The sequence below is a fragment of the Athalia rosae genome, chromosome 2, assembly GCF_917208135.1.
Source record: "Athalia rosae chromosome 2, iyAthRosa1.1, whole genome shotgun sequence".
In the NCBI taxonomy this organism is placed as follows: Eukaryota; Metazoa; Arthropoda; class Insecta; order Hymenoptera; family Athaliidae; genus Athalia; species Athalia rosae.
This window is the reverse complement of record NC_064027.1, coordinates 17,270,524-18,423,956: the sequence shown is the minus strand read 5'-3', so window position 1 is coordinate 18,423,956 and position 1,153,433 is coordinate 17,270,524. Positions and strand designations below refer to the sequence as shown.

General features: G+C 40.8%; 42 protein-coding genes, 10 long non-coding RNA genes and 1 other non-coding gene across 159 annotated transcripts; 26 read left to right on the top strand and 27 right to left on the bottom strand.

Annotated features, from left to right (window-relative positions):
* Positions 1-49,180: 49,180 nt before the first annotated feature.
* On the top strand, positions 49,181-50,759 carry LOC125500103 (cyclic nucleotide-gated cation channel beta-1-like). Its single transcript, XM_048651493.1, has 2 exons — positions 49,181-49,470; positions 49,539-50,759. The coding sequence occupies exons 1-2, from the start codon at positions 49,191-49,193 to the stop codon at positions 49,925-49,927; spliced, it is 669 nt and encodes a 222-aa protein (XP_048507450.1). The 5' UTR covers positions 49,181-49,190; the 3' UTR covers positions 49,928-50,759.
* A 1,190-nt stretch (positions 50,760-51,949) lies between these two features.
* On the top strand, positions 51,950-54,211 carry LOC125500014. The gene has a single exon (XM_048651005.1). The coding sequence runs from the start codon at positions 51,950-51,952 to the stop codon at positions 54,209-54,211; it is 2,262 nt and encodes a 753-aa protein (XP_048506962.1).
* LOC125499853 lies at positions 54,051-55,433 on the top strand. Its single transcript, XM_048649790.1, has 2 exons — positions 54,051-54,442; positions 54,712-55,433. Exon 2 carries the CDS (start codon positions 54,738-54,740, stop codon positions 55,431-55,433), a length of 696 nt encoding a protein of 231 aa, XP_048505747.1. The 5' UTR covers positions 54,051-54,442; positions 54,712-54,737.
* A 3,683-nt stretch (positions 55,434-59,116) lies between these two features.
* On the top strand, positions 59,117-60,451 carry LOC125500013 (uncharacterized protein F54H12.2-like). The gene has a single exon (XM_048651004.1). It carries the CDS (start codon positions 59,117-59,119, stop codon positions 60,449-60,451), a length of 1,335 nt encoding a protein of 444 aa, XP_048506961.1.
* A 144,142-nt stretch (positions 60,452-204,593) lies between these two features.
* On the bottom strand, positions 204,594-207,171 carry LOC105693132 (zinc finger MYM-type protein 1-like). Its single transcript, XM_048650986.1, has 4 exons — positions 206,340-207,171; positions 206,142-206,288; positions 205,622-206,053; positions 204,594-205,531 (listed from the first exon to the last, which is right to left on the bottom strand). Exons 1-4 carry the CDS (start codon positions 207,169-207,171, stop codon positions 204,594-204,596), a joined length of 2,349 nt encoding a protein of 782 aa, XP_048506943.1.
* Positions 207,172-222,002: 14,831 nt separating this feature from the next.
* Positions 222,003-224,015, top strand: LOC105691155 (G/T mismatch-specific thymine DNA glycosylase-like). The gene is made up of 2 exons (XM_012409459.3): positions 222,003-222,308; positions 222,425-224,015. Exon 2 carries the CDS (start codon positions 222,480-222,482, stop codon positions 223,737-223,739), a length of 1,260 nt encoding a protein of 419 aa, XP_012264882.2. The 5' UTR covers positions 222,003-222,308; positions 222,425-222,479; the 3' UTR covers positions 223,740-224,015.
* A 212-nt stretch (positions 224,016-224,227) lies between these two features.
* Positions 224,228-226,556, top strand: LOC105691156 (39S ribosomal protein L46, mitochondrial). The gene is made up of 4 exons (XM_012409460.4): positions 224,228-224,668; positions 224,887-225,237; positions 225,399-225,541; positions 225,696-226,556. Exons 1-4 carry the CDS (start codon positions 224,614-224,616, stop codon positions 225,969-225,971), a joined length of 825 nt encoding a protein of 274 aa, XP_012264883.2. The 5' UTR covers positions 224,228-224,613; the 3' UTR covers positions 225,972-226,556.
* On the bottom strand, positions 226,389-228,198 carry LOC105691148 (probable 18S rRNA (guanine-N(7))-methyltransferase). 4 transcript variants are annotated; one of them, XM_020855328.2, is made up of 5 exons: positions 227,716-228,108; positions 227,575-227,632; positions 227,350-227,506; positions 226,808-227,234; positions 226,389-226,670 (listed from the first exon to the last, which is right to left on the bottom strand). In XM_020855328.2, the coding sequence occupies exons 2-5, from the start codon at positions 227,623-227,625 to the stop codon at positions 226,526-226,528; spliced, it is 780 nt and encodes a 259-aa protein (XP_020710987.2). In that variant the 5' UTR covers positions 227,626-227,632; positions 227,716-228,108; the 3' UTR covers positions 226,389-226,525. The 4 variants fall into 4 exon arrangements, with proteins under 4 accessions (XP_020710987.2, XP_012264865.2, XP_048506376.1 ...); XM_012409442.3 differs by having other exon boundaries at positions 227,350-227,528; positions 227,595-227,632; positions 227,716-228,056; XM_048650419.1 differs by having other exon boundaries at positions 227,571-227,632; positions 227,716-228,054.
* Positions 228,199-232,936: 4,738 nt separating this feature from the next.
* On the top strand, positions 232,937-239,880 carry LOC105691153 (methylthioribose-1-phosphate isomerase). 3 transcript variants are annotated; one of them, XM_048650417.1, is made up of 7 exons: positions 232,937-233,790; positions 233,867-233,973; positions 237,580-237,700; positions 238,121-238,356; positions 238,831-239,039; positions 239,181-239,389; positions 239,527-239,880. In XM_048650417.1, the coding sequence occupies exons 2-7, from the start codon at positions 233,966-233,968 to the stop codon at positions 239,821-239,823; spliced, it is 1,080 nt and encodes a 359-aa protein (XP_048506374.1). In that variant the 5' UTR covers positions 232,937-233,790; positions 233,867-233,965; the 3' UTR covers positions 239,824-239,880. The 3 variants fall into 3 exon arrangements, with proteins under 3 accessions (XP_048506374.1, XP_048506373.1, XP_012264881.2); XM_048650416.1 differs by lacking the exons at positions 232,937-233,790; positions 233,867-233,973 and adding an exon at positions 237,060-237,489; XM_012409458.3 differs by lacking the exons at positions 232,937-233,790; positions 233,867-233,973 and having other exon boundaries at positions 237,071-237,700.
* On the bottom strand, positions 233,882-233,955 carry Trnai-aau. The gene has a single exon. It is a non-coding gene; the product is annotated as a tRNA-Ile (tRNA).
* Positions 235,323-236,065, bottom strand: LOC105691150 (piggyBac transposable element-derived protein 4-like). The gene is made up of 2 exons (XM_020855332.2): positions 235,599-236,065; positions 235,323-235,464 (listed from the first exon to the last, which is right to left on the bottom strand). The coding sequence occupies exons 1-2, from the start codon at positions 236,063-236,065 to the stop codon at positions 235,446-235,448; spliced, it is 486 nt and encodes a 161-aa protein (XP_020710991.2). The 3' UTR covers positions 235,323-235,445.
* Positions 236,179-237,350, bottom strand: LOC125499685. Its single transcript, XM_020855331.2, has 2 exons — positions 237,220-237,350; positions 236,179-236,477 (listed from the first exon to the last, which is right to left on the bottom strand). The coding sequence occupies exons 1-2, from the start codon at positions 237,338-237,340 to the stop codon at positions 236,179-236,181; spliced, it is 420 nt and encodes a 139-aa protein (XP_020710990.2). The 5' UTR covers positions 237,341-237,350.
* Positions 239,048-257,158, bottom strand: LOC105691154. Of its 12 annotated transcripts, none has more exons than XR_007277046.1 (11): positions 256,280-257,153; positions 254,328-254,498; positions 252,251-252,322; positions 250,193-252,125; positions 249,168-249,460; positions 248,856-249,013; positions 248,532-248,750; positions 247,363-247,689; positions 242,829-242,934; positions 239,477-239,635; positions 239,048-239,363 (listed from the first exon to the last, which is right to left on the bottom strand). It is a non-coding gene; the product is annotated as an uncharacterized LOC105691154 (long non-coding RNA). The 12 variants fall into 12 exon arrangements; XR_007277044.1 differs by having other exon boundaries at positions 250,193-252,097; positions 256,238-257,152; XR_007277040.1 differs by having other exon boundaries at positions 249,150-249,460; positions 250,193-252,097; positions 256,280-257,152.
* On the top strand, positions 239,765-316,216 carry LOC105691151 (tropomodulin). Of its 21 annotated transcripts, none has more exons than XM_048650399.1 (12): positions 239,765-239,880; positions 242,079-242,297; positions 299,806-299,958; positions 300,230-300,397; positions 300,540-300,666; positions 300,800-301,020; positions 301,148-301,302; positions 301,431-301,527; positions 301,672-301,819; positions 303,568-303,690; positions 307,811-307,866; positions 312,594-316,216. In XM_048650399.1, the coding sequence occupies exons 2-10, from the start codon at positions 242,145-242,147 to the stop codon at positions 303,669-303,671; spliced, it is 1,326 nt and encodes a 441-aa protein (XP_048506356.1). In that variant the 5' UTR covers positions 239,765-239,880; positions 242,079-242,144; the 3' UTR covers positions 303,672-303,690; positions 307,811-307,866; positions 312,594-316,216. The 21 variants fall into 21 exon arrangements, with proteins under 21 accessions (XP_048506356.1, XP_048506359.1, XP_048506358.1 ...); XM_048650402.1 differs by lacking the exon at positions 239,765-239,880 and adding an exon at positions 275,185-275,227 and having other exon boundaries at positions 240,024-242,297; XM_048650407.1 differs by lacking the exons at positions 239,765-239,880; positions 242,079-242,297 and adding exons at positions 249,298-249,417; positions 275,185-275,227.
* Positions 273,171-298,969, bottom strand: LOC110117312. 2 transcript variants are annotated; one of them, XR_007277050.1, is made up of 5 exons: positions 298,847-298,969; positions 290,622-291,317; positions 289,870-290,536; positions 289,657-289,791; positions 287,337-289,414 (listed from the first exon to the last, which is right to left on the bottom strand). It is a non-coding gene; the product is annotated as an uncharacterized LOC110117312 (long non-coding RNA). The 2 variants fall into 2 exon arrangements; XR_007277049.1 differs by lacking the exons at positions 287,337-289,414; positions 298,847-298,969 and adding an exon at positions 273,171-273,302 and having other exon boundaries at positions 290,622-290,778.
* A 61,631-nt stretch (positions 316,217-377,847) lies between the features above and the next one.
* Positions 377,848-596,151, top strand: LOC105684940 (fasciclin-1). Of its 7 annotated transcripts, XM_025746524.2 has the most exons (16): positions 377,848-378,379; positions 507,503-507,638; positions 534,874-535,070; positions 548,743-548,873; positions 552,052-552,148; positions 554,530-554,707; positions 554,877-555,037; positions 562,728-562,736; positions 570,271-570,276; positions 571,191-571,436; positions 572,002-572,031; positions 578,952-579,166; positions 581,552-581,714; positions 581,927-582,071; positions 584,212-584,268; positions 589,486-596,151. In XM_025746524.2, exons 1-16 carry the CDS (start codon positions 378,248-378,250, stop codon positions 589,674-589,676), a joined length of 2,094 nt encoding a protein of 697 aa, XP_025602309.2. In that variant the 5' UTR covers positions 377,848-378,247; the 3' UTR covers positions 589,677-596,151. The 7 variants fall into 7 exon arrangements, with proteins under 7 accessions (XP_025602309.2, XP_025602312.2, XP_025602310.2 ...); XM_025746527.2 differs by lacking the exon at positions 562,728-562,736; XM_025746525.2 differs by lacking the exon at positions 570,271-570,276.
* LOC125499939 lies at positions 503,688-506,028 on the bottom strand. The gene is made up of 3 exons (XR_007277032.1): positions 505,638-506,028; positions 504,102-504,228; positions 503,688-504,016 (listed from the first exon to the last, which is right to left on the bottom strand). It is a non-coding gene; the product is annotated as an uncharacterized LOC125499939 (long non-coding RNA).
* LOC105684939 (origin recognition complex subunit 3) lies at positions 524,267-529,598 on the bottom strand. Of its 3 annotated transcripts, none has more exons than XM_012398687.4 (14): positions 529,358-529,598; positions 528,909-529,040; positions 528,724-528,835; positions 528,466-528,620; positions 528,240-528,394; positions 528,021-528,129; positions 527,774-527,938; positions 526,978-527,178; positions 526,759-526,875; positions 526,377-526,664; positions 525,182-525,415; positions 524,933-525,052; positions 524,581-524,648; positions 524,267-524,450 (listed from the first exon to the last, which is right to left on the bottom strand). In XM_012398687.4, the coding sequence occupies exons 1-14, from the start codon at positions 529,379-529,381 to the stop codon at positions 524,345-524,347; spliced, it is 1,986 nt and encodes a 661-aa protein (XP_012254110.2). In that variant the 5' UTR covers positions 529,382-529,598; the 3' UTR covers positions 524,267-524,344. The 3 variants fall into 3 exon arrangements, with proteins under 3 accessions (XP_012254110.2, XP_012254111.2, XP_048506312.1); XM_012398688.4 differs by having other exon boundaries at positions 528,909-529,021; positions 529,358-529,597; XM_048650355.1 differs by lacking the exons at positions 528,909-529,040; positions 529,358-529,598 and having other exon boundaries at positions 528,687-528,825.
* Positions 596,152-596,296: 145 nt separating the features above from the next.
* On the top strand, positions 596,297-598,857 carry LOC105684947 (ornithine decarboxylase-like). Of its 4 annotated transcripts, XM_048650357.1 has the most exons (9): positions 596,297-596,737; positions 596,875-597,106; positions 597,172-597,248; positions 597,366-597,538; positions 597,612-597,661; positions 597,761-597,915; positions 598,018-598,269; positions 598,337-598,545; positions 598,659-598,857. In XM_048650357.1, the coding sequence occupies exons 2-9, from the start codon at positions 596,905-596,907 to the stop codon at positions 598,714-598,716; spliced, it is 1,176 nt and encodes a 391-aa protein (XP_048506314.1). In that variant the 5' UTR covers positions 596,297-596,737; positions 596,875-596,904; the 3' UTR covers positions 598,717-598,857. The 4 variants fall into 4 exon arrangements, with proteins under 4 accessions (XP_048506314.1, XP_012254125.2, XP_012254126.2 ...); XM_012398702.3 differs by having other exon boundaries at positions 597,612-597,915; XM_012398703.4 differs by lacking the exon at positions 596,297-596,737 and having other exon boundaries at positions 596,876-597,059; positions 597,612-597,915.
* Positions 598,858-601,844: 2,987 nt separating this feature from the next.
* On the top strand, positions 601,845-607,725 carry LOC105684946 (PHD finger protein 14). 3 transcript variants are annotated; one of them, XM_012398700.3, is made up of 14 exons: positions 601,845-602,280; positions 603,139-603,303; positions 603,384-603,620; positions 603,737-603,948; positions 604,060-604,214; positions 604,351-604,625; positions 604,755-605,210; positions 605,333-605,621; positions 605,719-605,950; positions 606,019-606,206; positions 606,319-606,457; positions 606,556-606,854; positions 606,964-607,072; positions 607,196-607,725. In XM_012398700.3, the coding sequence occupies exons 1-14, from the start codon at positions 602,238-602,240 to the stop codon at positions 607,214-607,216; spliced, it is 2,820 nt and encodes a 939-aa protein (XP_012254123.2). In that variant the 5' UTR covers positions 601,845-602,237; the 3' UTR covers positions 607,217-607,725. The 3 variants fall into 3 exon arrangements, with proteins under 3 accessions (XP_012254123.2, XP_020707417.2, XP_012254124.2); XM_020851758.2 differs by lacking the exon at positions 601,845-602,280 and adding an exon at positions 602,726-602,871; XM_012398701.3 differs by lacking the exon at positions 601,845-602,280 and adding an exon at positions 602,726-602,934.
* Positions 607,726-607,849: 124 nt separating this feature from the next.
* Positions 607,850-609,591, bottom strand: LOC105684938 (methionyl-tRNA formyltransferase, mitochondrial). The gene is made up of 6 exons (XM_012398685.3): positions 609,226-609,591; positions 608,932-609,132; positions 608,739-608,861; positions 608,501-608,679; positions 608,184-608,378; positions 607,850-608,080 (listed from the first exon to the last, which is right to left on the bottom strand). The coding sequence occupies exons 1-6, from the start codon at positions 609,441-609,443 to the stop codon at positions 607,908-607,910; spliced, it is 1,089 nt and encodes a 362-aa protein (XP_012254108.2). The 5' UTR covers positions 609,444-609,591; the 3' UTR covers positions 607,850-607,907.
* Positions 609,592-609,731: 140 nt separating this feature from the next.
* LOC105684937 (RWD domain-containing protein 1) lies at positions 609,732-611,257 on the top strand. The gene is made up of 4 exons (XM_012398684.4): positions 609,732-609,938; positions 610,093-610,442; positions 610,626-610,812; positions 610,946-611,257. The coding sequence occupies exons 1-4, from the start codon at positions 609,869-609,871 to the stop codon at positions 611,056-611,058; spliced, it is 720 nt and encodes a 239-aa protein (XP_012254107.2). The 5' UTR covers positions 609,732-609,868; the 3' UTR covers positions 611,059-611,257.
* Positions 611,258-611,471: 214 nt separating this feature from the next.
* On the top strand, positions 611,472-658,565 carry LOC105684943 (tubby-related protein 4). 2 transcript variants are annotated; one of them, XM_020851768.3, is made up of 16 exons: positions 611,472-612,341; positions 630,392-630,559; positions 645,288-645,470; positions 646,688-646,795; positions 652,040-652,205; positions 652,926-653,194; positions 653,408-653,496; positions 653,593-653,727; positions 654,232-654,631; positions 654,761-654,938; positions 655,010-656,750; positions 656,843-656,956; positions 657,081-657,303; positions 657,439-657,615; positions 657,794-657,941; positions 658,400-658,565. In XM_020851768.3, the coding sequence occupies exons 1-15, from the start codon at positions 612,246-612,248 to the stop codon at positions 657,908-657,910; spliced, it is 4,164 nt and encodes a 1,387-aa protein (XP_020707427.2). In that variant the 5' UTR covers positions 611,472-612,245; the 3' UTR covers positions 657,911-657,941; positions 658,400-658,565. The 2 variants fall into 2 exon arrangements, with proteins under 2 accessions (XP_020707427.2, XP_012254118.2); XM_012398695.4 differs by having other exon boundaries at positions 657,430-657,615.
* On the bottom strand, positions 612,099-615,356 carry LOC125499937. Of its 3 annotated transcripts, none has more exons than XR_007277025.1 (3): positions 613,315-615,356; positions 612,707-612,802; positions 612,099-612,613 (listed from the first exon to the last, which is right to left on the bottom strand). It is a non-coding gene; the product is annotated as an uncharacterized LOC125499937 (long non-coding RNA). The 3 variants fall into 3 exon arrangements; XR_007277026.1 differs by lacking the exon at positions 613,315-615,356 and adding an exon at positions 612,921-613,301; XR_007277024.1 differs by lacking the exon at positions 613,315-615,356 and having other exon boundaries at positions 612,707-612,893.
* LOC110116941 lies at positions 630,574-643,120 on the bottom strand. 4 transcript variants are annotated; one of them, XR_007277029.1, is made up of 5 exons: positions 641,327-643,120; positions 640,181-641,244; positions 640,048-640,101; positions 639,896-639,962; positions 630,574-632,443 (listed from the first exon to the last, which is right to left on the bottom strand). It is a non-coding gene; the product is annotated as an uncharacterized LOC110116941 (long non-coding RNA). The 4 variants fall into 4 exon arrangements; XR_007277030.1 differs by lacking the exon at positions 630,574-632,443 and adding an exon at positions 635,166-638,446; XR_007277028.1 differs by lacking the exon at positions 630,574-632,443 and having other exon boundaries at positions 635,165-639,962; positions 640,043-640,101.
* Positions 647,489-650,552, bottom strand: LOC105684944 (esterase FE4-like). The gene is made up of 8 exons (XM_012398697.3): positions 650,370-650,552; positions 649,358-649,643; positions 649,098-649,283; positions 648,833-649,032; positions 648,586-648,742; positions 648,103-648,417; positions 647,898-648,036; positions 647,489-647,824 (listed from the first exon to the last, which is right to left on the bottom strand). Exons 1-8 carry the CDS (start codon positions 650,502-650,504, stop codon positions 647,656-647,658), a joined length of 1,587 nt encoding a protein of 528 aa, XP_012254120.2. The 5' UTR covers positions 650,505-650,552; the 3' UTR covers positions 647,489-647,655.
* Positions 658,566-660,320: 1,755 nt separating the features above from the next.
* Positions 660,321-662,961, bottom strand: LOC125499938. The gene is made up of 2 exons (XR_007277031.1): positions 662,734-662,961; positions 660,321-660,489 (listed from the first exon to the last, which is right to left on the bottom strand). It is a non-coding gene; the product is annotated as an uncharacterized LOC125499938 (long non-coding RNA).
* LOC105684935 (sphingosine-1-phosphate lyase) lies at positions 661,949-665,817 on the top strand. Of its 2 annotated transcripts, XM_012398681.3 has the most exons (10): positions 661,949-662,083; positions 662,158-662,290; positions 662,969-663,123; positions 663,526-663,741; positions 663,832-664,040; positions 664,130-664,366; positions 664,445-664,654; positions 664,733-664,971; positions 665,056-665,323; positions 665,405-665,817. In XM_012398681.3, the coding sequence occupies exons 3-10, from the start codon at positions 662,976-662,978 to the stop codon at positions 665,543-665,545; spliced, it is 1,668 nt and encodes a 555-aa protein (XP_012254104.2). In that variant the 5' UTR covers positions 661,949-662,083; positions 662,158-662,290; positions 662,969-662,975; the 3' UTR covers positions 665,546-665,817. The 2 variants fall into 2 exon arrangements, with proteins under 2 accessions (XP_012254104.2, XP_048506313.1); XM_048650356.1 differs by lacking the exons at positions 661,949-662,083; positions 662,158-662,290 and having other exon boundaries at positions 662,980-663,253.
* Positions 665,818-674,775: 8,958 nt separating this feature from the next.
* On the top strand, positions 674,776-817,280 carry LOC105684934 (tachykinin-like peptides receptor 99D). 3 transcript variants are annotated; one of them, XR_007277203.1, is made up of 8 exons: positions 674,777-674,980; positions 721,736-721,770; positions 752,762-755,102; positions 783,113-783,331; positions 792,999-793,149; positions 809,694-809,890; positions 811,047-811,432; positions 812,159-812,295. XR_007277203.1 is itself a non-coding variant. In XM_048651101.1 (8 exons), the coding sequence occupies exons 3-8, from the start codon at positions 754,663-754,665 to the stop codon at positions 812,296-812,298; spliced, it is 1,293 nt and encodes a 430-aa protein (XP_048507058.1). In that variant the 5' UTR covers positions 674,777-674,980; positions 721,736-721,770; positions 752,762-754,662; the 3' UTR covers positions 812,299-817,280. The 3 variants fall into 3 exon arrangements, 2 of the variants coding, with proteins under 2 accessions (XP_048507057.1, XP_048507058.1); XM_048651101.1 differs by having other exon boundaries at positions 811,047-811,192; positions 812,159-817,280; XM_048651100.1 differs by lacking the exon at positions 812,159-812,295 and having other exon boundaries at positions 674,776-674,980; positions 811,047-812,150.
* Positions 697,968-699,949, top strand: LOC105692086 (cytochrome P450 9e2-like). The gene has a single exon (XM_012411058.4). It carries the CDS (start codon positions 698,134-698,136, stop codon positions 699,643-699,645), a length of 1,512 nt encoding a protein of 503 aa, XP_012266481.2. The 5' UTR covers positions 697,968-698,133; the 3' UTR covers positions 699,646-699,949.
* Positions 706,376-709,876, top strand: LOC125500029 (cytochrome P450 9e2-like). Its single transcript, XM_048651099.1, has one exon. The coding sequence runs from the start codon at positions 706,517-706,519 to the stop codon at positions 708,026-708,028; it is 1,512 nt and encodes a 503-aa protein (XP_048507056.1). The 5' UTR covers positions 706,376-706,516; the 3' UTR covers positions 708,029-709,876.
* LOC105684739 (putative uncharacterized protein DDB_G0282133) lies at positions 761,998-768,684 on the top strand. Its single transcript, XM_012398358.2, has 2 exons — positions 761,998-762,078; positions 762,598-768,684. The coding sequence occupies exons 1-2, from the start codon at positions 762,031-762,033 to the stop codon at positions 767,857-767,859; spliced, it is 5,310 nt and encodes a 1,769-aa protein (XP_012253781.2). The 5' UTR covers positions 761,998-762,030; the 3' UTR covers positions 767,860-768,684.
* Positions 817,281-820,090: 2,810 nt separating the features above from the next.
* LOC125500008 lies at positions 820,091-823,540 on the top strand. Its single transcript, XM_048650974.1, has one exon. The coding sequence runs from the start codon at positions 820,091-820,093 to the stop codon at positions 823,538-823,540; it is 3,450 nt and encodes a 1,149-aa protein (XP_048506931.1).
* A 310-nt stretch (positions 823,541-823,850) lies between these two features.
* On the bottom strand, positions 823,851-828,332 carry LOC125500006. Its single transcript, XM_048650961.1, has one exon. It carries the CDS (start codon positions 828,330-828,332, stop codon positions 823,851-823,853), a length of 4,482 nt encoding a protein of 1,493 aa, XP_048506918.1.
* A 1,628-nt stretch (positions 828,333-829,960) lies between these two features.
* LOC125500038 lies at positions 829,961-832,872 on the bottom strand. Of its 2 annotated transcripts, none has more exons than XR_007277213.1 (3): positions 832,740-832,872; positions 831,184-831,313; positions 829,961-830,327 (listed from the first exon to the last, which is right to left on the bottom strand). It is a non-coding gene; the product is annotated as an uncharacterized LOC125500038 (long non-coding RNA). The 2 variants fall into 2 exon arrangements; XR_007277214.1 differs by lacking the exon at positions 832,740-832,872 and adding an exon at positions 831,436-831,460.
* Positions 832,873-841,228: 8,356 nt separating this feature from the next.
* Positions 841,229-842,287, bottom strand: LOC105691997 (peptide deformylase, mitochondrial-like). The gene is made up of 3 exons (XM_012410851.3): positions 841,967-842,287; positions 841,506-841,883; positions 841,229-841,386 (listed from the first exon to the last, which is right to left on the bottom strand). Exons 1-3 carry the CDS (start codon positions 842,285-842,287, stop codon positions 841,282-841,284), a joined length of 804 nt encoding a protein of 267 aa, XP_012266274.3. The 3' UTR covers positions 841,229-841,281.
* A 278-nt stretch (positions 842,288-842,565) lies between these two features.
* On the top strand, positions 842,566-845,197 carry LOC105692082 (3-hydroxyisobutyryl-CoA hydrolase, mitochondrial). 2 transcript variants are annotated; one of them, XM_012411046.3, is made up of 8 exons: positions 842,566-842,708; positions 842,798-842,891; positions 843,037-843,101; positions 843,197-843,438; positions 843,664-843,905; positions 844,043-844,262; positions 844,415-844,602; positions 844,737-845,197. In XM_012411046.3, exons 1-8 carry the CDS (start codon positions 842,706-842,708, stop codon positions 844,865-844,867), a joined length of 1,185 nt encoding a protein of 394 aa, XP_012266469.2. In that variant the 5' UTR covers positions 842,566-842,705; the 3' UTR covers positions 844,868-845,197. The 2 variants fall into 2 exon arrangements, with proteins under 2 accessions (XP_012266469.2, XP_012266471.2); XM_012411048.3 differs by lacking the exon at positions 842,798-842,891 and having other exon boundaries at positions 842,570-842,708.
* Positions 845,198-846,429: 1,232 nt separating this feature from the next.
* LOC105692083 (GTP-binding protein SAR1) lies at positions 846,430-850,395 on the bottom strand. 2 transcript variants are annotated; one of them, XM_012411052.3, is made up of 6 exons: positions 850,266-850,395; positions 849,784-849,869; positions 848,435-848,554; positions 848,080-848,145; positions 847,701-847,936; positions 846,430-847,468 (listed from the first exon to the last, which is right to left on the bottom strand). In XM_012411052.3, the coding sequence occupies exons 2-6, from the start codon at positions 849,824-849,826 to the stop codon at positions 847,352-847,354; spliced, it is 582 nt and encodes a 193-aa protein (XP_012266475.1). In that variant the 5' UTR covers positions 849,827-849,869; positions 850,266-850,395; the 3' UTR covers positions 846,430-847,351. The 2 variants fall into 2 exon arrangements, with proteins under 2 accessions (XP_012266475.1, XP_020711498.1); XM_020855839.2 differs by lacking the exon at positions 850,266-850,395 and adding an exon at positions 849,953-850,105.
* Positions 850,396-850,583: 188 nt separating this feature from the next.
* Positions 850,584-856,410, top strand: LOC105692081. 2 transcript variants are annotated; one of them, XM_048650845.1, is made up of 6 exons: positions 850,584-851,353; positions 852,569-853,088; positions 853,344-853,696; positions 853,803-854,053; positions 854,195-854,369; positions 854,509-856,410. In XM_048650845.1, exons 1-6 carry the CDS (start codon positions 851,325-851,327, stop codon positions 854,750-854,752), a joined length of 1,572 nt encoding a protein of 523 aa, XP_048506802.1. In that variant the 5' UTR covers positions 850,584-851,324; the 3' UTR covers positions 854,753-856,410. The 2 variants fall into 2 exon arrangements, with proteins under 2 accessions (XP_048506802.1, XP_012266468.2); XM_012411045.3 differs by having other exon boundaries at positions 853,800-854,053.
* On the top strand, positions 856,269-907,782 carry LOC105692059. The gene is made up of 6 exons (XM_012410979.2): positions 856,269-856,552; positions 897,058-897,118; positions 898,389-898,460; positions 905,838-905,977; positions 906,351-906,499; positions 906,985-907,782. The coding sequence occupies exons 1-6, from the start codon at positions 856,429-856,431 to the stop codon at positions 907,054-907,056; spliced, it is 618 nt and encodes a 205-aa protein (XP_012266402.2). The 5' UTR covers positions 856,269-856,428; the 3' UTR covers positions 907,057-907,782.
* On the top strand, positions 865,023-874,925 carry LOC105692057 (facilitated trehalose transporter Tret1-like). Its single transcript, XM_012410975.3, has 2 exons — positions 865,023-865,213; positions 865,303-874,925. The coding sequence occupies exons 1-2, from the start codon at positions 865,141-865,143 to the stop codon at positions 866,646-866,648; spliced, it is 1,419 nt and encodes a 472-aa protein (XP_012266398.2). The 5' UTR covers positions 865,023-865,140; the 3' UTR covers positions 866,649-874,925.
* A 1,337-nt stretch (positions 907,783-909,119) lies between the features above and the next one.
* LOC105692058 (geranylgeranyl pyrophosphate synthase) lies at positions 909,120-914,889 on the bottom strand. 3 transcript variants are annotated; one of them, XM_012410976.3, is made up of 8 exons: positions 914,636-914,889; positions 913,412-913,566; positions 912,839-912,946; positions 911,934-912,078; positions 911,108-911,228; positions 910,817-910,956; positions 910,272-910,374; positions 909,120-910,107 (listed from the first exon to the last, which is right to left on the bottom strand). In XM_012410976.3, the coding sequence occupies exons 1-8, from the start codon at positions 914,693-914,695 to the stop codon at positions 909,908-909,910; spliced, it is 1,032 nt and encodes a 343-aa protein (XP_012266399.2). In that variant the 5' UTR covers positions 914,696-914,889; the 3' UTR covers positions 909,120-909,907. The 3 variants fall into 3 exon arrangements, with proteins under 3 accessions (XP_012266399.2, XP_012266401.1, XP_012266400.1); XM_012410978.3 differs by lacking the exon at positions 912,839-912,946 and having other exon boundaries at positions 911,934-912,073; positions 914,636-914,887; XM_012410977.3 differs by lacking the exon at positions 912,839-912,946 and having other exon boundaries at positions 914,636-914,886.
* A 629-nt stretch (positions 914,890-915,518) lies between these two features.
* LOC105692056 (tyrosine kinase receptor Cad96Ca) lies at positions 915,519-933,184 on the bottom strand. 2 transcript variants are annotated; one of them, XM_012410974.3, is made up of 8 exons: positions 931,497-933,184; positions 920,737-920,987; positions 919,428-919,540; positions 918,409-918,826; positions 918,067-918,243; positions 917,577-917,927; positions 917,127-917,432; positions 915,519-916,521 (listed from the first exon to the last, which is right to left on the bottom strand). In XM_012410974.3, the coding sequence occupies exons 1-8, from the start codon at positions 931,546-931,548 to the stop codon at positions 916,285-916,287; spliced, it is 1,905 nt and encodes a 634-aa protein (XP_012266397.1). In that variant the 5' UTR covers positions 931,549-933,184; the 3' UTR covers positions 915,519-916,284. The 2 variants fall into 2 exon arrangements, with proteins under 2 accessions (XP_012266397.1, XP_012266396.1); XM_012410973.3 differs by having other exon boundaries at positions 918,067-918,246; positions 931,497-933,138.
* Positions 933,185-935,622: 2,438 nt separating this feature from the next.
* On the bottom strand, positions 935,623-952,614 carry LOC105692014. Of its 5 annotated transcripts, XR_007276763.1 has the most exons (4): positions 947,087-952,614; positions 945,095-945,184; positions 937,680-945,028; positions 935,623-937,593 (listed from the first exon to the last, which is right to left on the bottom strand). It is a non-coding gene; the product is annotated as an uncharacterized LOC105692014 (long non-coding RNA). The 5 variants fall into 5 exon arrangements; XR_007276761.1 differs by having other exon boundaries at positions 945,095-952,614; XR_007276762.1 differs by having other exon boundaries at positions 937,680-945,184.
* A 12,418-nt stretch (positions 952,615-965,032) lies between these two features.
* On the bottom strand, positions 965,033-975,706 carry LOC105692018 (phospholipase B1, membrane-associated-like). Of its 4 annotated transcripts, none has more exons than XM_048649326.1 (9): positions 973,423-975,706; positions 972,596-973,114; positions 970,454-970,557; positions 969,646-969,850; positions 968,750-968,926; positions 968,410-968,569; positions 967,632-967,791; positions 967,314-967,465; positions 965,033-966,276 (listed from the first exon to the last, which is right to left on the bottom strand). In XM_048649326.1, the coding sequence occupies exons 2-9, from the start codon at positions 972,701-972,703 to the stop codon at positions 966,095-966,097; spliced, it is 1,248 nt and encodes a 415-aa protein (XP_048505283.1). In that variant the 5' UTR covers positions 972,704-973,114; positions 973,423-975,706; the 3' UTR covers positions 965,033-966,094. The 4 variants fall into 4 exon arrangements, with proteins under 4 accessions (XP_048505283.1, XP_012266310.2, XP_048505284.1 ...); XM_012410887.3 differs by having other exon boundaries at positions 975,345-975,706; XM_048649327.1 differs by having other exon boundaries at positions 975,427-975,706.
* Positions 975,707-984,403: 8,697 nt separating this feature from the next.
* On the bottom strand, positions 984,404-995,546 carry LOC105692017 (phospholipase B1, membrane-associated-like). 5 transcript variants are annotated; one of them, XM_048650261.1, is made up of 11 exons: positions 994,527-995,546; positions 994,035-994,127; positions 991,126-993,965; positions 990,771-990,982; positions 988,057-988,193; positions 987,862-987,966; positions 987,562-987,773; positions 987,281-987,457; positions 986,517-986,809; positions 986,133-986,311; positions 984,404-985,238 (listed from the first exon to the last, which is right to left on the bottom strand). In XM_048650261.1, exons 5-11 carry the CDS (start codon positions 988,184-988,186, stop codon positions 985,108-985,110), a joined length of 1,227 nt encoding a protein of 408 aa, XP_048506218.1. In that variant the 5' UTR covers positions 988,187-988,193; positions 990,771-990,982; positions 991,126-993,965; positions 994,035-994,127; positions 994,527-995,546; the 3' UTR covers positions 984,404-985,107. The 5 variants fall into 5 exon arrangements, with proteins under 5 accessions (XP_048506218.1, XP_048506217.1, XP_048506215.1 ...); XM_048650260.1 differs by having other exon boundaries at positions 991,126-993,947; XM_048650258.1 differs by having other exon boundaries at positions 991,126-993,582; positions 993,764-995,546.
* Positions 995,547-998,129: 2,583 nt separating this feature from the next.
* LOC105692085 (S-adenosylmethionine synthase-like) lies at positions 998,130-1,013,708 on the top strand. Of its 3 annotated transcripts, XM_012411057.3 has the most exons (11): positions 998,130-998,354; positions 1,002,826-1,003,185; positions 1,004,435-1,004,512; positions 1,004,905-1,005,027; positions 1,007,199-1,007,311; positions 1,008,629-1,008,772; positions 1,009,130-1,009,348; positions 1,009,553-1,009,735; positions 1,009,933-1,010,066; positions 1,010,213-1,010,321; positions 1,012,777-1,013,708. In XM_012411057.3, exons 2-10 carry the CDS (start codon positions 1,003,071-1,003,073, stop codon positions 1,010,316-1,010,318), a joined length of 1,215 nt encoding a protein of 404 aa, XP_012266480.1. In that variant the 5' UTR covers positions 998,130-998,354; positions 1,002,826-1,003,070; the 3' UTR covers positions 1,010,319-1,010,321; positions 1,012,777-1,013,708. The 3 variants fall into 3 exon arrangements, with proteins under 3 accessions (XP_012266480.1, XP_012266476.1, XP_012266477.1); XM_012411053.3 differs by lacking the exon at positions 1,012,777-1,013,708 and having other exon boundaries at positions 1,010,213-1,012,442; XM_012411054.3 differs by lacking the exons at positions 1,007,199-1,007,311; positions 1,012,777-1,013,708 and adding an exon at positions 1,005,745-1,005,857 and having other exon boundaries at positions 1,010,213-1,012,442.
* Positions 1,013,709-1,014,846: 1,138 nt separating this feature from the next.
* LOC105692096 lies at positions 1,014,847-1,124,798 on the bottom strand. 9 transcript variants are annotated; one of them, XM_012411084.3, is made up of 6 exons: positions 1,124,665-1,124,798; positions 1,061,684-1,061,743; positions 1,049,411-1,049,437; positions 1,026,799-1,026,892; positions 1,018,923-1,019,196; positions 1,014,847-1,016,727 (listed from the first exon to the last, which is right to left on the bottom strand). In XM_012411084.3, the coding sequence occupies exons 1-6, from the start codon at positions 1,124,765-1,124,767 to the stop codon at positions 1,016,560-1,016,562; spliced, it is 726 nt and encodes a 241-aa protein (XP_012266507.1). In that variant the 5' UTR covers positions 1,124,768-1,124,798; the 3' UTR covers positions 1,014,847-1,016,559. The 9 variants fall into 9 exon arrangements, with proteins under 9 accessions (XP_012266507.1, XP_012266508.1, XP_012266511.2 ...); XM_012411085.3 differs by lacking the exon at positions 1,124,665-1,124,798 and adding an exon at positions 1,095,782-1,097,034; XM_012411088.3 differs by lacking the exon at positions 1,124,665-1,124,798 and adding an exon at positions 1,065,305-1,065,573.
* Positions 1,034,107-1,049,397, bottom strand: LOC125499930. Its single transcript, XR_007276992.1, has 2 exons — positions 1,040,604-1,049,397; positions 1,034,107-1,039,963 (listed from the first exon to the last, which is right to left on the bottom strand). It is a non-coding gene; the product is annotated as an uncharacterized LOC125499930 (long non-coding RNA).
* LOC125499929 lies at positions 1,050,156-1,123,980 on the top strand. Of its 14 annotated transcripts, none has more exons than XR_007276981.1 (4): positions 1,075,505-1,075,575; positions 1,086,444-1,086,597; positions 1,122,301-1,123,536; positions 1,123,602-1,123,980. XR_007276981.1 is itself a non-coding variant. In XM_048650269.1 (3 exons), the coding sequence occupies exons 1-3, from the start codon at positions 1,088,483-1,088,485 to the stop codon at positions 1,123,699-1,123,701; spliced, it is 504 nt and encodes a 167-aa protein (XP_048506226.1). In that variant the 5' UTR covers positions 1,087,104-1,088,482; the 3' UTR covers positions 1,123,702-1,123,980. The 14 variants fall into 14 exon arrangements, 3 of the variants coding, with proteins under 3 accessions (XP_048506226.1, XP_048506229.1, XP_048506228.1); XR_007276980.1 differs by lacking the exons at positions 1,075,505-1,075,575; positions 1,086,444-1,086,597 and adding exons at positions 1,097,060-1,097,965; positions 1,098,134-1,098,550; XR_007276982.1 differs by lacking the exons at positions 1,075,505-1,075,575; positions 1,086,444-1,086,597 and adding exons at positions 1,103,737-1,104,537; positions 1,112,833-1,112,894.
* A 722-nt stretch (positions 1,124,799-1,125,520) lies between the features above and the next one.
* LOC110117365 lies at positions 1,125,521-1,142,131 on the top strand. Of its 5 annotated transcripts, XR_007276988.1 has the most exons (6): positions 1,125,813-1,125,914; positions 1,128,638-1,128,896; positions 1,128,966-1,132,340; positions 1,140,968-1,141,203; positions 1,141,381-1,141,559; positions 1,141,995-1,142,131. It is a non-coding gene; the product is annotated as an uncharacterized LOC110117365 (long non-coding RNA). The 5 variants fall into 5 exon arrangements; XR_002306005.2 differs by having other exon boundaries at positions 1,128,972-1,132,340; positions 1,140,968-1,141,559; XR_007276990.1 differs by lacking the exon at positions 1,128,966-1,132,340 and having other exon boundaries at positions 1,125,521-1,125,914; positions 1,140,968-1,141,559.
* Positions 1,138,763-1,144,684, bottom strand: LOC105692123 (anoctamin-4-like). Of its 3 annotated transcripts, none has more exons than XM_020855874.2 (14): positions 1,143,746-1,144,684; positions 1,143,536-1,143,613; positions 1,143,113-1,143,239; positions 1,142,777-1,142,962; positions 1,142,338-1,142,552; positions 1,142,076-1,142,214; positions 1,141,798-1,141,999; positions 1,141,359-1,141,702; positions 1,140,997-1,141,236; positions 1,140,640-1,140,857; positions 1,140,333-1,140,550; positions 1,139,976-1,140,217; positions 1,139,566-1,139,853; positions 1,138,763-1,139,448 (listed from the first exon to the last, which is right to left on the bottom strand). In XM_020855874.2, exons 2-14 carry the CDS (start codon positions 1,143,559-1,143,561, stop codon positions 1,139,212-1,139,214), a joined length of 2,682 nt encoding a protein of 893 aa, XP_020711533.2. In that variant the 5' UTR covers positions 1,143,562-1,143,613; positions 1,143,746-1,144,684; the 3' UTR covers positions 1,138,763-1,139,211. The 3 variants fall into 3 exon arrangements, with proteins under 3 accessions (XP_020711533.2, XP_012266554.2, XP_012266555.2); XM_012411131.3 differs by having other exon boundaries at positions 1,143,536-1,143,609; XM_012411132.3 differs by lacking the exon at positions 1,143,536-1,143,613.
* Positions 1,144,685-1,144,819: 135 nt separating this feature from the next.
* LOC105692122 (membrane-associated protein Hem) lies at positions 1,144,820-1,149,280 on the bottom strand. The gene is made up of 2 exons (XM_012411130.3): positions 1,149,130-1,149,280; positions 1,144,820-1,149,053 (listed from the first exon to the last, which is right to left on the bottom strand). The coding sequence occupies exon 2, from the start codon at positions 1,148,894-1,148,896 to the stop codon at positions 1,145,528-1,145,530; it is 3,369 nt and encodes a 1,122-aa protein (XP_012266553.1). The 5' UTR covers positions 1,148,897-1,149,053; positions 1,149,130-1,149,280; the 3' UTR covers positions 1,144,820-1,145,527.
* Between the last annotated feature and the right edge of the window lie 4,153 nt (positions 1,149,281-1,153,433).

Sequence of the window (1,153,433 nt, the reverse complement as noted above, 5' to 3'; positions counted from 1 at the left end):
AGGGGGTCAGATGGGGTCTCAAGGCGGCAGAGTTGGGCAGGGTGGGGCGGAAAGGAGTCTGGAGAATGAAAAGGGGCCAGGGGGGACAGGCGGTGGTCAGGGGGGGGGGGGGGTCAGGAGAAAGTCAGGGGGGTTTGTGAGGTGTCAAGGGAGTGCAGAAAAGTGCAGGTTGGGGCAGAGGGTGTCATGGGTGGAGGCAAGAGGGGGTCAGGGGGAGCGCTGAGGGTCAGGGGGGGCTGAAAATGGTCAGGGGGGTTTAGTGGGGCGCGAAGAGGGTCAGGGGGGGCGAACGAGTCCAAGTAGCAAAGGGGGGTCAGATGGGGTTCGGGAGAAAGTCAGATGGGGTCACGGGGGGCAACAGGGGCCGAGAGAGGCATGGGGTAGCAGAAAAGGTCACGGGTGGTCAAGTGGAGTCAGGAGGAGTCGGAAAGCGCAGAGAGGGGTGGAGGGGGTCTGAAGGGGCCGGGGGGGGGAGGGCTGGAGGGGCGATGGGGGACAGAAATAAGTCAGAATGGGTCAAGGGGGGGCAGGAAGGAGTCAGGGATGAGTCTGGGGGGGCGAAGAGGGTCAGAAGGATGAAGAGGGGTCAGGGGGGTCGGGAGGAAATTAGGAAAAATCAGGTAAGGTCAAGAAGGGCAAAAAAAATCAGGGGGCAGCAGAAAGGGGTCTTGAGGGGTCAGGGAGGGCAAGGATGGTCAGGGGGCCAAGTGGGGCGGGCGGGCAGAAGGGGCGAAGAGAGGCAGGGGGGGTCAAAAAGAGTCAGAAATTAGTTAAGGAGAACAGGCGGGGCCGGGGGGGGCAAAGAGGGTCGAAGCGGCAAAGGGGAGACAGAGGGGGGTCGGGAGAAAGTCACGGGGGGCCGATGGGGGCTGGAGATTTTGGGGGGGGGGGCAGGCATGAAGGGGTCAGGTGGGGCGTAGAGATTCTGGGGGGGTCAGGAAGGGGTCAGACATGAGTCAGGGGTAACAAGGGTGGTCGGAGAGGGGCAGAGGGAGGGAGGAAGGGGTTAGCCATGCTCAGGGAGGGAAAGGGGGGGGGGGGGTCAGCGGGGGTTTTGGGGGGGCGAAGAGGGTCATGGGAAGCAGGAAGGTGTCATGGAGGGCAGGAGGTGGTCAGGGGGGGTCTGGAGGGGTTCAGGCGGGTAGGGGGGGTCATAGGAAAGTCAAAGGTGGTAAGGAGGGATCAGGGGGGTTCAGAAGGGAAAGCAGCGGTCAGAGGGGGCCAGAGGTGAAAAGGAGGGGTCAGGGGGTTCAGGAGGGGCGGATGGGGGGCAGGAGGGGTCAGGGGTGGCGAAAAGGGGTCAGGGATTGTTCGTGGCGGGCAGCGGGGTCAAGGAGGGGACAGAGGTGGTCAGGGCCGGTCAGAGGTGGTCAGGGGGAGGGCGAAAGGTAGTCAGGGGGAGGGCAGGGCGGGGCAGGAGGTGTCAGGGGGGGTTAGGAGGGGTCAGGGGAGGTAAGGAGGGTCGAACGGGGAACAGGGGTGTTCAGGGGGGGGGGCAGGATGGGGTCGAGGGGGGTCAGGAGGAGTCATAGCGGGTAGGAGGGGGTCAGGGGGGGTCTGGAGGGGGTCAGGGCGGGTCTGGAGGGGGTCAGGGGCCTGGGAGGGGTCATAGGGAGGTCAGACGGGAGTCGGAATGGGTCAGAGGTGGTCAGGGCTGGTCAAATCACACTATTGACATCGTTTATGTCGTTTTCGACAATTTCATTATTCCCATGGATTTTACGATTTTGTTCAAGTGCACGATTTTCGTCAACTTTAAGGTTTTTGTCAATTGCAATTTTTTGGTCAATCTGACGATTCGATTACGTCTGCGATTTTTGTCAACTTCATGGTTCTTTTCAATTCCACTTATTTTGTCGATTCAACGATTCTGATCAAGTTCGCGATTTCCGTCAATCTCACCACTTCCGTGAATATGACGATTTTTGTCGATTTCGTGATCTTCGTCAATTTAGCGTTTCCATCATTTTCATAATTTCTGTTGATTTCAGGAGTCACATTAATTTCACCATCACATGCGGCTCCGCAATATTTATTGTTTCACTATTCCAAGATTCCCGTCGATTCCAAGGTTTCCGTCGTTTTCATCTGTTTGTCGTGATTACGATTCTGATCAATTTCACGATTCGCGTCAATCATACAATTCTTATCAATTCCACGATTTTCATCGTGCTTTCTATTCTCTCCGAAGACACCATTTTCATCGTTCCTGTCATTCTCGTCAATTTTATCATTTGCATAGATTTTAAGATTCTGTTTGAGTCGTCAATATTGAAGTTTTCGTTAATTGCACTATTGAGGTCGATTTTACGACTTTAATTGCGTTCACGATTTTCTTCATGTCACCATCCCTTTCATTACGCTACTTTCGTTGATTTTGCAATTCCCATAATTTTTGTTATTTTTGTCAATTTGACGAGTGTCATCAATTTCACCATTCTGAAAAATTGAGCGATCTCCATAGCTCGTGTCATTCTTATTGTTTCTGCAATTTCCATCATTTCCATGATTCTCGTCTTCCTGATGATTTTCTCTGTTTTTGTCATCTTTAGTCATTGAATGATTTTCACTCCTCATGATGTTCGTTACTTCAACGATTCTCGTATATCATGAAATTTCTATTCATGTGACGATTCTCATCGTTTTTGTTATCTTCTTCGATCGAACCTGTTTCATCATTTCCGTCATTCTCGTCAATTTCACTATTTTCAGAAATCATTTGAATTTCATAGCTCTTGTCATTTTCATTCTCCGCACATATTCCATAGTTTTCATCATTTTCGTCTTTTCCAATATTTTCTCTGTATTCATCTCTTTTGTCGATTGAATGATTTTCATTTCTTATTAGGTTGGTCAATTTAACGATTAACGTCAATACTACAATTGTTATCAATTTGACGATCTTCATTATTTTTGTCGTCTCCTCCGATCACTTTTTTTCCATCGGTTCCGTCATTTCCGTTTATTTCATTTTTCCCATTACACATCACTCGTAGGACCATAAAAATTCCGGAATCCGAAGAATTCGCGCATCACTCGATGAATCGAAGAATTTTCAAAGTCTAAAAGGGTCACGCATCACTCGTTGGATCGTAAAATTTTCGAAGTCCGAGAAAATCGCGTATTGCTCGTTGGATCGGGAAATTTTCAAAGTCCAAAAGGGTCGCGCATCACTCAGTGGATCGAAATATTCTCAAAATTACGCAAAAATCGCGCATCACTTGTTGGATCAAAGAATCTTCGGGGTCCGAGAAAGTCGAGCATCAATCGTTGAATCGAGAAATTTTCAAAATTACAAGGAAATCGCGCATCGCTCATTGGATCTGAGAATATTCGGAATCTGGAATGGTCGCGCATCACCCATGGGATCAAAAAATTTGTGAACTCTGCAAGAATTGCGCATCCTTCTTTGGAAACATGATCTTCAGAGTCCTGAAAGGTCACGCATTACTCGTGAAATCGAGAAATTCTTAAAGTCCGAGAGGGTCGCGCATCACTCGGATTGAAAAATTCTCGAAGTCCAAAAAAATCTCGCATTCCTCGTAGTATCAAAAAATTTTCGAAGTCTGGAAGGATCGCGCATCACTTGTTGGGTCGCGAGATCTTCAGAGTCCTGAAGAATGACGCATTACTCGAGAAATCAAAAAATTTTCAAAGTCTGAAAAATTCGCGAATCACTCGTTAGATCGAGAAATTTACGAATTCCAAACAAGTCGCGAAACACTCGTTAGATGGAGGGATTAGCAGAGTCCGAAAGAGTCGCGCATCACTTGTTGGATCGGAATATTTCCCAAGTCCGTAAGGGTCGCGCATTACTCGTTGGATCAGAAAATTCCTGAAGTCCGATAGGGTCGCGCATAAGTTGTCAGGTCGAGAAATTCCTGAAGTCCGAAACAGTGGCGCGTTAGGCGTCAGATCGGAGAAATTTTCAAATCCGTGAAAGTCGCGCATCACTCGTTGGATCGCGATATTTTCAAAGTCCGCAAAAGCCGCGAATCACTTGTTGGATCAAAAAATTTACGAATCCCAAACAAGTCGCGAATCACTCGTTAAATCAAGAGATTCACAGAGTCTGAGAGAGTCGCACATCACTTTTCGGATTATGAAATCTTCAAAGTCCGTAAAAGTCGCAAATTACTTGTGAGATCGAGAAATTCTCGAAGTCCGAGATAGTCGCGAATCACTCGTTGAATCGAAGAATTTTTTAAGTCCGTAGAAGTCGCGCATCACTCATTGGATCGAGAGATTTTCAAAGTGCGAGAAAGTCGTGCATCACTCGTTGAATCAAGAAATATTCAAAGTCCGAAAGGGTCACGCATCTCTCGTTGGATCAAGAAATTCACAAATCCCAAACAAGTTGCGGATAACTTGTTGAATCGAGAAATTTAGGAAGTCCGAGATAGTTGCAATTCACTTGTTGGATCAAAAAAATTTCTCAAGTCCGTAGAAGTCGCGCATCACTCGTTGGATCGAAAAAATTTTCATAGTCCGAGAGAGTCGCGAATTTCTCGTGAGATCGTAAAATTTACAAATCTCAATCGAGTCGCGGAGCAGTCGTTAATTCGACGAATTGACAAAGTCCGAGAGGGTCGCGCATCACTCGTCGGAACCAGAAATTCTCAAAGTCCGAGAGGCTCGTTAATCACTCCGAAATTTCCGAAGTCTGAGTAGGTCGCGCATCACTCGTTGGATCGGAGACTTTCCAAAGTCCGGAAGAGTCGCGCATCGCTCGTTGGATCAGAAAATTTTGAAAGTCCGAAAGGCTCGCCAATTACTTGTTGGATCGCCAAATTTTCAAAGTCCAAGAAGGTTGCGCATTACTCGTTGGATCGGAAAATCTCTAAAGTCCGAAAAATTTGCGCTTCACTCGTTGAATCAAAGAATTTTCTAAGTCCGAGAGGGTCGCGCATCACTGAAGAGGAAAAATTCTCGAGAATCGAGAGAGTCGCGCATTACTCGTTGGATCGTGGAATTTTCAAAGTCTGGGAAAGTCACGCATCACTCTTTGAATCGAAGAGTTCTCAAAGTCCGTAATGAGCGCATCACTCGTGAAATCACGGAATTTTTCAAGTCCGAAAGAGTCGCGCATCGCTCGTTGGATCAGAAAATTTCCAAGGTTCGAGAGGCTCGGCAATCACTCGTTGGATCGCCAAATTTCCAAAGTCCAAGTAGGTCGCGCATCACTCGTTGGATCAAAAATTTTACAAATTCGGAACAAGTCGCGGATCGCTTGTTGAATCAAGATATTTTTGAAGTCCGAGGAAGTCGCGCATCACTTGTTGGATCGAAAAGCCTTCAAGATTCAAAAGGGTCGCGCATAACTCGTTGAATTGAAAAATTTCTTAAATTACGAAAAAATTGCGCATAACTCGTTAGATCGAAAAATTTGCAGAATGACGGAAAAATCGCGCATCTTTCTTCGAGTCACAAGATCTCTGGAGTCCGGAAAAGTCACGCACCACCCGTTGGATGAAGAAATTTTTGAAGTCCGAAAGGGTCGCGCATTCCTCGTTGGATCGAGAAATTTTCGAATTCTGAAAGAGTCACGCATCATTTGTTGAATAGAAGGATTTCTGAAGTCCGAGAAGGTCGCGCATTACTCGGTGGATCGAGAAATTCTCCAAGTCCAAAAGGTTTGCGCATCACTCGTTAGATCGAAAAAATTTTCAAATCCGTAAAAGTCGCGCATCACTCGTTGGATCGCGATATTTTCAAAGTCCGCGAGAGCCGCGAATTACTCGTGAGATCGGAAAATTTACAAATCCCAATCGAGTCGCGGAGCAGTCGTTAATTCGACGAATTGACAAAGTCCGAGAGAGTCGCGCAACACTCGTTGGATCGGAAAATTCTAGAAGTCCGGAAAGGTCGCGCAACACTCGTTGAATCGAAGAATTCCCAAAGTCTGTAAGAGTCGCGCATCACTCATTGGATCAAGAGATTTTCGAAGTCCGAAACGTTTACGCATTACTCTTCGGATCAAAATTTCACCAATCCCGGAAGAGTCGCGAATCGTTTGTCGAATCGAGAAATCCTCAAAGTCCGAGAGAATCGCGCATCACTTGTTGGTTCGGGAAATTTGTAACGTCCAAACGGTTCGCGCATCACTCGTTGGATTGGAAATTTTCAAAGTCCGTAAGAGTCGCGCATCACTTGTTAGATCGAGAGATTTTTGTAGTCCGAAAGGGTCACGCATCACTCCTTGTATCAAAAAATTCACTAATCCCGGGAGAGTCGCGGATCACTTGTCGAATTGAGAACTTCTCAAAGTCCGAAAGAATCGCGCATCTCTTGTTGGATCGGAAAATTTGTAAAGTTCGGCCGGTTCGCGCATCACTCGTTGGATTGGAAATTTTGAAAGTCCGTAGAAGTCGCGCATCACTTGTTAGATCGAGAGATTTTCGTAGTCCGAAAGGGTCACGCATCACTCTTTGCATCAAGAAATTCACCAATCCCGGAAAAGTCGCGGATCACTTGTCGAATCGAGAAATTCTCAAAGTCCGAAAGAGTCGCGCATTACTTATTCGATCAAAGAATTTTGAAATTCCTAACGAGTCGCAGATCACTCCTCAAATCAAGGAATTTTCGAAGTCCAAAAGGGTCGCGGAACACTCGTTTGATCGGAAAATTCTAAAAGTCCGGAAGGGTCGCGGAACACTCGTTGAAACAAGGAATATTCAAAGTCTAAAAAAGTTGCGAATTACTCGTCGGATCGAAAAATTCCCAAAGTCCGAGAGGGTCGCGCATCACTCGGTCAATCGGAAGTTATTGGAGTCCAAAAAAGTCACGCATCACTCGTTGGATCAAGAAATATCCAAAGTTCGAAAGGGTCGCGCATTACTTGTCGGATTGAAGAATTTTCAAAGTCCGAGAGGGTCGCGCATCACTCGTTGGATTAATGAATTTCCAAATTCCGGAAAGGTCGCGCATCACTCGTTAGATCAAGTAATTCGCAAAATCCGAAAGGGTCGTGCATCACTCGTTGGATCGAAGAATTTTCGAAGTCAGAGAGGGTCGTGCATCACTCGTTGGATCGAAGAATTTTCGAAGTCAGAGAGGGTCGCGCATCACTCGTTCAACCGGGAATTTCCAAAGTCCGAATGAGTCGCGCATCACTCGTTAAATCGGAAGTTATTGAAGTCCAAAAAAGTCACGAATCACTCGTTGGATCAAAAAATATCCAAAGTTCGAAAGGGTCGCGCATCACTCGTTGGATTGGAGAATTTCCAAAGTCCGAGAGGGTCGCGCATCACTATTCGGATCATTAAATTTCCAAAGTCCGAAATAGTCGTGCATCCCTCGTGAAAACAAAAAAATCGCAAAGTCCGAGAGGGGCGTGCATCTCTCGTTGGATCAATAAATATTCGAAGTCTGAAAGAGTCGCGAGTCACTCGTTGAATTGAAAATTTCCAAAGTCTGAATGGGTCGCGAATCACTCGTTGAATCAGAAATTTCCGAAGTCCGGCAGAAAAGCGCATCACTTGTTGGATTGGGAAATTTTCAAAGTCCGAAATGGTCCCGCATCAATCGTTGGATCAAGAAATTCTCAAAGTCCGAAAGAGGCGTGCATCTCTTGTTGGATCAAGGAAATTTCGAATTCCGAAAGGGTCGCGCATCAGTCGTTGGATCACGAAATTCACAGATCCCGAACGAGTCGCGGATCACTCGTTGAATCGAAAAATTCACAAAGCTCGGAAGAGTCGCGCACCACTTGTTGGATCAAGGAATTTTCGAAGTCCGAGAGGGTCACGCATCACTCGTCGATCGATGAATTCACAAAGTCCGAGAGAGTTGCGCATCACCTGTTGGATCAAGGAATTTCGAAGTCCGAAAGGGTCACGCATCACTCATTGGATCGAGGGATTCACAAAGTCTGGAAGATCGCGCATCACTTGTTGAATTGGGAAATTTCTGGAGTCCGGAAGGGACGCGCATCACCTTTTGAAATAAATAATTTCCAAAGTCCGAAAGAGTAGCGCATCACTCGTTAGATCAAGAAATTCGCAAAATCCGAAAGGGTCGTGCATCACTCGTTGGATCGAAGAATTTTCGAAGTCAGAGAGGGTCGCGCATCACTCGTTAAATCGGGAATTTCCAAAGTCCGAATGAAACGCGCACTACTCGTTAAATCGGAAGTTATTGGAGTCCAAAAGAGTCACGTATCACTCGTTGGATCAAGAAATATCCAAAGTTCGGAAGGGTTGCGCATCACTCGTTGGATTGGAGAATTTCCGAAGTCCAAGAGGGTCGCGCATCACTCTTCGGATCATGAAATTTCCAAAGTCTGGAAGGGTCGCGCATCACTCGTTGGATTGAAAAATCCTAAAAGTCCGAAAAAGTCGCGCATCACTTGTGGGATTGGAAAATTTCGAAAGTCCGAAAGGGATGCGCATTACCTGTGGGATCAAAAAATTTTTGAAATCTGAAAGAGTCGCGAGTCACTCGTTGGATTAAGATATTTTCAAAGTCCGAGAGGGTTGCACATCACGTGTTGGATCAAGAAATTTCCAAAGTCCGAAAGGGTCGCGCATCACTCTTCGCATCATTCAATTTTCAAAATCCGAAAGGGTCACGCATCACTTGTTGGATTGAGAAATTCCTGAATTCCGAAAGGGTCGCGCATAACTTGTTGGATCAAGAAATATCCAAAGTCCGAAAGGGTCGCGCATGACTTGTCGGATCGAAGGATTTTCAGAGTCCGAGAGGGTCGCGCATCACTCGTTGGATTGGTGAATTTCGAAATTCCGATAGGGTCGCGCATTACTTTCCGAATCATGGAATTTCCAAAGTCCGAAAGGGTCACGCATCACTCGTAAGATCAAGAAATTCGCAAAATCCGAAAGGGTCTTGCATCACTCGTTCGATCGAAGAATTTCCGAAGTCAGAGAGAATCGCGCATCACTCGTCAAATCGGAAATTCCCAAAGTCCGAATGAGTCGCGCATCACTTGTTGAATCAGGAATTTCTGGAGTCCGGAAGGGACGCGCAACACCTCTTGGAATGAAGAATTCTCAAAGTCCGAAAGGGTCAGGCATCACTAGTTGGATCGAAGAATTTTCGAAGTCCGAGAGGGTCGCGCATCACTTGTTGGATTGAGAAATTCCTGAATTCCGAGAGGGTCGCGCATAACTTGTTCGATCAAGAAATATCCAAAGTCCGAAAGGGTCGCGCATTACTTGTCGGATTGGAGAATTTTCAAAGTCCGAGAGGGTCGCGCATCACTCGTTGGATTGGTAAATTTCCAAATTCCGAGAGGGTCGCGCATTACTCTTCCAATCATGAAATTTCCAAAGTCCGAAAGGGTCGCGCATCACTCGTTAGATCAAGAAATTCGGAAAATCCGAAAGGGTCGTGCATCACTCGTTGGATCGAAGACTTTCCGAGGTCAGAGAGGGGCGCGCATCACTCGTTAAATCGGGAATTTCCAAAGTCCGAATGAGTCGCGCATCACTTGTTGAATCAGAAATTTCTGGAGTCCGGAAGGGACGCGCATCACCTCTTGGAATGAAGAATTTTCAAAGTCCGAAAGGGTCAGGCATCACTCGTTGGATCGAAGAATTTCTGAAGTCAGAGAGGGTCGCGCATCACTTGTTGGATTGAGAAATTTCCGAATTCCGAGAGGGTCGCGCATATCTTGTTGGATCAAGAAATATCCGAAGTCCGAAAGGGTCGCGCATTACTTGTCGGATTGAAGAATTTTTAGAGTTCGAGAGGGTCGCGCATCACTCGTTGGATTAGTGAATTTCCAAATTCCGGAAGGATCGCGCATTACTCTTCGGATCATGGAATTTCCAAAGTCGGAAAGGGTCGCGCATCACTCGTTAGATCAAGAAATTCGCAAAATCCGAAAGGGTCGTGCATCACTCGTTGGATCGAAGAATTTCCGAAGTCAGAGAGGGTCGCGCATCACTTGTTAAATCGGGAATTTCCAAAGTCCCAATAAGTCGCGCATCACTTGTTGAATCAGAAATTTCTGAAGTCCGGAAGGAACGAGCATCACCTCTTGGAATTAGAAATTTTCAGAGTCCGAAAGGGTCACGCATCAGTCGTTGGATCAAGAAATTCACACATCCCGAACGAGTCGCGGATCACTCGTTGAGTCGGAAGATTCACAAAGTCCGAAAGAGTCGTGCATTACTCGTTGGATCAAGAAATATTCAAAGTCTAAAAGGGTCCCGAATCACTCGTTGGATCGAAAAATTTCCGAAGTCAGAGAGGGTCGCGCATCACTCGTTAAATCGGAAATTTCCAGAGTCCGAATGAGTCGCGCATCACTCGTTGATTCAGAATTTTCTGAAGTCCGGAAGAGACGCGCGTCACTTGTTGGATTGAAAAGTTTCCAAAGTCCGATAGAGTCGCGCATCACTCGTTGAATTGGAGAATTTGCAAAGTCCGAGAGGGTCGCGCATCACTTTCCGGATCATGAAATTTCCAAAGTCCGAAATGGTCGCGCATCACTCGTTAGATCCAGAAATTCGCAAAGTCCGAGAGGGGCGTGCATCACTCGTTGGATCGAAGAATTTCCGAAGTCAGAGAGGGTCGCGCATCACTCGTTAAATCGGGAATTTCCAAAGTCCGAATGAGTCGCGCATCACTTGTTGAATCAGAAATTTCTGGAGTCCGGAAGGGACGCGCATCACCTCTTGGAATGAAGAATTTTCAAAGTCCGAAAGGGTCAGGCATCACTCGTTTGATCAAAGAATTTCTGAAGTCAGAGAGGGTCGCGCATCACTTGTTGGATTGAGAAATTTCCGAATTTCGAGAGGGTCGCGCATAACTTGTTGGATCAAGAAATATCCAATGTCCGAAAGGGTCGCGCATTACTTGTCGGATTGAAGAATTTTCAGAGTCCGAAAGGTTCGCGCATCACTCGTTAGATCAAGAAATATTCGAAGTCTGAGAGAGTCGCGGAAATCCTCTTGGATCGAAGAATTGGAGGAATCCGAATGAGTCGCGCATCTCTCGTTCAATCAGGAATTCTTGGATTTCAAAAGGGTCGCGCATCACGTGTTGGATCAGAGAATTTTCGAAGTCCGGAAGGGTCGCGCATCAGTCGTTAGATCAAGAAATTCACAAATCCCAAACGAGTCGCGGAACACTCGTTGAATCGAAAAATTCACGGAGTCCGAAAAAGTCGCGAATCACTCGTTGGATTCAAGAATTTCCAATGTCCGAGAGGGCCGCGCATCACTCGTTAAATCGAAAATTTTCAAAGTCCGAATGAGTCGCGCATCACTTGTTGAATCAGAAATTTCTGGAGTCCGAGAGTTTTGCGCATCACTCGTTGGATCGGAGAATTTCCAAAGTCCGAAAAGGTCGCGCATCAGTCGTTGGATCAAGAAATTCACAAATCCCAAACGAGTCGCGCATCACTCGTTGAAACAAGGAATATTCCAAGTCTAAAAAAGTCGCGAATAACTCGTCGGATCGAAAGTTTTTGAAGTTCAAAAAAGTCACGCATCACTTGTTGGATTAGAAAATTTCCAAAGTCCGAAAGGGTCGCGCATCACTCGTTGAAACAAGGAATATTCAGAGTCTAAAAAAGTCGCGAATCACTCGTCGGATCAAAAAATTCCCAAAGTCCGAGAGGGTCGCGCATCACTCGGTTAATCGGAAGTTATTGGAGTCCAAAAAAGTCACGCATCACTCGTTGGATCAAGAAATATCCAATGTCTGAAAGGGTCGCGCATTACTTGTCGGATTGAAGAATTTCCAAAGTCCGAGAGGGTCGCGCATCACTCTTTGGATTGGAGAATTTCCGAAGTCCGAAAAAGTCGCGCATTACTTGTTGAAACAAGAAATTTTCGAAATCCGAACGAGTCGCGCATCAGTCGTTGGATCAAGAAAATCACGAATCCCAAACGAGTCGCGGATCTCTCCTGAATCAAAAAATTCACATAGTTCGAAAAAGTCGCGCATCACTTTTTGGATCAAGAAATTCGCCAAGTCCGAAAGAGTCGTGCATCACTCGTTGTATCAAAAAATATTCGAGGTCTAAGAGGGTCGCGAATCACTCGTTGAATCGGAAATTTCCGAAGTCCGAATAAGTCGCGCATCACTCGTTGAATCAGAAATTTCTGGAGTCCGCAGGGGACGCGCATCACTTGTTGGATTAAAGAATTTCCAAAGTCTGAAAGTGTCGCGCATCACTCGTTGAATCAAGAAATTTCTGAAGTCCGGAAGGGACGCGCATCACTTGATGGATTGAAGATCCCCAAAGTCCGAGAGGGTCGCGCATCACTCGTTGAAATGAAGAATTTCCAAAGTCCGAAACGGTCGCGCATCACTCTTTGGATTGGAGAATTCCCAAAGTCCGACAGGGTCGCGAATCACTCTTCGAATCATGAAATTTCCAAAGTTCGAAAAAGTCGCGCATTACTCTTTGGATCATTGATTTTTCAAAATCCGGAAGGGTCACGCATCACTTGTTGGATTCAAAAATTCCCGAAGTCCAAAAGGGTCGCGCATAACTTGTTCGATCGTGAAATTTCCAAAGTCCGGAAGGGTCGCGCATCACTTGTTGGTTCGGGAAATTCCCAGAGTCCGAAAGGGTCACGCATCACTCGTCGATTTAGAAAATTTCCGAAGTCTAAAAGGGTCGCGAATCACTCGTTGGATCGGAGAATTTTTGAAGTCCGAATGAGTCGCGCATCGATCGTTGAATCAAGAATTTCTGGAGTCCGGAAGAGACGCGCATCACTTGTTGGATCGAGAAAATTTCGAAGTCCGAAAGGGTCACGCATCAGTCGTTAGATCAAGAAATTCACAAATCCCAAACGAGTCGCGCATCACTCGTTGAAACAAGGGATATTCCAAGTCTAAAAAAGTCGCGAATAACTCGTCGGATCGGAAAATTTCCAATGTCCGAAAGGGGCGCGCATCACTCGTTGAATCGAAAGTTTTTGAAGTCCAAAAAAGTCACGCATCACTTGTTGGATTAGAAAATTTCCAAAGTCCGAAAGGGTCGCGCATCACTCGTTGAAACAAGGAATATTCAGAGTCTAAAAAAGTCGCGAATCACTCGTCGGATCAAAAAATTCCCAAAGTCCGAGAGGGTCGCGCATCACTCGGTTAATCGAAAGTTATTGGAGTCCAAAAAAGTCACGCATCACTCGTTGGATCAAGAAATATCCAATGTCTGAAAGGGTCGCGCATTACTTGTCGGATTGAAGAATTTTCAGAGTCCGAGAGGGTCGCGAATCACTCTTTGGATTGGAGAATTTCCGAAGTCCGGAAGGGTCGCACATCACTCTTTGGATTGGAGAATTTTCGGAGTCTGAAAGGTTCACGCATCACTCGTTAGATCGAGAAATATTCGAAGTCTGAGAGAGTCGCGGAAATCCTCTTGGATCGAAGAATTAGAAGAATCCGAATGAGTCGCGCATCTCTCGTTTAATCAGGAATTTTTCAGAGTCCGAAAGGGTCGCGCATCACTCGTTAGATCAAGAAATTCGCCAAGTCCGGAAGGGTCGTGCATCACTCGTTGTGTCAAGAAATATTCGAAGTCTGAGAGAGTCGCGAATCACTCGTTGGTTCGAAGAATTTTTGAAGTCAAAGAGGGTCGCGCATCACTCGTTGAATCGGAAATTTCCAAAGTTCAAATATGTCGCGCATCACTCGTTGAATCAGAAATTTCTGGAGTCTGGAGGGGACGCGCATCACTTGTTGGATTGAAGAATTTCCAAAGTCCGAAAGTGTCGCGCATTACTCGTTGGATTGGAGAATTCCCCAAGCCCGAAAGGGTCGCGCATAAGTCGTTGGAACAAGAAATTCACAAATCTTGAACGATTCGCGGATCTCTCGTGTAATCGGAAATTCACAAAGTCCGAATGAGTCGCGCATCACTCGTTGGATCGGAAATCTGTAGAGTCCGGAAGGGACGCGCATCACTTGCTGGATTGAGGAATTTCCACAGTCCGAAATGGTCCCGCATCAATCGTTGGATCAAGAAATTCTCAAAGTCCGAAAGAGGCGTGCATCTCTTGTTGGATCAAGGAAATTTCGAATTCCGAAAGGGTCGCGCATCAGTCGTTGGATCACGAAATTCACAGATCCCGAACGAGTCGCGGATCACTCGTTGAATCGAAAAATTCACAAAGCTCGGAAGAGTCGCGCACCACTTGTTGGATCAAGGAATTTTCGAAGTCCGAGAGGGTCACGCATCACTCGTCGATCGATGAATTCACAAAGTCCGAGAGAGTTGCGCATCACCTGTTGGATCAAGGAATTTCGAAGTCCGAAAGGGTCACGCATCACTCATTGGATCGAGGGATTCACAAAGTCTGGAAGATCGCGCATCACTTGTTGAATTGGGAAATTTCTGGAGTCCGGAAGGGACGCGCATCACCTTTTGAAATAAATAATTTCCAAAGTCCGAAAGAGTAGCGCATCACTCGTTAGATCAAGAAATTCGCAAAATCCGAAAGGGTCGTGCATCACTCGTTGGATCGAAGAATTTTCGAAGTCAGAGAGGGTCGCGCATCACTCGTTAAATCGGGAATTTCCAAAGTCCGAATGAAACGCGCACTACTCGTTAAATCGGAAGTTATTGGAGTCCAAAAGAGTCACGTATCACTCGTTGGATCAAGAAATATCCAAAGTTCGGAAGGGTTGCGCATCACTCGTTGGATTGGAGAATTTCCGAAGTCCAAGAGGGTCGCGCATCACTCTTCGGATCATGAAATTTCCAAAGTCTGGAAGGGTCGCGCATCACTCGTTGGATTGAAAAATCCTAAAAGTCCGAAAAAGTCGCGCATCACTTGTGGGATTGGAAAATTTCGAAAGTCCGAAAGGGATGCGCATTACCTGTGGGATCAAAAAATTTTTGAAATCTGAAAGAGTCGCGAGTCACTCGTTGGATTAAGATATTTTCAAAGTCCGAGAGGGTTGCACATCACGTGTTGGATCAAGAAATTTCCAAAGTCCGAAAGGGTCGCGCATCACTCTTCGCATCATTCAATTTTCAAAATCCGAAAGGGTCACGCATCACTTGTTGGATTGAGAAATTCCTGAATTCCGAAAGGGTCGCGCATAACTTGTTGGATCAAGAAATATCCAAAGTCCGAAAGGGTCGCGCATGACTTGTCGGATCGAAGGATTTTCAGAGTCCGAGAGGGTCGCGCATCACTCGTTGGATTGGTGAATTTCGAAATTCCGATAGGGTCGCGCATTACTTTCCGAATCATGGAATTTCCAAAGTCCGAAAGGGTCACGCATCACTCGTAAGATCAAGAAATTCGCAAAATCCGAAAGGGTCTTGCATCACTCGTTCGATCGAAGAATTTCCGAAGTCAGAGAGAATCGCGCATCACTCGTCAAATCGGAAATTCCCAAAGTCCGAATGAGTCGCGCATCACTTGTTGAATCAGGAATTTCTGGAGTCCGGAAGGGACGCGCAACACCTCTTGGAATGAAGAATTCTCAAAGTCCGAAAGGGTCAGGCATCACTAGTTGGATCGAAGAATTTTCGAAGTCCGAGAGGGTCGCGCATCACTTGTTGGATTGAGAAATTCCTGAATTCCGAGAGGGTCGCGCATAACTTGTTCGATCAAGAAATATCCAAAGTCCGAAAGGGTCGCGCATTACTTGTCGGATTGGAGAATTTTCAAAGTCCGAGAGGGTCGCGCATCACTCGTTGGATTGGTAAATTTCCAAATTCCGAGAGGGTCGCGCATTACTCTTCCAATCATGAAATTTCCAAAGTCCGAAAGGGTCGCGCATCACTCGTTAGATCAAGAAATTCGGAAAATCCGAAAGGGTCGTGCATCACTCGTTGGATCGAAGACTTTCCGAGGTCAGAGAGGGGCGCGCATCACTCGTTAAATCGGGAATTTCCAAAGTCCGAATGAGTCGCGCATCACTTGTTGAATCAGAAATTTCTGGAGTCCGGAAGGGACGCGCATCACCTCTTGGAATGAAGAATTTTCAAAGTCCGAAAGGGTCAGGCATCACTCGTTGGATCGAAGAATTTCTGAAGTCAGAGAGGGTCGCGCATCACTTGTTGGATTGAGAAATTTCCGAATTCCGAGAGGGTCGCGCATATCTTGTTGGATCAAGAAATATCCGAAGTCCGAAAGGGTCGCGCATTACTTGTCGGATTGAAGAATTTTTAGAGTTCGAGAGGGTCGCGCATCACTCGTTGGATTAGTGAATTTCCAAATTCCGGAAGGATCGCGCATTACTCTTCGGATCATGGAATTTCCAAAGTCGGAAAGGGTCGCGCATCACTCGTTAGATCAAGAAATTCGCAAAATCCGAAAGGGTCGTGCATCACTCGTTGGATCGAAGAATTTCCGAAGTCAGAGAGGGTCGCGCATCACTTGTTAAATCGGGAATTTCCAAAGTCCCAATAAGTCGCGCATCACTTGTTGAATCAGAAATTTCTGAAGTCCGGAAGGAACGAGCATCACCTCTTGGAATTAGAAATTTTCAGAGTCCGAAAGGGTCACGCATCAGTCGTTGGATCAAGAAATTCACACATCCCGAACGAGTCGCGGATCACTCGTTGAGTCGGAAGATTCACAAAGTCCGAAAGAGTCGTGCATTACTCGTTGGATCAAGAAATATTCAAAGTCTAAAAGGGTCCCGAATCACTCGTTGGATCGAAAAATTTCCGAAGTCAGAGAGGGTCGCGCATCACTCGTTAAATCGGAAATTTCCAGAGTCCGAATGAGTCGCGCATCACTCGTTGATTCAGAATTTTCTGAAGTCCGGAAGAGACGCGCGTCACTTGTTGGATTGAAAAGTTTCCAAAGTCCGATAGAGTCGCGCATCACTCGTTGAATTGGAGAATTTGCAAAGTCCGAGAGGGTCGCGCATCACTTTCCGGATCATGAAATTTCCAAAGTCCGAAATGGTCGCGCATCACTCGTTAGATCCAGAAATTCGCAAAGTCCGAGAGGGGCGTGCATCACTCGTTGGATCGAAGAATTTCCGAAGTCAGAGAGGGTCGCGCATCACTCGTTAAATCGGGAATTTCCAAAGTCCGAATGAGTCGCGCATCACTTGTTGAATCAGAAATTTCTGGAGTCCGGAAGGGACGCGCATCACCTCTTGGAATGAAGAATTTTCAAAGTCCGAAAGGGTCAGGCATCACTCGTTTGATCAAAGAATTTCTGAAGTCAGAGAGGGTCGCGCATCACTTGTTGGATTGAGAAATTTCCGAATTTCGAGAGGGTCGCGCATAACTTGTTGGATCAAGAAATATCCAATGTCCGAAAGGGTCGCGCATTACTTGTCGGATTGAAGAATTTTCAGAGTCCGAAAGGTTCGCGCATCACTCGTTAGATCAAGAAATATTCGAAGTCTGAGAGAGTCGCGGAAATCCTCTTGGATCGAAGAATTGGAGGAATCCGAATGAGTCGCGCATCTCTCGTTCAATCAGGAATTCTTGGATTTCAAAAGGGTCGCGCATCACGTGTTGGATCAGAGAATTTTCGAAGTCCGGAAGGGTCGCGCATCAGTCGTTAGATCAAGAAATTCACAAATCCCAAACGAGTCGCGGAACACTCGTTGAATCGAAAAATTCACGGAGTCCGAAAAAGTCGCGAATCACTCGTTGGATTCAAGAATTTCCAATGTCCGAGAGGGCCGCGCATCACTCGTTAAATCGAAAATTTTCAAAGTCCGAATGAGTCGCGCATCACTTGTTGAATCAGAAATTTCTGGAGTCCGAGAGTTTTGCGCATCACTCGTTGGATCGGAGAATTTCCAAAGTCCGAAAAGGTCGCGCATCAGTCGTTGGATCAAGAAATTCACAAATCCCAAACGAGTCGCGCATCACTCGTTGAAACAAGGAATATTCCAAGTCTAAAAAAGTCGCGAATAACTCGTCGGATCGAAAGTTTTTGAAGTTCAAAAAAGTCACGCATCACTTGTTGGATTAGAAAATTTCCAAAGTCCGAAAGGGTCGCGCATCACTCGTTGAAACAAGGAATATTCAGAGTCTAAAAAAGTCGCGAATCACTCGTCGGATCAAAAAATTCCCAAAGTCCGAGAGGGTCGCGCATCACTCGGTTAATCGGAAGTTATTGGAGTCCAAAAAAGTCACGCATCACTCGTTGGATCAAGAAATATCCAATGTCTGAAAGGGTCGCGCATTACTTGTCGGATTGAAGAATTTCCAAAGTCCGAGAGGGTCGCGCATCACTCTTTGGATTGGAGAATTTCCGAAGTCCGAAAAAGTCGCGCATTACTTGTTGAAACAAGAAATTTTCGAAATCCGAACGAGTCGCGCATCAGTCGTTGGATCAAGAAAATCACGAATCCCAAACGAGTCGCGGATCTCTCCTGAATCAAAAAATTCACATAGTTCGAAAAAGTCGCGCATCACTTTTTGGATCAAGAAATTCGCCAAGTCCGAAAGAGTCGTGCATCACTCGTTGTATCAAAAAATATTCGAGGTCTAAGAGGGTCGCGAATCACTCGTTGAATCGGAAATTTCCGAAGTCCGAATAAGTCGCGCATCACTCGTTGAATCAGAAATTTCTGGAGTCCGCAGGGGACGCGCATCACTTGTTGGATTAAAGAATTTCCAAAGTCTGAAAGTGTCGCGCATCACTCGTTGAATCAAGAAATTTCTGAAGTCCGGAAGGGACGCGCATCACTTGATGGATTGAAGATCCCCAAAGTCCGAGAGGGTCGCGCATCACTCGTTGAAATGAAGAATTTCCAAAGTCCGAAACGGTCGCGCATCACTCTTTGGATTGGAGAATTCCCAAAGTCCGACAGGGTCGCGAATCACTCTTCGAATCATGAAATTTCCAAAGTTCGAAAAAGTCGCGCATTACTCTTTGGATCATTGATTTTTCAAAATCCGGAAGGGTCACGCATCACTTGTTGGATTCAAAAATTCCCGAAGTCCAAAAGGGTCGCGCATAACTTGTTCGATCGTGAAATTTCCAAAGTCCGGAAGGGTCGCGCATCACTTGTTGGTTCGGGAAATTCCCAGAGTCCGAAAGGGTCACGCATCACTCGTCGATTTAGAAAATTTCCGAAGTCTAAAAGGGTCGCGAATCACTCGTTGGATCGGAGAATTTTTGAAGTCCGAATGAGTCGCGCATCGATCGTTGAATCAAGAATTTCTGGAGTCCGGAAGAGACGCGCATCACTTGTTGGATCGAGAAAATTTCGAAGTCCGAAAGGGTCACGCATCAGTCGTTAGATCAAGAAATTCACAAATCCCAAACGAGTCGCGCATCACTCGTTGAAACAAGGGATATTCCAAGTCTAAAAAAGTCGCGAATAACTCGTCGGATCGGAAAATTTCCAATGTCCGAAAGGGGCGCGCATCACTCGTTGAATCGAAAGTTTTTGAAGTCCAAAAAAGTCACGCATCACTTGTTGGATTAGAAAATTTCCAAAGTCCGAAAGGGTCGCGCATCACTCGTTGAAACAAGGAATATTCAGAGTCTAAAAAAGTCGCGAATCACTCGTCGGATCAAAAAATTCCCAAAGTCCGAGAGGGTCGCGCATCACTCGGTTAATCGAAAGTTATTGGAGTCCAAAAAAGTCACGCATCACTCGTTGGATCAAGAAATATCCAATGTCTGAAAGGGTCGCGCATTACTTGTCGGATTGAAGAATTTTCAGAGTCCGAGAGGGTCGCGAATCACTCTTTGGATTGGAGAATTTCCGAAGTCCGGAAGGGTCGCACATCACTCTTTGGATTGGAGAATTTTCGGAGTCTGAAAGGTTCACGCATCACTCGTTAGATCGAGAAATATTCGAAGTCTGAGAGAGTCGCGGAAATCCTCTTGGATCGAAGAATTAGAAGAATCCGAATGAGTCGCGCATCTCTCGTTTAATCAGGAATTTTTCAGAGTCCGAAAGGGTCGCGCATCACTCGTTAGATCAAGAAATTCGCCAAGTCCGGAAGGGTCGTGCATCACTCGTTGTGTCAAGAAATATTCGAAGTCTGAGAGAGTCGCGAATCACTCGTTGGTTCGAAGAATTTTTGAAGTCAAAGAGGGTCGCGCATCACTCGTTGAATCGGAAATTTCCAAAGTTCAAATATGTCGCGCATCACTCGTTGAATCAGAAATTTCTGGAGTCTGGAGGGGACGCGCATCACTTGTTGGATTGAAGAATTTCCAAAGTCCGAAAGTGTCGCGCATTACTCGTTGGATTGGAGAATTCCCCAAGCCCGAAAGGGTCGCGCATAAGTCGTTGGAACAAGAAATTCACAAATCTTGAACGATTCGCGGATCTCTCGTGTAATCGGAAATTCACAAAGTCCGAATGAGTCGCGCATCACTCGTTGGATCGGAAATCTGTAGAGTCCGGAAGGGACGCGCATCACTTGCTGGATTGAGGAATTTCCACAGTCCGAAAGGGTCGCGCATTACTCGTTGGATTGGAGAATTTCCACAGTCCGAAAGGGTCGCGCATTACTCGTTGGATTAAGGAATATTCAGAGTCCGAAAGTGTCGCGCATCACTTGTTGAATCGAAAAATTCCTAAAATCCGAGAGGGTCGCGCAATACTCGTTGAATCAGAAATTCTCGTGGTCCAAATGAGTCGCGCATCACTCGTTGGTTCGAAAATTTTTAGAGTCCAAAAAAGTCGCGCATCACTTGTTGGATCAAGGTAATTTCGAAGTCCGAAAGCATCGCGCATCACTCGTTAGATTGAACAATTATCAAAGTCCAAAAGGATCACGCATTACTCGTTAGATCAAGAAATTAACGAAACCCAAACGAGTCGCAGATCACTCGTTGAATCGGAAAATTTACAAAGTCCGAAAGATTTGCGCATCACTTGTTGGATCGAGGAATTTTCAAAGTCCGAAAGGGTCACGCATCACTCGTTCGATCGAGGAATTCACGAAGTCCGAGAAAGTCGCGCATCACTTGTTGAATTAGGAAATTTTCGAAGTCTGAGAGGGTCGCGCATCACTCGTTAAATCAAGAAATTTGCCAAGTCTGAAAGGGTCGTGCATCACTCGTTGGATTGAGAAATATTCGAAGTCCGAAAGGGTCACGATTCACTCGTTAAATCGAGGAATCCACGAAGTCCGAGAAAGTCGCACATCACTTGTTGAATCAGGAAATTTTTAAAGTCTAGAAGGGTCGCGAATCACTCGTTGGATCGAAGAATTTCCGAAGTCCAAATGAGTCGCGAATCACTCGTTGAATCAAAAATTTCTAGAGTCTGGAAGAAACGCGCATCACTTGTTGAATTGAAGAATTTCCAAAGTCCGAGAGGGTCGCGCATCACTCGTTAGATTGGAGAATTCCCGAAGTCCGAAAAAGTCGCGCATTACTTGTTGAAACAAGAAATTTTCGAAATCCGAACGAGTCGCGCATCAGTCGTTGGATCAAGAAAATCACGAATCCCAAACGAGTCGCGGATCTCTTCTGAATCGAAAAATTCACATAGTTCGAAAAAGTCGCGCATCACTTTTTGGATCAAGAAATTCGCCAAGTCCGAAAGAGTCGTGCATCACTCGTTGTATCAAGAAATTTCCGAGGTCTAAGAGGGTCGCGAATCACTCGTTGAATCGGAAATTTCCGAAGTCCGAATAAGTCGCGCATCACTCGTTGAATCAGAAATTTCTGGAGTCCGCAGGGGACGCGCATCACTTGTTGAATTTAAGAATTTCCAAAGTCTGAAAGTGTCGCGCATCACTCGTTGAATCAAGAAATTTCTGAAGTCCGGAAGGGACGCGCATCACTCGTTGGATCAAAGAATTTTCAAAGTCCGAATGAGTCGCGCATCGATCGTTGAATCAAGAATTTCTGGAGTCCGGAAGAGACGCGCATCACGTGTTGGATCGAGAAAATTTCGAAGTCCGGAAGGGTCACGCATCAGTCGTTAGATCAAGAAATTCACAAATCCTAAACGAAGCGCGGATCACTCGTGGAATCGAAAAATTCCCAAAGTCCGAAAGGGTCGCGCATCAGTCGTTGGATCAAAAAATTCACAAATCCCAAACGAGTCGCGGATCTCTCGTTGAATCCGGAAATTCACTAAGTCCGAAAGAATCGCGCATCACTTGTTGTATCAAGAAATTCTCCAAGTCCGAGAGGGACGCGCGTCAGTCGTTAGATCAAGGAAATCACAAATCCCAAACGAGTCGCGGATCTCTCGTTGAATCGGGAAATTCACAAAGTCCAAAAGATTCGCGCATCACTTCTTGGATCAAGGAATTTTCAAAGTCCGGAAGGGTTTCGCATCTCTTGTTGAATCGAAAAATTCACGAAGTCCGGAAGAGTCGCGCATTACTTGTTGGATCGGAAAATTTTCAAAGTCCGAAAGGGTCGCGCATCACTTGTTAAATCAAATAATTCGCAAAGTCCGAGAGAGTCGCGCATCACTTGTTGAATTAGGTAATTTCCGAAGGCTCAAAGGGTCGCGAATCACTTGTTGGATCGAAGAATTTCCGAAGTCAGAGAGGGTCGCGCATCACTCGTTGAATCGGGAATTCCCAAAGTCCGAATGAGTCACGCATCGCTCGTTGAATCAGAAATTTCTGAAGTCCGGAAGGGTCGCGAATCACTCGTTGGATCGAAGAATTTCCGAAGTCCGATTGAGTCGCGCATCACTCGTTAAATCAGGAATTTCTGAAGTCCGGAAGGGTCGCGAATCACTCGTTGGATCGAAGAATTTCCGAAGTCCGAGAGAGTCGCGCATCACTCGTCGATTCAGAAAATTTCCGAAGTCTGAAAGGGTCGCGAATCACTCGTTGGATCGAAGAATTTTTGAAGTCCGAATGAGTCGCGCATCGATCGTTGAATCAATAATTTCTGGAGTCCGGAAGAGACGCGCATCACTTGTTGGATCGAGAAAATTTCGAAGTCCGGAAGGGTCACGCATCAGTCGTTAGATCAAGAAATTCACAAATCCTGAACGAAGCGCGAATCACTCGTTGAATCGAAAAATTCCCAAAGTCCGAAAGTCGCGCATCTGTCGTTGGATCAAGAAATTCACAAATCCCAAACGAGTCGCGGATCTCTCGTTGAATCGGGAAATTCACAAAGTCCGAAAGATTCGCGCATCACTTGTTGGATTTAGGAATTTTCAAAGTCCGAAAGGGTTACGCATCTCTCGTTGAATCGGAAAAGTCACGAAGTCCGGAAGAGTCGCGCATTACTCGTTGGATCGAAGAATTTTCAAAGTCCGAGAGGGTCGCGCATCACTCGTTGAAATGAAGAATTTCCAAAGTCCGAAACGGTCGCGCATCACTCTTTGGATTGGAGAATTCCCAAAGTCCGACAGGGTCGCGAATCACTCTTCGAATCATGAAATTTCCAAAGTTCGAAAAAGTCGCGCATTACTCTTTGGATCATTGATTTTTCAAAATCCGGAAGGGTCACGCATCACTTGTTGGATTCAAAAATTCCCGAAGTCCAAAAGGGTCGCGCATAACTTGTTCGATCGTGAAATTTCCAAAGTCCGGAAGGGTCGCGCATCACTTGTTGGTTCGGGAAATTCCCAGAGTCCGAAAGGGTCACGCATCACTCGTCGATTTAGAAAATTTCCGAAGTCTAAAAGGGTCGCGAATCACTCGTTGGATCGGAGAATTTTTGAAGTCCGAATGAGTCGCGCATCGATCGTTGAATCAAGAATTTCTGGAGTCCGGAAGAGACGCGCATCACTTGTTGGATCGAGAAAATTTCGAAGTCCGAAAGGGTCACGCATCAGTCGTTAGATCAAGAAATTCACAAATCCCAAACGAGTCGCGCATCACTCGTTGAAACAAGGGATATTCCAAGTCTAAAAAAGTCGCGAATAACTCGTCGGATCGGAAAATTTCCAATGTCCGAAAGGGGCGCGCATCACTCGTTGAATCGAAAGTTTTTGAAGTCCAAAAAAGTCACGCATCACTTGTTGGATTAGAAAATTTCCAAAGTCCGAAAGGGTCGCGCATCACTCGTTGAAACAAGGAATATTCAGAGTCTAAAAAAGTCGCGAATCACTCGTCGGATCAAAAAATTCCCAAAGTCCGAGAGGGTCGCGCATCACTCGGTTAATCGAAAGTTATTGGAGTCCAAAAAAGTCACGCATCACTCGTTGGATCAAGAAATATCCAATGTCTGAAAGGGTCGCGCATTACTTGTCGGATTGAAGAATTTTCAGAGTCCGAGAGGGTCGCGAATCACTCTTTGGATTGGAGAATTTCCGAAGTCCGGAAGGGTCGCACATCACTCTTTGGATTGGAGAATTTTCGGAGTCTGAAAGGTTCACGCATCACTCGTTAGATCGAGAAATATTCGAAGTCTGAGAGAGTCGCGGAAATCCTCTTGGATCGAAGAATTAGAAGAATCCGAATGAGTCGCGCATCTCTCGTTTAATCAGGAATTTTTCAGAGTCCGAAAGGGTCGCGCATCACTCGTTAGATCAAGAAATTCGCCAAGTCCGGAAGGGTCGTGCATCACTCGTTGTGTCAAGAAATATTCGAAGTCTGAGAGAGTCGCGAATCACTCGTTGGTTCGAAGAATTTTTGAAGTCAAAGAGGGTCGCGCATCACTCGTTGAATCGGAAATTTCCAAAGTTCAAATATGTCGCGCATCACTCGTTGAATCAGAAATTTCTGGAGTCTGGAGGGGACGCGCATCACTTGTTGGATTGAAGAATTTCCAAAGTCCGAAAGTGTCGCGCATTACTCGTTGGATTGGAGAATTCCCCAAGCCCGAAAGGGTCGCGCATAAGTCGTTGGAACAAGAAATTCACAAATCTTGAACGATTCGCGGATCTCTCGTGTAATCGGAAATTCACAAAGTCCGAATGAGTCGCGCATCACTCGTTGGATCGGAAATCTGTAGAGTCCGGAAGGGACGCGCATCACTTGCTGGATTGAGGAATTTCCACAGTCCGAAAGGGTCGCGCATTACTCGTTGGATTGGAGAATTTCCACAGTCCGAAAGGGTCGCGCATTACTCGTTGGATTAAGGAATATTCAGAGTCCGAAAGTGTCGCGCATCACTTGTTGAATCGAAAAATTCCTAAAATCCGAGAGGGTCGCGCAATACTCGTTGAATCAGAAATTCTCGTGGTCCAAATGAGTCGCGCATCACTCGTTGGTTCGAAAATTTTTAGAGTCCAAAAAAGTCGCGCATCACTTGTTGGATCAAGGTAATTTCGAAGTCCGAAAGCATCGCGCATCACTCGTTAGATTGAACAATTATCAAAGTCCAAAAGGATCACGCATTACTCGTTAGATCAAGAAATTAACGAAACCCAAACGAGTCGCAGATCACTCGTTGAATCGGAAAATTTACAAAGTCCGAAAGATTTGCGCATCACTTGTTGGATCGAGGAATTTTCAAAGTCCGAAAGGGTCACGCATCACTCGTTCGATCGAGGAATTCACGAAGTCCGAGAAAGTCGCGCATCACTTGTTGAATTAGGAAATTTTCGAAGTCTGAGAGGGTCGCGCATCACTCGTTAAATCAAGAAATTTGCCAAGTCTGAAAGGGTCGTGCATCACTCGTTGGATTGAGAAATATTCGAAGTCCGAAAGGGTCACGATTCACTCGTTAAATCGAGGAATCCACGAAGTCCGAGAAAGTCGCACATCACTTGTTGAATCAGGAAATTTTTAAAGTCTAGAAGGGTCGCGAATCACTCGTTGGATCGAAGAATTTCCGAAGTCCAAATGAGTCGCGAATCACTCGTTGAATCAAAAATTTCTAGAGTCTGGAAGAAACGCGCATCACTTGTTGAATTGAAGAATTTCCAAAGTCCGAGAGGGTCGCGCATCACTCGTTAGATTGGAGAATTCCCGAAGTCCGAAAAAGTCGCGCATTACTTGTTGAAACAAGAAATTTTCGAAATCCGAACGAGTCGCGCATCAGTCGTTGGATCAAGAAAATCACGAATCCCAAACGAGTCGCGGATCTCTTCTGAATCGAAAAATTCACATAGTTCGAAAAAGTCGCGCATCACTTTTTGGATCAAGAAATTCGCCAAGTCCGAAAGAGTCGTGCATCACTCGTTGTATCAAGAAATTTCCGAGGTCTAAGAGGGTCGCGAATCACTCGTTGAATCGGAAATTTCCGAAGTCCGAATAAGTCGCGCATCACTCGTTGAATCAGAAATTTCTGGAGTCCGCAGGGGACGCGCATCACTTGTTGAATTTAAGAATTTCCAAAGTCTGAAAGTGTCGCGCATCACTCGTTGAATCAAGAAATTTCTGAAGTCCGGAAGGGACGCGCATCACTCGTTGGATCGAAGAATTTTCAAAGTCCGAATGAGTCGCGCATCGATCGTTGAATCAAGAATTTCTGGAGTCCGGAAGAGACGCGCATCACGTGTTGGATCGAGAAAATTTCGAAGTCCGGAAGGGTCACGCATCAGTCGTTAGATCAAGAAATTCACAAATCCTAAACGAAGCGCGGATCACTCGTGGAATCGAAAAATTCCCAAAGTCCGAAAGGGTCGCGCATCAGTCGTTGGATCAAAAAATTCACAAATCCCAAACGAGTCGCGGATCTCTCGTTGAATCCGGAAATTCACTAAGTCCGAAAGAATCGCGCATCACTTGTTGTATCAAGAAATTCTCCAAGTCCGAGAGGGACGCGCGTCAGTCGTTAGATCAAGGAAATCACAAATCCCAAACGAGTCGCGGATCTCTCGTTGAATCGGGAAATTCACAAAGTCCAAAAGATTCGCGCATCACTTCTTGGATCAAGGAATTTTCAAAGTCCGGAAGGGTTTCGCATCTCTTGTTGAATCGAAAAATTCACGAAGTCCGGAAGAGTCGCGCATTACTTGTTGGATCGGAAAATTTTCAAAGTCCGAAAGGGTCGCGCATCACTTGTTAAATCAAATAATTCGCAAAGTCCGAGAGAGTCGCGCATCACTTGTTGAATTAGGTAATTTCCGAAGGCTCAAAGGGTCGCGAATCACTTGTTGGATCGAAGAATTTCCGAAGTCAGAGAGGGTCGCGCATCACTCGTTGAATCGGGAATTCCCAAAGTCCGAATGAGTCACGCATCGCTCGTTGAATCAGAAATTTCTGAAGTCCGGAAGGGTCGCGAATCACTCGTTGGATCGAAGAATTTCCGAAGTCCGATTGAGTCGCGCATCACTCGTTAAATCAGGAATTTCTGAAGTCCGGAAGGGTCGCGAATCACTCGTTGGATCGAAGAATTTCCGAAGTCCGAGAGAGTCGCGCATCACTCGTCGATTCAGAAAATTTCCGAAGTCTGAAAGGGTCGCGAATCACTCGTTGGATCGAAGAATTTTTGAAGTCCGAATGAGTCGCGCATCGATCGTTGAATCAATAATTTCTGGAGTCCGGAAGAGACGCGCATCACTTGTTGGATCGAGAAAATTTCGAAGTCCGGAAGGGTCACGCATCAGTCGTTAGATCAAGAAATTCACAAATCCTGAACGAAGCGCGAATCACTCGTTGAATCGAAAAATTCCCAAAGTCCGAAAGTCGCGCATCTGTCGTTGGATCAAGAAATTCACAAATCCCAAACGAGTCGCGGATCTCTCGTTGAATCGGGAAATTCACAAAGTCCGAAAGATTCGCGCATCACTTGTTGGATTTAGGAATTTTCAAAGTCCGAAAGGGTTACGCATCTCTCGTTGAATCGGAAAAGTCACGAAGTCCGGAAGAGTCGCGCATTACTCGTTGGATCGGAAAATTTTCAAAGTCCGATAGGATCGCGCATCACTTGTTGAATCAAATAATTCGCAAAGTCCGAGGAAGTCGCGCATCACTCGTTAGATCATGACATTTCTGAAGTCCGAGAGGGTCACGCATCACTCGTTGAATCGAAAATTCCCGAAGTCCGATTAAGTCGCGCATCACTCGTTGAATCAGAAATTTCTGAAGTCTGGAGGGGACGCGCATCACTTGTTGGATTGAAGAATTTCCAAAGTCCAAAAATGTCGCGCATCAGTCGTTGGATTAAGAAAATCACAAATTCCGAACGAGTCGCGGATCTCTCCTGAATCGAAAAATTCACAAAGTTCGAAAGAGTCGCGCATCACTTTTTGGATCAAGGAATTTTTAAGAACCGAAAGGGTCACGCATCACATGTTGGATCGAGGAATTCACAAAGTCCGAGAGAGTCGCGCATCACTCGTTGAATGAGGAAATTTCCGAAGTCCGGAAGGATCGCGCATTACTCGTTCAATCGAATAATTCACAAAGTCCGAGGAAGTCGCGCATTACTCGTTGGATCAAGAAAATCACAAATCCCAAACGAGTTGCGGGTCTCCTCTGAATCGAAAAATTCACAAAGTTCGAAAGAGTCGCGCATCACTTTTTGGATCAAGGAATTTTCGAAAACCGAAAGGGTCACGCATCACTTGTTGGATCGGGGAATTCACAAAGTCCGAGAGAGTCGCGCATCACTCGTTGAATTAGGAAATTTTCAAAGTCCGAAAGGGTCGTGCATCACTCGTTGTATCAAGAAATATTCAAAGTCTAAGAGGGTCGCAAATCACTCGTTGGATCGAAAAATTTCCGAAGTCAGAGAGGGTCGCGCATCACTCGTTGAATCGAAAATTCCCAAAGTCCGAATAAGTCGCACATCACTCGTTGAATCAGAAATTTCTGGAGTCCGGAGGGGACGCGCATCACTTGTTGGATTGAAGAATTTCCAAAGTCCGAAAGTGTCGCGCATCACTCGTTGGATTGGAGAATTCCCAAAGTCCGAAAGGGTCGCGCATCAGTCGTTGGATCAAGAAATTCACAAATCTCAAACGAGTCGCGGATCTCTCGTTGAATCGGAGAATTCACAAAGTCCGAAAGATTCGCACATCACTTGTTGGATTGGAAAATTCTCGGAGGCTGAGAGATTTGCGAGTCACTCGTTGAAATGAAAATTCCCAAAGTCTGAATGAGTCGCGAATCACTCGTTGAATCAGAAATTTCTGGAGTCCGGAAGAGACGCGCATCACTTGTTGGATTGAAAAATTCCCAAAGTCCGAGAGGGTCGCACATCACTCGTTGGATTGGAGAATTTCTGAAGTCCGGGAGGGTCGCGCATCACTCTTTGGATTGGAGAACTTCCAAAGTCCGAAAGGGTCGCGCATCACTTGTTGAATCGGAAATTTTCGGAGTCTGAAAGGATCGCGCATCCCTCGTTAGATCGAGAAATATTCGAAGTTTGAAAGAGTCGCGAAAATCCTGTTGGATCGAAGAATTCCAAGAATCTGAATGAGTCGCGCATCACTCGTTTCATCAGGAATTTTTGAATTTCGAAAGGGTCGCGCATCACGTGTTGGATTGGAAAATTTTTGAAGTCCAAAAGGGTCGCGCATCAGTCGTTGGATCAAGAAATTCACAAATCCCAAACGAGTCGCGAAACACTCGTTAAATCGAAAAATTTACGGAGTCCGAGAAAGTCGCGAATCACTCGTTGGATCGCGAATTTCCGAAGTCAGAGAGGGTCGCGCATCACTCGTTGAATCGAAAATTGCCAAAGTCCGAATGAGTCGCGCATCACTCGTTGAATCAGAAATTTCTGGAGTCCGGAGGGGACGCGCATCACTTGTTGGATTGAAGAATTTTCGAAGTCCGAGAGTGTCGCGCATCACTCGTTGGATTGGAGAATTTCCAAAGTCCGAAAGAATCGCGCATCAGTCGTTGGATCAAGAAATTCGAAAATCCCAAACGAGTCGCGGATCTCTCGTTGAATCGGGAAATTCACAAAGTCCGCAAGATTCGCGCATCACTTGTTGGATCAAGAAATTTTCGAAGTCCGAAAGGGTCACGCATCTCTCGTTGAATCGAAAGATTCACGAAGTCCGGAAGAGTCGCGCATTACTTGTTGGATCGAAGAATTTTCGAAGTCCGAAAGGGTCGCGCATCACTTGTTGAATCAAATAAATCGCAAAGTCCGAGGAAGTCGCGCATCACTCGTTGGATCATGACATTTTTGAAGTCCGAGAGGGTCACGCATCACTCGTTGGATCAAGGAAATCACAAAGTCCGAGAGAGTCGCGCATCACTTGTTGGATCAAGGAATTTTCAAAGTCCGAAAGGGTCACGATTATCGTTGAATCGAGGAATCCACAAAGTCCGACAGAGTCGCGCATTACTTGTTGAATTAGGAAATTTTCGAAGTCTAAAAGGGTCGCGAATCCTTCGTTGGATCGAAGAATTTCCGAAGTCCGATTGAGTCGCGCATCACTCGTTGAATCAAAAATTTCTGAAGTCCGAGAGGGTCGCAAATCACTCGTCGGATCAAAGAATTTCCGAAGTCAGAGAGGGTCGCGCATCACTCGTTGAACCGAAAATTTCCGAAGTCCGATTGAGGCGCGCATCACTCGCTGAATCAAAAATTTCTGAAGTCCGAGAGGGTCGCGCATCAATCGTTGGATCAAGAAAATCACAAATCCCAAACGAGTTGCGGGTCTCCTCTGAATCGAAAAATTCACAAAGTTCGAAAGAGTCGCGCATCACTTTTTGGATCAAGGAATTTTCGAAAACCGAAAGGGTCACGCATCACTTGTTGGATCGGGGAATTCACAAAGTCCGAGAGAGTCGCGCATCACTTGTTGAATTAGGAAATTTTCAAAGTCCGAAAGGGTCGTGCATCACTCGTTGTATCAAGAAATATTCAAAGTCTAAGAGGGTCGCAAATCACTCGTTGGATCGAAAAATTTCCGAAGTCAGAGAGGGTCGCGCATCACTCGTTGAATCGAAAATTCCCAAAGTCCGAATAAGTCGCACATCACTCGTTGAATCAGAAATTTCTGGAGTCCGGAGGGGACGCGCATCACTTGTTGGATTGAAGAATTTCCAAAGTCCGAAAGTGTCGCGCATCACTCGTTGGATTGGAGAATTTCCAAAGTCCGAAAGGGTCGCGCATCAGTCGTTGGATCAAGAAATTCACAAATCTCAAACGAGTCGCGGATCTCTCGTTGAATCGGAGAATTCACAAAGTCCGAAAGATTCGCACATCAATTGTTGAATTGGAAAATTCTCGGAGGCTGAGAGATTTGCGAGTCACTCGTTGAAATGAAAATTCCCAAAGTCTGAATGAGTCGCGAATCACTCGTTGAATCAGAAATTTCTGGAGTCCGGAAGAGACGCGCATCACTTGTTGGATTGAAAAATTCCCAAAGTCCGAGAGGGTCGCACATCACTCGTTGGATTGGAGAATTTCTGAAGTCCGGGAGGGTCGCGCATCACTCTTTGGATTGGAGAACTTCCAAAGTCCGAAAGGGTCGCGCGTCACTTGTTAAATCAAATAATTCGCAAAGTCCGAGGAAGTTGCGCATCACTCGTTAGATCATGACATTCTTGAAGTCCGAAAGGGTCACGTATTACTCGTTGGATCAAGGAAATCACAAAGTCCGAGAAAGTCGCGAATCACTTGTTGGATCAAGGAATTTTCGAAGTCCGAAAGGGTCACGATTCACTCGTTAAATCGAGAAATCCACGAAGTCCGAGAGAGTCGCGCATCACTTGTTGAATTAGGAAATTTTCGAAGTCTAAAAGGGTCGCGAATCACTCGTTGGATCAAAGAATTTCCGAAATCCGATTGAGTCGCGCATCACTCGTTGAATCAAAAATTTTTGAAGTCCGAGAAGGTCGCGCATCAGTCATTGGATCAAGAAAACCACAAATCCCAAACGAGTCGCGGATCTCTCCTGAATCGGAAAATTCACAGAGTTCGAAAGAGTCGCGCATCATTTTTTGGATCAAGGAATTTTTAAAAACCGAAAGGGTCACGCATCACTTGTTGGATCAAGAAGTTCACAAAGTCCGAGAGATTCGCGCATCACTCGTTGAATTAGGGAATTTTCGAAAACTTGAAGGATCGCGCATCACTCGTTAAATCAAATGATTTACAAAGTCCGAGGAAGTCGCGCATCACTCGTTGGATCAAGAAATATTCAAAGTCTAAAAGGGTCGCGAATCACTCATTGGATCCAAGAATTCCCGAAGTCAGAGAGCGTCGCGCATCACTCGTTGAATCGGGAATTCCCAAAGTCCAAATAAGTCACGCATCACTCGTTGAATCAGAAATTTCTGAAGTCTGGAGGGGTCGCGCATTACTCTTCGGATCATGGGATTTCCGGAATCCGTAAGGGTCGCACATCACTCGATAGATCATGAGATTTTTGGGGTCCGAAAGGGTCACGCATCACTCGTTGGATCAAGGAAATCACAAAGTCCGAGAGAGTCGCGCATCACTTGTTGGATCATGGAATTTTCAAAGTCCAAAGGGGTTACGATTTACTCGTTAAATCGAGGAATCCACGAAGTCAGAGAGTCACGCATCACTTGTTAATTGGGAAATTTTCGAAGTCTAAAAGGGTCGCGAATCACTCGTTGGATCGAAGAATTTCCGAAGTCCGAATGAGTCGCGCATCACTCGTTGAATCAAAAATTTCTGGAGTCCGGAAGAGTCGCGCATCACTTGTTGGATTGAAGAATTTCCAAAGTCCGAAAGGGTCGCGCATCAGTCGTTGGATCAAGAAATTCACAAATCTCAAACGAGTCGCGCATCAGTCGTTGGATCAAGAAATTCACAAATCTCAAACGAGTCGCGGATCTCTCGTTGAATCGGAGAATTCACAAAGTCCGAAAGATTCGCACATCACTTGTTGAATTGGAAAATTCTCGGAGGCTGAGAGATTTGCGAGTCACTCGTTGAAATGAAAATTCCCAAAGTCTGAATGAGTCGCGAATCACTCGTTGAATCAGAAATTTCTGGAGTCCGGAAGAGACGCGCATCACTTGTTGGATTGAAAAATTCCCAAAGTCCGAGAGGGTCGCACATCACTCGTTGGATTGGAGAATTTCTGAAGTCCGGGAGGGTCGCGCATCACTCTTTGGATTGGAGAACTTCCAAAGTCCGAAAGGGTCGCGCATCACTTGTTGAATCGGAAATTTTCGGAGTCTGAAAGGATCGCGCATCCCTCGTTAGATCGAGAAATATTCGAAGTTTGAAAGAGTCGCGAAAATCCTGTTGGATCGAAGAATTTCAAGAATCTGAATGAGTCGCGCATCACTCGTTTCATCAGGAATTTTTGAATTTCGAAAGGGTCGCGCATCGCGTGTTGGATTGGAAAATTTTTGAAGTCCAAAAGGGTCGCGCATCAGTCGTTGGATCAAGAAATTCACAAATCCCAAACGAGTCGCGAAACACTCGTTAAATCGAAAAATTTACGGAGTCCGAGAAAGTCGCGAATCACTCGTTGAATCGCGAATTTCCGAAGTCAGAGAGGGTCGCGCATCACTCGTTAAATCGAAAATTGCCAAAGTCCGAATGAGTCGCGCATCACTCGTTGAATCAGAAATTTCTGGAGTCCGGAGGGGACGCGCATCACTTGTTGGATTGAAGAATTTTCGAAGTCCGAGAGTGTCGCGCATCACTCGTTGGATTGGAGAATTTCCAAAGTCCGAAAGAATCGCGCATCAGTCGTTGGATCAAGAAATTCGAAAATCCCAAACGAGTCGCGGATCTCTCGTTGAATCGGAAAATTCACAAAGTCCGCAAGATTCGCGCATCACTTTTCGGATCAAGAAATTTTCGAAGTCCGAAAGGGTCACGCATCTCTCGTTGAATCGAAAAATTTACGAAGTCCGAAAGAGTCGCGCATTACTTGTTGGATCAAAGAATTTTCTAAGTCCGAAAGGGTCGCGCGTGACTTGTTAAATCAAATAATTCGCAAAGTCCGAGGAAGTTGCGCATCACTCGTTAGATCATGACATTCTTGAAGTCCGAAAGGGTCACGTATTACTCGTTGGATCAAGGAAATCACAAAGTCCGAGAAAGTCGCGAATCACTTGTTGGATCAAGGAATTTTCGAAGTCCGAAAGGGTCACGATTCACTCGTTAAATTGAGAAATCCACGAAGTCCGAGAGAGTCGCGCATCACTTGTTGAATTAGGAAATTTTCGAAGTCTAAAAGGGTCGCGAATCACTCGTTGGATCAAAGAATTTCCGAAATCCGATTGAGTCGCGCATCACTCGTTGAATCAAAAATTTTTGAAGTCCGAGAAGGTCGCGCATCAGTCATTGGATCAAGAAAACCACAAATCCCAAACGAGTCGCGGATCTCTCCTGAATCGGAAAATTCACAGAGTTCGAAAGAGTCGCGCATCATTTTTTGGATCAAGGAATTTTTAAAAACCGAAAGGGTCACGCATCACTTGTTGGATCAAGAAGTTCACAAAGTCCGAGAGATTCGCGCATCACTCGTTGAATTAGGGAATTTTCGAAAACTGGAAGGATCGCGCATCACTCGTTAAATCAAATGATTCACAAAGTCCGAGGAAGTCGCGCATCACTCGTTGGATCAAGAAATATTCAAAGTCTAAAAGGGTCGCGAATCACTCATTGGATCGAAGAATTTCCGAAGTCAGAGAGCGTCGCGCATCACTCGTTGAATCGGGAATTCCCAAAGTCCAAATAAGTCACGCATCACTCGTTGAATCAGAAATTTCTGAAGTCTGGAGGGGTCGCGCATTACTCTTCGGATCATGGGATTTCCGGAATCCGAAAGGGTCGCACATCACTCGATAGATCATGAAATTTTTGGGGTCCGAAAGGGTCACGCATCACTCGTTGGATAAAGGAAATCACAAAGTCCGAGAGAGTCGCGCATCACTTGTTGGATCATGGAATTTTCAAAGTCCGAAGGGGTCACGATTTACTCGTTGAATCAAGGAATCCACGAAGTCCGAGAGTCACGCATCACTTGTTAATTGGGAAATTTTCGAAGTCTAAAAGGGTCGCGAATCACTCGTTGGATCGAAGAATTTCCGAAGTCCGAATGAGTCGCGCATCACTCGTTGAATCAAAAATTTCTGGAGTCCGGAAGAGTCGCGCATCACTTGTTGGATTGAAGAATTTCCAAAGTCCGAAAGTGTCGCGCATCACTCGTTGGATTGGAGAATTCCCAAAGTCCGAAAGGGTCGCGCATCAGTCGTTGGATCAAGAAATTCACAAATCTCAAACGAGTCGCGGATCTCTCGTTGAATCGGAGAATTCACAAAGTCCGAAAGATTCGCACATCACTTGTTGAATTGGAAAATTCTCGGAGGCTGAGAGATTTGCGAGTCACTCGTTGAAATGAAAATTCCCAAAGTCTGAATGAGTCGCGAATCACTCGTTGAATCAGAAATTTCTGGAGTCCGGAAGAGACGCGTATCACTCGTTGGATTGAAAAATTCCCAAAGTCCGAGAGGGTCGCACATCACTCGTTGGATTGGAGAATTTCTGAAGTCCGGGAGGGTCGCGCATCACTCTTTGGATTGGAGAACTTCCAAAGTCCGAAAGGGTCGCGCATCACTTGTTGAATCGGAAATTTTCGGAGTCTGAAAGGATCGCGCATCCCTCGTTAGATCGAGAAATATTCGAAGTTTGAAAGAGTCGCGAAAATCCTGTTGGATCGAAGAATTTCAAGAATCTGAATGAGTCGCGCATCACTCGTTTCATCAGGAATTTTTGAATTTCGAAAGGGTCGCGCATCACGTGTTGGATTGGAAAATTTTTGAAGTCCAAAAAAGTCGCGCTTCACTCGTTAAATCGTAGAATCTTCAGAATTTTGAAAATATCGAGCAACACCAGTTGATCGAAAAATTGTCAAATTCCGAAAAAGTCACTCGTTGGATCGAAAAAATTTCAGAGTCTAAAAAAGTCGCGCTTCACTGGTTGATTGAAAAATTCCTCAAGTCCAAAAGAGTCGCGCTTCACTAGTTGATCAAAAACTTCCCAGAGTCTGGAGAAGACGCGCATCACTCGTTAAATCAGAAAATCTCCAATTTCCGAAAGGGTCACGCATCGCTCGTTGGATCAGAATATTCTTAAATTCCGGACGAGTCGCGCATTACTTGTTAGATTGAGAAATTCCCAAAGTCTAGGAAAGTCGCGCTTCACTAGTCAATCAAAAAATTCCCAGAGTCCAAAAAAGTCGTGTTTCACCAGTTGATCTCAAAATTGTCAAAGTCCGAAAAAGTCTCTCGTTAAATCGAGAAATTTTCAGATTCCGAAAAAGTTGCGCTTCACTAGTTGATCAAAAAATTCCCAGAGTCCGAAGGAGTCGCTCATCACTCGTTGAATCGGGAAATCGTTCAACTTCGGAAGGGTCGCGCATCGCTCGTTGGATCAGAAAATTCTCAATTTCGGACGAGTCGCGCATTACTCGTTAAATTGAAAAATCCCCAAAGTCCAAAAAAGTCGCGCTTCACTGGTTGATTGAGAAATTCCTAAAGTCCAAGAGAGTTGCGCTTCACTAGTTGATCAAAAAATTCCCAGAGTCCGCAAGAGTCGCGCATTTCTCGTTGGATCAGGAAATTTTTGAATTTTGAGAAAATCGAGCATCACCAGTTGATCGGAAAATTGTCAAACTCCGAAGAAGTCTCTCGTTCGATCGAACAATCTTCAGAGTCCGGAAAAGTCGCGCTTCACTGGTTGATCGGCACATTCCTAGAGTCCGAAAAAGTCGCGCATCACTCGTTGGATCAGAAAATCTTTCAATTCCGAAAGGGTCACGCATAGCTCGTTACATCGAGAAATTCTCAGAGTTCAAGAAAGTCGCGCATCACTCGTTGAATCGGAGAATTTTCAGAATTTCGGAAGAATCGAGCATCACCACTTGATCAAAAGATTTCCAGAGTCCGAAAGAGTCGCGCTTGACTAGTTGATCGAGAAATTCCCGAAGTCCGAAAAAGTTGCGCTTCACTAGTTGATCAGAAAATTCCCAGAGTCCGAAGAAGTCGCGCATCACTCGTTGAATCAGGAAATCTTCCGAGTTCGAAAGGGTCTTGCATCGCTCGTTGTATCAGAAAAATCTCAAAGTCCGGAAGAGTCGCGCATTACTCGTTACATCGAAAAATTTCCAGAGTCCAAAAAAGTTGCGCTTGACTTGTTGATCAAAAAATTCTCAAAGTCCGAAAAAGTCGCGCATTACTTGTTGAATCGTAAAATTTTTAGAATTTCGAAAATATCGAGCAACACCAGTTGATCGAAAAATTGTCAAAATCCGAAGAAGTCTCTCGTTAGATCGGAAAATCTTGAGAGTCCGGAGAAGTCGCGCTCTACTGGTAAATCGAGAAATTCCCAGAGTCCGAAAAAGTCGCGCATCACTCGTTGGATCAGTGAAATTTCACAATTTTGAAAAAATCGAGCATCACCAATTGATCTGAAAATTCTCAAAGTCCGAAAAAGTCGCGCATCGCCCGTTGGATCAGTGAATTTTTACAATTTCGAAAAAATCGGGCATTACCAGTTGATACAAAGATTGTGAGAGTCCAAAAAGTCTCTCGTTAGATCGAAAAATTTCCAGAGTCCGGAAAAGTCGCGCTTCACTGGTTGATTGAGAAATTCCCAAAGTCCGAATAGTCCTGCTTCACTGGTTAATCGGGAAATTCCCAAAGTCCGAAAAAGTCGCGCATCACTCGTTAGATCAGGAAATCTTCCACTTTCGAGAGGGGCGCGCATCGCTTGTTGAATCAGGAAATTCTGAAAGTCCGGAAAAGTCGCGCATTACTCGTTACATTAAAAAATTTCCAAAGTCCAGAAAAGTTGCGCTTGACTTGTTGATCAAAAAATTCTCAAAGTCCGAAAAAGTAACGCATTACTTGTTGAATCGTAAAATTTTTAGAATTTCGAAAATATCGAGTAACACCAGTTGATCGAAAAATTGTCAAAATCCGAAAAAGTCTCTCGTTAGATCGGAAAATCTTGAGAGTCCAGAGGAGTCGCGCTCTACTGGTGAATCGAGAAATTCCCAGACTCCGAAGAAGTCGCGCATCACTCGTTGGATCAGAAAATCTTCCAATTTCGAAAGGATCGCGCATTGCTCGTTGGATTAAGAAATTTTCGAAGTCTGGACAAGTCGCGCATTACTGGTTGTTTGAAAAAATCCCAAAGTCCGAAAAAGTCGTGCATCACTCGTTGGATCAGTGAATTTTCACAATTTTGAAAAAATCGAGCATCACCAATTGATCTGAAAATTCCCAAAGTCCGAAAAAGTCGCGCAGCGCCCGTTGGATCAGAAAATTCTCAAACTCCGGACGAGTCGCGCGTTACTCGTTCGATTGAAAAATTTCCAAAATCCAAAAAAGTCGCGCTTTACTAGTTGATCAAAAAATTCCCAGAGACCAGAGAAGTCGCGCTCCACTAGTTGATCAAGAAATTCCTCGAGTCCGAAAAAGTCGCGCATCACTTGTTAATCGAAAAATTTCCAGAGTCCGAAAAAGTCGCGCTTCACTGGTTGATCGGGAAATTTCCCAAGTCCGGAGAAGTCGCGCATCACTTGTGGAATCAGAAAAGTTTTAGAATTCTGAAAAAATCGAGCTTTACCAGTTGATCGAAAAATTTTCAGAGTCCGGAAAAGTCGCGCATTACTCGTTACATTAAAAAATTTCCAAAGTCCAGAAAAGTTGCGCTTGACTTGTTGATCAAAAAATTCTCAAAGTCCGAAAAAGTAACGCATTACTTGTTGAATCGTAAAATTTTTAGAATTTCGAAAATATCGAGTAACACCAGTTGATTGAAAAATTGTCAAAATCCGAAAAAGTCTCTCGTTAGATCGGAAAATCTTGAGAGTCCGTAGAAGTCGCGCTCTACTGGTAGATCGAGAAATTCCCAGAGTCCGAAGAAGTCGCGCATCACTTGTTGGATCAGAAAATCTTCCAACTCCGAAAGGGTCGCGCATTGCTCGTTGGATTAAGAAATTTTCGAAGTCTGGACAAGTCGCGCATTACTGGTTGTTTGGAAAATTCTCAAAGTCCGAAAGAGTCGCGCATCGCTCGTTGGATCAGTGAATTTTCTCAATTTTGAAAAAATCGAGCATCACCAATTGATCTGAAAATTCCCAAAGTCCGAAAAAGTCGCGCATCGCCCGTTGGATCAAGAAATTCTCAAAGTCCGGACGAGTCGCGCGTTACTCGTTCGATTGAAAAATTTCCAAAGTCCAAAAAAGTCGCGCTTTACTAGGTAATCAAAAAATTCCCAGAGTCCAGAGAAGTTGCGCTTCACTAGTTGATCAAGAAATTCCTCGAGTCCGAAAAAGTCGCGCATCACTTGTTAATCGAAAAATTTCCAGAGTCCGAAGAAGTCGCGCATCACTCGTTGGATCAGAAAATCTTCCAACTCCGAAAGGGTCGCGCATTGCTCGTTGGATTAGGAAATTTCCGAAGTCTGGACAAGTCGCGCATCACTGGTTGTTTGGAAAATTCCCAAAGTCCGAAAAAGTCGCGCATCACTCGTTGGATCAGTGAATTTTCACAATTTTGGAAAAATCGAGCATCACCAATTGATCTGAAAATTCCCAAAGTCCGAAAAAGTCGCGCATCGCCCGTTGGATCAGAAAATCCTCAAAGTCCGGACGAGTCGCGCGTTACTCGTTTGATTGAAAAATTTCCGAAATCCAAAAAAGTCGCGCTTTACTAGTTGATCAAAAAATTCCCAGAGTCCAGAGAAGTCGCGCTTCACTAGTTGATCAAGAAATTCCTCGAGTCCGAAAAATTCGCGCATCACTTGTTAATCGAAAAATTTCCAGAGTCCGAAAAAGTCGCGCTTCACTGGTTGATCGGGAAATTTCCCAAGTCCGGAGAAGTCGCGCATCACTCGTGGAATCAGAAAAGTTTTAGAATTCTGAAAAAATCGAGCATCACCAGTTGATCAGAAAAATTCCAGAGTCCGGAAAAGTCGCGCATTACTCGTTACATTAAAAAATTTCCAAAGTCCAGAAAAGTTGCGCTTGACTTGTTGATCAAAAAATTCTCAAAGTCCGAAAAAGTAACGCATTACTTGTTGAATCGTAAAATTTTTAGAATTCCGAAAATATCGAGTAACACCAGTTGATCGAAAAATTGTCAAAATCCGAAAAAGTCTCTCGTTAGATCGGAAAATCTTGAGAGTCCAGAGAAGTCACGCTCTACTGGTAAATCGAGAAATTCCCAGAGTCCGAAAAAGTCGCGCATCACTCGTTGGATCAGAAAATCTTCCAATTCCGGAAGGGTCGCGCATTGCTCGTTGGATTAAGAAATTTTCGAAGTCTGGACAAGTCGCGCATTACTGGTTGTTTGGAAAATTCCCAAAGTCCGAAAGAGTCGCGCATCGCTCGTTGGATCAGTGAATTTTCACAATTTTGAAAAAATCGAGCATCACCAATTGATCTGAAAATTCCCAAAGTCCGAAAAAGTCGCGCATCTCCCGTTGGATCAAGAAATTCTCAAAGTCCGGACGAGTCGCGCGTTACTCGTTCGATTGAAAAATTTCCAAAGTCCAAAAAAGTCGCGCTTTACTAGGTAATCAAAAAATTCCCAGAGTCCAGAGAAGTCGCGCTTCACTAGTTGATCAAGAAATTCCTCGAGTCCGAAAAAGTCGCGCATCACTTGTTAATCGAAAAATTTTCAGAGTCCGAAGAAGTCGCGCATCACTCGTTGGATCAGAAAATCTTCCAACTCCGAAAGGGTCGCGCATTGCTCGTTGGATTAGGAAATTTCCGAAGTCTGGACAAGTCGCGCATTACTGGTTGTTTGGAAAATTCCCAAAGTCCGAAAAAGTCGCGCGTCACTCGTTGGATCAGTGAATTTTCACAATTTCGAAAAAATCGAGCATCACCAATTGATCCGAAAATTCCCAAAGTCCGAAAAAGTCGCGCATCGCCCGTTGGATCAGAAAATCCTCAAAGTCCGGACGAGTCGCGCGTTACTCGTTCGATTGAAAAATTTCCGAAATCCAAAAAAGTCGCGCTTTACTAGTTGATCAAAAAATTCCCAGAGTCCAGAGAAGTCGCGCTTCACTAGTTGATTAAGAAATTCCTCGAGTCCGAAAAATTCGCGCATCACTTGTTAATCGAAAAATTTCCAGAGTCCGAAAAAGTCGCGCTTCACTGGTTGATCGGGAAATTTCCCAAGTCCGGAGAAGTCGCGCATCACTCGTGGAATCAGAAAAGTTTTAGAATTCTGAAAAAATCGAGCATCACCAGTTGATCGGAAAAATTCCAGAGTCCGGAAAAGTCGCGCATTACTCGTTACATTAAAAAATTTCCAAAGTCCAGAAAAGTTGCGCTTGACTTGTTGATCAAAAAATTCTCAAAGTCCGAAAAAGTAACGCATTACTTGTTGAATCGTAAAATTTTTAGAATTTCGAAAATATCGAGTAACACCAGTTGATCGAAAAATTGTCAAAATCCGAAAAAGTCTCTCGTTAGATCGGAAAATCTTGAAAGTCCGGAGAAGTCGCGCTCTACTGGTAAATCGAGAAATTCCCAGAGTCCGAAGAAGTCGCGCATCACTCGTTGGATCAGAAAATCTTCCAACTCCGAAAGGGTCGCGCATTGCTCGTTGGATTAGGAAATTTCCGAAGTCTGGACAAGTCGCGCATTACTGGTTGTTTGGAAAATTCCCAAAGTCCGAAAAATTCGCGCTTCACTAGTTGATCAAAAAAATTTCCAGAGTCCGAAGAAGTCGCGCATCACTCGTTGGATCAGAAAATCTTCCAACTCCGAAAGGGTCGCGCATTGCTCGTTGGATTAGGAAATTTCCGAAGTCTGGACAAGTCGCGCATTACTGGTTGTTTGGAAAATTCCTAAAGTCCGAAAAAGTCGCGCATCACTCGTTGGATCAGTGAATTTTCACAATTTCGAAAAAATCGAGCATCACCAATTGATCCGAAAATTCCCAAAGTCCGAAAAAGTCGCGCATCGCCCGTTGGATCAGAAAATCCTCAAAGTCCGGACGAGTCGCGCGTTACTCGTTCGATTGAAAAATTCCTGAAATCCAAAAAAGTCGCGCTTTACTAGTTGATCAAAAAATTCCCAGAGTCCAGAGAAGTCGCGCTTCACTAGTTGATCAAGAAATTCCTCGAGTCCGAAAAATTCGCGCATCACTTGTTAATCGAAAAATTTCCAGAGTCCGAAAAAGTCGCGCTTCACTGGTTGATCGGGAAATTTCCCAAGTCCGGAGAAGTCGCGCATCACTCGTGGAATCAGAAAAGTTTTAGAATTCTGAAAAAATCGAGCATCACCAGTTGATCAGAAAAATTCCAGAGTCCGGAAAAGTCGCGCATTACTCGTTACATTAAAAAATTTCCAAAGTCCAGAAAAGTTGCGCTTGACTTGTTGATCAAAAAATTCTCAAAGTCCGAAAAAGTAACGCATTACTTGTTGAATCGTAAAATTTTTAGAATTCCGAAAATATCGAGTAACACCAGTTGATCGAAAAATTGTCAAAATCCGAAAAAGTCTCTCGTTAGATCGGAAAATCTTGAGAGTCCAGAGAAGTCACGCTCTACTGGTAAATCGAGAAATTCCCAGAGTCCGAAAAAGTCGCGCATCACTCGTTGGATCAGAAAATCTTCCAATTCCGGAAGGGTCGCGCATTGCTCGTTGGATTAAGAAATTTTCGAAGTCTGGACAAGTCGCGCATTACTGGTTGTTTGGAAAATTCCCAAAGTCCGAAAGAGTCGCGCATCGCTCGTTGGATCAGTGAATTTTCACAATTTTGAAAAAATCGAGCATCACCAATTGATCTGAAAATTCCCAAAGTCCGAAAAAGTCGCGCATCTCCCGTTGGATCAAGAAATTCTCAAAGTCCGGACGAGTCGCGCGTTACTCGTTCGATTGAAAAATTTCCAAAGTCCAAAAAAGTCGCGCTTTACTAGGTAATCAAAAAATTCCCAGAGTCCAGAGAAGTCGCGCTTCACTAGTTGATCAAGAAATTCCTCGAGTCCGAAAAAGTCGCGCATCACTTGTTAATCGAAAAATTTTCAGAGTCCGAAGAAGTCGCGCATCACTCGTTGGATCAGAAAATCTTCCAACTCCGAAAGGGTCGCGCATTGCTCGTTGGATTAGGAAATTTCCGAAGTCTGGACAAGTCGCGCATTACTGGTTGTTTGGAAAATTCCCAAAGTCCGAAAAAGTCGCGCGTCACTCGTTGGATCAGTGAATTTTCACAATTTCGAAAAAATCGAGCATCACCAATTGATCCGAAAATTCCCAAAGTCCGAAAAAGTCGCGCATCGCCCGTTGGATCAGAAAATCCTCAAAGTCCGGACGAGTCGCGCGTTACTCGTTCGATTGAAAAATTTCCGAAATCCAAAAAAGTCGCGCTTTACTAGTTGATCAAAAAATTCCCAGAGTCCAGAGAAGTCGCGCTTCACTAGTTGATTAAGAAATTCCTCGAGTCCGAAAAATTCGCGCATCACTTGTTAATCGAAAAATTTCCAGAGTCCGAAAAAGTCGCGCTTCACTGGTTGATCGGGAAATTTCCCAAGTCCGGAGAAGTCGCGCATCACTCGTGGAATCAGAAAAGTTTTAGAATTCTGAAAAAATCGAGCATCACCAGTTGATCGGAAAAATTCCAGAGTCCGGAAAAGTCGCGCATTACTCGTTACATTAAAAAATTTCCAAAGTCCAGAAAAGTTGCGCTTGACTTGTTGATCAAAAAATTCTCAAAGTCCGAAAAAGTAACGCATTACTTGTTGAATCGTAAAATTTTTAGAATTTCGAAAATATCGAGTAACACCAGTTGATCGAAAAATTGTCAAAATCCGAAAAAGTCTCTCGTTAGATCGGAAAATCTTGAAAGTCCGGAGAAGTCGCGCTCTACTGGTAAATCGAGAAATTCCCAGAGTCCGAAGAAGTCGCGCATCACTCGTTGGATCAGAAAATCTTCCAACTCCGAAAGGGTCGCGCATTGCTCGTTGGATTAGGAAATTTCCGAAGTCTGGACAAGTCGCGCATTACTGGTTGTTTGGAAAATTCCCAAAGTCCGAAAAATTCGCGCTTCACTAGTTGATCAAAAAAATTTCCAGAGTCCGAAGAAGTCGCGCATCACTCGTTGGATCAGAAAATCTTCCAACTCCGAAAGGGTCGCGCATTGCTCGTTGGATTAGGAAATTTCCGAAGTCTGGACAAGTCGCGCATTACTGGTTGTTTGGAAAATTCCTAAAGTCCGAAAAAGTCGCGCATCACTCGTTGGATCAGTGAATTTTCACAATTTCGAAAAAATCGAGCATCACCAATTGATCCGAAAATTCCCAAAGTCCGAAAAAGTCGCGCATCGCCCGTTGGATCAGAAAATCCTCAAAGTCCGGACGAGTCGCGCGTTACTCGTTCGATTGAAAAATTCCTGAAATCCAAAAAAGTCGCGCTTTACTAGTTGATCAAAAAATTCCCAGAGTCCAGAGAAGTCGCGCTTCACTAGTTGATTAAGAAATTCCTCGAGTCCGAAAAATTCGCGCATCACTTGTTAATCGAAAAATTTCCAGAGTCCGAAAAAGTCGCGCTTCACTGGTTGATCGGGAAATTTCCCAAGTCCGGAGAAGTCGCGCATCACTCGTGGAATCAGAAAAGTTTTAGAATTCTGAAAAAATCGAGCATCACCAGTTGATCGGAAAAATTCCAGAGTCCGGAAAAGTCGCGCATTACTCGTTACATTAAAAAATTTCCAAAGTCCAGAAAAGTTGCGCTTGACTTGTTGATCAAAAAATTCTCAAAGTCCGAAAAAGTAACGCATTACTTGTTGAATCGTAAAATTTTTAGAATTTCGAAAATATCGAGTAACACCAGTTGATCGAAAAATTGTCAAAATCCGAAAAAGTCTCTCGTTAGATCGGAAAATCTTGAAAGTCCGGAGAAGTCGCGCTCTACTGGTAAATCGAGAAATTCCCAGAGTCCGAAGAAGTCGCGCATCACTCGTTGGATCAGAAAATCTTCCAACTCCGAAAGGGTCGCGCATTGCTCGTTGGATTAGGAAATTTCCGAAGTCTGGACAAGTCGCGCATTACTGGTTGTTTGGAAAATTCCCAAAGTCCGAAAAATTCGCGCTTCACTAGTTGATCAAAAAAATTTCCAGAGTCCGAGAAAGTCGCGCATTAATCGTTGAATCAGGGAATCTTTCATCTCCGAAAGGGTCGCGCATCGCACGTTGATTCGGAAGATTCTCGAAGTCCGAAAAAGTCGCGCATCACTTGTTAATCGGAAAATTCCCAGAGTCCGAGAAAGTCGCGCATCACTCGTTGGATCAAAAAATCTTCAATGTCCAAAAAAGTCACGCATCGCTTGTTAGATCGAAAAATTCCCAGAGTTTAGGAAAGTCGCGCATCACTCGTTGAATCAGAGAATTTTCACAATTTCGATAAAATCGAGCATCACCAGTTGATCGAAGAATTGTCAGAATCCGAAAAAGTCTCTCGTTAGCTCGGAGAATTTTCGGAGTGCAAAAATGTCGCGCTTCACTAGTTGATCGAAAAATTCCCAAATCCGAAGAAGTCGCGCATCACTTGTTGATCGGAAAATTTCCAGAGTCCGAAAAAGTCGCGAGTAGTATAGGCAAGGTATAGCGGGTCATAACAAATGACGTCACTGGCGCCGCCAGACGGTCCCCCCTGCCCCCTCAGGCCCCGGCGGTCATTGTCGCGCGTGCTTCTTCCTCCCCTCGGTCGGACGGATCGTCTGAAGCCAAGATGGCGGCCCTTTCCGAAATCCAAGATGGCGCGCGTTTTTCGAAATCAACATGGCGGCCTCTTCCAAAACACCAGATGGCGCCTGTTTTTCGAATTCAAGATGGCGGCCCTTTCCGAAATCCGAGATGGCGCGCGTTTTTCGAAATCAAGATGGCGGCCTCTTCCAAAACACAAGATGGCGCCTGTTTTTCGAATTCAAGATGGCGGCCCTTTCCGGAACCCAAGACGGCGCGCGTTTTTCAAAATCTGATTCGGTTACTAGTTTTGAAAATTCTCAATACAAGATGGCGCCGATGTTCGATTCGCATCACGGCCACTCAGCTACCGGCATCCTGGCGGTGACGTACCTATTCGAAAAACTTTTTCGCATCTTACCGACTATAGCCGAAGATCTCCGAGGCCCGCACCGCGGCCACGTGCTGCCAACGCAACGTCGCTCCGAAATATGAGTATTCACGGGGTGCACGAAAGTGTAAACTCTGCAAATATTTCCAAAACATAACGACTGGAGATTTTTATTCTTAGAACTAAGGTAATACGAAGCGTTCTCAACTGTAGATGATACAAAATAGACAATTCCTTCTGGGCGACAATATAGCGGTGTTGGATCTTAAACCTAAGTAATACAAATTATGTGTTTCTTATCATTCCACCGATTTATACATCAACTTCAACTACCCCTGGATCAAAACACTTTGCCTAATATCGGCAACGATATACGACAAAAATAAGCGCATCATTTCGCAGTAAACAATATCGAAGAAGTAGTCTCGGAATCCTATATCAAACTTCAAACATACCACTTCTCGCGCAGTCTCTATGTCGTCGCACACGACCCCGTGAATCTGCTGCAGAGTTGGCGCTTTTATTTTCCTAGCCGTGATTATCGAAGCGAAGTAGCGAACGACCGATTCCTTGGACCTGTTGACGTCTCCCAGCAGCGCGTCCAGCTGAAGCAGCCGCTCGTTCGCGCAGCACGCTATGTGTTTCAGGCCGTCGAAGGTTACTTTTTGCATCACGATTACCGGGGTGTAAACTTTTCGCCTTTTGACCCCCTGCGTCGCGGTATTCTCTTCATCATCATCCTCCTGAGGTGAGTTTTCGATGGTAGCGTCGTCACCGTTGCCCGATGTTTCGGTCGAGTAAAATGCGACCACCTTCGCACCGTGAGCCGTTGTAAAACGCAAAGAACACCCACCATCTAGCGCGATCGTATCGTCCACCAGCGCGAAGAGGTTGTCACCGGGAGCATCTTCCTTCACGAAGTATTCCTCCAGCTACGGCAAATTCGCAATCAGGCTGGCCCAACCTTCCAATCCTAGCGACACACCGCTAGAGTAATTGTTGATCAATCGCACGACGGGTTCGAAAGTGCCGTTCATGCGAAGGCGAAGTCCCACGGTGAGTTTCTTCGACCACGAAGCGTTCAACCCATACGTCGACGACAGGAGAAGATGACGGTTCGACTTTTTCAAAGCTATTTCGAAGGTTCGGAACAACTTGCTGCACCCCTCTCGCGACAATCCGGATCTTCCTGACGCCATGGTTGCGCGTGCTCGGACTCAGGAATACTGACTGGATTGCGATGGTCGGTCAGCCGTCGACGCCGTTCCGCTATTTTGCAGATATCAGCAAAATTATCCAGTTGCCGGGACGCCTGCGCAAACCAAAGAAGCACATATGTATTTACGCGCAATAACAGGACATTAAAATCTCACAGATCAAACTCACCCTGGTGCGCCCCCCACAGTGCAACACATTCTCCCCTACTCCGCCTGTACAAGATTTGGGGGTGGCTGGTAGATGGTACGCCCACCGGTCACCCACCCGCTGGTCAGAAGTTAATTATTTATAAAAAAGTCAGTCATCGTTTTCGTCACAGTCGTCGTCGACGTAATTTAGTACGAGTCTCAGTCCCACTCTTCGCTCGCGTACCCCTCGTCTTCCCCCTGTCCCTCCCAGACACCCATCCCGTCATCCACCCCGTCGCCCAACCCGTCATCCACCCCGTCGCCCAACCCGTTGTCCACCCAGTTGTCGTCCCACCCAGCCCCATCCACCTGCTCATCGACCACCCACCTATTCCCATCCTCGTCCACCCATTCATCCCCGTACACCCACCTATTCCCAGCCCCATCCACCCACCCATCCCCATCCCCATCCTCCTCCTCCACCGACCACTCCGACTCGTCCGAAGATGGCTCACCCTCGCCAAGCCACCTCCAAACGCCATCCGCCGTCCGCCCCCAAATCTCCCCCTCAGGCACTGGTTCTGGGGCCCCGTACACCACGTGCTCCGACACCGACGCCTCGGAAATCTCTTCCCAACTCAAGCGCGACATGTAGTCCTCGTACCCGGAATTCCGCTCCCCGTCGAGGAGGATCCCAAACTCATCGTCAGGTTCCGGGATTTCGGGTACGACGACTACATGCCAAAACTCCTCGCCCCGACGGTCCTCGGCGTGGAGCCAATGGTCGCGAGGGTCCACCAGGGCCAGCACCTCGTCAGGGTGAATGTATTCGGACATGATTCTGCGAACACGCCAATGAGAGATTATTGTCACAATTCATTTTACGAGACCACTGTATATTTGCACAATTTCAGCTGTCCTACCTTGTTGTTGTTGTTGTTGTTGTTGTTGTTGTTGTTGTTGTCGTTATTTATATTCTTCACAGATTTCTGCAAACACGCAAATCAGAAATTATTATCGCGATTAATTTCACGAAACCGCTGTACTTTGCACGGTTGCGTCAGATACCGGCCTTTTCTGGCCCACTACCGACACTACCGAAACTTTTCACGTCCAAAGAAAATAACCTCACCTTTTCGCCTGATGGATTTGTAATGAAGTAGCTCTCCGACCGCAAGCACATCCTCGGATGCACCCCCTCAGCCATTGTCGCACAAACACATACGCGCATAATTTGTCACACTGACACAATGTGCATCGCGAATAGAAGAACGGGGCGCTGGCTGACCGTCTGCCCTATAGGTGTGCGTAATTTTTACACAAAGGACCCCCACCGCGATGCAGCACAGAAATCGCAACTAGACAATTTTGCGGGCCCCGGCTCATGCGGGGGAGCGGGCCCCGGCTCGGGCAGCGGAGGACTTCGAGAAGACGCCTCTCGGATGAGAGGGTGTCGAATTTGCACTTTGCAAAATGAATATCCTCTGCGCCTAGCTCGAGATGGCTCTACCGCTATGACCGCTATGATACACAATTGTTGCGATAATGCTGCGTCTGCATACGAAGAATCTTTACACACATTCGGGCATCTGTAGCGTTTATGAGACGCATACACGATATCAACCGATACGTACGACGAACGCTCTTCTTGGATTTTGCGCCGGGGTGGGGATAAGAAATGACATATGTATACTCGCTGTCAATTCGAAACTACTCAGTTTACTGAAAACGACCAAAGCCTAAAGTTCTTTGAAATGCATTTGGCAACGGTGATTTTAAACGTGCTGCGCTTCGTCAGGGTCTGCAACCCCCGGGCGGTGCGGTGCTGTGATTTTCGATGGCGTCGGGCATTGGCCTTCATGTCCGACGAACAGTTACTTCCGAAATTACGGTTTTTGATAACGGTGTGCAGCGATCGCGTTATAGGTCGTATGTACACGCGTGGTGTGTTTGACGGTGCGGGTGATCATCTAGGGGTAGTAGTCGATGTGCTGGAGAACCGCGGTACAACGGGGCTCGCCGTTGTTCGCCGCTTGATGAATGACTTTGAGCGATTGAGGGGTAAGTGAGACGTAATTCTGTACAAAAACGTGCGTATTTAACATTCGCCACCGTAGCCGCCAAATGGGGTGGTTTTGATGACGACGACGACGACGAGATGTTGCTAGAAGCAGCCGAGTCAGCTGAGCTAGCGGCATTCTCCGAGGCTGAGCCGATATCTGGGTCGTTCACCGACAATATCGGGGTATCGGTTGAGCCAATGGCACCCGTGGCCGATGAGCCGATGCCTGGACCGTCCACCGGATGGATTGAGGTGGATAGGCCCAGCTGCGGCGTCGGGCGTTCATGCGATAACGTGAGCCCGGATAACGACGAAGCTGCTGACCAAGAATTGGTTGACTTCTCGTGGGATGATGAGTCGGATATCGAACGGTTAAGTAAGTACGAGGGCGGGTGGGTTGTGACAAAGCGCGGGTAATTATCACACTCGTGCCCGTAACCATAGATGATTCACCGATTGGACCTCGGCGCCTTGACGTTTGGGATCTGGATCGAAGACCGATCGATCCGCGCGAACCCGGCTATCGCGAGATATGGACGGATGAGGAGGAGGAGGAGGCGGAGGGCGAAAGATTAGAAGAAGAAGAAGAAGAAGAACAAGAACAAGAACAACAAGAAGAAGAAGAAGACGAAGAAGAAGAAGAAGAAGAAGAAGAAGAAGAAGAAGAAGAAGAAGAAGAAGAAGAAGAAAAGCAATCGGATGGTGAGTATTTTGCCGGCGTATACGGGTATATCTGTAACAAGTTGGCGAGAGAGAGAGAGAAAGAGAGAGACGAAAGGTGTACACGCTGTATGCACTATGTTTTGCCGCGTAGAGTCAGATGTGAGCGATAACAGGGACCGGGATATGCAGCGCGTTATATACGAGCGGCTGCAACAATTGTCACCGGACACCCGGCGTCAATACGTTCACATGCTCACCGCCCCGAGAGAACAATAATCACCGACGGCACGCGTTCATGCGTGTGCGTGTGTGTGTGTGTAAGGGTGTATTCTCAAATCTACAATGGGGCTAACCTTCTATCATCGCCTTTCGCAGGACGATGGTTCAAACGGCATGGCATAAACGGGTGCGCCGGTACATCTAAAACGCAGCCTTCGTTACGCTGCGACGGGGATGTCACTGTAGTAACGGCAAACACGTCATGCACTCAGCACGGCCAAGGTCGTACAAGACAAGCCAATCTAGCCGATATAGAGAGACAGGAGAGCAACGACGGCGCACGACCACCGGGTGCTAGATTCACGATACGCGAAGAACGCGCGAAATATTATAATCGTTTTCGATTAAACGGTCGTCAAATTACACTGCGGATTTTAACACCCCCCGACACGCGCGATCCTATCGACTGGTTGGCGGAGGCCATCAGAGATATACACGCGTACGCTATGAGTCGCGTTATGCACGACACGGATTACGTGGGCTTCGGATTCGACGCCCCGTCTTTCGTGCACGGTTCCGTCGGACTGTCCTTTCGCCCCGCCAAAGACTGTACGTACGAGGATCTTTGGACACTGATATTCCAGTTATCGCAGAGCGCGACCGAATTTTGCATCGATAAGGAGTTTAGGGTGACTTTCAATCACGTTACCGTACCGATCGGGAGAGGCAAATCTTACAACGCGCTGACCAACGAGGATGTCAGCAAACGGTCTCTCGTCGCCGTACGCAGGGATAACATATGTTTGCCGTGGGCGTTGATCGTATCGCGGGCTCATCGGCGGAAAGACTCGCCCAATCTCAACGGAAACGAACCAGGGTGGTCCGTCGTACGATACGCTACGTCGCGAGCGCAGAAAGATCTAGCGCTGCGGTTATGCGGGTTAGCGGGTGTCGAAATTCCGGAAGACGGTTGCGGTATACCGGAGATGGTAAAGTTTCAAGCCCACCTCGCTACCGAGGGCCTGGCCATCGTGATATACGATTTTAATACCTTCGGACGCGGTGAGGAGCCGATATACGACGGCACGCGCGAAATAATCCGACTAGGCGGGCACGTGACCGGTCGTCTGAATATAATGTATTACCCGTTAGGCAGGCACTACAAGGCTATACTCAATCTCACGGCGGCCGCCGCGAATACGCGGTTTTGCGAGTCTTGCAATATCGCTTATCGGCGCCTCGGCGATCACCGGTGTACATCGAAATGCTCGAGTTGCGCCAGCACACCCGCGTGCGAAATCACGACCGCGAAGATTCGCTGCACCGATTGCGGGCGGTGGTTCTCGGGGGAGGAGTGTCTGCGAAAACATCGACTTCTCGGATCGTTTAATTCGCGCCGAACGATATGCGCTACTCTGCGGATTTGCGACCGATGCGATCGGTTCGTAGATTTATCTAGAAGCGTTCACCGTTGCGGAGAAATCCAGTGCCAAACCTGTGGTTGCCGGCGTCCGGTAAACCACGAGTGTTACATCAGGCGGCTCGCGGCAGCTACGGGCAACGCGGAACATCTCTTCGTATTCTACGATTTTGAGACGCAGCAGTGCGACACGCTGGACGAGGTGGATCGTAAATCGAATTTACACGTTCCCAACCTATGCGTGGTTCAACAGGCTTGCACCGGTTGTATACGCGAACCCGACATCCGCACACCGTGTTCCATCTGCGGCCCCGTACGCGAATTCGTATTCGACATCGATCCCGTCAAACAGTTTGTGGAATTCGCAACGCGGCCCGTACACAGATTCCGCAAAATTTTATGTCTGGCGCACAACGCGCGGGGATTCGACGCGCAATTTGTTCTACGCTACCTGGTGGAACATAACAGGGATCCACCCCACGTAATTCTGAACGGAACCAAAATCGTACTCATGGAAACGGGGCACACCCGATTTTTAGACTCGCTTGCTTACATGCCTATGGCTCTCGCGGCGCTGCCCAAAGCCTTCGGGCTCCCCGTAGAAACACGCAAGGGACTTTTTCCCCATTTATTCAATACGCCGGTGAATCGCGGCTACGTTGGCCCGCTACCATCGGCCGAATATTATTCGCCGGACAGCATGGGGACCGCGGAACGAACAGCATTCCACGCGTGGTACAACGAGGCTGTGGAAAGTAACTATGTATTCGAGTTCGACAAGGAGCTGATCGATTATTGCCGAAGCGACGTTGACATTCTTCGAAGAGCCTGTTCGGCGTTCAGAGATATTTTTCTCACGCAGGGGGGTGTCTGTCCGTTCTCGCAAAGCACCACCATCGCGTCTGCGTGTTCGGTGCTATTTCGGCAGAATTTCCTGCAAGACAATACCATCGGGATTATACCGTCTCGCGGGTATCGGATGACCGACAATCAGTCCACCAAGGCGGTCGAGTGGCTCGTCTGCAAAGAACGCGAAATCGGTATAGAGATAATGCACGCGGGTCGCTGCAGGGAGTATCGTATCCCGGAAACGGGTCGCCCTGTGGACGGTTACTACGTGACCGAGGATGGCACCAGACACGTGCTCGAATTTCAGGGGTGTTACTGGCACGGATGCCGAAATTGTTTCACAGCGAATCGCGACGAAGAACTGGTAGCTAAGGATTGCATGAATAAGCGCTTCGAGGAAACCCGCGCGAAGACCGTCAGAATGCGTGCACTCGGTTACGTCGTGACGGAGATGTGGGAGTGCGTTTTCGCCGAGATGCTGAAGAACGACGCGGAACTGCGAGCGTACGTGGAGCAACACCCGTTGATCGTCGCGAGAAACGAAAAGTGTTTAAATCCTCGCGATGCGTTCTTCGGCGGTCGTACGAACAACACGAAACGGTTCTACGAGGTTGCCGAGGGGGAGCGAATTCGCTATGTGGATGTTTGCTCCCTGTATCCGTGGGTATGCAAAAACGGGCGGTACCCCGTTGGACATCCCAAGGTGCACGTGGGGGATTTCTGTAAGACGTTGACAGGGCCCGACAACGCGAATCTAGACGCGGTAGAGGGCCTCGTGAAATGCGTCGTGCTTCCGCCGCGAAATCTCTACCACCCGTTGCTGCCGGTCCGCATGCACGGCAAATTGATGTTTCCATTGTGTCGCACGTGTTGCGAGAATTCGACACCCGACGATTGCCCGCATGCGAACGAAGCCGACCGCTGGTTGAGCGGTACATGGGTGTCGGATGAATTGAAAAAAGCGATCACCCTGGGTTACAGAATTGTCGATGTCAGCGAAATATGGCAATACGATATCACTTCGTACGATCCCGCGACGAAGCAAGGCGGTTTGTTCGCCGGATACATAGACACGTTTCTGAAGTTGAAGCAGGAGGCCAGCGGCTGGCCGGCGGAATGCGATGACGAGACATCTCGCCAACGCTACGTAGAGGAATACGAGCGCGTCGAGGGGATCCGCCTGGACGGGTCCAAGATAGCTAAAAACGCCGGGCTGCGTTCGGTGGCGAAACTTTGCCTGAATTCGTTCTGGGGTAAATTCGGGCAGCGCGATAATTTACCGCGTACAGAGGTGATCAACGAGCGGCAGAGGCTCTTGGAGCTTCTCACCGATCCGGACGTCGAGGTTCACGATATTTTGCCCGTAAACGAGCGGATTCTTTACGCGCGATGGGGACGTACGGGGGAAAGCGCGATACCGTCGCCCATGACCAACGTCGTCTTAGCCGCCTACACCACGGCCCAAGCGCGTTTGAAGCTCTACAGCTATCTGGAAAAATTGCAGCGTAGGGTATTGTATTTCGACACCGACTCTGTCATTTACGTGGAGAGCGAGAACACCCGCGACGAATACAAACCGCCGACAGGGAATTTTCTGGGCGACTTGACGGACGAATTGGCGGCTTACGGCCCCGGTAGCTATATACGATCGTTCGTCTCGGGGGGTCCGAAATTTTACGCCTTTGTAGTGAAACGCCTGAGCGATCGGGATGAGGTCGAGGTGTGCAAGGTCAAAGGCGTTACTTTGAACTATCAGACAGGTCTAAAGATAAATTTTCAATCCGTCCGAAGCATAGTGACCGACGCCCACGATCCTATCACGGTGGAGCGACGCGCTATCCAGCGCACCAACCTGCATCACGTGGTAACGCGCACGATCTCCAAAACGTGTCGCCCGGTTCAATCGAAGCGTCGGCTCTGTCCAAACAGCTACGACACGCTACCCTTCGGTTACAAGGCGACATGAACGATTGTACACGGCGTGCAAAGTATTTGAGTCCGTTAACGATAACGAAGAAAATAAGCAATTCGCCTCGACGTTGCTCTCACTCTCAATGTATATCCTCGCACGGCACGTGCGAAACACACACACACACACACACACACACACACACACACACACACACACACACACATACATGTGCATCTCCGAAGAAGCCGTGCGCCAGTACGACGCGGTAACCGATCACATTACCAGGTTAGTATGCAACACCGGCGGGGCGGCTAGCCGTCGTGTAAACAAGCTGATGAGACACGCCGTGTGGACCGCCGCCGTTAGCTTTTTCGCGAGCCCCCCTCGTACGGAATCAGCTGATAAGCCGTACGACGCTTGCAAGCTGATCCGTCCAGGCTGGCGCCCCGAAATAGCGGCCGCGCGCTCGATCAGCTCGATAACGCGGATGGCCCCCCCGCCGCGGTAATTATTTTTCAACGAAACGGTCGATAACTGTATATAATAACTTGCAGATGAATCGGAGTTCGGAGTACTCGCCATGGACACGCGTTGGAAGCATCCTTTTTCCGCCATCGTCGCCGGACCATCCGGCTGCGGGAAATCTAATTTCGTCAAAACATTTCTGCGACACATCGGTGATATGTGCGACGCAAAGTTCGCGCGAATCATCTGGTATTACGCAGAATGGCAACCGCTGTACGGCGCAACGGCGACGTCCGATCGTTCGCCGGTTATCGAGTATCGCGAGGGATTACCCCAGCAGGGTGACTACGACTCCGACGACGCGAAACTTCCAAAGTTGCTGATTCTAAACGATTTGATGCGCGAATCGTCCAACGGGGCCGTCGTCGATCTCTTCACCAAGGGGTGTCACCACAAGAATCTCAGCGTGTTTCTCATCACGCAGAATCTCTTTCATCAAGGTCGCGGTCAGCGGGATATCTCGCTGAACGCGAACTATATAATATTCTTTAAGAACCCCCGCGACCGGGCGCAAATACAACACCTCGCGCGCCAAGTTTACCCCGAGGATCCGCGCTTCGTACAGGAAGCCTACAACGACGCCACAAATCGGCCCCACGGATATTTACTGCTCGATCTGAAGCAATCGACGCCCGAAAACTGCCGATTTCGCACAGATATATTTCCCACGGACGAACACCGCTACGTTTACCTACCGCGGAAGGATATAAAGCGAGACGGGCCGCGGGGTGCTCCAGTATTTCACCTGTAATGTCACCGCGAACAGGTCGACCAGGGCGGTTCGGTTTATCCAACACCGCGGTGTTACACGCCCTTTGCAAATTGAGCGGTCCTCAACGCTTGGCGCTACTTCGCGCTGCCGACGACAATCTCGTGAGAAATATCTGCGAGTGCGCCCTCAACACTCTGAAGGGTAACGTTAAACTCAGCGATCGTCAGAAATCACGGCTGGGGAGACATCGTAGAATCTTACGTCGACTGGCCAGTAACCGCGGCAGTTGGAGAAGTAATAAAAAATTGCTGGTCCAACACGGGGGCTTCTTACCGCTATTACTGGCGCCCATCGTAGGCGGGTTGGTGTCCACTCTGTTCGGGGGCTGAGGATAGAATCGCAACGCGTGGCAGACATGGAGCATGCGAAAAAAATGGTACTCGTTCCCCAGGAAACGGTGGAGCGGTTGCAACGACAACGTAACGGGGAAGATGAAGCGAGAGAGACGGAAACAAAAGCACAAACGCAAAAACCAAATACCGCGAACACCGTGAGCAGATTAGACCGCGAGATGGACGATATTCTTGCATTGAAGGGAAAATCTGATCGCGAGAAATGGCGATTGTATAGTCTGGTGTTGAATCGATATTTGTATTTCGCCGGAGAAACGAGAAAACCGCTACAACTCAGTATACGCGACGTGTCTGCGGGGGGCGTGGACGAAGTCGATAAAAGCGGTAGCGAAAACGCTCCGGCGGGCTGCCGAAACGTACCTATACACGACATCTTGATCAGCGTACCGCTGAAGTTTCGACGCAAAGCCGAGCTGCTGTTGAACTATCTGACGGCCAAAGGGGCGATCGAGTGGGACGGTCACGGGACAGTGGTTGTCGACGGTAATCAGCTACGGGGCACGAATATAATCGACTTGATAAACGACGTTGTGCGAGAAAGAAAATCCGTGTAAGCGACGGGGCGCCATCATTTCGCCCGACTCCTCAAAGCTGTTAACACGCCGCAAGAGTTCATCGGAAATCCGATATATTTGAGAACGCACGTTTCACCGGAAGAACCGTATCGACGGCCTGCGAACAACGCTGCGACTTTGAGAGTGCATCGGAGCAAGAGCATCGCTGAGAGGGGTGGTGGTGGTAATAGCTGCGGACCGACCGAAGGCGACTACGGTGATTTAGACGACGACGACGACGACGACGACGACAACGACTTCGACGACGGCGACGACGACGAGGTCTTTCGTACTCCGCGAAAAAAGGCAAGACCCGCTCAAACGGGAAAAGGTCGCTGGTGCACCTTGCGCTTACGATGAAGTTTCTGGAGAAGCTGTACTACGACCCGTCCAACCCCGCGGGATACGGGGGTGCACGCGGATTGAAGCGAGCCGTTAGAGGAAAGAAAATATCTTTGGCAGCCGTCGACGATTGGTTAGCCTCCCAGGACGCGTACACGCTGCACAAAACGATACGAAGGAGATTTCCGCGAGCCCGCTACAGCGTACAAAACGTCGACGATCTGTGGGAGGCCGATCTCGCCGACCTAAGATCGCTGAAACAGTACAACGACGGGTACAACTACCTTCTCGTTGTCATAGATGTGTTGAGCAAGTTCGCGTGGGTGCGAGCGTTGAAGGACAAGACCGCGGGTACGGTTGCGAAGGTTTTCGAAGATTTGCTGGAATCGACCGAGCGACGACCGATGCATCTGCAGACCGACAAAAGAAAGGAGTTCGTAGGCGCCCAATTCCAAAAGATGCTCGCCGGCCGTAACGTGCGGCATCACGTCACCCGAAACCCCGACGTGAAAGCAAGCGTGGCGGAGCGCTTCAACCGCACCCTGAAGGAACGAATGTGGCGATATTTCACGCACGCGAACACCCGACGATACGTGGACGTTTTGCCGCAGCTGGTCGAGGCCTACAACCGCACCGTACACTCGACCATAAAAATGACTCAACCGCCAACATGGAAAAAACACGAGGCGGTGAAGCGCGGGAGTCGTCGCGCCACGCGCGATTTCGCGCGGGCGATCGAGTGCGCATCAGCAGGGCCAAGGGAGTATTTCGGAAGGGCTACGAGGCCAATTGGACGGACGAAGTGTTCGAAGTCGCACGAGTCTACGAACGCAGCCCCGTCGTTCACGCGCTGCAGGATTCAGCCGGCGAGACGATCGACGGTCTGTTCTACGACGCGGAGCTGCAGTGCGTCAAGAAGGATAATTATTTCGTGGTGGATAAAATAATACGGACGCGTGGTAAAGGGGCCAGTAAGAAACTGTTTGTCAGTTGGCGTGGGTATCCCTCGAAATTTGATAGCTGGATCCCGGCGAAGAGCCTGTCGAAACACCGAGCATGAACAAGGATCAGTTTTATCTAACGCTACCGAGTAACAGCTCGATGCGATACTTTGGAGACAACACCACGACGAAATACACCACGCAATTGCCGCGACAGATAGAGCTAACCGGCGAATGGGAGGTTGCCCTTGTGGAGGTTCAATATCCAACGACTCTTCAAACGGTGACCGCTGGGTCCAACACCGTAAGATTGCATCAGCACATCTCACCGAAGCCGGCGGATCTCTTCGACGATATACCAAAGTCCAAGGACAATCGCGTCACCGCCCACGTGCTACGCATACAGCCGGGCGTTTACACCGGCATCGAACAGATCGTGCGAGCTCTGAGCGGCGTCCCGCTTCTGGCGAAACATTTCGAATTCGGTTACGCCGGTATCGCGAAGGATCGCATCGCCGTTACTCGCATGTGCGGGTGTACCACCGGCCACTACTTGTCGTTTTCCCCCGGTCTGTATCAACAGCTCGGTTTCACCAAAGTAGCGCGAAACATCGTCAAGACTTTGGAGGCGGATCACCCTTACAACGTAGCGGCTGGTATGCCTGCGCAAATGTTCGTCTACTGCGACATCACGGAACCGCGAATCGGAGGAGACGTCTACGCTCCTCTGTTACGCATAGTGCAGACCAACAGCAAAGATCTTCGCCACGGGAGTTCGGAGACCAAAACGTTGTCCCCGCCGCATTATCTGCCCTTACTGAACTCCAACTTTCGCACGATCGATATCGATATAAGGGATCAGCTGGGAAGGCCGTTGCCATTCACCCACGGGACGTTGACGGTAACGCTGCACTTCAGGAGAATACACTAATACGGTGGCCATGAGTCACTACGTGCAGCATTACGAGAACCAAGTCGGCGGGGGGATAGCTCGCGTTTACGCGGGGTCCCCGTATCAGCGAGGTCACGGTATCGGAAGCTTCCTAGGGGGGCTGTTCCGAAGCGTTCTCCCCCTACTCAGAAGCGGGGCGCAAGCGATCGGTAAGGAGGCGCTACGAACAGGAGCAAATATAATTTCGGACGTGGGTCGGGACGCGCCGTTCAAGGAGTCGGTGAAACAACGAGTCGCCGAGTCGGGGCGCAATCTACGACGCAAAGCTGAGGAAAAACTCCAAACTCTGATGACGGGAAACGGATATAAGGTGGGTCGCGGTGTACCGAACGGCCAGTTTCTGACGGACCGTCGGACCCGTTTGGCCGGAAAACGAAAAGCAGCTGGCAGAAAAGACGTAGCCCCGAGAAAAAGAGCCAGAACAGCGAAAACGACGAAAACGAAGAGAAAGAAGAAGAAGAATAACGGGTGCTGCAAGAAACGAACTGTGGCTGACATATTCGGTACGCGATAATCCGAGATGGCCTACCTACACGCTCATTCGTGCGAGTGTTTGAAATCGGAGCTCGACTTGTTCACTCTACCGCCTACGCAGACGACGATAGAGGGTGGGCAGTGGGTGCATTACAAGCCGGTGTCGTCTCTCACCGACGACTCACCGATCGAATTCATGGTTCCGGGGCTGAGCGACGAGTACCTCGACCTGTCGCACACGATGCTCAGTCTGCGAGTCAGTATGCCGCCTTTGGATGGGGTGCAGCTGGTGAGCTCGGACGGTAAGACCCCGACAGCGGCGGCGATCGCAGCTCCTGTGAACAACCTGTTGCACTCGTTGTTCAGTCAAGTGGACGTCTTCTTCAATCAAAAACTCGTCTCCCCGGCCAACAACGCGTACGCGTACAGAGCATACATGGAGACTCTGTTGAATTACAACAATACGGCCAAAAATTCGCATCTGACGACCACGCTGTGGTACGGGGATACCGCCGGCAGAATGGACGATCTTGGTGCCGGTAATAAGGGTTTCGCAGAGCGCGAACGATTATTCAAAAACGGCTCCAGCGTTGATTTATTGGGACACCTTCATTGCGACGTGTTCAATCAGGAGAAATTCCTTCCAAACGGCGTGGAGTTGCGATTGCGTCTGGTGAGATCGCGGGACGCCTTCTGCATCATGGAAACCACCAACGCTCACACGATGCACATTTTAGAGGCCACTCTGCTCGTTCGACGAGTCACGATAAACCCCGGCGTGTTGTTGGCGCACGCCAGAGCTCTGGCGAAAGGGACGGCCAAGTATCCGCTCACCAGGGTCGAGGTCAAGGCAATGACGATTCACGGCGGGGTGCACGGAGAAACGTTGGACAACGTGTTTCTCGGCCAGCTGCCGAAGAGAATAATCATCGGATTCGTCGATAACAAGGCCTTCAACGGCGACCGAACGCGCAACCCGTTCAATTTTCAACATTTTAAAACCAACTTTCTGTCTCTGTACGTCGACGGCCAGCAAATACCCTCGAAACCCCTGCAACCGGACTTTACGAAATCAAGATTATACGTGGACGCGTACCAAACGTTGTTTTCCGGAACTGGCATTCATTTTCTGAACGAGGGAAACGGAATCAGCCGGGCGGACTACCCCTACGGTTATTGTCTGACCGCGTTCGATCTCACACCCGATTTATCGGCGAACAGCAACACGCATTGGAATTTGGTCAGACACGGCAGCGTTCGAATAGAGGTACGTTTCGAAGAGGCGCTCGAGAAGACGATAAACTGCGTCGTGTACGCAGAATTCGACAATATTTTGGAAATTGATTCGAGTCGTCAAGTTATCGTGGATTTCGGTGGCTGAGAGTACGACACCGGCGAAGGAGACGACAAAACAAATGCACGTTTGCGAGATGGAGAGGATTGAGAGAAGCGATATGCTGACGCTGCATCCCCCACGCAAGACGGTGCGAAGACTCCGGGCGCTCGCCCGCTTCTTCGCGGCATATCGCGTTCAGACTTCAACGAGTGACAATATGGAGTACGTGATCGACGTTCAAGGGCTCTACGATAGTTCCGACAAGTTTATCGTGAAAGAAGCAGCCGTGCTGTCTGTAAACGAAGGACATGTGGGGCACTGGCTGGTATTGTCGCCTTGCGGATTCCATCAACTCTCCGTAGGAACACGCTGTTCGAATAATTACACGACGCGTAAAGTGCACGGTATCGAATGGTTCGACGGGGAAATTTCGGAAAGACAATTGAAGGAAAAATTGCAAAGCGTGGCTCGTGTGGCGGGTATGATCTATGTGCGCGGTGCGGTGAAGAAGGAGGCGTTGCAGCGGATTATAGGGCGAGAACCTATAAACCTCGAGGACGATGACGAGGCCCCGGCATTCAGGAAGTTGCCGCCGTCAAATGTGTATTGCACGTTTCACGCTTGTCGCAAAAGTCACGAAAAATTGGCGTGCGCTCTGAACCGTGCGGATCAACTGAAGCAGTTCGTGCTCTGGAAACGAGCCGGTCAAGAGGCCCGTATCGTACAGAGATTGAACCGATTGGATATCACCGATGAACAGTCGAGAGATACTGGCGCTGATACAACCGATAGCGACTAGAACTCTGGGTGTTTACCCCGCTGATGAGATTCCTCTACGGTGGGCCCACCCGGCCGCGATCGTTGCCAATACCGATGACCACACGCAGCCAGGTACCCACTGGGTCGCCTTCTACACCGACGCTTCAGAACACGGGGTGTACTTCGACAGCTACGGACTTCCGCCTCTCGTCAAACACCATTCTCGCCGCCTACAGAAAAACTGTCCTCGATACCGGCGAAACGCGCGCCAGCTTCAGAGCACCTTTTCAGACGTGTGTGGTCAGTTTTGTGTTATGTTTTTGTATTATATGCACGACGGTTACACTCTCGATCAGTTTTTATCGTTATTTTCGGAAGATTACATGAACAATGATCTGATCGCCGACTCGTTTTGCAAATGTCTCGTCAGAAGATATAAAAATCTCGACAACTCCTGCGCACCCTGTATGCAGTATATTCAAAAATGTGTTAGAAAAAGATGAGCCTCGTAGTTTCAGCTAAGAAAAAAATGGTCTATTTTGTATCATCTACAGTTGAAAACGCTTTGTATTACCTTAGTTCTAAGAATAGAAATCTCTAGTCGTTATGTTTTGAAAATATTTGCAGAGTTTACACTTTCGTGCACCCCGTGAATACTCATATTTCAGAGCGACGTTGCGTTGGCAGCACGTGGCCGCGGTGCGGGCCTCGGAGATCTTCGGCAAACACGTAATTTGTATTACTTAGGTTTGAGATCCAACACCGCTATATTGTCGCCCAGAAGGAATTGTCTATTTTGTATCATCTACAGTTGAGAACGCTTCGTATTACCTTAGTTCTAAGAATAAAAATCTCCAGTCGTTATGTTTTGAAAATATTTGCAGAGTTTACACTTTCGTGCACCCCGTGAATACTCATATTTCGAAACGACGTTGCGTTGGCAGCACGTGGCCGCGGTGCGGGCCTCGGAGATCTTCGGCTATAGTCGGTAAGATGCGAAAAAGTTTTTCGAATAGGTACGTCACCGCCAGGATGCCGGTAGCTAAGTGGCCGTGATGCGAATCGAACATCGGCGCCATCTTGTATTGAGAATTTTCAAAACTAGTAACCGAATCAGATTTCGAAAAACGCGCGCCGTCTTGGGTTCCGGAAAGGGCCGCCATCTTGAATTCGAAAAACAGGCGCCATCTTGTGTTTTGGAAGAGGCCGCAATCTTGATTTCGAAAAACGCGCGCCATCTCGGATTTCGGAAAGGGCCGCCATCTTGAATTCGAAAAACAGGCGCCATCTGGTAATTTGGAAGAGGCCGCCATGTTGATTTCGAAAAACGCGCGCCATCTTGGATTTCGGAAAGGGCCGCCATCTTGGCTTCAAACGATCCGTCCGACCGAGGGGAGGGGGAAGCACGCGCGACAATGACCGCCGGGGCCTGAGGGGGCAGGGGGGACCGTCTGGCGGCGCCAGTGACGTCATTTGTTATGACCCGCTATACCTTGCCTATACTACTGTCGCGCATCACTCGTTGAATCAGAGAATTTTTTAAATTTTGGAAAAATCGAGCATTACCACTTAATCGAAGAATTTCCAGAGTCCGAAAAAGTCGCGCTTCACTGGTTGATTGAGAAATTCCCGCAGTCCGGAAACTCGCGCTTCACTGGTTGATCGGGAAATTCCCAAAGTTCGAGAAAGTCGCGCATCACTCGTTGGATCAGTGAATTTCCACAATTTTGGAAAAATCAAGCATCACCAGTTGATCTAAAAATTGTCAGAGTCCAAAAAAGTCTCTTGTTGGATCGAAAAATTTTCAGAGTCCGGAAAAGTCACGCATCACTCGTTGAATCAGGAAAATTCTCAAAGTCCGGACGGGTCTCGCATTACTTGTTAGATTGAAAAATTCCCAAAGTCCGAAAAAGTCGCGCATCACTCGTTGAATCAGAAAATCTTCCATCTCCGTAAGGGTCGCGCATCGCTCGTTGGATCAGAGAATTCACATAGTCCGGGGAAGTCTCGCATTACTCGTTAGATCAAAAAATTCTCAAAGTCCGAAAAAGTCGCGCATCACTTGTTAATCGGAAAATTTCCAGAGTCCGAAAAAGTCGCGCATCACTCGTTGGATCAAAAAATCTTCAATGTCCAGAAGGGTCATGCATCGTTTGTCAGATCAAGAAATTTCGAGAGTTTAGGGAAGTCGCGCATCACTCGTTGAATCAGAGAATTTTCCGAATTTCGAAAAAATCGAGCATCACCACCTAATCAAAGAATTTCCAGAATCCGGAAAAGTCGCGCTTCACTGGTTGATTGAAAAATTCCCAAAGTCCGGAAAGTCGCGCTTCACTGGTTCATCCGGAAATTTCCGAAGTCCGAGAAAGTCGCGCATCACTCGTTGGATCAGTGAATTTTTACAATTTTGAAAAATCGAGCATCATCGGAGAATTTTAAAAGTCCAAAAAAGTCGCGCATTACTCGTTGAATCAGAAAATCTTTCATCTCCGAAAAAGTCGTGCATCACTCGTTGGATCAGGGAATTTCTACAATATCGAAAGAATCGAGCATCACCAGTTGATCGTAGAATTTTTAGAATCCGAAGAAGTCTTTCGTTAAAACAAAAAATTCTCAGAGTCCAGAAAAGTCGCGCTTCACTAGTTGATCAAAGAATTCCCGAAGTCCGGAAAAGTCTCTTGTTAGATCGAAAAATTCCTAACGTCCGAAAAAGTCGCACATCACTAGTTGATTAAAAAATTTCCCGATTTCGGAAAAGTCGCGCTTCACTGGTTGATCGGGGAATTTCCAGAGTCCGAAGAAGTCGCGCATCACTCGTTGAATCGGAATATCTTCCATCTCCGAAAGGGTCGCGCATCGCTCGTTGGATCGGAAAATTCTCAAAGTCCGGCAGAGTCACGCGTTACTCGTTACATTGAAAAATTCCCGAAGTCCGGAAAAGTCGCGCATCACTAGTTGATTAAAAGATTTCCAGTGTCCGAAAAAGTCGCGCATCATTCGTTGGATCAAAGAATCTTCCATTTTCGGAATGGTCACGCATCGCTCGTTAGATCAGAAAATTTCCGGAGTCTGAAAAAGTCGCACATCACTAGTTGATTGAGTAATTCCCAGAGTCCGAAGAAGTCGCGCATCACTCGTTGAATCAGAAAATCTTTCATCTCCGAAAGAGTCGCGCATCGCTCGTTGGAACAGAAAATTTTCAAAGTCCGGACGATTTGTTCATTACTCGTTGGATTGAAGAATTTTCATAGTCCGAAAAAGTCGCACATCACTAGTTGATTAAAAAATTTCCCGAATCCGAGAAAGTCGCGCTTCACTGGTTGATCGGGAAATTTCCAGAGTCCGAAGAAGTCGCGCATCACTCGTTGGATTGAAATGTCTTCGATGTCCAAAAGAGTCACGCATCGCTCGTTAGATCGAAAAATTTCGAGAGTCCGAAAAAGTCGCGCATTACTCGTCGAATCAGAAAATTTCTGAAATTTCGAAAAATCGGAAATCATCGAAGAATTTTCAGAGTCCGAAAAAGTCGCGCTTCACTGGTTGATCGGGAAATTTCCAAAGTCCGAAAAAGTCGTGCATCACTGGTTGGATCAGGGAATTTCTACAATATCGAAAGAATCGAGCATCACCAGTTGATCGTAGAATTTTTAGAATCCGAAAAAGTCTCTCGTTAAATCAAAAAATTCTCAGAGTCCAGAAAAGTCGCGCTTCACTGGTTGATCAAAAAATTCCCGAAGTCCAAAAAAGTCTCTTGTTAGATCGAAAAATTCCTGGAGTCCGAAAAAGTCGCACATTACTAGTTGATTAAAAAATTTTCCGATTTCGGAAAAGTCGCGCTTCACTGGTTGATCGGGGAATTTCCAGAGTCCGAAAAAGTTGCACATCACTCGTTGAATTAAAATGTCTTCGAACTCCAAAAGAGTCACGCATCGCTCGTTAGATCGAGAAATTTCGAGAGTCCGAAAAAGTCGCGCATCACTTGCTGAATCAGAATATCTTCCATTTCCGGAAGGGTCACGCATCGCTCGTTGGATCAGAAAATTCTCAAAGTCCGGACGAGTCGCGCATTGCTCGTTACATTGAAAAATTCCCGAAGTCCGGAAAAGTCGCGCATCACTAGTTGATTGAAAAATTTCCAGTGTCCGAGAAAGTCGCGCATCATTCGTTGGATCGGAGAATCTTCCATTTTCGAAATGGTCACGCATCGCTCGTTAGATCAGAAAATTTCCGGAGTCTGAAAAAGTCGCACCTCACTAGTTGATTGAGAAATTTCCAGAGTTCGAAAAAGTCGCGCATCACTCGTTGAATCAGAAAATCTTTCATCTCCGAAAGAGTCGCGCATCGCTCGTTGGAACAGAAAATTCTCAAAGTCCGGACGATTTGTTCATTACTCGTTGAATTAAAGAGTTTTCATAGTCCGAAAAAGTCGCACATCACTAGTTGATTAAAAAATTTCCCGAATCCGAGAAAGTCGCGCATCACTAGTTAATTAGGAAATTTCCAGAGTCCGAGAAAGTCGCGCATCACTCGTTGGATCGGAAAATTTCAACAATTTCGAAAAAATCGAGCATCACCAGTTGATCGATAATTTGTCAGAGTTTAAAAAAGTCTCTCGTTCGATCGAAGAAATTTCAGAGTCCAAAAAAGTCGCGCTTCACTAGTTGATTGAGAAATTCCCGGAGTCCGAAGAAGTCGCGTTTCACTAGTTGTTCGGAGGATTCCCAGAGTCTGGAAAAAACGCGCATCACTCGTTGGATCAAAAAATTTTTCTTATTTCAAAAAAATCGAGCATCACCATTTAATCGAAATATAGTCAGAATCCGAAAAAGTCTGTTGTTGGATCGAAAAATTTTCGAAGTCCAAGAAAGTCGCGCATCACTCGTTGAATCAGAAAATCTTCCATTTTCGGAAAAGTCGCGCATCGCTCGTTGGATCAGAAAATTCTCGAAGCCCGGAGGGGTCACGCATCGCTCGTTATATCAAAAAATTCCCAGTGTCCGAAAAAGGCGCGCATCACTCGTGGAATCAGAGAATTTCCAGAATTTTGAGAAACTCGAGCATCACCAGTTGATCGAGAAATTGTCAAAGACTGAAAAAGTCTCTCGTCAGATTGAAAAATCTTCAGAGTCCGGAAAAGTCACGCTCCACTAGTTGATCAACGAATACCTAAAGTCCAAAAAAGTCGCGCTTCACTAGTTGATCAAAAAATTTCCAGATTCCGAAAAAGTCGCGCATCACTCGTTGAATCAGAAAATCTCCCATTTTCAAAAGAGTCGCGCATTGCTCGTTGGATCAGAAAAATCTCAAAGTCCGGACGAGTCGCGCATTACTCGTTAGATTAAAAAATTCCCAAAGTCCGAAAAAGTCGCGCATCACTAGTTAATCAAGAAATTTCCAAAGTCCTAGAAAGTCGCGCATCACTCGTTGGATCAGAGAATTTTCAGAATTTTAAAGAAATCGAGCATCATCAGTTGATCTAAGAATTGTCAGAGTCCGAAAAAGTCTCTCGTTAGATCAAAAAATTGTCAGAGTCCAAAGAAGTCGCGCTTCACTCTTCGAATCACAGTATCTTCAATCTCCGAAAGGGTCGCGCATCGCTTGTTGAATCAAAAAATTCTTAAAGTTTAGACGAGTCCCGCATTACTCGTTAGATTGAAGAATTTCCAAAGTCCGAGAAAGTCGTGCACCACTAGTTAATCAAAAAATATACAGAGTCCGAGAAAGTCACGCATCACTCGTTGGATCAAGCAATCTTCCATTTTCGGAAGAGTCGCGCATCACTCGTTGGATCAGAGAATTTTTATAATTTCGAAAAAATCGAGCATTACCATTTGATCGAAAAATTGTCAGAATCCGAAAAAATCTCTCGTTGGATCGAAAAATTCCCAGAGTCCAAGAAAGTCGCGCTTCACTAGTTGATCAGAAAATCTTCCATTTCCGAAAGGGTCACGCATCGCTCGTTAGATAGCAAAATTTCCAGAGCCCGAAAAAGTCGCGCTTCACTGGTTGATTGAGAAATTCTCAAAGTCCGAAGTAGTCGCGCTTCACTAGTTGATCGAAGAATTCCCAGTGTCCGAAAAAGTCGCGCATCACTCGTTGGATCGAGAAATCTTCCATTTCGGAAAGGTCACGCATCGCTCGTTAGATAGAAAAATTCCCAGTGTCCGAAAAAGTCGCGCATCACTCAATGAATCAGAAAATCTTCCATCTTCGGAAGGGTCGCGCATCGCTTGTTGGATCAGCAAAATCTCAGATTCCGGACGAGTCGCGCATTACTCGTTAGATTGAAAAATTCCCAAAGTCCGAAAAAGTCGCGCATCACCAGTTGACCAAGAAATTGTCGAAATTTGGAAGAGTCTCTCGTTTGATCGAACAAATTTTAGAGTCCAAAAAAGTCGCGCTTCACTAGTTGATCGAAAAATTTCCAGAGTCCAAAAAAGTCGCGCATCACCAGTTGATCAAAGAATTGTCAGATTTTGAAGAAGTCTCTCGTTAGATCGAGAAATTTTCAGAGTCCAAAAAAGGAGCGCTTCGCTAGTTGGATCAGAGAATTTCAACAATTTCGAAAAAATCGAGCATCTCCAGTTAATCTCAAAGATTTTAGAGTTCGAAAAAGTCTTTTGTTGGATCGGAAAATTTTAAGAGTCCGAAAAAGTCGCGCTTCACTAGTTGATCGAGAAATTTCCAGAGTCCAAAAAAGTCACGCATCACTCGTTGAATCAGAAAATTTTTAGAATTTCGGGAAATTTGAGCATCACCAGTTAATCTGAAAATTGTCAGAGTACGAAAAAGTCTCTCGTTAAATCGAAAACTTTTCAGAGTCCAAAAAAGTCGCGCTTTACTAGTTGATTGAGAAATTCCCAGAGTCCGCAGAAGTCGCGCTTCACTAGTTGATCGAAAAATTCCCAGAGTCCGAAAAAGTCGCGCATCACTCGTTGGATCAGAAAATCTTCCATCTCCGAAATAGTCGCGCATCGCTCGTTGGATCAGGAAATTCTCAAAGTCCGTACAAGTCGCGCATCACTCGTTAGAATCAAAAATTCCAAGAGTCCGAAAAAGTCGCTCATCACCCGTTGGATTAAAAAATCTTCCATTTTCGGAAGGGTCACGCATCGCTCGTTAGATAGGAAAATTTCCAGAGTCCGAAAAAGTCGCGCTTCACTAGTTAATCAAGAAATTTCCAAAGTCCTAGAAAGTCGCGCATCACTCGTTGGATCAGAGAATTTTCAGAATTTTAAAGAAATCGAGCATCATCAGTTGATCTAAGAATTGTCAGAGTCCGAAAAAGTCTCTCGTTAGATCAAAAAATTGTCAGAGTCCAAAGAAGTCGCGCTTCACTCTTCGAATCACAGTATCTTCAATCTCCGAAAGGGTCGCGCATCGCTTGTTGAATCGAAAAATTCTTAAAGTTTAGACGAGTCCCGCATTAGTCGTTAGATTAAAAAATTCCCAAAGTCCGAAAAAGTCGCGCATCACTAGTTAATCAAGAAATTTCCAAAGTCCTAGAAAGTCGCGCATCACTCGTTGGATCAGAGAATTTTCAGAATTTTGAAGAAATCGAGCATCATCAGTTGATCTAAGAATTGTCAGAGTCCGAAAAAGTCTCTCGTTAGATCAAAAAATTGTCAGAGTCCAAAGAAGTCGCGCTTCACTCTTCGAATCACAGTATCTTCAATCTCCGAAAGGGTCGCGCATCGCTTGTTGAATCAAAAAATTCTTAAAGTTTAGACGAGTCCCGCATTACTCGTTAGATTGAAGAATTTCCAAAGTCCGAGAAAGTCGTGCACCACTAGTTAATCAAAAAATTTCCAGAGTCCGAGAAAGTCACGCATCACTCGTTGGATCAAGCAATCTTCCATTTTCGGAAGAGTCGCGCATCACTTGTTGGATCAGAGAATTTTTATAATTTCGAAAAAATCGAGCATTACCATTTGATCGAAAAATTGTCAGAATCCGAAAAAATCTCTCGTTGGATCGAAAAATTCCCAGAGTCCAAGGAAGTCGCGCTTCACTAGTTGATCAGAAAATCTTCCATTTCCGAAAGGGTCACGCATCGCTCGTTAGATAGCAAAATTTCCAGAGTCCGAAAAAGTCGCGCTTCACTGGTTGATTGAGAAATTCTCAAAGTCCGAAGTAGTCGCGCTTCACTAGTTGATCGAAGAATTCCCAGTGTCCGAAAAAGTCGCGCATCACTCGTTGGATCGAGAAATCTTCCATTTCGGAAAGGTCACGCATCGCTCGTTAGATAGAAAAATTCCCAGTGTCCGAAAAAGTCGCGCATCACTCAATGAATCAGAAAATCTTCCATCTTCGGAAGGGTCGCGCATCGCTTGTTGGATCAGCAAAATCTCAGATTCCGGACGAGTCGCGCATTACTCGTTAGATTGAAAAATTCCCAAAGTCCGAAAAAGTCGCGCATCACCAGTTGACCAAGAAATTGTCGAAATTTGGAAGAGTCTCTCGTTTGATCGAACAAATTTTAGAGTCCAAAAAAGTCGCGCTTCACTAGTTGATCGAAAAATTTCCAGAGTCCAAAAAAGTCGCGCATCACCAGTTGATCAAAGAATTGTCAGATTTTGAAGAAGTCTCTCGTTAGATCGAGAAATTTTCAGAGTCCAAAAAAGGAGCGCTTCGCTAGTTGGATCAGAGAATTTCAACAATTTCGAGAAAATCGAGCATCTCCAGTTAATCTCAAAGATTTTAGAGTTCGAAAAAGTCTTTTGTTGGATCGGAAAATTTTAAGAGTCCGAAAAAGTCGCGCTTCACTAGTTGATCGAGAAATTTCCAGAGTCCAAAAAAGTCACGCATCACTCGTTGAATCAGAAAATTTTTAGAATTTCGGGAAATTTGAGCATCACCAGTTAATCTGAAAATTGTCAGAGTACGAAAAAGTCTCTCGTTAAATCGAAAACTTTTCAGAGTCCAAAAAAGTCGCGCTTTACTAGTTGATTGAGAAATTCCCAGAGTCCGCAGAAGTCGCGCTTCACTAGTTGATCGAAAAATTCCCAGAGTCCGAAAAAGTCGCGCATCACTCGTTGGATCAGAAAATCTTCCATCTCCGAAATAGTCGCGCATCGCTCGTTGGATCAGGAAATTCTCAAAGTCCGTACAAGTCGCGCATCACTCGTTAGAATCAAAAATTCCAAGAGTCCGAAAAAGTCGCTCATCACCCGTTGGATTAAAAAATCTTCCATTTTCGGAAGGGTCACGCATCGCTCGTTAGATAGGAAAATTTCCAGAGTCCGAAAAAGTCGCGCTTCACTGGTTGATTGAGGAATTCCCAAAGTCCGGAGAAGTCGCGATCCACTAGTTGATCAAAAAATTCCCAGAGTCCGAAAAAGTCGCGCATCACTCGTTGGATCGAAAAATCTTTCATCTCCGGTAGAGTCTCGCATCACTCGTTAAATCAGAGAATTTTCAGAATTTTAAAGAAATCGAGCATCATCAGTTGATCTAAGAATTGTCAGAGTCCGAAAAAGTCTCTCGTTAGATCAAAAAATTCTCAGAGTCCAAAGAAGTCGCGCTTCACTCTTCGAATCACACTATCTTCAATCTCCGAAAGGGTCGCGCATCGCTTGTTAAATCAAAAAATTCCTCAAGTCCAGACGAGTCCCGCATTACTTGTTAGATTAAAGAATTTTCAAAGTCCGAGAAAGTCGTGCATCACTAGTTAATCAAAAAATTTCCAGAGTCCGAGAAAGTCGCGCATCACTCGTTGGATCAAGCAATCTCCTATTTTCGGAAGGGTCGCGCATCACTCGTTGGATCAGAGAATTTTTATAATTTCGAAAAAATCGAGCATCACCATTTGATCGAAAAATTGTCAGAATCCGAAGAAGTCTCTCGTTAGATCGAAAAATTCCCAGAGTCCAAGGAATTCGCGCTTCACTAGTTGATCAGAAAATCTTTCATTTCCGAAAGGGTCACGCATCGCTCGTTAGATAGGAAAATTTCCAGAGTCCGAAAAAGTCGCGCTTTACTGGTTGATTGAGGAATTCTCAAAGTCCGAAGAAGTCGCGCTTTACTAGTTGATCGAGAAATTCCCAGTGTCCGAAAAAGTCGCGCATCACTCGTTGGATCAAAAAATCTTCCATTTCCGGAAAGGTCACGCATCGCTCGTTAGATAGAAAAATTTCCAGAGTCCGAAAAAGTCGCGCTTCACTGGTTGATTGAGAAATTCTCAAAGTCCGAAGTAGTTGCGCTTCACTAGTTGATCGAAGAATTCCCAGTGTCCGAAAAAGTCGCGCATCACTCGTTGGATCGAGAAATCTTCCATTTCGGAAAGGTCACGCATCGCTCGTTAGATAGAAAAATTCCCAGTGTCCGAAAAAGTCGCGCATCACTCAATGAATCAGAAAATCTTCCATCTCCGGAAGGGTCGCGCATCGCTTGTTGGATCAGCAAAATCTCAGAGTCCGGACGAGTCGCGCATTACTCGTTAGATTGAAAAATTCCCAAAATCCGAAAAAGTCGCGCATCACCAGTTGACCAAAAAATTGTCGAAATTTGGAAGAGTCTCTCGTTTGATCGAAGAAATTTCAGAGTCCAAAAAAGTCGCGCTTCGCTAGTTGATCAAAAAATTCCCAGAGTCCAAAAAAGTCGCGCATCACTAGTTGATCAAAAAATTCCCAGAGTCCAAGAAAGTCGCGCTTCACTAGTTGGATCAGAGAATTTTCACAATTTCGAGAAAATCAAGCAACTTCAGTTGATCTCAAAGATTTCAGAATTCGAAAAAGTCTTTTGTTGGATCGAAAAATTTTCAGATTCCGAAAAAGTCGCGCTTCACTAGTTGATCGAGAAATTTCCAGAGTCCAAAAAAGTCACGCATCACTCGTTGAATCAGAGAATTTTCAGAATTTCGGAAGAATCGAGCATCACCAGTTGATCTAAAAATTGTCAGAGTCCGAAAAAGTCATGCATCACTCGTTGGATCAAAAAATCTTTCATTTTCGGAAGGGTCACTAGATAGAAAAATTTCTCGAGTCCGAAAAAGTCGCGCTTCACTGGTTGAATCAGGAAATTTTTAGAATTTTGAAAAACTCGAGCATCACCAGTCGATCTGAGAATTGTCAGAGTCCGAAAAAGTCTCTTGTTAGATCGAAAAGTTTTCAGAGTCCAAAAAAGTCACGCTTCACTTCTCGATTGAGAAATTCCCAGAGTCCGAAAAAGTCGCGCTTTACTGGTTGATTGAGAAATTCCCAAAGTCCGAAAAAGTAGCGCTTCACTAGTTGATCAAAAAATTTCCAGAGTACGAAAAAGTCGCGCATCACTCGTTGGATCAAAAAATCTTTCATTTCCGGAATAGTCGCGCATCGCTTGTTGGATCAGAGAATTCTCAAAGTCCGGACGAGTCGCGGATGACTCTTTAGAATCAAAAATTCCCAGAGTCCGAACAAGTCGCTCATCACTCGTTGGATTGAAAAATCTCCCATTTTCGTAAGGGTCACGCATCGCTTGTTGAATAGAAAAATTTCCAGAGTCCGAAAAAGTTTCGCTTTACTGGTTGATTAAGAAATTTTTAAAGTCCGAAGTAGTCGCGCTCCACTAGTTGATCAAAAAATTCCCAGAGTCCGAAAAAGTCGCGCATCACTCGTTGGATCAAGGAATCTTTTATCTCCGAAAGGGTCACGCATCGCTCGTTAGATCGAGAAATTTCCAGAGTCCAAAAAAGTCGCGCATCGCTCGTTGAATCAGAGAATTTTTAGAATTTTGGAAGAATCGAGCATCACCAGTTGATCTAAGAATTGCCAGAGTTCGAAAAAGTCTTCCGTTGGATCGAAGAATTCTGAGAGTCCAAAAAAGTCGCGCTTCACTGGTTGATCAAAAGATTCCCGAAGTCTGAAGATGTCGCGCATCACTCGTTGAATCAGAATATCTTCCATTTTCGGAAGGGTCGCGCATCGCTCGTTGGATCGAAAAATTCTTGAAGTCCGGACGAGTCGCGCATTACTCTTTAGATTAAAAAATTCCCAAAGTCCGAGATAGTCGCGCATCACTTATTGGATCAAGAAATCTTCCATTTTCAGAAGGCTCGCGCATCGCTCGTTAGATAGAAAAATTTCCAGAGTCCGAAAAAGTCGCGCTTCACTGGTTGATTGAGAAATTCCGAGAGTCCGAAAAAGTCGCGCATTACTCGTTGGATCAAAAAATCTTTCATCTCCAGAAGAGTCGCGCATCGCTTGTTGGATCGGAAAATTTTCAAAGTCCGGACGAGTCGCGCATCACTCGTTGAAATCAAAATTTCTCAGAGTCCGAAAAAGTCGCGCATCACTCGTTGAATTAAAAAATCTCTCATGTCCAAAAGGGTCACGCATCGCTCGTTAGATCGAGAAATTTCAAGAATCCAAAAAAGTCGCGCATCACTCGTTGAATCAGAGAATTTTCAGAATTTTGAAAGAATCGAGCATCACCAGTTGATCTAAGAATTGTCAGAGTTCGAAAAAATCTTCTGTTAGATCAAAGAATTTTGAGAGTCCAAAAAAGTCGCGCTTCACTGGTTGATCAAAAAATACCCAGAGTCCGAAAAAGTCGCGCATCACTCGTTGGATCAGAGAATTTTCACAATTTCAAGAGAGTCGAGCATCTTCAGTTGATCTGGAAGATTTCAGAATCCGGAAGAGTCTCTTGTTGGATCAGAAAATCTTCCATCTCCGACAAAGTCGCGCATCACTAGTTGGATCAGAGAATTTTCAGAATGTTGGAAAAATCGAGCATCACCATCCGATCGAAAAATTGTCAGGATCCGAAAAAGTCTCTCAATAGATCGGAAAATTCCCAGAGTCCAAGAATGTCGCGCATCACTCGTTGAATCAGAAAATCTTCGATTTTCGAGAGGGTCACGCATCGCTCGTTAGATGGAAAAATTTCCAGAGTCCGAAAAAGTCGCGCTTCACTGGTTCATTGAGAAATTCCCAGAGTCTGGAAAAGTCGCGCATCACTCGTTGGATCAAAAAATCTTTCATCTCCAGAAGGGTCGCGAATCGCTTGTTGGATCAGAAAATTTTCAAAGTCCGGACGAGTCGCGCATCACTCGTTAAAATCAAAATTTCTCAGAGTCCGAGAAAGTCGCGCATCACTCGTTGGATCAAAAAATCTTTCATTTTTGGAAGGGTCGCGCATCACTTGTTGGATCAAAAAATCTTCTATTTTCGGAAGGGTCACGCATCGCTCGTTAGATGGAAAAATTTCCAGAGTCCGAAAAAGTCGCGCTTCACTGGTTCATTGAGAAATTCCCAGAGTCTGGAAAAGTCGCGCATCACTCGCTGGATCAGAAAATCTTTTATCTCTGGAAGGGTCGCGCATCGCTTGTTGGATCAGGAAATTCTCGAAGTCCAAACGAGTCACGCATTACTCGTTGAATCGGAGAAATTTCAGAATTTCGATGAATTCGAGCATCACCATTTGATCGAAAAGTTGTCAGAATCCGAAAAAGTCTTTCGTTAGTTTGAAAAATTCCCAGGGTCCAAAGAAGTCGCGCTTGACTAGTTGATCAAAAAATACCCAGAGTCCAAAAAAGTCGCGTATCATTCGTTGGATCAGAAGAATCTCAGAGTCCGGACGAGTCGCGCATTACTCGTTAGATTAAAAAATTCCCAAAGTCCGCAAAAGTCGCGCATCACCAGTTAATCAAGTAACTTTCGAAGTCCATAGAATTCGCGCTTCACTAGTTGATCGAAAAATTCCCAGAGTCCGGACGAGTCGCGCATTACTCGTTAGATTAAAAAATTTCCAAAATCCGAAAAAGTCGCGCTTCACTTGTTGATTAAGAAATTCCCAAAGTCCGAAGATGTTGCGCTTCACTAGTTGATCAAACAATTCCCAGAGTCAGAAAAAGTCGCGCATCACTCGTTGGATCAGAAAATCTTCCATTTTCGAAAGGGTCGCGCATCACTCGTTGGATCAGAAAAATCTTAAAGTCCGGACGAGTCGCGCATTACTCGTTAGATTCAAAATTCACGAAATCCAAAAAAGTCGCGCTTCACTGGTTGATCAAAAAATTCTCAGAGACCGAAGAAGTTGCGCATCACTCGTTGGATCAGAGAATTCTTACAATTTCTAGAAAATCGAGCATCTTCAGTTGATCTGAAAGATTTCAGAGTCCGAAAAAGTCTTCTGTTGGATCGAAAAATTTCCAGAGTCCGAGAAAGTCGCGCTTCACTAGTTGATCGAGAAATTTCCAGAGTCCCAAAAATTCGCGCATCACTCGTTGAATCAGAGAATTTTTTGAATTCTGGAAAAATCGAGCATCACTATTCGAACTGAAAATTTTCAGTGTCCGAAAAAGTCGCGCTTCACTGGTTGAATGAGAAATTCCCAAAGTCCGAAAAAGTCGCGCATCACTCGTTGGATCAGAAAATTTTTACAATTTCGAGGAAATCGAGCATCTCCAGTTGATCTAAAAGGTTCCAGAGTCCGAAAAAGTCTCTTGTTGGATCGAAAAATTCCCAGAGTCCAAAAAAGTCGCGCTTCACTAGTCGATCGGAAAATTTCCAGAGTCCAAAAAAGTCGCGCATCGCTCGTTGGATCAAAAAATTCTCAAAGTCCGGACGAATCGCGCATTACTCGTTAGATGAAAGGATCTCCAAAGTCTGAGAGAGTCGCGCATCACTAGTCAATCAAGAAATTTCTAGAGTCCGAGAAAGTCGCGCATCACTCGTTGGATCAAAAAATCTCCCATTTCCGAAAGGGTCGCGCATTACTCGTTAGATTAAAGGATCTCCAAAGTCCGGAAAAGTCGCGCATCACTAGTTAATCAAGAAATTTCCGAAGTCCGAAAAAGTCGCGCTTACTAGTTGATTGAAGAATTCCCAGAGTCCGAAAAAGTCGCGCATCCTCCGTTGGATCAGAAAATTTTTACAATTTCGAGGAAATCGAGCATCTCCAGTTGATCTGAAAGATTTCAAAGTCCGAAAGAGTCTCTTGTTGGATCGGAAAATTCCCAGAGTCCAAAAAAGTCGCGCTCCACTAGTTGATCGAAAAATTTCCAGAGTCCAAAAAAGTCGCGCATCGCTCGTTGGATCAAAAAATTCTCAAAGTCCGGACGAATCGCGCATTACTCGTTAGATTAAAGAATCTCCGAAGTCTGATAGAGTCGCGCATCACTAGTTAATCAAGAAATTTCTAGAGTCCGAGAAAGTCGCGCATCACTCGTTGGATCAAAAAATCTCTCATTTCCGAAAGGGTCGCGCATCACTCGTTGGATCAGAGAATCATTCTAATTTTGAGAAAATCGAGCATCACGATTCGATCGAAAAATTGTCAGAATCTGGAATAGTCTCTCGTTAGATCTAAAAATTCCCAGAGTCCAAAAAAGTCGCGCTTCACTAGTTGATCAAAAAATACCCAGAGTCCGGAAAAGTCGCGCATCACTCGTTGAATCAGAAAAAACTTGAAGTTCGGACGAGTCGCGCATTACTCGTTAGATTAAAAAATTTCCAAAGTCCGAAAAAGTCGCGCATCACAAGTTAATCAAAAAATTTCCGAAGTCCTGAAAAGAAGCGCATCACTGGTTGGATCAGAAAATTTCAACAATTTCGGAAAAATCGAGCATCACCAGTTGATCGAAAAATTGTCAAAGTTTGAGAAAGTCTTTCGTTCGATCGAAAAAATTTCAGAGTCCGAAGAAGTTGCGCTTCACTCGTTGAATCAGAATATCTTTCATCTCCGAAAGGGTCGCGCATCGCTCGTAGGATCAAAGAATTCTCAAAGTCCGGACGAGTCGCGCATTACTCATTAGATTGAAGAATTTCCAAAGTCCGAAAGAGTCGCGCATCACTCGTTGAATCGGAGAATTTTCAGAATGTTGGAAGAATCGAGCATCAGCATACGATCGAAAAATTGTCAGAATCCGAAAAAGTCTCTCGTTAGATCGGAAAATTCCCAGAGTCCAAAAAAGTCGCGCATCACTTGTTGAATCAGAAAATCTTTCATTTTCGAGAGGGTCGCGCATCACTCGTTAGATTAAAAAAATCTCAAAGTCCGGACGAGTCGCGCATTACTTGTTAGATTAAAAAATTTCCAGAATCCGAAAAAGTTGCGCTTCACAGGTTGATTAAGAAATTCCCAGAGTCCGAAGATGTCGCGCTTCACTAGTTGATCAAAAAATTCCCAGAGTCAGAAAAAGTCGCGCATCACTCGTTGGATCAGAAAATCTCTGATTTTCGGTAGGGGCGCGCATCGCTTGTTGGATCAGAAAATTCTCAAAGTCCGGACGAGACGCGCATTACTCGTTGGAATCAAAAATTCCCAGAGTCCGAAAATGTCGCGCATCACTTGTTGGAATGAAAAATCTCTGATGTCCAGAAGGGTCACGCATCGCTCGTTAGATCAAGAAATTTCCAGAGTCCAAGAAAGTCGCGCATCACTCGTTAAATCAGAGAATTTCCAGAATTTTGGAAAAATCGAGCATCATTAGTTGATCTAAGAATTGTCAGAGTCCGAAAAAGTCTCTCGTTAGATCGAAAAATTCTCGGAGTCCAAAAAAGGCGCGCTTCACTGTTTGATCAAAAAATTCTCAGAGACCGAAGAAGTTGCGCATCACTCGTTGGATCGAAGAATTCTTACAATTTCTAGAAAATCGAGCATCTTTAGTTGATCTAAAAGATTTCAGAGTCCGAAAAAGTCTCCTGTTGGATCGAAAAATTTCCAGAGTCCGAAAAAGTCGCGCATCACTCGTTGGATCAGAAAATCTTCCATTTCCGAAAAAGTCACGCATCGCTCGTTAGATCGAAAAATTTCCAGAGTCCAAGAAAGTCGCGCATCACTCGTCGAATCAGAGAATTTCCAGAATTTTGGAAAATTCGAGCATCATCAGTTGATCTAAGAATTGTCAGAGTCCGAAAAAGTCTCTCGTTAGATCGGAAAATTCTCAGAGTCCAAAAAAGTCGCGCTTCACTAGTTGATCAAAGAGTTCTCGGAGTCCGAAAGAGTCGCGCATCACTCGTTGGATCAGATAATTTTGACAATTTCGGAAAAATTGAGCATCACCAGTTAATTCAGAAGATTCTAGAGTTTCAAAAAGTCTCTCGTCAGATCAAAAAAATTTCAGAGCCCGAAAAAGTCGCGCTTCACTTGTTGAATCAGAGAATTTTCAGAATTTTGGAATGATCGAGCATCATCAGTTGATCTAAGAATTGTCAGAGTCCGAAAAAGTCTCTCGTTAGATCGAAAAATTCTCGGAGTCCAGAAAAGTCGCGCTTCACTGGTTGATCAAAAAATTCCCAGAGTCCGAAAGATTCACGCATCACTCGTTTAAGCAAACAATCTTCCATTTTCGGAAGGGTCACGCATCGCTCGTTAAAAAGGGTCATTTCCAGAGTCCGAAAAAGTCGCACTTCACTGGTTGATTAAGAAATTCCCGAAGTCCGAAGATGTCGCGCTTCACTAGTTGATCAAAAAATTCCCAGAGTCAGAAAAAGTCGCGCATCACTCGTTGGATCAGAAAATCTCTTATTTCCGGTAGGGGCGCGCATCGCTTGTTGGATCAGAAAATTCTCAAAGTCCGGACGAGACGCGCATCACTCGTTGAAATCAAAAATTCCCAGAGTCCAAAAATGTCGCGCATCACTTGTTGGAATAAAAAATCTCTGATGTCCAGAAGAGTCACGCATCGCTCGTTAGATCAAGGAATTTCCAGAGTCCAAGAAAGTCGCGCATCACTCGTTATATCAGAGAATTTCCAGAATTTTAGAAAAATCGAGCATCATTAGTTGATCTAAGAATTGTCAGAGTCCGAAAAAGTCTCTCGTTAGATCAAAAAATTCTCGAAGTTCAAAAAAGTCGCGCTTCACTGTTTGATCAAAAAATTCTCAGGGACCGAAGAAGTTGCGCATCACTCGTTGGATCAGAGAATTCTTACAATTTTTAGAAAATCGAGCATCTTTAGTTGATCTAAAAGATTTCAGAGTCCGAAAAAGTCTCCTGTTGGATCGAAAAATTTCCAGAGTCCGAGAAAAGTCGCCCTTCACTAGTTGATCGAGAAATTTCCAGAGTCGAAAAAAGTCGCGCATGACTCGTTGAATCAGAGAATTTTCTGAATTCTGGAAAAATCGAGCATCACCAGTTGAACTGGAAATTTTCAGTGTCCGAAAAAGTCGCGCTTCACTAGTTCATTAAGAAATTCCCAAAGTCCGAAAAAGTCGCGCTTCACTAGTTGATCAAAAAATTTCCAGAGTCCGAAAAAGTCGCGCATCACTCAATGGATCAGAAAATCTTCCATTTTCGGAAGGGTCACGCATCGCTCGTTAGATAGGAAAATTTTTCAGAGTCCGAAAAAGTCGCGCTCCACTGGTTGATTGAGAAATTGCTGAAGTCCGAAAAAGTCGCGTTTCACTAGTTGATCGAAAAATTCCCGGATTTCGAAAAAGTCGTGCATCACTCGTTGGATCAGGAAATCTTCCATCTTCGGAAGGGTCACGCATCGCTCGTTAGATCGAGAAATTCCCAAAGTCGAAAAAGTCGCGCATCACTCGTCGAATCAGAGAATTTTTAGAATTTTGAAAAATTCGAGCATCATCAGTTGATCTAAGAATTGTCAGAATCCGAAAAAGTCTTCCGTTAGATCGAAAAATTCTCGGAGTCCAAAAAAGTCGCGCTTTACTGGTTGATCAAAAAATTCTCAGAGACCGAAGGAGTTGCGCATCACTCGTTGGATCAGAGAATTCTTACAATTTCTAGAAAATCGAGCATTTTCAGTTGATCTCAAAGATTTCAGAGTCCGAAAAAGTCTTTTTTTGGATCGAAAAATTTTCAGAGCCCGAAAAAGTCGCGCTTCACTAGTTGATCGAGAAATTTCCAGAGTCCGAAAAAGTCGCGCATCACTCGTTGAATCAGAGAATTTTTCGAATTCTGGAAAAATCGAGCATCACCAGTTGAACTGAAAATTTTCAGTTCACAAAAAAGTCGCGCTCCACCAGTTGATTGAGAAATTCCCAAAGTCCAAAAAAGTCGCGCTTCACTAGTTGATCAAAAAATTCCCAGAGTCCGAAAAAGTCGCGCATCACTCGATGGATCAGAAAATCTCCCATTTTCGGAGGGGTCACGCATCGCTCGTTAGATAGGAAAATTTCCAGAGTCCGAAAAAGTCGCGCTTCACTGGTTCATTGAGAAATTGCTAAAGTCCGAAGAAGTCGCGTTTCACTAGTTGATCGAAAAATTCCCGGAGTCCGAAAAAGTCGCGCATCACTCGTTGGATCAGAAAATCTTTCATCTCCGAAAGGGTCACGCATCGCTCGTTAGATCGAGAAATTTCCAGAGTTCAAGAAAGTCGCGCATCACTCGTCGAATCAGAGAATTTTCAGAATTTTGGAAAATTCGAGCATCATCAGTTGATCTAAGAATTTTCAGAGTTTAAAAAAGTCTTTCGTTAGATCGGAAAATTCTGAGAGTCCAAAAAAGTCGCGCTTCACTAGTTGATCAAAGAATTCTCGGAGTCCGAAAGGGTCGCGCATCACTCGTTGGATCAGATAATTTTGACAATTTCGGAGAAACTGAGCATCATCAATTGGTCTAGGAGATTCTAGAGTTCCAAAAAGTCTCTCGTCAGATCAAAAAAATTCCAGATTTCGAAAAAGTCGCGCTTCACTTGCTCATCGAGAAATTTCCAGAGTACAAAAAAGTCGCGCTTCACTTGTTGATCAAAAAATATCAAGAGTCCGAAAAAGTCGCGCATTACTCGTTGAATCAGAATATCTTTAATTTCCGGAAGGGTCGCGCATCGCTCGTTGGATCAGAAATTCTCAAAGACCGGACGAGTCGCGCATTACTCGATAGATTAGAAAATTCCCGAATTCGGAAAAAGTCACGCATCACTCGTTGGATCAGAGAATTTTCAGAATTTTGAAAAACTCGAGCATCACCAGTTGAACTCAGAATTTTCAGAGACAGAAAAATCTTCCGTTTAATCGAAAAATTTTCAGTGTCCAAAAAAGTCGCGCATCACTCGTTGGATCAGAAAATCTTCTATTTCCGAAAGGGTCACGCATCGCTCCTTAGATCGAGAAATTTTCAGAAACCAAAAAAGTCGCGCACCACTCGTCGGATCGGAGAATTTTCAGAATTCTGGAAAATTCGAGCATCATCAGTTGATCTAAAAATTGTAAGAGTCCGAAAAAGTCTCTCGTTAGATCGGAAAATTCTCAGAGTCCAAAAAAGTCGCGCTTCACTAGTTGATCAAAGAATTCTCGGAGTCCGAAAGAGTCGCGCATCATTCGTTGGATCAGATAATTTTGACCATTTCGGAGGAATTGAGCATCACCAGTTGATCTAGAAGATTCTAGAGTTTCAAAAAGTCTCTCGTCAGATCGAAAAAATTTCAGAGTCCGAAAAAGTCGCGCATTCCTCGTTGAATCAGAATATCTTTAATTTCCAGAAGGGTCGCGCATCGCTCGTTGAATCGGAAAATTCTCAAAGACCGGACGAGTCGCGCATTACTCGTTGGATTAGAAAATTCCCGGATTCGGAAAAAGTCACGCATCACTCGTTGAATCAGAGAATTTTCAGAATTTTGAAAAAATCGAGCATCACCAGTTGAACTCAAAATTTTCAGAGTTTAGAAAAATCTTTCGTTGAATCGAAAAATTTTCAGCGTCCAAAGAAGTCGCGCATCACTCGTTGAATCGGAGAATTTTTAGAATGTTGGGAAAATCGAGCATCACCAGTTGATCTCAAAATTGTCAAAGTCCAAAAACGTCTTTCGTTAAATCGAAAAATTTTCAGAGTTTAGAGAAGTCGCGCTTTACTAGTTGATTAAGAAATTCCCAAAGTCCGAAAAAGTCGCGCATCACTCGTCGAATCAGAGAATTTTTAGAATTTTGGAAAATTCGAGCATCATCAGTTGATCTAAGAATTGTCAGAATCCGAAAAAGTCTTCCGTTAGATCGAAAAATTCTCGGAGTCCAAAAAAGTCGCGCTTTACTGGTTGATCGAAAAATTCTCAGAGACCGAAGAAGTTGCGCATCACTCGTTGGATCAGAGAATTCTTACAATTTCTAGAAGATCGAGCATTTTCAGTTGATCTAAAAGATTTCAGAGTCCGAAAAAGTCTTTTTTTGGATCGAAAAATTTTCAGAGCCCGAAAAAGTCGCGCTTCACTAGTTGATCGAGAAATTTCCAGAGTCCGAAAAAGTCGCGCATCACTCGATGGATCAGAAAATCTCCCATTTTCGGAGGGGTCACGCATCGCTCGTTAGATAGGAAAATTTCCAGAGTCCGAAAAAGTCGCGCTTCACTGCTTCATTGAGAAATTGCTAAAGTCCGAAGAAGTCGCGTTTCACTAGTTGATCGAAAAATTCCCGGAGTCCGAAAAAGTCGCGCATTACTCGTTGGATCAGGAAATCTTTCATCTCCGAAAGGGTCACGCATCGCTCGTTAGATCGAGAAATTTTCAGAAACCAAAAAAGTCGCGCACCACTCGTCGGATCGGAGAATTTTCAGAATTCTGGAAAATTCGAGCATCATTAGTTGATCTAAAAATTGTAAGAGTCCGAAAAAGTCTCTCGTTAGATCGGAAAATTCTCAGAGTCCGAGAAAGTCGCGCTTCACTAGTTGATCAAAGAATTCTCGGAGTCCGAAAGAGTCGCGCATCATTCGTTGGATCAGATAATTTTGACCATTTCGGAGGAATTGAGCATCACCAGTTGATCTAGAAGATTCTAGAGTTTCAAAAAGTCTCTCGTCAGATCGAAAAAATTTCAGAGTCCGAAAAAGTCGCGCATTTCTCGTTGAATCAGAATATCTTTAATTTCCAGAAGGGTCGCGCATCGCTCGTTGGATCAGAAAATTCTCAAAGACCGGACGAGTCGCGCATTACTCGTTGGATTAGAAAATTCCCGGATTCGGAAAAAGTCACGCATCACTCGTTGAATCAGAGAATTTTCAGAATTTTGAAAAAATCGAGCATCACCAGTTGAACTCAAAATTTTCAGAGTTTAGAAAAATCTTTCGTTGAATCGAAAAATTTTCAGTGTCCAAAGAAGTCGCGCATCACTCGTTGAATCGGAGAATTTTTAGAATGTTGGGAAAATCGAGCATCACCAGTTGATCTCAAAATTGTCAAAGTCCAAAAACGTCTCTCGTTAAATCGAAAAATTTTCAGAGTTTAGAGGAGTCGCGCTTTACTAGTTGATTAAGAAATTCCCAAAGTCCGAAAAAGTCGCGCTTCACTAGTTGATCGAAAAATTCCCAGAGTCCGAAAAAGTCACGCATCACTTGTTGGATCAAAGAATCTTTCATTTTCAGAAGGGTCACGCATCGCTCGTTGGATAGGGAAATTTCCAGAGTCTGAAAAAGTCGCGCTTCACTAGTTGATTGAGAAAGTTCCAGAGTCCAAAAAAGTCGCGCATCACTCGTTGAATCGGAGAATTTTCAGAATGTTGGAAAAATCGAGCATCACCATTCGATCGGAAAATTGTCAGAATCCGAAAAAGTCTCTTGTTAGATCGGAAAATTTCCAGAGTCCAAAAAAGTCGCGCTTCACCAGTTGATCAAAAAATACCCAGAGTCCGAAAATGTCGTGCATCACTCGTTGAATCAGAGAATCTTTCATTTTCGAAAGGGTCGCGCATCGCTCGTTGGATCAGAAGAATCTCAAAGTCCGGACGAGTCGCGCTTTACTAGTTGATTAGGAAATTCCCAAAGTCCGGAAAAGTCGCGCATCACTAGTTATTCAAAAAATTTCCAGAGTCTGAAAAAGTCGCGCATCACTCGTGGGATCAAGAAATCTTGCATGTCCGGAAGGGTCCCGCATCGCTTGTTAGATAAAAGAATTCCCAGAGTGCGAAGAAGTCGCGCTTCACTGGTTGATCGGGAAATTTCCAAAGTCCGAAAAAGTCGCGCATCACTCGTTGGATCAGAAAATTTCAACAATTTCGAAAAATTCGAGCATCACCAGTTGATCGAAAAATTGTCAAAGTTTGGAAAAGTCTCTCGTGACATCGAAGAAATTTCGGAGTCCAAAAAAGTCGCGCTTTACTAGTTGATCAAAGAATTCCTTGAGTCCGAAAAAGTCACGCATCACTTGTTGGATCAGATAATTTTGACAATTTCGAAGAAATCGAGCATCACCAGTTGATCTAGAAGATTCTAGAGTTTCGAAAAGTCTCTCGTCGGATCAAAGAATTTTCAGATTCCGGAAAAGTCGCGCTTTACTAGTTGATCGAAAAATTTCCAGAGTTCAAAAAAGTCGCGCATCACTCGTTGGATTGAAAAATCTTCGATGTCCAAAAGGGTCACGCATCGCTCGTTAGATCGGGAATTTTCCAGAGTCCGAAGGAGTCGCGCATCACTCGTTGAATCAGAGAATTTCAACAATTTCGGAAAAATCGAGCATTGCCAGTAGATCGGAAAATTGTCAAAGTTCTAAAAAGTCTTTTGTAAGATCGAAGGAATTCCAGAGTCCAAAGAAGTCGCGCTTCACAAGTTGATCAAAAAATTTCCAGAGTCCGAGGAAGTCGCCCATTTCTTGTTGAATCAGAGAAACTTCCATCTCCAAAAGAGTCGCGCATCGCTCGTTGGATCAGAGAAATCTCAAAGACCGTACGAGTCGCGCATTACTCGTTAGATTAAAAAATTCCCAAAGTCCGAAAAAGTCGCGCATCAATAGTTATTCAAAAAACTTCCAGAGTCTGAAAAGTCGCGCATCACTCGTTGGATCGAGAAATCTTCCATTTCCGGAAGGGTCCCGCATCGCTTGATAGATAGAAAAATTCCCAGAGTGCGAAGAAGTCGCGCTCCACTGGTTGATCGGGAATTTCCCAAAGTCCGGAAAAGTCGCGCATTTCTCGTTGGATCAGAAAATCTTCCATCTCCAAAAGGGTCGCGCATCGCTCGTTAGATTAGAAAAATCTCAAAGACCGTACGAGTCGCGCATCACTCGTTAGATTAAAAAATTCCCAAAGTCCGAAAAAGTCGCGCATCACTAGTTATTCAAAAAATTTTCAGAGTCCGGGAAAGTCGCGCATCACTCGTTGGATCAAAAAATTTCCCATGTCCGGAAGAGTCCCGCATCGCTTGTTAGATGAAAGAATTTCCGGAGTGCTAAGAATTCGCGCTTCACTGGTTGATCGAGAAATTTCCAAAGTCCGAAAAAGTCGGGCATCACTCGTTGGATCAGAAAATTTGAACGATTTCGAAAAAATCGAGCATCACCAGTTGATCGGAAAATTGTCAAAGTTTGGAAAAGTCTTTCGTGACATCGAAGAAATTTCGGAGTCCAAAGAAGTCGCGCTCAACTAGTTGATCAGAGAATTCCCAGAGACCGAAAAAGTCACGCAGCACTTGTCGGATCAGATAATTCTGACAATTTCGAAAAAATCGAGCATCACCAGTTGATCTAGATGATTCTAGAGTTTCAAAAAGTCTCTCGTCAAATCGAAGAATTTTCAGATTCCGAAAAGTCACGCTTCACTAGTTGATCAATAAATACCTACTGTCCGAAAGAGTCGCGCATCACTTAGTAATCGAAAAATTCACAGAGTCCGAAGAAGTCGCGCATCCTTTGTTGTTTGGAAAGATACAGATTCCGAAAAAGTCGCGCATCACTCGTTGGATTGGAAAATCCTCGATGTCCGGAAGAGTCACGCATCGCTCGTTAGAAAAAAAATTTCCAGAGTCCGAGAAAGTCGCGCAACACTCGTTGAATCAGAGATATTTCAGAATTTCCAAAGAATCGAGCATCACCAGTTAGCCGAAAAATTTTCAGAGTCCGAAAAAGTCGCGCTTCACTGGTTGATCGAAAAATTCCCAGAGTCCGAAAAAGTCGCGCATCACTCGATGGATCAAAAAATCTTCCATTTTCGGAGGGGTCACGCATCGCTCGTGAGATAGGGAAATTTCCAGAGTCCGAAAAAGTCGCGCTTCATTGGTTGATTGAGAAATTGCTGAAGTCCGAAAAAGTCGCGTTTCACTAGTTGATCGAAAAATTCCCGGATTTCGAAAAAGTCGCGCATCACTCGTTGGATCAGAAAATCTTCCATCTCCGAAAGGGTCACGCATCGCTCGTTAGATTGAGAAATTTCCAGAGTCCAAGAGAGTCGCGCATCACTCGTCGAATCAGAGAATTTTCAGAATTTTGAAAAATTCGAGCATCATCAGTTGATCTAAGAATTTTCAGAGTTCGAAAAAGTCTCTCGTTAGATCGGAAAATCCTCAAAGTCCAAAAAAGTCGCGCTTCACTAGTTGATCAAAGAATTTTTTGAATTCACGAAAAATCGAGCATCACCAGTTGAACTGGAAATTTTCAGTGTCCAAAAAAGTCGCGCTTTACTAGTTGAATTAAAAATTCCCAAAGTCCGAAAAAGTCGCGCTTCACTAGTTGAATAAAAAATTCCCAGAGTCCGAAAAAGTTGCGCATCACTTGATGGATCAAAAAATCTTCCATTTTCGGAAGGATCACGCATCGCTCGTTAGATAGGAAAATTTTTCAGAGTCCGAAAAAGTCGCGCTCCACTGGTTGATTGAGAAATTGCTGAAGTCCGAAAAAGTCGCGCTTCACTAGTTGATCGAGAAATTTCCAGATTCCGAAAAAGTCGCGCATCACTCGTTGGATCAGGAAATCTTCCATCTCCGAAAGGGTCACGCATCGCTCGTTAGATCGAGAAATTCCCAGAGTCCGAAAAAGTCGCGCATCACTCGTCGAATCAGAGAATTTTTGGAATTTTGGAAAATTCGAGCATCATCAGTTGATCTGAGAATTGTCAAAATCCGAAGAAGTCTTTCGTTAGATCGAAAAATTCTCGGAGTCCAAAAAAGTCGCACTTTACTGGTTGATCAAAAAATTCTCAGAGACCGAAGAAGTTGCGCATCACTCGTTGGATTAGAGAATTCTTACAATTTCTAAAAAATCGAGCATTTTCAGTCGATCTAAAAGATTTCAGAGTCCGAAAAAGTCTCTTGTTGGATCGAAAAATTTTCAGAGTCCGAAAAAGTCGCGCTTCACAAGTTGATCGAGAAATTTCCAGAGTCCAAAAGAGTCGCGCATCACTCGTTGAATCAGAGAATTTTTTGAATTCTGGAAAAATCGAGCATCGCCAGTTGAACTGGAAATTTTCAGTGTCCAAAAAAGTCGCGCTTCACTAGTTGATTAAGAAATTCACAAAGTCCGGAAAAGTCGCGCTTCACTAGCTGATCAAAAAATTCCCAGCGTCCGAAAAAGTCGCGCATCACTCGTTGGATCAGGAAATCTTCCATCTCCGAAAGGGTCACGCATCGCTCGTTAGATCGAGAAATTCCCAGAGTCCGAAAAAGTCGCGCATCACTCGTCGAATCAGAGAATTTTTGGAATTTTGGAAAATTCGAGCATCATCAGTTGATCTGAGAATTGTCAAAATCCGAAAAAGTCTTTCGTTAGATCGAAAAATTCTCGGAGTCCAAAAAAGTCGCACTTTACTGGTTGATCAAAAAATTCTCAGAGACCGAAGAAGTTGCGCATCACTCGTTGGATTAGAGAATTCTTACAATTTCTAAAAAATCGAGCATCTTCAGTTGATCTAGAAGATCTCAGAGTCCGGAAAAATCTCTCGTTGGAGCGAAGAATTTTCATATTTCGAATGAGTCGCGCTTCACTAGTTGGAACGGAGAATTTTCAGAATGTTGGAAAAATCAAGCATCACTTTCCGATCGAAAAATTGTCAGAAACCGAAAAAGTCTCTCGTTAGATCGGAAAATTCCCAGAGTCCAAAAAAGTCGCGCATCACTCGTTGAATCAGAAAATCTTTCATTTTCGAGAGGGTCGCGCATCACTCGTTGGATCAGAAAAGTCTCATAGTCCGGACGAGTCGCGCATTACTCGTTAGATTAAAAAATTTCCAGAGTCCAGAAAAGTCGCGCTTCACTGGTTGATTAAGAAATTCCCAAAGTCCGAAGATGTCGCGTTTCACTAGTTGATCGGAAAATTCCCAGAGTCAGAAAAAGTCGCGCATCACTCGTTCGATCAGAAAATCTCTTATTTCCGGTAGGGGCGCGCATCGCTTGTTGGATCAGAAAATTCTCAAAGTCCGGACGAGTCGCGCATTACTCGTTGGAATCAAAAATTCCCAGAGTCCGAAAAAGTCGCGCATCACTTGTTGTAATGAAAAATCTTTGATGTCCAAAAGGGGCACGCATCGCTCGTTAGATCGAGAAATTTCCAGAGTCCAAGAAAGTCGCGCATCACTCGTTGAATCAGAGAATTTTCAGAATTTTGGAAAAATCGAGCATCATCAGTTGATCTAAGAATTGTCAGAGTCCGGAAAAGTCTTTCGTTAGATCGAAAAGTTCTCGGAGTCCAAAAAAGTCGCGCTTCGCTGGTTGATCAAAAAATTCTCAGAGACCGAAGAAGTTGCGCATCACTCGTTGGATCAGAGAATTCTTACAATTTCTAGAAAATCGAGCATTTTCAGTTGATCTAAAAGATTTCAGAGTCCGAAAAAGTCTTTTGTTGGATCGAAGAATTTCCAGAGTCCGAAAAAGTCGCGCTTCACTAGTTGATCGAGAAATTCTCAAAGTCCGAAAAAGTCGCGCATCACTCGTTGAAGCAGAGAATTTTTTGAATTCTGGAAAAATCGAGCATCACCAGTTGAACTGAAAATTTCCAGTGTCTAAAAAAGTCGCGCTTCACTAGTTGATTGAGAAATTCTCAAAGTCCGGAAAAGTCGCGCTTCACTAGTTGATCAAAAAATTCCCAGAGTCCGAAAAAGTCGCGCCTCACTCGATGGATCGAAAAATCTTCCATTTTCGGAGGGGTCACGCATCGCTCGTTAGATAGGAAAATTTCCAGAGTCCGAAAAAGTCGCGCTTCACTGGTTGATTGAGAAATTGCTGAAGTCCGAAAAAGTCGCGTTTCACCAGTTGATCGAAAAATTGCCGAAATCCAAAAAAGTCGCGCATCACTCGTTGGATCAGAAAATCTCCCATCTCCGGAAGGGTCACGCATCGCTCGTTAGATTGAGAAATTTCCAGAGTCCAAGAGAGTTGCGCATCACTCGTCGAATCAGAGAATTTTCAGAATTTTGGAAAATTCGAGCATCATCAGTTGATCTAAGTATTTTCAGAGTTCGAAAAAGTCTCTCGTTAGATCGAAAATTTTTCAGAGTCCAAAAGAGTCGCGCTTCACAAGTTGATCAAAGAATTTTCGGAGTCCGAAAGGGTCGCGCATCACTCGTTGGATCAGATAATTCCGACAATTTTGGAAAAATTGAGCATCACCAGTTGATCTAGAAGTTTCTAGAATTTCAAAAAGTCTTTCGTCAGATCAAAAAAATTTCAGAGTCCGAAAAAGTCGCGCTTTACTTGTTGAATCAGAGAATTTTCAGAATTTTGGAAAAATCGAGCATCATCAGTTGATCTAAGAATTGTCAGAGTCCGAAAAAGTCTTTCGTTAGATCGGAAAATTTCCAGAGTCCAAAAAAGTCGCGCTTCACCAGTTGATCAAAAAATACCCAGAGTCCGAAAAAGTCGCGCATCACTCGTTGAATCAGAGAATCTTCCATTTTCGAGAGGGTCGCGCATCGCTCGTTGGATCAGAAAAATCTCAAAGTCCGGACGAGTCGCGCTTCACTAGTTGATAAGGAAATTCCCGAAGTCCGGAAAAGTCGCGCATCACTTGTTATTCAAAAAATTTCCAGAGTCTGAAAAAGTCGCGCATCACTCGTGGGATCAAGAAACCTTCCATGTCCGGAAGGGTCCCGCATCGCTTGTTATATAAAAAAATTCCCAGAGTGCGAAGAAGTCGCGCTTCACTGGTTAATCGGGAAATTTCCAAAGTCCGGAAAAGTCGCTTATTTCTCGTTGAATCAGAAAATCTCCCATCTCCAAAAGGGTCGCGCATCGCTCGTTGGATCAGAAAAATCTCAAAGACCGTACGAGTCGCGCATCACTCGTTAGATTGAAAAATTCCCGAAGTCGGATGAAGTCGCACATCACTAGTTATTCAGAAAATTTCCAGAGTCTTAGAAAGTCGCGCATCACTCGTTGGATCAAAAAATCTTCCATGTCCGGAAGAGTCCCGCATCGCTTGTTAGATAAAAAAGTTTCCAGAGTGCGAAGAAGTCGCTCTTCACTGGTTGATCGGGAAATTTTCGAAGTCCGAAAAAGTCGCGCATCACTCGTTGGATCAGAAAATTTCAACAATTTCGAAAAAATCGAGCATCACCAGTTGATCGAAAAATTGTCAAAGTTTGGAAAAGTCTCTCGTGACATCGAAGAAATTTCAGAGTCCAAAAAATTTGCGCTTTACTAGTTGATCAAAGAATTCCCAGAGTCCGAAAAAGTCACGCATCACTTGTTGGATCAGATAATTTTGACAATTTCGAAGAAATCGAGCATCACCAGTTGATCTAGAAGATTCTAGAGTTTCAAAAAGTCTCTCGTCAGTTCAAAAAATTTCCAGATTCCGAGAAAGTCACGCTTTACTAGTTGATCGAAAAATTCCCAGAGTTCAAAAAAGTCGCGCATCACTCGTTGGATTGAAAAATCTTCGATGACCAAAAGGGTCACGCATCGCTCGTTAGATCGAGAATTTTTCAGAGTCCAAAGTAGTCGCGCATCACTCGTTGAATCAGAGAATTTCAACAATTTCGGAAAAATCGAGCATCGCCAGTTGATCGAAAAATTGTCAAAGTTTGCAAAAGTCTTTCGTAAGATCGAAGGAATTCCAGAGTCCAAAGAAGTCGCGCACCACTAGTTGATCAAAAAATTTCCAGAGTCCGAGGAAGTCGCGCATCACTGGTTGATCGGAAAATTCTCAATGTCTGGAAAAGTCGCGCATCACTCGTTAGATAAGAGAATTTTTACAATGTCAAAAAAATCGAGCATCACCATCCGATCGAAAAATTGTCAGAATCCGAAAAAGTCTCTTGTTAGATCAAGCAATTTTCAGAGTCCAAAAAAGTCGCGCTTCACTAGTTGATCAACAAATTCCCATAGTCCGAGAAAGTCGCGCATCACTTGTTGGATTGAAGAATCTTTCATTTCTGGAAGGGTCACGCATCACTCGTTAGATAGAAAAATTTTCAGAAACCGGAAAAGTCGCGCTTCACTGGTTGATTGAGAAATTTTTTAAGTCCAAAAAAGTCGCGCTTTACTAGTTGATCAAATAATTCCCAGTGTCCGAAAAAGTCGCGCATCACTCGTTGAATCAGAATATCTTTCATCTCCGGAAGGGTCGCGCATCGCTCGATGGATCAAAAAATTCTCAAAGTCCGGACGAGTCGCGCATTACTTGTTAGATTAAAGAATCCCCAAAAAACGAAAAAGTCGCGCATCACTAGTTGATCAAAGAATTCCCAGAGTCCGAAAAAGTCACGCATCACTTGTTGGATCAGATAATTTTGACAATTTCGAGAGAATCGAGCATCACCAGTTGATCTAGAAGATTCTAGAGTTTCAAAAAGTCTCTCGTCAGATCAAAGAAATTTCAGAGTCCGAAAAAGTCGCGCATCACTCGTCGAATCAGAGAATTTTCAGAATTTTGGAAAATTCGAGCATCATCAGTTGATCTAAAAATTGTAAGAGTCCGAAAAAGTCTCTCGTTAGATCGGAAAATTTTCAGAGTCCAAAAAAGTCGCGCTTCACTAGTTGATTAAAGAATTCTCGGAGTCCGAAAGAGTCGCGCATCATTCGTTGGATCAAATAATTTTGACAATTTCGGAGAAATTGAGCATCACCAGTTGATCTAGAAGATTCTAGAGTTTCAAAAAGTCTCTCGTCAGATCAAAAAAATTTCAGATTTCGAAAAAGTCGCGCTTCACTTGTTGATCGAGAAATTTCCAGAGTCAAAATAGTCGCGCTTCACTTGTCAATCAAAAAATACCAAGAAACCGGAAGAGTCGCGCATTACTCGTTGAATCAGAATATCTTTAATTTCCAGAAGGGTCGCGCATCGCTCGTTCGATCAGAAAATTCTCAAAGACCGGACGAGTCGCGCATTACTCGTTAGGTTGGAAAATTCCCGAATTCGGAAAGAGTCACGCATCACTCGTTGAATCAGAGAATTTCCAGAATTTTGAAAAAATCGAGCATCACCAGTTGAACTCAAAATTTTTAGAGTGAAGAAAAATCTTTCGTTAAATCGAAAAATTTTCAGTGTCCAAAAAAGTCGCGCATCACTCGTTGAATCGGAGAATTTTCAGAATGTTGGGAAAATCGAGCATCACCAGTTGATCTCAAAATTGTCAGAGTCCAAAAACGTCTCTTGTTAAATCGAGAAATTCTCGAAGTCCAAAAAAGTTGCGCTTCACTGGTTGATCAAAAAATACCCAGAGTCCGAAAAAGTCGCGCATCACTTGTTGAATCAGAAAATCTTCCATTTTCGAGAGGGTCGCGCATCGCTCGTTGGATCAGAAAAATCTCAAAGTCCGGACGAGTCGCGCTTTACTAGTTGATTAAGAAATTCCCAAAGTCCGGAAAAGTCGCGCATCACTAGTTATTCGAAAGATTTCCAGAGTCTGGAAAAGTCGCGCATCACTCGTGGGATCAAGAAATCTTCTATGTTCGGAAGGGTCCCGCATCGCTTGTTAGATGAAAAAATTCCCAGAGTGCGAAGAAGTCGCGCTTTACTGGTTGATCGGGAAATTTCCAAAGTCCGGAAAAGTCGCGCATTTCTCGTTGAATCAAAAAATCTCCTATCTCCAAAAGGGTCGCGCATCGCTCGTTGGATCAGAAAAATCTCAAAGACCGTACGAGTCGCGCATTACTCGTTAGATTAAAAAATTCCCAAAGTCCGATAAATTCGCGCATCACTCGTTGGATCAGAAAATTTCAACAATTTCGAAAAAATCGAGCACCACCAGTTGATCGAAAAATTGTCAAAGTTTGGAAGAGTCTCTCGTGACATCGAAGAAATTCCGGAAACCAAAAAAGTCGCGCTTTACTAGTTGATCAAAGAATTCCCAGAGTCCGAAAAAGTCACGCATCACTTGTTGGATCAGATAATTTTGACAATTTCGAAAAAATCGAGCATTACCAGTTGATCTAGAAGATTCTAGAGTTTCAAAAAGTCTCTCGTCAGTTCAAAAAATTTTCAGATTCCGAGAAAGTCGCGCTTCACTAGTTGATCGAAAAATTTCCAGAGTCCACAAAAGTCGCGCATCACTCGTTGGATTGAAAAATCTTCGATGTCCAAAAGGGTCACGCATCGCTCGTTAGATCGAGAATTTTCCAGAGTCCAAAAGAGTCGCGCATCACTCGTTGAATCAGAGAATTCCAACAATTTCGGAAAAATCGAGCATCGCCAGTTGATCGGAAAATTGTCAAAGTTTGAAAAAGTCTCTTGTAAGATCGAAGGAATTCCAGAGTCCAAAGAAGTCGCGCTCCACTAGTTGATCAAAAAATTTCTAGAGTCCGAGGAAGTCGCGCATCACTGGTTGATTGGCAAATTCTCAATGTCTGGAAAAGGCGCGCATCACTCGTTGGATAAGAGAATTTTTACAATGTCGAGAAAATCGAGCATCACCATCCGATCGACAAATTGTCAGAATCCGAAAAAGTCTCTCGTTAGATCAAGCAATTTCCAGAGTCCAAAAAAGTCGCGCTTTCCTAGTTTATTAAAAGATTCCCAGTGTCCGAAAAAGTCGCGCATCACTTGTTGAATCAGAATATCTCTCATCTCCGGAAGGGTCGCGCATCGCTTGATGGATCAAAAAATTCTCAAAGTCCGGACGAGTCGCGCATCACTTGTTAGATTAAAAAATCCCCAAAAAACGAATGAGTCGCGCATCACTAGTTGATCAAAGAATTTCCAGAATCCGAAAAAGTTGCGCATCACTTGTTGATCGAAAAATTTCCAAAGTCCGAAAAAGTCGCGCATCACTCGTTGGATTAGAAAATCATCGATGTCCGAAAGGGTCACGCATCGCTCGTTAGATCGAGAAATTTCCAGAGTCCGAGAAAGTCGCGCTTCACTAGTTGATCAAAAAATTCCCAGAGTCCAAAAAAGTCGCGCATTTCTTGTTGAATCAGAAAATCTTCCATCTCCAAAAGGGTCGCGCATCGCTCGTTGGATCAGAGAAATCTCAAAGACCGTACAAGTCGCGCATCACTCGTTGGATCAGAAAATTCCAACAATTTCGAAAAAATCGAGCATCACCAGTTGATCGAAAAATTGTCAATGTTTGGAAAAGTCTCTCGTGACATCGAAGAAATTTCGGAGTCCAAAGGAGTCGCGCTTTACTAGTTGATCAAAGAATTCCTAGAGTCCAAAAAAGTCGCGCATCACTCGTTGGATTGAAAAATCTTCGATGTCCAAAAGGGTCACGCATCGCTCGTTAGATCGAGAATTTTCCAGAGTCCAAAGAAGTCGCGCATCACTCGTTGAATCAGAGAATTTTAACAAATTCGGAAGAATCGAGCATCGCCAGTTGATCGGAAAATTGTCAAAGTTTGAAAAAGTCTTTCGTAAGATCGAAGGAATTCCAGAGTCCAGAGAAGTCGCGCTTCACTAGTTGATCAAAAAATTTCCAGAGTCCGAGGAAGTCGCGCATCACTGGTTGATCGGGAAATTCTCAATGTCTGGAAAAGTCGCGCATCACTCGTTGGATGGAAGAAATCTTACAATGTCGAAAAAATCGAGCATCACCATCTGATCGAAAAATTGTCAAAGTTTGGAAGAGTCTCTCGTGACATCGAAGAAATTTCGGAAACCAAAAAAGTCGCGCTTTACTAGTTGATCAAAGAATTCCCAGAGTCCGAAAAAGTCACGCATCACTTGTTGGATCAGATAATTTTGACAATTTCGAAAAAATCGAACATCACCAGTTGATCTAGAAGATTCTAGAGTTTCAAAAAGTCTCTCGTCAGTTCAAAAAATTTTCAGATTCCGAAAAAGTCGCGCTTCACTAGTTGATGGCAAAATTTCCAGAGTCCAAAAAAGTCGCGCATCACTCGTTGGATTAAAAAATCTTCGATGACCAAAAGGGTCACGCATCGCTCGTTAGATCGAGAATTTTCCAGAGTCCAAAGGAGTCGCGCATCACTCGTTGAATCAAAAAATTTCAACAATTTCGGAAAAATCGAGCATCGCCAGTTGATCGGAAAATTGTCAAAGTTTGAAAAAGTCTTTCGTAAGATCGAAGGAATTCCAGAGTCCAAAGAAGTCGCGCTTCACTAGTTGATCAAAAAATTTCCAGAGTGCGAAGAAGTCGCGCTACACTGGTTGATCGGGTAATTTCCAAAGTCCGAAAAAGTCGCGCATCACTCGTTGGATCAGAAAATTTCAACAATTTCGAAAAAATCGAGCATCACCAGTTGATCGAAAAATTGTCAAAGTTTGCAGAAGTCTCTCGTGACATCGAAGAAATTCCGGAGTCCAAAAAAGTCGCGCTTCACTAGTTGATCAAAGAATTCCTGTAGTCCGAAAAAGTCACGCATCACTTTTTGGATCAGATAATTTTGACAATTTCGAAGAAATCGAGCATCACCAGTCGATCTAGAAGATTCTAGAGTTTCGAAAAGTCTCTCGTCAGATCAAAAAATTTTCAGATTCCGGAAAAGTCGCGCTTTACTAGTTAATCGAAAAATTTCCAGAGTCCAGAAGAGTCGCGCATCACTCGTTGGATTGAAAAATCTTCGATGTCCAAGAGGGTCACGCATCGCTCGTTAGATCGAGAATTTTCCAGAGTCCAAAGGAGTCGCGCATCACTCGTTGAATCAGAGAATTTTAACAATTTCGGAAAAATCGAGCATCGCCAGGTGATCGAAAAATTGTCAAAGTTTGAAAAAGTCTTTCGTAAGATCGAAGGAATTCCAGAGTCCAAAGAAGTCGCGCTTCACTAGTTGATCAAAAAATTTCCAGAGTCCGAGGAAGTCGCGCATTACTGGTTGATCGGAAAATTCTCAATGTCTGGAAAAGTCGCGCATCACTCGTTGGATCAAAGAAATTTTACAATGTCGAAAAAATCGAGCATCACCATCCGATCGGAAAATTTTCAGAATCCGAAAAAGTCTCTCGTTAGATCAAGCAATTTTCAGAGTCCAAAAAAGTCAGGCTTCACTAGTTGATCAACAGATTCCCACAGTCCGAGAAAGTCGCGCATCACTTGTTGGATTGAAAAATCTTTCATTTCTGGAAGGGTCACGCATCGCTCGTTAGATAGAAAAATTTTCAGGAACCGGAAAAGTCGCGCTTCACTGGTTGATTGAGAAATTCCCTAAGTCCAAAAAAGTCGCGCTTTACTAGTTGATCAAAAAATTCCCAGTGTCCGAGAAAGTCGCGCATCACTCGTTAAATCAGAATATCTTTCATCTCCGGAAGGGTCGCGCATCGCTTGATGGATCAAAAAATCCCCAAAAAACGAAGAAGTCGCGCATCACTAGTTGATCAAAAAATTTCCAGAATCCGAGAAAGTCGCGCATCACTCGTTGGATCAAGAAATCTTCCATTTCCGGAAGGGTCACGCATCGCTCGTTCGATCGAGAATTTTTCAGAGTCCGAAGGAGTCGCGCATCACTCGTTGAATCAGAGAATTTCAACAATTTCGGAAAAATCGAGCATCGCCAGTTGATCGGAAAATTGTCAAAGTTTGAAAAAGTCTTTCGTAAGATCGAAGGAATTCCAGAGTCCGAGGAAGTCGCGCATCACTGGTTGATCGGAAAATTCTCAATGTCTGGAAAAGTCGCGCATCACTCGTTGGATAATGGAAATTTTACAATGTCGAAAAAATCGAGCATCACCATCCGATCGAAAAATTGTTAGAATCCGAAAAAGTCTCTCGTTGGATCAAGCAATTTTCAGAGTCCAAAAAAGTCGCACTTCACTAGTTGATCAACAGATTCCCACAGTCCGAGAAAGTCGCGCATCACTTGTTGGATTGAAGAATCTTTCATTTCTGGAAGGGTCACGCATCGCTCGTTAGATAGAAAAATTTTCAGAAACCGGAAAAGTCGCGCTTCACTGGTTGATTGAGAAATTCCCTAAGTCCAAGAAAGTCGCGCTTCACTAGTTGATCAAAAAATTCCCAGTGTCCGAAAAAGTCGCGCATCACTCGTTGAATTAGAATATCTTTCATCTCCGGAAGGGTCGCGCATCGCTTGATGGATCAAAAAATTCTCAAAGTCCGGACGAGTCGCGCATTACTTGTTAGATTGAAGAATCCCCAAAAAACGAAAAAGTCGCGCATCACTAGTTGATCAAAAAATTTTCAGAATCCGAGAAAGTCGCGCATCACTCGTTGGATCAAGAAATCATCCATTTTCGGAAGGGTCACGCATCGCTCGTTGGATAGGAGAATTTCAAGAGTCCGAAAAAGTCGCGCATCACTTGTTGATCGAAAAATTCCAAAGACCGTACGAGTCGCGCATCACTCGTTAGATTGAAAAATTCCCAAAGTCCGATAAAGTCGCGCATTACTAGTTATTCAAAAAATTTCCAGAGTCTGAGAAAGTCGCGCATCACTCGTTGGATCAAAAAATCTTCCATGTCCGGGAGAGTCCCGCATCGCTTGTTAGATAAAAAAATTTCCAGAGTGCGAAGAAGTCGCGCTTCACTGGTTGATCGGGTAATTTCCAAAGTCCGAAAAAGTCGCGCATCACTCGTTGGATCAGAAAATTTCAACATTTTCGAAAAAATCGAGCATCACCAGTTGATCGAAAAATTGTCAAAGTTTGCAAAAGTCTCTCGTGACATCGGAAAAATTCCGGAGTCCAAAAAAGTCGCGCTTTACTAGTTGATCAAAGAATTCCTGTAGTCCGAAAAAGTCACGCATCACTTTTTGCATCAGATAATTTTGACAATTTCGAAGAAATCGAGCATCACCAGTCGATCTAGAAGATTCTAGAGTTTCGAAAAGTCTCTCGTCAGATCAAAAAATTTTCAGATTCCGGAAAAGTCGCGCTTTACTAGTTGATCGAAAATTTCCAGAGTCCAAAAAAGTCGCGCATCACTCGTTGGATTGAAAAATCTTCGATGTCCAAAAGGGTCACGCATCGCTCGTTAGATCGAGAATTTTCCAGAGTCCAAAGAAGTCGCGCATCACTCGTTGAATCAGAGAATTTTAACAATTTCGGAAAAATCGAGCATCGCCAGTTGATCGGAAGATTGTCAAAGATTGAAAAAGTCTTTCGTAGGATCGAAGAAATTCCAGAGTCCAAAGAAGTCGCGCTTCACTAGTTGATCAAAAATTTCCAGAGTCCGAGGAAGTCGCGCAGCACTGGTTGATCGGAAAATTCTCAATGTCTGGAAAAGTCGTTCATCACTCGTTGGATGGAAGAAATTTTACAATGTCGAAAAAATCGAGCATCACCATCCGATCGAAAAATTGTCAGAATCCGAAAAAGTCTCTCTTTAGATCAAGCAATTTTCAGAGTCCAAAAAAGTCGCGCTTCACCAGTTGATCAACAGATTCCCACAGTCCGAGAAAGTCGCGCATCACTCGTTGGATAATGGAAATTTTACAATGTCGAAAAAATCGAGCATCACCATCCGATCGAAAAATTGTTAGAATCCGAAAAAGTCTCTCGTTGGATCAAGCAATTTTCAGAGTCCAAAAAAGTCGCGCTTCACTAGTTGATCAACAGATTCCCACAGTCCGAGAAAGTCGCGCATCACTTGTTGGATTGAAGAATCTTTCATTTCTGGAAGGGTCACGCATCGCTCGTTAGATAGAAAAATTTTCAGAAACCGGAAAAGTCGCGCTTCACTGGTTGATTGAGAAATTCCCTAAGTCCAAGAAAGTCGCGCTTCACTAGTTGATCAAAAAATTCCCAGTGTCCGAAAAAGTCGCGCATCACTCGTTGAATTAGAATATCTTTCATCTCCGGAAGGGTCGCGCATCGCTTGATGGATCAAAAAATTCTCAAAGTCCGGACGAGTCGCGCATTACTTGTTAGATTGAAGAATCCCCAAAAAACGAAAAAGTCGCGCATCACTAGTTGATCAAAAAATTTCCAGAATCCGAGAAAGTCGCGCATCACTCGTTGGATCAAGAAATCATCCATTTTCGGAAGGGTCACGCATCGCTCGTTAGATAGGAGAATTTCAAGAGTCCGAAAAAGTCGCGCATCACTTGTTGATCGAAAAATTCCAAAGACCGTACGAGTCGCGCATTACTCGTTAGATTGAAAAATTCCCAAAGTCCGATAAAGTCGCGCATTACTAGTTATTCAAAAAATTTCCAGAGTCTGAGAAAGTCGCGCATCACTCGTTGGATCAAAAAATCTTCCATGTCCGGGAGAGTCCCGCATCGCTTGTTAGATAAAAAAATTTCCAGAGTGCGAAGAAGTCGCGCTTCACTGGTTGATCGGGTAATTTCCAAAGTCCGAAAAAGTCGCGCATCACTCGTTGGATCAGAAAATTTCAACAATTTCGAAAAAATCGAGCATCACCAGATGATCGAAAAATTGTCAAAGTTTGCAAAAGTCTCTCGTGACATCGGAGAAATTCCGGAGTCCAAAAAAGTCGCGCTTTACTAGTTGATCAAAGAATTCCTGTAGTCCGAAAAAGTCACGCATCACTTTTTGCATCAGATAATTTTGACAATTTCGAAGAAATCGAGCATCACCAGTCGATCTAGAAGATTCTAGAGTTTCGAAAAGTCTCTCGTCAGATCAAAAAATTTTCAGATTCCGGAAAAGTCGCGCTTTACTAGTTGATCGAAAATTTCCAGAGTCCAGAAAAGTCGCGCATCACTCGTTGGATTGAAAAATCTTCGATGTCCGAAAGGGTCACGCATCGCTCGTTAGATCGAGAATTTTCCAGAGTCCAAAGGAGTCGCGCATCACTCGTTGAATCAGAGAATTTTAACAATTTCGGAAAAATCGAGCATCGCCAGGTGATCGAAAAATTGTCAAAGTTTGAAAAAGTCTTTCGTAAGATCGAAGGAATTCCAGAGTCCAAAGAAGTCGCGCTTGACTAGTTGATCAAAAAATTTCCAGAGTCCGAGGAAGTCGCGCATTACTGGTTGATCGGAAAATTCTCAATGTCTGGAAAAGTCGCGCATCACTCGTTGGATCAAAGAAATTTTACAATGTCGAAAAAATCGAGCATCACCATCCGATCGGAAAATTGTCAGAATCCGAAAAAGTCTCTCGTTAGATCAAGCAATTTTCAGAGTCCAAAAAAGTCAGGCTTCACTAGTTGATCAACAGATTCCCACAGTCCGAGAAAGTCGCGCATCACTTGTTGGATTGAAAAATCTTTCATTTCTGGAAGGGTCACGCATCGCTCGTTAGATAGAAAAATTTTCAGGAACCGGAAAAGTCGCGCTTCACTGGTTGATTGAGAAATTCCCTAAGTCCAAAAAAGTCGCGCTTTACTAGTTGATCAAAAAATTCCCAGTGTCCGAAAAAGTCGCGCATCACTCGTGGAATCAGAATATCTTTCATCTCCGGAAGGGTCGCGCATCGCTCGATGGATCAAAAAATTCTCAAAGTCCGGAAGAGTCGCGCATTACTTTTAAGATTGAAGAATCCCCAAAAAACGAAAAAGTCGCGCATCACTAGTTGATCAAAAAATTTCCAGAATCCGAGAAAGTCGCGCATCACTCGTTGGATCAATGATTCTTCCATTTTCGGAAGGGTCACGCATCGCTCGTTAGATAGGAGAACTTCCAGAGTCCGAAGAAGTCGCGCATCACTTGTTGATCGAAAAATTTCGAAAACCGTACGAGTCGCGCATTACTCGTTAGATTAAAAAATTCCCAAAGTCCGATGAAGTCGCGCATTATCAGTTATCCAAAAAATTCCTAGAGTCTGAGAAAGTCGCGCATCACTCGTTGGATCAAAAAATCTTCCATGTCCGGAAGAGTCCCGCATCGCTTGTTAGATAAAAAATTTCCAGAGTGCGAAGAAGTCGCGCTCCACTGGTTGATCGGGTAATTTCCAAAGTCCGAAAAAGTCGCGCATCACTCGTTGGATCAGAAAATTCCAACAATTTCGAAAAAATCGAGCATCACCAGTTGATCGAAAAATTGTCAAAGTTTGGAAAAGTCTCTCGTGACATCGAAAAAATTTCGGAATCCAAAGAAGTCGCGCTTTACTAGTTGATCAAAGAATTCCTAGAGTCCAAAAAAGTCGCGCATCACTCGTTGGATTGAAAAATCTTCGATGTCCAAAAGGGTCACGCATCGCTCGTTAGATCGAGAATTTTCCAGAGTCCAAAGAAGTCGCGCATCACTCGTTGAATCAGAGAATTTTAACAATTTCGGAAAAATCGAGCATCGCCAGTTGATCGGAAGATTGTCAAAGATTGAAAAAGTCTTTCGTAGGATCGAAGAAATTCCAGAGTCCGAGGAAGTCGCGCATCACTGGTTGATCGGAAAATTCTCAATGTCTGGAAAAGTCGTTCATCACTCGTTGGATGGAAGAAATTTTACAATGTCGAAAAAATCGAGCATCACCATCCGATCGAAAAATTGTCAGAATCCGAAAAAGTCTCTCTTTAGATCAAGCAATTTTCAGAGTCCAAAAAAGTCGCGCTTCACCAGTTGATCAACAGATTCCCACAGTCCGAGAAAGTCGCGCATCACTTGTTGGATTGGAAAATCTTTCATTTCTGGAAGGGTCACGCATCGCTCGTTAGATAGAAAAATTTTCAGAAACCGGAAAAGTCGCGCTTCACTGGTTGATTGAGAAATTCCCTAAGTTCAAAAAAGTCGCGCTTTACTAGTTGATCAAAAAATTCCCAGTGTCCGAAAAAGTCGCGCATCACTCGTGGAATCAGAATATCTTTCATCTCCGGAAGGGTCGCGCATCGCTCGATGGATCAAAAAATTCTCAAAGTCCGGAAGAGTCGCGCATTACTTGTAAGATTGAAGAATCCCCAAAAAACGAAAAAGTCGCGCATCACTAGTTGATCAAAAAATTTCCAGAATCCGAGAAAGTCGCGCATCACTCGTTGGATCAATGATTCTTCCATTTTCGGAAGGGTCACGCATCGCTCGTTAGATAGGAGAACTTCCAGAGTCCGAAGAAGTCGCGCATCACTTGTTGATCGAAAAATTTCAAAGACCGTACGAGTCGCGCATTACTCGTTAGATTGAAAAATTCCCAGAGTCTGAGAAAGTCGCGCATTACCAGTTATTCAAAAATTTTTCAGAGTCTGAGAAAGTCGCGCATCACTCGTTGGATCGAAGAATCTTTAATGTCCGGAAGAGTCCCGCATCGCTTGTCAGATAAAAAAATTTCCAGAGTGCGAAGAAGTCGCGCTTCACTGGTTGATCGGGTAATCTCTAAAGTCCGAAAAAGTCGCGCATCACTCGTTGGATCAAAAAATTTCAACAATTTCGAAAAAATCGAGCATCACCAGTTGATCGAAAAATTGTCGAAGTTTGGAAAAGTCTCTCGTGACGTCGAAGAAATTTCGGAGTCCAAAAAAGTCGCGCTTTACTAGTTGAATAAAGAATTCCTGTAGTCCGAAAAAGTCACGCATCACTTTTTGGATCAGATAATTTTGACAATTTCGAAGAAATCGAGCATCACCAGTCGATCTAGAAGATTCTAGAGTTTCGAAAAGTCTCTCGTCAGATCAAAAAATTTTCAGATTCCGGAAAAGTCGCGCTTTACTAGTTGATCGAAAAATTTTCAGAGTCCAGAAAAGTCGCGCATCACTCGTTGGATTGAAAAATCTTCGATGTCCAAAAGGGTCACGCATCGCTCGTTAGATCGAGAATTTTCCAGAGTCCAAAGGAGTCGCGCATCACTCGTTGAATCAGAGAATTTTAACAATTTCGGAAAAATCGAGCATCGCCAGTTGATCGAAAAATTGTCAAAGTTTGAAAAAGTCTTTCGTAAGATCGAAGGAATTCCAGAGTCCAAAGAAGTCGCGCTTCACAAGTTGATCAAAAAATTCCCAGTGTCCGAAAAAGTCGCGCATCACTCGTTGAATCAGAATATCTTTCATCTCCGGAAGGGTCGCGCATCGCTTGATGGATCAAAAAATTCTCAAAGTCCGGACGAGTCGCGCATTACTTGTTAGATTGAAGAATCCCCGAAAAACGGAAAAGTCGCGCATCACTAGTTGATCAAAAAATTTCCAGAATCCGAGAAAGTCACGCATCACTCGTTGGATCAAGAAATCTTTTATTTTCGAAAGGGTCACGCATCGCTCGTTAGATAGGAGAATTTCAAGAGTCCGGAAAAGTCGCGCATCACTTGTTGATCGAAAAATTTCGAAAACCGTACGAGTCGCGCATTACTCGTTAGATTAAAAAATTCCCAAAGTCCGATGAAGTCGCGCATTATCAGTTATTCAAAAAATTTCCAGAGTCTGAGAAAGTCGCGCATCACTCGTTGGATCAAAAAATCTTCCATGTCCGGAAGAGTCCCGCATCGCTTGTTAGATAAAAAAATTTCCAGAGTGCGAAGAAGTCGCGCTCCACTGGTTGATCGGGTAATTTCCAAAGTCCGAAAAAGTCGCGCATCACTCGTTGGATCAGAAAATTCCAACAATTTCGAAAAAATCGAGCATCACCAGTTGATCGAAAAATTGTCAAAGTTTGGAAAAGTCTCTCGTGACATCGAAAAAATTTCGGAATCCAAAGAAGTCGCGCTTTACTAGTTGATCAAAGAATTTCTAGAGTCCAAAAAAGTCGCGCATCACTCGTTGGATTGAAAAATCTTCGATGTCCAAAAGGGTCACGCATCGCTCGTTAGATCGAGAATTTTCCAGAGTCCAAAGAAGTCGCGCATCACTCGTTGAATCAGAGAATTTTAACAATTTCGGAAAAATCGAGCATCGCCAGTTGATCGGAAGATTGTCAAAGATTGAAAAAGTCTTTCGTAGGATCGAAGAAATTCCAGAGTCCAAAGAAGTCGCGCTTCACTAGTTGATCAAAAATTTCCAGAGTCCGAGGAAGTCGCGCATCACTGGTTGATCGGAAAATTCTCAATGTCTGGAAAAGTCGTTCATCACTCGTTGGATGGAAGAAATTTTACAATGTCGAAAAAATCGAGCATCACCATCCGATCGAAAAATTGTCAGAATCCGGAAAAGTCTCTCTTTAGATCAAGCAATTTTCAGAGTCCAAAAAAGTCGCGCTTCACCAGTTGATCAACAGATTCCCACAGTCCGAGAAAGTCGCGCATCACTTGTTGGATTGGAAAATCTTTCATTTCTGGAAGGGTCACGCATCGCTCGTTAGATAGAAAAATTTTCAGAAACCGGAAAAGTCGCGCTTCACTGGTTGATTGAGAAATTCCCTAAGTCCAAAAAAGTCGCGCTTTACTAGTTGATCAAAAAATTCCCAGTGTCCGAAAAAGTCGCGCATCACTCGTGGAATCAGAATATCTTTCATCTCCGGAAGGGTCGCGCATCGCTCGATGGATCAAAAAATTCTCTAAGTCCGGAAGAGTCGCGCATTACTTGTAAGATTGAAGAATCCCCAAAAAACGAAAAAGTCGCGCATCACTAGTTGATCAAAAAATTTCCAGAATCCAAAAAAGTCGCGCTTCACTAGTTGATCAACAGATTCCCACAGTCCGAGAAAGTCGCGCATCACTTGTTGGATTGAAAAATCTTTCATTTCTGGAAGGGTCGCGCATCGCTCGTTAGATAGAAAAATTTTCAGAAACCGGAAAAGTCGCGCTTTACTGGTTGATTGAGAAATTCCCTAAGTCCAAGAAAGTCGCGCTTCACTAGTTGATCAAAAAATTCCCAGTGTCCGAAAAAGTCGCGCATCACTCGTTGAATCAGAATATCTTTCATCTCCGGAAGGGTCGCGCATCGCTTGATGGATCAAAAAATTCTCAAAGTCCGGACGAGTCGCGCATTACTTGTTAGATCAAAAAATCCCCAAAAAACGAAAAAGTCGCGCATCACTAGTTGATCAAAAAATTTCCAGAATCCGAGAAAGTCGCGCATCACTCGTTGGATCAAGAACTCATCCATTTTCGGAAGGGTCACGCATCGCTCGTTAGATAGGAAAATTTCAAGAGTCCGAAAAAGTCGCGCATCACTTGTTGATCGAAAAATTCCAAAGACCGTACGAGTCGCGCATTACTCGTTAGATTGAAAAATTCCCAAAGTCCGATAAAGTCGCGCATTACTAGTTATTCAAAATATTTCTAGAGTCTGAGAAAGTCGCGCATCACTCGTTGGATCAAAAAATCTTCCATGTCCGGGAGAGTCCCGCATCGCTTGTTAGATAAAAAAATTTCCAGAGTGCGAAGAAGTCGCGCTACACTGGTTGATCGGGTAATTTCCAAAGTCCGAAAAAGTCGCGCATCACTCGTTGGATCAGAAAATTTCAACAATTTCGAAAAAATCGAGCATCACCAGTTGATCGAAAAATTGTCAAAGTTTGCAGAAGTCTCTCGTGACATCGAAGAAATTCCGGAGTCCAAAAAAGTCGCGCTTCACTAGTTGATCAAAGAATTCCTGTAGTCCGAAAAAGTCACGCATCACTTTTTGGATCAGATAATTTTGACAATTTCGAAGAAATCGAGCATCACCAGTCGATCTAGAAGATTCTAGAGTTTCGAAAAGTCTCTCGTCAGATCAAAAAATTTTCAGATTCCGGAAAAGTCGCGCTTTACTAGTTGATCGAAAAATTTCCAGAGTCCAGAAGAGTCGCGCATCACTCGTTGGATTGAAAAATCTTCGATGTCCAAGAGGGTCACGCATCGCTCGTTAGATCGAGAATTTTCCAGAGTCCAAAGGAGTCGCGCATCACTCGTTGAATCAGAGAATTTTAACAATTTCGGAAAAATCGAGCATCGCCAGGTGATCGAAAAATTGTCAAAGTTTGAAAAAGTCTTTCGTAAGATCGAAGGAATTCCAGAGTCCAAAGAAGTCGCGCTTCACTAGTTGATCAAAAAATTTCCAGAGTCCGAGGAAGTCGCGCATTACTGGTTGATCGGAAAATTCTCAATGTCTGGAAAAGTCGCGCATCACTCGTTGGATCAAAGAAATTTTACAATGTCGAAAAAATCGAGCATCACCATCCGATCGGAAAATTGTCAGAATCCGAAAAAGTCTCTCGTTAGATCAAGCAATTTTCAGAGTCCAAAAAAGTCAGGCTTCACTAGTTGATCAACAGATTCCCACAGTCCGAGAAAGTCGCGCATCACTTGTTGGATTGAAAAATCTTTCATTTCTGGAAGGGTCACGCATCGCTCGTTAGATAGAAAAATTTTCAGGAACCGGAAAAGTCGCGCTTCACTGGTTGATTGAGAAATTCCCTAAGTCCAAAAAAGTCGCGCTTTACTAGTTGATCAAAAAATTCCCAGTGTCCGAAAAAGTCGCGCATCACTCGTTAAATCAGAATATCTTTCATCTCCGGAAGGGTCGCGCATCGCTTGATGGATCAAAAAATCCCCAAAAAACGAAGAAGTCGCGCATCACTAGTTGATCAAAAAATTTCCAGAATCCGAGAAAGTCGCGCATCACTCGTTGGATCAAGAAATCTTCCATTTCCGGAAGGGTCACGCATCGCTCGTTCGATCGAGAATTTTCCAGAGTCCGAAGGAGTCGCGCATCACTCGTTGAATCAGAGAATTTCAACAATTTCGGAAAAATCGAGCATCGCCAGTTGATCGGAAAATTGTCAAAGTTTGAAAAAGTCTTTCGTAAGATCGAAGGAATTCCAGAGTCCGAGGAAGTCGCGCATCACTGGTTGATCGGAAAATTCTCAATGTCTGGAAAAGTCGCGCATCACTCGTTGGATAATGGAAATTTTACAATGTCGAAAAAATCGAGCATCACCATCCGATCGAAAAATTGTTAGAATCCGAGAAAGTCTCTCGTTGGATCAAGCAATTTTCAGAGTCCAAAAAAGTCGCGCTTCACTAGTTGATCAACAGATTCCCACAGTCCGAGAAAGTCGCGCATCACTTGTTGGATTGAAGAATCTTTCATTTCTGGAAGGGTCACGCATCGCTCGTTAGATAGAAAAATTTTCAGAAACCGGAAAAGTCGCGCTTCACTGGTTGATTGAGAAATTCCCTAAGTCCAAGAAAGTCGCGCTTCACTAGTTGATCAAAAAATTCCCAGTGTCCGAAAAAGTCGCGCATTACTCGTTGAATTAGAATATCTTTCATCTCCGGAAGGGTCGCGCATCGCTTGATGGATCAAAAAACTCTCAAAGTCCGGACGAGTCGCGCATTACTTGTTAGATTGAAGAATCCCCAAAAAACGAAAAAGTCGCGCATCACTAGTTGATCAAAAAATTTCCAGAATCCGAGAAAGTCGCGCATCACTCGTTGGATCAAGAAATCATCCATTTTCGGAAGGGTCACGCATCGCTCGTTAGATAGGAGAATTTCAAGAGTCCGAAAAAGTCGCGCATCACTTGTTGATCGAAAAATTCCAAAGACCGTACGAGTCGCGCATTACTCGTTAGATTGAAAAATTCCCAAAGTCCGATAAAGTCGCGCATTACTAGTTATTCAAAAAATTTCCAGAGTCTGAGAAAGTCGCGCATCACTCGTTGGATCAAAAAATCTTCCATGTCCGGGAGAGTCCCGCATCGCTTGTTAGATAAAAAAATTTCCAGAGTGCGAAGAAGTCGCGCTTCACTGGTTGATCGGGTAATTTCCAAAGTCCGAAAAAGTCGCGCATCACTCGTTGGATCAGAAAATTTCAACAATTTCGAAAAAATCGAGCATCACCAGATGATCGAAAAATTGTCAAAGTTTGCAAAAGTCTCTCGTGACATCGGAGAAATTCCGGAGTCCAAAAAAGTCGCGCTTTACTAGTTGATCAAAGAATTCCTGTAGTCCGAAAAAGTCACGCATCACTTTTTGCATCAGATAATTTTGACAATTTCGAAGAAATCGAGCATCACCAGTCGATCTAGAAGATTCTAGAGTTTCGAAAAGTCTCTCGTCAGATCAGTGAAACTGTTGATCGAAAATTTCCAGAGTCCAGAAAAGTCGCGCATCACTCGTTGGATTGAAAAATCTTCGATGTCCGAAAGGGTCACGCATCGCTCGTTAGATCGAGAATTTTCCAGAGTCCAAAGGAGTCGCGCATCACTCGTTGAATCAGAGAATTTTAACAATTTCGGAAAAATCGAGCATCGCCAGGTGATCGAAAAATTGTCAAAGTTTGAAAAAGTCTTTCGTAAGATCGAAGGAATTCCAGAGTCCAAAGAAGTCGCGCTTGACTAGTTGATCAAAAAATTTCCAGAGTCCGAGGAAGTCGCGCATTACTGGTTGATCGGAAAATTCTCAATGTCTGGAAAAGTCGCGCATCACTCGTTGGATCAAAGAAATTTTACAATGTCGAAAAAATCGAGCATCACCATCCGATCGGAAAATTGTCAGAATCCGAAAAAGTCTCTCGTTAGATCAAGCAATTTTCAGAGTCCAAAAAAGTCAGGCTTCACTAGTTGATCAACAGATTCCCACAGTCCGAGAAAGTCGCGCATCACTTGTTGGATTGAAAAATCTTTCATTTCTGGAAGGGTCACGCATCGCTCGTTAGATAGAAAAATTTTCAGGAACCGGAAAAGTCGCGCTTCACTGGTTGATTGAGAAATTCCCTAAGTCCAAAGAAGTCGCGCTTTACTAGTTGATCAAAAAATTCCCAGTGTCCGAAAAAGTCGCGCATCACTCGTTAAATCAGAATATCTTTCATCTCCGGAAGGGTCGCGCATCGCTTGATGGATCAAAAAATCCCCAAAAAACGAAGAAGTCGCGCATCACTAGTTGATCAAAAAATTTCCAGAATCCGAGAAAGTCGCGCATCACTCGTTGGATCAAGAAATCTTCCATTTCCGGAAGGGTCACGCATCGCTCGTTCGATCGAGAATTTTCCAGAGTCCGATGGAGTCGCGCATCACTCGTTGAATCAGAGAATTTCAACAATTTCGGAAAAATCGAGCATCGCCAGTTGATCGGAAAATTGTCAAAGTTTGAAAAAGTCTTTCGTAAGATCGAAGGAATTCCAGAGTCCGAGGAAGTCGCGCATCACTGGTTGATCGGAAGATTCTCAATGTCTGGAAAAGTCGCGCATCACTCGTTGGATCAAGAAATCTTCCATTTCCGGAAGGGTCACGCATCGCTCGTTCGATCGAGAATTTTCCAGAGTCCGATGGAGTCGCGCATCACTCGTTGAATCAGAGAATTTTAACAATTTCGGAAAAATCGAGCATCGCCAGTTGATCGGAAGATTGTCAAAGATTGAAAAAGTCTTTCGTAGGATCGAAGAAATTCCAGAGTCCAAAGAAGTCGCGCTTCACTAGTTGATCAAAAATTTCCAGAGTCCGAGGAAGTCGCGCATCACTGGTTGATCGGAAAATTCTCAATGTCTGGAAAAGTCGTTCATCACTCGTTGGATGGAAGAAATTTTACAATGTCGAAAAAATCGAGCATCACCATCCGATCGAAAAATTGTCAGAATCCGAAAAAGTCTCTCTTTAGATCAAGCAATTTTCAGAGTCCAAAAAAGTCGCGCTTCACCAGTTGATCAACAGATTCCCACAGTCCGAGAAAGTCGCGCATCACTCGTTGGATCAAAAAATCTTCCATGTCCGGGAGAGTCCCGCATCGCTTGTTAGATAAAAAAATTTCCAGAGTGCGAAGAAGTCGCGCTTCACTGGTTGATCGGGTAATTTCCAAAGTCCGAAAAAGTCGCGCATCACTCGTTGGATCAGAAAATTTCAACATTTTCGAAAAAATCGAGCATCACCAGTTGATCGAAAAATTATCAAAGTTTGCAAAAGTCTCTCGTGACATCGGAAAAATTCCGGAGTCCAAAAAAGTCGCGCTTTACTAGTTGATCAAAGAATTCCTGTAGTCCGAAAAAGTCACGCATCACTTTTTGCATCAGATAATTTTGACAATTTCGAAGAAATCGAGCATCACCAGTCGATCTAGAAGATTCTAGAGTTTCGAAAAGTCTCTCGTCAGATCAAAAAATTTTCAGATTCCGGAAAAGTCGCGCTTTACTAGTTGATCGAAAATTTCCAGAGTCCAAAAAAGTCGCGCATCACTCGTTGGATTGAAAAATCTTCGATGTCCAAAAGGGTCACGCATCGCTCGTTAGATCGAGAATTTTCCAGAGTCCAAAGAAGTCGCGCATCACTCGTTGAATCAGAGAATTTCAACAATTTCGGAAAAATCGAGCATCGCCAGTTGATCGGAAGATTGTCAAAGATTGAAAAAGTCTTTCGTAGGATCGAAGAAATTCCAGAGTCCAAAGAAGTCGCGCTTCACTAGTTGATCAAAAATTTCCAGAGTCCGAGGAAGTCGCGCATCACTGGTTGATCGGAAAATTCTCAATGTCTGGAAAAGTCGTTCATCACTCGTTGGATGGAAGAAATTTTACAATGTCGAAAAAATCGAGCATCACCATCCGATCGAAAAATTGTCAGAATCCGAAAAAGTCTCTCTTTAGATCAAGCAATTTTCAGAGTCCAAAAAAGTCGCGCTTCACCAGTTGATCAACAGATTCCCACAGTCCGAGAAAGTCGCGCATCACTTGTTGGATTGGAAAATCTTTCATTTCTGGAAGGGTCACGCATCGCTTGTTAGATAGAAAAATTTTCAGAAACCGGAAAAGTCGCGCTTCACTGGTTGATTGAGAAATTCCCTAAGTCCAAAAAAGTTGCGCTTTACTAGTTGATCAAAAAATTCCCAGTGTCCGAAAAAGTCGCGCATCACTCGTGGAATCAGAATATCTTTCATCTCCGGGAGGGTCGCGCATCGCTCGATGGATCAAAAAATTCTCAAAGTCCGGAAGAGTCGCGCATTACTTTTAAGATTGAAGAATCCCCAAAAAACGAAAAAGTCGCGCATCACTAGTTGATCAAAAAATTTCCAGAATCCGAGAAAGTCGCGCATCACTCGTTGGATCAATGATTCTTCCATTTTCGGAAGGGTCACGCATCGCTCGTTAGATAGGAGAACTTCCAGAGTCCGAAGAAGTCGCGCATCACTTGTTGATCGAAAAATTTCGAAAACCGTACGAGTCGCGCATTACTCGTTAGATTAAAAAATTCCTAAAGTCCGATGAAGTCGCGCATTATCAGTTATTCAAAAAATTCCCAGAGTCTGAGAAAGTCGCGCATCACTCGTTGGATCAAAAAATCTTCCATGTCCGGAAGAGTCCCGCATCGCTTGTTAGATAAAAAATTTCCAGAGTGCGAAGAAGTCGCGCTCCACTGGTTGATCGGGTAATTTCCAAAGTCCGAAAAAGTCGCGCATCACTCGTTGGATCAGAAAATTCCAACAATTTCGAAAAAATCGAGCATCACCAGTTGATCGAAAAATTGTCAAAGTTTGGAAAAGTCTCTCGTGACATCGAAAAAATTTCGGAATCCAAAGAAGTCGCGCTTTACTAGTTGATCAAAGAATTCCTAGAGTCCAAAAAAGTCGCGCATCACTCGTTGGATTGAAAAATCTTCGATGTCCAAAAGGGTCACGCATCGCTCGTTAGATCGAGAATTTTCCAGAGTCCAAAGAAGTCGCGCATCACTCGTTGAATCAGAGAATTTTAACAATTTCGGAAAAATCGAGCATCGCCAGTTGATCGGAAGATTGTCAAAGATTGAAAAAGTCTTTCGTAGGATCGAAGAAATTCCAGAGTCCAAAGAAGTCGCGCTTCACTAGTTGATCAAAAATTTCCAGAGTCCGAGGAAGTCGCGCATCACTGGTTGATCGGAAAATTCTCAATGTCTGGAAAAGTCGTTCATCACTCGTTGGATGGAAGAAATTTTACAATGTCGAAAAAATCGAGCATCACCATCCGATCGAAAAATTGTCAGAATCCGAAAAAGTCTCTCTTTAGATCAAGCAATTTTCAGAGTCCAAAAAAGTCGCGCTTCACCAGTTGATCAACAGATTCCCACAGTCCGAGAAAGTCGCGCATCACTTGTTGGATTGGAAAATCTTTCATTTCTGGAAGGGTCACGCATCGCTTGTTAGATAGAAAAATTTTCAGAAACCGGAAAAGTCGCGCTTCACTGGTTGATTGAGAAATTCCCTAAGTCCAAAAAAGTCGCGCTTTACTAGTTGATCAAAAAATTCCCAGTGTCCGAAAAAGTCGCGCATCACTCGTGGAATCAGAATATCTTTCATCTCCGGAAGGGTCGCGCATCGCTCGATGGATCAAAAAATTCTCAAAGTCCGGAAGAGTCGCGCATTACTTTTAAGATTGAAGAATCCCCAAAAAACGAAAAAGTCGCGCATCACTAGTTGATCAAAAAATTTCCAGAATCCGAGAAAGTCGCGCATCACTCGTTGGATCAATGATTCTTCCATTTTCGGAAGGGTCACGCATCGCTCGTTAGATAGGAGAACTTCCAGAGTCCGAAGAAGTCGCGCATCACTTGTTGATCGAAAAATTTCAAAGACCGTACGAGTCGCGCATTACTCGTTAGATTGAAAAATTCCCAGAGTCTGAGAAAGTCGCGCATTACCAGTTATTCAAAAATTTTTCAGAGTCTGAGAAAGTCGCGCATCACTCGTTGGATCAAAGAATCTTTAATGTCCGGAAGAGTCCCGCATCGCTTGTCAGATAAAAAAATTTCCAGAGTGCGAAGAAGTCGCGCTTCACTGGTTGATCGGGTAATCTCTAAAGTCCGAAAAAGTCGCGCATCACTCGTTGGATCAGAAAATTTCAACAATTTCGAAAAAATCGAGCATCACCAGTTGATCGAAAAATTGTCGAAGTTTGGAAAAGTCTCTCGTGACGTCGAAGAAATTTCGGAGTCCAAAAAAGTCGCGTTTTACTAGTTGAATAAAGAATTCCTGTAGTCCGAAAAAGTCACGCATCACTTTTTGGATCAGATAATTTTGACAATTTCGAAGAAATCGAGCATCACCAGTCGATCTAGAAGATTCTAGAGTTTCGAAAAGTCTCTCGTCAGATCAAAAAATTTTCAGATTCCGGAAAAGTCGCGCTTTACTAGTTGATCGAAAAATTTCCAGAGTCCAGAAAAGTCGCGCATCACTCGTTGGATTGAAAAATCTTCGATGTCCAAAAGGGTCACGCATCGCTCGTTAGATCGAGAATTTTCCAGAGTCCAAAGGAGTCGCGCATCACTCGTTGAATCAGAGAATTTTAACAATTTCGGAAAAATCGAGCATCGCCAGTTGATCGAAAAATTGTCAAAGTTTGAAAAAGTCTTTCGTAAGATCGAAGGAATTCCAGAGTCCAAAGAAGTCGCGCTTCACAAGTTGATCAAAAAATTCCCAGTGTCTGAAAAAGTCGCGCATCACTCGTTGAATCAGAATATCTTTCATCTCCGGAAGGGTCGCGCATCGCTTGATGGATCAAAAAATTCTCAAAGTCCGGACGAGTCGCGCATTACTTGTTAGATTGAAGAATCCCCGAAAAACGGAAAAGTCGCGCATCACTAGTTGATCAAAAAATTTCCAGAATCCGAGAAAGTCACGCATCACTCGTTGGATCAAGAAATCTTTTATTTTCGAAAGGGTCACGCATCGCTCGTTAGATAGGAGAATTTCAAGAGTCCGGAAAAGTCGCGCATCACTTGTTGATCGAAAAATTTCGAAAACCGTACGAGTCGCGCATTACTCGTTAGATTAAAAAATTCCCAAAGTCCGATGAAGTCGCGCATTATCAGTTATTCAAAAAATTTCCAGAGTCTGAGAAAGTCGCGCATCACTCGTTGGATCAAAAAATCTTCCATGTCCGGAAGAGTCCCGCATCGCTTGTTAGATAAAAAAATTTCCAGAGTGCGAAGAAGTCGCGCTCCACTGGTTGATCGGGTAATTTCCAAAGTCCGAAAAAGTCGCGCATCACTCGTTGGATCAGAAAATTCCAACAATTTCGAAAAAATCGAGCATCACCAGTTGATCGAAAAATTGTCAAAGTTTGGAAAAGTCTCTCGTGACATCGAAAAAATTTCGGAATCCAAAGAAGTCGCGCTTTACTAGTTGATCAAAGAATTTCTAGAGTCCAAAAAAGTCGCGCATCACTCGTTGGATTGAAAAATCTTCGATGTCCAAAAGGGTCACGCATCGCTCGTTAGATCGAGAATTTTCCAGAGTCCAAAGAAGTCGCGCATCACTCGTTGAATCAGAGAATTTTAACAATTTCGGAAAAATCGAGCATCGCCAGTTGATCGGAAGATTGTCAAAGATTGAAAAAGTCTTTCGTAGGATCGAAGAAATTCCAGAGTCCAAAGAAGTCGCGCTTCACTAGTTGATCAAAAATTTCCAGAGTCCGAGGAAGTCGCGCATCACTGGTTGATCGGAAAATTCTCAATGTCTGGAAAAGTCGTTCATCACTCGTTGGATGGAAGAAATTTTACAATGTCGAAAAAATCGAGCATCACCATCCGATCGAAAAATTGTCAGAATCCGGAAAAGTCTCTCTTTAGATCAAGCAATTTTCAGAGTCCAAAAAAGTCGCGCTTCACCAGTTGATCAACAGATTCCCACAGTCCGAGAAAGTCGCGCATCACTTGTTGGATTGGAAAATCTTTCATTTCTGGAAGGGTCACGCATCGCTCGTTAGATAGAAAAATTTTCAGAAACCGGAAAAGTCGCGCTTCACTGGTTGATTGAGAAATTCCCTAAGTCCAAAAAAGTCGCGCTTTACTAGTTGATCAAAAAATTCCCAGTGTCCGAAAAAGTCGCGCATCACTCGTGGAATCAGAATATCTTTCATCTCCGGAAGGGTCGCGCATCGCTCGATGGATCAAAAAATTCTCAAAGTCCGGAAGAGTCGCGCATTACTTGTAAGATTGAAGAATCCCCAAAAAACGAAAAAGTCGCGCATCACTAGTTGATCAAAAAATTTCCAGAATCCGAGAAAGTCGCGCATCACTCGTTGGATCAATGATTCTTCCATTTTCGGAAGGGTCACGCATCGCTCGTTAGATAGGAGAACTTCCAGAGTCCAAAGAAGTCGCGCATCACTTGTTGATCGAAAAATTTCAAAGACCGTACGAGTCGCGCATTACTCGTTAGATTGAAAATTTCCCAGAGTCTGAGAAAGTCGCGCATTACCAGTTATTCAAAAATTTTTCAGAGTCTGAGAAAGTCGCGCATCACTCGTTGGATCGAAGAATCTTTAATGTCCGGAAGAGTCCCGCATCGCTTGTCAGATAAAAAAATTTCCAGAGTGCGAAGAAGTCGCGCTTCACTGGTTGATCGGGTAATTTCTAAAGTCCGAAAAAGTCGCGCATCACTCGTTGGATCAGAAAATTTCAACAATTTCGAAAAAATCGAGCATCACCAGTTGATCGAAGAATTGTCGAAGTTTGGAAAAGTCTCTCGTGACATCGAAGAAATTTCGGAGTCCAAAAAAGTCGCGCTTTACTAGTTGAATAAAGAATTTCTGTAGTCCGAAAAAGTCACGCATCACTTTTTGGATCAGATAATTTTGACAATTTCGAAGAAATCGAGCATCACCAGTCGATCTAGAAGATCCTAGAGTTTCGAAAAGTCTCTCGTCGGATCAAAAAATTTTCAGAAACCGGAAAAGTCGCGCTTCACTGGTTGATTGAGAAATTCCCTAAGTCCAAAGAAGTCGCGCTTCACTGGTTGATCAAAAAATTCCCAGTGTCCGAAAAAGTCGCGCATCACTCGTTGAATCAGAATATCTTTCATCTCCGGAAGGGTCGCGCATCGCTTGATGGATCAAAAAATTCTCAAAGTCCGGACGAGTCGCGCATTACTTGTTAGATTGAAGAATCCCCGAAAAACGGAAAAGTCGCGCATCACTAGTTGATCAAAAAATTTCCAGAATCCGAGAAAGTCACGCATCACTCGTTGGATCAAGAAATCTTTTATTTTCGAAAGGGTCACGCATCGCTCGTTGGATAGGAGAATTTCAAGAGTCCGGAAAAGTCACGCATCACTTGTTGATCGAAAAATTTCGAAAACCGTACGAGTCGCGCATTACTCGTTAGATTAAAAAATTCCCAAAGTCCGATGAAGTCGCGCATTATCAGTTATTCAAAAAATTTCCAGAGTCTGAGAAAGTCGCGCATCACTCGTTGGATCAAAAAATCTTCCATGTCCGGAAGAGTCCCGCATCGCTTGTTAGATAAAAAAATTTCCAGAGTGCGAAGAAGTCGCGCTCCACTGGTTGATCGGGTAATTTCCAAAGTCCGAAAAAGTCGCGCATCACTCGTTGGATCAGAAAATTCCAACAATTTCGAAAAAATCGAGCATCACCAGTTGATCGAAAAATTGTCAAAGTTTGGAAAAGTCTCTCGTGACATCGAAGAAATTTCGAAGTCCAAAGAAGTCGCGCTTTACTAGTTGATCAAAGAATTCCTAGAGTCCAAAAAAGTCGCGCATCACTCGTTGGATTGAAAAATCTTCGATGTCCAAAAGAGTCACGCATCGCTCGTTAGATCGAGAATTTTCCAGAGTCCAAAGAAGTCGCGCATCACTCGTTGAATCAGAGAATTTTAACAATTACGGAAAAATCGAGCATCGCCAGTTGATCGGAAAATTGTCAAAGTTTGGAAAAGTCTTTCGTAAGATCGAAGGAATTCCAGAGTCCAAAGAAGTCGCGCTTCACTAGTTGATCAAAAAATTTCCAGAGTCCGAGGAAGTCGCGCATCACTGGTTGATCGGAAAATTCTCAATGTCTGGAAAAAACGCGCATCACTCGTTGGATGAAAGAAATTTTACAATGTCGAAAAAATCGAGCATCACCATCCGATCGAAAAATTGTCAGAAACCGAAAAAGTCTCTCGTTAGATCAAGCAATGTTCAGAGTCCAAAAAAGTCGCGCTTCACTAGTTGATCAACAGATTCCCACAGTCCGAGAAAGTCGCGCATCACTTGTTGGATTAAAAAATCTTTCATTTCTGGAAGGGTCACGCATCGCTCGTTAGATAGAAAAATTTTCAGAAACCGGAAAAGTCGCGCTTCACTGGTTGATTGAGGAATTCCCTAAGTCCAAAAAAGTCGCGCTTCACTAGTTGATCAAAAAATTCCTAGTGTCCGAAAAAGTCGCGCATCACTCGTTGAATCAGAATATCTTTCATCTCCGGAAGGGTCGCGCATCGCTTGATGGATCAAAAAATTCTCAAAGTCCGGACGAGTCGCGCATTACTTGTAAGATTAAAGAATATCCAAAAAACGAAAAAGTCGCGCATCACTAGTTGATCAAAAAATTTCCAGAATCCGAGAAAGTCGCGCATCACTCGTTGGATCAATAATTCTTCCATTTTCGGAAGGGTCACGCATCGCTCGTTAGATAGGAGAACTTCCAGAGTCCGAGGAAGTCGCGCATCACTTGTTGATCGAAAAATTTCGAAGACCGTACGAGTCGCGCATTACTCGTTAGATTGAAAAATTCCCAAAGTCCGATAAAGTCGCGCATTACTAGTTATTCAAAGAATTCCCAGAGTCTGAGAAAGTCGCGCATCACTCGTTGGATCAAGAAATCTTGCATGTCCGGGAGAGTCCCGCATCGCTTGTTAGATAAAAAAATTTCCAGAGTGCGAAAAAGTTGCGCATCACTTGTTGATCGAAAAATTTTCAAAGTCCGGAAAAGTCGCGCTTCACTTGTTGATCAGAAAATTTCCGAAGTCCAAAAACGTCGCGCATTACTGATCTATCGGGAAATTTCAAAATCCGAAAAAGTCGCAAATCACTCTTTGGATTAGAGGATTTCTACAATTTCGGAAAAATCGAGCATCACCATTCGATCGAAAAATTGTCAAAATCCGATAAAGTCCCTCGTTAGATCGAAAATTTTTCAGAGTCCGAAAAAGTCGCGCTTCACTAGTTGATCAAAAAACACCTAGAGTCCGGAAAAGTCGCGCATCACTTGTCAATCGGAAAATTTCCAGAGTTCAAGAAAGTCGCGCAACACTCGTTGGATTAAAGAATCTCCGATGTCTGAAAGGCTCACGCATCGCTCGTTAGATCAAGAAATTTCCAGAGTCCAAAAAAGTCGCGCAACATTCGTTGAATCAGAGAATTTTTAGAATTTTGAAGAAATCGAGCATCACCAGTTAGCCGAAAAATTTTAGGAGTCCAAAAAAAACGCGCTTCACTGGATGATTAAAAAATTCCCAAAGTCCGGAAAAGTCGCGCTTCACTGGTTAACTGGGAATTCCTTAAGTCTGAAAGGGACGCGCATCACTCGTTGGATCAGTGAATTTTCACAATTTTGAAGAAAACAAGCATCACCAGTTGATCTAAGGATTGTCAGAGTCCGAAGAAGTCTCTCGTTAGATCGAAAAATTTTCAGAGTCCAAAAAAGTCGCGCTTCACTAGTTGATCAAAAAGTTCCCAGAGTCCGAAAAAGTCGCGCATCACTTGCTGAATCAGAAAATCTTCCATCTCCAAAAGAGTCGCGCATCCCTCGATGGATCGGAAAATTCACAAAGTCCGAAAAAGTCGCGCATCACTTGTTGATCAAAGAATTTTCAGAGGCCGAGAAAGTCGCGCATCAATTGTTGGATTAAAAAATCTTCCATGTCCGGAAGGGTCACGCATCGCTTGTTAGATAGAAAAATTTTCAGAGTCCGAAAAAGTCGCGCTTCACTTGTTGATCGGGAAATTCTCGAAGTCCGAAAAAGTCGCGCATCACTCGTTGGATCAGAGAATTTCCACAATCTCGAAAAAATCGAGCATCACCAGTTCATCGAAAAATTGTCAAATTCCGAAGAAGTCTCTCGTTAGATCAAAGAATTTTCAGAGTCCGAAAAAGTCGCGCTACGCTGGTTGATCGGAAAATTCCCAAAGTTCGAAGAAGTCGCACATCACTCGTTAGATCAGAGAAATTCTACAATTCCGAAAAAACCAGCATCACCAGTTGATCAAAAAATTTCCGGAGTACGAAAAAGTCGCGCATCACTCGTTGGATCAGAAAATATTCCATCTTCGAAAGGGTCGTGCATCGCTTGTTGGATCAGAAAATTCTCGAAGTCCGGACGAGTCGAGCATTACTCGTTAGATTAAAAAATTTCCAGAGTCCGAAGAAGTCGCGATTCACTGGTTGATCGAAAAATCTCCAACGTCTGAGAAAGTCGCGCATCACTTGTTGAAACGAAAAATCTTCCATGTCCGGAAAAGTCACGCATCGCTCGTTAGAAGAAGAATTTCCAGAGTCCGAAGAAGTCGCGCTTCACTGGTTAATTAGGAAATTCTCAAATTCCGGAAAAGTCGCGCTTTACTGGTATATCGGGAAATTTCCGAAGTCCGAAAAAGTCGCGCATCACTCGTTGGATCAGTAAATTCTCACAATTTCGAAAAAATCGAGCATCACTAATTGATCTAGGAGATTTAAGAGTCCGAAAAAGTCTCTCGTTAGATCAAAAAATTTTCAGAGTCCAAAAAAGTCGCGCTTCACTGGTTGATTGAGAAATTCACAAAGTCCGAAAAAGTCGCGCTTCACTAGTTGATCAAAAAATTCCCAGAGTCCAAAAAAGTCGCGCATCACTTGTTGAATTAGAAAATCTTTTATTTCCGAAAGGGCCGCGCATCGTTCGTTGGATCAGAAAATTCTCAAAGTCCGAAAGAGTCGCGCATTACTCGTAAGATTGAAAAATTCCCAGAGTCCGGAAAAGTCGCGCATCACTTGTTATTCGAAAAAATTTCCAGAGTCTGAGAAAGTCGCGCATCACTCTTTGGATCAAAAAATCTTCCATGTCCGGAACGGTCACGCATCGCTTGTAAGATAAAAAAATTTTCAGATTGCGAAGAAGTCGCGCTTCACTGGTTGATCGGGAAATTTCCGAAGTCCGAAGAAGTCGCGCTTCACTAGTTGATCAAAAAATACCTAGAGTCCGGAAAAGTCGCGCATCACTTGTTAATCGGAAAATTTCCAGAGTCCAAGAAAGTCGCGCAACACTCGTTGGATTGAAGAATTTTCGATGTCTAAGAGGCTCACGCATCGCTCGTTGGATCAAGAAATTTCCAGAGTCCAGAAAAGTCGCGCAACATTCGTTGAATCAGAGAATTTTTAGAATTTTGAAAAAATCGAGCATCACCAGTTAGCCGAAAAATTTTCAGAGTCCAAAAAAGTCGCGCTTCACTAGATGATTAAAAAATTCCCAAAGTCCGGAAAAGTCGCGCTTCACTGGTTAATCGGGGAATTCCCTAAGTCTGAAAAAGACGCGCATTACTCGTTGGATCAGTGAATTTTCACAATTTTGAAGGAAACAAGCATCACCAGTTGATCTGAGGATTGTCAGAGTCCGAAGAAGTCTCTCGTTAGATCAAAAAATTTTCAGAGTCCAAAAAAGTCGCGCTTCACTTGTTGGAACAGGAAATTCCAACAATTCCGAAGAAATCGAGCATCACCAGTTGATCAAAAAATTGTCAAAGTTTGAAAAAGTCTCTCGTTAGATCGGAGAAATTTCCAAATCCAAAAAAGTCGCGCATCACTTGTTGGATCAGATAATTTTGACAATTTCGGCAAAATCGAGCATCACCAGTTGATCTCAAAGATTCGAGAGTCCGGAAAAGTCTCTCGTTGGATCAAAAAATTTTCAAAGTCCGAAAAAGTCGCGCTTCACTGGTTGATCGGAAAATTTTCAGAGTCCGAAAAAGTCGCGCTTCACTGGTTGATCGGAAAATCCCCAACGTCCGAAAAAGTCGCGCATCACTCGTTGGATCGGAAAATTTCTATAATTTCGGAAAAATCGAGCATCAGCAGTTGATCTAAAAATTGTCAAAGTCCGCAAAAGTCTTTCGTTAGATCGAAAAATTTTTAGAGTCCAGAAAAGTCGCACTTCACTAATTAATCAAAAAATTCCTAGAGTCCAAAGAAGTCGCGCTTTACTCGTTGAATTAGAAAATTCTTTTACTCCGAAAAGGCCGCGCATCGTTCGTTGGATTAAAAAATTTTCAAAGTCCGGACGAGTCGCGCATTACTTGTTAGATTAAAGAATTCCCAAAGTCCGAAAAAGTCGCGCATCACTAGTCGATCAAAGAACTTTCAGACTTCGAAAAGTCGCGTATCACTCGTTGGATTGAAAAATTTTCCATTTTTGGAAGGGTCACGTATCGCTCGTTAGTTGGAAAAATATGCATAGTCCGGAAAATCCGCGCTTCAGTGGTTGATCGGAGAATTCTCAAAGTCCGAAAAAGTCACGCATAACTCGTTGGATCCGAGAATTTCCACAATTTCGAAAAAATCGAGCATTACCAGTGATTCAAAAAATTTCCAAAGTCCGAAAAAGTCCCAGATCACTAGTTAATCAAAAAATTTCAAGAGTCCGAGAAAGTCGCGCATCACTTGTTAGATCAAGAAAATTTCCATGTCTGGGAGGGTCACGCATCGCTTGTTAGATCAAAAAATTCCCAGAGTCCAAAAAAGTCGCGCTTCACTGGTTGATCAGGGAATTTCCAAAGTCCGAAAAAGTCGCGCATCACTCGTTGGATCAGAGAATTTCAACAATTCTGAAAGAATCGAGCATCGCCAGTTATCGAAAAATTGTCAGAATCCGGGAAAGTCCCTCGTTAGACCAAAGAATTTTCAGTGTCCGAAAAAGTCGCGCTTCACTAGTTGATCAAGAAATTCTACAATTTCGAAAAAACCAGCATCACCAGTTGATCAAAGATTTCTGGAATACGAAAAAGTCGCGCATCACTCGTTGGATCAGAAAATCTTCCATCTCCGAAAGGGTCGCGCATCGCTTGTTGGATCAGAAAATTCTCAAAGTCCGGACGATTCACGCATTACTGGTTAGATTCGAAAATTTCCAGATTTCGAAAAAGTCGCGTATCACTAGTTAATCGAAGAATTTTCGGAGTCCAAAGAAGTCGCGATTCACTGGTTGATCGGAAAATCCCCAGACTCCGAAAAAGTCGCGCATTACTCTTCGGATTAAAAAATCTTCCATCTCCGAAAGGGTCTCGCATCGCTTGTTAGATCAAGAAATTTCGAGAGTCGAAAAAAATCGCGCTTCACTGGTTGATTGAGAAATCCCTAAAGTCCGGAAAAGTCGCGCTTCACTGGTCAATCGAGAAATTCCCAGAGTCCGAAAAAGTCGCGCATCACTCGTTAAATTAGAAAATCTTTCATTTCCGAAAGGGCCGCGCATCGTTCGTTGGATCAGAAAATTCTCGAAGTCCGGACGAGTCGCGCATTACTCGTCAGATTGAAAATTTCCAGAGTCCGGAAAAGTCGCGCATCACTTGTTATTCAAAAAATTTTCAGAGTCTGAGAAAGTCGCGCATCACTCGTTGGATTGAAGAATCTTCGATGTCTGAAAGGCTCACGCATCGCTCGTTAGATCAAGAAATTTTCAGAGTCCAGAAAAGTCGCGCTTCACTAGATGATTAGAAAATTCCCAAAGTCCGAAAAAGTCGCGCTTCACTGGTTGATCGGGGAATTCCCTAAGTCTGAAAAAGACGCGCATTACTCGTTGGATCAGTGAATTTTCACAATTTTGAAGGAAACAAGCATCACCAGTTGATCTGAGGATTGTCAGAGTCCGAAGAAGTCTCTCGTTAGATCAAAAAATTTTCAGAGTCCAAAAAAGTCGCGCTTCACTTGTTGGAACAGGAAATTCCAACAATTTCGAAGAAATCGAGCATCACCAGTTGATCAAAAAAATGTCAAAGTTTGAAAAAGTCTCTCGTTAGATCGGAGAAATTCCCAAATCCAAAAAAGTCGCGCATCACTTGTTGGATCAGATAATTTTGACAATTTCGAAAAAATCGAGCATCACCAGTTGATCTCAAAGATTCGAGAGTCCGAAAAAGTCTCTCGTTAGATCAAAAAATTTTCAAAGTCCGAAAAAGTCGCGCTTCACTGGTTGATCAACAGATTCCCACAGTCCGAGAAAGTCGCGCATCACTCGTTGGATCAAAAAATCTTCCATGTCCGGGAGAGTCCCGCATCGCTTGTTAGATAAAAAAATTTCCAGAGTGCGAAGAAGTCGCGCTTCACTGGTTGATCGGGTAATTTCCAAAGTCCGAAAAAGTCGCGCATCACTCGTTGGATCAGAAAATTTCAACATTTTCGAAAAAATCGAGCATCACCAGTTGATCGAAAAATTATCAAAGTTTGCAAAAGTCTCTCGTGACATCGGAAAAATTCCGGAGTCCAAAAAAGTCGCGCTTTACTAGTTGATCAAAGAATTCCTGTAGTCCGAAAAAGTCGCGCTTCACTGGTTGATTGGAGAATCCCCAACGTCCGAAAAAGTCGCGCATCACTCGTTGGATCGGAGAATTTCTATAATTTCGGAAAAATCGAGCATCACAATTCGATCGAAAAATTTCCAGAATCCGGTAAAGTCGCGCTTCACTGGTTCATCGGAGAATTCCCAAAGTCCGAAGAAATCGCGCATCACTCGTTGGATCAGTGATTTTCCACAATTTTGGAAAAATTGTGCATCAGCAGTTGATCTAGAAATTGTCAAAGTCCGCAAAAGTCTCTCGTTAGATCGAAATATTCTCAGAGTCCAAAAAAGTCGCGCTTCACTAGTTAATCAAAAAATCCCTAGAGTCCGGAAAAGTCGCGCATTACTCTTCGGATTGAAGAATCTTACATTACCGAAAGGGTCGCGCATCGCTCGTTAGATCGAGAAATTTCCAGAGTCGAAAGAAGTCGCGCTTCACTGGTTGATTGAGAAATTCGCAAAGTCCGAAAAAGTCGCGCTTCACTGGTTGATCGGGAAATTCCAGAAGTCTGAAAAGTCGCGCATCACTCGTTGGATCAGTGAATTTTTACAATTTTGAAGAAAACGAGCATCACCAGTTGATCTAAACATTGTCAGAGTCCGGAAAAGTCTTTCGTCAGATCGACAAATTTTCAAAGTCCGAAAAAGTCGAGCTTCACTGGTTGATCGTCAAATTCCCGAAGTCCGAAAAAGTCGCGCATCACCCGTTGGATCAGAAAATCTTCCATTTTCGAAAGGGTCGCGCATCGCTTTTCGGATTAGTAAATTCTCAAAGTCCGGACGAGTCGCGCATTACTCGTTAGATTGAAAAATTCCCAAAGTCCGAAAAAGTCGCGCATCACTAGTTAATCGAAAAATTTTCAGAGTCCGGAAAAGTCAGGCATTACTCGTTGAATGAGAAAATCTCACATTTCCAAAAGGGTAACGCATCGCTGGTTAGATCGAGGAATTCCCAAAGTCCAAAAAAGTCGCGCATACCCCGTTGAATCAGAGAATTTCCAGAATTGTGAGAAAAATCGAGCATCAGCAGTTGATCTCAAAATTGTCAGAGTCCGCAAAAGTCTCTCGTTAGATCGAAAAATTTTTAGAGTTCAAAAAAGGCGCTTCACCAGTTGATCAAAAAATTCCTAAAATCCGAAAAAGTCGCGCTTCACTGGTTGATCAAGAAATTCCTGCAGTCCAAAAAAGTCGCGCATCGCTTGTTGGATCAGAAGATTCTCGAAGACCGGACGAGTCGCTTATTACTCGTTAGATTAAAAAATTCCCAGAGTCCGGAAAAGTCGCGCATCACTTGTTATTCAAAAAATTTCCAAAGTCTGAAAAATTCGCGCATCACTCGTTGGATCAAAAAATCTCCCGATTCCGAAAGGGTCACGCATCGCTTGTCAGATAGAAAAATTTCCAGATTGCGGAGAAGTTGCGCTTCACTGGTTAATCAGGAGATTCCCAAAGTCCGAAAAAGTCGCGCATCACTCGTTGGATCAGAGAATTTTCACAATTCCGAAAAGATCGAGCATCACCGGTTCATCGAAAAATTGTCAGAGTCCGAAAAAGTCTCTTGATAGATCGAAAAGTTCTCAGAGTCCGAGAAAGTCGCGCATCGCTCGTTGGATCAGAAAATTCTCGAAGACCGGACGAGTCGCGCATCACTCGTTAGATTAAAAAATTTCCAGAGTGCGGAGAAGTCGCGCTTCACTAGTTGATCGGAAAATCCCAAACGTCCGGAAAAGTCGCCCATCACTTGTTGGATCAAGATATCTCCCATGTCCAGAAGAGTCGCGCTTCACTCGTTGGATCAGTGAATTTTTACAATCTTGAAGAGAACGAAAATCACCAGTTGATCTAAACATTGTCAGAGTCCGAAAAAGTCTCTCGTTAGATCGGGAAATTTCCAAAGTCCGGAAAAGTCGCGCATCACTCGTTGGATCAGAAAATCTCTCATCTTCGAAAGGGTCGCTCATCGCTCGTTGGATCAGTAAATTTTCCATGTCCGGAAGGGTCACGCATCGCTTGTTAGATAGGAGAATTTCCAGATTCGAAGGAGTCGTGCTTCACTGGTATATCGGGAAATTTTCGAAGTCCGAAAAAGTCGCGCATCACTCGTTGGATCAGATAATTTTGACAATTTCAAAAAAATCGAGCATCACCAGTTGATCTCAAAGATTCGAGAGTCCGAAAAAGTCTCTCGTTAGATCAAAAAATTTTCAAAGTCCGAAAAAGTCGCGCTTCACTGGTTGATCGGAGAATTTTCAGAGTCCAAAAAAGTCGCGCTTCACTGGTTGATCGGAAAATCCCCAACGTTCGAAAAAGTCGCGCATCACTCGTTGGATCGGGGAATTTTTATAATTTCGAAAAAATCGAGCATCACCAGTTGATCGAAAAATTTCCAGAATCCGGTAAAGTCGCGCTTCACTGGTTGATCGGAGAATTCCAAAAGTCCGAAGAAATCGCGCATCACTTGTTGGATCGGATAATTTTGGCAATTTCGAAAAAATCGAGCATCACCAGTTGATCTCAAAGATTCGAGAGTCCGGAAAAGACTCTCGTTGGATCAAAAAATTTTCAAAGTCCGAAAAAGTCGCGCTTCACTGGTTGATCGGGAAATTTTCAGAGTCCGAAAAAGTCGCGCTTCACTGGTTGATCGGAAAATCCCCAACGTCCGAAAAAGTCGCGCATCACTCGTTGGATCGAAAAATCTTCCACTTGCGAAAGGGTCGCGCATCGCTCGTTGGATGAGTAAATTCTCAAAGTCCAGACGAGTCGCGCATTACTCGTTAGATTCAAAAAATTCCAGAGTCCGGAAAAGTCGCGCATCACTTGTTATTCGAAAAAATTTCCAAAGTCCAGAGAAGTCGCGCATCACTTGTTGGATCAGTGAATTTCCACAATTTTGGAGAAATCGAGCATCAGCAGTTGATCTGAAAATTGTCAGAGTCCGCAAAAGTCTCTTGTTGAATCGAAAAATTATTGGAGTTCAAAAAAGTCGCGCTACACTAGTTGATCATAAAATTCCTAGAGTTCGAAAAAGTCGCGCATCACTCGTTGAATCAGAGCATTTCTAGAATTTCGGAAAAATCGAGCATCACCAGTTGATCGAAAAGTTTTCAGAGTCCAAAAAAGTCGCGCTTCACTGGTTGATTGAGAAATTCACAAAGTCCGAAAAAGTCGCGCTTTGCTGGTTGATCGGAAAATTCCCAAAGTCCGAAGAAGTCGCGCATCACTTGTTGGATCAGTGAAATTTCACAATTTTGGAAAAATCGAGCATCAGCAGTTGATCTAAAAATTGTCAGAGTCCGCAAAAGTCTCTCGTTAGATCGAAAAATTTTTAGAGTTCAAAAAAGTCGCGCTTCACTAGTTGATCCAGAAATTCCCAGATTCCAAAAAAGTCGCGCTTCACCAGCTTATCGAAAAATTCCTAGAGTCCGAAAAAGTCAGGCTTCACTGGTTGATCGGGAAATTCCCGCAGTCCGAAAAAGTCGCGCATCACTCGTTGGATCAGAGAATTTTCACAATTCCGAAAAGATCGAGCATCACCGGTTGATCGAAAAATTGTCAGAGTCCGAAAAAGTCTCTTGATAGATCGAAAAGTTCTCAGAGTCCGAGAAAGTCGCGCATCGCTCGTTGGATCAGAAAATTCTCGAAGACCGGACGAGTCGCGCATCACTCGTTAGATTGAAAAATTTCCAGAGTGCGGAGAAGTCGCGCTCTACTAGTTGATCAGAAAATCCCAAACGTCCGGAAAAGTCGCCCATCACTTGTTGGATCAAAAAATCTCCCATGTCCAGAACAGTCGCGCTTCACTCGTTGGATCAGTGAATTTTTACAATCTTGCAGAAAACGAGAATCACCAGTTGATCTAAACATTGTCAGAGTCCGAAAAAGTCTCTCGTTAGATCGGGAAATTTCCAAAGTCCGAAAAAGTCGCGCATCACTCGTTGGATCAGATAATTTTGACAATTTCGAAAAAATCGAGCATCACCAGTTGATCTTGAAGATTCGAGAGTCCGAGAAAGTCTCTCGTTAGATCAAAAATTTTCAAAGTCCGAAAAAGTCGCGCTTCACTGGTTGATCAATAAATTTTCAGAGTCCGAAAAAGTCGCGCTTTACTGGTTGATCGGAAAATCCCCAACGTCCGAAAAAGTCGCGCATCACTCGTTGGATCGGAGAATTTCTATAATTTCAGACAAATCGAGCATCACCAGTTGATCGAAAAATTTCCAGAATCCGGTAAAGTCGCGCTTCACTGGTTGATCGGAGAATTCCCAAAGTCCGAAAAGTCGCGCATCACTCGTTGAATCGAAAAATCTTCCACTTTCGAAAGGGTCGCGCATCGCTCGTTGGATGAGTAAATTCTCAAAGTCCGGACGAGTCGCGCATTACTCGTTAGATTAAAAAATTCTCAGAGTCCGAAAAAGTCGCGCTTCACTAGTTGATCGAGAAATTTGGAAAGTCCGAAGAGTCGCGCATCACTCGTTGGATCAGTGAATTTTCACAATTTAGGAAAAGTCGAGCATCGGCAGTTGATCTGAAAATTGTCAGAGTCCGCAAAAGTCTCTCGTTAGATCGAAATATTCTCAGAGTCCAAAAAAGTCGCGCTTCACTAGTTAATCAGAAAATCCCTAGAGTCCGAAAAAGTCGCGCATTACTCTTCGGATTGAAGAATCTTACATTACCGAAAGGGTCGCGCATCGCTCGTTAGATCGAGAAATTTCCAGAGTCGAAAGAAGTCGCGCTTCACTGGTTGATTGAGAAATTCGCAAAGTCCGAAAAAGTCGCGCTTCACTGGTTGATCGGGAAATTCCAAAAGTCTGAAAAGTCGCGCATCACTCGTTGGATCAGTGAATTTTTACAATTTTGAAGAAAACGAGCATCACCAGTTGATCTAAACATTGTCAGAGTCCGGAAAAGTCTTTCGTCAGATCGACAAATTTTCAAAGTCCGAAAAAGTCGAGCTTCACTGGTTGATCGTCAAATTCCCGAAGTCCGAAAAAGTCGCGCATCACCCGTTGGATCAGAAAATCTTCCATTTTCGAAAGGGTCGCGCATCGCTTTTCGGATTAGTAAATTCTCAAAGTCCGGACGAGTCGCGCATCACTAGTTAATCGAAAAATTTTCAGAGTCCGGAAAAGTCAGGCATTACTCGTTGAATGAGAAAATCTCACATTTCCAAAAGGGTAACGCATCGCTGGTTAGATCGAGGAATTCCCAAAGTCCGAAAAAGTCGCGCATACCCCGTTGAATCAGAGAATTTTCAGAATTGTGAGAAAAATCGAGCATCAGCAGTTGATCTCAAAATTGTCAGAGTCCGCAAAAGTCTCTCGTTAGATCGAAAAATTTTTAGAGTTCAAAAAAGGCGCGCTTCACCAGTTGATCAAAAAATTCCTAAAATCCGAAAAAGTCGCGCTTCACTGGTTGATCAAGAAATTCCTGCAGTCCAAAAAAGTCGCGCATTGCTTGTTGGATCAGAAGATTCTCGAAGACCGGACGAGTCGCTTATTACTCGTTAGATTAAAAAACTCCCAGAGTCCGGAAAAGTCGCGCATCACTTGTTATTCAAAAAATTTCCAGAGTCTGAAAAATTCGCGCATCACTCGTTGGATCAAAAAATCTCCCGATTCCGAAAGGGTCTCGCATCGCTTGTCAGATAGAAAAATTTCCAGATTGCGGAGAAGTTGCGCTTCACTGGTTAATCAGGAAATTCCCAAAGTCCGAAAAAGTCGCGCATCACTCGTTGGATCAGAGAATTTTCACAATTCCGAAAAGATCGAGCATCACCGGTTCATCGAAAAATTGTCAGAGTCCGAAAAAGTCTCTTGATAGATCGAAAAGTTCTCAGAGTCCGAGAAAGTCGCGCATCGCTCGTTGGATCAGAAAATTCTCGAAGACCGGACGAGTCGCGCATCACTCGTTAGATTGAAAAATTTCCAGAGTGCGGAGAAGTCGCGCTTCACTAGTTGATCGGAAAATCCCAAACGTCCGGAAAAGTCGCCCATCACTTGTTGGATCAAGAAATCTCCCATGTCCAGAAGAGTCGCGCTTCACTCGTTGGATCAGTGAATTTTTACAATCTTGAAGAGAACGAAAATCACCAGTTGATCTAAACATTGTCAGAGTCCGAAAAAGTCTCTCGTTAGATCGGGAAATTTCCAAAGTCCGGAAAAGTCGCGCATCACTCGTTGGATCAGAAAATCTCTCATCTTCGAAAGGGTCGCTCATCGCTCGTTGGATCAGTAAATTTTCCATGTCCGGAAGGGTCACGCATCGCTTGTTAGATAGGAGAATTTCCAGATTCGAAGGAGTCGTGCTTCACTGGTATATCGGGAAATTTTCGAAGTCCGAAAAAGTCGCGCATCACTCGTTGGATCAGATAATTTTGACAATTTCAAAAAAATCGAGCATCACCAGTTGATCTCAAAGATTCGATAGTCCGAAAAAGTCTCTCGTTAGATCAAAAAATTTTCAAAGTCCGAAAAAGTCGCGCTTCACTGGTTGATCGGAGAATTTTCAGAGTCCAAAAAAGTCGCGCTTCACTGGTTGATCGGAAAATCCCCAACGTTCGGAAAAGTCGCGCATCACTCGTTGGATCGGAGAATTTTTATAATTTCGAAAAAATCGAGCATCACCAGTTGATCGAAAAATTTCCAGAATCCGGTAAAGTCGCGCTTCACTGGTTGATCGGAGAATTCCAAAAGTCCGAAGAAATCGCGCATCACTTGTTGGATCGGATAATTTTGGCAATTTCGAAAAAATCGAGCATCACCAGTTGATCTCAAAGATTCGGGAGTCCGGAAAAGACTCTCGTTGGATCAAAAAATTTTCAAAGTCCGAAAAAGTCGCGCTTCACTGGTTGATCGGAAAATTTTCAGAGTCCGAAAAAGTCGCGCTTCACTGGTTGATCGGAAAATCCCCAACGTCCGAAAAAGTCGCGCATCACTCGTTGGATCGAAAAATCTTCCACTTGCGAAAGGGTCGCGCATCGCTCGTTGGATGAGTAAATTCTCAAAGTCCAGACGAGTCGCGCATTACTCGTTAGATTCAAAAAATTCCAGAGTCCGGAAAAGTCGCGCATCACTTGTTATTCGAAAAAATTTCCAAAGTCCAAAGAAGTCGCGCATCACTTGTTGGATCAGTGAATTTCCACAATTTTGGAGAAATCGAGCATCAGCAGTTGATCTGAAAATTGTCAGAGTCCGCAAAAGTCTCTTGTTGAATCGAAAAATTATTAGAGTTCAAAAAAGTCGCGCTACACTAGTTGATTATAAAATTCCTAGAGTTCGAAAAAGTCGCGCATCACTCGTTGAATCAGAGCATTTCTAGAATTTCGGAAAAATCGAGCATCACCAGTTGATCGAAAAGTTTTCAGAGTCCAAAAAAGTCGCGCTTCACTGGTTGATTGAGAAATTCACAAAGTCCGAAAAAGTCGCGCTTTACTGGTTGATCGGAAAATTCCCAAAGTCCGAAGAAGTCGCGCATCACTTGTTGGATCAGTGAAATTTCACAATTTTGGAAAAATCGAGCATCAGCAGTTGATCTAAAAATTGTCAGAGTCCGCAAAAGTCTCTCGTTAGATCGAAAAATTTTTAGAGTTCAAAAAAGTCGCGCTTCACTAGTTGATCAAGAAATTCCCAGAGTCCAAAAAAGTCGCGCTTCACCAGCTTATCGAAAAATTCCTAGAGTCCGAAAAAGTCAGGCTTCACTGGTTGATCGGGAAATTCCCGCAGTCCGAAAAAGTCGCGCATCACTCGTTGGATCAGAGAATTTTCACAATTCCGAAAAGATCGAGCATCACCGGTTGATCGAAAAATTGTCAGAGTCCGAAAAAGTCTCTTGATAGATCGAAAAGTTCTCAGAGTCCGAGAAAGTCGCGCATCGCTCGTTGGATCAGAAAATTCTCGAAGACCGGACGAGTCGCGCATCACTCGTTAGATTGAAAAATTTCCAGAGTGCGGAGAAGTCGCGCTCTACTAGTTGATCAGAAAATCCCAAACGTCCGGAAAAGTCGCCCATCACTTGTTGGATCAAAAAATCTCCCATGTCCAGAACAGTCGCGCTTCACTCGTTGGATCAGTGAATTTTTACAATCTTGCAGAAAACGAGAATCACCAGTTGATCTAAACATTGTCAGAGTCCGAAAAAGTCTCTCGTTAGATCGGGAAATTTCCAAAGTCCGAAAAAGTCGCGCATCACTCGTTGGATCAGATAATTTTGACAATTTCGAAAAAATCGAGCATCACCAGTTGATCTTGAAGATTCGAGAGTCCGAGAAAGTCTCTCGTTAGATCAAAAAATTTTCAAAGTCCGAAAAAGTCGCGCTTCACTGGTTGATCAATAAATTTTCAGAGTCCGAAAAAGTCGCGCTTCACTGGTTGATCGGAAAATCCCCAACGTCCGAAAAAGTCGCGCATCACTCGTTGGATCGGAGAATTTCTATAATTTCAGACAAATCGAGCATCACCAGTTGATCGAAAAATTTCCAGAATCCGGTAAAGTCGCGCTTCACTGGTTGATCGGAGAATTCCCAAAGTCCGAAAAGTCGCGCATCACTCGTTGAATCGAAAAATCTTCCACTTTCGAAAGGGTCGCGCATCGCTCGTTGGATGAGTAAATTCTCAAAGTCCGGACGAGTCGCGCATTACTCGTTAGATTAAAAAATTCTCAGAGTCCGGAAAAGTCGCGCATCACTTGTTATTCGAAAAAATTTCCAAAGTCCAAAGAAGTCGCGCATCACTTGTTGGATCAGTGAATTTCCACAATTTTGGAGGAATCGAGCATCAGCAGTTGATCTGAAAATTGTCAGAGTCCGCAAAAGTCTCTTGTTGAATCGAAAAATTATTAGAGTTCAAAAAAGTCGCGCTACACTAGTTGATTATAAAATTCCTAGAGTTCGAAAAAGTCGCGCATCACTCGTTGAATCAGAGCATTTCTAGAATTTCGGAAAAATCGAGCATCACCAGTTGATCGAAAAGTTTTCAGAGTCCAAAAAAGTCGCGCTTCACTGGTTGATTGAGAAATTCACAAAGTCCGAAAAAGTCGCGCTTTACTGGTTGATCGGAAAATTCCCAAAGTCCGAAGAAGTCGCGCATCACTTGTTGGATCAGTGAAATTTCACAATTTTGGAAAAATCGAGCATCAGCAGTTGATCTAAAAATTGTCAGAGTCCGCAAAAGTCTCTCGTTAGATCGAAAAATTTTTAGAGTTCAAAAAAGTCGCGCTTCACTAGTTGATCAAGAAATTCCCAGAGTCCAAAAAAGTCGCGCTTCACCAGCTTATCGAAAAATTCCTAGAGTCCGAAAAAGTCAGGCTTCACTGGTTGATCGGGAAATTCCCGCAGTCCGAAAAAGTCGCGCATCACTCGTTGGATCAGAGAATTTTCACAATTCCGAAAAGATCGAGCATCACCGGTTGATCGAAAAATTGTCAGAGTCCGAAAAAGTCTCTTGATAGATCGAAAAGTTCTCAGAGTCCGAGAAAGTCGCGCATCGCTCGTTGGATCAGAAAATTCTCGAAGACCGGACGAGTCGCGCATCACTCGTTAGATTGAAAAATTTCCAGAGTGCGGAGAAGTCGCGCTCTACTAGTTGATCAGAAAATCCCAAACGTCCGGAAAAGTCGCCCATCACTTGTTGGATCAAAAAATCTCCCATGTCCAGAACAGTCGCGCTTCACTCGTTGGATCAGTGAATTTTTACAATCTTGCAGAAAACGAGAATCACCAGTTGATCTAAACATTGTCAGAGTCCGAAAAAGTCTCTCGTTAGATCGGGAAATTTCCAAAGTCCGAAAAAGTCGCGCATCACTCGTTGGATCAGATAATTTTGACAATTTCGAAAAAATCGAGCATCACCAGTTGATCTTGAAGATTCGAGAGTCCGAGAAAGTCTCTCGTTAGATCAAAAAATTTTCAAAGTCCGAAAAAGTCGCGCTTCACTGGTTGATCAATAAATTTTCAGAGTCCGAAAAAGTCGCGCTTCACTGGTTGATCGGAAAATCCCCAACGTCCGAAAAAGTCGCGCATCACTCGTTGGATCGGAGAATTTCTATAATTTCAGACAAATCGAGCATCACCAGTTGATCGAAAAATTTCCAGAATCCGGTAAAGTCGCGCTTCACTGGTTGATCGGAGAATTCCCAAAGTCCGAAAAGTCGCGCATCACTCGTTGAATCGAAAAATCTTCCACTTTCGAAAGGGTCGCGCATCGCTCGTTGGATGAGTAAATTCTCAAAGTCCGGACGAGTCGCGCATTACTCGTTAGATTAAAAAATTCTCAGAGTCCGGAAAAGTCGCGCATCACTTGTTATTCGAAAAAATTTCCAAAGTTCAAAGAAGTCGCGCATCACTTGTTGGATCAGTGGATTTCCACAATTTTGGAGATATGGAGCATCAGCAGTTGATCTGAAAATTGTCAGAGTCCGCAAAAGTCTCTCGTTGAATCGAAAAATTTTTAGAGTCCAAAAAAGTCGCGCTACACTAGTTGATCAAAAAATTCCTGGAGTCCGAAAAAGTCGCGCATCACTCGTTAAATCAGAGCATTTCTAGAATTTCGGAAAAATCTAGCATCACCAGTTGATCGAAAAATTTTCAGAGTCCAAAAAAGTCGCGCTTCACTGGTTGATTGAGAAATTCACAAAGTCCGAAAAAGTCGCGCTTTACTGGTTGGATTAGAGAATTTCAACAATTCTGAAAGAATCGAGCATCGCCAGTTGATCGAAAAATTGTCAGAATCCGGGTAAGTCCCTCGTTAGACCAAAGAATTTTCAGAGTCCGAAAAAGTCGCGCTTTACTGGTTGATCAAGAAATTCTACAATTTCGAAAAAACTAGCATCACCAGTTGATCAAAGATTTCCGGAGTACGAAAGAGTCGCGCATCACTCGTTGGATCAGAAAATCTTTCATCTACGAAAGGGTCGCGCATCGCTTGTTGGATCAGAAAATTCTCAAAGTTCGGACGAGTCGCGAATTACTCGTCGCATCAAAAAATTCCCAGAGTCCGGAAGAGTCGCGCATCACTCTTTGGATCGGAAAATTTTCAAGGTACAAACGAGTTGCGCATCGCGCTCTGATTCGGAAGATTTTCGGAATCCGGACGAGTCTCGCATCGCTCAAAAGATCGGAAAATTTCCAGAGTCCGAAGAAGTCGCGCATCACTCGTTAGATCAGAGAATTTTGAGGAATCTGACGGAGTTGAGCATCACAAGTTGATCGAATAATTGTCAAAATCCGAAAAAGTCACTTTCTAGATCTGGAAAGTTCCAGAGTCCGAAAGAGTCGCGCATCACTCGCTGGATCTAAAAATTCCCACTGATCGAACGATTTTCGCATCGCTCGTTGGATCAGATAATTCTCAAGGTCCGGACGGGTCACGCATTACACGTTGAATCGAAAAACTCCCAGAGTCCGAAAAAGTCGCGCAATACTCGTTGGATCAAAGAATCTTTTAAGTCTAGAAGGGTCACGCATCGCTCGTTCGATCAAAAAATTTCCAGAGTCCGAAAAAGTCGCGCATCACTCGTTGAATCAGAGAATTTTCAGAATTTTGATAATATCGAGCATTTCCAGTTGATCGAAACATTGTCAGAGTCCGAAAACGTCTCTCGTTCGATCGGAATATTCTCAGAGTCCGAAAAAATCGCGCTTCACTAGTTAATTAAAGAATCCCCAGAGTCCGAAAAAGTCGCGCATCACTCTTCGGATTAGGAAATCTTCTGTCTCCAAAAGGGTCGCGCATCGCTCGTTAGATCGAGAAATTTCCAAAGTCCAAAAAAGTCGCGCTCCACTGGTTGATTGAGAAATTCCCAAAGTCCGAAGAAGTCGCGCTTCACTGGTTGATCGGAAAATTCCCGAAGTCTGAAAAAATCGCGCATCACTCGTTGGATCAGTGAATTTCTACAATTTTGAAGGAAACGAGCATTTCCAGTTGATCGAAACATTGTCAGAGTCCGAAAAAGTCTCTCGTTCGATCGGAATATTCTCAGAGTCCGAAAAAATCGCGCTTCACTAGTTAATTAAAGAATCCCCAGAGTCCGAAAAAGTCGCGCATCACTCTTCGGATTAGGAAATCTTCTGTCTCCAAAAGGGTCGCGCATCGCTCGTTAGATCGAGAAATTTCCAAAGTCCAAAAAAGTCGCGCTCCACTGGTTGATTGAGAAATTCCCAAAGTCCGAAAAAGTCGCGCTTCACTGGTTGATCGGAAAATTCCCGAAGTCCGAAAAAGTCGCGCATCACTCGTTGGATCAGAAAATCTTCCATCTTCGAGAGGGTCGCGCATCGCTCGTTGGATCAGTAAATTTTCAATCTCCGGACGAGTCGCGCATTACTCGTCAGATTGGAAAATTTCCAGAGTCGGGAAAAGTCGCGCATCACTTGTTATTCAAAAAATCTTCCATGTCTGGGAAGGTCACGTATCGCTTGTTAGATTGGAGAATATCCAGATTGCGAAGGAGTCGCGCTTCACTAGTTGTTCGGAAAATCTCCAAAGTCCAAAAAAGTCGCGCATCACTTGTTGGATCAGAAAATTTCAACAATTTCGGAAAAATTGAGCATCGCCAGTTGATCGGAAAATTGTCAAAGTTTGAAAAAGTCTTTCGTAAGATCGAAGGAATTCCAGAGTCCAAAGAAGTCGCGCTTCACTAGTTGATCAAAAAATTTCCAGAGTCCGAGGAAGTCGCGCATCACTGGTTGATCGGAAAATTCTCAATGTCTGGAAAAGTCGCGCATCACTCGTTGGATGAAAGAAATTTTACAATGTCGAAAAAATCAAGCATCACCATTCGATCGAAAAATTGTCAGAATCCGAAAAAGTCTCTCGTTAAATCAAGCAATTTTCAGAGTCCAAAAAAGTCGCGCTTCACTAGTTGATCAACAGATTCCCACAGTCCGAAAAAGTCGCGCATTACTTGTTGGATTGAAAAATCTTTCATTTCTGGAAGGGTCACGCATCGCTCGTTAGATAGAAAAATTTTCAGAAACCGGAAAAGTCGCGCTTCACTGAATGATTGAGAAATTCCCTAAGTCCAAAAAAGTCGCGCTTTACTAGTTGATCAAAAAATTCCCAGTGTCCGAAAAAGTCGCGCATCACTCGTTGAATCAGAATATCTTTTATCTCCGGAAGGGTCGCGCATCGCTTGATGGATCAAAAAATTCTCAAAGTCCGGACGAGTCGCGCATTACTTGTAAGAATTAAGAATCCCCAAAAAACGAAAAAGTCGCGCATCACTAGTTGATCAAAAAATTTCCAGAATCCGAAAAAGTCGCGCATCACTCGTTGGATCAATAAATCTTTCATTTTTGGAAGGGTCACGCATCGCTCGTTAGATAGGAGAACTTCCAGAGTCCGAAGAAGTCGCGCATCACTTGTTGATCGCAAAATTTCGAAGACCGTACGAGTCGCGCATTACTCGTTAGATTGAAAAATTCCCAAAGTCCGATAAAGTCGCGATTCACTGGTTGATCGGAAAATTCCCAACGTCCGAAAAAGTCGCGCATCACTTGTTGGAACGAAAAATCTTCCATGTCCGGAAGAGTCACGCGTCGCTCGTTAGAAAAAGAATTCCCAGAGTCCGAAGAATTCGCGCTTCACTGGTTAATTAGGAAATTCTCAAAGTCCGAAAAAGTCGCGCTTCACTGGTATATCAGGAAATTTCCAAAGTCCGAAATAGTCGCGCATCACTCGTTGGATCAGTGAATTTCCACAATTTTGAAAAAATCAAGCATTACTAGTTGATCTAAAAATTGTTAGGGTCCAAAGAAGTCTCTCGTTAGATCGTAGAAATTTCGGAATCCAAAAAAGTCGCGCTTCACTAGTTGATCAAAGAATTCCCAGAGTCCGAAAAAGTCGCGCATCACTCGTTGGATCAGAAAATTTCGACAATTTCGAAAAAATCGAGCATCACCAATTTTTCTAGAAGATTTGAGAGTCCGAAAAAGTCTCTCGTTAGATCAAAAAATTTTCAGAGTCCGAAAAAGTCGCGCTTCACTCGTTGGATCAGTGAATTTTCACGATTTTGGAAAAATCGAGCATCAGCAGTTAATCTAAAAATTGTCAGAGTCCGCAAAAGTCTCTCGTTAAATTGAAAAATTTTTGAAGTCCAAAAAAGTCGCGCTTCACTAGTTGATCAAGAAATTCCTAGAGTCCAAAAAAGTCGCGCTTTACTGGTATATCAGGAAGTTTCCAAAGTCCGAAATAGTCGCGCATCACTCGTTGGATCAGTGAATTTTCACAATTTTGAAAAAATCAAGCATTACTAGTTGATCTAAAAATTGTTAGGGTCCAAAGAAGTCTCTCGTTAGATCGTAGAAATTTCGGAATCCAAAAAAGTCGCGCTTCACTAGTTGATCAAAGAATTCCCAGAGTCCGAAAAAGTTGCGCATCACTCGTTGGATCAGAAAATTTCGACAATTTCGAAAAAATCGAGCATCACCAATTTTTCTAGAAGATTTGAGAGTCCGAAAAAGTCTCTCGTTAGATCAAAAAATTTTCAGAGTCCGAAAAAGTCGCGCTTCACTCGTTGGATCAGTGAATTTTCACGATTTTGGAAAAATCGAGCATCAGCAGTTAATCTAAAAATTGTCAGAGTCCGCAAAAGTCTCTCGTTAAATTGAAAAATTTTTGAAGTCCAAAAAAGTCGCGCTTCACTAGTTGATCAAGAAATTCCTAGAGTCCAAAAAAGTCGCACTTCACTCGTTAAATCAGAGCATTTCTAGAATTTCGGAAAAATCTAGCATCACCAGTTGATCGAAAAATTTTCAGAGTCCAAAAAAGTCGCGCTTCACTGGTTGATTGAGAAATTCACAAAGTCCGAAAAAGTCGCGCTTTACTGGTTGGATTAGAGAATTTCAACAATTCTGAAAGAATCGAGCATCGCCAGTTGATCGAAAAATTGTCAGAATCCGGGTAAGTCCCTCGTTAGACCAAAGAATTTTCAGAGTCCGAAAAAGTCGCGCTTTACTGGTTGATCAAGAAATTCTACAATTTCGAAAAAACCAGCATCACCAGTTGATCAAAGATTTCCGGAGTACGAAAGAGTCGCGCATCATTCGTTGGATCAGAAAATCTTTCATCTACGAAAGGGTCGCGCATCGCTTGTTGGATCAGAAAATTCTCAAAGTTCGGACGAGTCGCGAATTACTCGTCGCATCAAAAAATTCCCAGAGTCCGGAAGAGTCGCGCATCACTCTTTGGATCGGAAAATTTTCAAGGTACAAACGAGTTGCGCATCGCGCTCTGATTCGGAAGATTTTCGGAATCCGGACGAGTCTCGCATCGCTCAAAAGATCGGAAAATTTCCAGAGTCCGAAGAAGTCGCGCATCACTCGTTAGATCAGAGAATTTTGAGGAATCTGACGGAGTTGAGCATCACAAGTTGATCGAATAATTGTCAAAATCCGAAAAAGTCACTTTCTAGATCTGGAAAGTTCCAGAGTCCGAAAGAGTCGCGCATCACTCGCTGGATCTAAAAATTCCCACTGATCGAACGATTTTCGCATCGCTCGTTGGATCAGATAATTCTCAAGGTCCGGACGGGTCACGCATTACACGTTGAATCGAAAAACTCCCAGAGTCCGAAAAAGTCGCGCAATACTCGTTGGATCAAAGAATCTTTTAAGTCTAGAAGGGTCACGCATCGCTCGTTCGATCAAAAAATTTCCAGAGTCCGAAAAAGTCGCGCATCACTCGTTGAATCAGAGAATTTTCAGAATTTTGATAATATCGAGCATTTCCAGTTGATCGAAACATTGTCAGAGTCCGAAAACGTCTCTCGTTCGATCGGAATATTCTCAGAGTCCGAAAAAATCGCGCTTCACTAGTTAATTAAAGAATCCCCAGAGTCCGAAAAAGTCGCGCATCACTCTTCGGATTAGGAAATCTTCTGTCTCCAAAAGGGTCGCGCATCGCTCGTTAGATCGAGAAATTTCCAAAGTCCAAAAAAGTCGCGCTCCACTGGTTGATTGAGAAATTCCCAAAGTCCGAAGAAGTCGCGCTTCACTGGTTGATCGGAAAATTCCCGAAGTCTGAAAAAATCGCGCATCACTCGTTGGATCAGTGAATTTCTACAGATTTGAAGGAAACGAGCATTTCCAGTTGATCGAAACATTGTCAGAGTCCGAAAAAGTCTCTCGTTCGATCGGAATATTCTCAGAGTCCGAAAAAATCGCGCTTCACTAGTTAATTAAAGAATCCCCAGAGTCCGAAAAAGTCGCGCATCACTCTTCGGATTAGGAAATCTTCTGTCTCCAAAAGGGTCGCGCATCGCTCGTTAGATCGAGAAATTTCCAAAGTCCAAAAAAGTCGCGCTCCACTGGTTGATTGAGAAATTCCCAAAGTCCGAAAAAGTCGCGCTTCACTGGTTGATCGGAAAATTCCCGAAGTCCGAAAAAGTCGCGCATCACTCGTTGGATCAGAAAATCTTCCATCTTCGAGAGGGTCGCGCATCGCTCGTTGGATCAGTAAATTTTCAATCTCCGGACGAGTCGCGCATTACTCGTCAGATTGGAAAATTTCCAGAGTCGGGAAAAGTCGCGCATCACTTGTTATTCAAAAAATCTTCCATGTCTGGGAAGGTCACGTATCGCTTGTTAGATTGGAGAATATCCAGATTGCGAAGGAGTCGCGCTTCACTAGTTGTTCGGAAAATCTCCAAAGTCCAAAAAAGTCGCGCATCACTTGTTGGATCAGAAAATTTCAACAATTTCGGAAAAATTGAGCATCGCCAGTTGATCGGAAAATTGTCAAAGTTTGAAAAAGTCTTTCGTAAGATCGAAGGAATTCCAGAGTCCAAAGAAGTCGCGCTTCACTAGTTGATCAAAAAATTTCCAGAGTCCGAGGAAGTCGCGCATCACTGGTTGATCGGAAAATTCTCAATGTCTGGAAAAGTCGCGCATCACTCGTTGGATGAAAGAAATTTTACAATGTCGAAAAAATCAAGCATCACCATTCGATCGAAAAATTGTCAGAATCCGAAAAAGTCTCTCGTTAAATCAAGCAATTTTCAGAGTCCAAAAAAGTCGCGCTTCACTAGTTGATCAACAGATTCCCACAGTCCGAAAAAGTCGCGCATTACTTGTTGGATTGAAAAATCTTTCATTTCTGGAAGGGTCACGCATCGCTCGTTAGATTGGAGAATATCCAGATTGCGAAGGAGTCGCGCTTCACTAGTTGTTCGGAAAATCTCCAAAGTCCAAAAAAGTCGCGCATCACTTGTTGGATCAGAAAATTTCAACAATTTCGGAAAAATTGAGCATCGCCAGTTGATCGGAAAATTGTCAAAGTTTGAAAAAGTCTTTCGTAAGATCGAAGGAATTCCAGAGTCCAAAGAAGTCGCGCTTCACTAGTTGATCAAAAAATTTCCAGAGTCCGAGGAAGTCGCGCATCACTGGTTGATCGGAAAATTCTCAATGTCTGGAAAAGTCGCGCATCACTCGTTGGATGAAAGAAATTTTACAATGTCGAAAAAATCAAGCATCACCATTCGATCGAAAAATTGTCAGAATCCGAAAAAGTCTCTCGTTAAATCAAGCAATTTTCAGAGTCCAAAAAAGTCGCGCTTTACTAGTTGATCAAAAAATTCCCAGTGTCCGAAAAAGTCGCGCATCACTCGTTGAATCAGAATATCTTTTATCTCCGGAAGGGTCGCGCATCGCTTGATGGATCAAAAAATTCTCAAAGTCCGGACGAGTCGCGCATTACTTGTAAGATTAAAGAATCCCCAAAAAACGAAAAAGTCGCGCATCACTAGTTGATCAAAAAATTTCCAGAATCCGAAAAAGTCGCGCATCACTCGTTGGATCAATAAATCTTTCATTTTTGGAAGGGTCACGCATCGCTCGTTAGATAGGAGAACTTCCAGAGTCCGAAGAAGTCGCGCATCACTTGTTGATCGCAAAATTTCGAAGACCGTACGAGTCGCGCATTACTCGTTAGATTGAAAAATTCCCAAAGTCCGATAAAGTCGCGCATTACTAGTTATTCAAAAAATTTCCAGAGTCTGAGAAAGTCGCGCATTACTAGTTGATCAAAGAATTCCCGTAGTCCGAAAAAGTCACGCATCACTTGTTGGATCAGATAATTTTAACAACTTCGAAGAAATCGAGCATCACCAGTCGATCTAGAAGATTCTAGAGTTTCGAAAAGTCTCCCGTCAGATCAGAAAATTCTCAGATTCCGGAAGAGTCGCGCTTTACTAGTTGATCGAAAAATTTCCAGAGTCCAGAAAAGTCGCGCATCACTCGTTGGATTGAAAAATCTTCGATGTCCAAAAGGGTCACGCATCGCTCGTTAGATCGAGAATTTTCCAGAGTCCAAAAGAGTCGCGCATCACTCGTTGAATCAGAGAATTTCAACAATTTCGGAAAAATCGAGCATCGCCAGTTGATCGGAAAATTGTCAAAGTTTGAAAAAGTCTCTCGTGAGATCGGAAGAATTACAGAGTCCAGAGAAGTCGCGCTCCACTAGTTGATCAAAAAATTTCTAGAGTCCGCGGAAGTCGCGCATCACTGGTTGATTGGCAAATTCTCAATGTCTGGAAAAGTCCCGCTTCACTGGTTGATTGAAGAATTCCCTAAGTCCAAAAAAGTCGCGCTTTCCTAGTTGATTAAAAGATTCCCAGTGTCCGAAAAAGTCGCGCATCACTCGTTAAATTAGGATATCTCTCATCTCCGGAAGGGTCGCGCATCGCTCGATGGATCAAAAAATTCTCAAAGTCCGGACGAGTCGCGCATTACTTGTTAGATTAAAGAATCCCCAAAAAACGAATAGGTCGCGCATCACTAGTTGATCGAAAAATTTCCAGAGTCCGAAAAAGTCGCGCTTCACTGGTTGATTGAGAAATTCACAAAGTCCAAAAAAGTCGCGCTTCACTGGTTGATCGGAAAATTCCCAAAATCCGAAAAAGTCGCGCATCACTCGTTGGTTCAGTGAATTTCTACAATTTTGTGAAAATTGAGCATCAGCAGTTGATCTGAAAATTGTCAGAGTCCGCAAAAGTCTCTCGTTAGATCGAAAAATTTCCAGAGTCTGAAAAAGTCGCGCATCACTCGTTGGATCAAAAAATCTCTCATTCTCGGAAGGGTCACGCATCGCTCGTAGGATATAAAAAATTTCCAGAGTCCGAAAAAGTCGCGCTTTACTGGTTGATCGGGGAATTTCTAAAAACCGAAAAAGTCGCGCATCACTCGTTGGATCAGAGAATTTCTACAATTTCGGAGGAATCGAGCATCGCCATTCGATCGAAAAATTTTCAGAATCCGGAAAAGTCCCTCGTTAGATCAAAAAATTTTCAGAGTCCAAAAAAGTCGCGCAACATTCGTTGAATCAGAGAATTTTTCGAATTTTGAGAAAATCGAGCCTTACCAGTTAGCCGAAAAATTTTCAAAGTCCAAAAAAGTCGCGCTTCACCAGTTGATCAAAAAGTTCCCAGAGTCCGAAGAAGTCGCGCAACACTCGTTGGATCAGTGAATTTCTACAATTTTGGAAAAATTGAGCATCAGCAGTTGATCTAAAAATTGTCAGAGTCCGCAAAAGTCTCTCGTTAGATCGAAAAATTTCAAAAGTCCAAGAAAGTCGCGCTTCACAAGTCGATCAAAAAATTCCTGGAGTCCGAAAAAGTCGCGCATCACTCTTCGGATTAGGAAATCTTCTGTCTCCAAAAGGGTCGCGCATCGCTCGTTAGATCGAGAAATTTCCAAAGTCCAAAAAAGTCGCGCTCCACTGGTTGATTGAGAAATTCCCAAAGTCCGAAAAAGTCGCGCTTCACTGGTTGATCGGAAAATTCCCGAAGTCCGAAAAAGTCGCGCATCACTCGTTGGATCAGAAAATCTTCCATCTTCGAGAGGGTCGCGCATCGCTCGTTGGATCAGTAAATTTTCAATCTCCGGACGAGTCGCGCATTACTCGTCAGATTGGAAAATTTCCAGAGTCGGGAAAAGTCGCGCATCACTTGTTATTCAAAAAATCTTCCATGTCTGGGAAGGTCACGTATCGCTTGTTAGATTGGAGAATATCCAGATTGCGAAGGAGTCGCGCTTCACTAGTTGTTCGGAAAATCTCCAAAGTCCAAAAAAGTCGCGCATCACTTGTTGGATCAGAAAATTTCAACAATTTCGGAAAAATTGAGCATCGCCAGTTGATCGGAAAATTGTCAAAGTTTGAAAAAGTCTTTCGTAAGATCGAAGGAATTCCAGAGTCCAAAGAAGTCGCGCTTCACTAGTTGATCAAAAAATTTCCAGAGTCCGAGGAAGTCGCGCATCACTGGTTGATCGGAAAATTCTCAATGTCTGGAAAAGTCGCGCATCACTCGTTGGATGAAAGAAATTTTACAATGTCGAAAAAATCAAGCATCACCATTCGATCGAAAAATTGTCAGAATCCGAAAAAGTCTCTCGTTAAATCAAGCAATTTTCAGAGTCCAAAAAAGTCGCGCTTCACTAGTTGATCAACAGATTCCCACAGTCCGAAAAAGTCGCGCATTACTTGTTGGATTGAAAAATCTTTCATTTCTGGAAGGGTCACGCATCGCTCGTTAGATAGAAAAATTTTCAGAAACCGGAAAAGTCGCGCTTCACTGAATGATTGAGAAATTCCCTAAGTCCAAAAAAGTCGCGCTTTACTAGTTGATCAAAAAATTCCCAGTGTCCGAAAAAGTCGCGCATCACTCGTTGAATCAGAATATCTTTTATCTCCGGAAGGGTCGCGCATCGCTTGATGGATCAAAAAATTCTCAAAGTCCGGACGAGTCGCGCATTACTTGTAAGAATTAAGAATCCCCAAAAAACGAAAAAGTCGCGCATCACTAGTTGATCAAAAAATTTCCAGAATCCGAAAAAGTCGCGCATCACTCGTTGGATCAATAAATCTTTCATTTTTGGAAGGGTCACGCATCGCTCGTTAGATAGGAGAACTTCCAGAGTCCGAAGAAGTCGCGCATCACTTGTTGATCGCAAAATTTCGAAGACCGTACGAGTCGCGCATTACTCGTTAGATTGAAAAATTCCCAAAGTCCGATAAAGTCGCGATTCACTGGTTGATCGGAAAATTCCCAACGTCCGAAAAAGTCGCGCATCACTTGTTGGAACGAAAAATCTTCCATGTCCGGAAGAGTCACGCGTCGCTCGTTAGAAAAAGAATTCCCAGAGTCCGAAGAATTCGCGCTTCACTGGTTAATTAGGAAATTCTCAAAGTCCGAAAAAGTCGCGCTTTACTGGTATATCAGGAAATTTCCAAAGTCCGAAATAGTCGCGCATCACTCGTTGGATCAGTGAATTTCCACAATTTTGAAAAAATCAAGCATTACTAGTTGATCTAAAAATTGTTAGGGTCCAAAGAAGTCTCTCGTTAGATCGTAGAAATTTCGGAATCCAAAAAAGTCGCGCTTCACTAGTTGATCAAAGAATTCCCAGAGTCCGAAAAAGTCGCGCATCACTCGTTGGATCAGAAAATTTCGACAATTTCGAAAAAATCGAGCATCACCAATTTTTCTAGAAGATTTGAGAGTCCGAAAAAGTCTCTCGTTAGATCAAAAAATTTTCAGAGTCCGAAAAAGTCGCGCTTCACTCGTTGGATCAGTGAATTTTCACGATTTTGGAAAAATCGAGCATCAGCAGTTAATCTAAAAATTGTCAGAGTCCGCAAAAGTCTCTCGTTAAATTGAAAAATTTTTGAAGTCCAAAAAAGTCGCGCTTCACTAGTTGATCAAGAAATTCCTAGAGTCCAAAAAAGTCGCGCTTTACTGGTATATCAGGAAGTTTCCAAAGTCCGAAATAGTCGCGCATCACTCGTTGGATCAGTGAATTTTCACAATTTTGAAAAAATCAAGCATTACTAGTTGATCTAAAAATTGTTAGGGTCCAAAGAAGTCTCTCGTTAGATCGTAGAAATTTCGGAATCCAAAAAAGTCGCGCTTCACTAGTTGATCAAAGAATTCCCAGAGTCCGAAAAAGTCGCGCATCACTCGTTGGATCAGAAAATTTCGACAATTTCGAAAAAATCGAGCATCACCAATTTTTCTAGAAGATTTGAGAGTCCGAAAAAGTCTCTCGTTAGATCAAAAAATTTTCAGAGTCCGAAAAAGTCGCGCTTCACTCGTTGGATCAGTGAATTTTCACGATTTTGGAAAAATCGAGCATCAGCAGTTAATCTAAAAATTGTCAGAGTCCGCAAAAGTCTCTCGTTAAATTGAAAAATTTTTTAAGTCCAAAAAAGTCGCGCTTCACTAGTTGATCAAGAAATTCCTAGAGTCCAAAAAAGTCGCACTTCACTGGTTGATTGAGAAATTCACAAAGTCCGGAAAAGTCGCGCTTCGCTGGTTGATCGGAAAATTCCCAAAGTCCGAAGAAGTCGCGCATCACTCGTTGGATCAGTGAATTTCTACAATTTTGGAGAAATCGAGCATCAGCAGATGATCTAAAAATTGTCAGAGTCCGCAAAAGTCTCTCGTTAAATTGAAAAATTTTTGGAGTCCAAAAAAGTCGCGCTTCACTAGTTGATCAAGAAATTCCTAGAGTCCAAAAAAGTCGCACTTCACTGGTTGATTGAGAAATTCACAAAGTCCGAAAAAGTCGCGCATCACTAGTTAATCAAAAAATTTTCAGAGTCCAAAAAGTCGCGCATCACTCGTTGGATTAAAAAATCTTCCACTTTCGAAAGGGTCGCGCATAGCTCGTTGGATGAGTAAATTCTCAAAGTCCGGACGAGTCGCGCATTACTCAATGGATTAAAAAATTCCCAAAGTCCGGAAAAGTCGCGCATCACTTGTTATTCGAGAAATTTCCAAAGTCCGAAGAAGTCGCGCATGACTCGTTGGATCGAAAAATCTTCCATGTCCGGAAGGGTCACGCATCGCTCGTTAGATATAAAAAATTTCCGGGGTCCGAAAAAGTCGCGCTTTACTGGTTGATCGGCGAATTCCTGAAGTCCAAAAAAGTCGCGCTTCACTAGTTGATCAAAAAACACCTAAAGTCCGGAAAAGTCACGCATCACTTGTTAATCGGAAAATTTCCAGAGTTCAAGAAAGTCGCGCAACACTCGTTGGATTGAAGAATCTTCGATGTCTGAAAGGCTCACGCATCGCTCGTTAGATCAAGAAATTTCCAGAGTCCAAAAAAGTCGCGCAACATTCGTTGAATCAGAGAATTTTTAGAATTTTGAAGAAATCGAGCATCACCAGTTAGCCGAAAAATTTTTAAAGTCCAAAAAAGTCGCGCTTCACTGGATGATTAAAAAATTCCCAAAGTCCGGAAAAGTCGCGCTTCACTGGTTAATCGGGAAATTCCCTAAGTCTGAAAGAGACGCGCATCACTCGTTGGATCAGTGAATTTTCACAATTTTGAAGAAAACGAGCATCACCAGTTGATCTAAGGATTGTCAGAGTCCGAAGAAGTCTCTCGTTAGATCGAAAAATTTTTGGAGTCCAAAAAAGTCGCGCTTCACTAGTTGATCAAGAAATTCCTAGAGTCCAAAAAAGTCACGCTTCACTAGTTGATCAAAAAGTTCCCAGAGTCCGAAAAAGTCGCGCATCACTCGCTGAATCAGAAAATCTTCCATCTCCGAAAGAGTCGCGCATCCTTTGATGGATCGGAAAATTCTCAAAGTCCGGACGAGTCGCGCATTACTCGTTAGATTAAAAAATTGCCAGAGTCCGGAAAAGTCGCGCATCACTTGTTGATCAAAGAATTTTCAGAGGCCGAGAAAGTCGCGCATCAATTGTTGGATCAAAAAATCTTCCATGTCCGGAAGGGTCACGCATCGCTTGTTAGATAAAAAAATTTTCAGAGTCCGAAAAAGTCGCGCTTTACTTGTTGATCGGGAAATTCTCGAAGTCCGAAAAAGTCGCGCATCACTCGTTGGATCAGAAAATTTTCACAATTTCGAAAAAATCGAGCATCACCAGTTCATCGAAAAATTGTCAAATTCCGAAGAAGTCTCTCGTTAGATCAAAGAATTTTCAGAGTCCGAAAAAGTCTTGCTACACTGGTTGATCGGAAAATTCCCAAAGTTCGAAGAAGTCGCACATCACTCGTTAGATCAGAGAAATTCTACAATTTCGAAAAAACCAGCATCACCGGTTGATCAAAAAATTTCCGGAGTACGAAAGAGTCGCGCATCACTCGTTGGATCAGGAAATATTCCATCTTCGAAAGAGTCGTGCATCGCTTGTTGGATCAGAAAATTCTCGAAGTCCGGACGAGTCGAGCATTACTCGTTAGATTGAAACATTTCCAGAGTCCGAAGAAGTCGCGATTCACTGGTTGATCGAAAAATCTCCAACGTTCGAGAAAGTCGCGCATCACTTGTTGGATCAGTGAATTTTCACAATTTTGGAAAAATCGAGCATCAGCAGTTGATCTGAAAATTGTCAGAGTCCGCAAAAGTCTCTCGTTAGATCGAAAAATTTCTAGAGTTCAAAAAAGTCGCGCTTCACTAGTTGATCAAAAAATTCCCAGAGTCCAAAAAAGTCGCGCATCACTCGTTAAATTAGAAAATCTTTTATTTCCGAAAGGGCCGCGCATCGTTCGTTGGATCAGAAAATTCTCAAAGTCCGAAAGAGTCGCGCATTACTCGTAAGATTGAAAAATTCCCAGAGTCCGGAAAAGTCGCGCATCACTTGTTATTCGAAAAAATTTCCAGAGTCTGAGAAAGTCGCGCATCACTCTTCGAGTCAAAAAATCTTTCATGTCCGGAACGGTCACGCATCGCTTGTAAGATAAATAAATTTTCAGATTGCGAAGAAGTCGCGCTTCACTGGTTGATCGGGAAATTTCCAAAGTCCGAAAAAGTCGCGCATCACTTGTTGGAACAGAAAATTCCATCAATTTCGAAAAAATCGAGCATCACCAGTTGATCAAAAAATTGTCAAAGTTTGGAAAAGTCTCTCGTTAGATCGGAGAAATTTCGAAATCCAAAAAAGTCGCGCATAACTTGTTGGATCAGATAATTTTGACAATTTCGAAAAAATCGAGCATCACCAGTTGATCTCGAAGATTTGAGAGTCCGAAAAAGTCTCTCGTTGGATCAGAAAATTCTCAAATTCCGGACGAGTCGCGCATTACTCGTTAGATTAAGAAATTTCTGGATTTCAAAGAAGTCGCGTATCAATAGTCAATCGAGAAATTTTCAGAGTCCGAAGAAGTTGCGATTCACTGGTTGATCGGAAAAACCCCAACGTCCGAGAAAGTCGCGCATCACTTGTTGGAACGAAAAATCTTCCATGTCCGGAAGAGTCACGCATCGCTCGTTAGAAAAAAAAATTTCCAGAGTCCAAAGAAGTCGCGCCTCACTGGTCATTTAAGAAATTCTCGAAGTCCGAAAAAGTCGCGCTTCACTGGTATATCGGGAAATTTTCGAAGTCCGAAAAAGTCGCGCTTCACTCGTTGGATCAGTGAATTTCTACAATTTTGGAGAAAACGAGCATCACCAGATGATCTAAACATTGTCGGAGTCCGAAAAAGTCTCTCGTTAGATCAATAAATTTCCAGAGTCCGAAAAAGTCGAGCTTCACTGGTTGATCGGAAAATTCCCGAAGTCCGAAAAAGTCGCGCATCGATCGTTGGATCAGAAAATCTTCCATCTTCGGAAGGGTCGCGTATCGCTCGTTGGATCCGTAAATTTTCAAAGTCCGGACGAGTCGCGCATTACTCGTCAGATTAAAAAATTTCCAGAGTCCGGAAAAGTCGCGCATCACTTGTTAATCAAAAAATTTCCAGAGTCTGAGAAAGTCGCGCATCACTCGTTGGATCGAAAAATTTTCCATGTCCGGAAGGGTCACGCATCGCTTGTTAGATAGGAGAATTTCCAGATTGCGAAGAAGTCGCGCTTCACTGGTATATCGGGAAATTTTCGAAGTCCAAAAAAGTCGCGCTTCACTAGTTGATCAAAAAATACCTAGAGTCCGGAAAAGTCGCGCATCACTTGTTAATCGGGAAATTTCCAGAGTCCAAAAAGGCGCGCAACACTCGTTGGATTGAAGAATCTTCGATGTCTGAAAGGCTCACGCATCGCTCGTAAGATCAAGAAATTTCCAGAATCCAAAAAAGTCGCGCAACATTCGTTGAATCAGAGAATTTTCGGGATTTTGAAAAAATCGAGCATCACCAGTTAGCCGAAAAATTTTCAGAGTCCAAAAAAGTCGCGCTTCACTAGATGATTAAAAAATTCCCAAAGTCCGGAAAAGTCGCGCTTCACTGGTTAATCGGGGAATTCCCTAAGTCTGAAAAAGACGCGCATTACTCGTTGGATCAGTGAATTTTCACAATTTTAAAGGAAACAAGCATCACCAGTTGATCTGAGGATTGTCAGAGTCCGAAGAAGTCTCTCGTTAGATCAAAAAATTTTCAGAGTCCAAAAAAGTCGCGCTTCACTTGTTGGAACAGGAAATTCCAACAATTTCGAAGAAATCGAGCATCACCAGTTGATCAAAAAATTGTCAAAGTTTGAAAAAGTCTCTCGTTAGATCGGAGAAATTTCCAAATCCAAAAAAGTCGCGCATCACTTGTTGGATCAGATAATTTTGACAATTCCGGAAAAATCGAGCATCACCAGTTGATCTCAAAGATTCGAGAGTCCGAAAAAGTCGCGCTTCACTGGTTGATCGGAAAATCCCCAACGTCCGAAAAAGTCGCGCATCACTCGTTGGATCAGAAAATCTTTCATCTTCAAAAGGGTCGCGCATCGCTCGTTGGATCAGCGAATTCTCAAAGTCCGGACGAGTCGCGCATTACTCGTTAGATCAAAAAATTCCCAGAGTCCGGAAAAATCGCGCATCACTTGTTATTCAGAAAATTTCCAGAGTCCGAAAAAGTCGCGCTTCACTGGTTCATCGGAGAATTCCCAAAGTCCGAAGGAATCGCGCATCACTCGTTGGATCAGTGAATTTCCACAATTTTGGAAGAATTGTGCATCAGCAGTTGATCTAAAAATTGTCAAAGTCCGCAAAAGTCTTTCGTTAGATCAAAAAATTTTTAGAGTCCAGAAAAGTCGCACTTCACTAATTGATCAAGAAATTCCTAGAGTTCGAAGAAGTCGCGCATCACTCGTTGAATTACAAAATTCTTCTACTCCGAAAAGGCCGCGCATCGTTCGTTGGATCAAAAAATTTTCAAAGTCCGGACGAGTCGCGCATTACTTGTTAGATCGAAGAATTCCCAAAGTCCGAAAAAGTCGCGCATCACTAGTTGATCAAAGAACTTTCAGACTTCGAAGAGTCGCGTATCACTCGTTGGATTAAAAAATCTTCCATTTTTGGAAGGGTCACGCATCGCTCGTAAGTTGGAAAAATTTGCATAGTCCAGAAAATCCGCGCTTTACTGGTTGATCGGAAAATTCTCAAAGTCCGAAAAAGTCACGCATAACTCGTTGGATCCGAGAATTTTCACAATTTCGAAAAAATCGAGCATCACCAGTTAATCAAAAAATTTCCAAAGTCCGAAGAAGTCCCAGATCACTAGTTAATCAAAAAATTTCAAGAGTCCGAGAAAGTCGCGCATCACTTGTTAGATCGAAAAATCTTCCATGTCTGGGAGGGTCACGCATCGCTTGTTGGATAAAAAAATTCCCAGAGGCCAGAAAAGTCGCGCTTCACTGGTTGATCAGGGAATTTCCAAAGTCCGAAAAAGTCGCGCATCACTTGTTGGATCAGAGAATTTCAACAATTCTGAAAGAATCAAGCATCGCCAGTTATCGAAAAATTGTCAGAATCCGGGAAAGTCCCTCGTGAGACCAAAAAATTTTCAGTGTCCGAAAAAGTCGCGCTTCACTAGTTGATCAAGAAATTCTACAATTCCGAAACAACCAGCATCACCAGTTGATCAAAGATTTCCGGAGTCCAAAAAAGTCGCGCATCACTCGTTGGATCAGAAAATCTTCCATCTCCGAAAGGGTCGCGCATCGCTTGTTGGATCAGAAAATTCTTAGAGTCCGGACGAGTCGCGCATTACTCGTTAGATTAAAAAATTTCCAGATTTCGAAAAAGTCGCGCTTCACTGGTCAATTGAAAAATTCTCAAAGTCCGGAAGAGTCGCGCATTACTCGTTAGATTAAAAAATTTCCAGATTTCGAAAAAGTCGAGCTTCACTGGTTGATCGGAAAATTCCCGAAGTCCGAAAAAGTCGCGCATCGCTCGTTGGATCAGCGAATTCTCAAAGTCCGGACGAGTCGCGCATTACTCGTTAGATTAAAAAATTACCAGAGTCCGGAAAAATCGCGCATCACTTGTTATTCAAAAAATTTCCAGAGTCTGAGGAAGTCGCGCGTCACTCGTTGGATCAAAAAATCTTCCTCGCCGGAAGGGTCACGCATCGCTTGTTAGATAGAAAAATTTCCAGATTACGAAAAAGTCGCGCTTCACTGGTTGATCGGGAAATTTCCAAAGTCCAAAATAGTCGCGCATCACTTGTTGGATCAGAAAATTTCAACAATTTCGAAAAAATCGAGCATCACCAGTTAATCGGAAAATTCCCAAAGTCCGAAGAAGTCGCGCATCACTTGTTGGATCAGTGAATTTTCACAATTTTGGAAAAATCGAGCATCAGCAGTTGATCTGAAAATTGTCAAAGTCCGCAAAAGTCTCTCGTTAGATCGAAAAATTTCTAGAGTCCAAAAAAGTCGCGCTTCACTTGTTGGAACAGGAAATTCCAACAATTTCGAAGAAATCGAGCATCACCAGTTGATCAAAAAATTGTCAAAGTTTGAAAAAGTCTCTCGTTAGATCGGAGAAATTTCCAAATCCAAAAAAGTCGCGCATCACTTGTTGGATCAGATAATTTTGACAATTTCGGAAAAATCGAGCATCACCAGTTGATCTCAAAGATTCGAGAGTCCGAAAAAGTCTCTCGTTAGATCAAAAAATTTTCAAAGTCCGAAAAAGTCGCGCTTCACCGGTTGATCGGAAAATCCCCAACGTCCGAAAAAGTCGCGCATCACTCGTTGGATCGGAGAATTTCTATAATTTCGGAAAAATCGAGCATCACCAGTTGATCGAAAAATTTCCGGAATCCGGTGAAGTCGCGCTTCACTGGTTCATCGGAGAATTCCCAAAGTTCGAAGAAATCGCGCATCACTCGTTGGATCAGTGAATTTCCACAATTTTGGAAAAATTGTGCATCAGCAGTTGATCTTAAAATTGTCAAAGTCCGCAAAAGTTTTTCGTTAGATCCATAGATATATTGAACTAGATCGGACAAGTTGCGAAAAGTGAGAGTCATAGGGTATTAAGTCGCAAAATAAGAGTGCCAGCCCAGAGCGCCCTCTGCGTTTCATGGTAAAACAGACCCTTCATCGACCTCTGAGAGATTATCGGTCAACCGCACGAACGATCTGTAGATCCAATCTTCAAATTCATCCTTATAGACGGTGACGCGCGACAAATATAACACGCTCGTCCGGACTATCGGTATTACGGTGCAGCAGATGAGCTTCTCTCATCACTAGGATGATTTCAGTGCAAATGGATATTATGATAATTTGTTCACATTTGAATACAAAAATCTGAAATACAATATTTTCTGTAAGGAGAATTATTCTTGTTCGGTTGAAAAAAATTTCAGTATAGTTCGCAATATTACGGCTATGGAAAAAAGTAGTATTTCATGTTCGCTAACACAAACTATCGGTCGAAAAAAAAAAAAAAAACTGAATATAACTGTTATTCTTGTTGGGGCTTGCGAGTAGGAGTTTGTTCGTTGTTCAGCTTTTTGTGAACTTGTTAATATGTCACGATGGAAAGATTTTCGAGTACAGAAAAAATTTAGAAAAACAAAACCAAAATCAAAATCCAAAGATGCCGAGGAAAGGAGAATTAATTGAAAATCAATTGGGAAATAATGATTTCTAAGTGAGAAGAAAACTTGTAACAAGTTTTTCAAAGAAATTAGATTGTTCAATTAATTTTCACTGGAACCTAATTCTATCATTAACGTGTTGTCATTTTCTTCGATTCATTTTCTTTAGTTAGTTTATTTTCTACCGACCGACTTAGGGTCGTTTGCATTTGTATCCAAACGAACCTAAGTCGAAATTTCTTATGTCCAAACGAACCCTGGGCAAATTTTCTCCGTAGAAACGGATTCTGTCTAAACGATTTCTGTCCAAACTAACCTCACTCGCACCAGCAACCAGGCTTTAGCTCGCCGCGCATCAAAGCGACGACACTCGCTTCCCAGCAAATTATCACTTTTGCACCTCGCTCTTTTTTCGTCCTTCTAGTCCTATAGTCTAGTCAACAAGTGCCTTTTGGTCAAATTTGAGTTAGCCTTCGCCGAATTCAATGTAAAGGTGATTTTTGGATCCAGAATGAGCTCGAGAAACTTCAGAAATCGCATGACAACGCGGTTGAAAAAATTACAAAAGTAATAAACAATTTAATGGAAAAAAAGTAGGGTTCGGTTTTTTGCGGATATCTCGAAAACTATTGCGGCTATCTGAAATTTGATCTGAAAAAAATTCAAAAGGGGAAGAAAACACACTAAAAAAAAGTCCAACCTCCCTGAACTGCACCACGAATATTTATGATTTTAATTGAGCTATGAAAAAATGACCGATGACGCCTGATTCGGCTCCCACGCGCGATGCTCGTTTGGGAGACATGAGCAAAAAAAAAATTTATTCAACAGTTTATATATGAATATTGAGGGATAAAAAAATTTAGGTACTTGCTGGACACTTTAATAAACAATAATCAGTTGGAAAAAAATTAGAACCAGAATTACTCATTAACTGTTGATACGGCAAGTAATAATACGATAGTAGTAATTTTGGTAACAAAGGTAAGAAACTCGAAGAGAACGAAAAAATTCAAGATCCATAAATTTTTTAAATTAAAAAAAAACTAGAATTTTTTTTGTTCAAAAACCCACACACAGTTGTTATTGTATCATATTTAGTAATAAAAAAAAATCTCGCTCGAAAATTCATTTGTTTATAACAAATTGTAATGCGAAAAACAATTTGAAAATAATTGAGAAATTTTTTTCCTTTAGAATGTCAAATAACAATTGAAATTATGATTTAAACAAGAAAATGTTTTCTTAAAAAAAAAATGTCACTCCTTTTTTTATATTTTTAATTTTTCTCCATAGCTTCAACGAAGTGGAAGGAATTTGAAACTTTCGGTTTGTTAATTATCCGAGTTTTTTTGTTATTTGCCTATTGAGAAAGAGTTTTCAATTTACAAAAGCATATTACATTGAAAAATGATGAATAAATTTTTTTTCCAACTGATTATTGTTTACTAGAGTGTCCAGTACGTACTTGAATTTTTTCATTCCTTAATATTCATATATAGACTGTTGGATACATTTTTTTCGCATATGCCTCTGAAACAATCATCGCGCGCGGGAGCCGAATCAGGCGTCATCGGTCATTTTCTCATAGCTCAATTAAAGTTATGAATATTCGCGGTACAGTTCAGGAAGGTTGGCCTTTTTTTAGTATGTTTTCTGCTCTTCATGAACCTTCTTTCAAATTTGGGATATCTGCAATAGTTTCCGAGATATCCGCAAAAAACCAAACGTGGTATATTGGAACAAAATTTATTCGAAGAACAAGCTATTTGCTTTTAATCGTGTCAATAACTATATTTTGTTAAATTTCATTATTATAAATCTCATTGATTATCGATCCGTTTTTTTTTTTATTCCTTTTTTTACGAAAAGAAGTTCATATTGTATTGTCATCCAGTTATGAGGAGTGTTTGAAGTTTCAAATATCTAGCTCATTGGGAAGTTGGTTTAAAATCGATTGCAAAATTTTTACTGAACAGACAAACAGATGGACAAGAAAGCGGGTTAATAAAAACTTGATAAAGAGGAACGCTTCGTTACAGAGTCGTATCACCAATTGAAACAAAATAGATTCCACAAAAGCTCTATACAGAATGAAATTATTTCTTACCAGGTAGAATCTGATGTGAAATGTAAAAATAATTTTTCTGAGATAATTTTTTGAACAAATTTATGAGAGTAAAAAAAAAAGTTCTTTAAACAAATTTAAAGAAAAAAAAAAAAAAAGCACTTCACCGTTTTTGTGGATGCGATACGATAATTTGAAATATCATTCTCTTTTTAATTCCAACACGTTATTTTCGTGGTCAATGGTGATCCGGCAACGCTGCGCATAAAGTTATCTCGAGTATATTGTAGAATCAAAAGTAGGAATTATATATATATATATAAGTATATATTATATATACTCGGTGCAACATTGCCAAATCACAGGTTTTGTTTCAGTGTTCTAAGATTGATACACTATGATCAGATATTAGATCTTACAATCATCCTCGGTGTACAATGCATCGTAAGCTGTATACATAGGCAATACAGAATACATATGGGTACGTATGTGGCAAAAAAAAATTTCTCTGAACCTTGTGAGAATATTCATCTGAGATTTGTGTAAAAATTTTAGATTTTTGAAAATTATTGATTCTAATTTCAGCAGTTCAAAGATAGCCAAGGATGTCATATTTCGGAACAATGAAAAAAAATCTCGATACACCTTTTTTTTTTACCAAATTTTCCGTACTTTTTGAAAAAATTGATTTTGACTTTCCATGGCCTTTAAAATGACCCTCTCGGTCATTTCAAGTGCCAAAATTCCTCGTTCAGAAATTTATAGAATTCTAAACTTTCTAATATCTTCTCTTTGTCTTCTGCGATTTTTCTTCAGAAGTTTTAGTTTTTGCGTGTAAAATTAATTTTGTATATTATAATTGCAAAATGATGATTATGAAAAAAATGTTTTGTACGAATGCTGCTTAGCTTTTCTTGTAGATTACGAATCTGCAATACAAAATATGGATTTCCGCTCGGAAAACCAAGTGACCCTCAAAACCCCCATACAATCCAGCTAAATTTCAATATCCATGGTATTATTGAATTTTCTTTCTATGATTCTGCAATTTTTGTTTCAAAAATTTTCCAAAATAATCCTCAGTTTTTGAGAAAACACCTTGTAACACTTTGAAAAATATATCCTGTTTACATGGAGGGTACAATCCACTATGCCGTGCATTCGTGCATTTTTGGATTTTGTGTTCTGCTTGTTGAGACATTACTGCAATAATTTATCACGGGTAAAACAGCCATGTATAACTGTATCTAATATATCACGTTAAAAATTTATGGATACCGTGTATAACATGGCTCATGTCGCTTGGTCACATATCTGTCGGTCAAGTCGAACAGTTTCATAAAATTATCATATCGACCTGTTAAGCAAATCATGGGGTTTTAGGTAATTCTGTGAGTAAAACAGTGGCCTGAAGCTAAATCCTCAATTTGGGTTTTTTCGCCGAGCGCGCCGCCTACATTTAAACCCATACACTAGAATCCGCCATGATCTTGTCCGATCTAGTTCAATATATCTATGTTAGATCGAAAAATTTTTAGAGTCCAGAAAAGTCGCACTTCACTAATTGATGAAAAAATTCCTAGAGTCCAAAAAATTCGCACATCACTCGTTGAATTAGAAAATTCTTCTACTCCAAAAAGGCCGCGCATCGTTCGTTGGATCAAAAAATTTTCAAAGTCCGGACGAGTCACGCATTACTTGTTAGATTGAAGAATTCCCAGAGTCCGAAAAAGTCGCGCATCACTAGTTGATCGAAGAACTTTCAGACTCCGAAAAGTCGCGTATCACTCGTTGGATTGAAAAATCTTCCATTTTTGGAAGAGTCACGCATCGCTCGTAAGTTGGAAAAATTTGCATAGACCGGAAAATCCGCGCTTTACTGGTTGATCGGAAAATTCTCAAAGTCCGAAAAAGTCACGCATAACTCGTTGGATCAGTAAATTTTCACAATTTCGGAAAAATCGAGCATCAGCAGTTGATCTAAAAATTGTCAGAGTCCGCAAAAGTCTCTCGTTAGATCGAAAAATTTCCAGAGTCCAAAAAAGTCGCGCTTCACCAGTTGATCGAAAAATTCCTAGAGTCCGAAAAAGTCTCTTGATAGATCGAAAAGTTCTCGAAGTCCGAAAAAGTCGCGCATCGCTCGTTGGTTCAGAGAATTCTCGAAGACCGGACGAGTCGCGCATTACTCGTTAGATTAAAAAATTCCCAGAGTCCGGAAAAATCGCGCATCACTTGTTATTCGGAAAATTCCCAGAGTCTGAGGAAGTCGCGCGTCACTCGTTGGATCGAAAAATCTTCCATGTCCGGAAGGGTCACGCATCGCTTGTTAGATAGAAAAATTTCCAGATTACGAAAAAATCGCGCTTCACTGGTTGATCGGGAAATTTCCAAAGTCCAAAATAGTCGCGCATCACTTGTTGGATCAGAAAATTCCAACAATTTCGAAAAAATCGAGCATCACCAGTTGATCGAAAAATTGTCAAAGTTTGGAAAAGTCTCTCGTTAGATCGTAGAAATTTCGGAATCCAAAAAAGTCGCGCTTCACTAGTTGATCAAAGAATTCCCAGAGTCCGAAAAAGTTGCGCATCACTTGTTGGATCAGATAATTTTGACAATTTCGAAAAAATCGAGCATCACCAGTTGATCTAGTAGATTTGAGAGTCCGAAAAAGTCTCTCGTTCGATCAAAAAATTTTCAGAGTCCGAAAAAGTCGCGCTTCACTAGTTGATCGAGAAATTTCCAAAGTCCGAAAGGGTCGCGCATCACTCGTTGGATCAGTGAATTTTCACAATTCAGGAAAAATCGAGCATCGGTAGTTGATCTGAAAATTGTCAGAGTCCGCAAAAGTCTCTCGTTAGATCGAAATATTCTCAGAGTCCAAAAAAGTCGCGCTTCACTAGTTAATCAAAAAATCCATAGAGTCCGAAAAAGTCGCGCATTACTCTTCGGATTGAAGAATCTTACATTACCGAAAGGGTCGCGCATCGCTCGTTAGATCGAAAAATCTCCAGAGTCGAAAGAAGTCGCGCTTCACTGGTTGATTGAGAAATTCGCAAAGTCCGAAAAAGTCGCGCTTCATTGGTTGATCGGAAAATTCCAAAAGTCTGAAAAAGTCGCGCATCACTCGTTGGATCAGTGAATTTTTACAATTTTGAAGAAAACGAGCATCACCAGTTGATCTAAACATTGTCAGAGTCCGGAAAAGTCTCGTTAGATCGACAAATTTTCAAAGTCCGAAAAAGTCGAGCTTCACTGGTTGATCGTAAAATTCCCGAAGTCCGAAAAAGTCGCGCATCACCCGTTGGATCAGAAAATCTTCCATTTTCGAAAGGGTCGCGCATCGCTTTTCGGATTAGTAAATTCTCAAAGTCCGGACGAGTCGCGCATTACTCGTTTGATTGAAAAATTCCCAAAGTCCGAAAAAGTCGCGCATCACTAGTTAATCGAAAAATTTTCAGAGTCCGGAAAAGTCAGGCATTACTCGTTGAATGAGAAAATCTCACATTTCCAAAAGGGTAACGCATCGCTGGTTAGATCGAGGAATTCCCAAAGTCCAAAAAAGTCGCGCATACCCCGTTGAATCAGAGAATTTTCAGAATTGTGAGAAAAATCGAGCATCAGCAGTTGATCTCAAAATTGTCAGAGTCCGCAAAAGTCTCTCGTTAGATCGAAAAATTTTTAGAGTCAAAAAAGTCGCGCTTCACCAGTTGATCAAAAAATTCCTAGAATCCGAAAAAGTCGCGCTTCACTGGTTGATCAAGAAATTTCTGCAGTCCAAAAAAGTCGCGCATCGCTTGTTGGATCAGAAGATTCTCGAAGACCGGACGAGTCGCGCATTACTCGTTAGATTAAAAAATTCCCAGAGTCCGGAAAAGTCGCGCATCACTTGTCATTCAAAAAATTTCCAGAGTCTGAGAAATTCGCGCATCACTCGTTAGATCAAAAAATCTTCCGATTTCGAAAGGGTCACGCATCGCTTGTCAGATAGAAAAATTCCCAGATTGCGAAGAAGTTACGCTTCACTGGTTAATCAGGAAATTCCCAAAGTCCGAAATAGTCGCGCATCCCTTGTTGGATCAGAAAATTTTAACAATTTCGAAAAAATCGATCATCACCAGTTGATCGAAAAATTGTCAGAGTCCGAAAGAGTCTCTTGATAGATCGGAAAGTTCTCGAAGTCCGAAAAAGTCGCGCATCGCTCGTTGGATCAGAAGATTCTCGAAGACCGGACGAGTCGCGCATCACTCGTTAGATTAAAAAATTCCCAGAGTCCGGAAAAGTCGCGCATCACTTGTTATTCAAAAAATTTCCAGAGTCTGAGGAAGTCGCGCGTCACTCGTTAGATCAAAAAATCTTCCATGTCCGGAAGGGTCACGCACCGCTTGTTAGATAGAAAAATTTCCAGATTACGAAAAAGTCGCGCTTCACTGGTTGATCGGGAAATTTCCAAAGTCCAAAATAGTCGCGCATCACTTGTTGGATCAGAAAATTTTAACAATCTCGAAAAAATCGAGCATCACCAGTTGATCGAAAAATTGTCAAAGTTTAAAAAAGTCTCTCGTTGAATCGAAGAAATTTCGAAATCCAAAAAAGTCGCACGTCACTAGTTGATCAAAGAATTCCCAGAGTCCGACGAAGTCGCGCATCACTTGTTGGATCGGATAATTTCGACAATCTCGAGAAAATTCGAGCATCACCAGTTGATCTAGAAGATTTGAGAGTCCGAAAAAGTTTCTCGTTCAATCAAAGAATTCCCAGAGTCCGAAAAAGTCGCACTTCACTAGTTGATCGAGAAATTTCCAAAGTTCAAAAAAGTCGCGCATCACTCGTTGGATCAGTGAATTTTTTACAATTTTGGAAAAATCGAGCATCAGCAGTTGATCTAAAAATTCCTAGAGTCTGAAAAAGTCAGGCTCCACTGGTTGATCGGGAAATTCCCGCAGTCCGAAAAAGTCGCGCATCACTCGTTGGATCAGAGAATTTTCACAATTCCGAAAAGATCGAGCATCACCGGTTGATCGAAAAATTGTCAGAGTCCGGAAAAGTCTCTTGATAGATTGAAAAGTTCTCAGAGTCCGAGAGAGTCGCGCATCGCTCGTTGGATCAGAAAATTCTCGAAGACCGGACGAGTCGCGCATCACTCGTTAGATTGGAAAATTTCCAGAGTCCGGAGAAGTCGCGCTTCACTAGTTGTTCGGAAAATCCCAAACGTCCAGAAAAGTCGCCCATCACTTGTTGGATCAAGAAACCTCCTATGTCCAGGAGAGTCGCGCTTCACTCGTTGGATCAGTGAATTTTTACAATCTTGAAGAAAACGAAAATCACCAGTTGATCTAAACATTGTCAGAGTCCGGAAAAGTCGCGCATCACTTGTTATTCAAAAAATTTCCAGAGTCTGAGAAATTCGCGCATCACTCGTTAGATCAAAAAATCTTCCGATTTCGAAAGGGTCACGCATCGCTTGTCAGAAAAAAAAATTCCCAGATTGCGAAGAAGTTGGGCTTCACTGGTTAATCAGGAAATTCCCAAAGTCCGAAATAGTCGCGCATCCCTTGTTGGATCAGAAAATTCTAACAATTTCGAAAAAATCGATCATCACCAGTTGATCGAAAAATTGTCAGAGTCCGAAAGAGTCTCTTGATAGATCGGAAAGTTCTCGAAGTCCGAAAAAGTCGCGCATCGCTCGTTTGATCAGAAGATTCTCGAAGACCGAAAGAGTCGCGCATCACTCGTTAGATTTAAAAATTCCCAGAGTCCGGAAAAGTCGCGCATCACTTGTTATTCAAAAAATTTCCAGAGTCTGAGGAAGTCGCGCGTCACTCGTTAGATCAAAAAATCTTCCATGTCCGGAAGAGTCACGCATCGCTTGTTAGATAGAAAAATTTCCAGATTACGAAAAAGTCGCGCTTCACTGGTTGATCGGGAAATTTCCAAAGTCCAAAATAGTCGCGCATCACTTGTTGGATCAGAAAATTTTAACAATTTCGAAAAAATCGAGCATCACCAGTCGATCGAAAAATTGTCAAAGTTCAAAAAAGTCTCTCGTTGAATCGAAGAAATTTCGAAATCCAAAAAAGTCGCACGTCATTAGTTGATCGAAGAATTCCCAGAGTCCGACGAAGTCGCGCATCACTCGTTGGATCGGATAATTTCGACAATCTCGAGAAAATTCGAGCATCACCAGTTGATCTAAAAGATTTGAGAGTCCGAGAAAGTTTCTCGTTCAATCAAAGAATTCCCAGAGTCCGAAAAAGTCGCACGTCATTAGTTGATCAAAGAATTCCCAGAGTCCGACGAAGTCGCGCATCACTTGTTGGATCAGTGAAATTTCACAATTTTGGAAAAATCGAGCATCAGCAGTTGATCTGAAAATTGTCAGAGTCCGCGAAAGTCTCTCGTTAGATCGAAAAATTTTTAGAGTTCAAAAAAGTCGCGCTTCACTAGTTGATCAAGAAATTCCCAGAGTCCAAAAAAGTCGCGCTTCACCAGTTGATCGAAAAATTCCTAGAGTCCGAAAAAGTCAGGCTTCACTGGTTGATCGGCAAATTCCCGCAGTCCGAAAAAGTCGCGCATCACTCGATGGATCAGAGAATTTTCACAATTCCGAGAAGATCGAGCATCACCGGTCGATCGAAAAATTGTCAGAGTCCGAAAAAGTCTCTTGATAGATCGAAAAGTTCTCAGAGTCCGAGAAAGTCGCGCATCGCTCGTTGGATCAGAAAATTCTCGAAGACCGGACGAGTCGCGCATCACTAGTTGATCGGAAAATCCCAAACGTCCGGAAAAGTCGCCCATCACTTGTTGGATCAAAAGATCTTCCATGTCCAAAAGAGTTGCGCTTCACTCGTTGGATCAGTGAATTTTTACAATCTTGAAGAAAACGAGAATCACCAGTTGATCTAAACATTGTCAGAGTCCAAAAAAGTCTTTCGTTAGATCGGGAAATTTCCAAAGTCCGAAAAAGTCGCGCATCACTCGTTGGATCAAAAAATCTTCCATCTTCGAAAGGGTCGCGCATCGCTCGTTGGATCAGTAAATTCTCGAAGTCCAGACGAGTCGCGCGATACTCGTTAGAGTAAAGAATTTTCAGAGTCCGAAGAAGTCGCGCTTCACTAGTTGATCAAAAAATTCCTAGAGTCCAAAAAAGTCGCGCTTCACTAGTTGATCAAAGAATTCCTAGAGTCCGAAAAAGTCGCGCATCACTCGTTGAATCAGAGAATTTCCAGAATTTCGGAAAAATCGAGCATCACCAGTCGATCGAAAAATTTCCAGAGTCCGAAAAAGACGCGCTCCACTGGTTGATTGAGAAATTCACAAAGTCCGAAAAAGTCGCGCTTCACTGGTTGATCGGGAAATTCCTAAAGTCCGAAGAAGTCGCGCATCACTCGTTGGATCAGTGAATTCCCACAATTTCGGAAAAATCGAGCATCAGCAGTTGATCTAAGAATGGTCAGAGTCCGCAAAAGTCTCTCGTTAGATCGGAAAATTTTTAGAGTCCACAAAAGTCGCGCTTCACTCGTTAAATTAGGAAATTTTTTTACTCCGAAAGGGCCGCGCATCGTTCGTTGAATCGAAAAAATTCTCAAAGTCCGGACGAGTCGCGCAGTACTTGTTAGATTGAAGAATTTCCAAAGTCCGGAAAAGTCGCGCATCACTTGTTAATCAAATAATTTTCTGAGTCCGAAAAGTCGCGCATCACTCGTTGGATTGAAAAATCTTCCATTTTTGAAAGGGTCACGCATCGCTCGTTGGATGGAAAAATTTCCATAGTCCAGGAAAGTCGCGCTTTACTGGTTTATCGGGAAATTCTTAAAGTCCGAAAAAGTCACGCATAACTCGTTGGATCAGAGAATTTCCACAATTTCGAAAAAATCGAGCATTACCAGTCAATCAAAAAATTCCCAAAGTCCAAAAAAGTCTTGCATCACTAGTTAATCAAGAAATTCCGAGGGTCCGAGAAAGTCGCGCATCACTCGTTGGATCAAAAAATCTTCCATGTCCGAGAGGGTCACGAATCGCTTGTTAGATAAAAAAATTTCCAAAGTCCGAAAAAGTCGCGCTTCACTGGTTCATCGGAAAATTCCCAAAGTCCGAAAAAGTCGCGCATCACTCGTTGGATCGGAGAATTTCCACAATTGCGATGAAATCGAGCATCACCAGTTGTTCGAAAAATTCTCAGAGTCCGAAAAAGTCGCGCTTCACTAGTTGATCGGAAAATCCTTAACGTCCGAAAAAGTCGCGCATCACTCTTTGGATCAGAAAATCTTCCATCTTCGGAAGGGTCGCGCATCGCTCGTTGGATCCGTAAATTTTCAGAATCCGGACGAGTCGCGCATTACTCGTCAGATTAAAAAATTTCCAGAGTCCGGAAAAGTCGCGCATCACTTGTTATTCAAGAAATTTCCAGAGTCTGAGAAAGTCGCGCATCACTCGTTGGATCTAAAAATTTTCCATGTTCGGAAGGGTCACGCGTCGCTTGTTAGATAGGAGAATTTCCAGATAGCGAAGAAGTCGCGCTTCACTGGTTGATCGGGAAATTTCCAAAGTCCGAAAAAGTCGCGCATCACTTGTTGGAACAGAAAATTCCATCAATTTCGAAAAAATCGAGCATCACCAGTTGATCAAAAAATTGTCAAAGTTTGAAAAAGTCTCTCGTTAGATCGGAGAAATTTCGAAATCCAAAAAAGTCGCGCATAACTTGTTGGATCAGATAATTTTGACAATTTCGGAAAAATCGAGCATCACCAGTTGATCTCGAAGAGTTGAGAGTCCGAAAAAGTCTCTCGTTGGATCAGAAAATTCTCAAAGTCCAGACGAGTCGCGCATTACTCGTTAGATTAAAAAATTTTTGGATTTCAAAGAAGTCGCGTATTAATAGTTAATCGAAAAATTTCCAGAGTCCGAAGAAGTTGCGATTGACTGGTTGATCGGAAAAACCCCAACGTCCGAGAAAGTCGCGCATCACTTGTTGGAACAAAAAATCTTCCATGTCCGGAAGAGTCACGCATCGCTCGTTAGAAAAAAAAATTTCCAGAGTCCAAAGAAGTCGCGCTTCACTGGTCATTTAGGAAATTCTTGAAGTCCGAAAAAGTCGCGCTTCACTGGTATATCGGGAAATTTTCGAAGTCCGAAAAAGTCGCGCATCACTCTTTGGATCAGAAAATCTTCCATCTTCGGAAGGGTCGCGCATCGCTCGTTGGATCCGTAAATTTTCAGAATCCGGACGAGTCGCGCATTACTCGTCAGATTAAAAAATTTCCAGAGTCCGGAAAAGTCGCGCATCACTTGTTATTCAAGAAATTTCCAGAGTCTGAGAAAGTCGCGCATCACTCGTTGGATCCAAAAATTTTCCATGTCCGGAAGGGTCACGCATCGCTTGTTAGATAGGAGAATTTCCAGATTGCGAAGAAGTCGCGCTTCACTGGTATATCGGGAAATTTTCGAAGTCCAAAAAAGTCGCGCATCACTCGTTGGATCAGATAATTTTGACAATTTCGAAAAAATCGAGCATCACCAGTTGATCTCAAAGATTCGAGAGTCCGAAAAAGTCTCTCGTTAGATCAAAAAATTTTCAAAGTCCGAAAAAGTCGCGCTTCACTGGTTAATCGGAAAATTTTCAGAGTCCGGAAAAGTCGCGCTTCACTGGTTGATCGGAAAATCCCCAACGTCCGAAAAAGTCGCGCATCACTCGTTGGATCGGAGAATTTCTATAATTTCAGAAAAATCGAGCATCACCAGTTGATCGAAAAATTTCCAGAATTCGGTAAAGTCGCGCTTCACTGGTTCATCAAGAAATTCTACAATTTTGAAAAAACCAGCATCACCAGTTGATCAAAGATTTCCGGAGTACGAAAGAGTCGCGCATCACTCGTTGGATCAGAAAATCTTTCATCTCCGAAAGGGTCGCGCATCGCTTGTTGGATCAGGAAATTCTCAAAGTCCGGACGATTCACGCATTACTCGTTGGATTCAAAAATTTCCAGATTTCGAAGAAGTCGCGCATCACAAGTTAATCGAGAAATTTTCAGAGTCCAAAGAAGTCGCGATTGACTGGTTGATCGGAAAATCCCCAACGTCCAAAAAAGTCGCGCATTACTCTTCGGATTAAAAAATCTTCCATCTCCGAAAGGGTCGCGCATCGCTCGTTAGATCGAGAAATTTCCAGAGTCGAAAGAAGTCACGCTTCACTGGTTGATTGGGAAATTCCCAAAGTCCGAAAAAGTCGCGCTTCACTGGTCAATCGGGAAATTCCCAAAGTCTGAAAAAGTCGCGCATCACTCGTTGGATCAATGAATTTTCACAATTTTGAAAAAATCGAGCATCACTCGTTGATCTAAAAAAAGTCAGAGTCCGAAAAAGTCTCTCGTTGGATCGAAAAATTTTCAGAGTCCGAAAAAGTCGAGCTTCACTGGTTGATCGTAAAATTCCCGAAGTCTGAAAAAGTCGCGCATCACCCGTTGGATCAGAAAATCTTCCATCTTCGAAAGGGTCACGCATCGCTCTTCGGATCAGTAAATTCTCAGAGTCCGGACGAGTCGCGCAATTCTCGTTAGATTAAGAAATTTCCAGATTTCGGAAAATAGCGTATCACTAGTGATTCGTGAAATTTTCAGAGTCCGAAGAAGTCGCGCTTCACTGGTTTATCGGAAAATCCCCAACGTCCGAGAAAGTCGCGCATTACTTGTTGGAACGAAAAATCTTCCATATCAGGAAGAGTCATGCATTGCTCGTTAGGAAAAAAAATTTCCAGAGCCCGAAGACGTCGCGCTTCGCTGGTCGATTGAGAAATTCTTAAATTCCGAAGAAGTCGCGCTTCACTGGTATATCGGGAAATTTCCAAAGTCCGAAAAAGTCGCGCATCACTCGTTGGATCAGTGAATTTTTACAATTTTGAAAGAATCGAGCATCACTAGTTAATCTGAAAATGGTCAGAGTCCGAAAAAGTCTCTTGTTAGATCGGAATATTCTGAGTCCCAAAAAGTCGCGCTTTACTAGTTAATCAAAAAATCCCCAGAGTCCGAAAGAGTCGCGCATCACTCGTTGGATCAGATAATTTTGACAATTTCGAAAAAATCGAGCATCACCAGTTGATCTCAAAGATTCGAGAGTCCGAAAAAGTCTCTCGTTAGATCAAAAAATTTTCAAAGTCCGAAAAAGTCGCGCTTCACTGGTTAATCGGAAAATTTTCAGAGTCCGGAAAAGTCGCGCTTCACTGGTTGATCGGAAAATCCCCAACGTCCGAAAAAGTCGCGCATCACTCGTTGGATCGGAGAATTTCTATAATTTCAGAAAAATCGAGCATCACCAGTTGATCGAAAAATTTCCAGAATTCGGTAAAGTCGCGCTTCACTGGTTCATCAAGAAATTCTACAATTTTGAAAAAACCAGCATCACCAGTTGATCAAAGATTTCCGGAGTACGAAAGAGTCGCGCATCACTCGTTGGATCAGAAAATCTTTCATCTCCGAAAGGGTCGCGCATCGCTTGTTGGATCAGGAAATTCTCAAAGTCCGGACGATTCACGCATTACTCGTTGGATTCAAAAATTTCCAGATTTCGAAGAAGTCGCGCATCACAAGTTAATCGAGAAATTTTCAGAGTCCAAAGAAGTCGCGATTGACTGGTTGATCGGAAAATCCCCAACGTCCAAAAAAGTCGCGCATTACTCTTCGGATTAAAAAATCTTCCATCTCCGAAAGGGTCGCGCATCGCTCGTTAGATCGAGAAATTTCCAGAGTCGAAAGAAGTCACGCTTCACTGGTTGATTGGGAAATTCCCAAAGTCCGAAAAAGTCGCGCTTCACTGGTCAATCGGGAAATTCCCAAAGTCTGAAAAAGTCGCGCATCACTCGTTGGATCAATGAATTTTCACAATTTTGAAAAAATCGAGCATCACTCGTTGATCTAAAAAAAGTCAGAGTCCGAAAAAGTCTCTCGTTGGATCGAAAAATTTTCAGAGTCCGAAAAAGTCGAGCTTCACTGGTTGATCGTAAAATTCCCGAAGTCTGAAAAAGTCGCGCATCACCCGTTGGATCAGAAAATCTTCCATCTTCGAAAGGGTCACGCATCGCTCTTCGGATCAGTAAATTCTCAGAGTCCGGACGAGTCGCGCAATTCTCGTTAGATTAAGAAATTTCCAGATTTCGGAAAATAGCGTATCACTAGTGATTCGTGAAATTTTCAGAGTCCGAAGAAGTCGCGCTTCACTGGTTTATCGGAAAATCCCCAACGTCCGAGAAAGTCGCGCATTACTTGTTGGAACGAAAAATCTTCCATATCAGGAAGAGTCATGCATTGCTCGTTAGGAAAAAAAATTTCCAGAGCCCGAAGACGTCGCGCTTCGCTGGTCGATTGAGAAATTCTTAAATTCCGAAGAAGTCGCGCTTCACTGGTATATCGGGAAATTTCCAAAGTCCGAAAAAGTCGCGCATCACTCGTTGGATCAGTGAATTTTTACAATTTTGAAAGAATCGAGCATCACTAGTTAATCTGAAAATGGTCAGAGTCCGAAAAAGTCTCTTGTTAGATCGGAATATTCTGAGTCCCAAAAAGTCGCGCTTTACTAGTTAATCAAAAAATCCCCAGAGTCCGAAAGAGTCGCGCATGACTCTTCGGATTAGAAAATCTTCCATCTCCAAGAGGGTCGCGCATCGCTTTTCGGATCAGAAAATTCTCAAAGTCCAGACGAGTCGCGCGATACTCGTTAGAGTAGAGAATTTTCAGAGTCCGAAGAAGTCGCGCTTCACTAGTTGATCAAAAAATTCCTAGAGTCCAAAAAAGTCGCGCTTCACTAGTTAATCAAAGAATTCCTAGAGTCCGAAAAAGTCGCGCATCACTCGTTGAATCAGAGAATTTCTAGAATTTCGGAAAAATCGAGCATCACCAGTCGATCGAAAAATTTCCAGAGTCCGAAAAAGACGCGCTTCACTGGTTGATTGAGAAATTCACAAAGTCCGAAAAAGTCGCGCTTCACTGGTTGATCGGGAAATTTCCAAAGTCCGAAGAAGTCGCGCATCACTTGTTGATCAAATAATTTTCTGAGTCCGAAAAGTCGCGCATCACTCGTTGGATTGAAAAATCTTCCATTTTTGGAAGGGTCACGCATCGCTCGTTGGATGGAAAAATTTCCATAGTCCAGGAAAGTCGCGCTTTACTGGTTTATCGGGAAATTCTTAAAGTCCGAAAAAGTCACGCATAACTCGTTGGATCAGAGAATTTCCACAATTTCGAAAAAATCGAGCATTACCAGTCAATCAAAAAATTCCCAAAGTCCAAAAAAGTCTTGCATCACTAGTTAATCAAGAAATTCCGAGGGTCCGAGAAAGTCGCGCATCACTCGTTGGATCAAAAAATCTTCCATGTCCGGGAGGGTCACGAATCGCTTGTTAGATAAAAAAATTTCCAAAGTCCGAAAAAGTCGCGCTTCACTGGTTCATCGGAAAATTCCCAAAGTCCGAAAAAGTCGCGCATCACTCGTTGGATCGGAGAATTTCCACAATTGCGATGAAATCGAGCATCACTAGTTGTTCGAAAAATTCTCAGAGTCCGAAAAAGTCGCGCTTCACTAGTTGATCGGAAAATCCTTAACGTCCGAAAAAGTCGCGAATCACTAGGTGGATTAGAGAATTTTTACAATTTCGAGAAAATCGAGCATCACCAGTCAATCAAAAAATTCCCAAAGTCCGAAAAAGTCTTGCATCACTCGTTAATCAAGAAATTTCAAGAGTCCGAAAAGTCGCGCATCACTCGTTGGATCAAAAAATCTTCCATGTCCGGGAGGGTCACGCATCGCTTGTTAGATAGAAGAATTTCCAGATTGCGAAGAAGTCGCGCTTCACTGGTTATTCGGGAAATTTCCAAAGTCCGAAATAGTCGCACATCACTTGTTGGATCGGAAAATTTCAACAATTTCGAAGAACTCGAGCATCACCAGTTGATCGAAAAATTGTCAAAGTTTGAAAAAGTCTCTCGTTAGATCGAAGAAATTTCGAAATCCAAAAAAGTCGCGCGTCACTAGTTGATCAAAGAATTCCCAGAGTCCGACAAAGTCGCGCATCACTCGTTGGATCAGATAATTTTGACAATTTCGAAAAAATCAAGCATCACCAGTTGATCTAGAAGATTCAAAAGTCCGAAAAAGTCTCTCGTCCAATCAAAAAATTTTCAGAGTCCGAAAAAGTCGCGCTTCACTAGTTGATCAAGAAATTTCCAAAGTCCAAAAAAGTCGCGCATCACTCGTTGGATCAGTCAATTTTCACAATTTTGGAAAAATCGAGCATCGGCAGTTGATCTAGAAATTGTCAGAGTCCGCAAAAGTCTCTCGTTAGATCGAAAAATTTTGAGAGTCCAAAAAAGTCACGCTTCGCCAGTTGATCAAAAAATTCCTAGAGTCCGAAAAAGTCGCGCTTCACTGGTTGTTCGGGAAATTTCCGCAGTCCGAAGAAATCTCGCATCACTCATTGGATCAGAGAATATTTACAATTTCGAAAAAATCGAGCATCACCGGTTGATCGAAAAATTGTCAGAGTCCGAAAAAGTCTCTCGTTAGATCGAAATATTCTCAGAGTTCGAAAAAGTCGCGCTTCACTAGTTAATCAAAAAATCCGTAGAGTCCGAAAAAGTCGCGCATTACTCTTCAGATTGAAGAATCTTACATCTCCGAAAGGGTCGCGCATCGCTCGTTAGATCGAGAAATCTTCAGAGTCAAAAAAAGTCGCGCTTCACTGGTTGGAACAGAAAATTCCATCAATTTCGAAAAAATCGAGCATCACCAGTTAATCAAAAAATTGTCAAAGTTTTAAAAAGTCTCTCGTTCGATCGGAGAAATTTCGAAATCCAAAAAAGTCGCGCATCACTTGTTGGATCGGATAATTTTGACGATTCCGAAAAAATCGAGCATCACCAGTTGATCTCAAAGATTTAAGAGTCCGGAAAAGTCTCTCGTTGGATCAGAAAATTCTCAAAGTCCGAAAAAGTCGCGCATCACTCGTTGGATCAGTGAATTTCTACAATTTTGGAGAAAACGAGCATCACCAGTTGATCTAAACATTGTCAGAGTCCGAAAAAGTCTCTCGTTAGATCAAAAAATTTCGAGAGTCCGAGAAAGTCGAGCTTCACTGGTTGATCGGAAAATTCCCGAAGTCCGAAAAAGTCGCGCATCACTCGTTGGATCAGAAAATCTTCCATCTTCGGAAGGGTCGCGCATCGCTCGTTGGATCCGTGAATTTTCAGAATCCGGACGAGTCGCGCATTACTCGTCAGATTAAAAAATTTCCAGAGTCCGGAAAAGTCGCGCATCACTTGTTATTCAAAAAATTTCCAGAGTCTGAGAAAGTCGCGCATCACTCGTTGGATCGAGAAATTTTCCATGTCCGAAAGGGTCACGCATCGCTTGTTAGATAGGAGAATTTCCAGATTGCGAAGAAGTCGCGCTTCACTGGTATATCGGGAAATTTTCGAAGTCCGAAAAAGTCGCGCATCACTCGTTGGATCAGATAATTTTGACAATTTCGAAAAAATCGAGCATCACCAGTTGATCTCAAAGATTCGAGAGTCCGAAAAAGTCTCTCGTTAGATCAAAAAATTTTCAAAGTCCGAAAAAGTCGCGCTTCACTGGTTGATCGGAAAATCCCCAACGTCCGAAAAAGTCGCGCATCACTCGTTGGATCGGAGAATTTCTATAATTTCGAAAAAATCGAGCATCACCAGTTGATCGAAAAATTTCCAGAATCCGGTAAAGTCGCGCTTCACTGGTTGATCGGAGAATTCCAAAAGTCCGAAGAAATCGCGCATCACTTGTTGGATCAGATAATTTTGGCAATTTCGAAAAAATCGAGCATCACCAGTTGATCTCAAAGATTCGAGAGTCCGAAAAAGACTCTCGTTAGATCAAAAAATTTTCAAAGTCCGAAAAAGTCGCGCTTCACTGGTTGATCGGAAAATTTTCAGAGTCGGAAAAAGTCGCGCTTCACTGGTTGATCGGAAAATCCCCAACGTCCGAAAAAGTCGCGCATCACTCGTTGGATCGGGGAATTTCTATAATTTCAGAAAAATCGAGCATCACCAGTTGATCGAAAAATTTCCAGAATCCGGTAAAGTCGCGCTTCACTGGTTGATCGGAGAATTCCCAAAGTTCGAAAAGTCGCGCATCACTCGTTGGATCGAAAAATCTTCCACTTGCGGAAGGGTCGCGCATCGCACGTTGGATGAGTAAATTCTCAAAGTCCGGACGAGTCGCGCATTACTCGTTAGATTAAAAAATTCCCAGAGTCCGGAAAAGTCGCGCATCACTTGTTATTCGAAAAAATTTCCAAAGTCCAAAGAAGTCGCGCATCACTTGTTGGATCAGTGAATTTCCACAATTTTGGAGAAATCGAGCATCAGCAGTTGATCTGAAAATTGTCAGAGTCCGCAAAAGTCTCTCGTTGAATCGAAAAATTTTTAGAGTTCAAAGAAGTCGCGCTACACTAGTTAGTCAAGAAATTCCTAGAGTCCGAAAAAGTCGCGCATCACTCGTTGAATCAGAGCATTTCTAGAATTTCGGAAAAATCAAGCATCACCAGTTGATCGAAAAATTTTCAGAGTTCAAAAAAGTCGCGCTACACTAGTTAATCAAAAAATTCCTAGAGTCCGAAAAAGTCGCGCATCACTTGTTGGATCAGTGAAATTTCACAATTTTGGAAAAATCGAGCATCAGCAGTTGATCTAAGAATTGTCAGAGTCCGCGAAAGTCTCTCGTTAGATCGAAAAATTTTTAGAGTTCAAAAAAGTCGCGCTTCACTAGTTGATCAAGAAATTCCCAGAGTCCAAAAAAGTCGCGCTTCACCAGTTGATCGAAAAATTCCTAGAGTCCGAAAAAGTCAGGCTTCACTGGTTGATCGGGAAATTCCCGCAGTCCGAAAAAGTCGCGCATCACTCGTTGGATCAGAGAATTTTCACAATTCCGAGAAGATCGAGCATCACCGGTCGATCGAAAAATTGTCAGAGTCCGAAAAAGTCTCTTGATAGATCGAAAAGTTCTCAGAGTCCGAGAAAGTCGCGCATCGCTCGTTGGATCAGAAAATTCTCGAAGACCGGACGAGTCGCGCATCACTCGTTAGATTGGAAAATTTCCAGAGTCCGGAAAAGTCGCGCTTCACTAGTTGATCGGAAAATCCCAAACGTCCGGAAAAGTCGCCCATCACTTGTTGGATCAAAAGATCTTCCATGTCCAAAAGAGTCGCGCTTCACTCGTTGGATCAGTGAATTTTTACAATCTTGAAGAAAACGAGAATCACCAGTTGATCTAAACATTGTCAGAGTCCAAAAAAGTCTCTCGTTAGATCGGGAAATTTCCAAAGTCCGAAAAAGTCGCGCATCACTCGTTCGATCAAAAAATCTTCCATCTTCGAAAGGGTCGCGCATCGCTCGTTGGATCAGTAAATTCTCGAAGTCCGGAAGAGTCGCGCATTACTCGTTAGATTAAAAAATTCCCAGAGTCCGGAAAAGTCGCGCATCACTTGTTATTCAAAAAATTTCCAGAGTCTGAGAAAGTCGCGCATCACTCGTTGGATCAAAAAATCTTCCGATTTCGAAAGGGTCACGCATCGCTTGTTAGATAGAAAAATTTTCAGATAGCGAAGAAGTCGCGCTTCACTGGTTGATCGGGAAATTTCCAAAGTCCGAAAAAGTCGCGCATCACTTGTTGGAACAGAAAATTCCATCAATTTCGAAAAAATCGAGCATCACCAGTTGATCAAAAAATTGTCAAAGTTTGAAAAAGTCTCTCGTTAGATCGGAGAAATGTCGAAATCCAAAAAAGTCGCGCATAACTTGTTGGATCAGATAATTTTGACAATTTCGGAAAAATCGAGCATCACCAGTTGATCTCGAAGAGTTGAGAGTCCGAAAAAGTCTCTCGTTGGATCAGAAAATTCTCAAAGTCCGGACGAGTCGCGCATTACTCGTTAGATTAAAAAATTTTTGGATTTCAAAGAAGTCGCGTATTAATAGTTAATCGAAAAATTTCCAGAGTCCGAAGAAGTTGCGATTGACTGGTTGATCGGAAAAACCCCAACGTCCGAGAAAGTCGCGCATCACTTGTTGGAACAAAAAATCTTCCATGTCCGGAAGAGTCACGCATCGCTCGTTAGAAAAAAAAATTTCCAGAGTCCAAAGAAGTCGCGCTTCACTGGTCATTTAGGAAATTCTTGAAGTCCGAAAAAGTCGCGCTTCACTGGTATATCGGGAAATTTTCGAAGTCCGAAAAAGTCGCGCATCACTCTTTGGATCAGAAAATCTTCCATCTTCGGAAGGGTCGCGCATCGCTCGTTGGATCCGTAAATTTTCAGAATCCGGACGAGTCGCGCATTACTCGTCAGATTAAAAAATTTCCAGAGTCCGGAAAAGTCGCGCATCACTTGTTATTCAAGAAATTTCCAGAGTCTGAGAAAGTCGCGCATCACTCGTTGGATCCAAAAATTTTCCATGTCCGGAAGGGTCACGCATCGCTTGTTAGATAGGAGAATTTCCAGATTGCGAAGAAGTCGCGCTTCACTGGTATATCGGGAAATTTTCGAAGTCCAAAAAAGTCGCGCATCACTCGTTGGATCAGATAATTTTGACAATTTCGAAAAAATCCAGCATCACCAGTTGATCTCAAAGATTCGAGAGTCCGAAAAAGTCTCTCGTTAGATCAAAAAATTTTCAAAGTCCGAAAAAGTCGCGCTTCACTGGTTAATCGGAAAATTTTCAGAGTCCGAAAAAGTCGCGCTTCACTGGTTGATCGGAAAATCCCCAACGTCCGAAAAAGTCGCGCATCACTCGTTGGATCGGAGAATTTCTATAATTTCAGAAAAATCGAGCATCACCAGTTGATCGAAAAATTTCCAGAATTCGGTAAAGTCGCGCTTCACTGGTTCATCAAGAAATTCTACAATTTTGAAAAAACCAGCATCACCAGTTGATCAAAGATTTCCGGAGTACGAAAGAGTCGCGCATCACTCGTTGGATCAGAAAATCTTTCATCTCCGAAAGGGTCGCGCATCGCTTGTTGGATCAGAAAATTCTCAAAGTCCGGACGATTCACGCATTACTCGTTGGATTCAAAAATTTCCAGATTCCGAAAAAGTCGCGCATCACTAGTTAATCGAGAAATTTTCAGAGTCCAAAGAAGTCGCGATTGACTGGTTGATCGGAAAATTCCCAACGTCCAAAAAAGTCGCGCATTACTCTTCGGATTAAAAAATCTTCCATCTCCGAGAGGGTCGCGCATCGCTCGTTAGATCGAAAAATTCCCAGAGTCGAAAAAAGTCACGCTTCACTGGTTGATTGAGAAATTCCCAAAGTCCGAAAAAGTCGCGCTTCACTGGTCAATCGGGAAATTCCCAAAGTCTGAAAAAGTCGCGCATCACTCGTTGGATCAATGAATTTTTACAATTTTGAAAAAATCGAGCATCACTCGTTGATCTAAAAAAAGTCAGAGGCCGAAAAAGTCTCTCGTTGGATCGAAAAATTTTCAGAGTCCGAAAAAGTCGAGCTTCACTGGTTGATCGTAAAATTCCCGAAGTCCAAAGGAGTCGCGCATCACTTGTTGGATCAGTGAATTTCCACAATTTTGGAGAAATCGAGCATCAGCAGTTGATCTGAAAATTGTCAGAGTCCGCAAAAGTCTCTCGTTGAATCGAAAAATTTTTAGAGTTCAAAAAAGTCGCGCTACACTAGTTGATCAAAAAATTCCTAGAGTCCGAAAAAGTCGCGCATCACTCGTTGAATCAGAGCAATTCTAGAATTTCGGAAAAATCGAGCATCGCCAGTTGATCGAAAAATTTTCAGAGTCCAAAAAAGTCGCGCTTCACTGGTTGATTGAGAAATTCACAAAGTCCGAAAAAGTCGCGCTTTACTGGTTGATCGGAAAATTCCCAAAGTCCGAAGAAGTCGCGCATCACTTGTTGGATCAGTGAAATTTCACAATTTTGGAAAAATCGAGCATCACCAGTTGATCTAAAAATTGTCAGAGTCCGCAAAAGTCTCTCGTTAGATCGAAAAATTTTTAGAGTTCAAAAAAGTCGCGCTTCACTAGTTGATCAAGAAATTCCCAGAGTCCAAAAAAGTCGCGCTTCACCAGTTGATCGAAAAATTCCTAGAGTCCGAAAAAGTCAGGCTTCACTGGTTGATCGGGAAATTCCCGCAGTCCGAAAAAGTCGCGCATCACTCGTTGGATCAGAGAATTTTCACAATTCCGAGAAGATCGAGCATCACCGGTCGATCGAAAAATTGTCAGAGTCCGAAAAAGTCTCTTGATAGATCGAAAAGTTCTCAGAGTCCGAGAAAGTCGCGCATCGCTCGTTGGATCAGGAAATTCTCGAAGACCGGACGAGTCGCGCATCACTCGTTAGATTGGAAAATTTCCAGAGTCCGGAGAAGTCGCGCTTCACTAGTTGATCGGGAAATCCCAAACGTCCGGAAAAGTCGCCCATCACTTGTTGGATCAAAAAATCTTCCATGTCCAGAAGAGTCGCGCTTCACTCGTTGGATCAGTGAATTTTCACAATCTTGAAGAAAACGAGAATCACCAGTTGATCTAAACATTGTCAGAGTCCGAAAAAGTCTCTCGTTAGATCGGGAAATTTCCAAAGTCCGAAAAAGTCGCGCATCACTCGTTGGATCAAAAAATCTTCCATCTTCGAAAGGGTCGCGCATCGCTCGTTGGATCAGTAAATTCTCGAAGTCCGGAAGAGTCGCGCATTACTCGTTAGATTGAAAAATTCCCAGAGTCCGGAAAAGTCGCGCATCACTTGTTATTCAAAAAATTTCCAGAGTCTGAGAAAGTCGCGCATCACTCGTTGGATCAAAAAATCTTCCGATTTCGAAAGGGTCACGCATCGCTTGTTAGATAGAAAAATTTTCAGATAGCGAAGAAGTCGCGCTTCACTGGTTGATCGGGAAATTTCCAAAGTCCGAAAAAGTCGCGCATCACTTGTTGGATCAGATAATTTTGACAATTTCGAAAAAATCGAGCATCACCAGTTGATCTCGAAGAGTTGAGAGTCCGAAAAAGTCTCTCGTTGAATCAGAAAATTCTCAAAGTCCGGACGAGTCGCGCATTACTCGTTAGATTAAAAAATTTTTGGATTTCAAAGAAGTCGCGTATCAATAGTTAATCGAAAAATTTCCAGAGTCCGAAGAAGTTGCGATTGACTGGTTGTTCGGAAAATCCCCAACGTCCAAAAAAGTCGCGCATTACTCTTCGGATTAAAAAATCTTCCATCTCCGATAGGGTCGCGCATCGCTCGTTAGATCGAGAAATTTCCAGAGTCGAAAAAAGTCACGCTTCACTGGTTGATTGAGGAATTCCCAAAGTCCGAAAAAGTCGCGCTTCACTGGTCAATCGGGAAATTCCCAAAGTCTGAAAAAGTCGCGCATCACTCGTTGGATTAATGAATTTTTACAATTTTGAAAAAATCGAGCATCACTCGTTGATCTAAAAAAAGTCAGAGTCCGAAAAAGTCTCTCGTTGGATCAAAAAATTTTCAGAGTCCGAAAAAGTCGAGCTTCACTGGTTGATCGTAAAATTCCCGAAGTCTGAAAAAGTCGCGCATCACCCGTTGGATCAGAAAATCTTCCATCTTCGAAAGGGTCGCGCATCGCTCTTCGGATCAGTAAATTCTCAGAGTCCGGACGAGTCGCGCAATTCTCGTTAGATTAAGAAATTTCCAGATTTCGGAAAATAGCGTATCACTAGTGATTCGTGAAATTTTCAGAGTCCGAAGAAGTCGCGCTTCACTGGTTTATCGGAAAATCCCCAACGTCCGAGAGAGTCGCGCATTACTTGTTGGAACGAAAAATCTTCCATATCCGGAAGAGTCATGCATTGCTCGTTAGGAAAAAAAATTTCCAGAGCCCGAAGACGTCGCGCTTCGCTGGTCGATTGAGAAATTCTTAAATTCCGAAGAAGTCGCGCTTCACTGGTATATCGGGAAATTTCCAAAGTCCGAAAAAGTCGCGCATCACTCGTTGGATCAGTGAATTTTTTACAATTTTGAAAGAATCGAGCATCACTAGTTAATCTGAAAATGGTCAGAGTCCGAAAAAGTCTCTTGTTAGATCGGAATATTCTGAGTCCCAAAAAGTCGCGCTTTACTAGTTAATCAAAAAATCCCCAGAGTCCGAAAGAGTCGCGCATGACTCTTCGGATTAGAAAATCTTCCATCTCCAAGAGGGTCGCGCATCGCTTTTCGGATCAGAAAATTCTCAAAGTCCAGACGAGTCGCGCGATACTCGTTAGAGTAAAGAATTTTCAGAGTCCGAAGAAGTCGCGCTTCACTAGTTGATCAAAAAATTCTTAGAGTCCAAAAAAGTCGCGCTTCACTAGTTGATCAAAGAATTCCTTGAGTCCGAAAAAGTCGCGCATCACTCGTTGAATCAGAGAATTTCTAGAATTTCGGAAAAATCGAGCATCACCAGTCGATCGAAAAATTTCCAGAGTCCGAAAAAGACGCGCTCCACTGGTTGATTGAGAAATTCACAAAGTCCGAAAAAGTCGCGCTGCACTGGTTGATCGGGAAATTTCCAAAGTCCGAAGAAGTCGCGCATCACTCGTTGGATCAGTGAATTCCCACAATTTCGGAAAAATCGAGCATCAGCAGTTGATCTAAGAATGGTCAGAGTCCGCAAAAGTCTCTCGTTAGATCGGAAAATTTTTAGAGTCCACAAAAGTCGCGCTTCACTCGTTAAATTAGGAAATTTTTTTACTCCGAAAGGGCCGCGCATCGTTCGTTGAATCGAAAAAATTCTCAAAGTCCGGGCGAGTCGCGCAGTACTTGTTAGATTGAAGAATTTCCAAAGTCCGGAAAAGTCGCGCATCACTCGTTGGATTGAAAAATCTTCCATTTTTGGAAGGGTCACGCATCGCTCGTTGGATGGAAAAATTTCCATAGTCCGGGAAAGTCGCGCTTGACTGGTTCATCGGGAAATTCTTAAAGTCCGAAAAAGTCACGCATGACTCGTTGGATCAGAGAATTTTCACAATTTCGAAAAAATCGAGCATCACCAGTCAATCAAAAAATTCCCAAAGTCCAAAAAAGTCTTGCATCACTAGTAAATCAAGAAATTCCAAGAGTCCGAGAGAGTCGCGCATCACTCGTTGGATCAAAAAATCTCCCATGTCCGGGAGGGTCACGAATCGGTCGTTAGATAAAAAAATTTCCAAAGTCCGAAAAAGTCGCGCTTCACCGGTTGATCGGAGAATTCCCAGAGTCCGAAAAAGTCGCGCATCACTCGTTGGATCGGAGAATTTCCACAATTTCGATGAAATCGAGCATCACCAGTTGTTCGAAAAATTCTCAGAGTCCGAAAAAGTCGCGCTCCACTAGTTGATCGGAAAATCCTTAACGTCCGAGAAAGTCACGAATCACTAGGTGGATCAGAGAATTTTTACAATTTCGAAAAAATCGAGCATCACCAGTCAATCAAAAAATTCCCAAAGTCCGAAAAAGTCTTGCATCACTAGTTAATCAAGAAATTTCAAGAGTCCGAGAAAGTCACGCATCACTCGTTGGATCGAGAAATCTTCCATGTCCGGAAGGGTCACGCATCGCTTGTTGGATTCAAAAATTTCCAGAGTCCGAAGGAATCGCGCTACACTAGTTGGATCGGTGAATTCCCACAATTTTGGAAAGATCGAGCATCACCAGTTGATCTAAAAATTGTCAGAGTCCGCAAAAGTCTCTCGTTAGATCGGAAAATTTTGAGAGCCCAGAAAAGTCGCGCTTCACTCGTTAAATTAGAAGATTTTTCTACTTCGAAAGGGCCGCGCATCGTTCGTTGGATCGAAAAAAATTCTCAAAGTCCGGACGAGTCGCGCAGTACTTGTTAGATTGATGAATTTCCAAAGTCCGGAAAAGTCGCGCATCACTAGTTAATCAAAGAATTTCCAGAGTCCGAAAAGTCGCGCATCACTCGTTGGATTGAAAAATCTTTCATTTTTGAAAGGGTCACGCATCGCTCGTTTGATGGAAAAATTTCCATAGTCCAGGAAAGTCGCGCTTTACTGGTTTATCGGGAAATTCTTAAAGTCCGAAAAAGTCACGCATAACTCGTTGGATCAGAGAATTTCCACAATTTCGAAAAAATCGAGCATTACCAGTCAATCAAAAAATTCTCAGAGTCCGAAAAAGTCGCGCTTCACTAGTTGATCGGAAAATCCTTAACGTCCGAAAAAGTCGCGAATCACTAGGTGGATTAGAGAATTTTTACAATTTCGAGAAAATCGAGCATCACCAGTCAATCAAAAAATTCCCAAAGTCCGAAAAAGTCTTGCATCACTAGTTAATCAAGAAATTTCAAGAGTCCGAGAAAGTCGCGCATCACTCGTTGGATCAAAAAATCTTCCATGTCCGGGAGGGTCACGCATCGCTTGTTAGATAGAAGAATTTCCAGATTGCGAAGAAGTCGCGCTTCACTGGTTAATCGGGAAATTTCCAAAGTCCGAAATAGTCGCACATCACTTGTTGGATCGGAAAATTTCAACAATTTCGAAGAACTCGAGCATCACCAGTTGATCGAAAAATTGTCAAAGTTTGAAAAAGTCTCTCGTTAGATCGAAGAAATTTCGAAATCCAAAAAAGTCGCGCGTCACTAGTTGATCAAAGAATTCCCAGAGTCCGACAAAGTCGCGCATCACTCGTTGGATCAGATAATTTTGACAATTTCGGAAAAATCAAGCATCACCAGTTGATCTAGAAGATTCGAAAGTCCGAAAAAGTCTCTCGTCCAATCAAAAAATTTTCAGAGTCCGAAAAAGTCGCGCTTCACTAGTTGATCAAGGAATTTCCAAAGTCCAAAAAAGTCGCGCATCACTCGTTGGATCAGTCAATTTTCACAATTTTGGAAAAATCGAGCATCGGCAGTTGATCTAGAAATTGTCAGAGTCCGCAAAAGTCTCTCGTTAGATCGAAAAATTTTGAGAGTCCAAAAAAGTCACGCTTCGCCAGTTGATCAAAAAATTCCTAGAGTCCGAAAAAGTCGCGCTTCACTGGTTGTTCGGGAAATTCCCGCAGTCCAAAGAAATCGCGCATCACTTATTGGATCAGAGAATTTTTACAATTTCGAAAAAATCGAGCATCACCGCTTGATCGAAAAATTGTCAGAGTCCGAAAAAGTCTCTCGTTAGATCGAAATATTCTCAGAGTTCGAAAAAGTCGCGCTTCACTAGTTAATCAAAAAATCCCTAGAGTCCGAAAAAGTCGCGCATTACTCTTCAGATTGAAGAATCTTACATCTCCGAAAGGGTCGCGCATCGCTCGTTAGATCGAGAAATTTTCAGAGTCGAAAAAAGTCGCGCTTCACTGGTTGATTGAGAAATTCGCGAAGTCCGAAAAAGTCGCACTTCACTGGTAATTCAGGAAATTCCCAAAGTCTGAAAAAGTCGCGCATCACTCGTTGGATCAGAAAATCTTCCATATTCGAAAGGGTCACGCATCGCTCGTTGGATCAGTAAATTCTCAAAGTCCGGACGAGTCGCGCATTACTCGTTAGATTGAAAAATTCCCAGAGTCCGAAAAAGTCGCGCATCACTAGATAATCGAAAAATTTTCAGAGTCCGAGAAAGTCGGGCATTACTCGTTGGATGAGGAAATCTCACATTTCCAAAAGAGTAACGCATCGCTCGTTAGATCGAGAAATTCCCAAAGTCCAAAAAAGTCGCGCATCCCCCGTTGAATCAGAGAATTTTCAGAATTTTGAGGAAAATCGAGCATAACCAGTTAATCAAAAAATTGTCAGAGTCTGGGAAAGTCTTCCGTTAGATCGAAGAATTTTCAGAGTCCGAAAAGGTCGCGCTTCACTGGTTGAACGGAAAATTCCCAAAGTCCGAGAAAGTCGCGCATCACCCGTTGGATCGGAGAATTTTTACAATTTCGGAAAAATCGAGCATCACCAGTTGAACGGAAAATTCCCAAAGTCCGAAAAAGTCGCGCTTCACTCGTTGGACCAGAAAATCTTTCATCTCCGAAAAAGTCGCGCTTCACTAGTTGATCGGAAAATTTCCAGAGTCCGAAAAAGTCGCGCTTCACTAGTTGATCGGAAAATCCCCAACGTCCGAAAAAGTCGCGCATCACTCGTTGAATCGGAGAATTTCTAGAATTTCGGAAAAATCGAGCATCACATCACATTCTTAGAGTCCGCAGAAGTCTCTCGTTAGATCGAAAAATTTTCAGAGTCCAAAAAAGTCGCGCTTCACTAGTTGATCAAAAAATTCCTAGAGTCCAAAGAAGTCGCGCATCACTCGTTAAATTAGAAAATTTTTCTACTCCGTAAGGGCCGCGCATCGTTCGTTGGATCAAAAAATTTTCAAAGTCCGGACAAGTCGCGCATTACTTGTTAGATTGAAGAATTCCCGAAGTCCGAAAAAGTCGCGCATTACTAGTTGATCAAAGAATTTTCAGACTCCGAAAAGTCGCGCATCACTCGTTGGATTGAAAAATCTTTCATTTTTGGAAGGGTCACGCATCGCTCGTTAGGTGGAAAAATTTCCAGATTGCGAAGAAGTCGCGCTTCACTGGTTAATCGGGAAATTTCCAAAGTCCGAAATAGTCGCACATCACTTGTTGGATCAGAAAATTTCAACAATCTCGAAGAAATCGAGCATCACCAGTTGATCGAAAAATTGTCAAAGTTTGAAAAAGTCTCTCGTTAGATCGAAGAAATTTCGAAATCCAAAAAAGTCGCGCGTCACTAGTTGATCAAAGAATTCCCAGAGTCCGACAAAGTCGCGCATCACTCGTTGGATCAGATAATTTTGAAAATTTTGGAAAAATCAAGCATCACCAGTTGATCTAGAAGATTTGAAAGTCCGAAAAAGTCTCTCGTCCAATCAAAAAATTTTCAGAGTCCGAAAAAGTCGCGCTTCACTAGTTGATCAAGAAATTTCCAAAGTCCAAAAAAGTCGCGCATCACTCGTTGGATCAGTCAATTTTCACAATTTTGGAAAAATCGAGCATCGGCAGTTGATCTAGAAATTGTCAGAGTCCGCAAAAGTCTCTCGTTAGATCGAAAAATTTTGAGAGTCCAAAAAAGTCACGCTTCGCCAGTTGATCAAAAAATTCCTAGAGTCCGAAAAAGTCGCGCTTCACTGGTTGTTCGGGAAATTCCCGCAGTCCGAAGAAATCGCGCATCACTCATTGGATCAGAGAATTTTTACAATTTCGAAAAAATCGAGCATCACCGGTTGATCGAAAAATTGTCAGAGTCCGAAAAAGTCTCTTGAAAGATCGAAAAGTTCTCGGAGTCCGAAAAAGTCGCGCATCACTAGTTAATCGAAAAATTTTCAGAGTCCGGGAAAGTCGCGCATTACTTGTTGGATGAGGAAATCTCACATTTCCAAAAGGTTAACGCATCGCTCGTTAGATCCAGGAATTCCCGAAGTCCATAAAAGTCGCGCATCCCCCGTTGAATCAGAGAATTCTCAGAATTTTGAGAAAAATCGTGCATAACCAGTTAATCAAAAAATTGTCAGAGTCCGAAAAAGTCTCTCGTTAGATCGAAATATTCTCAGAGTTCGAAAAAGTCGCGCTTCACTAGTTATTCAAAAAATCCCGAGAGTCCGAAATAGTCGTGCATTACCATTCAGATTGAAGAATCTTACATCTCCGAAAGGGTCGCGCATCGCTCGTTAGATCGAGAAATTTTCCATTTTTGGAAGGGTCACGCATCGCTCGTTAGGTGGAAAAATTTCCATAGTCCGGAGAAGTCGCGCTTAACTGGTTGATCGGGAAATTCTCAAAGTCCGAAAAAAACACGCATAACTCGTTGGATCTGGAAATTTTCACAATTTCGAAAAAATCGAGCATCACCAGTTAATCAAAAAATACCCAAAGTCCGAAGAAGTCTCGCATCACTAGTAAATCAAAAAATTTCAAGAGCCGAGAAAGTCGCGCATCACTCGTTGGATCAGAAAATTTCAACAATTCTGAAAAAATCGGGCATCGCCAGTTGATCGGACGATTGTCAAAGTTCGAAAAAGTCTCTCGTAAGATCGAAGAAATTTCAGAGTCCTAAAAAGTCGCGCTTCACTTGTTGATCAAATAATTCCCGATCACTCGTTGGATCGGAAAAATTCTACAATTTCGAAAAAACCAGCATCACCAGTTGATCGAAGAATCGTCAGAGTCCGAAGAAGTCTCTCGTTAGATCGAAATATCCTCAGAGTCCGAAAAAGTCGCGCTTCACTAGTTGATCAAAAAATCCCCAGAGTCCGGACGAGTCGCGCATTACTCGCTAGATTGAGAAATTCTCAAAGTCCGAAAAAGTCGCGCTTCACTAGTTGATCAAAAAATTTTTAGAGTCCAAAAAAGTCGCGCATCACTCGTTGAATCAGAAAATCTTTCATCTCCGAACGGGTCGCTTATCGCTCGTTGGATCGTAAATTTTCCAAGTCCGGACGAGTCGCGATTTACTCGTTAGATTAAAAAATTCTCAAAGTCCGAAAAAATCGCGCATCACTTGTCAATCAAGAAATTTTCAGAGTCCGGAATAGTCGCGCATCACTTGTTGGATTGGAAAATCTTCGATATCAAAACGGGTCACGCATCGCTCGTTAGATCGAGAAATTTTCAGAGTCCAAAAAAGTCGCGCATCACTCGTTGGATCAAAAAATCTTCCATGTCTGGAAGGGTCACGCATCGCTTGTTAGATAGGAGAATTTTCAGATTGCGAAGAAGTCGCGCTTCACTGGTTGATCGGGAAATCTCCAGAGTCCGAAAAAGTCGCGCATCACTTGTTGGAACAGAAAATTTCAACGATTTCGAAAAAATCGAGCATCACCAGTTGATCGAAAAATTGTCAAAGTTTGAAAAAGTCTCTCGTTAGTTCAAAGAAATTCCTAGAGTCCAAAAAAGTCGCGCTTCAGTAGTTGATCAAAGAATTTCCAGAGTCCGAAAAAGTCGCGCGTCACTCGTTGGATCAGAGAATTTTCACAATTTCGAAAAAATCGAGCATCACCAGTTGATCGAAGAATTTCCAGAGTCCGAAAAAGTCGCGCTTCACTGGTTGATCGGGAAATTCCCCTAAGTCCGAAAAAGTCGCGCATCACTCGTTGGATCAGAGAAATTCTACAATTTCGAAAAAACCAGCATCACCAGTTGATCAGAAAAATTTCCGGAGTACGAAAGAGTCGCGCATCACTCGTTAGATCAGAAAATCTTCCATCTCCGAAAGGGTCGCGCATCGCTCGTTGGATCAGAAAATTCTCAAAGTCCGGACGAGTCGCGCATTACTCGTTAGATTAAAAAATTTCCAGATTAAGAAGAAGTCGCGTATCAGTAGTGATTCGTAAAATTTTCAGAGTCCGAAGATGTCGCGCTTCACTGGTTGATCGGAAAATCCCCAACGTCCGAGAAAGTCGCGCATTACTTGTTGGAACGAAAAATCTTCCATGTCCGGAAGAGTCACGCATCGCTCGTTAGAAAAAAAATTTCCAGAGTCCGAAGACGTCGCGCTTTACTGGTCGATTGAGAAATTCTCGAAGTCCGAAGACGTCGCGCTTCACTGGTATATCGGGAAATTCCCAAAGTCCGAAGAAGTCGCGCATCACTCGTTGGATCAGTAAATTTCCATAATTTTGAAAAAATCGGGCATCAGCAGTTGATCTAAGAATTGTCAGAGTCCGCAAAAGTCTCTCGTTGGATCGAAAAATTTTTAGAGTCCAAAGAAGTCGCGCTTCACTCGTTAAATTAGAAAATTTTTCTACTCCGTAAAGGCCGCGCATCGTTCGTTGGATCGAAAAAAATTCTCAAAGTCCGGACGAGTCGCGCATTACTTGTTAGATTGAAGAATTTCCAAAGTCCGGAAAAGTCGCGCATCACTAGTTAATCAAAAAATTTTCAGAGTCCGAAAAGTGGCGCATCACTCGTTGGATTGAAAAATCTTCCATTTTTGAAAGGGTCACGCATCGCTCGGTGGATGGAAAAATTTCCATAGTCCGGAAAAGTCACGCATAACTCGTTGGATCAGAGAATTTTCACAATTTCGAAAAAGTCGAGCATCACCAGTTGTTCGAAAAATTCTCAGAGTCCGAAAAAGTCGCGCTTCACTAGTTGATCGAAGAATCCTTAACGTCCGAAGAAGTCGCGAATCACTAGGTGGATCAAGAAATCTTTAGAGTCCGAAACGCACGTTGGATCAAAGAATTCATGAATTCCGAAAAAGTCACGCATCACTCGTTGGATCAGAGAATTTTGAGAATTTTAAAAATATCGAGCATCACTAGTTGATCGAAAAATTATCAGAGTCCGAAAAAGTCTCTCGTTAGATCGAAAAATTTTCAGAGTCCGAAAAAGTCGCGCTTCACTGGTTGATCGAAAAATTTCCAGAGTCCGGAAAAGTCGGGCATCACAAGTCAATCGAAAAATTTTCAGAGTCCGAAAAAGCCGCGCTTCACTAGTTGATCGGAGAATCCTTAACGTCCGAACAAGTCGTGCATTACTCGTTGGATTAGAAAATTTTAACAATTTCGAAAAAATCAAGCATCACCAGTTTATCGAAAAATTGTCAAAGTTTGAAAAAGTCTCTCGTTAGATCGAAGAAATTTCGAAATCCAAAAAAGTCGCGCTTAGCTAGTTGATCAAAGAATTTCCAGAGTCCGAAAAAGTCGCGCTTCACTAGTTGATCGAGAAATTTCCAATGTCCAAAAAAGTCGCGCATCACTCGTTGAGTCGGAGAATTTCTAGAATTTCGGAAAAATCGAGGATGACCAGTTGATCGAAAAATTTCCAGAATCCGAAAAAGTCGCGCTTCACTGGTTGATCGGAAAATTCCCAAAGTCCGAAGGAATCGCGCATCACTCGTTGGATCAGTGAATTTCCACAATTTTGGAAAAATCCAGCATCAGCAGTTGATCCTAAAATTGTCGGAGTCCGCAAAAGTCTCTTGTTGGATCGGAAAATTCTAAGTCCGAAAAAGTCGCGCATTACTCTTCGGATGAGAAAATCTTCCATCTCCGAGAAAGTCGCGCATCACCCGTTGAATCGGAGAATTTTTACAATTTTGAAATAATAGAGCATCACCAGTTGATCAGAAAATTGTCAGAGTCCGAAAAAGTCTCTCGTTAGATCGGAATATTTCCAGAGTCCGAAGAAGTCGCGCTTCACTAGTTGATCAAAAAATTCCTAGAGTCCAAAAAAGTCGCGCTTCACTAGTTGATCAAAGATTTCCTAGAGTCCGAAAAAGTCGCGCATCACTCGTTGGATCAGATAATTTTGACAATTTCGAAAAAATCGAGCATCACCAGTTGATCTAGAAGATTCTGGAGTTTGAAAACGTCTCTCGCTAGATCAAAAAATTTTCAGAGTCCGAAAAAGTCGCGCTACTCTCGTAGAATCAGAGAATTTTCAGAATTTCGGAAAAATCGAGCATCACAAGTTGATCGAAAAATTTCCAGAGTCCGAAAAAGTCTCTCGTTAGATCGAAATATTTTCAGAGTCCGAAAAAGTCGCGCATCACTCGTTGGATCAGAAAATCTTCCATTTCCGGAAGAGTCGCGCATCGCTTGTTGGATCAGAGAATTCTCAAAGTTCGGACGAGTCAGGCATTACTCGTTGCATTAAGAAATCTCACATGTCCGAAAGGGTAACGCATCGCTCGTTAGATCAAAAAATTTTCAAAGTCCGAAAAAGTCGCGCTTCACTGGTTGATCGGATAATTCTTAGAGTCCGAAAAAGTCGCTCTCCACTAGTTGATCGGAAAATCCCCAACGTCCGAAAAAGTCGCGAATTACTAGGTGGATCAAGAAATCTTTAGAGTCCGAAAGGGTCACTCATCGCACGTTGGATAAAAGAATTCATGGATTCCGAAAGAGTCGCGCATCACTCGTTGGCTCATGAGATTTCTGAGGTTTAAACGAGTTGCGCATTGCTTTTCGAATCGGAAAATTCCGAAAGTCCAGACGAGTCGCGCATCACTCGTTGGATCGAAAAATTCCCGGAGTCCGAAAGGGTCGCGCATCACTCGTTGGATCGAAAAATTTTCAAAATACAAACGAGTTGCGCATCGCGCTCTGATTCGGAAGATTTCCGAAGTCCGGACGAGTCTCGCATCGCTCGTAAGATCGGAAAATTTCCAGAGTCCGAAAAAGTCGCGCATCACTCGTTAGATCAGAGAATTTTGAGAAATCTGACAAGATCGAGCATCACTAGTTGATCGAATAATTGTCAAAGTCCAAAAAAGTCACTTTCTAGATCTGGAAAGTTCCAGAGTCCGAAAGAGTCGCGCATCACTCGCTGGATCAAAAACTTCCCAAGGATCGAACGATTTTTGCATCCCTCGTTGGATCAGATAATTCTCAAAGTCCGGACGGGTCACGCATTACACGTTAAATCGAAAAACTCCCAAAGTCCAAAAATTCGCGCATCACTCGTTGAATCAGAGAATTTTCAGAATTTTGAAAATATCTAGCATCACCAGTTGATCGAAAAATTATCAGAGTTCGAAAAAGTCTCTCGTTAGATCGGAATATTCTCAGAGTCCGAAAAAATCGCGCTTCACTAGGTAATTAAAAAATCCCCAGAGTCCGAAAAAGTCGCGCATTACTCTTCGGATTAGGAAATCTTCCGTTTCCGAAAGAGTCGCGCATCGCTCGTTAGATCGAGAGTTTTTCAGGGTCCAAAAAAGTCGCGCTCCACTGGTTGATTGAGAAATTCCCAAAGTCCGAAAAAGTCGCGCTTCACTGGTTGATCGGGAAATTCCCAAAGTCTGAAAAAATCGCGCATCACTCGTTGGATCAGTGAATTTCTACAATTTTGAAGAAAACGAGCATCACCAGTTGATCTTAACATTGTCAGAGTCCGGAAAAGTCTCTTGTTAGATCAAAAAATTTTCAGAGTATGAAAAAGTCGAACTTCACTGGTTGATCGAAAAATTCCCGAAGTCCGAAAAAGTCGCGCATCACTCGTTGGATCAGAAAATCTTCCATTTTCGAAAGAGTCGCGCATCGCTTGTTGGATCAGTAAATCTTCAAAGTCCGGACGAGTCGCGCATTACTCGTTAGATTAAAAAATTTCCAGAATCCGGAAAAGTCGCGCATCACTTGTTATTCAGAAAATTTCCAGAGTCTGAGAAAGTCGCGCATCACTTGTTGGATCAAAAAATCTTCCATGTCCGGAAGGGTCACGCATCGCTTGTCAGATAGGAGAATTTCCAGATTGCGTAGAAGTCGCGCTCCACTGGTTGATTGAGAAATTCCCAAAGTCCGAAAAAGTCGCGCATCACTCGTTGGATCAGTGAATTTCTACAATTTTGAAGAAAACGAGCATCACCAGTTGATCTAAACATTGTCAGAGTCCGAAAAAGTCTCTCGTTAGATCAAAAAATTTTCAGAGTCCGAAAAAGTCGAGTTTCACTGGTTGATCGGAAAATTCCCAAAGTCTGAAAAAATCGCGCATTACTTGTTGGATCAGTGAATTTCTACAATTTTGAAGAAAACGAGCATCACCAGTTGATCTAAACATTGTCAGAGTCCGAAAAAGTCTCTAGTTAGATCAAAAAATTCTCAAAGTCCGGACAAGTCGCGCATTACTCGTTAGATTGAAAAATTCCCGAAGTCCGAAAAAGTCGCGCATCACTAGTTAATCAAAAAATTTCCAGAGTCCGAAAAAGTCGCGCATTCCTCATCGGATTAGAAAATCTTCCATCTCCGAAAGGGTCGCGCATCGCTTGTTGGATCAGAAAATTCTCAAAGTCCAGACGAGTCGCGCGATACTTGTTAGATCAAAAAATTCCTGGAGTCCAAAAAAGTCGCGCTTCACTAGTTGATCAAAGAATTCCCAGAGTCCGAAAAAGTCGCGCATCATTCGTTGGATCAGATAATTTTGACAATTTCGAAAAAATCGAGCATCACCAGTTGATCGAAAAATTTCCAGAGTCCGAAAAAGTCGCGCTTCACTGGTTGATCGGAAAATTCCCAAAGTCCGAAAAAGTCGCGCATCACTCGTTGGATCGGAGAATTTCTACAATTTCGATGAATCCGAGCATCACCAGTTGTTCGAAAAATTCTCAGAGTCCGAAAAAGTCGCGCTTCACTAGGTGGATCAAGAAATCTCTAGAGTCCGAAAGGGTCACTCATCGCACGTTGGATCCAAGAATTCATGAATTCCGAAAGAGTCGCGCATCACTCGTTGGATCAAAAAATTTCCAAAGTCCGGAAAGGTCGCGCATCAGTCGTTGGATCAAAAAATTTTCAAGGTACTGCGACGTGGCTTTTTAAAAAAGATCACCCTTTTTCGCGGCCCCACATTGGGCACCACTTGCGACGTAGAAGGTTTTCTATTTTCCCCCAGGCGGGTTGGACCCGGGAAAAACCCACGTGCCTTCGGCGCGATCTGTACGAAACTGAAAACGGAAAACGGAACGGAAAACGGAAAACGGAACGGAAAGATTGTTGGGCGCCAGACGCGTGTCGCGTCACTTAACGAAATAACCAAAACTTACGGAATAAACGAATACAGATCCGGCGGAGTGGCTGGCTAGGCACAGGCTGTTCAACAGCGAAATAAATGGTAGAGTGGCGTGGATCCACAACAACAATTCGGGCACAAATAAAAAACGATAACGTAACGTAATTTCGGGAGACTGTATTTTAACAAATTCGGTAGGAAATACAGAATCGGTAGATTTACAATAGGTCGAGAGTAACAAAATATAATTCGTTTAACGGTAGCGGGAGGTAATTTACGGGAGTACAGAATGATAATTTCGATATTCGAAAGGCCTACGGGAGTTTACTGATTCTTTTACAAATTATCCGAATGAGCGATAATTACGAACGGGAGAAAAGGCGCGGTTTTACACGGAGCGCTTTTCCGTGGCTACTCTACGGTAACAGACGATAGATTTTCCACATTGATCGGGACCGTAACGGAACGCAAGATTTACCGTAGGGGTAACAGATTACCCAAAGAATGACAAATTAGATACGGGAGAAAATATTACATAAATTATAACAAAATACCATACAGCATCACCAAATATCACCAAGGCTTTCCTTAACGTATTACTTAAATTTTTCTTAATAACTCAACGTACTAAATGATACCCCGTGCAGCAAATGCACGGGAGAAACGGTAGAAGACCAATTAAATGCTCAGAGAGCGAAAATACAAAACGTACGGTAACGGAATTTAGCCACGAGGTAAACCGGGAGGAATTACAAAATTGCCCAAAAAACCGAAAAACGTAACGGACCGGACCGTACCAAATTGCGGTGGGGCGCGTTCCCACCGACTTATCAAATACTGGATGCAGTGGGCCTTTAACCACTGACTTACACTCTAAATAAACTGGATGCAGTGGGCCTTTAACCACTGACTTACACTCTAAATAAACTGGATGCAGTGGGCCTTTAACCACTGACTTACACTCTAAATACTGGATGCAGTGGGCCTTTAACCACTGACTTACACTCTGACAATAAAACAAAATACGTAATATTCTAGGCAATTTGCAATCCCCCACGTGGCTACTTCGTGCCTCTCTCTGAAGGTGGAAAACCTTACCTTAACGAAAGGAGTTCGGCACCCACTGACTCTAACTTAATACAATTGTGCTAACTGACTCTATATTTAAACATACGGTAACTAAGGGGCGGATAGGAGTGAATCTAAAGAACAACGGTAGCGGTAGTGTTGGGTGAAAAACGGTAGCGGTAGACGGTAGATTTGGGAAAGCGGCAAAGGAAGATCTGAATTGGTGAGGAAGGATCTAGCCAAAACGTCCTGTCTGTTTGACGGTATCTCGTAGAGTAGGACGAGTTGAGCGCCGGTGTCCAGGATCTTCTTACTCGGAAATCGTCCGGATTGGCGATTCCCTCTCCTAATTAGGCCACAGGTGTAGGGCGCAATTCTTTGGGTGACAATTGAATTTGCCTATTCGGCGCCTCTCCTCTCCTCTGACGTCATCATCCATGCTTCCTCATCGGCCGCGCTCGCTTTTGAGTACTGACCGGCTGGCTGTCTGCGTTCAGAAGGCCATCCAAGGCTGCGTCGACTCAGGCACTTGGAGTCCTCATCCTAAGAGCAACATCTCTATCCTATGTCGTCTCGGGAGTCGGAATGTAGTCCTGGGCTCACTTGTGCTTCGGCTCCTACATGTCTTCCTAGGCAGAACGTCATCTCGGGAGGTTACCAAGTTTTACCCGGTGACGGGATCAGTTCCGGAACGGTAGATGTTATTTTGGTCTGGCTCCTGGCCAGTAAGTTACGGGACGGGAGGTGACACTACTCAGTTCATGCCACCCTATACGCCGCCTTCCGTAGCATCCATTCGTCGATAGCAGAGCGTCTTACGCACCTATCGTCTAGCGGGAGATCGTAGACGGGTCGTCTTGCGGTCCTATACGCCGGTAGCGATTCGGTAGATCGGGAGGCGGGAGATGTTGACGATGCTGTCATCAGCTGGTGGTCCGGTCCACCACGGGAGAGTGCACATCGGTAGTCTGATTGGCACGGATGACGTCAGAGTTGTACCCTTGGAGGAAAGGGCCCGGGAGGTCCTCGTAGGTCGTCCTGGCTCAACTCGTCGGTATTTTCCCAGGTCACTTAAGAGAATATTCGGAACGACAACGAAAATTAGCTTAACATACGGAATATCTCTTATTTTAATTTAGCCTTGGTGATTCGTTTCGGTGTGCTGCAGTTTTCTAGATTATTAACGAAAAACGGGAGGAAATTCCGGGAGATTTGGGTGCCGTAGTAACGGGGCTGAAAACGCCACGTTACAGTACAAACGAGTTGCGCATCGCGCTCCGATTCAGAAAATTTTCGAAGTCCGGACGAGTCTCGCATCGCCCGTGAGATCGAAGAATTCCCAGAGTCCGGAAAAGTCTCTCGTTAGATCGGAAAATTTTCAGATTTCAAAAAAGTCGCGCTTCACTAGTTAATTGAAAAATTCCCGGAGTCCAGAAAAGTCGCGCATCACTCGTTGAATCAGAAAATCTTCTATCTCCGTAAGGGTTTTGCATCGCTCGTTCGATCAGAAAATTCTCGAAGAACGGACAAGTCACGCATTACACGTTAGATAAGAAAATTCCCAGAGTCCGAAGAAGTCGCACTTCACTAGTTGATCGGTAAATCCCCAACGTCCGAGAAAGTCGCGCATCACTCGTTGGATCAAAAAATCTTCCATGTCCGGAAGAGTCACGCATCGCTCGTTAGAACAAAAAATTTTCAGAGTCCGAAGAAGTCGCGCTTCACTAGTTGATCGGAAAATCCCCAACGTCCGAAGAAGTCGTGCATCACTTTTGGATCAAAAAATCTTCCATGTCCCGAAGGGTCGCGCATCGCTCGTTGGATCAGGAAATTCTCAAAGTCCGGACAAGTCGCGCATTACTCGGTAGATTGAAAAATTTCCAAAGTCCGAAAAAGTCGCACATTACTCGTTGGATTGAAAAATCTTTCATGTCCAGGAGGGTAACGCATCGCTCGTCAGATCGAAAAATTTCCAGAGTCCAAAAAAGTCGCGGTTTACTATTCGATCAAAAAATTCCCAGAGTCCGAAAAAGTCGCGCATCACTCGTTGGATCAGAGAATTTTCACAATTTCAAAAAAATTGAGCATCACTAGTTGATGGAAAAATTGTCAGAGTCCGAAGAAGTCCCTCGTTCGATCGAAAAGTTTCCAGAGTCCAAAAAAGTCGCGCTCCACTAGTTGATCAAAAAATTCCTAGAGTCCGAAAAAGTCGCGCATCGCTCGTTGGATCAGATAATTTTGACAATTTCGAAAAAATCGAGCATCACCAGTTGATCTAGAAGATTCTAGAGTTTGAAAAAGTCTCTCGCTAGATCAAAAAATTTTCAGAGTCCGAAAAAGTCGCGCTTCTCTCGTTGAATCAGAGAATTTCTAGAATTCCGGAAAAATCGAGCATCACCAGTTGATCGATAAATTTCCAGAGTCCGAAAAAGTCGCGCTTCACTGGTTGATTGAGAAATTCACAAAGTCCGAAAAAGTCGCGCTTCACTAGTTGATCGGAAAATTCCCAAAGTCCGAAGAAGTCGCGCATCACTCGTTGGATCAGTGAATTTCCACAATTTTGGAAAAATCGAGCATCAGCAGTTGATCTAAAAATTGTCAGAGTCTGCAAAAGTCTCTGGTTAGATCGAAAAATTTTCCGTGTCCGAAAAAGTCGCGCTTCACGGGTTGATCGAGAAATTCCCAGAGTCTAAAAAAGTCGCGCATTGCTTGTTGGATCGAAGTTTCTTCCAATTCCGAAAGCGTCGCGCATCTCTCGTTGGTACAAAGAATTTCCGGAATTTCAGAAAAAACAAGCGTCACTAGTTGATCGAAAAATTTCCGGAGTGTGAAAAAGTAGCGTATCACTGGGTCTTTGACAAATTTCCGGAGTCCAAAAGAGTCGCGCATCACTTGTTGCATCAAAAAATCTTTGGAGTCCAGAAGAGTCGTGCATTAATGGTTGGATCAAAAGATTTTCAAAGTTTGGACGAGTCTCGCATCACTCGTTGAATTGAAGAATTCGCGGAATTCGGAAAAATTCGAGCGTCACTAGTTGATCGAAAAATTTCCGGAGTTTAAAAGAGTAGCCTATCACTTGTCGAATCAGAAAATTTCTAATTTTCCGAAAAAGTCGCGCTTCACTGGTTGATTGAGAAATTCACAAAGTCCGAAAAAGTCGCGCTTCACTAGTTGATCGGAAAATTCCCAAAGTCCGAAGAAGTCGCGCATCACTCGTTGGATCAGTGAATTTCCACAATTTTGGAAAAATCGAGCATCAGCAGTTGATCTAAAAATTGTCAGAGTCTGCAAAAGTCTCTGGTTAGATCGAAAAATTTTCCGTGTCCGAAAAAGTCGCGCTTCACGGGTTGATCGAGAAATTCCCAGAGTCTAAAAAAGTCGCGCATTGCTTGTTGGATCGAAGTTTCTTCCAATTCCGAAAGCGTCGCGCATCTCTCGTTGGTACAAAGAATTTCCGGAATTTCAGAAAAAACAAGCGTCACTAGTTGATCGAAAAATTTCCGGAGTGTGAAAAAGTAGCGTATCACTGGGTCTTTGACAAATTTCCGGAGTCCAAAAGAGTCGCGCATCACTTGTTGCATCAAAAAATCTTTGGAGTCCAGAAGAGTCGTGCATTAATGGTTGGATCAAAAGATTTTCAAAGTTTGGACGAGTCTCGCATCACTCGTTGAATTGAAGAATTCGCGGAATTCGGAAAAATTCGAGCGTCACTAGTTGATCGAAAAATTTCCGGAGTTTAAAAGAGTAGCCTATCACTTGTCGAATCAGAAAATTTCTAATTTTCCGAAAAAGTCGCGCTTCACTGGTTGATCGGGAAATTTCCAGAGTCCGAAAAAGTTGGGCATCACTAGTCAATCGAAAAATTTCCAGAGTCCGAAAAAGTCGCGAATCACTAGGTGGATCAAAAAATCTTGAGAGTCCGAAAGGGTCACGCAACGCTCGTTGGATCGAAAAATTTTTAAATTCCGAAAGATTCGCGCATCACTCGTTGGAACGAGGAATTCCCGGAATTCTAAATGAAACGAGCGTCACTAGTTGATCAAAAAATTGTCAAAGTCCGAAAGAAACACTTGCTAGATCGCAAAACTTCCAGAGTCTGAAAGAGTAGCGCATCACTAGTTGATCGGAAAATTCTCGGAGTCCGAAAAATTCGCGAATCACTAGTTGGATCAAAAAATTTATAAATTCCGAAAAAAATGCGCATCATTCGATGGATCAAAAAATTTTCAAGGTTTAAACGAGTTGTGCATCGCTCTTCGAATCAGAAAATTTCCAAAGTCCGGACAAGTCGCGCATCACTCGTTAGATCGGAAAATTTCCGGAATTTTCAAGAAAACGAGCTTCACTCGTTAGATCGAAATATTGTCAAAGTCCAAAAGAAACACTTGCTAGATCGCAAGATTCCCAGAGTTTGAAAGAGTAGCGCATCACCCGTTTGATCGAAAAATTTCCAAGGTTCGAAAGAGTCGCGCATCACTCGATGGATCAGAGAATCTCAAGAATTTTGAAAGAATTGAGCATCACTAGTTGATCGAAAATCTGTCAAAGCCCGAAAAAGTCATTTGTTAGATCGAAAAATTTCCGGAGTCTGAAAGAGTCGCGCATCACTCGTTGGATCGGGAAATTCCCAAAATTCCGAAAGAATCGCGTATCACTCGATGGATCGGAGAATTTCCAGAATTTTGAAGAGATCAAGCATCACTGGTTGAATCGAAAACTGTCGAGGTCGGAAAAAGTCGCGCATCATTTGTTAAATCGAACAATCTTCCAATTCCGAAAGGGTCACGCATCGCTCGTTGGATCAAAGAATTAATGAATTCCGAAAGAGTCGCGCATCACTCGTTGGATCATAAAATTTTCGAGGTTTCAACGAGTTGCGCATCGCTCTTTGAATCAAAAAATTCCGAAAGTCCGGACGAGTCGCGCATCACTCGTTGGATCGAAAAATTCCCAGAGTCCGAAAGAGTCGCGCATCACTCGTTGGATCGAAAAATTTGCAAAGTTCGAAAGGGTCGCGCATCAGTCGCTGGATTCAAAAATTCCCAATGTCCGAGAGGGTCGCGTATCGCTCGTTGGATCAGAAAATTCCCAGAGTCCGAAAGAGTCAAGCATCACTTGTTAGATCGAAAAATCTTCAAAGTCCGAAAGGGTCACGCATCACTCGTCGGATCAAAGAATCTTCCAAGTCCGAAAGGGTCGCGCATCATTTGTTAAATCGAACAATTTTTCGAATCCGAAAGGTTCGCGGATCACTCGTTGGATCCAAAAATTTTCCAAGTCCGGAAGAATCGCGCATCACTCGTTGGTTCAAAGAATTTCCAAAGTTCGCAAAGATCGCGCATTAGTCGTTAGATCAAGAAATTCTCAAAGTCCGAGAAGGTTGCGCATCACTCGTTGCATCGAAAAATTTTCAAAATTACGAAAAATTCGCGCATCACTCTTCGGATTGAAAAATTCTCGAATTTCGAGAGTGTTCTTTTTTTTGTGAGGAGTGAGATTTTGAGTGATTTCGAGAGTGTATTCTTATTGATAGTCCAATTATTCCTGATCAAAATCTAATAATAAAATGTAAAGTTCCAATATTTTTATGATTTGTTCATAATAATCATTCATTCAATAAAATGGCTGAATCATAAGCGATAAACTGTAAATTTATTCATAGAATGTTAAGCTCTTTTTATTAAAATTTCCATTTTTCAAATTATTTCAAAAAATCATATTGAAATTAATAATATAAGAATTAAATTAATCACATAAAAATCAAATTCATTAGAATTTGAATTTTTATTAATTTTATTTCTCCATTTAATATTGATTTTATTCAATATTCATGAAGAAATAAAAGGATTTATGTATATAGAAAGAATATTCAATGTTAAAATAATTGTTAATAAAGTTTCAAAAATTATATTATTCTTAATGAGTAATATAATAATAAAGAATTTAGGTAAGAATCCTAAAAAGGGGGGGATTCCTGCTCATGATAAAAAAGATGAATTTATAATAATTCAAAAATTTGATTATTAATAATTTTAAATATCTGGTTAGTATAGTTTAAATTAAATTTATCTCAATTCATACAAATAATTATAATCATTAATGAATAAAATGTAAAATATAAAATTCAAATTTTTAATTAAATATTAAACTCATTATTATTCATCCCAAATGATTAATTGATGAAAAAGATAAAATTATTTCCAATGAATTTTGAATCATTGATATGATTGATCCAATAATTGATGATAAAATTGCAGATAAATATATTATAAAATAATTATTCAAATATTTATTAAAGTAATAGCAGCAATTTCTTGTCAAGTTATTTAAATTAGACAATTCGTTCATCTCAAATTATTCATAATTTCAGGAATTCATCAATGAAAAGTTGCTGCTCCTAATTTAAAAATTAATCTCCATAATATCAATGTTGAAATTAAATTAGTGTAAAATTTTATGTTAAATATTTTTATATTAATTATAAAAAAAATCAATATTGAAGAAGAAATAGATTGAATAATAAAATATATTATCATTGAATTTGATTTTTTGAGGTAATTTTTATTATTTTTTATTAAAGGAATAGAACTTAATATATTTATTTCTTTTCCTATTCATGCATTTAGTCATGAAGATGAGTTCAAAACAATAATTGTTTTCAAAAATAATGTAAAAAATAATATATAGTTTATAATTAAATCATTAAAGTTTTTTTTATTGATTAAAATTATATTCATTTTTTAAAATATTTTTTAATGAAAGTATCAAAATTTACACATAATTTACTCTATCAGAATAATTCTCATATCAGACATTTCATTTTTTTCTAAAAAAAAAAAGTTTATATTTTTATTGATGGGGTATGAACCCATCAGCTTAACTTACAATAGCTTATCTTTCTTTAAAAAAAAAAAAATTTTATAATTAGTGTATGATGCACAAAAAATTTTGAATTTTTTAGAAATAGTTGAATTGTATTATTTTAAAATAAGATTCATTACAAATTCATTTTTTTTAATTTTGAAGATTAATAGTTTTGTTAACTTAAAACCTTAATCAATTATATTATCTTTTATGAATTTAAAATTTTAATAATATAAATTTTTTTATTAGAATCGCAATCTACTGTTTTTTATTAACTATCAAATTTATTCAGAAATATTAATATAATTTTAATTAATAAAAAAATTAAATTTATATTTAGAATAAATAAAGATCAATTCTTGACTTGAATTTTCTAAGATAATTTCAAATAATTAATCATATAAACAATTATTAAAATATATAATAAATTCTTATTAATTTTAAATATATTAAAATTAATTAATTTAAAATTATTTATTATAATTATTAAATATAAAATTCTATATATCCAATTTAAAATAGATTATGGCAATTTTTATTTTTATTTAATTAGTTAAAAAGACATATCAAAATCATAGTCATTTTAATTTCTTTAAAATGAAATGCAAGGGGTTGGGTCGTCTGTGTACTGTTTTCGAGCGTGCCATCTGATTAGCGTGGTTTAAAATTAATCGGACGAGGGACTCATGTCTTTCAGAACCTGAATGTGACTCAGGGAGGCTTGAGGTGGTAGTGGGTCTTATGCGGATCCTTTCACTCCATCTGGTTTTGATCCACAAATAATCAACAGCCCTCTCATATATGGGATGCTACCCTCGGATGCCTTTGCAACGTAGCAATCCGGAGCTGCACATCCGTGAGGTTCGCCATAGCGGTAGATATCAGCGGCATAAAACATAGCAGGAAGTCATGGTGCAGTACTGAGAGAATTACGGGTATGGTAGAGATGCCTTCATGGTGCGGTAGAGATGTCTTCATGGTGCGGTACAGATGTCTTCGTTCAGGCGTAGTTACCGAGTTATGCAAACATAAATTACAAAGCGTATTAAAACTACGTTAACCTGCCTAATGAGTGTCACTTTGATTTCTCCCAGGGTTTTGTCGGTATATCAGACGTCTTTCTGCCGTAATTTCGTTATCTGCTTCAGTTAGGTGGCTACTGGGACGTTGACTCTCAAATGCAACGTCACAGTACATTCCGCATCATCCAGTGATTCGCGAAAGCAGCGTGACAATTCGCGTCCGCGTCGTATTTAATGCTTCAAGTGCGACGTCCAACGGCACGTCCCTCAACGAGCATTTACTCATCGGGCCAAAATTGCAACTCTAAATAGGCGCTGTCCTATGTAATTGGCGACGATATAAATTTGTCTATCTCGCGGATATAGAGAAAATGTTCCGACAAATCTCCGTACATCGCGACGACGTAGATTATCAACGCATCGTCTGGCGACCAACTCAGAATGATCCCATCGAAAATTATCGTCTCCTTACCGTCACTTACGGTACAGCGTGCGCTCCTTACCTTGCTGATCGCATACTTTTACAATTAGCCGACGACGAAGGCGATTCGTTTCCCGAAGCGGTTGACGTGATTCGACACTCGACTTATGTGGACGACGTTCTGTTCTTAGCAGACGAACCGGATGAGGCGCGAGAAATTCGCTATCAACTCGTCTCGCTTTTACAACGCGGTGGATTTAATTAACACTATGACGTCCGGTGGCTCCACGTTGGTGCCATGCAAAAACTATCGGGTAAGTGCCGGTGGTGCCACGTTGGTGCCAACGCCGGCGATAAGCGAAATGATGTAAGTCAGTTCCACCGGCACGACACGAAAAAATCTAGATTAGACGTGCGGACGTCATAGTGTTAACGCAAGTGGGCAGCAAACGATATTGCGCTCTTATCTGATATCCCGTCAATCGAACACGAGCACGGGATCGATCTTTCAAAAGAAGATTCGGCTACCCTCAAGGTCCTCGGTATTACTTGGCTGCCCAAGGAGGACTCGTTTAGTTTTCAAATTGGAGAAATACCGAAAGCGCGAAGTACAAAGCGCACAATTCTCTCGTTAATCGCCAGACTGTTTAACCCTCTCGGGTGGGCTTTACCCGTCGTTATGCAAGCCAAGCTAATCCTGCAAGATTTATGGCTTGCGAAAGTCGACTGGGACGACGATGTCCCTCCCCTAATTCAAGAAAATTGGGAACGTTACTATCGCGAACTTCCCAGCCTCTTCACTTTCAGAATTCCACGCTGGATCGGTCTTACGCAGTCTCACCGAGTCAGGGAATTGCACGGCTTCGCGGACGCTTCGCAACGCGCGTACTCCGCGGTCGTTTATTTACGAGTTCTTTACTCGACAGATAACGTTTCTGTGTTATTAATCGCTGCGAAATCGAAAATTGCGCCTTTAACACTAGGTTTACGGGCGTTTCTTATATACCTATCTCTACGAGCATCTGTCAAATTGACGGGTGGATGAAAATACGTATTTATTTTTAAAAAATCAATTTATTCAAACTGAATCTGAGTTTAACAATATAAGGCTTCACGTAAAAATAAAATACTTATAAGTTGTGTTGTTTATGTTTGCACCAACACATGAACTGAATATCTTTTCGATACGACATTTAGTCTGCTGCACGCTTTGAGTTTCGAATAACGCGAGGATTTGACACCCGGGCTACACAATTCGTTATCGAGGCGCTATTGAGATTATGAGTTGGGGGGGGGGGGGGGGGGGGCGGGGGTCTTAGACCTTTCTTTCAGTCTTATATTTGCTATTGGAGGTATAATTTTACAAGCGAAGCAAATATATAAGGATTGTTGACGTAATCAGCTAACCCGTCAAATTGACGGGTTCCGTAGAAATAGGTATACAAGATACAATTTTCAAAATTTATAAAGCTTAGGAAAATACTAATTGTGCGTATAAATTCTTTGAATGAAATTATAAATTTACGATGCAAAATAGTTAAGATTAATGCTATGGTTTTTTGCGTGTTTCATTTCAAAGTTTGAAATCCGTCAAATTGACGGGTCCCGTAAACCTAGTGTTAAAAACGGTCTCGATACCGCGTCTCGAGCTAAATGGGATCGTACTACTAGTTCGACTTATCGAGTATGTACAAAAGGTCCTTAATATCGACTCGATTCCCGGGCACGGCTGGACCGACTCTACCGTTGCACTCGCTTGGCTCACTCAGCATCCGTCACGCTGGAAGCCTTACGTTGCAAATCGAGTCTCAGAGATCCAAACGAAAATGCCGGACGTAAAATGGCATCACGTGCCAACTCGCGACAATCCTGCAGACTGTGCGTCTCGCGGAATCACAGCACCCGAATTAATCGATCACTCGCTTTGGTGGTCCGGCCCCGCGTGGCTTTGTCAAAATTCGACCCTCTGGCCGAGCTCACAACCATGCGCATCGTCCCAACGGATCTTCGAACAAAAATCCGCTCTCATCGAACAGCGCGCAACTACGACAGTACACGTAATTCTGGGAAAGGTAGAGTGGGACTTTTCCTCAAAATTCTCAAGCTGGAGCAAACTCCTCCGAGTTACCAGTTTTTTGTTTCACTGGCTCCACAAATTTCGAGAACAAAAGCGCGACACATCTCGCGTATATTCAGCTAATTTTACCGATAGCGTACAAGCCGCTCGCGAGTTTTGGATTCGTAAAATTCAAAGCGATTACTTCGCCGCGGAAATCCGCGCGCTTCAAGGAGAAGCGTCACTTCCTCGATCGACCGCTTTAAAATATCTAAATCTTTTCCTCGATGGAAAGAGTCAGCTGCGTCTTGGTGGGCGGTTGCGCCACTCGTTTTTGTCCTATGACGAACGATTTCTTTCGATCCTGCCGCGCCATCGGATCAGCGAATTAATTATTGATCAAACGCACGCGCGATCCTTACATGGCGGTCCGCAGGTAACCCTTCGTCTCTTACGACAGAACTATTGGATTCTCGGCGCAAGATCGCTTGTAAAATCGCGAATTAATCGATGTTTAAAATGCGCTCGCGAACGGGCAGTCTCCGCGAGCCAACTCATGGGCGATCTCCCATCACCGCGCGTCAATCCATCGCCGCCCTTTTCTCACTGCGGCGTGGACTATGCTGGTCCCTTTCAAATTACTCCGTACGTTGGACGCGGACAGAAATCGCGCAAATACTATGTAACGTTATTCGTTTGCCTCGCCACACGCGCAGTTCACCTTGAATATGCCGACGATTACGCAACTTCCGGGTTTCTTGCCGCATTTCAACGCTTTGTCCGTAGACGCGGTCTTCCCTCCGATGTTTATAGCGACAACGGTACGAATTTTCAAGGCGCAGATAACGAATTACGTCGTTCCTTTATTTCTACCGTAAAGGCCTCAGAATTACGTGAAAAATTTTCCACGGACGGAATCCGTTGGCACTTTATCCCTGCTTCCACGCCTCATTTTGGGGGTTTGTGGGAAGCCGGCGTCAAAAGCTTTAAATACCATTTGAAACGAGTCGTGGGCTCCCACACTCTCTCGCAACTCGAATTTTCCACACTGCTGTGCGAAATTGAAGCGTGTTTTAATTCACGTCCTCTCGCGCCTCTCCGCAATGATCCGAACAATTTCGATGCGCTCACCCCGGGTCATTTTCTACTTGGGCGACCCCTTCTCAGTATACCCGAGCCGTCGCTATTCGGGGAAAATGAAAATCGGTTATCTCGCTGGCAAAAGGTCCTCGCGATGCGCGAACACATATGGAAGGCCTGGAGCCATGACTACCTGCACACATTGCAGCAGCGCGTTAAATGGCAAGCTTCTTCACCCTCGGTACAAATCGGAGCTCTCGTGCTTCTAAAGAACGATTTACTGCCTCCCTGTCGCTGGGAGTTAGCTCGAGTTGTCGAAACTCATCCGGGCTCCGACGGTCTCGTGCGCGTCGTTACGCTGCGAACTGCGAAAACGCAACCCAAACGCCCGATCGCTAAGGTCTGTCCACTTCCGTGCGTTAACGACACTATAATATCACAACTGTCTCACGTTCTCAATGCGAGCGTTTAGATTTAAGTTCGTTTCCATTGTCGGAATACAACCACTGTAACCCTAAAGATCACACGGTCAATTTATTTTCGTCCCTCCGTAACGAGGTGGGCGGTATGTTTAGATTTAATACTAACTAATTCTAATTCTCTGCACGTGTAATATTTTGTACGCAGTGTTAAATATGTAGCGGTCTTATTTCACGCACTTTGGTCGCACGGACCAAAAGTAAACAAGACCCGCCGTGTAATTGTGCATGATGATGTCAGTTTACATGAGTCTAGTCTTCTCTGCGAGTCCATACCAGCCGACAGTTTTTCTTACCGCGCACCGTGTGATCCACGTGTCGCCTTTTCTTAATAAAGCTCCATTAATTGTTGTTGCAAGCAAGTGTCCAGTTATTGAGCATCCCAAATTCTCCCACGTTTGTGTACGATTTCTCTGATCCGGCAAATCAAAAATTATATTAAATTTGGTTCATCGCCTATCAAAGGGCGCGTGCGATCACATTTTCTTGTTTGAATCATAATTTCAATTGTTATTTGACATTCTGAAGGAAAAAAATTTTTTTTCAATTATTTTCAAATTGTTTTTTGCATACACAATTTGTTATAAACAAATGAATTTTTGAGCGAGATGTTTTTTCTAATACTAAAAAATGATACAAAAATAACTATGTGTGGGTTTTTGAAAAAAAAAATTCTAGTTCTTTTTCAATTTAAAAAATTTATGCATCTTGAATTTTTTCGTTCTCTTCGAGTTTCTTACCTTTGTTACCAAAATTACTACTATCGTATTATTACTTGTCGTATCAACAGTTAATAAGTAATTTTGGTTCTAATTTTTTTCCAACTGATTATTGTTTATTGAAGAGTCCAGCAACTACCTAAATTTTTTTATCCCTCAATATTCATATATAAACTGTTGAATAAATTTTTATTTGCTCATGTCTCCGAAACGAGCAGGAAAGGGACACTACTACCAAGCCAAATCATGGAGACCAATAAGCCTAACGTCTTTCCTACTCAAAACGCTGGAGAGGCTGGTGGACAGGTACATAAGAGACGGTGCACTGTTGCACTGGTGGACCAATCGCACACACACAAGACGCTACCAAGGAGACGGCAAATCGAGGGAAACGGCCCTCCACTCCCTCATAAGAGAGCTGGAGGGGCTACTCTCCCGGAAAGAGGCAGCCCTATGTTTGTTCGTGGACATGGAGGGGGCGTTCGATAACACATCCTCCAACGCAATATGTCAAGCAGCAGCCAAGTTCAAAATCGACGGCCTGGTCGTTGACTGGATCAGGAACATGCTGCAAACAAGGACGGTCACCGCCAGTCTCGGAGGGACCGAAGTCAGAGCTCGGGTCGACAGGAGCTGCCCGCAGGGGGGAGTACTCTCCGCTCTTCTGTGGACCCTGGTCGTTGACGGGCTCCCGACAGGGCTCAACAAGACAGGAGTGACAGCAGTGTGCTACGCTGACGACATAGCTCTGATCGTCACAGGCGATCACCCATAACGTATGGCGAATAGGATGCAAAAAGCACTCGACCTCGTATAAAACTGGTGCACATCGCAGTCACTCGGGATCAATTCGGGTGAAACCGAAATGGTACTGTTCACGAGAAAGCGACGTTTCGACCTAGGACCGATAAGGATCTTCGGGGAGGAGTTGACTCGATTTATGGAGGTACATTATTAAGGTGTGACCCTAGATAGCAAGCTCACATGGAAGGCCCACGTCCAAAAACAGGTTCAGAAGGTCACGGCTACTTGCTCGGCCTGCAAAAGGATGTTAGGCCAGACATGGAGGCTACAGCCGAGGACAGTGAAGAGGATCGAACGGCAATCCTACTCCCACAAATCACATACCTGCCACGAGCAGGGCCAACAACCGGAAGGCTCTGGAAAGGGTCTAGCGACCTTGGGGATAACGGGTGCTATGAGAACCACCCCCACACTTGCCATGGGAGCTCTCCTCATCTTGACGCCTCCACACATAGCTCTGGAGGCGGAGGCATGAAGGGCGGCTCTTCGACTCAGATTTTCTGGGTTGTGGCAAGGCACTGGAAGGGGGGAGACGACAATACTCCGGCGGATAGAGGAATCAGTAAGGCCCCCCTTCCCCACCAGGCGGAGGCAACATAGGCCCCAATCTGTACCGATTTGAAAGGCCCTACGAGGTACAGATGAAAGAGAACCTATCCTGGAAGGAGCAGCGCCAGCGCTAGCTTGGGAACGGCTCCGGGCGAGTTTTGTAAATCGGGCCTCCTATAAGAAATTTTTTGACTACTGATTTCTAAGTGGAACTCTGCGAAATTTTTTCTTGACAAAAGTCGCAATAATATCTTTGAAATTCAACTCGCTAAAAATTTTATGCTCGATCGACATCGCAGCTAAACCATTTAGTCGATCTTGGCACATAGTAGATCGCAAGTAAGTTTTTATGAGCTTTAGCTTTGAAAAAGTCCTTTTACCCGACGCGGAGGTTGCTGGTAATGTTAAAAAAATTCTCAATGCAACAGTCAAATGTGGATATATCTCATTCAAACCCTTGCCGATAATATGAGATAACATAGCGAGTGCATTCAAATTGGTCATTTCAGCTATTATAAAGTAAGCCTTTAGGGATTCCAGTTCTTCAGCAAGCTCTCGCCCATCGATGTCACTTTTTTCGTCTTCTCCAGTCAGAAAATCTTCTAAAGCCTTCGATTTGTTAGTCAAAATTTGGGTTTTATCCAATTTCACAAAATTATCTGAGTTACGGATGATACTAAAAGGTTCACAAACATTTTGGGTCATTTCGAAACGTTCGCGTAAACCAGATATCGTTATATCGCATAATTTATCAAAAAATTCAATTTCTATCCGTTTCATTGGATCACTAGGTCGATTGTCGTGCTGAAGCTCATAATCAAAGAATCGTTTTTTTCGTGGAGTACGTGATTCGGGTAAAGTTTGCGGAATGTCCAACTTTTCAGCCATTTCTTTAGCTGTGGCCACGCAAGTTTTGAAACCGGATTCTCGAAAGGCTTTTAATTGAAGAATGGCACCATCGATCATGTCGATCGCAGTATCCAAATCAACTTTTGGACATTGCAAAGCTTTACTGACTCTATTAATTACTTGCAATACATCATACCAGACTACTAATCGAATCAGAAAAGACATAGCCTCAATTACGAAACGAAGGCCTCTCAGTTCCGACCTCAGTTTTGCATCTTTACCTTGTGATATTTTACAAAGTTCCCGCAACGCATCTCTGATTCCTGCTACTTGGAACCTTACTGCTTTTATTTATTACTGCTTATATTTACCGTTAGCATTTATTTTCCTTTCCCAGCAAGTTTCAGGTAACGATTTGACACTGATACTAACGTGCTCCTTCAATATTTGCCACCTTTGGATTGAAGCAGCAAAGACTGTAAATAGCCTTTGAAGAACACCAAAGAATAGTTCAGCAGTGACGGACGAATGTACGGCATCTGAAACTACTAGGTCGAGGTTGTGACAACTGCAGGAAACGAAGATTGCCCTTCTATTATCCTTTAAAATTCTGGCCTGAACACCACTATTTTTACCCTTCATGTTACTGCCATTGTCATACCCTTGACCCCGACAGTTCTTCAATTCAAGATTGTTGGATTTTAAGATATTCAACAACGTTTCATACAACCCATGACCAGTTGTATCGTTTACAACAACGAAGCCAATGAAATGCTCGCAAATTTCTACGGTGTCTTTAGACACTGTGAAAAATCGAACAACGGCGTTCACTAACATCAGGGGTGCAGTCCAAGATTATGGAGTAATATTTCGCGGCTACCACTCGTCTACCGATTTCTTTGAAGATGGATTCACCCAGTATGTCAATGAATTCATTCTGAGTTTCCTTTCCCAAATAGTGAACGCGTTGGAGGTCCCCACTTTGAACTCGACGTACATGATCGCTTAAAATAGGATCGAATTTCGCCATCAGCTCGACTTGGCTCAAGAAATTACCGTTATTCGGCTCGTATAATCAATCAACAGTACCTCGAAATGCCATATTCCGCTTAGCTAAGTGTATAACCATAGATATAACTATTTCAAGAAGTCTTTCAAGTACTTGTTTCCAATAATTTTTTTCTCTTTGTATCAAATCTTGATGTTTGTTATCAATGGTGTTTCTACAATCTAAACGGACTTTGAGCTCTCTCCACTTTGTCATGCATTCAATGTGCATTTTGGATTTTTCATACGAGCTCAAGCCGTCTTGCAAGTGCCGCCTGGACCTGAATCCGGTCGATTGCAATTGGGTTGGGATGTTGCGGGAGCCAAATAATTTGCAGCAAAAACAATAAACGGAATCCGTACTCTCGGAATAAATTAACCAGGATCTTTCAATTTTTTCGCCATTCTTGAGGGATCGATGACAATTTTCCGTGGTAAATCGTCGGCGATCTGTATCAAAAGGAAAAACTCTATTCCGATCTATTTTTGTAGGCCCTAGCTTTACCAATTCTACGCTTGAACCATTGCTGATGTTATTCGGCCACTCAGCGGGGTCTTGCCAATTAATATTTGGTACTGAAGCATCTTTTTGTTTAACTTGTTCTACCAAGTCATTTTTATCCGTAGCTATCGTCGTGTCTTCAATATTCACAGACTTAGTATCTGAAATTTTATCAGAATCTACTATGACTCCGGAAGGAGGGCAAGCGGGGTCTAAGTCATCTATGGTGTAACTACATTCGCCACCCTCGTCACCAGATCTCAACCACTTTACAAAGCCTCGAAAGAAAGCGGCGCTTTTCTTGTCCACCTCAGATCGAGCTGTTATTATTTTCCGCTTTTGGGACCCTGATGAGGTTTTGGGCTTGTTCATAATGACTAACCACTACGAGTTGAGCAATCAAACAGTTATAAAGTACAACCAGAGAAATAAAATAATATTGCAATTTGGTACAATGTTAGTAAGCTGGAACGAGGTTAATTAATACCAGGTAACATAAATATCATCAAGAATTTAGCCTATATTAAAAATTTTCAAGAAAATTATGCACTAAACGTGATAGGTCCTGGCCGACAGAAAGATTGGTAGCTTATGATTGAAAAGCTTCTGAAGTTTTGGAATTACGAGTAATTTATAAACGAAATCTGAAATAAAAAATGAGAAAAAACAAATATTTAACGAGAAAATGTAAAAAATGTTCGCGTTGCCGAGAATTTTGTTCCCTAACAATAATGCGTGAACAGCATAAACGAAATACAGAAGAGAAGCTTCAAAAATCGTCTGCACATAAACAAATATGAATACGACGGCTTAGGTAGACAGAGCGAAGCAGTCAAACTACAGTCCATACATGTCATACGGTATGATATTCTCTGGACTGTGTAGCTTGACGCTTCGGCTATGAAACAGCGCATGCGCTGCACCTAAAAGAATCGTAGAGCAGGGGACCAACCACTGACCTCTATTAGAGAAGAGCCCCTACCCCGTGCGGATCCAGACGCACCCGTAACATGGAACGGCAGCGTGAGTCGTACGATATTTCGTCGAGGGCCCAACCGTTCAATCTTATTTTTTTTAGCATCTATCGATCTCAGCGTTTTCATGTATAAAATGTATTATCGCGGCCAATTTTATTGAAAAAAAAAATATCTTGCTTCCGTTCTTGGGCCCCCTCGGGCAGAGGGCCTCGGGCGATTGCCTGGTTGGCCCATGCCTGGCGCCGGCGCTGGGAAGGAGGATAAACAAGAGCTACTTCACTCGAAAGGGCTCGTTTGGTATACGGACGAATCGAAAAAAAGGGAAGGGGCTAGGATCGGAATCTGGAGCAAAGGGCCCGGGCTAAATTTGTCGCTGGCCTTGGGGAACACAGCTACAGTATTTTGGGCGGAGGTATTTGCTATACTGTCCTGCGTCATGAAGATCTTGACGCTGGGTCACGAAGGCAAGCACATCTACATCCGCAGTGCCAGCAGAGCAGCGCTTAGATCGATCGACGCATGCGTGGTGAAATCAAAGCTCGTGCAAGAATGCACGGCTCTGCTAAAGCAATTAGCGCAAACCAATCGCGTAAAACTACTGTGGGTGCCGGCGCACAAAGGCTTCAAGGGTAACACAAAAGCAGACCGTCTGGCTGAAATGGGAGCCTCGCGACATGGCCCGGATGAGGGCTGCCTACTCGGCACTACAACGGAACATGTCAAAAAACTGGCGGAGAAGATTGCTAAAGACAAGTTCGCAGAGCTCTGGAGCAGCGCGCTGGGAATGCTACAAACGAGGGGCCTATTTCAAGGGCCCTTGATTAAGCTTGGAGAGGAGCTGATCAAACGAAGCAGAACCAAACTAAGAACCGTAACAGGGCTCATTACTGGTACACAGGCAAGAACCTCGTCCTCCTTGGACTCAAGGAAGAGGCGAGCTGCCCTAGGTGTGATGAGGCAACGGAAACACCACAACACCTAATAACGCGATGTAGGGGACTCGTGGGCGATCGAACAGAGGCTTTCGGGCCAAACCTCACCGGAGAAAAAAAGATGTAAGGTATGGGAGTAGGTAGGCTTCTACTTTTTGCTAGAGCGGCTAACCTGACTACCTTTCCCTTATTGTTAGTTGAGGTTGCCCGCGAGGGCTCGGGCACAATGGTCCTTAAGGACTGAGCGCCCGGTTTAATGACCAATAATAATGAATAATATATTATTCAAGGAATAAAACTTTTTATATTTATTTCAATATCTATTCATGCTCTTAATCATGAAGATGAATTTATTACAATTGTAGCAGTTATAAGATATATTGAAGGGTTTTGGCACCTGTCATAGAGATGTCAGCCTAGGCATCATTTTAGACATGATTTGGACAATAAGAGAACGATATGCGATCGAGCCGGCCAGTCGTTGCTGAGTGCGTGTGCCGATTATAATTGACCTGTTACCAGATCATTTATATATTTCATTGATAAACACTCATTTTGTTAGCTAGATGCTTTCCTGATAATAAAAGAAATTTAATCCACAAATGAGGGCTCAACCGGACTGGTAACAGGAGTCGCGTGGCGCGGCGTGGCTTGGCAAGTGTGACTGAATTTATGGTGCAGACTCTTGAAAAGTGCGGCGAACTATATTTTGTGCTGTGTTTTAATTGAGTGGTAGCAAAAGACTTGTATATAGTGACGAAAGTGACCACATTTTGGTACTGAGGAAAACGTAGAGAGTAAAGATGGCCGAAACAAGCACATATCAATTAGCTGACCTGAAAGAGAAATTGAGATTAGGACTCCCAACAGCTGGCTCTAAAACAGAGCTGATCAATAGATTAATGGAATGGGATCCTACAGGAGCATGGATTCAGGAAATTCACCAAAATTCTCGTGGTAATCTCTTATCATTTGAAACGCAACATGGCGGAGTTCAGCGTGATGAAGACGACGATCAACGAGGATTACCATCAGTACAGCAGGAAATGGTGAATCTATACAAAAGAGAGAAAGAGTTGGCTGAGAGAGAGTTAGCAATCACACGACGTGAATAAGAGATAGCGCGCAAGGAATCAGACATACAGCGCCGCCAAAATGCCCGAAGTGTAGTGCCTGAAGACCTTGACAATAATCCTGATAACGGTGTGACGAAACAGCTAACAACAAGTCAGCCGACCTTGCCACGTATAGGAGCAACCGATGATCGCAGACTTGTTGGCACCTTTTGATGGTAAGTCAGAAGACTATGAGACGTGGGAGAAACAGTCACAACTCCTAAAATTGACGTATCGCTTGGATGATGATGTGGCTAAAGTAGTGTGGGAATGCGTCTTAAAGGTAAAGCTCGAGAGTGGCTGCATTCTAAACCTGAGCTTATCAGGGGGACGCTGAAAAATTCAGCGTGAAATAGATCAGACAGACTCTGTGTTGACTTTAGGCTTCTGAATAAGAAGGTAATAAAGGACAGATATCCACTTCCGCTTATTGAAGATTTGTTAGATTTGCTTCAAGGTGCGAGATTCTTCGTGATTCGACCCTTTGCGGACGACGACTTTTTTGGCCGGGTAAGGTAGCAGGACGAAGCAATTTTCTGCCACACGCGCCAAGTCTCAACTGAGCTCGGAATTGTTGTTGGGGCTACACTATTTGGAAGGCCCTTCATTATTTTATCTCTGTTACGACGCATCATTTTACACATCCTCTATAAGAACCTGAGCAGTTCAGCAACCTCTTTAAGAAGCTATAGTGCGACCCAGTCGATTGGAGATAGAGGGAACATAAACATACACCGACTGTCAACTCTCAGTCGCCACTCATCCTGCCGTACGAAAAGCCGTGGCGACTGAGAGTCGCCTATCGTCCGCAAAGGGTTGAAGAATAGATTTTTTCACGTAGCTGTCAGCAAAGAAAGCCTTAAGTACACCGCCTTTATTGTTCCAGATGGGCATTATGAGTTTCTGAGAGTGCCGTTCGGACTTTGCAATTCGCCTGCCGTTTTCCAGTGCTATGTCAACGTGATCCTACGAGAATTGATCAAAGATGGTGTGGTGATAGCGTACATAGATGATTTGATCATTCCATCAGTTGATCAAGAAAGTGGACTAGAGCGAATCACACGCGTGTTATAAGTTGCTGGTAATGCGGGACTGGACATCAATTGGAAGAAGTGTCATTTTTTGTGTAAGCGAGTTGAGTTTCTAGGTCATATAATTGAAAACGGTTCCATCAGACGTTCAGAAGGAAAGACAGAAGCAGTTCGACGATTCCCTGAACCAAAGAATGTACAGCAACTACAGAGTTTCCTGGGGCTGAGTGGCTTTTTCCGAAAATTTATCCCCGGATATTCCTCTATCGCAAGGCCGCTGACGAATTTACTAAGAACAGGATTCAAAATCCAGTTCAGACCTCAGCAGACAGAGTCTTTTGAGCAACTGAAGTCTATCCTCGTTGGAAAGCCAGTGCTTAGCTTGTACATAGTCGGAGCAGACACAAAATTGCATACGGACGCGTCGAAGTTGGGTTTCGGTGCAATATTGTTGCAACGAAATAATCAGGATCAGAAGTTGCATCCAATTCACTACGCCAGTGATAAAACTACCCCTGCAGAAGAAAACTATAACAGGTATGAGTTGGAAGTGCTGGCCATAATTAAATCGCTTAAGAGATTCCGTGTTTATTTGCTTGGCATTGACTTCAAGATAGTGACCGACTGCCGCGCTTTTACGATGACAATGCATAAGAGAGTCTTGTGCGTGAAAGTAGGTCGTTGGGTGCTTTTGTTGGAGGAATTGAGGTATACAATTGAGTATAGGCTAGGCAAGACTCTGCAACATGTAGATGCTCTCAGCAAAAGTCCTCTTTCGTCATGTTTGATAATAATTGATCAGTGTGTGGCCAACCTGATGACATCGCTCAGAAGGGCGCAATATGAAGATTCAAAAATAAAGAAGATCCGTGACTCAGTGCAAGAAGGACGGTCAACTGATTTCATCGTTCGTGATAGACTTGTTTTTAGAGAGGATTGTGGTGAAGCGGAGCTAGTGGTACCAAGAAGGATGCAGACGCAGATAATCAGAAGAGTACACGAACAAGGACATTTCTCAGTGACGAAGACGATGGCATTAGTAAAAAGAGATTATTGGATTCAAAATTTAAAGATGAAAGCAGAGATCGTTATTTGAAATTGTGTATCGTGTATATTAGCCGAAAGAAAGGACGGAAAACAAGAGTGCTTTTTGAGACCGATTGACAAAGGCAGTACTCCGCTTGACACCTACCACGTCGATCATTTAGGTCCGTTGCCGTCGACAATAAAAACGTACCAACACATCCTAGTAGTCGTCGATGCGTTCTCCAAGTTCACCTGGCTTTACGCCACTAATTGTAAGTCGACGCGCACCGCAGAAGTACTGATTCGCTTGAAAAAGCAGGCAACTAACTTTGGTAACCCCCGCCAAATTATTTCGGATAGAGGCACCCCAGCAAAAGCAAACTTATGGCAATTACATCAAAATTATATATTTTCTGTTCTATATAAGATGGCTGTTATGTCAAATGTACCATGCATTTATAGTATTCGAACCCGAGAATGTCCACCACATTCAAAGTAATAGTTACGTCAGATTCACGAAGTATATGATGTAACGGTCACATACTAAAAAAGGTACGTTACAATTACGTCGCTATAACAATACTATCAATTCGAACTCAAATAGTCTTTTATATGAACCAAAGATTACATGTTCATCAGCACAAAGCAAAAAACGAACTGAATCGGTAGCTGTTCCAAGCAACGTAAAGTTATTCAAACAGTTGAATACGGCTCTGCAACAATGTTGCAACGGTCCTGGGCGTTATGATTGCTCTATACGGGCTATTCCACCTTAAATCGTATCTTTTGGGTTATGATGTATTTTCAAACTACTAAATTGTTTTTTATGTGTTATAAATGGGTTATATACAGAGCGGACAACGTGAAATTGCGCACCCAGATTTTGTGCGCAAGCGTGAATCAAAACGACAGACGAATTTATCATCTGCTAGCGTGTTGTACCAACAGCCTCAGATTTCAGCTGTAGCTGTCAAATTGTCGATCACCAATACAGCTGAGATCGCCGTATTCAAATATGACTGAGGTATGTTGTGTCAGGTGAATAATGCGACACAAAACCAGACACAGATAAGTAGGGTGGCATACCATCAAATAAAATTGATCAATTGAATGAGAGATTAATTAAATGTCGACAGAAATACACTCATCGAAAAGTTCAAGTTAGGTTCTTGTATTTGACAGCTAAATCTGAAAGCGGAGTGTTGTTGGACATTCTGCGAAACAAATGCCGACGATCGCGCATGTGCAAATGGGGTGCGCAATTTCACGTTGTCCGCTCTGTATAATTGTTCAATAATAATTCAGTCATGTCTCCACGACGCGGAAGGCCTCGGTTAGTAGACCATGTAACAGTGAAAAGTGAAATACTGAAACGGAAATATGAAGTGCTACGCGGGAAAAATAAAGCTTGCGAACGCCACAAAAATATAGTATACGCGTTGCTTACGGAAGAAGCTCCGGTCGAACTCGACTTTGATATTCAGGATGGAACCGTAACAGGTAGGCAAAATTAGTTCATCTTCTGGAATCGCTAACTGATCTAAATTTAATGCCAGAATTTCGTTAGACAAAGAAAAAAGATAAAAAAACCTTCTATGAGGTAGATCACGGTTAGGTGGGAAATAACCTCGATTGTAATATTCGCAAATTTCGCCTTCCTCTTCAGATGATTGCTCTACCCCAACTCCGATGGATGTTTCTAACTCGAACAAGAACAAGATGACGGCTATGGGGAGAAAAGGACATGCCTATCTTGTAAACTGATACAGACAAATAGTCTACGCGCAATGCTTGATTTCCGAGAAATTGAAAACTGGCGTGGGCAGTCGTCAAATGATCATGTAAAATCATCGGCAACGACAAGGACATCTCAGTACCTTCGATCGAATAGTTTGTCCAATGAATTTCTCCTTCACGAAAATCTCGTGGAAATTCTAATCATGCAAACTGGCAGTTCGATTCATTTGCGAGCAGTTAGGATTAATAATAGGTCAGTGTCACTTGAAAACACATGTACGTTCGCCAAAATGTTCTAAATTTCTTGTTAGCAACGTACGATCGACCACTTTTAAAGAACGTGTTATTTCGTGCGTTGCCATCGAGCTAATCAACAGTCCGACTTGACTGCCCATAGTTAGTCCATAAATATGGCACATCATTCCGATACGTTAAATTATTTTGAGAGAAATTGGGATGCTTTTTGACTTCAAAAGTTGAGGCCAGAAAATTTAAATGATATTCTTGGAGAGCCCGTGAATGGCCCATAAATAATGCATATTATTTTGTTACGTTTAATTGTTTTTTCGAAAAATGGGGGTGCTTTTTGACTTCAAGGGTTGATGCCAGAAAATGGTGGATAATCTTTTTGGAAAGCCCGTAAATAGCCCATAAATGTAGCACGTGACTTAACAGTGTTCGAATTCGTTTCGACAGTAGGGGTGCTAGTAGAACTTGTTTCCAGCACCCCTATTTTCAGCTCGATTTTCTGCGAACACGGGGAACAGCCCAAAAATTGTGTTTGTGGCCCAAAAAAAGCCCGTAATAAGCCCATAATTTTGATGCATTCGAATTCCGGTTTCAAAATGGTAGGGGTTAGGTTAGGTTAGGTTAGGTTAGGTTAGGTACCACTTGACCATTACGTACGTCTAGGAATGAGAAAATTCAGATCGAATGTATGACTTAATAACCTGAAGATATTTGATATTCTGGTGTACAAACAACTACGGAATACATACATCATCATGTGAAATCAATTGTATGGAAATTACTCATCTGAAAATTTACCATAGATTCCTTGACATTCAATGCTTTGCTAATCCCGTTTAGGATCATCAGGATTAGGAAGGGTACTTTTTAGGATCCATACATTTACGTTTTCGAACTTGGGCCACCAACATTGAGTTTTGTCAGTCGTCAACCATGAAACAGGTACTTCGGAAACCATTTCTTCATCGCCTGCATCTTCTTCATTGATGAACGATACAACTGCATATTTTTGCTCTCCGATGGTCTAACTTTACCGTGAAAACCAATAGAACAATTCATTATTGATTCACCCCATGCATACGTTGCGCTGCGGTATACAAGCTGCAGCAATCTGCGTCTTCTAATCAGCACTGAGATTGGTCGATGTAGGCTAACGTAAGCTTCTGAAGCTGCAAGTACATCGGTGGACGCAGTTTGTCACAGCTCGCATACCGCAGATAGACACATGCATGGAGTCTTATAGCGAATGCGATTTGCTGCCCTAGGACGTAACGAGTGCGGTTTTCTCTTGAAGCAAACCTATAAAAAGGTTGGAATGTCAGGGAAAACCGCACTCGGTCCGTCCCAGGGCATTGAGTCGTATGCGCTATCACATTATGATTTTTTGGACCCGTTCAATGAGTTGACAGTTTTTGAATTTCTACTAAAATTGATTCGAAATTGTTCACAGGGTTATTATTGATCAATAAATCGTTTCACTTTTACATCAAATTGAAAATTGAAAAATAAAAACAGTAGAAAGAGAAAATGAAACCTGTAAAATCGCCATTGAAAAATTGAGGTTACGCACGGCCTGCATTCAAAAAATACAGAGTATTTTTGGCTTCTCAATATTTTAATATCTAATATGTTTAAAGAATTTTGAATTAGGCTCTTACCGTATGAGAAAGGATATCTAATGGGCTCGTATGCTGTACATCCACGAGTAGATAACGCCCGGCTTTCAAATCCTTCTCGACGCGAGCACGGGATCTGAAGAAAGACCGCCAGATTTCCTGGAAACCGGAACCCGCAAATATATCACCAGTAGAGTCAATAGCGTCGGTTCTTTTGATTTTTGTATGACCAATTTTTGTGACCTTGAAAGCGAAGTCGCCATGTTTTGACAAGCATTTCCGTGCGATTTCAAACCTTGTCTTTTGAGAGTCCTGAGCACAGTATGAAGAGTAGATATACTGTGATCCTAGCATCGAGTAAGTTTGTACGTCCTCGTATGCGACGATTCACACTTCACGATGAAAACAGGCGCTGATTTTAACAAAGCTTTCAGACGCGGTAAGCGGCCATATTGTACAAATTTGTTTGCCCGAAACATGGCGACATTAGCAACTTCCGGTCACACGAAATACCACGCTACTGGTTCTTCTCTTCAGGCTGGGTTATACTGTTGCACTGGCGCAGAAAACATGGCGAAACAAAAAGAGAAAACGAGAACCGCTAAATTTGAATTGTTCTCAATAGCTCACTTGTAATTGGTATATGGCTTAATCGTTGGCTTCATTATTACTCACTGCACATTATGTTCATGTAATAGCGGATAAACGCAACTATCGTTTTCACTTATTTTGATTTTGAGACACTTTCTTTTCACCTGAACAATGCTGACGTTGATTAGATCCCTACATGGTGTTTCGGTTATAACTTTTATCTCGAATTTCAAAGAATCGCACGGCGTCGGGAGAAGAGGTTTACACTGCGTGAATTCTCTTCCGTGTATAAATATATCTTCATTCTCGCTGAAAATTTTGACAATTTCTAGTACCCTACCATCTCTCAGTTCACAATAGCGATCTGCATTTTTAGCACTCGATAGAAATCCATTGAATTAAAGAGACTTGATTTTCTGATGTACAGCAGAATCTCGATCTGCGGCATATTGAATAATGGGGAAGTTCTTCCGAATGTAATGTGGGAGCTGAACATTACTAGCCTCTAGAGTTCGCCTTCTAGTTGTTGCAAGTTGTTGCCCGATAATTTCAATTGTTTTTCAATTTTTTGCATCACATTTTCGTATTTGAATGTACTGAATACATCAAGAGGGCCTCGAAACTGTACGTTGGTAGATAGATCAAGTTGTGAACATTGAAAGATATGTGTTCAGAACCATACAGTTTCGAATAATTCTCCACAAAGTACACAAGTAGTTTTCGGGCGTAATCTAAAAGATCACTACAAGTTTCTTTGCATATCAGAATTCGAATACTGATGCTGAGACATAGGAAATGAATATATCTATCCCGAGGCAAATATTTCTGTAGAATCACTGTGCCTGTATATAGTAAAAATTGTCGCAGCTCAGTTGCTTTATAACGGTCCACTTGTTCCAAAGTTCTGGGTTTCCGTGCGAATTCCCTTGGTATTGCATTTCTGAGAGATAATAGATGCTGCGTGGCTGCTTGCAAGTGTGAATTGGGAATTCGTGAATCTGTTTTACCTTGACTCAAAACTGGAGCAATCTCTTCATAACACCCAAGCACACCAAGTGCATATAGTCCAGAGGCATACTTGCCACCATGTCAATGTCAAGTTCTTCGAGTATACTCGTCTTATTATGAGGTTTTTCTTGAAGCTTTCTTCTGAAGAAGCTATCAGTACGCAAACTGGCATTCAATTTTGCATACGTCACTCTGTTTTCTTTGTATTCCCCTTCTTGTATACATTTTCCACAGCTAAAGTATGCATTGTGCCCTTTCACTCCTGTAATAAATGCTTTTGCCTGAGTATCACAAATAAATGAGTTTATCGTTACGGAAACATGGTAATTTTTATAGACTATTCCATTTGTGCAGCAGTGTTTAACATCGTCAATAAAGCGCCCTAAATACAAGTTACAGTCAGTTGGTTTCTCTAAGCCATGGTATACACTAACTAAAAAAGGTTCGGAATAGAAATCCGCACTGTAACGTGGCGTTTTCAGCCCCGTTGCTACGGCACCCAAATCTCCCGAAAATTCATCCCGTTTTCCGTTAATATTATGGAAAACTACAGACCACCGAAAAGAATCACGGCGACGAGGAGACGGCGTATAGGGTGGCATGGATCGAGTAGTGTCAACTCCCGTCCCGTAACTTACTGGCCAGGAGCCAGACCAAACCAACACCTACCGTTCCGGAACTGATCCCGTCACCGGTTAAAACTTGGTAACCTCCCGAGATGACGTTCTGCCTAGGAGGACATGTAGGAGCCGAGGCACAGGTGAGCCCAGGCCTACATTCCGACTCCCGAGACAACATATAATAGAGATGTTGCTCTTGACGACGAAGATTCCAAGTGCCTAAGTCGACGCAGCCTTGGATGGCCTTCCGAACGCAGACAACCAGCCGGTCAGTACTCAAAAGCAAGCGCGGCCAACGAGGAAGCATGGATGGTGACGTCAGAGGAGAGGAGAGGCGCCGAGTAGGCAAATTCGATTGTCACCCGAAGAATTGCGCCCTACACCAATGTGGCCTAATTAGGAGAGAGAAACGCCAATCCGGAACGATTTCCGAGAAAGAAGATCCTGGAAATCGGTGCTCAACTCGTCCTACTCTGCGGCATACCGTTGTGCAAACAACGTCTGACGGATTGTTAGCTCCTTTCGTACCGATTAAGATCATCCTTTTCCGTTCCTCATCTACCGTATCTCTACCGTTTTCACCTTTTTCTACCGATACCGTTGTGATTTAAATTCACCTCCGTCCGCCCTTTAGCTCAACAGTTTAGTTAAAATTCGAGTCATTATTCAAAGTTTGTAATTTAGAGTCATTAGAACCAGTGGGTGCCGAACTCCTTCAGTGAGGTAAGGTTTTTCACCTTCTAAGAGAGTCACGAAGTTGCCAAGTGAGGTTTGGGAATTGCCTTGAATTATTTCGTATTTTGTCATAGTTTGTGTGAGTCGGTGGGTACTAGCATTGAGTAACTATACTTAGTACTAAGTATAGTTACTCAATGGTTACTAGCCCCACCGCATCCCGTTATTTTTTTTAAGTCGGTGGGTACGAGCCCCACTGCAATTTGATACGGTCCGGTCCGTTCAGAGATTTGTTAAGTTAGGCAATTCTGCAACTCCTCCCGGCACACCTCGTGGCCGATTACGTTATCGTACGTTTTGTAAAATATTATTTGATCTGAGTAATTAATTGGTCTTCTACCGTTTCTCCCGTGCATTTGCTGCACGGGGCTTAATTCAGTACGCTTCGTAATTAAGTAATTAAGTAATACGTTAAGTAAGCCTTGGTGTTATCTGGTAATGCTGTATGGTATTTTGATTATTATGTGATAACTTATGTAATATGTTCTGCCGTATGGCATGATTGGTCATTTCTTTGAGTAATTTGTTAATCCTACGTTAAATACTTTGTTCCGTTACGTCCCCGATTAAAATATATTTGCTCTGTTACCGTAGGGTAGCCACAGAAAAGCGTTCTGTGTAAAACCGCGCCTTTCTCCCGTTCGTAATTATCGCACATTTGGTCAATTCGTAAAAAGTATCAGTAATCTCCCGTTAGGCCTCCCGAATATCGAAATTATGATTCTGTACTACCGTCAATAATCTCCCGCTGCCGTTCAACGAATTATATTTTTTTACTCCCGAACTTTTGTAAATCTACCGATTCTGTACTTCTTGCCAAATTTGTTAAAATACAGTCTCCCGTAATTACGAATTTTGTTTTGCGTTATCGTTGTTTTCTTTGTGTCCGAATTGTTGTTGTTAATCCACACCACTCTACCATTTATTTCGCTGTTGGACAGCCTGTGCCTAGCCAGCCACTCCGCCGGATCTGCATTCGTTTATTCAGTAAGTTTTGTTAATTCGTTAAGTGTCGTAATAACGCGTCTGGCGCCCAACAATCTTTTCGTTCCGTTTTCCGTTTTCAATTCCGTACAGATCGCGCCGAAGGCACGTGCGTGTTTCCCGGGTCCAACCCGCTCGGGATAAAAATTAGCGCGTCGCAACTCCTTAGACCGTTTTAGAAACATGGTATACTGAAAACGAGAATTATTTCAATAATTTTTTTCTGCTCCTTTACGTTCTCATGTAATTACTAGAGGCTTCGCCCCTGCGCGCTTCACGCGCCAACCCCGCTCGGTGCTTCGCGCCTCTGATGCTCGCGCGTCGCGCTCGCTTTGTCGTAATGAATTCTATTTCTTTTTGAAGAAGATTTCTTATACAAGAGCAAACCTATGTTATATCTATGGTATTACAAGTCGTCTAGTCACATTTTTTTTAGGCATAACAAACATTGCCCGTATTTTCCGATATCGTCTCGACGCATTTTATAAAACTGACTGGATTTATTCTCTATTTCATTGTCTACTTGATTGACTGCCCGTAAACCCGATGAAGTAGACGGAAAATTAGAATTTACCTCGCCGTACTGCGGATGAATCACTTTTTTAGTCGAGGAAGTGTAAGGCAAATTAGGATTCACGTCATCTGGATCGGAATCTAATTCCACGTCTTCAATTACGCTAGGAAGATTTGCTCCCACATTTTGACGAATACTCTTCACATTACGCTTCCGTTTATTCGTACTGCCTCCAGCTTCTGCTAATGCAGAACGTCTCATCGTGATCGAAGTTTCCGTATATGATAAAATCAAGATCGTTCAAAAGCTCGTGATTTTCTGAGAGTGGACATCTGGACGGGGTTATTAATCCTGAAATTAGTGCAGAAGTAGTAGTGATAGAGTACTCTATTGTAGAAAAATGTGTGTGCAATTCAATATAAGTGCATGTCATATCACTGTACGTAAAAGCCGTATTTCGAATAGTACAACATTAAAGTTCAAATGTGGCATAACATTGATTGACCAGCATACTAGAGTGTACGATCAAAAATAGAGATACTATCCCACGTAGAAACGTTTTTGAATGATCAGGCAAAACGATAATGTTACATCCCAGGCACATTGAGGTAACTGGTACGTACATACATGAGTATAATAAAATCTACAATCTATTTCTATGATCACTAAATTTCATAAATACTGGAGTTTTATGATAACGATGCATGTTTGTGGTTCAGGAAGTAGACATGCGGTGTGACACAAGCGGCCAGACTCCAACTACAACTGTCTCTTTCTCACTGCCCCCACTCCTTATTCGCCCACGAATAGATTTGTGCATTCTCGAATGGTCGAAGCGTTGAGTGTAGATAGGAATAGAGGTGCGGAAGACGTGGTGGGGGTATGCTTATGTACTTTTCCCACTACTTTTCCTTATATACAAGAGTTTTGCCGCCCCACTAGCAGATGGCGCTAACAAAAATTGCCCGATTTTACGCACACGCAGAACGGTCTCGCGTACGTAAGATTACTACATGCAAAGGCTCACGGACGGCCCGAGCTTTCCCGCCCCACTACTTGGTGCGTTGCTGTCGGTCACCTACGCGCATACGACTCTCGCGTAAATGATATGCACGCACACAATCGATTCTCGCTGGCGCGCGGCGTTCCGCGATTTCAACTCATTGCCAGAATCAAAGCAATCGAGCAACTCACAAGGGGAGGCTGAGAACTCGTCGTCACCGATTTCGACCAAATTCACAGTATATGTTGGGCTCGACTAGAACTCAAAGTGAGCCAAGTAAAAAGACGAGATGGCCAAGCGTTTTGTAGATATTATTGTTTAAACATTTTATGCGTAGTTGAGAAGCTTTTTAAGTTGACAGGTAAAATAAGTAGTGGTCAGCACAGCGGCGAGCGTTCGGATACATAGCACGAGGCTCGTGGGTTCGATTCTGTACGTGTGGGATTTTTATTTTGGTTTTTTTTTTTGTTCAATGTTTATCTCATTTACGTCGAAAATAAAATGAAATGATGTCAAATATGTTGTATTCATTCGGTTCCAGGCACAGAATCAATTTTACTGTCTGACATTTTCGAAAGATTTGATTCTCGCTGGCGCGCGGCGTTCCGATTTTGATCTTACGCGTCAATCGAGAAACTGTAAATTGTGTTGTAGCTTGCAGGGTTGCGAAAGGCGCATACAGAAAGCAATCGAATTAGCACTAGGTGAATTTTTTTTATTTCATCTTGTAATTTTAACACCTCGATTTCAATTTTCAATTCCGTATTTATCAATTGAGAAGTGAAATGAACGGTTCTATTTTCAAGTCCCGCATTGAAAAATAGTTCTTCAATTTCTAATTCCTAATATCATTTACAGGGACCCGTATGCGTGTAAGTGACCGACTGCAGCGCACCAAGTAGTGGGGCGGGGAAGCTTGGACCGTCCGTGAGCCTTTGCATGTGGTAATCTTACGTACGTGAGACCGCTCTGCGTGTGCGTAACATCGGGCAATTTTCGTCAGCGTCATCTGCTAGTGGGGCGGCAAAGCTCTTGTATATAAGGAAAAGTACATAAGCATACCCCCACCACGTCTTCCGCACCTCTATTCCTATCCACACTCAACGGCAGAACTCGTAGAGCGACTGGTAAGATACATTTTGACGGGCCTATGTTACCCGTACCACCGTCGCCGAGCATCGTAGTCAACGAATTCAGAGCTACGAATTCGTTGATCGTAGTTGAGTGCGAACTGTTCGGGAAGGGCGTCCGGCGACAATTAAAATCTTGGGCTTCATTAAACCTACTTCGCTGGCTGTCTTATAAGAATCTTTAGTCAACGCCGAAATTAATAATACATGGAGTTCAGTGGTTTGAACTAATTGAACGAAGGTTAGAACTATATATAATGCATGGTTAGAAGCCTCCGTGGTTTGAAGCATAACAATATCACGATACAGAACTTTTTGATAGTATAGGTATTAATTGCTCCTTTGTTTTGGCAACAGAATTTTGTGTAACTATGCAAGACACTGGAAAAGTCCAATATCGGTGGAAGTAAGCATGTCGTCCCTACGTCTGAATAAATTGAAAAAAAAAGCATTGTCAGACCTCTCTGATAAACCTAAAAAAAAAACTGATAGATTCGAAGGACTTACAGCGGAGGTTCTACAATCATGCAAGCTTCCAGATATACTTCAAGACCATTTAGACATGGTTTTTGTTGGCATTAATCCAAGCCTAACTGCAGCATACCGAAAACGCTATTACGCCGGTCCGGGAAACCACTTCTACAAGCTATTGTATGAATCTGGACTAACACCACGTCTGCTAAGTCACGAAGAAGACTCTACCTTGCTAGAATACAGTATAGGCCTAACAAATATCGTTGAAAGACCGTCAAGATCTTCATCAGATTTGAAGAAATCTGAGATTAAAGAAGGAGCCAAGAGAATAGAGAAAAAGTTGATGCGATTTCAACCAAAGGTAGCCATTTTCAATGGCAAGGGTATTTATGAAATTTTCTCGAACAAATCTGCCAAATCAGATTTTAGTTTTGGTTTACAGCCAGTGCGAATAGGTAATACTGCTATTTGGGTTGTGCCATCAAGCAGTGCTCGTTGTGCACATTTCCCCAGAATGGTTGATAAACTGCACTTTTATTCTGCGCTTAGTAAGTACCTGCTTCATCTCAATGGAAAATTATCTGAAATTGATGAACGAGAGTTCTCATTCGAAGGTAAATGCAAGATATCTATACCAACAACTTCTAAAATGTGGAGAAGAAAAGAAACATCTGCTTTCATGCATGGCGGAAGAGTTGCTAACAAAGAAACACTTCTGAACATTTCTGAAACATCACTACCAAATGTGCACAGTCCTGATGATTGTTCTGTGGAGCTAAAAATTGCAAAAAATTCGGAGATGATAGAATGCGAGCTGTCCTTTGAAAAAAATCTTGATGAAAGCACACAAAATCAGACTAAGGCCACACTAGATCATCTGAATGTACAGGCAGGACATTGTGAGGAAAAAAGTGTAGAGGTTGAATCTAATCACCACAGTTGCTTAGCACCAATAAACAGGATTGAATGTAACCATACAGTAGACTTTGTTGACCTAATTAAACAACGGCTTTCTCAAAAAGATACCAGCGATGCAAATGATTCTGTTGATTTTGAAGATCGATATTCCAACCATTCAAATCCAACGGTGCAAAGAAGGCATGTAACAAAGCTAAAATATTCCATGCTGAAACTGAATAGATCTAATTTTTTCGAATTTCAAAAATCTCGAGTAAAATTCAGTGACTCTGATACATGAACTAAAATAATTGTTCCGAAGTAGTTACAGCATATTTGTAATACAAGCCAGCATGCAGATTTTTTGTGCGTATGATGAAAACTTAATCGAAGGAACAAACCGATGTCGATAATGTTTCAAGAATCTACTAGATAATTTATTGATACTATAAAGCAATGATAAAAAAAGCTTGGATTTTAATGTAAAACCTTCAACGCTGTGTACTGATATAATCATTTTCGTAACATTGATCCAATGCATTATAGTTGTTATAAAACTTGTCACGTTAACATTTAATTTAAAGCGATTTTCTAAATTTATATCACCTACGCTATCATTGAACATCGATCCTATGTAATCATCAGAACCTTACTGCTACTTATTATTTCCAAATACGTTAAAATATTCGGACGCTGTACTATCGTCGAACTTGCAAATGCTGAAAAAACGTGGGAAAATCAAAGGGGGAACATGCTTCGGTATCGATGCGTAAACGATGCGTACGTTGCGTTTGCGTATGCGTCTTCGGCTGATTGTGAGCCAAAACTGGTGGGGAGTACGTACGTACGTACGTATGTATGTACATACGTTGTCAGTCAACGGAATGGAGCACCGTCGTTGTCTACACTCAACGGTAGCACTCTCCGTCCCATCCTCTGTCTCCGTTCTTCTCATTCTGTCAGAAAAGAGAAAGATTACACTCATTGTCAGCGTTGAGTGAAGATTGGTATCAGTGCCACACCAGTGCAGTCAGTGAAAAACACTATGATCTTCAACGATGCGTAGACACGTTAGAGGGCTGCAGCTTTGAACAAATTTGCATTTGTAACTACCGCGCGTTGGTTCGCGTAAATTTAGGTTAAGACATAACCAAGTTTCTCTTTTCAGGCTAAAAATGTTCAAGCACACACAGAGATTATGTACCAAATTCTCTTTCCACACTTCAAAATGTAAGTCACTTCACAATTATAACTAGGACTTATGACCACATTGCATGAATTCTGAATTTTGTTTAAGTTGCTTATACTCTTTTCAAAACAATTATTCCATCTACAATTTGGTGATTTCTTACCAAAACTGAACATAATCTTTTCACGTGGTGTTCTTTTTATGAAATTCACATGTGATAAAATATATTTTATGTATATTTAAACTCATTACTTTGTAGCCATTCTACGTCAGGAAATTCAGCGTGTTTCTATGAGCAACAAATCAGTAGTAGAAACAACGGAAAAGTGGGATTTGGTTAGCGCAGTGTGTCTGGAAAGACATCCAATTATTATTAAGCCCATGAATGAGACAGAGGCTAAATTTGGACAATTACTCAACCAACTCGAATTGGAAAATAGTATGAAATCAGATCATGAATTGAGAATTGAGAAAGACAAGAAAGAAGAGGATCTAATCAAGACGGGTGCCCTTGAAGTAGATATTGGTGTGGTTATACAAACTGCACAAGACTTTGAAGATGCCTCCTTGGATGAATTTAAAAAATTTCACTTTGCACCAAGGATTACTGGTAATTGTTTAGTAATTATATTCCTTGGCTTGTGATATAAATAATTTCAACTTGCATGTTGACATCCTGGAAAACTACTTGACATTCAATTGGCAAACTAATATAAACTACGACCGAAAATAATATCAAGTACCCTAAAATCATTATTACTATTGTTACAGAAGCAGATAAAAAAAATGATATAACATCCTTGGATCGAAAATTGGATAGGCACTTGGTATTGTTAGTTCACCAGAAACTTGGCGAACACAGTTATTGGATTCCTCCACAAGGAATCAGGAGAGATGGAGAAACACTGAGACAAGTAAGATCAAAATAATTTGGTTTGAAAACTTAATTTCAAACAGAATCTGTTCAAAGAGATACATAAATAAACTAACGTAAATGAAACATAAATATATCATTTGCTTCTCGATCAAGTTATGCGTGTTATATTTCTATTTTTTTTCTATTTTCAGACTGCTGAAAGAGTCTTGAAAGAAGCCTGTGGTGAGGATCTTAAAGCGAAATTCTATGGAAATGCGCCGTGTGGATTTTATAAGTATAAGTACCCCATAAGGATTAGAAAATCAGGTGCTGTTGGGGCAAAAGTCTTCTATTACCAAGCAAAGTATCTGAGTGGTAGTTGGGCAACAAAAGCAAAATATCAGTGGTTAGATCGTGAGGAGTTACATCAAACACTCCCGGATGCCGTAAAAAATGATATTTTTCAATTTCTTGTCAACGAAGACTAAATACCAATGTTTGGTATTTGTTTACCCAACGAGCACGCGAGCAAAGTATTAGAACTGACGGGAATTTTTGCTGTAAAGGAACAATATACTTACCAGTACTTTCCAGATATACAGTGCAATAGCTATGGTCAATGATGAAACTTTATCCCTAAATTTGATATGAAATAAATCATCTTCCGTACCTTTATTTCTAAGTCGTGTATGTGAGCAAAAATTTAAGGTCTACAATGAGTTGTGAATCTTGAAGATAGACGTTCTCAAAATTAGCGAATTGTCAATATGAGTGATACTAATTGTGTTCCATGTTTGATTAGAGATCAGAATCAATAGCTGAATTCTAATAAAAACAATCAGCTTAATGCAGACCTATGCATATTAGTGATTACTACGGTTTATGAATTGATTGAAGTTATAGTATTTTAGGAAAGTAGAGTTTATTCAGTTTGAGTACTAACTTAATGGTGCAAAAAAAAGCGCAGAAAGTTTTCACGAGAAAAATCAACTGGCACATAGATTATTTACATATAATTATAGCTAATTTATAATAACACTTTTTAAAATCGACCACTTCGCTTTCGCCCAGTATATTTTGAATTATCTCTAACTTCTTTACCCTGTCTTTGCCTTCTCTCTTTTTTCTCCAAGATCCACTCTCTACTTTTTTTCAGTGGTTTTCCTCGAGTCTTTTTGATCCGTTCTCTGCAATTCACAAACAAATCAACAATTAATGTTTCTAATACTCAATAGCCACGTATCTTTAAAATTTAAAGGTAGGTATACCATAATGGCAATTTTTATAAGTATATCAAATTATTGATTCCTGAAACAGAACTCACCTCTTAGACGTATAAGACACAGATGAGTTATCTTTGCTTGAACCCAAGGCTCTAGGAAGAGGCATTGCACCTCCGGTCATCAAAACCAAGAAAAATTTCTTAGCCTTGGTACTGTTGGGATAATCAACAACTATCCCACCAGAAAAACCTGCTTTAGTTGCCTGTGTTGTAACCAACTCAATTTGATCACTATTCTCTGGATAGAACTGAAAAACTGCTCTGGCTGTTCTTGATAAAGAAGCGAACAACGATGAAAAAAACTGATACAACCGTTTGACTGGATTGTGCCAAGTTTTATCAGCGTTACAAAGCCATTGTAGTGCAGATATGCTCACAGCTCCATCAAAACTACCAGCTCTGAAAGGAACACCTTGGCCCACATCATTTAGAATTAAATCACCTTCCACTTCTCTCTTTTTGGCTACATCTGGAATGAAAACTCATAAGTTGATCTAGATACTTTCGACTTTTGAAGATTATAATGATTATTGGCAATGCGGAATACCGACAGTTATCTAAATATCTAGACAATCCAAACTCACTCAACATTGCAGAAGAGATATCTACACCGACCCATGTATGACCTTGGTCTTCTAACACACTTCCACTAAGTCCAGACCCACAGCCGATGTCTAAAAGGAGGCACGGCTCATCCTCTGGTAACAACAGCAATTCAATGGCTCTTTCACACATCTGGACCTGAATATCCATCATACGTGAACTGGAAATTTAGAAATAGAGAATGAAAACGTTCTGAACTTACTTGCCTTATCGAGAAATAACGTACTTCTGTGTGTACTTCTGGGCTTCTGCTTCATTGTAGAACTGTAATTTATTGCATAAAGGTGTTGAAAACGAGAGGAATGAATATCTACCATCCAATCACATAAGGAAGTTATCAGTCTTACTACTTCGGGCGGTGCCAAATGCTCCGGACGTCGGGACATGTCGAACGTTACAAGATCTGATTAGAATACCTTATCTATAACCGACACACTACGAGCTACATATGGAGGTCTAGAGAAGTTAAACATGAAACGTGCGAAGTAGGGTCGTCCCAATATGAGGTTATGGATTGCAAAGGTCTTCAGATATGGGCACGATGATTCTTTCACTGTGGGTATGGGTAGTAAAGGCGTTGAGTGTAGATAGGAATAGAGGTGCGGAAGACGTGGTGGGGGTATGCTTATGTACTTTTCCCACTACTTTTCCGTATATACAAGAGTTTTGCCGCCCCACTAGCAGATGGCGCTAACAAAAATTGCCCGATTTTACGCACACGCAGAACGGTCTCGCGTACGTAAGATTACTACATGCAAAGGCTCACGGACGGCCCGAGCTTTCCCGCCCCACTACTTGGTGCGTTGCTGTCGGTCACCTACGCGCATACGACTCTCGCGTAAATGATATGCACGCACACAATCGATTCTCGCTGGCGCGCGGCGTTCCGCGATTTCAACTCATTGCCAGAATCAAAGCAATCGAGCAACTCACAAGGGGAGGCTGAGAACTCGTCGTCACCGATTTCGACCGAATTCACAGTATATGTTAGGCTCGACTAGAACTTGAAGTGAGCCAAGTAAAAAGACGAGATGGCCAAGCGTTTTGTAGATATTATTGTTTAAACATTTTATGGGTAGTTGAGAAGCTTTTTAAGTTGACAGGTAAAATAAGTAGTGGTCAGCGCAGCGGCGAGCGTTCGGATACATAGCACGAGGCCGGTGGGTTCGATTCTGTACGTGTGGGATTTTTATTTTGGTTTTTTTTTTTGTTCAATGTTTATCTCATTTACGTCGAAAATAAAATGAAATGATGTCAAATATGTTGTATCCACTCTGTTCCAGGCACAGAATCAATTTTACTGTCTGACATTTTCGAAAGATTTGATTCTCGCTGGCGCGCGGTGTTCCGATTTTGATCTTACGCATCAATCGAGAAACTGGCAATTGTGTAGCTTCCGGGGTTGCGAAAAGCGCATACAGAAAGTAATCGAATTAGCACTAGGTGCATTTTTTTTATTTCATCTTGTAATTCTAACACATCGATTTCAATTTTCAATTCCGTATTTATCAATTGAGAAGTGAAATGAACGGTTCTATTTTTAAGTCCCACATTGAAAAATAGTTCTTCAATTTCTAATTTCATTTTGTGGAATTGCAAAATATAACATAATTTCTTGCTTCCAACCACCGCGTTGAAATAAGGATCCGTTTGTTCCTCAATCCCATATCGTCTGTTGAAAGAACAAAGTATAAAATTCTGAATCTCAATTATGGGATTCCACGAAATGTTTCAATCTCTAGTCCCATATTTATTTGTCAAAAAATCAATTAAAACTATACTGAAACTTCCCATTATTTTAGACTTCGGAAATTATACATCATAATTTATTAGGAATATTGCTGTAATTTTTTTTCCTCACAAGTCGAAAATTATACTCGATAGTTGACGCCGAAATCAATCAATGAAAATTGGTCACACACATACATGCATGTGCGCCGGCATGGACCAACGTCCACTTGAATATTGTCGACATTATAGTTTCTAGGACCTGAACAAAAGTCTTCATCCGAAAATCGGATTGGATCCAATAAGTGCTTGTTTCTTCCGACATTTTCAATTCTTCAGCAGAAAGTTTGAAATTATTGTTTATTCCAAATTTATTAAATAACAAAAAATACCGACTATGTTTATTCTCTGATATGTGGATTGAAAAACTGAATCCTAATTGTTACTGTCAAAATAAGAGCTATATAATACAATATTATTTTCATCCTCAAGTATATCATTCGAATAAAAAATGATTGTAAATTTTTTAGTTCTGTCATTCGAATAAGAAATTTATTTATACGAGTTCTGCCGTTGTGTGTGGATAGGAATAGAGGTGCGGAAGACGTGGTGGGGGTATGCTTATGTACTATTCCTTATATACAAGAGCTTTGCCGCCCCACTAGCAGATGGTGCTGACGAAAATTGCCCGATTTTACGCACTCGCAGAGCGGTCTCGCGTACGTAAGATTACCACATGCAAATGCTCACGGACGGTCCAAGCTTTCCCGCCCCACTACTTGATGCGCTGCTGTCGGTCTCTTACACGCATACGGGTCCCTGTAAATGAAATTAGAAATTATAAATTGAAGAACTATTTTTCAATGCGGGACTTGAAAATAGAACCGTTCATTTCACTTCTCAATTGATAAATACGGAATTGAAAATTGAAATCGAGGTGTTAAAATTACAAGATGAAATAAAAAAAATTCACCTAGTGCTAATTCGATTGCTTTCTGTATGCGCCTTTCGCAACCCTGCAAGCTACACAATTTACAGTTTCTCGATTGACTCGTAAGATCAAAATCGGAACGTCGCGCGCCAGCGAGAATCAAATCTTTCGAAAATGTCAGACAGTAAAATTGATTCTGTGCCTGGAACAGAGTGGATACAACATATTTGACATCATTTCATTTTATTTTCGACGTAAATGAGATAAACATTGAACAAAAAAAAAAACCAAAATAAAAATCCCACACGTACAGAATCGAACCCACCGGCCTCGTGCTATGTATCCGAACGCTCGCCGCTGCGCTGACCACTACTTATTTTACCGGTCAATTTAAAAAGTTTTTGGACTACCCATAAAATGTTTAAACAATAATATCTACAAAACGCTTGGCCATCTCGTCTTTTTACTTGGCTCACTTCAAGTTCTAGTCGGGCCCAACATACCGGGTGGCTGGTTTTAAGTGAAACACCTCAATATCTAGAAAACTTTGCGGGATACGAAAAAATATTTCCCACAAAAGTTGTAGGGTTCAAAGGGGGAAAGGACTCGGTGTTTTTGTAAATTTTCCAAAAAGACCTTGTCAAGGTCAACATGGTTTTTTCAAATGGAATGTCATATTTTTGTTCCGCGAATCAGATAGTGTGGAAAATGTCGCGTAAAACATACATGAAACTTTTTTTTATTGGATCAAAACCTGCGGAGATAATGGCTGATTAAGGTGGAAATGTCAGCGTGTCCACGACTATCGCTTTGGTGCATGGCAAGGTCGACGGATTTAACGGCACCAGTTTTTTTTTGTAGGGATACCTGAAACGTATTGTTTATGCAATGAAGCGTACAACCGGAGAAAACCTGAGAGAAAGAATCGTTATTGCGTGTTCCCTAGGCGATTTTTTTTTCCGTTATTATTAGCGAATGATTAACTAACCAACGTCGGGATTAGCACTACAATCATCTACAAACGATTGGGATTATAAAGAGTCTAATCCGGGCAGATGAGGGGCTAAGTATATGGACCCTTTACATACATACTTTCTAGACACAGAAATTGATTTGGATTCCTATTTCGCCGAAAAATTTGAATTTACGGTTGTTCTTGAAGAACGACTTTTTGATGGCGATTGATTTTGAATAAATTAATGTAAGTACTTGTTTGTAACTTCGTAATAATAATATCAGGTAATAAGATTTTCTCAGGTAGGATTTTCAACGTCGGATTCAAGATGTTACGTCGCCTGCGCGGTAGTATGGCTGCAGTGTATGCAAACGTAATGAAAGTAGTATTTTCCATATCAGTGATTTTAGACCGTTATTTAGACCACTAACAATAAGAGAATATAGGCATGCAGGTAGTGGTGCACTGATATTAAATCCACGTTCGTCAGAAAAAGTAGTTTACAACATATGTGAAGAAGAATTCTAAAATTCGTGAAAAATTATTAAAAAATTTCGAGTCTTTACCTTATTTTTTGTTATAAGTATTAGGCTCACGATCGAAGTTATTCAATAATTAGAAATGAGCAGAAAGTAATAAAAAAATTTGTCAATTCAAAAGGAAACGAACGCTTTGTTCAGTCTAATAAATTATAAATCTTTCTACAGTATACAGGGAGACTGTGATATATGGTTTTTAACTATTTGCGCTGAAGATGCGCCCAAAATCGACCTAATTTGACTACCAATCTTTAGTCAACGAACGGTCAACGTTTAACTGATCCGATAGTTTGTACAGTATTTTCGAAAATTCCGCGAGATGAGTTTAATTGAAGATGGTTGGCCGCTGTCCCATGGTGGACTCTGTATTCATTGCGGAGTTTCCGGCAGACAGATCCGGGATCTAGGGTTTTTCGAAGAGCCGATCAGCAACGCCCCGGTCATTTTGTTCCGTGTACGCCCGGTTAGGTCGATTGTAAATCGCTTCGCGGCCAAGCGGGCGTTTGAAAAAAAATTTCGTGTAGCTTTGCAGTCTACGAAAAGTTGTCCAAGCGAACTTGGCCGCGAAGCGATTCACAATCGACCTAACTGGGCGTACATTGCGGGCATTTGTAAAATTTTACGCCTCAAGTCGATTGCAGCCGTAATCTAGGTAATGGTGTTCATGTTCACATCACTTCAATGCTCGCTCTACTGGCTTGTTATTATTCTTCCGTTGATATGTGCTGTCAATATGAAGAGTTCCCTCCTTTCTCGGATGATATTCCATACGCTCTACCCATTGTCGAACACCTGTCATATTTTGAATTTATTTTCATCCAGCTTCAGGATGGTTTGCGTGTTCCCCTGCGGGAGATGTTATGAAAGCATTCTGCAAAGTATGCAAGCGTTGACTGAACATTGATGCAAGTGTTCTCTTAGAGCACACAAAAACGATCTCCAAAAGCACGGAGAATCTAAAGTCGCGTACACGCTTGAGCATGTTTGCGTGCACGAACTATTTGCTCGCGCGAATGCTCGTATGTGGACGTGGTTTTTGTGCGTGCGAATAAGTTTTAGCACGCACGAATACGACCGTCGCTGGTCGGTTCATCAAAGGGTTTTCGTGCGAAACAGAGCACGAAATAAAACATTGACTGTCAAAGCAGAAAATGGTGGTTAACACTGAACCGTAGAGTTTAATTCAAAAAAATTGATTGCCAAATTTACTGAAAAAGTGGTACGAGAATGCTTCACAACACGATATGATACAATGTTAATTTTTCGATTTTTTATGGCTAAAAATGGCGTGGACCCCACTTGTAAATAATTACCGAAAATCTATTTGTACGTGAGAATAATTAAGTCTGCAATCCATTTCTATGATCACTAAATTTCATAAATACTGGAGTTTAATGTTAACGATGCATATTCCCGACCGATGTTTGTGGTTCAGAAAGTAGACATGCGTGTGACACAAGCGGCCAGACTCCAACCACAACTATCTCTTTCTCACTGCCCCCACTCCTATCGCGCGCGTTCCAGTATATCATAGAGTTCAGTGGTTTAGACATCTCGTTATTACATGGCGCTAGAGACCCTTTACTGACAGTGAGGGACACCGCGAACAACTCGAGCACGATTCGGCGCGCATAAACGCAAACGGTCGTTGAGCAAAGTTACGTACACGTAAAACCGTTTGCGCATGCAAATATGCTCAAGTGTGTACGCGGTTTAAGGAGCATGTGAAGCATTAAATCACTCCAGCCAAGCGGAGTAAAGAAAAAACGTCGAATTGAAGATCGACGAAAACTGACGAGAGTACAGTCATAGATATATTGAACAATATATTGAATAGACATATTGTCCAATATATCTGTGGTACGCCAAGTGTGTTTGATCTTGACTCTCCTAGTGGCCAAGCGCGTCGAGTTAAATCGGACAAGTTTCTACTGTCGCCGGCCGCCTCGATTGCCGGCAATGAGCGCTTGCCTTCTCAAGTCCTCTATGGGCCGCGCTCCGCGATCGCTCTACGGGTAGACCGCGGTAGCAGACGACTTAACTACGTACGATATTACTACCTCGAAACGGTGGAGATTAAATGATCATATCCGCCACACTATGCAAACTTTGTTCTCAGTGGTTAGCGGGAAAAGTTGCACCAAAACGTTACCGGGAATACGCGGAGTGTATGAATGCTAAATATTCATAATTCAGCTTTTAAGCCAGTCTCTTGTTTCATACAAGAGTTTATTTATACTGCGACGCGGGAGCTCAAAAACGGAGTTAGGTTCGTGTTTCATCAAATAGCTCCCATGTTTTCAACATTACATAAAATATAACCGAACATTTTAAAATCATTCTAGTGATAAAACAGATCGTGGCCCATGAGGGGATCGAACCCGCGACCTTCGCGTTATTAGCACGACGCTCTAACCAACTGAGCTAATGGGCCAATATATGGAATGTCAAAGTACGTATATTTATTTCCACATTAAACTACAATTACCTGAGACCTAACCGTCAGCATTTTTAAAATCGTGTTGGGTCACTGTAAGCTCTTCATCCAAGACTCCTATATCATTGAAAGTTACTTATGTTTCATAGAATTATGTGTACGGTAAAATTTGATTATTTACCCTTAAGTACCCACGTTATTCGACTCACCTTCTTGACTCTCGCCATGAGAGAAAAACTCACGGCTTCTACGCATGCGCATCATGGTTTAAAAGATTTATTTAAATGATATAATTAAAGGATAAGGATTCTGAATTGAATAAAATAAAATAAATAAATCAACAAATTAAATTTGATTATTATTGACTGTTTTTATTGTGAAATTCTTAAATTTAGAAAATTGCACGAAGACTAGACTTTATTATATAAAATTTTTTTTTATACTCCAAAATTTAAATTAGTAAGTATCATAACCACTAGTATAGGTTTTAGTACATAGCATTCACATCCTAAAAATCAAGAATTACATTACACAATGACTAGGCATTTATACAGTCTTCAAGTCTTCCTAGATGAACATTAAAAATAAGTTTAGTATTAGACTAATTAGTATAGTATTAGAGTATAGTTATTACATAAGTAAGACTTAAACAAATAAATATTTGTCACTAATTTCAAAAACATCAACAAAATTTTGGTATTCTGAGTTCCAAAACTATAATATATTAATATAATAATTAACCATTCATCATCTTTGTTTATCAATGTCTCACATTGAGGGCAAAGTAAAGTTGAATGTTTACGACATATCGAAATACTACACACAGTACAGGATTTCTTTGCGTGAATATTTTTTCGCCGAGGACAAAATCGGCACAATTGCCTTGTAGAAATGCTCGTTGTTGTAACTTCTACTGGTATTTTACCTACTTTATAGATAATATTTTTTAAATCCAACGACAAAGTAGATATTTTACTTCGGGTCAACAAATAAGGCTGGATCAATTGTTTACTGAGTTCTCTGAGATATAAACGTCGAGTTAATTTAGTCTGAGTGTTTTGAGCCGAAATAATTTGGGAATTGATGCCAGCAATGTTAGTAAATGAATTAAAAATAACCATTGGCCACCTTTTTGTTTCACGAGCCACTGAGTAAGGCCTTTAACTCATCAACAACATCGACACCACCCTTTGTCTTATTATAGAAAGTTAAAATTTCAGGTTTTAACTTGAATCCTGTATCTTTGTCAATGTCAGCTGCTGAATGGAGTGTCGACAACAGCAAAACATTTTTGTTTTTTTTAGGGCAAATATGAAACGACTGTACACTTGTCGTTAAAAATAAATTTACTGCTGCATATATTTCTATTTTTGACATTGATCATTTCCGGGGGTAACTCCTTTTTATTTTCTCTGATCGTTCCCACCAGCGTAGTTCAATGATTCGTCAATAAATCCTCAGCCAGTGGTATCGATGTAAAGAAATTATCACAAGTCACGTGTCTTCCTGTATTTGAAATTGGTGAAATTAACCTCTTAACCAGATGAAATGCTGTATTAGATTGTTCATAGGGACCTGTAGGTTGTTTGCCACAATGTATTTCCATATTGAGTGTATAAAAGGTTTTGGAATCTACTAACGAATAAATTTTTATTCCATATCTTGCTGGCTTATTTGGAATATACTGCCGAAATTTACAACGTCTCCTAAACGCTTCTAGCATTTCATCAATCGTTGTGTACGGTCCAACTGAGTAGTTTTCTTGACACCTTTTCATACAGCCAGAAGAAAACTCCCGAATTGGTGCAAGGTTAACCAATTTCTTTCGTTCTTCTCGATCGCCATGATCATCGAATCTGAACGCTGTCATAAGAGCACGGAATCGATTTAAGCTCATAGCTGCTCGAAAACAATCTGGAGCACTGCCATCAGTATTCCAATATTCGTGTAGATTTAAATGGGAAGCTTTGTATAAGCCGAGCAAATAAAGTAGCCCAAAAAAAGCATGCAGCTCCTCAACAATTGTTGGGCAAACTGAGGATTTCTGCTCATAATTAGGTCGTAATTTATCCAGGTAATTATTAGTGTTAGTTACTATTTCATGCATACAAGAATCTGGAAAAAACAATTTCCAGCACTGTAGTGGAGTTTCTGCGGATTTAGCCGCTGCTTCACATTAGCCAAACGAACGACAATGTTATGCGTTGCTATCTTTTTCCTTTAGTTTGGTGGATCATCAAACCATTGTGTTTTTTTGTCTTTTCCGAGCAAGAAATTTTCATTTTCATCACTGTCGTTGTCTGGGTCTTTGGTATTGTTTTGATCATTAGATACTGAGCCTTCGGTGGCTGATTCACTTTTGCTGTACGAGTCAGACTCTGATCTACTTGTATTATTTATTTGAGTATCATTGGATCCATCATCCATATCACTGCCGGAACCGTAATTTTCATCGTCAACATCTTCAGTTTCCAACCAGTCGGGTTGAGCCCTGGATAGCTTTTTTTTCATAATAATTTCTGCAAACAGTAATATAAATGAATAATTGAAACAATTGTCAATAGATATAATTGTTGTCATTTTTTATAAAACAGTAAATCAATTATTAACATGATAAAAATGACCGTCAAAATTTGGCTTAATTAAAAATCCTTTATTTTGTAATTAATTTATTATACCTTGTGCAAAAAAAATCTAACCAAAACATAACCAATAATTTCTTTATTCGCGTGAAAATTGAATTATGAAATTGTATATTAGTAAATAAATACTTACATGGATAAAATATTTAAAAATAAATAATTTTCAATAATATATTTTGTTTTTTAAAATGCTATATTATTGCAAATAAAAAACATACTGATCACAGTTTTTTTTTCACTGACAAGTAGATTTGTGTGTATATGTAAACAAACATGGCCGCTACCGTCCAGCGGAATCACTCGAACAACTCCGAATACAGACGAACAGTGAAATTTTCCATCTATTAATACTTTTGCAATGAGAAAAAATCTCATGTCCGTCAAAAAAAAAATTTTTATTGTTATTTATGATCAATATAACTAATTTTTTATTGTGCACTTGGAAAGAATATAAAATTTGCGGAAGGTAAAGAAAATTTCAAGTGGCCTTTCCATTTAAATTCAAATAAATAATCGAGATTGAATTCGAGCGTGAGTAAAAATCTCATAGCGTGGGTACTGAAGGGTTCATGTGCTCGGTAAAGATGATAAACACTGAAATCGTTAATAGTGCCGCTACCTGCATTTATTTGGGTCAACGGGTCATTTTTTGTTATCGTCTGCTGATATTTTTCACTTGCCAATGTATTCTCGAATCCGTGTGAACCCGACTTTTTGACAGCAATCACGTGAGTGTTCATCGCAACGAATTCAGACTGTTCATTGGAGATTCTGAACCATCGAGTTCAAGTTAGGTCTGTGGATGGTTGGGTGTTGGGTCTTATCTGTGCACGTGAACCGCGGCGCGAGTTTATTTGTTCTGTTGAAAAATAATGTCGATGGAGCTTATGTGAGAGATTTAACGTGGCAGTTCAGTTACCAATCATACGCTTAGCTTCATTTAACAATTATAATTATTTTGTATCGACATGGCTCTCAGAGCGATCAAATGGGAGAACGGAAAATTGGAGATATTGGATCAAATTCTGTTGCCGGTTATTTCCAAGTACGTGGCTGTCAAGGGTGTCGAGGATGGCTGGAAGGTTATCAACAAGATGCAGGTAATGTTAGTTATACGCATCTCTAGCAGACCACTTATGGAGACATATTCTCACCTATATCTGGCATGAAGATTATTTCACAATGAATTATATAAGATAGGTTATGCATGGGTTATCAGTTCTCCTGTGTCCACCTAGTCTCAGATGCTTTGCCTTGAAATTTTGAAGTGTTTTTTGCCAGCAGTAATTACCAACATATCTTAATCACCAGCGCTTAAGTCATATTTAATTTTTTCTAAAGGCGTAACATTACGTTCAAGTAGGTAGCTACATGGCTGACAAAGTAGAAAATTGCGTCAGTAGCCTTATTACTACATCTATTGCATCATAAGCTAATTATGTAGATTCGCATAGTTCACAAAGCTGATATGTAGCATAAAACCTGTGATCATGGTTGTACTTTCTTTAATTGTTTCTCAGGTGCGAGGAGCACCAGCAATTGCCATTGTTGGCTGCCTGAGTCTAGCTGTTGAAATTCAGAATGAGGAATTCACTGACAAGAAGAGCCTTCGTCAAGAGATTGAAGGCAAACTCAATTATTTGGTGTCCGCACGACCAACTGCAGTGAACATGAAAATAGCTGCTGAAGATCTGATTACTTTATCAAATCAATTGAAAAAAGATGATTCGGTTTCTGCAGCTGACATGAAAGAGAAGTATGAAAGACTTTTTTCTCCCAATGTTGTGGTGTTATAGTTCACAATTAAGTTTTAAGTCGAATCTAATAAGGCAGGGGGTCTTAGTGATTGTCAATAGTTTAAAGTTGAAAAAGAGCGTTACTTGATCAAGAGTTTCATTATACTTATCACAGTAGATTAGGGGAATCGGCAGTATGTACAGATAATTACTTTATTCTAACATCTTAGTCAACTGCAATATTTAATTACTTTAAGACTGCCTTATCAGTGCAATGCAATAATTATATTATAGATAAATTAAAGCCCAGTGATAGATACTGGAATCAAATTTATTTACTTTGTCATTTTGTATATGTATGCTGTATACTTGGCTGGGTTCAAGTTGGTGGACTCGATAGACTTGTCTTGAAAGGGCTGTGCTAAATTGTTGTCCCTAACACTAGGTTTTACCAATCCAAGTGTACGTAAGTTGAATGTCCAAACACTGTATAGGTTCCTAAAAGCAATAGATGCAATGTTGGAAAAGGATATAACCGACAATATAGCAATAGGACATCATGGAGCACAGGCCATTCTCAATAATGGGGCAGGAGATGGTCCGGTGAGGGTTCTCACACATTGCAATACCGGCAGTCTTGCAACTGCAGGGTACGGGACAGCCTTAGGTGTAATTAGGACTTTGCATAGCAATAAGAAACTTGGTGAGACATTAGTGCGCATTCCATTTACTTTTTGTATTATAACTGCACATTGTTTTATACGACTAATTTGATTTATTTGTGTAAAGGCAACTTTACTAAGTAAATTGCAATATAATTAACGATAATATTTTGTAATTGCAGAGCAAGTTTATTGTACGGAGACAAGGCCATATAATCAAGGCGCTCGATTGACAGCTTATGAATTAGTTCATGAGAAAATGCCTGCTATTCTGATATGCGATGATATGGTTGCAGCATTAATGAGATCCAGAACCATTTCTGCAGTTATTGTAGGTGCTGATCGAGTTGTGGCCAATGGTGATACTGCAAATAAAATAGGAACGTATCAAGTGAGTTTGACAAGACTTTTTTTTCATATCTTGTTTCAGTTGATTTCATCAATAATTCATATCCATAATCTATGGGGTGATAGTTACTCATATTGTAGTTTTAGATTGCAGAACAAGTGTGAATTTCATTTGTGCAGATTGCAGTTGTTGCTAAACACCATGGCGTGCCCTTCTATGTAGCTGCACCTTTAACTTCTGTCGACTTTACCATTCCTAGTGGTGATCGAATTGTCATTGAGGAGCGACCTGAAAGAGAGATGACGCACATAAATGATCAACGAGTAGCTGCTGCTGGTATTCAGTGCTGGAATCCAGCATTTGACGTCACACCGGCCCATCTCATTACAGGCATAATTACAGAGAAGGGGGTCTACAGGCCTGACGAATTAAACAAACTTAATATTTTGCAAATACAAGAAGATGACAGGCTTTAAACCATCTGTACCTGCTGGAATGCTTTCAAATAATCATCACTGAATGATTATATTTCGGTAAGCATAACACGGTAAATTTTCATTCAGTGTTACTTCCCTGTGCTTCATGTATAATGTATCACATCATGCAGACCATGCAGACCGACACGGTGCAGTACTTTTGTACCAGCCCTCAGATTATTCTGACTTTACGAATATTCGGCTTGAAATATTTTATGATATTCTTATGAAAACTTGCCAAAGTAAATACCTAGTTTAGTAACTACTGAAGAATCAAGTGAATAATCGACTACATATAACGATTTATGATATTGGGTGCGATCTCGCCGAGCTCTAAAGGTTGCATATTATCAGACCGAAAAATATCTGCACAAAAACTGTCAACATATGAAACCGTTACATACGAATCCACTCTCCTTGTTTGCCTTAATGAGACACATGTTTTATATTGGGGGAAATATTTTGATACTTTATCCTTGTATATTATGTGGGACGAAGTTGGATTATTGTCCGGACTTTTGTCTCTGCCCTGAATTCCATATCAACTTTTTACCATGGGAGTTAGGAGCTCTTGACTTTAATTGTCTAGCATAAATGATCCTTCTTCGATGTAATATTCTTCTCCTTGGATATGTTAGGTACGAATTGTAGCCTACTCAAATTAATGCTCATAAAATCAAATGAAAAAATGTTCGTGCAACACGCACGTATTTTTGTATACATTTCTACTTAGTTTGCTACAAATTTACGAATATTGATAAACTTGATACAAAAAATTAAGGTTCATGTATTATACATTCTATACAATTTACAAAATAAAATATCCGTTGTTAGTTAGAATCCTATTGTGATGATAGTATGTCTTCATGATTACTTTGTCAACTACGATCGTGCAATGGATTGAAAATGTTCCAACCAAATTAACAATTCTGATCTGTAGAATCATATTTATAGAATATTATGGAGTACCGGTCTACACATGTTTTTGTTAGAAAAGTTATGAATCGTTGGTCTATCTACGTCGGTCTGACGACGTATGAAGTTATATCTACGTAGACAGAGATCGGTCGCGTGTATTTAGTATTTATACTGGTTTTTGTTACGATAAGAATGAAAACACAGAAAGATATTTTTGAGATAACACATGTGCCTTTTAGAAAAAATTACCCATCGAACGACTCGAATTCCCGAACTGTCGTATTCAAGACTCAAGTCGGAGTCTGATCTGATTATGAAATTAGACCAACTGGTGTAGTTTTGTGAAAGAAGAAGATACAGTTTGAAAGGTGCGTGAAACATGGAAGTAAATTTGTTGCAAGGTCATCATGTAATATTCGTTTGCATAATACACTATCTCACTAACTTATCAGAAAAAAATCTAATGCGCTTTTACGCTTTATTCTATATCATATTTTTGTAATTGCATATTATAACAGATTGATTGTAAACACTCTGCGAGTAATTTGCAACAGCGAAAATACACATCCATTAGCTAATATCATAACATATTGTGTGTACACGGTCTTTCATTGATAATCCCCTATTTACTCTGTTGCAACTTAATTATTCGTCTCTTCCTATCGACATCCAAATCGTCTCGATTAACAGTCGATCTTTCATCTCTTCCCTTGTCTCGGTTTGAAGTGTGTATCAAAAGAAATAGTATGCAGAATTTTGAACAATTATGTGAGTCGATATGCATTATAGAATCATTTACATCACCGATATATCAAAAAGTTAAACAGAACAGAGTTTGCTGTGAACTTTACAAGCGTCCGATGATATTCTACTCTTTGTCGTAGAAAAACGAAAGAGCGTCAGAGAGTGAGAAGGAAGGTGAAGATTAGATTTGGTCCCCGGGTCGTGGCATCGCGGTAACGAACGCGTGTTCCGCTGCCGTAACTTAAGGGAAAACTGAAATCTATTTTCGCTGTGAACCACGGGTTGGAGGGCCTATAGCAGCAGTTTGCTTTAGTTTAGCCAGTCGCGTCGTTCGGTACAGAGTCGCATCCTGGAATCCGAGGTTTCGCCTCGAGTTTATTTTACAATAATTTCGCGTCTGTTTCTCAAAATTTTTATCATTTTATAAATACGACTATTAAGTTTTTAAATCGTTCGCGAACAGGTGTTTCAATATTTTATATTCCTCATTTACTGTATCGTCTTCCATCCTCACATATTTACGTGCGGGTGTTCATTCCTGTGTCTTTTTTTTTCTAATACCCCCGTGTTCTTTTGTTCTCCCTTCTGTTGAGACCGTGGAAGGCGGGTTTTCGACCCTGGAGGGTGATACTAACGAAAATTCACTACCAAACGGGACGATGGAAGTGATGGACTCTCTTAGCCCCGTCATCTCGACGCCGTCAACGCCGACCGTCGAGATCATCGAGGAAAATGGACCTACCGTCGAAGAAACCTACGAAGTTACGACTACCCGTCGAAAAACAGTTCGCACGAGCTACAAAATTCAGGAAGTAAGTCGTTGCGGCGCTCGCTCATCTGATACAGTCCGAGGTGCATCCCGAAGGGTTCACAGCTATCGCGTCTCTAATGTTTGCCGGTCTTTCTTTTGGAACAATTGACATACGATTTTTAAAGGTTGTTCAATTCCCTATGAAAAGGGCTAACTTTTCCTTTTATCGATTGAGTGCCCCTAACATAAATCGATGTAATTCAAAACGACTGAAAAATCCGCAAAATATCGGCCCACCGAGTCTGGTAACTCTGCGTCTGGTCCGCATTAATTTTCATCCGTACACACGTGGCATCCGGTTTTCTATTTTGAGGGGGTCGCATTTTACAACGTGTTCCTAGACGTAGATTCGTTTCTCAAATTTATAAATTTATGTTCAATTCTCTGGTGGAACATCGACCTTCAAAGGCAGCGGTCATGCACAGTTTTAAAAAAAGATTTCCAGCCAAAGGCGACTCTATAATTTTCCGAACAATGAATAATGACGACTTTGAAGAGTGTGAATCGAAATATACATGTAGTATGCTTTTACCTCACATTTGCTCTCTGCGTGTCCATCGCTCTCGATTACCGAAGATTTTGCGTCATTCTCAAGACGATTTTAGAGCTTGCTGTTGGCAAGGGGCTGATTCTACTCTCTGAGGAAAAACAAGCAGACATCACCGCAGTTTTCGCAAACAAATGAATCGCAATTTTTTTCAAACATCCGAATCAACTTCACTAGTAAAATTACTATCAATATGCAGATATATCTATCGTTTGCAAATCAAATCCACTTAGTCGTTACAAACAATTGAATTTCAAATGACTGATCATAGTTCAGCAGCTGTACACTCGCTATACTAAATCAAGCTAGAGATGAAAATTGTCGACGTCGGTTACGCCGCAACAAAAAATTCCATAAATAATCTAGAAGTCTATAGCTCATATAACTAAACGGGTTGTATCCCGTTGATGTTCGTCTTCGTTTTTCATAAGACCTGGCGAAACACCTGACAAAGAAATGTATACGATCCACGTTTTCCGAGGCAGCAGTGACTGCAGAAATAACGTGATACTTTTGTGTGCAAGGTAATATACGAGCCAAACACTTGCGACTATAGTTTTGGCGGTTCATTTTATTCTGGCAATCCCAATAACACACTGAATTATCGGATTTTGTGTACACAAACTAATCATAATATTCAATCGCAAATTGACTTGGAGCATCCAGCGTCATGGAAATAATCTTTGTTTATTATAAGTGCATAACCCGAATAGGTTTAGGTAGCATATATCTGCAGCGTGGTTTGATGTTGTTTTTTGTCAGACAATAATGATCAAAACCGTTAGTACACATATGCGAATGGAGACTGGAATTGATATATGAATTGCGAGACATCTTATGATCGTCCTCCCCTTGTCCTTGAATACATTTATAGCGGTACCGTCGTTCGAATCTAAGTGGATCCAATCACTGAATGGCCGATTATATTAATTCGCAAGTAAATATAAAGCTGCAGCGATCCGCCAGCGGTTGAATCCATTCCAATTAAATACGTCAGCGATGAACTGTTGGTTGCGTGAAATTTTCGTTGAAAATCTGCACCGCCGAGCGTCGTTGCAATCCGAATGAAAATAGTCTTACGTAACTTGCGGTTTTTCTACTTTATGTTTGATCGCCTCCATGGCTTGCACATTTCGTTTGTTTCGCCGTGATTTATGAAGATATTCTCATCCTATGAAAATTGGCATGATCTTTTGTTTTTACCCTATAATGTAATGACATCGCTCGGTTAGGTTTTCCGATTGGTCACTCTCGGGCCAACACTTTTGTAAGTTCTAGTTTCCTCGGATAGGTTGAGCTGGTTACAGGAGTAACAGCTGTGTTAGGACGGTCCAGATAAATTTTCGCCTTCTCATATCGTCTGCGTTTTCTACCTATAGATAAAATTGCCGCGATATTGGTAGCGGTGTCTAGCCGCGAGAAAATTTTCCGGATTGTTGCTCGTGCCGCTCAAGCTTCTAACAAACTCTGTCAATTTTTTCATTTTACCGCTACCATAATTATGGACAGCTAATTAGCTCACGTCGTCAAGAGTGTCAATTTTCCACCGACGCAGATTCGAAAATAATCCTTTTCTGTAATGACTCGAGTCACAATAATGAAACTAAATATAAATGATCATCGCCATTTTTAAATAATTTTGAATTATCATGTTAATTTCGTACGACGACGTACGACACGAGTTGGAAACACATAGATTAGTTTAATTCTGATTTAATTTTCTCTATATTGTTTGTAGTTCGACATCTAGTTTAGGAACGCGTTGGTTAGAACTTGATGTTTCGCATATAGGTTACTCCAAGTTTCAAACCACCGAAGCGAGTGTGGTGGGCAGTGGTCGCTGACACGCTAGAAATACGCATCGACGTCTGTTTTGTAATGGCAATAGCGTCACCACCAATCTTTTATTTACCGACTTTTATTTACCGAAATTTACCGACTGACCACGCGATCAACTCCAATCGTGATTCGATATTACAGAGATTGAAACTCCTCTATTTTCACGTTTTCCACTTGGAGTCAAACGCTGATTAATCTATATGACTTTGTTGTATTGGTTCTCGGGAAACTGGTGAGGTGATTATAATCGGGTGCGATATTTTATTCGAGGAATGATCAAGCTCGATCTACAACTTCTCACGTGGTTCTATCCGTATCTTTGACCCTACATTATTTTTGCTAAAATCGACCTAGACGAATTCCAGGTTGTGCTGTATAAGATTCGAAAATAATTCCGCAACACTTTAATGTTTAGTAGCTGTTATTTACTAATTTTTTTTTTTTTCTTTTTCGTGCGAATTGAGAAAGGAAAATTTCAACGCCCCTCTAACGCTACACCGGTGGCCTCCCCCGCGACGACGCGACGCGAAGTCGAAACGGCCGTCGGCCATCTCTTACTAGAAGCGGTACAGATAAAAAAAGAACGAACGTGTCGTCGTTCACGCCAGTTGTTCAGAATGTATAAGAAGCTTTTAATGATTTTTGAAATCTTTGTTTCTTCATACACCATGGATTTGAGAAATTTTGCACTCATGCCTTCAGAAAACCCCAATTTATTAATAATAATTGTATAATCATCGACAATAAGTTTTTTCCACGTATATATAAGTTTCTTTTTCGCTTTCTTTTGTCTCTTGCATTTCATCCGAGATTGAGATAAATCCGTTCAATTTAAAGATCGCTGAATATCGCCTTGACGTACGTGATCTAATAGTAATGCGTATACATATAGTAAAGGTCCGAAGCGGTCAGTCCATGCAGCGTTTCGTAGACGTCCGGCTAAAGCCCGTTGTTTTGTACTCGAAGTCACAATATCTCACAATTTCTCAATCCCAAGGTACATTGTCTCCACGTACGATACTACGAGATTTATCAAGATATATCTCGGCTGACCACGGTTTCTCACAATAAACAAAAAATGAAAGAACCGAAGAAATATCAAGGTGACTTTGATATTTCAAAAATTGAGAAAAAGAGAAAACAACGTGTGATTCGCGAGCCATCTGCTGTATACTGCAAATAAAATAATCATTTTCCGATCGTGTGAGTAACGGTGCAGTTACCATATTAGCATATTCAATATATCTATAAATGTATGGTGTTACCATATACATATATATATTGAACATGTTACGGGCAAAAGATGAAGGGACTTTTATAGCACTTCGCGTCTTTTCTCAGTACTCATACGCGGTCCAAAAATAAGTAACAGTTGTAAGATTTGCTGTATACATAGATATAGCTTTACAACGTTTTTGCCAACTTTTTGGTTCTTTTTTTTTGGTTTCCGGATAAAATTTGAGCTTCCTAGGCTCATACTGAGAGACCGTAAATAATTTCTCGACGCGATGCTCTAGGTGCGGTTTGCTAAAGATTTGATTTTGCACAGGGAATTGTATCTTATACTTATTGTGGTGTCACGCCCAATGTGCATTGTAGTGTAGCGCGTCATCCTATTCGGGTGTATAGGGTATAGATATATAGGTATCTCGCGACAATATAAGCGATATCTTTGTACTGTTGAGGATGTGCGAAATATATACTTTTCCGCCCGGTATTCTGTCCCTAACACTATAGAACAGATTGTTCTATTTTAATGTTGCGTAACTACGAACGTATTCGTGCCGTAAAACTTTTAACGAGATTTCGAGTCAAAATCATACAGGTATTTACATGTCAGAAGGATAGCTGAGCCGTCCAACAATTCATCGAGTCTTTGATCGCTGTACATCTATTTACAGTTTGAGTCACTTTTGGAAGTGTGCAGCAATATCGGATTCTTCGTATTATTCTAGCAACGTTGAGTTTGGGCAGAAAAATGAGACGCTGAAATTTCTTCAACGGCATTTTGAATCCGCTTGACCATCAGTTCGGCCGTATTTTTTTTCATGTATATGTATATATCTTCATTTCCAATCGTGAAATTCAGCCGTACGTATCCGATGATCAGCTTTGATGCAGGGTGTAAAACCTTAAGCTGTTATACTCAACCATCGTTTTTCCGAATGACATACAAGTATATATGTAATACGTGCGATAGTGTTGTCGCGTGCCATCTTGACACGGCTATAATTACACATACACAATCGCTTCATGTATTCTTTGTTTGCTTTCTTTGTCCCAGTTGCTTTTTTCTCCGAGTGCAGCTGGTCTTCGCGACGACGTACGAAGGAAATAATAACGTCATTGGAGTACGATGACGGACTTCGTGAGCTTCCCTAGGTTTCGTTACTCGACCAAAGGAATGCATTCTGGATGAGATTCAAGCCTGTCATTCTACAAATACTGACACGTGGAGCTCGTTCTCTTTGTCAGGGTTACTTCCAAATCTGAGTATTGTGAAATTGAGTTTACAATAACAAATCGACCTTTGGCTGTCCAATTTGGAAAGCGACGGCGAATTCCTGGGCTACTTCGAAAGATAAACATCCGTTTTTTTTACCGTTTGAAAATTTTGGTACCATCTACTTGGAAAGAAAAAAATAACGTCAAATTCATGTTCGATTTATTGTTAGATTACCTCGCGGATCGATCGGTACCGATGGTTCAAACCGTTGACAACGTTGATTCGGATGTTCAGCTTTTTTCTATATTCGGTCACCTGGCCACGCTTCGGCGCCAAGATTGCGGCAATGACGAGCTGACGATCAAACGGCTGATATGAGATTATGAATTGAAGGAATCTCGTGGCTTTTATGCTCCATGTATATCGCTTCGTGATATTCTTGAACCCAGTTACGTTTATTTCCGGTTTGTAACCATTCATCCGTCACCAAAACGTACCCTCGCGTGACGTTCACCAAATTATAAGTTGATCTACGTCATCCTCTCACGTTTATGTTGCTTTCTTAAAATAGGAAAAATTTACCATTCTGAGTCTAATTGTAAATATGTACAAAAACCGTGACCATAAGTGGAGCATGTGAACATTGCGCGATTTGATTTAGGTTCTCGCAAAATATCGCCAGTCGAATTTACAGCAGCGCCGCAGCAGAGGTCGAGGGATCCGGCGCCGCTCGACTCACATCGACCGGCCACGATCTGTTGTGATCCATGGCGTGTTAACCTCACGATACTGATACAGCCATTCAACGATGATTTAACGACGAACGAGACGCGTCAGCAGTCTGAAGCAGTTAGCAGTTAGAAGTTAGCATGCAATTATCCTTAATGCGTCTCGTTTATTGTCCTTTTCTTACAACACTCATTTCGAATGCATCAATGGCAAGTGTTTACTCTGTCATCGACGGAGATCGTCCTATCCTATTTAATTCACCCTATCATATCTCTGACAAAAATAACAACATCAGTCGTGTCTAGATTCTAATATTTTCGGTAAACACGCCGTGGATCATAACAGATCGTGGCCGGTCGATGCGATCCCCCCACCTGTGCTGTGGCGCTGCTGTAAATTCGACAAGGGATATTTTGCGAGAACCTTAATCAAATCGCGCAATGTTTACATATTTCACTTATGGTCACGGTTTGTGTACGTACGACCATATCGCCTGATATCATACAAAACGCGGTCTTTCGATTCATAAATAACAAAATGACTGCGCAGCGAGTCTCAAGAAGAAAATCATATTCCGAAAATCTTTCCAGCGGTCTTCGGAATATGAATGAATTTACGATGACAGGAACCGATCCTGGACGTACATACATACACCTCATAACGTACATACTTACGTTACACGGATGATTCACGCTGCGTTTGCCCATGTAAACGTGGGCCGTTTTCTGGGTAGTTTACCGCGCGTGACGCAAAACCTAGTTGCTCTATCTGCTATGCCGCAAGCTTTCTATAGCCACGAAAGTTGACGGTCTATTAGTTGTATAAAATCCGAAACTACGATACGCTGCGAAAATAATTTACGAGCGCTCCGACGAAACTCTCTCGTATTTTCTCTGGCCCAACATTATCAATGAAATTAGTTTCTTGGCAAGAAGAGATCAAAACCTATTCATCTGCATGACCCGCGAGTTGTACCGCACGTCATATTATACACATACCTGCGTAGGTGGTCGGGGAAATGGTCGTTGTATACATATGTATGTAGATCCCAAAAAGCACCTTGGGTGGAAAAAACTTCGCCAAGTACGTACATTAATTTATCCAAATCAATCGCCATCGAAAAGTCCTTTCTCAAGAATAACTGTGAGATGAAAATCTTCGGAGAAAAAAGAATCCAAATCAATTATTGTACCAACAAGGAGGTTATTTACCTGCACATGCAAAATCTCATCAGAGATAAAAAAAAAAAAAAAAAAACAATGCATTAAAAAAAAAAGTACGAGAACGCGAACCATAAACGTTCAGCGTACCAGTCCGTCGTTTTGCTGTATAGGCTACGACCGCTCTTGTTTAGACGTATAACGCTTAATGTAGTGTACCCGCCAGCCGGAACCGGCTTGGCTCCGCCCATAATTCCCAAATTTTCAAATCGCGATATCTCAGGAACTAAGGCCCATTGGATCAAAAGACAAAAACTACGTTGCTTCGGAGGTCTCCGGCTTTCACCACGCGAAAGAAGAACCCGATTCGCGACATCCAACCTATGCCGTCTCCTTGCAAGTACGTACGTACATACATACCTTTATGTTGCTTTGCATCATGCCTAAAAGTAGTATAGAGAAGACTAGAATTATTAAATGAATGAATATAAAATCTGAAAGAATATGGAAAAAAATAAGCTAATCAAATTTGAAGACAAAATTTAAAAGAAAAATATTAGTTGATCAAATTTGAAGAAAAATAAAATAAAAAATTGTAGGTAGTGGGACTTGGCGGGCTTTTTGCAAAAAAAAATCAGAATACTTGGATAGTAATATTACATCAGTGAGAATAGATAATCCTATTTATTCTAAACGATTACACTAGTCCGCCAAGTCCCACTACCTACAATTTTTTATTTTATTTTTCTTCAAGTTTGATCTAATTCAGTGCAGTACAGCTAGGCGTCACGTATTTCGTTTACTTGGTATACTACAAATGATTGATTTGGATCCTTTATTCTCCAAAGAATTTAATTTGCGGTTATTCTTGCGAAATGACTATTTACAGTGGCGATTGCTTTCTAAAAATTAACGTACAGGGCAATGTTTTCTGCACCCGACGTGCTTTTATGGAATATTCATTTGAGAAACTGGAGAAGGCTGTTACAAGGGCATGCGTCACACAACCCACATTTCAGTAATGACGAGCCAGCCACTTTTATGGGTCTCTACCATGTTGGATTTTCCAACAGACGACACGCAGTCAGCGCGGCAAAAAAGCGCCATTATTTTGAGGGTCAATGAAAAAAAAATCGCCGTGCGGTGGCAAACTCTGTAAAAAATGAGACGTGTACCGTTTAGTCCGGCTATGCTAGGGCTACCTATTGGGCAGGCGGAAGTAATAACCTTTCTGCTACTTGGTAGAAACATGGCGCGAGCCACAACAGTCACCACGCCGGAGTCTCACGTTTATAGAGTTACGTTGGGACAGTTTTATTTTCAGATTTCAGATGATGAGATTCGGACTCACGAATACAAGGGTAATGATAATAACAATGACAATACGTGTGCGAGCATGCGTATACATATACGTGCATGACAAACCACGTATCGAAACCTCTTTTACACATGTATTTATCATTTAGCTCCACACTTTGGCTCCACATATTTTAACACAGAGACGGGAGGTTCCGCGTGACGTCACGTTCGGGTCTCTCGGTTTCATTTATACGACGTGTAACTGATAATAATAATCGTTTGTCGTTTTGGTAGTGCGCACGGCGCGCGAAGCCTCGGAAATTTTCCCAATTTCTATCCAAGCGCAACGAAATTACAATCGATATTATTTCCCTGTCGAATGCGGCGGACTTCGCGCGACATTTTTAGCGCCCAAACTATAGGAATCTGATTGGAAAGGGCGTCGGTGACGTATCCGGTGGAATTGACAGATGAATTTAGTTTCTCTCTATACGACAGGTAGTCGGTAGGTGAGTAGTGTTTTGTTATTTTTAGATGTGAAATACTCGTTACGATGCCGTTCGCTACCAGGGGTTGTCAATTGCAGGGAGACCGCGTCGTTTTTTATCCCATCGAAAAGTTTTTTTCCGTTTTTGTTTTTAGAAAGGTTTGTTGTTTATTCGGTACCGTTTTTTTCGTTTTCTCTTTTTTTCGTTCTTTTCGCAAAAATCTCAAAGTCATTCGGCCAATAAACTCGGCAGTCGATAAATGATGAACAACAGCTGATGTCTGCATGTATCAAGTCTTTAGTGTCAACTAGTTTCACTTTTGGCACAACGAACATTTTGTTCTTAGATATTTAAAAACCGTCTTTCAGACGGAAAAGTCGAAGATTCAAATGCCTTTGGTTTACTTTCCCAAGGGAATACATATATATATATCGGTATACGCGCCCAGATCGGTTTTTCTTGATTCCCAGTCATCTAATTGGGTCGATCAGAATATTCGATATATTTTTCACCTCGGCATATATTTACAGTTACAAGATTTGAAAAATAATTTTATTATGTGTTTCGAAAAATGACACCCACCCAATAATTTGACGACAAATAAATTTGCGTTACGAATAAGTAGGTCAGTCGTTAGATTGAATTATTTTAATCTATATTTTCCTTTTTTTCTCTTTCAAATTCGGTTTTGTGTACTGCAATAATTTATTATTGTTCGCTGCTGTTTTCGTGGGTGTCCAATCTAGGTCAGACGCGGCGTAGCGAATAATATTTGAATCGCTACCACGTGATATATCCTATGCGCGGTGAAACGATCACCTTTCGGCTCTCGAACGCATAAAATGAAAAAATCTCCACGGCTATATTATTAACATTTATTAATATTCATATGCTGCTAGGTAAACTATGTAGGTATAAAAAATTCAATTACAATGCTCTTTCGTATTCACCGTGTTTAATTTTTTGCTGCAAAAGTCTCGCTCGTTGGTATAGATTGTTCAACAGAAGATGCGTAGATTATAGACGGACGAGCTTGAAAATCGAAAACCTATTTTTGACGTATAACCGTTCGCGGCGGTCGAGGAAAAATGAGGGAGAAATTTGTAGGCTACAGGTATTATATATTTGAGGAAAAAAATTGGAAAAAAATAGAATGTATAAATACTGTTTTATGAGCGCATGTAATTTCGAACATCGTTTTCATATGGCTAGGATGCGGGGTCACTGCTCTTCTTGGACAGCACGTGCGGGTTGTCAATGTAATCGCAGGCAGCGAGTACGCGTATGGATTATCTGAAAAGAACACCTCGGGTGCAAAAAACTTCGCCAAGTACATTAATTTATACAAATCAATCGCCATCGAAAAGTCCTTCCTCAACAATAACCGTGAAATTAAATTTTTCGGAGCAAAAAGAATCCAAATCAATTATTGTGCCGAGTACATACCTGTATGTTACTTTGCATCATGCGTAGGAGTACTAGAGAGGACCGGAGTTATCAACGAAATGAATATAAAATCTGAAAGAATATGGAAAGAAATAAGTTAATCAAATTTGAAGACGAAATTCATCGCCGGTTATAATTCAATATTCAGCTTTGCAAAATTTAAAAGCACGTGGGTTAGATATGTTGCGTAATTTTTCATTCATAAACGAGGAAACTACCCGGTAAAAGAGAAATATAAAGGGAGAGAAGGATGGAATCAAACAACCCGTTGCTAACGTAAATGGCGAGGAAATAGGAAAGAGATTCATTTTTCACTTTGAGAAGCTGTCACTTGGCATCGGTATTAGGTAAAGGTGTACGTCAAAAGCTTTTCAAACGTTCTTTCGGGATTTTTCAACACGACCGCTTTACGGACAAGCTATTGACGTCAGAAAACTGCGCGGAGTAATTTCCGTTTGGGTTATTTCAAGAGGCTTTCGTGCATTTTCGGAACGGTGAATCGATTAATTGCGAAGTAGAGCTCCCCGTTTCCGCGGCATTATATTCATTTATTGTTAGACCTCGATCAATGGCTACAGAAATTCTTCTTTATATTTTACTAGAGTATGTATACCATATGCATCAAAATCCTTTTCGGTTTTTGTTTGTTATTTCTATTTTTTTTTCTTCCTTTTTTCTTATTCATCGTTTCTCATTTATTTTCACTTTAAAATTATAGTCGTGTTCAATTTTCCGTTGCCTCTCTTGCCCCTAATCTTTCATCGGCTCTTGAAGAAACCCATCACGAATTATTTTCGGGTTTTCTGCAACCAGATTTAGGGAAAAAACGAAAAAAAAAATCAAATAAATAGAAAAAATGAAATGAAACAATTACCGGTGTCTCACTGATTTCAGACACTGAAATGTACTCTTTTTTTTTCTCCATATACACATCGAGAAGAGTGTCGCAGACGTAGATGTGCTATTATAGTCGGAAAAGCGAGAGCGCGATCTTGATCTTATTTCTTGTTAGGAAATTTTTCACTCGTGGACGTTGACACTTCGGGTTGCGACACGGGAGGAATTTTATTAAGCAACGATTTCAAGGTCGATCGAGGAAGGTCCGTGTCCGAAATACTCCGTTTCTATCCGAATATTGAGGAGTGACACGAAATGAGAAATGCAATAAAATAAAATAATGTAAAACAAGCTTTTGGTGATGTGTGCAGTTTCTCAACGGTGAAAATAAATAAAATGTAACATGAAGCTTCAGCCGAATTTAGGTGATAGGTTAGGTGATTTATCCATTTTCATCCTTGAAGTGCATATTTTTGAATACGTATTCTGTTTACATTATTCCGAAAATTATTTGCTATTAATAACCCATGTACGTACATTGCAGAGTGATTCACATATGGATAACTATAACGAAAATAAGCGATACAGTTAGTACCTTCTTTGATTTCCGTAATATCTACACGGAAGTCAATGTTGCGTGCGGTATAATGATTATTCCCATCAAATATCACATGAGTATGTTCTAAAAGTTGCAGAACTCAAGTGATATAATTATACGGTATCCAGGCTGAATAATTCGTGAATTTATTTAACGGATCATTGAAAAAAATGTATAACATGCGTTGCATACTTTGGCACCGTATCAATTATTTCAATGACAGCAACAGTTACATGTTTTGTCGCATTGTTCGAACAATGTGGATATTAATTTTTCAATTGAGGAAATTCGAAGCCGCGGTCAATTGTTGTGGCCCGCGGTACGGTAATTTCGTGAATATATCGTAACTAATTTATCGGTCCTACTCAGAGGAAAGAGGCAGATGAAATGTATCGCGGAATACGAACGGAATAATACGTCGCGCGGAAATCCCGTCAATGCCATTGAGGAAAAATTAGCAGATGCACTAAAATGTACATGGTGCGTTCGAATGGGTTATCGATATAAATACATTATACAATGTATGTACGTACGTACGTACATACGTACTACGGTAATTTTGGTGAATGGTTATACTGGTTATACATATGAGTATATGGCACAGTGAAGTCAGCAAAATACATAGAATAATTAATTACAGACCAGATATTGCCAGAGAACGCCCTTGAGCCGACGGGTGTGCGTTCCGCGCCTTCTGCAGCAGTTACAATTTATTATCAAACATTTCACGGTTTCGCTATTGCGTTGCAATTGGCATCTGATTATAGTGGGAGTTGGCTCTCGACTTCTTCGACTTCGTCGTTTGGTCAGGATCTTCAGAAAATTACCAGCAATAATAGCGGGCGGCGCACAGTGGGACCAAATCCCCAAATCGTGGCCAAAACCTCAAAACGACGTTAAAATTGACTAAAATCCTTACTGGGGGGTTTTCGAGGTCGCTGATTACGAGTTTAAAGGCAAAAATTATCCTAACAGTATGGCGGATCTAATATGGCGACGGGACACATGAAAATCTGGCATAATTTGATAAAACACAGTATGTAAAGGATTTGAATACAAATATTTACAACACTAACCCACTTAGAACATGATTTTCATATTATACCATATTATAATAATAATAATAATAATAACGACACCGACACCGACAACGACAACGACAACGACAACATTAACAATAATAATAATTCACACGTCATATAATTAAAAGAATAATGGATCAAAAATATTGATAAATGAAATGAAAAATATTTGTATTGATCCTACAGCTGGTAGTTGAGTAAATTTCACGACTTCATCATGAGACCCTGCATAAGAAATATTATTTGAGCATGGAGAACATATTTTATTTATAAAAACCTAGAATATATTATATATTGTTATATTTGCCGGGCTATGCCCTTCGATTTATATCCGCCTCCTAAACCTACCCCCAAATTATTTTCAGTTATTTGACACAGTTTTGTTCGTGGTACAAGAGTCTTTTTGTAAACAGCGATGTTCACCAGTCTTAAGCCTGACTTCTGACTGACCACAGCCTATTTTCAAATACAACATTTTCCCAGCATTTTATTCCTTTAGATTTATTGACCTTGCATTCATTTATTTGAAGTGAAAGGTCTTGCTTTATTTTGTTCGGGTTCGCATTTAATCGTTCAGCAAGTTGAATTGCTTCTCTTTATTTTGAGATCCGATACTTTACGGATCAGATTTTCCCAGCGCTATTCAAAAACCCGCTTCAATTTACTAATCATTTACTATTTTACCGCTCGCGCCGTTAGAATATATAGTTGTATCTTACGTGCAAACATTATTTATAATGAAAAAAAAAAAATAGTTGTAAAAGAATGATCAAATAACGTGAGCGTCTTGCACGATAAATAGAATTCTGAATGCCGCGCCGCGCCGCGCGCCGGCCGCCGCCATATTGTTATACGCTATTTCGGATGCACGAGCTCGGACAAAAATTCGTTATACAAGAGAATAGGCAGATTTAGGCAGCTAATTCTTGTCGGTTTCATAAGATAGTTGATTAATCTATAATCTGGAAGTCGAATTTGGCGGCATATGGTGGTATATGCTACTTTTGCTCTAGTTGAAAATGCAAGTTCAGAAATTCTGCTGTTTTTGTACAAGCATCGAAAAAGGCATAATTTAAACAGGATAACCATAATATTTGGAGGTTTATCATTGCATGAATATTTTCTACATGCCTGTAGCAATCGTTTCCATTTTGTAGAGTTGAAATTAATCACTTAACTATGAAGATCTTCACTTTTGAATATAGCGTAAATCTACTGACAATCACGAGCTCTCAATAAAGGTCAACTTTGAAATTAGATAACTCGACAAGTATTGGAGGTAGGGAATTGTCCTTTGAGGAATAAATGCACCAATCCCTTCTCTACCCAACCTACCTCTTAAAATTCTAAAAATCGAAAATTTATTTTTCGGGGTTTTGGCCACGATTTGGAGATTTGGTCCCACTGTGCGGCGCGCAAGGGATGACTTTTTCCATTGTCACTTCGACTTCTCGCGATATATTTCATTACGTTTTTAATTTCGTACCACGGATTCAAGGTCATACTACATACGTTCTGACGATCCGCAGATCTTGAAAATGTTTTACGATTACACCAAGTGCTGCACATAATTGTTCCATATTATATAAGGTGACATGAATTACGGTTGATCTACCAAACGTGACTGCGGCTTGTTAACGCGGTTTAAAAAAAAATTACGTTAAGCTATAGCCAAAATGGCCGCCACAATAAATACTTATAAATACAATGACGACTTGAAGTTCGTCGTCGTATCGAATTTGAATCTCAAAGCTGAACCCGAATTAGATCACGTTCAAGGTTCCCGCGCAAATTTGTTTTTCGCTCGAACACTTCACGCCGCACCATATACATATACTAACAGCGAAAGAATTTTGCGAATCCTAAAATTTATGGATATCTATATAAAAATTATACGATGCTTTTTTCTGTTCTCTACTTCCCAAACTAATTAAGTATGTTTTCAAATGCACCTTGGATATATTCTCATAATTCTCAAGGACCTATGTCATCATGCGGTACAGTTGCCGTCGTTTGTGACGCAATACAGTCTTGATCCAAAGCGGCGTCTGACGTCGCGACGCTGGACCTGCAAACACCTATTGGTACGACGAATTCGAAATGAAATTATTGATAGACACGAAGTCCCCTTCGAGCAAATAAAACAAAAAAAGCAGGAAGCACACTTGATGTAAATTTTGAATTTTTCATTCTGAACGGAATCTAACTGACGATGAGTTAATTTTGTCTTGGAAAAGGTCAAAGAGTTGATTGTCCGGCTGATTCATCCTGAAATCAAGAGTTTGGTTCTTTTATTTCAACGGGAAGGTAGGCATGTGAATTAACACGGCGATGAAATCTAGGTTCTATTGTCGATACAGGAAAATATACTAGTTTGTTAAACCATAGAATTTTTTATGTTGCGACGATTCGATTCTCGAGAACGTCCGTTACGTGCCATGCCTTTGGGAATTCAATCCTAAGGAAAATCGCGACGATATTTCTGTGCGCTTTCAATTCTTACAATCAGTAATTTCCGGTGACTTGACATTGATTCCTCGCGCTGCCTACGTACGTACGTACGTACGATACACAGCGTACGTAAGTACTAGTCCGCCAATTTATTGCGAGATTAATAGGTAACTTCAAAAAGCTTGAAAATCAAGAGAAGCCTATCTGTACCCCATCTTTCGCATCTGATCGGAAACTTAACGCGAAATGCTTGCGAGCTCTTCCTCTATTTTTAACGAGCTTGCAAGTGACGTGCTGCCACCTATTCGAAGGCTTTGATATTCGCGTCGATAATGTAATTCTTTGATTGTCAGGCTCTAATATGTCTGTGGTGAGCCATCGCAATCGGGTCGAGTAACGCCAGATCCCTACCTGTGCCGTTGCGCTGCTGTAAATTTCACCAGGGATATTTTGGGGCAACCTAAATCAGATCGCGTAGTGTCTAACTACGCCAGCTATGAATGAGGTTTGTGTACGTACATTTAATGAACTTCGTATCGGTGTTACGACGTGCAGCCTGTCATGTAATGATAATGGACGCAGATATTTTTTGCGTTTGGTTCCCTTGACAGAACCTCTCTATCAATTGAGTTGGCGAACAGTTTTTGGGACCACAAAACAACCATTGCCATACTTCCATTGCCATACTTATATTATTCTCATCAGCTCCAACCATATTTTTTTATAAGTTTCATGAGTAACCAGAAATGATTACTGTTTCTCGGCGAACGTAATTGTCTTTGTTCGAGCCGGCGTGCTGCTTTCTTTTTTTTTGTTTTTCATTCAATGATAAACTGGATATTTCTCGGAGTGAGTTGACACCGCAGGAGATAGTGATTTCGTATATTTCTCAGCTTATAAATCTTTTCTCGGAAATTTGGGTGCGACGATCGTCGCGGTTCGCCGCTTGACCATTTCACTGCACTTTGCAGCTGTCTCCATGCACATCGCGCCAACGGAAAAAGCTCCGAAAACTTTTGTCCGTATTTTCATTTCGACGAATAACCCCAGTCGTTGTAATAGATAATGTTCCAGAATTTTTCCATTTTTCTTATTTTTTTCCTTCGGCATATCATGCAACGACACTCAGCCAATACGGGCATACGACAAGGAACATTCTAAAATAATTTCCGGGCTCGACGTTTCGACAGACAGGAAGAATATCGACGTCTCTTTTGGTATGGAACGAATGCGGGTGTATTGAGTCAACGGTCAATGGTCAAACCAAAACTCGAACCGTTCCACATGTCCTCCGTGTTTCGCCATTATCGTTTCCACATCGCTGACCCGTCAAGAGTCGCAAAGAGAGAGAGAGAGCGAGATGAATGCAGTTATCTGCCATCTCTTATATAAACGAAATCTTTTGCTTATCGTGCCAAAGATTATTTCTGCGTTCGCAAACGAATATCCAAAGGCTAGGTTTTGTAGATATTATGCCGGTAGAATGCTTGAGACACGTGCCATAACGTGTTTTCGCATTTCTATGTACTTACAATGAATATAACCACTTTCGGTCTCGTGCAACACTTCCATTGGCCTAATATTCGGGTATCCGCGTTCTTGTTGCTAATGTATGTTTCCAAGATGTTGTACACGTCAGTATATTAATGAGGTTGAATCAAATGCAAGGTCTCTTAGTTGAGGTGTATTATGTACAATGATTGTTATTATTGTCCTCACAACGCGTGGTTTTTATCGACTGACAAGGGGTGCAGACTACAATATAAGCCCATTTGACATTTTGTATATTTCATACACCTATTCAGTGCGTGAAGTTAGCACCGCCATTTTGAGAATTCAAAAATTCGACAATTGTGCCGGATTGTGCTCAGCTTGTGCTAAAGTGTGCCATAAACCAAAAAACTATATGTCGAACCGGTTCTTCAAAATCGTCCAAAAACGTTTTTTTCGGTAGCACCGCCATTTTGGAAAAAAACGAAAAACACCGATTGTGCTGAACTCTTGACGAGTTACAGGTCGCTGTGCCGCCAGAAATAATTTTTTTACTGTGATAGGTGCCGAGATATCGTCGGTCAAAAAAAAAATATAGCACCGCCATTTTGGAATTTCAGAATTTTCTTCAGCGCAAAATGACGCGCATGAAGTGTGCTGCGTTGTGCCGTAAATAAAAAAATTCCATGATTGACAGTTTGGTCTCAAAATCCAGAGAAATTCCGGACCGAATTCGAGAAAAAAAAAACCATTTTTGCAGTTAGGACATGTGCTGCGTTGTGCTACAAGAGCACAATCTTTTACTCCCATGACTTTTTTCTCTCCGATCGACCCTTGACTCTCAACGAGCCGGTATTCGATTTTGAAAAAAAAACCAACTTTTCAAAAAAATTAATTTTCGAAATTTGCGAGTTGTGCTGAGTTGTGCTGCGAGAGCACAATCTGTTACTCCCATGACTTTTTTCTCTCCGATCGACCTTTGACTCTCAACGAGCCGGTATTCGATTTTGAAAAAAAAACAACTTTTCAAAAAAATTATTTTTGGAAATTCGCGAGTTGTGCTGAGTTGTGCTGCGAGAGCACAACATGTTAATCCGATGACTTTTTTCTCTTCGATCGACCCTTGACTCTCAACGAGCCGGTATTCGATTTTAGAAAAAAACCAACTTTTCAAAAAAATTAATTTTGGAAATTCGCGAGTTGTGCTGAGTTGTGCTACGAGAGCACAACATGTTAATCCGATGACTTTTTTCTCTAATTACTGCTTTTCAACCAGAAGGGCATCATATTTTTGGATGAAAAAATCATGAAAAATCAGAATCGAGCATAACGAAGAATCCCTGCAAGTTTCAGGAGGGTGTTCGGCTTCGTTTTTTTTTTATTAATTTTTTTGTTCGTAAAAAAATCGATTTTACGTGAAAATTCACTCATGCGGTCGAAATTACTGCTTTTCAACCAGAAGGGCATCATATTTTTGGATGAAAAAATCATGAAAAATTAGAATTGAGCATACCCAAGAACCCCCACAATTTTCAGGAGGGTGTTCTGCTTCGTTTTTTCTTTTTTAACATTTTTGGTCAATTTACGACAACCAATTTCGTATGAACTCGATTCAACTCAATACTCGTATGAACTCAAAAGACATAAGACACCAGATCAACAAGGCGATACAACATGAAACAAAAACAATCAGCCCTTTTAAAGGCTACCACTCGACATGCAAACGATATGAAACGGAGCTACTCAAATAGCTTTCAAACAATTCAAAACTAAAAATTCGATACGAAATTGGTTGTCGTAAATTGACCAAAAATGTTAAAAAAGAAAAAACAAAGTTGGACACCCACATGAAAATTGTGGGGGTTTTCGGGTATGCTCAATTCTAATTTTTCATGATTTTTTCATCCAAAAATATGATGCCCTTCTGGTTGAAAAGCAGTAATTTCGACCGCATGAGTGAATTTTCATGTAAAATCGATTTTTTTACGAACAAAAAAATTAATAAAAAAAAACGAAGCCGAACACCCTCCTGAAAATTGCAGGGATTCTTAGGTATGCTCAATTCTGATTTTTCATGATTTTTTCATCCAAAAATATGATGTCCTTCTGGTTGAAAAGCAGTAATTTCGACCGCATGAGTGAATTTTCACGTAAAATCGATTTTTTTACGAACAAAAAAATTAATAAAAAAAAAACGAAGCCGACCACCCTCCTGAAAATTGCAGGGATTCTTCGTTATGCCGGACCCTAAATTTTAAGATTTTTTTGATCGAAAAATTTTATGCCCTTTTGGTCGAAAACTCAAAAATGGCCTGGATCCAAAATGGCGGATTCGAAAATTTTGGAATTTTTTTTTTGGCACTACAGTTTGGAAGGTGACTCTCTGACGACCAAGAATCACTATAGAAACATTATTTTCGACCTAAAGGAACCGATGATCCATGCGTATTAAGATGGCTCCGCGCGCCTCGGAGCAGTTTTGTGAAAATTTTGAAAATTCGATATCTCCCGAAATATTTTGAATTCGGGCCTATCCTTCAGGATTCGTTGTTGGGGGTCAGTAGAGATCAAGAATTTCGAAGAACACCAAAATCGGTGACCTACGCGCAGATTGGTGGCATGTATTTCTTAAAACAAGGTGCACGAGAACACAAAGCACGTATGTAGTCGCTCAATATCCTCGTTCATAGCAACATCAATGTCTTGACGCCTCCCTGACGCTTTTCTTAACTTATCCTCCGTGTTTTGGATAGTCTGCTTCCTCCGGTTCCCATCAGAATATAACGTATATGCACAAGTGTGCTTGTACTTCCGTGCTATCATCGACTATACGGGACTTTGGTTTTTTATGATCGTCGTCATAATGTATCCAACGGTTCGCTAATCGTATATACGTCGTATAGTGTCCGACAGACCTGAAACTCTGGCCACCTTGGTAGTCTATGACTCCGGCGATACGGTAATGCCGTCCTTCGACAATCGTCAGAATTTCAGGAAAGTCCTGCAGCGGACACGGCACATTTCCACAGTCACTTTCGATCACAACCTGCGATCCGTAGGTTCTTTGCAGACGAGGAATTTCCCCACAGCATTCCTTCGGAGGATGATGGCCCTGGGCGATTGCCTCGTTCAAATGTTTCACTCCTTTACGCGACAATATGTCATAATTGACACCGAGCAGAACATTTTGTCGAGAACCGGAGTTGCCACATTTTTCACAGCTCCACGTCTCTCTGAAACTCGGATCGTCTTTCAGGAGATATGTGGCCAAGTTAGCAATATTCGATGTTAGCAATAACGAATTGATTTTTATAATATTATTCCGGAACGGTTCCTGGGGTAATTGCTCGATATCTCGCAGAAGAAAAGCACTGTTCTTATAGAACTTTGCGCAGAGGCCCTTAGTGATCAAGTCGACCGCGACGGAGAAAATGCGGGACGATGTATTAATCACTGTCGAATTGTAGACTTCATTGTTCGACATTTGCATCGCCAAGGTTTGACAGATGCTATCGAAACCGCATGTGTTATAAGGAAGGTGCACCAGACCTTTGCGATCACGGACGCTTGGACAGTGATTTCCATTTGGTATGACTGGCAGCTCTGTATAATTATAGCATTCTGATTGATATTGCGGGAAGGGGTCAGCATATCCAAATCTTTTTTTCCTCTTATCATTTTTATTACGCCAATTTTGTTCGGCAATGAGTTCCGAAAGAGCCGGCAGATCGTGACCGTCGGATTCCGCAGCGTCGTCTGTAGCAGTAGCCACCCGCTCTGTCGAAATATTTAATTTTGAATCTTCCTCCGGCAAATCAGTTCGGATGAGGTTTGGCTGATCAGACTTGATGGGCAACGGTTCTTCACTCTCATCTTGCCCTACCATCGCAAGCTTAATTCGGCCAGAGAAAGATAATATATGCCGACTTACGAATTTATCCACACGGAGGGGCAGCACTTGATTTTTCGCCACCCGATGTTTTAAATCGTTGAATTCCGACTCGACAGCCGCCGAGGTAGCATTCACGGTCCCGTAGCCAAATATCGGTCGCATTACTTCGGTGTATAGTGGAAAATAGGGAAGTAGGACTCTCAACTTCTTGGCTACTTCGGGGCAATAAAATCCATTAACGTCATCGGATTCCGACTCCTTGCTGACTAATTCAACGCAATCTTCATACATCTGACCAGCCCACTGCCATAGGTCCGTATCGGCCATGTCCTGTTGATCGATGTTGTCGGGGTCGTGTTCACCAGAGTCACCGAGGTAATCCTCATCAATATCAACCCGAGTATCACCCCTCACGTGCATCGTCAGCACTGACCGTGCACGGTCTGCCAGAGAGTTCTTGCTCAAATTCGGGCTCAATGTGAGAAGAAGTATGGCCTTGGCGATCTCCTCTATGTTTCTCAAAGTTTCCTGTTTTCTTAGAATTGCTATCGATCTAAGATACAATTGACGCACGCGGGGTGGTTTCCCACCAAAGCATTTCCACCTAGAGATCATGTTCGCGAAATGACACACGTCTAGCCTCAACATACAGGATGGTAGTCGGGTTGGTGGTAGCCTTATCGCCTCAAAACATACGCACAAATAGTGCTTGAGGCTAGGTTGCTGAGCAAATGCTCTCGCAACTGCTCCTAATAACCCCCTATCAAAGTCCGTCACAACTTCCTTTGAAATGGGGAATGACGATTTTTCGATCGTTCCTGCTCTTAAAAATTCGAAGAGCCAATACGCAATGGCATTCGTATTCTGTGCCGCCGAAATCATTTGGAATATTGGCACTGTTCGCGACTCAACTTGTGCCACAGCTTGATATAGGTAGAGATGTGGACTCAAATCTCCATTTGGCAATCTTAATTTTTTTACAAGGGAGCCAGTTGCATCAATGTACAGCGTATTTGGAAATTTCTCAAAAATTGCCATTTGCGCCTGCGTCCAATAATGTATAAAGAACGGGTCAACAACAATCGCCCGGATTGCACCTTCATACTTCGAACTATACTTGAATGACTGTAAACTCTCGTATACATTCGAGGTCTTAATACCAAGCAACTGATTTTGCCTCTCCTCCTTGGCTTTTCGCAGAACTGAACCTTTGAATAGGTGAGCTGGTTCATCATCCCCAAAATCCATCAATTCATCTGCTTTGTTCCTTCTCCATATACAAGGTAATACATTACCATCGACCATCTGTTTAGCAACTTTCGTTCTATTTGAACCTTTCAGCTGCCTCTTTTTTGTATGCTTAATAGTTGCATCAAAGTCTTTAATAACGCATTCCATAATAATTGGACTACCTTCTTTTGGCGCGTGAGTAACACGACCTGAAAAAAAGCATAAACATTCCGGACATTTTGCTGTAACGCTCATGTAAACCCGGTTTCAGATGATTTTATGTTTCTGAAACTAAGCGCGCAGGGTAGCTTAGTTTGGCTGAATATTTTTCCGTACAACACATTGGTCCACGTACCTCGTTTGAGCGTACAAAGTCTACGCTTGCCACGCGATTTGAATATATAGTCGACTTCCTCTGGTTTCATTTCGTCCCATATATCATCGATATTTAGGGAAAACTCTATGCGATTTTCACCGTCAACAGTATCTGCGGTACTGTTACCGATAGATACATTTTGTGAAGAATCAATATTGAAAAACTGCAAGAGTTCCGTGTGAATGTCATACCTGTTTAATTTTACGATAGTGTAAATGTATTTCGGACTGAGGCGATGATCAGAGTCCATCGCATCCGATACATTTCGAAACACATCTGATCTCGGTGGAAGGACTGTCCCGTAGTCATTTAAAACCTTGAAATGCGGCAGGTGCAATAATTGCCTCAATTGGGCAATATCTGGCCGGGGAAACATACCGCCGACGTAGTTTGGATTTTAATTAAATATGACTCAAAGAATCTTCAATGTCGGTAAAACGTATAGTAAGGCAAGAGTAAAGCGTCAGTGAAGAATAAGATATATGAATACATATACCTATATACGCCCCAACTTATCTTTCCTCTATAGATATATATTTCAATATCTCGGTATTCGTAAATACAAAATTCAGCGTTATTCAATTCTGGGGAAAAAACATTCGATAATCAAACGCAGAGTTAACCACGAAGCGCACGAAGTCTAACGCTCAAGAGTCAGCACCAGAATGAGGTATGGAAGCGCACAGTGTTAGCATTTATGGTAGAGGCCAGTATGTTTTCAGGGCCGTAAAATTATCGTTTGCCACCCGAGATTATCGTGCACCAAATAATACTGGATTTATTAGTTCTATATAAAGTAAACACTAAAAATTCTTCAATATATTGTTGTTAATAATCATGTGATAGAATTTTTTTTCAATTTTCCCGAGCGATCTCTTAATGCAATTAATATTTTTTCTTCAGCAGTATTTTCTTTTTCAATTTTTAAATTTTGTTCTGCCATTTTATTTGACTTTTATTTAATAAAAACTCATAGTTATATTATCCCGAGATAGCTCATTTAAATTTACTATAATCAGATTTATTGGTGGCTTAACCTTTCTTCTACAGAATATAATTATTTGAGTTGTTAATTCATTGACAAAATACGTGAATTATTGCTATGCACACCAAATATAAATTTTATTGAGTTGTACAATAATACAAGAAAATGGCTATTAATTGTAGGCAAACAGAAAATGAGAACAAGAATGCGAAATACTTAACAACTGATTCAAAAAATAAGTATGTGAATAATAAAGATAAGCGTTATGGATACAGTACAGTTTCCATAACTAATATTCGCTACGGTACTACCAACATTTTCTTTATGAATACAATTAATAACGATTGTTTACAAGAGAGGGCAGCATAATACTAATAAAAGTTTGGGCGGTAAAATTTGAAAAAAAAGATTATCAGTAAATTATCTTGAATTTACTGAATTATCGTGGAATGGTGGCGTATCGCGAGGGCCATACGTTCAATCATACAACACTCTGAATTATGTGTTTTGTACGATCGGTATGTGACGAATGCTAACACTGGAAGCGCACCGAACCTTCACCGCTGCCACTTATCCCCTCCAGCGCGAATTAGAGCCCCACGTGATTCGCTCTACCGTGATCGCTACTGAATGCGCTGAAGGCCTAACCAGCGCTCGCGTAGCACTACTCACAAATTCTGCCAGTTCACGCTGAACAAAGTCATCGGAGTAAAAGATTGTGCTCTCGCAGCACAACTCAGCACAACTCGCAAATTTCGAAAATTAATTTTTTTGAAAAGTTGGTTTTTTTTTCAAAATCGAATACCGGCTCGTTGAGAGTCAAGGGTCGATCGGAGAGAAAAAAGTCATGGGAGTAAAAGATTGTGCTCTTGTAGCACAACGCAGCACATGTCCTAACTGCAAAAATGGTTTTTTTTTTCTCGAATTCGGTCCGGAATTTCTCTGGATTTTGAGACCAAACTGTCAATCATGGAATTTTTTTATTTACGGCACAACGCAGCACACTTCATGCGCGTCATTTTGCGCTAAAGAAAATTCTGAAATTCCAAAATGGCGGTGCTATATTTTTTTTTTGACCGACGATATCTCGGCACCTATCACAGTAAAAAAATTATTTCTGGCGGCACAGCGACCTGTAACTCGTCAAGAGTTCAGCACAATCGGTGTTTTTCGTTTTTTTCCAAAATGGCGGTGCTACCGAAAAAAACGTTTTTGGACGATTTTGAAGAACCGGTTCGACATATAGTTTTTTGGTTTATGGCACACTTTAGCACAAGCTGAGCACAATCCGGCACAATTGTCGAATTTTTGAATTCTCAAAATGGCGGTGCTAACTTCACGCACATCACCTATTCTCGAAAGCGAGAAAACTTGATAAAATACTTGATAAAACTTGAATAAAATTAATAAAACAAAATTCGGAATAATCAGGGCGAATACTTCTCTAATTATTGGAATTTTATCGCTCGTTGTGTAATGAACCGACGTACGCACCTCTTTAAGATTATAGATAATAGGATGTTATACCTGCAAATGCATGCAATTAGATGTGGCATATGCATCGAGGCAAATAATTACACGAAGGAAGAAAGTAACTCGTCGTAACATCCAAAGTTCGTACGGGGAGATAATATTTATATCGGCTGGCGGAACGGCCGTCCCAATCTAAATTCTCTGGCTTCAACCGGAAACATTTGAAATTTTTTCACTCTGCGGCATGAAAAAACATCGAGGCCCATGAACATTAAATCGACGACACATTATTCGCCTCATCTTCTGGTCGCATTAGTGGAGTAAATTACTGAGATCGGACACTTACTTCATGTACGAGATGTGCAGTAATGAAATTACTTAATACTTGGCACCGACTTAGCTTACTAATGCCGTATCAGCGAGGCCATGAATTTATGCGTACCCAACGTATGGAGATACGTACTCGTATGTTGTTGCATTAACGTTCCAAAAATTTAGTACCAATTTTCGGTTATTCAAACTACTTAAACTTGATATGGGTTGAGTTGCACCAGAAAACGTTTGTTCTCAAACTAATCAGACGTTTGAAGATGTCATTCGGTTAGAGAATTCGATATTTCACAGTTACATCAAGGACGGTAGGGGTTGGAACTCGTGCCAAACTTTTTATCAGCGAAATTGCATCTACATGCGTTTTACAATTAGATTTTGGTGCAGCAGACTATACGTGTAGGAGAGAAAAAAGAACGCCCTCATAAAAAACCGGAGGATACCGTTCGTCACTTATACTGTTCCTGAGGACCGACTGATTCGGTAAAATATCAGCGTGACGTCATTTCTTTCCAACCGTATCTGCATGTCCCCCACGCAGGTCTTGTGATTCTTAGGCAGGACGACGAATTGTGATACGAATCGGTGCCAAGAACGTGTGTAACAATTCGGTTAATTAAGGAAACGCGAACCCTCGACGTGCAGTCCGCGATGTGATTTTAATTTTAATTGGAATCAGCTAACTACATTCGTTCGAGTAGGGTGATCATACGTGCTAATCGTCATCTAGAATTGTCGCTCCACAGCCGCAAGGCTATAATTTTGTTTCATCATAGATATATCGAACCATATGTTTCAGCTCGATGCCTGTGCATTTTACATCGTTGTGTCACTCGATACACGAGTACAATTGTTCCAGTCGGACTTCAATTGCATATCTCACTGTCTGAAGGTATCCACAAAATAATTCGCACCTATCGAAATACGGACTATCTTCAGCCCGTAGCGATATATGTAAGGTTTTCGCCATCGCTTATAACCACTCACTCTGGAGCCCCATGTATGTGAATCTTTTTTTTATTTTATCCTTCAATTTTTTGCATCGCGGTTGATTGAGATTACTGACAGAGATTTTCGGTTGCGAGTTCGATGTCTTTTATTCTTTAGTGTTATTTCATTTATGTAATTATGAATCCCAATTATAGATAGGCCCGACAATGAGATGTTTGCTGCATGTTTTTGGGATAGAAATGTCTTTGATTTCGGAAAAATGTTCCGAGAAAAGACAAAAAGAACGATCCAGATGAGCAGTGATTTTAAAAATAGACTAGAAATTGGTGACTATTCCGTCGGCAAAGACGATCAGTTGGGGGATTTCTGCATCGATGAGTTGCCACTTTAAAAATAGCCACATCATGCGGCGTCTGAGAGTTGGACGATAAATTTTGTTAGCTTGGAACTCAATGGTTGATTTATCACAATGGTTCTCTAATCTAGAAATAGCGTTGAGTTGGTTCGCTCTGTGCTTTGTAGTTTCTTATTGTACCGACGGACGCTTGGTTGCGCCATTTTCGAGCCGTACCTCCGCAGCACTTCTCTTATTGTTAGTTTCGTTTCACCCGACCTTTTCGATTTCGCTCACGGTTTTCGTACTTCGTGTTTTGTTACCAAAGTTCCAGTGGTCACTTAAGCACGGTTGTTTATCTTCGTAAAGAGACGGTCGTAAATTTACGTTCCGTAAATCCGTTCCGCCGGTGGGTGGAAAGCTTCGCTATTTGCTGGGTCAAATTATATTTAGTTAGAAAACGCGGAACGGAATTGAGTCTCGCTTCGAAATGGTCAGGTTATTCAAAACTTCGTATCTGTACCAAAAATCGATCAAATTCAATCAACTTCGTAATCAGCGAAAGTCGGGCGTCGCTCCGAAATTTTTATCTCACAATCAGTCTTCAACGATCACCACCTTTCGTCGTTCTATTCGATAACCAAAAAACAAATTCCTGACTTATCTCAAAATACTCCTACTATAATGATTTCTCCTTTCCGCTTCCCACTGAAAATCTTTCTCTTCTTGCTTTCGGTAACATAAATTTATGGATTCACGTTCGAGCAGGTGTCAAACAATCTTTCTTGTCTTTGTACAATAATTCATAGCGAACACTAGACTGACTAGATAATATAGGTTGCCGTTAGAGTCAGAGCCCGTGCAAAGTTTATGGATACCTCGTACAGTTTCTCTCGCTCCCATAAGATTCACCGTCACATCGCAAAGGCTTTATCAGGTCGTAATTTTCGATCGGACTTCTTTATTGTTATTTTAATCGATAAGAACGTAAATAATGCAAAAATTATCGCTCCGCATGTGGCGTATATTTTACGAAAATTCTCAGCTAAAATATACCTATAACAGCTGTAGATGTCTGTAGCAAGAATGCTTGATCAGCGTCGATTGGATGCTCGACAACTCGGCCCCTCGGGATACATCGGGTGTAAAATAAGAATTCGAAGAAAAAATAAACGCTTCCAGCGAAACAGAATTCATATTATCGTATGTTGCAACCATTTGTCAGTGGTCCACGATCCAACGAAACTATCGCCAAACTTGTTCTTTTTTCTCGCAGTACCTGCACAGTGGGAAGATCGAATAAATAGAAAATAGAACGCATGAAAGTTGCGCGAATGTTTCGTTCCTATATACCATAACCGTAGATATATTGGAGTGGAGAATATTTCGAGGTCACTGCGAAGTATAAAGTTGAGAATAATACGGCAGATATGACGACGACGTTTGATATATTTTGCATAACGAGATCAGTTGCACGGAGAGGTAAAGTTGATCCTCTGCGGGATAACTTGGTCCGTTTTGGTGGACGATTACTCGTATGTAGCGACGACGTAGATGTATCACATGTTATGATTACGTCGTCCAAGTAGCCGATGGATAAATGCCAGCTTTCTCCGAGCCGACATTAGAAGGAAACACTTACCGTACTAATACACGTCTGTAACAAACTTCGAGTTTGTTCATATCGGCGGTAAGAACTGGAGTACCACGTGAATTCCAATTCTATTTCCATGTTTACTAAACCGTAACTTACGAAAGCATCTCAAAAATATAAATACGTATGTAGTATATGAGTCATCGTGGTCAGTCAAAACGACTTTCAGCTATCGCGGTTTATCGCGTCGCTTCAGGGGTTTTGGTAAGAGTTTTTGGCTGTTTGTCGTTGAAAACGTATCTCTTCTTCCATAATAATGGAAATAGATCATATCCGTGATTCATCTGCCTGACCGTTTATTCGTCAGAAGAATATCTGATAAACAGGTTACACAATTTCATTAGTGTGCGAAAAAAGGAATTGTAACATACTTCTTACCGGTTCGCTCTCACCTCAGTTCGGCTTTTGTGAGCGAAATTTTCATCGCTTTTTCTCAAACACTTTGAGCCCGACTATGGGCTCTGAATTTATACCGACGAGCAACCAGTAACTGAGGGAAAACCCACTTTGTTTTGAGATAATAATTAGGTAAATTAGATTCGTACGTTGACCAATGGACGTCTTAGAATTTATATTGGAATGCAGAGCCTGGTCGCTGCAACGTTTCCCGGTAGGGTTGCTTTTGAAATAGCGACGTATTCAAATTTCTAGAGGACCGCAGAGTGCGGTAAGATAGATTAGGCGTACACCGACCGTGTTCATAAGTGAAATATGTAAACATTGCGCGATTTGATTAAGGTTCTCGCAAAATATCCCTTGTCGAATTTACAGCAGCGCCACAGCACAGGTGGGGGGATCGCATCGACCGGCCACGATCTGTTATGATCCACGGCGTGTTTACCGAAAATATTAGAATCTAGACACGACTGATGTTGTTATTTTTGTCAGAGATATGATAGGGTGAATTAAATAGGATAGGACGATCTCCGTCGATGACAGAGTAAACACTTGCCATTGATGCATTCGAAATGAGTGTTGTAAGAAAAGATAGCGTCGTGTTTACATATTTCACTTATGAACACGTTCGGTGTACATATACCTGGAATACAGAGGAGGGCCGACCGAATATGACGTCTATGAATAGTTCGACCGATGAGCCCCTCGGAGACCCTAAGCCGAGTGAATTTTTACCACCGCTTTCCACAAAAATTACCCTGTCATGCCCTGTCTTTGGATCGAAATCACATGAGTTTGCAAACGAATGTCAAGATTTGAAATTAATCGAACCGAGAATAATTGCTACTGACCGTCCTATGAAATATCACTGAAGTCTCGAGTGCCAAAATGAACGGAAAGTGAAGACCAGAAAAAAATTATTCAACCCCCAGAGCGTTCATCCGAGGCAATTTGTTTCTAAAACTATAAGCCAGACATAATTTTTCTTACTACAGAATCTTCTTTTTCACCGTGACAGTACGAAGTTCTCAAAAAACTGTTCAATGAAACATTCATTTCACATCCCCTTCTCCACCAAGATTTACTCAGCTCTTTTTTTTCTGTTTTGCTTCGAACGCGTCAGACGGTTTCAATTTCGATATACTGCAACAGATAGTTGGGAAGAAAAGACACGTGACCACTAAGGTACGAATATCCGTCGATGAAGATGATTCTAAGGATACATGTAATGTAAAAATGATCGCGTATGTGTTCAACCGTATGTTACTAGAATGTTAAGAGTTTGCCGAGTGCTGCGCGTGCTGACAGCAACGACGAACAGCGATGTTATTTGTCCCCGTCTAGTCATTAGCGACTCAAGTTTAGAAGCTCTTGAGGTTCGCCAACTTCAAAGATTTACTATTTATAATTCAACGTTTGCCGATGAAGAAAACCAATAAAATTATTTCGTCTGCTTTATTTTTTTCGATACGACATCTTGATATTTTTTTCTTTTCCATCTCTTTCGACTCACGTTCGACGTTATCCGAACAACTTTCTAAAAGTTTTTCGCTCAAAAACGGAACAACGAGTATAATTGAAACCCAAAACCATTGTCCTGCAGATAAATCCCTCTCTTGGAACATGAATGCGATTTATTGTTCGTTAGCGATGGACGCGGAACGATCCTTTATTGTTTGAAGTCGGGGTCCAATCAAGCGGCGTTCTCTCAGCTCGTTCGTTACTCGGTTTTCTCTTTGTAAACACGTCATCCGAGCTCAGGAGGTCTTCACCCTATTTCAACTCATCCGTGCAGTCGGCATCTAATCTTATTACGGAACATTCATCTGGGCGCGATCATCGTCACCAGAATTCGCTCCTCCATTTGTGCCAATTTTCTTCCTTTCTTCTCGTTTTTCTTTCTTCGGACAATCCGTGAGTTCGATGGTATACCGCGATGTTGCGTAGCTACACCATCAGTCAGTCTCCCCATTGGATTGATCAGTCGTCGCGTTTCCGTCCTTATTTCATATCCTTATCGATATACGCAAGGTAATATTGCTAATTCCGATTGCAAAAATGGAACTGTTGAATGTTGAAGAAAACACGGAGTGCAATCAGCCGACGGTAGACGGTAATGGGCGCCCGCGTGCGGACGGCTGCAGACGTGAGCTTTTATGGAGGCTGACTGTTCCCGTATATATTTCATCGGCGTTGAAGCGAATAGTTTGGCAAACTTGAAGGATGGGTCTGAATATTCCGGTGTTAATTGGCGTTTCGAGTTGTTCGTATATTGCGGCAGTAGTTGATCGCCATCTGGAATAAATATAGTACCCGAAGAAGTGAACGAACTCATGGCGAACAGATCAGCAGCACCTCCTCTATCTCTTCGGAAATGGATCTCCAGGTGGTATCACGTGTTAGCACAATCCGTTCGCGTGTCCAGTCGTGCCATGTAACGGAAAACGGAAGAACGTTACATACGTACATACATAACAAATTTGTTCGATGGGTTGCGCTGTTGTATGTTCAACGGATTCAACGTACAAAATTAAGATGTTCACGCGTCTCGTGGCTCTGCGGTTCGTGGTCCGTCCTCACGTCGCGAGGCAGCGACTTGCGACTAGCTAGTAGCGTTCCATCGCTATCCTAATTATATTTATTTCCCAGTATTTCTGGAATTGGAAGCGAGGTCCCGCTGCTCTGCTTGGAGAGCGCCGCCCTCAGTCGCGCGTGGTCCTCCTCGCCTTGCGCATAACTTTTATCTATATGGGTTGCATCCGGTTTTTACGATTGTGAATCCTTAACCTTTCCTCTGTCCGTTTTGTCTGCAACTTACAATCCATTTGCAAAACTTTCGATTTGCTCGCCTCGAGTAACTGCAGTGAGTTGGTGCGATCGACCGCAATCGGTTCACCTGAGCGGAAATGTGCCCGTTGACCTTTCTGTTCGCAAATATTTTCACCTTTGATTTTCATGGCGTTTTTGATCTCCTGAAAAAACGTTGGCAATAGTTATCGACAAAACGAAGAGCATATGACGCAGTAAAGTTGTATTTGGATTGCGCAAGTTTCAACCCTTCGAACTAACTCGCAATTTCGTTGCGTGTCAAGGAAAGCACCTGAAAGATAAGAAAATATTTCGTAGAACTGCGGGCAACGCGTGGTTCAATTTCTTTTTTTTTTGTTTTTTTTTTGTCCGGATGAAAGTCATAGATACAAAGTGAAAATTCTGTGCGCATATCGTCAGTTTTTTTTTTTGTTTTTCCTCTGCGTTCTGCCTATTGAGAGCCACTGTTGTTGCATATCAAATAGTGACAAAAGTGTAACCAGTTAGTGACACGAGAGGAATAGTAAAAATTTAGGAGCAAACCACGAAAGACGAGTATCGGGAATCATGGCAACTACCGAAGTATTTCAAGACTGGGATTCCCCGTACGGCAATCTCTCTAGTAAAACAACCCGAAAAAGTACAAGTAGAACTACGAAAACTACTACGACGACGAGAAGAGAGGTGAGCCTGGTGAAACTCCTCCGTTATGACCAGTCGACCACTTTGCCAAAGAAAATATCTCGCGCACTGGGAATACGTGAGGCAAACAAGTCGTACTCGTTTGTTACTATCGAGGGCATTATGTCACGGGGATGTCAACGCTTCGATTTGACAAAGTTGCTTTACTCGTAAATTCACACCTATGGAAGTCTTGATCCAGTGATTTGAAACGTTATATTATCAATTTTCACCTCACAATCAATACAAGAAGGAAATATACGAATATCAAAATTATTGAAACAATTCACGCCGTAAGACAGAAGAAAGCGTTTCTATCCACTTAATTTCATACGGTAGTCACTATAAATCCCTTTACTTGTCTTGTGGCGGCAGTACTAGCACGGCTTGTATACATAGGTATTTCAGAAACATTTGAAGAGCAGCTCGAACATACAAATAATGTATTTCCGAACGAAAACTATTCGGATCTATATCTAGGTTATTTGGGTATAGATATTTTCTCGGTAAACGACGCCTAGCATCTGCGAAAATATTTCCAATCTCGAAAATGATAGGGTAATTTGATTCGGGGATAGGAATATTTACGTTATACCCACTAATGCCATGATGTGGATTCTGCGCATCGCGTCGATCGATGGCGTATACATTTATATGGACCGATTTTTTATCTCTACGTTCCTCATCTTTCTTTTTTTAACGTTTGCGTAGGGATGATCTATCGGTTGATAGGTGCAATTTATACTCGTAATATTGTTTATAACATCACCCAAACTCGATTACAATCTTCTGAAATATTCTGGCCCCACGTCCGGATGAAACTCAACCAACAGATTATTCCTTACTTTTTTCGAACCATAAACTGGTTAATTATTTAACGTTATTGCGCGCATTGTGTTCGATTGGTTTTGGGAATGCGTCTTTGGAGGGTCTTTTATCGTACCAGTCAGGGTGGCTTATATTTCTATGCAAAACTGAGAGAGGACGTATAAGATTCGAGACATTAGCTGAGTATTCTAAAATAATGCGTTGATTCACAGATCTTTGGCCACCGTCTAGCCTCTGCTGTAAGCTCCCGCAATAACTCCTCAGAAATGATTCCATTTCTTTTCTGAGCGTACATTTTTGGCACGTGGCTGTAAAATCGGCGTTACATTTAATAAAATTGGGTTCATTGAATCTTGCTATTACCTATACATACCTACCCAACGAGTACGTAATAACCCGACCGAACTACTAAAAAATTTTGATGTTCTATCGTATCGCTTATTTACATTCAGTGACATTCATTGTACGCAATAAAACCGGTGATTTATCTTGAACGTTACATACTAATTGATTTGTTTTTCTTTCCTTTTGTTTCAGGTATGTATTGTCAACAATTTTGCTGTTACCCGCGACTTCGAATGTGAGTGAGATCTCAAATTATAGTAAATGCGTGAAATTGTTCATGATTTTTTGAAAAGTCAGTTCGAACGGCGCAATCACGACGTATTCTAGGGATAGTAAATTCTGTATGAGGACCTATTTGGATAGTTAACAATTTGGATCATTCGCACAACAACAAGATCGGACACAGTTTGCAAGATATTTGCCAAAAACAAAAAAAAATTCAGCACAGGTTCCAGACATCAGAAATAGGTGGTTTCAGCTGAATGACGCAGAAGTGTTATATACGCTGAAATAAAAAATCTATTCACTTTCCACTAGATCATCTACTTCGGAATATTGATGTGTAGGTAAAGGGCATAGCCGGATAAGCATATCAAATCCGCCCCCACGGAGTTTTCGTTCGACACTTACGGAACCAATTTGGTACCAAATAAGGATAATTCAGTTAAAATTTCAGCTCTTGATTTCAAACGATTTTCGAGTAATCGAAGAATAACCCATTTTTTAGATTTTTAATTTTTTCAAAAGTAAAATTGAAAAATTTGTTTTGCTGATTTTTTTTCCAAACACTTACGAGTAAAAGCTATGAAATATATCACATATACAATCACAGCAACATCGAGAAATTCCGTTCATTCCATTTTTGTCAGGATGAGACTCAATGAAACAGCGATATGTTTTTGTATTGATATGCCGAGACCTTACTATAAGTAAGCTTACTAATTGTAAGTGAGCTACACAAAAATGGAATGAACGGAATTTCTCGATGTTGCTGTGATTGTGCTAATGGTGGGCGTACAGTCGGTTGTTGTTCCCATGTAACAACTATCATTTATTAGCTATCACGTTCTAGATAATTATCAAGAATTGTAGGACCCGCAGAAATGTTTAATCGCATTTCTAATAATATCAGGCGCTGTGTAGTTATCAATAAGGACAGTGGCGGAGATCGATTCTATATTATTTGCTCATATGTTTTCATAATTGTATTCTCTGTACCAAAATTTATTATTTTTTTTTACACATAAAATAGTATCAAGTGTTTAAAATAGTAAATTATGGTCAGAAAATTAATTCCTAATTTTCTGCTTAACGTTGCACCGAGTCGAAAAAATTGGGAAAATTCCTAAGTATAGTAATGCATGAGAGGCGTATTCTGTAAAAATTTAGTAAGTGCATTTTTCAAAATATGTATTGACTTTAATTGATTTTAATTTTGCTTTTTCTTGTGAAAATCGGCTTTCAGTCTGGGAATCGTGACAAATGTGTTTTTTTTCATATAGCTTTTACTCGCAGGTATTTGGAAAACAAATCAGCAAAAAAAATCTTCAATTTTACTATTTAAAAATTTTTAAATCGAAAAAATAGGTTATTCTTCAATTACTCAAAAACCGTTTAATAAAAGATCAAGAGCTAAAATTTCAACTGAATTATCTTTATTCGGCAACAAATTGGTTCCGTAAGTGCCGAACGAAAACTCCGTGGGAGCCGATTTGATACCCTTATTCGGCTATGCCCTTTGTAATCTGACGGCTCAAGCTCTTTCCAAGGTCAATTTTTCAGTCAAATAAACGTTGATCACCGTTTTGCATTACCTGTGTTCTATATCTTGCAATCGCAATGAGAATTCTTTTCCTCGGCGCGAGACAACTGGCGAAGCGTGGGAAAATATAATACAATGGACGAGGTGAAGATTAAAAAATAAAAAGAACTAAATAACAAGTCGTGGCGATGTTTCGTTTGCTACGAAAAGTGATATCGGAGATTAGCGTAAACGCTTTGATACTGGGGTATTTCGGAAAATTTTCATGAACAAATATATATCTATAAATATCACACGCCTACGCACAATCAGGGTGTAACGCCCACTATTTCCCCCCGCTATATTCAGCGTTAATTGCAACATACATCGGTTATAGGTATATGTATAGGTATGTATATAACGTATAAACTGTTCAAAAAATAGCTGCGCTGCACGAAAGATGAAACTCATATACAAATATGCAAATAAACTATGTAATGAATCATATAACAATTGCTTTTACTTTCCATGTGTAGGTATCGAAACACAAGTTTATTTTCAGAATCTTGAAAAACCGTTCGATTCTTTCAGACCTCTTATAGAATTCTTAAAGATTCTCTGTAGTTGTCACGGCGGTCTCATAATTATTAGTATTAAAGGATAGGATACGAAAATATTCGGCGCTTGATTTGTATTTCGATCGATGAAATCGACTCACGCGTCGACGAAAAGCAGTGTCTTCGGGTTTTTTTTCCTCCGCGGAAACTCCCTCCGCGATTCCCTTTATGAAATATTGTCTATTGATAGTATGCCGTAAATTGCTGCAGCGCACAAGCATGTGTGCATCTCTAGCTGTGACGTTTCGCTAGGACGGTTGCCAGGCCCATCTTCGTGCAAGGTCGGTTATATACCGTCCATGCCCAAGCTACGTCGCGATAAATACAGATTCAAATCGTAAATGCACGGCCGCAAGTGTCAAGCGCAACGCGAAACGCGGCCGTGGGTATACATAATCGTTTTTTCCCGTTTAAACTTAGTTGCTCAATTCTAAATTTTCTTATGTACACAAGCCTCATTCATAACTGGCGTAGTTAGACACTACGCGATGTGATTTAGGTTGGCGCAAAATATCCCTAGGGGCAGAGGTGGGGATCTGGTGCCGCTCGACCCGCATCCATCGTACGTAAAGTCCACTAGGGATATTTCACGCCAACCTAAATCACATCGCGTAGTGTCTAACTACGCCAGTTATGAATGAGGTTTGTGTACAGTGTACACACCTCACCGGCACCTCTCATGCACATTGCGTGGTCGAACGATTTCACCAGAGGCAATTTCTCGCGGTTTGAATTATTTTTACACAATCAAGATTAGAAAAAGAGAGAGAATTAAACAAAAGAATCGCTATCGAGTTACCCAAAAAAAAAAGACGTTGATATACCTCCTAACGTAGGTATATCGCAGATTTATTTATTCATGGGAGAGGAAGAATAAATTTTCCGAGGACGATTTTCGCGACAGATATAAATCGGAATGAATGATGCGTGGCATTTGGCAGTGGGAAACTATAATAATCTATTATGTAAAGCCCAATTAATTCCAGTCTTCTTGCCAGCGTTAATGTCATCGCATTAGGTATATATAGGTTATAACGTTGCGTTATCGTACACCACTAAACGTCTAACCATGGAACGCTTAATTTCTGCAAACCGGAGGAGACAAGATATAGCGAAATATATTTACCGCCACTAATCGAATCTTCTTAATAAAATCTGATTTCGAATTGCGAATATTGTACGATGTGCTCCATATGTCACGTCTTAGTGGTAATTGTTGAGTAACATTAAAAATCGTCGCGACGCGCCACATTTTTATCCGATCGAGTAGACGAACGTTGCGCTGGTCAGCCATAGCTGCGGCGCCCGTCGACCTATCGTCGACCGTATTCGAGTGTCTGAACGTAGCCGAGGTCCGACTACTCACAATCGGCGTTAAGTAGTGTAGCTCGCACGGGTGGTCAGACGCCGAATAGAGCTAATGCGGCGGGCATGGGACGATGTCTTACGCAGCGTTTTTATTTTTCGCGTGGAAAATATTATTCATGATGGTTTCAAAACCGCCGAGCTCAATGTGGTCATAATTAAATGAACGGCAAATTTACTCGCTCGTAATTTATATACATTTGCGTTTCAAACGCGGTGAATTGTCCAAATTTTACATTATATACTTGTCAAATGAAAGGAGTTCCAAAGATCTCGGAAACTTCCTGACAGACGTGGCCTTGAAATTCAGAACGATGAATGCCCATCTTGTCCATTATATGTATAATAACGTAGAGCAAAACTTTATAACACGATAAAACTATTTTGACAAGAATGAATGCGAGACGTTGAAGGCCTTCGTAATGTGGCGCACGAATGCTTGGGAAAAATAGTACATGTGTAACGCAGTTTTCTGTGAGCATAGACTAGGGTAAGGTATGTGACTTTTGTCGTGAACGTTCGTTCGTCTGATTCATCGGCGCCAAAAATGTTCAGAAACCTTGCGGTAGGAATACATGAAAATTTGGAATCTGCGCACGTATAAAATTTGTTTTGAACTAACGTCGTCGTTGATGTACAAGAAATTGAAAGCGGCTCCTTCACGGTCAATGAATAACATACGAAATCCAAGGTCAGATCTTTGTCATGATATGTAAAATAATAACGAAGAAACTCCGATTTTCTTTTTCTTAGTAACTTTGAAAATGAACACACAAACAAATAAAACACATTAACAGCTGTTGTATCCATAGGTTTATTTCTACCGGTTCCGAAATTGACTGATATTTTTTTTGAACAAATCCTGGCTCATCCAATTCCGAAGATCTACCCCAGCTATCGACTTCAAGAGGGATAAGAACTCCGAAGGAACGAAGAGAAAGAGAAACCAGCTGCCTGTGCATTGTACACGTCTGTCTCTGGTACAAAAAAATATTCACGCCATTCATCCGGATAAAAATAAGCTCGTGTTTATAAATAGGACGGACGCCCGGTTTATATCGCTGCGCAATCTTACGAACACAGGAAAACCTCTTATCCTCATTTTATGAGCATTCTTCAGTGTTTATATCTTTTTTTGTTACATATTACTAGAGATTCCCGCCAAATGGATCAACGATTTTCTCTCGCCATTATCGATTAGTTTTCTAAGTTTCTTCGGAGTCCTTCGCACTCTCAAAGGCATCCCTGAAGTCATGGGAATTTTTTTTTTTAAATTTAGCGATTGATTATCAGTTTTTGAAACTGCCAAAACTCTATGGATGCCGTATATATGTATGCGTGACAATATCGGTGAGGCAAACGAATTTTTATTACATTTTGGTTGTGACAAAAGATTTAAGCGGCCCCGATATTTCGAGTGTCGCGATGGATGTCACTATTGTAAATTTATTGGCCTGTCGTCTTTCTTCGCATAATATGACTGATATTCTCGATCCTTGTTATTCGAAAGAAACCGCTAACAATATACATGGCGACACGACATAATGTAAAGTATTATAAAAAAATCATCGGATTGTCAAAGTTACGAGATTATCTGCTGTGAACAAAAAGTAACTTGTTTTCAAATATAAGTTTCTTCGAATAGAAGATGTGGCCATTTTTTTTTCACATTCCTTTAAAATCCCCATCTTCATTCCAAATACGCGACGCGATTTTTTCGCTTTCCTACGCGCAGGTGTGAGATGATTCGTGACTTTTATTTTTTTTTCACGTTCTTACCCTCATTGGAATTGAACTGCCGATTGGAGCTGCCCGTCTTGTGATTCTTATCTCGATTTCACGAACCACTTCAAGTCCCACGCGCTGAAATTTCGTATCAATTGCGCTAACGAAACCATTAAGGAACAAACATAAGTTTGCAATCGCGCGCAAACTTCACGCTCGGAAGTTTCCAAGTTATGCGACGTTTTTAAAGTAAAAAATTCGCTATCCAAAGATCAAGATAGTCGCAAAAACTCAGATTGGCGGAAGATTATTGTATTCTTAGACGAGGCGATCGCTCGCTAAATATAAAATAACCAGGATTAATTTAGATATTTTACAAAGCCCTCTTGTCTTTGTAACTTATTTATTACGTAAATTGTCCCGTGACCACGTGTGCAGGATTTATGAACACCGATAAATATAATATCCCTTTACATAACCCTTGTCACTCTCATGATCCCCTGCGTAGTGTCTGCGATAAGTGAATAAACTTCGGCGACGATTTTCATATCTTTTAACGCACACATCTCGTTCTCGGCTGGTTAAGATTCCAGCAGATTGGCTGGCAACCTTCGTGAGAACCGTTGCTTTCATCCAACCTAAATGAAGCAAATCGCACTTCAAACTTCTACCCTTGATCCAAAGGGCCTGCACGCAACCACATCTACAAACATCTGTTTAAAGAGGGAAGTTTATTTAGCTTGGATATAAGCACACCTTGTAAACATTTGGGAACAGCTTCGAAACTCTGCTGGTCTACCACAAGCTGATCGTCACGCTCCATTAGCAAAAGCAAAGCGTTATTTTGTTTTTACTACCGCGCCCTTTAAGGGGTAAAAAATGAGGTGAAAAACACGTTAAGCTGCTGCTAATAAATTGACGTCGTTTCAATTTTAGTACGTCATCGCTGCGTTTGTGCGCATTGAATCATCGAATGATTTTAACAGAAAATTCAAGATGGTCGCCTCGAGAGAAACTAATGATACGGAAATTTTTCGTCGAAGATTCGAATTTACAGATGGATAGCTGCAAAGCAGGAATTGTGAACCGTCGCCAGCGATAATAAGATTCTATTGTCGGGCCGTAAAGGTAAGAACCCTCAGTTTGGAGGTTTATAACTACGAAGAAAAAAATGATAAAGCAGAAATTAAGCAGAGTATTGCGCGTCTGATGACTCATTTTCCAATATCGAGAAAAAACCACAACGACAGTTATGTGGTTTTTTAGGAGTTGACCGAAGTAAGTTAACTTTGGAGCGTCGCCACTCGTTAGAAAATCGTTCGAAAAATTCGAAAAAATTCAGAGAGGTTCATGGAAAATTTCCTAAAATGATCCCGTTGGAAAATTTCAGAAAATTCAAAAAACATGGCGCCCAAGTGCACCAAAGTACAAAGTGGTGATCTCGGGAACGGTTCAAGCTAAACGGATCTACGTGGGCTTCAAATTTACAGAAAAATATACACTTTTTAATGCCATAAATAAAAAATTGTTCGTATCGCTCAACTTTCAGTAATCGTCGTTGACGTTTTTGGATATTATGGGCGCTCAGCGGGCGATCCAGCCGCTATCGTCGCTGCATTTCCCTACCACCGCACATCTTTCTGTTGCAGACGCTCGAGTATTCTGTCTTTGTTTCTGGTATATTATGGGCCATATAAAGTATGCTACATTAGAGGAACCGCCTAATCAATTAATAGGAAGTGCGATCGATAGATTTAAACGAAGATAGCGACGCCAGTATATACTTCGGTAGATGCTAAAAAATGGGTGACGGAAGTTTCGAAAAAATGGGTTATAATTGATATTTCACCCATTATTTTCATCGGAAGTTTGGGTGTCAAAATCGGTTTCTGATTCGCTATCTTCGTTTGAATCTATTATGAATGGCTCAACGTTTCTTTCCGTCACTGATTTTCACCATTTGTGAACGTTAAATTTTTTGCAAAAGACATTCTTCGTCAGTTAATCTATTGATCGCACTTCCTATTAATTGATTAGGCGGTTCCTTTAATGTAGCATACTTTGTATGGCCCATAATATACCAGAAACAAAGACAGAATACTCGAGCGTCTGCAACAGAAAGATGTGCGGTGGTGGGGAAATGCAGCGACGAGCAGCGTAGCGAATTTTTTGAACGGTTTTCTAACGAGTGGCGACGCTCCAAAGTTAACCTACTTCGGTCAACTCCTAAAAAACCACGTTTTTTGACCTTTCGATGGTTATAACTGTCGTTGTGGTTTTTTCTCGTTATTGGAAAATGAGTCATCAGACGCGCAATACTCTGCTTAATTTCTGCTTTATCATTTTTTTCTTCGTAGTTATAAATCTCCAAACTGAGGGTTCTAACCTTTACGGCCCGAAAGTAGGCTTTTACTTTTCCAGTCGAATAGATTATCTCATAATGTCAGGTTAGGTATTTCGTTTTCTCTTCGACAGTTTTGACAACACCGACTTAAGCATCTAGTCGCATGCTCACCTATAAAAACGCCGATTAGCACCTTAATTATCTCGTAAAAGCGTGGGTGACGTCCAAGTTTCGTTTGTAAATAGCTGGCATACATAGTACAGTCCTCGTGTCGGAAGACCACGTTATATCACCACCATTATCATAACGATTTGGTAATCTAAGAAATGGGCGGCCGTAAAATATAAAAAAATTTTAAAACAGCTGCTTCTGAATCGGACGCTCGACGATCGAGCCAGAATCGCTTATCATAGACAAACTGCGAAAATTTTTATAACGAATACAGTTTGATTTCTTTTTCCCCTATTTAAACTCGATAACAATCGATTGATTCGGTATAGCGATGAAAATTGAAGAATCAGTTGGTCGCAGCTATTTCGCAGTACGGGTATCGGCAAAGTTATACATCAGGATGATCCGAGAACAACCGTTGTTGCCGTGAGATCATCTAGCCGATAATAATTATTAAACAACTTTTCATCGTCGACAGACAAAATACACAACGTGAGTCAGGCATTTACACGTGCCCGTTTCGGAATTTCAAGGCCGGCAGAGAAAGCTCGACGAACTCGACGGAAAGCTTTCGTTATGTCAACGGCACTGTATCGTCGGTAAATTAAAAAGAAAAAAAAAAGATAAAAGGAGAACTGATTCTGCAGTACACTGAAACGTTCGGTCTTATCGTAAACTTATTCTAATTTGCGTGTAAAATGCAGCAGATATGAGACGCAACGTGAACCTTTATCGTTTAATAACGAAAATCTCCTGGAATATTATGCGAAAAATTTTCTGGCAGTATTGTTAGATTATTTTCGCACATTTTACAGCGATCGCTCGTCGTAGTTGAAGTCAAAGTCTGTTACTACTGAATTTTTTTTATTTTTACGACCAGTTCTTTGTTGAATAATAAACAAACTGGCTATTAAATCATACTCGTACAACCGCATGTGGATAAATATCGCAAAAAAACATATAAAAGATACAGCTCGATTTTTTATGGGTTAAAAATTTAACTGATATAATGTAGAGACTAGCGATTACATCCTCGTAGATCCGTCATTTTTCACTCGATTTGCTGTATTGGCGCTGATGCTGGTAAAAACCTGCTTGGTTCGTTGCATATTTTACAGAGATACTTTCGTTCAATTCTGATTTAACGCTGGCAATCAATTCCGTACTGGAACATTTTCAGAATTAATTAAATATTATTACATAGTGCCGCTACCAAGTTTTCTATTTTGTACGCTCTTCCATCTAGCAGAATACAAATTTGACATGGTCGCGACAATTCGTTGATCGGAAACATTTGCCATCGTTTGAAAGGGCTGATCGACACTTTGGAGCAAAGGGAATACTGCAGTTATCACAATTTCTAGAAAAATGAAAAACCGCATGCGTCTTCACTGAAAAGTTGTAAATGATGAATCGTTCGATAGATGACAAGCATTTAGTACAACGCTACGGAAACATGGAGGACTCAAAAATATACGATTTGAAAAAATATTTTTTCTCGATATTTGCTTCGATGATTTCCGTTCAGTTTTAGGCGAGCGTATATAGGTATATTGGTTAGTAATATAAGGGTAGTCGAAACGCGGAGATTCTATTTTGGAAGATTGTATTTTTACTTTAATTTTTTCACCAGTGATTTTTGTAGGTATAGTACTCGCTATACTTATAATATCGTATGTATAGTACCCACCTACCTATTCGCGGTAGGCTATCTATTCGCAAAACGACGTCTACATGATCGTTGGAAAAAATCTTCATCACGCGTTGAATCGCGTTATACTATCTCATTTATAAATAGATTCTCAGCAATTGCCTGGACCGCACGTGTTCGTTCTACTATCCGACTGGAAGTCGGTCTCGATTGACAGCTGTGATTATTTGTACGCCATTTCAAGTTATCTAATTTACACCCGATGCATCAAGTACAGCATTGCCCGATATCTGTGTCTCGACGCATGCTGTCGCGGAGGTATGTGAAGGTAGCGCGCCAATATGTTGATAACGACATTTACGCTATGGAATGATTAGCCGCTAATTAATCGCAAATAAGTTGCATCAACAACTTTTTTGTCGCGGCTTTATTTATTTTTTTTTTTTTTTTGAAAAACAAATCATCGGACATCAAACCGCTTTGCCAGTGCGCGAAGAATTTGCCGCTTTTTAGTCGCAAACTAATCCCACGAACACAATTTGGAAAAACAAAGTTTTTTAATTTTTCTACGCAAATAACGGATTTGGGTCTGATGATGTGCCAACTTGAAACGCACAAATCTCCAAGAGTAGTTCTCCGATCTGATCGAAACTAGGTCTAGTATTTGCCGCTGCCGGTCTAGTATTTAGTTGCGAAGTTATTTTTAAAACATTCTTGTAATCTAATCGATTGGGTATGAATTGATATATCATCATCTTTGTATTTTTTCTATTAATTCTCTTGCAATTGAGTCGGTCCCCTCAAAATATGAAACTTATCATTGGATATTCTTAATAATATTTGATTCTCGAGTAATTATTCAGGATAAATCAAAACTTCACAATTTCTTCACCATTCACAAGTAATTCATCGAGGAAGATTACAATGCATGGCCTCCGATGAAATAAATCTTTAAATTCGTCACATATCGGCGTTATTTTGGTTCTTTTATATAAATTCAATTTTGAACTTTCCTAATATGTAAAGCGGAAAGAATTGGTTCCTTGATGACTATTGTTCCACTAGAAACATCGATCATCATTTAACCAATAATATTGATGCTCATTGATAATTTCCAACATTCCAAAAATTCGATAAAATATCAGAATCAGAAAAAAGATGTCACGTTGGTACGATATTTACCGGCGTTATTATTTAGGTTCGTTTCTAGTTTTACCTGACTGTGTACAACTCTAGAAGATAGAGCGGTCGTGGGAGATGATATAAACGGATGATTAAAATGGTTTTCCTAGCTGAAAAAAAAATAAATTTCGAACCACCCTAATACTCATGGAGTTCGGTGATTGAGGGAACGGGATGCTGTTTTTAGAGAAAATAACTTCGCGACTAAATACTAGACCGGCAGCGGCAAATACTAGACCTAGTTTCGATCAGATCGGAGAACTACTCTTGGAGATTTGTGCGTTTCAAGTTGGCACATCATCAGACCCAAATCCGTTATTTGCGTAGAAAAATTAAAGAACTTTGTTTTTCCAAATTGTGTTCGTGGGATTAGTTTGCGACTAAAAAGCGGCAAATTCTTCGCGCACTGGCAAAGCGGTTTGATGTCCGATGATTTCCTACGAAGCTAGCACGCCACCCCTGGAAAAAAATAAAAATAAAGCCGCGACAAAAAAGTTGTTGATGTAACTTATTTGCGACTAATTAGCGGCTAATCATTCCATAGCGTAAATGTCGTTATCAACATATTGGCGCGCTACCTTCACATACGTCTGTCGCGGCTAATGTCAACGACCTTTGTTTCAAACGCCGGACTCGGAACTGAAAATTTTTATTTCCTACCACCATTACTTTATCTTATCGGCAGTATGAAAATGCTATCGGTATTTGAGTCGAGGCTGCAAGTTTCAGAGAATACGAACAATTTTTGATGAAATAAAATATACTCGGAATTTAAAAAAAATTCTTAAATAGTTGGTTGAACGATGAAAGACTTTCTCGTAATAGTGCAGTTTCCGAGCGCGATTATTGCAAAATAGGCCTATTTCGTAAGTGCTTTTCTTCTGATTCAGAATTCGTTCGAATAAAAAATAGGCGCAGCATATCCCACCGGGAGCGATATAATACAACTGAATAACGAAAATAGAAAAAAAAAAAAAACGATAAAGTTTGGACGTATACGAGAGTGACGCCAATTTTTCGAAACCATCGTGATTTCAAACGTTATTCAGTTTGTCTGGACATAAAACGTTTTCTAAAAGAAATTTTCGAAATGGAAATCTTCCAAGGCTCACATTTTATCGAGGGATTATCACGCCCAATTTATCGTGAACTAAAATTCGTTTTTCAAGACAGTGTTCTCGTGGCTTTTCGCTTGGCTGCACCTGATACAAAATTAGTTAAAAAAAGAAATCAGTGTGCCCATATGGCGTAGAGGTTAATCTCTTTTCGATAAATAAATCCAGAAAAAAGTAGTTGTTACGAAAACAAAGAGAAACAACAAAACTATTTCTTCATAATTTTATACAGAGGATTCTTGCTCCTTGATTCGGAACAATGGACAGGTATATATATCATAGGACATGAGCAGAATTATTATTCCTTTGTTGGTTTTTTGTCGTTTTCTTCTTTTGCACTTTATTGTTACTATTCGTAGACGTGTAAAGACGGTATCCGTGAAGAATTACCTTCTGCATACTAAATTAAGATCGTTTTATTCCAAACAGAATGTTCTCGAGGGGAATCGTCGAGGAGTATTGAAGGGAGCGGATAGAAGAGAGAAACATGAAATGATAGACAATGGCACGTCGGCCGTGAGGTTTTCTATTTATTCATTGCTGCAAGAGGAACGCTAGACGTACTTTCTTCGCCATCGTCCTTTTGTTTGACCTCAGAAATTCTCGTACGGGAGATGGACGATCTACGCCAGATCCGACGCGACGTATTACTAAACGATCCCGTGTGCTCCAGGTATTCGAGAAGCGGTTTAGGCTACTAATTGTAAATATAATTAAAATGGCCTAATAGTTGGAGACCTGCTCGCGATCGACTCTGTATACAGGGTGGGGCATTTATTTTGAGACACCTGAATATCTCGCCAGCTAGACGGTTTTCCAAAAAATCGTGAATAAAAAAGATATTTGGCTTCGAGCGGGTAATGTAACAGCATGGACAAAAAAAACAATTGATTGATTTTTGATTAATGTAACATGAAATTGAATATAATGACGATTTTGAGCATTTCTCACCATGGTATGGGCAGCTTTGGGTAAGGTTAGGTTCACTGAGAAATTTTGTTGTGAAAATTTGCGTGATCTACGAAAATCATCGAAATGAATTGAAAAAAAAAATTAAATAAATTTAACATTTTTTAATCGGAAAGATCGCATTACGGAACTAATGGCGAAAGTCAGGAAAAATAAATGACATATTTCAACCGCTCTATAATAGTCCAGAATAGAATTGAAACACCAGACATCGGTTGGGAAAGGTCAGTGCATAGTCCGTTGTCGGTATACCTATAGTATCAAGTAAAGGATAGCATGACATTTGATTGATTGTCTCACTGCCAGTAGCAGCGTTCGGCTTCGAACCCGATTTTCTAGCCCCTACAGAATTTACTGCTCTTTATAATTAGCTCACAATAAACGGTTGATTAAAACTACTCGCGCACGATATGATTACGCACGTACGTGCTGCTGAAAATGAAGTGGTAAACAAAAATCAATTGTTTTATAACATCGCCTTACATATGGAAAATTTGCAACATTTATACCACATGAAACGACGAACGACCGTGTAGTCGTATCGTACTTATAGATATGTACCGGATAAAATTAACTACACGATAGCGGGTACGACTTTAGTTGAAAGCTCTACTCCACCCCCCCCCCCCCCCCCCCAAAAAAAAAAAAGTTTACTTACGAAAAGTGGAACGCGTGTACCGTAAACTTTATAAACATCGTTCTCTGCTCTCTATACATTGCGAATATAGTACGTGGATATCCATGAACCAGATGTGAGCTTTCTATGAGATTTGTCGAATGATAGAATTATGCGAATGTTTAGCTCTCTGAGAACCGATCGCGTCGACCTATTTAACAGGGAAATTTGAACCGAGGGAAGTATCCTTCGTTCAGATTCTTCTTTTTTTTCACCTTTCATTTGTAATAAAATTCAGCTCGCAATTACCGATATGTATTTCCAGCTAATTACATATTTGCGATGCATTTATTCTGCTCAGCAGTTGATTCTCATTAAAGGAAATTGAATAAATTGGGGAAAGTTATAATTCCCTCGGGAAATCGATGTAGGGGTAAAATTTATTAGATACGAGTTCCCTTTATCCTTTCAACTCTTAAAAAACTACTCTCTCTCGATGAATGCGCGTACGTTCGATACGTGAGTATAGATGAAATGTTATTTACGTAGCTCCAGGGGGTATCCGACGTATAACGAATACTTGTATCAACTTTCATACACCGGCTAAGGATAAACGGACTTTATAACAATCCACCATTCCACATAGCGTAATGAAATAAAATCAAATCCAGGATAATCTGATTTACGTACTACCCCAATACACCCCATACGAATGGTGTAATTTCAACGCATGTGATCGCGCTTTTCCGTTCGAGTTTTCAAAATACCTAAAAGCTTATTCCGATGGAAGGTATTATAAGCTTAGACAGTCCGTAATCTCTTGCTCGAGGTAATTCGATGTTTAGTAAAATCGGATTGGAAATTCGATTCAGATTGTCTAGAGCGATCGGGGTTCCGTTCTTTTCATTTCCTTCATAGCGCAGTACCTACTTGGAAAAAAGTTCACAAGTCATAACGAATACTTCGATAGAAGAGTCTTGAGAAATAAGATTCATACGCTAAACGCGTTTTTACTTCATTCAACCTTATTGTCTCTATTGTGAGAACTGAAACTCGCCATGATTTCTGACGAGTTGAGAAAAGAGTGAACGCTGCACGTGCCGCATTATACATATGTATGTACATACATACATCATTGTGACGCTTGATTATTGAAAATTGTAATCACCTAAAAATTGTGTGTTTGCATTTTCAAAAGTACAAAGTCAAGGCGAAATTCAGAACTGCGTGGTGCAAACGGATGTCCAATGGCGATAAAACTTCTAGATCTCTTTACCTGAGAGTCCAGAGAAGAACCTTGAACCTGAAACATTACAGCAATTATTATTCCAAGATGCATACAATTGCGGGGGATTTGTTTCAGTAGTATAAAGTACACCACCTTAAACGCCTACGCCATTAATATCCTCAGAAGGAAGAAAAAAAATTTGTACCACGATGCTCTCTCCCGTTGGCACTATGCCCACCTCGCCTTCGTACATCTCATAAAACTTTCCATCCTAATGTTGGTTCATGAACTTTCCATACGCAATGTATGTACACCGAAGATGATGGAGACATGGAAACATCTATGTAAATATAAACGAGTTTATTCTGTCCCCTTTAATAAGCGTCCATTGTCGTCTGCATCCATGGTGCGCCAATGTTATATTTTCTAATAAAATTCTCAACTCATACGGTTTAAGGTTTTCACTCATATACCTTAAACTTTATCATTTTGAAAAAAAAATTTTCCCACGACAATTGTTTGCGAGATTTTTTTCCGGAATTGGCAAAATTGTGACGTTGATTAATCAATGGATCTTACTGTAAAACCTGATGAATTCATATGTACATACAATGGTTACCGTCAGTGTTAGTTGAAAGTGATATGAATACGTTAAAATGACGTCATCACCCGCGATATTTTTGACGAATTTCGCTGAAACCTAATATAGGACCTAATTGATCCGAACGACCTTCATCCGTAAACGCGAAGCCTCATCACCGCTGCACCGTCTCGAATTCTCATATGACACAGGGATCGCCGGTATGCCATCGAATCTGTGCTAAAATTATTTTGGAACAAAAATGAAAAATTGCTTCTTCCGATTCAATTTTTTTCAACAGTATGTAATTTTTCATGTTACGTACCCTCGTAAAGAACGATGTTCTTTGGAACACTGGTATTCGTCGTAAAAAGTTACTTTCATATTATGTTATTATCATGCGTGTATGTCCATCGCATTATCCCGCGCATGTGTGTGACGCATGTTATGGGATGCAAGATCGGTATCGTTGTATGTACGTATATACCTTGGTGCGTGAGACACGCTTAGCCTCTTATTTTCTCTATTTCTATTTCGTTCTCCCTCTTTCTCTCCCTCGGCTTCCAGTACAATACAAGTCTGTTGTTTAGTGCCATTCACTCCGGAGGTTTCGTTTTGGTCAGTTCCGCTCTTTTGTCAAGGTAGCATTGCTCGGTCTTCGTATTTCTGTTTAAGGTTTCAAACTCCGAAGTTGTGTTTCGTGTCTTCAAGATTACGGTAGAGTCGCACAGTTCGTCGATATTCCGCGTATACAAAGTTCGGATAAATTTTTTGGTAAGAAGTTCCCATCATGTTCAACGTACATTTTACAAAAATCACATCGTAAAAACCTGCGCCCATATCCGCTGCAGTACCTCAGAATCACAATCTTATCTCTTTAACTCCTGGTATTCTACATTTTCGGTTTTACAATTGGTTAAATGTGCGGTACGTAATTTTTGTAATTCTCGAAGCAAGGTGCGTGAAAACGAAGGTATATCGGGTTGCATGGATACCGGTAGTGAAATTACGGTGCAACGACCTATGGAAAACAAGAGCTGTTGTATGAAAGGTGTTAATCGATAAAGCTAAACGTGCAGTCTGTATGTGCGCGGGAAGTTTATTACGCACTGGTGTTGAAAAAGATGTCTTAATGATTGTTCAAAATTTTCTTTTTTAAATTACCTTTTTTTTTTTTTATTATTATCTTACAACGTTTATATCGCAGGTATAATGTTGAATTCATTCCATCACTGACCTTCCGCTATTCCCCATATCACGTCGCACTCGTGTATTCTAATCGGTTTCTTACACTGTAACTTTACGGTAATCAACCTAATTTCGTTTCCCGCATTGCAATTTCTGAATGAAAATACAAGCCAACGGTTCTGATTGTGAGCCAGCATGCGAACGGCGTATGCGGTTTAATACTTATTCTTTAACTGGGTTAACGCCCATAACCGGTTCAAAGATATTCATGGAAATGTTTGACGTTTTATTGTTTTTGGAGAGTAACTTGCAAAGTGTTGAAATTTCACTTGTGTAGTACCGTGCGCGGTATTCGTATAATAGTCGAATTGAATATTCACTCGAATTGTTCTCCTCGCATTCATTTCTGTTGTAATTTTCCACGCGGAATTCATTAACGACTAGCTTATTAAATAATTTGTGATAAAATTCACATCGGAGTTCGGTTTAATCTACTCAACTAATTAACGCCGTCATGTGATATTTTAAACAACGGCCGTTAGCGGGCAGAGATTAAAATATCGCACCAAGGAGTTTCTTCCCCAATTACGTTTTCGAGACACGCTTGAAACATGTTCTTCCTGGAGCTTTTCTTCCGCGGGACGATCTGCGTAGAAATTTACCGCCATTTTTGTATGGTCAAACCCTCTGGAGCGAAATATAAAAATCGTCACGTGACTCACCTGAACCACCTGTCAAGGGGCCGCCGGCGAGACCTAAAAGGGGCCCCTAAGCGGCCCGAAGAAACTTGTCAAGGCTCGAGGTGAAATCCGGTCGATCGTAAGTGGAGAGAAGCGAGGAAGTGGTGTGGGAATCGTAAGTGTTGACGTTTCCTGATGCGGCAAAGGAGGTGTTTATGTCCGCGCAAAGACAAATAACGGGATCGATAATTTAACCATGCAGAAATGAAGTTATTACACGCACCGCAGACGACGTTATTTCACGATTGCCAATCTAGAAGAAAATCAAAGTCCATGTAATTCGGTTTGCGGTTCTCACCATCGTCCACGGCTTTCAAGCATATTAAAAATGATGTCGGAAAAGAACGCGATATTTTTGTCTAGCCAAGAGGTTTTTTTTAATTTCTTTGCTTCTTTTTTTATGACGATATGCGGTGAGTCATGAAGTGATTCATTTTGCAGGGATCTGAGGTTCATTTTGAGGTTTCTTTCGAACATTGAAAAATACGTGTATACTTTGCAACCGATTGACCTGAATTTGTCGTAGGAATCCACAGGCCATTTTTTGACCATATGATCGTTTGTTATCACCGTAACTTATTCCATAGGTTTGATGTGAACACCGACTTGTCATCTCAGAAGCGAGTCGTGTTCGTGCGCCCACGTGGTGAATAATTGCCGGTGATTAGGTATCAAGAGACTCTCGCGCCAAGTACACGAACCTCATTCATAAGTGAAGTAGTTAGACACTACGCGATTTGATTTAGGTTGGCGCTAAATATCCCTAGTGGAATTCACAGCAGCGCCCAGGCAGAGGTCGGGGGATCCGGCGCCGCTCGACTCGCATCGACCGGCCACGATCTGTCGTGATCCATGGCGCGTTAACCTCAGAAAACTGACATAGCCATTTAACGATGATTCAACGATAAACGAGACGCGTTAGAAGTGTTTACCGAACATATTAAAATAATGAACATAAAATCCGAAATAAAATTCAAAAGAAAAAAATGAATTAGATCGAATTTGAAGAAGAATCAAATAAAAAATTGGAGGTAATGGGACTTGGCGGGCTAGCGTAATCGTTGAGAATAAATAGGATTATCTATTCTCAATGATATAATATTACTATCCAAGTATTCGAGATTTCTTTTTTCTGAAATTTTCCCTCCTACCTCCAATTTTTTATTTGATTTTTTTTCAAATTGATTAACTTTTTTTTTCCATATTCTTTCAGATTTTATATTCATTTCTTTGATAATTCCAGTCCTCTCTAGTACTCCTACGCATGATGCAAAGTAACATACAGGTATGTACTCGGCACAATAATTGATTTGGATTCTTTTTGCTCCGAAGATTTTCATTTCACGGTTATTCTTGAGGAAGGACTTTTCGATGGCGATTGATTTGGATAAATTAATGTACTTGGCGAAGTTTTTTCCACCCGAGGTGTTTTTGGGATATGAATGTACACTAACAATTATTATTATTTCGCGGCTGAAAAGTGAAAGGAGGTTTAGCAGTGATGTCGGCTCTAAAGATCAAGCCAATATGTCTCTTTAGCGTACGACTCCAGAGTTTTTTCTGTGGCGTGTTCGTGGCTCGTGAAACGAGATTTTTACACTTTGCATGGGCTGGTAACAAGATCAGATTTTTTTATGGTTGTTGAATGCGTGTATGGCAAAAATTGCACAATTGAACAAATGTTAACCATGGACACAAGATGCGTTCTCGATGCGTGACATTCATTCCGTTGTCAAGAGACTCTGTAGCCTCGTGCCAAGTATGTATGTATGTATGTACATTAAAATTTCTAGCCGTCTAGAACATCGTTGCGTGTCTATGTCTTTCTTTTTTTCATCACATTGGTACCGCAACAATGCACCATTGCGTAGACAAGACTCTTCAAGTTGGTTTCTATATTTGATAAAAAACACATTCATTTGTCAGAATAGGTACATCGGAGTCTATTCATTTCTCTTTGTGGGTTGACTATTAGACTTTATACATTGTATATGCGTATATTTATACACTGATGTCCATGAATTCTCATGAGTTTTCCCCGACCTGTTTTCGAATTTGTGAAATTTCTCCGTGCAATACCGCAATAAGAAAAGATGAGCGAGAAATTCGACGCCGCTAAATTGTCTGTGGTAATGAAACGTGCTCGATGACATTTGACGCGTCGTTATACCTCAATTCTAGGGCCATTTTTCTACCGTTCACGAATAGTTAATGACTTGAATTTGTTGACAGGTGTTTTTCGCGCTCGTGCTTTCAATGAGCAACAAACTTTTCAGACAAAATACGATGCGACGAGAAAATCCATAAAGACATATCTACATAAACAGGCATGTGCAGCGTATACAATACGACATGGATCAACGAATGATAGTTACATACGCATCGGTTAGACTGCCATTGGTGTTTTGCTCACTGACCGGTAGATCAGACATTGTGAAATATATCCATTATACGCTGATGATAGTGTACCACCTTACCATGTTGGCCATGTATAAAGTCTACAGCAATAAACTACTTTTGTATGTACAATACATCGTTGAAGATTATACATAGCCTACAGACACTCATTGTCAGTATGAGTTTCTAATATGCAGATAGGAGAGAACACTGGGCAAATTGACACGATAATAGATACGGGGTGTTTCATTTCGAACGAGGGGTTCTATTATTTTGAAAATTGATCCTCTTTTCAAAAGTTGCAGGTTTTTGAAAACCGAAATTCCCATGCAAATTTTGCACCGAACTATTTTTTGATACGACAAATTGTTCTCAGAACAATCAAAACTTTCATTAGAAATGGGACACCTTGTATGTCCGCTACCTATACCTTCAGTCCACTTCTTGGATGCTATATACTTAAATTGAAGAGGTTTACACATTATACCCATTTTAATTGAAACAAACCATAATGAGGATCGCAGATTACACCTGAACCCAGAAGTGCATTACCCATTTCTCTTAAGGCACCATAATTATTACCGTTTCTTTTACTATTCACAGATACTTTGATAAGTTATCAATGTAATTGATCACCTAACGTCTCCATCTACTCAATAGAGTTGAAACTTTCGAAACAGATTGGTAACATCTGATCCGATGTGTATATACATATGTATATGCACTAATGCTGGCGTATAATTAGGTTCATTGATATAATAATAGAGCTAATTTGTATATTTGCGTGAAATGTTTTTGCTCCTTAATTCACGTGACCTATCACGGGTTCGCTTTTATGCATGAATGATGCCTTTTTATCGGGCAGCCGTTTCTGCATATCTAAAGTTCTTTTGGTTTGGAATCTGCCGCCTCATAACGGATCTTATACAAGCTGAGCAGCTGTGGTTCCTACACAGATACAACGTATCAACGTATTACTATACATTGCGATGTTAAACTAAAAAGGCAAAAACGCAAAACGTGAGAAATAAAACTTGGTTTGAAATGAGTAAGCCAATTCTAAATGTATGTGACATCGTCTTTGATGTTGAGGGGGATAAAAAAAAGGAAAATTTGTTCCGTATATCCTGAGTCACGAACGTTATTGCTTTGCTGATGTTGCAGTAAGATTTTTTCCTATTTCTTCTGTGTTAAATGATCGTCTAAACGTTTTGGATTTCCATCGAATATTTGTACCGCTTTCGTTTTCTTGTCACTCCAAGTCTTTGGCAGATCTTGTGTGAGTTTATCCCCTCCAAGAATTGACGATGATTTCTGAAACACGTGTCGCGTGCTACACTGACCATCTGCGACTATCGCGGAAATTAATGATAAAAAAAGTTATGGGTCTTCCAATCGGATAAGTTTTATAAAATCGAAACGTAATTTCTGAAAGAGAAAAAAAAAAGTTGCAACGGTACATCATGTCCGTCAATAATAAGAAGTGACATATCGAAAGGCACGTAAGGTTTCATTCTACGAGACTTTCCATTGGACGAGCTTTATGATCTTGGTGAGATTGCAATGACCTGAACTTGGTCTCACGTGTGCAAAGTTTGCCTATGATCTTCAGTCAATTAACGGTTCAATACACGCACGCATGAACAGTTGTAATTTTTTATTCGTACATGAGATTTTTTTTTTTTTATTTTCTTTTCACACAACGAGTGACGAGCTTTTCTCACATGTGAGGCGTGAAAGATCGGTATGGGAAACGGCATGGGAACTATTCCAGATAGATGCAAATGCGTATTTGCATACGTGCACAATATGTGTGACGTTTGTGATGCTGTAGGTCACGGGCAACGGTTCGTCGTTTGTACGGGAAAGTTTGTTCGCGGGAAGGCTAGTGGCCACGGTACCGTGGACTATAAATAATCGAAGCACGGGGATGTCCAAGTATAGACCGTTGGTAGGGTGCCAGCCAGCCAGCCTCCGAGGAGGCGCGATCTATTCTGAGCCCTGTCGCCGCCACCGCCGTAGCTGCCGCCACTGCCACTACATCGAGAACCACCAAAACCTCCCCAACCGTCGGAAAACCGTCCAAAATCATCCTACCCGCGAAACGCGGCGGATGCGAAAAAAAAAGCGCGGGGAATCCCCGTAAGAGAATTTTTAAGAATCTATAAATATGTCCTATGACAATCCATGTGTCACAGAGGAGATGTATGAGTCATTAGGTCTCTTGATTGGGTTATAGGTCGTGAACGCGACCTTGAGAAATATTATCCTTACATATGGAAATTCTATTTTTTTACTGGAATTTTAACATTTTCACGAGTTGCAGCGATCGTGTAATATTATTACGGGATATTGAAAATGCTGGGTATATGAAGCTTCATTGTTTTTGTTTGTTGCTCATGCGAATATCGTTTTCCGTATATTATACTACAGCTTTATGATGATCCAGTTTAACATTCGTCAAATGTCTCTATCTGGCATGATGGGAAATATACCGTAACAGCGTTTTACTTTATGCATTTCGTTATATAATATACTCGAGTTTAGATTGCAGTAATAGTTTGATCGTGCCACTAGTGATGTGATATTTCTTGGAAAAGATCTATTTATGTATATAGTTTTTTTAATGGTTGTTCACTTGTACACAAACCCCATTCATAACTGGCGTAGTTAGACACTACGCGATGTGATTTAGGTTGGCGTGAAATATCCCTAGGGGCAGAGTTGGGGATCTGGCGCCGCCCGACCTGAATCCATCGTACGTAAATTCGACTAGGGATATTTTTCGCCAACCTGAATCATTCGCGTAGTGTCTAACTACGCCAGCTGTGAATGAGGTTTGTGTACATACACAATTGAAGTAAAATTAGATTTATTCGAAATGCACACGTCATATCGATATACTCAATTTTATTTAGCAACTATAACAATAATCTAAAAGAAATTATTGCAAAACACGTCGCGATTGCGTTTGATTTCTCTTATCTGTGAATTGGAGAGTTTATCAATAAACATATCTGCCATGGATGCCGTTTTCCTATCGAAAAACGATCGTAATCGAAACTTGGATTATTCCAAAAATGGAATAACACGCAAGTCATGGTCGACTTATAATTATCTTTGTATCATTTAAAAGTTGCTCGCTACGTGATCTAGGTAATATAATATGAAAATTCTCCTAGCCGACTATCGGCTCCACGCCTTAATGATATTATAATTGCATTTATCGCGATCGTTGTGCGTGTTTGTGTTCTGAGTCAAAATAGAATATTGAAAAAAATAACGTTTCAATCCATCTTAAACAGCTGTAGGGTATGGGTGTGTGGATGTGTGAACGTCAGAGATTTATTCAAAAATAGAAGATCTCGTTCGAGCACACGCGCGCTTCATAAATCTGTAGCTACCTGCTGTCAAATCCGTCACAAGTCACGATATGCCTGTTGACAGCGTTTGGTTACGCATGGCTGATATTCCTATAATAGATGATCTTGAAATTGGATTAATTGAATCTTAGAAAGTACACTTATGTGGTAACGCCACTTATAAGTCCATGTATCGGGCAGGCTTTGAGTCTACTGGTTGCGAATCACAAAATTCACATTGTACATCATTTTCGGAGAAAGTTATCTCGTGATTATGCTGATTACGAATCGTTAGCGCATGATATCGTATTCTAATCAATGTTAAAAATAAAAATATAACTTCCTCCTCGTTGACTATTACGTAAGTTCGCGTGCTTCGTTGCATAACGAAAACTTGACAATGTGGTCGTATTGATAATTAAAACCCATGGATGGCCATCGCACATAGTGAATGGCAAATCTGTCTTTTTTTTATCATTTAAAACTGCAACAAAGTTACTATACTATGAAATACCATTGAATTATACGTCCTCGTCGCGTATCGTGGTTCGGCTATTACGTTTAGCATTTCGTAATAACAAGCGGCAGAATGCTCGAGGAGCCGGTAGTAGTCAATATTTGCGCAGAACAGGATGCGCGATGAGAACCTTCATCGTGGGATGCCTACCTACCTAATATCCCGTGGCCTAGCTATAGTCGACTCGCTGTACACATATATCGTATCGAATGCTCCATGGAGTTGTCACCGAAAATTGACACCGATTATCCAGGTATACGGCTATGATTAGATTAAAAGTCTACAGGAATCAGTTGGAATATTGTTTTCTATCGTAAAATTCAGAAAGAATAGTCGCAAGACATACCAGCAGATGAGAAAATTTGTCCTATCGGCGACCGCAGTTCGGGAAAATGAAAAGTTCTTAGCGTGAACAGAGTATAGGCATTAAAGGGCGCTGCCGTAATCGCTCAAGTTGGACTCTGTTTAGTGATGAGTAGTCAAGTAGTGTGTGCTGTGTCGTCTGTGCAATCACAAAGCGAGCGTGTGTGCTGAAAAGTGGGTGAGGTTATTATTTCTCACCGATTCTAACAGATTCGGCCTCGACGAACGTACGTAGAATTATTTTATACCGCAATAACAGGGCGCGCACGATCAATCGGTTTCACATGGGCGAAATTGGCTCGGTACTTCGATCCGTCATATATGCGAACGTAAACTCATCACTTTGTTAGCTTTTTGGCAGATGAATTGTCAATGGAAATCAATAGGCTGCGGTCTTAGAATTATTAAGGTCAGAGGGTATTGTCCGGTTTGGAAACGTGCCGAATTTAATCACCAATCACTCAACATCGGTCAGTCAGTTCCGCGACGAGATCCGACAAACGTCAATAATCATACCACCGAGACGCTTAACCAAAAAAATTATTTTATATTTGAATGAAGATACACTAGCATTCCGAATATTAATCATCTGTTATAAAGATTATTGAAGAATGTCGATAGGGAAATATTTTGTCCTATTTAATTGAGATCTATAGTACAATCACCACTCTCTAACGTTGATATAATTTGACGGAACATCCGGATTATTTAGAAGTGCTAAAAAAAAATTTGTGACAAGACAAATAGTAGTATATCGCGGTATTCGAGATGTTCGGCCTCAAGAAAGTTGTGAGAATTATAATACACTTTAATAATACATATCTATGTTCAACATTTAATTTATGAACTCGGAATATTCTTAGTACTAATACAGACCATAGGTTTTGTAATCGTTTTAGACCGTGTTGAAATAAACTTACGAGTAAAATTATCTCATTACAGACGTCTGCGTCAACAAAAACAACCACCATGACGACGGCAGCCAAGCTGTACGGCAAAGACCTGAGCGAGTATGATGATGTAGATGTAGACGATCTGCTAGCGCAGCTTTCCCCTGAAGAAATCAATATACTTGCCAAGGAAGTAGACCCAGATGTACGTATCACATATATTAATGATGTTGAGAAGATTTTATGCCTTCATCGATCATGTAAAGTTATAGCAAATCTGTGGTTTTGCACTTCTTAAATTGGCCTGAAATTAATACCTTGATACTTATATGCATAATATGCGTAATGTTGTTAATGATTTTGGAACATTGTCAACAGATCAGCTGGTTAAGTGCTTTGAAGACCAAATTATAAGCACTTCAATTGAATTGATAGGAAGTGAATAATTAATTTCTTCATGTGTATTATTCTTGTAGGATAGTTTCATGCCTCCGTCGCAGCGCTGCAGTTATGAATGTGATAAAGATCCGACTGGCCCACTGAATCGCAAGAAGCTGATCGACCACATCAACAAACAGGCTTTAGAGACACCGGATATCCCAGAGCTGAAGCCATACGTACCTGGAACTGTTCGTGGGAAAAAAGTAAATTCCATTTTATCATTACGGTTTTTCTTATTAACCAGACCAGCCATCTAGAAAAATTATTCCAAGTTAAAACCTTCTGTCATTCAGTCATTGTTTTAAATCTTTCAAGCAGTTATTTTAATTTTTCTATTTTCTACAGTGGATTCCGCCACCACAAGATAATCAAAAAGAGAAAGAAGCTGATGAACAGATTGCGATAGACCTGGGAGATGAATACGAACAAGCCCTTTCAGCTGCGTCGCAGGAAGAAATTATTGACCTTGCCGGTAAGTTAATATTTCGTCAACACAAGTTTCCAGGATAAAATAGAAAATCTATGCTTAGAGAGTTCACTTTGATCAGTCATTGCACATATCATATGAACGAGGTTTTGTCCAAAGTTAAGGGTTCTGATTGCAGCTATCCTTGGTTTTCACTCAATGATGAATCAGGATCAGTATCATGCCTCATTATTGAATTCTGGCCAGCCTGTTGGCTTGGGTTGGGATGGTATTACGAAGGCAAGCCAACCTAAAGTATTTCCCATGGAACCTCCAAATAATACAGACGTTGATGAGACCATCAAACAAGTTCACGACGATGATCACAAATTGATTGATCTGAATTGGAATAATATTAAAGTAAGTCTAACCATTCTGGTCCTACCTTTCCCTTGAGGTCAAGCACCTTTTTTTTACAATCACTGATGCCTTTCTTTTTTAAATTAACCCGTGAATTAATTTTGTCTTGTTCCCTTTTTGCTTGTAGAACATTTCCGATGAAAAATTCATCCAGTTATTCGAAGCATTGGAGATCAACACACACCTTGAAGCATTGAGTCTGACAAACGTTGGGCTCACAGACAAGACTGCACTCAGATTAGCTGACGTCATTGAAAAAAATTCAACCCTCAGAGTACTCAAGTAAGCATTGCTCAAAATATTATCACATGGTTGGCTTTATCGATTTAGAAAGAAAATTCTCCATCTTCTACTCTAAAAAAACTACAGATTGCAAAGCATAATCAATGCGTCATATTTTTTTGTTCTAGTGTTGAAACAAATTTCATCAGCCCATCTGTGATAGTGAGGCTCATCAAGGCACTTCTGAAAACAAAATCCATTGAGGAATTCAGATGCTCAAACCAGGTAAATACTTGTGAAAATGGATGAATAGACTATTTCAAAGATTTGTACAATGCTACAGTTAAGTCCGGATCACTTCCTTGGCATTTTCAATTATCTATATTACTTGATAGTCAACAGCCTTGGTTTCTCGTTTTATGTTTGCAGAGGTCACAAGTTTTGGGTAATAAAATCGAAATGGAAATTACGCAATTGGTTGAGCAAAACCCAACGCTACTTCGGCTGGGACTTCACCTCGAATTTAATGATGCCAGACACAGAGTAGCTGCTCACCTACAGCGTAACATTGACAGGAGTGAGTAGCATACGTTTTAACGTACTATTTAATAAAATAACTGCGATCATTTAACCACTAGATTGTTTGTGTGTGCGAGGCAAATTATTGATCTAGGCAAAAAGTATTATAATCTTTGATATCGATGCAATTGTATGTCTTATGTTTATAGGAGCCTAAGATCTCATATTTTGCCTTGTGAACATATTTTATTACAGGCTGTTTAAGAAATCAAGAGTGTATAGTCTTTCGCATTCCATATAATCTTTTTGTCAGTTTTACCGTATGTTCGCCATTATACAATAAGTTGAACCATGAGTTTTGAAGCAACGAGACAATTATCATCGCAACCACCCTGCTGTATAACTTACCAATGACCCATTAATTTTGAATTTCTCTGCACAATTGACAGGTCCTAGCTCCGTCATTGTGGTACGATGGACACTACCAGAAATAAACATGTTCCTGTAAAAGAGATTTATTTCCCAGGTAGCAATCAGCCTCATTGACTGCAGTCTGGATGGTCAGGACCCGAATGATTTTTGTACTTGTCTGTTTTATTTGCAGCAAAGTATTCACTCAACAAATCATTGAATAAATGTCAATGATGAATTTGGTGAAGATCCAACAGTGCCAGAAATAGTGTAATACTGAATCGATGACGTTATGACAGTCGCCGATTTCTTCAAAGTTTATTTTAATTTTGCTGGCTTCAAATGGGCTTTATTTATTATTTACGATTATATTTTTCACTTAGATGGATGCAAATGTATGAGAGACTACGCAGACTATACCACCAAATGCTTCTAGTTCGCTTCATAGACAGTTACAAGTAGTCGCATTAGTAGCCATTCATCATCGAATCATCCTGCAATTTTTATTCAATTTTCCTGTAGTAACCGCCACGGAGGTATTTATAAGCCCCTGAAGTGACCCTGTCTATACAGCAATGCAAAACGTCTTTAGTATTTGAATAAGTGAGTTAGCCCTATTTGTGTAACATTCCAAGACTGCACAAATGAGAGTCAAACCATTTTGTTGAATGTTCATGTTGAAGTGTTTTTTTCGTAATCCTGAGTGAATGCACTTATCTGATGAAGTATTAGTTAAATGAAAGATTGGACTTTTAATCACAATCTAGGCTGCGGCAAGGCCTAGTTTTCTACGTGATAGCTTTTATTGGTCTAAAAACCATAATAGTTAAAATTCGGTACCTTCAAGATCACCATAATGCATTCATGATACACATATCAGATTATATTTTTTTCTACTTTCAGCAAAGCATATAAGGGAAGAATAGTTTAGTTTAATTCGGTATGCTATTTTATTTTATTTGGTTTATTTTATTTGATGTCGCTATAATGAACGTGCTTCAATATATGTATGTAGATAAGAAGTAGAGCTATCATTTTGATATTCACTTGCTTATGTAAAAACGCTACAGAATTTCTATCCTCAGTTGAACGTATGCCACATTCAGGATACCTTGACATTTCCAGTGGTATTTCTCTCAGAGATTATTATGTCAAACTGTTGTAATTGATTCTGTGTTTCATGCTCATGCTTAATTATTATGATTTTCATATTTAAACCCACCAGTCTCCTGAACTATCATGTTATGCCACGAACACTTTAATTTCATCTTGATTGAATAGTTTCGTCCCTGAGTATCATAAGTCTGCACCCCTGACTTGATCAAAAAACTAGATGAGATCCTCTTTTATCCAATTGCGATAGAAATAATGTGATCGGCATGTTTATGTGGCTAGTTCGTCGAGCCGATCCTCTGGAACGTGCTAAGACTGTAGCAATTGGAGCAGGTGCTGGGAACTTCTCCGTTCTCCCAGATGATGCTCTTAAAAAACGAACATAGCGCTTGCGTAGCGCATTGAGTAAGACATTTAGAATGTCCTCTTGCTATGTGTTGGATGATTAACATTTCTTTCCTTACACCAAAGTATCACCATTGGTGTCAAAATTAAGTCAGCTACATGTAATACTATATAACAGAGAATGTCATAAACATCAAGCCCTGTTCGTACGTGAATAACGAACCCAGATACTTCCTTTCCAAAAATGCCCATTGGTCTGTCAGAATTTATTAGATCTTATTTGCTTGAATGTGAAAAAAGTTATGCATCGTGCTTTAGTTCTATTATTCACCTGAAAATGTCAGAAAAATATTCGATAGGAATCCTACTGAAGTGGAACTTTATCTTTCTTCGTTTGTTTGTTTCTGCGTTGGATAGGAAAATAGTCATAAGCGATGATTGAATAATTTGAATCTTACATAACATGTGTACCAGCTCCCGGGTCAACAAAATTTTGTCTAGAATATTTTAAGCAACTCTATTCATTTAACAGTTGCAGAATTTTTACCACGTCGTAATATTAACGACGTGCTTCATACTCAATACGGCGGGTTACACGGAAAGACTTTTCTCTAAACACGATATTGTTGCCAACTCTATTACTATCTAAGACATTTCAAGGCGACTGTCAGCCAACCAAAATCTGGTTATTATTTCAGAATTTCAGCCATATCACTACATATTTCATTGCTTATTCCAATAGACTCGTTATCGAAGCTCACTAATCGAATCTGCTAACATAATTTTTTCTCACAATATCTAAGATAATAATGTGGCCATTGCCAGAAGTAAGCAATTTATTCTTCTTATGTTTTGGCTGTGCAACTCTTTTTTGGTTGCCCTGCTACTGTGTCATTGAATAACACTAGTAGTAGAAAAGTTTTGGTGGCTATGTTTAATTTGATATTGAGCCCATTTTTCCTTGTTGAATATATTTTTAGGTCACTTTGAACTTTGAGACGTGAGTGCAGCTATTACCGATGTGATTCACAACTTGATTCTTTAGTCTAATGAAAAATCAACCTGAAGCAGCTTCGGCTTTTATCAAACCAACCTGACGTTTACCTAATTCATATTCATACTATACCAATTATACCTGTATACAAAGTTTCTATATTTATGACACACAATTCTTTTCCTACAGTACGGAAAGACCTTGAGCTGCGGCTACAGTTCAGATTCTTTAACATGAATCACAGGAAACCTGATATAATTCAGTAAAGGTAGCTACATCTCGACGTGGTATTATATAGTCCGAAAGTGTGCCCAACGATTTGGGAATCATTAACGCGCTGCTTGGCTAACATTGCTTCAAAAAATAAATTTATAGAAATAGTAATAGAGATAGACTATAACGGATTAGGAATACGCAACACGATAAGTGGTTCCTTTTTTTTTGATACAGTACATTCGTATCGACTATCCATGCAGATTTCTTTGTAGCGTACCTTATAAGTTTGCTCGTATAAAAATATGCATAGCATCTGGTATTTTACTTGATTCACACAAATTTCAAAGTGATAAGATGTAGACCTACACCTTTAGGTGCGGACTCTCATTGTAATCGAATAATGAATTGAATATGAAAATGACAGTCGCCTTCTCACAGAAATTGGATACTAACAACTTAACACAAACATACTCAATCTTAAAAAACTTGGTTGCGGTGGGAATAATGATCAGTTATCAAATTAAAGTCGAAACAATACCAACGATGGGTATTCTTTTGATGACCATGATAATATCAGGAATTCTGAATTAGGTAAAGGGCAAACCCCTGTCTGCGATGTAGTGCACTTGCAAAGTTGTAACAAATTGTTCATGATGCATACGTAAGGTAAATATCATATCAGTTCGTCCTACACCTTCGCTGCAATCTGTATGCATATGTATTCATAAATAATGCAGGTGTGTATGTTTAACAGGGTAGGATTTATGGTTTATTCAATCGCATCTCTCTATAACCCTGGTCTTTAAACTTAACGGTCTACAGTCGACCAGCTACGTGTTTCCCGATTAAGTCGTGAGTGCGGATTTACATGCTAAGCCGGGATCGCGGTTAGGTCACATGAGACGCTCTGACATTTACATCGGCTGCCTACCCAATTTGACAACGTCATGAGGGTTACTAGGGTATTTACGCAGGTGTAATAATAGTAGATATCGGGTACAAGATTAGTACTACATACATATCCCTACATACAGAGCAAGCAAAGCGAGTGCGCTTTTGAAGATCAAAAGGAAGATATGAGGATGGGCTTTGGTCGAGTAACAGTTTCTTTCCCTATTTCCTGGGATGAGATCATCCAGTTTCTCTTTACGTGATAAAAAGAAAAAATTTTCCCATAAAAATTATACATCTTCATAATAGCGAGTTATTCCCTTGCAGATGTTATCGAGAGATTTAGGATTTAGGAAAATGAAATTTCTTAAACCTACTGCGGGTGAAAATTATTATATTTCAGATAAGGTAAAAATGAGAAAACTGAAAATTTGTAATCCAAAGTTTCTTTTTGTTTTAAATTTCTGGCAATGTAGCCTAATGTAAATGTAATATTTCCGATTTTTAATCCGGTATATGAAGGTAATTAATAATATTACCTAGTTTAGTTATTTATTTTGTAAGACTTGGTGGGCCAAAGACAGTATGTAAATATTTGTTGTTATGTTTATTGTAAAATGTGATTACAGGACAATTTCACAAGCATATTTTTTCGCCAGCGGTTACATCTACCGAACGTAATCTAATGCAGCTATGCGTTTAATGTGAAATTGAATAACAGAAATGTATTTGCTGTTTCAGAGTGTTGTTTATATTAACAAATTAATTGTGTGCCTTAATATTTATCTGTATAATATGCCTTCCACGGTTTCCCCCGAATCACAATATTTCATCTTTTTCACATTCTCGCATTTGCCGAGCGAACAAATATTTCGATTTATATAGCTCTGTTTTTTTATCTTCTCTTAATCAACGGTAAGCTAGCTAGTGTCATGTTTGATACGCGTTGTAGAGTTTGCGACTGTGACTGAAATTCTCATCGATTTTCAGAAGGAATATTGCGTTTTACAGTCACGAAAAACTGTTTCATTTGGTACGAATCAATGACCCTAAGTCGATTCAGTTACACGAACTTTCACACCCTACAACCGAAATATGTATAATCGAATTACTAACGAGGATTTTAGTTCTGATTTTATTCTTCTACTTACTAACAGCAACCCAACGAATCACACATTATTGAATTTACTGCATCCTATTAGACAGCACGTTAATTATCCGCTCTCTACGATCGTGCTCTGTGAAAAAGTAAAGGGGTGCAAAATCATAGAAAAAACCAACCAGTCTAGTGAATTAGGACGGGAGAGATCAGTTTAATTGAACTTTTTATATTCGGGCAGCTGCGACGGCTGATTAGTGTCCCGTTCCTCAAATTTCGTTCATTGTTGATCCTCGAACAGCAATAACATCTTTCACCCTTAGTTTTTTTTCTACTTAATTAACCTCTAAGCCCTAGTACCAATGTTGCTTTGACGGAACAAAATCTAGGGTCTTTCGTACTTTGTTATCCGGTAATTACATTGATATTACGCTAATGGAATGGTATATTTTGAATTGTTAATAAAGTAGCTTTTACCGGGATTTTAATATTTAGGGAAACCTTGAAGTTGAGGCGAATAGATGGTGAGAATATGAAGACGCGTTGGGAACATTAGTAAGCAGACTTGCGCCGTTTTATTTTTAGTCGAGACTGATTAATTTTTGGTTGGACCTATATTCGATTCGTCGGGCGTAATTTGTTCGATATGAAAAAATTCGAATACGTACATATTACAAAACACTGATTTCATACGTGCGCGTGTTGGAACGGAATGAAAAAATCTTACAATTCTACCGAATCTATGTATTTCTGAATTGGGAAATGCACAGAGCACGAAAGAGAGAGAGAGAGAGAGAGAGAGAGAGAGAGAGAGAGAGAGAGAGAGAGAGAGAGAGAGAGAGAGAGAGAGAGAGAGAACATCGAACGAACCCGCGATATTGTATTTTGGTTGTAGCATGTGGTAGATTAATATTTGTATCGAATTATAATTTTGCGAGATGAATGCAGATGATGACGTGGGGGGTGGGTGTTTGTTGCAGTACGGCAGTCCCGGGTCGGGGCAGCGACATCCTAGTGCGATGAGGCGTTCGCCTAGGTATTGTACATCCAATACTCTTTTCTCGTATCTATGACTAATACACAATTTAATGTCTGCTACACTTTTCTAAACATTGATCTTCCATTTCCTCGACGATCTCATTTAATACCTTTTCATGCAGTACGTCGAATCACAAGCGAAACGAAAGACCTTTAATTAATAAAGTAAGGTAACGTTGCCCTCTCGGTAAACTTGATCCAAAGTCAATATGTATCCTCATTTAATTAACTCATTTACGTGGCGCCGGCACGCTTTCCAGGCGAAAGAAACTGTCGACTTGGAAACGAAGATCATAGTTGCCAATTTCTCAAGCGGATCTATCTTGTAACGAAAAAAATTGCTATCGCTCGTGATTCTTAAGTGAGAGAACGGTATTCGTCCGAAGAGTCATTTTATTTGCTTAGAACCAAAAAACAAATTCAATAAATAAATAAATATATGTCGAATAATATTTGCGAAATGCCACATTCGATATCGTGAACAAGGTAGAGAACGCTTTTTATCGACACAAATTGTATTACAACACATTCATCTCCATTTCATTTCGGTTTTGTTTTTTCAAAGAATCTTTTTTCACATGTTTGAATTTTTTTATCTAATGACCTATGCAAAGGGCCTTTGAAAGAGAATATATATTTTTTTCCCCGTTGAAGATATCTTTTCCATAATTTTACAAAATTTTCAAACGTATTTTGTGCACGTTCTACGTATTCTTAACGAAACTAACGAAAACAGCAAACTGTTTCTGTGTTCCTACTCGTATTCATTTTTTACGCTCAATAAATTTTCGGCATTATTCATCTGGAGCTTGTCACTTACGAACTTTGAATTTTAATTTTGAAAATCTACCGGTATTTCTTTACTCTGGTCATCTCTCAACAGAGTAATATATGCATTTTATTCACTCGAGCGTTTGATTTATACTATGACAATAATTCAATTCTAGCAGGTTTTTATATTCACCAAATGCATCACTTAAATCTTACTAATATTGCTAAAAATGAATGCTGCGTTGTTTTAACCTGTAGACAATCAAGTAGGCTCATGTAAATAGTTGTGACTGAATCTTTGTTATAAATATTCAGACTATTCAATCTTCTTAAAAAACTCCTTACGAATTACTTGAAGAAAATAGAATTTCGATCCGGATATCGAGTCCATATTACAGACTCGCGAGGTTGCTGATTAATTGTTTTTTTTATTGACGTTGGCAACGCTTTTTAAATTTTCATAAGTTTCTATGGCCGTTGCAGATATTATTTCTACTTTTTATCGATACCTGAACACCCTGTAAGTACATTAGGTTCATTATTAACGTCGTCTTTCAACCGTCTGGCATCGGCAGCCGCACGCGATCTTGCAGGGTGAAGCACAAAATAAAAGAAGTGGAATAAAAAAATTCAGCGAATAAAGAAAAAAAAAACGTTATAATTAAACAAGTTAATGCTTACCTTCCAGTACTTAAATACACGCGAAAGTTAATCTGACCGCACGGTTATATCCTATAGAAGTTATCTTGGGAATATGCCTCAGATGCGCCTGCACAGATTCGAGCGAAAGTTTAAGTTTAATTTCAACGTTAAGTAACAACGTTCATATTTCACCTCTTTATCGGATCTATTTATCGGATGCTACGTGCAATTTTACAACCGCTTACATTTTAGTTATTCTATAGGTATACGATATTGGAGGCAATTATCCGCGCAGGAAAGGGCGTTACCGTTCTTATTGTGCGTCGGGAAATTGCGGCTTTGTTTCAAAGTTTCCCATAATAAGCTTCTTTCCTTTTTCTTATCGGTCAATCATAAAAGTTCACACCTTTTTAATAATCGTATAACATTCGGTGTCATCATCAATTCCATTTTGGCTTTTTCATCTCAATGAAACAGAAATATCACAACCCTACCCAATTTCGTGACTAACCACCACCCTGTAGAGTAAGAAGTTTTTGGTTCGATCAAAGAAAAGTCGTAACAAAATGATAGTCACCTGATATTTTTACCAATTACACGGTAAATGTTACTTTTTATGATTTTTATGATTTTTTTTTTTTAATTTTTTTCAATTACTATCCTCCATCGATATTTGAATCCATTCAATTTGCTTCGTATAGGGATTCGTTCAGCCCATCTTAGGACAAGGTTGTTGGCTGAACGAAACCAACCGTTGATTGCAATAAACGTACACGAGCGTTTCAGTGCGAAAGGATTTTTCCGTTGATATAGTCGAGTGCGAAAATATACGTTGTATAAACGGGGAAATTAATCCCCCAGGGGGTTACGGGCTTGTGCTCCTTCTGTTCGATAGCTCTCCAAAGTTAGCAAACGGTAAATGAAGCGATTCGTATTCAGCCATGTGACCTTCGATATCTTGTAGAAATTGAAAATTCATTGAAACGTGAAATCAAGTGTAGGATCGGCATCTGATCATGTCTCCTATACTTCGCTACAGAAGCGTGGATCCTGGAAAATTAGAAGCTTCCGTTTTATAAAATATTCGGTGGCAGCCCACCTCGCATTATACTCTTTCGGGTGGAAATTGGAGAAAACTCTTCCAATTAAGACTCTCCTAATCTTCGTCGATATACCTGTACGTACAAAGACCTGTACCTTCATATCCTGTGCTAAATCGCTCGGGTTGCCCAAATAATAAGGATTTAATTCGCAATTTCTCTGATTCTATGCATACAGCGTTTATATGTATACTATATTCATTCGTAGTACATAACCTGCGCCACGCAATATGTATATGGTATACGTATACCTATGACCTGGTACTGTTTCGATGAAAACTTTTCCAATCCATTCTGCCATGGTAAACTTGTACCGGAGCATATCCACTAGATTTAACGCGGACTCTTGGGTACGCCATGAAACTTCTAAGGGCTACAATAATATTACCTAGATAGTTGTTCATGCATTATTGTATAGGTATTTTAACAAAGCCCACGAAATATTTTATATTATTATATTATAACGTCCGAGAATTTCTGGGTGGAGTTGAGTTCGCGAAGTTCACATGGCTTTGGTATAATACTGATAATACCAATAACAATAATAATAAATGGCGTTTTATGTATATCAAAGGCTGAATGGACCAAGTAATAGTATGTCAAGTAAATCAGATTTTGGTGGAAAAATTTTCTAAGGATGTGCCATTGTCAAGCGAATAATTCCTGTGGGAAGAACCGAATGTAAGGGTAGGCGGGGCAAAACGGGGTACTTAAGGAAACCATCAGAAAAAAGGTTTCAGTTCAGAATGACGTTTGAAATCCTTTTCGATCATAGAAAAAAAAAAAAAATTTACAAAATTTCCGGGGTACCCCATTTTACCCCGTGTTTCCCTACACATTTCGAAAAATAGTCTACTTTTTTCGAGGGTAATCTTCGGAAAAAATTCATACACCCGCGTGTCACGGTCGAAGATGATCGCCGGTTAGGGGCAGGGGGGCGGAGGAAGCTGCAAAAATTTGATAGTTTCGCAGCTAACGTCGTGTCGTGATCTACCAACTATGTAGGAGAGTCCCGCGTGAACTAAGACGTGGTAATGCGCTGTTATGACAGGCCGCAGTCTAGGGCTTACAACCACTTCGTTGCATATTATGTTTACCCTTTGTTGGATAATATGGTCTTTACTTTGCGGATAATTACAACGGCTGTTGTGATACGCTATAGAATCGTTGGATAATAATTATAATGTCTCGACGTTGCGTTCTACATTTTGTACGTATCTATACATCGTGTGTCTGTAACCTATGCAGATGCACTTTTGTTTCTCAGCGTCATTGCCGCTATGCGACATGTGACGGTGGAGAAAAACACCAAAAATATCGATCGATGCGCAGCCATTGGATTAAAGTCAATTCCCCGCAGTTTCGCTATATTTTTATTATCATGCTTACAAAGAGAGAACGGTTATTTTAAATAACAGGGTGTTCAGGCAGTTATTATATCATTGAATTATTCCGATAGAAAGACTTTCAGTAGTTGAATACATGTGATACCTATCCGGGGGTGTGATGAGTGTTTTCCCATAACCAAGGAAATGTGCAAAAACGGACAATTGATGAAAGGAAATCAATATACGTATCTAAAAATGATCGTCATCTGTGAATAATACATATGTTATATCCGTTATAATTTTTTTAAATCAAATTAATATTTTCAAAGGCCCCTGCATCTTTTGTAATACCGTTGGATTCATATGGAAATGATTCGTAATTTATAATGATGGAATCGTTGGTTCGTTTTACGTTACATGGTGTATACGTACGTACGATTTGAAGTCGTTATATATCATGTGTTCAAAAAGGCGTTAATCAACATCGCACTCCGGTTGCATTCTGTGAATTGAATCACCCACCGAATTTTGTTTCGCCATCTTATAGCGTTGTTTATTCAAATCAAATATGTTTCGCAGACCAGAAATTCTACCGTGTGCCGTAATTTGATATTAACGATATCCGGACCAAGAATCGCAAACAATAATATATACTTTTTTTAAAAATACATTAACGCGTCTAACATCCATCGTAACTTCATGTTTCGCATTTCGTACCTCGATGCGTGTTTTCATTTTATGTTTCATCACGAATATGCCTAATATAAAATTATTTTTTTACTTCATTGTATTCCTTCCTTTCATTGTTTTTTACTATTGTTTAATGTTCATATTTTAATGGTATTTACTTTTTTTTATTTTATTTTTCTCTTTCTCTTCCTCAGACCGTTTACGCCGCACAGGAAGGGCTTCTCGTAACTACACAATAGGCTGGGCCATGCATTGAGGGGAAAAAAAAGGATCTTCGCTTCCATCGTTCGCTGTGTCATTTTGTTTTTTGTATTTGAAACTAAGCAAAAGAGAAAAGAAAAAGAACTAAATAATTAAACGAACAAAAATAACCTAGTCGCAGTTCGACCATCCTCTGGACGTTGTTTTCAATCACAACGTATAACATCGGAGGTGTAAAGATAATCTTCTATCGATGAACTTGGCCGATTATGGTATCTGTGCGCAATATTCGCTGCAGTTCGAACGAGATCAAATGGTTATAACCGGACATATACCGTGATGAACTTTTGACGAGACGTCGATATGGAACGAACTTTGATCCTTCGTCGTTTCTTGCAACTGACAGTTGGATTGTGTTGGAGTCTTTCAAACATCGAGCGACAAGTGCGTTCGTACGATTGTCATTGGTACAGTAATCAAAAAATATACGAGACGTCAACGTCACCGATCCGCCGTACCGCTGGAATGAACTTTGGAGAAGCCTTATTTTTTAACTCAAAAACAAGAGAAAAAAAAAAACACGAAACAACGAAAACTGTGAAACTACGAAGATTTGTAATTCTCACAAAGATCCGACGAACGGATCGCATTAAAGAACGGACGTTAGTGTACGAGACTCAAGTCTACTCGGGCCTTGAGGAATATCATCTGAAAAATCGACGCCTTCCTCGTCAATTATTTCGGATTCACTGCTAAAAGAGGGCCTTGTAATAGAAACGAAACGAAGCGGAACGGTGCCGGCGAGAAAGAAATCGTAGTCGTTTTTAGAATTTTTAAACTTTACTCTTTTATGCAATCCTACACACGCTACCGAAAATGGCTCTGATAAATCTAGTATCTGGATAATGCAAAACAAGAACGCTGCAGATGTTCGTCTGTCAGCAAGCTCGTCGTTATAGTGTTTGTCGAATTGAGAAGCTTTCCTTAATCGTGTCGCGGTTTATATACCGCTACTTTTAAAAGTATCGCTTTTTGTAGCTCTAGGATTAGAACGTTCTTCTTCTTTTTGTGTTCTTTCCTTATTTTAACAAACCTCGTCGTTATTCAGCTTATTTTTGAAAGTTTATACAAACTTTTTTTTCGTTATTTTTCTTCCGAAAGCCACGTGTACCAGCTACACTAAATAAAAGATTATACTCGTTATCAGTGAGGACATAAGAACGGTTTCTTTTTGTTTCACAGTATAACAAAAACTTCTGTCCCCGTAATGGATTTGTTGGCTTGTAAGAAAATGAATTGAGGGGGTGGATTTTGTGATCAGAATGCCGACGATTCGCGAATCGCCTACGGTATGATGTATTAAATATTATGTGTGACTTGAGATAGCTTGTTTCTCTTCTACAATGGCATATTCAAGCGTCGTTTTTGTAAACACTCAAACCCGTACCCGTGTAGTCGATAAATTTTTCAAAAACTCAACGTTATTCATCCGTGGCTTAGTTAATTGTGATGTGCACTATAAATGCCGTTTCTTTTTTTTTTTTTTGTTTTTCTCTGTCAATTTTATTGTCGAATTTATAAGAGAATATTCCAATCTTAGTGTACAACGCACTAGGATGTTGCCGACTAATTAATTAATGACTCGGTTTTAAATGAGAAGAAGGAAATAATTGTATAATGCCGAAAAAATAAACAAATTTGTAATCGTCCTACCCCCATTTACTATTACTATAGAAAATTACTTTTTATTTATAATTATTATAGAAATAATGTTCTTATTGTTACACCAAACTATGACGTCCATTACGGAAATGATGAAATTATTATATATGGGGACGATGTGACGAGGATTGTAATTATTATTAATGACGATATTTTAATGGATTTGGTAGTGATATTTGATCATCGTGATAAAAGCCACTAATTTAAACATAAGGAAAAATAAAACGAAACAAAATAATATAAATTAATAACATACCGAAAAATTAACAACAAAAACGAAACAAAAAAAACAATACCAAGTTTAATGATAATTAATGTTGAGAAAAATGAACAAATATTACACAAAAACTAACCCCCCTCCCCCCGACGTTCCCCTTGACATATGCCGAGACGAAAAGAACATCATGATGTAATAAATTTAAGTCGATTATACATATATATTATACATCTAAATATTATAATATAAATATTGTATGGATATAATGATGATAATATATTACGACCCTCATAATTTCGCTTTTAAGATACATTATATTAAATTTTAGGTAACAATAAAGTCGATCTTTAAGCGACTCACGGAACCGGATGGCCGATGCCTTCTTTTAAAACTGCCTATATAATAACCATGATTTCTAATCGCGTTGGGAAACGTACCACCAGGTCGATTAATTCTTCCCCGCATAATACCTATATTTTAATTATATGGGCTTCGGCTATTTTACTATGTTATTACTATGTTCATAATTGAAATTATTATAATAATGAAAATTATTATTATACTTATTCAATAACTAATCTGATGAATAATTATTTCGTTTAATTATTATTACTATCATTATTATTCTAGAATTGGTACGAATATGCGATCAGTCTGTACATAATTATTGTGTTGATTGTGTTTTCAATAATATTAAAAACGAATCATGTCACTTGGTTTTTTCGAATCTTTTTTTTGGTTTTTTTTTATCATCGTCATTTCGACGTGATTTCAAGAACACAGGACGCGAAATATTGTAGATGTACTAGTATTCGACCAAACTATAAACGTGGGTCTACGTAGCGACGACACAAATGTTTTTTAATTATCAACCATATTGTTGTTGGTATTATTATTATTATTATTATTATTATTATCATTATTTTTATTATTATCATTATTATTATCATTATTATCATTATTATCATTATTACTACCCTTATGATTACTGTTACTACCACAATTTTGCTACCATACTAACAAAACTACTACACTATACTACTACTACTACTACTACTACTACTACTACTACTACTACTACTACTACTACAATGTTATAATTATTCTTATCATTGTCGTTATTATTACACTGTAATTTAATTTACGATTATTTATTGTTGCCGCGTAAACCCTTTGTATAGCGTAGGTATGTGACGAAGAGAAACGACGAAATGATTATTGGTTCAAAGAATAGGAAAGAAAAAGAAAAACTGAAAGAAAGTATTTCAAAAATTATTTGTAATGTATGATGAAAAAGAAGATAGTGTTAAGTAGGCTCGAAGCATTAACGGCTATTATAATTATAATAATAATACTGCAGATGGCTCATCTTTTCGTTCATGAATATATACTGATAATATACCAATAGGTAATATGCAGGATTATAATACATGTACGCGTTGCGTTAGTTGCTTTATAATAGCGCAGGTTCATAATAATTATTGTAGAATGTGAAGTTACCTTTGGAAAGCATTCATTAATCCAATGATCCATTCATCTATGCACTGATTCGCCAGCCTCTTGAAATTAAATGTTAGCTCGTTCTAATTCTTGTATATGTATTATTTCTACGCAATCACACGATCAAAGCCTTGCTAGCCTTGTAACACCAAATTTAATAAAACTATATAAAACGCGTTTTACTCGTGTATAATTTACCAATTCCTGATGATAAAAAAAAGTTCACACTCAATATCGCTGTATCCGTCGCTTCCATCGTTCGATGTAAGCAACAAAAAAGCTCAAAGTCCGCTTGTGGAAAACCAGGAAAAGCTCTCTCTGTCCGACGACTCACGATACATTTTCCAGCACAAATACCAGTTTCCGTGGAAGATAGTAACAGTAAAAATTACGGTCGCTCGAATAAAAGGTGCTTAAAAAAGAAGAAGAAAAACAATTTCAGGATAATTGGATTTTCTAAAAAAATAAAACAAAATTCGGGAATACTAAAAAAATTTTCGTAGCAGTACGTTTTATTCGAACGTACCTACTTAATTTCCATGACTTTTTATTTGGATAATTTTTATAGGTCTACACCCTTCCGGTCCTTGAGCCTTCGATATCAAACGACCCCGCGGCGATAAATGGGATCGATCTATGCAGGGGATGGTAAAATCTGTACGATAATTTATTTTCACATGATCAATTGTCGAAGTAAGTTATAAAGTTGGTTGTAATATGATATTCCATTCGCGGACTGGAAATTGAGGTGGACTTTTAAATTTCGCTCCGGCTAACCCTCGGTATGTAATATATATACGTGTATGTATGTATGTACCTACGTACGTACCTATATACCCATAAGTATTACTTGGTTGAACTTTTCGTGTGCGAGTCGGGTATTATTACCGTTGTTTCAGAGTTATGAGTTCCGATTTACATTTCACTGGACGGAAATTTGTCAGCTTATAAATTCTAATAAATGTTTTAATTAACGTCAATGTAATTAATAAAAAGCGGGCGATACATATACTTTTGTAAATCTAATATGTTTCACCTTTGTCCATACTTCCTTTTTCGACAGTGTTATCTATCCGCCATAGTTAAAAATATCTCCCGTGTACCACTCAAGTTCATACATCACATTTCATTTATTTTCAATTTAATTTGTATTCGAATCATAAATTTTTATTGTACTTGCTACCTAAATGAAACGGAAACAAAAAACTTTCATCCCGATTACACACACTTCTATCGGCTATAAATTGAAGCTCGATTGGAATAGACGTATTCATTCACACGCGTACGTACATTGTAATACATGTATTCGGAAGAAGAAAAAAATCAAACCTACCGCCAAATTAAATTCATCATTAATAACCATCGGTAAAAAGTAAATGCTAATATTTGGTTAATTTGAGCCGAGTTATTTTCACTTTTTCGCCGCGTAATGTTGAGAGTCAAATATTTTGGAAATAATTAAGCCGTTGATCGAGTTGAACAGGTATGATGATGATGATGATAATAATAATAATAATAATAAAAATAATAACAACAACAACAACAATAATAATAATAATACGGGTGAACTGATTTCCGCTGATTAGATTATATTCCGAATGAAACGTCAAGACGCATGGAAAACGAAGCCGAGTAAACCGCGGAAGGATCGCAGGATATTTCAAAGGGGGTAATGGGAAGGGATATGGTAGAGGAGGATTCCTCTTGAGGCGTAACGGACAGCGCCGTTCTCGTTCGACCTTCGGGCTGATACGTATGCTGATTATAAGTAATTCGCTAAGACAGGGGAGAAGTTAGCTTCAAACGGTTAACGGGGCGCTTCTGATTGTAAATGCTGCTGCAGCTCATGGTTCTGCACCTGTCGAAACCATCCGGATTAGTTCACCTCTATAAATTCAACTTAACAATTACACCGCACTCGCTGCCTTTGTGCAATGAAGTGGTTCTAGTTCACGAACGGTAATTTTTTACCCTCGAGAAATATACATTTAAAAAAGAAGACTACCGCATGAGCTTCGTTCTCCTCATTGAGAAGAAAGCTTGAAATACCCATCGCAAAAATTAGATGGTACGAAGTTGACGAAAATCGAAATTGCGACGACCAATCGAAACGCGTAATATCGCCGATCGCTGAGCATATGAAGTAGAAATGGAAAAACTCGCGTTTTCTCGAATTCAAAAATTTTGTACGACAGGATTACACATTGCTCCGTGAGAAAGTGGTCGATATTTTGACGCAGCTTCGCGTAGTACATTGACATCTGCATACTAATGTACTACATATTGTATGTAGGTTTACTGCGTATAAAATTCATCTTTCATCGGGGGTAGTTGTACTCAAAGCTTTGCTTGCAGGGTGGTACAGCGGTGTACGTGTACCTCAACCTGCTTCCGAAAGGATGTACTTGTAATATAAATGCGTCCCTTCCGGTTACGTAAATGTACCTATACGGGGTGGTATTCATGTTCACGCAATATTACTAACCACAGGAAGTAGCCTAGCCGACGTACGAGTTACTCATTTTTTATTCAAGTTCAACAAACTCGATTTCGAATTTGCCAAAGCTGCTCCTCGCCGTTCCTCAGAACCTCCACCTGTACGCATATCCGGCACACAATTAACGTCGGCCGTCACCGCTGTTGAAATGAGCAATCTTTTCGGTCCTTACTCCGCGTACCGCGAGTCGTGACTCTGCTCGGGAAATTCAAAAATTAAGCGACTCGTTGACCCTCCCTACGTAGCTTCATAATTCAAATCGCCGATGATCACGACGAGATCAAATTGTGGATGTACGTACGTAGCATCTGTGGCGTAACAAGAATGAAAAGCGTTGTGCCCAGTAACTGAGCGGTCGTAATATAATTTCGAGGTACAAAGGGGTCCGAATAATTCCTTTCAACCCTTATTTTAGACCCATACTAATAATCCTCTTATCAGCTTTTACCTTCGAGTTTCATTTAATTGTAAGTGAATTCACAAGTTCTGACCCGAAGTATAATGGAATGTCGAATAAAACTTGTCCGCAAAAGATCAAAGACGTTTGAAAATTGGTTATTAGTGTTGCGCCGTCTGATTATTCATAATTCATACGAATGTAGCCGTACACGTATTTCATGAGTTGTTAAAATTTTTTTAATAACATCGAAACGCAGCCCCGCGGCTCGCTTCGATCCCTCTCATCTTATCGTCGTACGCCGTCGTCGTATCGAAAATACGTCATAATATTCGCTAGTTGACCGGAATTAAAATGCGCAGTTAATTCGCTGGAAAATACTTAAAGGTGAACCGAGCCTCGTCTGGCTGAATATTAGCAATCTTTATCGAACGAATGTTTGGCAGATGCGATCGAAGTTTCAATTCGTTATATGTATGCCTCGCTACGTACTAACGTTCCACCAAAATATTCCAATATTCCTTTCGACGCGTTCGAATATTTTAAATTCCGACGTTATAGATGGATACAGGTTACCTACAGGTATATGGTCTGTAACAAAAAAGGAGAAATTACTCCCCGAATTAATTATTGATCCTTTACACGGTACTTTTGACGGAATTCAATTTGGTGACGGTATTTACACAGTCCGACGTATATATCCTCATATTTTCATCATACGCGTACGCACTACACACCGTTACCTCGTATGAATACCTGTACCTATAACCATGGCGGATTATGTACTCCTAATACGCGGATTGACGAACACGTCAATGGAACATTTTCGTTCCGTTGTGGTATTTGTTACGTCCGATCGGTTGGTTGAAAGGGATCGTTCGCAACAGGAGTTTGTCTCGATTTTTTGGGTCCAAGAGCGAGCACTTTTCACCTGGCACTCGAGACCAGTACGAAGGTTGGAAATAGGGGTGGTTAATAATAATAACGGTGATGTTAGGGGGGGGGGGGGTTGGATTCGCGAAGGATTTTCTTATTCGAAGAATGCTTTAATTTTGTATGCTGACCTCCTTGGGTCAGTTTTATCGATTGTTTTATAGTTAGGATATTGAGGCTTGAATTCTATCGGTATGGGTTGGGGGTAAGAGTTCGAGTGAGATGAGGAATTAGAAGGGTTGGGAATTGCAGGGGTGTGAGGTGAAGAAAGCAAGTTTTCTGAATAAACGTAATGGTCTAACAATAAGATAAACCGTGGGATTTCGCTTTCCGGAATGGAAACTGATTGTTGGAGTTGATTTTGGAGGCGACGAAGCTGGACCCCACGTCTTGCTCTTCTCCTCATTAGAGATTACCAATATAGTTGTCTTATAGATTTATGAAAATAACTAACTCGTTCGAATTACTTGATCTTTGAGATAACTACAGCTATGGTGAGCGAGTTTCTCAACGGTCGTATAATTCAAAGAAAAAGTCAATGAGGAACACAACTACAGCTATGGTGAGCGAGTTTGTTTCACAGACTTTTTCCTTTTAAGAGTTTTGAAATTGACAAAATTTGAAGAATTAGTTAATAGAAATAAGGGCGAATTTTGAATGAATAAATGATTATATTTCCAAATTAAAACATAAAATACAAGATTTATAAATATAAGAATACTAGCTAACTGATGATCAGAAAACTATAGTTAGAATCAGGAGTGTTGTGAATTGGGAAAATAAGAATTTGGGATGCGACGAGTATGTATGAAAATAACAAGACCTTGCTTGGACTAACTTGGATTGACGAACTGACAATGAGTTTTAACTGTTTGAGAGTGAATTTTTTGGACTGTTCGTGATTTTTGAACGTAGGTAAGACTAGAAGAGTGAAGATTGAGACTAAAAACTGAAGCTTACAACTAAACCTAAACTAACAAGATAACAAGATTGTAAGATTTAGACTACTCCTACTCAACTACATAACTATGTCACTATATAACTATCTGAGAGACGCGGTTTTTATAGTGAGATTTTGAGGGCGGTGTTTTGTAAAACTCTACGATTGGTTAGAATTTTCTTTCGGGGGTTCTTCCAATCGTGTGTGTTTATCTATTTTTTCCAAAATGTTTAAAATATCCCATTGGTTGGGTTTTTCTCCCACTTGGGTCTGGTTGTCTTGGGGTAGTTTTCTGGGGTACAAACACTTGAGTTTTATGACTATCTACGAGAAATTGTTCGTTTTTGAAAATTTACTATTATTTAATGAAGAAACTGGATTTTTACCAACTCCGAAATGGAAAATTCCTATTGAATTCGAATCATTGATTTGTGTTTTTGAACGGAGGTTCTATCATGATTTTTACGGATCTTGTATTATTCTTTCTTTCAATTTTACAAGTGACTGTGTGATGATGTTTTATTAACGCGGAGACGGTTTGGATTTGTTCATTAGTAAATATTCGAAAATTGATTCATAATGCTTGAATTCATATATGGAACTAACGGAATATTTCGAATCCGGAGTGGTTTACAATATAAAGAAAAAGGGTCTTGAGCTGCAAATGTCTGTGCGGACCAGGGATCTGTTTAGATTATGCCAGGGTTTTACGACCAACACATCTGCAAGATCTCAGGTTCGGATGGTCATCTTAAGAAACTTAGTTTACTTATAATTAAGGGGATATTGGAAATTTTGAATTTAGGAGTTCCCGTAGGACGTAACATATTACAGGTGAAATTCCTGGTATTCGATAAGCATTCACAATCAGTCTAAGTCAATGATTGAAAGGGAGCTCACGTACGTACGTACATACGTACATATCTCCACCTATGACAGTTGGTGATAAGAATTTTGAATTTCGCGATGCTGTGTCCCTGAATAATTTTCGCTGGCTGAAGTACGGCTCATCGTCTACTGAGATTGGATCACAGGCCTCAGAGCTAGAGCGAGATGGTGAAAATGCTAATTGGTGTCTACAGCGATAAACGGTGATAGTTGTGGAACGATGAAATTCGCGTACCGGTCAGGAGACACGATATCATCCGTTGTCGAAAAGCGCGACGAATAGTTGGGAATGGTGAGACACTGTACACAAACCGTGACCATAAGTGAAATATGTAAACATTGCGCGATTTGATTAAGGTTCTCGCAAAATATCCCTAGTCGAATTTACAGCAGCGCCACAGCACAGGTGGGGGGATCGCATCGACCGGCCACGATCTGTTATGATCCACGGCGTGTTTACCGAAAATATTAGAATCTAGACACGACTGATGTTGTTATTTTTGTCAGAGAAATGATAGGGTGAATTAAATAGGATAGGACGATCTCCGTCGATGACAGAGTAAACACTTACCATTGATGCATTCGAAATGAGTGTTGTAAGAAAAGGACAATAAACGAGACGCATTAAGGATAATTGCATGCTAACTTCTAACTGCTAACTGCTTCAGACTGCTAACGCGTCTCGTTCGTCGTTAAATCATCGTTGAATGGCTGTATCAGTATCGTGAGGTTAACACGCCATGGATCACAACAGATCGTGGCCGGTCGATGTGAGTCGAGCGGCGCCGGATCCCTCGACCTCTGCTGCGGCGCTGCTGTAAATTCGACTGGCGATATTTTGCGAGAACCTAAATCAAATCGCGCAATGTTTACATGCTCCACTTATGGTCACGGTTTGTGTACATAGTTTCTATATTTTCTTCGGTTTTTTTTTTGCCTTTATTTCATCAATGCCGGGTAAATAATATCAACGAAAAGGTGGTGCGAATCCAGATGAATCTTGGAGGCCTTGAAAAAGTTCGTAACAGTATAGGAATTCTTCTTGTCAGTGTGAAAGAAAGAAAAAAGTGAATCCAGGACTCACCATAAGAATTGATTATTTTTACATTTTTCGGAATTAATTAGTTAGAAACATTTCAGCGTCCGTGTTATTTATTTATTTAGTAATTTTATTTCGAATCTAGCGTACAGAAGACAGGAAATCTTTTTCTGCCAATGAAGAGCGCAATCAATTGTATTTTCGGCAGGGCGAAGTCGTGCGATCCAATTTTCTGCCTTTCTGAAAATTCTTTATTCCATTTCTTTTCGCTTAATTACCCCGGAGCTTTGATTTATTCTCATCCGGCGGTGGCTCGTGAATATTAAAAATGAAGAAGTTCAAATGTTATATTCGAAGACAGGTTGTATAATATCTCCGGTAAAGTGCGCCCAAAACCTTGGACTCGTTTCTCGGTCGACACGCTTGATATTGAGAAAAAAAAAAGAAAACCCGGTAAGAAAACTTTTTTTGCTTCTTATTATACGATTGTAATTTTAAAATATTGCGATGAAGATATTACAGCTTTTTTGGTATTTCTTCGCTCTCCTCCCGCGCTTTCTGTACCATTTAAAAAATTTCTGTACACGATTTACGAATTCTTTGATCTTCGAACGCATTATTCGTTGTTTAAATTTTTCATTTTTCCGTTGACGATAATTTTTAATATCATCGAATAGAGTGGGTATATTTTTTGAGTAGAATTATTTGGGTCAGAATCGCAGGAAACGGGGATTACATGTCAAACGATATCCGTTCCTATCCGCATAGAAATCGAGGAAGCTTCTTTGTACGGAAATTTTATAGACCGCATCGCAGATTGAAGCATCGTCAGCAGTTGAAAATGGTGACTGCAACGCCGCCGTATATGTATATGCAGCTCGCTCTCCCGATGCAATCGCACATCTTATAAGCATCATGAAAGTCGTGATTTTATACGAACGTGTAACATAAGCCGATAAGAGCGTGTACGGGTAAATCGACGTGACGTTCTCCGCCAATTTTTAAGATCAACATTTCCAAATTTGCCATAAACGAAAAATTTGAAGAATGATTCGGAAGAAATTTTGGATCTTCGATCCGCAATTTGAACAAACAAAATAATAATAATATTTATTCACTCGAGACATTGAATTTTTTCGCAAAAATTCTGTATCTCACGTGTTGGTTGCTTTCCACTCGTTTCCTTCGGAAACACCGATCTCGACACGACCGTGTGGGGCACTTTCATTGTATAAACTTTCCCGTATGAATCTTATACCTTTTCAGAAGATGAAGAGAAAAAGACAAAAAAAAAAAACATGAAGTATCATAAGATTCGGTGCTCCGAAATTCCGCTTGTCTATATATAGGCGGTCAATTTCTGAGCCAATGCGATATCCTGCAGGTCCAGCAACTTTCGGCGATCGTACTCCAGTACGTCACCGTTACGTGCAGTGGTCTTACTATATCACAATCTCCCCACGCTTTCATTTCGAGCAATCTTAGCTCTATAAATTCACGCACCCTGCAACCGTACGATTCATCTTAGAAGATATAACGGTCATATGCTATAGAAAGGGACCTTGGGCAGCCCGGGAGCACCTCATATTATATGTTTCCGAGCAAAATCATCTTCGGAGTCTACGCATGATATTACTCGTCGGAAAAAAAATAATCCCTTCTTCCTTAGTCTTTTATTTTTTATTCAGATTGACCACGAAAATTGAACAAATTATTTGTTCCGTACTTTTTTTTTTTTTTTGTCCAATTTATCCATTTCGTAAGATTTGTGAAAAAAAATAACATCACATGTAACATAAGTATCGCACATATCTTCGAATTTTGGAAAAATTCACCTGTGGTGAACTATTGACCCTAAACAGGGGATTAGCGAACCCGAACGCTTGCTCGCGGAATTTCTCAGGCGTTTGGCAGTTCGCAATCTGGCTGGTCCACGTAAACTAAAATTGTAATAAAGTGTTTGTAGGCTCCAGATGAGCGTCGTGTATTCATTTTGTGTGACCCTTTCCTTAAAAATAAACCCACACATCACAACCACAATCTGCGGAAGATTTTCGCCAGCGCCTGTTTTTTTTTTTTTGTTCGCTCTGTTCAGTTTGCTTTGACTGTACGTAAGTACCGTATACATCACAATTAATTATACAAGCTTCGCAGAAGGAAAGCTTTGATAGAAATTGAGAAAAAATGTGGACGCATAATCATAGATGGACAATGGTAGATGCAGGTGGGTTTACGTGACGTGATCGAAAATGAGGGATAATTGTCAGCGAAGGAGCAACCAACATCAAAGAAGGTATACATACAGATATGCGTCCATTGTAAAATTTTATTTGACATTTTATATTATCATACAATATTCCCAATTTACGTACACAGCGATGAGAAGAGATCTGCCGCTGTACCGTTCTTTTAATTGTAACGTCTCCCGAATTCTTTCCCCCGCTTTACTTTTTCTAATTTATTTTGTTCATTTTCATTTTCATTTTCCCGTCCTTCTTCAACCATTATTTCACTCGTGCCACATTTACGGATAAAAAGAAATAAATAAAAAATAAAAAAAATGAATAAAATAAAATAAACAAGTGAAGAAAAAAAGGAAGTCGTAAACAACGAAGTATACGAGGCATAGATGAATATAATGTATACCTAGGTACTTTAAAAACGTAGTCATCCGTTTTATACGTAATACGCGGGAAAACGATGGTTCCCAGTAACGTCGCGTCGCTGGGTGATGAAACGGGACACAATGCTCGCAGTCCTCCATATACTCCGCGTATATACCTATGCGTACATGCGAATGTACATTTAAATGTGTAATGAATATGCAGGAAAATACTTTTTTCCCGGCAATAACGAGGAACGCGCCCGTAACAAAAGCGTGTGCTAAATTCACAAATGCCTGAAGCTACCTGAATTTGGCTGAAGAGCGTAAGTTTATTCGAAAATTTTTGTTTCAAGTATTTTGTTTTTGAGGGGGTTCTCTTCCTTTTTCCGGAGTTTGGTTGATGTTTATTTCTTTCAAATTTTTTTCTGCTCTTCTCTGACGTTTTATACCCCATGTGCCTGTTAGGGCGCCTCGTAAAGCAGATGCGGACACGAAGCGAGTAGTCATTCGTTTATTTATATTTAATTTTTTTACTTTATTCGTACATATGCATGTATCTTTATATCCATAGTATACCTCATACTGTAATAGCAGGAGGAGAATATATGGGTGGAGAGAGAACGGTTATCATTTTCCGTAGTAAATTAAGCTGTGAAGCGTGAGATTTGTTTTAAAAGAGAACAACAGCGCTGGATTTATACGGGAGTAAAAAAATTTTTTTAACGGAGGAGACCCGTTTAAGCCAAACAATTGGTTGTGCACGTTGGGACAAAACACACATTTCCAATTAACTACAATACAATATGAAGAGTAATAGATTAGACGAACTTGCGATTATATCTTGCACAATATATTGTGTGAAATATCACAAACGACATTTTAGTCCTGTGTATCGTGCAGCGAGTAGGGTGGAAAATGAAAGGGCAATTCCGAAACGTGAATCAAATTACCGCGGAAGCGTTAATGGATCCCCGACAACTATTTTTTTTTTTTTTTTTTGTTCTAATTTTTAACAGAAACTGACGAATTTGTTTCATTTGTTGGTAATTCGAAAAATCCTCATTCGTTACTGAAAATATACGTATAACCCGTACATCTGAGAAATATTGTATTTTTGATGTCGCCTGTGCGATCATCTTGATTCTTAAAAATAAAATTTTTCAGTACCTGTTTCTCTGTGAACGAACGGAGATTTTTGAGATCATTTAAAACCTGGATCCGCGTAATTGTTTTGTGAAGTTTTTACGAAAAGTGCAGATAAGTTGCTGCTTGTGTAGCTTGTATTTCTTCGTGGAAGACGATGGTAGTTTTATCTCGTTTATACCCCCAGCTGTAGAGTTTCGCGCAAAATTTTGGCTGAATAATCGAGCTTCTGGTAAATTAAATTGTAACTATATACGTACGTATATTATGCGTTCATTATATACGTACCGATGGTCACAAGGTAAACGTATACTCAATGATCCCCACAACCTTATACCCCGCGTTTACCGATCATTCAATAATTGAGGGTATAACCGGGACGTGGGTGTGGACGTGGGTGGGTGGCTTGTTATATGACGTGGCTAAAATTCGCATCGCTGACCTATCGGCTGAGCACGGGGGTCGCTAAGGTGACCGACAATTTATTCAATCACCCCCTATCTGCACCTCGAGGGTGGAACCGGGCGAATCGTGCAGAGAAGCAGCGAGAGCGAGCTTATCCCGCACTTTCCGCGACGGTTGAGTTACGGGTGTAGCTTTGACGCTGCGTGTATCGTCGACGGCCTTCTTTCCGCGCGACTGAAATCCCCGAGGGCTTCAAAAATTTCGACCCCCCGCATATGTGTTCTCTGGGCCTGAAACGCAAATTTAGCAACACCTGCAGAGTTGAATTTCGTGACACTATGGGATATCATCAGTTTTGTACAATTCCTGTTCTCTTTTACGTGTACCTCGCATCTCGTCATCGGGACGGAAATGAAATCAGCCGTTCATTTTTTCTCGAAGCACAAAAATGACCAATTGTAACTGTGAATGCGTACATGTTTCATAGTGTTCCAGTTGCTTTTCGATCCGGAAATTTCTTGACGAATTCTGCTTCATTTTATTCGATTTCATTGTCTAAAAATGTTGTAATTAAGTCACGGCACTTTGTCCCTTCCAAGTCATATAACCTTCCGACATAGTTCCCTTGACGAGCCGTTATTAGGCGGGCTCAAGGCACCGAGCAAAGTGCATCGTCGAAACGTCCGAGACTCCGGGGAGCCGGGAAAGTGCAGGGAAGAGCGCAAATAATTTGCGCCTGTGTTTGGCTGTTGTACCTAGACGGGTGTACGCTGTATAGATAGGTGTTTCGATGTGTGGGGAGTACGGTGGTTGGCGCAAAGGCATTATTTCAAGGGTAGTTGCTCCGTAACTGTTCCGTCGTTGCATTGCGGAGGGTGTAAATGAAAATAACGACATCCACCTCCGGACAAATAGCGAACCAAGCAAAGCCACGCGAGGTGGTGTACGCGCGGCGAAGTTTAGAATTAACGGAAAAGGTTGGAGCCACGTCGGAAGTGGTTAGACCAGGCAGATTGGAAAAAGGTCAGGAAATTGGAAGCCCTCGAATTTGATCGTATTGAACGGGAAGTACCCCACTTCTCTCGCTGCCTCTCTTTTCTTCTCTCTTTCGCGTAAGATTCTGAAATGTATTTAAACATTATTAAATTGAGTCTTCCAAACGTTGTACCGTCAGTTTTTTTTCCGCGTGCAAACGATTCGAAAGAAATCCTAACCTAACCTAACCTAACCGCTGATAAAATAAATGCGGAAATCGATGGTTTTATTCGAAAAAAAAGGGAACACCGAGTTGACGTTAATTTTACCTCGGCGACATCACATGGAAAATCTCCTTCTGAACCCAAAAATAGGTTTCCAGTTTTATGACGGAATTGGTGGCGATCAAATATTATTCATATTTAGTGATAGCTTTTGCTGTCCGAGTTCGGTAACATACCAGTTATGAGGGAACTCGAATTCCGCGAAATATCTCCATAGAATATAGATGACAGGATCCTACCGCAACCCTGTTGAACTTACAACTTGAAATCGACTGTCCGTTCGCTTTCGGAAAACAGAAAATTCGGCTTCTGGTGCTATGATCACCCAAAATCCTATTTGACTTTGGTGTATATCTACGTACGACACGTTTCATGGAAGCGAGGGTAGATCGGAGGAAACGCAAACACTAACAATAAATAAAAGAAGTTATTCAAATGTCAATCGATATTGTGACACCGTTTTCTTGTTGTTTTTGACAAAAAATTAAAATCCGTCACAACGTATTGGGCTAATCCATACGGAAAAAAATATAATACCTAGTCAGTATGAAGTAAAGATTCGTGGCGGATGATATCGTACGTAAAATTATGCGATGAAATGCGTGGTGCGCGTAAAATTTTCGTGCCCATAAATTAGTCATATCAATCCTCGTGGCTGAGGGAACTAACATCTCACTGTTCTTCGATAACAAGTTGTTGTGTAATCCGTGATGGTAAGTTAGCTACACTGACCACCAATTATAAGTTGGCTAATTGCCCGATTAACCTGTCAAGGAATATGAATTATAGTCGGATGCCGATACTACACTGTAACTCAATTCTGGGCTTTCTGCACGCCATACCTTTCCAGTCTGGCACGAGGGATTAGCCCCGGGCTTCAACGTCGGCGGAACATTCTTGGACGGGCGTCAGGTGGTTCGTAATTTTCAGTTCACGCAATTCGATATAACAACAATTGCAACTGTACACCTGTAAGATTGATTACAGGAATTGCGACTCAAACTTCATTCAAACTACACTCCCGCCGAATGTAAGAATATTTCAGTCGTTTATTTCTATATTTTTTGTTTTTCACAAAATTTCCCGACTTGCCTCGAGAATGATTGGATATCGACGGGAAAAATAAATGTAGGTGAATGGAATAACTTTAGCAAAAAAAAAAAACAACGGTATGCCGTAAAATTTGCAGAAGTTCCGGTGAGTTTTGGCGTGCGAAGTAAAACTTTTGGAGTTACCGCACAGCTTACATACCTACACCCGTAGTTTTGGAGTTTTCGTGTACGTACATGCGAGTAAGTCAGTCTGCATATGTTATGTAGATGAATTCACGTTTCGCGAACGGTATATTCGGGGGTGCATAAGGTTCATGTGGTGTTTGCCGTATTATATACGACTGAAGATTGTGCGCGGCGTTTTCTTCTCTTTTTTTCTTCATTTTTCTGAAATAAAGTACTGGGAAAAGGTGTTCACGCGTGGAAAATAACTGAGAGTTGTACCGCCTGTAAAAACAATATCAGCTGCAACAATCGTGTCCGATGTGCGTGTTTTCGTTGCGTCAATTGTCTCGCACCATCGAAAGTCCGATGGGGTCAACCGACGTTCGACCAGCCTCGAATACATTTTGCGGTACAAATGCCGATTCGATCGACGAACGAATCGATTAGGTTTTACATTTTTCAAATTAATTTTCACGTTCTTCTTTCAACGATCGCTCAGCTTTACGGACGTTTTAATGTTACGTTGAGGAGCAAATGCGAATCGAGTAGCAAGTGGTACAAGTACGACACAAATGCAGATAATTGTCGAGAGCATACGACTAGAAGACATCAAAGGATTAGAGACTCGACTGACAAGAGATGCCTTCAACTATTTCCCGGAATAACTCCGCGTTCATTATCATCAGTCATTATATCAACCGAGGTGGGTGGGAGTATGGCGTACAAATATTCAGCAGCAAATTGGCTTAGCATAATAATTAAGTGGCAGGAACTGTTTCGTCCCTGAATTAACACTGTAAAATGAAGTCGACTCCGTTAGTCGGAACTCCGAGCGCGACTGTTAGCTCAGGTCCTAGAATAATAATTCTCGCTATAGCTGTTTGCCGAGGTGGTCGGGGGTTGCATTTGATTCTTACCGCCGTGATTGTCGCCTGCTGAAACACGGTGTGCATATAATTCTTCTGTTTCGAAGAAAAGATGCAAATGCGGTTAATATTAAATTGCGGAAAATACAACATTCCAACGTGTAAAATTTCCTCAACTGACCTACTCACAAAATTATCACGTCATCTCAGTTTATTCAAAAAAACCTTTAGCGAATAATGAAAAATCGCAAAGCTTTTAATCATCGTTCGCGGCGTCAACTGTTGCGCAATGTACGTACGTAGATATTCTGTAGGTTAATATTTCTACGTTTCAAATTTTATGATATTTGCTACCTTGAGCCGATGAAGGAAGAACAATTATTATTCATTTCTTATCACCTATGAGAACTTTGTTCAATATTTGTTGAAAATATGTGTCTTGCTTTTACCAGATCTTCGGCATGAGATTCTATATGTATACACGCCATTATATTACGCATAATACCTGAAAGCATTGTCGAAATGAGACGCGTTGAACTTTGAATAGGAAATGAACTCCGTGAATCATTGAAGTCGAGTGAAAAACGATTACGGGAAAATACGCGGACCGAGGGAGAGAAGAATCGGCGAATCAATTTGATTTTAGGAAGTGAAATTTTAGCTCTTTACAGAGACTGGCGAGGAGTGATGAGAACAGGTAGAGTCCGTCCTTAAAGCGGAGTTTATATTCTCACAGTCGGTGTATATTTTGTCCTCGTTGACTAGCGCGACCTCCGAGAATATGACGCGCGGGGGCGCGAGGGGCGTTTCATCGAATTATCCAAATCTTACGACGTTCGATAACCAATGGCGCAGAACCAGCGAGAAACGAGGGAATAACTGAAGGAGAAGATATGAATGCGATCAAAATAACACTCTTCTGAAATATAAGGCAGTTACGATGTACGAAACTATATAATATATTGTTTAATCTTGTAATTCGAATTGTCATATTCAGCTGTCCTTCTGTAATATTGCAAAAATTGATAAATCAATTGGAAGTATTGTTTTTTTATTTTTACTATTGAAAAAACATAAAATATTTTGAGTGGAATTCGGAGGCATCGAACATACCTACTTACATTTCCGAAACTTCCAGTAAATCCCCGATCCGAGCATCCGAATCAAATGTTGGAATGTAGGAAAAATTTCGCAACTTACAATTAGCTACATTGTTCGAACATTCGAGAAAGTTATGATAGTAAAATTGCTCAGATATACCGTGCAATTCGAATATTCAGTGAAATCAGATATTCAATACTCTCTCAAAGTACCTACTGCAAGTTCTTATAGATTAGCTTGGCTTTCCCGCAGAAACGCTGCGTTGTAAATGGACCCAAATTATGTAGTAGTTTGTATCTCTTGTATAATCCCGATAGGCGACACCGTCACCGCCTTTTGGTTGCGATGCGCATTGTATGATGTTACTAACATGAGCGAATTCACCCGAGGAAAATTTCAGCGCCTGCACGCATTGTTAGTGCATGCATGGAAAATTCATTTGACAAAAATTTCGAATTTTGATCCCTAAAACGAAATTCCCCCCTTTTCAGAAATCTATCGCTTCTCGACCCCGAGAACAATTCTTTTTGCGGTATTTCGACGCATACCCATGTATTTTGATCTCAGAGACACGAATTCGTCGACTAAACTAACAATAAGCTACGAATAAAAAAGTTCGAGATATCTCAGTTTTCCCGATCCAACTCAGTTTTTCCGATAACTCGATCAATTTTATCGATAGATCATAGATATCAATATACCTATGGATAGATCAATTTGGCTTTTCGATTCGGATTTCGGAGATCAAAAGCCGTATAAACGCGAATAGAAAAAAAGTTGGTTTTTGACCTCAAAATTGAAAAAAATCCAAGGGCCACAACCAAAATCAATCGAGGTATCTCAATTTTTCTTCTCCAAAAACCGAAAAATTCGCGATAACTCGACCATTTTAATAAATGAATCGATTTAATTTGCAGAATCGGATCCTCGAGCTTGAATTACGTTGCAGTCCGACGAAAACTGTCAATTTCCAACCTCAAAATTGACAAAAATCCGATGGTCCACTCTTAAAATTCCTTCGATTTTGGGGTCACAAATCGACATTCTTTTCTCGCGTTTCCACAGCTGTGGCCGGGTCGGTAGTCACGCAGAGTGATTTGTTAAGCAAATTTCACCTGCAGTTCAAATCATTTTTTTTTTTTTTTGGACTCGATGGAGCAGCAGAAATGAATTGATATGATATTCAATTAACAATTATCTTACCTACAATGCAGGAAGCTTGCGTTGGCGTTATGAATTTATAGAGCCCTCGCGTGCGCAATGGATGATGATATTCTGATACCTTTTCGTCAGACGGGACCCCGAGCGTGATCTGAAGTACGGAATGAAGTTGTATTCAAACGTACGTTCTAGCCAGCATCAACATATCAGAGGAAATGAACCGTCGCCACGTTGGCATGCACCTCGAGATGAAAACCTCGTAAAACACCTGTCAAATTGTGATTTTGATATCTCATTTTCCGAGCGATAAAAATTTCACGCGGCATTTACTTTGTAAAAGTCGACTGCCCCGAACCTCTCGTTCTGAGGGACTTTTAGTGAGGGTCACCTCAGAGGAAAAATTCGAGACGTCGCTCACACTGACCCCCGATCTTCAGAATATCGTTAACTAACTAGGCTGATTACGGCAACTCGTGTCGCAATCAAGCCCCGGAAAATGGGCGCCACTAAGAGAAATATGCAGCTCTTAGTCTGCTATCCGACTAGCTGTTGACGAGAGTACGAGAGGTGAACGGGAGAAAAACCGCACAGGGCGTTGGTCCTTGCTGTGTACTGGACCCTCACAATCCCGAGTGCTTGATCTACGTGAAATGATACGATGCGACGTAGGACGTACCAGGGCTAGGTAATCGGAAATTAAATAGTCAATTAGCCGTCTTTTCGCGATAGGCAAGACTTCCAGGAAGTTACGTTTATTAATAAGATGACGTTATCGGGAGTGAGCCTAGACGGACATACAAAGCTTTTAAATTCAAAATTCGACGAACGTGCTGAGGCGTTGGAACAATTCTTCAGGGACACAAACGGGTCTTTTCCACTTACGTTACTCCGTCTACGGTAGGAGACGGGAGTAAGACCGGCTATGTAATTTCGACCGTGGTATCCGGCAGGACGATGCTACGACGGTGGGACGAAGACGATGACAATGACGGTTGCGATCTCCACTAACGTAAGATGATATTTTTCGGAGACGTTAACGGGAGGATCGACCAAGACGAAGCCTGTACGACGACGAAATCCGGGAGTTCTTCCTTCTCTCTTCACGCCACCCTCCGGACAAGCCACCGGGTGTGTGAAGATTTTAAATAAAGCTCGGTAGATTCACTTTTATCACTTTTCCTCACGATAGTCTTACTTCGCCGACGATAGGGCAACGGGAGGATCTTCTTCGTGTTTAGCTCTTTCGTCTCGTCCTTCAACTTCAACTGATTTTCTTCGATCGGCTCGATCATACCCGTTTTCGTAACGCATGCGTGCCATCGGGTCACGTGTCGGTTCTCCGATGAACATGAAAAGAAATATTCGGTACGCCGGGTGTCAGTTTGCTCGATTTAGGTCCGATACGGATCGATGAGTTTGTGTCCGAATATTTGGTGAGATGTCAACACTTGGCAGTTGCATCCTATTGCCAGTGACTTTATGTTTTACTGTCACAACTTTCATCGTCCTGTTGACCTTGTTATACTTTATAACCGATAATGTCGTTGTCCTTGTCTTTTTCCTTTCTTTTTTCCCCTCGCAACACTCCAATGGAGAGATTGACAGCGAACACCCGCTGAGAGACGAGTTGAATTTAAATTCACTACAAAGCTGAGTACAGTTCTAATCTGTAGTTGGCGGCGGGGCGCGATATATGAGGTGAGGATGGAATTTCAATCTCTGTTAAAGACCGACCGTAAGTTTCCAGGTTTTAGGAATACCATTTCGGCGGGGAACCTGGATGTCATAATTGATGTTTTCTTCTTTTGTTTTTGCGTAAGATAGCGAGCTTGGAACCTGAATTTGGGATCGATATACTCCGCGGCATCGTGGACTTTTAATGAGCCGGTTGAAGCTACCCAACGTTGCTCGAGGATGCGTTATCTTTGAGAACTGAAACGTCCCGCGGTCTATGAATAGATGAGAACTTTTGTTCTCCGGTTGTAACATATATCTGGTATCGATCTCGATTCTAGAAAAAAAGTAGCTTTCAAACGTTGACGGTAAATGGTACGCGATGTATAGCCTGAAAATTCCAATCATCGAGGGTCTTTGACACGGAGAATAATTACGGGATGAGGATCGTCAGAGTTGTAAAGGTACGCGTAACGGAAAGGCCCGCCATAGGTGAAACTTCCGTCGTTTCACCGTTGTGAGATTTGTATCCGCGCAGACTAGATGGAAGACACTGACAGATAACATAAGTCAAAACTGTGAAGACAACGACGTGTTTGCGATATGCAAATACAACTTGAAAATGAGACGCTTTCGACAAAAAAGTTGTAGATGAAAATTCCATGACTTCGATAGGGGGGATTCCATGGGAAATCATTCTTGAATTCGCAACCGTACAATGTTGTGTCGATTCATCCGACGAAGAAAAAGACTTATTTTTTACCACAGCATTTAAAAATGGTGTAATTTGATGAATTTTTTGTGTCGCAGGTATAGGTTTAGAATTCAAGAAAATTCAAGAAAACAATCATTAAACCGAGTAAGATAATTAAAATATTTAGATTTTTAACGATGTAAAAACAATACTTTGATAAAAAAATTAATCCTTGCCCCTAATACACTTTACGGTTGTTTTTATCCAATTTTATTCAACTTCTAAGCTTTTAAAGACAATCCAAAAAAACTTCAGCGCAAAGTCAAAAAAAATAAGCTACCTTTAGATATTTCTTTATTTTCAATAAAAAAAAAAAAACAAATAGAATGGAAAGTCGGCACAAAATGAAAATAGCGGGGTTAAATGCTGTCTTGTTGAAGTTTTTTTTTAGACAAAAAAATTGAAAATCGAAGGGGTCGAAGTTCAAAAAAATGACGGTTTTATTGAAAAAACTGAAATATTTCATATATGGCGACTTCCGAGAAAAATTTCGTATTTTTTTCTGAAACCTACATTCAAAAACGAAAATTTTGCAAAAAAAAACGAGCCGAAAGGTCAATTTTTGAAAAAGTTATTGCAATTTAAAAAAAAGGGCAGTTTTTTTCAAAAATTCGTAACTTTTTTTGGATTGGGTAAAAAAATCAGAAAAATATCTTTGGTAAGATCGAAAATGTTAAAAAACGTTCCAGCGAAATCGAAGGGGGTCAGGTCAAAACCTAGGTGATTTCGCATGAAATCCCCGATAAGTACTTGTGTACTTTTTGTCCGCACTCGGATGTTTTTCAGACCATTCGAAAGTCAACTCTGTTTTTTCTCTTCTTCTTTTTTTTTCTTTCTTTTAATGGAAGGCCTTTCTTATCCTTGTAGATTCGCGAGTCATATTTTTCTCAACAGTGTTTCGTTTTCAAGTTATCCGTGTCCGCCGAGTCAAATGCCTCAACCTGTATGTTTCTTTGCTATGCACACGTCCTTTGACGCACGTTCTATAACGAAGTCGATTCGCTGCGAACTAAACTTTGAAATTATAGAAGAAAGTTGCGAAGCTCGCAATTTACTACTTAAAAACTTCACTGGTAGCGTTGTAAATTTTAATAGCGCGTTGTAAAGTGATTTGATTCTTCATGGAAAGATCTGTTAACTTGATTCTCAACATTTTATTGTAGCAGTAAACTACGGAGACTAAAAAGCGTCCATTTCACGGCGTAGCTGATGCTTCGAATCGTTGAAGTCGATAAAAACAACGATGTACATACCTGCAACAATGAACGCCAGGTTGTAACTAGAATACTAATAATATTTGACCTTTTGGAAACAGGCGGACGTATTTCCTAATGTATTTCACACTAGTTTGTAAAAGTTGAGGCTTCATTTGCATTCCTATAAGGTATACAAACTTAAAACTACTACCTGAAAATTACCTAATAAGAGAATGAGATCGATCTTTGTGTTTAATTACGTTTCACTTGGCTGACAATGAGCCTGTACGAATGAGCGTGTGATAAATGAAAATTGCATTTGTGATGTGATGTCCAGTGATATGTTACGTGCGCGCTTGAACGGCGATGACTCGTGTGGTGTGCTCGTTTCTTATGTCTCAATGCTTTTGTGGTCGGACGTTCGCTTGTATATATTATAGATTCATTTTGCCGGTCAATCGGGCTGGATGCAGTTAAAACGATTGTATGTATTGCGACGTTAAGGTTTTTTATTTTCCCCCAGGCGGGTTGGACCCGGGAAAACCCACGTGCCTTCGGCGCGATCTGTACGAAACGGAAAACGGAAAACGGAACGGAAAACGGAAAACGGAACGAAAAGATTGTTGGGCGCCAGACGCGTGTCGCGTCACTTAACGAAATAACAAAAACTTACAGAATAAACGAATGCAGATCCGGCGGAGTGGCTGGCTAGGCACAGGCTGTTCAACAGCGGAATAAATGGTAGAGTGGCGTGGATTCACAACAACAATTCGGGCACAAATAAAATAACGATAACGTAAAACCAAATTCGTAATTTCGGGAGAGTGTATTTTAACAAATTCGGCAGGAAATACAGAATCGGTAGATTTACAATAGGTCGAGAGTAACAAAATATAATTCGTTTAACGGTAGCGGGAGATCATTTACGGGAGTACAGAATTATAATTTCGATATTCGAAAGGCCTACGAGAGTTTACTGATTCTTTTACAAATTATCCGAATGTGCGATAATTACGAACGGGAGAAAAGGCGCGGTTTTACACGGAGCGCTTTTCCGTGGCTACTCTACGATAACAGACAATAGATTTTCCAAATTGATCGGGAACGTAACGGAACGAAAGATTTACCGTAGGGGTAACAAATTACCCAAAGAAATGACAAATTAATACGGGAGAAAATATTACATAAATTATAACAAAATACCATACAGCATCACCAAATATCACCAAGGCTTTCCTGAACGTATTACTTAAATGTTACTTAATTACTGAACGTATTACTGATGCCACGTGCAGCAAATGCACGGGAGAAACGGTAGAAGACCAACTAAATGCTCAGATAGCGAAAATACAAAATGTACGGTAACTTAATTCGGCAACGAGGTGCACCGGGAGGAATTACAGAATTGCCCAAAAACCGAAGTACGTAACGGACCGGACCGTACCAAATTGCGGAGGGGCTCGTTCCCACCGACTTATCAAATTAACGGGATGCAGTGGGCCTTTTACCCACTGACTTACACTCAAAATTGACGGGATGCAGTGGGCCTTGTACCCACTGACTTACACACAAAATAAACTGCGGTGGGGCTAGTTCCCACCGACTTACAAAACAATAAAACAAAAATACGTAATGCTTTAGGCAATTCGCAATCCCCACGTGGCTACTTCGTGCCTCTCTCGGAAGGTGGAAAACCTTACCTTATCGAAGGAGTTCGGCACCCACTGACTCTAACTTAATAAAAATACTCTAACTGATTCTAGATTTAAATATACTGCGAACTAAAGGCGGATGGGAATGAATCTAAACTCAACGGTAGCGGTAGATGTTCGGTGAAAAACGGTAGAGAGACGGTAGATTTAGGAAAGCGGAAAAGGAAGATCTGAATTGGTGAGGAAGGATCTAGCCAAAAACGTCCTGTCGGTACAGCGGTATCTTGTAGAGTAGGACGAGTTGAGCGCCGGTGTCCAGGATCTTCTTTCTTGGGACTCGTCCGGATTGGCGATTCCCTCTCCTAATTAGGCCACATTGGTGTAGGGCGCAATTCTTCGGGTGACAATTGAATTTGCCTATTCGGCGCCTCTCCTCTCCTCTGACGTCATCATCCATGCTTCCTCGTCGGCCGCGCTCGCTTTTGAATACTGACCGGCTGGCTGTCTGCGTTCGGAAGGCCATCCAAGGCTGCGTCGACTCAGGCACTTGGAGTCCTCATCTTCAAGAGCAACATCTCTATCCTATGTCGTCTCGGGAGTCGGAATGTAGGCCTGGGCTCACTTGTGCCTCGGCTCCTACATGTCTTCCTAGGCAGAACGTCATCTCGGGAGGTTACCAAGTTTTACCCGGTGACGGGATCAGTTCCGGAACGGTAGATGTTATTTTGGTCTGGCTCCTGGCCAGTAAGTTACGGGACGGGAGGTGACACTACTCGATTCATGCCACCCTATACGCCGCCTTCCGTAGCATCCATTCGTCGATAGCAGAGCGTCTTACGCACCTATCGTCTAGCGGGAGATCGTAGACGGGTCGTCTTGCGGTCCTATACGCCGGTAGCGATTCGGTAGATCGGGAGGCGGGAGATGTTGGCGATGCTGTCATCAGCTGGTGGTCCGGTCCACCGCGGGAGAGTGCACATCGGTATTCTGATTGGCACGGATGACGTCAGAGTTGTACCCTTGGAGGAAAGGGCCCGGGAGGTCCTCGTAGGTCGTCCTGGCTCAACTCGTCGGTATTTTCCCAGGTCACATAAGAGAATATTCGGAACAACAACGAAAATTAGCTTAATATACGGAATATCTCTTATTTCAATTTAGCCTTGGTGATTCGTTTCGGTGTGCTGCAGTTTTCTATATTATTGACGAAAAACAGGAGGGAATTCTGGGAGATTTGGGTGCCGTAGTAACGGGGCTGAAAACGCCACGTTACAGTATGTATGTACGGATTTGTGATTATATTGAACAGTGTCTCCTCTATCGAGTAACACCAATCGTAATTGTTGACGTCAATTGATACCTGGTCACCCTTCTACTGTCAATGCTAGGTGCTGACTGACTCCTCTGCTTTTTTTTCCTTTCCTCGTTTCTTTACTCTTTCTATTTAATTTTTCTCTTTCTCTTTCTTGCTAATTACTGGTTTTCTCTCAAGTTACGTTGCATTATACCTACTACTTCTACAAGTTCGACACACGCGTGAATACATGTAGACCTGAGGCAAAGAAAATAACGCGCGCTTAGTGGTTCGGAAAGGGTTCAGTCGGGACTCGCGTCTCGTACCCTTTTTCGGGCATTCGCGGATAACTTCACTTAGATTAGCCGTCGGAGTATCATGATTTCAAACGAATACAGTCCGAAACGAATGACTCGACATTTTCATGGTCAGTGAATATGCATAAACATATCACGACGGGTAACCGTTCCTACACCCGATTTAATTTCTAACGATAATGAACCAGCGAGTCAACTTTTTGCGTACCCTCCTGATGAGAAAGGAAAATTTATACCGGACATCCCATTCACATTCGTCCCACGGTAAACATATTCCTGAACATTTTCGTTTTCGACTACAGGGGAAATTTGCCCAACGGTGACACTCCAAAAATAACAATCACTTTTCACTGTTTTTGCTTTTCTTCGTTCCATTGTCAATTTTTTCATCAGGCATTGAAAAATATGACGTTTCGACGTCTTAAAGTCCGACTATTTCCAGTGTCAGGCTGAATTAATGTTTGGTTTCGAGAGTGAAAGTTGTCTTTCGAGAATTAATTCAGTTTTCACAGATTTTCCAAAAACAAAAATGCAAAATTGAGAGAAACTAAATGCTCCGTGACTATTCAGTACCAGTATTTCAAGTGCTTACGTTACGCACATTTTTTCGGCATGCAGAAAAAAGACAAAGAAGGATCGCGGAGGGTCGAACATCGGTCGATTCAAAATGGAATGTTGTCCGTATTCTTCGAGTCGATTATTGAACCTTAAACAAATCACCGACAAATTTAGCGTCAGGACATTTTGTTATTCTTATCGACCGGCTTCGTTATCTGCGATATGTGCGTAAACCGCTGCGTCGTTGATTCGACTATTCGGCCGCGGAGTGGTTCGTGTAGATTGAACAGCTGGCAATGTACGGTCGTCTGATTCCGAGATGTCATAGAACTGGAAGGGTGAGTATCCGGTATGCAAATGAGCTGCGTATGGTAAATCGCATGTTATAAGCATCAAGCTCCGCTCCAAGACTAGCGGAGTACCGATAAGTACCGAGCTACCGGTAAATTGCTTCACATGCCTCGTTACTTTTACGTCCGCGATAATACAGCGCCATTTGAATAGAACGAAACAAAGGAAAACTGCTCTTCCGAAAGCAGTGTCGGGTATTTTTCCATCCCCACCGATTTTATTCGTATCACACGATAGAACACGGCCGAACAAATAACGTGAACATACATAGGTGTAGGTACCAAATTTTCACCCAATTAGCATCGATCAGAGAAGTTTCCAGTTGCCGCTGTAATAATATTCGCGGTAACTATCCAACATAATGTGTACAAGAGATATTGATTCGCCTTTCACGAATTATTTGAAATATCGCACGTGTGCATGTATATTGTATGTATCATACAGGTGAATTTCGCGATAGACGGATAACATCTCGGAGTTCTATGAACTGTATAATACAATCAACCAACTGCAGAGTTACATTCACTCGTTTATACATATATGTATATATAGATAAGGTATGTGTGTATGTGCGTGATGTACAGGTAAGCGCAATCGCAATTAAGCCATCGTATTGTTAGGCGGGTTATAATTATACAGTAAACTGGGGTACGCCACGAAAGGGTGGCGGAGGAAAAGCAGGAGGAGTCGGGGGTCGAGAACTAAATGGGTACGTAGTGAATATGGGTGGGGCTGTGTAATAGGCGTCTTTGCGCCTCCGGGTGATTAAGACGTGGCATTGATTTCCGTGATGAATAACGTCGTAATAACGGTTAATCTAATCACACAGACGCCACGCGTACGCATATAACGTTGTCGACGGATCGAGAAAGCCAAAACGAAAATATGTATCTGTGTTACGTACGGGCGGGTCGAGCGGCTAGTTCCCCGCGTAACACCACAAATAAAAAAACAAAGACATTATTAAGAAGGAGAATACTCACCCGCTCCGGAGCGAGCCCCCTTTTGGTAGTGGATCCCCTCTTGCCAGACCCATACAGGTCCGCACGACTATCCTCTCGGTGGAGGCTCTTTTATGAATGTTCTTATTGAGACTAAAGCGGTTCCAGGACGAATAAATAGAGATAGTGGGTTCCACCCAATAGCGTTTAATAAGGACACGAAAGTGCAACGCACTACAATAATTGAGATTGAAAATTAAATTTAAAATAAAAATAACTTATCCACGCGACGGAGGAATCTGGGTAGTGTCGGAATTTAAACTATGAACCAAATACTCGCTATTGCAGCTACCTTTGACTAATTTACTACTGAAAGCGACTACAATAACACTATATCTCATTCGGCAAAGAAGGAGATAGCAATTTTACTAGATCAAAACACAGTACCGTTTTGGCCGGATCAGGAGAGCGGCACCCCTCTCACGTGGTCTTTTCTTGGGGTCCGGGAAACGGGATGCACCACTTGGACTTGCGTAGTAAGTTTAAAAGAAATTTGAAAATGTGTCCTTGCTACGATTAGCCCTGGCACAGTATATGTTTGACGAGCAGGAGTCTTCTTGGCCCGTCGCTTGGTAGATTTTCGGTATCCAACTCTCGACTAGTTAAACCACTCGAACCAAAACGTCAGCGCGCCTCGCGACTTGAGAAACGATTGATGATCGTTATGGGTTTTGGGCCCCGACGTTGGGGTTGAGAAAAGGGGAGAACAAGAGAGAGTGAAAATGTGCAAGCAGTGCATCGTCCGTACACTGACCGCAGTCTTCCCGTCACCCCGGTAGCCGCTGTCCATCCTATACCTTGTCGCGCGTCTACGTGATCCATTATTGCTACAATACTATATACAGGGTGAATCCTTCAACTCTGTCAACCCGTCAGGGGTATGTTGGGGCTGCTCAGACAAGCATTTTGAGGTAACACACTTATGGTCGGAAACTCCTCCTAACGGCTGTGGAGGGCTTTGGAGTTTTGTTTTTTAAATTTTAAAAAAAATTTTTTTTTGTTTTTAATTTTTTCTTTATGGTACCCAGTTTCCCTCGCGTGACGATTAACTGCAGAGAAAACTTGCCTGTGGGGAAAAGGTCGGTTTGGGAACCGTTCACGATACCAGCGTTGCGCAGCGAGTGAATTGGAATCATTGGCGCGGTACGCATAATGCACATCTGTTAGCTCGACCCAAGTAAGGCGGTTCATAATTACTCGACTTGTCATTGTACCGATGAGACACTAAGAAGTACGTTGTTTAGCGCGGAACAAACCATTGCGTTCGAATCCGAGCGAAAGTACGAGCAACCCCTGGGTACCAGAAAAAATAAATAAATGAATAAATAAATTTTAAAAAAATCTTCAAAGCCCTCCACAGCCGTTAGGAGGAGTTTCCGACCATAAGTGTGTTACCTCGAAATGCTTGTCTGAGCAGCCCCAACATACCCCTGACGGGTTGACAGAGTTGAAGGATTCACCCTGTATTATAACAATAGTAGATCACGTGTTACAACACTGTATAGGATCTCAGCCATCGATTCCTTCCGTCGCTCTTTATTTCTATGCGGAAGTTGATGATTCCAAGGCGGGCTTTGACGTCGGCGAAACTGCAGAATTGCAGTCATCAAAATTTAGACAATAGATGAAAGTGCAATGACCGAAAAGGTGTACCGACCGAAGTTAGGTTTCGAAATAAAAAGGAAGGAACAAAAAAACAAAAATTCCGTACGTCGGGACGTAACATCTGCAGTGGCCTCGAGTAACCCACCGAAGTAAACTGCAGCTGTTAGGGTTTCTTTGACTCGAATCAATCGAGCAAAAAAAAAGAGTCCCCATCAGCCGTTCGCAATGTTTCAAATGGCGCCAGGGTTTGCCGACCATTCGAAATCGGTCCCACACCTACATCGCTAATAGATAATAAATGACAATCACATTATTCTCAATGCCGCCCGTCTCAGCAGGCTGTCGTAGGATATTCATTGACCATAAATTGAGTTCACTCGAAGTTGCGTATATTATTCGAGTTGCACCTCGGATCATATCACAGGTCAGAATAATAAAAGAACGAGTACTCTCACTCGCCGCCGATTCGCGGAGTGAAATTACTTCGGTGCTTCAAGAGTCGCTTGTAAAGCGAGGATGTATAAAACTTTTACAAGGTAAAGTTAGCGCGTAAACCACTTCGGATCGCCCGTGCCCGCTCTCTCGGTTAAATATCACCTGCGCATTTCCAGTTACGTTTCATACCCTCCAGTAAATCATTCGGGGTGTGAAAAAATGCGAGTCGGTACAGTTCTTAGCTTTTACCGCGCATCACGCGTCGAGGAATACTTAATCTGGGCTGGAAAATTCCCGATAATTTAATATTTCAAATCTAATTCTAATTATAGGAAAAAAGCGGATTACCAGGCAACCACTCCATTCGAGGATTATCGTTACTCTCCGTAGCAAATCACACGACGAACGTCACTTCCGGTAGCAATGAAAAATTAGTTTGGGTATACGGTAATCGGATTTACGCGATGGGTAAAGTGCAGCGCGACAGCTTTGCTGATGTGCTCGAGTAAAGTCGGATTAATTAATAATCAGCCGAGAGACTTGTTCGGCTCGCTGTCTTTTCGCTACTAAATATGAGTAAAGTTTTCACGCACCGATGATCCGCTGACTAATTTTTAATTAAGAAAGGCAAAATTTTTTTTCCCTTACGGTTGTTTTTTGTCCTTTGAGATGATATAAGAGGAAATTCTTCTCTTCTGTACACTGCAAATTCCGACAAGTGTACGCGGAGAAGCGAAGATCGCATTATTATAATTCCACTGAAAATGCGTTTGAAAGTAGACGACGTATGGGTGTAGACGTGTGCCTGGAAATGGATAAGAGGTTAGGTTATGGCGCAATAATCATTTTCGCGTTGTTCGAGGCATTTCTCGCATACCTTATACATCCGTTTTGATAAATAATAAATTTAGATGCAGTCCGTGAAGCTTTCACGACTGTTTGCTTTTCAGCGTAGCGAGGGAAGTAGAATAGAAATGTGTGTTTGCACGGGGGCATATGGTATGTAAGGAAGGTTACGAGGATCCAACGTTGAAGACTGGGAAGATTCAACGGGGCTGCAGGTTACGCGTTACGTCTCGTGTGTACAACTGAGATTACATTCTACCCAAACAAACAAGCGCAAAGGTATTCGAAACATCGCGTAATAAGTTACCGCGATACATACAGTGCATAAATTTCATCGCAGCCGTACAATTTACTAAATCGCTCCAAATTCGAGTCTATCATTTTCCCCGCACTTTTGTAATCGATTCGAATAATTTGATCGTCGTCGATGATCCGGTGACACGATGAAATTATACTCTGCACTCCGAAGAACTGCGAATTTCATCGCGCTGAAAAAGCAGCGGATAACTCCGGAAACCCCCGCATGAATATGTCCGGGTAAGGTTACAATATAGTTGAGCAGAATGAAATCAGTCATCGTATACATGTATAACCGCATGATGACGTACTTCGACGTGAAATAATTCCGCTTCGAAATATGGTATAATAATTTAATCCGTCGAGGAATTTATGTACGATTCATTGAATAATCGAGAATTGACTAACGCTTCGATGGTCAAAGTTCGAAATTCGAAATTCGTTTCAGCGGCTGGAAATTGTGGGGACATATTTATATATTTCTCCATCGGTCTGTGTTTCACGCGTCGAGGATCGAGCCAGATTTTATTACATAACTAAAAAGCGAGAGAATATTGCAGTTTCGATTCTCCCCCTCTCCCTGTTTTACTTTTATTCTTTTCCTTTGCTCTCTTCATTTCTTTCTTTTCTGTATTTTTCTATTTTTATTCTCGCTCTTATCCCGCCTCACGGGGCCGAACCCCTTGAGGCACGATGCAAGGGTTGATGGTTAGCGGGACTCCGGGCAAGAAAAATTGCTTGGCGTCGGATTCAACTCTCTAGGGTAGAGGGAAGTGACTAGATATTTTCAAATGTGGCTCGGACATGCTCAGCGAACGAACGAGAAAAAGGGGGCATCTATTTTTTTTTTGTTTCTTTCTCATTCGTTTTTTAATACCCGCAGGTATCGCGCGTCGAACATTAATTAATTGTCGTAACGTCCCTTCAACTTTTCATTCAAGTACATCAGATCCGGTGTTAGAAACGAGGCCCACCTTTGTTCGTTCGTTTACGATAAAGAAAATTTATTTTCCCTCGATGAACACGCCTCGCGCGTCCGATTAATGACGGGGTTAGATTATCCGAGTGTTTAAAAAATTTCACGCGGTGAATGAGTTCTTGACTTCGCAATTAATTTCGCATTAGTTCGCTTTATCTCCCAGAAGCAATCGATTAAAGAATTTTTTTTAATGTGTCGCATAGATACCGGTAATTGAGTCATAGCTGAATGTCTCGTTTAAAATTCCGAAAGTGCAACTCAACAATTCCCGCACGCCGCGACACGTTGCGCTGCTGATGTGATGAAAAATCTTGTAGGTACATCACCGTTGGGTGAATCGAATCAATAAAGGAAAAGTTTTCGTGTGATTTTGAGTGCTTTTTTTCAGCGAAGTACGCCCGGCAGATTAAGTTTCTGAACCACTGGATCATATCTGCCGGGTAAATTTCGGCCGCTGTGGGCTTCATAGCGTAGAAAGGGATTCGGGAAGGAATATCGGGGATATTGGATATTAATTACCGGAGTAATAGGCGCGTAATTGGAAGGCCGTTGGGATATGAAAACGTGGAGACTGGGCAATTATGTCTATACGTGTGTATGCAGCGTAAACCTTAAATCCTGCTATACGTGTCGATGTGCCTGTAGTAATTATCATTATTTACCTCATAAATTACGTGAGAATTCCGTGTAGAAAGTCATACGATGAATCTTCAACAAATATTCAAAATATTTCCGTAGACAATTGGAATTTTTAATTTAGCGATTATACTTAACCGTACGTCGTGGGAATGGCGGACGAAAAGATCGAAAATTCGCAACTCGTTTATCTTTAAACTTCTTGTCAATTTCTCTGAAAAGATTGCTCAATATTCGAATTGACGAAGTACAAAGGGAAAAAACCCCAACTGTGCTGAAACGGGTTTCTTCTACCTAAAAATACATCGACTTCGCATCTCCAGATGATAAAGGGCATTTCGTGGTTAGGAAAGGTCCGTTAGGGTATATCGTGGAACCTACGGTGGAACGGGTTTCCAAATTTATCGATCCGTATAGTTTTTCGGAAAACTTTACCACCCATTCACGTCATTTGGCGGAAGTCTCGAAGATCGGACCTCTACTTAGCCTCATGTAGGTCCGTTGCGAAGATTAATTTTCACTCAACGTTTGACCTCTTCACTCCGACTTGATAAAAGCCCCTCTTTAGTGACCGCGCTTAGCCCAACTCTCCGCGAGACGTCTCTCCCCTCGTTCTTTTAGGGGCTAAACTCTCGTTCGGGAAATAAGCGTGAAATGACTTGGCACTCGCTTTACCGCTGCATCGAATGAACTTATACTCGTCTGAGTCCTTGTAACGTTGTATACCTGAGAAAAAATGGGAACACGACGTTGACGACACACGGTTGGATAAAAAATTGTTCGATAAAATTTCTCGGAAATCGACAGTTGACTCGGTCGTAGGATTTCTTGACACGGAGAATGCGATTTGCGGTATATCCAAAATATTCCGTAATTTGAAACCAATTCACTGAAAGGGTCACCAGGGGATGAAGTAGTAAAATAGTACAGCTCAATGTCGAAACTAACCGAATAGTCTGACGATGAGCCGCGCACAATCAGCATCGATGGCGGACGTGATTCAGATATTGGCATCGTTAGATTCGTGATCGATACACTCGACCAGTACCACGTTTTTCGGCCATTTACTTTTACGTTCGTACAGCGCGGATTGAAGTTGCATCTTACGAACGTCTGTCTATCTAGTTGTAGCCGATTGCCGATCTACTGTACCGTCGGTGCGCTGCGGTTAGAGTTTCCAATTGAATCACCGTCGTACCAGCCGGACCGTCCGAGGGGGTTGGGGCTTCTTTAAATTTATTGAAACTAAAAATCGATTTTCGTTATTTTCTTGAGTCTCGACACTCTAGTCTCAATGGGGTTGATCGAGTTAGCAATTTAACACCGACTAATGCCGCCTTTCCACCAAGAGACAGAGAAGTAAAAAAAAAAAAAAGAAACAGAAAACGGGGATGGATCGGCGTAAAAAATTCTCTCATTTCAACCGACTTACGTTAATTTTTCATCCAACCAAGCTAATCCTGCGCGATGCTATATACTTTACGTCTAATCTTACCCGCGGTAATGTAAGAGACGTACAAAATGGCATAGATGGACGAAATGAATTTTTATTAAAGGAGCACATACATATATGTATACCTTCGATAACGCTTATATATACGTTAAAATTATTTTATCATAAGATTCATTTCTGCTGGTGTGAATGGGATCATTACACCTTCTTTCATAATGCAAATCGAAAATCAGGAGAAATCTCGTCTAGCTCATTCCTTTTGTTTTCTGCTTCGCTTCACAGGTTTGCTTCAAGCCTTACTTTTTTCAAGTACGCCCTTTGCCTATCCCCGGTATTCTTTTTGGCACTCCACGACAAACTCCATACCGTCATCTCTGTCGCCCTTCTCCGTCCCGTTATTTTCCAATCTGCACCGCACCCGATATCGGCTTTATTACATGTTCACGCCCCCGATGTTCTTTCGGTTCATCTCTCGTCCACTTTCTCGTATTCTCCCTCTTATACTATCGTACGTAATGTGTACGAATGGTGTCCCAATTGTTGGAACCGTCTCTTCGCCGACACGCGTGTCGCACTCAACACGTGTCACTTCAATTAAATTTCCGAATCAACCCTCGAAACGTGGATATTTTTTCATCGCGTATCTGCGACACTGACGGGGGGAACCGGAAATGTTCCGTTGGTTGGACGGTTCAGCGGCGCTACCGGAAAGGAAGCGATGTGGCGAGTAACCAGTGCCCGACTTCAAGCGGATCCAGGTCGGTTCGTCCCCTGAAGAAACATCCCCCTGCCACATCGATGTATTCGGTTTTCATTCGATGGACAAATTTTGGATAATGACGATTCGGTTGTAGTAACATGACACCGGCGTCGCTGGTTTCGGATTGAATAAATATGGTTGACGCGCCGAGCACCTGGGGTGGGTGGGTATAGATAAAGTAATTGATTGATACGGGAACACGAGTCTGTTTACCCTGTTTACACTCAATCGGCGATGGGAGTAATTCGAAACGTGTACCAAGATCACACGGAAACCGTTCAAAGGGTGCAGGAAGGAAGTTATTTTCAATCGGATCGTTGGGAAGGGAATACGCGACACTCGCGTATCGCTTGGGTTAGAAATGTTATCGTTGTTGAACATTTTCTTCTGCATTTCACGCGAGAAATGTATTTTCCAACGCGTATGACCGACGGAGGATATTTATTTTATTCTCATTCTTATACACGTAAGGATTTTTGCATTCTGGAAAAGACTCGATTCATTTTTTTTTTTGTTTCCTATCAATTAACAATGAGATGCGCATTCCCGCAGAAGGGAATCTCTTGCCGATGATTACCTTCACGTTTAATTTGGATTTCACGCTCTTGGCTCGTTACGTCGATTGATTTTGGCAATTTACTGAACATTGGTATATGAACATTCATTTTTGCTTCATACAAAAATGGTGCGAAAGAGAACGACAAAAAAAAAAAAACTTGGAACCACCGTGAAATATTCAAGTCAATTTGGCATGAATCGCAATGCCTACCGATATAGCTATACCTATACAGAGACCATTCGTGGAAACTGGTGGATCCGCGAGTTGTCTCCGTATATTCCGGTCAGCAAACATAATTTGCACCAGAACGGTTGTTGTAGAAATTTATACAATGTGCAACGTATTTTGACGAATTGTTTTCCTTCTTTTGTTTGCCTCGGATTCACGTGCACACCGGGAATTCCCTGGTTCGGAAAATTCCCGCTCAAATTTGACCGATTGGAGTGGATGCGCAGATCCCAGGCAAGAACGGTTCGTCAAATCCGAGCCGTGGCAAAGAATGAACATAGTTTCGATATTTTTTCGATTTTCCAAAAGTGTTTCGAAAGAGCAAAATCACCTCTGTGCAACTAACCTGAAATACGTACGTACAAATCTTTCGAATTACCTTTCGATTGTCGGTAAATCCCGCGGCCCTCTAACCGTGCGTGTTTACCGATCCTTTGTAACCGATGTTGGTATACACCGTGAATTCATGGTGAAACCGACCGGTCACGTTAAGTTGCCGTCGTGCAGGCGCCGCTAACGCGTTGGGATTCGTGAGCGTCGATGAGACCCGACCACGGATTCGTCCCTCTTCACCGGTCGGTGTCACCGCAAATTCACGGTGTTACGGTATGCACGGAACATGATCGGAAACTCGGGAAAATGAAGAGATCGCTGAACTCGATTCAAACTGCTCTCGCGGTACACATAGGTTCGAATTCGAACGTAACCATTTGCTTAATGACAACGAGCGTAGTCGCCTATCCCGTCACTGATCGCGGGACACTCGTCCAGATGAACTTTGCTTTTCTCAGGTTACCCCCGTATGATGTCGGGGATCGCTAATGAAACCATTCGCGTAAATAAGACGTTCGGATTGGTCTCGACCGAATTACCCATAGTGCATCGGATATTCTATTCTTTTTTCTAGTTTTCTTCCAAATGCATGGTTCGTTATGCTGCCGGTAATTCAGGGACGACGTACAAAAATTTGGAACGAAACGAAATTCCTCAAAAAAAAAAAAAAAAAAAAAAACGACACCGTTGCAAACAACCTCGTCGAATTTAATCACAAATTTAATGAAAAATTTCGCCCGCCAACCGCAATTGAATATAATCCATCGCACGGCCGCGCAGATGGAGCTTTTGAAATTTCAACCCTTTCGGTTCGCGAGCCAAATTTCATGGAAATTAAATTCTCGAGACTTTGTTATGACCTTGTATACTTTTTCAAAATGCTCCAATGCTCTTGCAGCGTTTCAATTTTTCGAAACGACAATTTTCACAAATCATAACGTGTTACGGTTTCTTAAAAATTTGCATAGGTGATACGCGGTATGCGCATACGTAATATTATAAGTTCTATGAAACACATTTCGAAATGCATTTCGCGTAGGTAACTCGTAATTTATGCGGGGCAAAGTCGTTTAAAGTTGTAACAAATCCATCTATGCTTCCTGCCTTATGTGCAACGGCACGTCCAATATACCTGCAAGTTATATAGAATTCCGGAGCCTCGACTTTCAGCGGGACGTATACGTACTTCGCTCGGCGAATCGCCACAGCGAATCTCGAGCTGCGGCAAAATTCGATCTCTGGTATACAGATCGCGTTCTGCTTTTCGTACCTATACATGTACAGAAAACTTGCATCTTTTTTTATTTCACGTGTGGTCGCCCGTGTACCCGGTCGGTTGGTACGTACGTACATCGCCGACCCGTATACTTCTCTACACTGTCACAGAGTGACCGAATGCGGCTTCGAAAAGCCACGAATTATTATTATTATTGTTGTTGTTCTTGTTGTTGTTGTTGTCATTATTATTCTCAATTTGTTATTATCACGTGCTCAAGTCTATGTATACATATATATATATATATATCCTCATCGATTTTCATCACCGTTTGTTGTAATTCAATAGGAAAAGTCAATTTTCAATGATGCATAAACGACTTGAATGGGTAACGATAAGTATTTTACCATCTAGATCGACGAAGATGTTGCCTTTGATTTTTTTGTTTTTGTCAACATCGGTATCGTACGTTGTCGTACCATCGCGCTGGATACTTCAGATCGTTGTATTTTCATTTCGATACAAAGCAGACGGTTCCATTATTGCGAAAAAGAAGTACTAACGAACACGAAAAAAAGGGAAATAAAAAGTACATCGTGTCGAAGCATGTTTCTCAGGATATTTCGTCGGCCAGCCACCGCTTCTGGAGATCGTCGGTAGGTACGAATACCCATTCGGCAAATAATTACAGATGAAAAACATCGGCAAGGATTTCGTCTGTCGCGAAATATGAGAAAAATATTATAGGTTACGTGTGGAAAAAAGAATAACGGCGGGAAACGGGGACAGCTGGACACCGTGTCATTACCGATTCCCAGAAATCATAGATTTTAATCAGAATTCTACGGTAGCGGATGCACATATTCCTATAGACGATAAACCTGCGGTCCGCTTATGAATATTCATCACTTATAACATAAACGACCGTACATATATTCATTACACGAACATGTGATATTCGAAAGACGAAGTCCATATAATCGCAGTTATACCGACGAGTTTCGGTTTCGTATCGTTCCGTTGCGTCCAGTTATTATTCGTCGCGCACATTCGTAGAGCGCGGCTGGCCGTACCCGGAGCTTACTACTTGTCGTCCACCCAGTTCAGAACACAGACTTGTTCAGAATCCCTGCACTCGGTCCACTCGTCGAATCCGTTGAAGTTGCACGGTTGCGTTCGCTCGCAACGCCAGAAGCTCTGAAGGGAATTAGGGTCGCTGTGCCGTTTATATATGCTCTGTTTGAACCAGTGATTACTCGCGATGCTCGATGGACCTCGAACTGTTCAGATTTTACGAACATCGGGTACGGTTTCGGGTAAAAACAAAACCAAAAATTTACGTCGAAACGGAAATATGGTAAATTGGATTTTACGAGCGGTCTCGAATCTTTCATTGACTCCAAGTATTGAAAAGAAAAGAAAAAAGAAAAACTGTAACAAAAATTGTGTTCACATACCGGCGTACGCGGAATTTTTGATGTAAAAAATATCTGCTTTTTAGTACTGCTGAATGCATGGCGATCATTTCGCATAACTATGTTTCCGTAGTAGAGCGCGAATTCTAAATTGGCGAATGGCCAGACGCGTATATAGGTATACATACATATACACCTACGTTTTGTGTAATTGACAATTAACGAAGAAATTTTTCGGTGGTTCGGCATGCCCACCCTCACGCTTTTGGAGATATTGCGGAACATCGGGTGGATAAAAGATAGTAGGGGATTGGTGGAGTAGATAATACGGAATAGTAGTGGAACGCGGATGGGTTGCAGCGGTTTCCCGAGCAAGCCGCTGAAATCTGAAGAGAATAGAACCTGAAGAGATTCGACGAAGCACGATGATCTTTTGATTCATTGCTCCGGCATCCAACCGTACCAATTTTCTATCCAACTTGGCTAATAATCACTGGTTTCCTAAGCCACCGCTGAGCGACGTTATATCGAAATCTCGCGGTTCCGCTGCTCAAAACCGAACGTTCAAAATCACATCGTGACGCTCCAGACCTGAGATGATGGTTGAAAATTTATCAATAAAGATCAAGGACGAAAAAATTCATCTGTTTCTACCGTATATCAATATCCGAAACACACGGATGTCGAGAAACTACGGCAAACTGTACGAACGAATTCCCACGCAATTAGATCGTCTTTTTTTTCGTTGTTTGAAACCCGATCTCGGCTGATTTCTAACGTTGATTTCAGATAGGATATTTGGCGACATACGTAGGACAGGGTTCGTTGAGAGGCTGGGTGGGTTCCTACGGTTCTACCGCATGGAGTCAGCAATTTTACGGTAAAAATTTTTGAATCAATAAACAGAATGGAAAGCGACGTACACCGAATGTATTTGAAATATGTTTCTATAAAAATCCACGGGGTATTTTGCATTATGATAAATTTACCGTACGCCCCGAGAAAATCGCTCGCGTGTATCGTGTGTGCGTGTAGATTTTAGCTATACACGCCGCAGGAGTATATCATTCCATACGCTATATTTTGTCACGATCAGATTTGCCGTATTACACAAGAGAAACGACGTGTGTTCCAATTTATGTACGATGTATAGACAACGTACGTACGATGTATGCGCGAAGTTGAAGGGCTGGGGGTGGAATCAGGATAGTGTCGCAGTGCAGTAGCCAGGGTCATGATGTCTCGTGACCCAACAACGGGCTAACAGCCGACTGCTCAAACTAGTCACCGCATTATGTCCCGAGTTTTAGACCGTGGCGACTTCCCCGGGGTTGAAAATTTACTCTGTCATTTATCCACTTGTGTATCCTAGTCGGACACGTTTCGGCAAATTGACCAGGATTACAAACTCCGAGAACACCGGTGTGAGGTAATTCCTTTCGATTGCCCAGCCGGTTGTCCAGGCAGATTGAATAAAGTTGCATACGAAAATTCTTTTTTCGACTTTTTGACTCTTGTCAGACGGCATTGCCAAGGTCGAGCTGATTTTCTCAAAGATTTACAACGTTGAAAAGATTTATTGTATTTTCCGAAGAGCGGCTGGAAATCGTTGCGAGAAAAACTATTCCTTGCAGATCTTTGACGTACGATCAGTAAATATTCGTAACATTTTTTGTGTTTCATTCGTTCAGGATTCTGGGAAATTCCAATGTATGATTTTAGGGGGATTTACAGAGTTTCACGTTATTCGCCATCTCAAGGGGGAAACAGCCCTCACAGCTTAGACGAAAAAACACCGAATAAACTCCAACTAACAAACAAAAAATTCAAAAATCAAATGTACAACCAAATTGACGCTACAGAAGCTCGGTGCTAATTTGAAGATCGGAAAATTGGAAATCATTTCAACGACGGGTCTGATCATCCGGGGCAACCGATTGGTCTTGCAGTTCTTCATATTTTGCTTACTTGTGCAGTCTACTTGCAATCATTCGTTTCGACTTGACGCAAGGAAAATCACATTCCTTCTTTCTGCTTTTTTTAATTTCTAGTTTTATTTCTTTTCCTTCGAAACGCGAATATGCGGGTTCCCGTACACCAATGTACATGTAATTACAATCGCAATCCAGCAGAAAACTGAAGTGTAATAAATAGTAAGAGTAGCGCGTCCATTAGGCAAACGACGACCTTTCTGAGTGATTCTAAACCGGCGGCGTGTACCGCTTGGAAGGGCAACCGTAGTATATTGCGCTCCTCATTTATCAAGCGGTGATAATAATTCACCGTGAAACCTCTCAGAAATGGTTCTGCATAGCGACATTGTCTAACAATAAGCCCGTTCGAATCCCTCGGTATAGTACTGCAGAAATGGTTTTTTTCAATTCCTGCAATCCATGAGTATTTTTTTTTTCCATCTCATCTAAATGAAGACCGGAGATAATTGAAGAGAATCAATTTTGTATTCGTTTAGTGTCGTGGTGAAGTAAGCTCACCTAAAATTAGAAATTTTCGAGACTTGAAGCTGGAGATTTTAAAGGTGGATCCGTACAATCGGCAATTTCATTTTTACATCCACCGCTTCCGAAGCATCTTAATTTTGGGTTACGAATACTTAACCGAGCCGAAGATTTGCGACAGGTAGAGTTAGAGTCAACCTAAAACAAGACCGCGAAGTATTAAGGGAATTAAGATATTATCGGAAAATCGCAAACCCGTTTAAAGGGGACACACCGCGGCGTTCCCTCCTGCACCACGACGAACGGTGAAATATGGACGAGCCATAAATCAATGTCGGGCAAAGAATCGCTGTTCGCGCTCGAATATATCCAAGATAAATTATTATTTGACTACGAAATCATTGCACAGCTATATTCGGTGTGTGTATGTGTATGTGTGTATACCACAGTTTAAAAATTCATACTTCATGCCCTTCCAAGATATTATTAATGTACCAATACAGTTTCACTTCCGCCGTAAAAGTTCAGATACATTTTCTGAGAATAATGAACTTTCTTTTTTTCCCCTCAGTTCAACACTGAGTTTACGCGTGATTTGTTTCCCGCGGAAAAACGGTACACACCTTCGTTACACCGCGTACCGTGTAATTTCCGCAATGCATCAGGCCGGCAACGTGTGACGATGAATTCTACCGGACGTGGAGTCGAACCAGGTAAAGAGCATCAATTATACTAATAATATCGCTACGAGAAACTGATATCCGTCCATGATAATATGTTCGCTTTTAATACATCTATTTTCACACATATCGGACTTTAAAGGCGGACGAGGTAACCGACCTAATTGGATTACATATTCTTCTTTTTTTTTTTTCTTTCTGTTCGCCGCCGTGTTTTTTGCCGACGTTGAGTTGATCAATTATTCGGACGCGTAAAGTGATATAGAATTGTGTTGACACAATCGATTCGGATTCCTCGTAATTTGTTTTCATTTTCAATTCTAATTTTCAAGCTACGACTCGGTTGGACGGTTCAAGTTTTTGTTCTGCAATTTCTGCGGTGTACCTTTGAGAAAAAAAAAAAAGAAAAATTCAAGTCAATTCGTGTAATAAATATTGAATTTTTAATTTCGTTTGGATTTCGCGAGATTGAAGTATTGATAATTCCAATTTCACCACCCAGCCATTTTATGAAACTTTATTATAAAGTCCGAAACTCGATTATCTGAGTTTTTTTTTTTTTTTCTATGGTCTACGCGTACGCGACTTCGTGGTTATATTATCTACTTTAATGTTTACTTGACATCTTCTTCTTCATCCCGCACAGCGTCTTCATCTTCTCCATATCTTTAACTATAATAAGCAGAAATTAGCCGTTGAAGACGTGGCTTATTGTCTCAGGTTACTATGAAGTTTCTAAAGTGAAATTAACGATTCACTTTAAATGTACCGAGGATCATAAGTTAAGGAACTTAAAACTTTGTTGTCTGTACATCTTTATCAAAAGTTTGCGACCTTCTCAACTAATTGACCGCGCCTTAATAACCGACCATTTTCACATCGATATTCCGCTCGTTCCGGTCGAATGTTAACGAATGCATTACGGTTCAGGTTACACAACTATATCGCAATATTTTACGATGAATAAGGAAATTTATCAATAACGCAACTAGAGACCAGAACATTGCTGCATCCATCGCGGCGCTACGCAAAATCGATATATTATTCATGTTCGCACTCAAGTCGGTGCAATTTTGAAACAATCGGTCACTCCGTTTCCATGGGTATACTAATAGAATCTGTAGCAAATTATTCAAAATTTCTAAAAGACAAAATATCGCTAACCATTTTCTGTCAAAATATTGCAACGATATCAGAAGTTGCGTCAAAGTCAATCGAGCCATGCGCAAAAATTTAGCATTCTAGTTTTCGGAAACGGTAGTAATCGTCATCCGTATGTATTTCAGTTAGACATTATCAATTTTCGCAATCTCGTTTCCAAACGTATAAACGTGAAGCGCGTTCGTGTCGTCTGAATATGCATTACTCGACTGATATAAACCGGAAGAAAGTTTGTTGCGAACTTTGCAGGCAGAGGTATGAATGTTATTCTTTGTTTAGACGATAATAGATTGTGCGTCGTAAAAACGTTTTCTGACGAGTTCTCTTATCTCATTGTTAAATGAATCCAACAGTTCTGTAAGTATAAGTACCAGTTGAATGGGGATAAAAGTAATACCTGTATGAGGGGAATTATTTTATTCCAAGGCGCAATATTCATGACCTAATCTCTCAACATTCCTCTGCTTCGGCTCCCGATCATATTTTTCGTGAAAAGTTACGAGCTTGTTTTTACTACACCAAAATGTTTGAAGGAAAATATTATCTTCTCATTCGACCGGCAGTATTTTTTAATTTTCGTATCTCACTTTCCTTCTCTTTGGCATCCGCTTTTTCCGGTATATATACTTTCAGATTCTTAGAGCGAAGAAGATTCTGGAAGCTCACGTATAAAAAGAATATTATGCATACGAACCATCCAGGAATTTAAATTAACCACGCCTTCGTCTTTGACGAGATCGGTTCGAGATATACGGGTGGGTACAAAGTTTCGACCCAGAAAACACAAAGATATGCGGAAACGAGAAGAAAAGTTGGATATTCCGACGAATTTCGTCGCAACCAGCTGCACCGAATTGAATCCTTTTCTAATACAACGCGATGCCCTTAATTGTAAGGTGGTCCAAGCGACGCTGACGACGGAATTCCGAATATTAGCTACACTTATTGTTAGAAAATTGGTCTGTACATAACGAGTTAAGGTGAAAATTTCGAATTTATCAAGCCAGCTCCTTTGTCTCAGAATTTCACGAAAAGTTGTTCGTTCGTCGGAAACAATGGGAAGATGACGAGGATCGAAGGTGGAGGTTCAAGGTGATATACCGGAGTGACAGGAAGGAGAAGAAAATCTCCGAGTAAACACTCGGGACGAGCGATATATCTTGTCAAAGTTTCACTGTCGTGTATAAGAAGAACATTAGTGTCGCTACGCAAAATTTCTATAGTCGATGTATTAAACGGGTCGGAAAAAAGTGCGTCCAATCGATCCGCGGTAGGGGCTACCATTGCATCCGCAGGAATATACAGGGAAATTTGAATAAGATAACAAAATAGAAAAAAGCCTCGATTACAAAAAGGCGCGGCGCGGTGCGAAAGTTTCTTTTCCCCAGATTTTCGATTCCCGCAGTGCACCTGCAGGAGTTGGCGATAGTCCCGAGATTGAGTGAAGTTTGCCTCGTGCGGCACGTATCCCGAAGCGATTCCATTGTACGTACGACCTGCAGTTGGTAAAACTGAACGTTTTTCGGAAACGGAGAGTAAGATAACTCGGTATCAGATTCTCATACGTGGCACACCCCGTTACACGTTGGAAAAGGGAGACATGTGCAGAGGAGTTGGACGTCGGTGGATTCGCGGTAGGAGTTATTGAGTTCCTCAGCGTAAAACCTGCACCGTTGTCCTATGAACGATCCTGCAAATTGAATGTCAATTCCAAGCCTCCGGATCTGCCGTTATAAAGCTCGTACAGGCTGCCTGCCGCGAACCAGATAAGTACTTGGGACGGTAGATTTTGACAGCTTAGAGCTGTTTGATCTCTGTATCGCGCGAGTATCAATTTCACTCCGACAATTAAATTATATCCGCAAACTCCTCAGAGTCTGGAGAACCGCGAAGAAATTTTAACGATCATTTTTGCGTGCGGTCGAACGTCGCGACAACTATTTTCGAGATCTGCGGGGCAACGGGAATCGGGTACATGTATTTTAGCTCCAATTTCCGCGAGTCAAAATTGAGGAGAAAATTTTCACCCTTAATTTATTAACGGAGAGTTGAAATCTTGCGTCGCCTTTTCCGGGTATATGTAGCCACTAATTTTCACAGTATCAAGCCGTTCGGAACCCCGTTCCATCCAGTCCTTCGCTTTATACCCGCGCGTCTCTAAATTACGAAATAAACTCACCGACGCTCGTTAATAATCTACCTGCCTAAGCCAAGCCCATCCCTCTTGGTTTCGGGTGAAATATATTGCCCGGCGTAAAGACAACGCGCACCGGCGTTATTTTTAAGATTATTCAAATCGCGCACCTGATACGCGACACTCGCCGTCCAATAAATTACAAGGGTACCGCGACCACGCGGGAACGTCCGGAATTGCGTTGTTCTTTGCACGGCGAATATAAGGTGGGTACGTACGTACGCGTGTCCGTAGCGGAGCGATTAATGAGAATCACTTGGTGTACGGCACGTTTCGAAAATTTTTTAGCCCAACCAAAAGACCGAGATGAAAAAGAAAAAAAAAGAACAAAGGGTCGTTCGAGATGAGGAACGTGAACTTATTAACCATCGTGGCTATTATCGAAATAACGACGAAGAAAGTGGAGCAGCTAGCTGCACTTTGAGACTGCAACTATATTGTGACCGAAAAGGTATAGCCCCCTGCGCGCCTGCACCGACTTTCATCGCGTGAGGAATGAAAAATACACGGGACTTCCACCCGCCGTACGACGTGATGGAACCAAAGTTTCATGCTTTCCTGAAAAGTTGCGTTTCTTTGCTAAACCAAACGCCATCGCCGACGCTCGCTGGCGTAAGGTATTCAAGGACTCGTTGTTGGTGGTATACTCTAAGGTTCGCAAACTACCTTCTAAACTCAACTATACGAGTGAAATATTTCCGGCCGCTGGATCCCTTTTATTATTTTTCATTTCTGCCTTTCATAATATTTCCCCTCTTCTCAACTAGACAATGCGCGTCTGCCACTCCGTGGTAATGTGTTTTTTAGACCGCGTGGATAATTACGTAAAAACTGGCGAAGAAAAAAAGGTATGAATCATTTCTTCTTTCTCGTAGCTCGTCTTAATTCTATATAGCGAATACATTCGATATCTTTGCTTCTATCGCCATACCATCGCGGTCCGCGTCTACGAAATCTTTGTTGAATTTAAAATTCATCCGAAATTGATGCGTTTGCCGCGCGGCTCCCGCGGACGGGTAACTCGTAACTTGTAAGCTTCGCTAATTGTAAGCAATTTCAGAGCTGCAAGATTAGCCGAGCTATACCTTTAATAAAGTTAAGCACGTCGTTGTCCACTTAAAAGCCGAATTAATTAAATTATGACTGTATTAAGCTAGATTTCAAGCTCAGCTTACGTGCCGTGTATATTACGAGCTAACTCTGCAAAATTTTCGCCATATTATTATATAATCATGCGTCAGGTTGTGGCTTTTCGACGATCTATTTTGTAGTAACTTTTGCCCTTTTGCGCGTATTAGTTTCACGGTTGCATCCTAAACTCCATCTCGTCTAGACGCCTCAGGCGGTACATCATAATACCATATAATACTTAGGAAAATTCCACAACTATCATCCGTTGACTTTACTATTTGTAGAGAATTTATGATGAGCGTATCACGCTCATCAAGTTTATGACGAGGAGGCGTACCTACGTGACTCTCTATACGTGTATGTTGCAGGAATCCTGAATCATATAATTTCGAAAATAATTAGGCAGCAAAATGTCAAAAGTTTTTGAAATGACGGAGGGAAATGCTTATAATTGATTTTGAAATACGTCTTGTATCAAGTTACAAGTTTTTTTTATCAATTTGATACAAGCTGCAACACAAATTTTCCAACAGTTTACGTTGCTCCGAATGAAAACGTAATTTCGATCTAGTAGTACAATACTATTTGAATCAGGTTCTACACAGGGTATGGTTCCGCCGAGGACATAAGTACTAATCCGCACATAATTTTAGCTCAAGTACTCGGATTGCGTTGATTGCTTCTCTGTACAAAGCGTCACTTCATACACCGCTCTAAACGCGGTCTGTCACGAAGCGACGTTCTCTTTACGCGCGAAAGCATGAATCGAAGGATTATTAATTACGTCTCATCAGTTCGCCGATAGGCATCAAAGGGAATATTAGATAACCCGGCGCGGGAGGGAGGAGGGACGCGGAAGCCGCGTCGAGTAAAAGAAGAGTAGGTATCGATTCCGTGGTGGGTGAGGTTACATGTGTGTCAGGAGTGTCGTCTTTTTACCTGCTGATTTCCCAGTCTGGTAACGTCGCGACGCCCACCGCCGCCGAGCCACCGGGATCCAGAATTGATAGGAGAATTCGGAGTCCGCGAAAATGCGCTTCTTCGAAAAACGACGTCGCCTTTTCTACCGACGGTGCTCGTGTAATCAACTGATAAAAGTTGCCACGAGGCAGCGATAGTCGCGTGCTATTTTACGCCCAGACCCCACTATACCGCAATGGGCCCTTTTCACGACCTTCTTCTTCTTCTTCGTCTTCGCAGGGTTATATTTTCACTCCCAGGTCACGCTCGATTTACATGTCTTAAACACTCTTCATGGTACAAACGAGACATCCGAACGGAATATCCTTGAATTTGGTAGTGCAGTTGATACCGTTATTCTCAAATTCGAAACCGATATGTCCCGGACATCGAAACTGCGAGGCGTGTACGCAACGGCCTTTGATTTCGCACATTCGTCAAAACGGCGAGCGATTCGTGAAACGGAAAAGGCCGAGTACCTATGGTGATTTCAATGAACATTCACATTCATTTGCCAATATCGAGCAATACGTAGAGGCGAAATATCCGTATCGAATACTCGCAGGCATTTGAACCGTTCGGTGGGTATGGGATATGTGTAGGGGGTGTGTTTTGCGTCGAGCTGCCGGTAGTGAAATGACGGCCGCGCGTCGGTGAGTTCGGGGGTGGAGGAGCTAGCGAAAGAAGAAGCGATGTAGTGGTGGTAGTAGCGGGAGTCGGAGGAAAGCGAAGAACCACTTACCGCGGGCATCCCGCAGGAGTGGTAAACAGGACACCCCACGGAATACCAATGCTTAAAGAGCATGGAGCGGTATATTTGCGATTTGGAACGATTTTGCTTTACTTTACTTTCGAGGACAGGTCGGGGTGGCGAAGCTGGGTGGCGAAGCGGGGGACCCGGAGGGGGACAACGGAGGCAGGGGTTAGAGGGAACGAGAGGTGAGCGGATGTCGACGATAAAGAGGACCGAAAGAAGATCAAAACTGAGCAGGCATATTTGGCGTGATAGGAGAAAAGCAGCTGCGCCCTTTTTCCCTCCTTTGTTTTTTTTTTTTTTTTTTTCTCCTTTCCACAAACCCGAATTTCACGCGCTTGTGTCACGGGCACGAACAGACCATACATATTCATATTTATCGCGAATCATGCCACTGACAGCCACGGCTCCGCCATTCTGACCCTCGCGAAGTTTCGCACTTGAATAAACGATCGGATATTTTATTCTTGCGGTGAATTATATCGATCCGAATAATGTCGGTTTAGTTATGAAAATTGTTCCATGAAATTTGATCATCATTCACACAAATATCTGTTCTTCTTCTCTATGCTTTCGATTCGTAGATCGATTGAGTCGAAACCCGCAAGTGAGCAAATTAAATTCAACGGTGCACAATATATTGTGTTGTTTTTTTTGTGCCCTGTTGTGCCAGCACGAAACGGTTTTGTGCTGATGTTCGTATCATCGAGGTAATCCGAAGACAAAATGCCGGTTCCAACATTGTTAAGTCGGAACCCGCCACCGAGATATTCAAATCCGACTGTGCGCAGAATTTTGTGCTCGTTTTGTCCTGTTTTCTGCCCTCGTTATTAGAGAGATACTCGTCAAATCGAGCTATCGGTGATCAAATTATCAGTTATCCCAGCAAAGTTGCCGTAACATACATTGACCGTGTTTGGTTCACTCGGAGATCAAGCGCTTGAGCCTCTACACGATCATCGGCGAGGTGACTTCAAAACAATTGAAAACAAAAAAAAATAATTAAAAATACCGAAAAACAAAAAAATACATTATCAAATGGAGATGGAAAGTGTGCGACAACCGAATTTGAGAAAAATGTGAAAAGAAAAAATAAATAGACAAAACAATTAGATACAGGAAAGAAGCTAGAAAAAAATCAAAAAAAAAAAGAAAAACCTCTACATTGACCGTTAGTCTCCGAGGGAACTAAACACGGTCAATATACGTAACAGCAATTTTACAAGGATAACTATTAACGATGGATGGAAAATATCGGATATAATTTGGTTAGCATTAGCTCGATTCTTACGCGCGTGAACCTTAGCTGCTCCTCCGCTGGCGACCGCGACGGTAGCCATGAGCAGCGGACGTTCACGCAGGCCAGTTTCAACACATTATTCCTGTATGGGCCGGTATTAGGGCGTAGTACGTCCATTGGATTTTTCACCCACATTTGGAGCGAAAAATCATGCAAAAACTGATAAATATGATTTTAAACTTTCACGCGAGAGAATTCGGACAGCAATGAAGCGTGGAGGACGTATCCGCGGCGTCGTTCGTATGGGGGGAAGGGGTCGTGGGATAAATGGACGCGGTAATTACCTAATAATTTGGCTAACCGACGCGATATTATTCTATTAAAGTCATCGACGATACGTTAATTTATTTCTAATTTATTTCACCCTCGGCGAGCCACAGCGTGTAATTACAGCAAGTGAAGAGCTATACTGCACCAGGAGTAATTACAACGATGCCGAATATCAGTCCGATGAGTTTGGCTCATTAAGCAACTATTTCTAAAAAAAAAAACTCGGCTTTTCGTTAAAACGGTCGTCTTCGGCAAAGATTGTGCTAATATACTCCGAGCGATATGCCGGTGTGAAAATAATGTGACCTTTCAAAAGCTTGCTACGGTCGAAGTGTATTCATTTATACATATACAACATTTACGTACGTCGGTGCACGGGGGAGGGGCAATGAATTATTTAAACGAAACCCGGTGTGCTCACGACACGTGGACAGGTTAATTCAACTTTATACCTTCGGTTCAATTACGAGTTTACAACTTAAAAATTAGATCAGCAGTTACCGAGGGTAGAAAAAAAAAAACCAAACTTTTCCCTGATAGCGAAAAAGAGAGTGAGAAATAAGAAAGTGTCGAGCGAAAATGATAATAACGAGGGTGAGAAATGCGGGTGAAATTCAACGGGCAGGATAGAAACTAAACCGCGTGAGAAATATTTTTACGCCGAAGATAAAAGCGCGAGATAGAGACGTCCGTCCAGAGATGGGAAAAACATCCGAACGTGGAGCTTTTTTCAAATAAAATCGAATCACCTTTCGCGTCTAGATAGGTCGGTTGAAAGAAAATCGATGATAGCCCGGGTCGGACGAAGGTAGGGCGACCTTCGCTTTCGCCATTCTCAACACCGGTCAAGCTCACAGTTCGCAGCTGCACTCTCGCGACCAGAAAAACGATACATCGAAAATTTAATCGCCCCGTGACGTCAGTTCTCATGATAAAAACCGATAGACCGGGCGATAACAGAAGTCCTCTCCGGAATGGAAAAAGCTCCGGAGCTAGCTCGCCGCGGAGAGAGAACGACACGCCGCTATCAACTCTCGGGATTGTCTTCGAGTTCGCCTACTACGATCGGTGCAATTCCGGGTAACGAGACTCCGCAATGTTACCGCTCTCGTTGCACCCTCAGTGAACATGCGGGCCGCACTTGGTTTTTAGTGAAACTGTATACGTACAGCTTACGTATGTACGTATGTGTATGTACTGCGAGTATAGAATCGAGTTTTACGTAAGTGCGCTTATTTCACACCGAAGAACTCGCACGGACGAAACATCTCTAGAATACGTACGGAGGGAATGGAAAGCGGTGAATTTTTGAAGACGCTTGTCGTCTACTCCGTCGTCAACTTTTAACCGCGTGAATATCAAACTTGCAAATTTCTGTAACCTTGAGTTCACAGCTTACGAATATATGCAGCTTGAGAGAATTCCGTTCCATTCCATATTCCTTTCTTTCCTCTCGTATCGATCGGTATAGTTACGCCGCGGGGAGGGGTCGGTGGATCGCAGATTTTCCAAGCGTCCACTGAAATCCGGCTGCGAGCTAATAAGAAATCCCGGCATCCGTTTTCTCGCTAGAAACGTCGAGTCTCTCAACTGCATCATTTATAAATCGGGTAGATACGTCAGAAGTATTGTATACCCCGAACTTCTCGGCGAACTTCACAATGTAAACCGAGCGAACATTTTCAAAGTTAATTATTCGCAGCAGCAGCCCCGATTTTAAATGTTCCAATTAATTTTTCGTCGCGTGTTTGTTTGCCCGCGGATTTTAAATATGAAACTTTATAAATTTATGCGAATACAGTTATCGCGAATGAAGTTATAGTTCGGATTTTCATCCGGCGAGCTGCACGTAAAGCGTTCCGAAGGTTGCACGCGACCCTCAATGGAGAATAGTGGGGGCGCCGGTGGGATTCGAGCGTGTTAAGAAATGAAGAAATTTATGCTGCAATTTATGCAGGGCAAAACTGCGTCCAAAAGATATGAGAAATAATTCTCCATAAACAATTTACGAGGCAACCTTTTACTCCGGCGTAACAATAATTTATCACGATTTTTATACGCTGCACGCGGGTACACGGCGGACCAACAGATACTGGGTGTAATAAAACACAACGTGTCGGATGACGCGGGAGGCTGCCTGCGAGTTCAACTTTCCTGGTTTTAACGTCAGGCAGCCCCGGCAACCGCTCGTCGAAGGCGAACGTGTATTCGGGGTAGAATTTTCGAGGCTCTTCGCCACCGCTGTATCGCCGTTTCCTCGGCCAGGATCGAATCGGGGGATGCTTGAGAGTGGGAAAAAATTAGGTTACTCGGATCGCGGTCTTTCGCGACACCGCGATAGTAGAAAGTTTATTTTAAACTTATCCCTGCCAAGGGTCTTGATCTTGAATCGCAGGTTCGAGATAAAAGCGCGTTCCGAGCCACGAAAGGAGTTTCAAACTTTGGCGGATGGCACGCCATTTTAGAAGCCGATTATTCTACCCGATTGTTATTATCATTATCATCACCGTCGTCGTCATTATCATTTTACCAAGCGGGGGTGGAAACTTTCTCTGTAACACAATATTGACATCCCTCTCGTCCGATGACGGTTATATTAAATACTAGCGCACTTAACGTCAAAAAGAGGGGCGGAATTCACACCGACATTTTATACCTACACTTTTAATTGGATTGGATACCACAATTATTCTCAAAAATAAGATCAGCGATGGCAATAAAATAAGATATAAGGTTACGAAATTTCAGATCATTAGCTCTCAGATGGTTGCAGTCTCAGAATCCCCCTCTTGTTTATTTTTATTTATTTTTGTTTTTGTTTTGTTCTTTCTTTGCTTTTCGCAATTTACTCGCAATTTGTTTCGGACACACAGCGCGAATTATTTATGAGTTTGAAAGAATTTCTCTTCAACACCGTCGCGTGGTTCGTAACGTAGAGTATAATAAAACATGCCGTATGTAATTTTGATTCACGCGATTTGATTCCACCAAGTGCGGAGTTTGCACGAACAATTATTTATACAACGCACCTGTATTATCGTATCAGATTCGCGTTTAATTAACTACCGTTGATCGACCATCAGATTATCAAATGATTTTTCAAATATGCATACGTACGTGCAAAGAAATTCTCACCGATCTAGTGTGTCCGTTTTGATTACTCTTTCATTTTTTTTTTTTTTTTTTTTTTTCCTTACTCTCGGTCGATATAATTTAATCTTCATCAGCGAGTCGAGTCGTCCACGGGGATTTCGCTCGGACATACGCAATCTGGTGTCGAAAGCGCGTTGGCTGAAGAGTGCTGAAGAGTAACGAATTCATAAATTTTTCAAATTATCATAATTTCGGTTTAAGCCTTTGGGAATTTCATTCGAATACGCCGTTTTGGCGTTACCCAAGTGTTACACACGCTCTCCGCGCTCTCCCGGTTCTTTTGATGTTATATCATTCAGAATATCATCCACTCGAAACCGCATTTCACGGTCAACAAATTTATATATATATATATATACTAATTTTCTTTGGAAAAAAGGCAAACAATTTTTAAAAAATATTAATCTTAGTTTTTAATCAATGAATTTTATTCTCTGCGCCGTTCGAAGATCGCTTGAATTCGAGATTAAATTATTATTGTAAAAGTGAGAAAGAAGAACACTCTATAATTTGTAGTACGAAAAAAATTTCTCTATTACGGTGAATCGTTGAAAATTGTGACGTCAATCTTACGTCGGATCAATGCGAAAATTGGTAAAGCGTTGATGGACAAGATTTACCTATAACTATGCCTTCTGTACGGAATTCTAGGCTCCTATAATTAACAAAAGAAACTTTGTTATTAATTGAATGAACGGTTCCGCCGACCACATCGCGGGTCAAACTTGCTCAATTCCAATCACGTCTGCGTGGCTATCGTTAGCGTTCCGGACTTGCCCGGTATCTACCTCCTTCCCGCATTCGCTACCTTCTTTCCTCACATCGCATCGCTCGCCTATCGGACGGTAATGAAACGACCCTCGAAAATTCTCCACGTTTGGCCCCTCGCGTGGTCCAACTTGGATGCGTGGATCTCTTCCTCCGCAGAGTTCCGAAACAAATGAATCTCGAAATCCGTACGACGAGCGGGAAGCGAGAGAGGAAAGAAACTCGGCGGATATCGCACCCGTAATTTTTATCGTCGATTAAGGCGCACCGAGTGATCGATACGGGGTGAAGGTCGCGCGAATTATGTGGAAAATATAAAATTGGAATGCGAAAAAGTTCGTCGTTCGGTCGAAGGGCGGTACGGATTATTGAATCACGCGAACGGCGGAAAGAGATAAAAGAGAATTCACGGGGGTAACGGGAACTGTGCAGGGAGAACGAATCCGACGGTGATAATATGTCACCGAGTAATTTTATTATTCTCTCCTGTGCCTTGTTTTGCAGTTCCACGCTTCTGATGCCCGAGCTACGCTCCACCTCTTTCATCATTTTTTTCTCTTCTCTCGGTCCATTTTTTTCGCTCCCAAGATCCTTCGCCTCCGCGTAAATCGAAGAGGGTTTCGTTACCCCTGAAAAGTTTCATTTCGTGTTTCGCGACGCAGGTAAGACGCGGAAAGATCATAGCAGGGCGCTGACAATCAGCGTTGCCTGACTCACAATCGATATACCTGAATAATAAATCGATGTTCTTGAATTGGAAAATAATAATCTTCGGAAATTTGAAGGTTCAACGTCCGAGTATCTAACCTAACCTATCCGAGTATCCTCGAACAATTTGCGGACGCGGAGAATATAATGATTCTGAAAATACGAAACTTCGCAACAATCGCGATAAATTGTTTCTAACTGGGAAACCAGAGGATCGATTAATCTTATCCCTTGGTGTCGTCAAATTGAAAAACTGGACTTCTTAGAACGAGCAAACGGAAATGTAGGACTCAAACAGCGAGTGAAACGGAAAACCACGTTGAACGGGCCATTATCTTGTAGATGCGCTTCAGGTAGATACCGAAGCGTTTTTTTTTCTGTCTACTTTCAATTGTCAGAGAGTTCCTCGGAATCGGGGAAATTCTTTGTCGGCTAATTCGGAGCCGCTTCCGAATACCTACTCTGTGCTATGGATATGAGAATGCGAATGTTGCGACATTGAAAAATTGACAATTTCCGTCATTATCGCACCTAATTTTAAAATACGACGAATTTACTATGAAACGGTAGAGCGTTTCGAAAAATGGGCGACGAGATCTGGAAAAGAGAGTCGATTATTTCGATGTGTCATTGGGGTACGCGTAGTGGATCGCATATAGCGGGAAGAGAATTGTTGTTTTCAATTAGAGATTGCAATAGATTTACCGAGAAATCTGTGGCTGGCGGATCGTTGAAGGTTCGGAACATATGCGCCGGAGCACCGGAGTAACTGCTGCAACAGCGCGTGGCCGGAATAAACGGCTTTACTCGATGTAGTTCGACCGTTAAAGGGAAGCCTGCAAGAAACGCGGAGGATTTTAAACCGGATATAACGTCATCACTTCAAGGTATTCCGATATTATCAGGGCTCGATTTATGCCTTGTTCTACTACTTACGCTGCAGCGAAGCTCGCGCCGTTTCGTTGCGTAACCGTGTTCGCGTAGGAAAAACATCTTCACCTAGTTTCACCCGCGCACCCCCCAATTTCAAGCGCTACACGTCACGGTCTGCTTCGCACGCTCTCAAAATCATCCGATGAAAAATGGCGTGCAAATTGCAGGTACAGATCAACGGTGCTGACCGGTATGTCGCTCGCAAACGCGTTGCACGTGTGTTCGCGCTACGGCGATTGTCTCGCCGTGGTTGAGACGGCTTAACACGAGGTTGGTTGAGGTTACCCGAGTCTGAGTTGGGATTTTGAATCCAAACGCGAAAGCCTACGCGATAGAGGCGGTCGGAAGTGCTCGCGTTCCTTCGGCGAATGATTCTAATTACACTTTGTCCAAATTCCGCTTTCGTAAAACTGCTGGGCACTTGGTCAGATTCCATCTTTACCGATCGGGTTACAGTTTCTCGAAAAGTGGTAGTTGAAAATTTCTAGCGATCGAAATCGATTCGGTTTCCATGGTCGACGGAGTTCTCGTCCGCACTGGCGTGAACCACGAGAATCGAGCCGAACAACTTGTTCGGAACGATGATTCGCGTGTAATCGAATGCCGCATCAATCAGCCGGTTAAATGTAAACGAGATAACTTCGGAGTTTGAGTTTGTATCACAAGGTGTACCTGTTTCTACCCTTATTACACCCGATCCGCCGTCCCCGAGACGCAGCGTTTACTCCGGCTTCGAGGCGGTGGTGTTCTCCACGGCATCTTACCGCGCCGTGAAACTTTCGCGGCATACGTGGGAATACGCCGAGTGTCTCGAGAGGACGCGGAATTACCACCTCTCATACGCGGTCTAGGAGACCGACCGTACTCACTACTCCTGTTACTTCGATTCCCCCCCCCCCCCCCCCCCCCCCTGGTGTAAATTCTCAGGGGTGCAACTTTGACTTTTGGCTTCCAAATTAGCTCGCTCAAGTATTGGAATTAATCCGGATATATTCGGGGACAATAGTCGCGTTATACGGTGAATACGGAGAAATACCTGTTCGTCTGTAGAAAGTGTTTTCGGACCTACGGGGATGAATTTTCAAAGAGAGTAGAAGCTGGCTCCCGTACAACAGAGACGAGTTCGATTGTCGCGACGACTTTTCAAATCTACAACGGATCGTTTCGATGTGAAAGCGTCGCGATCCTCCGCTTCCGGAAGTTCATCCTGTTATACCTGTATGTATTTCCGCAAGTGCTGACGTCGCGTCGGTCACCGAAGGTGGTAGGTTGGCACTGGAAGTTCGGATGCGAACGGATCGCGCGAGTGAATCCTTTATCCGCTTTAGCGACACGGCTTGCGGGAATAAATAGCTGGGTCTTGGCGGTGGGTTTATGTCGCGTGGAACTCTCCAAGTTTTACGGTGCGTGCCCCGCCGGTTCCCGCCTCTCCGTGTATACGTACAAAAGACGTATTAATATTAATGTCCCCGCAAAGACTTTACGCGGAGACGACATGGCACGGCCGTGCGTGTGCACTTCGCCGCAATGACGCCGTACATACATATATATATCTCTATCTCTCAATTTTCAAACTCGAAAACTCGCTTCTCCCACCCGTTCCGAGAATGGTCCTCTTTCACCTTACGCGTTGCACGATGTCATATTAAATACAAATGCATCCTTTCGAAGGATCTGCACCGCCTGTTTTTTTCACCGATTTTGTTGCATCGACCACATTTGCATACACGACATGTAGAGCGAGTACTCCCGAATGCAGAAAAACTGACCATATAAGTACAACAAAACTATCTCCAAAAAATAATTTTTTAATAACAATTTCGTTCCATTTTTTTTTATTTCTTTTCCGTTAATGTACTTGGCGTTAGATTCTCGCGGGTCTCTCGATGTATAATTGTGTGTTATTGGCTTACCGGTGACGTAACCGAGCAAACGAGATCAAATAATCCACGTACGTGTAGAAGTCTTCTAAAGGCATATGAATTCATTCGTGACGCGATTGGGTACAATTGGTATCATGCACACAGATATATCTATGTGTGTATGTAGATCACGTGAGTGTATCTACGTATTTGTGTAGAGCCCCAACTATATACCTTATATTTGAGCTGACCTTCGCAAAAAATTTTCTATAATAATTGAAAAAAAAGTCATACACTTCAATAGATGTTAATAAAATAAAGTTTTTATTTCGATGAAATGAACATAAGTGCAGCGTATGGGAAAAAGTACACGCAGATATCATAGGTGAAAAAGGAAAAAAAAAAAACCAAAAAAAACAGATAAAGTTATTTTCCGGTAAGGAAAATTCGTGGAGTTTCCTCACCGCTACGTATACCTATATTAGATACGCGATGAAAAGAAGGAGGTTGAGCTCGGAGATCGAATCTCGTAAAATGCTCCGTCGCCTTCTCGCGATTCAATTGGACTTCTAAAAAACTTTGTTGACACATCGTTAGATCGACGTGCGGGCGGCTATACATATGCCGTTTGTATTTCGGCTGAGGGATTCCCCCGATGATCGCGCCGAATAACCAGGATAACAAAAAAGGTGATGTACGACGTATTTTCGCGCGCTGAATAGATTTATCTTCGAAATGATCTAAATCTGGCTTTAAATACGAGATTATGAAATTTCACACGAGAAATATATGTATCAACGTTACCCGATGTATAGGAAGGTCGGATTTTTTCATACTCGATTTAGAAAATGAAGTCGTTCGAAGACTCTCGAATGAAGTCCAAAAAAAACAAAGAAAAAAAAAAAAAACCGCGTTAAATGGAGGTACAGTACCTAGGTTTTTAGTCTTTTTACAAGAATTACAAAATTACGACAAACGTGACTCGAGTGTCGAGATTCCATTTCATCTTGGCGAGGAATGTTCCCATCGAGACGCGCGCGTTACGAGGTTCAGGTATCTATAACTGATTGCACTGGGGAAATGTCGATATAGATGCACGTGTATTATATACCGTAAGAATCTCAGGAAAGTGAACAACATAGGGAACGCATGAGCGCGAGAGAGAGCTTATGGAAGTTCCGTGAGTGCGAGACAGACAGACTGCCTGCCCCTCCGTTGCCTTTGAGTCCCCACTCCGCCAAATTGTAAACAGACCATCGCTAGAGCTGTGATCTAAGTAACATCGAATTAATGGAATTAGTGCAAGCATCCCGCAAGAGACAAAAAGGAATGCGATTCATGCATTTTATGATCGTCTTGGCTTCTGCTCTGCAGCTACGGGAGGACATTTTGAACAGCTGATCGGATAGCCTGTTTAAAGAGAATCAATAAAAAAAGTCTGTGATATCAAGAGTAATAAGTATTATTAATTGTAATTAGAATCATTAAAGATTTAAATACATTTACATTAACAAAAAATAAATTGTATTTTCATGAGAAAACCTTCATTTTGAATTGGGAACTTCTTTGAAAATTTTGTAATATTTAAAGGAACAAAGTCAATCATATTTATGCTAATGGTTTTTGTTTTATCAATTGTGAGAGAAAAACACTCTCAACCCGAACGCGCTTACTTACAATTAGATCACAGCTCTAGCGATGGTCTGTTTACAATTTGGCGGAGTGGGGACTCAAAGGCAACGGAGGGGCAGGCAGTCTGTCTGTCTCGCACTCACGGAACTTCCATAAGCTCTCTCTCGCGCTCATGCGTTCCCTATGTTGTTCACTTTCCTGAGATTCTTACGGTATAGGTCTATATCCTTACGGACGTATACGCGCGGTATATTAATATCGAGACGGCGGGTTTTCTATGCTCCAGAGAATCTGGAATCGAACTAGATAATCATTTTTCCGTAAATATCCTCGCCGCTCATTTTTCGATATTCATTGACGTCGACGATCTACTTTCAATCCCGACAAAATTTAACACACCTTCGCACGTATTTCGATGATAATAAAGTCGTTCGAACGATCGCATCGATGACAACGACAACGATAACAATAATTGTAATTCAAAGCAACGCGCCCGGTCGATCGAAGGGTTGGACGGTAATTATTATCTGCGAGGGTAATCGCGAGGAGCGTGCCAGGTATGACGCGCCAGGTATCGAGGAAAGCTGTTCCGGGAGACAACGAGGAGGAGGGAAACCTCGGCGAAGGAAAGCGGAGGGAGGAGTTGACATGGCGGCGACAAAGGGACAAAGGGAGAAAGAGGAGAGGAAACAAAAATTGAACATAAAAAAAATATATGCGAGGGAAACGCGGAGAGAGGGGCGTCCGCTCGTAGCTGCTTGTCGGCCTGTCTACCTTTCTGGCACCCTTGCGGCGCCCCCCTGCCAACCTTCTAGTGCGTGATCACGCAAAGCGTACATTTTCTCTCCTCGCCAGCCTCACCGACGCGTTCAAATTCAACATCGTGTGATGTTTTTCCTCCCTGCTGAGGATCGACGCCCGGAAAGGGCGGAATAGAGGAAAGGAATGAGGAGCGGCGGGAGGTGCGCCAACCAACCACCGGAGGATGCGGTGACGAGAGACAAGGTCTCTGTGGAATGTTCTCGGTGCTTTTTTCCCTTTTTTGTTTTTTTGCTTTTTGTTCTACACACTGCAGCTTAAAGGTTAATCTCTTCTGCTTTCCAGTTGAGGCAGGAATGGCTGATAAAACCGATATTGGCATCCCGTTTGGTTATTTACGCGTAGGTATATCGTAGATGGGAACCAACTTTATTGTTAGACTGCAAATAACGCGACCGCGGTGCGGTTCTCGAGAGTTATTGATTCACTTAATTATTTATTTATTTGTCATTTTTGATTTTGCAGTGTCGAAGCGATTCGCGAAACGGATTGCAATTTCTTTTTAACCGCCACGTATGCACGTTGCGCAATTAGGTTAGGTTAGAATTTTCGTTCGCAAGTCGAATTTAAAAGCTTTGGAGAGAAATCGTGCAGGCAACGAACGAAGCAATTTCACGGGGAATTCGATTGATCAATCGAGCGAGCTTCGTTGACAATAACGTTCTCTTAGACGCAACAAGTGGATGGTTATTTTCATAAGTTGTATTCATTCCATATATCAGATACGTCAGTTTCCTAATAATCGAGGTATGTATCAACGGCTCGATCGTGATAGCTTGTACATACGTCCGATACGCCGATGGGTAAAATGGAAAAACGCTTCGTGAAATTCAAGTGGTAAAATTCTATGATTTCTTTTCCTTGACAGCGGTGAGCAACGAAGTTTATCATCTGGAGTTGCCGTTGGCTATGAGAGACGGAAAAAAAAAGAAATCAATAATACAGTCGATAAAAGAAAATGTAAAAATGCCGTGAAGCAACTACAGGCATTAAAAAGGTTGTATTTCAACAGCCAAAAGGTTTTTAGTTCGTCATTTTACTGGTCGACAGATTCATGTTAAAATTGCCGTATATAACCGGGTTATTGCAGCAGAAAATCCATTGTTGTCCAATTGCAGTAGCGGTATAATAAAACAAAGGTAATTAAGGTTTTGCAACGTGATCGTAAAGATGGTCGCGGTATAAACCGGGAAATAATAATGAAGGGGGCTTTTGGTTCAGTTTCGTCGTATAGAATCTACACTATTTTGTCGATATATTTTCTTCTGGCGAAGCCTATATAAATAATTCCGAACAGCAAACGTAGAATTTTTCATGCATTTGTCGCACATGTGTAGGTTCATGTAAATTTTACGTCGCGTATGTTTACGTGTACATAACAATGTACACGTCATTTTTAAATACCCTCTGGTGCCCGTAATCCTTTCATTCGAAAAATTGAACGTCAGTTTTTAATTCACTATATTTATGTATAATGCAAAATGATAAATTAGATTGCCAACTTTCCTTTCTATCTACCTTCGTTTGTTCAATGCCATGTGGATGCCGTAGCAGGGAGGGAATATTTTTACAACAATTTTTCATAGCCTTATAAGAACCGACAAAAGACCGACGACTCTCTCGTTGTCCGCCCCTTATCACTATCCCCTTTACGAGCTTTACTCAAATAACACGATGCCCCGTGCACGGGACGATTTCCGATTTCAGCCAGTCGAATTCTTGAGTGAAAATTATTCGATCGGTAATATTATCGGTAATAATATTCAATCGGATTCGATTGGTAATCGGTTGCGTTTGCTTCATTTCATATCCTACCTTGTTTGAAAATTTCACACGACGAGTTCTATTTGTAGCGAATGCGCTGTATACATAGAATCCATAGAAATGTCTTATCGTGATTTTCATTAGGTATACAAACGGAAGGTAACGGAGGTCACGTGATCGCGTTGCCAGATACTCATTGGCTCCAGATTGACGGTGGACTGTAAAAGATTATGCAAATCTGACAAATCTTTTTCTCCGTGTCGTTATAGGAATTCATTTCGACGCTGCCGAACGTACCGCGTATGTTCAAGCGGATGGCATCGACTGTATCCAGTCGTAACGAGCGAACCGCACGATAAGCTATTACACGGATCTATGGACGTATGAAAAAGAGTGAGCCATGGCATAAAAATGAAGCAGACGTTTTTCGGTCAATCAATCGAGCAAATACTGTGTACTTGTTTCTTTCGATTAGAAAGCATAACATGACCTTAAGGGATCGTCTCAGTGTGACCCTCCGAAAAATCACTGATTTTCGCGAATTTTTTTTTTAATGTTCAAATAAAGTCATCGGTCCGGTTTTTTTTTTACAAATAAATACGTTTATGAAGAAAACAAAATGATTTTTTTAAAGTTTATTTATTGAGTGCATCATTGTTATATAAATTAATGAAATTTCACGTGAAAAAAAAAGGTGCTGCACGGTTTCCACGGTGACGGCCGCAATTTTGATCTGAAAAAAAAATTTCAAAAAGATTATTGATCTGTCGGAAAGTCGCTATCGCGCTATGGAGGGGTTTTTTTTTTCAAATTTGACAAAATGGCGACGGTTTGAACAAAAAGTGTCGAATGTGGCCCTTTTTTTCGACAGTTTTTCGTAAAAAAAAATAGGAAGTTTTCAAAAAAAAAAAAAAAGCTTCCATAGCGCGATAAAGAATGACGTTTAAAATGTTCTCCCGAAATTTGAACTAGATATCTTTAAAACTCTTCCTTTGAGAGTGGAAACCGTTTTGAAAAACACCATTCCGAGAAAAACGCGTTTAAAGATTCAAGTACGAAAATTTTAGAGAAATCGTTTACTTACAATCAATCGGCGATGCCAGGTCCATACAATACTCCTTCTGCTTCCTCGAACTCCTCATTTTCGGCCGAAATTTCAGTTCGACAAAAAAATCGATTTTTCGAAAATTTCACACTGAGACGATCCCTTAAGTAAGTCTCGACTGACTATACTATACTCTACGTTCCACGAGTTCAGAATTTCGAGGTTTCTGTACCTCCCGTTCGGCAAGTACCACAGGTTAAACGGAAGTAGGTATATATACGGATGGTAGTAAAACCGGAATTAATTAATGGCAATCAGTGAGAGCACTTAACGACCCTTGCATTTATATAACCGTGGTGAGTCTTAAATCCATCCGATCTTCATATAACATGGTGGAGCATACGAGCGCACTTTATACCCCGTTACCCCGTATGTAACGATCTGATTCCATTATTAAATAGTTAAGTCAATTCAATTTCTTTTCCAAGTCTGCTGGGTCAATTATGAACTCCGCGACCGAGCGAAAGTTTCGCGGATCAATGAAACATGGAACCTTGCATTTCATAATACCCATTCAACCGATCTTTTTTTTTTTTATCTTTGATAATTTTTTCAGATTTTGCAATGTGGTCGAACCATGAAAAACTCGTGGGGTCTCTTTCAATTCTTTCTATTCCTTCAAATTTATGTGAATTGGAAATAAAAATTGTAGGGTCGAAGGTAGTTCGAAATGACACGGTACTTTCGCACGTGTATCCGGAGTGTTACCAAAATATTTGTTAAAATCTGACCGATATGATGCGGGTACAGGATGGATAATTTGATGAAAAGTTCATCGATACTCACGAAACTAATCGAAAGTAATGAAAAATTAGTCGGATACAATTCATTCGTTTTATTCGAATCAATTGGGAGTCTGAGCTATTAATTTATAACAGAATGATAATCCCGCCCTTCCACGGCGGACAAATTGCCGTGGGTAAGTTATAGAGACGCATATATACACATCCGAATCTCAATTCGGATATGGTACGATGTTCAAATTCCGAGTTTAATTATCGCAATTCCGAGTTCGGTTTCCTTCCTTCCTTATACCACTGGAGAGGAAGTACGTTAGGTCGCTGCCAAGTGATCTCCACAGCCGTATACTGTACGTGTGCAGCGGTGTAGCGGCTCTTAACTCCAAATTCTAATTGTACGTCCGTTTAGAGGAAGCACGTGAAGCCCGTGGAAGGTGCGTGGGGAAAATTGGACCGTGACGTATTTCGACGGCGAGGAGGGTAGAAGCTTATATGTATACACAACGCGCGCATCTATACCTTGGTAAGGTTTACGGCTGCCGGAAAACGGTGCACTCCAACTCTTTTTTCATCGTTAAAAAATGTAGGCGCGCAGGAGCTCGGACAAAAGTTGAAAATTTTTTATTTCCACCCTAGTCCCGGACAATTCACGATTCATTGATTATTTATACGATCCTTCGTCAAGCGGCTGTTCCTCGCGCAATTACCGACTTACGGGAAAACCGCCGTATTTTGAAATTCTTTCCTCGGAATCGCGATTTTAATTAAACCATGAAAATTGGTGGACTTTCACCCTGAACATAAAACTTAGCGCAATCTACAAATGGTAATTACATAAATTATAATGCAATATTGATAAACTTCGACACAAATTACTTCGACATGTGTATTATTGTAATGTGATTTATCGCCCAACTTTTGTTAGTCGCTCATAATGAAATATCCGCGAGTTCCAGTTCTCCACACTTGCGGTACAATACGGGATGTGAAGAATGCCAAACCTCAGCGACCGGTTGAATTTTAATCGTGCATAAGGATTCGCCGAATCGCGTATCCGATCCGTAACGAAGAGAAGCTCGGAAATAAAAGATACAAAAAATCCACACGACTTCCTCGAAAATCCCGAAACTCTTCCAGATGCCGGCGATCCTGCGGGTAATGGGATGCTTCGGGTCACGTGTTTAGCACCGCCGGCGATTCGAATGTTACGCAGGGTGTAGTGGGATGCCGAAGTTTAGCCGAAGCTGAACCCGAAGCAAAGGAACTTGTTTGCGGGTCTGACCGAGCGGTAGGATCGCGAGAGACGAGAGGAGGTAGGGGACGACGGTGCGTCGGCCGGGGGGGAGGAGGGGAGGCCAGGGAGGGGGATTAGAGCTCGGATCGTGGTGGGGGCGCAGTTTCGCGCTATCCTTCGTACCGTGAGCACGCCACGGAAGGAATCCCCCCGGACGCGTATGCAGCGTGGTAGTTGAAAAATACTACATTTACGTCAGTTCGTTAACCTGCCGAGGTGTCGAGAAACTTTAACAATTATTCGTGATTCGATAAAGACACCTGATCGATCGGAGAACGTTTGAAAATAACGACGAAACCGGCGATTCCGGCGATTCCGATGAAATAATCGACAAAACTAACAAACGAAAGAAGAAACGAAAGATCGAAGATATTCGATTGTTGTAATTACCTACGTTATTATTATTATTATTATCGTATAGTTCAAAACCGTGTGATATTATTTAATTTAAACAAGTGAGTTGGTTTTTCGGTGGGTTTTGTTTCGTTTTCTCAGTGCTTTTACATATTTGACGATCATGATTCGTGCGCCGTTCTCTCCGACTTGTGCCATTTTCGGCGTCGTCGCTTTTATCATCGCGGGGGTCGCCGAAGGTGCCCAACACCAGACTGTCGAATCGAAAATTCGCGATGACATCAACTTATCTCAGGTTAGTTTACCTTGAATTTTACATCGAATTTTCAACGGTATTTACTACGCGTGAAACGTAACATCACGCAGTCCGAAGATCTACGTCGGCTGTGTCACGCCTTTCCCTTTTCTCACCAGCGATCATAACAATGATAACGAGACCGCAACCTTCGAACGGTTATAAGGGACAGCTGATGAGTACCGTTACCCTACGAGTTGATATCGGAGAAAAAGAGAAACATCTTGACGCTTTCTCTGGGCCACTCCGGGGACATGCGATTCTACCAATTTTGCTGAATGAGCATTAGAAAAAAAAGGAGGAAATAAAAGTCCGAACTGCAGTTCCGGTTTAATGCACATTTTGTCACACTTCAAAGTCAATTCTCTTGAAACGGAAAAAAAGGTTTTTCGGATCTACGGAAAGTCGCGGTCCACTGAACCATCGCATGAAATCGAACAACCGACGACGCGTGATTTATTACGCTTTGAGCTTAATTTCAATTTTTTTTTTTTTTTTTTTAATCACAATACATTGTTACCTTTTCATTTTTTCCATTCGCATTCTCGATCCATAAATAGACGGTGCATCGTCACTCCGGTGTTATATTTCAGTCTCGCTTACTGCAGTCGGAAAAAAGTAAAACCGACTCCCCATCTTCGAAAGTCGATGGGTACGGTTTTTTTTTTCTCTCAGTTTTCTGTTTTGTGTTTCTTTGATAATTTCGAGGTGTTCAAATCCCTCTGACGACGCGGCTAGTTTTCATTTATTCAAACACACCGTTTGGTTTCTTCGAAGGAAGGTACGAAGGGCTCGTTTAATTGCTTAAAAAAATTTCGGCGATGCGATTAGTTTCCATAATTCATTCGTCAGGGTCATCGTCGAAACAATGTTACGCAATTCTAATTCAACTAATTAGACTAACGATGTTAAATGTTTCGGACCATTAGTACCTACCGTTCAAACTCGTATATTTAACGCTGCGATACGTTCGATGTTGTCTGACGGGGAAGTGTTTTTCATGTACAAATTAAAGCCGATCGGAACGAAGCTGGCTGCTGTTGCCCGTTCTTGTTCAAGTTGCACGCCATTTCACTATGAAAATATTCGTTTAAACAATTCTACAGCGGATCACCACAGGTTAATCTACGTGTTTACAACATTTTGTTTCGAAAAATGCCAGTGTATACACGTAGCGCGACCTGTAACGTTATTACGGTGCGATGCATCTGTAATTGTTATCGTTGTTGCTGTTGTTGTTATCACTATTATTATTTTGATTCGTGTTAGGTAAAGTTTGCGAAGGTTAAATATCATTCGATGCCATTGAACGGCGAAGGTTTGCTTGCGGAAATATTGGTCGAAGGTCAACAACAAGGGTGGTCCGTGAACTATAATCGTAACTGGGGGGGGGGGGGGGGGGGAGTAGGTAAACCAATTTTCGTAATTTGTGCTCCGATATTGGAACACATTTTCCATCTGGTCGTGATTGAAAAAATATGTTCAATCGAAGTAAACCGCTCCCACTTATCATTTCGTGTAATTCTCGCATCGTTGGGGATACTTTACTACACAGCTACATCTATACGAGCAGCTATAGCTGATGTATTAATTAACGCGCCCGAAAACTCGAGGGCAACGTTATACAAATTACGCCTAACCCACGTGCAGACCCTTGTTAATTACGGTTAATTATTACCGACCCCGCCAAAACTCTACTTGAGAAATTTAAAGCAGAGACGTCAAATTGCGAATTATTAAAAGTTTAGGGAGCGAGGGTTGTCAACCTATTTCTGTGACAATGGCGCGCGCTTACAATTAGCTGAAAAACAGTTGGTGGTTCACATTTGATCCGGGAAGGACGTCTCCGAGAGTATTCTCCAGACTACTCTTCCACCGTCTCTCCGGCGCGCCGGGACGCGGGGGATGATCGCTCCACTTCCCTCACCAAGTCCTCTCGGAGGCTGCAGCGGTGCAGCCATCGGCAGCTATGCCTGGATATTTTTAACGAGCGGTGCTCGCCTTGGGTACGAAACATTGTGGCGAACTCACGTTGTTCCCACCGCAGACGCTCAAGATGACGTAGTCTCGAGCTTCCTATAAGTTTTTTTTTTTTTTTTTCTTTCTTTTTTCTCTCCCTTCGCTAACGAATGACCGGTGACTTGTGATGCATATTATTGCGGTTCGACGGAATTATCGGGTGATGCGCATCGAGTAGGCGTGACGAGTGACGATATGAGAATAGAAAAAACAATAAATAAAAATTAAAATAATGGGTGGAAAAAAAAAAGTGACGGTGCTTCTGACACCCGTGCATCGCAGCGAAGTTATCTGCGCGGTACAGTTGCAGTTTCCAACTCCGAACGAGTTTGTTTCCGCTAGAGTCGTCAGTGTTTCGGATTATACGTGTAATGAAAACTGTTTCTCACAGCTCTGGTAATACGTGCAATTTCACAACCCACGAGATACATATATATGTATGCAAAGGTACAATCACCATGAGCGCACACAAGGTTCCAGCAAATGTTTTTCATCGGCATTTGGGTCAAAACATGTTTTACGTTAATGAAATTTAGCGAAAAATTTAAAAGCCTCGTCAGCGTTTGCATTCAATGCGATACTGTTTCGAAGAAGTACAAACCAAGTACACTGCCCCGATCAAAATCCCGCGCAAGTAATGCGATTTTCTAAAAATTACGACGAGGGTCACCCTCACGTATTTTCACGTTCGGTTGCTGTACGTACACTGACCAATTATGCTTAATTATTGTGATACTTAAGCGAGACTTGACGTCAAATATCGTCGTATGCGATGTAGGGGGCTCGTCACGATTTTATTGGACATTGACCCGACGTACGCCATATTTACGTAGTCGCACAAAAGATTTATAGAAAAATAATTACTGTTGAGATTAATTGAAGGGCATGTACAGCAGTAGCCATCTACATGTGATAATTTTTTCGACGAGAACGGTTCAAAGTCTTGTGAAATTCGTTTCAGCCGAACATCACACAGCTGATGTTCAGCATGGCGTTAAAGCGTTTGAGGACGTGTACCATATTATGAGTACTGCGATGTATCGATGGCGCGGATAGGTATACCTATACCTATAGACGTATACGGATGCGTTTGTTTGATACGATTCAACGAGTCATGAAATTCGCTCGATCGAAGTCCCCGCCGCCTCTTCGCCAAATACCCCATCGTCAAAGTGTTCTTTTTCCTACAGACAGCGGAGGAGATATATAAGCTAGCTTCCACTATGATGGTCTGTCGAGAGCGATGAGCGGAGTGCAACAAAACCGGTTATAACTTCTCCTGAAAGTCGAGGAAGAGAACAGCCTTGTATATTCGCGTATATCTGATGGTCTTTTATTTTTGCTCAGCTGTCTATCGCGTAACTTTGTGTTGCGCTTTTAAGTCAAAAGCATCGTTGGATCCCGACTGCTTCGGCAAACTGCGAAACCATTTTTCTACCATTCACCTATAAAGTCCAAGTTCTACGCCACGGTAAAAGTATACCGGCCCGCAGCACCATTCATTTCATTGCAATTTTCATCCTCTACCCTGCCAAAGGCTTTATCGATCCATCGTTTTTGTAAATCTTGTAATCGAGATCGTAACTCCTTGTTTCCCTCAGGTTTCACGGTTGCGAACACTTTCCCATGAGTTTCCAATCGCGTTGTCTACGATCACCTTTACAAAAACCGTAAGAAAATGTTCTAAAGTTTCTCCGAGATATTTGATCTCGAGGATACTTTTCTCCTTCTCTAGCTAATAGATACGTTCAATTAGAAATCTTATACGTATCAAATTGTCGTGGTTTAGAATTTTTATTATACCTCATCGTGGTTCGGTTGAAAACGAGGAGTACCTTTAAAATCGTGGCTGACAATGAGTACTACTCGACTTTTCGATCCGTCTTACTCTGGGTTCTACTCTATATAATAGTTGTCTTATGGTTCCCGGTCTAATTTTCTGTCTATCTCCCATCTTCGCCATCTCCTTTCCCTTTCTCCCTGACGAACGGAATCACGTGGTAACAAACCTTTAACTGTCAGACGAGCCCAGCCAGGGCAAGCAAAGGCGAGGCGAGGCGAAACGAAACAAAACGATCCAAGACCGGCGCGGGGGGGGGGGGGGGGAAAGAGAGGTCAAAGTACTGCAAGGTCCGGATGGGCTCGGCCGGGCCCTTTCGAAGCGAAAAGTGACGTACATCCGTATGCTTCTGTGCTCGTAGAGCTTCTCTTACGGGTATTTCGGTTACCCAGATTTGTAGATTTATGAGCCGTGGTGGGCCAAAACTTACTGGTCGTAGAAAAGTCGATGAACCGTCTGGGCCTATGAAACAAAAAAAAAGTAGATTAATTTTGGTCCATTACAAACGCGATTCTTTATTCTACTGGAAAATCACGCTATAGCTATACGACCGAAATTGTTAATGCTGATATAATATTCTAAGTGTGGTTCCGTCGTGCACTTGAGAAAAAGCACCAATCGTGCGGACTACCTCAACATTCCGAACTGCAGCGTCGAAATTTCTTTTTCCAGCGATAGACACGAGAGTTGATCTCATTGTTCGGTTGATGTAAACTACGAATAATCAGATCTGTATTTTATACCGTACGAGTTAACACGTTAACGCCAATGTTGTCGCTTTAAAATTGTCACGGGAGAGGTACGACTGTGGTTCCATATTCATATCGGCACATACATATACCTGTTTACAGATGGAGCGAACTAGAAGTAGGTAACTCGCTGGCCAAGGAGAGTAATGCAAGTATAGTACGGAGTTAACAATGAGTTTGATGGAGTAAAGTTACATATGTATATCCTATTCATACAGAACCACATTTAGAATGTGCCGAGTGCTCTGGCAGCAGTAACGGATAGACCGGTAACAAAACTAAAGCATATTGTAACCCAATGTAAACTATATACAGAATGGAACGCAGTAGCTGACTTACGTGCATATATATATATACATATACCCATATATACCCATACCAGTGTTGTAATTAAGAGGAAGCACAATGCGTGCTAACCATGAGGTTGACTAACTTCAGGGAGTCCATACGCGTGTTCCGAAAGCGATGAATAATAATCTATAACGATATAGGTATTTAAATAGCTACGTTCAATTTCTAACTTTGTATCCGTGTGTTAAAATTATGACACACCTTCGTACAGACAATAGGTGGTAGTGTTTCCGAAGCTGCTTTGGTAATACGGGGAGTTGAATGGTTCGTTGTTCCTTCGCACCTCGTGGTGGTGGACTTTTTATTTTTGCTTTTATTTCTATACTGGAACATCTGTGATTGTCGGTGAACTCTGTAACGCGGAGTTTAACCAATGAAATCCCGTCTCTAGCTGCACAGATGTGTGCGCGGCGGATAGTTTTCTTCTAGGAGGAAGGAGCCCTCGAGCGACTGAAATTCTTTCCGACTAGTTTTGCAGCATCGCCCGCGGGAGCTCGACGAAAGTTTGTTTTTCTATCAAAAGACACGTCAAATTTCAGACCAGAGGTTTACGTCGATGAGACTTAAACTGGATGCGCCATATGCGCCCGCTACTGTTTAGAATAGTTAGTGGTTGCGGTGGTTTACGATAGTTAGATGACCACCGTGGAATTCTCAGAGGTTCGCTAATATCCCCGTAGGAAATTTGCGAACTTTGTTGTTACGCTGACTTACTCAGAAGCCACTCGTTGCTGCAGGTTTGGTCAACGTCGATTCGCTCGCTTTCGTCGAATCCCCGCGGACGACGACAGTCATTCCCTCGTCAGTCGATCGTTACCACCCTACATTAATTATGGACTTTACTCGAGCCATTAAAATCGCTGAAAATGGGCTGGTCCATCTTTAGCACGAGTTCTGGTGACGCCATTTCGCAACTCTCTCTTTGTGAGATTATGAAACCGAGCGAAACAATGAAATATCCGTTGACACCGGAAATAAATGCCCACTTATACGAGTTCCACTAGGCGGATATCGCGTGAACGGATTACCACGGTGTAATTATAGACCGCTGAATAATCATAACTATTGGCACTGTTTTCGTCCTTTGCAGCAATTTTCAACGACCAATGAAATTTGCTGGTCGTTGACCACGCATATTTGACATACGTGCATACATAAGCCTGCCTCATATCTATGCCTGCATGGCGTGCCTGCATATTACTGGGATTCACCGTATCGAGGGAAGAGTTGGATGGTAATGAGCAGTTATCAGAGAGTATCAACGTACGCAAACCTATATAACCGGGAACATTTCTGGTGCACACCTGTTCGTTTTTAACGAGAAGTCGATGCTGTGCGAATTTTTAACCGTCATGTATGCGATGCAATGTAGGGAAATGGTATAAGTGAAAGAAGTATCGAACGGTGCCTGCGGATGGGAAAAGCTTGCGTAAGGAGGACGTCACGATATCGCCTCGGAGGAACTATGAGAGAGCGCGTTTTACGTAACGTTGTGACAGAGAAAAGTAACAGCGTTACAGGGCTCGGAGGAAATACTCGGAGATCAAACGGCAGTCAACCTGTTTAATTAACTTTGTTTATCGGTCGTCTAGAGTCTCGCGGAGCAGTCCTTATCAGACACACCCTCCTCATCTACTCGACTCTCGCCTACTTACCCAGCCAGCATCAATTAGCGCAATGCTATGCACTCTTCTGTTTCATCATCGCATCAAAATCGAGTTTCGTACAATGGCTCTGACTAGATGGAGAACAATCTATTGTTTCAACATCTGGATCAGTCGTCTCTGCGTAAACTTGACAGTTTTTTTTTTTTTTTTTAAATTTTTGTTGCGTTACACTTATCCTCTGATGCTGTTGACATACATCAAGGATTATCTTCGATTGGATAGTCACAGAGTCAACGTTGACAATTGTGAGGTCTCGGTGGTTTACGTGGTAACTGCAGTTGATCACTGATAATTATAACGCAGTCTACGATCATGTAATAATTCACCTTGACTTTGCGGTTACGCAATCAGTCACCTCTTCGACGAAAGGATCTACGCGTTAATTGAAGTGCGACAGCCCATTCCGGTACACCTGCACCCCCCAACGCGATATCCCGAACTGAAAGTGAGTGTAAATTGAAAATGCATGTCTGTGATCGATTGCCGCACGTGTGGTAACTACGGTTACGAGAACGTATCGGCATTAGTCACATTTTTCTCAGCACTGTCGCTCCAATGGAAATTGTGCATTTTTATTCTCTGCACGTACGATGATTTCTGCGAAAATACGTGGACCAGGTGATTTTTATCATCATTGCTAAGAAGTACCAATTAGAGTAGACGCGGGGCACATCGTGCCTTTGGTATAAGCTGGAACATGGCGCGTACGACGATCACGTCGAACGATGCAGACGTTGTACGCTGTGAGACGACGCGGGGTCGACGATCACAACCAACTATAATGTAGGTGGTACCTATACGCGTATAGAAGAGGATGTGATGCGCAATAAGTGGTAATTTATATGATACCAGGGTGTGTCATTCACGCTTGTGCTTTGCCGTGTACGCGTGTCACGCTTATAACCTTGGCTTTTTCAATCTTTCAAGACCTCACTCACTCAGACTTCGTAGTCGTGTGACCAGAATCCGCGAGGGAACTAGGTGTATAAATTTTTCATTTCACGGGCTCGATCTACCAAAGCAGCGGCATTAGCATAATCTTACAATTTACCCTTATATTAACGTTTCACCGCCACCCCATCGCATCACCTGCGAAATAACCTCGCGTAGTCGTAGCCGGATAATATACGCTTGTATACGGGGTGAGACATTCGAAAATTGGTGCATTTCATTGTCGTTGAACTATAAAAGTCGAGCGAGGAACGCTTCGTGTCTAGTTTTCACGTCACGATCATATTTCGTTCGAAAATTGCACGTTGCTCTCGGCCAATCCGTGTTTTCAATTCCGCGTCGGATTCAATTTCTCGATTCTTGTTGATCGAACTGATTCATCGAGATGAATCAACTTGATATTCTGATACATACGATTAGTCATTACCGGATGATGGTCAATTGGAGTCTCTAACCAATGGTGGCCAGTGGACTGTTATTCTCACACGCCGCAAGTAGTGTCCCACTGACTGAAGTATATGCTCGATCACGGAATGCAATTAAGCCAAATGAAGAGGAATTAATTGATGACTCTTCTTGTTCAGGTCGTTCACTGCAGAACCGACGATACAGAATCTTTTGTACCAATTGTACCTATATCATTTGGGTGGTGTGTAATTGCTTAATTTTTAATATCGCGGACAATTATAAACGGTGCAATGGAAACCGGAGCGTGTGTTGCATCGTCGTGGACGATTAAACTCCGCGCACAATTAAGCTCTTAACTTGAGGTCGGAATATGATTGTGTTACCATTGGTATGTCTGTACATGTCGCGCTCGATTGTGTATGGTATGCGTTTTTTATGATACCGTCATGTAGACTCCGGAAGAAATTGAAATTTTTCTTGCCCCTTTGTTCTTCTCAATTTTAATCAGAAATTTAGGTTTCGAGACTTTGTTCGTCTCGTTCCTTCTTTAAATTGAATGTGTATGTACGACTGCGACGGTAGGACAAAAACTTGAATTTCAGCCTCCTGAACTTGAATCATTAAAAATGAATGTTTGAAATTTTCTCCTCTATACGTCCTGCCTAACTTCAACTGATATGGAATGTTTTTCAAAGTACGAGAATTAAAGTAAGGGTAATACGACCTGCTGAAGGCTGATATAATATTTTTTCTTACAAATTGCTGCTAAACTTATCGGAGCTGAACAGCTTTATAACTATTACTGTTTGCTGTTTAAAATGAAGAGATAAGTAACAAATCTTAATTACTATTGAGAGACGCGTCATAAATAAAAGTAAATTATCATCATGTTTTGATACAAACGTGTTCTCACTCGTATATTTAAATGTCACGTTATCACAATGATTATTTTTATCATCTCTGACCTAGTACCCTGAAATTTATCACGTATAAGACGTTTCTGCGTGAATTCCCCTTATTCAGATCCCAATGAGAGCGGATACGCTATTTCATTAAGAATATCGGAATATCCTTTCCCCTTTCACTCACCGTCAATTTTACTGATTTATTTATTTATTTGATCTCTCTCTCTCTCTCTCTCTCTCTCTCTCTCTCTCTCTCTCTCTCTCTCTCTCTCTCTCTCTCTCTCTCTCTCTCTCCAACTACGACTATGGGTAGACACAAAAAGGTATTGCACTTGAAAGTTTTCAATTGAAAAATGTCATTTATATGTAAATGTTGGCGTTCGTTGAACGACATTAGCATGAAATCGATCCTTTGCAATCGATCGGATCGAAATTATACTCGAGGGCTGACGAATTCGGGTTGGATTCCCCCGCAGCGATTGTGTCGTAATCGCAACATCCTCTAACGAAAAATTGTCCCCTCACAGTTTTCGGATGAACAACCTAGTGGGAATGAGCTGTACGCTAAAGATTTGAAATAAGAATCCTGTTCGTATAATGGCGATGTTCATTAAAACCGTATCGCAATTGGAAAAGTTTTTCTCAGACGGCAACAAGTGTCGCGCTGGGTTTACACAGGGAAAATCTAACCTCTTACCTCATCTCGGAAACTCGACACATCTCCCTCGTATTCCTTTTTACTCGGATAATATTATAAGAGGAAAAGTTCCACAGGTCCGCTTCGTGCCACATAAAAGCCCTCGCGCGGTCCACACGTGAAATGAATCCCGTATACTTCATACACCTATACATCCGCTATATCGCGGTTTCTTTATTTCCAGCTCATGCGGTGAGTTGTGAGAGCTGTAGGCAACGGCAATGGCATTGGTTGTTGGATTTCAAACAGGATCCAACGGCAAAGGTTAAAGCATTTTAAAGGCGTGTGTCTAGCTTATCGACGGAGAGGCGCTCTTTTTATTGGATAACACCTGGAAAAAGGATCAAATTACTCTGGGCTTGCGTCTGGATGTTTCATGGGGTTTTGGAAATCGCGTTTTGGTAGAGACAGATAACCAGTGTGAAAATTGATAGTGCAATGTTTTCCGACCAAAGCACAATCCCCGCCATCATCGGAAACACTTGGTCGAAAACCCTAACAGATTAGGTGGTTTTTAGATAAACGATCCTATTTTTACGATTTCAGGTGAAACTTCATACGTGTGGCACTCATTAAGTCACGGAGTACCGGGCAACAGTGGTTCGCGATCTACTTTGAAACCGCGTCATTCCATGGTCACAATATCGGAGTTTTCTCCGTGTGGTAAATAGGTACCTGTCGTACAATGTACCGCGTATATCCTGTACGTACAGTATACGTTGTCCGGACTCCGGATGGAACATTCTGGGAAGCACTAACACGCGATTATGCGATGCAGTTTGGTAATCCTTACCGCTGTGAATACAGCTACCTTCGCTTAGTACCTGTCGCAATCATCCCTAAGTCCTTTCCCTTCCTCTCTCGCTCTGATTCGGAACGAGTTCCAATCCCAGAGTTGACGATAATCTTCATGGGGCTTATCGAGACTTTGGGCTACCCACCGGCCCACCCTATACTCCGTACCACTTCTCCTCCCCCGTTATTGATTCAGATCACCACTCAAGAGTATTTCGAGCGTTAGATTTCTTTTCCACAAAGTTCGAAGCCTTCGCTATCTTCCGACGTAGCGAGCTCCGGATTTATCACGCGTATAAGGGAATGCATTTGACGTGAGCCCTTCGAACATGTACAGAATATCGGGACGTTCCGCTTACATCTCGAATCTTTTCTGTATCAAGTTTCCGTTACCGACGGGCTACCGGACATTAAATGTGTTTCAGCCTTTATTATGGATTATGGTACGTTTTTTTCTTTTTTGCTCCTTTTTTATCGGATGTAATTCATTATGGAATGACATCAGTGGATTTTACGTCACAGATGGTAGAGTGGTTTCACTTAGTAGTTTTTCGTAGTTTTATTACTTGAATAACGGATTCACATTCACTGTATGATAACCTGCATAATGATGAAGCTTTTTCACGTGTACGGTCATGAATGAAGAACTGATTCATCTCATCCACCGAATGTTATGTCTATGAATTTTCACGTCCTGCATACGTACATGTACCGTAAAGTTTCTGTACATACATTTCGTATCTTTGAGAATCGAATTTCACGGCCAATTTAATATAATTTATTCATGATCATATTTTAGTGTTCGTGAAACGTACGTACGTTGAAGTATAAAAGTAGGGAATAAACGGCTATGCACGTGTTTTATACGGGCAACATAAGGTCATAGTATGGCAGTAGCTTCGCCAGTAGTTTCATAGTAGCAAATATAACGGGAGAGAGTTGGGCACGCAGTTAACAGTAGGGAGTTAATGAAACTCTTTACGAGTCTAGACTCCACCCCCGTAGAGTGTAGCGTGTACCTACTTTTCTACGTACGTATACTACACCGCAGTAAGGCAGGTATGTCGAGTACGTAGCAAACAGGAGAGGACGTCTTGAGACAGGTTACCGATGCGAAACTGTTACTCGTACCTACTCTCGTACCAGAATTAGGTTTATGTGAAGATTTTGAACGTATGTGTTATATTTTATACGTATCATTAACCAAATGTGGTTCATTTACGTAGCGGGAGGTAGTTTCTAAGTTGTTTAGCGAACACGTGCTGATTAGGAGCATGAAATTCACGCGACATTGCGTTGATACCATTCGGAAGTTTTCTTCTCGAAGTTTCAATAATTCTTCGTTTCTTTCTATTTATTTTTCAACGATTCAAGTTCGATTTTCTCGTACCTTATGTCCGTAACGTACGTACGTAGCGATCTGTAACATTCATAGAAATCCATACTCAACATCGCAGAGACGCCACATGGATGTATTATACATATATACAACGTGTTGTTGCGTGCTGCAATCCGGGAATTTGATATGCGTTCACGTAAATATATATAGCGTGCGGTTCGGCCTGCAGGCTGGATATAACTATTATATTATGGTATGATGTTTGTATTAGTTTGACACGGTGACGGGGCTTAGAAAATATTATTATTACGTCACGTGGAGCTGAAGTTAGATATGATGTACGTACATGATATGTTTGCTTACTCATATGCGTGCCGTGTGGATATCGTATATTGGGAGTCTATAGAATATACTATATACGTGCATGTGTACATACATTTTTCTTATGCAACGCCATGCATTAGGCAGAAAATCCTGCGGCGCAGGATCAAGGGACTCGGTAGAGTTTCGCGCCAAGTACATTCGCGTTTTATCAAATATCTTCCATATTTATAACATTACAGCAAATGTAAGATCACTTTCGCCGTATAATTAATCGGCGACGAGCTTTGATTCAAGCCGAATTTCAATAAAATCTGTGATCGCAAAGCTGAGATATGATAATCTATGATCACCGATAGGCTCGTTTCATGATTAAAGCACCGTCGTGGTCGTCGTCATCGTCATACCATCGGTGGTCATACCCAATCTACGTCTCATTTGAGAACAAAACCATTTCACATGAATGCTATAGACGGGAGACTCTGGTGTGGTTACTGTTACGGCTCGCACCATGTTTTTATCGAGTAGCAGAAGGTTATAATTCCCGCCTACCTGAATAGCTAGCGTTAGCGTCGCCCGTTTTATTTCTGACAGAGTTTACCACCGCATAGCGATTTCTTTTCATCGACCCTCGCAATAGAGGCGCTCCTTTGCCGTCTCTGACAGCCTTCTCAGTTTCGGAAATAAACATCCAAAAAAAACACGTCAGGTATAAAAAATATCGCCAAATACATAATTCATTCAAATCAATCGCCACCAAACAGTCTTTTTTCAAGAATAACCGTAGAATGAGATTCTTCGGAGAAAAATGGATGTACTTGACGAAGATTTTTGCACCCGGGGTACTTTGTTGTGTTTAAATAACGGAGCCGATTCCATACCGTTTTTTTAAAGCCCAGTTTAGACTTCTCTTAGCAGATAAAATATTGAAAAAAAAAAAAACATAGAAACTCACATCAGGTCCGATACGAAGATGAACCGACTTCTCGGAAAAACGCGATCCTATATACATTCTTCCTACGGGTAGCAATATCCTTTTTTTTTAAATTCTGGAAATTGAATTACGTAGGTACTTGACCATGTGTTTTGCGACAAGAGTTACATCCTAGCTAAATCTAAAGCGTGATGATTTCGGAAAAAAGTAGAAATCGCATTTTTTAAGCGGTCCGCACGTTCCGTGTTTGTTTTTGCAATCCCGATTTTTATTGTAAGAAAAAACCAGTCACGAAGATAATATGGGAATCGATTCCAGGAAATCGACGAAACCGTAAGCTATATAGTAAAGCAAGGAAAAACGTGGCGAATTCAGACTATCCGCACGCCGTGGCGCACCGGAAACTCTATTGCTCAAGGCTTCCATATCACGTTTCAATGCTCACATCGCTTGCAATATGCCATTGCCGCTGCTGTACCGAAGTACGGGCACTGTCTTAAAGTTACACAAAAGTGCTTCTCGGGTATCGTACTTCTCGCTGGAAGAGAAAAAGAGGAAAAAAAAGAAGATCGCCGATCGAGAAATATCATATGCGACAATCGATCATTCTTCTTCGAACAATCGGATTATGTACCTACCTGTACATATATACACCGCGAAATGATCCGCATTTTCTAGAGGAAATAAAAATCGGGTGAAATCTGATAAACTTTGTTGAATTTCTCGGAAAACGATATGGTTTATATATACGTATATGAGGGAATGTCGAATGCTCGGGACATATTTTTTACGGGCCACGCGGGTAATTCCGTTCAAGATTACCTCTTCGAGTCGAATAACCCGCTGACTGCCTTTTAGTGCCCTTACGCCGCTCTGACTTTCCTTCACCTTTCCTTTCCCTCCAGGGCGTTATTCCTACATTGAAGAGGAGCGACTTAGTCCGACCAGCGACGATTCTCTTCACTCTGAATTCACACCCCTGTTAAGCTAGCACCCCCACGACGTCGAATGAAAAAATGCCCCAATGTCAAATTTTGGGCTCTTTGAAAAAATACCCAAAACCTGTGGCGGTGCTGACTTAACGTTAAACATAGGTTTTGGGAATTTTTTGAGGAGCCTGAAATTTGAAACTGCGGCATTTAAATAGCCTGAAACAAGCCTGAAATTCTCGCGCAATCAGAATCCGGAGATTATTTTTTCTTTCTGGTTTTCAGGTGCTGACTTAACGTCAAGCTAGCACCACCACAGGTTTTGGGTATTTTTCAAAGAGCCAAAAAATTGACATTGGGACATTTTATTAGCCTAAAATTAGCCTTTGGTTATGGCATAGTCCATTTTTTCATTTGATGTTATGGCGGCGCCAGCTTAACAGGGGTTGAATTCACCTTTGTCAAGAGTAGCGATGGGCCAAAGTATACTCGCTCATCTCACCCGTGTCTGCGTACCACCAGCTCCTTCGAGATCAGCGAAGGTCTTCAAAACTGCAAAGTTGTTTACTCGAATATTCAAATTAACTCAAATCGATTGGCACTCGTGAGCAAAAGTTACGTCTTGGCATATTTCCGTAGAAAATGCTAAAATGAGCGCAAAGAAAGTTCATTATGTGTCGATCAATATCTTACACACGTTACGTTATCCCGTTTTGAGGAACACATGTAAGTTTTTTTCTCAACCTCGGTAGAAAGTACGCATCTTTTGCTGAAGCTGCTTTGACGTGTGTCAAATATATCAACCTTATTTAATTAAGGAATAAGTCAACAAAATGATCTCGACTGACGTATCGACAGACGAGGAGGAGATGTTGAGAAATTTCGATGAAGAAGTAGAACTGATCATACAATCTGATACATTGCCTGAAAAGTCAGCTGATCGATACACATTGGTTAGGTTGTCGACATTGGTTTTTTATTGGGCAGGTATCAATGTTTTTCGATCCAATACGTTCAATAATTTCATTTTTTTTCGTACTTACGACCGGTTACAAAGAAAAATAGTATAGACTACACGGGCAGAAGTTTGAGATTCCTGCCCTAGTAGTGTAATATACCATTTCAGTTTTCCGTCATTCCGTTGTTAGTTACTGTTCAAAAGTCGTTGAGTAGAACATACCTCGGGTTTTCGATGGGCTTATAATCTGGTTATATTTCAGTTGGAAATCAACGACTCACGATGACTTTAACCTTCACATGACTGAGCTGGCACCATATGGCACCACCCCGTGACCCACACATATCAGATGGTTATCGGGCTGTACGAAGGTTATGCTGCATCGAGGGCTGGCGATCGTCCACGGGTATTGAAATCGCGCTCTGTGTAACATCGCGGTTGTTCCGGCCAACTTTCATTTCAACTTTTAAGAAAATTTCACGGTATAGTTATTCAAAGCTCAGCTCCAATGAAAGTACGATCATTAGTCGGGATGATACTCGAACTTCGTTCGTTTTATACCAATCACTCGATTGGAAATGAGAAAAAAGCTTTACGGGTTTTGATAGGTTGTGGGAAACGGAAACTGTTGTGTGCAACACTTATATATCGAACATTGTACGTTTATTTGTCGTATCCATATAAATGCAGTTTATTCGAATTTTCTATCCCAAACTATTTTAAATTTACTTTACCATGGAGAGAATTTTCTGAAAGTATATTATCGTGTATAAAGTGAATTTGCAGATTGAAATTGTCTTCTTCAACTGTGTACGGTGTGTGTCTGTTATATACGTACGATAAACTTCTGTGTGCAGGCAGCTGCTATTGCCGCTACCGCTTGGCATAAATTGGAACGGTGTCGGTTCTGGAGAAACTATTGTGTGGATATATTATATTTATACCAAATGATATTACTCGACGCTAGACATTGCACGGTTGTTGAGATCCACCTGGAATGACAAGAACTCTCTGTAACTGGTGAAAAATAAATGCGGTTTTTCACGGCCTCCTGTTGAAATTTCACCTCGTATAAAAATCACGATATTCGTACGCGAGAAAAAACATAGAAAAATAATGAAACGGGAAATAACTATTTTTAAAGTTGATTCGTTACAATTCTCTGGCGCATGCACAGAAAAAGCGGTGGCGAGTAAATTTTCAATACGTAATGCAATTATTAATTCGACGTTGTATTTTTATTTTTTCATTTTGAAGTATAAAATTGTTACTACTGGTGCAGATCTGGTCTGGTTATATCGTCTGGTTCATAGACCTCAAGTTGTCGGAGTTAAGGGAATCGATTTTCATGTCACCAAACGACTTTTGCATCTTCTAGTGTTGTGTACTCCTTCGAAATCATTAGATTCTCGTCTGGTCCGATCTGCTCGAAAGACAAATTAGTTTCGTTTGATCTTCAGTCCCTCTGAAAGATCGCGTCGGACTTGCCAGTATTCACCCAAGTTCGTTTTTAGTGTTTGTGACAATTTTCTTATAATTATTCAACGCGGATTGCAGTACTCATCGTCGATAATCTTGGTACAGAATGGCGGAGGCTCTTATCACTTCATGAATGTATTCGATATTCCGTGCATCTCGAGATTTTCCGTTATAACCATCATCGTGATACTCTATTCTTCATTTTTTTTTTCCAATGTGTTGTGTGTACGTATAATACTGCAGCAGCAGGTGAGATGAATGAAGACCCGCGAAAGCGTTCTTGTGGAATAAGAATCGCGGATTTCTATACCCTCGTTTACCAGATCGTCAACTTCTTCGTTCCAGTTTTGTTATTTTTCATTTTTAACGAGGTTGTTTTCATGATCGTTTGAACGCGTGTAATATAGTTCAACATTTTTTCATATCCTGAAGTGCGAACAGCAGAATCGGCAGCCATTTTTTCCTTATTTTGTTGTCTTCCTCGTTGTTGTATACGCTACAGGTAAATCGATTCATTCGAACAAAAGTCGAGAAACATTCCAGTGAACTTTGGATCAGCCTTCGTTATAAAATTAATCCTATTGTAATACCTGTGTGTGCGAACCACGCCAACCACCCCAACCAAGACAGAGGAAATCGTTCGCCCTACACAAATTGAAATGTCTCTCGTTCGAAATGTTTCCAGAACAAACGATGTTCCTCCGGTAAAATTCTTCTTCATAGGTTTATTTAGTTATTTTTGTCACCAATTTCAGGACAAATGTACCGTAGCCTATACGCATACCCTACCAGCAAAAGAATTGGACGGTCGCGCGGAAATCTCATTTTTGTTTTTCTCAGCTGCCTTGTGCGCATCTTCTCTATACCTCCGATCCTCAGCTTGTGCTCGTCGAGGGTTTCTGATAAATGCGATAGCGGAAAGGAGATGTAGCGTACATATATATACGTGTACATAGAAAATCGAAATTGCGAGACAAGGTGTTGGGGCAAGGGTGATCGAGAATAGAGTTGGTTATGGCGGCTTCGGGGACCCCGTGGCTAAGGATTTCGGAAATATTATATTCGGAGACAAAAAACTCCTCTGGGACGCGGACGGATCATCGTTATAAAAAAAAAACATTGGACGGAAAATCCTACCGAAGTACTACTGGGTAGCTCTCGACACAAAAGACGAAATGAATCGCATTTGATTTAAATGACGAGCTAAAAGAAGGGTCAAGGTTTTCCTTCCGACGAAAACTCTACTTCTGCCCTCTTTCCATATTTTACTCCTCGTCTATCTCTTGCTCTGCACTGCACCCCGACGACATCACGTATATACGCTGTACACCGTCGACTGCCATTTGACGAAAGGTCAAAGTTCGCTATATAATAGCGCGTCCGTTATCTCGCGCGTGTCAAGAACCGTTTGCTCTTACATATACATCCATGTACTGTACGTATATGCACATATATACTTGGTGGAAAAGAATCGCCCTAAAGTACCCTACCGCTGCAGCCAGTTTCGTCTCGAGTCTAGACCCTGCAGAATTCCTTGAAGGCGGACGACATTTTTCTGTTTTGTTTCGCGCCTCCAACGTTCGTTGCCCGAGTGCTCCTCTTCGCTCTGTTATATACCTACGCGTACATCTATACATAGGCACGCCTTTTTTTTTCCCTTTATTTCAGTGCTTTTTTTTCATTTCTCTCGCAACTCTTTTCGGTGGAATTCTGAAAAGCGACTTCGACTATGTCGGCGAAACACCAAACTACAGCAAGTACGAGATTCTATTTCTGGATGTCCTTGACTACTCATTCACGGCTTTGTCCGCAAGGACCCTGAGACCTAAACTTATCCTGAACTTCCCAAAACTTGATGACTTACAGCCCCTGACCGCAAAATATCTCTTTTTATATTGAATTACTGTATAGGTATACATGTACGTATAGTGAAACTTGTCAGTTTTATAAGATGAGTTGCGGGACAGCTTTCTGTCATTTTATATCCGCGGTAGATGCGAATCTATGGTTAATTTTACTTTATCCGTTCAATATCACCGAGACTTGTACTATTCTGAAGAAGGAATAGACTTGGGGACTTTTCAAAGCAAAAGGACATTATGTATATCTATGGAAAATTCATCTATACGCGATTCAGGATCACAAAATATGCGGATTTGTGGAGTCAAGATGAAGAAAATAACGAACGAGCGAATTTGAGTTATGCAACGACCGAAACCGGTCGAAATTTTTCATTTTTTCTGTTCGAAAAAATGAAGAACTGGCGTTAACTCGATCATTTTCATGAACAGATAAATTCAATAAACAGGTTCGGATTCCTGGGCTCCAAATTCACGAAAATACTCCTAACAATAATTGATTTATTTTTTACCCAAAAATTGAAAAATATCAAAGGCCGTGTAGCCTTTGAAAGATCTAAAAAAGTATCGCCCGATTCGATGCGGCGCACGCATATACGCAATGCTATGTGTAGATAGATTTTGGAACATACTCTACTGTACGTACATACCGTCAATGGTTTAATTTACAATATTACAGGAATGTTGGCACGTTATTTCTCGTTCGGATGATTGAATCGAAAGAACGCGGCATGTTTCGCGATATTAAAACGAACGTATAAACGCTTTTCAATATTCTTTGTACAGTTTTATGTATATTGTATGTAGAGTCGTCTTCCAGAATACCACTACTTTAGCGTACAATCGATTAAAAAAAAAAAAAAAAAAAAAAATCTACACGAACATTGTATGTAATCTGCTTTTTCCTTTGCTTGTTATAGGTGAGTACGTGCCGAATACAGTTTGATGTCCCTTTTTCACGTGGAATACTTCATGGTGGAGTAAGTTTATCATGAACGATTATATAAAATTTTCGGCTCTGCGCAACTTTTTTCTTTTCGTACGATCTACCATTTTCAGATGTTTTGATCACCCGGTATAACTTTTTGCGTAGCTTTTTATTTTGGGATATTTCCACGCAGCCAGCGTCGGAAAAGCGCGTCTCTTGTTCAATATTCAATACGCATCTCATTTCTCGTTATATACCTAATTTAAAAATTTTTGCTTTCTTTCCCCCGCGACACGTGACTCACCCGGATGGGGCGTGAAATAAAAATTCGTCCCCCCGCAACTGCAATCGATGTTTTCTCCCTTTTTTTTGTTTTGTTTTTTTATTCTTCACAGGGCCACTGGGGGGGATTTTATATCGAGATATTTATTGTCGTTAAAGGGCGCCCCGAATTTTTCTAGAAAGTTGTATCTTGAGGAGGGTATCGCGTTTTGCCAGTCCCTAAGAATCTTTAGCAGACCCCACGAGTTGCTATTTGACGCAGTGGGAAGCCATTCTATTAGCCCGGTATAGCTCTACTTTCTTTTCCCCTCTTCCGATATGCTATCCAAACGCACGTTTTCAACGGCGTCGGGACGTCGGGCGGTTGGCGAGACGCAGTGGCGGCTCTGGGTCGGCGCGTCTCTTTATACTTTCATTATAGCTACAGTTTTATCTATACAGTCCCTTTCTCAGAGCTTACTACGTACTCGTATAAACAATGTCTCTGCTTTTTGTATGTTTTTTAGGTTTTCTTTTCTTTCCTATCTGTATGGTACGTCTATAGTTTCACGCAAAAATACAAACATTTCCTTTCAAAAGGTATATCGATTGTCATGCTCCGACGTCCGATTGCCTGGGTAGTGTTTTGCGTTACCATGAAAATTTGAGAAGGGAGGACACCGCCAAATGTGGACTCGGCTTAAGAATGCGTCTTCCGAAACCGTCGATTGTTCCAGTGCGACACTCGCTTCTCTCAAATTTAATTAAGCGGAGCGAACTTGATCTCGATCGAGAGCTTTGTGCTTTCATTCTTTGATCAAGCATTGTTGAGAAGTTTCCAAGTCTCGCGCGTCTTTGTTGTTCGTGCTCTTCCGTTCTCAATTTCTTCTTCGGGTTCCACCGGATCTCAAGGTAGCGCTCAGTTAAAATGACGGTTTTCAAGAATTGGTTCGAAATTTGGAGTAAAATTAATTTACTTCATAAAGTTTCACTCTGTGTAACATGAGATCAATTATTCACCTGTATAATGTAGTAAAATGTTTTCTCTCGTAATTTAGAGGTTTTAACACGCGCCTCACGGCAGAGCCGCACCAATCGAAGAAATCATCATGTCTTGCGCCAAGTATACATACATTATACCGTAGGCGGCGGTCGCTAGTAGCCAAGCATATAACCGAAGTGAACTTGGCCCCCAAATACATATAATATACCATCTGAAAAGAAATGTTTACCAATGTTTGCCACATATCTTTATCTTCGTTTGCCCCTTTTAGCTTTGAGTGTTGTCCGTTTTCGAAAATTAGAGGGGCGGACTTCGCCACTTTGACCCTCCAACATATGCCAAATCGCAAAAAAAAAAAAAAAAAAATGCCACCGATTGTCCTCCCTCCGTTTGCAAATGTTTACCATATCTTCATTCTTTGTCAAAAATCAATTCCGCAAAAATGGCTTGAATATCGAAATGTGTTTGTACCTATGCATTTTTTTTGGCCTTCGATGCTCCCCGGTCACATTTGTTCACTATTTCCATTTTGAAAAGGTAAAAGAGTGAAAGAAAATTATTATTATGATGATTATGAATTATTATTAATTGTGATTATTAGTTTTTATTATAATAATGATGCTCAGGCATTTTTGAGAAGTTATAATACGTCATTTCAAGGTCAACTTTTGTTTTTTAAATGGGAACCCCCTTTTTTGACACCGGCGATCGAAAGAGCAGAAAATTTTACGGCCAGTCGACATTATACGTAATGAACAGTACAGGTTTACATATGCGTCGGTGTTATTTGTCAAGTTATTAGGGTGTGTGAATTAAAAGTTGTCGCAGTGCATGTCTGTGAGATATCTGTCAATTACTGTAAACTGTTTGTTAGTATTTCTTGAACATACTCCTCTATTTGCTCATTTTCTCATTTACTCATCTCACTACTCCGAGCGATGACAGTTTTATCATATCTATTCTGCGCTTACAATGAATAATTATTTTTTATGAACAATACTCAATTTTATTGTATATAAAATTGTTTACATGTTGTGTTGAAGGTGCGGTATCTTTGTTTCGAATTATGTTTCAATTCAGTCATTCTTATGGTGGTTGTGCAATCACTTCATTCGAATCGCACGAAAAATCGTGAAATAAACGCCAAAAACGTGACAGAGGCAAAGAGAGAGCCGCCAAGTACCTTTGTAGGCTACTCTATCAAAAACTTGTGGTCTATCTTCGCAGTGAAATCAGAATATGTGCGGCCAAGTACTGAGATCTTTGCGCAAAAGGATGTCGTCTGGAATTCAGAAGCAGTCGGAAAGCCAGGTTATCTGAAATGATACGAGTAAACACACGCAAACTTGGCGGGTGCGTCCGTCCTTTCGAGTACTTGATAAAGTCTGAATATACTCTGATTACTTTCTATGGTGTCATCTATGAGACTTGATAATAATCAAACATGTGTACCAAGAAGATGGAAACACAGTGAGATTCGATGGTAAGGATGGACATGCCCGCCAAGTTTGCGTGTGTTTACTCGTATCATTTCAGACCTGGCTTTCCGACTGTCTCTGAATTCCAAACGACATCTTTCTGCGCGAAGGTCTCAGTACTTGGCGTCACATATTCTGATTTCATTAGTTAAATATCTTGGCGGCTCTCTTTTGTGACTCTGGCAAGTTTCTGGCGTTTACATTACCATCAATTTGACTTGATGCTCATCTATTTTTTGTAGCTCCGTTTGAAAAAAGGACAGCGTAATTTAGAGGGTTCAATGTTACAAACCCAGGAATCCATAAATTATTGTACGAAAGGTACAAAGGATAAAAGCTTTGGTGAATTCGGATCACTAGTTAAATTGAACAATTCGGTAGGAAGTGAGTTGCATGCTTTATACCGAGCTTTATACTTTTACACAGAAAGGTCCAATTTACCTGTTGGTTCAATATGTTGGACCCTCACTTCCCGTCACATACTTCTTAGTTGGTATATAATGTACAGGTGGACATTGACATTGATATTAAACTGAAATATATTCGTTGATTTGAACGGTTGAACGCACTTTCTCGCGGTTCTATAGGGATTACGGTCGGATACCGTTTCGGGAGTTCCGTAAATATAGCGGGGACTCGAAAACCCGAATCTTAATGGACTTTTGCCGTTCTCTATCTATGGCGCCATCACGCTTACGCACCGTGATGCCTCTGCGAAGGCCACCTTATCCTTGCCATATCCCTGTGTCTGCACGCTGATATTATATTAGTACGCGCATCGAGGGTTGAGTAGCAGAAAAGCTTAAGTCGTACAGAGGTGACAAGAGTTTTGATTTTAGTTTTGTGACATACCCGTGTTGTCCACCTATTCTAAAAAGTTGATGACCAATGGAAATTCGAAGTCCAAGATGAGCGTCGTGTTTCTAAATTCGTGCAGCGAAATGATGTTCGTGAAGTTAGCATATCAATTCTTAGCAGATCAAAAAATATAGGGAGCTCTTCACGCGAGCCACCGAGTTCTACAGTTCTAGACACGTTTCGAGAATAGTTCTATAGATTTAGGTCAGAAAAAAGCAAATTGAAAAAATATCCTACCTCCGAATATCATGCGATGATTATCAACAATTTATTTCATTTTTCAAACGCTAAAATTGCTGACAATCATCGCATGATAATCATCGGATGATATTCGGAGGCTAGAACTTTGCTGAATTCACATCTTGGCACCCACAACTTGAACGTACCCTTATGAACCTAGCCCCCCGATACGTGATAAAATTATTCAAAAAATTGCTACGTATTGCTTGATGTTTGCTCTCGATTGCGCTCTGTTTTTTTTTTTGCTCCCTTTTTGTATCGAAGTTATAAATATTTGAAATTTGGGGGGGCCAGAACCTAAGACCGATGACAAACAATTGTCTAACTATTATTTAAAGGACCCTTTTCGTTATTTTTCTCGCGAACGAAGGACTGGCAAACGGCATTGAGTATAGGGCATTCAAGAGCAAACGAAATCCGACAAGTTTTGTATGAAAAAATATTCTGAATTTTAATGTTGGAGGGCCGGAGCTGGCCCCCCCAAATTTCAAATATTCATAACTCCGATACAAAAAGGGAGCAAAAAAAAAAAAGTAGAGCGCAATCGAGAGCAAACATCGAGCAATACGTAGCAATTTTTTGAATAATTTTATCACGTATCGGGGGGCTAGGTTCATAAGGGTCTTGAACGTTCAGCGAGAAAATAGCCCAGAACTCGAACCGTCACATCAGCAGATCATGATCTAGGCTTTCGGAGGATTAAATAATTTGTTGGTAATCATCGAATGATATCTAGATGCTGGAACTTTGCTAGAACTGTGGTTTTCAAATATATAGAACTGTCGGGTCCGTTGAAATACGTCTAACCCGATATTCGTTGCGAAAAATGATCTGCTACGGCAAGTTAGCAGATCGTTTTTTTCAATTTACTTTTTCCTGACCTGAATCTATAGAACTATTCTCGAAACGTGTCTAGAACTGTAGAACTCGGCGTCTCGCGTGAAGAACTCCTTATATTTCTTGATCTGCTAAGAATTAATATGCTAACTTCACGAACATAGCGAAATGAGGGTGTGTTCCGATTAGTGCCGTTGCATCTGCTTGTGTTGAATCGATATACAGGGTGAATCCTACAACTCTGTCAACCCGTCAGGGGTATGTTGGGGCTGCTCAGACAAGCATTTTGAGGTAACACACTTATGGTCGGAAACTCCTCCTAACGGCTGTGGAGGGCTTTGAAGATTTTTTTTAAATTTATTTATTCATTTATTTTTTTTTTCTGGTACCCAGGGGTTGCTCCTACTTTCGCTCGGATTCGAACGTAATGGTTTGTTCCGCGCTAAAAAACGTACTTCTTAGTGTCTCATCGGTACAATGACAAGTCGAGTAATTATGAACCGCCTTACTTGGGTCGAGCTAACAGATGTGCATTATGCGTACCGCGCCAATGATTCGAATTCACTCGCTGCGCAACGCTGGTATCGTGAACGGTTCCCAAACCGACCTTTTCCCCACAGGCAAGTTTTCTCTGCAGTTAATCGTCACGCGAGGGAAACTGGGTACCATAAAGAAAAAATTTAAAACAAAAAAAAATTTTTTTAAAAATTTAAAAAACAAAACTCCAAAGCCCTCCACAGCCGTTAGGAGGAGTTTCCGACCATAAGTGTGTTACCTCAAAATGCTTGTCTGAGCAGCCCCAACATACCCCTGACGGGTTGACAGAGTTGAAGGATTCACCCTGTATGTATGTATATTTCAACGTTGAACAGTGGTAATCAAATGAAGATTGTAAATCAAACCGGCTACTTGTTCGAACATATTTTTTGAACTTGAAACTTTTTCGACGCCTCGAGGGGTCTTAAAATCCCTGCTCAGACCACTTATCAGTCAAAATTTCCAAATGCTACGATTTACGGTTTCTTGACCTGATTAAAAATTGCCAAGCCAAAATAACCCTAAGCTTTATCCTCAGATTTTCCTCAAATTTCCGGCAAAAATACATTTTGCTTCTGAGAGTTTTTTGTGGTATTTTCAGACATTTCGTAGGAATCCGAATTTGAAAGCCAAATTGATCTATCTCTAAAATTGATCGAGTCACCTCTATTTTATCGATCCAAAAAGTGAAAAATCAAGAATATCTCTATAGCAAATATTCTTAGCTTAATTTACTCGATGGATTCGCGTTGCGGGGGTCAAAATATGCCAGTGAAGCGCCTAGTATTTACTATAGGCTCACGAATCGAAAAAATTCAAACCTCTTGGATTTTTTTCGATTTTGTAGTCAGAAATCAACATTTGGCGTTAATAAGAGGTACGGGCGCATGGTTTTTAATGAAGAATTGAGACGAGGTATCGACCGAAAAAAGAATGCGAAAGAGAAAAGTGATATCAAGCTTCGCAAACGTCCAATGTCAAGAGATACCATACGCGCTAAACATAACATTCAAATCTCCATAACAGTTACGCAAATTGACAATAGGACGTTTTCAACATGCCTATGAAATCTTTAATGATATGAAATTGAAAAAAAAAAAAAAAAAAAAATTACGGGAAGAAAATTTACACAAGTGAAATTAAATGCGGCGTGCGAGTGCAATTCTAGTCATATAAAATAACATGGTTTTCAAAAATTTCAGATTGGTGCGATTTTTAAGGATACGACTCAATTGCAGCGAATTGATCCACGGCCGGAAAAGCATAGCACTGTACATTCTCGACGACAAAGCGGAGACGCGATTCTTATTTCACCATGCCCTGATAGTTAACTGTCTCTTGATGAGTTTTTCGCTAAAACCGCGTTACGTTATATTTACGGTCGGTTGTCAGTCACAGCTGTACCGAAGCCGAGCGCCATTTCTTCGATGCGTTGGAAATATTATCCATTTTCTGTCTTCGCCTCGCCAGTCGCCGCCGTTCGTAAGAGTTAGGGCTAGCCGTGCGGTGTACTTGGCTGTGCCGTGGACGGATGGATGCGATATCATCTTAAAAGTTATTTCTTGCAGGGGTATATAATAGGCGGTATGGACCATTTCTTCAATATCGAACCCCCTTCAGCGACAGATGCTCTCGTCGGAAACACAATACCGTATGACGCGGCGAGTGATACGACACCGAAAATACAAAATATCCTTTTTGCGGTTCACTTGGTCGTTTATACCGTGGGGGAACTTGTAATATGCGGCAACGGGACGGATGGATCGAACCACTTGAGTTAGAGGAATTGATTTCATTATCCCCCCTCCCCCCCGCCTACATCGTCTCAAGTGTCGAATCGCTCAATTAATACCTGACATATACGTCTATCGGCGTACTTTTTTATACGCATCGGTTTCAATGGACTTGGCGCTCATTAAACCAATTTTTCCAATTCATCTTGTTATCGACGGGATTACAGGTATACCGGTACCCACGCTGCGGTCCACGAATTTCTACCACCTGCGATTGGAGGGAAATCGACCGTATCGCCTTCAATACTAATCCTTTTCAATACCCTGCAGTCTAACTCGAATCTATATACGTAATCCTCCGTAGGCAGATACGAATACAGTCAAGTTCAACATCGAATCTTGAGACGCTTGCGTATTTCAGTAGGAGTTATCGGTGTTCATTTGTTCTGCAACCTCCGGCGCCAAGTTGAGAATTATAATTCCTCTGCAAGGTTCATTGGAAAAGATAAGATACTCGCATTAGGTCAGATCGATGTAATGTAATAAAATCGACGTCGTTTTCACACTTGGCCCGCGACTCGCCTTTCAATTTCAAACTCACCATTTGCATCAGGTACTTATTAACGAAACAAAATGTCGAAGGCTCTCATTGCAGTGAATGATAAAAAATTAATTCAGATTCCCTTTGACGCCCTATGTATCTACTTTAAAGAAAGTCTCGTATCAAGTATATAGGCATATATACCCTACGTTCGAATTTGAATAAGCAAATATTTATGTAAGCAATGAGGCGCGCTCAAATGAATATTTCACGGGAATATTTTCGTGGAGAAATTTATGTGACGCCGCGTGTCGACAATCGCACATGCTCTACTCCTCTTATACATAAACATTACATATATACATATTTCCATCACATAGGTATCATATACCATTAATCCAAGGGCACATTTAGTCACGTGACAATGGCAATTCGCAGTTTAATATTAGTTTCATATAAATTTGTGTATACCTATAGTGGGCGCCTAATAAACACGCGATCGGTAAATTTTAAAATGTGAATAAAGCTGAACGGGTGAACGGATCCTAACGGATTTTTTATTTCTGCGAACCGAAATGTCCGTCCTTTCATTCCGTTTTTTTAATTTTCCAAAAATTGTTGCCTGTTGCCGAGAAAAAAGACCTTGAAAAAAATGATTTCGAAATCACCTGGCACAACTCTTGGATTTTCCGTTACAGTTGATCAAATGTAACTAAAAGTTTCTTGTATATCTTAACAAACGCAACTGCATCAGAACAGCGTGGTTTTGTAACGACTGTACATTATGGGTGACCTTCAATAAGAGTCTCTATAAGTATGCGTACTGCACTGCAAACAAGCCAAACGACATTTTTGATCGTCCGAGTCTCAGATACTGGAAACAGCGCCGCAAAGGTTATGAGAAAAAAATTGTTTAACACGAAGAACTATTTCGCTTGTTTTTCTTCTCTTAGAATACGCGAGGACACGCTTATCGCGGAAATTTGTTTGCAGAACCGCAGCGAAGTAAATTTTTCACCGAAAAAGTTTTGGTTTATTTTTCGTTTCCTTACATTTTTTTTCTTCACCTAGATTCGCGTCAAGATCCCGTGAACTAATTATGAGGTAGACTAATTTCATGGAAAAATTTCACGGGGAACTTTCATCGTTGGAAAAAGCACAATGGGTCTAATATAGGGGTGTATTAATGTAATTACGAGAAATCGATGTTTGCCTTCCTATTCTATATAGAAAAGCGGATCTCACGATGTTCCGCGCGATACGTAGACGTAATCATTGTTATCACGATGGTCTGTCAGTTTCGAAGTTTGCGCCAAACTTCGCGCCATTCTTCCTTCAGCCATACCGATTCGTACGATTTTACTTTTTTTCGAAGATAATCATATTTCACCCCCTATTTCTTTCTTTACTTTTCTGTCTCTCTACCGTAGTTTCTTATCGCGGGCGAAAATTCTTCTTTCAATGCAGATTGAGTAGGTACGAATTTCTTTTTCATCTTTGTTATCGCGCAATGGTCTGATTTCAATTTTTCTTACTTTTCGCTTCCAGTGGTGCGAGCGGATTGATAGTTAAAAAAACAAAAAAAAAAAAAAACAAATTCAAATCGTTTCAATGCATTGTTCGCATTTAGCTCACGTACGAACTAATAAATTCTTCATTTGTCTCACACACATGGAAACGAACTGTGCAGGTCTTTATGTAAAAAAAAAGTATAACAATATTTCATTTACTTTTCGTTTAAGTAAATGAGTTTTTACTTTCAGCAGGAACACGAACTTTTGCCCTTTGGAGTTTTTATTACTCTTTGCCGTATTTCGTGCACGTTCTAACATTGTTTCATCCAAAATTTGAATGATCCGACCTTTCTAATCCAACTTCACTCAACTCCCCCAGCTGACTGGGAAATTCGCACTGAAGCTTATTTAGAGAAATTGTTTTTTCATTTTTTATTTTTCGCTCTAAAAATAGAGCACCGAAAGGTTACTCACTCTCTTTCGCCAATTCAACCATATCTCTGCAGCTTTTCTCCTAGTTCCTCGGCATCTAGTTTCTGCATGGGCATGAGAAAACACAGTATTTGCGATACACAACGCGATACAGCTTGTATGGGATTTCACGATGCAGAAATGCCTATATACACATTATACGTACAGATATTTAGATATATACATAACTTTGTGACAACGATCAGGTTTATGCCTCGTTTAAGCTACGAGAAGTTGGAACAGCTAAGCCCTTGTTCGCGAAGTAGATGTATGTACGTTAGATGTTTGTAGATATGTATATGTTTTATCTACATATCTACGCTACGTACACTCCGTTCACGGATATAACTCTATCCGTGTGTAGTATTTGTACGTAGACGGTAGGGCGTATTCGCATGTTGGTATAAATCCAATTTCAAAGTCGTAAACTGAAGTTTGAACGGTGTTCCTCTATCCGACTCCCAATTAATACTTGAAGTTACCCCCCAAGGGCGATCACCCCCCCCCCCCCTCGGCGAACTGTATCTATTTTATCCCTTCAAATTGATTTTTATCACCCGACGTCGTCGTAAACTGTACATTTTACCGGTGAAGCTTTAAAATCCAAGCCAACTTCTCCTTGAATACTCTCGCTCTCGCGATACTGCGATAAATTTTACTCGGAAATTTCACCTCGACAAATATCGAGGAGAAGAGTATCGAGCCACTTCACTCGTACGCGCGTGCAAAGGTCACGCCAATCAACTTCTCGATCGAGACACACTTGGGGAGCTGAAAAACTTGCAGTGCTCGTTTCATTCGCCGCTAAAGATATCTGAGAATTTTCACTTCAAACTTTGCCCGTACCGACTCACTGTATGAACGTCCCCGTATATGAATCGAAACGTCAATGTCAGGTACCGTCGACGACACGTATCAGACAAAAATTTCATAGCTTTCCGAGGTCCAGATTTTTTTATCGCCACCGGTAAGAGACATGTGCACATGATATAATAACTATACTGTATTTCGGTCCCAAAAAGTGCAGATTTTCGATTTTCTATCGAGGGTTCATCTGTTTCGACGTCAGTCGATGGTCATTTTTACCGCGAAATGTCGAGAATTTGGTTATGTTAGGTTAATGGACCGTCACCTTTTCAGGTGACCAGACGACTTATTCGTCCTTTTTGCCACGTCTCAGCGGCAAAACTTGGAGTGCATAATCCTCGGAGTAGAAGTACTTTGCAATAACTTGTCGATTTTATATTCAACGTGGCGTATGATAAAGGTGAGGAGCTGTTGGTTGCGGCTCTTGCCCGTTGGCTGATAGCTGTTGGCTGTCGGCTGTCGGGTTATATACCCTCAACAAAAGCTGCAGCTACTCTCCTCTTTCCGCGTTAGCTACCGTACCTAGTATGTGTCTTCATTCATGGAAGTGGGCACATGCATAGGTTTATTTTCATGCAAGCTCGCGCACGTGTACGTATGAGGATATATCGGTGACTATATCGCCGCATACAGGTGTTGCTGCAAGAGACGCTGTACGAGAGAACGTAGTGCAGCTATAACTATATACGTATACGTATGAACGTAGTTACGTATCGCGCGAAAGGGATGCCGGTGAAAATTCCTTTCAAGGAACTGCTTGCCTAGCGTCGTTCTGGTCTGGCCTGGTTCCAGGAAGCATTGAAATCGCGCACCTATATACCCCACATCGAAAGACGGGCGACATTCAACGGAAGATGTAGGCAAGGGTACGTATAAATATGTACATGTACACCGATGATACTATATCTACCTTGCGAAGCGGCAGCGTTCAACAATTTCCAACAATACAAAAACTTTTACCGTCAAACGCCACACTGTAGGTACCCATATATTGTACGTACGTACCACACTCACACATTCGCGTACGTACACATATGTGTATGTACCTCTTTCTTTAAGCGCAGTTGACCCTGCACCGAGTTTGGAATATGGTTTTCGTCAGACTGAAACTTGACGGATGAAGAGAATTTTGCGTACAGTGTATTGCGTTTGCGTAGGCACCAAAAAGTTGATCGATCTCGTCACGTTTTTCTGATTCGTCATTGAGTTCGGTATTTCTGGTTTCGGTTCATGTGGTTCTTGTTCGTACTGAACGTAGTTTGTTTCATGCCGTTATTGTACCAGCGACGGTAATTTTGTTTCGCGACTGTCAAACCGAATCCCATGGCTCGGACGTTACCGCTCAAGTGTAATTACGTCCATCTAGGTGGCGGGTGGACGTCCACTGGAACGACGTAAGCCGACGCGACGCCACGTCAGGTCTATATAAGACACAGAACAACTTACCACCGACCCTTGAAGTGGCTCCTGGATACATGTGTGACATGAACGTTGGTGCGTGGTGGAAACTATTCGCTGACGTGGTTGGCGTTTACCTTTCTCACTTTTTAACGACCCCTGTACTACATACGTTCATCGTCACATTTGTATTCGCTAATTGATACATTGAAAATGGCCGACCGACGTCAGCTGAATAACGTGGTCACCTGAAGCCTTAAGTGATATAGATAATTGTCTATGACAATCATCGTTCGAATACCGTACGAATGACGAACTTTTGCTTTTGTTTAAATAAATTAGTCGGTGTGAAAATTGAGGAATAGTTTTTTTTTTTTTTTTTTCTTCAAAAAATGGATGGCTGCAGGATTTTGTAATAAATTTTGAGATCAGAGGGAGCGTAAATAACATTTCTCGTTATACACACCATAGAAGTAGGTATATATTCATCTCCGAAGGGATCGTTCGTGCGGGGTATAGTATAGGGAAGCCTGTAATTCATGCAACTATGCAGGACCGTCAGAATCTCTCGAGGCGGCTGACTGCTTGAATTTTGATTTGTGACGCTATATACCATAAAGTTCACCCTGCAGCTCTCGCTTCCCTATTTACACCGTACGTAACCTCCGCGTCTTGTGTGCCTACTGGCGTTTCCTCATTCACAAATTGACTCTATATATCGTTAGCGTTATTATTATACCTAACCTATACGTACGATTCACGATCATTCAGTTTCTCTCGTGTATAATACGACGCCCGGAACATCTTATATGAACATTCCTAGGTTCTGCGCATTTTCAATTAAGATTATTGCACGTTATTAGGTGTGCTACGGAAGCTACATAATAGGTGCATATTGCGCAGATTTTCGCGATAATCAACCAGGTAGGTGATGATCGATTTCTCTCGTACGCGCCCGGAGAAGGAGGAACTTTGCGTCCTGATAAATTGAACTCTTATATTTTTTCAATTCTCGATGTCCAATTTACCGTTACCGCGTGCACGCACTGCGCCCGGGGGTAGTTTTGCGGTGAAGTTGGGGACGGAATTTCGGCGTCCGGTACTCGCGTTTCGACAGCGACGTCGTCGACCTCACCGAATTATGGAAAATATGAAAATGCTTTGAGGGCCGTTTCGATATGAAGGGGGTTTCTTTTTCACCCTCGACATACTCGCTGGCATGCACGGCACACGGCACGCTTTTTTATCAACCTGAGCACGAATCGCTCCCGTTTCAATATTTCAAACGGTATCAGCCGGTCCGATGGCCGCGGAGCTTCCGCGTCCTTCCGCACGCGTGTATTACCTTAATAGTCTTACTATAATATCACGTAGAATATTCGGTACGCCTTGTTATAATCGCACCTGAGGTAGATCGAATATCCGGTCGGGCAATGCATAACGCGTGTGTTTGTTCACCGCTTGATTTTTTTTTCTCACGTGACACAGTGAAAGCTCACGCACTGAAATCTAACCGAGCGAAACACCTTCTGCTGCTCCGTACGTATGACTCACTCAATTAATGGAATAAGCAGAAGTTGGGCTGTCGCATGGTAATGTTTTGATATTTATATCCATGCCTCACCTTTCCTTCTCGTTTTTAAATCACGCATGTGTTAAAACCGGCTACGGTTGTTCTCATAATGGAATAAACTGTATTATTCGTAAAAAAAGGTCACTAATCACGAGTCTTAAGTATTTGCAGAATTTCTGTTTTTATCAAAAGGAATTGAAAGCGTCGTTTATCGGATTCAACAGTTTCTGGAATTCAGCAGACTGCAATTATTGTATGAAAAATTTATGAAAATCAGTGTCAATTTATTTTTAGTTTGAAAGAAAAAAACTGAACCCACGTAGCGTACCGGTACGGAGTTTTTGAAAAATTACTCGGCGAGCAAATCCCAAAAGTGAAATGGTTGGAATTCGCAAATACATGTAACTTGGGAAAATTACGAGGTCCTTTCTTTGGCTTTGGATGAAAGAGGAGAGAGAGAAAAAAAGGGGAAGAAAAATAACAAATAAGTGGGCAACTGGGTCATTCTTGCCGTGAGATAAAGGCATCAGTCCGTGAAACTGTAACAATGAGAAAATTGTATAAGCGTGGAACCAAGACGAAGATTAATGCACCGTGTAATTTACTTATCTTATACCTATATAAAAGTTCAGTGATTTCCTTAGCCGCGCTGCAGGATCATATGTATAGGCGGGTACGAGCTGAAAGACGACCTCTCGAAACCACGACGCTTGCAAATCTCGTCGGTCGTCGGTCGGGTTTAATGTATCCACAGGACAACGTTCCAAGTGAAAATCGAACGCGTTTAACGAAATGAAAGTACGTTGACGTGTACGCGACTTACGTACCTACATACATATGCACGCGAACATTATATTCATTATATATACCCTAATTTCATTCGCGTGACGTTCGTCGCACAGGGTGAAATGTCAAAGGGAGGGTGCGTACGTATATATACGTACATTTTGCCTCGTACATTCGGTATATATACCCGTATAATTTTCTCTGATCGATCTCCTTTAAAAGCGGAAACAGATGCCTCGATACACATGAACGAATTTTCACCGGAAGAATTACCACGGTGATATCGAGCACGTGTTTATGATATTACAACCGTTATTACCTTTCCAAATTGAGGTACGACCCCATTTCATTACAAAGGATAAAAGATAATAGAAAATATTCTGATCCTAATCGCGCATTAAAAAATGAATGAAACGAGGCAACGAATGGAGTACCCATTATTCAAATAATTGCGAACGAAATAAATGAAAAATATAACAAATATTGGCATCGATTACCGCGGTTTTTTTTTCTCTCACCTGCGCCTCCATTGTTGCCGTTTTATTACATCGTACCTTCGACTGCGCGTTGGTCGACGGGTGCGTATTCATATCCATGTACGTACGTGTAACGTATGTATCAATACGTCCACACTGAAACTCGAGTTTACACAACGACCGTTAGTTACACGTAACCACTGCGTCATTAATCACCCATAGCAGGTAAGAGGTGAGGGTGGTCGGTACGTATACCTACCTTATACCTCGTGTGAAGGGTGGAATTTCGATCCACTCTGCACTTTTGTCGGGGAAGTCGTAACTTCTAATTAGTTTAACGGTTTTTATGTTTTTTCAAGAAGAAGAAGTGTTCTGAATAGCCACTTTGTAATTGTTAGCGTCGAATGATTACCCTCCTTAAATACTTATTGGCGTGCCAAGTGGTATATTTTCAGAAATTACCCTCTTCTTATTCTTACAAGTATCATATTCGATACCATCAATTCAAGGAATATCAGAATTGATATTTTATTGCGCGATGACGTTGATTGGCGCCGTTAATAAAAAAAAAAAAAAAAAAAAAAAAAAAAAAATGGAAAACAAAAAGAAAAAGGAGAACAGGAAGCCTACTTGGCTACCCTCGTACACCGCTTTTGCCGGAGCTACGGTGAGCTCACTTGAGCCACCGCTGCACCGCCTACATTCAAACGATCCAATTTATCCGCTAATTTGATATAAAGTCTCTCTGGACCATTTTCTCTTTTTTTTTTTCCACAAAAGGTGAGAAATTTAAAATAGGTACTGTGTATCTATTTCTAACAAAATATTGGCAACGTTTGTTTTTTCAGTAATCGCTTAAAATTCGTGGATGTCATTAATTAACCGTCTCTCAAAAGACGGCATTGTAAAGTTTTGTTTTTTTCATCATAATTTCAGGATAACGTAGAGGAAAGGCATACAAAATGGCATAGATGGACAAAATTAATTTGTATTAAAGGAAGTATATGAATATACTCAATTAGGTTCTCCTATAATAATCCATCTGCTCAACAAAGAACGCGAGTGAAAGTCGCGGTTTTGGTGGGGTAGGGGAAAAGATCGCTTGATGTTTTATTGGAGTCGGAACAATATTATCAAAACGATTGAGGTGGTCAGTAAATTAGAAACGGTAGAAAATTTCTTCAAAGCATCAAATGATCCCTGACAATAGTCATATATATTCGCAGAGTGCAAGGAATTACTTTCCAATTTTTACGCGGAAATTTAAGCGATCCCTCAATCTTTCGTGGGTGTTCAAATACGAGCAATTTTAAACGCGGTGCTGTGCGGATATATCGCAGAGGGGGTTGCGAAATACAACTATATAATATGAAAAGATATTTAATCGTGTTTCGGCGGATCCCCTTCATCACCGTGGTAAATATTTAAGCTCATCCGCTGTACACGGTTTCTACTGTACGTTTTTCATTCCGTATACTTCTCCAACGTTTTCATGCGGTATTTTTATTTTCCTTATAAATCATCCACAAAGTTATATTAACAATATTTCACAGTCGCGGGGAGCTTCGATACAGCATGCTCATACCCACCTCGTGTTATACAGGTACCACGTATAATAGCATGGCCACGGTGAGTAAGTATATACAGCTCACTCTTCGTGGCCACGTCTCATCTCACGTTGGCATTACCTAGTCTAACCCAAATCCATTCCTCGCAGCTTCATTCCTGACTATAACCTAGCCTCACCTAGTGCGGCCTCATACGTGGCTAAAGCTCTCGGAACTATTTATCACATCGTAATTTATTATATTATTATAATATTTATTTATTTATGTTCTAATTATTTATTTTCAAAATGGGCATACTTACTTGGCGAAGAATCTATTTCTTTATTTGGGAATTGGCTTTGAAAAATTAGGCGAAAATTGATAGAATTGAGATTTTTTCGAAAAACTTCTTTTTGATCTCTCTGGGTGAGGCTAATATCAGAAACGAAGATAGGCCGAAACAAAAATGGTCAGGGTCGGGGCGTGCGAGTAATTGGCGTGAAATGCCCTATTATACCTATACTCGTCCTTGACGGCTGTAATTCGGAAGGTAGCTGATCTGAAGGGCGAGAAGTAGGGTAGATCTTATTTCGTCATATCTCATTCAGATGAGATACACCTCGCACCGATGTGATCAGGGATCCATCTGACAATGAGTCGAACATCGTTTCGTCTTACAGGAGCTACGTGCGTACGTGTAAGTCACGAGGATCACCGAGGGTTACACACGTGTAATGAAAGTAACAATTCCCTATGAAGATCTCGTAGAATTCGTTAGCGATTTGAGCGCGAAATGTGGTTAAAAAATTGGATCCACTGGATCGTTACACATTTTTCAGGTATACGGAGGATATAGGTATGATCCTGAAAATAATATTCGAAATGTTTCTTTCAAAAATAGAAATTATAGGATTTCATTTCCGAATAACTACGTTCAATTCACAGTCATTATAGAATCGCTGTAACGTTGACGTTCATCGAGTGGTCAATAGGCGTCCGGAGGACGGGTAGAACGTTACTGTTTTGAAACCCTCCTGGTTTTTAGCCCTTGATCTTCGGGCTCGGAAAGTGACTATGTACTTTTCTTTTTTTTTTTCGCGTTGACTTCGTAACTCTCCCTCCGTCGTGTTCCGAGTCTTTTAAACTCACAATCTACGGTTCGGCACCCCTTAGTTTAGCTTATAAAAAAAGGGACTTTATTTGAAAACATCCCTTACATAGGCGCATAATACATACCCTATATACATATACACATGTAGTCAGCGAGTCGTAGGTCCTCCTCGCGAGCGATGGGTAAAGATAAAACACGTAATATTGTAGGTAGCTCGCTCGCTGGAAAGGTCTTCGCGCAGGGCTCGCTGTTACCAGCCTCGCTTCACCTAATGTATTCCATTCTTCACCCTTCGTGCTTCCCTAAAACTCACCTCCGAGACAGGTATAGCTGCATAGATATCGAGCCAGACACTTACGCCAGACATTATTTACTCTAGTTGCCTCATGAGAACGTTACGCACTTTATACAGTCTGCTGACTTCTTTGTACATTCGTTCATAGCCGAATGAACAAGACGGAAAATAGAGTAAAAAAAAAAACGACTAAAAATACAAGGATAAAAAAAATTGAATTCACATAGAAGTAAATAAACGAATTGTTTTTTGCACCCCATTAAATGTTCACACATTGTAAAATTTATAGTTTAATATCGTACCGATACATGAAACGAAAAACGGTGTTCACTCATTCGATCATTGGTTAATAAATGAAAAGGTGAATCGATGAATAAAATAATAAAACATAAACGAACGTATCGTCGATACGAGGGATATAGTATAATGTCGCCAAATATGAACTATGCGATTGGCCAAGTATTTCATGGAAACCGTAGGTCACGTATTTTTCTCTATTGATCCGTAATTTCAAACGATTTTATACCATCAACTTTCGTCCTTCTCCCTCTGGCGGGGGTTTCTTTTTTTTTTTTTTTCTTTCTTCATCCCTTTATACGGCGAAAGATATGATGGAATATCAACACGTTTATCGACAGGTAGAAAAATATGCTACGAGCAACGATTTTTGAGGGGGTCATTTCGGCACGGACAAATCCTGATATGTGATATCGCGATATAGAAATAAATGCTGTTTTCGTCTCGGTATTTCAAAAACGACGTATTTTCGGGTCCTAAAGATGCCGTTGGAAGACCTTATGGGCGAGTCATTTATTTTGCTCAATCTGTCGAAAAGTTTCTCACTGTTCAACGAGACGCCTTGTATAGTGCACCCTGTATAGCGCTCGCGGTCAAGCTCAAAATTCTAACGAAATTCAAAAACGACGAATTAATATTTAAAAATAAGATAAAATTGAAAGCGCCCCTAATGTTGAGAAATAATTTCTAAAGTATTTGAGTTTTAATATTCTTAAAAAGAAACATTCGAATCATCTTAGGACATTATAAGTTACAGTTTGTCGCACAATATAGGCACTTACACGAAAGTCTTCCACAGAAATTTTCTGTGTCGATTTTTCGCGGAAACGTGAAATATCGGCCCTATTTTGCGATCGTTATTTCGTGATTTCGGAACACGCCGTATTCTAGTGCGTAGCCAGATACCCGATAAAACCGGAAAGCGAGTCTTTTGTTGCCATCTAATTTCCGCCCATTGTGGTCGTCGTCACGTTGAACGGTAGATAGCGGTGGTACTCATTGAAATTGCTCTGAAATCCTTAGCCGCGGAACAATCGCACGCGAATATTTAATGTCTTACTTTATTGAAGACGAGTGAGCTAATTCCAACTTACGTGCGGCAAAATGGTATACGATAATTCGGTGAAATAGGTACACAAAGCTCAATCATAACTGGCGTAGTTAGACACTACGCGATATGATTTAGGTCGGCGCACAATATCCCTAGTAGAAATTTACGTACGATGGATGCGAGTCGAACGGCGCCAGATGCCCACCTCTGTCGTTGCGCTGCTGTCGATTCCCCTAGGGATATTTTGCGCCGACCTAAATCATATCGCGTAGTGTCTAACTACGCCAGTTATGATTGAGCTTTGTGTACATTGAAAAAAATGAAGTTTGGATTTCTGGTATTACAAGCTCGCAATCTAGGGTCTCATCACCCAAATTGGTATAGCGATTGGAGGACACATGAATATTTTGGCAACATTTGATGTAATACGCGTAGCGTAATTTCCATCTACATTATAGGCTCCTAGCTTGATAGTCGTCAGCTGTATGGTGAAGAATGTCGGGCAGGGTATCAGATGTCACTTACAATTAGATGAGTATTTGAAAGTGTATATCGTGTATTTTACTAACTGTAAAACCGCGTAGCAATTTTAACATGTCACGGTATCATTCATTTTTTGCGAAAGTATAAGTGTGTGACAATACGCCTTTCACACTCGTATAGCAATTGCCTCAAATTCGTGAACTGTTCGTATCTAGACCTCGGTACCGTATCCATTTCGGTGCTACTATGGCCGTATATTTACGTGATTGACGTGGGAGACAACACATTTTTTTTAGACTTTAATATTTATTGTTAGTCATCCAATATTGAATGAATATCCGATTGATGTATTGGTATTTTATAATTATCAGAAGCTACAACCGGAAGCTAATTGATCGTACATCTGACTATTTATATAAGTAATAATCGCGTGAAGCACTGAAATATGTAACTAAATATTTAGCTAGAATACTTATTCGAATATGTTGCCAATCGCACGTTTTATAGACAAAAACGATCTTATATCACTGCACATCCAAAAAATGTTACATGTATTTTCGTATAAATTTCAAAAACTGGAGGCAGAAATAAAATGCAACTTTTTTACGTAAGGTTCCATTTATTCGTGAAAACGTCCGAGACTTTCAAAATGGAAATATCATTATCTATTGAACGTGAACAATTGCTCCATATTTTCACTGATGCTCTTCTGTGCAATATTCCCGCAAGAATGATGAATATTAATCTTCTGATCGTTGATGAAAAAATCCAAACTCTTGCCCTATATTTGCGCACGATGCTATTTTTATACCGAAAAATACCCTTTATAAATAGCGAAAATCTCCATAACGCTCAGTAGCATATTGTTTATTTATTTGAAGTATAAATTGCCTTACAGTATTGTAGCAGGCGCCCAAGAGCGATTAGCGATGCTTTTATTATTAATGTTTCAAAATGGACTTATACTTGTGGCCAATATTGCGCACTGGCTGAATATACTAATCACTATTGAATACTCCTGACTATGTATATCACTCTCTTATACCATACTGGCATAGAATTCAACACTCCTCAACAAAGAGTACATAGCGGAATACTGGATTCTGAAAATTGTGATTGCTAACGCAAAACATACCACAATCATGTGGAAAAATAATTAATGCGTAAGACATAGGTTATCATTCGGCTTGTTTGTACCTTTGACCAATACAGATTGTGCTCCGAAAACCGCATCCAATGGTACAACCTGCGGATGTTATAATATGTGACGCCAACCATGACTAGCGTTTTTTCTCATTAGCATATATTGCCATACTGAAATCATATTGTTCCTTACTTTGTTTGTACGATGTCGTATTCGTAAAGCGTATAATAGAATCTGGCAATGCTGAGGTTCATTTCTATCAGTCCGCGATTAAAAAATTCCTGTATTTTTACACACGTAAACTGATATATTTATTTACTTATTGACTTCTTTTCCAGAGTATCTACGAACGGCATGATTTTACAAAAAAAAAAAAATTCCATTGTAAAACTTGAACAAATTTATAAATGTATTCCACAGCATCCACTGCACGGAGTTATTGAAATACTCCGTGTAGTTGTTGAAAAATCTTTTGCCTCTGAGGAAAGTGAGGACCTTGTACTTTGCAGGGACTGACGTGGCTGCTTGAAATTCAAACGGTCCGTGTTCGAGAACGTGTAAAAAAGGTTGCATGTGGGTAGCTAGCTTCGCTTGATTCAGAAGAAGATCTGCGGGGAAAAATTCTATTCGATCATTTATACGTATATCTCCGAAAATAAGTGGAAAAAGTCGAGACAAAACCGCTGAAATCGTGTCGTAGTTAATTATTATTATTATTATCATATACATTTGTAATTATCGATCGGAAAATAGGCGCTGATGAATTTGTAGTAAATTTGAACTCACCGCGACTCTATTTGTTATTATGCATGCGGTGGTAAACACCTTATGATCCGTTCGTTAGGAGTACGTACCTACGTCGCACCGTTTAGCATCCAGCACCCTAGAGGTCACGCCATCAGCGAGAGAAGTGATAAATTGAAGCGGTGCTTTTGCCTTGCTTGATCGTCTTACCTCGTCTCCTTCTTACCTCCTGTCCTCTCTTCTTCTGTTTGTTCCTCCTCTCTCGATCTTTTGCCCTCTCTGGGGATGGCGCCATCTGCTGCTAGGATGATATACGGGCGCAAGGTGGTGTGCGAAATGTATATCTGGAGGCAGCGAAGGGTTTGAGCACATACGCCTCAACGGTTTTAGCAAAAGTCGTTCTCCGAACTCAACTTCTTTCTTTTCGCTTTCATTCCGTTGGAGAAGAAACCGCATACGCCTCGCCTCGTATCGATGATCATGTTACCCTTAATTGTAGCATTATGCAGGAAATCAGATCTCTCGCGTTGCAATCACGTGCTGTAATTTTCGAATATATTTTCCCTGCAAAGTATTTCAAATAACTGCCATCTTTTTACCATGAAAATTTGGAAACAAAATCTGATTCACAGCGTTCGAATGTAAAATGAATTTCTCTTTCCGACAAAATTCAGTTCATTAATCAAACTAATGAACAGCTGGTTATGCTGGTTATATCTTCGGGCTAGCTGCAGATTGATATTTATACATCGTTCCGCACCCCCGAGTTTTTTTTAGGGGTGATGCGATAAGACAACACGCTATGTTAGCGGGGAGATATTACTCTTCTACTCTCCAACGTTTCTGCATTGATTTTTTTTTTTTTTTTCCATCTTTTCCCGCTGTTTTCTTTCCACATTTTTTATGGGAAGAGATGATTCTCCGAGCGAATAAAATACATCTTATACACAGATATCGTATGAACTTCGTGTAAACATGAACTCCCAAATGCACGAAGTGTGGTAAAAAATTTATGTATTATGTTAGAGGTATACGATATGAAGGATCTCGTTTACGTGAACATGAAAAGATATGTCCGCAGTTTTCCGTGTTTGATAGTAATTTGATGAATGCAAAAAGTAATATGAATTGCCGTTGTACGGGGTGTATAAAAATTATTTGTCACCGCCTTGCCGGATGGTTTTTACCTTGAATTTCGTAGTCGAATTTTCCATTTTTCCTGCTGATACCCTCGAGGCATTTGATTTTATATTGACTCCGCCATATAGCTGCGTACGATACGTACGTACGTACATAGAAATATCTAATTTTGCACGTTGGCAGAGGTATATACAATATACGTATGAATGCGCCGTACGATATCCATATAAACGATACCATATTAATGGTTACGTTTTTCTTCGTAGGTATTAATAACTTTTTCAACCCCCGTGAAAATAAATTATCAAGGATATAGTCGGGCCCCATTAGTCGTCCAAGTAAATTATGGTGACTCGTAGAATCTTACCCTCTTGGAAATTTGCTGACACCGAAGACAAGCCCTGAGTAATGTCTATATATATATATATATATATATATGTATATACATATCTGTGTGCGTATGTACAGGAACATTTTACTGTCTCTACGTCCGATACGATGGGCGCCATGAAGGACTATGATGAAAAAAAGAACTTGCGCACAATGCCATACCTCACCCTCTTCAACTATACCTATGAACGGTACACCGATGTTATAATATATATTTCGCTGTATATTTTTCTCGCGTCTTGGACGGTTGCGAAAGGACAAAATATCAATCCTACGCTCGGCTTTCCCAAAGGAGGTAGTAACATCGCTAATAAGAGTTCGACTTACAGAGGTCTGTCCACTTTCATATGTTCACTATCGAATAGTTGGTTGGTTAGGTTCAACGTAAGAGAGTGTACCTATTTTGTTAAAAATAGAACGAGAGTAAAAATGATAACCATGCAGTCGGTTCGATGCTAAAATAGTATTTCTTTGCCCCCCTCACAATTAGTGACGGCGACACTTGAACGCGTGAAGCCAAACTCGTGGGCTGTATATAGATAGTTTTCCTGGTGTAACGGATGTGGGAGAAGAGAGGGCGCTAACAGGAAGTGCTTCTCCGAGCGACCTTCGTCCGGAATGCCTTGTGGTGTAGTTTTCGTATCTATATATATGTATATACATCTGTCCCCGTATATCGTTGGTCCCCCACATATTCCTAATTTCTGTCGCGTGACACTATCTGCAACGTTATACCGTGCTAATTTCTGCTTCGCTTCAGAAATTTGCGAATTTAAAATTTTCGAACAATCCATGCGGTTCATGTAGTACATTTTATCCAAATCCAAGTAGCTGCTGTTCGAGTTTTAGTTACTTTTTGGCGTGAACTGTGGAATTGTAAAATAAATGAAGAATAGAAAAAAGTACGCTCACATTGGACTACTACACTGTTACACGCCAACTGTTAAACGAACTTTCCATGCGATCGTAAACAAAAAAATTATAACACGAAGGTATTTATGACCATGCATATATGTATTGTACATATTATACAGGGTGTCACAGAACTAAGTACATTGAATGATAGGAGTCGTTTAAAAAATCCCGCTAACAATAAGCGCCGGCCTGTAGGCAATCGAGACACATTTATGCTTCTATGCTTCGGTCTTAGCTTCGTCGTGCATTCAACTTAATCAAGGTCGTTACTTCGAGCATCTCCCGTAACGACTAGTTTTTGTAATAAAATTTGATATACGAAATACTTTCTTCCGAAATTCTTGAATTTGAGCAGTATTTGTTGAACGGTCGTATCTCACGAACGCTACTACGGAGACCGCATGCTTTTCGCTTTAATTCACTCGACTCGACCCCCTCAATTACCCCTATATTTCATGTGCTTAGTTCTGGGACACCCTGTGTATACGTACAGTCGTAACCTTGTCCTCACTGCGGGGGGCCCGAATATATGGATCTATTAATTGGGGCTTAATTGCCTCCTATCGAGTCTAAACCTAGGAAATTTGAAGTCGCCCGCGCTTCACATGTTGTATGATACAGTATTGTGTGTATTAGGGTGGCGCAAAAGTAACGACTATTTTTTTCTAAATTCGCTCTAAATTTTGTTAACTCTCAAAGTAAACTACTTGTAATATATTTTCGAGCGGCCTTTCAATGTAAATATTGACAAAAATCAAATTTAAAATATTGTTTCAAAATTTTTCCAAAAATTTTTTACTTTATCTTTATTCTGTAGTATATTAAGTCCAAGACAAAAAATGGAAAGTCCGTTGATATTTAGATTTAAAGGTCGCTCGAAAACATTTTGAGTACTTGACTTCGAGAGTTGAAAAAATTTGGAGTGATTTTTGAAAATAAATACATCCACTTGAAATTTTTGAAGCATCCATCATTTTTAACCTAAAATATAGTGAAAATGATGAGAGAAAAAAGATGACGGAAATTGTTAACGTATATAATGTTGGACCTCCACCAATGTGAATCCAGATTTCAAATTTGCCAGAATTACGGGCTCATTGCGGGCTTTTTTGGCCACAAGAACAATATTGGGCGGTTCTCCGCGTTCGTCGAAGTTTGAACGGAAGATGGGGGTGCTTTCTGACTTCAAGGGTTGACGCCAGAAAATGGTGAATGATATTCTTGGATATTCCGTAAATAGCCCATAAATAATGGGCATCATTTTGGCGTGTTTCATTGCTTTTCTGGAAAATGGGGGCACTTTTTGACTTTGAAAGTTCATGCAAAAAAATGGCGAATAATATTTTTGGAAAGCCCATAAATAGCCCATAAATGTAGTAAGTGTCGGAATTCGTTTTGATAATGGGGGTGCTAGCGAAACTTGTTTTCAGCAGCCCCATTCTCAGTTCGAATGTCGACGAACACGTAGAATGGCTCAAAGATTGTTTTTGGGGCCCAAAAAAGCCCGGTATGAGCCCCTAATTCTGACGCATTCAAAATCCGGATCCAAAATAGTATGGAAGTCCAGCATTTATATACGTACGTGAATTATTTAAAATCTTGAGCGACCTCTAAAAAATGTTCTTTTGAGCTGATCTTTGGAGGTGACTCTTGAAACAATGTCATACTAATATACGCTCATCGGAGACGCAAAAAAAAAAAAGTCGTTTTTTTGCGATACCCTAGTATGTGTGTGATATGCATATAATTATCTACTTTATACGTCATGGACCCATTTGTCGCCCTATATCAATATGAAACGGTAATTATATGCAACTAATGTTAAAGCAGGGGCTCCTAAAATAACAACTGCCTGTGTATGAATCTGCACTGTGCATATAGGTATATGTTTATATAACTGCATATTATGTGTATATGCATAAGCACTGAAGTGCAAATGTTGAAGTAGATTAACCATTGCTAACCCTGATTGGCATGGTATACAAGGTAGATGTGTATGGACACAAACCTCAATCATAACTGGCGTAGTTAGACACTACGCGATATGATTTAGGTTGGCGCAAAATATCCCTAGGAGAACTTACAGCAGCGCGACGGTAGAGGTGGGGATCTGGCGCCGCTCGACCCGAATCCATCGTACGTAAATTTCACCAGGGATATTTTGCGCCAACCTAAATCATATCGCGTAGTGTCCAACTACGCCAGTTATGAATAAGCTTTTTTGTACATTAAATCGATGTCGCACCCGGTGGTTCGTTTGCAGTCCGATCTCTGACTTCCGGTATAGTCAGAAATATGGAGATATTATACGGGTGAAAAGAAATGCATCAATGCCAATTTCATGAAACTGTAATAATGCACGTGTATGCGCCTATACGTATAGATCCATATCGAAGAATTATGTTAAAGGGTTAAGGCTAGGTCATATACTACCTCTTCCGCTATTTCTACCGCGGGGGTTCGATCGACAAAATCAAACGCTACTTGCTCCAAGATTTATTCTAGTTGTACGATTTTTCATTGGTAGAAAACTCCGGCTCCCAGGGTGCTATATACTTTCCATCCGGGTTTCCCTATTCAGCAGCGCCATTCGCCTACGATGGCGGCGTAGTTTTCCCCGACGATATTTTTCCACGGACCATTACCGATGCTAATTCATAGCCTTCTTTCTACGGTTCTGCTGCCATCGCCAGTGGATATAGGATATAGTATATTCCTGAATCTAGGTGTGGTTGGAACGTCTCATTCCTTCACAGTTATATTGTAATACCCATTTCATAATACATTGGCTTCTCGCTTGATGTAAATTAAGCTATTTAGAATAATAATACCGACGCGTAATGTACGCGTTATGAAAATGTTACAATCTCTTCACTTTCCATCTTTTTTTGTTCATTGTTCTCTTTTCGTTTTATTGTTAGTTCGTCGAAAACGAACACGGTTATTCCAGGTATTCGTATGCGGACGAGAGCATGGAGATGAGGAATTCAGTGTGAATGTCGATGAGAATCTGCAAATGTGGAATACCGGGACGGTGGAATACATTGAGTCCTAACCTGAGTAGAGTAGCGACGAGCAGCGTGTGTAAAAGAGGAAATGCAAAGTAGGGGGCGTATAGGAGAGTGAAAAACTCTCGAACGAACAGAACCCACAAACCGACTTTTCTTAGCACACATTTTACTCTTGAGATTCTCGCCACGGAATTCCAATATTTCTGTCCCAATTTGGAGAATAATTTATTCTCATTGTAAAAAAATAATCGTGGTAAATATTCTTCATCGAACGTATCGAAACCGAACGATTGAAGTACAATTTACAGAATCCGGTCGCAAAACGACGTTTCTTGTGTCGTTTCTAATTTGCTGAACTTTTTCTCTTCTCTTATTTGACCGATTGATAAAAATTCCAATATCCCCTGCAGGAGCTTTGGCACTCTGATATCTGCGAACTATCGGCTCTTCTCTCCGACCTTTCACACTCAACGTGGGCAGATACCTTTTTTTGGTTCTCCAGAGTACATTTACTGTGCAAGTACTAATGGACGAGTTACATCGCGTTCTACCAATGTACCAAAAACAAAGCTGTTCGTCATGAAATGGAATCTTATTATCGAGAACCAATGTATGTCGAGTGTGTTTTTACGTAAAACGAATTTCAATTTTTACGGCAAACAACATCGATCTTTCAATTCTTTGGACAATATCTTCTGAAATGATAATCGAATACCGTTATACCTCGTCCTTATTAACTTTATTAAGCTCTCAAGCGAAATCGCTGCAATTGGTCTAAAAAATAGGATAAGTAAGATCCTGATCTGACAATTGCCAAGTGAAGTTGGTCAATACGCGTCTGCTTGACCGTAAAATACGCACACCTACTTATCATACATGTCTTTGCGTGTGTGATACCCGACCTGAGGATGTCATGAAATCCAAATTCTGTACATAATTCAGTCGCGTTCTCCTGTAGGCCCGGCTGGGCCGGATCAAGATAATGGTGAGTGGGAGGAATGTTCTAGTAGAGAGAATAACGGATATACGAATACGGGGACGTATAAGCTGACGAAATGAAGATGAGACACGAGACTAGCCCGAAGGTAGTGGATAAATGGATGCCGCACTGGGACGTCAGGACTCCGGTAACAATCCCCGCGTTGCCCTGGAGGTAGTTTTACTTAATCAAGCCTAGAGTAATTGTGCGACTGAATTGCATTAGCGTTTAGTAGATAAATGTCTCTTTCTCGCGTTGAGAATGATCAGCGTTTTTCGGATATAAAAGATTATCCACCGTTTGAACATCGAATTTTATAATCCAAATCGACGAAATCGTCCGATTTGGTAATGAAAAAGGGAGATTGTCGACAGAGGTAAAAACCGGAAGCGAATCTCGGTAGAAACAGGTCACGTGGCCGATCGAATATCGTCCTAGCGAACCGCGCTCTTCGTATCTCACTCTAGCTTAACCGCCTTGAAACAGTTATAATCTACTTACAGATATGCTAATCCATACAATAATCTGAACTATAATAAGTTTTAGTACGGCAACTAACGATAAGTATGGGGTAACATGTACAGCCATAGGCTGTTCGTAACTTCAGGGAAACCGAAGATACAGATATATCCAAGTCACGAAGTGAACGATGGAGAGTGAACCGTGATTGAAGAAAGATTTTTTCATTGATGGGGTGTTATTTTCAATAAAGATTTTGACGTTCACTCAAAAACCGCTTAAATTTATCCCGACATTTATTATCATCAGTGCGGCGATGTTCAGCAGCTGTGCGTATGTATGATATACGAATACGACGGTTCTTTGAGATGGGCAGGAATTAAAAGACCTTTGTGCCATAATCCTTGGGTCAAGCGAACCGTTTTTAGTTAACGATGACATCGGTCCGGAGAGAGTTACTAAGCGAGGGTTATGGCTACGTGCTCTTGACTTTTTCTACTCTTGGGAAAATTATACCTACTTATATGTATTCGAGTACTCGAATTATGAGCTTTAATATTGCTCTAATTGTAAGTTATATATTTTTGGTGTAATTTTTGCTTCCAATTACAACCGGTGTTGCAGTTTAGATTAAAACAATTTTCACAATCATCCGACAAAAGAAATACCAAGGGTTCATTATTGGGGCAGCAACTCTAGTGCAACGACGATTACGAGGTGGAAATTGGGCTCTTGAAAATTGGCGCTGTTTTTTTTTTTTTTCTTCTACTTTTTCCTTTCGGCAAATATCGTTACACCGGACCCCGTTGATATATCCCAGAAGGTCCGCTCTGCGCAATGACCCGCGATCAAATACGCTACGTTCGGAAATCCTATTCCAGATTGAACACGACAAATCCGGTGAATGTTCCACAGATTTCAATCGTTATTGACTGTAAACCGCGGCCAAATGACGCGCAGACGAGGCTATACCAGCCCCAGATCTGTACGGCTTGGATAGCACCAGATGTCTGTTGTAGATATTCTCGCTTTGTAATCACATTTTCAACCTGGCACAAATGGATTCGGTTTGAAATTTTCAGAGGATTCTTGGGGGGCATTTTAGGTTTCAATTTGGTAACCATTCGCTGTTATCACAGCTACGCATGGGTACCTAATTACCGCGTATTTGAATCCGACTGTTTGTAGTACGCGTGATTTTCAGGTAAAATTTAATATAGAAAGAGAGAGAAAGAGATCCTCTTTTTTCTCGCACAGCTCAGTTTCCACGGGGGTTGGCTTTGCATCGATATAAGTTTATAGAGTCCGATGAGCGGGTAGAGGATCTTCGTTGAAGTTACGCGTCCACTGACGTCCGAGGTTAGGATCCAATGTGATTATAAAAATACTCTAATCGAACTAACTGAAAAGTCATGTGTCGCGTCGATTGAAACCGTAGGGTTTAATCTGTGGGCCAATGGCCCTCGAAAAGCAGTGGCCTCATATAGGTATAGGTATAGTTGATCGTCTTCAAACGTGCATTGGGTAATAGAGGGAGCGTTCGCGTCAAAGGTTCTTCGTCTTGACGTTGGCAACTGGGAACACACATAGACAACCCGAGTGGCACATATGACTATGATGAAACAAGATTGTGCCTCGTAGCACACTATAAGCGTTGCAGCTGTTGCCAGATGTTGTTGTTATTATTATTTTCTTTACCAGGTGACGTCGACAGGTTGTAGATGACAGGCCCATATGCTAGTGTAATGTGTAAGAGTAGCGACATGCAGCTTATAGAGTTATATAGGCCCACTAACCTATAGAAGGCGAATTTTATTGACTTTATACTGGCGGTGAAGTACGAAATGTTATACGAAGAACATTATCCTCAATGTTCTGGAAAATCACTTCATTTCTCAAATTGAAATTTTGAAAAGATATATCATCGATGCCGCACAGCCAAAACCAGAGAGTGACCAGAAAGATGTTTAAGTCCTTATATTCGAAATGTGTTGCAGCTTTACCACACCGTTGAATAGTTTGAGAATTTCCTTCTTTCGCCGACATGGGGTTGGCAGGAATCGATTGCGTCTATTGAGATTATTTCGACATCTCGTGTTCCGAGTTCCGAGTTCCGACTCCACCATTCCGCCGTCCAATGGTCTGATTTCGCCGTTCCGCTGCCCAATAGTCAAATTCCACCACTGATTTGGGAATATTTTGTATCAGCAGTGACCATAGAGAGTATACCCTTGTGAAATTAGGTCATGAAGCAAGCCTGCCCCCGACTGCCCTTCCATCTGAGTCCCTAGAATGCCGATTGAATAACCAAAATTTATTGTTGACTTCATCTATGGGCCGGATCCGATCAGTCACCTCTCAGATATATTTTTAATTTGGCATGTCGATTGTCCATGGGGAGTTGGAATTTTGTGCCAAAGAATTTTTGAATTAGTGCAAATTTCGATTTATTATGACCAATCGAAAAATTGAGAGGCGGTTTCTTCAAAAAATCATAACTTCGTCAAAAATGATGTTGGATTCAATTTTTTTTTAGAATCTATGCGAATGAGGTCATAGATTTGGAAAAAAAATAAATGGTGCCGGAGAAGTTTATTTATGATCTGTTTATTTGACAATGAATTTTTAAATGATTTTCAAAATACTGACGGATACCACCGAACAATTTAAAAAAAATGCTGACATATACTTTGAACTATACTACAGCCTGTGAATTAATTTCAGAGATGCGTTCGGCTTCGTTACACGGCAAAGCGATAGAGTCAAGTTCCAGAAATGTGTTATTTCTCGTCTTGCGGTGTGAGTCCGAGTGAGCATCAGTTTTTTTTATTGTCGAAAATGGCGTCAGCTAGGCGTGTGCGGTACATATAAAGCATCATTCCGGTTCCGGAGATTTCACGAGCATTGACGCGGAACGCCGTACGACGTGTGCGGAAGTCTGAAGCTCTCGTCTTTCAAGATTAATTGACGAGAACACGGACACCTCGAAAAGCTTCCGGACATCATCCAATCGGACTGTAAATCGCAAAAGCTGCGGAAGAATAATACAAGCCGCGCAAGAACGAGGATTCCATTACTATTAACTTCATTCCAGCTTATACCTAGCACTTGAACTTTTCATTCATCGAGGATACGAAAAGTTATTCATGTGTTCGGGTAAAAATTTCGTCCAAGCATACGAGCGAAGAAGGATACTTTTTTAGTGAGTTTCAATCAATTGACATCACTCCCTTCTGATTCATCAGTTTCAAACACTAATTCACCGATGCCGAATCAGCCATTGACTCCATTGGCAAAAGCATTCGATGGAAGATTAAAATGTCGTTGCGGTTTGCCATTCATTCGGGGTTCATTCTCTTACAAATGCAACAGAACAGGGACCCACTCTACCTTTATGCATCATAAAGCAAACCGCCGTACAAAGTGGCGAGAGATACAAATAGGTTTAGTTTTGGTAGGCGTTGCCACTGCGCACCCCAAAGGGGGGCCAAGCCCCTCAGAAACACTCCGGTGATCCCGGGGGCTGAGTCCGGAATGAATCCGTCGAGAGGGGTGTGGGGCGGTTCCTCTGGTGGTTAGGTGGTTCTTCCCTACCTTAACAACCTAACCGCGGGCATTCTCATGTTAATGATTAGAGAAAAATGCTGCTATTGCTGCCTAAGGCATTATTAATTAACGTTAATTCGGTAATTAGCTGATCCTCTTATCTTTATTGAAATTGCCAAGTCTATTACACCGACGGAGTAGATTACTTTATCTGTATTAGCTCCTGCTGCTGATTTGACTTGTTACGCGTTATGTGTACAGCTGATACTACGGTTATATATGTTTTATTGCTCATAATACGGTTATAATTGTTACGTATTCGATTGATAATTAGCTACTATTTGACATCTGGACGCATTCATTATACAATTACACTAATGTGTTCTCCATTAATCAGGACAGTTTTGTGTATTTTTTTTTAATTATAAATCTATGTGCTTTCATTTGGTATGTACACACTGGGTACTCGTTAATAAACTCTGGTAATAATTAAATATCACCAACCGTAGCTTCATTCCATTACATCAATATCACGTTTCTCAAATTATCGCCACTATGAATATAATCATTGAACGATTCATTGATTACAAACTCATTTTATTATTCCAACTTTCTGATATGTATGTTACTACCGCATGCGCGATCGACGTAGCGTTGTTCGAAAGCGGTGAATACCTCATGATCATAACCGAGCGTGGGATACCTCACAGATTCCGGTGTAATCCGAATGTGATAAAGAAAAGTCTGTATATCGATATTGGTAATAAACGCGTGGCGAGAAAAATAACAGATACATGTTTTGCGATCCTACAACGCGACGGTACCTACATACTACATACGATACATGGTAGCTAGGAGATCGTGTGTCAAAAGTCCCAGGTTATCCACACTTTGTAATAGCCACTTTCGTGGCGTAACGTGCCTTCCGTCGCTCTACATTTTCTCAAATAATGGTACCCAATGACCCCTAGGGTTTATGGTTAGTGGTCTCAACTGCAGAAGGTGACCTTTATGGATCGGAGATAAGCTTCCAAATCGCAATAATACGCCGCACCGTTCGTACACTGTCCTCGTATTATTGGCGTCAAAATGTACCATCGGTGATGCGGGGCGTGATTAGTAGTTCGTCGGTGTTTCACGTTTGATTAATTAACCGAAATTGTTGTAATCTTCCGCGCGAGAGTTTCACGATGCTTTCAACGGTGGTCGGATTTTTCCTTATTGTTAGCAGTGTCGGTTGGAAAACGAATATATGGCAGGTCTCTCGGGTTACCGGTCTAAAATTCCCTCGTGAAATGCTGCTGACTTGCCGGTGTATAGCCTGAAAGATGAAAAGATGAAACCCCAAAACGATTGCTACGTGAACGTATGAGTGTACCATGTACAACGAATCTACGTATACGGCATATAAATTATACCCCTATACTAGAACAACCGGGTTTAGGAGCGGGTTCACTCTGGCTTTCTGAAAACGTAAGCAGATTAGGCGCCCTACGTCAGGCCTAAATCCTCGGCAGCCGTTGTATCCTAAATCTCCGAATGGGATGGACATAAAACTGCTGAATTCACGGCATCACCTCCACGTGTATTTCTATACACGTAAAGTGAGGCTTCTAAAAACTACCGATCCCTGTACATATATTCATCCGATTTTCATGTTTTTTTTTTCTCTTCCGTAAATGGACCATAATGCTGATTGTATATATGGTCATTTCCGCAGATCTTGAAGCGAAGATCACGTCTGACGTTATGCCGATAACCTCGAGGATCGAAGATACTTTTATCAGAGATACCTCTACACGTACGCATATTTCTTCCCTTGTGCTTGTCGCTGTTCGCATACCGTTCCCTTCGAGGTCGAAGCAGCTGTCGACAGACCTGTTCACGTTAATCAAATTACAATTATGGATCCCCTCGAGGGTGCCAGACCTTCGTTTAGAATCACCAGCTTTCCATGGATCAACAAAGCACTGCGCGTATACTATAAGCGCACACCCTCGCACGGTCTTTCTTGTGTTGATTCTTGACGGTCGGAATGAAAGAATTCATAATCGAATAAGCGACCATGCTAACACGTGTTACACCGATGATAAAATGTCGATATCTTGAGCGGCGGTAGGTTCATCATTTTTCAAGGACCCGAATCACTTTGATCGCGATATCTCGCCACGTTTCTCGACAAGCTACAATTTCACTGTTTTCCAAATGAACGACATTATAGGTACGTACATCTTCCAGAAATGGTTCCGTATCGGAACGGGAGTCAGGTGCGGTTCGATATTACCTAGTCGAGTTGATCTCCGGCTCGTTATGGATGCCAGAATATGAAAAGCAAAGTAGCTGGAGGGGGATGATCTCAGGTGCAGAGCACTCGAGGGACGAATATGTGAAACCGACGGTGGTTAAGGGTAGAGCCTACAGCCGAGCATCCGAGTAACGTGTCTACGTTCACGTGGCACAAGCAATATTACCCCAACTTACCTTGGGTACACCACTATGCCGTGGTATTGCCGTCACGGGCAATATATTTTGAATACATATAGGCGTGGAAAACGCGAATGATATACGTATCCCTACATTTTAACCTAACCTCACTCCGCTCAGCAAGCCAAGCACACCCGGTATGCGAAGCAAACCTTGGCTATGCCTCGACGAAACTGAAGACGGATGTCCTTTGAAACACCCTTCGACATCGGGTTATCTACACGCCTAGAGATATATTAGAAAATCAGGCGACGGAAGGTACTACACATTTTTCCACCGAACGATTTTTACCGTCTTCTTTTTCAATGACGTAATGACATTGTTTAATGGACCATCGTACGAAGGCTTATTACTGCATTAATCGAGTAGCGAAGGTTCGATGCGAAATGGGTGAGTAACAGGCATCTGAGGTCACCTCTGTCAACTTGTATTGCCCGCCATTTGGTGGGGTGAATTGAAATCGATATCGTAATGGAATAATCTTAAAACCGTACAACCGTTCGAACGGATCGTTATTGAACCTTGTGTCACGGCACACAGTGGGCTTCTTTTAGCAGCACGTTCAGACGTTCGTAAAAAGTAACGACCCGGAACCTCAGGGTTCGTTATTATTTCTTCTTTTTTTTTTTTCAACTATTCATACACCGAAAATACGGGTCCACCCCATCAAATTATTGTTGATCCAGTTGGGTGCGTTTACCTGTCCATCAAACCACCCGAATAAGACGTTGTTATATGAAACCGCGCGGCTTTATGTGCGTACGTCTTATTTAGTAACATGATCGGTATTACGTGATAGCAGCTTTGTCAGATTCACTGGATCTCTTCGTAGAAGTTACGTGTTGTGAACCAATTATCTAATGTAGTCAAACGAGGTCCCGGGCGGATTAATTTCTCGACGTAGAAACTGATATTTGTTGTTTAATTCGATTGGAATTAATCAACCCACTTAATTGGAAAGTTCTTTGAAATTTAACCCGAAAACACGCGGTTCAAAAAATACCTGGTAACAATAGAATACGAGGGGTAGCTGTGACAATTAGGGATCCTCTACTTTTTAAAATTTTGACAGTCCATGTAAATGATAATTGACCGTTTTCTTTTTTTTGGTTTCAGGTAAGAGAACATCGATACGTCATCCTTCGAACTCAAATGTCACGCGACGTAATCTTACTTTGTAAGTACATTTCGAAGTAACAAAAAAATAAAAAAATAAAAAAAATGAATCATAACTTACAATCAGCTGAAGTTAGTAAAGAAAAAAAAAAAAATTTTGCGGTAATGCAAGCACGTGCAGGTATAATCCAACAATACCTATTAAAACTAATAAAAAAAACGGACAAAAAAAATAATAATAATCATAATAATAACAATAACCCCAGCTCGCCTGCGGTTTACGGTACGCTGCCGACAGAATCCAATTGTGGCTATACTACTACATTGGACGAAACAAAGTGCAGTTACACCGCAGTAACTGTTCAACAGTTAGTTTGTATTTTGTCCGAGCTCCAAATATATTTTATGAAAAAAATTCATAACTCTTCACCACGGTTTTTGCCAAATTCATGAGCACATCTATTTTCATGTGAGTGAAATATCATGCAAATATCAATTTTACCGCGCAATATGATTTGGAAATAAGTGATGTATATGTATATATATATATGTATATATTGTATGGTATGTATGCATTGCATCATAATATGACTCATTCAAAAAGCCCTGTTACGTAGTCCATCATTTTCGCACTCGTTAATTCGTCGCGCATTTTATTTTAATGCATCCAAGGGCAGCCCCCAACAGCTCCGATATCTGAAATTGATGATCTCAAATTGCTTAATTACTTGCCTACTCATTAAATGCGTGTAGGCCTATAATCGTAGACGCAGTTCTTGAAATCGTTTCGTCTCTTTCATTGATGGTATAATAATTTGCTTACTGTGTTCTCTGGCGTTATTTTTCTCTTTAGGTTATGTGATCTCCGACAACAATTTTCAATACAACACAGCATGGTCTCGGAATGAATTTCGTAAAACATTTTAGCTTCGTTTTCACGTGTACTTCAAAAAAATAACAAAAGAAAAAAACGATAACCAAAAAAGAAAAAAAAAAACAAGTCAAATCCACATTCGCGTTCCGGTGCAATCACCCGCCATACACCATATTGTCGCGTATCGCGACCTGCAGTCGTTGTACGCCTCGATCAAAGCCGTGACAATTGACAACGATGTGTGTACACCTATATACGCGATATGTCACGGATCGCACGACGGTATAACTTGAAACCAGGAAAATTTTGTCTAACAGGAAACCATAAATCATACCGTACCATTCCGCTTCGGGGAATGGTTTTAGCCGATCAACCCGAAAATGTACGAGCGAAAGCTATACGTGTCTATTTATTTATTATGGTGGGTGTAGGACAAAGTCCTGGTAACAACGTCTACGGCAAGCGCTGTTCTCGTTGAACTATTCATGCGTGTTACGATCAGATCGAACGGGTTCTATCGTACGTCCGTACACGCACACGGTACATCTATCCGTATAAATACGACATCCACCCGTGTTCAGCGTACAATATAATATTTATTGCAATCGATGAAAATAAATGCATCAGATCGCTTATGCGAGGTATCGACCGATCGTCGATTTATAGATGAGTGTTAGGGCGGATCGGAAAAATTAAAAATTGTTGGCGACCCCCAAATATCAAAGATATCGCTGATGGAAAGTAACCTGGAAGATGAAACTGTTCTGTTTCTTACTCATTCAAACTGCACTGTATTCACCTACATATACGTACGTTGATTGATTTAAATTTGATATCGTTATTCATATTGAGTATCGGTGTTCAAATTGAATTATTACGACCGGTGTGAACTTGTAATGATATTTTAAAGCTATCGGAGAAGGTGGACAGGCGTTTCGAAAAAATGACCACAATTTCTTGCGATAGAAATTCGACTGAACGTGATTGAAAAAATATGAATTTTGATGAATTTCGTGTATTAATTTCAAGTTTTTTTTCTTATACAAAATTCCGCCCATAGAAGGTTTCACGGTGCAAGGCGTATTATAATTTACGGGCATTATGGGTCTGTATATACGGTAAACAAAAATATGCATACATACATATCTATGTGTACGTTATAAACATGCATGTAGGGCTATACCTATATCTGCCTACTTTTACACGGTATATGACCTAATCCTGAAGTCATATGCGAAACACCGTAAGCTACTCCTTTTCACTTAGCGAAAACAAGTTTGAAATTCGTCGGAGATTACTCCGGAGGGTGCTAAAAATATGAAACATCCTTACTCAGGAAAATGTCTCGTTTGATACACCAGAACTGAGAGGGTTGCGATATGTGTGCGTAGTTTGTCGAGCAAGGTTCGGTGTCTCAAAATTTTATACGATACAGAATTCCTTAAAAATTGAAGACGCGTACGCAAAGGGTGGAAATCAGATATTCTTTAACGGGAATTTATGGTGATTTTTGAATCGCATTATTCGATCGATTCGGTGTCGGAGAAAAGCAACTGAAGTACACGAACCATTGGTTTCTCGGTCGTTCATTGTAATTTTTTCCCTCAAATTCCGATCGCCATATTGTAGCATAATTTTCATTGGATTCGGATAAAAAATCTACAATGCAGTTGAAAGCGTTGGATCGTCGACTTGATAAATTGGCGGGTCCAACGTCGTTGTCTGAAAATGATCAGGACCAAAATTTTTAAGGAGTCTCTCTATGAAACTAACAATAAGTATAATGTACCCACACTAATTAAACTTGCCTTATTCATGGGGCGCTTTGCTGCAGATTTGCGGTTCAACAAATAAATTCTAGGACATGCGGAAATGAAAAAGGTCGAATCATGGCGGCTTTGATAACTTTTTTTATTTAAAAAAAATCACCGTTTTCAGAAAAATTTGTGTACAAAAAACATTCGCTGAGCCTCAGCCGTTTTTCGGACGTATTGTAAAGCGAGTTTATAATCGGAAAAATGTTAAAAAATTAAAAACAAAAACTGGCTCGACTCAAAGTAATATCTTCGAACACGTTGGATTTGAAACTTCTGCCTGAATTTGAAAAAATAGAGGTTGTTGGAATATTTCGATGTGTTGCTTTTTGTAAACAAATGAGTGGTTGGGCCACCAACCGTTCGGCCGAATGTACCGACGACTTTGAAATTTTCTTGCAGTATTTGACCGGACAAGTAAAATGGGTCATCCTGTGTATTTATATGTATAACGATGAAAATTACGAAAACGAAGCAAATTATAATCAGCGTAACAATACCCGCTCAATTTGTCAAGCGAATATGATAAATTTTCCGCTAACCTTTATCCATTAATGTCCCAAGGGTGTTTTCCGTTCTATTTGCATAGCTGCTCGCGTATTTACGTTATGCACAACGCGCGCAATAGAAACGAGCTTACGTAGGCAACTACACCATGGTTGGGTTGTATAGCTCGCACGCTAGCTGCAGCTGGAAACAGGATTACTCCGGATTAACCGTTGCAGCGAAAAATATCGAAAATAATACATCCCAAATAATCGATACATTATACGGTTTAGTTTCACTACTCTACAAGCAAACTGTGGATCAATCGTGGGAAAAAATCGAGATATGAAAAACCGTGAATTCGAAAGAGTGTTGCATTTCATTTCTCTCATACGGAATCTGGAGGAACTCACCTGTATCGAGGTCGTCCGGAAAGGCGTAATCTATAGAAAAAACAGCGAATCCGGACGACTTCCATGAAAGTGATGGGAAAATATCAAAATTACAACGATCCAATCCGAGTAGGCTGTGCTTCGGATATTGAAAAACGAAAAAACAAGAAAAAAAATCTTGTACAGGCAACGTCGGTGGTCGTCGATTGATCGGGCCAAACTTTGAGTCTCCGTGCCATAGTTGGTACACATCTATCTATGTACAACATACATCTATGTAGTTAGAAGCGAGTGACAAACGTCCGTCCCAAAGGTGCTCCGTCGCCACTGAGCTGGCCGATGACGAAGGGGGTAAAGTAAGTTTGATCGGGGAGGCGACAATTCCGCAAAGTGGCAGCCATTCCCGTTGCTCCGGCAACCGTCATTCCTTGATCATATGTAGTTCTGGAGCGAAAAGTTTACCGATTCTTTATCCGGTACGATTTTATGTGGCTACGATATGAATCATAACAGCTAGCGCCGGACTCTTCGGTATACGTTCATGGATGCGCGAAAAATTTGCGGACCATTTAACCGATCGTACGACTTTATATTTCTTCCGGAATTCAACGCGTATCCGATTGCCACAGAACTCCATGTTTGAATGAGGAGTAACGATCCACCGCTAAACCTTATAAATAATAGTTCCATTCGCATCGATCTATTTGTACACGTATTTATAGAGGAGTTATTCTGGTTTTCGAGGACGGCTCTAATTGACAGGTCTCCTTCGATCCGATGCTGTTTTCGCGAGCGAGATCGAAAGGAAGCACTGCGGTGTACTTCCACCGAAGCATTCGAGAATACGTCACGAGGGGGATGCGAGGAGAACATCTCGAGAATGGGAGGAGCCTGTAATTCGGCATTTTTCATTTTTCGCAACTCTCCCCGTTTATCGGATACAAGGAAGCCGACGCAGGAGCTCCCGTTTTCGGAGTTCCGGTCGATATAACTCACCCTATGTATTACAAGTTCTGCAGAATTTGATCGATGACACCGACGGGATTAAATCTTTAGTGGATCCGAACTCACGTACCCGCGATGCTCTGCGTCATGGGACACTTCCGGAATAGAGTCACCGCCTTCATTTATATTTATAGCTATGTATTGATCTAATGTACACTTATTTGGCACATTGCATCTCGGCTCGACATTCCGTTTCAAATCTACGTTCGATGTCCCAGCGAATGTACAACTCCCTGACGGAATCGCAGGATCGAAAGAAGCTCTTCCGATCGGCGTTTCTGTACGTGCGGCTTCATAAAAACCGTTTTGGTTATCGCCGAAATTATACGTGTCCCGAATTCGTTTCGATGGTCGTTACAACGGCCGTTTACCTAGCTCTATACCTTATCAGCCGCTCGCTACTGTTGAGTCTTTTTTCTCGGCGAGAGCGTGAGGAAAATATTCGACTCCCCTTAATTTTAGCTGACCGCAGCAAAGTCACCGCGATCGGCGTCACTGGGTATATTTGGCTATCTGGTGCCCCCGCGTTGTTCGAGGTGGACTTTAGTCGAATAACTTCATCATTGTGATTTCCGACGCCACGAGTATATGTAGTGGTTGTTGATATTTTTCATGGGAAAGTAAAACCTGGAAAAGACGATCCCAAAAATCGTGAGCCAGCGGCGCTGTACAATAGTAGCTGTACGAGATTGTTGGATAGCGATCTTTCGATCATGAATCATTGCAGTTGATGACGTACTCCGTAGTCGTCGATGGTCGGGTTTCCCCTGGACTGCGACGGGCGGCATGTGAAATAGGGTCGTCGACTGTTATTTTTACAGCTTCCAGCGGAAACTGAGTTCGACCATTATACGGGTACTAACGAAGCCACTTCACTGTTTTGCGTGGGAGTAGTTTTTTCCGTTATCTTGCGATCTGAAAGTCTCACCGAGACGGGATGGCTCTGTTTTGACGTTAACTTCGATACGGATTTTCCGAATAAAATTTTATTTCATTCATTTGATTCGCATCGTTTTGTGAAAACGACGTAAAAAATACGGTGGTATGCGGTGGACGCCGTTTCAAGTTCGAAAATCGGAAAATCGACCGACGATTCTTGTCGCTCGAAAATAGATGGGGGTGTTTGACCTTCTCTAATATTTGCTTTATATGCGGGTCGGGTGTCAGATGAGGTTGACTTTGATCTGGCAATCGCTCGGAGACCCCTTTAATCTTTGGATAGTGGAAATTCTATCAATCTGTTGCCGAAACCTTTGAGGACGGATCCGATTTTCGCGACCTATGTAGACGATAACTTATAACCTCACTTTTAGTTTTAGGCGAACTATGGATGTCGGCAACGGTGGAATAACAGACGGAGAACTTCGGGTCGTAGGTACCAACCATTCGCTTCGCCGTTCATCTGTTACGGGGGGTAATCGTTGCTAAACACATATTCGGAAACACATATTGACTCTTTGCTTAATCCGACTACTGTAGTGCAGGTTATTTTACCATGTACCACGCGAACGCATATCCGCCCACACTTCCGGGCTCCCTTGTAACGTAGCTTTGTTAATTTAATGGAATTTCGAACGGAAATTAAAACGCCATGTAAATATATAACTCGATATAATATTCTGGCTCGTAATTTTGTTACAATGTTATATGATTCGCATTTGTTTAATTAATTCGCTTACCAAGACGAACACGTCGTAAATGGTGGATCGGTACTTTCGTACCCGTAGGTTATTACCTGGTCCCTCGCAGGGGGGGCGGGGAAGAAATACAACGCATCTTGGCTTTAGCTTGCCATCGTAAGTTATTCATTAAAGTGATAGGGTTGGTGTGTTCCCAAATTCTGGCAACGCGAAGGGCGACGTGGGTTTTGGGTCGATTCAAAATTCTCAATAAGAGAATCCGACTCGGTAAATTTTGTTATTCGGTGATCCAACCAAATAGTAATACACAGTAGTTTCGGTGTACGGTGAAAAGATTCGTTGAGTCGTTAGCTCAGCAGATCACGGGCAAATGAGACGAGATTTTCTTCAAACTAGGAAAAATCAAAGGTTTCCCCGAATGTTGGTGGGAACCGTATAACAGCTGAGGCGCGTGTGATGTCGGTAGAGAATTGCTGGTATAGAAAAAGAGAAAGTTGTAAGTTTTCCTGCGCGTTATGTCTTTGCCGTGGCTCTTTCGGTGAGAGAAAAACTTTTGGACTAGTAACGAGGGAAATCGTAGAGGAAAAAGATGTAGGTACGAAGTTTTGTGACTCTTGATTGCGTCTGCAGATGTCTTGGAGATCGCTGTTTAGACTATGGAGGAAGTAAGAATTCCGCAACTGAATTCATCTTCCATCCCATCAGATTTATGTCTTTGCAGAAACTAATTTGATCAGCGAAACATCGACGTTTTTTTTTTTACAACATGATATCCGTGAATATAATTTGTGAGTATTTTCAAAATTTGAACTCACAATAATCTCTTATTCAGGGCTATGATTTAAACAATGAAATGTAAAAGATCTGGTTGAATCTTGGAGGTTAAAGCAGCGGAGTCGAGGGGGCGGCGCTTCTATTATACGGAAACTTTTACTAATCCAATTTTTCTCTGACAAATTTTGCGAGGCGTGCCTCGCGTTTTAACTCACCCACCTCGATTTCGTATAACTTCTCCCTCGCACAGCCATCAAATCCATTCGGGCGATATCAATGGACGGAACGAATTTCGGCAATTCAAACAAACTGTGGCGAGCAACTTTCAAAGTAACCTTATATTTTATACGAAAATATCCATATTAAGTATAAAGCTCTAATCTTTTTCCAAGAATATTAATACCCGCGTTATACGACAAATGGCGGAAAGGGGAAGAAAAAATTTACGGTCTGTCTTCTAGGTGCACCGTTCTCGAATCGTAGCCGCTAACGTCGGTGAATATACGAGTGTAAAATTGCACGCGTGAAACGAAAATGAAAGCTCTCCATTTTCTATCTACTCACACGCTGTTCTTCCTACAGTTTTTATCATCCCGTTAATCGATTGTTCGCACGTTAAATAGACGGAGGTTACCCGCGGGTATATACGTATACAGTAATGATTACAGGGAACTAGGGTGAACTCGTAAAAAATTTACGGAAATCGGTATATCCTGTTTTACCAATGATCAGGCGAGGTTCGCGATTGTGCGTACACGACGATGGAAACCGAAGAAATTAGAGAGAAAACTCAGGGAAAAGGAGCGAAGGATTCCGTGGTGGGAAAAGCCACGCATGCGTCCATTTATATTTATACGGTTTGTATAAGTCCGCGCGTACGCAAAGAGGTGGTTGACAGGCTGCATTCTCGATTTTTGTTATGCATCAACGATTTGACTTCCGCACCGGATATGCACGAAATTTGATTCAATTCAAATTCTGTAGCACTTCGACGCATGTGTTTTATTTATGGGTTCATGTTTCATTGGTATTTTGATGCAGAGACGCGATACCGCAGGTACCTCGCTATAGCGTAACAATAGTTGTACCTGTAGAATAAATTACCATCGACGCCTGCAGCACGATATCTCAGCAAATTAATTACACGAATCGTGAATCATAAGTATTGTTGGTATGTAATTGTTGCTGCGGGGATAATAATATCATTTCAGAGCAGATCTAGATTATATACACGTATTAATAATATCAACCCAGCTATAAAACAACGACTGATTATGCCGTAAATTTCATCAATAGCGTCGCCGCGGCTGACGCCCAAATTATGTCGATGGGCGATATCTTAATTTTTATTAATTTGCGCCCGACGTAAATGATCAATTTTTTCTGAAATTTCATACCTGTGACGAAGTGTATTTTTTAGTTTTATAAAATTCCCATTCACTTCCCGTTCCTCAGCTCCTATTCAAATTGAACGTCTTCACGTCACATTTACAGGTCATGAGTTTGAAAATTCGCTGACAGACAACACGTTCCGACCCTCGCGAGGTACGAGTTATGGTGAATGCCTGTTTGGCGAGAAGATTTTCTTTTTTTTTTTTTTTCATTTCTTTTTTTCCTTCTCTTTTTTTCTTTGAGTACCGTGTACCAACGCGGCTCTTTCCATCGCGTCAATCAACCGTTTCATTCCTTCCTCTTTCACCCTTTTCCTCTATATTTCCCTGACGATTTTTTTCACTCTTTCACATCACTTCGACCTGTCCTATAGGGCTCTGGCTTCAACCTGCTACTCCACCCGCGTCAGCTTCCGCATGTAATCTAAGACCGCAACGGGTAATTCATTTCACATATATACATATATATACCGCCTACCGCCATTCGTGGGCGAAGTGGAAATATATTACGGGTGTAAATAATTATACGAACGACCGAGCTGCCGCTAACAAATCTCGATCCCTTTCATCACGTTTTAACCCGTATCATATTGGGATACGCGATACCTTTACTTAACCTTGTTTGTACCGACGAATAACGCATCGGATATGCATGTGCGGGGTGATCCGAATGAAAAATAAAACAAAAACTAAGCGAACACATTTTTCCCTCTCTTTGGGCCGCATTGTAGGCATACTCACTTGTCGTATAAGGTGTAAATCAGGGAGTGACGATAACGAGGACGAAGAACGGTGGTAATGATTACGGCGGAGGTTGCGCTGTACGTATTACACTGAAATGAAATAAATTACGATCTCCGTGCGAGCAGCGTAAGTATTTTATGGTACAAGGTATCCTATATCGAAAGAAGGCTCGAAATTCCGTAATCCTCGAGTATTTCAAGATAAGATTCTTTCTTCAATTTGCTTTCGAAGAGCGACTGTGATTGTGATATCTGAAAAAAGTGCGACAATAAAAACAAAAGGAGAAAAAGCACTAGAGGGCGTGTTTTCCTCGGAACCCAAACTCGGATCATCCAACTATGATTTGAACTACTTTTCGTAGGCTCTTTTTCAAAATGATCGAATACTTATTACGGAATAGAGACACCCTGTATGTACATATAATATACAAAGCACATATGTAGCGGAGAATTCGCTGAGAATCTTGAACAAAGAGGGAAAATTTATTCCCTAAGAGAGATACGGGGTCACAGTCACGCTTTTGTACTTCACCTGAAATTACAGGCGAGGAATGTTATAAATTTACGCCACCGCGATCGAACAAACCCTCCCCCTCTTCCTCCCGCCCTCCTTGTATCTTGCACATCTTTGTACCTTTACCGGTCTACTTTAGGAATTAGAACGCACCACGGATTGGATTATATCGCACGACTAAACTTGCCATTAATTTAACTAACCTGATGGACACTTGACGTTCGCTAGGTATATTTACCTACCCGATTCACCTACAACGAAATTAGGTAGCTCGATACTTAATCACTTCGGAAGTTGGAGAAAGAAACGAAATTTCACGATCGGAAACGTCACAACGATCGTGAAAAAAAGCTGTTCGATTTTTCAAATATTTAACTAAAAAGATACGTGTGATATTTCAGTGTACTTACATTATTTGTTTTTCCCCCAGGCTTTTGGTTAGCTGATATTAAACAAATGAAATTTTCAAGAGTATAAAAATATATGAACTTGGGTACAGCGACCACCACGACGCGTCGGTGTTATCCTCTTACCCCGTATGCTCCGAGCAGAGCATTCCAGTAATTAATGAATATTTCATTTGTCTGATTATCATAGAGCAAAAAACTGGAAACACGACACCAAGTTACACCATAGGTAATACAAAAGGCTGTGCATCTACCTGAGTCTATTGCGGTTTATTCCCGCGGTATCCAGAAGCTTGAATTTTGAGAGTTGGGCAGAAACCCATGCAAGTGCGTGCGACTTTGCTACTTTAAATTCGATTCGTACGCCTATAGATTACTACGAATCGAATTTGAAGTACTCGCCGTTGTACCTATACCGATGATCGTAACTGTACGCGCCTGTGATAAAGAATTTACCACGCGTCGCGTACATCGTAAGCTACGAGAGGCGCGTGATTATCGTATAGATGGTCGTCGACGTAATACATTTAACCGGCAATGACACGGGTGCACATTTCGTACGGTAGACACGAGGCGAGTTTTTATTGAAATTTCAAACCAGCGATCACGTCATGAACGCAGCATAGTCGAGAACGTAATAATGTGCCGTATTATGTACACGTAAGAGTATATATATAAACACGGACTGCAATGAGACCCGGACTAGAATCGTCCCGCGGAACTGTGCACTTGATTGCTGGAATTAACAGCTGTGATCTTCAGACCTTACAGCGTGGATTGCGGGTGACAATTGCCGTTTCCTGCACTAAACGTAGACACGTATTCGCCGATCCGACCCCCCGGTTATTCCCACTGTGGACGCGAAGGGTGAGATCAAACCTATCGTAGGAAACCTCGAACGTGTGGTAAAAGTCTTTTCTTCGATGCACTCGCTTTTGCAATGATTTGGGAAACCGATGAAAAATATTCGTCGCAAACGAAGGTCGAATTTTTCAATTGGTTTGTATCACGAACGCGGAGAGAACTGTCTTTCTTATCTCGGGTAAAAAAATGTATGATATTTTTGGATCTGTGGATGAAGGAGAAAAGAAAAAAAACACAAGGGTGGTAGACAAATGTGAATCTCCTCGTGAAATCCATGGCGTGTAGTCGATCCCTTAGTATTTCCTCCCTCGTATCGAATAATTGTGGTTCACTCGAAATTCCGTTGTCGCCGCAGGAACGCCAGGTCCCCACGTTCCCTAGGAGTTCGTGGTCGACCGGATTTCCCGTAGCTCGCAACCGCGTGAAACCAGACCATATCATATTATACCTTGCAACATACATAGCTTTGGGCTAATACATCAACTCGGGACAAATGCTGGTCCGAAAGGAGGCTCGGGGACATCCATCTCCCGTTTGATCCTTGGGATACCCTACCCTCGCTTCCCACTGCCGTATTTATACCTCGGCGAATGCGGCGCCATCCGAAACAACTCGAAGTTTGTTATAAATATTTGTCGACTATACCGCGCCTCAAACGATTCAGTGTCCGGACGGAGGCTGAATCGATTATCGTTTGAAAGTTACGGATGTACGTCCGATCTCGTCATCGGTGCGCGTCGGCTTTTCGTTTTTCGTATGTTCTCGCCTGTCGCTGCGTCGGATTAAAGATTCTTCCATTCTAACGAAACGTATCAACGTTGCGCTCTAGCGCTGGTATTGCGAAGGATTTTAAACAGCAAACAATATGGTCAGCCGCCTCTGGTGGGATGCGAAAAATTGTTAGGTGTTGATGAATTCTGTCTGTCGCATTAGGTACGGTATACGTGTACGTACGTACATGGCCACGCGTACATGGTATATGTATACGTAGTCGGGTTGCTCTCATCGTCAAAGTAGAAAGCCGTGATATGCATTAGGTAAAGTGGCTAGAATGAACGCAGTTTTTCCACCGCTCTCCACCTCTTATTCATTCATTACGTGTTTCTCTCTCTACGCGTATTACTCTCCTCGCCATCCGTCTCTCTTAATCTTCCAACCGCATCTATAGCCGCCGTTGCTGCTGCTGCTGCTGCTGCTGCTGCCGCCGGTGCCGGTGCTGGCTACGCTTGACGCGGTGGAATATTTATGTTTTTTCGCCTACGATCCACCGAGCAGCCACCCACCTACCCCTGTGGTATGGCGTGGCTTTTCCACGTGCATGTGTATCACCTATACACTAAGAGGGTACGAAGGTGTGCATCTACACGTGATGCGGGAGAAGCTCTGGGTCGATATCAAGGAGGTTATCACTTTGCCAACTTTAGCCTGTTATCCAAAAAGCTCGTGCGTCGTTAACAAATTGCAAAAGATTTGCAAGTACAATCGGCCGCTGCGAACCGTATTTGTATAGTATGACCATCCGTTGGTGTTTTATGAACCCAACCGCGTGGTAGATATATTGGTATTATATATCGCTACCATATACGTGATTTGTCCGAGCTTGGAAACTCACTTGGGGACAGTTTCCGATTTTTATCCTTATCAAATATTTAAAAGCAACGGGCAACGCGATACGTACAAAAAGTATTGTATATTCATGATTCACCGGCCATCGATCAATCGATCGAATTCGTAAAAAGTACGCGTTCGTACCATAGACAATCTCGCAAGCAATCGGTCGTCGGCTATTCGTGGAAACTCGAGCGTTCGGTGTCTGAAAATTAGATGAAATCGAATCATGTCGAAGAAAATGGATGCCACGGTTCCGTCCACTTGTACCACTCTTGTGATAAATCTGAACCCGAATGATCGTTATCTGGCTTCAATTTTGAACAGTCGATCCGGCCGTTCCTATGGTTTACGATATCTTATTTTTCCGTCGAATCAATCGAAGCGGCTTTGTTAGAACGCGTAGCGCAGGTGGGAGAAAGATGCGGTACGGTTTACTTTGGGTACCACGTATATTACCTATACCTACCGACCTACCTACCTACCAACAAAGAATGCTTTTGAATATTATTGCTTTTGACGGATCGTATATGCGCGACAAGATTGCTCAGTTTTTATTTCATGAATTTTATCATAAGAATAGTCTCGGGGATCTTCTTCTCCGGTGCGGTAGCGGCGACGTCGTCGTCGTCTTGTTTCGAGTCAACGAGCCAAGGTAAATGGTTTCCGCTGACCTCCTGCCGTGACATCTTTCATATTTTCATCTCCATTTTCCGCAGCACTATTCCTTTGCTTTTCTTTCCTAATACTTTTACTCCGCTACCGACCCCGCACCTTCTCCCATTCGCTTCTCTTTCTCTGTAGTCACCGAGGTAGTCGGCGAAGTGTCATCGTAAACTTAGGCCAAAGTCTCGCGCGAATATATACCTACCTTCGAGGTGCAACGGCATCTCGCTTTTTCGCCTTGAGCGTTTCTACAACCTAATAAAAATGTTCCCCATTATTTTTATACGACCACATTTTCCCACGATATGAATCTTACTCGAAAATTTTTAAACCACCACTCGTTTTCTTACCACATTCATAAATGATACTCGCTATTTTTATATTCTTTTATTTATTTTCTCTTGTTTTTTTTTTTTCTCCTCTACCGACTTCAGCGGTGTAACATACCCACCTGTTTGCGCCGCGGTAGAATTAATTGATGTGCAATTCCAAAATAGTGCATTTCAACGTCGTCGTCGCGTTGTCCTAACCGCTGCCAATATAAATAGTAGGAAGAATCGTCGCATTATTACAACATATTAACGCGGAACGTTATTACAGTTCTTGCGTAGCGCTCGTAGGTAGCGTTGGGTTAGGCGACCACCTTTTACCGTCGTTATCCCGCAAGCCGCCACGGGGGTTCGGTAATATATTTACCGAGTCTCTTAACATGGGACGGCCGTTTTGTCGAATCGCTATTCTCCCGTCCGTCATCCCGATCATGAACGATGTATCGGGAACGTAACTAACGAATTCAGGCGCCTGTATGGTCATGCATGAGCTGTCGTGACATCTGATTCAGACTGCTGAATTTTGATGAAATGTTATTACTTGTGGGCTCGATAGCTCTGCGGTGACACTTATATGAGGATGTGCTATAAATGAAGTTTGTTCCTACTATGTATTAGCCTTAATAAGTTAATCGTCGATTTTACACAACAATGATGGAGGGAATCTGACCAGGTAAATACAAATCGTGTTGACGTTCCGAAAAAATGAGATACAAAATCAGATCAGATCTTGAAGTTGTTAAAAATAATTTTCAACCGCATGGATTATGGATTGTGCAACATGGAGTTCGGTCAAAGAAATTTTTACAAGTAAGTGAAATACAAGCTGACTGAGAAAATTCGTAACTCGGTGACAATAGGTGTATTCTATTTTAAGGACGACACCGTTCGGACTTCAGATTCGGCCAATTTGGTTTCGTATCTTGATGTGAAGTTTGAGTGTCTCTTACGGTAAGTTTTTGTGCATATAGCTGGAGGCATGTGTCTCAAACAAGTTATGAATAATTCAATAGTTGTCATTGAGATCGATAATATGTGAGACCCTCGGTTCGTCTACTGCAATTGGTGGTATCCGTTATCGAGCGAAAAGGAATACTTTGGGTACCAGCCAACTGGTCTGCGGCAAGTCATTTAAACGAAGACGAAAGGAAATTTCCGCAAAGATGAGATTATAATATCAATCCCGATTGGACACCGCTTTGTATTTTGACGTCAAGTTTGAGAACATACGTATAATTATAGTCATTTGCCTCGAATGAGTCATGTATATTTCGATACTCGATTCAGATTAATATGTGGGATGTTGCTTCATCTGCCGCAAGTGGTGATATCCATTATCTAGAAAGAAGTATTATCGACTGGCAGAAATACTATAAGTGCGATCCAACCGTATAACCATTTTAACCGAAGGTGTACGAGAACCTTGACCTTTATCGGGTCGTCTTGTGACGAATCTGTTGTAACCATTTGTTAATTACAATACGGTTTTACTCACGAACAAGAATTATTATTCCAATATGAAAAAATAAAGATGAATTACATTGAGACGTTGCTTGTTTCGGTTCATTTTACAATATTCACTTTCATCCATTGGTATCATGAATGGGTAACATTCAAGAGGTAATGAAATCCCTAAAAAGCACCTCAGGTGTAAAAAACTTTGTCTCGCAAATTAATTTCTCCAAATCAATCGCAGTACGTGGTGATACAACCTCAGCCCGCCAAGTCCCACTACCTCCAATTTTTAATTTAATTTTGTTTTTCAACTTCGATCCAATTTTATGTTCATTCAATTGCAGTCTTCTTTAGTACTTCCATGCAAAATGCAAAGAATTGGTGCAATAATTGATTTCGATCCTTTTTTTCACCGGAGAATTTAATTTTATGGTTTTTCTTGTGGAACGATCGGTAGCGATTAATTTGGAAGAGTTAATGTATTTGGCGAAGTTTTTTGCACCAGAGGTGCTTTTTTGGTATAACTTAGTCGTGCTCTGAATGTTGGAGACGTATCTATGGGGTCTCCGTATAGACCTGGCAAGCTAATTAGCTGACTTGAATCAAGAATGAATTGTATGGGTCAAATAGGTAGAAGGCGTAATATCACAGTCAGCCCAATTTCTCTGACTTGAATGGCGTTTCTGAAGGTGTTCTGCGGGAAGGTATTAAACGGCCTGCTTAATGATATGATTAGAATTGTCGGGTATTGAATTTCGACTGCCATTCAATGTTCGCGCGTTGAGATTCCGATGGGAAGGTCGACAACACGTGCGATAAACAACCCCACCACTCGAATAATACAAAAAACTGAGATTTGTTCAGAGAAAAAAAAAAAAAAGTCAAATTCGAAGGGATAAGAAATGTCGCGGATATTTGGCCCTTTTTTTGCGGACTTGATTCACCTAGTCGTGGCTGATTCGAATTTTGAATCGCAGGTGTCGTAATTCTTAATTCGTAAAGTAAATCTACTTCCTTAGCGTATTTTCCCGTCCCGTGCAGGATATAGTGAAGTTCAAACTCCGACCAAGAATTATTATGGGATTGAAACTGATGTTGAGCTTCATTATTTATTCGTTGCTTGAAAAACAAAAAAAAAAAACAAAAAAAAGAAAAACAAAACGAAGAATGACAAAAATATGCGTGGTAACCGCTACATACCGTATTATACATCTTATATACCGGCGTTCCATGCCAACGGCGCAACGCAATTACTTCCCATTGTAATTAAACGTCATAGTTTTTGCTTGGGAAAAACAGCAAACTATTTAGCGCTGTTTCTGCCAAGAACGTGCTTACCATACCGCGGTATTAATATGCCATGCATAGCACGGAGGGGCTGTAAGCTTCACCAACAAAGAGAATTGAATAAAAGCCACGTCCTGCCACACTCTCGAGCCCAAACCCCACCCCGACGACCTCTTTACATTTTTTTATCATGGCGGTGAGAATAAAAAAATTATTCAAGGCTTAAGGGAAACTTGCGAGGAAGGTCGTACCATGCTCGAAATAAATTCCACGAAGCAAATACAAAATCGATGAAACAATTTGCATAGAATTTTTTATGTCCCAGCCCGGCCGCGTGCTCAAATTCTTACGTAATTTTAAAAATCACCCATACCCTGTCCCAGTCGTGTACTGCGAGATATTTCGTCGCGAGTTAACCGGTCGACCGATACGGTCGACTGATTGGAGTGAATTTTGGAGTCGGCAAATTCATGTCTTGATCTACTTTCCGTGTTCATCCAGACCGATTCTGTGCGGCCGAGTTTTCCCGTAAGGTTTAGGAGAGAAAAGAACAGCTCCGTCGTTCGTAGATGACAATCTGAGATTTTACCGAGAAATGCATGTCGTTAGAAAGGCTTGTCCATTGTGCAAGAATCGTGCAGCTATTACGGCATTTATAACATCTATTTCAGTGGATATGCATACTCATACGTCAGTTTCTATTCTACGATGTACAAATACATTCAATAATGTAAAAACGTACACATATCTCTCTACCTCACCGTACGCTACGATGAATTTTCTATAAGAGGTCGAAGCTTTCGAGCTTTACTCGCTAATGCTATGTAACAATAATGATAATGATAGTAATGATACGTATGTTCGTATATGTATGCACATGAAAACATCGAACCCATTTCTTTTGTAATAATGCGTGGGATTCACTGTGTTTCAATTAATTGTCTCGGGAGTTGGGACGAAGCGGAAGGTTTTAGACAAATTTACGGTGCATTCTCATTATCGATTATACAATGCGTGCTCTTCATTCGGGGTCTCCAGACCAACTGCTTTCTTCCATTCGCACTCATACACTTGGGCATTCTCACTCTCCCTCACACTCATTGTCAATATACATCGTCATTCTCTTTCATTCTCATTGTCAGGTTGGTAAACCTACTCAAATAACACTCATACACATACACATACTCTACAGTCGTTTTGTCTCGTCTTCGATATCCAAAAATGCATACCTATATTTCCCATCGTCCGTTTGTTTCTATACTCAGTCGGACAGCCGACCAAATCTAGATTTCTACATCCAAGATGGACGAACAGATTTGATTTCGTTGTAAAATCCACACTCTTCAACGCCGTGACGAAAGTTGTGTGAATACCTTTTATTCAATTGTGAGGGAGAAGGAATGAAAAAAGTTACGTCGCGTAGTCGGAGGTCTTGAATTAAAAGGAAGCTTGAGAAATGTGTCAAACTAGAGAAAAAAACTCGTTACTTTTTTTCTTTTATTTTCCCACGGCACTTTTTAAAAATAGAAACGATCATTGTCCAGGTAGAGGTCGCAAGGCTTGGGGTCTGTAGTGAGAACTAGTTTGAGAATTCTAGATGACGAACAAGTTCGGACGTCGAGTCACTTGCGATTAAACGCGGTCTCAGGACTCGACGCCTACGCTATGGTGGAGAATTTGTCAGCTCGTCGAATACCTTATACTCCATGGAGAATTTGGATAATTTCAAGAATGTACATTCGAGGCAGCAATCCGATTAGCATTCGCGAACCGCTGCAGCCAACCTGCGAACGGTTGGAAAATTTCAGCGAGCGAGGGAGTCTTGTAATTACTCGCATTACTATTATAACTGTGGGTAATGCGATCAAAGTTGGCTTGTTTTCAGTTACTACTACCAGCCTGTTACGTGTGTAGTCTGACCCAATTTCGCCGAAATTACTGTATATATAGGTGGAAATAAGTCAAGGTATACGAAGATTAGCGCGTCGCAGGTGGTCGTTAATGAGAATTTTTTCACGTTCACTTTCTAAAAGGGGAAAAAAAGATCGTACTCGATGTAGGAACGATCGTAGAACTGGATATCAGCGCGGTTTCACCCCCTCCCCCGCCCCTCTTTTTACTTATTCCACAGTTACTTTTCTTTTAGTTTTCCACTTTTGTTATCACTTTCTAATTCGAATCGTACTTCTACTCTTGCGCCGTCTCGTCATACGCGTAGAGATATTATACATATATATACACCTCTACGCTTCCACACGTCAACCTGCACATCGCGATATCGTTCTAGGTCGTTAAATAAAATTGGAAGGCTTTCAGTTATTATGGTCCCAAAGGACTCAATCGACCTACGGTGTCCGATTTGTTTATACGGATGAACGGATGTTCGTTACTTCGCAAGTATCGTTGAGAAATGTCGTTGCTCTGATGGAAATTTCCTCGCGAATATAATCACGTGATTTTTTCAACGCCAATTTACAGTTCGTCCGACTTCGGCGTGTCCGGTAAATGTCCGTAAAGAATCGGAAATTTGAGAATCATTCGTTATTCCGAATGTTCTTCGAACATCGCGACGTTACGTGCCATCCAATACCCACAGACTCGTAGCTGTACGGAAGCATAGTGTTCTTGGACCAACTATAGATTTCCGATTCGTATTATCTATGATTCGGGGATGTGTCCAGTCCACCATTTCGGGGATGAATCGGTTCGAATATATCCTGGAAAAGGTACGGAGTGCACGTATAGCATGTCGAAAATTATTTAAGCACATGACAAAGGATGGACGTTGCGAATTGTGACACTATTCCCAGGACCGTATTACCATTTCATAAAATACATTTCACTCGCTCAACTTTGGCGCGCCTGGGTAGCGGACTTTACCTAAGCGTCAAATTCTACCAAAATCTGCACCGATGCAGAAAGCACCTGCATATCAACGTCGCGACGTTCGTTCGGCCACGCGGTTAAACCGCAACCGTCCGGAGGATCAGTTTCTGGGTGTACATTTTATTTCACCGATTGTGAAACAAATACGCGGTGCATGGTACGCGTCGCGTCGAATAACTTTTATTTAACTTTTGCACAGCTATTTTTAAAATTGAAACACTTTACTAGCGAGGCACAAAAAAAAAAAAACACATTGCGGTGAAAAAAAACTTGGGCAAATGAATCTCCGAAACGGTAGCTGCGTCGACCCACGTATCGTTGCTGGATACCCGCTTGGAATATGACAAGAAATCTGTATTTGTCCGAGAGATACCCGATACGAATAGAACGCGTGTTCGCAACCGCCGTTCATAACTATAATGTACAAAATCATGATACGGATATAGGCCGGCCATTCATGCATATGCATTGTGTACGGAATATTTGAATAGAAATTTACACGTATTATATTCAGAGTGAGGAAGACATGTGAAAGTATCTCCTGAGACCGCTATTGGTACACGGCTAGCTCGGTGGATGTTCATCAATTTTTGATCGTTCGAAAAAAGCACCCCCTCGCCGCGGCGGCCGCCGTTCCGACTATATTCTATTTATACACCCGATGTACGCCATGAAAATTGAGATGATATTTTGTTCCCTTCTCTGAAACCAATACGCTGGATTCGTAATCGACGGACGATTCATCCCCCGATTTTACAAATTTTTTTCGCCCCCCCCCCCCTCCCCCCCCAGTACCTAGGTATATATACACCCGATTGTAGAAACGAAGTACAATTATTTTCCATGCAGCATTTATGCAAATTTATATGTATTTACTTCTACGTATTCGCGGCCGAGTGTTCCTACGTATTATACGTACCCATGCATCTCACAAATGCATAATGTATTAAGCTAAGTATACGTGTTTCACGCATTTACATTCGACTGTAGGTGCATACGAGGGTGGTTTGTCGAGAAAATCTCTTCTTTTTCGTTGCTCAATGTATTCATTCACTACTGGGGTATATTAATTTCAGTAGAAATTTCATATATTCGCAGTGGAGATCAAAGGATACACTACAATTGATTGTGATACCGCAATCGGCGAGAGGATGGGGTCGCTCGGCGCGTGCGTGTGGTTTTCGATGATTATTGATGAAAAACTAAAAACGACGCGCCTAATTATAACCCGATCGCGCAAACCCCCTTTCGACCCCCCCCCCCCCCCTCCCTCCTGCTCCCCCCTTAATCTCCCCGGTCGTTACGGGAGTTACGCAATCGCCAGTGTATCATGAGCCGCAGTCATGCGCCGAGGTGTACCGCGGGGGTCAGATCATCCATTATTTAGCGGCTGAGGACAACAGATGTCGCGAGGGCCATACAGACAGCGTGACCAAAGTCGTTACCGCGTGAAATACATCTGCCGACCTCGCCTTTATACCGTAGCGGTTTATTTGTCTCGAGTAAACTGCGCAACGCGGTACACTTGGGTACGTACACCCTGTACATAGGGACGAAATTACAAAACCACAGGAAATCGCCGACGCTTTTTATCGTACACCGGCTCTCGGGGACACCGCGGTGTACTCACGTGGTGCGTGTGCTCTAAGAGACGTTTAAAAAAAATGCATCAGTTTCAGAGTTCTTCGTATCAACTCTGCACACGAATCAGACGGAGTTCACGGTTGGAGCAAGAAATAAAAAAAAAGAAATGAAAAAGCAACAAAATTTTTTGATATAAAATTTTTATTTCGCAGAAAAGAATCTTACGTGTTGAATAAAGCTTTTTCGAACCCGGAGTAATACCTACCTGGCCAGACGATCTTTGTGGTGGAGTTTTATTATGTCTGGGACTATAAAGTATATGAAATATACAGTACATATAGGGTTGTCAGACTCACATTTCTATGCAATTGTATCGTGGAACACGGTAGAACGTTCAACCCTCGAGGGGGACGTGACCGATGTGGTGTTCATGGGATCCTCCTTGAAAGCTTATATATATATATATGTGTGTGTATAGTGTTACATAGCTCGAAACACTATGGAATGGATATAATGAACTAGCGACCAAGAGCCCATTTGTAATAGAGGCTTTAGAAGATCTTCGAGTAACGAATTATGCAGTGGTCGGCCATAGTAAGCCGCCGAGATCAACTCTTGTGAATCTATATACATATACGTATACCTGTATACAATGGCGACGCAACCATAATTAATAAAAATGATTCGCCGATGTGGTCCATTGCAGATATTTTGTTCGACAAAGTCGACGGGCCGTTCCAGAAAAAAAAAAAAAAAAAATTCATACCGCACTGAATTCTGCAGCGAGGGTGAAATAAAAAAATCGTGAAACGCTTTGGAAAGGAAGTTGCTTCTTATCTCGTCCTATAATGGAAAATTTTGCGCAGCCGATACTTCATCTTTATTCAAAAACTGGAATTGAGTTGCGAGAGGATCGAATTCTTATATCTCGAAGCGTTTATCTTAGACTGGCAGTTTTTTCAATTTCACATGTTTTAGACGTCATCCGATTTTCGAATAAAATACAGGAATGAAAGTTATAACTTTCTATCGACATCCCGTATTCTAGTAGAAAATAATATCCGTGCAACAATATTGATATTAATAATGGTCGTTGTGCGGTTTTCGGCAACCTATTTAGAGGAAAGATTGGTCTTAGACGAGGGTTGAAATGAAACAAGTAATAAAAACTTCTTCGAGGAAGTCGATCGGAATAAAACCCCGCAGGAAACGACGCTGTAATTCGCTCCAAAATTTAATTACCGAGTTACCGGACAATCCCGTTAAAAGGCGTATAAGTATATATAGGTCGAAGAAAAGTTGAATGCTCTAGTTAATCAACGTTACAGATCTGGCTGCCATCCAGCGTATACGTGGGTCGCCCAACACATTCAAACGGAATTACATTTTTTCAACGTTTTTCATCCCTTTCCATTTTCAATTGTTCGTTTTTTAATAATAATTCACGTTCGCTTACAGCGACGTTATGGTGTGAATGTTATCCCGTATGCACAGTAGTTACAACTAACAATTATGGAAATGAAAATAAAATGCCTAAAAATGTGTGAAATGATCAATGCTGTAATATCAACGAGACAACTGAGCGTCAGTCGATCGTTCATTTAATATCCAGTAGGACGACACGTTCAACTTATATTTTCAATAAATCACTGTCACTATAGCGGTGCGTATACAAAGTAGGTATGTGTATATAAAATGGCTATAGGATTTTCGATGCTGCTGAAATTTGACGGTGAGATTGTGGAATTCCAGGCGGCGAGAATATCGGCGGAATCTTGAGAGAAAAAAAGCAGGAGGAGAACAGAGGAAAGAAAATTTTCGAAGGTTGTAAATTTTTATTGAAACAGCGGGGCGCGTTCTATTTCCCCGTCGTGATTTTAGTTTATTTCTATCGCTGCATATACGCGAATGATTCGGTGAACTCGCATATATATACGAAGCCTTCATTTCATCAGACCCCAGAGCAAGGTCGGTGGAACGTGAAAATTGATTGTCGAAATGAGGATGTAGGTTATAATATTCAAAATCGTGTGATTCCGAGATAGCATTACAATATTTCGGGCAAATAAATCCAAACTTTCATATCCAGAGCTCCATCGCACTCTTAAATCTCTCCAAGTGCCACACATATATTACGACGGTTATGCGAAGGAAGTTTCACCTACATAAACGAATAGGCGACGAAGAGACATCCTTATGTACACGTAGAGCGTATATTCCACTCTCGCTTGATATACACATAAGACCGACGTCGAGCATAACTCTGACCCTTTGCTTTCAAATCTTCAATCTTCAATCTCCGGTCTTGAAAATTCACCAATTGCTTCGAATGCTCCTCGCGCCGAGGGACGCCGCGCCGGAGAGCAGAAGGAAAGGGGCTGCGGAGAAACTCAATTTTGGCGAAACAATTCGCTGTCATCGCGCGATGAACGTCGTCGATGCCTTTACCGTAGTTCCTCGTCAACACGAATTACAACAATGTACGAAACTTATGGCAAAAATGATAGACGCGTCATAGATATATCAAACGACACTTTATCGGATTCGGCGCAGTAATCTTTTCAACGAATCAATGAAATCCGAATTTCTTTCCATACGACGATAAGTCGTTCCTCAGGCGCGGTGTTATCTCGACATTATCTTGACACGCACACGGTGTGATTCGACGCGTTAACATCGAATTTCGTAGGAAATAGTTCGAAAAAACTTACACCCACGAAATTATACGAGCGATAACGTGTAACGTAAAATTTAAGCGTAGACCGGTGTACTCTTTATCCGCGGCAACGGTGGCAGTGGGTTGATACTTTGCGTGGTCAAGTTCCATTCCTAATCGTAAGTTGCGCCACTACGCCGAGCCTCGGAGTCGGATAGGTAGGAAAGTAGTATAACCTAACTTCTGGTTAATCATTAATTCCAATTACATTCCCTTTCAGTAGCGTGTGGGAACCCCATTACCTCTCGGTGAACCCAGAAAATTTATCTCAACTTGACCCGTTCGGATGTAGCTATTATTGCGGCGCATTAGGTACACCCAGATTTATAGTTTTTCCCGAATACCTAGTTTTGACGTGCTCGTGTCAACGTAACGCCTATCAGTCAATTTTTACCGTGTAAATTTTTTCTTCCTCGATCGATCGATATTTACGCGTAAATAACGAGGCGCGACCTCAAAACTTCATGGTTAGGGTAGCCAAGAACTTGGCGAAGTTTCCTGCTCCGATCTACTTCCGTTAGACTATAATGTAACGGTCTACGGTTCGGCTTATTTTATATTTATACGAGCGTTCGTTCGCGGTGACTTTTCCGATGTAAAAATACTCGAAATTGTCAATAATATACCTACTACGCGGTAGACTAACTTTCGTGCACGCGTAATAAAAACATGTGTTTCTTCTCACTTAATTAATTTACACATGCGCTTGTAAATTGGCAGTAGAGTTTATTGTAGCTTTTATCTCGATTAGTTTCTATGTAATTAATTTTTCTTTTTTTTTCTCCTTCCCCCTCCCCCCCCCCCCCCCCCACTGATACGTGTACGTGAATATAACGCGACATATTCTCGAGTTGAGAATGTAAAATTTGATTAATTTTCAGGCACCTGAATACCAGCTCGACCGCGAAATGTAATCCGTAAGCGCTTCCAACCACTTGCGAAATAATTGACTGGAATAAAAGTTAAATAGAAATAAAATAAAGTGAAAGAGAATTTGAGAAAAATGAAAAAACGAAGAAAGGCAAACCCGAGCGCGGGACGTAGCGGAAATCTGATATGGTTCTGGAGAGCTTAAATTTACGACACTTTTTTGCTCTTACCCACGTATAAATTACGTGCAATGAAGTACCGCTGCGCGGTTGAGAGTACGTATACGTACGTACGTACGTGACTCGCGGTATATATCGGGCTTAATTTCGTCGCGTGACCAGTTGCATACACGCAGCATCACTTATCAGTATATGATTACATGCAATTAAACTCTGAATCTTTGAATTATATATGTACCGCTTTCTTGCCGAAGATCCGCGCTCCCCGATTCGCTAATATTTACAATGCGAGAGTGCCGCCGAGTTTTACACCACCTTCCAGTACCCCGCACCTTCCGTGCGCACTTGTTACGTGAACAGGCATATAGATATGTACGTACCCTTAATTGCGAGACTAACGAGACTTGAGTTATACGCTAGATACGAGTATGGAGATTGAATTTTATCAACTTTTTATATTTCCTCCCCTATGAGAGACAAAGATTGAATATTGTACTCGTATACATTTATCAGAGCCACTTTTGTGTCATTGAATTTTATCGAAGTGGAAAGACGAGGGAAAGGCCCGTTTCGTACACCTTTGAATCGCGCACATCGACGTTACGTATACGGAGTTGAGCCCGCTCTGATATATTTCATCATTTGAGGCAGGTGCAAAGTTGGGGACCGGTAATCGTAGTGGGTGGTTCGGGGTAAACGGTGAAATGTGAACGGCGTCGCAGAGAGTAGCTCGTTTGACAACAATCGATGAATGGGGTTGTCAGGAGGTTCGTTACACAGCTTTTTTTAAATCTGGAAAAGTACTCTTTTCTCTGACCCCGTGCGAGAACCAATCACTTATCTTCTTTTCCATTATACTAACAAAAGAGCAGTTGTACGTAACACGGGCGCTGTATAAGCGGAACGATGGAAGAGAAACTCGATTCTTTATTTATTCTTTATTTTTTATTCTTTATTTCTCCAAGTATCTTCTTGCAATCTTACTTCAGCCCCGTTGTCTCTCGTTTTCTGTAGCCAGTTGTTCTTTTTCCTCGCGCTATCAGTCAACCGGTCGTTTATTGTCTGATAAATTGCCCACTTCCCAAGGGATAACATTCCGATAAATGACGCGGGTATAATTAATAAGTATAACCTGCAAACGTCGACCGTATAGTTCGACTCCCCCCGCGTCGTTGCCTTCTCTGCCCCGTGTAACGACCAGGGATTTTCGCAAGTCCCGCGTCCTGCGAGAAACAGAGAGGAAAGAAATTTAGGAACGAAAAGGGCGAATAAAAAGTAGAAGAAGAAGAAGCAGAAGAAGTCGAAGGGATGAATGACGTCACCAGCCGGTGCGGTTCGGTACACCAGCGCTAACGATCCACTTAGGACTTCTGGTTGCTTGTCTTCTATGGCGTTGAGTCCGAGGGGCTCAACGATAAGTGTTATTGCTAAAATGACGACGGGGGTTTTCATGACGATGAAACGCTAACAAATGACATGGATAGATCAGAAACGGAACAACTTATAGGCAGCTGAATATTGTCATTATCATCGGCGTGCGATGTCAACGAATCCTCGTTCATCCCTCATTATCTTTCTCCGAGGAAATGAACGAGTACAGTTGATCCCGCCTATCATTTTATATTTCAACGTTTCGAATAATAACGAGCTCAGGTTTCTATTACGCACCCGAACCGGCACCCTAACCTATGTCGCGAGATTTTAGGGTTCGTAGGAGTACAAATCTCTCATCGCGATGTGTTAGCGGAGGGAAAGTTTAGGCGTGCAGTTCCGCGGCTTATGAATCGACCGTTCGTTGAGGAACGTGCAATGACATAAAGTAGGTACGTACTAAGCGCACTGTAAAAGCCACATATATTAGAACTTGCTTCTGTGTTTTGGTTTGTCGCGTAGAGAAGGCGAAGTGTCGACGCCTTTTAAAGGGGATATGTTCACCCTGCTTCCGAACGTGTTACGTACGTACGCTCGCGTCCACAGCACGTTGAGAGGGTTTATTCAAGTCGAAGTCCAAGTTATCGGAAAACAAATGTTTCGACTTCGAGTTTTTACCGTTGAAAAATAATTGGAGCCCAAGTTAGGGGTTGGTTCGATAAGATGTGTACGAAATATACAAGTGTAACAACGATGTACGAGAAACAGAAATATAAAAACGGAGTCCTGGAACGTGGAATTAACGGTGAGACGTGGTGTGACCGGGAGTCGAATCACCTTGACCGGCGAATCAACGCTCGAATTCACTGACACGTGGCGCACCGCAAGGTCAATTCCGAAGGGCGTTTAAATGTCCTTCGAAAATACAGCCCCAAGTTTCCACGAGGGTTCCGTTCGAGATCCAACAATATCAGCTGCGACAGCGTTAGCCGATCCGATAGATTCGAGTTCGAATGATATTCAGTTCGATTGATCGAGATATTTTTACCGTCGGCAAGTGTCTAGAGGTAATGGATACACGCGTACCCGCATAGATTGACCTACAAAGTGAACTGTGAACTCAGATCTTATCCTGCGTACTTGAGACTGTAATGTAGCATGACAAATAAACTTTGCGTGTCGATCTTGATTATCGAGATCATTACTCCCTCGTAAATTTACGACTATTGGCAAGACTACCGTGCATTACCCTACGGGTCTCATGTATCTGGGAAAGATGGAATTATTTCTTCCCTCCTACTATTATCGATGTGAGTTTTATTTTAGTAGTTTTTTTTTTTAGGAAATTTGATTTCGCGGAAAACTTACTGCAGCAACTACTCGAACTGCACCTAAAATGTGATAGGAAAACATGGAGATGAAAAATCTACGTTGACTTTTTTCGCAAGCGCTTGTCAGTTGTCAATATCGAGAAGTAAAGCACTTTCCAATATCACATCGCGTCGAGACACAGGAAAATTTTTGATTGACGGACAGCTAGGCGTCGGCCAGGTCGTCGTCTTTTTTTCCTTTTTTCGTATTCGTACATATTTTAACGCCGCTTCAAATTTCGGCTATGAGGCAGGTTATAACGCCACATTTTTGGAGGGAAACAAAAAAGAAACAATTGAGAAATATCTTCACTTCGGTTATATGACCGGGACAAGGATCGCCGTGAACAAGGGTCAGGGGTGATGTGATCAAACAGTTTTTAGGAGGTGGAAGTGACAGCCGATGAAGCGGTCACATATTTTAGCACGCCGTTGCGCGAGGGTTTTTCATCAGTAAATCATTGTTATACTTGACATCTTGTCCGGGGATTCATCATCCGTCCGTTCTCCGTCTTTTTACCCTCGGCGCTTTTTCTAAACTTTACTTTATTTTTTTTTTTTTTTCTCTCACCGTAAATTTTTACATCAGAGAAAATATGGCCGCCCGACAAACTAACACTAATTCTACGTGAGCAATTTCAAAGTCGAATACGGAATGAATATATTCATAGACACATTTGTTTGGAACAAAAAAAAGAAAAAAAAAAAAAAAAAAAAAAAAAGAAACAAGAATGGCTTTTTGACAGTATCTTTCCGACACTGAAAGTTGATTAGCAGGTATGTAATTATATCTCCGCTGAAAAAGCTGGGCTCTTGTTCTATTGTCGGACGAAAATTTAGATCCGCACGTTATCAACGTTTCTTATCGGGCAAGCATATAGGGCTACGAAAAATAGGATTACGCCGACTGTTTTGTCAGCCAATAGAAAACTTTGGACAAGATTCTTCTCTTCTCGATCCGCCTCGCACGTATACCTATATGTATAGGTATACCAAGATCTTGGCGATAAGAAAATCATTACGAGTGTTGAGGGTACAGAAATCTCGATAGATTTACCGTGGCCGCATCTGCGAGAATAGAAAAAGTGCGGTAATTTTTCACCACCGTTTTCGCGTGTATCGTTCGAGTACGTAGGTTGAGCGAAGCGGAGGAATTCTTCGCTACCTCGATTACGATCGAAGACCGCGATGTTTGAGGAAGCTCCGCGGACCGACAAGCTGGGAAAGTGTGAAAAATTCTTGAAGAAATTCTGGTGTAGGTACAGGTATAAAATTGGAAAAGTGTTCGGAAGAACGTTTCGAGAGAATAATCGCTCGTAAAACAGTTTTGTACGATTACCTAAAGCTACGGGGTGTGAATTTCTACGAACGTGTTCCACTTACTATACGTCTGGCAAAGTACCCAAAACGTCTTTTGGGTTTTATACCGGTAAAATAACTCGAGATTGAATAGAATAGACGCCGTCTAGACGAACTTATTTTCTTGGATATCGTATAGGTTTCACATTTAAGAAAGTGGAAGCAACGCGTCAACGTTAAAAGTATTTGTTTTTCGGTACGGCAAAAATTAGACCAGAATAAAGTTGAGCGGTTTTCATCAAGACTTCGGATACTAATGTTCACTAAAAGCCCTTCCACCAACTTTTTCCGGAGTGACGAATTCTGAAAATCTTTTTGTTTTATGTGGGCTGATTTCACCCGGTGTGGACGAAGCATCGCGAGTGACGGACGTATCGGTCAACGCAACGTTGAATTTTTAAGTATCCAAAGTTGACGGTAACCGTCTCTGCACTTCTGGCGATAGAAAACTTTTTGCAATGACTGAGAGTTGTTCGTAACTTACACATCAATTTTTGACGGTAATCCTTTCCCCGTAGGTATAACGTCGATTTCTCGTGACCTTTTTCGTCCCCGCAGTTTTTTTTTTCTTTATTCCTCCCTTCTCCTTTGACAGATTTACTTTTTCATCTCTGAGACGTCGCACATAAATCGACCATCGGAGAAAAACAGCAAATTGATATTCCTCAACTTGAAACGAACTGCTCTATTTCTTTTCCATTTCTTTTCGCGTGATTGAAGAAATTGAAGTATCAACGGCGCAACGCCGCGACACAAAAACACCAAATTTGATCCAGATGCCTTTGAGATACACATTGAATTCTCATCCAACTTATGATCATATGTAAATTTTCGTTACTTTTCTTTTTCATCCCCGTAACTCTGCCGCGAACTACGCAAACGAATGACCCTACCCTCTTCGGATAAAGCCACAAAACATGTGTACAAAAAAGATAATCCTTGTCGCAGGACATGAAATAATAACGCGTCTGCAGTACCCACCGCAACTAACTCACGCTTTGCTTGGGACGCGGTATATCGTCGATGCTCCTTCGGCAAAATCTACCCTGTGTTTTGTTTCAATTCAATTATTTCGCTTACCCGGGAAAATGGACGCGCATAAAAACATGTTTTATAGTTCAACTCTTCGGAGAGGGAAAAAACTTGAAGTCATCATTTTCTTTCCTCAAGATTAGTACCCTATCCAGCGTTTATCTCAATTTATTTTCATACGAGTATTGTTAACAGAGCAAAAAACTTCCGTATCATAAATAAAGGCTTTGCTGCTGGAGCGATTTGAAACTGCTTTCGATTTTCGAAATCTACGAAATTTTGACTCTCCTAATCCTCGAAAGCGAGAGTGCAATTTTTCGCGAACCAAAATCAAGAAGCTTCGAGTATCGAATCTAGTTCAACGTCGTATCAGTCGCGGAGCTCTTATCCGCGAGTCTATCGATTTGAAGGCAAGAAGGTTGAAATGCTTTTTATGCCAAATTCATGCCTCCGTTCGGTTCTGCAATGGAAAAAGTGGCATTTCAATTGGGAAAAGAATTTGACCGCGACAGAGTTATTCGGCAAAAAACATCCGGTCCATTGGCTTGGATCTATTAGAATAAGACACCTTGTAGTACGTGTGTCCCTACCTATTGTGCGAACACATTTATACTGCAGAGTGAAAGAGAAAGAAAAATATACACCTATATTTATCTATATATATATATATATATATATATATATATATATATATATATGTATAAAGACACCGTATACCGGAGGGGTGTTCGCTTGTTATTTTAATTTGCATTACAACGGTGAGCGTAACAAGATTTAGGGGTGCGCGGTTACAGGGTGCTGCCTAAATACAGGGTGACTACGCTGTCGAGGACTTTGAATAACAACACTAAAAACCAGTTCCGCGTTTCCTCCCATATTTAAGTACATTATAGCTGTTCGAGGATCGAGCTCACCAGCTAACGTGGTGTCGGGGTTGAATTTCATCCTTCTTACGCGTTCTTTTTTCCGCCACCCAACAACCCGTGGCTAACCACAATAGGATTGGATGGAGTTTAATCGTGTGGTTCTCTATCTCTCTATATTCCATGCGAGCTTAAACGTTTAAAGGTGCAGTCTGGTTAGAAATTCTACCGCCTTAAACTTCGCGACATCCTCTCTCAATTTTTTGTCGGATTTACAAATTTTAAATACATAAACCATCTCGTGTAATTTCTGCGGAGGATCCGCGGACACGAAATATTATCATTATCGGTTAGCTCTCGCTTTTAATCACTTTAGAGAAACGTCACGTGGTTTCCGTTTCACAGGAAGCGACACCCCCTACGACATCATGACGTTGCAAGTCCATTTCCTGCGGGTCTAGTTAATCATAGTGAAACAATAAAATCATGTTGACATGGGTTGAAAAGCGGCTATGTTCAGACCTACGATAACTTGGACTCGGTATATGTTTGCGTGTGTACGTTATTTGGACGGGATGATGTGGAGCTCGTACATCATTATCATTACGGCTAAATACCTGCGCCGAAAGCTTACACCCCCACAGGTGCAGGGTGTTCTTATTACACGAAATTAATATTACGTCTCGTCGGGATCACCGCTAAGTCATGCGTTAAATTGTTTATAGCTATAATGTACGCTCGTACGCGTATACGCCGTGCGCGAGGTGTGAGAAATAGTTGGAAGCGAAGCGAAATAATTTTGTGGCTCGAGTCGGGTTTCATCGGTAACAATTCACGCCCTCATACGCGACGTGTAAATTACACCTACCACCCTATAGGTACGGTAGCGAACTTGCCGGGTACACAGCGGCGGTGGTGGCGACGGGAAACTAACGTCCGTTTCTCCTACGACGTCTCTCCACACTTCTTGACGCGTGTCACACCAGAGGAACTTTACAAACAGAAGGATTCTGCCCTCGAGAGCCCCAGGCTACGTTTCGCAGTCTGCAAACTACCCCGCGGCCGGATGACCTGGTCACCCTTTACATTTTTTCTATCTTACGGTTATATTCTCACGAATGTCACGCGATTCCGCGATACTTATAACGAAAGTTTGTACCCGTCTTCGTTGAGATGAATAAATTCATAATAATCGTATATGAAGTCTCATATAGTTTTGCAGACGTGGTCATTTCGATTATTTCTCATTAGTCGTGTCAATGAGTACGTAAAACAGGCAATCTTCGGAAGTCCTCAAAGACAAGAAAAATCATTCTTTTTCTAATCTTTTGTTTTTCTGTATTATTTGAAATCAGAAACCTTTTGAAATTGAGCCATAATTATTCGTGTTGTTTAAATGATGTGTATGATATTTATATCAAAGAATCAGTTTTTCACTTCATCTTCCTCAAGTGGTGGGTGATCGTCGCAGTCACTTCCGTGATCATAGGGTGCCGGGAATAGGCGTTCCACAATTAATATGATCACGTTGTTCACGTGTCTTTTTTTTTTCCCACTAATATCGCTGCGCAATGTACCGAACATACAGTAACTACTTTTCATACCGGAAATTGAAAATTACCGAAGCGCGCGAACCCCGGACCATTTTTCCGTGGTACATGTATATGTATACTAACTAACGGAGGAAAACAGAAGAGAAAAAAAATTCAAAGGACCTAGGTGAAAAATTTCGAAAAGGGGAAAGAATTTTTTCAATCAACGAGTACACGTATTGTGTCACCTGCGATGTCAGTATACATGATCGATCGACGATTAGGCGCGTTTGCCCGAAGGAGCTACAAATAATAGCCACTCCGTTAATTGCGCGAGGATAATTGAGCCCGAAGCTTACGTTGGGCTCGACCCTACGCGACGTGAACATTACGGACATTTAGGCTTGTGTGTGGATAGATACAATCGAACCCAGATTAATCCATCGAAGGCAAGTGGAACGGTGGAGAGGTGGTCGAACGCTGACCTTACCCATAAACGCTTGTTTTGTTAGGTCGTGAACCGGACTGTTCGTTTCCAAATTGCCCTTGGAAACGCAATTTATCCGCGCGGCAAAATGGCTCTCCCGTTTATTTTTCGATGCAAAAATTTAATATTCAAACGAACGTTATCGTACAAAAGGTATGAGTATTGGATTAAAAAAGAAGGGTGAAGGGAGAATGATCAAAGGCGAGAATTTGGTCGAATTCGTCGGCAGCGCTATGCAACCGCCGCTGTTTCCTAAAATTATTTTCACAAAATGAATAATCGACATCCAGCCTTTGCGTAGTACATATACGTATAATGTACCCGTCGGTTTTGCGGTAGTTGGAAACAACCGCTGAATATCCTGGTTAGCCCATATGCTTAAAATGACGAATTGTACCGGCGAGCTGCGTGCCGCAGCGATGGAAACGTCCGTAGCGGGGTGAAATTCTATGGTGTGGTAACAGAGGGTAGGATTTGTGTATAATAGCAAAGCGGGACGTTTGGAAAAATCGAAGGCAGGGAAGGTAGGTCAGTGGGTGCCATTCAATCTCGTCACACAAGGCTTACAAAGTAACATCGTTAACATTTTCTGGTATTATAGCCGTAAAATTCTACGTATCGGTTTGATCCTCGTTATACCTATACTAATGCCAACGTGTGTCCGACGCCCCTCAATCGTCGTACACCGGTGGGAACATGTCAATATTCTCATCGCGTTGAAATGCCTAATGGCGATCGTGTCCGTACAAATTCATTTCTGTAGCTTGTGTACACGAGGATTCGAACGGCATTATGCGAAAACCACCGTTAGCGGAACATGTGTCGGGCCGTGTAACTTCGAGGGAGGAGCCGCGTGCGCCGCTCATAATTTCGTTTTTTTTTTTTTTCTTTTTTTCTTTTTTTTCTCCCGGTACGGAAAACCTGATGAAATTTTGTTTCGGAGAAAAGCTTTCCCTCGAAATCGATTCATAATGGAGTTGAGAAGATAAAAAACTTTTTACTCGGACCAATCCACCTGGCGTACTCCTATCTCGTTTCCCACTCTCGTGTACCGGCTCCACTGAAAAATTCTGCGGTGTAAATTGCCTCGGCCTTCTTCTTTACTCTCACGTTTTTATGTACAAACGTTGTTGAAATATTTATGAGAATATTTTTGCCCCCGCAACATCCGACGGAGCGCGGGGTGTCTGCATTTTTTCCTCCCTTGTTATTTGATGACGGCTAATTTTCAGTAATCTGACGACGGATGGTAAGAAACTAAAATCTACTTCGTTGCTACGAACGGCGGAGAGCATCGCGTAGGAAACAATGAGAGTTCAGCACGCCCGGCAAACCATTACACGTAAAACGCACCCCGTAAACGTACACGGGTACTGGCTGTTGTATGCAACGTGAGTAATAACTGCAGCTTCATACCAACAGGGAAAAACAACAAGAAACAAAACACTAGCCAGCCAACTGGACGCCACAATTAATATTCGAACATTAATGTTTTTTTTTTTGTTTTTTTTGTTTTCAACTCTCCTTTTTTCCAATGCCAGTTGCACACCTCTTCGTATCTTGCAGCCTTTTCATCCCCGTAGTCCTGTCCCACTCCTGCACAGCGGCCGTGCTTCGGACTAATTTCTTTTTTTTTTTTCCCCTCCTCTCTATTCGCGTCCTCCGTACTCCCATACTTTTCTATCCTTTGTCATATCCTTATGATACACCATACCTCGTCGTAAAAGGTGCCGTTTTCCACCGCTTTACTTTTATCCATTTATTTTCAAGTGATAAATTTACATCTCTTCCACCTCTGCGAACCGTTTTGCTAAACATTGCCGGTTGAGTAAGCGACGGTGTCGCCGATAAGGAATATTGAAATTCATCGCCTCACCTGATCAAGTCATCCCCCATCGTCGAAATGTACGTTTTATATCTAGATGGAAACTTGCAGGAAATACCTGGATATATATATACATACTACCTGACCACGCTTAACGTTTGCCCGACGATATATCCGATAAACTATTCGAATATTAATATTCACGAGGTAATACGACGAGGTAAATATACCGGCATTGTTCAACGCAGACTTTCGTGGCTGTACAAGAAATCAATTATTGATTCAATATCGTCACCGCAGGCCGCAATCCTCGGTATATCGGTTATATTATAGTTTCGTTACTGCGCAGTGGCTTGAACGATAGAAACTGACGTACCGCACGAACGTAACGTACCGGAGATGTTGATCGGTGAGCTCAATCTCATCTCACCTTCGGTTTACTAATTGCGTTACATCAATTTCGGAATCGTAGAACACCGCAAGCTCTGAATATCTTGTGGATGAGATTGGCGGTGGAGAGTTCGGAGGATACGGATCGGCGGTGGTTTAAAAGAGAGGGGTGCTCCGGGTGCTCGACGCTGCAGATCGAGGGATCCTGTGGGTTCCGATGCCGCGATATTATACCTGATATGAAAGCGACGCTTCTAGTTAGGATCGTACAGCCGTAAAACCCGATATACCAACCCTGATCGACGGAACGTCTAAATCGGCTATTGTTGTACTTATCGTGGTGCACATTCGCGTTCGATCTACGGGGTAACATTCACATGCAAAGTTTACGCATACCAAGTATCCCAGCGGACAATAGATCTTGGAATACAGGAGATTAAGTCCGGCTGTTGTTAAGCAAATGCCACACTTTTTCACCGTTAAGACGGCGATCTCTAATTACAATAGTTGACCATACCCCGTGGCATAAAAAGCCATCGGCAAATACTCCGCTAATGGATTTACTTTACATTCGTACCTCGTTGTATTTGAACCGGAGATTTCGATCGAATATTAATCGTAGGGCAAAGTAACGTCGGCGGTACATAGATGCCGATCGGAACTCGATCGCTGGATATAATTTATGTACGTTCAATTAATAGGTTCCGATTGGAAGTTTAAATAATCAGCGGAATCCGGAATCGCGTTCGAATTCCTCGAAAATAATTTTGTGTCGGATCAGAAGACCTATTAATACGATACGTCATACATCGACGAAGGTATTACTTCGGTATAATGCGCGTATGTTATATACATACATGTAAGCGAACAGGCCGATGGCTGCTGCAGGTACTCAAAGTCGATAAATCATGACGCGTGTACACGGATACACCGTACACCTTTACTTGTGAATTATGGTTTTAATCCATCCATTTAACCCCTCAGTTGAATCTCATCCTTTCAGTTATGTAACAACGAATGCCCGACATATATCCCGCGCAACGTAGATATTAGCGGTGGTGTTCAACGAATTTTGAATGACGAACACCGAGTATATTTGTATGCGGAGTTGTACGCGGTTACAATATCCGTCGGTATACATAGGAGTAGAGAAAAGATCGCGGGTAGGCTGTAATATTTGACGCGTTTGACAGCCCACCGTATGGCGTATTGTGGTAGGGTTGTTTTTCTACAAACACCCGTCGCGCGTAAACGTTAACGTCAACGGGGCTTTACCCGGGGCTTTCGAATAGGGTTCACAATTTGACGTGTTCATTCGTACCATTACCATTCGGCGGGGAGGGGAAAAAAGGGGTTCCCGAGTTCATTTGAAGACTCTTACCATTTCCAAATGACTGAATGTCAATGCTCTTGTTATGCTCATAGCGCGAACGGGACTTTTCGAGTATAATAACCGAACTCTACCAAAGAATACGCATCTACGGTGGTATTGTGTATAATAAATTACATATTTCAACTCATCGAGCAACGGAGGTTAGGTATTTGTACCGAATGAAATTACAAAGCTCGTCTACCCAAGTTTAAACCGATTCTTAAACTGAGGTGTAATTTAACTCTGGTTAGTTTTAAAACGAGTCAACCGCATGCTCACTCTTCTTACCTCGAGATTCGAATATCTCGGTGAGAAGATTAATTTTCAGAGGAATAATTGACCTACTCGCGAAATATCGCGAATTCCTGTAACTCGCCGACCGACGTTGGTACAAGATGGCGGATCGCGGAAGACTTGACGCGATTGGACATCGGTCAATTTATAGTATATTGTACTTCGATCTGGTGTAAGCGGCCTCGATTTATAGAGTAACCTACTTCGGAGGAGGTGTGATACTCGAGGTGTGTAATGCGGGGAAACTAAATTATTCTCCGCGATGATTTGCGCGAGAAATGAATTAGGGACGTAAAGTGTAAATCAACGAGAATACCGGATAGCTACATTAACTTTTTCAAATCGATCGCCACCAAAAAGTCGTTCTTCAAGAATAACCGTAAATTAAAATCTTGGGAGAAAAAAGGATCCGAATCAATCATTGTGCCAAGTGTACATACCTTTATGATTCTTAATTGTATCATACATAAAAGTACTAGAAAAGACTGTAATTATCAAATGAATGAAGTAAAATCTGAAAGAAAATGTAAAAAAAATAAATTAATTAAATATGAAGACAAAATTGAAAAGAAAACAGAAATTAGGTCAAATTTGAAAAAAAAGAAATAATAAATTGAAGGTAGTGGGACGTGGCGGGCATTTTAGGAAAAAAATCTAGAATACTTGTATAATAATATTACATCAGCCCGCTATAAGGACATTTTTTTTCAACTGTGACCTAATTTCTTTTTTCTTTCAGATTTTATATTCATTAATTTGATAATTTCGATAAATTGGTGCACTTGGCGAAGTTTTTTGCACCCGAGGTACTTTTTTGGGATTAGACTTTTCAGCAGACGACGCGCAGCCAACGCGGCAAATAATAGCCACTACGGTAGCTTATTTTCTGAGGGTCAATGAAAAGAAATCGCTGTGCGGTAACGAACTGTAAGAAACGAGACATATATACCGGCTACGCCGACGCTACCGGCTGGAAGTATACCCTTTTTCCTGCTTGACAGGAATAATTGGCGCGAGCCGCGACAGCGACCACACCGGGGTCTCCCGTCTGTATCACTTATCCGAAATGCTTTTGTCTTCAGATTTCTGATGACATGTAGCGCGATGACGACCGCGTGTCGGAGATTATCATAACTCAGCTCTCCGACAACCGACTTTATTGAAACTAGGCTTAAACGAAAGCTTGTACCCGATTTACATGGCGAAAGTGATTCCACGTTTGCTGTAGTATTTATAATATAAGAGCTGTTTGATAAAGCTCGAACTTACCTCCGCTTCTGAGCTTCCGTCGCAGTGACGATACTCGATGGTGCGCCCGTTCTTTTGAATGTACTTGGCGCAGGAGTCTACCGAGTCTCTTGATTACCTGTAATCACGGTTCCAGCATCTATAGGTCGGAGCTAATATCACGTGCGGTCCAGAGAAATAAGAATCGAAATAGAGAAAAAGAAAAAACGTTGGATTATCAGGGTGAGTAGCTATCTGGATGCAGACTACCGGCTAGAAACGATTCTCATTTGTTTTCTGTTTTTAATCCGAGCTCAGCCCGCACCACCTGCATTCCTTGGGGCTCCCTCGTTCGTTTCATTCGGTACCTACTACCTACGTACGTGTATACCTATACACCGTGCTATACTTTTTATGCTCCCTGGCAGGTATGGGAGTTAACGCCTCAGTTCCTCTTATTAAAATGCAACGCGAGATAGCCTATACCTGTATACGTATCTACGTGTTATTTTTACACAACTTTTGTAAAAAAAAAATAGAAATTTATCTATACGTGACTCGCGGTTGGACAAAAAAAACGAACCTTACATGTGTACGCCCTCGAAAAAAATAACTCACCTTAACTCACCACTCGGTTGATATTGGTATGCAACGACGACGTGGTTCGGTGCCTTTGACATGTTTGTCGCGTGCCCCATCTCACGCGGTGATGACGTATTTGCATATCACTTCAACGAACCGTTTAGAATTATATCGGAGTGAGTCGATTTGTCATGATAATTTCAGGTCGGTTACAGCTACGTATAGATAGGTATAGCGCTGTTGAATTTCACCTCCGCGTCTCTCAAAGGGGTTTGCTGAAAAGAAATTCGATAAATCTATGCGAAAGTACGCCGAGTGTCACGTTATCGAAATATTTATAGGTGGTTTCTCACTGCAACAGTTGAACGCCGTATTTCTATACCTCTTCTCATTCTCTCGCCCGTTTTTCTCCGCGATACCCTCCAACGTTATACTCCGATTGGCCTGCTTTTCCGATTCACCGAAATCCCACGTTAGCCATGGGAATACCTACCCTCTATAAAACAGTTTTTTTCAAATACCTGTCGATATGTGTACACTTGAATATATTTCAGAGAATTCTTTCTCTTTCCCCTTCTTCCGACTTTAACGAGATATCGCTTTCGAAGGGTCAAGTTAACATTTATTCGCGAAAATATGGCCAAGCGGTATCGAAAAATTCTGCAGGACCTTGTTTTTGCTACCTGTATTTTTATTTCCATTTCCATTTACGTTTTTTGTTTTTTGTTTTTTTTTTTTCTTTATATTCTCTTCGGCTCGCTCCCTTGACGCTTGATTTCCGGTCGCAACAACCACCGACATGAGATATTCTTGACGTCCGAGAAAATTTGAAGTTACATCTCCCTTGGTATCAAACTTTCCAAGATGGATACTCCCCCTATTTATCAGAGGAAAAGGAATAACCTGATAACCCTCCCGTTTCTATTTTTAGCAAGTCGGTCAGTAGAAACAAAAAAGACAAAATCTACCTCGCATGAGGGGCAACATTTGCTACCGCTGAATATCAATATTATCTGCATTACATACCTGATGCAAGTTTCGTATTTCATCAGTTTGCCAAAAGTTTTCGAGGAATACAAACTAGCGAAGAATCGCCCGATACTGTTAAACGATTGTATAAAGTTCATTCATCGGATATTGTCTTCGTAAATCCGCGCGATACTGCGTATATGGTATTACCTTTTGAATAAGCAATCATGATTTTTACGACGCACATTCCGATCTCTTCTATATCTTTGAGTTTATCCCCATCACATACACCCGTCTGTACGTACATGCAGTACACGGGCGACGTACGGTACGGAAATAAAACAGGTATCTCGAGCTATGATACCAGAATTTTCATTCGTATTCCTTTCGCTGCCGGGGCAAACAAATGCCGGTATTAAAATGACCCGCCAATCCACTCGAGCCGAAACCGAGGGAACGAGAGGTTTTATTTTCTTGCAAAAGGTAAAACGAGCCGTTTCATTTTTCTTACTGCGTAATCAAACTCCTTTGGAACTGAGCTTAGCCCGGCTTAGCCTCACTCATTGTTAACTCTTATAGATGAACCGATGCGTCTACCGCCTTCGGACCACACTACTCGGTGTCAAGACCTTTCAATTACAAAGAAGTGCGGCCAATTGTTTCATCCTGTGAGTCAGTACTTGTACGCCACGAGGTCAGAGGTCATCGGGAAGAAGATTCTTCACCGGAGAAAGTGTCCGGTCTTCATTAACGGTGGCCCTGAAAATCTGAGAAAACGCTAAGATTGGAAGTTAGATTTTCAAGCGTTGATTGTTCTCATTGTACTCCGTACAATCCAGATGTACTCGGGCGTGCGATCTCTGGCGTTGTTTTTACGAGTGTTTCGTTATTTGTAATTCAGATGCGCTAATTGTTGACAAAAAGTAGAAAAAAAATGACCAAAATAAACGAAAGGAATGTAAAAAAAGAAGTACCTCGATGTAGGTGAAAATTTAATTAGTACAACACTTGCTATCAGGCCTCCCGGGTGCCAAAGTATAGCCCTCGGTATAGCCACAGCTTCATCGCGCCTAAATGGATCACGCCTTTTTGGCCTCGACGCGTGCTGAATTTTACACAAGTACATTATTCTTAATTAGCGGTTAATTTTTTCGTTATGTAATACCACCCGTGCCAGAAATGGTTTTTTTTTTCCCTTTGTTTTTCAATTTTTTTTTAATAGCCGCCAAACCTGCTCACATTTTTATGATATACGCATATGCGTGGTACGTGCCATTTTCCGCCTTTTTTGGCTCCGTATCCGAGCACTTTTATACTGTTTTATCAGACTTTTTTTTTTTGTTTTGGATTCGGATAATAGAACCGCTCTTGGGAAAACATCGTAAATAATTCTGTACACACCATATACCTGTATACACCCGAAGTGAAATTCCGTAGTCGCGCGTACTTACTTGCTACCATAATAAAACAATGTCATTCTTGCAAGGTTTTTTTTTTTTTTTCAAATTGTATTAGTTTATTTCTTCATTTTTTTCTCGTCCTATTCCGACGTTAAAGTTTCGCGACAGTTTGGTGTAAAGGGAATGTATCGAGGTTCGTCTTCTTTATAGCTCGGCAAAGGCGCCTAAAACATGGCTGCCTATTCGCTGATCATTCGGGCTGCACCCTGTCGGGATTTTCCTGCGAAACCGCCGTACCGAGTGCCTTCGTATTTTCCCTATGGAAGACCTAACCTAACCTATCCCTTGTCGTCTATGAGGTAATCAGACGCGGGGCGCCGCTGTAAATAAATTTTTTACGACGGGATCCCGAGAACCTCTTCACTTTCGTAGATCCTCCGACTGTCATCTCGCTCGTGTCGGTGCTGTTGCATCACCGAATGATTTCCTCGTTCACATTCGTGCGGATACGACGTAGTCCCCCGATGAAATTTTAATGATAAATTGTTCCCGTAGTCATCGCACCTTCAACATTTGCGGAAGGATTTCGAATCTCATGAATAGAAAACGAAACTAATCTCAGCTATGATAAGAACGACGATAAATGATTAAAAAGTTTAATTAATACAACAAAAAGAAAAGAAATTGCAATGACAGGTTCATTATTTATGCATAGATTTTGTTATTTCGTTATGTACACATGTACTTTTTTTTGATTGCCTTTTGAATATCGAATACCAAAGTTCAACATAGTCCCCGTTGAAGTTCGTGGCTATTCGACTAGGGTGACAAATTTTTTCATATGAAGATTTTCGGCCCGGTGGTCAATCTCCGGAAAATCTCGTTTTTTGTGTTTTCAATATTGGTGTAATTCATCGAACTGATCACGAGGGAAACCCTTTCAAAATTCAAAAAAAAAAGAAAAAAATCGAACATACGATATTTTCATCTGCGGTTATTCTACACATCGCATCATCGATGAATTCACATAGATTTAATGTTGGTGTAACTCATCGCGCTGATTATTAGGGAAACCCTTTTGAAAATTGGAAAAAAAAAAAAAAAAAAAAAAAACTGAAATTGAAATTGAAATACGATATTCTCAGCGCTGTAATTCGAAATCATCTATGAATTCACATGGAGAATAGTTCGTTGATTTTAACTAATGAAATATTTATTTTTCTGATTACAGGTGAGCTTTCGGTGTATTTTTCGCCGTATGGGTAAATAATACTACGATGTCAACATACCGGGTGGTTTGTTCCAATCTTCTCGAAGAAAGTTTTCTCAAAAACTGGTGAAAAAGATATTGGTAAAAAAAAGGCGAAAGAACATTTCGCGTAAAAGTTACGAGGTTTGAACAGAAAAAATGAATGACAGTTTTAATTGCAACCATGTAGCTTGAAACTGGCGGTTCGAATGGAAGCCCATCTTTCGAGTTACGTAATTCGATGATTAATTTATTTCGCCGTTTATAAGTCTTCTCGAAGAAGACCGGCGGTTATGACCATTCGCACAAATAATTCGCACGTATCCTGTACGTATGGAACTTATTATATGCGTCAACGTCACGCTCATTCGTAACACGAAACACGGCACCTACACCGCTGCAACTACTACCTATTAGTATAATACAGTGGCCTAACTAGACCATAATGTGGGATATCCTCTCAAATTGTACACGACCGCAAGCTACACGCGGTAGTGCCAACCACTGCGGCTATTACAGCGAATGGACATCCATATACCTTCCGAAGAGCAACGCTATCGTTATACTTCGCTTTATTCCGCGTGATCGTCGAGACGCGATATTGTTTTTCTTTTCTCGTCTTTATTCCCAACTATTACATCGTGTTCCGTATTCTGCCGTACAATTACAACTTACCGTTATCGGGAATACGCAGTGTGTTACATACATCTGGTATATCGATCAACTTGGAAATCGAACAGAAAAAAAGATACTATTTTTTATTCACTTTTTTTCTCAAATAGTAATTATTATTATACCGTTAATTGGAGGACCTCTCATGGCGAGGATTCGGTCTGCAACGGAATCAATCGCGTGTTATCGGCGAAACTTTTTAGGCGAACAAATGGGTATTACTCGGGGTATTATCGATGGTCAAATAACGCTCGTATCGTTTTCATGTGCTTACGGCACATAGCGGCGATTTTCGGTATCTATCGTTTGAGGAGGTGACTCGTAGTTTTCTTCTTAAAAAATAGAAATTACTTACTTTAATAGAATTGAAGATTTGCGATCATCTTGTACGGCACATTGTAACGTCTACATCATCAGCGCTCTCTGCTCATCAGCATCCTGCAACCTTTTGAACTGCATGCACCATAGACTACAAAGCAAACTACGTCAAAGTCGTATTAGTCGATGGACAAACTTGGAACTACTTGGCGCGACGTAGCTCGTAGGATCTTCAAACTCGTCGTTTACTTTCATCTTCCGACAATGAGTGGCGCGTGCTGCGATGATCATCCGACGTTGGTACGTCCGTAAATTCAGTGACCATTTTTGTTTTTATCATCATCATCGTCGTCGTCGTTAGCATCACCACATTTATTTCTATTAGTGCTTCCAGTAAGGTGTGGCAACACTCTATGGAAGTACCACGTAAAACTTTATTTACGTCCACCAATTAAGATTATGTGTGCTGGGCTCGGTGCTGGGATTGTTAAATGTACAGGTTGTCCCAACTTAACCGCTTCTGACAACCCCGCCCATTTCCACGGAGCCTAAAGTACTTGTTTGAATTGCTTGACATTTCTTCGATGACAAATTTCTGAGAAAATCACTTTTTCAGTTTTTGTAACCGAATGGAACTACTTTCTACCGAAGATCCATTCGAAAGATCTTCTTCAAAATGATCTCACGCTTGTCTCATTCTTCTGGAGAGTTTGGAATCGAATAGACAACGATAGTTCCAGAGATTATAATATCGCGAAAACTAACTGGGAAAACTGCAAAAAAAAATATCACAAATTTTGCGTAAAAGTTGTTTAATTCAATGCGGGGTACATCAATGTAACCGTAAATGGTTCCATATTCCCCAAATTTGACGAACGATTATCCCACGAATGGAAAACGATATTGTTTATCAACCCTTGACAAATTTGAATCCATCATCGATGAAATTTCAAATTTGCCAATTTCGACGATTTTCAACCGAGTTACAGCTTCTGAAATTACTACGAAATGCTATGAAATTCACGAACCCATGGGTGTAATGGTCGCGACGCAATGTTTTTTTCGCTCTTTTCAAAGTCAATAACAGGTTATCTTTTTTCTGTATTTCGTTCGATTGTTAACATTGGGACATACTGCGCGTATCGGATACTCTTTCGCAATGGGTGGGTATTTTTTTTTCATTGCGTGTGTTCGGAGCCAAACTTCATCACCTTTGAAAAGTTGCCACGAATCGATTTCCGTTGGACAAAAATCGTTGCGGTAATGATTCGTCAATGTCAGGAGAAAAAAACCAATGTCATATCCCGGATTGTTCAGCGTACAATAAACCGCGCACGCGTTCTGATTTCTATAGGACGTATATAACGAGAGAAAAAAAAAAACACGACAAAAAGTACCAGTATTGCGATGCCGCTGACTGAATGATGATAATGATGACAATGGAATATAAGCGTTAGGTAACACAAAGGAAGCATTCGGCATATTACTCTATACCAGTGGATGAAAGCGAAAGACATCATCGCAGGATCAATACGAAAAGAGAGTCCGTTAAAATCCTTGTCGTGTCAAAGATATTCCTGTACTACAAAGCTCATAGCTTCTCTCTGTATTCTGATTGCGTCCACTTCACACGTTTGCATATCAAATTCACGTACTCAAAGGTGTAGCGATTGGGTGAAAATTTATTTTGTTTCTAATGAAATATGGAAGAAAGTAAGAAAAAATCTTACGGATGTAGAGAATTCCAAGCAGTTTATCGTGTGGTATCTGGAATGTTCTTGCTGAGTTTTTTTGTAACCTCGCTTACTTTGGTTCGATCTTCCTGTTGGTCAAAGGAATTACCTTTTGCCGCCCTGGTTTCACGCTTTTGGTTTTTTTTTTCTTCCGTATTAGGTACGTACACGTGTGTATATTGTGATTTTTCTTTGAAGATGAAACGTCCACCTATAAATCAAATGAAATACTCGGCTGAAATGCCCTCAAAGCTCGAGGCATACGAATTCCATATATTTGTACTACATATGTACAATACATATGGGTTTATAAATCTGTTATATAATGCTCATGAGTGGCGCTAATCCCGATTCAATCTACTTTTGATGTTCGCGTTTTTTCGGGTATTTTCACTCTCTGACGTAGAGTGGGATTCGCCGCGGTTTCCTCGGAAAATAGAATCCAGTCACACGACCTTCAGGTTCCAATAATTGATCTGTGACCCCCCGGATGGTCCTCGAGATGACTTTGGAGCTTCTTCGGAGTTTAATGAAAAAGTTAATGGCTCATTCCGAATGTCGATGTTAAGGTTTCCATGAAAGTCTTGAGCTTCGCGTGTCCCAAAGCAAAGTTCTTACCTCTATTTTTGGATCGACTCTCGGGAGAGACAAGCTTCAAGTCTTTACGAAAAATACTTTGGTCGCATTCGCGATGTTCAGCGAAACGAAACAAAAAAAAAAAGCCCTCCGGGTAACTAGAAAACTGTCGGCATCCCCCCGAATCGATTTTAACTGTGTCAAAACTCGTATTCGTCATGCAAATATTATGCGACTAATACTTCCACTCGGAAATCAAGTAGAATATACAGATCTATCGTGCATAAACTAGGTAACTACTCATTGAAAAGTTTCAGATGTGGGACCATCGCTTGGGAAAACGTCACGTTTAAAACCGTTCCCTTCGTCTCTATGGTTTATCCGATGAATTTCTGACAGGTCTAAAACTTAGCAGCAACTACTAAGAACCTCGGGGCTACGTAGAGAAACTTGATAACGTTTCTAGGTACTTAGCAGCTACGGGGAAACTTTATAAATTTCTCTTAATCCTCGACGACAAATTTGTCTCGGCAGGTTATACCGTGTAAATGTGTGTACGTTGACGTTGTATCGGTTTATCTTTACCGATTCGCTTCTCGGTGCGCGACTCTAAGATCAACTCACATTTTCATCGCCAACTCCGATATGCATTTGCAAACTGAACGCGGAAACATGTACTCGGGTTGATTCGTCACCGGCGCGGCGTCGTTTCACGCGCAACTTCTTTTGCACGTGGACCTTTATTTGTCGCGTTGAAAATTATATTAGTTTCGCCCGAGGGTGATTGAGCGAAATGAAAGTTTTAATCGGTTACAATTCAGCGCGGAAACCGCATGAAAAATTTTCAACGACCCATCAATTTCCACGTACTCTTCGTTTCCATGCGCGTTCGGTTGGTATATGGAACTCCCGCATTTGATGATCGAGCGAGAAAATTTTCAAGTTTTCACTCGCGTACTTCGCGAAACTTTTCATTCAATTTTCCGTTGACACTCCCGAGCCACCGAAACGGCGCGTCAGCAAGATATCGCAATCGAGCGGTCGAATTTTCGAAACTTCGAATGTCACGAACACCGGGTACCTAACCTGGATCCCTGCGATTCGTTTTCGTTAAAATTCGTGTGTATTAGACGTTTTTTTTTTATAAAACAAACAGAGCGCGGGTGCAGGATGTATTGTTCATATTTTTTTTAATTTAAGAACAAACATTTTTTTGCCCTCGATGTTAACCGTTAATCGTTTCGCGGAGGAAGTTCCAAACGAACGAATGCGTCCGGTGTGAGCTTCCGCGGCGTAATACCTACGTCAAACCAAAGTACCTTCAATGTGTTGTTTTCCGCTTGCTTTAGTAATACGAGCGTACCAAATACTACCAGCAGATGTATGTAAAAACAGGCGGACACCACCGAGCGTAAAATAGGTAGTGTGAGGTACGTAAAGTCAACGTGCAGAATTCACGGTGTATTTACACCGAAAATTCAACAGGTAGCTTTTGATCGTACACACGAGCTGGAGTAATCAAGCTCTCTGTACTCGAGTCTCTGTAATCGCGAGTAAAATGGAATATTGGATTCATCATTAAATCTAGAGATCCACGTCACGGTTCGACAGACAATGCCCATGCCCTCGTTTCTTTCGTCGATCCTCTCGATGAAATTCCCATTCGAAGCGCACCGAATATGATTTTACAATCGTACATTGCGATCGACGGTAAATATTTTTCTATTCTATTCTCCGCGTGCAAAGGCGTCAATATTCGCGGGACAGTTTCACGCCCTCGTATATCGAGATGCGGCACCGCGGGACCGTTTTCATATACAATTCCTGCGAGAGTTTGAAGTCTTCGTCGAGGGCTTTGTGAGAATGGACATTGCCTTTATTTTATTGCTCCTCCGCGAAGGAGTCTAGACTCGAAACGGGATCAAGTGGTATCGATTAAATTACCATATTTCCCAACCCCTTTTTGATATCGCGCTCTCATCACCGAGTCGGTCTGCCCTTCTCCTCTTCCTATTACAGATTTTGTTTTATTCATTTCTGTTTTCTTTTTATCTCCGTCACATTTTCATGGAAAGGACAACCAACCCTGTCACACCTCGGAAAATTCATACGCTTCTTGTCACGAAAGCGACGTCGAAATGAGATATTCTTCGAGTTCTTTTGCAGAAGTAACTTACAATTAGCGATAAATAAATTTTCATCGCATAGAATCGTCGCAGACTCATCCGTCTGCAGTGCAATAAATCGGAAAGAATGAAAAAAAAGTGTCGGGCAAGAGAGCCGAGGAGATTGAAAAAGAAGAAGAAGAAGAAGAATGGGAAGAAAGATTTAAGGATGATGATAATTTACGCTATGATTACGAAACGTCAATTAGTAATTGTCGGTGAGTCTTTATCGCACTAAATCTGGCCGATGCGGACATTAAGCTGCTGCAGCTTTCGTTGCTGTGCCTAAGTACCTGCCTGTTTGGAAAGAACGAGCTTTTCTTCCAACGCTAGTAACAAGGAACTAAACGAGCTAAAGTAATTGAAGGAATTCCGAACTGACATTTTGATCCAATAGATCAAACCGTCGCTCGGTTCTTTTCAGTGATGGAAACGTTCTCGCTCTAAAAATTGATGGTTGAAGAAAGAGAAGAAAAAAAGGGTAAACAACCGGCGGCGATCAATTAACATTGTGAAAAAGTTCGACAGGTCACAATCGGTGAGCGATTAGCAAGACGAATGAAGACTAAAGTGACGCGCGAAAGAGATGAGAGAAATATTTTACCCCGAGTAAATTCGCTTTGGGGATTTTCGTATACCTACTTAGCAGCGAACACAAAAGCTGGGTCCCCGACGTCGGACGAGGTTAGATGTTGGCAGAAGGTTATCGTTAGTCCATTCAAAAAGAACTTAGATCATGGACATATATAATATATAACTGCGCAGTTAATCTTTGTAATTAATGAAGAAAGTTTCGACTTTGTATAAAACTACATATAACTCCGTATAATACTTGCTCAAGGGTTTACCGCGGGGCGATTATTTTTCAATGCGGATATAATGTAGTCTAATGTCAAAAATGGTGTTCGAACGACGGCGGGATTTTGACCTATGGCCGTTTTGAATGTAAGAAAAATAGAAAAAAGACGTCGATCAATTTATATACTTTTAGCCTCGCTTTCACCCATTTATGTTTCATGCTATGCCGAGCAGTTCGTGGCGATGAGATTTTCGTAAAATCTAAAACCGTCAGCTACGCTAGACTTTCGACGTCGAAGTGAATTCTTGACATTCCGAGGTAACGTACCCGACGTACAACATTTTGCCTCGGGCTCGCTCGGGCGATATATTTGCGAATTACATCGTCAGAATTCTTTCAAATCTCGTAGGTATAATAATCAAGAAAATTCCGGGCATGAAATTGATCTCGATTTTCCTTGAAATATACGAAGCGATCATGATTCCCTTGGAAATTACCTCGTTCGTTTTTACACCTGTAATCCAACCGCGTGCATTACTTTAAAATCCCTCAATTTTAAGCCGCGCGATTCAAGCACTTTCCATCGCGTTTTGATTTCTACCTTCTTTTTAATATCGAAGCGCAATCGAGCTCGAAGACTTCCTCCCCTCTCTGAATCGGCGCGAAAGTTACTCGGCAGTTGACAGGGTTTACTGCAACTAAAGGTGTTCGTAAGAACCGTAATTCGATCCACGATGTATTGAAACACGAGTTCTGCGGTTCTGATAGTTGTTTTTCCTTCCCGGTTACGATTCAGTGTTCGATTCTCGATCTTCGAGTGTCTTCTTACGTTGTATTCTCTCAAAGTAGACTAAACATTTGTTCCGAATGTGAATTTTAGTAGTGAGCTTTCTTATCTTAGAAACCCGGTGACACTTTGCTTATCGCACTTAGGGCTTGAAAGAGATATGTGGGGCGCGCAACCTCCGCGCAAAAAATTCTCCACTTCTTCGATTTCGGCAGAAATGATTCACCGCATCTCTATCTTAGGAGGACCGAAACCGTGACCTTGTCTCTTTCACCGCTCCCGCGGTGCCGGTCGCAAATTTCTTCTACCCATTCGCCTTTACCGGGTTAACTTTATTCCGTTCCATGACTCGGGGAAAACTACCTTTCGCAGTACCCTCCCCCCCCCCCCCCTCCCCCCACCGTACTCGACAGTCTTTGCGCAAGGAACAATGCCGAACACTTGGCCCTCTTCCAGCTTCACCGGCGTTAGCTGGATCTCTTTTTCAAACCTGCACCGCGCTCGAACCTTTTTTTTTTCCACTTTTTCTTTTTTACTCCATTTCTTTACGACAGAAACTCAAACAGCACTTAACTCACGCCTCGATGTTCAATAGAAATTCATACGGGTCTGTTATCCACAGTTATGTCATATTTTCCTTCTTCCGTTTTTCTTATTTCATTTTGTTTTTATTTTTCATTTTACTTTTTGTTTGCCTTCGCTCTTCTGACCGAGCTTATGTCTCCTCATCCACGTAGGGCCATTACGATCCTTTGCCACTCACAAGTCCTTCTGGACTCGATGTTTTCTTTCGGATTCCCGTCGCGTTTCTTCGCTCGAAGCACCTCGCTCCATAATTTCTGCTTTCATTCCCCGATGCGACCTACTCCTTTACACAGACCAACGTTATATCTTTGCCGGTTTATTCTCACGGCTGATTGTGAGTAGTCCCCCAAACTTCTGCACTGCAAAAAATTTCCTTTTTTTCCCGTCTTGGCTATGATTAGGCTACTTTAACTCATACACCGCGTGTGGCGGGGAGAAAAGAAACTCGTTTGCTTCTCTGGTGAAAAAATAATAAATTAACGAAACAAAAATAACCGAGACATTGCTCCAACTTCAGCGCTTCACTTGTAAAAAAAAAGAAAAAAGAAAGCTGCGGAAAAACAACGCCGTGATCAAATCTTATAGTTGTAACGGATTATTGTAGGACGTATAGGTATATCCAGCTGAGGCATCCCGTAACCGCTTTTTCGTAAGCTCGCGAAGAGCGACGGGAGGCGGATAGGATGGTACCGGGTTATAACAACCTTGTGCGACTAAGCCAGCAAGATTGCTTTCTGTTTTCTGTGATATTTGTTTTATAAGAAATAAAAGAAAGCTCGGAGAGTTAGTGGATGGGTTGCATTTTCCAAGAATCTGATGGCGAAGAAGCTTGCGGTGCGGTATAGGCCGCGAAGAGAACAGAAGGAAGTACGGTGTGTGGTGGAGAAACGAGGAAAGAAACTTTAATTCCTACCAATTTGGATCGCCTCTATATTGCGGTAGAAATAGCTCTGGTGAAGATGGTGCGGATTAGCCAGACAGGGATTTCGGATTTCGAATTTCCGGATTTAAAATCTCTTTCGTAATTGCTACGTACCATCGTCGACTTTTCTTCGTCTAAAAACTGAGGATTTTTCGGATTCCCATCAGTTTTGAGACGTAGGCATGATCCAGCGAACCCGTCGAGGACACCTCTTCGCTGGGTCTGTACAGAATTTTTGAGTAGACGGTTCTAAAAATCTCGTAATTGCGTCGTCTCATCTGCCGATAAGGTTCGATTCTTATAATTCACATTTCTTACGGTGTATAATTCAAACCCCGTTGCAATAAAGTAGCAACAAGTGATCATTGGATGAACAATAAATTAGACGGCGTGCATTTATTCAGAACCTATATTTTGGAAAGTCGTTTGACGAGCTCTTCCATTTTTCCATCATTTTTCATTTACGCCTGCGGAGAGAGCGAGCGAATGATTCTTGATAAAACGGAATATCCGCTTGAAGTCGATGTTGGAAAATATCGGAAGAACCTCAAACGTATTTTTTCGTGACTCATAAAAAGAAATTGACTTCGATAAGAATAAAGGCCTCATAAACATGTCGTTTTATGGGTTAATTATTCGATCGATGCGAACATTCTTCGATGATATTCGTTTGAAAAAGCCACTATGTTATATACCTACATTTCGTAGAGGTGAAACGAGAGGAGCGCTGTGAAGTTATTTACTCACGTAATGAATTTTTCTGGAGAATCACTTGACCGTAACTTGAATCCTTCATCTGGAATGATAATTACGCGAAGAGCCTCATCCCTCGACACTGACGTATTCGGGATTGGTAGTGTACTCGCAGACGATTCTAGTAGGATCGTCAAATTTGGGGATGAATAAAAAAAAAACATCTCCAGTCCAATGCACTTTGGGGAATAAATTGAAACTGAGCCGTGTATCGCGATACGCCAGGAGGCGGCGCGGTGGGAGGCCACCGTACAATTCCCTTTATTTCTGAGCCCGGACCGTGATTTCAACGTCTGAAGGATGTAACATCTCAATTCTAAGCGCCCGATCCACCCGCACGATTCGGTCCAAAGTGGATGTCCCAAACCGCGCTCTACGCCGTGCAGGCTCCCCATAAAATAAATCAGCGTCTCTTCTCAGCCCTGGTTAGATTTTAGTATACGGCGGGTTGAAAAGGCTAGGGTAGTACGGGACAGGGTAGGGCAGGACAGGGCAGGATAGGGTGGTGACGCTGGGGAAGAAACGCATCCCGATCCAGATCAAAGCAATTCGTTCAAGAGATCAGCATTATTTATGACAGATTTTGGAGATTGGAAAAACTTTTTGTCCCCGTTATTGCCCGCTCGCGAGTAGCGAATGGTTAGGGATGGAATCACCGGTGCCTTGCGAAAACTTTTCCACGTTATACTTCCTCTTGTCAGTTTTTAATATCTCTCCCTCACGTGTTACCCACCGCGCCCTTTCACCCGATCAATGATTGCAAATATTTGTTGTATTTTCTTCTATTTACTTTCATCGACCCGTGTGTATCGCTCCTCGCGACATTTCCATGCGATTTATTTTTAGAACTCGGGGAGATTATACATATATATATAGAGCCACCTATACATAAAGTCGTCGAGACCCTTGAAATCGATCAACGATTTCTTTCCATCGAGTGGTTTTATGCTTTTCAATCGTACGCTACACCTGTAAAACCCCATCGGAAATACTTTCAGACTCTATAGACGTCACGTCGTCGATTCTAGTGGAAAGCTGCAGCTATATAATTTGTGTATTTCCATTAAGAATAACGATCGACAACCTTTCCGAACGATTCGTAACTTTTGATACCGAATGTCGAAGTAAAATTACTTCGGATAAGATTCGAATCTTCACTCGAGGATGTGCACATGTACAGTTATGCGTAACGCACTTCTCTCCGATGATCACAAAAATCACGAGACAAATATAATCTCGTAAATGGAAATTGTGTGCAAGCAACACTTCCGAGGGTCCTCTTTCCAATTACCAACCCAAATGCTTCGCCTCTTCGGTCTTACGTATCGCACACCCACATCGGCGATTGGATAGCTCTCGGCTATAATATGAAGTGTAGCAAAGTGTTCAAGTTCGAAGCAGATCTCGTTCCTACCGAGATTCTGAGAATAATATAACGGAATAGTTCTTCCAACGTACACGGTTTATAGGTACGTTTGATCGCCCACTTTGCTAAAATAGCAGGATTCAGGAGGATTCTTATGGTAGGTTCATCGGTCGTCTATCGCGACCATCGAGAAACCGATCCAAAAGTATTTAAAGTACCATTAGTTAGCGGAAAAGTGTAAAAGTTGCTACATGCACGGGCACATCCTTTCGAACGGTGAAGAAAATCCAAATAACATAGAAATAGCGATCGACCACAAATCGGACTTGGTTTGGAAGTTTAATCATCGAATCATATGCTGGGGAAAGCCTCCATGTTATCGCAATAAAAGTCAAGCCTCCCGATCGTTCGACCCACACATGAGACGAACTAATGAAATTGCCGTTCAATTATTTGGGCGATACGCCCCCTACCGTCAACACGCAAGTTTCGATATCACTTCCAATTTCGTAGAGTTGTCATTTGCCAAAAAGTCACATTTCTCGTTACGTCACGTTGCCACGTTAACGAATAAAATCTCGAAGAGTCGCGTAATGTCATCGCGATAATTATTCCGCTTTTGATTCCAACACATCGAATACCACGTTCGTCGGTTATTCGTCATCCAATTTCTTTTTTTTTTCCTTTTCGAATCTTGAGTCTCTGGATTTTAATGAATTTTTCTTCATACGCGACGTATCAATTTCATTCGAAATAACGCGGTATGTGCGATAAAAGTTGTTATATATATACGTGCACCATAGCATGAAACCCATCCAATTATTTTCCACCGCGAGCGAGTGACTGATGGTTGCAGGGTAGCTCCGTATCTATATACGCGTATACATATACATAAAACATATGTAAGACGAGGGTATATCGTGCGTAGGTATATAAGTTTTATCGCTTCATTCGCGACGCGGTACACGCGCCTCACGCACAAGTCGTAGGGGATTACAAGAACGATAAAGACGGGGATTCCTCGTCGAGTGTAGAAAAAACCATTGAACGCGTTTTCCCCGAACGAAATATAACGGAACAGACGACTCTGTATGCGGTATACCGCGCCCCATCGGAGCCACCTATCGTCCGACTGGCGCAAGACTAAATTCTAATCCCAACCCGCAAGCGTAATTGGCCCGGCGTTCGGCGCTAATCAAATATTCATCGGCGTTACGTTTTCCTCGTAGAAAACTCCCCTCGTCCGCGCATCCTTGTCCTCGCGGTCGACGTCGTCTGCTCCTACGTTCTCTCTTCGTACGATCTGATATATATATACCTGTATACATACATATACGACTATCGCACAGAATTCGGCACTGATAGAGAAACTCACAATGGTAGCCCATGAACCCGCCAGGGAATAGGGAAGATCCCTAACCTAGATAAATCGAACCCCGATTAAATTCGTGACTCACTTCACCGGTACTGTCATGGGGAATCACTTTTTAACTACCGTTACCTAACCTAACCTAACCTAACCTAAAAAGGAGCCCGCAAGAAAAAGGATAACCGAAAAAATAAGATAAAACTGTTCCGCACTCCGCCTCAATCACCGCGCAATCTTTGACTATTTTTTTTTTGTTCTTCCTCATTTTTAGTTTTTTTTTTTTTTTTTTTTGTTTTTTCACCGGATTATTCCGGCACTCGCCGTGACATTGAATTTAGTTTCTTCGTCGTTTCCGCACAATAAACATGCACGAACAATTTCCATAACTTGGACAACGTCTGTGCGATGGCTATCGAGTAACGTGATATGCTTGTGAATCTGTATAGCAGCCGATGATAGTTTTCTTGTGAAAACGAGAGGGCTTGTGGTACCGCAAGTTGTACCCGTCTACGGATCTGTTACCAAGTTTCTGTTTTCATGGGATTTCCGTTGGTGTGACTCCCATCGTTTTGCCGGTGGATGTTGGTATTTCTGAACGGTGTTGGCGAAGGATTATACGTAATACGTTTACAAAAAAAAAGTAGAAAAATATTGCGGCGTAGAGGAAGTAAACGAGTTTAGTTCCGGCTGTCGTATGTAAATGCGGTTGCATTATTTCTCATAACTTGAAATTAACGAGTACTAAAACTGTGCGGTATATAATGCATTCGATTTAATTTAAACTGCTGTAATGGTCCGCGTCGCAATTTCAGCGTTATTACCGACGACCGTGGGCCACAAAGTTATACGCTCGATGGAGATTAAAATTAAAATATCCGTACTTATAGGCGTTCTTAGAACCATCTATACATATAATATTGTTTGCGATTTGTCTTTTCCGGATAAGAAATTGCTCCCGCCATCGCGGTCTAATTAGGACATGGCAATTACCGTTCCCGCAAGATTTACTATACACCACCGCTGATAGATGGGATTTATGGGATCTCCTCCTGATATTATTACAAAGTCGTCTTTTCGTATTAAAAAATATTCGTAGAGATTCTCCCGCGTTCGCCGAAATTTTTCTCGCCTCTTAAATTTCCTTCCACTTAATCACTTTTTTCGATACGGGTAGGTTGTCGCGGTTACGTTTACATTAACCGATCGCTCGGTATAATCTGAGCGATCGTCGGTAAAATTGGAAATTAAGGTATTTCAGGCATGTGAAGGTGAATTGGTTTGTTATGCTGTAGACACACGGCTTTAGCTATATGTATATGTATACAGGGATAGGTGAAATTAACAATTTGGCCGATTAACAGTTCATTTGAAACCGCCAACGTCCGCGGCTCCGCGTCCACTTCCGTCGACGACCGCGCGTCGCCCGTTTGCGATTGAGCGTTACATCGATCGAAATCGAAAATACCCCGTGCACCTGATGTAATGTTCGTTATATGTACGTACCGTATATAGGCTCGGTCGGTACACATTCGGTAAACAACGGTATACGCACAGTGTTACGCGAATTTATTAACTACTCAATGTTAAATATTACACGCTTCCACGGGGAGGGTGCATATACGGTAACACACCTGATATTTTGCCGCAAAGTTTGTTTAGCGGGAGCAAACGCCCCCACAGGCAGCGCTCATGTGAAGCGAATGACAATATTGCTTCACACCTGTAATTATATTTTGAAGGTGCGACGCAATTTTACGTCGACTGCGGTAGCCCGATTCATAATGCACCTTCCCCCAACGCCGCTGCACTGCGGGACAAAAGTATAGACCGTCGATGCGCGCAACTTTTTTACTCGCGATACACGATACGAAATACGCTCCTGTATGGGGAGAGCTGGCTCAAGGGATGTTTTTTGGGACTAAGATTGCATTTGGGTAAATAACGCTAGGTAATTGTTATTTGAAGATATCCAAATGAACTGGATTACGCGATGGTCATGACGAAAGACGAGTGGAAAATAGCGCCGGGTATCGGCGTAGTGAAAAATTCGATTTACGGTGCGATGAAAATTTCACTCGGGTGAATTGGATTTTAGTTTTACTTGTGCACTAGATTACGATAACTCGATGGTAGCTTTTCGAAATTTCGACTTTCAGCGTTGATAAGTTGTTTCTAAGACCCCTCAAGGCGTCGAAAAAGTTTAATTAAGATGAAAAAGTGAAATGGAAAAAATGGCCCGTCGTTTGTCGTCGAATGCCTCATGGGCATTACGTTTCGCAGATGCGCGTATATAACGGGTCTATTTCATCTTCTGTTACTCGGGAATTTTTCGATAACCGTTTTCCGCTCGTTGCCCTATTAAAATTATTATTTCGACCTCTGTACACATTTTGGGCCTCACGATAGGACATAATTTCGGACATAATTCAGCGCTACGAGAGGAGTAAGAAAAAATCTCAGAATGTTCCTTCTTTTGTTTCGCTGTCATTACCGAGGGAACAATGGAAACGTTTTAGTTTTTAATTTTCCCTTTTTCCCTTTTTTCGAAACTGCAATTGCGTGTGCATAGATATACACGAACTAATTCAGGAACAAAAATTGTTCGAGAATACGAAAGCTGTGTATGTATATGATAAAAAAGTTACTTCACCGCGTAGATACCTCCACTATATATTTTCGCTATTTCGCGCGATGAAATATCAACATTATACGTACATACCTACTTTTCATAGCAAAGAGCGCGCGAACATCGTTGAATAAGCTCTCAGCAGAAAATTAAAAACTAAAAGAAAACTAAGAAATAAAAAAGGAGAAAAAAAAAAAAAAAAAAAAAAACGGAGGAAAATAATCGTTACCTCGCGCGTCTCCCCGGCTCTTATCGTGCTCTTCTTTTCAGCTAATCCCTTCAAAGTAACCTGCAATCTTGGTCATTAGATGTACGTACTTTTCCTTTATGAAGTTACTCTCCGTATATATGAAATGAAAATTTTAGTTCCAACGCGAAAAGCAGACTCGTTGAAAGAGCAGATTAGTTTCTGAACTGGAAATTCGCCCGTGCAGTAGTAGTTCTACCATAATATCCAGGTTACGGAATTTTTTCATCGCCGCCTTCCCACGCGAGACATACGTTTTAATTTCATCCGTTACGCTCGGTACAGCCGATCGGAAGTGAACTAATTTTCGATAGCATGTGCATTAAACTTCTCTTCTCGCCGATTTAATTCCGACTTGAAAATTCCTAGATCCATCCGATCGCCGATTCGGTTACACGAGCGCGACAAAAAAGGGGAAAGGAAAAAAAAAAAAAACAAACGCGCCCCTGCGCCGACGAAACCGCATTTCCAGTAGTGACGCCGCGACCTGCAGGCGATGGTGAAATCCTCCCGTAATTTTGTTATACACCTCGGAACTCTGATAATCCTTTTTCACCTGAAAAGTACAGCAGCGTAGCAGAGGAGACGGTGAACGGTAGAGGGTATAAAACGTAACCGGAAAAATGCAGGATTTTCGGAGCGTGTGATAGTGAAGTTTTTCATGTTATTTCACGGGGTTAATACCTGCAACAGCGAAGCGAGTATATATCGCGGCGATTCATTAAGGCTTATCCCATAAGCCGCGTCCGTACCTGCTTTATTCCAGAGTAACCTGCAATGCTATTTGCCCGGAATATATCCCATTTTATCGTAACGCCGCGGGGATACGACGACGACGAGGCGGAGAACGACGCCGGACGTTTCGAAAGCGAGTATATAATCGTTGTCGAATACCGTCGGGGACGAAGGAGTGAAAAGAAAAAACGAAAAAAAAACGAAAAAAAAAAAAACAGCAGACCGTCAAAGGATCGCTATTTTCATTCGCTCACGCTCAAAGGGTGCAACAACTCACCGGCAATTTACCCGCTTCGCGTGTTCGTAATTGTACTTTTTTCTTACCCTCATTTCGCTGATCGATCACCGCGCCTTTATTATTGCAGATAAATCTCGAGGAATTTTCAGGTAATCACGACCGCCGACATGTACAGGTGTGCAACTTGCCTTGACCATTCAGATTCCGAAAACTTTGAAGTACTGAGGGAGGTAACGGTCGTTCGGGGAAACCGATAATCGACTGGCGGGATATACACGCTCTCCTCTCCGTACATCGCGTTCGCATAACATCCTTTTTTCACGAGGTTTGTACGAATACTTCGCAGCTGTATTCATGCTTATACCCCGTGGAATTCCGCTCCACGTGTAAAAACGAAAAAAAGAAAAAAACAAATCCATCCGTTTCAAACTACCAGGAAAAAAAAAACCAACAATACGCAGAGAAAAAAGTATCGAAATCAAACGCTATTCTCCAGAAAATCCGTAAATGCAGCCCGAATAAAGGAGAATAGAAAAAGTTTGAAATTATCGTAGATGGAGGCCAGCCTCGTTGCGAAGAGTCTGGCTGTCGTCCCGTCATATTTAACGCGTGTACTCGGCACGGACCCGACGGAGTCTAGTGGATGTTGGTCTCTGACGGAGAGAACATGTCGAAGTAAAGTGAAATATTGGAAAATCCTCAAAGCGTAAAAACTATTCTCTCGGGCTACGGTGTATGTACAAGTCCTGCTCCGACGCACGGGAGAATTCAATCATTTATACTCCGTACTTACTTACATCCGTTTCTTTTTTGAAGAGAAGGGAAAAATGTCGAACAAATTTATACGTCGTTACTTCGCCGTCGTACGAAACGGCGCGAACGTGGTCCATGTACAAAGTATCTCGGTTCTTGCGTTACGTGCGGTACAAAACTCGGCGTAAAATATGTACGTAAGTTTGCTGCACCATGTATTATTAATGCACCGTATCAACTAGCGAGAATTTCCCGTACAGTCGTATAGGTACGGTACAGATTCACGGTAAATTTTATCACCGTGTATATCAATTTGGTTTCTTGCTAAAAGCCACGCCGTGGGATTAGTACACGCTGGTGAAATATATAGATAGGTAGGTGTATTTATTTATTTGTCATGTATTTATGTAGTTGCACGTGCGTGATATGCGGATTTACGCCGGATAAAGACGTGCTAGGAATAGTAAGTGGAACGTTACGTGGATTTGGGGATTTTCCGGTGTTACACATGGGATCCATGCATCGGGGATATTTTGGGTATTAAGGGGTGCAGGTTCGTCAATGTCTGCCCGTTCGTTACGAGGTTGTTGTTATTCCGGTGGTAAAATCGATTTATTCGCGGCGTCCCATGACCTATGGGTAAATTGCAAGGTTCGCCTTCACTGCGACGGAAAGTTAGGCGTTATAAATTATCGAAAGAATTTTCGCTCGCTCAGGATTTCGAGAATATGGCGAAGGGAGTAGGTACAATTTGTAATTGAAATTTTTCTCTATACCTGAATCATAATTTCGCATTTTAAATTGCTGCAGCGGTGTTTGCTTCAATTATGGATATTAACCGCCTGAATTCGCGTAGATTTTATCCTGCATAACTGCTGCTGGGGGTGATGGGAGGGACGGGGGGGACGGGGGGCGGAGGTTGCAGTTCCGCAGTTTTGCAAATTTAATTTCCGCTCAAATTGAAATTCCTAATGTCTATTGAATAACGTTTAGGCGCTGATGAGGCGAGAAAAATTGCTTTTAATTAAAACTAACACGAACAAGTTCGCAATCCCCGCAATCCCTTCGATACATATATATCTATGTTCATATTATTCATATCAATTGCGCATTTGAACTCGCATTTGAATCACTGGGCACATTATAATAATTAAAAATCTGTTTGGAATCATTGCCACTCGTTTAGAATTACTAAAAGTTCATTTTAATTAAACATCCGGCGCTGTTACACGCGTGTAGATCGTATAACATCCAATTCAATAATGATTATCAATCGTAATTTGAGGGTATGATAATAATAATAACAACTCAATGTCAGTACCGATAATTCGTTTCTCTTTCGGAATTCGAAAAGCTGCATCCGCTTGTTTGAATATATAGAACCTCGATGAAAAAATATGAAGCCTGACGCACCTGATGAGAATGTCCATCGAATGGACGAATATTTCAGAATCGTCGTTGATCACGAAACTATGTTATATCTTCGTGGCCTTTTTCTTAGGGAAATATTTGAAAATCTATCTTTTTGCGAGATGTAAGGTGTGGTAATTAGCATATTACATCAACCGGGGAAAGCCTCGATGTAATTACGCGTAGTTTGATCACCGGCTTGCAATTCGGAAGTAATAAACTTTGAAATCATTGACGTTTTATCCGGCAGCGCCGTCGGTTGAAGTGCTTTGACCGCTTTCGCTCCGTGCTGCCGCTGCAAACTTCACTTTTCAAACTATTTCACTATCAACGACTTCGATAAGTTTCGTTAAGCGAGTTCTTACCATAGCCAATGAACAAAATCGAACGGTAATATATCTCACGTAACGACTCCCGTAATTCTCTTGTCGGGACTCTCTCACTCGCTTGAAATAGGTCAAGTTTATTACAGAGTTAAGTGGATATCTCCCTGGTTCTTAGAAATAACCGGAACCGATCGACTAAAAGTAAAGCAAAGGCGATGACAAATACCGATATACATACGCGGGCGATAACAAAATGGTTCTGTGCGCTCGGTATCGGATAGCTGCTTACCTACTTTGTATTTCTGAATAACACATCGCACTCGTCACGTGCTTTGACAATATCATCTCTCATCTGACTATGAAACGCCCCGAAACTATAAGCCCCGTTGACGCACAATGGCGGCTTTGTTGTATACGCAGCGGGCCCCCAGAGGGGCAAATTATGCGACACAACTGTTCTTTCTGTTTCAAAGGGTTCCCAATGTTGGTTGATTTTCGCTAACCACCCCAACCACTCGCGCCATTCCGTGTCTTTGTGAGTAACTCACCTGCTTCTTTCTCCATCTCTCCTCCTCTCTTTCCAATTGTTCAGCTTTCCGATACGGGCATATCCAGGGTACACAAAATTAGAATCCGAAATCGCAATCAGCCCGTTGCGCGAGATACCAAAATAGCGCCATTTACATCCGCAACACGCGTCTCGGTGATGGAGCTAAAACAATCGGTCCGCGATCGATACCAGGAAGAGTAGGTCACGTTTCGAACGATCTCAATTCTTATCCAATTATGTGATTTTTCAATTCATTTTTCAAATTTTGCTCAGCTTGTTAGAAAAAATAGTATACATTGCACAAGCGCATAGGTGTCTCCTGCAATTGTAATGTACTATTCTTTTGTTCTTGTCCTTAAAGAAGGAAAAATGGAGATATTCCGTTGGCGCTTTGGTACGTACCAACGACGGACCCTCGGGCTGGACCAGACGTATTCGACGTGCTTACCGTGAGTATCAGCGAAATTGCACAATGGGTGGCTACTGATCTACCACGGGGGATTTTCCGGCCTCCGGCGATTCAAAATTAAACGACAAATGTCAAGCACAACCTCCCCTGGGCCACAACTTGCATCTATGCAAATGATCACCGTTTGCCGCAGATATACCCTATAGGTATATCCGTCTACTCGATGGAGTTTTCGACAACCGATTGCTAATTTCTTCGGTGACAGCGGAGCTAATGAAAGGAATTCCAAAACTTGCGTCAAATCTGTCGTTGGTCCGAATTCGTTATTCTCCGTTTTCGACCTACCACCAACTTCGCTATTCCGCGAATGTTTGGTTAGGTTAGGTGCCTTCGTGTCATCTGCATTCTTTTTGAGTTACAATCCACATCTGTTGTTTTTCATTTTCCGTTCCAACTTCCATGGAACGGAGAGGTACCTGACTCATATCTGGTACGGCGTGAGAATTGATCGAAACGGGATACGGGGCGAATACATAAATGCATGCGTAAACAGATCGACCGCAACCCGGGCCTTGGCCTTTAGGTATGCCTCCAAAGAGATGGCAACCCGTTAACGGTTGAGAGGATGGTCAACGCTTCGATCCTCGTTGTTCCGAGATTGGTGTGTGATGATGCGTCCTCTGGGCGTGCTTCGTCGTTCTCCAGAGTCTAGCTAAACCACCCCTACCCGCCACCCTCCCGGGTTGTTTTCACGTACGCACTAACGAATACATACGGTGCACGTGTACACGTATACGCACCTATATATGAATACACGCATGGTTTCGTTGTATACGAACGCACGTAACACGCGTAACACGTAGGGCATTTCGACCGTAGCCAACAAACCGAAGCCTTCGGCCTGTCAAAACTAGGGGTTAGGTTGGCCCGTGTCCACCTGGTTTTGCTAGGGGACATCCTCGGGGTGCTCGTTTGTGGTTATTTGTGACCTTACTTTCGCACCCAATAACAAGACTCCGGCAATCGTTTGTACCCAATAAGCAATCAGTGAGATCAAATACCCGAATTCATTTTTTTCATTATATTCCTTTCAGGTTTTTATCCGGATTTTTGGTGATCCAAAACCGAAAAAAGAACACAAATAGCAATCGGGCGGATCGAAATATCTGTTATTACCTGAATCCTTCTTGAATTTCGATTTATTCTGAAGGTCTTGCGGAGATGAAACACATTTTCTCATTATTTTTTTTTGTTATTTTTTTTACGGAGTTATTTTGCGATGGCATTTACTTGTACATACGTACGGGAGACGTATATGGGTATACCCAATCGAAAATTCAGTGTGAGAAATAATTCGTTATTATTGAGGTTACGTAAAGATATGAATTGTACCCGTAGTTAGAAATGACGTATCACCGTAAATACATATTTCACTGCGGTTTGGTGGAAATACTTGGCTGGAGAGATCAATTGAATAACCTCTATTGGTCCCTCTCGTCGAATTGAAACGGGAAAAATAACAAAATAAAAGTAACTACCAATAATTTCCACGTTTCATCGTTAAATGGAATGTAATTTCTATAAATGCACGTTATTATATTATTATAGAAACGAACTAGCGATCCGCGATTGATCGAGGAGAATCGGACCGGATCAGAGTCTCGAGTTTAACGAAGAACTTGTTGTTTTCTTTTTCAAGTAAATATGAATCAGCAAACCGCAAATTGTACCCTCGTTATACACGTAAGTTCCCTCTTCTCCGCGGTTACGTATACGCGTACAAGCTCTAGCAGGGCTCACGACTTTCATCACAGGGTTGAATATGCTGTGTGCTCTTCCGCTTAACTTTCAATCAGCTATGCTCACCCCTTACCCCTCGCAAATTTCATTTTCCACAGTGGAGACGGGTGATTGGTTTAAAACACGTATAGAAAATCAAGGATCAAAACCAAACCCTACTTATACTTCCCACCATCCACACGAAACCGCGGTAGCTGAAAGTAGAGTATGAAAAAATATGGTGCAATACCATATTCGTATAAGTTAATTTTGGTAATTGTTTGGAAGTGGGGTCCACCCTATTTTCCGTCATAAAAAATCAAAGAATTAACATTTTTTTAATCTTTTTTGTTTCAAATTGTTCATCTTCACGGCGGATTGATTGAAAAAATACTAGAATTTTGAAAAATAGATATATTTCAAATAGTCTTTGCAACTTTCAAACACTAAAAAATCATACTTTTGATATTTTTGACCGAAATTTTTATGTTCTTATTTTTTAGAAGTTTGAAAGTATTCTTTATTGCAAAGTACATGAAAAATAGAGTAATTTGAGAAAAAAAAAATTTAATTTTTCAAGTTTTCATCACCGAATATATGGCGAACCCCGCTTCCAAACAATTACCTTAATTTTTGTCATTATGTATACATATATTTTACTTCTTTTTCTTTTCTTTTGTTTTTGTTTTTGTTTTTTGTTTTTTTTTTTCGTTTTAATCTCGCGAATGCCTAATTTCGTTAAGTGAGGCCTGGGTTTTGTCTTGGAGTGTATGGTAACATTGTGGAATCCAGAGTTTTCAAATCGTCGCTATTGCAGCCACAGAATCAACGTCGCTTTTCACTGTCGGCTTGCAGTATACGTATACTCGACGTCAAATGGATAACGTGCATTTGCAGTCACCTAATCAATTTCTATTTACATCCACTTGTCAAACTCAAGTACTCCCACTGAATCATCCATACGTGCGGAATAATATCGGAGTCCGTTTAAAAACAATATTGATATGGAACACGGCGGTGGAAAATTATTCCTCGCTGTTTGTCGTGTGTAATACATTGAGGTTTGCCTTATATTTACCCGTGTGGATAAAACGATTAATCTTCTTGTTAGCAAGCCACAAATCACTATAACTCCAACCCGCCGAGTGTCGTTTGCTACGGATCTAAATTTTGATTTTATTTTATCTTATTTATTTAGTCTTTCCGTTTCGGAGTAACGGAAACATCGGATTCATCTCCATCAAGTTTTTTCAATCATGTGTACAATGTCTTGGATTGAAAACCTCAACTTCGGATGAAAGATAAATATTTTCACAGCTCGAATTCGGAGAGACTTTCAACGGAGAGATGCAATTACGTATAGAAATATGTTTTAAACGTAATTACTATTTGTTCGAAACTGCGGGGAATCGTGATCGAATTCATTGGATCTGACGTATGCAGGTGTAGCGACGGAATATATTATATAACCTGCAGGTTCTGCAGCACGCGCCTTGCGGGCGCTTGTTACCGGAAACTTGAAATTTGTAACCCTAATCGGAGCACCGGTTGAACACTGGTGATTAACGGTATCTTCGAAATTGGAAAGTCAGTGGCCGGATCGATCAGGAATCTGGCATAATTCAACCGATCGATGTAAAGTGGCCAATCGCGTCACCTTGAACGATGAAAAAAATTTGCAAAACGAATTAGATTGAAAAGAGACGAAGTCAATTCTCGAGACGTGTGGAGAGCACAGTATTTTCCGCGAAGGAGTGACGTGCAATTAGTTGGAAAATTGAAATCGTTTTTTCATCGCAGATTAATATAATGATTGAAAAACCCAACATACTTGCACGAGTGTACGGAAAACTTCCAAGTCTGCAAAAAGCTCGATGTTCTATTACTGTGAGTCAAGGAGTCGAACTGCGGTGTAATTTTATCTACAAAGCCACTAATCCGTGATACTACGTTACTCCGAATAATTGGATCGGAGTTTATTTACATACAGATCGGAACCGTCGTGGATGGCTGATGAATGTTACGAAATTTCAAACTTCCACGCCGGTTTTTCCAACGAAGAACTTTTGCATCTTCTTCGTTTTACCCAACCCACGAGAATCATGTTAAATCGTGTTGAAATGGTTGGGAAAGAATTGAACATTATTCCACACATCGAAAAACATTGAAGAAATGCTATTCTGATATCCGATCCGAACTTAAAAAAATTATCGAAATTTATCATTAGGGTGTAACAAGTCACACGGTGATATATGTATGTGATTCGAAGCGTTCTCGTCCGATTTCCGCGAGTTGGGTAAAAAGAAAATATACGATCCGAACTTTTATGGATTAACGATGTATCATTAGGACGATCGATCCCGCAGACATCGTGTCATGCACCATCCCGAACCATCGTAAACACAAACGTTTCTAACAATTTTCATTCCAATCGCTCATATTTTCCCACAACTCTATAGGTGAAATTTATCCAACCTAACCCAACCGATAGATCCCGGAGAGATTCTTTTTCTCTTCTCTCTTCGTCTACATCAATTTTCCATGTTATTTTACTTTGTAGTTGCAGTGTACGGTTATATCGTCTTTGGGGAAATGCGTCGGTTATGTTCGTTGGGTTAGGTAAATCGAGTCGAGTTCCTTGGGGGAGGGGCGGGATAAGATCGGCATATCTTTGGGCTCTGTCAACTTTGGACCAATTAAAACTTCTCCGATTCGTCGGTATAACACTGAAAAGTGGCTGAAGACAATCGGTAAAAGAAAGAAAAAAAAATATTATAATGGACGACCCGCTTCGAAGAACTCTTGCCTGTTTTGGTTAAGGATTAGAAAAAAAAAAAAAAAAAAACAGAAGAAAACGCACGTGTATACCTCATACTTGGTTATTGCGATAATGAAACTGCTTGCGAATGTTTCACACTACTTTAGAGTTGAATAAACTTCGACGATGCGGAACTTTGTAATTAGTTAGTCAAGAAGTTAGCTATTCCACCTCGTATTCCACTATATACACGCGACATGTATAATATTTTTTTCAAATTGTTATTACATACAAATATATAATATGTAGAAATGCACAATGTAATATTCAGTCGTGAAAATTGTACTTACCGACAAACTTTTCAGCGAAACGTATATCTGTACGTAATTTGAAAGCATCTAGCAATCTAGATTGCTCCGGTCAAAATCTCAGCTTTTACGAACGTTGACCGAAGATACGCGTATGTCCTGGAATTCGGAAGAGTTTAATTCAGATAAGTAACAGCCACCGACATCCGCTGCACCCACGGCGGATGCGACGCACGGCTATAAGCGTATAAAGAGGATAAGCAACCGACCTCGTTTTCAATATCGACTTGTCATCGGGGTTGGCGACACCCCAGACAACTCGGCTAACTCATGTTCCCTAGCGAATGGCAACTAGGCTACACCGCATCGCATGCACCACGTAATCGCATTTCTACCGACGTGCAGGCGAAGGGAAGTGGAGCCGGCGGCATCTTCCTTTATATTTTAACGCTCGCAACTCGTACCACCGAGTCTACTACGCTGTAGACGCATACGTAATTAGTTTCTTCTATTTCTTTCTTTTTTTTTTCTATCGCAAAATTGTCAACGCAACTTGTTGTCACCAGTTTTTTCACTAACTTGATACGTGCTTCAAAAACAAAAGCTAAATTTCACGACGTTCTGCCTATTTCGTCAAAGAAAGCTAAAAAAATGATCTTCGCTGCGGACTCGCTGAAAAAAGTATAACCTATACGAGCTGGGAAAACATGATTAATATCCGCCGCTTTAACCGAATAAAGCGGTCCAATCGAGAAAGAATAAAATGTCCCGTAGACAGCAAACTTCCACTCTCTACGCGCTAAAGTGGTTCAACATTCAACATTCAACATTTTGAGTACAGGCACCGCCGCGACGCCCTTCCTCCGCAGCAATTCTTCACTCCGGTATCATCGTCGCATGTTCTTGTTAACGGAGATAGCATTCATTTGGTTAATTGCACGCAATGTAATAATACGTACGGTACAATGGGTACGTGTACAGCTGATGCATATCGACGCAATATTACGACCTCTTGGCCTTTCAGTCTAGATTACATCGTCGTCTCGTTGCCATACCGATCGAGGTGGGTCTACCTACCCAGGCACTTGGTGATATAAGCTTGGAACTATCGCGTACCGTTTCACGGAGAGCGTCGCCTCGCGCAATTATAATTTGTGTAGCAATGCTACCGAAGTGGATTCGCTACGACTGTCGTTCAGCTCGAAAGGGATCCATCCCACCGGCTTAACTACTTCGAGGAGTAGCTAATGCCATCCAGTTATTTCTAGACCTACGCCGTTCGAACGCAAGGGAGGGAAATAGAAAGACCTTCTCTCACGGATCTTCGCTACAGACGACACGCGTTCAACCAAAATCCATGCTGACGCCGTCCATCTTTTTTTTTTTCGCCGCTTATTGGAATGTATCGTCGACGTGTTTTATTCTTTCCCGTCCGTCGACCTCAATGAAATTGTTTCGCCCTGTTTATAATATCGAAATGGAATGTCGTACTGTAGCAAGTTCAAGGTCGCGGTGCGTTTTTTTTTTTTTTTTTGTTTGGTTCACTTATTCCTTTTGCTATCGTGTGCTATAAATTCTCTTTCAAACGCCATTGAAATTAGCACGGTCCTTTTTCTTTCGCTCTTCCTGAACTGACGCCACATGGCTGTAATTGTGATTCAAAAATCATCTGACTAAAAATTTCAGTTAATCATCGGCAACTATTTTTCTACGACATCGTCTTCTTTCTTTTAGTTTTGATAGTTTTTCGCATTCATTATTCCGGATGGATTGTACAGCACCGGTATTTCGATCGATTCGTCATCATGTCGTCATCTTTATATCGCGCATTTTAGTTTCGCGGAAACGCGTGTCGTAGAAATTTCTATATCTGACTCATGCTCTACAAACCAACAATAACCATCCATCTTTTCTTCTTCCGGTTTGTCAGGCACTCACAAGGGCGAACATAGTAGGGGCTGTAGTATTGCCTAGGAACATCCCGCCAGCTATCTTGATTTATAGCAGTAAATGCATCGCAGGGAAACTTGAGGGATCTTCTAAAGGGATTGTTTCGGGCGAGTCGAGTACATCTGTTATTATACCCTCAGGATTCTAATTCCGAATATAGGTATATATTTATATCACTCGATATACGAGTACGCGGCTTACACGTCCGAATGATGATAATAATCGGTCAATTTTGAAAAGCTCGCGGTCTCAGTGTATCGAACTCGGCACGTTATACATATAGTCCTGTAAAATGGAAAAGTAAAAAAAAAAAATTAAATTAAAAAACCGCACTCCTCGGCTACGAAATTATTCAGAATTAATATTAACGGAGGTGCATATCGATTAGCTGAACTGGGATAACAATTCTCGTAAGATACGTAATCACATGCAGCGGAAGCTGTTTCGCTTGAACGAAAGCCGATTGATTCTACGCGGGGAGCGGGGATCGTTTAGAGATAATTACGAAATTGGAATTACCGCGAATATGTTGATCGATGAATAACGCAATGCATAATTACGTACACGGTGAAGGATATTCACCTCGATATTCACGGCGCGGCATTCTCGTTAATAATTTTCATTAGCACGTCTGCCCGCCGAGAGGAGGGATATTACCAACTTGGACCACCAGTCGAGGAGTGTTGTTTTAATTAATCCAGTCGTTGCCGCCGAGCTCTTTACCCGATACCAACGTATATTTCGTTTCAGATGTTGCCTATTGCGCGCACATCGCGTTTTATTTTCCACACGAGTTTCAATATCTCTTTTTCGCCGATGCGGATCGTGAAAAATGAAGTTCCCATACGGATCATGGGCGGAATGAAAAAACCATTGAAACAAGAACGAAAATATGCAGCCGCGATTCTCTTTTTCATCCCCGCACCGAATTTTACAGTTGCATAAAATTTCATTTGATTTTACAACTCCTCGTACGCTCGAGATCACCGAACTCACGTTCCGGATTTATTTGTAGCTATATCTGTACTCGGAACTATGTTACCCCGAAGATTAATCTAATGGCTATTACGACCGAGACCTTCCACGCCTTTTCTATTTTTTTCCTTTCTATTTCTTCCACACTTACAGCTTGGAGGATCGTTTTCTTATCGCTGTATTCACAGCCGACGCCCCTTTTTCAATATACTTAATAGCCACTCCTTCCAGTCGGCGAAACTGAAGAGCCCTTGCACACGGTTCGCAGTCCGATATTTTCGCTCCTATGGTTACGTACGACTTCGAGTTCCGTGAAACGGAGGGGGGAAAAGTAACGCAACTGTTCGCAAGAAACGAGAATTTCAAATCCAGAGCTGAAAATAATTGAAACATCTAATTTATCATCATCCGTAACTCATTAGATACGAACTATAGTATACGCCGTACAATTTGGGCGTTGTTAGTTCGTTGCCAGGAAGCCTGATAAGTTAGCCTATATGAGTCCGTTCGAAAAACGGAATATCCGCGAGCTCGCGACGACGGTTGCACTACTTTATTCATCTGTCTTTCTCCCCATTCTTTCGTTTTTATATACTTCTGGCTGTAGAGAACTTACAGCCCTGTATAAGGAGAGAAACAAAAAAAAAAAAAAAAAAAAAAAAAAAAAAAAAAAACATGAAAAGAAAACAAAAACAACATCCCGGGGATTCGAAGCGGCTAATGGCTCACCCAGCTAATGGAGCCCTTTGCACGAGGTTTGAGAGAGAGCCAGAAGAAGAGAGGAAAAAAATCAACCGAAGAAAAGAAAGAAATAAATAAAGAATGGAGAAATAAGTAAATAAAAAAATGAGAAAAAAATAGAGAAATTAATGAAAGAAGATGGGAACGTTGCGAGTAGAAATGCGAAAAAAATTGCGAAATAAACAATTACGGGAACAGGGGTGAAGAGAGAGAGAGAGAGAGAAATAGGGGAACCAACTTTCAAAGAGTCAGAAGGAATCGGTACACTGAGAGACTTTTTGTCCTAATAAATGGTACAGTAGCGTTCGATAGAATGGCGGAGAAAAAGCAATTATTCGTAGCGGCGTACCAAAGTTTGATATCGCCTTATTAGTATTTAACAGAATAATACCTAAAGTTAGTACTGTGAATATGAAATATTCAGATACTCTACATGAAATACAGAAATGCAGATATTGTGTGATGAAAAATTTACCGTACGAAAAAATGATATTCTCATTAGTAAACTGTCTATGAAATCATGTCAATAATGAGCACGGTGAATGGCAGACTGAAAAAAATATTCGCAAAATCAACATGGTCGATATTAACGAGCCGCTCAACGAAGCAGAGTAGAAATTGAAACAAGAAATTCTCGATTTTTTGTACGGTGGATATCAAATATCTTGCATTGCCACCCAAAGTGATTTCGATCGTGGACGAAAACGCACGGAGTGGTACCGTTCACAATTAGCTCCGTTTCGGCAAGAGCTGAATAAAATATCGGGCCGATTCGATATATTGCAGATCTGGGTAGCGAAGGACCACTAGGAGTTTCAAGAGTTGTAAAAAGTGAAGGACCTAATCAAAAAAATAAATAAATATATAAAGTCACGTTTACGTAAACTTATCTGTAAAATTTTTTGTATTTATTTCAAAGTAGATAAGATTTAGTTATAGACATTTCTTGATATTCTTTTTTTCCTACATTTTATCGTTAAAAAACCATACAGAATGATATAAGAATTTCTGTTTTCTTTCTTTATAGAAAAAATTTTTATGTGTAGTTATTTTTATAATTAAAAATTTAATGTTTTTTCAATGTATTTTGAATGGGAAAAGGAACTCCCTATGCGCCAGCGCAATTTTTGAGATATCGAGGGGCGATTTCTGGAGAATTTTTTTTTTACGGTAAAGAAACTTTTAAGATACATTCATTCAAAACCAAAAAAAAAAAAAAATTTCTTTTTCACACGGTTTAAACCATATTAATTACAGTTTGTGTTCGTAAAGTTTCTCTTAGCCTTCACGCCTCGTATCTTCAAAAACAATGATGATATTTTCAAAAACGTACCGAAAACTGATCCATGATATAAGAAAATTCTCAATATTTCACAATTGAATTTTTTCATTGTGAATCGCTGATCAAGTTCTACAAATTTTCACGGTAGTAATGAAAATCATCGGATCCGTAAAGCGGGTAGTTTCCTCGAGCCCCCGTACGGCCAGCGCTACGCCTCATACGATGAACCCCGCTGACCTTCCACTAGGTAGCATCTCGAACGTGCCGAGATTGAAGCGAGAGGATCTAACGCGGCCTGCAACGGCATGAAATCAGCTAATCTGCCACAAAGGGCTGCAGACGAGGCAGGCTTGGTAACGGTATCGTATACCTATGGAAATCGTGCCGAAACCAAGGCGTGGCGTCGTCACCGAAGCAGAGGAGTGTTTGTCGTTGTCGTATAGGCGTAACCAGACTCGGGTTTGTGGTGGACTCGAAATCCTCCCTTTGGAGCTGCTCTGCGGATAGAGGGTCTCAAAATTCATTGGCTCGGTCGTGCTTTGAATCGGTAAATATTATGGTTGCGGGACGAAACTGCGAGGATATATTCCGCGGCCTTGCAACCTCCGTGATAATAATAATCATAATATACACACACCCATGGAAAGAGGAAAAAGAAATGAGAACTCGAAAAATAGGGACAAAAAAATCGGGGGGAGGTACGTAGAACCCTTCCTCCGCGTCACCGAATTTCGACTTCCATGCACACGACGGCGACGTAACGGTGGCGATAAAAAGAAATTCATATAACCCCGCGCGAACGATCGTACATATCCCATACACACGCGGGGTTAAGAAGACGAACAAAAGCGGCCCTTGCGCCGCCGCGAAACAAAAAGAAAAAAAAAAATATATATATATATATATAAAAAATGAATATGAATACGAATAAATAAAAAAGCGACGTGGCGGGGGAGCTCTTTTCTGCACGGAGAAAATGAGAATTTATGCCGAGGACACGCGAGGGTCGCGGCTACGCGATACGCGGTTGTCTCCTCTCCCGTCTATATAGATAGGTTAGTTCCTTTGCTCCGGGATTTTGGAAGGGGATAAAAGCAGGGGGTGTGGAGCAAGGAGTCCGTGCAACGGATGTTCGGATGGATATGAAAGCTGGGGGACAAAGCGGATGTGACGCAGTTTCGGTGCTATATACGTAGCTCTCGCATTCCTGCAGACGGCGTACGGGCGCAACGAAAAAGCATATAAGAATGTCGGAATGAGCGAGCTCCGCTATATAACTTAACTTATGCTCGGGAAATCCGACGGGAAAGATAACGGGAGACCGATCCGCATCGGTCTTCTTTCTTTGCCCGAGTTTTTTTTGCCAGCTGTCATTAAATATTTTCTTTTTTCTCTCTTTCGATTCCGCGACTTTTTTTTTTATTTCTTGTTTTTTTGTTACGACAATGTATAGGAACATATTTGACCGCGCGATGAGTATATAGGTATGATTGAAATATTCTACACAAGCAAATTATTATGCGCATGACGTATTCGAGGGGGGGGGGGGAACCGGAGTAGAATAGTCAGTTTCTCCGCAGCTGACTCCGCCGCCGTATTTATCTTTTCAACTCGGTACAGTCAAAGTTGGAGAGCAAAAAAAAAAAAAAAATAGAAAAAAATAGAAAAAATACCGGGTATTATTTTGCCGTCTCTTACAGCTGGAGTTCGATAACGGAATACTTTGGCGCTGTGTAATTCCCTGTGCAGCATGAAGCCAATACCGAAGAAAAGTCGGTTGTAGGTACGTGCAGCACCGCAACGGCGCGAGTAACGTGGCGGAAAATGCCCCGCAGGTCAGAGAAAGACGATGCGCTCGCTCTATACGTTCCTACGGATATATATATCTGTACGTATAACTACGCACCTTATTCGCCGTTGAACGCTGCATTGTGTATAATAAATGCTCGATACGTCAATGGCGGGCAGAACAAGCTCCTATATTGAATACGTGAAACACATCTCGATACCTCGCGCACACCTGAACAACGAAAAACTTAACACGTATCGCCGCCGCCGCCGCCGCCGCCGCCGCCGCGCCGCAGACCTTTTCAACGAAGTAACAAAATACGTTTACGTGTACTGTAATCCACGTTTTCTCGTACAGGTATAACGGTAGCTGTGCGCTGTGTATACCCATAGAAAACGCCTTGCGCCACCCCCGCCCGCACGATCTAAAGAGCAGAAATCTGAGATATATTTTCTGTATACAGGATCTTGTATATTATGTATGTGTTACCGTACGATGTATCCTCCAACAATGACAATGAGATCTTGTATCCATCTCATATCTTCTTATCTTATATCCAACGCGCCTTCGACTTCCATCGGGTGATACCGATTGTGGATGCGATACGGTGCGATGTCTTATACCCAGATCGAGAATTGGGTGTATATAACATATTTGTCGTTAATCCACCAGTCGCACGTTCACCCCAACTTCTTAGCTCATTCTCAGTTCGCGAGGATTCCTGTTATACCTACTCTACGTGTCGGGCATAGATAACGCGACTCTACGGGGTTTCGGATAAGGGCCCTTCTATCCCTTGTCGGAAGATCAAAGGACGATAATTTTAACCTGTACAGGCGTACAATTATGTAGGTCGCAAACATTAAAACCTTTGCGGCGGGCTTACGTCACGAGCGGCGGGTCGCACCGCTACAGCCACATTTTCGAGATAATCTGTTTTATTGAGATCGAGGTGTCATTTTATTTTCTCTAATTCCCTTTCGTTCAATTGAATTTAAAACAAGCGTGCGTTAGATGCTCGAAAATTGTGAAGAATTTTGAAAACTAGGGAAAAATATAACGAGATATTGCCGGGCAGCTGTTTCTGCCTTCTCGTTTCGACGAACGACAGCCGTCACAAATGTCCTGCAGCGACAAGGACTATCGGTGTTACGAAACCTGATTGTCATTACTTTCTGTCCTTGACGTCTCATTTACGGGACGTTGAGAAGCAGCTTGTTGATCTCCGTAAATTTTGCTAAAAATTCTTCAGACTGTTACTGTGAGCTAATGGAAGCTGAAGGCTCTATCTATTACTTGAACCGATTAAACTCATGAACTCGTCTTTGGATGTATTGCAGCGTAGCTTGCATAGTCCGGATACACGTATACGTATACGTGTTTACACGCTGAAGTGAACCGGAGTGTAAAATGGGTAAGATATTTTCCAAGAGGGCGACAGATTTTAATCTGGTAACGTTGAGCGTATCTAGTAAATCAGCCGATGCTATGGCGTGCGTTCGACCTTAGATTGAACACAGTTGGAATTGCCAATTCTCTCGCGCTGAATATCTTTCCCATGACAAAACATTAATAACGTGCGAAATTATTTGTTTTTTTTTTTTTCAACCGTTATATCCTCGGTTTTCATATTTTCCTTTGTCGATATCGCTGATTTAGTTACTTTCAGCTGTACAGACTGCGCTGTAATTATAAGCTGAAACTCGAGCTGCCAGAGTTCATGTGAATTTAAATACACGTGATTGTTACCAGCGACATAATTAACGTTTCACGCCGATTTCATTCGATCCAACCTTGAATTGAGACTAAATTTGAACCGGCTCAACTGCCGAATAAATCCAAATAAGTCAATTGAAGTTATTTTTCATCCGACTTGAGCCAAGGCGGAGATCATATTATTCCTTATCATCAATGATCAATCAAATGTTGATGCACCGATTCTCCCCACGTTTTCATTAAAACAACTTTTTCGTTTGTTGCAGTTTTATCAACTATTGGAATCAAGTCAAATCGCCAACAATACTCTATCCTTCAGGCAAGTTACCGTTTTCGCACCAACGAACAAAGCCTTCCAAAAGTACAACGGGAGCACCGATGACCTGGTCCTCTATCACATGTGTGAGTAACTTTGTATCAATTGACGGATTGGTCGATCGATCAATCCCTGATTATTATTATACGTAATTTCACCGCACGTGCATAATTCTAGGCTTTTAGCGGCAACGTGTCACCATTACTATCGCAGGTTAAATTAGGTCACTTGGCTGAGACAACAGGTCTGGCCAAATGTAAAATAACATCTGATCTTCGCCCGTCTGAGGACCGCCCTCTCCCGGATCTCGGATGAGCGTTAACGTCGTTAGTCAGACAGACTAACGTATCACAACAGGACTGTACACTTGCCTCGAGGCACCGTTGCGTTTAAGGGGTTATCCTCGGTCTGGGATAATACCGCAGTACGCTCCACTCACTCTTACGACTGGAGAGAGATGTCGTCAAACCGAATCAGCCATGAGCTGAAAATGCACCCGAACGGGGTACGGCTCTACACCGATCGACAATGAGCATGGAAAATGAATGAAACACTGAAATTTGCAGCGGGATTCCAATTCAACGAAAATCTCGAGGGATTTCGTTCCATTGACGACGAATGTGTTCTTACTCGAGTTACTAATCGAAAATAGCGCGCTTCGAATGCGGCTCGCGCGCACATTCGCGATGATTTCGATACGCTAACAGCGAGCGCGCTCTGAACTTCCATGCGAGTCTCATCGCTAATTTCAATTAGGGGAATTGATTAGCGGATACCCATCAATCCTGAGGTGTAGGACTCTCCCTCCGCTGTTCTCGAGGGAGAATTTAATTGCGTGCGGTCCAACTGTGGCACCACCTCCGCACCTAGAGCCGCCCCTCGACAAATCCCTAGGGTCGAGCGTGGCGGCCACGAGGCGGTGGTCGCGAGGGGCGACTCATCTAATTGTCAGTCATCGATCACCGGCACTGATCGAAAACACTCGGGCCAAGTGAGAGAACGTGAGAGGGACTCGCGAGAGGAGCCCGTTAGCCCGCGTCTAGTTTGTAGGCACACCCTGAACCGGGACCCGAGGCGTAAGGTCGGACGAAGTTGTACCCGAAACGAATACGGGCCGACATACGTGAAAATTGCGAAGGAAAAAGGGATCGAGCTAAGGAAGAATTCCGGAGAAGAACAGTCGGCAAGGCGTGTGTGATCGACGATGCTTGTCAACCCCTGAATCAAGCTGTTGCTCTTGAATTCCAGCCGAGCCGAATTCGAGCGGTCGTGTTCAGAAACGCTAAAAGGGCCAGGAATCCCCTTAATCGAAACCAATTCCGGATAAATATTGGATGAAGATTAGGGAGGGTAAAAAGAATGAGGTTTTCTCTCGATGTTACTACTTTTTAAAATCAGTTTATTTCTGAAAATCGAGACGTCTTTTTTTTTCAACCGAATAAAAATTCCCCGCACCCGGCGATTGCTGATTAATGGATTCCACTTGTTTTAAAACCATTAATATAGCGCGTGCTCGGGGTATCGATGCGGTACGCTTTCGCACTAGGACGTGAGCAAAGATCTTCGAAAGTTGACGCGCCCCCGTTCCCTCGCTGTTCCATTTATCCATTTTATCCGTAGGCCTACCTCCATTATTATCAACCCGTCTTGAAAGAGCATTCGAAAGGGGAACTGAGAAGAGAGCGAAGGGAAAGGAAAGGCGTTCATTAGATCTTCTTCATATTTAATCTAAGTTGAATGGCACCCCCGCGAGGGCGAGATCAGGGTCAGGTCAGGTCAGGTCAGGTCGAAATTCCATCGTACGGAGGGTGGAGAGCGGCGCTTCGCTGACGACGATTGCGACCAAGGGCCTCGTTCGAACCGGTAGATATTACCGCACCTTTATTTACTTCCACGGTCAAACTGGTCGAGTGTAGTTAGAACCCCGCTTCATTAAATAGCGCGAAACCCCCCCTAAGGATGTTTTCGTGCAATCAGACGAACTTGACTTATTTTCTCTTCTTTTCTCTTCCTAATGAAAAATTAACGCTAACCCGAGGTACCCGCATTACGACATCGAATCTATAGAAGCCAACAAAAGTCGAAGTGAGCCCAGCCAAAATTTACCGCCAAAATAAAAAAGAATACCCTTGTCAAAAAACGCGCGCGGGCTTCATTTAATAACCACTCCGATGAATCGCTTTCATTCTCCACGAAAATTATAGACTAACGGTAAGACTTCCCGACCACGTTGCAAAGTTCGAAGAATCTCGATGACGCTGTGAGTATGGAACCAATAATCGTAAAGTCTGAATCAGACTCCGGAAACGGTAAAAGTCATCGTATATCTCGTGACCCGATTGGAAATAATCCATCGGGCGACCGTCGAGAGACTAAGCGATCGGTCAAATGCGAATGCGTGACCGAAGGTGAACTCGAGTGAAAATTTCGAAGTGATAGTTTCGCCCTATGCTCACATGTATACATATACATCGTGTACTTTGCCACAGACAACTTGGCTACTTAGCTGCTTGTGTGGAACTTCGATGTTTGAAGTGGGCAGCCTCAGTCGGGTTGTACGTACATCGTACGGCTGAGATGAAGGGTGCGCATCACGTGTCAAGACTCGAAGATACGGAGGCTTCATTTGTATATCATTCGTGGTGCTCGAGATTCTTGTGCTGCACGGACTGGGAGTCAAGTTTCGAATAGTTACGCGCGTAAAATACATACCCCCGTTCCTAGTCATAGAAAGCAGAAACACGTACACAATAAATTTGTTATTTGGAATAGAACGCGATTGCCGTTGCACGTAGCGGATTTATGAATATTGAAGCTGGTGGAATACAAATTTCACGATCATGTCAGCGAATCACTTTACAAATTTGACGAACCACCATCAACGTCCCGCGCGTCACACAAAATCTGGTTACATTCGATCCGTCCGAACATTCCACCGACTATTGTTCCGAAACAAAAGAGAGAGAAAAGAAAATTTCGAGGCAAACACAAGAGTCGTTATCTCTCGTGATTTCAACTCTTGTGTGTTCGGTGCTCGCATTTCGCGCTCTTCTAAAGGCAATCCTACAAAACGGAGGGGGAATCCAGACGTTCATCGTACGCCGCGGAGGGTGAAAAAGAGTCGATCAAAAAACAACCCTCAACGCTCGTATCAACGCGTTCGTAGTTTGCTACTCAAAAATCTTGTCTACGCCGAGAATCGCACGCGATATTCCCATTGTGGAATTTATTTTTCATTTTTTTCTCTCCTTCTTTTATTTCGTGTTGAACGTCAAGCGGAATTAATTGTTGCCGCTAAATTCGCACCGGCGAGAATCGAAGCGTTCGCGAATCCGGTCAAGGCGGCATCGCAGTTGAACAGCGAGACACCACCCTTTTACGGTTCTCGCGTTGCTCCGCAAACTACGAAGCTGAAAAATGGAGAACTTCCTGGAGGCGTGTGCAGACCCCGTGCATTGATATTCCTAAGAACAACGGAAATGAGATGAAATTCCGTACAATGGATATCAATGGTTCACATTGCGTTTCCCAACGAATACGAAAACTTATAATAATAAAAATTCAGAGGGAAAGGGGTGTCGATCGTAGCTGGAACGATAAGGAGGTCAACTTTTCTTGTATCGGCTACGTCATCGCGTTTCCTGTATTCGTAAGCAAACTTTCCACGGATGCCGAGCGTTATATCCGGCTTCGAAACTCTTCAAAAATCAATCTTGGCTGAGTTCCTATCTGTTGAGTGCATTACGTCGTAAAAGATGCGATTCGATTGGACGATTTGCTGATGCTCAGAATGAAGCTGTCCGTACTTCGATTTAGATAAAGATTCGATTATAATAAGGAGGATCGATATTTTCGAAGCCGGAATGAAAGTAGATCGCCGGATGCCAAACGGAATGCCCTTCCGGCGCAGTTTTCGTTATTCTCCCATCGTATATATACGTGCGTATACGTAAATTCACTTCATCGAGGGGCAGAAGCCTGCAGCGGGTTCGCCTTACCTCATCCCAATGATTTTGTATATTACGGAAAGTTTCACAATTAGTCTAGAAAGTTTGATAATTTTGCAGTTTAAGCGCGTTGTTTTTGCGGTAGGAAAGTGTTTCCTCCGCCTACTTTAATTTATCATTTTACCTTTTACCTGCATACCCGTCTAGGTAAACGAATTAGCGGAGTTCCACCTTCCTCACTTCCGTCGACATTGTTTTCTTTCAACTTCTTTTAAATGTCACGCTCTATTCTCATCAAGATTCTAAGCTATATCCCGCTACCTTTACCCAGTAAGAATTACGTGCCTCGTCGATCCTTCTCCACAGACAATGAAAACCAAGCATTCCGAAAAGTAATAATCACATCTCGAAACACGACTGTGCAAATAACAACGAAAGACCGACAATACGTAGGTGAAATATAAAAAAATGAATTTCGCGCTTACAACAAATTCATCTCCAAAGCTAACCTAAATCGATGTATTCGTACGGCAATGTGTGACCTGCAATGTGTAGATCAATTCGAATGCCGCTTCAGGTCATTTATCTTCCAATTAACTCAAACCGTAAACATTACTCTCTTCTCATCATATACGTACAGGGTATGAAACTCGCGGTCCATTTCCAAGATTTTGGTTTGTCCAGTTCGGCCAACAAACCAACCCTCCGAGTGTATCTTAGGTATAGATGAGTTTGGTTAGTCTGATTTACTTTGGGTGCGCAAACTACGGCCAGTTATCTCCGCGAGTCAACCCCCGTAATTTCGGTGAATGCTGGAAGTGCAGCGGCAGTAGCAGTTGGACGTACGTTACCGAAGAGTGATGCTTCAGCTTGAATCCCGAAGCTGTAGACGTAAGATCGATGGTGGCAACCACGCGCATTAAGCGAGCGTTACACCTATACGCGCGGAGTTGCGAGGTTCGCGGAGCGTCGGATTTCCGAAATTGGCTGATGCGACAAAACCAGCCTTATGCTCGCGCTACGCAATACAACGATACGTGTATACCACAGAGACCGAAAGAACGGCTCCTTAGACCTCAAAAGGCTCACGCGACACATTTGAAAACTCTTGGCTCGCGTCACTTCACCCACAATACGTCTGCCATTGAAAGGGGTCGGATGAGAACGCGCGTAGACATCTGCGTAAAACTTAAGTGTGTTTTCCCGGTGATACAACACACAGGTTCTCCCTGCTTAAGGGATACCGGAGAAGAAAAACTGCATGCAGCCGTGCAGTAAAAAAATTGAAAAGAAAAAAAAAGAAAAATCCCGTCAAAGGAGAAAAAAAAAGTATAACGGGAGTCGCTGAGCAATGTACTTGCGCAGGGTAAGAGGATATATACGGGGGAACTTTTTCGCGAAAGTTATACGGAACATCAGATACACGCAGGTAGTTGTCATTCCAAATGTCCAATAAACCAATCAAACCGTTCACGCGTAAAAATGATATCGGTATAATACACATCGGTAAAATTTCACGGGGTCACCCGGTACAAGATCTCGAATAACTGTGCGATATATCCTCGATGCGCGAGAGAAAAAAAAAATCGACAATGATATCGCAAAGACCCGATTTAGATGCGAGAAAGGTCGAATCGTTATTTCGATTTTTTCACGTACACCCGGTTAAGTTGATTGTGAACGTTTTGCGGCCAAAGCTCGCATGGACAACTTTTCTTAGGCGGCCCAGCCACACGAAAGAGTTGTCCAAACGCGCGCTTGGCCGCAAAGCGTTCACAATCAACCTAAACGGGCGTATCTATACTCGACGTTTACCGATGCATTTGAGCATATTCGGCGAACCGTATTCAACGCACAATTACGTTGGACTTTATTTTGGCTCATGCTCATACGACAATCACGAGAGGTATACGTCACGTATGATACACGCAGTAGACACATACCTATACTCATCGTACGGCTACGCGAGTATAGGTATTGAAATACCCAGCCGGTTTCCACGGCGCTCAGCTAGTTCCACCCTCGCACGGTGTAATTTCGTTTCTTCTTTTCGTCTGCCTCCCTCAACCCCTGCGTTATAGCCCCGCAGCCTCGCCTTTTTCCCCGAGGGCTGGGCTTGATGTGAGAATAAAATATGACTACCTCTGCCCTGGATTTACCGCCGGTTACGACGGGATAGAAATGATCTCTTCTTATTATCATTAATATTTTATACATTTTAAAACAATTTTTTTATTTTTTGTGCTGCTTGTGACTTGAAAAATGAATATGCTGTGGAAAGTACCGTTGAATTTTTCCTTGCTGTATCGAGAATAATTTTGCGGCAAACAAGCGAAGGATTTTTTTCTCTCCCTGCCTTTCCAGATGGTTCAATGGAAAGATTTGCTTCTGAAATCGAGAGTCAATTATCTAGGAATATATTTGAGTTGAAACAAAAAAAAAAAAAAAAAACAAACGAGTCATTATTTCCGGTAATGTAAAATAAAAAAAATCGTGAGTCGAATTGGTCAACACAGCTCTCGGTTTGGCCCGAAATATTCCCCATCTCTTATCCATCTGATGTACAGGCACGAAAGTGTCTCGTTTGTTTGATTTCGTTGAACACGTATATTAGAGTCGAAGTTTGAGTATAAGCGGAGATATTCGGCAAGACCGAGTCAAATATTATGAGGTACCCTTACCAGTTGTCGCGAAAGGCGGACGACTAGCGGGTTTATACGGGTATCAGGTGGAGAATTTGCACCGCTTGTGAATCGCAACTGAACAAGAAACTTGGCACCCGGAACAATTTCATGTGGTGGAGAGCTGCAGCGCGGCGAGTAGTCCGCGCTGGTACCGTATGCAGGTAGATATTAGGTTGGCATACGTATCTATATAGCGTACGTGTATAATACGTAGCCAGTCTCTCTGACCGCAGCCGCGTTGCAGCACGAACTTCTATCCTAGCTCTATACGGTGTATATGGGGTTTGCAACGAGACACCGTGACGGACAAATAGTACCACCCTCTTTTTCAGTGCAACGCACGCCTCGCGTTGTGGTTGATATTGCTTTTCCTTCCCGTATATCTCTGGCCCATGCACCACCACCACCCCCCCCCACGCTCGGTATACATACTGTAGTGACTGCATGAAAGATACGCCTCGTACAGATATATATACGCTCATGCTGAGAAATAGTTGCGTTGAAAATTGCAAAAACTTATAATAGCCGTAGCGCATTGTAGTCGCGTGCTCCGCGGTGCCTATCTTTACCCATAGGTATACACGCCGCTATAGACTACGTACCTACGTATCTGTACGACTACCCCGTACCTAACCTGGACCTTCACCTACCCATATTACTCACGTTATCTATGTGCCGGCTGCTGGCTTTGTACCTTCCATTTTATAACTTGGTCGTACGTACGGTTATGGTTATAATGTCTACACGTATACCGCACTTTTCCGCGGAAAGTCCTCTTGGGAGAATCAGCGAGTTTGAGCGAGAACAGTTTCGGGTATTGGTGAACAGCGTTACGTGGAGAGCAAAATTCCAAAGAGTTTTCGAGCGCACGGTGACGTACATTATTATACGACGATTATTGCGACTGGATTCCATTCGGAATAGACGAAATTTTGTGCTATAAAATAGGAGGTGAAAAAATCACGTTCTTGTCGAATGTGTAAAAGTTCCGTACGCTGGTTTCCGGTGCTGTATGATTTCTGTATCGACATTATCGAAGCATTTTCTATAGATGTATCTTATTGTTAGGTACGTATGGGTACACACACAAGGTACGCGTGACATGAGTGATTTATTGACCAATTTCAGCGAGCATACACGCCCAGGCTTTTCAACCGAGAATTCCCAATGACACGTATATGGACACATCTTGAGCACATGCATTATTCGATCTCGAAGATTTGTGTGGGCGGGAAATCTTTCTCTCGGATATCGAGTAGATGCCAATCGTAGTTCAAGCGCACAACTTTCTTCCGCGTAAAGGACCTGGGCGAACATAAAATAGTATACCCATTTACGACGGTAGCTGTTCGCCGTTTCTCGGCTTACATTGGTATTCTGAATGATGGGCGCCAAGTTGAAAATTCAACTAATTTGATGGACTCAATACTTCAGGTGTTTAGAAATATATCCTGGGCTGGACGCAAAAAGTGCACGGGATGAGAATCTGGAAGGTGAATTACCTCAAGGTTCTAACCGTAGGAAGGAAGGATTTACAGAAAAAATTGGGAATAATTGGGCTTACTCGGAAAAAACAGTTTTATTGGAGAGATGTGAGAAATTATAAACATTTGCTTAAGATTAGGGAGCTATTTAGGCTAATAACAAATTGACAGAATGACACAGTCATTGGTCATTGTTATTTTTACGAAAGATATCTTCATTTAGGGATTATCCGATTTGATTTTTTATAACAAGGAGGGAATTCAATCAGACCTCAATGTTTTAACCAAAGAGGATTGCATACGACCTTTAGTTTATAAAATGATTTCATCCTAGGATCAAGATTTGAATTTAAGGGAATGTCACAGTGTCTATTCCGCAATGCAGTTTTAAGGTACTAGAAATAGAACGGTTAGAGCTCCGGACAGGCAGAGAGACCGAAGTTTTCTCCGCGATGCCAGTAACTTCAACTTGTATCACCAAAACGCCGGAGGTATGGAGGCGATGGTCAAGACTCTTTGTGCGGAAAATCGGGCTCATTATAGATCCGACCTGTTTCCTTTTTACTACGGGCAAGCCTCTTTATGATTCGCCCTCTATCGGCCAAACAATTAATCGGGCTCCTTACTTGATATTGAAATGGTACATTATGCTGCTAGGGAGGAAAGTGCGTGATTTTCGCCGAGTGCGAGGTTTGCTGCTCGAGAACGAGGTGAACATCAGTGGGGCATATATACTATTTTTTAGCCGACTTCAGTTTTTAAAATAATCCTACGACGGTACAACGCTACAATATACAGGTTATGTTATGAAAGGCATCGAATTTAACAGCCCAAATATGATATTGTTTAAAATAATATACAAAGGATCGGTTTAAGGGCGGAGCCCTAGTGGGGGGATTTGGAAGGTTTCAGGAGCATCTTCAAAAGATGAATATACTTCAGACCGATCAAATCAATCAAAGATAGAATCGGTAAACCAATCAGAAATACACGAAGTATGGTATTGCTATAGGGATTGTAATGCCAAGATATATTCGCGTAAACGTAATTTTTTCTGTTTATAGTTTTTTTCTTCCCACTAAAGTCACTTTTTGGCCCGCAAATTTACTTTTATTTATTCCAATTTTATTGATATCTCACTTATATTACTCAATTATCTCCGGGATGAAATCTATTTTATAGAATATGACGTATGACGGGTATTGCACACCACGCTACACTACATTCACAATGCGTGTTTTTCCGCTGTTGTCGCGTTGAGAAAAAAAATCTGAATATCAACGATCGGCTGGTACTCTTTGACAACTCGTGTCGATCACGTATAAACAACGCACCGCCCCGTAATTTGGCTGGGTTCTCATAGCTGATTCGCACCCTTGTCCGAATTCGTTCGGCTGTCCAATTCATCGCCGAAATGAAACAAGTCAAGGACTTCGAGGTACTCGTCAAACCGAGCGAATTTGCCGGTATTCTGAGGTGGTGGCTACTTTTTTCACCAGCAGGAAGTCAGTAATATACCGACGTCGGTTAGCGTGTAAAAATCAATTCCCAATTCCCAATTCTTGATTTCATTTTCTTTTTTTTCTTTCACCGTCGATATATTATTTATGAAAAACAACTGAGGTGGATTTCTCTCATACGGTATTATGGGACCTACTGTGCAAGCACTGAGATTCCCAGAGGCAATTCAGCATTCATAGAATATTGGAGAAATATATATGATCTCCATAGATACCTGTATATGTATGAACCTATCTATCACGTGAAATATATATAAGGGAAAAATAAGGGTATATTGAACCACTAGGTAAATTGAACCGTTCTATAGGAAAGTATATAGGTGGAGCAGTGTAGTTTCTCTAGATTCGTTTAATTCGCTCGGTGATCCAATAAAGCGCAGTACATGAAAGCACTATTTTATTGTATGGAAAAAATGAATGCAATGGTAAGGATAGGGTATGTTTTCATCATTTCAATATTATCCTTTACTGGGAAAAGGATATACGATCGGCGTCTAAGAAATGTTCTAGAATCGTAACCAACAGGTTTTCCTTCGGTATTATGTAAAGATATAAGGGTATCTATACCTTTTCATCATATAAGGCGTACCTTCGTCTTCGTCGGGGGTAATATCCCCCAGAGGACATCTCTCACGTAATTCTCTTTTGTCGAATCTCATTCGCCGGATCCTCTGCAAAGAATAAAATTAAACAAAATTGAAAAATCAATCTTTCTCCTCCGGAGACCTGAATTCATCCGACACCTTAGCACTGGAAATACCGTCCCCTTCCTGCTTTAACCACGTCACTGCGAAAATTACATTTCACAAAATACATAGTATCAAAAAAATCGCAGAAATGTAAAACAATGAAATCATGCAATGTATGTAGATACGAAAAAAATGATGAATGTTTTAAAAAATGTCTGTTTGCGATATTGCGATCTCAATTTTGAAAATAATGTAGATACGAAGTTGACGCAGAAAGGGGACGATACGCCGTTGCATGTTATTTCGAGCACAAAGAGCTCGATTATTTTGTTAATGATTAGTCGGATGAACAAATTTTACAAACCAAAGTTGTACGAGTAGTTTGGAACCAGGGAACACTAATCTTGAGGTTTTTTTTCTACTTATAATGGGAATCCTCTTGTATACCTGCTTGAATTTGGTACCGGAGTTCGAGAGAAACAGAAACAAAATTTAACCCATTTTAAATGGGTCACCCTATATAATACGTATAATAGATACGAATACGTGTACACTATCCAAATGTACAGGTATACGCGTTCAAGAAAATTTTCCTTCTCGAATTCGCTCGTAACCTCTTGAGACCGATCCACTACTTCTGCACGTTTATAAGGACTCTCAACTCCTCCAAGATGGAATCCCTACCACCTGTCTACAATGACTATTCAAGGAATCTATTCGCTCTTTGCACGTATGTCGGTCACACACGGGGTACATTACTACTGGAATGCATCCGACAGGATCTTCGCGGAATCCTATGAGGTGTCAAGTGTTAATAATTCAGCCGACACGATCTGACATCAATTCTTGAAGATGTGAGCGGACTTGAATATTGTATTAGCTGAATCTTTCTGATTGACAGTAAAGTCTCTGTGGTATCGACTCGGAAACCTCGAATGTAGATTGATTGGACGTAGAGGTCATTCGAAAGATAAGATAGATCCTAAAATTTTGTAGCAATCGGTTATGTAAGGAGATCAGAGCATTGATATTATGGGGTATAACCACTCTCGAAATTCATGTGAATATATGTACACATGGAAACCGCAAAACCATGGGGGTTTTATAGGTTTTTACCGCGTGGGAACCACGTCAAAATGAATTAAGATTTTGTATAATGTTGGAAGTCGACAACCTTTCCCCGCTTTCAGCGAAAGAAAGAGATACGGGTAAGGCAAGGAATGCAATTACTGGAACATTCTTCAGGGGGCATTCCCTATAACTATTTTACCGTGCTGATTACATGGCTATATACATCTACCTAAGTATATAGGTACTGTTTATGGCCTATATACACCGACGGTCTTCAGATACAGGAGTAGGTAATATACCAGTAATAAGGGAGCAAAAAAGTCCGCAAATTACATGGGGTCTGGGGACAGAAACGGAAGTATACAGAATTACAGATAAACTGCAGTTAACTTGACGAATGGACGATTTCGTAGAGAAATTTCACCACTGATCTCGACTACGGAGGTGGAACATATACATTATACAGATAATTTGGTGGAAACTCTACCTCACCAAGCGCCGTCGGGGGGTCGTATTAAACTTCTCGAATTTTTGGACGGCTTAATAATCGAGTATTTTTCAAGGGAACGTCCGTAATCGTACCATTTGGGGAGCATCGACGGTGGGAAAAGATGGTGGTGTAGATCACCCTGCGCAGTTGACAAATGTCCACGGGAATTGAATGCCGATTCCCACGGGAGAAATCGAGTCCTCCGAATCTCAGGGAACTTCATTCTTGCCTGTAACGCTGACAAGATCCAACAGGGATAGGAAAGGGATTCCCGTTGAGTTAAGGTTAGGTTTTAGAATTGAGTAGGGGATTTGATACGGTATATCGGTATATACACGCAAACGAGAGGGTTGAAGCATTCCGGGATAACCTTCTCTTACGCGCCACGCCTCTTTCGTTTTGCTAAATTGATTGTTTGTACTCACCTGTATACATATACATACACATACACATTGGCGAACGTTCCGAGATTCGCTCAAATATATATCCGTCTTTGCTATACCGATACTCCGTAGAGGTGAGTCGATCAATTTTCAATTCACAACCTGTACCTGCAACGGTCCACAAATTGAGATTGACGACCCACTTTTTCAATACGTGTATCAAATGTCAAATATTAATCCTGCTACATTTTTTTTCTAATTCCAATCGAATGATGCTTCGATTGGAAAAAATAACGAACACTTACGTACGCCAGAAAACCCATATAGGTACGAGCGGCATTCGCTTGGCATATTTTGGTGTACGATATGCTTGCACGCGACGAAGTTGATTCGATTAAGTGGATAAAATTTCGCGAGACCTTTGCATTCCACTATGAAATCATCCTCCGAGAATAACATTCTATGAATTCTATGGTATAGATACATTGCGTTTGCTGGTTTCATTTGTTCACTCCGCGCGTAGGTGTATAAAGCTTTTATTCGTTATGCTATAGGTATATAAGGTACGAAGGTATACCGAGGGGAAGAATTGCAATACCGTATCTGCAGATACTACCGGCATTTCTCATTTTGACCGATGCATTCAACGCCGCTTGAAGTTTTAATTAGACAATTCTGCTGCTGCGAAACGAAGCGTCTTCGCAGTACATGTATAGGTATACTAAACGTGGAAATATCTACTTTCGTAGCTCGCTGAAACGTTATATTGTAAATGAACGAAAAAGGCGAAGAGTACTCCTCGCGTTGTACTTTATAATTTGTAGTATTACATCTTCCGAGTAACTTATCGATGGAAATTTTTTTTTTTTTTAATTAAAATTCAAAATATAGGTGCCTACATTAGCAATGGCTCGTTATACCCACATGACCTCGACCCCGTGGGCACCGCATTGTAACGGCAATTTTGTCGCGGAACAAATGAGTTTTGAATCTCTGAAGCGGGTTACCAAACGCAGGAAAATTTTGCAGACTATGGTACCCACCCTGGTTAAAACCCGGCTTAGTCTACTCCTTTTCTCCGGGGTTACGCTGTACGATAGGATCTTGGAGGGCGTTGTTGAGGGCAGACCTTAAGTCTTCTCTGAGCCCGAGGCTAAGTCCACGTTGCAAGAACTTGGAGCTTTCACCTACATCTATGGCAGAGGAGAAAAAATTGAGACCACTAGTTCCGTTCGTATACATATGTATTGAATATCAGCGTCTCTTTCATCTGTTTACACTGCAGATCGCGAAATTCGAGAAATTCCATTTTTATGTATTTTTTCGGGGGCGGTCAAAATAGTAAAAATAAGCAAAAATTTTGATAAGCTCATCTTTGTACAAGGAATCTATAATTTCGACAATTTTTTTCAACGTGTTGTGAAAAATATTATCGAAAGTTACGCAGGACCTCGAGGGACATGGTTTTGTTAAAAAAAATTAAAAACATCGAAGTTTTCTTAACTTCTGTACACTCTACACGAAACTTTCTACGAATTGTGAGAAAAATAAAATTATTCCTTTGTATTGAACTATTCAAATAACATTTAAAAAAAAAAAAGGGGGAAAAAATTAGGTCCCCCGAGACTTTTAATTGGTTTTTGAAACGAACTTCATTCAGCTGTTTTACTTTGCCAGTGGATAGTATGCGGCGTAATGAGTGCAGATTAGTTTAATTCGAAGTGATCCTTGATGAAGGTAATTACTCGCAATGAAGTCTGTTTGACCTTTTATCACCCCCGGCTCTGCAGAGTCTTATGTCCAATTCTCGTTCGTCTCATGAGAGACATTGTGATATACATAGTTTTTCGTGTAATTCATCGCCCGCGCTGTTACCAGAGCGACTCACTTTGAGCTCGACGATAAAAATCCAGTCAGACGTATTTTACTGACACCATATTCAGGCAACACGTTGAAAAATTCATCGGACATATATGCACGTGGATTTTTATGCGAATATTTGCACGGACCCGGATAAAGGTATAATAAAGAAAGTTATGGGAGCTTCAAGATCAATTTTAGGTATCCTGCAAAAGATGACCCAAATTGCTCTAATCCGTCAAAAAGACTCTCGCGAACGTCAACCCCGAACCAATCACTTCCTCCATCAAAGTCAATTCGGTGTCTACCCGATATGCAAAATATGCAAGATCCCCTGCTCACGCTGCATCAATTCTTCTCCTTGGCAGGTATAAGAATTCCCTTCAAGATATGCGATGTGAGGTCGGATCAGTCATCAATACTCTACAATTCATTTTCTACGATACCTCTGTATAACACACATCCACGCGAAACGTACACGGCTGAAAAAGCTTCGGGAAAGTTTTTCTTCCGTACCTCCGACTGTTGGTGTGATTTTGAATTTCTGACAAAAAAAAAAAAAAATCCGGATATTTGTCCCAAGGGGTCATGAAAGATCGAGATCATGATTTCCTCAAATGGGACGATAAATTCGCAACCAGATTTATTCTATCTTTGCCACTTCGTTTTCCGACAATTTCAATTGAATAAACGCTATTTGAGCGAATATCTTGCCAATTGACTATACGTTTGAACCGCCGTACATCGGAACCATTAATTTCGAAAAATCTGGAATCCCAGGTTTTACGTGGACCGAGCCGCGTATGCGCATACACACGTACGTAGTGTACGTACGTGTATCTAGCTCTCATATCATCCGTTCTTCTCCGAGGTCCGGAAGACTGCGCAGGCCGGAATAATTCAGAGCCTGAGATGCATATTGATGCTGCAAATCGAAAATCTGCATAGGCGAGCTCCCTACGGTGGCAGAATGCTAACCCAGTTCTTTTGTTGTACCCTCGGGTAGATTTGGTACAGATTATTCAGCGGTGTACCGTATGGATCCCCGTTGCGTCTCCGGACCGCGTGTCTCTTTTTGTTGTCATTATTATTATTATTACTACTATCATAATTATTATTATTTTATTCGTCGAAGCTCTTATACATATGCGGTTTGCATTGTGTGAATACTGAATAGATACGATCCGAATTTGAGGGGAATTTTCTTTGACGGACTGTCATGCCGCCGTGGGCTATATGCACGCGTTATGCGGACAACGCTGACCCCCTCCCCCCATACGACTTTAGCAATTTAAATAAATTTTTTGTTCGATTATTATACACCAGTCTGTCGATCGGGTTATGCAAATTTGCTAAGCACGAGTTATTTCAATAATAGATAACCGTGTGGAATTTAGGGTATCTAATACCTGTATATTTCGTCTAACAATAAGTTGGTGTAGGACGTTTGTGGCAAAACTGATATTTCGGTTATTTTATGGTAGTCCGCCTCGCATATTACCTTCGAATTCTGGTGTATATACTCACCGAGAGTGTATGTTCATGTAGGCGGAGATATGATCGTTTTCTCTGGATTAATTTCCTGAATGTAATTCCACGCAGGTCCTATATATGTATAATATATACGTACATAGCCTTACCTCTTCGGCCTATACAGATGGACCCCGAACTACGAATTTTAGGAGCCATTTAGTCGTTACCCTCGAGTTAATTAAACTTTAGCAGTTGAATACTTGAAATTCCTTATCAGGGGGTTAGCCCGATTGTTTCGCAAGACTTAAGTAAACTCGAATCCTCGAGATTCTTAGATCACGAGGCACTACATCATCATTAAAATCAATCGCTTGCGATGCTCGTAAAAGTTCATCGTATCTTGAAACATTGTTTTCGTTTAAACTTTGGCCGACGACAAAATTAGGGAAACGACACAACGTTTCTCCGATTTTTTCTAACAGCGACGCCATACCGTTAATCGACATACGTGCGTAAGAATTTATTCGATTGACTTATACCGAAAATGCATCTTGAACTAACAACAAATGACGAAAACTCGTGCAACTTGCGGTTCCAATGTGTTTCAACATTTTATAAGAAAACAAAAATTAATCGACATTACTCTACGGCGTCCTCTACACGAGTTCACATTGGCATAAGTGACTTTTTCCATTAATTAGCATTTATACGTCTGCAAAAATCGTTGCAGCTATCGGAAAGCGATTCCAGGCTGGTTTACCTGTTAATAAAATCACCGCCGGCTTTATTCAGACGCATATTTTTCGTTACTACATACGCGAGCAATACGTGCCGTGCATTTTCCGCGCTGCAACCGTGAAACCGTAAAAACTGCGGAGGAAAATAAAAAAAAAAAAAGGTTACAGCAAAAAACCAAATCTACGTGACCGGCGTACAAAAATACCAACGGAAATGATCCGTGAATAAAAAAATTTCACTGGACTCTGCAGTTTAACGAAATTCCTAGTCTCGAAATTATTTTCCAAATGCATGAAGTTTTTTTTTTTTTTTTTCAAATTTTTTTTTCAAATTTTTTCGAGACAAAAAGGGAGGAGGATTAAATGGAGTGTCAAATTGATGAAAAGTGAGCTTTTTATCGTGCCAAGAAACAGCGTAAATTGTACAACTCTTAATACTTTGAAGTTATTAAAGTTAACTGCACCCCCAAGTGAGTCGCATAACGTGATCAGTCTTTTTTCTCGAGGTTTTGATGAATCCTAGAAACTGTAGTTCCGCCACTGCCCGAGTAAACCGTGCTCTGAGTGAATTGCGTCAAGGAAGTTTGAAGAAAAATTAAATCAACTTCGCGGCAAAAGTTTTCCCACTACTTACGTTGAAAATAAAACAAAAACATGCTCTATGTTCGAACTTGTATTGCATAAGGATACTGCAGCTCTGGATCTACTTCCCGTTGCTCCTCCCCCGATATCTCTGGGCACACGATGGTTAGGAAAGCCTGCAACATCGCCGAAGCAAGCCAATTAATGGATCAATACAATATAATTCCAATCAATTTATGATCAGATAGAATATTCTGATGAATTATCATCGTGTCATTGGTATTCGACGACGTCAAATAGTGTTACATGCGATGACGCGCTGCGCAGTAAACTTGCCGAATCCACCGAAACGTGACAATCGTCGGATACACAGTTTAAATAGGAAAACAAAGGAACAAAAAAGCGACGCAATCGAACACCCGCATGAGTATAATTGATTGGTTATTGATATCGCTATTACCTGCAGCCAGTCGTACATGTTAATGAGCCTTCCACATTCCAAATGAAGCTTGTAAATAATGCTCAAGTCAGGTAGAGTGGCAAGGATTGATTGTTCGTTGTTCGAAGTGCAGCAGGAACACTGGAAATATGAATAGTACTCACGATTATTGAATTAAGTTGAAAACTGTGCATAATGCAACAGAAAGTGAGCAGAAAATTAAACGAACAATGGAGAATCAAGTGCATTTTTTTTTATGATGTGACTTACGTCCAGATACGCTTGCGGGTCATTTAAACCAGTGTGGATGGCAGCGCGTGGAGATCCGATAATGTGATGTTTCACAGAGTTTCCATCGCCGAAGAAAAATATTTCACTGGCAGGTAAAAGAATTGGATTTTTCAAATAAACTGAGAAGATTTTCTTGTCCAAATAGTCGATGAAATCCAATTGGGCCCTCTTGTAAGGCGAGATTGAATGCTTTTTTGACATTTCTAGTAGTTTCTGCAAGTCGAAATCAGTTCTACCGTTCGATTTTTGTGTCATATATTGCTTTATTATTGTATTTCTATTTTTTTCCCCCCTACAACAAGCAACTGCGAGTATTCGATCATCGGTGCTCATCGATTGAGCAAATAATTAATCAGTTCACGAATTTTACAACATCGTATTGGCGCGGAGGATACGAAAAGCGTCATAATTCAAACCTTCTGCGTAATTTTGACAAAGGTAACTAGTAGTTATATTGATTGGTGGCCGGCGATACGTGAATTCAATGATAATAACTGAATCCATCGGGCACCCTAATCGCATCCGTAATTGAAGACAAATCCAATGAACATTTATTTCTATTAGATTGATACTGGATTTAAAATGGTGCCGCTAAAATTCAAGTTATTGTACATCCAGCTTCGTCACCTCGACCGAATTAGTTTGAAAATTGATTAACCTTTCGATCACGCACAGGTGCGAATATACGCACCAAAAGCTCTGTGTATAACAAACGAGCAGCAGAAGAGTGTGTGATCGGAGAGTTTATAACTATGCCGCCGAACCCAATGATTTTCCATCATCTGGTGAATATATGTAGGTATAACACAAATACGCGAAAACTGAGGAATCCGGTAACGACTCGACCGTAATATCTCTAGCTGTTTTCCCGTAAACAATCAATTAATAACGATTGAAACAACAATTATTCGCGTACGCTGTAGCGGTCGTTTTCCACTAATATAATCTCCGTAATATAACACAAACTTCACTATTCGAATTTCAGTAATTGAATTAGCGTAAATGATTTGCTATTCATCTACAAATCTATTTTGTCCTGGATTTTATCGAAGGCTCCAGTATTTATGCGTTTTTTCAAAATGAACTAAAGAGCCCAGAAAATGTTGAGTGATTAACAAATAGTACTTGGCAATAGCACGTGAGTTTTAGATACATCATTTAATTCAGTTCCTACCTCTTTCAACTGAAATCGATTGAATTTTTCATTTCCTATATCGAGTTCGGTAGTCTCTCGAACTAACTCCAAGTTCGCATCGCTGATAGCATCTCGATGTTTGCTTAGACTCAGTTTAACATCCTCCAATACGTCAGCAGCCCCTGAGTTTTCGATAATATTTACCATAGATTCTAGTTTCTGGAGTAGTTCTTCTTTAGAAATGAAACCCAAAAATTGCAAGCAATCTTTGTACTCCTGAGAATCGGTTACAGAACAGCTTGCTGCTTTGGCGTACGTTTCTCTCAACTGAAATTGAAGAAACGCATCTCGTGTGTCGGTCTTTGCATCGCACGTAGATTTGGAATTTCGCAGCACATAATACTCGCAAATGAAAACTTACCTGCTTACCGAGCGGGGCATTCGGAAGATCCGAAGTAACGCAATGCAAACATTTTAGAAATATTTGAAACGTCCATGTAAAATCAAATATCTGGTTCATCAATGTCAAAAGCAACTCCTACGCGAGAAATGAAACTTTCGATTACCTATTGTCATTCATAAGTAAGAAACTAAAAGAATAAATAAATTCTGATATGCTCACTTAATGATTGAATAATACCTTAAACTCAAACTCATCGTCTCGCAAAGATTCGCGTTTCTCTTTTGGTAATTCCTGGATATATTTGGCGATGGAATCCAGTTTCATTATCTCTTTCAAATCCGCGCTCGTTAATGCGGATATTTTAGATTTTATTTCATCCTTTTTATTACAGCACAAAGCGTTGATGTTATTTCCGTAAAAATGTTGCATCATACATAGCTAAAAATTACAGCAAAACCGAAATCAATTGCAGGCTTATCCCAAAATATTCACATTACCATGTGAATTCATTAAATAATGATACACGCCTCTGGTACGTGTTCACAACCTCTGATTATAAGCACGTTCAATTATTATGATTAATATCCATAATATGCGTGTAATGAGAGCCGTGAATTATTCAACAAGACTGAGGTAATAGATTTCAAATCGTTATCCATCAAACCGAACTTTAGTACAGCCGCTTCAGAAATAAAATTAATCAAATTGCGATCAGATGCTGCATCCGCGGATACAAGAGATGTATTATCGAAGAATTTACTAATTATTGCCAAAAAATTTATTCGAGTTACAACTAGATTGACAAAAAATTCACGTCAAATCAAATTTTAATGGGTTCATAAAATCACTAATTATCTCAATGGAATTTTTTTTTCTACACCTTATTACATTACGAATAAATTTACGAATAAAGGACTCTTTTTCATAATTCCGAACTAATTTCGAAGCCTAAGTTATTTTTGTCTGCAATAAAGCTCCGATCAGCTTTGCCCTGCGTGAAAGTCACAGTTATTTAGTTTTCGATATCGCTCACCTTATACCCTTCCAAAAATCCGCGGACGGAAAAATCATAGAACAGAAATATATCTGTGAGTAACTGAAACGCCCGTCCAGTTAATTTAAAAGAAGTTTCCGTAGAAAGTACGATACCCTCAAATACACTTGAAAGACTTTTCACCTGCGATTGAGCTTGAAACACCTGTTTGACGTATTCGAAATTAAATTTATTATCAAAATTAAATTTTAGAAGTGGAGGAGAAGGAGGAGGAGGGAAAACTTGCCTGAACTTGCAACTTAGACGTTACATGATGTGGCAAAGATCTGTGCACAGCGTGCAAAGCCGTTGCCACTCCGAAAATTAAAATAAATTTAATTTGTTTCGAATAAACACTATAGAGGAAATAATAAAGTATTAATAAATAAAATAAAAAGCAGATCGGACGCGGTAACCAACCAAAATATGATTTTTACATTCAAACAACTAGTACCTATATATCTACCTCAATATAAGAATAAATTCTTGCAAAATATCAGCAGAAGAACTTTCAAACTCTGGAATAATTATTAGTAGGGGTTGTTTTGATGTGCATTCTTCATACCAAGCATTTAGTACACTTGGGGTGCATTGATATTTCTTCATATTCAGACTCGTGTTCTGTGAAATATTTAACATTTGTCATGGAATCATTGTTGATGAGCATCAAAATTGGCCATCAATTGACGTACCTCAGAAACATTTATGAGTTGGTATACGGTTTCTTCCAACATGTTTTTCAAGTTATAAGAGTCTCTACGCTGTATAATTGCAACATGTTGGGTAATATCTTTGAATTCATGTGCCAATAAATTAAATAGCGTTGCATGGTCAGGTAAATTAACACCTGAAAAAAACCGCAGTTTTATCGCCTTCTAAAACCCATTATTCCTAATTTAATTCAGCTACACACCATTCCAAACTATGTTCAAACAACTTCATGTACTTGCCCGTGAGTAAAATAGCTGTAGGTATTTCCCCAGATAATGTATCGTAATTTATCGTCGAAGCATATAACTTCAAATCCACCAGAAGTTTGGTAAACATTTTCGAATTTATGTTCTATAAAATATATTCGATACATCGAAATTATCCACCTGTGTATTCTCATCAGAGCGTGCAAAAATGAACCTACCTCAGCGGCTGTTTGGATAATTGACCATGCTTCTTTGTAAGCAATATACCATGGTTCTGTACAAAATACAGGTTTTGTTGCTTTTCTTTTTTTGTCACCAATCCTGTATTTCCCTGGGAATGCAAATATCCCCTAAAATTAGGACGATCATAATAAATACTTATTGGAACTAAGACCGCTAATATGTCGTTATTCAAGTTCAAGACTCGCAGAGATTATAACCAAGAGTCAAGCCTCATTGATGCCTCGTCACGAATTGTGAATAGGGTCAGAAATTTCATGCCTTCCTATGCAGCAATAATTTAAAAGGACTCAGACTTAATCTACCACAATCCCACCTATAGACTTTCTATTGGTTCAAACATATCGTTAGCTCAGCTCGGATAGAGTTAAGGTTATGTCAGAACAGCAACAGGTTGTAACCAGTGTAATGACTCATTATGGCATACCTTCGACACGGATACGTTCTCCATTGTGTCCTGCAATTTGGAAAACTTTTAAAGTTCATTAAAGCACTAGTGTGCTCACATCAATACTATTCCCACTCAAAAAATAGCTAAAGTAAACCGAGCTCAGACTCGCAGTTCGTTGGAACAGTTTATTCGAACTGGTTTGAACACAAGCTCGTGACACGAGTTAACCGTGGTCTGCACTTTACTCGGCATTTCGGAGTTCGAATACGCCTCACAGATGGGGCTCCTACCAACAATAAGAGAGCCCCACTCGGTCGCTTTCTTGTTGGAATGGGAAGAGGAAACGTGCGACATATGATCGCGGCCTTCGTTGAATCATTGAATTGAGTCGGCTCCATCTCCTGCCTGATTGATTTGCTTGCAAGTGATATATCTGCAGCACGCTCGTCCGACAGTATACATATATGTTAACGACTTACAAAATTCCAAAGAACCAGATGACATTTTCACATGTTATTTACATTTAAAACTTCGACTGCCGTGGGGCACTGATTGTATTAAAATTAAGAGTTGCAATTTGGCAGGCATTTTTTTAATATATTTTGAACCGATTTAGGACTATCGTGAAAAAAAATTCAGACATATCCAAAATAAGAACCACCCTATTATACATATATCGAAGAGTTTATTAAAGGTATATTAAATCTGATTTAGTACACCTTTAATGAACTTAATGAAACTATCAGTTTTTCACAACAACATTTTATAGGGATTATAGTGACGATCTTTGTACAAAGCCTATCAGTTGTAAAGCCCAGCGGGTGTAAGACCTGTATCATTTGGACCGGAAGTTGAAAGTGTATCAAATTGGAAAACTAGATGTTCGTTGGTGATCTATTCGAGAGATATAGCTACAATTTTGCCGGTGCAACTGCCACTTGCATGCCACAGTAAAAGTTGAACACAGCTCTAATAACTTAGATACCTGAAACCACCACGGTCACATTTGCGAATATTCGGTCACGCGGAATAGGGTCTATGGCAAAGTTTGTCCGGCACTCATAATTGATTTACCGGAGCTTCTAAACAGTTAATTTTCCATAGGTGAGTATTATTACGGCTTTCAAATCCCTCCTGAAGTCCTGACATGCGACGGTGCAGTTGCGCTACGTTGATATAGTATATTATCGTTCATACATATGTAAATACATATAGTATATGTTCAACATTCTACAGGTATACAAGTTGATTCAGCCAAGCATACATAACAGTTTGACATATTGTAGTAGGATAGTTTGAAGGGGGTGGGCGGTATCAGGCTCACATGCATCAAGCGCAAATCAAACTATAGGGCCTCTTTCATCTTTTCTATTTATTCGCCAAAATCGGCGTCGTCTCGATATACAATTGTCTCTGGTCAAAACCTAACTAACTCTCGCCGTTCAGATACTTAATCGTTCCCCTCAGGCGGCGTCTAATCTTTATTTACTTATAAACTTGCGCTCACCACTCCAATCACCTCGATCAACTACTGACATTTTTTTCCAAAACGGTTAAAGTTGTGTTATGAATCTCATAATGTACGCTGAAAGAAGAGATGTCAGAGTTAGAAACGTGACATCGACGGTCACCACGAAATTCTTTCATATTTTCCGCTCGCAATGGCAACAATCGCGCTCGTTCTTGTCCAAGTTCCTACTATAAATATGAATTACCTACTTTCAATCACCGAGATACATATAATACTAACATCAGAGATTTCAGTAGATTCGATGACCAATATACTTGAAAAAAAAATTCAGATAAAATCGAATTTGATGTTCAGGCTTTTGGACTCGTTAGTTATTAAATTATAGCGACGGGGGTATGAAATTGCTTCAAAAATGGGTGAGAACGGAATCATATAATGAATTTATCCCTCTAAAAGCCTGCTATATCAATCCCTGTAGAATATGGAATAAAAATTTAATCAATAGTTGGAAGTATATTGTTCGATATCTATCGTTCCACTCCTCTCTGTGAAAGCCGATATGTAGTTCCACGTAGGGTGTGGTATTCGGTCCGCCTGAATTTCTTTTTAATATGACGTTCCTCGCATACATTGAGATCTGCTATGTTCATAGCGACTACAGACGGATTCGCAATTACTTGTTTACACCTCATAAAAATGAAAAATGAAATAGAAATTACCATGCAATTGTGCAGAAGAAAAGACAGCGAATGTAGGAAAAAGTGAGGGTGGGACTGATATAAAGAATCATCGCGGCGCAGATATATTTTTTTTCTTATTGTACCGACGAATAGCTTGATTTCCGTCGGCGTATCTCATTATATTTTTCCTCTTCTTTCATTTTTTAATACGTTCAACGCGTAGCTGCAGATCTCTCCGGCCGTTTGCAGGCGTTGTTCCATCCATACGTGATTTCCACTCTCTGATGCGGGTGAAATTAGATATCCACTAGTTGGGGATCATGCGGTCATGCTAACCTTATCTGGATGCTGTGCACTTGGTCCAGCACTGCAAAAGCACTGCAGCGGATTGTAGATACATAAATACTATCTACTATCTACTATCTACGTATATGTGTAGATACGCACGTACACATTACACATGTATAATCGTGCGGTCGCGGGGTTGTATTGAAGGCGCAATACATAACATACGTATACATATGTATATCGTATTTGAAGTGGACTTGATATAACATTTGAGGGTTGGTTCAGATGTGATGTTATAGTGACAGAAACAAAATATTACTGCAACCTGACGAAATTTGGTTCCCTGGACAAAAAAAAATGTGTTTTTAAAGTGGGGTGTTTTTTTTTTTTTGATTTTTTTTTTCATCAACTGAACATATAATACAGAAATTGCGCCCCTCTGTTGTGTTTTTAAAATCCTGCGCATGCTGTAGTTAAATTTATCGCAACGCTTTTCGATGGACTGCGTCACGATTTGTCGTTTTAAGTAGCATTGTCCACGTTCTAGTTGAGGGCAATATATATTGCCGCCATTCCCAAGGCGAAATTCAGCTGCCTCGATTTTATATTTCTTTCTGACAGTTCAATTTAGTCCTGCACCCTCTCGTGAAAAAATAAGAAGAAAAGAAACTTTCTTTTTCTTCTGCTGCTCTTTCGTTGTGTTCTTCATCGTCTTCTTCATCCACGTTCTTTTTATAATTCGTTCGAGGCTTGGGCGCATTTTGAACAAACGTTGTAAGAATTCCATATACTTATACTTATACATGCAGTATACATACTCTCCTTTTTTTTTTTATTCTTTTCTTTCCCTCTCTTTTTCTTAGGGAAAAAATTTCACCATTTTCCTTTAATTTATGTGCAAATTTATAATGTTTGCGATAACTTTTATTTTACTTATTTTTTGGCCAGCTTTTTTTATTCATGATTTTTCTCTTCAGCTTTTTAGAGGTTTCCTCGTCGCAGTACTCGTTACACAGATAATGTCGGGATTCAATATTCAAATAATGTTCTGATTTGTTAGCAGTTATTTGTGTTTCTCATCTAAAAACATCGAAATCCTCAGTCTACCGCGGCACCAACTGCTCCCCGTTTCTTCTCGTTCGACGACATAGCATATGCCCAGTCCAGTGAAACTGATAGATTTTTTGTCCAGTAAACTTCCGCGTTGTGAAGTGTTCCCTATTTCGGGGCAAAACGGGTAAAGATTTAGCCAGTTTTCAGCTTCGTGATTGTTTTTTCTTTCCCCCGATAATCATTCGATCATATCACGTTTTGCCAAGGTTTTTCTTCGACGTTTTTCGATCGCTATGAAATCGGCACTTTATACAATTTCATAATTTGCTCAAATCTCCAATGCATCATTGCCTAATTGATGAACTCTTAAACGAAATTTCACTCCTGGTGCTCATTATATTCGAAACCTCTGTAAGCATTATTAAATCGTAGGTAATTCAAGCAATTAGGCTATCCGATAGATTCCAAATTGGATATTGGCTCATTGTCAGAGTCGGGATAATAGTATGTTGCAATGAAATTCACAATCAAAAGAATTCGATGGTCGAGGAATACCGAGAAATTCCATTTAATATAGCGAATTAACCATGATAAGTTATAGGTAGGTTTTAATAAGCGATCAGCCATGTCATTATTTGCATGTTAAATTGGTTCCGGAAATAATTAATGATAATTATACTACGTTTCATCGTCGTCATCCCCGCATGAGTTCGAGAATCGAAATTCCGATTTTCATTTAGAAATGCAGATCGATATTCCGATATCATTGTGGGGTCATTACCCGCACTCTAATGATGATTAATTTAATAGCAATAAATATTGACATTTTTTTTTTTCCTACTATTCCTGAATATTTCATGAACATCTATCGTTTGGCCACGCACCGAATTCGTCCTATGCATAAACCTGGTGCGTATACCTACTTCACCGGGGCAGATAGCTGCCGCGGAAATAACATGATGGCGCGCATTGTTTTACCAAATTGGTTTTGATAGAACGGAATTGACTGGATTATCTCACAAAAGAGATCCGTTATCTGCCGCGCTAGCAGAGGATTTCGATATTCATTCGCGCCTCTCACCGTTTGTCTACCTATACCGCGCCCCCTCGCAGCAACGTTCTGGGATTACACTTCACAGGCAAAAAGTTTTATCTCCTTTTCACAGAGCGTTTCCAACGCCGATACCGGCGCTCCGTTCGCCGCTGCAGCACCTGTACCTACGTATGCGTTATGCGTATGTGTGGAAATGTCGACGACACCGCATTGTAGCCTACCACATCGCGCGGTTATTTGCTAAACTCATTGTATATAAAGTACATCGTGCATATTATAAATGTACGTATCTGTGACTTCCGTTTTAATGATTATGCAATGAACTGCGCTTCCCGGTATTACATTTATCTGGAAATTACGTCGTTCCTATATAGGATGGTTATTAGCTTTGGCTCGAGTGCAAGCATCGGGGCGGTTCGTCTTGAAACTTGCGCACTGTAGGTGCAGAACCCTCGGGGGTGGTGGTTCAAGGAGAAGTTCACTAGATGAGACTCAATTCTTGTAGCTCGTAATGAGAGGTATTGTGCTATGTGGCCCCCTGGGATTCCTTCTTTTGGAAGACGTTCAATGGCTGAGGCAAGTCCGCAGCCGGAGGTATACGCCGAGCGGAGGAGAGCGACAGGAAAGGGCGAACAGGAGATCAAGAGAATGGAACAGGAACAGGAACAGGAGAAGGAAAAGGAACGGGATGGGTATGGGAATGGGAATGGGGACGAGAACAGGAGTGAGGACAACCAGAGGGATGGTTCTGACTTTCAATTAGATAATACATTACATTGTTCCTTACTTAGGTATGACCGCGTCCTGCAGCAGGATTCTATCGATTATATTATCCTCCGACATTTATTTCGAACGTATACGCTCATTGCCGGTTAGTTTCTGACCTCGGGAAGAAAGTTAAAAACTACTCCGATAGGTAGTCTATTTTTCATTCACGTATTTTATTATTCTTGCGATTGCTAGAGGAAAAGAAACCTTACGTTTGTCCTTTTTATTCATGTTTCAGCGAATCTGGCCCTGAAACTCGATGAATTTGGAACGTCAATGTTGTCCGAATTGACGGGGAGTCCTCCGCTATGGGTAACGCGAAAAACTGTGAATTATCGTCCGGAAATTTACATAAACAACGCCCAAATCCTCGAGGAGAGTAGCAATTATGAATCGAGCATCAGAATTGGAAGGAACGGACCAGTTCAAAAGCAGGTTAGTAACGCTCTCACACTTACTCACTAATTACAACATGATGGTTGTAATTTTGGAATCTAGAAATTGCGGAAACTTGTTCCGACATGCATAACGCCACCGCGGTCGTGACCCTACATGCTGAAAAATTAATCGACCGTACGCCGTAAACCTTGAGCGCATACGAATCCGTACGGATGAACTTGTCTCTCGGGTTTATCATTGTTCATTCATATCCGTATCAATCGGTGACGAAGCTACGATCCTCCCGCGATGCACCTTTTTTTTTTTATTTTGTTTTCAATTTGAAGATGTTGAAGTCAGTTACTTGACGCGCGGTGATCGGTGGTTTTTTCCTCTTTTGTTTTTCCATTTCCTAACCTGCAGCAACAATATTTCGCTGTTTTCCTAACAATAAGTTTATGACGCTATATCTCCGCTGTGGCGTGACGCTAGTTTGTCTGGTGTAACCATAGAGCTTATACAAAGCTCTATGGATGAAACAGAACTTTGCGCTGTACGTCTTGCCAAGTTTACGGTCAGCTTCTAACGAGCTTCTAATGTGCTTTCAAAAGAAATTACGCTTGTCGCATCCGTTGAGTCATTCCACTGATGGATTTTAGAAGTGGAGTTGCCGTAGCAGGTGATCTGCAATGAGGTGGTATCACTTTGGCGTGTTTTATACGAGTTGCACAACGAAGTACACGCGTCGAAACACCTTCAAAATGTCGACCGAATCGAGAGTTCGGTAGCACATTGTTTTTCATTCTTCAAACTACCAATCTTATTGTTTCAAACCTTGTCTCTACGGTGTGATAATTGTTCTAAAGATATTTTACCGAGTTGACTTAAATTGACCACCTTGTGTTACGAGATCGGTGCTATGTGCGAGCACCATGGTACCGTGTAGAGTAGGTACCTGCAGTTTCTTTGTTGCGTCGTCTAATTGCAATTAGTGGAACTATGTAGGAATGTAGGTAACAATGTCGGAACGATAAACTGGTGTGTGAAGTAACTTTTTGTTTTTTAACAACGTCCCCGCGGCTACTTCGAAACAATGTGTCGTGAATCTTCTCAACCGTGAGCTTCCAGGATCCCGTCGACTTCGTCTCCTTGAACCTTTTTTATTTTTCGTTTCATCCTTTTCATCTATATGTATATCGGTGAAAGTCGCCTTCTAAGGTTCGCAGATATAGATCATGAATTACGAACTGAAAATATATATTCTTTTTTTTAGATCCACTTTTCTCTTTTTTTATTGTCACCTAGTTAAGTCAGATTCAGCTTCACAACTGTAGCGAAGAATACGATGTGGAAACGCTGATGAATATAACAAGATCCTGTCTCTCCCACTCGCAATATTTTTCGCCTCGCGTCCACCGAAGTGAAATAAAAGACGACCCCTCATCAAATTTGTACGAAAAAATTTCCCAATATATTTATAATCATAAATTGGTACAGAGACTACTCGGCCTGTTACATCCCCCTCATCAAAATGCTGATATTTCTATCCGGAAATTTCTGGATTATTATGTAGTATGAAAAAAAAGGAAGAAGAGTAAAATAAAGAAAAGGCTGAGTCTCGGGGACGGACGGGGGTTCGGAAAACCAGCCGAGTAGCGCCCGAGGGTTACAAAGTCCTGCACGTTCTTATGTACGAACGCGTAATGAGATGAACCCCAGGGTTCTTCAAGATTAAAATTCTCATCCACCCCGAAGACGAAACGAACATTGCCCTCTTTGTTGCGGAATATACTATACGTATAAGACGGAGTTCCTTTTTTTTTTTTTGCACCGACAAACGAGAACACCTTTTCCTAACCTCGACACTCCGCGATCCTTAAGGCGGTTGTTCAGCTGCTTAGGCAGAAGAAGCTCACGTATATATGTATACAAGGTGGGCGTAATTGTAGCTATATATTTCCCCACCGTGGTATTTGTATGTACCTACACGTATACGAGGTACGTGTACATACTATTTAGCCATGTGAAAACGCCCCCGCGTGACTTGGAAGCTGATGTAAAACGTGAGTAAAAATAGTCGCTCATGCAGTCGCGCCGGTCTGTATCTATCTAGGTATTACTTACATCTAACTCTTTGTCGGTGGTAAAAATTATCAAATTTCCAGCAAATAAAAAATTTGAATCACGTTAAAAATTGAAGAAATCAAAATTTCAATAAGCTAAAAAACGACAAAGAATTTTTTTACGAAGATATCTGAATTCCCGCTTACATTTTTCGCTCACGTAGGCATAAATCGTGCGATCATCTCAATCGAGAGTGTCGTGGCGTTGTTTCCGGTGAAAAACAGCTTTATGCTGGAATTGTAACTTCCTTATTTTCGCAAGCCAATTCAGCTCTGGAAATGATCACTCCATTCCATTTCGTCATTTATGTGTTATAAATACGATGATTGGTCACTCGTTGTCGCAGGGCTGAGTAATCGTCGGTATCGTTTTTATCGCAAATGAAAATGTTGTAAAAGTTCGCCGCCTGTGCACATCAGGTGTCGATGCGATGCGACGTAAGGATCAGGGCGGGTATACGGGACTTCATCATCATATATCGCCCGAGATATTGACTCTGGGGATCTGAACAGGAATAGAATGTAAATAAAGTGGCAAAAAAAAAAAAAAGAAAAGAAAAAGAAAAGAAAAAAGCGAATTGAACACTTCGCCCAATAGGGTGGCTACATAAGTCGATACATAAATATCTAAGTATATATATATGTATATCGCATAGGTGTACATGTACCCGTAAAAGAAGAGTGAGAATACGAAGGAGAAGAGACGGTAAAAATTGTAGGAGATATTCTTTCATCTCTGTAAAGAAGCGACTCGACCCGCCCTTCGCTATCGATAAGAGAAAAAAAAAAAAAAAAGGAAAACTAAATAGGATAAAAAATATATACACGCAGCACGTGAGACATGAAGTGACGTGTGACGTTAACGATGACGTCATATTGACGTCTACAGATCTCTGAATTCACTTTGTTCCAGCTGAAGTGAAAAAGGTACCAAAAAAAAAAAAAAAAAACGTTCAAGCTGGAGAAGAAAATTGCTTTATGTCTAGCGGATGGTTGGGAAATTATTCAATCTTCTATATCCTGCAAAGATTCCTCCTTTTGCTTCTTGTTATTTTTATTTTGCGTTCAGTTATTTTTTTTTCTCCTTCCTTTTGCTTTGCTTCTTTCGACATCACAGCCCACAGTCGCGTCACCGGATCCGCCGTTCGTGATTTCTGGCGTTTATTGGTTATCCACGCTTTAGCCACACGACCCCTTCGCGGATTCTTCTTCGGCGGGTTCGGAGAATTGGTTTCTTTCGTTCGCTTCCCGTAACTCACGAACGAGCGGTTTTCGGGGTAGTTTATCCTTCGCGAGGTCAGACAAAGTTCGCGATGTACATGGAAACTCGCTTATCGCCACACACGGTATGGATACACCAAAGTCGCGTATACTTAAAATTTTGCCTAATTTAAAGCGATTGCGAGTATTAACCACCTGTAAACTTCTTCCAAGTGCGGTGCGCGTGTTTCGCAATCAACGCGATATGAGTTTCAAGATTAACGCGAGTTCTAATTAAATTAAACCCCCCCCCCCCCCCCATTCCTGCTACTCTGCAACAGCACTACATCTGGGCACAGGTATACACATACATACCTACGGGCAAACTGTACGTACGTACGCCTGCCGCCTGCCGCGTACCGCGCCGAACCGAGGCGTCGCGACGCCTGGAATTTCCGTTGAAATTTTTCGCCCTAGTTGATGCCGCGTACAGGTACGTACGTTTTTGCCGAAATAACGCACGTAGAGGAATGATACGGGCTCCACATAAAGGCGAAAAATTTTACACATTCGTACTTTGTACTTCGTATGATGAATTCGTTCGTCTTTTTTTTTTCTTCTTTTTTTTATCGCTGCGATCGATTCTCCTACATCAGGCCGTACGATTGCGATCCTCGGTTGCTCGAGCTATCTAATTGAATAGCGCGATATACGTGCGATAGAAGATGAAGTCGGATATGAAAAATGGCCACCTTTCGCGAGCGAAGGTGAATTGAACAATGAAGCATTTCATTTCATTTATCGTAATGTAAGAATCGACGCAAAATGTTTGGCGGGGGTTCTGATTTCATTTGAATACACATACATATCTATGTAGCCTACTTGCGTTTAAACTTGAAAAAGCTTCTCGCCATAAATGCTAAACGCTGAACTTGAGTGTAGTACTCACTTGACCGCTCCTTCTGTTACCCGTTTCACAAGAAGCATAAGTGGATAACCTCGTTACGCGTAACATATACCTACGGCGTCACCGACCTACACGTGAATTTAGAGCGATGGAGTTTAATTGCTCGAAATATTCCCTCTGTTTTTCATATTATACGAGTGTCGTAGTTTCGGAGTGACGTAATAGAATGAAAATCTAGGATCAGCCCGTCTTATGCAAATGGCGCCTTGAAGAGGAAAAGTATAAGAATGGAAAAATTAAAGTAACAAAATATTGTCTATCTGGTTCAGGAAAAAGATCTTTCTATTTTATACCCGCTCGGATTTCCGAGCAGCTCGCTCGCACGTGATCCTTATACCTCGCTCTCCGCGTCTTACTAATCGATAATTTAATTTCTTGGCCTGAGGAAACTTTGACATTTGTTACCGCAGAAATGCCAGGGCGGTATATACTTACCCCGGATCCCCGTGCCACACGGGGTCGCGCCGTAAGAAAAATCAATAATTCACACGCGAGTTAAAAATTGTTTGACAATGAGAAAGAATTATAGTCCACTGATCGTGTGCGGGAAATGAAATGAAATTCGTACGAAGCACCGAAAGAGGTTATCAACGGGTCGTTCGAAATAAAAGAAAGTGGCAAAGCAAAATTTATCTTTTGGGATTTTGACGTTGGGTACGTACATTTTTTGTAAAATGGTAAAAATGGCGATTGTTGGGAAACGAAGTCGCGATACCTTACTCGGGGTATTCGGATATACGCATATTTTTGAGTGTTACATATGTATAAATCATATGTATACACATACAGCTAGCGACACGTGTGCCCTTCGCGTTATAACTTTATTCGTAATCCCACGTACGAAGAGAGGCGCGGCGCGTCTTCGGGTGGAGCGCGTTCCCGTGTTGAAAAATAAGGTCAAAGCTTCTTGAAAATATAGGAAAGGAATGGTGCGGGAAAGGAGAGAACCTGAAAACCCCTCTGCATCGTGGCGGAGGTGGTAGTTCGCCGCAACTTTCAACCTGGCGCCAGATTCAATGAATCTCAGAGTGCCTTAAAGGGGATGTTTGAAACGCGCGCGTTTAACCTCGGAGCCAACAATTTCCTGGTTACAGGTACACGTCGAATCGTCAAAACATATTCCCGCCCGATTACAAGTTTCGAACTACGCCAATCACCGCTATTGAATGGAACCTAACGCGTCAAAATTGATTCACTCGGTTCGCATATAGATTGCACCGATACGCGTACAAGGGACGTATTCAAGGTCAGAGTTCTGCCACCGCGATGAAAGTGGATTACTTCGCATTTTTCACTCGCCATTATTCAGTTCCGGTTCCGCGAAAATGTCGGACTTGAACTCGAAGGTATGTACGCTATTCCGCGCGGTTCCATGAAAATTGAAAACAAAGGTTTTTCCGCTTTCCGTTCCAGCTGGATTCGGCTGAGAAAGCCTCTGAATAATTTGGGTTTTCAATCTCTGGTTTTTGGTTACCGTTCGCTCTGAGCTAATGCGTTAAATTATACATACAAATTACGCTGTACACTGTAAAACTGTTGAAACGAGACGTCGGTTGTACCGCGCGGCTATTTTCCCACGTTGTTTCTACACACAACGATATACTCGAATTCATTTCATTTCTTCGTCAACGATTATAAAGGCAGCCCTCGGACTTCACCGTCGCGGCGGCGGAGAAGAGAATTGAAAAGAGGAGAGAAAGAAAAAAAAAAACGAAACGGAATCCCTTGTATCACCCCTTCAGAAGTCTTAATGGAAATTACGAAAGCTCCAATTCTGCAAGGGGTTCTCTTCTAACGGCAATCCGGTTCGGCGCCAGCTTGGCGTCATGTCTGCAACTTGGACCGCCGCACCCTCGGCCACCGACACTGCCTACTTTATACCCGTTGATATCGGAGCACTGCCTGTTCCGCTTGCTAACGGGTTACAGCTTTCGCTATACCGCATTGAAATCGTTCTCACGATCGCTCGAGAATCTAACTTCTGCGTAACTGCAGGTCATAAAATTTACGACCACATCCAATGCCATCTCGACTTTGAAATTGACGAAACTTAAATCTATCGTCAAACCATATATATATATATATATATATATGTATACCTACGTACATCTTCCGTCGTACACGTTAGTCACCTCTGATTTTGAGATCTCTTGCGTCGAGAAGTCGTATAACCCTTTCAATCACCGTAAATTTTCAGATTCCAGGCGAAGCGATTTTTCAATCCTCATACGGTGCGACTCTCATTTCACCTTACAGGGTTCGATCGGCGATCCTTTACGTCCTTAGAAAATTTAGAGCTCGATCATCCGACGGTGCACGCCGGGTTCTCGTCTCACCGGTTCAATTTTTACAATCGAACGTCTTCGATCGGCGGCGGATCGATCGGTCGAGGCGTAAACTTATCGGGTCGTTCGATCGGAACCTTTGGAAACGGCCGTTTGCCTCGCGACTCCACCTCCCTTAAAGCTCGATAATCACTAGCGTATGCGTGTTACCTATATCTTCTCGCCTCCTCTTACGCAAGTATATTTACTCGAAGCTTACTCCGCAGTCGAGTGATACGATCTGGAGAGAAACGAGCATCTTGATGGTACGGTAAATATAGATATCTCGAGCACAGTATCTTCGATCTGTATAACGAGCTGCGAAACAATTGTACGTAAACGCTTAGGGAGTGAATCGAGATATCATGTGTACCCGGCATCCGGTAAAATTTGCGTGAAAACCACTCGAAAATACATAGTCGAATTTTGATCGCATCAGCCGCAGGGTCGAACGACACGATTCAAATTTTTCAAGTATCGTTCGGTTTGTTCGGACACGCAAGTTAGACGATAATAAAATCTCCGGTTCATCGTGAACCCTTTACATCTACAGTCGCGTCTTTTTTTTCTTATTCCGGTCTTCCATTGTCCACATTTTCCATCTTTCACCGGTCCCCCGTATATCCTTGTCTCCTATTCGCCCTTTGTTCTTGGAAGCTGTCGCGAGAATAAGCTTTCCGCATTTAGCAGGCTTCCTCAAAGCTCGAACCCGGGCCATGCCTTGACAAATTCAACGTACACAAAGAGTTCTTTTTCCATCATTTTTATTGCCGCTGTTGTTGTTATTATTGTCGCTATTATGATCATCGTTATTTTTGTACTGACCTCTCCCTTATCGTCCTTGCCCTTCATCTTGATGCTCTTTTTTTTGCCATATAGATCCTTGAATTCTATCTCATTATTGAAAAATAGTGTTATCGCGGTGACCCCTGATATGATCCTCGAACTTTCTCCGTCAGTTTTGTCTATATTAAAATCAAGCTCAGATAACACACATAAATTCTGTTCACCGTCCGTCTGCAGCGAATTAGTTTTGATGGCAATAAAAAAGTGTGGAATAAAATTGAAACTTTTCTACGGGTACATGATATTTATTCGTATTCATGTACATACAAATGATACAGATTTTAGAATGAAATTATCGAGGGTTGAATTTTTCTAAATTAAAATTATGCTGAATTGAATTAAAATGAAATTATAGGAATGTAATCGTTGCACTAGGAAGCAGTTTTGGGTATGTACGTACGTACATATGGTATATGACTATACTATACATGCACAGGATATGTAAGAGAAGACATTAAAGTATCATTAAGTAAAAGGGTTTCTCGGGAATCATGGCAAGTGTTGGCAACTTTCGTTTCTTTCTGAAGCGCACAACACGTTCCGCCATTGCATTCCCTCGCCTTGTAAAAGTCAAGCTGACACCGTGGAGTCTCATTAGTAGCAACGGCTGGGCGCGTGTATATAAGGGATGCGCCGAAGTAATTCTTACCAACAGTTTACCTTACATGGTTTGGGTTCCTTGTGAGAAATTAAAAATCCAACGTTACACTCGCTATTGATAACGAATCGGAGTGACGACCGAATGGTAAATTTCGAAAGCATGATTTACACGATTGTTTTTTTTTTTTGCTTTTTCGTCGATACGACACGAGAGCTTTCGATCGTTAACACGCCACGATGAGTCACGACAACGTGAGGATTGTATTCAATGGTGAAATACCAGCGGTTTTCAGATACCGCATTGCATATAGGTATTATTCGCGTAGATGCGTATAAGTATACCTACTAGCTACGGTGGAATATATTCTCTTTGTCAGAATTTACCCGCTCCGCTACGGAGTCGGTAACGTTCCTTGCAGACTAAGCCCTCGCATTATATTGCACCACTCCTAGATCTCCAGAGTTCTGAATTCTGAATGCTCTAGGTTGTGTATTTAGACAGATTACTCGGCTTTAACTAGTTAGGGAAAGAAATTGCGAAAATAAAAAAAAAAAAACTACCTTTTAGTTGAGAATTCGTTTTGAACAAACGATGGAAATTCATTAAGTTTTATTAAATTTTCTAATGAAATTTCACCCGGAGGGTATCAATTAGAGAGTCGCAAACTTCGAAAACTCTTTACGACTGCGACGAAATTAAACAATTGAAAATAATTCGAAGATAAACTCTATAATACATAATCTTGAACTTCCTTCACGAACCACTATAGCTTATGGATAATATAGGTTGCTAATATCTTGTCGAAGGTTAAGCTCGGATCGTCGCCTCGACCGAAGCAAGCGAAAAAAAGGAAAAACTTCTCTCGAAGTTTATCAACGGAAAAGCCGCGTCTGAGCCAAAGAAGCTGAACCCGACGGCAAAGCTGTTGTGATCAAATTGAAGTTAATTATCTCCTTTGCGTATTAGCTAGTTGATCATGTATTCTCCCATCTGAAACTTTGCCAAATTTACGGTGAAATTTCGATGGAACGTCGGTTGGATAAAAATATCTGTTTTCACCGCCCACGCGTGCAATGATTAATTTTCATATCGTGTTGAGCACATGCCGTTTTACGTGTCGTGATTTTTATCACGATCTAGCGGACCGACGTTGTATAAACGACGATTTGTTCGAACTGATTAAAACGAGTAAAATCGTCGTGGAATCGGTTGCGACCGTGCGGTATTACCGATTTTTCATTCAAAGCCCGATGTAGAGAGACAAGCTTAAATACGTCACCACGCCAACTCGGTAGCTTTAGCAATGCCGCACTTATACTCTATTCAGGAAGTCGATGAAAAGTTCCGCTACGAGATCTTGTATTTTTAATGCGCTCCGCACAGTTGCCTCGATGTCGTTTATTCTGCTCAGCAGTAAAGGGGTCTAAGCGATCGCACCTCGTTCGTCGGTTGTACACTCATTGCTTTTTCAGCACGGCGGTTCTTGACGGGAATTCGTCCATCTTAAAAAAAAAATAAAAACAAAAGAAAACAACAACAACAATAAATAAAAAGCCACCACGTAGACCTAGTCTGCCGGTGGTAGTAATTGAGACAGAAGACAAACCAAATAGGTTATTCGAAACTCGATGATTACGGTCCCGTGCCACGGACCACATGGATAAAATTAACCGCTCGACTATAGATACGTACGTACGTACATCCAGACGGAGATCATTCTCGGTGGTAGAAATTAAGCGCGACACCGTGAGCTAAACACCGGGGTGCGTCGACTGCCGAGTAAACAAGTAAACAATGCACCCGTTGATAAACAAATTACCATCCATCAACGCTGGTTAAACGAAGTGCGACGACGGTACGCCGCGCCACCTTGCAAGGGTGGAATATAATTAAGCCTCGACACGCGAAGCGACTCGTACACATCGATTCCGTGTAACGCGCTATATCCCGTAAAACCTGGTAGCGTAACAGCAGTACCGGGAACACCGGAGCCCCGTTATCTTTTCGGATCTCGAGAACATCGCGCATATTCTTATCTTCGAATTAGCCCGACGATTGCGTCCTCGCGCCGCTCCACTACAGGTATCGAGTTGTCCGATTCGCGGGGTGAAAATCTGGATGGAATTTTCTTCGTCGTAGGATTCGTTGGAACGCCCATTTGATTTGTAACCACACAGCGTTCGTTGTGTCGAGATCGCGGTGACGTCTGCCGAATAAATTCAACGCGACTGGCTTGTGACGAATCTCAGTTGGATTGGAATTTCGACGGTGCTGATGCCGGCATTTTTTTTTCTCAAGAGTATATTTCGTTCTTGCCGCGTGCGTCGTCTCGCATAATCGGGGAATAGCAATGGAATTGCATTCGCGCAAGACTCTTTCCTACCGACAACCCCTGGAGCATTACCCGGCAAAGGAACCGAAATAAAAGGAAGTCACGACGTAATTGATTCCGTTCACGACTCTCATCGGAGTACTGAGATGCGAGAGAACGGATCTCGAACGACCAGTAACTACTCCATAAAGGGATTTTAACCGAGGATAAGAGATAGTACGGAAATGGTGACCTGCAGCGTTATCTGCGAAGCTAATTGGTTTCCGCGAGCCAGTGTCGCGCACAATGGCAGCCACAACGCTTACCTCCGCTCCAAATTGCCTACTACTGCCCCCCGACTATGCCGCCGCTATGCCGCTGCTGCAATCGTTGAAAGAGACGGCTCTCCAGCTATGGGCGTATGGTAGTTTACCCTCCAATTTAATGTACGTTACGTTTACGCCGTTCGCTTTGTCACGAGTTATTTCTGTTTCCTAATAACGGAGTGCACCCGGCATAGCCTGGCACCTGGTTACGCACGCGTAACATCCGGGAAAACTTCGGTAGGTCCCAAGTCATAGATATTTCCAAACTGACAAATTCCAATGAAATTTCATCGCGGTGGCGAAACGAATTTTCCATCCGGTCGTCTTTGCTTAATGATTCTTCATCGACAACCCGCTTCATTATTCATCGATGATATTCAATAGACGCGACGAAGGAGTTGCGTCCGTTTTTGAGACGAACGCGGAAACAGGGTGCGAATCTTCGGACGGGTCTGCACGGTGCGAGTAAAGGCGTTATTCGAACAAAGGCTATTCCGCGAAGCTGTAGGACGAACTTCAACGAGTCCCCGTTGACCCGTTCGTAACCTTTTTCACCGGTGTGCACGGCTCGTGCTACGAGCACAGAGCACGGTGTACGGCGCCAGCCGTCGTTCCACATACCTTTACTTTTCATCCCTACTCGAAGCATTATTCTTTTGTTTAAACACTTCAGACGCACACGTCTAGAGACTGAAACCAAAGTACCCTTCGGGTTGGCAATCCTTCGACTTTCATTCTCGCCTTAATTTTCAACCCCCTTCGTCCTCCTCGAAACAGCCTCTGTATTAATTACGAGACCCGCTTGCTAATGACACGCCGGTAGCGCGACGCGTTGAAAAACGCGCGAGTATATCGCGTAATCTAAAAACCAAAACTCGCTCTAACTCTCCACGGAATTATAAAACCTTGAAGGGGGTGCGGTGCGCCTCGAGAATCGCCTCGTACATACACGAATACCTTTCGGATTATAAAATCATTCTCGAAATGAAAGAAAGAAAGAAAACAATAAAAAACAAAAATGCGGTGATCAAAAAAAAGTACACGCGAAAAAGTCGAATGCCTGTGTTTCACCCGAATCGATGTTGAGAGAGCGTGAATTCGTATGATCTGTGGTAGAATTTGAGCCCTCGCATCGAGCGCATGTATCGCGTACACGATTCGTACTACCGAACGTTTTCAAGGGAATAACTTGCCGTCGAACCGGCACAGGGCACGAACCTCTTCCGTATATTTATTAGCTCACGCGACCGTCCGCGTAAATCGTGTTTCGCGGACCGCGGTACCATTTCACGGTGGGCCAACGCGGATGCTGACGGTGTACTCCGGAGGGTGGAAAAAACCGAAAAAAAAAAGAAGAGAGAGAGAATTAGATGGGAGGGGAGAAAGCGAAAAAAGAGTCGAGACAGAGAAGCTGCGCCATTTACCAAGCGGACTTTGACTAAAACGACCCCTATCAGTTATTCGTCTCCTTCCTTCCATTTTCCGACCTCCGAGCCTCGGTGCCTCCTTCGACCATATCTCACGGCCGGTGCTCCCGGTATGATTTGAAATCTCGCGGGACCCCATCCATTTGTCCACGCCACGCGTAAGCGGCGCGTTCGACCGGGCCCCGTCCAAAATCGAGAAACGCGCCCGGGTTTCGGTGGAAAATTTTTGGCGCTTTGGGCCCCGTCGAGCGCCGCGCGCGGTCACGCTCGCTCTGAATAGGGTATTCAGGGTTTGTTTGGACGGCCAATTCCCAGAAATTCGCCGTTTCATTTATCTTACTCGAGATCCTGGCAGCCCCCCCCCCCCCCCCTCCCCCCCTTTTACTGGAGGGAGTTTGTCGCAGTCGCCAATCTTCCATTCTAATGGGCATGTGTGCCGTACCTATACGAATTCTACGTAACCCGTATGTATAGTATAGATGGCTATGACTATACGTACCGTACGTGTATCGTGAAATACATACAGACGTAACGCCCGCAGTTGGTACATCGGTCGAATAACACACGGGGTCTCCGGCCAAGTGAACCGAGCATAAATCACCCGAAGTTCCTTCACCCCGGAAAACATTCGCCAGTTAAAAGTTGAAAGTATAATGGTATAAATTGCGGCAATGGCGAGCAATAAGTTGGACAGTTTTTTTAAAATTTGTTATACCTGCCTTCAACATAATGTAACTAAAATACAATGAGTCGTTACTCTCATTTCAAGTGCAGACGTTCGGACGAATGAAAAAATTTCACTCCGCCGGCGAGTTACATTCGAAATGAAATTAACATTTTTTATATCAATCGTCGCATTTGTACAGATGATCGCAAAATTTGATTCCAATATTTTTCGCCAAAGTAGACGCGTTCCGTTTCGCGTGATTCGAGGATCGCGCAGGGACCAATAGTACCGATCTGTATGAATAGGTATACATACATACATGTATACATATATACGTATAAATACCTATGTGTATGCAATAAGGTGTGGGTATAACGTATCCCCCATTCATATGTATTATGTAGTATATACGAGACGGTTGTCTATATACAAAGGGCCCACCCTATCGGCGTAGAGTTTCGCGTCGGTGTCGGTCGGCGTGCTATTGAATTTCAGACGCGGTTTAGTTTCCGGAATTGGACGACGAGCGAAGGATTGGATGGTTTACCCAAATTCTATACGCTGAGGCCAACCTCGCGGTCTCCCCGACACCCGCCTTCTCTCCGTCCACATTCGTTTAAAACAAACTATTTTTCCGCTCCATAAAAGGATGAAATAACGGGGTGCGAACTCGCTCCGTGGCGTCCAATGGTACAGGAGTATTGTCCGAACGTTGCTTCATCGTTAGCAAAACTAATTAACATTATGTACGTAATTGAACCGACGCGGTTAACACCGAGCCGTTATATTCGTATCGAGTGGAAACCCCGAAGAGTAGGTCAACAGCGAAGGTTGGACGCACCCATCCTTTTATAGAATGATAATCCGGAGATCTGGAGAACGGCGTTTCTATTCAATATTAATTCATCCTTTTTTTCTGTCTGCTCGTCTACCGCAGGTGCTTCACGTGATTAATGAAGTCCTAGAACCGGTTCGATCCAATCCGACAGCCCAGCCGATCTACAACCCCAACGCTTTCCAGTTCTTGAACCAGAGCGAAAGTCTCAACTTGGGACCCCACAGAGTACGGTAAGTTTTCAATGATTCATGTACGCAAAAAGATGAAAACTTTTGAGATCGCCGATTTATAATTAACGAGTAACGTTGTACCGTGGCTCTATTTTCCATTTATTACGGGCGTTCCGGTCTGCTTCGTTTTTTTTCTCATTTTTTTTTTTTTCTTCGAACGCTGCAAATAATACGACGTGTACGAGATACACGGATGTATACACGAGTAGCAGAACAACCGTTCGTGGGGTTAAGTTTTTGCGAAAACGCTACCGGGATGAAAATAAGAAAACCGCATCGTTCCGTGCTTCCCTAAGCTTCCGTTGTTGCTTTTGTTGCCGTTGCTATTGTTGCCATAAAAGCTGTAGTTACAAGGAGTGGTGTCAGTAGTGGTGAACCGAACCGCGAACGATCACTGGTCGACCAATTGCTTTCCTTAGCAGTTGCTATCTAAATCCCTCGGGAAGGTGGTTTCTTCGAGTGCAAAGTTTTGCGAGTGAAGAAGCGGGGAAACAGTTCTGTTCTGGGTTCTACGGGGCTTGAAAGTAAGCTCTCGGTTTGCCTCTCTCGCGAACCCGTGACCCACCAATTGCAGGAGGACAAAAAGTTTTCAAACTCTCTTTTTTTCACTCATCGAAAATTCATCCCTTTCGCAGGTATGATGAATCACTTTTTTTTTTCTCTTTCTTCGCTATTCAATTTTCCCTTGGCTCCTGCTTCCATGAGGTATGCGCGTTTAGATTCCAGCCCATCTTATAACCGAGCTACATCGTCCGTGGAATCGAAAGACATTAATTATGACAAAATTTTCATTACCTCTATACCTCAATTGCTATAAATAAATCTTCGGACCGCAACTATATGTAATGTAAAATACCACAGCGGTAAACGCCTATGTATACTTCATGTGAAACTAAAGTTTCTTATTCCATTTGTAGAGTCTTTGCGTTGCCGGTACGTTATTGCATCGACTCCGAAACAGAGGTAACGGAGCAAGTCGCTAACTTTCAAACAAGTAATTTGCTCTGACAGAAGGTCCCTCTTCTCAGGTCGCCGTGTACCAGTGTGACAATCCTCAGTACTGGGAATCGGTACCGCTGATCCTTGTACATTTTTTTTTTTTATCGAAGATCTGACGTTATTTTTTCCTCTTCTTTTTTGTTTTTCTCTTCTCTTTCTATCTTCCGGTTTCTTTCGTTTTTCGCGTCGGTAAGCAGACTGCATCGGGTAAAAAAGTTCATCAAATCTGGAATGAAATAATTTTAAGGAACGTCGCCGTTGGCGTGTAAATTAGTGCGGCGTTAACAATGCCTTGTGATTAAATAATGCTCGAGTAGGTGCCCGGTCGCTCGAGTCTCTTCTCGGACCCGTTGCTTGAGGTACGTTTGCCTTCCGCTATCCCAGAGAATTAAATCGGAGTGGATTAGCACCGCTGGATGTTACGTAATAAGCACGACGTACAGCGTATCCAGTCTTACCTTCTCTCATCTTTTGTCCCCCGTTTGACAATTATTGCGCTTCACGCGGGGCATTCGTTCCCCCGAGCATTAATGACTGGCGCGAGGTGCTGTGTTTCAAAAACACTTGCACGGACCTCCCCTTGCCTACAAATTGAAATGACTTTTTTTTTTTTTTTTTTACTTTCTCTCTTATACCGTACACAGATAAATATGCATATATACACGGGGCAACTGGTTCAGCTTTCGCACGTAATTAATTAAAATCACAAATTACAAATTAAAAGTCGTGATGATTAGAGGGTGCTACGATGCAGATAAAAAATATGTTCGTTAACATTTTTTTTGCAACGGCGAAGGGGAATATAGGTAATCATGTTCTTCCTAGACGAATGGACATTTCTATTCGCGATAAATGATTTTCGTGACCGAAGTACTTCGTCCGAAATCGAGTCGCGATGATACTTTCGAATATATACACGTGTTATAACTGGAACACCGAACTTGAGATGTATAAACTCACGGGATAAGGGGTGTTCCCGCTGACAATGGGACTCCGAGGGAAAACCATAAGGGGTTAGGTCAGAGCTTTTCCTTGAGTTACGAGCTGACGCCCCGCTGGAGAATAGTAACTTTGAATTATCGCTCACCTAGGCAAAGAAAGATGTCTTCCCTCATAAACAACGCGACAATCTTCCGGTTCTAACCTAACCATATTCGGTGCATCTGCGCTCTATTAATTTCTGCAGCTCCGATTCGCGATATTCTTCCGATCGATGTTACCAATCAATTTTAGAATGAATATAATAAGTCGAATAATTGAGGAAACAAACTTTGTGAAAAAGACGAGAGTATGAGTGATCTAAGAATGAAAATAATAATAATTACAATAACAATAGTTAAAACAATAAACGAATCCACTACCCTTCGCGCAAACTTGAGTTCCGGCGAAATTGTGGAACATAAATAAATTTTGCGCGGTTATGTGAAAGCAATTTCCAGGATGCGTAAAATGTGGATGAGCCGCTCGCGCCACAAAACGGGGTGGCAGGAGACTTCCTGAACAGGCTCGGTTGAAATACGTGTCAGCCTTATCATCGTAAATAACGCACAACGTTGCGACCTCACGTGGGCAATAATAGTGAGTAAAGAAAAAGAAGAAAACTCAACATAAAGTTAAATTCCGCGGGTTTCATTTGAATACACCTACGCCATTATAACATTATTCACGTACACTTAAACTTGTGTCGATGCGCACATCGTACCACGCGCTTTGATATTCATAAATAAATATACGGGAAACGTGTCGTATTTCAAACCCTATGTAATTATACGGTGATTACAGCAGTACGTGTAGGTGTGGGTAGGTATGTACCTACTATTGACGTTTTATAACCTCCACAAACTGATGCTTATCTGTGCTGTAATCGTTTAGTTCGTACCAATTAAAATCGTGTAGCTATTTAATCAGATTATGATCAAAGCTGGATAATTAATCTATATTTTATCCACTTAAATTGATACCATAAAGCACGTATTCGTTGAAACTGAACTCGGATAATTATTATTCGAACAATATCGAATTTTTTATGCCCTTCATCCAAAAATCTTTGATTACATTGTACCGGATGATCGAATGCAGGATTTCAATTTTACGCGTTTAACAGAATTTTGGAAGTAGACAAAGATTATTGTACCATAGAGGCGTATTTTAATTTCTCCTATTTTATGTTCTTTTACAGCTCTTTTCGTCAACGAATTTCCCTGATGAACAAGGAGGAGGTATTCAAGGCGGACGGGCGATACACCTTTTTCATCCCGGTAGATGAGGGCTTCAAGGTAAGCTGCTTAACGGAATTTAGTCATTTATTTTCGCTAACGTTGGATCTTCCAACCTCCGTCCCGCCGATGCTAATAATCCCGCCGCCAGCTGCCGCTGTAATACGTATCGCGAAAGCGCACGAATTCCCGCGTGCTGGTTTCGCCGCACCTCGCAGTCGTGTATAATAAAAGAACAAAAGCCGAGTCGACGATCTCCAGATTTTTTTGAACACGTATTTATCTCCTTCTTTATTCTGTTATTCACCCTTCACCTCGTGCCATTCAGACAGCACAGCCTGCACCCCCGATTTAAATCGAGTGCAGTGCCGGCACACCAGGTATACCTATACGCGGTATATTCACGTATTCGGCATCGTGCGCAGCTGCGAATCACGAGAAACCGTCAAACTCAATGTTCCTAGGAAAACGAAGGAGAAAAAACGAAAAAACAATCCTCACCGGTAGCATCGTCTGCGTGAGCGAACCGGAAAACTCGATACACGATATTCACAGTCGATTAGGCGGCAAAAGCTTCACTTTTACCCGGATCGTAGATATATATTTATACCGTTCAAGAAGGATAGGATCTGTATATAAGTGTCCTGCCCGTAGATGCGTTCATATTTTTTTCCATTCGCGCGTTTCTTTTTTTTTTCCGTTGTATGTACGTTCGTTTGTTCGTGCAAAAATTCGTATCTCCGATGATAATCACTGCGTTTTTGCCCAGTCGGAGAAAGAAATAATCAAAATGATAATAAAAATCTTGAAAGAAAAATTCACGATATATTTTATGGAGATATACCACGGTTCTGGTATACCTACGTATGTAACTCACGTTTGCTCGTCGAGTCCTAGACGCGTTGGCAAAAGCCGTGTTGGCGGGGCGTTTCGTTGATCCCTTAAAACCAGCGGAGCATACGAGTGCTCCGTTTGGTATAGGTTCGTACGCGGCGAGGCCTTTGTAAAAAGGAGAACGTACGTCGTTCGAAGAGAAATCCCTAAGATTCAACAAAAATTGTGGACATCCAAAGTCCGAATCCGATTACGAAGGTAAGCTAGTTGTACCCGCGTGTCGGTCGAGCCAGAGACGAGGACGAGGAATCCTTACGTGTTACCTCCTCCACCGCGTTGGGGAGTGGCGGGACGGACATCCTTCGTGCGCCGCCTCCTTCACCCTCATCCCTGGAATCCTTCTAAAGTCAAGCGTCAAAGCGTACCCCCTGAAGCAGACGCGCACACCTGTATCGCAAACCTCCGTCTACGACTTCCTATTACTTGGACGTCGTAGTTTTGCTTTGCGTTCGCCTTGTAGTCTTATGCATACATTTTCACCGGTTAACACACGCTCTCGCCCTCCCTTCGAATTTTTTGGGAAATTCAAAGGGTGAAATATTACACGTTACGTTTAAAATTTTAACAGCCACTCACGTTCACCGTCCTTCGCAACGGCGTTTGATTAATGAAAAGACAAATTGAACGAAGAGTGAAGAGAAAAAAAAAATAATAATTGTAGCGAGAACTTGGAGAAGCGAGAATGGCGAGAGGAGGCCCTTTCTGCCCCGTGGCGTACGAACAAAGTCAGCAATAATAAATTGTCGAGATTTTTATATTCAGCCGAGAATACTCGTTTATATTTCTTACATCTATGCGCGCAGGTTAACTCTTGTAATAAAAATTCACGCCAACTTCCAGGAATAAGTGGCAAGTCAGTGTGTAATTAATGCGCACTTTCGTTCCAGCGAACTGATTAAATATTTGCCCTTAGCCCGAGGGATGAAGAGTTGGCTGAAGGTTTCTACCGCGTTTCATTCGAATGTTAGCTACCGTCAAATATGTGCGTGTTTGAACGGGATTCGTTCGAGTATGTGTGTCATTTAAGCAACGTAGCATGAAAACCAAACCAGATTTTCGAGCTTGTTACACTTATAATACTTTACACCTCATTAGATTTTTCCGTGTGGGAAATCGTTTCGTCCGCGTCACGTTTCAAATTCTGAATCGGCCGAACCTCCCCGCGTCATCTTCTCGCAACTCGTCTTTTTTTTTCTACCAGTGAAGTTTGAAACTATACGTCATGGCCAATGCTAGAGCGGCTCATGCAGTTCTCAGGTACCTTACACTACTCCACCTGTACGAAGCGAGGTCGGGGCGCACGAAAGCTTTGCATAAATTTTCGGATCTTCGGCTTTACTACAATTTGCAGGCTTAGAACCTCGCGTATAATAATATACCTCAGCCACCGCATATATATTATAAGTCGGGCCAGACAAAACGTTGGCACACTTGGCGGTGAATTTGACTTTATTATGCCAAAAAATTTATCGGATTAATGTGTAGAACCTTATCCAGTTACCTCTGTAATCACTTCGTTTCACGATGAAAATCATTTTCATTTTCAGCCCGAAACTCGCTCAGGAAAAATCGATCAGAAAGTCATCGACGGTCACGTGATTTCTGGCCACGTACTCTTCACCGCACCAACTCCGAACGACAAACCTTACAAAACCCTGGCATTCACAGACAACATCAAAGTCACCGTCAGCTTTTTAACCGAACAGGACGGCAAAGCTACTCGTAGTATGTATTTTTTCAATAATCAAAATCACAGTCGCGATGAGGACAATTATTAATTTTCATCGCTATGGCTACTCTGCCGCTCCTTTCATCGGATCATCGTTAGAAGGTGCAAGGAATAGAAATACGATAGCGAAAGAATGTAGAAATGAAGGTAACAAACGAATTGCAGCTTACGTCAAATCGAACACATTGGCTGGTGACAACACGCATGCGAAGGGTGTCGTTCTCGCTGAAATCGTCAAAGCAAACATACCCGTACGTAATGGAGTCGTTCATCTTATCCAGCGACCACTCATGGTTGTGGACACGACCGTCAAACAGTTTCTAGAGGTACGTGATCGATCCATCAAAATTACAATTGAAAACAATCATAACAACAATAATAATAGTAATAATAGTAATAATGATTCGTACTAACAATCTCGCGTACATATTTACCAACTTATTTTACAGGATGTAAAAAATTTGAAAATACAGCTGAATTGATCTCTTTAAATCTCCGTCAGAAAGCAGAATTTCCATAAGTATCGTTCTGTATCTGCATCATCCGATTTTGTTATTTTGTCGAAAAATCCCTGCCAATTTCAGTGAGGATGTGGGAGTCGGATATTTGGAGAAGAACCTTTCCATCTTTCTATTACTTTATACTTATTTTCTAAGCAACCAAGTATATACCCTATACCACCCCTAGGGATACTCCTTCTGACGAAATGATGGCTCCCCATTGTCGAGAACGTTTTACCTGGGCCTGTTTGATACCTACGAAAGCTTTTAGACCCAACTTTGCGCGGTTGTAGCCAGAAGCAGTGCGTGGTGACAAGGGAGTTGCGGGAAAGTGGTGGAGAAGTGAGTGGGATACCGGATGAGAGGTCCAGAGGAACGAGTTAGGGTTACATCGGGTTAATGGAGTGCCCTTCTGGCCGTGGCCTTCCAAGTCCTGCGAGTCCTTGGGGTCCTGAGAATCCTACGAGAAAAGGGAGGAAGAGAGGGAGGGATTTTGGTAGGCGAACGAATGACCCGCCGTCAACTTACTTCGAGCACTTGGACTCGGCACTGTGGCGAGGCATTCGGTAGCTCGAAGAATTGGCACAGATATCTCCGTTTGAAATCGTTGATTGATTGTATTTAGCGGATTGACTCGAGAGTCGTTATTTTTACTAGCGATTCCGCGACGACGTGGAGGTCGACGAGGTGAACCACCTGGTCGGATTTGATTCGTTGTACGGACAGGTGTCGGATCGTTTAATTGGGAGATGCGGCTCACATATCAGTAGCATGTGAAGCCATACGCGAAGTAATCGTAATCGCTGATCTGGCTATGGGTTCAATCGAATCAATAATCAAACAATGCGAATTAATTATAGTTATACATCGCTGTGCATGTGTACATATACATGTACGTGCGTGTTGTGTATGTGAGGAAGAGAGTTCGCGCAAACCGGATTTTAGGAGAATGCAAAGCATCAAGAATTCGGCTTTTGGAACCGCATCCCATAGATTCTACATTGATTATCCCTTTGATTGATATTTGCCAATTTAAACCAATTGTATCCCCGGTGCCAATATACCCCGGATACCGTCCGCGTCAAACGTGACGCGTATACACCTCGCAGGTTCGCATCGATTGTGATTAGTAATTACGAAGCTCCGTACAGAATCGAAACAAAGCACATATAGAATCGCACCTGAGTCGACGTACAGAAATTATCAGAGACGGATCATGTTTCACCAGAACCCACGGGGTCATACGTCACGTACACGTAACGCCGGGGAATAATTAGTATTCCAGCTGTGAGCTAATGCATCCTCATGCGCAGAATTTTTAATCAGCTCTACATCAGTCGTCGCGATATCGTTATTCTTTCTGGTTACATTAACAGAAGGATATAAAGTCAATAAATTTAAGAGCAAAACGAAGAAATCACTAAACGTTCACCTAAATCTTCCTTTTTACGCACGTGAAATTCTACAGATTACTAGCTGACCCGGCAAACGTTGTTCTGCCGCATAAATTATTTTCAGTGAATCTTTTGGTTGTTAGATGACAGAAAGAGGAATCGAGCGCTGTAGACGATGACCGCCGATGAAAACAAAAAAACACCACCCATTTATTTTCTCAATTCAATGTATTTCGTTAACGTAACGGACATATTCATTGTCTGATCGCTTAAAAATTTAATAATTTCGTTCTGTTTATTACACGTACGTCGGTTTGATGTTTTGGATATCGTTCGTTAAAGAATACTAAAATCGCGCATAAAAATAAAAGAGCGGGGGTTGGAGGGTGAAAATTTTGGAGTTGAGGGTATTTTTTTATACCGAATTTAAATTTTAAAACATTTTGTCTGAAAAATCGAAAAATATTTTCCGGATAGGGACACTCTAATCACCTAGCGGTATGAAATATACTTTACGACCTATTCTCAGACCTACTAAATATACATAAAAAATTTCATTAAAATCGGTCGAGCCGTTTCGGAGGAGTTCGACCACAAACACCATGACGCGAGATTCTTATACATATATATGTATACATATAAGAGATAAACTCTGTCGCCGGGATTATTTTTTTTTTCTTCGTTTTCTTTTTGAGCGAAAAATGTCGAACGTTAAAAGGCAACGTAAAACAGGAGCTGAGTCGACTCGAACGGGTAATAATGATTTTAATCTCCAAGGACCGCTGACATATATATATAAGTTAGAATTTCTCTAGTGAGCGGAATAAAGTGTATAGGGAACAAGAAGTGGAGAAATTAAAGGACTCGGTTTAGCGACCGCTCCGGTGCAGGTACTTGCGCCTCTCATTAGCCTCATTCATCGCATCGTAACTCCATTATTTTTTCTTTCATCGTATACGGGCTGGTGCCTATAAATATACCGAACAGTAAAACTGATTTACGTACTCATATACATACGTGTATAGAGGTGAGTGCTCCTTAACTTCTTAGCTCTATACCGTAGAACCCAGGGGCTACTCCTTCCCGTTATCTCGATAATACCGCACTTGAAACACACCTTTAGTACACCGGAGATAGTCCTTTGACCTCGTAGATTTATTACATCTTTACAGCGCTACAATCCTCGATTTTTAGGGAATTCCGTGACTCGCGTCTTTTTCATCTTACGTTATTTATTAATTATATGAGATTACTTTTTTACCGTTTTCAACGTACCTATTACCACGTCGCTAGTTGAATTTGTTGCGTACGATAAAAAAATGTAGATTCCTTGGGCATATTCGTGTTCTCATATCGCTATAATTATACCTATGCAGTCCGTTAGCTATTAGCTTAGTTAATTATGTATGTTTACGTGTAACAGAATTTTCGCCATAAAACTTTGTTTCTGAACGTTAGTGGTACAAGGTATAGGAAATCAACAGGCACATGCAAGTAATGTACGCGAAAAACTAAATCATCAACTTTCAGTTCGGTGCGTTTGAAAGCTGTCGCGTTTGACTCGCTCGTTTTTTCTTCTCCTGCCAGAGCCTCGAGAGTATTTGAATTTTAAAAGCTGTACCACGATCGTCGGCTTTTTTGCTGGGAGTGCTGAACGCCGCTCAAAGGGTGAATCCAGTTTTGAAACAATTCAAACAATCTCCCCTCGGGGTACCACACCTTATATAGTCGTTGTTGTTCCACTCCCCGGGATCTACCTTTCATACTCTTTTTTTTTTTCCTATTTTGTTCAGTTTTTTTCTCTATATTCCTCGGTTCACATTATTCCACGTTCTCATCCTGGTTGTCCTGAATTCGACGTCTCATTTCGTCGGTCTAAAATTCCTTAGATATTACAACTATATGCGCTTTCTTCGACGGAGATTGACGAGAGATCATCGTTCACCTGTGTGTTAATGTTAAATTGAATATCTGCCACTCGATAAATGAAGCATACGAATATTCGTACGAGCATGAATATTCAATATATCTGTGGTACGACTAAAAGGGTGAAGAATAAAGAGAATAAAGAAAATGGTAGGATGGCGAATCGACGTTTTTATCTAATTTCGACGTCGGTGAAAAACTCCATTCTACATCTTTCATGTCATTATACTTGACTGACTCGAGTAACCTCGATTTCAAATTTAACACCGATATTCCATTTTATGCACATACATCTAGACAATTGAAATTTAATAGACGTACTCAAAGGACGACTCAAGTACACTTAGTTATGTTACACCAAATGTAAGTGATAATGAACGTTATACCTATAATAACAGAACGTATTGTATAGTACGATACATAATGTGCAACATTTATTTCAACCTGTGAAAGGATTTTTCATCCATATAACCGTAGCACATGCAATAAAAAAGAAAAAAGAGAGAAAATGTAATATCGTCGTCTGTCATTCTAGGAATCGGTTAAAATAGATGAATTTATAATTCCCATTAGATTTATCTATAGTATTATATTTAAACTATTCACCTAGCGAGTAATGGTTCGTGATAGAATATTTGAAATTCACATTAACGCATCGTTTGCATTTCTCGTACTCACATACCGCAGGTACATCTTACGAATTCTATAGCCGTATTTTGTTATACAATAGAAAACAAGCCGCGAAATCTTCGGCACTTGTCGCCTTTTGTGTGCACCACTCCTGCGTGACATTTTCGATGAAATAATTGACCGACTAATTTTTGTGGCCGCTTCAATTATTTCATCGAAAAGTCGACGTCTCACACACATCCACTTGTCTGTGTTTTGTGAATTTGTGACAGCAATTAACCTCTCGCGGTGAACTGCAACTGCATAGAATCGCACCTCGATCATCAATTACTCGAAATATGACGATGCCGACGAGTAATATCGTGTCTAAGCTAATTGTGTTCACTGCGAGTCGTATACTAACTTGTTAATTTCAGGTTCATGCATATCACAGGTGAAACAGTATACATATATATATATATATATATATGTATGGAACAAAACTTTTGTGTGTAGGAGAGCACAGTGTGTGTTCCGCCATGAATGCACCGCCTCTTGTGTATCACTGCAGATCTCTGTCTCTGTCACTGTCTTATCTGTTCGCCAACGTATACCCTAAACTCTGTCACATTTTCTACACATATATACACACACACATATTTTCGTTGTTAGATCGGTAATTACGTTCGATCGGTGACCTTCGTCCATATTCGGCTGGTCTTTCTATTTCATTTCTCACGTTTTTTTACCGGGCGATTAGAATTCAGTGATAACAAAAAACGAAAGAAAGAGAAAAATTCTCTCAAAATTCAAGGAAATGTTCCATTTAATTTGCGAAAAACTTCTACAATCCGCACCGACGGGGAACATGTGTAAGTGAGATCAATATAACAGACGGACGCGTATGTATAATGTATATATGTAGTATGTACAGTATAATGTATGTATACTGTACATATATGTATGTACAGTACAGTATGTATAATGTATATATGTATGTACGGTATACGTGACTAAATGAATATAAATTATTGATTAGATAATTTTGAAAAATTAAAACCTCCAGTTGAGCGATGATAAAAAAAGAACGATAAATAATTAAAGTTTGCTTTATGATGCATAAACGACGCTCGTTCGCAGATAACTTTTATTATCCCCGCATTGCAAGTATACTACTTTGCTTACGTATACCTCATAAGTATATAATAGTCCGTAATACGCCAAGCTTATAAATTTTGATTATTTATAAACTCGTGTGCATAGCGACATCTACTTGTCCCTTGGCTCTTATTCGCATCAGTTTTCCATGCAAACTACGGACGTTCAAGGATCAGGTGTGCGTTTAGGTACATTTAGTAGAACGTCGTATAACCTTCCGCGGGGTCCTTACTATCTTCCGAACGTTTTAAAGACCGGTATACATATAAAAGGCGGCTACGTTCTCTAGAGGGTTCGTCGAGAGACTGACTCGAAGAAGTTGAAATGTTTTAACGACCGTTGTGCCTCCATGCAGGATCCGGGCGTCCTGCGTCTCAGGCTTCCCCTGCGTACCTGCTTCGGATCCACGTTACAGCAGGAGATTTTCAGGTACAAATGTATGAATTTTGAGGCAGAATTTCACGTCGCGCGAATGATACCGGCTTCGCGGTGAAAGTTGAAGTAGAAGAAAAAAAAAATGTAGATACGATTTATTATCGGGAATACTTTGTTCGGTTGATTATGTGTCGGAAGACGTAGAGCGCGCAGGGGGTGGGCTCGGGCTGGAGGTATAAAGTTTTGCGAGAGAATGTGATCTAGAATCTTGCCACATTTTGCTTGAAAGTCGGATCAACTTTGCGGGTTATACGTATATAGGTATACCGGTAGATGTAATCACACATATACCTTATATACCCACTTAACAACTTGAATACGTGCGGAGATAGTGAGAAAAGTTTAATCATGCCACCGAGGCATTGAAGCGAAATTAATTAAAAATTCTGACACGGATGACTCCACTCGAACGACGTATGAATAATTCTTTATTTTGCAATACGAAAAAAGAAAATCTAGTTTTGAAAAGTGTATATCTGAAGTAGACCCGATATTTTGATTTCGAGCTCTCATCATTATCTATAGCACGTCATCGCGAAAAAACAAAATGGGGATAAATTGTAATTAACAAACGATAAAATATTTTTTTTAACACGTGAACGGAACGGCCGATTTGGCTACCTGATTTCGGGGAGCAAAGTGCGGTTTTAACGACCGGAAAGGCTTTTCTCTGGTCTTTTCTCCCGCAAAATATTTCTTCCCAGCGTCGCTCGATCAGCAGCGCCAAATGGGCAACCAATCGTCAAGTGCAAAAAAATATTCCTATTTATAAAGATAAATTCAGTTCATTTCTTGTTTATTTTTTATTCATGAACGTATTGTTATCTTATTTCTTGAGTAAGGAGGCTTCACCCCTGGGCCCTGCTCGGTGGTCTGTTAAAATTGGAACCTACATAGCAAATTTCTAATTCCCGATTCATTTTCAACTGCTCGTTTTGCTGTTCTTCCTAGATATGGAATCGGCCTCTCCATTCATGTGTCAAACAAAATATCGCGTAAACCACGGGAGCAAGGTCTTCGCTACCTAGATGCACGATATTCTATTATACTCGAACAATTCTATGTATGTAATTATATCATTTCGTGAAAGAGGAATCCCAAACAGAAATAGCGGAATGGCGGGTGCAGACGGCATCGAAATTCACTCTGCGAATCCCCATGTTTGAGCTCCATATAAACACGGTGTTTACGAATGGCCAGGCACAAATTTACGAGTCACTTGTGATTAGATAATCGATGTACAAACGTACATACGTATATATTTATGTATTACATGCACACGGGTTTATAAATATTCATCGTTCGAAAGTACCTCACAATCAGGTTATGTACGTACGTACGTATGCACGTACGTGTACCCTGTAGAACTCCAACCTCTTTTACTTCAATTAAAACAATATAATTTATACATCCCGCATGCATAGGGAATATAATATAACGATAATAATCATCTAGTTTCTATTCACTGATATTAGACGCGGTAACGAGTTCTGTTTGCAAATGTTCCTCGGAATACATCTCGCATGCACAAATGCGGATTGTTCAGAGATGATTTTTGAAAAGAGGAAAATAATACGTATCGAATTTTGAGTTTTAACTCGACTGATTTTAAGGTACTTTCTGTATTATCGGCGTTGTAGAAGTTGAATGGAACGTGACGATGCAATTTAAGAAAAAAAAAAAGAAAAAACAATTTGACTAATTATTCGTATACATGAATTTGAATAAATTTTGTAAGGATTACATAACAATTTGAATAGCTCAGATCCACGTATGTTTTATCCCCTCGTTTGAAACTTCCCTATAAATATAGCGTGCATTTGCAATTCGCATAATTATTCTTGACAATGAATAATACACTTTATTTACTTGAGAACGTAAAAACTCGTAATTTTCTCACAATTTTCAACAAATATTAATACAAGTTACCCTATCTCTTTTATGTTCGCTTCTTGTTATTGTGGACAACCCTGGTTTCTGGTTTCTCTGTGCAGTCTTTCAAGGTAATTTGCAGCAGCTTTTCTCTACTTTTAAATCACTTTTTTCATCACTTTTTTCATCACTTACCTACTGTTACTATAGATGGAAAAAAGTTATAACGAATATTGGTGAATATACCGTGTGACTGGGGCGAAAAATCAAACCCGATCGCCCGGTGTCTGGCGTCAAATCTAGTCAACTGCGCTGCGCAAGCCATTCAACGTAAGTTGCCGGACATCCGGCGATTGCGGGGTGTTCCTTTTTCCAAAAGTCTCACGGTGTAACGAACAATCTTTCGCTACTTTCTATGTTACATATTCTCAGCATAATACGCAACAATATTTTTTCGCTCACTTTTTTTTTATATCCCTACTGTATGACCTATGTGGAGTGGAAAAAAAAAAACTCAACAATTTTTACGCTGTCGCTATTTTTATTATATATTACATATACGTGTGTTCGTATGCCTGCATCGAAGGTGTGTCTTTTCGCTTGGTAAAGAAAAAAAAGATATCAAAAAAAGGGAAAAATTTTGTAAATTTCATTTATCACCCGTTATTCAATATGATCAATGCCTAAATATACGCGCACATTCATTCAAGTCAGAAATATGATGAAGAACGATTCGAAGGGAAAATCGTGTGAAACCGAGCTTTAAATTTCGTCAATATTTTCACGATCATCGTGGGCCTTGCGCATATTGAATTTTCGATGGGTGATGAAAAAATTTCTCGTAAAATCTGTGCACGTATAATCATGACGGATTTCAGTCTGTAATTGTACAACAATTATGGTCGATGTACTCCACGGACTGCACACAGGGGCATCTGCACTATAAACTAGAGCAACTGTGAACTTTACTTTTTCCTTATTGGTCGTAATTTGCACTATAAAGTGTCGTGGGAATGTCGTAGAAATATCGCAAAGATAATGAATGAGAATGAAGCATGGTACTTTTAAATTAGCATAATTTGAAAAAACTATAATACAGCGTAGATTTGCAACCGCAAGCTTTTGGAATGTCGCAATAAAATCGTTGACGAGATTTCCTTTTTCGTCGCATGGAATGTCGCATCGCATTATTCACGTAGAAATTATAGTGAATATTGAGAGTTGGTTTGTGTGGCGTAGTGAAGAACAAAATCAGCGATTTTTATGGTATTGCAATAGGTATTCATGCGGCGAAATGCTTGATCACCGTACCTCGTTATATTAATGGCAATTTATTCATGCGTATACACCCGAATATCTGCTCAAATGCGTTGTGTCAATGGTACCCAAAAAAGCACCCCGGGTGCAAAAAAACTTCGTCAAGTATGTTAATTTTTCCAAATCAATCGCCGCAAAATAATCGATCCTCAAGAATAACATTATAATTAAATTCTTCGGACAAAGAAGAACGAAAAGGATAGATTTTTTTGAATGTATTCGGCGCGAGACTCCACCGAGTCTTTTAATTATACATATAGGCATAGAAAAGCGTGTCCATTTTGCCTTAAGTAACCTAACCTAAAAACAAATGGTAACGCGAATAAACCGAAGGTACAGAGGTGGTTGCGCCCCCAATATCCGTATTGTACTTCCACAGTACTACAATAGCCCTCAGGGTCTTCCGTGAATCCCGTATTGTTGTATATTACGAGGATATAATTCTGGTTGGTATAAAGTTTTCCACATAGAATTCTCCGAAGTACACGACTGTATGTACGGTACATGCATTACCTATTCATTTTCATTTTCTCATGATATTCCCTTAAAATATACGTAAGATATTTGCGGAGAATTTTTCTGAATTTACCATTTGCCTCAATTCTTAGTACGACGAGAAAGAGAAAATTTCAAATTGAAAACAAGTTACTCCTTTCATCCCGCGTTATTACACAAAGGGATAATTATTTCTCTCTTTTGTAATTTTCTTTTTTTCCTCACCGTAACTATAGCAGTAACGGTTGAAACGTCTTTGTGAATCGAACCTAGATCACCGAAAGAAGAAATGAAATTACTAACGACGTAGAGTCGTCGGTGGATTCAGTTTCAACTTTTATCCGCTACGTTTGAAGCCTGCAGGTGATGATGTATCGCGAATCGAAACCTGCAGCGAAGCTCCGGCGCTTTGGTAACGAAATAAAAAAAAAAAGGAATGAAAGAGAAATAAAAAAACATCCCTTTGCAACGAACACATGCCGATCTTGGTTAATTCTCTCTTTCTTTCTCCCGAAATGCCCGGGGGTTATACAAACTAATTTCGGAATAAAATTGGTAAAAAAAATAGCGGAAATTGTTGCAGACGTGAAAGGTAAATAGTCGTGAGGTTGTTTGAACCGCACGTTTTATCCAATCGAGATCCCTCGACGTGTTGTGGTAGTCGGGATATTTAATAAAGAACAAAAATAAATGGCAGTAAAAAAGTTACGCAGTAATTATCTGCTGTTTAATTCCGCTTCATGTGTTTCCATACTTTTCAATTATCACGTGCGCGATTTCTATCCATTTCAAAGCCCCCTCATTTTTTTCGTTTCTGTCGATAATCCAATCATTATACTGTCAAACAGGTACAAAGAAATTGTAAAATTTCTCATGAAGTGTAGAAATTATCCAAACATAATTTGCTTTGTTTTTCGACATCGAATAATTTAATTTTTGGCGGATAGTTTTAGTCACGTTCCGATGTATAGATATATTCCAAATAGACTCGAAGAATTTTTCATAGGAAATGAATGAATTTTTAAAGTAATCGCTGCATGTACATGGGAATGTATAGGGAAAAATGTTTTTTCGTACGACGTTCGTTAATTCTGAACTCGGTGGGTTTAAAATCAGTGAGTGCTTGGGTAGAGCCGGTCGAAAAAGCGTACTTACACATGGGGCCGCGCATCGCGGTCGTGGTGTGCAACGCCCGTGAAAACGCACACTTTTTTGACCGGTTGTACCCAAGTATCCATTGATTTTAGGCCATGTAAAAGCTCTTGTAGATTCTGTAAGAAAAAATGTCATTCCATTGAAAAGAACCAAGTTGACCTTTACCCGACCTTGACGGCTCCACTTACAAAAATTCTGAACCCACCAAGTTTCGACCCCCTCGTACAGTAAACCAAACAAATTCTGTTTGGATCACTTTTCTCTACGATCTTTACTTCTGGAGATATTTGGCTGGGGTGTTTAAAATGGGGCACCCTATGTATGGACTGAAAATATTGGAATCAATGAACTGTAAATTACGCTTGTTGTGAACCGGACTTTATCACTGCACACCTAAAACTTTTGGGTTGGTTTCACTTTGATTTTAATTTTGTTTTGTCAAACTAAAAACTGGAAAAATTAATTGCTTTTTTGTTACCGTTAACATTATTACATCTCTTTTTCAATAACAGTTTATTTCGATTCGTAGTGAGTACGCATACTGTTTGCGACAAGGGATATGATTCTCTGTTATAGGTATGTATATAATATACATATATATAATACCAAATCTCTTATATATTATACATATAGGTATGTATATATCAGGGTTTACGATCGCGTTTAACTACCCTTTAGAATAGTAGTTGAGGGGCGAACCAGACGATTTACCCTCCGATCTATATTACGTGTGAACACTTGGCGGTAGTCGAAATTATACGGTGTTAATATTTCCAGAATGAAATATATGTATAGGTATATACATGCGTGTAAGCAGAATCGAGCGTGTTTGATTTCGATCGGAATCCGCGGAAGTATTCGAATATAAGCGAAAAATGTTAGCAACTCCACCGAAGACACGTGGAGAGATGAAAGACTTTCGAGACGGCCCAAAAAAGGTATAAAAGTGTACGGGGTGTTCTGGATTAATTATGGGTCATATCGCAATATATGGATTGCCATTATTATACCGACTGCAGCAGCAGAAGCGCATTCTCTGCACGGTTCACAAATTATTATTATAGGCCATTAGTCTTGCGGATGCAGCATGCGTTATCAAAGTGCACCAGACACAGTTACTCAACGACGGAAAATTAATATTTATTATTATCGATTATTTGATCATTTCAATTATTTATTTTTCTTTTTTTTTTCACGTAGATCGCAACGTTCGTCGACGATATGCCGTCGTTCATATGAACCGCCGTGATTAAATCATTGTTCGCATAAAACATTTACCCGTCATCGACGAATGGAAAGTAATTTTTTATAACGCATGCATGAAAACTCGCTTTATTGCGGCTGGACAGCGGGCATAATATGGTACTTTTATGACATTTTCGCGAACTGTGTTATAATAAACCATTAATGCACGGTAGACATGCGCAGAGCGTTCTGCGCATGTTTGGCGTGCATTAATATTTCATCAAAACGCGCCGGCGAAACAAATGAACCAAAACTGCTGGCGCGATGATCTTAGCACGCGCCGTACTCTTCCCACTAATGACACAATGGAATATGGCTAGCAAACGAAATTGAATAGCCGTCCCATTTTTTGGATTTTCATGCATTCGTTATAAAAAATAGTGCTCGATACTTGCGCGAAATGCGAGGCGTATTGCACTCGTATCGAAATGATCATCGTACATCCGTTTGATATCAAAAACTCACTTTTTTTTACGATTTTTTATCAACGCAATATTTAATATCACCAGCGGCAGTCTTGGAAATCAGTGCTTTATTTCTGATACCGCACTTTTCGAATATTTATTCGTACGTTAGTAATAAAAATGCACCTCGTATATTTACCTATAACACTGCAACGGTGAAATATATTTGTGTGTGTGATGTATTCGTACCCCACACTCGTGAATACCCACAGTTTACAACCGCCGCCCGCGAATATTTTTCATACTTCTCTGCACGACGTACGGGGTTGAAGGGAAAAAAAAAAAAATTAACTGCAATCGATTGATCTGACTTTGCGCCTCATGGACAAATACAGAAAGTTCAATCATTCGAATCCGCCGATACTTTCCACCGGGGAGAATCTGGACCATCGTGATTTATCGCTATCAATTCTTCACGTACCCACACCCAGGATACTGCGGCTCCTTTATTTGGAAATTTGATATTCTGGTTGCAATTTATTGCGCAATCATTCCTTCATCCGTGAAAAAAAATCCGCGCTAATGTGAAGCGTGCAGCACAGAATCTAAAAAATATATATCAACGTCAAAAATCATCGTAATCGTACACCACGAACCGAATAATTATATTGTTTGATCATTTACAGGAGCAGAATAATGATAATGTGGTGATATTGCGACACGCCAATAACTTACTAAAGTTTACATGCATATAACTGACATAGATCTCCTGGATACATTTTTCTTTTTGAATTTTTGCCAGCTGACATATGTTCTGAAATTTTTTAGAAATCATAAAAACTTTTATAGAAATAAAAATTGCAAGCTTTGAATAAGGAGGGAAAAACAATGGTGCGATCTATGAGGATTGTGACGAGAAGATGATACCGATGTCAAATAGACTCTCTCGAATTGAAACTTTCTAGTTTTCATCTGTCAGAATCGTATCCGTCTTCAGGCTGGTTAAAATTTTGACGAAAAACAAATGGAACCTTTTCCGTCTTACCCACCCCACGAGAATCATGTTAAATCGTGTTGAAATGGTTGTAAAAGTATTGAACATTATTCCACCATCGAAAAACATTGGAGAAATGCTATTCTCATATCGGGGCCGAATCTAAAAAAATTATCGAAATTTATCATTAGATGGTGGTGGCTGGGTAGCAAAGACCATTTGGTGTAACAAGTAGTCCGGCGCGCTCCCCTATTTCGCCCTTGGTCGTCCCTTGGTCAAATCGGAATCGCGTGGAACTTTTTTTCTTCACGTTTTCGGACTATTTCTCATTACGCGGTGATATATTGATGTGATTCGAAGCCCTTTTGTCCGATTTTCGCGGGGTGGGTGAAACGAAAAAGGTCCGAAAAATGTACACCGTGCTCGGAAAGAACAGAAAACATGAGCTTTTCAAGTTTACTTTGACCTTGGAAACAGCGAGGGTGCAGACATTGACGTCTCCTCGGCTCTCTACCAACTGCACAGGCGCAACATTGTCGTGCGCCCTTCTTTGAATCCTACAATTTTTATTATTCGAAATTTTCTCAGTTTCCAAAAGTTTTGAAGACATGGTATTCGCAGCTTGTGGCGTTGCAAAAAGCTCAGCCTGTATTTACATCGGAAACAGTATACCTGTGTTTCGATATGCCACGTATAGTAAACTCCTACGGAGTAAATAAACATTACGTGTGTACCTTGACTAGTTAAGTGAAATAGTCGATTAGATGATGTGTGAATATAGTAGTTTGATCGAGTGATTATCCCGTGAGTTATAGATACAAGGTGTTAATAAATATTCGTGGCAAACTCGACGGGGTGATAAAGTGCTCTGAAACGAGTAATATAAGATGGGCAACGCGTGTCCGGAGACGTAGCGTTCAAGCGCTACAGGGGCATCGAAGGTCGGACGTTAATCGCCTGGCCGCTGGCAATTAGGGCGATAATCTGTGTTAATTGGAAACTTTAAAATTAATAAATAATATACCAAACAAATGGACCACAACCTGAAGCCTTCGTCTTCTGAATTGTGAGCTTTAGGGTGGGGGACGCGCGTTGGGTTGCCAATGACCACGCTCTTCACCTGCGACCTTCGATGCCCTGTAACGTCTGAACGCGACGTCTCCGGTCTCCGGACATGGGTTGCTCTATTCAGATTATACTTGTTTCGAGTGCACTTCATCACCCCTTTGTATTTGGCAGAATTATTTATTAACACCCTGTATGGATGAAGGGTGGTAGGTTAAACTATGAAGGTAGCGAGACGGTTAATTTGACATTTTCATGGCGATACATATGAATACCCAGAATTTGACAGATTCAATTCCAATGAAATATTTTCCCGAATATGAAAATTGGCGCTTATAAAATTCAAGACCATATGACGCACGGATTATTGACAACCGTGCTTGCATAAAGTATGGAAAGAGGGGGCAAAAATAAAAATAAAAATCAGAGTTGAATAATGCCATATGCCGGTTGCCTCCGGCAAACATTGCCTCTATATATCATCCTTTAATATTTCCGATTCGAACCTTTTTTTTTCGTATGTATTTATATCTCATCGAACGAATCAAATCGATGATGGAGTATTCAGCAACTGATGAGAGTCAACATTTGCGTCGCGGAACAAAAAAAAAAAAAAAAAACTGTAGAGAAATATATTTCAATTATATATTATGATATTTCGATAGCTGGTGGTAATCCACCCATGTCCAGAACAGACCTCTTCAATATTCAATTTATTAAATACCGAATTAAGGGAATTCCCAAACCCCCTCGAGAGTGGGAATCCAACTTCAAGTATTTTCTATATTATGTAATACCGTAATGATTTATCTCTGTGGATTTCGATTGCTCATTTTTAATTGTATAAATGTGTAATATTTTTCATATGAAAAAAAAAAAAAAAAAAAAAACAAAAAAGAAGAACATTATGAATAATCATTGATATTATATTACATTACTATTATTCTGTGGTGCTTTGCATGTCTCTATTGGATTCTGCATGTCGTTTAGGGCATCGTAAGTACTAACGGAACTCACAAAACTCACAAAACACCATCACAAATTCAGTACTCAAACAAATCGCGATAATTATTAGCGGAAGTTGGAGTATACTCAAATTTCCATCGTCAGCTCTTCTGATTATTTTTGTGCTCCGTCACGTGTGATACAAATTAGACTTCTAGACTGACGAATCTAGAAGTCAAATGTACGAATACGAGTAACTAGAATGTTTTTTCCTTTGTTTTTACCCAAAAAAACAAAAGAAAATCTTTTTACGAAATTCCGGTTTCTAGTTGTCGACCTAACTAATCGTACTCTTCTGACCCTATACATTGGAATACGAACATCTAATTATAATTTATAGCTAAATGGAAATTTTTCTAAAATTTTCGTTTGATTATTTTATTTCATCGTATACTCTTTGATAAATTAGTAGTAGATCTGTATCATATTTATTATGAATTAATCCTAATTAAATTAAATAATTGTGTAGTTAATGTTTTTCATATCGATCATCTCTTCTCAGTAACTTTAGTTACGTACGTTATCCTGTTTTACTATAATTCCATTTTCTTATGAGGTCCTGTTCATTCATTTAATTCGGTTTTCTATACCGTTAGTTTTGCCTCGTTAATTTTTTTTACGCTACTACTTTTACAATCGAACGAATTTAACGTCATTCGCATCGATAAGACTCTTCGAAAGAAACGGATTGAACGCATCTGTTTATCATCGTTTATCTCCTTTTGTCACCCGGTGCGAAGCAATTTGTTTCGTCGAAATGAGAGAATAATTTATGCAAATTAGAATCATACATTTGTTCGAATCGACAAACTTTGTCGAGTGGCGAATGACGTTGAGTTTCCAACGGTATTGAACCTTGAGGCCATAATCTAAATAAAACTCGTGTTTTTCATCGTTGTATTCAGGAAAAGGAGGATGGACCGGTCTACAAGTTTTACGAGGCTATTGTGGACGTCGGCGGAGACTTCTTGATCGACATCACCAAGCAACGACAAGTCACCCTCTTCGCGCCGAGCAACGCTGCCTGGGATGAACCCAGCCTGCGGCACATTCGACAAGACAAAAAACGAATGTTAGAAATACTGAAACTCCACTACGTCAAGGAACTACTGCCGCTCGAAAAAATCGTCAACAATAACAACAACCTCCAGGTTAGTAACAGTTAACAACAATTTTGTCAATTTTCAGATCAAAAAGCTCTAAATTGTATCGATGCACGTCAAAGCATAAGTTCGATATCGACAGATTTTTCAACGAAAAAGTTATTTTCGAAAAATTTTACAGCACTATACGAAAAAACTCACATCAGGGCTCATACCAAAAATTGAATGAAAAAATGAACATCAAAGCTGCGATTTTCAGATTGAAATTTTTTAAAAATAAAACTCATTGAACATAAAAGAGTTTTTATTTTTTTCGATTTCAATATTTCATCATATTTTTTGAACGCTTCCCTCGCAGGTAGCTCGTTGCAATTTCATAGAATTCAAGCCTTCCTTCTTTCCATAATGGCGTGTTGTGCTGAGAAAAAATTATAAACGTGGGTTAAAATATTGAACGAAACAATTTTCGTTCCACCATTTCCATTGAAACTAGCGTAATTTTGATGTTTTTTTGTCGTAAAAATTTAACGAAAGGCTATTCACGTTACACGACCACGTATAACTGTACGATACATAAAAAAACGCGTGTATAATAAATGAAAATTTTTTAAAGATTGCGAGGAACGGACGAAAACCTTGGGAGGTAACAAAGCAACTTACTATGTATACATATATGTCGTAGTTTTGTGCGCTGTTTGATCCTTTTTCAGGAAAAAATTTATATTTACCTGCACCCTTATTTTTCCTCCATCAGAATATCTTTCATTTTACAGACCTTTGAAAGACGCGCTCGAAAAAAAAATATCCCCTTTTTTCATTTTACGTTCATCAATTGCGCTTGAAACGCGCCTGAAGTGATGGTTTTAACAGTACATTACCTACACGTTAGAGCCCCGTTGGGGGGTAGAAAAAATCTTTCCTTTTTTTCTGACCGAAAATAATGGTAGAATTTTCTCTGCCTTTTTCCGCCGTGGAAAATAAATACTAATAAAACATCCCCTTCTCACTTCAATGATATAGCTGCGATGTTTTATTCGGTTACCCATTTCCTGTAAAGTGAGCGATTCGAAGATGCGAATATTTTTCATTTACCTGTGGATCGTTTGATCAAGATTTGAACCGCGTCTTCGTGCATTTGGATTACGGAGATATCAGATATCTTCTCAAACATGAAGTAGTTGGCACATTTTCAGTGAAACGGATATCAAAACTGAAATTTATTCAAGACAGCTGCTCGAATAATTCTGGATAATAATTAATGAACGGTTGTTGGATAATTATTTCCAAGATTCTCGCAACCTATTTCTGCGAATATTCTCGACGGCACGAACACGATGCGTATATACTCCCGTTTATCTGTGTGGGTAAGAGTACACTCAACGGTTTCTGGTTCTGACGCGAAAACTTCGAAACAATGTCGATGTTCCGAACGTTAAATAGCAGCTGTTGTCTGTGAAAATAGCTATTCTCCGTCTACATACATACCGCATGTAATATCTGTTTGTGTGTACTATAGCGCGACAATATCCTAATTGAATAGCGCTACTCAAACTCTTCAACTCCCAACGTAATTTCAATTAGTCTGGCGCCGCACCTCCTCCAATAATTTTCTACAAAATACTCCCCACATACGCGTATTAAGAGCTTCGCAAGCTCCCTAAGGAGGGGCAAGTTTTCATGCCAATCCGTGCCGTTCTCTGTATTTTTTTCGATAGAAAGTAAAAAAAAGAACTTGGCATGTAATGGATCGAGCTAATATGCAGTTAAAATATTCATCCGCTAGGAGGCGCCGTAGTGGGATAACCATCTTCCCGGATAATAACGCCTTGATTATAGCCAGGATGATTAAACTCGTCACTAATTTCAAACACGAGAATTTAGGACGCGAAATCTTACGGCCGTACCTCTCGACTGTAGAGTACTACGGGATAAAAGGTACAATAATTTTACCGGTTGTATTTAACTTTCGTTAGAGACTAAAAATTAATTATTTTTTTTTACACGGTGACAATGCCCTGTGATCTTCTTCGTGAGAAGCAATGGATCCGAAATACATACATATAACGAAACATCAAAGTTTCACCCGCGGAGAACGCAGGCATTCCTAGTACGTATGAGCCCGAAGTGATTTTTCTCACGATTGAGCGGTAAATGGAGCTGAAAATTTGCACTTTGTTGTTTTCGCGATCGAGATCGAGACGCCGAAAACATGGGCTTTGCGTGAACCGCGTTCAATATTCCGCAGTCCCTATCAATTTTTAGCATAAGAAACGAAAGAACTTCCGAACGTTAAGTGCGACGGAATCCCGCACCCACCGCGCCGCTGAAACTACCGGCGGTTCGTGTAGTAACATCGAAGTAGCGGGTAATATCGTTGAAATTAACGGATATTATTATAGTAACAATTTCCGAGTTACTCAACTTTGCGACTTGCGAGCATAATAACAGAACCTGGTCGAAACTCTTGGAACTCTAGATAAACCCGGGCAGGCGGGATACCGGATTTTGATGTGGTCTTGCAAACGATCAGCGTTGAGCGCAGCCTGAGATTTCGAAACGGATGAAAATTTTTGTAGCAAATTTTCCTACGCATAAGAGTGCGTATACGATACCGTGGGTACAGACCTACCGAAAGAACCAGGGATCAGACTGTCGCTGATTCGATTCGCCTCGAATATGTGCAATCCATATCATTCTTTCTATTACGACCTCCGGTTCGACGTTACCTTGAAAAAAAAAAAACACTCGCGGTCATTTGAAAGACGAACTCGAAATCCGACGAAACGGTTACCATTATCGCCTTATGTGCGGTGTGAAACGATGAGTTATGTAACCTGGGAAATATAACATGTGCGTACGTACGTACATACGTCATAACACGTATATGAAAAAAAAGGATATATATAAACGAAAATTGGCCGGGGGGGAGGGGGAGGGGGGCAGACGTATAAAAAGCCAATCAGGTCCCACGTGGAAGATATTCGATATTGGGGTAATTAGAAACGAATATAGTGAGTGCAATATCGCGCAGCTGTGGGACGTAATCTATAGATCAATCTGAGTGAGGATAATTCAAAAGTAATCATGAACGACGAAAAAAGCGAAATGCCGGGGACGTACCTAGTAAGAAAATTGAATAAGACAAAAGTAGTCGGTGAGTTCTTTGTCGTGAAATTTAAAAACTGCGACGACGATGGTATCGTTGATAAGTCAGGAGAAGGGGATAAAGCGAATTTTAATATAATTCAAAAACAATCATTGGTTCTGAATAGGAGACAAGAGAATAAACAAGCTCCCTTTCTTCTTTCCTTCCGAATCGTGCTTCTTTTGCTCTTTTTCTTCATCTGTTTAGTTTCTTTTTTTACGTCCCAGCCTTTCTTCTCTCAAAGTACAAAGATATCTACCTCGTATATCTACCGTTCTCCCGTTCCGCTGTTCGGGTTGATTAGATGATAATGAGCCTGGTAACTCGGAGACTCGGGAAACGAATTAAAGAAAATTAAAACAACCGTCTTTTTCAAACCTAAAAAACTCACGAGGGGAGTCTTCGTTTTGCGGAACTCTCCGGTCCGGAACTTTTATAATCCAATTCTCAAACCTGACAAAATTCTGCCTACCTCTAATCCGTGCGCGCAAGGCGAGGCGCAAGGTTTACGTAACGGTGTCCCACGTGAATTCGATCGTAGGGCCTGACCCTCGCCATTTTGAATTTAATTGAAACATCTTGTGATGATATTTATAAAACCTTCGAAACATCCCCAGATTGTTCGTTTCTTTTTCGTTCTCCATGCAACCAATTTTCAATTATACGATCATATAAAGTTTAAAAAAACAAACGCTTGTGAAAACTCCAAGGAAATTGAAAAAAAAACTTCAGAGTTTCAGAAGTTGACTTTATGTACTTCTGAAAAATTTCGAAAAACATTTTTTTTAGAATTACCAAGTTATTCATCTGACCGATCAGTTGATTTATCAAAGACTGATTTTCAACGACCAAAAATTATGAGAGTGCTAACCTAACCTGACGTAATCAATCATATAGAACGATCGGAATAAAGAATGAATTTCTCAGAATTTCCAAAAGCTGCGCTTTCTTAAAACTCCGACTAGCTGATCACTACGCTAGTAACTCAAGAACTGTTATACGAAGTAAAGACCGAAAAATCTGGGGCAGTTTTAATAAAGTAGTAGCTTACTGCTAGGTTAACGAAGGGTTGAACCCTGCCCGAATTCACATGGTTTTCCAACCTGCCATGTATGTAGACTCGTCGATGTATGATGTTACGTACATACGTGCTTTCATTGTAGGTTGAAGCTAACCAACGGCAAAACGCATAGACCCATCGAATATTGTCTGAAATATCAGCCCTGCAGTGACGTTATTATTTTTTTTTTTCACTACGTTTTTTTCTCGTTCGCGCATCAACTCAAAAATATTCGCCCAAAAAAAAATCGACGATATCGTATATCTCGCTCTCCGCGTTCAAAACTCCGACAGAATAATAACAATAATAGTGAAGGGAAACGAAAAAAGAGTTATATACGTAAAAAAATCAAATCATTTTCAACCCCTGTACGAAACGAAGCAAAAGAAAAAAAAGAAAATGCAAAATTCTGAAAAATTGTGACGTTGCTTGGCAACGATACCTGAAATAAACTAAAAATATGTGTTGGAATGTCATCCGAACTGCAATGTGCAGTGTATATATTGTACAACTAACACATGAAAGGGTATTGCTGTTATATTTTGATAAAACTGATAAATTTAGTTGTCTATAACAATTGATACCGACGTGCTTAATCGAGCGTGTATCACTTGTTTTGCGGATTTAGCCTTTCATATATACGGTACTCATAAACTGCACGCGGCTATCGTCGATTGGTTGAACGTGGATTATTGAAAAATCGTAAACAATGCGCAATGCCTGAAATCAATTGCCAAAAATACCTCGTAAATCCGCGGTGTGGGTTATCAATTCGTAATGAATTATGGAGGAGGTTCCATTACTAATATCTTTGAACTGGAATCGGACGTCAATCAAACGCGTATCGCAATCACGCGCTAAATTACTCGAGTTCATCATCCTGGCTACTAATAATTATATCCCCTTTGTTAGCGACAATTAGTACCTCTGACGCCTAATCAGAGCGACCGCGACGCGGTGCCGATGCGCCGTGTTTACTGAATAATGAGACCGACGGCATAAATCGAAAATATAATCAGAGTTTCTGTCCGTCCTACCGCCTGTTCCAGGGTGCGGTATTTGACAAATCACCGTTAGTATCTATGCTAAAATTTCGAATTTTATGGTAATATATGTACACAGATTTAATCAACGTTTGGTCCGTTCATTATCATTTCGTACTCCGTGTTCAAATTTGAACCTTCTTGAATGTTCGATGATTTATTCGCGTCGATAGTGCGCGTTTGCTTGATCGAGTAGAATCAATATTAATATCGATTTCCATCATCATCGTACCTCGATAACGAACGCGAGAATTTGTACCAATTGCGAATCATTCGTCGACTTGACCTTTTGTCCGAAGAAGAAGGATCGGGTTTCGCCCGAACAAAAATGGCGGATAGCCGAAGTTTTCGAAGTTCGTATTTCTTCTAGAAAGAAACGAAACCTCCGACCGACAATGGCCCTGAAAATATTTGACCAGCCCATTCGAAGGTCATCGCCCTTAACATTTTTTTTTTCACCTGTTTAGTTTAATTGAATTTTGCATCGTCTTGCTGCGTGCGTTGTTCGCTTTCGTTACGAAAATTAAACTCGATTGATAAATTCGTCGAAAATGAAAATTTGAATTCAATGCATAAATTACAGAAAGCTATAAGCTTCCAGCAGCTCTCGAGATAATTAGACGTAACGTCCAATTAGCACCGTAATACTCTGCGGTGCGTTACATGTCGCTGTAGTTTAATGGCACATTGAAACACATTTAGCGCTGCACATGCGATTAGCTATTCCACCTAAACACAGGGCCGCATCTAGTGCGCACTGCAACGCACTCCATTAGATTTCCTATACGTGATCGGTCCTCCTTCATCGTCGCGTTCCGTTTAGTATTTACTTCACACAACCTGGCTATCGTCTGTTTCCGTCGTACCTGTGGGGACGAAAAAAATCTCATTTCCGATCACTGAGTATTTTTTGTCCGCATAAGATGTTGAGCGGGGATTTAATTCCCACGAAAATAAACAGGAAATCGACTCGATAAAGATTCCAATCTCCATCAATGTCTCCTATATCAATTTTTCTGTAATATCAGTATCTCCCCTCATACGTCAGTTCAAAATCGCTACCGTCATTTTTTTTTATAATATTTCGCTCGGTATTTCAATAACGGAATGCTCAGATAGAGGGCATCTCATTGTACTATGAAGAACGATTCGCCAGACCGGAGTATACTTGTTTGTTACCGTTTATTTTATTCTCTTCTTTTTTTTTTTTTTGCGAAGTCACGAAAAAGTATAGATTATGGAATTTGATTTTCAATTGAAATTGTATCGCACGAAACGCGAATAAAATTCGCTCAAGCCGGGGCGGGGGGTCCCGATCAGTACCAGTCACTGTACAGGGCTATCGATTTTCTGTAATTTCTGAAGTATTCGTATAATTGCCTCATTATTCTTCGATGCCGGTAATATATTTCCGTAAATAAAATATGCAGAGTAACAGATAAGATTCTGATATAAATTTGGTTTAATTAAATCTTTTGATACCGAAGGAACATCGTCATAAGGCTCATTAATCACCGCCTGATGCTCGATGTGGATTATTTTTAATTGACTAATCGATGGGCCGATTAATTAAAACAAAGAAAAAAAACCGATTCGCAGCGTTGAAAAAAAAAACGAATAATATAATAGAGTTCATCAGTTCATCGATCCCTCGAGCTGTAACTGCAATCTTATTCACCCAGCTGCCATAAATTTGAAGTAATGCATCCAATTTATATTCGTGACACTCATTGTCAGACACCTTCGTGTCTATCCAGTTGAGAGAGCAGATATCCTACCCATATTATCTCATCAGCATTTCAAGGGCTGTGCGCCGGGTGGGTGGCTGTCGGGGTGGAATGACTCTGGCGAAACATAAAGCATGCATAAAACACGTAACGTAAAGCACACACCCGTAATAAATTAACATAGTTCCATGGTTTAGAGAGCAATGCAAATCTGTACAGCTCTCTCGCCCTCAGGATTCGCAACTATTTTCTCGCTACTAGAGGCACCGAGCACTCTAAAAAAAGATTTTGTAATTCTAAAATACATCCGTCGAAGATCTTCTTTAAATTTCTTCTAGCCCCCGTCATTCTTGATCATACGTAAAACCTTTCGCATTTTCATCTGATTGTGAGAATGAATCAAATGAAGAAAAAAAAGTATAGATGCAACAAGATTATTTTTTTCCTCCTCAGCGCTACTAATCGAACTGAATAGATTACAAATTTTTGGTTGCTCCGCTGGCACAATTTTTAGTTTCGTTGCATAAAATCGTTACAATTATTTAACCCACGCGAACCTTTATAACCATGAACATTTCATTATTTCAGGTGCCGACGGCGGCCGAACGAAAGAGTCTTTACTTCAATATAATTCAAGGACCAAATGGCAACGAGACACTTACCGTAGAAGGTGGCGGTGTCAACGCAACAGTGATTACTCCGAATATCGCGGCCACAAATGGAATCCTTCACATAATCGACAGAGTCCTTGGAGTCCCCTACACGACTGTTCAAGAAAAATTGAGAACCGATCCCATGCTGAAGTGAGCATTCAAGTCTTTGAGGTTTTACGGTATTACACGTTGAAAGACTGATTTTTCGCTCGGAATATGAACAAGACCTACATGAACGTAACTGTTGACTACCTAAATTATTGATTATTTTCTTGTTGTACAACAAGCTGCGTTTACCGAGCAAGAATTCTTGTTGCCTAGATTTTTCATGTGATAGCCAGACTTTAATGAAAACAGAACGGGACAAATCTCATTAGAATTATCTCAAGAGATGATCTCGTAAAAATTATCCCAAGACTTTTCTAGGGATTTTTTATCTAGAAGTTGTACGTGAAAGAAAAGAAAAGAAAAAAAGACCAATTAATATATCTTCAGAAGTAGAACGCTTTAAGAATTTTACTTGAACTTTTCACCTCGAAGTGAATTACGGTAGAGCAAACCGTTGAGGGGGTTAAAATGGCGCTGTATATGGCGATGAAAGAAAATAAAGAAAAAAACATTGTACATGTGAGCAAAAAACATGAAAGAAAAACAGAAGTATACAACGGATATCTCAACGAACTCTGATAAAGAAGGGGTTTCACTATACTTGGGTGGTAAAAGAATTAGTGATTGTTTTTTGGTAGGATATAAAAACGAGAAACTCTACCTCGACTACACTCGACATATGTTGTTCATTATTTTTTGAACCCTTTGAATGCGTCAGAGGTATAAAATTACTTTGTTATTTGAGCGTACGGTACGCGGATGGTAAAATTGAACTGTGAAACTCTCACCCTTATATCGTATCCGCGTACCTTGAAAAAAGGGCAGATTGTCTCGTTTAAGAATGAAGATTACAGGGAACAACGCCGCGTAAGGTTCCCAGCTTTAATTTCGAGCTGGCTTCATTTTCACGCTAATCCTGGGACAACCGTGGATCCATGAATCCGTATTTTTAACGTAAAGCCTTTCCACACCTTCGGAATTCGGAGATCCAGAACTTACGGCGTACTAATCGTACCATTTTTCATCAATTCATTTTCACCTCGGATAGACGGCGAGTGGCGGAGGAGAGGGAAATAACTTTTCGATCAGTTGCTCTTGGAATTATACGAACGAGTTCAAGCGTTAATTATTGTCACAAGCGATATGGTAGATAAGATGAGAAAGTTGAGACGGAATGGGCAACGCGATCGGGTCGGATTCCATAATTTTCCAAAGCGATTGCGAATTCGATTAGGAGTTCGGACTCCTTCGACACGCAATGGGGATAAGAAACTGGATTTTTCGATCTTGCTCGAGGAGGATCCTTGGTCACCTATTCTCGTAGATGTTTCTTGGGGGGTTGTTGAATTAGGTGTATTATATAGGGAGATGGTAAACGTGAAATTGTTGGGTGGAAATTATCCCATGAATCGGCGTATCACGTATACCCAAACCCGATGGTAGTTTCATTACGATAATAGCCATTAGGTCGACCCCATATAACGCGGTGACCACGTATCTCTGCCATCTATCAGCCAGCAATACGTTAGCTACGAGCATACCGAGTAGAAACTACGGGTTGCGTGTTATAAATTTAATGCCATTACCTCGTTTATACGATACGCGCGGATGGCTCCCGCTCGATATTATGTGCGATAGATGGAATAATGACGTCAGCATTCCATCACTCCCCTAAGCATCTGAACCACGCACAACTATAATTCACGTATACGTCTTATTGGATCGAAAGAATATTTAAGATTATTCGTAATTTTTTATTCACCTCGAAAAGATGAGCGAAAACGGGCTATTTTATTGGACCGACTGAATTGAAATGGAAAAGAAAAACCTGTTAGCTCAAAATCGAGAAATTTTCTAAAATAGTGTTCAGAGGAGAACAATATCTTGGAGTTGCAATCCGGTTCGAATGAAACCATTACTGATATAGTAGAACAAACCCGAAATGAAATCAGGCGGCACGTAAGCTGCAGGATAACAGCTGCGAACGCGTATATCATATTTTCAATATTTGCAGAAGTTATGTGCCCACAATCAATGATTCGAAATTTATTTATCGCGCTTGACTTACACGCGATATTTACGATGAAAAATGAACTAAATAAATCGGAATTGGAAACCCCAAAAAAGACGAGAATGAAAGTATATCGCAAATAATTGCTCAATCATTTTTCGACGCGTGCAACGTCAGCTCGAACCAAAAAACTCCATTTGGATATTCTCCAGCGAGCGAAATAATCGGTATACATGCACCGACCGCAAAATGAACAGTGAATATGACTGACCGCTACGAGTAACGTCAATCAATCTTTCGGATTAAGCAATCGGCGTACCCCGTACCCCAAAATTTGTGTTATACCAGCTCTGTGTTTCTGTGTCAGAGCAATTCCTTTCATTCGAATGTTCAAATGTTTTGTTTTTATTTTACAGTTCCACCTATTTCCTGGGTCAGCGCACAGGTTTCAACAACCAACTGAACGACACCAGAAAACGTTTCACTTACTTTGTACCCCGTGACTCCGCTTGGCAGGCAGCCGAAATCCAATATCCTTCCACCTACAAGAAGCTGTTTATGCCCGAATTCGCTTACCACGTAAGACCAGAACCGCTCGATTTCTATATTTTTTTTCTTCTTGTTCTTTTCAATTTCAGTCTTTCTGTAAAGACAATCCCGCTATACACATATACCTATACATATGCCGTCTGCACGGACAATAGATAAATAATAGAATCAGTATTGTGTTATACAGACGACGAGAAAAAAAAGAGCAAATAAAATTACAATCCTATTTGTTTCATTTTCAGGCTGAACAAATATTGCAACGACACCTGGTGATAGCCGAACAAGCTTACACGATGGCGAAGCTCAAAGAAATGCACTTCAACGATACCATAATTTTACCCACAGTGAGGGACACTCTGAAACTTCGTGTTAAAGAAACTGGCGACAGTAAGTACATAAAATAAACGTTCACATTCCGGAAATATCCATTCCACTTTCCACAGGCACACGTTTGCAATAGAATTGGCCGCCCTCGAAACTAGAACTTTGGTGAAACTTTGACGTTGTCATAATCGTTTAGTCGTTAGCGCTTGTTTACAAACTTTTTAACGTGAGCCTGAAGCCTATTTCTCACATCTTTGGCGTATAGGTTGCCGCGCAAAACTTTCTGCTATGAATCAAATCGCGTTTCACATCCATTCAAATACGATTATCTTGTTACATTATTTCGATATTTACCTGTACGTAACATACATAATACATCAGTTATCCGCGCGTTAATGAAACGGAAAAATAAGGCGGAAATGGAATAAAGAAATTCAAAGTTCTATCCGAGTAAGGCGTACGAAGGAGAAAAGAATCGTGGCGTCATGCGCCAATACATTATTAAGGCGAAAAAAACAAGAACGAGACGTGGAAAAACGTACTTCAAACAAGTATCAAAAAGTTCGAGTAACTTTATACGTGGAAGTTTTTAATAGGATCATGGGAGGCGCTAAGTTTTTTTTTTTCTATTTTTTTAGACTTTTTTTTAAATCTACTTTTTCAAACTGCCCTATCTTTCATCGTTCTTCAAAGTCTATATGTATAAATCATCTCGCCCAGAGTATTGAAATTTTTGGAGAATTCAATTCTGAAAATCGATATTGAGAAAAAGACGTCGCGCTTTTCTCATACTTGGGCGTTGTTATTTATCTGGCTAGTGATCTGAAACGTGGTAAAGGAATATCTCTGATGAGATTCTGAGGAGTTGAAAGAAGAAAGAAAGATATCCCAGCTCTCGCAAGACATTCTATACAGTGAATAAAAAAAAAAAAAAAGTAATAAAAATGAAAAATTCAGATCGTCTTACCCGAATTGAAAAAATTGGTTGTACATATACAGTGTACATGTTGGCAAATGCAAAGAACAACCAGACGCCTGATCTGGGGAGCACCGATTCAATAATCCAACGAATCCTCTAACGCGTACCCCATAATCTGAGGAAACTCCCATGGAGTTACCGCGGATTACTTGCGTCAGCCCTGCGTTTGCCGGGCTGGATATATACGGTGACATGTCCATTTATTCCCTTCGCTACCGCGAGTTTTCATCTTTACAGTAAAAATCTCTTGTACATACGTATGTACATACGTATGTACAAGCATCATACATGTATAAAGGGTGAGGCATTTATTTTAAGACACCGGAATATGCGTTAAAAATGGGTTTCTATTTAATAAACCTTCACTGACCTTGAAATAACCTTGAACGCATCAACCAAATGAAAAATAAGTAATGCTGTTACGTTTCCCCTTGGAAGCCAAATATCTTTTGCATAAACGATTTTTTCGGAAAACCGTCTAGTGGGCGAGATATTCAGGTGTCTCACGATGAATGCCCCACCCTGTATTTTCCAAGTACTTTCAACTCCCCTTACTTTTCATCTCATCTCTTCCTCGGTCTTTGTCGTGATCCTTTTTAACTGGTTCCCATGCAGCGAGGCACCCTTATCGTACTACCATGCACTCTCTTTCTGATCCATTATATTGACCAAATACTTCCCTTCTGCTCCGTAACATCAAAGTACGGAAAAAAGCAATCCTCTGTTAACACAAGTACATTTAGCGTCACGGAAGCTGCGATGATATATTCATAGAAATAATTGTGTATTGGTATAATAATAACCACCCCGAGGGAAACGGGGGTATATTGTGAGCTGAAATTTGCAAATAAAAATGGGTAGATAGGTCGTTTGATGGATTTAAACGAATAAGATACGGCAGAGGCGGTTTTTGCTGCCTTCCCCACATATACAGGTATACTACCTAATACACGCGATCCGTATTAATAATACTATCCATATATATGTATGTATTATATATTTGCCATATACAGTACCGATCCCGCAAATCCTCTCTTTGACCTACTGCGGCTATCCGCCTTTCCTCGATCATAATATCTTTCATGTCGTATTCGTTTGACCAGTGAGCGAGAAAATGAAAAACGTAATTTAGAAAAAAAAAAAAAAAAATGTACCCGACATTCTAGATTTCTAGGGATGCGATTGAAGTTTTCATTTTAATAAAATATCTGTGTATTGTGTTAGACGTCGATGACGAAGGCGAGGAGTATGACGAGAACGCAATACGTCCAGGCCGACCCGGTGAGTCAGTTATAGAAACTGCTGTGTTTGTATTTGTGGTGTCTGCAGAGTTACTTTTTAGTCAGCCAAAATATATTAATACACGAATAAATACGTTCTATATGCGCGCATACGTGTACTGCTTTTTTTTTTTTTATCATAATAAAGGTAAACATGTTGACACGCAACGCAAATACTATTGTCATATCACAAATCATTTTTGGATAAAGTACTGCAAAAACTAACGATTTTTGTGTACCTGTGTTCTATATGTGATTGTATACATCCGTTTATTCTCGCACTTCCGATGTACTTCACGCGTGATATATTAGGGGCGTTCCACGCCAAATCGAATGGTTTGAAAATGATTTTTTTTTGATCCCCCAAATTTCGTGATATGTTTTAGTACCCCTAAAAATAGCCACCCTAGTAAATTTTGAAATTCTTCTCAATACTCGTTCAAAAGATACAAAATACAAGAAAAAATATTTCAAGTTGTTTTGACAAAGAATTTTGACATTGAAAATTTAAACCGAGTTTTCAAAAATTTTTATATCCTTCGATTTTTTTCCATATTTTTTATTCCAAACTGATTTATGGAAAAATGTTTTTTTTTCAATTTTCAAAAATCGCAAATAAATAGTAGTTCTGGATATCCCATTACCGAACCGTGTTTGAAAATTGAGGTATTAATAGAAGTTTGGAATAAAAAATTCAAAAAAAAAATCGAAGGATGTAAACATTTTTGAAAACTCGATTTGAATTTTCAAATTCAAAATTCTTTATCAAAAAAACTTGAAATATTTTTTGTGTATTTCTCCTATAAAGGCCATCCAAAAACGAAAATTTTCAAGAAAAATAGTTCGAATTTGGACCATTTTTGAAAAAGTTATGACCAAAAAACTAAAAAAAAATGCGATATCTTTTGAAAATTCGATATCTTTTGAACGAGCTTTCGGAAAATTTTCAAAATTCACCAAGAAAGCTATTTTTAGGGGTACTAAAACATATCAACAAATTGAGGGAATTAGGAAAAAAATTCACTCCGTCCGATTCGATGTGAAGTGCCCCATTGATATCAGTATTTAACATAGGTCACGCTAGACTGCTCACTTCACACACATCTTTTACTTTTAATATTATCACAGTAACGTGCAGTAACGTAATACATATTGAGAAATTCTGGAAACTCGCACACATCTATAGATAGCATGATATAAATCATGCTTAAAGCCAGGACGAGAAAAAAATCGAGTTGGAACAAAATTCAATAGATTTTGGATATGCGATTATCCATGCACTTGATGCTAGAATTGAAGTGGTGCTTCTACATGGAAGTTGAAACCGTTCCATACTCTGATTAATTCGATGGGTCCATATTATCACAACAACTGACATTTGAGCAGAATTGTATTTGTGAACAACAAGTGATCAAAAAAAAAAAGGTTGTATTTCCGTGCATAGATTCCTGTAGTGCCAATGAACTTTATATTACCTTTGAAAATTGGCGCGGATATTATAGTGATATACATAAATTTCAGAGTACTTTGAAAACGTTGGAAAAAATCGAATTTAACGCTAGTTAGTACGACGTATAACAGCAATTGTTTTTCGTGTTTAGTCAGCTTTCTATTAATTAATTTAAGTACATCTTTTGACATACACGATTGTTCCTTTGTAAATTCATAGGTATAATTGAACAAAGTAATAATTGTTGAATATTATTGAATGTCTACGGCGAAGCTTGCTTGACTACTCTTTGTGATTCATTGAACCCGGTTTAGATCAAACGATCGAAGTTCCATGAACGATAACTTTCCCGACATCTCCACTCCACGCTTCTATACAGTAATAGTAATTCACGTTGTCGCTAGAACCATTCAAAATGAAGGACGATTGAATATCCCATGGAGGGAAAAACAAAAAAATAAAATCGTCCATTCATCTAAATCATTTCATACCACGAACTCTGGTCTTGTTCTGCATTTTTGAATCCAGGTCTCATATTTGCGGTTGAGCCAAGAAAGTGCTTTGCATCAAGTAACATCCCACGCGTACGAAATAGACCGTTATACATTCAATGCTCTCGGTTTCATATCGTATTATACGTAATTGCATGCATAACGGTTAAAAAAATCTTATAATCTAACGGCATGCAGTTTAAGAAAAGCCATTCGAGTTCACATTGTCAAGATTCTAGTCACTTGCACAAAGTCCCCATCTCCCCCAACATTTTAATAACCTAGTGACAAGATAAGCTCACTCTCTGTGAACTCGGACTTTTCTCCAACCATCGGAGCTCCATGTCGGAGAACATTGTTCTCGTTTCTTCGTTATTATTATAATCACGATACCGTAATACCCTATACCACACTCTTCCATATACCTGTACATCCATGATATGCGGGTGTCTTTTGTTCTTGAAAATCATATCGCAAATCTACGCGAGGCAGCTTCAAATATCCCCCAAGTTACACATACATATGTATGTTAAATGTTCACATATTATTACAGAAGTAAAACAAAGAAGATTAACGACCATTCACCTAAACTTATGTGGTGCGTAAAATGTTGAAAAAATCCTCGCCGCGGAATGCAGAAGTATTAACTGCCGTTGGTAACACGCGGAGATAATATCTGATATGGAGATACTGGTAAATCGAATTGTACCAACGATAAGATGGTCTGGTCCATCCGCCAGCTGGTGTAATACTAACTGTAAAATTGAAAGCTCTGTAATCCCGAATATCTACCTACATTGGCCGGGCTATAACCCTGACGTTCTATTAGCATTAAATGGTATATCTGAACAACCTACACCAGTCAAATGCATATCGCGCGTATGGTTTGCGAGCGCAAAATTCCGATATTAACGATCGCATAAATTTCCTATTTATCGTCGTTTTACCCAGGACTAGTAGTAATTCTTGACTGTATCGCGCTAATAATAATTCACATCGTTCCACCGCTGTTCATGACACTTTTTAAATCACAGTTCTGCACATGTATCTTACACGCATACGTATGTACGTTCGTGTACACGATCGATTCACTGGCAGATTGGGATATTATCACGTTTAAACTTGATGCAAAATATGTACAATGTATATACAGTTATGTACAATTAACCTTTGGATTGTCGGGCTTGTTTTTAACTGGAAATGTGCACTTCTACTGCAGCCCAATGACCGTATTTGATATGTGTCGGTCATGGGGTGGCCCGGCCGTCTGAAGGTCAATTCTAAAACCGTAACACGTAGAAATTTGTGTGCACACTTGAAACTAGTTCAGCAAAAGACAATTTATCTAAGAAACTCAAGGTGATTCATTAATCACCCTTTCAACCACCATTTAAATGCAAATTCGTTGATTACTCGCTGTACTAATTGCTGCGTGCTATCTTATGCTGGATTGGTCGACGTCGCGGCACAGTTATCTCGCGATAATATACATGTTGTATAATCTTATGGAAATAATTTGCTTCCTTTTTTTTCTTTATCACGTGCCTGTTACCATCGCGGCATCGCACCGCTAGACGTATGAAGTTGTAACGATCGTATGCAGCTGATATTTTGAAAGATACAGACCTGCAAGTTGAAAAGAAAATCAAGGAATGCTTCGCGGTCGAAGGTATTCAAGGATCCGCACGTTCAAAGTTGTTGGAAAATTTTCTGTTCGAAGGGAATGGTCGGATAGGCACTTATTCTACTTAACACCTTCCGACAAAGTTGAGAGTACCGGTAATAAATATTCAAAAGTCGTTCGCGCCGTTGGTCTACTGCGAGTTTAGCTGTAGAACCTGCGAAGCTACAGTGTTGCCGTGGAACCACATGCACGTAATACCCACCTTTACATACATTACGTGTAAAACACACGGATATAACCCATATCCCACCTATACGTATCCACGTTCCCGTAGTTTAACTCATTTCGTTTTGATCCTCGCGTACGTTACTCCATTTACTTGGGGTACCTACCCGGCCTCTGAGCCTTTTCTCCGCGATTCTTCGTCGACGTACAGAACTTGATCTCCAAGGATTCGCGCATCATAATATGCACCCTTGTAAATTCCAACGTGAAACGTTTCGAAATGTCACCGCCATATTTCTGAATGAATTTAAAAAATTCTTTCTCATATTTTTTATAGGTGCTTATCGGTACACAGTACAAAAGTTATTCTATCCGATCTACGTCACGCCGCGCGGGTTTTCATTTTCAATAGTAGGTAGCCTTTTCGCTGTACAAGTTGAAATAAATTATAAAACAAATATAACATAATAAAAGTTGGCACACCGTGCTAAGTGGCAGGAAACTGTTTGCCCAGATTTGCGGTGAAGTTTTCATACTTCAGCCGGAAGGCTGCATACACCTATGTATTACTGTTCAAGTAAATAACCAGAAAAGTTTTCGGAGCACACAAAGACTTGTTGGGAGAAGTGCACGGAGGCGCGTATTATTTAGAGACTGACTCGGACCGCACAAGCGCGAGAAGGGGGTCACATCGATTGGCCCTGCTGCAAATGAGAAAACTTTGAACAAATAAACGGATGAGTAAATATAGGTGCGCTCTATGGCTATATTATCGCAGGAAATCGTCAGAGCTGTGCAGCAGTCGGATACGGCGTAGGTATAGCCATCGGCGTATATAATCACACGTTTCACATCTCAACGACACCCCTTAGTGTTGAACCGAAAATTTCGATCAGATCTCCTCACCATTCGGGAGGAAATGATATGAATATCGATCAGGTACTCTTCGACATTCGATTATTGTAACGTTTTTTCTTCTCTTTTTTATCGCCACACGAGATAATAATATCCGGCTACATACGAGGGATGACTACTTTCATGGTGAAATGGTGAAAGGCATTTCTCTTCTTATCAGGTGCAACAGTGACGATCGTTTGGAGCTACACTGATGCACCTGCATGGTTATATATTATATAATATTATCAGCGTCGAATTTACATAGAGCATGTGTGTACGTGCGCGCGTTATATGCCCTCTACATTTTCCTCCGTCTGAAGAGGTATAATGTGTATGTATGTATTATACACCCGGTGATATGCGCATCGCTAACGAGGGTTTCTCCGAAACCAGCATAACCGCAAATGTCAGTTTATGAAGTCAAAGTCACGTTATCTCCCGAAGGACCTCGTATACTCTCGTCAGATATAGTTGCATACGTATCTACCCTGTCGCCCTTATCAAAGCTAATCGAGACGTTTCGCGTTCCAGGTTACCTAGTGGAGTGGCAGAACGAATGGATCCGAGTATTCCGTCCGGACGTTGAATGTACCAACGGTATAATTCACGTTATCGACGCCGTATTTTTAAAGGACAGTGACGTCCGAGTAACCGGAAGTGCATCGCTGGCAACATTCGGACCTCACCTGGTCATGATTCTCATAGCAAAATGGTTACTGTAAGCTCCGACAAAGAAACGACGACGAGCCACCGTCTGCGGGTTACACGTCTCCCTTACGATATAAAAAAAAAAAAGAAAAAAAAAATATAAGAGTACCTTGAGGCTGAGTGATTCGAGTTACGTTCCAAATAATGTTACGCGAGCTACGAACCTGAAATGGCCCTGCAACTTGACCCGAGTGAATATATCTCCCCTTATCCGATCCTCCCCTAATTCCAGTTTGTTCGTATCACTGTGTCAAACCGTGGTACGATTGTCCGGGAAATAAAAAAAAGAGACCGAGAAAAAAAGGAAAGGAAGCGCGAGGTTCGCGAGGACCTTTCACCGAACACAAACGATACAGGAAAAAGTTGCTGACGTCTACAACCGGAAGATGAAAGACAGTAAGAAAGAAATAGTGGAATCGCCTCACTCTCTCCCTCTTACATCCCACAACTTCCCGAGGAAATTAACTCTGCAGCACCCACATACACACTCTTTGTTCGTCTTCTTGGCGGGTTGTGCGGGGGCAGGCTCAAATTTCTTACGTATCTAGATAAATAGGTATACGTCTATGGATGTGGGTGTGAGTAAGCGTCGCGTCGAAGGGACTTCCTCTGGAGGTAACGGGCTGCCACGTGACTGGGGATTGAATACAGCGCGTTTGGTGAATCACCGTAAATAAGAATCATGGATCAGTTGAGAAGGCGCTTGGATCAGAGAAAAATGACGGAGAAGACGGAAAAAAGAAGATAAAACGAATAGTTGTATTATGGTTATAATAATAAAGGATAAATGAAGATTAAAATAATAATAATAATGAATATGATAATAACTAATACAGTAATAATAATTATAGTGATTATGATTATATGTATAATCGTAATAAAAATGATATTATTATAATGATAATCACTCAGCCTCGAGCGTTGTTTAGCCTATTATTTATTCAGGATTGTTCGGGGGATAATTTTACGGGTTAGACATAAATCGTACCAAATAATTAATAAATACAATATTATCAAAAATAAAATAAAAGAGAGAATTTTTATTTTTAATTTTTTTTAATGAACTGCAGAGTGAGAGAATCGATGAAAATTTTTTTGGATAATTACTTAAGTTTCTCAACATAATTACGGTTATTCTCTTCGCTCTACTGTTTCGATGATTCATTTGTACGAATTTAAAGAGATAGACGAAACAAACGACAAAAAATAATGGAAAGATGAAATGAAATCAATAATAAGATCAATCAGGTGCGTAATTGTCTTATTATCAAACGGTTAATTCAAGTTCGTACATTAGACTTATACATATACATATTGACGATATTTCTCAATTTAATAATCGAGAATTCATCATTTGATCCGGACACCCCACAACGACAATGTCCGGGGAATGCCACACTCGATGACTGGAGGCAGTTTTCGAACTCAATAAAAAAAAAAAATAAAAAAAAAAAGACAAAAATGAAAAAATATTTCGGGAGCATGTCCGTGTCAATTAATGATTCTCGAACATTTCTACTTACCTATACATAGAATACTGCCAGACTACTTCGTGTCACTTTTATACGTTATAAAAGGGAAATCTCATGCGCTCATGGTTGAATACCACATGCCATCGGTACGAGTGTGACTAGAATATATGCAGACACACATGTATTATTCACCCATCCACGTAGGCGACGCTGACGGTTTTCGAGGCATTTCGTACTCCTGCAGCTTACATTTTATATCCATCGCTCATACGGTTAAACTCGCGAAACAATGAGAAATGAAATAAAAATCTAACAATACAAATGAAACGATTGGGTTTGAAATGTCGTCCATCATGAGCAACTAGATTATAGTTTAATTCCACCTTTAATAATAGAAGTCCTCTAAGGGGTTATACGAGTACGTGTATACTTTAAAATTCCATACTTTTTAAGGATTCATTCGTGTCAAGGTGAGTTGGTGAAAATGGTAGAAGTAAAAACGAACAATGAAAAAACACAAAAAAAAATAAATAAATCAATGAGATAAATGAGATGAATGAAATAATAAATCAGGGTCTGTGGAGCTTCGCGCATTCTTCCAGTTTTTTTTTTCCTTTAATTTACTATCGCAAATCAGCTGCGATACCGGTAAACATTACATTTCGTTAGCGAAAAGTAGAAAGAATTGGACCACTAGGTAAATTAGATCAATCTACAAGAAGCTCACAGCTTGCCCTATATTTTCTTATGGAACGGTCCAATTTACCTATGGTTGTTTGATCAGCCCTTTTTTCTCTTATTTTCGATCGTGAGGTTTCACAGATCTTGACTATTGTTTGAAAATAGATACTTTTGAGCTGCAATTGTTATACAACCGCGTACTAGAATATTCATATTCAACCAATGTTACAGATACGCAGGGTCCTTTTTAAGTAGACGAGTTTAACTACTGTACCACGCGCCATATAGTAGAAACATGATCATCATTGTACGTAGGTAATATACGTATCACGTTGACCATCGTAGAAAAACTAAGAGATTGTGTGGCGTCTAATCTATTATGTAAAAGTTTTTAACGTGACGTTCGATGTTTTCAGAGTTGAGAATATTGTTGTGTAAACAAGTACTGTTTAAGGGAAAGCGTGTATAATATACATATATGATAATATAAATACCACAGAATTTGATCAGCGTACCTATTCGCGATTGAAATTGGCGAGTTTGACATCTAGAAATCACTTCACGTGTGCATCCAATTATACTGAGTACGTGCATAAATGGTATAAAATGATATTTAGGTGTGTATAAAGTGAGGATAAAAAATAAATAAAAAAAAGATAATTAGAGGAGTAAAAAAATCATGGTTCATGTCCAGAAATCAAAGAAACTCGACCAACTGACTATAGGTTAGATAATAAATCACGCGCTTCACGCCTCATCGATTCAAAATTGAAAATAAATCAATAAATATTGTTACACGTAACGTTGGGGGGAGGGGGAGGGGCCATCGAGGGAGGGTACGGAAATGAAGGATTAACTTGACGATCCATCCACGTTTGGGTTGAGCTGTTATTGACAATTATACTGATTGCGAATATTGAACGAGGATAATTCAGCGTGTTTCAGATTCATTTTTAATACAACTATTAATCAATCTTACGTGTTGATATCAATCTATACATATATAATATATAATATACAGAGATATATTGGAGAAGAAAGTACGATTGTGAAAAAAGCGGAAAAAAATAGAAAATAAATAAATGAATAAATACTATGAAATACTAACTTACTTGTTGTTGAGATGAATAACTATTAATTATTATATATACATAAACTCGGATTAACACTGTTTGTTCGTTAGATCAATGAAATAGTAGAACTCTATCTCTCCGTATAGATGTATCTTAATGTTTGGCTTTAACATAAAATAAATTCGTATAAAAATAAATCATCGATAGGATCGAATCGCGCTTGAGTACGAATCGCCAAGTTTTTGTCGTTGCATTGCGGATCCCAATCTGTTTGGTAGTTAACTCATTGTACTATATAAACTATGTCACAGTTACCCAAAAATTTATATTATCTGAAATGAAAAAAATTAACAACTAAGTAAGAAAATTCAGTCTTAACTAACAGAGCTTATCATGAATACAGATACTCATACATACATATTTACGGTTACCCATTTGTATTACGGTAATACATCTGCCTTCATGTATGTTTATTACATATTCGATTATCCCTCGTCATAAATTTTCTACCCATATTATTTAGAACAATGCGGTTTTACTGTAATGCAAATGGTTAAATTAATCTACTTCAATGATCCCTGGATTCCAATGGACGATTTTCCCTCACCACGATTATAAAATATGAAAAACAAAAAGACAACAATAAAATGAATTATAATAAAATATCAATACATAATTTCATCTCATCGTCATTATTTGTACATTTTGTAGATATATAACAATATTGCTTAATAAGGGCATACATTACGGTAAATATTAAACACTAGTGTTTAGAAATGAACGTTAGTAGATGGAAGTGATGGAATGATGTAATAAAATAATAATATCATGTTAAATAACCACGTGACGTGAGTCTCGCATCTACTTGAAGTGCGGATACTCGCGGTTTTCAGTATCCAAGTGATCGTTGTTGTCAAATCATCCGATACCTACATCTTCTTTTTTCTTACTATACTGCATTCGCAGTCAACCGCGGCGGCGCTAACAATAAGCCAAAATCATCATTTTTCAGAAATAACTATTTTCACTCCTTGCAGAGATGTGCGAAACACTTCATACCTTTATATTTTACATCACCCAAGAAATTTCCAACATCTCATTCATGAAGTAAATCAATCCTCACTTTCCTTGACTCGAGCGTTCTAATGTATTGACGCAACAGTCGCGTAATTCCAGAGACAAAAGCAAAAACCGAAAAATTAATGTCCTACTGTACTATGCATTACTGTAAGTATATTGAGTCTTTGTGGAAATAGTGATTATTATTATTACATTATTATTTCAATTATTCTTATCACGATGATAATTACTCATTACGTGATTATGATTGTCATTATGATTATTATCATGATTATTATTATTGCGTTGTTGCTAACATATAGATTTCAACACTACAGTATTTCAGTGATTTATCTACGATACCTGATCAGGAGAAAAACATATAACGTATCATTAAATCGATGGCAAAAACTGAAACGGTTAAAATTTCAGGTCTTTCCATTTATACGTTGAAATAATTATCTGAAGTACTGCAAAGGATAAAAACAATATTTGTTGTAAAGGGAAATCATATAGACATTTTTGATTCGGAAAGTTCTCGAATCTTCTATACCGGATTTTCCGGGCCTGATTGTTCAAATGGAATCCATAAAGGCAACCAACATCTCAAGTATTACTGACCGGCCGGTCAAATTAGTTGGCACAATCATTTTTACCAAAATAAAAGTGAGATTCCATCCCGCTGTTCGTGATTTGTAAAATTTGAATCTTTTAATTCAACCATGGAGTGTTCATTAACAAAAGGTTAAAAAGCAGCAAAAATTACATTAACGATATTGAAACAACGTAACTTTAAATTACTATAATAAATCAGTGAATAAATTTGAGTCCCGTTTTTACATTGGTGAAAATGATTAACGTTTTCAGATGAGAATGATTTTGAAAAATAAAAAGGCACGATTCCGTTTTATGTCATTACAGCTCACGTTATAGCTACTTTTGCAGCAATAATAATTTCGATGACATGGAATTTATCAATATACGTATTCACGAGACTAACAGATTTCTTATTTTGCGAATAAACGAAAATTCAATCTGCTGTGAAACGAGCAGATGATTGAAATTGGAAATACCGTGCAATTCGATGAACGAGGCGTGCTTGTGCGACAAGTATATAATATATACAAAATATATTCAATAATTTGAAGATGATTTTTCAATTGAAAGCGTATTGAAAAGTTGGAAATCTGAATGACGTAATCGGTGGGTGTACCCCTAAATTAATTGTAATAAGTCAAGATCGAGGATCGATAAATCCGAGGAAGGTTTCGGTCGAGTATAAATAATTATTATCAAATAATTTGATATGATCCGAAGTCAACTAAGTCTAATGATAATATTATGAATAAAAATGAGTAAAAACAAAAAAATAAATAAAATACGATAAAAATAAAAATAAATAATTATTTATTAGCTATGTTACTAGAGAAATCAAATTTACGTACCACAGATCTATTTGTATAAAACGCATTTATTTCGAATATAATATTAATAATTACTATATTTAATTGCGATTGCGATAATATTAGGTATATATTTTAGATAATTATTCATTGATATAAATGATAATTTTATTATTAGGGACAATCTATGCAAAGTTAGTTTTATTATATTGAATTTCAATGCTAAGTTTCGATTATTATGAACGACTTTTAAGAAAAGATGAAATTTCTTTCAAATTTGTGCAGCTTCATTATATTCCGATTACCGATTGAATAATGGATCAAATGATTTTTCAAACAAGTGGTAACTAGCCTAATGAATGTTTTCTTCTACTTTTCTGCAGAATTAATCCACCGCGCTGCACACAGGCAATTTCAAAAAGTTTGATTTTATAGCTTGATAAATTCTCTGATAAATCACCACGCACCTTAAGATTATATAAAGAAAAAGTTTCCAAGTCACAACAATATCGGCGTGCGTTGGTGGTATAGGTACTGCCGAAAACTTTCAACAGATTTTGTGTATTAAAATGAAATTACTTTTCCCTTCAGTATTTCAGACATAACTTGGAATGAAAAATAAGCAAATAAAATAAAAGAAAATAAATAAAGTGTACCGAAAGATTCATATGACAAGACGTGTATAAAGCCACTTGTTTCATAAAATATTATATAGACATTTATTTGCTTCGACACTTTGTGAAATAACGCTTTTAATGTATGATTTTAATGAAAATAAAGAACAACCAAGATGAAAAAAAATGAAAATGAGATGAATAAATGAAACTAAAAACAAAATAGTTCAACTGATTATGAGTGATGTTTGGAGTATCGTGATAACCATCATGACGGCGTCAACACTCAACCTGATCGTCAAGGCCGTAAATATTCTATTTTTGCGCCTTTTCCTAAAAATAGCGTGATCGCCAATCAACACTCGAACCTGATTTCTCCTCAGCTGTCGTACAATTATGACCTACAGTCATTATAAAAGTGATATGTGTTGTTTTTTTTTTGTTTAGAGATCTGTCAGCATGTTCATAAATATTTTAGAATGAGGTACTATTTTTGTTTTACGTGATAAAACCTATGATTTATAAAAATTTATGAATCAAAGTGTTATTCCGAGTAATATTATTCTAGCTTCCACCTATCACGGATATCGATTTGAAAAAATTCATTTTTTATTTAGTGTCTAAAGAAAAGTTTTATTAGACTTTTAAGTCTGTCTATTTTCAAGTTCATCTATCAATTCGACGTCAAGACAATTCGTTGGCAACTTTAGTCGTACGACATTTCTTACAGAGTAGAGACTTTTCTTGTTGATTGACTTACCCTCTTACTTCAGGTAAATATATCGTATAGGACATTCCATCCTAGATTGAGGTGTTTGTGATTCTTTAAATTTCTTTATTGTTTTTTCCATCGAATGTATCGTTATAAGTATTACAAAAATGTGAATAAAAATCCAAATTATCCGAACAGAATTTATTGGAAAAAAATCCTGATATAAACATGGCTGACGACGATATTGTTCTTACGGAGTACTTCAAAGAAGTAAGAGTGATTGACGAAGCAACGGAAAAATTAGACATCATCAAAGAATTGGTAGAGAACAAAGATGACGATGATCCTTTTTATATTTGTGACATTGGCGATATTGTGCAGAAGTACGAAAATTTGGTTTTAAAAATGCCAAGAGTTGTGCCATTCTACGGTAATGTTTCTCAGAATTTTCTGCAGCACCACTTTGGCTGATACAATATACGATCTTTATTGCAGCTGTGAAATGTAATCCTGACCCTACTGTATTAAAGGCAATGGCTGCTATGAATGCTTCTTACGATTGCGCGTCTCAGGTAAAAATGGCCAAGGGGTATCTTCATCGCTGGTGACAACTTCCATGGTGAAAAAACCATAATGGATATAATGATAAAACCCTGGTTCATTGTACTTTTCTTTTATAATCTGTACAGCGCGAGATTGCTTCTGTAATGGAGAATGGAGTAACGGGTGACCAAATAATTTTTGCAAACACTGCAAAAATGAATTCGCATATGATATTTGCCAAAAGGGTAGGGGTGGAAATGCTCACCGTAGACGGTGAGCCGGAATTACATAAAATAAAAAGTGTTTTCCCCGAAGCTAAGTGAGTGATGTTCGGAATAATCAATACCGTTATCGACTGATCGGACGATTGTAATGATTTTCTGATCATTCAGGATCGTCATTCGATTTCGCTGTGACTCTGCATCTTCCGGCGCAACTTTCAGTAAGAAATTCGGATGCGACGCCGTCGATGATGCGCCAAAATTAGTGAAACTATCTAAGGAAATGGGGCTGAATATCCACGGTTTTTGTTTTCACGTAGGGACTCAGAGTGCCGATCCGGATGCTTTTGCTCGCGGTATAAAAATCTGCGTAGGATTGATCGAGTATTCGAGATCTTTGGGTTTTAAAGATGCCAATCTTATCGACATTGGCGGCGGATTCCCCGATGAGGATGGGCTGGTATCAATCGACAAGGTTCGCTATCGGATATCATTCCCTAATCTTCCGATATCATCAAAACTTTGCGATTTATTTCCGTATCATGTGTCTCTTATGAAAAAATCATCTAATCAACAGTTCGCCGAGGTGATAAACAAAGCTCTGGAAAATGTAGATCCGTCGATCAAAGTGATCAGTGAGCCTGGGAGGTATGTTGTTACGTCAGCGATTACGCTTGCTACTTTTATTCTTGGAAAAAACATTGCGGTTGACGAGGAAAATGAAACTAGATATACGTATTACATAAATGACGGTCTTTTCAATTCATTCATGACAAAGATGATGCAAATACAAGAGTTCTTACCAATTCCGATGACACTCTTTCGTGAGGTAGGTAGACATATATACCGAATAAATCGAGGAATAAATAGATGCGTAAAAACTTTGCGAGTTTCAGTCCTCCACCGGTGATGCAAAATGCAGCACAATTTACGGTCAAACTGCAACGAAGGGTGATTGCGTTGTAGAGGATTGTCTTTTGCCCGAATTAAACGTTGGCGAAATGTTGATCTGGCCGAAGAAAGGCGCTTACGCTCTTGCTGGCGTACGCAAGGTTTTCAATATTCCTCGGCCCATTGTATTCCATTACGCCAAGAAGAGCTTTTGGTGAGCTAAACTAAATATCTCGGTCGATTCATTCATTTTTGGATTGAAAATTGCAAGGACTCACAGTTAATATAATACGGTGATGCGATAATCCCAATTCTTACACTTTGCAGGGCTCAACACAAAAGCGTTTTTCAGTATAATCTCAAAAAAAAGATGATCGAGTGTTGAGTACGATGTTGAATATCCTGCAAAGAGTGTCGTGTTGTTTGGATAATTATAATGTAATCATACAACACAATCACCGTACCCATATGCTCACCATTTTTTTGTTCTTGAAATAATTAAGGTCGTTTTTTCGTTCCGGCGATTATATGGGCCATTCCACGTGAACCGGATCAGTCACCTCTCAGATATTTTTTTAATTTGGCATGTCGATTGTCCATGGGGAGTTAGATTTTTGTGCCAAAGGATTTTTGAATTAGTGCAAATTTCGATTTATTATGAACAATCGAAAAATTGAGAGGCGGTTTCTTTAAAAAATCATAACTTCGTCAAAAATGATGTGAGATTTGATTTTTTTTTTTTAAATTTACGCGGATGAGGCTATAGATTTATGAAAAAAATAAATAGTGCCGAAAAAGTTTATTTATCATTTGTTTATTTGACAATGAATTTTTGAATGATTTTTAAAACACTGATGGATAGCACCGAAAAATTTAAAAAAAATGCTGACATATACTTTGAACTATACTACAGCCTGTGAATTAATTTCAGAGATGCGTTCGGCTTTGTTTTCGAGTAAAAAATCATCGAAGTTGGCGGCGCGCATGAATTCGAGCTCGTCGACGCCTATGCGCGTGATGACGCGCGTCGAGCGACAGAGATCCTATCTACTCTGTACGGACGCTACTTGGTGTACGCTCGACCGCGGTATTCACGAGTCATTTTCGCGATGATAGACACCGTTGAAAAATCTGGAAAAAATTCCATAGCTTCCCCATAACACGGCAAAGCCATAGAGTAAGTTCCAGAGATGTGTTATTTCTCGTTTTCGAGATATCCGGACGCATTGTGACTCCGCGCTCGCTACTTGGTAGACACTCGGCGACGGAATTCACGAGTCATTTTCGCGATGATCGACACCGTTAAAAAATCTGGAAAAAATTCCATAGCTTCCCCATAACACGGCAAAGCCATAGAGTAAGTTCCAGAGATGTGTTATTTCTCGTTTTTGAGATATTATTGTGGCTTAATATGTCCAAGTAGCAAGCGCGGAGTGCCATATGCGTCCCTATATCTCGAAAACGAGAAATAACACATCTCTGGAACTTACTCTATGGCTTTGCCGTGTTATGGGGAAGCTATGGAATTTTTTTCAGATTTTTAAACGGTGTCGATCATCGCGAAAATGACTCGTGAATTCCGTCGCCGAGTGTCTACCAAGTAGCGAGCGCGGAGTCACAATGCGTCCGGATATCTCGAAAACGAGAAATAACACATCTCTGGAACTTACTCTATGGCTTTGCCGTGTTATGGGGAAGCTATGGAATTTTTTCGGGATTTTTAAACGGTGTCGATCATCGCGAAAATGACTCGTGAATTCCGTCGCCGAGTGTCTACCAAGTAGCGAGCGCGGAGTCCCAATGCGTCCGGATATCTCGAAAACGAGAAATAACACATCTCTGGAACTTACTCTATGGCTTTGCCGTGTTATGGGGAAGCTATGGAATTTTTTCCAGATTTTTTAACGGTGTCGATCATCGCGAAAATGACTCGTGAATTCCGTCGCCGAGTGTCTACCAAGTAGCGAGCGCGGAGTCACAATGCGTCCGGATATCTCGAAAACGAGAAATAACACATCTCTGGAACTTACTCTATGGCTTTGCCGTGTTATGGGGAAGCTATGGAATTTTTTCCAGATTTTTCAACGGTGTCTATCATCGCGAAAATGACTCGTGAATACCGCGGTCGAGCGTACACCAAGTAGCGTCCGTACAGAGTAGATAGGATCTCTGTCGCTCGACGCGCGTCATCACGCGCATAGGCGTCGACGAGCTCGAATTCATGCGCGCCGCCAACTTCGATGATTTTTTACTCGAAAACAAAGCCGAACGCATCTCTGAAATTAATTCACAGGCTGTAGTATAGTTCAAAGTATATGTCAGCATTTTTTTTAAATTTTTCGGTGCTATCCATCAGTGTTTTAAAAATCATTCAAAAATTCATTGTCAAATAAACAAATGATAAATAAACTTTTTCGGCACTATTTATTTTTTTCATAAATCTATAGCCTCATCCGCGTAAATTTAAAAAAAAAAAATCAAATCTCACATCATTTTTGACGAAGTTATGATTTTTTAAAGAAACCGCCTCTCAATTTTTCGATTGTTCATAATAAATCGAAATTTGCACTAATTCAAAAATCCTTTGGCACAAAAATCTAACTCCCCATGGACAATCGACATGCCAAATTAAAAAAATATCTGAGAGGTGACTGATCCGGTTCACGTGGAATGGCCCATATGTATCATGCTAATGTACAATATTGCAAGTAAAATCTTTTTTAGTTTTTGGAACAGAATAATCTAATGAAAACATCTTTCATATCCTCTAAAAATGATCTTGATCGACTTGGTTGACTCTCTGTTTCTTTTCTTCGTTATCGCAATAGCTAGTAAGCCGAATCTCCTTTGAAACGCTATGCAATTTGAAATAGCAATGTAACGTTTGGCACTCGTTAATCATTATCCTATCCTTTAGTTTCTAAACACATTAGTTGTCAAATGTAGTGGCTCATACATTCGTCATCGCATGTTTTGGCACTCTAAACAAGGTTTGTGAGTAGGTACTTCGAGGACCTTTTATTTTCCAAGAGAGAAATGGGGAATTTATACGAAGCAACTCAGTCTTCTCAGCCAGAACACAAGAACCGTCGGTGCATCTGCAGAATGAATTGTTACAGAAGGCGTATGATTGAGAATGTATTATTTATAATAATTTGAAATAATAATCTGATGTTAGTTCAAATAAAAGTCTCGTTTATCACATTGCAATGCAATTATTGTGGATCTAAATATTTTCATAAATGACATGCAAAATTTTGGTTGGTATGGACGAAAGAAGCATGCGTGTATTAATCATTACCTTGAGAACTCTACTTGAAATTTATACTTATAGTCTTATACTTTGCAAGCCAGTGGCTGTGTATGAATTTAGAATAATGAAATACCCATAACTACCTATTTAAACCAATTGTGATTTTTTAGTTTCAACGAGGGTGGTTTTATACGGTAAGAATCTTTTAAGTGAGATTTTTTCAATCAAGTAAACGATTGTTAATTAACAACTCGCCTTCTAAAATACCTTGACGCTGATGTTCTGATAACGTTCTGATATCGTTGACTAAAGATCGGTTTGGTAACGTTTAACTTCCTTGTTTAAAAATTACCGCCGCAGGAGGCAAAATTCACCATGGCTAACGAATATGCGCAAAAGAAATGCGCTGCCATCGTCACAAATTACACAAGTGTATGCATTTGGTCCATTGAAGCATGAAGTTAGAGCTTTCCAAGTTTCACAAAAACTGTTTATTCTATTATTACTTCATGAGACCGAATAAACATGAGGGCCCGAATAATTTCTCCCTCAAATAGTATTCTCAATTACACATTCTGAGAAACACGTGTTCAACTTCTGCGGACCCAAACTTTTTGTATCGAATGCACGGACCCTGTGTTTAAGCCAGCGAGATGTCTCAGGACGACGACGTAGGATTTTTGTACAAAACAATGAGTGAGTATTAAAAAACATACTCATGACCTAGGATTACAATTTGTTGTACTTCATTGAAAATTTCCCAGAAATACGATTCTGCAAATCCGACAAACATCTTATTCTTATTTCAACCCCCTACGGCTGTTACATAGGGGTGCATTCTAGATACATTCCACAGCTTTTTTACTTTCAAAGGTTGCAAAGAGAACTAAATATCTCGTATTCCATTGAATTATTTTATATGAAATTAATATGCATATCGTAGAATGATCGGTTATTCATTCATGGTTTCTTTTTGCGTAAATCAATGCACAATATCCACTCGTGTCGCATACGTATTTCATTACCGGCGCAAGGCAAACTCAATGGACGTGTGACATGTGCCGGTGATACGTAATATCAACATACATACGTATGTGCTTCGTATACAGACGCGTACAATAGCATGTATACACATATTGTCACGCTGTATACGTCGAGAGTGACGGTTCTGCAATCATTGGGGCGTACAACGGATGGGGTGCTTAGAGAGGGATAAGGGAGAGTACGCGAAAAAGCTGGGAACAATAGTGATTTTCGGTGGAAGCCGCTGGAAAATGAAGTTTCCTGGTACCAGTAATTAATGTAGAACATTTTGTCATCCTCTGTTTACAATTATGATGAATAGCTCATGTGAGTATTACGGTTCAAATAGTCGATCACATAACCTATATTGGTTGTCAGGAGATTTGCTACATATTCTAAATCGACAGTTTTTTTCTTGGTCCTTGTTTCTTGGTGTTTACGAGATGGGTAGCGTACTCTCATCATCTCATCAAATGCTATGCCAAATTTAACCAAATATCAGCTAATGAATTACTATATGGTATTTTCCAGTTGAACGTGATCCTAAAAAAAGGCGAGTGAAGCCTGTGGATTCTGCTCAGCAATCACTACTTGATTTTGACTTGGGTGAAAGTTCCGATGACAGCGATTTCAGAATTGAAGACCACTGCGAGGAGTCTGATGACGATTCTGTTGATTCCAATGACGTTGGAAAAGGTATATGGAAATTTTTACCATGCAAGACTTCATTTTAGCTCATATAAAACTGTATAATGAAAGTTCTGAATCCGTTGTAGACGAGGATGAAGATGAGTCAGATGGGACTGATGATTCTTTGGATGAGCCATTGGTTTGTGGAAAGGGCATGACTGTGTGTGATGTCATTGAACAAGCACGTCAACAGGCAACTAAAGTGGGACAGCTTGATGAAAAAGTAACAAAAGTTCTAATTTGTTGCGGATGTTTAGGAGATAGAAGCGATGACATCAATGAAATAGTGGAATGTGATGGATGTGGAGTTACAGTCCACGAAGGCAAGTCCTAACATATTTGATTTTTTTCTTAATCGTCATAGTCAGCTGTATGATTTTCATGTTACAGGTTTAAGTCTGTATCTGAGTCATGTGTTGATCATTGTTTTTTCTACCAGGTTGTTATGGTGTTTCTGATGTTGAAAGCTTCTCTAGCACAGACTCACTCTGCCAGTCTGCACCATGGTTCTGCGAGGCATGTAGTGCAGGTGTTGATGATCCATCGTGTGAACTGTGTCCCAATAAAGGAGGAATTTTTAAAGAGACTGATGTTGGAAAGTGGGTTCATCTTGTATGTGCTTTATATGTCCCTGGAGTTGCTTTTGGAGAGGTGGGACTTTGTTCATATTATCAATGTTCTAATTGAGTTGATATTTACTTCAAACATCACTTCTGTTGTTTACTTGACCACAATTAATTAATTATTTTATCATGTGAAAAGGTGGATCGCCTAGCAAGTGTAACCCTATTCGAGATGGCATACAGCAAATGGGGTGCAAAGCAGTGCTGCTTATGTGAAGATTCTCGTTATGCACGAACCGGTGTGTGCATAGAATGTGATGCAGGAATGTGTCACACGTACTTCCACGTTACTTGGTAAACATGAACATCTATCTATTTTAATTTCAACTGTAAATTCTGGTAGATTTGACATGTTAACGAACCTGATCCTATTAATACATCTTCAGTAGTTTCACGCACACTTACCTAAATCTACTTTTGGCATGTTTAGCGCACAAAGAGAGGGTTTATTATCAGAGGCTCACAGCGAAGAAGTGGATCAAGCTGACCCATTTTATGCCCATTGTAAATTACACTCTGACAAAACGCTAGTTCGACGTCGTAGACGTAACTGGTTAGCTCTTCAGCTTCGTGCCCAATATCGACAACAGTTGCACCTACAACCTGATCATCTTGATACTGAGGAACAACGCAGGATTCAAAGAAAGTTAGCAAAACATAGGCACAAGTATTTGGCGCATAAAGCATCAAGGCCACCGCCTTGGGGTGAGTTTAACCATCAGTTTAAACTTTGAAATCTCTCGATTGGGAGATTAGAAGATTTTACAGATTTCATAGATCTTACGAAATCAAAACGAATATTTGATGCAAAGTTTTTCCTCTATTGTTTCATAGTACCTACGCAAAAAATGCCACGCCTTCTGACAACATCTGCATCCGCATGTCGACAATTGGCAAAGAAAGCTGAGTTGATGGGAGTGGATACTGCAGCTCTTGAAGCCCAAGAGGCTCAGCTGGTTGCTTTGGTAGATGTTAGAAAAAAGTGGCACATTCCTCCTGCGTTTAGTGTAGAATTTATTGGCTACTATCTCGACCGAAATTTACGTGTTGCTTCAATGAAGCGGCGGCTCCAAGAACACTTAGATGTTAACTCTCAATTGTTGAATGAACAACAAAGGTTAGATAGAAAGTACGACGAAGTGACCAAAGATAATGAAGATCAAATTCGTATCAACGTTACTTTGAAAGAAAAGATTGAAATGTATCATCAGCTACTCAGATCAGCTGGTTACGTCAAACCACTACCACTCATCGGTGATCTAACTAAGCCCAGGATACCAACTACTCTTGGTGAGTTCATTAACTTACTTTTCATCATTTTTTGAGTACTTTGAATTTCAGAAACCAAATTCATTAAGAAGTTGGTTTTGAAATTAGGTAGATGGTTTGATATTTGTAGCTATCTGACTCAGGTACAGGTCTCGGGGTGCCAACTGCAGCGGCGTTGAAGATGGGAGTTGGTTTTCCGCTACCTGTAGGCAAAGGTGGTGAAGGTGGAAGGGAAGGCCGTGTTTTGAGCAGTCAAGCTCACGACCACAACCATAAAGGAGATCTAACGTTGAGGCATCAGTGTGGAATTTGCCGGAGAGCAACCGACCAACACTTACTTGCTAAGTGCGACACGTGCCATCTTCACTACCATTTGTCTTGTCTCAGTCCACCTTTGGCACGTATGCCAAAGAAGACGAAACTCATGGGCTGGTACGATGACACTGATTTCCGCTTGTATAAACCATGAAATATCTAATTTCATAATTTAAGAACAGACAATCTATAAACAAATTTTTTTATATTCTAGGCAATGTTCAGAGTGTGATAAAGAATCTTCGGGATCAGAAGTGGAACATGTAGACACATCAGCGCCCAGAAGGTTAAGACACTGCAAGGATGATGCCAGCCCTTCCTTCATCCCAGTTTTAGAAACACAGATTCCCGCTGCTCTAGATACACCAACTACGTCAAAAATTGTTGCTGCCACTGATATTACAACAGCGATCGCTACAAGCCAAGAACCGCCCACAACGCCAAAGGTTAGCTGTGAATCTTAGTATCATGCCACCGTTTTTTGGATTAGCGTCAATACCCTGAAATTTTATAGCTGACCATAAAACCTATGGGGCCACAACCTCCTTTCATGGAAAAAATGCTGACAGAGGCAACTGTGCCTCACCCACAACTGACAAACAATCTAAATTTTACTCCAAGAGAAGGTTCACCACAATACATGGTGGCATCTGCAGACGGCACTGAAACTATATCACAAAGAAGTGGAAAGAAACGAAGAAGGTACATTGGTCACGTTTTGATCAAGCAAGATTCTTAAGTTCTCAATCACTCACATCTTACCCCTTGATTCACCCATAAAAATCATGTTCTAAATCACTTGATCCTTTGGCAGGGAAAAACATAAGAGATATACACCTGATCCAATCACGGGAGTTAAACAACGTAAACGAAAACACAAAAGGAAGAGCTTGGATATTGAAAATCCCGAAATGCAAGGTCAGCCAGAAGTGCATAGAAGAATCACCATTAAGGTACGTCAGAGATTTTCTAACAATCGTGATAGCAAACTTTTTCATAATATTGATGGAGAACTTTTTTCACTATCCATGAATCCTCGATTCATTTTCAGATCAAGCCAATTCCACGACCTGAAGGTGAAATAGCGTCAGAATCAAGTCCACAAATGTTCGTTGCTACTTCGACTAGTACCGAAATCACACCGCCACCGCCAGTTCTTAAGCTACCATTGCCACCGCCACCGCCACCACCTCCCCTGCCAACCACTCCGTCAACTCCTGTTACAACTCCAAGTAGCAGTAATACTAATAGTAGATTATCTTCGGGTAATTTAAAAAAAGGAAAGGAAGCAGATCTTCTAACCCAGTGCGACGTCTGCAACACCCCCGGAACGAATCAGAACCTTGTCAGGTTAGCAAAATCGTAATTCTATTATCACTGTTATCTTGCTGCAAAGGCTTAGTGCAGCCTTTATGATTGGCAGAAATATATCACGATATAGCTAACTTATGTTTCGCAGGTGTGACGAATGCAAAAAATGCTATCATTTCACATGCCTGGAACCACCAGTTAAGAAATCACCTAAAAGGAGAGGTTACTCGTGGCACTGTGCAGATTGCGATCCGAGTGTAAGAAAAATGATTTTTCTCAAAAGATTACCATTGATTAAAAATTCATCCTGGTCGAAATTTATATGTATATGGAAATAAGTAGGCGAATGTTGAATCACTGTGAAAATTTTTCTTCCACAGGCATCGGAGTCCGAGAATTGACTAATTGAAAACAATCTGTGGCTGAAATCTACGTTTCACGAGCTCCAGAAAAAAAATTGATGATAATAACGGAATACAATATAGCTCTAACTAATTATCTAATTATGATATGATGTAAGATACTATTAGTTTTCTCCCCCTAATTTAATATTATCCACAGTGTTTTATCTAAAATATTAAGGAGTAGTTTACATACTACTAGAGATAGATATATCCCGAGTCAATTCAATGCCATGTTCCGATTTCTTTTACTTTTCTACCTATGATTAGGTTGAAATATCTTATTCAAGGGATAATTCATTGAATTTGTTCAATGTATGTAGAACCCCATTTTTCTGATCGCGTTGCTGATAAGTTTTCAAATGAAAAATTGTAAGCAAGAATTGTCAAAAGAACAAGAAGCGAAGTTGTGTTACTTACCTCCCTTAACTAGTAATACAGGTAATCCGATTGTATACGATTTACTTACGAATGCCTAAATAATACTTAATTGAGTTTTCACAAGTCAATTTTGATGTACCTTCAATGTGTCACATATGCTTCATACTGTACCGAATGTCTGTTCATGTATAAAGTGTATAAAATCTTGCTTCGAATTCGACTTCGAAACTACATTCAACGAACAGAGAAGAATAGTATTTACAAACTTATATTTCACTATGATACAATTCATACATCCATTACTTACAATTTAGCCCTCAAAAAATGATTTCTTCTGTTTGTTTTTGTAGAGAAAACCATTATGAAAATCTCGCGCAGACATTGGAGGTCGACCGGGGTAGCCTATTTTACCAACAGTAATCCAACTATTATCTCGACAATGGACCACTAATCTGTCAAGATCTTTGCTATACATCACAAGGCCTACAACCGAACAAAATTATTTTGCAATAATTGAAGCCACGAACAATAAAAAGCTAGGTAGGTAATTGAAATTTCGATCCAATGTTTTGACTTTATAAGCTACCTGGGAGGTGATTTGATGAATTGTTTCCTAGTGGTGGATCTTTGAGCAGTTCAATTTCCAGAAGCTTTATCGTCAATCCCATAAACTTTGTAGTCAATGGATACAAGTCATACAAAGCACGGTATAAGTCAAAGACTCTTTTTGCTGTCATCTCATTCCATTTTACTAATGACAACTTTGATGTAACTCTAGGAGCTGTAGGGTACATTTTAGAATGGTGAGTTGATCATTTTCTGAATACTTGTTTGAATCATCAGGGTAAAATGAAGCAATTTTGAAATACTTGACTGACACCAAAAAAAGATCCAAGAACTTGCCATAGGTAATTCCGTCATTACTTTGAGGTTTTGCAGACTCTAAAATATTTGGTAACTTTCTTACAGTATCCAATAAGAGATTTGCGCCAAGTTGTGACATTCTAGTTCGTAATTCCGGCATTGTTTCATCGTCGCGAACTTCTATTTTGCTTTGAGCTAATACCTCGCCGATATCAAATCTGAAATAACTATTCAATAGTCACCTTGTCACTAATTGAGTGCAGCTTCACCTACTTACACTTTCGGCATTATTTTCATGATACTGACACCTGTTTCACTATCGCCGTTCATCAGTGTGTATATTATTGGCGCAGCTCCCCGCCATCTAGGTAGTAAACTACCATGGACATTCAACATGCCTCTAAAATCAGATATGTAGTTCAATATAAATGTAAACTGATTATGAGGGAATAAATACAAAGAAGGCTTACAATGGGAAAGAGCTTATCATGTCTAACGGTATTAAATGTCCGAAAGATACAACAAGACCAATGTGAAAGTTATCTAAACTGATTTTTGGAGGCCAGTGATGAAGCTGTATATGATGTTGCTTGGCGAATTTTGTCACATGGTTTTCTTTCCCATGATACGAGGTTACCACCTCAAGACGACACAGCAGTTCCCTAGTTTCACTGAGGACGTTTAACAGTTGACATTTAATTCAACAATCAAGTTTTGTACGCTCAAAGTGACGGCAATTTGTAGGTTATAAGTATGATACTCACTATTCAGTGTAAAGTAGTTTAAGACTCTGCAGTGCAAAATCGTCTGTTCCAAAGAACAACACGCTCCACGGAGGTCCTGCTTGTGCAGAAATATTTTTCACGTGTGATAAAATTTGCCGGTGCCACTGAATTCGCGTGAATATGCGATTTGTCATTGTTAGATTTAGGGTCGAAGCTCTGAATCCATAGTGCTTGATGTTGTTGATAACTAGCATCATTTCAAACTTGAATTACAAAACCACACAAATCCAGAATAATTTCGGATCCACTAAAGAATGCCATATTTTTACATCAATAAACTTCAATTGTACAGTAACGATACTACCGGAGACATTCTGTAAATATCCAGACGATCAGCGGACTACCGGTATCATACAGCTTTAAGCTCTATTATAACTAGTACGCATGTCACGGCGCACCACGTGCGGTACAGCTTGGTACAGTTCACGAATGGGTTCATGATACGACTTCGACTTCGATGCATCGATTTGCGGCTTGTGTGGAACCGGTGTGTGACACAGTGGACTTTTGTTGTACAGTCTACTGTCTGCTCCACATGCATGTTAGGTGTAGGGGTTAAATGTGTAGATTATAAAGTATCGGTATTGTGATCGACGAACGAATATAGGAACTGTAATCCGAAATGGATTACAAGGATGAGCAGATTAATGAAATCGAAGCCCTTGATTCCATATACTGTGGTGATATGGAAAGTAAGTTACTTATGGGTGAAATACAAAATAAGAAACATAACCTACAACTTTAACATCCCCGGTATTTTTAACGTAATGTACTGTACTTGGCGAACAAAATATATTTTGATCTTGTTTGTGGTATTTAAACAGAATGAACTATATTCGATTACAGTTATAGCCAAGCAGCCTTTCTACAAATTTTCAATTCCAATTAAATCTGAAGAATATGAACTTGACACAAAGAATGGATTAGCATGTAGATTAGAATTCACGTACACAGCGAAATATCCCGAAGAGCCATTGATCATTGATGTGGAGGATCAAGAAAACTTCGAAGATGGAGATAAAGATAAAATTAAAGAACACTTAGCAGAACAAATGAACGAGAACCTTGGTATGGTCATGGTTTTCACATTAGTTAGTGCTGCGCAAGAATGGCTCAATGTCCAATGGGATAAAATAAAGATGGATAGGGAACACAAAGCAGCTTTGAAATTAAAAGAAGAAGAAGAAGCTGAAAGGGTAAAGATGTTGATCATTTCATGCATACATAATTTTGGTAATCATATTGTTTACATCCTTTTGGAAAGTGATGCTGCAAAGTGTATGCACAGTTCAATTCCAAGACCAGACTTTGAAAGAAGGTTTATGGCGAATTTGTATCGATGATTAGCGATCGCCTTTGATTGATGTGTAACATTACAGAAAAGATTCGAAGGTACAAGAGTTACTGTTGAAACGTTTTTGACGTGGAAAGAAAAATTCGATGAGGAGATGGGAATTACAAAGCGACGAGAAATTGCTGAACGAGAGGGAAAGAAATTAACTGGCAGAGAATTATTCATGACAGACAAAACTCTAGATCAATCAGATTTGAAATTCCTAGATGATGGTGCGTCATACCTCCAAATAATGTTACATCAAAATTGGTCAATTCAAAATGCTAAATTAAGAATGTTTGCGATATACAAGTTCATGTCTGTATACAAATTCCAAGAATCCTATCAACACATTTGATATTTCAGGAGATGCTGTCAAGGTAGATGAAAGCCTGTTTCAGAACCTGGAAGATCTTGATTTAGATGATGACGATGATCCAGATTTTGATCCGAACAACTTATCAGACGATAGTGCCTAGCAATATCAATTGTAGCAGAAGAACTGTATTTGGTAATTGGAAAGCGCTCCCAACAGTGATCAGTGCTAACAGATCCACTCATATGAGGAACAAATCCAGAGAGAGACTACAAAACGCATTTATGCTTCGTGACTGAGGTGTTCTAAAAAAACTGTACATAGCTGGATATTTTACGTTAACAAGGCTTTGTTTACTGGTACTTTGCATTTCCGTCTTCTTATTCGTCAAGGTATCCTTCAAACTAATAAATAAATATATTCTGCCAAGAAATTGGGTCATTCGTGAAAGATTCTATAATTCATATCTAACGAAGAAATTGCGGAATTTAAAAGTTTCTTCCGAGAAACAATAACATATCTACTTTTATAATTAACGGTGTCGGCAGGTAGTTTCATATCGAGTTGGTAATAAGAGTGCATGGTACACTTTAAAGTAGTGATACTAGTCCACGTGTGGTCCGCCAGGCGGCCGTAGACGGGTTCAACAATCAATACAGGCGCAACTCCATAGAATCACCGCAGAGCTTGCTCCACGGCAAGCTTTCAGTTTGACACTCGGCCGCGTGTAAAGCTCACGACCTTTACGAAATATCAGTGAAAAGTGGTGAGGCGGATGCGATCCGGCGGCAAAATGGCGACTTCGGTACGAAATAAATGACAACGCGGATATAGCCAGCTTACAAGTTCAAGACGAGCGGTCATTCAAACTTCATTAATCTTTTCGGAAGACAAGGATTCACGCTTTCATGCAAAAGAAAAATGTTGTGAAAAAATATTAGGTCCTTATTTTTTTCGTTATCTTAAGAATCTAGGAGGCACACTCAATTCGATGTAAAATAATTCCAGATAGCGTTACGAAATATACCTCAAACGTTAAAATCAATCGAGGTGCTTGTTAAATTTGGACGAATAAATAAAGTGAAATTTGAATAAACAAACGGCTTACGAAATCCTTGAACGATTCTATGTAGCCTCGCGAGCTGAAGGAGATGCGGTCCAGATTTTGAGTTGGTTTTCGAATAGAATGAAAAACCACTCACCTCGATTATGAGTGTTTAATATTATTCTATTCCCCCAACATTCACCACGTAGATAATAAAAATGTTATAGAAGAAACTGTTGATCGTATAGTTGAATGATATATTCAATTGGGTTATTACATGGGATTACGGAACAAATGATACAAAAATGCATTTGCATTTTGAAAAAAATAATAACGCCAAGTGTGACTGCAACATCCTGTCTCTCAGCTGGATGGGAAAAGTACCAGACGAACTTCCTGAGGTATGCATTATCGGTGTTGTGTTTTGCGTTTGTCAACGTAGCTCCCAGTCGAAATGCCTTGCACACCTATTTTTATTTTTCACGTTCAGCGATGTACGGTCGAAATACAAAAGAATACAGAAGCTTCTTACATTTAATTTCGGTTGTACAAAGTCGGGAGTCGAATTCATTTTTGAAAACTTGCAGAATAAATTCAGAGACTAATAATCGTAATCGTTGTCTTTGGATTTTCAACCATCTGGACTAGTTAGCGAATGTGTAACGTATTTCATCTGTAAAAGAGACGACAGCCGGAGAGACCGCTGTACTAAAATATTTACTAGTCCCACATCAGTGGGCTGAAATAAAAAGTCAAGACTATCTACCTCCTCATAAATTTTCGTCCTCTCGGGTATTTCTGCAGAAGGGTTCGGAGACTCAATTTAAAAATATACCCAGGTGAAGAGCTGCCTGTAGAAGATCTGAAATTTTAATCAATTTTTAAATGTGAACTACGCGAATGTGACGGTTATGCGTGCGCTAGATCTAAGCGAAAAAATGTAATCAGGCCAATTATTTATTCATAAGAAAAAATATTACCGAGCAATACGCTTTTATTTCGTAACGAGAAGCCAAAAGGTCATTACCGATTATTCCCGTCGCTCAAATCTGTTATTGGATTAACTGGATTGACAGATGAAACAAAATTGCATTACGTCATTTGAGTGACGCAAGCTTCTATCAAATTCTGACGGACACAAATTTTCTCTGCAGCATAGGTAATACATGGTAATACTAATGGATCAGTGTCTTGACTGAAAAAAAAAATGTACCCTCCTACGTATACCAATGAGTACACATGTAACTTTTCCTTACAATTGATATACATCGTTACCAAAATACTCATCACATTGTATCCCAGAAATACGTAATTTCTTATAAAAAATCTCAAATACGTGTAATCATGAAACATTCGCAAGTGTATCGTACCCACCTCTATAGTGTACGGTTTTTTAAAGTAACAACATCAGGTCAAAAATGTTTAACTCGAGGTATACGTGTGCACACATAAGAAAAAAAAAATCGACAGTTTTGTTCGGGACCATTGCGTGTTCTTGTAGAGAAAATTGTTTTCTTTCTTTTTTAATTGCAGTGCAGTATCGCGTGCCAGAGATAGTTGGATAGCGAAAAGTCACGTGGTGGTCTTGAATTTCCCTTTTTTTCCAACACTACTTTAAAAAAGTTGCATAACGTATCTACGGATTCAAGAAGCTCTTTATGGCTGCTTTCAGAATAGAAGTCTACCACATGGTATTGCGCTTCCGCGTACGGAGTATAAGGACACCCTGGCACGCCATAGCAGTTGCAGGTCTCGAAATGTAGCTTGTCATACCAGCAACTATATACCTAAATATAAACTACCGCACACGGTTGATTTTCTTTATACTTCAAGAGCTTGCGATTTCCATGCGTATTATTTTTAGCTCTTATTGGCTAATTCCGAGAACTGCAAGGCTTCTCATTCGTGCGGCGTGTCGAGCACCAGCTTCATCGCCTCTATATTGCGATACCTATAGCTATGCATACATGTGTGAAATACTTAATTTCATTGAAAGATACTCGAAAGTTCAGTAAGGAGTACTAACGGTAGTTCAGTGGATAGGCTGCATTATCAAATCAAATTCCACCTAGAGTGCGTTGCGGGTAACTGAAGAAATTTTTTGCTCGTATAGTTTTTGCGTCGAATCGAATGATCCCTTGACGAATGATCTGGGAATATACGTCTACACGTTGGTGGTAATACGTTTGAAGGCGAGAGAATATCCAACGTGACCTTATCTTCAATAATACCTTCTCAAAGTCGTTAAAGAAGACGAACGTCTGTTCTCAGTGGCGTTTAATTCCACCGAATACTATCATGGTGGAAGGGTTTGATTTTTTTTGGCGGCCTATTAACCCCGTAATTGAAACCTAATTCTGCTCTGATTTCCTCAAATTGTACTACGCTTTATCCTCATTCAGCGTCAACAGACGAGCTATCTGATATTCTCACGAAATCCTAATCGCCTCGTAAGCGCGTGATGTCATGTTAAGTGAAAACTCGACGTTACGTGTAATTATGCACGCGCGTGCGTGATCTATATATCTGATTTATTATTCTTAAATATTTCAACTCGTCGATTTAACAATCGCATATTTGAACAAAGCACTTTATACCTCCACAAATAATTATGTCCGTACATCAAGATTACGACGGAGCTATATTCCTCTCTTTCTCTACTCTGATCGATTCGATGGAAGATTGAAAACAGGTATATGAGCAATCTGTCGAGTGCCGAAGGATAATCTTCGTATTACAGTCACACGCGTCATATCATGTATCTTGCATTTATACTGAGAAATAGCTGCAGTACAGCTGGGAAGATGATTAACCGTCAGTACCGCGGTTTCGCAGTCGTATTTGATAGAGGCAACTTTACGCGGAGACTTGATTAATTCGTTAGCGTTTCTCGTGCAGACTCCCAATCTAATGCCTATAACGCGATCCTCTGTATGTGTTCCTGGATTTCAAATCCAACTGGGAACTCCGCGACTCCGCTTGGTTCTTTTTTTATTCTACTCCAAGAAAAGCAGATCTAGACGGAAGTCGAGTTGAATGAAATTTGTTCGTGGGCCTGACATTGTTTCGTTGTTTCACCGTACATCGAGAGGAGGGAATTATTCCGTATGACTATTTTTTTAAAACTGTCGAGTTTTCAGACTCAAATACGAACCTCTGGTACTTCCTTAATAAAGCCCGTACAGAGCCGTGCTAATAACAAAGCTCTGATTATAGAGCCTCGAGGATCGCGAGTGAATAAAATGAGTCGAAAGGATTGGTTACAGAACGTTGGAGAGAAAGACAAGAGCGCTACCGCTGCACCGGCTCGGGATGAGGAACGTGCCTCGCGTCTCGAGTGGAGATATATGTATTTTCATTTCTGTATACTTTACACAAGCTAACTTTAAACTACTATGGCTTTGATTCAGAGAAAAATAAATATTAGTGAGTACAAATAAAGTAATAATACACAGAGAAAAGAGTGGAGTACGATATCAAGTTCAATTATAATGGATGCACTCAAAAGTGCCGCTCTAGATGGAAAAGTGTCCCGCAAGATATTGCTGGAGATTGTTGTGTACCATATAATTCACGTCGATGGGTAGAGATGCTATATGAGCGAATCGAATTTCTTCTACGATAAATTGAACTTCTCAAATATTTTTTACATATTAGGACATGAAATCTGTCTGCAGTCTGTCGGATCGAACGCAGACATCGCGTATTGCAGCTATAGAGGACGAAAATATTTCGAACAAGCATCGACCAAACATGAAGTTGCAGGGGAAGTGGATTACTCGCTCCGCGAGGCATCGTGGGATGATTCATTATCGCGAGCGATATCCAGAGCTATGAATACGTCGTCAGTACATTGTTGTCAACTAGACATATGGGACATAAACGCGCGGGGATTCTGAATTCTCCATTTTACCGTAGGATGGAAAATGATCGATCGTGTCCTCATTAAATTCGTATTTGCTTCCGTTCTCAAGGAAGGATGTTCGATGTACGCTATAGCCGCAGATACGGATGAAAAGTCGATTTGATTCGGTTTCGAAACTCCAAATATCGACGGATCGGATAAAAGTACAAAAAAGCAATTTTAACGAAGCGAATCCTATTATATTTTTCCGTTAGCGAAAGAACCGCTCGTGGATCGGATTCAGAGCTCGCAAGGATAGTATTGGTCGCTACACCGTGATACGTTTTATTTTCTTATCGTTGAATTTTTTCTTTCCTTTTTTCCAAGAAAAAGATGGCGATAGCCGGCATAAAAATGGCGTCAGAAGGAAGATTGATTTCGTCCTTGGCCAGTTGCGCGGTGAATTGCGATAAGTTGTCTGCGGGGAAACAGTCCATTCTTATCGAAATAGGAATTTCTTAAACTCAAAATGGTTTATCTTTCTCGACCGGCTTTCGAGTACCAAAACGTTGAAGGGGGTTCGCTCTGTGCTTTTGTTATGTTTCTCACACTCCTAAATAATGGCAGACGAAATTACCCATCGACAATTTTGTTTATCAATTTCAAAAATGGCGTTCAAAAATCGATTTCGCAAAATTGACGTGAACATTTTACTGCATCTCTCGGATTTCTTTTTGAACCAAAATCTTGTACCGACCGGTTCAAACGCAGGGAAAAAAAACATCGTGGTAGAAAAAAAAAAATCACTTCCCACGCACGTATTTCCCGAATTACCACCTACTATAGTTGGAAATCTACCCTGTAGGGATAGGCCCTCTAAATTACACAAATAGGTGTATATGTGTGGTATACATGTTGGATTTGCAGGCGTATAGCGTCAACCGAAGACGGGCACAAAGGGTAAATGTTGGCCCATTATCAGCCTCGCCTTGGACTCTCATCCCCATTTTATATTCTCCACGAGTTACGTGGCTCGACCGATTCTCATTGTAAGCCTGCGCTTGAACCTGATTCGAGTATTCACGTTTCAAAATAAACGTGGATACGCAGGTATTGAACAACGTGACGGCGCACGACAGTCGGTCGACACGTTACAAAACTAATATACGAGAAAATTAACCAGCCTCGTCATTCTCGCGTGTAAACACAAAAGGAATCCCGCCGAGGCTCGAGCTTTACGTTTATTAAGCAAATATTGAGGAAGTGTTTGAAAATGATATTAACAATAAATCCCGGAATGAAGCTGGTATCATTAATGTTTTTTACGACGGGACGTTGATTCGGTTTCCATGTATAGAATATCGCCGGGTCACCGTTGAGTTTCTCGAGAATCGTCGTGGGATCTGGAGGTTAACGTCATCGAAAGGTCGACCGCGATGCGTCGTTTTCACTTACACGTATAACGTAAAGAAACTGCAGCCATAATTCGCTTAGCATAATTTTCACCGCACGTTATGCACAGCCGTGTTCGAATACATAATATACGCGTAAAGTATATAGTCGGCCGATGATTGTAATAAGGGCCAATATACGCGGCCTCGCGAATGTGGGTGGCGTTGGTGATCGTCGTTAAATAGTTGGACGTTATATATCGATACGGGTATAACGAGTTAACAACGTATAGTCGGATAGAGCAGGGGCGTTGCGTATAATTAAAGTTCAAATATACACTGCGCTCTCGGTTCAATCGATATACTTTATCGCTCATTACATTAACTATCGTCCGTCGTACGTACGTACCTATATGCCCGCACTTTTACCCTAGAAATGTATATACGTATAGGCGTATAAATATACGTTCGCTCAAAAGTTAACCAACACGCGTTACCGCATACCATTGTTCTTCTTTCACCGCTCTCACACGTACGCGGTAAAACACACCCTTCATGCATCAGGTTCGTTTGCCCGCTCGTTTAATCCGTCGGCCGTACACCTAAGGGCTGCATGTGTATAAGTATAGAATTTTCTTGTACGTAATTAGCGTACGACGCATGTATGAGTATCTGTAGCTATGCGCATGAAAGAATACGTATGTTCGCGCGCGGTACGGAGTCTGCGGTACTGCAGGTTAAAACGGAAACCTTGCCGCGGTATTTTCTCCAAGAGTCCTTTGTCGCAAATTGCAGGAGGTATACGTATATTATATATACGGAGAGTGGAAAACTCACATACGTAACGCTGCCGTATATTATACGATGAAGAATACTCCATAATACATATCATAATACGTAGTTAACTCGTAATACACCGCAGGGCTGTGAAGTGTGATTGGAACTTTCTTCGTACAACAGCGAATGTTCGACCAATTCGGGCGTAACCAATCGCGTATTACAATATAGGTACGCTACATACCTTCACGGAATCCGACTTCGACTTTCAAGAAAAAATATTACCGCAGCGAGCTTCCCGTACGCGGTAAAAATAATCGCGATCGTATTTTCCTACTTTTACGTATGACCTAACCTGTCATATACCTATATATCGTTTCATTATTCCCCCTCTTATTTGCCGTGAGTCTTACGTTATTTGAGACGTGAAGAATTCTTGGATTCGCGGGACCCGTAGGCCGCCTGCAAAAATCATGGGAAATACCCTTTTTCCAGCGGAATCGGCACCAGTTTCTCCGAAGGGTTGAAAATGTATCCGTGTACAGGGAAGTGCGGATATCCCGTTGGAATTCGACGATAAGCACTCGAAGCTCGGGAAACATTGCACAGCCCCTACGAAGTACAAACTTGCACATATGTATGTGTAGCGTGTGGGAAGTCCCCACCGAGGTCCCCCACTGCAGGACCGTGACTAGCTGGTGAAACAGTTCTGCGGATGATATAGTGCCGTCCAAGTTCCGTGTATTCATCAAACTGTCAAATTCAGACAATTTCAACTACACGGCCAAATGGACGGATTCGCGAACCGATGATGTTAATGATTATTACGAAACGATTCCATTAATTCAGAAACAAGCAATCTCGAATAAACACCCGATACATGCAACTACGACGTCTGCATTTAATCGCATTCGTCGTCATTGTTCTTCGAATCCCGTAAACTTCGCATATTGTACGCGGTATATGTATATTTGCGGCTAGACTTTGATGTACTGGATATGGGGCATTCTGAAAATGGAGCTTAAATAAACGTTCGAAAGTCTATCTATCGAATACACGAATAGAACGTTGAAAAAGAGATCGCGAGACTGTAACGATCTTTCGTCGCAAGATTGCTTTCATACTACACAAGTTTATCTAGATTCATTAAAATGATTCGAAAAGAAAATTAATTTTTCCTGCGTTATTCTTATTCCGGAAATCGAAAAGGGCGATGGGGACAATATGAATATCAATATTATGGACTCGTACCTTACGAGACCTATTTCCGCATCCGAATGAATCTTTTGAGCATGGTTCCGAGAAAAAGAAAAATGTCCTTTTTGAATCACCCCTAATTCATGTATCTTTTTTGCCACAGTTGAAAAATACCCTGCAAAAGATTATCTGACTTCAAAGATTATTTCACCGGACCCCGTAATCAAACATTTACTCTCCTAAAACTCAATGGCTCCCCACTTACGCGGTATAAACTTACCGCGTAATCAACGCCATGCACCATAATTTTTCAGGACAACAACTGCGTAATTGATAACGAATCAGATATCCCATATTATGATATTTTATTGTCAGCTATTAGTCCACACTGTGATTAATTTTCGGGGGAACAAGATGAAAACACGATGAGTTGAGTAAAATGAGAGGTGGGAACCGGAATATACGATTATACATGGTTATACGCTCTGGAGTCAGCTGAAGCTGTATCATCTCCTAGATACAGCAGGTATTCAACCGTCCTCAATGTCTCCTAAGAATCTCGGTGAGATTCGCGACACCGTGACGATCTGGTTACACTTTATGCAGCGAAGATTTGTATTCAAATGAGGCTTATGCTAGAGACTTATTGCTCTTCAAAGAAGAGGGATGATAACTTTCCACTGTCTCGACACGGCCTACGCGAACGCTTTATGTATCAAACGAAATAAACGGGCACACATCTGGGTAGTCTGATAACTTTGGTTTACATTTTGGACGCGTATAATACGTCGTAGTTTATTTTTTTCTTGTATATACCTTTTCTCGCCACTGTTGTTATATTTTAGGCTGACATTTTTGGTAGAGGCGATCGATGCCACGAAAGCTTTTAGCAATATCTCAGGGTTGCCATGCGGTGAATTATGTGGGGTGCCGAATGTATAATTAAATCAGCTAGGACCATGTAATGTAATATGCAAACATTCAGATGTCTTCTGGTACACGGCGGTGTAAGATGTAGAGGTGTACGTTTACCTTGCGTCAAAAGGATCTAAAATATTCGCTTTGATACGTGATATGTATATCGCGAAATGCGACGTTCAACTGTTCCTCCATTCGGACACGGAAGCCCATTGTGATTTGACACTCCCGACTTTTACTGGGAATCGATATTTTTTTATCGCGCAAAGAAATGGCTTACTTGAGCCGTTTCTTTGCCTCGTTAAAATGGATGTAAAAAAAAAAAAAAAAAGAGAGAGAGAGATAAAGGAGAAAAGAACCAACGGCAAGGAGGCAAAGTACGTATATAGGCATTATACATATAGGTACTTTTCCCACGATACTATAACTCGTATAACTCAAATCGTCTCCTTAATCTCGAAGTATAATGTCATTTTGTGGACGTGATTTTTTCATTTTATTTCGTATGGTTATTAACGCTTCGAAAGTACGTACAGTGAAAGTTCATAGACGCTTCTTATTCAACCTTGATAAAACTATGTGTGTATACCTATAAGGTACAAATTGGCCGATATGCGTAGTCGGTAAATTGCACGCTGGATTTATAGCTAAAACAAACTCGATAAACGCCTCAGCTGGGGAAGCAATATACTCGAGTTTAGAAAGTCAATTCTCCGTAGAGTTTTAGTGAGATAAACGTTCCGTTGTTTGCGGGCAAAGCTATCGCACAGCTTTTGTTCCAAACTTTGTATTAGGCGACAGAGTTATACATGGACTATGAACCGGGATATGCTCATTACTGATATTACGATATTTAAGTAGAAACACGGCGCACCCCGACATCAATTTTGCTCCTGACACCTCCTAAAAATTTCGAAAACTTCTCGCCGCAGTAGTTGTTACATTAAATAACCGTTAATCACCACAGAGGGAGTGGGAGGGCTGCTGACCCAATTACACGCTGTTCCAAAATGCTACGTATTAGTCGAGTGTAAATTAATTCGCTGCCAACATATCAGCTTTTATACCATAACACTTTTCAGTTGCTAAATCGACTGAAAATTTGACGCGTTGCCGGCCAGAGGAGATCCATTCCCATCCACATGGTATCACCTGTGTATTTTTATACGTGAATTACCGCAAGTCCATGGTAGGTATATTTCGAAATACATACCTCGAAGTTCAAACTGGAACGAATTAATTTCTACCGAATAATCTATACCTATTCGTATTATTCAAACTTTAACCTCCTCATTCACGTACAGCTATACGATTACGATAAATTAGACTACTTTTATGGCTGCCGCAGTTAGCTGGGCACGAAATATTCCGATGCTCTAGTAACTGCAGCGCGAAATTTTTATAACAAGTTGCTGTGAAGCGGAGGCAGAAGGTAGAAATGGACGATATCTACTCGTTACGATTTTGTAAATTCACACAATTTTTGAGAATTTTCGTATCCCATCTGTCTGAAAAGTGATCGCGTGCTTTTAAATTTGTTTTTTTTTTTTTTTTAACATCAACCGCAAGTATCATAAAATATTTTACACCCTTGTAGCAAACACTTGCGAATCAATTTCCGCAAGAGAAAAAAAAAAAAAAAAAAAAAACCGTACGGATCGTTTCACGTTTTGCTTAGCTAAGGACTCACGAAACAGTCTCTATATTTCACTTAGCGCTGTTTGGCCGACGGCTGACCGTAGCAGGGAGTCATACTACTTAAAGATTGAGTGCTCGGTTCCGCTGCAGGAAAAACCGACGCAGCACGAACCGCCCAGATAAGATCTCAAGACTTTACTGCAGCGCGAACAGTGAGCGTATAGTATACTATTTCCATGGAAGACGCGAAATTACGAAATAAAAGAATAAAATGAAGTGAAAAGGGAGAAACGAAAGACAATTTCGCAGCACCAGACAATCTGGGAGACTCCGCCCTTGACGGTGTGAATAATGCTCTCCATGGTACGTTTACGTATAGGTGTACGTTTTGCATTTAAACGCACGTGTATTGTTATAGTCTGTACGTATGTTGTGTACGTACTTTATCCGAATCTCGAACTCGCAACCCAGACTCTTGTGAGTACGGGTTTCTCTCGCTCCTTACACATTCGGGCTGGAATGCATCGTTTTCTATGGATCATTGTGGTGCACTAGAGTGTAGTTTAATGGCCGACATAAAACTTATCTCGCTATAAACTGAAGCCTATAGCCCGTCCTTGCGTTGAAATGGAATGAATCTTTTCTACGTCAACGTGATTTTAGTAATAACATTTCGAAATAATGCATCAACCGGTGTCCCATCAAATAATGCGTTACAATATTAAACCTAAATGTCTGCCTCTGAAATTTTCTACCAAAGACAGCGTTTCGTCGTTAACCCATGTCATGCTAATGTAATCTTCTAAATTACAGTGCAACGGGTGGGTATATCGATAGCCTTAAAAGTACGATGGACATTAGGCCCTATTGATTTCAAATCTCCAACTTCACTGCAATTCCAACGTATATCTACGCGTTATTCCATCCGTTTCAAAGCTGATCAATTTTTTTAGAATTTCCCCCCTTTTTTGTTTTTATTTGCTCTTGCAAAGGTCGAAGAGTATATCGCGGTAATTGTGTGCGGGCCCTTTCGCCGTTGCGAGATATTTTTGGCAGCGCAGACAGGCGGTATACGTTTGCAGCGGCGAATTCTTGTTGAAATAACTTCGGTGAACTATTCTCACCGAACCCAACTCGCGTGAAATACCCGCCTTCGGAGGATGGATCGGAAGTGCGAATGGGGAGCAGACGGAAAACAGCAAAAGTCCTTATCGCGCATCGGGTGCTTCAATCGTTCGGTAGAGCGTCGCTGGGAAACTTATCCAAGTCGGGCTTTCAAATTTAATACAATATATATGCGCGAATGTCTGTGGATCCGGGAGAAACCCGGACGAAAACTATTTCGGTACACCCCTCAGCTCTCCACAGGTTGTCGCTTCACAGGAAATGTTTTATTGAAAAAAGACAAAAAGAAAAAAAAAAACAAAACAAAACGTTTTTCGCGCGGATCCGCGCATCTGCGGATTTGCCGAACTTGAACGGAGAAAATTTGACGCGTCCGTTAAATTTTCTCAATGGACCCGAACAAATGACTTTTATTTATTCGGAATGCAAATTACAGTTTCTTCAATTTTATCTTGATTTCATTATTTTATGCAGTTTCCGAACCCTAAGAGCGAGAGCTGTACGAGTATATTTTTGTTATTATTATTCTTTTCGTTCAACATGCGCCTTTTCAACTGACGTGGGTGAAATTTTCAATCGGGAAAATGTGGACAGCAGGATGGTTGGGACGTGCGATTGATTTTTTACACCCGCCGCGTAGAATAAGTCGCAGGATTTAGATTGCAGCGGACGACGTGCGTCGGTATTTCCTCACATGTTCGCTCGGATGAAAATCTTTCGGCACGGATTCGCGAGCACGAAACATAAGCGGATCAGAACGTCTGGGTATACCACGAAGACGAGAAAGAAAAAAAAAAAAAGAATGAAAATCGCGATCGTTAATATCTCGCGTATCGTAAAGGTGAAACATCTACATTTCTGTCGTAGAGCTCATCACGTGCGGATTATAAAAATTTACGCGCTCAATTTGGTCGCGTGATCTGATTTCCGAGATACGCGCTTGCCGTACGTATAGATATATGTATGTGTGTACCAACGTACGTACATGGGTCATAAACTTATATGTGCGATATTCGCACGTCGACGACCCAACGTAAATGTATAATAAATGAGTGATAATTGATACAGATACCAGATGTCGGGTTATTAAATTTGAATGAAACTTGATTTTTTTCTTCGACGTACGTCTGCGAGCGCGAGTATCGCTTTCACGGGTCACCGCCCGAGGCTCGTGGTTTCATAGTATCGGTTTTTTTCTTTCTCTTTATCCAACCTTTTTTCTCTTCTCTTCCAAAAGGTTGAGTGGTGGTAGTAATTATAAGCATGCGTATGCACGAGGCGTCAACGTGAGGTGTTGCCCGTGAAGAGAAGTAGTAGGGTACCTACCCGTGGGATTCGAGAGGGAAAACCCCCTCGGCAGTCGCTGCCGCCACGTGACCACTTCGCACACGCAAGAGTTAGTCTTTGCTGATCCTATTAGAAGTTGAGAGCCTCCTACGTATGTATGTACGTACGTACGTCGTACGTCGTACCTACGATTCTCCTTGTACAGCGCGATGCGGTGGCAAAGCTTCTTTCGTGTGTTAGTTTTGACTAACAATAAGTGTGAAGAACTGTTTGCGGCCGGGTAGAATTAACCCTTCGCTCCGCCGCTTTGCGAAGGGGCAACCCCGCAATATTCGCCATTTCGAACACACGGGACGAGGAAGAGCTCCGCAGAGGCTGGAAATATTAAAGATACGAAATCGCTGTCTAATAGCTATGCTAAGATTCGCAACACTGTCTGCTTCAATTCCTATACAATTAGCGAATAAACGCACGAACAACGACGAAAGATATCGGCATTTCATCGGCCCTCAAATTGACGCGGACAACAGTTTTACGTCGTCGCATACATGCAGCCGCTGAGGTCGTGGTTTCGAATTAATCAGGCATAACGTATTACGTAACGAAAGTTACGAAGCTGCCGCGGTACCTACCTACCTTCCCACCGTCTCGTACAAGCTCTCTTCATCTTCTGTAATAAATGCAAACGAACTCGGTAAAAGTGCGGTACGGTATACGGGGGTGCAACTTTTCTGATATTTCTTGCGTGCTGCAGTGCTCTTCTCTCTACGAATGCGCTTTACACATATGACGATGACGGCGGCACCCTCAAGCCCGGATTCGAGCTTTATGAAGGTTCAACGACTCGTTAAGACTCCTGCGTACAACGTACGTGTACGCGATCTACCTCCCCCCCCCCCCCCCCCCCCACACACACACACAACACGCACGTACACTAACACTCCTCCAGGTATAGATGAAGATTCGCGCGAGGAATATATACGTATACGTCAACCCATTGTCCGTGTGAACGCATAGAAATATTTACATACCTATATGTACGTACGTACATAGACACATGTATACTTTCATATACATTCGGGTATATCGCACGCGAGGTATGCGAGTACCGGTATACATCGTAGACTGCAGCGAATCCTCCATTCGTTGAATTGCACTCTACTCCGGTGTCTGGCGAATGGTAGGAAAGGATTAAATCCACCTGTCTGCCAGCCCGCGAGACTGTTCGATGAGATCACTGAAATATCAACCCGTAAGCTGCACAGGCCAATATTCCACGGTCCGCCCTTCGATACGTCTGCACCTAATCCTTAGGTCTAACAACTCTGACTCGGTGTACGAGGGTTTTCCAGAGGTGAAGTTACACGATGTGAATTCCGCGATTTCCGGAGCCACGTCTTCATAAATTTCGAATGAAAAATTTGAAGAAAAAAAGCTCCTGGGGCATGAGGCGTGCACTTGATCCCCAATCTCACGCAGCGTTGCCATTTCTTTGCATTCCGCAAAATAATGGACTACATCTATTTGTACGCGTATTATATGTATATTTATTGACCGTATTTGTACTATACAGGCATATGGGTCTACAGGTATGGACACTGTGTATATAATATATAAATATGAAAAATACCCACGTCAGTTCATAGCTCGGTGTATTCCGTCGTTCGCTTTTGCACCCTCGCCTTCGTCGCCTCTCAGTCTCTCCATTTCGCGTTTGTCTCTTCGTTCGTCCTTTATATTCCGCACCCTTGAGATTCCCGGTAGAAATTTCCCATCCTCCCAGACTACAGGGGTACTTGAGTCTGCTTCAATTTCCGTTGAAACTGTCGTCAGACGGCACCGTTGGATAGGGTTATGGACAGAGAGGAAGAGATAGAGAAAAGTGGGAGAGACAGGGAGAGAGAGAAAGAAAGGGAGCGAGGATTTCGAGTTCGAGGCAACCTGAGTTATATGTAAATGATTATTAAGTGAGTATAATAATGAAATTAGTCCTCTACAGAAATTGGAAGAGCCCACCAAAAACCGAACCAACTACCGGCAAATAGGTATATCGTGGCCGATTTTTATAGGTATAGGTATATGTAGTTTTAGTGCATTCGAAAATTTAATGAATCATTTATTTCATAATTACTTATTGCAAGCTAACGTCGCTGCGCGTCGAGCCGGTCCATTAATTAATCACAATCAAAGATTAATGACGCTGCACTACAAAAACCAATTTTCCTATACTCCCAAATTTGATTGGAAAAACGCAGGTAAAAAAAACAATCTCGGATGCGGAGTATACGAATGACGATTTGTTGCTACGTTGGTTGAATTGAATGCCTTGCTTTTATCCTGATATCGGAGGAAAACCTCCGAAAAACGCATCGAGTGATATAAAAATGGGAGTAAAGCTTGGAGAATTTCTTAAGATTTCAGACTTGTTGCTTGCTACGTTTTTTGCAAGCCATGTATTTAATATTCGTTGTCTGATTGTAAGGAGTACATTGGAAAGATAAAAAGAAAAATAATAATAAATTTTATAATAATATTGTTCCGAGCATTTTTATTGAATTGAATTTTTTCGCGGGATCAAAGTTGTACAACGAAGCCCTTGAAAATCTGTATATCCAAGGGATCGTTTCATTAAATAATTTTCACTAACTTTACCATCCAACGTTATCAGAACGCGATCGATTGTTAATTTGTATCGTCTGGTGAGTTAGACACAGTAACCTACCGGTGAATTAATGTAAAAATGCTATCAGGAAAGACAATCTCGTACTCAGTTTGTTCGATCTTTACTAATTTGTTAATTATTTTTCGTACGAAAAAATGTCATAGAAGGTTCAAATTTGTAATTTACTCAGATCCCCAAAAATGGCTTATTATTAGCTAACTCAATGCATTATGAATCAGCCAGTCCCAGTTACAGCTTACCCTATTCGATTCCAATAAATAACTCAATTCCGCAATACCTATCCAGATTATCCATATACTATGCGCCACAGCGCTAGTGATATACCATAAGATTCATGCGGTCAAGGGATGGGAGATTGAAGGAATTCCGCACGGGGACTCTAGGAATCAACGTCGCTCAACGCTGATTTATTGTTCGTGTCGAAGAAGAAGCACTCTTTCCTTCTACATTTCACAGACTAGGGTACAATGATAAAGAGACGTGAGAACACAAGCGGAAGCTGGGACGAATTCCTATAAAAATTGGGTATCCCGATGTTAAAATAAACGACGAAAATCACTTAAAAAAAAAGCATATGGAATGAAATACAGACTGAATATAAACATTTAATTGCAATTCATTTGTGATTATCTTCACCGTACATACACGATATTTGATCAAGAATAGATCACAGTTCCATACGAACACCAAACCAGCGCTCTGTCACGCACGGAAATAAAAAAAAAAAAAAAACGTATAGACTCCACCTATACATGCACCAGTTCGTTTCAATAAATGGGGAGGGATTGAAAATAGATGAATGGTAATTAAACTGTTGTCTAGCAATTTCGATGACGATGTCATGTATGTTGCGCGCCAAAATCAGACAAAAATTAACGTAACAATCGATCAATTTGAAAATAATATGTCGATGAAAATGCGATCGCAGGTGTTACTTGATTCGAGAGCGTATTTTCGCGAAACAATCGCCTCACTCATTGGTGAATAATAATGAAGAAAAAATGTATGAAACTGCCTTACCGATAGAGCGGAATTTTTTCATAAAACCAGCATAACGTCTCGAGAAAGCTTCGAATTGCGTTGGTTCGCATCTGATTGTGAGCTTTTTTTTTCGAGCATTCAGAATTATGCTCCGGTAAGCAGGGCACCGATTACCCGTGCTCAGATTAAAATCGAATTATTTTTGCGATCAGCTGTCACTTACACGACCACGAACACACACCGACCATGCGGAACGTAATCGCTTTTTTACCTCTCAATGTAACGGGGCACGTACTTGAAAAAATCAGAGCTCAATTCCCATCACTACCGGGAGAATCGAGACGAAAATCTTCAATAATCCCCGACGATTGGGTGATTTTTTTTGATTAAATTATGCTATACTTGCGACATGAGTCGACGCTTTGTTGCACTTGTTATCGATCACCAGCCGGTATAGTAGCCCATCCAGGAGTTCACTATCCATATTTAACACGCCTTGAGGGGAGAAGTCATGTGGTCTGCGCTCCGTTTTTTCTTGTTCGGAGAACAAAGGACGAAAAAACACGATTCTCTACAGCGAGGTGTTCTATTGAGGAAAGCTGTGGACAAGTTTTTCGAAATTTCGAGAAAGTGAAACACGTATACTAGGTTGGGTCAAAAAAAAACTTCTATTTTTTTTTTTTTAATCTCATACACAAAAACTTGTTGCTAGGCACCTTTAGAAAGGACACACCCAGTTTGGGCTCTTAATATTAATGGGAACATCCTCCTCATCATCGATTTCTATTTTCAATTCAGTTTGACATGCAAAAAGTCATATTTTATCACCAATAGCCTGTTGAGCCCGTACTATGGTCAATATCTGTAGGAAATTTAACGCTCTACAAAAATGGTCTTTTATACTTTGTCGAATTTTCCGAATTTTCGAAATTTTTTTTTTCCTCATATGTACTGCATATTGGAATTCAAATGGGAGTATCTTCGAAATGGTTCGAGTAATCGAAAAAGTATAACAGACCATTTTTGTAGAGCGTTAAACTTCCTACAAGAATCCATGCAACTCATTCGATAATAATCATTACTCAGTCAGTAACAACATTCAGAGAGAAAATTTCTTTAAATTCTTCAATCTTTGACCTTGAATATCTTTGAAATGGTAAGATTTATCGAAAAAGTATAAGAGACCATTTTTGTAGAGCATTCAATGTCTTACAGATATTGACCATAGTACGGGCTCAACAGGCTATTGGTGATAAAACATGACTTTTTGGATATCAAACTGAATTGAAAATAGAAATCGATGATGAGGAGGATGTTCCCATTAATATTAAGAGCCCATATTGGGTGTGTCCTTTCCAAAGGTGCCTAGCAACAAGTTTTTGCGTGTGAGATTAAAAAAAAAAATAGAAGTTTTTTTTGACCCACCCTAACGTATACGGCTACTTCAATTGTGCCACATGCGTAGGATGACCACGGTTTCATATGTGTTCGGCATTCCGTCTAGCAGCGCGTAGTTATCCTACTTTTCGGATTAGCGATAAATAAGCTTTGATACCGGTCAATATGAGCGACAACCCCACCCAGTTGACGAGGCCAAGAACGCCATTTCGATCGCCAAAACTTAACTATAATCTTTCTGATGAATATTCGAATGCCCGACGAATAATTGGTCAGGTACAAAAACTTTTTCGCATCTTGAAAATCTGAATCGATTACACGCCATCTCCGCAGTAGTGTTCCATGAAGTTGGTAATCTAGGATCCGTCAAACGGCATATTGCGTGAGCTATTTTATCGAAAATTGATGTTACGTAAGTACAAGGGATGATTTGCCGCTGGATGCAGATGGTAAATGAACTGTCGTCTCCTGCTGGGGTGCTTCGAGTCGCTGTGTACGTCGGCTATAACAGATAACAGAAATCAGAAGGGAATACCAGTCAATTGAATCTTTGGTATCGCGTCGTCCTGTATCGGTTGGGGAGCGTAATGTACAATATGCTACATATATGTATATACCTGCAGCAATACCTCCCTTATTTGATTTATATTTTCCCACGCCTGAACGTTCAATTTCAACTAGGTTCACCGAAACGTGTGACTTTGTCGAACTTTCTACGCACGGCCCACTCTAATTAGGCTCTCGCTTCACCCGTTCAATTTGATTACAATAAAGAGGTGTGGGCGCGAAAACGAGCGGCAATAATAAAAGATGGTGGACGTTCAAAATATAAACATACGCAGCGAAATTCACAAGTCAAAAAGCCTGGACAAAAAGTGAACAGATCGATCGGCCATTATAAAGTGAACTTTACCGAAGACGCAACGCTCTTTTTTTTGCAAATGAAAAACATATTGTAGCGCGATACAATGTAGTACATAGATCTACCTATATGTATGCGTGCCGCTGCTACAGGATGGAATTACAATATGAATGGTTTTTTTTTAAGAACGTGGTAATAAACGAAGCCTAGAAAAATTAATTACGTTGAAATTGTCGACTGGAGTGTTTCGGAGCAGAAGTCAAAATACAACGGTCGACATGACTATACGGCGCTATTTCGTCCTTGCTTCGGTGCACTACAGAGTATTTTTTTGCTTCTAATTATTACAGGACGAGGGATGGAAGCTGAACCGCACAAATTACTACCAAGAAGGTTGGCTGGCGACGGGAAACGCTAGGGGCCTGGTGGGAGTAACTTTTACTACGTCGCATTGCAGAACAAGGGCTGCCGAGTTGCCGCTTCGAACCAACTATAACCTCAGGGGCCACAGAAGCGAGGTATGTAAATGCTCGGAAATTCAACCCATTTCTCGTTTAATTTTCTTCAAAACTCACGAGGCTTCATCAATAATAAAGTAGTGCGTCGATTCGCTGTAAGATAAAGGAAAAAAGTAAACATCATTTCTCGTTTCTTTGGATTAACGTTTTCAAGAAATATGTTAATAAATTAATACCGCATCGAGATAATTCATTTCGAGAACTAATCGATGTATAAATAACGCGAGAGATTCGCTCGAGGAAATTGAAACCGCGTTGGAAGCACGGTTGCGTTTTAGTTTGTACGGGTGTGCATAAATGTATAGATTTGTAATAACCGTATATCAAAGTTAACGAGCAGGGGAATCCTCGTGAGATTGATTCGTGGCCAAGTGTCCGCGGCGTTAGCGTTCGCCACGCCTGAAATTCTAGTCATTCTAGTCCGGCCGATTACCGGATGCGCGATGGGCGGATGGGCGGACGGAAGGAAGGGAAGGACCGATGAGTCTGGACCGAATTGCGAGACCTTCCATTAATTACCAGAACTCCGGGACACTGCCAATTTAGCCGGCGTCAAGTTGCCGCCGGTGAAACATTCCAAAAGTTTCATATCGCGTTCGCCAAACGCAAAAGTCAATCAACCGATGGCTGCATCAAATTTCTATAACGTATCGAATCGAACTCCCAATCTCAACTTATAACCAGAGCCAGCGGGTGGAACATTAAAACCAATTTCCGTGCACGGAGATTTTCGACCCCAACTTTTCACCCTCGGAAAATAAAAATTCTATCGCCGAATAAAACACTCGAGCGATTTTGTTATCTTTCGATATTTTGTTTTTGCATATACACCCATCCTTACGACGATGAAAATTTCCATTTGAGGATCAAAAAGGAAAACATCCAAAACATGGCTCTGCTTCGCAACCGCGATGCAGGTATCGGTATTCCTGTTGTTTCGTTTTTGAAATTTCGAAACAAAGTGGTCCGTATTCACAAGTCGCTTTTAGGGCTAAAAGTGTCTAAGGTTTTTATACGTTGAATTTCCCACGAGGAAAAAATCTAGTTAGACACTTTTAGAGCTAAAAGCAAATTGTGAATACGGACCGGTGTCTCTTCCAAAACATCAACATTCTCGCGGAGACGCCGGGGGAATTTTTTTCTCTTCAGGTTAGACTTTTTTCACGTTAGATGGTACCGCAATTCCGTAGGGTGACAAAATGTCGAACGTCAGCATTTCCTTGCGCAGCGGTGTAATTGCGTAAGTTTAATTCGTCTCTCTTCCTTACACCATTATGTGCGCACAATTTTTCCATCGGCTAGTCTCGATGGGTCGTCGTCGGGGGTAAGATATTATTATCTCGAATACGAAATTTAATCTTGCTTTCTTCAATATTCCTACACACCCAGCGTGCGTATAAATCGCATGGATTTGCATACATACCATGTGTAAGCCTGGTATTGGTAGTTGTGCGGGTTCAATCCGCGGGGGGTAAGTCTACGTGGATGTAAAGCATATTATAATACGGAGCGTCCTATGTACCTTGGCCGTTCCCCTTACATTCCGGTATAAGTGATATCACAAGGTCGCAGGCAACAAGGGTTTAATTTCGTCGTGCAGTCGTTCAATCTGAACTTTACAGCCGGCTAACTTTGGTCTATGCGATATTAGGTCGGATATATATACAACCAACTTACTATAGGATTTTTCCCGATCCGTTGTAATAAGAAAGTACATATATGGTCGGTGAGTCAATCTTCCCATAAGGGTAGTTTTCCAGCTACGTGACGCTGAAGCCAATTTTGGTGGGGTCTTTATGCCAAGGGTTGACTGCGCGGTTGGCTGTTTGCTGCAGATATGCATCGTTACGTACGTCCAACTTATACGCCTCAGAAATATTTGATCTATGGACAAGAAAAATGCATTACCGTTCGAAACGAATCGATAAATCGTATCGAATTTCTTCCGAAAATTCAATTAACTTTGGCAGAATAGCTTCGTCATAAAAACGTAACCATCGAAAGTTGATAAAATTTCGTACAGTGCTACTTCAATTCAATGTGAAGTGATTTTCAAGGTTATTAATTTCGTTTATTTTTTCTGACACGCCGCAGAAATCCGCAGATCTATTCGACGGGAAGGCATATATGCCGAACATTATTAAACTTGATAATTGTACTCGCTAAAGTTCCAAGTCATTCGAACTTCCATAGAGGTACGTACGTCATTCCGTTTGAGAATTTGGCGCAATGCGTATAGTACGGCGTTGCACGTGCAGGAATTGAATTCCGAGAGGTGGGCTAAGTTTATGTAAAGCAGCATACCTGTTATTTATGCACTCTGCCAAAATGTAAGTTTGATATTCGCAGCGTACGTTGTACTCGGGCGAAACGCCATGAAAAATGGCTCGGATTTTGCTATTTTTTCAAAGCGCATACGTCTTTCAAATCGATAGATTCGTTTCCATATGTGCACTTACAAATTCACAATTAGCAATTAAAATTGAAGTGCATACCGGAGTTCTTCTCACTTCGGCAGCTTCAATTTTTGAAGTACTTCCGCAACCATCCGTCCATCTCACTTTAAGATAAAGTTGGTGCTTTCTGTCGGCTAGAGATTAGAGACTCTCTAACACAGGTTTGGTACTAGCCATGACCAGAGGAGAGAGATGGTCGTTTAGAGGCTATTAAAGCTCGAATGAGAACAATCGGATAGCGATATGTTGATCAATAGCGGGCCAAGGCTGTTATCGATACTCGTGTGATTGTTATATTAACCCTTTAGTTGCAAACATGGCTCTCTCGTACCGCATCACCGTACCGTATATTCGTGAAATTTTTTTTCCGACATATCGATCGCTTCTCAATAATTATTCATTCGTATCGCATCGATTTCACTCGTTCAATCTCCTTCTAAATTGAAATATTAAAACCTTGATTGCGTACCGCAGAGATCATAGAGTTCGCTTATTTCGTTTTGAAGAACGGGGACGTTTGAATGAAAAGCAAATTTCTTTCGATCGAACGGCATGTTGTATTGAATTTTCAACCGCGTCTAATAATGATGAAAAGAATTTGATTGGAATTCGTTTTTTCAGCGTATACCTATATATGTATATGAAAATACGGCCTTACAACTGCAGTATGATTCAACAATTTAATGGCGTTGTTTTCAATATTTGGTTGTGGCGTATCTCCTGGCAACGGCTTCGTGTACGTTCTTCGTGACTTGACACAGTAGAATTTCTATGTAATATTGGATTAACGGTACAGATAAGCTGCTTAAGAAACAGATTATCAGGCAAAGACCGGAGCCACCGCTCAATCGTGCGAGCACGCCTACTTTTCAAGCTCCAAGTTCATTTTTTAATCGTAATTCAAGATGCACTCCCAATGTCCGTCCTATTTCAACGCTAGGTAAAATAAATGGAGGTAACAAAAATTTAGACCAAACAAAGTGAGCTCGAGAATGCGCCGGCTGCAGCAGTGCATCCGGAATTCCGAGAGTCGTGCACAATTTTCAACCCACGTAGGAATGTAAAAAATGCAACTGGCTGGGCATAGGGGTGTACCGTAGCGAATAAAAGTGTTCGAGGATTCAAGTATATTTATTCAGAATTTTCCGTTACGCACGGCCTTATAAGGTGTACCTACCCTAGATAAAAAGGATGCAAATGTTGCCCCGCAAGCCGCCCCATAAAAGCGGCGTTGCCGATAAAAAGGTGAATTTCGAGGAAGAAATAAAAATAAATACTATAAAGAAATCCTTCGGCCCGAAATCCGCTATGGCGCAGGAACCTTTTCGACTCATGTTATACGCGGGAAACGTGTTGGAAATGAAATCGACAAATATTACATAATCTCCATGAAAGCACGATGGAAACTTTCTCGCCCGTCACGTGTTCGAACATTCACAGTTCCTATATACGAATCGGGACTAAATGAACACGACAACGTGATAATATCATTACCTTTACAGAAACGGGTTGAATCTTTGAATCACCTGCGGGTCGCCACCCCGCTTCCGTAAGGTTCGAGAAAGTTGATCTCGATCCAGTAATTGTTCGGTGATAGGGGTGAAATAGCGTCGACGTATATCCCATGGGAGTTCCGTTCCTCATGGTTTCGGAATCCCCGTTAACAGCCTCCGTCGAATTTTCGCGAAAGCCGCTGGGTTGGGAACTTCCATTATCTAAGAAGATCTCCGGCTTTTCTATAGAGTATACGTATATCTCTATCTGTGATACCTATACAGCGGTGTCTCGTGATAATATACACGATCTATACATCCAGGTGGAAGATTTTGAACCACCGCCCAGTCGGATGAAACTTGCAAAACAAGCGATGGCTAAACTTTTTTTTTTTCCTTTCAAGTATCGAGCCCATCCGCCATTCCGTCATACAATTTTCACTCATCTACGGCAGTATCAGGTCGGTAGGATCTGCGGAATATATACTATACGGAAATGCGTCTTCAACCGCGACGGTATGAAGAACAAAAGGAGCTCGAGGGGTCAAGAAAGTTCCTTTCACAACCGGCAATATATAAGTTCACGAAAACTTCAACTCGAAGCCTTAAAATGGGCCACCCTGTGTATATTATTAGGTGCACAAGGATTCGGGCTGTTTGAAGTTTCTTCGCAAAGTCACTCCTTTCCAGGTTTACTTTGATCCCTCATTTTCGAGGTTTTTTTAGCTCCGAAACCTCGAAAGAAAAAGAAACTTCGCATAATCTTAGCGAATGACTTCGCAAAGTAATTTGAATATGCATAACAATTTTTGTATAATTTATTTTAATGTTTGTTCTGTTTTGTTTTTGTTTTTGTTTTTTTTTTTTTTTCTTTCTTTCTACGAGAACCTGCATCGTGAGATATGAATATTTCGGGCTGACAAATAATTTGAAAAACATTGAAAAGTATCATAAATCTTCCCTCCGTATATTTCCTTCATTTTTTTTTTTTTGCACGCTCTTTCTCGCGAGCGAAATTATGCCGACAGTTACATATAGGTATATACGTGCGATACACCCAGCATATAAATATACTTGGATTTTGCGATTTGCGCGTTGTCAATCTTCGCTGCAGGAGACTGAGGAAATTACGTACATCATCGTTCCTAGATCACCACCGCAAGACGTAGAACCAATTCTTAGAAAAAAAAAAAGACAACTATCTGTCCTCTTCCGTTCAGGAGAATACCTTCTTTTTTTTTTTTAATTTTTTTTCGTCCTCCGTTTCGGAATGCTCGTATCGAGAGTCGAAATTTTGGCGATTTACGAACTCCGCTAATTTCGAACAATGCGTTTTAGTTCGGTAGCTGAATTTTCGTTTTTCTGGCACGGTTGGGCATAACGTAAAGTACATGTCATATCTGTTCCGCAACAGCGGTCGCTTCCGAATGCTTTCTGCTTCAAATAATTGGCCAATTTCCGTCGGGGGTTGTTTCAAAAAGAGGATGAATGAGGCGCAGCTCTCGTTTTTTGTACACATCGCGACTACCCTCTGTACGAGCCCCCGTGACGTACGAACCCTGTGGAAATATCACGCAAACAGGTCCAATACGGTAGTGGACGTGACTCGGTTGTCTAGCCGGTAAGGTATAAAATGAAATAAAAAGAAATATACGTGTGTGCGAATAATCAAGTAATGGAGAGTCGAAAAAAGTTCACCCCGGCCGTAGTTCACTTTACCGTTATCGCTGCAATTCAAAAATGACAAAATGTTTTTCAGTTCTCTCTCTCTCTCTTCGATGCTCGTACGAGGTTTGAATGAAAAACGAGAAAATCTCTGCCGTAATCCATATACTCGTTGAAAGCCAATGAAAAAAGCTCGTAAGTTATATTCAATGCGTACAGGTGTATACAGGTATACCTTGTACCTGTGCTTGTACGGTAAAAGTGCTAAGTATTCCATTAGGAGTGTTGAGACTTAAATTTTTTTAATTATGTATTTACGATGCTGTTATTTCTTTTTCACATACTTTGCGTACGTACATGAATACGATTTTACAGCATATATGCGGTGAGTAATAATAACTTTTTCAATTAGTTATCGGGGTTGAAGGGAAAAACTTTCCCGTCGGTGTAGTACACATACACGTATACGTAGTATCCAAACAAGTAGGTACCGTAGTGGACCGAGGGTTTTAAAAAATTTCTGAAATTTACGTAGCCGCTTTTACACACTTTTGTACGTACCCTAGTACCTACTTATATCAATTTGATGAGGATTTGCGCAAACTCTCGGCTCGAGTGTATCCTTTGGTTCAATTATTGTTAGACGTTGCACCGACTTTTATCTCCTACAAGTTTGCAGTTTTTTGCTCCGAACACCGGCGAACATATCATCCGATTCTCGGTGTGTTCGGAACAATACTTGCCTCGAAGTCGTTGTAAAATCGGGTGGTCGGAAAATACTTCTACTTAGGTTCTTTCCCCGTCGTGTTTCGACGAGTATTTAGGATCGAGGTTCGTAGTACTTCAACACGGTCGGAATCAGGGTGATGGTAGCTCGCTGTTCAGGGCTTTTTGGTGTGCGTTCGGTTTCAGTTCGACTTCCAGTTTGAGGGTGGTGGGTATCGATCTGCTTCACAGTGCTGTTTTAAGCCAGCGGTTCTCAGCCGTAGCCCACAATAATGGGCAGGAAATTCTCACGAAACTTCAATCGCACTTTGTATGTACAGCCCGGATTTAAACTAGGCTGTACACATTTGTTGTCTGCAGATGTTTTTCAGATACTGAGAAGGTCCATTACAGTCGAGGAGCAAATTTGACAACAATCTCGTACCTAATTTAAGCAAAATTCGCAACAATTTATGAAAACATTATCTGGTTTCATTTTTCACGGTACCAAAACTCAATGCCCGCTAAATCGTTTCGAAAATTTTTGAATTACTCTTATCGTGCCAATCGAAATATAATCTCGCATATGCCCCCCTCCCCCCACACTGATCGTTTGATATTCGGGTCTCTGATTATTACCTGAAACAATATGTGTATACCACATGGCTATACGTATATGTATTGTAACGTCCCGCCAGTGAGGTTAGGTTAGGTTAGGTGAAAAAGGCAGACATTCTTCTCTCGAAACGATAAAAAATTAGATATTTAAGGAATTGGTACATTTATGTGTTTGTTTGTTTTTCATTAACCTGGCAATGAGGATGATAGCGATAAATTAGGAGGCAGAACAAAAATTGAACGGAGAAGTATCTATCCAAAAAAGCACAGGGATGATCTTACACGTGGCTCCGCGAAAAATTATTGGGATCCAGAAGGGCATCGAAATCGAGAGAAAAAATCAATCTCCGAGGAACTTCAAGGACCGGTCTTTTTATAGCGCCGTCAGATTAAATTGACGATTCGAAAAAAATATGGGGATTAAATTTCACTCGAGAGTTTCAGTCTGGGCTTTAATACAATATCGTGTATACGTATATAAATAGAAGAAAATAAGATTTTCCACCGCCTACGTAAAACGCGCATTAATAACAAGTACCTACATAGGTAACATGTATAGAAACGGTTCGGTTACTCCGTGTAATTTAACAGCCTTGCCAGGGGATGGTATACCTATACGCGTATAAAACGACGTGGAACTGGCAGGGATTGGCTGCGAAGAAAAGGGGATCGAAGTTGGAGAGCAAAAGCACGATGGAATACTCCGAAATTAGGGTTTCCATTACAAAAACAAAGGGTTCAATTATATCTATATATCCAGACATTATATTCATCCGCATATCATGCCATACGCACGTATGTACGTACGTACCTATATGCGAATACCCAGCGAATACATTTCTACGGCATAGATTACACCGAAGGACGTGCAGCTGCGGTAATATGGAAAGGAGCGGCAGAGACGTTATACCGAAAGTGAAATTCGGCGGTATCCGCTTGATATGAAAAACCTGGTTCGTGAAGAAAAAACTGTATGGATTTGGTGCGCACTTCTAAGAATTGAAAACGATGCGAAGGATCGAATCTGCGAAGCTGCACCTTCCTCGCAAGTTCACGTGACTTTCGAAGGACAGACCCTACTGGTAGGGATTAATTCTCTTGAAGCTTGACATATAAGCTCAAGAATCTGAAGAAAATTGAAACAATAAATTCGAGGCCCGCAACGGAGAAAAAAGCTTGTATTGCAATTCTTGAGCCTCGATCCGTTAACTGCTGCAGAGAAAACGATGGGGAGGGAAACATTACCCAGTCAGAGATGTGCAGTTTCGCATAAATCCGATTTTATCAGATAGCGGCAGACGATGATAGAGTAGTAGCGTAGTAGACGATTGCCTCGACGATACCCTTATAGTACAGAGTGGGGCATTTAACACGGGATACCTGAATATCTCGCCAGCTAGATGTTTTTCGAAAAAAAAAAACGGTTTTCACAAAAAATATCTGGCTTTAAAGGGGAAATTTAATGGCATTACTTATTTTCGGTTGGCTGATGCGTTCAAGGTTATTTGAAGATCGATGACGGTTTTTTAAATAGAAACCTATATTTTTTTCATCGATTTAGCGATTTACGACAGAAAACGAACAACTTTTATTCGAACATTTTTTCTGTTAAGCCTATATTTTTTTAGATATTCAATTTTGAATTTGTCTCACATTATATAGAAACTATAAAACAATAATCCTGATGAAAAACTAAACATAAAATTGAACATGTAGCGTAAGAAATTCTCCAAAATCATCGTTATGTGCATTGTTTCAAGCATTCCCTACAAAAATATGTTCTACTTTCGATTAAGATTACGACGTTTTGTTTTCGTTTTCGTCGTTTTTATGCAATTTTGGGAAAATTTGAAATTGAATATCTAAAACAAAAAGGCCCAACAGAAAAATTGTTCTTTCCGTAGATTGCGAAGTTGATGATTTTATTCGAAAAACTGACACTGACCTTGAAATAACCTTGAACCCATCCGCTGTACAGAAAATGAAAAATGCCGTTACATTTCCATTTTGCAGCTAAATATCTTTTGCATAAACCATTTTTTCGAAAAAAGGTCTAGCTGGCGAGATATTGAGGTGTGCCAAGTTGAATGCCCCACCCTGTATAGGTATTTATACATTTAGCCCAACGTCATAGCGCGGAGTTTTCTCCGGTAGTTGTAAATATACAGACAAGCCAATTGCCCTCGAATCGATCATCGCCTCGATTTGTTAAATCTGAATGCATTTGTGCGAGTGCAGCAGACGGCACGTTGCTGTGTGGGTGTAACATGGCACAATAAGCTGAAGTTGGCTGTGTTGTGCATGCATAAATGATGTAATAAACACGTATATATACGTATTTACACGTACCCGTGTTACTCATACATATACATAAATAAATGCGAGTAAAACTAGTTCACCTCGGGATAGTTTTCGTTGCATAAACATGGCCGCTGCAGTGCCCCCCGGATCTCCCTCGGAACAAAACTGGAAGAAAAATTTACGACATTATTTAGAGTTGATTTATAGTGGAAAAGGAAGGAGGAACGATTAATTGAAGGAATTACAACACTGTTTCCTTGTTGCCTTTGACAGATTTCGCTTTCGGGGGCAGTACGCGGTGTACCTGAAAATAAATTTCGAAAGATGAAGAAAATGTTAGAATTTTCGTCCTTCCGATTATGCAGATATTGCTACTTCCGCACCGAAATTCATTTTGTACCGAATTATATTTGGATTGAAAAGATTCCATGGGAAGAACCGTGCAGAAAGGGCGAATCGGGGTACGTTGGGATACCCATTTTACTTTTCTCTCTCTCTCTTTCTTTTTTTTTTTTTCTAAATTTTCCGACCATCTCATCTGCCCTTGTGTAACGTGATATAAGGGTGACACGAGAAGAGGAGATCCACTCTCGAATATTATCATTGATAAAACTGATATTTAAATACGTGAGTAGTTCGGAGTGCTTCTTAACTGACAATGAAATCCGTTGGCACGATTCACTCTATTAGAGCATGCGCTCTGTTTCTATCTATCTCCGACGTGTGAATGCAATGCACATACATGGAAATCTTACAGCTTTTCCCCTTATAGATAGAGGCAGACCCATTCAATCTTAACATATGCACACATACGAGTATATATATATATATATATATACATTATTTATCCAGGCTTGCGGTGGGTGTTAAAAATCAATACGCTTATATTGCCGGGCACGTAATAGACAATCTGAGCTTGTCGGCTTTCGAAACGAAGAGGACGTTTTAGATTAGAAATTAGGACAACTATCCCCAGAAAGTGGTTTTCACGTACATAAGTAGATACAATTTTCTTCCAGACGAGCCTTGTATGTGTACTTTTGCGTATACGTATGTATATACTTGCAGTCGGAAGAATCTCACTAAAATCCTAATTAATTCGGTGTTTATATATTTTGTTTTTTCACTCTTGCACCGCATCATACGCGCCTTATAATCTGTGCCTTGAAGCTCTACTACAAACGGTCACTTTATATCCGGAGTGATAAACTGGATTCTAAGTAATTGTCCCGGGGTGCAGGTAAAGTATACTAGTCGTACGGTTTTGCCCTGCAATTGTATCTTACAGTTCCTCTGCAGCGAGTGATAAAATAGTTTACATAAGCAGAGTTCGCATTTCTGTACCTGTACGAGTACGATATATAAGAATCATAACGACGCTAGTTTCAGACTGCACGACCCCGCTCGATGCCATAATCGCAGAAAAACCTTGTCCCACATCGAAGCTCTGCAAAAAAGAAAACTTGGCGAAAAGATCGTCGACTTCCAACTATCGATATGATTACGCGTGCCGCGTTTTTTGTACATACCCATCAATTTTTCGACGATCGGCATGAAATGACGGACTTTACTGTTCGACGAATTTTACTGTTCATTCTGCTCCGAAGCGGGGTTGAATTTCCTTGTCGGTTAAAAATCATAGTTTTGTTTAAGTTCATGCGAGGAAACGAAGGCTGGTTTATTCATGGCGGTATGAAAATACTGTTACGTCCGAGGTCGAAGCAGCGAATCATAGTTGTAATCCGCAGCCGCCGCGGATAGGCGCATGCATCACTCGGGTCTTTTATCACCTAGTCCGAGCCAAGGCGGAGCCGGTATATTCGGTGCACGCGATTCCTGGCGAAGTTTATTCCCCGCGGTACTACCCGTTGCACGTCGTTCAGAAACCGAGCAATCATTATCGGTTTTCATCCGTCAATCACGCCGGCTGAACGGCTATACCGTAGATTACATGTACTACGTATACGTACGGAAGTTTTTTTTTTTTTTTTTCCAATAGCACCTCCTTAGCAACGTATCCGCACAAAATAGGTGCTGCTGTACATATGTGCTAAAGCTCCGAGTAATATTTCCAATGGAAAATATTTTTTTCAAGTACATCGTTCGAAGGTGACTTTGAGGTGGAGGTTCTACACAATGTGTCTGCAAGATTGATGAGAACCGATGTTATGATTGGAGTGGAGATTGATCCCTCCGAAATAGGTTGCTTCTTTTTTAGAAAATCCTCCAGTCGACAAATACCAATATATTGTTATCGTTATAGCGCTGCTCGTTTAGTATATATGTATAGGTGATGACGTTGAATAATAATCTTCCTTATCGTGTACAGTGTGCTTAAAAATCATGTCGTACATCGTTAAAGAAATTATTTATAATTAGATCACTCCAAAGTTTTACGCGTCAGAGATTTAACCTCTCGAGTTATTATAATCGAGTCTTAAGAACCTTGCAGAGAATGTTATTCTTATGTACATACATATACTTAGGTTCGGGTATGTATACAGGTGTATATGGATTCAGGAAGCAAGGGAGATGACCCGGTTGATAAAGCGCTGCTTTCTCTCTGCTGCTTCCTTCCTTCCTTCTCCGCCATCGCGGTATAACCTACCCAACACGCTACGCTTCTCAAAGGGTTAAAAAGTGGTATATTAACGCGCTAGACTCTCCAATAAATCTCAAAGCTCGCACCGAATTGCCGCTAATGATCAGTTGCTCCCAATTAAACGGCTGCATGGATACCTATCGTCATTATTATTCCTCCGTACACATGTGCGTGAACATATTGTACATATAACATATGCATGTATGTACCAAGCAGCCGCCCGTCGCAGTCCCATGTGATTTATAAGTATGACCGATTGTTCGCAACCAATTGCTAATCATTTAGCTTCGCAAATGAATCAAACTCCAGAGTCGTGAAAAACTGCAGTCGGTTATATCCTCGTATACATAAGGGAAAAAACAAAGGAAACATCACTTAGCGTGCGGTGGTAAATTTCATTGCGCAAAAACGAAGTTTTCGTACTTTGGAAACGGCAATTTACCGTTTTCATAGAGCAAGAAAAATCGTTCTCTACAGCCAAGCCTTTATAATTATAGAGCCGCACACTGTAAGTGAAGCTATAAGGTAAGTGCATACCGGCCTTGAATATGGATACATGCGCCCAATAATACCGTCGGTCGGAATGGATGTGCAAGTGTTCAAAGTGCAGCGAGTATTAGATATGAAATCAGCTATACGTATGTACCTATTGCACAACACGCGAATCTAACGTCGCTGGCGGAAGGTCATCTCATTGATTTACGAGGAGTTCTAAGTAGCCTTGTTGCAACTTCTGCATTTTTACCGCATCACGTACGTTCTTTCGAGCAGTTTTCTAGCTCATCCCAGACCCCGCGGAACACATCTATGTAATATTTCCCAAATTGAATCTCGACGATCAATATTTCCACAATCGTGATTCATCGAACACGCATAATCGTATCAGAGGCGCTCGATGAACCGCACGATAATACAATAGACGGTAGGAATTCCTTTGATCGTCTAGAAATTTAAATAATGATAATTGTTATAATCCGACGACGTCGGGGACACATTTATAGACCAACATTATTATACATTAATACGAAACTTGCGTGCCACTGGATGATAATTCACCCGGTTCATTTACAGTTCATGTACGAACCGTACGACCCACGAGTGATCGTTAATATGTCAAACTTACCTACTACGAGGAAAACGTAGTAGGTACGTGAAAAAAAGGAACTCTGCGCTCCAAACTTCTGAATGGGAAAGTTAAATTCAACGTCCCTTACGGAAAAATGGACGACCTAATACCGTGCAATGCAGAGCTATATCAACGATGGCACCGCGATCATTTCCTCCACAGGTTATTATCGAAAGAGGAAGAAATGTACATTACGTACAACGTACGTTACAACAATCAACCTCCGCATTAACATAAAACTTGAAGAATTTGGTTTACGAAACCGAGGTGATAAATCAAGTCAGAATTAAAGCAAAGGCGTTGCCAATTTTCTGCTGTTATACCGCCTCCTGGATTGCGGTAAAATATATTATTATTATCATCGAACGTATGCGCTGTTGTAGGCGAGAATAAAAAAATAAAATAAGAGAGATCTAATTATGCGGGTATTATCCTCTAGAATTTTTCATTATCGGTTACGTGATACTACTTTCGCTGCATATATCGGTATCTGACAAAAGTTATGGCATTTTTAACCGCGTTGCGTGGAGACAAAATTAAAATTTGCGCAATTACGTTTTTATTCGCGTGATCAAGAGTGATATCGATATCGCATGTGAATCGACAATGTGTTCGAAAAGGTAAAATTTTCTTTGGAATATATCGGGTGAGAACCATACGAAGTATAGTTGCACGGTTCCGAAAAATGAAAATGAAGCCTGAGAAGTTTCATCGTTCATCGGCATAATTTGTCTTCTCAACGTAAAGTTCAAGCTTTATCGATCAATATCTCCATTTTATTATCGGTATTCCGCGCGGCATGAATTAGCTGCAATCTCTTTCAATTCTGCACGTTTTGGTGGTAGCATCGATAAGCGTTTTTCCCGTAAACTTCGCCCCTTTGTTAAGATACCGTACAACGGAATTACTAGACAATATTGAACAGCTTCCAAAGCACCTCGTTATCTCCTGTACCAGTTCATTATTTTCCAAATTTTAATACAGCTTTTGTCTCGCGGTGAACCGTTCTTTAACACGAAATCCGTTTTTGATCTCTTCAGAGTTCTGTCGAACTTGCCGCGGACTCCTTTCCGAATTTTCAACCCATTGAAGGGGAAGAATAGAGCGAGTAGAAGATTCTCCGCGAATCCCGTTCTAACGACACGTTACCTGTTTCGCCGTAAGATAGATTATGGCGGGTGAACCTGGTCTGCGTCAGTTTATGAAATTACCGAAATTGTGTCAACCTCCGATATATCCTCGAAGGTATCTACAGGGTGGCTTATATATAGAGAAATTAAACTCCTTCAGGCTGATCCACCGTAAGTCCGTTAATCCGAATTGGTTGGCTAATGTGAATTTAATTATAATCTAAGTGAGTGTAACTATCCCCTAACTCGCGTCAGCTAAGTGTCACCAGAGTGAATAGAATTTATTCTAATTGTCGTTATCGAGGTATACCGTGATTGACTTATATTGTACCGGAGGTGGGGTTTCAATTTTGTCGTCGAAATCACGGAGTAGTTCACGATGAAATTTTCAAAGTTCCGGAAATTTACGATGAACTATTTCTGCTGCATTCCTGGCGCGGGTGCAGGTGCATTTAGGTAGGCGAAGAATATAAGTATAGCGTAGGTACCACGCGGTATTCTCCTTCAGAAGAACAGGATTAATAACGGTAATCAGTTCACATGAATACCGATCACATTTTTCAAAGCGCGTGCATTTTACACGACGTCGATTACTTGCATAAGAAATTGTTACGCTTATTGTTATGTTTCAGGTAATATTGGTGAAGTGGAACGAACCCTACCAGAAATTGGCCTCCTGCGATAGTTCCGGAGTGATTTTCGTCTGGATAAAATATGAAGGAAGGTGGAGTATAGAGCTGATCAATGATCGGAGTACACCAGTCACGTATTTTTCCTGGTCCCACGACGGAAGGATGGCCCTCATATGTTACCAGGTAACTGACAATTTCGACACGATCGAGTTTTCTTCTTCACTTCGATCGATATTAGAACTGTTTCTCTACTCTCGTTCCATTTCTTTCTTCGATGCTTTCAATGGCTTCGTTCATGATCCTTGGCACATGTAGGTACTACGCCTGAAATTCCGCCTCATTAGCAGACTAATCAAAGTATAATCGAAGTTAGTCCGCGCTATGTTAGTCGTAAAACATACATATACCTACAATAAGTCTCGGATTTGTGGGGTATCGCTAATTATATTATGATAAATAGGATGTGAGTTTCGCGTGAGAAAAACTGTTACGCTCCGTGATATAATTAAATTTTTACCGGTATATTCTACCCATCTCTATCTACGTAGCTTATTCTTCGCTATGAGTTGACGATAACCTTTTCAAACAAAATCTAATACCGAGGACCTATAGACACCTCGTAAAATTCGTCCCTCGTAAAACCCCTTTTCGAGATTTATTCGTGTCACATTATGCAAATATCGTAAAGTTGCAGATGAATTATCATTATCATTATCATCGTTATTATTATTATAATCATCATTAAATCAACGCTCCGGTGCAAAGGGGGCACAAACTCACAGACTACTTATTATTTCAAAAATTACAATGACCGAATCTGAGTACGAAAGATAATTTATTCAGGGTCGATATTTTGCTTCCGATGTTCTTTTTTCTTCTTCTTATCAGATTCCCGTCGTTTGCATTCACATAGCTACCACGGAGATGAATACAAAGAAGAAAAAAGAATTGCGTCTCCCCGACATGGAGCGCCATGAATAATTGCTTACTTTTTTGGTAATCACTCGCTTAATACCCGCGAAATTAAACATTAATGAGTGAATTTTATACTCCGAATTTTAACACAATTATTATACACACCGCGTCCGTAAAGGTCTTCCGTTAATTGTTCGGTAACACCGACCCTGTTTCCGACAGTTTCTCCACCCTATTCACTGTACAGACCTGGATCAAGTTACGTATATGTGTCACCTTTTGCAACTGATCTCAAGTTTCCCTGTTGGGGGACAAATTCGATTTTGTTGTATCACCGTCACACGTATACATACATCATTTGTCGGGGTCGGACAGGTTCGTAGAGGGCAAGTTTGACGGACACTTATTTTAAGTTAGATTCGTCGGTCAAAGCGATTCGTTGGCAAATTTATAACCGAATAGTTTAATCGTCTGTTCGTTCACAGGATGGCTTCGTCCTAGTTGGCAGCGTTGCCGGCCAAAGGTATTGGTCCTCGATGCTAAATGATCAGGCGACTATCACATGCGGGATATGGACTCCGGATGATCAGCAGGTAATGAAAATGGATTTTTGACAATCAGCAAAACGCGTAGCCGAACTATATTTTCATACCAAAGAATCCCTGCAGCGATAGATTGAATCCCATGCTCTGGAAAAAATTATTAAACGGGTCCAGATCTGGTTTCAACCCCTCGATCAAATGAAGAGTCTCCCGGATTATTTCGGAGTTGGGCTATGATGGCGCAGAGTGTAGGTAAAGTTTTGTATCGTGTCAGCGAATATGCAAGCTCCGGGTCGAATTAGGTCGTGGAGAAAATCATTGCCTGAGTCGCATGGCTCCCCTCGACGGATGACAAAGTTAGGTTTAAGCAGTAGAAGTTCTACTTCCAGTAGATTTCGAAGGTCGAAGCTCGATAAGTAAGCTATAGTATTATTGGGATCGTGCCAGGAAAAGGAAAAGAGAGAGCGAGTGAGGAGAGAGGAAACGGCAGAGAATAATTGATGCAATCTCGATTTGGGCACCGAAGAAACTCCCGCATCCAAGGAAATGTATGAAACAGTGCAAGGTCACAGTTGATAAATAATACACCACGTCGGATTTAGCCTTGTTATCTTCGTGCGAGATTAAAGTCAGGTTAATAAACTTGGACTTGGACCCTGCAGAGTCCCGCGCCAAGTATATCGAGATGATGCTAAGGCCTCTCGTTTCGTAATAACTCACCCCATCAAATTGAGCTGAGATTAAGAATTGTGAAAAGTCACTCGCTACTCGAATTTATTTGAACAAAATTAAAGATTTTTTTCAACTGTTAGCTCACGACGTTTCGGGTGATGTGTTACATCTCACCGATACATACATTGTATATTCTGAATCGATGACTCAACTGTTGTCTACATGGTTGACAATGAGTACTATTCAGTGTTGAGGATTTCAGATATTCGATGGCTGAGCTTAACCACCTTTTCGTCCGGATTAACGCCCGCGGAAAGCTCCGCGTCAATAAGTAAGTAATGCTTCGTTGTCCTTGAAACCGGAAGCCACTCAACCTTTATCAGATCATCGATTCGCGGTGTCGGATTTCTGAAACGAAAGAATTACGAAACAATGATACGCATTGGAAGATCCTTTTGTTTGCCAATAATTTAGAACCAACCCGGTCTTCGCAAAGTCGGTCCACATCCTTATCATTCTGTCGGATACGATTTGCTCTTGTGAGCCGGGTTTATATCTTAAGTAATCACCGGTGATCTTCATGTAGAATAGATACGGATGATCGTCACCGTGCGCAGTCCCTGTACGACGAATAAGATGGTCAAAATGATGATTCTTATTATCAAAAATTCAGTCGATATCGATACCTGTGTACGATGACTTGAAAATAAATTTTCCAAACGATTTCTCAGCGTCAAACGATAACTTGTAAAGGTAGCATGGAACCATTTTTTTTTGTTGAATCTCGGCTACTTTTAGCGCACCAAAAACGAAGGATATGTCGCCACATGCTTGGATCCAATTTTGAACCGACTCCTCGGTTATCGGTTTGTCCCCAAAATAAAATTTCATCATCTCGTCACCGACGGCATTCCTTTTTGGATGGTCATTCGCAACTAGACCATCCGGCAAACGCAGCTTGGAATTCTTATCAAACATCGTAGACAGAGTATTTTGGAGTCCTATGAATTTAATAACACGCATCTATTACTCCAATCGAGGCAGAGTACGATCTCTTTGAATTTTAGAATCGGTCGACCACCGCGACACTTCGCCGTTTATAATCGATTAAAATTCAACGAGTAATTTTGGGATCCGTGTCGATCACCGAACGACGCTATTGTCATTACCGATCACAAATAAAATCCCTTCGTGACTGGTATACCCGAGCATAAGAGGCACATCAGTCCCCTCTAAGACAAGTTCCTTCGGGCTCTTGGGCATGAATGGTTTTTCACTTTTGTCATCGATACTCGGAAGGAAAGGATATTGCAACCAGCGCCTATCCTGAAGAAAGGACCACAGCGAATGAGCTTGAATCTTATTCGACGATGTTTCTATCGGTTATCATGACCAAAGATGAGAACGGTAACGAACCTCTGGGCTCACTATATCGTGTTGCACCCTAACGAGTTCTTCTGCCGGAATAGACCTGAGGAATTCTACGATCTCTCGAGGGTCGCTAGTTTCTTTTCCGAAAGCAGCCATGTACCGACGCAAAGCTTCGGCTGTGTCCGGAACACTTGTCCAATGGTCCAACGCGGTGCCACTCTGCGCGATGGCTTTGTGAAAAAGACCTGAACGAGAAGAACGGTATGATCAGGCCATACGACTAATTGGCGTCAGTGAGCCAACTTTGTACCTTTGGAAAGTGGAGACAAAACTTGATAATGCACAGAAGCACCTCCCGCGCTCGCTCCGAATATTGTGATGTTGCCAGGATCTCCGCCAAATTGAGATATGTTTTCTTTAACCCATTTCAGAGCTGCAAGCTGATCCTTGAGTCCCATATTTCCGGGCACCACCGGATCGTTGAGTTGCAGGAAACCTGAGATTTTGAATATTTTTCAAAAATTGTGCAACGAGTCGATCGGCGTATAATGGGGAGGAATACCAGCTCACCAAGGACGCCGACTCTGTAGTTCATGGAAACAAAAACGACGCCTGTTTCCATCAAGTAATCTGGACCAAACACTTCGAAGTTCGCGTGACCGCCGATGAAGGCTCCTCCGTGAATAAAAACCATTACTGGTCGCGATCCTTTCAACGAGGTCGTGGCTACGTTGAGATAGAGGCAGTCTTCGTTGCAGCCAACAACCGGCACGTTATGCAGATCGTGTTGGGGGCAACTTGGTCCGTGCTCCAACGCATCTCTGAGCCCAGTCCATGGTTGCGGAGGCGATGGCTCCTAATTTCACATATGATAGTACATTATTTAGGGGAAACCGCATCGATGCCAAAATTCATTGGTATGCTCAGGATGACAAAAAATTCCCCGCAAGACGGTTTGAGCAAGGCTTTCGGTATGATTGGGATCCTTACAATTAGTCCGAATAATCCTATTTTTTCAAAATGTTTCTTTTCTTCGACTTTCAAGGCATCGTTCAGAGATTTTTTCTCCCCGCTTCTGTTCGGGTTGGTATGCTGATCGTACGCAAAGTAAGGATTAAATATCACTCGATGAAAGTTGCAGATGAAGGACGATATTTGAGGTTTCAGAAGCAATGCAAAAATCGTTCAACCGGCATAATACTTCGAATTTTGCATGTGTTTAGGATATCGAATGTTGACCGTGCGTAGTCAATGGTTGAATTAAAATTATGACATTTTTCGTTTTAAGTAGTTACATCTACAATTTTATTATCGCGACAATCGTTGGGCTTTCATCGGGTAATCAATCCCTATCGCTGGCTTGTCGAATAAATCAACTATCATAATCTCGACCACGGAAACTTGCGATTGTGACATAATATTAGTCCGATAAAATATAGTGACGTGAATGCGAGTTACGCGAGACGATATCACAATCAATGTTATCTAACATATTTACGCCAATTGTCTCTCGATAACTGGTTTCTATGAGTACCGCCGTCATCGACGTCAACTATTGTCATATGTTCAAGACAAGACTCACCGCAAATCTTAATTTGCCCACCGGTGGTGCCGCGTACGGTATGCCTTTGAAAAAGATGTAAGGTGCTCCGGTAATAGTTTCCGCCGTAGCACCGCGAAGCAACCCCTCTTTAACCCTGACAACGGGAGTACCCATACTTGATTTCGGAACTGACGATCGGACTGAAAACTCAAGCCACCGGCTGTAACTTTTGACTGGATATATTCTGTCCCCTCCCGAGACTTGCATAACATCTGATGTGATGATAATTGGCGGAAGTTTAGCCGTAATTGCTGCTATGGTTTAGATACATCTGCGACCGGTGCCCGACCTTCGAGTGATTGAAAAAGCGAGAGGAAAAATGTTCTATTCTTGTAGCAATCTCCATCAAGGTTCGAAGAACGATAAGACAGATTGTAAGAGTACCAAGTTCGATATAATTTGTATACTTCAACAGTCTCCACGTAAACGGAGTATATGGTAGCTTCCTTTTTTCTGGTTTTTGAAAAAATAAAAAAATTTGCGATCCAATTTCAAAACTAATTTTCAACGTCAGCAATCAACTACCACTGTTGCCACTGACTCAACTTTTTCATCGAATAGACTTATAGTCAAATAAGGAAATTTGAGCTTTGCGAAAAACAGTGTTACCATCAGAATCAGCAGAAATTCTATAAAGTTATAATACTGAATACTTTCCATCGTTTAGTAGTGTGTAAAAGTGTTTTTTTTCAAATTTGATTTTCGTCCACAAAGTCCATAGCCGTTCATGCAATTATACCAAAAAGCTCCATTATTTAACGCAAGTTCGTCTTTCTCTTTTGCGTTACGGTTGCGATATTCGTCTTCGACTTAATCTCGACCTTGGCCTCAACTCGATGCGCTCGACAGTCATCTTGGAATATCACGCTCGGCGTGAAAAGACAGACTCCCCTCGCACCTAATGTACTAATAATTACTTGCTAATTTTTAAGTAATCTTGTCCAATCTGCTCAAGTTATAAAATTGCAGAAGATTATGTGTTTTCCAAGTATTGTGTCAATTTCATTCATTAATTCGAATTAGTCTAACAATTTCGACCAATTCGACCGCCCTATCTTTGCACGACATTTTTTTACCTACTATTAACTGTTCCTGCAGCGGCAGGACTAAGAGATTTCGATGTACTATTTTTCATTTTTTTCTGCTTTTCTGGTACATAATTGAATAGGATATATTGTCGCTGGCATAACATGTCGTTATTAAAAACGATAGGTTCTTGAATAAATCCCGAAAAACACGGGTTGTAGTATCGCTCTGCACATACCAATGCCGATCATTCATTTTTCAAGACGATAAATTTCAAGAGCTGACGTCTCGAGGACCTTGTTCATAGATGTAAACATACTGTGGTATGCTTAGTCGGGTCATATCATGAAAAATAAAAAACCAAAGGCCAAAAAGGGCGAATCTATATGAGATCGATATTGTAGGTATCCGAGTGAAACCAGGTTTCATAGTTCACGTTTTCCACATATTCGAAGCAATATATTGCTTTTCCTTTCATATTCCGTTACAAGATGAAAGTGAACTCTTTTTTCTTAGACCATTATACACGTAATCGGCAGTTTACGATTTCTTTATTCATTTTTTACATTTAGAAGCGACATCAAGAAAAATAGTTCATAAGCCATTTTTCGCTGACTTTTTAGGTCTATTTTGGAACGACAGCTGGTCAGTTGATAGTGATGGATGTCCACGGAGCCATGGTATCAGAAGTTCAATTAGCGGCAGCGGTCACATCGATGGCCTGGAGTGCCGAAAAATTCAAAATGGAAGAAGGAGACGATGATATTACCGGAAGTCAATGCCAGCAAGGTTTGATTTCATATTTTAATCACATTCCCTTCACTTTGTCACATTCACTCCATAATAACTATATCAAGTATCATCAACCGGCTATCGAGAACAAATTCTTTTTTCCGTGCGCTATTTTGTCGGTCCATAAAACGTAATTGCGTATATCGAATGTCCGAAAATTTTTGCGTGCCAATCCCATGCGGTAAGCGTATACTGCAGGTGTAGGTATATAAAGTCCTTCGAATTGTCATAATTGCCTTTTGATCTGGTGGCCCATCGATATTAAATTAACTGCGAGCTTATAGATTGCCGGTCACCGTTGTGCACCGGTTATACATTTTTCATGCTGTTTCGCTGCAATTCCTATTTTATCGGAATTCACTGTGAGATGACGCAGAGAAATATCACAGGAATAACAGTGCTCGATAGGAAATAGATACGGAAAACGATTAGAATGAGCCGCCTGCGGTGCAGTACACTGTATCGTAGATTCTACTCAATTACTGGATATGCTTCGGTTCTGTAAAACAATGGCTGAACCAATTTAATTCGAATAATGATAAATATTGTGAAATCTGAAAAATTCACACGATTCTCACGAGACTTCACATCGGCCTACTGACCCTTATTTGCAAGTAATAACAGTTCCGACTAATCAGGACCTCCGAAAAAAAGAAAAAAATAGGAAAATTATGTCCGGCACTTTTGGTAGAATAATACGTCTGCTGGTTATTATAGACGAACGGAGTTACGTGTTGGCGGTATGTCTCGCCGATGGAAATATCGTCCTTTTACGATCCTTTGACGACGTATCTCCCGTCACGATACGTACAGGATTGAAATCCCCACTACTGGCTGAGTGGAGTAACTCGAGAAAGTTATTGGCAGTCGCCGGTATCAAAGATGCCGACATTTTTCAAGGCAATCCCCAAGAGTACATAAACTTATTGCACTTTTACTCGGACACCGGCATTCTCGTCTACACCACAGCTATACCGTACACACAAGTAAGTTCTACAGATTGAATAAATGGTCAAGTAAATTGTGATTCAAGATGAAACTTGTGCAACAAATTTCAACTATTGCAAGATATGCCTTTACGAATATGGGTCGATTTTGAGTCTTGTGGATCTCTGGAGAATCAATTGTTATCCGTTATTTATGGGTGCAATGTTCGATATACCCATGGTGCAATGTGAAAAAAAAAAAATGGTTTTCAGTGTCCTGTGTCGGCCCTAACGTGGGGCCACAACGACAGAAGATTGTTCGTGGCTACAGGGGCGAGGGTGCACGCTGCATGGGTCTCTAGGTGAGGCTTTCGTTGAAGCGAAATTTTCCTGCAATTATCTAGGTCATAGTTCGATCATTTCGATTTGTTTGCTAAATTTCTATCGCGTGCTTGCAGGCGAGTAGGTTCTCTGCAGTTGCTGTCACGGCTCGCCGTTCGCGCTGCTTTATCGAGGGAATCCAGCGTGCAACAATTACCTCTACCTCCAAGACTGAGAGCCTTAGTAGCCGCCCTTTTTGCCAGTACGATAAGGTTAGCAAGTTAATTTTACCGTGAGACTGAACAGAAAATTTTCCGTCGCGAAAATAAGAAATAAAATTTCTATGTACACATCGCCTATCCTTCATCCGTTGTGTGTTCAAACAAAGACGCTTCACGGGGACGAATCGATCCTGCGAAATAACGGAAATTTTGTTTGGTCCAATTTATATCCTGTCAAATTTATAACGTGAACATTCGATCTGATATATAGATAAACAATACAGCTACTTTAGTTGAGTACTAGAAGGGCTGAGAAGGTAGTGTCATTGATTATTTCTTGACCGGAACCTAAACTCATCTTTCCACGCAACCCTTTGAGAGTGGCAAATTAACAATAAGTTGTACGTTACGCAGTCGAATTCGACTGAAAATGGTAAAATAGATTCACATATCAGACAAGAAACGAGAGGAGATAACAAATATATAAAAAATGTAGCCATTTTTGTACCTTTTTCCGGGATTGAAATCCTCCTATAAATTTTATGGAACCTTTAGATGTTGCGTTCCCGAGCCCAGAGAACTCAGGCGTTTCGTATCAAGACCACCTCCGGGTGGTGGGCGCCTTCATTGTACGATGCTAAGACACGCGGGGGAACCTGCTCCTTGTTACACTCTATATTTGGAGTACCTCGGAGGGCTGGTACCTCTGCTGAAAGGGAGAAGAACCAGCAAAATACGACCGGAGTTTGTGATATTCGATCCGCAAAACCAAGAAACGATGCACACGCCCGACTATCCCACGCACTACCAGACTTACAGCGATGGTTCTGACACGGAAAGGGATACCGCAGATTTATGTGGCTCTCCGAGAAATAGGAGAAAAAACAGAAGAAGGCGAGAGGAAAAACCTGTGGAAGAAGTTGACGACCTGGCCTACGTGGACACGCTCCCCGAGGTAAGATTCGGATGGATTTCTTGCAGGATTCCATTCCGGAGAATGGCACGTTGAATGTGCGACAAAAGATTATGTGAGATAAAGTTCATTCTTCGCAGGGAATTTGGAGGTGTTCTTTTCTAATTTTAGCACGCAAGATTAGTGGAAGTGACGTCGAACATTTGGGGAACAAAATTCAAGATACATGGACTGACGGACTCTGTTCCAGCGAATTTAGGACAAGTTACGTACAGGACGTCCCTTTTGCATTTACAGCCGCGACAAATGACGTTGGTAATGACCGAATTGAGAGACGATTTGCCGGCAGGTAAGAAATCGATCTCAGTTTTTCTTCTCCTCTTCATATTTTTCCTCATGATTTAAGTTACACTTTCGTAGGTCCCGACCCGACGTTTAACCCAAACCTATTTTCGGAGGATGAAGAAGAAGTGTTCCAAGAGCCGCAAGGAACTTCGCGGGGAACGGCGGAGGTCCAGCCGCCCCCGATCGCGCCAATGACGCCGAGAAATTCTCGGTTAAATACAAATCGTCCAAAATCCCAAATTTCTAATCAATTCATAACGTCCGAAGCGCTCTCGCCCGCGCTTGCACGTGCCGAAAGTTACGAGGATGAATTTTCGTACGTTGATTTACAAGACATGGTTAGTTTTTGTGAAAATCTCAGAGCTACGTCCGGAAATACATACAGAACACCACCGCGACATAACGCGCCAAGGTGTTGCGACGTGCCTACGTTACAGTCGCCTAAAAACGCCGTTGCACCGACGCAAACACTGATAGCCACATCGAATCCGAATACGGATTACACGGGGAATATTCAGAGGGTAAAAACGGCCCTGGCCGATCAGCAAACCAATATGGCTACGAAAAAAGACATTGAGAATAACAAAATGAACCAGATATCCGACGAAAAATCAACGCTCACTGCCAATTCCGGTAACGTAATTTCTCTTTCTAATCAGAGCGGGCAAATTACCGCGGGAGGCAATTTGGGTTCGGGTTCATGTTCACCGAGTACAATAATAAACGGCTTAAACAACCCTGGGAATTGCTCACAGTCACAGTCCATATTTTTAAACGGATTAAACAGCATAGGAGCCTCGAGCGGCGTCTTATCTACGTCGTCCACGCTCCAAATTTCTAACGCTCAGATGGGTCAAATTTCGGTACATTCCAAAAATAATTTAAACATCGGTACAATAACGAGCGGTTCAACCGGGGTAGACTGTTCAAATGCTGTTACCAACCCTCCTCACGTATGCAGTACGCCAACGTGTTCGAAACCGGCAAATTCAAAAAGCACAATTACGAATTTAAACGGGCTTTGTAACGGTTCTATTTCGCCGACGTGTTCGAATCAATTCCACGTTGCTCAGAGTCAAACGAATTCCCCGTCCCAATGTCAACTGATGTTGAACCAATCGAACGGCGGACAATTAAACTCTAAAAGAAAAGAAACCAAGCCGCAAGGCTGTTGCGGAAAGTCGATACCGAGTGGGAATCAGATTGGAATAGCACCAGGCAAGTCGGAGGAACTGCGTTACATCGACGAAGAAAATTCTTTGGAAGGGACTACCCAGTTCCGAAGTGTTCACAGGACTCCGACCGTCGTCAGCATCGGACCACTCTGCCTCGCGGATCCAATCGTCCGAAGTTGTAGCGTCGGCTACCTGGATTTGGTCGACGCACAGCTCGTGCCTTGCGAGGTGGCTTTGAGGATGCTGAGGAAAGAAGCACCGAACAAAAGACTGGTTCTAGTGTCCCGCAAAACAAGAAAAAAACGGAAGAACAAACCCCAGGCGGACGTCGCGCAGCCAAACACAAAACCACCGCGATTGAAAAGCTGTGGTAAATCACGGAGCTTAGATTCTAGTGATATTTTTCCGAGTACCGAACAGATCGCCTCAGTGCCTCAGCTGCCCGAACATTTGGAAGAACTTTCGAACACGGACGTCACAGAAAACAAAGCAAACATTGAAACCGCCACAGACTCCGTTGACCTCGGTGTTCCCGAAGGAAAGCCAAAGGTCATCAACGATGACGCCGCAATTCAGGAACCGCAGCAAATAATCGCTCCCGGGAAACCCACCAGATTAGAAGCCTGCTCGTCGCCAGCTAGGTAAGGTTTCAACTTCGATTGGATGTCAAAGTTTGTCACGCAAAAATTCTCAAGTGGTGACTCGGTGTTAGAAATTCTCCAATTTCTTTCAGAGCGTCTAGTCCAAGTGGTTCAGTAGCGTCTTCATTGGACGGACTCGCAGCCAGACTTAGAGATTTCGACGAAAGTCATTCTTTGCCACCACCCTCGCCAAGGCCAACTTCAAGGTGAGCTGAAAAGCCGATCTGATCTCGCAGGAATGAGTTTGAAAATAATTTTCCATGGTGACATTTTCTTCCCTCGGATGTTCCTATCCCTTCGATTGAACAGTACTTACGCTTCACTCTCCAGACTGCCCAGAAGTTCGCCAAGCAGTCCGGCACCATCGAAAAAAGGAAAACGACCGGCATCCGCATCCCCGATCAGGCGTAGACTTTTGTCCAGCCCGTTGTTGAGCAGACGGAGCCGTAAAAGTCGCGGCGAAAGTTCCGACGACGAAGGATTAACCCAAGATGAATCGTCGAAGAATTATCGCGATTTGGAAACCTTCCAGAAGGCCCAACTCCGTCAAAAGGTGCGTAGACTGACGCGGGTCGGGAGTCAATCGTGCAAAAACTATGTATAATCACGAAAACAACGAGCTGCAAAAAGATTCCACGTGACCGGTCTTTTCACGGATCTGAATCTCTTCACGTTTCAGTTGAAACAGCGTGGCGCCGGATCGTCGGGTCATAAAGCAGATTTGCTCAATAGACGAGAAGAACTCCGAATGCACAACAAGGCTCCCATGTGGAACGAGTCCAGCCAAGTGTACCAGCTGGACTTTGGTGGTAGAGTAACGCAAGAAAGCGCGAAAAATTTCCAAATTGAATTCAGGGGCAAGCAGGTAGGTGAAACGAACAGAGACTGCTTCCGATTTCAGTACAAGAACGGGATATTTTTAACTTCACTCAGCGGAAAATTTCATAATTTCAACAATATCGCTTCAACCGAAATCCGTATTCCCACGTTCCCCTTTTTGGGAAACCGGGAGTAATGATTCTAAAGAATTTGTTCCTTGTCAGGTGATGCAATTCGGACGGATAGACGGGAACGCCTACACCTTGGATTTCCAATATCCATTCAGTGCACTACAGGCCTTCGCCGTGGCACTCGCAAATGTTACACAGCGGCTCAAGTAACCTTCACTCTCGAGTACTTCGTTCAATATATGTACGGACCCGGATTACGATTGGCATCCCACGATTTTCAGTAACAAACTAAAAAGCCAAATCAGCTACGCTTACTATTATTCTGATAAATTTTGCCACTATTCGGAGATTCATAGATTAAATTCCACTAATCTAACTAACGGCTAATTATAGGTGATATTTATCCGCAAAATTATTCCATAAAATGAATGAGACTATAAGATCTTATCCAATCATTGAGGAGCAGTGTTTTACAGTTTTTGGACACATGTGTATTCGATATATCGTCATAAGTCGCCATTCTTGATTTCAATTTTGTCAATATTGCGTATTGGGTAGGATTTACATTGTTGTACGTTTCAATTTCCCAATTTAAATGTGCTTGTATTTCGCAAATTTGATTCTGTGAATGATCGTGGCGATGATTCGAGTACTGCAATCAAATGTCTGACTAACAAAGTTTTATCTTACTGTTTACAGGTCTGTACGAAATTTGGAATACGAGTATTAATAGAAATAATTCTGCTGAAGTTCGATCATAGCGCGATTTTTCGGTTTAAGGAAATAACAATAATAATATAATATCGATATAGACCTATATACGTCCGCGGACGGTACAAAATGTGGCGGCCAAAAAGCAGAACCACTGAAAGTAATTAATGGACCTTAGAAGATAGTAGGATGTAATATATAAAAAAATTAAACAAAAAATAGTAATCACATAATAAACTTTTTCCGACGTGTATATTGCATCACATAAACCAGCGTTTCAATTACACAAAATTAAATAAAACAACTTCGGAAGCGGATATATCTGCAGTATGTCAGTTGTTTAGTCATCGAGTAGACGAATTAGGCTAAATAATCCAGGAACTTGTGCTAAAAAAGTGTGAGACTGTTGGAAAATCTGATCTTCATTATGAGCTTATATCTTTGGAGTGTAACTGAATATCCTAGTCAGCAAGTCAGGTTTAGGAAGTCCTAATGTCAGTGCGCCTCGGAACACGTCGAATACAGCAAATGTCGAAACACTGGTTTGAAAAAGCTGGATTTTGGTTGTTGGGCAATGAAAAACCGGACGAAAACAACAGTCAGCGCAATCCCGAAATTTAACGCAATCAGATTCGTAATCAGCGACAAGTTTATACCGATGGTGCAATTTTTCGTAATTTTGCTGTTTCAGATAACTTGATTAACAATTACATGGTATTTGATAGATTTCGAGATGCGGTATCTGATCACTTGCTAACTCTAAGATAATTAATCACATTCTAAATATGCAAATAAACCCATATTGTATTCTCAGCTTTTCAGAAAGTTTTAAACTTTTTTTACGCCACAGGCTCCTGGACTCTAATAGATTGTTGAGATTTCGTTTATTCATAGTATTTTTTCAATTGAGAGTGGAAGTGGTTTAAGCAAATGCGAAACCCGTGGAAATTTTTTCCGAAGAGCTATTTTTTATATTTTGAACCTAGTCCGTTTTTTTATGTATTATAATTATGTAACGTAAAAATTTTAGAACCGGAATGGACGTGATTAAAGAATGCTTCTGAGGTATCCGCCATAATGTGCAAAAATTAAAAGAATTTCTCATATAATTTTCAGTTCTTGCATGCATTTGCATAGGATGATCGCGTTTAGTAAATTCGATATTTCAATCGAACAGTTAATTTGTTTAGATTATTGCTTTAATCGTACCGTCCAAACTTCTCATTTCATTTTTCATCATTTCTAATCGATCTCTGCAGTCTTTAGAGTTGTAAATTAAACGCTGCCCTGCAAATTTTTAAATCATATTTGTGCATATTTCTTAACCGGCATTTTTTTTCTGCCGATAAAAAGGTACGCGTATATCAAACTTAAATTACTATGTTTTACTTTGTTAAAAACTGTTACAGAAAACAAAAAATAAAAAGTAAAGAGCTCTCTTGCGAAAAATATAAGTTCAGTGCATACAAATAATTAAATGAGATTCTCAAAGTTATAACCAATATCTGGCCTGAATATTACTCTAGGTGAAAAATGAGATTCATTCACACCGTAAATCAGTTGAAAATCTGAATTGTCGAAGAATTAAATATGAAAGCGCCTAAAATGATATGAGATCAGTGCTAGGCCTATTCTGTTAGGACGTTGAAATATCGAAGGACCTAATAGTGACAGATTACAAGCACAGAAAGTTGATGTGTATAAATTAAAGGCCATTCCATGTATTTATAAGTTTAATGTATAAATATCTATCAGATTTTAATATAAAATATCATCTAGGATAATATGAATAAAATAGGATAATGAATCGAATAAATAAATGACTAAACAAATAGATGAATAAATAGATAAATAAATGCCTATATTGGTTGTGCGTTAAAGTTCTGGATAGATCTAGAAGTAATAATTGTATTAAGCCTATGTATAATGCGTACCCAGGATGTGTTGTGTCATATTAGCGTTCAGTTAGCACGATCATGGTGCAGTGTCAAGCCTTAAGCCGCAAATTCACGTGTAGCCGTGCGGGAAGAAAGATCACAGCGGATTCACCAGCGATGTAACTGAAGGGTAGAATAATTCTGTAAGAGTAACCTGAAATTATTCAAAGATTCCTAGTCTGTTGTCCGAGCTGTGTAATTAAACTAGAATTATCGAAGTTAAAGCGATCGATTTATTCGTAATGATTATAAGCTTCTCAATGTAATATGTTATGATTAGCTCTGTTTCTCCTTATCCGTAACACCCGCTGTATCTGCCGAAACATGGGGTCTACAAAAAGCAGAGTTGTATAGCATATTATACCTTTGGTGTATTTTACTTCCAGCTCTCTTATAATCTCGATTGTTCTTTTATCGTACGTTATACATGTGCTTTTTTAAGATAATCAATCAGATTAAAATATAATTCATAACTGTAGAAATTATAATGAAATTAAAATATTTCAATTATAAAAATAGGCTCTAATTTGAAATTATTGTGCGGATTGGTTGTACGGACCGATTCGATAATCGATTCGTGCCACAAAAGCCATATAGACGTGCGAGTGGGCGTGTCGCTTATATGAACTTAAAAACAGACCAACAGAGTCTATCGTGAGTTTGCGCCTTTATTGTGATATAGATTTCTTATTGTTACGAACGATTTATACGAACTCAGCCGAGAGAAAAGGAACAAATTTAAGTCGTATACCTTATAACTTATATTACACCGCCCGTTTATACGCGAGAAATTGTCTATAATTTATCTAGTGCTTATAGTATACATTATATTACTGTATATTCGATGTATTAGACAAATATTGATCAGTAGAAAGAAAAATGTGCGAAGTAGAGTTATGGCTTCTTTGTTTTCTGATTGTTATTCGTACGATAACGATATAAGAATATAACTGAATTAGTCCTTTTATCTCGGAAAAGCTCAAGTCAGCTCTATATTTATTTGTTACTTATGGTTTGGTTGAATTTTTCGTATTTTATAAACGTAATACATAAGATTATGCTTAAATGGTCGCGGTTATATTATATATGTATGTATATGTGTAAAATGCATCATGCATATAAATATACATAAACATAATGACTGAATATTAATATATGATAAATATTATTATCTATATCGTTAAAACAGTATTGTTTTTCATTAATAATTGTGCGGCATCGTTGATTGATTTTCGCCAGTGTATTGATCATTATTCCGTATATGTGCAATGCAATTTTGTTACCAAATACTTTAACAATTATCAAATATTTGTAAATAAAAAGACAGGTTCAACCAAAGAAATACAATTCCTACCACCCAACTATAATATCAGTAAATTCTATCTGGAAACTATACGTTTGTCTTTCATGAATACATTTTCGAGTTTCAAATTTCAGCTAAAACTTGGAATTTTATCTCACGCAGAACTCGAAAGCTCAGAGCAATTTAAAAGATGGCCCGCTCTTTGAAAACTATAAGACTGTGGACTTGACAAAGAGCCGGTGCACCTTCGTGGCACACGCGCACCTGCAAGAGTTTAATGAAAAGATGCGCATGCGCTATGATGCCTGGTTACTTTCTGGTTGTAGCCTATGGCTGGTAGACATGCGTAGATCTTTACCGGCGACGGCGAATCATTTTTTCAAGGAATGACTGTCAGATAACAACAAGCCATTTCCATTACACTGGAACAAAGTGCGTTCGTATCACTTGAGAATAATTAACCGCGTTCCATACCGGAAAATACATTGTAGGACATTGTTGGGTAGGTTTCCCCGGTTCCTCTGAGTGTTATCGGTGAACGAGATAATCTGATTGGACTCTAGTCGACATCTGATCAGCTGAGTTATATCTTGTCGACTGCACGGAGGAACTCCAAAAAGTCAGGAGGAAATTATTCAGGTAAGCAATTAGCGGTGACCGCCAGCTTATCATTTATGAATAATTATATGACATCATGTGTTTTATGTAGCACATATCGAACCGCATAGAAATATAAATAAAAGAATATTCATTCCATTTGCAATGCAGACAATCATTGCACATTGCTAGAAGATTTGAAAAGTGCAAATTCTGATTACAATGAACTTGAAGAAGAGTTTATTGAGGAATAAATTAGTATTATTATTTCCAATCATTTCCGAACCTCAGTACGAAATACTGTTCGATTTTATATTAACTAATTTATTCAAAACGTGATTGTTTTTTTTTTACCACGTCACGTATCAATTTTTTTTAATAACGAACAATGATGTATTCAATCGATTTATCATACGCTCATTTTTTTAGCATACCCAGAGACATAGGCGATACGATTTCAATTGAATATTTGAAGAGATGCTTACAATTCAGACACTTGCCAATTTTATGCTAATTTTATGCACGGCACGTTTTCGTAATTGTATAAACAGATCTGAAGACACTTCGGTTATATTTTTAGCACCACTAGCAGTAGGTCATATAAATTTTGTTATGCATTCTCAGAACAACTTTAATTAATCACCCCCCCCAGGTGTGTCGTGAACTAGTTTTTCTGGTTCGCTTTAATTACGATATAATGAGAAAAATGTTCTAAATTAGGTGCGAAATGAGCGGCATCCCCCCCTTTGATGTTTTCCGAAGCCTGTTGAACAATAGCTTCAGAGATAAAGAGCCATGGCAAATCGTGACAATAACTACAACAACGGTGCTAGCGACGGTCTGGCTTTGGGAGTATTGTTTTCGGGATGACGAAAGTAAGCCCTTTTCTTGACGCTGTTACAAATGAAGTAGAGAAAAACAGCTCATCAGAAGTTGCGTTGCCAAAAGAACGTTCGAAGTTTTTTAACGGATCATATTTTGCCAGTATAATGAGCTTATTATTCGGTAAGGCTATTAGCAAACGAGATTTCTATCGTTTTTTATGACCATACCTCGTGATAACAATATTCATGGCATGGTGTATATCATTCCTGTAACGAAGTTATTGTTGAACAAAATATAAAATATCCTTCAGTAACTAATGAAACGCGACTATTATTTTGACCAATGAATAATCAGATCAGTGTATAAATGTTTTTTTGTTATTTTACTGTGACAACTTTACATAATATTGGAATATTCATGCGATACTAAATCACTAGCGTTTATAATTGTAGGTCTTCTCGAACGAGGAAAAAAGCAGTTTTTTAGGCTTGCAAGATATGTGCCGGCCATCCGCGATAGAATTGATACTGAATTGGCAGGCATCAATGCAAATTTCGAGAAGGAAGCTGCTCACAGACTTACGGGTATCTCGACTGTAAGGGAACTACCGGAAAACGGTTGGAGCGAGACTGAAATTCTCGACATGGTCAAGAAATGCGTGAATCTTGGTGAGAAATACGATCGAGTGTATAATACAAATTATCTAACCTCGGACCGCAAGAGTAAAATAAATTGTTATCGTTCTTGCATGTTTATAGGAAACTACGACTGGAAGGCCGGTAAGGTCTCTGGAACCGTGTACAAAGACGACAAAGCCTTAGTAAACCTCGTTACTGCCGTGTACGGAGTTGCTTCGTACACGAATCCATTACATGCCGATATATTTCCCGGTGTTTGTAAGATGGAAGCTGAGGTGGTGAGAGCAGCGTGCAATTTGTTTCATGGCGATTCTGAATCCTGCGGGACTGTGAGTCAATATTGCACTTCTTTGTCACGTACGAAGTACGGAGATGTATAAGCGCTTGGAATTCTAATATCGACGATTGTCTTTCGCAGATGACAACAGGAGGTACGGAATCTATTTTGTTGGCCTGTAAAGCGTTGAGAGATTATGCGAGAGACGTTAAAGGTATAAAAAATCCGGAAATGGTTGTGCCGACTACAGCTCACAGTGCTTTTGATAAAGCAGCGCAATACCTGAAAATTAGAGTTGTCAACGTTCCGGTAAACCCAAAAAGTTTCACCGTCAGTATCGAGTCGATGAAAAAAGCGATCAGCAGAAATACGATCATGGTGAGTAATGTCGTTTTGACGATCGAATGAAGTCGATATATGCCCACAGTTTTCAATGAGTTTCTCCAAATATTTAAGCTGGTCGGATCCGCCCCGAATTTCCCGTACGGGACTATGGACAATATCGAAGCTATTTCAGAACTGGGAGTTCGTTATAATATTCCTGTCCACGTCGACGCTTGTCTCGGCGGATTTTTAATTTGTTTTATGGAAGCCGCTGGATTTTCTTTGCCGCCGTTCGACTTCGCTCTGAAAGGAGTCGTCAGTATTTCGGCCGATACGCACAAAGTAAGCCGGGTTTAACGCTTTCAACATTTATTATTCACGTGGTGAACATATTACCTTAATGGCTCGTACTTCACGCAGTACGGATACGCGCCGAAAGGGTCTTCGGTGATTATGTATAGAGAAAAGAAATACAGACACCATCAGTACACGATGACAACAGACTGGCCAGGTGGTATTTACGGATCACCAACTGTAAACGGTTCCCGTGCCGGAGGGATAATCGCGGCATGCTGGGCGACGATGATGCACTTCGGTAAAAATGGCTACGTCGAGGCCACCAGAAAAGTGATCGAAACCACGCGGTACATCGAACAAGAGTAAGAGCCACGCCCCTGTAATTGTGTTACAAAAGTTCATTGATATTCTTGTATCGAAATCTGATAATTTGATAATCCCATCAGGTTGAGAAAATTGGACGGAATCTTCATATTCGGAACGCCAGCAACGTCAGTGATCGCTCTTGGTTCGGACCAATTTCATATTTATAGGCTTTCGGACGCGCTGAGTGCTAAAGGTTGGAATTTAAACCCATTACAATTCCCCTGCGGTATTCACATATGCGTGACGCATCTGCACACCCAGTCGGGCATCGCGGACGAATTTTTGGACGATTTGAAAACGGAGTTGGCTTTAATTATGAAAACGCCGGACGTTCCCGTCGCCGGGAAGGTAATTGTTTTGAAATTTTACTCACAGCTCCAGCATATTTCATCGTGAAAACTGTAACACTGAATTTTTCTCTCCATGCAGCTCGCCATGTACGGAATGAGCCAAAGTATTCCAGATCGAAGTGTCGTTAGCGATTTTACACGGTATTTCTTGGATTCCATGTACTACATACCGAGCTCAGAAGTTAAACCCGAAGCGAATGGAAAGCTACCAGGTTCATGAAGACGAGATTTAGCCTAATCACTTGAAAATGAACGCACCATTGATTCGTTGATTTTGAATTATATTCATTTGTTTCGACGAAAAACGCTCATGAAGCATAGTACAATTAAAATAATACTATCAATTATCGCAATTGTTCAATGCTGATAATACCTATCTTTATAATTATTTTTATGGTCTCTAATTATTACTATATTCTACCGATAATTATCGATCCAAATAGCGATCGGTCATTTTCACATATGCAAAATATTAAACTTTATTCAACTTTCCATGCCGTTTTCATTAATTAACAAAAAAAATAATTCCTATACCTCATGCATCCTCACAATTGGCCCACCTGTTATGCTAATACCGTCGTTCGTAGATAGGTTTTCGAACTGCTGCCAGATGGCATTCCATGCCCAGTCGATTCTCAGGTTCGAACTATTTTCCTCGGTCGGCAGCGCTGGTATTTCACATGATCAACTAGACTGCAACCCCATATTCATATGATTCACCTCCGTTGCTAATGTTACTCACAAGTTTTCGGGAATCCAATGATTTTAATCACCGAATACGAATTGAACCGACGGAATACATTCGTAGTTCAAATCCCCAGCATCAATCAGGCTATTTCATTCCGTTTTTTTTTTGTTTAAACACATCCTTAAAAATGTATGATCATTCAACATATCTATGGTATGATGTTACCATCCAGCGCATCCGCGAAGACAGCAATATTTTCGGCCCAAGACCAAAACTATGCTGATAGTGGTATAATGTACAATGTACAATAAATGGGCGCCAAATCCGCTATACATTTGATAAGGGGCGTGAATTATTGTTGGAGCCCGACGACACTGGAGTCTGCTAATAGATATGACCAGTACGGACAGTTTTAACTACATATTTGGTGTGCATGAACTGCGTATTTGGGTTCATAAAACTAATGGAATTTCCGTTCATATTCCCAATCGCTTGCATAGTTGAATGTTATCAATAACCTCGAGGTACCAGCAGAGATATTTTATCGGCGGCTCGGCGCAGCTAGGGATATACCATATATACGAGGGTAAATACCAACTCGTACGTGTTCCATGGAACGATGTTCTGGCTAGATTAAAGGGCACGATCTGGGAATATTTATTCCGGAGTTCGAACACCGAGGATTTGTAACTAGGAAACAGCAGATTGTTCGTCGAGAGCTTCGATCAATGCAGCCCCTGCATAATTACTATACTATTCATTCCACAAACCACAATTGTCAAATTTAATTTGAAAAAAAAAAAAAAAACATGAAATATCTCGAAAATAAGTTGTCGCGTAGAACGAACAACAATGTTGACAATTTTCAGTTATCTATTATCCACTCTATCCGCAGAAAATTTTTCTTGAGTAACCGATTCGGAATTGTAGTATAGATCACGCAGGGCGGTAGCAAATGTATTTAGAAAAAAGAAGGTATTTCTACAGACAGACGTCTACCCGGGAACAGTCGCTATACGTAGAAATGTTCGTTATTAAATAAGGTCTTATACGGAGTTGGTGATTGAGATGAGTTTTTTTTTCGCTTCGTGGGATGAAAAACCTCCGTCCAATTTCAGAGATCAAATTCGGGTGCAACTTATATGTATGAGTGAAGGTTGCTTCAGAATTCAGAAGTGAGAAGCTCTTTTTTTTCGCAGCTGAGGTAACGATAAATTGAAATCATATGATCAGCGCGGTGAAAACTCGATATAATATCAATGGGGGAAAAATTTCTCGTTCTCTTGTCCAAATACAAATCAAGACCGTAGCTTTTTTTCATGTTGTTTCTTTACGGAGCGTGCTAGACGACCCCATATTTTATCGGGTGACTTTCATTCATTTTTTTTTTTTTGTTATCTTATACAGTGCCCATACGAAACGTGCATGTGAAATTTAAGTCGTCGAATTTTCCGACCGTTGATTTATAACAGGTATTACATTGTTTCAGACAGATATTTTCTTCACCATAATCCGACACGTAAATTTACTGATTAATTTAATTATGTATATATATAATACATATACATATTGAACTATTCATTATAAATTCCAATTAAAATTAGATGGATGCAAAGCGGGTTGAATAGCGATCGGGCTGCTGCTGGGCTTATGGACCACCATCTGTGTATATTTAACGACTGAGTGGAGTACTTGCAGACTGTATAGCATAGAAAGATAATTTTCTACCGTAAGATCTGAAGGGATTTTGTGGCCGGAGGTAATAAATAATTCTATTAAGAAGACTGCGAGGTCAGCCCTTTTCGTCTCTCTCTTTTACGATTTTTCTTATGTTCGTCTTCTATACTTTGTACAGCGCTACCGCTCGCTCGCAATTTTCCCGTCTCTTAGTTCGAGTTGACTTCTTGAGCCTCGATCGTTTCACGAAGTGCAATTATTTTATCAACAAACCGCTGCACGATGTTACGGCATGGGCATCTAGTCATTAACTTTAAGGTCAAACAATGATGCCTGAACTAACGCCGCAGGATGTTCATTGATTTTCATGTAACTTTAATTATTAATCCCCAAAAATTTGTAATAATCGTGTATTTCCGCCACTTTCATCCCAACCTTTCAATTGAGTCAAAGAGCGTCGGTTGAACCCAATGTATCGATAGCACTCCGATCGGAAGTCACCATAAATTATGCTCAACTAATTGCTGGCACTACACAAACTGACGAGCCAACTTACCGGACACAAAACAGGCGTGTGGAGGGTCTGATTTGTAGTTCATGCGAAAACGTTTCGTTAATTGACTTACGCCAGACATCGTCCACGTACGTCGTGTACACACCCTATGGAAATCATCTTGGAACCTTCACAGACCAATATCCTACGCCATTAAAGTAGTTTCGAAGTAGTTCTGTGGTGTACGGCAGCCATTAGAAGCCAAAACGGAAGCAACTGAGATAACGGTCGATGCCAAAAACTTCGAACTTGCGCCGCTCGTTCATTATTTTTCCTGTTCATTTCTCGTATTTTTTTGTTGTTTTTTTTTTTTTTCTCAGGAGAAGAATTTCCGGCGTTTCGTAGAATAGTTTTCGAAAAATTATATGAGTCTCTGGCGAGGTTTATTCGTCGATTCAATCATGAGCGAAAAGTATAACTCAAAGTTTGCGAAGTTTTGTTGATTTTAACTCTGCAATTATGATTTCTCGGAGTCGCTTGCAGATGCAGGTGGCAATTATATGCAGAGCGATACCTGTAATGTATACAGTGATCTCTACAAATGATGTACGAAGCCAATAAAGAATGTAGTGCCATCGCTTGCGCTTGTATGAGGTAGAAAATCCTTCAATTCTCCGAGGATTGTGTTTCAGGGTTTTTTGTCTTTCCATAGGTGTTCGTTCGTTTTTATACGTTACCCTTACACGCCTGTAGACGACCGGCTTATCGTGCGCAGTCGAGGAAAAAAAAAGTTTTATCACGCGAGTTATATAGCGTTCATATTCCAGATGCGAAAATCCGACAGACGAGAATGTTTCTGAATAATTGAGAAGGCGACGTCGGACGCGTTGTATGATTCGAAAATTTACATCGATGCAGTAGAATTTAGTTTCGCAATAAAGGAACCCTAAGCCTGTAGGTATTACGCCGATTATTCATTCATATTGTAAATCTGAGTGTTAATCACGATTCTAACTTTTCAATACACCCGGCTCCAGAGATCTGATTACTCGAAGATATGTACCTAGATTAATTTCCATACACAAGAGCCTGTACGCATACATATACGTATACCTCGACATTCCAATTGTACTTAACCTGCAATAGGCTTAAATTCCGATATTTGTCTTTGACTGTACAAAAGATCTATTGAATTTTCGAAATTCAATCTCTATGTTAACACGTGTCTATTAAATCAAGTTTTCAGTGACTGCGTGCAAAATTAAGAAACTTATACAACACGTATCGTGTGTATAAAATTAACAATAACGTATTTCGAGTTTTGAAATAATATACCGTGACGTAAAATTTTACAACAGTTCTGAATTTTCGATACTGCAGTAATCTATATACAATGGATTTACAGTAATTGAAGTAATTGAATTTTAATCTACTTTACGTAACTCATTCCAATTCATTTTTCCAAACGGTATACGTTTATATCTGGTACACCGTAACTAAGTTAAAATATCTACGCTGCAATGAAATTTTTACGACGATTTTTCGAATTACGCATAAATTGCATCAGCGTCAGTTTATTTCTAAACAGATTATATCTATATTCAGCCATCGGCGCAACGGTTCATTGCGATCGGTTTAGCGAAATATTGTTGATCATCGGAAGCTCTGGAACTTAATTGAACGGACCATTTGTTCGGGGTGAGTCATAATCCGGTCGAAGTTGATTTACAACGCGTAGCGAAGGCGTCTCGGAAGCCGTCCCGAACGAGCGCATTGATGCATCGAATACGCACCATTGCCAAAGTAACGGAACGAATCAGCCCCCCGCCCCCGGTGTACCCTAAACACGTCGTGCGTGGTACGTAGATGAAAAATCAGCTACAATTCGGTTGGAGCACCCCCCCCCCCCGTATAACGGAGCAATTTTCGGCTGATTATTCATTCATAAGTTTCGTTGAGTAACTCATAATTTCACATTTTATAGGCTAATGCTGGGTTTAATTAGACGGATAATTAATACGGAATATCAAGTAGGCGAGGGGAGTCTGCTGCCGAAAACGTAATTTAATTCACGATCCCGTTCTCTGGGTGATCGCTAGTTTTTATCCCTGTCGTTCCTCTGTACGATTAGCTCGAGGCAGCGACTCGCATCGCGTATACTCTGCACATCCAGATGGCTCGTACACCCCAAAATTATCCGAATTCAACCTAACTATGTGTATATTCCGTGCAAAAATTCGAGCTGGATCCAACCGAAAATTAGAAAATCAAATCCCGAAAATTTGAACTCGAAATGTTCGCAGGGTCATTGACAATCTGAGTAGAAAATTACCGTCTACGATGCAATTTTGGAGATTTTGTGTTTCTGTGTTTGTGAAGGTCTTATGACGAGCTCAATACACCGCAAATTCGGCTATTGATCCAGCAATCGGTGAATTCAATTATCTATATCCGGATAAAATCGCAACATTTAACTTGAGCAATTCTATCGCATCTGTTGAGTAACAGATTACTCGAATTTTATCGATGAAAAAGAGGTAAATCATTGCGAGTTAAAAGCGGCTCAACCGACTACGAATTATTTATTATCTCTCCGCGAGGAATGGGGAAACCTTCTTGGCCGAATGATGTTCGGTTGAAAATTGAATATTTTATTGGGGCAAAGGAAACCAAAAACGACGAGTTGAATAAACATTTCTTATCTGCAGTGACGCACAGATATATGTACAGTTTGGGATTCGCAGGCATATAGTGCAGTCAAGCGAACTATTTGCGGTAAGGAAATACAACGACATATGTATGTGTTAGGTGTTTCCGAATATATTCGCCCGGCGATATTTCTCTGATTATATTTTCATCTTTCGCCCCTGCAGTCAGCGTAGGATACATTATGTGTTCGCACATATACTACTCGCGAATAGCGTGATATAAGAATAATAAATCCACTGGGAGAAGGCTGACGTACGACATTTGGTTTATACTCCACGAATATTTATGCCGAACGAGCTTTTTTTCGCCCCATTGTCACCTCGCAATCTCAACACTTGGATAAAATTTTCAGTTTCTGTTGATAATTCATCGTTTCAACGTTCACGATACAGCGCATAAGGCAGTATCACTAGATATTAACTTGCCGGGCGAATAAGAAGTTTTTCACTTTATGAGATTCGACCGAAAACAAGCGCTTGATACTTGACCGATTGTGAGTGAGATCAACAGTTTTTCTTGATCGACCGAATTATCGTATGATTACAGTTTTTCTGTTTGTGCCGAAGCGAAATATTGTAATAAATTGTCACTCGAGCAGGCGAAGATTTGCAGCGTGCAGAATTCCGGGCAACAAAGCAATGGAACCGAGGATAAAGGAAAATTTCATACCTAGAGCTAATTATTTTATACAAACTACGTCAACATGGCCGCCTGAGCTGACAAGTAATAACATCGTCTGAATGTTATTATTACTTCTCATACGAATGCAGTTCGCTTTTTCCCTCGGTATTTCTTTGTTTTCCGCTTATTCTATGTGCCGCAAATCTGCGACTGCTCGAGTGCAGACGATTTATTACGGTATTTCGTTTTGGCGTGAGCAGAAAAACTGCAAAAACTGTTTCGGAGTTCGAATTATTGTTTAATCGTTTTCACAGTGAAAATCTTTCAGCCTAAAACGCATCGCGTATCTTAAATCGCTATTTCGGATTTAAACCTCTGAACTTTTTGTATTTACCCTTAGATTCGGCACAGGCGCTCCGGAGTAGCATATAACTTTCATCGGAGTGCGTATAATTTTTTTTTTCGTTTGTTTATTCGAACAGCGATGTTCATTTTCGTGGAAAGTTTATACCGGCTGTTCGAACATAAAAACAGTGAAATGAAGAGAGAAGGTGAAAAAATACCGTACGAACGTTGCGCATCATAGACGAAGAGTTTCCGCGCGCAAGAAATTTCGCCAACTTCGTAACCCCGCGGTATGATCATATCACTGCAGCAGACGTAGAGATTTAATGCAATATTCCCGACACGTGGGTGTTAGCGTCCAATAATTCGCGTTCATATGTCGTGTGTCGAATCGACTGCATATGTGAGTGAAGCAGTAGCAGCAGCAGCAGCCACCTTCCTGTAAGCCATGCATAGAGCGGGTTCAGGTATTACCGATGCAGCTGGTGTGTGCCGATGTAATTGAAAATATTCCGCACCTCGTACCTACCATAAATGTGCCGCACCTCTCCTCGTTCCTGGTCCGCGGTTCATGGATAACATCATAGCAAATATAAATTTAATTATCGTCGGCAAAAAGACACGAGATTGACGTGAAATTAGACTATATTCATGGCGTATACGGGCTGCAGCCACGTCGATAATGATTCGTATATATAACAACCTCGTTTATTGAATTAGGAATTTCTGTATATTCGATTTGGCATCGGTTTGTGCATGAAGTTGGTAAGATTTTTTTCATTCTCTCAAACTTTTCACGTGTGTGAAAAAAATCTAGGTTACAATTAGTGTATCGTTTATGTATACAGTTGATGACAGGAATTTGTCGAAAAATATGTTGGCCGGCAGAAATAAATGAGATTCAAATAGTTTAATGTCGAACCTCAATCCGTTTAAAAGTGCGGATCGTCTATCGGTGTTTCTAATAATAGAAATGGGATTCGCCGCGTCTGATTGTGTAAGCGCTGGTTTTCATTCAATGCCCCGTTGTATGCATGTATAGGTGTACATAAATTGGTACACATAGGTATAAACTCGCGATGTGCCGGACACCCTAGATTTCCAATAATCGAAGGGGGGTACCCAGAATCCCAACCCGAACCAAACGATAAGCTATCGTAACAGTGAGAATACCTAGGCAAATTATAGAAAACAATTAACGGAAATTTAAATCTCGTTTCCGTAATATTGATTATCTGCTATGTTTGTAAAAGCGGATAAATTTCATGAAAATAAATTTCCTCGAACTGCGGTTGGACTAATGCTCAAGTTTTTATCCTCGAAGATTTCGGGTCCTGCCTCGCATTAAAATTTACATCGTCTGTTTCAGATAACAATCAACTCTGCGAAATCCCGTTCGTGAAAATTTAATAATTTTAAAACGAAGAAAATTGGCATTTGTCGGGCCGTTTGTCGCGGTGGAATCCGGTTACCGATGTTATTGTTACCGTTACAAGCGGTATGATTTTTATAAATTCATTTTATGTTATTCACTTGCTTTTTGCTTGCGGAGGCGTTCGGCCCGAAGCTTTTGTGCCACCGAGCGGTTCAATGCAATAAAAAAGATCAGGCCGAATGAAATGTGAAAGAAATATATACACTTATTGTGCTTTCTTTCCATTGAAAAGTGAAAATGAAATGAGCATAATATAAGTTTAGATCATGGACGCGCTCGTGTTCCGGTAGCGGCAATATTTCAATTCAATTTTTGCTCTTTTATTGCTTCAAACTTTCTTGTCGCGATGTACGTGAATTATATTGTTACATATACGTAGGTATACCTATACACCACGTTGCGACATGTACGGAACGAGTACCAGAAGAGGATTAATGGAGAAATTGATCTGACGACATCATTGTCACGTTTATTAGATTTATTGAATAATAGCTACGTGCAACTTTATAACTCACTCAGCCTATACGCATCGTTTATCTTACAAACGCCAACGTTTACATCTAAATTATACAGTTAATGAAATTATAACTGCTACAGCACAATCTTGATTATTTGAAACAGTCTCATCGAACCGCTACTACTACTACAACTTCAATTTCTATCTACTTACACCCCTACGATTTCTGGATAGAAAAATTCTAGGCACCTTTTCTATTTATAAAATTACCACATTTGTATCGATATCGTTTTACATCACAGCTCGCAAGGGTCATTACAATTGATACAAAAGTACTCGAGAAAGTTGTGTACCCTTCACAACGCGAGTAACAATCTCCTATTACCACGGTATATACCATGAAAGAAAAAAGTTTATATTCGTAAATTTCATGAACGACGAAATTTTCCGTTAACGTATAAAGACGTATCTACGTATTATATGTGATATTGTACACGATGTACGTTATACACGTTTGTACATATCTTGTGAAACATTAATCTGCAAAGTTTCTTACTCTTTGTAAAACATAGAAGAACGCACACTGTTGTAGGTATGAAAGTGTCAACTTTGAATCTGGGACGTCCAATAGAAGGTGTCAATGAATGGCCGAATGTGTTTGTTCAAGAACGCCGCGACCGTCTCAGAATTATACGCGTATAATCCAGATGATACTTTGTGAATTTTTACTGAAATCAATGTTGAGATTTCTCGAGGTTCCATCGTGTTTAATTTTTTCATTAAACTATTGAAAGTCAACAGAAAAACACGAAGTTCTCGCTGTTCTGTCGGATTCCTAACTAAGCGAAGAGTAGGTGAGTTGAGATGCGATTCCCTGGAGAGACATGTCGGCGTTACGTTTCGACGGAATTGTAGTTGAATCCCAACGAATTTCTTTTGTTTCAAGTAATCGTGGTACAGGAATATAACATGATGTCGGAGTGAATTTTTGCGCTCAAGATTTGACGTGTGGTTGTCACAATCCAGATCTAAGCGTGCGTCGGAGTCAGCGCGGCGCGCTTCGGCGTCGCGACGCGGAATTCGAACCTCCAGTACCGTCGAGACGGGCGTCCCGTCCGTGCGTCCTTTATGTTAAACTTTACCTTCGGCTTACCCCTCGATTACCGGCTACGTTTTCCAAAGATTCCAATTAATCGGCAGAAAATTTTTGACCACATTCATCCGCAATTGGTGAGTTCGTTTTTTTCCTATATTCAATGAATTCATTACAATCGCAAGAACGATTACGACCGGGAAAAAGTTTTCCAAAATTTTCCAAGTTACTTTGTCATAACTACTTACAGATCTGAAATAATTTTGTAATATTTCATTTTGAAGTGAAAAAATTTTCAAATACTTATTTCACTAAACAATCGCAACTTGCAAAAACTTTGGTCGTAGTTTGAATTGGTGTACAACGAAACGTTTACCCAGAAACAAGTGGCCCGTGAATATAAAGAAAATAAGCTATTCAAAGTAACATTTGTAAAGAAAGTCAATAAAATTTCTTCACTCGAATTTCGTAAACCTTCCGCCTATAAAAGCGAACTTATACGCGAACTAACAGCTCTCCCTTTCGCAAAATAAACGAAAAAATAAAAAACAAGAGAACGAGAAACTATTCAAATAATAAAAACAAACAGCTTTTCGAGTTTTATTCGACGTGAGGGGCGCAACTGATTCACGTTTCGTGTATTACGGTATACCGGCGATTGTTACCTTGAAACTTTTCATTTTTTTATAGATCCGATGGATCATTATCCGAGTTACACTCGCCGTGATTTGCTGGATTTTCGTCCCCTGATCGAGGTCGTAGTTGACATAATATGCATCCATTCGTTAATTGGCACTCATAAAAACGTGCGTGCATCTATGTACGATGAATAGTAAAAATTCAGCGGGCGTTGGGTTTCTAAATGCTTCGCGGTTTTTGGTACGTAATACAAGCCATATACGGTTTTGTCAATAGCCCGAGGGAGCGACGAGTGCCAGAAATTCGTTGGGAAAAAATAACGGCACGAGGTGGTCGGAGAAAAAAGCACATTCAGTGTATTAAATGAAGAAAAAGAAGAAACATTTCCGTGTATGACTTTTTATTTTTGTTCATATCTGACATCCGTTTACTATACTATCTGAAATATATTTCGCACTCGTGTATAAAAATTGCTTTATATCGTACATACGTATGTCGTCGTCAATGGCACGTGTTGCTAACAAATTTTCTACCCACGATCGCACGCGATATATTGGACGAAATATGTTAGAAATGAAATTAGCCGTACGTATATCTTAAAAGTTTTAGGGTTATACGGGGTTCGGTACAAATGAAGTACTCGAGACGCATAAATACGCAAAGGTATTCCAGGGGGCATGGGTAGGTATATACTTATAATTCGTAAAAAACCCGCGTGACTTTTGGAGTGAAATTTATACGATTTCGCAACCCCACCTTAATGCGGGCTTATCACGTCCGCGTGTGTCACACTCACTTTATTGTGCAAGAAAAAGCTTATCCACTTTCCAGGTTATGGCGAGAGAAGCTGAAAGAAAGCGCGTTATCGCGGATAATATATCAGCGATAGAAAAATATTCTGGCAATAAAATTTCACGGATAAAGAAAAAGTAGTTTTACCATACGCCTCGCATACAGAGTTGTATACACCACGTATGCACCAGGTCCGGTCAGCGCAGCTTTAGGAGTGGTTGATTCTTGGCCTCCGTGGAATCGGAGGTCAAGGGTGTTCGGTACGCCTTCCCGCGGTATATTCGCACCCACCTATTCGTACAGTGACGAGGCACACGGAAGCAATTAACTCGTTTAATTACGAGAATGAAATCGCACCGTATTTAGCAAAAGGAATATTAATAGGCACGGCGGGCATACTGCAGCTGTCCACATGCCGCACCTACGTCGATTTCGACGACCTCTGAAGGTATATGCGAGGATTTTTCGAGATTCAATATCGAAGACCAGCCGGTCGTCAGACGAGATTAATCGACTTTCGCGTCGCATAATCCTGTTTCGATTATATTTTTGCAGGATGATCCGCTCGGACGACGAGCGACGATAAAGACGATTTATTTTTTCGGAATTCCGACGCATCTGGGTAGATATGGGAGGGGATCGATGAGCCCACAAAGTGTTCGAAAATTGTCGCAAATCTTTCCTACGCAAAGATTCTATTCGAACGTAATTTGCCTGTCTGGCTCGCCCGCCGATTGATCGTCGAGTTTTCATGGTCTATCGCGAGTGCATGAACTTCTGGGGGGCGTATTGGATTAGTTTCCAAATGGCGCAACCGCCCATAAGGTTCGAACGTGGGTAACGCTCATTATATCGGCAGCTCGCGCGTCGACGGGATAGGTACTAAAATCACTGCTACTCCCGGTGACACGAAACATTGTTATGGAAGATGTTTTTTGCGTTCGGAACTCCCAAAGTTTCGCGTTACATCTACTTTACCCGAAATTTGCATCCCTTGCTGAAAATTATGGTAATAATATTGACGTTGGATATCAACCGGATTCGAATAAAAACTTCGACATTCAACGAAATAACGATATAATTCGAGCACAAGAAAGGAAATGCTACAGGGTTGCACACGTACTCAAACGAAGAGGCAGCGTGCATCTCCGACCGACTGCGATATACCTAGTTGTATTTTCTCTTCTTAACGAGGAGAACACCTTAGGAAACGGGAACGAGCGTCGTCATTTTTGCCACCGTAAAATGAAATATATGTATACGCGATCGCGTATAGTCGTCAAAAAGACATTGACCCGTATATACGCCTTTGCCGGTGAGGCGGTGACGTGATAACAGATTAAAAAGTGATCAGTCACACGCCGTCGGTTTAGAAACACGGAGTGATTAATTTCGGTGTTCTGCTTGTCCGTAATATGCATACACACCCCCGGGTCAGCAACTGAAAATCGCACGGCGAGATGAAATATGACAAATTGCGGATGGCCGCTATTTTCTACGGTTCTACGAGCGACGGACCTTACGCGAAGGTCGTTCGTGGCTCGTGCGGATGACGTTTTGCCGTCTAGACTTATATGGACAATTTGGTTATCGCGCCGCTCCACCGTACCCAAACGTATTACGACCGCACGCGGAGCGGGTCGTTCGCGGGTTAACGGACGTTCACGTCACTGCTCCTGATGCATGAGATGCGGACTCTGCGTACGTACGATCGTTCGACGTTGTATCGAAAAGGCCGACAAACTCATTCCAACCCTCGTCGCAACGAAAGAGTGACTGCTAAATACGTCCAGTCAGTTTTCGTTACTTTCTTACTGCCACGCGAGTTAGTATTCAACCGACGCTCAGAATTCCGGCGAAAACTACCCTCCGACCGTATCTCGAAGGTAATTGATTTTTTTTTTTTTTTGTTTCAAGAATATTGAAAAATATATTCATGATCATATTGCGCACTTTTATCGCAGCTATATGTCACGGATGTTGGTAGTTCGTCCGGTACTGCTGCGCGGTGATCAAATAAAACGCGAATATCGGAAGCTGGCTAAATCATTTTTCATGGAACGTGTACGTACATACATATGTGCAGATATACCAACATGGTGAACTTTATTCCAAAAATTCAGCTCACCCGTAGCAGTGACGTCAAAGTTGGTGTGGAATATTTACGATCGAATAGGCCGGCGAATTTCATTGGCGCCGAAAATCATAGTTATCAGTCCTTCGTGCTTATTGACGAGATTTTGAAAGAAAGAAAAATGGCGGATTCATCCCGCGTGATTCGCGAATACCTTTCAAAATTCGCTCGTTTCTCAAAAAAATTAAGATGCGATGGCGAAATTCCTCGCAAATTTTTTAACACTTTCGTTTGTGCAGAGTGCAAACTGTTTGTCAAAATGTGTAGTTTCCAAGTAATGGAAACCTCATGTACACCTATATGTACCTGACAAAGGCATACGTGTGTATACATATATACCTACTGTTAGGAGTAATCGATATCCAACTCGGATGACTGCACGGAAAATAATGTCAGCATTATTTTTCTCTCGTTTTCCGTTTTTATGTTTCTCGAGACGATATTATTTTACGAAATGATCATTTTTTTTTTTTTTTTTTATTTCACTTTCGCTACCTCCGCGATAATTATTGCCTGCGGCGTTTTATCTTTTATTTTCAGGCTTCCTCTGGGTTAGTTTGGGGGCACGACATTATTCACATACGCCCGATACGTCTCCAGTTCACTTCGAGTATTATCTAGACCACCAAAGCTCGAGTTCATGCAATAAAAGCTGTAAAGCGCGTGTAAGAAACCTTTTAGACGGATGAAACTATTCGAAATATGGTATACAGTCTAATACCATTCGTGACGTCTAGGTGTACGAATAGCACCCCGAAGATATCTTCTGAGTGAATTATTGGCGAATTAAATTACAATATATCGAAACCTCGTGATGCTGATCGGCAAGAAACTATCACACTGCATATTACATACCGATTAGAAAAGAAAAGAATTTTTACAATTCTGTAACCTTCGCTCCTCAGCGTCGTAATTATTCCCCAAGAAACTTAAGAAGGAAAAAGAATTTTTTAAATTTGGGTTCATAGTCGAGATTGCGATCAACGGTCGTTAATTTTTCCCCGAAATTAACATTCCCTTTCTTTTTAGGAGTGCCTGAGCTACTACCTTCTGATCGTTATGGTGATAACGAGTGTAGTTTTTATAAAGTTCATCGTTTGAGTAAGGACTAGGAATCTCATGTCTATCGGAAGGACGCCCTGACGGAATCCCACCTTGATCACCTTTAGGTATACCTCGGAAGAGTCTATAACTGGAGAATTTGTGACAAATATGACAGCCGGCGCCCACTTCATACGACCGCAAATAAAAACTTCATTCATTATTCAAGGGGATGCGGATACGTACCATAATAATTAAGCTTCGCTTTGTAGGATAAAAATTTCAACAAAGCCTCACGTTATTCGCAAGTTCAGAAAAATAAACGATCCAATTTTAAACCGCGACGTACAACCTATATCTGTGCAGTGGCAAAAAAGAATGAAAAAAAAAGAAGATAATTAAACGAAAGTGTAAAACAAAGAAAAATTATTTTTGCAAAATTTGTGGCCAATTAATCACCCATTTCACATCGCGTTAGGTAGGTCATAATCAATTTCACTCTGTGCGAATAGAACAATCTTTCGTAATTTGGTCCGAAAATAAACCGTCCAATCCTATAGAGGTCATCGTGTAAAATCACACGACGAAGACATCAAGTTCGCGATCGATATCTCGACACTTGAAGAGAACAAGAAAATTAAACAAGAGTGAAAAAATTCACGCCCCAGTTAACGCGAGTCCTAAAATTGTATTCGAGATAATCATATCAATGCCTACACTGTGGTTGGATTTTATATCATCCGATTCACCGAGCATAATTTCATTCCATTACTGCAATTATTCGCGATTTGCGCATCATACAAAAGCAGCTGCATCCCCACGGTTCAATTATGACGTTGGAGATATTCAGCGTGCACCGCGCGAGTTTCGCGCTGAATTTGAAGGTGTATTTACGGTTCGTCGAAAGCGGAATTATCTGCGATACAGAATCCGCTGTGGGAAACTGTACGAAAAGTGCTACAGTTGTCGCAATCTTTACGAAGTGCCTTGAAACTATAACGGTAATAGTATAACCTAATCTTTCGTGGTCGATGAATTTGTACCTAAATATATTCATGGGGAAACGACAGATGATTATTAGGGTGAAGGTATACGGTAATTTGTATCAATTAATTAATCAAATGATGTCAGGAGAGCGAAACGCGATATCGTTAAGGTTGGGTAGTAAACGTAGATCTTTGTTATTGTTTGCCAACGGTTATGTCGTACCTGTGCCCCGATAAAGGTATATGCTAATGAAGTTAGTTTAATCCGCGTATACGTATATACTTACGCTTGTCTATATGAACTATAATTAAACAACGTGATGCGTCTCGACCGACATTTTCAGGGGGGAAAAAAATCGCATCCCATGCGCATCGATAACGACAAAAGCTAGTGGCAGTTATATCCGCATGATGAACAAATTCGGACGACCACCACGTGGTGGCGGTTGTTGTATTTCATTTCTCGCGAAAGATATGCACCAGGCGTAAGAATATGAGGGCGAGTTTATAAATCAATTTTATTCCCTGTGGATCGTATATAATATGATATTATGTACGGTATAAAAGATTTATACGTTAACATCGAGCGGAAACGATGTAGTGATATTATGTTTAAATCTGATGGAGTCCGATTTAATTTATTAGTCCAAATCCCATCGATCATTCGACACGCGTATACTGTGCGATATATGGGATTAAAAAATATCTGTCATAGTCGGACGGGAAGTGCGGCGAAGAATCGAATTTCCATTTCCTAGTAACCATAAATTTCATTCAAAGTTCGGTTAGGTTAGGTTACGCACTGTACACGAGCGATTGTTCTCTTTGTTTTCAAGCTAAGGCGCTTTTTCTAAACTCGGACACATTATGCGTGATCGCGATGGTATAAAGAAGACTACGGCATTTTCTTCATTCGTGATGTGCCACCGTGAGACGTCCGTAGACTATTTATAAAATGAATCAATAAATGAGTGAAAATAAATAAAAAAAAAAAGTAACGATTCCGTACGCTCCGGGTAAAAAAGCAATTTTCTATGCCTGTATAAGCTTAAGCATAGGAATTCTTGACAACTATTATATACTACACTTTTTTATATACCGTCGAAGTGAAACGCGGTTTGATTGAACACGCGTGTGTTGGCGTACGTCAAAGTACGTTTCTGTTGAAAGTTCAATATTTCGAATATGAATATTCACGATATCCTGTTTTAGACGATCTAATCTTCAGTTAGTACTACACTCATAAAATTTCTATTCACTGATATTTCTGATTCGATCTATACTTTCAAATCAGAACCAGTGAAGAAGATTATTTCCATCATGGGCGAAAAGGTAGATGTAATGAATAAAAATAAATGAAAAAATCACTTATACGTATCCATATGTGGATACGTATTAACGGATATTACCATAGAATCTGAGCGTAGTTAATTTGAAAAATTCACAATCAGAACCGATATGAGCACACTCTAGCTTTCTGCATTCTGCAATTCCACCGTCGATCTTTCATCCCCTTTATCCGTTGAAAGGCGTACTTACAATATGATGCGCGGGTTTCCAATTCATTTGCAGCCAGGTAGTCGCGTACTTCGTTAGTCTATTCAATCCGAATGCGCCAATTGTTCTTTAATAATGGCTGAGTATACTCGTGCATTACATTTTTTTGACTGAATTTCAATAGCGCCGGATCGAGGGTCAGATTTATATCTTATCAAATTATACGAATATCGGCGTCAACCCGTTCAGCACCTTTTTGGAATTTCGATAAAATACTTGGGACCTGAAAAATAGGAATCACTTTTTAGGAACGCCTGATTCAACGGCCCTCCTTTCAAGCGGATGTAGGTTTGCCTAATTCGGGTGACGCGGAGTTTGCACTTTTCGAGTTGCGAGTCTCGCCGGCCGTTGTCATTGGCCAACCATTCCGACCAGGTATGATGTGAAAATTTTAATCCATCCGTATAGGGATACGTTAACTCGCGATTCATGAATCATTCAACTCGAGCGTTTCGAGTTTTATGTGTGTCCACATTCGAAGATGGTTCAATATTTCATGGCATCTAAATTTATACCGGCGATAATGAGCTTTGTTATTATACTTCCAGTAACACCGTTCTATGTGCCCGAGCGCTGATAACGTTTATTTAATTTTCAATAATGGCGGTGAAAAAGTATCGAACATTGCAAGAGGAATAATTCGTTCCTGTACCGCGGTAAAGCAGGATTATAACGAACACAGGGTCAGTATTGTGCCGGTGCAAAGTGTATATGGAAAGGATCGCGCATCCAGGTGAATGCTAATGTCATGAAAAGGATGTATTATTGCGACAATTTGTGTACGTACAACGGAACGAGCGTTTCGAAGGGCGCGAAGATAAATATATTGTACATTATATTATACATAGCGTAGGACGTTTTATACATAATTAATGCCCGTGGATATGATGTTCTCAAAAAAAATTTCAACCGTTCCCCACCGATCGTAACCCGCAACCCGCTTGTATGTACAATTTTGCCAAAATTGTTGGTTACGACATTATTATACATTACACATTATACATTATTATATCGCTGTCCAGTTGAAGTTTTTCTTTCGTTTTTAACGAGTGGGAAAATTGAATGAAAAAAATCCTCTGCGTGATATTAGGGTATTGTTGATCTGGAGCCTGGAAGATTCGATACACGTTATGGTATTATTCCGAAGCTTCTTGGTGAACGACTTTTTCTTTCAATCGCCACGAACGGCCAAAATGTCGAAGATTGTCGAACGAATCTAAAACCGGAGTATCTTCTTCAACCTGCAGTCTCATATGGTATGTATTTACTTTGAGGTTTCCGTTTGGCTTTAAAAATTCGGCCAGGAACGTTTTTATCGGTAGACGATGTTGAAAGATTTGACTGATCCCTACAGGTTTACTTTTAGATATCCAAGATCTGCAGAATAGACCCTACGATAACATCGCGCGGTGTTTGTTACACGTTTATCTCACGCCACCGTTAGCGGATGATAGAAGGTTGAAAATTCTCTCTCGAGCCACGAATATTCCGCTGATCTTGTATCGCGAACAGCCGGTATATGAGCCTATGAATTTTATGGTGGATCCACGCACACTTAATTCGAAGGAGTGAAGATGAGGTGTGGTACGTGTAGTTTATCGCAGACTTCAGATAAGCGCAACAGCGATGAGGTGCCTCATCAAAATTGAATTTTCCGTTCCAGGGCTACCTCGTCGTTTTATTTATCAGTAGACGTGTTTATACACTTTTCGACGCGGGCTCGCGTACTCCAAGGTAGCTGCGGTGCGAGAATACTACCGAAAAATTTTTCCGCAATATGATCAACTCGACAAAGCTCAACGTAACGTACACCCTCGCGGGGGCGTCCCATTTTACATCGCTTGCGATGTCTGTGAGATTGGCGGAAAAAAATTTCTTCTCCCAAAATGTCAGGACCCAGAAAAGAGGAGGAGACTGCGTTATCGATTGTCTTTCGGATGACCCTATTCAGATGAAATCAAGGTCGACTTGGTTTTTTATTTTCTCCAGGTTCGCATTGGTCACAAGTATATCGAATGATTTTCGAAAAGTTGACTACAATAATTGAATAATTGAATCAATTGCACTTGTTGTTATTGTATTCTGAACATGGTTGAATAGTTGAGATTGGTTGAAAATGACGATAGATATCGTAGAAATTCGTCGTCGGATGTATATAAATTAGAGAAGAAGGTTTCGAGTCTGATATATTTCAGGTATGACTTCGATTTATAAAGAAGGCAGCAAGTTTCTTGTTTCCGAATGAATATGCATGGGCGCATAGGATTGATGAAGAAATATGACCGACCGTACGCACCTATGGTACCTGAAACGTTCGCTGAATTGTACGAAAATACCGCGTTCATAAAACTCGGAGAAAACTCGTCCGTGTTCCTTCCACTGCATAAATTTTGGATAGTGTAAATTTTTGATATCCGGGTTACGATTGACCCAAAGCTTTTCTCCTTTTATTTCTGCATAAATTCGCGAGCCGAATGCGTAGGTGACACGCCTGCCGATTCACCAGGGAAATACTCTACAGCTATAACGCTCTTCATCAATTCAGTTTTCACCGCAATAAAAATTATTTCACGAACTTTTCACGTTCATTTTTGTTGGGCGCGTCTCTTCCTGACGATCACCTTACATAATTACATAGTTACATATCAAAAACAGCGGAGTAGAATTTCCCATGATTTTTTACAAATTCGAAATCAGATATATAAATGATCTTTTTTTTGGAACTCGAAATTTCCATTAAATATGAAAACTTTTGTTTAAAAATGAAGAAACGAATAATTTCCAGAACTTTTGTAATCGCAATATGTAAAACGAGAGAAGAAGAGCTAAAAAGATCTTTCATCTCGCGCCCCGCATGTTTCTCGTCGTTGACTTTTACCCGTCCCACCCACCATTTTGCCTCCTCTTGAGTGGCTGCCTTTTTTTACCTTGTCCCTAACACTTTGCCCATACAAAACCGCACTCATCAGGCTCCTTGTGTACACAGCATACACCTTATACCCTGACTTTTATTATCTACCTAGCGTTAATGTGACCAGGGAATGGGTATTCGGTGGCGAAAATCTCTCATCCTTTTAGCGGCGATAATATAATCGTCCGAGTTCTTTTTTACAGGTACACTTCCTCTACCCTTTCAGATCTAGTTTCTCCCAACCTTCGACACATTTTTACTTTAACCGCGTATAAAACTGGTGCAAAGATCACGAAAGTGGACAATCAGATGACAGATTTGAAGAAGAAAATGAAAAAAATAGGATAGATAACAATTTCGAAAGACATATAGACGCTGTATGGGTAAACCTAGACAATATAGCGAGGTTTTGTCTCTGCCAGAAAAAACGAAGGGCGGGAGGGTGGGGACCGTTGACGTGCGGGATGGAAGTTGTGTCTAGGGACGAGGGTGGGTTCAGGGGTTAAATTATCAGCTGCGAGGCGCAGGCGATCGAAGACGATCATCTGAGGTCGCGGTCGGCCGCAGGGATCGTGGTCCACGGGGTGCAGATATATCCCCGAGATATCGGAGGACTGTTCTTCGATCTATACGTATAGATAGATATATAATTCTGTCTGAAGTTTGCCGCACAAATGGTATAACAATGGCAGACCGCACAGTGTCCGGACCGTTTCTATAATCATATTAATATATCAAGGGTCTAATAACCGGAGAAGGGTGTAGTTTGCCAAAAAAAAATCAAACAAAAAACTGTGGCGGATGCGCTGTCGAAATGTGGGCGTATTCCTCAGAAGCGAACGGAATAGAAGAAACAAATAAACGAGAACGTGAATTGCGTCAGTTTTACAACAGTAGAATGTGGTGAAGAAAAAAAAAACTCTTTTTGAATATTTCAATTTTTCTAATATTCGTTTTCATTAGAAAACAAAATTTCACTATTTTGTTCTCGTGTAAGGTAGCTTTGGGAAAGTTCGTGAAATTTAAGTTGTACACTTTGAAGCTGCCAGAAGAGCGTACATAGAGAAAACCTCGGAGAAAACAATGAGATCAAAAAGTTAAAAAAAAAATTGATTCAATGCTTTTTCTTTATTTTGTTTTGTAGTTTTGCAGAACATGCCCTCTGTGGTGGAAAGTCTCTGTCGTAAGTCTAGTGATTATGGGTTACACACCCGCGTCTGGGAGAATCAATCTTGCAGAAGAGCAAAAAAAAAAAAGATGGACGATGGGAAAAAATTTTAGATCATTACTTACGTGGGCGTAACAAATGTTTTCCACCGCCCTCACATGGTACTCTCTGCATGCATTTACGCGATAATGTGTTCCAGAGAATCTAGCACAGTTGACACAACCCGATTTAAATACACAGTCAGCATTCTAACGATATAAGTACGCAGCAGAAGAAAAGATTAAATATTGAAAGCCGTCGCGTCGACGTACCACTGCACCTCACGTATGTTGTACAGCAGACCATTCCAAGGTGACCTAACCTAACCCAATATTTAACGCATTATTTGGGGTGATTCTCTTCTAACTGTGATTCTTTGACCTCCAAATTTGTTCATCCTTAAGGTGAATATTTTTGGCTTTTTTACGCGTATACTCGATTTATTCGATGTCAGAATTGAGTGTACAGAAGCAATTCACTACAACCTTAAGATAGCGGGAGAAAGAGCATAATTCAAAAATTCCCACGCTGCGGTATGGACATATGTTTATCTATCATACTCCATCAGCAAATATGATCAAATTTATCATTGATTTATATTTCAACCATCCTTTATTGATTATTTAAGTCCTTAAGGGCGCATAGTTTTTACCTCTTTGTGTAAGTTCTTTTTTATGCCTAATGATTTCTTTTTCGGTGATAATCGTCGCTTCTCATAACTATTTTGGAGAATATTTTCGTAGACATTCTACTTAGCAGTGGCGACACCATTCTGAATGAAAAAAACTACCAACATTGATGATGAACACGATTTTATCAATCGATGAAAATAGATTGATTAATTTTGGACACGGTTCTGACACTCCAACTTTATGTAATTAGGAGACTTTTTTGGTTATGGATTAAAGAACTTGAAATTGGAGTATCATTTAGATTATCTGGAAATATAAGAATTCATTTTTTTCATAAAAAAAATGCCTATTCAATGATACCACGGTACTGACCAATAAATTCATGACACACCTCTTTGAACATCAAATATTATTTTGCCATTACATATTTGTGCTCTTTCATCGTTATGATGTATGTAAATAACCAATATTAAACGTACTTTGAAGATGTCCGAATGAAAGTTATATTAATCTGCGGGAATATGAAATACGAGTGGCTGACGTGTAAAAGGTCAAAATTAATGAAATCCGCGGACAAAATTTATTAATAAATAATTCAGTGATACACTGATATATTGATACAATCGATGATAATTCCTTTTGAAATAAACTTAGCACATATAAGAAGGTTTGACATTGACGGTGAAGGTCATTACTTTTATGGTGAATCCGACAACAAGACATGCCACGGTACTGGCGTTACAATGTGATAATCCTTGTTCTCTTTCAAGTATTAATTATTTCGTGTGAAAAAGTTTGTGAAGTCCTACGTTTGGTAGACCGCATTACCATAGGGATCTTATAAATTGATTGATTATTTATACTCAAGAACAATAAACGGTGCTGGACGTAAAAAATCACAGTTAGAACAAAATCACCCATATATTAATTACGGCAAGAGAGGATGATCTGAAAATGAAAAATTGTTGGAAAAAATTGTTGTAAAATAAAGTTTTATGGTCTGAAAAAGTGGAAATCGTACTTTTTGTCCGTTAGACGGTACGAAAGTCATTCGATAGTTAACTTTGTTTACCGACTGAAGAGCGCGAGTCTAGAAGATTGTTTTTCGCGCCTATGAACCATAAAATTTTCTCTTCTTGGGGGTTTTTTCTCAAAAATGTTTAATTTTCAGGTTATTCACGAGCGTCAGGTAAACGTCCCACTCTGTATACTGCGGACTTGACGATGCATGGTCGATTAATTTTGAAACATTTCATAAATATTTTCTTCATATATAACTTATCGAGGATTATGAAACAGAATGCCGTAATTCACAAGACAGTGAAGCATTCTGTTAAACAAAAGTAAAACGAAATTTTCAAGTATGAAATATTATGCCGAAAGTAAGCTATCAAGAGAGGATTGTTTTTCAAATTGTGGAAACTAAAGTACATCATCCGTTCCGTAAGATTAAAGAAGGCTTTTTCTTTTGTCGCATATCGATGGATTCGATAATTTGAATATTGATGAGATGCGTGTATTCTACTCGTCACATTTGCGGGTCCTATATATAATCTAATCGTCCAAACAGCTGATTTTATCGTTGTGTTGCTTTGACGTCGCAGATCGGGATGTCGCGCTTTAACACCCCGTATCATATAATTTCCCGTGTTCGAACGGAGATGTACTCAACTCGAAAAAGGGTCGGAGCAAGACATCAATATCCCTCGACAAGGAGCATTTAGTTCTTGAAGACGGTGAATACGAGTGAATTTATATTTCTCAAACTGCTAAAGGGTTTAACCGACATGCTGTACTACGCTCCTTATAGTTCTTGAGCTTTTAATTATAATCCAATGTTAGAGCGAAATAGTCGGACTTGGAATTGATCCAATTAAAATCTATAATTAAAAAAGCTGTTGGTATACGAATCGATCCGTGCGATGAATCTGCCCATCGTTATGCTTCAGTTGTCGTTTTTTTTCTTCTAATTTTTTGAATACTGCCTTCGACGATTTCTAGGCTGTTGTAAAGTCGAAAAGAAATATTTAATCCCCCAAAACGTGTGTAGTGGATCCCGAGACGTTTTTGTTTTTCCGCGAAGTTATTTGCTCAGAAGCTTCAAAGGAACGCCAGTCTTTTTTCTTCGCAAGAAATAACGCTCTTTGTGCACCTGGGAATTTTAGTTCACCCTTTGTACAATCTCTGCCGTTTCGATAAAATTTCATTCGTTTCGATCTGTTAAACTTTCTTCCCATTTTGCAAATAATAATATCGGTAATAATAATAAAATAAACTAAAAATGAACACTTCCTATATACACTCGTACAATATAAGGTATCATTAATCTCAACTTCACGACAGAACCAGAAAGAAAGTGTGAACGATATTTCTGCAGCAGTAAAACTTATACAGACCACCAGCGCTGACAGATCGAGACAAAGCACAATAAAGTTGGGACTCCGAACGCAGCTGGGGCTCATCTAGTGGGTTGATTGAAAACGGTGCCTCAACTTACGAATGGGTTAAAACTTTAATTATTTCACCGTACCGGCGCATGGTCATAGGATTCATAACGCGCTATGTCAACATTCTCGAGTTACTTCGATTTTTCAGTTACAGTGAAAGATTAATTCAGGCAACCTATGCGACCATCGATATTCACGTTTCGCAGCTGCGTGATTTTCGCAGGTAAATAAAAACTGAACACGCACGGAGCGTAAAACAATTAAACCAATATTGCGATCACACCGGGTCAAACAATATCGAGATTGTTTATGATGTATGTATTTTGGGCGTTCGGATTTCGTGGAGAAAAAGTTGAAAATCAAATAAGCAATTCTGATTTTACGTATACACGCGGCCGGACGAATCCTGTGCGAAACAGATTATGTCATACCCGACTGAAGAATCCATGAGACTGATTATGGTGGTCTCCTATATGGAGCATAAAAGTCAGACTCCCGACTGTTATAATAGGTAGGCAATTCGGTAGAACTCTCATACCAACGGAATACGTAACGAGGAATGTGGATCTTGTCTCACGTTATACCATGATTAATTTATGAGCCTAATGAGCGACGCGATTTGACGGAATTCCCTCGCTCGACCAATAATTATATAGAATGAAGAAATCAGCAAAATCATGCAGGACCGAGTAGGCGTTGAATCGACTCATCCCCCTGTACCTACTGTAAATTTTTGCGCCAAATTAACCGTTGACCGCATCGTACCGTGGTTGGTTAGAGTTGTAAAATTTGACAAAAATTTCAGGTATGCTATGAGGAATCAGACACGAAAATTACTCGCGGTAATACGGGTGTGGTGAGAGAGGGTTTCAACATTATTATTTCAACTGACACAAAAGGCGTTCCCTAAATGTCCCATCTCGAGGATTCGGCATAATTTTATGTAAACCCGTAATTTAATGTCTGCCGAATAAAATTTCAGAAAAAAAAGAACGTCACCGAAGAATCGAAGAATATTACTTCCGATTCAACGGTGTTGTATTCATAACGCATTTCCGTTTCAGACATTCTTCCCCTTTCACTTCCAAAAATTGTGTTCGTCTTCAGCGCACAATGTACACAAACCTCATTCATAACTGGCGTAGTTAGACACTACGCGATGTGATTTAGGTTGGCGCAAAATATCCCTAGTGAAATTTACGTACGATGAATGCGGGTCGAGCGGCGTCAGATCCCCACAGCCGTTGCGCTGGTGTGAATTCCACTAGGGATATATTGCGCCAACCTGAATCATATCGCGTAGCGTCTAACTACCCCAGTATGAAAGAGGTTTATGTATGTACATACGTACGATGCAATGGCTACACCTCCATATTTTATTCAATACCTATAACTAGGGGTAAAATAGCCAGCAGGTCTGCTCGATGTCTGTTTCTGATATCACAGGCCCGTAGGTTTACCATAACGAACGGTTAAGCCATAGGTATAGGAACACACGTGTATGGAGCCTGTCATTCGCAGGTAATAATATCACACGCGTGTGTACGAGCAGCGTCCTAGTAGTATAGATACTAGCATGTACCGATAGGATGATGCGCTTCGCCGTCGGCAACGGAGCGCAAGTATTAGCCTGGTTTTGCTTGGATAATAAGATTTATCACCTAGCCAGAGAATTTTCCAACTATATCTACGTGTATGGTATAGGTATCCGTGTATATTTAGTTGCGAGCGAGGTTGTGAGTGTAATACCGTAACCGAGGACCGCTGGGGGCGTCGCGCGTCGAATGGAGTTTATGTCACGCGGTCTGCTAAACTGCATCTTAAATTCAAATGTAAAAGAAAAATCAGACTCGCCGCCAGCCGGTCAAACTTATACTATTCAAAGTACATGGATACCTACCAACTCATTGTCAGTGAGAAAATATCTAACGAAATAAGAATATCGAGATTTTGTTCTGCCTATTTAATTTTAAGATTTTCTCGAATCAAGTTCATGGTTACAGAGACAAGTGGAAACTCTGAAATGAATATTTTCATCCTTCAATAATGTGCACATATTTTGACATTTACATACGTATATGCTTTGCACGAGTGTGAATATGGTATTTATTACATAAGGTGATCGAGCTTGGTGGTGATATTCAGAGTATTGATAATCTAACCATGAATGATAACATAAATTTTGTTATAATTCGGCATCGCGTTGTTCAGAGATATTAGATTAACGTTTGGTTACTGAAATACGTAGCAGATATATCGCGGGTGAGTATAGCATCGTGAATATAGCTGTATCATGTGTTTTCAACAGGTATTCAGAACCGTTGAAATTTCATCTTCGAATCGCGTTTATTGGAGAAAGTTTTGCGGAGTTATAAAATTCGTTGTTACCTGATTCCAGGTGTCTACATATGTATACTGTACGTGGATTACTCATTGATTTCGGGTAATTTTTGGATTAAGAGACCGATGAAATGGAACTTTTCAGAAGGCGAGAATCGAAATAATAATAGCAGATAATAAAAAGACAGTCCGCAGGTATTAATTTAGTTTTCTTCGACTATATAAGATCTCGTTGGTTTCCGTACGATTTCTCCAAGCTCAAATATTTTATTCGGTCCATCGCATCCGGTGGTTTGTACATTAAACGGAAAAGCTTTACTCAGTTGATTGTTTGATTAATCTTCTGAAATTTTATAAAAGTTTTTAAACTTGGACAAGCTTCAGGTGGAAATGGAATGGAGTGTTTAACTTGAGAAAAACCCCCGGGGTTCACGTATAGCGAAGTAAAGCAATATAACTGCAGTTAGTTAAGAATATGTCGGTACTTTTTCAGGGAGTGGTGGTTAGGTCCGTATAGCGGTAAAGTTGTATTCATACTTTTCTATGAGCCAGTAATGATGGCGTTAACTACCGTATGTATATACAAAGTTGGGCGAGTAGGTATTATATACTCATCTACGGAAATGAAGATATTCTTCCACGGGAAGATTTTCTCCCGGTTCTTATCTAGATCGTGTCGCGAAACGGTGATTTTTTAAACGGACCTTTCGATGGGTCTTTTAAATCCAGTTATCACTCGAAATCCTCTTCACATTTGTTTTCTTCCACTCGGAGATACGTTTTTTGCACTTTTTCGTAGAAAAAAACTTTCCACATAGACACTTGTCGTTCGCGTCATTTTTAATACCTCGTTCGAGGATAAAAACAGGGATGAATGGCAGGAGCTAATCGCAGCTAAGCTCTCCTGTGTTTAAGCTGACAGTAACTGTTACTCGGACTGGTGGGAGCCTCTAATTGTCAGACCGTGACTAAAAGTAAAAGACATTTTCGGAGATGGAGCTTGCAAAGTTAAAGTTGTTTAGCCGAAGGCAGCAGCTACGGCCGAATGGATTCCAAGTTTCCTCGCCTTACACCGGAGTAGCGGAGCCCGAGTTACATCGCGGAAGTGAGCCGTTTGCCAGCGTAATTCCAGTTTCAAGTTCTCATTCAAAGTTTTATCTGACCGTCGGAGATCGGGGAGTAAATGTAGGGTCGAAGACAAGGGAAGAGATTTATTCGCCCATATCACATCCGATCAGAGATTATCCGCAAGAAAAGATTCCATTCGATGGGTACGTGAAACCGAGCGGAATAACAACAGCCGTAAACCGCAGTTCATCTGTTATACATACCCACGCATAACCCTCGTAAAAAATTGACTCTTCGTTTCGCCCGCCCCTCGTCTTTCCAACGTCTGGAACGTTCGAACCCAACGGCGTGAAAGTTGTCACACTTTTCAGGGGCGAGTCAGGGGCGAGCCGTGCCGACAAACGTTTTCCACCGCCAATATCGCGGTAAAGCATTTTCACCGAATTCGCGGAGTGAGTCGAGTCTTGTAACTGGGAATATACGGGCGCGTCGTATAACATAGGAAAGCACATGTGTAATAGCTCGCATGTGATATATCTGCGGGAAATTTGCAAAGATTGTGGAAGCGAGTACGCTGTTGTTTTCAGCGCGTGGAATAACAAGGCATGGATGAGGTAATAAACTCACCGTCGTTCTCATATAATGACTCTCCCGGTCCCGGCCATCTTTCATATCGGTGTCACCGTCCATCATGAAGCACGTCGTAATGCACTTAATTAAAACTCTGGTATGCTTCTCGACTGAACGATACCACTTTCGAAGAGGAAGGCGTGATATTATTTTGAAAAATACCGCTCCTCTCGCAACCCCTCCACCGCCATCCACCCCTTCCAAAAAAAGGAAAACGTAATCGTTACGCTAAAAATCGGAGAACGGAATATTACACCGCAGGTGTCACTATATCTGAGCCAGGTACGAATCGCACGATTTACGCCATCGTAACTGTACAATCATAAAGTTGGAAATTTGAATCAATTTCGTTCGATGATTGGTATTTACTCGAAGGAGAGGCCCGACCCTCGGGTCTGAAAAGAAAATTTAGCCGGTATAAAATTAAGCAAATTACACGCTCTTCATATAAAAGTAGAGAACTTCACTAACGATAAATTCTCTATTAGGCTATGGTTAGACTCTGAGGAAAGGTAAGAAGGAAAGTTGGATGCTTATAATTAAAATCGCTTTAGGCGGTACGGTGGATCGTAGTCGTAACTCGATGATTGTTGTCATCAGATGTGGTCTTTTTATGCGAAAAGTACTAAACGATTTTCATCGTAAACCTACCCGAAATATATGGGCATATTTTTTTCTCCTCACAGTCTCCCGCTCTTCCGATTCACGCCGTTTAATAATTTTTACGAGAGCGGGTGAATTTATCAGGGTCGAATGAAAAATGACGTAATTATTTCTGGCGAATTAATTGTGTGATCCGGATCACGTCTTATTATTAATCGTCAAAATCTTAAAGTGCGCTTTCTGTTGCTATCGGAGAGTGACGTTTCGAAGAGTATTTTCGTCACGTGGTATTAGTGATTTGGATACACTGAGAGACTTTTTGTTCTAATAAATGGTATAGTAGGAAAGACGGCGGAGAAAGGGGTGATTATTCGTAGCGTTGCACGTACCGCAGTTTGATATTGAAATATTCAGACACTGTACACTTGGCTTAGTCAAAACTGGCGTAGTTAGACACTACGCGATATGATTTAGGTTGGCGCAAAATATCCCTAGGGGGAATTAACAGCAGTGCACAGCAGAGGTGCTACTCGCGATTGGTTTAACCCGCATCGATCTCGCACGTAAATTCCCCCTAGGGATATTTTGTGCCAACCTACGTCTCATTGTGTAGTGTCTAACTACACCAACCATGATTAAGCCAAGTGTACATGAAAATTTTCCATACGACATAATCTCAAATATAGTAGTATTCTAATAATAATATTAGTTAATTGTCTATAGAATTATGTCAATAACGAGCACAGTGAATGTCATAAAGTGAGAAAAATATTCGAAAAATTGACATGGTCAATATTAACGTGCCGCTCGACTGCAAAGAGAGCACAAATTGAAACAGAAAGTCTCGATTTTTCATATGGCATACCTGCATATCTCGCCAGCTAGACGTTTTCGAAAAAATGGTTCTAACCAAACGTATTCGGCTCCAAAGGGAGAATGTAAGAGCATTGCTTATTCTTTATTCGGTGGATGGGTTCAAGGTTACTTGAGGGTCAGCGTCGGTTCTTTGAATAGAACCTCATATTGTTTTCATCAATTTCGCGATTCACGAAAAAAACAAACAACTTCTGTTCGAACGATATTTCTGTTGGGCATTTATTTTTTCAGATATTTAATCTCGAATTTCCCTGTAATTACATGGCAATTGTCATACAATAATAATTCCAATCCAAAGCTGAACTTATTATTGTGACGAGTGTTCAAAATAACGAACATAATGATGGTTTTGAGCATTTCTTAAAATAATATGTAAGACTTCGGATTAAGATTGTCATTGTTGACAATTCCTACGTAATTTTAGAGAAATTCGCAATAAAATATCTGAAAAAATATTGGCCCAACAGAAATATTGTTCGAACAGAAGTTGTTTGTTTTTGGATATGGACACACGAACCCTTCGTTTCTGTCATGAGTGCAGGGGAACTGTTGCGTTACTAAATACCGACATGCGTGAGGATAAGAGGAACGCGTTAATTGTGTTGATTTCATACGGTATGTACGTCAGATAGAAGGTTAGATAACGTATGGTTGACTCAGACGGAAGTTCTGTGGAACTTTGCAGGATCACGCATTGTCCACAATTCACAACAATATGAAGTATTTGACCGAGTTCTCCATTAAGAAGACCCTTTGAACGCTTGATTTATAGCCGAACAGGATCGGAACGAGGCCCTAGGTTTCTGGTGTGCCAACGGAAAGCTGATTCCTCTCGAGGAACCGGTCCTACCAAGTGGTAGACCTGGATTGTCCAACGTCAGGTTATGATCGACTCACACTACTCGGGCTGTATGAACTGAAAACTTCATAATCAGTGCGGGTAATGATTGCCGATGATTCTATGATCTCTCACGTAACCTCACAAGCAGTCAGCGAGTTGGCAGCTAAACACCCAACATTTTCAGCATCAATGGAGTAAACATACGCGTTGCATTCTTTAGGGTTTCATTCGTGTTCAATTAAATCGAGGTAGGAACTGTCACGAGGCATACGAGAAATAAAAAAGCGCACACTCCGTTAGTATCGAATCTGATTGTGAGTCCATGGCCTGTAGGCGACAGACGAGATGCTCGAATGTCTCTTGCAACCAATCAGTGGTGGTAAGCAATGCAGAGTTCGAGATAGCTGCGCTCTTATTGGATAATGCTCGCAAAAAAGTAGTCAAATGCGTCCGCCATTTGAGAAAAACAAAAAAAAATACCTCGTTACTTTAAAAACTTTGAGGAATCACCGTGACTTTTCTAACAACTCCATCAGCAGCAATTTTTCCGAAACAAATTAATGAAGATCGCAGCGCTAAGGATTCTCCCACCACGCGGTTCACCGCTTACTTTCATAATGGATTTTTTTCTTGAAAATGGTCGTATAACCAAATTTCTTTCCTAAATATGCTATTTTCTTCACAGATAACCAAAGATGTATGTTAACTCGTATCTAGATCACTCGCTCATTAGTTCATTACTAGTCTCTCGGTGTCTATTGCTACTAATCGCTACGAATGGCTCGAATATGTTTTATATAACACCGTCACAAATACTTAATATTCAAATGTAAAGAAAAACTTTAATCACCGGATTCAACATCACCGTTATTGTCCTACCACGCAAGTGTTAGATTGCGGTAATTACGATGTTTCCGGCAGTATGTTATTACGTATTTGTGAGAAGAAACCTATTTATCACGTGTAACATTTAGTGTCAACTTTTAATAACCTTAAGAAAACATGTTTGAGCCGTTCGTAGTGATTTGGTAGACACATAGATATATTGTAGAAATAGATACCGAGAATAGTAGTAATGAACAAATGAGCGAGTGATCTAGATGCAAGTTAACATACATATTCGGTTTTTTGAGAAAAAAGTGGTATTCTTTAATAACAAATTTTTATTCTCTGATCATCTTCAAGAAAATAATCCATTGTACAAGTAAGCGGCGAACCGCGTGGTGGGAGAATCCTCAGCGCTGCGATTTTCATTAATTTATTTCGGAAAAATTGATGCTGATGGAGTTGTTGAAAATTCACGGTGATTCCTCAAAGTTTTGAAACTAACGAGGAATTCTCAATTTTAATTACAACAATAATTATTCGTAATTAAGTAAAATCTTGATATCTTCTGTTCTGAATAAGTTTTTTGCAATTTTTTTTGCTTGTAATTCGTGAAATGAATAGAAGAAACAAGATATATCTTGACGTGGTTTCCAATTGATAAATCAACTGAAATACGTGCGTTTCTTTATAAACAAGAATTTGATTTCGATAGAAAAACCGATATTTTGAAGCAAAAAAAAAAATTTCTTTTGTTTCTGAATCTATATGTAAAGTACGACCTTCAAAATTTTTTTGACCGGCGTGACCCTAGCCGTCCGGATTTGAAAAGCAATCTCCGGATTTTGCAGCGTCGCGTATTGTTGCTCAACCATAATACATAACTAAGAGCGAGCGATTTGGCACTGATTTATGAACTATGTACTATATACTATGAATGCCGATGTCGTAAGACAATTATTGAAAGAATTGTTCAAGAGTAAAAAAAATTAACTTCTCGCTTTTTGTTTATTGCAAGTTGATTAATGAAGATACATGAGTCTAGAAGTTCTTAACACTTACAGAACGACTGAGCGGATATCTATTGTCAAAAAACATTTTTTCCAAAAAGCCTATAGAAAATAAATTCGTCTTGAAATACGGATTTTCCACATTCTGACGATTTTTATGAAAAAAATCCGGGACTGGTTAGGGCCGAATCTTTCAAGATATAATGACGAAGGTCGAATCTACATATGAAGAAGTTCCCTACCCTCTATGCGATTTATTGCACTCGACTGCACAGATAGCTACAGCCAATAAGTATAAGTCCGGGTACGGGGTTTGTATTTAACCGTATCATTTTACGTCACTGCTCCGATTGCATTATTCACTGCGATTCTGTTGTCGAGGCTGTAATAGTATTCAATTTCGCAAAGTGAGGGAGATAACTCTTGTTCAAGGTGATCATCTGCGAAAATGAACACGAGAGTCGAGTACGATTGAAATGAACTATGCCTCGGTGCGTTATCGCAATATGAGAACGAGACGTATGGGAAGGCGCGTTAACCGTCGCGACGTTATGTAACTCCTAACAGTCATTCTCTACATTGTAGAGGCCAGTCTGCGAAGCTCGGTAGTCGGTGATGGTCAAGCTGTAGCTCAGAGTACAGGCGGATCAAGACTCTCGTTCCCCGTGCTCAAAGTCTGACGTGACACGGCCGAAAGTTCGGTAAAAAAAGTACGAACACATCCCACACTTGGCACAGATATCGGACCATCATGGACCCCTGGACGATACTCTCAACGATATTAGTCGGAGCAGTGGTCCTATACTTGTTCTACGTCAGGAACTATTCCTATTTCAAGAGGCATGGTATCCCTTACGTTACGCCGTTGCCGATATTCGGAAACATGGCGAAAGTGGTTTTCAAGAAGGAATCGATGATGCACGCGATACAAAGGACCTACAAACTCAACCCTGACGCGAAGTACGTCGGTTTCTACTACTTCGGAACTCCGGTTATTTTGCTGAGGGATCCCGAACTGCTGAAACTCATCGCCATCAAGCACTTCGACGTTTTTCCAAACCGAAAAATGTTCGCCGATTTTCCGGCGGAACCCTTGTTACGAAGAACTCTGTTCACGCTGCATAATGACGAGTGGAGGACCATGCGATCGCTTTTGAGCCCGGCGTTCAGCGCCGGTAAGATGAAAATGATGTTCGAGATAGTGAGAGAGTGTGGAACCAATTTCGGCGAGTACATGGCGAATCGGCGAGTGCAACCTGAAGGTTTCGACATGAAAGACGTTCTCAAAAGATACACCCTCGATGTGATCGCGTCTACGGCGTTCGGACTATCCACAAATTCCTTGGAGGAGCCTGATAACAAGTTCTACGAGGTGGGGGTCAAAGTCACTGATTTTTTCAGTTACCTCCAGATCATCAGGGTTTTCATATTAAGGAGCTTTCCCAGCGTAGCTCGGTTATTTAACATTAAATTTGTCGACGGTGAATCGGCGAATTTCTTCAAAAATGTCATAAAGAACACCATAGAAACACGCGACAGAGAAGGAATCGTCAGACCAGATATGATTCACTTATTGATGCAGGCGAGAGACAAGCAGGACAAATTGACCCCGACTTTAGACGATATGACCGCCCAAGGACTGATGTTCCTCATGGCCGGACTGGAAGGTTCGACGGTGGCGATGTGCTTCGTCGCCCAGATCCTTGCACTAGAACCCGAAGTTCAGAAGAAACTGCACGCTGAAATCGATGAGGTTCTGAAAGAGAATCCTGAAAGAGTGTCATACGAACAAATAAACGCGATGAAGTACCTGGAAGCTGTGATCAGCGAGAGCCTGAGGGTGTTTACAACTAATTTCCTAGTGGATCGAGTTTGCACCGAAGAGTTCACTCTACCCCCCGCGTTACCCGGGCTCGAACCACTGCGAATCCAACCCTCGCAAAACCTTTGGATTCCGATATATTCCATACATCGTGACGAAAAGAATTTTCCAAACCCGGATAAATTCGACCCGGAACGGTTCAGCGACGAAAACAAAAGTAACTTCAACTCCTCGGCCTACATTCCCTTCGGATTGGGCCCTAGAATTTGTGTTGCGAGTCGTTATGCTCTGATGCTGGTTAAACTCGCCATTTTCAACTTGCTCGCCAAGTGCGATTTGCTACCAGGCACCAAGACCCATCCGAGAATCGAGTACAAAACCGACGCTTTCGCCCTAGAGCCCCAAGGTGGCTTCTGGTTGAAAGTTCAACCAAGAAAATGATGTGCTACTGCGGTAACAGAACTAGACTGCCAAATACAAATTTTCATATTCGTTCATAGATATTCCATTCCCACCTGTTAGGGTAGGTCAATGAATTTTGATCGTTTATTCCAATGGAGATCTTTGGTGTCGCATGAAGAAAGAACGAAGAAGAAACGATTCGAGGCTGTACAAGTTTTGGATGAGGATTTTCCCAAATTTGATAAAAAATAAAATGAAATATCACGATATATGCGATTCCTGTGGCGCGAGGAACCCTTTTTATTAGTTAATTTGAGGAAATAAAGTTCCAGAATTTCCTCAGGTTTTCATGGTGATCACGATGACGCCCCATTTTACACAGAGCTAATCCGTAGGATCTATGACGAGAACGACCGCCGAGATTTTTTTCCAAAAGGGAGAGAAAGTTCAGCTCACTGTTGAGTTAGAAATTACAAAGGAAAATATTACTTTAATACCCACCCAACGTTTCCACATCGGCTTCGCTCCCTCTTAACTTATTATCCATGGAGATGAATGAATTTGGAATCCACTCGTTAAATCGGCGTGAATGACAGCAGCTGGAGATTTCACAGTTAAAGTTCTTTTTTTCTCTTCGAATTTGAACAATTTCTTTGAATCAATTCCAGAGGATTCCAGCCTCTTTGTTCGAAACCGTAATCATCAGCTTCTCAATTCTGTTAATCACGCTACTTTCCGGGAACGAATTCAACCTTCGTGAAAGTATGATTTCTGATCATCTGTGAATAATTCTGACTCCTTACCCGTAATTGAAAAACTCAATTGTTCAGTGGATATTTGTCTATAAAAGCGAAGGGTGTCTCAGCGAGATTGAATAACATTTCCGTCAAGAACTGAACCTCCGCAATGTTTTAGAAGCTTTTCTGAAAAGGTACGGAAAGGGCATAGCCGGTTAAATATGGGAAATCTGCCCCCATGGCTTTTTTGACCCACACTTAGGGGATCGATTTGGCATCAAATAAAAATAATTCACACCAATTTTTAGCCCTTTAACTTAAACGACGTTCGAGATTTTCAAAAAAACCTGTTTTTTTGATTTTAATTTTATTTTTATACTGAAATTCGGAGTTAATCGATGGTGATTTCTTTTCTTATTCTTAGGAGTCTTAAACATAAAAATATCGTATGATCATGGTTTTTCAACGAAAAGTCGCTTTTTAACGAAGAAAAGAAAATTTAAATCTTGTTTTCTTTTAGGGTTTTTGAAATATGTCAATTACCAAAATTTGTCAGAACATGTATTTTATACCCCTCGACACTCAGGAATTTTTTCAGATTTTTTGAAGTGGTCGAACAATGTCAAAAAAATTAAAAACTCATTTTTTTCCCGAAATTCGTCGTTCTAACGCACTTGTATTTTTTTTTGCTTGAAAAAGTACGTAGAAAAAATGAGTTTTTAATTTTTTTGACATTGTTCGACCACTTCAAAAAATCTGAAAAAATTCCTGAGTGTCGAGGGGTATAAAATACATGTTCTGACAAATTTTGGTAATTGACATATTTCAAAAACCCTAAAAGAAAACAAGATTTAAATTTTCTTTTCTTCGTTAAAAAGCGACTTTTCGTTGAAAAACCATGATCATACGATATTTTTATGTTTAAGACTCCTAAGAATAAGAAAAAAAATCACCATCGATTAACTCCGAATTTCAGTATAAAAATAAAATTAAAATCAAAAAAACAGGTTTTTTTGAAAATCTCGAACGTCGTTTAAGTTAAAGGGCTAAAAATTGGTGTGAATTATTTTTATTTGATGCCAAATCGATCCCCTAAGTGTGGGTCAAAAAAGCCATGGGGGCAGAAATCCCATATTTATCCGGCTATGCCCTTTATCAAAACAACGTCTGAAACCTCCCAAAGGAAGATTCTAGAGATTCATCAGTAGTGATTCCGCAGGAGTCGTCAGAATTAGCTGTCCGGTGTAACACAAAATTTTATACAACACTGTTTATGATCAACCCAACCTACTTTACTTCTCTTATTTTGTAAACTAGTCTGTGTAACAGTCATCTGCGGAATCTTCGCCCCCTGAATTAGCTTACTCGACAACCTGATATCAGTTTTTGGTCATTTGCACCGTTATTTTTTATGCGTAAAATAATAATCAGTTTAGATCTGCAAGTACGACCGAAGACAAATTGCAATCGCATCTCGTGGCGGTAAATCACAAAATTTGTGTGGTTTCCGACAAACCGTTGCTACTTCACCCACAATGGTCTGATCCCTGAAGTTATTTGCACGCAGCAGCCACCTCAAATTTTCCTCCATTGCTGAGAGTTGAGGGGACAACAGTTTTTCGTAGGTGTGCGGATGATTGGTAAGAGTCACGTGGTGTCCAACAGCCTAACTTGCGAACTGTATAGATAAAACGCGATGAATTTTCCCCTTTCCTTTTTTGATGGATTTGATGCAATTTCTGTAATTTACATACTTTACCCGATATGTATCTGATTCCACGGCCACAACATTATTGTATGAAAAATGGATAATCCGAGTTCACGAGTTAATTTTCCATTCCGTATATTCGCTCTCTTTCTCTCTTCTTTTTATATAACAATCGCAGTTATTACGTGATGAGTCTTGTTATGACTAAATGTAGAACGAGAACGAGGAGCTCGTTTCGCAAAGTGATGACGTATTAGCAATTGCAGCAGTAGCATTTTTGTAAGAGCACGAGAAATACCAAGTTATACCGTAGACTGAACCTGATTACACAAGCCCCGGGGATGCAATAAATTACGGCATCCGCACAAATATGAAATCATACAAATGGCACGGATCATAGGAATGGTTTTTGACGGATGGAGTTTACGCTCAAAGCACAAAATTCTGAGAAATTTACTCGTTGTTAACCAGACAGAATTTTGTAGTCATATATATACAGAGCGAACCGGCGAGAAATGTAATTAGTAAATGACATCGGAACGTTCGTATTTTAGTAATCATTTCAAATTCTCCCTTGGAATAAGCAAGCAGTGATACCGCGTGCGGGTAGTTCCGCGAGCATTATTACTTTTATCCGAAGTACGAAACGCACTTAAGTGAAATCTCAAAAACGTAACCGATGCCAACTCAAATTTAACTTGAAGAAAAGGACTTTTAATTTCATTCGAAGAAAAGATGGTCATCAAATCGCTCGATACTGGCGCCGTCTAGTTTCGAAACGATTTTATTATTTGGTGCACTGGGTCGGTGTTTAAAAAAAAAAAGGCAATGCATCCTGTGTCTCGTGCATAGTACGTGTGATCCTCCCGTCGATTTGTCTTCAGCTTCTTCCCGCTTTTCGCCCTTCCGCCTAGAAGTCACCCGAGTGACCTTGACGTCAACGTATCCAAGGCTAATACCGGAAGTACCGAGATCCACCGAAATCTTCGAACCGGCGCTGGTGGGTCAAGATTTTGCATATCGAGTTTCTCAAGATTCTACCGATCGCGTCAGCCAGTCGATGAAGTATTCCGAGGAACTCCAGTCGTACGCCGGCGTACGTACATATCGCTTACCACCCTAATGGCGTCATTCCGATGCTGCAGCGGCTTCGACTTTTTGTACCCTAATCGTACACGGAGATCGCAACCTCTTAACGACCATGTGGCGACTGACTTGGTCAGGGACTACACGACGTATCTACGCGGCGTGATGATAATTATGCACGAATTATACTTCAAGTGCTTCAAGCTCGATTTCGGTTCTCGACGATCCTCTCAAAGCCAAAGTCCGTTTGAATTTTTTCAAAATACCCGGCGTATCTGCGCTGCCATCTTTTCTTACTTTGTCGACAAAAAATCCAGAATATGATTTCTAAACGGCAATATAGGCAACATTAGCCCGCCAAGTCTCTCCACCTCCGTTTCATGAAAATTATTTCTCAAGTTTCGTTCATTTATGCTTCGTTTTATTTTTTTGAGCCAATTTTTTTTTCTCCATTTCAATCGCCGTTTGTTGCAATAGTTAGTTTGGTCTGTTGTCTGTTTTATTCTAGCTTCTCTAGTAGGTTTATGCGTGGTGCGAGGTGACATTTTCTTGGCTCAAATGGCACAATAATTGATTTCGTTCCTTTTTTATGATCATTGTTTTCTTTTCCATGTCGAAGACATTTAAGTGGCTAATTGTAAGTACTATACGTACATATATTATTAAGTAAGTATAAGACCTCTTTTAATAAGAATGTCCATCTATGCCATTTTTTACGCCTTTCCTCTGGTAGTTTTTCTTGATCATTCAATGTCCTTGGCGAATTCTTTTGCACCGCAGGTGCCTTTTGGGAGGATAAATCTTACTGTCGGCAAGTGGAGTAGGTAGCGGAGCAGTGAGAAAGCCAAGCTCGAGCTTCCGAGCATTTCTACGAGGTAAAGGCGTCGATAAAGGAATACGACTGTTGAACGACAATGGGTCAGCCATTGTTGTTTTGTTTATCGTACTCCAGAGTTGAATGGGACCCTCGTGATTGAATAGCCGAGAAATATGACGATTCGGACAAGTGTTAGAATGGCGCATCCTTACCCGGTCCACGTACAACGTGACGTCAGAGACGGATCTATAACCATCGCATTTTTACCTCGTACGGAGCCCGATACTGACTTCGATACATTGGGTTTGTTTACTGCAAAAAATATGGATCAAAAGTAGCCGTGCGTACCTTGGACACTTGCAAACGCATATGTATACATGACTGTAAAGGAAGCTGTCGCGGGGCTATAGTGTTTCAAAAATAATAAATACACCCATCTGACCACACAGAACGCTGGCAGCGCAGTTTTTTTTTGTCTTTGTTTCTCTTGCGTTCTCTCACTACGAAGTTACGGGGCGTTTCGTAGCATCATTAATAACCCGTCCGCTTCCTGGAGCAAAAGAGCATTGCAGTCAGGGTCCGGGTTCTCTTTTATTATTTGTTAAGCAAATATCACAAGAAATACACCGTCGGCCTCCAGTGCCTTCGGAATGCCGAGACTATAATGCGCTTTGCTCGACTCTAATGCCGACGTTTGAATGTATCTACACCCTCGATTTATAGCAATTTTCAAAGAAGAAAGGTAATAAGAAGAAGTAATGCACAATAGCGCCGGATGAATTGATATATAGAATACGAATTTCGTTGATAGCCAATGAGAAGAGAGCTGGGTAAGGGGAATGGGGGAAGAAAGAAAAACATAATCGAACAATTCTCCCTTGTACCTTCTCGACCAGTTTGGAAATTGAGCTTTCTTTTGTTTTTCCGATTCTTCTCGAAAGGGGATGAGTACACATTCTCTGCAAAGTGCCCGGTTCGCAAAGAGTGGCATTCACGCCTGGCGAATGAAAAAAACCACCTCAGAAAGAATAACTATTGAGGAATTTTCCGACTCCTGCGGTAGCGTAATGTACACTTGACTTCGTTAATACTGTCACCCGAATATTCACACGCGAACCTCGCGAGTGCCACTCCATCTTTGAACCCGTATTTTCGTTTTCACACCTCCGTTCGTACAACAAAATCATTATCGCTGTGAGTGGGTGAAAATGCTTCATTCATTCGTGATATATGCAAAATTATTGACCCGTACGTCAGATTCAACGACAAAAAGTTCTCCCCCGAGGATATGACGTACAGTTTATACAAATAGCTGCGATTTGAAGTAATTTCCCGCGGGATCGTGCTATCAGGTTTGGCCGTGCGTATTATTTAAAATTTATCGACGAAACGAATATGGATGTTACTTTTGGCCTTGTAACATCCTCACAGTGAATCGTTCGACCTGAATATAGAGACAATTCTGTCAAACATCGAGGTCATTCACTTTTCCGTATCCGTCGAATAATTCAATTCAGTTTTCTACGATCACGACGCACAGTTTTTCAATGGCGAGATACTAACTTCCACCAGGTCAGGTACACAAATCTCAATATTGTTCAATGTTGATTGGAATTATTACGGTACGTGCACAATGAGGAGTACATTGCAAACGATGAAATGTCCTGCAGAAGGAAAGCAGTGTGAGATACTGCTAGGTGTGAAGTACGTTGAAAGTATGCCACATCGAGCTTTCCCAACAATCGTGTATTGGTATCCGTCGAACGCAGAAGATTCTACCTGTTCGGAAATTATCTTCTGCGATGCTATGCGACGTTTTCGCAGCAGAAATATCGAGTGTAACCTCAAGTGTCTTCGAACGAAGGCTGAATAGCACATGTAGTAGTAATATGTAGTAATATCATAGCCAATCTTTTTGGAAACGTTGTACAATTGGTATATTCTTATCGTGCGGAATGCGTTCTACATTCCCCCAACAGTCAGTACAAGTACTTTTTTGTTACTCGGGACTTTTTTGTTTTTCACCATCTGATTGTCCGGTATCGGCGATAAATACTCACACCATTTATTGCACTCGACTGCACAGATAGCTACAGCCAATAAGTATAAGTCAGAGTACAGGGTTTGTAGTTATCTATGTCATTTTATGTCTCTATTTTGGTTGCATTATTCACTGCGATTCTATCGTCGAGGCTGTACTAGTATTCAATTTCGCATAGTGAGGGAGATAACTCTTGTTTAAGGTAATCGTCTGAGAGAGTGAACACGATAGTCGAGTACGATTGAAATGAACTATGCCTCGGTGTGTTATCGCAATATGAGAACGAGACGTTTGAGAAGGTGCTTTTACCGTCGCGACGTTATGTAACTCCTAACAGTCATTCTCTACATTGTAGAGGCCAGTCTGCGAAGCTCGGTAGTCGGTGATGGTCAAACTGTAGCTCAGAGTACAGGCGGATCAAGACGCTCGTTCCCCGTGCTCAAAGTCTGACGTGACACGGCCGACAGTTCGGTAAAAAAAGTACGAACACATCCCACACTTGGCACAGATATCGGACCATCATGGACCCCTGGACGATACTCTCAACGATATTAGTCGGAGCAGTGGTCCTATACTTGTTCTACGTCAGGAACTATTCCTATTTCAAGAGGCATGGTATCCCTTACGTTACGCCGTTGCCGATATTCGGAAACATGGCGAGAGTGGTTTTCAAGAAGGAATCGATGATGCACGCGATACAAAGGACCTACAAACTCAATCCTGACGCGAAGTACGTCGGTTTCTACTACTTCGGAACTCCGGTTATTTTGCTGAGGGATCCCGAACTGCTGAAACTCATCGCCATCAAGCACTTCGACGTTTTTCCAAACCGAAAAATGTTCGCCGATTTTCCGGCGGAACCCTTGTTACAAAGAACTCTGTTCACGCTGCATAATGACGAGTGGAGGACCATGCGATCGCTTTTGAGCCCGGCGTTCAGCGCCGGTAAGATGAAAATGATGTTCGAGATAGTGAGAGAGTGTGGAACCAATTTCGGCGAGTACATGGCGAATCGGCGAGTGCAACCTGAAGGTTTCGACATGAAAGACGTTCTCAAAAGATACACCCTCGATGTGATCGCGTCTACGGCGTTCGGATTATCCACAAATTCCTTGGAGGAGCCTGATAACAAGTTCTACGAGGTGGGGGTCAAAGTCACTGATTTTTTCAGTTACCTCCAGATCATCAGGGTTTTCATATTGAGGAGCTTTCCCAGCGTAGCTCGGTTATTCAACATTAAATATGTCAACGGTGAATCGGTGAATTTCTTCAAAAATGTCATGAAGAACACCATAGAAACACGCGACAGAGAAGGAATCGTCAGACCAGATATGATTCACTTATTGATGCAGGCGAGAGACAAGCAGGTCAAATGGACCCCGTCTTTAGACGATATGACCGCCCAAGGATTGATGTTCCTCATGGCCGGACTGGAAGGTTCGACGGCGGCGATGTGCTTCGTCGCCCAGATCCTTGCACTAGAACCCGAAGTTCAGACGAAACTGCACGCTGAAATCGATGAGGTTCTGAAAGAGAATCCTGAAAGAGTGTCTTACGAACAAATAAACGCGATGAAGTACCTGGAAGCTGTGATCAGCGAGAGCCTGAGGGTGTTTACAACTAATTTCCTAGTGGATCGAGTTTGCACCGTAGAGTTCACTCTACCCCCCGCGTTACCCGGGCTCCAACCACTGCGAATCCAACCCTCGCAAAACCTTTGGATTCCGATATATTCCATACATCGTGACGAAAAGAATTTTCCAAACCCGGATAAATTTGACCCGGAACGGTTCAGCGACGAAAATAAAAGTAACTTCAACTCTTCGGCCTACATTCCCTTCGGATTGGGCCCTAGAATTTGTGTCGCGAGTCGTTATGCCCTAATGCTGGTTCAACTTACGATATTTAACTTGCTCGCCAAGTGCGATTTGCTACCAGGCACCAAGACCCATCCCAGAATCGAGTACAAAACCGACGCTTTTGCCCTAGAGCCCGAAGGTGGCTTCTGGTTGAAAGTTCAACCAAGAAAATGATGTGCTACTGCGGTAACAAAACTAGACTGAAAAATAAAAATTTTCATATTCGTTCATGGATATTCCATTCCCACCTGTTAGAGTAGGTCAATGAATTTTGATCGTTTATTCCAATGGACATCTTTGGTATCGCATGAAGAAAGAACGAAGAAGAAATGATTCGCGGTTGTACAAGTTTTGGATGAGGATTTTCCCAAATTTGAGAAAGAATAAAATGAAATATCACGATATATGCGATTCCTGTGGTGCGGGGAACCCTTTTTATTAGGTAAACTAAGGAAATAAAGTTCTATAATTTCCTCAGGCTTTCATGGTGATCACGATGACCTCTCATTTCACAAAGCTAATCCGTAAGACGTTCGCCAAAAAGGGCCGCCGAGAGTTCTTTCCTAAAGGGCGGGAAAATTTAGCTGACTGTTGACTTAGGAATTACGAAGGAAAATATTACTTTATTACCCATGCTCAATGTTTTCACATCGGCTCCGCTTACTCTCAACTCATCATCCATGGAAATGAATGAATTTTGAATCCACCCTTTAAATGGACGTGCATGACAGTAGCGGGTGATTCCACAATTCAAGTTTCCTCATTCTAATGACTACGCTACTATCCGGGAACAAATTCAACAACATGTTACCATGATGTACAAATCTGTACGTAATGAAAAAAATATCTAAAAAGAAAATTTCTTCCCATTACAATGTTCGTTGCTGTCATGTATCCACGTATTTATAATCGGAAATTATTTTTTTTCTCGCACCGCAAACTTTTCAACAGAGAACTGGCATTCTCGAATTTTATAACAATTTTCACACAATATCCGAAGTAAAAATGAACGAATTTCACGAGCAAAGAAGGGGAAACATTCTTTTGTCTCCGGAATCTCATTCAAACTTTGTCGTCCATATTACAAGAATAATTCATCATCGCACCTGTGTGATGTTGAAAATGTATTACCTCGTTAACACGTACACAATGTAAGCTAATTTTCATTATTAGGAAAAAAGAAAAACAAACGCCGCAGTAAAACCAAATCCTGAATAATTTATTCAACATGTTTTAAGACATGATCTTTCTAATTTTATTATTTCACTCACGTTCTCTGCCAACAATTAGTTGGGCGAGGTGAACGTCCTCGCAGATAAACCTGAACTTTATTTTCTCGTACCGGAGATGAACTATGACAAAGTGTAAAGAATAATATCCGCGAAAAGTCTTACACCAAGGGATTCGGCATCCCTGTAGATTTCCAAGAGATAATTACATGATCCTGTTAGGTCCTCCAAGATAGAACGACAACGTGGACCAAGATATCCCTCGAGCAAAACTTTGTGTCTTATCAAACGTCGAATATACTGAACCAAGATAAATCGTCAAAAATATTTCTTTCAACCGCGTCCGGGTTATCTTAGACGGGAAATCTTCGGGATACGAACATTCTTTTGGGCCTTCCTAGTCCGCAAAATATATCGCAGGATTTTCCCGCAGGATGAGATATGAAAAACAAAGAATAATGCCTCAACGTTAGCCTTCTCCATCATCCGAAACATACTTGATGCCTGGAAATGAAACAGTAATACGAGTAGTTTCGTCCCACCGGGTCACTCCCTCGGGTGTGTCCACCTGTCAAGATCGAAAGTGGGTGTAACGTGAAAAATTATAAAGAGGAAAATAGAAACGAACCGAAAAATAACGGGAAGAAAAATCAAAGAGTCGCAAACTACGCGGGCGTGCAAGGGGGTCCTACAAAAATCGAACACAAATCCGATTGCCGTTTTGCTTTGCGTATCAAGTGTAATGTCGAATACAAAAGAATTCCTTGGGGAAATAATACATGGACCTCTTGTGCATATGTTTTATTTATTTCACGAAGTAAATATGACTCTCCGTCGATGTGTCTGAACTAGGATAGTTGAAGGCTGCTATTCGATTCAAATAAATCTGGTTAGAATCATTTATTTTTCAAATGAATTTCGAGCGCTTGTTGTTTCTTGGCTAGACAATTATTCATTCAATTGGATCGAAATTTGAATAATTGCTCGTGGACTGCAGCTGCGATGCAATGCTACTGCGACTGTAAATATACAATATCAAATTTACCTTCGGTCGTTATATTTCGTCGGGGGAATTAGTGAAATGAATGCGAAATAGAAATTAACGAATCTCGTTAAAGTAGAACTTGGTAATTGTAGAGATGAAGACGCGATGAATTTATCTTCGTTCGATGTAGTTCCTTTAATTTAATCACTTTACCCGATGTTCGATTCCACCGCCGCGAGATTATAATATAAACGCCAAAAACTTGACAGAGGCATACAGAGAGACGCCAAGATACCTTTGTAGGCTACTCTCTCAAGAATCGGCGGTTTATCTTTGTAGTGAAATCAGAATATGTGACGCCAAGTACTGAGACCTTTGGGCAAAAGGATGTCGCTTGGAATTCAGAGGCAGCCGCAGATATATCGGAGATCATATACGAGTGAACACTCTTTGTAAAATTCCGTTGTTTTTACGTAGTGTCATTTGAATGTTGATTCTATTTTCTTGGTACATATGTTTGATGATCATTAAGTGCCATTGATGACACCATAGGAGCTAATCAGGGTCGTTTTGACTTTCTCTATCAAGTACTCCAAAGGTAGGACGCAACCGCCCTTTACGTCGCGCTGCTATTCCTCTAATCTATCCGTAATCGTCATCGTCAGCTCCCTATGAGGGAACAAATTTAACAACAAAAAGGTTACTCATCATATAAAAATCTGTACGTCATAAAAAAAAGAGTTGAATGAAAACAAAGCTTTTCCTTCCTAATCACTTATTACAATGTTCGTTGCTGTTATGTTTTCACGTAATTCCCAAATTTTGTAACAATTTTCATGAAACACACGAAGTAAGAATGTATATAATTTTACGAGGAAAGAAGGGGAAATATTCTTTTGTCTCCAGAATCTCATTCAAACTTTTAGTTTGTCGTTTATATAACAAAAGAATGGCAACGCATCGTGCGTCTCGCGCGTGGTACGTGTGATCCTCCCGTCGATTTGTCTTCAGCTACTTCCCGCTTTTCGCTCTTCCGCCTAGAAGTCACCCGAGTGACCTTGACGTCATCGTATTCCAGGCGAATACCGGAAGTACCGAGATCCACCGAAATCTTTGAATCGGCGCTGGTGGGTCAAGATTTTGCATATCGAGTTTCTCAAGATTCTACCGATCGCGTCAGCCAGTCGATGAATTATTCCGAGGAACTCCAGTCGTACGCCGGCGTACATATCGCTTACCACCCTAATGGCGTCATTCCGATGCTGCAGCGGCTCCGACTTTTTGTACCCTAATCGTACACGGAGATCGCAACCTCTTAACGACCATGTGGCGACTGACTTGGTCAGGGACTACACGACGTATCTACGCGGCGTGATGATAATTATGCACGAATTATACTTCAAGTGCTTCAAGCTCGATTTCGGTTCTCGACGATCCTCCCAAGACCGTTCGAATTTTTTTTAGACTATCCGGCGTATCTGCGCTGCCATTCTTTCAAGAAAATACAAAACGGGAAGAAAATAATGGTCGATAAATATAAAAAAACAAGTTTCTATACAGCAGTCGTGTACTTCCATTAGAGCAATGAGGGAGATGGGCAAATACATAGATGGGAATTTTTCGAACTAACACAAGCATTATCCCGCGCTCGTAACTTCAATGGCTCCCGGCGTCTGAGCTTTTATACCCATATGTACACCGTATAACCACAGTACATATAACTATCGCGATAAGGGTGAACGTAGTTTGCAAGGAGGAGGAAGTGGAGATGCAAAATTGGAAAATCAGGAAAGAGAAAAGCCACGAGCTTCTCGATTCCCCAATACGTGTGGAACGATAGTTATGTACCAATTTGGTGTGTACAGCGGTATGTGCACAAAAGACATTCCATTCGGATTACATATAACCGGCACTCGAGAAATGGATATTTGACTGATTGTGAGCGAACATTCACAACATACGTCAAACATATTCTGTTGTACTCAAATTTTGTTTCCATGCGTGCGCCCAAGTTTCCCCGTAGCCATTTACAGCCCGCGCACGATTCAGAGTACGTTCCTCAAGATTCAGACCTTTAGACCAGTCTTGCGCGTAGGTTCGTCCAACGCGCCATTTCCAGGAATTCAAATTGTCATCACGCTATGCGAATATACGTAGCTAACAATAAGAAAAAAAGTCATTTTCACTACCGTCCTTCTGGGTAAAAACACACGTCCGCAGATCCGTAGCACATAGTAAAGAGCGAGTAACATACCTTCCATACAGGGTGGTCGAATTCGCCTGATGGTAGAATAATCCCTGATTTTTCCGATCGTCCTTTCAAAATTCCAATAGACGATCGGCACCGCGCGGTAACGGTCGGTAAGTCCTTTTCGAATCCTACCCCCGAGCCAGAGAGTTTGTTTTACACAAAGTTATCCGGCGTATGTAGGTCAAGGCTCTTGGAACTCCCGACCTTGAATCGTGGATTACAAGGTCATTAAGCTGACGGTCCATTTGCTAACAGCGGTTCACGCGTCGTAAATAATGTCGGAAGGCCGACGCTCTGGGCGCGCGGCTGCTCATTCAATAAACTTTCAACACGCAAGGTCACACACCCTGGCTTTTAATGAATAAAGCTCGCGTGTGTCTCACGATTACATTATACGTAGGGGTATACGGAAATAGGTACTAGGAGCTGCGCCAGCAGTCGCTTCGTTAAATATTTCAAATGTTTAATAATTTCTTATAAATTTTACGACGACACCGATATTTACTGCACATGGCTGTGCGTGCGTAATGGTATCGATTCGGCATACTGTATCCAGATAGAATAGCAAAGCTCTGTTTTTGATGTACTTCAATTTATTATTACCGGTATACGAATTGGCTCGTCAAATCTCATCCATTAAATAGACCATCCTATGCAGGGGTGTTGGACATCGCGAGGCTTGCAAGTAAAATAAACTTGCGGTAAACTTCGAGCATATACATATATGTGTATAGCGTGTTCCGCATAACTATTGGAATCGTTTGAAATTCATGATTTCCGCACACCCCCGTGAAACTAACGTCATCATTCGTGAAACTTGACTTATACCAGCCTAAGGAAAATTGAGTTCTTTCAATTCGTGAATCGAATCTTTCGAAGATAAAGTTTGTCAACTGATTCGGTATTCTACGAGAAATAAAAACAGGATATACATGTAGTGTATAAATGACGCGAGGGATTCAGAAAAAGCACAGCTATAGCTGTTCGCCAACCTTCCGGCACACTCTTCGATATCTCGTAACCATAATTCAGTTGTCATCTGCAAATTCGTCTCATTTGAAATACGTCTCTTCGTCGGTTGGAATTCGGAGGGCCGACGATCCATACAGGTTAAATTTACGCCGATGATCAAACACGGTGCCAACCGCAGACCTTCGTTTTCTAATTCGTGTCCTCCGATTTTGCAACGTTTCGGAAAAAAATAAAAAAAAAATACCAAATTTATAAATACGTTACAGGGAGCGGGCGAAAGGTGTTAATAACGCCGGAAATCGATGACTGGGGTATGACAGAGCCGAGGATTTTGATTACGCGGTTTTTTTGAAGGCTTGAAATGCGCCCACCCGGATAAAAATTCTGTAACAAGATTCTCTTTTTCGTATCGTGACGTAATTTCTGGTTACTGTATGTGAAGGGATCAGTCCGGATGAATTTGACAAGTCCTGAGTCGTTACATTAATTGAAATTGACGAAACTTTCTTCGTGTACAATAATTATTCAGGGATGTTATAAATATGAATTTCAATTATGCCGTTCCACATCTATGTAAACGCGCGCTTTTTTCCCCTTTTACTCCGTTTTTGTTTTATTTGGATTTTGGAAACCAGTCGCTTTGGATTCAGTGATTATTGTATCGGAGCTGTCGGAGGGAAAACAGGTGATACGAAACGCCTATTACAGTTCGGTTGACGTTGACGACGGTAGATACATAGGAATAACGAATGTGCTTTATTCATTTCATAGATTGATTGAAAAAAGCGCAGAGTCGAGCAGGCCGATTGTACGTCATCAACCGCTACGTCATACCGCAAAATAGATTTTTGCCAATTAGCCTTCTATACCGAAGAATTAAAAACGATTTCATGTTACATATCTAATAACACGCGTGGGTGGATTGAAAAAATTATTTTACTCCGGTACTAATACAGTGTGAAATAATTTTATCTTCCACCTACGGTTAATCGCCTTTATCGCGATATACCTATTTTTATTTTCATTCCATCCTCATTTGGTACTGCGACTTACCCAACGGCGAGCGTCCCCGATCACAAGTGATCGAGTAGATTGCTGCGAGGATTTATCGCGCGGGAAGATCGCACGGCGTTCCGGTGTATCGGCTCACTTATATACACGGTATATACCGTCGAGTGATACAGGCATACCCGGTAAAACGTCTCCTTTAATGACCTATCCAAGCACTTCAACTTCTGGTCTTGGTTTTGGTCATGGCCCTTTCAGGGAAGTGGAGAATCTAGTCCACTCTTTAGGAAACGTGCCCTCCGAGCGAACTTCGCAGACAGTTTTACCCTCAAACCTCTTTAGCGCAGAGATAGCTCGTGGGATGAATCTCTCCATCCTAGTTCCCCTTTCTCTCATTTCATCCACTCCGTACCTCCGTACCTCCCCCTCCGCGCCCCCCTCCGCCCCGCTCGCCGCCGCGCCGAGAAGACTTGGATCAGCAGAGAGGACAAAAATATCCCGAGGGTGTCGGTTATTAGAGGTCGTATATCGAGGCGTGATCGGGTTGCCGAAACTTCGGATTTTTGTAAAATATGACCGGATCTTATGGGACGTGATAAAACGGTAACGATGTTTTGATTACGATGTTGAGAATCTAATCATTTATACGATGATCAATTTAGTGTTATTACTGACAAACGCACGTAACGTAAATGAGCTGAAACTTTCCGTCGGAATGAAATTTAGTAAGTACGCAAAGGCTATTTATACATAATATTGGTATAGGCTTTCAGGTAGAGACGCGCGTAGCTTAGCGCAAATAGGATATGCCTCCATAATTGGCATACGCTTGCTATTATGAATCTATTAACATGCGAACTTTATCAAATTATTTTACACTGAATTACACGGCTGAGTGCCTTGCGGAGCTTCGAGATTTCAACGTCGAACAAACTTATGTATGTATATTCATATCCGTGAAAAGAAAACTATTGTACGTATTGCAGTTTTCGATGGAAATATATATGTATGTACCTATATATGTATAAGTATAACTGAAAACTTTCATTATTCCTTATAAATATACCAGCGATGAGAATAATTAATTATTGTTTATTTTATTATCTCGATTGAATTTATCCATTTCCGCTGCAGGGTGTCCCATTTTCAAACGTTCCAGTCGAAAACATTCATCCTGTCGAGATATGGATACGGTAAAAGTCTGTGCCAAAAATTTTCTGGTACAGAGTAAGGGAATCAAATAATTCACTAGTTGTGTTTTTTTTCTACATAAAAATCGATTCATTTTTCGAACAAAAGTTTGAAAAAATAGCGGCTGGTTGAAATTTCTAAAAATAGTCCTTAACCAAACATAAAAAAAAACGTTGTTGATCCAGCCAACATTCCATCCCTCGATAACACATCGTACAATATTATGTCCGAAACTTTTCGTATGGAGTATCGTACCATCGATTTCGTGTCGTGGACTATTTGACAGTAACATTTAAAATAAACCACCTCGTACAACCTGTTTTTGTGTTTCTTTTTCTTTTTGATATAAGAGGCTACGGTTAGGTCGATGCCTCGAAAATGCTCGTCTGCGTTATAATCAGTCACGTGAAGAGATCCGTTGATCCCTGCAGCTGAACGTAGGTCGATAAGACGAACAAATCCATTCAAAGAGAAATGGAATAACTTATAATGAGCTTTAGTAACCGCGAGTAAGGTCTGTTAAAATCGAACCATATTTCATTTTCATCCGCATGTAGATTCGTAAGACGGTTTACCTTAAGGAAAATAATTTCATGAACAATTATCGATTTGAATAATTCACCAGAGGTGTTTGTACAGGGTGAAAATGAAACAAAGGAAAAGAACCGCGACCGCGAGTCGCTTTTAACAATAAGAGAACACGGGATGAAAGAATAAAAATAATTTATGCCCTATAATAATACCACCAACATGTTTATATACTCGAGTGATGAAGCTCGCGTATCCCGGTGCAATAAATCAGGATAGATAACGTAATATAATTTTTTTTTTTCTCTCTCTCTTCTTTAATGTCCCATAAATTTGCGTTTTATACTTTATAATATTACCATAAAGATTAACGACTGCGAAAAAATATTTATATGCCTACGTACAGGCCTATTTCAGGGTGCGTCCGTCGCCTCGGTCATCGCCAATGAAAAACCAGATGGTTTAATTACGTGTTGCGGCATAAAGTAATTCCACATTTTCACGATAATAATTATACGATATGGTATTACGTTGCCGAGCCGATTGTCAGTTGATCGGGCACGAGGACCCGATCGAATCTCGCAACGATGAGAATGACCCTGTCGAATCACACAACTGCTTGTACAGTTGTTACGTAAAGTTCCGTAATGACAATCTGTCGGCAAACAGTTTCCTTTTTATTTCGCGCAAAAAAATCCAGTTCGGAATGGTGGGAATATGACGAGGCTACGCGTAACCAGGATTTTTCATTCCAATAATCAATTACTCGAGTGGTATATTACATGTGAAACGCGAGTGGAGAATCTTATCTACGACGCTAATCTGAACGAAGCCCAGTCGAGAAGCTGATCAGAGAAATATAGAATTGTAAATTTTTCAGACCCTCGGAGGTCAGATTTTCTACGCACGAAATGGCAGAGCACATAAGTCATCTGGTCTAGTTACGGTAGCAGATATATTTTCATCGTTAAGTGTTTGCCTGACTAATGTGTTTTCTCTGTCTTGTTGACGAACCAATTTCTTAAGTTTGCTCTCATTGTCAGTGTCGAATCCTGTCGGCGGCCGTTGCCGAATACAGTCGCTGCATGATGTACAAAAAAAAAACAAAAAAAACTGAGCTTTTTTTTAAAAAGTTGAAGGGAAATTTCCTGTTATTTCGACACGCTGCAAGTTGAATTAGCGGGTTTATCCGTAGAGTAATCTATTCACTCACGTGATCTCCCCAGTGGCGTTGGGAGGTCAGGCATAGAATGTATACCTACGGACGTTCCCCGTTTCTGTCCCTGAAACGTATAACTAGGTATATAAAGCAAACATTTTACAAGGAGCGACGGTCATAAGCTCACGGCACGAGAAGACAGCTGATTCTGCCGTCGCCGCGGTGGGAGCGACGAAATGGTATGCTTTTACTTCCAGCGCAAAGAGGTTTGCCTGCGCTAGAATAAAGATATACCTATACATATAGGGTACGTAAGTAGTTGAGTTTCATCCCGGCAGAGGCCCCCGCGGCATGGAACCGGTAAAAGACCCTTTGAAGTCGTCTTTCGAGCACGTTATTTCGATGCTTCGCGACTCTCGAAATTAGGTATATTAGAAAAAAAAATAAAAACATTATTTTTCTGAATTTCCACGAAAATATGAGCGACCCGCTGCGTCGTTTGTGTTCGCGTGTTTGTATCCACGTGTGAAAATTTATCACTTGACGTACGATGATGGATAATAAGGCATCTGAAGGCCGTTGAAATGATAGTAAGACTTTTACGCGCCCCTAGGGACTCAATTACACGCTCGATGCTCTTCTTCTAGGCAGTAATATATTTTATACATATTTCTACGTACTTAGGTATTTAAGGGCTCGTGAAATACAAAAACAGTATCAATCCGTTTTTTATTCCAAGAACCAAGCCCTTTGAATTGGACGCATTATTATCGCGATTATTTTTCCTCATTTTTGTTCTCGTATATTATTTCTCGCGATAAAGAAAGTGATGATTATTTGATTCTTCAGTCACGAAATAACTCGTCGGGCGAAGAGCAGATCTAATTTTCCTCGTTATATTTTTATGCGACTCGACAGCTATGGTTCGTGTAATTTTCACTAATGTATTCCGAGACTTTCAAAATTATTTGTACAGATACCTTCAATGGAAACAACTTTTGGTTTTATTTCAATCTGTACTTCGGTTGCCGAGGTAACTGAAGTGACAAAAAAATTGAATATGACATCGAAAATCTGTACATTGAAAATTTGGTCACGGCGCCTAATTTGGAACATTGTTACTCCGAGGCAATTACGTAATTGAGACTCTCGTTCTTTCGTTCGAATGAATATAAGAATGAGAATGGTAATACTTTCCTTCGGACTGAAAAAAGAGAGAACTGACATGTGGAAAGAATTGCGGTTCCAGCAAAAAAGCGTGTTCTTCTCTTTCTCAATTTCGTATTTCTCTCATCATTTGTCCGGGGGGAGCATGTAATCTCAAGTTGAGCCACCTGCACGTTCAACTATTTTCTCTTCTATAGATATTGAGGTGTGAACCAACAGCGCTCCGGAATTTCGTTGACCATGACAGGGAGGAGAAATAGTTTCTGTATTTTTGCAGATCTTCCAATTATATATACGACGATCGTCCTGCGCCAGAACTGTTCGAGCTTGATTCTCGTTCCCTCTAATTCCTCCCCGAGGATTTTCCCGCTGTTCCACAACTATCCCGTGAATGCCTCGCCCTCCGCCTACGCCTATACGATTTCATCTCCGACGATCGAACTTTACCCAACTGTCAAGGAAAGTCGAGTCTTGTGATTTCCGACGATATTCTGACAGAGGTCGGAAACACCCGAAAGCACCATAACTGAATCCGTTGATTTGGAGGACCATTGGAGACGCTTTGATCAATCTGAAAACGCGAATCCTATTATAGTTACAAAGCCGGACGATCCTTTCGAATCAAATCCAACCTCTGGGAAACGAGACATATTATTTTTGTGAAAACTTTTTCGAAATATTAGAAAAAATTACAAAAAACAAAGAAATTCGAATCACACCGAAAAACTACAAATACATTTGAACACATCAATTAGTTTCAGTTTTCGGCGAAAACCGGAGTACCTACACCTGTACCATAGATATATTGCCTGTACCTATAGTGTAGCTGTAGTATAAGATGCTCTTCGTATCGATTCGCGTACTTGTATCAGATATGCTTTCATACGTATAGCTAATATAAAAGATGTCAAATGCAACGCACCTTGATTCCAGACGGATGAAAATACCTGAATCTCTGCAATATACTTACCTATATCTCTCTTATTCTAAACCGTTAAATTCAATAATTATACAACGCTCCGCGTCAATACCTATTATATGGCGTAGCGATAATTTACAGTCAAGACATCCGTGTAAGCGGATATAAGTTATCCGTCATAAATTCGGAGTAGGTAATATAATATTTTTAATTCATGCAAGCGCGAATCGCTAATGTGAGTTTAAAACGGTAAGTAATTTTTATTAACATCTAATATACATAACCGAGTGATTTTCATCTCTTTTCAAACTTTTTATGCGACGCGGATCGGTACTTTATTATTGTCATTGTTATTACTATGATGATTCACGTGCTTTGAAACCAGCGCCCATGTAAGAAAAAGTGGCATAATTTTCCTTCGGGTCACACCTCCGCAAGACTTTGTGCGAAAGTTCTGACCGATCCATAAAATCTTAATGCACGTACATCCACTTCTGAAGAAATGTATCTTATTCGCAACAATTCTCTGTTCTTGAATTCACCATGTGAAGTATATTTAAGACGATTTAATATACATGTATAAGTAAACATAACTATGCTACAAGATACGCGTACACGCATATTAAAACCATACGTATAATATGCAATACGTATAGAAAATTTAAGTGAAAAAATGAAATTTTATGGGCATCATGGCGATCTATTAAATTCATCACACGATCACGCGGAGGGGACAAAAAACGTGGCGTAAATTCACCATCGACGACGTTTCGTACTGTTCGTAGATTTGATGGGTTCGAGTTTCGAGTTATCGTGAGCAACGGCTACTCTTTTTTTTTTTCACAGGAAGAACTTCGTCCCGCGTTGTATCGGATTTTGAATAACGTTTTCTTCTTAATCGTATCAATCGAGTAGAACGAATGTAAAACATGGCAGAGTTATATTCGCGTGTAAAATGAGATTTATATATTCCGAGCCAAGTCAGCGATAAAGCCTTTGGCAGATGATTTCTGTCGGTGTGTATAATAGGTGTACGCAATACCTACATGATCGTAACAACGAATACCAGAGCTAGCGAAATTCATTTTATTCGTTTTCCTCATCTACATTCCACACCGTATACACGTGTACGCGCGTATACCTATAGGTACACTCACCGCGAGTTACTCTGGGAGTTTTGTCGTCGAACCTTCCGGAATGTATACGACGACCGCTAAACGGAAGTGAGAAAAAGACATCCCGATCGAAATTCTTCCCTTGTCGTATCACAAAACGTGCGGAATACCTTGAAAAATTGAACTCTCCGGCCATCGAGATGAAAATAAACGGGCGAAAGGTATCTCGAAGGAAATGAATAATCTCCACGTATTATTGTATTATATCGATGAGGCTTTGTCCGCGCATTGGTGTTTATTATTTTCCTCAACTTACGATAACGTGATTTCAAGTTCTGACTTGCGTTTTGTGAAATCTCAGCCTTGGCATAAGGCCTAGAATGGCACAATCAAATCATACGAATGCTCTTTACATTTATGCGAAAATAATTCTGGATTGCATAATTTACAATTTCAAAGTTACAGAAGATTAGATACTGCGAGGTACGTACAATTGGTCCGTAATTAGCGTGTGCGATGATCCTTGGATTCCATCGGTGCAGAGAAATGAGAAAGTTCATGACTCTAAACCATTGAAAATTTACAGCGTGTTAGTTTAATCGCTCACGATTTGCTGCTGTAGTTCCGTCGTATTCGAGTGATACGAATGCAACTCATGTAAGTGGAGGATCCGTTGGGAATGTGTAGCTTGCATTTCTACGTTACCGTGACACTGCCTGAGAATCTAGCGGTTAACAACCGTATGATTAATCGACTTGAAGTCAACCGCATCAATTAACGATTTTCAACTCGCTTTAATGACTTATTGTTAGGTCGTACAGATATATTGGGTTTTGAGCTGCCGTGGCTGTAAAGGTACTCGGTAATCCTCCTGTTCTTTGAATGTACTTAGCGAAAGTCTGCCGAGTCTCTCGATCAAGATTAACGAACAATTGTATCATAAATCCGTGTGAGATGATTTCTTTCGAACGTTCAAAGTATGCTAGAAGAATTATTTTTATGTTCATATCGGGATGAGTTGAGAACCACGAGTTTTTTCGATATCGTTACCAAAAATACTAGACATATTTCATAAGTATGGGGGATTGGCGTACAAAATGGCATAGGCAAAGTGAATTTTTATTTCACTTATATACTTCTTTAACTCCCTTCATAGAAATTCATTTGTCCGTACACGGCATTTTGTACGCCTTTCACCTGCGACTGCGCATATTTCTTTTCGCGATGTTTTTCAGTTACCCCATTAATTTTCGCTAAGTGAAATTTCATTAGGGTTGCGAATTTTCGATTAAACGGCTTTAATTGATCGTCATATCGAAATGGCGATACTTAAAAATGTTCATCTCTTTTGTTTCAGATGGTCGGAGTGACACGTCGCCGTGGCGAATAACCGTAAGGAAATTCAAATTTACTAAAACTGAAGCTGATCTCAAAAGTCTTGTATATAAGTATCGGATTTCACGTATAATAAAACGAATCCAATTGGTTAAGAACAAATATCTTGAAATCTATGTACCGAAACTATACCGATGTTCTATTATCCGTATAAATGTATGTACACACGACCTCTGCCAATAAAAGTGGTACGCGTGCTTTCAAAAATGTCCCCAAGAGATAGGAGATATTTGATTAGTATCTAGAAATACACAGCTTTGATTCCTCGCGGAAATCGCGTACGAAACAATCATTGTCATTTTCGGAAAAAATTGTTAATTTCAAGACGGCAACTGCACCGCGCGGGTCGATTATGCGGAACATTAAGCTTGATTGCAAAGTATCGATCGCCTGATGATCGTACTTTTTTGCATTCTCGAGCGAAGTGCACACAGAAAAATAAAAATCTCTAAACACGCATCGAACCTTGTAGTATGTAAATTTCATTGGGTAATCTCTGTATATACTCGGGAAATATAACCAATATCAAGCCGCCACGTCTTCCTACTTTCACGTGTTTACAGCCACCTACGTTGTTCTTTGCGGATATAAAATTACCGTATATTTCTAGAAATTTCGAGTGAAACTCCGAACGGTCCGCGTTCCAGGTCAACTGGTCGCGTTCGTTTCACATATCTTTGACAACTAATTTTCCGCGTAACAAAATGTTCGGACTTGTATCGAACCCGAATCGGATAGACGGGATACGAGTCGTAGGGCGAGCGTCATATTCCGAATAATTCACGACCTCTCGCGTCTGTAGCACTATACCTTCTTCACTAGTAATATATCGATCGCGTTTGAAATAATTCGATGAGGAAATTTTCCCGTTCGGACATCTTCATTCGTTCTCGATTAGGTTGATTCCGAACAGACGTGTTGAAATACGATGCAATAATTTAATCTCGTGAAATCATCGCCCACGTTGCGCCTAATCTGCCGAGGGTTGGAACTCGACCTGAAATAAACTTGCGAACACTCAGGGACTCCATAAATATCAAAATCAGTTTCTAACTTGCGGGTAGGCTGCAAAAGCGGATAGCAATCACATCCCAACATCTTAGCCGGTAATCATAGAGATTAGTTGTCCAAGTTTAGAGTCAGAGTCAACAGTCGGCTCCGGTGGAGGCGTCCTTGGAGACGTTGGAAGTTTTCTATAGCTGGAAAGGACTCCGTTGTCCTTCGATTGAAGTTTTCGTCAACTATGATTTGGAAGGTTGCCTGCTATCGGAAAATTGTCGTTAAACATTGAAAACAGAAATAGATAAACTAGAGCCTAGAGAAACCAACGGCGATACGCTCCCGACACTTTTCTATTTCGCAGCGAAAACTATTGAAACTTTTTTCCACTGGAATTTCTTTTTTGTTTGCCCGCGTATTATCCGCTCGACGACGACGTCGCCCTTGACTGATTCGCCACTGTCTGCGCGAAAATCACTTCACTCCCTTCTTTGTAGGTATTCGCTGCTATACGTACCGAGTTTGCGGTTGAATCGCGAAGGGCAAACGCTATATGCAATCGTACAAACGTCAACATCGATATTCATATAATTCTGACGTTATCTACAGTCTACACCTGCTGTTTTCATCCATGCTCCGTGGAAGTCCTTGGATGAATATATTCTTGAAATCGGAGCGCGGTCATTCAATATTTATCTTCATTAGATTATCCATTTATTCGTGCTTGTAGAAAGACTCGCACTCCGTACACCTTCGCCATTCAAACGTACTTATATGAGTTGACGAATCTTTCTGAGGGTTTCATGAACAATGACAAATGATAAATTCATAGTCCGGTCTTAAGACCGTGTTCAAATAAGACGGTTTATTTGGGGTTTTCAGATGGCGCTAAGGTGTGTCGGTTATGGCAATTGCTTAAGAGCAGGTCGAGCTCGACTTGACGGAGACCTTCTTATTTGAAGAGGGTCTTAAGACCGGACTACGAACACCACCCCTAAAACTTTCACGTGCAATAATGGTGAAGCCGAAGTTGTGTGTGCCCTTTGCTTTTTGGCTGGTCATTGCACGCCTCGCATTTTTCCTGATGTACGTAAACAGTGGTGAACACTTTACCTAATTAAAGCCCCGCCCAAAAGTCACCCACTTCCCTAATTTCTAATTATCTCAATTCTTGAGTGATTGATCGACAATGATACGGAACCAAGGGCCATTTTCAATTAAAATATGAATGACGGATCAATCCAAAAAGTATTCTTTCATTATTTTACGAACGTTACATCGGTAATGCAATACTAGAATCCCACTCCACAAACTGATCTGATAACCATTTCATGGAGCTGCACCCTGCGGACATTTGATACAATTGAATGGCTGGATGACGCAGCGCCGATTAAAAGTCTCTGTAGGCTAAATTTATAAAGAACAAATCACAAAATGCCATGGCGTTCAAAGTAAAATACGGATCGAGATACAGTGTCCTTTTTATCAAAAGAAAGCGTATAGAAGATAAGAATATTATTTGACGAAATTGACCCCAAATATTCACAGTACATGCCTATACAAGGTACACATTATGCGGAAATTTTTTACCGGAATATAGAGTAAAATATATCATAAAAATGGGGGGAAGATTGCGAAGAATTCGGTAGGGTATATCATGGTATCCCAGTTTGGATTTGGGAGGTCAAACGGTATGGGAAGCATTTTATATTTATGACATGTCCTCTTGATTCTATAATATATGTCGAAGGGTCGACGGTTCAATCGACTCCGTCTCTGGATACATTTACAGAAGAGGATGAAGGTGAATCTGACGGAACCGTGGCTACATATTCTTATATACATACATATACGTGTCAACCGCCGAGTCGACATTTGTTCCGCGGTGTTTCCGCCGGATTTGTCAGAACGTCGCAAACCCCCAGCCCACCCTGGGCGTAAAATTCAACAAAACGAAACCAACGGCTGAGCTTCTCGAGACAGACCGGTGTACGAGTACGTGAATACGTTCCGATACGTAAGAATATTACGAAAAAGACGGCCGGGTATTGCTCAAAGAGAGGAATTTGATCTCCTTAAATTTTCATCCGCAACTTAAACTCCTTGTGCACGGCGTACTGCAGCCGCGTGCATACGTATATATGTATATTGTATATATGTATATGTATATGTGTATAACGTACACCACGTACCTAGGCAGTACCTACTTACGTCACAGCGGCATCGCGGTACGAGATGGAATCCTATTGCGAAAAAAAATTTCAAAGTTTCGGAGCGCATTACATCAGAAGAAAAATATAACGTAGTTATAGGTGTACTCGCGGTGTTGAACTTGTCGAACGCCTAACTTATTTTGACAAGCAGCCAGTCAGACGGCACTCTGCACTCGTCGTTGGAAAATGTAAAGACGTCCAATATTCTTTCTTGAAAGAATTCTTCTTTTTTTTTTTTTTTCCACTTCCGACGTTACGTCATTATACTGTCGATATACACTGTCGACACATCAATTGGATCCATTAGCTACCCGCCTTGGACCTATTAACGTACGCTCTGCTTCACACGGTATAGATTTGACGACTGCCAAAAGCAATTTTTATTCCATAAATTCATTATACAGACCGTAGAATTCTGAGGGTATTTATCGACGAATGGATTGTATCGATAGTATATATATATATCTATATGTACGATGCATGGTGTGAAAAGTTGGGGTAGTTTGAATGAATTTTTAAATCCTGATGCACGAATGATTAAAATTCCTGCGACGATGTACATCGGCGAAACATTCGACCTAGAATCTCGGAGCTTTTACGGGGATATGGACCGTTGGTAGGTGACGGTGATATTAAGATCGAGAATTTATTAGTAATCCAAAAATGCTGATATTGGAATGCCCTCGGAAACTGCGTCGTCCCCACGTGCCTAAGGGACCGGATATTTCCGAGGCATTTTATTCCATATCCACCTCCGCGAAACCACATTACCAACCGCGCCATGTATGTATTATATGTATAATGCAAATAAGTAACACTCGGGAAATTATAATATGAACGTACTGTCCATGCGTACGTAACACGTTACTTTGTTAATCAAGTCTGTATGGATGTTTCAAATTCACCGTCATCCGACGATGAATTTTCCCAGGCTTGCGAGTATCAGAAATTTCCGAGAAAGTGAATAACTTGTCGGCATATACAACGTTCTGTAGACATATAATACAAAACGAGGAAGTTTTCATCGACACGTCCTCTGCCGTTATTGTTATACCGCCATTATTATCATCATTGTAAAGCGAACTTCCGTCGTTCGCATTACGGGTGTGGAATCATGTTTGTTGGTTTAACGTATCAATCAATCGCGCGAACTCTGCACTGACTCGGGGGTAGAATTAACTTATATATTCTATCTTTACAACACCCGAATCAAGTTCAGCCGTAATTCCAACTTGCCTCGATACTCTCCGATCCGGGAACCGAATAAATAATTTAGCCACCGATCGTTCTCGTGAGATAAAAATTGAAATTCGTAAAATTGATCCCGATGTATAATTAGCTCGTAACAGACGATCAAAAACAGCGGTCGAATAAAGCGAAGGAAGTTTCTAATTTGACACGTGATCAGGTTCGAGATAAGAATTTCCCTTGGCGTATAGGCTCGTCGAAACTCTCCGAGAGACGAGAGTTTTTCGAAACTCGACCGACTCGAAGGGCTAGACCTGAATATTAACATTTTCCGCCGAGCATTACCGAGGTGAAGATCAAAGTGAGGCAACGTAGTAGTTGTTCTCCAACTGACGGATCGGCTCTGGGCGGCAAGTTATATTCACGCGTAAATGAATCTCACTTCTGTATCTTTCTTGTGATTAAAGCCCGTCTTTAAATGACAGAGAAAGTTGGTGAAAATGTTTTCCCTCTTTCGCCGAAATTGGGGGATATTGCCGGCTGATCAATTATGAAGTAAGCTTTTGTGCCTCCGGCAGATTAGGTTTTAACGGGACTGCCGCTGTCGGTGGCTATAATAAAATAAAGTTTCAAGCGAATTCCAATATTTCGAATCGTTTTAAAAATAATATTAATACGATTCGGTTACTGAAAAAACGCGGAAGGTTTTTCAATGGGTTATGTTGATCGTTAATCGGATAAGCCGAGGGAGATTCGCCACGTCCACATCGTAAGCTCGTTTCTACGAAAGCGTCGAGTAAAGTAACTGCACACTCCAAGTACGTCATTATTGTAACCAACAAGTGATCCGAATATCCTTATCGGTCCAATACCGAAACGAGATTTCTATCGGCCTTCGACCGTCTTCGACGTGATTGCAGATTCTGTTTTTTTTTTCTATTTTTTCTATTTTTCTTTCCTCGGCGAGGATACCTTCGCAGCAGTTATATGTAGATATATCTATAGCAACAGGGGGGAATTTCGGTCGATTCGGCCAATAAAAATAGAACGAAAACTCCGTACCGGTTGATGCGATCGTAGACCCCGGAGACGGGTGCATGATTCGGTAAAAAAATTCTGGACCATTTCACGTTATCGAATTTTACTGCGAGATCTCGTTTTTTCAAAAGAAATAACTTGTTAACGGCATCGAGCGAAAGGAATTTTTCGACATCGAGGATCATCTTTATCCAAGTTCCTAGTCTTGCTGAGGTGAGCGATACGCGGCGATAGTATGATACAGAAATTTCGGTGGAATCTTCGGAATAAATGAATAAAACTTCTCGCAGAGTCACGAACAATGATCATATACCTCGAATAAAAGAAACATTTTACGAAGAGTGTACAGTAGAACAGGATTTCGATATAAGTGCGATCGCGGTGAAGAATAGCAGAAGAAATGGACGGCGAGGAGATTGTGGGTGGTGGTTAAAGCTGGTTTTAGTTTATTTTTGTTTTTTTCTTTACTCTCGCGGCAATACGGAATTAATATTCTCAACAATCGGCGAACATTGTACGATACTGCGTTGTGCGGTATTGACGGGACTCGAGGGAAGAAATAGATAAAATAATCGTATACAATACTAGATGGAAATTATTTTCAACGTAAAACTGCTCGATGCTTCGGATGGAAGAGTAGATATATTTCCGTTCTCGTGGAGTACCGAATATATAACCGCGATTTCCATATCCAAATCATTGCAAAATATACGAAATTCTAGATACAGGTATACATACATATGATAGATATGCACCCAAGCAATTCGGAATGAGAAAAAAAATTCCATAGACGTACGGTCTGGGGGTGAACAAGAACGGAATATTTATAGAATACTATAGCGATGGGGCATTTCAAGTCGAACGGGCGACTTTTTCAAAAATATTTTTTGAACTCGATAAAACTTTTCCGACGTTTTGAGAGGTCTTAGAAATCACATTGACAATCAGACCACTTATATCAACGCCAAAAGTCACAAGTCGGATTTATGGCTCTGAAAATTGAAAAATCCAGATATTCATAGCTTAATTTAGTCAACGGATTCGTGTTTCTGGGGTCAAAATAGGTCCTGCAATCGATTTTGAAAATTCTTCATTTGAGGCCAAAAAATACACACTTTTTTTTTATTGGTTTTTTGATGGTATCTTTTCGTATTTTGAGTTCAGGGACCCGAATCTACGATCCAAATACTCGATCGATCTGTACGAAATTGACCGAGTTATCGCTCCAGAATGTAAAAAATCGAAAATATTTCGATGGGATTTATTCTCAACTTAACTTAATCAACGTATTCGTATTCCTTACGCAAAAATATATATTATCCGGTAGATTAGTAATCATTAGGGACGGTAGGATGCTATCTATGATAGAAATGAAAAAGAAATACGCTTTCCGTTAAATAGTTGTCGAAAATTCACCAAAAAAGTACCTATATTCAACCCCAGAACTATAGACTGGGGTGGGTACCCACCCCAGGTGAACTTTGAAAAATTACGTTTCGACCGTATCTTTAGCACTTTTAGGTATTCAAATTGATTTACCACCAACCAAACAACAATGAAATTGAAGTTGGTCTTCGCTATTCTCTTCAGTACGGAAAAACGGAGATTCGTTTTATTACGAGTCTCATTACTGCTTTCAGAATGATTTTACGAACAAGAAACGCGTGGGGTGAATTCTATCCCAGTCTGCTCTTTGAAGGTAGAAAAAATAAGTCTGTAGTTCTGGGATTAATTTCTACTAATTAGGAGAGTCCAGCGCTGTGAGATACGTACCAGTAAATCTGGTCTTTCTGGACCGGCGCCATCTTTGTAACATTTAGTTTTTACATTTTATTTTGGATTTAACCGAAGTTCACCTGTTATACAATACCGCAAAATCAAAGTTCTATCAAATTTTGTGTTGCATTTTGGATTTGACTGCCTGGATTATACGTGAATCGTATTACAGGTATTACGCATCAATTGTATAATCCTCAACGGACGTATCGGTTTGGCTTTCGATATACGTAGTATCGCATTTGAATCGAGTACTACAGTCCGAAAAATGCAAGAATTAGCGTTCTGTAGTTTCAATTCGGATCTAAATTTGCGTAATATCAAAACTCAACAAGCTAAATGCTTCCAAAAGTTTCCTAGAACTTGAATTCGCTGTAACGGGAGGTTGTCAGGTCTACAGAATTTATAGGTTATAGAAAATGACAAAAAGCACTTTCGGCTGGGCCGAGACGGTAACCTAGTGATTTACTACGGAGTTGAATCGCCTATCAATGAGATCCACTTTGCGAAACGATATGTTGAGACAATTTCTGTTTCACCATTCATCGGGTTCTCGGCGATCGTAAAAGATCTCCCGGAACAATCTACAGGACATGATCAATATCATCAACGGTCTCTCGCACTGCCCCGAATTCGTATCTATTCAAATATATCTTCGAATTTTTCAGACGAATCTCTACCATGCTTGCGCACCGCGCCATTTTGCCGAAATGAAAAATATCAATTTTTCTATAGATTGTAGAACGTGCCTGATGCGAGCGCTAAGAATTCCCAAACTCAAATAAAATAATAACGATAAAATCCGTCCTTGTGAATAAATTAGTTACCCATCCAGACCCATTTGCCAGTGGCCATCTGGACGAATTCAAAAATAGCCCACCTTTTTTATTGCGACCAGATATTTTAACAGTTTGAGAACCTTTGATTCTAAATATTTATTGAATAAGAACAGCATGATCTAGCTATCTAATTCTCGTGGCGTCAATTTTTAGACTATTTCATTTCATTGAGTCTGATTCGTTCGGAATAATCTTAATTTCGTTCTTCTTCCATCGGCGACTAGACAACCGAGACACGTTTAGACAATCGTTAGAACTCCCCCAATGGTCTAGTTCAAAACGAACACTCCGTACAGTTCACCAGTAGAGAAGGTCGCCTTTAATCTCGAAATTGCGTTACTATCTGATCATAGCGAAACTTCGACTCACCGTTGTAACGTACAAAATAAGTTGCCGGCGCGAGTAGGTGTGCGCGAACGGAAAGATAATCAGATTAGGTAACGGTGCACGCAGATATCACCTTTTTTCTTCAGATCAGAAATTTTCCAGCATTCAGCTAATTCCTCCGTCGAGTTTTAGCTCTTTGGCGTGCTTTGATCGGTGCGCCAGACGCGATCCACGCGTTTCTTTACAGATGTAAAATCTTTTTTCGAAATACCCGTAGAGCGAGATGCTCGACCATTTATCGCCTGAATTATGTAACACGTTTTTTTCACAAAAGTTTCATTGAAAGAGGAATTGGCGTTCCAGAGAAACTGCGAAGTATGAGATAGATCACCGGAGTCATAATCTCATTGAGTCGACGGGTTCGTGAAAATTCTGGAAAAAAAATTGACGTTTTCCCGTTAGCTGAATTAGATTATCAGCGGTGACTCTTATAATAGCCTTTTAAAATCAGCGGTGGCTGGCATTTTAGTAGAGGTCTCGGTATAGGTATAACGCACGCTTGTTGTTCGAAACTCTATTAACTTAGAGGTACAGCGTGTTATATAATAGTAAATTAATAATTCAGCCTTATATTATTACGATCGCTAATCCATCGCCCTGATCAAAGCCTGAATGAAGTGTTCATGTAGATTATTGCTCGGCTTACGTGTAATATGCGGTAACTAGATAGCGACGTTGTGCTGCTATTTATGGGACCTCAGAGTTTCGCGGAAACTCCGCCACGATTATCGGTACAAGAATACATGCGATACTTTTTTGCGTTCAAGATTTTTAAAATTGAACAAGCTTCTTCGTCGATCGAGTGATGAATGGAAAAGGAACTACGGCACTTGTATCTTCGAGGAATATTAAATAGTTGACTGGTCTTTGCGAAGAATGAGATCGATCTTAGCGCAACCAATTTTAAAGTTCGAAATACCGACAGGAATTCAATAGATGAAATCACGGAACTTCCTGATGAGGTCATTCCGGCTTACACATTTAAAAGTCCGAGATTGATCCGATGAATGAAAACAGTTTTCACACAGCCATATCAGCGGCCTAAATAAATAAATAAATAAATAAATAAATAAATAAAAATGAGGGAATCAGGCATTCTGTAATACCTAGTCTACTTTGAAAAAGGGCGTATTATGTATGTATGGGATCAACGCTAAGTTAACAGAGGTTTCTGAGGTATTGTATTTTTCTACTAAAATGTAAAATACGGCCATCAATCTTACGTTTCTCCATTTTTAGATCAACCACTCGTTGTACCGCAGGATAGATGTATCAAAGTTCTGGACAAGGGTGTTCGCCACGTTTTTAAATTTAAGTAGTTTCGAAGTGAAAATTCAATTTTGGTCTGCCTCGTTTAACCATGTGACAATGATTCGGATGAAATTACTAACTAGATCTGGCAGGGCAGGGATCGATCGCGACTGACGCCCTGTAGACAGCCTTGAATCGAATATTTATCGCGTAGCTGACCCCAAGATTCGATACTTCCGTCAGTCTCGCTTATCGATTGATATATTCGATGCTTCGAGGCTTCGTAAAACTGCAGCGGGGGGAACAAACGATGAATTTCCCAGTTTCGATATCACCCTCCGCGGTGAAACGGGTGATTAAACACGCCCGTGTGTAGGTTTCTATATAATTTATAAAACTCGATTCGGTTAAAACGATGAGGACTAGCTGCGTAATTAATTTCAACGTTTCAAGTATGATTTGACAACGTAAAACTTTGTCGGGTAACAAAATTATACGCCACGCGAAACGTTTCGTTCAGATTTAATTTTACATAACCGCTGCAATTTGAAACCCAGAATATTACACCCCGTGTTGTATACCCGTTTTTCATCACGGTGTGCGTGTGCGTAGGTGTGTCTCGCTTACATGTAGAGATAAAGTCAACAATTTTTCCTTCGGGTTCTATACGTGATCTTGGGGAAAAATGGTGCGGTCGTTATATCGCGACTGAGAAAACTGAAGCATTTTTCTCCGCTTTGCTGGGGGGGGAGAGGGCGCAATCAGCAATAAATGCAACAACGATAAGACTCGGCGACTTTGTATAGATGTACAAAATGTTGAGAAAAACTTGAAAAATCAAAAAAAAAAAAAAAAAAAACATCAAAAAAAGAATCGTATACGTATAGTACACTGCAGACGACAACGGCTCGTTATACTCGTTCCGTACAAAGGCATCGTATTTAGTTTTCAAGTTAACCACACAGCGCAGATCTTTCCAGACATCTTTCCAAGCGCATACAAATAATTGACTCGTTAACGCGAAATCTATGCCGCATCCGCCCTCGATGCTTCACTAATTACCTGGATAGACTACGGAGACAACAGATTATATTTGTAAGATGTGATAATTTCTTATACGATTTTTTTTTCAACGTTCCGGGGCGTCAGATTCTACTTACAATTAGTTTTTTGTCTTCTAATTGGCGGAATTTGACTTTCCTTTTTTGTTCTCCGCCGCGACTTACCGTGGATGGAAGTTTTCCCGTAAGTTTTATAGTCAGAGATGCGCTGCCTTCGTCGCCTCTATCAAGTGAAGCTGTTTTATCGAAAGTGCAATCTTATCCGAAAGCTAGTATTCTTCCACCATAATAATGGGTATGAATGTAGTAAGATTTTCTCGGTCTCCCCCGGGGTGACCTCGGAGTGGGGTGGTCCGTTGCTCGGTTACTTTCAAAAACCAAAAAGAGGAGGGAATAAAAATAAAATAATACGACGAAGCTTTTCTGAACACATTCCCAACGAAATTGGACATTATTCCGTCGGAATCCCGTCGAGACTATTCCGAGTGCTCAAAGTGGTGCGAAGATATTAGTACAGTGTTCGTACCAAATCGCTGTCAAGAGTTCTTTTTACTCATTTGTATAAATACGACAGTCGATGCTCCGGTCTGTACTCAGCGTTTTTTTTCTCTCGCCATTCGTCGCCCTTCGTTCAACACCTTTTTCTGTTTTCACTGAAACATGACGTTCAAATCCCATTCGTTACGTCCATTTTTAATGGCTGGTCCTCGCAGACTAATTCTCCGAATTAATAGGATACGAAACGGAAGGGAGGTGTACGATAATTCCCATAATCAACGGGAAGAAAAGTGGAAAGATATAGCTGACGTGTACAAATGTGAGAAAAAGTCAACAGAAATAAACGGGTTCACTTGTTTTTTTTTGTTTTTTGTTTTATGACTATTAACACCATTCTGCGCGTGACTGTCGATCCGTCATATTCGCTCGCGCTCTGGCCTTACACCGGAGGATACGAAAGAGCGGACCACCGCTTAGAGTATAATGATAATGTTTCAGGAATGAACTTGGAATTTTGTTAAGATGAAGAAGCACCGCACGTGTGTGCTCTTCGTTTCCATTTTTTTTATTTATTCGCTTCTTATATTGGTCGTAATGAGGCAGACAATGAGGCTGATTATACGAGTCCGTTGAACATGACGCTGATGATCGTCAGCGTTTTTGCATGCAAATAAAAAATATTTTGCATAATGCCGGATTAAACGACGGGGGGAACCGCGCGAGCCGCTTCCCCGATGAAAACGATTCTAAATCTTTTGTTTTCGCTAAATTCCACGAGATCCCACGTGACGAGAGATCAGGCTTCCCCCGGACCTTTCGGATCGGTTTTAAAGTTCGACCCGATTTCATAGAGTTCGAATTTCGCAATAAACTGCTCCCGTCTCTCGTGGCCTGAATTTTTCAGGACTCTTGACCACCTTAAAACTTCTTCGCTTTTAACGCGGGATTTTATCGAGATCGAGGGACGACGCAACTTGTTCAGAAATTCGAGGATTTATTGTCCCTTGATAGATCCAATGAAATCTCGAGTCTGTCTTCTGCCATCTCCATTTCTATGTGTAATTTTTAAGATAAAAACAGATTTTCAATTATTTCGAAAATTACACGGGAACAGTTAGAACCAGAGCGCACGAGTAATATAGCGTTAGCTTTTGGTATCATGTATGTACTTTGCGCTGATAGCAAAAACTTGCGTCGGGACGTTCGATTGGTATTGCTCAAGCGCGCTCATGAAAATTGATGTCTGATTAATAATTAATTACCGGCTGACAAAATTAGTTTCTGAATAAAAATTTCGCGCGTTACAGCAAACGCAGTGAATATTAAGATTTTATTCGAACTTTGTAGGTATAAGAGGTGGCTTTCAACCTCATGAATAACGGCAAAGGAGTTAAGCCGGAAACTCGGATTACGTGGGAGTCCTAAAATTGGCGCTTTTTTTATTTTCGCGACTTGGTTCTTAACGAACGCGCGATTGCCTTACTTTTTCTTATCTCCTTCACGTGTGACGGAGGAATGAATTTCCTTTGAATATTTTGAACACGAATTCAATTATAACTGCAGCGATTCGCCGCAGCGAATTCCTTCTTCCTGGAGCTACGGGATAGCTTTACGTGCGTACGTTTCCCCCGGATTGTAATATCGAGTGAAATTTCGATCTCGCTGTGTTCTGTTTGACATTATGAGCTGAAAATCCTCCGAAGCTCAACGCCTCCTGTTATAACCTGAGCGACGTGAAGTTTGTTTATATTCTTCGGGCGAAGCGCCAACGCCTGTCTCGTCTCCTGATCGTAACGGATTGAAAAAAGATTCACCTATTCCGAGAAACACTTGATACAACCAGGGAAAACGCCAATTGGAATATTCAACGAACCGAAGCGATTTGATTTCATCTCGATATGCCCTCGATTCATTTGATTAAATATATTAAATATTCATCATCCGTCGTGAGCGTTGCCCAAATTTTAACACGGCGAACAGGAATAATTCAATCCCCGACGCACGATCGCGCTCGTCATTCTGTTGCGAGCGTCATTCGATAAACTGCAACATTCGCTTTTTATTTTTTTTTTCAAGTATGAAAAAAAACGAACCACTCGATACTCCTCATTTTACTTTTTCCTTCGATTCGCCGTACAATAATGCACGTACACGGAACGCAAAGAGCCAAATCCAATCCGATCGCTGTACATGGTTCGAAGTAGAACTGTCAGCAGAGACTCGAAACGAAAATTTCATCGACGGGATACAGGAGAAAATGTGAGTGCGCCAAATGTAACTTCAAATTCAATACGTACATATAAAATCGAAACCAGTTTCATTAAAGTTCTCGGAAAATTTTTATGGATTGGTACCGAAATATCGAAAATTTTCAACGCGGTTCGCATCGACCAGGGTACACACGATATTGGAAAAATTATTTTCCGGAGGTAAAATATTAGGTCAGGAGAGTCGTTCGCTCTGCATATTGGGATTGGCACATCGTGTTTATTCGTCATGTCCGCATGCCGTGGTATTAGGCAATAAGGACTTGACCGACATTTTTGAAAAACTTCAGTTATCACGATGATCGTATGCAATCAATGATGAAATGGGAATAATCTGGACTTTGAATCAAATTTTTGTTGGTTAGGACGTTATTGCTTAATACCATTCACAGAATGCGTGAGAAAATCATACCGAGACTATCCTCGCATCGGACGATATATGTATATTTCGACGAAAAAAACAAATAACGATAAATATGCACATCGAATTTTGATTGAATTTTACAAATCCATCGTACCGGAAAGCCGATCAGAAGTTTATCATTTTCAAAAGTTGACGGGCTGATATGTGTGGACAGATCTGGAGATTTCGGAAGGCACGATCTGTGCAGCTAGCTCAAGAAATTTAACAATAAGCCATACCGGTGTCGCTTCCTCCGCGCGAAGTTCATTTTCCCCGAATATTGTTATTACTTTTAACATTATCGAAGGTGGATTGGAATCGAATTTCGACGATTTTTAGCTATCGCTGGTTTGCTGGCGGGGTAACATTCCCATGCAAAACAGGTTCAAAGATACACGTTCATCGATCGGGCGGTAAAAAGAAAAAAAAAAACAAAAAAAATTCTCCAAAGGAAAGAATTGGGGCATCGAGATCTGAAGGAGAAATGGGGAACGAGAAAGAGAGAGGGGGAGGGGGGAGGGAGGAACGGAAAAGTTGAAACAATATACCGTTCGTTCGAGCGGAATCATGAGTAGAAAAAAAAAAAAGGAAAGCACATCGAAAACAAGCGCTACTGAACGAACCGCTGTACGCCATAGTTCAAATCCAAGTGGTAAGATAAGCCTTTTCTTTACGGACTAACGGAAATCTACTCTTCAGAGGGTCAGAGCGATGCTGCGGTCGTTCCTGTACGGTTGTCAGCCGCGAATTGATTTCATTCCGAATTACGATCTACCCTGATCTTTTCATGGGGAAGCCTCCGCGATTCATGGCCTGCCGAATCCATTCGTATAACCGAGCAGTCCCGAAGTCCGTATATATTCGTACGTTGCTATACGCGCCATTTTCACGGTATAAAATTCTATGCGAGGCGCACTATTTTTCGGCGACCTACGAACCAATCAATCTTAATTTTCTCGAATAAAAACAATGATAGCGCTACTTATCAGCGGCAAAGCAGAATCCGCATTAATCAACCGCCCCTATATAGCGTCTCTCATCTCACCCTTCGCGGAGCTACAGTCCCTTCCGAAGGCCACGTATTAAACGGGAGTCCTGTGAATATAGCTGAGTGAAAAGGATGGAAAAAACGGAAGAGAAATGGTATGAGGTTTATTAATAGTTCACTACCGTGGGTCTTACGGGTTGCGCAGAACGAGCGGAGGGAATGTCGTCGTCAACGTGAGAGCGTCGATTATAAAAGTTCCCGTCACAAAAATAACCGATAGTCGATGATCAATGGACACCGTATACGGAGCCATTGTGATTTTCAAAGGGCATTATGATAGCCGCGACTTTTGAGTAAGCGATTTTTTTGACTAGGTATTATAGAGTTTAGAAAAAAGTAATTCGTAAAAGGAATCGAGCGAATATAGAAAAGAAACCTCACCGACGACTCGCAGGTGTGAAATATTAAAGGTGTGTATTATGCCCGCGAGAAGTTCGCCTGATTTCGGAAATATCGAAACTGCGATTCTTTTGTTCCGTGAGAGCAATGTTTTATCGATCCCGCGAGCCCTTCGATATGTACGTATATCTGCTCCTACTTCATTTTTATACCCACACGATCTTTCGGGAGAATGTAGAGACGGCGAAGTGGAGGGGGGGAGGGGAAACTTAAAGGGGAATTGCTTATTTCGTCCAGCGGTAAGCTTTCCTCTAGATCGTTTCGGGGAGAGAAATGTTTCGGTTGACTGACTGCCGATTCGCGAGCGCAACATCTGCACGGCCGTAAAATAAAAGAACTTGCCAAAACAGTTGGCTAAGTAAGCGATGATGTGGAATTTCGGATGAGGATATTTTATCGTTTTTATTCTATTCCCGTCTAGGTACACCGATACGGGATTTTTTTTTTGGCGATGAAGTTCGACGACGCCGCGATGTCCCGAGTACTCCGGGTCGGATTTGCGATGGCAAAAGCAAAGTGCCAAAATACCATGAAACGCCGCAGGTGCTTCAAATATACAAAAATGCAATCGTGGCCCGTAAAGCTCTTTATGACTCGCCGCTGCTCCAGCTAGGCTGCGACTACGACCTCAGAACTAACGTGCTTTTTTCTACCGTTGCTTTTCATATATTTTTACGATCCAAGGGAAATCATCTCCGACCTTCCGGTACCGAAGAATTTCGTCGTATATCGGATAAAAAATGTACCGTACCACCGTTGAATACCCTCAATAATTTTTATTAAATTTCATCCAATACCATTGCGAAATGGAAAGAAAACATTCGCGAGAATCTGTTGACCCCGTGATGCGGATTATATTGCAGATTCGCCGAGCGATTCGAAAACGCAATTTTTACATTTTCCAAAACTACGCTATCGACTTATGCAAAACTCGTTCACTTTATTCCGGAATTATGAAAGAAAATTTCATACCCGAACAAAGAAACGGTTTTGAATCGGTCAAAGCTTTTATACGTGGCTACGCTGCTCCTCGACTTCTCCCAATCGGAGTGAATCAATCGGCTGATACAGTTCGACGTAAGTGTGACAGAAATAGTTGCACCGAAAGACGGCGCCATATATTTTTCGTTTTCGAAACTAAATTCAGTTCGATCCGGTCCTGAATTATTCAAACTCGCCTCTTCGCTCGTGGTCGAGAAAATTCGCTCCTTTGCCGGCCTAAGGAAGCCGGATCCGAACTCGCCTCGATATTTAGTCGCGTGATTCCCGTTTCATCTCAATGGACCGGGAGGAGCGGCGCGCACGCGGTACCGAAACTGTCCGCGGCAATCGAGAGACACGACTTTTAGTTTAGCCGGCCGTGTCCCGCGAGACAAAAACCCTCTCTCCTGATAATGTTGAGATATGTTCGGGTATACATTTACCGCAAAAAGGTACTCACAACGAATGAAAATTATTCTTCAGACAAAACCAAAACAAAAAAGAAGAACAGCGAAATTTAATGTACCCATTAACAAATATCCGGGCAAGCGAGCTCCACGCTCTACCTTTACCGCGTGAAATATTGAATTTCTGCCTGACGGATGTTTCGACTCTCTCGCCATTTAATTTTCACGGATTTCTTGGCATAGTCAAGTCATGCGGCGTTACCTCAACTTGATGTATTACTGGATGTGCTCACGGTGCATTCAGCACCTGTCACGTGTCACGTACCATGAAATCTACAGCTGCAGCAATAACGCGCGCTTATAGGGACTCCGACGGAGATTTTCGACGTTTAGTTGCAGCTCGGACGTGAAAATATTCACGGATATATCCCCGCGGGTTCTGCGCCGGATGTGAGACCAATCAAACGTTGCGTTCAAGATTATTTGATTAACGTACAACACGCCCGACTACGCCGACAAAAAAAAATACTCGCAAACCGTACCCGCGTACAATCAGACGATGTATAATTAGCGAAGGGAAATACGTTGGATCGGACAACGTTCGAATATTACGCCGAACCATAGATATATTGAACGAACAAATGCGCGGTGTATAATGATATTATGTCATACGGTTGGTCGAGCTAGGGCATATATTTGGTGGAAGTCGAGCTCGAATCTCAGATTAATTTTCACTCAATGGGATACAATTAGTCTCTGGCTGAATAAATAATTAGGATCTTATAATTTTATGAGAGTTTTTGAAAATTTGTCAAAAATAAATACCATTTGTCTGACCGGAAAAAAGAGATTTTTTTTTTCGTACATTAATTAGCAGGAGACTGAAAATTAGCTGTGTTTAAAAATGAGACGAGTAAATCTTACTCCGGTGAAAGTTCAGGATCGCAAATATCAAGAGCATGAATCAGAGTACGACATCCAACAGTGAAATTACCCGACATGTTTCCACGTGAAGGGATTCGTTCTGTCCGAGGTAAACGAGAGCTTGGGATCGAGTCCGTCCAGCTGCGGAGAAGACAATCACCGAAATCCTCGTTAAGTAGTGAGAGAAAAAGAGAGGCGGCGGAATTCAAAGCGTAGGGTACGTGGAAACGCCGTTCGGGAAATATAAGGGAGATGAAAAAAAGTAGAAAGGAAAGGGCATTATCCCGGCTATCAGAAGCATCATCCCTCTCTTTGGAGGGGAAAATTGTACCTCTGTAGCCAGCGACGCGCCGCGGATGACCGTGTCTTTCCGGAGCAATTTCGAGACTGCTTTTCGAAAACGGTTGCGAATAACCTTTCGCAGTTACAGTAAATAAAGGAGTTCGAATTAAAACTGATTACCAATTGGGTCTAATCAGCGAGACAAATTGAGCACGAAATGGGGATTTTTAATTTTTAACCCCCGCAAATGACGACCATTCGCGTCCATGCGATGCTCTCGTCGAGCAATAATCCCGTGTCACGAGAAGAACATTTTCAAATCGATAAGACTTATTTCCAATCCTTATCTATTCGAATTTAATCGCGGGGACAAAATAGTAACGATGATACCGCGACAAATATAACGTCGGAGACGTTCTTCGAACGTTATGACCCGAGCAACGGGACACTCTAGACGGTCGGGAGATAAGAGCTGACACTTTGGGAATCGTTCAATCCCGGATATAGATGCAAGAGAACGTAGAACAAGCGAATGGGGGAGTGATCTCTCTACCCCGTTTCAACGTTCTCTGCGCTCGTATAGGTATGTGTGCAACGTGTAATGTCTGCGCCCACGAGTACTACCTGCAAACTTCATATGCATTTATGATCCGGGCAATCCTGTAATAAAACAAAATATTAACGCCGACGTTGAGACTTCGAAGTTTTTATCGCCGGCAGTATTCGAGGAAAACTCAATAGGTAGGTAAGTACACCGGTGCACATGACGCTAATTGTAAGTCCCAGCATTCTTCCGGTTTATTGCTACATTTCATTCGTCGGTGGGCAAAAAAAAAAAAAAAATGCAGCTTTGTCTGTATTATTAGTAAAGTTGTCGGAGGACGGAATGGTAAAGAAACTGGTTGAGTGACGTCTATCCAAATTGCGACAAGAAGTAACTTGCAGCGAATGAAGAAAGAGGAACAAACAGCCGATGTAGTATGCGATAATTCGTAGAAAACAAGAATCGAGTCGAAACGAAAGGAAGAAAAGTTTAAAACTACGGCAATGTCCTACAGTCGATATATGAAAGTGCAACGAAGCGAAAAGGGTGTCGAAAGATCTGCAGGATATAAAGTATAAGAAGTAAAAGAGGTCGGGTCGGAAGCGCACATTAGAAATGTAGAGCAGAGAGAAAAAAAAAAAAAACGGAGAAAAAAAGAAAACCTCCGGACCGGAAGAAAGAAGTAGAAATTGCGAAGTACGAGGAGAAAAATTAGAGACATTAAAAAACGTAATATAGCAGGTAATATCCAGCTGGAATTCGATATGACGTGGCAGGAAAAATAAAAAAAAGTACAAGAAACTATGAAAAGCGAAATATGCATGTACCATAGGTATATGAGAGGGACAAATATACTCCTGAAGGCGGTCAAACTCGTCTCGATAAATTCGGAGACGTACGTACGAAAACGTTATTCACTTGCGAGGAATTTTTCACATTCGAGTTGTATGGGTATCTCGACACACGGATAGTTTGAAATTTGAATCTTTCGTCGAACCGAGGGGAATCCCTCTTCACCTCGCGAGGCGCGTCAACGAATGGATCTGGCGAACATGTTTTCCATCGATTCGCCCATAACTCGTTTAAAGACGAACGTCACATCCACCGTCTTTAGAAAACGAGACGATCCACGCAGGATCCGATCAAACGCGCGAACGATGAAATAAAAAATAGAATTATACCGCACAGCACACATCCGTTGGATTCGAAACGTTCGGTCTTATATAGCGATTGGCCGATCCTCATCGACGAGAAAATTACCCTGACCTATCGTCAGTGATTAATGACGTCACAAATCGCTGTGGGCTTACACACTCCATTTATTAGCCATCGCGAAACACGTCAATGCCCACACATCCGTACTGAAACATGCCATAGACGGTCATTCTCACGAATCTGTATGGGGTAATATATCTTACCGGGGCCTGTAAATATCCGTTAATTTTCGTCGGTACGAAAGAAGACCTCGGTAGCTCGCCGCGTCCCCCCTTGATTTTCATTTACTGGTATGATTTATATATCTTTACCTCAACGACCAACGTCACGTTCGCCCGCAACATGAGAACGATCGCGTCATTTTGGTACCTGTATCTTCTTTCAAGCAATGTCGCGTACGGCCTCGCGATGCTCCTCTCGTCAAACTTGCAAATTTCCAAAATTTTAGTCGACTGGCTGCCTAAAAATGTACGGCTGTGTTTTTTTTCAATGACCATCTTCTATTCGCCTTGGGAATAAATCACACTGCACAAATTAAACGAAAATTCGGATATTTACGAGCATCGGAGCATTTTTCGATCATTTCTCGAGATCCTAATTAACGCGTTGTTTTCCTTGAGACGAGGTCGTTTTTTCGTTGTCCGAACACACAACTCCGGGGATAGCAGGTACGTGCGTTGTAAAATTATCGGTAAATCTGTTCGCGGAGCTACATACAATTGAAACCTTTGTTGTCGTCGGGTGTTTTATTTACTTTTATTGTGTTCGTAAGGGTTTGCTCTAACGCGTAACAAATCCAACAGCTGCACGTTGCACAATGGCTTACGGATTCGCCTCTGCCTCCGCGGTCCACATTTACAAGAACTGAATGCAACATCTTTTTATTATTCATTTTTGCTTTTTTTCTTCCAATTTTTTTTTTTCGTTAAGTATATATTATCTGCACCGCACGCTTTGTTCCTCGGAGCTTCGCTAGGTTATTACACTTGAACTCACCACCCGCGAGTTGGTTTTACATTAACGATACTCTTATCGATTTCTTTAGAGAGATATAACGTTATCCGAAAATATTACCTTCGTTAATGCGAGATATTCGTCCGTCTTTTCTTGGGCTCTCGAAATAAACTTGAAAAGTTGGCTGTTAGTGGAGCTTTTACATTCTCCCGGTATTAAAATATGAAAAATGAATTCATTCTGGGCGAAGATCCCTCATTAGAATTCTGCCGTCTTTAGTTTACAGTAGGTATATAGGTGCGCCTTGTTTGCGAGCCTCGCTCCCGTCGACGTCGTCACAGTCTTCTTAGTCGTCGTCGTCGTCGTCGTCGTCGTTGTCGTCTACTTCAACGCGATGCAGACGTTGGGTACTCCAAATAACACTACGCGAGCGAATAGGCAAACGCTGTCTTAGTTCACTGATAAAGGGTCAAAGCGTACACAAGGCTGAAAGGGTGAAGACTAAGGCAGCAGATTACTCCGTACTCACTGACTGTTTGCACGACTATAATCTCTTGTTGCAAATTGCGGACCAAGATTACTAAAATATCGCTGCACACGCCCAGCACATCGTGCACCTCGCGTCTCCGTGCCTCTGGAAAAAAAAATGAAAAGCAGTAAGACTTGTGAGCGTGCCTATGTCGTCGCAGTGCCTCACTTCAGACTGGTACGTTACTCGATCACAAAATTCGGCGTATTTCCGATCGGTAATCGATCCGTGTAAAAAATTAAGGCGTCGACAATCGAACGACGCGTGATCCTGACGAAGAATTTTAATTCTTTGCTCGCGCGACGGGAAGAGACTTTCTGGATTTTCTTCTGTTTTCTCGAATCGACTCGTATGTTAGGGGAGAAAATCTTGACAGTAGCCATAAGTAATGTCCTCCGAGCGACCACGACCATAGGCGATGACCTTCTCGGTGGAATGGTCTTGCGAACGGTTCGGAACGTGGTGTAGATGTCAGAAAAACCTATCGTCTTTCTAGCTGGATGGCTCTTCTTTGTGATATATTCGTTCGTGAGTTATATGAATTCGCAAGATGCTTAGCGTCAGAGCCATAAACAGAGCGAGAATTATGTTCCCGTAGGTAGGTAGGTACGTACGTACGTACACACCTGCTGATGTATTTATGGGTTCTTTAGCGAGTTATCCAGGATAATTTTTCGTGTCAGAAAAAAACGTGGTATTTTCATCGTGTATTATTGCACAATGTCGTTATCCGTAGCGCGTAATTATCGATCAATCAAGCGTAGAATGGGGTCAGCTAAATATCTCTATTGTCGAGTTTGAAACCACCAATTTATATGCTAAGCCTGGTGATGACATATCGCTTATCGTCCAAAGAAATAATAATTAGAGATCCGGTTGACAAAGGTGGTATTCGCGATATGGGAGGGAAATTCAGATCTGTTCAATAAAGTATTCCCAACATATGCAAGTTCCGTGTACCTATATATATATACGTACGCCGATATACGGATGTGCTAATTCCAGATTAATCTCTGGAATGATTGAATTTGCGTCCAATTCATGATTCGCAAATGGCACGAATCATATTGCACATGTTTTTACTTATTCACTTCTCCGTAAATGGGAAACCCATGAAACCTCGCGAGGTACCATCTTTCGATAAATAACGTACACGGAAGTTCGACACTCGCCCTGGGGGTGAAAAATCGAACGGACTATTTATGCATCTCTACCGGGTAACCTGGGCTAAAAATGCATCGAATCGACTCAGGCGACGTATAGCCCCTTGCAGTTGATCTTCGGTGGTTTTTGAAGCGCGGCTAAAGTTCCTTGAAAAGAATAAATAATAGATTGCGGTACAACGAAACACTCAGCCGTGATCCAAAGGCGTAACCAAAACCCAAGGAGCACCGTTGGATTTCGTGACGTTCCGAGTTTTATCCTATAAGCTTAAAGGATGGTGATGGTACGACACTATCGTCGTTGTATGGCGGCCCCAACTAAGCTTGAAAAATATGCCATCCGGGACTTGCGGGGAAAAAAAAAATCATCTACTCCCTAAACAAGGTCTGTACTTATAATACAATATCATAACGGAACTTCGATCGCGTCGTATTGTCGAGTTTTCTATACCGCCATTTATTCATTATTCACGCTCTTCAAATAAAATGTCTTGTTTACTCGCTCGCTTTCGCAGTGAGGAAAAAAATCATATGGCACAACAAAAACTTAAACGATTCGCAGCAGTCGCTCTGAAATTATCTACAACAAGAGGCAAGAGGGGGTGAAGAATTTCTTCAAAAAAATAACAAACGTTCGAAATAAAAGTTTCAAGATTCGAAGGGATGAAAAACACATATCTACATACCTTTTCCAAATCATCCGTTAAAATTCGACTCGGGCTTCTTCAATGGGAACACCTACATTTTTTTCTTGACAAAAAAAAAAAAAAATTTCTTTGAAATTAAATTTTGCAATGAAGATAAGATGACGATATATCGATTTTTATTTTCCGAGGCGCTAAAATATGGATTGAATTCCCCACGGCGGTCATCGTTTCGATCATTTATTGACAGGAAAAATTGATGTGGAAGAAAAAGTGTAAGGGATGAAAGTTTCTGATTTTTCTTCGTTTTTTTTTTTTCAAGTAGTTCGATACGAATCTTCCCGAAGAAAAGGAGAAAAGAAGAGGGGTGTCCATTGGATTTATTTGAGTTCGCGGTGAGTTTCCTTGTAATGGAGTTCCGAGTTAGCGAAGTATGAGACACCCTGCGTGAGAGCATAACTGTGGGTGTAGGTTGGGTACTCCGTAGGTTGGTAGAACTGAGAGATCGTGTTACACGGATGCCAAGACGTTCGGGAAGGAGGTAAGTGCTCCGGTCTATGCAAGCTGGCAGCCGGGTTGATGCATACAGTATTTCAGGACAGGCATTCTAAGAGGTTCCAGCAAATATTGCAAGCAAGTCAACGTTGCGACAACCCGTTTCACCTTTACTTAGACGGGCCCACCTTCTTACCCCTATAATGTTATGCCGGCGCCATTAGCGGTTCGATATTGTTCATTTTAATAACGAAACGCGATCCATATGCGACGACAAACAATTCGGAGGAGATATAAACCATGGCAAACATGCGGTTTTCGATAATTCTTAGTCGTTTCAACCAAGGTGTAACTCGAGTTATCGAGTTACACACGTGTATCGTATCAGCTATAGCGAATACGCGTCCGTTCGTAATTATTCGTTTATTGGAGAAATTCAATTGTTTGATAATCTGTTCCTTTTTTCATTTCTCCAGAAATGATAGGCGACGCGAATAATTTGAGAAGGAGGAAAAGTAGGAGCGGATAGTATAAGATTAATGTTCGTGATCTGGGTGACAAATTGCAGCACTCTGTCCGGTGAAAATAAATTGCGGGATCAATATATATATATACGTCTATAGTTACCTCCGAGTGTGGAAAAGTGAAAGCGGAGTGAATACCAAAGTGGTGCATTTTTCAGGCTCTTTTATAATTACGACACGGACAATCAGTTGGGTATAAATAAGATTCGTTGCAGCCCGCTACGGCGACTGTATACCTCTATGTATCATTGGACGACAGCGGAGAGGAGAGTTACAGTTTTCTTTTTCTAGTTCATTACCAACTTCAGGGTCGCTAAGTTGAATCTGCCGTCACTTCCGTCCTCGCCGATCCGTTTCTTTACTTCGTTCCTTTTCTTTTCTTCACAATGGCGGAAGCTTGTCGAAAATGGAGATTGCGAATATTAATTGCATTCCGCGGAATGAATCACGGTCTTGAATTAAACCGATCGCCCCGTCTCGATTAACTTCGATTAATGAATAAGACCGAATAATATTTCAGGACGTACGAAGTTGCGAAGGACGTTGACGTTTCGGAGGCATCGCCGAGACTCGCAGCGCCATATGAATCTCCTTATATACTTATAGATACGACGCGATCGCTCAAGCCTTCGCTGCTACTCCCGCTGGAGGATCTCATCTAGGCAATTTTATTGAAAGCCGGAAACGACTTTAAGAAAATGCTGCTCGTATTTCGTCGGGAATAAAAGTGTCTAAAATGTAATGGCTATGTTGAGGTTAAGTGGTCGGAAGTAGGAAGGCACACTGAAAACTTCAGTACCTACTTTGAGCACACGTGGTTCCTTTGTTCTCTTCGTAGCGTGTATAACTTGGACAACGCGCGTGAATCTAACGATAAGTCACGTAACTTTTTCCCTACAGCAGTTACACTTCTGTAAATATGTGTGTATATAAATGTATGTAGTACAGGTCGTAGGTATGTAGAACGTAGAATAAATACGTACAATACATAGCTGATATAATATGCATATATTCGTTTGCCTTTCGCGTACCCTCCGCATCCAAGTGTATCGCGAAGAGGAAGAGCCGGTGGGGTGGACGTCATAAAAGCAATAAGGTTGAAAATAAAAATAAATAACGAAAATACGTCAGCCGCGGAGATGACGCGGAGTTTGAAAGAGAGAAAGATATCCGCTCAGACACGAAGCGTAAAAATGATTAACGAACCGATCTCGACACGTTCGTGCATTTGCGAATATACGTTTCGTTGTTCGTACAACATTTGCGAGTTTAAATTTATTCAGGGAATAAAAATCACAGTGAGCGGGTGTCCTTACGGCTGGATGTAGCTTGTTGTATAATTTTTTAATCTAACTTGTAAATTAGTTACACCGGCAATTATCGCAAGTGGTGTATGTTTTGTTTCTCCTTTCCTTCACCCCCCTCTTATTGTTAGATTACCTCCGTTCGTATTTTGTCCGACACACCGAAGGAGGAATTTGCAACGGCTAATTTAACGCGATTACCACGCGGCTAACTAAATTTTCGACATTATCCAGATCGAGAGATTTGTAGCAACGACGTCGCAATCGAATCAACTCGTCTCACGAATGGTGTAATCTGAAAATCTAACGATGTTTGAAAATTTTTGGACAACGAATACCAAAAACTTCGTCGAAAAACATTTCTCTGCGTGCGATCCACGTTATTTCGGATAATCGACATGGTTCGATCAAAACGAGACGCCGCGTATACCCAAACTCGATTCCGCGAGCGTACCGAACTGACAAAATTACTTTTCAAAACTTGTTTCCTCTCAAGTATAAACATTTCCTCCTAAAATTTCTTATCAAACATCAAGGAAGCAGTCTGCAAGGTTACGTCGTGGTAAAAATAAAAAATCCAGAGTCAATTTCAGCGAAAATATATGGGGCTGTTCGCGTCAACTCTACTCGCCTGCCTCCAGATCCCGCCGTCTCAGATTTGATCCGTGACACCCTTCGGGGTATTGTCTCAGCTCTGATATGCTCTTGAAATTTTTGTTTTCGAATTTTTCCGACCCACCCTTCCCGAGTTACGAATATTCCGTTTCCAAAATCAGGACCATATCGCGTGAAATCTGAAAAGCTTAAAAAAATTCCAGTGAAACGTGTGGAGGAATGTGGTACGATCATACCCACCGTAAAAATTTTGCAAGAATATCTCTTTCGGATCTCCATGTTGCTATCGATACATGTAGTCTCCGATCCGGATAGAATGCGATACCATAGATATATTGAACTAGATCGGACAAGTTGCGAAAAGTGAGAGTCATAGGGTATTAAGTCGCAAAATAAGAGTGCCAGCCCAGAGCGCCCTCTGCGTTTCATGGTAAAACAGACCCTTCATCGACCTCTGAGAGATTATCGGTCAACCCCACGAACGATCTGTAGATCCAATCTTCAAATTCATCCTTATAGACGGTGACGCGCGACAAATATAACACGCTCGTCCGGACTATCGGTATTACGGTGCAGCAGATGAGCTTCTCTCATCACTAGGATGATTTCAGTGCAAATGGATATTATGATAATTTGTTCACATTTGAATAAAAAAATCTGAAATACAATATTTTCTGTAAGGAGAATTATTCTTGTTCGGTTGAAAAAAATTTCAGTATAGTTCGCAATATTACGGCTTTGGAAAAAAGTAGTATTTCATGTTCGCTAACACAAACTATCGGTCAAAAAAAAAAAAAAAAACTGAATATAACTGTTATTCTTGTTGGGGCTTGCGAGTAGGAGTTTGTTCGTTGTTCAGCTTTTTGTGAACTTGTTAATATGTCACGATGGAAAGATTTTCGAGTACAGAAAAAATTTAGAAAAAAAAAACCAAAATCAAAATCCAAAGATGCCGAGGAAAGGAGAATTAATTGAAAATCAATTGGGAAATAATGATTTCTAAGTGAGAAGAAAACTTGTAACAAGTTTTTCAAAGAAATTAGATTGTTCAATTAATTTTCACTGGAACTTAATTCTATCATTAACGTGTTGTCATTTTCTTCGTTTCATTTTCTTTAGTTAGTTTATTTTCTACCGACCGACTTAGGGTCGTTTGCATTTGTATCCAAACGAACCTAAGTCGAAATTTCTTATGTCCAAACGAACCCTGGGCAAATTTTCTCCGTAGAAACGGATTCTGTCTAAACGATTTCTGTCCAAACTAACCTCACTCGCACCAGCAACCAGGCTTTAGCTCGCCGCGCATCAAAGCGACGACACTCGCTTCCCAGCAAATTATCACTTTTGCACCTCGCTCTTTTTTCGTCCTTCTAGTCCTATAGTCTAGTCAACAAGTGCCTTTTGGTCAAATTTGAGTTAGCCTTCGCCGAATTCAATGTAAAGGTGATTTTTGGATCCAGAATGAGCTCGAGAAACTTCAGAAATCGCATGACAACGCGGTTGAAAAAATTACAAAAGTAATGGAAAAAAAGTAGGGTTCGGTTTTTTGCGGATATCTCGAAAACTATTGCGGCTATCTGAAATTTGATCTGAAAAAAATTCAAAAGGGGAAGAAAACACACTAAAAAAAAGTCCAACCTCCCTGAACTGCACCACGAATATTTATGATTTTAATTGAGCTATGAAAAAATGACCGATCACACCTGATTCGGCTCCCACGCGCGATGCTCGTTTGGGAGACATGAGCAAAAAAAAAATTTATTCAACAGTTTATATATGAATATTGAGGGATAAAAAAATTTAGGTACTTGCTGGACACTTTAATAAACAATAATCAGTTGGAAAAAAATTAGAACCAGAATTACTCATTAACTGTTGATACGGCAAGTAATAATACGATAGTAGTAATTTTGGTAACAAAGGTAAGAAACTCGAAGAGAACGAAAAAATTCAAGATCCATAAATTTTTTAAATCAAAAAAAAACTAGAATTTTTTTTGTTCAAAAACCCACACACAGTTGTTATTGTATCATATTTAGTAATAAAAAAAAATCTCGCTCGAAAATTCATTTGTTTATAACAAATTGTAATGCGAAAAACAATTTGAAAATAATTGAGAAATTTTTTTCCTTTAGAATGTCAAATAACAATTGAAATTATGATTTAAACAAGGAAATGTTTTCTTAAAAAAAAAATGTCACTCCTTTTTTTATATTTTTAATTTTTCTCCATAGCTTCAACGAAGTGGAAGGAATTTGAAACTTTCGGTTTGTTAATTATCCGAGTTTTTTTGTTATTTGCCTATTGAGAAAGAGTTTTCAATTTACAAAAGCATAGTACATTGAAAAATGATGAATAAATTTTTTTTTCCAACTGATTATTGTTTACTAGAGTGTCCAGTACGTACTTGAATTTTTTCATTCCTTAATATTCATATATAGACTGTTGGATACATTTTTTTCGCATATGCCTCTGAAACAATCATCGCGCGCGGGAGCCGAATCAGGCGTCATCGGTCATTTTCTCATAGCTCAATTAAAGTTATGAATATTCGCGGTACAGTTCAGGAAGGTTGGACTTTTTTTTAGTATGTTTTCTGCTCTTCATGAACCTTCTTTCAAATTTGGGATATCTGCAATAGTTTCCGAGATATCCGCAAAAAACCAAACGTGGTATATTGGAACAAAATTTATTCGAAGAACAAGCTATTTGCTTTTAATCGTGTCAATAACTATATTTTGTTAAATTTCATTATTATAAATCTCATTGATTATCGATCCGTTTTTTTTTTTATTTCTTTTTTTACGAAAAGAAGTTCATATTGTATTGTCATCCAGTTATGAGGAGTGTTTGAAGTTTCAAATATCTAGCTCATTGGGAAGTTGGTTTAAAATCGATTGCAAAATTTTTACTGAACAGACAAACAGATAGACAAGAAAGCGGGTTAATAAAAACTTGATAAAGAGGAACGCTTCGTTACAGAGTCGTATCACCAATTGAAACAAAATAGATTCCACAAAAGCTCTATACAGAATGAAATTATTTCTTACCAGGTAGAATCTGATGTGAAATGTAAAAATAATTTTTCTGAGATAATTTTTTGAACAAATTTATGAGAGTAAAAAAAAAAGTTCTTTAAACAAATTTAAAGAAAAAAAAAAAAAAGCACTTCACCGTTTTTGTGGATGCGATACGATAATTTGAAATATCATTCTCTTTTTAATTCCAACACGTTATTTTCGTGGTCAATGGTGATCCGGCAACGCTGCGCATAAAGTTATCTCGAGTATATTGTAGAATCAAAAGTAGGAATTATATTTTTATATAAATATATATTATATATACTCGGTGCAACATTGCCAAATCACAGGTTTTGTTTCAGTGTTCTAAGATTGATACACTATGATCAGATATTAGATCTTACAATCATCCTCGGTGTACAATGCATCATAAGCTGTATACATAGGCAATACAGAATACATATGGGTACGTATGTGGCAAAAAAAAATTTCTCTGAACCTTGTGAGAATATTCATCTGAGATTTGTGTAAAAATTTTAGATTTTTGAAAATTATTGATTCTAATTTCAGCAGTTCAAAGATAGACAAGGATGTCATATTTCGGAACAATGAAAAAAAATCTCGATACACCTTTTTTTTTACCAAATTTTCCGTACTTTTTGAAAAAATTGATTTTGACTTTCCATGGCCTTTAAAATGACCCTCTCGGTCATTTCAAGTGCCAAAATTCCTCGTTCAGAAATTTATAGAATTCTAAACTTTCTAATATCTTCTCTTTGTCTTCTGCGATTTTTCTTCAGAAGTTTTAGTTTTTGCGTGTAAAATTAATTTTGTATATTATAATTGCAAAATGATGATTATGAAAAAAATGTTTTGTACGAATGCTGCTTAGCTTTTCTTGTAGATTACGAATCTGCAATACAAAATATGGATTTCCGCTCGGAAAACCAAGTGACCCTCAAAACCCCCATACAATCCAGCTAAATTTCAATATCCATGGTATTATTGAATTTTCTTTCTATGATTCTGCAATTTTTGTTTCAAAAATTTTCCAAAATAATCCTCAGTTTTTGAGAAAACACCTTGTAACACTTTGAAAAATATATCCTGTTTACATGGAGGGTACAATCCACTATGCCGTGCATTCGTGCATTTTTGGATTTTGTGTTCTGCTTGTTGAGACATTACTGCAATAATTTATCACGGGTAAAACAGCCATGTATAACTGTATCTAATATATCACGTTAAAAATTTATGGATACCGTGTATAACATGGCTCATGTCGCTTGGTCACATATCTGTCGGTCAAGTCGAACAGTTTCATAAAATTATCATATCGACCTGTTAAGCAAATCATGGGGTTTTAGGTAATTCTGTGAGTAAAACAGTGGCCTGAAGCTAAATCCTCAATTTGGGTTTTTTCGCCGAGCGCGCCGCCTACATTTAAACCCATACACTAGAATCCGCCATGATCTTGTCCGATCTAGTTCAATATATCTATGGCGATACGAAGAAACAAAGTTTATGCATGTAGCTACAGTTGGCAAGTACAAAACTATACGGTTACTTCAACCGGATTCTACGTATTATACGTTAAGAGTTTTACCACCGAGGCGATCATGTTTAATGCAACTTGTTCGAAAGTAGCAAAGAGGCCCTTGGGTTGAACCGATAGTCTCGGTAGAATACCTCGCAGTCGGACGGAGTGATAAGTCTCTGTATCTACAATTCTCGCTTGACATTCGCTATACTTCAGAATCGGGCGAGTTTTGAGCGGAAACTCAACATATTCTAATCTCCAGAGTATCAAGTTCGCGATGCTGTGTAGCATTTATACAGAGTACACAATGTATGTACAATCATTGTAACTTACGTATAGAAACATCTTCCTACCACCCGCTTCATCGCAAACATTTTTCACGGCCGATTTCAGAGATATTTTACATTCTCATTTAAAAATATAAAATCAATTGTATCGAGGAGCACAACGAATGACGTATGCTTTTATTTTATGTTTCAGATGGAACTAAACGAAGAAAAATATTTCATGTCTGTCCAGCTGAAACGGCAATCGTTATAACCGAAGCCATTCAGTGATAATTGAAAAAAATAATGGTGACCGAACGTAAAAATTCGAGTTGAAATTATCCCGATCTGCAACGAAACGGTTAACAGGTGTTCAACGATGTAATGGAGTGATTTACTCGTCACGTTAAAACAGTTTCAGCGATAATGCTGGAGAAAAATTTCCCTCGTCACGAAATTTTTTTAAGCGAGCGTGGGTGAAGCGGTGAACTTACGTGGGGCAAAACAGGAGAAAAATTGAAGAACAAAAATACATACGTAGAATTAGAGCTTTTGAAAATGTGAACCGTATCGAAGTGGGACTTGGAAGTCGACAAAAAAGAACGGGCTCGCGTTATTTGAAAAAGTTAACTCACGATGTACGATTTCCCGTTTAGCGAGAATGCTGGTGAAAAGAGCTCGTTAGAAACATTATCGAATAAAATGAAATAAATTAAATTCGTAAATCGTGAAATAAGCATACATAAAATGAAACTCGGAGCGATTGTCAGTAACGGAGTGGTGTCTGTCGAGGTGACGAAGTTCGAGTGTAGTTGGGTGGTTGAGAATTCTGTGAATTCAATCGAAAAATTGAATTGAAAATGGTAGGTTCAATAGAATTGGAGTGGAGATCGCGGTGGTTTAAAAAATCGTCTGGTGTCAATATCGCAGAGTGGGGTCGCTTCTTGTGAATAACCTATGAATTTAATACGGAGTCGGATTTGAACACCGGCGGCAGTGTGGTGAAAAAGTGTTCGTAGATGTGTGCGAAGGGGTGAGAAATCGGTGTGAACGAAAGCGAGAGAACCAGACCTTGTTAAACTCGTCGATGCATTAAACGGAAACAAGCTTCGATGCTGTTACAAGGTAGATGATGTTCGCCGTACCACGCAACCTTCTAAATTGATGCCGGTAGTGCGGTGCTCCGAAAGAGCTTCATTTATTACACACGGTGCTCGGGTATAATATTGCGAAACTAATGAAGCGTGGGATAGTTAAAACGCGAAAAATGAGGCGAAGGAGCGTGCGTGGTGCAAAATAGATAATTATCAGAACGATGCGTTCTATCACCCGAACAAGGGGGCGGTCTTCATTTCAACGGAATATCGAAGCGATATACACACCGAAGTGATTTTCGCAACGACGTTATGGATTCATTATTGGTCACACGTCGATAACTTCTCAGATGCGAAGCATATTAATAAAATTATCGAGAAGTGGTAACGCGTACTTTTTAGAAACACCTCGTTACTTAGTTTCCGATCGAATAAAAGAAAGAAAACCATGATCTCATCAGATAAAGCAAATGATGGAATGGTTGATAAAAAAAATTAGAAACTAAATTGAAGGTTTACATAAATTTCGCCGGCTATGTGAACGGAAGATGCGTTCGGAGAAATGTCCCCCTTCTCCCCCAGACGCTGGAACTTCGATTTTATTTAAATTTCTACGCAGATAGATATTTCAATGAATTTTTGAATATTAACCCTGATCAAGGGAAGCGCGATTCGCAGTCGTCTCCGTAGATATATAAATGATCGTATAATTGGTCCAAAGTTTTTTTTTTTCTTTACCTTTCTACGTTACCAAAAGGCGCGTTACGTGGTTAGATTATTGAACTATTTGAACCGGCGAGAAATAATAAATAAATAGACGGATCGGGAGAAAATACAGTGACATTCTAAGGTTCGAATAACGTATAAAATATGCAACGCGAGCGTTCATAGGTGAATTTCTTTGAGCGCGACTGTCTAGCGAAAAAGATCGAGCGATAGTTCTTTTATCCGAGGGTTTTTATCGGGGAGTGAAAATTGCAATATCTTATTCAAACGAACGCGGTCAAAGGAATCGTTGAAAATGCAATCGCTCGAGGAGATATTTTACCCGACATCGTGGCCATTGAATTACACCTCGACAGTATTCGACAATCTGACTGAAAATAATACAAATACAACGGAAGCACCCTCGGGTGGAAATCAGTGGCATTTACCTTGGTGGCGTCAAATGATATGGACCGTACTCTTCGCCGGCATGATCGTCGTGGCCACCGGCGGCAACCTCATTGTAATATGGATTGTTCTGGCTCACAAAAGGATGAGGACGGTCACCAATTACTTTCTGGTAAACCTTAGCATTGCCGACGCCATGGTCTCTACGCTGAACGTTATCTTCAACTATACCTACATGCTGAATAGCCACTGGCCCTTCGGAAACTTGTACTGCAAAATTAGTCAGTTCATAGCGGTTCTCACAATTTGCGCGAGCGTCTTCACTCTCATGGCGATTTCCATCGATCGGTGAGTACATCGTACAACGAATCATTCACTCCGTGCTCGATTGAGTTTCAGCACTTTGTCTTTTTTTTTTCATTTTTATTTCTGTCGACAGTCTGGCTCGCGCGCGTACAACGGAGGGTATTGGTAGACCGGTACATCCGCCTTTAAATTGTGAGCGCAATCGAAAGAGTCTATTGTACGCGGATCCCTAAAAACGCGATAAAACATTGGCGGTATCACAGATGTGTTAGACAGTGGGTTTCTCATTAACGAAACAATTAGTTTCGTCAAATTGGAAGTGCCGAAGCTGCATGCGAAGGTGTGCGGGTGTGTTCGCGAGGTATGTCCACGCGTACAATGGCATAAGTATAGGTGTATACCTCTGTATAGAATCACCGTAGGATTTTGACACGACGAAATTCCAATTCTATCTCCTGTTTCCTCCATTTCACCCGCATTCGATCCGATCCACCCACACGTATCTCTATCTCCCTCGAACTTTTAGCTCCGACCATTCACTCTACCAACCGCTATACTCTTTCGAACTGATATTTTCGGCCGTTCGATCCGATTGAATGTTGGCAAAGGTTCCTTGGCAACTGCACTGCAGAGAGCTTTTTTAGACGGGCAGCTTCTCGCGGTTTTCATGGACACGGCAAACTTGTATAATAACAACCTATTATATGGAAAGAATTGAAATGGCCGATCGGATTTGGGGTGCATAAATTCAAGGGAATGTCAAAGGGCGCCCTAAGCCCTTACGTTTTTCAGTAATCAACCACTCTACTATTCATCTCTCCCCGAAAATTCATCAGTTTTCATGGCAAAACCTAATGGGTAGGATGCACAAAATTGCGAACATTACCGTCTTCGTAATTTTCGATTTACAATTTTCGTTCGTATGTTGAGCATATTTTGTTTGACGTTATTCATACCACCTACACCTTTGTTACGCGCAATGACATGTGTATCGGGAAAGTGATTTTTGTAAGGTCATAGGCCAATGTTTTCCGTCGGAAGAAGTTGAAACTGGATGTGAAAGGTGTATTCGTGGTCAATTGTCCGATATACGGCTGCCGGCATAGAACTCGAGGGATTTCATAACAGAAACGAAATATAAAGTGAAGAGTATAGGTATCGCTACTGTGTACAGGATAAAGAGAGGTTTACGCGTGCGCAATCCAAATATGTTCGGGGTCGAGCTCACCACAGACGGGAATCTCGCCCGCCAATCCACCTCGACAAATACAAGACTCTTTCCGGTCGCTTGTGTTCATTCCGGGCGCCGCGCTGGTCATCCGGCTGCAGCAGCCTGCCCGCGCGGTTATATTTACGTTCACTCCGCTCGTACTCGGATGAGTAAATAAATCCAATTTACTTTATATATCTAAATTACTGACACAGGCTATCTCGAGATTGAAAATGCCATTAAGACTCAACGACGACTTCAAGATTTCCGCAACGGGGGAGAGACGGTGGAGAAATACCTACGTTATTTGATCTAACGGGCCATTTCACGGATTCAAATTTCTAAAACTTATACCAATATGGCGTCTCGATATCGCCGCACGCACCACCGTATTCTCCTGTCCGGCCCACACGCGATAACTTACCATGATGATATTCGCATTTTCGAATAGCTGCGGCTGCTATTAATCGAGGGGTGAATATATAAAACGCAGTCCTTCGAGAACACCGCCTTCTCCAAGAATACCCCCGAAGTTCGACATCTTTGTTGTTCTGTATAATAATAATTACACGGTCATGGGCAACTAATTGTACCGAATGATACATAATTTTGAAAAATTGTTAATCTTCGTAGAGCGATTTAAAAGTCACCAGTATTTGGAGGTTATGATTCGACTGTAGATTAAAAAAAAAAACAAAAATAAGGAACGCAATTTTTTGTGCTCGGAGAGGGTTGAACGAGAACCTATAAAGACAGATCGTTTAATTACGTGTGAGAATCGAATCCCAATTCAGATAACCCGAAGATTTGGAGCACACGAGGGGAGTGAAATCGAATTTTTACCGAACTTGGATCAATCGCAACATCGCGAAAAACTTGATCAGTTTTATACTCGCATACCTATATCACAGCGAAAGGTTGATCCTTCGGGTCAAAGTCAGGTGCGGTTGATTTCGCGTTAACAAAGAACTGACCCATTTCGACAATTGATTGAAAAAAAAATTCCTCAATCAGCTACAGGTATAGTGTCGGGGTTGTTCTCTTGTTGATTAAATCACACGGGAGGGAATAAACGAGAGAAATAAATCGGAACTGACAAGAGAAGTGAGGGTAACTGGTATTTATTTTTATGCCATTATAGGTAAATAACCTCACCAGTTTGTGCGAAAACGGTGAGTTCGAAGAGCTTCGGATCATTACGTGTTGCGAACAAAGTGACGCGACAAAGGTTCTTTGAATTTCAACGAATTTCCTTCACCTTTGCTGAAACCCTGGATTTGGCACCCCAAAAATATATGTATAAATAATTACCCGGCTACCTCCTGCTCAGCGAACTCGTCTCCAGTAGATCGGTAATATATGTATACATACTTCGATCAACGGTAGGCGATCTTTTTTCTATATGAATGGTCATGATTGGCTCGCGTGATCTCCACCGAAAATTCACTTTCGCTTCAGACTACGCTCTAGAGGGAGTCTCGTTCCTTGGCAACATAAGGTATTCTTATATTCACGCTTGACCAGTGAGCTGAGAAATTATCCGGGATTATTATCCAGCCTAGGAGAAGAAGAAGCGACAAAAAAAAAAAAACTCATCCAAACCCGAGAAAAACTGAGGATATACAGGGATAATGTGTGGAAAGTGGCCACTCCATACGCCGCGCAAGTCAAGTTAACGCTAGACGGGCGTACGGAGTGACCAGTTTCCACATATCGTCCCTGTACAGTCATGCCAATACTCGGATTTGTCGCTCGGACGTAAAATACAGTCGCAAATTAGGTGCTCAGAATGAGCCGACTTATGCCAATGGAAACGTAAGTAATATTATGGGTAATCACTCCGGCTTCGCACGGGTAAAAATGGTTACTATGGCTTATCCTTAGGAGATAAACATCTACCATCTAGGACTTTTTTGTGAGCGATCATGAGTACTGTTATTATATATAACATTATTTCATATATCGTCAATATTTCCGCAGCGCACACAAAATAATACATTGATACCTTGGGTTACATTGTTTCAATTTAGGTAAAGATCTCAAATGTTTTTGAAAATATAATATAGCTCATGTTACTCGGTGAAGATGTAGATTTCTAATGGTGAAAGAATTTTTGAAATCGGTTAAGTGCTTTTTAAGTTAAATCGTAACAAACAAACGAATAAAAAATCAAATCTTTCCTCTTTGCAATATCAGTTTAGATTTAGATTTACCATACACGTTGTAGGACTCGTCGTAATAATTTCGAACCTCGACTGTACACGGGGCAGAAAAAATCACTGCGAAATTGATTAAAGACCGACCGACCACTCAACTCGTCCGAATCTCCAGATGGCATTGGAGTCCGGAAAAAGCTGTTGCGATAGCGGATGACCGATATAATTTCTGTGGTACTGTCAGCGGAACAGCACCCTCGGGACCGCTCACCTCGTACATTTTCAGCCACAGTAGCGAAAATAATGAACTAAAAACAAAAATTTGAAGGTAGACCACATGCGAAAAACAGCGCACACGGTTGCGCGTTCCCAAACGTAGAAAAAGATTAAATCAAAGAGATTAAACCAAACCTGTAGGGAGGGTGTTCTTCGGCAAAGAAAAAAGAGAAAAACTTTACATAAAATCTGCTCGAATCGCTTGGGTTCTTTAACGCGTAATCCTACGTCCATGTGAAATAAACCTGTACGAGTGACAAAAAATACTGAAATTTCGTGAGCTGTGGTGCGGGATGGATTATAACCGCGTATAGTACGGCCGCGAATAGTGTACTGATTGCTGGAATCCGCATGAAACCTGGGATCTCGGTGAATGAAACGATGAAAAAAGTATATCATGCGGTGGTTATGGAAGGAAATGATGAAGTCGTCGATCGCATGGAACATTCGCTGTACCCCGAGGGATCGTCGAATTTATTTTATTATTTCTATTCGTTTTCTTTTTTTTTTTTTGTCCCCCCCGTTTTTTTGATTGCTTGACAAAGGCAAAAGGTGAGGTAGACCACCCATCAATATCTGTCTGAACCAGAACAAATAAGAGCGCAAAAAATGACGAAGAAAAATAGAAAGAAACTATATGTAAATAATGTATTATAAAATGCATGTTATTCACGATGCATCAGGTGCGATGCGAGGACATTGGAGGGAAAAAATTTGAAGAATTGTTTTCCGAAAAAAAGGTTGAATAATGTTTGCGAAACAGGTGCTTCAAATACATACATTTTTGGCCGAGCGTATCTACGTCGGCTTTAAAATATCCTTGGGCACCTTCAACTGACCAAGCAGACACGAGGTGTAAACTGCAATAATTTTCCAACACGTAACCAACGTTTGCTCATCAGCGGTGATTTCGTGACTCTCACATTGTTTCGCTCCACAAAAGCTATAATGTCCAAAGTGACGCGCATATGACACGGAAAACCCGACGCGGAGAAATGAGGACAAACAGTTGAATCGTTAAAATCCAAAAAATTTGCACCAGCGGAATTCAAACACTAAAGAATTTCGAACGGAAAACTGAATGCTCGTATCAAATATAGGTATATGCGCGTCTAGAGTCACGTGACGATTACCGGCGACAATGCGCTTCCGATCGGTCCGGTGCAGCAACTCATGAAAACGAGTTCGATCAATTTTTGGTTTTTGCCGCACTTGACGACTTCCTGGCACTTTTGCCCCCGCTGACTCGGGCGCTCGGGGGCTCAATTTTCTTTCCCTCCTAACCACCGTGTATTATACCTATACGGGAGTTGGAAGAGTCACGGGAGTAACATGTACGGATAGGAGTAGTTGGACGAAAATCGAATGCTGACGTTATTCAAGACGCGTCTCGACCACAGATTATGACGCTTACGCTCTTACCCCTTTTCTCCTTCCTTTTTCGATCACATTCGCTCGCACCCTCGCATACGTGATAGAGATATTTTCACCGGTTTACGCACCCGGACCCGGAGACCGATGGGATCCCAACTACACGGTCAGCAGTTTTGTTGATTCGATGAAATATAATAACGAAAGACATCCACGCTGAAATTTTTCGAAAAACATCGAATGTCCGGGTCTGGCATCGCTCCAACGTCCTTAATTTACGTCGGTTATCAACCAGCGCGAATTTCAGAACGAAACTACGATACAAACAACAAAATCACGGCCGATGCGTCAAAGCGAATAAATGTACCGTGAACTATTCGTAATTTAAATAATTATGGCAGTTCTGCCGTGTCGTTAATTATCAATGATTACTGCAGCTCGGGGCTTATCGGCGTCCCATACTCGATTATTGTCGAATCGAAAATTACACCTAATGGCGGTGCACAAATCACGATATTACCGTACAGTTGTTTGTTAGTATAAGAATAATCAAATCATATCCGACCCATTGTATTTACAGCGACGTGTTCTTGACCGAATAGCTGAACCGAATTTGACCGATCACGTGATAACATTTTCACGAAAGATCCACTGCATTACCACCAACGTATAAACGCGTCTTACTCGATGCCTTGACATTCGCCTAAACTCAAAACAAGTTTTTATTCGTCAAGTTTTACCATCCCCGTTATTCGCAAGTGCAATTCATTTTGCTGCTAAAAGATGTACCTCAGCATTCCAACATTTGTACCCATCGGATTCATGGAAGCTGCTATTTGAAAAAATGAAACAAATTGTAACCTGAATCGAACGGATTTCCAGTTCGAAGCGAAGCTGTATTTTTGAACAGTTATCCAAAAACTCCAAATCTCTTCTTACCTGACACTCAGTTTTAGATGTACCTGGAGTGGTACTTCTGGCATCTCTTCAGAAACTCGATAAGTTGACGTGTAAGAAAGAAGCGGAAATGGTATCGTAACGTGGCTTTCGCACGTCCTTCATCGTTCTCGTGTTTACCAATATATCTATGGTATCACGTGTACGAGTGGACATTTCAACACTGGTTACAAAAAAAAAATGGCTCGCTCATTTTGAACATCTGTAACAACCGCGATTGTTCATTTCATCAATTAATGGGGTTTGAATACGGAAGAAAGGGAGGTTGATTCCTGATGACTTCTAAGTTTCTTTTGTCTCTTGATTAATCGATTTCGATCAGCGTCACACAGGTGCAGTCGTAATTAACAAGAAACAGATAATACTAGATAAAGGGAGGTGAATGTACAGTGAATTTGTATTTTAAAACCCACGCTCCAGGTGATGAAAGAGACTCTCGATTCCCAGACGTAACCAAACCTAACGACGGACCTACCTATACGTATAAAATCGAGTCGCACGGAGTCTCGTCAATTTCGGTAGGACGAAGTATCGAGATAAGAGGTAGCTGACTTACTCGGAATTCTGATGGCCCTCAGCCAGAAAATACTAAAGAAAAGTGCGGTGCTGGAGAGAAATGAATGATAAAGAGGGAGACTCATACTGTGAATTACAAGAGGCGCGGGCCGCAAAGTCATTCATTGTTAGTGTTACTGGCTCATTACAGATGATACCATTAACGGTTTTCAAACGAGACACGTGTTACAGTTTCAAAGTTAAACAAGTGCAACCCAACCGCCGTGGCTCTCGAAGTATATTCGCGCGCGTGGGTTGATCACGGGATGGAGAGAAAGAGCGGGAACGATAAGCGACGGTCGATTAGGAAGCCGAAATGTGGCATAGCTAATACCTCTACGAATGGACCAATAAAAGTGGCACTTAGACTACCGAGCCTTCGAATACCATCGACTCGGCTAGAGTATAAATTGATAAGAGCGCGGCTCGCGCCGCCGACAAAGCGATGCGTTTTCTTACTCTGGCTACTCTCCTGCTGCCCGTGCTTGACTTGGTAATTAATCAAAAATCTTTCATCCCCAAATTTTTCTCTCATAACTGATTCATCCGCTTTGCGCTGCTGTTCGTTTCGACCGTGAGTTTTTACATTCGGTATCCCAACTGTTTTCGAAGGAATTATTCCGCGCTCGAATTACGGCGACGACTGTGCCTCGAACCAACTTTAACGTCGCTGAGGGAACTGGATACACAGATTATCAAATTAATATGGAACTCGCTCTCATAAACTCTGGTATAACTCCAGATTCCCGTCTAAATGTCAATTCCTGCATTTGCTGTCCATGTTGATCGTGTAAAGTAACTCTACAAGTTACTAGATTATTGAGCAAGTAGATTCTAACTCGGTGTTTGCTTCGCTCTAGAGCAATATTCTCGAATGACGTGAACTATTTAACCGGTAACTACGGAATACATTAACGAAGGTATCAGCCGACCATTTCTTCCACTGTGCCTTTGAACGGATCACAACTGGGACGCATGAGCTAAAACAATTTTTGATCTGTTCTCGATTCAGGGCGGGTTGGTCAGTGGGGAAGATGATCCGAACGCGGATATTCATCGGTCGTATAACGACAGCGTCTTTCAGTCGAGCGAAGAATCGTCCGACGACGATGCTCATCCGAGCCGCAAAAATTTGACGGTTAGACAATTCGAATCCACGACGGTTACATCAATTCCGTACACTATTGGCCAGCGGACGCTATCAGCCTCAATTGACGAGAACTCGAGCGATCCGATAGCGATGGACATCCGCGTCGCGACAACGAATCAACCGGATGATCTGAAAGATGCGACGAAGGGGCAATTCGGCGATGATAATGCTGACGATATTGTGAGCGAAATAACGAGATCCGTCGTAAGCAACGGTGAAACAACTGAATTATCTCCCGTAATTGGACGGACGGTTTCAGAAAGTACGGAATATCAAGAAAAACGATCAGAATCAGAAACCATGAGAGCGGCTAACGATTCCACTCTCCCAGGAGAAAGAACTTCTGTATCCGATGATAATGTATCACAATCATCCCCTTCACCTGATTCTGAGGATGCACGCCAACCCGAATCCACAAAAATGGACCGTAATTTTGAAAAGAACGAAGGATCGGCCACCACGAATTTCGTTCCTAACTCGGATCCAACAACCGAAAGTAATTCCGTGATAAATACGGACGATACATCAATTTATCGAAAATCGATTCACCAGCAGGGTCGGGAAACTAGTGGAACGGTCGTGCCGATAGATATTGAAACCCGGAAATCAAATGATAAGGATATGAATTTGAAAATATCGACCAAGAATAGCGAAACAGATGTCAAACCTGTTGAAGAAATGATAAAAGCTACAATTCCCCAAGATACAACGACCGAGAAATCTGACGCGCCACGTGAAGAGAACTGGTTGTCCGTTTTACAATCACTCGTGCCGAATGAAAAGGAACGTCTTGATTTCAACGACAAGATACTGCAGTCTATACAAAATACGGTAAGCAATTCTAACGTGAATCACAACGTTTTGAATGCTCCGAGTGTACCTTGTTCCCATTCTATTCCACCTCCGCCGTCGGATATTGACCCTCCTCCGTACGGGCTGCCAGCTTCCTCGTCTGGGGCAACATCGCCTCACGGCATTCCTGTTGAACCAGACGGATACCAAGAATATAGGGACTTTGAAATGGAAGCCCCACGGCCCCCCTACATTACGTACACCGACGTAGAAACTGAAGATTTACGCAGTCCTTACAAATATTACAATCCACATGTCGCATGGGGTGTTCCGCTGGCCGAGGCGGAATTCGATCCCGTTCATATCGGAGGGGAAATTATAATGAGTCAGCCGGAAGCGAGCAAACTCGTCCGTAGGTGTCATCGAGTTCTAGTGAAACCGAGAAGAATATGCAGAAAAGAGAAGTCCGTTTGCGTCAAAATGTGGAAAGGATGCAGGCCCCTATGTAAGTCGGGTAAAACTATTTGCAAATATCATCCATCGCGAAGATCGATGAGCAGGTTGGTTTGTCAAAATGTATGGACGCCTATTTCGAAGCCGATGATGATGTATCCGGTGGAGGTTTACGATTACGCCGATTACGAAACTTTCAACCAACCGCCCGGTCTGCTTCAAGAGTTGAAGCAAGATCCGTCACTCTCAGAAGCTGTAGAATACGAGCCTGACGTTTTCGAACTGCATAATTTCTCTGATTTATCACCACTCGAGGAAATTCCGGAACTGGAAGAAGACGTTACAGTATCTGAAAGCGACGAGGATTTTGTGTTCACGGAGAAAAACTTCGAAGAAGCAATTCGAGCGGCGATAAACGAAGCGCCGGAAATCTTAGAGCCACAACCTAACGTGGACTTGGAGTCTAAAACCGTGCGAAATCCAGAACTAGTGAACTCTGCAACAACCGCAGACCCGCCTCCGAACATTACGGAGGACCAGAATAAAAAGCAAACTGCGAGTACAAACGTCAATCACAATGTCAATAGTAACGTAAATTCTAATACGAATATAAATTTCAACGGTAACAATTCCACGTGGCAACCGGTACTTCCAGATATCCAACTACCGGCAATACCCCCCGTCATCGGAAGAGTTGTCGGTCAAAGTAATGCGGGGTTAAATGTAGACCCGAATGTTAACACAAATGTCAACGTGAATCGCAACTCCAATGCGAACGACAACCGTGAATTACCGACGCCACAAATCGTAGAACGCGAACGTGATGGAATAAATAGAACGCTTGAAATTGGACCAACCATGCCTATTTCGGTTGGCCCGTCCAATACCGAGATTAATCAAAATCACGAGATTGACGGTCAAAGCGGAGTATCAAAGCCGTTAGAACTTGATTCTCTCCCGCAAAAAGATTATCCTGAAATCAGAACGCCTGCTATTTTCCAGCCAATGTTGCAGCCAATGCCTCAACCAGTTGCCAAACAGATTTATGAAAATTTCAATCACAACATCAATAGCAATGCCAACATAAATTATAACGATAATATCAATAGGAATACCCAAATACCTATGGCTACGGGTATTCACGTACCAGAAGTAACTTTCCCTAACAACAATCCAGTTGTGCTACCAAACGTTGTCATGCCTCCAGTTAACGGGGGGAATTATTACAATGCCGATGCAAATGTTAACCCGAACATGGGCGCCGATGTCAATCAAAACCCAAATGGCGATCGACTACCTGAAACCTCCAAGGTTGAAGAAGAAATTCCAATCGCGGAGTCTGTTCAAGTTGGTGATGCGCCGTTAGAAATTTCATCAGGGTATAACGCGCCGATGATACCCGCTTCATTGTCATCTTCGGACATGCACTCCAACGTCAATCAAGATATTGATAGAAATGGCAATTTAAAGTCAGTCGATGACACGAACATCGATACAGCGAATCAAGCATTTTTAAGCCCAAGTCGACAACATACATCGATGCCCATGCTTATCAAAGCAGCTCCGCAGGATATCCCACGACCCGAGGTATTGATTAGCACTGGGGCCGGAGCGAATGCGAATCAGAACTTGGACAGTAACGTGAATATTAATAATAATCAGAATGTTTATCGTGACACGATCGGTAGAGTCACTCCAGTCACACCGGAAAGTCTTCGGCCAATGCTTGGACCGGAACTTGTGAAGCCTCCAGCTTCTTTAAATGGGCTTGTCGAGGAAGGCCAATTGAGCAACAACGGCATTGTCAGTGGGAATGTTAACGAGAATTATAACAACACCGTGGACGTTAACGGCAATACTATGGCAGATTTGTCTAGAGTAGCAAATTCTGGTTTACCTATGACAATGTCTGAACCAAGACCTCTCGCGAATACTCTACCCAAGATTGCACTATCGGCCGAAGTTTCCCCTGTGGCAACATCGCCATCTGAAATTACGGATAATCGTAACGTTAATGGTAACACCAACTTCAACTATAACTCAAACATTAACAATAATGCCGATCGCGAGATTGTAGTTCCGTCCGAGGAACCTGTTTCGCCAGTTATTAGACCTGTTGAATTTCAACCTGTTGCAGCACAGAAACTTCCAGAAATAAATCTGCTGACTCCGGCTCAAATTGACGCAAGTCAAAACTTGCATAACAGAAGTGCGAATACGAATGGCAATGACAATTCGAACCCGAATGTTAATACGAATGACAATGTGGACGGTAATACGGAGTATGGAGCTAACGTAGAACAAATACCGCAGCAGCTATCAGAAATAGCGAGGGAACCTGCCCCAGTTGTCTCAACTGTGAATCAAATTCTCACACATTCTCCCGGGCTTGAGGTAAACGATAACGTTGCCACTTTGGGAGCGAATGTTAATTCCGCTTCAAACATCAACCAGGATATGAATGTAAATTTCGACCATAATTCGAACGTCAACACTGATTATAACTCGAATTTCAATCCGAATAATAATATAGGGGGCCAAAATTCAGGTTTATTGCCAACATCGGCTCCGGTTTATATTCAGGAACCAAAAATCTCAGCGCCTGAAACACAACCTCCGATTTTTAGTCAAACACTGATAAATCAGGGGCCCGAAATTCCTCAACTCGCCGAAGTCAACTCTAACTATAACGCCAACGTGAACATTAATCGTAACCATAATTCAAACGTGAACGCTAATTTCAATCAAAACGCGCAAATAAGGCCCTCGAATTTATTGGCGCAGATGGCTCCTGTGCCTTGGCTTCAAGAACCGAGCTTAAAGTCACCGAACATTCCAAGTCTCGGGCTGAGTAGTATTATCCCAAATTTTGGAGTGAGTTTAAATCACAATTTGAACGCAAACCTAAATCACAACGTTAATTTGAACAGCAATCGCGATATCGTACCGCGCGAACCCGTTGAATTTTCGAAACCACAGCAAGAAATCGTCGGTGCGGATCGCCATTACGCCCCTGATCTCGGACCTGATGTCAGAGAACCCGCGGTGGTAGCTGCGCCTACTCCTATGTTAAAAGATAAAGAGTCATCCATACCTGAAGTCACGAGGAATTCACAAGTCTCCGCTAACGTAAATACAAATGTAAATATGAATTATAATTCTAATTACAATCACAACGCAAATTATAACGGCAAAGGAGTAGCAAATGAGAACGAGAACGGTAGAGTACCCTTGATGAAAGAGTCTCAAAATATTTTACCCTCGCCATTAATTGCTTCCACTGCACAGTCGCCAAATGTGGGAAGAACGGGACCCGGGGATCTACAGAAGAATCTCAACGGCGACGCTAATTACAACTCTAATATAAACTATAACGCAAACGTAAACGCAAATTCTAATTACAATTCAAATCTTGGCCAAGGTGGCCTCGGGATAATGGCACCTCCAAATGGCCTAGCTCCCCAACCTAACCAAGGCATACAGGGTTCTCTTTTTGGCGGAAACCCTGCTATTTCCGCTCCAATGATTCCCAATACTCTAATCGGTAAAGCCGGGAATCCAACGCAGCTTGAATATAACGGACAGCAAAATATTAACACCAACGCTAATTATAATTCAAATCTAAATTACAACTCTAATTATAACGGAAACTCTAATCACAACGCTGATTACAATACCCTGCCGATGACGGAGCGACAAAATCAGCACAGAAAAAAAGGATGGTACGAATTATGGTACAACGACGGTGAGGATAAAGATGGCTGGACTGAAATATGGAACAACAAAGAGTACAAAAAATTCTTAGAACAACAACTGAAGGACATAAAACAACAGGAAGATATAGACGCCCAGAGCCACGCGTTTCCCCTCGCCGGATGAACGTTTCACGTGCTTTTTTGTTTTTTTTTCTACCCAACTGAAAGTGCCTGTATCTAATTGTAAAAATGAACGGAATCAAAATTTGATCGGTAATAATCGAACGGTCGTTCATGTTGTCTTGTAAATGAAATTGCGATTACATTAATATTTCATCGATTATCGGTATTTCGAACATTTTTAAATTAGGACAAATGAGTTGTGTTTGGAGCTAACACACAAAACACATAAACCTAACCTGAAACTTTGCATACTCGCGGACACGATACGCACACATATGTAACCAAGGCACGCGCCAACTAAACATTTACATTCCGGCTACGCGTGTTACTGACTCCCCACTTTGTTCGTTAATTATTACACAAGTCCGTACCTTCCACAGATATACATACATACATATGTTCTAAACACGCATTACGAATCGTCCAACGCGCCAAAAAACAGGGGGAAAGAAAAAAAACCAATGTGAAAATGCGCGACAACCCTACACACAAATACAGAAACATATACTCTACACATGTCTCTTACACGAAACAACTACAGTATTGGTTGCAACAAAGAACGTGATATCTAATTTGATTATTATTAGAAGTCAGAGGAAACCGTTTAGGTTGGTGAAAAAGAAGTCCACAAAAAATTGTCCAAACCAGTTTGAATTTTTCTCAAGTTTTACCCGCTGAAAGTTTGTCCGACCAGGAAATCTGATATTATACGAAAATTTTTGACAACATTTATTGTACCTCTATTTTTTAAATAACCGTAAGAAAATCTGTACAGGATATATCGTTGTAAATTTTATCGAAATAAATCAGCATATGGTACAAAATAGTTCGAATCGAATTGCAGATAGTCAAGCGACTAGGTGTCTGCTTTCAAAATTAGATTTAAGATCAGTTTATAACCGTGTTTAATTTTTCATTTCTTTCTCGATGCGGTCGCGTTGGGAAGGGGTCGAAACATGGTTAAAACTTCAAACCTCCAGAGTCCACGTTCATTTACCCGATTCGATATACGCCGTCAACAATTTAACGACCTTTAACCGTCAAGTGTTTTTTACGAGGACCATTACCTTATCGAAACTCTCGCGCGAATGGAATCTTTTCCTATTCTCGCGTTCGACTGCGGACGACGAATAACTCGATGAATAATGAAACAGCGAAATCAATGAAGTCGGTGACATTAAAAATGAGCAAATCCGTAAATACGGGTGAATATCGAGTCTTGTGGCCGGTAGTGAAAGCGATTTATTGATCAGGTCCAAAGAAGAACCCGAGAGTCGATATAGTTGGAACGGGTAAAATGTATGGGTAGATCGTTCAATCAGGGGTTGGAATTCGGGTTTTTTTTACGACATTGGGTTGAGAAAAAAGAACGTAGGATTTCTCGGGGATAAGTTTGGAACGACCTTGAAGAACCTTGTACCGACGTCGGTATATGACCCGACAGAAATTTTCGATGTCACCCAAGCGTCCAACCCTCATCCCAAGACAATTCGTCGTTTGAGTCGAGGAAAAGGTGAATTTCGCACGTCAGATACTTGATCTCCATATGAATGAATCCCAAGAATTCACCGGACTTCTCAGCAAAATGAGCCCCACCTATGGTGAATTATAGCCGTGGCCCGGAAAACGGGAAAAAGCGGACGGACGGATCAAAGACATCCTCCGATTTGAAGGGGAAATTAGAAACCCACATTTCTCTTTTCGCCATAATTTCCCCTTTTCATGAACATTTTCCGGTTAGGGGTAGAAGTTCAACTATTTTGAAAAAACTTTTAGATCTATAACGTACATATTCCGTACATACCGTAGTTTTAGTATAGTTACCGAGCGACCAGTACCAAAATCACATTTTCCGTCTATACTATTGCTTGTCGTATGCTTGTAGATACATAGGCTTCGAATTTTCTCGACGTTATAACTACGAGCCCTCGGGACAGATCCGTGTAGAGTTCTTCGCTATGGGAATCTTGAAACATTGTCAATAAATATTAATTTACGAGTGACAGTCACCTGGGGGCTATAAAAGGGTTAGAGAACCTGAGATATCGATTAGTGTACCCCAGGTGGTCTAAGTGGTGGCTGAAATATCGCCGCTAACTTCTTATTCCACATTCCCGGGCTTGTGTAACATAAAGCAATAAAGGCAACCTTAATTCTCACCTTTTTCACACGTGATAATTTTCGTTGGAACTTACGAAAGCCCGAAATCAGGGGTTGGAAATAGGGAAGAATACGCCCGCCCTTGCGGACGTTTTAGTCTTGCTCAGCTCTCAAGGAACGTGAGGAGAAATAGGTGGGAGGTAAAAGCTGCTAATAGCTCCTCTTACGGCAACGAATTGCCTCGAAGGAGGCCACGACGAAGTCTAACATCTAAAATTTATCACGGGCGTACCACCCTTGCTCCAAACTTTAAAGCTTCCCCTCACGATATTCAGCTGCTCGTACGCCACCGGCTCTATGAATAACGTATAATTTTCGATATTCAGCTTCATTATTTATCGTGGAAAAAAGAATAGTGTATATCGCATAATCAGGTGTCTCTGATTAATTACGTGCATCGGGGGATTTGAAATTTTTCATCTTTGATTTTCAACCCTGGTAAACGGTAAATAAAAATGATGTGAAAACGTGACAATTTGTACCAGCCATTTCTCTCTCCTCAACCCTTTTTCGCCCGACCACCGACTCTTGGAGCTTTTAACGTGTGACACGACCCAAGAAAAGCCAAGGTAATCCCGAAGCGATTAGTCATCGAGATAGCGTTATACCAGTCGATAAAAATTCAACGCGTGTTCTAGATCGTCCAAGTTTCGGTGATTTACATCCAGACGTGATATAACTTATTGACAATCACTTTTTAGGAAATTGCAGCTATGCGTCAAGTTCAACTCTCTACGAATCATAAACCCGGAGAAGGGATCGGATTTATCGGCTGAGCATGACAGATGTACCTATGCGAGTCACTGACCCCATATTTTACGACATTGTAATATCAATGATATTGTCAATAATGGCGACGATCATCGGACGGCGGGGGAGGGGAGGGGAGGGGCGCGTATAGAGGCTATTTTATGGGGGTAAAAGTTGTAGCGGGCGAAATTTTTCAAGTTACACCTTCGAAATGGTTCTGCGTTCGTCGGAGTAACCGGGAAAGGGTGATCTGCAAGCTCTCGGAGAGACACAAATCACTTTTCCCTTGCCACCTATAAATTTCTGTGGTCTCGACCTCCGACTCCCCTTACGACGCACTTTAAAGTTTTGGAAATCACCATCAGGAGACTTACTTTTTTGCCTAGCTCCCGGATACCTAGTTAAGATCAAGCTTGGGCTCTCGGTGAATCTTCCTTCCTACCGATGGCCTTTCTTCGCCCTCGCTTTCTTTTTCAAAGTACCGATAACATCGGATGATAGCGCCGAAAATGCGAGTTCGCGACAAAATTTTCAGAGAGGGTATTCGAAAAATGTCGTTTGAAATCTTCCCACGGTTCTGGATTTTCGGAATCTTTACATGCGGGTAATACGACGGATTATTTACCGATCGAAGAAATAGGTACGTACGTCCATTGGGCTTACGTGGATTTGTAAAATTTTCACGACTTTGCGAAAACTAGAATTTCCAGCTGAAAGAATTTAGTTCAGAAAGTGCATCGAATTGAGTGCGTTCGTAGGAGTATAAAACATTTTAAATTTTACTTTTATGGGTCCAACCGGGAACTGTTTTCTTCCGGATTTACGTAACCAGGTTAAGCGTGTTATAATTGCGATTTACTTTCGCCCCATTCGTGGGATCATATTTAACCTAAGCGTCACAATTAAATGTAATTTGTAGCAGGAATTAACCGATATCCGCGCAGCTCGACCGTAAATGTTAGAATTTTATAGGATCTTTTGGAGTTTATTCGGAATAATAACGATCATTCACTTGACTAATGATCTTCACGCGAATACAATACGGAGTTAATCAATCATTTATCCTACGATGTGAATGAAAATATTATAATACGTCTTCATTCTACCGTGGAATTTCGTTATAGGACAAGGCCGAACAACGCGGAGGATTAATTAACGATCCGACTACAACCCCGACAATATCTCGATACGTCAGAGTCAAGGGTTAACAAAGTTCGACCTTTCCGAATGAAATTATTCCAAGGTACGTTGGATGGAGCGGAAAATTACGTGTTCGTAGGTGGGTTGTTAGCTCATTCTATCTCGTAACTTTCACCGCACCTGCCAAACCACGTATACTTATAATCCACTATTCGAATTATTGCGATAGAAATTTCCGCCGTACGACCAACTACGAGATGTACATCGCGTTTGTTGTGCGATTCCTGGTGTTGTCGAAATTTTTATCAACAACAAACAGGAAGGAACCTACGCTGCGGTCGAAACTTCACGAGGAACATCAACGTCGCGTTGGTGCATCTCTTCCAGATCCTATCTAGAGTCTTTTTATGTTTCCTTTTACTTTGAGCTCCGGAGTAGGTACGTACCTACAGCGTCTTGGGACGAGGAATTTTAGCCCCTCGTTCCCGTGGGACTCGAATTATTATTTTTTTTTTTTACTCCGTTCTTTTTACCCCCATAAACAAAATTCGGAGTATCGCCCATAAGCGTATCGTGTAGCCGTGGGTATATATATCTATACTCATTTTTACAACCCTCGTATTATACACTTCACTGGTATTTACACTGCGTTGCTCTTTATATATTACACGGTATTGGTTTAAAGAGAAACTGCACGGAGTCTCAGATGCGATACGCAGAGAAGTTTTTTTTTTCCCCGTTTTTTTTTTCCTTTCTATTAATAATGTTCATTTAGCGAAAGGGGATTCCCCCGACTTCGCCCACGCATCGCGGTATCGTCGTCACGAGGCTTTCTTTAATGCGCGCGTACTTTATTTTCAACTAATTTCAGCGATGTGCAGTGAGAAGAGAGAAAAATAAGAACGAGATGAAGGAGAGGAAACGATACAATCTTGCGGCATCAAAACCGCGTATAAAATTTATTATGATTACATACGTATAACATTATCTCATCTCGTTCTTCATGCCCAAAGAATTATTACTACGAAGCCCTGAAAACAAAAGAAGGTATATGACATCGTTTGTCTTTGTAGTAAAAATCCATTAAAGCGCGTCCGCGGCAGTGCGTGAAGAAAAGAAATTAATATTTCACCAACCCTCAAAGGAAAACGAAAAAGTAGAAAGAAAGAGAGAAAGAGAAGGAGGCACGAGGACCACCCTCTTTTGCAACTCACTCGGGGCAAGTTGCCGCACTGCTTGTTACTTCGACGGTATCACCCCGAAACTTGTGAGAGGATTCTCACTCAGGAACACCTCCAAGCTCAAACGTTTGACTTCTACTTCCGTTCAAACTAGCTCCGCTACAACAGAGTCCAAAGTTTGTTAGTTGAAACTCTATAGCGCCGTCCAAGTTTACCCTCACATTTCCAACGTCATAAATACATTTGAGAGCAGTAGAGGCGTACATGCGGGTGGATCTTCCGTAAGACTTCAACTTTAGGTTGGATAAATTTTTTCTTCATCAATTTCCGAACGCATGATCCCACGCACAATGGCGATAAGTGTTCGAAACATTGTCGAATGGAAAGAAGTGACTCTCTTATTCGTACAGCGGCAAATCTATTCGTAAACATGGAGAAATATATCAAAGCGCCTGACTCGCTGAGAGCTCTTGATTTATTCCTAAACTTTCCCTACATGTATTTTAATAGGAGTAATTTTCCGTGTTCTCTTTGCACGTGGCCTCCGATTAACCTCTCTCAAAGCTAAATGGTTAAACTCTCACCGTAATATGGAAGTGTAGTTCGAAAACTATCAGATTAATTGCTTCGTTGAAAACACAAGGCAGGGATTATTCAGCCACCAGCGTCACTACAGTACTTTGTTACCCAGATTTTCGTTTGTATGTCGGACCACCTGCCGCCAAATTTTCATCGGTTCCTTAAAATGTACCTATATAGAAATAGGTCATCGTCTGCCCGCAAAGCTAACTTCAACGACTCGACGCGTTATCTAGCTGTGCAGGTTAGGTACCTCCGTACCTACTCATTTCAGAATGCAGAGATTTATGACCGGCGAGTTCAATGTAGCTACGACATAGCGATACTTACCACAAGATCATGACCTTGACCGAAATGCTTCGGGGTTTAATTTAAAACTTGCGGGTGTTCGAACGAGCTTGTTATTGAAATTCTGTTGTACAAATAATAAGTACCCTCCTGAAACAGAAGCCGACGATCCAACATATACAGTTCAAGTAGACTGCAACTTTCAGGTATCTACCCGAGTCAACATTCACAAGCTTTATATATACAAATTACCGGTGTCGACGACATTCCTACACAGCATTCATACATTATTTAATCGATACGCTACTCCAGATAAACTTGAACTCCCCCCCCCCCCTGCCTCTTATGACACAACCCCTGGAAATTGATATATTTCTTTATAAATGTAGTTGGTTTTGAAAGACTTGAAGCATATGGCGAAACGATAGTTTGAAAGAAATTAAAAATCATACGTCCGCTATGATTAACATGATATTTTATTTACAGGGGAGAAACCTTTTCGGAGTATACATATAAATAACTTGTTGTTATAAGTAGCTATTTTTACGCCCTCCACTTTTTAACTATAGGGTGACAAAAATGCTGCGCAGCATTCAGAATTGATGGGGTATAAAACTAGACGCTTTTCACGCAGGTAACTGAACTAAACTACCTTCAATATTTATAGGAATTTTTCAATTTACGTGTACTTGAGGTAAAGTGGAAAAGTGGCAGCACTTTGAGTACATCGTTCGTATTGCACATGTATGTATACGTACACGTGCATCGCTCGTGCAATTCCGTTCAAAGTTTCAGTTCATCTTGTGTGAATAAAAAGTTGACTTGTGATATGGAAGAATCCTTATCTAAAATCCGTTCCATTTCTTGCCAGGAGAACAAAGTAACCCGTTACAATGCCTCCGTTACAAATAGAAAGAATTATAAATTTAAAAAAACGTAACAAATAGAAGAATAAAAAACCGAACGGTTCGTGAAAGTTTACTATTTTCGTCGTAGGACGTAGAGGCAACGGATGATTCGGGGAGGTCAAACGACGTAGGGATGTTACACGTTCGTGTTTTCCAGGTGTTCACTTTACATTGCATCGTATAACACACAAAGGCGTGCAGGTGCAGCAAGTGGGTTAAGTTTAAAGCCCCAGGTATATAGCTACTCAATCCTGTTTGCTAGGTGTGAATTAATCATATAAAAAAGTTATATGCGCCTTGCAGTTGAAGAAAATTAAATTTCCACGTGATGTTACGTTAAGCACCGAGATGTATACCTATGTATATTATACGTAGGACGCGGTGAGGTATTTGAAGAAGCTTTTCTCAAACCGACATCTGAGAGAAATCGTTTGTTGTAATGAAATCACAAGTGAATCTCGCGCTGATAAAAAAGACTAGAGAACGACGAATACGTGTAGATTATTTAATAACCGCTCCGGTTTTCAAACTGATGAATTCAGTCGTTCTTCAAAGTTTGAAAAGACGCTTTGTTCAGATATAAGTTGATTTTATTGAAGGGCGTTTCGTCTAATTGAGATTCAGTTATTCATCGTCTTCAGCAGCTCACCAGACGACGGTACAAATTGATGGAATACGTGAGCAATAATCAGACAAGGTAGTCAACTAATTTGGCTAATATTACTTGTTATAACCAGGTATAAATTAATTCCTATTTGTTCAGTACCTGTAAATGTTGTGAAGTAGACAAAAGCTTGAGTGTAATGCAGCGTGTGTTTACTTTTTTGATTCTATTCACAAGTCGCGAATGGTTGATTCATCGTTGTGGATATGCGGTGGGGTGGACTTCGGCGGAAACGTACGTAGGAACTTATTGCACCCAAGTTAAAGTCAGACAATGACGTAACGTAGATGATTAACAATTTAATACGCCGTTGGACAATATTTATGTGTAACAGGTTGTTTTGAAGGCCTAGTACTCCCTTGTTCTATAGGGAATGATTAAGTTTTGAAGTAAACACCATTCGAGCCAAGTTCGTACTTGATGAGGGAGACTGTAATCTGCCCTCCAAAACGTTTACTTTCGACTTTGAGCAACTTTCAAAGTTCCGCGGATATAAACTCAAATATTTTCATTGTCTACCGCTCTCACCCATGGGTCGGTCGACCCCGAGAGTGCCTCCGAGCCCTCAATCTGTTGTATTCAAACAACCTTCATTAATCGGGGAAATTGATTTCTCATCATGATCTCGTAATGCCCAAAAATCATCTCGATGCCAATCAACCCTGTGACAATAATTTACTCGTACAACCGGGTAACCCAAAAGTTTGACGAACAATTTACAGTTCGTAGCGCCAGAAGCGAACGTCTGTTACGTATCGATGTGATTTGTGACAGTCGGAATTGCGAACAATGCATAATACAAAAATTCCATAAAGTGTTACAGAGTAGAAACTTAATTCCAGGGAGCGTAACTGTCGGGAACTCCCGTGCCATGGGGTGTTTTGGAACGGCAGATGGCAAGTGCAAACGGCAATTAAATCTGTCCCAGATTTTCTTTGCGCTTGAATATCTAGGTATAACCGCGTGGTCTCAGACTGTGGCTGGATATACGTATAGGAACGGAGGTCGATCCCAAGTTGAAGTTTAAAGCTGACGCTTGAATACAAACCACATCTGCAATGCCGGATTAATCATCATTCGTCATCCGCCAAGTATCGACTTTTTTCAGCTGATGCATGACGTACAGGGAAGATTCAATCGCTTGATTCCGTCACTTTTACCCATGAATTTCATCCCGATAAAACTGATCAATTGCGGGAGTAACTTTTATCCGCGTTGTCATTTGCGAAACGCATTAGGGTTAATCGATTGAGTTACTCAATGGGTAAAAAAATCTTTATCTCATTTCAACTAATTTTTATTTACACGTACTCATATTTAACATGGAAGGATAATACGTAATGGGTAACTCAAACAAAGAATGCTAAAATTGAAGCTTCAGTTTGACTTTTACACCGCAATATGGAGATGCACCGTGAATAAAAACGAACCGCGCACATCATAGAACTGCATTAATTTATTCAGTTATTCAGTTATTCGTCGGCAGAACGAAAGTATTTTGTGTCAAAAGTTTTCATCGATTTGAGATGCAAGAAAACTGTCCAAATCTGTACCTAATCTCTCGATTTTGAGATTTTCAAGCGGATTCAAGTTTTTCGCGATACTGAGAACGAGAAAAAATTCTTTGAGAAAAAGAAGACGATTTGTCGTCGCGAAATTCACCTTCTGGTTCGAAAGATACGAATGCCGGTCGAATTCGGTATTTGAGGATTTCGAATCTTGAATAGCGAAAGATATACTTTCTGCCTTTTGTTTTGATTGTATGATGTGAAGGAGCTTGCAAAGTCTGCTCAAATACTGAATACCACGCCGTCTCAATCTCTTTTGTGAAGTTCATATTCTTTTTTATATCCTTCCCGAAATCATATCGTCTAGTTTCTCCCCATAGAGTATTCTCGGAAACAACTGAATCTGTAACATCATTTTTCTGTTTCAGCCACAAAACAGATTCACCGTTGTATATTTGCGTTTTTCACTTTCCACAGTCTTGAAAAATCACTCAAATGTGCGAGAACGTGTACATCATAACCGGAACAAAAATCAGTGACCCCATTTTGAATATATCCAACCGTTTGATCTTCGTTCGATTTTCGGGAATTCAGACAATCCTTGTGATGAATTGTGATCGGATCGACGGAAGACGAGACAGAGGCGACTTGTTTGTTTGCGGGAACAAATAGAAAAGCACATTCATCGTCAGAACAAATGTCCCCAGGTCACACCAACCGGTTCTGGGCGGATTTGGTGAATCCGAAGATTCCGCCTCCGCCGGTCTGTCTCTAATCATCACATAATTTCATCCCCTGCCTTAAGGGTACAGGAGGCTACGTAGCGTTGTTTCCAAATTTCTCAAGTTGTTTGACAGGGATCGCGCCTAAGCGGATTAGATAACCGGGTGTAGGACTAACACCGTAAGTCATTACCATATTTGTGTTTACGCCACAAATGCTATCCCCTAATAACTTTACATACGAACTAAATTAAGCTGTTTATCATTGTTTGTAAATACTCGCAGCAATCGTGTCGCGAAACATAAACCAGGTATTTGAGGGATGTGGAACGTTGCGTTGACTATACGTCAAATCCACGTCCAATGCGATCTACGTTAACCGCCAACGAGATAGATGATATTTACGTGGAATGCGGTGAACGTACCGCTATGACATCAAAAGTGTGCGCAGTAACAAATATATAGATTAATTGCTTTGATTCGAGAATCGTAACGCTGAATTCACTCGTTGTTCAAAGTTGAAAGAATGACGCCTGTTCGAATAAAGTTGGACATTTTTTTCCTCGTATGCACCTATTATTTCTAACGGTAAGCCGATGCAATATGTATCACGTAATACCGACAGATGCGAACCCCATTTGTGAAAAATCAATAATCGCAATTACTTCAGTTTTGGGGATGGTGAGTCGGAATCGATGTTGATTTACTCACGCTGTCGTAGATGGATAGGCTATTTCAATCATTCGGAACACAGAAAAAACATTTCGGCACTTTTTCCCTTCTCTTTGAACCATAGAGCTGTGAACGGAAAAAGTAACGCAGAACGCACATAATGGATGTAACCTAAATGCTTGGCAGCGAAAAACTTTCGTACTCATGTGAGTGTAACTTAATTTTACGAAATATATAAAATCGCCGATCCAGAAAAAAATTCATCAAATGCGACGCTGTCATATGTATATTGCGGTAATGTTACTTTTTCAACCATATTCCGCTCTAGTTATTTCATTTATTAATTTTGATACTTTTTTTCATTCAAATTACTTTGGTGGGACGCTCTCCTACGGTTTTCAGTTCTCGACATACGTGTACGTACGTACAAAGTTGCATAAAATCTGTTGAAATAGGCCATGAAAGTCTGAAATTGTAGCTCATGCCGTAGATGAACGAATACATTATTTTCCTACATTTCCTTCCAAATCTTGGGAGAAATCTTGAGTGAAAATAGAGTAGCTGAATATCAGCTATAGAGATTTGTCGAATCAATATTCGTGGCTTTTATCACGATGCCGGCAGCATGAATTTTCATATGCAACTGCAAGTGCCTCTTTTCAAAGATGCTCGAGATCTAAGAATGTCCGGTATTTTATATGCGAATGCAAATAAGAAAAAAATACCCGAGACCAGTTCATACTTGTAAAAAAGTAAAAAATTCAGGCTAAACTAAAATCGAGACATTCTTTGCGCAGATGCGATGGAAAAATTTCCCACGGAAATTGTTCGAACGTAAAAGAAAACTAGTCATTCAACCGGAATTTGGCCGATCGACTATCGACACGAGCTTGAACATTCTAAGTAAACAATTAGTGACGGTAGATATATGCACATCTAGGGCATATATATGTATGTATTTGACACGTTTGTAAAATTGAATCGAATGAATTCTTGGTTTTTGTTTTTGTTTTACCGTTTCGTCGAAAGTTGCGGTGGTAGAGGAATCGGCGATTGAGTCTGTTACTGTAATTTGGGTGAAATTACGAGCGTAATTGAAGATACGCGTATAACCCTTTACGCTTGTGGGCCGAAAACGAGGACGCAGTTCATGGTGGGAAATTCATAGTATGCCTGCTATTGGCAGTTTGAGTGCCTATCTGTAATGCTATTAATACTGCTAAGCCACCCGGTCTGCTATGTGAGTTGTGTACGCACATACGTCTATGTACCGTGTACATATTCATAAAACATACAGGTAGCGTACATACCACTGTGAACGTACAGGCGTCTACCTTAGTAATATACGTACGCGTATTGTGCGACATTTGGTATATCGTATACGGATATCGGTTGTGCATACATAAACATGGAATATATGGACGACGCATTTCATAGCCGGTAGCGCGCGCGTTGGGTCGGACGATATATTTTGAAAATTAAATACCCGCTAATTAAATCTGGCGGCGCCAGAGGGCTGGCTGTTTTCCAGATGGAAAAACAGTTGATACGATCTTTTTGATTCTTCGACCATACTGACGTATATTGCTCGGTTTTACACACGAATTAGCTGTTTTGCACCCCGAGCGACTACTTAAACACGATGTAAAATAAATTTTAGAAGCTCGATCTAATTTTAAAGAATCGTAAGTATGTATATATAAGGTTATATTTTCCAGAAAATTAAGATTTTATTAGACAAGGTGATTTCAGCCCGCCATTTCACGTCGTTTCGTTAAGAGTAGAGTAATAATAATAATATAATCATGATAAACTAGACAGCTTTATAAGTATATACGGCGAGCGGATACGAGTCATGATCCAATCATTCATTTTTTTTCTATTCGTTTATTTTCACGACGGATTAGCGAGACATAATCGTCTAACTTTGAAAATCTAAAATAATTCCCTATTTCTCTAAATTTTTAAATAGTAATTTTTCGGATTCTTAAGTGGTTCTGAATGTAATTGTGAAAAATATGTTTTCCAAACCCCGTGCGCTTTTATGCCTGCAACCGACTGAACACGAGTGAATCTCGAAGAGCAACAAAATTGAAAATTCACACACCTGTCCGTCTCCGTCAGGACATACGACATGATACGACGTAGCACCTTCGACAGCCAATATTTGCAACCCGCTCGAATCGACCTTGGAATTCCATCGAAATCTCACCCGTTACAGAGTCAATATCCGGTTGAACCGATCAAACTCTACCTTCGCCCCTTTCCCATAAGAATACAGCGTACGGAGTTGGTTTAAAAATTCATCTCGTTGCGATACTATTCCTATTGAGTACGCCTAGCAACCCCCCTTTCATACGTGGAGTACCTTTCACACACTTTACATTACGTATTTGTAACCCTTATCTGGGTTGCGCGATGCGCTCCGAACCAAAATATCAACACCGAACTTTTCCCAAACGGCGAGGCGTTATCCCGTGACCAAGATTTATACACCTGAGATAGGTGCCGGCGAAATGCTTTACTTACCGTACACCCGATATTTTCCACTCTCATTCGAGGGTCGCTGAAAACAAAACACAAAAAATAGGAGTTGGTCGCCATTCACTCTTATCGGAGCTGGGTATATGTACCATTAATTATGGGTAATAATCAACAATCTAGAGACAATGGTAGGTAAGCTGAGGTAATCGCATTCAATGATGCGAAACAAATTGAAGGGGTCAAAGGTCTGTGGCTGCCAATAAATTTCATTTGAAAGTCAAATTTAAAACCGGCGCATTGAACAAAAGCGGACCGAATCAAGACCATACGAAGGTTATTGGATCTGTCGGAGAAGAGAGTTGTAATACGATGGGAAAAAATTGCCCACCGAGATTTATATCGGATTTCAAGACCGCGTAGCTTGCATTTCGAATTCAAATCTCCCGTCCATACATCGACTATTTAATTTTGATATCAAGTACTAGGAAAAAACGAAACTTCCGCATGAAGAAATAGCAAGACTTGAACGGAATCTCAAATCTCAATTTCGAAACAAACCAGGTTATTATTCGAAGGAAGCATTACACTGTTTTGCCCAGCGAGACCGTAATGACATCGACATTCCAGAGCATTCTACGCTTTCGCAAGTATCGTGCACGTCGCACGACTTCAGGGATGATCGTTCGCTATTTGTAGACGGAGCCAGAATTGCATTTATTTCGTTCATCGTCTAGATTTTTGTCCCGTAATTATTTTTTCAATTCCGTGTCACGACATTTTATACGCGTGTCGAAAGTTTTTCTTTATCAATGTACATTATTTTTGTCGCAATTTGAATTTTATGTTGTTTAGCCTATTGTAATCTCAACATTGGACGATTGCGCATCTTGATGTCACTTTTTACTTTGCTTTTTCAATTTTCCAACCCCCACGTTCCGAACTGTTTATTTGATTGCCAAATTTCAATTTCCATACTCGATTTAGACGTCAACGGTAACGTCTTGAACTATTCTTTAATAAGGATATTTTCATTGTCAGTCTAGTGACAATCTGTCATCTAAAATAAGAGCTGATATATTTGAAAAGTTGAACATCGACCCCCCAGACCTATGTGAACTTGGCCTCCTTCCGCACCGATCGACTTGGTTTTTATTAATTCTGGAAGATTTTTTTATGTCGTTGATTGTATTGAAAACAATTTCGTTTATAGTCTGCTAGAAAAAATTGAAATCCAATTTTTCTCAAACTTGGATTTGGGAGACCCCATTCTTTCGAGTGACTGTAATTTTTTTTAGCTAACACAAACGAAATTGTTTTCACTACAATCGACGAGATAAAAAAATCTTCCAAAATTAGAAAAACCAAGCCGATTGGTGCGAGACCGGGAGCCAAGTTCACATAGGTATCCCTTAGGCAATTAGCAAACGAATAAAATGGCATCAACGTTCAACGGCCCAATTCACTGATTTCGCAAATTCCAATCGGTCCACAAGCTGCAAATGCAACGGCACCAATCGGTATACATACGTCCATTTCGCTGCACGAATTTAGAAACCTGAACCTCATCTCGTATTTGGAGTTTTGATTACTCGTCAACTTTTTAAAACAGAAGGATTGCGGGTTCGGGAACTGTCGAAAATATCAGTTGACGTCATAAATTTCTAGTCATTGACGACCGACTTTTGCTGGAACAGTTTTCCAACATCGAAATTTGGAATCATCGTCGATCGAACACATCACCTTATAATTACCCGTGCGAAACGTGTAATCGGATACATTGATTGCTTCGTTGAACGTTTTTGTCCGCATTAAATTGTTCGAGCGAGACGTGTAATTACGTTTGAAGTCTAGGGGGTCGGTAGAGGCATGCGACGTATGCGCTCCGTGTACCGCCGAAGATTACCTTGCAAATCTGCTATAATCATTCCACGTTCAATTTATATCAATAGGGACTATAGTACATCTATTCTCTCATTAAGCCCATATTTGTACATCGCCGCAATTTGACGAACCTGTACGAAAAGGATAAATTTACGTCAGCTTGTTTATCGTATACGTACGCGAATAAACTGTCGATCGTGATTTATACCCGGGCAGTGAGACTTTTTTGATTTTTGTTTTTTTTTTTTTTTTTTTTATCGCAGCTGCATATAGGAATTATGGGAAAATACTGACCGTTGAATGAACTCTAATTGCAGGTACATGGCGATCATGAATCCCCTGAGACCTCGAATGGGTCGAAGAGCAACTTTGTGCATCGCAGTTGCGATTTGGATGGTCGGTGCCGTATTATCTTTGCCAATGTTGCTGTTTTACACGACCTTCACGCAAAACTTCGTCAACGGGGAGGTCAGAGTAATTTGCTACAGTGATTGGCCAAACAGAACCGACGATGGCCTCAGTTACGGAGAATATTTGTGAGTACTAATTTGATATAATTTAGGAGTATCGTGCACACAGCTGTACTCGTGTACCTATAGCATCTGATAAAACGATACGCATCAACCTGGCGCGGTGTTCTCCATTGAAAACTAGGGAGTCAGCTCTTGGATAAATTCTGAGCACGTTCCCGATAAAGGCGGGTACCTAATTGAGTAAGGTGAATCTTCATCAGCGTTCGCAGACAGTTATACAGTATCGCTAATAAAGTGCGCGGAGCGGAGTAATATTACTTTAATGAAAAGTAAGTTATCGCGACGTCTATACGCTCCCATTTCAAATCAGATGGGGCTTCAAATATTTCGATAACGAACGAACCGGGACACTTATTTATGTAGCGAAAATCGCGAGTCTTCCCTAACCCCGAGGACGGAAGAAGCCGGATTTGGCGGATACTCTGCTTTCCCTATATTCATCGAGTACCCACTTCTTCCTTTGGCCCGAGAGTCGATGGAATTAATAAAATGCCGAGAACAAGAAAGAAGTCACCTACAAAAAAAAAAAAAAAAACAAATCGTAGGACGCAGCCATCCGGGCACATCGCACAGAAGGTTGATTCAGATTTTTTTCACACCTCTTTAGCCGATATAGTATAGGATTGCATGGGCTCGTTCTATTGCAGCGAAACGGGATATACACTAGGGTGTTTCATTTTCAGGTGATAGTTTTTTTTTTCTTTTCCTATCCAAGAATCTGATACTTTTATAGAAAATAAAAAATATTCCCCTTAGAAAAGAATTCGAAGTGAATTATAGATGCTTCGTTCATCCAGAAATCCGATTTTCAGTTTAAATAACACGGGAACATTTTTTTTCTGGTTTTAACTCGATTTTTCGGTGTTAAAAATTTTTTTTTACGAAAGGTAGAAAGCGTTTGTGGGGCATTACGTTCGCGACACAAATGTTCCGATAAGCTTAAGCTGTACGACCAATAGTTTTCAGGTTCCAGAGGTTGAAAGGTGAATATTAATAAAAATTGATATCGAATCCTCTATGATTTTGAATTCATTCGTCCGTCATAAGAAATTAACTTATAATAGACACTATGAGGCTTCTCAATTATTGATTTTAAAAAGTAGGAGAAAGGTGCACAAGATAATCCATTGAGGTTGGATGATCCTTTTTTACTGCAACAAAACTGTTGACGCCATTTAATTGCTCTCAATGGAGAAGTGAGTCCCCGATATTTCCTCGCCTCAGACCAACGTAATGGCGTTGTGAGTGACAACCAAATTTTCTAGCGAAAAAATACAAAATTACGTGACTTTGATCTAAGGTATAGGGTTGAGTTTAAGTTTAGGTCCGATGTGGTCTGAGTAGTTTGTTATAGAGGCTATTGCATCGATAAGACTTTCAAGATATTTGATTTTGCAATTAGAGATATTAATATCTCTGATAAGTAATTTTTATTTAATTTTACCAGAACCTATGACATTGCCAAAATTCCCTATTGCGAGAATCATTTTGTAACACCCCGGTGTCCAAGATGATTCTTTGATAGTGTTTCACAAAATGTGGATCATGATGATAATACATCTAAGAATTTAACATTTTGAGTATTACAACTAGACAAACGAATGTACTATGTCGCCCAAGTATTCTCCCTTAAGTAAATCATCTTGTACACCTCTCCCTTACTAGTTTATTTACAGCAATTGAAGATAAATTTTGATCAATAATTACAATGGAATCATAAAATACATAAGGAAAAAGACACATGTGGAATGGAAAGAATGTAAATTGGATTAAAAAATGAACACGCTGCAAACATGGCGCTTTCCAAAATTAATAATTTAAGATCCACACATAAAGTGACTATTATAAGTTAGTTTGTCGTGTAAAACGAATAAATTCAAAATTATATTATAAATCCGAAATTTAAAAATTATAAAATTAATTAGATAACATTCACCTTACAAGCTCTGTAACTTGAAAACTTATTGGTCGTAGAGTTTAAACTTATCGAGATTTTTTTGTAGCTAACGTAACGCCCCGCAAACGATTTATACTTTTCGTATAAGCAAATGTTTCCTACCGCATAGTTTTCCCTATGGGGTCTTAAATCGTCCTAGCATAGATATATTGTTTAGTGGCGAAAAAGTGAACTAGTGCCCCCCTATCGCCCGACCGGCCGAACCCTCAGATTCTCTGCGTTGTGTTTTGCCTATGGGCGAGGTCGGGGAGCCTGGCTCTCTAGTGGCGAATTTTTGTATCTAATTTTCCGCGGAATCGAGGAGTCTTTTTCCTATTGAGCATAGCTATTTCTATTTTAGTCTAACTTATTATCTATGCGTTTAACAAAAGTATCAGATTTTCGGGTAGCAAGAGAGAAAAAAATATCGCTTAAAAATGAAACACACACGTGGCTATAGTAGAAGGAAAACCGCAGTTTACCGTGGGTTTGCTTCAGCTGTCGCTACAGTTGATCGTTCTCGGTTATTCTAGGATCTCACTCAATCATCGTCAGGGGTATGATTACAGAAATTCTCAAGATCCGCGTCCGCGTCGTCGTCGTCGTGAACGTTACTTTCTCGGTTTTAAAACCGCAAATAAAAATAGCTGTCGGAATAATAGAATGCAAATATTTACCCCTGCAATGATCGAGGTGTTGCGTGTTCACCTGCCGGCTTATCAGGTTGATCGGCGCAGACTGTTACGAGCGATGATCTCGTAATGGATTATTCAATTACGAATCTTTGAAAAGCGTTTCAAATACCATATCGATAATTCTTGGTGATCGTCGGTTTACCACGTACTCCAGATTTTTATGATTCTCCCTTTTTTTTAATTCAATTTGTTCGGCTTGTTTCAAACTGCCAGTTTCAATCAAAGCAGATTTCCATTTTCAAAGGGTATAATGTGGGACCATTTATTTTTTGGGGCCCATTTTTGGTCTATAGATATTGTTACGATTACTTCTGTTTCCGAAATAAGGAATGATATTTTTTTCGGCTATCTTAACCCGACCAATTTCAAATTTTGCATAAAATCAAATTTACTTGATTTTCTGATCGGTTTTCATCTACGGTGAATAAAATACGTCGCTGGTATACCCATTCGCGAAACGGAAGCGAGATTTTGTCTCTGGATCATCGGTGTTTTCATATTACAACTGTGAAATGTTCTCAACTCATTCAACGCGGCGTGACTTGACCGCAATTCGAGCACCATGACTTCCCTTGGTCCGGAAGAGTCTAGGTTACCCACGATGTTATTGTACCAGATCACACACGGGGTGGCGATGATCCGGATGCATCGGAAAATAAAATGATATTCCTCACGCACCAATGAACTTTGGGGTATTCAAAAAACTAAAGTCGGTGATTTCCGTATATTTTTAGGTTTGTTCTTGAATTTTTTGCAAAATTCTTCGAATACTCACCAAATAACGTCTGCGTTATGGCCTCATGACCTCGGAATACCCTACTGGATTTTCCACAGACTCGGTACAATTTTCCGAAACAGAGAAATTTGAAATTCGACGATTTGGTTCTACTCGCAATTATTTCATCTCACGAACGTTCGCCTTTAAATACGGATATACATAATTGCTGTGGTTTTTTTTTTTTTTAAATATTTAATGTACATACATTTTTCCGCCGCTCGGATTCTATCTGTTCCGAGCACCTGCCATGCACAGCTGGTTCTCCCAAGCGAAGCATGAAGCGTCACCAAGAGCGGTACGTATACCAATGTGTCCCATTTCGAGCTCGAAGCGAGGCTCGAAAGGTATTTTATTATAAAAAATTCTACGCATGGGAAATTAGTCGGTGCAGCGACGGTATAGTAGGAGGCTACCTCGATGAAATTTATTTCCCAGATTGTGGAGCGTCGACGATTTTCGCAAGTGCAAAAGGCCTTTTAATATAAGGAGGTTCATGAAAACCGAAACTGTATACGACCACGCACCGCCGATGTACCGTAAATTTTTGCCCACGGGCCGGGCGACGCACCATAAAAATATTTCAAAACAGCTTTCGTATTACGTTGCCTTTACATTCATATACATTTATAGGTGTAATATATCGTATTCCATTGTCACAACGCCCGAAGTATTATCCGGCTCTTTATTAGCTCGTTTGTCAAAACGTTCCAAACTGAACATCCCGCGATCCGTGCGCTCGTGTATCACGAGAAAAAGAATTTTGCCTTTTTTCCTTGTTTTTTTTTTGTTTTTTTTATTGTTCTCTCAAAACCGACCGTCGAGTAAGTTGTTTTATCGCGGCGAACACAACTACCAAAGGTAGATGATAAGTTTAACGAGGATTTCGAACAGCTGGGGCTACATTCACGCTGTCTCAACGCCGAATGTATGTACGCGTGAAACGCGTTTGTTATTAACGTACTTTCCTACGCGGTTGCGATGCGGTCGATAAAAAGAAACGTAAAGTAAGCGTCCACGCATACGGACGCTTTTATTTTACCGTAAAATTATGGGATTCGTGGCATGTGATAGTCTAATGAAAAAAAGCGTTGCAAGGACATTTTGAGTTCATATAAAGTCGAAGATGACGTCACCTTCGTACCTCGATGTAGGTATAACGTGATATAATTGTCGAACGCTGCCGTCCGTAAACCGTGACGTGATCTTTGTCACGCACGTGAAATGAAAACTTGACGACTCATACCGTTATACCCGCGGTGATGTTATTTGCGTTTCTGCGCAAACGTTACACCGTTTCTCGTGGAACGTACGAGGGTATGAAATTCAATGAAAAATTCCTAGAACAAAGCTCGGACTGCACAAGGTATTCCATTTCTTACTTATCATAGACACCTGTAACTGAAAATTTGATATCACATCTCGTACACTTTCATCTCCTCGTAGTTTATCATAGTCAAAGAACATGTACAGCTATAAGATTGCACATGGTACGCATTGTGGGTAAAGTTTCGTAAGGATGGGTGTTCCATAACCCGATAAGTTGCTTAATCTTCGAGTACGCGTGAATTTTCCCAGTAGCTTTTTTCACCGCCGTAAGATTCCGAAGAAATGACTGGAGGGAATGAATTATGAATTAAAGATAGATTTTATCGCGCACGTAGGCGAATAAATCAGGACGTTATCTAGAGGTTTTTTTTTTTTTTTTTTTTTTTACCTCCAAACGAGAATCTGGGTAGTTTGGGAACAAAAATGTTCACGTGGCTATAATTATAGAGAGTGAACTTCGCTGCGGTATAATTGAAAAGTAATATACACGTGCAGGTAGGTATTCCGCGAAAGCTGAACTCCGCACAACTTTTTTTCACTTCATCTGCTCGATCATTTGAAACGAGATTTTCAACTTCCATTTCGTTCCCTGTCAAAGTTATCTCTCTCCGGAAGCTTGTTTCAGGCTACCACCCCTCAAGTACACTTATTTCTCTCGATATTTCTCGTGTACCGTCACTCAACGATTCACGATATACATATATACCTGTATTCCCAATTTGAAATGAAACCCGCGTTACAAATCCGCACAGGTATCATTATTTGTTGAATTTTCGCGTATCGGTGAAAATTGTTTTTCTTTTTATCTTTCATTTATTTCGCCTACTATTCGCAGGTGCTATGTTATTAGATCGTTCGTCGTCCCGCGCGTGACCGCCTCGCGAAATATTCTGTTCCTGTAAGAATTTAGATAAGATAGAATTATGGGATATTTATTCAAGGATACAATGTCGCGATACCGCCTAACACCGCGAGATTACGCGACTTGTATAAACGTTTTGTGTGTATACGTGAAATACCTTAAGGCGAAGTTCGAACGGGGTAGAGCTTCAAGATAGATGGCAAAAGTTTCGGATCTTCCACATCCGGTTGAAAAATTTTTCGATGGCATACATCCAGCGAAAAAAAGTCCGGAAAAATAGGTTATAGGTACGTACGATCACCCTATCTGTACACATACCGGGAAAGTTTAAATATTTTCAAAGGAAATTGCGGCGAACCTACATCATGAATAATGCATCGACCGCGTGTCGCGCGAATGAAGAAATCTTTCGCGTTATATCGTGACTCCGAAAAATCTAGTGAGTCGACACTTACAAATTTCGAAATCCTGATAATTCGGTTCGCTCGAATATTCAATATACTGGACTCTTCAAACTTTTTAGCGGTCTGCGCTCATCCGGTAGTCAATCAGAATCAGAAGATAAAATTTCGAAACCATATTGCGCTGAAGTTACGCAATTTCCATAGTTTCCCGATTCTCTTCAGCACCGGGGAGCGGGCGCTCGTGCGGTTGCGGGCATAATGGCCGAGGGGGGTTAAGAAGCGTATAATAAAGTAGAGGCGCTTGGGTATGCGAAAAGCCGGCAAAAGTTACAAAATTGTTAAATTTTGTATCCGAGGTGTAACGCGCCGTCCATTCTTGGCGTACGTCGGTATACCCGGGGGCTCGGACTTGTTAGCCCTCGGGATCTCCCCGTTCCCGCACACAACTGTGCGTCCACGTCTCACCAGAAATTCTTCGAACGTTTGAAATGCGATGAAATTCCATCTTGAGGAGCTCGCAATTCCCGGGTCGACCTACCCTTCGTTATAACAACCCTTCCACTTTACGGCAGAATCCGTATTAGGTTATAATAATATCGATCCGTGCATAACGGGAATAACTATACCGAGCTATAGAACGATCAAAAATCATTTATTCAGAGCGCGCATTATCAATTCCGAATAAGTGATCGAAGAATGCTCGATATATCATACGTTGAACGACGCTTGGATTTTCATGAGATCCAATAAAACGTCAGAGTAGCGATGAGTCTGTAGGCTACCCGTTGCCGTTATCGTCCGTAGAAGAGAACCTTAATGAAACCGCGGGCTGCATATGATTTAGAGGGGTCGCATCGCCATAGATTTTGTTCCGGTTCGAGCGTGCCCGGTTTCTTTGTCCTCCGCGTCCCTAATCAACGAGCATAAATTACAGTTCATTTGATTCCGAGAGCTGCGGAGAAAAAAAAAAAAGAAACTGACAACATTTGAATTTGCATCCACTTTTCGTGTACTGTACGAAATGAAATAATCCAGACGGATATGTGACCACATATTTTGAGGAATGCGTGATATTGAAATTCGATCACGCGGTTAAACAGCCAAAAAATCCATCACTTCCCAGAATTCCTTCAACAGAACCTAACCGAACCCACGTAGAGAACGGATAAGACGACGCGGTTCAGGAGTGCCCGATAAACTGGGGGAAAAATATCCCAAAAGGTTACCTCAATTTTATTTATCTCTTGACATTTTTCAAATCGTCTCTTATATCTTCGCCGACCATTTTTGTAACGTATCGTTATACCTTCCCATTAACCATGCAGCGATTATCGCGTACTTATGTTCTATTAGACAGCTCGCGTTATTTTCTAATAACGATGAAAGATACACGTACGGGTTGTACAATATATACGTACAGTGTAAAAGATGAACGAAAATACGGTACGAGTGTGAGATAAATTTTTCACGGATGAGATATTTTTGTTATATTGGTTACCCTGAGAGCTTGGTTGCCCCGAACATCGTCAGCAGAAATGAATAATAATTCACTTATGCACGTCGGAGAAAAAATTGCGCGTACTCCGCAAGTTTTCCGTGAAACGCTAAAATGACGTCGCGTATTTTACAGTTAGTATATGTGCCTTCCCGCGGAAGTGTACGCATACTACAAAGGTTTCGCTAACCAAGTGAATTCGGGTCACCTGCAGCGCGTAAAAAAATCCTGAACAAATATTTCCCTCGTCCACCGCTGCGTGTGTGCTTTTATTTGCTCACTTTTCTTCGATATTCCTTCCTTCTTTATTTTATGAGAAACAAAAAAAAAAAAGAAAAAAGAAACGGGGGGAAAACGGGAGCGCGAGAGCCAACGTTACAAAGATCCGCGTGAGAAAAAAAAAAGCGAACGTATTACCCAAAATGTCATCATCAGATTCCGCGAACTCCTGGCCACTCGGGTTCGAGGGAAAAAAAGATTAATCAACGGTTACGGAGGCGTGTCGACGAATTGACGTCGGTATATTACACGTGAGATAGATATAAGTTTGTTTTTCTCCGGATTTCTGTGATATACTTCTTGTACTTCTGACAGAAATCAACTTCACAGGATATACGTGCCGATATCTCTGGCACCACCGACGGCAAAGTTTCCGTTGAGAATTTTTTCACGGAGAAAAGCCTGTAGTATATGGGGAGTTGCAGGACAAGCGAAGTTTCTATCTGACGATGCGTACTTCGCACCAAAGACGTAGAAAATTTGACGACGGAAGCTCGGTAAACGCTCAACCGAAATGTTCGTCTTCGAGAATATTCGAAAAAAATGTAACACGCCGACTATACAGTTTTCCGTATAGAAATAAAATTATACTCGCAATTGGAAATACAAGCTTTCGAATATCGACATCAATAAAATTAATAATAATAATGATGATGATAACGATGATCCTTGTATTAATAATTGATATTCCGGATAAAATGAGAGAAGGGGTTGGGCGAGGGAAGCATAAAACGGGCAGAGAATTTCGGAGAATAATACTCGAAATTCTACGCTAATGAACGAACTGGCTCTGCGTTCAATTAATTATAGCCTCAAGACGTTAAACCTCGGTTTTATCTCCAACCCTAAATCTTGCAGAATTCGCAAGGTATCGGCACCGCACTAGGATCCCGATAGGATTTCCCTGCAGTTAGTTCTTGTATGACCTGTTACACTTCGCGACTTCCGCTTCTGCTACACACACATACGTGCATAACAATATCGCGGTATCCTCGATTACGAGATCCGTTCTTGCGAGCTTTCGAAGAGAAAAGGCAAATCGCAGTCAACAGCGCCGCACGGAACACTGACCCATTCATTTGTTATGGCACCGTTGAATATTATGCAGAATTTCACACCGAACACCGGCTGTAATTTGTATTCTACTTCGCACGCGGAAATAACCATGGCGTAAGCTCATTTATGGGTATGGATAAATGTCACGGCAATGTAACGTGAACTATGCCGTGCATTAATTACGCGTTAATCAATTTTGCGGAGGTCGGTGTATATTGCGTTCGTTCTCGACATGTTTTAACAAGGACCTTTATTTTGACGATGCAATTATTCTTGTCTAATAATTGTCACTTTGTCAGTAGCTTGGAAATTTAATCATGAGAAAGGGATTACGGTTCTTGGATATACGTATCGATGTCAGCTACAACTTTCTCCCCAAGCAAAAACGAACTGTAATTGAAAAAAAAAAAAAATGGCGGCTGTGGCGTGGAAAAAGTGATTTGACCTTCATGGGTCCTTCGGAGTACGGTGCCACTTTTGGCCGAAAGTTTTTTTAGCGTTATCATTAGTTCGAACCGGGCCATCTGTTCGATCGAGATCTCTAAGGTTGAAAGTTTACACGATATGCGTACAAGTATGCAATTTTTCATTCAAAATTGTTTCAATAAGTGTAAGTATACCGATCGGACCCCACTTTGGAAAATTGAATTTGTAAGTGAATTTCTTCAGGGCTAGATTATACTTGAAAGAATTGTACGAGTTCGTTTAGAGTTCGGAGAAGATTTTATGAAAATAGTAATATGGTAATAAGACGTAATTTTTTCAATTTTGGTTACTCGGCAGTTGCGAGTTGTTCGGTAAAGCGTCTAAAGGCATATAAATGACTTTCCTTGTTCCAGGTACAACGTGATATTTATGATACTCACGTATTTCCTTCCGATTGGATCAATGACGTTTACATATGCCAGAGTTGGGCTTGAACTATGGGGTTCCCAGAGCATAGGGGAAGCGACGCAGCGGCAATTGGATAACATTCGAAGCAAACGAAGGGTGAGTTATTATACATACGATATTGATTTAACCGCAATATAAACTTTCCCAAATTAACCGCGGCGAATTTATCATTATCGTGATTATTATCCCCCAGAAATTCAAATGACTTTTGCACGGTTCCATTCGGGTAATCGACACGGATTTGCAGAGCGTATGGGCCGGCTTTTATCTGCACCGCTGATTGATTGATTTTGTTTCGCTGAATCCTACGTAATATTTTATGTTTAATAAATCGTCAGCTGGTTCCCGATAGCTCGGGATCAACGCGATTCGGATAGGTGGTCGAAGGTCTTCGTTTTTTTCCCGATAATTTCTGAGCGAGATAAAGGTGAGTTCCGTGACATCGGGATAATTCCTTCAATCCCCTTCGGTCGCAAACCATTGCGAAAGTGGCAGAGGTGCAGGTTCGGTTTAATCTTAGAAGAAAAGGAAGTCTACCTTGAGGATAAAAAAGAACCTCCGTATATCTGAGGTTAACAGACACGTAATAACGTCAAGATCTCGGCCCAGGGGAATCCGTGAACAGAGATGCTGGCTGCCGCCGAAGCCACAATATCTGGATGATCCGAACTCGTAAACCTGAGTTATCATATTATTATTTTATTACGTCCACGAGATTCGGCGTTTCAGCAGTTACTCAATTTATGGCTACGCCGCCAACACCATCCGAAAGAAGTTTAGCCGAGTTTAATGGCGTTTGTAAGGCTCAACCGTTTGATTGGCAGAATGTTATTTATAAATGAAAGAAGGGATTTTTTTCCATTACCCCGAATGTTAAATTAATCAATATCGCACCTCTCAGACAATGAGAAACTTGAATTTCTCCGAAACGTTCAACGATTACGAAACAAGGAAGCTGTCAGAAACCCGAAGGGGAAATTTAATTTCGAAAGAGTGACTTGTAAAACAGAAACACCTCCGACAAAATGGCAAACTGACGAGTCGAAATAAAAATTCTTATACACACAGCTTATTTATAATTACCTCATTCTTTTCACGTTGACTCGCCGTTAAATTAGAAAGTTCAGAGGATGCAAATTAGCTGCGAACTAAACTCAGAATTGCACACTAGCAAGATAGACGTCGAGTTGGAATTTCGGGTTGTTGAGAGAAGTTCTGATAAGAAAAGTTAATGTTGACATAGCGTATATAGCAGGGGACTAGTTTAACCAAATAACCTCCCTAAATCGTAATACGTTATACCGACTGCACTTGAGTCAATGTAGATATCTTTCTTTGTTTTTTCTTGAATATATTCCGCGAAAATTTTTTGCAATCGCAAACTAATTTCATGCTCGTAACACTGAAATTTATCTCCAAGTTAATTACGCCATTAATTACATCCGCGAGATGGGCTGGTGTACGTATTCTGCGGGTAAATATTTTCGCCGAATCGACTCCGGAAAACGCAAGCTTCGATTTCAACTTTAAGACGAAATTCCGTTAGCGACATGAGCGATGTGCTTCTCGGCGTCCGAAACGAGAGAAAAAAGGAGATGTCGAGAAATTTGAACTTGATTGTTATCAAATTCCGCAAAATTAGGGCTAACCTATCCATTTACATATCATATGTACTTACACGGGTACGTTGCCAGTTAGTAAATGGCAACAGACATGTGGCCAAAGAGGAGGCTAAACGTTAAACTCCATTATAACTTGTAATTAGGTGATTCTCCCAGCTACCGGCGTACACCCTCAGGGTGCTAGCCGAGCTCCTCGCCATTCCTTCTCTCACATTAATAAGTTATCCTAACCCATACCACATCTCACCCGCTTTACGTCGCTCTCAAACAATCCTCTGTCAATGAAGATACAGCTACGCGGAAGCTGACGATCGCTCCACTATACCCACATATAAACGAATTGAGGTAGCAAATTGCTACACGAGTCTTGAGACTAGTGGAAATTGGCATTGCAAATAGTCGGCGAATGTATGCGGACAGGTATGGGTACTGCAACACGTCTGGTTACTCGTATATAAGGTGGAACGAAATGTCGCGTCGCCGTTCCGCCGGGTTATTCTCCACCTCGAGATAGGCGAAGATCGTGGCTCGGTAATGGTTCCGTGAATTCGATCTTGACGCTGAAATTTCAAGTTAAACTTTATCATCGTCACTGAAAATGATACTTCCACGTGAGAAGAAACAAATAAATTTTCAAAAGGAGCAAATGGTCCGTTTTTTGCCGGTTTTCGTTGACTCCGCGGTCTTTTCTTCCAGTTGAAGGGTTTATTTGCGACCTACGCTCGTGTATTTTTCGGTACATTGAAAAAATTTTCATCCGGAGTTCCAACGAGGTGGAGATCAATTTTGCGGGTACAAATTTTCACGGGTTTTCGCCGATTTTTAGATGAAAAATCACCCGTAGGCCCAGCAGCCACGCAACCTTTCGTTCCACCCTCTGTATATCGATGGTAAATGTAACGTACACGCGTTAAGATAGATCCTTGTCAGAGTTAATTGAAAGATAAGTCATAACTCCGCGGCTGCTTCTCCCAATATTAACATACCGGCAGATGCAGTGTTGATTCTCACTCGCGTGTCCACTGATATACCTATACGTGTGTACACGTACAAGTACGATCATACGTATCATCTGTCGTCAGTCGCAATATTGATCTTCGTTATGCAAACACAACTTACACACAGAGGGGCCACGGTAAACCTTGAACCACGGTTTTCAACCAGTCGGGTCCAAGATCACTTCGTCTTTCTGCAAGAGGTAGGAACAGAGGCAACGGTATTAGGCAGCCACTTTGGAACGAATCGATGGAAAATTATTGAGCAACCGTTTACAATTTATTTTCAATTTTTTTCAAGTTTGATCCGTTCAACATTTTGTAACCGTCAGACCATCTTGTTCGATTGAAGTAAGAAGCAGATAGTTGCGATGGTTTGCGCGTATGATTTTTTTTTTTTTTTCAAATCTGATTCGAGTCAGCCGAGTCTTCGGCGGGGTGAAATTTTTTAGAATTTCCAATTAATGGAATCAAAACTTCCTCGTCTCTTCAATTACCTGTGCGCAATTTTTTTTACCGCCTTCGGTTCTTATTTACATTTAAAAATTAGTTTTATGGTTTTACTTTTTATTTTCTGTTTCACTCAACCCGCGAATGCAATTAATTCCGTATCCGCCTATATTTATAATTACGAGAAGAGATTATTATTCATGTATTTGAACACCCACGGGGTGTAGGTAAGTATGTATTTGAGGAATATTATTTTCGTTAAGCTTTTCACGTCTTTTCTTCGAAAGTCCGTACCGGGCTCATCTCATTTATATTACTTTCTCCGGAGTTCTAGTTATGTGTACGTAGGTAGACCTCTACGTATTATACATGTAAACGGTTAACTCCCTACGCGCAATTTCCCTTGCCAATGAAACGTATACAATAAGAAACGCCCCTAACTCGGATATAAGGTAAAAATCTACGATTAACACCGTAGCCGAATAACGTATTTCTTCCATGGCTTCCATGGTTCGCCATGGCGTATACCTATACGTATGCAAGTGAGATGGAACCATACGTCGTGCGTAAGTATGTACAGCAACAAGTATAAGTAACGCTGCACGTCCCACCTGGGTAATTAATAGTAACTTCCAAAATTCTACGTGTTAGGCGCGCGTGCCCTTGTGTTTTACAGGTAAAACAATAGCGCATAATTGCGTGTCTCGCAGAATTTATTGCATCAAATTCCCCGCGCGTTTATCTCGACTCGGTAGACGGCGACTCTTATATTAAAGTCTTATTGTCGCGGAGAAAAAAGCTGGAGGAATCGCTGCTGTTATTAAACATGCCCGAGCAGTTGAGCGTCGAAATGCATTGAAACCGCGAAGTCGCGATCACCGACTTGGTATTCGCGATAATACTCATTTCCCGTATGCTACGAAAAGTTTTACATGGTTTTACGTTACGATAGAAAACTACCGCCGCGTGATTTTCTGAAAACCGTTCAGTGTCGTGACCGCGTGTCATCCTCCTTCGCGTAGTTAGAGTACCGCAGGCTGCCTACCTGATTCTGAACGGTACCAAAGAAAAAAAAACTCCCAGTACGTTGGGTTTCCATTTACGATAGGTTGTGAAGAGAAAACTCGAAGGAACAATTTTATTCAGTTAAAACTGGAGTGACAAACCGCTTGAAATCTCGAATGGTCACCTGGTACAGCAGAGGGGGTTGAGTGTAGCTGGAAGGCGTGCACGTATGACATGTCGTTATTATATTTCAACACTCCCCCTCGCATTTTAACTCACATCATTCGGTACAAACCATATTCTCTAACAAACGTCTGTAACTTTAATTTTGGTCAAGGTTTGGTTAACGTATGATGTTTTAAAGAAGGTGCATAAGATACGTTTATTTTATTTTCCCATTCTTTTCCGCAGGAATAAAGGATTTGTACATGAGTGTGCTTGATAATCTATATTGCCCTTTGATGATCACAGTATACATCTGTGGTTGAATCTTCTGGAAAATATCATTCCTTTCACAATTGTCTAAACCAGACGATTTCTTCAGTGACGGCACAAAGAACAACAAAGTCAGCTACGGTTATCGATGTAGCGACGAAAGTCTGTCCTTCTGAACTCCATGCAGCTGGACCTCCATTATAACATAGAGAATACAACCCACCCAGTTTTACTCTGTCTAGTTAATATATCATTCACTCAATCTGCATCTCTAAAAGCGGTGATAACAGCTTTGCTCGTGTTTACATTATATGTATGTTATGCCGTGAGAAAGTGTACCCTTGATTTATCTTAAAATGCGTTTTACAGCAAACCAATGTATGTCCGAATGATTTTTAGAAGAATTTTTACGATCATAATATTTATTTTCATAGCATTTCCTTGCGTAACGACCAAACTGTGCACAATAATTACATTTTACATTTTATTTGCGATTATGCGATTTGAAATTGTTATTGTTCTCTGCATTCGACCTACTCGGATTATACTTTAACTTGTTCGAATCAAACGTTGCGCCTTGTTTACTCTCAGTAAACGCTTCTTTGGTCTCCTTGGTTTGCTTTGTTGACATTCTTGTATTCATCAACGTTTCTCCGTTTACAAAATGATCCGTTGACTTCTCGGTCGTCTGTGAAACAGTTGGCACGGCATACCACCACACAGTCCTTACGTTGTCGAACTCAGCAGGTGAATTTTCAAGGATTTTGGCAACAACTTGAACTTTTCGCTCCATGTGCACCTTTGCGATGTAATCAGTTAAGTTTTCTTGACTTCCTGTTTTAAAATTAATAAACTTGTCTAACAATAGATACACCGATCGATCAGTCTTTTCAGAATGCACGATTTCTAAACGTGATCACATTTTAGCCGCAGTCGTGTAGAGTCTGTCAAATATGTGAACTGAACGAGCTCCAGGCCCATGCACGAGAAACGCTTGAGCTTGTGCATCTTTTGTGTCCCAATCATGGGAATAAGAAATTCGTAGTTGTACGCACCCGTGTTGCGAGATTGTAGGGTTTCAGTTTGTTTTCGGTCGCATAAAATTTCCATTTGCCGACACCGAAGATAAAAATTATCATGATTAAATCGATGCAATTGGTGAAGCTTCATTCGTTCAGCCGTGTTCAATTTTTCTACGATTTCCGCCACTATGTCAACGAATTGCTCTTTGTATTCAGAATCTCTTCAGATTCGAATCGATTTTCTCGTCTGCTGCACACAGCTTGAAGGAACAATTTCATTTACTGAATATTAAATACAGCATGCCCTTTGAGAGTTCAAAACTGAAGTGACCAACCGCAGAGGGGGTTGAGTGCAGTGGGCGTGCACGTATAACATGAACTGATTATATTTTAACAATGCCCTACGCGTTATATTTTTGCTCAACTTTTCCCCTCAATTTACCTCTAGACACGGACTCGGATAGCGAACAGTTTCGCTAACTTGGAAAAATAATTGATACGCTCGAGGGCTCGTACACCTTATAGATGTAACGAAGCTGCTAAAAATTTCTCAACTTCGGCAAAATAAGTTATCGTTTTTTTTTTTTTTTTTTCGTACACCACGCGTAAAACTTAACTATGTTACATACGTGTGTATGTGCATATCGTATCGTACCGCGGTGTGGCTGTTCTCGAATCAGGTGTGTGACCGAAAATTTTTCGGCGTGTCACGACTGTTATTATTTTTCCACTCGGTTAAAACCGTGAGAATTCTTCGGTGCAAAATACTATACGTAAGAAAAGTATAGCAGTTCGTAAAAGTGATCGATTTTCATTCGCCCTGCGTTAATCACACCTGGTTCAGGGTAATACAATTGAGTCATGAGGCCCGAGCTTTGAGATCCTAATCACGTTTTTCCGATCTAGTATAGGACTACATAGTAAGTGTGATCAACTTTTTACGCAAGAAACGTCAGTGGTGATGATTATTGGCGGTGCCCACGACCTACCCCAAACTTTTTTTTGACTTTCCCTCCCAATCGTATACATATAGCGGGTATGCCCAAACGTTTCGGGGCGCGAGGATGAGATCAGAGATCTCATTTAGAAGAGACTTTTCGGTACTTTTCAGGTTACGACCGGTTTCGAACCAACAGACAATCGACCTTGAAATAATCTGCGAAGTGGATGGATTCTATGTGGATGAGAGAGGCAAAGTGGGACAACGAAAGGACAATGCAGTTTCTTCGCAATGCCGGAAAATATAGGAAGAATGTGGAACAATACGTGTCACACGATTTGGCAATGAAAGATATTTGAAAAATTTTTAACATTTACTTTTCGAGCGAACCGAACGTAATATAATATGATATATGATGGTAAGAAACTCGCAGATAGTCGAAGAAGACTTATCTCGGTACGACATGAATGTATTTTCTTTTGTTTCGACGGTTATACGTGTGATCGTGATTTTTTCTCTTCCCTTATCTGATTTCTACGTAATCGTATTTTTTTGTTTTATTGTCAAGTGAATTTCCAACGAATTTCGGCGACGAAGTTTGGCTTGTATCTGAAGTATTTGCTTCGAATGCTGATTCGTTCGTAACTTTTTATACGTACTTTCAGCACATTCTCAACTTCCATTTCTTATTCATCCCTCGACGATCGTGAGGGAAAGTAAACCCAACTTTCACCCACAAATGCACAGCATCTGTTTTCGAGGGCAATTTAACACTCGGCGAAATTGTGAAACTCTGCTCTATCATACAATACGTAACAATAATATTAATGAAAACAAAAAAAACTCCAGAAAATTATTCGAAAATTGTATTACTTGCGCCTAGACATATACCAATATTTTCGTCTACGTACCGGCTTAACGAGAATCGCGAAACGTGAAAGAGGATGAAAACAAAAAAATCAATGTGAATTTGCAATAGCAACACGTGAGCCGCCCGTGCATGTACTTTGAAACTTAATCCAACTTTCCTTTTCAAGGTCATGAAAATGAAGGGTCCTCTTTCAAGAATATCGCGGTAGCAATAGCTCACGGCTAACAATAAATATAATTAAATAAAACACAAACGATGAACGGAATTGCATGCATATTTTTTTCGAGAAATTACACAAAACTGGAGTAATTAAATTTTCTGCCGTTATTCGCGATGCCTTCGGGGTATTGGACTGCAGCTATAATGATTCTCTGATTTGGAAAACATCTTGTAGAATGGAGTGGAAAGTTATTGGAAAAGAAGGATCTGACATTATGAGATAAACAATTGAACGTGATATGAACATTATCCAATTTTTAGGTTGCTAATAGGTGGATGAAAGATGTACAGTGTACGTACAAGGGATTAAAATTGAATAACTATGTATCGTATCGTTCATCGGATCAAACGAAACGTTTGAAAATATTACGAACCATATATCGTCTCGTCGAAGAATAAAAGATGAAGCGAAAATAAACCACTTCGTAGAGGCTTTGGTCCGAATCCCAAGAAATCCAGATCATGTAGCGTTTGATCGAATATCTGAATATCAAGTTGAGAACTTGCCGTGTGAAGCGAAAGATGAAAGTAAACTTTTACCTGCCCACATCGAGGTGATATTGTTATGATTATTATTGTTGTTATTATTATTATTATTATTTTCACGTGTAAATCAGATTCTCGGTGAACCGAAAAGCTCGCGAAACCGTGATGGTCCCGAGGCGAAACCAAAAGTGAAAATATGGGAATTCAACGTCTTCTGTATATCTATATGGGAATCTCTATAACCTATGTAATTTATACTCTGTTGCCTCGCGTACGCTCGAAAAAACACCTTCGATCAACGAAAACAAAAAATCTCACCCCCAGAAACAAAAAAATAATACGACGATGGTACACGCCTCGCATACTATACGTATATGATATATGTATGTATCCTTCCATCAATCTTAAAATTTTCGTTCACTTGACTCTAATATCCGTACGGGGATAATAAGATTTATTCAAATTTTACGTATCGCGCGCGTACCTTCTACCCTTCTCTTTGACAAGGATATTTTGTTTGAATTTCGGACTGAGAAAAAAAAATAATTTTAAAACTTTGGGGGGCCATCTAACCCCTGAAACGCGGGTTACAATAGAGATGAAATGAGTAACGTGTAGTTCAGCTTCTTCTTCCCTTTCTTAGAGAAGTCGAGTATTAAATTAAGATTCGGTTGGATTCGGAAGGACACTTGAGCGACTTCCTTCGCGAGTCAGCATAGCTATAATTAGGGTCTTTGTTGAAGTGTCGGAACTTTATCTTTCTGACTGACGACGAGTGGAGTTCCAACGATTTTCTGAATTTTCCTCCGGGAAAATCGTCCTAACCACATCTACGTACAGACTGCAAATATTCATCTCCGCGCAAAAGCTCGCCGATTATTTTCTTTAGAAATTCACATGTGCGCAGAAACTAATTAGCGGACGAACAATAAATGTTGTTCCCATAAACGGTGGTACACATGTACAAACGGTAATCGACGTAGTACAGCTAAACACTACACCGGAACCCGGAATTGAGTCGCGCGTTCCGATTGAAAATTTTTCGTATACATTCTTCAATACCACATGAAACGTACGAGTGATGTATTTGACAATCACGAGCTATAAGAAAGGCTACATATAGTATATAGTATAGTATAGACAGGAACTCGATATTTTCAGAAGTGGAATACTTTTAAAATATTTGCAGAGCTCCAAAATACCACCACCACCCAACCGGGTCACCGAAAAGAATTTATCTTCGGAAATTCTACGAATTCTACCGCCCAAAAGTTAAACTCGCCGACCACATCTTTACTCTAGAAAAGTAAATTATTACTTCGCTGTTTTTATGATTCAATTTTTTTTGCTCCTCGTATTTGAAATATATAATTGCATACAATTATTGGCGCACGTATGTTATTCCCTGGTGTACGGTCGGAGAGTTAATTTCAAAACTGTATCCTCTTGGGGTGACGATGGTGAACGATGGAGGGAAGTTTTTCAATTAAACTTTCAATTTTTTCAAGTAATAGGAGAACGGGACTGAAAATCGCTCGAACGTTTCAAAAACCTGAATATATATTAGTCTCATCCCTCGAGTACTTTTACCCTCGGAGTAAATCCATTGAGATCCGAAATCCTGGTGCCAGTAACGAATGGAGATTTATCATATTCCTCGGGGGCATTGAGAGAAAGGAAGGGCGGGGCGGCTGATCCAACTTTTAGGTGATGATCGCGTCGAAGAGCAAATAACTGCGCACGATGAAACGACCTTTCTCCGAGTACTCGGACGTATCATCTCTTCCATCGAATCATTTTCAACTCGACATCATCACTTTTTCTTTCGGAAGCAATCCGCTAGTTCTGCAAGGACAAAAGCGAAACTTTTATAGAACTGTGAAAATTTTGCGGCAAACGAACTGATTCGAAATGGCCCTCTCTTATTAGAACGGTCACGAATTTCGGAGTGACACCGGTCGAGCGGCGTACTTCGGACACGAAATATACGAGGTCTGAGGTATACCGCTTTTCGTCATCGACGTTTCACTTTCTGTTCAGTGGATATGGAAATGTAACTACATTGAGATGTCACGATTAACCTGACATTAATACCCTTACTTCCCGCGATTGTTGGTATAATGTTATTGTTCAGATCTCTTGAGCGGTTAAAAAAATTTTACGCCGTATAATTCCGTGAGAGCCTAATGCTCCACTGGAATCTTTGCCACGAGCTGTGACGAGGGTACAAAACCGAGCGGATCACAGTTGTCATTAGCAGAAATTTACAGCAAATTCTGTAGGATGGTCATACGGACATATGGATACATACAATAGACGATACATTCAACGTATCCTATGGCAGAGCTTTAAAATTAGTTTTCATTGAAAGACGTATCGTTACGATCGGGTGAATGCTGTAGGCATTACCTGATAGGTACTCGAAAAATAATCTCAACGTCACCCGGAACCGAGGAAATAATCTGCATGACGTTACATACATACATGTATATCTACGCGCGAAGAATGAAATTGAAAACTTTTGCCTACTTAGGGTCGTCACCCCTGAATTAAAATGAATGATTCAGGACTCTTTCACCGGATAACATATTCCCAGAATCCCGGAAGCCCATTAGATATTCCGTCGAACAATTTCTACGGGTTGAAACGAACGACTCGCGTGGCCATGTCAGCTTTAATAGTCCAGTCGAATTAAGCCGAACATAGGGTCGATATTAATGTGGAAGAACATAGACTGGCCGATTTCTCATAAATTAATTAGACCAGTAGAAAGATAACTTCACAAATGTGACATTTTTTTTTTGACGGATTTGGCCGCAAAAAATTGTTGAATAATGAAAAACCGATATTTCGTAGGAAAACTTTTTTCCCGTAAGTTTTTTGGACAAAGTCTTTCGCATAAAAGTCGTTTTCCATGAGAAGCTCTGGATTATGAGCCCAAGCGCGAAATCTTATCATAATTAGTTTACCTGTAAATTGCTAACCACCACGGAAAATTTTATTTTTATTTTTAGTTTTTTTTCAGTAAATTGATGAATAATCAACTTGTGGTATTGGAACTGATAGGGCAGTAATTTCAATCCCTCCCTCAGAAATTAGTCTAACAATAAGATTCGCTCATTTATGTTTCATATAGTTCAGCACCAATACGTAGGGAGGTAAAATCCGTAGATTGCCCATACTTTTCCACGAATGATGGCCACATGGTACCAAAAAATCGAAGAGGTAGTGTTCTATGAGTACTTTCTAGGTACAAGAAAAAAAAAAATTTTTCAACGATAAAAACTGAGTTTGTCTGCGATTTAAAAATTTATGAAATCTCTGATACTTGGATCCAAATTCAACTGGATCTTAACAGATTCTCATTGTTCTTTCTTCACTGAGTATTTTGAAAAAAAAAACTCGATTAGATCCGGAGAAAACAGTGTCTTGGATTTCGGGTGGTATTTAATGCTGTAATTGATATTATAAGAACCGAAAAAAATAATAAAATGATTGTAAAATCAAAAAAAAAATCGATTATAAAAAAATCGGCCAGCCTATGTTCTTCCGCATTAACATTGACCCTATTTCCGGTTTAATTCGACTGGACTACAAATTTTGCATAACGAACGAGTTCATTCCATCGGCACTGCTGCGTTGATGCAAGAACGCGAACGGAGTAATTTTAGGACAATGAAAGTACTCGAAACCTTTGCCACAGGGTACTACCTGCACTTGTTCTGCACCTATTATTATACCTAACTGCAGAGATCAAAGTATACAGCGCAACCACATGCTTTTTGATACAAGCGTCTCGTAATTGACGCTCTAATGAAAAAATAAAAATTATAATGAAATGAAAGTCATCAAAATCGTAAGACCTTGACAAGAATAAAATCTTGACATAAACGTCGTGCGGTAATTAATTTGATAAAAATTTATCATCGATAGCGAGCGTCTTCAGGTTTTATTGTACCAAAATGGCTCGCAAAATGGTGTTTTCTCATATTTTAAAACTTTGACCCAGATCGTATACGTATTTGCTATTTGACCTAAATTTGTTTTAGTGACAATAGCGAGTAAGCTGAAACGGTTTAAATGGTCTTAAAGCTTATCGTTCCGGTTAGCGGTGTTCGTCGGTGGATGGATCAGAGTACGGTATAGATTGGATAGCGTGAGAATGTATTTTTTGTTTGATTGTGAGTTCCTCGAGGAAAGCGTGCGGGGCGCGGCTATGCGGGAAAAGAGGTGGGAGAAGCCAATTAGAAGACAATAATGGGTATTTAACGTGAACCCTTTCTCGAACCAGTTATCGGGAATATTTCATGCACCTTACGCTCTAGTTCTCTTCATTATCAAACGTCATCTTTTACGCGCATATCTAGGACGTTTCAGTTCAATTCGATCAGAATCAGGTCTTCGCCATTTTCATTGAATTTAATTGGAACCCCTCTAGGCCGTAATAGCCCGCCTGGAATGTCCTCGACATTTTCCATCTCAATATTCTTTCGACGATCATTCGGTGCGAGAAATCTTTTCGATCAAAAAAACTCGTCTTTTAAATCACAAGTTCAAAATGGAAAAATGTTCAACAAGGATCTCATAAAGAGCAAGATGGCCACTGCGATGCGCCATACGTGGATCAATTCTGTTTGAATCGAGGTTTGGATTTATCGTGCCATTTCCGCAATTAATCCATCCTCACCATCACCTACAGTAGGTACGTATGTATGTAAATCAGATACGATCGTTTCCCGATATTCGCACTCGATGTTTGCAGTTCGATATACAATATTCTATCCAGATTGCAGTTATAATCGCGTGAATTTCAAAGTAAGCAACTTTTTACGTCGCCATCCGATCTCCGATAAAGCCCGCGCGCTGTCGGAACCTCGGATGATATTTTGTACGAGGTTTCCGTTATCGTCATTTCCACGTTTGGCACGAGAGACATTTATACCTTTACGATCGGCGAAGCCTGTAAGAAATGACGTGTAAAAACTCTTCGACGTTTCACTAGTCAGATTTGATTAAATTAGACGAGCGCCTCCGGGTTTTTCGTCTTTTTAGTAACACGAATATCGACTAAATGCCTAAAATACAAACATGCCCGAAATTCGCGCGATATTCTTCGGGCATTTTACCGGCCCCTGGATGTTTTTGGACCATCAAAGAAACGCTGGTCGGCATGAAAAAAAAAAAGCGGGCATCGCAGTTATAATAACATGTTGTTGCCCACAAAACACGGATTCCGGAGCTTATTGCTGGTCGCAAAGTACTAATGTTTAATAAGTGACGGGATAATATTCCTCCAGTGTACAAGAAAATCCACTTGAAAGCTCTCAGAGGCAAAAACAAGGGAGGACGGTTAGCTCTAATCTCACAGCAAAATACACCTCGAATGAAATTGTTGCCGTCAGCAATTCTCCAGCGGCCCTATAAGTCAGCCCATGTGTATGTGTATAACCTATGGCTGGCGATTTCATGAAACTTTAAACTGTCCGTATACGGGGTGTCCCATTTCAATCTTGCACCTGATTTATCCCGGAAAATACGCCTCCGATCGAGTATATTGAGTATAATAAAACTTTTAGGGTTCAAAGGGGAAAACAACTCGACGCTATATGTATATCCAATTTTCATATTACGGTATAATAACGCAAAACACCGCTCTCTATTTTTGCACCAACTACAGACGACCGTGGCATTCCTCGAAATTTTTCAAATGCGAAGAATAGGATGTACCCGAGGCGATAATTAGAAAATTTTCGCGAGCCGTCGTGAGCAGGACTTTTTGTACAGTACAACCATTCGACGGATGGTGTAGAATCGAGCAGTTAAAATCTTCAAAGATCTCCAACGATCTGCGAGATCAGATAATATTGGAACGGTGGAAGGTTTTCTCTGGGGGTGATTATTTGTCACAATTTTATTTCTCATTAACATCTACCAATCTCAGCTCTACGTCGAGGAAAAGTTATCCACTTGATCGAAGCTTTAAAAAGTTGAGCATCTCTCGGCGCAGCGACCGAATAGATGTAAACAGTCGAATGCAGCAGACGTCGTTAATCATTGGAGCAAAAAATAGGAGAGTAGGTATCACGTGCAGCGATCTCGACCACTTTGCTAATTTTTTAACACAAGTTCCGAGAGCACGGAATCCACACCACGGTACGCTGCATGGCACATCTATCGGAGCCCGGTATCAATTTATTTTTTATTTTCCTTTCGCAATTTTCAAAAGCCTTTGCAGCTCTTTCGCGCTCACAGCAGTTTGGGGCAGAACTTTTCTTCCAGTTTATCGGCAAACCACCAAGTTTCGCCGAAGTTCACTTTGCCGTGTAGGGTAATCGGTTGTACCGGAATATGTAAATTCGAGGTAGTAGTTTCCAGCACTCGAAACTGGCTAACTTAGCGTCAACCGGTGGCGACATATCGGCCCTTAAACTATTCATATTCAGATTTGAGGGCTCCGGTGGCAATACGGGGGTATGTCGGCTGGAAATTTTGTGCGTCTCACGTCACGTGTTAAGATTAATATCTTGGCAACGTTCTCCGAACAAGATGCAACCTATAAAACACGTCCTTATATACCTCGAATAGAACTGCTCAAAATCTGAGAAAAACTTTTTCGCTCAGTTTCCGCTCTGAATTTCTTCTTTCCTTCTCCTTTCGAGGCTACGAACGCCTTTGAGATCCTCGGTAATACATATGCATGTATATGTTTTTTTTTTTTTTTTTTTTTTTCTTATGAAAAACGAATAAGATTTATACATCATTCCGGAGTTATAAAAAACTGGAAAAAAATAAAAATCGTTGAGAAAAAAAAATCTAAACGATCGCTGTAATTTATTGCGATGCCTCCAAGATGTTATTTATTGTTGGTCCAACACTGATGACCGGAAGCGGTTGATCGATTCTTTTGTACCTGTTTTATCTTCACCTTATTGATTAGTAGATTAAGACCGAGTCTTCATTCTTCAGCGTACGCGGCACTCCATCGTTTCGGTTGTTTCGCTTAATCGAAGGGTCTCCTTTATTCCAAAAAACTCATTTTTATTTTCGTTCGCGTGAATGAGCGGCCGGGTTATTCGAGTGATTCCACAGTGGTCCACGAAGATTGAAACTACATATCTGTCTTTTCTAAAACTTCATCAATTACGGGCGCAGAAAATGTTGCTCATTAGATATGTAGCATGGAAATGCACTGCCGAGAAATATTTCAATTTTTGAAAAGGGCTGATAAAGGGTAGCGCAGTTTGCGGCAGAAATTCGCAAGTACACTCTGTTTGTTATACCTTGAGCCACCCGAACCCATTTGTATCTTTGTTTCATTCCTTGTTTTTATTTATTTGTTTTTTCTTTATTTGTCTTTATTTTTTGTTTTTATGTTTTTTCTTCCGCACGGCTGCAGCCAAACGAGCTCGAGAAGATAGTAGGTAGTACGGCATGCATAAATGTAACAGTCTGCAGTGCAGCAACACGTAAATATACAAACAAATATTGGTAAATACATAGACAGATGGATAAATAGATAAGACAGGTGTACGCGGCACACATGAGAAAAATAAAATCTTCCATCGCATGGCAAAAACCGTCACCCATGAGTATAACAGGGCTATTTGTCGTCGACGTTGTTCGAAATTGGCTGCAGAGGCGCGGGCGTAACAATCGTTAGATTCGCGAGATCGGATGTGGCATTGAGTCACGTGATGGTAGTTTTTTCAACCGACCGAATTTTCATGGATACACAAGACTGCTATAAAGCGAATATTTGCCTCGACGAATAACTGCGCCAAATTGAAATTTAGATCGATCGCGTTCACTTCGTTCGAAACAATTCTCATATAAATCGAGTGTTTTACCCTCCGAATTTCTCGAAGGACATTTTAAGACGACCAGAACCGAACGATAGCCGCCCAGATTTTTGTCCTGCAGCATCAATTGGCGTCGTTCCAGCCCGTGCTATACATTTACTATTTTCGCTTAAACACCGCCCGGAGGCAGACTACACTTGAAATCACATTTAACCTTGAGTAATGCGAGGGTGAAATTCTCTTCACACTTACACCACACCAGGCGGTGAATTAATGAATCTTTCAACTGTTCGTTTTTCAAGAATTTTTTCTCATGGGATACACGACCGATAAAACTTATCTACATTTAAACAGTTATAGAATAAATTCTTCTACCTCGTTAGATATGACATTCATTTTTAGAAAGTTTTACTTCTATAAATTGATTTACGAATGAAATCTGGAAAATTAAAAAGAGCCGACACGTTATTCTGATCCAGATTACATACTCCTGTCATTTTGTGCGACTCGAATGCCTTGCACGTACAATTAAATTATTTTGAACAGTCATACTTATTTTATATTCTTATTTACTTTGAAAAAGTTCTTTAATCTCGAATCTATTTCACCCCAACCGTTGCGTACTGAATTCTTCGAGACACGCGACTGATTTGGTATCTGCCCTTTGAAATCAAGATCCGAGATGTAGAAAAAAAAACTGCCGCGGAGCTGCGGTAATAAAATTCAACAGCTGTGCGGGTGTTTTATGATTTCTCCTCGGAAATAGAGGAATAAATGTGTGTCTCTTATGTTGCAGGTGGTCAAGATGATGATTGTCGTAGTTGTAATATTTGCGGTATGCTGGCTACCGTTCCACGTATATTTTATCGTGACCTCCTCTTTACCGGAGATCACGAACGAGCCATACATCCAAGAGGTTTTCTTGGCGATCTACTGGCTAGCGATGTCCAACAGCATGTACAACCCCATCATTTATTGTTGGATGAATTCGCGGTGAGTAATTAATCGAGCAATCGTGCCCAATTTTAATGAAGCATCGAACGTTGTGTTCCTCCGGGTTGTGGGTTCTGTATTTATGGGTGAGCGTCTCACCGCCCTTTTCCACACTCAACCGAAACCCAATGGGCTTGGCAAACCGATAAAATACAAACCCTCCACAATACCCATATAACATTAGGCTCCATTGATTTTTCCAACGTTTACGATGAAATTTAAACGTTCCTACAATTTTACTGCTGAGAGATTGAAAAAAATTGCTTTTTTTCTGGCACGGCAATGGTGGGGAAATATAGCCCGGGCTTATATACACCCTATTGGTATACCTACATATTTATATTTATCGCAAATCCATTAGATCGTATTGTTAATCTGACAATGAATATGAACTGATGGGGTGCAGAAATTATTCACGCATATATCAACATTGGAAAATTCTCACGAGTTGTGTGGATGCAGGTTAAGATTATAATTGAATCGGCGAGCGTCCGTCTCATTCTCCTGACGCGAGGATCGATACTTTGGTATTTTTTAAACTTTGAAAAGTTACAGTTCTTCTGGATTTTCGAGCCACGATTCTCTCTCCCCGCAAATCTCAACCGGGTATCTCCGTGGATTCCGGTTCGAAAGTTACTAATCACGCGACTAGTTGATTATCAGTATTGAAATACTTTGGGAACTGTTTGAATTAATGGTTCGGCGTTTTCATGAACTTCGACAGTTCCGATTTCTTCTACTCCGAAAACGTTACTTCGGAGTAAGTCGAAACTCTGCCTTAATTTTGACGCGTAATAACAACAGCCGAACTATCGATTCGGCTGTGATGATCTGATTCAATAAATTTTTTCACGATTTCAAATCGTTGAGATATTCTAGAACAAAATTTCGACTCCAAACCGTAAAAGCGGTACCCAAATTTAGCAGTCCTCGCCGTATAGGATCCAGAATAATTACCCGAGTTGATTGGGTCCAGTTGAGAGTTTTTCCATTCCCGTTGGACCGAGATATTCTTACAATTTTTTTCAACCAAATCAATCAATGACAAATCGACTGATGTCTGTTTTTTTTGTTTATGCATCGAGATCGATTCGAGATCGAATAACCGACCGTAGTACCTTACATGTTATGAGATGTAATTTTTGTTATACTTCAGATTTCGCCGGGGTTTCGCCCAATTCTTCTCCTGGTGCCCGTGGGTTCGGGTCGCGCCTGAGCCCTCTTTGTCCCGATCGGAAGCGGTCACGTCGCGATACAGCTGTACCGGAAGTCCGGAGGGTAACGCAAGAATATCACGGAACGGTACGTCTTCAACGTACGAACGACCTTGCACTTCGTCGTCCACTCGAAGCGAATCCCGGCTCGATTTCAACCTAGAGTTCAACTTCGATGTCGCTAATGACAACGCGACACAAGAAGCCGCCCAGCTTCGTCTACGCAACCCAAGTCCTATTCAGTTAACAGCCTGCTAGAAATTTGGTTTTTTCGTTCGCACCGATTTTGGACTTTCTTATTATTTTTTCGTTTTATTTTCATCCACAGGTTTGTAGTAACGTCGGTTCGACTCTTATTTTATTTGTTTACTGTCCATGCAGTTCTGTTTACAAAATATTAGTCTTATTTACGCTATATCGTATAATTATATCCATGCGGATATGCACTGTGTGTGAACGGTATTTTATAATCATCATGTTCCTACGCCTACACACTGTTTGGCTTTGACTAACAACAGATATTGCTCATGCAAATGGATATAATTTATTCATTGGAATTATACCGCGGTACATATTTCGTGGGAATGTCATATGCCGTTAACTGTGCCTAACACGGAATTGCTATGAGACTGCAGCATGCTTTTCCACCGACAAACTGATATTGTATAACTATTTTTCCCCCCTTTGTCCGTTTATTTATTATTTTTACGGTGAAACACATTTCGCCCGATATCCCCTAACGTTGGCAATATTGCAGCAGTTCCATTCATTACCTACGCATGTTTTTGGGGGACGAGCGTTTATACCTGAACCCACTTTTAACAAGAATTAATCTCCCGAACTTTCGCTACAAAATTATTCGTGCATGACGTCTATATCCGCATTTAATTTTACTAGCAATAAATCGAACAACAGCGAAGTTATCGAATAGAAAAAGTAGACGATCGAGTTCAAATTTTCACGTTATGTCCACGAAAATAAATTGGAATTACACCAAAATATGTCACGCCAACGATGTATCTAATTTCATAATTTTTTCTGCGATAAAAAATAGGGACGGTACGAATTCCATTGCATCTTCAATCGAGTCGAGGTGTGGTTGGTGGAAATGGCGGAGGTACGAGATTTCCGGCACATCATCGCGGTCACGGTAAAAGATGGAGAACATCGCAAAATAGAGGACACGTATCCTGACAAGAGCAAGATTCCTCGCAACAGCAACAGCGTGTTCACACGTGGATATGAAAGTACAATTTAGCGCGCCGCTGCGTTCCTTCGCGTTGTATGCGCTCGTTTCGCGGCCAGCAGTTTTTGATTTCGAGAGAGGAAGAAAAGACGAAAGAGAGGAATACATAAATAAAGGAATGAAAAGTTCCGCAACCAACCTACCGTAATTAAACTTACCTGCATAAGCGTTCGCCGTAATACTTCGTTCTCACGATGCAGAAGTTCAAGGTATAATTACATTAATCTTGCGGGGTGAAAATTGTGTACAACTGATCGTATCTAATTGTAGAGTACGAAACCTTAATAACTGAATCTTACGAACAGAAATTTACTGAAAAAAAAAAACATACATATAAAGGGCATTTCACGTCGAACGGGCCACTTTTTCCAAAATATTCTTTAAACTCGATGAAACCTTTTGACGTCTTTAGGGGTCTTAGAAACCATGCTCAGACCACTTAATCATGTCAAGAATCAAAATTGCCAAAAGCTACGATTCTATGCAAAAATTTCGGCTTTCGACGCTTCCGTTACTTCTTGAGAGGAAAGTCATTTTTTTTTTGTAATTTAAGAAAAAATTCAAAAATTGAAAAAAAAAATCTACAAATAATCTATGAAAATATGTTTATGCCCAGAAATAATACCTACATAAATAATAAACAATTTGACGAAAAATTTGGTGATTTTTTCATCACATCTTGGCATAGAACGGATTTTCGGCCCATTTTGAAATTTACAGGGGTCAAAGTGGAACGAAATAAGATAATTTTTGAGACTTCAACAAAAAATTTTCAAACATGGAGAGTTTTGAGAAAAATGAAATCGGAATTTCTAAGACGTGTTTTCTTGGTCATGCATCTTGTTTATAACAAAATGGATAATTTTACGCAAAAGTCCGGGCATAACTAGGATTTTGATGTGTCAAATCCGTAATTTTATCAATTATTTTTGCTGTCGAGACCACCGGACCGGAAATATTGAAAATAACGGAAGCGTCAAGGTTGCAATGTTTTCAAAAAATCTTAACTTTTGGAAATTTTGATTTTTGGCATAAATAAGTGGTCTGAGCATGGTTTCCGAGACCCCTCAAGATATCAAAAAAGTCTCATCAAGTTCAAAAAATATTTTGTAAAAAGAAGCCCGTTTGCCGTGGTATGCCCCGTATATACATTAAACCGTGTGAAAAAAAAAAATTTCTTATGAATAAACGTATCTCAAAAGTTTCTTTATCGCAAAAAAACAATTTGCCCTAAATCGCCCCTCGATATTTCAAAAATTAAGCTGCCGCTCAGGGGGGTCCCCTTTCGCATTTAAAATACATACGTTGGAAAAACAATTCATTTTTGATTTTCAAAATAACCATACCCAAGAATTTTTTTCCCAATTTTTGTTTATGTACTATCTTTTTAGGAAAACAAATTCTCTGCAAAATTGGTGTCTATAGTATTTATTTTTTCATTTTAACCCAATAGAAAAAAAGGTATGGAGCGTTAAACTCGATAGAAAAAAAGTTCAAAAGGAAACAAAAATTTTCTTTGACACGGTGTAATATGTATACATTGCTTACCAATAAATTGTATAAGAATCGGATTCACGTTGCAGCAATGAAATCACTTTGCACGTGCAAGTATAAAAGACCAAGGGCAAGCAACTGATTCACACATACGCTGTAATTCGCAATATACAAATATACACGCTTCATATAGTAAAGTGAGATTATCAGATGTAAAAAAAAAAATAATCCGTACGCATAAAAACTATTGGACCAATGACATATGTAGGGACATATATACACATAAATAAAATAACTTTCATAGAATTGAGTATCATTTTTTCTAACCAATTACCGAAATTATTTGATGTTAGATATTACATGTATAATATACATATGTACGATTGGAAATGTAAATGAATCTCTTGTTATATGTTAATCATAATAATAAAATTGATAGCAAAATTATTTATAATAATAATAACAATAACAACAATAACATCAACAATAATAACAATCCTAACATTATTAATAATAATAATAATGATGATGATGATGATGATGATGATGATGATGATGATGATGATAGTAATGAAATTAGTAATAACGACTACATTAATCATAATAATTATAATCATATTAGTAATAACAATAGAGGTGCATCGCGCGTGGCATTACTGACAAAACTTCACCACATGATAATTTCAAGTCGTAGCTGATGCGCTTAGCAAATTGAAAAACAATAATTGATGAACCAAAAATCTATTTATTGCTTCGCGCCGTTATGAGATAAAATAAAACACGGATATGAGAAATTTGAACAAAAGTTTACAGCCTCACGTCACAATGGACGTACGAAAGCAAAACAAAAAAAAAAACAATTTATCAAAAAAATTTCCGTTCACAAGCTGGTTTGACAGGATATTTATTCAAGTAGTAAACGTGGAGTACACAGATACCAAATACAAATTCAAAATGTGTCCTAATACGTGACAAATTTGCAGAAATTATTTCATATTGTGTATGTATATAATATTTTTAGAGTTAATACGAAACTATGACACAATGTAAGGTTTAATATGCGATGCTATTGTTCGCTGGTATGTACGTAACCATGTGTAGCATACTGTATATGTTATATACATATCATTATAAATCGATGTCCAATGTTGATTTTCTAATCCAACAAACAATAAGCATGTTCAACCCCAAGTGAGATGACGGACCATTAATGGTGAATCGTAACCGTGAAGGTCATTAAGGAACATGATTATTCAATGACAATATTTTATAAATTCTCTGGTTGATAAGTGATATGTACATGTACGGAGTGACTATCCCTCACTTTGAATAAAGCACCCGTTTAATATAAATGTATAGAATGTGAATATATGAAGTGGGCATTCCACTTGAAAGAAATTAGTCAGGTCTTGGACATTTTTCTGAAATTTTACATACGCATAGCCCTTGATAAGATAGATTTTTTTGACGGAGGGTTCAGTCATTAATTACACCAAATTCACCGAGAAATATGTATATATTTAATCGAAAGGTTACGCAAGTTTTTTTATTCAATTTTTTACAATGACGGATAAACGTTTTTGCTCGAAGATCCAACTCCTCGAGATTATATCTGTGCAAAACTTCAAAAATATCGCTAAGACCGACTAATTACTCCGTTCACGTGTAATTTCTGATATACGAATACATATACGAAAATCCGCTTCTCTTATGGTCTGAAAATATTACGCAAATTGATTTCCATAACGTCATGATGTAAAATACTATTAATAGTGCATTTGGTAAAATTTTCAGTACAAATTCTCAGCTATTAATGCGGGTCAAAAATACTCTGGGAAAACCAAACGCTTTCTAACAAATAATTGAATGTGTAATAAAGAATGTTACTCTAATTATTACTACAATATAGTCAATAGTGAATGAATTTAAAAATAGCTTTTAAGATTAGGTATGTATAATATAAAATATCCTACACGGTAATTCGATGATATATAGGTTTATGCATAGGAAAGTAAACTTTAAAGTTTTGAATAACGATTAACGATTTGCCGTCATGTATATTCTATAGATTTTTATTTACTACATGTACGGGAATAGAAATGAAATTTTGGATAATCCATTGTTATGCCGATATTTTTTTCTCAACGTGATCCCACAAAAATGAATAGATATATTTGAATGACGGAATGCATGGATATGCACTAACTGTTGACCAAAATCTTTCTCACAGGTATAAAAGTTTTTGATTTTCGACGCACGGTCATCTATGGAATGACAATGAATATTTCAAAAAATTTGTAAAAATCATTCAACAATCTCCAACTTGTAGACTGATTTCTAAACATGTATGTCCTTGATAGGAAAGTTCGGAATCTCAAATCGATGATGTATAAGCCGTTTGCTGGCATGCGGTAATTATATTAACTCAACTATTGTACATTTATTTTTAAAACTAAAAATAAGCGCTTTGAGCAACATTTGCAGATGTATGAAAAAAATTTATCAACATCTTGTCTCCTAGGAATATAATCAATTGAAAAATATGTATAACTATCAGTAATGTAACGACGTATTCAAGTATCTACTACGTAAATTGATTATTCAGAAATATTCCTCGTGATTTATTGGAAATGAAAAAGGCGGGCGGGGAAAAAATAAAAATTGCTACTCAAATTAAACTGTAGTACGGTAAAATAAAAACTGTAGATTTATGTAAGTCTTTTTTTATATGTATGTATTATAATAATTGAAGCCAAAACTACTCCAAACCGCGAAATTAAACGAAGTTACGTACACGAAGCGAATAATATGCACTCGAGTAACAAACCTGTTCGATTTTTATTGAAATATTCCGAAAACTTTGATAAACAAGTGTGTAAAATATTCCATTTATGAACAAACAGAAACTTCAGCCTTACCTACACACAGTAGCCGATCTCACATCATTACGGCTGATGCACGCAAGTTTAATATGAGAAACATACCGACGTTAGACCCGAATTCGATGAGCGTACGATAAGGGACTGAACGACCCAATAGCAGAACTGCTCAATACTTTGCTACTTATGTAGTTTAGCAGACAAAATCTAGCGTGTAAGTCGATTACGTATGTCTACAACAGCTAATTGCGATCCAAATCATATAGTGAAGAATGTAGAGGTACAACATGAATGCTTATTGGTCGATTAAATTCGTCCCACCGAGGAAACCTATCAACATTACGTATGGTTTATAAAAGAGACTATTTGTTTTTAAGGTACTCTTGAATTGAAATCTAATTTATACATAAGTACAATAAATACTATACATGCGTAAGCAGTCATAATATTATATACATGAATAAATTCTGTACCTAACTGTATAATCAACTATCGTGTACACCGCATGACTGTATCCTGGAAGATGCATTAATAAAATATCTTATTTTTTAATCAAATTATCCCTGAATTTCCGCTGATCAGAAAATCATCTCTCACTTCTAATTGTAAGACTGTTATAGGAACAACAAATATGCCACTTCATGTGATATAGGAATTACTTTATAGTCACTGCATGACTTCAGTTAGGAATCCTTTTGAGAGACTGTACACCCGAATACAAACTGTAAGTATTAATTCTTCACTAATTCGACGCTTTGATGTGGTTTCGCTGATTAATTATGCTGATAATATACCTAAACTAGATGCTGCGGAATGCAGCAACAAAACCGCAGCAGATTGACTGCATTGAAGTTAACGTAAGTTGAAAAGTTGAGAAGCTAGTTCATGGAAAGAAAAGTTTGGCGAAAATTGCGCTTTCGGATACAGAAAAGATTGAGCTTTAGATTGGGATTGACCGACTAATAATTTCGAAAACACTACGAATGCATTTGTATTTATGTCACGGGAATAAGCTACACTTTGCTGATCAGACTATTTATGGATATCATGCATAGATATAAAGGTCTATCTAATTATATATCTATGGATAGAATATTCATCGTGAATAAATGCAATGATACGTGGAAAAAATCGACTGTATCATAGATATATTGAACTAGATCGGACAAGTTGCTGGCAAATCGTAGTGTCGCGACATGAATGTAGTCGGCGCGCTCGGCGAAAATATCTTTTTTGAGGATTTCGCTTCAGGACGCTGTTTTACCCACAGAACGACCTGATACGCTATAAGTCACACGATTTCGCAAATTATTTTCTAGACCGATTGATATAATAATTCGACGTAGCTGTTCAACTTGACCGACAAATATGTGACCGAGAAAAATTAGCCATGTTATACACGGTATCCATAAATTTTTAACGTTAGATACAGGCTATGATACTGGTAACCTGTAAAACCTGAGGATTCTTTTGGAAAATGTGTGGAACAAAAGTTGCAGAATCATGAAAGGAAAATTCAATAACACATGATAATACCATAGATATATCGAACCTAATTTAGTTGAAAAATTCTGGGAAATTTTTTAATGCTTGATCTTCACTTTCATCATAGATATATGTATATCTATCTTTCTATTCTTTTATATATCAACCTCAAGAGTTGAAAGTTCGTTAATATTTAGATTCAAAGGTCGCTCGAAAACATCTTAAGTACTTTACCTTGGAGGATAAAAAATTTTAAGTGACTTTTAGAAATCAAAGTATCTACTGGATATTTGTGGTATCTTTATCGTTTATAACATAGAATGCAATAGACGATTGAGAAAAGAAACCGAAAAAAATTTAATTCTGCACGATTTTGTAAATTGTGTTAAAATCTTGAGTGACCCCTAAAAATTATCTGTTTGAGCTGATCTTCGGAGGAGGCTCTCAAAACATGTGTAATACATTTCCATAGGAGACGCAGGAAGAAAAATATCCGTTTTTTTTTGGGGCAACCCTAATCCATTTATGATAGGCTTATCGATTCGTAATCGAAAAAAAATATGTCTGAAAATTTCAGCCATTAAACCCAGAAATACGATATAAGTTGAAAAAGCACATTTTCCAGTATTAATTTCATCACAGATATATTATTGATCTAAGTTTTCTCTTTTCTAAAACGTTGTACTCGAATAACGTAAAAGAGTTCACTAGACCCCAAGTATAAAAATTATGAAAACATCTGCCTCCTCTCGAAGATACCTCATATTTCAAGGGTATACAGCTTATTGTTAGTAGTAACATAGATATTTTGAACACATCTATGACGGTAGTGGAACATAATTGTTCGGCCCCACATGGGATAGCTCTAGTATATATACCTACTCATAAATATAATTATTTTTTAACTGTCGGACTGACTCATGGAATGTTTCATTTCTTGAGGGGAGGCAATCCCAGGCCAAGTCTGACCCTTCGGAATTTCCAGTGCGGTCATAAACCCACGTTAGTTGTTAGTGACAATAACCATGCCTGGAAAAGCTAGCGAAAAACCCAAGGCTAGGATGTGTTCTGCGTCACTTGATTGTTTACGCATTTGGGACTTTCTAACGTCCCAATGTTAAGAACTTCAAGTGGTGGCCAGACGCATCGGTCCCTTGGCTGATCGCTAAGGGTCCCACACGTGTGCCGCGCGAGGGCGGGTCTTCTACCCCTCAAAAAACCTACGCATGGAGGTATCTGGCATTGCCTCCCACCCCCTGGGTTCAGTTCAAGACATAGCCTTAGCATAAGTCAATGTAAAAACACTTTTTAACCAGTCGTCGTCGTACCGTCTTCGTCGAGTACTCGCTGAGGTGAACGTACACCCCGGTACTGACGCGATTCACTAGGTACACTTATACTTTTTTATACTATAATATTTGACTGAGTTACCTTGCTTGGTTTGAATAATTCAATTCTTATATCATTCGGTTAATAGGTCTACTTGTACCTATTAATCAATACAGACGATCCACTTGTATCGTAGTATACTCACATCATTCTTACCCTTGTAAGCATATGCGATCAGATTTAAATAAATTACTTTGTTTATTAAAGTTTTGATTGCATCCACACACTGAGAAACCACAAGCGATTCAGGAGAACCTACTCGTGCTAACACATACAAAACATTTTTTGGTCCTTCGAGCCGGATTCACAACGTAGTGATCCAGTGATATTAGTGGTGAATAGTTCGCGTACGTGCAGTGATCTAAACCGCGTTTACAAAACAATTATCACCAACGAACATTTATCAGTGCGGAAAATTATTCCACCACTCACGTGAAGACAATAGTCTCCAACACATTCGGGCTACAAGAACCGACATACGATACCATCTACGATGGCCAATTTAATCGCGTTGAGGCACGCACGAGGACAAATCAAGGGCAGGATAACTCGATTCGCAACATGGCTCAACTCCTTCGATTCACTCACAGGCGACTTCGGAAGCTTGCTATCACGGCTTGACGAAGCAACTAATATCATAGCAGAGTTCAACGAAATGCAGAATAAGATCGAGGCAATTGACCAAGAATCGAATCACGATGAAGAACGCCTTATCTTCGAAGATTCCTACCACACCACAATAGGTAGGGCAAAAACGCTCTTGCAACGTTACACCAGTGCTACGCCCAACTCGGTAATCACAAATCAAACCGGAAATATAGATAGTCCAATGATCAGTTCTGGCATAAAATTACCAACGATGAGCTTACCTACGTTCAACGCATCCGCGGAAAACTACAAAACTGCATGGGAAATGCTGACGAAACGATTCAACAACACGAAGCTCATGATAAGTCGGAATCTTCAATCGTTAGCCGAAACTCCTTCGATACCGAAAGAATCGGGTCCAGCGTTACGACAAATGCTTGATCACGCTCAGAAGCTCTCGCGGTCCTTGAAGATTCTGAAGGCAAATACGTGGGACGCGGTATTCACGTATCATATTGTCAGCAAGATGGACAACACGACGAAACGCGAGTGGAAATGCTTCACGAAGGATATCGACATGCCGACAGAAGCTCAATTAATCGAATTTTTGGAAGAACGGTGCGCAATAGTGGATACGGACGTGGCTGCAAAGCCGGCAATTAAATTAAACTCCTCCGGTAATGTGCGACAATCGAACTCTAGACGGGACAATACTAGTTTCACAGGCGTCTCAACAGACTCTTCAACGTGTAAGGTGTGTGAAAACTTCCACGAAGTGTACAGGTGTCCAGTGTTTAGGAATTTATCGGTCGCGTCGCGGACAACTGTAGTCAAAAGGCATAAACTTTTTATGAACTGTTTGAGATTACATAATGGAAAGTGTACCTTCGGCCGATGCCGAAAGTGTAACAGGTTCCATAATACGTTATTACATATGGATTCTGATCAGCACACATTAAATGCCAAGGAATCCAGTGCACCTACACCAGATCCAGAGCATCCACGATCTTCTGGCAACAATGTTCAGAAGATGCGACCTTCCGACGGAGCCAGTACCTCCCAATCGACGGCCCCATTCACAGGTGCGGTAGGCACCGCAAAATCCCAAGTACTGCTGTCCACTGCCTTGATTTTCGTGGAAGACAGGTACGGGAAATTACACGAATGTCGAGCACTTCTCGACTCAGGGTCCCAGTCAAACCTGATGACTAGGGAACTCGGCGATCGACTCTCCTTACCTAGGGAACGATTCAACCTGCCAATCGGTGGCATCAACAATACTTCTACGAAAGTACACGAACGAGTACAATTAACGATACGATCGCGACAGCACGCCTACAAGAGCACGCTGTCGGTCCTCGTCATCGACGAGATTGTCACGCAGCATCCCGCCACGTGGATCGACGCAAAACTATTGCGTATACCTGAGAATCTGACCCTGGCCGACCCAACTTTCAATCGTCCAGGCAGAATTGACCTCCTCATCGGTGCATCAATCTTCTGGGAACTTATATGTGCAGGTCAAATAAAATTGACCGACGGACAACCCATTATGCAGAAAACACAGCTTGGTTGGATTATCTCCGGAGAAGTTGCCGTCGCACATCACAAGAAGAATCAGACTCACCAATTTTGTGGATTCGTTACCGACGAACAAATCAGCGATCAATTGCACCGTTTCTGGAAATTGGAGGAATGCAACGGAAGATCACATTACACACGTGAAGAACGGGCCTGTGAGGAACATTTCCAGCAGACACACTTCCGCAAAAACGATGGAAGGTTCATCGTCCAGTTACCATTACGTAGAGATTTCTCTCAGTTAGGAGACTCAAAACAAACCGCGATAAAACGCTTTCACGCAGTCGAACGCAAATTATCACGGCAGCCTCACCTGAAGGCTCAATACATTAAATTCATGGACGAATACGAATCCTTGAACCACATGACAGCAATCAGCGATAGTCTTCCTGCGGTACAACACGTGTATTATATACCTCATCACGCAGTTCTAAAGGAAGATAGTTTAACAACCAAATTAAGAGTGGTATTTGACGGTTCGTGTAAAACTACGGCTGGTACATCTCTCAACGATATATTACTAGTCGGCCCAACAATTCAGCAAGATCTGTTTTCGATCATTTTACGGTTCCGACAACACAAGTATGTCTTCACTGCAGACATTGAGAAGATGTACCGCCAAATAATCATCCACAAGGATCAACGGGATCTTCAGCGCATAGTCTGGAGACGCTCTCCGGAAGAACCCTTGCGAACCTTCCAATTGAATACGGTAACGTACGGTCTTGCATCATCACCTTTTCTGGCAATCCGATGCCTACAACAATTGGCACTGGAAAATCGCGACCGCTTCCCTGATTCTACTCGGATAATCGAGGAAGATTTCTACGTGGACGACTTGATCACCGGCGCAGACACATTGGAAGAAGTAAGCCGCATTAAAGGTGAAGTCACAACAGTCCTCCAGCTTGCAAAATTCAAGCTATACAAGTGGGCAGCGAACGACGAAACGTTACGCAATAATATAAACAATGATATTACTATGGCGACTCGCAGTATTGGAGACGACGTGAAAACATTAGGTCTACGGTGGAATCCCTTACGAGACGAGCTACAATACCACGTGCAAGTCCCAGACGCTTCAAAAAGGGTTACCAAACGAACCATACTATCAACCATAGCCCAGATTTTCGACCCACTTGGACTAATCGGGCCTACAACCATTAGGGCAAAAATCATACTGCAACGCCTATGGTTGTCAAAGATAAGTTGGGATGAATCAGTCCCATTAGACATCCACACAATGTGGACGCAATATGTCGGGCAGCTACATAGACTGCAACACATAAAAATTCCACGGCTGGTGAAAACGCCCAGCCCGGACACGATCGAACTGCACGGGTTCTGCGATGACTCTGAAGCCGCGTACGGAGCCTGCCTATACATTCGATCGCACACACAAAATGGCACCTGGACTTCAAGGTTGCTGTGCGCCAAATCAAAGGTGGCACCAATTAAAAACGTAAGCCTTCCACGGCTCGAGCTATGCGGCGCACTTCTGCTGGCACAGCTGAGTCATAAGGCCACACGAGCGCTCAGAATGAATATTGACCGATCATATTTCTGGAGCGACTCCACCATTACTCTGGCTTGGATCAAGGGCGAACCATGTCAATGGAAGACGTTCGTCGCTAACCGGGTATCAGAAATCCAAAACCTCACGGATTCTCACGCCTGGAGACACGTTAAATCTGAGGACAACCCCTCGTCGTACCGTCTTCGTCGAGTACTCGCTGAGGTGAACGTACACCCCGGTACTGACGCGATTCACTAGGTACACTTATACTTTTTTATACTATAATATTTGACTGAGTTACCTTGCTTGGTTTAAATAATTCAATTCTTATATCATTCGGTTAATAGGTCTACTTGTACCTATTATTCAATACAGACGATCCACTTGTATCGTAGTATACTGTGTTTAAGACTATTCGTGCTCCTCTAAGGGAAGTATGCAGACCTTTGCTAGGGCCCGTTTTATTATGCCGTTTCGTGTTTTAACGCTGACCACCCTAGTGTGTCCATCTCTACCTGGATGGGTTTCTACAATTCCGCCCATACGCCATTGCATAGGTGGAACGTTGTCATCTTTCAAAATCACCATCGCACCCGGTAGAAGTTTCGTTTTTTGTACCTCCGTCCATTTTGAACGCTGCTGTAAATTCGACAGATACTCCAGACTCCATCGCGATGGATCGTGACCAGAAATGTTGCTTTAGCTGCGTTATGCGTTGATACCTGGTCAAGCGGTTTAAGGGTACGTCAAGTAAGTCCGGTTGAGGTAACGCTGTAAGAGGCTCCCCGATTAAAAAGTGTCCCGGAGTTAAAGGTATCAGGTCGTCAGGATCGTTCGATATAGGTGTTAACGGTCTCGAGTTTAAACAAGCTTCGATCAAACTGAACGTCGTGTACAGTTCTTCGAAGGTGAGAAGCGCGTTACCGATAATTTTTCGTAAATGCGTTTTTACCGATTTTACCCCGGCTTCCCATAATCCCCCGAAGTGTGGTGAATTTGGTGGATTAAAATGCCAATTTATGGATTCTTGCGCGAAGTAATTTGTGATCGTAGCGCGATTTTGTTCGTCCTGTAAGAGGCTACGGAGTTCCTTCAGTTCATTATTCGCGCCTACGAAGTTTGTGCCGTTGTCCGAGTACATGTCGGACGGCCTACCGCGACGAGCTATGAACCGTTTAAAAGCGTTTAAAAACCCCGTGGTTGACAAGTCGACAGCTACCTCTAAGTGAATAGCCTTGGTTGTAAGGCAGACAAAAAGACATAAGTAGGCCTTACCGGTTTTATTACGTGAGATTTTTATGGAAAACGGACCCGCGTAATCTACGCCGCATTTTAAGAATGCTCGCGCTGGATTGACTCTAGCATCAGGTAGATCGCCCATCATTTGATTTAAAGTGTTAGGGCGGTTTTTAAAGCACACTATGCAATGTCGCAGGACGCTTCGTATCGTGTTTTTACCTGCTAGTGGCCAGTATCGTGTGCGTAGTGAGGCTAGTAATGCTTGTGCCCCGGTATGCAAATGGCGATAATGCTCATCTCGAATGATGAGTTTGGTTAATTTGTGTTTTGCTGACAGTATAATAGGATGTCTCTGACCCTCAGGTAGGCGAGAATTCCGTAACCGACCTCCTACTCGAATAATTCCATCTTTATCAAGAAATGGATGTAGTGTCAACAATTTACTATTATTACTTAAACCTTGATTGAGTTTCAATGATTTCCGTTCGTTAGGGAATTCTTGCCTTTGCATGAGTCGAATTAATAAGCTGAGGGCTGTATTGAGTTCAATGACCGTTAATGGTCCGCACCTTCGGTTATTCCGATTCAAAGTGTTGTGCTTGAAACGTATACAATAAGCCACTACGCGTTTAAATCTACTTAAAGACGAAAACTTATCAAATATTTCAAAGTCTCTGTCTATATTTAAAAATACCACACTCTGCTGTCTGGTCTCGGGGATGTCCGTCGGTTGAGACATCTGGGGTTGCGGCCAGTGTTCAGGCCCTTCAGAGAGCCAGGTAGGCCCCTGCCACCAGGCTGTAGTCCCTTCCAGTAGTTGAGGGTCGATGCCCCGTGAGATGACGTCAGCGGGGTTGTCCTCAGATTTAACGTGTCTCCAGGCGTGAGAATCCGTGAGGTTTTGGATTTCTGATACCCGATTAGCGACGAACGTCTTCCATTGACATGGTTCGCCCTTGATCCAAGCCAGAGTAATGGTGGAGTCGCTCCAGAAATATGATCGGTCAATATTCATTCTGAGCGCTCGTGTGGCCTTATGACTCAGCTGTGCCAGCAGAAGTGCGCCGCATAGCTCGAGCCGTGGAAGGCTTACGTTTTTAATTGGTGCCACCTTTGATTTGGCGCACAGCAACCTTGAAGTCCAGGTGCCATTTTGTGTGTGCGATCGAATGTATAGGCAGGCTCCGTACGCGGCTTCAGAGTCATCGCAGAACCCGTGCAGTTCGATCGTGTCCGGGCTGGGCGTTTTCACCAGCCGTGGAATTTTTATGTGTTGCAGTCTATGTAGCTGCCCGACATATTGCGTCCACATTGTGTGGATGTCTAATGGGACTGATTCATCCCAACTTATCTTTGACAACCATAGGCGTTGCAGTATGATTTTTGCCCTAATGGTTGTAGGCCCGATTAGTCCAAGTGGGTCGAAAATCTGGGCTATGGTTGATAGTATGGTTCGTTTGGTAACCCTTTTTGAAGCGTCTGGGACTTGCACGTGGTATTGTAGCTCGTCTCGTAAGGGATTCCACCGTAGACCTAATGTTTTCACGTCGTCTCCAATACTGCGAGTCGCCATAGTAATATCATTGTTTATATTATTGCGTAACGTTTCGTCGTTCGCTGCCCACTTGTATAGCTTGAATTTTGCAAGCTGGAGGACTGTTGTGACTTCACCTTTAATGCGGCTTACTTCTTCCAATGTGTCTGCGCCGGTGATCAAGTCGTCCACGTAGAAATCTTCCTCGATTATCCGAGTAGAATCAGGGAAGCGGTCGCGATTTTCCAGTGCCAATTGTTGTAGGCATCGGATTGCCAGAAAAGGTGATGATGCAAGACCGTACGTTACCGTATTCAATTGGAAGGTTCGCAAGGGTTCTTCCGGAGAGCGTCTCCAGACTATGCGCTGAAGATCCCGTTGATCCTTGTGGATGATTATTTGGCGGTACATCTTCTCAATGTCTGCAGTGAAGACATACTTGTGTTGTCGGAACCGTAAAATGATCGAAAACAGATCTTGCTGAATTGTTGGGCCGACTAGTAATATATCGTTGAGAGATGTACCAGCCGTAGTTTTACACGAACCGTCAAATACCACTCTTAATTTGGTTGTTAAACTATCTTCCTTTAGAACTGCGTGATGAGGTATATAATACACGTGTTGTACCGCAGGAAGACTATCGCTGATTGCTGTCATGTGGTTCAAGGATTCGTATTCGTCCATGAATTTAATGTATTGAGCCTTCAGGTGAGGCTGCCGTGATAATTTGCGTTCGACTGCGTGAAAGCGTTTTATCGCGGTTTGTTTTGAGTCTCCTAACTGAGAGAAATCTCTACGTAATGGTAACTGGACGATGAACCTTCCATCGTTTTTGCGGAAGTGTGTCTGCTGGAAATGTTCCTCACAGGCCCGTTCTTCACGTGTGTAATGTGATCTTCCGTTGCATTCCTCCAATTTCCAGAAACGGTGCAATTGATCGCTGATTTGTTCGTCGGTAACGAATCCACAAAATTGGTGAGTCTGATTCTTCTTGTGATGTGCGACGGCAACTTCTCCGGAGATAATCCAACCAAGCTGTGTTTTCTGCATAATGGGTTGTCCGTCGGTCAATTTTATTTGACCTGCACATATAAGTTCCCAGAAGATTGATGCACCGATGAGGAGGTCAATTCTGCCTGGACGATTGAAAGTTGGGTCGGCCAGGGTCAGATTCTCAGGTATACGCAATAGTTTTGCGTCGATCCACGTGGCGGGATGCTGCGTGACAATCTCGTCGATGACGAGGACCGACAGCGTGCTCTTGTAGGCGTGCTGTCGCGATCGTATCGTTAATTGTACTCGTTCGTGTACTTTCGTAGAAGTATTGTTGATGCCACCGATTGGCAGGTTGAATCGTTCCCTAGGTAAGGAGAGTCGATCGCCGAGTTCCCTAGTCATCAGGTTTGACTGGGACCCTGAGTCGAGAAGTGCTCGACATTCGTGTAATTTCCCGTACCTGTCTTCCACGAAAATCAAGGCAGTGGACAGCAGTACTTGGGATTTTGCGGTGCCTACCGCACCTGTGAATGGGGCCGTCGATTGGGAGGTACTGGCTCCGTCGGAAGGTCGCATCTTCTGAACATTGTTGCCAGAAGATCGTGGATGCTCTGGATCTGGTGTAGGTGCACTGGATTCCTTGGCATTTAATGTGTGCTGATCAGAATCCATATGTAATAACGTATTATGGAACCTGTTACACTTTCGGCATCGGCCGAAGGTACACTTTCCATTATGTAATCTCAAACAGTTCATAAAAAGTTTATGCCTTTTGACTACAGTTGTCCGCGACGCGACCGATAAATTCCTAAACACTGGACACCTGTACACTTCGTGGAAGTTTTCACACACCTTACACGTTGAAGAGTCTGTTGAGACGCCTGTGAAACTAGTATTGTCCCGTCTAGAGTTCGATTGTCGCACATTACCGGAGGAGTTTAATTTAATTGCCGGCTTTGCAGCCACGTCCGTATCCACTATTGCGCACCGTTCTTCCAAAAATTCGATTAATTGAGCTTCTGTCGGCATGTCGATATCCTTCGTGAAGCATTTCCACTCGCGTTTCGTCGTGTTGTCCATCTTGCTGACAATATGATACGTGAATACTGCGTCCCACGTATTTGCCTTCAGAATCTTCAAGGACCGCGAGAGCTTCTGAGCGTGATCAAGCATTTGTCGTAACGCTGGACCCGATTCTTTCGGTATCGAAGGAGTTTCGGCTAACGATTCCGACTTATCATGAGCTTCGTGTTGTTGAATCGTTTCGTCAGCATTTCCCATGCAATTTTGTAGTTTTCCGCGGATGCTGTTAACGAATCAATCACGTCAGCTGCGGTGTCTTTAAGTGAAGACCGCAGGTAGTAGAATTTTTGGATATCGGCTATCGCTGGGTTGTCATGGATCAAAGCCTTGAACGTATCGCGGAAATTTAGCCATTGGTCATAATTACCGTTAAACGTAGGTAAGCTCATCGTTGGTAATTTTATGCCAGAACTGATCATTGGACTATCTATATTTCCGGGTTGATTTGTGATTACCGAGTTGGGCGTAGCACTGGTGTAACGTTGCAAGAGCGTTTTTGCCTTACCTATTGTGGTGTGGTAGGAATCTTCGAAGATAAGGCGTTCTTCATCGTGATTCGATTCTTGGTCAATTGCCTCGATCTTATTCTGCATTTCGTTGAACTCTGCTATGATATTAGTTGCTTCGTCAAGCCGTGATAGCAAGCTTCCGAAGTCGCCTGTGAGTGGATCGAAGGAGTTGAGCCATGTTGCGAATCGAGTTATCCTGCCCTTGATTTGTCCTCGTGCGTGCCTCAACGCGATTAAATTGGCCATCGTAGATGGTATCGTATGTCGGTTCTTGTAGCCCGAATGTGTTGGAGACTATTGTCTTCACGTGAGTGGTGGAATAATTTTCCGCACTGATAAATGTTCGTTGGTGATAATTGTTTTGTAAACGCGGTTTAGATCACTGCACGTACGCGAACTATTCACCACTAATATCACTGGATCACTACGTTGTGAATCCGGCTCGAAGGACCAAAAATGTTTTGTATGTGTTAGCACGAGTAGGTTCTCCTGAATCGCTTGTATTTTCTCAGTGTGTGGATGCAATCAAAACTTTAATAAACAAAGTAATTTATTTAAATCTGATCGCATATGCTTACAAGGGTAAGAATGATGTGAGTATACTACGATACAAGTGGATCGTCTGTATTGAATAATAGGTACAAGTAGACCTATTAACCGAATGATATAAGAATTGAATTATTTAAACCAAGCAAGGTAACTCAGTCAAATATTATAGTATAAAAAGGTATAAGTGTATCTAGTGAATCGCGTCAGTACTGGGGTGTACGTTCACCTCAGCGAGTACTCGACGAAGACGGTACGATGACCACCTACTCGTGCTAACACATACAAAACAATAATACACGGCCCATGAGAAGGTTCTGTTCAGTATATACAGTATATATGTTTCTACATAGATACTATATCTCTGGTTTTAACGTCCGGACAAGGTTTCTATTTCTATCATTCAATAGGTGATACAAATGAGCGCCCCTGCGAGAGACAAATCTGTGAACCATCAAGAGTGAACCCCCTTATCAATCGAAATCACCGCACTACATCTGTGACCTTAATGACAGTTGCTCAATGAAATCGGTGACCAAAATTACAAGTTCTTTCCTCTACAATTATGTACTTTAAAAACTGACAATAAGATGATCTTTCGAAAGCGCGAACTCACAAATTGCAACGGAATTATAAATGGCTTAAACTACTAACGTACACTACTATTCACAACGAGACAACGATGGGAATTCATAATTCAGACATCAGATGCATTAGAACTACTGTCGCACTATATTTGTGGTGGAAGGAAAAGAACCAATACAAGCAGTATATTTTTTTAAATATATTTATTTATTAATAGGGGGCAGCGTCGCCGGCCCGCCATCTACCAATATTACTAACGGTAGTAATAGTGGTAGATGGCGGGCGCCCGATTTCCCCCCCGGCGGCGGCGGTTTCGACGGTTCTTCTGCGGCCGCGCCGGCTCGCCGGGGTCCGCTGCCTGCACCTGCGCCGGCTGGGCCGCCTCCGCCGCCTCCGCCGCCTGGGCCGCCTGGGTCGCCTCCGCCGCCTGGGCCGCCTGGGCCTCCTCCGCCGGGGCCGCGTTCGCGGCGGGCTGCGGCGACTGCGGCTGCTGCTGCCGTTGCAGCTGGGCCACCGCAGCCCTCAGCGCGACTAACTCCTGCATTACATCCTCCTGTGAATGATAATGATTATAAGCTATAATTTGATGTAGAGATAGCACTGAAATCAGACACTTTCATTCGCACTGTATCTTTACAATTTTAATAGTTCTATTGACTTGGACTAGTTTTTCTAATGGAATGCTTGTTGTGATATATGAGATATGTGAAATATGGGTCAGGACTCTTCGTACCACATTTAGTTTGTTGATACGCTTGATCATGTATAGGTATAGGGGAAGGCGGGGCAATACGAGGTACTTAACGAAAGAAAGCCCGAGCTTTCTGAAACTCAAGTATGACGAAAATTCTTCCGCTAATTTGTATTTGAAGTAAGCGAGGACAATCTTCATTTACCATTAGAAAGAGAAAATTAAGAATTATTCTATTGTACCATAATAATAAGAATTATACTAACATTTAAAGTAATCACGATTTATATTCCTTCAAAATCGGTTATGGAGAAAAACTGATTTCAAAATCGACAGTGATGGTTAAAGTCCTGACCGATCATTCAACAAAAAAATGGCTCACCTTTTCCTTTACATAAATTTGTGTCAAGTTCGAGTGATAAGAAATAGCAAAACTTTTCATGCAAAAAATCAGATTCAAGAAAGGATTCTATTGGTGTGGATATAACTGTTCCTCCGAAAATAGATAAATTTTATGTGTGGTCATAGATCTATGTATATTGTGTGGTGATCAAACCGACAAGTTGTCTGTGATAGAAATCATCATAGGGAGAACTGCGACAATTTTTCAGAAAAAAAATGCAGCATCTTTTCAAAAACGAATTCATGATTGAAGTCTTGATTTGGATTCGGTATGAAACTATAATGTGTGTATGAACATTGAAGATCTGTTACGTACGAGTCGCGGTGGTGGCACCACAGCCTGTTCATGCGGCGGGATGGGGGGGGGGCCGCCACTCCGACCGCCGCCGCCGCATACGAGCGGCACGGCCCCTCACTGCGTCTCGGTTGAGAATTACGTTCGTTATCTTTGTAAATAATAAAATATCACATTAGTGCCAAAATTATTTATTTGGAAATCAAAGTGCGTGTAGTATATGCAGAATATATGGGGAATTCCACGCAAACTCGACAAGCCTCCGACCCTCACCATTTTTGTTTCGATCCATCCTTTTATCTGACATTCAACTAACCCAGGATAGGTGAAAACGAAAAATTTCTATAATTTTTCGAACACCTGAATTCCGTCACCGGTTTTTAGAAAAAAAAAAATTGTTGCGCGCAACTATATGTACACAAACCGTGTTCATAAGTGGAGGATGTAAACATTGCGCGATTTGATTTAGGTTCACGCAAAATATCACTAGTCGAATTTACAGCAGCGCCACAGCAGAGGTCGGGGGATCCGGCGCCGCTCGACTCGCATCAACCGGCCGCGATCTGTTATGATCCACGGCGTTGTCACCTCACAAAACTGACACAGCCATTCAACGATGATTTAACGATAAACGAGACGCGTTAGAAGTGTTTACCGAACATATTGAATTATCCCTAATGCGTCTCGTTTATTGTCTTTTTCTTACAACACTCATTTCGAATACATCAATGGCAAGTGTTTACTCTGTCATCGACGGAGATCATCCTATCCTATTTAATTCACCGTATCATTTCTCTGATCAAAATAACAACATCAGTCGTGGTTTCTACGATATTATCGACAGATGGATTCTAATATTTTTGGTAAACACGCCGTGGATCATAACAGATCGTGGCCGGTCGATGCGATCCCCCTGCCTCTGCTGTGGCGCTGCTGTAAATTCGACTAGTGATATTTTGCGTGAACCTAAATCAACATTACATCCTCTCCACTTATGAACACGGTTCGTGTACATATAGCTGCGCGCAACAATTTTTTGTTTTTTAAAAACCGGTAACGGAATTCAGGTGTTCGAAAAATTATAGAAATTTTTTGTTTTCACCTATCCTGGGTTAGTTGAATGTCAGATAAAAGGATGGATCGAAACAAAAATGGTGAGGGTCGGAGGCTTGGCGAGTTCGCGGGGAATTCCTTTTCTGAATATATTTATGACGCTAACACGCCACCATAATGGCGGAAGACAGTTCACAACATATTGTACACGATAATTTGTGTCATTATCGGTTGAATTTCGTACACTATGTTTTAATCAATAGAGCAGAAAAATTATCCCATCAAATTAACCCATTAGAGAATTTCAGAAAATGAATTGCAAATACGAGCACCGATTTTACAAGTTTTTATCTATCCCGGTTAGGGTTTACGTATGTGTTATTTCTGTATTTATATCCCAAATAAGACATGATATATGATCACACTGTATTTCTGACCGTCACATGTTACATATCTGGTGTAATAATGAGAATTTAAGTCGGATGTGTGTCAAACAAAATGTTAGTTAAATAAGCACTACTCACCGGCCATGATGGTTGTTCGATAAAAACTGATGAAATCGGTTGTATTACCGCCGCCGCATTGCGTCAGCGGCGTGATCCGAAATCTCTTGAGCGCAGTGCTACCACTATGAAGCGCCAATCACGGCCGATTTCAGTTCTGTGCATGCGCGAGCTTTACCGCGTTCCTACTTTACGGAATCGCGACCACATCTTTCTCACTCGGAAAGAAGGGACGAAGAATTCACATTTCTGTCGCATTTTTTTTATATGCTACGCCGGACATTACACAGCGCCATTTTTAAATTTATGCATATTCACTGCGAATTTTGATTCGCCGTTATTGATGTGTGTAGTACGTACATCCGTCCTCACCATGGTGAGAATTCAATTTTGTTTGTGACTTACGTCTCTCTAATTGTAACGAGTTAGCTACTGTTCAGTCTTCGTTGAGATCGCAGAGCCAGTGGTTGTCCCGTGCAACATAGACCGAACCAAAAACCCACGTGTGAGAAAGTGAAAACGTCATGACGACCCTCACCTGCGATGTTTATTTTTATAAAAACTGTACATCGACCCGAGATAAAGAGGGCATAACGCCATTCTGCTTCCCGAATATCAAGGATCCAAGATACGTAAACTGGATCCGGAATGCAGGTAGGTACCTATAAATTTGTTCTATTTTTGGTGTACAATTTGCAAACGTACAAAACGGATTGCATATGTTATAATTGAACCACGACAGTTATCACTTCGAGTACCACTCGTGCAGCGGTAAATCGTCACTATTTTCTCCATATTCCACGTTTTCATCAAGGATGAGCTAGCGTTGCAAGAAACAAGTGCGCCCTAACATTCATTTATCCCTTCGTCGATCGTTGTGAAAATCAAAGGAGTCGGCTTGCGAGTCAGATTTCTTGGATTTGTATTTACTGTGCAAAAAAATGTCGAAGCTGGTCAAAAATATGAAACAAACATCAATACGGGAGGTCCAATGATTCTAAGATTCTTCCGTAGTAGTCGGCTCCTGGAGTTCTGGAGAAAATATTTCTGCATTTCGCATCAAATTTTTAAATATTGAAATGGTTTCCAAACATCACGAAGCGTTCGTAGACTCCATTTTTCTCAATCGCATATAAGACGCTCTGCGGCACTCGACGCGTTCTTCTTGTAATCCCTTCTACGGGGGAACCCCACTCTACTTTTATGGACGAAGAGAGAGGCGCGGCGGCACAAAACTCGAGCCGTGGTCGGAACGTCTCGCGGTAATAATAATCCTCCAGTCGAATTAAGCAGAAAATGACGTCTATATTAACGTGGAAGAACATAGGCTGGCCGATTTTTTTGAAATATCATTTAGACCAGTAGAAAGCTACTCTGAAAAGTCTAACATTTTTTTCAAACGGGTTTGGCCGCAAAAAATTCTTAAAAAATGAAAAACCCATATTTTGCAATATAACTTTGTTTCTGTAAATATTTCGGAAAAAGTGTATGTAAAAAAGTTGTTCGTCGTGAAAAGATCTAAATTATGAGCCCAATTTAGAAATTTCATAAAAATTAGTTTACTTGTGAATTGCAAGCAAACACGGAAAAAAAAATTTCCGATTTTTTCGAATAACTTGATGAATAATCAACTTGTGGTATTGTAATTGATGGAGCAGTAACTTCAATCCTTTTCCCAGAGAATAGTCGAAGATTCGCTCACCAATGTTTCATAGTCAAGCAACAATACGCGACGAGGCAAAATCCGCGGATTGTCCATACTTTCTCACAAACGATCGTCACATGGTGCCAAAAAATCATGAAGGTAGTGTTTCATGAGTACTTTCTAGATACAAAAAAAATTAAAAAATTTCATTCATAAAAACCGACTTTTTCCGCGATTTTATAATTTTTGCTCTTAAACAAATAGAGATATCTCTGACAATTAAATCCAAATTCGAATGGATCTTAACAGATTCTTATTGCTCTTTCTTCACTGAGTATTCAAAAAAAAAAAACCTGAGTTTGTTAATTAGAACCGCAGATAACAATATCTTAGATTTCGGGTGATATTTTTTGCTGTAATTAATATTAATAAACGGCAAAAATATCAAAATTCGTCAAATACTCCAAGGAATAACCATGAATTTTTCCAACATCGTCAAGGTAGTTTAAAATAATGAAAAAAATTATTGAACAGCGTTGAACGCTTTGAGGCCGTGCTCGATCGGTTAAAATGCATGGTGGGGGATGCCGAGTCGCGTGGTGGGAGGGCCGAGCGACGCGGGCTGACCGATTACTTTGACCAATAAGTATCTCCGTTAATAATTGTCGTGGATAAGAATTTTTTTTTTAAATCTGCTTGTCTTTTTTCTAAACTTTTCGAAAATCCACTTGTATCTTCGATCCGACCTATATTAAGCCCTTTCCAAAAAAAATTCATATGTATTCATTCGAAATATTGCTATAAATTATTTGAGAATCATATTCAATGTAGTATGAAAAATGAATAAAAATTTTCACTTTTTCATCAACAATTTACGTAGTCCAAAAGTTAGAAACTCAAATTAACCATGTAAAAAAAGTTTTTTTCCCAAATATTTTCATTGATCCATTTTTTTATCCTCGGAAGCTACATGAGAATGAATGTTTTTAATTGTGATCTCGCGTTGTTTAAAAAATTGTTATAAACAAATGCGTTGTTAGCGAGATAAATGAAAATTTTGTTTTGGAAACCAAATCTGTGATGCAAACGATGATTTGTGAAAGAAAAATCGTTCCTTGAAAAAATTTATTCACAATTTAAAAATGGATTTGTTGATAAACAATTTCTTGATACTATTTATAAATAATATTGAAGAACCGTTTTTTTTTTTAAGTCATGATTTATCTCGATCTTCGATATTTGGCAAAAAAAAGTTTGTTTCATTTAATTCATCATTGTTTATTTAACAAATAATTTGTTATAAATGAATAAATTTTGAATTTATACTTTTTTCATTATTTTACTAAACAAAAAAAAAGAAAAAAAAAAACTACCGTGATTTTTTTATATTTTTTTCCCAATTTTGTTATTAAATTACTTGGGTACTTTACCTACCCTATCATTTTTGCCAAAGTTATCGATAACGCCCTGTATACCAATTTTCATGCATGTGTTATGATCATAGTAATGACGTAAAAAAAAATCATTTTTCCCGGATAATTAATAATTTTAGGAAAAAAATGGTTGAAGACAATCATTTTGGCTTAAGGGACTGTGTTCATTTTCCGTAGTCGCTCAAAAAATGTTTTTTTTCTCGATTTTTTATAATCGAACAAAGGGTGGACCCCAGTTTAAAAAAATTACCGGAACGAGTATTTATTTTTGGTGAGAAATTAGTCTTCAATGGCAATAACAATACTTTCGTGATAAAATTCATTTAGGTATGTAAATAATATCTTTCCATATTGCATAGGATGTGAAAAAGAGGCTACGCAACATGTCAGCCTGAAACACCACCGACTGTGCTCGCTCTATTTTTCATCGGACGGCTTCCTGACACCGGAGCGAGACAAGTTGACTAGGCGAGCAATTCCCATCGACTATCGTGACGCAGAGATCCATCGCGAAATGGAGAGTTTCAATAATAGTAGAGTTTTGAGGATTTACGGTATCATCCCACAGATACCTCTAGCTGACCTGGTGCCGGATAATCATTATCCATATAGGTCTTCCCGAGCTGCAAGTCCGACGGCTTCGAGCGCTCATTTTAACGAAAATGACACTGAGCGCCTACGATCCGAAAATGAGAGGTTGCGCAGCATCATTCGAAAAATAGGACAAATGAGTCAACTTACCACCAGCACTTCAAACCCCCCACCAATCGCAACTAAAAGTTTCGGGTGATCCGGTGGATTCGAACGAACCAAGGCCCTCCGCTTCCATCGACATCAGCGGGGTGAAATCTGAAGTCAGTCGCACGATGATTGACATGCAATTGCGCCCCGAAAACACCAACAAGGCCTTCCCTGAGAATCAGCGAGATCTCGCCATGAAGATGCACTATTATTCCGCATCGGGGTACGAGAAGTTGCGTCAAATGGGACTGAAGTTGCCAGCGGAGAGGACGGTTCGCAGATGGATTGCAGAAACCGAAGTCAACTTGGGGTTCTGTGAGCACGTATTCACAGCGTTGAAGCAGGCCATGCTAGACATCCCTCCCGAAGAGAGGTGTTGTGCGCTAAAGTGGGATGAAATGTCCCTGATCGAACGGGAGGAGTACGACGTGAAGACCGACGGCATCGAAGGCTTTGAAGACCTTGTACCTCTGGGTAGAACTGAGCGATGCGCCAATCACGCCTTCGTGCTCTGCTTGAACGGACTGCATGCGGGCAACCAACGGCGAACGATATCGGTGTATTTTATGCCATGCAACAACGTGTCGGGTTCAGACATTGATCGATTGGTGAGGCAATGCATCGGCGAAATCAATGACGCCGGAGCTGACCTCAAGATGACAGTCTGTTACCAGGGAACGAGTAACGGCAATGCTTTTTCCGAATTGGGAGTAAGCGAAGACCGGCCTTACTTCTTCCACGATGGGAAAAAAATCATCGCGCTCTTCGACTTTCCGCACGCGGTAAAAAACGTTCTAGGATTGTACCGTAAGTGGGGTAAGTTCACTGCAGCAGATAAGGTTGCTGTTTATTCCGATTTCACTAATACATTCCGTAGCGATCTTGGATGCGCAACGTCTAATCTTTTAGGTCATATCACGGAAGCTCACATGTGGCCTAACGCTTTCGAACGGATGAATGTCTCCCGAGCTTTTCAGGTTTTCAACAAGCGGTTCGCTTCTGCGATGGAATTGGCGCATCATTCGAAAGCTGTGAGATCGGAAACAATTCCTGACTCCGCAAGATTTTGCCGAAGTATGGACAAAATCATAGATGCTTGCGACACTTCAAGCATCTTCAATGAGAACCCCGCAAAGAGACCTCTAAGCGAGGAGAACCCACAGGTGAAAGAAATCGTCGTGGATTTTTTATCTTGGGCACCGCACATGGACGTGTGCGCTAAGGGCAGATGGAAGCGACCTGTATCATTCGTAGGAATAGTGCAAAAAGTTCGCGGTATCCTTATGCTTTATCGCCAGCTGCGAGAGCAGTTCCCAGGATACAAGTTATGTACAGCATTAAGTAACCAAGATACGGTGGAACAACTCTTTTCCAGATTCCAAGGACGGTGGCTTCAATCCAAACCCAACGTGCAGAATGTTCCGACTCTCCGCACGTCACTCGATATCGGTCCGCAACATTATTCCCTCGAAGCGGGGTAATGTCATCTGCGCTAACCTGCCATACTTGGCTGTTGCAATTCCGACTGAAGAACCGCAGCTCGCCGCTAACGCTATAGCCTTCTGCGCTGGCTATACGGTAAACAAGTTGTCCAAGGTGCACCCTTGTGACCGCTGTCGAGATATGATGGCCAAAAAGGTATCCGATACGGTCAATTCTAATGAAAGGTATACGGTATGTCGAGAATACGTAAGTGACGACACGTATCTAGTTACGTCATTAAAAAGACCAACTGACAGGTACCATAAGATTGTCGAAGCTCAACTACAGTCTTTTCTTCCAGTTTTCATCCAGCATAAACACAAGGATGGCATACTGAAGGAGCTCGTTGCTCACGCAATTGATGCAACGACCAAAATTGACCCGCAGTGGTTCGACGAATCTGATCCGTGCAACGGCCATAGGATCTTCGCTGTACGGTTCATGTTGAGGGTGAAACTTCAACGTCATTGCCAGTTTGACAACAGGGCTGCCAAATCAAAGAGCCAAGAGACGCGTCGTGCAACTGCGACGAAACGAAATGCTCTTAAGCCAGCCAGGAAGATGCGACATATCCTCCATACCTAAGGTTGACACGAACTCTTGGCACTTTTGTCGAGTACACGTAGCCGATGGCAGAACGTACAGGTGATACAGATACTTGTTACGTAATCCAAATAACTGTTGATTACAGCTTGTTCAGACGGACATGTCTCATCGTGATCAGCATTGACATTTTTGATGTTCACGTTGCAAATGATGAAATATTGAAGGGCGGAGTAAATATTTTCACACAATATTACCATAGCATTACTTGGAGAACCATGATAAATAAAAAGTGCCTATGGGTTTTCTAGGTATTGTGAGATAAACGTGTTCCAAAAAAGTACCGTGGAGTCGCCATTTTTTTGCAATTGATTACGTGATATCGGTATATTATTAATATGAACGTATTCTTATATTATTATTATTACATAATTATATATCAATACGAACATATTAATAACTTACTACTATTACATAATTATATGTGAAAAGGGAACGTTGAATTCATAGCCGTCCCGATCCTACCGAGAGTTCAGGGTGAGCTGCTCGTGCAGTTATATTGCAGGGATTAATACCCATGTGTAAAACAGAGCTGTGAATTCGGCAGAAGTTCTCGAGCGACTTCGCGGTATGAAAAAGTCGGTCGACTTACACTTTCTTAATAAGAAAGCATTTAGTGTGATAACGATCCATTTGGAGTAATCCAAATGTTGAACTCCCTGTAGTATGGCTATTCTGTTAGGAATAGTTCTCCCTGTTCTCTCAGGTGGGATTGGGACATTGTTGACCGACGCACGTTCATCTCATGTTATGTGATCGGTTTATTAGACCGTCCACTGTAACAACGGTTCTCAGTATTTGGTTGGTCTGCCGTTATCTTGCAACTCGAAAACTTTTCGCACATCGAAAGCGAAAAAACGGGGGAAGACCGGGAAAAGTGGACTCCATTTCGGTCTGGTCTCCTCCATGAAATTTGTGATACAATTGTTCATGTTTTTTTCCTTCGAACTAGTATACAGATTGTGCGTGCAATCGATTCGTATTTGCCTTTGATCTGGCGATACTTATAAAGTGTCAGACAATCGTAAATGTGTATCGAGTGTAGCGTACCGCTTACTATCCAATCTAGGATTCAATGGGATACAGAGCGCTTCGATGGATGCAAATCCCAGTCTGAGGGCAGAACTTCGTTCCCTAATATCGATACAATGATTATGAAACATGAGATTATGACTAATTCAAAGTTTCGACTTTCAGATTCGGCAAACTGGCGTTCATCGTCCCTGCCGGACGAAATCGATGGACCCTATTGTATTATACCTACAAGTAGAATCTCTTATTAATCGAAATATCACTCATTGTCTGTATTTATATTTTAGGATTCGTGGCTTCAATAAAATAATTTTGGATTTTAAAATTGATTTGTGGCCTTTTTGTATCCAACTCCGACTTAATTTCTATCATTAAATGTACCCTGAATTCTACTTTGACCTTCAATCGCTTTCAAACCTTTAGACTTCTCAAAGAATGATGGATACCTTTTACTAGGGCCATATTCAATTCCCTACAAAAATATGTCTGGGATCTATGCTTAGAGCCATTTCTAGCAATATCATATATTTATGCTTATAGGATCACTCTCATGTCTATCTGTCCGTCACAGTTGATTTTCTTTGATCTATTGGATGAAACATTTTGTTTGGTACGCATGTATATGGAGTTAGATGACCCAATCACAAACGTATAGCCTAAATAAGCCATTTCGATTTTGGGGAATTAAGTTTGAGGGGTCAGTTAGAAAATAGAAATTTTTTTTTTTTTTTATGCATTATGTGACACAACAAATAAACGGGCTCGTTTAAAGAGAACACAAATATATTTTTATTCATAATTATGAAATATATATGGTTTAGAAGAAATCGAAGAAACTATGACTCCATGATTCTACCATTCTACGGGAAACGAAATGGATGCGGAATCCGTCCCACGCGAGTTCGGCTCGCATTTTTTTTTAATACGCCGAACAAATCCATCAATCCACACCTTTTTTTTTTTAGATTCTGGCGGTTAAATTTTCATTAAAAACGAAAACAGCGCGAACACCACCTAAATTTATGCAACGCTAGGAAATATTATAGAAATATGATGGAAATACCATAGAAATACCATAAAAGAGATACCATAAAGTACTATTTTCCCAAAGACCGTCAGCTGGCCAATTACATTAAATATTTTGCCAACATATAGTCACGCATGCAGACATATCTGTGATGATATCTGATATCATGTTCAATATATCTATGATATTGATATGATCAATTGGTGCTTAAGTCATTCGAGTGGTACGAGCATCTCGTCGGATGGCTGCGCTCCATTTCGGATCGTCCGAATGGATTATATTTTATATTGCGTCACCGCGTATATGCGTAATTTAGCCACGTGATATTTTCAGTCGGCGAATGAATTTGTTGATCATACCTACATATCGGTCATGCGGTTGGCCGCCAACTTTCACGTTATCGATCAAGACCCTGTTTTACCATAAAATGCAGATGGCGCCCTAGGCTGGCGCTCTTATTTTGTAACATACTACCGTATGACTCCGACTTTTCGCAACTTATCCGATCTATGGTACAACTACAAAGAAATATCTATAAAAAAGAAAATTTAGCAATATTCATGTTTTTATTTATATCTTACTTAACAAATACATAAAACGCTAGTCATAATACCGTAATTCTATTCTTCCTTGAGCTTTGTTTATTTCTTGCCAACCGGTAGACATAAAAGTTGATGTGTCCATTTTCTCTATGTACAACTTTCCCTGAAAAATATCGTATAGATAGGATAATCATGGCTTGCAGAAATTGAAATGGTTAAAAACAGCAATCACATTTTATCAGAGAATTCGGTGAATATTTTAGAAAGTATTTCTTTTCGTACGTTTAAGTGTTCCATTTCATGTTGGGCAATTCTGGCGGCCCAACCTTTAGCTTCCCAAGTACATGGGTTGCCGGTATCATCAAGACCAGATACCGTAACAGCCTTTGCTCTTGGAACTTCCGCCGTAAATCCGCGAATACTTAAACAACCTTCGGGGAACTTTAGGACCGAATAATCACGAATTTTCAATGTTGGATTAATGAATACTTTCACCGGGTATGTTTCCATTTCACGAATCTTTATGGTTTTGACATCGTGGACTTTCAGTCGTTTTTCTGTCACTTCAGTAACAAATATTTGCATGGAGATCCCTATTTGAGGGGCAGCCAATCCCACAGCGTTGGCTCTTCTCATTACTCTTTTCATATGTTCCAACAACTGAAAATTATTACATTGTTTAAAAGTTCTTATTTTTGCCCTGAACCTTGAAATATGTAAATCCGAGAGTTTTTCGCTTCTACCTTTTGAAATCCATCCGTTGTTATGATTTCAGGCGGCACTGGAGAAGCGCGCGCTCGTAAAACAGGATCGCCAACTTGACAAATGTGATAATATGGCACTGTCTCAGGTCTCGGTAGGAAGTATCTTTGATAAGCGGTTTTTAATGATTGAAAGCTCAAATTTCTTGCCATTTTTTTTTCGCTGCGTATTAGGCGGCGACAAACGAGGACATTTTCATGAGCCGCTTTATACATGGCGATTCTTACTTTAAAAAATTTTCGAACTTCTGCACGCAACGATGATAGGTTAGCACCTAGCACTATTTTATTAGGAACCGACATCTCTTATACGCACGCGCAGAAGAACGAATTATATTTTATTGTTCGATTTTCAAAATGTCGAAATTTGAATCTACCGTGAATGGTGACAATAAATTGATTCATGAGTGATCAATGTTACCATATTATTACCATAGGAAATGGGATTCTTTTAGGCATGCAGCAAGTGTTAATAATATTCAATGAAATCGAGTCCACGAAGCGACAATGTTGATGATATCTTATCAGAAAGGCCAAGCAAGCAAGTTGCATAATTTAATTCGTTTTGTTATCTTGATCGGTTGGATGTCTTTTGCATAGCATACAATTGGTCTTAATGAGGTACAGATAGTGTAGAAAAACATAACGTTTTGGAGTTGATAAAGTTCACGTGGAATATATTAATATTTCTTACATTCCGAAGAATACGCACATAAGTACCATGGTGAGTCGGATAGAAGTGTGAAACTATTAATATTTATACACACTGCAGGTTGACTTGTAAGATATAAAGCCTTCTCTATTTTATTTTAGGCTGTAAGCAACATAACCTTCCATTTGAGTAAAGTGGGAGCTAGTAAAACCACGAGTTGGTTTAATATGAGAATAATGACTTTCCAGAGTTCAGGTGAAAACATCACTGAATAATTTAACACATTCTACTCTTTTCGCCAATCCTGCCAATTTATTACTACACTTTTCTATCTAGTGTCAGTATTGTCGAAGTATAGTAGAATGTGGAGCAATAATGATGAATTCATCGTTGTTTCTAGCACTACTTATGGATAAGGTGCCGCAAGCTAATTCAGTAGATGAGACTGATGTTTTGATAGAAAATGTGAGTTTAGTAATTCCCATGCAATAGATATCTACAAACATAAATAATGAAGTGGTAGAGATATGTGAACCAAAATTATAAATTTTTCTGATCAGGTAAAGGACGCGGGTATTATAACACTCAATCGTCCCAAACCCCTTAATGCACTGAACCTATCAATGATCCGAAAAATTTATCCAACACTGAAAGGATGGGAAGGTTCCAAGAGGCTGGTTATTATAAAAGCTACTGGTCAAAAAGCCTTTTGCGCTGGTGGTGATGTGAAATCAGTTACCACAGCCCTGGACTTACCTGATGGTAAGAAATTAGGCCAAACGTTCTTCCGAGAAGAATACACGTAAGTATTTTTCAATCATGTAGTCACCATATTTTTAATGACAATAAATGAACTTCACTGATTTGGATATTTGTCTTGCAATCTGCTCTGCATATTGACTTATAAAGAATGCATGTCTATACCGAATAATTGCATCGATAATACTTGTACTTGTAGTGTTATCAATGCTACACATTTTTTCTCTTGTAAACCAGTTGGTGTCTAATTGTACTTTCATCCACCCAGATTGAACCATCTTATTGGCACATACAAGAGTCCATACTTGGCTTTACTAAACGGTGTAACAATGGGTGGCGGTGTTGGTTTATCAGTACATGGTAAATACCGAATAGCAACTGAAAACACATTGTTTGCCATGCCAGAGACTGCCATAGGTTTAGTACCTGACGTTGGTGGGACATTTTTCTTACCTAGATTGAAAGGAAAACTAGGATATTATTTGGGTCTTACCGGTCACCGTCTGAAAGGTGAGAGCTTTGAGAGAAAATTAGGGATCGTTGTATTTCTGTAGTCTGAGAGGGCTGGTCATTATTAGCATGAACGTGATGAACTCTAAGCTCGGTTCTGCAAAATGAATGTTCGAATAAATAAAATTATTTTCTAGGCACTGATGTACTCTTAGCTGGTATAGCAACCCACTACGTGCTATCAGAAAGACTCGGTGATTTAACTAATGAATTATTGGAAACAAACAGCAGCGACATTGATGTCATAATAAAGAAATATCAACCGAATAATTTCAGCCCTGAATTCACGTTAAACCCATATTTAGAGCAAATCGATCATTGCTTCACAGCCTCAAGCATTCAGGAAATAATACAAAAGTAATTGTTTAGTAAAGTGCTTTCTCCGTCAGAAAACGACCATTAGAACAATGAAAATTTGCAATAGAAGGTCATTTCGAAGAAAGAAACCTCTTACATTTTTTATATCACTCAATGCAATATCAGATCATCAGATTAATTATTTTCGGTAGACTCGAGTCAGATGGATCGGATTGGGCAGTTAAGTCTCTGCAATTATTGAAAAAGATGTCTCCCACAGCTCTTGCTGTTACGTTTGCAGCATTAAATAAGGGAGCTCAGCAATCTTTGGCAGAATGCTTGAAAATGGAATTCAGACTTACATCTGCTGCACTGACAAAGGACGGAGATTTTTACGAAGGTAATTTAAATTTTTATAAAACATGAAAGAATCGAGAAAGTCCAAGTGTTATATGCAATGTAGCAATCAAGGATGACAAGCATTGACATAAGCGGCAAGTGCAGTCCATTGAAGATCAGTTTTTTTTTTTCTAGGAGTGAGAGCTCTTCTAGTCGACAAAGATCAGAACCCAGTATGGAAGCCTGCCACTATAAATGAAATCTCTCCAAAGGACATAATGGCAAAGTTTGCTAAACTTCCGGCTACAGAGGAATTAGATCTTTAATTATTTTCTCGTTAACTTTAGGTATTTCGCGGTTTTATGATCCCGCAGTAGTGTCAACTTTTTGATCCCTGTCAATTGGTGACCATGAAACTGGAACGATTATTATTATTGTAGAGGATGTTGTACTTCTCAGAGACACAGATAATCTTCAGAAAATTTTCATATGTCGATAAAGGTCTGTTATGTAGAGTTTACTTGAATATCGAGTAACTCCCAAAAAATCATGCTTTTAGAATCAAATTTAGACAGTATACTTTTAGGTAATATTCACTTTGTTACTAACGCAGTTAATTGACGAAAAATGAATTAAAATTAGGTTATAAAAATTCAGCGAATTGTTTATTTTTTATGTAAAAACCAACCAACAGAACAATTGTAATTTTTATTCCTACTAATAGCGTTTAAACTCACATTCAGATTTCAATCTGGATCATGGATTTAGATGTACATTTGCATTTTCATCGTTTAACTACATTAGCTGGAGAAAGAAATTCAAGCCAGACAAAATGATAAAATATATCATTACACAAGCAATCTATCCGGATGACAGTCTTTGCTATAATCGTGTGAAAGGTAACTGAATTCATTCATTCGTCCATCCACACATCAGAAATAGCTTAGTACATGGTTGTTTTTTCAACACTGGCTAAGCAATTTGGACGTGAAATTGATATGAGAATATCATTATTGATATCAGCAATCTGACCTAGCACCGTAAAAGCTATATACGTATGCACAACTAATGACAAATTATTTACATCAGGGGTAACATCAAAGGAATAGACAAACAAACGTGTGTGAACATAATTCATAAATTAAATGATTAAATAAACAAAAAGACTGACAGGAGCCGATTAAAGTGAGTGTATGTTCTGTTAGCATTCTTTTCCATGTATCACATCGTACAAAAAGTTTGCGTGGAAATAATGAGACTGTGCACAATACATGGAGATAGAAAAAAATTGGAATATCTAAGTTTACCAAAGGTTTATGTAATAATCGAATTGATGATCCTAATAGCACTACAAGTTTCATTGTGATGAGTTTTCTTTAGAACAAATCAATAAGGATTAAGACAACTCGGAAACGGACTATTAATTTTGGCTTCTATGTATTAGTAAGGTAAAGAGGATAAATCTCGGACCTAATGTATACTTATTACTACAGTTTAAAGATGCGATGGACAAACTAATAACTGCAATTGTTTTCAAGTCCTTGAAACACACAGCAAATCCAAAGTCATTGTGCATTGTGGCAGTCAATGGTCATATCCCATACAGCATTACCGAGCACCTCAAACTTTAGGGTGGGTAAACATGACACTCTTTTATTTTCGACTGCTCAGTATACAAGACGTTTGTATTTATATTTCGCAATTACTCTACCACTATATAAAGACGAACGAAACGAGCTGAGGCATAGAATCTGAACAGGACACAATGTCAATTTCATGAATTTGTGATCAATGCTCCACTGCAATGACTTTGTATTTCCAGGTATATTGCTAAGTGCTTATAAGTACATACAACACTACTGTTGCAGTATGTGCTTATTGTTTGTGCAAAAAAAAAAAAAAAAAAAAAAAAACCAAGCTAACAGATGGTGTGAATGGTTTATTTAATTATGGAAATCTGCAGTTGATGATAATTCATCATCTCTGTAACTTTTAATGCGCTCGAGTGAATTAATTTTCCTATTTTTATTATCAACTACACAAATTATCTAACACCCGATCCACACTTCAGGTTTTCCTTAAAAATTTTGGACGCTGTACTTGTTGAAATGCCAAATCCATCACAACCCATGAATATTTGTTACAAAGTTTCTTATTCGTTTTTTTTCTTTTTTTTTTGTTAGCAATTTAATAAATTACATTTCGGGCATGAAGTTGATGATGGAAACAAGTAATATGTCGAATCTTCTGGAAACTCTGCGTACTATTTAGGTCCCATGAGGTTCCATATATTTTAGTCTCGAAAAAAATGTTCTATTTTAGTCCATAAAAATCACTTAACAGAACAAAATAAGTTTTCAGAACTCTATCATTCTTAAATAGATACTTTATTTTTGTTTCATTTATCAAAATGGTTTATAGCGCTTCTTAAGAGCGTCACCGTATCCCGTAGCACTGAAATATATAAGTCTGTAGGGGAAGATTGGGAGATCTGTAGAGTTTGAATAGTTTTTAGATCAAGTCAAAAACGTTTCGTTTATTTATTGTTTCAGAAGAGTTGTCTCAATCGATCGAAAGTAAGCTCTCTTACTATGTATTATATATCATAGAAGTCACAGTCAGTAAATGGTTGGGAGTCAATTTTTGCTGAGCAACCGGAAAATTCGAACATTATTGCCTGGTAGTGTAAGAGTACTCCCTTCTTTTTGCATTGCACTCTGCTAACTTTATATGTACGAGAGAGACAACCTTTCAGGTGAAAACGTAGGGAATTCAGGGAATCAGCGTTGTATCATTTCGTTTCCATATGCTCAGTCAATGTACTGGGCAAGCCAACGGAAACCTTCGCCATATCCTTGTCTCTTCAGCACCGAACACATAAAAAGCTCCAACGGACGTCCGGGAATATCACTACGCGATACCTTTCCCTGATGAACGTGTAAAATTATTATGTTTCCGTTGATACGTAATTGAAAGTAGTCAGGTTAGAAATAAATTTGAGCCCTGACAGTCCAAATAAAATCTAATACAAGTGGAATGTCCGTTTGTTGGGTTTGAGACAATAGCAGTATATAAAGTCAGCAGCTAATATCGATCTTCAGGAATATATTTGAAAATCCTGCTTATTAATAATGTATGTCAGATGAAAAAATGGTTTACCTTGCCAGTGGTTTGGCCATAGAGGTTGAAGAAATTTCTAAGATCGTCTTCAGAGGCTGCTCCAGGCTTGTCGATCTTGTTGCCTAGGACAAGAACAGGGCAAGCACTGAGCTGTTCATCAGTTAACAGTACGTCAAGCTCAGCTCTGGACTCTGGCAATCGAGACCTGTCACTGGCGTCAACCAAAAACACTATCGCGTCAACAGCTGGAAAATAGTCTTTCCAAACTCTACGTGCTGCAAAAAATGTTTTGTGTTAGACTCAACACGAATATCCGTAAATATAGAATGATTCTTAAAAGTTTTCCTCAGAACCAGTCAAATATCATAGATTTTTTGGGGCAAATCATAACTATGTAGAAAATAGTTTTTTTAAATACCTTGCATGTGACCACCAAGATCAAAAGTTGTGAATCTCATATTGCCGATGGATAATTCTTCAGACGCTGAAAATAGACAATCATATTTGAATTTTGTAGAGGCATTATTAGCATATTACACATCTCTCAAGACTTGGACTGACAAAAATGAAATACTCAACAATTTCCACAAAAATAGTTAGAAATAAAAGAATCTAGTCCACTGTGGGCTGATACATCAATCTAATATTGTGAAATCAGCAACTTACATAACTAAATATAACTAGGCATGAAATCTTTTGATACATTTCTTGGAATTCACAAATTTGGAGCTGTTAATAATCCTGAAAGATCGGTTAGTTGGAAGGTTAGTTACTTGGGTGCAACGTTGGCACATGTTGCGCTAGCCGATCATCCTTGAGCATGTGTAGCAACGTTGTTTTGCCAGCATTGTCCAATCCAAGGAACAGAAGCTTCCCACTTTTCTTCCACAGTCCTGGAATGCAAACAAACCAAGATCATGCATTTGTAACAACAAAAAACTCACGTTTAGGGATAGCCTCTAATGGATCGATCAGACGTTCGTCTAGTACAACTTTTAGCAGTGATCTTCGTCCTGAACCAGGCACTCCAATAAAGACAAATCGCCCACGGCAAACACCAACTGGGAAACCTGTGGAACTGAGAGCTTGTGCTGGCTTGCTATTGTTTCAATTGAATAAATAACATACGACATAGATCAAATTGACAGAAAGTTATGTATTTCACAATAAGTTTTGCTAGAGATTAATAATCTAAAAATAATAGAAGGACATGAGATATTATATTTAGTACAAGTATGTTTATAATAATGACATATTAGGTGATAAAAAAAAAGATTCCTTACATGTATTCACAAATTAATACATAACAGCATAGAATTGATGAAATCTAAAATTGGAAAGTCAACATCTCAATATGGAAAGAACCATCTCATCAGTGCTTTGTACTACTGGTAGTTCAGCTATGTATTCAAAAGTTTTGGTCTAGAAATAGATCGATGACTTGTCATGATGAAGACTATATTGTTCAAAAGTCAGATCAACTGAGTGAATACGATACGACAGATAACCGCCACTTATAATTGCCAGTCAGGTGAAACGACTTGGAGATATGGAGAAGAATACCTTGTCATCGACAAATGTTTTTGAGATATCATTACGATTGCATTTCTTTTCATTGAAGCGATTATCTTATCATATTCATTTTCTGAAGACCACAACAACCACTGATCATACAAATTCTGTTGCATCCAAATTTTCTAGAATTTGAAGTTTCTCAAAAAATGATGATTGTAAAAGTTATTGTACTTTCAAGTATCGGACTTTCATGCCCACTTGCAAAGTTTGCATGATTACTTAGTACTAAATTCAAAAGACTCACATTATGATACAATAAAAGAACGGACACAGTGAACGAAATCACATAAACAGGCCGCGCAATTCAGAATGGATAATCCAATGCTATTATAATTTGGCTATGGTCCTAGAATTCCAATGACTATTGATATAACTGTATAAGAATGTGGATGTTTTATGTTCGGAGATTTTCTTGTGTCTACAATGTGAGAGTGCCAAGGCAAAGTAGCGTCTCTATTGGGCATTGAAGATTTGCAATAAAATACATTCCTGGCAACTAAAGATACCTAAAACTAATGGTAAAACATAATTCTCAAAATTTGCTTACCAAGGTAACCCAGAACTCCTGTAAACCAGTCCCAAATGAACATTTTTTAGTGTGTGGCGCTTACGCGTACTAATTGCTAAATGACTCTGCAAGAAAGAAAATCATGAGATGACGACGTGAAAATATTAATTTTACATGCGTATTAACCTTGTGCAAAGAGTACACGTACGTGATACGTCAAATTATTTAAGGTCTCTTATACACAGAAAACTGATGGATCAAACTTTTATCGGCTTCGAGGATACACGCAGATTAATTTGAATGATTTGAATAAAATTACGAGGGATCGCAATCAGAATTAATTATCGATTAAATTCATCGAAGAAAACTAGGCTAGCCCGACCAGACGTCGTCCAAAAATAACAAGTGTACTCGTCAAGCAGCAGCTCTTTTAAAACTCTATAATTATCGTTAAATTAAGTTACACTTTTTGTATTGATTAGGTATAATAAATGTTACTTGAGTAATTGAGCTAAACGTACCTAGTGCAAAAATGTGCGGAACCACTTTTAAAACAGTGGATAATCTTTTTCTTTCAACGAAACGTCTTGCTCGGGATCAGTTGGCAGTTGGCACTAGGTGACGTCCACTTCCGGCAGCCATATTGTCAAGTCACCGCTAGCCATTCCAGCGCTATTTTCGAATGGTCTTGTGTAGCCACTTTAAACGTTTTTAAAACGGATCCAATGTTCAGTCAATGATGAATCTAATAGAATAATATAACCACATCATATCCATGATTCATCACTTAATACTATTAAATCTATTTAACGCAACACCTATGTCTAGCTGGTCAAATGTGCAATGTATAGAAAACAATCTCGCAGATCACAAAAGCAAAAAATAATTCTTCAGTCTACAGTTTCTGCATTCGATGCTACATTGATTAGAAAATGGTGGTCACTCGAATCGTTGACTGATATTCTTCAGTCAACGTTCGAACAAGCGACAATAGTGATGTATCAATGTTAATATTTGATAGACATCATAATCATCGAAAGAACTAAAGAATAAGTATTGTATCGTTAACCGAACAAAACTTCAATCGCTCGTTATTGAAGATTTGACTGTGACTCGGTTGACTGAGGACATTGAGATCAGTTAACGCATTAAGAGCGTTTTGAGAGGATCTGGAGGGAGCGTTCTAATTGTTTGAAGTTGAAGCACGAACAAATGACGGTATCGTGCTCGATTCGACTCACTGATCGATTCAATTCCGGAAGTTTGACAAACGTCATCAGTATTCGAGTATCTACTGGGCGGCAGTGCGCGGCCATTTTGAAGCACGCGCAAAGAGTACAAAACAAGCATTACAGAGAGTACACGCGTTTGTGACAGCAAAGGATTTTTTTCCGAAATCAAAAACGGCTGTTGAATAGTTAACGTGAATGTTTGTGAGCGATAATTGATAAATGTCTTTCGTAAGTTTCATAGACGTTAACCATACGAATATAAAATTAGCTACTAATGAAATAATCGATAAGTTTTATGACGTTTGTGGACACCTGCCTCGACGTTGACGTTGCTCAAGGGAGCATGAAATGCATAGAAAAACATCAAAAAGAAGCATGTATGTAACTGTTACGTTCTTAGCTAAATATAATTTTAACGTATCTGTTCATAAGACTCCTTTAGAATACAGAATTTATATGTAAAAAATCAAACGCTGTACAACGTAGTGCTAAATAAAATATTCACTCTTTTTAGTTTTCGTTGAAGTTTTTATCCGGTGTAGCTGATAGATTATTCATGTAATTTACTACTCATAGATCGGTACTTGTCCATAGGTGGATATTGAATCCATATTCTACTGCATGAAAATTACATTATTACTAAACAGCAATGAACTGGGTCAAGATCCTCACCTATTTATATAGATGATGAAGTTTGAAAATATTCTATCATCCCCGATTAAAATAGAATGCCTAGGCATGTATTTGTTGCCATTGCGAAATATATAAATTTCAAATCCTACGACAATGTCACGTGTAATTGTACGGAATGAAAGAGATGGTGTCACAAATTTAATACTTCGAGATAATTTTCCACGTATGCTTTTGCTTATTACGAAAATTCCAAGACCCTTTGCAAAAGTTTAGATATCACCGGCCGTCTTCAGATTTACTATGAATATGGCTACCTGCAATATACATATACACAGATAAAATTTTCTATACACCAAAAATTACGGCACTGTAGCAACTCAATAACCTGTTGCACACAATTGCAATGTGCACGTTATAAATCCACACATGATGTGCTTATGCACCAATATATGTATAGTATTCTGATATTATAATACCACCTATTGCCATTCTTCACTCCCTCAATCAATCCGCAATGGTATACCTAATCTGATGGTAATTAAATGTACGTGAGCAAAGTCGCGCGATGCAAACACACTATATCGATGAAAATTTCCATACACTTCCGTTCAGGTCGTACCGCTGCACGATTTGCGTGACTACCTTACCTCTGCACAGCTAGGCCAGCTGTTATAGGCATATATGAATTTTGTTCACATTCTTATCATGTGATCGAGGCAAATTCCACAGTATAATGGCATGTGCAGAAGGTCACTAATGAGTGAGACTTCCAATTTAAAGGAGATCTCAATGTCAAGCTCAATGGATTCCGCTGATTAAACATTTATAGTTCTCTCTTGATTAGTGATCCTGCAATGTGAACAACATTATAGAACCGTTCTAGCTTTTATGGTATCCGTTTGATGCGTTTACAGAGAAAATTGGTTTTCAATTATTGGGATTTTTATATTTCCAACTAGACCACTGACAGAGAAAGTTAAGCATCGCGACCCCTCCACACCTATGACAATACATAAGCTTGAAGAAAATGGTCCTGAAAATCACTCTTCCATGGTGTCCGCACAAAATTCGTTCACAAGAATACCGGACGACAAATATTCGGATCGCGATGTTAATATTTGGCCGGAAACTGAGGACCATTCCTGGAGCTGGGATCAACAAAGTAGCGGCACCTCGATTTCTTGGCCAGAAGAAATGGAGGAGGTTGCGTCGAAAAAGGTAATGGACCAGTGGGAGGCTGTACAGAGAACTTTGTACGATGAGGATGAACAAGTCGTAGCCGAAAGCCTGCGGGCTGAATGCATACAGTGGAGAACTCAACGCCCACATCTGCGGATTCTAGGAAGAGGATTACAAAGGAAGGAGGACGAAACTGCGAGCCAAGACATCAAAGACCCTACAGGCCCTATACGCACTAAAGGAACCGACAATCCCTTGACGATTTCGGAATTAATTGAAGAGCATAGCGAGCCGCCGAACGTAAGTAACTATAATTAATTACAATTATCGATTTGAACTAGGTACTTGAGTACAATGCCGTTTTGATTACTCACGTTGTCAAGCAAATGAATTTCATTGCAACTTTTTCTCAAAGTATTCAATGATTAGTAACTTAGTAAGTGGATATGTGGTGGTACTCTCTATTTTCGCGTCGGCATAATTTTGAAAATGAAACACCCCACGCGAGTGGAGTGTGGTGCTGAATTCTACTGAAGGTGTACCGTTGTAAAATAGGCTCCTGAAGATCCACTGAAAGTTAAAGTTCGAGATCAGACACGAAAAGAAGTTCTGAACCTACTTTTTGACTTCGTGTGCTCTGAACTCGCGGCAAATAAGGAAGACGATTTATCCTTGAGCCGAAACTTGGATACCGTCTTGAGAATAACCCCAGCACCAACACATAGCGGCAGAAATCCACTTAGGAATCACAAAACAGCAGATGAGTTCGTTATCTCAACGCACCGTAAAATGCAATTACACAAGTACGGGAGGCGGGACTCTCACGACGCTCTTGAACTCCCGGGGTGTCTGCCGGAAGTTCACAAAAATAACTACTACTCGGATAAAAGCGGAAAAGATTTTCTTGGGTAGGTCCAGTCATTTTTTCATCATCTTGCAACTCCGTATTGATTACTTTGTACGATGTCAAAAAATATTTCAGTTTCTTTGAAATGATCGAATACATTTCAGTAGGGAAAGCATCATGCCTATATCTGCACGGAGACAAAGGGACATGAAAGATATGGTGGCTGACGGAATATTGGTGAAACGAGACAGACTGTACACTCCACAATTACCGCGGAATGCACTTGGTACTGTTTTTTCTGAAAAAATAATTGTCAGTCCTGTGCCGTTCGCTACCACTACCAGGGAAAGCTTCTCGACTCTAAAATCCACCCCACTTGGGTCCATGCGACTATCTTTCGAATCTTCTCTGCCGCAAAGTGAGTGAAGTTTCAAGGTTTCAATTTTTGCAATCCGGACGCTACAACGCTGTCAGCATGGTTTTGATAAATAGAACATTTTTGCAGTTATTGTCAGTGTCGAAGAAAAATTGAATTATATGTATCAAATCTTGTTTCCAGGGTCAGCTAAAAGCGTGAATTTGGGTGTTAATGCAATTTCTGCACGACGAGCGGGTCTCTTTCATATACCACAAGTTCATTCCGCATGGCAAGCGCCAGTCTGTCCGACCGTATGGCCTAAGAACGTCAAATTGGCTCCCATAGATTTAACGAGACTCCCCAGCAGCCAGCGCAGGTTGGTGCTAACACGTCAGAATTTTTTATTCTAGTTCCATTCAACTCAACGGATATTTGTCTTCGAAGAAAAAGAGCAAGTGAGGATTGTCGGTTGGGACGAACCGATTGAAATGATTGATCTTTTTTTTTACCCCCAGGTCGCTGGTCACATCCCTCACCCAACCGAGAAGGAGTCGAAATTCTCTGAGTCCCATTCCACGTGATATAATGCCAGCATCACCTTTAACGATTCAAGATCCGGATATGATGAGTCTAGAAATCCACGGAAGGCAAATTGTGAAGCAAAAATCTAGGACAAACGTTTCGAGCGCCGCGTGGAACTCAAGCCCACAAAATTTGAAAAAAGGCAGAAAAAAAATACAAAATAATAACGAAAGGTAAGATTTGACGCGGTTTTGGTTGTCATTCGATCATCCACCCGATTCTCTTCAGATCGGAACCGAGACATTCACGTATAATATTTCAACTTCCACATTATTAAACTTGTCACATTCAAATGAACTTGAAAGTGAAATATAAGGCTAACGGAGGTCACCCTGCAACGACTCCTGCCATTATTTATCCGATTTGTTTCATGATCGAGATAGAACGAAAAGAACCAAAAAAGGTTCTGTGAAGTAGCTCATTTTTAAGCGATTTATTCAATCTCAATGTCAGTTAAATTTGTCTGTACGTTAAATGTGATATACATATAAAGCAATTCATTTGAATAATAGTTTGTTGCCACTCATCTTCCGGTTGACTAATTAGCCATCATAGAGATGTGAATATATTTTGTATGAAACGAAGCCTACGTACGGAGGGCTGGGCATTTTTCTATATTTTTTCCTCATCGATAGCCAAAAATATTCCTACGAATTATAAATCTGTCAAATGAGGCTCTCTCGCTATTCCACCACCTACTTTGAACCGCGATTCTACTGCAGGCCCAAAGTAAAGTTGGATGAGTGCGTGCCAGGGATGCTGCTTGTTTTGCTAACTGTTTATTTGCGTACCGAAGCGTGCCCCCTTAGATTGACTAAGGCGCTGGTAAAAATAGAAACTCTTGCTTTTCTACGGTCACATATCACATGCGCTATAGACCGCGCATAGCTATATGTGTATCGGTACATTACAACAGTCATGCCGATGGTAAATAAAGCCCCGATGAAAAGAGAAAACACAATCATGATTGAACACCCTCTGAATAGTCGGGAAAGTCTCCAGGGAAATAAGACGAATAGATATTCAAGTCTTTGCGATTCAATGGTCTGATCTCTAAATATTTGTGTACCTCGTAGCAATGATGTGCTGTATGTAATTGATCTAGACTACCGTTTGATCCGATTAATTGTTGTTTCATCAAGTTGTCATCACAATAGTAAGCACAAATAGGACACAAAGCGGAATACACAAGAAGATGTGTTCCTCGTTGATTGAACCAGTATAAATTTGCGCAAGTGAACGTTACCTACAGTGAATATGTAAATTGTATTTTTGTAAGTTAGTTGATGTAAATATTTTTGAATAAAATAATTATAATGTAACACCGAGTAGGTATATCGTGATGTATACCGTGTAAAAATTCAGCTTTAAATTTCTGAGTAGCCTTCAAATTAGTGAATCGATTTGATGTGAAATAACAAAGTGGCTACCACTGAAATTGCGAATTATGATCTGAGCCGAGAAAACTTGAATCTAATGAGATTCGCAAACACTCTCCGGATCAAACAAAGTTAAGAAATTCTTGGGAAATCTCAAAGGTAAAGAAAAATTTATCAGGAAGACTCGGTCTGCATTTCTCACAGGTATTCTATATACATATACCTAGATGGCAAAGTTGAAGGCGCCGACGCGAGCTTTCGGCGCGATGTATTACAAAAGCTCTAAACCTTGGGACTGAACATCAGTCGCGCGCGAACTCACGGGGTGTAAACAGCGTAAATTTGCCCTTCCCCACCCTTCTCCCGGGTTATCTTCTTCACCCCTGATAACTGTGGTGCAAGTTGCGAGGTGATTGTTTTTTTTTTCTGCCGTTTTTTGGATACCTTACCGAGATCTAGGATCACTTGATTCTAATGGTGACCGATGTCAAGGATTTCGAGCTTTTGGGAGGGCCCACAACAATGACGGGGTACAGCAGGCCGTCAGAAGGCAAGTTGACGGCAGTAACTAGGATTTTGGGAGTCTGTACTGCCATTGGTGAGTTTCTAGAGTTTTAATTGAACACATGTCATTGGATTGTTGTTGATTCTTATGTTATAATTTTATTGTAAGATCGACGAACCTCCAATTAGATACCTCGACTCAATGTCAGTCTCATCCCGAAATTACTGTATTTAGGATCACCCCGCTTCCCATGGATTGGAATTAGAAAACAATTATAAGCGCCTCAAGTTTCTTGTGTTATTTTTTACACTATACTTCCTGTTCATTTATGTCTCGAAAGTCCGCGTGTAGAAGGGAATCAAGCACTCCAGCGAATTACAAAGTGCTGACTTGGTAAAGTAATTATCATATCCCAATTTCAGAGCTCGGGCCTAACTAATTCGCCACCGTAGCTTTACACACCTAGAATTTCTATCTAATTGTCAGTGGGAAACTTGGGACTTCGTTGCGTATGTGACATGAATGAAGGTTGCGATATAATACCAACACTTGTCGAATCGCTCTTCGTCTTATATCCACGATATTAGCGATGTTACAATCATTACATGTCAACCGAAATGTCAAGCATATATCCAAATGAGGGTGCTTTGTACTCGATTGTGTGTAAAAAACAAATTTAGCTGACTTTGCAGAGGATAAGTATACCATCTGGTCTGTTTACAGTGACTGTTAATCGCAAGGGTCCAGGGGAAAGTCGTTTGCGGATTATGAATATATAGATGAAAATCAGCTTGTAGAGTTTCTAGGATTATTGCAGCTCGTATAATTCGAGTTCGGGGAGAGTTTCGTTGGCAGAATACAATGTTCATTTAATGGCAAGGTGAACCGTGAAGCTTAATCCGAAGGTGGAGGGATCTTTGAAATTTTCGCATCCTCGTAGGGTTAAGCGCGGTTAAACTTGTAATCCAGAACCGTATAACAGCGAAAAATTATAAAAATGTAGAAAACATTGATTTTCGATGTTCCGAGTAACACGAGACGAGAAGCAAATGTGAAGATTGCATTAAAAAGTTAGATTGAAATTACGACTACATAGCTTCCGGTTGATTGAATTTGATGTTCTCGCCGGCACACGTAGGAAATTAAGTAATAAACTTGAAATTTGCTCGGAATATGCAATTTTGCTCGAGAGACACGATTCCACCTTGTTGTCTAAACCAACGTACACCTATCTGTAATTAAGTTCCAAACTTCTGCACCATTCCGACGAGTAATTTGCGTCACCAACTTGTACGACGTAGAACCGCTCCGCAAAGTTGCAAATGCAGGATCATGACGCTATGATCGCCTCTCGTTTCGGGGAAAACATGATGTTCCGTACTATATCCATGGTATCATGAAAAAATTATACCCGGGCGTGAATTGGCGACCGAAAGACATTGCAAAAAGTTGCTGAAAATTTCATGGATATCAGGCGGACCCATAATTTAGGCGAAAATTTTTGGTATATTCCTCAGTTATGTCCATGAATTTTAACCAATTTATGAAAATGCCAAATATATTTAATTTTTAAAGCAAGTCACGTTTTTCATTGAAAACTTTCCAAATTAGTCAACAAACGTTGTGGAAATCTATGAATCAAAATTAAAATTTTTCATATTGGTCACGTGATTTGCCTGAATCTTGGTGGTTCATAGAAAGAGAAAAAAATCGTCGATTATTCATATGCGTTCCACGTACACCGTTCAATCGATGAAGCTTGACGAGGCAGCGTGTTAGCCTCGTTATTAACCATAACGGGGTACGGAGGAGGATTCATTTATAGGAGATAAATAGGATAGAAAATAACATTTCGGTGGAAGGAATCGATCGGAAAGTGCTGAGAAAAAAAATAGTTCAACATACGTATACCTATATATTCGAGTGAATTTTTAAAGTTCCGTCGACTTTGGTACACAAACAAGAAATTGGCATCTATTTGCGTCACTGCAACTCACTTTATTATATGCAATGTATAACGCGTCACGTTGCGACGTTGCCGCACATGGATATGCAGAACTGAATTGCTTTTATATTTTCGTATCAATTGCCGAGACTCTGAATAGCACAAACCACCCGGAGCTATATATCTGGCAAATCACATCACGGCTTGCAACCGAGTCTAATTCGGTCGATAAGTGGTTCAATTGAAAACAGGGCTCTTGTCATCGTGATAAGAGTTACACCACTTATCGCTAAGAAGTGTTTTCTACAATGAAAACCATCGATTGAATTAGCCATTCAAACGTTTTAGAAAATCAATCGAGTCATAAACAAAATATTGATCGCCGCAAAAAATAAAGAAAGACCACGATTACTTCGTTTTTGCTGCTGCGATTTTAACATGGACAAAATAATCAGAGACCATCTAACGTTACGGAAATACATCAACGATGTTACATTGTTACATTCATTACCATTTTCATAATTCTTGAAAATGTTCAGCCATCGATTCACGATGCACTTCAATTGACCGCTCATGACGTAAAGTGCGAATTTTTTCTACCGCAGAATTGCAGACGGTTAATTGCTGATTTTTCATTGTATAGTGGTTATTGAAGTATCCTCACGAGAGTCACACGCCACGCATGACTGATTTCAATATTTTTTTGTCAATCAGTGTATTCGAATACCTTATTTAACCAAATGAAAAATTGCACAGACTGTATGAAACCACCTCGCTTTTTTCCTTCGTCAACCATTTTTATGGCCGAAGTTACAAACAAATTTCAAATAAATCAAAGAAGGTCGTTTTTATTACACACGACGTGCACATTATACATTCACTCCGCTATAAAACATCGCGGCATTATTGTACGCGCCGGGAATCGGAGGCACGTGGGATTTTAAAATAAACCGAAATGCAAAGAAGTAACATACTCGCGTGTAAAGGAATCAAATAAATACGAGTCTCTGGCTGTACGGGTCGTCCTTTTCACCAACCCTTTCTTTGTGAAAAATGTGTCCTTCGGGAACATAGCCATCGTTCTGTGGTTCCGCCCCGACGACATGGGTACTAGGTTCCCATTGGTATTTTTTTTTTTTCTTGTATTTATTTACCTTCATCAGATTTTAAGTTTTATAGGTCAGCCTTTCCGTTGCACGGTCTTGGAAGTGTAACGCCCTTACGACACGGTAGCCAAAAAAGTTTTTGGAAGGGAATGAAAAATTCAAATTACTATTCTGTCACGACCAAAAGGAAAAAAAAAATAAGATAGGTAATAAGAAATTTCCCAGTGAAACTTTCTTCTTAAAAATATGAAGGACGGATTTCTCGCATGTGACTACCGTCACACCATGTATGCATATATATTTATAACCTATGTACGCATTGTACATAGATATACCTGGCGGTCCCGTAAAACGTTTTCTGAGACCGAAGTCTCCTCGAAGCACCCGTGAAGGGATGAAATATTCATGGAAAAGCAGATGTATCGAGATGGGGTCTACGTCAAAACTTTGATAACCAGGTGAGGATCGGATATCTGAAAGGAACCTATCTGTAAGAAAACATGTCGAAAGTCCGGAACATATTATTAATTGGAAACCCTGTCACAGGTATTTTTCATGAAAATACTTGTCATGGACCGGCATGTACTGCAATATTCGTGTCACAATTTCACGATATAAACTCGCTCTACATCGTCTATCCATATCCTGCGACACCTGTGTGTCGTCTTACGTGTATATATTATTATATCCATGTACTACGGACAGTCGTATGTCATCGCTTGAATTATATCGCCGAGTAGACAGTCAGCTGCAGCTTGATATATCCTTAATATTGTACACAATCAGACTCGCGAACCTGTGGGTTGAAAGCTTTTTGAAAATCCAGTAGATCCATGATGCGAACTGAAATTCTAAAATAGAACGCTGCGTATCCTCACGATTACTTCAAAACTAATGAGACATTTGGGGTTTTTTCTTGTTGAACGTTCTAGCATTATTCGCCGAGTAATATTTTCTCTAAGTACATACGAAGAAACGGGCATGCGTTCGCTTTCGCCCACATAAATCCCGTACTGCAAATGACACAAAAAGAAGAAAAAATTGTGATCGAGTAATTTTCGTTAGAAACTCACTTTATTCACGACTTTATTGGCGGAGCTACGCATCGATATCGAGCTCTGGGAAATAATTCACTTTTGGCATTATAAAAGCGAAGACCGGAACAGAACGGGGATGCTGTAAGAGGAATAAAAGAGTTATCGGAATTTCAACGCCGTTCTCCCGTTGATTTTGACAAATAATCAAAGCCCGTAACAACGTTACGGGTCGTCCCCGAGAGAAATAAGGTTTGATGCAGAATGGGGTACTGAAAAAAAAACAAAAAAAACAAAAAAAACTAACCAATCTAAAAATCTAGAAAATATTACAACGTTCATTTTCGTACCACTTTTTGCCTCCGGCTAATATATGTAGAATGGACTTAACGAGATGACGAACGATATGTACGTCCGCCCTTTGCAAATAATAGAGGACCAAGCGTTAATTACCTTCCTACCGTGAGTTGATTATCCTCAAAGTGAAATGCGATGTTCTGAACCCTGCAGCACCTGCGGCTCGCTGGTCGGACATACGCATTTGCACGTACACGATACATGTACATATGTATATAGATGGTGCATTTTTCAATTCTGAAAAAATTTCCAGGCGAGGATTTTGATATAACGTACCCGCAGTCGGAAGCTCAGCCTTTATACGGCTCTGGAAAGCTTTGAGGGATTTGGTACCGCGCACGCTTGTTTGTATAACAATGGATCGTATGTGATCACTTTCTCGAATCAACTTGTTTTTGTTAATCCGTAGACAAGGTTAGAGAGTGATCGCATGAAGCCAACTCTTGTACACACCAAAATACCTGGTGGAATGACCAGATGCAGGTTGCATGGAGTGCCTTTTTCGTAATGATGAAAACTTCCAGCAGGAAGATCCAGTCCCGAAAAACGAAGATCCGTTGATTGTTCCTGTTGAAATCATCCGAATACCCCATACAGCCAGGACATGGTTTGATGTACCTGTTATCTCATACGCATTAATAGTTCGGGCGACGCGTCGCGCGCCGTGATTCGGTGGAGTATCTATGCGGATGCGCGTGCAAAGCTCGTGTGCGTAAACTAGCACAGCGCGTTATAACACGCCGTGGTTCGTACTGGGGAACACATCGATAAACCGCTTTGATTTGTGCGTCTGAGTTGGGGCTATTGTGTGCGGTATACTTGCATCGCTGGATTCTGGAAGTGTAATAGCCATTACAGTAAGCTTGTCAAGCGTACAGGGTGTGTAAAGATTATGTATTACCAATTTGCCGAGGAATTTTCCAACTCGAAATCTGTATAAAGATGGGTGGAAAGTTGGAGCCGAAGAATTGACCTTCACCTTATATGGTTCGAGGTCAAAATTTTTATTGCCTCGATAAATTTCATTTGTCGAGACTAATAAAAGTCTCCGAAAGACTACATGGGTCGCGAATGGACCCTTATCGCCCCGTTGTTGGTTGAGCTCGTGATTTTTCTTCTTGCCTCCAAGGATCCTATGCTGTTCCCCTGATTTAATGAGATGTGTAATTTTTGTGACGAGTTGAATTTTTTGGACCAATAATTTTTTACAGTTTCATATTTTTCATAGATCAATTTTTTTATAGATCTTGATCGATTCTCAGCCGGAACCCCACAGCATATTATTACATATATATGTACTATCTCATATGCTGTTTCCATATCAGCGGGCATGAGACTCTTGGAAATTTCGTGCGTCATTTTCAAGCTTCGAGCTTCAGCAGGGAACGTAATGTATGTACAATCAACTGTTCATTGTGCCTGGGCTTTCAGACTGGAAATTACCTTTCAAAATAATGAGACGAATAGCAAGATTATTTGAACTGCAGAGAGAAACTAGAAGAAGTTATTATAATAACTCAAATATTGTCATTTCACGTCTCGTTTCTATTTGAGGATAATTATTTTCGCCAATTTCCTTTTTGCTGTCACATCTTCATGGTACAGTACGGAAATTTTATCGAGAAAACCTGGAATTTCCGTTGTCAGTTTTATCATTGCAAATGTATGGTACGAGGAATCGTTGTTTATTTCGTTTATCATTCTTAAGAATGTACATTACACGTGCGTATCGTACCGACGAGACGTCAGTAATTGAGAAAAATGGTATGCTAATTTTTCACATTTGGCGTAACGATTATACAGGGTGAGTCACTCCAAGTGTCGAGAATGGGAGGGACTCGATACGCACGAGGTGTCGCCCCTTTAGCCAATCAACTACCGGAAGAATTCGGTACCTGATACAATCTCTTGGCATACGTAAGAAATATCAACAACCAATCACAATCAACCATATATTCGATTCATGTATGCTTACAATATAGAAAAGGGACTTCAGTTGAGAATTTTTTTGTGTATAGACTTTTGCCAGGGTTTTACGATCGACCCTTTGGATTCCACATCTGGAAGATATCAAGTTCGGGTGGTCATCTTTAGAGAGGATGAGTAACGTCAAATATAGGGTCAATTAGAAATTTTTAGAGTTGCCCGTAGGACGTAATAGTGCGTTCGATAATACCGGTCAGGTGACACACGTATAAAGAATTTTATAATCCTTGTAAATTTTCAAAACTAATTAAGTGCGTGCGAATTTTTCGGTATTCAATAACTCATATATTCACTCAACTGACGAATTTCCTGAAACCGAATTTTCAGAAATCGGTGATGAATTTGAAGAAAATCTCGAAACACCAGTTGCAATAATTATTGCATACACAGGGTGACCATAAAGTGAGCATCGAAAAATCAAATTTCATGCTTGACGATTTGAAAAAAATTTAGAATATACGATGTTCGATATGCTGCAGCGAAGTTCGGTCTTGAATTTCTTCAGAATTCTGAGAATACTTTAAAACATGACTATTTTTTTTTGGTTATAACCAGAGACAACACCTTTTTTCCTATCGCGTTTGAATTACAAAATTTACCGAATCCGAATAGTTCTTTCAAAATTTTTGCATCAATCAATACCTAATCAGTGCTCCTGATGCCAAACTAACAATTAGTCTGATTACGTTTTCATTCATAACTAAAGTCCAACCCGTTTCGCAGATTCACAATTCCGGAATGCCAATTAACAAACTTTCGTAAATGGTAACGTATTTCTCTGCATTCAGAAATTTGTGGGAAATTCCTCCAACTTCATCAGTAACCATTTTTCCTACAATTATATTCAACGGATAACAATATGGACTTGAGGTGAAATTCCAAACTAAATTTATGATTGAGTTGTGAAAAAAAAAAACTCTCTAAATTGTTTTCAGAGTTGACGATGAACAATCATCAAATGTTGGGCGCTTTGTGTACAAATTAATCACAAATGACTTGTAGCTTTGGCTCGATATTCCTCTGGTCGCTAGCAAGTGCATATTTACACTATTTGAATGTTCAAATACACATATAGCTCGTAAATAATAGTTTACATAGTCATAATTGCGAAATGCTGTTCAACAGACCATTTCATACATGTACTACTAACGTCATCTCAACGCTGAAAGTGTCCAATCTATTGAAGAAAACCATGAGGATGAACCGCAAAAGTGCAGCAGGAGGCAAAATCAATAGGTACATCGAAACCCGTAGCGAGATATCAATCTGGTTAATCTTCACAAAAGCTACCGACCCATCAACAGCTCATTAGGTTATTCTTCTGCCTTTTGTATCTTCGGTGCGCTGAACAGAGCTCGTCAAAATTAGAAGATTGAATAGAGAGTCGTTTATAGGTACATTGATTAATAAATGAAACGACTTTTATTTGTAATAAAAATCAGGGTAGGTACTCCCGAGTCACTTTCTCCGGAATTTGAACAGCTTTCAATCAGATTCCGCACAGACGGAACGAGATCGTATGAACTTTGGGGGAAAAAAACCTCTTTTGTTCAGGCTTATTTCAACTAGCCTCACAAATACATTATCGGTGAGACGAAGAGAGATGAAAAAGCCGGCTGAACTTCAAGAGTTTAAAGTTGGAACTTTCGAACAAACAGCCCATTGTCCCTGAGGTGTCCAGACCCCGTCTGTAACTTTCGATTAACGGATTATGAGATACGCCGAATTACGGGTCCCCTCACGATCGCCTTCCCTTTGATCTTCAACAGGATTCAGGCTTTTTCATTGACTCGTGAAATGCGGTCACTCGGGCTAAAAATTTTCTTCGTCAAAAAGATATTCACGAATATAGAGTTTTACTTGGAATCAGATCGTTAGGTTGCTTCACTTGTATTGGGTATTTAGAAACTCGTAAAAGCAACATCTACATATTTCGATCGCATGTGAGAAACAATTCCAAACGAATTCCACGAATATCTTCCAATAAAAACGAGGCGAGTTTTTCAACGGTTGACTTTGAAAATTTATTAATTTTATCGTTCTGTTTGTTCCGATGTTGACGTAACTTTTAATTGCGCACATGACATAATTATGATAGTAGTCGGAGTGTGAAGCTTTGACACTTTAGTCAGTTGCGAGTCCGTAATTAGTCAACTGAAATCATCGGAAAGCCACGCAGTCCGTGAATGAAAGTGAAAAGTAAAAAGATCTCATTAGCGCCGCGCTAGTGCGCGATCATTCGAAGTATAAACCATGAAGATAAAATTATGCAACCTGCGGTCGGTGCAGGATATCTTGTGGTATCAATGGATCGGATCAATAGGAGGCAAGAAAATTATACAATATAATGACATACCTGTCATGAGATACCCGATATCGCTCGGCATAACCATTGTAAGTTTGTGCTTTTTTCAGTAATGCTGGCGTTGACAATATCCGGAATAATGGCCGGCATGTTCTCGCCGCTGATAGCTCAGCTTACCGCGGACAACTCACCTCTTCGAATGACGTCCTCCGAAATTTCATGGATGACGTCATCGTGGGGGGTAGCCGCCGCCGTAGGGGCGATCCTTGGATCGTTCGTCGCCGTTCCATATTTCGGCTCCAAAATGACACTGGTCGTAACTAGCATTCCATTCGGGGTGTCCTGGATTCTTCTGATCCTCGCAGATTCGCCAGCTTGGATACACTCGATGGTCATAGTTCATGGGTTAGGACTTGGTCTTGCAATAATGAGCTTTCCCATTTACGTGGGGGAAGTAGCCACCTCAGCATCTCGAGGTACATTTGTAAACTTCGCGGGAAACGGTCCCATCATCGGTTCTCTTATGGGCAACTTATTGACCACCAACCTGTCCACGACACTGTGCGGCTTATCATTTCTGGCGCCTACTATTCTCTACGTCATTCTGTTATTAAGTGTACCCGAATCGCCATACCACCTGATAAGTACGAAGCAATTTGACAAAGCCAAGGAGTCGATAATGAAATACAATCCGAAGGTCTCCGTTAACGAAGAGTTTCTCTCTATAAAAGAATTCATCGCTAGCTCAAACACGATCACATTTTGCGATCAATTACGCGAGTTCAAAAGTCAGCAGCAAAAAAAGTTTGAAATCATTATAATATTGCTGCTGCTATTCGTACAATTCGGTGGCGTTCAACCCATACTATTTTACAACGAAAACATTTTGACGAAAGGTGGAGTGAACGTTATGAAGCCCTCGCTCGTCGTAACTCTATCTACCGCGATCAGCATTGTTGCGGGGTGGATTTTCGTGGATTTAGTCGACAGACTTGGTCGAAGGCTATTGTGGATAATTGCCGCCGCAGGAAGTTGCTTATGCATGCTCGCGATAGGGATACGCTTTTCTCTTTTGGGTACAGCCTATGATATGGACGCGTTGCAATGGCTACCGATTTTTTCGATTCTATTTTGGCGGATATTCGTTCACTCAGGGCTAGTCGCAGTCGCTCATATCTATCAGAGTGAACTTTTGTCTCCGAATATCAAGACCCTAGGAATTTGTGTGGGAAACATTTGCTCGGGCATATTCGCAACCATCGCCAATACAGGCTATCAGCCACTAATCGACAACTTAGGTTATGATTCTGTATTTTATACCTTCGCGGCGTTTATGGCGCTAGCTGTAATTTTCGGCTGCACCTCATTACCGGAGACGAAGGGTAAGAGCTTACAAGAGATTCAAAACATGCAGATTAATCAACTTGGCATGGTGGGCGTAGTAGACAGATCATGAAATAACCTGGAGATGATAAATCTACAGCTTGAATTGTACATATAACCATACAAATTTGAGCTGCCAATCAGATTCTTGTACATACATACGTGCACCCGGTTAGGTCGATTGCGAATCGCTTCGCAAGCGCGCGTTCAAATAACTTTTTCGCGTGGCGAAAAGTTGTCCAAGTCGTTCACGATCAACCTAACCGGGCGTACATGCAAATATTTAGAATTTCAACACTGGGGTACGAGGTTTTTTTTTGCATGACATTTTTTTTTTTTCATCTATGTCACCATGCGCTAGTTCGGGTAACGATAAAGTAATCAGACAACTGACCACGTTCTGTAACATATCATACGATCCAGACGGCTACTTTGTCACGTAGGGCCCCGGGCAAGAATTGCTGATCGAGCTGGCACTAACTCTATAACTCCATATAGAAAAGTAACTGTCGATTGGATGAGCGCCGAATATCAGCCCTCCTTATCCATCATCTTTGGAAACATAGGGTATGACGATAGTGGACATGGGGGATGGGATAAGGGGAATTCCATCTCAATATTTTCAAAAGGGATAGTATTCTCGGTACGACTAAAGTTGAATTCGAATGCAGTGACCTCGAGATATTCCTGAACTGTAAGATATAAAACAAATGAAACTTTGGTCTCTCGTTCATCTATCTTCCAACCGTAGATATATCGTTGTTTTTTCGTCCGAAATTCTACATGAGAAGTAAATCGGCTCTTGATTTCACTCCATGACGAATATTCGATAACCAATGAAAAACTTTTCATCATTCTTCATCTCCTGATTAGTATACACGATTACTTTTACCACGGAATCAATTTCATATCTTCAGTACTTCGCCTTCTTTCACCGTCACATTTACTCTCAGTGAGTTTAGTCTTGGATTACTTATAGATCCAATCTACCAATAAGGTCGAAAAATAGAGACTCTACCTTGGGTGAATCAAATTCAATAATTATTTAAATTTTGAAAATACAACGCGCTTCACTTTATGAGCATTACTTATAGGTTCTCAAAGGGTTTCTGCTCGCTTAACAAACACAAGCAGCGTGGCACTATATCTTCGCAATTACCTTGAACGGAAATGATTCTAGATACAGTAGATAGAATATCTAATGAAATGTAATTATCCTAAGAATATACGTGATTCAATTAGATGTAGAATATTGTGTGAGAAACTGTCAGAATTTTCAAAACCATTTTATGGTATTTGTATTACGGTTAAAATATATCCAACCATATAGAATTTCTGAGTCTTGCTATCCGCTATATTTCATTGAATCGGCGTTACACCGAAATTGTTAACAATGAAAGAAACGCTGAAGAAAAAGTTTTATACTCTTATACTTTTCATGAATAAGTAAACTAGCTCAACTTCCAAGTTGAACCGCATATTTTTATTTTATTTCAGGTGATCGATTGGCACCCCGATAATTCTCGGAAAATCAAAGTTCTAAATGTAGAGTGTCGCTTCGGTTCACTATTACCATCGTTTCATAAATCACGTGGGATTTTTATAGCGCTCACGTTTGGGACGTAAATTATATGTATATGGTATTTATGAAATGCAAATTTGTAATTCACCTTTAGTCGACCCATTCAGTCAACGATCGAGGTGCTTGTTAAACGTGCAAACGTAACATATATTACGCATGCATAATTGATGGTGACAGACATGTCGGGGGAAAAATGGAAAAAATTCGCACTTCACGTATCGTTCGTTTGCGTTTGCATCTCGCGTTGCTCTTTCAACACGTGACAAATGAAACAGTCGAACTCTAAAGAAATTCGACTGCTGAAAACTTCAGATTTCATATACGTCAAATAATACCCGTGGACTTGACGTGATTTGAATCTTCGTACGACTTTCGAAAGAAAAAGAACGAAACAATTATTCATTAGGTGTAGTTTTCAGAAGTTTTTCAACCACCAAAATCGCAGCACACTATGGAAGAACCTGTGAGAAAGTCTTTGCTCCAATATGTACGGGAAAATTTAGCAGCGGCCAATAGGGTAAGACGAACATGAGCACAATCAAACGAACGGGATGAAACCGCTAAAAAAATATCTTTCCATTTTACAAACAAAATCGTCGCTACGAATAGGAGCTCCTACAGTCTCAAATTTCTCCACTGGTCTTAAAAGTTACTTTTGGTCAAAAAATCTTCAAAAGTAGAATGCTTAACCTTTGATAATAATTGTTTCAAGAGTGAAACGACTTTGATCTTAGAACGTAATTTGTGCTTTGTGTTCGGCAGTCACAAATGTCACTGACAACCCAATCTCATTTGACAAATTGAAAACGGAAAATTTAAGAAATACCTTGAACAATGTCCACATTTTTCGTGTCATGTACGTACAACGCGTTAGTACGGTTTGGAGAATACTTAATTTCATATTCGGATGGCAAGTTCAGCACCGGTAGTCTATTCCCCCCCGGTTTATTAGAGTCGGTTTGATCATTGATTAGAGACATGCAAATTGCAGCAGGTACGCGTGTCGTTGAATGGGTATAATTAGCGTATAGTATTTGGTTTGCGTTTCCAATCGTCGATGAGCATCGGCTGTCGGCTTTGTCAAAGGCTGCTCCGTAGCAGACAGTACAAAAGAACTGCCAATCCGCCAAAATCCAAGGATATAGCCCTTCCTGCCCTCCATTCATATCACACGTGCCTTGAATTTCCAGACAACGTTTCTGCAGAGGATAATAATAGTCGGTCGACACCAATCCAGACCCAGCGAAATCGTTGACTCGCATACAAAAATAATTGATTATCTCAGCGCGGATTACGTCGATGAACCTATCACGGGATTGCTTCTGGTTTATAAGAGCAACTTCTTTCACGTCCTAGAGGTAATCCTGGGTAGATTTCGGTGGTTGATAGTTACTTTTCTTTTTTTCTTTTCTCTTTCGAAATAATACTCGTCAGCCGTTGTCTGCCGTTGTTTGACACAATAAGGTGTTTTCAGGTATCGGAATACACTTTTATCAAGGCCTTGAAAAAATTCCAACAGATAAATGGAGTGTCGATAAAAATATTGCCTCCGATGCATCATATCAGCGAGGTAATAACAGCGCATTCCTCGAGCTCGTTTTGGGACGCTCGACGGAAATCGTCAATTCGTTCTATAAAATTGATCCGATGGATTCTTACCTTGGCTTGAATTTTCCCGATTCCCGTAAAGACTGATCATACTTAGACAAAGCAATGGCCCTTGAATATTGAATTCTTTGATCGCGACTGTCGAATGGGTCCGTTGGGACCCATGCGTTTCTATTGCGTTCGTCCGCGAATAGCGGAGCCCTTACTAATTCCAAAGGGAGGACCACGAGTCTCCCAGAGCAAGCGCTTTGACCCTATGGTATCGCGGAGAGAATGTCCGACGTTTTGGGGGCGCCTCCGGATCTAATACCTTATTCATTTACCTATTCTGTATAATCTTTTAGAGATTTATTCCTCTTAAATGGATTGGAAAAACGTCACAATCACCTTTGCTACTCGAACACGACCTTCCCAAGGGCTGGGATTTCGAGACGGAAGGCTCGACCCTTTTAAGCTTTCAAAACAAAGTCTACAAGTTGTGTCAACATCTTTACGGATTTGAAGATAAGGTGAGCGGCTGCATCTCGCAGTTCGATGCATCGGAACTCGAATGTTCTGTTTTGCTTATTTGATTTTTTTTTTTTCTTTTTATCCCTCTCGAGCAGCGGGGAACGGAGGTTTTGTCTTTTCGATAGAGCCCCCAACCTTCCCAGTTCTAATTGAATATTTATTTTGCTTCAAATATCGGCGCCGGCGTCTACGGTACGACTGAAATTGTTAAAATCAGCCAGCCCTTCTGGCTGCGGAAGTAGACCACCTCTTCGAACGTGTTCCCCATCTTTTGCCAGAAGCTGCCATCATTGAATACATCATGAACGGTCTCTACGTGGGAGGGTTTGACTTGATCGAAAAATTTAGTTTCGACAGCCGTACGTACAGTATAGCCTTCAAACGATTCGCGGTCTGTTCAACCCTCGACGGAATTTGAGTTTACGACCGGAGCACAATATCGCTTTTGCATTTTTACATCTCCCCCATTTTACGATTCCCAACCTTTTTTATTTTTTTTTTTTTTTTTATTTTTTTTTATTTTTTTGTTTTACCATGCAAACTCTCGCCAATCGCATTCTACGTATTGAAATTTTCGCATCGGATATCACCGTAATTTTTTTTTCGCAAAATCAAAAATCATTCACGAGTACAAAAAGCTATCTTCATCATTCGGAACGAATCTAGAAAAAAAGCCAACTACCGACTCACTGCGACCGTTAATTTCAAATTCATTAAAATGATGTATTCTTCTTCTTTTAATTCAATAGAGAGAGAATGGCCTCACACGTGTACGCCGGATCCGATCGATATCTTGGATCGTAGGGATCCGAAATTCATTCAACCACCGAATCGTGGAACTCGGTGAAAGTACTCGACATGAAGCAGCTCCATTTATTAAATCCCTATCTCTTTCTACAGGTAGCTTTTATCGTTGATCTAAAGCAAGAGAGAACATGTAATAAATCGAAAAACTTTTCAGCTCTTTCAAGATCCAAAACTTTCGTCCAAACTGTTAGTTTTTTTTTTTTTTTTAATTTTTTTTTTTATTTTATTCTACTTGTTATCTTTTTTCTTGAAATTTTTAGACCATGAATTTCCGCACAGTTTTACCGAGCGCGTATCGGCACCGTCGATCTTCCGATAGGATAACTATATCAGGGTGAGTTAACGGCGCCATTAAGTCCGGACCGAACCAACCGACGTTTTCTCACGGTGACCAGAATTCATTAGCGATATCAAACATACAAATTCTAAAATAGAATAATCATCTTTACTCAGTTATTAGTATTTATAGGTATTAGAGACAAGATGTTCAGAGTTGTGTAGAGAAACTGCAGTTCTACCATTAAAATACTTACGGCAAATTTTCAACGAATAATTTTCACGTACGGAAAGAAGCGTAACAAACAACATTTTCGAACGAAGTTTTACCCCGTGGTATTACTTTTCTATGTATAGTTTTTGCAACTGCTCTAGTTTCTCGAGCAAAGAAATGGTAGGATACCGCGCGGATATACCTATGTAGTTGGCCATCGTAACCGTCCGCGCAAGCAAAAGCATAACGAATAGTAAACGATAATATGGTCGTAAAATATAGTAAAGTACCTTACGTCCGTCGATGAAACACTTTGCGAAAAGCTCGTTGTTGCGGTAACGCGTGCGAGGAATGTCAAACGAATCTTTGATTTATCGTTACATCTAATTTTCTATAGGTCAATATACAAAGTTCCTACCATTGTATACTCCGTACCGGAGACAGTCACCGCGTGATGGATAAGATTGAACCAGATTACAGTTTTTAGCTTCAATTTTTCTCTCGGTATAGATAAGCTCGTCATTATGATCCTCACTTGTCGTAGGTATATACCGCATCGGTAATAATACTGTGAACAAACTTCGAGTCGAAGTTGAAGAATCGACCGGATGCCCCTGCGGCTCGGTAAATAAATTCTTCGGGAAGTTTGAAGGACCTAATTTATCCGTCCGGCGAAAAGATGGGAGTCCGAAGATCGAACGGGAGTCACCTAAAACATCAACCTTCTAAATAGCCTACCGTTGGAGTACTTATATAGCGCATACGCAAGTTCAAGTTCGCATGGAGTTCCTCGAGTTCTCTCCGAAAAGTATACTTCGGTACTCTTTCGAGTACCGAATGAAGCTGGTGCAGGCCGAAGTGAGAAGCCCAACGAAGACGGTACTTTGGTAACTTGGGCAAATGACGAGAGGGTGACCTTACGACCTCTGGGAATCGGAGAACTCTGTCTCGGCTCGGGCAGGAAGAGAGCTCTTTGGCTAAGAGGAAACAGCCGGTGGTGGTCTGTCGCCACTAGACCATGTATATATGTATAGTACGGTAACCGGGCAAAGTTTTCCCTCCAAGTGACGACCGAACCGTGTCCGTTCTCGAGTCTCCGGTAAAATACCGGGTCACAGATTTCTTCAAACAAAATCAAATGCGATCGCGGTGGCGGTGCGGCTCTACATTTTTTTTTCTTCTCTTTGCTCTCCCTTCAAAGTTCGTCGCCATTAAAAGCTCCGCCGAAGCAACACCGTTATAATACACCCGCCCGACTTACTCGGCACGATGCAACAACTATTTCAACTACTCCACGTTCCACTGACAATGAGTGAAACGGATGATATTCGCGCGAAGTGCGGAACGAGAGAGAGAGAGAGAGAGAGGCAGAATGAGCGCGGGTGAATAAATGGCAACGATAAATTGCTTTGGCAAAGCCTCGCCTCGCTTCGGCCACGTTCGCGCAAATGCGATGCAAACCCTGTATACCGTACAGTACAGTATCCGGGACGGACTCGCGAGCTACATTCTTTACGAAGATGCATACGAAATGAAGCCTGAGGAAAGAAATAGCGGGGCAAGGGGATGATGCAAAATAAGATGGAGATCATGGTCTTGGGAGATGAACAAGGACCGCGCAAATTGGATGGTTCTTTCATAAGCATAAGATTAGGGTTCGCTCCGTACGTATACGCGTGTAAGGCGTTTCGTAAATTCCACTTCCGTTTATGCCTATACATATATATATATATATACATGTATATGGATACCCGCGGAGACAAACGTCACGGCGATAAATTTTCCAAGAGATCGCATACGGATCACGTGCGTTCTTCGTTTTTCCAACCGTCGTCCGAAGCTGAATCTATAAAATATCAGGGAGTGCAGAGTTTCAGGAATCTGACGTATCCGTATGCGAATAGAACCTGTGTATCCCTATTTGCCGGATAAATATTTAATCTCGGTAACGATCGAGGGAGGAAAAGCGAAGGTCGTTTATCAGTTTCACACTTTCGTTGCACGCGAACCGAGATGTCGCGTTTGTTATGTTTAATAAATTTTTTAGATGAACGAGAGGACGATTTGGTGCGAGTGTGAAAATCAGTCGCATAAAATGACGCCGAGTATTTCCGTTTCTCCAATTTGATTGCACTTGATGTCCGGTCATGCGACGAAGCTTTTATACTCGTGGGAATCAGATCCGTTGTAGCCTTGTGAAATACACAAGGAAAATATCGAGACGTCGTATTATACGAGCGTCAATTTCGAGCGAAGCCAACCCTTTTCAAGTTTTATTGCACCTGAAAGGATTCGTAAATTCAAAGTATTGGTCGTTGAGTGATGATACTCGAAGCCAATCAACCGATTTCAATTCGAAGGAAGACGCAAAAAAGAAAAAAAAAAAACAATCAAAATCGATATAAGGAAAAGAGATCGAGCGCCTTCGGTAATCATTTGATCGAACTGTTATTCAAACGAACCTCGTCGCGGCTGCACTTGCGCGAAGGACGATCTTCGGTTCATCTGTTTCGTGTTCGAATTTTTTCGGTAGGTACTCTAATGTTATTTGGTAGATAAAAGCTCTGCATAAATTGGTAGCCGTGGGGGCGTCGCACATACGCGCCCGTGTGTGAGAAAAAAAGTAAATAAAGTAAAACAAAAAAAAAAACAAAAACAAAAGGGTGGAATAAAATAAAAAAAAATAGTATAAAAGCGTATAACTTTAATCCCCTGGGAACACAGTAGAGCTGATGTCTCGTTTTCGCTGCACTAATTTGCATCGGACAAAACTATTGATCGAAATTTCGACACTGCGGCTAACGGTATAGTGGTACATGATACAGCTTTCCCCATAATTTTTTTTTTATTATACATATAATCACGTTATCGATATGTATTACGGAGATACGGTTCCGTACTCTAAAGTAGACTATCGTCTTTTTCTCCGTACGACGACCCGAGAAATGCGGAGGGTAACTTCGTGACGCGGGGATTAAATATTTAAAGACGTGTAGGCTGGTAATTTCAGAAGTTGATAAAAATAAACTATGTTTGCCCGGTGATTCTCGAGCCTGTGTAATACCTACTATCCTCTCAGTCTCATGTGGCCACTGAAGCCGCGAGTCCCAGATTTTACCCCTAAGTCGCTGTATACATACCGTAGGCACTCCGAAAAAGCCGTGGCGCACAACCCAACGCCGCACGTAATACGTACACGCCAACTACACGTACACGTACATTATGTACTTACGCGGTTATCCTTATGCGACGTGCCGTTCCAACTTCTGGAAGAACAAAAAGCGAGAAAAAAAACTTAAAAAAAAAAATGAAGTTAGAAAAATAAAGAAAAAAAAAAAAAAAAAAAAAAACACTTCCCAACAACGTGCTTAACGGGGTAAGGGCTTAATTGCGTTAATTAACACAAGAACAAACTGTGAGAGGTGCAGGTTCGAGCTTGATTAATACGCCAAGAATTTTAGAGAATTAATATGAAGTTAGATTATTCGAAAAGTTTATCGTCACATTCGCCCCCGCTGAGCTGCGGTCCATATTATGTAGGCAAAGGTCTAACGAGAACCGGCAATTCTAGTTCAGAAATTCTGCATAGTTTTACCAGCCGTGGTGGCTAGCCGTATTTTAGAATTAAAATTCTTCCTCCCCGCAGCCGCGGGCTACAGTTACGTATATACGCGATATTATATTTTTTGTGTTCTTTGCTTCGTCACATTTTCGGATTCTCAAACGACGGTCGTTTCCAGTCGGCTGGCGTTCGCGCGCTCGCGAATGCCAAATCTATCTATCCGCAGTTTGTATTAGGTATATGTATGTATGGGCGCACGGGCGAGAAGATGAGATTCCAAGAAGATACGAAATCGGGTCTCAACTTTGAGATAGTTCACGGATATACTCTCGCGAATGTTTCATAGAACGTCGAAGACTCTTTCCGGTTCTAATTGACCGCCATTTCGGAGCTACGTTTTAACAGCATCGGTGCAGGTATAGCTTTTTGCCAGCGGCACGAAACCGCCATCCTTCCTTTTCGCCAACGGACCCTGGGGCAAACATAAGCGCGTCCAGAAAGGCTATATCAAGGTATAAGTCCCTGAGGCAGGTCCGGTTAAATTGACTTAGGGTGTGTCCGGTAGGTAGCCATGTAACTATTACTTCGCTTTCGTATTCACGGACGGCTTTACCGAGCTCTGGAGAAAATGACAAGGCGATTCGAATACATATTTCAGTAGCTATGTAATTTTCGCCGACTGTGTACTTATGTACATTACGTAAACTCACCGCACTACATATGTATGTACAGTAGTTTTTTTGGATTTCGGGAACGGAAATTTTTCAATGTTTTATTATACATATTAGTCCAAAATTTTTTCACCGATTTTCTAAATTTTTTTTAATGGTAAATCGAATTCCTTTGAAGTGTCAATCGTTGAAAAATGCGTCGTAATCATTTCGGATAAATTTTTTTTTTTTTTTTCTTTCTTTATTCTCTCCTGATTCGGCGAGGAATGAGGTACCCGACGGACTGAAATATTGGGTTACATAAATCGTAACCTTCGTATACAGGCGACTCGAATTTGCCATTTTCAACGCGGCAGTCGTTTTGAAGGAATTTCGGGGGGCATCGGTAAATCGCGGAAGACAGACGAATTCCCTTGGATCGATCGTACGTCGGCTTTTTACACAGCGAATTTCATCTTCGCCAATTTCTGAAACAAAAACATCGTACCGTAAAAGTAAATTCGCGCGCATCATGATTTCAAATTCCAGTACTCGGAATATTTTTCACCAAATATCGTCCGCACGTGCACGTACATCTTCCGAGTGCGGCCGTAGTTTGAAATCGACCTAAAGTAAGTGCTGTTGACATTTCAAAAGTCGCGAGGAGACGTGACCACGTATGTCGCTAGCGTATAGAAAGGGGGTGCTACTTTCGGCTAGATACATAGAGACGTACGCAAGCACACGAGTATACGCTGCAAATATCCATATACGTAGCAAATCAAGTAGGTATATAGGTGCGAAGTTGCCTACTACATCAGAGTAGCTTTCACGAATCTTCCTCGACGGTAAAATTTAGGTTTTAGGTTTTCTTGTTTTTTTTGTTTTTTTTTTTGTTTTTTCGCAACTGCGTCTGAATTTACATTTCGAAATTTTAACGAAGTGTAATGAAAGTTGTACGTATGCGAATGTTGTTTTCTTTTTCTATTTTTATTCATTTTTTTTTTTTTTTACAACGAAAAGTCGCGGTAGTTGGAAGAATTTGCAAACCGGAGTCGCACACGTGCTTTTTCTTTCCATACATAAAATGTATGATCTGAATATAATATGAAAAGAGCAGAGGACACGCATACCTATATCTACACCTATACGGATACCTATACATAGATGTGATAAATACGAAGTTGAAATTTTCAGACTACACGAGGAACGAAGCACTCACCGATGTACAAAGTTCTCAACCGACGCGATTACATTAATTAGTACGGCAATTTTCACTTTACACATTATAATTTCATCCCATACACGCATATTGTAGTCGATCGATTTTCATTCATGCGACGTTTAAGTGCTGGTTAATTTTTATTTAAATTATCAACCGATATGCGTATACACCCATGTACGTTCCTACGTATTGAGCCTTTTAAACCCGTAATCAGCATTTGTTTCGGTATTTGTTTAAAGTTAATTGCAAACTCGGAATCGCACAATATTGCATGTGGACCCACTGCAGCTTCTGCATTGTTTTGAGCGACTTTAATCCTAAGTTAAAAAAAATTCTCCGCACAGATGACTCGAGAGTATCTCCTCGATGAATAATATTTAACAATAAAATCGGAATAATTGCACGGTATTGTCCGATTTCGTTCACTGGAAATTCCAAGGTGATTCCAGACTGTAAGTTGATTCTGGTATTGAAAAGACTAGAAACAAAAAAACGGAAGAAAAAAAATACCACCGTGCCGAGTTTTTCATTGTTTTCTTTTTTTTTTTCCCTCTATTTCTCAGTCCTCGTTCGGAACCCTTCGCAGGAAGGTAGAATCCGGCCAACAAATGAGCGACAGAGACCACGCCCGTCACATCGATGGTACGTGACAGACGGAGAATGGAATGGAAACGAATCGAGGAAAAGAAAAACCCGGAAGATGGGGATGAAAAAAAATCGCTGTAGTAGTAAGTCGAAAAATTCCTCGAAGTGGAAAGGCCGAACAAAGGATCCCGGTGACATCTCTCGTTTCCAACAACCGACGAAACTAGCTTCCTTCAATCTTGAGCTTGCATGACTTACGCCACCCTATTTCTCATTCTTATTATTATTATTATCACCGTCGCGATAGCCTTTGTCTTCGTGGAAAATGAAGCGAGTGTCAAACAAGAGTCAAGATGTTGTAGTTCCGCGCAATCATGAAAATAGAATAACGTGAGAAGTAAAAGTCGTGCAAATTTACATCACCGTTTAGAGATAATTTATCACTTTGATTTATCCATTATCCCTATTTTCGGGATACGATTTGTTATTGCCAAAAATGGTAGGAGGGTCGAACTTGCGACAGCGTGAAAAGTGTCGGTAATGCGGTATAAAATTTCTAGAGACTCGATGATGCATCGACGGTTAGGGGGATGAAAATATAAACCGAGCCTCGATCAAGAAGCGAGGTTTAAGCCGCGCGCCGTGTTATCCGCTTCGACGTATCAGATTCGCGTTTGCATAATCAATCATGGTTCTCAGAATTTCTCGATCAAGACAAGAAGCTCACCTATCACCCCTCGGATTTTGAATAGAATGAAATTTAACGATGAGCGAATTTATTCAAAGATAAGCAGCAGTTTCACGAAGCCTTCGCTAAACGAAGAAAAAGTCGACTACCAAACCGTCGAATTGTCTTCGTTTCGTTATTACCTTGCTTTGACATTCTTTTTTTTTTTTTTTTTCGTCCCCAACGCGTAATTGTGACGATGGAAATGGAAATTTTCAAGAAGTTCGGCTGCTTACCAACGACGAGTAAAATACCAACGGTATAAACCCGAAATAAACATCTTCAAAAACCTCATCCGCGGTTGCTAAGATACGTAATAAGTTGAAGGGAATTACGACTTCGTCGCAAACAGTGAGAAAAAAAAAACAAACTCTCGCATGAATTTCAGCTTTTTCTCAACATCCGTTATGCGAGTTTTTCCGTCGACCGTACTACCTCGACTATCATTCCGACCCCACGAGCAGCATAGTTTTGAATCTCGCAATAGAATTGCCGAATCAAAAATCAGTCGCACCGCTAAAATCGGGGTAGTACGCCGAGTACCGACTGTGAGAGAAAATAAAGCGCATCAGATTGTCGAGAGGGTGGAAAAATACTGGGGAAAAACTTCTTCGTACATACTTTTCACGTTTGCCTTCATAACGCGATTTTAGAAGAGCTTGCATACGTGCATACCGCTCACCGTTTGACGGCGTATCGAGTTTCACAGCGGTACTAGGGCCGGTGAACACACACCCATGCAAAAGCTCAATCGCGCACTCGATGGCGAACGATATGATTGAAAACTAAACGAGGCGTCGCTGCAAGCCTGCCGAATATTCGGAAAGTTTCATCCGTCATTCGTCGAGTTGAGTGATCGTCGTGACGCGTGCGGACCGTTCTGACAAAATCATCGATTCGAAGAAATGACAATCCCGTCATCGAGATTGATCGGTGTGCACTGAATAAATGTGTACTATGTATATATGTATATGAATCGATTGTTTAAGGTGATATTTGATCGAGTCTGGGTAAAGAGTAGGTACCGTTTCGCGGAACGTGGCTGAGTGAAGAATATAAACTTGAACGAAATGAAATTTGAACTTTTTTCTCTTATTCGGTGTAATCGCGGCGATCGATTCCGAGAATTTGAAAACTATATGTATAGGTGCGGTACATACGTGTGCGTAAATTCGTGAATATTTCCGTTTCTTTGATTGCTTCGTAAAATGAGATACGCGAAGAAATTGGAGAGATCAGGTAAAAGTGCGCACAAGGGATGCGTTCAATTTTCATGCGCCATCGGGATTTTGCGGAAGTCCTATACAGGGGGAGGGGGAGTCCCTTTTACCCCGAGGGAGTCGAAGCCCTCGTCGTAAAGCCGAATGTCCTCAATTCGGGGATTTTTAATCCTGCAATTGACGCCAAAGGGCCTATTCAACTTACGATCCGGCGTCACGAATTTTTATACACCCTCATAATTTCTGCCAATTCTCCGATTGCGAGCATCTTTCCTTAATCCGACTACCGACTCGCTACTTTTGATTGAGTCTCGACAATCCCTCGTTCCAATTCCGACTGATTTCTTACTCTTTGATGGGACGGAGTACAAGCACGAAAAATGAAGAGAGCGGGAAATTAATAAATTCTCAATAAAAACACCGAACAACACGAAATCAAATAAAAAATAAATGAGAAACCAGCGACGGAACAAACTATGTTGTTGGACGACGAATGATCGTTCGCCCTGTAACGGGCTATTAGGCAACGTCAATCTGACGCCATTACTGACCGTAGCAAATAGACGCGGTCGAATGTTTAACGCAGACCTACCGTCAGACCTACTTGGTAAGGTCGAGTGGTCTCCTGATTTCACAATCATTCATACCCCTGTCGACTGTCTTAATTTGTTGCAGAACCAGCTGACCGAATACTTGAACGGTTTTTCACTGGATTCGGTTTTCGTTCAAAAATTAGTTACATTCCACCGATCAGTAACCATCAATCACTCGTTTGTTTTCTATTTTTCAAATAAACTTTTACTCCGAACGCTCGATTTTTTGCAAATGCAGGTCGAGTTTCACATAGGCGTGTACATAGCATGTTTTTGTATATATGGGTGGGTTACTCGAGATCGAAGGGCGCGCTGTATACCAAGTTATAGGGTTCGCGAAACAAAAAATCAAAGCTCGATGAGACCTCGTTATTTGACTGTACCTTGTGAAAAAATAAAAGAGTTAGCCCCATTAGAGTTTGCCGATAGTGAATCTATTCTTATTATCATAGTTATTATTTTTTACCCCTTGAGTTCGGATGGAAAGCTGCACAAAGTATTTTGTTTGCTAACCAAAGTAGCGGAAACTCGCCGGTTGGGTTTTTTATTTCTCCTTTTCACCTCGGTCGGTTGCTGATTAAGGGAATAAGAGGTGAAGAAACAATTAGGGAAATTTTACGATTACCTCAGAGGGAGAAAACGTTTTCTATGTACGGAAAACAACACCCAAGTATAAAGAACCGCAAACGAGCGTCGGTAAAAAATGGAATAAAAGCACAACTGGGACTGAAAGATAAATTTACCGGCTAAAGTATAAATGCTTTGGAGAAAGTCTGAATCAAGAACGCGCGGTGTACCTTCTCGGGTTTTCTTTTTCTTTCTCTTTATTTTTTTTTCTTCTATCTCGGTTGAGATCTTTTACGATTTTACGTAAGGATTCCGGGGATATTTTATCGAACGTGGAGCGTATGTGCCGGGAAAATTTTTTGTTCGCGTAAATACGTTTGAGGGAATGCGGTAGGTAGACGGATAGCGATAATTCGGGGGAGGACTTGATGAAAAGACCGTTCGGCAAGCCGTAAGCCTACCTGCCTGTGGGAGTTGGGAAAAACAGACTGCACGTGACGATCCCTCCAAAGATATACACGAAGAGATAGCGATACACGCGTCGAGGGGTTCGGAGTGAATGTCTGGAAACAACAACGCTATTAAAGCCGAAGCTGATGCAAGTGGATGTGTATGTATACCTACTGTTTAGCTCGCGCGGAGGAAATTTCGGAGTTCTACGGAACATTCGAAGAAGTAGTTTTCACCCCAACGATACTTTACTCCTATTTTAAAGTTGCTCTCTTGGGAGCAACTGAGCATCTGCCGCGAGATGAAAAATATACTCGGATATTATGTTATTATATGGAGCACGAAGTAGCCGAAATGGGACATGGACTCATCGTCGCGTATGCGTCGGTATACACCGGTAGGTGTATGCCGAGAAATGTAAATTTTAAACCACACGTTGCACGGTTTTATCACCCGTATAATACTTCACATCTCATGCGCGTATAGTACTCGCGCTTACACGTGTTCGCATATACGCGCATACCTTCATTTCTATACATATGTATAGGTGAGTACAGTGTCGTTATAACGAAGGCGATGTAAACTACTTGAGATCCGAAATAGTTTCAGCAGATTCGAAGTTGCGTCATCGCCGGCACCGGTAGAAAATCAAAAATCGCTCTTCGTTTCGGGTTTTCCAAAATTCATGAACAACGAACGGGGTTATAAAATAGAGTATGAGGTATCATCGCGCTTGGGTGGATTCAAATTTTTTGCACGAGGAACCGCGGTATTTTTTGGCGACTGAAAGAAATACATTTCATTTATTAGAAGCCATCAACGGATTACAACAAATGGCAGCCGGCGTATATCTCCATGTCCAATTGCCCTCATTTGAATTTCAATTTGTTGAATTCCGACCCAAAACCCGTCCGAAGGTCCATGGGAATTCGCATTGTAATCACGGTATTTTATAGCCGTAGTACGAATAATAATGTGCAGATACAACCTGATTCGTACAACCGACGTCTCCGGGGATCACAAATCTAGCACAATAACCCGACTCTAAACAACGTTTAAAATAAATTCTCCGTCGTCGATAACTTTCCGAATTACTCTCGTTATTCTCCAACGTAATTACGTGACTCGTGATGATTAATTGCGCACAACAAAAGAGCGCGGTAATGGCTCTAAGGATCAATTTTCGTAGAACGTATGTTGCAGCGTGCAGTCAATCGAGTTATCGTGCCATAATTACTTCTTAAGTTATGCGCAATGTGCAGGGTGTAACGGAGATTTTGATGTTGCGCCCAATTATCGATCGCGTTATTCGAGCTCAAAATAAAAGCCGTATTTTTTTCACGCCGTAAATAATTACGAAGCGAAAACTATAGCGGATGTTCTTACCGCGGTTAAACGGGAGTTGAAAAAAAAATACGGGACATCCCATGTCAATTCGGCTAGGGTCTGACCCTCGACCTTTCCGATCGAAGCCGACATTTTTTACACGCGATTGTTCCGGCTCGCAAGAATGCTCCGCTTTTTGCTTCAACGGTTCGGGATTTCGAATTACATGAAAATTCGAAATTCCGTGGACCGATAGGTTATTTTGAAAACCTATGGATCCGATTCAAGAGTTCAAAAATGAGATGTAAGTATTCCTAAATGGTTTTCGTAAATTTTCTCGAAAGGCGCTGTAGTACGATAACAGAAAATCGATTTGCAAACGGAAGGGGGGGGGGGGGGGAAGTTGTTCCAGAGTTTGATCTCGTTGGCGAAGGATAACAAACATCCGGCGAAAATGACACGTCTACGTAGGATGGGCCTACAAAAATATCACGCCTCCATCTATTGCACATCCCTCGGCCGTCAGGATTTCCGGTGTAAGCCTTGTAGGACCTGAAGTGCGTTCGGAATCGCGGTATTACAGTAAAGAGAAAAAAAAAAAAAAAAAAAAAAACTTTATTCGGGTACACAATATAGCCGTAATTATGTGTGTATAACGCGATACTATGCTCTAAGGTATAACGCGTGACGCTCATGCCGGTGGCGCGATAATATGAAATCTATTGCGAGGAAGGAGAGAAAAAAAAAAAGCGGAAGAAAATGGAAGAGACATAAAAATGTACGACACGATAGCTGCTGTAACTCAACCTTGGGCGTACTTTTCATCGGCGATAAAAATTGCGTATAGCAAAAGTCTTTGCAAGCCACTGTCTAGACGGTATATGTATATAATGAGGTTTGCTAGACTGTAATCAAATTTTATTTCCATTAAAGTTACTCACGGTATTCCTCTACTAGTTCAGATCGTTAAATTCCGTTGGTGTTTCTGCGGCGTGAAGATGATTCGGGCGTCGAATATCGAGCAACGAGCGGTGATTGAATGTCGCAGAATTCCGGATTTCACGTTTGCGGCTTTCGGCGTTAGAGAGGAAAATTTAACCGAAGAAATATTCCGACCGAATTCGACGCTTCCCGCCTATTCGAATGACCATAAAGTCTGCCGGTATTTCATGCGAGACACACACTCGGACTCAACAGAGTCTCGATAAAGATTAATTTGACCCATCCGCAAGTTCTAACGGGTCGCCACTAACCAAATAGTCTGATTTAATTTAATCTCGGGCTTGGGCTTTCGAGACAACTCTCGGCGTGCATAATAGCCGAGGGAAGGAAGCACACAGATATACTATAGTTTTCAAGTTGGGGATCAAGTCTTACTCCTCCGATGTAGTCTCCGCTTGGCAACTTGTGAGTGAGTCGCGTATCTGCGACCCGCCAACCTCCGACTCGATAGCTTACGTAAACGAAAAGCCAAACAATAATTCATCGCCATACTTAATTAACTGTATTGTCCGGATCAGAGAGTCGGAAAATGATTAATCACGACAGGGATGTCCTTTTTTCTTCAAGTGCTAATTACGTGAAACCGTCTAACTTTCGTGATTCCGAAGGCAGGAAACACGCTGGAACGTGTGAAGATCTTCGAGTCGTCGAAAGCGATAACTGTTATTGCAAAATTTTTTTTTTACGAGTGTCGTACCATAAGAACTAAAGTTGTTTCCGAGCCGTTTTCCCTATAAATGTATCTAACGTGCTACGTTTGCGGGTTGTCTGACTAAAAAACTTGATCCTCAAAACCTTCCGAGATTTTTCGTTCAGGTGAAACAATAACTAACCTCATGGGTACGGCAACGATTTCGACAAACATCCGGCAAAATTGTTGGTAAATATAAATGTAAACGAAATTAGATACGTTAACGATGTTTTTGCTGCGATATACGATGCGTGACAATTAGGAACACCGGACATGTTGGTGACTCACGATCAGAAAGAGGAAACAGAGGGGAAAATAGCGGGGAAAACCGGGATAAAGCTAAAAGCGAGCGAGGGATAGTGAATCAAACCACAGGGGGTAGATTTATATTACCGCTGGGATTGTAACATGGACGAAAAACGTTAAGCGCGGTCTTAGAGGAACTTCCCTGAAATTCCATTTCCGGTCAACGGATCGTCCCACATCCATGCCAAATTTGTCTCAACAACTCTAGCTTTGCACGCGTAATTCCGTTGCGACGCTACCAGGATTTCATTCGTCTTCAGTCGTGAATATGCAGCCTTTAATTTTTTTCGATATTGGAACTGAAAATCGGAATACCTTCTGCGGTAATTCTTGGATACTTTGAGCTGAGGAATCCGAATCCGCTAACTCAATCGATCCATCCATTGAAGTGATGGAGAATTATTGCCAACGTTTCGCTTCTTGGAGCAGAAAAATTGAGTTACTTCGATAGATTCGAATCGTAGCTCATTTCAGTTGACGCGCGGATTCGTCTTTCTCGGATCAAAATACATGAAAGTACATAAAGATATTTTGAAACGACACTAAAAACTAACAACGAGTTGTGTTCAGCAATGATTATTTTCAGGGAAGACGGAACTGGTTTAAATTGTCTGAGAAATTTTACCTGAAAAAGAACCCATTTGGAGTGATCTTGAGAGCACCATCTTACCTCTACCCCGTTCTGTTCGAAAAGTTAGTTACCTAATTTCGCCCGCGGCAGTTTCACTGTTTTGAAGAATCAACCATCTTCGTTAATAATCTACAATGTTGATGACTGAAATTTTTTCGTCGTTCAATAATTTCAATCCCAAATTTCCGTCTTTCATCCGGATTATTAGATAGAAAGTTATTAATAACGAAAAGCATGTGCAGCCGACGAGCATATTCGGTAAAAACAACAGCGTGTGTATTTTTTTCTTATCAACTCATCTCGCGGTGGAAAGCAGCTATCAATCATGTTTCTTGTTAGGTGACTTTCTGAAAATCCGGAACCCCGTATACGATTATCACGCGGTCAAGTGAGCTCTCCGCGTTGTTCGGGATATCGGATAACGGATCAATTTGGACCCGCGATGCTTGAAAATTATTTGCGAAACTGACGAAAGATATTACCGAACGTTATATGAGAGCGGAGGTGATAAAATGGTGCGTATAAAGTTATGAGGATACACGGGAGGCGACGGAGGCGAATAGTCCATCGATTATTCGTGGCGTCGAAGAATCAGCTGTAGTGAAAAAGCTATAATTTTATCGCGTCTGTACCACGAGGGCGAAATTTCAAGGATTTTCGACGTACCGGCGGTTCTGAGACTCGGTAGCAATTTTTGGATCTATTTTTTTATTCATCGAAACAGAAAATCGAAGCATTAGAAAATATCTCGCGCACGGGCGCCAATATTCCGATGTTGATTTTTCGATTCATTTTTTTGATACACGTTTCTGCGCGGGTTGTTCGTGCGGATGTATCTACAGCGTCGTAAAATAACAGGGTTCAAAGGAATTCGGTTATTTCGAAGAATGACGAAACAACACGTCAACTTCTTCCATCATTTTTTCCCTAAGAGGAGAGAAGAGAAATTTATTTGATGTCCGGCGATGCGGAAAGATGTATTTTATTGACCTTTCCGTACAGCTCGTACACTTTTAATCTCGTATATTCTATCTTACAATAACGACGTGAAAATGAGGGGGAAATTCAATGAGCCATTATTTTCCATTCTTTTCATTCTGCCATTATGTTTGAACGTTCGTGCAATGAGGTAGAGAGAATAAGGAACTGTGCGGTACAGGAAATATCCAGAAATAATAGACTTACTGTTAGATCGATGGGTTTTTCTCTTCTACAACTGAGATAATCTTTGCCGCGTTTTATGAAGTCACGCGTGCATTAATTACATACGTAAATATTTAATCCGTTCGCTACGGCTCAAGTCTATCTTATTTCTAGTTTTTCTCATCGCCGTCGGACTCGCAAGTTTCAACATACTTCATCGTAGAATCGAAAAAAAAAAAAAAAAACTAATCAGACGTGCAAATTCCATGGGAGCTCCGATCGTAAGGGAGATGGACTTACAATTGGCAAAAAATGACGCGTCCAGAAGGATCGAATCACTCTGGATGATTCCCGATATCGATCGGATCATTAACGCAATGCGGATCGTATGAAGCGACGAGATAATAGATAAAGTAAAAGAAAGTCGTCCATGACGTGACTTAGATTTGCTTCTCCTGACCTAGAAAAAAGTTAAAATGAAAATACCGCGAATATACACACAACTTTATACACTGCCATTAATATTCAATGGAAAATTATGCAAAACTGGAAGCTCGGGTGGTTTAAATATAGAAAATGGTTTTCACCTGAAAATTTAAATTTTAATTCTCATACACGTACTCCAGCCTCATATAAAAGCGGGTCAATCCATCCTGACCACCTATACGAGCGCACACGGTGACGTAATCCGTTCCATTGTATGTACAAATAAACAAGGCTCGTGTCCTAGGTATATATACCTATGTATTATTAGAAAGGCGACGAAAGGGCGTCGCGGGGATGACCATCCCCTGCAACTATACGTAGAGGGAAGTCGGTGATCGGGCTAGTCGCCATGGCAGCGACAAGCCCCAAGTATCTCGTTTTTCCTTCTTGTCAGTTGAATCTTGGGATAGATCTAGCGAGGGGGTAGGCGTTGATTGTCATCTGTCTTTGACCGAGGGAGCGATCCATAACGTCCCCTCGTCTATTCCGCCGCCACTATACGCCGCCGGTCATGCGACCAGCTCACCGAGCGTGTTTTGTGGCATTGGCTATTATCGCGGATCATTTGGTTGCTCTTTGCCCCGTGACAACAACGCGAAGCTAAAGATCCGAATATGAGCGATGGGCCGGGCAAAGTCTTTCGATTTAATTTGATTGATCTCACCTTCCTGCGCGGGCCCGCCAGCCCCGCGGTATCTCATTTATTCCTCGTGGCGTCTCGACGCCAAGATTCGCTTCCCCTAACAAATAATTTCACCAAACTTCGAACGAAGTTTGAATAATATTTTGCGTTACGCGCGATGATAAATTTCGTGGATTTCTTCATCTTCAGCAGATTTTTTTTTGTCTTTTCATTCGCGTCCCCGAGTCGCATAATTTCCAGTGGTCGCTCGGGAGTGAAACTTGGCAATAATTCAAAATAGGAGCAAAAGCGAGCGTACGCTAACGGAGAAAAAAAAATTTACAACCAACTCAGGCCAACGAATTTATATCGGGAGACTTTGCTAACAGCCGAACCCATGAAAGAAACGAGGTATGAGTTGGTTTGCTTCGAAAGACGAATAGCAACAGCCCATTGGGCGAGGTGCTCGATTTTGAGAGCAGAAAGCATAATCATAAAAAGGCGGTACCGTGATAGGAAACAAAATGTAGGAGATAAAAAATAACAAAACGTACAGCATTGTGCGTCCAGTCGTTCTCCGGCTCGATCTCGTCTCTCTTTTTTTTTTTTTTTTTTTTTTTACGTTTCCATTCATCCGTTATCCATACAAATGTGAACGAGAGGAAGCGCGACGTTTTATTTTTACACAAAGCCAAGCGTCATGTTCTCAGCTGTAGCTCTCGTGTTCGTAGTTTGTTGTTTACATCCAGCTTGAAACTTGGCAAGTAAGTCGCGTGCCAATATCTTTAAAAAGCGCACATCACAGCGACTTTGAAAATGCGAAGAGTAAAATCGTTCATTCTCTCCTTGTCGTTGAAAAACTAAAGAGAATTAAAATGCCCGCGAACGGAAATAAAAGATTCATTCAATTTCTTCAATAAAGTTTCTAAAGCTTGAGTCCAGGTAATTAACTAGAAACCTTACGGTATGTAGTGGTATGTATCGCGAGATTAAACGACACGGATCTTTCAAAGTGCATCGTGAATCTATAGCCAGACGATATTTTGTAAAGCTTCAATTGCCGAACGTCTTCACAAAGTGAATGTACCTTTTGATACGTCCATTACAATTTATGATATGAAGGAGGTACATAAATAGAAAGAAAAAATCTGACATTGAAATATATTACCGCTGGGTACGTACTACACCGTTTGTTTACAGCGCAGAGTAATACTAAAGAATGAAGAGAAATTGTCAACGCAGATTTACTTGTTGGAGAAAAATTATCATTATTATTATCATGCGTTATATCATAGTTTTTGAACGATGGTAGAAAGGACCCGAAGAATGAAAAGTTCGCCGCAAACCTTAGGGGATTCATTTGTCCTTTCGCAAAAGTACCCAAGTTGATTAACTCAAAAATTCTTCCGTCTACAGCGCAGCGAAAAGCAATGAATTAAATTTCCCTGGACAGTTTACTGCGGATAAATAATTCATTGCGAATCGAATTTTCAACACCTCGAGCTAGCGCTAACGTGAAACGTGCTGTTCTTCTAATTCCAGATGAACCGGTCGAGGAAAATGAAATTTCACCAACTTATTATGACCCTCATCACGTAACCGCTGGAAAGTTTTCTGAATCTAGTTTTTGTTTCGCACGGATATTTGCTCTGACAAGGCGCGCATGCACGAATAGATATATAACAGATGGTGCGGTGTAGCCCGCTCTGTGCAGCTTCCGAGAATACCACCGTCAAATAAAGAGCACGAGGTGTTCTCTCCTCCTTTCATTCCCATCTCTTCTCGATAACGATTTCACCCACTTCTTTTTCCACCGCAACATTTTCCATTCGAAATTTAAACGCAGTTCGCACGGGGTTGCGATGGAAACAAGAAAGTGCGCGCGGCAGCTCCGACAATAAATATTCATTTCAAGCACATTTTTATGGAAACGCGTAGATTATTTGATTTCATGACGTATGAAATTCCAGTTGCCTCGTTTAGAATCACGCGTACTCGTCTGTCCAATTTACATAAAATTCGGTTCCAGATTCCGTTGATGCCATGTATACTATACCCGCCTACGTAGATACGTCTAGGTATATCGGCGCAGCTCGTAGAACGTTAGCAAGTTTGCGGCGGAATTATTACACCCGAGACTACGGAAAGAGGGGGGGGGGGGGGGGGGGGGGGGGAGAGAGTGTGAAAAATCGTGTGAAACTATGGTTGAATTCAGGATGAGCTTTATAAGAGCGGAGAACGTGGAAGTCGCCGGTTTGATGTGAACTTCAGGTTTCTCCCGTCAGAAATAGAGGCTTTTATTCCCGGTCGAGATTGAAGCATCCAATCTTCCTCTGTCTGGTTGCTCTTCTAGAAATAAAAAATAAAAGAAGAGAATCACGAACAAAAAAACATGAAAAATATGTCTCAGCTTATTCGATAGACGGTGCAGCACCGGTAGCGCTCTCGGGAAAGCTTTCTCAATGGAGCTTGAAAGCATTTTGTATAACATGTCACGCTGGCTGACTTAATTCGCGCGATGGAAGCTATACACGGTAGGCCCTTGCAATTCCGGATATATTTTTGCCGTGCGAGCTCCGTCGCGCTGAACGAGGTAAACAAAACTTTGAGAACGGAAACTGAATAATTAAAAGAAGCAAAAAAAAAAAAAAAAAAATAGAGAAAAGGCGATGTGAAAGACGCGTTAAATTAGCACTCGAGCTCCCCTTTTCAGACGATCTTGTATGGAGCAGTCCTGTGTAGCTGTATGTTTATAATGTTTATCATGTTTTGTTTCTTTTCTTTTTACAGTCAATTGAGTTCCGCCTTCAACTTTTTAATTAGTATATACTTCCGCCCATCTAAGTGGAGTGTAATACAATTAGTTAGGAAAATCTCGGCATTTGTCAGAGTGTTTTTCTTCGAACCATAGAAAGAAATATCACCGTGACGCTCTGCGTGAGAGAAAATACGGAGAGTCGTCGCATGTTGAAAAAATAAATGCCATTCGACTGTCTTTCAGTTATCACAATATATGTATATATACGCTACGTGGAATCATGGAACTACAGCAGAGACCGTACAGAATTTTGTTGAAAATTGTCTTTCCGAATTTCGGTGAATTTCATCAGCCGGAAAAGATACGTATTTCCGAATAAATAATAATTCCATAAATCGTAGTAGGTACACACAAGAAAATCAGACGGGGATTGGTACGTTTCGCCATATTTTGCCGATCAGAGAGATACGGATGTTCAAAATATACCTACCCTACTGTAATAAGGCTTCAGGATTTCAAATATTTCACCCCATCGTGAGATTTTTACGCCGCGCACTCGGCTGAAGATGATCTAATTACAAAAATTGTTCAGTCGAGAATTATTAATTGTATAATCACTCAAATTCTGACGCAGTATCTGAGACTACAGCGTTACTAAATTTACTGTAGAATTAATACGAATGGAATATATTGTACAACGAAGCGTAGACGATACGATACTTTTTTGATAGCCGTGAAACACTTCCGTCCGTATAGAGTGCAACGAGATGGGTCAGCAAATTCAAATTACACTCGACCGAGTTCGGATACACACACCTGTATGGGAAAAACTAAGCAAATTCAAGACGGTAGTTGAGGTTAAGTCCGAATGAGAGAAAGCTACTAACAAATACAAGAGGGAGGAAATGCGATCCAATTTGCTTACTTCGATGCAGTGAATCCTTCAAATGTCAGAAAGAAAACTTGGATCGGTCGAACCTCCTCAGAGCTTCCTCAGTCGTTGTTTTCAACCTCGATAACTGAAACTCGATTCAATACAGCCGTGACTTGATTCCACTGTGCATTTTGCAGGTTTGACAATTGAACCAGCCTGGTTAGTTAGTTATTTCGTATTCCCCCCGACCCCAATTTTCTCTTTCCTATGAAATTCACTTGCTATCCAACTGTTGAGAGTAAATAGGGATAGGGTATCTACTCCCAACGATCCTACTAGCCTGAAATTCATAATTTCCATGGATATATTTATCGAGCTACACATCCTACATCCAAGTTAATTGAACACACACTCGTAAAGGGATGAGTAAAAGTTTGTACTTGTACATCGGGCATAGAGGGGTCATTATAAGGAGATTAGTAGCAGAGATATATTGCCCGTAACGTATCACATCAAACCCGTTTCAGTGAGTACTAGATATTTCAACTACAAAAATAGAGTTCATTATCGCAACGATGAAAGTTAAAATCGTGGTTTCAGTGGAGCACTCCTGCAGCTGGTTAGCGGGTTCGAACTCAATGGGGTATCCGACTGTCGGTTGATTGGTCGTACAGGTCGAACGGAGAATTAAATTATCACGGGCCATTAATCACTCGGTCGATGTTCAAGAGATGTATGGATACGATATATCGTTGACAACCTCATCATTGCGAGTGCACTCGGTGCGACGATCGTCCCGTGATTGCACAAAGGTTCTGCGTTCCGACCGATACGAATACTTTGGAGATAAATACCCGCGCCGAATCGATTCGTCGCGTCGGCTTCATTCATCTTTTTCAACCTTCGTGGTTGATTCCTCAGCGTGAAGCGAGTGTCGCGGAAAAATTATCTGCGATATCCCGACTTCAAGTTATTTCACCGTACTCTCAACTGTTCGGTTATAATAAAATAGAATAAGCGTACCGCGTCGCATCACCGGATTTTATACCTAGACTGACGGATGTTCTTCCGCTTCGTTTCCTCGGGGAATTTCCTCGAGCCGACGAGAGTGTTCAACGACAGTTTCGTTGCTCGTTTTACTCGTACATGGTCGTATACATATAACTTGATGTACCCGATATGCATCCTCCGCATCTACGCATGCATGCATGCATGCATGAATCATTATAACTTCTTGCATCCACGGGGTGTTCCGGAATCATCTGTTAACGCTTTGCCAGGTGATATTCTATCCCGAGATCGGTGAAGGCATATGAATATTCATATTTGCAAAATTAACCTCCATTATAACTTTGTTCAGACTCGTGGTCGAAAATTCTATTCGTTATTAGAAGAAAAAAAAAATTACGATGTGAAATTAAACTGGAACAAAAAAAGTCGAAATTAGCTAGTTCTGATTAGATAGTTGTGTTTCTTGTTCATTAGATATATAATCTTGAAAAACTGTTTGTAAAGGTCATTTAATTGATGAAGATCAAGATTTTTCATGACATTCCATGACACGATTACTTTGGCCATCTATTTTCGGTATGAGATTGAAAATTGAGGTTTCATAACGCCAATCAATCAGCGCCTGAATGAAAGTGACGTAATTTGACCTAGTGAACGCGGTTTAATTCAGTCGGACACATTTTAACGAGGAAAATTGACCGCCGACATTTCTGTTTTGTTTCGTCATTGCAAATCAAACAAGTATGAATGGTTTATTTTCCATCCCCCGCGAATGTAGTCCGTATCAATTTATCAGAAATTGGACTTTACTCGTGGCACGTAAGAGAAATTTATTGAGATAGCATCCGCAAACAGGCAGCAAAAGCGGTGAACCATTTTAGCCACTAAAGGAGCCAACCGGATCTCAGTCATGATAATAATAGTTCCTTCTATTTCCATATTCCGACAATCTTACTTCTATTTTCCTCGAGTTGTTTTCGAAAAACCTGAATCATTCGCATCGGTTCTTCAAAGGATTTCTAAAAGCCGTTTAGTGGTCATGAAGATAAAATCCGAACCTGTATCGATTTACTACGTTATCTAGTTCAAACAGACTTCGTAAATAGGCACATGTTCGCAGATCCTGGGTTGTCAATTTTTTATTAATTTTGTGTAAAAATAAACAAATAACCTCTCGGATAGCAATGTAGGGATAGAGTGCTACAGGATCCGAATGACCAACTGCGAGATCAACTTATCTGCAAATGAAAAAAAAAAAAAAAAACAAGAAAGACGATGGCGTGTTCATTGTGAACTTGTTTGTACACGTGCTGAAAATTAAGTTATCAGCTTTCCTATAGGTGCAGTCGATGGAGTCAAGAGCAAACGATTATCAATTAATGCAATGACATGTCCGCCAGGACGCCGCGACGCGTCTTTAGGTCGTAGTTGATCAGTAAACTACTCGAGTACTTGCTGTTCACGAGTAGCGTGGGTACACAGGAATGAGAGTCGGACTAATTGCTAATCCGAGAAAACAATAGTTGCTGACAATGGGTAGGCACTACTCTAACCTGAACGGCTCGTACAATCGAAATAGCTCGGTGGCTTGGCACGTTCGAAGACCAAATCTGATTTTAAAGCGGTTTATATCGGTGCAGTATCCTCGAGGGAGTTTCGAGAGTCTTGCCTTGAAGAGCCGGTTAATTTGTTGTGTTTGCAATTTTCTTTGCACTTCTCGTCAGTTTACTCGACGACTCTCCTCCGTTTTCCAAAAATCTTCTTTTGTTCTCTCCCTCGCGATTTCTTTTACTTCCTTTCGACCTGCAGGGTGTTTTTAAAACTTGTGGAATCTCTGAGGATATGCCATTGGACTGCTTGAAGTTGTAAACTTCGGATTTATATTACATCATTTTACACGTGTATGCTGCAAGTCCGCAGAGATTTTCAGACGAGAATACCATTGGGGTAATATCTACTTCGACATGGACCGTACGAATTGTTATCTGAAAACGTATAGTGCGAAAAATATGGAGGCCAATGTGTGCTTTAAAGACGAGTAAAAGGATCCTGCTCGACATTTTAAACTAGGTTAAAACGATAGTATTTCAAATTTATTTTACCGCGATTGGCAGGAGTATCCATCGATAAATTTTTAAGACCTGAAGCTTCATTTCTTGGCTCGTGTTACAGATACGATATCGAATCGTCCATGAACATAGTTATCGTAGACGATTAATTATAATTTCGAGCTTTTTCGTGTCATTCGTGGACGAGAAGAATCGCCAATAAAGTATCCGGCTCTCGCAGATTCCTTTTTTTACGATACAGATTTTATTGCAACCACGATTGGGAAAATTGTCACGTCTGTATCGTATTCGCAGATTTAAACTTCGCGTCGGTGGCCGCCCACTTTCTTTTATATTTGAAACAATTTGAGGTCCATCACTGTGTGGAACGAAAAAAAAAAAAAAAAAAAATTTCCAACCAGACAGTGTCAAGTCTTTTTTTTTTTTAGATTGGCGCTCAACTCACGTTTCAAAGTTACGTAACTTTTTTTCATCACCTGTCACTTTGGTTTGTTCCGGTTGTCCGATAGATTCTGCACGAGTAGCATTTCAAGATCTGCAGAGTTCACTTTTTGCTCATTACGTGGCTTTCAATTCTCTCGAACAACCGGAGTAACATCGTTTGTTTTTTTTTGTTTTTGTTTTTTATTTTATCCACTCGACTATTCGCAATACGCACAACCAAAGCCGACCCGATAAGTGGATCTTCTTCTCAAGCGATAAATTCGATCGAAGATTTGAATTCTAATCACATCTAATATCCGTACGAAAATCCGATCCAGAATTTCGAAGTTGAAATCAAATTTCCTTGACACACAATTCTTTTTTTTTTTTTGCTGTTGGAAAAGTACGATGAGAGATTATTTTCGCGTCCACGTATGTATGCGTGTATATATGTACCTATACTCGCGTGAATAGATATAGGTATGCAGATATAAACGTATATGCCTATGGCGTTTCGACTGGGAGGGCGGATGTTTCGTATTTCACCCTCACATAACCCGACGGTTGGGGGTGTTTTCCTCTTTTATTAAAGTTTTGCGATTTTGTTCTTTGAATAAAACATAGCATCTGAAGTACAGGAAGTGTAGATATAGTGTAGGCAGCGCCGGGTATATCATCTCTAAACTCGCGAAGACGTAGTAACCAAACTGCGACCGACACACGTCAAAGCCTCGTCTTCTCATGGCTTCCTGTTGCACCCCACCAACAAACTCCGTCATACACATGAAACTTTGAGACATCATTTTTCCCTTGTTTTATGCATGTGATTTTCATAAAGTTATAAAGGGGGGTGGAATTTTCCTTGAAAAAAAAAACCAAAGAAAAAAAACATTGAAAATAAACGTTTTCCTTCATGGAGTATGAACCAACCGGATAGACCGAAGTATTTCACGGAGATCTTTCGTCTGCTTTATTATCTGAGATAAGTTTTGCTTGGACAAGAAAAAAAAAAAACGCAGATTGGAAGGTCACCGCATAAAAAAAAAAACTCGATCTCATTAATCCGACGTATCTGACGGATAAAACTTGATCGCATCCTCCGCCAAATTATTACTATTCGAGGATGAAAAAATGAATGTTTACCGCGGACTGTACACAGGTAGGTAAATGTATAGCCGAGATGGGTTAATTTTGAACGGAGGTTCAAAATTATGGCTTCTCTCACCTAACGCTGAACTTCCTGAAATTTATCAGGAGCGTGGGTAACGAGATTATATTCCTGGGTCAAGCTCCGATGCGGTATAGGAGTGATTGTGGAAGGTCTCTCGGGCGATGATATAGACGAGTGAGGGAGAAGATTAGTCTTTCGTCCATTCTGCGGTTTTCATCATGCCGCACAATTCAGAAGGACCATTCTGCTCGATTTCCATTTCGAACTCACGTCACTGTAGCGCTAGTTCTACGCAATATCATATAGTATATGCTTCACAATTTTCATGACGGGCTTTTGTGATGCTCGCACAGTTATCATTTTTATACATCTGCTGATAACGGTGGAGACATGTGAAAGAAGTGTCGCGCGGGGTGTTGACGGTGAATCTCACGTCCGGTTGAAAAATAACGTATTCGCTAGAACCTGAAATATTTGCAGAATTCCTCGTGGCGATATGAAATGCCGAGAAACTACTCTCCGATAGACTACATTTTGTGATTTCAATATCACATGACGTGTGAAATCTATAATGATAATGTATAATGTTGTACAGAGGGGTTATATTTGCGTTATTTGGAAATCCACATTTATCCGACATGAACATTTCACAGTCGATTGGTCACCACACTGAATATTCCGGAAATTATCAACGGGGCTGACTGCAGACATAACAGCGGATGATTATACCTACACCCCGAAAAATGAACGTTGCGATACTTATATTTATCTATTGAATTGATTTACCTGAAATGGTTGGGTATAGAAATTAGTTATCCTCGTTGGCTTAAAACGAAAAGATTAATACAAATGAATAAATGTGTATTATATGTATGCCGGCATCGCGCGGCAGAAACATTCGATTTCTAACGTGTAGATAAATTTTCCTGTCTCGTTTGTCACCCGAGCCCCTCTTTCGAATCTGATATATTTTACTCGGTAACACATAAAAAGTAAAAAGTCATTTCGAATCGCCGTTTTACCGCTTTCACAGATACTTTTTTTATGGTAATTTGTTTTATTTTTATTCTCTCATTTCGACTTCGATTTGGTTGATTTTCAACATCAAAGCCGGAGCATTTGTATTATGAAACGAACATCGATTCCTTATAAACGAATTTAGTAAAACTCGGCGGAGCAATTGGAAATTTTCCTTGTATATACGGTTACGAACCGATGCGGGCGTAAATTACCTGCAATTTACTTCACAGTTCGTTAATCGATCGGGAAAGCTTTTTCCTAACTCCCGCTTTGAAGCGAATTAAAAATCATCCCTTCATTCGTACCTTCATTGCATTGTTTGAAATTTTCAAAGAGCATCGAATTTAATTCTTGTCTTTTTTATCTGTTGCAGTTGTCTGTGGCGTCGGAGTCGACGTCGCTTATCACCGGCACGTTATGGGATTCTATGTGACGTGAGAGAATTTCGCGTTATTATTTAATTGAGCCTGCGATGTGCAGTGTGTAAAATTCCAGGTTTATAATATCGAAAAGTGTATCTAATCTTCTTCAGGAAAAAAAAATCGGTTAAATTAACGCGTGAGTTTGGGAACAATGCGACATAAAGTACTCGTAAGCCCCTACTTAACAGTTTCGCAAAGCTTCCCCGAAACGAAGTACAATTACCGAAAACTTGATGTTGAACAAGTTCATACTGTATGTACTCTATTTTACATAGAGGCAGGATTCTAATCCTCGCTGAGAGTTTCTTTGCTTTATTTCGCGAACTGTGTAGAAGAAATCGATAATTAACAGCAAAAATTGAGATTTTGAAAACCATTGGCGAAAAGTATATACAAGTATCTCTGTTCAGGGATAATAAGAAATTTTGTGTATCACCAGCTTCAGGTGGGCGTGATTTATCGATATCAATTTCAGCTGGGCGATGCTATTTTATTTTCCTTTCCCGTAAGGTGAGGTGAGGTGGCCGTGACACGTCAAATTACCTATAAATTACGCAGAGTATCCTACCTGGGGTCTATAAATGGCGCCTCGACTCGCCTCCACCGGTTTTTTCTTTATTTTTCGATGTTCGAAAGCATGAAAGATGGACCGAAGGCGAGGGTAAATTTTCGTGGAATTCCGTTTCATTCTCCCGATCGAGATCAAAGATGTTATAGGTATCGATTCGTTAGAGTCTTTCTTAGATTGAACTGTAGAGCTAGTAAAATGAGATAAAATATTAAGGTATCCTACTTTTCATTCGTATTTACTATTCGTAGCATCGATACCATCTGCTAGAGAAATCCAATATCTTCCAGTCCTGCAAAATTATGGTATCATGAGCTAAAATTAAAAAAGAAATGAGAATTCTACTACGAGATCGCGTATATTTTCAATAATGAGAGGCATATGAAGTATTGAATTTTCGAATTACATTCGGTATTAATCAGTACTCAATTTGCAAATGAGTAATAGAGTGCGCCGTTCTGATTCTCGACCGTTCCGTACTACGTAGATTCGCCATTACTAGACCCGATTGCTAATTAACTGCCCCTACTAATCAAACCGCACAGGAATGAAAAGCATTTTCTTGAATGTATCTATGTATGTGCCGTTGATCTGGTTTGACCCGTAACTAATTAATATCCTGCCGATATGTACATACAATACGACATGAGAGATACCAAATTTCCTAGAAATGTAATTACGGCGATATATTTAATATCGAAATATTTTTTTCAGGGCTGCATCGGCGGTGATATTCTTCCTAGAAATCACATGGGCAATTTCGTTATTCATCCAAGTGTGCATCAGGTAAGAAATGGAAGTTCTTAATCTATCTTCATTATACTAGTACATCTGCACCGTAAATTCTCCACGTGAAAATTCATCTTCTATATTCTCACGGAATGCTTCCATTTTAGTCCACCCATTTCTCTGTGGGTATAAAAGAAATTGCTTTTTCGGAAATTCATTTCTGATCATTGTCGACGGTTGATACCCATAATTCAATGTGTCTCGTGTAAAAATACTGTGGACACACCGGCTGAAACTACACAGTTTTCGTTCCAAGTTGGAGAGATTACCAGGAGATGAATTGCATACAACGTTAGCTAGTTTCCGCGCGAGTTGTGGGACTGAAAATACCTACACAAGGGTAACGGAAACCGTCTATCTAGTACACCCTTCCGGGTTTTCCTGACAATGAGTACGATATACGTTCGAAGCTACATACGAGGCATTCCACGTCAAACGGGTCATTTTTTCAAAAATATTCTTTCTGCTTGATGAAACTTTTTTGACGGCTGGAGGGGTTTCCGAAACCATTCTCAGACCACTTATTAACGCCAAAAAAGCTGATTGAAGTTTGGAACGTTCATCATGATTCTTTTGGTCCTCTTAGTTGCCAATGAGCCCACATAAGAATTATATTAACGAGCAGTTGAAACAGTTGCACTGGTGCATTCGGTGCAAAGAACACGAATTCTGATGGAAAACAATTTTTCACGGTCGAACAAAGTGATTGTGCCCTCTGATTTTTACGGGGTGGTTTTCAGAGTTGACAACGAGTCCATCTAGAAATCGACAAGAATTTAGAAAAATGGCGTGGTACATTCGGTACAAGAAACACAGATTTCGATAGAAAACAATTTTCGTTCACCTATTTCATCAAGTCCCGCCTTCTGTTGTTATACAGAATCATCTAGCATGCACGTGCAGGTGAGGGTTTTCGCTGAATAAAGATTCCAACAAATGGATCATGATCAGTCTTTATGTTTTTTTATTTTTTCTACAGTCGATAAAATTATCACTAATTCCATCGTACAATAGGTACATATTTTCTGCAATCAATACAAAATCTAGGGGAAAATTTCAAGCTACGTATAAACTATGAACGCACAGAACGTATGAAATTGAGTAAGGCATGCGCATAATTAATTTATTGGGCCTTGTACTGAAGCAGTACTGGCATACTACTGCCATATCGCAACACAATATCAGCAATGATTTTGCGATTTCTACCCTGTATGTATTTGGGTCAAAATTAGCGTCCATTTTAATTCCCCTAGCAAAAAATTGTGTACAGTACACAACATATATACCGCAATTGAACGCGTCTTTTTGCAACGGGCGTTCCCCTTTGTGATCGATTGATTTCCAATTGATATCACAAAGAACTTCATGTTGAATTGTTCTACACTCTGCGACGTACTTTTCATCGTAGTGCACAGCTGATTGGCTTCTACTACCGTGTATGAACGGCATGAAAATCTCACCTTTAAATGCATCATCAATGTTGTAATTCGGAATGCTCAAGGTTTATCGCTTTGTCACGGTCCTCACCTAACAAATAATACGTGTAGGTCGTGGGGACGTCTTCCACGTTCTATAACCGCCCATCCATATATCCATTTTTCACCCGAGATCTGAAATTGCCCGAAAAACAGATCAAAGCGATCAAACGCGATATCCGGAGCGCGCGTGCGGGGAGTGTATTGTCCATCAGTGAACTCGGTATCGTTATGGTTCGAGCATAATATACATAGGTATAGTATTCGACGCAACAATCCATTCGGTAACGTGTTCGCGTGAGTCGAACTGTCGCTTCGGTTCGATAGCGATTGGTCATGATTTACCTGTTGGGCTTGCTGGTTCGAAAACGTGGATTCTTCATTTTCTTATAGTGATTTTCCCGAACAAACGACCCTCCAGATGACTGTACTGCGATTTACGTTTGCGTTGCCACGTCTCTTGCATTAACGAATTATTTGGGCTATCTAATTTTGCTTCGAGACAGGTCTTGTCACGCAATTGCCTTTTTACTGCCTTTGACTTCGATCGGTGACCCTTCAAGGGCGTGCTAATGACTCTGCATATGAACAGCTCTTATAATTTCTCATCTCGTCTATGAATCCACCAATTCTCAAATTCACCTTGCTCTCCGAAACATCTTTTTTCACGAGATTGAAATAGCACTCGACGTTAGCGTTGCTGACAATCAGTCTCGTACAATCTGGTGCAACATGCTTCAGGAGAAGAGCTGACCACATTGGAACATACGGCATTAGACTTCGTGTTACACAATCTGCTACTTCCGGCGCAAAATATTCCTTGTCATTATCGGTCTCCATCAAATTACTTCCTATACTCGAAAGTTATACCGATGGAAAAAAAGAGAATCGGCATAAACTCTACCCTCGAGCCCATCGTTCGATACTGTTTCAACCCGATCGTCATCGTCTACTATCTCATTCGGAGTGTCGATATCTTATTGATCAAATGATGTAGCCCGTGAAGCTGAACTACATTGCGCCGAGCCTGCTCACGATTCGTGGTCGGATGAACCATCGTGAATGATTCGAACAATTTGTCTGAAGAATCTTTAGTGCGGGAATGTATCATCAGCGCTCCACATTCGAGAATCAAATATTTCACAAGCAAGTGTTTCGAAAACTTCTTGTGTATGTTCGTTGATACGCGCTTCTGAAAATGCGCACAGCAGGACAATTATAAAATCGGAGGTCGGGGGTGTTTCCCGCGCCAAATAAGTAAAAGCATAGTAAAAGTATATATGTAGATATATTGATATCTATGGTATAAGCTTGTTGAAGGTAATCCGTCACAGTCATCGCATTCTATTCAATCATTACAGAGTTGATCAACGCCCAACACCGATCTTCGACCACTACACGTAACAGTGGCCAGCTGATATGTTTTTCAGTCAGAAAGTACCGATATTTTTCAAGGAAAATACTAATAGATGCTACATCGTGCTCAGAAGTTACCGTTTCTGCAATAGGAATCACAGAGTTATTTTTGTTTATCACCATTGAGTAAAACATGAGTCGTTTGCATGACGTTTCTCGTGGCATTAAAATGAACAATTATGTCTTCTGCGCAGATAACATCGAGCTACTCCTCTGAGTAAATGTGCATGCACAGAGGATGGCCCGCATATCTAACGTACGGGTCTCGAGAATACTTGAGATTCTCCACCTAGAATATGTCTCTAAAATAAATTTGCAAGTTCATTGGATTGGAGGATTTTGTCGTTCTTGCAAGTTTCTTCAGATTTGGCCTTCTGATATGTTGAAAGGAGGAATCTGCCCGCCAAGTATAAAACCATCGACCAGGGCAGGTTCGGGCATTTTTCAGGCTGCACTTCGATGACAAAAGCAACCATTGTCGAATGACTTGTCGCATGAATTATGAAGGATTAGGAATCGGGGACCGACTACGCAATCGATACGGTTCAATGAGTCCTAATACTTGGCGCGAGTTTCTGGTTTTACAACGGATATTAGCGCTACGTTTCCAGTTTTGTCATCAGATAGTTGATCTCATTTTCTGACGGATCAGTTCGAACTTGTGTTATTCACTGAACTAAAAAACACCGTTCACATTTCCCAAATGAGAGCTTCATTTCTGTCAAAGAAAACAATTTTTTACTAGTCGGTTCTTTTACACATTTATAATATTTTCATGGTGGATATATTAGTCTCTGTGTATAGTAATAATAACCAGTTCGATGATGAAAAAACATTTGGCCAGAAATTGTCCCACAGATTTGGTTTTTTCATCACAGTTTGAAATAACAAACAGATTTTCACACAGAACGGATATTTAGCCCATCATGAAATTTAAAGGGGTCGGAGTAAAGAGAAAACTGATTTTAAAGAATCCAAAAAAATGTTCGAACATGGAGAGTTTTGAGAAAAGTTCAATATATCTATGCTATAACTGAGATTTCCAAGCTGTGTTTTCATGGTCATGCACTTTGTTTATAACGCAATAGATCGTTCCACCCAAAATTACTCAAGAAATCCAACCGAATACGAAATTTTTTTCGGATCCACCGGGGCAGTATATCAAAAATAGCAGAAATGTCGGAATCAGAAATTTTCATCATGATTCGTAGCTTTTGGAAATTTGAACTATTGGCATAAACAAGTGGTCTGAGCATGGTTTCTGGAGCCCTTCAAGACGTCAAAAAAGTTTCATCAAGTTAAAAAAATATTATTAAAAAAGTTTCCCGTTCGACGTAGAATGCACCCTATTACAATGGAAGTAGAATTATACTAATATTATGAAATCAGAGATTTAAAATATAAGAATGCAAGTTCCTCAGAAACTATACAAGAAAAACTCATCTCGGATTGAAGTATCGTATCATTTATCCTACTAACCAATGTCTCGTATCGAAACAGCTAGGGGAAACTCATCGAATAAAAATTCATCTCGAAAATCTCGAAAATAAATATTTATTTCATAAATGTTCAATGGTATACTTGATTATGAATTTGAATACAATGTGGCGCCAGAGAGCAAATTTGCAACTAATTTTGTTACGTATTTTGAAGTAACTGGGTCACACTGTCGCCAAAGAATGTCATTTATGCAGACAAAGCCCATGGTAAAAAAAGATATGGTACGTTACAGCGAAAACCATGGACGGATAGAATATACAAGGCGTTACGCAATAAAACCAAGCCACCATGCGCGATTTCTTTCAAGCGTTGTAAGATGTCGGAAAGTGGCATGCATGTGACTGTGTGAGGCTCATGTTCTGAATGTGATTGTATATTTTCTGGCTGTGTTATGAACAAACCGGCCCCTCAGTCACCCGTCATTATGGAATGTTCGGTTGATAATTTTGATCCAGCCGTAAAACATACTAAAAAACGTTAATTGATGGGACTTCGACGAATCGCAGTAGCCAAAGCTTTGACCGAAAACCATCGACTGGCATGCACCTCGCGTCGAAATGAGGCAGACAAAATAATTAAATTCGGTGATCTGGAAGCGCCTCATTTGCAATACGCTTTTGGAACAGTGTTTGGAACAACTAGAACAACCTGGAACAATCGTAAAAATTTAGATTTTCGAAAAGTGGGGGGCCAACTTTTCGGAGGTCTTCATTAAAGTAACTACATTTAGAAGTGCTTTACGAACTTTATTTCAATTTCGATGAATATCGGGTAATCGCGTCAATTGATAATTTGTAAATAATTGTATCCCTGATCGAACATTATTTTCGTAGCTCCGATTAGGCCTATTTTTAAAACCTATTGTACGGTACACTCGGTTGGTCAAAAGTTAACGAGATTTTATATTTCATTTACTCTATTCGTTGGAGGAATAACTAAATCTGGAAAACAGATAGAAATCAAGAAATCGAAAACTTGGAAGAAAGAGGTTGTAATGTTGGCGGATACGACCGTTTGCTGTTACAAAGTTTTAACGAAATAATGACTGAAAATGAAGTTGAAAGGTCGTATCCGCCATTCTGATAGTTATTATTTCGCCTTTTTTGTTACAATTGGTCTAGGAAACTGTGAGATCATGGATATATCCAAATTATGATTATATTTATGTATTTGATAAATATGTGTCATGACAGGATTCGTACCCCGGGACCTTAACAGAAAAAAGTGAGAGATTCGGGTTCATTATTTTTTGTTTACCAACAATTACGGACAGCCGATCATGACGTACGTTGAACACTCCAATAATTCAAACGAACAAATGACATACGTCGATAAGTAAAGATTTTGGAATAGCATTCGCATCCATGCTACAGATATCCACTGTGACAAATTACCTCACTATCTGTGAGACAACAAGACACAAGGTAATCAGTTGATAATTATCAAGTTCTTCAGTGAACTTGTGACCGAAACTACGTCGTTGATATCAACGACCAAAGAGGCAATAATTTCTGTCAAGTGTTGAATGAAGACTTCATTAGCACTATGATCCGGGATTGCTGCACAATTGTACGAAAAATTGTATGAATATTTTTGTATGGGGGATTGAATTCCCTACATAGTATTTCAGACGACTGCTATCCAAAGAGTCCAGTTTAGGCTTGAGCAGCGATCACAGTTGTACGTGAAAAATGGGGTAATGCGACAGCATGTAATCGTCCATTTCACACTATACATACGGTAAACTCTATGTCGCCTCTGAAAACCATCCCGTAAAAATCAGGGGGCACAATCACTTTGTTCGACCATGAAAAATGGTTTTCCATCGAGATCCGTTTTTTTTTGTACCGGATGTACCCGTGCAATTGTTTCAACTACTCGCTGATTCTTAGGTGGACTCGTTGTCAACTCGGAGAAACACAAGAGCATAATGAACAATCCAGTAGTCAATTTCCAAAACCGTTGGAAGAACGTTTAAAACTTCAACCAGCAGTCAAAAATCTAAATTTCCAAAAACTACGATCCGATTATTCTTGAAAAATAAATTAACAACAATTATTTGATTAAATGTTGAATTCACTGGGTATCGAGGAGTCAATCGTTCGTCATCACTATTGATATTTTTATCATAATCAAAATCAAACGTCAGATTTTCCAGAACTTTTCTCAAATTTTAAAAATTGACTATTTCTGAGATAGTTTAAACGCTTTTTGAAAATTTTGGAAAACAATGGTGAAAGGAATCCTATTTTGAAATGTTCAGGTTCTGACTTGAATAACATCATACATTAATATGCGGAAAATCTAATACACTTGACGTGGAGTACCCCATAGGTACAGTCGGAGTTGCGATTTTCTGGTAAATTGAGCGAGGATAGGTGTAGACGAAAACGGGGTAAACCCCGCAATTACGGCCAATCCAATGATCGCCGTTTCCTGATTACGTTAATACGGGTATTTCAATTTCAGAGCGACTAAATCCTCAATGTATGTATGTGCCGTTAATTAGATTCGCAAATGCGATTTCTAGAAACGCCGTGAAACTTTGGTACAGTGTATTAAACCTAATCCTGATCAAGTATTCGACCACGAATTTCTCGCGCACCTGTGTCGGCGGATAACATGAGGAATTTATTGCCGATTAGATTCAGTACGAGAAATTATTGCTTCTGTTTACATCTCGGAAATTTAAGACTGGATACATGGCTCAAACACGATCCCGCGATATCGCACAATAATTAAAATCTAGAACCCCGATGCTGTGTTTAACTTACCATGCAGGTTCAGTCAGAGTTTAGGTAAAATTTCCTTTGAATTCTTTCGATTCAACCACGGTAATCGAAAAATATTCGTTGAGTTAAAAGGTGAAAATACAATAAAATAAATAAAGAATCGAATCGCGGTCTAAAAATCTGTTACTGATCTATATGGGATGTTTTATACCTACACTCTTTAGAAAACTGGTATTTGTATTTGGTTACAGGAACGATGATTCTTTGTGTTGGGGCTGCTGGTCTGGAGTGCTGGCCATAACTAGGGGATGGCGGAGAGCTATTCTCTATCTGCCATTATCGTGCATCTTGGCTTGGAAACCGCACAGACTGTGGCTATCTTTCGTTGCTGGTGGGCTTATATCCAGTTGCCTTTTCGATATACCATCTCCGTGGTGTTGTACACGTACCGGTTTCTTACAGTTCTCCCACGTTTTTATATAATATGATTCCAATTTGTCGGTATACACTTTTTCCTGCTACAGACAAGCAAAAAGTGTATACGATCCTCTGATCGTTATATTATACCGACAATAATAATATTGACACTCGGATTATTACGTAAAGCTCGTTAGAATCGTCCTTAAAATAATGAAATAAACATATACATATACATACATACAGAGCGTACATATATATACATATACATATACATGTAGAGTAATTGTGTACGATCTCTGTCTCGACGGTGAGATTAATGGTGATTATAATTGGCTTAATTCCAGCTGCTTTGTTAGCGGTCCTCTCTTTGCTGCATATAGTGTCCAGCGCTCTTTCACGTCGAGGAAATGAACTTACAGGAAGCGCCGACTGCGTCGGTGAAAGCCTCCTTAATACTCGGCCTGAAAGTTACGATCGGTTTGAGGATGTTTTGGTAAGTACCCAGCTTAGGTAAAAATATGGTTTTTATCAGCCTCTAGACGTGCCAGAGTTGATACGGTGAACATCGCAGGACGAAGACCGTGAATGCTTTTTTTCCCAAGCATCAACCGCGAAAACGAGAAAATAAATTCCGTGACCATGATTCAATATTGATCGTTTGGAAAGTTCGAACTTTATGTTTCCCATGATTTTGATACGCTTATCGATGAAAATCCCATAACTGATTCCAACTTTGAGAAAAGAGAAACGTGATTTGGAAAAGAGACAAAAATAACGTCCTACTTCTCTCTCGAATTTCCTGTGGAGGACCCGCATACATACAGAAGATAACATGATTTCGGCAGCAACTTTTGAGGGAATTTTTCTGCCTTCAGACAGCAATCTTTGAACGTTATATCGCAAATATTAGATTGGAAAATTCCATTTTTTTTTTTTTTAGTTTACTCTCCAACCAAGAATTGATGTTTTTTTTTCAAGGTGACGGAGGTTTTGGACGACGGAATTCCAGGATCGACCTGTCGGATGGCCGAAAGTGACGGGGAAATGTGACAAGAGCGACAGCCCTCATGGGCCAGTGAATCAGACGAGGACAGCGAACCTGAGCTGAGGACATGCCAGATTGCAACCTTGTCTTAGTGTACCACGGGGCCTCAATGAGGCTGGAGTTTTAAAAAAAGATAATATGTACATGTATAAATAGAAGAAATGAACTCTCGAGACCCGGAGTGCTGTGTGGAGTGAAGTTGAGTGAGATAGGGTGTCGACACGGGTATAAATCTAGCCGCGTCGGTCGGCAGGCACGTGTAAAGGGGTGTAGCAAACTAGAAACTGACGGACTCAAAACTTGAGGCGGCGGTGTAGAATATGATTATAAACTCCGCACGTATAGGAGATATATGATACAGGAGCAATCGTGCGTAAGCTAGGTTATAAACATGATAATTATGAGCTAACGATGAGCCGTGGAATATAATTAGACGCAGACTACGTTGCAAAATTAATTGTGCCAAAATGTGTCGTGTATTATTCTTCGGGGGATGTGAGAATTCAAAGTACACATACACTTTTATACGTAACCGTGTCTATCGATATTTGAATTATTATAGTTTGAATATTAATACAATATACACGTATTTAGTAGGTATACACAAATCAACTACCAAAGTCTTATTATATTATAATTATTATTTTTACTACTTATTATTAAATATTTAAGTTATTATATGCTGTTGTACATGTATTATGGTTGATAATAAAATTACTCAAAAATCACAACTCATGTGGGTCCCATTTATCTAACATGGTTGGCTTGAATTATTCTATTTTATTATTTTTACTACCATGGGACGACTTAGATGATTGATTCATGCATTTGAATACAGAGCGAGTGATAAGTGAAATTGTTGGATATAATGAAACACCTCCATACCATACATTGAGTGTGAAGATCTTTTCATTGGTACCAAATCAACTATGACATCTTCACCTCCAGAATGAGATTATACTACAGGTTCAGTTATTTTGATATTCCATAGAATTCATGCAGACTTATCACCGATTCTAGATACATGTGACGTATACGTATAGTAATATTTGAATGCACGTCAAGTCAACCGATGTCAACAATCCATTGAAAAATAATAAGATCACTTGAAAGATCAAACATTTTATTAAACTAGAATGGTTACTTTCTGCCCCTCGATATTAGCGATAAATCTATGAGGTATGAAACAATCTGTTAAGAATTAATGGAAGGATCGATAAATACTGATAAACTCTTGGCTACGCGCATTTATGCGAAACATTAATGTAGATGGACATTTCGTCTGCTTTGAACGATGATCGTGATTCTTTCAGCACTGTTAGATCGCGTTGCGGCGATGGCTTAAAAATAAATGTACTCTAGGAAAGTTCTCGAGTATTGTTAATAAAAATTTACAAGTATCCTAAAATCTCAACTGGTCTTAAAAAATGCAACTTTATTGGTCTATTAGATCAAGCAACCTCGGGACAGTCTTTATGAGATTAGGCTTAAATTTGAAAAATTCAACTTCATATTTCCTAATATTTTTATTTTATTGCCGTGATGGATATACTATAATTTTCAATGTAAACAAAAACTTTTTTTTAAATTTATTCACTACTATTTGGTGTATACATTATAAAATGCAGGGCAGTATAATCACGATGCTCGCATATTCAACATTCAACCTAACGTCCTTGACCAGAATTTAAAAGTCCCAGGGGCATTTCAACAAAATCACGAGTGAACTTAAACTCAATTCAGAGAATCGATTAATTTTCAAATATTGAGTAACATTTCTGCTATGCAAAAAACGTGGCTATTGAGATTTAAGTTATCTATGACATGACTATACTATCATCATTATTATTATTATCATCAACTAGAATGGTTCTGAAATTCATATTTTTTTTCTCAAATATGGATTGAGGCACAGTATATGAAATATGTAATCGATATACTGCGATTGAGGGCTATATTATCTATGCTAATTATACGGACTTCATCGCATTTCATAGCCTATTGAGTTCTTTGAAAGAACTCAAATAGAATTATCGTATTGTCTCAAGCTCCAAAGAGCAGTTTACTATTCTATAAAATCCTACCAATACATACAGTTATAATTAGTAGATAAGATACATCAATAACTTTCTAAAAATATATAGCATGTAAAGTAAAAAATTAAATCAGTATCATTCGTCTTGAAAATTTAAGTACACAGCACACGCCAGATTATAGGTGAAACAAAAATGTAAAATTTTAAAGCCAACGTCTAAATGGCGAAAAGAATTTGTCCTGGTGATAATGCATCGAATTGTACCTAAGAAAGTTAAAAATAAAGATCTCGTAATAGGATAAGGGACCAACTTCTAACAACAAAAGTATGCTGCTCAAGTGTTTCATAGGGACTGACAATGAGCGAAACGATGTCGTTGAAATTTTTAAAACAACATTGGGATTACCGACGTCACAGTGATATACCGATGTCATGATGCACAACGGGAAAAAATATTCAGATGATTTTTATCAATTTCTCGCACTACAATTAACTGCTACTACTCATCTTCGGAACTTGTCAATTCATATTGCCACTACTATTGTCTAAAATACGTGTATAGTTCCTAGCAATAAGTCTCACGACACATGATTTCGATTTTGTGACTGGAAATCAAACGTGTGATTCGCAAAAAGAAATGCTCGTGACCAAATTCCGCTGAAAATATTAATAATTCGAGTTCTATTTGAAATTAGCCGAATATCGCGGCTTCCAGACCGCAAGAAACTCCTGAAGAACGTTACTATACATATGTGACTTTTGGTTTAAAGTTTCAACCACTGTGGATTGAAGTTTAAAGATGTAGAATAAAATAACTCAGCTCATGTTCTCTGCCAGGTAAGAAGTTCGTCTAGAATTTTGATGAGAAGTGGATTACCACCGAGCCTCTGGACCTCCGCCCTCGCCTTCATGTCAAGTTCCATCAGAACTTCTCTCGTATGTCCGAAGGATCCAAATTTTTCTAATAGCGTTACGCAGTACCGTTTTACCTCCACATCTGTAGTGCGGTGTCGGAGAATGTCTTTAAATTTATCGTTGAGGAATATCTCAGTAAGTTTTTCAACATAATAAAATGCGAAATACCCGTACGGTCAACGAAAATTTCATAGTTATGAAATTCACGCTATAAATCATAAACCAGGTTTACGAAATATTTTTACGGCCCAATAGACGCGTAAAGGATACTCATTATCTGCCGATCTTCGGGCTGAGTTCGTATCGCGTGGATTATCGGAAAACTGAATTTTCCCTCGGACAGATCCTCGCAGAAACTTTTGTTCTCTGTATACTGAAACATATGGCGACGTCTAGATTTCATAAACATTTTTGAAGAACTTGCATATTTAAACTCGCGCTGAACGTCCAGCGATTTTTACGAGCAATTTTAACGGGTACACGACCTATCAAACGATCAAACAATCATTACTCAATACCCGAGGTTATAAAAAAAGCACAACTCCGATGACCTAATGACTGAGATTGATGTACAACGGAAGAGTAGTAAATATTTAGCTTGAGTAACGTACTGCGCTAAAAAGTATCCCGAATATAAACTCAACGAGTTTGATAACATAAGCTCGAGCAGTTCATAAATATTTACAAAACTAGTGCAGGACAGTTGTATACAGTCAAGCGTAGAAGAAGACTGTTATACCAATGGTTTTCCGGTTTCAAAAGCTCAAGGATGATATCGATCAAAATTGATTATTGATTCAATCATGAATAATTACCTCCTGTAAACACAAATTACAGTAATCATCCCTGATTTGAAAATATAATCCTAAGATTCCCGCCAACGGTGTGAAGTCCTCTTTACAATCCGAAAATAATTGCATCAATCGCACAGCAAGATTGAAGAGACCGCCAGTTTCTGTTCACGCAAAGAAGATGATTAAAATATATTCGATAAACTTACGTAATATTTAATATTCAAGATCAATCAACAAAAAGTTCAAGGAACGATATGTGAACTGAGAAAAAAAAAAAAAAAACTGAATCTCATTATCTGCATAGTAACTCACTTCTGATCGTCATTTCTCTGTACTCTTCTTCAGAAGGGCAAATGTAGTTGTCTCGCCAGTAAATTTCCATTCCCTGCCCCCTGTGTAGTTCGAGTAACTGTTCCGTGTAAACCTCGGTAGCCTGTTCAGCGATATGTAATTGGGTATTTCATTTGATTTACAAAGTGTTTCGTTAGAATTGCTCATACAGGCTCGATTTTTCGAACACAAAAAGCTTGGGGAAGAAAGAAAGTTGCGATGCTCAAATCGAGCCAGGTAGCATCGCCGAAACCAGGATAAGGTCACAATTCAATTTTCCTCAAATCCCAAAATGTGGTGGTTCAAACTAACTTCTGGTAGCCAAATATAATTTTATTGTTGCAGTTGAGTACCGCAGGCTTGTAACGTGTACCATAAATACGCAAGTCCTTCGACACTTACGGCTAATGCTAACTTATTTTCAAGTTCTAATTCCAGCATAATTACTCCAATCCTTGTACTAACTCCGTCACTCTTGTACTTTTCCATCGAGAATTGATCGACCTTTAAGTTTCCGAACAGCAGAGTTATGGGATACTTTCTGCAAAACTAAAGCTGACCATTGCCGACTGACCTTGTCGACGCCGACCATTGGGTCAGATCGAGCATTGCAACTTACTTTCCCCTATGCAGTCTCCGGGCCCCCCACCCGCAGGTTTTGTCTGAAACTTTTTGTGCCTTGCGTCGCTCATTCGTTTTTCAAAAATCAAACCTACATGAGCAGGTCAATGGAACCACCCTGTACAGAATGTACATAGATAGATATCATCGCTATTGACAGTAATTTCTGATGGACGTGTTAATTCACCTCAGGATGATTCAACGCCAAAACTTTTTCGAGCGCGATGAATAGTACGTAATTCGCAGCATTAATGGTGCTGGCAACACCATAAATTGAGTGTGCCACAGGAATCCCACGCCTCAGAATAGAGTTATCTTGGATGTCATCTATCCTACGAAAAAACAGGAATGTCTTATACCAAAATAATCGTAGGATGTTCGAACTAGATGGTGTGAATATTTACACAGATGGTTAGTATGTGAATACATGGATGTGAGTACAACATTGTGTATCGTCATCGAAATTCGCGGTGTCAAAAACTGCAGATTCCAATGCATAATTTTTCTGTGAGGTCATCAGTTTCTCCGAAAAAAGATGGCTAGCATAAAGAGGGTACGAGTGCAATACTCGATGTAATTTTGGAATAGGTATGATTTTTCCAAAAAACCACACTTCCTCTGTCAAGATGTGTCGGAAAAAAAGGATTGTCTTGATGAAGCGAATAATGCATCCATATAGCATAGATACATGTATCGAACCAATATATCGAATTTCATCACTAGTACGATTTTTGAACGAACCCCATCATCAATTATCGCAAAAATGTCACTCGCGCCTGCTGCAATACTTCGCGAAAGATATGAATAAAAGTTTCATCGAATGAATAGATCTTGAAGGATAAGGTCGGAAGACACGTAGAATTATAAAGATGCAGCGTCATGCAACGTCAAGGCATAAAACTATTATCAGTACGTTCGTAGATTCAAGACGTTTGCGATTGTCGTATCATACAGATTAGTTGAAAGCTTTTAAAAATTAATAAACGTAGCGAATGAATCATTGAAGTCCGCTAAAGCAAAAAGTAAAAAACGATACAATTGTATATATTCATTCAAAATATCTATCATTCAAAGCAAATAAGAAATATCTACCGAATAAACTGATCTGCTTTCACTGAAAAGACGAACTTCGGAAGCGTGTCACCGTAGTTACGTATAGCAAGTGAATCTTCTTGACGTACGACGAATTTTTGCGGATGCCTGTTCAGCAACAATTTTTTTGTTAACTTTTTATTTCAGTCAAGACAGAAAAAAACACCTACTCCCCAGGTATGCGTATCGTACGTTATTGTCTTCGGAGATGAAAAACCAACGATCTCTCGATTTCTTTGAACGACCAAATGCCACTGGTACCTCGCGGGTGGATTGCATGCGCAGCAGGAAGCACGCTCTCATTAAAAAAAACTGGATATACATATACGTTCATTAAGCAACTTCATATTGCGGTATAATTTGTACAATTTTTAAAGTACAAATACTTTTCATACAAACAGATTAATTTATTATGTGAAGCAGTTGAGAAAATCGTCGAGTTTGTAGGATCGATTAATTCGTTGAAAGTTGTTACGAGGTGGGTATACGAAGGTATTGTACGTGGTAACTAAAAGTTGTGATGTTTGGTCTCGTGTTTCGTTTTTCAAAATCTAACATTTTATGTATACTCACAAAAGACTAGAGTTATGGAGCATCTGGGTGATATCGCCGACAGCATGTAGTTTGTCCTCGCGTATTTTTAGCCAATAATTAAAAGCATGGGCTAATTTTGCTCTGATCTGTTTACCAGGTACTTGAAGGATATAGGTAAACGGTTCCAGCAACTTCTGCAATTCGATAACATTTAAAAAGTTGTTTATGCACTAAAAAATTGTAAGACATAAAGACGATAAAAGAAATATTGTTTTCGAACAGCTATACCTTTCCTATAGTAAACACAGAAAAACTAGGTACGAAAGCAAATTTATAAATCGGACGATTGACTAGCAGACGACTTCAAAGCTTGATTTGCAAATAGACCTATCGTCATTTTTATCTTCTTTAATTGTAAGATATGAAGTACGTCTACTGTACGTATATACATGAGTACATTAAATAAGGGTTGAAACATGTGAAAACTAAACCTTGAACAGATCCAAATATAATGAATAATTTGAAAAAAATATTTAGAGCGTTCCACCGTTTGCAGACTGGTTTTTGTCGTTCGTGCTATATTTACGGTTGATCTACAACAAAGCTCAATAATTATATGAGCACGGAGAAATTTCTTCGGCTACTTGAAACCATAAGCAATGTGACTGACACCCATGAAACAATAACGATGATATAAACCGTGCAACGTGGAATTTTTTGCCATGAAAATTCAATAGTTTTTCAATGCAGCTTTCTTTATCGAAGCTGTCGTACCAAAAATTATTTTACCAACGCTCGAAAGATGCTGTCCTTGGAATTGAGGTGTAAAAAAGGAAACAATTCTGGGAGTTAATGTTCGTTGTTTTGAAATTAAGAATAGCTGTCATTTCAGGGAGATTAAATAAACAATAAAGAGCGATAAATTGGTCAATTTGATTAAAATTATCGTATGCGAATTGTGCTGATTGCTATATTTGGTTTGCTTGATATTTACGTCAGCGCAAAGGATTAAAATTAAAACCGCAATTAGTAAACTGATACCACCCACGCATTCTATAATCCATAGGCAATATAAATGTGCGACAATAGCAATAGCTCTATTGATCAATTAACACTTGGGATTGATTACAATGACGGAACATTATTGGCAAAGAACAATCATTGTTTATGAACGTAGGACACAACATTGGCTGTTTAAATTACAAATCAGCTGATGACAGAGAAATAAACAACCGCAAGATATGTCGTCGGTATTGAACTAACCTCATCTTGCTTTTTGTCTCCGCTCTGCGAATACGGCACACTGCTTTTGTCCGTATCCATAACTAAATTTCTGGCTCGTTCAATACGTAGAACACTAGGTGAGAACCACTGTAACCAAATTTATGGAAGTGTACGTTTATTTGCGATATCTGGGAACAACAAAAATTCATCCACGCCGCTCGACAACAGACAGACCACTGGCGGGCTGCTTAATCCTACGTCGTCTGCTCCTCTGGTAGTAGACCATCGGTAGACCAATGCTGATGCCATGGCCGTCCGCATATACAGATCCCGCAATCGACGGGAGGGGGGGCGGCCATCTTTGATTCTCAGTGGCGGGAGATATGAGTCCCTTCGATCGTTGACTGAAATTGATCACGATCAATCTTCAGTCAAGGACACGATTGATACGTTGACTTATGATTGGTAATTGATCCGATGAAAGATCGAAAAATTGCTCTGCGAAAGTTATTAAATCCATTAAGTCGTGAAAAATGAATTCCTGATAGAAAGACGAGATCACGCCGGACGTTTCGTTGCCAATGAGACTCAAAAATGAATTTCACTTCTGAAAAATACCTGACGATATATACTTTTTGGTTGTCGTTTCGTTTCATCGCATATCATGGTGCTTGCATACCGCAGAATGCGCGCGCGGCTTATCAGATATTTATTGTAGTTTGGTGCGTCGGCGCGTCCCGGCATCAAATATCCTTTTTTTTTTTCAAGCGGCGCATGTAAAACTTCAGAATAACTTCCCGGGAAATGTTTGTGATAAACTACAACGATACATGCTTTTGTAAATGAACGGTAAAATGATAAGGTATTTGAATGAAATCATACTATCAAGCTACAGAGAATTAATTTCAGAACCCAGTTTGGATACTATACAAGACTTGATATTATTTATTACTAACTACCATTATATTGCGGTACATATGAACTACTTACTGACTAAAATGAACACTATATTTACACATTAAAAATTTAGCAGAAATTTTTTTTTCTCTCGGTTTTTATCTTTCGCAGTTTCTTTGTTTTTCGATATAGCTTTCTACATAATACACTATCTCCGACTAACAGTCAAGCATTATTTTTGGATGCGGTAAATTTTGAGACGTCAAACTTGTCAAAGGGGTCACGGAAAATCCGATTACCAAATTTCGGATCCGGCGTCTATCTTAAATCGTCTGTAAATAAATCGGAGATTCTAAAACAACGCGTAAGGACAATGTAAAATTCCTGAAAGCGAAATCACAGATTTACAAGTTCCATTACTACACAATCTTAGGCACTATTGAATATTTTCGATCTATTTTACGTTTACGCCGATTATTGATCTATCAAAGGTATTTTATATATGTACAGGAGTATTTTATATCCATTTCTTATTATCTAGGTTGTATTTATCAAAACTAAAAATAATTATTTTTAAAGATATTTAATAGATAACATTCATAGTTCGTTCGAAGTTTGAAATTCGTTATATAGTTTTTCACAGACATTCACACCATTCAAATATTTGATTAAACTTATCGCAAGCGTTTTTGAGTGTATCTCAAATTACGATAATGTACAGTAATTGAAAAAGCTATCTCGTAAATCGGTCAGTTCTTGTTCGCCTATGTCAATATCGTTGGCGATTTATTTCAGAGTTTTTCGCCACTGAGGCTAAGTACGTTGTAATACGAATGGTCGGGAAATCTATCCAACTCGATGTAATCGGTTTCGTCTAGCAGAAGACCTTCGGCAAGGTTGACTAGCTCGGTAAACGAAGGTCTGCTCGCCGGGTTTTTGTCCCAGCAGTAATACATTATGTTGTAAAGTTCCCGTTTACAATGCTCTGGACGATCCAATCTGTACCCTTCCTTTATCCGCCTCATTACCTGCGAAAAAAATCATCACGATTAACTGTGGAGGCGGGCAGCATTACCACCGATGACCAGTCAGCCTTTTAATCGTTTTTTCATCAATCCAATAAATAATGAATTCGAAAACTTTTTTTTTATTTTTGTAAATATCGGGTGAACCTGCATTACTGACGAATCTTTGGTTGATACCATACTCAAGAAGATACTACGTTCTTCTCATTCTTTCTTTTTCACCTACCATATCCCGGTAATAAACAAGTCTCTGGTTTAGCTGTATATCTCGACCGGCAGCATAAATATACCAAGCAGGACATTACATTTAAGTCGCTGATAGAAATACGTACAGCTGTGTAATTTTACTATACGTGCCTCTGGTTTGTTCGCATAATAGTAACTACGTATGCTTAGAGTAACGTTTGTTGTCATAATACATCTGTGTTTTAATTCCTAACGGATTCAACGACCGTTATTGTGCGGTTGTTGTACATACAAGAACTGTGAGTCGAGCTATGCCATGTAATTTCGCTGCACAGAAGTCGAAGCAAGTTTTTTTTTTCATCGAAAATTAAATCTGACGAACGTTGATTCGCGAAAATTTACATTAAAAGTTGATGTCTCACCTCGGCGGCTGCCAAACCAGGGTAAGGCGTCGATCCAAGTGTAACAATTTCCCATATCAGAACCCCGAAGCTCCATATATCGGATTTTACGGAAAATATATTGTCGTAGAGACTCTCTGGCGCCATCCACCTGATCGGTAGTCGCCCTTCCGACTTCCGTTCGTACATTTGATTCACGGCGACGTCTCTTGCGAATCCAAAATCCGCAACTTTGCAGGCACGATTCTCGTCTATGAGAATGTTCCTGGCGGCAAGGTCTCTGTGGATGACTCCTTTTGTTGCGAGATACTCCATTCCTCTTGCGATCTGGAATTTCATTGAAGAATTTTTTGTCGCTACATATCTCAGACGGATGCAGGATATCGTAGAATAATTAATGTTGTTATGTTTTGTCAGGTTGCAATGGCAACTGTATAGTTTACTGCCCAAAAAAAATAAATAAATAAAAACCTGATAGACAAATCCAGTGAGATCCCTCGAGGTCAAACCAGGTCCACCGTGATTTCTTTCTTCTCTGGAAGCTCGCAAAAAACTTTGAAGTTTACCACCGCTCACGTATTCTAGTATGACAAACATCGGTTCCCGTTCCGTACAGCATCCCAATAATCTGACAACGTTTGGGTGCGGCTCCAACGATTTCATAACTTTCAGCTCTTGGGCAAGGTCCAATCTCTCTCGTTCCGTCGCATTTTCTTTCAATGTTTTGACAGCTACGATAATCGGGCCCGTTTTTCCGGCGATATCTTGGGCTTCGCATTTCCACACTTGACCGAAGCACCCTTCGCCAAGAATGTTGAAAATCTTGAAGCGGAAAAAAAATTATAAAAACTACATTTTTCCACCACTATGTGCTGGGGATGTATAAATGCACGCGATTCGTCGTTATATACGCGGAATATAAAATGTCTCAAAGGCATTGAGTTGGAAATGGAGCACTTGCCTTGAGCCGATGCCTGGGAAACTCCCAATTATCAACGACTGATTTATGTTGAATTCCTGACGGGTTCTCTTTGTCGGGGCCTTCGTACGTGTTGCTACGAGCCTTCGGTCCACGCCATCCGTTAAAGACAAGCGATGGGTTGTCCGATATGTTGGAAATACTGGCCGAAGCTGATTCCTTCTGAATAAAACGATCGAATACGTTCGGTTATGCAATACGAAACTCGAGACGAGACGCTCGAAATCTTATCTTTAACTTTGTCGAATCGAATCGGTGAAGGGATTTTCCTTGTTCCAGTAAGGGAAATTCGTACCGGAGATAATGTTGGAAACCATGACTCACCATTTCCTCTTTCGCCTTCCGGTTACCGCAGAATTTGTGCCTAAGTGACCAGGCGCCTAATCCTAATCCGAGAACCAAGGCGCAGACCGCTGCGGCGGGAACAATCGTCATGGCGATATCTTGAGTCGGAGATGGTTCGCTCGGAGTGACATTTGCGCCTAATGCTGTCCTGGTTTGCACTGCAATTTCATTTGTTTCAACATCTTCTTTCGTCGCCGCTGTAGACGATGGAACTTCCGTCATTTCCGGCTCCGGGGTTTCTGGCTTCAGAATTGTCGTTGGAGGTCTCGGAGGATTCGAATTTGATGGGATGTGCGGAGGCGGAGGCGGAGGTCGAGGATAATTTTGTAGGATTGGAAGTCCGACCAAAGGTGGTCTGATCCGACCACCGGAGCCGTGTTGACTTGAGAACGGAGATCTGCAATCACAGTCATCATTGGATACCCAAATATTGATTTTTACGCTCTAACTCCGGATAAACTTTCACGATTAAAATCACCTTGTTGTTAATTGATTTCGTCCGATCATAGCAAAGTATACATAGTATTGTATACATGTAAAGTGACGTCATGAACTTAGTCAATTGTCATGACTATAACTGTCCGGGAAAAACACCGCGTCGTCACGATGATTTCAAAATGTTAATAATATTGTACATTCTAAATTCAAGGTGATGCCTAACAAAATATACTCTAACGGCTTCCCCGTATTCTTTTTTTTTTATTTTCTTCTTTTAAAACTCCACGCCCGTAATTAAAACGTACTTCATGAAATTAAAATTAAACAACTATTTCCCAGAGCGGACCTCAAACTGGGTCTAACGTGTATACCCACCTATGTTATATGTTTCAACAAAAGCTCAAAGAGGAAGTAATAAATTTGACATGAATATTTTACGGTTTTTCTCAACAGCGCCACGTATATTCTTGCTGCAGCTCTTCACACGTAGGTATACACACGCCAGACTTTCATGAGTTACCATAAGACAAATGCGCACAATTTGTATTTACTATATTTACCTAGTGTTGCCTCCATTTGGTGCCGAGGTGTTCTTGATGTTTACATAGACCGCGGTCTTCGCGGTGAGCATGCCATCGGTGACTGTCACGTATAGATTCAGGTCCTCACCTCCCTGGAAACGCGAGACAAGCACGCGAAACGTTAAACGAGTGGTCGCAGCTTAATCAAGCAAAAGACACGTTAGATTCCAAGAAACGATGCAACGGACGCAACCAACTTCGCGCGCTCGAAGTAACTCACAGGATGAAAACTGCAGATCTCTAGATACGCGTTCTACCATAGATATATTGAACGTTGTACACCGCATTGTGCTTATATACGTATGTGTACAGCTTACAGATCGCAGACTCTCCAACCGGCAACCGGTGCCCCGAGCCGATCTTACCAAGATATGGCGTTGCTCTGGTATTCAGAAGGGTACACGCGTCGAGGAATCGATCCGACATTTATAAATGTTATTCGAGCCGTCGCGTATATGAATTATTCGGGGGGAGAGAAAAAGCTCTAGAAATAAATTTTATCCATCAGGTTAGCAAACGAATATCAAAGGCATCGAATTTATTCCACAACCACATCAGCCTAATTTTCTGAACCATCCGTACCGGAGTAATTGACGTAATGTTGCTCTTGACCTGATGGACTGATTTCAGTCAGACTGGTCGAGAATCTTTGAAACAGTTACATGCATGGTTTTTGTCCACGCAACTTTAAGTATATACCTACGTATCGCATCGACTTGAAACGTACTCTTCAATTCCAATATAGTGCGCGATCCTGATCTTTTTCAGAATATTCTTGACGATTATATTTAAAAGTATCTGCGGTATTCTTGAATTCATTACATCAGAATCGAGTGATTTTTCTTTTAATAGATGTACAGTTAGCGATCTCGCGATTAAAAACGTAACTATCTCAAGGGATTCCTTCAACTCTTTGAAGGTACACGCTAAACTTGAGATCTCGGGCATTAGGAGAAATAAAGGGATGTATGGATGGACGAGTAATACATCATCCTTCGAAATTTACCGTCAATTTTGTCGGCCGCTTAGCAAGGTACATGATATGAAAAAGGAAGAAACAAATTTCCACAACGATTTCGTTAAACGCGAGAAAGCTCGTTTCGATACGTCAGCGTCGGAGGAGCATCGCTGCATTTCAGAGAGAAATCAGCAAGCATTATCCGTCGACTTTCCCCCGAGGTGCATCAAGTCGGTAAAATGGATGACGTTAAGTTATCGAGGAAGTAAAACAAAATGCACTCGTTATTCGTCATCGAAATAGGCTCAATTGTAGTTCATCGTTACTTACTCTGTCCTTCAAAGATTCGTTGACGAACACGGTTCCGGTGGAATTGTCGATGTAAAAAGGAAGTGGAGATTGCGGGGTATTTTCCCAGTTTAAGTTTTGCCCCAATGGTTCCAATCCGAAGGTCAGCTCGTCCTGTTCGTTATCTTCGGCCCTAGCCCTCGTCACGATACTTCCGACCGGCTCTGAATCTGGGAGAATCCAGTTCCGGTCGAGCCACATCACCGGTGGTGTATTGTCGCTGTACTGGCAGTCTGGAAAAAAAATAGATAAAAAAATCACGACCTGTTTTAATGAAATTCAATTTGTTGGTTGAAGAGACAAAAGGGAATATTCGCGCGCGACTAATGGATGTAAGGGTCGTATGCGTAAAAAATGCGATTTTCGTGGTAAAAGGTCGTATATCCGCCATTTTTTAGTCTTCCACCTCACAGTTGCAAACGCGTCGAGAACTTGAGAAACGCGAAAAATACATCGACGTCAAAAGAGATATTTTTGCCTCATCGCTCACTTCCGACAAAAAGAATCCGAGATAACGGTGCAGGATCGTATGTGCGGACACCGACATTTGTGGAATACAATTTTTTTTAAAATAAGGCCCGAGATGAAAGGGTATAACCGCCAGTGCTTACGAATTCTCATCATTTACTAATCAAATTTTCAATTCCAACGTTTCTCAACATATTATTATACTTTCAGCATATACACTGCACTATAAAATAATATACGCCCTTTTACCTTTATATTCATACATATACGTATACCACGTCACGGTACGTGAAGTATTTTGGGCAAAATTATGCTGCAAAGCATAAGAACGACGATGAATGTGAGATAATCTTCAGTCGACGTTTAGGACTCGCCAAATGATTATGGTCATTGGCTCGGCGGTAGTTGTAATACGTTGGAATCCTGAATTGGAACCAGTAAATATGAACCGTATTTCTTACTTGATCTGCGGTCGTTTTTCGTCTAGATGTATAATATGCGATAACCGCAAAATTAGGATTGCAGAAAAAGATCTACATTTTTTAAATCAACAATCCAGTGTACGTGGATATGAGAATTTTTATTGCTCGGGATATGAGATCTCCTGATTCAAACGATCAGAAACAATCTCACAGCTGATGTAAAAACGCTCCGTACGAGAGTTCTTTTCTGTAGTTCTTTTTTTCAAAATTGATCCGAAAAATAGATTAGCACGAAGAATCAATATCGACAGCTCTCTCGTTGGAGTCCGCAGAGTGACGACGCGTCCCCGTTGAACCTTCAACAACTTCACAGATGATTGTTAACAGTGATAATTAGAGAGAGCTGTTTGCCGGAAAGTATCTAGTCTGAGAGAATGACCTTGATGTGCATCTCTTCGGATTTCGAGTTCAGATCGTCAACTAGAGTGTGACCCTTATAGTTCTTTGAATCGTACTTATGACGTCACCTTGAACAAATTTCATATTTGTTCATTTTTAGATAATTCATTTGTTGTATTCTTTTGATTTTTTTTTTGATTTTTTACTCCGCCGGAAATGCTTCGGTGACTTTCTTCAGCAGCGCGATAATTTGAATTGTTATCAGAGAAAGTTTAAAGTGTCAACTCGAAAAAATGTTACGGTCCGACGCACACATTATACAAAAACCAAAATCTCAAATTATTCGGTTTTCTATGGATTAAGCGCAATTAGAAATCGGATTTTTCTTCACATACGATACTGCGAGTAATCTCGTGTACACTACGTTGTCATCAAAATGTGATTTGAAGAACGAGATTGAAAATTCTTGAGAACCTACAATCGACGCTCGCAACTATAAGTTATTTCCAAGATTATCGCTAATTGCATCATATTCGTTTATTATATTGAATCCAATTTTTCTCGCATTCGAAAATTGGTCTGCCTATTTCTCTGGGGGCTCAAGTATTGAGAATCTTGAAAGTGTAGGGTCTTCTCGAGTTGTGCATCTAACAGTCCTCTACGTATGCGGTACGTCAGTAGAGTGGTGGCGGTGGGGGGGGGGGGGGGGGGGGGGGGGGAAATGGGGAACTCAAAGAAAGCTCGAACTTCCGTCTCTCATTTGTATTTGAAGTAAATGAGACAGAATTTAAGTTGCCATGAGAAAAAATGGGGAAAAACGGGGCACCCTCTAAAACAGTAAAGAAAAAAAATTCTACAAAGTATGAATGTACATTTTGCATAAGCGGTAGCTCTAAACCAACCGCAACTTATGTTAATTCATTTCTGTTTTCACCATGATTATTATAGTTATCATTAATGATCCGATACCCAGTAAACGAATTGCTTCGTACATGTACATATATGTACTCAAAGTCAAAGAACATTTACACAAATCAGCGCAAAACAAAAAATGAAGTGTAATAATAACGTATGTGTTATGTGCATTGTGAAAAGTTGTAGAAAACGATACTTTATTATGAACCGAAATATTAGCGATCAACTCGATATCTCGAGAACGTCGAATTCTGTGCTTGACACGGTTTGAAATTTATTCTACATCAGTCGCACTCTCATACTTAACGTCACTGTATGCTACCTACTATTCGGTATTAGAAATGTAAATCCCATGCGTTCTACAAATATCCTTTTCAGCCGTTGCATGTAAATACGTGTACATGACATGCGTATATACATAGGTATATACTATATGTATATTTTTCGCACCCATATATCGTCACTCAGCTCGATCACCAACCCTCGTCAGTATTCATTATACGGTCTGCGTTACGCCGGTGTCACAGAGCTGCCCACACGAAAGTTTGAAATTTAATTTTCATCTTTCATTTTCTTCGGACCGTGCGAACTACCGTGTAGGATGTAATCTAATTGGACTTCAGCACGTTTGATACGCGATTAGTATAAATTGCTGTTACAAATTTGCCGGTATTTATAAGGCACCGATTAGACTCGCGCGTCGAATGTTAATCAGCAAGCAAGTGGCGTGAAACTTTTGTCGCGATTGTATTGTAACGTTTCGATTCAACGTACATCACCAGCAGCTATGTCAATTTTGGAAGCACGGGTTAACGTTCCCACCTGCATATCAATCGGATTCTACGTTTCAATGAGAGAAAGTGGGCGCGGGTTAACCGTTGAAATTAATTCTGCGACATCCTCGCTCGGCGATCGGTCAGACCTTTATTAATCGCGATCGTGAAACGCCCCTCGGGATATCCTATCGCGATTATAGTGCACCGCACGACGTGCCATCGTCATCTCAGAAGTCAATCGGAAAACCAATCGAGGAGTATCGAATCAAATCGATACCGTCCGCTAATGAGTATATGAAAAGCGTTCATTCGTGTAGGTACACGAATGGGACGTACGTACGTGTAACGCACGTAGGTACATACCTACGAATACGTCAACTTTATATGCTTGTAAAATTTTCAATGACATCAATACGAGTATAGTTCTCGTTGTGCGTAGACTTTAGTGGCATCTTGCAGAGAAAGTGGGACGATGAAAGTGCGACCAAACAACCGCGAAGCCTAGGCAACTTCAGTCCAAGCCTATTCGCACCATGAAACTTCCCCTGGTTCATATTTGTCCCAGGTGCGTCTGCCTCTTACCTTATTGTTAGATCTAAAATAAAAAATCCGGTCCGATTTATGACGGAATATCGTTTAATAATTTTCCACGTGGTCATTTCGCCGAAAGGGATCGCAGCTGAATTGATACGTGAGAATCACACGAATTTGTCACCAGAGGAAATTTAAAGGAATCGGATCTGAAGAGATTTCGCATCTATGCTCATGAGCCCGAAATCTGTAATCTATAGGGATTCCACGAATCGAATTGCCCGAGCGTGAGAGACTCGAACCATGTTTCTCTCCAATATATATTTCGAGACACCACGCGAGACTGATGAATGCGTGACCGTATCCTGGATATTTGTGACGTCAAAGTTCTCGCTGTTACGCAACTGAACTTATCCTGTTATCCGTACAGATATATATATACATATAGGCGCGTGTATCTATGCCTATTAGTTCCCGTATGTATAATAACTATAGGTACATGTGTTGGGTGCGACTCGACTCGTATGTTATACGCACACATACACGACTGCGAAGCCTCTGCGTCAACCGATTCCTTTCCAAGTCTTCCTCGTTTCCGAGAACCCCGAAGACTTTCTCTTTTCGGCGGTGCAACTTACACGCACGTAGCACACGTATAAATATATATATCTACATATTCATACGTAGTAGATATACACATCGTCGGGACTCGAGATTACTCGCAGGATGCGACCGAACGATCAAGCGTATTATATCGATCATAACGCGTACCGGATCTTCCAAATGAAAGGCCATCTCTCCATGCGGAACTTGTTTTATTTGATTTTTGCCCTTTTGATTTTACATTCGCGGCGACAAGCGAGGGTTATCGTTCTCCGTTCGTCGTGGGTTAGGCCGTAATCGAGCCATTATGAACTGGGCGCAGCTACGCACGACTTTCTAGATTCTTTCTCGTTGAGCGTTCGTACCAGCGGATGACCATCAACTTGTGGTCGCCGATGGGAGACATTTCAAGAGCACGCCGCGCGGCTTGTACAGTCCGAGATGCGGTTGAAAAAATTAACATTGTCATCCCCCCTTCGGCTCATCAGAGTCTATTATGATACACTTACGACAGAAAGAAAATCTTCGCCAAGTATTCCGTTTGTCTCACACGGATATTCGCAAATAATTTTTTCGTTTCACTCCGCAGTGACTTCGGATCGCTAACTTTTTCTCAAACATTATCAATGGATTTTAACCAGCATCTTAGATATACAATGTCTATGTTGGGACATATTTCGTGTAAATGTTTTTCCATGAATATTTGCAACTTGTTTTTACAGGGAGAAAGTTGGTGCAGCGAGTTACTGAAAATTTGCAGATATACGATACAGCTACGATTCATTATAATTTTTTACTTCTAAATCACGATTACGAACAGATTTCGGTTTTGTAGACACTAGTTTTTTCGATCAAATTCATTTTTTTTCAAGATTTCAAGGTTGATTCGCCTCAGGAGATCGGTCATAACTCGTACACAAAACTATAATCATGTTATAATAAATATGCAAAAATATTTTTGATCAGATCGGATGTCGTTAAACGATTATGTTTTCTATAATTATGTTATTCTCGTTTACGTATACCGGGCATTTAGAAATTTTACACTAAATGCAGCGATGCTACGTCAAGTTTCAAATCACTTTCAAATATCCTTTGTTACAGCACAATCGAGAATGAAAGTTGGCATCGGTTCAACGAACTCCTAAACACTGCGCTTGCAGTCTTTCGGAAATTCGAATCCTGAAAGAAAAAGTGGTTTTCACCTACAACTTAGATAAGTCGATGCTATTTAGAAGAAAAAATTCAATATAAAGTCGAAACTTATTCTGCTCAATAATACACCTTTACCTATAGGTACACGATTTCAATATCACGCGACGATGTCCTCGCTGTACATACATACACAGCGATGCGAAGGACGGCATATTTTTTAAACCCTTAATTACCTGTATTTCGTTCGTTTCCTGACCAATACCTTTGCATGCACCGATTTCACATATTTTACTCATTAAACATGTAATTCATTCATCAACTTCAGCGGCCTTCAGATTTCTTTTGACAACGAGTAGACGACTGCAGGTCGCAGCTGTATATATAGTTCGAGCAAAAACATATAATATTTGAACTTTTCTTTTTTTGTTTCTCGGAACACTTCTTTTCTTGTTTTACAACTGAAATTATCCATGTAATCTACTTCGTCTTGACGTGGAGCCGATAAATTTTGCTACCTCAAATTTCAAATGGGGCACCCGCTGCGTGCGCTTAACGGTACTGTTGGGTTCGGGGCATTGTTCCGGATATGATACACGGCCGACGAAGGATAAATGGGTATACTTTGGCTAAACGTTTGATTCGAACTCCATTTAAAGATCGGTCTATAAATAGTTAATATGCTATATGAAGACAAATGAACAGTTGCGCTTATAATGTTATACTATCTTTCAGACACTGCGTTTATAGTATATCTATATCAACTGTAGAAAGTCCGAAGCCGCAACGCTCTCTTTATCGACTGACTCGTACGCGGTGATTCTTCAATTAATTCTTAGTTTCTAAAGTTGGATCACCGATGTTCAATAATCTACTTTAATTTATCCATACAACGGATGCTGTGTCACTATCGCATCTATATACCCATACATACATATACAAGTATAAGTATTGCGTCGGTGACGACGTTACGAAAACTGTTGGGAGTCAAATTGTAATAACGATAAATTAAGAAATAATGAAACTTCCATCCCGGACGTTGGAAATACATCTTGTACGGAACAAATAAAATTATACAAGGAAAACGTAAGGAGGAAGGATTATCAATGATGTTTATTTGAAATTACTATAGCAATAGGTTTTCGAACAAAATCACAAAATTTGAAATCAAGATTAATTTGAACTAGGTGCGAATGATGAATTAGACAGGTAGAGTTAGGCCGAAAGACGGTCCGCGATGCTGGTCAACCTATCCCTACAGACGAGTGATAGGAGGCCGAGACAGACAGTAGGACCGAATAAGTACAAATACACGATGCCAGACAACAGACCACCTGGGCAGAGTACAGCGCACTTTACATTAACAATCTGGTTCATTTAGATCGGCCGTATTGAATTTTCCCTACGAATGACCTCTTTTCGCTTGGCCCTCTCACCTTCCCTATCTCTACTGCGGTACCACTATGCACCAGTTTTCAAATAAACGATTGTCATCCACAAAACTTTGGAGTTAAATTTTTATATTATGTAATTAATTTCATATCAACTGATCCTATTCTATCGATAGTATAGGTAGGGTTACAGTATATCATGAATCAGGTATAGGTATACCACATCTGTACGAATGGTTTTCCGTTATTGGTCAATTAGTTTTAAGAATCCGGGAATTACGCAATATACCCGAGCCCGCAAACAGTTGTGAGAGGGTTGGGCAAACAGGATCTTCCGAAATCCATGAACTGCATCCATAACACGTTCAAGTCAAGACGACTGTGATAAGTCGAAACTCATATTGGTGTAATATTATCCACTGCCTGTACCTATACACCCATCGCATACCTCAATGCTCATGACTCACGGAACCATCTTCTATCACCTTGACCCGACTTTATAGATCGTTCATCTCCCAAGAATGTGAAGAATTTTGCGCCAAAGAATCGCTGATGATTTCAAATGACCGATTCCAAACAAAAAAAAAACATTCTACAACGTGTAGTAGGTATTGGTATTACATTCTATCATAGTGCGCCCTTCGATATACGATTCACGTTCGATAAATGAATTGAAAAACAAATCGAAGAATAATTTTTTTGTACAGGTATTCGATTGTTTTGGAATACAATTAACGCAATGCAGCATTCAATTCGTTGGCAGTTTATCGCAACGGTTATCGAGATGATAGAAATTCGAACAGCTGTGAATGAGAGAATAACGACTGCGCGGGTGAAAAAGGCCATGAAACAAGGATCATGCGAGAAAGTGAAGTCTTAGGTTCTGAATATTTGAGAAGCGTGGCTGGTCTTTCCGAAGTGAAAGTTCTGAACTCGGAGCTGGTGTACAAAGCCGGCATCAGGGAGGTGTATATAAGATATATAAATATACCCAACTTCATACCACAAAAAGAGACATTAAAGAAAAAACGAATGACACCGCGGTGCCACGCGGCCATCTTGATACAGCGGTTTTGTGCGGCTTGTATACATATATATACCGCGTAGACAATAATTTCGTCTGTATAATACGCAGGCAATCTTGGAGCAAAAATTACGGAGGATCAGAAAATGGGTTAGCTTTTTTGCCCATTATCAAAATGATTTGAGGTTCTCTTCTCCACCGCATTTCCGTTCTTTGTTCTTTCTCTTTCGATTCATCCGCACCTGCATCTGACGAGTCGTACGGATGAGCCGAACACGCGCTCACTCAATTTATGCGGACACGCCGATAAAATATCCCGAAATTTCAAATCCCAACGTATTTCGTATATCCTCGTAACATTCGAATTTCACACTTGAGCCTATACGAGTATATTGCTTCATTTGAATATACGAGTCATATATATTTGCTTCGGAACAGGTTAACGCGTGACACGTCTATAACGAAGCTAGTTTTTACTATTCGCAAGTCTGACACCTGGGTGTTTGAACGCGGTATATGTTATATGTACGCGAAGTTCGAGTGGCTCCGCCATCCACGTGTCCATAGTCGGGAATATTTTAATTATCCAATTAACTCAAGAAACGGCAGAGGGTACGATATGTTATATGTATACCTGCGTATGTGAGCCACCGGCACACCATAATAATGCCTTTTTTCGCATCCTCCATCTGCGAGCAATCGTCCGCCATCTATCTTTCCTTCATGTCTTACCGTATTACCGCTCTTCCTTAATTTGCTTCTTTCCTTTGACGTGGTATTTTCACGCGCTCGCTTTTTTCTTCCACTTCCTCTCGCTCCTCGAGCTACCTCATACAATTCGACCGCAGAATCGAAAATGAATCGGTATACATGTGCGCCGGTCCAGGCCGGAAAAATTTATCATATCGTACGTTATTTCAATTCTTTCATCAGAGTTGAATAATTGAGAAACGGTTCACCGTGATAACTATTCAGCTGTTTGAAAAATTCCATAGAATGTATTGACCCGAAATTTCCTAATCACGTGTAGTATATATGCAGTTTAGTTTGTAAAAGACGGAAACTTTCTAAAAGAAAATAATCCTTGAATCGAAATTCTTTCTCAACATTAGGTAGATGTGTATCGGGTCGGCGATAATTTATGATGTCCATATTATCGTGAGGCAGCCATAGCTTTTATGTTTTCAACTGATATACAATAAAGCGTGATCGGATCTCGCACATCTGTGCTCGTAAAAGTATTCCGCTAATTATCTGAGAATTATAAACGTAACTATCTGACTGCTATAAGAGATGGATCCAAATTTTTAGTGCAGCTGTCATTTCCTGAAATAAATTCGAACCGGTTTGTCTATTAATTTATATAGCATGCGTGTACGCGATCTGAATGTGGTGTAAAAAGAAGGATCAAAATATTTTGGTGGGGTTTTTAAGGAACGGTGTTGTAAATATTGTTAGTTATAAACAAGTTTACAAACACCAAACGGATTTCGCGTATCGGCAAACGTATATATAGGTAACGTAATACATATGTCCCGATAATATGCATTTCGTTCGCTTTGTTTTAGAAACAGAATTTGGCCTGTGGAAAGTTGAATTTTCAGCGAATCCTGTGGTAAAGGTATGAGGAGAGTGGTGTGGAAACTACTTCGATATCTGAGAACAGCTCGCGATGCAGATTACATGCACGGCGGAAATGTGCAGCAATTAGAAAGTACAGAATCTTGTCGATATACCTACACACGTGTGTATAGGTATATGTATATTTCTTCGAGTCGACCTTGAGCCAAGAGATGCAGACTTGATAAAACGATATCATTTATTTGGAATATGTTATATAAATGAAATACTTTGGTCAGACTTATTTCTTCTTTTTCTAATTACGAAGGAAGGAGGAAAGGAGTCATGAAGTATACCTATACGTGTATTAATACTAAACTAAACAAAATTTAGAAGATTTCACGTAGATTTTCATGTTCCACTCCGATGGGATGTAACGTCTCCAGGTAAACGCGTCCGTACATTTACGTACGTAGATATAATATCCATACCTACTTCGTTGTCGGGATGCGAGAATGACTAATCACGAGAGACTAAGGACCGCGCGTCTGGAATTGCGCAATTTTTAAGGAGTGACGCTGTTGACTCTACATGACCAAACGCTGCGGCGAGTTCATATACCTATACTGTAAATGACTTGCCCAAAATATTCATGACTTTACTGGCACCCGAACGCTGCGTTTCGGCCTTCGAGATTGACTAGCGAGAATTCGATCCTTGATTTGTTCGGTAATATTCTGCCTAGGCCATGTAAAGATTTCGTTACATTATCGTTGTAATTATCACAGTTCATGTAGAATTCTGGAACAAAAAAAAAACAGCTTCTTCGCATTAAATTGCGACGGTCAAGTATCGGCTCACGTGAGAATATTGAGAAACGGTTTCGACGGAACGGTTGAAAAAGTAATATAGCCAAACGGTGTAATCACGCTATAGCGTATACTTCGAACCGCGCGGCAGGTGTCGTCGAAGGCAACAAGTATAAGGTTATACCTGCAAGTACGTGATCGTGCGGTGCAGACTTCGCTGTCTGTCTGGTGACCTGGTTATGTGTTTCATACCCGCATCAATCCCTCAGCTTTCGATCGAAACATTTCCAGCAAATTTCTAATTTCAGAAACACGAAAATCGGATCGAACGCCCGCCACATGCGTTATGCAGTTTTTTGGTGATCGATCGTACCTACGGCAGATTTTTCGGTGCAGGACGTTCGGACGGAGCACAGTTATCTTTCACTCTACACTCGAATCTCACGGATACCCGATGTACGTACAATTTGTATGCATATAATAATAATAATAAAAGTAAGATGGTTTTTCCAGTGATTTGTTAAGGAATCGTGACGCGACGTTCGAACCCACGTCGAATCGCGCTTGGAATAGCGAAATAATTTCCATCTTCTTACGTTCCAACTTCTGCCGACGACCGGGTAAAAAGTAATTGTGATTCCCTGAGAGTAATTTCATTAGATTGAATAGATTGTAATGGAGATAAAACTCACCGGCTTCCACCAAGAAGACCGCGGCAACGACGGTTATCCATACCACCAACATTTCTGCATGGGCTGATAATGGGCCAGCAGTAAACAGCTCTTACTTATTTTCTCTATTATATTCACTTCGCTCGAAGCGACAGCTCTACGTCGACAAATTATCCTCGAGCTCTCACCCGACACTGCTTGAGTTTTGTTCAACGGATATTAAATTTACGAGAGACATTTAGCCGATAATTGTTTTACAGTGATTCCTTACACACACCGCACATAGGTGAGAAATTTGATGGGTTAATTATTCCGTTACGGTTGTTATACCGATAGAATTTATCGCCAAATCTTCGGGCTTTCGAAATAGTGGCCACGAAATTCTTGGAATTTTGATTATCTGGCACCAACTGATACGAGCCAATGAATTTTATTTCTTCAAATATTTCCAGAGATTTTCCCATGGGTGATCGATCGTCGGTCGATCCGAAGGAAGCAAACCAAAAAAATGAACCGCGGCTAGGAGGTTGCGAGGGGGTTGACAAAATTTGAACCACGAGACGTTGGGTTCGATTTTTATTAGAGCATACTTTTGAGACGTTCACTTCTCGGTACCTAAAACGTCGTCCTTCTAACGATCAGTGTTTCATTATTTATCTCACGTATTCACCCATAGCACGATCGTAACACTTAACGAACTGGCATTCGTGTTAACTGATTTCGAAATTATGTTCGACAAGAAACAAAAAAAAGAAGAAAAGGAACAACGTTTATCGCTGACGAAATCGTGATCCTTATAGATCTCTTTGAAATATATTCTGTGCACTACCGCGTATTATTTAGATCGCGTTTCATTCGTTGAAATATTCACTGTGTATACTTTCTAAACCAACACTAAATCCGACTATTCTGCATATAAATTAACACAAACAACACAGAATCCACGATACACCAATGTATCATAATACTATTGTAATTAAGATGTAATTATTCTTATTTGTCTTTTGAATGACTTTTGCGCGATGAATTTACCCCCTTTCATTGCATAAGTGTACAACTTTTCACTCGGAATATGCAAACGTATAACTCGACGGGATTGGGCGAAATTTTCACGTTTATAGACTGGACCTTGTGTCCGGCGTATACGTGAGATCGTATGGGATTATCCTTATAGTTCCGTGCTTTAGTATAGTTGAACGAGCGATTCGCGAAGCACGGTCTTCCCGAGGTCCTCCCCGTTAGCGTTTCTTTCTTCTATAACTCGGCTCGACGGCGTCCCGCGGGTTCTCGATATTTGGAAACGCTCCGACTCCCTGCGATGATTTTTTTCCCGATTTTTATTTCGTTCTTTTCGACTGTCTTCGGGTCGACAACGCGCACGATACCGGTGTCTGACAACGACTGAACCATCGTCGGCCATTGCCGTTAGACCCGAGGCTTCTTTCAACCTGGTGGACGTTCACTTTCCGCTCGGGCGACGACGTCGGTTTATCCTCAACCGATGTTGCCTCGGCCAATGACAATCCAATGAAAGTCGCTGCCCGGTGGAAAAGAAGTCACGAAGTCACTGTTCGCTTTGTGTTGAATTCAAAAACAGGGACCGTGACGTGAGAGAGGAAATTCAAATGAGAAATCAAAACTCCGCCATTTTGTGTTTGCAGAACAAAATGGTACTTTGCACCTATTGATATTCTTTTTCTCGTTTAGAAGCTGAGATAATCAAAAATTGTTCAGGCCTATTGCATTTCAGAGAAGCTAGGTATTGAAGTATACATGATACATGAAATTTGCAAAAGATATAAAGTATCTGGAGATAATGATATGATAGTGCGTAATTGTCGGTATGTAATCGCTGCAAATGCGTGGCTTTGTACGACGATATGTTTGGAAAGCATTCGGGAAAAGGAACTCGTGTGTCCGCTTGAAAGGCTATGGTATGATACAAGTGAGCGAGCGATGCCGGAAGTATATATACTTATACTCGATAGTTTTTTACCTAGATTGTGACCTTAGCAGGACTATTGAAAGTACGCAAGGTTACTACACGCATACGCTTCAAACCGCGCTGGAATTGAAATGATCGTTTTAATTGGAGCATGATTATATTGGCCGGAGATAAACGATCCGTATCAAAATCGTCGTAGCCTTTACGGATCAAAAATAATGTACAGTGTACGCGTCTGATGTACGAATAATAAAATCATTTGTACCTCTGATGGATCGAATAAACAATCGTCGACGTTGAAAACTTTACCCTAAAATCTATATGATAAGAATAGCTTGATATCCGTTTGGACTCATCGATCCGATTTCATTTCATAGCATGAAACCATATATGAAACTATTCTCAGCCCACCAGGATTCAGCTTTCGTATAATTTTATTATGAGGAACCCAAAAGCAATCCGGATCGTACCCTCCGGCAACCCCGCGGGTACGGACTCTACGAATTGCGGTTCACCGAATTTTATTTGAAAAACATCCAGCTTTCTATCGCTATACGTGTGGAGTTAAACAGGTGTAATTAACTGGCGCTGTAATATACCCGTGAACTACACCAAACTTTACCGTATTCGGTTGCTGATTGGACGGATTACTTCAATTCCTAATTCCCATCTTTACTTACGGTTGTGAAAATTCATTAGACCTGACTATTTGCGGTCAATAAAGTGACCTGTTTTTTATTGTTCTTCTGTATTGACCGTCGGTAAGTTAGGGAAGAATCGGAATCGCTAAATATCGTCCGTCACGTGATGATCACGATTATCAACTATCGACGCAGAACAATTATTGTTTAGATCTTAATTAAACGTTGGGAGGGCAGTCTGGTACGATAGAGAAATTCTGTCCATCGAAGTTGGAGCGTGTATATTGTAACGTGATTGAGGTGTTTCTTTTTTTTATTTATCATCGTAACGACGATGGAAAATCTCAATAAATTATCTAACTGGAGATGCATTGCCGCCGTCCCAGACCTTTTTATGAATACACCACGAGCGGTTGAATGGTGTGAACCATTTTTTTGCTCGATCAAACTACTTTTTGCGTCTGGTTTTTTTCACGTTCTGATGCTACACGAGTCACGATGTGTGTTTTATGATGATATGGAGAGACAGTCGGGCAGACAAGTGTAGAATTCATCTGGAAATCAGACACTCTTAATTCTCCGTATGCACGCGTGTGCGGCTTGCTGCAGATGCAGAAAAAACGAATTGCCTTGCAATAGTATAGCCTCTCATGCCATACGAATTTCACAGCTCTGCAGAGTGTTTGGTCTACCGAAGCGGATAAGCTCCGCTCAACGACTCGAACAAAGACTCGTCGTTGAATCCGAGAAATATGAATGGGCAAAGCCGCAATTTCATGATTGGACTTAGAAATGGATCGTTTTTCGGCCGTTTTCGTTCAGGCCTCATTGTCAGGTCAGGCGGAATTACGGAAAGATCGGCACATGGCTCTCATCGTCGGTAACGACGGTTCAATGCCGCATATACTTTGGTTCTGATGCAATCAGGTTCGCATGCTCGGAATCGAAACGCAAACCCGTTCAGGATAAAAAAAAAAAAATTGATCCTTTCTACACATACAATTTTTTAATTGTAATAACCGATATGGGTACAATCATAGAATTCAATATATCTGTGGTACCAATGTACATTTTTCTACAGAATTAATTTTCGCTCTGTTGGTCAACGTAAACTAGATCAACTTTTTTTTCTACACGTGGGTACTTATCAATGCAGACGGAAATTTACTCGATCGTCAGAGCCCTTGACTTATTTACGCGAATCCAATACCGCGCGGAATTTGCCCAAGGATAGACAGACATGCAGGGAGTACCATATGAACCGATGCTTTACTCGATCACTGAAAACGACGAGGAGGAAGAATTTGGCGTTATTGACTTTGAATCAAGATCAACTCGAGTCCATTATATAGGTTTTAATACTACCATTAATATTACAGCTTGTTATTTCCGGATCAGATAAAATATTTCCCCTTTTTTCACCTGGAGCGATTTGGAACTGGATTCGATGCTCAAATTTATCGAAATTGGACAAAACTGTACGATTGGTTCAATTCTGAACACTTGTAACAATTGTTTCACGTTTTTAATTCTTCATAGTGAATTAATTTGCAGAGTCTCAAAAATTGCAAGTCTTTCATTTCGATCAGTAATTGACACACATAGAATACTATACATGCACATACAATATTCTCTCAATCAACATTGAATTGAAAAAGTTTCAGTTTCATCAAATGGAAACTTTGAGCATACCATCTAGATTCAGATTGTTCCAACAGTTACAGATACCTTATCGCTGTATCTATATTATGACTTTAGGTAAATGAAAATAGGTCAACATTATTCTTCGCATAAAATTTTCCACTCTATTCGATTCTGATATGCAGAGTACATGGTGTATTTCATTTGAGAAACTGAACTTACCCTGATTCCACTTTTTAGGACCATCCGAGAATTAATTTGGTAGCGCCAAGTTAAGACCTTTTCTTACAACTCCTTTCATTTGAGTAAAATAAATGAGTCAAAGCAGTGTTAAATTATTCAATGGAGTACATTTTCGGCTTGCTGATCGCCTTTCTTATCTATATATCTTATTTTTTATCTTCAATTAGATCCGCATTACAACTAAATTTTGTGAAACTATTCAAGCCTGTCGCGTTAATTTTATATATTTCATGAATATGTGCACATCGCACCAGTCGATTTCATTAATCTCCTGTTCATTTCTTGAAGTGTTCTAATAATTCACTCGCTAATTTGCATCGCGATATTTATTACTGCCGGTTATAGTTTTTTGGCTTGGGCGGTGAATCAACTTATAAAGCAAAATCGCAAGTACATCATACTCGTGCCGTATGGATTAGTCAACTCTGCAAAGATTTATGGAGACATATTCTCTGGATTTCACTATAAAATGGGAGAAATTAATCACTTCGATTAACTCATCGATCAAACACTACAAAGTTCAATATATCTACGCTATACCAATACTTTTAGTCCGATACGTTGGTATGACGATACATGAATGTTTTTTATCCCCTGGTCTTCATCCTGTATTACATACTGCGGTCGTGTACCTAAATTCGCAGATTTGATTGTTCCTTGATGATTATCATTTTCTACCGTTTCGGGATGCTGATAATGAGAGTGTCAGTCTGCAGTATGGTAACTACTACAGGTTAGGAAGTGAATGACTCGTGTGCATTTTAATACAGCTAGGGGTCCTCAAAATACACTTGACCTATTTCTAATTTGATCAATTTAATCAATTACGTCCTTCCATCAGCTGACATAGTTTTTCATCCGTTGGCATATTATGAGATTACAACGTGAAAAGTAAATACCTATTAGCGCGATAAGATTTGTTGATAATTCTATTTATATATACATCAACTCTGATTTTTGAACCCTTTATCTACATTTCGCAAGAACCAAACGACTGCAAGTCGATAACATCAGGAAATCTATACGATATCACAGTTCGCGGTGCATTTTCTCAGATCAATCCTGAAAACTTGTCACAAAATTTCTGCAAATCATCGAAATCGAGACAAAGCGTCAAGGTTGGAGCCGTAAAACGGCGAGGTATAAATTTTATATTGATGGATTCAACGGAAGTCCCGTACATAGCAATTCTACATCTGGGAAATTACTCGTAAGCGAGAGATTAGATTTTGGTCGAAAAACATCAACAAAATAAACAATTGTTGTTGATCATTTTTACCGATCGACTTTGTTTATTTCGCATATCACGACGTGTAAGAAATACGTCATATATATGAGACGTGATTCGCGAATAGGTGAAAGAACCACGTTCGTTAATTTACGACGATCGTTCGATCGTTAAAAAACTTAATACGCATATGCTATACGTCGTAACTATATTACTGCACCGCGATGCCTGCAAAAAGAGAGATCGCAAACTTGACCCAATTTTTGTACCATTTGTGCGCGAACCAATGTGAATGTCAGCGACTCCGCTGGTCTCTTGCCCCAAGTTTGGTACGTCGGTCGCCCCGATGTTTGGTGGATCGGTTAATTGATCACATGTACTTTCTCAGGGAAAACCCATCTCGAATACCCCCGTCGGCAGCTGCAACAATCAGCCATTTTGAATTTTGCTCCCGTCGCTTTCAAACATGCAGATTATTGTTGTTATGGTCAGGATATATTTTCTACCGTAGTATACACAATCCAGACAGGGGAGATCCCCCTTTTTTTTCTCAACCAAAATAAACTTTCGATTATGGGCCATTGCCCCGTGAATGTGAAGTACTCGATTTGTATAGTCTTACATTTCGTTCTACTCAACCACGATTGAGTTCGTATCTCCACGTGTAGTAGATTATATTGCGGAGTTGGCGTGATATTCTCAGCGATCATGCGTTACAGTTTCATAATGAAACGTGTCGTCTGCATTCGTAATTGCGTGACCCACGTGGATTAACCTCATCTTACGAGATGAATCGCGTTATCGATTCGATCTGACCCGATAAATTACGTTATTTGAAATTCGTACCATTGACTCTTCAACGGTTTCTCGCGGTACAATTCTATATAACCGTCAAATCCGACCGGCGATCTGTGTAATCAGTATTTGTCTGAAACATTGACCGCCATTCTCCAGTTTCAAAATGTCCCCCGTCTCTTATTCGGACGAAAATAATTAACGTAGCAGACACGGCTTGTGTCAAAGGTTGTCAAGCGACCGCTGGAAAGAGATAAAAATTACCGCGTGATAATCGACGTGCACGAGTATGCACTGTACATGAACATCTATCTCTCCTGTAATTTCCTGACGCAGCTATCGACAGAAAATAACGTGGCGCACCGCATGTGAATTTATAACATCTGAAAATGTTTCATCACACATAGCTGGGAATCTGATGATCCTTCCGCAGAAATGTGTGATGTTCGTAACGAATACAGATTCGTTGTATATACCGTTGATAACCCTTCTGACCCTGTAACTTTTTATGCACAGTAATCAAGTTCCTTATCGAGCGCGAGATTAATTGGTTAGACAAACCACGCCATGCAGACTATATTTAAATCATTTTTAATTGCCCCCCGACGGTTTATCCTCTGTAAACTCGCCTCGTTTCCAGACCTCGCATTTATGTAGAGAATGATGTTTAATACAAATTATGGACGAATGAAATGCATGATTCACTTTTTCGACGGTTAAATGTGGAAAATTGGCTTACGGCAAACCTTAAAAGTTCCTGTGATTCTGCATATATTCGTGTTTGAAAAAAATGACTCGCCATATATTCCAACGAACGAATACTACGAATTTTAACGTGTACGGACAAATTTATATGGAAAGTGTTGAATGATTCATTGAACTCATCCTATACCTCCTCATATGTGTCAAAAAAGTTTTTTACCAATCATCAAGGTTAATTTTGCTTTTTTTCAACCGAACCCCATGACCACTATATATCAATTTTCATTACTCTTTTCATGTATAAAGAATCTCAAGGTGGACGCGCCGTTCGTTTCACACAAACCTTGAAAATCTTACGGTTTAATATATGAGAAAAGACTGGGTTCCCACGAATTCTGTACAATAAAATACAATTCATCGATTCGGGTCCACGAAATTATCGCATTCATTCATATGATTCAACCCCATCCGCCCCATTCTATACTTAATTTCCTTTTCTCAATCTCAAATTTTGATACAAACCTTATGGAACATCGCATGTTTCTACACATCCTGTTTCATTTTTACGCATATTTCGTCGGATACGTGAGTAAGAATCAAAAGAAAAAAATAAATAAATAAAAAAATACCAGCGAACTTGAAATTCGCGGTTGAATCCCGACAAACTTTACCAGCAATAAAAGACCCCTGAACAAATGTTTTTCGAAGAAGTGAATGATCAAAAAATCAACTGAAACACACGCGCTGTGTACGATAGGTGCAGCTATCATAATTATTGTATGTCAATTATTACGAAGCGGATATTTCATCTTGAACGGGATAAATATTTCCTTGGTCAGATCCACGCCGGTGCTGTACCTACACGTATACCAAATGTGCCGACGATGATTTATGAACGGCGCGCCTATAATATTCGGAGAGAAAAAAAGTGCGTGACAAGTTAATCCAATATAGGATGCCGAGTAACATAAAATCAATGCAAAGCTGAGTTGCCTGATCGATCGAGCAAATTCAAGCATATTATACGGGTATGCGCATCCGAATGAGGATACGCGCGGGTAGAAACCTTCGTGTCAAATCTGAAAGAAAACCATACGACAATTTTAAAGATATTGTATAGTGTCTTCAAGGTTGAGTCTGCAAAAAGAAGGAGAAAATTGTCCTATTTCAATTACTTTGGCATTAAATATACATGTATGTGTTTCAACTACCAATTGATAGATCTTGATCAAATTCGAATGTGGTCGGATCAAAACTCTTGGTATTTCGAGTGTCCGATTCCATTGACTACAGTTTTCGGGATAGGTAGGTAGGTAATTACGTTGGTTCGTCAACGTAACTATGTATCAACATGCACGTATAGCCTTGAACGTTATAATTTCGTTGATAAACGTTCTCACCTGATCGCGAATACGTGGTCTTGATCTCTTTAGATACAAGTTTAGCAGCCTCTCAAACGTCTTTTTCTTTTTGAAGAATTTTTTTTTTTTTTTTTAGCAACTAACAGACACACCCATCTTGCGGTTGAATCCAGTTTCTTTTCTATTTTTTTTTTTTTTTTTTTTTTTTTTTTAATTTTATCATCCTTTCCAGGCACCGATTTGCGTCACTAGAGTGCCGGATTTGGCTTCTTTTTAGGTTTTCGTCTTTTTTCAATCTCACTCTTGTACAGATCCTATGTCTAAGTCAACCTGTTATTGACAATTGCGTCATTAAGAGTAAAGTATTCAGCCCGTTTAGTTGCTTGCTGCAAAGATAAGCACCGGTAATATCCATATCACGATCGGCATGTGACGATATTATTTTTAGACTTACATTGTGAAGACAAAATTTACAGAATTTCTACCCACCCAGAATCGAATCCCGAACGGCACACCTGTATCTCGTGTTTCACGTGCACCGCGAAATACGTACGTACATTGCGACGTTCAAACCATTATTGATTTTGTTCTGATTGGTGGATCCGAGTGTCTCGCGGTTGTTGCCACGAGTGCGGCCACCTTTAATCACTGATTACACATCGGCGAACGCCCACAATTTCCCACAATTCGGAATACCGTACAGGTGTAATTCATAATAGAAATGATCAAAAAGACAATATTTGGCCGGTAGAGTTAAATGAGACCGACTTTATTTCCGTCTCTTCAATCCATTATTACAGTCTGGAGATTCATTCGAACAAGAACTTTTTTCATCGATCTTAATTGGCTGTAGAATTTACTCGCCGCACAAGTTCGCTATTTTTTAATCGCGATTTTATAATAGCGGTACGACGGGGCTTATTATGATTGTAGCCATCGCCGCGCACGTCAGAATTTTTGTCGAATATAATACGTGTGTACACCGAAACAATTTATTTCTTGCATCGTAGATTGCCTCGTCAAAACGTCCAGGTTTTTTCTCCACTCTTTTTCCTCGTTGATCTCCTCATCTGTGATCGCGGTGGAAACGAAATCCCCTGCACAGCGCGCGACTTTCTTTTTATTCTCTCGTTTACCCGGACCTCCGCCAGATCGATCTCCTTGAAGATATATTACCTTGTAATATAAGGGCAAGACGTCTGGCCGGAAATACCTTCGGATGTTGTGGCATATCTGGACTTATTTTTCAGTTACATTACTTCGTACCTATGTGTATGTACATACAATATATGTACATGAAGTATATACTTGAATCTACGATAATGATGATGAGTTTTTAGTTTCGGCCTTTTTCTTCTCTTTTTGCATATAGGGTGTACAGCTGTAATGGGTGATGAACCGGTAATATACCGTGCAGATCCTTGGGGTGAATTCTCCGGGGCCTTCGAATCTTGGCCAGAGAAAAAAAAAAAGAGCGCGCCCGCGTCATTATAGTATATAGAAATTCGCATCTACGTAGTTAGTTTTAAAAGCTCGTTACGATGGGACCCAAGCCATAAAACTGAAATATTAAAAGCCGGATTTCACTCGTGATTAGATTTTTTATTTCTTTTTTCCTTTTTGTCAAAAGTCTCTGGCTTTTTTTAATACGCGCGTATGAATACCGCGGCGGCGTTGTTACAGACCATGTTCAATCGGCAACTAGAATATTACAATTTAAAAAAAAGTTGAAAACAATTATCCACTGATGATATATCGACTACTGACAATGAGCTGTCAAATCGTGAAACGAAACATCCGATAGATGATAAAGGTAATTCGTTTATTTAAAAAAATCGAATTGAGAAAAATTGTGCAATTACAGTAGAATTCGTTCACTGCGATGGACACTGCGGTGTTAGATTTTAGGATTATGAAAACTACAAGCCTTCTGCAAACGCAACGGATGAAGTGCAGGATATTATTTACGGAAGTATGCATAATGTCACAATATTATACACGCGGGTTCTCAAGAATCGGTACACCTATAAGCCTGTTAATAGAAAAATGAAAAAAATACTCGTTGAAAGATTATAATGATGTATTATCAAAAAATAATGATTTATTGCTAATTGCTGTGGATTTAACGTGACTGTAACTATTGTAAGGAATAATGTTGCATTATTTCATGTGTTATATCTATATACCGCACGCGATTATACAAATAAAAGAAGCGGAGAGAGAACAAGTACGAGTATGTGCCTTACGTTCGTGACGTTTTTCTATTCTTTATTTCATTTTTGCTCTTTCTTAAATCCGACTCGGAACACCGCGTAGTTGAGAGAGATTGTTTTTTTTTGTTTTGTTTTGTTTTTTTTCTTATTTTAACTTTGACGAACGTTGCAATTATACATACGTGCCTATAGTTTTCTTCTTTTTTTCCTCAGAATCTAGGCACACCGGTTGGATCTCTCAATTTTATAATTGCGTCACGCGATATGTCGTTGGATTAAAATTAACTAAATAAATCGATAAATACGTGAAAAGATTATGACGTACGATTTGTCTTACGGCAGCAAGAATTTAAATTTGCGGGAGGACTCGCGGGAGCTTCCAGTTTTCAGGTGCAAATATATTTATAATCCGAGAAATTCTGAGTCTCCGTAAATACACCTATGGGATGATTCGCTTTTTCGCTTGCGTTTACAGCTGTCTCTCATGTTTTATTTAAGACTTGCGACTGTTTTTATACCCAACCATCGCAAGACCCCACGGGCTCTATTCCATACGTCACGAGAATTCTAGGTATCTGAAATTTACACTGTGACTATGCAGTTACAGAAATACTAGCTTTTCAGCACTCCGAATGTACTTACATGCGTATGCCGTATACATATATCAATGAAGATTTTACGTGATAATTACATCCTCGAGGCACTTTGATTAGAATGCATAAATTATATTGCACATGCATAAGGAGACTCGCATTCCACATAGACGTACCTATACGTTCGTAAGGCCGCAGATGTTCCAAATTGGTGAAATTCTTCAGGATTTATTGTCAGTTCCACTGAGATTTCAATTATTCAAATATTATGCGATATCAGAATCGCGTTTCACCATGAACTGAAAAAATGGAATTATCGGGGGCTTAAGAGGATCCCTGAAATTCAGTTCTAGTTCGATATATCTACGGTTCTATGTTCAATATTGAATTGGTTCACGTAAATACATTATATGTATAAAAAATAACAATTCGAATTATCCAAGTTCTCGGTAATAAATCACGTTGGATTTAATCGCAAGAAATGAGGCTATGATAAAACTAAGAATGAGGTTACTATGGTAAAAATGAAGGACAATAATCACACGGTAATTATACATATTCATCAAATTTGTAACTAGAAAAAGCGAAGGTTCGATGTGTGTATGTAATCATAATCCTCGGGCAAGTATACGTCAAGATATAATTATTGATTGCACAATTACATTATACTTGGTGTCTGGGTATATACGTATACGAGCAACGTACGACAGATTCTATCGAACAATTCCTTTTTATGAATAACAATTTTATAGCAAAAAAAAAAAAAAGTATACATTTGAATAATTCTGGAAATCATTCGTTAGGCATGATTACGTGTACACGTACGGGATATTTTCGCACTCTATTTTTTTGCTCTCATCAATTTGATTGCACCTAAGCGCCTACCTACGTACGTCCTAGCGTCGTCGCAAGCGCCGCTTGTGTAAATATTTAATAAATTTCTATTGATCTGACTCTGGTATTTGGTTATTTATTGCGAGTGTTTGATCAACACGCACGCGCACGCTGCACAAAATAGCGGCGGAACAACATGTTTGTGTTTATTTTTACCCGAGCTTATCAACTATGTGAATTATATTTATGGAACAATTACGAGCAACCTTTTCTACTATTTTTTGCAACCCCATGCGCCCCGTTGATTAAAAGTACAGAAAAAAGCACCGAGTCAAAATGTTATCGAAGATTGTTCATTTTTGTGTTACATAAATAGTTAGATTACAGTGTTTTTTATTTTAACAAAAATCAATTTAGGTACGACCGATTTTGCACCGTATCGTGCTGTTATAACGGATCAATAATAATTTATAATTATATCCCGATTGTCAATAATTATTTTGAGCGAGTCAACAACATTGAAATGAATTAATGTAACAATAAGACGGATAATTATGGCGAGAAAGCAGGAATTGTGTATATTTACATTGTCGTGACGTTAGCGCATACGACGTTCGAAAGATAATATTACAAGTACATATATAAAGATGTACCTTTCGAAAGAATTTATACCATGTTTTTTCATCTTCACCGTGAATTGATCAGTCCGAACACATGAGTTTACAGCTATTATAAATGCCGTCCGTAATTGCGTAAAATTAATTTATCAAAAATTGAAATTATTCTCGCATAATTTCATAACCTGAACAACAACGCGGTTGGTACGGCATCATCTGATGAAAAATCAAAATTATGGATCACCTTCGCAATTTGTTTAATATCAGAAAAAAAATTTACGGTATACACTTCAGAAATATAACGTCTATTTTTGCTGACTACAATTATTCCGGCCAGCAGAATGTACCCCAGGCTAAAGTATACGGTTCCGAGTTGCGGTAGAAATTCCGATCCGCGTTCTGAATGTTGTGATTAAATATTATTTTTCTTTCTTCGATTAAATTCATTTTTTTTTAGCTTGAAGTCAACGGAACATCTGGTTTTGCAAATCATGAATTTCATTTGGACAGTTCGAAATCTTCGCAGAAATAAGTCAAACATCTAGTCTTCTATAACACGTTTAGACCATAAGTGGAATAGTGAGGGAGGGATCATTCGACGGATGGAACAATACGAAAGGTTGCGGAATTCCAATAACGCGCAGCAATAAACATTGATGAAATAAAAAACAATCGAAATGTGTTTTTAACTTTTCTGCCTCGACTCGTAAGAATCGCTCCGATCGGTTTATCGCATTTACCTGAAAATTTTCGTTCGTTGCATTTCATTTTTTTTTTTTTCTCATTATTATTCATTTTTTTCTCACATGTTGGATTTCTTTCTTCCTACGGCAAGCATTCCGGTTTCTTTGACTCCGCAGGCGGCTCGTGACTGCGACATCGACTCGCGATGGCCCCTTGAATTCAACAGAATTCTGGTTAGTCAGTCATTCTTTTTCTTTTTTTTTTTCAATTTTTCGTATCTACTAGAGGTGAAATTCATGTAAAAGAGTCGATGATCCAAACCGCAATTTACTACATCCTGTTGATTATTTCCTAATTTAATGGTGGTGAATAATATACCTTTCCCAGTTACCCCAGAATCACGAATGAACTCATCGGAAACTTCTGACATAGATTTGTATGCTTCTGAGCTAAATGAGCCGTCGGGAAAATCATGTTCGTACATTAAAAACTGCAACGAATATCGGAGTAGTCACATACGGTCATCGGCTTTTCAGAACGCATCAATTATATTGTAACGATACGAAGTTCTGTTATTCTATTATTTTTTCATCCTCGTCCATAATTATGTTATTTATTTACATTTGACCGAAGAACGTTGCTCGATGTACCAGTCGCGCGATCATCGATTGATTTTTATTCATTTTACTTTCCATCACTTTCGCGGAGTGAATTTTACGCGAAATGTTCCCGAGAGCGATCGCGAGAGAAAAATCCACACTGCAAAATACAGGCATACGCTCGGGGCGGGATCGAAGCCAATCGAAGTCAAAGGTCTCTCGCGACGATAGCCTTGCAGCTTTTGCCGCGATGAGGAAACCGCCGTCGAGACCTCGATCAAGACCGTTGAATGGGACCGGACGATGCGCCCAGTTTTGCGTCTCGAAAATTCTAACCGACGAATCGAATGAGTTGCAAATAACCCGAGGGTAGGTGGAACACAACCGGTGAAACGGTTCTCCTGCAAAGTGAGCAGCATCTGCATGGTCTAAAAAAAGAAGAAAGAATTCCATCGGCATATTTATTAATATATGCGCGTATATAAGTATAATAATAATAAGTTGCGTCTGTTTTTGAGTTGGCGAAATTGCAGCCGTGCTGAGCTCCTCAATTTTTTTTTTAGTTCCGTACGATACGGCTTCATCGAATCACGATAAATATTCAAATAGTAGAATTATGGAAATATAGATATCACCATCTGATAGATCCGTCGAAGCCCGTATAACATATTTCACAAAAAACGCCAAAAACTTTCCAGAGGCAAAAAGAGAGCCGCCAAGTACCTTTGCAGGCTACTCTATCAAAAACTTGCGCTTTATCTTTGCAGTGAAATAAAAATATGACGCCGAGTACTGAGACCTTTGCGCAAATAGATGTCGTCTGGAATTCAGAGGCAGTCTGAAAGCCAAGTTATCTAAAATCATACGAGTAAACTTGGCGGTTGCGTCCGTCCTTTGCAGTACTTGACGGAGAAAGTCAAAACGACTCTGATCTTGCAAATCCGTGCAACGATTCGAAAGATATCAGTGTCCCAAGTTCGGTTCTGCGAACGAGAAAACGAAGATTCCGTTTTTTCACTAACTTTGACGGTCACTATTTCGACAGATCCGAATGAAATTCCGCATGTGGGGTCCGCCACGCGGTACTCGTCGACGATTCGTCGCTGCCGCGAATCTCGATCCATCGACATACTGACTGCAGACCCGTTTCTAATGGGATGCCTGATGATTTGCTGGTCACGGTCTCCTTCGCGTTTTTGTCATACGCGCCGATAATTTATGTCGCTCATGGCTTATATTACACGTGAATTTTTTGCATTTCCTTCGATCACAGTTGCAGGAAATGCGCGCCTCTGGGTACGATGAGTTGAAGGGCATCTAAATCATACCTATTAAGTATGATATTTCCAACGTAGGGAATCACTGGGATCTTTTTACGCCTAGATATAATACCATTATAGAGTGATGTAGTATCGTTTTCTCGAGTTTTATGTCTCTTCGCCTCATTGTCAACGCGGTGCAACAGGAAATAAATAACGCGGGGATCCCCGGACCGGTTTCTCTGGATACACTTACCGAAGTAGCCTTCTTTTACTGCGGAATGAACTCTTGATCTTGGGCCTCGTGGGACCACGAGTATTGCAGCTGCGTGGAACGGGTATGCACATACGTAATGAAATATCGCCACTGTAATGAACAATGTTTCTCAACTTTTATTCATTGTTATTATTCGGATATTTTTCATCACCTTGAAAACAAAATACGATCGGGCGGCAGGTGATAAACCTTTACTCGATACATATATTTATTAGTGTTATGGTTCATTATACCGTAGCACAGGTGCGCCGATGCAGCTTAAGTTTTTTCATATATAAAGAATGTATACGTACACATACATATGTATTATGTATGTTTATTGACTAAACGTTTCCAATGATAGTCTAATCCGTAGAAAAATATTTCGTGAGGATATAGATGTATACGTACCCTGCGTTACGTCCATAGTTGATACATATTTAAGCCGCTTTCGCTTGCTCCATTTTAACCTATGACGTCATCTCTTTAATTTGAACAATTGAACGGATTTATTGTACATAATGAAAAAATTACCCTCCTAGCGGTTAGTTATCGCTGTTGATTTGAATATGTATATAGTAATAACACCACCACCTTGAACTGGGCAAGGACGTAAAAAAAAATAAAACTACAGGGAATCACGTTTAATAAAACATTCCTCAATACTTATGGCTCACCAGAGGTGACGTCGACTGACTTATTCCGATGAATCAACATTGTTTATACAAATACGACCCATGATGCAACGCGTTCAAGTGGAATGCATAAACGTACGCGTTCGCTAATCACTAAAAAAGAAAAAAAAAACAAAAAAAAAAAAAAATGGAAAAGAAAATCACACCGTGAAAAAACGCGATAAAGTTGTTCGGAATTCCGCAAAATTATCATCTGAAAATCTATACCGATTCTCTCTTCTTTTTTTTTTTTAAACGTATGTAAAAATATTTTATGGGTAGAGAATTGGACAAGTTTTATAATGATGACATAAATTTTCTTGGACAGACAGATCTATATAATTTAGAATAGTTCTAGGATAGCTGAACGAATATTATGAGCGCCAAATCGTTTGGATGTAACGAGCTAAACGAGCGTTGTGAAAAATTTTTTCCACCGTGGAATCTTCTTCGGCGTGTTATACAATCGGATTTGAGGATTTAGGCAGCGAGGGCAATCAGTTCTAATTGTGAGTAGTTTTCCACAAGAATTCCATTTAGCGATTATGTATCACTTGATGATTGTATAACTGCGGAAACTCAAGTGGACACCTGATAATCGACCGAGTTGATCGGGGCGAAACCTCGACCTGATTATACATGTACACCTCGAATATCTTTTTTTTTCTATTTCCTTCATTCTGGATTTCGGTTAATGTCCATCAATTGATGTTACATCAGATACCGGAGACCCCTAATCGATTTACGATAAAATTCTGACCAAAGTTCCAACCAGGCGACCGTTGCATTGAATTAATTCGACGCAGGAAGAAAGCGATTCACGAATTACATACGACGTTTTCTATTTACTTTTTTAACGTCGAAGTGAATTCGTAAGTCGACTATTCCATTTAATGCCACACATAGATATAGGGAAACTATATAATATACAATCGCAGCCTTCGACGTTAATTACTTGCACGTGTGAAACGAGTTTTAATTTCTCAGTTAGATGTGGATCATCATCATGTATTAGCAATGAATTGAAAAAACTTCGTACTCCCCTTGATATGTTTTTTTTTTTTTCTTCATCTCATTTCAAATCTCGTGAATATGCATGGCGGCTGGTCCGGTTGTCTGGAGTCTGGACGAAAATAACTCGTAGACTCTCGTCTGGTCGCGGAGATTTCAAATGACAACCTCTAGAATGCTGTAGATCAGCAACGTGTACCCCAAAAATAGAACTGGAATCCACATATAGCCATTGAGTAGCTAGCTCCGTCGGGCACAAAAAAAAAAAAGAAAAACGTTTTGGAGTAGATAAAAAAAAAAAATCACTAAGAAAAAATCATCGACCATTTCGAATGCCGTAAATATCAACTCATAGTCAGTAAAAAAAACTTTTCATTGGAGCAAGAAGTGTGGGAATCAATCGTTGTCGTCAAGTACATTGCACGCAGGTATAACAATTACGGTTCAAAACATTTGAAATATTGATCAGGATCACGTAAAGGCCCAGTAGCATCGCAAATTGTTGAACATACCGCCTGTGCTCTTTTTCTTTTTCTGTGTATCTAGAACACATATACAGGGTGTCTCGAACTTCGCGCCAAGTTAGTACGTAACATTGATCCTCGTAAGAAACTAGAATAGGGAAGTAAAGGTAAGGATCAACATTATGTACTTATACTTGGCGCGAATTCCGAGACACCCTTTATACACACCTATATGACATTTATACTGATCAATTAGATCGATCATCGTTATCGATGATACGATGGATTTACCGGCGATTCAATACAGAAACTAGAGCAGACGCTATCTGCATGTTCGGGAAACATCCAAATTGAGGTGATGCACGACTCTAATTACCGAATGATCAATCTTTTTCCCCACACGCCACAAACGACGCAATAGAATTGGGATCGAGTTCCTGTTGTGAAAAAATAAATGTACCTTCAACCGACCCCCATTAATTTAGTTTACAATAACTCATCTGAAACTTGCCAATATCAGGGTCGACCAGCACTATGCTGTTCTTCCAGTGAATTCGGTACCTGCTGGTCTTCAGTCAACATGACGCCTGTAACAGCTGCTGGCAGTTGAGCATTTGGCAGAACAATCTAGAAAAATGTAGAAACGACGAATACGACGAATACACACAATATTCAATTAGAGTGTGAGAGAAATTTTCCCGAAGTTAACGCGCTTCACATTAGACGATCGTCACATCAAACACCATTCGATGTTTTATTTAGATTTCTTCAACTAATTCCATAATATTGCTTGGCGTGGGTATATTTTTATACAAACGATTTTGGCTTATCGATATATACGTCGTAAAGTATGCGATGGAAACGCGGTTTTAATCGAGGCGAAAAAGACGTTCGTAAGATATTCGAATCGCATTGACTGTATATCCCCATTTTTCAAATTTCAATAAATCAAAGCATCTGCATAATTAATTAGTATATTAACTCGCACGATTGATCTAAAAAAAGAAAAACTGTGAATTTTTTATTGTTTTAATTTTTTTGATGTTTTTCCTCTTCCAATGCACCCGTGACACGTCCGTTGCAACTCCATTACCTGCAGCACATAATCTAACGACAGGTTCGACGACAGACGATAAGTCGGGAGCGTGTAAGAGACTTCCGTATTTTCGGTCGATGGCTTCTCTTAATTGTTTGTTTATTGCCGTTCCATAGTGAAATGAATAATAAAATGTAAAATGCCCGCGATGTTATCTGCGACCACGTGTCATACGCTCGTGGATATGCGCCTGTAATATTTTCGTAAAAAAATAATGATGATAATAAAAACGGCGGGCACACTCCGCGACCGTTCGTTTTGATATACGCAACATAATTTGGTAATTCCAGAGGAAACCAGTTTTGATCTGCACGGATCCCGTGTATACGTATGCGTATAACGTTATACGATGCTGCGTACGATAACGGCTGTGTTTTCGACACTTGTTATATTAACGTTTTGTTTTGTTCTGTGTCCCCCACTTGAGCGATCGATTCAACACTCGTCGAAGCACACGCGATGCCCATCACGTTTACGCCCGAGTTTACGGTATTAGATAGCCATCAGAAGTAACGTAGTTAGGTTCGGAATGCACGAATATGAGTTTAGAGGCTTTGAAATATTGACGTCAACGTCCGCAAACAAAATTTTCGTCAAATCCAAGGACTCTGATTCTTAGAATCACTGTAACGAGGGGTATCCCAACTCCGAGTCACCGTGTAACTACAAAAAAGATTTGTAAAAAGAAAAAGAAACTAGTATTCGACCGATGATCATTTACCTTAGATCATAGACCCACATGCTACTCAACGGTACGACTGCCGGTTGAGTTTGCCTTGAAATGTTTGTTGACATTTTGTTTATTAATATTCAGCGAGGTGTTCGCAAAGTTTAACGAATGAGTGTAGTGTGCAGGTCGTAGGAAAATACCGGAGTCCTAAATTAGCATATTTGTACGAAGAAATGTATTGAGCTTACAAGCGAGTCTCGTTCTCGGTATTATCCGAAATCCCCAGAGACTCGTGTGTACAGCGGAATAACGAGTCTTGTAATGTGTATACAATTGTTACTGTTTTATTCGAAGAATGGAAACTTCCGCGCGTCGCAATTGTTGGATTAATGAACATGAACTTACGTAAGCAACTCTCAATTGATCCGGGCTTCGAACGTGTATTTTTGCGTACGTTTTCAATCGGACTCATCATCAAAACGGTATTACGTCCCGGCGGTCACTAGGGGGCATCTTGATCGTAAATCGGAAACGATTTCTGACCACAGACGTTTCTAACAGAGAAATCTTCGGAGAGACAAACGCTGTGAAATTTAATCGACCTACGAACGAATCCAATTATATTGTCGAAAACATAAACTAGAAAGTGAAACCCGAATCGATATTTTCAAACGGTTTATGTATACGTATACATTATAAACGTCGATAACTCGAAACTCAAACGTTATAATCTTGCATCGGATATTCCGATCAATCGCGAAAAGAAAGTAAATTATATTTATGAAAAAAATCGAATTTATGCTACACAGAATATGAAAATAGGAATCAATATATGATTTCTCGATGTTTGAATAGAGACAGTATAATTAATGGTTTTACATTTTATTCCACTGCTCATTAACACATCTGCACAGCAATGACGTACGGAATGTTCTTTATTTATTTCCCAAGTCATTCACATTGCGGTGCAGAATGTTTTTACCCCCATACCTGACATTTAGCAACGTTTTCTACAGATTCTCCCGTTTCAAAACTTTAAGGAAAATAACTGAATCTTCGGAGGCCAAAGTGAATTATTCAATTAAAAGACAGGAAAGTACGACAGTCTTGATCTGCTCCATTACCGGATAAGAATAAAAAAAAAAAACGAAACAGGATGTACAAAGTCGGTTGAAAATCTTCGGAACAATTTTTCGTTCATTGAAATTAGCACGATATATGATTCAATATTTATATTGATTCTGGATAATTCCACGCCCGCGATCGAAATGGACGAATTTTCAAGTACGCTTCAGCTTTATAATAGTTTTTTGTCCGGCTGACGACTCTTGGCCACGAGTTCATTCCGAATAAACCTCGACAGGTGTACTTTATACCTGCACAATCGTTACGAGTACGCAACGTACAGTAATTCGATAGAACGAGAGTATAGTTTCCGGCTTTGTCACGAAAACAAACTTCCCGTTTGATGTAAACAATTTTTTACGCCCGTTTTATATCAATTCGATATATTTTACGTGCACCCACTCTATAGCGCAGAGTTTCGCGGTATACACATAATAATTGGCCGAGAGAATGTTCTACCTTGACTCTGGATCCGCGACGATCCGATGCCACTTTAAATGGATCGCGGAAGCGTTGCTCGGGAGATGAATAAAAAAATAAATCAAAATACGATATGCTACAACATCTCTCTATCGAGAATGCTTTCCGAAAATGCGAAATGTTTGAAGAAATTCATTTCTTATGTAAAAACATGTGACTACACGCCTGTACGCCGTTACAACGATCAACGAACGACCTAGAATTACTCGAGCAACAATAACACATTCCAAGTGTGATTGGCAAAGAAATTTGTTTGCAACTTCGCGTTGAATCGTACGTAATTCATCGTCAACTTTTTTCTCTCAACCTTTTCTTTTTGCACCTTCAAGAAAATTTCCACGTCTTTTACTATTATTCCATGTTTCTAGAAATCTCTACAACGCTGACGTTTTACTCCACCCTGAATGACGTTGGATCTATCTATGGTTGTATTCTTCGTTCAGAAACCACCAGAGAGCGGAGTCATTATGGCTAATTATATTAACATATATTTGTTCGAGCAAACCTCGCTTTCGGTAGAACCGAAGGAAATTCAATGTACATCAGCAAGAATAATATACCCTTGTTCGAGGTGATTCCTGTCAAACAATTCGCGGAGAGGATCGGTGGATCGCCTCGTGTCACATCGATCTGCCATTGACTTCTACGAATTCGTACCGCAAAATAACGAACAAACTAATTCATCGCCCGCATGAAAAGAAAAAACTCCAAGGTCCATTGGGTGTAAGTACCGCGACGAAAGCCTTTCCACATACCGATCGATGCAGGTGCACGTGTCGAAAAATGGATCAATCGACAATGCCGATGAGGTAATTAGGAGGTAGGGAGGGGGAGGGGGCGTAACCGCACGGTGACGTACGGTTAGTTAGAAAATTGAAAACGTCATCAGATTTGTTGTTTGTTCAGCAATTAAATAATGTGTGCCATAAAAAAGAAAGACAAATAGAAACTCCGTAGCGTCATAGGCGTACAGAGATACTTTGACGCAGAGGCGACGAATGCAAGGCACAGGTAAAAAAACGGTCTTTGATTTGTAGACACGCGTGTATGTTGACTCGAGGTGTACGTAACGGACGTCATGTTAATACGTATGTTTGTGACCGCTGACACCTCGCGCACGTGTTTTATCCGATTTCACGTGGTTTTTCTCGCACCGTGAAATAGCTGACGAGGAATCGTGCGATGACTTGCGGCAGACGAAACGACGACAAAACTACAACCGCGTCGTAACTTTACCGGCAAAACCCCTGCGGTCATCCGCCCCGCCCTCCGTCCGAGAAACCGAACGATGCTTCGGGCGAGTCGCGGCAAAGCCGAGCGCGCCTTCCGATCGCACTGACAGCGAGTGAAGGTCGTGAGCCTCGTTTCCTTTATAAACGGTCGCGAAGCTGACTGGTCTTCATTCTACAGAGAGAACTACTCAAGTGCAGACCTGTAGCCAGTCGAGTTGTAAAATATTTTCTAAATCTTCGCAGTGTCGACGACTCGTTAAAGTTTTTGGAAACAAGGTCGATAACTCTGACAAAGTAAGAGAAAAAATATAATTTCAACTTCGATATCGTGAACTACGTAATACGAAGTTCCCTAAAAGAGACAAAGTTAAAAAGTGAACACATACGTGCTGTGGTTTTTTCGTGATTTTCGTAAAAGTACTGCAGAAAGGAAGAATCATGTACACCAATCCGTTCAACCGCAAACACAGCACCATCCGCCAGGTGTTGGACCGTCTTCTGGACCCTACCAGAAAACCCATCAGGAGATCCGAGAGCGTTTCCAGCTCCGGAAGTAACAGCTCCAAAGGAAGCAGCTCTTTCGGCGGTTCGTCACCTCAGCAAGGCCGAAGAAACACGCTCTGGGGACGTAAATGAAGCCGGTTGAATTCCGATCTTCGTCCCGATGATCACGGGCAAGAGGAATTATAATCAGCGTCAGCAGCTTCCAAGCTTCAATTTTCACACTTGATTTAGTTAGAAAATTGTAGATCACTGTTTTCTAAGGTCTACGCCGTTTTCCTGTACGATGGCGGCGTGCAGTTGCCGGATAAAAAAAATCCGTGCAAGAGCTGTCCCCGTACACGAATGACTGAGAATTTTGAAATATTCTCAGAGCTAATCACGCCGCTCTAACGTTACATCTTATAGTAATCTGCTTTCTATTTTGCTTGTACGTATTACTTACGAAGGATATATATACGAATATTGCAACGGGAATGGACGATGTATCCAATGTCGCCATTCCAACAAATGAAAAAGAAGATTAAAAAGATCCAGGGCATTTCACGCATGACGTGCAGTCTCGTCAGAAGAAGGATCAAGACTATGGATCCTTCAACTTGATTTTCGCCAAAGAATCGCATCTTTCAACGCAAAGAATCATCGTGGGAGAATGAAATAATCTCAACAGTCAACGGAGGATATAACAATAACCACCGGATGTTCCTTCAACGACGTCGAAGAAACGGACGAAGATGTCTCTGAAAGATTATTATATCGTTTTAATGGATTTAGAATTTATTACTTTCGATTGTTTCTAGTAAATCCAAATATTAGAATCTTATAAATATCATAGTTTATTCTGATATTGGTGTATAATAACTTTATACTTTTCGTTATGATTGTCAATTTCTTGCCGTATACCGAATAGGTATGGCGTTCGCTAATTTAGATTCAAACCATAGTTTGTTATTTCTACGAAGAATTAATTTCGCTATATAATTTCTATACACGTACACTAACTACCTGTGCGATATTATATTTATAGGATTGCCTTAAATTCAACTATACGAACCAGCTAAATTAGTCATTCGCCATATAATTGAAATAAATAACGTACGTTTATAGTCGCTTGAAAATGACTGCCGTTATAGTTTGAAAAAAAAACAACAACAAAATTAAATTTCTTTTATCATTATATCTAGTTATTGCAAATATCAGACACAACTGCTTTTGGAGTTTCTAATCGTATAGTCGAATCAATTTTATGTACCGCTATCATTTGCGAGAAGCATTTTTGCTATTGTTATAAACTACCTATGTTTAATTATAAATAATATTGATTCACGAATGTGTATGTAGAAGTGCCACACAGTTGTCGATAAAAAATGATGAATTCACTTCTGATGTTCATTTTTTTTCAAAACAACTGCTAAGTCACTAGTCAATCGCCAGTATTAGATTTAATGAATTAGGTCACACGATAGCCGTGACTAGTTCCCATCATGTTTTACATATCGTTTTGTTTATTCAATGAAAAATTTATTGTTTATTTATTGATTATTTTATATACAACTCATGTTTAAATAAACACGTATTTATTTTCAATATCATCCACTGATATTTAATATCCTTAACTAAATTCCTAATTTCCCATTCAAAAAATAATAGTTCAAGGTATATACATTCTACAAAGTCAAGAACTCCATCTTCTTGAAAAATTATCAACGCCTTATATAGCTCCAGTTTCTAATACACAGTGTTTATACCGCGGTTTTTTTACTCCTGATCCACCGCCTAACCTAAATGTCGATTAACGGTACCTACACATATTCTTCGTACGAACAAAGTTCGAATCGCTAAACGGTTGCAGCAAATTATAATTCATTATCAAAGTTACCAAATCTTTTCATCCGATTTAATCAAAACGGTTCTGTACTGCAGCTTTATACATACATATGTGTTTGTTTGAACGGTTATAAATGTACTTGTTACATATCCGAAGTTTATTTTTGGCAACTAATCGGCAAGAAGGGGAAACAAAAGCGTGCCTGAGAATTGATTGAATTGAACAAAATGGCGTACCTACATTAAACTTTCGCCATACGCGCCCACGCCTCAAATTATCGCGCGGTTTGAAATCTACGATCGTGACTTCCGAGGGATTATATTTCTCACACACGCGGCATTGTAAGCTTTGAGAAATTTTTACGTATTGCCGGCGCACGGCGACTCCAACGGACAAAGTATAGAATATTTGCATGTTACATGCAATCATCGTGAATCTTGTTCGGCCATGATCCTCGTAGACAAGGCTCATTAATTTTTCTCCTCCACAAAGGAATTGTAAATAAAAACTAGATGTATTTAATGGCTTTACGGATCGAACAGTTTATAATTTAGGTAAAACCCCCTCGCCGTTTGCATGCTGCTAATATAATGGATTGAATTAATGGATATCTCGCAGAATTATATACCTGTTTGAAAAAAATCACACTCACCTGACCGCGCGGGGGACCACCACTCCCGATTTGTATTGCTTTAAAACTATTCGACGTAACGCAAGGTCAAAACGCCCACCGGATGTTGGAATAACTATACATATATACACATGCAAAGTGTATTTATTCTCTTATGGTTCGCCGATAAATAAATGAAGAGGAAAATCGCGCTCCTGTAAAACCGTTAAAATATACAATGCAATTGCATGAAGGGGAATATTCTGAGAACTCTCATTGTTGTAATTAATATCAATTTTTTTCTCAGTACACTCGGTCTCCCGATTAGTCGACAAATCCAATCGTACTTTCATACACAGTCACGCGCAAGTGCCTACACTTATGTATGCATGCATGGCTTAATGCGCGATTATGATGTTTTCACCGATGATACTATATGTGAACATAAATTTAATCCGCTCTCAGATTTTTATGGTTTTATGATTCAGTGTCAAGTTCATTATATGAGATTAATATACGCGTATACATATATATTCGTTGTCGCGTTTATTACATTTGAGTTATATCGACGTTCCTATCTTCGGACGTAAGCGAACTGCTCGTATATACGTATACTATAGCGTTCCCAAGAGGTGGCAGCGAACGAGTGGCAGATGCAGGATTTTAAGTCATTTTTTTTTTCTGTTTTTTATAGAACGGTAATCCCGAAGCTGATCCATGCGAAGCTTTCTTTATAATCTATATGTGCATTGACCGCGTTCGGTAGCCATAAAATTGAACCCGATCGATCGGCGTATCGAGTGTATGCAGCAGGTCCTGCGCGAAACTCAATTGTGATGCCAAATCCTCGAAAGGATTGTTCATTTCTGGCCCAGTTTATTTTATTTTATTTCCAAAATTTACTTCCGCTTACCTCGTGAACCTTATAAAATTGCCTTCGGAATCATTAACTTCCTTCGTCTAGATACTTCCACTTCCGGATATATTGATTCTCGGTAATTCAAACCTACATAATGTCTGCCGATTTCAAGTCTTGAATGAGCAATCGATTTCATTTTTCTTTATTTATTTCTTTAGAAATTCAAGGTGAACTTATTTACACACGATCGGGGCCTTATATGTGCCGAAACACTCTCACGCTATACAGCTGTATTATAGTTTTGTTCGAATCCTTTTTCTTTTCTTAAAAGAAAAAAAAAAAAAATATTTAAAGATCATTCGTTACTCGTGACTGCCGCATAGTATGCGGACAACGACAAACTAATTCTAACAGTTGGAACGCAATTGTTGATTATCTGTCAACGAATGCCGTCTAAAAATAGGCACTAATAATATAATACACCTCGCGCAATAGGCCGGTAGCCGGTTCCTGCGATACACGTGCACGAGATCATAATGGAAGTAAATTTTCTAATCTAAAAATACATCGTCGACAACCCCAATTTTGGTTATGGTGTTGCAAAAACAGAAATTTTTATATGTCAAAAGCGTACTACCGATGGTCACGGTGAAATCGAAATTCAAATTTCGCACACGTCACAATTGGCCGGTCATTCTATTATTAGGGCTACTCGAGGCTTCCGTAATAACCCTATTAACTATCATTAATATTCACGATACGAAATTTCATAACCATTTTTCGACAGGCACCTCTTGTCTGTTCGGCAAATACGCGAGTCTAAGTTGCGGTACACGTGATCTATTTTTAGAACAAGGTATACCAAATTTAGAATATATATAGAACAATTTATACATCTAATCGACTTTCATTTCGCAGTTCTGAAAAGAGAAAAAAAAAATCAAAGTTACAATACATCATTTCATACTATTGGGCTCTTGCGAACCAGTTAGCGTCTGATAACGTGAAATTTTTTGAAATCATTGAACCCATGCAGACGCGGATTTCACAATCAGAGGCGTCTACGACCACGGTATGTTGCACTCGCGCGGTGGTAATCGAACGAAATTGATAACCACACTCTCTTCTGCGTTCCCGATAATCACATATCATTATTTGTCCGCGCAAATAGCAGTGAATAATATCGACTGGCTGCAGGGAGGACAGCGGTGGTATTCCGATACACGAAAAACTACAAGCTTTGTTTAATGGATTTCGTTTTTTTGAATCGTCGTTGACATTAATCTTCTGGTCCAAAAGAGCTCGTGGAAGATCACAAAATAAAAGATAAATAAAAAACGATACGAGCTGCGGTTGATGGTTGAGATTTTTTACGGCGATATATTCACTTCTAAGATATGTTGTTCCGAGGGACTGGATATATTAATTATTATTTCTCTGACCACATAAATGATGCTCGTAACGTGCAGCAGGAATAGGAATTCCTATAATACCTAATACATCTTGCGAGTGATGGCATATTTCAGCTCATTGTATCGGTTTATTCTGGTAATTATGGTTATGTGAAAAAAACGCCGATTAACTCCGCGTAAATATCCTGAAATCACTCGATTTTTATACATTTACAAATATATTACTCAATTGTTGGCCATGAAAATAAAATTACCTAACAGTATATTTTCGATAAAAAATTATTATATCCGTGTAGCGATACGTTATGATTTTCGGCGAAGAATAAAAATGTCTGTCGTCGAAATTTGTGTACAATTTTTAATGATATCTTTAAACGTTAAAGTCGAACAATGAACTTTTCCGACGCTTCAATCGAAGCAAATCGATTCATGTGCAAAATTAGGGACAAGTTTAATCGGCACGATCGACGAAATCAACTGAATTCGACGAATCTTCCGTTACAGTGAATTTCACCAGCGAATAAATACATACAATGGAGGTAGAGTCAGCGTGTGTACGAATATATTGAATAATTGTCGTCCGCGCTTTTCGCGGCAGCATTTAGTTCAAGATAAGTCTTCAGCAGCTTCGAATCTACTTCGCAACTTTGACCTAGCTACACTCTTATAAGCTCTTATCAAAGTTTATCTCCAATATTGTTTCAATAATGATGCGAATAAAACGCAACCTTGTCGACGGGATCCATGATGTAGTCTAAACGACTGTCGTTTTGAATGAGCGTATAAATCAACTCCGAAAGTCCGAACAAAAGCCCAATTCAAATATGTATTGAAAAAATGCTGACCGTCATTCAAACATCCATCTCATAATCGATGTGTCACACATCGTTAAAATTTTGTCGTCATAGAGCGAGAAATGAAAATTGTAGATGATACAGTAAATTATAGGCCAGATATCATCAGCGTGTTATGCTTGAAATGGAGAATTGTTATGTTCGTTATACTTTTTAGATGATTTTGATAGCAACATCCTGCATTTTCGTTGGCTTTGAAAGGCGAATGACTCCGAGTTTATCGAACGAAAATTTGATCCGCGGTGGTTCGATCCGAGAGGTCGAACGTGCTGCAGTCCGAGAATAATACTGTACCTATAGCGCGATGATTTACCGGTAATTATTTTTAATTAGTATCAGGCGATTAACGCCCCCCTCCCTTTTCCCATTAAAAATCGACACTTTCCAGTGAATTCGTACAACCGATGTAAGTATACCGTATACGTAATAATACATAATAATGCCGAAACAAAAATGGATTATCCCGAGGTCCTACATCACGATCCTGGGCAACCTCGTTAAAGCTGCAAAAGCAAATTGAGTTACGACACGTTCAAAGAAATTATCCCATCAGCAGTAGACCAGAAGGTTGTGAGTTGTGAGAAAAATATCACCTGGGGACTTAAGATCGTATCAGGAAGTAAATTCCACAGCGAAAAAGAATAGGAGTCCTCAAAAATTTCATCAATCTCCGCTGGTAGGAAGGGCATGAGAACAAAAAAAAGCCGGCTTTTTGTGTTGTTATTCACAGACTAATAAATGATGTGACGACATTTTGTTCGTAGGTAGTATTACGTAAGAGTTTGACTTTTAACCTCCCAACTGAACAGTAAGTTCCAGCTCGTCTATTAAGAGCAATTAGTTAATATTGGTTCGTCGTCCGGCAATGGACGGTACGTTATTAAATATAATTGACATGTTCAGACGTTAGCTATATACATAATATTACGGGTACACATAAGAGTATACGATGCAATAATATACGCTGTACCTATGTACGAAATTCAATTGATTTGTTTACCCTATATTTTTGATAATGAAAAATGAAATTTTAGTCAAGAGATTGAAATGGAATTTCTGCCTCTATCGCAGGTTGATGAAATTTCAATTTCCTTTTACATGTACGTACAACCTGCAAGCGCTATGAAGTATGATCGGTTCTCTGTAATTGGCGACTCGTTATGTCTTCCGAAAGCCTTTAGGCCAGACTCGAGATGATTAAACTTCAAAAAGTCATTAGGATCGTTAACCTATTCTGTAATTCAAGATGGCGGCCTGGTGGGTCAACGAATTTCGACTGGTTCGACATCTGGTGATGAGAATATAGGGGGCGTTCTACGTCAAAACGAAGAGGCTTCAACTTACTGGTTTCCGATTGCCTTCAAAATTTTTTTAACCATAGTTTTTCCAAATCAGAACCCTCACTCAGAAGCAATTTTTTGAACAGAACTCTCATCTTTAAATTATGCATTTTAAGAAATTTACGAATTTCATAAAAACGAAAATTGTGATGTTTGTTTCCTAATGATAGCTCACTCTAGGGGAAAAATCATGAGAAGTAAAATGTTCAGTTTGAGACAAAATTTCAAAACAAAAAAAATGATTGCATTTTTAGTGTCAACGGATTCGACGATACATTGATCGAAAATATCTACAGAAAATCAAGTTTTGAAAAAACTACGACTTCGATTTTAATATTTTTTCCCCCTAAAAAAAGTGTTCGACCCAAAAAAATTTTCAAGACCCGAATCAAAGTGGGCGCTCAATTCTATAAACTCACCGAACCGAACTAGAGATACGTTTTTTTGGTCGATTTTATTGTGATTGAACCAATTATTGCGAGAGATGAACATATTTTCATAAATTATTGGAAAATATTTTTTTTCAATTAAATCAAAAATTGTCAAGCCTATAGAGCCGTAAACTTGTCTCAAAATTTGGAACGAAATTCGACAATCTGTCTTTCGAGTTATCTATGTGCTATCCGCATATATTTTAGTCCCAGATATCCGAATCTATAGAAGCTAAATTAATCTATTTGTAAAATTGATAGAGTTTGTGGAAAAGCAAGGATATCTAGATAGAATTAATTCGTAGTTACATTTATTCGATGTATTCGTGTTCCTAGGGTTAAAATGTATAAGAAAAGTGTCCCGCAATCGATTTTAAAAATACTTCATTTTTGACCCGAAACCGAGGAAATCCAAAGAGGCCAGTGACCTATTCAACTACTGAATTGACATATTTAGTTTCTTAAAAGGTCACATATAATATATTTATGGTCACATAGAATTTTGCAGAAAAATTATTGCAAAGGGATGCCGCCGAACAGGTGAAACAAAGGGTCAAGTTATGAGGTATGAACGAGATCTTGATTAGGTGATGACAGGTCATCCAATACCTGCTAACAACAGCAGCAAGAAAAAAACAAAGAACGGAATTTCACACCTCATAATCTGTTAAAAGGCCATAAATTATTTTCAAATTCCTGGGCGGAAAATGCAACACAGATTTCCCGTTTCATGGGTGAGTCGGAGCTCGTTACCACAGAATAGGGACTAGCAGAACAGTCCCTATTCTTTGTCGTTACCGATGTCGTACACGGACCTCATTCATAAGTGGAGCAGTTAGACCCTACGCGATTTGATTTAGGTTGGCACAAAATATCCCTAGTGGAATTTACAGTAGCGCCACGGCAGAGGTGGGGGATACGGTGCCGCTCGATTCGCAACGACCAGCCACGATCTGTCATGATCCACGGCGTGTTAACCTCACAAAACTGACAGCCATTTAACGATGATTTCACGATAAACGAGACGCGTTAGAAGTGTTTACCGAACGTATTAAAATTATCCCTAATGCGTCTCGTTTATTGTCTTTTTCTTACAACACTCATTTCGAATGCATCATTAGCAAGTGTTTACTCTATCATCGAAGGAAATCATTTAATTCACCATATCATTTCTCTGACAAAAATAACACCATCAGTCGGATTTTCTACGATATTATCGACAGATTATTTGAATATGTTCGGTGAACACTTCTAATGCGTCACGTTTATCGTGAAATCATCGTTAAATGGCTGTCAGTTTTGTGAGGTTAACACGCCGTGGATCATGACAGATCGTGGCTGGTCGTTGCGAATCGAGCGGCACCGTATCCCCCACCTCTGCCGTGGCGCTACTGTAAATTCCACTAGGGATATTTTGCGCCAACCTAAATCAAAACGCGTAGTGTCTAACTGCTCCACTTATGAACACTGCTTATGAATGAGGTTCGTGTACGTATGTACGTACGAATGCTGGATCGAGTGGTTGGCCCAAAATTGTTGCCATTGGCAGCGTTACTGGTTGAGCACTGGGCCATTCGTTGAACTATAGATATATTGACCGTTGAACTGCAGCCCATATGTATACAGGGTATGGTATATTAGTTGGTACCTCCACGCGCAGTTGAAAACGAAGCATTAAACGGAAAAATGTCTAAGACAAAAGTTTGAACTTCGAAGAAAGAACCGCAATAGTGTATCGTACTTTTTATGCGGTTTAGGAGTTTACAATGTCATTTGTAGGTCAGTCTTGTTTTTTTTTTTCACACTGACCCAAAGTACTGGTTCTGGTCAAAAAGGATCGAGTCTTTCTAATTTCAATAACTTTGGATTATTTCTGACCTCTATTATTCAGACAACAGGTTTTTAGAAAGATGACGGTGTAATCCCGACTAACACCCGCGATGATCTCTGGAACATTTCAGCCTAATAAAAAGATCCCAACCTCACAGGAATTCACACTCAAGTGATGAGAATATAAAATTACCACCTGTTTTTTTTTTTTGTTTTCTTTGTTTCAATGGATGCTTTCATGCGAAAACTTTGAAATAGCGAATCGACGTAACAGAACGAAGCGTCATGGCATGGAAGTTGGTTATATACACGCATTATAGGTTTTTGGGGTGTCTGGTTACGAAGCCGATGAAAAATTTGAACAATTCATATCCATGCGGCTCGTTCATAATAGGGGAACGGATTGCAAAAGATATGCCATTGAGCTTAGTTCAAATGTCTCTTAGAAACTACTGTGTGTAATGAACAAAAGTAATGTGGTACAATTTCGTATATAGCATTTTTTTCACAAAAACAAGATATTTATGATGAAAATTTTTGCCATCGATTTCATTCGTTTCTTACAATTATAGTATAACACAGATCCGTTCGAAGAAAAAAAAACCAGCAAGTGCGGAAAACATAAAAATTGTCCTTGAAATGACCTTGAAAACGTTCATCAATTGAAAAATCTAACAGCACTTCATCCCACATCCCACATTACACACGTACACGTACATTTCCCTCCTTAAAATCATGAAACTTTTAATTTAAATAAATAATACTTGGTATTAATTCAGATGCTCCGCTCAGCCTGTACCTGTATAAGATATGATGTATTAATCGAGTGGCCGCCTCTGCATTCCACGAGTTTAGAGTGTCGAAATAATTGACAGCTGATGGCGTAGCTGGAGATACAGTCATCGTAGTGACATTGACTCCATCTTAGAAACGATCATTGACCGGCCGGCGTGATTTATATAGGTGTGTTGAATATCCGGAAGGAATTGAGCGATTATTACCGCATAGGTGGTTACTTCCGCGCGCACCAGTCCAGCCTCATATACAGAGATTTATTATTTTTGGCAACGAACACCTTGACGTTCGCAAAAAGCCATCAAATTATATTCGCCCAGACAACTCTTGTGATATTTTTAAAACTTATATCGTCGAAGTCGTTGGAATCATATATTGCGTTCTAGAAGCCCACTTATTGGTATACATACATTTATTGGTGTATAACCGAAGAATGCACTACGACTGCAAATTATGTAGACGACGCGTATTACTAATAAATTTGCTGCGATGAGAACTCGTTTCATGTGCAAACCTGTCAGGTTTTGATATTCAGATTGAATTCATCGCAACGAGACGTTTGAGTCATTCACATAGTAGGTATATCCAGTTGGCATTGACGCTTGAAAAAATTGATCATCGTGGAGTAAATCTACGTACCTATTACAGTTGTGACTTGCCATTAATAAATCGATATAAGGTCGAAGTCCAAGGAAAGGTTAGACCTTTCTTGGGTTGCAATAATTCATTCTACCTTCGTTACAACTGGGTGAATTTATTTAGCCTGTTGAACGCTCGTTCGATTATACTTCGCTGAACCTACGCGTATAATTTCGGGCGTAACTGTTCGACGATTTTAAATAACTCACACCTCTTGCGTTTGTTATTAAATTGAAAATTCCTGACGTTTCGTTGTTGCACAACGCCACGTCACAGCCCAGTCAATCGTATGCACGTCATGACTGAATTTCGTCGGCGAATTCGGCCCAACTGCCACGGGGTAAATAGAGAATATATTATAACATACTAGTTTTCAAAGTTCGTCTGAAGTTTGTAGAATTTTTTTAGGTGTCCGGCGAATCAGGTTATGATTAGACACGTGATGTTGTTGTACCGCACAATTAAGTATTTCTTCTTTTGTCTTTTTTTTTTTTTTCCTTTCGTCGTAGTCTGGGAAGGTAACAATTAATTACATTACGTCCTTGTACAACGTTCGCGTTAGTTCACCAAATCGCTTTGAGTAGCAATTATCATTACTTCATTCTTCTGATTGCGAGTAGTTCAAGTTCGTCTGAAGTACGCTAATTGTCTACTACAGCATCGCGACAAAAACGACTAACAGTTATCGTTGCAGCATCAAATTGTCGTTTCTGTTTTTGTCTCATGCTCATTCCCACGCTTAAATTTCATATAATATGGAGTGACCAAGGCCGTCACGAGTTTCGTTAATCAGTAATTATAGGTGTAGGAAAAATTGACAATGCTGATTATTTCAATTTTTAAATTGTGAAATAAAACGGTGAGCAAATTTGCAGCAATAACAGATGGCGGTATTTATTAACTAGCTTTAAATTTAACGATGTTTCTTTTCTTCTCTTTTTCTAAATAAATAATGCCGTTATCCGAGGTAATCTTATTGTCAGGGATCGTGAAAAATTGATCCCCATTGACAACGGTTTTAAATAATAAATCCCAGAGGATACACACTGTACATACACATATCATACCTAATTCAACTGTTAAAATACAAATATTTACAAAAATACAAAATTCTCGATAAATTATGAGAATTACATAACTACGATCAGTGCGGCATGCTATCTAGTCGGTACTATTCCTTCCTGGCTTCCAGTCGCGTAGAAATGCCGGGAATTGACGTTTGTAAAAATGTAGGGGTTTCTCGCGGTCGGACACGCGAGCCTGTCCAGGATTTTAGGCGTCCCTTTATTAGTTTTATTTCCAACGGGCTCCAGCAGGTTGTTCCACAAGAGGTTTCCTCCTAGAAATTGGAAATTGAACATGTTTTTGAAGCGAACTAAATGAATTTTGGGCTGGGTTTTACAGACGTATATCGACCTAGCAAAGATTCGTGGGAAATTGGGATCTAATAAACGTATATTGACCATCGATTTGTACGTCATTTGCCACAGAATGACAGTTGCAACTATTCGAATAAGTAAATGTATTATGCACGTCGTAACTTCCGGTAATCTGCGAGTCAAGCTAAATTCAATGGTTACCAGCCGCTTACAGACGTAAAGAAAGACCGACAGCTTTACAATTCATTGCAAGTTAAATTCGTGCAATTGTTAGATAACACAGTGCATACGACTCGAATTTGGGATCAAACATCCAGCACGCCTCATGAATATATTACTACGATTTTGCATTCGTTGTTCTTTTTTGTACCAGACTTGTGAGTTACGTAATTGTTATTTTTTCCTATATCCGATCTATCTCTGCCCCTCACTGCAGGCAACTTAACATACACTGGCATGATTGGTCTGATCAGGAGGCAAAATCTCGCAGAAAATTTATTTAGTCTTTTTTACTTTGGAGAATTTAATTTCTCATCGATTTTCGATAATTGAATCATCTTGTTGATTTTCCTTCGATAAAGGTCATCAAATGCAATCGTATTTCGTGATTTGAAAGTTCAAAATAATTGAGCTGCGTTAATGAAAAATCGATCCACACTGTCGATTTCGTTTTTGCCAGCAGAGCTTTAATTCCTGTACCAGGTGAAATACGTCTGGCACATATGGATTTGAATCGGTTCGAGTCCCACGAATGACGATTAAAAAAAATCAATACACGCATTACTGCGTATACGAGGCTTGCGATATTGGTCAATTCTTCGGAATTGCTCGCGAGTAATTTTTCGGACGAAAAAACCAGCCCTATTGATCCTGGTGATTTTCGTCACGTAATCGTGTCTCATGGCGCGATCATTCGAGATGAGGTCGCCGTGCCGCTTATGGCGTCTCAAAGAATCTTATCGACTCGTATGTAATATAATTGCCACATATTTCTTACCGAGGGCATGACCCTTCTGACTGAAGTGAAAACAGTCGTAAGTGACCAGACTCTGGTCGAGTCGATCCGCTCTCAGGGGGTCAGAATTTGGCGCGTTGAATAGTTCCGTAAACGGTTGAAATACCACCGCAAAATCTTGCGTCGTATCGTACCTGCGAATAAGTTTATGCAAAGTTAGTCGAGACTCCGACATAGAGAGAATTGTGTTTCAATTCTTGTATCATTTATCAAATCAAAGCCAATAAAACGTACACACATGCATTCAAAGATAAAATCTAGCGATTGTCATACGATTCGTTTTCTCTGAATGATTCATACCTTCCAGATAACACCAGAGATTCGGCCGCCTGTTGGTACTGCCGAGACATGGACGATCCGTACATTTCCGGATGATTTCCTTCGTGCATGCAGGCGCAGTATAACGGGTGTAATATTTTGCACATTGTGCTCGGGGGAACTCTGATGGACACGGTAACGTCTGAAAAAGAGATGGAATAAAAATAAATTTCGTTATATTCGAGGATGTTTGGAAGCCGACGGAGGAGCTCGGTTATAAAACCCGACCGCGTAAGTTTAGGTGATAAATAGCGCAAATGGCAAAGAGGTCGATCTTCGCGAAACCCTGGCGATTCGGTTGCTTTGATAATTTCGAAACCTGCGCCAACACGAATAATTAATTCCGAAGTTTTTTTTTTTCCTAGTTTCATTTTTCATTATTTTTTCTTTTTTGCTTTTTGCTGAAATATCTCGGTTCTCTCCAAAGGTTGTGTTTTTCATAAATTACTATTACTAACGGCGAAACGCGTTTTGTTACTAAGAGGAAAGTTAGCTTTCGACTCCGTCGACAAGCGACTACCTGCCTTCTCTCTCGTTTCCGCTACCGTAATTCATCAAGGATCCCGGCAGGCATATAGTATAATACACACGTGCATATGTATAATCGATGAATATAATAATCGAAATAGTTCATGTATCAGAACCGCACAACTAACACGAAACGTGGTTGCACAGCCAACGCTGTATTTCGCGCGAGAGAAAATGGTGATAAAATTCTGTCAATACGAGTGTTTCGAAACGTGGCGCATGTTTATCTTACCTAAAACCGGAACCACGTTGACCAAAGTTCTCGGCATGGTGGCCCTCAGGTAGTCCAACGTTCTTCGCAAGTGGAGAGCGTGCCGCGACGGCGAAAAATCCTGCGGACTGTAACATTGGGCGGAGCAAATGTCGTTCGCTCCGAAGAAAATCGTGATGAGCTGCAAAAGTTTTTAATCATATATTCTCAAGCTTGCGATGGATTTTCGAAGAAAACGTCGACCGAATTCGAGTGCAGGTGAATCACCGATAACAACGTTTGTTGGGAAAATATTTGAAACTTGACTGTACACATTGAATTTGCATTAACGATAAGGTCAGTTGCTTGGAATATTCCTTACCTTCCAATCTCTCCTCATGTCGATAGCGGGGTCGTTCTTTATTCTCCGAACAAGAATGCGCGCCTGGTGTAAAGCGTCTTCGGTCGCAGCGACAGGAAACGCGATGTTGAGCTTAGCATGCTTTGAAATGAATTCCCCATTTCCTGTGGAGTAGCCCGTCAGATCAGGATTAAATTCCTGAAAAATAACGACAACGACTTATTGTAACATGGGAAGTAAAAAATAATACACATGTGCCACGTGTTCATATTCGTCATGTACATATATTTCGGAAGTCACACTGCACTATTAGTACACGTGGTAAAATATATGGAGCACAAAAACAACTTTCATTCGACATCGCTATAGTGGGTCAGTCGAAGCCGAAGGATATTGTAAAGTGAAATTTGAAAATTCTACCATAATCAATCGTGAACACACATTTTTTATCGCGCACGAATTGTCGTAGGAATTGCTGGTTAGTTTTCGTACTTTCCCAGTTCCTGTATCCGTATTATACATATTTTCCGTATTTGAAGTATCGTGTAAAAATGTAAAATTATCATATCCTCGTGATCATTATTGAACAAATTTGCCTTTTTCTTGTACCACTAATACAAACTGATAACCGGTTGTGAATTAACAAGTTTTGTCTGGACCACCCATCCGCTTCTCGAACATCCGCAAATGTAATATTTGCAGTGCGTTACCCAACACAAATCCGGGACTCCCCCGGATCTGTGAATGAAAATGACACACAGAGTTGGTTTGAAAAAGTTTCTAAAGTTCCTCGAAATTCGGTAAGAATTGCAATTCTTTTCTTCTCTCTCTCTCTTTCGTGGTAGACAAGTTCGTGCACCAGTTCGGTAACTAATTTCAGCGAATCGACCACCTGTGGAGGATCAAACTCACTTTACCTTCATTATGTTTGGCAACGTTAAAAACTGCCGCCAATCACCCTGGCCCCCGGCACACCAGCTGACCCCTCGCGCCTCTATGAAGGTGCCCAGTGCAAATTCTTCCATGGCACCGTTTGCGGCGACCAAAGAATCGCCGAGGGCGCCGACGACGTCGATATCTCCGGGTCGCAATCGATGTACACTGTCCGGCCGAGATTTCGATCTGAATGGTAAATCAGAAATACATTTTGCACCCGAAGTTCTGGGAGTGATTTAATTATCAGATGCAACGGTCCTACCATAGGTACGTACATCGATAGAGATTCTAAATAACATATTATCATAGATATATTGAACATATTATCGTATGATTAATAGAACCCGCGGCGAAAATTGACGAGATGTCTACCATCGACGAAGTTGATTTTTGACACCTGACCTTCCCCATTCAATAAAATAAACCGCATTTGGAAGTTAAACGTTTTTTGAAAACTTATGTTCGTAGGCCGTGGACAGCGTCGATCTACGTGTGAGGTAGGTCGCATCTTCCAAATTCAAACCGGAGATTTTGACTCGTGTACGTAATGACATAATCGACTCGTGTCGATCGGACGTTAACAAATGAACGACTTTCTAAAGGTACTCACAAATTATGTCGCCTTTTTTTCATTTGAATTATTTGATGAAAATTAAAAAAAAAAAAAAAAGATTACCGAACATAAAATTAGGACACCCACGTGCTCGGCGTAGATTACACGTTGCGGTCTAATAAAATTCGTGTATTTGAGAGACGCTTTTATAATTTTTATTATTTCTAATACAGTACCTGCCTCCTCTGACGTCACATGGGAATGGGACGTGTTTGTCGATCTTCGGTTGTCTCCTCACACCGTCTTTCGTTTCTGGGTAAACTATACTAATGTTACTGTCCTGAAACGAAATATACATAGTTATGTAATTTTGATAAAAGTACACTCTCGGACTGCACGCATAATCTTATAATAAAATATCCCTAATCCGGGCGATACCAACTATGTATGGAGAAACATCATTTATTTTCAAACTCGTATATGATACATAATCATGTATAGGTATATCCAATATCTAGTGCAACAGCAAGGCGATTTTAATTCCTGTCTGGTTGACTTTCTATTGATTTTTGTCTACACCAAAGATCAATTCCTCGCAAGTTTATCCATACGCACACACGCACACACACGTATGTACGTATTATATAGGCACGAATACACACATGAATATTTATTTACGTGTGTGCAGCCCACCTGTCCTCCTAACGGAACTGAACGATCGAATATAATTTCGCTCGTGTTACGTTGACGGAAATAAGGAAGATGTGCTTCGCATTTATAACTCAAGAGAAAGGCGCACGGGGTGACAACTTTACCTCGTCGCGATCGAGCCGCGTAAACGGCGTGCAGGTTGTCGATACCAAGGAGGAGTTCGGATCGACCGAATAAAGCCGCAGGTGAATCTCTTGGTCCGATCGATCAAACCGGAGCCGAAACGAAACGTAGTCAGCGAGTGAAATATTGACGAATAAAGCAATATTGAACAGTTGCATGGTAAAAATTTGCACGCCCGGCGTGACTCTTGGGTATAAAAGTTCCCCTCCGACCCCTCCGCAGATAAGGGGAGGGAGGGAGGGATGCATGCAAATTGAAGAAAGCAAAAGTTGAGACGTGCTCGGAATCGTACCCCGCGGTTTAGAAGCGCATACATATGTATGTATAGGCTAGTCGGTTGTACCGCGTGCTTGTGAATAGCACGTGTGCTTGACACATGAATAATCATGCGAAACCAACGAGCTGTAATATAATTCTCTGTGACAATAACGGCATGTAAATGATAATTTCACCGGACATAGTCCCCCATGGCTCGGTGTACCTATAGGTACGACGTACATGGAAGACGTATGTGCGAAGCCTGATCGTGCGGGTTGTAGAATTTTATTGAAATTGTTTTCAATTTCGCTGTATATATAGGTACGGTACCCGTATCGCACGGACGAAGGTTGTTGTAGCGGGACGAATTATTTAGTTTTGATAAATGTGCGTTTCGGCTGCATCATCGTCGGAATATCGGAGTGACTGAAATATCGTCGAACTCCACATGCAAATCGAAAATTTTTTAAAGATACATCTTTCTCCTTGATTCCTTTTACGATTATTCGCATAAATGAATTAACTATGTATTCATGTACCTTTGCGTACTCATAAATATTTCATTGCATTTCGACAAGGAGCGTAAGTGATCCGCCTCTTTTGACGACGCGTGCGCGCATGCTAATTTGGATCTGAAACTTTCCTAATTGACAAGTGGCGCGAACGTACGCCAAAATTAGATCCGTTACAAAAATCTTCGCCACGTACGTACGCGTGTACTATTGAATTATTAACGATTATTATAATATTACACACCTACCGTACGAATCGTTCAATTGAAATACATCAGAAAATGATGATTAAGTGACACAAATATATATGTATATTGTAATACGATCCAACCGAAACTTCCTATAATCTCCATACGGCATACTTTATGGTTTGAAAATAATTCGCGTTGAGATACATGCACTTCCCGAGTAAGGTTCGACAGCCCTTCGTTCGGTTACGTAATTGCGAAAAGTTGAGAAAGGATTGAAAAATAATATTCGCGCTTAATTGGGCGTAAAAATTACATTACAACTCGTTTCTTTTTAATTTCGTCGTTAACTATTAAGATTTCCATGTCAGGTTGCGGTGTGTGTTACGGCACGTATTGTGTTACAAATATAGTTCGTGAAGATCTCACGTGCGCGGCTTGTTACTCGTTAGTTTAATTTATACTAATGATATTACGTTTCGTAATAAAATATTCTGGACGTCACCGCGCCATTTTTCACGTGAATTGTTATTCGTATCTATATAAGTAACTAAGCGTGTACCATATTATCAAATCGTCTACTCACCCTTACTGTCTGGAATAAATTTAGCACCATATCTCGGAACGTTGCCGCGTTTATCGTCGGCAAAATCAATAGCACTGCCACCATTAGATCAACGCCTTGGAATCTCATTTTTTTTTTCTAATTTTATCTCTCTTATATCTCTACTATTATGAAGAATGATTTTTTGGTGTAAAGTTTTTAGTTTTTATTCCACCACTCGAATAAAATCATTTATAGTTTGTCTGCTGTATTATATTTACACTGAATAAATTATTAAATCCAAAAAATTGAAAAAAAAAAAAAACGAATATCCCCGCGAGACCTTGATCGTTTCACACTTTACATTTTAATCACTGACGATAGTTTCATTGGTATTTAATTATTATTTAATGTTCTTTCGTAAGTTGTTTTTTTTTTTTTTTCTCTTCTTCGTCGGACACACCGTGCCAATTTCCGATAAAATTAGATCAGTTTCACCGTCATTTGTAATCCGACATTTTGATAGCCTCCGTTAGTTTTGCGGACATCGTGACATTCGGACTGTAATAAATATATGCACGTATGATATAATGTAGATGTGTATGAATACCCAAAATTGGTATATGCACCGTATTATATTATTATATTATAGAAACGTACGTTCAACGTGAACTCGAGTTTAGTGTCGTTAAAATTTCTTTATCTCAAACCAGTCCCGGGTTACGGCCATTTGGCCAAAAATTAATTTCAACTAGAAAGTAACTACGTATGATTCGTTTTGAATAGTTCTTGAGAAGAGGCAGGAAACTTCATGGTGCAATTACTTATCTCTCTCATACATTTCTACGCGTATAAGTATAGATACTCACAGTCCGCATTACCGTAGTAAAACTGGAGATACGACACACGCGTTATACCGAGAACGCCTCGAACGTTTTCAGTTAATTATTTGGTTTTAACAGAGAGCGCGAAACTTATCGGAGTTAAGGTGCCTATAGAGCGACGATTGCCCCCGGATTTACTTCGTGTTCCGAGATTCGAAGATGCTCGATTCCCGCATCGCAATTTTTGTACAGAGATATTCAAGACTGGTGAAAATTTTTCGCGCATCGGAGATCGCGGAGATGACCGATCGTTTTTTTTTTTACGTTTTTCTCTTTCAGGTTTAAAGTAATTTTAAAAGTTCAAAATGAACAAAAGTAATTCAAGTACATCACGAGAAATTCACCGAGCGCATAAGTATTTCTAACTGTTACGAATCACTGTAAACTTGTATGAAGTATTTTATATAATAATCAAGTATTCGAATCTTTCAACTTGCGATTCGCGCTAATGACGCCAAGGTCGTAAAATTGTTATGCAATTTTGGAAAGACATCGGCTTCGAATGTATGCACATATATATGTATGTGTATATTATATATATATGTATATGTTACGTATAATCCGACACTAAAAAAATTTACATTTTCAGCAGAGCTTCCAAGCCGTCTGGCGTCATGTACATAGAAATTCACAGATCTGCTATGTGGAGCTTTCTAAATACACTCTAATAAAGTAGATTTGGAATTTTCGCCAAAATCTATACCGCTGTTAAATAAATTCATATGAATACATATTTTCATATATCCTTCGGGTTATTGCTCGCTACTTTTACCGCACGGCCATAATATAAAAGTGGTACGCATTGCAAAATTGACCCCGATATAATCGCAACTATCCTTTATAAATTTCTGGCCTGTCTCCAGCCGATTCTTCCGAAATGTCAAAAGCTGATCGAGCACCGGCGAAGAGCTGAAAATTCCATTCTTTTCGCTCGCTGTCAGATACAACTCGTACCAAGCGATGTATTACGCTAGATACCTACTTCCAACTTCGATTGCGGAAACACTACGATCTACTGATTAGTAATTGTAATTGTAATTGAAAAATTGTGCAACCCTATTTTTCTTTTGATTCAAGTTTTGGCAGGATGTCTCCTTGCATCGAATTATACATGGAGGGTATACACATCCGAATCGCGTACGCATGAAACGATGGGCTTCCGCTCTATTTCACTATATCATAACTAAGCAGTCAATTTATACTCTGCATGGAGCATAGGTAGCGTAAAGTATATAAGGTGTACGATCCCAACGATGATAATTATACTGCACGTGGCCCGCGTGTGGTTGAATAATTTCTTCTCCTCACTCTCTCTTCTCTTTATTTCTCTCTTTTTCTCTCACTGTCGATGCGGAGATAACTAAGATCGACGAGTGAAGATGCGAAGTGTAGCTTCCTTAATTGCAAACCTACGAACCACCTTCATATGTGTATATATGTACAGATATATGTAAATAGGTATTGTGCATACATTCATCTGGACACTTCATCTGTACCCAAGCTTCCTGAATAATACTTTCGCCGGGGTCTAAGTTCGGGCCCTACGGCCGATTGCGAGTTATCACCCAATACCGGGTGATTCGTAATATAAATGCAATGGTTATATCAGCTGTCCTCAACATCGACCCGGCCAACGATCGGATGACAGTTTCGGAGCAGCGAAACGTGCTCAACTGTTTTCCAGGCTATCACTGACAATGAGCGTACAACTTCACTGTTTTTTGTTTCATTCTGTCGACCTGCTGACACGAAAGTCGTTTAAAATATGATCAGTTAAGAAGAGAAAAAGAAAAAAAAAATAAATAAATCGGATCTGGAAGACATTCCGGACGAACATCAGGTTTACGAGTACGATAGTTATATATACGACGAAAGCGGTAATTTTCTGTAATTTGAAATTAATATACCTTTACCAATAAGAAGTATCGTGTTTTCGAAATAATTTATCGATATAATTGGAAAATTTTAATGAAAATTTTTGCGACGTACAGCACAAAATTAAAAACTCACGAAACTGATTATTTTTAATATTATCACCTTGTGAGAACATATTTAAACGTCCTTTAGCACTCTCGGGTATTAGGAGTCGTCATTTTGATTTGCAAGAAGAAAAATGTTTTTTTTTCAAATTAAGAAAAAAATAATTTTACAAACCACACACTTTATCACTTGAAAATAATAAAGAAAAAATGTAACCAATTTTGTACAAAACCCGGGGAGTCGATACGGTGTCTCGTGCTCACCGGAGAATATTTCAAACATGAATGGGACAACCAAAGTGGAAGAGGTAACGTGCTTGCGTTACATGTAACCCCCACTCGTATCACGTACGAATACAATCATACGAACTACCGGTTATACACACGTACGTTCGATTACATTAAAAATATTTCCGCGTGGTCAGACTACGCGGCGTACGTACGTACGGTATACCCAGTGGAAGACGGGAACGAGGTGCACCTACGAATGCTCCGGCTCCTGGCATCGGCTTTCTTGACGTACCAAATGAAATGCACATTTGTCTCCCCTTCCATCGATTACACCGCTCTCATGATCGCGATCGTACAGATGTGTAATCGAACGTATCGGTGAAGCATCGGCTCAATTAGACACCGTATCACATTCGTTACGAACATCTGCGGATTCTAGACATTTTTTAGGCGAGAGAGCGATCGGCTACAGTTGAGAAACTAATCGAGAGTGCCCTGTCCCATGGACCTTAAGGTATAAGACGGGTACTATACCCTGCACCTGTAAGGTTGGACTTTCCCGTTTCAACAAGACGTATGTGTTACAGGTGTACACATAGGTATTTAGTGTGTATATATATATATAATACAACGCCATATATTATACCCAAAAGAAGGTTAGAGTATGATAGAGATTGCCTCTCGTGTACGACGATGAAGAATCCAGTTGGGTGAAAGAGAGGTGAAAACCAGTTTCATTGAAATTTGGACATAACGCGTGCTTATGTCTTTGCTCGGGTAAACAACACCATCGAACGCATCCGAGGCTTTTCGATTTTACCGATGTTACTTCTGCGTACCGCGCGCATGACGGTCGCACGAATTTTACAATGCGACAATTTTACAATCGAGCGGATGGCTTTGCCACCGATCCGGCTCGATCTTTTCTTTTCGTGATTCTTCTCCATCTTTGAATTCGTCCTCATCCCTACTCCCTCCTTTCACTCGACCCTTCGGTCGATCGTTAACGATCGGTGTGCATGCGCGAATTTCGAAAATATAACCGGTTTACAGTTCCTATAAGTGTACACACGATCATTCTAGATATAGGTATGTATATCTGTATATAATACTAGTTTTAATTAATGCCTAGTCTAATAGATGCCAAGTTCTCGGTATTTTTAAACACCCGCTTTAATGCCTAACACATTCCGGAAGAGATGCTTAGAGAAAATCTTTTACGTAAACCAGCCGGGAAAACTTCTTCTCCTTCGTTGTATACGGACCTCCGCGCTGTGGTCCTCGCAAGTTCGATTCTATTTTTCTGAAATAAGAATACCGAGAACACAATATTACAGTGTCCTTGGACTTGGCTTGCGATTACAGCAGGTCGACGCGCATCTGGTTACTTTTTATCGAAGCTAAAAACCTGTACGTCCGTAACCTGTTTGATAACGAAAAAAGAATCTATCCCTTTTTCCCTCTCCGTCTCTGGTCCTGTTCAGCGGATCACAACTTGGATGCGAAAGAAATTCAGTGAAAAAAATCATACAGTCAAAAAGCAATTATATATTCGACGAACCTGACCGTGTATATGACTGTAAACTACACGCCGTACGTGTCAGAACAATCGGAATCTGTGCTGACTGGAAAGTGTCACGGTAGCACCGGTACCTGAGTATTTAAGTTCACATCCGTCTCTTTTTTTTTATGAAAGTTATGATTTTTCTCGACTATGTTCTCGAAACGATCAGTCAATTGATTTCTCGTAAGCCAGCTTCGGCTAGTTTTTCTTGGCGCTAATCGGACCGATAGTTTTAAATGCACGTGTAACCAGAGTGATTTAATTCGGAAGTGTTACCATCGGAAAGAGTTGAATTCAGGTTTGAGATTGAATGACGGAAGAATTTGACCTTGAGAGATCTTGCAATTCGCTGTGCAGCAGGCACGTCTAAATATGGCATGCCCGAGTTTGGTGTTATTTAATTTTGCAGCAGCACCTCGCGCAGTTCAAACTCCCCGAGGCGAATATACGTATACGTATACAGTTTCGATATTAGTTTTGATAATTGACCACTTCATCCCAATGAAATTTTTTTTCTCCTCGTAATGAACCGTTCTTTTTTCTTCGCATCGCAATTCAATTTAACTCCAACGATTATATAACCGCGTGCAAACTCGCGAACGTTATGATACATTAAGCAGCGGCGATACTTCTGACCTGTTTCGCAGCGGACTGCAGGTGTGTGCATGCGTGTATATGTGTTACGAGATATACGGGAAAAAATATTTATGCACGAATATCTTTCACAATTTATTTTTGTCACAAAATAATCTGGGACACTCGAAACTTCTGAACACGGCGTGTATGAAGTTTTTTTTCGATTTTTTCCTCGTTTTTATTCATTTATTTTATTTTATTTTATTTCATTTTTTTTATTTCAAAGCATCTTACGTAGCGCGTTAAAAATCTCTGCTTCTTGGATTATATTCTAGGATACTTTCACATTAGACAAACCAAACTCTGCTGTCAATAACGATTATTGATTAATATCGTTACGTCACCGATCCTTTGATTATGGCTCAGATGCGTGTCCGCTAATCATTTCTGGAAGATTTTCCGATGAAATCTAACGAGAATCTTGTCAGGATTATACTTCCGTTTGGTTCTTCGCTATACGTACCTATGCATCGATGTGATTTCAGACAAACGCGAGTTTCGAGGATTCTCGGGTATTGCAACTTGGAAAGACGGAATAAATAGGTCTTGGAAGTTCCTCTTCAATACTGATACGGGAAAAATTAACAAGTTAAAAAGTGATTTATGGGGTGCAGGTTTTTGCTGCTAACTCAGTCGCTGCTACGTATATACTCTATGGATACAGCGCTAATTTAGAATTAGTAATTAACATAGATGTGGACCGCATAACGACCGGCGAAAATTATGATAATCTGTTAATAGATCTCACCACGTTCTGAAACTCGAGTGTAACGTTATGTGAGATTGAAGGAAGAAAAAAAAAAATTAGAAAGAAAAATAATGTGTTAGACTGTCAAGATTGAAATCGTGGATCAAAAATGAAAAATCATCTCGGGAGAGATTTTCTAGAATCTTATATAAGACATTTATGGCGTTAACCGCGACCGGTATGTTTCTAGAACCTGATCAAATTTTATATTTCTCAGTTAGGGTGACGTTACGCTGCCCGTTTCTGATTATGCTGTAATAAACCATTTAATCAACGACTCGTGAAACGATCTGATCTTTATGTAAGATTCAGGTGTCTCACACCCTGTCCTTTGACAATCGGAAGATTGACGTGGCCCGGTGCGACGTATACATCAAAAAAGTTAATCGAATTTGAAGAAATTTCACGAACCAAAAACCGACCGCGATTCGAGCATAAAAATATTCTCATTCGGGAGAATATTATCATTTTTTAGTCAGATTATGTTATGGTTATCATTAAGATGCGAATATCTCGAAAAGAAGAGCTGACAAAACCAGAGTCAATTAAAGACTGACCACACGGAATCGAGAAACGAACTTCACGGCTCCGTATGAGTGAGGATATGAAATCAAATCGATTCTACATTGGTCAAACTTGCAATGAGTAAACAGTCATCTGGACGTACGGTTTCTCAATTTCGGGTGTTTCGTTTTTAGGCGCTATTCTTTCTTCTTTGCCTACCCGAAAATCTGATACTTCATAAAAAAAAAAAAATATTCCCGTCCGAAAAATAATTCTGAGTGAATTAGAGGTTTTTCTCGACCAAAAATTCGATTTCCCGTTTAAATAACACGGAAATTTTTTTTCTCGGTCTCAACTCAATTGTTCGGTATTAAAAAAACATTTCCGTGTTATTTGAACGGGAAATCGAATTTTTGGTCGAGCAAAACCTCTAATTCACTCGGAATTTTACTCCAACGGGGATATTTTTTTTTATAAAGTATCAGATTTTCGAGTAGGAATAGAAAAAAGATCACCTAAAAATGAAACAACCTAGACCTCATAAATCACTGCGGTTACATTTGAGATTATAAAATTCGAAATTTGTTGTGTAAATATTTCCTCTCAAACAGGTGTTCATATATGTATATGGAATTATTATACCGCCTTTGACGCTTTTTGTAATTTAATTATCCGGTAGCTATGATGTTGGATAAGACCAAAAGGTGTATGGAATATTTTATTGAACTATCCAGCTTCCCGCCCTGTTATACCGACCATTTCTCCGGAGGAAAAGCAAAAAATGTCGTCTCCCATTGCATCTAAGGAATCGACTAGCCCACAGGATCGAAATTTCGAAATCAAAAAGGGTTCGAGTACCTTGCAAAAACTTCGACCAATCTTCGTGCCGGTCTAATTTAATATCGCTCACAATATTTTCCGGACATCATAATCACGGTATAAGATGATTTACAGAACCTGGTTCACGGTGATCATCAATCAAGTCGTAAAATAGATTTTCGTTTCTACTCAACACTATACATGTGTTGATACTCAATTAATTTTATGTAACTCGTAGGATCAGAATTTTACGTCGACAACCCGTGGCGTGAATTCTTCCCCCTCTTCTTGGTACCGGTAGATTTCGTCAGATTCGTTGTGTGCATAGTATTCCGACCGTTTGCCGGTATACCATACATTTCCGGTGAACATTGTTCCGATTGTCGCTACATACTTATACTTTAGATGATAACACTGCATGAGCATGCGTCTACACAAAGAAAAAAAGAAGAAAAACGTCCGCGAATAATTCACGAGTATAATTATAAACCGCGCGTATACAATAGTGTTCTGCGTTAACTCTTTCGGCAATGCAGATTCTTCAGTAATCGAATCACGGCGAATGAAAGTTTTGCGTTAATAATGAATGAGGCACGTACAGTCGAAGTGTCTCTATTATAAAATAATGCGCTATACTTTTATCCTTCGTTAGAGAATTGATTTTCAATTCAATCGATAGATTACGGACTCGGGATCGGTTGAAGTCGAGTACAGAGTGACATAACTTACGATGATTATCATTATTATAATTATCATCAATAGGTATAATCCATCGCTTTTGTTTCGATCAATTTTTGGCTCTTTCTCGAGCGCGCTATGACCGATATCTCGCGATCACAAATTGAATCGAATCCTTCGATACCGCAACCCCGCCCTCGGCTGCTACCTTGAAATCAGATTTCTTTTCCGCCGTGAAAGCATCCGAGCAATCGTATGGCCGATCGGTTTTCGCTTCAATTCATTCGATTTTGAAAAACGGCGCCCGTTTGCCAGCGATTGACGTACACACGTTACGATCATTTCAATATTGCAGGTGCAACGCAATTGATTCTAAATATAACGACTTTCATCGAACGGGTTTACCGCCCACGCGATAAAAAGCTCGATTTTTGTTCGCGAATTACGCAATCGCGGTGCGCGTCATTTTGGCAGTCCCATATACGTGTAGTAGCATAATGTTAGCGTGATGGATATTTTTTATTGCAGTTTTTCCATCTTATTCGTTGAATTCTCTTTTTAATTTTCATATACCCATCTCAAAATAACCCGTTAAGCAAACATTGCCCGAATATACCTGTGACGTATTTTTATGGTTATTTCGTGCGCGTATCTTGGTCGTTTATCGATTATGCAACGTATAGTTTTGAAACTAAGAGTCCTCTCACACCGTGACAAGTGTTACGTGGGATTCAATCATCGATATAATTTTCTGATGCGCGCGGAGAAAAATATCTAGTCCCATACGCACGTGTATGTCGTATGTAACGTTCTTTTAATTTGACAAAAACTCCAGATAAATCGAAGTATTTTGAAACAATCTCATCGAAAGTTGAAAAAAAAAATTACATCACATAATATTATTATCAATTCACTTCTGGTCTGACTCTGTACCGAAGAAAATTGTTTCATAAAATAATTCGTGCATTATGTAATATCCTAGCCTAGACTGATTTTTGTGAATAATAATTGTATGCAGTCTAATTGTAAGTAACGCGCCAGAACAAATATAATAACAGTTATACTCATAACCATAATGTTGCAATTGAACACACGGTGAGCCTCCGCTCTCTTGATCTTGAACCTTTCCGTGGCGTCTTACCTCTGGATGCGAGCCTCTCGATCCTTCCAAGCTGCGGTCTTGCATTCGAATCGGCTCTAATTTCTAATTGACAAAAAATATATTCGCACGGACCTGTCAGTTGTTGCGAAGATATTTCAATAGTAGAGGCCAGATAGTCGGGCAGATCATTTCAATCGTGTAGGTGGTCTTGTTTTTTGAGTGTATTTGTCGATTAATGGATCAGTTATTGAAGGGGAATTCTGAGAAAATGTGGTTCATTCGTGACCGGGGAGGCCTCCCGAGGCGGTCAGAAATCCGGAGAGATTTGAATTTGTGACTGTGGGAATAATGTTTAGCGTAGGTTATCCAATTGTATCGCATTTCTAAAATGGTAATTAGCACGGATTAAATATACATACCTGACACGTTCACCTCACATCAATTACGGTCTAAGTTGTTAGCATCTAACAATGTAAATATCCATGAAAATATAAAATAAAGAATAAACAAATGAATAAAATTCTCTCAAATTCATACGCACAATATTATTAAGAAATAAAATCCTGAGTATATAATTACGCTTTTTGAACTTTCTTCGATTACGTAAATATTGTTATTCTGAAACGAACGTATTCATGTATAATATCGTATAATTGCTGCATAGTTACGAAAAAATATGAATATATACCTATGTGTACATAATATAGTATGTACAATTTATAAACCTACGATTGCGCAGCACGAGTTACCTGTATATCCATCCAAATGCGTTATGTGCTGCGGTCGAGATGTGAGGTTCGATATCATTATTATCCAACTTGGTATACGCTCGGTTGTTTAAATTTGGCGAGAGTCAAAGGTGGTATTGTATACGATATATTGAAGTGGTATGATACTCCAACCACCACCTTCGATACGTCGAAGTTTGTTCGTTCCTTTTGATAAAGGTCATTCGTGAGGACCGACGTATGTTTCTTTTGTCCATCTGTATGCTCATCTGTACGACTCGGTGAAAGTTTCGTACACCTCGATTATTGTGTCAATTATCGCACATCGGGTACGATTATTACTCAAGTTTTACGTCAGCGGTACAAGACAGATCTACAAACCGGTTCTCCATTCACGGTCAAGGTAAAAACTGATCAAAGGGTCGAGTAATTATACGGCGTATGAATGCAGCAAGGAGATGGTTACTTTCGCAGATAACGATGGAATTAACTTACGATGTCCCGAAGATGTCCCGAAACGCCGCCTACTCATCTGTATCGGACGATAAAACTCCATAAAGATCTTCGAAGATTCATTGATTATAATTTGCTTAAAAAATGACACTCGATTTATCGCGAGGGCCCCGTTTGCACGCACTTCAATTGCCCACAGCAGCAATGGCACTCAGTATTCTGGCACACAGGTTTTTTGGTCACAGATCAATTGCACACAGTGGCTTGGCGCAAACAAACCCGCATTTCGGTCATTTGATTCACCGATTTCCAACCCAAATGAGGAATCCGTGTGGAAGTCCGTTTCACATAATAGATGTACTTCAACTCTGATCCATCGATCAATTGTTATCACTTCTTAATTCAATATTTTCCATAATATCAATTCCCAATTTTAATTCATCATTGTGTGCATTATTATCTGTGGGCGAAAGACCAACGAATCGTTAATCAAATTTCTATGTCCAATAGCTACTGTGCGCAAAAGCTACTGTGTCCAAAAAAGCCGACGGTCGGTAATTCGTGCGTACAATCGAACTGCGTGCAATTAATCTGTGTCCAAAGAACCCGCGTGCTAAAATGCTGTGTGTCGTTGCTGCTATAGGCAATTGAACCATGTGCAAATGGGGTCTCCAGGTTTATTCCTAAAAGACTAGAAAATCACAATATAAACAGCGACGAAACATGGTTTGAAACGACCGGCACATCAATTACATTTTGAAAAGTGACTTCGAAATTTCGAAAACCGCAGCACGTAAGTCGTCGAGATATAAAAATTGAACTTTTCATGCCTCGTCCTCAAGATCCGAACGACCGGGTTAATTCCCGTCATTAATTTTGATGGATTAATTTTCATTCGATCCATGTAATGCATTGCTGATGAATGCTGCAGCGCAATCATATTCCTTGCAGAGGTTACGAGCACTTTCTTTTGTTGCACACATTGATAGTTATGATGTCAATTAGCGTTTTCGCATCACACTATGAATACCAACACGATTCGAAGTATACTCTCCGACTGAATTCACTCCAGCACATAGTTCATGGAATTAATCCGTATTCTGATATCCTGATCAATGCCTGGATATAAAAGTTTGAATTTTATAAAGCTATCCGAGAATTTTGAGGCGCGATTCGGTAGAAAGCTTTTTTTCCAAATTCATTATATCCCGTATTCGACTGCCGAAACATGTGGGTAAGATTGAGCGCGGTGAGATGATCGGTTGACGAGAGTATAATGACCGGTGTCTTCCAGACCTGTCACGGCTGTTAAGGCCCTTTTTAGATCGCCACAAGAATAAACGTGGTAGGTCCATAACGAACGATCTCTAGGTATAAGTATAAACACAAGGTATAATTTTGAACGGACAGAACTGACGCTACATTTTTGTGGCACCTCATTACTTCAAGTCGATCGAATGCCTGTGTTTAAGCAATTGCCTCGAGCGTACTTCGAAAAATATTAACCGCCCGAGTTTAGGGGTATAATTTAAAAATGAATGTTTTATTATCACAAAAATGTAACATTAATCCATTCAGGCTTTTCCATTCATAAACGAGAAAAACAACCAACAAATAAATTCGTGTATTATGCGATCTTATTTCGGCAAATGATCGATGAAACAGCTCATGCGTTGATCCGTGTTTGAAAGTGTTGGTAATAAAGTAAAAATGACAAACACAAAAGTAGCATCGTCGTGTTATATTATACCGCTGCGTTTGCAATTCTAATGCAGTGTTGAAATCTGGACCGTAGTGTGGAGATCCATCGCATAACTCAGGGCGTAGATACATTGGTATGGGTATGTCGAGGGTACGTCAGGCACTATCATCGACATTCAACACAGTTACGTTCTCTTTACCGCAACACTTATGAAAGGTCTAACAGCATTATCTACAATCCGTGGGAGTGTGTGTAATGATACCGGGATTTTATTGTTGAACTTGCCGACTTTCAAACTGCAACAGTGGGAGGATTGTTATCGTGATACAGTTTTTTCCGCGTTGCGACTAGACTGGAGAGTTGCAAAGTGAATCGAATGAATTTGATGCTTCGCAAACAACATTTTATGAAGTGAATCAAGCGTTGCAAACCATCTGTAACTTGGATTGCGAAATTTTGTTCAAAGCCCTACGTCGTCGTCCCGATGATGTTCGTTTCTTTTTTCCAATTTCAATTCTGCTTGAAGTTAGCTGTTTCCCAACGTTGATATGTACGGTCTTTTCTCAGTTGGACACAGAAACCTCTTGAATGTATCGTCCCAAGATCTAGACTTTCTTCCAACAGGTTCCAATAAGTTGTTCCACAGAGCGTTGGCAGCTGAAATTTTTGAATATTAAGCGACTTCTCGAATATCATTACAGATAAATAAATGTCGTTTAAATTTCGGTTTCACAGAGTGCCTCATGTGCAGTTTTCAGTGAATCACCAACGATATAACTCCCGTGAAATTTAATCGTCCTGCACTCAGCTGACTCTCCGTGTATAATCCGATGACAATCTGTCGAATGCCCCTATTATACATACTAACATACTATACATATGCAAAGACGTAAATCGAACCCGGATGGCCCAGTTTTACGAATTACGTAATACTCAGTGAAAATAAGAGAAAGAAACCGCCCGAGTCACAGCAACCGCGCGAGCTGTAATCAACGTTTTAAACCGCTGATGAAATAATTAGTCAAAATTTTTCTCTATACATAAAAGCGCTCGGCTTCCAACAAAATAAATACTTAAGTTCATACACCATTATATTATCGTATTATGTTTCGCACGCTTCATCAAACTTCTTCTTATGCAATCTATAAACGTTAGATTCATCCGATTATGGAATTAAGATATAATCAGTTAGAACGTCATACGATTGCATATTATGCAAAACAATTTGCGTAGCACATTGAGAATCCTGTTGGCGTCTGTATTGTACGTACATCTCATGCAGTAACATATAATCTCATGTAGTAACATATAATATGTCACAAGAATGGAATAAAAAACTCCAGAGAACGAATGTTACTTGGGTTGATCTACAACTATTATTCGGAGTTTGTCAATCTCGGCTACTGCATTCGATCTGGTATGATTTATTTGATTGATATAACTGTAAGATTTCCAAAAACGAAACGTACCCACTCGCACATTAGCGACCCACGTACCAATATACATACATATGTATACGTACGTACATTGTATATTCGGGAATGTACTCACCTCTGGCATACCCTTTTTGGCTGAGGTGAAAACAGTCCGCGGATAAGTAAGTGAAATCCGTTAAACCCGATGGTGTAAGTGGGAAGGATGCATTTGTTATGAAAGGTTGAGTTACGATCGTAAAGTCTTCTCTTTGAAATTCTGCTAGCGTGCCGAATTCTTCATCGATCTTTTGCCACCTGTTGATAAACGAGTACTCGATAAACATAGCTTCGATCATTTTTTGTCAATGATGGAAAATCGTCGAACGCACGCCGAATGACTGAGCAGTTTCGAATCACGGGCGAGTGATCAAGAACGCGTTACTATCGACTGTCGATACATCGAAGTCTGAATTAAAGAGCGGTATGAAGAATAAAATTCACTAAAACAACTTTCACTTACTCTCGCATGATCTTATAAAATTCTTCTCTCCTGTACCGCCACCGAAGACCAAATAAACAGCTACATTCGACATCAACCGTCATTTCACAAAGACTCGATCGACCGGTAAAATCTACCAGAACTTTCAAGTTCGGTGCGACAGTCAAGGAAATTATAGTTCTCGGTAAGTTATCTCTGAGAATTCTAAAAGTCGACAGAAGATCAGCACGATGCCTTTCCAAAATCGACCACGGGGAACGTTGGTAACACATTTCGGAGCAGAAATCATTCGGACCGATCAAAATGGTGATGAGCTGAAACAAAATCGTTTAATTGAACGTGCGTAACACTTTTTCTCAATTATACATATACAAAAATCAACAAAGCACGAAATCAAATCGATGCAGATCTCGTATTGATTTCTTCGGATAAAAGCGACAAAGGTAGGTACCAAACACGAGCGACGTAAAATGTATTTCTAGTATACGAATATTCAAACTAGCTAACTAATACGAATTGACTAATATTTTCACAGTATGACGATAATTAAACCGTCGTCCTTGACGCTCCCAACAATGTTACCTTTTTTTTTTTTTTGCAGCTCTGGTACCTTGGGCACCACGATCTATTTCACGTGTCGTATTATTGCGGCACGAATCCACGATATTTACGATAGAATCATCTGCATCGATTAATATCTAGCAATCGTTCAAAGAAACAAGTAAATGTCTCGATAATTTTTCGCGAACACGAGATCATGTTCATCTAATGAGCGGGTGGATTACCTTCCAATGCGTGTTCATATCGACCCTTTTATCGTTTTTAATCCTTTTAACCAATGTCTGGGCCATGAATGGTAAATCACGTGACATGGCTAAGGCTTCGGCCACGTTGAATTGGGACTCCTTATTCGTTGTGTAACCATCGGAGAGTGCGTAGCCGACAACATTAGGATTGAAAACCTTGAATCAGATCGACCTTGCGCTTATTGATGGCTCGTGATGGACTATGCGACTATGTTCGGTGATTAATTTAATCAGATGATAAAAGGTCATATGCAAATCACCTTGATAATGTTTGGCAATGTCAGATATTCTCTCCATGTACCCTGACCACCACCACTCCAAGATAAGCCGCGATTCTCTATCATCAAATGAGGAAGGGCTGTCGCCATCGCTCCGTACCCCGCTGTCAACGAATCACCCATCGCGGCTATCACGTCTATGTCGCCTGGTCTCACTTTGTGTACGGAAGTCGGTGGCCGAGGAGATCTGGCGTCTAGAAAAAAAAAAAAACTAACTCATGTAAAATTGTCGAATAATTAATTGTCATTATTTTAGCATCTTACGCAACATTAATGACGTACTGGTTAAGTCGCAAGGAAACTGTGTACGCGAATTAATCAAAGGCTGTAATATCCGTTGGGTTCTTGCATTTTTCAATTGCCTTCCTTCCGGGCTACTGGTTCTACCTGAGAACATTAGATATTTATAGAAACACATCGATCACATGAAATTCAAATGTTTGCTTACGATGAGGATAAATTCTCTATCATACCCACCTATGATTATCGTAGCTAAATTCCGTATTGATCGCAAAATTTCAATATTGTCGTCTAATGCTGTTCGTTGGGATCGACAGCAGACCGTCCAAAATAAGAGCAACAATCCAATGGAATGACTGATCCTCATGGTAGATCTGCAAATGAAAGAAGTTTATCACTTCATTGCTCTATCAATCAAATATCTTACTCAACGTAATATTGTTCGAATTTTACTGCTGAAGTGATCAAACAAGTTTTAGTCTTTATTTATCTGTTGCGGTCTTCTCTTGAAATTTTAATTTCAGTTTATGAATGGATGCCCTTCACTCGCGCATGTGCAATGAAATTATACAAGTATATACGCGAGGCATACGTGACATGGTAGAACATGGACCAAGAATTCATCATAATTATGCATTTATTATGATATCATTTTATAGTTGCAACTGAAAAACTATCAATGATTGCGACGCGGAATACGGGATGCACACGTATAATTATTCGTACCTACGTCGCATGGATTGACCTGTGGGTGTCAGACAGATTATTACACAAACAACTTCTGTTTGGAAATAAAAATTGAAAAAAAATTACTTTAAATCACGATTGTTGTATTATAAATACACAATGTAGGCCAAGGTGCGGATAACGAAATGAATCACGCTCAAAAATAAAACCAAACTCGTCATAAAAATTGTATTTTTCACGATACTTTGCGTCGTTTCCACCGAATAAAAAGTACCAACAAGTTTGTCGTGGATAATTTTACGTGAATGAAAGCATTCTTCATACATGTCCATATAGCATTGTCTGCTGATTTATATTTTGAAAATCCCTCTGAAATTGCCTGCTGAAATATAAAGCTGAGAATCGGGTCCGAGATGTCAGATCCAGTGTTATGAATGTCAAAAATTAGATTTGAAATTCAAAATTTTCAATTCCTGCGATACAGGGACAAATGACTAAAAATCGACACGTGTAGGCGAGTTTTTAAGCCCATCAGTTGAATTTAAAGTACCCCGGAGATTGACATTTTTTCATCGAGGCATTTCCGATATGATCGCGGTACTTTGTACCCGCAGAACAACAGACAGCCCGACATTTTACCGAAAACCTGTTTGCTCAATCACAGTGTCTTGACATCATAAATATTCAACGTAACTAGAAAAATTCATTCCCCATCAAAACCATTCATACTTCTCTTATATCACCGAATGTTGTTATAACTGTAATTTAAGAAGAGCAAATAAGCGAGCGTAGGGTTTTATAATTACGAATATATCGTGTGGACGGTGAATGATGAGCAAAAATGCTCGAACACTGAAAAAAAATGTTTCTTTCAACTATTTGAAAAATGTAAAACTCGACCCACATGATAAGAATGTGTCAATTGCACAATTTCTCAAAATTGTAGGTCACATTGTTGCTTATTGTCGTCTGTATACCTAGGTATATATTAACAGCAACGCGATATTCAGCATGTATCAATTTCATGGATATTGAAAATTCAGCTATCAAACAATGGGTCATAATTTCCAACAATAATTGCATACCCGTATGATGCGAGATCGCATGTAACCTATTTAAACACTGCGTCCCGCACAAATGTTTTTTGATAAAGCTGCCGATATCACTAGAACACGACCAAGACTTTGTAAGTCCGGTTCACTGGTAAAAACATTTGAATATATTTGATTCTAAATGTAATGTGTAAAATGTCAAGATTAATTATTCACAGTAAATGTTTTTCGCATATTTTTTCAACCGAACACAGCCCACCTTTCGATTGCTACTGATAATACTGCAGAGAACAAGTTTCTGGCGTTATTTAAACCTCTCTTATAGTCACAGGATCGTCAAATAACCGAGTCATCGGAACGCATATCATATAATTAATTGACGATTAAACCGATCGGAGTAATTTAATTCTCTTCAGTCTTGCGGCCGTGTTCTAATTATCGCAGTCGACCGATGCATTTTGTTTCCTGCGTCACGGAGTATCCCCTGGCGACATGATTTTTTTAAATTGACAAATCTATTTTTGAAACACTTCCGTGTTAATGAACCAAATGCAATCGCTTTAAGCGAATGCGATATGCTCGAAAAGAATAATTTCACTTTCTTAGGAAAAACAGCATTGCCAAATTCAATTGATTTCGACTTGAAAATCAAATTGTATTTCCTATCCTTGTCAAGAAATGCCATACGAAGTCGCCGGTGTACTGCCTACACCGCAAGCGAAGAGATCTATCCATCAGCATTCGTTCACAGAAATGACAGTTTATTGATATTCCCTCTCACGCGATACGTTTTATCATAATGCTTGCAGCTTCGCTACGACTGCTCGCTACTCAATTTCACTTAAAATTCTGAATGGGAACGAAGACGAGACAGGCATACCTTCGCAGATTGTAAGATCTACTCAAAGTTTGTCTTACAATTAGTCATGGAATGGACATCTTTGTAGATCAGAAATATTTTTGAAAACGATCTATGAACACGTATCTGAGTAACAATTTACTGACCGGCTTTTTCACCGAGAGTTGATCCACGATAGGTCATCAACGGAAACGCGAGTATTTTCAACTTCGGTATATGAAACGACAATACATGAAATAACGTACAATTCAATCGTGAACAATTGTCATGAAATCAAATCGCAGAATCAAAATAATCAAAATAGAATTTCGAACGAGCACAGTTTAATTGATAGAATCGTGGTATCGGCTTACCTTTGATTGAGAAGAAGATGAGTCGAGTGGTGAGCACCGTCCGAGATTACCGAGTCCAGATGAATCTGCGGTACTCGATAGCTGCAAATTGTCAGTATATAGGCAGCATGCGAAACCTGCGGACACACTCCCCGAACCCCCGAAGGAGAACAACCGCGGCTACTGCTTCACGGCGATGTCAAGGTTCTCCACTATTCCGGTGTGGACACAACCTGCAGATCGGACAACCATAAAGGTTGGCTATAGCTAATGCGATATGCCTGAAAGTCATGGCAAGGAAGCACTTTTCTGCCATGGGAATCGAACCAAAAACGTGTGTAATTGAAAAAATGCACAACTGTTGAAATTACCGGACCTGGTTCAGGTGCGGTCATATCTGAAGGTCATCGGTTCACGGATGAGAACATGAACCGCATTTTTGCCGTACAGACAACTGCCTTTGTCATCTCGACTTTATTCCTTTTTCTTTCTTATGAACCATTTGTGAATTTCCCTTTTATTGTTGTCGTTTGTCGTTTGTCTCTCAACCCTCTCCGGCGATGGCGCGCTCACTTGGAATGCAAATGTGCTTTTACAAGAAAAAAAAATCCCCACCTTCGCTCAGTACTGAATTATGCTGAAACACGGAAAAGGTATGTACCGCGACTCGATTAGAACATGACAGTCGAATCGCATCTTTTTCCTTCTGCCATTCCGCATGTCATTATTTTTATAGTCCCAGACGATCCCAGACATCATGGTTTTGGTTTGGGTTGACTCCACGATCAAAATGTGATGACAATTTTCAATTGCCGATATAAGTACATGCGTAGCGGTAAAAATTCATCATTCATTACGATTCCTCGCATGTAGGTACACGCGTCAAGAGAACAAACAGCGAATAAAAATTTCATCGGGATAATTTCTGGAAAAAATAGCCCGTCATTTGCAACGAAATACTATTTTTTTACGGAGACAGGAGAATTAATGCAGAGTTCTTCGAAATCGAATAAGAATAATGGTATAAAAAATAAGGAAAAAAAAAACCGCCAGTTGTGAATTCTCAATTTCCGCGAAAGTTCTTCAACCTCGCAGATTCCTCTGGTTTGCTTCATTCCGTTCTTCAGAGATGATACGATCCATCAAGCGGTTTGTAGAAAAACATGTATTGCAAAACATTGGTTTATTGCTATGTCACAACTGGATGAACTTCCTAAAACATGAGTTGAATGCCCAAAAATCAAACGAGACTGCGTTCAACAGGCGAAAAGCGATGAATCTACTGGGCCACGCGTCGAAGTAATCGCAGAATATATACCGATGCGAACCCAGACATTGGTCCTTGTGGGCAACTATAATGCGAACCATTCTCTGAAAAATTGGAACAGATCTGTACTTGAAATGTTAAATTGAGTTCGCATGTACCAATAAAGATTGTTCAGTCCGACTGGAATCGGGTCGAGAACGCTCATTTGGTGTAACAACCTCAGGCTTCAGTCATACGCCTGACTTTATCACATTCTTCATACATACCGATCTCGAGACGAGGGCCACCGCTACATCTTGTGGTGGAAATAAAGATTCGAAGACGCTGGATGCGACTTTCTGACTTACTGATCGTGAGCGTTAACTTACCTCGACCGCTATTCAGATGTCAGAGGCACGATTGATTACGTTCAATGGCTTAAAATCGCGGCGAGCAGATGTCGCCAGCTGATGATCTTTGTTATGCTAGCAACATGTTAAATTTCTGCTGTTATTTATCGACTATTCAAGTTTTCTAAAGTTCTCGAGTAAACGTTGGAAAATATATCTAGCATAGTAAGACTAATTCATCTATCGGTTGATATCGACGATCACTGAAAGTGTCATTTCGCTTTTTCGAAACTCTTCGTAGTTTTGATGATGGAAATTTATGTTACGAAAAGTCATTGCGTGTGTACAGTTTCGTCGAACTCGTATCCATTCATATCTGGAAGCCCAGACTAAATATCAACTATTATTTTGAAAGATGTTAAAACGAATGTCACTTCAATACATATCCCATGTATACGAAGCGTCTACGCAATTTCGTTAAAATCTTGGTAACATTTCTGTGTACACTATCTTATCACCGTACGCACGCACAACCAGTCTCGTATATCGACTTGGATTACGTGACATTCAAGAAAAAACAAAATAAATAATTAAACGACGATAAGTTTTCATGAATCGAATCCTGTGTATCAATGAACATTGAATGTTGTACGTAATACAGATGCTGAGGCAACTGAGCATGTACATTGTACAACAAACCAATCAATGAGGATTGTTTTGTGTAAAAAAAAAACACATTCTAACATCAAAACATGTATGCCCTACCAATTTTCGTTGGAAGTAAAAAAGTAAGAAATAATTAACGAATAAAATCGGATGCAGTAATACCACTGTTTCGAGTTACTTTACGTGTACCTAGAATTGGGGTATTCCAATTCCATCATATTAGATAGTTTTGCTTGTTTATATTAAGATGTAAATATAAACAATATGAATGTGTACCGTCTGGTACAGTGGATGAAAAATTAATGTCCCCTCAACGGATGATGTGACAGTATATCAGGGCGGAGTAAATATTTACGTAATAACGTTTTCACCATTATTGGCGCATGACTTTAATTTCGTAATAGGTTTATGAAATAGGAAGTTTCGCTACGTACATAAAAAATTTTGGCCAATATATATCCGCGTAATGTGATAACGGACGTTATCACGACCGCAGAGTCGCCGTTCCGAAATGTGACCTCTCCCGTTCGTTTAGAAGACTTCGTAATAATTATTTCAGTCGTGCACTAAACTGGGGAGAAAGAAAGCTCGATCAAAAAGCAGCATTAATACACGCATTCAGATTCGAGTCGGTGCTAATATCCAATTTTAATCCTCATTCAGAGAGTCGAAATAGATACGCCAATTAATATATATCATGACGAGTAGAACTTCACTGATGAAATTTAGAGGAAATTTATAAAATCTCTTACAACTACGATTGGCGCGCGCCCTCACGAGGCGACCTTGACCTCGAACGCCCCTTCCCACAAAACTCCCACCTCCTAATCAATATATAAAGCTTGCTCCCGGAAATAGAAGCTCGGTGAGATGCTTGGCCGCTCAAGAGCTTGTTGACCGCGGTTCGTGAAAGTATCCAGCTCCAGATTGTCGGATCTGTACCGATCGATAGCCCTTTAGTCATGGAAAACACATATCTATGGTTGTCAGAAGTACGAATGATGAATCAGTAGATATGCATACTTTCGTCGATAATCCAAAAATGTTCCTCAAGGAATATTTCTAAAGAGCGTCCCGTCTGCAGCGGTGTTATAATGCACTTGGTACTCGTCAACGCTAGTTTCATGAAAATGAAATTATTATGCACAGTCAGGAACAAGTGCATACAGAATTTATCTGGGAACATTTAATTTAGTATTTCATTTTTGAGAATCATGAAAAAGAAACTTGAACCGAGTGAAATGACCCGGGCGATTATACGGATATTTGAAAAGAACAGAAAATATTAACGACTGTTATCGTAGTTCTTGACATTTTACATTCGACTGATTGTCAATTACAATCGACTACTTGTTTGGCGTCTTGTCAAACTGCTTTCGATTCAAACAACAGTTTTTACGACTAATTGTAAGAATTGCTTATGCTCGATCTACGTCACATCATACAAGTATTTCCACATTTTATGCCAATAGATGTAAGACTCCGCGTAAATAACATCAACGAATCAAAACTTACACATCTGTAGGTATAACACATCGTGACACAATTTACAGTAATATCCTATTTCCCAACTATTTCTCTGGGGTTCGGAGTAAGTAATCGAGATTCTACTGGCTCTATTTCAAGCTCGACTATTATTTAATTTTTTTGACCGTTTTACCGAGGTTGACGTACGAATAGTGGAAGGAGAGTCCTTCACCTTCACAACGCGTGATTTTCAAACTTCTCCGATAGACGTCTGCATTTTCCGTGGTCATGAAAATGAAAGAGTGGTGAAAAAATAAAAGAAATGCTAAATTATGATCGTATTTTGGTCAATTTTGATAGTCTCCGAAGAGGAGTCACGTGAGGGTTATGGGGTCAAGACTAAAGTTATTACAGTTATATTTCGCGAAGAATGCAGATTGCAAGGCAAAATGATGAAATAACATGAAAATCTGGAATTTCAGTATCTCCGATCTGTTGCGTCAGATGTGATGACATATAGTCAAACAGCGGGGACAGATGAAATTTTCGTGAACCGCGTCAATATAATTTGAACCAAAACAATACGTAAACAATTCCCCTAATTAACGCCAATATCGAATTACACCAAGTGGTCGATAAGGGTTAGATTTATTGGAAACGGCAAAGATGAACGACGTGATATGTGGGCGAAAATCAATGCTATCTAAATTTGCCGTATTGTTAACCCATACAAATACCGCATACACCGAGTGTACTTCATTTATCTTTTTAGTGCAGTATGCATGAGTTTTTCTAAAAATGTTCGACCGCGTCTATGATATAGAATGACGAGCGTGTTACATTCACATGTAGGTATAATAATTGCTATCTCATCATGTGCGAGTGTTACAGGCAATGAGATACGCGCTAGCTGCCCTTTATTCCTCTCGCAAGTTCACAGATCATGTGTCAAAGATCGGACAAAGCCACATATACAGAGATGTACTTATAAATGCACATCATTGTCGAGTATACGTATCACATACTTCGGATATATGTTGCCATTTTTCGGATTTTACTACCAAAGAATAGTTCTCGCCTGTTTGTCTAGTGAATATTATATATACGAAAATAACTGATCACTGCCATTGTGAAAATTTGACCTCAAGTTGAATAATTTATCCCGCAGCTAACGGGGACCTGAATCTATTGCTCTATGATTCCGTGTTATTGTGAGAAAAAATAAACCTCGGTTGGAAGATTGTGAGTAAAAAAAAATTTCGTATAATTTACTTCCAATAACGCGTATGGGGACTAAGCGTCTCAACGTTTTGTTCTTGCCAAATCTTCATTCAAACATATCTCACACATACTTACCTAATTTCGATAAAGTTCTCGCATCACCGATATACAAACACATCGCATGGTGAGGCATTTAAAATGTCCCTTTACATTATTTGTCCGAAAATTGTTTTGCTATCTCGCGCTTCGTTTGCGAACGACCTGTCCGGCCCACTGCAAATGCCTCACCCTGTTACGGACGTCATATTTTTCGCGAAATGTATCATTTTGCCCCATTAATAGCGCGACAAAGATTATCGCGAATACTTCAGGGTCGGTGGATAAATTAAAAAAAAAAAAAATGAACAAACCTAAAAAAAAGCAAGAAAACTAAGCTCAATGGCCATTAGAATTCACACAAGATTCATACAGTCAGATTGTAAAATAAATCTGTATATCTTCCGATGTTGTTGAGTCAATAACACTCGCCAAAGTAATAATAAAATATTGATAATATCAGCTGAAGAAATGATGCTATAGTAACAACAATTCAAGCGAACCTATGCAGCTATGAAGTTAATAATGATAGTCCGATCGACGGCTATAATGTGTTATTTCGCAGTTTTTTTTTTTTTTTTTTTTTTTTTTTTTTCTTCTAAACTAGTAAGAAACCTTTTCCCTGTATCATCACTGTATCGCTCGAGGGTTGAGCAATTGTATCGTCGGAGCTATCTCTTCGTACATTCGTATCAAATTACGCAAAATCTGGTAAAAGTCAAATTACGGGGGGTCCAATGAATGTTATTTTCAATTCGAAATAACAAAAATCAGACGAGAGAAAAAAAAAATTGAAGGAAAGAACGAAAAAATAGACCGTTACAAAAAATGACTCGTCCAATCGATTAACCGATTATCCTAATCGATTATTGTTTTATCAGTAGCAAAATTGAGCTAAAAAATGGGAGAAAATTTCAGGAAGCGACTCTGACTCACCCTCGGAAAAGTCAGGCTATTAATAGAGATTGGAAGTAGAAAAAATACCACGAAGGAAATCAATGTAGCCGCGGCATAACCGTTAATGGTAATTACTATTCACACATCTTAATCGCGTGTAAAGGTCAACACTGATTTATAATTATGATGTAATTCATGCGTTTCGTATTATATTATTAACGGATTGAAATTAGTGCAATATCACGTTATGTACATCGATATGGCGAGTATACGTCGATGTGTACGTTATATTATATACGTATAGATATCGCTTGTATCTATTACACATAAATATAATGAAATAAATTCGTAATTCGTCGAAACTTTGATGTATTAGCAGAGATTTTGTTGACCTGATGTGTAAATACGCTATGATTGTTATTTTCTTTAGTTGTTGCGAAAACAAAGTTACGTAAAGATGAGAATATATTCGAAAGGGGGCAGTCATGTTGTGAACACGAATTAAGATTATACCCTTCGCAGAATATTTTACATACGTGTACGTACATTGTTTTACGATGTTTGCGCGTATGCGCTGCGTAGAAAAACAATACGAGTAACACAACAACGAAATAACAACGTCCAGTGTATCGCGGCGATTTCGAATATCATTAGAGCAAGAAAAATGATTTCTTGTAAGTTTTGAGAACTTTATAGCTAACATGGCGTGCGTCTACTTTTGATAAAGATTAATCAAAGTTGAAACGTTCTACTTATGGTAACATTTGAATTTTAAAATAAAAAAAAAAATATTCACATTCGATTAAAGAGCTCCTATAATTGGGGATAGTTTGAAATATCGTACTCTGTATACAATTATAACAACGTCATGTGGGTCAAATTTATGATCGCCTTGGTTTTCCAAGTAATCCAAATAATTATAAAAAATTCGCATACGAAGGTTGAAGAAATAATTAATTATCGCGACTCTGTGACAATGCGTGACCTGCCCAAGGTTTTCGACAAACATGATAATTCGGTGGATTTTTTCAAAAATTTCCTCACCAAAACACTGATAGAGTCACAATGATTATTACCGGGCACGTGCACCGACACGCTGCTGAAAATCAGATGACATAGTGATCGCAATTGATCATCGCTGTTCAATAAATGAATCGGCCTCGCGGTCTTCGCTCTCCCCTCCGACCGAGTGACAAGCGCAACATGTCAACTTGGTGATGAAATGTGGAGATAATCCGATGAATTTTCCTCACTTCTTCCCAGTTTTTCACATTCAAATATTCTCGTAAAATCACATGGGGGGGGGAGCATCATAATTGTTGAGATATTTTGTCAATTTTACAAAGTGCTATCATTAAATGCCAGGTGAACCCTCGCCCCTCCTTAGCGGGCAACGGCTGTGGATCGAGAAGTATAAAACTAGTGCTATCAGCGGGTGGCGCTCAGTGCTCTTACATCCGTCAGCCAAACTTTTCAAGTGTCAGTGGGAGTATCGAGTCTGATCGAACTGTCTCAGATTTGTTTTACATACATCACATTTATATTAAAGCGGATCGTTTCACGTACGCCACCTCTGCGCTTAAACATCAACAAATTTGAAAAACATACCTACAATAAGAATCGAGGATTACCTGAAGACAGCCTAATAAAGAAATTGAAACGGTAAATTGCTAGATTTTCTAAAAAAATTTCTAATTTCTATGTAACATTTCAAGTTTTTTATTCGTTTGAAAAATCATTAGGAATGTTTTTCTGTTTAATTATAGAAACTAATCACACTGTGAAAATATGTGTACGTAATCGTTTCTATTGGTCGCCGGCGATCCACGTTCAATATTTTCGGATCATCGGATATAGAATTGTTTCTATTTTTATGAATTGCGTATTATTCTCACCGCGGATGACCGCTGCAATTTTTACGTGTTATGAGACAACCTAGGAGATACATTGCCCGACGCATTTGGCAATAAAATTAATCGCGTCGTTCGTATCTTACAATTAGAACTCATAGACGACTTTAAATCGCAAGTAATTACGAGTGTCAGAAGTTGTTTGAAAAATTATAGTTCCACGTTATATACGACCAGGCACTGCGTTAATATCATTTCAATCAACGAATAGCGATGGATAATTCTCATTATACGTCTATTGTACATATAAGATATAAAAATTTGTACGTATCGTATACACTCGGTGCATATCAGCCCCTACGTACGTACAACTCGTATCTTGACACGTTTATACTTGGATAGTAGGTCAAAGGAAACTTACACTTTGATTTCTACAAAGAATATTGGTAATTATAATATTCGATTACGGCGCCCGGATTTACCGCATATTATTCCTCACAGCACGTGACGAGAATTGATTCGAGACGTCCCAATTAACATCCAATAACAAAATACAAAAACAGTACAGGAACAACATAAGAAACAAACCTATCATTTTAACGACTAAAAGGTATGAAAAAATACCATCACGTTGCCGTGTAGAACAAGTACTTTATGAGGTATACTTGGAATAAAAAACGTAACTTTATTGCAATTTTTCGGACTATTATACCTCATCATCTTCGTATGCAAACAAGTGGAACTCTTATCTTTATGTAGATTGAAAATAATGAAAATCGGTATTATCATATGATTCGTGATATTTTTTGTTAATTAAATTTAATAATCTTTACGGTCCGGGGTCATCGGAAATAATTAGGAGTAAAAATTTTGTCCTTTCATTTCCTATTCTGTTTTTTTGCTACCCGAAATTTTATCAGTACTCAACATTCGACTGTAGAGTGTTTGATTATACGTATTCGTTTTCGTATATAAGTTGGAAAGTTAAAGGTAACGATGATGTCTTCGTAATCGCAATGTCTACATTATTTCCTTGAAGTTTTTCAACCGCTACTGTTGTCCGAAAGATGAGGTGTTTTGTATAAGTTGATTCGATCGAGATAACTTTCAATTTTATTTTACTATTACTGCTATTTTTATGGATTTTTTTACAACATTTAATCTCAACCAACCTTGTTGGGGAACAAGGTAGAAATGATGTAGACAGAAACTTTAGAGTCTAGTCTGCGATTGATAAAAAAATTTCATATTGAGAATCCTTGCGATCAAAATTGAATGTGAGAACATCGGTATTTGTCGGGTCAGCATCCGCCCGCTGCTGCGGCCGCTCTATTATTTGTTTCCGATAATTTGATCGACAATAAATCGATAAAAATCTCAACAGCTTCACACGTTTTGTCATGACAGGTGCACCCTGCAACCTATACAGTGAGGTTCCGTTGAAACGGTTCGCGATCAACGCATGCGTCGAAATGTTCGAATTTCTCGGTCTACGAGCGAATCCGAGTCTTGCTGGGGTCAGCGTAGCCACTGGCGTAGGCGTCTTGTTGTGGTTCGTCACCTCGAGGACTGATCGACTGCCGAATCTGCTGCCGGATTAGCCCTCTCTGACAACAAGACGCCTACGCCAGTGGCTACGTTGACCCCAGGCAAGACTCGGATTCGCTCGTAGACCGAGAAATTCGAACATCTCGACGCATGCGTTGATCGCAAACCGTTTCAACGGAACCTCACTGTATAGGTTGCAGGGTGCACCTGTCGCAACAACGTTGGGAGTGGTTGTGTATATTCACACATATCGTCAATTTAATAACCGTCATTGGTTTTGAATTCGATAAGTGTGTTGGAACAGCATACGCAAACTTACAGTCTGAAGCCATTACATTAATAGTATATCAATATTAAAATCCAATACATTTTATCCCGGGTTACGTAATGTGTTCCATAGGAGGGTGTAGAGCAAATAGAAAACGAAGACTGTTATACTCTCTGGAAAAACGGTTAATTTTATAGCCCGGTATATAACATCACTTGTAGGCTAACTTGAAATATCACCCTTGAAAATATGTATACCTGTCTGTTCAATACAGCTGCTTCAACAAAGGCTCGGATACTTTTTTCAAGCGCAGCTACTCGAGGGGCACCCTATTGTGTACCTATTCGTATTCCAACTACTCGATTCCGACGATAACTTCTTGAACTTTAAATATATTTTCAGCTATTTTTACCAACCTTCTCATGTACTGCAGACTCAACATTATCACAACACCGTATTTTAATGAATCTTAGAAAATATTGTAATATAAAGTAGTCCAGTTCTATAGTGCAGGACATAAATCTGACGGAAATTTGTTATGGTTCACGTTCGACGATATTATCGAGCTTGTTATACTATCATGCACACTAATGTTGAAGGATATAACAAAGTATCTTGTTGAATACTTCAGTATCATTATTATGCCAAGGATTAAGGACGACAAGGGCTTAACCCACGAGAATCTACGGATTCTGTCAGAGAGGAGTATTTTGCAGAAGCAAGTAAAATCATAAATGAATGCTCAAAAGGACGGTTCTTTGAATGAAATGTGATGTGAACAGAAAACTTTTTGAGAACATTTCATTCCTTTTTGGTGCGTTTATACGCCGTTCCGTATAGATTGATGGCTTTTGAAGAATCGGTCCTGCTCTACCTTTCCTTTCGAAATATTGTTTGCATATTAATCGTTCCGAGTTGAAATTCGTACATCAGAAAAAACTATTTTTGTTAATTTTCCTGAGCATTTTTATATCATTTTTTATGGGTTCAATGGCGGCCGCGCTTAGGATTCGCTTGAAAAGTGCAAGTGATCATAAGTGTTTAGTATAGTAAGTGTAGAATGCAATAATCTATAATTTCACACTTATTTTGTCCGCGCATCAATCTCTTCTTTATATTTTATTACAGATTACTTTTTTTAAAACTATCTACGATGTGCAAATTCTCCGCATAAGCTCATCTTGTTTACTCCTGTCGAGTATCCCACCTGGAATCATAGTTCCTCTTTTTATCTCAAACTTTATTATACTCATGGAAGCCCGTCTCCAGATTCATTGTCTCATTCATTCTCTTTTTTAATTCATTCATTGTTCAACCTCTCAACTGGCAATTAGTGCAGGTAAAGCTGAATAGGATCAACTACCTAAATCTACATCAAATAAAGAAAACAATTAATGAATATAATCATTGAACGTCATTATTTCACTTCAAAACTAAATCATCATCCTGGTTGCTTCAAACAATAAGCGTAGAGCGAAGAAGAACCTATTTTGAACAACAAATTCGGAATGGTTCCTAGCCGCTCGGGAGCTCTACGGAAACCGTTCATAACAAGTGCTCCGATCAGCCTATCCTACGAATTGGCGTTAATATTCGCGAGTATATTCTAATTATAATAATCTAATAATGCTCATGAACTGTAGCTACACAATAACAACGCGAGGAATATTACAAATGTTCAGTCATTATAGTTCTAAACACCCATAAATAATGATAACCGGAAATAAAAAATGCTCAAATGTAGATTAAACCATTAACTGGTAAAGACGCAAATACATATGCGTGCTGTCGATATCGGTCGTTAATTGTTATTTTATTGGACGAATCTTTGGGTTTTCGGGGTCGGTAAATTCAAAAAACTCCCCGAAAACCAATTTTCAGCGGATGATTGACATTCTTGAGAGACTTAACAAATATCAACTTCCAGAAACCCTCATTTCATCCCTCGGATGTCGACCTTGAAAACTGAATCAACGACCTCCGAAACCCCTGATTATGATATTTTTATCGAATTTTCCATTGAATCGTGTCGTAACAGTTTCGACACGGAATCTTTTTTTAAGCGCACCAGTTACGGGATTAATTTCAAGCAGAGTTTCAACCTATGGAAATTGATAGTTTACGATTATCTGGAAGAAGCCAAAATTAGAGATTAGTAATATCTCATCAGGTTGCGTCATGTGGTCAATGTGCGACATCTCCTGCCATTGGATCGCGAGCGTCATGGTGATCCCAAAAATCACCGATAAAACAGCATACGCGCGATCATTTCGGATTGGATCACAAAGCACGTGCCAATTCGACCGACGACTATACGCGGCGGTACCCGGTGCGAAATATGTATCGTGTGTTTCTGTAGCTGTAGAAAATAGATCGATCATTGAATAAATTCATGATCTAAGTTTTGATGCCAGCATAATGGGATATGCGCTGATTTTTCAGAACAATATTTTTTTTTAAATTGCAGGAGCATCTCGTCGAAGAGTGAAAGTGGTGCTCGATAGGCGATAAACCCAAGGAAGGTGCGAGGAGACGCCGTTGTTAAATTGAGCGCTGACCATCGTCTCCCGTAGCAACGCTCAGGCCACGTGACCTTTGCCGAGGTTACATATAGACCGAACTGCCGGGCGGGGAGCCTCTTTTCACAGTGCGTTGTGGTTGCTTGTGCAGTGTAATCCCGCTGAGCTGTCTGACACGGAAACTAGCAGCAAAATGCCCGAGACTTCATACCACATGAACGGCCATGCCAACGGCCACATGCCACCCGAACTACAACAGGGAACTAGCTTCCTTTTCACGTCGGAATCAGTCGGCGAAGGACATCCAGGTACCATTAATGTTAAACTTGTTATTTTTATTGTTAGCATTCGATATTCGCTCTCGGTCCGGCACCGCGCCGCCATGAAATATCTCAACTTGCGCGGCACGATGCGCGATATCTGATTCACGTCATTGATCTTATAAGTTTAGTTCGATTTTGTGACAAAAAAAATACCCAAATTAGTTAGCATCGAGATCGAATTAACTCGACTTCGAATCATCCTTCGAATTTTACAAAAAATTGAAAATCATGCCGCATTTGACCGAAACGAACAGGCTCACACACCCGAGTTCTTATTCATCGCCATGTGCTCGGCGTCTGGCTGCTGCTTCGATAAAATTGTTGCTCCGAATTCCGGGTCTCTTCCTGCTAATGAATTATTTCAGGATCCCACTTCATTGTATGCTACTATTAGGCTTTGCCGTTCTGTATAGTTCGTCGCGGTTTACGACATTCACAGAATTATTTTATACCGAAAATCAGTTTGAAATTACCGAAAACCGTATTCAAATTAAACCGATTTCTTGCCTCGTGGGCTTTAAAAGTATCATTATTCCACAGTTTCGGGTATTTATCACTAACTGTTTCAACACTTATTTGTACGAATATAATATTTTGTAAATGCGAATTTGCGGTTTTTTTTCTTCTTTCAGAATACATTTACAAAATATATATTGTTTTAAAATAAATGTGATGATGATCAATTAGTCATAGTCACAGTCAAAGAAGATTTCAAATCACCTTTTCTTATATTCATTTTTTTCTTCATTTTTTTTTCTCATTTTAGATCGGATTTACTCACAAAAAAAACGATGAAAAACCGCTGTTTGCGTCACAAATTGTTACATGTACTAGAGTAACTAGGTTTCAGTTGTTTTTGGACGGTCATCCGACAGTGTAGATATAATTATAAATCCAAGCTATTTCACTATGGTTTAGAGTTCTAATTTTCTTTAGACACCGGACACCGTTTCCAAAAAGTAAATTTGGATTCATACTAGTACTAAGTCATAACAGACTTTTATTTTACTCAATTCTCATGTTACCTGTTGGTAGCGATTCACTTATTTATCATACAATTCTCCTGTACGATGCCCCCCTCCTTTTTGTACGCATTGCCACTATGGAATATCTTTTATCCTTACCTAGAATCAATTGAGGGGTTGAGAGGCTAGGGAATTTATGTTAGAGTAAGAGAACTTTTCATCCCTTCTCATTAAGAATATTACTAATTATGTTATTGATATTTTTACAGATAAGATGTGCGATCAAATCAGTGATGCCATCTTAGACGCACACTTGCAGCAAGACCCAAACGCCATGGTTGCCTGTGGTAAGTACCTCATTCACTCGTTTCTGTAACAAATCACATTCAACTTCTCAGCTATTTTACTTGTCACCCATCCAGGCTAACCATGAATGATTTTATACTTACTATTGAGAATAAAACTACAGCTTTATCCTTTTTTTCATATCACGTGATTGTTGACCAATTCACCTGCTAGTTTGTACCTTGTTTTCTAAGCAAAACATTTGTTGCTGTTACAATTGCAATTGGATAAAACTAGTGATGAACTTGATTACGAAACATTGCTTTCTGTTGCGGAACAAATGCTTCTCTGTGATTGAAAAGTTGATTGCCTTGAATGCACTCTGTGAAAAAAAACAAAGTGAAACATCAATTATTGTACACTCTTATTGATCATTGAACTTCCTGCAATATAGAAACAGTTACAAAGACGGGAATGATCTTGTTGTGCGGAGAAATCACCTCAAAGGCAGTAGTGGACTACCAGAAGATCGTGAGAGATACAGTGAAACACATCGGCTATGATGACTCCTCAAAAGGTAAGACCTGAATTTTCCTAATTTTGACAGCAACGTGTTTTCTGGGTACAAGATTGTCAGACATACCGGGCCTATTTTCTGGTCTTACCACGTTTAGTTAATTTGTATGTACATAAATTAATATAATATTTTCCATATCATTATTGAATTGGGTATGTTAAGCTAATAACTTACAGACTTAACATGGTGATATATTCTGGCTATGTAAGCAAATTATCTACAATTAAATTCGTAAACAGGCCAATTAATACATCCTCATTTCAATTAATATAAGTCTCCTAAAACATTTCTTGTACATAGATTACAACGAAACATTTTGATGTATATGTATATAAATGTTATAATTAGATTATCATTTCTATTTCCAACCATGGTGCCTCAGTTAACTATAATTTTATGACTTGATATTTATGAACCTTCGCATAGCTTGTCGAAAAATATTAAGATTTGCCTCGTATTTCGGTGTAACAATTCAACATAGATTCAATAACTATCTTATCTTGATTATTTTGAACTGATATGAACTATCAACACTATGAAAATTCTGTCTTTCAAGCCAAGATTTTATATGTTCTTATACTATCTATATCAAGATTAAAACAGCCCTTAAAGATTCTAAATACATATTCAATTGTAATCAGAAATTTAGAATACGACCATCTTCCAATAGAATAACAAATTATACGAGGGTAATAAACATTGCAATGGTCGTGGCAGGATTTGATTGGCGTACCTTGAATCTTTTGGTGGCGATCGAACAACAATCGCCGAATATTGCTGGTGGTGTCCATATGAACCGTGAAGAAATGGACGTTGGTGCAGGCGATCAGGTACATATGTTATTCACAGCCCGTGCCCGCAGAGCAGCCAATCACAAATTAATCACTTTCCGTTTCTTCATCTATTCCCTTTGCAGATATTGTATGTTTTGGGACTATTGCGTGCTTTATTGTGAAAATGTGTTTTCAAAATTTCGAATTGCGCTAAACATTATTTACACTATCAGTTGTCTTTATCTGTGATAGAACGTAATGAAGAGAATATCTTAACTCTGCAGAATTCTATGAAGATTGCTCAGGCAATATTAAGCGTCTTATTCACCAAGCATCCAAACAAATTAAACATACTTTTCAATAAGTTGAATCATTCCGGCAAGACTTGTCTCATGTGAAATGCTGATTTGTGTATAGTTGTGCTACAGAAATATCGAATGTCAAGATATATCCTGAAATATTTGCTTATCACATTCCTCATGGGACATGTTTACAGACCAATTCCATGCTGGCAAAATTAATTATACTCTACTGAAAACTCTTGCAGCTTTAAAATGTCCAATTAAAATTTCACACGTAATCATAAAACAATTAACGAATAATGCGTGATTTCTTGATTTGCAATTCCAGTATCATAAGTATATCGCTAAAACTCGGATTTCTTATCACTGTGAATCGCTCATCAATCGCAACATCTTACGGATGATTTATTCACTGTAGTAAGCCCATCATATGAATATGATCAAGTATATCGACTCCCATCCAAATGCACTTGAAATAATGTGATTCCACAGGGATTGTTTGTTCCAATCAGTGCTGTCAATAGGTCAACTGATGTGAGTTGTGTGATAATAAGCGAAAAATTATTGGCAATGTGGTTGTGCTGCTTAGCCTCAACATCAACACATTTTGGTAGCCCCTCCTAGATCGTCTTTTGTCCCTATTGTGTAAATATCGATTGAAAACCTTGTTTACATTACGGTACTACTCAAGTTATCTTAAACTATGAAAAATAGGATTGGTAAATGCAGTGATATCTGTTGACCTTTGGTAGTAGGATGTAATCGCCCATTCTAAAAATTGATTGCTAAACAAATCTGTGTCATAAGACTATTTCAGTACTATCTGAGGTATCATTTGTCTACAGATTGATGTGCATAACTCGAATAATTACCCGTAAGTTTCGATCAGATCGTCTGTAGATCTGAGGATATTATCCTCAAACTAAAAACAATAGATATGTTTAACGTACATTTGTTGTTTTTTGGTCTTGTAGACAGAATTATAGGATGTTTTCAGTGTTTCCAGCCAGCCTTTGATGGCTTAACATCGGATGACTTACTTAGAATCCCAATAACGTAGTCAATGCCCATAGTCTTATACCTGTAATTTCTACAGGTTTTGACTACAAACTGTGCAATGTGCTATTGGCGCTTGACGCCCAATCACCAAATATTGCCGCAGGGGTTCACGAGAATCGCAGTGACGAGGAAGTTGGCGCCGGTGATCAGGTCACATGACATTCCATCACTTTTATACTTCTGTTCTTCTTTTTTGTCGTTCATCTAATCCAGCACCTGTATTAGCTTGACTACAATTCGTAGCCTTTTTTGCAAATTAGTTGTCATCCTGTACATACTTCTTCGTTTTTAGGTTCACATGTATTTAACGTAGGCCTGAGCGTAGCTTTCCTGTACACTGGGTACGAGCCCACCCAAGACTTGACTTGTTCAAAATTATTCTCATAATGTAATAATCCAATTCATTAAATGTTCAATTGTCCAGATTATTTTCGTGTTATTGACAGACGTCCTACCCAGTGTACTCTGCTTTCTACTATATTCCATTTTGTATTCTTGTACGTTGTTATTTCTAAAAGGTGATTGGTTCTTCGTACTTGTTATTTTTATTCACATTATTTTGCCATAGAGCGATCCTTTATAGAGCAATGTAAGACCATGTATAATTTGAAGTTTTACAAACATCTCAGCCTACGTTCAATTTACTTGAAAAATTCTTAAATATTTTATTCTTTTAGTTGCATTGCTGTATAAAATAATGTACCCTTGCCAAGAGAATTATGCCTACACCCAAAAATTCCTACACTCCTGCGTTTATTGAGTCACACTTTAACTTCATCTTTCAAATAGAGAATAAATGTTAGTTTTGTGATACAATTATATAATATATGCCCAAAATAATCTACGCTACAATATCAGGTATCGATTTCATCCAAGCGAACCAAATAATCGTGAAACAGAGTTTGATGCATACATTCACATGAATGCCATCGTTGACTCCGAAAATCTGCAGTTTTTTTTTAAATAAATCTGATGAAGCCACTGGAATTATCAATCACTCCTACAGAAACGAAATTTTTCATTGAAAAATTCGAAAATAAACAGTCTATCTTACTGTGTGTACCTTGTAAATGATTCCCCAGTCACTGCTCTGCTCGGTTAGGCTATTATTGTGCATGGTATGGTGTGGCATGGCTCGTTTTTATTGTTTTATTATTTATTTTTTGTTTGCACTACAACTTGAATAATATTTGCCTGTATAGTTTCTATTTTGTTGAATTATTCTCTTTCTAATATCTCCAGAATAGATTTATGGTACTGTGTGTATAAAAATTATTTCCTGTTGAGAATTGTTTGAATATTTGCATCAACAGTAGAATCTAGAGCTCAAATTCGTTATCAAAGTGTAGCGAGTATTGTAAGACATGCATGCAAAAGTTAGTAAAACAAAAATACACACAGTAGCTTTTCGTATACTCAGTATCCGAATTATATTTGTATTCAAATAATTGTTCCTCCAATCCATAGGGTTTAATGTTTGGCTACGCCACCGATGAAACAGAAGAATGTATGCCACTCACAGTTGTTCTTGCACACCGGCTAAACCAGAAAATTGCAGAACTCAGACGCAGCGAAGAACTATGGTGGGCCCGTCCAGACTCCAAAACACAGGTACACATTGGGCTATAGCTAATTTTCTCATTTGGGATCAGTCATGTTACCTTTCTTATCTTGTCAATTTCAAAATGTTTCTTACAATTAAGTTACTTATACCTGAAATGTTGTTGTCCGGTGATGTTGTATTTTGTATTTGCTACTCTTGAGTGCCATGATGACAATCACAATTCTGAGGGCAACAAACAATAATCTATTTGATGATCTACTATCTATCTTGATAAGCAACTATCTATAATTTAATGTTAGTAATTTAGATATCGAACTTGTATTGCATAATTTTCACCCAAAAGTGGACCAATCACTTATTTCAGCCTTTAATTTTGTTTAAGTATCAATAGTATCTTCTTGTAGGTGACCTGCGAATACATAATGGATCATGGCGCCTGTGTTCCTAGTCGAGTTCACACAGTAGTTGTATCTCTCCAGCATAGTGAGAAAATCTCCCTTGATGAACTCCGGAAGGCTGTTATGGAAAAAGTCATTAAGACCGTCATCCCTGCTAAATACCTTGATGAAAGAACAGTTTTCCACGTAAACCCATGTGGGCTCTTCATTATTGGTGGTCCACAGGCATGTATTTAAAACACGTATTCTGAGTTGATCCTTATATTGTACTGTTCAATGATTCTTCATTTGTATTTGCTACTCTTGAGTGCCATGATGTTAAAAATATTTATGAGAACAGTCGTATTAGTGATACGACTCACGCATTACTGAATACCGTTTCATCATTCAATTCTAATGAATTTCATTCTATTTTCTTACCGATAACAGAGCGATGCTGGTCTCACAGGCCGCAAAATCATAGTAGACACATACGGTGGTTGGGGAGCCCATGGTGGTGGTGCCTTCTCTGGTAAAGACTTTACCAAAGTTGATCGGTCTGCAGCATATGCTGCAAGATGGGTTGCAAAGTCTCTTGTGAAGGCTGGTCTTTGCAGGCGTTGTTTAGTGCAGGTAAGCTTGATTAAAAGTATGACTTGATGTTAGCTAATGAAATGAATTTATCGGAAGAAAGCTAATGATAAAATCAATTCTATTTGCTACTTCTGAGTGCTATGATATTAAATTTGTTCTGAAGCTTTGAGTAAAGTGCTCGTTGTTTAGTAGCATTGCATGTACCAAATGATTCTCATAATTCTTATTTTCTGCAGGTTTCGTATGCCATTGGTGTTGCAGAACCTTTGTCTATCACAGTTTTTGACTACGGCACCTCCAAGTTGTCACAAACCAAACTGTTGGACATTGTGAACAAAAACTTTGATCTACGCCCTGGTAAAATCGTAAAGTATGTTCATATCGTAAATACATATTCATATCAATTGAAACAGAAAAAGATAGTGAATTTTTGGTCATCTTTTTTCAATGTCTCTAGATGACCTCAAAAAGTTAACAAGATCAGAAGTGCATAATCAATTAATTATCCGATTACAGGGAGCTGAATCTTCGCAATCCAATATATCAACAGACCAGTACATATGGCCATTTCGGCAGGGAAGGTTTCAGCTGGGAACAGCCAAAGATCCTAAACCTCGATTGAACGGTTAATGATTTCAGATTTTCTTAACTTAGAAACCATTAAACTTACCAGGTTACGCTATGCCCGTTAGCCCCTACCCAATCCTTTCATCATCAAAGAACAAAAGTCACCAACCCTCTTGTGATAAAGCACTGAATAAGCTTTTTTTAACTTTACTTTGAGCGCCAAGTTGCAATGTGTGAATTAAATAATTCAGCCAAACAGAATAAGAATCTCTGAACTTGGATTTGATTCGCGTCTCGATCAAAAATGATTACATTCAAGTTCACTTGCACAGCCAGCCGAATTTTTTTAATTTTTTTTGCAATGACAATATTTGTACTGATTCGTAGTTCCTTATTGTGGACGAATACTTAGCATCAATTGGGCGTCATTGTGTATGTAGACTTAATTCTGATGGGTGTATATACTTTGTACCACCAGTAATTTTGAACTTGAGCTATTAAACTTCTTCATTTTGGAACTTTGACGATTGATATTAGTGAACATAGTTGAATCTCACAATACATGGTACAAATACAAGGAAGTACAAACTATTCGTAATAAATACACAGCAACTTGGCAGTGCTTTTATCTTATAAATTTCAATATTTGATTTTTTTAAATCATGATTTGGTTTATAATCAACACCGACTGTTTGAAGTGATGAATTATGAAAATCCTGTGGTATTTCAATCTAAAGCAACATAATAACTTGGAGAAAAAAACGTAAAAAGATTATGCCATCCCCATGATCCAAAAAAAAAAAATAGGGGTCAATTTCCGAATAGCTCCCACCTCTGATTTCAATGAAAATTCACAGGCATGTAATGTTATGTGTACAAAATTACAAAATTAAGGAGGAGAAATTCAGCGATTTCAAAGGCCGACTTTTGACAGATTACTGAGCGTGGCAGTGGGCCTAATGAATGAAAAACGAGATAAAATATAAACCAGAAATGAACTAAAATTTCATTGAAAAACTCTTCAGTTAGTTAAACGAGGTTACGGTACCACGGGTCTTCACAGTTCATGTCTGGTTGCCGACTTTATATCTCACAAACTAGATGTTTCCGCAAGATATTACTTCGGGATTCAACTTAATTTCGTACATATTACATGCCTGTGGAATTTTATTGAAATCGGAGGTGGGGGCTATTCGGAAGTCTTACCGAAAATAGCATTGAAATAAGTAACTATATGTAAGTCTGTATATATTGGCAGTAAGATGTCACATCTGTAGCTTATAAGTAATACTTAATGACGTAGTACGAGATGGAGTTGTTAAAAGTTTGTAAATTTCATTCGGTATGACGGTTTTATCCATTATACTATTGTGAGGTTTTTGAACTTTTCACCGTCAATCAATATTTAGGAGGATATGTTCTTTGTATATAAAATTATTGTATTGCAGAACAAACTTTATTTGGAGTAGCGACATAGCTCCAGTTTTATAACTGGAAACAAACATTCGTGAGCGTGTCCTAACGTTTCTGCATTTAGAAAAATGAAAAAAAAGTGCACGGAAAGGTAATTGAAACATCATGTTTGTGTGAGAATATTCTACCTACTATTTCGTTAAGTAATACTTTTTAGTGATTCTTAGTGATCTTAGTAGTCCGTAAGTGTACATGAATTTACCCCAAAGCCATACCATCCGGATTTATGTGAGTGATGTAGAGGCCCCTTATCCACCCTCGTGGTGACTGGACGAGCCTTTGATTAGTATTTGAATGACACGAAAAGTTTAAATTCAAATTGTTACTCGTACTTCCTGGTAGAAGAAACGGATGTTATAGTATTTATGCTGGTTTTACAAGTACACCTTATCATTAGGCGGCCTCGAAATTAATTATCCCCGTTTAGGCTTAAGTAAGAAAAAATATTTCCATTCAATATATTTTTTTTTGTCATGAGACGTTCTAGGAAAAGGGTCAGTCAGAGATGACGGCTATCCTAGCATGAAAATCGGACGCAAAACCCTTAGAATTTTATCGTGAAATCAACTTAGCACTGTGGAACCAATAATAATTGTAGACAAAAGGACATCGAACCCTTGTCACGACGTTAGATTTTTTGTACCGATGACGAGTGTCGTCATCCGAATACAAAAAATACATAATAAAAAAATAATTTTTTAATAAACATACATTTTTTTTACCGATGTAAAGAATAGCAAAAAAAAATATTTACGTAAAAATTGAAAGATCCTGTTCAATATTCCCGAAATACTAACCAAATCACTACTATCATTAACCAGCTTTCATAGCCACAATATTATATCGATACTTTCCGGTGACTTACGTAATCTCTGCAGACCTCTTGTTACCGGCATACGAAAGTTGAGACGACTGAGTGTATCGTTAGAATTTATGGCTATCGATGTGACCCCGTACATTAGAGAACAAAGTATTCGTCTGTGTACTCTATGCCAACTGGAGCTAAACTAAAAGAGATTTTTTTTCTCTTGATTTTGTAGGAACGGGCCCTGCATTTCTAAACATTTCCCATTCCGAGAGTTAGAATATCATTTCTCGACACTGCTTAAACCTCCTCACTGCATCGTTTCATGGTCCAGCGAATTGGCCGTAACAAAAGTCATGGCATAATATTTAACACCAGTCGTCCAGATGGTGCCCATTAATTTCATCGTCGAAGATATTAGATAGCTATTGTGGGGCGCATCTTACACGACACTGTTCATACATGGTGCTTACAGGTCGGAGAAATCCTGGACGACTGAGAATAGCCCAGATTTTTTCAATATATCTATGACTGATGCGATTCCCGATTGTTCCGATTCAGAAACCGTCTTATCTTTTAATGAATTTTCGATAATCGGATTCTTCCGACAAGTCTGATCCTGAATTCGGGAATACGACTCGGTACCTTCGATAATGCTAAGTTGAATACATACTTCGAATCCAGTCTTGCAGATGATGGATGTATTTCTCTTTGATATTATGTTGTATTGTATCAGCTACGACGAGTCGGAGAATGCTGAAAACGAAAAGTATCGGGATCATAGGCTTGTGTGCATACACATGATATTCGCTAACAGTTTTCTCCTGTTATGATCAATAGTTATCTTATTTGAACTATTGATTATTATGTAATTTTTAGACTAACAATAAATTGAATGAAAATTCTCTAGCGAAGCTAATTGTATAAAAAGCACAATTAGGAAAAATTGTATTTTTAACCTTTTAAGATGTCAACCGTGTTAATGTGATTAGTATTTTATTCTAGATAAAGATTTAGGGCTCCGAAAATATTTTGGGTTGTATACCTCTTTACTATATGAGTGATGTATAAATGAGAAATGTATATGTAGAGGCTAATCAGCAACATTGTTAACTCCCTTTATGAGAACAATCTATAATCAATAAACCTCACTCGTCAGTTATCGAATTTCTTTTTATCTTGTAAATTGTTTGTAAAGACTTGGATTTATTCGACGCCAGCCCACTTGCTTTCTCCCATCTTACAATTATAGGGAGAGCTGCGCCACCGATGCTCCTGCAGGTAGGATACGCTCTTATGGGTAGTGTCCGCACTTTTTTACGAACTACCCTTTCCTGCTTCTTGGCCTTCGATATGTTCAATTCACATTTTACATCTTTAAATTGCAAGACTCACGACGCCATTAATTATCTCTTTATGCGTTTAGCAATCGCATTCTGTGATACATTTTTCGATACAGAAATATCTTACACATTATTTTCGACACGTTTCTATAACAGTTTGCTTCATCAATAAATTCAAACTATTTGCTATCCAGAACGATTTTGTAAATTAGTGTATAACTTTGAATTTATAGTATTGAAAATGTTAGTGCAGTAAATTGTTTTTGCCTATTTTATTGAATCCAATTCAATGTTGCAATTTCGTCGGATAAACAGGTCTATTGGCTATACTTTACCAAAATTCTATGTATGCAGGCAAGCGAATGTATATTACAGTATGACGGTTCCAACTATGCAGGTTCCATGTAACAAGGTGCCAAGTTTTGAGATGGAATTTCCGATCTGCTAAGCGAGAGCAGTTTGGATTGCAAATACTAAAGATCACAAACTTTTTTATTAGTTACCACTAATCTGTATAGAAATGGATGCAGATAAAAACTACATTCATTTGACTCGCGTAAATACCTCGTGAATCATCACACAGCTCACCTCGAAGAAAAACCCCGAAAAGACAAAGAGATAGACCCGTGAACGATATCCGTTATAGCAGGTTGTGGCCATTGTTTTTTTTTTTTTTTGTTCTTATTTTTATATACTCCTCAATCGAATTACTCAAATATTAGCAAAGTTACTAATCGTAATGCTCACGCTTTTAATCTTCGCTAATTTGTTTTTTGTTTATCACCAGCATAGTTATTGAGCGGTACATGCAAGCGAAGCGTGTCGACAATTCATACCGTGGCTCTGTGGAGTAGATTTCATATTTCTCGTGCTTACAGGTGTATCGCGAATTTTTAAAATTTTGGAACTGAAAATAAAAAGAGCAAGGTATGGGATATGAAGGAATATGTAATACCATTTCGTAACTTTTCTCGAGATAGTTTATTTGATATTGTTGTATTGTGATATTTGAAAGTTGGCAAATTGCGTAGGAAGTTTCTAACATTAGGATCTTTTGATAATATAAACAAGTGACTAGGTGATGAGCACGCAGCTCATGTTGTTAGAACTACGAAATTTTCTTATTATGAAAGTATACATAGGCACATTATTGGTTCTGTATAGTTTCCTCATTTTTCTGTGGCATCATGCTAATATCGAGATTGAGAACAAACTTGAAGATCAGAAATAACGATTCAGTTATAACTATTAGAACAAAAGAAAAGAACAAAAAAATAAAACAGAAATACTACGGCCGGAATATCGACTCTTGCGTGTAAAATTTGATGCTATTAAGCCGACAAATAATTAACGGAGTAAAAATTTTAACGAATCACACAGCTATCGGCAATTCGTCTAGCTACACAACTTTTTTTTTCTTTCTTCGCATGTCTAATGATTTATACATACGCAACAACGTTCATATACGGATAAAAGTGCGTGTAAACGTAGACACAAAACAAAATATATATTCATATATCTGATTGACGGCTTAATGTTCTAAGATATGGGTATTGGACAATACAACAATTTTACTAAAAAATACCATGGTAGCTGTTCATCGTAGATTATGGCTCAATATGAGTCGTCGTAATAGTTAAAATAGTCTTAACCTAGCCTGTGTTGAAAATCATACAATAAAATGCTACACTGTTTCAACGCAGGGCAAGGAAGTTCTAAACGTGCCACTTAGAGACCGCTTACCCCAATTAAATAATTATTCAATCAATCAATCAAATTAATTTCATAATACGCGTACGCGCGACATTCTTATACAAATTTCGGGAACATCAACGTTTGTTTTTTTTTTTTTTTTTTTATAAGAATCGTAATTATTGCTTTATACATTTATTTACATAAGAGATAGCGCTGCCCGGCCGCGGCTCGGGGCAGCTCGCGTTCAGAATAATACTATACATAGTGATTTCAATTTTTAATCGCGTAAAAATGTACTCAAAAGCTACGAGGCACAGCTCGCTTTGTCGTCGTACTTTTTACGTTTCAGTCTCGTCAAGTCCATTGCGCCATCACTGTCTTCTGAACATCTTTGTGCTTCTACGAGTGCAGATTATCGGTGAACTTTTAGCTCTACGGTTTTAAGGCACACAGTTGGCCAGAACTCCGTGTGTTCTTACAGAGAAGCCGTCTTGATATCAATGGAAGTTTGTACAAATGTGCCGTGATTATTTTTCTCTATTTCTGAATGTAATTCATCTCACTGTTACCGCTCGATCAGGCGTGGTTCAAATTCGAGAGATTCTTTCTTGTTCTGCGCTCATCTTCCTCTGTTTTATCTCGCTCGCTCTTCTCATCCGTTTCCAGATGCTCGCTATTCCCGCAGTCCGATGTCTCGCCTGTTGCAGTTTCATTGATTTATTCATTCATTTATTATTATAGGCACTTCGCGATGTGTACGTGCTACGTGGGCTTCATGCCCGTAGTCTCCATTGTTGTCGACTCTTTTGATTCGAATGATCCAATCAATCTTCTAGTCAAAGTTCAACCTGAGCCTCGTTGCGCTCGGTTCCCGGGCGTACCAATTCTATTTGTTGATATGGTACGAAATATGAACTATCTTACGATATGGGAAAGCATTGATTACTGAATGGAAGTAACATATACGGAAGATATCGAGGTCAATAGACGTAGATGGTCTTCAGTTGATCTTTCAGTTCAGGTGGGATAGAACATGCTTCCATTTCCGGTTTTCTTTTAACCAGCCGGCGCCAGCGACCGCCAAGGTTCTTGCGGAATCCTTTGGCGAAACCGACCCTCTCCGAAGGTAATGCGTGTACAAGTGTATCCTGGAACAAAAACAAAAAACGATTCCCAATTAACCAGCCGTGCCATTTGCAAGAGTGGAAGCTAAATTAAAAACTCGTAATCGTATGGAACCCGAGCTGCGGGACGGGGATTTGGAATTGCTAGCCCTCCGCAGCCCCTTGTACATATAGGTATAGCAAAACAGCCCGCAGACACACCCACGTGCGTGGTTAATCTATCTACACACATTAGGCCGCGGAGAACGCACGCGATGAGACGCGGACGAGGGGCGTCGCGTTTCGTGATCGATAGCGTTGCTAAAGCAAGAAAAATACGAAGGGAAGTTTCAAGGGTTTCCAAACATTTGAATTTGGTCGTTGAACCGGTCTGTGTGCCAGCGATTCAGGTGCTGCTATCGTTAGTACATGACGTGTAAAATATTGTAACGCGAGAACTTGCAAACTCAGATTATATAGATTTAAGTAAACGCGTGTGAGAGATGATCGAAAACCACCTAGTCGTCGGAGAGCTTCGTGTAAGCGAAAGCGATCCTCGCAGTGTCATTTTTTCCAGGTCTAAAGGCAGACGCGGTCTAGACTTTCAAACCGTTACGAAAGCGCTCTTATGCGGTTGATTTATGCCGTCGGTTCCCTATACATACACTTAAGCTTTCAGAATGTCCGCCCGGTAAGTATATAAGTAACGATTCTTCGAAATCTGCCAGGGGTATGCGAACGAACGAGCAAGTAAGCGGTGTCTCGTAGACGGTTTTAGGTGATTTTATATTCCCTCGGAGGGGGTGGGTGACAGCTGCGCAAAGTCTGGCAAAATATATCGCGTATATATATCGCCGCCCACTAAATTTAAATTTAACCGTTGGCTTTCGGCCCAAGTAACCTGGAGTATTAGAATCTCTATGTATAGTTACAGCTAGAAACTCTTCGGCACATCTATATCCACCGAAAGACGGTAAGTTTTGCTAATTTTAACAAATCGGGGGCTAAGGATGTAAGGGCGATTCGACGTCGAAGGTTCTGTTTAAATTTTCTTAACCTGCGTTGTCTCGCGCACAGATTAGTCTATGCCTCACGACCGCGAAGTAAATGATCGAACATTTTTCGAATTATGTCAGAGCTACTCGACCTCACGAACGATCATAGGTTGCGCACGTGTCGACGTTGATGTCCTTGGTCGTCAAACTCGATAGCGCCGCTATGCATAAGATTATTGACCGATAAATTGTATAATTGTAATTTACCACATTGTATTTCGACGGTCAAACTAAAAGATCGAAAGAGGTGAACGCGACTGGTATACATATAATATGCATGCACAGGTCGTCCAAGGGTAATCGTGAGGCGGAAGTTCAAACGTACAGGTTGAAAAAAGACGGTGAGAATACAACAAAAAAAAAAAGATAAACTGAAATAAATGATCAAGATAATCTTTGACGTGCGCGCATATCGTTCCGTGAAGCGATATTTACAAGAGGGTTATTTGAAAAACGTGATGCATTGGCTTTTACGAGGAGCGCGCAAGACCGCGTCTAGACGATACTGGCGTATGGAACGTTTTGTTTTGCTTCGTTTTACATTTCGAAGAAATGATCAAGTGGTTGGCATCACGCGTATACACCATGCGGAAACTATTTCCTCGCTAACCAAGTCGTTTGTATACATATATGAAAACAGGATTTGCGCGTTAATTGAAACAAATGAAACATCAATGGTTTTATGTACTTCGAAACGACGTTGCCGCGGTATAATAACGCGTACATACGTGTCACGCTCTAAATTTTATATCTGCTTTCTCCCTTTACATTATGTTCAACTGTCGCTCTTTCTCCTGATGCAAACACGTCGGGTTACGGTCTGTGATATTTTCTATTGTATACAAACGAGGTCGTCCCATTGGCGCCGGCCTCGAGTTCGGGTATTTCGAAGCGGTGTCGGGTCGCAAGTTGCGTAAAACCTGGACAGCGGCCGTAGCAGCGCAACAGCTAATTTAAATCGGATCCCGTAGATGCGTCTGCCGAGTGTTAAAATCGGCGAAGAATCAACAGCCGCCTTTCGTAAAGCTTGCTCTGAATATCCGGCAAAACGCGACCGGATTTCCTATTGCCACGAGCAAAAATTACAGAGGGATTTCCACGGGGGGAATAGTGAGTTTCCCGTGAGCGCAAAGGTTCGCCCTTCGGTAGGGCAGGTAAAGGTATACGTATGTTTGGAAGTCTTACCTGGTCGTTATTGTACAGCGAATACTGCGGCGGTGGTGTGTGCGGTGGAGGGTAAGGCGGTGGAAATTGCCAGACAATTTGTCCGGCGTAGCTGGCGAGTTCCGGGTCGCTGGAAGGTCCGAAATCCGTGCAATGCGGTGGCATAGCGTCGCAGGACTGGAGAGTCCCGTTCGCAGAGGGCGATGCAGATGCCGGAACCGGCGCAGCCGCTGTTTGTACGACGGCTGGTTCGGGATGCACCGAGTTCGAGTGATCCTCTCGTTTTCGGAGTTTGCTACGAACAAGACGAATTGCTAGCATTGTCCCGTTGCTCCCAACCATTTTATACTTCAGGTAGAGCTTTGTAAGTTTCTTCGGAATGTTGGAAGGAATTTTTTGGCCGGTATGGCGAACTCCCGAACAAGTCGAGAATTCTTACGTTTCAAAAGTAAAAAATAACAATATAACTGGGTAATAACACCCAGTGGTAACTCCCACAACAGTTTTGTATAACGCAACTTCACACTATCGTTGAATGGAATGGTTCGCTAAAGCAGCGACCATTTGGACGTCTAGTTTTGCCTTTATGGTGGTTTACTTTCGCCGATGACAATGTAATGTAACTTTGCGCTCAACGACTCGAATGTTTTTGCTCTTTTGGTTCGAACAAGCAAGCACAACACTGCGACGGTTTACAGCCAAAGACGACGACGATAACTGACAGTGATATCAATTCCTCCTTTTCTTTTGTCTTAGGTTTGACAGAGGTAATAGAACAAACTGGTTTCTCTTAGCACTGAACTTTTGTTTCGATTAACGACGTTGCACGTTACTAACTGCGATTATATACGGTGGGATTGATAAATATTAAACTATGTACGCATTCGGTGGTACTTCACTTTTAATTTAATATACACATGGTAATTTGACTAGTTTTATAGATCCTTGGTTTTTTTTTTATTTAGATTAATTTTTATTACTTATTTATTCCTTTTCCTATCAGGACTCCTTTTAATTAGCTTTTAGCTGTTGGGCGAGCTATGTACTCGAACAAGAACTGCCTCACCACGCTCATTTCAAAGCGAGTCTGAGGTCTGAGTAACTTCCCGGCGCGCGCGCGGTTATATAGCGTTACCGTGACGTCACTGTCACCGACGTTCCCATTGGTCGTCGAAAAGATCGGTCGTCCAATCCCCGTGACTTAGTGCTGATTTGAACGCTACATCACTCCACGGTAATAATACGTACGTACCCTAGAACTCGTCTCCGTGCGGACCAAAGCCACACACCGTCTTCTAGTCATCTAGTCCTGACGTGGACCTATCGCAACTGTCATCCTTACCTACTATTCGAATCTACTGGAAACTGATATGCGAAGATGAAAATTTGTCCGACCCTCGAATGTGAGTGACTGCCATGTCGGGCCATGTCGTCGTGACGTGGAATTCGCGTAAAACGTTTTTTTTCGAAATTCATGGACACGCTTCTCATTCGCGTTACAAAGCTTACACATGCAAATTGTAGCTGCACGTATAAAACTCTAGAGTTCACGCGCAGGTGACGATTAAACCGTAACATTACGGTACACGATCGCGCACACAGAACAGGCAAAACCGTTGCCAGTCTGGGACGACGAGTTCGAATTCTCGATAAGATCGAGAAGAAGAAATGTAAAAACGAAAAATAAAAACGGAAACGCGGACTTCGCGGCTACGTGCGACGGTTGGGTAAACGCGCGCGGTTTTCTTTCACGGTTTCGATTTTATTGTCAGTATCGTTATTTGCTTCAATTTGTTTCTAGTCGCGGTCGCGAGCCTCGATTGTGTTCGTGTCACCGATATGCTACTTTATCTACAGCGAGTCGGTTAAAATTTTTCCAACAGGAGCTGGTCCGCGATTATCTCCTCCACGCCCTGCCCTTTCCGCTTATTTGGTTACACACGCATACACAATCGTGCACATAATACACCACGTATGTGTGTACATACATTTATGCCGACTTTCGTTTCCGTCCTCCGTGCGGCGGTTCGTTTCTTCGCCGTGAAACAAGCGTATATGCGATGATAAGATTTCAACGCCCGGCATCGGCACCGGAGATTAATAACGAATAACCGAGATATGGAATCCCAAAATTTATGTTTTTTGTCTTTTTTTTTCTGGCATCTCCATATGTGATTCTATCATTTTTCTTATTTGTTCATTTTTGTCTTTTTTCTTTTTGTTCTCTATTTTATCTTTCTCGTGCGAGTTCCTCCGCATACCAAAGTATAGTATACGTTACGTGTACACACGTACATCTATATTTAATGTCCATTGGTGGATTGATAATTGCATATCGAAGTAAGATTTCATTATCTACTTATTGATAGTAATTTGATTCTATTCCCGTTCGCGTTGGCGGGTGTTGCTATGGGTTCTATAATATTCTCAGGAACCATCATCACCCCTTCTGTTCTTCGGCGCAGGCTTACCTGCCGCCTGCATATAGATAGACCTATTTTCTATGGCAGCTACATAAGCATATATTATGCAACCACCCTTCGTACAATATTCTATTATTCTTTCTATTTTATATTTTCGTGTTCACGACAGCTCTAACCATTAGGTCGTGACAGTCCTTCGAACCTTCCTACCTATGGGACCGAATGCAGGAATATCGTTAGAAGTGAGAAAATTGATTATATTCGTTGGAAAATCGTACGTTCGTGCAATTATAAAATACCGTAGTCAAGAAAAGTTTTAAAACCGCATTCAGGAGTTATTCTACACCGAGTAATTTTTCAGACATGCCGATAAGTTCAGAGATTCTAATTTTTTTTTTTTTCTCATCGCGATATGCCTGTCGTTATACAGCGGAGAGTATATCAATTTACAGAGTAATTTAAGCCGCAGTGAGATTCCTCAATTCGATTAATTAGGTTACCATGGCAATTTAGCTCTCCAGCCAATTTACTTATCGCGTACAGATGACATTATTTTTGAACGTCGCGTTCGATATTCGCTGGGGGTTATTTACAAGGGTTATTTAGGTTCAGTGCTAAAAAAAATTCAGTAATCGCTGCACGTATCGGCAGCTTATAGCGAGTTAATATTCAGGCTCCATTTAGTTTAAATCTACAGCAATTTAACCCGCGACCACTGCAGAATCGTCTGGAAAACGATCATATATTCTTGCGGCATTATTTTTAGAAATTTTTAGCGCACCCCGATCGATTTCGTTCTCACGACGGTTTGCGCAGCGGCGAATGACTATAAGCATATGACAATACAACGATACGAAGTCGCAGTTGTTTTGGAAATCTAAAAATATCAGTCGTTGCAGAAAAAAAAAAAAAAAAAAACTGGAAAAATTCAGGCCATTTGCGATGATAATTCTTCCTCTCCTTCGAATTGCTAAACCGAGGAATGTTTGGTTCGCTTTTATCGAATGTATGTCGTAGTTCCAAAACACTCACTAATCGTCATTCGAGTCGAACTAGCCGATCGTAAGCATACGTCAAAGTACGAATGACACTTTGAGTATATCTCTACAACTATTGTTTTGCACTTGCCATAAGACGTCAACGGTGGTGAGGAGGGAGTCCGGTCGCACACCGACGTACTACGTTATAATTGATACATACGCGCGTACATTCGTACGATATACGACGAACGTCGATAGGATCAAAATTCGCATCCAGTTTGAATTAATTTCTCTATGACTGACCCGCGCAGAGAGAGGCGAACTGAATAAACGGGACACGTTGAGGTATATACCTGCGTACGTTAAAATGAAGACAAATAAAACAAAAGACAGCTGCTCGGAGTAAAACAACGCGCAGTATAATCGCGCGAATCATTGTTTATATTTGTCGAACGATCAAACGGATGTATTTACTCGAACGATGTAGATATTTGTCGCGGTGTGACCATATCTTATGCAAAAACAGCAAAAAGGCGAAGAAAAAGGAAAAAGGTTGATTGTTGATTCTCCTCGTTACATAGATGGGTATACATACATAATTGTTGTGATCGGGACAAATGTATTCACGTGTGACGTGGTTCATTTTGTAACGATTCAGCTGGATGGTGTTGGATCAATGAGATTTCCTCGCGATCGGTAAACCGAATGGTTTTATATTACCGAGAATTTTATCTCGATGAGATCGAGTCGATGTCGTAATGAATAAAATGAGGATAACATACGAATGTATATAGAAACACTCCAGGCAAATTTCCCAGAATGCGGTAAATACGGGGGTAAATGTCACACGGTGACAATTGCTGTGTAGTTATAAACATATGTGTACCTTAAACATGACGTTTATGCGGTTTAATTGAAGCCCCTCGTATACGCGAAATTCCCAGGCCAAACGACGACTGTATTAGCTCTGCTGTACCAACTCGTTTAAAATGTGCGAACCGCGAACGCGCGAATTCCGTCGGCAGTTTAATTCGATTATCTCCCCCGGTATTCCACAGTTAGAGTCACGCGCCAATTGCAGTTGAAGCCATGCGAAATAATTTGTACTTACGTATTTATTTATAGATTTGAATCGTTGTTATTTTCCTTTCTTTCTTTCGTTTCATTTTTTTTCTATTCTTTCTACATTCGGAAGGTTTCGTCTCGATTTTCGAACGATAAAAAAAATTGAGCTCTCTGAAACTTGAATTCGTTTCAATGAAACGTTAACGCGAACAATCAGAAATAATGCAGATCAAAAATCTGGAAGAACAATGCCGCGGTGATTGACTTCGCAGTACCACGGTTTGCATTTCAATTTGGCATTCGACTCGAACTCCGCGCTCGCAATGATTTCCTTGGCATAAATTTATTATAATTCCCCGAAGAGGAGAAAACTTTCGAACAACACGAGGCATGTGTGGGCTTAAGGATGAAATACTTTGGTCAAAAAATATTTCAGATGAACGTTTTCTTACTTCTAGGTACGTTTGGCGTGTGTTCGGCGCTGCTACCACAAGTCCTGCGGCTCAATTGGCCTATTTTGAGTGAAATGTTCGTTTCGTCGGTATAGGTATACCTACTTGGTCTTGGAGATAATCTAAACAGGATCTCAATGGGAACAACGACTAACGCGAAGCTTATGACGTCCACGTGTATTATCGATTTATCACAAACAATAATGGCGAGTCAACATGTTTTTTCGTATACGTAATCAATTTATGTAAGTCTTTTACCGCATGCCCAATTCGTTCTGGAATCGCGTATCTATAGTTGCAGAAATTTAGAAGGTACATAGGTGTGTATAAGTACATCGTGTAACGAAATGCGAAAATAACGAACATCGGTTTTTTCCAAACGATCATGCTTTTGCAACTTGACGTGACCTTGTTATGTCGTCGCTGTGTACAATTGTACGTACATGTACGTATACATACGTGTATATTTAATATTTTATATCATACTTGTTGAAAAAATGTAGGCAAGTGACGCGGTAAAACTGTTGCTTACAACTAAATTCTCAATATAAACTAAAACGCAGTAATATTTATACTCTTCACATATTTTCATCAAAATTTCAAGCATCTGCTTCCTGACCGTTCATTCGTTGAATCTATACGGAATCAGCGCTCGCGAAAATTTCTTTCTAAAACTCTCCGCAGTTGTTATTCATTTAACATTCACAGATTCTTTCAAAAATCAAACAATATCCTCACAATCAATTTGGATAAAATTTTTTATCCCTATGGAATATTGTTCAAACTCGGAAGTAGCGAGGATGAGATTTTCGCAAATGCTGAAGCGTATCTACCGTCGATTTATTTGATATATATTATTACTTTTTCTTCGGAACGCGTGAATCATTCGACGCGCACTTTTGGGATTCAAAAGAATTCTCATCTCAAATGGGTTGCACGTGATGGAGAAACTCCGAGTGAACCCATATTATACTTTTGATATACAGTACTTTACGTCGGTTTGGTGACATTATTATACACGCATATGTACATAAATACATACAGCTATACCTCATAATGCGAGTCTTTCCGCGCAGAGCATCGCGTTTGCAATTCTCCATAACCTATCTATACGTGTATGTAGTGCAGTATGTATAAATGGGTGCGGTGTCCTCTGCGACGGATGCAGACACGCGTTTACACATATCATATACCTATATCATCTGCACGAATGCACATATGTACTTACATACCGGCTTGTGCAACTCGAATATACAAATTAATTGTCAATTTATACAGGCGCGATCGGATCTTGAGCACTGCCCTTAATTGATCCTAACCCATTTATTGACTCACAAACTAATTTCAACTCAAGTATGCGTCCTTCTTCTATTTTATTGGATCTCTCGAGTAAATTGTAAACGAGATAAATGTAAAGCGAGTACGATATCGAGCCTCTATTCGACTTTATACCGTAATTATCACTCCGTAACGCGTACCCTACCTCTATTACGCTTCGCAGTTATTAGCAGCGGACTTTGAATGTACGCATACCTGTATCTAGATTTCGCTAATATTTGATAGAAAATGCGACTCTACGTATCGTATGTCGTGCGTACGTTTTACTAGCAAATGCATAATGTGTATATCATACGAGCCGGAGTATCGAGTTGCCCGTTCAATCGACGTCCACCGTCATCGGTACGTGATGCATTTGCGGTCTACCTCAATCTTTGGACTTGATATTCTATGATACGAACGATCGGCCACACGGATCATCAATATTCGCACGTAAATTACACGTTACGTAGATACTCGCGGAGTGAAATATTCTCTAATTAAAAATGCGGTTAATTTACTACAAGGTCGTTCGAACGCCAAACCGCGCACGAGATGATCCGGGGGGCTCGATTACGTTTCGTCGGCGTTAACAAACTCTCATTTCCCATCGGGACTCGTAACACGGAATTATCAAAAAAAAATATTCCGCGGTGTGTTTCAACAGTGTTTCGGCTACGTTTGAAAAAGACGACAGTGCTTTTCAGATCAGAATCCGTTGAAGCAACCGGCCACTGCCACCAACACTTAGATCCGGTAATTTAGGTAACGTTAACGTTTAAACATACATTTCACCCATTCATGTGAGAGCCCTACCCGTATCGCTTTTGAATTACAGTGATTTAGGTGTATAATGTCGTTCTTATCAGCTATTAGTAAACCACCATGTGCGCAATTGACGTCAGTATAGTATCTGTTGATTTACAGCCTCGCGTTTCATATCGATAACTGAAGTGTCGGTTGGACCGTATGGATGTCAGCTATTTGTGGATGTGGATATATTCCGGAGCTTGCAATACTCTACCGAATCACACACGTACGTACGTACGTAGATGCCATGTAACCAGACGAAAATCTTACGAAATTGGACAGATAAGAAAAAGAAGCAATCATCCCCTCGTCGTTGATTCGCTAAATTTTAATGAGAGCGAATCGTTTCAAAAACATCACGAGACATCGAATCGATGATAATCGCTTCTAATTTCGTACGTCCATTTCACAAACTCATCCGCCAAGTACATGCTTCGTCAATTATACCACCACACGCACCAAAAGTTGTCGCGCTATTAGCTGCACCCGTTTCACCTTCGGACTAACGATAAACACGGATCCAACGTTTCCGGCGTTCGGAGGAAGCGAAATAAAAATCGATAACGAACCACAAGGGACAACCAAGATTGACTCACCTAGCTTACATTTTGAACAAAGAAAGTGCGTTACAATGTAGGCCAATACGCCCGTACGTTGAAATCAATCGATACGGCTGACATATGAATTGGAATTTAATGGATCGTTCGTTCGACAAACTATGCTTAATTGTTTCCACTAACGTGTGGGGGGTATCGCGCAGGTGTTTCAGGTGAAGCTAATAGCCAAGTAATTTTTTTTTTTTCTCTCCATACCGGATAAGTATCGCATGAATCTTCCTTGTTATTCTTACCTGATCGTCACGGCGAGCAATACGATGATAGCTCCGACCAGGGCCATGGCGATCAGTACTCCGAATATCATGTAGACGCTATCCACCGGTGGTTCTGAAACAGTTGTAAATATTCACGAGTTAGTTACAACTATAATAAATCGAAACAAAGCATTCTTGGCACGATATCCGCTTATTCGCGGCTTGCATATATACGCATATTTAATTTCAATGCCTCATTTTCTGCGAGCGCTTATACAGCGCTCAAACGTTCCTCGCGAGTCTCAAAGCAGCTGCAGGAAGACGGAAAAAGACAAAGACAACGTTGTCCCAACGGTAGTGTTTACATTTCATCATATTTCGAGTCCAACAAAGGGAAAATCATCCGGGATTCCCGAATGTACACCAGATTTACCTATATGTGCAATTATCGAGAGACTCGGTATATGTACATATAGAGTCTCGCGCCAAGTACATTACATTGTACATTAAAACACCGGACGGCGACCGATTATTATCAATTGACGATCGAATAATTCTGCTACTTGCATAAGTCTATTCGCACTTTCATCTCACTCTGACAAGTAACAATGCATTATGCTTGGACGATTCGCTCGTCATCGAAGTCGAAACGTTATGTCGTACGAATTTCAATATGTGGGTTTCGCATACGTAATGTCATGTAATACATTATACAAGGATGAATTAATTCCATAGAATTCGACAGCTATGGAATATTTGCTAAGTCGCACGTCCATACGCTGATTGTACACGCTCCTTGAAAAAAAGCGGGAAGGAAAATGAGGGGAAAAAACCCTGATATATAGCGAACAGGATTTGTAAACAGGTAAATTCGTCGACTGATTGTGAAATAGAAGGTAGCGAGTGTCACCGTCGGTTTTGGGTCATGGAATTTTATTATTCTATTTTTCTGCATTTTCCTCAACGTCCGACAGAAACGTTTTAATGAGAAGAAGCTGGTTATTACTTTGTTCCGACAGAGATTTGGTGAAATAAGCGAACGACGACGATAATTCGCAGAACTATAAATCACCGTTCCTAGATACCTCGACTCGATGTGAAAGCGCGTGATTTGAACGGCTCAAATCGATGCTAACACTTTATTATTCCTCAAACATAGTCCGCATGTTTATATCTATAACGGCGGCTCAAATTGGCGAATTATTCGAACCGACTGATTCCGACTAAGGCACTTAATACGCTCGTAACATGTTGCAACTATCGCCGCCGATATTGCGAACAAATCACGAACGAACGTTACACATATACGTACCTAACCTACCTATCCATCTAAATCCATACGAGTCGAGACACATGGCTATTTTTAGGGCAATATCGGCCCGCCTGAAAACCTCAGGACTCCCGGGGAGCGTGTACATTTTATCGAGCGCAGTACGTGTGCCGTGAGACACGCGCGTGATATTTGGAGATACCGAAGCGCTAAGCGCGGGACCGTTTCTTTCTCGCATAGGTATATAGACCGTCTGACCGGTCCGACAGTTCCAGGATCTCAAATCACGTGCTCGTAACGTGTAGGCGAAACCTCGATCGTGCCTCGAGCCTGTTTAATTTGAGATTCTGGCTCTCTCCGAACGGTCGAATGAACCCCACAAATCCGGTCTTCGTACGCGAAAACGAGCAACGGGTTTCTTTCGAGCTACTTATAATTTCGTTGTGCCTATTCACCGACCGCCGTGATCGATAGTAATTAGCATCGGTTGTTCGTTTTGTTTCGATTTGTAAAATTCTTAATGGAATCCTCGTTTGCATCCTTACATAAGAACTCGCTTTTTTCCCTTCCATTATTTGCGGCCTTTTTTTGTAACGAGCGGAGAGCCGCATCGTATTCCCGTAGGTGTCCATGTCCTACATCGCGCGAACTATCATCATCGGTGAGTGGCCAGGGCTACAGAAGCGAGGAAAGTTTTGAATGTCATACATGTTTCTTTCTCTTTCTCTACCGTCCGATTTGCATCGCCACCACGCTATAGGTATGACCGGCACGCTTTTTTTCTCTTTTGCGGAATAGACAAACAACTTGCGAGTCGGATCTGAATTTGACGAAGTTCCGCACGCGACACTATTTTCATATCCTTCTTTACTCTACGCTGTGATTGACTCAGCCAACAATATTATAGTCGCGAGCTTTGTTATCTGTGGCGGTTAGCTGGTCCAGGTCCAAGTGAGTAAGAGCAGAGTTTACATGTGCGGTATACACTAAAGTCTGGCGGAGCTGCAAATAAAAAGCAGACGTATCGTACCCTTATTCTCTAAATATCGCGATGATGTACACCGATGGCTAAACATCGTGTACGAAAAACCGCGGCGCTGAGCTTCGCGAGAGAAAAAAGCTAGTTAATAACTGGCTCGAGCTGGAATCGAGGATAGTTTGGTTAGCGGTACAACAAGAAGGTACGAGCGCGTTCGCTCTCCGAGGTCGAATGATAATGGAGACTTTTGCAAATTCTCGCTCTAGCCTTTAGCTATAATAAGCTGCAAGTAATTTAACCGATCCTCGTTCATAAAGAGTGACGCCATCCTCGCCTTTTACTCTATACGCCAGAGCGAAACTCCGTAGCCTTCCTCTTTTCATAGAGCACGGTGTAGGTGGACACAAATGTAGACATTAATTCTTCTCTCAATTCTGCACATTGCAGCTCTGAAAATTTATACTTCAAAAAACGAACGGCGGAGTAGCCTAAAAAACGGAAGCTCTCGTACAAGCTTCGTTTCGCGTGGTAATTCGAACTGCGTCCCTGACGCAGAAATTTCGAGCTGCCGCGCGCTTGTAGAAATAATTCACACGCGTATAAACGAGCGTATAAAAAGATCCCAACCGATTGTGAGACTAAGACTAAACGGAACAAAGCAGAGATGATAGCTACGTTACCGGAGCTGGTAACAAAGGATCTTATGATCGGATGCTTAGGGTGGTTGACGACGCGGACGGTTTCCTCTTCTGTTAAAGTTATATAGTCGGGGTCTACGACGACGGACATTGGACACGCCGCGATACGTTCGCCGTTCAAAGTTTGCTTTGAAAATGTAATAACAGCTAACGAGGAGAGGAGACCTGAAACTTATTTCCAACGGACGGGAGCCCGTAAGCTGATCTCGACCGCAACGAGCGCATTGGCTTTCCGTAGTCGCTTTTCGCTCTTCCTGCCTACACTTTTGATCGGTGGTGGTTTCTTTGTCACGTCGCAGGGAACCAGCAGCGACACGGTTCGCTAATTATACACATCGCGCGAATCTATGCCTGGCCACCCACGTCGAATACCGACATCTAGTCGACTATAGCTATCGCGGTTTGGACAGTCCTGATACGGACTACGCGCGATCTGTCATTGCGAAACGATGCTAAATGATCGACCGACCGATCGATCGAATTTCACGAATAATTTATACGTAAAAACATAATAACCAAGGTCACGTTCGCACGGAGGTGCATGGGTAAATGTTAAAGAAATTGTAAAAATATTTGCCGAGTAGTAAATCCGGCCGTGTTATCGTCAGATTTTTTGATCAGCTTCGCAAAAATCATTGCAAATTCGATGAAAACGCAGGACAAACATACAGACATGTAAAAAAATACGCCGTATGGTCGTTGAATTTGCATTATGTCAAGTTTCTCGATAACCGGAAGTCAGGTGGATGTATTTACGCAATGTACCCACGTGACGTGTGCATATCTATGGTATACATACATCGAGGTATTCAACGTCGGTTTCCCCATTCGGAAACGATCATCTGTTGCGAAGTTCCATTACTCATCCTCGGGCATTCATCCTTCGCGTACATACATGTATTTGTTTTGAATGCGAGATGAACGGCGGATTGATAAGCCTCGTACACTCAATAACGGAGGATATAGATGTGGAAGCGAGTATCTGTTAATATCCTGAGTGAATGTAATGCGATTCTATTTATACGCACCTGGATAAAAATTCAACGGGGGCGCCACATAGTCTGAATAAAATATTCATTCGGCGTTTGCGAATAGACGCTAGGTACCTAACCTACTACACGATGTTTCTTCGTCGCTGTATCGCGTCGTACGATAAAATTTATACTACGCTCGTCGTCATGAAAGTGTTGGAAAGAGTAATATAACGCCACTATGGAGGTCAAGGAAGGATTTAGTTTGCATTTAATTTATGCCCATACAGTCAGCCCCCTTCAGATACGCCCTAATCGACGTTTGTTCATCGATAAGACTGCGTCCATGCCGCACTCGTCACCCGCGCCGTAATGCGATGCATTTTATAGTCGACAGATCAATTAATTGATCGTACCATAGAGTACTTGAATTAAATTATGCGCGACCGTCAACAAACTCTTCGCCGACCACCGCCGAGAGTCTTCGTGTCTTTTCGATAGCTCGCGATCAATTCTGGAGTTGGAAAAATTATTCGTCGACGTTCGTCGTCGAGGTCTCCGTAAAAAAATCTCAAAGACAAATGTACGAATACATTCGACCTATACTCTCAACGGCTTTCGTATGGAAAAATGTTCAAATCGAGTACTCGATCTTCGAGTAGACAAAAAATTCATGACAACTCATTCGAAATAAGGCATGCAGGCAATTACCGGCGCGTTCTTTTGTGCGTCGAACGTTCATACTGTTAACCGTACGAATTGTGCTCAATGATTGATTTGCCTCCCTTTCAATTAAACTCGTGGATTGTATCGAAACCTCCGTCGCATCACCTCATCATCTGCTGTAAAAGTGAATATACGGTTACAATTAGTTATGTAACGTCCGGATTGACGACAGCGCTAAGGTAATAATAGATGCAAGATTTACGCGTTCGCCGTACATGTCTGTATATGTATGTATATATAGAGAAAACCGTAAATTATTTTATTGCCAATAAAAAAATAAAAAAGTAGAAAAATTTAATATCCTTGTCAGCGTTTCATTCGCGTCATATCTAAACAACTTCCGTTTACATTTGACGCAGGCAAACACAGACGAGCTGATGATCGTGTACGTGGATAAACAATCGAATGATGAGATCAAAATTGCTTCTGAAATTACCGGGTGGAAGGAAAAGAGAAATAAAATTTTCGTCCAGTGTCTCCGTTATAGTTGATTGTAGATGTATTTTTTCCCCAATATATTGTGACCATCACGTGATATACTAGCGATTATTTTTCCAGCGAGTAATTTTTTACGTATATATGACGATGTATCTGAATACAAAGGCCTCCGTACTTCAACAATCTACTCCGACTCTTCAAATATCCTATCCGAGTATCACCCGCTCGGTTACTCAGGCCATTTTTATCTGACGTTCTTAGCGAAATAAAATAATTTGACTTGAGCCAAAGTTTAAATGAGATTAATGACATTTAATTAAGGGGATTCGATATGTTCGCGTTCGATGATAAGATCGCAATATGTTTGGACGATAGGGTCCGCAACTCAAGTTTCTTTCGGTCGCTCAACGCCACTACTATCTAACAATAAGTGTGAATAATCTCACGGAGTACATTAATAGGCTACTCAATACCAAGATACAGACTGATGCGGTTATTTGAAAATCCTAAAATTCTTTGGGATGTTTAATTTCGGATGCGGGTGTTTTCACGAATGACATGTTCACCTCCGGTAACATCGTCTCATGAAACGAACGCGAGCCGATTAATTACTTCAAAGATTGGCAGCTAAAGTTGATAGGGTATCAGTTACGAACAGGAAATCGAACATCGTCCGAGCATTAATTCTTCTGTACAACCATTAGAGTACAGATACGGAGAGTTCAATTCACATCAATCACCCTCATTATCGATCTACCGATATACGTTCGCGATTTAATTCATAATTGAAAGCTCAGCGTAATCAAAACATTGCAGATTATCTTACGTATGATCTACTCCGATTTCTAGGTGATCTAACAGTTACACAGTTATCGGAATCCACGAGTTTCCGTTCCGCGGTGAACCGATCTTTTCGATCAAACTCGAAACGCACCGGTCCGATGGTCCATCAGGTTCCTAGTGTTCAACTATATCGTAGAGAAATTTTTGTGGAAAACGCGTGTCCGTGGAGCTATGGAAGATAATCATAATCGCGTGTAAACATTAGACAGGAATTTTGGAATTTCAAGGACAAAAAAAATGGAAATTATTCCGTTGTAAAAGGTGAGGTATGTTTTAGTATTACGGTGTTAAGTACATGAAAGTACAGAGCTTAAATAAACGCAATCGCGTAAGTCGCCGCGACATCTCGACACGCTTTTTTCTTGTTTTTTTTCTTTGTTTTGTTGATTTTTCTCAAAAGTATACATCACCCGTTGCAAAAGACGTCGGGGGAATAACAGAATGGATGAAATTGGCCGATTCTTCGTACGACTATGAGTTCATATACCGGTCTTTCAATGTCGTAGTTGAGCGCGCGGACGTATGCGACGTTTTCCAGGAACAAAAGGAGGAATATCTTCGCCGGTGTATACAAAAACATGTTTGATGAAATTGAAAATTAAACCGGCCGATCGTCAGACTGGTAGAAATCGACGGGGTAAAAATAGGACTTTACGGGGAAGTCCAGTAAGTCATTGGCACGACCGGTACGGAGGAGCTGATTTCTATCGTTTAATCAAAACAGAGTTTAACGTTTCATCGCAGATGTTTTTCTTCAACGTTCTCCTTTTCCTCACCTACAGGATAATAAAACTACGCAGAAACTCTTTACGATATTTTTCAAATTTTCTTTTTTTTTTTTTTTGAAAAGTCACGCACCCCGACTTCTGAAAATACATACATCGTACGAGTATTCATCCCTTTTGGACTCGTGACATAGGGGCATCCCTTGACCGCCTTTATTCGATTTCAGTGCAGTCTTCGCTCGACAATGAGTCGAGTTTAGTCTGAATTCGGAATAAGGGGAATGAACGAGGGCTATTCTGGCGACAGACGCAGACGTACCGAGAATATCGTGGTGTTATTTCGATATATAGGTACGTGCGATGAATTTTTTTTTTTTGTTTCTACTCCGAACAGACGGTCGAACGGTCCATGGCTGGTTGCGGGTTGGCCTAAATCTAGCATCAACATCGCCCGACAGCGCGGTCGTTTTTCTTTTTTTTTTTTTTTTCTTTCCGACTTCGAAAATTCAACGTTGTTTTGTTTGGCCCGTAACCGCGGTTTACATTTCAAATTATTGCTAGCTATAATCGATTAGCATTTTATTGTTGACGTTTGTCATAATTTAATCGCGCATCCAGGTCGTGACGTTAGTTAGATTGGGTAAGTTCTGGGAATAATAACAAATATTTACGAGGTGGTATTAAGTAAAAGATGAAATGGTATTAAAGAAACACTTTATTTGCATGTTCAGATTACGCTAGCCTTATATTATATGCTTTTTTCGGAGCAGTGTATTCCGAAATTGCGAAAACGCGTCTATTGTAACTTTGAGTGTATAATCTTGTCTCTTCGAGGTTTACGAATATATACGCATTAATTTATACCACGCGCTAGAGGTATCTGATAATTGAAACGTGAAAGGTTCGACCGTAATTAAAATGGACAATACAAGCCCCCGCGAGTCCTTACGATTAGCATAATTGGAGTATTCATCCCCGCAGGAACGGCATATTCACACGACGATTAACTCCACGTGCGATAAAAGGTTGACCGATAACGATAATTACTCACGAACAGACTCTTACCGACGGCCCGCACGTCTATCTGCTTGAAAATACAAGTTTGTATGTATACCATATCGGCGCATCCATATGTATACGTGTATACATATAATATAAAATCCACTCCGCACAGCACGCCGTCGCTATTCTGGACTCGATCCTTTTCGGTGCAGCTTGTGGCAGGCGTCATGGGTCGGGATGTCGGGGCGTCGTACCCTCGTTTCAACCAGAAGACATCGCCCTGGGGAGAGAGTTCAACCGAGAACGAACCGCTCAGGACCGTCTGACAGTTTTGATTCACCCCTGCGCCTTAATCGTTACCAATTATCTCCATTTTCTCATCTCGACGATGTTCGATTCGGTCAAGTTATGATTGAAGGGGATCCAATCGTAATACCCGATCAGTTTCACCCGAGGTCATCGGTAAAGAGATAGATTGTTCCGAACGAGTAACCGAAAGAAAGTCGGTATGATTCAGCTGATTGGCAAATCACAACGAATTTGACTGAAGAAATCCGACAGCAATTAAATGAAACTCTGTGCAGGGATTGTGGGACGGATCCGAATTGAGTCGAGCGTAGCGATTCGGATGTAATTCGTAGAGCAGTAATTTCACTGGAAGCAAAGTCGGATTGAAAAATTGACGAAACAATATCGGATATACGGGCCTGGCTTCTTCGTCGGCCCTTCACCCTACGTCGTTGCTTAGCAACACCCAAGCCCATTTCCTAGCCCTGATGTATTACCGAGCTGCAACTGCACGACGAGGGATATGTTTGCCCACAATGGCCGCCCTTACAGCCCTTAAATTTTTTCTCAGACCTGCACCGTTCGTTCGCAAACCCCATGACGCGCCGTCCTCTGAAATATAACGTCGACTCAACGTTCGACTGTACCTGGATATTCTCGACGGGTTCCGTGTTTCGGGTTTGAGAATAATCTTACAAAATCTCGATCGCATGGTCATGAATTTGATATTTCACCAGCCGAGTCCCCCGAGCTATAGGATGGTCGGTGAAATCCGACTAATCCAAGCGGAATCGAAGCGCCATAACGTTTGAATCGGAGGGTTCGGGTGAAGTCGTACGAAATCGTCGATTGTCGTAAAACAGGTGAAACAGAGAACAGAGGTTGTTGGCATGGCTTGGCCTGAGTGGTTTCGATCCAGCGGTCGTCCGGGTGTAACTTGCGTAGACTTGGAAACGAAGAGACTCAACCCCGTCCCTCGCCATTCTCCGTAAACTGAAGATCGATCAGGTCTAGATTATCCTCGAGTTGTTTACTCAGTTGCGGGGTCCTCCGACTAGCCTGAAAGAGCATGTTTTTGAATTTTTCAGCTCGCACGAAGCCCTCGCACGCCATCGTGATTTCTCGTAATTCATCGTAAATTTCCATCGACGGTTCACGCTTCATTTTTTGTCCAATTTATGAATTACTCGTGCGCTCTACAATTCCGTCCGACTGACGAACAACGTGATTTATCGTTTTCGGATAATTGTATAATAATTGCCGAGACCTTCGCGAGTCTGGGGATCTTTTTTACTAATGATCGAAAAATGGACCATCATCATTCCGCGATTAACTATGCATTAATACAACTTTGACTTCATTCGGGATTCCGGCTTCGTTGAAATTGAGATAAGCAACGTCACGAATTGATTTTGTAATATTATTGAAAACAACGATGTCGCAGCCATGTGCGATTCGCGGTTCGTTTCATGGCTATGCACTCGATGAATGTAATACTGGTAATACTATTCAGCGGTGAAGTTGGCCGCTGGTAGAGCCGGATTTGTATCTATTCGAGAATAACGTATTACTATACAGTCCCGGACAAGCATTGTGTAAGTCGAATCAATCGTGGGTAACACATTGTCAGTCTTTACTGGTCCGGGTGAATGTTGGTCGCAACGATTCTTCCCGCATAAGATCATACCAATCTAGTTCGTGATCACGTGAAACTCCGCTGCCAACGTCCCATGCGTCCGGATGACCTTCGAAATTCCCGGTCAACCGCAAAAGAAAATTCGTTATTACGGAGGAAAATAATGTAAGATTGTCTCAGGACTGCGGCTACAGACTCGTGTGAATCTTTCAAAATGTCCTCTTTTCATTATAGAGCTTCGTCCGGATGTCCCACCGAAAATTGTCGAGAGGAATTTCAGATGCGAGTCTTTATTATTCGAAGTCTTAACCGCACCCTACTTCTGCAGCAACGCAGCGGCAGCAGCGGAGGAACGGCTTCTTCTCCCTTGTTTCGGTCGTTCTTTTCTCGTTGCCATGTTTCCATTAGTTGTGTCGTGTACCGTACCAGTATGGCGTATAGTAGGGACGTAGTCGTATTTCAGTTTCTCCATCGTTTTAACGATTCGCTCCATCTTCCTCGAGGACAGCCGCCCAGACCAAGATCACGTGGTCATCCAATGGCGCTCGTTACGAAACTCTCGGGTTTTCTTCCTGCCTTTGTGAGTCTTTATCTAGCCCAGCATTAGAGCTTTAAATATAACTCAGGGTTTCGTATTCGACATTTCGTCATTTTGGTGCTTCCGAGTACGTAAGTTTTACCACTCGGCGGAGATATCTCGAAAAGATTATCATAACAATTACGTAGAGGAAAGAAAATCTTTGCACGTATGTCACACCGTACCAGCGTTTCCGGGTATTCGAAGAAACCCGTAAATTGCCACGTCGATATGTCCGCCGTTGGAGCGTTCGGAGTGTTCCGAGTTTTTCGAGGTAAAACCAAAGGTGACGGCGCTCAGCTCGTCATTCGTGAAAAATGGAAAAAAAAAACAAAACAAACGAACAATTCGTGCGAAGACTCCGTAGAAAATTGTTTGACGAGCCGAGACGACGCTAATAAATAAAAATGAAATTAAGTCAACAATAGCGCGTGATCGTTATCTCCGTATACGTCAAGAGAAAATGCTTCCATACAATTTCAATATCGTGCGTATAAGGATTGAAGGATTAGTATACTAGACCGTGTCAAGGGAATTTTTTTTGTTTCAGCTCAATTTTTGAGATATCATCGAGGGACGATTTGTTTTTTGCGGCAAAGAAACTTTCAAGACACGTTCATTCGAAAGAGAAAAAAAAAATAAACCTTTTTTTTTTAACACGGTCTAATTACTACGTTATGTATTACGGGTGAAGAAATTAGTCAGGGTCATGGGTAGGAAAATATTTTCATTACGCCAAAGCCATTACGAGGAATGCATCTATCAATCATATGTAGGTGAACCGATTATATTCGCATTATGACACGCGTTCGTTACAGCCATCTATGTACTGTTGGATGTAATGAAAAAACCTTACCGAATAATACGTTATTCTCGTTCATTTGTGAGTCCATAAAATAATCATCAGCGCGGAGTATGTAAAAATTCAATTATAACTCTAGGAAGAATTGGTAATTTGAAAAATTACACAGGAAGGCATAGGTATACATATGTGAATGTCGAACATCGTGCATCGAGAGAACGTGGCCTTGCCTCTGGTCGTAAGGCCAAACGTCCCATGAGGAAAAATTCAATGTAGATACGATTTTCCTCGTAACGAAGTAAGCGTCCACGTTATACGAATGTGTGCGTTGCATAATCTGTTACTTCATCAAGTTATTTCATCATATAATGAACTCTAATAACGTTACTATTTTTGTACCGGTTCATGATCAATGTAATTTATCGTGTCCATTGTTCCATATGCGATCAATTTAATTCGCTTCATACTCCTCCCATGTGCACTTCTATTACAATCTGGTTATACATATACATATGCGATTCGCACCGCGTACACATATATAACGCCACGAAATGTATACATCGTTTGAAAGGCTTCGAAGCGATTCCGCCTGATCTATTGAATTATTTGGTCGTGAAGTGAGGATGTCGCGCTCCAGACTCATTGTTAGGTGAAAATCGTTTCGTTTGATAATCAGATTGATTGTAGAGGTACAGCGAAATGGGACTACCGCTCTACGCGTCATCGACCGTATAAACGTTGGAACGTCCAAATGCGTCAGCGACTGGCGTCGAAAATTCGTTTGAATATTCTCGGTGCTCCCGACCGCGATGTTCCACGCAAGATGTGAAAACTTGACTCGAATCCGCTCGACGAAAATTGCGCTCGATAAGCGGAATTCCTAGTCGACGTGTATCACCTACGTAGGTACGTTAGTCATGTTTTGACAAGATAATATGAAGCTCGTATTCGATCGCATGAATTTCTGTACCGCGTGTCGCTGTGTTTCCAACAATGTAGGTATAAAACAATTTGGTGTAATCGGGTAAGAGGCTCAAGGAAAACGGGTGTCAGGTTACATTGATTACATATATATGAGTATGGGAAATATGCGGCGTACCGAACACACGTGAGTCAGAAAATTTATGAACAAGAATTTGCAAGACTCTTCGCATCGCTCACCGATCATCTGATTTCAAGGATCGAAACTCGCCGATTCCCTCGACGGATATTATTTCCCAGGGAATATCAATCCACCGAATAAAATCGGTCCACGCATAAATCCAGCTTCATCATATTCCGCACGAGTAAAGTCTATTCCCGGGCGTGTGTTTAATCAATGGCTGTAGGCGGTTGATGATTATAAATATGCAAAAAGAAGATGGACGCCAAACGATTGATTTATTCTCGATCCAAAGATTACTCGCTCGGACGATGACCCACCCGTTACGCTATTCGTGCGGTTCGGCAGAACCGAATCGATATTATTTCGACAATTTTTCATTGGAAAAAGCTTTTCGATCCCTCGAGTAACGCTGCGCTAAAAAGCACGATGATTCAGAATCTTCTGGCCGGAGTTGAAAAATGAAGCGGCGGAGCGACGACTCCGAAGTAGGTACGGTATGACAAAATGATTGCAGGACGATGCCTGCGACCACCGGATTATGGAACGGGTATAATTTAAAAATCTTGCGAATCGGAACCGCAAGCCGTTATAAAGCGTCTATTAGAAATGGCGTAGAGTAGGTAGCCGGAGGCTCCGGCAGCAGACTGCAGAGCGGGTTCATGGTCCTCCTTGAACCAGGAGTAGTTTCCGTTTATTTATAGAATGCCATCAACAGAGGATTGACCGTAATACTGGATTACGTCTACTGAAATAACCTGTGCGAGGCGTTAGGAGGAGATACGATGACCCGAGACAAAAAAACGGCCAAGAGAGTTAATTACCGCAGATCTGCAGCGCTAAAGTGGTTAAAAGGAAATGTGACACCTTGAAAAAAGTAACCGATAAATTATATACCTGTGGTGTAGTAAATAGCCAGGTGAACCTCCAGACGTTGTTATAATTCTGCTACACGGACTCAAGTTCCAGTTTTCACCCCGCGCAATTTCTTTTTTTTCTCTTTCATTTCACGTTTCTGTTTTTTTTTTTTTTTGTTTTTTTTTTTATTATTTCCCTCTCATCCTGTCCGCTGTATTATTAGAAACACTCGCCTCCGAGGCGTTTCTTGGTCGCTGCGGGCCACGCGCGCATACGTCTTTGCCAAGCGCTGCAGAATAATAAGTATAATTTACGAATGATCCTTGAAGAATAACCGAAAGTACGATCCGACATGAGTTGTAGAGATTTTCATATCGGTGGCAAATAATATTGGAATATGGCGTCGCAACGAGTTAAGAAACTTTCTTTAGATATTTCTTAACGGAATAACGAGGAGAAATTTGCCAACCTTGCAAAACAGCTATTACGCGCGTTAACCTTCCATCTTGAAATTTACCTAGGATATTTGTCATCCGCGTGATGCGATCTTCCGCGTGAGTTTATATACATATATCGAACTGAAAAAAGTAACGGAGATCGATCACCGTAAGTCTGGATCGAGAAATTTCCGTGTTCCTCCGATTCATCCCAGCTGTTGGTTGCAACGACTGACTCCTTGATTGAGTAAACGTGGAAAGTTTTGAGTTTCTAGTTTCTAGACAATCAGACCTCCGACAATTAACAAGTGAACGGCGAATAATTGCTGCGCCGCTATTGACTCGATATACATAATTATATATAACGCCGGGTAAAAGTTTCGTATTGTTAATAGAAAATAAATTTAATTGAAGCAGCACTGAAAATATAAATACTGTATAATTGCGGGTAAAAATTATCTGTGCATAAAATAGAATAGAAATTTTTCTAACCGAAAATAACATCCCGTGACTTTGGTGAAAATATATGAACAGCATAAAAGTACCACAGTTTCGCCGATGCGGGTATCCGGTTTCGATAAGTTTTTTCTCGCATCTGAAATCTCCGAGTATATCCAGGCAGCGTGGTCGCTCATTGAGCCTTTTAATTTGATATAACCAACGCGAACTTTCGAGCGATCTTCGGGTTTTCCTTGAACACTGCCTCCGTATACCTACACGTAAAATTTGCATGTATATCCCCGACGGTATTATAGTGTAACCGGTCTTACGGATCTGGCATAATTACGTCACACCCCTCAGGTTAACCGTGTAAGAAAAATTTGAATATCTATAAATCGATACAAACGCGCGGCATTTTCGTACTCGGTTAAACGGATAGACGTCAGAACCCTGCCGGCGAGGCCGCTTTGGTTATTCCCAATATACAATTAAAGAGGAAATATCGGATAATATTTTTTTTCCTATCGCGTCAACGTTCACGTATTATAATTAGAAGAGAAATCCCGTCCTTGGATGACGTTGTTCGGCACTCCTATGCACCTATACGTGGGCTGCAGATTTGCTAAAACGAATATTTATTCGACAACTTTTTAGGCGTAGTGCAACTACTTACGTTCCAATTGCACCTGTGTATTGATATCTCTGTGTATCTATTTAAAACTGACCCCGACGGTTCATTTATATAGTGGGGCTGATCTATTTGCGTATTTAAAATAATTGAATACTTGGGGGAGGATTAAATGCGGTTCAAAGTCTTCCGAGATCGCGGACTTTCAGCTGTGATACGAAGATTCGCGAAAATAATTAGCATCAACGATGGCTAAAGTAAATACCTATTCACAGATGTCACCAGTTGATTAATTTATATATACATATACACGTTGTGTGAGTAGCGGCATTGCAATGACACATCTATACGTATCGCTGAAGAATTTATATGGCGGATGTACGAGATTATCCCTTGCGGCAGAAATTGTCATTCTAGTAATAAAGTTATCTTTTCCCACAATCATATTTCGAAAATTCTTTCAACTCATCTCGTCGTCTCGTTTCCTTTCCTTTTCGTACCGTTTGTGTCCTTCCAATATACACACTAGATCAGTGTATCGCAGTTTGCCGCGTTCTAAAATTAAAACAATTGAAAATTACAGTCCGTGGATAGATTTTAGTCTCCATTGAGTCAAGCTTTGAGTGGTTCAACATTCAATTGTCATTGTATCGATCTAATTCAGATCGTTTCTTGCGCCCGTCGAGTTTTACGTCAGATATCATAATAGTCTACTATTTGCCACTCCGGTGACTCGTGGCCACAGCCACATCGAAGCTATTTCAGTCTCACATTGTGAAATTCAATCTTTTAATTTATTTACTTTTTTTCCTTTTCCTCGACTTTTTGCAACCTCTTCCAATCAATCGATGTGCTACGGAGATGTCAACTCGGTCTCAATCGGGACCTCAGTTCGTGAATTTCAAATGATTTCGAAATGGATCACTGATTTTTAAGGACGGCAAGTTCTCCAAAAATTTGATAGGTTTTAAAAAAAATGTGCAAGGTGATAAAATGAACGGCGAACGGAGCGCCCGTATAGTTCCGGGGGTCAGTAAACCGAGCGATGTTGTATTCGGATATGAGTTCGAATAACAAAATGATCAACTGCGTTTTCGCGACCTACCTCTATAACATGCGGAATTGTTTCAAAGGTCGGGAAACATATCCCGCCGCGAGTGTCATGTCTAATACTAGCTTCACTTTTGCCAATTTCAACTCTTATTTTTACACATCGGCCTCGACTTTTACCCGCCGATTTTATCGCGAGTTATTTATATTTGTCGTCAGAAAAGTTGGCCAGAAATGAAAAAAACCGATTGTAAGGTACTCGTCGCACCTTGGAGTAGGCCGATGACCAACTGACTGGAATCATTATTTTCAATTAAGGACACAGCCGTGTCGATGTATACGCGTGTTGTTGTTGTTGTTGCTGTTGTTGGGAATGCGTTTTTATCGGGGCATTCGTCGGTGAGCATCTCGCGTGGTGCGGCAGACGAATAAAAGCTAAATCAATCCTTGCGAGAGCACTCGAATCGACGATAGTCTACAACATTGCGTCGTAAAAATTTGACGAAAATAGGTACGATTGCGAGCAGGGAGTGTCACAGACGAACGACCAGACGTTTGACCGCTATAAGTTCTCGGGGACGCCCTCGGTTAGGTGCATCGCGACGCCGGATCGTGAAAAATGATGCAACCGCGATATCGCGATTTATCAATTAACGATGAAACGTAGCGAGTTACGATATCGTTGCATAATTTGATACGCGGTTAACGTTAATGTAAGTTTGTAACTTGGCGTCGCTACGAGGAACTAGAAAATCACGGTCATTTGACTCTGGTATATCTGCGTGCCGCGCATATAGGGAAAGCCAACTTTAGGCGAAGGTTGTTGCTTGCTAAAGATAATCCATCTCGTCCAGCTCTCGATGTGCGCGCACTCGTGAACGAATGATTATTATTTTCAGCGACGAAGCAAAAGTATGTTCGAGAAAAAAAAAAAAAAAAACATGAAATAAAAAACTAGCTCGCACGCTTTAGGTATGTACACCGCACAAATCGGATAGGCGAAATAAATCATCGATCTTGTTAGTTTTGTTCATCATCAGATCCGACGACTGATCAATTTTGATAGTGGACTCTCGACCCGCGATAATCCCAGCTGCGGAAAGAACGCTACGATAATCGCTACGAAGATACGCGCGAATTTTGATATTTATTCGCGCCGTATATGAGATTAAATTACAATCTCCGATAACTGTCGTATCTAATTTCTAACCTTTTTTATTCCTTTCACGCTAAACACGATATACGTTGCCCTATGTCGTACGGTGTTATACCCCTTGCGAGAATTCGCTCTATGCGCAAATATTCGATGTTTTCCCCGAATGGCAATGTGCCGCAATAACAGGAAATATCAAAGCTATGCAATCTTCATCTTTTGAAGAACAGTTCTCGCATTGCAGTGACATAAACGTTTATTATATTCGAATGAGCTCGCCGTACGCAATGAACGTTTCGCAATTCTTCTCTCGCGGTCAAATCGGAGATAAAATAAATTTCTTTATTCTCATTCGCATAGACAAACGGCGGGGGATAATTCTTTAATGGAAACTTCGAACGATTCTTTGCTTCTCATTTTTAATCCTACTAGTAACGAAAGTTTTGATATTTTTTTATTTTTTTTTTAATTGCACAATATTTATCGTTAAATGAGGTTTGTACGTGTTGAGCGTGTTGTGAAAGTGAGTTTAAATCCGCGAAATAAAAGGAATCCTTACGGTTCACGTGATTCGAGTGTGACATAAAGTGCGTCTCTGTCGAATGTGTTAATCTGACCGGAAGCCATGTTCCAGTTTCATCAACACATTGCGAGTTATTCTTCATTAGTTGTAACGGTAAACCGCAGTCGGCTTTAATGGAATATTGTGAAAATCTTGAGAGATAAAATAAATTTCGCCGAGTCACTTGAACATTCACAGCTGTTCGGCAATTGAATGAAGTCCGTGTATCGTACCTACGCCGAACTTGACTCACGTCGCGGCTGGTAATCTCGCTAATTATCATTGCTCTAAAATAAGAATTTCAATGAATCGATGATTCCGGATTGTTAGTTAATTAAATTATTCTATAAATAGAAGTCATTGTTTGCAAACAATACCTGACAATTACCAGCCTCGCGTTTATTTGTGAATATTTTTAAATAGATTTAAAAAACTCGTTTTGCGTTGTTACCTCTACACGACGTACATACATACTTCCGTGCTCACAATTAAGATCTTTGTCGCTACCCGCGATTAGATTATGGAAGAATTGGTAAATCGAAAGACAAACATTTCGTATCCAATATTTCCGTAGAGGAATACTTTCAATTATTAGGCTCACGTGTTTGAGTTGACCGAAAAGAAGAAGAAAAAAATAAATAAATAATCTCGGAAAGCTAATAGGCTAGGTGTAAACATGTAAATAAAAATTTAGAGATAGGAAATTCACCGAAGAGGTGATTCTACAAAAGGTAGTTATTAGGAATTAGGTGATAATTTGCTCTTTAAGTGAGTGAGTGAGATCACGAATGGTATACCGTGAATCACACGTTACAGACGGATAAATACTACGTTTAATTCCACGTGCTTTCCAGTCAATTGTCTAGGCGGAAAATGACGATACCTTGAAAACGATTCGGAGAATTTCTTTCGGTATCATCAAGCGCACCTAGTTTAAAGGGACGTGGGCATCGCGATATATCCTCTCCAATTGAACGAAATAGAATCACCTCGCCGGCAAAAAATTTGCAGCGCCGTCGATTATATCGTGTAAAAAAATTAGGCTCAACTCTATTTTTTCAAACAATTATCACGGTTGATGTTTGGTTTTTGGAAAGATGTGACTCATTCATTTTCACGGCGGAATCACGAGACTTATTAGTTCTTTAAATCTTCCATGACGACTGCAGAGATGACACAACGATGGTAGGGACTTTTCACTTCCATTCATGTTCGATTTATTGGAATATCGATAACAGTTGTGATCGGCTGCGCGATAAGGCGAAAGCATGCGAACTCCGTCTCTCGACACGTAATATCCATTAATTCTGAATAGTTTCAAGAATGACGAGAAAATTTTTATGCAGTCTGGTTATCCTTATCAAACGGTCTCGCGATTGACACGTGAACGATTTTACGTAATTATAGTTTGCATCAATACATGTAATTATCATATCTTCAAATGGCAATAACGGCGGATGTACGAAGAAAGTGGCAATCAAGCCGATCATTACTCTTCATTCCCCCCCATGATAACGATGAATCTATCGATTAATCGAATTACCCCAGTGGTTTAGAAATTCCTGCAAAATTTGCTCTACGCACACACCGGCTCATCAATCAACGTTTGTTGTTGTTTTCGAACAGGTTTTCCGTGGAATTACTCGTTTGTAGGTAGTCCAGTTCTAAATTTACACATACATTATTATCATTATCGTTATCGTGGATATGGAACATAGTTTTCATCATCTGATTGAATTATGATATATTTATGTATGCACCGAACGATAAAATAACAGAGACAACAACAACGATGACAAAAAAAAAAAACAAGAAATAAAATATCGATGTTGAATTAACGGCTGACAAGTTAACAACACCGTAATAACATATATGTGAACTTGAATAACAATGGTCATGCAATGGTAATTTGCGTGGTGGTCTTTTAAAATACTAATTGTACTTCGGGCAATTACCGTGGAGATCAAAGGGTAATCTGGACGAAGAAATAAATTATTCAAATGCACGATGACACACATCGTTCAAACCACATATTTATACAATGTATAGGCGACTCTGAAAAACGTCGAAATATTTCGACGTGATTTTTTCCCGTATCTGAAGAATGAAAGGAATTCATGAAGTTTCGTAACGTGTAATGACCTGTACGAGATCCGAAGTTATCGGTGAAACGAACTACCGACAAGAGCTCGTAAAATTTAGCTGAATAATCTTGCGTTTAAACGACAGAAATGGCTCGCTCAGCGTTGCGTGTGCAACCGTGACGGTGCAACGTAACCTCCTCGTGCCGACCTCGTAAATCGAAAACGGCGCGTGTCTCCGCGTTCTGTCGTCGTCGTATTCGATTACTGCGCGTGTGCTCATTATAAGTTGCGAACGAAGCGCAACCACGGTTATCGGATCTAATGCTCGTGTAGGGGCCGAAGCGTCAGCATCTGCAACTTTGGAGGTGCGATCGTTAAAATCCAGCGAGAACGACGTCCGAGTAGAAAAATTTAACTTCACACGTTCCTCATCGAGTATTCTTCCCTCTAAAGCTCTTTCGAGTACTTTTTCTTTCCGAATGTTCTTATCTCATTGCGCGTTATTTTCAATCGTAGGTGGGCTTGTATTTGGCTTCGAGTACACAGAAGGAAAACGGTGCTCTGTTTCGACTCGACCATCATTTTGCTTTTTTCCCCGTTTTTCTGTCAGCGTCAAGCAGAAGCTGCACCACCTTCGACAGTTGTATGAGTTCAGAGACCCGAGGTAGCTGCTGATGTCTGGGCGACGCGAAACGCGAGCGATCGAATATAATAACACGTAATACGAGGATGTCGCAGGAATCAGCGTAGAGATAAGATTGTAATTCCGAATAGAAGCTAGCGCAACAAACCATGAAACGTAAAGGACGGTAACTGACATATACGTGACGTATACGTATAGTTAGATACATATAATAAACTCCGCAGAAGCCTCGCAAAAGATATTACGTACAGGATTTGTTGAACGCGAGTAGCGAGAATTACGTGCGTATCACGTGATCATCTTACTATAAACGTGACCTTCGTACAGCCGTGAAATATCGTTATCTCGTATCTATCCTATTATTCGCGACTTCAATTTTAGCATTTTCCTCACCTATTGGTTGGTTCATTTTTTTGGGAAGAGTTTGTTTGATCTATAATCGGATAAAAGACGTTCACTGGTTTGTGGCTCTAAATGATAGGCACACCTAATGTACCGCAATTAAAACAATTAGCACGCACGGACTCCGTGGCGTTATGGAGGTGAAAATGCGACAGAACTCGAATACATTGTTGCTAATACGCACGGGGTGGATTCGTCATTTCGTTATTACATGATCGTCGTGTACTATAAAAATGTACATAAACCTGAACGACGTTCGTCGTCAACAACCAACCGCACCACTTGTCTGAAATGAATCACCGTCGATTGCAGGTTCCGATGCACGATATTGAAAGGTTAAACGGGCCGTGACGTCATAGCGAACCGTGAAATCACGCTCATTATGGTTTAACGGTCGAACTATATCCTCGGGAGACGTTGGAGCTGTTACGACATTTCGTTACGTGAAAATCGCGGAATCTACCGATTTATTGGCTTTTCTTTGAGAAAAAAAAAGTAAAATAAATGTCTGCGATCTTATTGGCGCTCACGATGTGTGAGTAGGTATTCGACGATTCCGAAATAGCACCGGGAGAATACCGATGATCGGTTCCAATTTAATTTCATAACGGTTTGGAGCAAAGTTCAGCTACAGGCTTTTTATGGCTTCTTGTTATGCGAGGTCTTTCAATAGGTTGGGTTATTCCTCCTCTCTTTTGTATGCTAATTTTTTCGGTACAATCAAAGAAGGAAGACCGTCTACGACTTGTTAGGTGTGTGCCCCAAGGGCGCGCGTTCGAGCTTTTTGATACTTGTTTAATCTCACGCGCCAACCAAATAAGAGTTGACTCGAAACTTTGTCGTTTCGAACGAGGATCAGCGCCTTCGGCGCGAGATGCGACGTGCATTTGGAAATTATGAACGACGTACTTGAAATTTAATAAGGACTATGTTCAGGGGTCTGTGAAGAGAATTAAAAATAGACAATCGCTCGTTCCTACGGCCAGCCAAGTACGTTAATTTAAAAGGTTCATATTGTACGTTCGATGTGACATTGTAGTGTCTGGACAGCTGCCGCGTCTAGATCATGTGAATAATCGTGGACGCGTGTCCTAGAGTCTAGAGATATCTAGACATATCTTCGCTTCCAGCGCTTAAAAATTATTTTCAAACTAAGAGTCTAGCTTACATACGATTCTTTTCAACAAATCGCGCAGGTCACAAATACTTTGCCAACTGACTATACGGACGAAAAAAATTAGCCCGAATGATTGTTGAAAAAATTCTACATATTTCTCGAGCAACGTTATTTCGTATATAACTTTCTTGACGGCGTTCAATCGAAGATGTGTGATACCGTCGCGTCCATTCGAGGTAATAATTATCCATTGAAATCAAAACTTGACGAATTGACGCGAGTAAAACTGTAAGTAGAAAGTCCATGAGGCTAATTAAGGAGCAACTTGAGCTTAACGATTGTTCAATCCCACAGTAGCCTAATCGACTGTTCGCCTTCGTAGAACGTGGTAAAAGTTAGATGACGCGTTTTATTGGTTGGAATTAAACGAGGTACCAAGTTAATTTGTGACCTTATACACGAATGATGAACGTGTTGTAATAATTACGCGTTTGCCCAATATCATATACTAACAATAGGCATCGCGGGCGTTAATCGTGATATCGATACGAAAATTAAATCGAGTATCGCAGTAAATATTATAGAAGGTGGTTTGATACGTCGACACATAATGGTAACCGCAGAATTACATCAAGATAAGACATCTCGTGTGAAAGTGAAGTTTAAAATCGATTAGAAAGCTATTATATAAAGTGAAGTTGAGACGTACCGTAAAACCATAATAAGAAAATATAATTATCGTTTATGATCGAAGTTTATCAAATCATTAAATTTTTACCGGCTACTTCTCACACCCGTGAAAACTTGAAGATATCCGATAATATTCCGATGTATTTTTCACCTCGATGACTGTGGATAATCATGCGCTTCGAATAAAATAGATAAACGAACGAATGCCGTCAGAAAGACAAAAATTCGCGAGTAATTGAATTCAAGAGCTTCGTCAATGACGCCCGAAAATACATTCGATACAAAATACATGCGTTAGTAAGGTTAGCCAATTCCCGGAACATGCCCATGCATGCGTATAAATTTACGCAAAGGAACGTTAATTTGTATTTGTTAATTTTCCCCGCGACCAACACCGAGTAATATTGAAAGGTAAAGAACAAATTGAATAGATAAACAGACAATGTTTTTTGATAAATCCCCCCGACACAGGGTCCACAGGTAGTCATGCCGTTGAATAAACGTGCTAGGGTTCTGTATAAAAACTCACCAAGGTGTGACAACGATTGCAAGGAACCTGAAACAAGAAAATAATAATGTTAAAAAACTCATTTTCCGCGAAGAAAATAATACACCCATCATCGACCCTGTTGCCATTAGCAGATTCTCCGGCGCAGTTTTATCTTCATATATGCATACATATATTTACAGTGTATCGAGTGCCCCGATATATATTTTAGTGATAAATCGCTGATAAAAATTTCACTCGATATACGCCGCGTCGAGTCTTAGCTGGCGCCTGTTTCGCAGACGTGGATAGGTGGTACCAGCAGGCGCCCCGGCTACGGTAGCCTGTATTTTAGCAACAGGATTTAGCGCGTCGATCGAAACTGTCGACGAGGACGGAATCGAAGCGGATCGATAGCTCTCGATGCGGCGGTATTTTAACGGCCCGTGACCGAAGCCAAGACCGACGAGTTTCAATTATTTATATGCAAAAACTAAGCGGAATCGATTCGAGTTACTTTTTCAGCGCCAACGATAGGACCTAGACGGTCGAAGCATAACGTCGTAGAACTTGGCCGACTCGTTCTTAAAAAATACTCAATCCCGAATATATTTGGTTTATTTCATCCCTGAAGCTGCGAAGAGGCGGTGAAATACTTCAGCCGATCGATTCGACTGTCTATAAACCCTTGCGAAAACAAAACGAAAAAAAGTAGGCTCGAATCACAATAACGTCAGCGTTACTTTCTCGCCATATTGGTGCGGGGTTTATATTGGAAGTTGACGATTCTTCGCGAAAAAGAAAAAAAAAAAAAAAAATGGAGATCGGTAAACGAAAGAGATCGATGGGCGTCGAAAGTTATGCCTCGAAGCCCGTGATTCAAGTCGATTGAAATTCACATGAAATTTCATACAGCAAACGTTCGAGTGCGCGATAAATAAACACGTCGAGCATAATCAATTGAAAGAGTTATTTCATCTGGGAGAATAATTATCCAGGCTTTATATCGAGTGCTTCACGGAATCAACGTATTTTCAGCGATAAGATCGAGTAGTCTCGAGCATCATTATCGTGACGAATGCCGCATACCGACAGCGTATACTGTACGATTCTAATAAATCACCCCAGTGCATTCGTACGATCCTTCGCATATGGTCGGAGCCAACGCGGTCGTACCTTGGTCATCGGTGGGACAGGCATAACCTCTGGGGTTCGCTAACGATTGCGGATCATCGTGAAATTTTGAAATTTGTTACTTCAATTAGAACGTACGAGGTTTTTATTTGGGATCGGTCGGGTGGCGGCGGCGGCGGCGGCGGCGACTCAAGGATGAAAATCAAGAGAGAGGCTTGAAGTGAGCTGTGAAGTGGGTCAGTCTAATAATATTGGTACATCGGAGAGACTCCGCGGAGAGATGTTCAATCGAAAGGGATGTATTTCGTTGTTCGATTCGGCGTTGATCGGAGGCGCGTGTGGTCGATCCGTGCGTCACACCGCAGCTCGTATAATCGTTCCACCGGAATAGGTTACCCCTAAATATTACCACCGCCTCTATTTTCGAACGCCCTAAATCTAGGCTTTCTCGAAGTCTAGTACGGCGCCGATGACACCGCTACACTTCATTATTTCTGGCTGCACAAAACCTATTTATACACCACCTGCATTGCGCGGTTCGCATTGCTCGCGACGCACGCATACCGATATATCTCTTCAAACGAATTCAACTCGCCGTCGATCCATTGGGCAATGACGGGAATTACACCAGGTGCGATTTTTTCCATCGTTCAATTTCCAGCACTTGATCATTCCCAACATCGAGCACGAGGGGCTCCTGCGACGGTCGTCGCAACGTTCCTTTCGGTCAAGTCGGTCCTTTTCGAACGAAGTCGTGCCGTCTGGTCCTGAGCAATCGATGATTTTAACGTCGAACGATCATCGGAGCGGTTGGATTGATTGGGCCCGGTGGTGGGTACTGACGACGAGAACGGTCGCGTTGCTCGGACGTCGACTCGAAACCTATGTTGCGAATCGGGTGTCCGTTGTTTTATTAGGATTACACGTTAAGTTTAGCTTGGGATCCCGATTCGGTGAATCCGTAGAACGTCTCGACGGGGTCTCTGTCCGATCGGTCGAACCTTGGTTCAAGGCCAGACGTACACCTCGACGCGTTCGAGGAACGTACGTGGAGAACGCGCGCGTTCCTTCAGCTCTCGTCTTATACGTATTCTCGTCCGCTAATGCGTTCGACCAAAGACAGGCAAAAACGAGAGACACCTATTATATCGAGTAAAAATAGATATACCGTGTGCGAGATGATGCCCATAGATTTTTCATCCTATCAGGTGTTCCGTTCAATCTATGTCCTCCCATTGCGAGCATCGCGATATATTTTACAAGTATGTAAAATTAAAAATCGATTGCTAATTCAGACTGCATTTCTAACTAGGTCCAAAAAAGTTATACTTTTAATTCACTTTTCGATCCGTTAGTTCATTTTGTGATTTTTCAGTAGAGACAGGTGTATATACTCTGTAGAATAAATCGTATAACCTCTCGAACGGATTTGTGCGTAATCCAATGAAAACGATATAAAGCAGGAAAAATATATTCGAGGCGATAATTTAGTCGATTCAAAGAATAGCGCCTATTCGGTTTCTCTCGCCGAAAAGTGAGGACAACGACATTTCGCAGCGTGGGATGAGTGTGTGCTCGTATAAGATGGTATAAGTGTGTAAGATAATGTACGATATATCCGAGCTTAAGTTATTTGATTAGCAAACAATGCTCACTGTCGTATAAGAGATGAAGACGTGTGACAACATATTTGCAGGATATTTGCATACGGCTTTGTATTTATTTCATGACACAACTGTTCCTGTCCGTTCGAATCGTGTATCTTCTGTATTCCAGTAGTGGCGCCTAGAAGATTCTGATATTCTCAATATTAATCACAGATCGTGCGCGCTGTGTTCGCGATCGATACACGATGCGGTTTGTGTGTTGTTTTTTCTTTCCACCAGAACTTTTGTGAACTTTACACGTACCCAATATTCCGCGCAATCGTTCGTGTCGCAATGGCCATTTTTTCATTTAATTTTTTTTTCATCCAACTAATACGACACGTCATACCGGCTATTGTTAGGTAAGAACGTTAAATGTCAACTTGCACAAATCAAGGACTTTTCAAAGGAGACACCACTCAAGCGTAAAACCACGTAACGCAACTGCATACAATGATGTTGACGATTCGTTAATTGGCGTGAAGGATTCGCGGAAATTCGGTGATCGAAGTTTAAATTCGGCTATGACATGTTCACAGTTTCCGGTCTCCCATAGATATCGACTAAAATTCGCCTTTCGCGAATCACGGAATTATATCAACGTCTTATCGGCTCGTTAGATCCATCGTTATCGAGGTGATTATGTATCGATGCGCATACGGCGTGTTTCGAGAGGCAAACCGATCACGATTCGCTGTAAGGTAATCATTTCTTCAGTCGATTGCTTTCTAGGCCACTTCAAAGAAAATCGTACGGTTACGTACGGCTAGCCAAGACCCATACAACCGATAAATTATTCATTATGACAAAACACGTTGATGTCTTTTAGCTCGGTAGAATATTATGCTGCACCCACATGCTTCGATCAACTGTATGACGTTCACCTAGTTCGAATGACATAACGAATCATTTCAATGTCGTATACATGCGGTATACTTGATTACCTCCGCGATTGGAGAAAATTCAATTTAAAATCTGATCGCGCGTTGACTTTTTTCTAAATTTTTAATAACTGATCAATTTTTTGGTTGTTCAGTTCCGACAAACCAATACACGAATACTTGTAGACCGTGCATACGATTCGATCGGAAGTCGACGAGTCGATAAATGGTATAGTTTGTTAAAGTGGCAGCTTGGAGCAAAGTTAACCATATCAGAGCAGTCGTATTATTACGTTTGAACTTGAAAATCCTGCCATCCCGAAGTACGCAGTTTATTATTCAAACAATGTATGTACTTGGGTTAGCGGCGTTATCCGCGTCTATCCGCCCTGGTATCTTCGTGGCCCTAATTTGTTACAATTAAACTACCTGCGCAGTACGATATAATATCTATCTGACGAAGTAATATAGACGGGACACTGTTGGTCTTCGGTTTGCGGGGCGATGAATTTTCTTCATATTGAAAATTTTCAATCGATAGCGAAGGCCGATAATATGAATTATCAGATTATTTATATTAGTCGGTGTTTCGCAGCTGGCGGAGCGTTTGATGTGAAAAGCGTTTTCACAGACACGGATGGCAATTAATAACTCAAGATTCGATGCATGTCGAAAAAATTGACGGACGAGGGCTGCGTCGGTCGTACGCGAAAATGGGGGGAAAAAAATATGAATCCGCCGACGATAAAGCCTCGCAATATTTAATTCTCTAATCCGCGTTATAAATCGACCTTCGACTCATTGTCGGCACGAGCATCGACGATCGGGTGACAGCTGACAATGAGCATAGAATCAGCAATTTGTTGCCACCTCAGCGGTAGGTTGAAAGGATTCGCAGTTTTTCATCCGTTCAATTCCCGATGGCCGCATCGCCCGCTCTCGTTTTTACCGCTTCAGATAAAATCGCTCCTAGTCTATTGAGCCGAGCTCATTTCGCAGCAATTACATGCGTTTATAAAAATTATCAATTCTACGTTACGTGTATATTCGCTAAAAGTATATATATATACACCTATGTGCATGTGTACATGCGTGACGGACTACCAGGTCACGAATTCTAGCAATTACTTACGTAACGATTCTTACGCGGACGTGTTCATGGTTTGATGATATTGTCGATGCGAGTATTCTCATTCAAGCTAGCTGCGGTGCAAGCGGAAAAACATATTAGTACGTTATGTACACAATATCCAGACACTAATCATCCAGCAAACAATCATTCCGGGGGCTATATACCTACGCGCAGCTATCCGGAGATCGAGAGCATCCGCATACACGGTCGATCGATAATTGAACGACTATTTTTTCCAGAAAATTAGTTGCGCGATATCATAACCGCTCAAGGGTATTTTATTGTTTCATAGATCGCGGTCCATTGTCGATACCTTGAGCCACAATATACGCTAAATTCAATTGGTTCGTGTTTTTTTCACATCACGTTTACGTACATAAAGCATACATTTTGTTTATCCTTTTTTCCTTTTTTTCCGATATAGACTAGCCCAGATGGCTGAGTACTGTAGGTAAAGTACTCAGGAACACCTGCGGAACATAATCATGGCCACGACATCGAACAAAACCTGGAGTCGTTCGTGTTCACTTTTAGATGTTAATGTTAACCAACTGAGCCGCTGATCACGCTATTACGTCACTACCAAGCGTGCAAGTATATATGTATAGCTACTGCAACACACCGACTATACATGCTTTTGTCTGGATTGTCACAGCAAATGCTCCCGGAGGAAGTGCGGTACGGAATCATTGATGCAATTTCTAATCGTTCGATCCTTATACTCGCGCTTCAAGCAATTTCAAACGGTAAAAAATCAAGATATCTTAACGGTACATACGTGCACTGGGTATTCAATTCATATTTGTCCGAACATGGTCGCCTATAGCAGCCGATCTTTTTATACTCTCCGATTCTGTTCGATCGATACCCCTTTTTCTCCGACACCCCGTTACACGTTTAATCTTCATTCGTCCGAGTTTGTTTTTGTTTTCAAATTCACGAGCCAACGAGAATTGTTTGCGCTAGACGATACGGCAATTTCACCGGCTGCATTTTTCTCGTCCGCAGTCAAAATAAAAAGGGCGAAACGATTGCGTATGCGATTTGCGACTCGGTCATCTGCGTATCTTATATGCACGAATATAGGTACGTACGTACGTACGTACAAACGTGTTCGCATGGCTTCAAACGGTGCCGCGTACAGATTATTATGAGTCACCGGTGAAATTACTCGTACAAAAGAAATATCATTTCTCGTCATGCTTTTGTGAATAATTCAGCGATATAATGCACCGGAACACATCCTTCGCGAGGCGGAAAGTACGAAACTTCGAGAGATTTATCGTGTGCGCGTAGAGAATATTTTGCAAATTTTACCATACGCGTGTAACCGCAACTCGTCCGAAGATTTTTTTTTTTTTCCTCCGTCAACGACAACCCCCACTTACCGGGATAACTGATTATTTCAATAATCATAAAAACTGTTCTAATGTCTGCATTTATTTCGCATATCGCGAGAAGGTTGCGTGTACGTACGCGTACACATGTGTACACATAAAATCGTACGTGTACAGATATATCGATGTACACACAGCTAGTGACATTAGCATTCCTTGCGAGTCGCGCGCATATATTATTAGATGAATTATATGTACGTACAGTGACTGGGAGCGACATGACATTCGTCGTGTGTTGTTGTTGTTGTATTTGTTTTTCGTTGGATCGCTGTGCAGTAATTGCAAATATGGCGACCAACGCGCGGTGCCCTTGGAATTTACCTTTTTTGCTTCCGATTTTATTCACCACCGCGAGTGAATGGCTCCCGTATGTAGAAATTTGTTCAAAGAGCCCGTCTCTTTCCCGACGGTAAAACTTACAATTAGCCACCCTCGTAAGGTTAGAAAAATCCATTATCTTTTCAACGGTAGGATTCTTAGAAAAGGCGCCCTCGTTACTCGACGTTACACAACGCTCTATTTCGCTTTGAATTTTCCATGGCGTCCAATCGCATCGTACCGCATCGTTCTTTTTTTTTTTTTTTTTTCAGGAATTTAAGTACGAGATATTTCAATCGAACGCCCAGCGGCGACGAAGACGTAGAAGTTAACGTGTAATATTTACGAGTAACGTTTTCAGAATATAAAAATAATCTCGAAAAGGTTAAATAGATGAACCGAAATATTGCAGGAGGAAGCATTGAATTCGTCGACCACGTGTAATCCGGTTGGTATTTAGAAAAGGATAATATGTATAATGCGAATTGATCGAGTGTGGTTGTGGATGGCCGTGAACATCTACCTCCGACAAAGTGTATACGAGGTATTATAAGGTATAACCTCCCTTGACCGAGGTGGTTTCAATGTCAACGTACACTCCGGAGGGTCGCAGCTGGCAACGACGTAATTTTGTGGACGATACACAATGCAGAAACGTGTAGTGGCTCTTCTCCTTTGTAGACACGGTTAAGAATTAAACCTTTGGCGGTTCGCGGTCCGCGGGCTCCGTTTCCCCCCAGTATCATTCTTTGTTCTCAAATTACCAACATGTGGCGATCACGCAAGTTTAATTACAGAGACAATTAGCAACCAACTGTTGCTGACATTCCCGCGTTTCATGTGTAAATATATAATATGTATTACATATTATTTCATTATTATACGGTACATCTGTGCCGACTGACACAGCCCGCAAGTCATTCGTCAATTAATCACGAAAAATTCGCACTCCTTTGTTCCACAGCAGAAATATGTGTTTTTTTCATATTTTTGGAAACTTCGAAGTGTGTCATTCAAGATTATTCGCGATCAATGCGCGGTTCAGCCTTGGGCGAGGAGGTAGGTCGTCAAAATTTTAGTGTACGTTGTACAGGTATGCAGGTATATTATAACCGCGTTTCGCGGTGCCGTATGCACCTTTTTTTCAGCCTTGGAATAAGATGCGCGGTTGAGATTTTCTTTGTTAATTTATATTCGGGAATGAGACGACAGTTATGACGTGAAAGAAATAAGTTCCGAACTTCGAGCACTGTCGAGTCAGTTGAAACGTCGTATGGAACGTATTGGTAATTCAAGTATTCTGAAAATGGCAAGGTTGGTTGATACCGTGGAGAAACCAGAAACTAAAAGCCCTTGCCTTTGAATTATCAAGCTTCGAAGGATCGAGGGACCGACTGCCGGTTGTGAATTATTTTCCTGCTTCATACGTATATACATATATATATCTACTTGCAAATTTTTCGGAGGTCACGTTGTACGTACATCGTTATATTAGGTGTGTATCGTACCTATACAAATCTGCGGATCGAATAACTCTTGCGGGGGACATTGGTCAGCAGCACCATCACCGAACTCGTTGCTAGGCAGTCGAGGCCGCCCGTTATAGTCGAATCTCAGCTCTACGTGCTCCATGGATTAGTTCGTTACGACTGTATGGGTGTACCGGCTCTTACAAGTAGGTAGTCGGCCGAGGGTTGGCCGAAGTGATAAAATTTATAGTTTCGCTAACAGGTTGCTTCGCGGAACGCTCGATCGTTTGCTGGTCAGCCAAAGTTACCGCACACCGTATGAAAATAAATGTTGATCGTTGAGTTTTGGGTGTCAAAAGGATCTCTACATTGCAGCGATAAATTATGGAATATACTTAGTTCCGCGAACTCGGAATTTATGCCGGGGAAAAAAATAGAAACACTTTACACCATCGCTCAAAACACTCGATAGCTACCGAAAACCACTCGACACTCGTTTAAATACATGTATCCCTCGCGTCGCAGATACGCAAGTGCGACGCACGACTATTTTCATCTAATTAGTCCTAATTCAAAACACATTGTTCGCGAGCTCGATGAAATTTTTCATTTTCCCTAAATCAGCGTATTTTTATGTAACTAGCGGTATAGGCACATAGCCAATACACCGCCATACTTATGTTATCATCGCTACTTCACATGTGTGATAATATTTTAATTATTCGCTCTGACGTTTCCAACGGACTAATTACGCAAAACATTTGGTCCAAACACAACACGTATGCATTGTGCTTTGAGTCAGAAAATTTTTCGAGGATCTATAAGAGACTGAAGTATTCTCAAATGAAGATTATGCGGAACCGATTCAATATCATTATCGCAATATTTGTTCACCGAAGGGCTGTGAAACGATAAAATGAAACGACGATGTTAACGGATCACGATTTCTATGGTGCTCGATCTGATAACAGATTAGATATCGCTCGCGAGATGAGATTTTCGAAAAACAAAGAAAAACAAAATCGAAATGACAAAACTGTTCACTTTGAAAACGATATAGGGGAAAGCGGGGCAATACTTGAGGAGTCTGTGAGAAAAAAAGTGAAAAATTTTCCAATTCAAAATGATGTTTGAGGTCCTTCTTGATCATGTTGAACAAATTTTTACGAAATTTTTGGGGTGCCCCATTCTGCCCCGCTACCTAATGGGCGATTTTACGCATAAGATTGTGTAAAAATTAATTTACAATTAGTATGACTGATAGATTTTTAAATACGACCATAAACGATCATCAGGCGTATACATACTTATAAGTTTGAACAAATTAATTGATAACCGAGTATAGCGATAATATGATAATATGAGGTTACAGCTAAAACGACGAGCTGATCACAAAAAGTGGGACTAAAAGATTAATGAAACACATGATCGGTTATACAGTCGCCCTGTAGGCACGTCAAATATAGTAGTAGACACTGCATAAATCATAACGCTAAATACTGTCCATACCTCACAGTTCCTACCCACGTGTATCTATAATATCACCTGGCGCGATCCGCTCCAAAACTGACGCCGACCATACGGTCCCAATATGCGAACATCGAGTAGGTAATTTCATCGCGAACGTATGCCGATCGGTAGGTCGAAGTACGTACATAGATATGTTCTGGGTAATCCCGTGACATGAAATCCTGCATGAACAATCAAACGATAGAACGAACATGTTTCAATAATTGCGAGGATATTATCGTAAGCGTACGTTTGAATGTCAAAACAGCGTAAAAGTTCGACGATAGTTGAATCGTCGAGTGAATTACCACACTGGGATCATCGAGGTGTTTTAAATCGGGCTGCAATCAGGTTTGCCACTTCTTATATGACCCGCAGTCGCCCTCTCACCTTTTACCAAGTATCAATTATATTCTCGGGCAAACAGCACATATGTATACGCATGTACACACGTTACGATCACGAATGTTGTTTGATCAGGTGTTGCGAAGGTGATATTTGTGATGATAGGCACCAGTTTTAGTGGTCCCTATATATTCATTGCGGGAATAATGAAAATAATTGCACACGCCATGTTTTCACGCCGTGCAGACGCGCGCGGGTATATATTTTTTTCGAGTTCTCGAGTGTTTATCGGTTTCTCGTCGAACGTAAAACCTGCCAAAGTGATGAATTTTTTTTCTTTCTCTTTTTTTTTTCTATACGCACAGAAACGTCTCGGTATACGGTGACACGAGACGCTTGGATTTTCAACATCTACGTAATCTTATTGGAGAAAAAAAAAAACAAACAATTCAAATCTTCTTGAATTGATAATTTTCGCAGTCGAATCGCTAATTGCCAAAGCTGTAAATAATAAGCGCTTGCCCTCACGCTTGCCTTATGTATACCATGCGTGATCGTGGGCGCAAATAATTGAGGTGATATTTACACGGCAAACTTCGTAGTCTGGTAACTCTCTTTAAAAGCTTTAGCTGCTGACTTGAGCCGTTTGGCAAATGGTTTTCGTCTTTGTGTGGTAGTCACGTGCTAGTCGGGTGCCTCCAGGAAGCAGCGGCAGCATCAGCAGCTGCTGGCTGTGACTTGGCTATTGCCGCTGCCGCTCGAGACGTACATCTAACTATAAACTAATGTTGATTGCTACTTGAAACAAAAGGTTAAATGACAATTGAACCACGGCAGTTAATATTGATATTAGGGGATAATAAATATTACGAATATAATAGAATATACCCAGACATTATTATACATCTATAATATTCGCACGTTGCGCTCATTTTGGCTACCAACAAGAAAACCTCCGCCAACTCTGTCTGCAGACGAGCTACCGAATACCGAGACAACAAGTTGCCAAAATCATCTGGCAACTGTGCGATCTCTGGTATTTCAAACTAATAGGTATTTTCAAGCAATACCGAGAAAATGCTGAATTTTTAATCGAAAGAATATTTTTTTCTTTTTCTCTCCACTTTTCCGCGAGTCTCAACGTTACCCGTAATTCGAATTGATCGGTATCGATATCTGTCGCAAGTTTCAGATATCATCGCCGTCGAGTGACCGATCAGGTTAACGTTACCTGCACACACACTTTTCGTCCACAGGTAAGATACTCAGAAGGTAACTCCACCTGCGTTGGGTTTCTACCGATGTAGGTAACAGGTGAATTCACCTGATACCGCTGGAGTGTCAGGTGATAAATTGATCGACGGTAGCAGCAGCGAAACTAGCGGCGGTCTTATCGATACCTCGCTCTTTGGTCGGTAACACGTAGCATCCGTATATGGTAAGAAATTTTATCCGAGCTGTCCTGCAGATCTCTGACTTGTAGGCAACGTTACCGAGCCCGGTATACCACGTATAAGAGTCGCGACAGAATGCGACGGATGTCACAAAGAAGGTCTACCGGCTCGAGCGTTTAAAAATTAGGCGCGAGAAACCGACTTATAATGCAAAAGAAGAATAACACCGAACTGCGGTTATTTTCAAACGAGAATATTTTTTCATCAATCTGCGGTACGTGAAATGTTTGTTTTTTCATGATTTATGTTTTGTTTCTTTCCAATATCACACGCGGACAGACGGGTTAAGATGGAGAATGGGTATTCATCTTTTCATCTGTTTTTCTCCCCGATCTTTTCTTATGTTTTTTCAATTTAACACGAGCTTTTTTCATATTGTATAAAACTTAGGCGTGACGCGATGGTCACAATGAATCGTGTAACCGATAGACTACTTAATTACACCTACGAGGCAAATTACTAAAAATTTGCGTATGATCAACCGAAATGCTAAGAAAATGCAGACTTTAGAAAAATTTCGTTAACACTATTATCTGGCAAGAAACGGGTGTTTCAAAAAAGCAACGCCGTCGTTCGCTTTGCATGACAATCGCGCATACAGAGATATACTTATACTTTGGCGTCTGGACGAAGAATAGCGCCGTTATTATCCGCGAACTTACAATATCACGCCGATAACTTGCGACAGTTAATTTGTATGCGAACGGCATTATAGCCGAACACTTCCGCGAGAGCGATAAAAATAAATCATCACACCGAGAGCGCATACTTTTCGATAAATATAGCATCGCACTATCGTTGTTCGTTTTAAAATAACTGCAGGTCACGATGTGACCGATTAAGTATCATTAATAACTCACGCTACAATAATGCTTTCACGCCGAGATTGAACCTAAGGTTACATCAATCGTTAACCTATTTCGGAGCAGAAAATACATGGTTTTCACAACCAAGTACACAAAAAAAAAAAGAAAAAAAATTGGAAAAAGAAAAATTTTAATCGTATAATATGTGTAACCGCATGACTCACCGGTGTCGTTGTCCTTCCCTTGAATTCCATCCCCGCCGTCATTGGTGGATATCGATTGTGCTGTAAACCATAAAATAGAGAACGGGTTAATAATTATCGTCGAAATAATTGAAAAATTTCTTTCACTTTTATGCAATGTTACGGGTGTTGCTATTGGACAAGAATCAGGCAAGGAGCTTACACCGAAATCCTGATGCATTCGACAATATTTAAGCATCAGTCTTGCAATCCTAAATTTTCGTTCCCCCCTCGCTCCCCCTAAACGCTGAGACTTTCGAAAAATTTTTCGAAAATCGATAATAATTGTGAAAAATGAAATTCTTAGTCAGTATCGAGAGGACGTCAAAGGTTCGCGAGAGCATTACGCATGCACGTGTATTTTTTCCGGCGTATCCCAAGCCGCGGAAGAAACCAGCGCGGAATTAATTCTATTAAATGTCATGATCGTACAGAGAGCATTATAAGAGTTGTAATTACGATGTGATACCTGCCTATTTAGATTAACTAAACGATTCGAAGCACGAAAGCAACGATTTCTCGGCACGATGATTAATGGCGTCTAACGTAAGTTAGAGATTATATGAATACCGATCCCTTTCGCGCATACGTATTATTGTCATATGTACCAGAATTTTCTGGATCTCTTTTTTTCTACTTTCATGTAATCGCTGAGCAAACAATCGGCACATATATACATTATCATATGTTACAGGTACCCACGGCGTTACATTGTGCAATGAAACGAGCGAGGTGTATAATCGCGTGATTTTCAAATCATTTATAATTCGCAACCGCGCGATCGTAGCTGGTATTTATTTATGTAATTATTATGTTATCTCGTATAGAGACACGCGCGCGATGTATATAACACCTTACTCGCCTTACCGACATCTTTGCTCACATATTTTTCTTCCCTGTACATTCGTCTCATATGAATAAATATACAATACTTTCATTTACCCGAGATAATGGGAAAATATCGGAGCGATTTTGCCTGCGTAAAATCGTTTATAACTGCTGTTTCTGTCGCGTACCGGTAGGTAATATATCTACCGTGATACCGATATAGACTTGACATTTATAAATATACGACATGGGGAATTTTATTTAAAATAATTAATTCGCCATATTATCACACTGCACCTATGGTTGTATAACGTGAAGATCGGCTCGATAGTGTTTTTTTCCTTTTTTATTCATTCTTCCCGATGACCATTATTTTAATTACCACAAATGTGAGGACGCGACGATACTCCTCTGTAAAATCCATCCAAGTTTCCTCATTCTCAATTAGCGGTAATCGAAGTAAATAAATTCAAAGAGATAGAAAATAGAAGTAGCCGTAATGTGTCGACTACTTCGTAACGCTTATTGTCGGTCCGCATTTCGATCCAGATTTCCGAACGGTTTTCGTGTATGATTTATGATCGTGGCTATCGAACATAATCAACGGATTTTGATAACTGTCCGTTAATCCAACTATGACGTCCGGCATAATCGACAATCTGTGATACCAACACGCCCTCGATAACGGTAGCGACAACAAGGTATAGCGTGGGATGAAAAACTCATGGAATGCGCTCTATATCTTAGGTTCATGTGCCCATGTGAACGATAATTACATACGTGTACAAAGTACACGTACGCACGCATACATTTGACTTTCGAAATTCGCACGTCAAAAATAGGGATCATTTTTCAAATCGCATCTGCCAGCTGCGATACCTCGAATAATGTCTGTCAAATGTGGAAAACGAAAAACTTACCGGCGCTCGAATGTTCTACCGAAACGGCTTCTATTAGCATCGTGAGTATTTCGACGTATAAGAAAAGGTTTGCTTAAAATATGATTTCCCTAGGAAATTTTTATAAAAGCTCCAATGTAGCAGAACGAATGGAAGGGTGTCGACGGACCGAACGGTCATTCATAAAACTTCCAGTCGATGGATGGATTTTTGCATCAATAATATTTCTCATGAATTCACATATTATCCGACAGAGCACAGTTCGCATCCGCACGTGTTGAGATCACGGGGTAAATGCATTTCTCACATTCCTGCTGAGGTTTTTCTCACGATTTTCACTATTACAACGAGCACCAACGATTTCAATGACCCGCCGAATTACCATCGATCGATCCACTCGACTTGCGGCAGTCAGTCACTTTGCGGAGGATGGAATGGATCGTAACAAAGATCGTCTCATAACTGGCAGTAGCCGAAACAATGTCCCTCCCTTATATAGATTTTGTAAAGATCTTCGATAAGATATGAATACCAGGCGTTCGTCGCGAAGAAGAGGGGTATATATTTCGACGATCGAGACGCGATATCCTATTGTAAAGGATCGTTATAGAAATAAAAGGATTTCTCAACGATGACATTCGTCCGACTCACTCCCGATCTTTCGATGCGAGACGGATGAATTTTAATCCCTCCATAATTCCTGGCGTAATTTTATATCCCCCGAACGAACACGAGCGCGGAAATAAACATGCGAGTACCGGGTAATGCAATCGCCGGAGCGTCGTACACAGAATATTTCTAGCAATAATATGTGTCAAACTTGACTTCAAAAAACAAAAAAAAATAAAAAAATAGATATAGCTCGCGAGTACTAGAAAAAAAAGTATCGATATTGTACGGCCGAGTGTACCGCCTCCAGTTATCGTCTCGTTAGATTAACCGCGATACGAATATTATTATAAGTATACCCGATTGCGTCAAAACTCTATAGACGTCATATTTACTTACTATACGCATATGCAGATGGTTCATTAACTCAGCGACGGCTTTCAGGTAAATTAAGGAATGCGGACTAATTTGAATGAGAATGTACAATGAGCACAAGTCGACGAAATTTTTTAGATTTTTTCAGTAACGCGAAGAGAGCGTGGTTTTATTTGCAGAACAAATTGGGAATTCGCGATCCCAATTATCTGACGTAGATTTCCGTTCGCAAATCAATTACGTCGGTCTACCGGTGTCTTGATCCAATTCCTCTAAATTTCACACCTGCAATTGAAATCGCTCTGCAGTTGGAAAGTTCGACTTTCACATGCCGGAACAATTTCCGAAATTTTTTTCAAAGTTCCACAGGGATAACATCCGCCCGCCCCTCCTTTCCAATTTTTATGTAATAATTTAATTCATCTCTTTACCGCGGAGTCTAAAACGACATTGAGTGAAAGCAAATACGAGATTATTTCTTCTTTCTTTATTTTTGTTAACCAAATTTCGAGTCATCCATACGATAACTTCCATTCGTAAAATCCTGCACGACACACGTGTTATACCTGTAAACACGAAGCAGCAAAATTACGCATCGCAAATAAGCCCATCAAGCCGCAACGAAACGCGTAACTCATTTTGGTAAATCATGCGAAATGACGAATGTAAGAAAAATAAAATAAATATAACAGAAAATACGTCAAACAGATATATCCAGGAAAGTAGAGTTTCACGTGCAAGTATATTCGAATTCAATTTTGATAAGAAAAAAAAATCTCAAATAAAAATTGCACGATTTTCGAGTTTTACCCCACATTCGTCGAATCAACGAAGTTGGCGCATTCGCGTCATATTCGTTCGTTGAAAAAAGTGATAATAATTGTTGAATTACTTTTGGAATTGGTGTCGTTTACGTGCATTATTTTTTCCTTGATTTCCTCGAACGAAATGAACGTCGTGCGATCGGTTTAGTTTTGTTTGTTCATTCGGGGCGCAATCACTGAATCACAATACGAGTTATACCGGTGAACAATATGTAAATGTACGATATACGCGATTACGTATGAAGAGGCGCGCGTCTCGTGACATGACCGATGATTTTTAATTTTTCAAATCGTTTCTCGTGACTCGATGGCGCCTCGCGTACATACGGAGTCTGTTCTACACGGAGCGAAGGTGTCGGCACGATCCTTTTTTTTTTTTACCCGTTTGCCGAACGATGGAAAAGCCGACTTTTTCGCGGACGCGCGAGAATCAGTTGCAACGAAGGCTAAGGGCTCACTGCTTCAACAGCCCTGCATCCGTCGTAGAGTGCAGTCGCAGTAGGTAATGCACCGTAGGTTGGAGCGATGGTCGGTCGTTAATTATTTCAATTTACGTAGCGCTCGACGTGCAGAATTGTTCGCCTACGCTGATTTAGGGTCTTTAAAGTGTAGGTTAACTATTTGTGACCTCCGGTATGTATAAAAGTCGGTGTTGACTTCGTGGCTTCCTACGATTATACGATCATATTCAGGCCGCCACACCTTCTGTGCGATGCACTCGATGACTTTTTTTGGTTTTTTTTTTTTTTTCTAATTTTTTTCGCTACGTTCATTTTCGTCGAACTCACGTTCTAAATACGCGTAAGATTCCGACCTAATTATACGTGTCACTTTTATTTCCATGCCGCGAAGGATTCGACGGGATTTTCTGAAATTCTATTTCTGTACCGTTTGATATGATACCGCATTAAAGAAAGCTTCTCACACGTTCTATTCGTTTGTTCAAGCGATTGTAAAACCCGAGGAAAATATATAGGAGGCCACCGTAAATTGCGACAATTTTCTGGATTAAATATAACTATGTCACGCTTATAGAATCTGATAATAACACATACAATTAGCGATGTAATAAAAACAGACGCGGAATCCAACGATATCACATGCCACGCGTGCACCTTCAGAAGAAACTTCAATAACAGATTTTTATTGAACAGGCGTGTTATAAACGTGATTTAAATTACTGTGATGGATTAAGTTTTTTATTTTTTTTCCCCCTCTTTCTCCGCCAACGTTGATCTCATAGATTTATATAGATGTATTAATTAATCTAGTCATCGTGACAAAAATTTTACCCAAGATTTAAAACACCTCGGGTACACGTAGACATGCATAATTATATGAAAGCTCATTGCATTCTGCATGGATTTTCTGAAACGACACGAAAATTCGATCACTCCACGCATCTTCGAGTCTGAGGTGTTTTTGTGACTAAACTGCAGCCCTCGAATCGTAGTGATAATAATCATCGAAAAACCGGCGTACTAATTTTCGGTATATATTATACTCATTATTAGTATATTTTCCTCTAAAATAGGAGGATTGTATATACTCTAGTTTTTAGGTGAAATTCCTCTAATCTGACGGTATTCCTCTAACATTTGGTACATTACAAGTGATTGTGTTAGAGGAACGCGATAGAATGCAAATATAGTGAAAATAAGTAGGTATGCCGGTTTTTCGGCGATGGAACTGGCTACTATTATCATTTATTGTATTTGCTGACGTACACGCAGGACTTTGTTCGGCTCAAACAAACTTATTGCCATCCCATTCGATGTAAAAACAGAGGAATTTTATTGAAGATTCTTTTCTAATTAGCGCAAGTATTCGACTTACGCGTATACATCTGACAATAAGTATTCAGACGAAAAAGATTTTTCTTCAAATATTGCGCCGCAAAAATATTGCGAATAATTTTCGCGATGATAGACACGAGTATGCGTACATACATTTACCTATAACGAGTACTTAACATACACGCCGTATAAATAGGTTTATCGTATTTCAAGTTGAAAAAAAAAAAAAAAGAGGGAAAAATTTGTTTCTTTTGTTCGTTTCAGTGGAGGAGATTGTAAAAACTTCGAATAATAATATTATCTTTATCACCATTGAATGGGCGCATCCTCAATTTGTACAATGTTTTTCAGACGGGAATCTTAATTTACTTTTCTGGGTTGAAATTTTCCATAACCACGAGGCGTAGGGAGATAAGCAAACCGGCTTCACGAGAGTCGATATATATTTAAGAGAGAGAGACGCCGGTGGTCAGACCAGTATTCAACGATAAATTGAATTCACCGATATTTTGTTTGCCTCACCCACACCATTGACTAACTTCGGACTCAATTTCGGGGGAATTCGATGTATGTACAGGTGATCCGAAGAGTGTCCGTACGATGCGCGGGATGAAGAAAAACAAATTCCGCGATCATACAGCGAAATCCGATGCATTAGAATCGGCCGAAAAATCACGGGACGATGATCTGGAATAATTTTGGTGGATGACGTTACGAACGTCCCCGACGATCACTAGACAAAATTCCCCTCTCGTCACGTGTAGAATTCTATTTATACGTCACCGTGTCATCTCGGTTCACTAAATCCAGGGAGTATTAGTCGCGAAAAGAGCTCGCCATCGACGACGGTGACGCACCGACGTTTGAAAATCAAACAAATTTGAAATCAAACAAAAAAAACAAAAACAAAAAAAAAAAGTAGAAGAAATTTCGGAGTCACATTCCCACGTTCGAGGAATCCAACCCGTATTACAGCCGATATGTGTCACAGAATATTTTTTTTTTACGACCCGGAACGTCGCGACTGCGAGATATTAATTTCTGCGATGATTAAGATCAAACACTTATTTACTGCACTCCCGTCGCCGAAACTTTATCCAAGCTGGTTTACTTTGAGTCAGACGATAAGGTGTATAATGCCGCGTGCATTGCCTCAATTTAGATATTTCACGCTATAGAGTCATTTAGCTGCGGGGGGCTCGCCTTATTATATGTACCTATGTGTTTGGCGACAATGGCGCGTCGAAATTGTGACGTATGCAGCATGTGTGCGAATTTCTTGATAGTCAGCCACATTTCACGCAATGATAGCCCCGCACGTATTTATCGGCAGAGGTACTTCGACGCAAACAACTGCCGCACTTGCTTCTGAAATGCAATGTGGGGCTACATAAAATATGTAAAAATCGAAAGTTGCAATTTTTATGGTAGTCGGTGAAAATTCGAATTGCGTATAAACTGGATTGGAAATTTGCCGCTTGCGATTGACGGTGGTCAGTTTCACGTCGATATACATATATGTATATGTATACGTACTCGAACCCAACAAGTGGTTGTCACCACGGTCGCTCGTAGATTATCTATATCTGTTTGTTGTTATTCATTGTATATCCCCGCGGATAATAATCATCCTTGTAACGATTGCGGCGCACCGTTTAACCCGGTAATTAGAATCTATAATAGCGGCAAAAAAAAAGTTTATCGATCAGCTCGAATGAAAATTCAACATTTCGACGGGGTCTCGCCGTTAGCGATCCTCATTTCGTCTTTGTTTCGTTCGCGGTACACGCGAGACAAATGTTTAACGAATGCCATCGACAACTGCCAATAAAAGTAATCGATAACCACACATACATATATATGTAGATCGTTCTTGAACACCTCAAGATGCACGTGCCCGACGTTAGTGGCGGTTGTTATCCTACGATAACCGCGTTATCACCTCCCTTTCTTCCATAATGTAATTATTTTCCGCTTTCAAGGATACGTCAATTATATAAATTATTTTGTCGGCCTTATCGAACGAAAGGTTTTCGAATTTAGTACATGGAAACAATTTCTCAACGGTGTCGCATTATAAACGTATGCTGTATCTGAATATATATTATATTTTTGGTTATAGCTGCAGCCGTTTCGCTGTTTGGCCAAGGTGTGGGACGGCATATCGTCGCGTATTATCATCGTGACCCGATACGCACCTCCGACAAAAGTAGAGTTTACATACATATATATACACGTCGACGAGAAATTTTAGAACGATGACACGTGTGTGCTAAGCGTGAGCTCAGCTGACGGATAAAACCGACTATCCTACGCGTGTGGGAGGCACGTGTTCACTATTTTTGTAAACACATGCACATTTAGGTGGCATATCACGGATAAGTGGATATAGTGCGATACGAAAACCCGCGTACGTCGTCCGGTGAATTTTTACAACCGAATTACGCAGTACGGTGGTTTCACTATAACGTATGTACTCGGCCACCTACGCAGAGACGCGTGACCTTGTTAATTACCCGATGTTGTCCTCACTCTTGATCCTCGGATGGAGGAGGAGATCGCGTCCTGGTATCGGGCGACGCGTGAAGAACGAGAGAAGAAAACACGTCGACGTTCGAAACGTGCTTTCGTCCAATCGCGAAGGGTTCCGAGCAACGTATACACCTTTGGGTAATGGACGGTGGATTTACCTAATAAAAGTCTCTCGCAAATTGAACCATCCTAGGTTCAAGGGCGAGTCCCTTTTTACGCGGAGACTATTTAATACTCTTTAATTCGGTTTGCGGGATCGAGTTGCGCGTGGGTCGCCGATGTCTGTTTGCACGGTGTAGACGATGTTGGCAAAAGTCCCGGGACCGCGTTAAACCCTCGTAAGTTCCCGATCTTTACTGCCTTCTAGGAAACGGTTGCTGCGTTCGCAGCGTTTGTGCCAAATGCGATTCGAAATTCGATGGACTCTCCTATAACTCTATAATCACGCTAATAATATAATATTCACGAGCATCCGCGGTTCACATCAGATTCGATAAAAATTGTAACTCTTAGGATGTACATCGTCTTCACAGATATCCGTACGGATGGGGCTGCATACTTCGCGCAGATTACCCAAGAATTTGTTGGTGGAAAACGTGGAAAAGATTAAAGCGATTTACTCTGGACAAATAACCCACGAGATACCGCGACCGTACGTCACGTGCATTTTTTACTCTCGATCCAAATATGTACAACGTAAGCGTACACGCGCATTGTGTATATTTAAACGAGCGATGTAAACAGACGTCGGCCGATCTGAAAATCAGACTCGAAGAAATTTCACTTTTTAATCAAGAACGGTCGAGAGCATTTCGTCAGTTTTTTTATTTAGCGAGCGTATACACGATTGTATCCAACACTCGTAAGTAAAGTGAAGAATCTACCGAGAGAATCTATTTTCAGCAATTTTTATGCGGAGCATTTGTTTTGCGAAATTGGTGCCAAAAAATATGTAGTTTTGTAGTTGTAAAAACAAATTAAGCACCGTTAACATGTGTCCGTGCAACTTGATTTTCTGAACATGCATACGCACGGTACGTTCCGTCCAAAAACTAGCACCAATAATTTTGTAGAAACTGTAACGTATATTTCGGTGAAACGTAGAGTGTTTTTTTTTTTTTATCTTTCCTAAATCGTCATTGTCTTACTCGCGATATTCTAAAGACGTCTACGATCTATACATCAAAAATCCACACAAATCACGCAGCAACGAAGGTACGCCGCAATCTCGGACGTTGAGTAAACGACGCAGTGCCGCCAATATCGTATTTTCTAGACCTATCCACGTTCGGATTCTGCGAGTACGGTCGAAAGAGATTCGTCGGTCACGAGGCTGCGAACTGCGCGTGTCAACGTTGATTGGCACGTCGCCGTTGTGACGAAACGTAAGAAAACATAAACGGGCCAGACAGTGATTTAAAAATACCACCAGAAGGTTTAATTTATCGGTGGTAACAATGCGCACAGGTGCGGTCTTCCGACGCCCCGGAAAAGTGACGCGGCTAGGAAATTTTTGGTGACGAAACGAAGAGAACACACTCGTCGTCAGAAGTTGCAGCCCTGTAACGCCGCCGATATCGCGATGACCCGATGTTGTCGGAGGTGACGCAATGGCATCGGGTGATACGCAGCATCTCCATAAGACGTCATCGTAGCGGCGTTGTACATAGTCCGCGGGGCTGGTTTCGGACATCTGTCACCGTTGGGACGAACGACGTGTACACGTACGCGACGTGAGGCGGCAAGTTGTAGGGATATGAGCTTTCAGAAATAGCATCGTTCGCGAGTTGGCAGAATTTCATCTCGGTGCACGTATCGCTTCTACTCGCGTACTACGTTATAGGAGCAATGTTGTTTGAAATTTGTGGCGATTATCTCTTGAAATTTTAATAAATTTTCCACGTCGTATATTATTTAAAAATAGGTACGTATGTATAGGAAAATGTTTATCGCAATTTCAGATCCGCGGTATTTCGAAATCGTCCTTAGAAATGCGAAAAAAAAAAATAAAATAAGTAAATAAATAAATTAAGATAAAATAAAAAACGTACGCCACAATGGCGCGTTCCGAATAATTTCGGATACGTTATTTTGTGCGGCGGTAACGAGATTACATTTTTTTTTTAGAAAGTTAACGTTATCGAAGTCTTCTCTCGATCACCCTATCTCAAAATCGCAACTTCACATCTCTGTAGGTCATGAAGCTCAAATTACTTCAACAAATATTTACTCGTCAAACTCGATAAAATCTTCGGGTGAAAAAAACAGAAAATAAAAAAATACTCGTGGGCTACAAGAAATTGAATTCCTCAAATTCTTAACGTTTTTAACTATTACATGATTAAAGCTTTATCACTACGATCATATATAATATTGGGAAATTTGGCAATGTAATTTTTTTTTCTCATCGGCCGACGTAACAACTGGTGGGAGTGAAGAGAAAAACTTGAAAAGTTATACATAGCGCAGCGACGAGGCCGAGGTTGTCGGAAGTTGAGAGCCTTTTCATAAAATAGAGCGAAATGGGATCGAATTAAATCGCCATCAAGGACGCTAAATCCATTGTCATTAAAATAAGAGGAGTGAAAAAACATTGAAACGAAAAAAACAACAATCGATTGCTCCATTCGCTTATTCGATTCGATGCACATTTTGTTTCTCCAGCCATCGTCGTGCGTCGACTCGCTATCGAGTTACATCACGAAAATGCTGTAACTTACACACACCGATAACTTTTTAACCGGCTACACCTCGCGGCCGAACTGAGAATTGACCGATAGAGCGAATATCATGCGAAAAATGTTGGATTTCGAGATAGGGATCGTAGAAATTCACATGAATTTCTTTGTCAAATTTATGCAATCAGGTGTGCCGATGACATCGACAAACCGTTGCACGGTAACGTAATTAGTAGTGCGTCGTGTGACGAGCTGGTCGCAAATTGTTAAACCGAAGTATCGGTGTAAGGATGTGGAACGATGTCAATTAAACATTTAACACGGTTAATTGAAATTCTTGGCTACCTAGGTTGTGGTCCGTTACCGTGACTTGTGGTGCCCCTGATTGTTCGTTGGTAAATCAGACGCGATGTAACGCGTTTATCCGTATATACATTTCAAGTGAATCGATCATGTTCGTGAAAATTCAGTAGACTTGTTCGATTATTTTTTTCCGATTGAGAAACTCCGCGAGGAGGAAGTGTTTTATTGGTCGACCGAACGATAACTGCCATATTGTTGCGAGGTCGCTTCTAGATCCTCAATTTTTATCGGGTCAGCCGACCGCGCGTCGTACAATTGCAGATTGAAGAAATAAAAAAAATAAAGAAAAAAAAGAATATGATAAAACGAGTGGAGATAAATATGTTAGAAAAAAACAGGAAACAATAGACGATAATGTGTGTACTCGTTTATTTTTCAGCGATATCGGTTAAGTCCCGTAAACTTGACCCGCATTCCGCAATCTATTATCGATAATGCTCGCCGCGAATAAATTACCGTTATGTTCAAATTTGTTTAATATTTCTCCCATCGAATCGAGTTAAATCACACGTGATATGGCGAAATTCACGATCATTGTTTCCAGACAGCGTCTACTTTCGACTGATACCCTATCGCGATGTGGCAAACGTTCGGTAGATCTTCTTTTCAGATATTCGGGAGCGGATGATGAACCCCGGATACGACAAAATATTACACTCATGTTCCCAACGCGTGTAGAAAAATAAAAATATCACACTCGACCTGTACATTTATACCGACGTATCGATTTAATAGAACGTAGATCCGAATTTCGTTTCAACATCCATATCAAGCCCATCGAAATCATTTTATCCTAGATTATTTAACACTATTCATCATTGGGCCGCGGAGTCGCTCCGATAATGCAAAGAAAAAAAAAAAGGGAAAGGAAAGCGAAGTCCAAATTTTTTATCAAGAGGATTCGATGAACAATGCTCCTTATTAGCGATAACGGAATCTTTATTTGTACCACATAAACATCAAAGAAGAAATTGATCACTTGTGAGTATTGAGATTGTCACTCGTTAAATTTATGATCATGGAAATTTCGAGAAACTGAAGTAGGACAAATGAGGATGCGCTTTTCGTGAAAACCGATGCGAGAAGTAATATCTTTATTACTATCATTATTGTTAACGTCATCATGAATAAACACTGTCGTTCTTGAGAGAATAAATAAAAAAAATAAATAAAATGGTGTCAGCCGATTATCATCTCTTATACAATAAACAAAAACTCGAAAAAAATGGTCTCGCCCTCCTCGGTTTGGAACCATAAGAACAAAGACCGCGAACATCAAAATTTGCATCTGAACTGTCGATGTGACTGTTTTTTATTAAAATTTTCTTCAAATTGTACGATACGATTAGACCTATGTAATGGTCCTTCCCGTGAGTTCATATTCACAAAGTAAAACAAACAGCGCATCAAATCTGTAACATCCCGAAAATGTAGCCCGATATCGGTGTTGATTGGATGGTTTAACCCAACGAAAGTTATACACCGTACATAACGCAACGACCATTGATCACGAGATATCGGACGTGTTAACGATTAATATAATCTATGCAAATATACGCGCACGTCATGATCAAAGTTGCTAAATATTATACATAGTTACACCTATTCCATCGGATGACCGAGCGTAACTAGTCACCAATGAGACAAAAAAAAAAAAAAATAAGAAAAAAAAATCATATCTCGCAAAGTAACAGAGATATATATGGGCACACTATCTGCACTCGCGATATCTAATATAATCCAAGGCATTCGTAATTCAAATCACATTTACGGATCTAAGGATAAACGTAACGACGTGATCATGCGAAAAAAAGCTTTCGATCGATGGACGCGTAACATTATCAGGTACATTATGCAGGTGACGAACCAACGAGAAAGTCTTTCGCCGACAATTGTTAGGGTTCGCTGCAGGATATCTTATTCGACGCGCTATAGCCTACGCGTATAAACATACGCGTGTACGTCGTGTACGAGATCACTTTCATTTGCGATGGAGTAAATCACTTTCTTATTTTACAAAACATCGAACGTTACTGTCGTGCATTTTTTCGTTTTTTTCTACAGATAAATCATTGCTACGATGAATACAGGTTGCGCGCTCAACATTGAAGAAATTCAATCGATGATCATGACCTCGGTCGGCCCATAAAAATTTATTAGAGAGTGTAGTGAAAACGGTGGCAGAATCTCACCCGAAAGGAAAATTATCTATGTGAAGAAAATATACTTTCTTCAATTCAAATACCGCTCGTTATTTAAAACGTCGGTAATGTCTGTAATTACAGATGATAAGAACCTAATCACTTATCATCTCTATACTCTTTGGAAAGAAAGTAAAAACTACAAAAACCTCCAAACTGTGCAGAAAGTGTGTCAGGATTCGGCGGTAAAGAAAAACTATTGAATGTGTTCTCCTAATTACAGGTAAGCGTTGTAAAAAGATGTAAATAAGAATTACAAAATTTGGAGAGTTAATAAAATCCCTAATTACAGAAATACTTGTCAGTGATGTTTTAAAGCGACATTCGTAAGCTCAAATCCCACAAATTCGAAGAAATATTACACTTATATAGTATACGTCAAGTTGAATGACACTTGCCAAGATACGGGGCATACATAGATCATTTTATCGTTGAATAAAATACATAATACAGTATATCACAAATAATATTTCACCAATGCGCGGGTTCGTACAAATATTATTATTATTATCATCATTATTATCATTATACGAGTGGTATAAATATTGGCAGCGATTATTGAGTTTTCCTTTTTTTTTTTCACTCTTAAGCTCGTGATAACATCGTGATCAAAAGATGAAATTATAGCCTTATAATACGAGAGGGTGATCGTTCGATTCGGTAAGTCGACGAACGATTCCACTTTCGAAAAAGTGTTTGCACATCGAGATTTGTTTGAGGAATATGTATACCGTAGATAGCGGTGGAATGCTGTTTGATATCGTTGTAGGTACGTACTGCACCTTATTTGTATTTATTCCTTGTTTTTTTTTTTTTTTCAATTTTTATTGTTTTCTGGTTGAACATTCTATACGGATTACTCGGCTGGTTTCCTTTACTTTGAAATGAATACTCCAACCATTGTTACGATTTTTTTTTTTTTTATTCTTCTGTCCACGGAATTTCGAACTGCCAAACTACATTTGCCGATGTCAATCTGGTTGGGGCTAACAATACAAGTTTCGGAAATAGAATCTAGCATACCTTTCGCGGCTCGCTTCTCGAGTAAGAATGCGAAAGTTTTTGTTTTATTGTCAGTGAGAAGCTGTCAACTGATTATCTCAGAATATATGTCGCGTAGCCCGATCTTTTGGCATAGGTACACTATGATTTCTCGCGTCTCCATCACCACACGCGCGTGGCACCAGCTGCATTAAACGGTGGTGGCCGAGGGTGAATCGGGGATAATAATAGTCGAAAGCTGAGGACGACCCACGAGCGATGAAAAATAAAATGAGGATAAAATTTTGTTCCCTACCATTTCTCGTTATATTTGTCACCGACATTCACCGAATGAATTGTAACCACGTTAGACTCGTGTGGCAACGGTCGTTAAATATTTGTTCTATAATTTACTGAGAAAAATTCATTGCCATGTAATCATGTTGATGTGGTTCGGTATAAATTTGTGGCACGATAACCCGAAAGACCAAGAAAAAATAAATTTTACAGCAAGTAGGACGTTGGAAGATTTTGATAAATTAAGATAAGGAAAAACAAGATGTGTACAGAAACGCGATAGATATTATTTGACGAAAAATTTACCCATTGGCCAACGACGAATTTCAGGTGGATATGTATGTTCTTGTGCCATACCGTGTATGACCGAACGCGTTTTTATTATGCCACGAGCAAAAACATCGATACACCAAAAAGATTATAAAATCGGACGGTAACGAAGAGAAAGTTTGATTACGAATTTTAATTTTAACGCAGGATAATACGGCGAAATATTCAAATCTTCAAATATTCTCCCTGGTATTGGTGTGCATTATACAACTGGGTATATAAAGTGTAAAATAAATCTACGAAAACACCACGCATCGCTTAGGATCTAAAATTACAAACGCCTAGCGCCGGTTAATTCTGGCGTACGGCGAGCGGTAGACGGGGTGTTGACTGCTGGGTGCGGTCTCTTCGCCTTAATTTTAACGATTATTAATGTACCGTCGGTTGCCTAGCAGCGTGGCTGCACATATCTATGTGTGGCGGAAATATGGAAGTGAGAATAAAATCCTCGTCTCCTGTATCATGTAGATTTTTTATTCTCAAGAGCTCGCGAATTCCCGTACAGTGCGGTACGTAAAGTGCATATGAGTCTGTGATTCATCAAACTTTCGTCATCCACATTATTGATCGATGTATATGACAAACGAAGTAGACGCATATTTATAGTAAGTCGCCGAGTGAGATACACCTGTAACTTGTCATGGACCTTGAAACCTTGAGGTATTCGTTGAAGATACACCTGTTTCGGTTGTAATGCAAATCGTTTTATCACGGGACTGATGATCCTCGATGATAACAGGTGAGCAAGGTGAAGGGTAGTTGTGCCGATCAGATTCACGCGATCAGAAATTTCTGATTCAATTTCAAGTTCGCGAACGTATTTTGGAACGATGATTTCGAACGATCTTCAAATATTTCAACAGTGAGAGAATAATCGCGATGAGAAAAAAAGATAATCGAGGACGCCAGCTCGTACAGAGCTGCAACATCGAAATTTGTAGAATTTCAGAATCGGTAGAGTTTCGCTAATAGGATCGACAAATTTCAATAGCGTTTAGAAAACGGCGCGATAGGTCGAAATGCAGATCACCTTGGTTCGAACCGATAATTAACCATATTTCACCAGCTATATTTGTGCTGAAATTCCAAAATCCAGTTCGACCAAATCGCGCAAGGCGCCTCTAAGGCTGGGTATACGATATTTGAAATTTGGTCAACCGCCAAGTCCGAGCTTCGCCTCGATGTCTTCCACACGTGACTTCCACAGAGTCGCCTCCTACGTCACAATTCATCCACCATCTCGAACAATTAACACGTGTCGTTTGTACACGTGACTAATTGCCGACGACAGAGGGGAAAAAAAAGAAAGAAAAAGAAACAAGGAAGGTACCGATACATATTTTCGTGGCTAAGCGGCAAACGGTCGGATGTCCGACATTGGAGATATCGAAATATTGAGCATGAGTCGAAAATTAATACTCGCGTGCAGTTGCACAGAAAATAACATGTACGCTGGCAAGCGACTTGAGTACAGGTTGAGTAAGCGCGTGGCGTAAATCGTTGGTTCGGAGAACGCGAGAGGCGAGGCGATAATTACGCAAGCATTGTTTCCATCTCGAGACAATCCCTCTTGAACTTGGAAATCGCGATCTGTGGATTGGTCGGCCACGGGCGCGTCGAGGTATTTTTATTTGAATTTATTACACGAGCTTCGGGCAGCGCTTGGTTTGCGCACTATTTAGAGACCCCGAGGCTGCGCCCCGACGCGCGACGTCTCGACTAAATACGGAGGTGGTGAAACCGCACGCTGGCAGACGTTTCTGGTTTTGCAGTCCTCCGAGAAACAGAGGATATCGCCTCAGCGTCTCGACATCTCGAGCTAAATAATCCATTAAACTATTATTACGAATACGACGCGCGCCGCACCGATGCAACGCGGTGACTCTAAAACGCATGCCGTCGATTCGCCAGCTTATAACCTCACCTATGTCAATCGATGATGTAAAAGAACATAACAGAGGCTGCTGGCACTGGCAAACGATCAACGAATTACGTATGGAAAATTATGTACATCCTCTGATTTTTGACGGAGTCTTTTTTCCCCCCCAGTTATACTCGATTCGCCTACAATATTTCAGTTTTTTTTTTTTCTCCTCCCAAACTGTACTCACATCAATGCAATTTGTCAGACCTTGTAACTTTTTCCGTACGGTTTCAAAGCTCGAATGAAATTGCACGTGTGTTCACCGATGCGTTTCCGCCATTTTCCAAGACTTACGTACATGAAATGCTTCGTATATCCGTAGACACACGAGTCTCTTACCTGAAACAAAAAAGGAAAAACGTTGTTATCACGAGTTTACGATATGACAAAAAAAGAGAAAATTTTCGTATCGTTCAGGAGGAGAACGCGATTGATATTCTTGCCGTACTACGATACCGCGTGATCGGAAAAACAATGACTAAAGGTTCGAAAGAAGAAGATGTTGACCCGGTTTGACCCAATTATCGAACTTTTGAGCAATGAATAAACGCTCACTTTTTACATGGGCTATCAAGGTCAGAAGGCATTGTTACGGTACGAATTGTGTATCGCGTAGCACGGTTTAAGGGAAATCTGCTATTGCGTAACGACAAGGTTACGGTGGATTCTAGACACGGAGAATTTATTCGGAACCTGTTTATTATTAAATTACAACGGAAATTCACCGAAATTCTAACGCTGTGATACTAACACTACGTGACCCAGGGAACGTTAAACGCGAATTCAATCGAGACGATATAAATAAAAAAATATAGACGGAGTTTCCGTTCGAGACTCGTCAACGTGTCTGGCTCTTTCGTGGTCATGAAATTCTTGCGGCGAAAAATGCGACTGCAAAATACGCGTGCATTCGAAACTTGAGGAGTAAATTGGATCAGCCTCATTCTTCGAATTTCAAATGCCGCGTTCACCAATTATCCGAGCTGTCTTCAATTTTGGACACTACCCGGCATGTAATTGTTAAAACTAAAAGGCTTTGTGCGCACCGCGGATAATTGGCGAATACCCCTTCCCCGCGTTCTTGTTCTGCGTTCTTGTTGAAATTGCGTCATCGCAAATTTAAGTTTTGTTTCAACCGTTCTGCGTTCCAGAACCAAAAATAAAAGATGACGTTCAGCTAGAAGGCGTATCAGACAGTCTTTTCTGATATTAATTTCTCCGCAATTTTAGCGTCAATTGACGATGGACATTCATTTTTTCAGACGTTTCGGGTAATTCAAGTTACTCGAATCAGTTAAACCGAATGATGGAGATTAACGATTGAGCCGACTCACGCGAATTACTTTGACCAGCTCAACTGTTAAAAACTGATGTCGGCCCGTCGTTTCGTAAAGCGAGATTTGCTCACCCCCGCAGCGATTACTTTTCAAAAATATAATAAGTATGGCAAACAGAAGCGACAACAAACGTTCCAACGTCACGTATTGAGGTTGTTAGTGTTGAAGATATGAATCTTCACGAAGATGATACGGGGATAAGGTGATATCGAAGAGATAAGGGCCTCCCGACGATATATGATGATCTCATTTTATCCGATATATATATATATATACAGAACAACCAATTTGCCGTACGAAATCTACTCCACACAGGGAAATACCAACGTCGATAACCATCAATTTTCGTCGTTATGACGCAGGTACGATGCATGAACTTACGCTTTGCAAGCTCAGTTAATTATCAAGTTTTCAACAATTGGCTTAATGTATCGATCGGAATTAAACACTCCAAGTGTTTCGATCAATCAGTGTCTTCGTTTTTTTTTTTCCCCGAAAATGTTTCCATTCGCGTTTCACCGCACGGCTCGCTGAAATTTCTGTAATTCTTAGGAAGTAAGGGCTGCGCGATCCAGTCATTTTCATTTCCTCGATTTTTGGTACACCGCGACGTGCATTAAATCACGTCGGTAAGTCGGGGGGGGGGGGGAGGGAAAAAAAAATGAAAAAACTGGACCGACTAATTAGCAGCTGCGAGACAGATATTTTCTTGCGAGGTGAGGAATTGAGCAGTAAATCTCACCGGTCGCCGCACCTTGTTCGCTTCGGTGCAGGAGACATGTCATTTCTTATTTTTTTTGCTCTCTTTATTCGCTCGTTGCTGCTGTAGGGGTGCTGAGATCTTTTAACGAGAACGTACGACGCGCGGGTTGAAAACCGGCATCTGTGTCCGTTTACGTTTAGCGAGTCTCTGCAGAATATGTTTCACATATCGGTATCACCGCGAATCTCGTCAGTTGATAATCAAAGGGAGGACATCGATTTATAGGCCGACGAGAGCGTACGTGACGTCCAGAATCCGATCTTTGATTATGGAAATAATCAAGTGCGAAAATCACTTTATCGAGTGTTTGCACTCTAAAATTTGCGCATATATAGTAATGTCGTTCTAACGATTGCCGATCGCAGCGATAGTCCAAATTTAGACGAGACGATGAACGGCTTCCAAAATAGATAAAATTTTGGTGTAACGTGCGTTTAAATTCACACGTACGCAGGCGAGCCCCGTACGAATGCGAAAAACTAGAACGCCGATAATTTCTTAGTATGACGCGTTCAGTTTTGCGGTTTATTTCGAAATCAGTATTCATCGTGAACGCTCTGCGCACGTTTAAATATGATAATGTGTTCGTTCGTGCGTGCACCGATCGTATGGAGTTATAATACGGACGATCGGGAATCCCGTGTTAATCAAACAGCCCCAGGATTGAAGATGATTCCGAGAAAAAAATTATTTGCTAGTATCGGGCCTCGTGAATAATTCAATAAAATAAAAAAAAAATACTTTTTGCAGATACATTTTTATCCATCGTTCAAATGAAAACAATTGAAAGGCTCGGAAAACCCGGAAACAATCACAAACCAAAAAACTCGTCAAATGTGAGATTTGAATTTGAAAATTCAATGACATCTCCAATCTCTTGATATTGGCGGACAATGCTGGTAGATCTGAACGCGTGGAAATGATTTTGCGAATCAAGATCACGAGGAGCAATATCGCTAATCTTGGCAGTAAACTACAGATGACTTGAGATGACGGTGTGCATCTTCAATTAGCTGATCCTGATGAACGATACTGATCGATTATTAGTGCGGATTGGAAAAATTAACCGAAAGAAATTTGTTCCTGTGTTGAAAAATTCTCTGTTTCAATTTTGTTCGCCGAAATTATATGCATATATATGTACCATGGTACGTAACCAAAGTTAATTGATCAGAACGAGTCGATGCCTCGAAAAGGAATGAGTAAAAATTGAATAAAAAAGTTAGAAGAGCGTTTCTATTCATCAATATTCAAGTACGACGGTGTTTCAGGATTTGCGATTGAAATAAGCATATAATGCAATACTCGCAATACACCCGGAGATGACGCGGAAATTCCTTTGCATAACCTCCGCCCTTTAACAGTTATACCAAGCCGTGGCTATAAGGATAATAAAAAGGAAAAGAAGATTCTGCACTCTCTTGGCAAGATCGTACAATTTGCATGCACAGCAGAAAACGTCTACGTAACTCCGGTGGTTGACTAAATATTCGACATACCGTCGCTGTGGGGGAGCCACGCGATACGGCGGGGCTAATTATACGACACCCGCAGTAACCCAAGAATCGTGAAATAGTTTATCTACATTTCTTTGATACTTTCGGACCTTGGACGCGCGGGATCCCTTTTCTAGAATCTAGTGCTTCATTCGTTTGTACCAATGAATTTTGTCGGAGAGATTTTCTTTTTGTTGGCAAGGTAAGGGTTAGGTTTTTGTGCGAATGGCGTTAAGCTCTCGTTGCTGAAATGAAGTTTCGCTAACTTTGGAAAGTTGGCAAATGGCTTGGACCGACCGTACGAATTGTCTGTAACGACATCAGACGATTATTTCCAAAGGTTTAACGCGAGTATAGAGCTCACAAGATATTCAACGATTCCTGCCGCCATAGGTACCATCTAAGTGATTTATCGGCAATACTGGTGATCGTCTTTTACCGGACATAAACAATTGTCATACGTCATCAACGGCACGTACGCCTTCCAAACGGGGCAATGAAAAATTGAAACGTCCTGCACGCCGACAGAGACAGAGAATTATTGTACATCGTTACTATTTGCTATAAATGACGAAAAAAAAACTTCATTCTCTGCGATAATCAATTCAGAATCTGTCCTACAACCGTCGAGTTTAGTTTGGTACGAATCACGAGCCATTTTCTTCATCGGCTCATATACATATATTCATTTTCGCCATAATATTATCAATGGAATTATTAGCGCTATTCAAGAGCACGTCTGTTTCACGGACCTCTCATATGCAATGACTCGGTACCGAAGCACCTCACGTACTACGAACATGATCGCCGCTGCCTTCCTGTCAACCGGAGGTCAAAGGAGGTCGTTGAATTGATCATCAATCCTGAGGAATCGGAGTCCATCGAGCGAATTTCCGATGGCCTGCTGAGATATACTCACTATCGTCTCAACTACTCGTCGGAGTTTCACATCTCAAATGGATGCGACGACTGTGTTATTCGCGATACGAATAATCGGACGCCATTCGACCTTCCGTTGTCCCTTCGTCGTCTCGATGTAGGGAAAATAAAAACGCTGAACCTCAGCTCGGACCAAAACAGAATATACAGGACGATCGGTCTTAGTCCTGGCACCGAGACCATCGAGAGCACATTAGTATTAATAATAAAATCGGTATAACGTCACATCGTAACTATCCCACCTTGCGTAAGTACGTGAGCCCGTAAGATACCACGTGATTCAAGTCTATGAGAGGCACGTGTCCGAGTCTTCGAATCGCGTAAAATAATTAATCAACGCTACGTTCATCGATCGAATGGATGGTGGCGTTGCTCTCGAAGTTTACTCGTTAACGAGGAGGTCAGGGGCCTCGCTAAGAAGATAATGAGCAGCCCGGACTGCCCTAAGTACGAATGTTTTGATGTCCACGTTTTTTCTATCCATGAAGGTACGCGTACAAAAACGAGCGTGCGAGAAGAAGTGGCCTTGCGTAATTTTCATCTCATTGTGAGTCAAAAAAATTCGAGTGCCGTACCACTACGCTGCGATTATAAGGATGGTACATTACGTATTAATGACATAAGATGGGATCATACGTCTATTATGATATTTAATTTTGTATTCCAGTGTTCGTAAGTGCAAATGATTTAGCAAACAATTATCGACGCGTGATCTCTCAAGGAGTAGTGCGCGGTAGGACGCATGGTATGGGACACATGTAGATACACGTATGCGTATACGTATACGGAACGCTCTTGACTCGTGACGAAGGCATGCTGAAAAACCAGTTTTATTTCAAGAGAAGCAAACTGTTGATACGTTACATAAAATGCTTTGCTTTCCAACGAATGTTCCACCGGTCTTCCTAACGGACACAATACCTACGGCACCGGGTTCCACCTCTTCGGGACCTTATCTGTGCGGAATTCGAAACGAGGCTCAACCCTTCGAATATTAAATTGTTTGGATTGTCAGTTTGTTCGGCGTAAAAATGCCCAAGTGGAACTCTTGCTCAAGGCCATTGAAACTAACCTTTTCATGTCTAACTGGTTTTAACAATTGATTGTATTACGCCCCACTAAATACCCTCGAGTGGTCTATGCCTACTAGTTAAAATAAGCTGATTTGTATACCGTTCGCACGCCACCGATGCTAATGTAATTATTGTACGATATATCTGTGATTATACACGCGATATTTATTTTTTTCATTCTTCCGTCTTTACGATCTTGTAAACTAGTTTCGATGCAATATTAAAATCATCGAAAACAGCGTATCGAAAATTCTAATACAGCAATACGAGGAAGAAATTTTCATTCACTGCATCTGACGAATCGGAAGTTTTTTTACAAAAAGTCATTCGAAGGAAAGTTCGCCATAATTGATTGCCAGCGAAGGCGGGTGGGAGTAGTAGAGGCGATTTTCGGGTCAGTGGACTCGAGGTGAGGTGACCGAGGTACCGCATCACCTCGTAGGATCGAAGTAAACGTTGGAATCGGAAGCCCCTGGAGAATCACCCGGGTGGAAGGGGAGCTGAGAGCATCGAACGGCCCTGCTGCAATATCGAAAAATTTCGGGGTTCGTGTCACGAGTTTCGGGATGACCTCTTTGTGTCGTTGGACAATGCCGTCTAATTTTACAATCGCGAGCTGCACGTACAGATTGATTACACCTACAAATTATCTTCGTGTCACGAATTATTAATCGTCGAGCTCCGCGGAATTGTTAATTTTGATGCGTCCGTAGGTTCGTCGTGTCCATCGTGCAGTCTGTAGCGGAGGGAGATTCAAGGTCAAAAAGTTGATCGATCGCAGCCATTTGCGAGTCAAACTTCCGGCGTCTGATAGAATCGGTCTTCTGTACGAGCCGGAGTTGGTCTGGTTCGGTTCGGTTTTATGAGGTTATCAGGTTGGGTGGCATAGGAGTAGCGAAATGGTGCTAGATAATGACTGGATTGAAGGGTTCCGTGTGAAGGTGTCCCGATTCGTGTTAACCTGTTAACCGAACTCGCTGAGTTGGCGGCAAAAACTCTGTCGCCATTGACATCTTCGAGGTAATCCTAGATAACTCCTGGAAATCAACCAAGGCTGCTATGTAGGTGCTGGAATTATCTGATCGCGTGTTTTTTTACCACACACAAGGTATTGATTCGAAGCACCAGAACGGTAAGGAAGCTGACGAGTGTCAAAGTTTGAAAAACAGCAGAATTTTGCAGAAGCATAAATTACGTATACAGTGGCCTGCAAATGACGAAACAAATTGTCGGTTCCACGAACTATTCTGATAAGCGAATAATTTTTCTTTTTCTAGTAGCGTTGCGATTCGATTTTGTTTTTTTTTTTTTTGCAATTTTTTTTCTCTGTTTTTTATCGATGCATAATTCAATGTTTTTTTGCTAAATTTGTGAATCCCCGATGTTGTTGGGACGTAACGCATCTAATTTATTCGTGCCCATAGGAAACTAGCACGATCATTTTGCAGCGCAGGATGTAAATGCGTCATTCGATCGGCAGTTCTAGTCTTCGATATACTGGTTTCCATTTTAGTTCAATTAATGACTTCTCATTAAAAACAATTACGTCCCCGGGATAATGGTGTCATTGTTCTCCTTATTCGCGATTCTTATGGGGACCTTTCAGTTCAGCCTAAAGGGATAATAATTTACTTCGGTTCACACCGAATAATTTTCAAGTTTCCATCAAGAAATGAAGAGTTAAGGTATACTTGAAATAACTCGCGTTATTTTTCGGATTATTCAAATTGCAAAGATATGTATTTATACGTCTGCATACTTGTTTTATATTTATACAAGATTCCGGGGATCGAATCGACCCTCGAATTACGAACCGTAAATTATTGACTCTGAACCACGTTTGGTCGCAATTTACGGTTACGGAAATACAAAACCAGATGGTTATATGAACGATCAGTGATATCAACAAGTGCAGTCATTTGTTATTCATTCGCCCGAGATCGCTTCTAATTCGCGTGCAGATAACGCATTCGTGTGAAGTGAGGTAACACTCGCGAGTGAGAATATTGGCGGAGACTTCACGAAGCGATCGATCTACAAAAATCCGATCTAATCGGACATTCGGATTCGTATACGCGATTTGCATACCCGTATTCGCAATTAATACTGTTTAAATTCTGTCTCAAACATTTACGAACGAATAACAGTTGTAAGGCGTCTGTCGCGTCTAGATGAAAATATATGCAGCCTAACATGTCATTAGACAAGAAGGTTTTGTACATGGATAGCGAAACTTTAGCCTTGAAGTCTAGAATCGAGCGAACAGAAAAGAAAAAAAAATTAGCGATGTTATTCAACGATAAGATACCCGAAGAAAATACTGATTAAAACGAGACATTTACAGAAACATTTTTACGAGTTTTTAACAATTACATTTTTTTTAAACAAAGTGAAGCTGAATTATAAAGCTAAAAATAGATTATTTTTTCTGCTTATCTATTTATTCCGAAACTAGAATAATCCCGTCACAAAATGCTCAAATATTTACACTTTATAGATGCTGAGTAACTGCACACTCCTCGTTTCAACGGATCTCGCAATTTCCTCGGCAGCTCCGTCGAATGAAACCAGGATCGTTCGGAACGCTAAGAAAAACCTTTTACCTTCTTCATTATCGTCAATAATGGCGGTAGCCGTCTGGTGTATGTGAGGTAAAAGTTAACATAATCATACGTCGAAGGACCAAGTCATTGGGTTAGGTAATCCGATGGGTGGTAATAAGACGTTCTATAATTCCATGAAGTTGACATCCATGTTGCCGATTTTCTTTTTGTCGCCGTGCACCGCGCACAGTTTCATACAAGCGCGCATTCGCGAAATTATGCACAATATTTCCCAATACAAATGTTATGCATTATTCATGCACACGGACGTTGAACGACGTTACAAGGTTTTAACCGCAGAAAATAATGATTTATTACTTGGTCGTATCTGTACCTGTAAATAATCGTAATAATTATTATCGATAGATAATCGGTTATAGGTATTTTCTGACCAGCCAAGAGTCTTTGAAAATTTGACTGAAATGTGTTGTAGTTACGTATTAGATTTGGAAAGCGTGGAAGGAACGGATGAATCTGCACGTGCCCCGAAGACGCGACCGTCGGTGGCTATAAAAAATGAAAGCCCCTCCTATTATTTAATAATTTCGCGGATGTCGGCGTTAAAGTAATAAAAGTAACAGGTGCCTTCGACGGAGTCCCTTGCAGGAAGTCAACGCGGCAAGATGGACGCAGAGCGATAATTTATGTATATCGCATACGACGATCACTTACGCTTATACGTTCGGTAAATTGCGGAGTTGATAAATTACAACAATGCGTATCGGAGTATCGAATGACAATAAACGACGTACGTACGTATGTACGTACGACGCAAAGCCGATGCAGGACTGCGACATTAACGAAATTGATTCAGCTCCTATTTTGGAATAGGTACGGGTTATTTTCGAACATCGATCACCTTACCGTGGATTCTTACAAAAGTTCCACGGTTCGAGTTTCGAAGTATAAACATGTCATCCGCAACATCGCTCGCGTACACCCGTTCGACAACGTTGTCGGAAGGGAAGGCGTCCACTTTTTCATCAGCGCAGTCTTTTTTTTTTTTTCTTCTTTGTTTTCTAATAGTCAACCAAATTTTCCGCCACCGATCGATCCATGCGGCAGGTATAACATAATAACGTGATAAAATGCTCAAAGCGAAGCCTCCGGTGATATTCGACTGCAATAATTCAGAAAACTTCTATAATATTTCGAGCTCAAAGGTGAGTCGGAAAAAAAACAACTTAAAAACAGATCTTCCGGATCAACTTCTGATCACCACCGTTCAGATATGCGTGCACATCGGGTGAGTTGAAATAATTTTTCAAGGTCGCAGGAAACGCGATTATGAAAAAAAGGATGAGGTGACGCACAAGCGGATAAATTCATAATTGCAAGATTACCGCTTTGTACGTAAAGGAGACGTTACAAATGGGCAAAGATTCGGCGTGCAGAATCGCCGCCCGATGCAGTCTTCTCAGGTGATATAGTTGAAGGTAGGTATATTTTTCTACGCTTTTATACCGCAGGTAGTAAACGAGACGTTGCGTTACAGTAGCTAATGTTAATTAACGACTCGGTAGACCGTTACGTGTCAATGTCTTCGGTGAACCGACGGAGCATTTTTACGAAATTATATACCAAGGTCTAAAGTGTAGATATACAATACATATAACGTCGACTCGACGCGTGCAATAGAATTGTCGTTGTTATTGCCCCGCAGGTATAATAAATGGCGAATTATCTACACCCGAGCGAGGAAATTCTCGACTCGAGAAAATAAGTTCGTTTCTATCTCGTCCTCGGTAATTGTCTGTACCTCGTGGGTGCACGGGCAATGTAATAATTCACCTGCAGCCGTCTGCATCAAAAGAATATGTTCCATATAACAAGGCGTTGCCTCGAATTCTCGATAGCTGCGCAAACATTAATGAACTAATGGAGCCGCGTTTCAACCACGAATCTCTGTTTGCCGAACAAACGACTACGACCGATGTCACAACACAATGCTTGCACGATATCAAACCAAATCAAACGCGTCGACGCATCCGTGTTCACGTCTAATCTCGAGCGGTCGATTCGTATCAGACGGCGAATTGCATCACTCCTGTCGCTCTCAGTTAGACCGAATAATGGGTACGAGGTACCGTGTGAAAAAGAAAGTGGACACGTGAAACGAAAGGAAAAGCAAATCTTTTCGTCGGTCGCGGAGGGTCCCGAATTGGGACCCACCTGGGAACCTTCTAGTTCCAGAACGGACGTACCTACTTTGCCCGTCGGTGTGCACGGATGGGTAACAGGTGGCCGCGGGTTCGACGAAAAAGGTAATAGGCGAGCGGAAAGAGAAAAGAGAGATGAGAGAGAGAGCGCTGTAGATGGACGCACCGCCGAGCGCAACGACCTTGAACTTGCACCGGTGACCGTGGTTACCGGCGGTAACCGTCGAAGCCGTGGGTTATACCTGCACCGCGTTCTTAGACTACTCAATTTCACGGTAATCGAGGCAAAAGCTGGCGGTAGAGAAAGTTTCGAGTCGTTAGCCTCGAGAATCCTTCCTGATTTCCGGTGCATCGCGTCGGGCGTTGGTCGTTGTCGTCGTATCCTACCAAAGTAGGCGAAATTGTAGAATATTATAAAAGAATATGTGATTGCAAGCGGAATTCACCATCGCCAGCTGTATTTGCCGAATCTGTTCGGTGTGACGTTAATATAAAAACAAGCTGCGCCTCGTTAGGTTCGCGTCGATGTCCGGAGGCGACAGTTCTGTTATTAAAAATGAAAATAGCGAAACAGTCGTGTTTGCTGATGGATGTTCGGGACCGAAAGAACACTGGCCATGTTATCAAGCTTCTCTGCAGAAATAAATCAAGCGCTGCTGTCAGTTAATGAACAACTTTCGGATAAATGTCTGCCTGTCTACCGCAGATAAGGTTATGTAAAAAAGATACGTACGTTTGTACCGTACAGGTATACCGCTATGAGAATGAATTCCAAACGCGTAGAGTGGAGTGAAATTTGGCAAACAAAATCGTATAACGATCTCCGCAGGTTCTCGTTACCTTCGGACAATGGGAGAACTAGAGGTAATTTGTTTGCTCGCGAATTACTCGACTTTCGAATCCGAGTCGAGTCGCATATACATGTACGTTAGCGGTATTACAACGCGTGCCACATCAAGCTATTTGTTTGCGTACGTCGGGAGTCGCGAGTAGGCAAAATCACGACCGTTACCAATAAATATCTCGGTAATCGCCGGACGAGGCGATTCGCCGGTATCAAAGGTTGATGTCGACCACACGCAACCGACCGGCGAAACCACAACGGCGTAATGGAGGGCCGAAATTCATTGAAATTCCATATCATTATGTAGTCAACATGTACAATTAATTAGATACGCAATTCGCATTCGCGAAGGTACGCACGACGACCATTAACCGTGACTATATCTCATCGGATCAAAATAAAAGACCGCGCGGTATCATAAGTTTACGTAACCGATGAGAACCAGAATCGGAAGCGAGATCGAGTCGTTCGTCGCGATCCCGTACAGTCGGTGCATTCGATCCGCATTATACTAATATCTACTTGTATTTATATGGATATTTTCAAGTCGATGCGTCGCTCTTGGTCACTGTACAATCATCAGACTGCGAACGTACGCATCACTACATCTGGCTTTCATGAAGAACATTTGCCTTTTGAATGTATCACCTTCGAGCACGTGCGGTGAATGGACATTTGACAATCCACGAGACAGTCAAATACTACTACGTTTGAATTCGATTACGTAAAATAAGCGATTTACCTATACTCGATGGCCATTCGTGCGTTATGGTCTCGATAGGCAGCGAGTTGATACGAAAATTTATGGCGCGCGTTGAACCGGGTATGAGAAATGCTCATTAGATTTCAAGCGGTCAATATGAAATATAATTGTTCTATCCTCTACGCTTCGTTAGTTTCTGCTGTACAGAAGTCGATGGTGAGCGAGAAAAAAAGAAACGAGGTGATTGCAATTTACGAACTATGCGGCCACTTCGACTCCGCCATAGCGCGCAAAAGGTTATTAGGTTAATTTTTTATTCGCCGGAAGTGGTTTTCTACTCGAGATTTATACACATAAGTGTTGCAAAGACCTTTGAGAAAATCAGCAGACACGTTTTCGACATAGGTAGATATCAGGTTGCTTCGGAACTTTTTTTTAGCCTTCCGCTGCAGTTCGTGTCAATTCTCGTTCAAGTCTATTCCGAGTAAGAGTAATGGAAGCACGCTTGTACACAACCTTCGCTTTTATCGTAAAACAATTAACAAAGCAATTAATCCAACGAATTCGATGCGGCGTGAAGGTACTTTGTTGATTACTACCGAGCCGGCACGGCTGTTACTCGAGTGAATGGGAACAAGATTCGATAACGCTATAAATATCTATTCTCGCAATTTTTGCGAGTGATGGACGGTGAAGAACTTGACCAATGCGAACGAACCCCGGTCAGAGGTTGTAACCCGCACGATCGAAGACCGCGAAATTTTGGCGGTACAAATAAATTACCTCGAAGCACGCGCGTAGGAGAAACCAGAGTCTTAGTGCGGTGTGGTTAAAAAAATAAAAAACAAGGTCGCGTCGTTAATTACCAGACGGAATGCTCGCGCTACGAGGAAACTACCATTCGCATCTCGTCATAGCTTATATGGTATCTGCAACAGCTGCTGCCAATATATTCGGTCGATTACAAAATACAGCTGTAGTATACAGTTTTCGCCACTGTGTAATCGTACTTATGATTATGAACAGCTCGCGTATAAAAATCACAAATTATCCGGACGACGATTTTCGTACACACGTAACGTGGATACATATATTCCACGTGCGAATTATTAGTTCGTTTCGTCATTGGTGCTAGCTGAATCTTTTGAAACTTTTGAAAGGGGAAAAAAGGATGAAATTGTGTGTCACATGCGAAATTTCGTGTTGAAGTGGCTTTGGCGTTAGCTACTTTGGGTCTTCTCTATTGTATTTCCACGTCACAATTGGCATGGAATGATGAAAAAGCATTCGTAAATTCAAGCGCCCTTACGTAATCCCGTAATATATGTCCCGAATATATAATTGTTATTCATTAGTTTTTCGGGAACAGCCGATACGGTTAACAAGATCGAAGAGATGAACGGTTTTGAGAATTATTTTTTCCAACGATTCTTTTACTTGATAAACGACGCCTATACTCATTTGCATTACATATTCGGACGATTTGAATCTTCCGCGAAGACCGCAGACGTCAACGTGTAACGCCAAAAAATAAGTGAACGCAATAATTGGGGTTATTGTAACGAGGAGGTCCGTGAGAAGTAAAACTTACTCATTTGATAGTTACTCGAACATCCCATGGCAAATAAAGAATGAGAAGAAGGTGAAGGCGGAGGGGGCGGGAAGAGAAAAGCGGGAAGACTGATGATGGGAGACATCCTCTTTACTACACCCGGTTATTTCGGTGACTTTAGAGGTCGTCGGTTCGTTGTTCCTTCTCCAGCGTCTCATTATCCTGCATCGGATATCTAACCCTGCTTTGTCGTAATTCGTTATTATCATTATTATTATTGTTATTATCATTCGCCGAGCCCGCAATAAGCGATGACTAATTTTAACGTACGTATTAGCAGTGTTTACCGCAGGTAGATATTAATGCAGGTGGAAAAGAGTGAAAAAAAAAATACCTGAGAATTCTTAGATGGAATGTTAACACATAAAGCGACGACGGCCAAAAATGTAGCGAATGAATGGCGAATGGTTCTTTACGAAAGCAACGCACAATAATTCGGGTGACTACATTCGTACATACGTACGACAAGAACTCCTTTTCAAACTCTCGTGTAATTACGGTAGCTATACTTATTGTGCTACGTACGTATGAAAAACAAAAAAAAAAATTTATACAACGAGAAAATGAATGTACAACTTGTCTATTTTTTATCTTCTGTTTCTCACCGATCTATTTGGTCTATTGACGCATCGAGACTAGTGTGTTTTTGTGTGCACCATAAATTAATAATCGTAAGCGGCGACGCGATCATCGCACGTGAGATCTTCTCACTCGCTTCTGAAAAAATACAATTATCGTTGATAAGCGGTGCGCGCAAGGAAACGTGATAATATTATTTAAGTACGTAATTAATAAGTTCAACAGGCGGAAAAATATTTGATCGTAATAAGTGGCGCTTATGTTACCTACCGTCAAAGTAAAGAAAGCTGGAGCGTTTAATCGAACGATTGTTACGAACGAATCTAAACTTCGTCACGCTCCAGTCGAAGTAAATTTGGTTGATCGCTCTTCGAGAACCGACGGAAGAAATATGTGGGTCAAGTTTGTTGGGCACTAACCATAATTTCGTCTTACGATACTTCCGTGATTCGCCAACCGCGAAGAAAGCGTTGAGTAAATCTTGTACAGCGAATGTATTTTTGTATAATTGCAATTTATGCATCTCGCGCGGTTCACGAGGCCCTGGCTATAACGATAATCATAAAACCTGAATGTCGGACGCGTATAGTGTCGCAAAGAATCGTACCTTCGTTTTACCCGTACATATACATATGTACATATACAGCTACTCACATTATGCCTAATACGAAGCGCACTTCGTTTGTACGGATTCGCATACGACACACGTGAAAAGCGCGATGCACGAGCAGAGTTCGTGCGATCAAAGGACGTGTTTGGATTTCAATTCGAAGAGATGCGCGTCACTGCAAACGCGGCCATATTTAAGCGATTGCATACGAGCGAAATAGGTATACATTAAAAATATACACATATGTGCACACATATATGTATATACAAACGCGTTGTACCTTCGAGAGACTTCTTGACTGCGCTGGTGAACGTGATCTATACGTGCAGGTTTGACATTGCTGTACTCGCGGATCGAAAGTATGACACTCGGAGCTTTTCGTCAATTTATTCGATACGTATGAACGAATTTGCAATTTTTATTTACATGGAAAATCTTATTTATCATCGCTGTGGAAATCAGTTCATGCGAACGTTATATATTTGCGTGCAAATAAAGCAGAGAATCTAAGATCTGTTTTTGAAACAATGCCTTCACGTGATTAGCAGTAACAACACGAACCGCATGTGTTACTACTGGAGGTTAGGTAACTTTGATTCTCCTATCACAACTTCAAACTATTGCATACGTCGATCCTATTATTACAAATACATTCCTAGAGACATAGAGCTACGTACACGGCGGTATTCTTTGATGCAATTCGAACAGAACCGACACCGATTGAAGAAAATCGACGAGCGTCGAGTATCTCGACAAACCAGATCATACACATCGAGTACTCGTTGCGCAATAATCAATGGATCGCGTGATGAAGAAAACTTTCTCGGACTTTTCGCTATACCAAGCGAGTATCAATTAACGATGAATTTTGTCCGCCTCGAAAATTATTCTATCGATATATATGTATACAGTCGAATAAACGAATTAGTCGGAAACGGAAGGTTTCTAATCTTATGGATCCGATATAGAAGCGATGTACCGTATTCTTAGATCAGTATGATACATATATATATTATATGCATATACATAGTATACGCCAAATATCCTGTAAATAGATTTGCGTAGATCGCATGTTATATCGTATAAGTAAATCCACTTTATCGGATTATTTTCTCTACACGTACAACGCGTGTCTGTCTTATATTTGCCAAACAAAATTTTGGCACCTTTTTTTCTCAGCGAAACTGCAGATTCGTACGGAGGACGAAGCTCTCACAATCAGCTGAATAATATGTAGGTGCCGTGGCTGTCGTACAACGCGACGGAGAAAACCGATTATTGTCTCATCCAAGCGAAGCCACACGTGGAATGACCTCTGTACGTACTTCTTAACGTGTTAAAACATCTCTAAAGAGGTGTCAAATGTCTCGCAAACCAAACGGTTTGCACAACGATTTATACCTTTCAGGATGCACCGTAACGTACGAATAAACTAGCAGTACGAAGCAGAACAGCTGTTTTCTTTCCGCTTAATACGCGCTACACTATGTAAGTCATTGCGTCAATTTCAACCTTTACAAATCCACGGAGAATTGATCTCCGAAGATAACGATTCTTCGCTAAAAATAGAGATCCGTTGTTAAAATAAAAATAAACTCGCTCAATTTTTCTCTTCCCCACCTTCCCGGACAATTTATCTTTGAAAAAGTTAGCAGAAACGAAGATGCGCCGTGCTAGGCTAAAATGGAGATCGGTTACTAATTGGTAGACCGGCAGATGAGTTGAAACCTCGAGAAATTTAACTGAGTCAATAATGGAATCAATTCTTCTTTCCTAATTTTTGTTTAAACCAGCTGAGTAAACAGCGAACAAAAATACACGGGCTGTACGAAAACTATAGTCATTGTCGATCCTTTCGACGGCGCGAATGTACGCTTCGAACCGCGTAATTGTTCCACTTCGAAATTGTGCTACTTATTCCACAGGGCAATTTATAGAATATTCGGAAAACATCACCCTCGTACATACAACCGAAAAGAGAGTTCATTAGGCAAGAATGCACAAACGCATTAGTTAATTGCCATAAGTAGTTATAACGGAGAAGGAATGACGAAGGGTGAAGAAAGGGGAGCGTTGAAGGTCGGACGAGCGGGGTCCGATTAGCGAAGCGCAAAGGAGTTTTCGTCGAGGTTCGCAATTTGCGAGAACGGCTTACGCCGGTCAATTATCAGGCCCTCAACCCCGGCCCGGGGCGCTGACTGTCTATAAAATCTTACGGTCGTTCGCAGAACCACTTTTCGTGGCTTCTTAAAAAATTTACCACCCCCCGAAACGCGCCTCGATCTTCGCCTCCTAAAAAAAACTCGGCGGCGCGAACCGGTGCGCCGAAAAATACGTTCGAAGTCTATGTGGATATTCGTAGATCGGTTAACGTTCGTGGAATCGCATGTAAAACCATCTATTTGTCTAGATCGACGAACACAGAGGACGCGGAGTTACGAAATTCAACGGTGTCGGACCATCGTTACAGAGTACGGTATGAAAAGCACGCTTCGGGTTGTTGACATACTCGGGAATTCTACCGCGGCGTTTGAATGGAGATTTTGTCAGTTGACCACCGAACGTCGGCTGAGCCGTGGAGACACGCCGCGCAATTAACGTTCACCGTGAATTACTTCGGTGAAGGAATAACGAAGCGACAAAGGCGACTGAAATTTTTCGGACGATCGCGAACGGAGCGAGCGACCGGTCGGTGTGTCCGAACGTAAAGTCTCGTGCGACTTACCGGTTCCTACGTCTACGTCGTAACGGTCCTTGGGATCCATTTCCATCGATCTATCCGTGGCGATCTGCAGGCTCATTTTAGCCGAACCTCGACGACCACTTTCCGCTTCCCGTTTCACAATTCCCTACTACCGGTGTAGCACCGAAGCACGAATGAAAAGGCGCGCGGGGAACCGCGCGCGCGAAACCACCACACTGCACTGTCAGAACTCTTGTAAGGCGGCGGGCACAATTTTATTTATTGCGCATTCAACCTAGTGCAATTTACTCCAGTTGTATAATTACTTTATCACATCTAATCACTTAGGCACACAAGACTCTAACGTATTCGAGACACGAGATTGATTTATTTTTAATTATTATCACAAAGTACATCGCCTCGCATCGTCTTCAACGCTTTCAAATCAAGAAGTGACAAAAACTTTCGAGCAAATATACCACCGTCAGATATTCTCCGCAGGACTACGAAATCCCAATGCCTTGGTCGTTGTTGCGCTACGACCTTTCCCGTGCAAATGTACCGACATCAACGAACCAACGGTAGTGGTCGAGCGAAAATTATCTCAATTATAAAACACGTGTTACTTATCCATCGACGATCCATGTTTCCGGACACGGTTACAATGATACGGAATTTCACGCACACGGTGACCGATTCGCAGCAACCGCGTACGTATTACACGTTTGCGAAACAAAAGGAAAAACAAATGAAACTTGAGTAATTAAAAATTACGTAAGCGAAGCTCAATTCCCGCGTGCGCAGGACGCCTTATCCTATTTAGTTCCAGTGCTACTGTGACTGGACACGAAGGGTACTTGTCGAAGACTGCGTTGATGTTGTCAAATATCATATTTATGTCCCGGTGAAGTTAACGTTGCCCGGCGTATGACGTCTCGACTCGTTCTTCTGCCGTCGGCACTTGAATCACGATGGTGGTGCTTCTGTGGTGGGAACTCGGTAAGGTAACAAGTGGGGGACACCTCGCACCTCCGCCCGCTAGTTTGTCGAACAGTCGTAGACCGTCTGTTCCACGATGTATCAATTCGATGCGTATACTATGAGCACGATTATATTCGCGTAGACGTATTTTGCATAGACTGCGCCGCGTCTACCTCTACTACTGCGGGACTGTCGACCCGAACTCGATCTTTACTACTGCACCGGTCTCGCAGTCGGCCGACCGGGGGGACGCTAGGAAATATCCGTACTCGGAAGTTCCTGCGGTTTTACTGCAGTGCAGCTTCGTACTCGGGTAGAATGACATTTCCGTCTCGTTCCAATCGTAACACATGCGGAGGATTCCGTGTCGGTTGCGTTTTTTTTTTTTTTTTTTATCTTTTTTCTCTTCTTCCCAGAATCGTACGAAAATAAGAGTTCATCGGTTTCGGTCACGGTTTACACAGGAACTCGCGTACGAGAAATTGACGAAGGCTGCAGGTTTCGGGTTATCGGGTAGTTTACGAGCATCGACATCACTCGTTCACCGGTAAATAACCGTGTAATAAATTTTCAACTCGTCGTCGGACGAATTCGTTTCCATGAATTTTATGAGGAAACGTTTCGCGTTCGGCTGTCGTTCTTCCCACAAGGTGATCCGATCCCCGTGTCATCTCAGGGTCCACGATCGGGGATCGGTTGCGAGAATATTGAAGAAAAAATGAAAAAATTTTTAAAAAAAGAAATATTCTTGATTTCTGCAAAGGATCGTAGCGCGCGACGTCTCTTCCGCTTGGCGGTCGATCGACGAATTCTATCCCCTACGGCTCCGGTAAACACCGAGGTTCATCTCCTACTGCGCGATATCCTCCCTCTCCCGGGTTACTCCGAGGAAGAGGAAGAAGACGACGGCGAAAGAAAATAAAAAGGAAGAATACGGGATGAGCGAATGGACGGAGAGACGTACGAACGAACGAACGGACGGACGGACGGACGGATGGGTCCGGAACAAACGAGATCGTGGAGAGTTTGCGGTTCAACGGTGAGCTCCCTTCCGCGCCGACTATACCGAGGTGCGGAACGAGCGGCACAACCACTATTAAAGAACGGGGAACCTCGGTAGTAATCCACGACGCGACGGCCGCCGATGTGAGCCCGACGACAGGTGGGTCGAGGTTGTGGTCGTGGTAGTGGCAGCCGGTCGACCGGGACGTGGAGGGGCGTCACGCAGAGCAAAAAGCTGCGCAGGTATAACAACAAACGTGTGTGCCGTACAGTGGAGTGTGTCGGTGTTCGCGTGTGTATTCGGTGGATGGAAGGATGGATGGATGGATGGATGGGATGGATGATGCCCCATGCAGCCCGTTCACCGTTCACCAGTTCGCAACTATATACGTCTTTTCTCTCCGTCTTTAGCTGGATCTGTCTTCATCTTTCCGTCTGCAACGTTTGCCTACCGCGACGATCGACGTGTCTGTGGTGTGCACGTCAGTGTAACACGTGCAGTTGGCGACTGTTTCAAAGAAATTAGTCTCACTACCTCGAGGCTAAAATTCAATCCGACTCCGAACGTGGTAAAAACAAAAATTTCCGGTGGGAATCCCAAGCGGATTTGCAAAGAGCCTCGCCGTCGATGTGTTTTTAGCGAATCATTTCTCGTTTCATTTGTATTACCTATATATACGATCAACGAATTGCTTGTTTTTCTAACGAGTCCTGAAAAAGATCCGAGGTTATTCGTTCGCTTACCTACTTAACTGCGTTCTTTTGATGGAGATATTTTTAACGAATGCTTAGCGCTGCTGATGATTTCAAAGACATCGATGATATTTGGTAAGATGTAATCACACCGGTACACCAGCCTATAGTTTTTAGGAAATGCGTTTTTCGAAAATTTTCATTTGCTGAAAAATGCACTTCGCTTGAAAAAGTTTAATAACTTTGCAATCCTGGAGAGTTGTTTGGAAAAAAAATATTTCGCTTTTGCTCCGGAAACTCGTTCATACGATTCGCAAGAGCACGAGAATCGGAACAAAAAAAAAAAAAAAAGTCATTGTCGACGTTATCCGGCGATTGGAGAAAAACAAATGGTAAAAAATTCGCACGTCAAGTGTGCAATGACGGTGTTTTTTTCTAATCTCGTTCACTGAATCGATTGAATCACGACATCTTTCGGCTCGAGATATTCAATTCATCGGCCAAACCAGAAACCTAAGAAGAGATCCCGAACAGACGAATTTGACTATAGTTTTTCAGAAGCTCGGAAACCTGCGTGTCTGAGACTTTGAACTGCTGAAATTTAATCACCATAATATTCAAATATCATCCGGAGATCGTCTACCGTATTATTACGATCGAACACACGATCGGTGTTTTTTTTTAATTCACATGACGAACGTCTCTAAATTATTTTCCACATCGAGGAATTAAAAGTCATCCTCGATCCCGACGCATACGTCCATTTCTGCAGTGGAATTGAGCCTCCGATATATTTATTTTTTTTTTTTTTTCATATCCCCGCCATCTCCGGCCTCACTTTTTTTCCGCGACGCATCGAAATTCAATGTGCAAGTCATGCGACAGATCGGTTTTTCTGGAAAATTTTCTACCTCTAGATACGAAGCCCGCGGCCTTTTCCGCTTCGATAGCTGGTTCGTAGCAACATGCGAAACATGCCATTAAAAATGGTATTTATCTCGCGCGGCGAGATCCATGGATGCACGTGATTCATCTCGATGTCATTGCCTCGGTGAATCGAATCACGTGTATTCCATACGTTCGGTCGACGATCGGAGTCGTCGGAAGTCACGTGTTTCGATCGACGATCGCCGTGGCGTTAATTTTGTCGCAGAGCGCAAGTAGAGTTGACATAAAATTACCGCTCGAGTGGAGAATATTCTTTATCGCGCCTCGTAAAATCAAGGACTAGAATATACATAAATACATGTATATTCGAGGGAACATAAATTTTTCAAGGATCCTAACCGAGTATTGAAACAAGGAAAATAATGCCGAGTCTATTCAAATTCACGGCCATGGTCACGGTCGTGATGCAGGCTTACATAATTGGTACTTTTTACGATCCGCTTACACTTCTTTGGATTAATCCTCCGCGACGTTTTATGTGTTTCGGTCACGATAAAGTCTCCGAATGCGTTTCATCTCACGTCCGATTTTAGTCATTTTTTTTTTCTTCTTTTTTTTTTCATCGGCACACAAATTTTCGATGATTTGCAGTTTCCAATAATCCTCGGATCAAAATAGATAGCTTTTTCCCATCCATAATAACTCTCGTTAAATCGATTCCTCATATGGGAATACTTTTGAAAGATTATATGATTTCTTGAATTTTTGCAAAAATGGACGGCGCTCCACAGGATGCTAACGTGAGATGGATACTGTAGGATGTACGCACGTCAAAAGAGACAGGTAATATGAATTCAGAGCTAGATATTCGTAGGAAGGCGATGGTTTAATTTGACCATGATGAGAAGTTCAACGAATAGTATAATGTTATCGAACCTCTGAGTAAAAAGTTGGGCAACCTTGAATGGGGACCGTCCGATCAAAATGGTAGCCTTGGTTCAACAGAAAACAACTAGATTGGTATCGGGATTGAGTTTACCAGCTTTTATTTAACGTCATGATCGTTCAATGTTCGATGATTTTCAAAATTAATTGAACGATCTCTGGTAACGCTATATCATCGCGCGTCGTCTTCCCGGTTCGCTTATTACTGCAGCCACCGAGAGATGAGAGATGACGTCCGCACGCGTGTCGCTATATAAAAGTCGAACGAGTAAAAGTTTGGAACATAATAAGTTTTCCCAATTTGTCTGATCCGCGCGATTGATGTTAATAAATACGTAATAATCTCTTCCGTTTGTTGTGAAAACTTTTCGTGCCGTCATTCGGCATCCTGCGTTCCAGAGAGGCTACTTTGCTATTCATATAACTTATTGCCTGACTCGGCTCGCATTACAATATAATTAGACTGATCCTAGGCAATATCGCGAATTGTACAGCTGATAGATTACATAGTTGTGAATAGACGCCGGGTAAACCAACGACCAACGAGATCGCACGTTCGGATTGGAAGAACAGAGAAGATAATAAAAAGTAAAAAAGACCTGTGTAGTTATTTTGATCCAAGAGAATTTCAAGGTGTCCAGGCTTCGCCGGCAAAAGATGAATGCTCATGTATACTTTGTGTTGACGCTACCACTTGAAAGCCCGTCTGATGTTTGATACGATTGGTTTATAAAAAAACAAAAAAAAAAAAAAAAACAACAGAAAAACAGAAAAAAAACAAACGGAGATTAGAAACGTCTTTGATCCGTTGGAAGTTATCCCGCCGACTGGAAATGGAACCAAGTTGACTTCGCGTGTGCGAGGTAGGTTTTAACGCGCTGAGTAATTTTTGTGCCCTTCATAGGCTCGTGTAAAAAGCCCGCAAAGGTCTTTCCGTCTGATTTGACCTCTCCGCACCTGTAACCCCTGACCTTTACTTTGCCGCAGAGAAAATATAGTTTTCACGTCGATAAATGGGTGTGCCATTGTCCACCACAGCTTCGGCTTTCAACTACTCCGGTGGATGACACACTTGCCTTACACATCTAGAGTTTCCGAAAATAAAACACTAACCGCGGCGATACTTTCTTAGCAGGAAATTGCTCGATCCAATTTCATTACCTCATTCCTATCGCAGGGAGAATAGTAAATTTTCAATAACGATGCTGAAAATTTCGTGTCATACCTCCAGCCTGGTTAGTTAATTTATCAATCAAGGTCAAACTTTGATTAGTAAAATTACTCGAACCGTTATGTCACGCTATCGCCGATTGTGGGTTCAAGAACAAATAATCTCCATAAAATTTCAGCTGTCCGACGATCGTCCGAGTCCAGAACTCCGGATTGCGGACAAAGTTACACTTTTGAAAGATCAAAAGATTCTCATGATGTGACCAACGCTTTAAAGCTAAGTACGTACATTCCTTTCCATTTCATTGCATCGATTCTGGTCGAAAGATGAAGTTGGAAATACCAAACTCACGATCGTCAATACGATCGATCGTTCATCTGCAGGGTTATGATTATTTCGTACGCTAATTATCATCAGCGATATGTTATTAGTCTAAACAGTCGGTGGTTGGCGGTGGTTGGAAAAGTTCCACTCTATTATCTCTGTCGTGTGGTGATGTCGCGCCCCAAGGAGAGTGTTATCCAGATTCAATGTCAGTCAATAGAACTTCCTCGAGTCATTGGAGGGTGTACGTATACGTACATTGGAGTACCTAGACGTTATCAAGGTTCAATTTTATCTCTGCAAATGAAACGAAATTGCCTCAGTCCGTGGGGTAAACAGTTGAAAATATAAGTGGCAAAACGAACCAGCGTGCAGTTTGAGTCTCAGGTCGTAAAAGTTGCGTTACGGGTACCAACCGCGGTTCACGGTGGTTCTAACACGTGTTCTCGGAATAGTCGGGGATTAGTTGTGTTTTATTACGACCATCGGTGTAACAAAACGTTATCACTCGTCTGCGTTACAGCCTCGCTCGTAACGCAGACGAGCGATTAGTCTATAGTAGGTTCACGGTCAGCATCCGTTCAACTCCTCCAGACTTTATTCGATCTCCGAGAGCAACGAATCGGCGATCCAATCGCATCTGCAATTTGCAAAAAAAAGCGCGGTGTTTTATAAATCGCGAGATTTTATTGCGCATTTGCGATCACATATGTATAACGAGCACGATTCGTTACAGAAGAGAGAAAGGGGAGAGTTCGGTAAGCCTGTATACGCGACGAAGATAATCGGATCTGAGCGATTTTTTGTATTCCTTGGAGCAAATCAATTTGCTAATTGCAGCCAATCTAGATTTGAAATAGTGTGGTAATCGCGGTACGTGAAAGGAAATGATGCTATGTAACAAAAACGCGCGTCGCTATACGATTTATCGGCTGTATATTCATATAAAACGCAACGTAACAATTACTTTCCGCGTTGTCCGCGCGTGGAATGCAGATGTCTCCCGTTATATACACCGTCAATCGGCAGTACATGAGATCGGATGGTTGATCGATCGTCGAAGATCGGCGTAATTTATTCCATTCAATTCATTATCGATACGTGAGATAAGCTCCCGTATCTCCATGGAACGCGCGTGTAACAATCCGAACTTTCTAAAATAATTCCGCACCGCCGTACGCGTCGCTTGACTATGTAAATTTCTAGTTACATGATGAACAATCGCGATGCAAACTATTAATTGAAATACGCAATATTCTTTGCAGTGATACCCACGCCTACATATGTGTGTGGGCATATCGTAGCGTTAACGTATCCTGCAGGTTCATAGTTTCAAACACGCGTATATGCATTATATATACATCGCGTTCGAATCGACAAACACCTGCAATCGCGTGGTGTACACCTTCATGCGCGGTGTTACGTGTGTATAGCGACATTTGCGATGCTAATCTAGTTATACGGACGCGGTGAATTTAGTCACCTGCGAACCGTAATTGTTGGGATGAATGGCGGACATGTTGTCCAAAAAAGGGGTAATTATCGGTGACTTTCAGAGGTGACTGAAATAACTTTGAAAAGTCGAAGTTTCTATCGCGTATACGTATATTTACACGCGCGAAATGTGTAAATTTATCGGAGTCAACCTCATTATCCGGTCACTCCAAAACATCGAGATGGCTGACTCGAATATATTCCTGAATTGGAATTGAAAAAATTTTCAACTCATGACCGAATAACTAGATATATGTAACTTTATTAATGAAAAACGGTAATTGCGAAGTTGTAGTCGGACGTAAACTTTCGAGGTCACTACTGCAGCAGCCTTGCATCGCCATGTTCCGTTTGTATGTTACATACCTTTGCTATCTGTACAAAATATGCAACTACACACATGCCATACAAATGTCAATACATACCCACACATACGTATATTTACGTACACAGGTATCACGATACCGATATTATGGTCGTTCGCGTTAACATAATCGTAGCAATGGTCATCAAACGGGTAATAAATCATGAAAAATCGGTGGTAATAATCCAATTAGATGTGGAAGATTAAAACACAGCTGCACACAGAGGGTATTTATGTGTAACGGGAGATTACGGTTTGTAACCAAAAGAGCGAACCAATGGGACATTGTTCTCCGCGAGTCACCACCAGCGGTGATTAGACGGTAGTTGAAATTATCGCACTTTTGTGTTCGGCGATTGTTCGTTTTTTTTTTTTTTTTTCTTTTTTTCATGCTCCCGCTCGCGGAATGTGGGCATTACACCGTTGTTATTCGATAGGTATATAATTGAGTCTGGTAAAAGTTTGCGTGGAGGTACACGCTTCTCGTTGTAATATTGAAAGTCCAAATAGGTCTGGCGGCGTTGAGCGATGAGGAAAGAAAAAAGGAATAAAATGAAGTGAAGAAAAAAAAAAAAAAAACAACACCGATCTCACTAGTGTGATAATAGCGAAACATCAATCTTCGTCTTTATCACGTGTGGTAAATATAGTCTGGCTATGCATACGCGAGAACTCGTTTTAGACGTAGATACCTATGTGGGCGAAAGAATTTAACGCTCGCGGTTCGAACATATTTTGCGTTCGGCATTTCGCCGTACTCGAGATGTTTTGCGCAGTTTAACCCGTACGAACGAAGATCCACGTACACGATCACCGCGCGAGTCCAGCCTAAGTTTTGTATGATGAACCAGAGTCAACCATCCTATCTTTCCCGAGGGGATATTCGGCCGTATTTTATTTGGCACTTTTACTATACGACAAATTACACGCAACACGGTATGTATGTACAATTAGTCGCAGTCTGCTCACGCGATATACTCACACCAGCGAACGTATGTACGTTGCGGTGGTACAATTTAATTATCGTTAAATATATTATTATGGTATTTTGAGTGATCTGCGATATAACCGTTTGCGGTGCTTCGTATTGCTATACGATTGTGAGTACAACTCGATACCCTGCGAAGAGGACGTTTAAAAGTTCCTCCTTTGGAAGTTATAGTAGAACTTGTAACGCAAAATTAACTCGTAACGACCGCTAACGCGTCGCCAAAACAAATCGTGAATATCAACGTCGAATATAGACACGCGAAATGTACTCAAAGCTATTCGCTTAACGTCCAACCGATAATATCGCCGCAAATTAGTATTGTCAGTTGTTACGATGTGAAAACTACGTCAATTTTTATTTGCACTTTGGTATACAAATATCATTCGGTCGTGGTACAAAAATATCTGACCGTCCAACGAATTATGCTTTCGTAGATGTCCACACTTGTTCCATAAATACTGACAATGAGCGATTATTTGGTACCGGACAAACCATCCTCTCCATCCGATTTAGTTCCCACCGAGCGACGATAACGCGTGTAAATCGATGTCCAGAAAAGCACCCGCGACAAGTTCCCCGCGTAAAAAACTTGCGATAGAAAATTTCAAAAATATCACAGACACTTTCGGACTGAAAAATTATTCGCCTGTTCCTCGTACGTGGAATGTTAGGACGAAACTTTAAAGATTTCGAATATCAATGCCCAGGTTACCTAACCGGGGACGGAACTATGTGCAAACTAAAAATAACAGCGCTGCGGTTCGTAGACTGAATGTTTGTGCGCAAAATACGAATACGTCAGATTTTCCAGGGGGTAAGCGCTAGCGGAGTAACGATGAAATAATGATCGTTGCGATTTTTTTCCACCGTCCAACGTACTCGTGCGTTTGGGAAGAAAAAAAAGGTTGAAATCTGAATCAAGGTGCTTCCTCGAGGATGATAATTACTCGAGTCATCACGTGGAATCTAATTGCGAGAAGTTGTACGGACGAAATGAAATTCCCACGTGACGATCGTCGCGTTTATACGTACTCGAAACAAAAGTGTAACGAGCAAAATCCAACGTTACCTGCCGGACTGTGCGGTGTAGTAGTTGATTCGTCCAAGGCCACGCGTCGTACCGAGAATAATTTCCGGGTGGGAGAATTTAGCGCATGTCCTCATGCAGATATTTACCCGTGATTAGAACTCGGCGTTCGTCGTAGATATAAGTTGCCGAGAAACTAGTATCTGTATAATCAGCATTGTTTGCCATTCTTCTTACGATGTACAACGCCGAGGGAGCGAGTGCCACCACAAATAATGTGACAGAAATTGAAGCGAGAAAAATATCACCCATTGTCAGACGTAAATTCCACCGGACGTAGATATCAATCTCATATAATTCGATTATCTAGCGCAATTAGTTTTACCCGGATAAACGCTAGCCTGACTGCATGCTAGTGTCCATGAATATAAACTTCTATATATAACGGATGTTCTTGCGATTTTCTTTTTATAATTATACAAAGTGTTAAATATGATACCGATCAATCAGAACGTTCGGATGATATATAAATCTTTGGATTTTCCTCGTTTGTTCAAATGCCGTAGACGGCGTATAAAAAGACTGGACAACTATTTCCAATCGGTGTTACGTAACACGTAACCCGATGACCGCACCTGCGATGTCCTTCGACGTTTTCCTCAAAGTAAAATAAAATTAAAAATGAATGAAAAAAAGTAGGAATAAAAATATTCGAAACGGACGCGAGACGTCCGAGTCTGTGTACGATAAATTATTCACTGAATACCGAATACTTATAGATAACATACTAACATAAGATATATGACATATGGAATGAAAATATTGATTGCTGCAGAATTTAAATTGGTTTAAAAATCCTTGAGGCGACAAATACAGGTGCCCTGTACCCAGCCGTGCGACAAATCATATTCCTCGTGTGAGCGAGTATATAATGATACACTCGGTGACCATCGAGTATCAAATTATAAACGCGGACAAGCCCTAGTAAGGAAAATCATACGCGACGGAAGATACACCTGCGTAGAAAATATATATACATATATATAAGTACATGAATCCAACGACGCATCGTGTGGCTTTGGGATATTTTCATTCGTTGAACGCAGAACGTGCACATGGTATTGCGGTTCATTTACGCATCAGGTGGAACTCTGACCCTCTAATTATCCGTGCAACGATGTGAAGTAACTCGCCATTCCACATCGGAACCATGTAGGTAACGCGCAGAATCAACCTCAACCTTGTCGATAAACCTGTTCAAAATTTCGGGCCAACGGCAAAGGTGAGTGGGTCGACGGCCCAATGGATTATTATAACTGACATCTACTTAACGAAAATGTTCAACCTATCGACGGAACTCGTATAGATATACTGCAAGCGCGTACGCGATGCGGAGCGCGTGGAGGAAGTATGAGAACATGTCGGTTTAGCATTGGACGTTGTAACCGGATACGGAAATTCATTTACGGTAAGTTGTCACTACTGAATTATCTTCAATCAGCCTCGACTCTATAATTTGTGGTTTGGCGGGCTACGCCGAGAATTATTATATTCAGTCGGGTATCATAAACGCCATTTTATTCTGAGAATTATGGGGGTCATTGCAGTCGACAGTCTTAACATTGAATGGACGATTGAAAATTTATCAACCGCAACTGTGCGATTGGTTGAATATCCTTATTAATCTGAACTCGAAAACTGGGCACGGGTCCCGAAGAATAATGGAAAATCAATTTCGCAGTTCCACGGTATATCTGTGCGAATTCATTATTATCACGCTGTGCAAAATGTGTAGAAAAAACAGCATTTAAATTCAAATCTCCCTTATTATGCACAACGTTGTACAATGCGAGGTTCAGAATTATAAATTACGACGTATCACAATGAGTGCGAAGCACATTAATATTACTAATGATCGCATATATTAGAGCGCCGTAATTAGTCTTACTTAGCGATGTATCCTTCGCCATCGACAGCGATATAGTCGATTAACATTTTGTATGCGGTCGTCGCGCGCGCGGAGAAGGATTCAGGAACAAAAATGGTTTCCCATACTATTCGAGAATTCGTATGATTCCGATCCCTACAATCGTACAGGTCTTTCGAGTCCTGCAAAAATTTTTGCACTCGTTCGAAATGGTTGTTTTTTTTTTATTTAAAAAAAAAAAGGAAGGTGGAAAACTTCGTGGATGAAAGCTGTCGATATCGTAGAACGAATTTCTGACCTTCATTTAGGATTAAAAATTCCATGCAGTACAACTTCATTATTGAGAAATAATGAATAATTCAGTCGATGAGTTATTTGTTTTGAAAAATCGAATTCATAAAAAATGACTCGACATATTTTTAATTTATAGACAAGAAGCTTAGGAAAAAAACGGATGCAAAAACTCGTGATACATAGAAAAAAAAACAAAAAAAAACAGGAAAAATGAAGTACTGTGAGAATATATTCGACCGAGGAATCTTTTTTAACCGAAGTAAGTTGCATTCGAACCTGTAGAGTTTGGATGAAATTTAATAGATGGGAATCGATCGATGACGAGAGAATAAAACGTATGCTGGAATACTGGATACACCGGAATGATGATTTTGCGATTCACAGATATCCATCCCAACTAATCGAACGAGATGATGCTGCAGTTGTAATAACGCGGCGCATAGCTCAGTAATTTATAACGTTCGAATTGATTGACGTAACTCGTCGTCACTCGAGGTGGGAACGTAAATCCATCCGAATGAATTTTAAGTGTTCCCCGTGCGGTATTCACCTGTTGTTCGTGTACACATACCCGTAAACCCGTAAATTTCAAGGACATTAGGTGACATACCATAAAAAATCGAATACATGCTCATCCCATGTTCACATGTACATATCTACTTTTCGAAGCATAAACGTGTGGATTAATTTTCAACGCAGCTAGATATGAAATCAATCGCCAAAGTTGGCTTTATGACGTTCAAATTTCACGAGGTCGTCCAAATCGTTCTCGCTTTCTTCTAGATATTGTTCCAAAAAGTAGGATCGCTGAATGTTCCAATATCTTGGGAAACTTTAGGAACAGCGTAAGAACAATAGGAACAACTTTTGAAATTTGAGTAATATCCAAAAGTCAGAAGTCGAGACTTCTGCCATCGTCTCGTTTTGGAACGAGCTGACCAAAGTCAATATAACTCAAATGCACACATTTCTCGATCTATTCCACAAGAAATCATACGAACTTAAACCGTTCGCACATCTCCGGAATGTAGTTGAAACTCGTTGACATGATTTTTCTAATTTACTTCATACAAAGATGTTTTATTAATTGCGCCAAGAATGTTGCTCCGACGTAAAACCCGATCGGTCATTTGATTCACTTACCCGAGCACTTACCGCAGAAAAAAAAAGTGATCGGAGTTGCACACGGTAGCAACAATCTTCAGATATCAAAGTACGGAGTGTGCAGGTTTTGCATCCGCTTGATTATGCACGCCAACGCAACAATTTGCGGAAACTTTGATTATTTATCATTGTTATGATTTTTTATTATTTATTTTTTTTTTGCTTTTTATTCTCAATTACGCCACACCTTCGTCGACAACGTCGCAACGGAACGCGAGATCAAGGCTTGCGGAGTAACCGATATGCAAAACACACTGTAGAGTAAAAAGTCTACCGAGTCAGTTTATCCAATTTCATACAGGTAGGTTGGCATAAATCTATCTTAGAACCGTTCGAATCTATGTGCAGCTGATCGAGCACATAACCGCGCTTTCATGTAGGATGATCATCAATATTTATTCCGTACGAGAGTGCCATATAGCCGATAGATTAGAAACGACATCTTCGCAGCGGACGATTGAACCCGTATGCCCCGAGGAATGATAAAATGGAGAAGCGAGATCGATTCGTATGCGTATAGCGTAACGTGTATTGCAAACTTGAAAATGGGTTGTCTTCGATTGGAAAATCTCGTAACGCGCGCTACGGTATACATATGTGGAGTATGAGTTTGCCCTCGATCATTCGAAGCTGTCAATTGGCAATTTTAGCGTAAAAAAGTAGATGACGAAGAAGAAGAAGACGATGTATCCATATCTGCGGTACGAATGTGCACGAAGAGCGGGTCAGGGTCGGTTCTTCACTTTGGATCACGTGTTGGTGCAGGTGGACCTGTTTCGAGCCCCCCATCTTGATTATACCGTGTATACCGCAAACGTATCGCGTTCGAGTAAATAACTGTTTTTTTTATTTTTTTTTTCTCTCTCCTCTCCTTCTTTTTTTCAATTATTATTTTCCGTGCTCTCGAACCTTCTTCTTTTCCATTCCTTTCGAGCTATTATTCCACTTACCAAGTATATAATTACTCTCTTTATGTGCGACACGAACGCTCTTCTCTCGCAGGTGTTACCGCTCGCTTGATTTTCATTATACCCGAGCCAATCAGTTCACGTCACGTTCGGATGAAAATAAATAAATAAATGAATGAACGAATAAATGAATAAATGAATATTGAAAAAAAAAAAAAAATCAACTCCGCGCAGGAATCCAACCGTAATTGGTCAGAGTTTACGCTCCGTTAAACCTTTTTCCAGGCAGATACATGAATGCGCCTAAATACGACACGCGCGTGATGGAACTATGAGGCACAAGGTCATCCGCGTTTCTTACACCTATCGTTTTATCGCCTTTTAACCGTTCAGCAGGATATACACTGATTACGTGTACGAAGAACGAGACGACGTGTAATTTGGATGAAACGAAAGTAAAAGTTGCCGTTGCCGTTTCCTCGAGCTCTTTGATTTCTCGCTATTTCAAAGATAATGAGACCCCATTCGTTCCATGATTTGCAATTCTATTGGACGCTCGAGCTTGAGCTTTTACCGCACAACAACCGTCGTTATAGTTTCATCAAGGGACCACTTTGCCCATACGCTGCGGTCGTTCCTGCGTGTGCATGATTGTCTCGATTGGTTTCAATGGGCAACGGTGTGCCACCGGTTAAAGCGTAGGCCCTCGTCGACTTTTTATCGAGGAACACAAGCCGCACCCGCGCCCCCCGAGAACGCCTAGGTGGCACGAAGCGGATACGTATTATATTCCTTTTGATTTTCGAACGCGATCCGATATCCTCGTCTCCGCGGCGTCGATCCCCGCCGCGTGCGTTATGGAAATGCGAGAAAATTCGTAATCATTATTTCTGCCCGTATACGTGTAAGGTACGGCGAATCGTAATAATGGAATCATTTCAGCCTTGCTGCAATGGAGGCGCATTTTTCCACTCGGTGTACATTAACAACGGTTTAACACTAGGCTTGTAACATTTATGAAGCAAATCATACGGTGCAATTCTACGGTACGACGTAGGGAGCGTTATGGCCACGTGAAGGTTATCAACGTTTGATTGTCTGATTGTTGGTGGGTATTACGGTATGTCTGTGCAGCCTGCTGCAGTCTCCTCTCTTTGTGTGGTTCATATAACAATCAACATATCGTATGTACGTACGTACGTACGTGTGTACCTTACCTTCGGTAATATGCCGGAAGTCCTAAGGAGCGATGCGAAGTACTTTGAAATGATATGTTTTCGAACACCTCGATGGTATCGCTCTCGAAGAATGAATTGTTCGCGTGCATATCAAACTTGACTTCGTAAAGACCTCGAGATTGCGAATAATGAAATTGTTTATTCAACACTCGCGGTTAGACGTAAAAAAGGTATACCTATATACCATCGCTGATCGATTACTCGCCTCGTTTCCGACGAATCTCCGCCAATAAAATACACTCTATGGACGCACTTCGCTTACAGCGCTAGATTATCAGACACCGTCAAAAGATTTAGAAAAAAAAAAAACAAAGTAGTCCGAGTTAATTGAACGAAGTGTTGTCTAGCCATCGATAACGGGGAAGATAAGAGTAATGTCATACCGCCATCGTATTCGGGATGATATGTTCGAGAGATGCATCGGTGTGAGTTTTTATCCTTCATATTTTTGGAATGCAGTCGATCGATACGCGAGTCGGTATACCTATGATGTAGCTACGATCGCAATACTTAGAAACAATCTTCAAGAGCGTCGCGACTGCAGACACAATTGTTATTACGTAACGAACTACGGGGACGATAATTAGAGAAGATCTCAAGGTACACCGATTAACATTGACCCTCCGACCGTCCGTGAAGAATTTTTCTTGCATAATGAATTTATCGGATCAAGACGCGTCGGAAACATTACGGCCGTAATTCCGGCGCCTTTCACTTGCTGTCTTATGACGGGGATTCGATCAGTGGGTACAATTGAACGTGTCTAACTTTCGTTAGCTTCCGTTGCCCAGCCTCCGTCTCCCGACGATCATGATATCGTTATGTTCTGATATTTTTCATCGCGCGAGCCGCAGCCTTGGCTTCGGATTCAAGTACGATGTGTACGCGAGCAGCTCACCCTATAGAAGTAGGTACATGAAACTCTTGGCGCTAATTTTTCTCCGAGCTACCGGAAGTGGACGTTGTCTATTTTTATATCAGCAATGAAAAACATCGTATTAGATCACTTGTAACACGATCGAAACTGTTTAACGCCCTGCAAAAATTGTGCTAACTGGGATCTATGCTAACGACGCTACGCTGTTTCGTGTTCAATCAAACACTGTTACGATAATGAATAATAACTACAACAATTTATCGTTATTTAAATTTATCCACCGTTTCACTCACAATTTGATCACATCGCAGATTCTCACTATACGCCAATAATTATTTGACTCACCTTGTTCATGAATATAATTATCGGAAAAGGCTGAATTATGAACAATTTTTTCTCCCCTGATTTTTGAATCGTGAGGTATTATTTGGAGAAGAGAATCTAAAAAGTGTTCAGGGCCAGAGGCCAGGCACCTGAATCAACTATTTTTCTACCTACGGTTAACAAGCGGATGTCGTAGTTCCTCTCGCACCACGTAGGAGGAATGTAATTCTCACCTGCGTCAAACAAAATCGCATAATATTGACTCGCGTAAACGTTGATTGTGAGCCTAACATGAACTGTGCGATAATTATGCCGAGGGTTTCACACCGAGAGACTTTTTGTCCCAATAAATGGTATTGTAGCGTTCGATAGTACAGAGAAGTTCGGGAGAATGCGCTAAAAATGCGTGTGATGCATTTTTTAAATGGGTAGAATTATTTATTTTTAATAAATGAACAATATGTTTAAATGTTTAATGTAGAGAGCGGTACTATTTTCAACGCACCATATCAAAGTTGGAGAGCGACTTCACATACGCAAAGGGTAAATATGAGAGATTTAAACAACCGTTTTATATGTAAGTCATCGCGAAGCATATCAGTTTTCGGTACACACCATACGAAAAATTACGACTCATCGTTTTTCCAAGTACAAGACGTGAAGGCTGAGGGAACCTTCGCGGTTGTAAACTGAAATTCATACAATATATACTATGTATAGATTCTATTTACAAATATGTACACAGATACATTTATCTCACACAAGTACATAATCGCAATGTCGATTGATCCCCTGAAACCTTATTTATTCACTACGCACACGTATACACAGGGTGTTAGTAAATAATTGTGCCAAACTCAAGAAGGGGATGAAGTGCGCTGAAACAAGTAATCTAAGATGAGCAAATCATGTCCTGAAACGTCGCGTTCAGACGCTACAGGGCATCGAAGGTTGCAGGTTAGTCGCCTGGTCGCTGGTAATTATGGCGATTATTTGTATCGATTGAAAACTTGAAAATTGGTAAATAATCTACAAAACTAATGGACCACAACCTAAAGTCTTCGTCTTCTAGATTGTGAGCTTTTAGGGTAGCGAACGCGCGTTGGATTGCCAATGACTAGGCGGACGTGGTTGCTCGTTTCAGATTACTTTTTTTAAGTCCACTTCATATCACCCCCTTGTATTTGGCACAATTATTCATTACCACCTGGTATCATCGTACATCTAGATATTTCATATCTATGATTGCACACGCTGCGTGAATCGGCCCGATTTTTTATTCAGCCCTTACCGAAACAGAGCTAAGCGGTGCTTCGTGCTTTCTCGGCCACGATCGAAATCACTCGGAGTGGCAATGCGAGATATTTCATAAAAATCGAGACTTCTTTTGTACGATCAATACATACATCTTTCAATTTTTTATTTCATCATGTGGACCTCGTAGTGGATACGATGCGATGTATACATATGAAGTTATCGCACGATAATTTCTGTACGCAGGGACGTCTTCGTTCTATTAATCGTTTTCGGGGAGCTGAGGTGACAATTTTTTAAGAAAATCGCATCGATGCTTGACCACTCTTATTAGGCCGTGGACGTACGTACGTACGTACGTACGTACATACCACGTACGTAATATTATACGAACACGTACATACGAGATGCCTATATCCTGCGCCGTTTATAGACTGCGAGTAATAGCTCGCTGCCGTGAATACGGTCACGTAAATGGTTACAACCTTGTAATAAAATACGACCCTGATAAGGGCCGTCGGTCAACGTCGGTCAACAAAACCTGAGATTGAGCTGGTTGTGCAAACGTTTATAGCCTCAGTTTCGTGATGATAATATAATTTGCAGCCGGGCTGCACATCCGTGTTCTATCTAACTACAAAGAAACAAATTACGAATATATCAACCTACCGCGATGACCTCCCGCCGAAGGAAATAACAAATTTTTTCTTCAATCAAACGTTCCTCAGAAATTTGATGCGTCGAGACGGTTCACTTGTATTACCTCAATTTGTGTATATTTTTTTGTCGTTCGATATTGATCCGTACGCAGTTTTTGACGATCCTTGAAATCAATCACTGGGCGCATCGATACCCTGCAATGGTAGCGACATCTGATTCGTATTCCGTGAATTTTCATCAACTTGGTACACCGAACTCTCTCGTATTGAATATTTTAAGGCTGTGTCAGTTGGGCGCGTAGATTATAGTGCAGGTATGTAAAAAAGGCCAGATTCGCAAAGTCACGTACTTCGTTCCGCCGTACAATCGATTCCCAAATAATGTGTGCATGAGTCGGGATTTGTGCTTTTTTAATTCTTTCGTCGATATAGCGATCTTTCGCCAATCCATCTATCATTATAGAGAAATCGTAGAAAATGCCGATCCAACCAGTTATAAATGACTTCCACGAATCGCTTCGATTTCAGCGCGATGTATTATAATACAATCGCTACCAGCACCCCGCCGTCCACCGGCGGCTTCCCGTCGTCGCATTTACGGACTGAAGACTGCAAGGCAAACGAGTGCGAGTGAAAAAGCTTGTCCCGGAAAGATACATCGATTAATATGTGGGCGTATTGACGAATCCATTCGGAAAAGTAATCTTCCTTCCGCGAATCTCCGACTACAGCAGTGCTGTCCTGCCATCCAGACTCAAAGGACTCGAATTAACACCGATTATTTCGAAAAAAAAAGATTCGTGTCGCTCATTCCGATCGCGACCAGCGTCAGCATGCCGACTTGACCGATCGAATTGTTTTTACTTAAAGTAGATTAAACGTTCACACGTATCAAACTCTCGAACACAACAACTTTATTTTTTGAAATATACGTCCATTTTTGAACGCTGATATTTTTGCGGCCGTATAATTCGCAACCAATCAGCGAATGCATAAATGGACAACACCGCCGAGTTTATCGGCCAAAGTTTTGCCTCAGGGTCGACCACAAACGCTTCGGAATCCAAATCGCGGAATATTTTCTAAAAATTTCTGCAAATTAAACGAATCCATTCGCAATAATATCAAATGTACAATCGAAAATGAGAAACACCGTTTTTGCGGCTTGTTTTCATTTGTTATGATAATTTCTTTTTTTTTTTTTTATCTTGCAAAACTGAATAATAAGACGATCGGAATAAAATTTCGTACAGCTCGACCGATATTCTTCGGCTGGTCGATCGGGAAAACTCGTCGACGTAGTCCGTGACCTCGCCAGAAGGATATCTGGTGTATTCGATTTCGAGATCCACGTGAAATCGTTGTTCACGACGCGACAATTGCATTGCATCCGAAAAATTGACAATGTCCAGTTTGCACGTGCATAATTCGTAACGATTCGATCGCCGTCACGCGAATCACTTGCGATTTGTTATTGTTGCCGCTATGATATCGCTGAGATATCCGCGTCCATTGTTATCGAACGGAAGTGTCGTACCGGTCGTACGGGTATTCATGGTTGATCCACTCGCGCATACCTCAACGCGAACAACTTCCGCTAATATTATACTACCGTCGCCGATATTCCAGATTGTGCATTCGTCGCACAATATCGGCTACTTCAGGATTCTATACACTCAAATTCATCGTCACTGGCGTATTTCGTTTACAAATTATTTTTTGAGGTGAAAAAACAATTACTTCTTTTCGTTCAACCGTCGTCAAGAATTGTTGTCCGTCAAAGTTTTCCTACAAACTTCAACGCGGTAGCTGCACTCCACTTTTCCGGTTGATTAATCGTCGCTGCGAAAACGCAGCTCGAGGAATAAACGAAACAATTACACGTACCGCAACTGTGATACAGTTTAGAGAGTTGCCGCATACCAGATGGCGAGATGAGAAATCGTCGTTCAAAAGTTCGTCTAATTTTTCAATTGGAGTTTAATAATTATTGAATTACATCGCGCCTAGATGCTCAGTTTCCGTGTACGTACATTGATAACAGTTCATAATAGCTAGCGTGTGAGAAACTCTCGTCTAACGTTTTAGCGTAACTCGTGTCGTCGATGTATCTCCTCTGCCGTCTGTGGTGTACACGTGTAGCCGGCGTACATGAAATTCATTTAGCGAAATCGCTTAGCTGAAAATAATGTGCCGCGTACACCTGCGGTAGCCCAACGCGAGAAAGTCATCTACGGTATGGTTATTATACATACCCATCACGTTTACCAGATGAACGCGAAAGTCAAGGTTTTCTAACGCTTGATTACAACTGGCGGACTTGTGTACCATAAAATTAATATACAATCAGCAATCGTTATTTAGTACAGATAAAAGTAATTCAAGCGAGTGTTCGCCATTGCGGAACTGCGACAAATCGACTCATATAACATTCGCCACGACGATATGACGAAAGAATCATTCGCGAGTACGCTACTCCCGTTGGCATTGACCTTTTTCGTATCGGAAAAACAAACTTTTCGACGGTTATTCTCCACAATCGTTAAGCATTACTTTGGGGGCGGGGGGGGAGGGGTGTAATAGAGTTTGCAAAATGAAACGGCGTTGGTCGATTACAAATAACGGAGAATGCCATGCGCTGGTGTGGGGCGTAAAGTTTATGATTAAATGGCTTGGGACAGGGTCGAATAGTCCTCCAGGGTCAATTCAGTTGAGTTCACTTGACCACTAGTTGAGTCATGTGATATCAATACGCTTCTATAGTGAAACCGTCTATCTACCGACCATATACATATACATATAGTGCAGGTCTAACATTATCCCATTGATTCATCTCACGGGCCCACTTTGACGTGTAATTTCAATCCCGACTGTCCTGATCAATGACTCGAGAAAGTCGCTGCAGTTCCAATCAAAATTGACCCTTTCAACCCGATACCACCGAGAGGAGGTCGTACGCCGTTTCAAAAGTTCAAAACGGTAAATCCAATAAATGACCGTTCCAAACGGAGAAATCATCAAATGATCATGAGGATAAGACTCTCGGTAGTTCGCTACAGTTAGCCGACTTATTCATGGAAATATTCACAGTTCGACGTACATCGTCGATATGATTAAGAAAAGTTGAAAACGTGGATAATATGTGATTTGCGAATCGGAAGAAGAAAAAAATCATCTCATATGTAAAATTCCAACCTATAATTCTTGACAAACGTATAACCGTCGTTTGTATGTGTTTTTTCGGATCGCCGTAAAAATCGCGTCACGTATTGTACGGTGATAAAAAATTGACTCATATTACAAACTAATCCCACTTGCATAAGTCATCGTTGCGCACCTGCGAAACGCGTGGAGGAATGATTAGAGTACCAACACTACAGGTATATGTATATACATTTATCACGGCGATCGAAAAGTTCAGGAATTTCGAACAGTGTTTCAGCTATTAATCATTGCAAGTGCGTATTCAATGGGCATGCAGACACGCGAGTTCCGTTGATTTATAACCGATCGACAGCCGAAGCACCTGGTCCTCATAAACACCTACGCAATGAGCCGCATCTAATTTATGCGAAGATTCGTTCGCTCGATGAATTCTCACGATTCGATCCGCCTCACGATCGCCGTAGAATCGACAATGCGTTACCTACGTTCCGAAGATATTTTTATCGAAGGCAATTTTTGTTCGCGTCGAAAAATCGTTCGCGCCCACCTCGAAAGGTGAATAAAAAGGAAAAGAAGTGAGAAAAAACAAAAAAAAAAAATTGAAAAAGCAAACGGTGCGAGAAAAAAAAAGTTCTGGTCGTCCCGATAACCCGCGTCTATTTTTATATTCTTAACTGGCGAGAATTTTTCGAGAAAAACAAAAAATTAGAAAACATGATATTCTCACGGAGAATGGCAATCCGGTGCAGAGTGTGCGATCACCGCAATCTCCGAACAATCTTTGAGGTGCGCAAAAAGTAGAAGTGGGTTCGATATCGTTATAACGTACCTGCAGCGTCGACTATCTTCTTTTTGCCACTATAAATAAAAGGAACGGAGAGACAGCAGAATATTTGGACGCTGAATTATCGAACGATATAAAAATGGTGTTTGGAAGACAGTTTTACCTTGAGGCGATCCTCGTTATTCGCGTTCTGTAAAAACTCGAAGCTTTATTCAAAAAATATACGATAAACATAGTCGAAAAAACTTTTTTCGATCCTTCGTTCCGTCAAATATTTATTGCAGAATAGCGATAGTTATGAATTCCGTTTATACCCGGTGCGGTGTAAATCCCTTCTCTTATTGACAGGCAGCATTCTGCAGGATTGAGCGATCGATATCTGCGTCGATGCAATTATACCTGTCACTTATCGGTAGAGTGCGCGATTGTAACGGTAGTGTAATTACCACTGCATCGCTTTTATAATCTAGCGTTCATACGACCCATAAAATCTAACGTAACTTTTAACTGCAACACGCCACGCACTCGATGTTTGCAATTTCAATTCCATTCGTGGTAACAGGTCGCCTGATCAACAAACGTGGATTTACCTGGCCAGTGCAGTATTTCGGATCAACCGTTTTCTGGGTAATAAATTAGAAAGTTTAAAGTTCAGTTACAACGAGTATACATGTACGTATAACGGCCGCACCTACGACAAAATTTCAATCGAGGGGTTGCAACGCGTGGATATATTTGACAAAAGAACTTTATATCCCAATGACGCGTGTCACTCGTTAGAGTTTTTCCATCGATATATTCAACGCATTCGTACGATAAGCTTAAAAATAGAAAGCCGCTCGTGAAAACGCATATTGTTAGGGGGTGGGTAGACGAAAGTGAAAGTAATAAACGTAATGTAGTCACATTTTATACACGATCCAAATTCGTGTGTACGGAGCCCAGAGGGGAACGTCAAGATTTCTTTCTACGGGAAGGATAATCTGTAATAATTAACTACGTTGTATGCGAGCCCCGACGTCGGTAGGATATGTTTTTTCATTTTTTCACGAATTAGTACCTTGGCCACGGATGAAATGGCGCAAAAAAAATACACGAAGCGCAGACGAGTACGATATCAGTTCACGTATACGAAGCGAGTCAATAGCTGGGGATAAGCATGTATGTAGTCAATGACGCATGAGACATTTAATGTTTCTAGGATAATACTAAATTCCATACACATCGGGCAGTCCGCGGTTATCTATGCCAAGGCCTCGCTAGATGGGCAGAAAGCCGCGCATTTTATACAGAGAGACAGACGCATAAATGTATACCGTCTTCGGCTTATAACCGTGTTTGATGCCTGCGCACCTAATTGCAAGTGAGAAAGATTATTGCCTTGGGGTCAGCGCTGCTGTGATCCCGAACAACGATCCAAGTCATTCCGTCTATACCGCATGATTTGAATTCACGTTCAAAAGTGAAAATCCGCGCGGTGAAAATGGGAATATTTTTTTCAGGATGTCGATCTCTCAGGATGTCGTCCGTGGCGATCGGTTGACTAATTTGAATGATAATGAGTCGACCGGTGCTGCAGTTATTCCGCCGATAATCGTGAATTAGGATATTTTAATCGATGATGTAGCCCAGATCTTGTGTGGTAAATTTTGCCCACGGCGAAACGAATACGACCGCTCGCGACGAACATAAATTACAAATTTCTTCCGCCCCGTTTTGACCTATTTCCATGATACAATATCGGCAGAAATTCGACAGCTTTTTCACGGACGAAGAAACGGATTTTATTTTGTATTCGTCGATGAAATTGATATCGAATTTTTGAGCGGCGAGTCGTCAATACGATTCCTTTCGCGAGGAGATAATTTTTTATCGATAATTATATCGAAAAAAAAAACATTGCGCAAATATAATTATACCGATCGTACAACCTCTGACATTTCCATATGTATATTTTCGGCTTGCGTACATCGAACGATCGTACAAGTTGGTTACCATATAATAACATACATATATGCGCCGTCGTTCACACGTGAATCGAAATGTCAATTGTCCTCCAGGTACGCGTACAATTCGCTATTTATTAACGGCAAACCGGGTGCACTGAATGACGTGAGTCGACACAATTAAGTACCTCTGAACTATCAAATCCTGAATCCATTCGCACGGAATGGCCTAGTTTATCCCACCGTTTGATCTGCCAAAAGCCACGAATCAAGGATTAACATACTCCGCAAAGGATGACTGTTAATAAAATAATATCGCAACGTTCGTATGATATAATTCGGCACAGATAAACCGCAAAACGCAAACGCGCTACATTTTGTTCTTCTAGGTACGTACGTACCACACATAACGCGCCGGAGGGTCCAACTTTTCGGAACGTAATGTTCATTACACTATTGAGTAATATGACAAGCTATGAAAGATTTGCCGACAGCGGTGGCCCCTCTTATCTTTGGTAATACCGGCTGACGTGAGTCGTCTGAGACAATTAATTGTGCAAACAAAAAAAAAAAATGAAAAACGTAAAAAACAATCCGGCACCAGCCGCGAGGGATGCTGCATTGCCACACAAAATGCAGGGCTCGAGGCGGAAAGTGCAGAAACGCGAACCGCTATTTCAACAGGTAAAGAATATATCGCGGCTACGTTAACATCCCGTTTCAAAACGTAACGTCGGTAAACCCCTCGCGTCATCAACCTTCGTTGAGCATGCACGGTACAAATTGGTAGACATACGATACCCCGTCTCCGAGTAATCGGCAATCTAGTTAAACGAGACGGAAATTTTTTTTTTTTTTTTTCTTTTCTTTTTTTTTTATCTTACTTTTTATATGGGCGTAAAGAAATAGGTCAGTTTATACCGATAGGCGTGTACGGGTATGTTAAAATGTGTACAGCTGCTGAGCGGAACAAGGCCTCGTGGAAGGCTGTTTTGAGTAAAATCATTGAGAATTCAAAAAAGCGACAAACGTCGCGGCGTGGAATAATGAAATTCTTCAGTGAAAAACTCTGCGTTACATTTGTCGTTACGGTTATAATATAGCCGCTACCGTTGATGCCCAGGGCGTGAATGACCTGCGTCTAACTAGACGTATTACCACACACCGCCGCATTACCATACTATCCTATCTCCCGAGACCGCCTCTCGCAGGTGAAATCCGCAACACTTGACTATTCAAATAACATATTATACCATACGTAACCCACGCCAGATGCGGATATACCACCTCGCATAAATATCGAAGCATTCAACGTCGTAGGAAATTGTGAAATCAACGCTCCGCCAAAATTCAAAACATCTCTTCCAATAATATATGGCTCGCAAAAAAGAAGAAGAATTGACAATCTTCGTCCATCCCACCGAAAATCCGCTACACGGGGTGTTCCGTTTCGATCTATTCCGGTCGATTCTTCCAAAACTAACAATAAGCAAGATACGAAAAAAAGTTTGCTTTTAATTATTCAGAGTTCAAAGGGGGGAAATATTGACGCTATCCAATTTTTTCTCAAGCGACCTTTCGAAGGTCAAATCAAGGTCAACTTGGTTTTTTGAAACAGAATGACAACCTTTTGCCTCCAGAATCTCAAAAAATATCAAATCCTGTACCAAAAAGTATGGCCCAAAGTCAATGGGTAATTAGGTGTAGCGGGTCAAAAAAGTATGGCTACACATGGGACAGCCAATAAGGTACGCGATGAGTATTGGTTGGTGCAGAATTTGATGTTCTTTCAGATTTTCGAGAGAAAAATAAATCATTCTACTGAGAAAAATCAAGTTGACCTTGATTTGACCTTTAAAAGGTCACTTGATATAACATTGGACAGCGTCAATTTTTCCCCCCTTTGAACCCAGAATATTTGACGCTGAACGTATTTCGTATCTTGATTATAGTTTCGGAAAAATCGGCAGGAATAGATTAAAATGAGTCACACTGTGTATAATGATATTGTTTAACGAACTACGACCGACGATATTCCAAGAAATTTCAGACGAGACATCGGCAAGAAATTTTCGATTTCTGAACAGAAAAACAATTTTTAATTCTCGAAATCAACGACACAACTGAATTATGTGTTACAGGTTTTCAAGCGGATTTAAGCTACAGTGATATAACATCAGTCTCTGCAAGTGTTTTGCATCTGATACGAGCCAGGTGAATGATTACGCGACGTAATGAGCAAAAATGTAAGCCGATCGGTGGACAACGATCGGGTAGCATTGGCCTTGGAGGACGGCCGACCTCAAAGTAAAACTCGGGAAGGTTGCTGAGTTACGTTCGGATGCAACCAAACCGTCTACGACTTACGACCGCTAGGCTCGTCATACTTATACTATACCCAAGGAAGTTGGCTGCCGATCCAACAAACGTAACTTGACGTATATTATATTATATACGTCCCTACGAGAGGACGTGATCGAAGGATTAATTTATTCGGCGGTTATGCGTATGAAAAATGTTTTTTTGCCTAAAGCTAATGTCATCGAATATCATTATATCCGTGAAATATTCTAGTTTGCAGTTAATGAAAACATAAAAGTTTTTACGACCCGAACCGCTACGAATTTCACATCATGTTTTACATGGTTAAAGCATAATTGAGTTCGCATGGTCACCGAGTTGACGAATCCTTGACCTATGAATCGTCGAAAATCTGGTTATGATCGATCCACCACGAGATAAAAAGAAAATTGCAAAATTTTCCAATCGCTTTTTCGAAAGCACACAGCGTTGTAGCGAGAAGAATTTTTAATCAAATTACGAGTTAAACGACATCGTCGAAGATGCCTGCGTTCTTCCATACACTGACGCGTTTACGTCAGATAATTAAAATTCGTATTGTATAATCACGAAAAAACACATGCGAGCCGATATGTTTGCTGTGAGCTAATTCTTTGTTTAACAAAACACACGTGACCATTAAGAGGTCAAACTGAATCATCTTATTATTCATCGGTATCGGTACAGCGAAATAACGACGATGATAAAACCTTATTAGTCGGTCTTCTTCGACACTTGCGTTCGCAATTCGTTCGTTTCGTATTAGTCTCTAAGCACGCTCGAGTGTGTAACAGTTGAGTAATAATGGATGACGGATAATATACGCCGTCGAGTGTGTAATCAATACAGATCTCTGCGCGGTAATTAATATCGTAATTCAAGATATCCATCTGTTAAATGTTGTAATAATCGTTGACGCGATGGAAGAATAACTCAAGAAACGGGAACGCTACGGTTACAAAATCATCAGAAAATTCATCAGACGACACGAACGGAATCTTTCGCGGAAATTCGACAAATCTATATTTCCTCTCGACGTCAGTTTGTGAATTTTGAGTAAACGCGCCTTCAAAAACTCTTATAATCTCATATACTTCCGCAGATCACATCGTGGATCATCGTATACGAACTGTCACCAACACTATATTCTCCGCTATAATGTGAGCGGTGCAAGTACAACGCGAAGTCAACCGATATCCTAACGACCTTCAAGCCCCATTCGTCACGATCGTACTTAGTCGAACCGCAGGGGCCGGAAAATGTATTGCTAAAGCAGAAAGTAATACCAGAAGCCTGCAATATGGGATCAACTGGATAACGTTTTGCTACACGTGACGCTGAACTGCAATTGAAAACATCGATGTGAAATCCTGTAGTCGCACATCTGAATCGTTCGTTCCTCACAGGACGGCTTAAATACGTATTATACTTATTACCGTTAATTGTATAACAAGTTTACGATAAAATTATCGCCTAGCTCACGTGTTGTACACAGATGAATTTCTTACCTGCTTTTATAACGAGTGAAATGAAATTAATAACGTGGAACGAGAAAGAAAGTACCTATATACACGGGATGATTACACGGTTCAATATATTCATACTCTGCACAACGATGTATGTTTCTATAAAGGAGTTTTTATTTTCATTTCAAATGTCCAAAAGTATACATATAGAATGCACGTATGAGATACATGGTATAAGATACGTATAAGATCCGCCATTTTTTTTTTTCTCATAATTACGAGCTACCGATGTCCGTCAAAATTTTTGGGTCTAACGAATCTCACGTTGAAAAACAAATTGATTAAAAAACTTGGAATTACACGATTCAATTCATTACATTAGACACGCGAAGCAGTTGGCAATTGTTTGATTGCATTACTCCGTCCGTCTTTTGAATTACCAATTACACGAGTCCGGCTAATACATGTCGGAGTTCTCGATCTTAGGGCTTTACCCGTGCCAACAAGACTTTGTCCCGTGAAATGTTTGCCGGCGATAATACGCCCGCTCGGTCTATTTACGCATCATAAATAATTGACAACTGACTAATTCATTGAAACATCCGAATGTCATCCGTAAACAAAGTGGCTCAATATTTATTTTCCAAACTTGCGGTAAAACAAGATTCGGCGATGAACATAAAGAATATAATCACTCACCATCGTGATCGTATTCCGGTGGAAGATGTGGCTGCAACTGATGAAGATGGGCGTAGTAATGATGATGGTGGAGGATACACTCGAGATCTGTACAGTTGAGCATTTTTCCGATTCAATGATAAAAGTGTTTTAGATTATCGAATTATTGTTGCGACGCGATGTTGTTCCTTCTCCTCTTCTTCTTTTTTTTGTTTTTTTTTTTGTTCGGAATCCTATTTCCTAATCGCTACGCACAAATTTGTCAAATTAATTATCGGCTGAACGGAGAAACCGAAATTCCGTAGCTGGCGATATATTATTCATGTCAGATGAAAGCACGCAGTTGTAGAGCGACACTGCTTTTACAAGGACCTGTTTGTTTGACACCGTGCGAGGAACTCCAATGGCGCGCGTTGCAAGAAACGCGACGGCGAAGGTGTCACGCGACAAACAATCCGTAATGCATACAGTACGTCTATAGGTGTGTAACGGCTAAAGGTGTTTCATCTCGTTAATCTCGGATGAACGATACTTCGGCGTGTGGTTTATTAATTGGTACAGATCGTCGACGTTATTCAACTCAATCCGTATCTATTGCATAGGAGGTAAAATATATCTCGAGTCAAGGGCGATCGAAACGATTGTCAACCCATCTTGGTGGCGTATTTCGTAGCACCTTATCTCGCCAGTTAACCGAACGATGTTCGAAGTTTAGAAAGTCGGTGGATACCCGGCGTCCTGGAACTCGCACATCGATTCCAGTGTGTCTACATATATACTCTCGCGGCGACGGTAGTTTCGATTTAAATGGAACCGAAATATGTACGAAAAAAAAAAAAAAATTTAAAAAAATCAAAAAAAAAAAACAACAATCGAGAAAAATAAAATTCTCGCTTCCGAAAATATTTTCGAAATGTATATCCGAACGGTAGGCGGTGGGACGTGCGTCGGACACCGCTTAATATTCTCCAATTAGCACCGCACGGTAGCGTTGTCAGAGTTAAACTGAAGGAATTGCAGGGGGGCGGCGGCGGCGGTGGCGGCGACGTATGGGAGGGCGCGGATGATCCGTGATCGCCGCTGCAGTCCTGTTTGTGCTTTCTAAATTGGATCTGCACCAGGTAATAACGAAGCGTCTTCCTCGATATCCCTCCGTACGTTACATCTCCAACGGCTCGTTATCTCCTCCGTAATTTTCAACGAAGTAAGAATCAATTGAACACACATCGGGTACACCGTTCGTAGCTCGTCGTTCGGTTAAGGCGAACCAGGTAGGTCCATGGTGTTCGGATGTTTATGAATAAGGTAAATGTTTTTACACTGTTCGGTGTCGGTTACGCGCGAACGAACAAAACTCGCCTCCGCACCGTACCCCGCTCTTTCGGCGCTTCGAGTCTCCGGGTCCTCGGGTGGATCTTCGGCTCCTCTTCGTCTCCTCTTCGTGTGGTCTTTTGGCTTTTTTTTTCTCTTTCTCACCGTTCGGCGGCAGGGCCCAATTTTTGAGCGAAACGCGGGCTCAGCAGCGGTCACGAGGTCGCGAGCAGCACCACTGAGCAAGCGCACTTGAACACTGCCAGTTTAGACTTTATCGTGGCGTGCTTACAGCAGATTGTAGAGAACGGTATGTGACGACGGTGACTGTGTGTGGGTCACTCAGTCACTAGCGGGCAGCTTACTTTCCCGTCGCCATGTTGCCACGGAACTCCCTCCCGCCCTCCCCCCTCGTACCCCAATCGTCTCACTCTCTTTCTTTTCACATCTCCGATGGCTCTCTCTCTCTCTCTCTCCCTCTCTATTTTTCTCTCCTTCGTTCGTTACCTATCTCTTTTCTCGCAAGACCCACTCTTTGTCGTAGCGAACGCGTATGGTGTCGTTCGACTTCCCGGGGATACGGCGACGGAGTATACTTTCGGACCTGCGACTCCGCCACCGTTTTCGCACACCTCCTCGAGGACGATCGAGGCCTCCACCTCGGAGAACGGACACCCTTCGCATCCGGTCTTACGTCGACTTCCTTTCGACGGCCGTACGAGCGGAGCCGAAGAGCGAGCTTTCGTACCGAAAATTGGGGGGAATCCTCACAGCGGTCGTCCGAGGTGTTCCTGAACAATCGTACTCATTTGCAAAGCGAACGTGTACGACGAATCTGTAATGACATATTGACATATCGGACAAGCGATACGATATCGCCGCGAACAGCCCGCTCGTCGCTGTTCACGTTCTCCGGACGAGTAGGAACCAAAGCTGCCGTCGCGAAACGCGGACTTCTGGCGAAGGTCACCGAGGGTGCGTTTTGACGCGGGACCGCGGTACGGTGCGGTACCGATCGTACGGCGGACGCCAACGCGCACCCGGAAGTGGAGTATCCTTGACCTTGGTCAACCGTTGTCACGTACGGTCGATAAATCGTGTACTTTGAAATGCGATTTTGAAAAAAATTATCCGGAGCGCGGGCGCAGCTCGCCGCGATGTTGTCGTGGGTTGATGCGGCGAAAAATTTTTTACGGACCGATAATTGATCGGATGCGATAAAAAAAAAAAACTCTGCCAATTAAGAGACTTGCACGGGGACAATAACTGTCGATGGAACGAGAAATGAGCGAAGCGACTTCTTGCCTCCGTATATATCCCTCGGAGAGGGAACTACACGTCTTCTGCTGGGCATCATACAATTTACGCTTGCGAGATCAAAGAGTTCCCCGCGTAATCGTCTGAATTGGCGACTTCCCGCGAGGAAAGAATCGACTGCCCGAGGACCGAAACACCGCTCTCAAATGCCGTCGTCTGTATCCATTTAGAGATCTTGGAAGGTTCGGAGCGGCGGATCAGCGCGGAATTTTTTTTCTCACTCGATTGAGTAAACGCGCCTAAAAATTTTGTTTACGCCTATATAAGATTCGTGAGGTGATTGGTTGTCAAAAAAAAAAAAAAGAAAATCAGGGCAAATCGTTGGTCGAGAGTGATCCAATAGTTGATTTATAGTATATTCATAGTTTCTGCATAAATTATATCCTAAGTATATACAAGGTAGACGCTTGCATGTTATAGGCATTACGAAAGTTGGCCAATGAGACCGCGAACAGGCATATTTTTGCTATGCCCCAGTAATTTGCAATTAGAAACAACGTTCGTTAGCAGCGCCACGATGATAGGCCATAGGTATACCTACGACATTCGCGTTCATTGTTTCTGTATAGGTTAATTAATTCATAGTTTGGAGATAAATCGACTACCAGATCGGTCCTAATATTGCTTTTCTTGGAACAACGGGATATCGATTATGGAAGAAATCGGTTACCGAACGATTATAACGACGCAGTGACATGACACTTTCGATTTTTCTATATACATACGTATATACGCGAATGACGCGGATGAGGAATACAAAATAGCGACGCTAGATAATCGTACGGTTATTACGACGATGATTTTAATTCGCCTATAATCGACTCGTCGTCTCTGCAACGCTCGCGACTCTGCCAAGTTCTATTATATGTTATACCGCGCGCGATATGCCGTTCGTATATTTAATTGTTGAACGCGTAATCGAGATGTAACGTAACGAAATTCAATATCCGACTTTCTAGATCCTGTCACCGCGCTATCTAAACTGTGACAACTTCCTCCGGCTTTACACAACAAACGAGGATATAATGCGGCGAGCCGAAGGTCCGGAGTTTGCATAAAAAATATCGCCGCGGAGCGAGGGCCACCCAGCGAACAGCGCGAAACCGAGCCGCCATATTGCTTCGAGAGAATATAAACCGATCGACACGTACAAACCGCGCGATAAGAATTAACGCTCGGATTTTCAACGCGCCAGCATACTTTTCCGACGATTTTCGTTTTTTTTTTTTTTTTTAACGTACGCCGGCAAATTTTGTTTTCGATTCGACAGCCGAAGCGCTCATTAGCAGAGAAATGATCGCCGGCTCTAATCCGGCGGTACGGCGAATACGACGAATATATTAATATAATCCTGTCATAATCGGAGGTTGCGCTCGTCGGCGTCGATGCGAGAAACTGGACGTCCTCGAGGAGGAGTTGCCCGCACACGGTCTGAGCCAATGATCGGTGTTTATATCCAAGCCTATCTCACTTTCCGTCTCTTAATTCATCGGAATCAACATCGGAGTCTACCGGGTTATTCGATCCATACCGGTTCCAAAAGGTTTCAAAACTGCATAAGGGAAATCTATTATGGAACTTCAAGACCGGAAATATCGGGTTCGACCGAAGCGGAAGGGGTACGGGTACGTCTTTTTCCGCGTACATCGCGATCGAATATTTCTGTACAAATGTAAGACGTTGCACGTTGAAAGTTATAGGAAAATACTGAGCCAAGGGTCATAAGGTCACGGAATTCAAACGACCGCCACATGCGCTGTACCTTCACCCCAATTATCATTTCCACGTTATCGAGCTTCCATGTAGTGAGTCAACGAATTGACCTCCGCAGTGCGTATTATTCAAACGATGTAATTTACCGATTTCATGTGAAATGGAAAAACCATATACATATACGCGAAGAACTATGAATAATCGTCGCTTTGCATTTTTATTGGCGAGCCAACGCATCTCAACGAAACGTGAGTGAATTGCGAAAAATTGTTCTCCATTCGATTATACATTTTATCAACTGCAACGACATGAAATCAAAATAAAAAGAACAAGAGGTGTGCGAGAACCTAATCAGAAAAACTGTATATACGCAAATCGGCGGATTGGAGCGAATTAAATCTACTTTCAAAGGGCCACGGATACTGGTAGAAAAAGTGACAAACTACTCCGTCGCGTCGGGATGAATAAAAAATGGAAAAACAACGCCTCGGGTTTCGGTCTAGATGCAGTCTGAGGTGCACATCCGTACGTGTGTATTGCAGCGTGGTGCACCGGTACGGTCGCAAATGTACCGACATTGCGAAAGGCGTTCGCGAAGAAGAATCCAGCGAAAACATCGTGTGTGTATATATTAGATATGTGTATCATCGTATATTATTATTGTTAGTACGCAAGTGGATAAGTGAATATATGCAGATGAATATGCAGCGCGGGCATGCGAGGCACAGTTATTCGTGAGCACAGCTCATTTTTGCTCACATCGACTGACTTGGTCCGTAACGAAGTAGCCAACGAGTTAGAGGCCTCGAAGATAATTAAGATAATTGCTTTCCATATTGGACTATGTCGGGCGTGCAGCTATACGCTTGCTCGGAACACATCTGTCCATGTTCAATATCGTTTGCACGCTCTTCGTCTGCCGCTAGATTTCACCTTTCTACCAAGGGCACTTCAAATAATCGCCTCGCTTTCAACCCGAGTCCATAGGATATCTATAGCACATATGCTCTGCAGATCGAGCCTTCGATTTTTCACACCTGTATAATAGTTGGCGCACTACATGTGCCGATTTACGTCGATATATGTTATCGTGGTTGTTTATTTGTCGATTTTTTTTTCTAATTTTTATTTTCATCATCTCTATAATGCTGATTATTTTAGGGAATATTTAGGGAAATTAATCGGAGACAAATGTCGATGAATTCTCTCAAAATTACATCTGCGCATCGTCAACAGATCACCCTGAGATTAATTGAGAACTCGGGTTAAGAATTCGAAGTGAGGTGTGCACGATATTTTGTTTCCTTGTACGAAGGCACGAAGTCTACATCCAGGTATCGACTAAAACAAACCGTGCGAAAATTATTAACGTACAGTGCATGAAAAAATGAGTGAAAATAAAAAAAAAAAAATGGCGATCATTCGAAATGTAACGGTATGGGTATGGCGTGTATTCCGTCTCCGATATATTGGGAGGGCAAACGTGGTTGTGGCGGTTTTTTAATCTGAGCTATAACCGCGAGGATTCGTGTCGGGGCTTTCTCGGTTGTTGCTTTTACATTTTGACAAGTTGTTTCACTAATTGCTTATGACAGACGTATTCAAAAGTAACAACACACATATCCGAGTCATGTGTGTTCGTGGAATGTAGTTCTTTCGACGAGATTATACGTTTTAAACCAACCGGGTTCTAACGCACGTGAGAGAATTTAATGTGTTACGTAAGTCGAATATTCAGATTCGAGATTTGACGATGAACCAAAGACAAGTTTGTCCCGGTAAACTAAATTTGGAACTATGTATATTACACGGGTATACGGAGGCGCGTTATCTGCGAAAAAAGGTATATAATATTCTCCGAAGTAGAAATGACCGACACAGCGTACGTGAACAATTTGAACGACAGTGGCCACTTGGGAGCGGAAATTTTAACGCGGTATAACCAGATAAATCGAGAGTAAAAAATAAAATTCTCGGAATATCGCGTAAGCAACTTACAGGGCGGTCTGCGGATGATTACGAAACTCAGCAGGATAAATTCGGTGGAATCAGAACCGCGTTAGCCGAGGGATCCGAGAATCTTCGGAAACGAGCCGGACTAAGGATTCGCGGCCCAAATCCGCTCGCACCTTTCACCACGCCCAGGAGGCTCCTTCTGTTTCTCTTCCACGGAATCCCATTTCGCGTTGAAACGAGAAAAGTGTGATCCGCATGATAAAAAGGCTCATCGTGTCGTCTTGCGTAAGCGAATCACCATGGCCATATAATAACTATATCGATTACTTTGTACGGTAAGGATTGGTCGGGTGACGGCTGCGGTATTATCAACGAGCTTTCAATCCCGACGTGAATTGATCATTTATTTCAGGGATTTGATCAAATCTCAATTTTCGTCATTTCTTCGCGACATCGACGCTGCATCGCGACAGCAATTTGGAACAATCTTATAAAACACAACCTCTGGATCGAGGATATTTGATAGTCAGTTAGGTTAATTTTCAAAAATATATGAAACACGAGAGTGGTTTACTTGCGACAAAATTTCATAATTTCATTTTAATCCGAAAAGCGTCGCTGGGTTTCGAGCGTACTTGAGGGGATCGGTAATAACTATAAAGACCGGATAAATATCGGGGATTCGAAGGTGTCCTTTGGCGTCCCGCCGCATTAAAGAGCTGGTTATACTAATGGCCCGGTGGTTAGCAGTTACAGCGTTTATAATCCACCTCTCAACAGCAGTACTTCTTCAGGTTTAATTGAAAGGCCGATTCGGATTTCACGATGCGATCGGCGAATCGTATGTTATATGTAGCTGAAACTGCAAACCGCGATATCGTGCAAAAAAAAATCAGCGAAAAGTCGAGTCAAAATCACCCACGTAAGCGCGGGTAAAAGTTGGCGTACTATACCCCGAGAATGTTAATTGACGGAATTTTGTATCGTCCGTAGAGCGGGTGGTCGTTTGTACCGTCGTTTCCGCGTTTACCGGGGGACGGTGCGAGCCTTGCTTTCGACAATGACCCAGATCCTCGGAGGAACCTGGCCACTCATAAAGATCAGGTGCAAGAACGTGCCCGTCAACGCGATCCGTCGCAACAACGTCCGTACCGTCGTTCGACCGGTCGCCGGTCGTCGGCTAGGTACGTCAACTTTGAAACCCGCAACGACCGTACGTCTGTCAGCTCTCTCCTTCGGTCGGATCCCATTGACTCTCACCCGTTCTCTCGGAACGATCGCGATTCGCTATCGCGTGTGTACAGAGGCAGTCCGACCGGGCCGTTGGGGTACGAGACGATTCGTCGCCAACGTGCGGCCGTGTAGCGCTGTGATGCAAGCCGATATATAAAGCAGGAAAAGTGAGTCTTTTAAATACCCGTATTACATTTACGTTCACATGCAGCATACGGACGGCGTGGCTTGTTTATAAACGTGCAACGCGGTGAGAGTACGTATTTAATGTATACACACGGCGCGAAATGGTTCTCCAATACCCCTCGGTCTTTTCACGGCAAATATGTGCTTAACGTGATTTAATGTACACCTGTAATAAATTTAAACTACTAAGTCTGACCGTTTTAGAATTATTTACTAAAAGAGGCGCCATTAGCACCTGTGCTGAAACTCGTATACCACCCAATTTACAACTCAACTTTTATGTATTATATCTAAATACTTTGCGATTCGTACCGAAATTTATTTTTTTCGATTCTTGCTCCGAAAATATTCGACTAATTTTTATCGTCGGTGGATATTTTGGTATGTATAAATATAGCGACGACAAAATCATTTTTTTTTGGTTTCTTAATGCTCTCGAAACAAATGCACCTTTACGAAGTCGTGTCGCTGCACATGCTTCGAATACCCAAGGGATATCATGGATATTGAAAAAAAAAAAAAATTTCTGCTGCACTTTAATGAATTTATATTACGCGCTCACATACATAATATGATACGCTGGCTCGACGTGGCATTGCATAAATTCGGTTGGTACTTGCGTTATTTATTTTTTCGAGAAAGACGTTTCAATGCAACGTTTCATTTGCATCTGAGCCAATGTCGTGATGTGCGATGCAGTAATAAATAACGCGTGTACGAAGGTATTTGGCGAACCCAACGGTTCTGGATAGTTCGGAGCACGCACGAGTCGCGACATTCTGCGGTGTGTTTTGCATAGCGTAGGTCGGTATTGCGTATCGTTTATGTGGTTCGTGTATTCCTCGCGAAAAATTCTCCATCATTACAGTTAGGTATGGGTAATTTGCACTATCTCCGGTGGAAAGAGGTCGAACAACCTTTTTGAATAATCAAACAGCGCTTCTTGTCATTTCGATTAACGGTTGCCTTGAATTATTCCGTTGTACATATCATAACATGTTGCGCAATAAAGCCACTCCTTTTTTTTCGCTCATTTTTCAGTATACATATATATACGTATTTTATGTTCGGTAAAACGAACTATAACGAGCGTTATGAGATTCGGTGAAATTTTCAACACGTGATAGAACAAAATACATCGTAATCTATAATTGCAGACTAGTTCCATCTAATTCCTCCTATACTGATTGTGAGATTCAGGCGAAACGGGTTGCGATCCACGCATGCGTCGAAATATTCGAATTTCGCGATCTACGATCGACCCCGAGCCTTGCCGATGTCGAATCCGCCCTTGCAGATAACATCTCACAAACGAGACTTCGGCAATAAGAAGGCTCGGGCTCGCTCGGAGAAGTACGGGAAATTCGAATATTTCGACGCATGCGTGGATCGCAACCCGTTTCGCCGGAAGGCGGGCAATTTTCTAAACTCAAATTAACTCGACTTACAACATTACAAATGCTTGGACGTCACTCAACGATTGTCACATGCCTAACGCATATTGTGACGTAACTGATCAGCTGTATGGCTACGTTTATGTGCATAAATGTAACTCAATATGACCCGCCGAGTGAAAAGCTCCTGACAATCAAGTTACGTACCGTAGTCTGCGATTTTTTTTTATTAGTTTTTTTTTTTTTTTCTCTCACATTTTTTCCATCGGGCGCAGAAACTTTGCAGTAAGAATTCTCAGTTCTGTTATACCATAGATATATCTATGGTTATACTGTGCGAGTACTTCTATTAAATATTATTATTATTATATGAAGCATCCAGCACGTGCTCGTATACTACATATGTATTACGATGGAAGGGGTTGTGACCCGATACGCCTTGCCGATCGAAAATGGACATCGTAATATCTAACGACATAATCGGACGATTAAGGGTTCGATGAATATTGAGGCACTTTATACATTTGAAACGGCAGACTATTACCCACATGACATTATGTCGACCTGCAGCTGTAATTTCTTTTCTACGATACATAATTCTATCAATATCTATGATTTTATGCATTTTCAAACTTTCGAAGATTCAAACTGTACAATTATTCAATCTTCTCCGATGCAACAAAATCTATGATGTATGTAAATTCACAATACGTGGTTGAAAAGTTCAGATTTTATGCTGGAGGGCGTAGCATCGATTGTAAATGTCGCAGGTGGGTAGTTATTCCAACAATCGCCGATAGATTATGTATGATCGAGCGTATTTTTACATCTGTTGATTCGTACCTGTTGGATCAACTACATGTTTGTTTATAACCTTTGCCTCATACATGCTACACTTGTACTTGTACGTTGGTATATGCATACATATATGCGGTTTACACGATCAGATTTCGCAAGTGCCGTTTGACACGAATTTCGCAAGAGCAACACGCGTAAAAATAAATGACTTTGTAGACAGCGGCATTCAAATGGATCGGTGGTAAAATAACGAGTGTTCGATTGGTGGTCGAAAACTGGAACAGGTATTATGTTTGGTGATTAATATATCTGACACACGGCCACCGCCAAGTGCTGATTGCATTTTCTTTTTGTTTCATTTTTTTTTTTTTTTTTAATACATTTGAATCTATCTATAAATCGCTTTAACACGTCCAATTTGAAAAAAATAAATAATAAATTTGCAAGATCGTCGCGTCGGTAGCGGTTGATTACTTTTTCGTAGAACTGTCACGGAATTTTTCGCATTTACTAGTAATACCAGATAAGATTTAAAGAGAAAAAAAATAGAACCGTTTTGTAGGATTTATTTCAGCTATCACGCATATTAACTGGTTATTATTTAAATTAATTTCGTGTTTGTGTACTAAAACTTGGAGAGATTTGCATTCTTCGACTTTTATGTCGAATATTAAAATCAACAAGTGCGATTCTGTTGGCTATTTGACGCAATCTTCTCTTACAATAAACAAATTGACGCAAGGCGAATCGCAAATAAATGGTCGACCCTTAAATTGTAGGTATAGACGTATCTACCCTGATACGAGCTATCTTTGTATGCCGAATTTGCCACCACCGAATTCGCCAACTGGGTTGTGCGTCACGTTTGACCCTCGACATGCTCATTCTTGTTTCTTTTTTTTTTATCAAGCTACCGTCTCGCAAAGGGGAAGACAACATAGACACTGAGTAATCTCTGGGGATCCCTTGGGCCAAGCTTATGTCCTTAAGAAATTCGATAAAATTATAACATAAGTTGATATATGGCAAAACAAGCATTCCACTCGATGCTCTTTTACACCCTCATACGTACCGAACACTGTTCTCCTGCATTCCAATTTAATCAACCGTCGTACGAATGACTTCGTCGGTCGACTGACGGTCTCATAAATTGATCGTTAAAATCCGTAGGTAATCAAATAAATTTGATTTATATCGCCACTAAAAGGTCCCATGAAAATTTTGCTATAAAATAATTTTTATAAATTTAAATTAAACTGAATGTGTAAATAGAAGTAAAGGTCAACTTGTTCATAAAAAATAAAGAAAGAAACGTCACGTGGCTATATGATCCGTACATATCCATAGCCTCTTTTCGAGCTTTCCAACGTCATCATGCATCCGATTGCGTTTTATAATTACTCGGTGAATCGTTCAATACGTATACAATATACATATAATTACACTCGAGCGATCGTACGTTACGTGCACAACAATGAACGATATCATTTCCACCTACGAACAAACAGATCCTATGAGCATACTGTATGGCATTGTAGTTATACAGATATGGGATTATAGTTGCAGTTGTGATGAGTCAAATATTATCTCCGATGTTTCCTAATGGTTTGTGCTTGTAGAGCAGCGCGATAAGCGCGGACCATGAACTCGTATACTTCTTGCACTGAAACACATGTGTTGAGTAAACGAATCGTGACGCTTGTAAGATTCGTTTGCACTAAGCTTCCGATTTAGAAAATGAAAAAAATCACAGTTATGTACCGAAAGCTCGTTTTGACTCATGGAAGAATGGTACTTTCATGATAATTTCTGCGCAATCTGATGAATGATTACATCTTCAGTTTAAGAGTTTAATTTTCGAGATGATCGGTTCTGTCTTTTCACGTAACATCGACGATCAATGGGCTACACCCATCAATAGAAAATCAGCACTAATCTATCCTTGATCGGATGAAGATCTCTTTGATCGCTATTCTTTTTCATCGTAGACGAAACTGGTCATTAATTTTGATTATCAGTATGGGCTTATTTCTAGTTTTTGCAATTTGTCAATTAGAATCGTTCGTGTTCCGGCTCGGTATGCAGAAAATCTGGTGCATTTGACGTGATTTTCTCACGGTAACAAACGCTGCGTGGGTCGATTTACCGTTTGACCATGCCCCCGGTCATTTTAGGTGAAATTATCGTACTCGTGATCGGCTCAAGGTTCTCGATTCGCACCATGACCTGGGTGCCCTTGACCGGACTGATCCTGTTCCTCGACTGGTGCTCGTTTTTAATCGGTGCAGAAGAAGCACAATCGGTTTCATCGCCGTTTCTTATACATATGTGTGTCGGCAAAATCGGTGGGACTATATACACACATATAAGGATGCGCATCGCAATTGGCAACGAGAGAAGGCAGTCTTCGCGACCTTCTCTTCCCGGATTCTCACTTGAAGCATATAATTTTTATAGACAATTTACCGATCGCCCGGATCAAATAATGAAACGACTATTCGTAACATTGATGGCCGTGTTTCAACATTGTAAACTAATTTTTGACTCGAGTTGTAAGCATATTATATAATTTCATTACGTACTTGAAAGGGCTTGGATATCAGGAACCCTTTCAAGCCATAAGAATGAGCCATTTTTTAGCTGGGCCGTCATGCTCTTTCGTTCATCGAAGGAATCATGATCTCTTGACAAAGTTCTTAATTTCCAAATTTTTGATGTTTGGATGTAACGAGAACTGCACTTTGGATATCGAGTAATCTGATCTCATCCAACTGTGAATGGAGTCATAAGTGAACAAATTTTATTTGCTGTTTCTAGTTTTCATTCAGATTCATCAATACCGAACATCGGTAGAATTCGGATGTATTACACGTTTTGGCTGGAATAAACCTGAATATCAAGGGAGCTTGTGGTTTAAGGCGGGATCAACGATGTAAACAGACGTCAAACGTTCCACAATTACTTTCATGACACAAATAATAGTTGCGAAATGTACTCCGTGTTCTGATCCAATGGAGACGACAGAAGTAAAGGCTACCTCGATATCTACTCGATTGTGTCTTGAATAAAGCTGGCAAGGACACACGAGGGACCCCATCTTAACCACATTGATAGTATATTTCATCTAATTTTTTTTTCTTACCCAGAAACCTTCGAAAGAATTCAGAGAATAGGAACCTGACCAAGTTCGATAGAACATTATCACTGAATCTAAAACTCGTATTAGGTGAATTTGGTATGTTGAAGAGTCGCGGATTCGAAATGACTTCGGATTTTTTTTGTTATACGAATCGCGAAAGTCGAATCGGGTTCATTGCATACCGATGTACCGTCCGTTGTTAAAGAATAATGTACACCAACAAAGATCGCATCCGTATGGGGTCAAAGACCTGTAGTTCAAAATAATAATAATTGAACGTCACATATTGCTATCAAAACATTTTGAAGAAATTTTCTATCTCCTCTGCCTTTTTCTTCAACTGCCACGACGCGTATTTACGCACCTTGTATTCATTTTAAGCCCAGCGGTTATTAGTCATCGGTCGTGAGCACGTGATTCATAAAGGAATAATAAACGAGCAAGTGAATAATTATTAGGTTCGCTCGAGCACAACTTGCTTGATGATTTACATATAGTTTCTGAATAAAAAAATAAATCGTGATATTTTTATTCGTTGGAGATGTATTTCGATCGACCGCCTCTTGATTCTGACTGAGATGGGGAGAAATGTTATCTATTCGGACAAACGTAAAGATGTTATGTTATCACAAATCTGAACGTATAGATCATTAAGTTACTTTGTAGGAGATACGATAACTGAAGCTTGACAATTTGGAAAAGCGAAGGTCATTAACGCTGGAAATTGCTTGATTTTTTGAGTCAAAGTCCAGAGAATTTTTTCTCTGGCATCGAATTGATATGAGTAATATAATTACCCACTCAAGTTATTAGAAAAATGAACAGATCAAGGACTTTCAATTTTTGCATAATTATCAAGAATATGAAAATAAGCTTACGGTAAGCAACGTCAACAAATCCAGCGTCCATAAAAAAATCTTATCCGATCCCACGCATCTGACAAGTAAACCGAGTCGAACGAACCATTCAGAACCCGTACGATCTAGTAGATCCTGCGATCATGCCCGCCTTCCGCGTTCCTCGGTAAATAATTACTGATGACTTAACGCAAAATACTTGCATGCATTGAAAGTTACGTAATCTCTCGCAAGTTTATTCGATTGATAAGCGAATACCTTCTGAGGACTGACGAACTAAATGGAAGTTGAACAGTCATTATCCTCGTATACAAAATATTAAATGCAAACGATATTTCATACATGAAAATGAATATGACATATCGAATAGTTAAGACACTGTATAAACACTAAAATCGTACAGGTAATACGTTACCAAATATCATTACATAATTTGTTCGTTCTCTAGACCTTACACTTCTTGATGAGGTGTTCTCAACTATATTTAAAAAGTGAAATCACCTAATGTTTTTAAATTTGCTACTAACTATAAATATCAATGTGAATCGATGATCATTGTTGAAAAATTAGCACCCTGCTATTTTTCCGATAGGAAGATATGTTAATATCAAATTTTTAATTAAGAGATTCACTTGATAGGTTGCAGACGATATGTATTATGTTATCACAAAGATGTGTCCTCGCGGAAAGTTGATCTTCTGTGGATTCCGTGGCCATTGTCAAGTACAGAAGTTGTTCGATCTAATTGCTGTCCTTCAAGATAATCCCTGGCACGCGCAGCTTCTTTTCTAATAATTAGCTCTTCCGCCAAAAAAGCTTCACGTTTTATACGGTCACGTAATTTCCGAGGAGCGCCTGATAGGCACCACTGCACACTCATTGTCAGCAAACCAACTACATTCTATCACAAATCAGGCATTCAGCAAAATAAACCAGTTGTACAAAGCGAGTTGATATAATCACCATTGGTGGATACCATTGGTGATTCTTAGAGATAAACAGAAATATTTATAGTTACCTGGAAAACCACTACGAAAGCTAATCTTGCAGCCAGAATATGCCAGTAAATTGGTGGCCGTTTGTAAGGAAGCTCAGGGTCCCAATAAGGATTCCGATATTCTGCGTATCGGCATTCCGTTACGTTTTCAAACACACTGGTCAGTGGAGCAGTCCCATTTTCAAAGTCTGCTGGGTTGAAATAGGCAAGAGTGTGATTTAGGAATCCTGTATCTGACTTGTCTCGGCTGACTACCACCATATATACATATCTGGGTATGAAGTTGGACGAAAATGCTATTATAAATGCCTGTAAATGGAACAACAAAAAACAGTCGATTACAACAACAACAAAAAAGAAACTAAAACGGCTAAATCGAAGTTAGAATAGTGTTCGATTTAACAAAAGATAAGCCTATGAACTATACTTACGCTAGTAGTAACAGAAATACGTGCAATTGTATCAAGTATGCGACTCCAAATTCCGATATCACGTGCACGCTTAGGTACTGGTCGTCTATAATGCCGTAGGAATTTTGTTGCGTCTAGACGCATTTCTAAAACGTTATTAGCCAGAGCAAAGAAAGGTGCCAACGGAAATGCTACCACAAAGAGAGTTGTGAACCCAAATTGAATTACCACCTCTAAATATTCATCATACAATCCCCGTGTACCTAATGAAGAATGAAAGATGTTTACTACCACAACTAGGAGCTAAGTAATACGCTACGGTATCTCACCAAGCTATATGCGAGTAACATTTCAAGCGATCGTTACTAATTTACTCACCCCAATCGAGAAGTTTGAAATCTCGTATCCACTGATTTCTCGGAGGAATGGGATCCTTTTGTTTAAGACCTGTATGGATTCGAAATAAAGCCCACCACTTCATTAATATTGGGAGAACCATTTCCAATGCTGTAGATAATGCTTGTTTTCCAACCATTATAATCCCTAATTGTATACAAAGTTCCATCAAGCATCCTCCAGGGCTGCATTCTTCCTGCCTAGTTTAAAATGACACATTATGAAACAATTGGAGCCATGACTAAAATATTGTACAAAAATAATTGCAATCAAAATAGACAATAAATACCGGTAGCCGAAGATGCGATTATACTTCTTAGGGTATCCAACAAACTTGCCCTTCAGGAAGGCTATGTAAAAAATCGAAGCGTAGTAGTTCACAAATTGGAAGAGGTAAACTTTCAATGTAAGGCTGTCGTCAAATTCTGCTTGAGTCCTTAAGAATTCTATCTCTGTCAAGTATACTGCTACCCAATCATACAAATAATTGAGAGCTAAAATGCACACCTACAAATCGCAACATTCGGTAATTTTCTATTCTTTCACTATATACTGCGATTATGCATCACATTCCCACATTCAAAAAAATTACATGTAATTGATTTTTATACTTTCAGGCATTGGAGATAAATGGTTGATGAATTACCAGATTCATGACAGCTGCAATGGCTGGTAAAGCAAGAGTCTTGTAGCTGGTGGAATCTACCTCATGGCCAAACAGTGAGGTGCTGGTAATCATTGACATGCGGTAAAGGACTACAGCAAAAACCGCGGCCACCGCAGTACATGTCAATAAAAGAACCACTGAGAAACTAAATAATGTTGCTGGAACTCGGACCTTCCAGAAACTGACGTAAGGCTCGCGTAGCCGCGTTACTGTATTCACCTATTCAACAGAATCGTATCTATAAAAATTTAGGAAATTAACGGCGCTTTCTCAGAAGACCTAGTAGATCAATAACCGAATTATGCAACATGGTATGAGAATGCATTTAACATGTTACATACCTTTTGCTTAATGTTAAAAAAGGTAGCTTTAGCAAGAAGCGCCAGATATCCTGGCCGAGGATGTTCTGCAGTTTGGTCCCACTCAATCAAACCCCATCGATGACTTAATTCTGCAGACCGTCGTTTCCACAATTCAAGATACAACGTTGCCCAAAATGACATGAAAACGGCGAATATTGGAGTTGCCGGGTTATCAAACAGGTGGGTCAATGTTGCCAATAAGCATGTTTCGCTTAATCGCCAATAGTCACAAGTTTTATCACACTGAGGACACATCACAATATTTTGGGCGTTGGGATTACAAGCTTCTCGCGCTAACTCGTTTGAACTCAGAGTAATCCATCCTATGGTCAAGTTAAATTGAAATAGAATCAATCATGCGCTCATTTTTCTATAACCCAGTGCTGTTAACACCGAATAGATCAATTGATTTTCTCACCATAAAAAAAACATAACAGGCCAGCTATGCTGGCAGGGATAAGCATATATGTATAAAACCCAAGCCAAGCAAAGTACAGAGCAAAATTCACTCCAAAGTAATCTTTGATGGTGTCAAGCGGCTGTAACTTTATCCATTTACGTGTAGCACCCCACTCTTGATGAAGCAACGCCCTAACGGATCCTGATTGTTTATAGGTACCCTAAATAAATGGAAGACAAAAGTTACAAGGTCATAATCAGGAACTTTGATTATCTCAATAAGTTCTTCCTACTTACATCGTGTAACGGGTAAGCTGCTGCATAAACTCCATCATTCAGCAGAGTATGAATACCCTCAGCTTGTCGTGCTAGAATAAAATCTACTATCATACTTCGTATACCCCAAGGAAAAAAGTTTTCAGCCTCGATATCGAACCTTAAAATGAAAAGAAGACTTCAGAAATTTGGTATAATGTTGATAAAATTATTTCCATCATATGAGAATTCACAAAGCTGGAAGATGAAATCCGTAGTTATTGTAAACACAAGACATGCTTACAAATAAGCCTTATCTCTGGAAAATTCAGCAGCCAGTTGGTATTTACGGGATGGAAATTTTGCACGATCTAATGTTGCAAAGTGGAAGACTTGCGCGAAATAAGAACGTGCATCATCAAATATATCTGTAGGTTCTTGTGTCAAAGCTCTTTCTTCAGCAGTCTGTTTTATTGGCATACGCAGTTTCATAATGTCACAATATCTGCACAACACCTCCTGAATAAAAAAGTTTTCAATCTCGGTTAGTCTAAGCAGCCCTTTTACTACGCAAGTTAAGCAAAGTTGTGTATGTGTTGATTTACGAGTCACCACTGTACTCTACCTAATCAAACCTTAAGTTCAGGTGTAGACATAGTAATTCATTCAATATACTAATAAAGTTTAATCGGTAATACTGAATAAGCTCATTCGATGGTTGATAGTTGTGGATTGCAAAATACCTGAGTTGAATATATTTTGACAAAACATAAGTTTTGGTTTTGCTCGTACTCTAGTCGAAGCCCCTGATCCAGTAAATTTTGCTCAAAGGTCTTTCTCCTGGCAACATTATTTGGCTCCTGATCTACATATGCTAGTACAAAGTCAGGGAGTTCTTTGTCACCATTGCAATTTGGTATAATGACTTCCTGTGCAGAAAATAAATTTTTTAAACTCTCTGATCTTTCACATATTGGCAAGTGATCAACAGTTTTCTGAACCTTGAATACCTGTTCCTTTAGTATTTGGATTAAAGGTAGGCTTTTTTAAATACAATAAGAGAAAGGAACTGAACTGACCAATGGTACAGAGCGATTTTGCTGCTCAAGAGCAATCATTTTTTGACTGGCATCTCCTTGACTATCATCCATACCCACGTAAACAGGCTCTCCACCGCTTCGACATAGGTCCATAATTTCTATAATGCTTTTACAGAAATACATTTATATAGAAACATATCATTAATTTAAATGATGATATATAGATGAAGAAAGTGGAGTGATAATATACACAAGCATAGAGACACACAAATATATGTAATATAATGCATACAATTCAATTGCGACAATAGGGTTTCAGGAAGAGGCAAAATGTTGGGGAAGAACTAGAGAATTTCCTAGACATTGAATAGTAGTAATGGTAAGGTTAGCTTTCAAATGACATCTGGCAAATATGCAGCAATCAACAAGATGGAATGATTATATTGATAAAATGGGACCCACCATTGAATAAGGAAAATGATCTGCATTAATACCCAGCATAGCAGTAAATCGCATTGACAATCAGTAGCTATCAGCTGCCTTTAGTAAAAAAGAGCAGGCAGTGCCCAGGAAGCAATTTATATGCAAACGAAATAGTTTATTGTTAGTCATAAGTCGGCAGAGTGTATTTATAGTTCATGAAGTCAATTTCCAAAGAAATACGGTACTCACGTGTAAATATTTGGGTCGTGTAATAAATATGACTAGACGTTGGTTTGCTAAACTTAACGCAAGTATCAAAGGATAATTTGCACTTCCTCGATTCGAGTTATCATCTCGTGATGGATTTTCCAAGGTTATCCGTCAACAGCCCGAGTCGCTCTGCATATTCGTAATCGAAGCAAACACGTCTCCGAAGACGGACAACCGGTCGGAGACTAGCTAACCATGGGCACTTCTGTGCCATGGGCACCACGATTCCCGTTCATGGCTCATGCGTCATCCAGCAGTTGAAGTTTTTTTACAACTTGTTTTCGGTTTCCTATGAGAGATCCTGACTTTTCTAGCGCTAGTGTCGCCGTACATGCGTTATCTATTCTCAATGACCGTACCGTTGAGTGTATCTACACTCAACGATCATATGTATACAAGGATCATAGATCTGAGTAACTATACTTCGCTATAGTTACTCAGATACTAGGAATGCTTTGCTGAACGAATTAATCTTTTCTAGTTGACATTAATAGAATGGATATTTATAGCATTCATAGTAGCGTCAATTGATGTGAAATACAGGCAACAAGCGACATACCAATAACAACGTTTTTTATGTTTCGAGATTATAGTTCATGAGCCCTTTGAAAGCTTCGTTCGGGCGAGCTAGTCTGCCCAACAAATGAAAACTCAGTGTCCTTATTTTTGTCCGAACTTAATCATATTAGATTTTATGGTTTGGGAATCTCGAACCTTTGAGACTAGATAGGGTATCTCTTCTCAATGCTCGAACTTAATCATACTAGAGTTTATGTTCAGGAAATCTTTTTCTCTGATACCTGAAGCACAGAACAGGGTTCTACTAGCCCCTAATCTGTGCCTGAAGTTTTTCTTACGCTTTATCTATAACGCTGGGGCTGATATCTGTCGATCTTTGGAGAAAATATTTGGAATTTGGCTGAAAATTATGTCTCACCAGTCAGGTCAGGTGAAAAATTAAACAGACGAAACCTGCAATTGTTCATAGAATTGCATAAATTTCGTTCGAATTAAAGTATTTCACTTTCTCTTGCGGAATGATCTGTGCAATTGTACAGTGATGATTCATTTTATTTGCTATACAAAAACTATCATGGAATAGTTAAGATTTACAATTAAATCAAATGCCAGCTAGAATATTCATTTTTTTCCTGCCTCTTTTATGATACTAAATATACCTAAATTTGTATACGTATGCTTATAACAACGTAAGAAATCGATATGATGCAGTATTAAAAACGGATGATTTGTACTGAGGAATAATAAGGATACTTCGGAAACGTTTGAATATTTCGATTATGGAGTAATGATGCATTATGACAATGATACGCGATTCGCAAATATAAATGGAGAACGTTTCGCGTTTGTTATATCTACTTCTTCATAATTCTAGATTCTCTATCAAGAGATACGGACAAGCAATATTCCATATACAGTACAAACTTATTCGAGCCATACAAGATCTTGGTAATGGTTACTTTGATTTACATGGTACAGCAATGTATAAAATAAAAAATATTTCTTGTATGGCCAGCTTTGTTTGTTGTAATTACCGCTACGTATAATCTATAATCGTTACGAAGTATGCATTACAATCTAAGGATGGTTAATTTGAGAATAATCAGTTTTCAAGAAACGTGTAACATGCTCTTCACTTATACCAAATAACTTAAGTATAAATAAATTGTTTCGCATCGAGGAAGAGCTCAGATAATTAACGAAATTGTGATATAGTTTCCATCTATTTTTACGCGTAATTCCTTATTGTTGGGCATGGCCTATTTTATAAACGTCATGATACGCATTACGTATCAGCGCATAGGGAAAACAGCTCTCTAACAAATCCATTGTCAGAAATGGTGACTCCTGCACGATCTGATCTAGCAGGAGGTAAACTGATTCCCTATTTTTCGTTGCCTCTTTGTCTGCTTCTTGTCCTAGTCTCAGGAGACTGGATGATGCTAGAGCTAAGAATTCTTTCATTCTATCCTCAATATCATTTTTTCCACAGATTGTGAAAAGTGCACCAAATATATTATTTATTGCAGTGGCCATGCAATGTATGTTGTTCGAATGGCCTTCTAGCGATGCTCTGTAAAATGAATTCTCGTTCCGAGCTAACTTTGGGATTGAAACTGCAACAAATACCATTAATAGACAAACTAGAAGATGTTCGTCCTCATCTGCTTCGGCCTTCTGACTCCTGAGCGCTGCAGCTAAAGTTGGATCAACTTTGCATGTGAGTCCAGCAGCGGACGTCATTTCGGAAACAACTCTCATTGGATCACTCGAAGGCAAATGATGACGAAAATCTAAGATAGAACTAAGTAGGAATGGAATTCGTTCTTCCAGAACATCGACTAAAGCAGCCTGCGCCAATTGTCTGAAACTCAAAATTACTCCAACAATTGTCACTCTCTGCAGAACATTGTCGACTTGTTGCAACCTTTTAAATTGTTCTTTCATAACTTCTGGCTTGTCAAAATTTGTCCTCAAAGCAACTAGAACATCTTTGTTGCCTGCAACCAACTTTTTCAGTTCTTGTACTTGACTGGCAATATGCCACATCAAGGTTTCATTCAACATTTTCATTCCATAAGGTCCAATGAGTTCAGCCAATGCTCGGAGTTCATTGATATCTGAGAACTCTTCTGCGTTGAAGGGTGTTGCACTCTCTGCTGTCAGACTAACAAATGCTCTTTGATTTCCAGAATAGCAAATGTTTCCAGCACTCACTCGCCTTAACAATACTTCAGAATACCACTGCATGTACAATGAAGCAATAGTCTTATCTCCATGACTATCGAATTGTTGTGTTTGTTGTAATAAGGCATTATTAAATACTCTGGTTATATCGATATGGACGTAATTTTCAACAGTTTGTAATACATTCATGTATGCCCTCACACTGACGAATAACTCAGAAGGTTTAGCAATGACACTAGTGTCTGCATTAAACATTACCATGCCGACCAAGGCTTTGGCAAATCGCGTCTCTAAATGTTGGTGCAAATATTCTCTTGGAGCAAAAGTGTACTCCCAGACATTAATGGTAGGGCAGGAATTTATAGCAAAGCATAATTCTGTAAGAGCCATGTGAAGTTTGTCCATTGTTGTTAGTTCCTCACGAGTTTTTCTGTAGCTTTCAATGCCAGGCTTGTGAACTTCATACAAGTTCTTCTTATTTTTATCTTTCTTCTTTCTGTTAACCACTTGCGAAATTTGTACAGCACAGTGTTTTGGTAAAAGTTTGTCGGACATGTTGCATTGTTCCTCACATATGATGGTGATTATATTCTTAGCTTCCTTGGCCATTTCATCTAGAAACATGTTGACAACGGATAGACTTCTTTCTCTAATATGGTGTCGTTCCTCAGGACACAGTTCATGAGTGCAGCTTTGGAAATGGCTGCACATTAATGGAAAAGCGACAATATATCGATTTTGAGCAGGGAACTCTAAACACATGTGGAATTGGTCCTCGAATATCTTACTGTAGAAGCAAAATATCGATAGATCAGATGTTTCTACCAACATCTCATCTAAGTTGTCTACCATTTTTGTGTGAAAAATAACTCCATCCATAAATGAAGCCAGTTCTCTGTTATCCGCGAGATTCATATTGCATTTAGCGACAGACATGTATGCTTGCAACCTGAACCAGTCAAGTCTAAATGCTCGAAAATCAAACAGCTCATTATCTTCTACTTGCTTCACAGTTAAACTAGCAATAGATGAGCACATGTCACTGAGAATAGCACCCTCATCTTCCGGACATACAGGTAAATTCTGTATCATTTGATGCAGTGCAGGGGCATCAAAGCCAGACAAAAATTGAACGTAGTATCGCTGCAAAACTTGTGAATATTTTCTAACTAGGGCACGTAGTTCTTCACAATGAAAGAGCAGCTCTGGTAGTTGTCTGTCGACGAGATCATCACCTCCTCGACCCTTTCCTTTTCCTTGAATCGGTGGATTGTCACCGTGTCGCAAAAGCCACAATACTTCATCTCTAGCATGAGACAAGCCCATGAAAACGAGCAGTGCCTTTGGGCCCAATAAACCAGGATGATCTGATAATATCAATCCTAATTCCTTCAAAGCTGTTCTCAAAAATTTTCGTCGTTCTCTATGCCTATGCCCAGCCTTCTGGACAGCTTGATTATAGCAATCTTTGACCTCTGATACTCGCTTGCTATAACCCTTCATGCTCTCGAAGAAAGATTGAATGTATTGATGTATGTAGATAACTTCATCTCGAAAAAGAGCCAGAACCCATCCTGATTCTAGAGCTGTGGTCCAAAGCTTGCCAGGTTGTTCCTGATTCAGAACGGTATGACACAGAGTGAAACCAAGGACAACCCACCTTTCTAATCTGTCCAAGCTCAAGGTTTCACAAGACATTGTTTCCGTTACAGCCGCTTTCAACAGCTGCCCAGGGCTTCCAACGAGGCTGAGCTTTTGATCTGCTCTCCAGGTATCAGCAGATAAATTCCTCCCTGGATAGATTGGCCATAGAGACATCAGTGCGTTTATCAATAATTTACCATGTGGCACAAACTCTTCGGACAATTTTTTCAGCGGCACATCATAGTCCATAATCATCTGACCTAATCTTGGAAAGCTAGGATCTGATTGGCTATGCACCATCTCGTGGGCTGCATTAAACAGCCCCAAAACAGCTTTGCGATCCTCGACACGGGACAGTAGAATCATTAGACTCACATAGGTAATCACAAGATCCAGGTAGCCTTTGGTTAGGTCAAAATTTATTGTGATGTCCAAGTGAACCCCGCATGCATCCATCGTAGTTAGTAGCTCACATACATTGTCTTTAAAGTCCAAGAGATCCACAAATGTATAGTAATACAACGAGAGAGATTTGATGATCTCATTTCGAAGATTTGTGATTGCTGCCAATCCCTTGATATCAATATTAGGGAATCGTCTGATAATGTATTTGATCGCAGACTCCAGAGTTTTATCTGACAGAAATGCAGGTTTTGATTTGGCGTCGCCGCATGCTTTTTTAATATTATAAATTCGTGTTAGCATTCCAATGCCCCTATCGTTTAGAATGGCAAGTTTTTCAGCCAACTTTTGTTGACTCGGAACGATCGGTCGTGCCATGTTATGTTACTGTTATTTTCAATGTTAGTTCAGGTATAAATCCTCATAGTTCATGTGCTCAATGTCGGTTTTGTGTTTCGTGATGACAGCAGACCCCACCCAGGGGTTGCCAGTGAGCTCACCGGACTTACAACTTAAGTGTCAATTACCGAGGGTCCTGAAAGATGAGTTACTTTTTAATATGAAATAATCCGTTTTTCGGACGATTCATTCGGGTTCTGATGGATTCTTACCAACTATGTTATTCCATAATAAATCCCTCAAATAATATCAACACTCTAATCACCTCCCTCGATTGTAAACTTATCTGTAAACTGAAGTTGGTTCACCGCTGCGCAGTAGGCACCAACGATTCAGACCATTCGTTGGTGCGCACTGCCTCCTACAGCACTGCTGAAAACTTATTTCTAGTGGAATTATTGTCGCTAGACTTGACGAGTTATTCGTGGCGCGGTTTTTGAAGCTGACCAAATTGAATTCAAACACAAATTTTTAGTCAAGCTCTCGTTAAGTTTTTCATTCAACACTCATAGATCTTCTCATTAAAATTTTCTGACAACCTTCCACCAATATGTCTCAATTTTTCATTTTCATATCATCTTTGATACTGTGCGAATATGCGAAAAGTCATTGAGACTATAGTTTACATCCGCTTACTCCAAAATCTGTATTTCAGAATTTTAGAATCACACCCATCCGACTAAAGTTAGTGGGACTGTTAGATTTAGGAAAATCAATAAAATTCCATTGAATATCCAGCTTTAGAGCAAAGAGCAGTTAATTTATTCACAATTAAATTCCTCGTTTTTGAAAATTGTTTAATGTACACTTCATATCTTTATCAATCAGTGTAATCCTGTGACTCGAATATATGCCACCGAATTATGAATGAGATAATGGGAATAATTCTACGATATCTTATCCTTTATGGGTGTTATTCGTTTATGAACGTTTTTGGATCGTGTTCAATTTCATCCCATCCCCAAAACTGTCTAGCCCGACTTGGTCTAGCCGGACGCTGAAGTGCATTATACCATCTCAGAAATTCTCAGACTCTTATACAGATGCAAAGTTTCGGAAAGACATCAACACTTTTTTGTACCATTAACTTTCATTTCTAATTTGTAATTCCGACAGCAACGTACGCGTGGAAATCGCTGGGCATAAAGTATTCCGATCATTATTGCGTTCTTCCGCGCGAACTCAGAGCGTTCACTTTAGTTCAGAGTAATGTTTTTCTAGATTAACCGAAATTTCGTTGCCTGCAGCTGTAAACAATAAAATCATTTTTTTAAAAAACCAAAGAATTTTGTTGCAACTTTTCGTGGAATATTTCACGGAGATAGAATTTTGTAGAAGATTCCATTCACCGAAGAAAATTTTTATCTTCTTCTTACTACCCACCGTCTATACGTATAACCGGCCCTGTGTAGAGATAGGTGTCACTTCTTTCCAATTAAGATTTTTTGTCTTACTGATCAGATACGTATGATGCAGAAGTTACTGCAAATGGGATGGAAAATATCGGAAACTGAATTTCACGCAATTAAAATCTATAAGGCAGGATTATATGATGGATCGTAAAGAGTAGTTGATACCACAATATATGATACTGACTATTTTATCGTTTCCATCAATCTACAAAATGAGTTGCAGTGCAACGTACGTAACGTGTATAGGTACGTACGTACGTACATCTGCTGCACTATGTATAAAGGAACAAAAACATTCTGTTAAGCGAACGCGGAAGGTGAGAGCTAAAGTAAATCTATAGATATCGCTTGAAAAGCTGTTGATTGCAGACCATTCACTAAAGTTGGTCTGAGTTGTGTGTATTGCTCCGACTCTGGTATAGGTATAGGTAGGTATGGGGTATAAAGGATGGTGCGGACTCAGCTGGTGTGTTACTGGAGCTGCCGAGTTAGAAACACTTCCTCGAACACTTCTACACCTCATAGCATCATCGCTGTGGGTTTAGCCATCCTGAAGGCAACTACAAATTATAATCTGCACTCTTGTACAATGTGGACAATCTTGATACAGCGGTCGTACCCACCCGTCGTCACACTTTCAATTGATGGCTTGTTATACAAACGCGGGGCAAAAAAAACAGAAATAAACAAACAAAATATGAGCTAATAACTGACCCAGTTATTGCAAATCCTCGCCTCATCAATCGATACGTATTATTAATTGTTACCTGCTTGGCAAAGAGCGTATAATTTATAATGATACCCTTGACAACTGCAGCGGCTGCTATACATGTATATATTTTCAATATCTCATTCAAAACGGTTGCTACAGCAATTGACGCCAAGTCCTTGGGCGTTGGAACAAAGAAAGAGTAGAAAAAAGAAATTGAAAAAATGTACAAACAACATAAATAAAAGCTACAGTTTTTATCCCATTTCAGAGCGTGTAAAGTATGGAATGTGTTAGTGAAGTCATTCTTCCATTTCCGTAATTACGCTGCTCCAGCGGTAGCAATGGGAATTACCGACTTATAGAAACGGTGGTGGTATTGCACAGAAATGAAAATTATTATTTATGAGGGGTAAGATCGATTCTTAAGCGTACTATTAAATCTGAATATACATATACCTCCGATATAGAATGCCCTACACGAAGAGCGCTTGCGGCACGGGCGTGCTAAACTTGCAAGCCGCAGCTCCATATGTATACAATTATACATATACATGTGGTACCTTGTGCATATAGATATATGTCCTGTTCCGCACGGCGTTTCTGTAACCGCGTATATAGATCGCGGAGACTGTAGGTACGGGAACTACATACGCTTCTGTGCGCTGTACGCCTCGCCTCCCTATGGCCTCGTTCATCGAATATCGACGTGCCAGAAACCTATTAAAACCCAAGGAAATATATTACAATCCGCTCACTACTACTTACCCTCCTGCACTCGTACCGTTGCGTTGGACAGACACGCGGCTGGCAATGCAGAATACCCCAGCACATGTTTAACCGTTGGAACTAGCGTGTTACACACATGAATTATCCTTCGCCATATATACATATGTATACATGTATATACGTATTATACCTATACCGGTATGTGTTTGCATACGAGCTGCCCGTACTATGCCGCAATTGCAAGACAGATTGCATCCACTTAGACTCGAACCGAAGATATCCCTAATTATCCCGAGACCGACGATGAAATTCATTCGCCATATGACAAATGTTTGAAAACAATGTAACGACAAGAATAACGAAAAATGTGAAACTCGTTACGCGCGTTGAGAATTATCGAAATTTCGAGTTGATTCATTATCGTATCGATATTATTACTTCGTATTATCTTTGTTTCATTATACGATGCAATGTAAATTTCGGTTGGGTATAACAATTTTCCCCGTGTTTTCAACTCGCTGCCGGATGCAGATACGTATTAACGTATATCGGTATTATACGTAGGTATATACATGTATGCGATGAGTGTAAAATGCGCGGTGATGAGATTTGGGCAGATAGATTTGCATTCGAGACAATCACAAATTTACGGAGCATTAACCTCGCTAGGTTCGATGGAAGAGAGAGGTCGAGGAGGTTAAGGGTTGGTGCTGATGCCGGTGGGAGGGGTAGGAGAAGAGGTTGCACTATCTGCAGATCCATGCTATTTGTGCAAAGTGGCCTCCACCCCGAAACCACCTACGTTTAGGTGGTCGGGAGGGTAATACATTGTTTGCTCTTCGTTCGCTAAACTAAACCGCATTCGGAATTAATTGCACGTTAGGAGCCCGCGGGATAATTAAACCCGTTCGCTCACCCGTTTGCCGGTTGCCTCGTATCTGGTTTGCTGCATTTCACAACCGGACCTCCTATTTTTCAAAATTTTATACATTTACCTATAGTCACGGTTCTTTCAGCTTCGATTGCCGAGTGTTTTCAGGTATATTTTCTCATACGGCTTTGAGATAAACCAACGTCAGATTATATATCATATCTATTGACATGCCGGTGAAACGATGCTTTTCAATTTCTTTGGAAATAATATTTGCATACATGCTCCTGCTATACAGCTTTGTCTACATAACGTACCTATTTTAATAGGCGGCTCTGTCCTGGATGTTGTGTCTAAGGTTATTCAATAACTTTCAATGATAAACCGCATCTATCGTTCGGCAATGCGCATGTACAAGTGTAAATAACGGAATCTAACACGTAGCAACAGACACACATGGGTGACTATTGAAACTTCGATCCCTTATACGACGCTTGTTCCGTCAGAGCGAATCAAAGCGAGGGCGGGAATATCGACGCATCGATCTCGAACGGCAGCGGGAGGGACAGAGGGAAGGGCGCGAACGATGCAAGAGCTGGATCCAAGAGGGCGAAGAGGTCAGGAAGGGGCAGCAGTCTCGACGCGTCAGCACTTTAGCTTCGTTAATGACATCATTTACCAGTCTCGGGGCGCCGGCCGACGAACGTAAAGGAGATGTCCAGCGTCTGCTATCTCTCCGTAGCTCGCTGATGTTTTTTTTACTCCCTGCCCCCTTCGATCTCCCCCCTCTCTCTC

What these genes read in the sequence shown, in the direction of transcription:
- LOC105692082 (XM_012411046.3), top strand. An exon ending in AATGACTTTCCAGAGTTCAG is followed by an intron (nt 842,892 to 843,036) that starts GTGAAAACATCA and finishes CGTTGTTTCTAG; the next exon opens with CACTACTTATGGATAAGGTG. An exon ending in CTGATGTTTTGATAGAAAAT is followed by an intron (nt 843,102 to 843,196) that starts GTGAGTTTAGTA and finishes TTTTCTGATCAG; the next exon opens with GTAAAGGACGCGGGTATTAT.
- LOC105692057 (XM_012410975.3), top strand. Translation starts at nt 865,141, where the DNA reads ATGAAGATAAAATTATGCAACCTGCGGTCGGTGCAGGATATCTTGTGG. An exon ending in ATGGATCGGATCAATAGGAG is followed by an intron (nt 865,214 to 865,302) that starts GCAAGAAAATTA and finishes TGCTTTTTTCAG; the next exon opens with TAATGCTGGCGTTGACAATA.
- LOC105692085 (XM_012411057.3), top strand. Translation starts at nt 1,003,071, where the DNA reads ATGCCCGAGACTTCATACCACATGAACGGCCATGCCAACGGCCACATG. An exon ending in CTATGATGACTCCTCAAAAG is followed by an intron (nt 1,005,028 to 1,007,198) that starts GTAAGACCTGAA and finishes TAATTTCTACAG; the next exon opens with GTTTTGACTACAAACTGTGC. An exon ending in GCAGGCGTTGTTTAGTGCAG is followed by an intron (nt 1,009,736 to 1,009,932) that starts GTAAGCTTGATT and finishes TATTTTCTGCAG; the next exon opens with GTTTCGTATGCCATTGGTGT.
- LOC105691155 (XM_012409459.3), top strand. Translation starts at nt 222,480, where the DNA reads ATGTCGTCCCTACGTCTGAATAAATTGAAAAAAAAAGCATTGTCAGAC.
- LOC105684939 (XM_012398687.4), bottom strand. Translation starts at nt 529,381, where the DNA reads ATGGAGAACGTATCCGTGTCGAAG. An exon ending in GAATTTATTCTTATATTGAG is followed by an intron (nt 528,130 to 528,239) that starts GTAGATATATAG and finishes TTTCCTCTATAG; the next exon opens with TGTTTATTCGAAACAAATTA. An exon ending in GATTTTTGGAAGGGTATAAG is followed by an intron (nt 527,179 to 527,773) that starts GTGAGCGATATC and finishes TGTAATTTTTAG; the next exon opens with CTATGTATGATGCAACATTT.
- LOC105684937 (XM_012398684.4), top strand. Translation starts at nt 609,869, where the DNA reads ATGGATTACAAGGATGAGCAGATTAATGAAATCGAAGCCCTTGATTCC. An exon ending in ATACTGTGGTGATATGGAAA is followed by an intron (nt 609,939 to 610,092) that starts GTAAGTTACTTA and finishes ATTCGATTACAG; the next exon opens with TTATAGCCAAGCAGCCTTTC. An exon ending in TTTGAAATTCCTAGATGATG is followed by an intron (nt 610,813 to 610,945) that starts GTGCGTCATACC and finishes TTGATATTTCAG; the next exon opens with GAGATGCTGTCAAGGTAGAT.
- LOC105691156 (XM_012409460.4), top strand. Translation starts at nt 224,614, where the DNA reads ATGTTCAAGCACACACAGAGATTATGTACCAAATTCTCTTTCCACACT. An exon ending in CTCTTTCCACACTTCAAAAT is followed by an intron (nt 224,669 to 224,886) that starts GTAAGTCACTTC and finishes ATTACTTTGTAG; the next exon opens with CCATTCTACGTCAGGAAATT. An exon ending in CTTTGCACCAAGGATTACTG is followed by an intron (nt 225,238 to 225,398) that starts GTAATTGTTTAG and finishes CTATTGTTACAG; the next exon opens with AAGCAGATAAAAAAAATGAT.
- LOC125500014 (XM_048651005.1), top strand. Translation starts at nt 51,950, where the DNA reads ATGCCTATGGCTCTCGCGGCGCTGCCCAAAGCCTTCGGGCTCCCCGTA.
- LOC125500103 (XM_048651493.1), top strand. Translation starts at nt 49,191, where the DNA reads ATGTTGCTAGAAGCAGCCGAGTCAGCTGAGCTAGCGGCATTCTCCGAG. An exon ending in GTCGGATATCGAACGGTTAA is followed by an intron (nt 49,471 to 49,538) that starts GTAAGTACGAGG and finishes CCGTAACCATAG; the next exon opens with ATGATTCACCGATTGGACCT.
- LOC105692123 (XM_020855874.2), bottom strand. Translation starts at nt 1,143,561, where the DNA reads ATGCAGATCATTTTCCTTATTCAATG. An exon ending in AATCGCATCTTCGGCTACCG is followed by an intron (nt 1,140,551 to 1,140,639) that starts GTATTTATTGTC and finishes ATTTTAAACTAG; the next exon opens with GCAGGAAGAATGCAGCCCTG. An exon ending in GTATTTCTGTTACTACTAGC is followed by an intron (nt 1,139,854 to 1,139,975) that starts GTAAGTATAGTT and finishes TTCCATTTACAG; the next exon opens with GCATTTATAATAGCATTTTC.
- LOC105684934 (XM_048651100.1), top strand. Translation starts at nt 754,663, where the DNA reads ATGCAATCGCTCGAGGAGATATTTTACCCGACATCGTGGCCATTGAAT. An exon ending in ATGGCGATTTCCATCGATCG is followed by an intron (nt 755,103 to 783,112) that starts GTGAGTACATCG and finishes CTCTAATTGCAG; the next exon opens with GTACATGGCGATCATGAATC. An exon ending in TATTGTTGGATGAATTCGCG is followed by an intron (nt 809,891 to 811,046) that starts GTGAGTAATTAA and finishes GTTATACTTCAG; the next exon opens with ATTTCGCCGGGGTTTCGCCC.
- LOC125499929 (XM_048650269.1), top strand. Translation starts at nt 1,088,483, where the DNA reads ATGTCACAACACAATGCTTGCACGATATCAAACCAAATCAAACGCGTC. An exon ending in CCGCGGGTTCGACGAAAAAG is followed by an intron (nt 1,088,814 to 1,122,300) that starts GTAATAGGCGAG and finishes TATGTGTTACAG; the next exon opens with GTTTTCAAGCGGATTTAAGC. An exon ending in TTGCATCTGATACGAGCCAG is followed by an intron (nt 1,122,374 to 1,123,601) that starts GTGAATGATTAC and finishes ATACTTCCGCAG; the next exon opens with ATCACATCGTGGATCATCGT.
- LOC105692086 (XM_012411058.4), top strand. Translation starts at nt 698,134, where the DNA reads ATGGACCCCTGGACGATACTCTCAACGATATTAGTCGGAGCAGTGGTC.
- LOC105691997 (XM_012410851.3), bottom strand. Translation starts at nt 842,287, where the DNA reads ATGTCGGTTCCTAATAAAATAGTGCTAGGTGCTAACCTATCATCGTTG. An exon ending in CAACGGATGGATTTCAAAAG is followed by an intron (nt 841,884 to 841,966) that starts GTAGAAGCGAAA and finishes AATAATTTTCAG; the next exon opens with TTGTTGGAACATATGAAAAG. An exon ending in ATGAAATGGAACACTTAAAC is followed by an intron (nt 841,387 to 841,505) that starts GTACGAAAAGAA and finishes GATATTTTTCAG; the next exon opens with GGAAAGTTGTACATAGAGAA.
- LOC125500008 (XM_048650974.1), top strand. Translation starts at nt 820,091, where the DNA reads ATGGCCAATTTAATCGCGTTGAGGCACGCACGAGGACAAATCAAGGGC.
- LOC125500006 (XM_048650961.1), bottom strand. Translation starts at nt 828,332, where the DNA reads ATGGGAAATGCTGACGAAACGATTCAACAACACGAAGCTCATGATAAG.
- LOC105691148 (XM_020855327.2), bottom strand. Translation starts at nt 227,754, where the DNA reads ATGTCCCGACGTCCGGAGCATTTGGCACCGCCCGAAGTAGTAAGACTG. An exon ending in GTACGTTATTTCTCGATAAG is followed by an intron (nt 227,507 to 227,574) that starts GCAAGTAAGTTC and finishes ATGGATATTCAG; the next exon opens with GTCCAGATGTGTGAAAGAGC. An exon ending in GTGTCTTATACGTCTAAGAG is followed by an intron (nt 226,671 to 226,807) that starts GTGAGTTCTGTT and finishes TGTGAATTGCAG; the next exon opens with AGAACGGATCAAAAAGACTC.
- LOC105692018 (XM_048649326.1), bottom strand. Translation starts at nt 972,703, where the DNA reads ATGAGATTCCAAGGCGTTGATCTAATGGTGGCAGTGCTATTGATTTTG. An exon ending in CAACGTGGTTCCGGTTTTAG is followed by an intron (nt 967,792 to 968,409) that starts GTAAGATAAACA and finishes TCTCTTTTTCAG; the next exon opens with ACGTTACCGTGTCCATCAGA. An exon ending in TCAGAAGGGTCATGCCCTCG is followed by an intron (nt 966,277 to 967,313) that starts GTAAGAAATATG and finishes TCCAATTTCTAG; the next exon opens with GAGGAAACCTCTTGTGGAAC.
- LOC105692122 (XM_012411130.3), bottom strand. Translation starts at nt 1,148,896, where the DNA reads ATGGCACGACCGATCGTTCCGAGTCAACAAAAGTTGGCTGAAAAACTT.
- LOC105692056 (XM_012410973.3), bottom strand. Translation starts at nt 931,548, where the DNA reads ATGTTGGTGGTATGGATAACCGTCGTTGCCGCGGTCTTCTTGGTGGAA. An exon ending in GGAAGGCGAAAGAGGAAATG is followed by an intron (nt 918,247 to 918,408) that starts GTGAGTCATGGT and finishes CGTTTTATTCAG; the next exon opens with AAGGAATCAGCTTCGGCCAG. An exon ending in CTGGTTTGGCAGCCGCCGAG is followed by an intron (nt 916,522 to 917,126) that starts GTGAGACATCAA and finishes TTTTTTTCGCAG; the next exon opens with GTAATGAGGCGGATAAAGGA.
- LOC105692017 (XM_048650258.1), bottom strand. Translation starts at nt 988,186, where the DNA reads ATGAGGATCAGTCATTCCATTGGATTGTTGCTCTTATTTTGGACGGTC. An exon ending in CATTGCCAAACATTATCAAG is followed by an intron (nt 987,458 to 987,561) that starts GTGATTTGCATA and finishes ATCTGATTCAAG; the next exon opens with GTTTTCAATCCTAATGTTGT. An exon ending in ATATGAACACGCATTGGAAG is followed by an intron (nt 986,810 to 987,280) that starts GTAATCCACCCG and finishes ATTTTGTTTCAG; the next exon opens with CTCATCACCATTTTGATCGG.
- LOC105684940 (XM_025746524.2), top strand. Translation starts at nt 378,248, where the DNA reads ATGATTCGTGCGCCGTTCTCTCCGACTTGTGCCATTTTCGGCGTCGTC. An exon ending in TTGGGACCCCACAGAGTACG is followed by an intron (nt 548,874 to 552,051) that starts GTAAGTTTTCAA and finishes GTTCTTTTACAG; the next exon opens with CTCTTTTCGTCAACGAATTT. An exon ending in ACAATAACAACAACCTCCAG is followed by an intron (nt 571,437 to 572,001) that starts GTTAGTAACAGT and finishes AATTTTTTAAAG; the next exon opens with ATTGCGAGGAACGGACGAAA.
- LOC105692096 (XM_012411084.3), bottom strand. Translation starts at nt 1,124,767, where the DNA reads ATGCTCAACTGTACAGATCTCGAGTGTATCCTCCACCATCATCATTAC. An exon ending in ACCGGAATACGATCACGATG is followed by an intron (nt 1,061,744 to 1,124,664) that starts GTGAGTGATTAT and finishes TATGGTTTACAG; the next exon opens with CACAATCGATATCCACCAAT. An exon ending in AGGGAAGGACAACGACACCG is followed by an intron (nt 1,049,438 to 1,061,683) that starts GTGAGTCATGCG and finishes TTCTTGTTTCAG; the next exon opens with GTTCCTTGCAATCGTTGTCA.
- LOC105684935 (XM_012398681.3), top strand. Translation starts at nt 662,976, where the DNA reads ATGAGCGGCATCCCCCCCTTTGATGTTTTCCGAAGCCTGTTGAACAAT. An exon ending in TTGTTTTCGGGATGACGAAA is followed by an intron (nt 663,124 to 663,525) that starts GTAAGCCCTTTT and finishes TTATAATTGTAG; the next exon opens with GTCTTCTCGAACGAGGAAAA. An exon ending in ACGTTCCCGTCGCCGGGAAG is followed by an intron (nt 665,324 to 665,404) that starts GTAATTGTTTTG and finishes CTCTCCATGCAG; the next exon opens with CTCGCCATGTACGGAATGAG.
- LOC105691153 (XM_048650416.1), top strand. An exon ending in GCAGCTGACATGAAAGAGAA is followed by an intron (nt 238,357 to 238,830) that starts GTATGAAAGACT and finishes AACACTGTATAG; the next exon opens with GTTCCTAAAAGCAATAGATG. An exon ending in GCATAGCAATAAGAAACTTG is followed by an intron (nt 239,040 to 239,180) that starts GTGAGACATTAG and finishes TTGTAATTGCAG; the next exon opens with AGCAAGTTTATTGTACGGAG.
- LOC105684739 (XM_012398358.2), top strand. Translation starts at nt 762,031, where the DNA reads ATGCGTTTTCTTACTCTGGCTACTCTCCTGCTGCCCGTGCTTGACTTG. An exon ending in TGCTGCCCGTGCTTGACTTG is followed by an intron (nt 762,079 to 762,597) that starts GTAATTAATCAA and finishes TTCTCGATTCAG; the next exon opens with GGCGGGTTGGTCAGTGGGGA.
- LOC105692059 (XM_012410979.2), top strand. Translation starts at nt 856,429, where the DNA reads ATGGTGACCGATGTCAAGGATTTCGAGCTTTTGGGAGGGCCCACAACA. An exon ending in GGGAGTCTGTACTGCCATTG is followed by an intron (nt 856,553 to 897,057) that starts GTGAGTTTCTAG and finishes TATCTGTTGCAG; the next exon opens with TTGTCTGTGGCGTCGGAGTC. An exon ending in GTGGCTATCTTTCGTTGCTG is followed by an intron (nt 905,978 to 906,350) that starts GTGGGCTTATAT and finishes GCTTAATTCCAG; the next exon opens with CTGCTTTGTTAGCGGTCCTC.
- LOC125500013 (XM_048651004.1), top strand. Translation starts at nt 59,117, where the DNA reads ATGGCCTACCTACACGCTCATTCGTGCGAGTGTTTGAAATCGGAGCTC.
- LOC105684944 (XM_012398697.3), bottom strand. Translation starts at nt 650,504, where the DNA reads ATGGGTACTCCCGTTGTCAGGGTTAAAGAGGGGTTGCTTCGCGGTGCT. An exon ending in ACGATATAGTGAGCCCAGAG is followed by an intron (nt 648,743 to 648,832) that starts GTTCGTTACCGT and finishes TCCTTTCTTCAG; the next exon opens with GATAGGCGCTGGTTGCAATA. An exon ending in AGGGATTTTATTTGTGATCG is followed by an intron (nt 648,418 to 648,585) that starts GTAATGACAATA and finishes TTAAATTCATAG; the next exon opens with GACTCCAAAATACTCTGTCT.
- LOC105691151 (XM_048650399.1), top strand. Translation starts at nt 242,145, where the DNA reads ATGGAAGTGATGGACTCTCTTAGCCCCGTCATCTCGACGCCGTCAACG. An exon ending in CGAGCTACAAAATTCAGGAA is followed by an intron (nt 242,298 to 299,805) that starts GTAAGTCGTTGC and finishes ATCTCATTACAG; the next exon opens with ACGTCTGCGTCAACAAAAAC. An exon ending in GAACTGTTCGTGGGAAAAAA is followed by an intron (nt 300,398 to 300,539) that starts GTAAATTCCATT and finishes TATTTTCTACAG; the next exon opens with TGGATTCCGCCACCACAAGA.
- LOC105692083 (XM_012411052.3), bottom strand. Translation starts at nt 849,826, where the DNA reads ATGTTCATTTGGGACTGGTTTACAGGAGTTCTGGGTTACCTTG. An exon ending in AGGAGTTCTGGGTTACCTTG is followed by an intron (nt 848,555 to 849,783) that starts GTAAGCAAATTT and finishes TTTGCATTCCAG; the next exon opens with GACTGTGGAAGAAAAGTGGG. An exon ending in TGTGCCAACGTTGCACCCAA is followed by an intron (nt 848,146 to 848,434) that starts GTAACTAACCTT and finishes GTCTATTTTCAG; the next exon opens with CGTCTGAAGAATTATCCATC.
- LOC105692081 (XM_012411045.3), top strand. Translation starts at nt 851,325, where the DNA reads ATGCATAGAAAAACATCAAAAAGAAGCAT. An exon ending in AGCATAGCGAGCCGCCGAAC is followed by an intron (nt 853,089 to 853,343) that starts GTAAGTAACTAT and finishes GTTGTAAAATAG; the next exon opens with GCTCCTGAAGATCCACTGAA. An exon ending in AGCGGAAAAGATTTTCTTGG is followed by an intron (nt 853,697 to 853,799) that starts GTAGGTCCAGTC and finishes AATACATTTCAG; the next exon opens with TAGGGAAAGCATCATGCCTA.
- LOC125499853 (XM_048649790.1), top strand. Translation starts at nt 54,738, where the DNA reads ATGGACACGCGTTGGAAGCATCCTTTTTCCGCCATCGTCGCCGGACCA.
- LOC105684943 (XM_012398695.4), top strand. Translation starts at nt 612,246, where the DNA reads ATGCATTTGCATTTTGAAAAAAATAATAACGCCAAGTGTGACTGCAAC. An exon ending in TGGCCCTCATATGTTACCAG is followed by an intron (nt 645,471 to 646,687) that starts GTAACTGACAAT and finishes GTTCGTTCACAG; the next exon opens with GATGGCTTCGTCCTAGTTGG. An exon ending in TTGAATTCAGGGGCAAGCAG is followed by an intron (nt 657,616 to 657,793) that starts GTAGGTGAAACG and finishes GTTCCTTGTCAG; the next exon opens with GTGATGCAATTCGGACGGAT.
- LOC105684946 (XM_020851758.2), top strand. Translation starts at nt 602,778, where the DNA reads ATGGGGTGCTTAGAGAGGGATAAGGGAGAGTACGCGAAAAAGCTGGGA. An exon ending in CTGGAGTTGCTTTTGGAGAG is followed by an intron (nt 603,949 to 604,059) that starts GTGGGACTTTGT and finishes TCATGTGAAAAG; the next exon opens with GTGGATCGCCTAGCAAGTGT. An exon ending in AGTGGAAAGAAACGAAGAAG is followed by an intron (nt 606,207 to 606,318) that starts GTACATTGGTCA and finishes ATCCTTTGGCAG; the next exon opens with GGAAAAACATAAGAGATATA.
- LOC105684938 (XM_012398685.3), bottom strand. Translation starts at nt 609,443, where the DNA reads ATGATGCTAGTTATCAACAACATCAAGCACTATGGATTCAGAGCTTCG. An exon ending in AAACTACTTTACACTGAATA is followed by an intron (nt 609,133 to 609,225) that starts GTGAGTATCATA and finishes AAACGTCCTCAG; the next exon opens with TGAAACTAGGGAACTGCTGT. An exon ending in ATGAAAATAATGCCGAAAGT is followed by an intron (nt 608,680 to 608,738) that starts GTAAGTAGGTGA and finishes TAGTTATTTCAG; the next exon opens with ATTTGATATCGGCGAGGTAT.
- LOC105692058 (XM_012410976.3), bottom strand. Translation starts at nt 914,695, where the DNA reads ATGGATACGGACAAAAGCAGTGTGCCGTATTCGCAGAGCGGAGACAAA. An exon ending in TGGCGTTGAATCATCCTGAG is followed by an intron (nt 911,229 to 911,933) that starts GTGAATTAACAC and finishes ATCGCTGAACAG; the next exon opens with GCTACCGAGGTTTACACGGA. An exon ending in GTAATTTGTGTTTACAGGAG is followed by an intron (nt 910,375 to 910,816) that starts GTAATTATTCAT and finishes CATATGTTTCAG; the next exon opens with TATACAGAGAACAAAAGTTT.
- LOC105693132 (XM_048650986.1), bottom strand. Translation starts at nt 207,171, where the DNA reads ATGAACAAGCCCAAAACCTCATCAGGGTCCCAAAAGCGGAAAATAATA. An exon ending in ATCCATCTTCAAAGAAATCG is followed by an intron (nt 206,054 to 206,141) that starts GTAGACGAGTGG and finishes GATTTTTCACAG; the next exon opens with TGTCTAAAGACACCGTAGAA. An exon ending in AAGGAAAATAAATGCTAACG is followed by an intron (nt 205,532 to 205,621) that starts GTAAATATAAGC and finishes AAATATCACAAG; the next exon opens with GTAAAGATGCAAAACTGAGG.
- LOC105684947 (XM_012398702.3), top strand. Translation starts at nt 596,905, where the DNA reads ATGGCTGACGACGATATTGTTCTTACGGAGTACTTCAAAGAAGTAAGA. An exon ending in AGTGTTTTCCCCGAAGCTAA is followed by an intron (nt 597,539 to 597,611) that starts GTGAGTGATGTT and finishes CTGATCATTCAG; the next exon opens with GATCGTCATTCGATTTCGCT. An exon ending in CGATGACACTCTTTCGTGAG is followed by an intron (nt 598,270 to 598,336) that starts GTAGGTAGACAT and finishes TGCGAGTTTCAG; the next exon opens with TCCTCCACCGGTGATGCAAA.
- LOC105691150 (XM_020855332.2), bottom strand. Translation starts at nt 236,065, where the DNA reads ATGCATGAAATAGTAACTAACACTAATAATTACCTGGATAAATTACGA.
- LOC125499685 (XM_020855331.2), bottom strand. Translation starts at nt 237,340, where the DNA reads ATGAACACTCACGTGATTGCTGTCAAAAAGTCGGGTTCACACGGATTC. An exon ending in GTTGACCCAAATAAATGCAG is followed by an intron (nt 236,478 to 237,219) that starts GTAGCGGCACTA and finishes TACTGTTTGCAG; the next exon opens with AAATTATTATGAAAAAAAAG.
- LOC125500029 (XM_048651099.1), top strand. Translation starts at nt 706,517, where the DNA reads ATGGACCCCTGGACGATACTCTCAACGATATTAGTCGGAGCAGTGGTC.